Consider the following 1,153,433-nt stretch of genomic DNA (forward strand, 5'->3'; position numbering starts at 1 on the left):
TTCCTTATTTTAAAAATGAAAGGTTAACAAGCCTTCATGAAATTTCAATAAATCTTTTAGCTTTGGTGATATGAGATTTCTAATTGAAAACTTTGATGCCTTATCTATATTTTTCAGAATTTATAACCAGTTTGATCTATTTTCCAATAGCTGGAATATAGAATTAAAATCTCAAGACAAAGATTGTATTGTTCAAAACTGGAAAAACTGAAAATGTATGACAATTTCTATCACCAGAGAGCGATAGCTTACATTGTGTCTAATATATTAGCTCACTATTGTCAATGATACCAAATTTCTTAAGGGATTCTAGAAAACATTTATAGACTTCAGATATTAGATTCTTGTTTTTAGTACCCTTCTGAAACTTAATTGGCATAAGTTGGTTCAGCTACTATTGTAAAGAACCATGTTCTCTTAACGGCAGAAAAACGCGTTTTCCATTAAATACCAGATTAATGATTTATGGAATGTCGTCGGTCTAAAACTTTCTTGCTTAAGAAAATTTAAAAATATATTTAGGACCTTATTTCACAATCTCATATCTTTTAATAATATGTCCTAAAATAATAGAAAGACTCCATTGCATAAACCGCATACTTCGCTGCATTACAGCAATGTATGTATTTCCCATCTTCATGAAATGATTGAATTGATATCTTTGCAATTATCTTCAAGCATGACATTCTATAAAGACTATCAATCATTCTGTAATTGCAACATGGAGTCTTGATTATCCACTTCATTTAAACTTTGAAAGAGGTCCATCCTTTCTTTAATAACAACTCCAAAGAGACGATCAGTTTTAGATCAGATGAATTCTGTTTGATGATCAGAAGAGATCTGTGCATCAGAATATTATTCTTCAAAGTCAACAAATAAAACCAAACTTTGGCATTAAGTAATTATCAAATTAAATCAGAAGAAAGAGGGTTCGGAAACCCAAATGTCTATAGAAATTATTTTGAAACTAATTTTTTTTTTAAATAATGAAAAACGTGAATATTAACTTGAAGTTGGATAGTGAGTTTTTCACAAGTCTTCCTAAGTTGAAATAGAAGAATGATTATTTATTAGTATAATATTTTAAATAAAATTTTAGAAAGTATTTTATAATCAAAAATATTTATTATTTAATTTTTGTACTTAAAATATGCATATATTTTATAAATAGACCACTCTTAGAGCAAGGGTTAAATCAATTCAGTTTTATAAATAAAACATCACATGAATGATATTTCCATTCTAGAATAAATTAATCTATTACTTGATCTTATGCGACAATCAAAGCTACTTACATATACATTTTGCAAACATTTCTACGACACAAAATCCCTCGTAGCACTTGTTACACAAAAGCGTATGATTTCTTACCTGTTGAAGCAACTGCTTTTGTTTCAAGAATTACTGATTGATACCACTCAAATAACTTGTGGACTTATAGAGCATAGAATGTATCTTTTAAATTTTAACTCATTAGTTCATCAAACGTTTGAGTAACAACTCATCTGGAGTTGAGTAATTAGTCGCTCTCTGCATGCCTAGTTTCGTACATCTTTGTTTTCAAGTATCTCTTGCATAGCAAGTTGTTCAGCAGGAATCGTTAGGCAGGAATCTAATTGAAATGATATTCGTTGTTTATTTTACTTTAGGCAGCAGAAAATAGATGGAATCCTCGTTATCTATCTAGTTGTCTTTCGAGGAGTTCTGGAGGAGTAGCTCATATTCATTTTGACAAGATTACAAACTCTAATTTTGAATGTAAAGAAGAAATACTTTTAAAAATTAGTGTGTAGTGGTGATAGAAAAGTCTTGCAAAATAAAAGTAAAGTTGCTTTACGGTTTACTGTAATTTAAACTTTATATTCAATATTGTTTGAAATAATGCAATTTTTTATTCAATGTTATGCCATAATGTTTTTATTTTATAATTCATTGTTTGATATGTAAGCGATATAATGAATAAATAAAAGGATATTTTATAAAAAAAAACTTCTCTTTTCGAAGACGCCATAAACTTTTTGCAAAGCAACGCCATAAACCTTTTGCAATAAATGAATGAAATTTTAGTGCATTAAAATTGTAATTCACAAAATAAGAAGTATTTTTTTAATGTAAATGAGAGATAAAAGCAATGGAACATTCTCAGAAAAATAAATTAAACTTTATTAATATGTGAGTGAAAAGAAAATATCATTTCATTTTATTTTAGCTTATTTTATGTCCCAAACATGAAGTAAAGATTTAGAGCTAAATAGTATATTTTATCGAGCAATAGAATGGAATTTTAAAAGATTACGAGTTTGCATTTCATAAACATGCAAAACTATTGCTCCCTTTACTTTTTTAAACGTTTATAAAAATCCATTCAAAATCAGTTTAATGAACCAAATAAAACTGAAATAATGTGTAAAATGTAATACTTCAAAGCAATTTGATGATTCTGTAAAATAAATATTTAAAAAATGCTCAGTGAAACTATAATCAGATAAAACATCTATGAAATAAAAATTAACAAGAAAATGTTAAACCATATGAAAAAAAAAGAAATAAAGAAAGAAATAGAAACCCCTTGACTTTTAGTTTTTTGAAGTTTAGAATAATTATACAGTCCGACTTTCTTGTAATCATTGAAATGTTATAATTAAAATGTCTTTCAATAATTTCATTCAGTTAAACATAGTCAAGTAACATTTTATTTTAATTGATTTTATTCTCATTTTAATTTGATTTTATATACTTTTATTAGATTTTTCAATTTTAATATAAAATACTTTAAAGCATTTTATTTCATTTCTAAAGAAAGCTGTCCATTTTAAGTTTACAAAAATTACCTCACTAAATTATTTTGCAGTAAAGTTTAATTATTATATTTCGCAATGTCTTTTTTTCCAATGGGGATGTTTGGTCATAATTGAAATGAAATGGAATATTGTTTAGAACGTCATAATAGGAGTGAATACTGTTATAGAAATATTAAAAATATATAAGTTTTACATAATTTTTAGTGTTTACGTTCGTAAAAAAACACTAATGCAAGTCTTTCTCTGATAGCAGTGGTAGCAAAACCGAAGGAAGTTTGACATCAAATACTTATTTCTTCCTAATCTGAACATAAAAGATGAAAAAAAGGAAAAAGCTAATACCTCAAAGGAATCTTTCCCCTTTGCCTTCTGAAAGGGAGACTTTTACTCGTTTTTTGGCTCAAAATAAATTATAAAACTTCCCTTTGGTGGAAACTGCTTTTTTTTCACTGTTTGGGTTGGCTCCCCATATCATTTTTTTCATTCCCTTTCTAGATATGTCCTGGAGGCAACTTAAAAGAACATTTCCTTCTTTTTCCAGTGTTTTTTACTGCCCATTCCAAAAACATTCAGCAGCTCCCTCTGGTGTCTCTCTGGGAAGTATTCAAGCGCATACTAAGATGATATTGATCTTTCGAGGGACTCGAACAAATTTAAGTTTTTATAATACATGCCTCTGGGAGGGGGTGAAAGAGTTTCCAACCAAAGCAAATTTGTCTAATGTATTTTTTATTTGTAGAATCAGACACATTGAACGCATTATGTTCAAATTTATCTGTCTCAAAACGAACACGTAACTTTTGAGCGTATAACTGTATACGTACGTGAGTCGTTTTTTTGTGTATTTACAGTTATACATATATTGTTTACAGCAGTCTATGGAGAAAATTTAAATTCCTATTGAATTTATTTTTAAATAGAATATTTATTTTTATTATTTAGAAAATTTATTTTTAAATAGAATATTTTAATAGAGTTTTTTTTATTAAAATTAGGCTTTTATTAAAATGATGATCTGCAAAATGTCATCTGCTACTGGTTTGAATGGTTCAAAATAAAATCAAATTCATACACAATGTAAGACAATAAAGTTAAAAACTAGTTATGTATTAATGTAATCATGATATGTTATCTTATAATGCATGATGCAATTGAAAAGAAATTGATAGAGAATATTCAAATTCAAACATTGTAAGAAAATTATATTTGCTTTATTTTACATCTATCTGCCATTTATTACTTATATAGTTTGTTATTTCTAATGAATTTTCTGATCTAATATTTTTTTACGTTCAAAAGAATGGATTTATTTGTTGTAGAGTAATTAGATGACTACTTTATGTCAAAATAAAGACCAGATAATATTAATTGCTAATCTTTTTGCAAAATCAGGATCAAGAAGAAAATATGTTATTTGAAGGTCATATTTTATTTTATTTTTGGCTAAGACATCAGCATAAATAATTTTAATTAAAAAATTGATTAAAAATTCGAAAGAAAAACAATAATCTTAAGGCAATAATCTCCGCTTTTATTTTTTCTCACCTGTTATATAAGCTAATTATAACAATGGGATCTCTCTCTTTTATTGCATACGTCATGATTTTTGTATGCAATTTCAGATTTATTAGAAGATCCTTTTGTGTTAAAATGCCCCAGTGATTTCAATTTCAGTACTTGTCCCCATTTAATAATCGTGAAAACATTTTTTTTTAATTCCTTACATTTTGCATCCTTATGAGTCAGAGAACATGATTTTGAAATAATACTTATATGTATGTCGGGGAAAATGATAATTTATTGATGATTTTATATGTTATTAGATAAATCAAATTGGTAATGCGGTCTAACACCTCGAAATCATAAATTTTATTCAAATTTTTGGCAAAACAAGATCTGTTGGCGAATGAAGTGCATATGAACTCGGTGACTCAAAAGTACAAAAATTAAATGGATAAAATTCGGTATACAATTTTATGACAAGAAGTATGTGAAATGTAATCCAAAATCCCTTAACTTTCTCCTGTCGAAAATTATTAAAATTTTTGAAATTAAAAAAAAATTGGAATTGGAATGAGTTGATGGTCTAAACATAGATTTTATTAAACATTTTCTTAACTAACTTCCTTCGATGGAGTTATTTGAGAACACCTATAGATTTATTTTTAAAAAAATCTTCAGTTATGTTCACATAAATTTCTTACGATACAGTAATAATTATGAATATATTAGATTTAGATTAGAGAGCATTTTTACTTATACTCAATTAAATTTAAATTATTAAAAATATTAAAAATACACAATTTCAGAAAAAAAGTTATAAAAGATATATAAACTAATTCTATAATATACAAATTAAAAAATTGCAAATAATAATAATTTTATACAAATTTTAACTCAAAATTAGTATTAATAGACTAACAATATGCAAAAACCGAGTATTAATTAAGTTATAATTATTAAAATTTAAAATATTTTTGGAATTTAAAATAAAAAAGAGAATTATGAAAAAAAATGATTCATTCTTTCGAATGACATTGCCAGCATCTGATAATAGTGCCAATTTATCTTTCTCATAATGGGATATTGCAGATTTTACGCATTGAGCACATTTTCTGCATTTTTTTTTTATTGCAGAAATGTAAGATTTTCCTAAATGGATGACACCCTTTATGAGGGCACCTTCGTGAGGGCCATTTTGATACATTCAGAAATCAAATTATAAATGAATACCTCAAGAATGTTAAAGGAATAAATTAATTATTTTTATGCACTTAAAGAAATTCCTATATTAAAGTTTAAAAAATAAAGTATTTATATATGTCTCATCCTAATCCTATATGTTTCATTGTGCTGCTGTATATAGGAATAAAAAGAAAAAGATATTACTTTTCCTATAATTTATTGGATTTAAAGTTGGAAAGTTCCTTTAGAGCATTTTAAAGCTAGCAAGCTTTTCTTTGACCACAGCGAAAAAAAATGTTTTAAGGGTACGGAGCAATTTTTTTAGTGTGTATTCTAACACTATACATACTGAAACTAAATAAAAATTAACAAAAAAAAAATCTAAAGAAAATATTTTTTGTATGTAGTCTTTATACCAAAATGTTTTTAACTGTTTCAAACTTTGAAGTCCAACAGGTTGACGGAATGGATTATGACTGTAAAATGCATGCTCGATATTCATTTGAATAAATTTTGAATTGCAAAACGATCTGTATCAATCAAGTTTTAGCAATTCATTTAACCAAAATTATAATTTGATTCATATTTATTTCATATCACCAAGTTCAATTATTTTTCAAACTTGAAACATATCGGCACAGGTATACTTGTAAGACGATTAAGATAAAGATGAATCGCATTATGCCTCACAGACTTTTTTATCTCTTATTTGTAATTTTTTTCTAATGCAAAAATTTATAAATTCGTAAGTTATTCGTCTCCTAAAATAAAATACATCTTTTAATCACAATGATTTTGGAAATGTTTCATCTCATCAAAATTTAATCTCTTGACTGGTAGGGAAATTTGAAAATTAGGAAGTTCATTGGTTAAGAGGTTAATGTGTGAAACAGGATATTGATGACAATGTACCATTTACAAAATAACATAAAATAAGTGATAAAGGAGTGAAAACAATATTTTCTTCCATTATCGAAACTCCACACAACTTCACGTGGTTAGTGAGTTATTAACAATTAGGATTGTTTCGACATTAAGAGCATATCAACAGTACATTTGTAATTATTGAATTATGGATGATTAACCAGCCACGAAACAGTAATGGTGCTTGTAAAGTTCTTAATTATATTAAATAGCTTGACGATAAAAGAATTATTTCAACTGAGACACAAAGAACTCAATAACTGCTATGTAAGTATGCATTTGCGTTTCACTTAGTAATGAATGAAAAAAAAAATATATAGAAATTTATTCTTAGCATGCAATTAAAAAAATGTCAAAAGTGTAAGTGATCTAAAAATAAATAATGTGTTAATTAAATTAGTGGAATAGAAACTCAAATTTTGATGAGGAATTGAAAGAAATTCTTTTGATTTGGTTTCCCATGCTTATCAACTTATTTTTAAATGAATGATGAAAAAACATTTTCCAAGTTTCATGTCGATTTCTTGTGTTACAATTAAATAGTTTAAAATCAGCTTTCTAATTAAAATTTTTCACCTTGTTTTAACAGTTTATTTAGCTTAATTTTAATTTAGTTATGTTGACTTTTTGCTTTGAATCAACTAGCTGGGATTATATTGGAAGCGATTTTATAACATTGAACCGCCGTCAGATAAAGGGGAATAAAGAGTTTGCATCCTTCTCTCCAAACTCCCCCACATTACCAATGAGGTATTCAGTTCGATTTATTTATTGTGCTCTAGATAGTTTATGAAGTTTTTTAGTGGAATCAAGTTTCAAATTTGAAACACTCCAGCGTCGGAAGCGACAAATTACCACCAGACATCCGCGGCCCAAACAGATCCTTGAATCTCGAAAGGAAAGTAACTTTTTGTATTCTTTGTTTAGTTGGCATAGAAATCAAAAGGGCGATAATAATAAAAAAAATAGTAAAAAAGTAAACTATATATCATTGGTATTATAAAAGGTAGAATTAAGGTTTGCTAGATGTGAAAACAAATTTTAAATGCATTAGACTGTGTGACATTCCTCTAAAAGACAACTGCTCTATTCACACATGAATCACATCAAGAGTCAAAGTCTAGTTCTCGATAAATTATTTCCAATAATGTCCATTTCCATCCAATTTCGAATAATTCCATTATCTTTTGTAGGAATTTGGAAATGCCCAATAATGCTTACCATTGCCTTTGGAAATGCCCAATGATGCTTACCACTGTCTTTTTTAGGAGTTTGGAAATGCCCAATGATGTATAATACCATTGCCTTTTGTAGGAGTTTGGAAATGGCCAATAATGTTTTAAACCATTGTCTTTTGCAGGAGTTTGAAAATTCATGGTGACAGTGAGTGTACACTTTGCTGTGCAGAGCAATAAATTACCTTTTTTTTACCACATGAGCAGTTATCGTTTATGCAGTGTCTGAAATGAAGAAGATAGGAAAGGAAGGAAAAGTGTCCTGGAATGAACATAAATTCTTTTCTACCTGTATCTTATTGGCTTGTTTTATATTTTAGACAATTTTCGTAAGGGTTTCAGCCAGTTACTCCGTAGTCACTCTTCTCTTACCGCTGCTTACAGCAGTTATCGTACTTTTAGGTTTTAAAGTGTAGGAGATGAGTTCGGTTTAAGTAGAGATAAATGAATGCTACAGTACACTCCCGATTATCCGCGGATAACAAAAATCGCGGATAATCCGAAAAAAGCTAAAGACGGGTATAGCAATAGAGAAAAAAGTCATTCCAACTTTGAAAAATCGTTTTATGTACAATAAAATGTAAAATAAACAGCAGGAAATGTTTAACTAACGCTCAATATTTTAGTATATAACTCAAAACTAACCTGAAATGCATTTTGTTAATGAAAACAGAAAAGTGCTTTGTACTTACGAGAGGCGTCAAGAATGCACAGAAAAATTAATACATATGTACTGTTTTAATACTGTAATGTATTATGTAATTACAAAAGCATAACTGTAAAACTACACCTTTCTGAAGAAATCAGTCATTTGTGTTTGCTTCTTGCTTTGGAAGCATTTTCTCTTTGCTTAGAAGTAAAAAAAAAAAAAAAAAAAACTTAAGTGCGGCAGGCGCGGATAACCCTCCCGCGGATAATCGGGAGTCTACTGTAGTTGGTTTCCATGTCCGTTACTCAAGCGTCCTTCGTCGATCTTGAGCCAGTCTAGGAGTATATGCCTCTTGGGATACAACATAGATTGAATATGTCTTAACAAGCAGCAGTATTAAGCCGATTTAAGTATAGCCATCAGACCAGACATATTAACAGTCCAAATTTGGACAGATTTTTGTTGCAAAAACATTCTTTAATAGTCATTTTATTGACAATAATTTACGCTTGCAATTATATGTACTATAATTCATAAATATATGAGCAGAAATATATAGAGAAATTAATACCCATCATTACATCGTGCTTTCCTATTTGGTTTGCACACCCGTTGTTCAATTGTACTTCGTCTACTTGACCCGATGCAGAAGTACGTCTTCATGGATACAACAGAGATTGAATCTACTTGATCAAACAGTGGTGTAGTCAGAATTAAGGATAGCTCTCAGACCAGATATAAGTATAGTTATCAGACCAGACAAATGAGTAGATCTAATTTTGATAAGTATTTAATGCTCAAGAATTGCTTTAATAGTCATTTCAATGAAAAGAATTTCTGCTTGGAATTGTATGAATTATAATTCATGTATACAGGAAAAATTTGTTCATTGATGAAAGTAGACTTCAATCAGACAAGGAAAGCATACTATTAGAAAAAAAAAGTACAGGGACAAGAACTGCTTGATTCTATTATAATTTTTTATAATTTCAAATGTTTTAATTGCAACGATGAAATAATAAATAAGCAACTAATTTTAAAAATAAAAAAAATTGTAATAGAAATCGAAATTTTTTTAATGGAGAGAGAAGTGAATAATTTTTCATGTTAAAATAGAGTTGAGATATAGAGGATAATACAGTTCAACATTTAATAAAAGGATTTATTTTTGTAATTGAATCAAAATATTTGGAAGGAGTATCTAAACTTTTAAACCAATTTTCACGATGAAAACATCATAAAATCCTTTTTTGAACAAATTTCCATTTTTTACGTTTCTTATTTCTACATGAATTCTAACTCAAACATGTTTCGACTAATATAATTTTCTCTGTTTTCTTATTGCATTTTTCATGAAGAAATCTCTGAAAAGTAAACAGATTCTACATTTAGTGTAAATGTATTTCATATCTAAGAGAAAAGTAATTTCATAAGGTTCCAGTATTAAATATTATAAAAGAGGCTTCTCACTTCGAATAATACTTTTCTGTTTTATAATGTGAAATGTCAACTAAAAGTTGATATTGCAGGTTTATACAATTGCAAAATTCTTGCTTACTTTATCTAGATTTCTATCGATTGTTTTGTCTATTTGAACCTCCTACACGTTAATTCTATTATCATGAGTGATATAGTTTTGATTTGATATGAAATTATTATGAAATATGATATATCATATGATATTCATAACACTAAAAATATGTTTTCGTGAGTTACAAATGAAAGTTACCTATAATAACAAAGATTTATGGAAATGTAGAAAATATACAGATGATCTCTGAAATTTACTTTTTGCGTATTTGAAAAAAACTCATATTTTCCAAAAAAATTTACAAAATTTTAATCAACATTTTTTTTTTCAGAAAAAATACAGATATCAAACAGATCCCTTTGTTAAATATAGTGCGAGGTTCCTTTAAAAATAATTTGGGGGAAAATATTGAAAATTGTATAAGAAGAGGCTTTCTTAAAAAAGGATTAATATTAAAAAAAAATTAATATTTCAATTTGTAACTTTTGAAACTGCAAAAAATATTTTAGAAACTAACGTTTCTGCACAGTTTACATCTAGCTATCACAAAATGTGAAAAACTTGTTGGAAATAGGGAAAAAAGTTTTGGGGGTGCCCAGTCCCTTTAACTAATTATATAAAAATTCTGAAATGTGCAATGCAGGGTTGGAAATGAGTTTTTCTACTTTACAATGTACGAAATACTCAGATAACTGAAATTCTTGAATTTGAGCGTTTGCTGAATCTACATATTTCGTACTCTCCTTGAGTGAAAAAATTACTATGTTATGATTCAATTTTGTACTTTTGTCTATATGTGAACAAAATCACTCACTAAATAAATTAATTCTTAAGCAGTGGGAATGGTCTCTCCTAAACTTTCTTGCATGCTCTTTAATAAAGAAAGATGTTATCTTCATCCACCCTCTCGTATAAAAGTGTGGAACTTAGACAAGACCCTAAATCCTTCGTAAAGCATTCTCAAAAAATAGTTATGAAATATAGATCTCTGCTTGAATTTAACTTTTTTTTGCTGAATTTATCTTGTTATATGTGTCGATTATTTTGGCAGTTTATCCTTGGTATCCGGCTAATATTACCCGAAAAATGAATTTATATTTAAACCATTCGACATAAAGCTACCATTATAGTCACAAAATGACATACCAAATTATCTATTTTTAAGTCACTGCATTTTTGAGTTATTGCGTTTAAGGGCTTATGAAAGTGCAAACCATCGACAGATTTGATGCGAAATCTGTTTGGAGTCTACACTTTAGTTGCTAATTCTGTATATAAATTTTATTTACCTTTCGCTCCTCGTTTTGCAATTATGCTAACTTATATTTGGACAGCCAGACTGACAATCTTCCTTTGAATGAATTGCACACAAAATTTGCCAGAATCTATAAATTTGACTATATCTAAATTTCACTATATCCAGCTCAAATCGTTCATTATCGTGTTCACATACTGATAGGCATAATGTTAAAAATATGCTTTTCGAACTCTAAGAGGTGTGGAGAAACTTTCAAAATACATACTCGAAGTTTTAGAAAGATATAATAAAGCTGACAAGAAGATATTCCCGACTGCTTTCCTCTATTAGAAGAAGAATTTTATTCCTCTAATGAAGTACCAAGGGAACAATAAATGAAGATACGTTACAAAAGTCATGCCATTTATATTTTTAACGAAAGAGATTTATGTATGATATGGAAGCATATTTAAATTTAAATTCATAACTCTATCAAGGAAATAAAGCTGTTTATATATTTACAACCAAAGAGCTCTATACTACGCTCTGAAAAGAAATCTTTTTTTTTTCCTTCTGATGTGGGCTCTGTCTTCATTTATCTTCACTTCCTTAGAAAAAGAAGGAAAAGGCCAATTAGATCACTCCACTCTTCACTCTGTACTCCACTTTTCCCCTGATGGCACATCATCTGCATTCAGCACTGGGACCAATTAGGTCTTAGACCGTCGAAGTTCTGCCTTCCACTTTATTCCTGGCATTGACTAAAGCTTGGTTATTAATTAAATGGAAATTGTTTGGTAAAGGCTGTATAGTTCATTCAGATTATGTACAAATTTATATTCTTTTATATGAATGGCTCAATGAATCACACACTATTCATATGTAATGATACCAAAAACTGAAATGACACTTTTGTGTTACAATTCCTTTCTTATCTCAAACATTAAACACTTTAAGCGTTAATTGTTATATTCCCAAAAAATCGTTCATTGATACTTATCTATACAGCTAGCAATAATTGACATTTTTAACAAATAATAATAAATGCAATGCCACTTAAAGTTCAGGTTATAAAATTTATCTTAAAAGATATTTAACCGAAAGGGTTTGTAATAGCTATTTACTAATTTATAACATAAAATGATGAAAGTTAAGGAGAAACGCATAATAAAAGGCTTTAAAGTTTCTTTATTTTCAGAAGTGTAATTTGATGAATATATGTTTCCAAATTCATGCAGCTTTCTCCCATATTATAACCCACAGCATGTTTCAAGTATATTTCACCTCAGCTACTTGGCACATCCTTTTCTAAAGTTTTTCCGTGAAAAGCATATTAATACATCCTTCCTTTATAACAGAGCCGTGCCTTTAAAAGAAGGAAAGACAGATATCCACTTTCTTTATTCTTAGAAAACTGCTGCTTACTCATTTTATTGCATAAAGAATGTACAACTGCATTCCTAACCTGCCGAACCTTTCAGTTTTAAAAGCGCTGCTTTATATCTGAAAGTATATCGAAGGCAAAATTCGATTACTGTTTTTCTTCTAAAGATCTGAAAACGGATTCTGTTAAGTAAAGAAAGATGGATGACCCTCTAATTTTAGAAACGTTTAACGTGTATTTGAGAACTTTCAGGATGATCTAACCCGACGCTTCATTTTTTCTTCTTTTTTTTATAGATCTTTCTGGCTTTTTCGCAGTCAACTAGTGGAAGTTTTTCAAAGAGTCGAAAATAAAAATGAAAATCTTGAAAAGAGTCTTCTAGCAGTAGCTCTTAGTCGATCGAAATCTTATTCAATATGCGCAGTACAAACCCTCCTGATCACACAACCCCCGCCGTGGTGTGAAAGGAAGGAAGAGACAAGCCATGGCAACGCTTAAATGTAAATCCTAGTAAAACACATTCTGGAGCATCACACAAAAAAAAAGTGTGAGTAGGAGACGGGGAGACCAAAAAAAAAAAATCGACAAATACTCGACGCCCTTTCAGAGGAAAACACACTCTCTCTCTCTCTCTCTCTTTATCCTTTTTCATGTCACAACCACACGCGCGGCAGGACCCTGGCTTTTAGTCAGACTGGGGCGAGGGTAGGGGGAGAGAGAAAACCTTGGCTCACGAGTAAACAAGCAAACAAACAAGCTGCAGAGGGTAAGGAAAAATCACGGGTGTTCAGAATATAAATGAACTGATTCAGAGAGTCAGTGTATCAAGAACACCCCAGATGTCCCTCCAGGGGTCTGTTCTTCCCCCACCACTTTCTGACATCGTTACGCGGAAGAAGATGTATATACAAACCGTTCTGGAAAAAAAAAATGGGGCGGTTTGTTCTGTGAATGTTTTGCTTACGGAAGGGTTTTGGCCTATTGATTCGAAACGTGACGTATAGGGGATGACTCTGACTGTGTCATGAGTCTAAAAAGGAGGTTTCACGCTGTAGATCCTGACCTAAATCTATATGTGGAAAAGGATGGGTGAGTTGAGCCATCCGATCCTGGAAATTGCATTTGATTGCTGTAAGTGAAAGCTACATTATTCATAGAACGAAGAGATACGGTATACGTAGAGATGCCCTTCAAATTACATCGAAATTAAAATATCGTATAAAAAATTATACAACGAACTCAACAGCGATGTTTATTAATAATACATTAAAGTAAGCATTAGTTATGAATTAAATTAAGAATTATTAAAGTAATAATCATAAGATGATTAAAAAAATTAGACATGCTATTTGACAAATCATAATCAAAGTACATAAAATTAAATAATCAAATTAATTTTATAACTTTATTCTGTACATTTGTCCTCATTCTAAAATAATTTTTACAAAATGGCTTTACGTAATTTTTTTATTAAAATTTAAAAGTACATAATTTGCGTACATAATTTATAAAAGCACTTGGTAATAACTTTAGAAAATAAATCTGATTGTCTTTCACAATATGATCATACTTAAAATGGTCCATGCAAAATCAATGCAAATATAATAATTTTCATAATAATAAAAGGTATCATTTGTGAAAAAATGTACTTCGTAGTTGATTTTTCGCTGATGAAACTGTTTTATATGCTAATCGAAAATATTGACCCGAAATTCTTGATTACAAAAATGAATATGGTGCAATTTTTCATTTTAATTTGTTGTTTTTATTCTTTGTATATTTTGATTCATTATTTTTTTACTAATTTTTATTTGAATACATGGGATGATGTGCCTTAATATATATTTTCAAAAATGACGCTGTTCAAAAAATAGTGTAAAAGCACAGGGAAAAATTATTTATAATTTGATCTCCTTCTCCGACTCCACCCATGTTTTTACTGCAATTCGAAATCGTTATTGGCTATATAATAATATTTTTAGTTTCGTTAGTTCGGCATAACTCCAACTTGGGCATTATTTATAAGGTCTTTTCCCTAAGAATTTTATGAGGAAATATTTTTGTTTCTAAATATAATTGCTTCACCTCTTATCAATATTATCTTGTCAGGAGCATCAATCTTACGATTTTGACTCATTCGTACCTTGTCACAAGTATTTATATTAATAATGTAACTGAATCAATTATCATTATGCTAACAGAAGTATTTTTTTAACAATTTACTTTATCATGTCTAGAACAATTTCCGCGTGTGAAGCCCATTTTTAATTTCACCTGTTATGCATATGTCCTAAAACTATATATTTAGTTTCGAATTATTTGTAATATCTTTCGCCAAATCTGCTCTTTTTGATTTATTCAAAACATATAAAAAAATTCATATCTTAATTTCTTCAGATCTCATTGAAGAATAAAATTTTGACGGGTGTATGATACTTCTAATTCCGTAATTTTATAAATCTTAGCTTCAATTTTGCATTATTAACCGTTCCTCTAAAAAATTCATACTTTTCAAAGTATGAAATTAACATAAGTTTATTTAGGGAAATTTTAGTTTCAATATGCTTTTTTGAACTGCAATTAATTTGCAAAGCAGATTTCTAATATCAGAGATATTATTATCAATGTTAAATAAACTTCCATCTTCTCTATAAAAATCTTTTTAAATCATAAATATTTTTATCAATTTGATTGATTTCCGTTAAAATATTGTCAACAATTTCCTACGCTGCAAAAAAGTTTGTAAATATTTGCACTAGTGATAATTGTAATATCCTTATGAAAGTTTCTAAACATTTTTGGAATTTAAGCTTACCATTCTTATTGAGCCTTGATGAATATTGTCACATTCACTTAAGTACTGTAGCAATGCATCTATTTATAATTCATCTAAATACTTTTTCAGTATCATTTGAATAACAATTCTCCTCTTCTCTTCATTTGTTGCAAAAATACTTGAATCAATTTGCAATTACCATTCTTCACTGATTGTGACCATATGCATTCTTGCTACAACACTCTGAAAAATAACGCGCATATATGCACCAGGAACACTGCCTGCATATATATTGTTACGAATATATAATGCTGCTTCCCAGCATAGTTGGTTCCACTATCGGAAAGAATGTTTTACAGTCATCGGTATTGGGCTGAGTCCGGTGTCGCGTCGGAGGGTCCCGGAGCATGGTGACAAACTTGGCGACCATTTGGCGACTTTGGCGCCAAAATAGATTATACCCGAAACATCGAGAATTTTCCCGATCCGTCCAGCAGGAACTGAGATACGCCTCGAACGTTCCTGATTGGTTGAGAGGCGTCCAGCCCCGCCTCCTGAGACCTATAAAAGGAAGCGACCGCAGCTGCTAGGGCAGAGTAGTCGGAAACGAAAATAAAGAACTGGCCTTCCAGAGATGAGCGGAGCAGCGACGGAGTGAAGCTAGTGCTGAACTAAATTGTGTTCTACTGTTTGCAGTAGAGTTTGTTGTATGTTGCTGTGTATGCTGTTGTTGCTGCACGTCTCGACTGAAGATAATCGTCTTCTGTGCTGTATATAGTTGTTGTCTTTGTGTCGTCCTGTGTGTCTTCGTGTAAATAAACGTCGTTGTTTTATCTTCTACTGCCGCCTGGTGATTGAGCGTTCTTCACACCATATAACTTCTACTATCCAAACGAACCCCGGAAATTCCGTAACAATATGTTAATAACCCAAATAACTTAACTATGGTGATTCGATTATTAAAAAATATAAATTTGTACACTTTCTGATTTGACAGTTATTTTTTCTTGTTTCTTTAACAGTAAAATCTTAATTGCCGATTTAATTTTATTGCTTTGTCTTGATACTTTATCATGTTTTTTTTTAAAATTTTATTTTAAGCATAAAATCTGACTTCATATTTTTTTATAAGTCTATGAAAAGGTATTTTAATATACAATTTATCCACAATGTTTGGCAGAAAATCATTAAATCGAGCTTTTGTTACATTAATCCTCAGCAATAATTTTGACCCAAATAGGTCTAGATGCCTAAGAAATAAGAAAGTTGCTGTTTTTATGCAGATCCATACTAATATAATGTAATGAAATGCTTTTTAGCCTAATGTATTTTAAAACACAGCATAGAGAATGAAAGATATTCCATAGAAATTACGTAATACAGCAGAAAAAACTCTAATTTCTAACTAACGTAAAACACGAGATATGCATGTTGAGAGTAACAGAAAAATTCGAGGGAAATAGGAAATAGAGAACACAGTTAAATGATTAAAATTTCTTTCTAAAAATAAATAAATGAAATTGTTATTATTCTTTATCCATGCATAATCATTAATCTATATGTATAACCAAAAAGTAATGAAATTAGCTTAAATTGTATCTTATTAAAATAGCAGTTGCAATATTTTGTTGGTAATTGATTACAGAAAAGAAAAAAAATGTTGAATATAATGTTATAAAGCGTAAGCATATTTCATTTTGATCAATTTAATTAAAAGCTTAAAATATCACACTTATGTCTGTATAGCATATTTTCGTGTTTGATTCATTTTCCAGTTATATGTTAATGTTTGTCCTTTTCTCACAAAATCTTTGAAAAATAGCAATACTTCGTACTAAACATTGCACAACAGAATCGGTCCGAAAAGATTTTTACGCCGGTAAAAAAGGCGAAATCATATAGTACCTTTCAACAGCTTCAATTTATTGTCCTTTTGCAATATTACAAGTAATATATAGCACAGTAAATGTGACACCGTTGACATCACCTTTAACACCAGTATGGTTAAATGTGAACCATTTGACATAAATGGCACCTAGGATAAAACACAGCCGAAAATCCTTCGGTGGCATAAAATACTTTTCAGCTTAAACTGAAACATGTCTTGAAAGTCAGTAGTCACATCCATAGATCTCTTTTTCGTTTCAAACGATTTCAGATCATTCGTTATCTAAAAATAGGACTCGAAACGACTCTACTTAATCTTATATGAAACGATATCCTTGACAAACGCGTTACTATAAATTTTTGTCCTTAAATCGTTTCCGCACCTACGAAAATGTCCTCGGAATAATAGCAGCATTTTTTGTGCTTTTCAGGAGTGACGAAATATATCGCTGCACTTCGTGGTTTTAGCTGAAAATACAATACATATTTAATCTATTTAGCTAATCCAATCTACTTCCACTGATAGTATAATTACAACGCTCGAAATTGTTCATTGTAAAGATTATTATTATTTTCAGAAAACTACTGAAACTGATGGGTCAAAGTACTTTAATCAATAATAATTTTTCATCTTATCATTAATAAAAAGATTAGATTCAACTAATTGTTCTATTCCAACTCGAAGGTGTTTCGAATTTTGATTCTACAAAAGATACATGGTATAGTTGGGAAAAGGATGGTTTGAATATGTCAAATCTTTAATTGATGCGATTCAAAAGTTTGTAGAAATATGTAGACCCAATATATGTCATCCTTGTCATTTAACAAAATTGATGGTCTATTTTAAAACGCCCCAAAAGAGTTACGTTAATTATTATACCAAATGTTAAGCCCTGCAAATGGTTACTTTTATTTAAATAGTCTCTGACCGAAATAATTAACATAAAATTGCTTAAATAGGTTTGGCAATAATCTTTTTAATTAATAATGTTGTCATGATCTTCTTCCTAAAACAAGAATGGACACTTTTTTCACCTAATTAAAAAAGCTATTTATTTTTTCTTCTATTAATGTCCTCATCGTAAATCCTTCTAATAGATCAATTTTAGGCCAAACTATTAAAATGCAACGTTTAAAAATATGCAAATACATAAATATAAAACTTTCGAATTTTTCCTATCACATCTATTCAGAAATTATAATTTTTTTAAAAGTTTTATATGATTTTAAGAATTTCCAGTACATATTATGTGTTCATATTAACAATATTTTTAGTTATTTCCATTAAATTTAATATACCTTCCCATACTTGAAACAGAGCCAGAGGAATAGCAATATTAGCTACGGGTAAGGGAAAATTGCAGGAACCTCTTGAATTAATTGCCATTTAAATTTTACTTCAGACGATAGACAAAAAACGCTGCAAACATTAAAAACCCCTAAATGATATTAATGACTTATATAGAATATAATTTTGTTATAAAGGCCGCATATAATGAAAAAATATATTAAAGGGTTAAGATTTTTTTTTTTATTTTAGGTTCCCGTATTAATAGCAAAACAAATAAAAAATGAAACTTAAAAACTTTTTAGAGACAGCATTACATTTATAAAATTTTAGAAATAACTATTTTTTCATAACTAAACAATTGCACTCAGTAAAATGATAATAAAGATACATTTGTTATAAAGTTATAAAAGTTTTAGGAAATATTTATATTTGATTTTATAAAAATAAAATACCTTAAGTAACTTATATACAATTAAAGACAATAGAATGTCCTTAATGTATAATATTCTTGAAACATGCTTTTTTGTTACAGTTTTATTTTCTCTTTAAAAATTCGAGAATATTTTATTTGTTATGGAAATGAATATATATTTAAAATATTTATGATTATTTTATCTCTAAGGGCCAATATAATTTCTTATTATTTTAAAAATTAGTATACAAATCTTTCTGTTTACAAACAAATTGTTTGTACATTTATTTATATATCTTGAGTGATAATTTTACCAATTGAATGATACGTTAAGTTCAAACCATTTAAAGGTAAATATTTCTCTTAAATGCTTTCTGATAATAGGAAGAAATAATTAATTTAAATCCTGTATAAGTCTATGACCAATGAACCTTGACCTTGTTTGATGATGTATATGTGTAAGTTCCGGCTGTTTTTATATTCGTATACTGTTTATTTCGTAAATTTAATAATTGCACTGAATCTTATTAAACAAGAAAATAAGACTTGAAGGAGAGTATATATATATATATATATATATATATATATATATATATATATATATATATATATATATATATTTACTTTAATGTAGTTATATAAAAATTGAAAAAACTAAAGGAGTATTTCTTTAACAGAAGACGAATTATAGTACTTTCAACCTGTCGAAAGAGCAATTTGTTTTATTATAAAATGAGGTTTTAACTACAAGCGGAGAATTGCAAAAAAATTATTACTTTCTTTTAAAAAATAACTATTATCTGTTACAAAAAGATTTCTTTATTGCTTTATGAGTAATAAATAAAGCGTATTAAAGAAATTTAAATATTTCGATGTATCATTTTTGTTGGTTTAAAACAACAAAATAAATAGAAATAATAGGCAAGTGGTGGAAATTTTCCAAAAAAAATCGACTTCGGAGAATTAAAAATCATTAACGATATTTAAAATTATTAATAAGATCTGCTTTTTAAAAGACAGAAACTACTTCACAGCAAGTATAATGTAATGAAGTATTTATTCCATATGGCGTCATTTTTTTCCTGGCATTTACTCTTAATAGTCATCGCAGATGTTTCTAATGGATGGACATAAAGTACTTCCACAGTAAGTATAAATTCATATTATTCACTTCTCGTCATCCACAAAAGCGGCATTTAGACATAAATGAACTATTTCCTTTATAAATTTTCTTACTGAGTTAAATTCTAGGTATTTAAAAAGAACTATAGCAAAAAAAAATGAAGATTGGATATTTCTCTGATATAAAAATAAAAGAGAAATCATGTTTCCTCTAATACAATCAAATCATTCTAAATCTTAACTCTTAATTCAACTTTCTTTTTAATTAGACAAACGTTTTCTATAAGATAGAAATTCGCATTCAACATAAAAATATTTGATAATATACTGCGTATATAAAAATTTAAATATGACGAATTGTCACTAAACAATTATGTTATCGGTGTACTGCAAATTTGACCAAATCGAAAAAAAAAAAAAAAAAAAAAAAAAAAACGTAGAAATGAGCTAACGAAATTTTTTGATTTTAAAGTGTTTTTTCTGTAAAAGAAAAAAAAACATATATATATATATTGACATTTATATTAATGGTATACCAATAATACGAGACATCCAGAGATGACATTTTAAAATACTGAGAATATTTTGTCATTTTTCTTTCTTTTTTGATTTGGCCAATTTTATTAGCATAAATAATTGTTTGATAATCATTTCCCAGACTTAAGTGGTTATGTGTCATAGGTGCATAAATTTCAATGTCACAGAAAGCAATCGTATATTTTAGAACCAATCAAATTCAATGAAACGACACATTTTGAATTACTTTGATGATAATAAGGAAACACAAGCTCTCCTTTCGATTTATGACAAAGAAATATCCAAAATCCGACATTTTGTGACTTTTAATTAATATTCAGAATTTAACACATGAAGATATTTGACTTGGAATGACATTTGTATACCACCCTGCCAAAAAAAATGAAGCAAATGTTTAATATTTCACCCAGATATATACTCCTAATTGCGAAATTTTATTAAATAAGCTAAGTAACAGCATGAAAATGCTTTAATTTCTGTGGAAACAGATAATAAAAACCTAATAAAAATTAAATTATTATACTGCGAATAAATTATAAAAGTGTCAGCTAGTAAAATTATTCCTTTATATTCATCTAAGCATACACAAAGTTTCACTATTCTATCTTAAAAATATGCAGAAATATTATTTCTAGATTAAGAGGAATTAAAATTGTAGATAAAACATCTATTTTGGAAATGCAGATTTATTCATTACAGCAAAACTATCATAAAAAATATGTGCCTATTAGTATATTTTTCAGTCACTAAGAACTGAAATATGATGCAAATCATGCATAGTTGTGCTGCTCTTCATTATTTGATAGTAGTAGCAAGATCGACATTATTAAGAAGACAGAAGATACTTAAAATATTGAACTTTTAATGAAAGGGGAAAAAGTACGTGTCAAAAAAGGAAAAAAAAATTCTTTACTCGCAGTTGTGTGAATGATAAGTGTTGTGCGCGTCCTAAAAAATGTATTTCAGTAATAAGGTAATAATGAGTTCAGTAAATGATGCTGATGGTTTATGCTGTGTATAAATATAATGAAACCCTTGCACTATGTCTATGCAAATAGTGTTATGAGAAAATAATTTTGTACCGGTGCTTAAAATGTTCCTTTTTAAAAGTTTTGTTCATTTAATGTGTTAATTGACTAGTAGTTTTTAAATTTTAGAAATATTATCAAATGTATATAATTTTCTGATTCAACTATTTTAAAATGTATGCGATTACGTATGTTATCCCTGAAACTTGCAAGGAATGATTCATTCAAGCACCCATCTGATGTATGATAAAATGGTATCATTCAATAAATTTGCATTTAAATATCTCCGAAATTTAATGATAGAAACCTGAAATTTTGTATATGCACGGATAAAAGTAATATCAATTTTTTACTAGTTGAATAACTTTTAAACACGTGAAAATAATTTTTTAAAATTCATATTATCTGCATTCACAAAAAGTCAAATTGTATTTACATAATTTACCATTTTTTAAATGTAACTAGAAACATTCAATTGGGACAATATTTAAGAAAGTAAACTTTACTTCCTTTTGAATATCCAGGATAAGTTTTCATCCAACATCTGAAAGTACACATTTTCAGTATTGCATTCAGTTTCCATATTAAATTAAAATGAATGAAAAATATGTTGCGTATGTTCAGGAGAGAAATTGTAATGATTATTGATGTTCTCAATTGAAGATTCGAAGATATGCGAGCATGCAACTTTTCATAATATTTTTTCTTTACAGGTCTTAAGCAAAATTACAATGTTCTATAGTTTATATACGAATGTAAATTGCTATTCCAGTTTAATTGGGAAAGCTGCACAATAATTAATTAATTATAAATACATTAGTTATAAATAGTGATAAGAAATCGATTTAAAAAATGTAAATGCAAAAAAAAAAAAAAAGAATCATGTATATAATTGGAACTTTACTCTCGGTACATTATGTTCGAAACATTTTTCTTTTATGTGAATTTAAACATTTAAGATTTTAGATCTGTATGAATGAGTTTCAAATACTTTTCTTAGAAAATAAAGCTGATATTTTATCTTAGTCGAGTATTATTCATCTTTTACTTTATCTTTACTTATTATAAAGATAAAGAATATAAGCAATATCTTTACATAAATCGTTGAAGAGTCTGTAAAATATTTTAATTCTTATTTAAAATACTATTAATATGAAGAAAATAGGCCAAATTGTTTATTGTTTTAGATTAGAAAATAGATTAAATAGTTAAAATATATTTATTTTTTTTTCTGATTTTTCGGGGAAGCTGACAAAAAATAAACAAAACATACCAAAATGAACAAAACGAAACAATGCTTGTAAATTTGAGTTATATATCTATAGAAAATTGAAATTAAAAATATCTTTAGCCATTAAAACCATATTAAATACAAAATATTTGATTAAAAATTTTAGCTACCATTAATCGCGGCTGGTCGCCAAAGGCAGCTAGTATGAATAAAACTAAATTTTACATAACATAGCGTACATATGTTTACAGCTCATTATTCCCTTCTTCTACAGAAATAATAAAGGAAGCAAATAATTCTTACGCAAATAATACTTTGGCCTCAGCTAAACATGAGTGAAACTAAATGTGCTAAAGATTGCATGCTGATTTCCAATTATATTATAGAATCGCGATTAAAAAAGAAAGAAAGAATTATTTTGCTTGTTACAATTTGCTTTATCGGAGATATTCTAGATTTGAAAAGCAACAAATGTACTCAATAACAGCACGTCTAAGAAACATCTATACTCGCGTGTGTTACGAAAAGACGGAGATGAATGTGATGTTCGGCTGGACCGATGATCGCGCGTGATGGATATCATCATTCCAGGCAAAAAAGCGATGTATTTTCCAGCTGAAAATTCAGATCGGAAAGTAGGGTTGTATTTCTTTCTGTCGCCAAATGTTCGCCAAAAAAATTTAAATGAATAATATTTATTTAACACGCTGATTTTTAAGATATATTAAAAAAAATTAACATGGGCATACTGGTTTATTTTAAATAAGATGAAATTTTATTCAGTTATTGGTTTTTGTGTTAAGAGAATATTCAATCGAATGATGAAGGCCACGTTCTCTAGGTCGCAATAGTGGATACCCGATTAGACAGCTGCTTAGGGCGGTTAGACTTATAAATGGGCACAATCAATGAATAAATGGAATTTATTTCCTTAGTTAAAATTGTTAAATAAATAAAATAAGAAAAAATTATTGAAAGTGTAAAGTAAATTGACCAGTTTATTAAAGGAAGGGTCTCATAATATGCATTGCATAGTGCCACAAAATACTTAAATCCATCTCTGCTACGGTGACCATACGCTGTTGAAATTTTTCTCAAACATGACTAATATGGAAGAGATCATCACGTTTGTTAATTTGAAAGCGTCTTCAAGTAAACTCTTCAAAAATGAAAAAAATATGCTAAGTATATGCTAAAAATAGGTCCATTGAAACATGAGTTTCAATGTATACTTAATTTAGATATGATGTGAAGCACGATGTTTATATATATATGCATGAGAATTTTACAAATCAATTATATAATAAATTTCACTAAAAATACTATCTAAATGAGAATGGAGATTACTGATACTTTTTACAAAACATCCGACAAGTTTCTTAGTTATCAGTAAGTAACTCTCTAAAATTACAAACAATTTGAATGTGAGGAGACATGATAATATTTTTTTCAAGAAAAGTATCGAATGTAACATCTTTAAAGTACTCTCAAGAGACAGCAGTGAAAAACCAAAAACTGGTAAAATCGAATTGTTTGTTACTATATATACACTTTCATAGTTACTTTGGTTATGAATACCACTATCATTCCCTATATATCTATGTGATAACTTTAAAAATGTTCCAAGAGATGTAATCTACGACATTTCAATTAAAATTTATTTCTAAAAGTTATCATCTTTCAATTAATCAATAAAAAATATTACCGTAAGTCTTCTTTCTTTTTAAACAGAACGATAATTAGAAATGGCAAATTAGTAACAGTTTTCTGTTGATTGGAAAATGATAAAGCTAAAAATTTTCTATTTTTGTCGTTAATTGTTTCCAAATAATTTACTTAACAAGGCAAAAGCCCATTTCAACTTATAATAACTTTACATAACTTAACATACAATAATTTTTTAAATAGAAGTTAACACATATTTTCACTGGCACTGTTCAACTTATATTTGAAGCAATGACAAATCTTTTCTTGATATCGTATTTGAGACTTTTACTTTCAGTAACAAATAGGCGATAAAATAATCTAATTTCTATGTTCGCTACTATTAAATATCAATTTATTGAAACAAAAAAGAATGCCAACCAATAAAGCTAGTGAATCTGAGTGAGATTTAAATTTTTGAAACGCATAGAATTGTTAGCCCAGTTTTGTCAAATTAACCCAGTTTTGTCAAAAATTAAGAAATTAGAGAATAAAATAAAAAATAAATAAACAACTTGATGCCAAAACATCATGTTGCTTTTAAAAAGTAAGTAATGAATGCATGTCACTGTACAGCAATACTTGAAACTGAAATGAATCAATTAAAAGCTTATACAATAGAACACTTCACATTTCTTCTTTTTGGTGATTATTTGCCCCAAAATTCCAATAAACTATCCGACTGTGCACCGTGAATTGGCTAATTAAGACCCCGTGGACAAAAACAATGGAATGGATAGGACAAGAGTCAATAGCAGCCATCGAGATAGATTACACGTCTCAAATTGTCTCCATTAATCAAAATCAGCCCCGAAGTCATTCATTAGTTGTCCTTCCACTATGTCTGTCGCTAAAAATATTTCCCCCACTAATAATAAGCTTTTTACCTTTTTCGTCATTTATTTCATTTGAACACTGCCTTTCCCTTCTCCTCCTCTCCATGGCATGGATTTTGTTGGAAAATAATCATTTAATACGCAGGACCAAATCGGGAAAGAAATAACTGTGTTTAATCATATTCGAAACCTTCTGGTAAAAATATGTCCGGTCTTACTTTTACAAGCGGTTCTCGAACAGCAATATTTCATTTTCTGGCCATAAATCATAGAACACAGTCAAATGCACATGCAGAGAAAAGGGAAGAGAGCGAAAGAGAAAATAATAATAATATATATATAAAAAAATCCTCATGGAAGAATAAAAAATAATGCTCTGCCGGACTCGAATCCGTACATATATATTTTTACCCCTGACAGGCAATTTCTTACTGTTCTTTTCATTCCCATATCTGAAATACATTCTCTGAAGACCCCTGTATCATTCTTCTCCGCGGTGCTGCTGTTCATTTTTTGAAGATGTATAAATATCTCCCTTTTGCCTGTGCGTATAATAATGCTTTAAGAAATAGCACAAAAAAAGTATAAAAAAGGACGGAGCAAGAAGAAAAAAAAGAGGAAGGGTTTTGGGAGGGGTAAAGATGATATATCTCCTAGAGGACGGTTTTCATAAAAGGAAGCCAAGGCGAATGGGAGAAACCAAGAAAATAATAATCTGCCAAAATGATAATAATAAATATTAAAAAAGAGAGAATCTGTCGTTGCTTCGATTTTGAGAAAAAAAAATCCAAAAAAATCCGAAGAGTAGTGAAAAAAGAACCACCGGGAATGGAGGAATAATAATAATAATAAAAAAGAATACCAGAAATGCAATACACTATATTCCTGCATCACACTACAAATCATACAACGCATTAAATGGGTTGTGGGGAGGAGGATGGAATAATAAATTACCCATAGATGGCGCTTCCACTGCTGCTTGTATTGAGAATCCATGCGTGCTTTGTGAAAAGGAGACTTTAGGGGGTATTGTTAACACTCCAACAGCGACCGACTCCCAAGGGATGGTCGGGAGTCTCTAATAATAGCAAGGCATGGGGAATCTGGCAAGATTGATGACCGCCGGTCTGCCCGGGTAAATAAGAAGGCGGAGGACACGCGATGGTCAGTTGCGACGATTACTTTTGACGAACGAAAGAGAAATGTTTGGCATCTTTATCGCTCGTTCAGCGATTGGAGAAAAGTTTAAATGAAGGAAATTCCTCGAAGTTCTCACACTTGATGATCGCCTCACTTGAGTCAGTCTTCTATACTCGTAATTACATTTTTTTTTTATTGCATAGTAGAGTGTAACGCACAAGTGAATTTTCAAACTTGCGATCATAAAGATGTGCTTCATTTCGGTCAGGTCAAAGCATGAAGTTTCTCAAGTTACTTTTGCCAGTTCGAGAAACAAAGATATCTTCTCAAACTTAGTATATTCTATAGATTTTCTTGCTCTCAGTTTCATATATTTTGCTGTAATGTAAGAAAGCATAAATGCTACTTTTTGACCATTACAATGATACATTTGTAAAAGTAATTCGAAATAGGAAAACAGGAAATAGGAAACAAATCATTTACAAAAAAATGGGATTATATCCTGTAAGAATTAAATTCATCTTACATAACTTCTAATAAAAAAAATATATGCCATTAAGAAGCTGTTAAAATTTTTTTAAAAATAAGCAATGATAATAACTGCCTATTTATCCAAGTTCTAACACTTCATAATCTTACATATTGTCGTAATTGACAAAAACTTATGCTCGTCATTTATTCCATCTTACTTTCGTTCCAATTTCTTTTTGATTATTTTCATTGATTCCTACATATTTACAATGTAAAAATATTGTATTTTCAAATGTTATACTTGTACATTCTGCATTGCACTTGCTAACCTAGTAGATAATGCAAATATTTTCCTCCGAATGCAAGTTTGATGACTGTATTTCAATCACAATTAGGGTATTAAGGATTTATTCCTAAAGCGGAAATAATAAATGGAGCCTCCAATAAGCTTGCAGATAATTTAATTATATCATTAAGGGAATCGGAACAAATAGAACTATTGCTAATGCGAGAATACAAAAATAGATGACCCTACAGACGGCAAAATAAGATTATAGAAACTTTATCTTTTAATGACCAGAAAAAGGGAAAAATTCTTTTTCTGATATTCTCCTTTTTAGGAGGATATCAGAAATTTCGTCAATCTTGAAATCGAAAGTTTAATCAATTTTTTAAGACAAATTCGTACTGGATTTTTTATTATGTTGTTAATATCTGTAAACTTAAAAAAATCTTAGGAACTGATTTATATATATCTTTTCCAACAGTTGTAAAATGTTAAATAGCAAAAAGAAAAAAAAAGTATTTAAAAAAAATTATTTCTGTATATAAATTACATTTGCTTCTTATTAAAATCGCTGAAAAAAAAAACAAAATATGATATGAATGCTTCCATCAGTATTAGAAATAAAAGCAAACAGTACAAATTAAAAATACAAATACATTTATTTATAAAAATGTATATTCATGTAATAAATGTATATTTTTAGTGTATTTTCATGAATATTCATTCTAGAATTCATTGTGAAGGATTAAAAAAAACTATTTTGTGTGATATGATATAGTTCGAAAATCTGAATTTTATTCGTGGAAAATTAAGCAAAAATTTTATTGTCTGCTAGTGTAGCAAAAAGAAGATTTTAGCTGTATTTATAAGCTTGATTAGTCTCTGAATTCTATCTTCAGATGTTTTTTCTCTTTAAAATTTGACTGAAATGTTAAATAAATTTTGCTTCTAATAAGTATTTAATTAGAGTTCAAAATTTTATTTCTTTCCAAATAAAGATCTTTAAACTCAGCTTTAAACAGAATTTAACTTAGACATATAAAAAAAATCTAAAATCATATTCAATTGCTGGAAACAATAATTAAGATATATTTTATTTCATAGATAAAAGAACGTGATTAATTAAAATCAGTAAATTTTATTTCGGAATAAGATTTAAAATCACTGAACCACATTTCTAAATAAAATCTAAGGAAAATATTCCTTTCTTCCATAAAAATCTTTTTTTGAAACAAGTAACTTGAAGTTACAGAAAAAAAAATGAACCGCAGATATCTTGTCATACTTATAAGCTGTATATGTCATTTTGTATCATTTTATGACTAGACATGATTTTCGAACAACAAAAGTATGATCTTTTTCAGAACATTTCTTCTTAACTCAAATCAGGTTCAACAATCTTTAGAGCACCCTCAGAAATCAGAAAAGCTCTAGACATTTTTTTTCTTCCCAGAACACAAGAGAGAGATACATTTTCACCGGCATTGTATTATTGTCTGGCAAGTCGGGAACTTGTGGAATATCCTTAAACTTGGATTCTCAAAAACTAAGTGAAGTATTTCTTATTTCTCTTCTCTTTTTTAAAGGATTCTTTGCCCACAAACTTCAGAACTATATTAAATGCAAGTTGCAAAAAAAAGCCTGATTTTTATTTTTATGTTTCGCGCAAATAAAAATGGACTAACTTGTCGGAAAACATCTGGGATTGTAAGAGATGTGATAGAACAAAAATAAATTTTGTTATTTAAAAATTCTTCTTTATGGAAAAAGGCTTATTTAAAGAAAATTAAATAAATAAATTAAGGAATGCCCTAAAAAAATTCGACCATGTTTTTAATGAATCATGTTTAAAAGATGTTTGGAAAACCGATGCTAAAATTTAGAGCTTTTTTATAGAAGTTCTTGCATCTTTTAATATATTTTAGACATTTGTGCCAAATATACAATCAGCAGGCTTTAAGTATCAAACCATGCATGAAGTTACTTAAAACGGTATACAAAGTGTCCTTCATATGAATTTCAAAGTAAAATAGACAAAGTCAGTTCTGGGACTGCTTAGATCTGTGCTTCGGATTTTTATCCTATTAGGAAATGAAGCCAAGACCAAGAGAATTGCGAGCATTTAGATGCATGATGTTCTTAAAGATATCTTCATACTGAAACATACCTATGATTAGCTCAATTGCGTCAAGAAAACCAATGCCAAGGTGAGACACTTATCTTCAAACCGTGATATTTCTATCCCTATGATTCATTGTTACTTGGAGTTTAAGGAATGCTTTGGAGACTACGAATCCACTACGTCCCATCAGTACCAAACAACATGCATTTTCTTTCATCATACTAAAGGGCACCTTCACTCTTTTTATTAGACAGTTCTCTTTATTGGTATCAGTCTTTCGGGGTCTTCGCGTATTCCACATATGCCTTTCAATTCTTCGGAACAGTCATCGGTATATTTACGAAGCGTCTACTGTTCTGTCCAGCTTCTTGAAGCTTAAAGCAGGCACGAACCGAGGGTTTGAGTTTTGGAGGTACCAAAGTTGAATGTCAGGTAGGGATTGACTCATGAAAGATATGAGGCGATCTTGTCAAAAAGAAGAGATAAAGAACGAGGACGCCGGACTTAGAAACATTCAGCACTCCTCCCTGATCAACCCTTCTCTTCAAAAACTTTGATATTCTACTCTTCGATATATTAAATTGTCTCGCATGTCTGAGAATTGTCCGATCGTAAGTGCGTCTGTTAACTATGACTCCTGTTGCTGAATGATCAAATTAAGGACACCACAGTGAAAACTCATTATCAACTAGAATAGAGGAAATTTTATCAAGCAAAACGCTTATGTACAGACGTTCTAAAATGAAACTGGTAGATAAAAACTGCATCACTCTAAATGTAATGAAATCTCAAAATTTTCAAAGGTTCGTTAATTATTATCGTAGTTCATTGTAATTAGATTTACAAGGTACTTGCTCTAGATTTGCATCTAAAAACGCGGAATCGTCATTTAATTTTGACCAGAAGTTTAAAATACTTTCTGGTAACACTGGAAGGAAATGCGCTCAAAAATTATAAACACGAAAAACCGATATTAGGCTTTCAGAAACCCAAAAAAGCATAAGTCTAATTTTGATTTAATTTTTTCAAATGTGTTAAAACAGCTTACCACGTATATTTAACCACATATATATATGCCACAGCTTTAAAGAAAAGAATAAAAGTACTTCTAAGGACTCTTGTAAGAAAGTTGATCTTAACTTTCTATACAAAAAACTTTAAAGTTTAATTTCATTAATTTCTAACACAAGCTACCTGCAGGCTGCCGAAGACTCTGTAACTCTGATTGTTTTCCTATATATTAAATAAAATAAACATAAGTAAGGTGTATGAAATATATTTTGAAGCAATTTCTTGATACCACTAAGGTACAAGCTATAAAAGAAGATAAGATATGATATGCTACAGAATGTATAAAAGTTACATATTTTAATAGATAGCGGGAATAGAAGAAGCATATACTATATGCAATTACTATTGGCAATTTCGTGTTTTGCAGGAAAATCAGTAGATTGATATAATAATAAATGCTGCCAGACTATTCGTTCAAAGTAATATATCTACTGTAAAAAAATACAAAAAAGTGATACATATTCATTTTATGTCAGCTAAAGATGGTGCGTTATAAGATGGAATAATTTCTTATTATAAATGAAGGGCATATACTTTAACATATTTTGAAATCTCTATTTCTTAGACTGGTTGGCAATTATGTGCTTACCTAATTTTCATAATGATGACGTTCAAAAAGCTTTAGTGAATTGAGTGTGAGGTTAGAGAGAATATTCACACAAATGCTTATCTCTTATTGGATTAAATAATGTATATTCCAAATGAAACGAACTTTTGATTTATAACGTCTTGATAAGAAGAAATGCGATATGGGAGAAATTCAGATGGAAAATAATATTAAACTGTTACAATGGAGAAAGTCTTAAATTTAAAAATACCTTATCAAAAAATACTTTGTTCGAGTCGAAAAAATTGGATTTTTATTGGCAGGAACTCAGTTAAGAAAGTTAAATTCCGATCCGCAAGGCATCCGGACATACGTCATGCAGTCCAAATCTCGCCCCTGTCGATTGCCATGTTCTCCCCAATGTGGCGATATGCCTGGGCGGAACATTAATATAATGATGAAGAGTGAAAGATCGTGAATTATTAATAATACTCAAATGAAGCAGATATTTGTAAAAATAATATTTAAAAATCAATTTGATTGTTAAAAATAATATTGAAATCAACAAAGAAAATTATGAACACAAATAAAATGTCATATGTCACCAGAAAGTGGATACTTTTTGTATTTTATTTATTATCTAATAGCCGCCTTTGGCCGGTTCGCCAATCTTAATGCTCGTTAAAATTTTAATAATTAAATATTTTATGGAACAACTATTTTAATAGCTTATTCATCAAAATATTTTAAATCTTCAAATTTTGATAGTCATGTAATTCATTCATAATATTATAAAGGCCTTCAGCCATAACGTAATAAGTATCTCTCTAATTTTCTGTTAGCTCCCGTAGAATTTATGCTTTAAATTAAAGTGGAAATGGTTAAATTGCAATTAATGTAAGAACATTTTTTTTTTTTTTTTACTGAAACGAAGCATTTTTTTTTTAATGTGAGTACTGAAAATAGAGTCGCTGAGTATTTAAACCTTATGGGCCCTAAAGAATTTCTTTCTTAATTTATTTAATATTTCAAGAGGTTTTCTACAAAATTTTCTCAGATTCATCATTAATAGATCAATTAATTAACAATTTTTAGTTTTAAATGCATGAGACTCTAAGAAAATAAACAGTATCGTTTGAATTAATCGGTCGGAAACATGGTAAGCCTTCAAAACCAAGTCCGTATCCGTTGGAAATAGAATTGTCAACAATCAGAACACAATGCGCATGCGTGAATTTTCAACGCCAATTATGGTAACGCAAATGCGTGACTTTTCTACGCCAGTTGGGGTAACGCAGATTAGAAATTTTTTTCATTTTATTTTAATTGTTTTCTGTTTTATTTTAATTTAAAAGTACTTCAGAATGAATCTGAAAGATTGATTAATTAACAATGTTTAATTTTAAATACATCGAACACTAAGAAAATAAACAGAATAGTTTGAAATATGTTAATCCTATCCTCGTTACCGAGAGAAAGAAAAACTGAAGCCTTACTCATTTGGCGGTGGGGAAATAAAAATATTTTTTGGCTGGAAAGTTAGTTTTTAATTAATATTTAAATGCTAATTAAAAATTCAAAAAAAGGGAACCCAGGGGCACATTCGCGACCTCCAAGATATGCATGTGCCAAATTTGGTAGCTGTAGGTCGAACGATCTGGCCTGTAGATCTCCAACACACTCACACATTGAGCTTTACATAAGTATAGATTTTTATTTCAAAACAGATCATATTTTTTAAAAAAATTCCATATTATTCAAATTTTTCTATCTCCGGTTGAAAATAGTCTTTGTTCTTCCTTTACTATTAAAATGAATTTGTAACATGTCAAATCAAGAATTTTTTTTTTCGTGGTGCAATTTCACACAATTATGCAAATTAGACCCAATTTTAATTTGCACGTTTTGATAAATAAATACTTCTGTAAATAGAGATGACATTTTATAGCTGCACTTACATTGAAATATTGCATTATAAATAATCTATCACCCAAGAAGTTGGAATGCTTTCAATTTTGTATATTAGATAGACTACACAGATGAGTTTGCAATCTTGTACTTCAAATCTATAAAATAACGATTAAATTTCAATTATAATTAATCAGAAACCAGTCATCTTTTAAATGTTATCAGAAAGTGTTATTTAATTTCAATTTTTTAACTGATAATTTAATAATACGTCATCCGGTGGCATAACGTTTGTGTCATGCGAATATAATCAGAGAGATGTCGATGATACCACATTGGTGCTACCCCAAATTTATTTATTTTATGATATTTTTATTTTGGTTTTAATATTTATTACTTATATTTCAAAAATTATTATTATTTCAAGTTATTATTTATTTGTTTTATGAAAATGGAAATTATGACCTTAGAAAAACTCGAAAAACCGCCAGTGACAGAAGACCAAATGCTCAAACAAAAAAAAAATATCCTCTCAGATATGCTAATGATATAGTTTTCATATGCTGCATTTCAATTTGTTGAATACGAGAAAATAATTATTATTTCTCCAACACACGAACATTTAAACTTATGGATTTTATCTGGGTTTTTGCTGCACATGATTAATATAAAAATATTTTTTTAAAACATTCGCATTTTATTTTTGTTTTTAATACGTTCTTGGCGTTCCTTCTGTTGATATATCTCAGGAAAAGTTGTAGATCGGAGTATTTATAAGAGCGGAAGCAGATATTTATAAGAATTTTCAAATTATTCAAAAAACATTTGCGAAAGTCTGACATCCGGAGGAAAAATAGTCCTTATAGTCAGTAAGTCGGGATATTAAACACTATTAATCTTATAGATATTCTTCTGTGACAATCCGGACAGCGCTGCTCACAAAGCCGTTTTGATTTCGTTAAAAGCTTTCTCGTGTTTGGCGCCGTCAGATTATGTGCAAATCTTTGTGCATTATCTTCATTGATCTTGTGTTTGCTCCGCTGTTCTCAAAATAGAATCCAGATTGCTCAAGAATCAAATATTCATGGATCAATCCATTGATCTGAAGTTCTCTTTTGCAGATCCCTACACGTAATAATTGGCGTCTTGTCTGTATATGCGTCGGAATGCAAAACACTTTGAAGTCGAGTTTCGATAATGGTACTCAGAGCAATTCTAATGGAGTGTTTGATAAGTAGTGCTACAAAAAAATGCAAAAGTATCTGAAAGTCAGGAACAGGAATAATTGTAAGGTTCTTAAAATATTGACAGTTAATTACAAAATTATTCATTCATTTTTTTCTTTTTAATATGTTTTTCATTACGACAAATGTGCACAAAAATTCGGTGTTATTTAGAAATTCCAAAACTTTAATTTTATGAATCATTTGAAAGCGGAAATATCGTGACATGTAGAATATTAATAATTTTTTCATGCAAATATAAATGATAGAAAATTTTCCACTAAGTCTAAACGAAAATTTTATGGTTTTTCATACTTTGAAATGGAATGTAAGCAAAACAATATTTGATTATGCATAAAGGAAGGATTAATTACATTCTATTTAGTTGCAGTTATCATCCTAAAATACAAACGGATGATCGAATTGCAATGAAATTTGGTATATAGACTATATACGAGATGCTATCACAGAAATTTGAAGGAAAAAAAAAACTTCCAAAATGTCCACCAGAGGGCTCGTTTTAGGGAAAAAACATTAAATTTAACACAATAAACGATCAAAACGGAATACAGAAACAATATTAACAAACCAGAACAAGAATTATGAGTAATAAAATGTAGAACCGGGAAAAGCTATCAGTTCTAGGAAAAGATATCGAGATTTGCATGATTGCGAAGAAGAGGAAGCTTTATGCAAAACAGATTAGGGTAAGAAACGCTTGCATGTCGTTGTCATGTTTTATGTCGATGGTTTCAGCTGTAATGATGACGGTATCTTGTTGCGACGGTGTGGCGACATTGAAGGACTTTTAAGAACTCCATAACGCTTCAAGTGCGAAGCATCACAACTGATCAGTTACGATCTGCTGTCCAACACACTGTCCGCCGACTTGAAATTTTGCAGGTGAATGAGGGTGGTCACATGGAGTATCTTTCTTTTCATCAACCTGAACATGATTAACAACTGCTTCTCTTGTGATTTTCCTTCTTGTGAATTAATGTTCTTGTTTCTGCTGAACTGAACTGTTTTTCACAAACAGCGTACTGTTATTTTTTTCCTTACCTTTGCTTAATATGGTTCGATGTCAAGGTGATCAGAAACTAGTCAATAAATGTTAATATTATTTATGCATTCCATTTTGGTCGCTTATTGCGTGAAAATTAATGTTTTACCGGAAAAGGCGCCTTCTGGTGGACATTTCGGAACTATTTTTTTTTTTTTTCGAAATTCCGTGAGCGCATCTCGTATATAGTCTATATACTAAATTTCACTGCAATCCGTCCACCCGTTTGCATTGTAGGATGCTGTTTATAGGGGAAGTTTAATTATAACCACCCTATATATTGGCTAAAGTCTAAGCATGAACACGTGAGTATAAGCGTGTTATTTTTGTTCGAAATTTCTGTTGTTATTTACGAAGTCATTGTCTCCATGTATATGGAACTGTTTTTACTTTGAATAATTCGAAAAGAATAAAGAAATACTTATAAAATAATATTTTAAAATATTGTAATTTTTAATAATTATAATTTTTTGTTTCATTCTTACAATTATTAACATTAGAATGATATCGTAATATCTAAATGACGTAAATACTCATCAAAAGATTGCTTAGCTGCTTCTTATAACATCTTTCCAACATTTCATATTATAACATTTAACATTTTTAATATTAATATTTTTAATATATTTGGTAACTACATGATTTACGGAATGTATTGTGTTTCCAAAATGTTGTTACAAAATAGAGTTATTTTGACTCCATGTCTCTGGTGGCGTGAGGAAATTCATATCTCCAGTTACGGGTTAAACTAGTTAAAAGTGTAAAGTAAAACATAGAAGTATTAAGTAACTGTAGTTACAAGATTCTGCATAATAAATGGGCCTTGACGACTTAATCAAGTGATTCATATTATTAGAGACGCCATTCACTTCATGTTGCCGTACACTGAGTTTATACATTTATATTTTTATCATGTTTTATATTTTTGTTTTCAGAATTGAGCTAATACAATGTTGTTGAAGTGCATCGAAAAGCAGGAGTTGATCTAATTAGTAATATGTTTATAGCTCGTTCTTGTTCCATCCTTCTGTTATATCTTGGAAATATATCTGAAAATTAATATATGAAAAAATTGTAAACAATTCTCAATATAAATATTAATTTATTTAATCACCAATGTATATCTTATATCATACGAATATAAAAATTAGACATCGAATCAAAATATAACTTGTATTGTTTTTCATTTATGCAAGCTTTATACTGAAATTTCAATAATTCATGAAACATCAAATAAAACAAAATACATTATTGAATATAAGTAAAGAAATATTTTATTACGCATTTGATTTCGAAACATTTCTTTGCAAAAAATGAACATATTTTAACATTAGACGCATCTAATATGCAAATCTCTGATCAAAACTAAAAAGCATTTATTTATTTACTACATATAAAAAGCTGTTATGTTCTTCCAATGGAAACAGAGCGCAAACCAATAAATATCTCGGCATGATTTATTCACCTTTATTCTAATCATATTTGATAAAAGTGGTTTACATTTAATTATTTCATTATTTGCAACAAAAAATAATGAGAATATATCTAACTTCTATTATTTAGGAGCTTATTCTATTTGTATTATTTCAAATGATATAGGTAATATTACAAGACATTAATTATAACAAAAGAAACATCGAGTTCATAGATATTTCTTGTTCGTTTTGTCGTCTTAAAGGAAAGAAGACAAAATGAACATGAAAGAACAAAACTTCACCGGATTAATAATTAATATCTTATAATATCGCTAATTAAGTCTAAATTAACAATTTATTTGTAATACTAATTGAAAATGTTATCAATAAATACCTTTATTAAAAACATTCATATATTTTTTGCAAGAGATAATGAATTCAAACCCTTAAATGAAAAAAAAAATGCTTTAATACATGTATATGAAATGAAACATTATAAACAAACTGGTTTGTTGTTGTATCCTTCTTTTTTTTCAAAATTATTTAGAAATACCATAAAATTAAAATATTTTTGCGATTTAGCGAATATAAAACTTCAAAGATTATTACGATTTAGCAAATATAAAAGTACATAAAATTTTATACTAAGAGAATATACAAAGTTATTATGTAATATCATAAGAAAACAATTCAAAGTAGTAAAATTTAATAAAAAACGCATGTCATATTTTATTGTACATTTCAAAGTCCCTTTTCAAACTTCTTTTTATCGAAGATTTTATTTTTATTCCATAAAGATTATAAATAATACATGCTTATATTAGCCAAAGCCTCGCAGCTTTGAGAGCATGTCAGAGTAAAAATGTTTTAAACTCCTAAGAGAGACAATTTATCACCGCATTTGATCTCCCTCTTCAAGTCTCTTTAATTCTTTACATCTTTACAGCACTTTCCTCTTCAGACATTTTTAGATCTGATAATTCCGGCGCTTTCATTAATTGTATACACATTTGCATAAGGAGCTAAAAGCCACTTCTGTGTCTTCCCATTTCAAGACTTGAAATCAGGAGATACTGCTGACGTCATCTTGACTTGGGCGCACAATGTGGCAGAGCGCACGTGATTCCACCGGTAATTAGCCTTTATGTCGGACCGCTGTCCACGGGCGCAGGGTAATTCGAGGATCCCCTTGCTGAAAATTACTCCAGATTACTACCCCGTTTACAGAAGCTCTCTCGTCTTAAGCGTCGAACCACTAATTAGTAAGAGGACGAAATGGGATTTAAGCTATCTACGGAGATTTAACAGTCCTCGTGCTCGAAAATTCGACGAATTACCGAAACATTTAGTTTGGAATGGAGGCAGAAGAGAGTTTTCTCGGACGTGCTATCATTACATTCGCTTTGGTTATTTTGGTTTAATTAGAAAAACACAATTTTGAGCGTCGCGTAATTATCAGCTGAATGTTTTCGCCGTTTACATCTGATGAAGTGTAATTCGTGTGTATCAAGGTCGCGTTAGGAAGCGAAGATTTAAGATTAAAATCGAATAAAAATGATTAAAAGAGTAACTTGATAAAGAGACATCGAGAATTTTAAGTAAACATCTAATATTGCTCTGCAAGAATGAAGTAAATATCAAGCTTTAATGCATTTAACATAGAAAGCGAAGAAAACATTTCTACATTAAATCAAGGTAATATTTATCTTGTGTATATAATGATACATGAAAAATTAGATTTTTGTAAAGTAGGTTCTTTTCAGATCTTTGAAGTCTATTCTTCTTTTATATTAAAATATGTTATTAGAAGTTTAAAAATCCATTTTTAAGAATTATTAATAAACATGTAACGAGACATTTTTATGGAAAAAAGTCTAAATACCTCCTCTTTATAATCCATGCAAAATAAATTCATTGATTCAAGTAAAATGACCAATATGAACATTACAAAATTCTATTAAAACAGCATAAATTAATGTTAAGTTCAATTTGGTTTTGAAAATAAATTCCAATTTAAATGCAATTTTAAGTTTTTTTATAGAAATATCGTGAAAACATATAGTATAACTAATAGTAAGTGTATCTAAAGCATAAAAACAATTATGTGAATGCTTTTTCAAATGCAGTTATCATAACATAGCAAGAAAATATCAAATGTTAAATATCTTATTTAAATTCAAAAATTTTATTTATGGAAGCACCAATTAAAATTTATATTTATCTTAAAAATCAGAAGTATTATTTGACTACCAACTTCCAATTAAGTAATGAATTATGGGCTGACATAAAACATTTATTTCAATTTATAGAATTGTAAGTCTTTTTGGAATTGTGGTTTTCATTTTACAATAAATTTTAATGGATCCAAGAATTTTTTAAATTAAAAAAATTTATTATATTTTTTCTCAACTTTATTTTTTTTTAAATGAGTGTATTAATTAAGTTGATTTTTCCCTTTTATTTTTAGTTTTTCCAAGCCACTTTTTATCAGTATCCAGTACATGTCTTTGGTTTCCTACTGGATATATTACTTCTTTTTAGTTAATCGAATATATTGATTGGAATTCACGATTGATTAGAAAAATTTTTAAGATTTCATTTTTTTTCAAAAGGAAAAAAAATCATAATAAGCTTGATATTCACTTTTGAATCCAATAATGTCTAGAAATTTGTCATTTTCTCGAAGAAATTTATCTATTTCCTGGCTTATTCTTATTTATAACAATACTAATTATACCTCTATTTTTTAAACTGAATATATAAAAAGTAGCACCGAAGCATTCGGAAAATTAAGAACAAATGTCTAATTAATATTTTTTCATCGCCAAAATTAGCATATATGAATTTATCAAATAAAATAATTTTACAAAATCTATTCTGCTCATTTTACTAGAATCAATAAATTTATTTTGCGTCGAATATAAAGGAGGCATCTTTAGACTCTTTCCATAAAAAAAAAGTAATGATAGTGTACCGCAATATCATAATTAAAATTTGCTAGAAAATTCAGATATTAATTTTTTCAGATATTTATAAGCACAACAAACAATAGAAGTTGTTTAAATCAGAAACATCTGAATATTTTTGTTCCATATAATAAGACCGGGTAGTTTAATGGTATGGTCTTGGTTTCTGGCCAAAGATTTTCTAACTCCAAATTTACTTCCAATGAAAACCTTCCTTGCAAATGGGCTGTTAAATTCGTCAAAACAGAAATACCTACTGCTGGTATAGTGTGGAAGTTTGTAGGGAACAAGGTGCTTGCTCTTCTATCCGTTGAATCTGTCCTTGTTTCAATATTATGAAATCCGCCTCAGCGAGACATTCGGAAGGTAAATATATCGATATTCAATTAACTAACCTGATATGTAAACGTCTGAATAGATATTCTATAATCTAGAATACATCTCTAAACTCTAATCCATATCCTTGTGACAATAACTATTATAATTATTCACCAAATTGATGGATATGAAGTATTTGGTGTTCAATCTATTACAGGTGCTCCTCTCATTATAGAAAGTGTCAGCCCAGGATTTTTTCAGCAATTCTGGACATTTTTCTTTAAATACGATAATTGAGAAAAATAAAATTTTGACATGGATCAATGCTCTCCGGATTTCAGTCTTCTAAACATTTCCCGGTAATGCAGGAAACATTTGGGGTATTAGATACTCGTGGATTATACTAAAGACTGGGTTTCGAATCTCTGTATACATGGCCGTGATTAACATCAAATTAAAAATTTTCTAAACATTGTGACAACTTTTTAATTTTTCGCTATGAATTATGAAACATACAAAGCAGATGAGCTGTTAAATTAAGCATATATACCGAATGGAAATGTACTGTATTTCACTTTGTGTATAGGGTAAATACAATAAATGTCCTGATATCAAAGCTTTACTGTATAATAAGTAGTTGATTTTCTTTTAATAAAACATATTTTAAAAGGTAATATATTTAAGACTTGAATACGAACCTCATAGATTACTACAAGTCCCCCCCCCGCTCCTTTTTTTCACTTCCCATGCCAGTCTATGCCTCAATCTAATAAAACCTTCCATGTCATTTCTATCTAAACCGATGCTAGTTCAACCGGGATTAAATATTTCGAATCAGTGATTGTCGTGGTCATAAAAGCAATACCTCACAAGCATCAACATATTGAATCGATCGTTGGGCAGACAGAAACGGAAAGCAATTAGGGCTGTCTTTGGTAACTTGACCAGCGGAACAAGATAAAGAAAGTTTTAGTTTATCTTCATATTAGTGAAACTTCACCGCCTTATTGATACTGCTAGAGTTCTACACTGATAGATACCCAAAATTTGTACAGTGAAGGTACAGCTTCCATTTCGTTGCTTATTAGGCAATATTCGTACATTTTGACTAACATGATTTAATTTTCAAGATATGCAATGTAAGATCTCGCTGATTAGCAAGAAATGCAATCCTTTATCTTTGTTAAATATCATTTCTACTTTATACTGTACATTTTTATAATTATTATTTATTTGTATCTTATCCGTGTTAATCTTATCAGAAAAATCAACACCCTTTAATATTTTTTTTGATTGGGAGACGATAAAAGCAATATGTTGATGGTCTCTTCATCCATTTGGTGTTCAAATATATTTATTACGTATTTTGTGTTAGTTTCAAAATCATGCTGCATCAAACCATGCTGTAAGTCAAATTATGCTGTACACATATTTACAGAAATTATCTTCAAAATTAAACTAATTCCATGGCAAAAACATATGACATAAGAAGAACTGCAAAGCAACAAAAGCCAAAAGTACCTCTAAAAAAGATTACAAAAGACAAAATTTCCAAATGATCTTGCCTTTTTCTCCTGTATTAGTGAATTCTGGCATTTAATTTAAAAGAATTTTTCATATATAGTATATTGTAAATTCTTTTTTCTGTAGCGAAAATACTTTATAATTTTTTTATTTTCACTGTTATTTTAGATAATTGTCCTTGCAATAAGATTAAATGGTATATTCCATATAAATTTGAATATTTTTTTATTTCATTGAAAAGACTTTTCCTTGAGTGATATTTACAAATATCAGATTTCAAACTCTATTCTGAAGGTAAATAAATATTGTGAGGAATTATTGGTAGAATTGTAGAAATTCCAAAATCATCAAATTCACGGAATTTTTTGAAAGTATATTATTTGGAATGGTAACATTCATAAATATAGTTAGCAAAATCAAAAGATAAAACTCAATAATTTAATAAGCGGAGATATTGATAGCCTTTGTTGATCTTCATGAAGTAATCCAAATTTTTCCCCCAACCGTTGTTTTCATATTAAATAAGAATAATTCGATTCAATGGAATTTGTTACGTATAGATTCGATTCGTGAAAAACCATAATTTTTCTTTCCTATGAAAATTAATAAAAACAAAAGCTGTTTTAAAATACGCTTAAGAGCATATATAAGAAAGACCATGGAATTAGGAATTTTAGATAGTTAAACAATTTTTGCACCTCCGTAAAATGTTCAGTTACGTAAAAATGGTTATTCTTTAATGCAATTTAGCCAATAGTTTATAACTCTATCTTACTGATTCTTTTGTTCTTATGTATTTTTCAGACTAAAAAAACGAAAAGAAATGTGTCATATTTTTCTACAATCTGTTTACATTTAAAATGTTCTTATCAAACAGTCATTTAGAATTTTAAATAAATAAAAACTTATTTGAATCCAATTTACTTGGAAACAATTTAATATACTCGGTTTCACAGCAGACAAGATTTCTATTTCTATTTTTTTTTCTTCATCCACCTTTTCCATGTAGACTCGTTATAAATATTCAATTTTAAAGAATGATTTTTAAAAACTTATACATTAATATGCATCTTGGTTCGTATTTTTAATCTTATAAAGATGTCTATAAGAACCATATCTTTCATCAATCATTTTATAATATTTTCCAATATATTGGAGCAATTTAATTTTATTCAAATAATTATTTGTTGGAATTAGAGCTCAAGAATCATGTTATTTTCTGTGAATAAATTTTAATACACTTTTGATTTTTTCTTGAATCTTTAGATTTACTGGAATTTATAATATCATTCTAACCAAAGGCTTTGATGAAGAAACAATTTGTTTCCTATTCGATTCATTTTAACAATAAGATAAAAAGAAATGATTAAAATTATCTGAAAGGACGATTAGGCTGATTTCGGATTAGTTGCAAAAATGGATTGAAACTCTGAAGACTTTATAGTACAAGTATTTTTTCTGCCAATGAAAAAAGAAAAGATAAAACATAGACATATTAAAACCCGTATTGATAAAGGTGAAGGTGGCACTGAAAGATTTGCTGTTTTGAGGGCACAGGAATGGAATTCACAACAAATATTAAACCTACAGATGGCGATTATAAAAGATTCTTTGGAATGAGTTGGGAATGATGGTTTGGTGAATTCTTTGAAAAACAGATGAACCAACATAATGAAAGAAGAAAAAATCTATTTACATCATCTCTACGAAACATATTGAAAAGAAACGAGATCAGTAAGGGTTTTTTTTATGTGTTGCTTTACCAAAGGAATCTTCTGGTGGGCAATGGATTGGAATGCATTAAGACAGGCAAAGCTATCTCTAGTGATTGTCAGAGAGTTTTCGCATTAACTCTAATAAAGAGGAAATCCCTAACGATTTCATTGTGCAAATAAGAACTTCAATGTGTTGCATGTAAAGAAAAATAACTTTTCTGGTGCAACACCTGTACATCTTTGAGCTATTTTTATTCTTCTGAAAGTACAAATGTTGTAATAATAGAATAAAAAAAACAATATCAAACTATTCAGTTAAAGCAGCCGCGAAAGTTTTTTTATCTTGCGTTCTTTAGCAAGAACTGTTGTTCCATTCAAACAATGGAACGAAATTCAGTTGCGCTTAGTTAGGAAAACTATTTACAGGAGGGATGAAAAAAAAATTTGGATTAGAGGCGGTAGGGGAGTTGATAGTAGAGTTACTGAACTTGTGCATAGAGAAGGAAAGATATCTCCATGCAGGTCATCTGTAGCATTCGTAAAGTTCATATGAAAAAGGAGATTATTTTCTTTTCCATGTTTTTACTTTTGAAATGACCATTTTTTTAATAATGAATGTTAAAAATGTTCATCATTCAGATTAATTAAACAATTTATTCATTCAATTAGAAAAAAGATGGTAAAAAGGTGATGTTTTGGTATTTAGATTAATTAACAAAAAGTCAGTGCCCTTATTTACGTTTGAGATAAAAAAAAGTAAATATTTGCCACTGTTTCTTTGAAAACTTAGCGTGCATTTACATCAGCATTGACATAATGATGAAACAACTCATATAAATAATCATTAAACATTATTTATATGATTTTGAGGCAATATTTGTTTTAAAAGTATATTATTTATATTTTGAAGCAATATTTGGTGAAAATATATTAATTCCTCGATTGCTAAGTAATGTTTGTATCGAAAATGAGTTTATTTATTCTTTTGTAGCTTCTAAAACTAAGGGATATTAACTCTAGTGAACAGGTTACAATACATTTTCAAAAAGTAATATGCTTGGTGTAAAGCCTATTTTCTGAGGTCTTAAACTGATTTAATAGGAAGTCTGTTCTTTTTCACAAAGATTGGTAGAAAAATCCAAGATATCGAGAAAGCGAACTGAATCTATACTAGTGAAAATAAACATGGATCTAATTGCCTTGAAGATAATTTCTCTCACTTGTACCATTGTATTAATCACGTACATTTGATGGAAAAAGAGTTCAGTTTGAAAGCCTGATAGACACCGATCATCACCGGGCCACCGCATATTCTGGCGGTGATTGTAAGCCTTTCAATAAATAAATAATGTTTCTTTCGCTGGCATCCTTCAAGGTCTTATACTCTTTCGGGTAGGCAGGTCGTCGTGAGGCAGACCAAGACCATGCATTTGATGAAAATATTTCTTAACAAAAATGGCGGGGAAATGTTATACGTCATGAATAATAGCAAAAGTAAATAAGCATTTACTTTTGTGTGCTATAAAAGAGAAGAGACAGTAATTTCCCATTTTTCCATCAGATTTCTTGTCTTAAAAATATATCTTGTTATTTCGTCAAATAATAATTAAAAGTTGAAAATTGCTATATAGTTTTGAAGCAGATATATAATATTTCAAATCCAAAGTATTCCAAAAGTAACTATAATTTATAATTTCTGAATAAATTATACTTCACACCCACACTAATCAAAATTCACAATAGAATTTTCAAATTGTCATTCGAAAATAAAGAAATGTTTCAATAGAATCGAGATTCAAGCATTGGATTTTAATATTACTTCTTTTCCAAGTCTGTTTATTTCATTTTTTATCAAGCATTTTTCTCAACGATATTATTCAAGAATGTTTTGTGAAACTTTTAAGGAAATGTGATTGAATTCCTATAAATCAGAAATCCTTAATGATATCTTTGCTATTGTAAAATAAATTTGAAAAGTTTCACAATCTTTCAACTCCTAAATGCATTTTCCACAAAAAAAAATGTATTATTAATTCTTGAAAAATTTTAAACACAGCAAAAATGAATAGAAATGACTTCCCAGTTTCATATAAAACAAGAAAATTACGAATCAAAAAATTGATTACGCCATTTGTAAGTTATTTTTTAATTAAATTATAAAGAAAAACATTTACTCGCTTGCATGCTTTTACAAATTAAATCCTTTTTAAGTATATTATAACTGATCCGATTATAAATAAGATTACTGAGATTTGTATGTAAGAAATATTTCCTAACCCACTTTTTCAATATAGTTTTTTTTTATTCTTACATACTAATTATATATGTTTAGGCATGGACGAACGAATAACCTAATTAAATTAATCACTACGATTAGCAAAGCTGAAAGAACATTTTCCGTCAAGGACAGATAATAAAGAACTTCCTCATTAACCTTATAACTTTCATGATTCAAGTTGAAAAATCTAGATAAAAAATTATTTTTTATTTCATTATTATGTAATTGAAAACTTATTTGGAAAATAAAGAATATGTTTTTTCAAAACAAGTAAAATACTTTCAGTTATTTCACGTATAATTATTTTTCTTTCTTAATAATCTTATAGGAAAAATAAAACTGTTTTGCATGTGCTTCTACAGATTCACTGAAACTAATTTTTTTCTGGTTAAACTAATGCATCTTCAAAATTTCAGACGTAATAATATTTTGACTATTTTTTTTTAAATTTTTTCTTGATTTATTATTTAACCATAAAATTATTTTATTTTCATATGAAATATTTAAGTGGTCCCAATAATATAATTGAAATATAATTTTGATTAAAAAGTTATTTGATACTAGTATATTAGATTTGCAGTAGATTATTATTCTCTTCAGTTTCTCTTATCTCTAATGTAGTTTTTCACAATGTTAAAAAGTAATATTTTTAATATATAAATCTACTACTCCCAAAATCTAAGACTCCCAAAATAGATCTGACATGTTATATCATACGAAAATTAAAAATTGCGAAAGGAAAAAAAAACCGGAGAACTGTTTGGAGTACTGAAATTGAAACCAAACTTAATTATTTTATGAATAAAGAAAAATAATACTAATAATAATAAAGTAATTACCGAGTGCTCTTTGCAGATAAAAATATAATTCAACTTCTTTTGCTTTTGTTGTTCTTATTGTGTTATGTTTTTAGCAAAGAAAATAGAAACGATATTTTGTCCTGAATGAATTCAATCTCTCATAAATGTATGACATTTTTTCAAGAATTCCGCATTTTTTTTTAAAGTTTGTAAATTACGAACAAATATTCTTTTCCTCATACACTCATTCACGCTAGCAGGGGACGACCCAAAGTGCTCTTATTACAGAAGCATAAAATGGCTGTTAAGTAAAGACAGAATGAAGTCAAAAATTAAGGAAATTGTAAATATCGATCGATTATCCGTATTGCGTGGTTATTAGGATGTTTTTCAGGGGATGGAGAATATCCGTCTTATGAGTGCATCGATTTTAGATGATCGACGGTGCAGCAATCATCCTCACTTTCATGATGTTCAGTAATCAGGTGAGAACTATGACCCTTGTGTGTACACTTTTGTGTACACACAAGGGTGGTGAGAACCAACCACAATTCCGGAAGCTTCTCATCTTCAACTGTGAGATGACCCCCCCCATGGGACTCTGAAGGCATATAAGATAATCTGGAGTCTTTATGTCACTGAATGCGTCTCAGAAAGGATCGAAAATCGCTTATGCTGACACTAATATTTGGAAAATCTGCAATGGATTGGAAAATAGTAAATCAGTTGCAAATTTAAGGATGAATATTGATTTCGCATTTGAGAAGTAATAAGGAATCCAGATTTTGCATACATACCTTCTAAGCTTTCTTCAGACCCTGTGTGAAGAAAGCATAGAAGGAGTTTCCAAGATAAAATATTATGAAAAAATATATGTAATTTATTTGAAGTCGTAATCTGGACAATTATCATAAAGGGCTATCTCACAGACTTCTGCATCATTGGAAATTTACTAAAATACAGAGCTTATAATTCACTGTTAAGTAATGCTATCGTCGGTTCTGGCTTTCTATCTATGAATGAAAATGTATCATCTAATCTTGATACGGTTCATACCTTTATACAATATAAAAATATTTACGAGTGACTTGAAAACTCATCTGGTAAGATTTCTGCAATGTATAGATGAAATATACTCACCCACTTTCATCCAACAAGAACCTTTACAGAATTCAAAATTTCTTCCTTAGCAACTTGGAACTCTTCAAGTACACAATTCATTCCAATTGACATCAAAAGTAAAGAAAACATGACGCAGGATGTTTGGTTGTCTATGTTTCACACATAACGTATTGAAACACGGCATCATATAATATCTACCAAGATCTAGATTTCTATTGAAGAAGGCTAACATTCAAGTTTATCAGGTGTATATATATATTTTTTAAATTTTATTAATAGTATAAGTAATTACTAACCTTGTTTTGCAGATATCCTACTTTCATTACCAAATATTATATTTTATCCTTCTTTTCGCCTGGGTTATATTTGGAGAAATTTCAATATTAACAGTAATTGTGTTTAACTTTTCAAATGAATATATGTGAAGAATTTTTCTTAACACATATAAATTCTTCTTGTGTGCAGCCGATCACCCAGCCACCACTGAACGTAGCAGCAACGTCAGGATTTGTTGTGGCCGACTACTATCTTTAGACTTGTCCGTCCATAACACTGACCGATTCACCAAACTGACATCCTCTTCGAGTCAACTAGCCCCTAGCCCAAAGTGGTCAATCACTGACCTTCCGCCTCATCTTTCCGTTCACCTATCTTTCTGTTAGACAAATACACATACACTAATAGATTGGGAAGCATCGTTTTCTAGTCTAAAAAAGCGTTCATATTTAATAGGGAAAATGATAACAGAAAGTAAAAAAGGTATACAATTCTTATTAAATAATATAAAATGAAAAATGTTTTGATTACTCTTGTCTATGACGTAGAGTTTATTATTTTTTTTATATTTATTCCTTAACCATTTAATTGAGGAATTTATTTCTTAAATCTGGGCTACTTTTGTAAACTCAAGCGATCATGCATATTGTACTATGAACGCAATACAAATGGTTTCATAGTAAATTCTCCAAAATGTTGTACTAAAGAGAATAAGATTTCATTTTTATTATGTGAAATATTACGAAGCGTTCGCGCCAAAATAAAGGATTGACACTTCTAAATACGCTTAACTGGTAAAAAAAAATCCTTTTTTGATTTCGTAATAGTAATAGTTTTGTATTTATTATTCAGTTAGAGCAACATTTTCCTTATTTTCTTACCTAATGATATATTGCCGTTTGGGAAAGAAATATTTTCCATCATTTGCATATAAATTCTTTTGAAACAAACATACAATCACATTTCTCCCAAATAACAATCATATTGTTTGATAGATATTAATAGCATTGTTCTCTTTGTTTTTGAGCAAACAATGCCTCCAAATTGTTGCTCTCAACCAACTCCACCAGTGTATCATATTTCAAGAGGATTAATGCATTTGCGGCTAACAAAGAATAAAAAAATCTTTTAATTAATTTGCAGCTTAGCTATCAAGGAAGCATGGTAATTAAACTTCTATTTCACAAACACAAACTCACTGTTTCTACAAGCAGCATGCTTGCCGTCTTTTTGCGTTTCCTAATCTGCATAAAGAACGTTCATTTGCTTGAGTTATTCATTAGAAATTAATGAACTTGCTCGAATTGTGTACTTTTTTCATTTAAGCAATTAATAATAATAAGTGAGAAGGAAGTAGGACAATTTTCGAGGTGGTCTCTGATGTTTCTTTTAACTCGAGGGGGTCCATAATAAGAAAGGAAGAAAAGTATTACACAAGTAATATCGGAGTGGTAGCAGGGTTTACCGAATCCTCTGCATGCATATTAATTAGAGCAGGAAGGAGAACTCGGGGATTTCGATTAAGAGCAATTTACAGGCCTGGTTATATTTAGATTTCTGGAAAGCCTTTGTTTATTAGACTTCACACAAAGGAATATGTCACGCTTTTCTATATCTCTTGTCATGTAAATTACGACAACAGTGATTGTTATCCGTGCAATCAATATTTTTTTAATCAACAAACGCTTTCGGAAATATGCGTAGTTGAGTAAAATGAGACAGGAAAAAATAATTTATTAATTAAAATTAAGGATTTAAACTCTTTAATTACTGAGTTCGAATCCTTACTGAGATTCTACGATTCTGTGAGAGAGTTTTGTGGTATTTTAAATTCACTAATTCATTTGTGGTATTTTATATTCATTTTGTCGTACTTAAATTAAATTGTGTGGTAATTCAAAAATTAATCAAAACCGATTTTTATTCATTTAACTATTTTGTTTGTTTAAAATTATAAAATAAATAACTCGTTAGGTGCAAAATGCAAAGTGAAGAAATTAGTTAGGTATGGAATTCCTGTTTTGTATTCAATTCCTGTTTCGACTAGTTGGTTAATAAAATCTTTGACGAAAGCCTTTACTTTCTGAATACTCTTTTTCTTTGACCCGATTTTGCACAAACGGTTTTTAATTTTATTCAGAGAATTTTAGAAACTACTTGTTGAAAAGAAGACGATAGATCTTTCAAGGAAAATGATTTAGTTCAGCTGACTCAAAATCTGTATTTTGCAAGCTAAATGGAGAGATTTTACTTATCGTTAAGATTATTTTGATGATGATTAGGTGTGTGCCAAATGTGGCATTACACCGGTAGGAAGTTCCTAATTAAAAATTTAAAAAAAAATGAATTTAAATAACTATCAAAGGACTTGCCGGACTAGTCGTTCAAAAAAAATCTTTCATACGCATGTGTGCTAGATATAAATGAAGCTAAAGACAGTCAAAGAAAATAAAAAAAGCCGGAGTAAAAGACAAAGGAGCAGGCATAAAACGAAAATGTGATGAAGGTCTAAATGGCTCAAGCAGATAACCTACTTAATTTTCCACAGCAACAGTATCATTGAAACATAATTAGAAAATAATAACATTTATCAAATATAGGGAGTTTAAACTTTAAAAACAGAATAATAAAAATAAAAATAAAAAAATAATTATCGTTAAAATCATAAAATCTTATTTGAAATGGAAAATTCCATAATGTACAGTAATTTCAGATTAAAACCGTATGAAACGTAAAAACTCATATGTGGTTTAATTTCCATACTTGTGAAAATTTTAAACTACACAGTAAATATGAAAATTTTTAATACGTTCGATTTTTTTAAATCAAATATTTTGTACACTCTGTTATTTACAATAAATTTAATTCAAACAATAATTTAGCAATTATTATGTTACAATAAACAGAACATGAACAAAATTTAAATTAAATAATTACACACGAACGCTTTACATTTCTTAAAACTATTAATTATTTCTTCGTATGCATTTTTATGAAGGTTATATATTTAATTATGATTATCTAATAAGGTTTAAATACCAGTAATTTTAGGAAAGTATGTGAATTTCATTGTTTAAGAAGGTTCTTAATTGTTTTTCTTATAATATAAATAATGTGTAATTAATAATTTTCATAAAATTATCAGTTTCATAAAATTATCAATTCATAAAATTATCAGTAAAATTTGAAAATTGCATCTAAAATCAGATGTAAAAAAAATCAGTCTTATGCATTTACATAAAATATTACATTTATGTGATTTAAAAGGTATTTCAAATGTATCACTTTTTCTTTGCAGTAGAATTATCTTTAATATTAAATTGAATCAGTATTTAAATAATTCTAAAAGTTTGTATGTTGATATCGAAATTCAGTCCGATATCAAAACTCCAAGTTCTTCAGAAAGAAATGTAATGTTATATACATTTTAAACGGAGTAGAAATATGAAAAGAATCAGAAATAAATAATAACACAATTTTATGTTAGTTCAAACTCAAATAAATTCAAGTAATAAATCTATTTGATGCATTTTCAAACTGTAAGGAATAAGTATAAACTTATGCCATTTTTATATGACTATACAGTGTTTGCATAACGATATTATTTACATCGATATCAACATATTTATTTAAGTATTATATTTATTGGATACTATTTTGAGAATTTTTTAAAAAAAATGCATAAAATATTATTTTTAACACCATTTAAATATTTTATAAATTCGAAGATTACGCAACTTTAACGATGTGGGAGTTAGCCATTGAGTAAATACCATATAAAATACAGATTAAATATTTTATCAATTTTAAAGATATCTTTTACTTAAATTAAAATCCATCATGTCTTAAAAAAGTGAATTGTTTTTAATTTATTAATGCTTGATGTAAAAATTTCTAACTTTTCAATTGCTTCACCTTCAAAATAACCTTTATTGATATAATATTTGCTACGGATTAATTAATTGGAATTCATACAGGGAAAAAAACCCTCCTCAGAGACTTTTAACGAACGGAAAACGTTAATTAACATCAGTAAATATTTTACAGTTCTAATTAAAACGAATGATACTAGACTTCGAATTTAACTGCCCGGAAAAAAAAAATTCTTAGAGATAACTTTTTTTCACGTTTCCGTATGTCATTACTTCGTTGTCGTAATTATAATAAAAAATATCGCATTAAAATATGCAGATATAGTAAATTTTATGTCAATTTTAATATCCATTTGCTAAGAAGGCTGATACCGAGTTATATTGACTGTTCTATAAACATATCGGTTTACTCCAAATGTCATAAAATGCTGCAAAGCGATAAAAATTTATTTTTATTTTCGCAAGCTTCTGCTTTTTATAAAAGAAACGATCTTCCAGCAAGAGTGGTCCGAATCCGGCCCAGGACATCTTTCTCATCTTCTAGTCGAAAATATTTCTCGCCCTTATAAAGCATAAAGCCATTTTACAGACATTTACGTCTCTTTAAAAAGTTAATAAACTGCAAACGGAAAAGGGCTTCAACTAATTTCGGGTCGGTTGGCCGAAATGGGTCGTAAAGCCAAAATCCACTGTTGTCAGCGACATCTACCGGAAGGTGGGTGAGTTATTCTATTTCTTCCCAAATAGGGCTTTCTACTGGGAGGACCTATTTACTGCTGCGTATGGAACCGTGTTCAAATTTGATGGGCCAAAATTTGAGGGTCCTATCGGTGTCGTAAAATATGAGGGCCTGAGGTGCAGGTTTTGCGTTTCTTGCTTAGGAAGTTTTATGAAGTTGGGTGAAAAAATGGCAATCTCTTAAGTCTATAAGAGATTTTCCGTAAAAGGCGTAGTTAGTGTCAATGAAAATCTGAATCTTTATTGTTTCCAGGAGAGAAAAAAAGTTTAATAACTTTTATAGGCTGAACAGATTTATTTTGCTTGTCTTTTTTTTATTTAATTTTTAACGCCCTTTTTTCCTCATGCGAACGTAATGTTGTGTACTTAAGGTCCATCGTTAAAAAAAGTGATTGATTTAATTTTTAAAAAAAGCAATGAACCAGTACTAGTTTTAATAAGATTACTCCAGATTCTGTAATATTTTTAAAAATTGCTCATGGGAGCCACACAGATGAGATGAAATATATGATTAAAAGGCTTAAAATAGAAATTTAAAGATATCTGATAGAGAGACCTTAAATAAACACACTATAAATAAATAATTTTCGTTTTGATTATTTTATATTAAACAAAACGAATGTTTTTTTTTTGTTTTTATTTCTGCTGTGCTGCTTAATTTAGATACAGATAAACATATGAAGGTTTACACGGTAATACAGTATTGTTGTAACATTGAAAAGAATATGTACATTTTACTTATTTCATTGCCATATGAGGAAATGTTAATTGGGGTATATTAACTCATCGTTTTTCTTTTAATTGAAGTATATTGTGTCTTATATACTTGGAAAGCGAACCATTTCACAATAGTTGCTTATAGACATCCAATACTCCTTTTATATGTTCTAGATTTAACGTTAAATATATTTGCTCTAAGAATGTGAAACATAGCGCATTAAATAAAAATTGTGGATTCTCAGATAAGAAATTGAAAATATACTAAAATTGCATTCCTTTCCGATGGTATTTGGCAAACTGCATTGTAATTCCAGATAAATCATATCGTAAACAGAAATGTTATCCATTAACTGATAAATATCACTTGTCTGTAAGAAGTAACAAACTCTGACAATCAAACTATGTTTAAATTTTTCAGCAATTCTATAATTGAGACTGTTTTTGCAAAAATGGATAATTAGACTGAAAAGTTCTAAAATAATTAATAATCATTCAATTTCAAAGACTGCAATATATATATATATATATATATATATATATATATATATATATATATATATATATATATATATATATATATATATATATATATATATATATATATATATATATATATATATATATATACTTTACCTTACACATTTTACAATAAGAAAGTACTGCAATAATTATAATAAAAAAAACATCGACTTAGAGATTTTGGTGATTATTTCACTTTTCCTTCATAAATTTAAAATATAATTTTCAGACTTTTATCTATCGATATACGCATGAAATTATGAAATTTGGCAAACATTGTCTTTAAACCAAAAGTGTAGACTCATATCTAATTTATAGATTGGTTGACTTTTAGACAATCTGCTTATTCTTGAGTATATTAACAAAATAATTTATAAATACAACTAATGGAACAAACGAAATTTCGTATGATTTCTAACACAAACTTTGAAGACCTTAGTCGAATCTTCATTCCAATTGGTACACGGGAAGAAATCTAAAGAACAATTTCTATTATCTTCTCTGTACGAGAATTTAAATTTGAAACAAATGTAATACAGTAAAACTTCACTAAATCGTCGTTTCCCTTAGGTGCCGACAAGATCTCAAACATAATAATAATGCAAAATAAACATTTATTTATCATTCCTAAAATTACTATTACTCCGGGAACTCATCACCCTTAAAAATGGGACAATGCATTGTTCTCTCCCATCTTGTATGACACCGTATTTACTTTTCAGCACTGACCTACACATTTAAGAAAGTGAAGCTTTTATGAGTAATTTTCAATCATGATTGTCACTCACCTGTAAATCCCTTTTGTTTGTAAGCATTCCTTTCCATACATTTGGGATCTCGAAATTTCTGTAAGCAGGTGCACTGTACTTATCAACACATGGGCATAGATGCTGCTAATCATTTAAAATACACTTCTGGTTGCAACTCTGGCGAATGTAAATGCTTTTCTTGACCTTTCCTGAGTTTGACTTCATATCCTCCAATATAAGGGTCATTTTTTTTCTCTTGCAATTTTGTTCGATAGCGTTTTTAGCATACCAGGGACCCGGAAACTTCATACGTTATCTTTTTAAAAAACGACTTAATTGCCCTTTTTAAAAAAATCGAAAATATTTCGGAAATAGCTTTTGCCAAAAAAAAAACATCTTTTTCCCTGAACTACGTTGTTATAATACATTGGTAAAGTAAAATATGTATATTACGAATTTTAAGCTCCAAAAGAATTTATAAATACTAAACAAGCAAGGGGGGAATCTTGTTGGTGTCCCCTGGGAAACCAATGGTCAAAGCAGAAAGCCGTTCATTGCTTATTCACATACAGGAATGAAGGAAACGGTCAGTTTGCCAGCTCATGAAAGACGTTTATTACTCTATTCAGGTGACACCGCTGGTATCTAATGCAATAGGTTATTCAATCACTATAAACTAATAATTTATGTTTCCCTTCGATGGGTTGACCTCGAAAATTCTAATTAATAAGGATTTTCCTATAAATTTCAATTATAATTATCTTTAATAAAATTAATTTCACTCTGAAACTTTAATAATACGAAAATTTCTAGATAACATATTCTCAAACATGGAAACGATTTTTAAAATGTTATAGAATAATTTCACCCTGTATAATCATACTAGTTATTATTTCACTATTAGAAAAATAAATGTTCTGTATTAGATTTGTTAGGAATGACTTTTTTTCAAACATCAATCATATTCTATGCGATAATCACGATCTTTTGATCACAAGTGATAACGTAACTCCATACTTTCTATAGCAAACGAGAGGCTTATCATCCAAAATAATGTGAGTAAATCAGAGGATGGCATCTTTCATTTCTGATAAAAATCTGATCTTGTATTAATTTTGAATTAAAAGAAAAAGTTACATAAACTGGATTTAGTTTAGTTATATTAACGTCCAGTTTTAAACAACACTAGGGCTCTTTAGGGATGAACCTCGTAATTTTGAACCGCGGTCAGATGCCGAGGACGCCATCTGAACTGGGACCTCCCTCTCCAAACTTAAAGGCTACATCAGCGAGATGATGTTTGGCCCTGACGGATTTAACGTGCTCCAGACCCGCTTATTCGATGGTTATTCGGTGGAATCGCGTCTCGAACCTGAAACTCTCTGGATCCGAGAACTTATCACCAGGGCACCGCGATCCTGCATAAGTTGGGATTTTATTCGCATGTGGCTATTATGTGGAAATATAGACGATTATTGCTATCGTCTGAGATGCCGAGGACGCCATCTGAACTGGGACCTCCCTCTCCAAACTTAAAGGCTACATCAGCGAGATGATGTTTGGCCCTGACGGATTTAACGTGCTCCAGACCCGCTTATTCGATGGTTATTCGGTGGAATCGCGTCTCGAACCTGAAACTCTCTGGATCCGAGAACTTATCACCAGGGCACCGCGATCCTGCATAAGTTGGGATTTTATTCGCATGTGGCTATTATGTGGAAATATAGACGATTATTGCTATCGTCTGAGAAAGATTTCTGAAATAACTATTTTACGGATGAATCAGCATGTAGCAGAGTTTCGACTTGTACAAAAATAGTATATCTTAGTGCCACGTCTTTGGGGATCAAGTAAGCAAGCCCGGGGCTATTTGTGACAGGGACAATTTGTAATTTGTCTTTTATACAGATGCGTTTAAAGTTTTAACCAGAATTTTCAATAATATGATTCTTCAGATGGGCTGTATCGCGTCAGAACAGTAATGTTCGACCGGAAAGGGCTGTGAGAAGTTGTAAATAAATGTCTCGTTTTAGTTAATTATTGGGGAAGAAATATATCGTAAAAACTTCGATTTAATAAAAGTTAAGTGAACTGTTTAAATTAATTAGTAATTATTTATTTTTCCTTTTAATTAAGTTTACAAATGAAAGTGCTTTGTTTTTTCCTAATCGCAATATTATTTTATTAAACAACAAGAATATTCGAAACTATGCAAGGAGACAATTTGTAACAAACTCTGGGGATTGATTGTAACCCATTAAAACTTGCGAGATATATTTTGATTTATGTCTGACTCATGTGTTAAACTTTAAATGTAAGCAAATCTCTCCATAAGATTCATCCAAGGAAGCATCTGATAAAAAGCTCACTTAATAAGAAAAAACAAATTTCCTTTTTAACTGACCTACCTGAAAATGAGGTAATGAAAAAAAGAACATTCCGGTATAGTAAATGGGAAATAAGAACAAGAAAAATGGAAAACGAAAGGTTTTAATAAAATTCCAAAAGAGAACACGAAAAAAAAAAAAAAAAGGGTAAAGAGGATTTTGAACTAACATACAGGTTCGAAGAAAGGAGAAAACGAGGCTGCAACTTTGTCGATATACTATGATATAGTATTTTATGCTAACATTCCGTTTTCAAGTAATGTTAGGGTTATTTGGGGAGAAATCCTGAACAGCGATCAAATGATAAGAATAATTTTTAATCTGATACCCCCGTTTAAAATTCCGCAACACACCAACGGGGATATGCTTGGTATGCTTTATTGTGCATCATTACATGGTGATTCTTTAGTCAAACCATTCAAATTTCAATCCAAAGACATCCAAGACAAAGACAAATCCAAGACATCAAAAACGCAATACTGTAGCCTGTAATTCTCATGAAAGAAAATGGTTACAAAATGTGTGCTATAAACTTCAACATATCATTTACCCATGTGAACCGCAATTCTAATGCAGACTGACTTTTGTATTGATTGGTTACAAGAAATTTTATCTTTATTTTACTGTAAATTGTTTAGAAACATTGATTATCATTGTGTTATGTGATAATAATTATCAAATGTCTTATGTACTTTAATTAATACAAAAATGGCAAAAAATAATCTTACTTTATTTTGGTTTCTATTACAACTTGCTTTATATTCGAAGCAACATGTAACAGCTAATAATTCAAAAAAAAAAAAAAAAAAAAAAAACAGTAACAGTTTCAAAGAATATTTTTGGTGCTAATATCAGCAAGATTGCTAAATGTTTTCTTTTCTTTTACCATATTATGAATAAGTTGTTAAACTATTAAAAATAACTATTATCAAGGAATTGCAATATAAGGATATTTTCAAAAACTCTTACAACTAGACTCCATCTTTTCTATCATGGATCTCTTTAATACCCATTCAGACTATTATAAAAATGTAATAATTAATCTTTCGAGTGAAAATTCTTACAAAATAATGATCTTTTTATAAGACAGATGGTGAAATTTTAATAGGTATTGACATTGGTTAAATTAACTGGAATTACGGATAATATTGAAAATTTCTAGTGCATACATTTTTCCTTTACCTAGCGAGTGGTACTATTCTTGTTAAAGGAGACTCATATGAATATCAAATATCCCTGAAATGATATTGAGACTATCAATTTTCATTCATGAAAAAAATGTATTTTAGAAACTCCTCTTTAAATTTGTAAAGAGAGAAAATCAGCATTTCACGCATTACTTTATTTACGCATTACAGCATTATTTTATTTATTATTAACCCTGTGGACAGCAAAGTGCAAAAGCGCTGCAACTCCTGTTCGTGACTTCCGTGTTTGCACTCGCCACAACAATTCAGCATGCACCTGAATTTATACAAGAAAAGTATTTCTCTCGTTCCTGAGTAATGAATGAAATTCATGGCTTCAAATTGCTTTCATATTTTCTGAAATTTGGAAAATTAAGGTTTCTCTTTCTAATCCTCTGATCTAGAAAATAACAGTTAGCAACAATAATTTATCGATAGATTATAATCTTTCAAAGATGTAGGTTGTTTTGATTTCCACAATATCTGAAGACTGCGAAAAATATTCAATGTTACAACAGAAAACTAAGTGGCATTCTTATACTACACAAATACGCATATTTCAATTTTTCTTGCAGTGATCTAGTGTCTAATGTACAATGTAAATGAGAATATCTATAAATACTGACACATTTCTAAAGGTGAAATATATTTCCTTAATACAGCATGCAGTGTAATTCCTCCACGATGATAACTTTTTAATACGGAAGAGTGATGTTTCTAGTTGTAATACCCTTATCTATACAATCACAGTTTATCAGTAGATCACGACCTTTCGAAAGAGTAGGTATTTCTGATTTTCCCAACTTTTGAAGTTTGAACAAAAACTGCTCAAGGATATAATGGAAAACTATGTGGACGTACGATGCGAAGTTAATAATAAGCAAATTTCAGTTTTTCTTGCAGTGATCCAATGTCTGATGTACAACGTCATTGAGAACTTCTGTAAATACTGAAATATTTCTAAAGGTGAAACCTTTTTCTTTTATTCAGTATATAGGATGATTACTCTGTGATGGGGATTTTCAGCTTGAATTTTTTATGTGGAATAAAATCCATGAGCTTCTTCAAAAAATTCTTTATGGCTCATTTACAGTTTACATTATTCTTCATTTCATAATTCCTTCTAGTAGAAATTTTAATTATCCACCATAAATCAATATTCTATACTTTTCAATTAATCAATCAATTTAAAAGTAATTACATTTTCAAGGAACTAAATAATAGATTGACTTCAATAATCCCCCCCCCATGAATATTATGCATATGTAAAAAGTGCATTAATCTAATGAAATGATTGCATTAAGTTTTTGGAAATTTTACATATCTACAATTTCTTTGACTTTTAGGTTCAAAACATTACTTTTCCTAAACCAATTAATTGTAAAAATTTGTTCTAAACTTTAAGAGCAGATCAATAATTAGAGCTTAATTTATATTAATAAAGTTATTAACAAACACGAAAACCCATGGGATATCTTTAAGACGGAACTTCGTGGGAACGCTGTTGATAAAAAATATATTATTTGCTAATGCTCCTTCTCAGAGGACTGGATATTGTTAAATATTTTTACCCTTCTTACTGACATAAATTCCTTTAGTTAAAATTTTGAAACGTAAATTAATTTCAAATACGTGTGTTAGTTTATTATCTCCCCTGTCATTAAAAAGCACTCACTACCAATGAATTTCCACGCCGGAGTCTCACCCTTTTGGACTCTTTCCAAGAAAGAAATATATTTTACTCACACCGTTGTATCTTCATTTATATTCATATTCCCATTTAAGGGGATGGGAATTATTTACTCAGTGTAATTCACATTGTCAAAATGAATAATTAGTTGACGAAAAGGTTAGCTCGATAAAAAGGATTCAAAAGGTAACCTTCGCTTTCACAAAATATGTTTCATCAAGAATTTTTTATTTTTATTTTAAAGCATTTTCAATCACTGACATGGCGATAACAATGTTAACTTTTGTCATTTATATGAAACCCTAGAGGAAATAGAAAAGTCCATCACATTGCATAAATATCGTCAAAAACTCCTCAAAATATATATGTTTATATTTCCCCTTCTAAAATTTTGTGAAGACAAATTGTTGGTGACAAATAGGCTCTCTCAGGGTATTATTTTTTTTCTTTTGCTTCTGTCAGGGAAGAGTAAGCACTCCTGTCTTTAATGGTCTTCTTAAAGTACTCTGACTTGAAATTTGTCGATAGAATACTGTATGAAAGTTTCAGTCGCCATGAAAATAATTCTTGAAATGTTTACATCTGCATCCCATTTTCTAAGGAATTATTTATGAAAACATTTTACGAAGGCATCTCAGTTTCAGATACAAGATATTGATATTTATTTCATAGAATAGTTTGCTGGATTGTATGCTTTAAACGCTAGTTGAACTCTCTCTCTTTTTTTTATCGTTTATCTGGAGATAAATTATACTTTGATGTTGTTAAAAATCCTAAAAGCCAACAGCTTTTAAAAGTTCTAGATTCTTTCAAACAACATGCCAATTAAGTTTCTATTATTATGATTAACTATAAGAGTTTTCACTGCTGGCAAGCGATAATTAAAAGTGGAGTAACGTAAATTAACTTCTTAAGTATAAATTAAACTTCAAAAGTAATAGGTTGAAGTCCTAAATTCTTGTGAATGCGACTTTAGGGTTTATCAATATTTATGTTATCATGGTTATTTTATTTTTTTCGTGGTTATGTTTTACAATTAAATATATTAGGAGTAAACATATTTTGCGTGAAAATAAATTTCTCCTTTTATATAAAAATTTCTTTTAAAATCCTTAGAGAAATACGTAGTTTTTAAATACAATTTATAATTGTTGTGGTTTTTAATTCTATTCAGTTTAGCTTGTCTAAATAAAATTGCAATAAAAGAATTCGTCATAAAATGAGGTATTTCACTCTCTATTGGTCAAAATAATCTTGAAGTATATTTGCAACAACTGATATGCAAGTCTAAACTGGCCCAATTACATAGGTTTGTTCCCTGGAGGAGTTCCATTAGTGCCTGCTGAAATTCTTGATTCGACTGAGAGAAAATCATAAGCATTACCATCAGATGTAAGACATATCTGATTGTCAGTTTTTGAATATATCCGATTAAGAGCATAGACAGGAAATACAACTCATATCATCTTCCTTCAAATCCTGGTTCTGAGTAGCGACACTCACAAATTTGTGGACAAACTTCAATGTTTGCATGTTGACAAACTTTTATTCTTTATATTGATTTGAATTGTTTCCTAAAGGCTTATAGATAAAAAACGCAAAACCCGTCAAACTGTTTAAAATAACTTTGTATACCTCGAATAGTAGAGTCTTAACAATTTTTATAGTAAGCAGTTCATCTATAACTTGCTCATCATTTTATGAAAAAGATCTAGAAATACTTCAGATATACGCAATTCGGCCTTTTCCTTCCAGCCCATTTAAACCAAATATCAACAAATGATTCTTCACATCTGCATGTGAGTTACCATGCATTCTATGGGCCTAAATTATTGGAATTTCATTTTCTCGAATCATAAATAATTTGAATATCTGTGCATTTTAAGACATAGTAATATTCTTGTAATATTGTGTCATAATATGCATACTTTAATTGCATATGAAGAAAGATAGGAATGCTAAATTTTAAAGGCGTATATCCATATGTATTTTAGAACAACAATATTAAATCCAAGTCCATTAAGCTGCACAAAAATAAAAATATGTATTAGAAACTCTGCTTTAAGAGAAAATCCTGGATTCCGCTAAGCAGTAATCTTCTGAATAATATGTAATTGCCAAAAGCTATATATCATTACTTCATATCTTATTTAGAAGGAAAAATTTCTTGCAATATCAGAATGTTTCGGTAAAGGTTTTTACTAATTTAACAAAATTTGAAATAAATCCCTTATATTAATGCATATAAGCAATTGATAAATACACAAAATACGAGTAACATTTAATAATCTTAAAAAACAAGACAAATGAAATAGCGTTTTAGAAAAAAAGTGCAGTTGCTAGTTTCAAGACAAACGTAATAATATGTCATTGAAATTGAAGAGATAGATTGAAACTTTACATCTTTAATTTTAAAGATTATACTTTGTATATATTTTCCATTTATTCTTGAAAAAGAAAATTCTGTTCTCTTGATTCAGATATTTTTGCACATTGGTAACTTATTTGCATCTGTTATATGACGATAAAATTTCAATGAAATATTTCTACCAGTTGATTCAAATCCGCCTTTCATTTGCATTTTCGCATTTTGAATTTCATTAATATATATAAAAAATAAGCTATTAACCCTTAACTGGGGACGTGCGGCCTGTGAGACCGCTAGCGATGGATTTTCTGTCACCCCTTTTCTATTTTTAGGTCAATTGAATGGATTGACCCTCTAGCTTCCTGTTTTGTGACCTTCAATACACGTGCACTTTTTCAACCGATTTCAGCGGATGCTTTTTAAAATAATTCAGTTCTTTCTTCGAGTGCGGTCTCTAAGACAGCATCTCCCTGTTAGTGTCCCAGTGATAAACAAGGCTTAGCAGATGGCGCTAAAACGTGGGCCCGAAATATCATTCAGTTTACTGATCCTATTATGAAGCAGTGCTCCAGACACTTTTAAATGAAGCAGAAAGTGTTTTTAGTGATAAGAATAATTGTACAGAAGAGTTTTTCGATGAAAGTTCGCATTCAACTGATTTTGATATGTATGTTCAAACATAATTAATTTTTCTTGTGATAATGTATTTTGAAAAATTTATAAAATATATTAATATATCAAGAGATATATATACAAAATTTATAGGTTGATTTTTATACTAGTTCTTAACTTATATGCTGAAAATGCCCTAGAAAACCGCGCTATGAAAGTCACACAAGCCGATAAAAAAAGGACGAGTTTTACCTATTGTCAATTTTTTTTATTTTTCATATAATTGCCAATTTTTACATTATATTGTTTTCTATATACCTTCATATACTGTAAAAATAAATATGATTTAAAAAGTAAAAAGTAATATACTTTTTCAAGAATATTATTTATTGTAACATGTAATTTGAGGATAAAATGTATGTTCCAACGCATTTACTTTTTTCAATGATAATATATTTTGAAAAATTTTCAAAACATATCTATATATCAAGAAAAATATCTGCAAAATATATTGGCAGTTTTTCATACTAATACATTCATTAAAAAATTTAATTTGAGTATAAATGAAATACCGTCTCGTAGACCGCACCTCCCCAGTTAAGTCCTAAAATTTCACCTTCCCAGATAAATGTTAAAAAAAAAGAAAAACAAAATGCTTCGTAGTTTGAAATTCCAAGAATGAGAAATTAACCCTTTATATATAGGTGAGATCTTGCGCATAATCGTTTCCTGCTCAAACATTAATTTGAGAGTAGTCAGGTGGACAAAGACGTATAATATTACTTTCGATATACTTATTAATAATGATTTGAAGTCGTTAGTTACGTCAAGTTTGTGTGTGTGTAGTCACATGTGTGTGCGTGTATTACCATTAAAACTCAAAAGTCATTAATGTGCAAATTACTTAGCTAATCTGTAGATTAACAGATTTGCTTCGCTAAAGTGCGGAGTCAAGAATTTCCGCATTTTAACTAGGTAATGTGCACATTAGCGGCTTTCGTTAAAGTACAAAAATTTTTATCTCTCATCTCCTTTTCGTTGTTTCTGACGTAAACAGAAATAAAACTGATTCCCACTCGCTTTTAGCTGTGGTAGTAAAACAGAGGATGGGATTTATAAATTTGGGACATATTTTATAAATTTGACACTAAAACGTGTATTTTAAAACAATTGTGTACGAGATCTGAATTCAGTGTTTTCACAGAGAATTTTTTTTTAACGAAAGCTGAAATCTCTGTAGAAATATCTTTATGCCAAACAGTATAAAAGAATCCCTTGGCACCGGGCAAGGTTTCAAAAAATGTGACTGCAAATCTAAATATATCACAAATAAGTGCTCTTTTTGAAAACACCAACTACTATGCAATTCAAAGTGTCACTTTTCTTCAGATTGCACTAATAAGTAAAGATAATTTTATCATATATTTCGCAAATTCATTTTCTTAATTGTTATAATATTTTAAACCATTTGACTTTTTGTGTTACAGTTTTTCATTTGACTGATAATTTATTCTATCAAATAATTTTATATTCATTTGATTGTATTAACGTCACTCTTTAGATATCGGAAACTAAATGAATAACATTATGTAAATTTCCAAAACTGCAATAATGTTTTTAACCGTTTGATTCTTTGTGTTGAAGTGTATCAATTTATTGACTATTGATTCTGTCAGCTAATACGTTGATTGTTCGAATTCATTAACATGATTCTTTAGATATTAAAAAATAAATAAACAACATTTAATATAAGCTTACAGAAATCCTGCTGTTGTTCTAGCAAATATCTTATGTTCACATTAACCAGTGCTTAGTAGGTAATGTGCAGATTATCTAGGTAATTTTAAAAATGAAACAATTTTTCACACTTTTATGGATAATCGTAGTTAATATGCAGATTAATTGGTTTTTGCCCTTTAGCGGTAACACACACACACACACACACACACACACACACACACACACACACACGCGCGCGCGCGCGCGCGCACGCACACGCACACACACACACGCACACGCACACGCACACGCACACACACACACACGCACACGCACACGCACACACACACACACACACACACACACACACTGCATTAGGAACTTATATGTCAGGTTCATGCCGCAATAGTTTTAAATAAGAATACAAATAATTCCTAGACAACATTGCTTAAGTAAATGGTAAGAAAGAAATCTTCAATTCATCAGATAGTGCACACATGTAAGAAAACTGAGGCGACTAGTCGATGATACGTTCTCCTTGGAAATAAAAGCTCTACTTGCTAACTAATCTACCATATTTTAAGAATTTTAATTTATCTTTCTTATATAATTCTGTCTCATATGCTACCAATATTTTCTCTAATCCACTTTTATAAGGATTCGCTACACGGATTTTCTTGACAAAATCGAAAAAATCATATTATATTCCTCAAAACTGAACGTGCTAAATAATTATGATAGCTTAAATTCTATATTGCATGAAATATGCTTTATGAATTGAAGGAATACATTTTAAATGAAAAACAATAAAATAGGCGACAGTCATTGTAAACGAAAATAAAATAAATTTTGTAACAATATGCAATAGTTTCTGATCATTCCAAATGCATTCCTCTCTAATAAGCTTAGCGCTGTAATCAGAAGTCAAAACACTTGCGTCCAGTCAACTCATAGCCTCTGGGATAATTGAGAACACACAAGCAGAGGTATGAATGCCGCTTTAACCAAGACTGGTTAATTAATAAATTAATTTGGAAGACGGTATTATTTAATAAGCCTTGTGGAACATTATTATGTACTCAGAAATTTATAGGTCCAATTTCTACCTCATATGATTATTTTAATTGAAAATAACGACATTTGCAAAATTAATTCCCAATTGCATTACATTAGACATTGTTCCAATAATAAAACAATCCCACTGTAACTTCTGAATAAGTTTCATTTGCAGGTAATTAGCAAGTAATACTTGTGCGAAGCTATTATCCAGCTATTCAAATCTGAGGTTTTGTCTAACGACCGAACCAGGAAACCGAAACCAGGTAGCATATTCAGAAAAGTTTGAAATTGAGAAACTATATACCACTGTTTATAACCCTCTTCTGTTCTTTTTGTGATTTGAATATATATCAAATTATATAAATTACATGCACGCCCACTCACACGTATTTACATACAGCATTGTGAACTCTAAATTTTCTGCTTTATCATTTAATAACGGTAGAGGTCAATGATGCTACACTGTATTTCATATATGTGTGAAAATATGTTAATACATTGTCAAAGATCCCTTAATCACGAGTAGGCAAATATGCTTATGTAATGTGTGTAAGCCAAAAATTAAAATTAAAAATATATTTAATACTTCATAACCTTTCAACACTTTTGAAAGTAAGAAAAGGACTGAAAATTACTACAAAATGTCATGTCTTTAGATTATTATTGTTGCATTTGAAGAATAAAATATGTACTCACAAATTCAAAATTTCGGTTATTAGAAATACAGAAGTTTACCCCATTCTCTTAAAGCAAACAGTTTTGTCTTTTTAATCTTAAATAATTCATTTTATTGGAAATGGCAAGTATCTCACCCACAATTTTAGTTTCTTAAAATAATCCTTTTGCTCAGTTTCTTCATTGTAGTTGAAATGACTTTCATTCCAAACACAGAAAGAAAGCACATTAAAAGCTAATGTGGTTTAGAAGATAGAAAGAATAAAATTAGAAAGAAAACGAAATAAAGGTGGAGATTACGAAATTGATGAAACAAGCGACAATTTAATGATGCCTTTCTCGTTTATTCTGTCGTTAGAAATAAAAACCGATACAAAGAATTTTTACAATTTCACAGAGTTCATGGAAAAAAAAATTAAGCTTAAACTTTTTTTGATTTAATGGAGTTTTATCTTGCTCTTTCAATGATGTTATTAGGGCATAATTTTGCTAATAAATAACACATACTAACAACATCTTCCCACTTTTAAAAGAGCCATAATGCTTAATATTATCAAAATGCATTTATGAAATTATACTCAATTCAATATTAGAGGCGAAAAATAATAATTTTAAAAATCTTATTTACACTTATAAAAACATCCTTAAAAATAAAAGCTTATTATATACAACTTTGGCAATTTATATTTTCAAAAATTAATATATATATATAAAATATCTACACCATTAATAGGATTTCTTAGAAAATTTATAATTATAATTTTTTCCCCTTTTAAATATATATATATATATATATATATATATATATATATATATATATATATATATATATTTAATTCAGTGGTATATATATATATATATATATATATATATATATATACCACTGACACTATCGACAGTATCCTATCTCCACTCATTTTTTCAAAGAAATCTCTAAACACTACTTCACTGAAATTTCTCTAAGGCGAAAAAAAAAAAAAAAACACCCGAAATTCTCCATTTCTAACCATTGTATGAGTTCAACAAATTTTCTTTCATGCGAAATCTAATGATCTCTTATCATGCACATCCCAATTTTCAAACATGACAGAAATCCCCATCCCCAACCACTGAACCGATTTCATAATTGTTACTTCCTATGCAAATTCTTGACTTCTAAATATATCATAAATCTTAGCTGTCTTTTACCGCCATTTTTCAAAGAAATCACAAAAACATTTCTTAATTTCACGTGTTTTATGAAGGGAAAACCTAGGACAGAGTTCTCGAGCTCAAATGGTTGGCACATATTTCGATATATTTAATTCTATATAAGATACTCTGACCCCTAGATATGTCGTGAAAGGACACTTTTTCCTCCTCTTAGCCCTTCATTTTCTAGAGGTCATAAAAATAAAACTGAACTCTTCTATTAACGTCAACAGCTGGACCAATTTTTGTCAATTATTTAGCTACTTGACTTGCTAACCAATATGAATACTTTTTGTTTAGTGTGGATAAAAATAGTACATAGTTTAAAATAGTAATTTCATTTAAAGTGATAAAATGTAGTTCATCAATATTGGTTCATTTAAAATGATAAAATGTAATTAATCAGTATTGGTTCATTTAAAATGATAAAATGTAGTTCATGAAAATTGGTTCATTTTTGAATATAATGGTCGAATAGCAGATCGATGCAATTGGTTAGTTATATTTAAAGAAATATTAACATCAGTTGAATAAACAGCCATTAGTTCAAATAATGCTGTATATTTAAGTTTTGATATATTTCATTATACAACTTAGCACTGTAATATTACTGGGATTAAGAATTTTTTTTAATATCAATATTTTTATTTTATTTACTGAATTTATGATTAATGAGGAGACAAAAATTTCTCTTTTCTGTCAGATACTCAAATTTTTTTTATATATGCATAATGGATTTGATTGACATAACTATTCATTTTTTAGGGTAACTGAATATCAATTATTCAAATAATAAAATTTGGGATGCTCTGAGTCTTAGAAATCAAAAGAAATCAAAAAAAAAAAAAGAAAGAAAGAAAGAAAGAAACTGAACCAGGGCTTAAGAAATTACAGCTTGAATGAGAATTTTATATGCATGATGAATAAAAAAGACTGACGTTTAATTTGAAGAGAAAAATGATAGCGCGGATTTTATAAAACGCATAATGAAATTATTAATAAACGTAGATGCATTCTTAAAAATATGTCCTATTTTCTTTTATTTTTTTATTAACTAGAGCCAAAACAATTAAAAATTGTGAAAGGAGTTATTGGATAAGGAATTAAAGATAGCATGTCTTTTTTATAATACTGTGCGATACCTTAAAGCGTTTAGATTGTTATTGTTTCCGAGAAAATAACATGAAAAATCCTTAGGAAGTTTCGAATTTCTTTGCTTTGATAAGAAACCTATTTTGAGGTTAGCAAGCACATTTGGAAAAGGATCATGTATTTCTCAAATGTATCCGACTTCAAAGACAAGACTAGATTGGATGCGTCTTCTCTCTTAGCATTACATCTGCTGTCTTTGTTAGATATAATGTCCATCCCAGCGGGTTTCACTATCTGATCTTTGGCTGATCTTGATAGAAGAGTTTTGCACCTATGATCCGACGGCAGGATTCCACGATTTTGAATGTCCTTTTATTGCTTGCTGCATAAGTGAGGTTACAGAGAACAATAACTGAAGTAAATGAATTTTAATAATTTGTGCGAGCGATTTTAAATTTTACTTTATCCTTTTCACCGTTCTTTGCTGTCCGCGAAAATGTATGTTTTTCCTCTAATATTCGCCGCATTAGAAGAAATCAAAATAAAAACTTAAACCAGTAAACATTTACATAGCATTTTAAATATTTAAAAGTTTTAAAATGTGGAAGAACGCTTCTTGAAGCGTGTTATGACCGCCTTGCAGAAGTTCCACTTAAATGTGCTAGATGCGTTACGGAAGGCGAAGAGGTTAAGCCTAACATGAACTTACATTTACAAGAAAATATCCATACTTCATCTTTCTAAATAGGTAATACAGTGCTTATGATATTATTGTATTTTTATGATCTTAAAAATATTCATTTAACAAGAAAAAATATTTATCAGTTCAAATTCGTAACAAAATTGCAACTTTTGTGTTATTCCGTATTTGCAACTACTATCTATCAAATTAATACCCTAATCATATATCTGCACACATCTCTCACAATTTAACTACAGTTTGCGAGATAACAATCAAAATTTTTGGCCATTAATATAAGTACTTTAATTATGTTAAATCATAAACATTATAGTGAAAAATGGTTCCTCTCTTCTTCTAATGAAATTAAACACATTTTATCTAAGCTGAGAATCTTAAATACCGCCATCATTAATTATGTTCAGTGTATGGAATGAAACAGTATTTAAGGGAAAACTACTTGATTTTACTGTACATACTATGCCATTGTAATTAGATGAGAGTTTCAAAATTATGTTTTTAGATTATTTTAAAATGTAACATTAATAAATCCATTCTCTGAATGTATTTTATTTTTAATACAACTTTGAAAATGTTGGCCTATCAAGTGATTATTATTTTTTGAATAAAGTTTTATCAAAATTGAAAAAAAATGAAATCTGCAATTTCTTGTTTAGATACTGTATCTATGTTGAGTTATAAGGTATTGTTTAAATAGAATAACATTTAAGCAAGTGATTCTCAAAAATAATTCAAATCGAACTTTATGGTGAAATGTGTCAATATTTATACATCAAATTCAGTGAATGCTTGATAAAATCAGTTAACGTACCCTATCTGATAAAAAATTATTCAGAAACTTTCAGTTTTACGCATTTTTTCAGATATCTTCAGAAATGTCAGATAAAGGTGCTTGAACATGCAGAAAAAAAATGCGCATAAACTCACATTTTCGGCCACGAAAGGGTTTAAGGGACTCATCAAAAATTTATGAAGAAGAAAATGAGGTTAACTCACTCCGATTTACAGAACACAGATATTAATTTGAAACTTTCAATAATGGATTTATTATTTTGGACAATACCTTCGTGTATTATCGTAAATATAGTATGCATATTCGGGAATAGTTATTTTCAAAGAAACTCTGAAATAATACAACAATCATTTTTCTCATAGAATGATCAGTTTTCAATTAAATAATGCGAAATTTTCAGACTATATGCCAAAGTATTATTGAAGCACTATATTAAAAGTTCAAGTGAATTCCATTTACATTAGAAGAAACAAGATCATTTTTAGCAAAAAATAAAAAAGCACATGTTTGAGGTATAGAAGATTTTATTCTTTTGAAATTTCAAATCTATATTTATAAAGAACATTATAAGAAAATTTTAATCAAGCATAATTAATATTAAGAAATATAGTAATAAATAATATAAGAAAAATAGGAGAGGAAATGAATTTCAGGTGTTCTCGAAGAGAAGTAAAATTATGCTGAGCTTTCCACAATTTGAATGCAAAGATGCATTCTGTATGTAAAGATCTTTACTAATTTTTAGTAACTTAAAAAATGAATGCAAATGTACATAAGTATTTCAACTGTTAAATCTACATTCAATTCAATTACTGTTTCCAATTCTTACATTATTAGGAGGGAAAAAAAACCGTCATTTAGGATGACAAATGAAAAAAAAAATCAGAAAAATTTTCTAATATTTTTCATAAGCATAATTTTCCATCGGAAACTAAGCAGCACATTTGAGCAAAAGATGCCCGATGAGATATTCTGAATTTTGAAAATTATCTCCTTTAATAGCTAGGATGAGAAAAAGAGTAAGTATTTTTAAATTTCTCAAGACCAATACAGAAAGAGAAACCACTATTATACGAACATGCTTTCATAATTTTTTTTAAACAAAGCTATGCCTTTGTTTCCAATTCTATTATAGAGGTACATGTACATATTACCTGAGCCTGATGTGACTCACAAGCTATTATTTATTATTTCCTGTCGTGGCTGAATAGTTTCTCTAGATGGATTTTCCAAAAAGAAAAGCTGGATTTAATTTCCCGACATCCGTATCCCTGTCACACATTCGGACTTGTCAAGTTTCCCCTTGTCATTTGAGCTCGGTGTGATCCCCTGCACTTTCCCAAAAGTCACGACCGTGCCATGTCATCATACAGTTGATCAGGCATCCTGACATTTCCACAACGAAAAAGAAGTTTAGTTATTGTGCAAAAAAGAAGCAGAAAAAAATATATAAGGTGGAAAGAATTTAAGGATTCACTCATTTTGTTCCGATTCTGCAAATTCCATGATAGAAGCATTTCAATTTGATCCAATCAAACTGTGTTAACTTGTATGATATAGCAAAATAACTTTTCTGCATATTTGCTTTTTAAAAATGCTTAATCACCGTAGAGTAGATTTCAAAAGATCTAATTGTATTAAATAAAGATTGCATTAAAGTAAAAGAAAAAATGAGTTTTTTATGGAATTGGATGGACTATAATTATTGTAGCTCAAATGCTTTCTGAATTCAAAATCTGGGAAAACTGATTTTCACGAAAATGAAGGCAACTCCGGAAATTTGAAGGAACATTGATTTAAATACTTCTCACACTAACCAGTTGAATTTGAATAGCTGTTCATTGAAAACCAACCCAAAAATGGGAATAAAATGTATATTTTTCAAGAAAATGTTTCTCGTTGTTTGAAGGGATTGTATTAAAATTGTATTTCAAAGCTATAAAAATACGAAATATTTTTATTCCTTAATAGTCTTTTGTGAATTTAACTGTCAGAAAAATTTAAAACAAGCATTTAAAATTAACCTTATTTTTCTTTACTCAATTCAACACAAACAAATTCATTTTTCAAGTAATAACCCGATTGTGTTATTTCATACCGGTTTTTTTATCCCAATATTAAAATTGATTATCTAATAATTAAACTAAGAAAATGAAAAAAAAAGATCCAATAATACTGAAATAATTAATTTCGAAATTTGTGATTTATGTGTTGGATAAAAATTAGTTCATAAATAATTTAATAAAAGTAAATTTTTTGCAAGAAATAAAAATATCATTCTTCATATACCGTGCTCTTTAGATATTAAATGATAAATATAGGAACACACTTACCAGAGCATAACAAAATATATTATCCGATATATTATTTTGAATTTTTGAATCTAGATGTAGAGATAAGAGCAAATCAAATATTTTGAGTCCCTCAGTTTCTCCAAGAAAATCCCTGTCTACCAAACACACAGCAAAATTTTCATAAACCACTATATATAGATATTTTTGCCTTTTAAAGGATTCAAATACACAAAGAAATCATGGTTATATTTTGAAATCCATTGGAATTTTGCGAAATAGAGAGAAAACTAATAACAATACTTTGATAAGTGACTACTTATTGTGCAAAGCATATTTTTATATTTACTAGTTCTGTGGAAAGAATGAATTCTATTTTGATCTAAACTCTATAGAAACAAAGCGTAAACATTTTTTGCACAGCCTGAAAAATTCAACAATTTACATGTTTTGGAATCTGAAACAGAAGGAAATGTTGTAAATTTCATGTATTTGCAACTATATAAATAAAAATCCAAAATAGGTCCATAAATTTTGTAAAACTGAAATAACACGTTTCAAAGTTTGTCAACATACGTCCCTAATGGAAAACCGAAGAAAACATGTTTTGTAAATTTTGTCGTAACGTACAAAAAAATAGCATTAAGCAAGTACTGTCACAAAACCTTTTGACAGAATAAGCAAATATTGCAACAGAATATGATTCAGAATTTTACAGCAATCTTATAAAGAATTTTGCATTCAAAATCTTGAAACATTTGAATGTCTTTTTACTTTTTTAAACTAAATTTTTTTGTTACTATTTTTATCTGCTGTTAGAAAACTTTGATTTTTTTGCAAGACACATTTCTCACTTTGAAGTACCTTTCAGAATTTCCTTTCTCTTTTTCCTCTTCTCCATTTTTCCTGCTCATTTCTCTAAATCTGCTTTTTCTTTGTGATGTAGCGCAGATGTTTCTCATTTTGTTAACTCGATAAAATGTGATGCCTTCGAATAGTATAAATGTGGTATTTTATTTTCGGAACGTATAACGAAAAGTCAAATAGATTTGATAGTATATGAAAAAGCAATAATTTTAGTTTAAGGCCTTTATATAGATTTTTAAAATATTTTATTACATGAGCATGATTTTTTGAATGTATAATTACATGAGCAGCGTTGGAATTTTAAATTATTATAACGCCTTGAATTTATTATATTATTATAGCTTCTAGAAATAATGAAATGACAAGGAAATTAAAAAATAATTTTAATGAATCAATGACGCAATTTAGCAAAATTGATTGGTTAGAGAAAGTTTGATCATTCCTTGTAACTTGATTGAAGTCAATAGGATTATTGCTGTCAATGAGATTATACTTCTTTCACTTTTAATAAAATTTTACATTTATTTTTCTGTTAAATTAAAAATATAAGTAAAAAAAAACTCAACAGTTTCATTTTCTTTTAAACATCTAAGAATATAAAGGAATTATCTCTACACATTATTTTCCAAGATATAAATTAAGTTATAGCGTATTGGGTATCTGTGTGCTTCAAGAAAAGAATGGACTAAGAGCTCACGTGAAATCAAATTGAAAAACCATATTTTTCAATATCATAGAATATTTTTAATTCGTGGACAGTTTTAAATAATTGTACTAAAATCATAATGCTATAGGAAGATCATTCGTATTCAAATACTGATATAATTTACTTTTTCAAAATAATTGAATTAGAATAATTTGTTGTTGATAATTAGAAGGCCAACAAATGTGAATTGACAAAGAAGAAGCAGAAAGGTAAAACCTTTCTCTCTTAGACTGCTGCTATCATACTTTATTTATAGTATCCAAAAAAGGAAGGTCAATTAAGAGAAATCAAAATGTTATGGAACATTACATTTTATTGTTTATTGAGACATGTCTTGAAATATATTTAAACATCCTTTTCCTCCATGCTGTGCATTTGTATTTGTGAAATGAGACATAGTAGTTTATCTGCAAACTATAAGTATGTTGCCCATCATCGGATAACCAAAGAGTAAAAACTTGGTCCATTGCATTGAATAAAATGTAAGATTGTAAAGGTATTAAAAAATCATAAAAAATACTATCAGGGCTATAAGATGACGACAGAATGCTTTCTAGAGAAATTTTATAATAATAGCATTACAGCCATCTTTTAGAGATGCAGGAGTGGAAGGGGCATCAGTTTCTAAGAAAATAAACTTAACTCTCTACAAAGCTATCTCATGCAACAATGATACCGCTTTTTGAAGATAATTCAGACTAATCGATGTCTAAGCGATTGTAATAGATTTGTGGTATAAATTGCTAACGGAATTCATCTTTATTGTTGATATGAGGCATTTTATATTAATTTAGATTAACAAATGAATTTTATTAAAAACAGAAGATTTATAAAATAATATAGCTTGAAAATAAGTGAATATGAAATTGCTTACATTTCAGATACCAGATATTCTACTTAAGAATAAACACATTTTAAGCGTTCTGATAATTAGTAAATTTTACATTTTGTTTATAGTTATTTTAATATTAATATTTTGAATTTAAAAACTTTGTCTTGAAACACCCATTGTATAAAAAAAGAAAAGTATTTGCATTTACTGGTTTCTATAGCATTAATGGATTCGCGTCTAAAATTATAAAAATTGTAGTGTGGCAGTTTTTAGGCCAGAGATTTGGTAATAATGTCAAAAACTATTAGGTTTAAAACTGAATTTTACAATTTAATGATGACATATAACCACTGTGAAGAGCTCACTATTTTACTTCAGAATTAATATGTTGCTATCATTAATTTTGTCAAAATAAAAATATGCACTTTACCTATGGGATGAGGAAATTTACTTGGTATATAGGGTACTGTATACCAAGTATACAGTTATACTGTATTTATATATATTAAAGTTTTCTATAGACGAAATTATTACACATAAATTTGATCATAATACAAAACTTATCAGTTTTTTATTATGATCAAATTTATGTGTTATCAAGAAAAAAATCAGATTTTATTCTTTAAAATGTGGTAATAAATACAGACTGCATACTTATATATGCGAAACCGAGACTAATAGAGAGTTAATTATAAGAAAACTATTAGAAAAAAAATGGTAACTTTAATATATATAAACTAATGGAAAGCCATAAGCATATTTCCAAAATAAAAAGTCAAATCCAGGTTACTTTAAAATTTTATTGCCTTACACTTGGGATGTCAGCGATTTTTAAATTTGAAAAAAGTTTTAAACGATAAAAATGCTTCTCATTCACAAAAAGTGCCTGAAAAATATTTAAAAAGATATATTATAGTCACTGATTAGTCCTATTAAATATAATATTCATTCAGCTTCTCTTGTTTCAAATCGAAGATAAATTCAACTTCTACTTTTGCACAGAATTTACAGAAAAGGAAGAAAGGAGGGAAGGAAGATACATTATTTATGTGATGTATTTTTTTATAAAAATTTATGAGACAATATAATATTTTATTAGATAAATTATTTGCTTTTCTTATAGGTTAAATGATAAAAAATTTAAATAAAAGAATAATAACTAAAATATTTTCCAAATTTTAGAAAATGCTAGCTACTCTTAATAACAAACCTAAAGCTGAACTCTTTTCAATAAGAATAAATAGAGTATTTATGAAGGCACATATAAAATATAATAAATATGAATGTATAAAAATAGTTATAAATTAGTTTTAGATTTATATCACAGCAATAGTAGTGCAACAAATATTGTCTGAAAAAAAAATGAATAAGCTGTTTTGTTTGAGCGAATTCAACAAAAAAAATTCTTCCAAGTCAAATTAATCATAGGTAAAACCAAGTTTCGTAGTAACATCATAGATTACAGGCCTCAATGGATCTCCGATACCAATTATTTTGTATCCTCGAAATTGGTGCAAATTTAAAATAAAGCTCAAAACCCTACATACAAAATTGGTTTGAAAGCTCAACCAAAAACTTGTTTAAAATGCTGTTGATAAATATTTGACAACAATTTTATGTGATGTAGTTAATATTCATTTGAAGCAAATGCTTCAAAAAATGTTAAAATTATCGGCTCGAGCATCAACAGATCAAAAGTGTATTTTCTTTTTTTGAAAAAGCTTGCACGATGCTCAGTGTAATTCGAGATGATAAATCAATAAATTCGTCCACATTCCCGATAAAATGTAATTTTTTTAGAAAAGTTTTAAATGTAATCCTCTCGCACTTGTATCAATAAAATCAAAATAACTAAGCAGCATTCTAGAAATCCCCCTCTTTTAACCTCAACTCCAGTAAACGTGATAAAAATAAACCTCCCGTCACTTTTATTCCCTTTTTTCACTAGCCCGAAATCACAACTCATCTTTGCTACAACAAGTCACTACTATTTTTCGAGTGCCAACAGATAGTTCGTGTACTCCATCTTGAATAATTCACTGCTGCAGGAGTGAAGCATCCCGAACCAATGGTAAATGAATTTTGCAAGGAGCACATCCACAGGAATTCATGAGCCCGAACTGCAACACACGTAATAAATCACGACACTTCCTCCTAACTCAAGTTGTGATGTATTAACCTTTTAATTTGTGGCTGAATGCTTTTAAACATAGCAACGGCCATTTCTCATGTTGAATTCGCATACCCTTCTCCCAACGAATATTGAGAAAAGCAGACCTCTCAGAATAATTTCTCATTAATATTGATTAGGGAAACAGCGAAATTCCTGTGAAGGGATTTATGTTACCTAGGTGTACATTATGATGTTTACGGTGTATCGTATTAGTGTTCCGGGCGCACCTTGTGTCGCGTTGCGGTCGGCGGAGTTGCTGGAAATTAGGATCGCATTTACCAAAGCGTTGGATGTAGCGCTGGTAGCAGCTATAGGGCTGGTATTATAGGTGTGGTACAGCTATAAATGACTCGGTTTTAGAGTAACAGGTGCCGAGGGATTATTGAAAGCCGAAATGGAGTATTCAAGGTGTTTTGTAATTTTAGTTATTGACTCGCGTTCAAATTCTCTCTCTCTCCTTTTTTTTCCTTCCCGTTTGAAAATCTTTCCTCCCCTAATCCTTATTCAAATGAAAGGCTGATCAATATATTTGATTACTTTTGCAACTTAATGTAATACGACTTATACTCAACGTTATAATAGGATTGTTTAATTAATTCAATTCCTTCTATTAAATAATGAGACTAGATATGAAGAATGACTCCTTTGAGAGTTCCGTATTTTTCAAACAAAAGGAATAAATGACAATGTTTTCAGTTGTTGAGTTTCATAGAAAGAAATTTTGTTTTCGGGGGGAGGGGGATTTAAGCATTTTAGTTCCCAAATTACCAATGGGTTCCACCATGTCTAAAGAGAAAAGTGACATTTTCCGTTGATGAAATCCGCTTTGGAGGCCTGAAATTGTAGCCTGAAAACCTCCAATATGAATGTCAGTTGTTTGCACTCTGGAAAATATTTAGAAGAAATGAGTTCATATTCATATTTTTCTCAGAAGATAACGAGGAAAAAGCGAACATATCATTGCTAAAACACATATTAAATGGTTTGTTTTTGAAAAATACTGGTTAAAATGGAGGGTATATAATAGAAACCCTTATCTTATTCCACAGATTCTTGCTACTCAGTTGTTATGTTTCAATCTTGTATTTATGAATAGTTCACACCTCAGTTTGTAAATGAATTTATACTTTCAGATAAATATTAGTTTCGTGAAAGAAAATTTGCCTGCATGATATGTTGTTCAAATATCGCTGTTGTTTTTTTACTCAGAATGGCTTAAGACAGCTAAAATAAAGCCATCAACTTTTATTTTCAATTATTAAAAAAAGATTTTGTTTAATAACCCAATATTTTTTGAAATGTTAACAAAATGATACATTCCGAACATTACATCACATTCATTATATTTTATCATTTTAACTAAAAACATGTCATGCAATTATTATTTCAATTAGAATAAATATTTAATATTTTAGCTTGCTACTGTAGATAATTTTAACATATCAAGTGAAAAAAAAGCAACAGATATTAGTCTCACATTTCAAGTAGTAGGAAGAATGGTATGATATTAAATGTAGTGCAAAAGAAGAGAATAATAATAAAGATAGTTACTTGAATTTTTCACTAATTAATTCCATGTAAAAATAAACTAATAAAGTATTTATTAAATATTATAGTTGTAATGGTCCATAGATAGAAAAAAAATCTACTGATCAGTAAATTCTTCATGATACGTGCAGAGAAGATGAAAAATTTAGGTATAATAATTTGTTATAAAAATAATGAAGAAAATAATCTATGAATTATATGAAAAAAAATCCTCAAAATCATTTATTTTATTCTAAGGAGGAAGTAGCGACATTTTATATAAATATTCGTGATTTACAAATTCATCATTATTAATATAATCATTACTTAAAAGTCCAATTTTCTAGTCATAAGCATTATATACCTTGAGTTTGTTGATAACATATTTGAAAAGATATAAGAAGTAGATTATAGAAATATTAAAAGCAGTTAGCAGTTTCATCTTGTCCAATTTTCCTATGTTATCGGAAGTAACAATGAATGTTTAATTAATTTTTATGCTGTATTTACACGGGATATAGAAATACTTTGGAATCATGAGAAAACAGGAGCTCCGATTTACCATAATGAATTGGGAGAAACGGCTCAACAGTAAGGTACACCGAGCACGTGATTCGTAACTAGAGATTGCAATACCGGTATACCGGGATACCGAATACCAGTATTTTCAGCCATTTGTACAATTTTGTAATACCGGTATTCACAAGTTTAAATTCCGGTTTTTCGGTATTTACTAGAAATTCTTAAACTTATCTCCACTATACGTTCAGGTATCGTAAACATAGCAAAATAGTATACGTGTTTGTTTTTATGCTCCATAACGGGCGAAATTAATTAGCTAATTAACTGCTTAATTAATTGCTTAAATCTAAATTAGTGAAACATGGATTATCTGTGAAAGAAAATATTGTATCCTTAACGATTGATGGAGCAACAATTATGAAAAAAGTTGGAAAGTTGATTGGTGCAAATCAGCAGTTGTGCTATGCACATGGAATTCAATTAGGAGTAATAGATGTATTATACCAAAAAAATAAAGAGCAGAAGAATCCAAATACTGTGGATATAGAAATTTCAGATTCCAACTTTGAAAAGAGTAAGAGTGACAGTGATATTGACAATAAAGATAATGACAATGTAATTGTTGAAGAAGATATTGCTAATGAAGATGAAATATTAACCTATCAAGAATTGCTTCCTATAATTTATAAAGTTTGAAAAATTGTTAAGATATTTAAACGTTCCCCAATAAAAAATGACATATTACTAAAATATATACTAACTGAAAATAAAACAGAATATATGTTAATATTAGATTCTAAAACATGTTGGAATAGTTTACTCCTAATGATGGAACGATTTTTGAAACTGAGAAATCCAATCCAAAAAGCAATAATCGACTTAAACCTGTAAATTAATTTTTCATATAGTGAATTCGACTTAATATCCAGAACTATATCAGCTCTACTTCCAATAAAGCTGACTATTGAGGCATTATGTCGAAGAGATTCTAATTTATTAACAGCTAATGCAACAATAAATTTCATGTTGCAGTCAATGAAAGAACAGCACACATCACTATCTGAAGAATTATATATTACATTGAAAAATCTCACAGAAGAAATGCATACCGAAATATAAAATGTCTTACGGTATTTACATAATTATAATGATTTTAAAAATGAAAATGAAAAAGAAGAAAAGAAAATAAAGAATTCAAATCTGATAAAGTTTAGAGTAAATTTTCTTAAAACTTTTTACCCACAAACCTATCCACATTCAGAAGAATTCGGTTCAATTATCGAAAATTGTGATGTCACTACTGTCGATAGTGAAAAGGAACTGTCTCTTGAACAAAAATTAGAATTAGCGATAAATATAAAAAAAAAAAAAAAAAAAAATCAACGAACCAAAATACAATACAGAAATCAGCTATATCCAAAACCATCCGACGGGAAATCGATTTATTTGAAGATGAGGGATTTAGAGGTAAATACTTGGAAAAAGTATATTGCGCATTGCTAACAGTACCACCAACTAGCGTAGATGCCGAACGAGCGTTTTCGACATCTGGTCATTTTTACACAAAATTACTTTTCAGGTGTAATGACAGTACAATTGATGCATTAGGTTTTTTTAAGATCACATTTCAAAAACTTGCAATAGTACCACAGACTAAAGAGTGATATTTACACTTTTTTTTTTGAGATTTAAATAAATAAGATGTTTCTTTACTTTTTGTGATTATATACTGTTATAATTTATAAGTTACAGATTATTTTTGTGATATTTATACTCTCTAACAAAACTGGCAAATAAAACAAAGAAACACCTGTGTTTTCTTTCTTTTTCTAAAATTTCTAATACCGGTATTAAAACCGGTATCCCGGTATTAAGATTTAAAAAATACCGAATACCGGTATTGAACTTTTGGTCCGGTATTGCAATCCCTATTCGTAACAGATGAAGAATCCTGGCATTAATGAAGCGATAGAATAAAAAGAAGACGGGGCAAATAAGTATTCTAATAGCCTATACCTTCTTTAAACTTCATTAAAAAGGAAATAATTTGAGAAATAAAATAGAATTCTTATTAAAATATGCTTAGATACTCTGTTTCTTTTTATCGTTTTGGGATCATAATTTATTAATTTCCTGTTTGTAGTTACAAAAGTTTTACAATACTTCGGAACACTTTTACCTTTATATTCTGATGACCTGTTGTTAACATGTGTCAGCTTGATATTTAGAGAAGAATTTCGATGCTGTCAGTCAAAGTGTCCGAATTACAAATGAATAATGCAACATTTTCTAGCTTGCATCGTAAAATTTTGTCTAGTAATAATGTATATGATGGAAATGCAGCGAAACCCCCTTTTATCTCCAGAAGATTCATTTTTTTTATTTTGTCATTGAATTATTCAAATATTAAAAGAATAATAAAAAGACTATTCAGAAGATAGAATGAAGAAAAGAATTTTAATAGAAAAAATTCAGACTAAAAGACTATATAAATTTAATATAATTATAAATATTTTTACAACGCCATTGATCTGCATATGCTTCAATTTCATATAAGCCTTTATTAATTAAAGGAATTGTAAATATGAATTGATTAAGAATAAAACAAATAAACTGATTTTGCAGTAAGGAACGTAACCTACGTGGCCAGCACGCAAGAGACATTTTGTCTATAAGGCTATCATTGATCACTTGAGGTACTCCTTGCAAAGTTGTCTCTAAAGAGGCATGCAGGTAGTAAATTATCTTCTATTGCATGAAAGCATCCATATTCCACTCAGGATTATGACGAGATGTAGGTAGTAGAATTCTATTCATCATGAAATCTGTCATTGTAATTCAAAAAAATTATGTCGGAGATGACTTATTGTACTTGGTTGTTGAAGAACAATCATAAATTTCTGGCAGATCTCTACAAATCACGTGGAAACTTTGTGATATCTTGCAATATATGCAGACATACGATGTTGTCACAGCAACTTTCATGAACCATGAGAGTTGCTATTTTCCCCAAACACTTGGTTTCTTCATAAAGTGTTTTTTAAGCGTAAACAATACTCGGAGCAACTCAGTTTTAGTCTTGCTATCTATCATGGAGATACGGAAGCTGATAGAGGAGATATGTATTTAAATATCAAAATATTCATCCCCTAAATTTAAAATAAAATAGTATCATTGATGAATTGTAAAGAATATCCAGAAAAATATGCACACACGCCAACATAAAATAAAAATTTAAATTAGCTTAAAATAAAATGTATATAAATATGAGAATCAAGCAGTATCATTAACAGATTTCATTTCTGTTGAAAAATACAAACAAAGCAGCAACAATTGCATAAGATCCGAGTAGTATTCCTGCGCCATGCCCATACGCAAATTTAATAAACAATAACAGGGCATTTTTTTAATCTTCCAGGAAGCATGGTTTTGTAAAAAGCACATTAACAGACCGAATCGTATCACCGGGATAATCCCATGCAATCCAAGTATAGGAAACCTCTGAATAAATTTTAAAAAATATGCAATTTTTTTGAAATGGAAAGATTATTTTTAAAAAACTTGAAAAGTAGTAAACTCTAATGATATTTATTCTTGCTTGCTTTAATATTATTATTTCTTGCAATCAAACAGCCGGACAATCAGAATTTTTATAAAAGGATTTTGTTCTACATTTAACGGAAATCTACAAATTTAATATAAAGACCACATGTGAAATTTAATCATCTTGCTCAAAGAATTTTTGAGTTAATATTTTCCCAGAAAAATATACATAATTCCAAATATGTGTTTATCGAACTCTCCAGCTCGAATTATTTTGATAAATGCAATGTTCGCTTTCGAAAAGCTAAAAAAAACTGTGATATTTGTAGAGAGATACATTATTATACTCCATTAGTTTATGATTAGTTTTCTTTTTCGACGTCGAATGAAGCTATTTAGCTTTAGAAACCTTTTGTATGTAAATGAACAAGTCTTCTTGCGACACAGGTTTCCCCCTGAGATATTCTTTACGTTTTTTGTTGATATTTTATTTACTTGAAAAGATATAATCTTAAGAATAAAATGTGGATTATTCTTTCCCCTATAAGGGAAAGAACAGTTTGCATATAACAGAATAAATATTCAAATGATATTATAAATATTTACCTTTATTCTAATTTAAATGGTTTGCATTGTTTACAATAATAAAACCTCATTTCGGTTCAATTTTTAAAACGTTCTGTAATTTTGTTTGGTCTAAATGTGTTTTATCTTATTTACTTACATTTCTTTGTTTTCTAGCATTTTCTGACCAATATTTTTATTTTAGAATATGTTTAAATATTGTGTATTGCCTAAAACTAATGCTTCATTTCCCAAGACGATTGGAAACAAACATTTATATTCAACGATTTGAAATGAAACTCCTTCAAGCATTTTATAGTTAATGCATTGCAATAAATGTTTCATTTTCAAAATAAAAAAATACAAATCTCAAGGGTTTATTGCCATTAACGTTAATTAAAATTTTTGCATTAAAAAGGTCATTTCTCACTTTAATTTAAAAACAAACCAGATGAATATATCTTAGTCTCTATTTTTTTTCATGTGGGGTATTTTCCCTAAAAGAATAACACATTGCAAGTTTCAGGAAATATTCTCACCGTTTTGAAATATATTGCATATCTTTATAGGTCCCGAAGTGTTTTGTTTTCAAAATGCTTTCGCCTTTTTGTAAAGATAAAAAGCGAAACGAGTATTTTAATTTTGAAAATTTAAATATAATCTGCATTTTAAAATATTTCTCAAATATAATTCATTTTAAAGAAATATTCCAAATAAGAATCTTCTGGAAACATTTTTGAGAAAGAATACATGCATTATCAGAATGAAAAACTTTTTAAAATAAGTGATATTTGAATAGTTGAGGGAAAAAAGGAAGTTAAAAAGTAAAAAAAAAAACTATTCTGATAAATTTTATACAGAGTAAGGCATAATTTTACAGAGAATATTAATATTAGGATTCAGGGTACTCTAAAATTGTTAATAAATGTTTAGCATACTGAATATGTTCAAGAATTGAAAATAAAATTGTGGTAATTAATACGATTTTGGGAAAATTTATCAAATTTAGAAATAAACTTCTTTACTGCTTTTTGTTTCATTCGTTTAGACTAACATCTACAGTATTTAAGCAACTAGATAGATGTTTTCAATTAAATATCAGTTTTAAAACACATTCAAGTGGCGAATATAGGCCATTGCATGTACTCTTGCTACTTAATTCCACTAAAGTTCGTGCAACAACGTGCATCTGAAGTTCATGCAACCAGCAGATGCATGTTTACCCTCCTACTCGAGTATTTTATATGGCATAACATCTCGAAATCATGGTCCTTTAGTCGCATAGTTACCTTCAGATTACAAAATTTTCTGGACTCTAAAGAATTCATTATGACTCATACTTGCTCGGAAATTCATCTACGGATAATTTTAAAGCCAATGAATAAAAAAGTAACATTTCCCATGAATGTCAAAGATATTTTTCATTTTATTTCTACAAAAAAAAATTATACTATGCATTCACCATTTGTCAATGAATATCTTTAAAAGGTCTAATTTGTTTAACATTTCTGATCTATAATATTAGAAATAAGTATAATACCATGATGTAAATGAAACTTGCATATTTAAATTAACTACAATCAGGTGATGCCTCGCCGTAATTAATTGCAGATCCGATTTAAATTTCACAAGTGAGCTCTACAAAATACAGTGAAGATAGGATGATTTTTACAAAACAAAAGCTTATATACAAAATTCAAATTGTGAAAAAGTTTCTTTTGTAAATACTCAACATCTCAAAAGATTTAAAACCAGTGTTCCAGTTTACTATTGAAGGCATCTACAATGACAGGCAGGAAAAGCTGGCTTGTTGTCCATCTGTCAGACGCAAAGAGGAGAGTCGGAAAGATGAAGGAGGAGTTTTAAAGATTCGTCTGGAAGTATATTTCTAGATCAAATGTATAATTTTCATGTTTTAAAAGTGATAAGTTCTAAATGTATTTAAGTCAGTAACAGGAATGAGGAACAGATTATTACAAATAGATTATGACAAATTCTTGAATGAAAGTTAATATTGAGGATATCGAAAACATTTTTTCTTTGTCTGTCTGAGTATTTCTGGCCCAGCAGTATAAATTGTGAACGAAATGTTTAAAAAAAGAAATAGTTCCATTTGCGAGTCTTGGGATGAGTTTCAGACAAAAAGACGGAATCATCAATATTATTCATTTGTTCAGACCAAAAAAAAAAAAAAAATACTATTTTTTTTAGTAATTCGATTCAGTTTTTCGTACAAATTTTGCAATCGATGGCAATTTTTCAGTCATTTTTAAGAGGTGGAGAAGTCAATGATTTGAGTTAACCAGTACTTTGAACCAAATTCCTCAAATATAAGAGTCTAATAAATAAAAATACATCAAATATATTACTACATGCTAAATGAACATTAAGGGAATTAAATGGGGAGCTTTTCATGAAGGGTTTTGTGCTAATAAGTGATTTAGATATATTTTATTTACGACAATAGTTACTAGAATCTATTATTAGCTCTAGTCCTATCTTCATGCGATAATATTTAAGTAGACAGATTACTATAAAGATTTTCTAAATTGAACTAATGCAGAACTAGAAATAAATGCAACACCTACAAAAATGCATGTAAAATTATAAAATCTGAGAATATAATTTTATAATAGTTTTTTTAATATGATGGCATTTGAATTAGGTACATTTTCAATCAGAGTACAATATTTTTAACCATATTGAATGAACGTATTTTCATAAAACGGGTTTTACAAAATAAAGATATATTTTATGTATATTTAAAATTTGATCTAAACGACATTAAATGTTAGATATTTTGAAGCAAAAAAAAAAAAACAAATCTCATTGCCATTTAATAATACAAATTGAATAACTAGTTATAAATTAATAAATATTTCACTGCTTTGACGATAGACAAATAAATGTCAGGCAAATTAAAATTTTAAACCAAATGCAAATCATCTGTCCAAAATCAGAAATCCAGGACTCATAATAGTAAAATTTGACACAGAAAATACAAATCCACTTTTAGAAAATGTATTTCATTTCAAGTTAAAAATGCTAAAAGTCAATGTAAACTCCTCATATTAAAATGATCTGATTTCATCCAAATTATAATAGTTTGTTTAACTTCAATGCATTGTTATTCAGAGTTCCGAGGAATATTTTATCATTTTTTTATGTATCTTTACGGATTTCTATATTTCACATCCTTTTGATAATCAGAGGCAAAATATAACACACGAAAACAACAAATGGATTTGGATATTTTTCAAATAATTTTGACTATAGTTTGTATGCCGATTTCAAGTAAGCAAACAGTTTTCGTCCATCAGGTTTAGAGAATCAGCATAACTCATTTATGAAGTAGTGCCACATAAAAAAAAAGTAGCTAATAAATGTAATCATTCTTCAGGCTGGAGAGTCTTGTTACACAGCTCAAAGAACATTATAGAGTGTCTAAGCTAAAAAAAAATTGGGAAACAATGTTTATATTTCTTTTGATGCTCCATTATAGCAAACCACGAAAACATCCCCTATCTTCACGGGAAGCATTTAAAATTAGACTAAGAGGAGGGAGGGGGGTGTCGATTGTAAAATAAGCGTTCTCTTCTTCCTTTGCCTAGAATGCTGAAGTAATTCAACATGCTAAGTATCTAAATTTAAAATATTAAAAATAAAATTTATAGAAATTCAAACTGAAAATCATATACAGTAGACTCCCGATTATCCGCGGAGCGGATTATCCACGCCTGCCACACAAAGTTTTTTTATTATTATTATTATTTTGACTGATTTCTTTAAAAAGGTGCAGTTTTACAGTTATGCTTTTGTAATTACATAATACATTGCAGTATTAAAACAGTAGATATGTATTAATTTTTCTGTGTATTCTTGACGCCTCTCGTAAGTACAAAGCACTTTCTTGTTTTCATTAACAAAATGCATCTTAGGTAGTTTTGAGTGATATACTAAAATCTTAAGCGTTAGTTAAACATTTCCTTCTGTTTATTTTACGTTTTATTGTACATAAAACGATTTTTCAAAGTTGGAATGACTGTAATCTCTTTTGTTATACCCGTTTTTAGCTTTTTTCGGATTATCCGCGATTTTTGTTATCCGCTGCGGCCGCGCCACCCAATTCCGCGGATAATTGGGAGTGTACTGTACTCATTATATTTTTCATAGTTAAAACCATCCGAAATGTCATTAATCCTAACGATAAAATAGAAATTCTTAACCTTCAGAATCAGTTAATGTGTATAATTTACAAATATTTATCTGGTTATTAAAAATTATTCTATTTAAAGGTGTCTCCCTTGAGAAGCAAAATATACCGAAAGAAATGATGATATATTTATGTTACTGTTTTCAGATCCAAATCCGTTTTGAGTAGAAATGAATTGCTGTAGATAATCATATCCAAATTATGTTTAAAATTAGAAAAACTAAATTTAGAAACTACTATAGGATTGAGAAACGTTATCAACATATCATAAATAAAAGTTTCAGAACTTCAAAAAGATTAAAACCTGAATGTAATGATTTAATAAATGCCATTTTAGTAAATAGCATTTATTAAATTATTTAGCATGCAGTCGAACTCAGGAGACGCAAGCAGTTCATTTTAAAACTGTTATTTATTAAACTGCTACACAAATGAATTTTTAGAGAATGTAAACTAAAATGAATTTTGAAATATCAGGGCAATAAAGCTTTGTCAAGTATAAATTTTTAGATTACTATTTGTTTCATTACACTCACTTAATTTTTACAATTTTTCCTAATATCCAGTTCGTGACTACTCGGCTTCAGCACTATCCGGCCTAGTTTTCTTTTATCGTAATTAAATAAGGAAGACCAATGCATTTGAAGAGGGCACCGGTCAGGATCCGTCTACAGGTCGTGTGCAAAATGCAAGCTGTGACAGGAAAAGAGTAGCGTTCTTCATTTATCAGAGAAAAATAAAATTAGTTTGAGTCAATTTTCTTAAGAATTAGACATTCTGCTTATATTAATGTTTTGTTTATGTTTCCTGCATTTAAGTTGGGCATTACAGAATTTATGTTAAAATGTAAACGGTTTATATCCGTCAATTTACTTTTTCTCTAATAAATTCTTGAAACGTGCAGTGCAGTATGTAAACTACCAGTACCAAACTACCTCTATTTTAACTCGAAACGTTACTGGCAACTGCTTCTACGATTCAACAGGCCGCGGCCACGTTCACATTATACGTGGTTTGAGATAAAAGGAGTTCTTAGAACTCATTAAGAAGTGATAAAATATTTGTTACAACAGTGAGTTTTAGTATAAAACTTTGTCCTTTCTTATTGGTGGGGAAGGAAATGAGGTCATAGAACTCCTGCTTATCCAGTCGGCCCTTCCGGCACATTAGGCCGGATACTCCGGAGAGTACTGTATTTATAAACATCAAGTGTCTATTTAAAAACAACTTTTTTTTAAAAAAATAAACATTCCGAAGCAAATTGAATTCTTACAATAACATAACGTTCGGAACAGTACAGTGCATCATAATCGTCCGTATAAATCTACTTTCGTTTGCCGTAAGTGCCATAAACATGGTTATAATTTTATTTTTTCAGGAATCGAAAAATGAAAGCAATATTACAGAATCCAAAGCGAACTTTGTACCCGTGGAGCAGAAGAATAAAAACAGCCAGGCTTCAAATTCTTGAAATTAAAAATAATACATGTGGATTGTACAATTCTAGAATCAAGTGATATTCTATACTTCTGAAAATTCGGTTCGGATCTATACATCTATCCAAAAAGCTGGTCTCTTTGAAATATTTCTAAGAAGATGATTTGGTTCATATCAAATGCTATGGGTTTTTCAGATGAACTATAAACTGTAAAATTGTAATCTCTCTTCGAAAAGAAGAAACACAAATATATTGTTCATGAATTGCATTCTGAAACCATATCGCGATTCAGAGCAACGGAATGAAATGAAGGCAATCTGAAATAAATTGCTCTTTTCCTGAGAAGCAGAATATTAGCAAAGTATCGATGATATTTACGTGAAAGAAACACCTAAGGAGATTTGAATAACAAGAGACTATCAATATAAGAGCTAAGAAAACCCAAACACAGAAACCTTACAAGCAATTGCCGTGGCTCAGTTGTTAGAGCATCAAACTATTAATCAGTTGCTTATATTTCTAATCTCAGCGGCAGCAATTAAATCTTTGAATTAAAAAAATATCTTTTTAACTCGAATTTTTAATCGGTTTTAAATAATTATAGATATTATTTGAAAATTCTGATAATTTATGCTAGAATATTCCTTAATTGTATAGTTTCTGAATCTCATAATATACAAATTCTTTGCTGATTATTAGATGGGCTCTTAAATCAGAATTCATGTGATGAATCGAGACAGTGTTATATCTTGATAGAGAACGATTAAATAAGAGATTACCGTAACAAAATAATTATTTTATTTACAGCATTATATATATATATATATATATATATATATATATATATATATATATATATATAAAGCTTGTTTTCATCTAGGATAATATTATTTGCAAAAATTACATAACAGTTGAAATTTTAATCAGGAAATAGATTTTCAATCAAATCGGAGAATAAGTCACAAAAAAAAAAAAAACGCTAACAGATTGTTAGTTCAAAATTCCAGGGGCCGCTCCAGAAATATATAGATCTGTATCTGATGGATCCTAACACAGAAACCCTAATCACTCGAGGTTCTCAAAGTATCAGAGACAAGTTCGGACATGGACGTCTTTCCGAATTCCGATTCGACGCCTCTCACTGCTCTCCTCTCTCACACACTAAAAAAAAAAAAAAAAAAAAAAAAAAAAAACCCGCATTTTATTTCCTTTCAGATCTCCAGACACTCATTTTCTCATTGTTCAACTTGAGTTCATTATTATCCAATAGCTGCTCAGCAAAGCTTCCTCAATGGTCTCCGGTCGATCTTGGGAATGTCTGTTAATGATCCATCTTTGTAACTGAACCCTCCCGAACACTTGTTAATTATAATCAATTCACAGCTAATACTGGCTGAAGTCCACATGTGTTCGACACTTAATGACAATTGATGATTGATGATTAATGACTGCTGATGATAGATCGTTTCTTGAAGATATGAAGAGTCTCTTCATAAAGGAAAAAAACAGCTGGATGTTTTGATCTTCTTCCTTGAACACATGATGGGTCTGTTTGAAACGACGAGACACACATCTATAGACCTTTATCTAAATAAAACAAATGGCCGGATACAAGGACTCTACTAGTGAAAAGGATTCACATCTGACGATTCGTAGGTACGTAACTATGTGTGGGAAAAGGGTGACATTACATCTGGCCAGAATGCCAATTACAATACGAGGGAAACGGGGAACGTTAGAACTGATATAATATTAAAGTTTTATAGTTATGTTTCATGGTCAACAATGGCAATTTTTGTGGACTTCTTAACTTTAATCTTAGACACCTTTACTTCTTTCGCCTAATGAGCAGGAGAGATAAAAAAAAAATGTCATGCCATAAGAAAAGAATGTCTAATGAAAGCGAACATATGAAATTCGTGACTTAGTTGAAAAAGATAGAATCACTTTATGACAACTTCCTATAAAGCTGGAATTAACTATACAAAAAAAATGGATATTAAGAATTTTTTATTACCCCAAATAAGACAGCTCATCAGCGATCGTTGATGAATGAGACTGAACAAAAAGCGTAGACTTTATTAGTTATTTCTGTGAAAACTTTTTTGGAGTATCTATTGAATTGAAAACTTTTTTGTATGCTAACCTATTTATAGATCTTAGTTGTAAATGAATCTAATGGTGTATTATCTGCTGTTCGATATCAATTTTTTCTGAAAATCTTAAAGATATTTACAGAAATGTAACTAAATTCATTAAAATGGTTTGCAATTGTTTTTATCGGAAAGTGTTTTTTTTTTTGTTTAAAGGCTTTTTTTCATTAATTCATTTAGGTTTTCTTCAAAATAAAACCTTAATCAATTTGGCAATACAAATAATGCTACTGTCATTTTTCATAACGATAAACATAGGCAATAACGAATGTCATATTAGGTTACAACACATTAAATATACATAATATCAGTTAAAGTCTGGGCTCCAGAGTATGTATTAACTTGTGCAAATTGTATTGACATACTTTAAAATAAATTTGTAAGTACAGTATTAGAAAAATTAATTTTAATGAAAGAAAAATGAATTTCTATAAATATGAAACAAAGTTGGTATCATTATGAAATTATCTAAATGATTAAAAAAATCATTGATCGATTTTTCGCTAGATCGTCAAATAATTTTTTACCAAATTGATAGACTATTTTTTTCTTACTTTATTAAACTATAGTATCTTCTTAAATATTATCTGAAAACGACACAAGGTTTCTTAATTCTTGATCTAATAGTTCGAACCTTCGAACATTCGATTATATAATAATCATTGCATCACAGTTCTTGAGAGTAGATTATTAGATCAAAGAAAGGTTCTCAATTTGAAACTCTGGGGGCAATATTTCAAAAAATTACTTTTCAGACCTGACATCGTCTTTATCATTTCTTAGATGTTCTTGGCATTATATCTTTTGTATATCAAAAACGAAATTTTTACTATAAATAAACATTTTTCAAAAGCAAGAAATTTATTTTGATCTTCCAACAGCATCACATTGAAGAAAAACTGAACCCAATGATTTAAATACCACACTGAAAGAAAAGATGAATCACAATTCTTTTAATCTTTCAAAGCAATATATATAAGAAATTTTAAAACATATACGTCAAATTTCGGTGGAATTCAAAAATCAGCTGCAAAGATTCAAAGATATTTTTTTAATAAAAATTCTGGAAAGTCATCTTAATGCAGGGCTGAAAACTGAATGTTATCTGGGGAAATCATAATATGCAATCATTTTGTTCATTTAAAGTATTATATTCTAATTACAGAAATATATAATGTTGCATATCATTTACTTTTAATACGCCTCTGAAATAAAATTTAAATTAATATGGGGAGGACTAATCCATGCGAGTCTTATTTTATCCCATTTTATTTTGAGCTGCATAGGAGAACTAATTAGGCTATTTCAGCTCATTAGAAGCTTAACTTTGCTCAATAAGATTGTACCTAATTTTTAGAAGATAGTTCTTTTATAAACTTTAAACAGAAAATCTTGTTCTTTGCATTTCGATGTGTTTAAAATGAAGCATGTTGATGAGAAACAAAAATTTTGGGATTCAAATTTAATGCATATAAATGAATGTAACTCTTTTACTTTGATGGGACAAACTAATAGTTCCAAAGGAAAGTAATGTTGATGAAAATATTTTAGTAGCAATCCTGTTTGAAATATTATACAATCAGAAGTCATATTAAAATAAAATATGCACTCGAACTTGAAATAATAACAAATTTTCTAAAAGAAACATTCTAACCTTTGTTATTAAAGAAATATAAATCATGTTCGTAATTTTAATTACTGGACATCTATAAAACAGATTTAATTATAACGAAGCACATGAACTGAGGCAAAATCACCCAGGAAACATTACAGAGTAAACAATAATGTATGCAAACGTATTTATTATTCCCTTAAAAGCACTTATATCATAAACACTATGCAAAACTACAATGAGATTCGTGAAAGTGAAATTTCCCGAATAAGTGGAAACAAGAAGTTACACCGTTATTAGTATTATTTAAGAGCGAGGAAATTTATGATTCTTGAAATTACTTTTGCAGAAACGGCAGCACTGTGGAAGACGACGTTGTACCTTTAATCATAAATTAATTTAAGTCTACAGAATGTTGTCACACACGACATTCTTTATTTTGCACTAAATAGCAGGTTTTGAAGTTGTAAGAATTTTCCGTTTTATGTAGCTGTGTACATGATTTTCTCTCGCGATATTTATCATAATAATTGTGTCCGACTTTAATTAAATTTTGCCATTCATTATTTTGGACATTTGAAGTTGTTTCGTGAAAGAAAACTCCCCTAGAGAGAAATGCAAATCATTAATAATTCATATAAAAGCTATTCCTAAATTACTACTTCTGAATCGGAATGTCTGTTTATGATGTATGGTTGTAAATGTTTAATTGTAGAATTTTCCGGGAGCACAGTTTTCGCATGGAATAGTTTTTTTTTTTTTCAAAACTGCTTTGGATCTCTAATAAAGAAAATGGATTAGTTTAATTTTCAAAGTTCTTAGAAACTCTAGACTAATTTTTTACCTTATGTTTTATGCATTAAGGGATGTTAATCATCTCCGTTTGTGAAAGAAATTATGAAAAAAAAAAATTCGAATATTTAACTCTGAAGTTTTTGACTTTACATTTTATACTATCTTTAATGAAAAAATAAGCTAATTTACTTTGTTTACACTTAGCATTTTAAGATAAAAAACACATTTTATACCCGAAAAAATCAACGCAGTACTTCGTATATTTTTTTAATAATTTGAATTTATTTTATTTGTATGTTTTCCTAGCATTAAAGCGACTTGATTTGAAGAAAATTTTATATATTCATATATTCAGAAGAAATCTATGAAAACCACTAATAGTACAATAATGTTACAGTAATTGTAGATTTATTCGACTAAAATTCTTGCTTTATAAATTCATTTTCCCAATTTAATACATTAACATTAGAAATTAATAACTTTATTATATGTCCTAAATGTTTAGCTTTGTACAATAATTTCATTATTAGACAAAGGTTTTAACTTACTACATTTAGAATTTCATTATATACATTAATTACCTTTTATCGATCATTTTTCACTAGGGCCATTTGTACCATCGCTAGTACAAACAGCAAATCAGCAAAGACAAATGCATTCATTCTTCTTAATGACGGATTCCACGGCAATGATGTAAAAGATCATCCGATATTTTCTCGCGTCATACTGAATGTCACATCGGACTTTCGGTTTCGTCTCCAATCATTATACAACTAAATTTACAGTAATTGCTGCTTTTCATAGATACGAAACTAATAATATATATTCAGACTAATAATATTTATCGCTTCCTTACAATTAAATCTAAAACATTTTTATATATTTGAATTTTATGCATAACTTTAACAGAAAATACCATTTTCGTAATTAAAATATTAAGCACAACATAGCTAATTTTTTTAATGAATAAAAAAATTAAATAAAATTAAGGCTTTTAATTGCAAATCTTTGCTCAAAAATATTCAATAATGTACATTTTTTAGGATTTTTTCACGGGTATTTATTAAAAAAATAACTTATTTCTATAAACAATACAACAAACAGCAAAATAAAAGAAAATGGTTATTTTAATATTTATTTTTATAGAAAAAGATGAATAAAATTGATTGATTGTTAATTGAAAATCTTTCGTTAGAGTTACAGTTTTTAGCATTTTTTTAGAAAAATCAATAAAGCCTTTTTTATGAAAAACTTAAAAAATGTTTTTAACAAATGAGATTTTTTCCTTTATAAGGGTTTCAGACTCAGTGATGTTGAAAACCCACCAAAACTTTCAAGCAACAAGGTGAAAAGCACATCTGACTTCTGGTTTTGGCTCCTATTGTTATGCTCCTAAATTTACAATATTTGCTGGTTTTTAAGCATATGGAACATTCTAATTTCTTCTATCTCTTGTTCGGAAAAAAAAAGTTTTTTTATAAGTATTTCCTCTGCAAATGAAAAAAAAACACACCTAGAAAATAAGAATTTATGAATGAAAACATTAAAGTGTAATGTATATTTCATATTATTGCAGATCTTTGCAACGAGTTCTTCAAAAATATATAGACTTTTTATATTAATTTAGGGGATAAAAAGTGAAATAAATAGCTATTATTTCCGCATAAACAATTTAAATTGACAATATTTAAAGAAAACAAATATTTTAATAATTTCTTGCATATAGAAGAATGAAACTAACATTCATATAGAATAGTATAATATTATTAGCATTTTATTAGTATAATATCGATTATACTAAAAAAATTCCTAATATTTCATTTTTCACTAACAATTAGGGTAATTATTCAGACTTATATTTCAAATTTATTTCTTAATTTATTTTTATGTATTGAACAACTTTCTAATTAGCCAATTATTTTGTACAGCTGTAAATAAGAAAAGATAGTGCTTTTCCCATATATATTACAAATGTATTTTTAATGTAGTTTTCTTGGAAAACATGTTTATTTTGTTGTTATGAAAATTTTAAAATATATTAGTATAAATTAATTATCTCTTCAATAATTCATTTTCTTCAGGTTTGTAGCTCATAGCTGTTATAGTAGAGTTTGAAAGTATATATATATATATAATATTATGAAAATATTTAACTATACAGTATTTTACTATAGTAAAATTATTGATCCAAATCTCTGCTTTTACATAATCCCCCCCCGCCCTTGATTTTTAAGATATTTAATGAACAAGCAAAGAAATTCAGCGAAATTCTTATCTTCATATTTTTTCAAATGCTGACAAAAAATATAAATGGCATTTTATAAGAGAAGGTGTTGACAAATACTTACTTTTTAAAAAGATTCTGGAAAAATTTATTTGGTTGTATTTTTAAGCCTTCAGACCAAACATCTGCTCTCTATATAAAAGCATTTTACTTTCAAATATATTTCAGATATAAAATATAGTACATATAACTTAGGCATTTTAACTTTCCACAATTTACAATATATTTGATAGTAGAAAGTTATTATATGTCTTTATTTTTTGAACCATTTTTATTATTCTCGTTTAATGCTCAACAAATTTTGAATATGCTTTTATTCTTTTTTCATAAAATATTTCCATGCTTCTAAGATATCATTAAAAAAGTCGTAAGTACAATGCAATCCTAATTAGAAGACTCATTTGATTATATTGCTTGTATTATTTTAGTTTCATTGTTTATTTTACTTAAAAATAATTCGGAAGATATCAAATAATTTCTGCAGACATTTTCATTTTTTTACGTTAAATATCTTCAATTTTCTACCATTTGAAATAAACAGCAATGTGTAGCTTAATGGGATCTAAATTTTACAGAAACATTAATCAAAACTTTATTCTTTATTCAAGTCTAAAAAAATGAATTTAAAGAATGAAAACTTGAACAGGCAATAGCAATAGTTGTATATTATTATTGATTTCCCAAACGTTTAAAGGAATAATTCTACATAAATAACTGCTTATTTTCATCTAAGAATTTAATAACAAAACAATTCAAAGAAACATTAATTTTCTAAAAAACAATTAACTTTCAATTTTCCAAATTGAAACATTGCAGTTTCGAGTATAATTTGAAGGAAATGCTTTTCTCCAATTTGCATAAAAAGAGCGATTATAATGCACTCACTCAACTTAAACTTCTTTTTCGCATTTGAATAAAAATGATCTTTTGGGGATTGAAAGTAAAAAGGCAATTAGGCACCAGTTACTACATTTATATCTCTCAACTCAACATTCGTGGAAAATTCTCATTCTTCGCATTGCTCATATCTATTCAATAAATTCTCATTCCAATCATTACATGGAAAAATATTATTTTTCCAAAATTACTTTTTCTTTCTCTCATCTACAATGCCCAGGAAAAAAAGAGAGAGAGATAATATAAATGCATAGGTAGATGACAAAGCTGATGAAGTACCATTAGTAACATACTCTTGCCTTTTTTTTTCCTTTTTCCATCCACTGAATATTCCGTAACCCCATTTCTTTAAATAAAGATTCCACTTTCACATATACAGTTTGGAGTAATGAAATCAGAGAATGAAGTAGAAAAAGAAACAACAGAAAATAAAGAGAGAGACATCAACGTAAAAATTGAGTGCCGTTTTTTACTTTGATTATCATGGCATGGAGGAGAAGCTGCCGCTATAAAATTGACGGGGAATGAATTTTCGATGCTGCTACTCAGGATTTGCGTTGTTGTAATTACATCTTGAATGCTCCAGAGGATCTCATAGCTTCTGCCTGTTTCACTTAACGCAGTCTTGTCCAGTTAACTTTGATTTGAAAGAGGGGATGCTCTCTCTCTCTCTTAGACCCTGTTTGATCTCTCTGAGAATAAAACAAGTATGTTTGTGCGTCCTTTTAGGGGAAGATGGGACGAAATGAAAATCGAATCAGAAAACTAGTGAGGCGTTGTGAGTTTAATGAATTCGGATCGCAGTTCTTTTCCGTTTGTTTGTGCTTCTCGACAAGAATTGTCGAAGTCAATTTTCTGGCAGACGTAGCTCACGAATGAAAATAATTTGAGTTGAAGATTGATTTTTTTAACGTTCTTTCCGCTTTTTTAATCAATTTGCTCCGCTTTAAATTCGGAGGACTTTTGCAAAGTTAATTATACGAAGGAAAGGATATTTTTTAAGACAGTACCATTAACTCCTTCCAAATCGGAAAAAGAAATGTTTTTCTTTGGAAAATTTGTTCCAGTAACGTTTGAAGTAAATTAACTGTATAATGCTGCTTGTGTCCCGACAAAACAATTTTTGAAAAGGCCTTCATTTATTTATTTCTGTATCGACTAATTGGCACATTTGTTTATTTCTATGTCTTATGAAGTGAAATAAAAACAAACCAATTGGATTTGCCTTTAAGGATTCATTCATTGTTAGAAGTCATTTAAAATTCAACACGATATTAAGTGAAATTAATGGAAACTCTCCTGAAAGGAAGTGGCAAATATTTTTTCATCGCATTCAAAAAATTAAATACACTAAGAGGAAAAGAAATATACGAAAAATCTACGAAGATTGCCCCTAAGTATTTCCATCACGCACAATTGTTTATTTTTAAATCTGATAGAGAGCAAGAAAAAGACTTTGTATATATCCTCCAGGATTCTTTGCTATAATTCTACCAAAATTCTGTATTTTGTTAAATGAGGTTCTTAGAAAAAATATCTGAAAAAAAAGCACATTTTATTTACTCCAAATAAAACATATAAACATTATATTAATTATGATGAAAACGTATGAAGTTTGTGTTGATTATAAGCTATACATTTCATTTTAAATATTCATTTTATATCATTTCAATATAAAATTCTTAACTGCGTTTGAGAAAACTTGGCTGAAAAACCCTTTAAAAAATCAAAATGTTAAAACAGTTTTTAGAAAACCATTAAAAAACAGCATTTTTCTTTATCGAAACAAAACAAAAATAAAATAGAACGATTGAAGTGGGTATTGATATATGAAGTTGTATGCTTTTTTACTCATTTAATGGATTTTTTTAGGCATCATCTAAATTATAATTTCCATTAAAAATACAAGTAAAAATGAAATTATTCCTCGAAATTAGAATTCTATACAGAAATTTGAAGGATGTTTCAATTATATAAACATCTCAAGTTTCTCATGTATTTTTAATTGAATTAATTAAGAAGTACTCTTTTATGTTTGAATTAAAAACAAACTTTCCGAAATCATTAATTGATAATAGAATTGTTAATTGGTATGATAAGGAAGCCGAAAAGCAAGCAGTTGAAGTGCTTAAATTAAAACTTGCATTAATCTTATATCCATATTATATTTCCAAATCTGGAAATTAAGTAAATTAATAATCAGCAAACAGAAATGCAAAAGATTATGAAAATAAATCAGGCTATAAAAAATTGGGATGATATTAAAGGTCGAGGTATATGGTAATGTGAAAACAATTAATTATTTTAACTTCAGATATAAAACTAAATTCATTCTTATCAAACAATTTTGGTTGATGTGAATTTCATTTTTAAACTCAATTTCAATAAAACTGATGAAAAAAAAAAGATACCATCATATTTTAGGTAAATGTAGTTTTCTGTTTAGAAAAGAATATGCCCAATTCTAATAATATCACAAATGTAATTTCTAATATCTATTCACTGAAATATCTACGCATGCAATAATAATGCGATATCGTATTTGAAAAATGGCGTTGATCTAAAAAAAAAAATACATAAAAATATTAATATTGTTGGATGTAATAAAATTAACATATATATAACTTTTCCCACATAAATCAGATATATTTATATATATGAATTTATATATATGAAAAGTTAAATATGAATATAACTTTTATCATATAAATCTACATATTTCACACACACACACACACACACACACACACACACACATATATATATATATATATATATATATATATATATATATATATACTTAACATAGATGTAACTTTTCTCGTATAATTCACTTCTTTGGTTTATGAGGCCATCCGTATTTATAAATGTGACAATAAACGCACCCGAGATCAATGAAAATGTAAATTTTAGGTCGAAGACTCAGAATAACTACAAAATATCCCCCTCCTGTTAAAAATCTCAAAAGAAAACTGTCATTATTTGAACACTTTACTCTAAAAACAAGGTCGTAGAGGACGGCTGCTTCGTCTGTCTTTTTTTTTCCTATATTATTTGGGGGCTATTTTATTATTATTTACAGGTGAAGAGAGTCGGGTGATTTCTGTGGCTGTAGTAAAAGAATAACTGAGCTATTTATTGAGTACTTTGAGAAAGCCGGGGGCTATACTCTAAATAAAGAGACAATAAGGCTTAGGTTTAGAACCAAGGAATATTTTTTTTAAAAAATAATTGTAATGATAAATGTTATATTGAAATTTTCAGACATTCAACTCTTAATATTTTTATTAGGAAAATTGAATCAGAATCTTTTATTGTTATTCCAAAATTTATAATTTTAATAATGTTTAAGTGTACAGAAAAAGGCTCTGTAGATAGGATTTCAATGGCATGACTTCGAAATCAAAAACCACCTAAAGTATTATTAATAATATCTAATTTAAATATCTGGTTTGTATGCATAACTATCAGCTACTTACTTTTATTCTTAAGAATAATAACCCCGATTATTCTCATAAATTAATTAAAAAAAGAACTATCGAAATTATATATATATATATATATATATATATATATATATATATATATATATATATATATATATATATATATATATATATATATATATATATATATATTGCATTCATTTAAGAAATTCACATTAATTTCTGCATTTTTCTATTCAGCTGATAACAAACTTGATATTTCCAAAAATATATTATGTCCGTAGTCTTGGACATAAAAACAGTCGAAAATATATATAATAAACTGCATTATGAAACGCATACTATTTTCGCTTATAAAATCCTTAATGATACAACAACATATTACATTACAATGAAGGTAGAGGCCGTCATTTATGTAATCAATTTTCCTCCTGCAGAATAACCGAAGTTTCTGTCTAGCTGTTGAAAGCTTGCGATTATTCGGACAATCCTGCCCTCATATTAGACTCGCCCCACAATAATTCATAAGCCTTATTTTGCTAGAATCACGTGCGGTGCTTGACGTGATGTCTTCTAGCGAACAGGGAGAAATACAGTTGCATTCCGTGGCTCGGGAGGCTGTCCCAGAGAGGACTTTCAGTTCGATGGATGTTTCAGGCGAATAAACTACATTTATATAGAATGGTCAAACTATTTCCAACATAAATTTAGAGACAGCAGAGGAGAGTTAGAAAGGGGAAACGTCTGTTACATGTTAATGCATATTATTATCATTGCTTTCGTTGAGTTAGTTTTTAGAAAATAACAATAAAAAATTAAATTTGTTAAAAGAATAAATATGACAAATTAATGTTATGATAATAATTGGCTAATAGAATTATATTCTTTTCTTGAATATGATGACTCTGTAGCTATTTTTGTAAAGTTATCTGATTTTAACTAAAAGAGTAATCCCGGATAAGAGTTCATCATTGCTCTTGTTGTTATTTGGAGAATTGTGCAACAATTTCGTAACATTTAAAAAGATAGATATTTGTGACAATGTTTTTACTATAAATAAATGCATAAAATTTAAAAAAAAAACTATCGAATTAAATTTTTTTAACATTATTTAAAAAATTATAGTAGGGCTTCAATTTTAAGGCATATTTTATTAATCCTATATATATCGTATGAATAAGTTTTCCAGAAATTAAATTTGAATTCTGTATTATTTAACTAAATGAAAAGGAAATACTTTCAAATTAAAGTTATATATGATATCTGTAGTACACGGGGTATACTGAAAACGCGGAGTAGTTCAGTTATTTGAGTTCTTCAAGCAGTGTACAGATAATACGTTTTACTGGAGAAATTTTTTTTTAATTACTGAGGAAGAATGCGTCTTAAATTACCTACATATTTCATTTCTGTGAATACTTAAGTAAATATCAATACACTTTCTAATCCATTCTTTTCTTAATAAATCAGTTCACTGATAAAGTTATTATTAAATCTACTTATTGTCTTTTAATTTCCTATTGTATTTCATTTGATATTATGCAAAATAAATTTAGAAACTGTAACAGTTGAAATCTTTTACTTTATGCAATAAATATACAAATATGAAATACCTCAACGAATTAATTATGAACGATTCGTTAAAGAAGATCTTTACCTAAATCAGAGAAGAAATTGAAAAAAAAGAATACATCAATAAGTTATTACCTTTAACAATACGGGAATTTTACTGTCATGAAATATTTTAAATAAAATAATTAATTTTAACATAGCTCATATAAGTAAATAGATCCCATTCATATAACAATACGAATGGTATATATAGAAATATATAGAAAAATATGTTTTCCTAAAAATGAATATTAATATGAAATAGTTATAAAAATATTATTGATGTTGTTTCATTCATATATTAACTCCTTATTGACCGATAATTTATATGTGTTTTGCTCTTTTTTGCCTTCTTCCAATTATTTTCAAATTAAATTATTAATGTTCCCTATGTTTCACTTGAAAATAAAAAAAAGTTAGAAAAAAATTAACTATATAATTAATTATTTATTAACAGCTTCCAATCAAAAGCTAAACTCTCTAGCTAAACTATTTTTATTTGGTTTTTCTACATTTTTTTACATTTGTTTTATACAAATGAACTCTAATTTTATTTTAAAAAAAACAAAAGATCGTATGGAGCAGTATTAAATTATTTCATTAATTATTAAAAATTTCATCATAGATGTAAAATATTCACTAAAATATAAATTAAGGGCATAACTTTGAGAACAATATGATTGTGAAAAGATTTCAAAATGGGAAGAGATTGTAAAAAAATTAATTAAATCGTGTACAGACCAATGCTCCCAAATGGGAATATTGAATTGAAAATTTATTTAAAACTGAAATTTTATTAACTTTGATTTCAAAAATGGTAATATAAAAATTAAGAACAACTTTAAATCGTGACCAGTTACGAAGGCTATGCATAAGTTCATCAAATAGGTTATTTTTACATTTTAATCTTAGGTAAACATAAACAGTCTCAAATAAATAAATAAAACTAATCAAAATTATCTATAATCGGTAGATATAACTAAAATGTTCCCATTTCTAGTGGCACGTAAGTTACAATAATGTAAATAAAATATGTTTCTGTATAAATATAATTGGAAACTTTGGCCTATAATAAAATTCGGTATAAGAAAGTTCGAATTACGGCTGGAAATGAGAACAGAAGGATAAATTTTCTATAATTAATGATGAGAGTCTTCTTCAGTTACAGAAAGGGAAAAACACTTAATTTTGACAAAAATATTATTTTTTTATTAGTAATCTATGGAATTTTACTGCAAATGCTATTAGCATTTAAGTACCACTGGGATTATTCTGTAGTAACTGTTTCTTCGAATTACTACTTCAATTTCTTTCCATTTAAGTAAATAAATATTCTTATTCACATAAAATAGTACATAGAATAACTAGATTTGATTTACGAATATAATTCTGATTGGATAGAGATGCTTAACTGGACAAATTCTTGAGCATCTGTTATAGAGCTTTGTAATAAGATATTAGTGGGAGTATTCATAAAAATATGGCTTCTGTTACTGCATGTCTATCTGATCGATAAACAGCTTTTTTGTATATTTTTTGTATAAACAGTATTTCTTGAAATCCAATTATAAATGTCCTTTTTGAAATTTGAACATCAAAGGATATACATCAGCCAGTTAAAAAAAAGTTAAGCAGGAGATGAAGGATGGTCCTTATCTAATTGAACGATTCATGGTAACCATAAAAGGCTATTCCGACTCACAAGATGGCACAAAGAAATTTCGAATGATTGGAACTTATAGTTGATCTAAGACTTATAGTTGATTCCTAAGGGCCATCACTGGCCACGGTACTAACCCTCCAGTAGGAGGAACGATCCACCATCGATACGGTATACCTGGCAACACATCATTTCTATGTACAGCAGATTACTGAGAACCAACCATCATACTAAAGGATTATCATCTCCAAATATGAGGTGCTATTCTAATCCTCATAATGAGGAGGATAACTCAAGATTGATAGATATGCACGATGCGGTGAAAAAAATAAACTTCAGTACAATTCATGTAGTAAAACAGGTTTGTATTTGAATGAACTGTCAGAGTAAATGGAATGTAGAAACATATTTTCAGAATTTTTCTTAACTTTTTTTTTTCTATTTAAATTCAGAAACTTTCATTTGAATTCATATCTATAAAGGATTTTTCTAATACACTCAAATGCAGAAGAAAAATCAAATTTAATTATTTAATTTATTATTAGCCTGATCATATCTATATTTCATTTCTGTGCCATATATTTATTTTTAGAGTAGGAATGGTTAATGTTCTGAACTGAATACATCATAAAAACCATATTTAATTTTTTTCTTTAAATTTTTATGATTAATAAAACAAAATCCTTACAAAGGGAAATGTAGTAAAAAAAAATTTAAATTAAAATTGGATCTGAAATATGCCTATAAAGAATTAATAAACTGTTATATATATTTGATTATACATACACATACTTTGATGAAAATGTATAAATTCATGTAAAATAGTTTTAAATTCTTATTAGCAAAAGTATTATTTTATTATATTTGAAGAATTATTTAATAAAAATTCTAATCAAGTAAAGTGTGTAGAGACAACAGAAAGTAAGTAAAGCAGAGTATAGAATGTATTTTCAAATAAAATATGTAAGAATTAAAAAAAGTTGAATTTTAAATTAATGAAATTTACTTATTTGTTAATATATAAGCATTTACTCCCTTTAAAATTTAAAGTATGTCATGTGTGAAAGATGCAGAAACTTTGCAGGGTTAGTCTTCTATTTTAGGCTCTTAAATAAGAAAAGTTTTCCGAAGAAAAAAGAACTGAAACTTCAGTTTTGTTTTACTTTGTAAATAAGCCCCAGCCGTTGCATTTGCGTTCTTAAAACTTTCGTAATTTTTATGGAATTTCGAAGTGCGTTGTAATGTCAAATACGTTCTCATCTTATGGATTTTTTCCCTCTTTCCCCATTCACATGGAAAAGCTTGGAGATTCAAACGAATGGCGCTTTGTTGGAAAAATGCTCAACTGCTGTAAGAAAACTTCCCTCCATAAATGCCGCTGCAAACTGCCATTCGAAATTTTTCCAGGCTTTTCTAGAGACGATCCGTAATGTTAAAGACGTTGCATTTTATGAGTCAGAGAGTGATAGCGCCGCCTATTTGCTCCATATTTAAATGCTAATGCAGCTGCCTGAAAAAAATTGTTTGTGTCCATTGTCAGCGCTGTAGGGAGAATATATTCTGTCCGACGCAAACTTCTACGACTTTTCTTACGACTTCTTGACAGAAACGTTTCAAGAAACAGCATGCTCAGGATATTTAGATTTAAGATCTTACCCCCACACGAAATATATTTTTAAGTACAGAGAGCGTGTCTTAAATCTAAAATTCCAGAAAGGCGATTTGAAAATCTTATTCTATCTTTATGGGGGAACATTTAAAATTTAAAGCACTCTTCACCAAAGCACTTTGCTTCATGCTATAGGAATGACATGTGAATGTACTCATCCAATTAGAGATACAGGATGAATTTTATTAATGATTATTATTTTAATTTATCTTCCATCAGGTCTATCTGTTCTTAAAAATTGTTTGTGAATACTATTGAAAAAACTGAAATACCGTATAAAAGTTAATGTCATCTGTTTATAGAATTATTTAACGTATTATTTGATATGTAAGTCACAGCTGAAATAAAATTTAACAAAAAGTATAATTATCTTACAATATTTAATTTGCATACATGTTAACTGCAAATATTAAATTTTATGTAATTAAAAAGATATTTGAAGTCTGATAGATTGTAATTGTATTTTAAAAGATTTATTGCAATCTATATTATTTCAAATTACATTTCTTTCCTATGACGTTGTTGCTACTCATATTTGCTGATCTGTAAATTTGATTTTTCTTGTATTCAAACTTAAAATAGAAGCATAATTTAACAATACGGGGAAGATTAATTTGCATTAAATGAAAAGACGTTTTGCATAATTAAAGATATTTTGTATTAATTTTCATTCAGAAATCAACCATTTTAAATCAGCGTATAAAATGAGACATTTCGAGATGATTATTTCGAATGATATTCATTAGAATATATTCTTTCTAAGTAAATTTCCTATTCTCATTATTTTAAATATATTTATTATAGCTAATTAAAATATTGATATTTTAAAGGCTTATTTAAGAAGCATTTTCTGAAAAAAAGACTCTTTCCCGACTTTATGCAGTTTTCACACGTAGACGCATTCTTTCCTTCCCTTAATTTAGGGATTCTTAAATTCTTTTGTTCCCACTTGATTTACAATATGTGTCAGTATTTTTTATTACTGAAATCTATGAGAGAGGTGATTAAAAAATCAGCGTATACGTTGGGCGAAGCAAACTTGTATGTGATTAACTAGTAAAAACTCATAGACATAGCAATCTTCCTGTATCAGCTCTTCATCAAACGAAACACTAAAATCAAAATGTTAAAAAAGTGCTAATTAATATATTTTTCTCAGTAAAAGAGTTCAGTATGGACAGTCATATCCTCTCCGAAGATAAACCCTGTTCTAACGGTAAAAAACAACAATCATCTGTCTAAGGTCTATTTTATCAGTGAAGAATCTATCTTATATAGATTCCTCACATATAAAAATAATAAACGAATTAAGAATATATTCTGAAATTAAGTTTTATTTAATGCGTAGATACCGATCCAAAGAAATCCAATTGCTGATGTACAAAGACAACTTTTCGAGTACGTATGAGCCATCAACATGAACTTTAGCTGTCAAAGGCAGTTGCATCATCTGGAAAAACTGTAAAATAAATGAGCTCGAGAATTCAATGAGAGACATCATAGCAATAGAAAGACTCTTTAATCCACAGTTAGAGCAGATAACCACTGATTATTAGTTGCAAGAATAACCAGAAATTTGTAAACACACCGGCGATGCAGCGCTCTGAATTGTGTAGCTATATGCTATTAGGATGGACTATGTTATGCCAAAGAAATAACCTCACAAGGCTATCCACCCGGTTTAATTAAAGACATTCGGCTTAAAATTGAATGATTGAACCGCCGCAACAGCATTGGCGGGAACTAAGGTTGAGTTCTAAGAGTCATCACTAGTCATGGTGCAGCCCTTCGCGAGGGGAGCTCTTTCTGTCATCAGTCAGAAGTAGCCAACCCCCACCATTTCTGTACCCTCTCGGGTGGCGAGAATCAATCACCATGCCAGAAGCTCCTGATCCTGAATTGCCCCCAGATGGGAGAGACTGAAGCAATATACAACCAATATCATTGTTACTAATAAAACTTTTTCTCATCGTGAATTCTTGCTTTCCCCCATTAGTTATTCTCAGATACATTTACAATTTGTTGTTCATTCTTAAAGTCACTGATCTATAAAATTACTATTTTCCTCAATTGTTTCTAAATTTTTAGACCTTCTTATTTAAAAAAGAACAAAGGCGAATCTTAATGGTATACAAGGTTAAGTAAGCGATTTTGACATTATCGAATTCATAGATGATTTGAATTATTAAAGCTATTTTCTTTTCCGGCAATCGATGTATACAGATATTATTAATCATTGAATTCAGACACTCAGTTTAAGTCTAAGACTATGAATTCGCCTACGCCGGCGACAAACATCACACATTCAAGTAAGAAGTGTGAATTTACTCAAGTAAATTCATGTATGTATTCAATTATTAAGATTTTAAAGTATATACGAAACAATCGGTTTCACTTTACAATTGGTCAGCGGAACAAAAAAATTTTGCTTTAGAAAATTACTTTTGGAATAACAGTATGAATAAAAGCTAATTATTAAATAGCTAATGACCCAATAACTATTAAATTATTAACTATTTAATAAATTTTAATAACTTTTTCTTTAAAATTATTATATGAAATCATTTTATTTATTAACTTTAAATATTTAGAGAAACTTTGATTCTTGAACTAAATCTAATAATAATTTATGTATTAAACCTTTTAAATAACTTTTAAAAAGGCTTTCTTTTTCATTTAGTATGCATTTAGTATTTCATTTAGTAACTGCATATGATATTTAATAGTAAGGTGATATTTATATGGAACAGTTAATTCTAACAAAACATCGGTTGCAATAGACATGCCATAAATGAATATGTTATTCATTATATTAAAACATATCAACGAATCCAATGAAAGTTGATTTGAAAATGAGCCAGTTGTTACTAAGTAGAACTAATATGAGCAATAAAAGAATGAATTTAGCGTTTTTGTTGATAATTGATGTATTGCTATATTTTTGGATATTGATACATATACGTGCAATGTATCTAAAATAAATTTTTTGCAATATCTTTTAATTTAAAATAATAAAAATGCTTGTTTGGAAAAATACATATTGCGTTCTAATTTTCTTCTATCAATCCCTTGCCATTCGCCTCTCATTCGCCGGTTATATTCTTTAAAGGACAGCACAAGTATTTTGATAAATCTCGTTGTAAATGCTAATAATATAGTAACTGAAAAATGAGCTTACATTTTTTGAATAAACGATTGTATTATAAGCGCTCTGAACTTAGCGCACATGCAACTCCTGTCACCGTCACACTCTTGTAAAATGCAAAGGAATTAGTTTTCATTACAATCATATAAAAATATAGGTTGAATTATTTTGTGCATTGTTTTATTATCGCAAGTAAAAGCTATTTTTTCTTAAAACGTTTTTAGGTCTATTAAATTTTTATTTGAAATTGATCTTTTCCAAAAATAAAAACATAAAATGCTTAACCTGCTAATATAAAATGGTGATCCAAATTTTTCGAGTAAAAATAGTTCCACAAATTATAACTTCCAAGCAATTTAGTCAAAAAAAAAAAAAACTTAGAAAATTTTGTTAAATTTTAAAGTAACATGAATTTTAAAAGAAAATAAACAATTAAAACACATTTGTTTGAGAAAAAGATATTAAAAACATGTTTACTATTTTGAATCTTTAAACTTTGAATCTTATTTAACTATATAACTTAAATGAAATTTTGTTAAATAATTTTCAGATAATTAATGCATTTTCTGGAGTATTTTTAGTTATTACAATCATCCACTTAAATACGAAATCAATATAAAAATGAATTCTGAGTAACAATGAAAAACATTCCTCAACCTAACCTGTCCATCGGAATATTGATAAAGGCATTTCTATAACTCTATATAAGTTTTTTAAGTATGAAAGTATGAAAAGCTCTTTTGCTGAATACTTCAGCATTTCCTAGAAAAATATTCCTTTCACATGAAGAGTTTTCAACCACGATTTGCATTCGGCGTATTCGCCTCCTGAAGATATTCGGGGGATGTATCGTAGCAATTGAAAACGTGGTGTACTCCATTCGATCCAGCAGGCAAACTTCCTCCCATACAATGGCTTCGACAACAGATCACCATCTATTATTAAAGGCTTCTCGTATTTCCGAGTGGAAGTTGTCCTCGTGTTTGCGCAAGGAAGAAAACTAGCCTCATGAAAAATATTTTTCAACATTTCTCAACTTAGCTCGATGGAGTAAAGTGTGATACTTTCTTTCCTTTCAGAGAAATATGCTGCTTCGAAGGCGTAAAAATTTAATGGTATTGTTCGCACGTACTTTTTCTTCTGTCGGTGTGTGTGTGTGTGTTCTCGTAGTTGATATTATACATACGAAATGTGTACGTGAGCAAACAAAGAAACATCTCGAATTTAAGTGTGGATCAGGAAAAGAAAATCCTTTTATATTTCAATTTATTTTGTTTTCATTTATTTGCATGTATACAAGCGTTATAGAAAAAAATAAAATTGGGATATATAGATTGGGTGAAATCTATATGTCTATATAGCTCTAATATAAATGGACAGCACTCGCTCTTATTAAATAATGACAAATGGCGACACTCAAATATAAACAAATCATTTCACGAATTTTTCAATCTGCTTAATTGTATGTTAATTAATTGCTTCCCTAATTTCTGAAACTGCAAAATATTATTAGAAACGCTCTGAATATAGTTCATCCAAACTATATTCACTAAGAGAAAAGAATATGTAAAAAAATCAAGAAATATGCTTCAAACATTGCTTAATTTATCATGGAAATAAACTTAATAAATTAACGATGATTAATATTTGGACTTTGAGGACCATTCTTCCAAAACTGTTATCTCACAAAAATCATTGTTGTATCGCATTAAAACTCAAAAATTTCCTTTTTAATGCTATCTGTTTCATTTCTGCATAAAGTTTCTTTTATTTTTTATAGTATAATATACAATCTGCCAGAGTTTATTTTTAATGTTATGAATTTCAAACTTATTTATCAAATCATTCAGTCGGTGCTTTTACCAATATTAAAATTAACATTATGAAAATGCTTTCTTTCGACATTAATATTGAAGTAGGGTTTCCACTTCCGCTTCTATTTTGTACTATACACATTTTGTAATTCACTCGCAGTATAATTTGTTTTGACTTATTCAATAAAATATCTTCATTCTACATTAATATTTAATAGTCTAAATAATCTATAATTTGGGCGAAAGAGCTGTTTGCCAAAAGCGGTTAGTATTTGATAGTTCGATAATTTGCTCCAAAATGCAAAAGTTTGTATCCACCACAAATGAATTTGTTTATTATCTTTTACTATGCTTTATTTTAACATTGTGAATTCCATTACTACACATTGACTTCAAAGTCATTGTGGGAAATGATTCTTAAAAAAAGGAATTAATGTCTTCTATCAATAACATCAAATTAAAATTCGAGCGTCTTTTCTTTATAGCGATAATTCCTTTAATACAAGAGTCTCAAGATTTGTCAAATTATTTAATTTTCAGCGCTTGATCAATATAGAGGAGTACAGTTCGTTTGACAAAATAGAAAAGCAACTACGAAGTTTGAAAACAAATGTTACTTTTTAATGAAACTAGTGGAACAAATAAGAAAATAAATAATACTCATGTTATGTTGGTATTTCCAATATTGTTATTTTAATCCTAAAAAGTAATCGTAAATAAGAAATTTTATTATACTAACATATACAGTTGACTAATAAAGAATATGCTATCAAAAACTGAAGTAAAATTTAGAAGTTTGGTTATAGCAAAAAATTCCTTATTTTAAAACCAAAAATGTAAATGAAACTGGCTTCTTAAACCCAAATTTAAGGGAGCCAAGCTTCTGAAACTTAAATGAAATAACTTTAAACCATTTGGCATAAATGAGGATGATATAAATGCAGAAAGGGAAAGTGTAAGAGTCATCCCCGGGAGTATTAACACTGCATTTAAAATGTAAGTGAACTTTTAATATACGCTGGCTACAATATTGACCTGTCTAAAATGTAAATGAGGAGAGCTGTTGCTTTTATGTCTAAGTGTTTGCATTTATTTAAAGTTGATAGAGCATATTATTAAAATGCAAACAAACGTTTCAAAGTTATTAGGTACTTAAGCCAGTATATAAATTTCACGGTGAATCTGCACTAGAAGATAAATGAATATTTTCTGTAGTAATATTTTGAAACCTTGTACTAGCTAAAGTGCTTTGAAGATATATTTTATTGATAAACCAAATTCAAAAAAATAGACTATTATTTTGTTCGAATTTATTCGTTTCGAAATTTTCTCATGTCTTTATGTCAGAAATTTAGAAAAAAGAATACATGTTTTAAAAAACAAGAAAATAAAATCGAAAATCCAAACATTATTTGAAATTCAAATAGTTATAAGTATTTAAATTTCAAATAATGGCTGGATTTTCGATTTTATTTTCTTGTTTTACTACCAAGTTTTACTACCCAAACATAGAAAATTTGTCAATGAGTTCAGAAGTAGAACCAATATTACATAAAAACTAAATAAATTTAGAATTAGAAGCAATTTATCACACAGAACATGAATTTATCGTTTAATGAGATACATTATCCTCCTATTTTGATGCTGAGACAAAAATATTTTCATGCCATTTCTATCATCTGTCCTAGGCCAAAACTTTTCCACCAAGGGTGGAATCGGTATGTATTTCTTATTAAATATTTTAACAATAAGAAATATTTATTAAATTTTAAATTCATCCCTACCATCGCCATGTTTCATGAAGGAATAGATTGTGGTAATATGATTGAATTGATGGATAGAAACAAATCAACATGATTTTCATTTTATATCATTCATCCTGATATTATTCCATATTCTGTTGTCAGCTATGAGGTTAATTTGTGGCAATGCTGTATGCTCTTGCAAATAGTTGATTGAATTTTTTTATATATAAATGGCGAAATTAAATATATATAACACACATAATCAATTAAATCTTGATAGGCCAGCACAATACCTTAAGATACTTTCTCAAATTCGATAAATGCTAATTCATCTTCCCCGGACATTAGATGCATCTTTTTTTCCAAATATTATGACTTAATAATCTTTGTATAACCTTAAATATATCATTAATTGAAATCATTTTATATTACCAGCAGATGTATGAAATATTACAGATTTCTCAACAATTAAACTTTCAGAAACATGATTCCATGCCTTTAACTCTGCCTTGCCCGCTACAAATCATTCTTGTCATTCCACCTCTGCCCATGCAATTACAGTCTGAAGCCAAACAAACTTCAATATATCGGCTAAAACTCCCTACCAGAAGAGCTAGAGAAGAAAGCAATCGGCTGGTCAACTCAGCCTTCACAGCATCTCAATCCCAACCAAATCTCATTGGAAGATGACGGAGTAAATATATTTCAAATGAACAATATCAATATCTTCACAGATGGCTCGAAAACAGAACATGGAGTTGGGGCTGCGTTTTGTTCCTGATCAATGATACCTGGACCTATCACTGGCCTTCCAAATTGAATGGCAACAATACTGTTTCTCAAGCTCAACTCACCGCGCTTCATGAAGCATTTAAATATACATCTCAGTTTTCAAACATCAGCACTTTTAAAATACATGTGGACAATAGAGCTAGTATCATGGCATTCTAATCCAAAGAGTACAAACTAAATATCAAAAGAAATTTTTAGCATCTGGCTTTCAAATCCAAAAGTAAAAGTCTTATGTTTAAAAGCAAATGCAAGCAATATAGGCAATGAAAAAGCATACCAACTGGCGGAGGACGCAAAGCGAAATGGGCAATTTTATATCCAAACAAAGCTTCCTAAATCACATATAAAATCTCTCCTCAGGAAAAGCATGCTAGTGGAATGGCAAAGATATTGAGTAATGGTGATGCAGGCAGAAAAGTTTTTAATATCCTGCCTTCAGTTCAGTTTCTTCTCAGAGCATGACCCTTTTACCGCCTGCTTCAAAGGTTTCGATCTTCTAAGAGGACCAGGGCATTGGCAAGGCACTTCATTATGCCTTCATTATGCATCCTCACCATCTCTTGGCATATGAAAAAAACCATCACCAAGCCATGAACAAGAATGACTGAAAAGAGTCGCAAGCAACTTCCTCCCTAGTCAAAATAATCCTTCGGATAATTAAATTTATTAGTGAAATTAGTGACTTTTTCTTGCCACCCTAGTTCTCAACATCAAGCGTCATACTCACAAAGACAAAGGGGAAAAATAAACACCACAGTCTCTTATCATACATTTGCATTCATAGATTTCAATCAAACAAAGTTTCTCTTCGTTTCCACAAACCAAATTATTTTCCATTTGGTTTTTATAACTACATCCTCATATGCTATGTCATGATAATATGTGAATACAGAATTCATGTATATTTTCGCACATTTTATCTTTCTACATATTATTATTCCACATAATATTTTTCAACGCTGAAAATCTTTGTAAACGGTTTCATCTCAATATCATTTCTTATATGCCTGTAAATTCTGTACATAGTTGTTTTCATTTTGTTCTACTGTAAATGTTTTGGTATTTAAATAAAATTCCCGTAATATACCCACCAAACCATTCAGTGACCAGAATGGTCACGGATATGGAGGGACGGCGTTCTGATCTTATATAAGACGACGTGCTGCTCTGTTCTATATGCCGATGATTTTTGTTATTCGCATGAAAAAGACCAGATTCTAAAGATATTAATAAATAAGTCCGTCATTTATCCAAATGCGAAAATCAAAATTTTAGTGATTTCTCTCAGCACAACGATCTTATTTTCCGACGCGAGGTCGAGACTGCTGCCTTTGACGATGAATAATAAAAGTAGAAATAGGGTAAAATTCCTTACTCCTGTTTTGTTAGTTTGAAATATCTACGTCTCTCAAAATGTAACATGACACTCATTATCTGATCGGATTAACTCGAAAACATATGCTCAGTGTTTTTGTATGGATTTGAAAACAAAATGTCATGTTTCATCCCTTTATTTATGCCTATGGCGTAATCGCATGATGCATGAAATACTATGCATAGGCGACTTCTAATGTTAATATAGCAGTCCTATTTGGTATACCCCTGCCTGAAAATTTGCTCTACGCAAAAAATGCAAATAATAATCATTAAGTTTAGAAATAAATGTACATTTGTCCATGAAATAACATAAAAACTTTATTTTTATTTGATTTTTCATGAAATGTGTGCTTATTCATATATTTCAATGTTTACCATTCGTCACTGAGAGGCTTGATTTTATTTTGTTTGCCGAAGTTTAGAATATCTATTTTATATAAACATATATTTATATAAAACTTTTTAAAGGTTTGTCACCTTCTACGGTTTTACATCTTCTCTTTCATTGTTTTTTCTTCTTTCGACAAGTTCAATCATATTTTCTCTAAAATCTACAAATATAAAAAGAGTATGTTGAGAATTTCATAATTCTCAGTATCATTTTCTGGTTCAGATAAAACTATAACCTTAATAAATTAATTAAAACCTTACTTAAAAACTACCTTAATTAAATACTACAACTTTATTAAGAATATATCCTTCGTGAAAATGTTATACCCCTTTTCCCATATTTCATTTAAAATTTTTAAACCATAATAATTTTTACTTCCAAAAACTGGGAAATTAAAAAAATCCTTCACATCATATTGGTTTTCTTATATTTATCAAACAGTGCCGTTTTCAAATAAATTATAACAACTAAACATTTTCAACTACAACAACATCAAAACTTTTTCAACTACAACTAAACTGAATTAAATCTCGAAATGGATAGTACTGCTTTGAAATACCATAAAAAATACAATGATACTTTTCTTACGATAAAAATAAATTTATTCGTTTTTAATTAATTTTTATTTTTTGACTTTTTAAAACTTCTCCATAATTTTACTCGTAGAAATGGAAACATTTTAAAACGTTTCATTTTTATAATAAAAATACATTTAATTATAAAAACTGCAACAACGATGCATGATACAGTATGATTTCATAGACTATTTGTAATACAGTTCCTAAAACGATATCAGATATTTGCAGTTATTTAAGAATTGCGCGTTCTTATCTGCAAACTGCATTAGTAACTCAAAATTAAATGACATTAATGAGAGATGTTAAATAATTCGGACACTTATTTCAGTTATTCAAAGGGAATTATTTAATGACTATTATTTGGAAGTATAGCATAAAAATATGCTGGCAACGCGTTTTTATATTTATCTCTTCAAATTTTCACAATATTTATAAAATTTTTAGAAAATACGGAAAAATACAGAAAACAAACCAAATACAATAGTTTCAAATCCAATATAAATCTAAAATTTGGTATATATCTATAATAAAATTTAAACCAAATTTCATTTCATATATATGGAATATTATTCTATCTTTCTTTTGAAAGAGTTATTTAATAACATTTGATTTTTTTTAATATTTACAAATACATTTCTCAAAATTCTATGTATTCTTAAACTTATTTTCTATAATGGCTTCCATATTGCATAAAGATTCCTACCACTTTTAAATGCGCTCGAACTATTCAGCATTCAATACCATTTCACATAATGTGGGCTTAGTTAAGAGAAATAAAAAGGAGGGAAAAATTTCAGACTTGAATAACCTACACTTTAAATTGGGATTTTTCCATTTCAATTGACATAATCTTTTCCCATTCATATACTTCCAAATCCAAATCACCGTTGAGTCCCTCCATATAATAGGAAATAGACGAAGCAGGCGCAAGGAATTGAATTAGAAAAAAAAATTCTTATCTAAATCAAATTTCTTAATGTCCTATCCAACGTCTAAGAATAGCCCGCTTCTTTTCTAAAGACTTTCTTATTCGTTCTTACGGAGCACACAGCATTGAGTGCCCTTCTTCAATCTTTATACTCATCATTCTTATCGAAATAGATATATAACCGTTCCCATCCAGATCGCGTTTCTTTCCGTTGGAATTTGAAAAGGGGAGCAAAATGAAATATTTAAATATGAGAGGCACCTTGTATTCGGAAGTGCGCTAGATCGACATCCATCTGCAAGAAATGGGAAGAAGTGAGCGAAGAAAAAGTAGGCATTGTACCGCTACTGAATATGCATCAAAAATGAAATTTCCTTTCCTCGAAATGCTCTTCAGATAGACTCATCTCCTACACAGCTACGATCTCAATTTCGTGTACAAAGTACAGAGATGAGATATATATCTATATGCATATTCATGCACATGCAAGAAAAATTCACTCAATCTCTTACTGCAGATGGAATGTTCGAAAATCTCTTTCTTTTCGTTTTGCTTACTTTTTTTCTTGAAAATTCTATTCCGAAGCCTTCCCATTGAGATTTTACTGAACGGTTTCGATCAGAATTGAAGTATTTACCAAATATGCCTACATATCTAAACTCGCATGATAAAATGGCTGGCTATATAAGTGGTGTATAAAATAAAATTTGTTTGCTACTTATTTTTTTCTCATAAATTTTAAAATCTTAAACAGCCTACGGATATTTATAAGATATTCTAGAGATGTCATTGCCTGCTCTACGCTTCTGCAAATCCTTTGAATGATTATAGTAAATATTTACAGACTTCTGATAGTAAAGAATTTGATCAAAATTGGAACGTTTAACATTTATTATTTATTGATATTAAAAGAAATTTGCATGAGTTTAGAGGCTACCATTTAGTTGTGTGCTTAGGGATATCATAATATGGATTGATATTGAAGTGGAGTGTTTAATCTAGAAAGAATAAAATATCTTAGAATTCTGATATATTTTTGATCATACGAATGGCCATGAAGGATGTTGTTTCGGTAACTATTTTGTTACAAATAAAATATTTTTGGTTGCTATATATAAGTTGCCTATAAAAATTCTTATCTCGTTTATATTTAATTCTATCCTCCAAAGTCCATGCGTGAAAGTTTGCTTTTCTATACATATCTAAATTTATAGCCAACAGGATTTGAGTTACTGACAAAACTGCTATTAATTTTTCTTTACCGTATTAAAAAGTTTTCTGAATCAGTGCGTACTGACCGCATTTAAATATTTAAATTCGGAAGATTCTTTGTCAAATGTATAACCAGTGGGAGGAGTCACAACAAGATTTTTTAGCATATTATCTAATAAAGATGAATTTATGTTTTGGCCGCTTTTTTTCCTGGCCGATTCAAACCAAAATTTGGCACAGAGTTATATCAAAGTCACAAAATCAGATACCATATTTGTTATATTTAATTCATTGAGTTTTTGTGTTATCGCGTTATATGCTTCTGAAAATACAAACCGACAGACGCTCAACCCCTTTTTGGAATTGGCTCATATTTTGATGTCTTCAGTATAGATATTATACCTGTGAACCGAATTTTATCTCTCTAGAACTTTGCAGTCATCATATTAAATTATATTCGTGCAGTCAGACAGACCCTTCCTTTGTATAGAATTTGCTCAATATTTGACAGAAATAACAAATTTCGTATAAAGTCCGTATACCAAATTTAATCCAAATAATGCAAAGCGATTTTGAGTTATTGTTGTGACAGCCAGATTCTCATTTTCCAAAAATGTGTGTTTCAAACTCAGGGAAGTCTAAAACTTGGAGATTCGTCAAAATCTCGAAATGGAATTTTTGTACGATTACAATACTTTCTCTATACTTCATATACAAAAGAGTAAAAATGTAAGGAATTTCACATTTTATTTACAAATTAAACATTACATAATAAGAAAACGCTATTACATTTTTTCTTAATAAATTTTAAAATTTTAGTGTTTCAAAAACTTGTTTTCAAAAAATTAAAATTACGCAGAACATTCGTTATTGAGCTTAGTTTAATTGTGCAGTTCCAAACGTTTCCAAGAATCGCTGCCATTGAAAAATACAAATTTCTTTCAAAGCGATATAAAATTTCTGCAGCAATTTTTGCTCAATAATCAATCGATTTATATAGAATGGGTTTATTATAAGTAAAACAATTTTAAGATACAGAAATATATTGAACGCATTTTAACAAATATGTTAATTAATGTGATAAATAATTCTGTGGTCATTATTTTTTTCAAATCGTGAAATTTTGCTGGAAGCAGCCATGCTTTATGATAGCGATGCTGAAAACGTGGTTTCGTATATGTATGAAAAAGCGTAAGAGATTAAAAATCTGTTTATTGTTTGGCAGTTAGAAGTACATATTAATCTTTTACTGACAATTATAATTCATTTAAATCCAAGCAGCTAAATTTTTTTTTAATGATATGCCATAAGACAACTCAACTTTCTCCCCGGGGACCTGCAAAGTCTTACACCTTTTCGGGTAGGAGGGTCGTCATGGGGTAGACCAAGACAAAGGCAACTCAACCAAATATATCTGCTTCTGAATAGAAACAATGATGCTATGTGGATCTGAAACCCATTTAAAATTAACGATAAAACATTATCATTTTGAAAATATATTTTTCCTACAGAGTGATAGGTATTCTACAAAAATGCTTCAATTTAAATTTTAAAAAATGAATAACAAATGTTTAATATTCCTCGACAAATTACACAGAATCTCTCGTTGCACTTGTTTTCAAATTTAACAGAGTGTTAGCTAGATTTTAAATCTCGTTTGAAAACAAAATAACTGTAATTTTGAAGAGATATTTCATGATTTTGATCGATGGTCCAGTATCAAGGACGACATTTGAAAAATGGATCATTTTACAAACTTCAATTCAAATCCAGTGGAAGAATGTTCACACCTCAACATCAAATTTAGCTTCAGCTATATCCACATGCAAAGCATGGCTTTAGTTTCTAATTTAAAAACCTCCGGTCCGAAATTGTAATCGTACTACCATGGATCGTTCTAATAACCACTTGTATCTATAGGCGCATTTTTAAAAATCACCTCTGTATTTTTCTATTTTTATCATTTGTAAAAAAAAAGAGAAAGAATATTTAATATTAGATTGATTAATTAATTTTAAATATAAATTAGATAATTCAAAGATTCAAAATCTTGAAATTGAGACCTTCCACAATTAAATATTTTTCTTTTTCGTTTTACTTTAATCCAACATTCACCAGAGTTTTAGAAAGTAAAAGAACAAAGCTGAATTAAAAATATATAATTTTCACAGAAAGCCAATGCCTTCATGCTTATTTTGCAACAAATATTCTGAAATTCGATATTCTTGGTTCGAAAAATACCACAATTACAATGAGGCAAACCCAAACCACATAGTTTAAATGTTCACTTGAAACTGGGAGGAATGCATTAAACTTAATGGAATTCTGCTGTAAAGGTTTCGATAAATATCGTTAACATAGTAATTCAATTAAGTTAGTTAGATGTGGTTTTAATTATTCCAAAGATCAAATTTCATCTACTGTGCAGTTAAATAATGTTTCCATTTAATATGATGCCTGATTAATGCTTGTCGAGATTTAGTTATGCTCTAAAAGGGTTTTAAAATTCTATAATTATGTATAAATATTTTTTAACATTTAGATTTAATAAATTTATTTTAGATAATTAATTAATAATAATTCAAATTTAATATTTTTTCTTTCCTTTATTAAAAAAAAATCTGAGATATTATTTTAATTATCATTTCTAGTTAAACGAAATTAATTCAAAGAAACAAAGGTTAGTTACAAAATAAATAATTAAGGAAATCCAATTATTTAGAATTGCTAATTTAACAAAAAAATATTATTCAAACACATTATTATTATTATTATTATACACAATTTACATTAATGAAATTTGTTCTAAATGATTTCATTTATAGCATAATATATACTGTTAATGAATGAAGAAAATATTGCAATTTTTACCATTTACATTCATTAGAGAACAGAACTAAATTTAATATTTATTAAAATCTTATAAGGGAAATGTAGCTTCGAATAAAACTCAGAACCCTTAATATTTATAATGAAATGAAAAAGTAAAATGTTCTAATAGAAAACAATGCATAGCTTAATCCATTAATAATATAAAGCTCATAAAGAATAGATTATTAAACATTTTTAATGAATATTTTCGTATATAGTTGAAAATGTAGAGAAATAAATCACAGTAGAATGAAATTGTTATTCTATACACGAGGAATTCTCCATCTATATTCCAGAATAGTATTCGAAATTAATCAAGCAAACCAATTTATAATAATCAGTTATGACTTTTCTTTATTATTATATATTTTTATAAATTTAACATATAATATTAAGTAATAGTTTTTTTAAAAGAAAAGAATTTTTTAAATTTTATTTTTCCACCCAACTATTTCAAAAATAATTTACAAATTAATAATAATGTTCGTCTGAAAATATTGTACAAATTTATACAAACTAATGAAAATGTTCGTTTGAAAATATTGTACAATTTAATACAAACTAATGAAAATGTACTTTGAAAATATTGTTCTTGGCTTGCAGCTTACATAATTTAATTGCAAAGTCATTATAGTCCAAGTTAAAGTCATACAATAAAATTACACATTTATATCACTTTTATTTAGAGCTAACGTTTAAATAATTTTTAATAAATCTCAAATTAACTTTATAACTTGATTCGCTACTACGATTTATCGAAAATGGTGGATTTTGATTACATATATTATATAGAATCTTGAAATCAAACTATTCCAGAATTTTTTTTATTTTTTTTAAATTCAGACTTCAAAGATTATCATGTTTATTCCATAGACCTTGAAAAAATTATTTCACACAAAACTGCACATTGGCTTTATAAAAATGATGTTTTTATCAGGTAAAGGTTAAAATACACATAGTGTTCTAAGAATGTTAGAAACTTTTTTTACAATTTTGTAAATTTGCTCTATAATTATTTTCATGTCATGAAACGAATTTCTGATTTAGATATTTCTTCATCCTGATTTTAAATTTTTTCAAGAAACTAGATAGCATATATATCACTGTAAAAGAACAAAAAAAATCCAATGTAATTATTTTTTCCTGATCCTAAATGACTAATTGATTTTTAGTCAAATTTTGCTTAGGTTAATGACGCTTTACTTTCTATTTTATATTATTTGTTTTTTTATGTCTTTTATCTAATTAGTGTTGAATATCCCATGTCTTAAAATAAGTAGCATTCCAAAATTCTATTAAATTTGATATATATTTCCAATTTCCTTCAACATTTTTATATGACTATTGGTATAAATGCTCTACTTATAAATGCTCTTCGGCTCTTGTTTTGTATTAGCTTTATATTCGCATTTTCTTTTCCCTCCCTATGGATAGAATATTTTATTATAAATTTTAAACATTTGATTCTAGGAAAATAATTAATGATACCTAGTAAATTATAAAATAAAATCTTTTACCAAATAATTATTCAAAAATGATACTTGCGATGTTTTGGAAGATTTAAGATAGGTATTCTCAGCTTAAATACTTCTTAAATTCTCATATGTATATTTTTGAACCCATGCGTTTTGACTAACTTCAGAACATTTGAAATTATTTTCTTAGTGGGGATTTTTTTTTCTAGAAAAAAGAATATTAGATTATCAGGAGTTTAGAAGTTATTAATGAAAAATCTGAAATTAAAGCATTATTTTAAAACAATATTTCAAAATAGATGCTTTCAATTTTTATCAAGATTACGGCAAGTACTATAATTATAAATTCCTTCATGTATTCATTTATGCATCTCACCAAGCAAGAATTATCTTGCTAATTATATATTATCTTGCATCATCTACTCTGTAAGTGGATTAGTTTCTAGATTCCAGATTTAAAACTATCAGTCACTGCATTGTGAATAGAACTAAATGTAATAGTATGGGTTTTGATAAACCAACGGTTTGCTCTGTTTTTCACCCATAGTAAAATAAGAATGCAGTTCTTGTCAGTCACCTAAGAGTTATTTATTTTCATATTTCCTCATCTACCAATGCATATTACCATCAAACATACGGCAAAACAAATCAAAACAGAATTAAGATTATGAACTAGATTATTAAATCACAACTGCCATTGTGATTTTAGGAAAACTTCTAATGAGTGCTGATGTAGCATGTATACAAAAGCCAGTCAGAAATAAAATGAATAAAATATGTTTTTCAAAACATATTTATTGTTATTCTAAAACATAGAATTTTCAAAGATAATTAAATCAAAATGTTAACTAATAATGTAGTTCTGAGAATACTGGAAAAATATATCGTCATCGGGTAGATAAATATACATTTTTTTTTTTTAATTCTCGAAAGAGAGGAGCTGAGTTTTTTTAAAAACGCATTGTAAATCCCACTTCATGAACATAAATAAGTCAAGCTGGATAAAGGATATAATATGGCACTGCACCTATACTGAATATAAGTATGAAGTTGATGATAGATGAAACTAACGAGACTGTTCTTCGATCTAACTTATTAAGTTTTTATTTTCTCGTGTGCGAAATATACAAAAAGAAAGCACTGTAAAGAGAGAGAAAAAAAAAACGTATGGTTGTGATGAATTTTCACGTTTTAGACCTCTATGAATCCGATAAACATATTTTTTGAATTAAATATGTGTTTGAACGAAATAATTCGAAAATGCATTGAATTGGATGAAATTTGCTATGTTTTTTATATACATAATTTGTAGAATTTTATCAAATTTTGCAAGAAATCATCCAGACGAAAACGGCTAGTCCTACTCTTTCAGAACAAGTAAATACGATCATTGAAAAACACATATAACTAAATAAATAAAATTGGATTAGACTTAGTATCAAAATCGTAATTCCATATCAAATTGGAAATCAAATGTGTTATGAGTTTATCATCAGTCTGTTGATACTTTCTCATGTATGTAAACACAATACTGAAAAACGCAACAACTTAAAAAAAATGAAGGTAAATAAAATTTGATTCTGAGTTTTAACATTTCAAATGTACGTTCTTTTCAAATTCTGAATGACATATTTTAAAGTGCTAAGCGTCTGACGGCGGTTGGCATTTTCACATATATATAAACGTAATAACTAAAAAACGTAAATAACTGAAATGTGATAATCATCTTGTAACTACAAGTATTGAATAACACTATTATATATCAACCACTGTTTCAGATTATATTTCAACCAACACCATTACATTTCAAATACTGAATAACATATTTTGCACAATTTATGTGAGAACGTTTTGGGAAGACTACTATCGCTGGTTTGAGTGACATTAATCAAATAGACAAGAATAAACATATAGATCCTATAAGAGAATTTTGTACAGATCTATTTTCTACTTGTAGATCGACCTAGATTTCTACGTACATATCTATTAAAATTTCCCTCAGATCTGTATTTTTGGTGCTAAGAATGGGCATTAAATTGCATTCGTTTAGATAAACCAGCGTTGGAGGTGTATTGTTGACAGACAGATAGTTGTAATTCAAAAATAAACTTGTAAAATTTGTCTCAAACTTGTAGATTTCTAAAAATCTTTTCTTTTGTAGAATAAATTCTATTTAACATATTCGAGAAAATAAAGTTAAATATCACATTTAGATTTCCCAAGCACTCTTCGAAAATAATACTCCCAATTTTAAACGATGCTTAGAACCATCTCTGTATCATTTGAAACCCATGTTCTTTGGTTAATTAGGCTTCTTCCCTAATACAATCATATTTCCCTAAACTAATAGAGCTGCGTGGTGTCAAATATCTTGCTTCGCCTCCGCCGGCTGGAGATTGCGGGACAGAACATCGCTCGTGTCAAAGAGCTAACTCATTAAACCCGTATTCCGGGAGAGCGACGGTGCAGTCTCGGGGAGTAAATATGCGCGAGACACTAATGATTATTCATGTCTCGGGCTATTACACGGGGCTGGAGTCCTGGAGGATGCGAGATGGAAACGAATAGCCAGCGGCACTTACAATCCCCAGCGATATTAAAATAACGAGAACTATTTTCTCATAAAGAAGCTGTGCTGTTGCCCCTATTGAGCTCAACTCAAACTGTAAGCTTTTCAGACATTTGATCGGTTATCTTATACTACACGCTTATGTACTTAAATGCAATAGCAGCGTATAACGATCTGAGTCAACACAAGAAAGTTTTGTAGCGTCCGCCTTGCTTTCAGCTTAGAGGCACTGAGAAATAAAGTGAAATTTATGCGTATATATAGAGAGAGAGAGGAAGAGCATTATGTTCAAGTTGGATTTGTAAATGTATTTGTATCTATCATTGTTGTAGATTTTACATTACGACGATGAATATATATTCACATATTTTGAATTTCATACCTACACAGTCAAATTAATTCATTTCAGATATAGAGAGCTTAGGATGAATTAATAGTTAAGATAGCTATACGATAGATTTTCCAAAATAAATTAATATATAGAAACTTTGTGATTCTAATTATTTGTAGTCCTTCCTGTAACAAAGAGAGTATGAATTAGGCCATGAGCGATCAATTCAAACATTCATAACTCAAAGATCAGAATTTAGTGAAGGAATACAGATTTATGAACCTTCATTGTATGATCAGTCTTTCAAATTATTCTTTGCTAAAATTCAGAATTTGAGATATTGTTTTAATCAAATGACGTTAATAATACCAGGACGATTGTATCCTTACAACTGAATGATTTAGCAATTTCTTGGTTATGGTTATAAATTTATTATATTTCGATAGAATTTTAATATTAATCTTTAGTACTTTGTAATATTGAAAAAATAGTACAAAAGGTAGCTGAACTTAGATATCATTAAAAGCAGGTTCGTATCTAAAAGAATTATCCAAGATATTGCATTTAATAATATGATTAATAGGAAGCTGCTGCCATTAATATTTAAACTTTTACAGTAAGATTTCCTTTACAGATTTTAATGAATTTAGAAAACAATAATTGAGTCAAGTGTATAGGTCTTTGTACAAAAAAATTATAATGGTATATTTAGCTATATTTGACAAACAATCATAAGTTGTATGTAAAGGTAATATATATGTGCATATTCGAAACAAGATGAGAGATAGTCAGTCCATTGAAAGTACCCAATGGAATTCTTACACTTTTGAAAAGCGTAACTTTCATGATTTACATCCCTCCCCTTTTCCTAATTTCTATCTCAGATCTTTCTAAAACTTTTCAGTCTACCCAATACAATAGTATCCTTATTATAGGCAGGTAACAATGTCAGAATCAATTATATAATCATTATTATATGAGGCGAATCGATAAAAAACCACTTTTTTTTAAATTTATAACTCTACTAGGACTCCAAAGTTGAGTCTTTGTCTGATAATCTATGGAAAAATATTTAAAATATTATACCTTGAATCTTCAAATCGTATCAAATTAGGAAAATGCAAAGAAAAAAAACCATCACTGAAAGTAACATCAAAGGAAAACACCGAGACATCAACAGGAAATTAGAGTACTCACGAAATTCAGTAAATAATGGGGACTCCACTATAAGTTCTGCACTGAATCTTGAATATATATCCGTACAAGTCACATGCACTTCCCCAGCTATTATCGACAGATACAGATGGAAGACAAAACTTTGCTACATGGACGCTAGCATAAGTAGAACGTGACTCATAATGCTACCGAGTCATATGGGCGGCTCATATCCATTTTTCACTGCATGATAATGTGCAAAACTATCATATCTGGGCAACGCCAAACCTTCAAGAGTACCTGACCAGGCTACTGCATTCTCCACATGCGACTGTTTGGTGTGGTTTCACCACGTTTCTCATTAAGAGATTGTTCCTTTTTTTTGAAAATCCTTGTCCACTATCTAGTTGAAAAATCATAGTGAGCGTAATCATAGTGTGCATGTATTGTAGGGCAGATACACTTTGTCATACGTTATCTCCATGCTGGATGGTACCCCACCTCACTTTGCTTGGGAAATCAAGGTAATTCCTAACTTATCCACAGAACTCATCTGCACTGAATTTGAAAATTCAGAGCTAATTGAGAAAAAATAGGCCTCAGGACACCAATTAAATTAAGTTAAAAATTATGGGCATTAAACAAAAATTCTTTTGCAAGTCTACCTTATTTGAGGATGTTATAAATTTATTTATTTGAGAAAACCATTTTTTAATCTACATGCTAAAATCTCCCTAGTTTGTTCGAGAACATTGGATATTTCTACTCGATGAAGTGAAAATGATATTATTAGTTAAGTATTTTTATTTTTATCAAAAAAGCAGACTAATAATAAGTATTTAGTTACTTAAAATCAAAAGATAATAAAATTGCCCTTATTTATTCTAAAAAAACATTTCCCTGGGCGAAAGAATCTATACATCAAAAATTTGGTAATACTTGGAAATTTCTGCGCGAAGCATGTTTCTTTCATCTTCGAGCAAAAGTTGTCTGAATACTTCATGCGAATATTAAAGTCATGCTGGGAGCGGCGCTCTGCCTGCGACTGATCAAATATTTGCCAAACTGCTTGTTTTCATTCTCATGGATTTTCGAACAAATATTGAATTCCCTCTCTCTTGCCTTCTGATAGATCGGGTGGCTTTAGATTCTTTTGAAACGTCCCGTCCTTTTCCTCATTTTAATACTCCAAGTTCTCTTGATGTCAGGGTTAATGCAGTACATAACATGAACGTCTGATTTCTCCTGAGATGTAAACTCTGCTTTGTTGTTACATCGGATGGAATACCAGGATAAGAAGTTAGTGGAGGAAAATGGAATGGCAAATTCTATTTACAGGATAGTGCTCTTGTTAGATAAAGACGAATCTTGAGAAATAATGCTTCAAATGTTAGTACTAATGTACCTTTGAAAGAGGTACTATTCATTAGAATAAAAATGTTTTATTAAATTAAATGATTGAAAATAATAGAAACAGTAGCCACATTGGCGCAATCTAAGCAAAACAAATGTTTAAACTGAAAAAAATTATGAAAAGGAAGTATTTTAGAAAATGTAAGTCTATCTATTTTAAAGAAAAATAAGATACAGAAATTTAAATTTATTTAAAATGTTGAAGCTGTCCATTGGAGACGGCGTTAAAATTTTCAAAAATTTATATTTTACTTAAAAATGATGCAAAAATCGTATTCTAAATTGTTTTCAATATAATATTATTCTATTACATATTCATTTAATAAAGGTAAAAAAATTATAAAATTTTAATGAAAGACTGTTGCATTTCGTTTCTGAAGAATGCCTAGGCTGATACTGAAGTTTAAAGTATGAAAGTTACATATTTAATGGTATTTTAAGAAAATAAGAAGAATCTAGAAATATTGCTGATATTGTAATGGAATGTATAGATTTCTTTATAATAATCTTTGTCTATTTAGTCAAGGCGATGATTTTTCGATGAATTTATAGATTCTTCTTGATTTCTTATTTATTTTGAAAATGTCCTTATTACTTTTATTGTCTAGAAATATTCAATTATTTATTTCAAAATTATGGCAAAAAAGGGGGTTGATTTTGATAAAAAAATGATGATTCATAACAGATAAAAAACAAGCAAGAATAAGCAATTGGTTAGAAATAGGTTAAAATTAATTTAATTGAAGACGAAAGAAATTTTAAATATTGCCAAGATACATTTCTATTATTTAATAGCATTTTTAAGGAGACATAATCTTTGTAATTTATATAATTAAACCCTTTAAGAGTTTTCTCTAATTATTAATATTTAAGGAAATTATAAGTATTTCGTTAAAAGTGTATGAGCTTATCTTTTGAGTTTAAGCTTGTTTATTTTTGATACATACGCGAAATTATCAACCTTGTTGCATTATTTCAGTAAAACTAGAGAATTCTTAAAATTTCTTTGAAAATGAGTTAAAATTAGATGGGTTTCGTTATTTAGCTAAATTTATTTTCTTTGTTACTAAGTAGGGGAAATCTTGGTACATATATATTTTTTATTTTAGGAACAGCATTCAAATTAATATTCAAATAAAATTTGTGGTACTTTACAAGAAAAGGTACCTAGGTACTTACAGAAGAAATTAGTTTTTTCGTCTTCTTTATTTTTTTTAATTCTACCTTCCCTATATTTATGCAAATTGAAAAATATATATCATATAACAATCTTATAAAAAAACTTCCTTTGCTATACCTTAGCCCTCCCTATAGTGTATAATGGGGAAATTTTAAAAACTGACATTTTAATAATGTATTTGTTAAATAATACAGGATTTATTTCTTAAAAAATTCTAAGCTTTCAAATGTCTTTGAGCAATATTTAGATATTTTGGCTATTAAGTAATATTACAAATAAGGTAGCAAGTTAATTTTCTTAAAATTATGTAGGAAACTTGACCAAAACTTTTGATCCACACAATAATAAGTTATATATTAATGCAATAAAAATTATTTAAACTGGAAAAAGTTTACTGGAAACTGATTCTTAAAAGAGAAAACTTATAAAAGAAAAATCATGCTGTAACTAAAAGAAAAGAGTAAAATACTAAGTCTTTATTTAAAAAAATTGATATAAAAACAAGAAAACAATTCTTTGACCTAAAAAAACACGATTAATAATTTTTTCTAATTATAAAATGAATTTGGAAATTTGTATTACCCTTATGTTGTAGTAAACTATACCAATATCTATAACTTATATATTGAAAGCATGTTTAGTTATCTGGCCCTGAATACATATTTTTTAAGAACCTCATTTCACCACTGACACTCTTTAAAAACTTCCATATAGTATTTTCCATTCTTATTTAGAGGAAGCATAACACTCTGGCACTGGCTCTAACAGGTGAAGGTATAGGGGTAGGCATTTGATCAAGGTTAAGCAGCTCCTCTCATATTATTTAATTTCCTCACAAATACTTATTTCTGCTTTTATTGGTAAAAATATTTTTTCTTCTGTGTAACAGGTTTGAGACGAATATAGGAATTGGCCAAAACACTGTAAAATTAATTTGAAGAAAGGGAGGAAAAATCAACACTTTCAGCGACCTTCACAGAATCTAAAACAACTGTGTTGAAATGTACCACGAAAACTTACTAGCCAAGAATGTTGCTTGCAAGATAACAGTGTTGCCATTCCAAACTGTAATTCAAGAGGAGGAGATTCATTATTGTATCATTTTAGTAAATAGAAATACAGCCTGTTCAAGGTACGAGCTATTTTCCTATATTTTTAATCGAATAGAAACTTTTTAATTCTTGAATATTTAAATAATATTGTATTAGAATTTTTAAGAAATGGCTATTTTGGCAGAGACTTGGAACAAAAAATTGATGGTGCATTAATTATTACGCTCTTAGAATCAGAATATAGCAGTCTTTTGGAAGCTGGTAATTTATGCCTACTTTATACAGTTTTGATTAATGAATCCGGAACTCATAGAATGGCAATTGTCCCTTATTTACATTACTGTGTTAAAGTATTTATTCTTTTGGGCGAATTTTAAACATTTCGTTAATGCATTTGTTTAAGGTTAAATGTCGATCAAAATCTACAAAATCTTAATTTTGTTTAGATTTGTAGCTGTATTTTAAATATTCTAACAATTTCTTCGGGAGGCAAATCCAGAATACTTATTTTATTTCAATATTTCTTTGTTACGTGAATGAAAGGCTATTACTCATTTAAAGTGAATGAAAGGCAAGGAAGTACATTTTAACAGTATCTCCCTTTGTCCATATTCCCATTCCAGATAAACAAATCTTGAATAAGAAGTACCGCGTAATAAATCATCCCCAGTCTGACAGCAAATGTAAACGTGTAAGTTGGAACTCTGTGTTTTATGCCAGAAGCTCGCGAAACAACCTATTAAGAGGGGAACGCAATTTCACGAAGCACCTACTTCCATCTCCACTTCGCTGCACCCTATTTTGAGATAGATTTCCAACTCTAATATTGGCTCATCCCGTCCAATATCTCTGATAAGTTCAGAAGTGCCAACAACATCCAAGCAGCAGTATTAGCGCCCAATTCTTTTATCTCGCTTTGTTTTATTTGCGTTGGCCCTACTTCAATCCACTTCTCCGGGGGCTACTTTGTACCCGGAAAAATATCATTTTGAGCCACATTCATCATAGATCTCGGGTGCTTGGCCTGGAATATGATGTCATGGCGCAGTTTTATGACACGCACGGATATATCACGCCAAGGAGCGATTATGCGAGACAAGTGTTTGGCGAGTTAGAAAAGACTGGCCAAGCATGAGTCTTACGACCAATGTTTTTTTCTTCCGCCTTCTTTTGCTTCAGTTTATTATTATTTTTCCTTAGCAGTGTTGTCTGGAACGTGGAGATTACACAGGGGAAAAAGATATAGAGTTAGTCTAGAAGTGTAGTTAAGGAAGCAAAAGATGTACTGTAGTCTCGTTCCCAGCAATTCTGAGTGCTTCATTTGCTTCTCGGGTTTCCGTGTGGTTTTCTATTTACTCACTATTTTAGAGGTCCTGAAATTCAAGAAGACGCATTCTTGCTTTAAGCATGTAGGTATTTATTTGGATGTCTAAAAGAATTTTAATGATGTGGTTTTAATTCTTTCATTTAAATTATTAAGTTATTATTTCATTTAAAGCAAATATCCAGTTTCCTTTTTCAAGATCAAGATTTTGAAACTCAATACAAATTCTATAATTTTTAAAGCCTTTAAATGTATTAAAGAATGCCACAAAATAGATGCCGTTAAGGTGTATTCTTATTATTTATTTAGAAAGCATATATTTGTATATCTAGTTTTGCATTTACCCATTAAAATAAACTAAAGTAACTTTCGATAATTTATTCAAGTCAAATAAATAAATTTTTCATTTGAATGTTCACTAACAAATGAATAGGTTTTTATCGACAAATCAATAACAGAAGATTTTGTAAAAAAAATGAAAATAAAAAATAAATTTGAATTAATATGTGGAAAGTTTTCACCCTAAATATTTCATTTTAATAGATGGAATTACACTCTTGAGAAACATTTGTTGTTAATTTTGAAAGTTATATTATAACAAAATTTCAAACTGATGACACCATGTGTATTTTTAATTGTTTTTTAATATGGTATATTAATAACGGTAGAAATATAAAAAAATATATAAAGCCGTCATCTACAATGGAACTGGGAATGAATTATAAAAATTAAAATTATTTTTAAAAATTAAAAAAAAATTAGTCATTAGTAAATAATAAAAAGTACATTAGATATTCCAATCCCAGCTTAGAATTTCAAAATTTATATAATTTAGTATTGTCATTTATTCAACAGCAAAAAGATGCCAAAATAAAACCTGATATTAGAAATGTACCAAATTTTTCAAATAAAAAGTATGTTTGTAAACTACATTCTCTACAATATAATAATTGGAAATGACATAAATGATTATTTTATAATAATTTACAGGCATATTAGCTATATTCTTATTAGAAGGCAATAATTTTGCTTACACCACTCTAAACAGTTGGAAACTCCACAAATTTATTTTACTCCACAATTCAACATATAGCTGAATGAAAGTTTATATTGAATATATAAAGGGGAAAAATTTACATGACATGTGATACAATTTTTTTTCTCTTTTATTTTGGGAAATATAACTCTGTGAAAACAACAATTTAAAATGCATATTTTCAAAAGAAAAGTAAGAAATTTTAAAAAGAGCATATACTTAAGAACTTATTCTGCGAATTATTTAATTAAAACTTCAATGGCTTTCAATAAAAAATTAAGAAGAATTTTGTAATTACATTTCACACAGAATAACATATAAAAGAAAGTTTATTCATTTAGAAAGTTTACCCTTAGCATATGCAAAGAAATAAAACTAAGACATAGGTGAAAGAATTTGTCTTAACAGCTTCGTCCGTCTTGATTCCAATATTCTTCCAATAAAAATTGATAAATAATAATATTCCAATAAAAATTCATATGTATTCGTTAAATGGGTCTATAAAAATGTTTAAAAAAATTTAATATCTGAATCTTATGAATTGTTATTAAAATTAAAATAGCAAAATTTCAAAATTAAGATTCAAAACTTTTAAATCTAGACATTTTGAAATGCGTCCCCCGAAATAAAATCCCTTCATAACTTCAACAAAGCAATTCAACGAAAGTGAGCTTTGAAAATTCATCAAAAGCAACAAAAGGTGTTACGTATTCTTCTAAAGGAGCTTCGAGAGCTCCAACCCTACTTAAGGCAACTTTTCTCAAAAAGACTATCAACCATTTACCTTTCCACTCTACATCAAAATTCCAGTTCAAGTATTCCATTACGTAAACAACTGTGCATTGTTTCTCCAAGAGCAGCATTCAAATACCACGCGTTAACTAGAAGACTTAATGTGTATTCACATTTTGAAGAAAACTCAACAACGCGTGTGTGCGCGTCATACCCATTACTATTCTTTAAGCGATTTCAGCATCGATGGTCTTGGTTTCATTTAAAAGTCAAGAATTGGATGAGGAACCCCCCATAAAAATAATTTACCCGAATACGTGCTAAGCTTCCTCAATCGAAAACTTCTAGAGCCAGCTTTATCTGGTGAGGTAATGCTTTGTACCTTTCAAAGTTCTTGGATGGTTTCAAATGAGTTTCCAGCCCGGGTTGCTTTAAATGGCTTCATTTGCATGTTAAAGACTATTGCAGCATTTGGGGCGTATGGCTAGAATTCCCGAGAGATCTACCCGAAGAGATATATTGAGTTGAAGTCGGATGAGAGAGCTTAAAATTAACGGCAAAAACAGTGGATTTTCATTTCTTCTGTAATTGGAAAATGATGGTATCTTTGGGTCTTGCGTTAAAAGGTAAAGGAATGAAGTAGGGCAGACTCCTTAGGTTTTCGGTTTTATCGTTGCTAGAAATGAATAGGCTAAAAGACATATCTTTTATTCTCAAACAAAGTAACTTTCAGTATTTCTTAGTTTTGAATATTTAGGGCGTTGCTAGAACATATTATTATTCAAACATCTATCTTTATTTTCTGAATATATATCTCCCATTTAAATGGGTCTTACCGAAAAAATGACTTGAATATTTTCTTTGTTTTAGAAAAGTATGTCAATTACATTTATTTGAACAGAAAGTTTAAAAACCTTTTTGTCCTTTACATTTTTATTAAAAAAAGTTTAACATTGATGGTTTGGAAATTAATTTATTGCTTATGAAAATCAATCGTAATAATGCCGTAAATTTACATTTGATTAAAATGGATATTTTTTAATTGTTTTGAAACCAAATACAAGAAGTAAATTTACTGTACAATTTTTGTGACGCTTTTCCTTATAATGTCATTTAAATGTCTAAGTATATTCTGATATGTTAATAACTAAAGTTTTGATGAATTGCTTGTTCAGTTCATTGCTTTCTATGTGTGTCAAAAATTATTAGAAAGATGAAACTGAATTAAAAACTGGAGAAATGTTGACCACCATGATCAAATATATTAACTGTGAATTGTAAATTCTTTATTATTCCATACAGAATAATGAAATATTTTTCAAACCGTGAAACCAACTGCACACAATTTTTTTTATTCTTATCACATACAACTAAACATTGCTTTCAACTTCAATATATTCGACTTGTTCAGCGAATTATTTAATAAAGAAAACTCTTCCGCATCCCATAACTGAAGTAGGAAATAGTTATCACTCCATAATTTTAAGTATACCATGATCAAATAAATTAACGGTGAATTATATAAATCTTTATTATTCCATGAAGTATAATAAAGTTTATTTATAAACTTGAAACCCATTGTGCGCAAAAGCATTATTTTATCTCATGCAATGAAACATTGCATTAATCTTAGTACATTCTATATGTGCACTGAATAATAAGGAGGAATCTATTGCATTAACGAAATGAAGCTGAAAATTGTTAACATTTTAAAAATTCCTAAGCCATTAAAATTTTTAAGGCAAAATATTCTTTATAATTTTGCACCTTGACGTTTTTGTATTATGTTTCAAAGGGAATTTTGAGTGAAAGAGAGGAATGATATAAATGGCTGCTCTTTAAGCGGTAACTTTCTATTCTGCAGTTATTAAATATTTTGTATCTTTAATATGAAACATCTATCTAGAAAAAAATCACAAACATTGACTCTTTTTCACAAATTGTTGCATTCCACGTCAAAAAGAGTGGAATTGCAGCCTCAGTAAAAGCAGCTCCACGCTGTGATAAGGATTATGAATGTTTAGTCCACTTAAAGACAATTCACTTTTAATCATAGAGCAGTGTCTTAAGATTCATGAAATTTGTATCTATATATATCTTAAGACACTACTCTATGAATATAAGCTAAAACAAAATACATCTTCGCCTCTTTTTTCTTGATTATTGCTAGTGTTAAATGAATGTTTTACGTTATTGCGAATTTTGTTATTTTAAAGAATTAACTGGCGTAATAGTTAAAAATAGACAGGTTTCTTTCAAATAACTTCTCGATTGGTAAAATATGTTAGTTATTAAATATAACTCAAAATATTTTGACTGCATCTCTATAAAATAATCACACTTTCTGAGATTACCGAACTCTGATTTATTTTATGATATGTTTAGAACACATTATTTTGCCTTGCAAAAAACTTTAATTTTACCAAAACTTAAATACTTTTTTTATCGCAAATATTGTTTTTTTAACTTTTAACATGATAATTTTATAAACAAAATATTATCTGCAAAATACAGCATATTGCAAATACCTATTAAAATCTCTGCGGAATATATTGGACATAAATCCATGGGCATATGTGGCAGATGGCTACTTCTTCATTGAAAAGATTCTCAAGAAAAAAATTTTCAAAATTTTAATTCATTTTATTGTCTTTCTTCAAAAGTATATGATCAAGTTAAACTATTTTTGCACTATTTTGAACACACTATATATATATATATATATATATATATAGTATAGTATAGTATAGTATAGTATATATATAGTATAGTGATTTTTGCTTGCAATTTTGTGAATATTGCATTAAAAAAAATTGCGGAGGTGGCTCGATGGTTACAAGTGGCACCGAAAGTGGTATCCAGATTGTGGAATCATTCCAAACAAGTGGTACTGTAACCAGGAAGGCCTGCCAAGACCGTCACTGAGCAACGACGCTTGCACAGAATCGATATTTAGCATTAAGCGCACGACGGCATAGACTGACAACGGCTCCTTATCTTGCTCGTGACATTGCTGCTGCGTCTGGAATAAAAATTTCCAGACAAACAGTATACAGACGTCTAGCAGAGAGGGTCGTTTATGCCCGGCGACCAGTTGACCCTTTGTCTGCATCCAATAGAAAATCCCGGTTGTTGTGATGCCGAACACATCAGCCTTTGGCGCAGCAAGAATGGGGGCATGTTCTTTTCAGTGATGAGTCGAGATTTACCACACAGAGGGACACTCGTCGAATCTTCATCTGGAGAGAGCGAGGAGCTCTCTATCATCCCTCCGACGTAAAAGAAATCGACAGATTTGGTAGCAGAGGAGTCCTTGTCTGGGGTGGCATAATATTGGCAGTCGTACATCACTACACATCTTCGATGCGAGTATTGTCAATGCACATCTCTATAGAGATGAGATCCTTGAAGCCTATGTGAGGTTTTCCGGGGTGTTTTTGGCCCAGACTTCATGTTTATGGACGATAACGCGCATCCACACAGAGCCCAGATCGTTGATGATTTTCTTGAGGAAGAGGATATTCGACGTATGGACTGGCCCTCGATGTCTCCGGATCTCTATTCTATTGAACATGTTTGGGATGGTCTCGGAAGAGCCATTGCACAGCGTAACCCCCCTTCTAATACCCTCCAAGAGTTAAAAACCGCGCTTTTGTGAGAATGGGCTTTGTTGCCCCAAGCATTTATTGACACCCTCATAAACAGTATGAAAGTTCGTTGTAAAGCCTGTATAGCAGTGCACGTGGTCACACTTCATATTAGACAGGTTTTTCCCGAGATAAATGCTTTATCTCTGATTCATAATGCAACACTTTTTGATATACCCTGTTTCTTAATTCCCAATTAAAATCTTTTCCACGTTGTTATGTGTATATATTCTTTCTTCCATTGTAGTGTACCTATGTGCCAAATTTCGTGGCAACACAGTGAATAATTTTTCATTTTTCGCAAATTTTATGTTTGTGACCTTAATTTTGGACATGAGTATATATTATTTATCTAATTTGAATAAAATGTTAGATTTTATTTGAAGAACATTTTACAACATTCTATTTATTGCATTGTTATATATATATAAACATTTCTATGACATAAAAAAAAAAATTGTGAACATATTATTATTGCAGCGCTATTCTGAGCATTTTTTTAAATAAAATTAAGACAGAACAATATATAGAAAATTTATAAATAAAGATTTTTTTTTACAAATAGAGACAAATTTTACATTTGTTTAAAAATTTCAAATAGAGATTCTAATGCTAAACTAAATCGGAAAATAAAATTTTGGTATGAAAATTACCGAGTTTTACGGATAAACTTTTTGTTGTTTTTGTTTTGTTTTGTGAATAAGTTTGCTATAAGCTGTAAGTTTGCGAAAACTATAAGCTCGGAACTAAGTTTACTTTGAATTTTTATTCCACTTACCATTTTTCTCACGTACTTTTATAATTTCGCTCCCTTGAGTAACAACATTTTTATTTTTCGATATTGGATTTTTTTAGGAATCCGTGAAGATAATATTATTTTTATATTGGAGATAGCGTTTTAAATGTCCCTGAAATGATAATATGCCTAAGACACAAATTATGGTTTCGTTATAAATAAATGTTTAATTAAAATGCAGTTTTTAAAATTTCATGAAAATATTTTACATATGTTACATTTTTTAAAAAACTATTTTAATTGCAGGGTATATAACAAACTGTATATATTGATAACTTTATATAAGAATAAGTTTATCATGTTTACTTTACTTTAAATATGCTATGCTAACATCGTGATTATTATTTATCTTCTACGTATGATGTATTTGATAGTTATCAAATAAATGTCTTTAAGGAGATGAAGGAGACAGTGTTAGCAGCTTATTCATTTTGAATGGGGTTCTGAAATAGAACTACGAAATTTTCTTTTCATAGGGTTTTAGAAGTACTGGCAGAGATATTTCCAGACAACAAAATTGTTAGCAGTTGTGATCTCTGGAGGGTATACTCAAAAATCAACGGAAGACAGGCACGCACGTACCTTTGCTGAAACTGAAGTGAAACTTTGCTGAAATCTTATTTGCCACATGACGCATTCTATAGTAAAAATCTAAGGTTCAGTTACCACCAGAGAGTCACGGCATACAATAACAAACAAATGACTTCAGGATCAGCTCCGAGTTAACCACCAGTAGCATCTATGTTATTAACTCTAAATCACTACCATCTGAGATCTCAACAATGTCAAGTTGGAGCTTATTTGAGGGTGGAGTGGAAATATGTTCTTATGTGAGAATCGTTTCTTCCATGTGCGAGTGGTGCCCATATGTCATCTGGAAGGAGGCCAGGTGAATGCTTGGAAGCAAGCTATCTGCAGCGTATATCCCCTGGACTTACTCTAGATGTTATAATCTATGCGGACAGTTTCATACGGATGCAAGAGCTCTCTCAATGTTTTCTCAGTGGTAATAATTGTGCATGACAAAATGTTGGTTTTAACTGATTTTTTTCATCACTCCACCAGACAGCTTTTTTATGAGAATTAACTTTCGTCCCTATATCACTGCTGCAATCCAAAGTACTCTACAAAGTATCAGTATGCCCTCGCCAGCCAGATAACCATATTTTTGTCCAATCCAACAAATAAGAATTCTTATTAGAAGGAAAATATAGCTTTATCTCTAATCAGTATGAAGTATTATTGTGAAAACCGTTTCTTTCTTGTGCCAGTGATGGCGATATGTTGGTTAGAAGGAGACCAGTTGAATGCTTGGAAACCAAGCCATCTGGAACATACGTATGTTCACTAGATCTAAACCAGATGTCATGGTTTGAGTGTAACAATTACGTATGACTATAAATTTGCCATTTGTGTGACCATTGATTTCACTTTCTGTGACGAGTATGGTGTTCTATTCGTCAAAAAAAATGACATGAAGACCTGTAAGGCACAATACACATGTATTCGTGTATATGCACATATAATCGTGATGATTTCAGCAGTTAATCAAGTGCTCCTATTTGACTTTTTGATATGACTTTTCTTGATTTTAAATTAGCCTGCGACCTCGAAGTTTTAATCAATTTCAATATCGTACACTGACAAATTCTTTCCCTATATATAAAATCCTTCTAAATTAATTTCTTCTCTCTAAAGGGATTTCATTCTCTGCAGTGTATTCAATTCTTTACTAAAGACCTGATCTCGAAACTGAATAAATAATTATCAAACACAAAATCAACGACTAAAATTTAATTAATGAACTAAACCCAATTTCAGATGATGTCTTAGATTTGTCTGAAGTAGAAGTAGAGACGTTATCAAGAAGGAATTTCAACACGACTGTCTACTAGAATATATACTGAAGAATCTAAATAATTTATTTATTGCATGTTAATAAATCACAATTTTTAAAAATGTCTGCATTATTATCAGGTTTATGTTCATTTACAGTACTAAGTTCATTTTGTAATTTCATTTAAAGCTAAATCCTTAAGATTTCTTAGAGAGATTTGTGTAATTAAAATTTATTTGATCCATATTATTTTATGAATATTTAATGATTTCTCGGAAAAATTAATTATTAAAATCATTAACCCTTTAAAAATATTTGAAATGTTATTTTGAAAGTACATTTAAAATTAGAACTTTTATTTTGTTCGTGAATTTAAAAGCAGAAATTGCTTCTGTTTGTCTACAAATTTAAGACTGAAAACATGTGTTTTTCAATAAAGATTTGAAAATCGCATATTTTGTCTGTCTTCTATAAACTAAGTTTATATTGAGAGCGTCTTGTTTTTTGTAAACTTCTAATTAAATGAATAATAATGAAAGTGTTAATCATATTATAAAAGAAATAGGACAGTAATTTATAGTTCAATAATTTATTTCCAAGTGAAAAGATTAATAATCGTACCTGAAATTTAATTTTTTTATCTATCTTGAACCCTTTTCTTCAAAATTCTTAATCAAATTTGATTATGATGAGGACTTTTGAAATAAAGTTTCGTAATACGATGGATTATCGGTAATCTTAACACAAGAAATTCGAAATTCCGGACATTTTTTAACATTTTTTTAAAAAGTTTTTTGAAAGCCTTTTATTAAAAAATGCAAGAAAGATTACAATTACAAATAAGAAACAACGCTAATATCTATTCCTAAATAAAAGTAAATATTTCAATTGATATTTAAGAACGAATGAAGTTCCTTCATTAGCGAAAAAAAATTCGTTTTCCTTTGATGTAAATAAATAATTGTCTGTTCGATGCTTAAATGTTAGACCAGTGCCGCATAAGTTGGTCTCCGTCGATCAGTTTAGTGACAGTACATTAAATTAAACATACATTAAATATTTGCCAATATATATGTTACAGTGAAAACCCAAAATCTGTCAAAACGCGAATTAACTAGGAAAAACGCTTTTAACTGATAGCGCTATTAAGAACCCGAATTCACTTGGGAAAACGCGTTCTAACTGGCAACTCTAGGGAGAAATCGTTTTCTCTAGTTATGGCAAGTGTTGTCCAGTTAAAGCCATGTGAATCTAGATTTCTTGCTTGTAAAATTTTCAAAGCAAGTTCAGTCATCTAATTTTATTCATGCTGGAACGTGTCTGTACTATTGATTTATTTACGATGAGTAAAGAAAACGTTAATGTTTTATGCGCCAAAAATGGGAAAAATAAATTTCTAGAAAATGACAGATTTAAAAAAAAAAAAAAGAAAGAGAAAAAAAAAAGAATAATTTTAAAGCTATTACCCATGATGAATACAAAATTCTCTTATCTAAAGTAGAAGAAGTAAAGTCTGCCGTTTGCAAGACTTCAATTCAGTACCGCAGATTAAAAAAGGTTTGGAATTCTTGAAATCAGTGGAATAAAAAAGTTGGTTTCTTCAAATGAGCCCATAAAATATTATTTACCAGTTGAAGAAATTTTCGATTCTATAGAATTTGCATATGTGGTCATAGGATATGGGGATAGAGACAGACTTAAAATTGAAAATTCAAAACAAACTGCTGACATAACTACGGAGAGGATGCACATTTTTTTTATCGATGTATGAAACATGTCAACAGAAAAAATTTAAATTTAAAAAAAAGGAAAGATTTGATTTCTAAATCTATTATTCACTCAGAAATGAATAGACGCTGTCAAGTAAATTTGATTGACTTGCAATCTTAGTCAGATAATGAATTTAGATTTAATATGGTTAGCCAGGAACATTTAATAAAGTTTGTGTTACTAAGATCACTTCAGAGCAAAGGAACAGAAGAGGTTACTTTGCATGTACTTGATATATTTTTGATATCAGGGGATCCTTGTATATTGCAACCTGGTAATGGAAGAGAGTTTGTAAATACCGTTATAGAGCAGTTATGAACTTATTGGTAGAATTGTATATACTCAAACAAGCAAGACGTAGAAAATATGTTAGCTTCCTGGATGAGGGATAATCAAATACAAAGTGGTCCAATGGTCTTCGTTTAGTCCAATTCATGAAAAACATAGCTCCACATTCAAAAATTAAACAATCACCATACAAATCTATGTTTGGGATTCAACCAAGAGTTGGAATGACAACCTCACTCTTGCCATCAGATATAATAAAAAAAGATCGAAGAAAAAAGATCGAACTACAGAAAATTTCCGAGGACATGAATGCAGCAGAGCAAAAAATTGAATAAGCACAATCAGGGAAGCATAACCGTGCTTGTGAATCTTCCAGCATTTTTCTAATTAGAGAGGAAGCCAAAGAAATATTAATAAAGGAAGCCAAAATAATGAAAAAGATCTCCGATGCAACACATCCTGAGTTTAATATTGGAAGAAATGCCGTTATTCCCATTCCAGATGTTGATAGAGTAATAGAGTAATTTGAGAAATCTCATCAGTATAGTGCTAGAAAAAAAATTAATGGTCTGTACAAAATTGGAATGAAAGATGGAGTTCTGAACAAACTGTATTTTAGGTAAGAAAGGATATTTAAACTTAATTAGTTCAGTATTTATTCAATAAAACTGTACTTATTACTTATATTAACTTTATAAGTATTTATACAGAAGAATACAGCTAATCAGGGTAAAAAAAAATGTAACATATTCACTGATTTTTAAATCTCAATTCAATGTATCGGCACAAATTTTCTTGATTCAAGGACGAGTACCGAATCAGGAAGTTTCGCTGAGAGTAGCACCAAGAAAAGAAACTGTATGAATTGGGCAAGGGTTCGCTCGCTGTTCCTGTAAAAAATATTGTTTTTCAAAGAGTTGTTTCTGTATGAAAAAATTTTTCTCTTTGCAATTCTAAGTGTCATAGCAGTTTGCCTTGCCGAAATAAGTAATTTGTAATAACGGTGCTGTATTAAACAATATTCAAATAAAGTATTTTTCTTCAATGATAGGTTCCTTCCTTAAACACTGTATTAGTAAGTATAGTTTAATACATTAATTTTGGATTCAATTATATTGCCTAATAAATCAGTGAAAACGTGAATAAAACGGGTTCTCTTTAGCGCTGTCATACGAACGTGTTTTCACTAGTTAATTCGGGCTCTCCTTAGCGCTATCAGTTAAAACGCGTTTTCCTAGTTAATTCGCATTTTGAATGATTTCGGGTTTTCACTGTAACATATGTATCTAATGCTAACTACTAAAATATTTAGAAAATAATGGAAATTCTGAAAATAGTGGTTCAGTTAAACATATAGTAATATGCTTTAGAAAACCTTATTTTTTTTGTGCAAAATCTATTGCTCTTCGCTTTTTTTTTTCAAAAAAAAGGAATCGCTGAATTTGAAAAATTTGGTTAAGGTTTCGTTGGAATTTGATTTTCTACTGTATTCTCATGAGGAAATAATTTCGACATAAACCAATGATGAAATAATATAAAATACCATGTTTCATTTGTGAAATTCTATATCATTGTGAAATTCTATATCATTGTGAAATTCTATATCATTTACATACAGACATCAAATAGCTGATTGTTTTAGGATTTTATTATGGAAAAAATTACCTTTTTAAAAGAAGCCTATGCAGACAAAGTATTTAAATATTTTACTTCTAGTTTCTGAAGGTCTATATCTTCCTTTTTTGAACCGAGCTATCTAATGAGAAACATGTAGCCTTTACATGGGATTTATGGATGTTAAATGCATGCCAAAATTTCTTCAGACTGATTTAAACCATCTTATTTTTGTCTTTTAATCATCACTCTCTTCCTTTGACTGCCATTACTATTTCCTTGTCTGCCTAGTGCTATAAAACAATTTAAACAAAAAACTTTCTTTCATCTTACTTTCTTACAAGAAACTTCTCTTTCATTTTACTTTCAGGCGCTGGAAATAAAACAAGAGTTAAAAAACTCAAATGAAACTAAAAATTTATTTAAACACATAATATGAAGAGTGCTTTTAAATAAAATCAGTAATGACATTCATTATGACGAAGGTCTAATTAGCTTAGAATCGCCAGTATCAACGAAAGCTTTGTACAGTTTTAGTACAAAAACATAACTTTAAAACAATTCACATTAGAAATGATAAATTTCTCATTGAAATTTTTCTTGGGAGGCTTCGTTCGTTGATGAAGTTTTTACAGTGTTTTAATAACTATTTATGTATTCATAATATCCTTAATCAATTTCATTTGGCTATTTCTATTGTTCTTGTGTATTTTTTTTGCTTTATTGCTTTATTTTCTCCATTTGTATTTCTTTATTTATTTTTTATTTTTTTTACAACTTTTCATACTTTTCTGTGAGTGCGCACTCATTGAAGCACAAAAATCGCGGAATAGAAATTTAACATTTTAAAAATATCAGTATGAGATAAAAGAATTGTTAACTATCTTCAGTGAATGAACAGTCGGAAGTTTTGGATGTGTATTACAAAAAAAATCAATAAGGAACTAATATTTCAAGTAGCATCCTATGTGTGGAATAAACATAAATGTGTTAAAAAACTTTTTACACTTTTAAAATTATGCATTTTTTAATAAATACTTCTGATTTTCCTTATAATGAAGAAAATATTAATATTCATGGAAAAATGCATGTAATAAGTTATAAATATTCATGAAATAAGTTAGAATTATTTCAGTTATTTTAAATTTATTAGATTTTGTTTATTATATATGTTTTTACGTCTATAAAATTATGTTAAAATTACGAGTTGTTTTTACATTTAATATGAAATTAAAATTCGCCTTTAAATAATTATCCATTTGAAAAACACCATTTTATTTATTGTAAGCATAGTTTTATTAATATACTATAACATTAACGCATTTGAATTTTCTCTTTTCTAATGGTATTAATCTGTTGTAGCTAATTATCTATATAAACGAAATTAATAGTGTTGATCAACAGACACTATTACATATTTTTCCTGTTGTTTCGAGACATTGGTTATGAATAATGTCACATAAACGGAAGGTAACGTATGTTCATTGAAAGAAAGCGGGAACTGATCCTTTGAATCAAAATAATCAGACACATACTCCATTAGTATTTAATTTCTGATGGAATATCGGGTATTAAATGTATATATATCATATGCACCACTGAAACATTTAAATTTCTCATCTCTAATACCATTTTGCTATTGAAACTCTACCCGTTCTAAATAATTTAGGGCTTCTTTGTCGCTTTAGATCACAGCTTTAAAATTTTATAATTAATTATTAAAATATAAATATTCAAATATAAAATTCAAGAAATATATTTTTTTGGAAACTTCGAACGGTTTAAATCATTTTTCTGCGTCACCAATAAAATCTCCTTTTTCATAAGAGAAATTTCACTTAGAAATGAGTTTAAAAATTCAATCTTAAGAAAATATGAAAATTCCAAGTAAAACAGTAATTTGTTTAAAAAACGAATAATAAAAAGAGTAATCTGATTAAATCCTATGTAAAGCAAATTCTAAACAATCCTAATTCGTACTCAAGCTTCCTTATGCCTATTCTCGATTTGAAAGCTAAATTTCGGAATAACCTTGAAGCTCTCTCAATCTTTAAGAACTCTTTTATAAACACTTTTGCGTTTCAACAAGCCATGGTATCTCAAATATCATAATGTTGCTTAGTTCCGCCAAGAGTGCATAAAGCTTTAAAAGAATTATTAAAGCACATAATCTAAACAGAAAGAATCTCTTAGTACTTTTAAATTTCCTTAAAGCAGGAAGAAAAATGTCTTACAAATCATGTAATTAAAGTCACATAATATAATTTTTCATTTAAAGACTTAATCTTAAATTGATGACGACACTTTAAAAAATACATTGTTAGCTCAATTATAAATATAATCTTTATGACTCTATTAGAAACAATTTTATATGGCTTTTAATTAATAGCTTAAAAGATTCTAAGATTAAAAGATTCTTAAATTCTAATTAAGAATTTAAATCTTTGCAGCGGATAAATTTTACTATCGATCAAGCATATAATAATATTGATAATTGAGACTTATTGAGAATACTGGAAATGAAACTTAATTGAGCTTTGAATGCAATAAAAATTCTTTATAAACTAAGAAAAAAATAAAATTCTAATAAATTCTAAATAAACTCTTTTCAAAATAATGAAGTTTGCTATTTATATTATAACCTTTGAAGAAATGTTTTTTTAAAATGAATTTTCAACCAATTATCGATATATCCGTATGATTAAAACTCCTCTGGCTAAATATTATGTTTTTATTGATTGTTTTATTTTCAAAAGAGTATTAATTTTTTTCATGCAACTAATTTTAATTTTCCTGAAAAATATTTGCATTTTAATGGCACTTAAATTTTATAATTTTATTTTTATTTTATTTACTTCCAGAGCGAATGTATTCATTTCTGACTCATAATTTAGACTTAGGAAATTATTTCGGTGTAGCATATTCAGTTAAATGATTATGTGCCAAGAAATTTTCTATCTACGCATTAAAGAAATCCACGACTTTCTATAAATCTTCTAAGTTGCACCTTCAAACTTCTGATATATCTTATATACTAGTGAGTTCTCACATCTTTTGTCGGACTAGCGGCACAGTTGCTTAAAGCTGGCTGCCTGTTGTTGTTTTTTAATCCGTTTTTTAAATTACTAAAGTTACATAATTCTAAAAAAATGAATGCTTATTTACTTAATATTTGATTTATAATTTAATTCTTAAACTGAAAAATTATTATTTATATGGATGCGTTTTTTTTTGGTTTTTTTTTCAAAATTATTTCAAATTTGATGAACAATTTACAAACAGTTCTAATTAATACGTTACCCATTTCTAAGGCAAAAATGAATATTAATTTATCTAATTAATTATAATTTATATTTAAACAGAAAATGATTAGTAATTTATGGGCGTTTCGTTAAATTAATTCAAAATTACTTAATTTGAATTAAGAGTTTATAGAAAGTTTTAATATGATAGTACGATTTTATTTTTGGTTTCTATCAAAAACAGATATTTGAATTGCAGAATCTTTTAATTATCTATATTATCCTGAATTGATTAAAACACTATATACATAATGCACTCCAGTTAGGTGAAACTAAAATTAAAATTATGACCATTTTTCATATATTAAGTGAATGAAGATTTATTTTTCCATACAAAAATGATAAATATATAAGTTAAAACTATTTATAAATTGCTCATATAGTTTGAAATAACTCTAAAAGGAAAACGCAGACAAAGGCCTTCTGCTTGCAAAGTACAAAATAAACGTTTTGGCGATTGCACCACTTTAACACTAAACGGCAAAAGAATTTATGCCAAAAAATGTGTAGGTTATTTTTTTTTTCGGAATTGGTTGGTTATTGAGCTTTAATATTTTAATAATGCATGAAAATCTTAAATGTATACTGCCATTATACTAAATCTCATTCCGAATTCAATTTTCCAATTCCTGCCCTTTTCCTCGAAAGTACTAAAAAGGATTTGAAAGCATTAACAGATTATACGAAATGATCTTTGTCCTCTGACAGGGCAAGAAAATTTTTTTTTAAATTAAGAAGCAGTGTAAAATCAAGAAACTTTAATCATTTAGCATTATTTTATTTTTTTATGTAAAGATAATTTTTATGCAAGAGAATAATTTCAGAATATTGAATAAAAAAAACCGATAACTTAAGCTAAATAAAAACTCCTGAGAAGAAAAAAATGAAGAATTCGGGACTCGCAAATAATAAAAGGCAATCTTGTTAGAATTAAATACATTTTAATGTCTTTTTTACTTTCAATGTATCATTCTTTACGCAGCATGAAAATACCCTATATACTATATTTTATCTTGAAGGCGAAAAGGATCTGTCAAGAATTTTCCTTTTCTTTACAGAACTGAAGCCAATGCTTAGAAAAAACATGAAACGAGAACTCAAAGAACTGCTGTAAATACTGGTGATTTATATTAGCATACGACTTTCAAATGAAATAATTTTTAGAATCGTGTATAGTAACACAAATTTTTAATAACTGCAGAAGGAATTTAATGGAAAATACTTTCAGAATGATAACTTTTAAAGAAATTACAATAATACAATAGTGTAGCTCATTGTAAAATATCTTCTTTTGAAATCATTTTGAATATAATAAGAAAATAATTTTTTTCTAATCAAATCATTCACTATAGTCCAAGAAGACTTGAAATGAATCTTAAACGCTGACGATAACTTTTAATTCGTACCGCTTTCGTTTCAATATAAAAAAAAAATCCATTTTTCATAATAAAAATACATGAATGTGATTGTTTTGTAGAAATAAATACAGAGAAAACCAGTAGAATTGACGCTGAACTATTTAATACTAAACTCTCTCTCTCATTGCACGGATTCGTAGAATAGTTTTTTGATTCTCTGGTAGTTGCTTCATTACAAACTTTTCGATTCAATAAATTTTTCTCTGCGTTTATTGATGTTTTGTGTATTATTTTTTCTATTCAAAGTGTAATTGGGAACATCCTTATAATTAAAATAAATATTTATACCATAATCATAAAAAATGAACTTAAATATAAAAAAATAATCATAGAAATAATATTACAATATAAATTTTTCTTTATGAATTATACAGTGTCAAATGTTGTGTTGTTGAAATCTTATGCCATTAATCCATGATTATTGTAAGTAACCCTTTTAGATCACTGTTAATAAAGTAAAACGAAGAATTTCGATATAATTTCCATTGCAATCAAGTAACTCATTGAGAGTATAAGAAAATAAATAGAATCCTGAAAATAGCATGATTTAGTTTTTTTGAAATATTAGGGAATATTCAATTCCAGAAATATTCAAGAAAATACAATTCAAATGACATCATTTTGAAATCATTTTACTAAATAAAATAAATATTTTGAAATAGTTTTAATTAATCCAAATACTGATTTAATTTATCTAATTTATTAATGAGAACATTGCATTAATTATTCATTTGAAAAACTTAAAAAAGCAGCAAAATATGGAAATTTTGTCTTTTAAAAAAATTAACTACAGTTTTTTAAATAATAACTCCTTTATTTTTGAATCACAATATATCATACATAATTTATTTGCTTTTCATTTTGCGGAATACAGCAGAAGTGTGGGGCATACAATTATCAAATTTCTTGAAATATTTTTTAAATTCTTATTAAAGATTTTAAAGATAATATTATTTGAATAAAACTCTTGATCTTTTGATTAAGAAAAATAAAATTACATGACAGATTCTAATTTTAAAAATTTATTTCTAATTATGAAAACATATAGGCAAAATATTCTACTAGAAATGTTGGATTCTGATGTTCAACAGGACATGCATTTTTGTTCTTAATAGTGTTGCGATATGGATTTGATGTCAATATAAAAAAATATATATTGATTGTTTTTATTAAGAAAAATAAAATTACATTACAGATTCTAATTTTAAAAATTTATTTCTAATTATGAAAACCTGTAGGCAAAATATTCTACTAGAAATGTTGGATTCTAATGTTCAACAGGACATGCATTTTTGTTCTTAATAGTGTTACGATATGGATTTGATGCCAATATAAAAAAAAAAATATTTACTTCACATAATTTCTATGATAACGTGTATAGTTTTGTCAGTTTATGAAACAACTGAAACTCTCTCAGTTAAAAATTTGAACTTGAGATGCAAAAATTAATAAATAATTCACACCCGCCTTATTGAGCTCAGAAAATCATCTTGGATGATTTAACAGATTCCGATAACAGCTATTGAATCATGAGCTATTAACAGATCAGCTATTAACAGATTCCGATAACAGCTATTGAATCATGAGATATAGCATGCTATGAACATTTGTTTTGAAGCATGCTATCAAACCATACTATCAAAATCAAGTTGCACTTCCTTGAAAATGCATAGCAAATTAAATTTAAAAGGAATGCAATTTATATCAGGACCTAAATTTATTTAATGTTTGCCGCCTTTTACGATTATATGGTTCATGTGGCGTAATACTGCCTTAAGATTTCAATTAAATATTTTATGTACATTCGTCTCTTCGAAGCTTCTTCATCAAAATATTTTTAGTTTCAAATATTTATCATATAACTTATAATATAATAGGTCACTGTACTATGCATATCTTTAATTTTCTGTCAGATCAAGTTAAATTTGAACTTTAAGTAGAAATGATTAAACTTCAATTAATGCAAAAAACAGTTTTGCTGAAACGTAATATTTTTCTTTTTTTACATATGAGTGTACAAAACACAATTGTTCGCTATCAGATCTTATGCATACTATAGAATATTTTTACACATTTTGCAATATTTCGAAAAATTATTCATTACAAATTTTCCAGAATCTTCATAAGTTTCAGCTTTTGGTTTTACTTTTAGAACGTATAAAAGAACATAAATAATTATATTCTATTTTGTTTTTCACTCAGTAAACATATTCCAATAAAACATCTGGAGTCAAAATTTTATACTGTTCTTCAAGCGTATGACTCGTATTCAGTAAAATAATCTAGACACTCTTAATTAAAAAAATAAATAAATAAATAAAAATCATTTCAATTTTCAGCACCCTTTATTTAAATGATTTATAAAACTTTGAATATCTTTATTTCAGGAAATCAACAAATTATTTATTTTTCTTTAAACAACCTTAAGGAAACACCATGTGCTAATAGGCGTATCTTCTTCGAGAAAGTTAATGGAGTGCTCTAAATTGATGCTTTTATAATATTGTAATGTTCAAATTCTCATATCTCAATTCAGTTCTAGTTCCAAAAGAGTAAGTTAGTCTTAATTCCAAAAGAGTATAATTTTTATTATTATTATTTTAAATGTTTGTACTCCAAAATGTTTTATTAAATATGTTTCATATAACAGAAAGTCTACGTAAAAATTTAACATTTGTAATTCAACAGAACATTTTTTGAGATTAAAACCTTTTTCTAGCACATATATTTCTAGAAAATATCATATTTCTTGTTAATTTCATTTCTTACAGATACGTAATTACACTTTTCTAGTTTTAATTTACAATAAAAGTTAACTTAATATTTTAATTTGAACTTTCGTCAGTGTGATGGCAACACATTGATAAAATGCTGTCTCACATATTTAATTTTAGTTTTTCTTGCGTATAATAAATTGTTGGAAAATATGCTTAGAATATTTTTTTTAAATATATATATATATATATATATATATATATATATATATATATATATTTGGAATTTGAGATAATGTAAAAATCGTTTTTGTACTATAATATTTTAAAATGTTATCTAGGAAATGTGCCGAAATTTTAATTAATTTTTAATTAATCAAAATTTTAATTAAAATCTTTTTAAAAAATATTGCTTTTAGATGCACATTTTTGCTCTCCAAAGTACAAGGTTTATAATAAAGTAAAAAGTAATACACATAATGTTGAACACGATAATAAGAAATATGGTGCATGAATATGAAACGGAAATGAAAGTGTAGCTAATTTACTACTTTTCGCCATAAATACCATTCAAGTTGAGGCACTAACCCCAAAGCTTGATTAGTCTGAAAATCCAGGTCATTAAATATCGTCTGTAGCAAGTAGAGGCAAGGTTCATTTAAAGTTCACATCAGGTTTCTGTTTCTGACGTTTGAAGAGTCTCTTCGAGGGTTCATATAGATAGAAACCTTAAGAATTCCATGTTCAGATTGTGTGGTGAATATTTATTAACCAAATATTTGCATTTTTGCAAGCAAAGGGGAAGGAACTGCTCTAGGAACTTGCCATAAAGCATTCAGCGCATGGAATTCTCAGGTTTTCATCTATAACAACCCGCGAAGAGGTTCCCCAAAAGTCAAAAATTTGTCTCTGATAACGAGCTTAAACGAGCTGTAAGACAGTGGTCAATTCGCTGCCGACTCATTATATCAGACCTGAATTTTCTACTTGATCCAGCGCTAGGGTGAGTGTCTCACCATGAATAAAATTTATGGAGAAAAATAGTAAATTGGCAATATTTTCATTTCCATTTCAGATTTTCATGCTTTGCATTTTTTTCTATTGTTTTAAACGTTATGTTCGTTACTCATTGACTCTCTGTCATATAGATGTGTCAATTTTGGTCGCTCTGTGTCAAACGGTCTAGCCTGTTGAATGTGAATGTGTTTTTCATTGACACACACACGGAACACGCATACACAGGAAACATGCACACATGGACGCACACACTCATTTCAATATAAGTAAAGATGATTAAATATTGTCATATTAAAATATTTCGTAAAAGAAAATGTGAATATATGTAATTTTCCTGAATATGTTGATCTTTATTTGAGAAATATATATATATTTTTATTAATATTCTTATTCTTATCTCTTCTCTTCAAATTCTTATTTCATCAAAAAAATATTTACTTAAAAAAGTTCTTCGAAACTATCGACCCATGCTGCACAGAAATGCTTATCTAAATCCAATATCAACAGTTGTTCTGTTACTCAAAATAAGTATTAAATCCAAAATATGATATCAAAAGCTAAGAATTTCTTTTTCCGAACAATATTCCATATCTTTTGAAAAAGAAAAAGAAAACGGCATCATTTTTTTTTCTTGCGATTCGTCTCCAATTTTATTCTCTTTATTTTCATATTGAACAAAACTGCATAAGCCCGCTGCAGAGAATTCGCCATTTGAGAAGCCGAGATACATCCAAACAATGGAGAAGTCCTGATGATGAGAGGGTCCCGAGAAGGAAAATAAAATAAAAGAAAAAAAAAATCTTAGAAAGAAGGAGAAGGAACGAAAAAGAGAAAAGTGGGAAAAAGAAACGCAAATTCCCAACAGAAATTGAAATCGAACCCGTAAGGGAATTTCATTTTCGAAATCGGATACTTAACGGTTCTAACGTGCTTTTCTCGCACAATAGTTGCTAATGCCCCATCACATCTTCTTGATGTAACAATCTGAAGAACCTTCCATCTGAAGAGGGGGAACCTATCAGATTTCTTCTTTTGAAAAAAAGAAGAAAGTGGAATAAAAGAAGGAGAAGTCAAATAAACATTACTTATTCAGCTTTCGCTCAGCGGCAATCTCGCGTTCCTGCGAGAAAGAACTATTTTATGGGAAATGGATGAAATCCTAATTCTTTCTGCGAAGGGGATTTCTTGTTTCACGGATAAAACGAGCGATGGACGTTCTGTTCGTTTTCCTTGTTGCAGTTAGCGCCGGATAATTATCAGAGATTGATTTATTTGCGGGCAAGTGCCCAAGTGGGTCTTTCATCCGATGAGGTGTATTCCCAATTGTCAAATAGTTTCACCAAAAGCTATTCCTGGAACACTCCGATAATGAAAGTAGTCGGGGGGTTTTGATAAAAACTTTTCTGCGGGAAGGTAATTTTTAAAAACTTATTTTTGAACGAATTTTTAAATAGGAAAGAAATATGCAAAGTGATAACACGAAGGGAAAGATCTATTTGTTCTTTATTTTTATGTTTAGATGAAGATTCTGATTCCTAATAAAAATGAAATTCTTTTTGACTTTCAGCTTATTTTTGTTGGAGTTGTGATGGTTGTGTAGAAGATTGGATAGCGCAAAATCCTAATAAGATAAAGTTTAAGAACACGTTTAAGTAGCATTAAATTGGATGTGAGGATATCGATGAAACGGAGAAAGATGTATTTGATTCTTTATTTTTATGTTTAGATGAAAAATCTGGTTCCTAATAAAAAATTTCTTTTCCGATTTTTAGCTTATTTTTTATGGAGTTGTGATGGTTGTGTAGAAGATTGGATAGCGCAAAATCCTAATAAGATAAAGTTTAAGAACACGTTTAAGTAGCATTAAATTGGATATGAGGATATCGATGAAACGGAGAAAGATGTATTTGATTCTTTATTTTTATGTTTAGATGAAAAATCTGGTTCCTAATAAAAAATTTCTGTTCCGATTTTTAGCTTATTTTGGATGGAGTTGGGATGGTTATGTAGAAGACTGGATAGCTCAAAACCCTGGCAAGATAGAGTTTAAGAATATGTTTAAATAGCATTAAATTGGATATGAAGACATCGATGAAATGGTGAAAGATCTATTTGTTCTTTATTTTTATATTTCATTTCTGATGAAAATTCTGATTTCTAAAAAAAAATTATTTTTTATCATTAGTTTATTTTTGATGTAGTTGTAATGATTATGTTTATCATTAAATAGTATTGTTGGCTCAAGAAGCTCAAAGCTCTATTAAGATTATGAACACGCTCCATATACATTATGAGAATATCGTTGAAATGTCAAACATTAAGACCATTATGAGAAAATTTATAAACATTGTGCAAATTTATATGTAGTTCTTACTGTGCGAGAAACAACGGATGACAGAAATTTCAATACCTTGGAACACTCTAAATTGATTATGCGCCAGATTATGGTTATAAAATCGAAAATGAGCTCAATCCTTTTCATACAACAAGTGACGAGATTATAAACGCACTGTACTTTAACTTATAGAACAAGAGATATTATTGATTATATAAAACATATTGGATTAATTTGACTCAATCGTAAAGAAAAGAAAATTGATCAAAGCTCATCCTTCTCATAGGTTAGTTTGAATCAATGACAGTTAATTAAATTGGGTCTTTCTCAATTCTTGGCATGAAACTTTATTTAACTTTCAATGTTATTTGAACATTTATAGTTATTCCATTCTAAAAGAGCTCAAGAAACATCACAGCTAATTTAATTAGGTTAGTCTATCTTTTAAATTAGTAATTTAACTATCAAATATATTTATTGAATACATGAGTCAGCTATATTATTCCGTAGGAAGTGGTCAGTTAACCTGAAGGCATGATATATGATTCAGATGCTTTAATAGTATTCTGTTGGAACTGCTTTGGACCTGATGAATTAAATGATGTGATGAAATTTCAAGCGATATTTTAAGCTTACCTTTGAAGAGATATTTTTAATTTAATTAGAGAAAAGATTTCCTTTAATATAAGGGTTATAATAAAAAATAATGGCTAATTCTTATTCCTCATCTTTGATTGATATTTTATGTATTATTGATATTCAAAAAGTTTTTTTGTAATTACAAAATAACAATTACCAAACAAAAATTTGAATTTAATATTATGCAAATTTTACCAAGCAATAAATTTTTACTTAATTATTTTAGTGCAATAAATAGCCAAATATCGTAGAAATATTAATTTTAGTTTCGATTATCATCAAAATGGCGTAAACGAAGGAAAACGTTCAATGTGCTCCTTATTTGCATGAATTCAAATTGGACATTGCTATTGAAAGTCAAATTTGTGTAACATAAAATGCAGGGTGTTTGCAATGCAAATTCAAAATATTGATACACTCAAAATTAGATATGAGACTCTATGCCCAGTGTGCCAATATTGGACAATACTTGGCGAAAATTAGAATTCTGTCTTACCATTCTCCGAGATATCAGAGGTACTCACATAGAAATTTATTGACTGTTTTATTAAAATCTTTATAAGCATCTTTAACAATATATCGAAATAAGCATATGATTAATTATAATATTTTGAAAATAATTTGTTTAAATCAAGGAAAGACTTTGTGACCACCCTGTATATCCACTAAAAAGTGACATTTAAGCATAATTTGTAAATTTTTGGTTCATTAAAAAAACTTATAACATAGAAAAACATATTTGAATAGATTTCATAATTCTCGAAATATATTACCATAGATATTTAAAACTATAATGTTTAACATTACACAATATTCAATTTATCTTTGTGACATTCAAGTAAAATTTTATGCATCATAGAAAAATCAATTTGAGAAAAGGGAATTCCGTCAAAAGTACTTTAACTACAATTTCTTCTAGTTCTTTGGATCATTATACAGACGAATGCATTAATAATTGATTTAATATTAGTATTTATTGAACCAGGAATATATGCAACATTGTGGAATACTTATGCATTAAAATATCTTTTGATATAGATAGGTGCTGAAAAATGTCATAAATAACTATGCATCATTCCATAGACTAACTGAAAGCAATTTTCACTGAAAATCATCCGTAATTTTGGTAACAATGTAACATTCTATTAGTGTTCGTATGTCTCGTATTCAAGTATGGTATTCTCCACTGAACGTAAGGGCTATTTAACAATTAGATAATCAACGAATATTTGAATTCTAGTAGTTTTTTATAAGCGATATAAAAGTGAATTGAAATTAAATAAAAACCTTCAAAATATTATTTTATCATTAAAGACTTCTATAATCAAAATTTAGTAAACAATTTCTTTATAACATATGAATTCATGACAAAAAATATTACGCATGAGAAAATATATAGAATTTCTTTACATTCATATAATTCTTTTGCATAGATTGCGGCGGAATTCTTCATAACATTTAAATTTATTTGCAAGAACTCCCAAATCTAACCCCCTGTTTCCGAATATATTTTTATCCAGGAATAAATTTGCTGACCGCTGCATCATAAAAATGACCCCTGTCCGTCAAAGTAATAGAAAATGGCCTGGCTAACGTAATGTCCCGTGAGTTTTGCATCCACTTTCCGGTCCGGAAAAATGCGGCTTTATTTCTTTGGTATGGAGTCGGTTAAGTTTGGAAGGAGGGCTTCGGGCAGATTTCGTACTCAAGAAGTGTATTTGACCGAAGAAAATCCGATAGACAAGAATGCTGAGTCTCGGATCAAGGGGTTCTTTGAAATATGCAACTATGCTGATATTTTGGACTCTTTTGGCTAGTGGAAAGATCTCCAGTCCAATTCGGCGGAGAGAACTGTTGTTTTTTCTATTTGGGCTTCTTGCATAAGGAATAGAATTTAAAATAGTGAACGGAATGTATTCCTTCTTCTTTCTTCTTCTTTTTTTCTTTTCATTTCATTTTGTGAATTTTTGAATAAAAGTTTTCATAGTTTATCTGAGATTGATTTTGCCATTTTCATAGGAAAAAAAGACTCATTTTTATGCCTTCCGATAAAAATGTTTAAAAATAAATTTTGGATCAACAATGGATAGCTAAATTAAACTTCCATTTTAATAGTAGTTTTTGAAATCGTGTTTTCTTAAATGAGATTTTTAGCTATTTATTTCTTTCATTCCATGTTTTCATGTTTACTCATTTAAATGTATTTTTTCGTTTGTATGCTTAACTTTTATTGTTCAACATTTGACTTTAACAAAATGGTCCTGAATTGTGAAGATAAGAATATTATTCAGTGTAAAAATAAAAATAAATAAATGATTGAATTTGGAATATTATTTATTCTTAAGTGAAAAGAAACTTGTTAAAGTGAAACATTCAGATTGAATTGTGAAGATAAGAATAGTAATCTATGCAAAAATAAGAATAGTAATCTATGCAAAAATAAGAATAAATAAATGATTGCATTTGGAATATTATTTCCTCTTATGTGAAAAGAAACTTGTCAAAGTGATACATTCAAATCGAATGTTTCATTTAAGAATATTGTTCAATGTAAAAATCAGAATAAATAAATGATTAAATTTTGAATATTATTTCCTCTTACCTGAAAAGAATCTTGCTAAAGTGAAACATTCAGATTGAACTGTGAACATAAGAATAGTATTAAATGTAAAAATAAGAATAAGTAAATGATTGAATTTGGAATATTATTTTTTCTTACGTGAATAGAAACTTGCTGCAGCGACACACACAGGTATAGATTAGAGAGAAACAGAAATACGTACTAAAATAAGATTTGCTTTCGATATAACTTGAATTTTCATAACATTGCTATGCTGATAACATTATTAAGATTTGTAAATAAGTGAATGAATAATTGAAATTAAATTCACACATTTAAATGCTTTGACAATTTGAATAAATGTCTTGTAAAGTGACTAAATAATGAGAAAAAATATATAATCACTGCTTTATATATTAATTCCTTTATTTTTAAGAAGAATTTTTTTAAGATTCAATCCTGCTATTTATTAAAAACAATATATTTTATTCGATTAGCCTGCTCAATCAGTTAGATGATTTGTTCTTTTCCATTTTAAAGAATTTTATTTTATAAGTAGTATCACTTTTTATTACAAAAATAATGTTCGTTATCATTCGTTAAAAATTGCAACCATCTAAATTCATCTAATATACTCGATCCATTAACAACCGTATCATGAAAGATTTTAAGTTTTAGAAACCAAACAAAATATTATTCTGGAAAATATTATGGATAGTTAATTTTCTAAAATTCAATTTTTATAAAACTGATATTTCTCAAATATATTTCGTGTAATGTTCATTTTCTTGATGGAAGAAAGTTCTGTAACATATCTTACAACCTTTTCCTTCCCAATTTCTTTTCTAGAGGGTTCAATAATTCAATAAAATACTCTCATGTTTCTTTTTTTGCTCCTTCTGCAAGCACTATGTTCGGATTATTTCTAGTAATCCTAGAAAACAGTGGCTATCGTTTCGTGAGCCGATAAAACGGTCTTTACCTTCTCAGCCACATTTTCATCATTTGCTATCTATTGCTGTTTGCTCTTAGAACTCATGTGGCTGGAACTAGATTCATTCTAGGTATCATAAGTAGAACTGTTGATAGAAATCCTTAGAATGGTGTTTAAATATTGTTAAATACAGTACTGAAAACGCATCTTCTTTTACTTAGCCAACAATGACAGGAATCTTTAGGTGGTCTATTTATTCATTAATGAATTTCCTTTTTACATTCTGTTATATAAAGAAAAAGTGATGAAAAGTAAAAATATGCAACTTCGAGACTTTTCCAAATTTTAGATTTCTTGAATCTTAAAGAGTTATCTTTGGTATTGCATCTGTATGAGAAAAACACAACTCAAAATCGTAACCAGCTTGATGGATGAAATTTAGTGAGGAAATTCATACTAAACTGTAAATTGCAATTAAATTCAGAAGAAATTCTGTATGTGAAAATTTATTCTATATATCTGCTCGTTTACTTTTCAATAGGTTTGGTTAACTAAAATTATGAATATTTATGAAATTTAGGACTGCATTCATCCCTTTGTCTGAATATATATATATATATATATATATATATGTATATATATATATATATATATATATATATATATATATATATATATATATATATATATATATATATATATATATATATATATATATATATATATATATATATATATATATATATATATATATATATATATAAGGATTAGAATTCAATAGCTTATAAATAGAATAAGAAAGCTGCGGTGATTTTAGAAAATGATATTTAAAATCAAACAGAAATCTGTATCTAATTTTTGTATGAAGCCTTTAATTAGAAATATTAGTATAAATTTTCGTGAAATTATCTTTTTGATAATTGAATTCATATGACCTTATGAAGGAGCAATATTTCTCTTTTACAACTGTTTGCAGTTAAGAGGGAGCAGAAAATACTTTCCTCTGCTTCTAAACAATTAATATATCTACATTCTTTAGCTTTCTTTGAGGGCTGGGATAGCCTGGTTGGTAGGCCGTTGGATTTACAACCCTTGAGCTGTGAGTTCGAACCCGCCGGCTGAAGGAACTCTGTGCAGATGGTGGCTGGTGCACTTAACAATCAATTGTAGCTACAAAGTTCTACAAGTGGAGAGAAATTAAGCCGGCACCATGAAAAGATCTTTGCCGCATGTGTAGCTAAAACGTACCTCTGGCCATAGATGACGCAACTGAAACAAGAGATGCTAAAACTCGGATAAAAAGGCGGTGATTTCGTCAGCGGGTTCGTCTATGTTAAGTGTCATAAGTAACAATAAAACGTATTTGAATTTTGCTTCTCTAATAATGATTTAATTTCTCTTATTTTATACGGAATTGATTATTGCTAAACTTCTAAAATTTAGTATACTTATTTGCATATACGTTGGTAAAAAATTAGTAATTAATGAAAAATTTATAATTTTTCCGAATCTATTTGGGTTTGATTGTCGATTTCAATTTGTTTTTTTTTCAGTGTTTTGTTTTAATGTTCAATTTTTTTGTATCATTACTAGATGACATACTTTTATTTTGTAATTAAATTTAAATTTATATCATTGCTTAGGGTCTCATTTAAAAAATTCTACAACTTCCTTTCTTCAAGAAATTTTCTAAAGCTATAAAAGGTTTGCTGAAGTGAATAACGTGCCCAATGAGTTCGTGGATATAAAGTTGGTATACATGTTAGCAGATACCGGGTGAGTAAAGCAATGCTGTGGGACTGAATTATCATCTTTCTCGTGTCGGAATCCACTTCCTACCAGTAGGGTTGGGTCACGGCTGTCACATACAGCTAATATTTTGGTCGTAGTTATTAATACTTCACTCTAAATATTGTTCTATGTTATAATGATGATTGCCATTCAAACAATCTCAGGTGCCTAGATAAAGTAGAGCTAACAAATTTCTGATTATATGGATTGCTTTTGTTTATGAAAGTATCATCATGATCAAATGTTGAACGCCATTTGCAATGCAATAAATCTTCTCCTTCATAAATAAAATGAGCATGTTTCTGAGAAGGAGAACAATACAAGTCTAATGTTCATTACTCCAATGTTAATGCATTCTTGGGTTATTTTTTTCCAAAATAGTTTGAATTAATTTGGTAATGTTTTTCAATTATTGTAGTTGCGCAATCAAATATAGAGTATTTTCATACTAAAAAATTAAAGAAAAATACAGACGTACTGCTTATTGCGATATAAAATATTTTATTACATAAATGTTTCAATAAATATTTTAAAACTTAAACATATAATTTTAGCAGGCAAAGGAAAATATACAATAAATAAAGAGCAACAAGTGTTGATTCAACTTCTTGAATCATTCACAAGTGACCATCAGTTTAAAATTAAGAGATAAATATAATAAATTATTTACATAAGCATCTTCATATATTTGCAGAAATTAAATATCATGCGATGCACATGCCTGGGGAACAATAATAGTCGCTTTCCTTTGAAGCACTTAATAAACACATTTTAATTATTTTTCTTGTATCTTAATCTCCTTCTGTCAGAACAGATATTCATAGAAGTTGTAAGAAAAGTGTTTGGTTATTAGATAAAATAGAAAGAAGATGAAATTCAAAGCAAGATAGTTATATAAAACAATTATTTTATATATTTTCTTTTAAATGACTGAAACTCATAATAGGAAATTACACACTTTTTTACATGTAAAATATGCAAATACATTTCTACAAAAAGATTATGCATAAATGCTGCATTTTCAGATGATATAAAATACACGGAAACCATGCTCAGTTTTTATAGTTCTAACAAAAATTAATAAAAATAAAACATTGTTTATAATTAAATAATTGTTATTCACCATGTTTTGTGAATTTCAAAATATAATATGAAAATAGCAAAAAAAAGAAAAAACCAATGAAATTATACCTAGCAGCTGTAATTTACATAATGGATTTTATCAAATGCTTTGAATTTTCTTTTGAGTTAAAAATTGATGCGATTAAACATGGTGTTGAACCATCTAGCACATGAATCTTCATTAATCATCTTAGATTATTTGCATCTTAATTTGCAGTCTGATTTAAAATGATACTGTGATCTTTGAAATATATTTATGCTGATTTTTGAAGTAATAATCAAATAATTTATAATTATCTCCTCGTATTGTTCATGTTAAGTAGGAGCGTGGGAATTCAGAATGACTTAAGGCTCAAATCAAACTATTTTATAAAAAGACTTATTTTAAATAGAAGATATGTACTTTTACTGTAGAATAAACTAAAAGAATTAACATTAAAAAGCTTTGAAATATTCAGTTTTAATGTAAAATCTGTTAAAAAATTTATTTGAGTTCATATTAGTAAATGTAGCGCCGTAGGTGCAAACACACATAAAGATATTTTTAGTTTTTTTCAAAGTTCTTTTACTTATACTTATGCCAATCTTACATTGATAAAAAAAAATCCTGTACTCTGAAGTAAAAAAGATGCTACTGTGGAAATAGTTCATTCAATTCCTGATTAATCCATATAATTTCTTTAATTATAAGTGCGATTTATAAATAGAGATGCAAAGCAAACTAATTTTTTTATATCTATAAATATAAAATAATTGTCGAAATAAAATTGCAAATAGACCTATTTCCCCATTTTCCTTTTAAAATTATGTGGAAACATATGACTCAATTTTATGTCATTAATGCTGCCTGCACTTACCTATCAAATGTATTTTCGGGAAAATTTACAAAATAAGATTTTGAGAAGTTCCTTAATCTCACTAATCGGGATATTTTTTGTAATTCAATAAATTGCGAAACGGTGGTTTCAATTTCGCAGATTTCAATTATCCTACATTTTTTAACAGAGCCATGCATATTACGCAAAAGGGGCACAACTGACATAAAATGTTTCCAAGAACCCCAGGGAAATAGCTGGTTGCCAAATATATCAAATAATTATTTTCGAAACATTAATTAATTATATAATTCTAAAATTTACAAATTGCAAATGAGAGCAATGGCCATAAAAGGTCATTATTTCTGCTTGATTTCTTTACTGATTCAATAAATTTGTGAATAAAAAGACTAATCTGGTGAATCTTTTGAAGCTTATTTTTTTATTGCTTGATTTGATTAATATGCGGAGTCAATTCTGTTCAGAAGTCTTGAGGATCTATCTGTTGATCTGAAGATTCTAAACTCTAGACGTGTGACATCTGATTCTTTAACAACTGAAGAAATCCATAGAAATGGTGGACATTCTCTGTTCTTATAGAGACAGGATTTTAGTATTCAATTTTAAGCAAATAATTTTTATGAACATAATTTTAAAATTTCAGTTCCGTTTTAGATTACAATATCTAATTCTGTGTCATCTTTTGCAGAAGAATCGGTTTTTCATAAATTCTTCATACATAATTAAAAATATACTGTCACATAATATTTAACAAATAAACACAATAGTTTTATTCAAATTAAGACTTTCAGTACGATTTTGGTTTAAAAAAATCGACCATATACTCTGCACTTTTAAAATGACTGCAGTTCCAAAATAAATTAAGAAACATTTATAAAGAAGTGATATGATACATGATATGATTGAAAAAATGAGATAATAATAAGGTATAAGTCTAGGAAGTTTAAAATTGATTACATCTCAAGAATATTTATTTAATATTATAAAACACACTAATAAATTACGTTGCAAATGAAAAAGTTATTATCAAATATTTGTATCACTTATACTTTACAAAAACGTATTTTATAACGTACAGATATAATGTAGACTAGATATGTTTAATAAATAAGAAAACTTCATTTTTTTCCTTTTATTCACATGCAAGACTGACTTCATCACCTTCTTAAAAACAGAATAATTCAAAATGTTAAACTGACCATCATTATGTAGGAATGCCGGTGAGAAAATGCAACCAACATAAACATAATGCATCTACTATTGCAACGTAGCTCACTTAAAAAAGACAATCATTCTCTTCACAATTTTTCTAATATAAAATCGCTTAGCAAGTTCTGAAGCAAAGAACTTCATAAAAGTTCCATATCCATACATCCACTGTACTATTTACAATTCATTTTTCAAATGAATTGCACTTGAAAAAGAATTTTAAAATATCCCATGGTGAACTTAGATTTCACGACCCAAACTCGCATATGTTTTACAAATAAAATCTCTTATATTTGATCAAAATAAGTCATATATAAATTCCTTATACACATGCTTCAGTCAAAGTTGATAGATATTTATATTAATATTTAGATTACACTTTTATAAGCATGCTTATCAAAATATCTGTCCTCCGTTCTTTAAATTTCATAGCTTAAACCTTTCTCTTTATATGCTACAAGTCGTTCGAACAGAAGGCTACAGAACGTTAGACAGATTTACAAGACAACTAATTTTCTGTTAAGTTCTGTCAATGAACATAAGTTTGAGTTTGAATCACGTAAATTAGGAAAGTTAATCTCTTATTTAGTCTTTCGAAACACATCAGCTGTCCTCAATTTTTTGTCCTGAGATACGAAAAAATCATTCAATCAGACACTTGGCACCTTTCACTGTCTTGATCATTCAGACAAGACTAAAATTCAAAAATGACGAAGTTCAATTCTTTCTCTCATCATCATCATTATCAATATAATTTTTCAGCACTTAGGCAGAGATTTGATCATCATGACCACTTACTTTGAATCACCTCTTATTGTGACGATCATTATTTTTGTGGAAGTAGATATTCGAGGGATCGTCCGCCAGTTCAGGATACAGAGACACATCGTGATAATATTCACCTCTATACCCACTCGCTTGCCCAGTACTAAGTATCTGTTCTTTCTCTTTCTCTGACCACTTGAGAGGACCTCTCTGGTTTGATGATATAATGTCTCTCTCCTGGGACCATCTTTTAGATACCGCCTGACGCTTGGCATGCCTCAATAATCGTTGACGCTCTTTTTCTGGCGATGTACCATAACGAATATTGAGTATAGCATGGTGGGAATGAATTCTCACATCCACCTGATGAGGCTGACTAGACGGTGGAAGACCATCAATTTCTTCTTGTTTGCTTTCATGCACTGTCGTATTCACTGCTGAATTTCCAAGCCTCTGAAGTTGATTAAGATCATCTCCAACTCGACGTGTATTGTCTTTCACTAAATAAAAAACATCGAGCCCATGGAACGTAAGATGGAGATCCAGAATGTGACAGTTGTTGAAGACAGCAGAAAAAACATCTTTTCGAATAATTTCAGCCCTCGCAGAAGCTCTGACAACAGCCCTACCATTTATATTCGACACGGTTATACCTTTTCCAAAAGGTACATTGTGGGTGCTGATTTTAGGAAGGGCAGAATCATAGAGTTGCTCTCTTTTAACTTTAGATTTTCGGACACTGGTAAGCTGGGCGAATCTCAACAACTTCTGCTGCACCGAGCAGGTGAGTCCCGATATCAAAGGAACTGTTGGTAGATCTATGAAAAGGGTTTCAAAATCCACAGATGGTTGATTTCCTCGGTTGTAAACTTCCTTTCCTGCTAGATCCAAGGTGTCGAGATTTATTCCTTGATAATGAATCCATTCCTTTAAATCTGTAATGAAAGAAAAATATAAAATTAACTTTATTAAATAATTATTTTATAACAATAAAATCTGTGATTTGTAATTTTATCATCAAATAAATTTGAATTACAATCAATGTTGGATCAACCAAGAACATATGCTTGTTTTAAATCATCTAAGAGTTTCAAATGTTTCAAAGAATGTGAAAATAAAATGGGCATTTTCCACGCACAAATTTAATGGATAAATTCAGAAATAAATGGGATCGTTTAAGCAGAAAATGAAAGATCTTTTTCGTTAACTGTTTGTGCATTAACTCTCCGTTTGGTGCAGCTAATTTTTGTCCTATATTAAACACGACGATCTATCAGATTGTTTGATTGTTTTTTTATCTCTGGTTTAATAGCTAATAATGATCATAAAATCTTATAATCTAATACCTACGACATTATTTTTTGTTTATCATTTACATTACAGCAATTTTTCAAAGACATTTTTTCAATAAATTTATCAGAAATCAAGAAAATACTTTCAGTATTGATGTTATAAAATCTCTAATTTTAAACATATTAAAATATTAATAAATCAGAGCCAGAAGACTTTAGTACTTATAAAATGAGCGCGAAAACAAAAATTTAAATAAGAAAAACCGTTTTAAAACAAAACAAAAAATGACGGTATCAAATAAAAAATTCTATTTTACAAATTTATTATTTTTTGAAGTGATTACATTCTGATTGCCATTTTTGTATTTTATATTGCTTCATTCTGAATGTAGGTAAACACCAGAATCGGAACAGAAAATTTTGCCAGTTTTCTAATCTTGGTGCTTTGACAGAGTTGGAATGAAGTAGGTTTTCATGAAAAGATAGTCACTTTCATGTAATGATTTTCCAAATTAGAAGTTACGGAAAATAACACGCCAGTTTACTGGTTTTAAATCTTTTTCGGCAATCTATCATCAGAGATTTAGCTTTCTTGTAAAGAAAAGCTTAATGGATTTTTATTCTCTTTTTATTGTCATTAAATACAATCATGCCATTTATTTCAGAAGTGTTTATCACTGCGTAAAGTGACTCCACAACACTCTATTGTTGCCTTTTGCAACATTATAAGAAACACGCATTTGGTCTATACAAAAGACTTTGGCCATATTATCAGAATATATTATATAAGACTTTATCATTTTTAATTGTAGGCAAGCAATAATCTCTACTAGTATTATAATCGTATAAAACTTCCTGATCTTAAGAAAATATATTTTGCTTCTAAGAACAAAAATGTTCAAGTCAAATAGATTATGCATTAAATGATTACGAGAACATAAATACAGAAATGAAATAAAGAAAGATAGTTGTCACTTTAAGAACGAAAATCAATTAGATCGTAATTATGTTTTTAGTCTCTTAAAAGTGTACCTCTGACGGTAAGCGTTTGTTAATTCACTCTTTTTAAAAGTTTACGAAAATGCCCAACACAAAATTGGTTAATTCATTTCCAGAACAAAAGCAATAAATGTCCAAGCAATCTGAAAGATAATTCGTCCCCAACATGGGAATAATAATCAAGACCTTCTGCTAAGTCATATCTTTCATAAAATAAGTTTCTTAATTTTCTTGCTGTTCGCCAGATATATAGATGCCAATTATTGCTTCATAAACAACTGTCGTTTTCTGATATATAGATGAAGAAATATCTGAAAACGGCAGCTGTTTATGAATTAATTTAAATATGATTCTCAAAAAGTATTTTTTTTCAATTAAAGGTAATATGTATGGGATCCGATGACTAAGAACACCTTCACATACCCTAAAAAGCATCAAAATTAAGGAAATATATTGGGTGCCTTCTTTAATTTAAATATGTATACCATTTTTCTATGTTTCAGCGAAATATGATTAGCTAACATAACATAACCACCTTAGTATATATACATAATCCTAGGAATTTAGGTTGTCTTACAATTATTGGAACAATATAATATATAATAATCACATTTAATGTTGACTTAAGTAGCTCTATGTTAGAAATTCATATATTTTTTTCTTACTATTGCATCTATATACGTAATGAAGTTGCTACATCTGAGTTTTAAATTCACTTTTACATGTTTTCGATTCAGGCTATCCATAATATTATTTCCATCCTTTATTGTAAATTTAAACAAAAACATTTGACCGTGGAATTTAGACGGCTCATTCGTACTGAAAACTCTGCAATCCGAATTTTACGGAGCCTCATTTTGGGTAACACACAATTCCAGGTCGGAAAATAAAGCGAAGAATTCCGAAAATGACTGGAGGATTTTATTTGAGTCGTAGAATAAGAAACACATGCTCTACCTAGCTGGGGCTATAACGGATAACGTAACGCTTTTGTAGACGGTGCAGATTATTGGAAACCGATACAGAAGTAGAACCGGCATAAAAGAAATAAGTCAACTCTTTTTCAATTGATGATGTTAAGGAATGAATTTAAAGGAAAGACAACGCTTTCTCGTTTGAATAAAAAACAAAGAAACATCAGGTATTCAACCATTTTTTTTCTTCCGTTCTCAATTTCTTTGTTCTCAGCGACAAACTAGGTTGGTTTAATATTGGATTTTTTTCTTTCCTTCTTTGCTTTATATAGAATTCTTCTTTTAAATCAAGACTGATGCACGTTCAGAAAGTTTGTGTGAACAAATACAATTTATCGAAGCAAATTTCGTTAGGGCTCTCTTGTCAAATATTTTGAATTAGAGCTTGAAACATGTCGACTAATGCATCGGGAGTTCACAATCAATAAATTATCATTCACTACTTTTTTGCCTGGAGCAGCAGAAATCCAATTTACCAATTAAGATTTTTATTTTGCCTTTCAGTTCGAATTATTTCAAGTCCAGATTTAGCAATTAATATCCATCTTTAATTTTAAGCTTATGCTTCACCAGTGAGGAAAATATTGACATAAAAGACAGTTATTTATTGCAACAGCAGATAGCACAGGGAAAAAAATTATCTCAAATGTCATTTATGAATTTTTTTAAAGAAAAAATGAATTTTTTTAAAGAAAAATTTAATTATATATTTATTTGACATATTTTTTTCGAAAGTTAAGTTGTTGTGTCTTTGAGAATATTTCGAATAAAATGGCTGATGAAACCAGAAAAAGATTTTTAAAAAACCAGCTTTGATTTTTCCATTCTCAATTTTTTTATTATTATTTTGGAAGTTTTCCATAATTGGTCATATATACAGCAACATAATTTAAAATCTGTGCTTTATATAAATTTAGCGATTTAAACATATTTTATAGGATCTGTTTCTTTAATAAATATTGATAGCAATATATACACTATTAAAGAGTTGTTAAGAAGATAATTTTAACTAATTGTATTACAACCTATTGGACAAATATATTGAAAAAGCATAACTTAAGTCTTCCAGTTCAAGTAAATGCCAATGTTTTTAGCTGTTCCAAATAATATATATTTATATATGATCGAAAAGGTTTTCTAATTTGTATACAATTATAAATATATCTTAGGTATCACATGCAATCAAGATATTAATATTGTTACGAATTTATGATATTACTGCCTGCGTAATTAGTTTCAAATTAAGAAAGATATTTTTAAATGTGGAATGTTTAATAATTTGGCGACCATTTGTGACAACAATAAATTAATCCGAAGATTCGAGAATTTTGGCAGTATCTCCATTAAAACTCGAGCTTCACAATTTGCTCTACAATTTTCTCTGCTCTGTCATGGGAATTATGAAAAATGCAGAGGTGCAGAAGAGAGTCAGTCAATAATAAATCGGCCGAAGGAGTAGTGACCCTTTTTGGAATGTTGGTCTCCAGTGAATTCTCTCAGATCGCCGAATGCCGTTGAGGTTGCTGACTGGCGATTTGCTGCATGTGTGTTGCATTTTATTGCAAGCGCTCTTCTTATGTGCCCTTCCGTTTTGCCTCTTTATGTTCGTGTTATTGTACAGAAGCAAAACGTCGTTGAGCCTGCTGTATATGCTTATTGAGAATACTGAGCCACATATGTTGCTGTATATGTGGCCGTTGTAAACTGAGCCTGTTGAACTTTTTAACCACTCATCCACAGCACGGATTTTCAGTTACAATGTATATTATGCTTTGAAAGTGTGCTAAATCTATGAATGAGCCCAAATTGGAGAAAATCTTCGTTTATAAGTTATGAAAGTGATACATTAAAATTTAGTTTTATTACTCCCAGCACAAAATTTGGCATTCGGATCAAATGGATTGAATCGCCATTATAATAACCCGGCAGTTATGCTTTGTGTAAAACAACACCCATTATGAAGACCTAAAAACCAAACACTCTCTTAGCATTATAGTATTTCTGAGGAAACTTCATTATTTTGATCAAAAATAAAGCTTACTATCCATCTTACAAGTGAGAAAGGTAGGTCTTTCGTGAATGTTGGGCACCTTCCTCATCTACAGAAGACATGAGAGGACATCTTAAAGAATTTTCATTCATCATATCAACGTCAATACGGAAAATTAATGTGTACTTAGAAATGTCTTCCAGACACCGAATTTTAAAAGGCAAATGTAAAGGACATGGAATTTTAAATTATAAATCTATATCTGTCTGTCAGAGCTCCCAGTTAAAATTATATATTCAAATCATATTATCTAAGGGTATAAAACCTTTTTACCAGCATAAATAGCTTGTTAAAAATCTATAAAATTTTAAATTGTTATTTATAAATTTAACTATAAACAGTTCCATATTTATTTATTTTTCAATTTAAAAAAAATGTAATGTACTTAAATATCTAGAAAGACTTGTACATTATTAGAAATTTGATTTTTAAAAATACTTAGTGCCTTTTTTGCATAACAGTGACTAAATTTCGATACGATTTTTAACAAAAAGCATGAATTTAATTCTAAAGATATCAATATTATAAAATAATTGATATCTCCTAATTTTTAACAATAATATTTGCTCTTACTAGATCACGAAAATTTAATTCTTCGAATTACTTATTATTAACATAAAACAATACTTTTTCTACATTCTATAATTTTTTAAAATTCAAGGCTTTTAATGAAATAAATTTTTTATACAATTTTTCTTATTAAATGCGAATAATAAAGCAACATATTAATTTTTAACATAGTTTATCAGCTCTCATTACTTTGATTTTTCACTATATATATTAGATGAAAATTACAAAATCCAAGATCAAACTAATGAATAAAAATCAAGAATTTCTCCAAGGGACAACTTGGATAAAGTAAGTGCTAGATTAAATTTGCATACCGCTCCAGTAACCTTAATTTTGACTTGAAGAGCTCAGAAACCAAAGAATAGTAACTCCCACATACATCAAACAAAAAGGTCCGATGAAGTGTTAACAATGTCTAATTACAAAAGTTCTATCGTGTTCCCAGACACGGTCTTAATCCCTTTGTTTTGGGAGCCAGGATTTGTCGAGGCAAATAAGGGTAACATGAAAGAATGGGTGTACAGTTCGTTCCCGATCGAAGAAGACGAATAATCTTGGCAAACAAATTAAAAGTGCTAAATGAAGAGTGTAATTTAAACTAAGACTACGGTGACAATGTAGTACAGTGGGAATTTCGATTGATTGGGCAAGTCTTTGGGAAACTGTTCAATAAGATACGAGAACTAAAAATGGGTTTAACAAATCTCTATAAATAGTCACAGAAATTATTTAGATTTTATAACGATAAAGTAGGTATTCTTTTATATATATTTTCTAAGTATGGCAGAAGTTTTATCTGTCATTCAAATATTGAAGAATTAAATTTACATTTTTTCTCTTACATGCCGTAAACTAAAGCTTGACCATATATTTTGTTTTTCTGAAAAAATGATATACAAAATACAAGCGAATATTCTAAAATACTCATTTATTTTATAAATATATAGCACTGCATTGCTACGTTTGTACATTTTCTACGTTCCTGTGTATTTTTCTAGATCATTTTTCTTTAATTTTGATTTCGAATTTATTGTCTACAGTTTAAAAGCATCATCATTTTAAACCTTTTTTTTTATTCCCTGTGTTAACAAAACTCTTTGAAGGATTTCTGTGTTGTGTATTTATTGCTGCATTAGTTTGGGAGTATGTATTTTATGTAAATCTATTAACTTCTTTAGCGAGTGGGGGTTCTAAATTCTAGAGATCATAGTTCTTGAAGACTTCTGCAGAATTTTCCAGAAGTCATATTATGACAGCCTTAAAATGGATAAGATTGGAATAAGGAGAAACTTATCATTAAACTTACACAAGCATTAAAAAAATCTGAAAATCTTTTAAATATAAATCTTTTAGGAAATCAATTACACAATCATTTGTATCATCAAATGTAATACAAAGTTCTACACAATTAAATGTATTATTAAAGAAAAAAAATTATAGAACTTTCATTCTCTATTTTGTGATTAAAAATTCAACAAAAGGATAAGATTAAAATCAGAAGAAATATTCCAACAAACAAAATTATTTTTTAAAAAAATCTTTGAAAATCTTTTACAATGTAAATCTTTAAGAACCACAATGTATTATACAATCAAATGTATCATTAAAGAAAAAAAATTATGGAACTTTTATTCTATTTTTTTTGTGTGTGTGATTAAAAATTCAATAAAAGAAAGGAACTTAGACGATTACTTTTGGTTGGAAACTTATGCATAAAATATATTATAAAGAAAAAACAAAGATTTTTAAGAAACCTTAACTTGAATCAGAAATTTAAAAAGAAAATATAAGCAAACAATGAAAGATAAAATCACTTAATTTTATTTATTTTTATTGGTATTCTGTTTTTGTATTCATTTGTTTTGATATCTTAATGAGAGAAATGGAAATGAATAATATGTTTGTATGTCTTCTAGAATCAATACTTTTTGAAAATTTCCGAGAATATTTTTAAAACATATTAATTGGTTGATAAAATAAAATTAAAAATGAAAGTTGATTTCACATTATTATTATGAAATGTTCAGATGATTTTTTTTTTAAATTTATTATTTCCCTTATGAATTTTTATATCCGTAAACATCATGAATTTTAAACGGAAATTGTCCGTCTACTTAAAATAATAGTTCTACAAACTAATCAGGACAAAGCTAATTCAATGGCCTCTATATTTGTTGTATTACACAGAGTAATTCTAATTGCTGCACAAGAGCGCAAATGACTTCTGTAGATGCAACGGCTTTAGTTTAATCGAAATTCATGTTCATTGAATTGGGCATTCCGGGCTTACCACGAATGACTCGGATATACTCTATCGCCCAACAATACTCTCCAAATTACTTGCAATTTCAATTTAGATTCTCACCGATGGATACTTCAGTTGTAATCGTACAATCAAATAGAACTTTAAAATATTTTTATAATTAAAGTTCATAGAAAGTATTTAAAGCAACTCAAACTGTTTCCAAAATATGGATATAAAATATTCTTCAACATATGATGGAAATAGTTGTGGTGAATGTCATACTTTTCTTATATTTTTTTTTGGGGGGGCGGTCTCTTAGATTGCTTTGGAAAATAATAGTTTGAAGACTTTCATAGCTTTCTTTTCGCTACTGAGAGAAATTGTATTTACTCGCTAAAATGGATAGTATATTTAACAAAAAATAAGTATTGATTAAAAAGGTTTTGTTATAATGACACATTTAAACTGTGAAAATTAAATACATAAAAAATAATTAAATAATAAATACACTTAATTACTCTTAATTTAATCGGAACAACTGCAGGAACATTAACAAGTTAAATAAGATTTCTGAATTACGATTAACGATTAATATTATATAGGTTAATATATATTACGATTAATATTATATAGTGCACGTAAAGTTAAAAAGAAATTTCGATTTTCGGCATCTAAAGGTAATAAAAGAAATAAATCTACAGTTCATTTTCGGATTCGAAACCTTCCACGCTTTCACACATGCGTTAAATAGCTTTTATTTATTTAAAAAAAAAAGGGGGTGAGAGGGAAGATAAAAGGAGGAGGCATTTAAATTTAGCTATAGGGTGAATTATGAATATTCGCGAAAATGTAATAATTGCTCATGCTTCTGCATACCACCCCTTAGCAAAGTGCAATCTTCGAAAAATGCAGTCTCGAGATTCTAAAACGGGCAGTGCATTACTATTTTTACAAAATAACAGCAGCTGTATCATTTATACTTAAAAGTGTATAGTTAGTACTTCTAAAAGAATCAACGCAGTTTTCAAGCAAACAGAGAAATAAAAACATAGGTTATAATAAAAGTAAATGTTGCAGAGCTTATAATTATTTTTATTCATTTACTATTTATTTTATTTTATTTCACTTTAGTTACGGAAGTGTATTTTCCTGGCTTCGAAAGAAATTTTGTGTTGTTTGGAAGTAATATCAATCGCAATGAAGTCTTCTTCAGCAGTAGGTTATCAGAAATGTCATATAAATTTTTTTCCCGTTCGATTAAACTGAAACTAGATTTATCGGAAAGTGTAACGGCAAATTGATGCAAACCATGCATGAATAACTCTGGACAGCAAATCGTTGCTTTAAAATGTACTTATTAATTTTGATGCAACACATTGTTTTCCTTGTGAAATTTTAGTATCTGAATGTGGATTATTAGTTTATAAGGGAAAATACGTGCCAATTTTAACGAAAAAAAATATCTATATCATTATTTTTTTTGAATAAAAAAAAAAAAATTATTTGGTTTCCTTTTGATCATGTTTTACTTTTGTCACGCATTTTTAATCCTTCTCAAATATAGCAAGGCCTCATTAATCATCCGATAATAGTCCTAATTTACGAATAGCATTTGATTTGATATTATTTTTCACAGAGTTGTTTTCATGGAAGCACTTTCCTAGCTGTTACTTAATTTTAATATTTCGTCGAAAGACTGATATTGAACTGTCTTTTAAAAAAATTTCGAGAAGTAAGCGACATTTTTGAAAATGAAAACTGATATATTTTTTAATTCAATAAAGAATAAGATATTTTCCTTTTCAAATACGTGGATACTATATTTTCAAATTTTCTCTCAATATTTGTAAGTTTAATTATCAATCATAAGAAAATAAACAGAACAACAAAATAAACAACTATCTAAAGCTTTTTAATATAACTACATTTGCTCCCAGATCACCACAGAATTTTTATGGCTTTTAGCTGACATTTATTTGAACTCAGATGAGAAAATTTTTTAGCTGGTTCCGAGTTTATATTCTCTAAAAGGGTTTGAGCATATTTTAAAAAGAAATATATAGTATGCATCCATTGCTTACTGCCATGATTTCAAAAAGTTCGATAGGAATTCTAAATATCTTATTTTCTCAAATTTTGCTTGCAAAAAAAAAAAAATAATAAATAAAAAAAAATCGTACTTTTAAATTTTAGTACTTTTTATGTATAATGCCGTTATGTAAAATTAAAAATCGAGTAAGCATTTCGGAATCAAATCACTGTCCATTGATTGAATACAGATCTAGTTTATTAAGAGCTAAAGATAGCATAATAAATTTCGTTCCTCAAGCTCAAAAAATTATAGATATCATTTTAAAGATTATGAATGAATTATTAATATTCGTGAAATATAATAATATAGCCAAGAAATTAATTTATGTAATTCCTTTAACATACATGTTCTCAACTGAAAACATCTCCTAGTTGTCAGGATTTCGCAAAAAAAAAAAAAAATCTTTTTTGTGGGTTTTCACTAAAAATGACAAAGAAAATTTTCTACATTTTAGGACAGAGAAACTTCCTTATGTTATAGAAAAAAAAATGGTTTAAGTTTGGCAAAAGAATTATATTTATCTGTAATCCGAGGTGTTTGATTGCATGTACAACATATTCGATATTTTGTAGAATAATAAATCGGAATTATGTTTAAGCATTATTTAGCTTAATAACAAATTATATATGTCTGAGATATTTGAGCAAGTATGTTAGAATTACCAAGCTGAATTTAAATAGTTTTTCGAATAAAATGAAAATTCTGTAATTGTAATATCGGCAGCATATAGTGCATAGAAATATCATTCCATTACATCGAAAGTTTATCTTTCGAATACTGAAGTGGAAATTTAAAAAAAGTACATATTCATTTGAAAAATCTTCTCTAAATTAAATCTAGTATTTTCTATTCGCTTGAAAATAGTACAAATTCTATTAAATTCAGTAATGGAAATGTACTAACAATTGTTTAGCTATCTAAGTTGTACTTTCGAAAATTTTCAATACACATTTTAGGGTAAAATAAGAATAATGAAGTAGTAAATAATTTCTGAAAACCGTAACTGATTGCATCCTAAATAATGATTAAGATGTGCAATCAATTTGTATTCACTTTGAATATGCGCATAGCACTTAGATGGGGAGTTTTATAGGAAAAATGCTTAAAATTCAATTAGATTTAATAGGGATGAATTTGAATAAAATAGACACAGGAAAGCATTTCAATTAAGTTATGATGTCAAGTGGTGATTTCGATATTTGTGAAAAATAGTCAATTAAATAATAATTGAGATAAATCATTTATGAATATAATCAAATCAAATAAATCAATAATTTCCAATGTAGAAATTTAAAACTGATCAATTACTTTCTAAAAGCAAGTTTTACATCAGAAATTAAAATAAAATTTCTTTATTATCTGGTAACTTGAAATTAGACAAACATTAATTAAAACCACCACTTGAATTATTATCAATATTTCTCTTAAATAATATCTTCTATAAATATTTTACTTTTTCATCTTAGTTAGATAAAAACAAGTTTTTAATGAAAGATCAATATGAGCTATTTCCCTCTAGATTATTATGCATATGTATTTTTATAACTTATAATAATAAATCAGTTTCCGAGGAAAGATACTGAAAACCGTAAACAAAATTTGATATTATGTTTAATTCTTAAAAATGAAATAAACTCTTCCTGAAAAAAGGAATCGATTTTAGGCAATTTCTGTGCCATTACGCAACTGAAAGTTCATTATATTCAGGCACAAGTTCGCAGGCTGCTGAACGGGATGCGGATATTATTTGCAAATGACCTAAAAAAGGAATAGATACTTCTCCACCGGAATCGGTAGATTGAGAAAATTATTTTCAGATTCCATCTTTCCCTATATATATAAATGTAATTATGACACAACAATTTTCGAGCATTTGATTCAGATTCTAAGAAAATGCATCTAAATATTTGTTTTTCCTTTAAAATATCTTGGAAATTATAGAAATAATTTTTTTTGAAAAAAATGAATACTCACCTAATTTGTTCTTTAATCCATGGTTTATATTTACTGGATCATTTTCATTAAACCTATACAAATGGAACCTTCTAGGATTCGGTAGCGATTTCAATATATCATCCCAACCTGGTGTCATCCATTGTCCAACCAAAGAATCATACACTCTGTCGCCGAAATGTATAAGTCCAGTCATTGGATCCAATAATCCACCTTGAAAATCCACTGGCAGATAAAAATTCGGATTGGAGTCAAACAGCACATGTCCGTACGGTCCTCTATGGATTTCTTTCACGACATCTCCGTAAACGTCATAAACTAATAATGGACTACCTGTGTGATCGGTGGCTATGTAGAAGCTCTCTTTATTCAGAAGGATGAACATAGGGTAATTCCTGTCGTCGTACATCAAAGTGATGGTACGTCCGTCGGCGTTATTATATATATGAGAAACAGAAAAGGGCTTCTCGGGGTCTGCGTAGAAAAACTGTGTCACATTACCTACGTTGTCCTTCCTGACGGAAAGTCTGCCTCGTCCATCATAATAGTAATCAATGTCATATCTCCCTACACGGAAGGCTCTTGTTAACTGACGTTTCGTATTGTACACCAGTCGTTCCTCTCCCCTCTGAATGACGAAACCGCGTCCGTCTAGAACATAAGGAGTTTCTCCGAAGCTTACTATCCTGTCACCTGTGACGTGCTGTATATCTATTTTGTTGCCCATGTACTGCATTGTGACCATGTTGCCATTGACATCGTAGTGAAATTTCCAGTGGTCTCTCCCCACCATCTCAACAAGTTGGCCATCTTCATCGTAAGAGTAATTCTGTACTCGCACTTTGGATACGCCAAGGTGCTTCATATAGATTTTTGATTGGGTCACAGCATTACGATTATCATATTGCATATCGATCCTGTATACCTATAAGAAAAATTAAAAAATGACATATTCAGTAATAAATTTTTCTTATAATACAATTTAAAATCAATAATCAGCGACTCTTTAAAAGAGTAGTTACATTAATGTTGTTTATTCTGACTTCTGCTATTAAACCTTGGCGATTATATTTCTTATATCATACAAATGTAACCTTTTTTTACAAAAAAAAATTATGAGAATTATTTTCTTGTGCCTATCTTACATCTTTTACTTTAAAATAGTTTACTATGCCACAGAAAGGAAACATTTACTTCTAAACAAAATAAATAAGTATATTCGCTCACTTCAAAAAAATTGGAAAGCAAAATTCACAAAATGCTAAATTATTTTTCGATCATTATATTTCCCAAACTAGCTCTCGCTACAGCTTACAATTCAGATAAAATGCTTGAGTTGCTTGGAGAATTTTGAAGATATATTTATTTTAACAAATTATATCCAATAATTTATTTTTAGAAAAATAACTTCGTTCGAATTATTTATCGAAAAGAACAGTTGTTTTAAAGTTCTAGTTTATTAATTATATAAATAATATAAGGTTGTTCATCTATTTTTTGTGATTATTTGGCAAAATTAATTTTTATACTGCTATTACAGAGTTGCTTCTGTCTGTCCGATACATTGCTAAATTTCGAAATAATATTTGATTGAACAGAAATTTAAGCTGACATCAATTCCTTTTTGAAAATGTATTTTTTAAAAGTATTTAACTATTTAAAATTCTTTCAAAAAATTCTCATATTTCATGGAAACTACATCTGTGGCCCAGCTATATATATTCATGAAAAATAAAACAAATACATGGTGTTTTGATTAATGATAAAACGAAAAGAATAAAATTAACGTTTGTAATAGATTTCATGAACAATTTAACCAAGATGGATTTCTTAATAAATTTTGAAATACGAATCAAAATCGCGGTTTATGAAAAATTTCGGAATCTCAAATATTGTAAAATCGCCATTCTATAGTGCTGTTTCCCTCATAAGTTTTGCATTCATAGTTTAAGAAATCCTACCTCAGGCTTTTCATTAGTAGCAAACAGAATTGTAAAGGTAAGAAATTACGCTATCATAAATGTAAGATATTTAAACCACTTTCGCAAATCCCTGAATGTCGCCAAGAAGTTAGCATTTTCGTCTACATTTTCAGAATTATTCGTGAAATGTAAAATATTTGACAGCAAGATAGAATTTTGTCTGTTGTCGAGTTTGAACAACTATTCTGGTTGTAAATTATTCTGGCATTATTTTAAATTCTCAGAGCCGGGAAAAAAAATCCTCTCAGAACATCAAATTGCTTATTTTTATTATTATTCGTTTCCTTGGATTTAAATTAATTTTTAAAAAATTCTTTTTCATCGCAAAAAGCATTAATTTTTACTTGTCCATGCACAATTAATAAAGTCTATGAAAGACTACAAGCACAGTTTATATCTATTATTATAAATCGTAATTTTGAGATAAAATAATTTCTAAACAATGCCAAAACATTTTACATCCAAGAATAGATATGATAATGAACATAAATAAAAAATAGAAATAATAATGAACATAAATAAAAAAAGAAATGATGATGAATATAAATAAAAAATAGAAATGATAATGAACATAAATAAAATATGCTTTCATGATTAAGTATTTGTCATTGATCAAAAAAAATAATTATTAACAACAACGATTTTATATGTTTCTCTTTCATATTTTGTTCCATACCTCCTTATCGCTGATGACAATAGACAGAAACTTGAGTCTATATAGTGAATCAATCTGCCTTGTAACCGAAGCCACGCCATCAGATATTATAGATTCATTATGAAATCTCTCGTAGCATCGAAAGGGCCCAATCTGCTCTTTTCGGCCAGTCGTCAAATTAGTGGAAAATTCCAGGGGAAGGAGCTGGGCGTTCCCGATCTTCGGAACAATGGTAACGAGCCTGTGCATGCTGTCATATGAGTAGGTGAACACCGCATTCGTTAGCAGGAAAGGGCTATTGAATTTCATTTTCCATCGGATCAGAGAGGAACCTTTGAGGGAGAAAACAGAATCCATTAATGTGCAGGATGATATTAAAAATGTGAGGGGTGAATGAAAAGTGAAGACATAAAATGAGAAATTATTTTTATCTGATTTAATACTCAATGGTCAGTTTTGTGATTTTTTTCTTTCTGTTTGTTCTGGAATTTTTAATGAATCTCCACATTTTCTGATGATCTTGAGTTCTGATCTTTTTCTGATTATACAAAATCCTGTTCTAGAATTATCACCTGAATGTGAATAAGCTCACTCAAGAGCGGGCAAACTGAAGAAATAATATTTGATATTCGGCCTCAAAAGCAAAAACTATAAAATTTGCATTAAATTTTTGACTAAACCTATCTTTCGAAGTTAATACAAAATGCACGAAGAAGTATACGAGAAGACACAGGGAAGAAACATCCTTACGTATTTGACTATAAAAGTTTGCGTCTTTAGAAATTGCACTTGATATTTTAAAGTAATCTTGGCAAAACATTAAAGAAAAGTGCTATTTACAAGTGATTTACACATTGTTAACTATTCGTTGTTCACTGTTCATTTTTTTTTTTTCTTTTTGAACAAAATTTATATTATTGTTGTTTTTTTCCCCTCCAAATATCCGAATGTCTCTTTCAGTTTGCTATTTCCTCATGCTTTTCAAAATTTAACCCATGTTTCTATTTCGTATTCTTGAATGCATATGTTGAATGCATTCAAGGAAAAGTTTTATTGCTTACTTTGCAGATAGTTTACATATGACGGGGGAGGGGGGGGAATATTTTAGTATTTCAAGTGATATTTGGCGCTGTATCCACTAACAGGTTTTCTAATTTGATTTCTTTGTTGAAAATAATTACAAATGCATGTGCCAATTACTAGAAAAACCCTGGAGGATGGCTATTAAGGTAATGTGGTTGATCAACTCTTTCTAAATTTTTCAAATATGATATGCATCAAAATATTCTAAGTTTCAGATTGGAGAGTTCATTGTGGCTAAATCTTACGATTACAATTCCATTCACTTTCCAGACATTTACAAAAATAGGAAAGGAAACAAGTTCCACGCTCCCTACGTAAAGAAGAGGCAATTAACGGTGGCAGGAATAGAGAGAAGAATTTCGGGTAATATTCAAATTCCTTGAGGATTAATGGGTCATGCTAATATCATCCCTTTGTCAGAAAACTAATGATGGACAAATGTTTCAGATGTAAAATATTTTATTATTTTATTTTTAAGGTTTGCAAATCAGATACATGTTTTTTTTTTTTTTTTTTGAAGGTGAGAAATTTTTTTATAGTGTGTCTTCAAGTAATAACTGTTCTTAATAGACAATGCAGCTGGTCTATTAAGAAACCTTCTATATTATTCACTATACTGAAACATTTTCTTTCTTAGCAAATATCTTTTGACCTATCACGTGGCATTTGCCTTCACTAAAGAGAAGAAGGTCTAAACATATAAGTACACAGACCATTCAAAGATGCAGAACAGGTTTGTCATGTTCCGCCCATTAATTATTCTTTCCCGTCTTTTTCTAAAACCACGCCTTCTTACTAGTCTATTGGCTATGCATGATAACAGCTAGTTCAGAGGAGTTTTTATGACGCCTTGAATTAAAATATTGGAAAATTAAACTGAAAGCATTAAATAATCTTTTCTCAACACACTTGAATTGTTTAACTTCATCTAATTTTTTGACTTTGATATGCTAATACAAATAAAGTATAGAAAAGATATATCAATGTAAGAAAGTTTTACATTTCTAATAAAAAAAAAAAAAAACATTTTAAAACAATAACTGTGAAATTTCAGAAAAAAATTTTATTTTTAATTTCTAATATTTGTTCAAAATATCGAAAATAGAAACGTTTCATAGAAATTTTTTTTTTTCAAAATACTTTAAATATTTAAGAAAATTTAAAGTGTTTTACTTCTCGAATTATGAAATGAAACAAATCTAACCAATGACATTTATTCAAGTTTATATAACTGCTGATTAGTTATTGCAACAGTGTAAATTATATTATGTGTTGTATCGCAATTATTTGCTTGACAATATAAATAAATTAAAAATATCCCATAATTTTCAAATTTCTTTCTTTTATACTAAATTGAAATTTCTGTCAATAAGGCAAGTTTTGGAAAAATTTAATACATTTTTTTAAACCTTAAATTTTTTTCACATCCTTTAATACTTTTATATTAGTATGACTTTTAATTATAAATACAACTTTAGATTTTTTTCTTTTTTTTTTTTAAAAAAATTCGATTCCTTTTACAATTTTGAAATTCCTCTTTTTTTTTTTTATTTATTTTGCATCAGCAAATGATGTTTTCGTTATATAATTTCAGATAGAAAGTAGTTAATATAAATTTAGTTAAATAAATTTTATGTGCCAAATTAATTATATTTTCATGAAAAATTGTTAATCATAGAACATTTATGTAAGATTCTAACATAAGTTCATTTGTGCAGAAACCATTTCTAATCCCAATGAAAAAAAAAAAAAAAATCTTGAAATGCGCCATTACTATAAAGATGAAAAATGCATTTATTAAATAAACCCGTCTTAATCAATACTGTTGCTCTATAAATTATAATCAAATGTGGCAAAATTTTCATATCAGGTTTAGTTAAAGTGATATAAAAAATTCGTTTGAAATCTTCCTACCTTTATACAAGAATTCACTGATAATTTCCACATCTTGAGTTTTCCAAGCTTCAAAATTCAAAAATCCGGTATCACTGTACTTCCTTTCAATCATACCGCCGCCGTACACGATTGCCGTCAGCTTCATCCTGTCGTCATAGCGATACAAAGCTCTTCCGAGGTCTCCCGGATACGTTTTCAGCAAGGGCAGCTTCTGGTCATTGAAATGAACCACGTAAGAGCCAGTATTTCCTGGAGGGGTGTAGAGTAACTTGTAGAAACCTATCGAAACATATGCCGAGAAAGTGTGTCGAGTGCCGTTTGGAGTAATCACGTATTTCAGACCTCCATTCTCATCGTAATGGTACGTAAAAATACGCCCACTTGGAAGAGTAATTTTTGCAGGCTGAAAGAAAAAAAAAATTGATTTACAGAATTTATAAAAATAAAAAAAAACATATTATAAAAGAAATAAAGATATGTGCATACAATTTTTAAATACATAAGAATATCAAAACTTTCATAACAATGCTCATATACAGTACTCTCCCGACTCTCCGGCCTAATGTAGCGGAAGGGCAGAGCCGATAACAAAAAACCCGGATAGGCCGGAGTTCCATGAACTCATTTTTTTTTGTCCGCCAATACCAGGAAACAAAATTTTATACCAAATGTATTACATAATACATATTTTCTCACTTATTGAATACTAAGCCCTCCATTTATCTCAAGCCACGTAGAATGTGAACGCTGCCACAACGGGTGAATCACAGAAGAAGTTGCCGGTAACGTGTCGAGTTAAAATAGAAGCTCTGTACTAGAAGTTTATCTATCTCTATGCTGCACTTTTAGTTCCAAAAATTTATAGGAAAAGTAAATTAAAGGCTATAAGCTGCTCACATTTTATATAAATTCTGCAATGCTGAACTTAAATACAGGAAACATAAACAAAACGTTGAAGTAAATCATAGATCTAATTCTTAAGAAAATTTAACTGACGCAAACTGATTTTATTTTTCACTGATAAATAATTACACAGAAATGGAAAGGTAACCTTAAGATAAGAGCCAAAATTTAAAGTTTCTAATTTTTGAAATAGTTCTTAATAGATTACAGCTACTGCAACGTCCTGTCTTTCTCATTTAATTACGATAAAAGAAAATTAGGGCAGATAGTACGGAAAGCGGATAATCGCGAACCGGATAGTTGGGAGTGTACTGCGATTTCAATATGTAATAATAACAATTGACACAATGGGCAGAACTATTTAAAAATCTAATATGCCATTTATATATCCTCTTCTATAAGGGCCTAAATATGATCTTATTATATACAAAAGGAATTGATATATTTGAAACAATTTTAGTTTTATGTCGAACAGCAATTTTTCAATGAAATGAAAATCTACATTTAAGACAAAATATTTCCTTTCAGAATCATGTAACGTCAAGTCCATATTTATAGAAATACATAACATATTTCAACAAAGAAATTATCGTTCGTAGTAATCTGATTTATTAAATAGACATAATGATAAAGATTCGAACTATGTGTTTGTTTATTATTTTGCTTAATCTTATCCTTTAATAAAAAATAAATATTCAATACTTCAAAATTATTAAATAAATAATAAATAATATTAATTATGAAGAACAACTCAATGTCTCGAATTGAAATATATTTTACGACTGCTCTAGACTTTTATTTGAAGATATGATTTGAAATAGAATTCGAATCAGTTGACATAAGCAAGATTTTGTGTTGAGACTGGATATGTGAAGAAATTTGACTCTCACATCATAACGTTTTCTTTTACTTTTATATAGACATAAGCCATTTTTGAAAATATTAATATAAATATTGCCTTTTGAAACGCAAACATAGTATCATTTAAAATCCTTTTATGTCGCCACACTTTGAAAAATACTTTACTATTTTTTTTCAGGCTGGGTGGGATTCCAAAGTATTAGAATTTGTCAACCAAAATCGATCTCTGACTTTAAGACTGAAAGAAATGAATTCGAAAATATGCTAGAATTCAAGATTCTTTCTTGAATGTCGCCAGCACAGGAAACATAATAATCGCTCTGTAAACGTTACTGTATGACTTGTTCGTAAATGAATGGTGATACCGCTGCGATGTAATTTCACTCACTTTTCCCCCCTGTTAAAAGATCCAACAGATTTTACAATTTGAGCTACTTGCTTTGTTTCATTGTATGAATTGATCTTAAATTTTGTCTAGATGTAATTTTCTGACTGAATCTAACGTGAGTGCACTTTAAATTGCAAACTTTTTTCTCATCTAAAAAACAATTCTTCGACTCTATGGCATTTAGGTAATAAAGATTGAATTTTAATTGAGAAGAATTTATTAAAAAAAAAATATATCATTCGCCAGGCTCTACATTCTATTTCAGCGATATGCATTTTTATATATAAAAAAACGATTGGATGTTTTTTTTATTAATTTATTTATTTGCTAAATAAAAAGCAGATTTTTGTCAATAAACACTCAAGAAAAGTTCTTACCCGAGTCTTAGATTCGTAAGAAAATTTCATAGCCGGAGCATCCGGGCTCTTGACTTCTGTTAGATGGCCCATTCTATCGTATGCATACGTTTCGGACAAGGCCCCCTGTTGCCAAGTCGACAATCGGCCCAACCTCTCATAATTCAGGTTCAAAGGCAATCTCGTGTCTGTGGGAAGCCACTGGACAGGCCTGGAGAAACCATCATATTGCACAACAAGGAAGGGTCTTCGGGAACTGTTGTAAACGATTTCACGACCAGCATTCCAATCATATTCAACTGTCAAGAGCTGAGTGTCATTTATCTGGAAATAAAGCTTAAAAATAAATCATCTGGAAATTCAGTGCTCTTACAAAATTAATTTGAAACATTTATGGCTTTATAAAACGACCAAATGGAAATTCTAATTTATTTTCGTAAATAACTGAAAATTAAAGGTGACAAATGACGCACAACCCAATTATTATGCTAGATAAGCAATATTTTGATATGTAGTAAGTGTGAAAAGTGATTTATAGTCTTATAAATAAGTAGGTAATACCGATAGGAAAAGTCTTTCAAACGAAGTATTTTCTCGATTTCCCCATTTTTGCTTTTGGTGCTTACAACTTTTACTACTTATAGTTCTTCCCTCCCAATGAATACTCTCACTAAGAGAGTAAGAGAGATTTAAAGAACTGCGCCGTTAGTTAAAACAAATAATTAGATTTATTAGAATGCAGCAATTAACAACGGCATGAGACTGAGAATTTACCCATCACTGCTGAGGCCTAGCTTTTATACATATATAGAATGTTCGAGAACAATCCAATTTGAATATTTATGAAAGATTTAGAGCCTCCTAGATCTTAGATAAATAATAGATGACATTTTAAATAAAAGAATTGTGCTGACTTTGGATAAAACATCGTGGCTCGAATTCAAAACATGGACTAACCAATCAGAAAGGAGAAGCTCTTCCGATTGACGATTGCTTGCAATTCTGATTTGTGAGGCAATATAAATCTGGTATCATTTTACTTATTTACACACTATCCACGCATGTGGATATCTATCGTTCATTAATACCTCTATAATGCAACTGTTACCTGAATTTCTTAGAATCTGCGACCATAGAGTTGAAATTGTCTTCAAATCATCCTGGTAACAGGGTATGACATGATTTCACATGGCCTTTAATATCGTTGGTACTAATTGCTGAAGTAGGATTTATTGTAATTTATGCCTACTGTCCGTTTCAGGATCCTGAAACTAGCAATTAACGACGTTTGCACTGCGTAAGAGGTGGTACGCAGAAAGGAAAGCGGTTAATACACCTTCTAACTCCGTGAATAATTTGAGTTCACTCTACAGCTAAGCTTTTCAACTTTCTTCTTATAACTTTTTTGAAAAAAATTAAACGCTTCCTGATGCATGCGCAGGAGGGTTTAAAAATAAGAGAATGAATTATTATTATTATTGATTGATTGAATATTAGTGAACAGACTGAAAACACAAATTTATTAGCTTCTAAAATCTAAATTCTTTATCTTTGAAGACTAATTCTATATATGGTTTCATAGAACATCATAAATCGTATTATTATAAACACCTTTGAATATATATTTTTGATAAACACTAAGTATCGAACTCGGAAACTTCCAATAATATCTGACTAATCCTGATTCTGAATATGTTTTCTGAAAGAAAAATTTCTTTTAACAGCATTTTAAGATAAGTACAAATATTTAATCTGAGATTCACAGTTATAGAGATAAAATGCATTAACAAATACTTGTTGTTTTGAAGATGAAGCAACTGTTTCTTCATCAAAACGCAATTTTTCTCAAATGCATATGTTATGAGGAAAAAAGCTTCCACATTCTATTGTTTAAAATTTCACTATTTTGGATATTATATATTCATGTCATTATTCAGTGACTCAATTTATGCCACATTTTTTCTTATCTTTACATATCATACATCATTTTTAATATATACTATTAAGCATTTTTTGTAGCAAACTTGAGGCGTCTATTTAAGCTTTAACCTGTAATTTATACTTATAAAATAAATGCCCTCAAGAGGTTTTCATTATAAGGTTCGAATTTTTTTTAAACTTCTTGAATAATTCAGAAAAGAAGGTAAACATCATTTTCAAAAATTTTCTTGGACGATGACAAAATAGAGGTAGCATAAAAATGCAAAGCTAAAGAAAAAAAATTAAATAAAGGAATAAAGAATGTAAAAAAATGCGGAAAAAGAAAGAAGAAAAAACTTGCGAAACAATGCAACAGCTTCCAACATCCTCGTTAGCTTATAGATTGGATAATTCTTCAAGAAATTCTGGTTTCAATAGTTAATTTTGCCGATCTTGTTTTCTTTTGTTCTAAGGCGCACTTGATCAAAGTCAAGAACACTAGACAACGAGGAAGCATGATTTATACACATAAAAAAACTGGAATGGCTATAGAAAAAGAAGAAAGGGGATGTATAACTGTGCAAGGAAAAAAACTCCCCCGACGGGTACCTCCCTTTGAAGACTTTCTAGAGTGGTGCTACTTGATAACCACACATGCTTGAATGGCACTCACAGATGACTCTTTTGTTTCTATCCAGATACAATTTTTCTAATTTTTTCCACACTAAGAATTGATTAAATCACGACTACTGCATTTTATATTTATTGCAGTCTTGGAAAATCTTTATTTTTTCAGTAGGCAACATTTTTCCCCCCTTAATGATACTGAACAACGATTATGTAACAATCTTACTTTTTTATTCTAATTAAAAGATAAAAACTAAGTCATAAAATCCAAACAAGACTAATAGGTAGAAACCTTTCAGGAAACTACCTATTTTTCTCGTCGCTTTCTTCAGGAATCTGTATTAATTTCGTACGACTGCAATGGCTGGCAAGATACGATTTCCTTAAAATTTATTATCCCTTCTCCTAATCCCTAGAACTCTTTCAAAACCACACCTCAATCAAACATTTGCATTATATATATGAATGGGTTAGTTCTTTGCCCATCTCATCCTATATATATATATATATATATATATATATATATATATATATATATATATATATATATATATATATATATATATATATATATATATATTAAGGCATCAAATCAAAATGAGATTAATGGATAGATACATTTCAGGATATCTATTACAGGGGCTGTCAAGGCTCGATATTCACTAATTTATTATTCCTTTTCGTAGTTCCTACAATTCATTCAAAAACACTCCCCGTTCAAATGTTTGTATTATATGCATTAATAACTTTTTGCCCATCTTGTTTTAAACGCGATAACTAGATTAAATAACGTTGATAACATTTGATCCTGTGAAGGACATATTATAAGGAGCACGAAAGTCGCGGTAGAATTTGTAATTGAGATATCCAACTCAAAATTATAGGAGTTTGATATTTTCATCTAAATTCTTAATTATATAAGATAGAATGATTATTCAAATCAAGTGAATAATTATTTTCTTTCAATAAAAAACTTAAATTATTTTCGATATTTTCAACCCACTTAAAATAAAGAATCGATAATACTACTTTTAGGTAAAGATTTCGTAATGTTCGTTCCAATGTCTTAGTTCGAACTGGTATCATGGTCTCATAGTTGAGCCGCGGAGTCAATCCCTGAGAGTTTCAAAACTCGATTAAAGAAATGACTTGAAGATCTATCATATATTTGAGAAATGTACTTGCACTTCATTAAATAAAAAATCTATCTTAGCTGCCAGAAATTTTAAAAAAAAAAATTTTTGGTTTTTGCATCTAATACACTAAAGTTTATGCTTAGTTTTGAATAATGTAAAGGAACCTTTAAAATATCTAGACATCTAACTCTACTTTTCTATATAATCAATCAAAGTTCATTTGAATGGATTAGATTTCATACATGGATTTCATGAAACACATTCAAAATCACATTATTATTTTCTTTGATTATGTATTTCTAAAGTGCAGTAATAATCGAACCCAGAAAAGCCTGTCAATGCCAAAAATTTATTTGATCGGACATTAAGTTCTTTAGCCAGATAAGGGACGTGCTTTTAGCAACTAGGAGGATGACAGTGATACCCAAAAGTAAAATTACAGGTATAGAAATTAAAGCATTTTATTACTATATACAATTTCCAAATATTTATCTTATCTAGAGCAAACAGTTAAATTATATAAATTCGATACATTTCTCAAATGCATGAAATATGTTACAAAGTATTTTTCTGGCATACGAATTATTCAGACAGAAAGAATTGTTGCTTTCTAAAAAAAAGTCACTTTGAAAATTCTGATAAATGTAGTGTACGTTTAAACTTTGTTAAACTCAAAAAATGTTTATGGCTGGCAGTTTCTTAGCATTTTTTTTTCGTATTTATGATATGGTATTCTATATAGCATTGAGGCCTTATACTTATGACTATTCACAGACAGAGAGATTATTATCAAAAGACACTCATTAAGTATTAGAAAGATGACTTTGGAAGTTAGAAAAAAGAACGAGAGATACAGTAGCAGCTTAGAAGGTTAATTTTAGATATTAACAACTCCATTTCTAAGAAACATGAAATACTGTTTGGAACTGATTTCATAATTCTGAATCGTGGTCTTCTCTTTTCTTCGCCTAATAATAACATAAATAATTCGCCATTTCTACCTAATTTATTTACCTTATAAAAACACTCCTTAGTCTAAATTTCCTGTTATGCCATGGCAAATACATCTGATCCTCAATATCAGACTGAACTTGCACCATAATCATAAACACGGCAGATTTTCAGTGAAATCGGGTTTCGAACTTCAAATTTTCTTCTTTCGAAGCCGAGCTCTTTCTACTAATCCATCCCCATCTTCGAAAGTGGGAGAAGTCATTCCAAGTTGGTTAGTCGGTGATGTGTGGGTTATTATTACAAGAGCCCAGTTTTCACTATACTGACATTCCGAGAGTGTGATAGTCAGGATATTGGTGACTCGTCCAAAGAATTTGGTCAACCAAAATGAAACATGACTGATGATCAAGCAGTAAGCGATCAGAAATGACCAAGGATTAAAACTTGCCATAGAGTTCACTATATATATAATATCTTACTTAAGATAGTTTGAATAAAAAGAATATCAAATTTCTTTTGATTCGTTTATTTTAGAATTTAAGGACTACATTACAATTCAGACGTAATTACTCAACAAAAGACGTGCAAAATGCATATGTGATTCTTACAAAGTGAATATCTGCATCAAAATAATTGATTACAAATTAGAGTTGTATTTACTTAGAGCATTCATAGATTTGTATTGCCCTTAATCATTAACCTGGATACAAAGGCAGACTAGGAATACCTTTTTTTTTTCTGCCTTCAAGTAGTATTTTAAGAAATAATGCTATAGTATAAATAATCGTATAGTTGAAGTTCCATAACAATCTAAGATAATATCTTTATATAGAAAATGTATATTTGTTTATGAGTTTTTATGGTTGAGTAAATTAATTTAAGAACTGCTTGAATATTTAAAAAAAATTGTTTTCAAATTACAAACTTTTACTATTTTTCATTCTTCTGTAATTCTATTTCAATTTGAAATATTATTTTTTAAAGTTATTATATAAATAATAATAATTCATATTTCGAAAACTCTTTTTTCTACTTATTTTAGCTAAAATATTATTCTTTCATAATAAATGCTCATTTTATAAAAGTGACTTTCCTAAGTGAGCTTATATTATAATGCTCAGGTTAGAAATATTCAAGATTACTTTTCGAATTGTAAGTGAAGCATTGGCAGGCATCGTCTAAATATAAAACAGTTTAAAAAAAATCGAGAAAGTTAGATTAAACGAATCTTCTCGGTAACAAATAAAACTTCGGTTCCAATTTTATAAAAATATTGATCTCTACTGAATTCTTTGAACATTTTTTTCTTTCTTTTGTTTCTCTGAAATAGTATAGAAATTTCGAACCGAAAGCAGAGGAAAGTAAACATTTAATATCTGGAGACTTCCATGTTGAATGGAAATACTACTACAAACATTTTTTTTTTAAGATCGACAATTTATATTGAATTTTATTTGACCACGCTAGAAGGATGATTAAAAATGGATCAAACGTTCCAGTTGACAGGCCAGAAGTCGAAATAGTCGTAAGTTCGAATAATGTTTTCGGCATTATTTTACGAAAGAATTATATTTAAGGATTATAATTTCCAACATATAAAACACACAACTTTAACCTATATAGGAAACTTATCAAATAAATGTGAAAAACACGTAATCAATAATTTATTATAGGTACTGTAAATTAAATACGACTGAAATTTGATTATTTTTTGTGGCCAAAATTGCCCAGGTTTGCAAGTCGCATGATGTCATAAATCAGGAAGATAATGTGTACGGACATCAAATCATTGACAGTGATGCGACTTCATAGTCGACGCTTTAAAACAAAAGATGCTTCTTCATACAAATTGATCAAAATTGTAAGGTGTCATTTCGTACTGACGAAGTGATTCCGATGAAATAATGCGCTTATTTTGCTCTAATCTTTATCTATAAATCAATAAATTTTTTAAGTGCCCTTCTAAACCGGTGAAAGTAATAACATGAAGTATCATTCTCGAGTCAATTTCTAGTTTAACTGTAATATTTTCCATGTTTGGAAGCAAATATTTTTAAAGATATTTTATTAAATAAAAAAAAATAAGACGAATTTTTTAAACAAGAATCTTTATTTAATAGAAATCTTTAAATAGCAACAAAAATATTTTCGTTTTTTGCGTATTTCTGACCTTATAGCACAAGCTACGACTAAGAGCAACAAAATAAAATTTGTGAAACTAACGATAATTAAAAAATGAATTATACAAGGATAATATGAGTAATGCGTAAGTTTCAAATATAAATATATAGGCAATTTGAAATACATTTTATGGATTTTATTTCTTGATAACAGGTACAAAAGGTAATTCCTACCGAATATTAAAAAAAAGATATCTAATCAAAATTTTCCATCGTACCTATCTCGATTTCTTAAATACAAATGAGAAGCATAAAATATAAGAATTCATCTTCCAGATGAAGCAGAAATGTCAACATATCCTTTGTACATAAAAACTGTAATCTGAAGTTTTATGTCCAATTAAGATTTTATTTAAAAACAGCTCTGTCTTATTTCTTTTGCAATCAGCGTGCAGAAAAGAAACGTTTAACAACTCTCGTTTGCTCCATTTATAAAATAAATATTGAATCTCGTAATGCTCTGCTCGCACGAACGCACTCACGTGACTGTTCGCTTTGGGAAAGAAAAAAAGGAATAAAGTGGCAGAAAAGGAAACAAAATTCTTTACAAAAATAGAAAATGTCTCAGTGGTTTTCCAGCTTCGGCAATTTCCCTCAAGAAATCACCACTGCTGACGCAATCAAAAAACTGAAAAATCAAGAGAAAAAGTATTTTGCTACGTTTCACTACGCCCGAAAACACTTCCATCGGCGCTTATTGTTTTACGCTCAGTTTAGCAGTTCAAACTTGGAAGTGAAAGAGAGAAAACTTTCCTTTTCTTTTTTGCTTTCCTTTCTGTTTTTACTAAACTTTCTCCCTCTCCCCTTTTAGATCTACATTTCGAGAATTACTTTCCTTTTCCGCTCTCATTGTTATAGTTGGAATGAATTTCCTCTCCAATAGATTTCATGAGTTTCAAGTGGATTTAGTTCGAGAGCTCTCATTGTCGTTCACGCTTTTCAGAGCTGCAGGGGAGTCGCTCGCACGCCTGTGAGAGAGAGAAATGAATTCATGATAAATTAGATGCGAAAGATTGATCCGTATTGGTTACTCAGCAGGACAATTGGCTGAGATTTCTGTATTCATTATCTACGTAAATAATTTCTTGTAACATCGGAAGGACGTTTGATGTGGGAATTGCCTTTTTTGCCAGAATTTAGTAAAATATTACACCTTTGTTTCAACTAATAATATTTATTAACCGTGATAAAATATTTGTCCACATTGACTTCATGAGCTAAAGCAAGGAAAATATGAATCAGCGAAAGAAGGTTACGGGTTTTATAATCTGATTGTAGTCTTATAAGCTCTATTGAAAACAGTCAACTGATGCTTACTTTAGTAACAGTTTACTTACTGTAGTCTTGCAGGCTGTAGATTTCATTTCTTGCACATTTCTAATACTGTTTTCCTATAACCATTCTGTAAGTAGTATATCTAATAAAAGATGAAAGACCAAGTCTATTCCAAGGAGGGTATACCAGAATCAGAATGCCACATTTGGTCTACAAGATTTAATAATATCCTAATAATTTGAGTAGTATAGAAAACTTGCACAGTTTTACAACTAAAATAACCAACTTAAGAAGTGATCTCGGATTTCAATTAGCTGTAATCAAGGAACTCTCAATTCATTCAAAAGAAATGAAAACATCTTCATATAATTGATAGTCCTAAAAATTCATATTACAGGGCGATTCTGTCAAAAACTTATACGTTTCCAATGAAAATTATGTTCTGTGTTTTTAGTAAATGCAGTTTTCTATTTCTCCTCAAATATATCAATGATTCAACTTTAAGTTTTTCTTGGGCGGAGTATATGTGAATGATAAGTATAAAAGCACTAACCACATTTCATTTAAAGTACAAAGTGTATATGGACCTGCGAAAGAAAGAATGGAACCTTGCTGATTGGTTTTCTACTAAAAATGAATTACATTCTATTTGGATTAAACTGTATAAAGTAGAATGCTTAATATGTCGGTATTCGTTATTCATTTTTCAGTGATTTAAATTCCTATCTCCAGGAATTGCTCAGAAGAAATTCTGTGTTTCTAACGAATTTTTTGAATATTTTAAAGGATAAACACATTTACAATTGTTAATTCGATAAGATCAATTTTAATATGGGAAATTTTGGAGAATCGAAACTAGAAACTGTGCATTTGATTAGTATTTTTTTCTAAAAGGGTATGACAGCAGTCAATATAACAGCAGTCAATATAAGAATAAATCATTCATTCTGGTTATTTTCAATAAATTGTTTTAATAAGAGTTTATTTGAAAGACGAAAATTTACATTTATGAAGAGCATACCTATATCATGAGATGCCCTAGAGTAGAATTTTATTTTTATAATAACAAAATGCTCAGGAGTTATTCTTGTAACCTTACACAAAACAATGCATAACATGAAATGAAAAAAATATGTGAATAACTTTAGTTACAGTTAATCAGTTTAACATTAAAATCTTCCTTTTCATTTCTTAATTCCTCTTTATATCCAAAATTTAAATTTATTCTACTAAAAAAAATTAATCGTTGTCATGTGATAAAATAGTTGGAAACAGTACTTCTTTTACCAGAATAAAATATTTCTTCTATTCAAGAATTGTTTATGGATGCATTCACTTCGAAAACGCAGAAAAAATAACTGCTTGCAGTAGAATTGGCTTATTGCCAATTTAGTTTCAGCTAAACTTGAACTCTTCAATTTCAAGATATAGTACATATACAGTCATTATAGAGGGTATAACACATTTCTACGCAGTCTAATACTTTTTCATTTTATTTCATTCTGATTTATAAACCTGTGGATGCACTCAATTCGATGTCTACCGCGTTCCTCTTTCAAGCATTATTCTACCTTTGAAAACAATGCCCTTTCTATGGTGGGAAAGTTATCATGCATTGTAGACATGGGAAACAATATGAAATAGATTCACATTAATTTGTGAAATGTAAAATTTATTTTAAAACAAAGATGAAAAGATGAGCTTTTATTTTAGTTAGCACAAATGAAAGCGAAAAAAATGTAAAAGAAATATAAATTTTAAATCAAAATTGCTAAGTTTTCAAACTTTTTGAACTTTAAAATCCATGCGTTCTTTACAATTGAAATTTTTTTCCCGATAAATCAATTTTCTTAGGCAAAATGATATCTCCCCAGAGTATATTTTTAGATTTTCAAATCAAATCTCCCATTATTCATTATGGCTCTCCTTTGTATTGGTTAAAATTGCTACATGCACATTCAAGTAACATTTGTAGAGCAGGATACAAATGTGTCTAATATATCAAATTGATTTTATTTAGAATCTCATTTTAGCAGCTACATCACATCTCCATTATCGAATCTTTCCATCTTCGCACTTTTCAAAGTACTTATTTTTATAGGACTTAGTGAGTAAGAAATATCACCAAATATATTTTTAAAAAAATGCACTAAAAATGTTTAAAAAATGCACGATTTTATACGTGCATTTAATTTTTAAATTTGTAACTTTTTTTTCTCTTTTATTTGTATTAAACGTCCTGAAACAAATTTATTTCATTGTTCGCGTATTTCATTTTATTTAGAAACCATTACTTTGCAATAATATTCTGAAATTTATTTATTATTTAAAAGTTTTATCCAACATTTTTTCATTTCTATATTTTATGAGATTGAACTCGTTTCTAATACTTTTATATACATGTGAATGAGCCTCATGGCATCCTTTCTTGCATAAAACCTCATGTTTGGCGCAGTATAGCAAACTCTTGCACCAATAAACATTACAAAACCAAAAAATCAACCAATTTTTCGCTTAGTATTAAAATGAACTATGTTACGCAAAATCGCTGCAGAACGAGGGAGCACATCAATTATATTTCAAAATTATAAAAAGGTATGATTTTTTTTGTTACGTAATTGTGTATGAAAATGGTGTCGTCAAAATGCTTTGTTATGAGAAAAATAATTGAAAGTTTTGTTCGCATTAAACAAAGTCGTGTAATTCAAATTCTCTATAGTATGGTTGACACAATTTACAAAGTTAAAATCATTGTTTAAAGTATTTTACATTAAAAATTCTGATTTAATTATCAGTCCTTCATAAATGGATGACATTTCGCCGAGGTAGTAAAATTATGAAAAATTTCAAATGTTCAGGTAATAATACTGCTCTGTTAATACTACGTAAGAAGATAGTACAACTTACCACTAATATCCTTTCAACAGCAGTGATGTTATTATCCTTATACTTTATCTCGTAATTCCATGAGGACACAGTATTTTTGTCCTCTCCTTCAAAGGAGGTCAGCATCAGCGGCACAGGGAACATGCCTGCTTGTACTGGCAGGCTTCCCATTAAAACTGGATGAGGCATGGATTCCCACACTAATCCCTGTTGCCATGGAGTTTCGACTTCAATAACGCCATCCTGGTGAATCGTGGTTTTGACAGCGGACGAACCTGAAAAAGCAAACATCAGAAAATCTATCGTCATAGCAAAGTAAAAATAAATCGCTGTTCCTTTATCAATATTTGCCTACTTCGGGGAAGCGAGGCTACAAAGCTTTCTATTCTAAGGAAGTTCGTCCGTTAATTCACAAAATGTTGCTAGGATTAAACTGAGCAAAAACTTGCTACAAGGAAATATAAGAAAAAGATTAAGTTGCAGGCCCCCTTCTGCATTTCCCTTCCATCCCCTTTTCTGCATAACAGACAAATTGTTTTTATTTGTTTTCTGTTTAAATACTAAGAAATAAATTCATAGAGCCTAGTACCACAATGAATTGATTTGATCTTTATATACAACATTTGTGCAGAATCATAATAAGACACGATATTTATGATGCCTAAGGCAGGAATAAATGAGTTAAAATGCCATCTTAAAATTGTTGAAGATAGTCTGATAAACACTTTATGTTTCTTTGTGACTTTAAATATAAAGACAACAATGACGATATAATTTTCAAATTCTTTTATTTAGCTTATGTTCTGCCCTCCCCCCCCACACCTTACTTATTTCTTTTAATGTTACAGGTTTTGGAAAAGTAAATTTCAAAATTATCAATGATTTCTGGTAATTATTTATTAATTTTTATTTGAATTATTTATTAATCTATGCCAGAAATATTGTGTATGACATCCGAAAAAGCAATCCTAAAATCCTAATCATATAGCAAAACTGAGCTTTAAAAAGTACCAGTTTTCAATAACGTAAAAGTACAAGTGCTGTACAATCGTCCGCAGAAAATATTTTAAAAAGAAGATTAGAAAATAAATTAATATACATAAAATAAAATATTAAATAAAAAAATTCATCAGCATATAGAAGTACCAATAATGAAGCATTTATATGGAAAAAGAGAATGTCAAAAATCTATTCAGAACAAAAATAAAAAATAAGTAAGAAAATAAAAATTAAAAGCAAGAACAATAAAAAAAACTTATAAGAAGCAAAATTTAATTGTACATGGCACCCAAATTATGCGTAAACTAGAAAATGAAATAATTCAAATTTTATAATTTGAAGGCGTTTTAAGGCGGAAACTATTAATTCATAGAGCTTATTTTCAAGTGCCATCAAGCAGGCATTTTTCGATCAATTTAGTATTTTACTTGGAAATGAAATATGAAAATATAACTTAACACCAAAAATAATTGTCAAAAATATTGTTTTTGAAAGCAAATGTAAGAATTTATTTCCAAGCCAAAATTGTGGTAAATAAAATTTTTTTATTTAAGTTTATTTTGGATGCTGCTACCAAATGAAAATATCTTCAAAGTTAAATGATAGACAGTTTACAAAATATTTTATGAGGGTACTTCTTGTTAGAAATTACTCATGGGATTATGAATAGAAAGTATTGGAGATAATTTCTCTGATGATGTGAAAATAGAAACTTATTGATGTTTACTGTACTGAATACTCATGTTTAAACTGTATTATTGCATTTTATCAGCTCTCAAATGCTACAATGTGTGTCTCAAATATTTAAAATCTGCACATTAGTTACTGTTGATATATCCATTTTTAACACAATTCATTACGTTAGATATCGATAACTCCAATACAAAAGACAATGATTCAGTGAAAATTATGATGAATATAACTAATACGGAATTTTACAATCGCCCCTTTAATTTTACATATATTTTACAATTTACTAATAATTTTTAACTTTTATTTTTATGTTTAAAAATCCATGACAGGGAAATGTCAAATTTAGCGAGATAAAAATATTGAAAAATGTGTTTTGCCATACACTGCAACAGCTGATATTTATTATTAAGGAATTTTCTTGTTCATTTAAAATGAATGAATAATCGTAAGTATTTTAAACAGATTTTACATTGGCAATAATGAAATCATCTTACCTAGCATATACGAGAAAAAAATTATTTCTTAGAAGAATCATTAAAAATTAATGAAAATTAATTTCGAAATGGAAAGTTTTCATTAAACGCATTCCTCAAATGTTAGTTGGCAACTTGAACCAACCCATATGTAATCTCTGGTTAATTTATTAAAACGTCCAGACTGACAAAAAAAAAAAAAAAAAAAAGGCTTCAAAATGTTTGTCAGAGGACATATAAGCAAGTTTTTTTGGTAGATCGTAAACTATGAGATCAAGTCTCTAATACATGAAATGAAGATTAAAAGCATTTTTTCTCCTAGTTTTTAATTCCGAAATTGAAGTTTTAGTTGCTGTGGTAGGAATAAAAATAATAATAATAATGAAAAAAAATTGTGCAAGATTGAAAATATGTTTTTCGATATTTTTTTCTCATCACGACGCAGAAGTGTAATTAACGAAAAAACACTACTGTCATAGATAGTTATTAGTTTTATCCCTTTCATGAGAAAAAGAAACAAAACCGCAATTATAAAAAGAACCGAATGTTACAATGCAATGTAGCTGTCGATGTTTTTTAACATTTTGATTTTTTTTTTTTTACTATTTCTTCTGCAGGGTAATTTTTGCTATTTGCCATCCCACCCCCACCATCTACTTAGAACAGATTAAGATAGAGGGATTTTTTTTTTCCTTTCGGAGCATTATTAATTTATTCGCAGCTATGAGCGCAGACCCTTTAATTTCAGGAACCCAAATAACGAGTATAAATTTTCATTTTGATAAAAAAAAGATCCTCCGATTCATTTTTAGCATCTATGTTTAATCTTTATTATTGCTCTCGAAGCTGCTTCCTTATTCAAAGATGGATCTTTCCCTTACAGCTGCCCCCTTCATAGTTTCGAAGCAGGCGATCTTTCGTATTTCTGAAATGATAGAATAAATCACGAGAATCTTTAATTAAAATATTCAATTCGGAAAGTATTCCAGCTACTTCACCGAAATTTTGATATTAAATTAAGAAAAAAATACTATAAAATCTAATAATATCTTTAAAAAGTAATCGCTTTAAATATGTGAGCATTTATAACTATATTCATATTAGAACAATTAACATAATGACTTTTCACTATTTTTTCTATGACAGTAAATATAAATTATTAATATAAAAATAATTGAATTTCAATTTTCTCATATCATATGCATTAAATGAAAATACTTCAAGATTTAAAATGGGAAGAAGGAAATTGAATACAAATATATATATATATATATATATATATATATATATATATATATATATATATATATATATATATATATATATATATATATATATATATATGCAGAGAAATATTCTTTATTTAATTTTAATAACAATTTTATGACACAAATCAAATTATTTTTCCTTTTTTTTCTAACAGTTTACAATTTTATTGATGCCATCCGAAGTATTTAAAAGGTAACTGCCAACATTTAGAATCCCTTCGGCATTTGAAAAGATATTTTAACACATTTAAATTAACTCAGACCATGATATTTGATGAAATAAGTATTAAAATGATACTCCCAGTCAACGACTTTTTTTAATGGACAACTCAGATACTGTAGCAATAAAATTTTATTTACTGCAGAAGAAATGTGGGAAGTTGAATTATACTACATATAATTTTATTCAATACCTCAATGTATTATAATTATTCTCAATGACAATATAAATGCACCTCTCTGTAAGCCACTCCGTGATGAGACAAGGAGGAGATAGAAATTTCCTCTTAGAATGACTTGAAAACGGAAAAAAGAACTTAATCTGTGAGCACAAGATATTCTCCCATGTCTCCACAATGTTGTTCGATATTCTGAATGTCGCACAATACCATACAAAACTGTTAAGCATATTGAGCCATTAGGAAATCTTTCTCTTAATTGAAATGCTCATTTCAATCAACATGTGATCATGTATTACCTCTACACTACATTTTAGAGTTAAAATAAAATCTCATTTGAGTATGATATTTTTTAAACAATTGTACAATGAGTTTTTTTCAGAAAAGCGCATTATAGGTTTCTGTGTGGTTCTAGTGAAATGTAAAAGACTATAAACTGCATTATATACCTAAACATAAATAACGTTTAACTATACTGTCACTACTGTAATGTGAAGTATTGTGTTAGCTATATTTCCAAATTCCATTATATTCTAAGATACAATATACACTATTAAAAAGTAATGCATTCTTTTGTATAAATTTTAATTAGGAAGTGTCTGTTTCTATACCCATGATTAGTTCACAAGTATTTAAAAATGAATTCACATTCTAATTCAATTTTATTTCATTTCATTCTTAAATAAATGTTTTTAATATTATATGTGTATAAGGCCATTGCAAATTCAATCCATATATCACAAAATTGAATACGATATTTTCTAAATATTCTAATGATATATTTCAAAATGGCATTTTTGGATAAGCTTTATACTCATTTTTAAAATTGCCACCCTTCTAATTGCAAATTAATTAGGTGCCCAAGTTATCTATCTTGGTAATTTTGTCTTCTCGCAATCAAGTTATACAGCATAAACAACAAAAAGTGGTGGCTTATACTAGTTAATAAAGCACACGATAACAGCTCTTGCCTTTCTTTGCAAAATGTTCGATTTAGGAATATTCTACAACGGAATTTTTCTTGCATTGTTTGAAGCTCCATTGTTTTGCAATCAATATCACCTTGACATTCAATGCGCCTGCTGTTGCCACTACGAAAAAAGGAAAAAGTGAAAAAAAAAATTAAAAGAGTTGACTATATCCGAAATCCATTATCCAGAGTTCGCACCAAATGTTGTCTTCGGGAGTCCTTCTATTTCTTTTTAATTACTGCCGCCTTACAATTAGCTTCCATAAAAACAATGGCGTGCTCAACATCAGAAGAAAAAAGTTGTATGCCATAAAAAGTATTCAAAAATCTAAAGGTTCTCAGAATTTTTATTTAAAATCATGAAAACTAAGTTTTTTTTAACTCCTCTTTTTGTATTCAAAAGAAAAATTCAGCTCCACTAAGTTTAAGAAGGAGAAAATTACTGTTTAATCCCTCTCCAACTCTGAGGGAATTTAACTTAGCATCCAGAGGGATGCAGCGCAGCACTTTTCATTTTTCGCTTAGGAGGTGAGGAATGCAAAAAATAAAGGTGAAGTATGCTAATTCAAAAGTTAAGGTTAAAATGGTTCTCTCTGGAACAAAAAAAAAAAAAAAAGACTTTGTCTAACATACTTTTTTTAGTAATCAGTAAGAAAAAAAAACTGAATTTGTTGAGTTTCTAAAAGAAATTTAGTTTCCCTCATTTTTGAAAAGTCAACTTTTAGAACAAAATTCTATGAAAATTATTTTTGAACAAGTGGCTATTTTGAAGGAAGATGAAATTTTGAACATCAGCTATCGAATTAAGAATTTAAAGAGCACATTGTCTGTAGCTATTACTATTTTAATGGTTCGTTTTGATAATAAAGTGGAGCATAAATATTTTTTTCAATTACCTGAAATAAATTAGTCAAGATGTTGTTGTTTGTAACAAATTGTTTTAACTACTGAAGTTGTACTTGTATAAATTACTTGTATTTTATAAACTGATATTTTATAAACTAGTTAAAAATAATAAGAAAAACGATTGTTTTTCTGTAAAAGTAATTTATGAACTATACCTGAAAAATAATACAATATTTGTTCAGACATAAATGTCAATAACCTTCATATTTCCGAGAAATGCTATTTCAAAACTACACAGAAGAAAAATTTGGATATCTAGAGAAAAACTAGCAATAAAACTGGCTGCTAGGTAATTTCTGTAAAGAAACATTAAAAAAATAACAGAAATTTCGCTACCCCAATGTATTGCACGATTAAGTTTACAAAGATTATTTTATTAAAACTATCCGTATCGTCAGATTTTTTTTTACTACGCCTTGAAGAACTGGTCGAAAATTCAAAACATTTCACCCCTTTGATAAGCAGAGTCATTCTTGATTACTTGTCGGGTATGTTCTTAAAAAGACGTTGTAACGGTGCGAAGATCTGATTAAATGCAAACTGTCGGTGAAATTATTTTTTCTTTAATAATTGGAAAAAAAAGTCCAAAACTATAATGTAATTGCTAAGTACTTAGAGTGAGTTGATTACCTATTAGTTGTATGATTATAAAGACAATGCTATAAAAAATTTGAGACAATTCACGGTTATACGAAGCACCGCTGAAATACCTACTTGCTTTATTTTCAGTTCATTTAAAGGCGTTTATCGAAAACTATTCAAAATTAAATTGTTTTGAGATAATGATATACATATTAGTATTAAAAATCATGTTGTTTTTCGAAGTTGAAACTGCAAAGAATTGAAAAACAACAGGACATTTTATAGCATTTTTTATACGATAGCTTACAAGACTAATTTATTTGTTGTTCATTTTCTGATTTAGTCTGTTAGATATATATTCTGTATTGATGCTAATAATGTTTCTTTTATTCGGGTGAGAGGAGGCGTGTAGTTTGGAATTATTAAGAATACTTGGCCACAGTCATATCCTCCAAACCTCCCCTTATATAGATTTAGCATTCATATGACCCTATTTTTGCCTTTTATTTTCAGTGCAGGGGTACATAAAATCTGGAAATCCTGCTATTAAGAATTATTATACTAAAGTTTAAGCTATATTTAATTATTAATAATCCCTCTCTAATTAAATTTAAAGAAATAACAATATATTTAAAAATAAACGTAAGTATACAGACAGAATAGACAAAAGAAATTTAGAGCAAATGAATTTTTTATTATAGTTTAAACAATCAAAAAATAAATATATAAAATTTTATATGAAGCAATTTAACACTACACAAACAAAAAAAACTCCGTTTAGATTAAAAGAGCAGCAAAATGAACGAATGAAAAAAGCGATTGAAAATATATCGATTAACTCTCTTAATCGTCTTTGTTCCCGAAATTAAAAAAGACATAATCTGTATCGAAGCATAACACGTTTTCTACATGAATTGGCACTTTATTTTTTGGCCCTGTCTTTACATAATCGTTTTAAATAAGCTCATAATCAGAATCCTGTGTTAGGGACTTTTATAGTAAATAAACTCTTCAACAAGAACCTCTTGAAGTCTCTTGTTCTTTGGTTTTTAATAATGACAAAGCACTTTTTTTATTAATCCAATCGAGATTAATGAACACGGGGAGCGTAATATCCTGTGCCGTACATAAAAAAAGCTCAGTGATACTGAAAAGTGTTTCGAGAAGTTTGCGTCTTTCATAACTTGCTTCTGGAACTAAGAGATAATATTCGTCGTATATTTATAGCTTGATGTGAAGCTTAATATAGATCTGCAGGATTAGAAGGAATTAATAGAATTATTGTCACTGTTCCAGAAAGCTTATTTATACTTCATTCACACCGTTGAAAGATACAGAGAATTAATTCCTTCCATTAGACATGTGTCGTCTGCAGGTAAGACTAATTTACTGCTCCCTGCTTATGGGAAGCTAAATAAGCGTATTATTAGGAGAGAACTATATTGCATAATATTTTTTAACGAAAAAATATGACTTGTAAATATGAGCTTGAGAAAGCTTGAGTTAGCTTTCCGACGGTGGATAGATGATATTTCGAAATATACTTTTAAAATTGAAACAGCCGAGGAACAAGAAAGCAACATTTTTACGCTTGGTCGAATATGAAATTTTGAAGGACATAATATTGTTATCGTCAAAAGATTCGATTCGAGATTTTTAAAAACTCTTTGGTTTTTACTATTTCTAAATAGAAAAAAAAGGGAATTATTATTTTCTGGCTCCCGATTTTTGAACACGATAAATCAAACATGTACAAGGCTAACTGATTGAAATTTGCCATAATATATTTACATTAAAATAATTGGTTTTATCAAATTTTAGATAGAATATGTTAATGAGAAATGAAAATTATCCATATGTCTACAAGTGAACCATATAAATGGTTAAAGCTAAGACATTAATTAATGAAATTTTACTCCTGGTTTTATTGCCAGAATTCAGATACGTATGCAATTATGGACAAAATTCGTAAATTGTTGACTTTTTGAAGATATGTATTTTCTAGTGAAAGTGAGCGCTGTTACTAAGTAATGCAATAAATTGGAAAAATAAAATTTAGTTCCTTTCTTCATAATAAAATTGTATATTCGTATCCACTTTTGTGTGTAATTCTACAGAAACACAAACACAAAAAGTGTTACGAATATATAATTTTCCGTACTTAATATACGGATACGAATATATCAGAATTATTTTTTTTAGACTTCGCTAAGATGTTAAGCTGTAAACTTTCTAAATTTTGGAAAGAGTTCACAGGGAAGTCGAAAGGAGTATATTCCTGCTGGTTAAGCTATTGTTATTTAATGTTTCAGGGCTTTCCACTGTTTAAAGGCTTTGTTCCTTATTTTTTTTATATCAGAAATGAAATTGCATTTAGGATTATACTCAGAAAAACTTGTCTATATTGTGAATGGAGAACTGATAGATTAGTCATCCAGAAGACTCGAAACTTTATTTCCAAAGCATTTATTACAGTTTTTAGTCAAAGAAATAATTCTATTATTCTGTATTGCCCATAATGTAACACATAATAAATATATCTAGTGCTTCTAAAAGGAAGGGAGTAACAAATTAAAGCATAGAAGTTGAGCCTAATTTTTTATTAGACAGACAGTTATCACTGACAATGGTGTAAACAAATTTTCAATGAACTCAACCGCTTTAGCAAAATTTTGCATTCTAATATGGCTTTCACCGCAAGACTTCCATAATTACAATTTCATGCTGTACAAATATTAATCAACTTGAATATTTTTTTAATAATTTCAGAGGAGAATTCATCCTTTGCTTTTTTTAGTGCTACAAGTAAATTCGTATTCTTTGAACGAAAGATTTTTTTTCTCATTGCGATGATTATTTCGTCTCGTGTACATTACATTGCAATAATGGACAATAAAAATTCATCGATTTTCATCTCTTATGAGCATGATATTATAAAATTAATTACGGAAAAAATTCTGAAAAGAAAGTAATCAGTGTGCAATAGAAAAACACGATTCCTTAAATACTAAAAAATAAAATTTTAAAACATATAGTTAAACATATATTATTTTAAATCTTTATATTTATCAAATGAATACATTAAGTATGCTTTAATTTTATTTTGTGTTAATTACAATTTCTCTTTCATATTATATTTTCCAGAATTTGCTCGCATTTGGGGAGATGAGATATTTTTTTAACTGACAAAAGAGATTAATGGATTGAAAGAATTTAAAACACTCTGTAATGTGCTTGTAATTACTATTCTGCAAACCTAGTAAAAGAAGTTATTTTGTCCATCAAGTTTATTATTTTACTTTTATAAATGATGAATTTTTCCATCATTTCATAATTTAGTTATATGAGTAAGAGTTTTAAAGTTTTTATGAATAGTTGCTATTTAATCCAGCAACATTTTACGAAGATCAACTTATATTTTGATGCTCAGAGACACCTAAAATCAGTTGCAACATGGTGGTCAGATTATTAGCATATATTTTAAACAGATAATCAATTATCAGTTTGGTGGGTCAGTGTATAAAAATTTAAAAAGCTCTTTTTTACAGATTCCAATGTGAAGTGATACATAATTTTTATTTAATTTTTGATGTATTTAATGATGCAACATAATTTAAATTGTATTCTTTTCATATAAAGGATTTATACTTTTGCAAAACATTCCATTCCATTCAGATGAAAGAAAAAAAATGTCAAGGTGTTTTTTTGTATAATTACTATTTTCCGCGAAATTTTACGTTAAATCTTATTACATCCTATAAAATATCCTGTGAATACATATAAATCATAGGTGAATAGCCACCATGTTTTTTTTTTTATTTTTAGTAAAGCAAAAGAAAATAGGATGAAGAGCTTCCATCTAATAAGATAAGAAAGTAATGAGGGTATTTAAAACAAACAAAGAACAAAATCAAATGAAAGTTTGAAAAGAGTTGAAGAAGTGAGACGAGGCGTTAGTGAGAGGTAAAGTTAATAAAAATCCATGGAACGCATTTTAATTGAGGTAACTCAAAATTACTACTAAAATTGTGTTAATAACAATGAATAGAGTTTATTGATGTTCTACTATTATTTTGAAAAGTTTTAATTATGAGAGCTTTCGAAGTAATAATATTATAGCCTATTTATATTGATAACAATAATATAAAATTTATATGAATTTTAAGATTTCCAACTTACCTTGCTGGCTAACTACAGTATTTCCTTTGACGGTAACTACTGAATGCTCTCCTTTGTTTTGATCAGTCGAAACTACCGAAGCTCCATCAGGTCCCAGATCGAACGTAAGGAAAATCTCTTGACCGCTGGGTTTGATGACTTGAGTCAATCTTCCATTTTCGTCATAGAGGTAGAAAAATGACCTACCAGCAGCATCTGATCTGCTAATCAGCAATCCATTGCTATCATAATCAAAGACCGTTTCCATATTATCAGGATCCACGAATACTTCCAGTGTTCCCTGCTTTCCCATTTGCACACGACATTTTTGACCTCTGGCTGTTTCGATGGTGTGCAGACTGTTACCTTGATCTCGAAGGAATGCCATTTTGTTTCCGGAGGCATCTGTTACAGCACTCAGTTTTCCAAAACTGGTGTTGACGTTATAATGAAAATTGTACATCGTCATCCCAGTGAGCACGTTCTTTGTTGTTATGTGCTGTCCATATTTATTGAAGACATATATTTCATGATGCTCCGGAAAAGATATTTGGTATTCTTGATTGCTGTCTGCTGCAGGTATGTATGGTACAGCCGATAATATTTTCAAATTCCCTTGATCCGCAATATGGACAACCCCGTCTCCCGTTACCGTTAATGATGTTACAGATAATAGTCTAGTGTCCACTGCAAGTTGTCCTTCATCTTTAGATGAACAAGTGCAATTCTGCCATTCACAATCACAAAGGCCTTCTCGCCCAGCAAAGTGCAGTAGTTCTCCGTCAGAAGTTAGCATCCGGACTCGATGCACGTTTTTTGCATCGACTTCAGCCAAATACATAGTGCCAGTGGGACTAAATGTGAAACCAATCAATGACCATAATAGGTTACCACCTGCTATCCGTGTTCTTAGAAGACTTGGTTGTGGACGGCAGTATACAGGATGTCCTGCCATAACCATTACTCTGTGATCTTGTGTCAATTTCAATACCATGTGATCATCAATAAAGTAGAGAGAGTTATCCAAAGGATTAATTGCAAGATCCGTTGGCCATCGTAATTTTGCCTGCAAAAATAAATCTTGATGAATAAAACTAACGTTACTAAATAACAATCGTCAAAGAAATTCTAAGGAATATAATTTGTCTTATTCTCTAGATGAATTAAGCGAATAATTGTAGATTTTTCTGAAGATGAATGGAATTTTGAATAATGCTTTATACCTACATAAAACAATGAATCATGCATTTAAAATTTACCTAATATTTATGTTAATTACTGCATTTATTTTAATTGAGATGAAAGCTCAAAACTGTTTTTTATTTTATATTCCAGAAAGACATATTTCAAAAATATTATAATATTTTAAAATGTAAATTTAGATTTTTATTCCAGTTTAAAATTGTATTAATCTCAAAATGCATAAATTAAAATGAAGCCTCACAAAATATTTTAGAATATACAATGTTTTCTTTCAATCTTGGAATAAATATACTGAAATTATTAAAATAATATCTTTATTAATAAAAATCTAAAAAAAGTATAATTTATTTATATTATATAACATTTATTAGTAACATTTCAAATAATATTCAAATAATATTTCCAGCATATATGCTTCTTACTTCTTCCACTCTTAATGTTCCCGAGCACGGAATCGGCCTCCATTGGCGTTTGTGGTGATGGTCTCCGATCAAAGTGTGAATGATTCCCCGACTGTCGACCATCCGAATGTTAGAGCCATCAGCAAAAAACAATGTATTATCCACTGCTACAGCCATTCCTGTTCAAAAGAAGTGATGCTCGGGTAAAATAGCAATTTTCGATAAAAACATTAATTCGTATAATAAATGAAGCTTTAAAAGGCAATTTTTAAAATTTTGAAAAGTTGTAAAATTCTGTTTTGCACGATAATATTTTCGTAAGTTATCGTGAGAAATGGCCAAAATACAGCTTAATTTTTTTTTATTTATTTAATTAAGATTTTCAAAAACACGCACTGAGATACATATTCCCATCCTTTAAAGTACGTATCTGTTGCAGTGAAAATCCGAAATCAGTCAAAATGCGAATTAACTAGGTGAAACGCGTTTTAAGTAACAGAAGTAGGTAGAACCCGAAAACAAGGGAAAATACGCTGTAACTCCTTTTCTGACAACAGCAGCAAGAAAAGGAGTTGTAGGAACTGGTCAAGAGTTCGTTCTCTGTTCTTGTAAAACAGATTGTTCTTCAAAGAGATATTTCTGTCTGAAAGATGATTCTCTTTGCAATTCTAAGTTTCACATTTATTTACTTTGTTCAAAGAAAGAATTTGTAATAATGGTGCTGTGTTAAACAATATCCAAATAAAGTATTTTTCTTCAATGGTAGGTTCTTTCTTTAAACTGTTATACTAAGTATAGTTTAATACAATAATTTCCGATAAATACAAAAACTATTGTCTAACAAATCAGTCAAAACACGGACAAAACGGGTTCTCCCTAGCGCTGTCAATTAGAAAGCGTTTTTCCTAGTTAATTCGGGTTCTGCCTTACGCTGTTAGTTAAAACGCGTTTTACCTAATTAATTCGGGTTTTGACTGATATCTGGTTTCCATTGCATTATATCTATCAAATTTGGTAGTTATAGGCCAACCGGTCTCGCCTGTAAAGCGCCAAAGTATAAACACACTCTTCTTTTTTATTAGTAAAGATTAAAATGAATTGAAACAATGCATAACATTACTTAAATGGATCAATAGCTGATGTCTTAAGTCTTTATTATGAAGTTGAAGAAAGCATATAACATCATGGTGCAAATAAAGTATTGATTAGTTATTTAGAATTTCTGTGAGATGTGCAGATATGTTTGTCAAGCAACTGCGAATTTCATTATTCAATACAATTGTTCATATTTTACTATTTTCAGATTGATAGGGCTAGAGAAATTTAGGGCTCCCAATATGTTTTATACTATATTTCTTCTTTTTAAGTTTCTTATGCTTTTTTTCTCCAAGCCTTACTTGCATGAAATAAGTTTATTATGAAATCATATTTTTAATGTCTAGATTTGGACTATACATGCGTTCTATAATTATTATTAAATAACATTTAGTAATTAGTTATTATTAGGACTCAGATGTGGATTCAAGAAATAGAATGGAATTATTTAATTTGTAGTAAAATAGAGTTCTGTTTATGATAAATTTGTGTGCTTTATTTGACTTTCCGCTTTAATTTATGTTAAACAGAAAGTTTCCAGCATATATTAAAGAAAATGTAGTTTTGCTTTAAAATTAGAATTTAAGTTTCCAGAATTCGTCAACATGCGATAATATAACTACTGAAAATGGGCTGCTGTCACAATATTTTACACAAATGCGCCAGTTCAAAGTGCTCCGTTTCAGTCACTTTCCATAACATCCCAGAAAAGCGAGGCAGACTAAAGAACAGAGGAAGCATTTGTTGTCGAGCACGTTAAATGGTAAGAGCAACCTGACATGCGAATATCTTAACATATACAGAGCACCACTGTTGCAGATTTAATCCCTTAGAGAACTGCAGCGAGTGTATACGAAGTAGTGAAGACTAACAACATTTGGAATGTACTAAATTGAGCTTGAAGCCTTAGGGCATTAAGCTCTTTTACTTCTGTACATCAATCTCCTAGATTGATTCCACACTGCGAGAAAATTTTTGCGCTGCTTGTTGGAAACATCGAGTTTGGTACTGGCGGCTCTTTATTTTAAGAATAAGTGATATCCAAGCAATCAAGTTTCATCAACGCCATTTTGGCCTCTTTGCTCGGCTTAAAATTCACAATTTGAAATAAATCTTGTTTAAATTATTATTGTTTACTCGAGTTGAAAAAATAATGCCTCCAGTTTCTGAAAGTTCTTTCCAGTAGTTTTATTTTGTTTTACAAAAGTTTGTTGATCCATTTTTAATCGGTATTTCATCATTTAACAACAATAATTTCAAACAGATACTTTACAAAATAAATAAATAAATAAATTTCTGGTAAAAAATCTTACCTTAAAAACGTTAGAGAAAAGTATACATTCCAATTTTTTGAAAGCAAAAAAAATTTTTTTTTACAAATTTATCAAATTGTTGATACTTGCTATTTGCTTCCTAATTTACTTCTTAATAATGTATTGCAAACAAATATTTTAATCGCTGTTAATATTAAAGATAAATATGTGTACGTCTCTGCTTATGTGTGTCCCCTACATCTGTGTGGGCAGCTTATGTTCAATCATTTGATCTAAGTTACCAAACTTTACACAAACACATTTTGGAGGGTAGGAATGTGTAACCAAGAGAGTTTTTGAAATTTCAATTATAATTTTGATTAATTGAAAATTAAATAAAATATAAAGATTTTCTACTATTACATCCGAAAATATCACATCACATTTTTTATTCTATTTTAAAATTTAAAAAAAAAGTTATATTTTCAGTGATACCAATTTATTTGCCGTATAACTTTTTATTTTTATTATTGTTTCAAAAACATATTACAGCAATATAAATAAAAATATATTTTATTATTGAAATTGAACTCAAATCGTTGGCATCGTCGCTAATAATGTTTCATTCTGGTTTTGCTTTCTCATTGTCAATGATCAAAATGAGAAGATTTCGTTTATTTTTCAACTTGTAATAGTTTTTACAAAAAGGTACATCTTTAATAAAAGTTCGAAATTTTGTTGCGCTTAGAAATGTGATTAACTTTAAAAATCAAGGAATAATGAAAAAGCTTTTGAAGTATGCCCATTTTTAAACACTGCCATTTTTTTTATGATATATTTATTGTATAGACAATAACTGCGAAAAATTGCATAGCTCAATTAAAAGAACGAGGTAAGGCTTCTAATATAGTATGGATTAAATGTATTTCAAAATTTTAATTTCTGATATAGTTTGCTGAGAATACCATTAAGACCCAGTTACACATAAAATTTAATTAAATTATTTTAATGGGTATTGATTTTGACATACTAATTGATAACCGTAGGGGAATAATAGTGAATAAAAATGTAAAGCAATAAAGTGAAATAGTAAATTCAAATCATTATTCTTAAAGTAATTTTCGAAATTCTTAAACATGGCAGTATATAAGCATTTCAATATGATTTATAGAACAAATTTAAAATAACTGCAACTGAAAATTAAGAAGAAACAGATTTATAATTTCAGAATTCAACATATTAATATTATTATAGGTATCTTTTCTGTTATTCCAAAACTAAAGTTGAATAAATATATAAATTGTATTCTTTATCAGAAACTTTATCAAAAATATCAGGAAAGAAAAATATCTGATTAAACCTGATAAAAATTTTAGATGAAAATTTCCTATTTTAGTAAGTATTTTTATATCAGTATGTAAAATATTATTAAATAATTTGTTACTTTAAATATTCATTGATTAAAAGAGACTTTCCCTTTTATACATATAAAAATATTTGAGTTCATTTATCGTAGCAAGTATCGTAACATGTTATCCTAGTTATATCATAAATTATTCTTTAGTAAACACGAACCCTTCTTATCGCCTCTGCCATCGACCGTTCCAGCACTGAGAAAAAAGAAACCTCTTGAAATATTGCTAGCTTGTATTGTATATGCGCCAAGTATTATTTATGCTTCCAAGTATGGTCATAAACCCAAAATGGCGGACGTCGCGCGGCTGTATGTGTCGTCTTCTCCTGATTTTAACGCCACGGGTTTCTCCTAAATCTTAATTACAATCAAAATATTCGCACAGCGAGCCAGGAATGGAGTCATTTGCGTCAACTTAGCAGAGCCTATTTTTCCATTCCTCCCCGTCCCGCAAGGATTCCACAACGGGAAACAGGTCTTCGGCCCCTCCGGCAAAATTAATCATTGGTCGGCGATCCGAGGGAAAAGGTTTAATTAATTTAGAGAAGTTTATAATAACAGAGAGTTGTATATTTATGTTAGATATAATGGTAAGGCAAGAGCAGAAGAGTGACGATAGGAAGTTCTTCAGAAAGTTTTCGCCAGACACCAAATCGTCCTGTTTATGCAGATTAATGGCAACTCTTCCATCACGGGGAAGGAAGAAATTAAAACTTGGTGGATGATGTTCATAAAAGTATCTGCCGCGCGATTAAAGCTACCGACCGAGAAGGGATTTGAGTTGGATTGGTTCAGAAGAACTGGAAATGGAATGTGAGAGATTCTGGAACATGATGATTCTGATGAAGTCGGGAACCGTTTTAAAAAGGAATGAAACTGTAATGAATAATGATAAAAGGTGCCATTTGCACGGAAAGTATGGAACAAACTTGTATTTAATTCTTTTTTTAATTTTCTTTTGTCAGAATCTGAATTTATTTGTTTGGCGATACGACGTTTAAAACTTTTATCTCCTCTTGCTTTTGCAATTTTTGTAATGTTTTGCAGAGATTCGTTGAACTGGAATACTGGTACGAATAAGAACCTATAAATGTTTAAGATAAAGTATTGTAAATTTCTAATTCCTTACAAATTCACTTCATTTTCTCTAACATTAAACACGTTTTCTTATAATATCAGGGTAAATGAATAATCAGAAATATTACTTAGTACTATTAAAACGTTTGATTCCTCCCACGACAAATGAGTTCTTGATTGGAGAACGGCACTGTGAAAGTTTAAAAACCACTATTGTTTCCATTATCGGAACCTGTGTAGCAACCATACTGTTTGAGTCAAGTTTCAAATATATCATCTTGAGTTCTGCCCTCCATAGATACTTTTATTAATGATTCTACACAGCTTTTCTAAGCAAACATCTTTAATAATCAAGCCGAACAGATTTATATTGTATTCATACTGCAATTATCTAAACATGTATAAACCACTGCAGAACTATAGTTCAAACTGTTAGATGAGTACAGATAATTTAATTTGTATTTTATTTCTTCACGAAATGATGTGACACTTTAAATATGGAGTTAAATAGTTTTTATTATAGTATGCTTTCACTTAACTGAGTCTTTTAATTAACAAGCCTAGCTCATCAGTTGAAGTAATTTTATAGAGTGCTGATTCTGATTCTAGATCAGAAGGTACATCTAAACTCAAATAAAGATCATCATCATCATAAGATGCAAATCTATAGAGTGAACTAAATTTCCAAATTAAATAATTAATTCGGAAAAAATAATAATTTGGCTTCATTTCAATTCCTTTTTTATGTAACTTGCGTCTTTCTATCTTCATTAGTTTGTGAATTATTGATTTTGATATTGCCTTAGGCTTCATGATCACATATCAAATGATTTCTTTACAAAATAGGGTTTAATTAAAAGAGAAAAATTAGCATAATATTATTACAATTAAGCATGAAATCAATAATAGGTATGCTTAAGAATTCATTGATTTCCCAAAATTCTACTTGCTTAATTTCTTACGTGAAAGAATTAATTTTATGATAACAAAAGGTAAAATCTCATGTTTTGAATAAAATTTAATTTTACCATCAAGAGAAAGGTGAAGCTGATCCTCAAAGCTGGTTCTTACTTTTTAACAAATTAAACAAATTAATTTTTTTATTTATATTCAAGTCATGTATAAAGATGTATAAATAATACATATTATACAAGTAAACACTTGAAAATGTTGAAATGAAAGTAATAAGAAAACTAAATTTTTAAATATTTCTTGAATATTAAAGGATTTTAGATTTCGATTTCGACGGAGACGTGCCTTGAATCAACTCACAAATTAGGAAATAAGAAAGAGAAGAAAACCAACTACATTCTCTTGAATACTGTTGTGTATTATGTTGAAATGATATGAGGCAACAATAAAATTTCAGTAAATGATGAAAGCTTTAAATACAAAGTTGTCAAAAGAGAGTCATATCTCGTATTTACAGGGAAACAATTTTAAATTGGGGGGGGGGGTGACCATTCAAAATAGACCACTACGGGTTTTCATGAATATCTGATCAGATATGAGTACAGTAAGTACTCATCTTTAGAAAGTAGCATCGGATTTTTCGCATTATAATAAAAAGTCATTAACCCGTGAGAAAAAAATACTTAAATGGTAAAATAGGTATTAAAATGGTCCATACATGAAGCTTTCAGTCATTAAAATAGCTTAATTAAGACATGAAAATTTTTTTAAAGTTTGCCGTACGTTAATATATAGTACATCCCGAATACCCGGCCTAATATGGCCTAAAGGCAGACCGGATTTCTATGAACTCATTTCTTTGCTCACCAATACTAAAGGACAAACTTTTTATACCAAAATTCATCGTTATAATACATATTTCCTCACTTGTTACTGAGTACCGCGTAAAATGCGATCGCGGCCGAGGCCCGGTGAATCATAGAAGCAGCTGCCAGAACGTTTAAAGAATTTATTAGTAAAAAAATTAAGTTAAAGGATACAAACTGCTCCAATTTTAAGATAAATTCTATAATTTTTACTGTGGAACACTTAAAAAACATTAAGAATACCCCAGGAACAATTTAAGAATATTGTACGTACTGTGCAGTTATAATCAGAAATAGTGGCAGCTATTGAAGTCCGTTGCACACTGACGAAACAATGAACAACAAGCAATGCTGCTCTTTTTCTGTCACAACTTGCATTTTGCACGCCACATAGGGGAATCGTAACCGACGCCCGCTTCCAATGCCTTGGCAATGTTTTAATACTTTACAATTAAAGAAAAGTAGGCCAGATAGTACTGGAGCCGGATAGTCGCGAACCGGAAACTCGGTGTGTAATTTAATTTAAATATTCAACTATCCAAACTCTTTGTACAATAACAATTTGAAAAACATTAATTTCTTTCATTTGATATGTGTCTTCGGAATTCTACTTAAGTATGTATTAAGCACAAAAAATGCACCGCGCAAAAATTCGACTTTATTGAAAAAACACAGATTCATAAAAAATGCGGATGAGTACTTTTCTATTAATCGGAACTAGTAGACAGAAAAATAACACTATTTTAAAATAAACGTCCTTTAATTTTGGATATTCTTGCAATGGTTAAATTTCAAGGAAAGAGGTGTAAATTGAACTTAAATTAAACATTTTATCTCAGTTAATTAGCATGAATTCATTTTACCTAAAATGCCATGTTCGCGTACGATATTATTTTAAATCTTACTCAGTGATCAGAACGAGTAAGAAGAGTAATTTTTTTCCAAAATAGTTTTTACCATTTTTTCTTCTTCTTGGTGAATAGCTTTTTATTTAAATGCAAAAAAAGAAAAAAAAAAAGAAAAAAAAATCAACTTTGCATCAAGTTATCTCAATTACCTCAGTTAAATAGATGGAAACAAACATCATCTATTGTTTTGGATGACCACTCAATTAATTCAATTATTATGTATGTTTTTTCCAGATTTTGATATCCTCCATAGTAATTCGATTGGTTCATTTAACAAAATATCAGATGGAAGACAACTGTCCAACGCCGTAGAATTGAATGTATAATGCTAAATTATGTGATTGTTCTTTAACGAAATCAAATTCCGAAATAATGATTTTACCATCAGCTAAACTTTCAAAAAAGGGAAAAAATTAATTATTTCTATAATTTACAATTACTTTTTAAGAAGTTTACTAAGAATACTTAAGAAGTTTTTAAGAAGTTTGATTTAATACGATACAATCCCAATGCAAAATAGAATGCACCTTTATAAGTACTATGTACACATTATAAGCATAATATAAAAAAAAGCAATCCATTATATAGTGTGTGGAGTTCTCCTTGCATCCTGTTCATAACTTAGATGCATTTTTGTAGCTTCCACAAATCATTCGTACCATTTTCGAAAGCAGGTAATTAAGTTTTACAACATTATCAAGAATTTAACTTACTATTCCAAGTGAAAAAATGCATTTATTTCTTACCTTTTGACCAGTATATGCGTGTTATTAAAAAACGGGTTATTTAGTTAAGTTTTATGTTATCTCATTTATTTTGTATTTTCTACCTTTTTAATAAAGAGTTATTTATGGGCAATTTCATCTGGAAGTATATTACATTTTTGAACGTTTGCAATGGAAAACAGAGGATTAAATAACTACTCCAAAGTATTCATTTATAAAATTTTATTCTGAAGCATTAGATGAAAACATGCTTTACCCTGGAATCGTTATGTATAAGCAAAAATTGTAATTTAATATATTATACTGTCATTTCTTTTTCCAGCAAAAGCTTAAAAACTAAATTTATGGATTATTTCTGTCTGTAGATTTAAGTTGCATTGAAAATAAGGTTTTAGTAAAAAAAAAAAAAAAAATTAGAAAATTGCATTAGCATAGTTAAAAATAGAAATTAAGACATCAATAATAGCATAATTGAGACTAACATTGACGTCATTTTTTAAATACAAAAATTTATATAGTGTCAAATAGACTATATGATTCCAAATATACCTTACTTGAGAATAAAACAGTTTGGTAGAAATTTAAAATAATGTACTATTACTTGAAGAAAATTTATTTTATATCTCATAAAAGAAATTATTAATATAAATATTTTTTTGTTTCGTGGTATAATAGTTTTCTACAACTAAGATTTTCAAAATTTAGTTAAAAAATGAAACACGCACGAACGCACGCAGGCACACACACAAAAACGCCCACGCACTCATACACACACATTTTGAATTCATATACATATATGCATGCATTTATGAAATTTTTGAAGATTCACTAGGGCTAGTTGAATATAAATTTCATGATTTTTTAGTGTGATCATATGATCTGAAAGATATTTAAATTATTAAACCCCGGCTTTAATTAAAACAAATATTAATAGGAAATATTTTAGCTTAATTAATATTTTTGAGCCATAGATTTTGAACGGATATAATAATTTGTGAAGATTAGTTCTTAAACAACATCCTTATAGTCGTCTAACATTAAATTAAAAAAGAAAAATAGATGGTGAAATTCTAGCAAATCTATCAGAGTAATTTCCACATTTGATGTAAATTATTTTGGCAAGTCAAAAGAATTTACATAAAATGTGGAACATTACTCTTTGACTCTCAATGACGCTCTTACTTTCTAATCAGTGCCTTTACCTAAAATGTGTATAAATATAATATATAAAAAATGTATATAAAAATGCAATTTGATGATAAGGCTTCTGTTATAAACTAATTTCTTAATTTGTTTACTTTATTAGTCTTGTGGTCGTTAAACAGGAAATAAAAAAAAACCCTAGATCATAAAATTTTATTAATTCAATCAAAAACAATTCGAATTGATTAAGCAAAGAAAATTTTAAATACTGAAATATTATAGGAATTTCATCTCAAAACAAATTAGATTAAAAGCTACGTTGCCGAGTTTAAAGGATCATGCACAATATAAATATTTTAACTGAAAGTTAATTTCCTTTTCTCAAAAGTAAAAATAAATCACTTAGCTTCTAACATTTCTAATAATGAAGTGACGCAGCAGGTGTTCGTTATCTCCTCATTATCGAGCTTTGATGGATACATTCTATGTTTCGAATGAGGGCCCCTCCCTTCAACGGTATTCAGCCATTTTTCAAGGTAGCCGCATAGATGTAATATATTAGATTTAGCTGTGTTACGAATTTAAAGTAAAAATAATATCTTTTTTTGTTATCGATTTTAATTACACAACCATTTATCTGGATTAATTTGATAACCGTCAAACGAATTTTGGACATGGCAAATAATCTTAATTTGTCTTAATAGAAATTAGGATATTTGAAATCAAAATCTTTAAGAAATAAATCGTAAATTTATATAAATTACAAGCTTAACACAAATTCAAACTGCTTACTGGATTTTTAAGTAAAGTCAATGCACTTGCGAACTTGTTATGGAAGATTCGTCAAGAAAAGAAGGCAAAAACAACATAGGCAAAAAAGTTTGAGATATTTTTTTTATTATTTTTTTCTTTGTTTTTGAAACTTTTCTGCCACGTTAACTACTTTATATTTTTACTCATATATTCCAACTACACTTTAAGTCGTATAATATTATTTTAAAATATGTGGCCAATAGGTGAAAATGTAATTATTCAGAAAATTATTAAAATAATATAAATTCCAATGTAAAATAAATTCTGAAGACATATAATGCTTCACAATGCAAGATTAATCTTGAAACGAACTAAGTACACAAAGAATTGTTATTATTATTATTTATTTTTTTGCATCTTATTGAAAAGTATTTTCTAGCATGACACATTTAAATGCTTTAATTTATTTTTTAATATAACTTGAAAGCAAAAAAGAAGAAATTACTTAATTTTTTTGAAAATTTCATTTTATGGTTTATTAATTAAAACCTGTGTTTAATAAACAGCTAAAAATAAATTTATTACATGTTACGGACAGTACATAGTCTTAATCTTTAAACAACATTATGAATTTGCCAATGTAATGCACTATTGAAGTTATTTGAATATCATACGCCACTATTATCTAGGAGGTCAGTGAAATTAAGGATTTTCATAATCTGCCCAAACCAGCTTCTGCTTTCCCTTCATTTATGATTTCAGGGCATCTATAATTTAATGCATTTACATAACTTATATTCAATTTCTTCACATAAATATTTATAGCTTGGGTTTTAAAGGGGGGCTTCCAAAGGAATGGAAGTTTGCTATTGAATGTTAACATTTATAGCACGAATGGAATTTTGCGTCATATCTATTGATATAAATTTAAAACATTTATGGGAAACTAAATTCATTTGGAATTCATTTTTGCTATCACCGCATCATATATTTGATTATATTAAATTTTATTATCGATAAACCAAAACTATATGAAGTGGTTATTGATAACATTTTTTCACAAAGTAAAATCTCATCGTCATATAGCAGTTTGAAGACAAGCAACACGTATAAATAAAAAAGAAAATAAAAGTAACAGTAAAAAGTTCTTGATCAATTTGCATCCCAATTATGCGATGTTATGTATATGATGTTATTATATGATGTATGTTTCATACCCTTGATGCCAGATGTGTCGAAAACTGACAATCTTAGATTAGGTCTGACAAACTGAGATTATGAAGAGATCAGGCGTCCTTCTATTTCGGTCAGGGTTATCCCATTCTACCCCAGGCTTTGACAAATAATTCTTAGCTAGTTATCATTCCAAAATACCATATGAGATTTAGCATATTAACCTTTTGAGATTTAGGGTTAATTGGATCAGTAGGTGGAAAGATGATAATTAAAATATTCTTATGTTTTTATACACAGGCAACAATAAAAAAACGATCTTGCCAGAGATAAAACAAATGATGGAGTCGCCAGTAAATGAAACGGATAGAAAAGAGAAGGTAATAAAAATGAAGGCATGCATTACTTATAGAAAAAATCTGTTATATACGGTCCATGCCGATTATAGAAAAAGTGGGAAGATCAGTTTAGTGGAAATAGTTAGGATCGTGCCCCAATAAAGTATGGGCTTTCCTTCTTGATGTGCAGGGAATAAATGATGTAATAAATGATATACCTGCCATCACCTATGACTTGATTTAATCAATCAAGGTACATAGGTGGGTGGCAAAGTGGCAGTAAGTTCGTTTAGAGCTCTATTTTTAACGTTGAATTATTTCTCTCCCGTTGATTATCCGGCGCATGCGCTTAATGTATTTCAGTTTAAATGATTTTCATTTAATAAAACCGTGTAGACTTTTTATTGCATTATTTGATTAATACTGCGGATTCAGAAACATCTTTTTTGCTGAATAGATATGCATTAACTATTCCTATTTAAGAAAAAAAGACTACATCATATAAAACAAACAATTTTTTTTTTGTATGGCAATTTGCGAATAGATAAATTAGTGTTATTTTTTGAAATAAACGATTTTAAAAAGAGCTAAAGACGTTATAGGAAAAATTTATTTCGCTAAATTTTGCAAAAACTCGAAAATTCGACGTACCTTTAGGATAAGAAAGTCTTGCTTCTAAAGCTGGTTTTCCATCTCCACAATTATCTCTATCCCGAGGAAGACAGCGATCGCCACTTCCAACAACAACATCGTAGTTTGATTCCGGGTCCTCCACTTTGTCTAATGAATTGATTCTCAGTATTTGGTGCCTTTCAGGATCAGATATATACAAATGACCATCTGTGGGACTGAGCGTTATGTGATAGTGAGTTGACATGTCTGTTGTTCTGGAACACAAGGAAAGTCACATAAATTATTCTACAGAATATCCAAACACAAATTAAAGATAAAAGTAAAATTTAAAAATATTGCATTTATAATTCTCCAAATGCTGTTGCATCTAAAGCACAAATGAACCTATCTGAAGGCGAAAACATGGATTATATTCGACTGAAGATTATTGTGCATTAACGAATAGTAATAAAAAGGGATCTGGCCTGAAAGAAGAATTTTTTTCTTCTGTAAAGGGCCTTATTTTCATATACAAGTTGAACCTGGTAACCTGAAAAAATCCCCAAAAATTGTTATTTGGAGAATATTATCCTCAGCTTATTTGCTAGATTTGAGATTGGTTGTTTGAATGTCCCAATATTTAATTACATTTTTAATTTGTATTTAATTCTTATTTGTTTAGATTTGATGTTGCAATTTTAATTTTCGGAATTTTACAATATTTGTATTTTATATAATAATCCTTGGTCGTCTGGAGCCTGAATTTTTCCTTGACTGAAATCAGATCTCTTGCAGAAAAAATAATCTCCTGTCTGAAGGTGACCTTTGATAAAATCATCAGACCAAATTCACTTGTATTGATATTTTAAAAAACTTTTTATCTTATTAATAAATTACTGCAAACCAATCTTATCATTTTAAAATTGCCAACTGGCCTTTTGGAAAAATTCTAATGATACATTTTTACTATCTTCGAGTTTGTTTTTTATGGCACAAAAACCAGTCTTTGGCTAAGGCTGAGCCACATTCACGGAATTAAAATTTTTGTATCAATTTATAATAAAATCAAAACATGGAATGCATACAAAAACCAAATGTCTAAAGGCGTAAAAATGTTAGTCATGAAAAAGTGCAACCGTTATGTAATGTATGGTACTGTACTAAAAAGCATGGCTAATAATTATATATGATTTAAAAAACCAATATTTTTTTTAAAAGCTAAAAAGGTTCACATGCGGATTTTCAAAAAGCAACTTGCCCAAATCAGGGTGAGATTTCTGAAAGAATGTAAGGCGGTGTGAAGAAAACCGTTTACACTCTACAAGAATGTGTAGGATAGTATGAATGTGTAGGAACAGACATAGGATTGTTACAAACTGAAATTCCTATCTTCGAAGGAACTGGAAATAAATTTTGTATAACTTTATTATTGAATTTCTATCACACCCTTTAATTGAACTGTTAATTAATTTGCTTCAATAACAACTATGATCCAATTTTGTTCAAAGATTTTTTTTTGCTATTTGTTAAATTGATAAAAAATTACGATAAAATATAACTAATTAAGAATCAACAGAGAAACTGAGAGAATTCATTCCTAATATTTATCCCAACAACTGTCTCAGAATGGTTGTAAATAAGATGTTTATAATATGAATTTAAATTATTATGGAAATTTATTTGAAGTACGCGTGTCATTGGATCAATAAATTGTTGGAGATACGCCCACTATTTCAGACAACATCCATTATTTTATTTTGTCACTGCTAAACGGATTCTGCTCTTTTCAATATAATGTATAGTCAGAAACTATAAAATTATAAAAAGATTATGATCTGTTTATAATTTTATACAGAAATTTATTGTTATACAGAAATTTATCCAGAAGACTTGATTAATTTCTTTTTACGACTTACCCGTATTCAACCAAGTCTGCTCAAAGGACAGTTTATTATAAAAATAATAATGCATGTTTATATTTTATTTTTTCATAATGATATAATAATCATAATCATTATTCAAATCCTTTCTATTTTCTTGATGATAATAAGTTTAATGACAGTTCAGAATCTAAAATATTTCATATTAAAATATAATTCATCTCATTGTATCCCTTATCCATAGTTTTTCTTTCGCATCTATCATATCAGAGGCTTATAAGAAAAGAATTTACCTCATTCTGAATACTGTGTACACTTGACCATTTGGCGTTATTCTTCTGATGAGATTGAAATCTCCCACGTAGACGCTGCCGTCGGGACCAGATGTGAGAGCCACGGGAGCCAAAAGTTTGGCTTCTTTCGCCATCCCATTACACTCAGGACACAGTAACGGTCTTTGGTGGCCAGTGCCCATAAGGGTGGATATTACACGGGGTTGTTGCTTGAAGTAAATAGTAGTCCCATCTCCTTTTTGAAGAACACCTTGAATAAAGAAAGAGATTTGTTAAAAGACTGCGGTTAGTATGGCCATGTTTTCTCATTAGTTAGTTAATAATGTATGTAGTTTTAGCTGAGTAACTATTACTCAGGAATTAAATAAGTCTGTTTATATCAAATGAAATATTACCCTCGTGGAAATTATATCGATGGTGTATGTCTAAATTCCATCCTCCTAATTCGGATGTATCCATGTCGTATCCCTTCAGTGTCATTGAATGGGATGTCCAAATGATGCCTTGACAAGTGCTGTACTCATAACCGACAAATACTATTTAAAAAGAGACATAAAATAATACATTAATGCTTTGAATGAAGAAACAGTTAAAGGCATAATAATTAATTCTGGGTAAATTTTCATGGTTAAAGCTACTCAGTATCATTACGGTCAAAATAAAATTCAATAGGCAGAAGGCTAGCACATAAATTAACAAGTTGGTTCCATTTTGAAATTATTTAATTGCGGATCGCAGAACAGTTAAGTAAGTGGAAAATTTTAGGATGCAAAACTGAATTTATTTCTGTTGCACCAAACATTCATAAGGGTTGCACCTAAAAATCGTAATGTCTGAATTATCTTTATTCTATCTGTTCTATTTCTATGTTACATGATTAAATTGCGAATTCTGATTCAATGTTCGGCATGGCATAAAATGAACTTTTATAGAGTAGTTTTTCTTTTTTTGTTTTTAGATTATTATTTTAGTTAATGGTTTTTTTAATTAAAAGACTAGTACATACCAGAGAATAATAAAATCCATTCAAAGCCACTCAGGTAAAAAAAAATGCAAAAAGGATTTAATGATTTAATTCTGGATTTTGTTGATATTAATCAAATCTCGTTTTCCATTTAAAATTCATTTAGCAATATAATTATATTATTTTAGGTTTGATTTAAATAATTAAATATTAATTATTAAATATTTCTTTCCAATATTTACATTTAATTTAATAATAAAAAATTAATTAATTAAAAATTTCTTCAGAGATTTCATTTATGTTAAATACAGGATGCGTCATAAATCCGTGCAAACTTCAAGAATTTATGATAAAATAAGTAATGGTAGAAAAAATTTCAATTTTCAAGAATAGGATCAGAGACATAATGGAATTTTTCATATTTTAAAAAAAAATTCAAAATTAATCGAAAGAGAGCGCTCACACAACTTAATGAGACATTTTATGTAGGTCAAGATATCAATAAAGTACCTAGCTTAAAACAGAATTATCTTCGATCCCTATCCCTCTTATCGCCAGATCGTGTGTTTGGTGGTGAAAATTTTCTACAATAATGGATAATTTATAATTATTTCATTACAAAAGTTCAACACGAAAAAGAAATAAAAAAAATAAAAATAAAAAAAGCTCTATTTTGTTAAAGACGATGGTGAATTCAAAAAACGGGGGGGGGGGGTTAAAGGATCATCCACGAAGTGGCTGAACCATCTTTGAGTATCACATTGGAGAAAACATCATTGAAAAATTACCAACAGAGACTTCAACATAGAATAACGATGCCCTTGAAGCTGAGAAAATAAGGGGAATCCGAAATCAGCGATTTGACTTTTTCTGCGCGAAATCTTGAATTTGTATCCGGACATATAGAGCTTAAAGTCTAAAATTTAAATAATAACGGTCAAATGATATATTAAGCTTTAGAATGATCATGTTGAGTCTGCATTGCAGGAAAGACATGAGTTACCAGTCGTCACTTTTATGCAGGATGATGCTCCTCCCCACTTTAGATTCAAAATATTCCTGTTGGATTTTTTCACTGAAGGCCGAGGGATAAATCGAAGTTGTAAATTTTAGAGACCTTCATTATCCTCATACTTGATTCTGGCAGAATTCTTATAATGAGGAGACTTAACATATCGTATGTATCGGGACTTTCCAACCACTTTGGTGGAAATGAGAGATGTTATTCGATCGACCATTAGTAGCATAATCGCAACATACTATTTAAAAATCTTTATTAAATTCAACAAAGGATGACATTTTCGGCATTACAGGCGATCCCGGTACATGTAATCGCAACAGGCAGAAATTAAATTAGTAATTTTACAAACATTAAAAATGCAGAAAGACCGATAGAATATATACTGCTCTTTTTCTTAAAGGAAGGGGACAAAAGACTCCACAGTCAGGAAAGATCCCGAGCTCAGGAATTCAGGTTGACCTAAAGTTCGTTTCATTAAACAGAGTAAAGCAAGCTAATGTCCCAATTAGAAATTGAGTAGCGATGACTGGAACATCTAATGAGCCTGGGATCTTTTCTATGTGTATGAGTTCACTTGCAGAACGGATCGAACAGCAGCCTCATGAGTATGGCAGAATGAACGGAGGCATCTGACACCCCATGCAATGCTCGAGCTTGGGAGAGAAATTCATCATTTTCTCTATAATAGGATATTTTATGTTGATTGGTTCTCTCCAGATGGACCAACTCGCCTACCACCTGACAATCCAGGGTTAGGCCGGGCAGTCCTTAACTGCAATGAGATCAGGTTTCCTCCTTCCAAATGAAGTACTAAAAATTGTTTCCTCTGTAACATCGTTTCACATTAAGCTATAATAGACGCATTCAAGCGCCTTCCTTACCTAATAACTTGTGGTAGTGAACATCTTTTACTTTAAAATAAATGCACAATATCACTGTAAGCTGCGTTCCAACGGCCTGTAGCCTTTATGGATATGGTCGTAAATCTTCCAACTGACCCATTGCATGACCATCCTCGTCTGTGAACTTCAGTCGGCAGCTTATCGCAAATTGTAGGTAAAATGAACAGACATCAAAGCATAACGGGAAACCACAACAGAGGGGAAAATGTACCTGTCCCCGGACACTTACAGGTTAGAGTAATGGGCTTTATGGTGTTCTGTTTCCTTTTCCTATTCAGATCAGTTCCCACTTTCGGTAACATTTGAAATCATATTTTTAAAACTGGAAAAAATCCATTTTCTCTCTGTAAACTGAATTTTTTTTCCAAGCATTATTTCTTTTATTTGAAATTTTTGAAGTCTGTACAAATTTATGGCTCACCTGTATAAATCAATCTTCAGATTTGTATTTTTGAAAGAGTACTAATACAGACTTAATTTATGCTGTAGGACTTTATTAGAGGATTATTCATAGAAATCATTATTGAATTGGCTTGCAATTACTAATTATAACTATTTTAACTTCTAACAATTACTGTATATACAGGGTGTCTCAAAAACCTTGATCACAGCTATTATTCCTGAAATACTGAAACACTGTAAATTACAAAGTTGCATAAAAAAAGGTGCAAATTGCTATGAAATCAATTAAAGTTTTCAGAGGATTAAACTTTAAATAATACAAAATTTACATTCTTATACGGACCCCGTGCAAAAAAAAAAAAAAAAATATCCCTAGTGAGTAAAATGAGCCGCATCCTCTAATAATGTCATGTATGAAATTTCAGCATTTTATCACAAAAAGTCTCAAAGATATGAAACTACATAAATGCTAACTTTTCTATGCCTGAATATGAATTCGCAAAAAGAAAAAAATCATGTCGGATGTTCGTGTTTTAAGGCTCGTACACAAATTAACAAAGAAAGTAATGATTGACTAAATAAATAATAATTTTACTTTTTATTGGTTCAAAAGTATAAAAAATATGTAGAAATAATAACTTAAAGGAACGATTACCTAACTTAAAGAAAAGATTACTTTAGTGAAAGATTACATAAGATATTTTGCAAGTTCACTGACTATGCTATTTTTAAGTTATATTCTGTAATTCGTGACATAAAATTTTAAAGTATTTTTCAGGAAGCGTAGATTTTAAAATTTGTATTTAAAACTAAAGATATGAACCATATTTAATTTTCTTATGATGCATTCCTGCGTCGTGTCATCTACACTGAAGCTGTAAACATTTGCATTTTAATTTGAGGTTGATTCTTCTCCAACTTTGTTTTAACATATCTTTGAGAATTTTCATGACAAAATTCTGAAATTTTGCACATGCCTTTATTAGAGCATGGGGCACATTCTACTCACTGGAAATTTTTTTGTACGGTGTCCGTATAAAAATTAAATTTTGTATTTTTTAAAGTTTAACCCCCTGAAACTTTTAATCGATTTCATAACTTTTTGCACCTTTTTTTACGCAACTTTTTAATTTACAGTATATGTCTACGATCAATAGTTAAGAAATAGAAACTGGGGTCAAGATTTTTGAAACACCTTGTATAATTGATAATTTAAATATTTCGTAGAATTTGTCGCCATACATTGAATGTTTTAATTTAATCTATCATTTTAAAATTCAATTATCATTATCATTGAATTTAACTGAATTTATTTTTAAATACACACACACACACAACACAAATAATTCTCATTAATTCTTATAATTCTCATTATTTCTCTGATTCTCATTTAATTCTGAAATTTAAAATGAAAACATATTTATTAAAAAATTGCAATTTAAAATTTGGTCTTGTAAGCAATAAATCATTTGCAAATCTGTATACAAAGCGACTACTCATATTACGCTTCAGAACTCTCACATTGAGAGTAATATTTAGTAATGAAACTCATGTAATTTTATTATCAACAAGTACTTGATATTTATTTACGATTTATGAGAGGTATGACGCATTATATAAATATTGCATTGAAATTTATTATGAATTTCTTTAGTTACAAAGTAACATAATACATTTTTGTACATTAAAAAAAGTAACTACGAAGAAAAATATTTTTCTCTGCTAACATTTTATTTTTCTTCCTACTAAGCTCCTACGAAGCTTAAACTAAGATATGTGCACAATACAAAAGCAATACAAAGTTACCTTAACTAGATATAAGAAGTATAATGTATTTGCGAAAATCACGGAAGGATAAATCTTTTCGCCATTTGATTCTTTGTCACGTTCTCTCACATTTTTTTTCATACTTTATTAGATGGTATTTTTCTATTTTAAAACTTCCTTTTTCAGATCCAGTTCCAAATGTAATTTTCTGTATTAAAAATTTTTACGTAAGACTTTTCATGTATTTGAGAAATCTGGTTTCTTTTATCTCAGGTGAATTTTTATATTAAAGTGCTGAGAAATTATAAAAGTTGCAAGAATGATTTCTTTGATGCAGAGAAAAGAAGACAATTCTTAGGTGAGCAAATATTTCATAAAAAGTACTTTTCATGCTATTTTTCTAGTTTTAAAGCAGAATTCTTTGAAAAACTTAAATATTTGACTATTAAAGTTGTTTTAAGTATTTACTTTTATTTCTTAGAGAATTATTTTCCAGAACCTTTTTTTAACTAAATGTTAAGCATCGTTAAGCTGGGAGTTTTTTAATAATTAAAAAAATGAACATTTACATAAATCCTAAGGATAGCAAAGTTAAGTCCATTTTAAATATGAATATTATATAAAAATAAGAGATAAAAATTAAATTTCCGTACTTATAAGGTAAGACAAATGGGCAAAGTTCAAAATTAAATTAGAGAAAATTTAAAAAAAAAACTTTATTAAAGTACTAAAAAGCCCAATTTTCTCTCATTTTTATTATTTTTGATCTTTTAAACTTTTATATATAACTCAGTTGGATAAATATCACAGAATGTTAAACACAATGTTTTCCACATTCATTATCAGATACTGCCATATCTAGGACCAAATAATGAGATATATTAAATTGAATTAATTTATTCATTAAATTCAAGTTGTAATCGATAATTTACTTATAAAATTATTTAAATTAGCTATTAACTTATACTTGTTTTGAAGGAAATAGTTTATTTTCATATTATTATCTAAAGTACTGTGTTGTTATCGAGAACATAAAAGAATACAACATTTTAAAACTCTTGAAAATTAGAAAGTAAGCGAAAAATGGATTTCAAAATTATATTTTAACAAACATGAATTATGTCAAGTTAAGTAAAATAGCATGAAAAAGAATGTGCATTAATTAGTATATTTTTTTATCTTTAAAAATAGAAGAATTCTTCATAAAAAATATAGGTTTAAAGATTAAGGAAGTTAAGGAAATTGCTTCATGATTGATACTTTACATGATTACATGGAAAATTTCAGGAAGATTGCTCTAATAACCTGTTATTATTTTCCCTAAGCAATTTAACATCTTTTGAATGTTTCAAAGCCAAGAAGCATAGCTTTCAACAAAATAATTCTAGAAACTTATAATTATATTAAGAAATAAAAGATATATACGGTATTTAAATGAAAATATTACTTAAGGAACTAATTTACTCAACAGAAAACAAGCACCATAGTTTAACATGATAACAAACAGGTTACATGTTTACAGTACGCTGAAAGGTAATCGTGCAATACAGAGGACTTTTCTCACAAAAGAAGTTTATTACAAAAATAAAGCGGAAAAAAATATGGAAAAAAAATGTTTGCATGGATTACGCATTTTATTATATAAGCTACACTATAAAATAAAATTTAATTAAAACAAATTTTGAAATATTATGTGTGATATAAATCATTTAAAATGATTTACGAGTAACACGATGAATTTTTAATTAAAACACTTTTTAAAAACTAAAGTTTTACCACTCTAGTAAAATTATAATTTATAGATTTATAATTTTAATAAAGATTTTTTTAGCAATATTTTCATAATATTTTTACAGTTTCAAAGTTCGTCTACAGGATTATAATTCCTAAAACTGGATCATTCCAACCTTTCATTATTTGGCATATTGTAAGAATAATCTTTTTATATAAAAACAACAGTAGAAATATATTTGGAAAGTTAAAGAAATTGCAATTGTTTTAAGTACCTCTAGATGATATTGTTCTGTATAAGATTTGTAAGGATAATTCTTTGCCTCTTTTCCATATTTTATTGTATACAATATAATAAAAAATTAACTCTTTTGTGAAATATTCACTAAAAATATCATTGAAATTTTACATTAAATTGTAATATAAGAAAAATCTGATAATGATAACATAAATTTCAAACTTTGACAGAGACTCGTTTTCATTCCTTCTTGGTTTGCTTATTCGAAAAAATGAGCAATATTTGCATTCATTCTTCTTCTTCTTCATTCACTCTTATCATCTCAAGCATGCAGCCTGTTGCACAAAGAGTCTCTCCAAATTTCTAACATTTCAGCCTATTTGGCGCAATAAGTTCTTCCATCGGTTCAAAACAATCTGCTTCAGATCTTTTTCAACGCCATTCAGCCATCTGTTTGATGGTTTGCCTTCTTCGTCATTTATCTCATTTCACGAAAAAACTTTTTCTTTCTTCTCATTTGTTTTAGTTGGGAATGCATCTTCGTATCTAAATATATGACTTAACCATCTAATATGAGATACCTATGCTATTGTGGCAATAGAGACCACGCAAGATTTTTTTATAGTTTTCATGTTTATATTTTCCATATATTTTTTTGTTTCATTTCCCCAATGATCTTCCTTAAGATTTTTCTACCAAATGGTAACAGCGTGACCTTTTCTATCTTCTGAATTGTCCAGTATTCACTCCTATACTAGGCAACAGGTTTAATCAAAGCCTTAGATTAACTTATTTTTGGTTTTATGCTTATCAATTTTGAATTAATTCTAGGTATGGAAATTTCTATATTCACAGATAGCCTATTTGTTTACTCCGATTTTTATGCTATTACATCTTGAGATCATTGTATCTAGATATTTAAATTATTTAATTGAACCGAAGGTATAATTATGGATCCTCCAGTGGAGATATATTCATGGGTTTTTTTATATTTGCAATTATAAATTTATTTTTTTATTTCTTTATTTACGGTTAAACCATATTCTCTACAGCATTCTCAAATGACATACAAGCCTCGATAAGAACGTATTTAGTTCGTTCAATGACATCGATATCATCGGGGAAAGACAGAAGTTTGATCAGGCTGTGTCGAATATTTCCATTTGTAATTAATTCAGAGATTCTTACGGTTTTTTCGAGAGTCAAGCTAAAACAGAAAGCAAATGAGTGGATCTCCTTGTAGCAGATCATTCTCAGCATAGAAAGGCTCTAAGAAATGCAACATAATTTCAAGTTTACATACCGTAATTCTAAGAGTCATCCTTGTAAGATTTATATGTTTCTTTGGAAAGTTAAAATCCATCATTATCTGGAGTAATTTTTCTTCATTGATAGCGTCATACGCAGAATTAAAGACGATGAAAAAAGGATCTTATTACTATATTAAAATATAGAGAGAAACATCAAGAAATGATGAAATCTTCTTCAAATGTTAATGATCTATTCTACTTTATTACATAAAACATTCATAGTAAATGATTTATTGGAAAAGGATTTAAATTATAAATATATGCAAATTAAATCAAACATGTTCATTGTATCAATCGATATATGGAATATGATATATGGTATTATGATATATGGTATATGGTATATGGTATTATGATATATGGTATATGGTATTATGATTTATGGTATATGGTATTATGATATATGGTATAATGCTCCTATTTGGAATTTTTTTATCCAAATAGCGGATATATTTCTTATATATATAGAAATATATCCGCTAGCGATTAATGAAATCGATTGGGATATTAATTAATTTCGACTCAAGCGCTTAGGTAAAAGTTCATTTAGCGGATATTTTTAATCTTTGAACTAAAGTAAGCATTGAAGATGCCTTATTTTGAAACACATGTTCCATTTATTATGTAAATCCATTTATTATCAATTCGAAGAAATCACGATGCTGTTAAAAAATTGCCTCTGTAACATATCTTCAAATTGAAAGGTATCATTGGTGGTAATGTAATTTCACTTTCTGATTCATCGTAAACGTTGCACATATAATAATCGTAACCTTTCTTCTTTAGCTTTCAACATTGGAAAAAAAACATGCGATTTTCTGTTTGATGCAAAAATGAAAGTCGGTTTAAATTCTATAGCAAAAAAGAGAGCTATGTTAACAATTATTCCAAAAAATATTTATTTTACATCTATTGTCAGAATTCAGAGCAAACATTGTACAGCTAAACTGTAATCATTAAAAAACCATTTTATATTTTAAAAAATGGTTAAAAATTAGATTTGAGCTATAATGCTTTCACTCACCATATCAAGAAAATGCCAAATCTCATACAATTGTTTGAATTACTTATTTCTACACTACAAAGTACATTTGTGAGTAACATTTGGCATAAACTTAACTGCAGTGCGTTAACACATATGGATTCCGATTTATTATTAGCAGAGATAGAGATATGCACAATTAGAGTAATTACGATTGAATTTGAAAATACACGCTTTTGACTGAATAGAAATGGAAGAAACGCATTCATTATCTGTATAGTAAAAAAAAAAAAAAAAAAAGAATGAAACTCTAAAAGACTCCCTAGTAATGAACTTTTGCATATATAAATAATTTTTCAGCCTAGTACTAGTATGAGTTTTAATTAATAACATATTAATAATTAGTATATCATTAGTATTATCAACCATATAAAATGAATTAAAAATATGAAAGCATTCCATTAACCACTTAACGTAATTAATATTTTGTGAGCATTTCATTGACTAAATAAGCTTAATTAATATTATTTAATTAACCACTACTACACTAAATATAGCTTAGGGCAGTTATATATATTCTTAGACGGTTTTAATCAATGGAAGATAGGAGCTGCATTCATAGACTTTATTTTTTTAAGTGATAACATCTTTCAAGTGCTTAATTTGAATGCTCTGAAATTATGCTTTTTAAAAAAATATATTTCTGCTTTGAGTTGAACTAGTAAAAAAAATAATGATAAAAAAAATAATAAAGAATACAGCTGATATATTGAAAATAGTTTGAATTTTAGCTAGCGTTTCTTGTTCTTATTTCTTTTGTTATTTTTAAACGGATTTTTATAAACAATTTTTCATGACTTCTTAATGTTTTTAAGGCTTTTAATTTTATATATTAGAGTTTTCCATTGATATTATCATATTCCAGATTTATTTACATTTAAATCGGTTGATTTTAATTATTATACTACACGAAAAGATATGATAATGTATGATTATATAATACTCATGATAATAAATGGAGAAATATACCCAACTATACTGTAACTATACTAAAACTATACTGCGAGGAAATCAAATCCCAACTACTTAATACGAGTCCTAAAAATGTATTGTAATTATAAATATATTATATGCTCACAATTCCTGATGATTTGAGTATTTCTCTTAGCCTCTTACAGTTTTACGATTTTAATTTGACATTAATATATTTCATCAGAAAACAATATTTTAAAAAAAGTATTTTGAAAATCTCTAATCTTGTTGCCAATAACCAAAAGGAAGGTCAATAGAGTATTGAATAACTCTATTATTAAGATTTTAAAATAGAGAGACAAGTTAATCGGTTATTTTTCCAACTTTGTTTTCTCAACGATAAAACCGAAAAAGAAATGTCATTAAGAAGGCTAATCGCAATTAAGCTTTTAAGCAAAACGAACTATGCATTAACAGTGATAAGTTGAAAAGAAAAAAACGAATAAAATACGAATTGTTCATTCAAACAACGTTCTTAAAATACTCTGTGGGGTACATAAAATCCTTAAATGAGACTTTAAACGATCAAATTCCATTTTTTTCGTCGTTCCCCGGCGGGAAAAAAAGCTGGGAATAAATTACTTAATTATTCTGCTCGAGGCGAATCGGCTGTGCCGAAATCCCCTACAGCATGCAGATGCAGCGGTTGAGTCACACTTGCCGAAAGTGATCATGCAGGAAATGAAATCTCTAATCTCCGGGAAGGGACGATGTTCGGCTGTAATTAGACCAACGTCAATTTTACAGGCTCGCGCCGGAAGTTGTTTCGTGTAGGTGGCTGTTAATGGCCAGAATTTGAGGCGAGATCAATGGCAAAACTGTATAAACCTCGCACGTCCGGAGGATGGGGTATGGAATTGCTTTTGGAATTTAGGTGACAATCATATTTGTTTTTGAATTAACTCTAAAATATCTCGGGCAGGAATGAAATCATGTTTCATTTGGCAAAATATGCGTAGATATTTTAATTATATTTAATTATGGTAGTTAGTGGATGTGATGCAGAATTATTGAGTTGCCTTTAGAATTTTAGTGGAGATTATTTCTATTTCATTTTAGCCATAATTATTTCAGATGGAATAGAAATAATGTTTTATAAAATATATGTGTATAAATATTCTATAATTATATTCATGGAAGTTAATTATATTAGCCAATATTAATATTAATGAACGTTGTTTCAGAAGGATAAATTAAGGGAATCTTCAGGAATTTAAATAAAGTTTCATTGTTTTAAATAAAGTTCATTTGTTTTGCAAAAATTTCACACAAGCATAAATTCCATGCACATAATATAATTTTTCTGTAGTATTTATTTTCTAGTTTAAATTTAATTACCTGATGTTATATACTTTGAAACTCGTGATTACGCAAATTATATATTAAAAAAATTCGTCTGGCTATCAGAAAATATGTTGTATTGTCAACTGTGATATAAAGAAAATTCTTCCTCAATAACTAAAATTGCCAAAAAATACTTTTATGTATTTTTAAGATTTCGCATTTTATTTAATTACCTTAATATGACGGCAGATGTTGGTAATCATATCAATAAACAATTAATAAAAAATTTTGAAGCACATTTATTCAATTACACTCATTAAATTTTTCGTCTTTTAAGAAATTTTAACTTTCTTATTCCGATTAAAAAATAAAAAATCTATTTTAGATCTTGATATAAGAAGCTGAAATTAAAGAATTTTGTAACTGGCATTTGGATCTCATCTTCCCATGTTACTTAAGTTGAACGATAGAGAAAGTTGAAAATTTTCATACATTCAAATCGATGAAAATCATAATATAAAAGAGAAAGCTTTCTTTTTCGTAAACACTCAACAATGTGTTCCTGTTCTTTAGAAGAAATTTATAAGCTCAGTTTTAGCACAATAAGTTGTTTGTTTAGATTAATTTTTCACTTTTTTTATTGTATACTAATCAATTAGTTGCGAGGATTATTTTTTAAAAAATCTCTCGAGTCCTTCTTTTTAAAATCAAGGGATGGCGTATATAAATGTCTCCGCAATACAAATGGTTGCATCATAAATTTTTCAAAAAATCATAATAAAGCGAATAAGATATCACTTTTATTAGATAAAAAATTACACATCGGCCTCGTCAAAATGAAGATTTGCATTGACGTGGTTGCACGTCAAACCCATTTAACTGGTTAATATCGTACTATGGCACAGAGCCGCAGTTTGGTAAAAATCATATTTAAAACATATATAAATCATATATCAACATGGCTTACATTTTATTCCTCTCGCTTTGCTTTTTAAAGAGCTTTACAGTTACGAAATGACTTATTTCAATTGTGCAAGATGTAGAACCAAGTCTGCAACCTCGAAAATATATTCGTACATGTTTTAGAAGCTGTAGCAGAAGATTGATTATTATTTTGATTCTTGGCTTTTCGATTCATCTGCTGAATAATGTCTATCAAATACTTGTAAATTTTAAGTATTTGGAGTTGAAATATTGAAACACCTCTTACATTGTATTGTTTGTTTCCTGCTTCAGAATTGTATTGTCATCATCATCATCTAAAGATGACGTATTTTATCTTCAGCCTATGTGTTTAGTCTATGATGAAATTTCAGTGTTATACTCTTTAAACTATTAGGTGAATATTACGTGATGAGAGGAGATGATCACTTCTAAGAAAATGAGTCATTACCTTGGATCAACTTGCATAGTATTTCGCATTTTCTTCCTATAGCACAATTTCTTTTTGTTAGAGTACGGATATTCTTTTGAAGTTAGATATTGAGTAAACAGATACAGAGTTGTTTAATAAACCAGCTTTCCTCAATATATTTTTTCCCTGAGTTAGTGCGATAAGTGTGAAAGAAGATCCATTGACATTAACGGTGTATACGGAAAGAGCTTATTTTGGATGGATTCGCACTCCTTTACTCGCTTTCTTTCGATAGTCGTATCTATTTGTGTTATATTACAGATCTTCTTTTGCTGCATTGCAGATTTCTTCGACTTATTTTTCCAACTGAATTTCTTTATATGCTGAAGGAGTCCTTTCTGTGACTTTCATCAGACATTTCCCTTTCGAGTTTAGTAAAATTCCAACTTTTTATATAAAACACCACCTAATAGCATTTTATAAATCTTTTTTTAAATTTTTCTGCATTTGTTTTCTGTAAAATAATAATTGTCTATGTAGAAAGAAGGATAAAATTAGATTATAAATTCCTGCACATTTAGCTATAAAAAAGGCTTGAACGATTCGATCGTTAAAATATCCTTACATTTAAACTGGATCTAAAACTCTGCCAAACAAATATTATCTATTTGAGTAACCAAAGTAAATAAGTATCCTCTTCCTTCTTTTCAGAAAAAAAATATTTTTTCCGTGTAATTTTATAAAAATCAACGCTTTACCGTATACGTTCTTTTGGATTCTTATTTGGTTGTAAATCAGATAATAAATTAATTTTTGACTAATGAATTTACATTTACGAACTTAAATTTAATCAGATATTAAAATGACTTTTAAAAAGTGACAAAGTCTTCACCAAATATTAAGGACTTCAAAATAACTTTTTTGAAGATTAATTAGGTAAATGCTTTGTTTATGGTACTCGAAGACAATTTTTGGCTGAATTTTGAATAGTCCTGAAATAATGAGGATTACACGTATGCTGAATCACTAATCTTTAATTATCCTCTCCTCACCACCGGCAAGAGGCTCGAATACGGAGAAAATAATGCATATCATTTATGCGTAAGTGGTGTATCTTCGTATAAAACGGTTCTAGAACTATATAAAATCCAGGTCGTTAAATTTAATTTCTATCAGTAAAACAAAGAAATTTTTGACTAATTTTTCATTTTCAAAATACACGATGAAATGACTGTCTTTTTTGGACCATTAGTTATTTATTTCATTTCTGGATATTAAAACATATCAAATTAGTTTTAAAACATTACGTTCGAAAAGCAAGTGCCAAACTTTGTTTCCTATCTTAACTCTGATATCAGCGGAGGGGGAATTCGTAATCAGGGGCGGCTGGTTTATTAAATAAATGCAATTCCAGATTATAATGAATAACATGGAATCTATTTAGTCTTACTAACATGAGACATCGTTCATTATTATTTATTTTCACTTTTCACTTTATTGTTAGATTTCGAATAATTATTTTGAGGCGCTTGTAACCACATAAAAGTAATTTAAACTGTTGTAAAAGAACAATGAAATTCGACCTGTATTATTTATTTACAAATCTCTCGAAGTTGTTTCTGTAATACCAGTTAAATTTTAATAAAAAAAATACTGTATTGTATATATATTCTCATTAAATTATTTGCTTAATAATGATTCAATTTAAACGTGTTATTTCATCACCTGAAATGTTTTGTTTTCGAGGTTCTGTTCTGTACGTGACATGTTAATCAGAGTGATTAAAATGGGAAGTAATTCTATTTTCCTCTGCAAGCGAAAACTTGACAGAAAAGAGCTTAATTAAATTTTAAAACCGTTTAGAGAATTTGTTTTCTCCGAACACAAGGAGCAAAAGCAAATGCGTCTGCGGAATTACAAGCATTCGCATTAACCGAAACCCTTAATGAAAAGCTTATTTACCGCAATACAAAGTATTAGAAAACTGCTCCTGGCTTTATGATAATTAATATTAGTTTTTAGAACAACTCAGTAAAGAGAAGAAACGCTTATTAATGAAAGCAGATTAAATTCTATCATGGATAAAATACTGAGAATGTTAATTAAAAATTGTTAATTGAAAAAACGTATTGCAGCCCTTAAATTAATTGAAAAGCTTTCTTTGAAAGACTAAGAAATTCTTTTTACCAAAATTATAATGCAATTAATGATTAATAGATCTTTGGATGAAAATGAATTATCTGTGTTTTTACATCAACAATTCATCGGCACATTCCACTTCTGGGTTGTCCAAAGTACAGTATTATATCCTACTTATTTATGGAGAATAGTAATGGGTGAATATTGTTTTAAGTCTTTGAAATATCTTTTTGTCAGAAGTGAATATCGATAATATTTGAAGTCAATAAAATATTTTTATCTGCTTCCTTTAATTAATATATGTGGAGAAATGAATTCCGAAGCATGGGAAACATCATTGTAACATTTCTTTCTAACTAATCTGGCAACAAGGAAAATCCGTATTCTTCAATGTTTTAATTTTGTAGATTTATCATAAATATATTTTATTTTAATCTTTTCATGCTCAATTAAAATTGTTTATTTCTGTGCCAGAGCTCTTTAATTACAAAATTTGAATACTACGAGCGTGGGCAGAAATTTAATTTTGCTTTGTAAAATTACTCTTGCAATGGTAAGAAATGCATAAAATTTTTTTATCCAAACGTAATTATATACAAAAAAAAGTATTTGTATCTCTTTTCTAAAAATCATAGATTTGCAATTCCTGGTAATTTTTAACATTATTAACAGCATAAAACTACTTCAGAAAAGGAACAATTTATACTATTCACTATCTGATCTTAAGTTTTATAAGACGTATTTGACAGTTAAATATTAGGATGGAACAAAAAAGTTCAAATTATATTTGAGAATCGCTATTGAGTGGAAAGTTTACGATTGATGCATACATAAATAAAAAAAGAAAATATATTAAAAATCTGATAATATCCAATCGTTCAAGACTTCCAACGTTCTGAGATATGAAGACTTTCACAATTCTTTTTAAGTTTTGCTTCCATATCCTTAAGAGCATTAGTTCCGGAGCGATATGATCAGATTTGAATAATTGTCTGTTTGTTATTTATTTAAGCATTAATCGAAACTTTTCTGAGCTATAGAGGATCAAATATATATTTAAATTTCTTGGCAACATTGTATTCAACATATTCTCTACATCCTCATGCTATATACATAAATATATATTTTGCCTCAGTGGAGATATGTGGCCTCTAAATGTACGCCTGAACGAAAATAGGGATTTTCAAGGATATGGAAATGTGAAATTGGTTCTAGATAGCAGAACATCTTCTCCCAACGTCGTGGCAATTGAAAAATATTCACCACTCACGTTTCAGGAAATTTCACCTATTAGTGACGTCGAAAATCAGTACCTTGGTCTGCCTAGAAGATGTTATTTAAATGCATTGATTCCTTCTAATTCTGTACCAATCAGTACAGCGTGCAATATTTTCTGGAAATATGCATTTCAATAGCCACTCGCATGCTAGATACGATTACCGACTTAGGATACCAAACATCCCCTCAAACGTAATCTAACTGTGGTTGGTCATCTAATATTTAATGCATAATTTAATGTTAGATGAACATTGCACTCTATTTGCTCAAAATAGCCAACAATATTGTTACGATTACAATATTCTACGGCAATGAGAATATTGAATATCATATGGATAGCAAACTGCATCTTGTATTAAATATGCTAATTATGCTTGTCATGCTGTCGTGATTATCATATGCCGCATGAATAGAATCCGTTATTGCAATTAAAGATGCAATTCATTTAAATTAAGTATAAATTTCTAAAAAATTCTCATACTAATTCTTTAGACTATTAATTTCAAAAATGACTATACCTCTAGCTGTAGTTAGGCCATAGACTTTTTGCTTGTAGACATTTCTCTTGTTCCAAGCATACGTAAATTTGATTTCAGGGTCCGCCTCAAAAACTTTCACGAAAAATATTCCTTCAATAATGATATGCAGATGAACCAAACGCAAGTCAGAAGTGATGTTGGTGGGTGTCATCTGTAGATGAATTGTGGACAAATATCCATGCGCATGGCTGCTGTGGTACACGAGATGCAAGTCTGAACCAGGAATTGATAAGCTCTCTTGTAGGACCTACAAGGGAAAAGAATACCATTAATATTAACCAGACGAACACACTAAACGTACACACACACAATATATATATATATATATATATATATATATATATATATATATATATATATATATATATATATATATATATATATATATATATCACCAGTAATTATATATATATATAATTACTGGTGATTATTCATAATCATACACTAAACGTACAAAAAATTTAAAACTGGACAATCGTACATTAAAATAAATTAATCATGCGTTTCTCGTGTTTGTAGATGGTTTTGAAGTAATAACCATCATCGAAAAGAAACGTATGAATGAAACTTATGAACTTATGAAACATAATGAATGAAACTTATGAACTTATGAAACATAATGAATGAAACTTATGAACTTATGAAACATAATGAATGAAACTTATGAACTTATGAAACATAATGAATGAAACTCATTTTATCGGCAGAGCATATTGGTCACAAAGAAAATCAGAATGATTTCATTACAAAATTACAATGGTCCATCCACTTAGAGTTAATGCAATGTTAGATGCCAGAATGAAAAAAAGTTATTTGTAAATCATTATATGCTATTCAAAGGCCTTAGAAATAATTCTATCATATGTAAAGATAAATTATATAAATCGTAGTTTGATTAAAAATAAATGATTCGCTATGTATTGAAATCTTTTTTGAAAATTCAAATGTTTGATTTTATAGCTCTTTCTTATGTAGACCAAGGAAGTTCTTATGTAGACATGTTCCATTCTTGCCTTATTACTTTTTACTTATGATTAATTTCTTTTATTGGTTATATGATTAAATTGTTATACTTATCAATAGTACACAGAACAACTATGTATATTTACCCTGATCATACCATCTAAGGTCAATATACAATATAAAATGTATTAGATACTGTTAAATTCCATAGGCATAATTTTGTTACTGTGTCATTCAGTCATTTCTACCGAAAATTTAAAATACAATTTTTTCTTAATCCTTTATCTTACGAATTTATTTAATCTCTTAACTAGCTGAAACACCCTACGTATAACATTTATTGATGGTATTTGAATCTGTCATAACTGAAAAACACTGGAATATGTATCAGTGTATTAAAAAATACAATATACTGGTTTATTTAATTTCTTAATTAAATGGCATCCTATTTGGTACATTTATTACTATTTTAAATCCTACAATGGTATAACGACATATCAGATATCGAAGTAATTTGAAGTGATATTTACATTTTTAACTACTTAATACTTTCACTGAATTTGCAGATTAAAAAATTCAATAATTCGATGCGTGAGTCTGCCAGATTTGTTATTGCATGCGAAGGAATTGAAAAGATTATTATCTTAAATTAAATCAACTGTTACTTTGACTTCATTGGAGATTTAAAATTGGAAATTACAAAATTTGACATATCAGGCAGATACTTCATCATATGCGAAGAAATTAACAAAGATATTATGATTCTGTTAAAGATGCAAAATGTAAATTATATCCGAAGATTATTTTAATCTGATGGAATAAAATTTTAGAAGCAAATATTCGTTTTCATATCATATTTCAATAAGAAAAAACGAGGAAAAGAAGGCAATGTCATTCTTCAAAGCATACAATTTCATATGCCTCTTTCTCGTTTAGACTAATATAAACTGTTTCAACAAAGCGATGACTTTTATTTTTTATTGGGTATTTTGAAATATTATAATGCAAACCAATATTGTTTTTTTTTGCACTCAACTAAAGTATTTTTCGATAATCCGTAGTTTTGAAAATGTGCAGCAATTTAAAGTTCTGTTTCTAGGATTGCATTGTGGATGGTAAAATATTTTGAAACTTGAATGCTTAGGCAATTGCGGAGAAATTATAAACAGAAGCTTAACAGGAAGTCTTACTTTTAAAATTATTTATTAGTTCTCAACTTATATTGTTTATGCAAAATATAGGAAATATTTAAATAGAACAAAAATGCAGCATGGCTAGACAATACGCAAACATAAACATCTTAATCAGATGAGAAACTGAAAACATTTGGTGAGTTTAGCAACAAAAGAGATGAAAAATTTCACCGAAAACCAAACAAAGTAGGAAGTTTCGATAGATAGTTTTTTATCAGAATACGGTTCACCAGAAGCTATATGAATCCAAAATAACTGCCATTTGTTATTTTAGCAATTTACTAATGACCACCAGTCTTTAAAACACACCTGGGAGTCACGAGAAATCGACATTAAAACTGCTTAGTTAACAACAATGAATACATTTTTTGTGGCTTCTCGTCGATTATTTGCCTTTCTCAGGAATAGCAATCCAGTTGAATAAATGATAAATTTGGTATGCTTCAGTTGACGAAAACTATCAACCGTGTTTACACGATATAATGAATCGTTACTTTCACGTTCATGAGGAAGTATATTGCGTGTTCATTGTTTTGCTGTCTAAGCGCTTTTATTCCCTTCGGCAAATATTATATACGAAAGAAATGTAAAGCACAAAGGAAAAATGTTTATTCTGAAACTTAAGTCTGTTAAGTAGGACGGTAAATGGATCTGCAAATGAATGATTTGGAGCTACTATTTAAAAATAAAATCATTATTCTTATGCGTTGATGCATTAATGATGGTGAAAACGAATGCAAACAGGTCACGCAATAGCAAACACGAATTGATTTTTATGTTTTCTCTTGAATTCTAAATTTCATAAAAATAGCTCTTTTTGTAGATAAAATAGGCTTAAGAAAAATCGATGACAAATGTTTGACGCAACGACAGCAGTTTTTCGGAATTCTTAGAATAATGGTATTTTAAAGGAGAAATAAATGAAACGTTTTTTAGTTGTAATTTATTTGCAAATAATAGGGGTTTCAAAGTAAAACCTTAGACTTTTCTTTCCAAATGTTTATATGGAATTTTAGAAACATAATAAACAACGTATGCTCATTTTTAATATTTAATTGGAGGTGGAAGTTTGTTTAAAAGTTATGGAAAAGTTTTATTTTGGTCTCATTAGAAGTTTTATTCTATTATTTTTTTATATATTTAACAAGTATTAACAAGTTTTGAGAAGAAAGAAAGAGGAAGAAAGAGAAGGGGAAAATCCAGACATCCTCCCCCACCTTTAAGAATACTTTAAAAATAGTTTTAGAAATATAAGCGTTTCACTTTCTATAAAATATGCGAGGATAAGGTCATTTTTCTCAAAGAAATAATAGAAAAGAATATATTCTCAATTTAGCAGTTAGTGATTTTTTTTTCTTTGTGGATTTTAAATTGATAAAAGATTTGGTTCCGGGAATTTATTGAGAAAGAATACAGTTTGCAGTTTAAAAATTGGATTCTACCTCAATCATTTATTAATGGTTTGATGGAGTGAATTTAGTATAAAAGAAGTATAATTAGGATATTTAATAAAACATATTATTTAAAATATTAAAAAGTTCAGATAATTCATTAAATTTCTAATAATTATATTTTATTATATAAGATATACACTTAAATGTGAAACAGTTTAGAATTTGATGAAGTTTAATATTATAATTCATGCCAAACTTTGTTTTTGTTTAAATAAATGCTTCACTTTCTCATGTTTTATTGCTGCAATATATTGGATTTAATTTTTCATTCTTTGAAAAAATGGCAGATAGTTATTTTATATATATAGTTATTTATAGTTATAGGAGGATAATAAAACATTTTTTTTTACACTAAAAAGACGTGAAAAGGTTTTCATTAAAGCGAAATCATATATTAACAGTGGATAATTTTATGACATATTCAAATTTTGGAAAAATTAGTCAATGATTAAATAATGAAATTAAATTTCTTCTTCAAATGAAAATTAGTTTACAATTTCAAATACAAAAAAATAGCTCATTCAAAATACAAACTGCATATAAAAAATGTTGGTATCATCCTAATGAAATTTTCTGTTAGTATATGATTCAGATTGTAAAAAAAAAAAGTTTTGCATTTATAAATAGTATTTCACACGTTTCTTTTATGATCTTAGTACAAACTTCCAATAACATTTTTTTATTGGTGCCATACTAACGAAATTTTCTATTAATATATGATTCACTATTGCGAAAAGAATTATGTTTTACATTTATAAATAATATCTCACATATTCCTTTTATATAAAGAAAGATTATTCTTGTTATCAGAGTGCAATGATTTCAATTTTGCTTCTCTGAGATAAAGTTTAATTTATGAGTTTCCAAGTTAATTTAGCAGCTTCATAATCAATATATTAGAGTATATCTTTCTTTAGGCGTATCCTGAGGATGGTATTGGTTTACAAAATTCTTCTTGTTTAATATTTAATTCTATTTTTCTTTGTTTTTACTAATTTATTTATTAAAATAAAAGTGAAATTATCTTCCGCTAAAAAATAATTTTCTATTAAACTATTTTTTACAAACAATAATTTAGTATAGCATTTTCGAACTAACTTTCTAGCTCATTCTAACTTTGATTATATTAAAAAAATAATTAAATAAATGAATATTTAAGACGGACAGCTTCTATTGTGGCCAATTGATTTGTATTTCACTCTTAAGTTCTACAGCAGTTTCTACTAAATACGACAACTAATCTACTTGAATTTCCCTTACTGAATCAATAAACTGAGGCCGGACTTCAAAATTATCTCGAAAAAAAAACCCCTTCTGTAACTTTCTTGTAAAAAACTTATTTAAAGCCATTACAACAGGAACAATTTCCTCCAATTGCCACCCCTATACGCAGTAAAGAAATACCTCTTGTAGTACCTGTGTCTCTGCAATGATAGCGCTGTTCTCCGTGCAGCCACCTTCCGAAACCGGCCTCCATGTCTGATAAACGATGGGTTTCATGTGATCGTAGTCGTGGACCAGACACGCATCTGAGGATAATGGGGCGGAGGAGGAATCTGCGTCCATCAACGCTGACATTACAACTGGTGTCATGACAACTATATCGTTCCAGGGCACGAGCACCGTTCTTTTTATGGGATGGAAAGGATTCCGTTGGAATTGCAGAGTAACGGCACTGCCACCGTTCACCAGGATATCAAACCTGTGGGAAAAACGAATTTTAAAAGTTATGATACTCACAGAATTGCCCGTTTTGTGTCGCTGAGCAATAAAAGAGAAGAAAGAAGTATCACTGGCTTTATCATTATTAAAATACAAAGGATGTAGTTATGAGCAGCTAGCAAAGAGATAGGAAAGAATGTGTAGAAAACTACATTGTGTTTTTTTAATGTCTTTATCAGAAATGAAGTTGCAAAACCAGAAAAAGTGATACATGCATATAATGATATTTAATAGATATAATGATATATAATACTTAAGAGATAGAGATAGTGATACTTAAGAGATACATATAGTGATAATACAAAGATACTTTGATACAGTGATACATAAGGGATACATGCTTTTTATAAATTAGTGGATGTAAAGATTAATACATTTTCTAAATTCTAAGATCTGAATTTTTAATGAAGCCTGTAGCTGCTTAAATCTGATCAGCACGTTTTGGAAACTTTGTTAACTTCTTTCCACGATCGGTCTGTATAATTCTATAATAGCATTGAATTATCTTGCTCTTAACACCACAACTACGTGCACGATAATATTTGCATGTATCCCTTATGTATCACATATTAACGTCACACCACGTCACATATTATCTGCATATATCCCTTATATATCACTGTATCAAAGTATCATTGTATTCTCCTTATATGTATCGCTTAAGTATCACTATATATATCACTATGTGTATATATTAAGTATTTGCGTACCAATCCTTTTAAAATATTAGGATTGGTACGCAAATATTGAATTAAAATAGACAGAAAAATCAACCTGTTTTCCTAATTATTGCAATTGTCAATTATTATAAAAGTTGGTTTAATAGAAAAGTTAAAAAAATAAACTATTTTTTTACAGTTTTTTAAAACTGAACTGTGATAAAAAAAAATATTATTTCTGGTGTTTCATCAAAGAAGATCGCTAGATTCTTGTCAAAGTTGAAAGTCTCAATTAATACTTCGTCAACCAAATATATTTCACAATCCTTTACATTTCCTACGATATATGAAGTTCATGCTTAACCACTTTCTATAAAACATTTTGTTAGCTGTTGATATAATCACGATTTCAAGATAGAAGGATTTGAAATTGAAATCTTATTTACATTAAAGATACACGTATGGGCTGTGTACACTTTCAGTATCTTATAATAAATACCATATTTTGACACATTTTCCGACAGCTGAGTGCAATTTTATCTGTCTTTCATGTCATAAAATAATCGGCGAAATGAAATACCTCGAAATAAAATAATCTTTTCATTCCAAATTAGACTTCGTATAATTTGGAATGAAGGAACCCAAGGAAAGCATGAATCTAAGTAATCTACCAAACTTGTTTTTCATTGCGTCTTCGAAAATTTGCAAGTTTGCACTCAAGATATAATTTCATAATCATTTCTTAACACTGCAAATTGTTTTATAAATTCTTGTTTTACGATAAATTATTGTATGTTCTTTATAAATTAGTTAATATAAATACTTACAAAATTTTATTTAGTTCTTATACTTCTATAATTAATACAAGATTTTTATTCTTTCAAGAAATGAGCAGGCCGAATTGTCATTTTAAAAATGAGTTGAAAGCATATATTGAACAATACTGCCATAAGAAATATTTCATCTTATGGTGTATTGTAATTCATATTTAAAGGAATTTTCTTCTAAAAATATCAGTATATATTTTTAGCTGCAGATTATGTCATTGTAACTGCTTTATTAGATAATTATTTACAAAGAAATATATTGAGAAATCAATAAGTTCTTAAAAAAAGCATCTAAAAGTCGTAAATTATAAAAACAGGCAAAATTCTTGTTTTTCTTCAAATAGTGTTTGTGAATTCTTACTTTCAAATATTCTTTCCAGTTTCTTATTAAATTCTATATTCAATTAGAGAAGCGATTTCCGCTGATAGAAATAAAAAAAAAGAGATCCCCCCCCCTCGCCCTTTCCGAGGCATACAATTCTTTTCGAAAGCTTCTTTTTTCTTTTCTCACACACACACACACACACACACTTACACACACACACACAAAATTTTCATTGTCCAATTTAACATTTTGAGCAATGAGATATATAGCAATTTTTAGGCTTTGAGAATTAAACTTTTTTCTACTGTATCCCATGATTTTTGAAGGTTAGTATTGTAATTTGCTCTTTCTATCTCAGATTTGAAATACATTACAAAATTTTAGCTTTGCAATAAATAATTCTTAGCTTCGTTTCAGAAATATTAAGATACATTAACAAACATTATATATAAGTAGTAAACTTAAGTAATCCATCATAGTATAGCTTAATTTTTTTATATTAATGTTCCGTTTTAAAGCAATACTAGAGCTATTTTGGGACGGTCCTCGGAATTTTGAACCGCTTCCAGATGACGAGGACGACACCTGACATGGCACCCCTCTCCAAACCTCCCCAGCACAACAGTGGGATAACAATTGGAACAGACGAATTTAAAGTGCACCAGACCCGCTAACACGAAGTTCTTCAGTGGAATCGGGTCCCGAAACTTAACTCCCTCCATTTCGATACCGAGATCTCACCACCAGGCTACCGCGGCCTGAAATATGTCAGACAAATTAAATAACCATTATCATAAAATAAATACATTAAGTATTTTTCAGAAATTAACTTACGTAATTGTAATTTTAAAACACACATCATAGTTGCAATCTGTGCTAGTTTGATTTCGATTTCCCCAAAAAAACGTTGGCCACAAATAGGAAGAAAGTGCTCATGTATGCGTGCATGCTATTAATCTTAACGGCAGCATTTCCGAGAACATACTTTCCCGCAGTCAGAAGCGTACATTTATACCGTTTTTCTTCATTGACACCGATCTAAATAAACGATTATTTATAGCACACGTAACTGTTCCGCTCTCCTCTCTTTGTTTTGATATTAAGCAGAAGCCTTCTTTCGATTTTTACATACATCATGCCTATCAATAATAAGGAATGTGTTTAGTAAAGCCATACTGTGCCCCTAACTTTACCATTTCCAGAGACAAGGCGTCCAGAATGATTTATGACTAATACTTTATCACGGGACCCTAACTGGAAAACCGATATTTTAAGTAGTATCACAAAAAAGAAAAAAAGAAAAAGAGAGTGAGGCCTTTCCTGATTGATGAGCTTTTAACCTACTAGCTCTGTTTTTCGTTTGTTTCAAACTTTTAGGATTTTCCAACCCTCTTTCCAAGAAGGAGAGAGATTCCAGCTACTTGTGCGTTGCACGAAAGGCAGGATCAGACAAAAGTTATCTACCGCTGCTGCTCTTCGTTCTCTTTCTTGTAGGAAATCTCGTTTATCCTGAAGGAGTTACGTGTTGCTTATTTCAAAATCTAAAGGAGTAAGTAACTCGAATTGTGTAAGAAATTTGTTCGGATCAAGCGAGATTTTGTGTTGCGTTGATCGATGAAACTCACGAAGAGGTCGATATTTTAATTGCCGAAATGTTTCTTTCAGGGAGGAAGAGATGAAAATGTATTTATTGCTTTTTGTTGCTTTAGAGAAATAATAGAATAAAAGAAGTATCGATAAAAATTTGCTTAATATATGGAATTTCAGTAGATTTTCTCGTAGGCAAAATGGTTTATGATTTTGTGTTATTTAGAAAATTTTGCTACATTCTTAAACTTCTGTATAACCTCTCATAGATCTCAGTTTTTTTATTTCGTTTTCTTTACTAAAGAAAATCTTGTTCATGTTAAAGGCATTGGCTGTAGCTTTTTTCGAGATTTTGAGTCAAAGTAAAACACAAATCTATGCTTTTTTTTCGGAAATAGTAAAATTTGTATCCTTACTTCAATAAAATTTATTTTTTCGGAAGTGAGTAGATTTTATTAAGTGTTTTGTTGTTTTTTCTTTCTAAAAGACCAGTCTGAGTGTTAAATTCTGATTTCTGTGTTTTAAATTATAGAAATTGCAAAATAAGAGGAGTTTGCCTAAAAATTCATTTCATATATGAGGTTTTAATTGAATTCCCTCTTAAAGATATTTACGACTATAAGTTATTTAAAATTTTCTCTTACAATTCACTACACAAAATCTGAACATTCTTAGGACATCAGAACGAATCTATTAAGTTGATAAAACTTTTCCTTAGCAGATTCGAAAGAATATATACCATCGCCATTAAAAGACCAAAAATCTGCAATTATACTTATTGTACCAATTTGTAAAAAATAAGGAACTAAATATATATTATCTGAGTTAAGTTTTCTGAATGTCTCTGAATTAAGAAAATAATACATTTCAGAAAATATAGAATTACATTTATAGATAGGAAAATTTATGTAAAATTAATTTAGATAAACTAAATTAAATTTTCAGAATTTCTTACATAAAAACATATTTTTAGTCGTGCGAAATTTAAGATTAATATTATCTGGGGTTTATTTGAAATAATATGTAAAATGATAAATTATATGAAAATGCAAAACGCTGCAATACTGGGATTAAATAATATGAAGTAATTTTTACGAACAGCAATTCATATTATTTCTTGTTGACAAAATTGAGCTTTCTAAACAGCTCAACATATGTTCAACAAAGAATTCTAGCACAACATTTCACTAATAAATTTTTTTTGATCTTATTGAGTTTAACCAAATCAACATCATTGTGAAAATTGGAAAGTATAATGCCTTTTCAAGAATTGTTCTCTGTTTGTCGATTGCTAAAAGTTTGCATACAATATTAATTTAAAAAATAAAATTGAATAGAAATTTAAAGAAATGAATATTGAGCTTAAAAAAAGGGGAATTGATAAATTCTTTAAATCAGCATTACGAATGTAAAATATTCTTTCATTTTCTCAAGAACATTATTTTTAGCTCTATCAAAGGAAAAAAACAATCAGATAGCAAATATTTGAATTAGAACCGATTCTCGTGACATTTAGAAAGAAAATCATCGTTTTTTTTTCTTTTTTTCCTTTTTTAAATTTCGGAAAGCATTATTATTGAATATACATGAGTTACATAAATTAAAGATTATGAGATGCATGATATTTTAAAAGAATCATTTTAAAATGGTGAATGCTACTTCGCTTAGTATTTTTCAACAATAGAAGTTAATGATCTGCTCCTTTTTTCTTCTTTAGAACCTGCCTGCTTATTATTCTTTTTCTATTTTTACAAGCAATAAATCTACTACGTATGGAAGCTCAAATAGCATGAGAAAGTAAACTTTCTACCAAGTAATAAAAAAGACAAATTAGTTCTTTGAGGGGGGAAGCTCTAATTGGTTAATAATATATGAGATGTACGTCTAAGAATATATAGAAAATGTTTAATGCTGCAATACATATATCGCCCGCAATAAAAATTACTACTGTAATATTTGCATCGCCCCAAACGAAAAATACCTCTTCTATAATATCTGTATCTGCTATAAAGAAATATCTACTACAGCTATATATTAGTATCGCCCCTTAAAGGAAAAACAACTGCTGCAATATATGTATCGCCCGTAAAGAGAAAACTACTGTTACAATATTTGTATCGCCCCTAAAGGAAACACTACTGCAGCAATATCGACATCGCCCCTAAACAAAATAAAGTATATAAGGAAAATAAATAAATAAAAGCTCTTAAAGAAAAAAAAATAATTAAACACTTTCACCCCTTTGAATTCGAAATAAACAAAATTATTTTTTTAACATTTTTTTCGTTACAATCATTATTTTTAGAGCTTCTCAAAAGTGTTCTTAAATCACCATTTTTAAATGACATTTATACAAATAAATATAAAAGTTCAATACGACATGCATTGGGAAACGAGATAGTTTATAAGAATGTTCCTTTAGCACAACTGCACTCTTTAGTAACGTCCCGCTTGTCTAATTAATTTAGCTTCCAGAAGCCTCACAACCTAATATGCTCTTCAAAGAAATGTAAAAAGCACAATCAAGAAAGGCATAAACTTTTCTGAATGTTTCTCATAATAAGAGAATCCATTTTGTAGAATGATGCAATTGTGCTATGATTTCTGTTATAGTGGAATCCAGAGAGATACGGAAATGAGAGAGGAGACTGCTTTTTTAGTCATTTAGATGTCTGGAACATAACAAAGAAGATTATAATGCCATTTCCTTATATCTTTTTTTTTCTAGAAAGCATAATGATGAAATTACCTCGAACACTTTAATAACATGAAACACGGTTAAAGTCAAAATGATAAAAAGTTGTATTTTTTAAGGAAAAAAATATTTTTTTATACCAAAAATTTATTGTCATAGATGTTACTTTTTCCCCCCAAGATTTTTTTTACCAGAAATTGCGCAGAATTTAATTGTAATGTATTTTTTACTTAACAGAAAATACATTTATATTTCAATTGCAGGGCCAATTTTTAATTAACCATACTTTATAAAAAATGAAGATGAAACCTGGTCAAATTCTAACTTATTTTATGTTTAAATGTTTTCTTGTAAAGTACTATGTCAAGCAAATATTTAAAAAAGAAATCAAAACTAATTTAATCCTTTGAATCAAGTTTTTTTTAATTCTCTCATTGTCTTATATTTAACGAATAAATATTTAATTATTATTTAGACGTGGTCTGATTTCAGCGACGTATCGTTATTCAGCGATGTTATAAAAATTCTGCTCTGTTTCAGAAAAAAAGATTCAAAGTTCTGCATAAAGGATATATATATATATATATATATATATATATATATATATATATATATATATATTCAATATATTTGAAAGAGGAAATATAGATAAAACACCAATTATTAGGTAACTAATATGCACACTGTACTCACTTAAAAATAAATGTCCTTTATAACACAGGTCATTAAGAATTATATTGAATTTGGTAATTTGGCAATGTAGGTTCTCTTTTCCAATTTTAGCACTACACAATAAACATTTCAAAGCATATTGAGATGGACTCGGACCGATTTGCTATCAAAATCCAATATTAATCAAGCAAGTTTAGTTATGGGAGATATCTACGCTCAAAGTCGATTTTATCTGAAGATATAAAATATTTTATTAATTCAGTATTCATAAATTATGAACAATTCTTCATGAAATTGTTTGAAATTGTATCTAAATTGGGACTTTAGAATATTGAACTGACTTTTATTTTTGTATAATATATGATTTTATAGTATATCACATCTATAAATACTGTCTTTCGAAATTCTAAATTTGGAAAAAATATTCTTAAGATAAACCTCGTTATTTAAAATCTAATGCATATTTCTTATTCAAATTTGAAAAAATAACTTATCAATGTGTTTGAAAATTACTGAAATATAGACTGAACAACCCGTTTCTTTAGAAGAATTTTCATGGCAATGCTTTTCAATCTGAAATAAATTGAAAAATTTATCCCATTTATCAATTAAAGGCTAATATTTAAAGACAGTGTAGAAATGCAGTCTACTGCTTAATTTCCCAATTAAATAATACATTTCTTAAGCATTTTCAATATTATCTGATTTTGAATATATCATAAGATAAATTTCAAAATTAGAAAGCTTTTATTTCGTATCTAATACTTAATTAAAAAAAACAGTTTTTCCTAATCTTATTAAAAATTAATTTGGACTTAAATGACTGATCTTTTCTTCATAGGTGATCTTTCTATCTATTTATTGCAAAATATAACTAGTTTACAGGATTTTTCAAAACTATTCCTCCTGAACATGTTCACACACACACACACACACACACACACACACACACACACACACACACACACACACACACACACACACACACACACACGCGCGCGCGCGCGCGCGTATATAAATAAATGTTGATACAGGAAAAATCGTCATTCAAATGGTAGTTTTTTGATTAGTATGTAAGCATTCTTCTTAATTTGTGGCCTTGTATTAACATAACCTCCCATGGTAATCTTTTCATAAAATGATGAAACAATAAAAAATCATACAAAACATGGTGTAAAAATATGTCATTCCCTATCCTGCATTTTGTCGTTTCTCTTACAATATCTTTATATACAAATATACAAAATAAATACATTCTTAATACGACACAAGAAAATTGATGTGTATTGTATCGTATTAATAATATGTTTGCCTATACTTGGAAATAATGGAAAACCGATCTAAAGCACTATCATGAGAGACAGTTGAAAATAAGCACTGAAACGGTTTCATCCAATCAAAAAAATGAGAGACCTTTATGAATTTTCAAAGTACACACGCTAAAAAAATTTATAAGAGAAATTGTTAGAAACTCGGAAAGAGAAGGGATATGGATTTTCTAGCAGAAAAAAAAAAGGAGTTGCCATGTGCTCCAGTAGATCCACTTTCATTTCCGTGATATAAAAAGTTGATGGGGAGATGATGTATTTCATGTTTAGACACATTAGCAACTAAAGTTGATATTCTCCATCCTTTGCTTTGTTGTATTAAAAACGTCATTTGTTTTCCTAACTGAAGATAAGCGAACCTTCTTTGTTCAAAAATCAGTAACATTAGAGAACTTTCTTAAATACTTTAGCATGAGCGTAAATAGTTTATATTTTTTATATATATAAATCGTACTTTATGTTTTTAAGACTTTTATGAAATTTTTTTGAGAATAGGAACTCAATTATATTTTTTACACAAAAATTCTTTTTTCTTCTTTTAGTGCTTTTTAAAACTTCTTCTGTCATTTTACGAGAAATTCAATACTTCATTTACGAGAAGTATTGAATTTCTTCTGTCATTTTACGAGAAATTCAATTTAATGATTTCATTGTTATTAATGTGCTTTGTTCCACTTCGTTCAGTTGAACTATCCAAGTGTAGATATCACTTGAAACCGAATACTGAATTTAAGCTTTTGTCTGTAAGGATAGGTACTTCATTTAAGTTTTTCAGATGAAACTGGTCTACATTTTTGTTGAAGATTGGATAAAATCTTTCATCAGCATCTAGACCATTTGTAAATAATATGTTGATATTCCTATTTACCATTTTTTGAATACTGTATGTTGAATAGAGAAATCCTTACCTACCAATTGCAGTTCCTCAGTCATTTGGTTCCTACGTATGCAGGTACTAATGCATTTATAAATATTATAAAATAATTTTTCATAACGATATTTTTCTTTTAATTATATTAATAACGAACATATTTAAATAGCAAATAAAAGAGTAAAGCGACATTAAAAAAAAATCCATTGAGTGATTCCTTTAATTCTGGGAAGACTGTATTTCCTATATTAAAGGGCATCAAAAATACTAAATAAAAATACATGGTAAAACAACATTTACTATATTATAGTTTTAAATAGTTTAATAGTTCCTAATTAATTAAAGCCATAACAATTATAAATAAAACGGGTGGAAAAAACAGCATATATACATGATAAATTAAGAATATTACACATTTACTTAGTCAGTTTGAGAACATAATAAAGATTTTTAATTACTTTTTATCCTAATTTATGTTAAACATTTGACCAAAACTCATATTTCAATAACTTGTAAATGTTACAATTTACTCATTATTTGTAGTATACATACACAAGATTTAAAATATGTAGAAGGGTCATTTGAAGTTAGATTGAACTTTTCCTGGTCCTATATTAAAAATTTATTTCATTCCTGTATAATCGAATCTCACCAAGAAATTTTTTCATTCAAAAGATAAATTTTATAGGAGTTTCACTTAATTACTTTTATACTGTCATTGTAATGCAATACATTTTTGTCAAAAAACATATAAATATTTTTTTTTTTTTACGTTTATAACATAGCATTCCTGGAGGGAATAGTAGATTAGTAGATAATGAGGGGTCGAGTTACTTCCACTCCAAATGAAGGAAGACACTTCCTATATGAGCATCGTACCATGGCCAGTAATTAAACTTCGGAACTCAGCTTCGTGCTGTTGTGATTACTGTCATTTCTGTCGCATCGGGATCCTTTTGGTAACAGGATAATAATTCCAATGGCAAAATTTCTAACTCCATTGAATTTAATAATCTTTTGCTGTTTCATATTATTCAACGATTTTATCTTTTGATGAAAAAGTATGCTCTTACTTAGAAGTTATTTGATTTATTCTTTTATCGTAAAATTTTCTTCTAAAAATGTATACAATATCTTCAGATCAGGGGAGTACCTATTTCTATTTTTCAGAAATATAATCTCACTGAATATAAGACTGCATTTATACAATATAGATTTATACAGAGCAATGAATTTTCCATCATTTTTGCCATAGTCAATGCGACGCAATGATGGAGATTCCGAATGATGTGTGGGATGGCTTTGTTAAAGAACGGACATGAAATCTGGGATGCGGCGAAGGGCTGGAAATTCCATCTCTTTGTTCTCGATTAATTTTCGCTTTCCAATCAATAACTCGTTGAGAATTCCGGAATGTAATTTCTCATGACATCCAAACCGATTGGAATTTCCTTCCGAAATCGATTTATTAAATCCTCGACGCGGTTTCGGAGAAGGCCAAGATGGGATGTTTGATGGGGAATACGAAGTTCGAGGTTAAATTTTAAATCTTTTAAGTTGTCCCACGATTTCAGCAATTCCAAAGTAGGTGAAATCTTAAGTATTACGTATTCAAACATTTTTGAAGAGAATGAGATTCTGAGATTCTTGCCGCATGTTGCGAAATTTTCTGAAAATTTAATGCGTTAAAATAAATATGATGATTCGAAATTTTAATTCTAAAAATAACATAATGAAGGGATTTCTGTGAAGTGTTGAATTCTTAAATGTTTATATATTACAGAAAATATTTTAACAATATTTAATTTAATAGCTTTTAATGGTTAAATTCCATTAAACATCTTTTATATACTCTGAAAACGTGCATAGAATTCATAAACGAATTTGAAAACTCTCACTCCTGAACCTAAAATTTGAAAAACTGAAATTAAATGATTTTATTACAGCAATCTAAATAATAACATTTATTATTTTTTTTATTAAGATTTTGAGTTTGCAGTGAATTAGCATATTATACAAAAATGATAATTATGAAATCGAAGAATGATGAATTAGTAAACTATTAGATATGTGACGAGAATAAAAGGTGTTTGATTACTAAAAAAATATTTCGAGAATTTTAGAAAGAGATTACATAGATTACCTTTTCTATTTACTTAGAAAGAGATTACTTTTTCAATAATAATTATTAACCACGCAGTTTACTTTACTTAATATCAGTTACTTGACAATCTATCTAACGTTGAACTTAAGTTGTTCTGACTATATTTAAAAATACTTACATGCTTGTGTTTTTAACATGGAGTGATAAAAATTAATTTTTATTACATAGCATCATTTCTGACGATTTACGGTTTTGATGATTAGTAATATTCATTTTCAAGTAGCCCAGCCTGTTGCGTAATATTCTACAATACTGCGCGATATTACATGATATTAATCAATATTCCCAATATTATACAATATTGGGAATATTGATCAATGTGACGCCAATGTCAATATTAATGTCATTCAATATTCTACACTATTTGTATGCTATCATGGTTGTCGGAACTCATCAGCTTATCAATTTTCTTTTCCCTGATTTTTCAAAGAAAAATTGATTAATTTTTCGATCGACCAAATAATGTTAAAGATTATCAAATGGCTTCCATAATTTATTCAGATTTTTATATGTCCAAACAGGAGATTCAAAAAAGACTGTTGTAATTACATAATATTTGAAACAAATTGAACGAATGCAGCTTATAATATCTATTGCTTCCTCCGCAAACATTTTGAAAATGTCCAAATTTTTAAAAGAAGAATGAGTGCTTATGCAAAACGTATTGATTTCTGTAACGTCAATTGAAAATATTTTAGAAGAATTTATGAGATAAACATGATAAGATTAAATATGATGAAATTATATTAAAAAATGAAAAAGAAGTACTTTGAATTTCCTAATAGCTAAGAAATTATATGTCGCTATAATAATGGGACAATTATGGCCTTCTTCAGAGTTTCCTAAACAATTATTGAATATGTTATATCACATTCAATATAAAATCTCTAAGTTCTCTTATCGAATTATCATTTCTTTATATTTTCTCAAAACTCTTTGGATGGTAAAGTTTTTTGAGTGTGGGATGGTGAAGTTGCAAATAAATGCCAAATATTTACTGAATATTAAAGAAACAATACGTTTTAAAAGCTAACTCACATTCATGAAGATGAATACTTTAAATCGCAAAGAAAGATTCTGCAATTATCATTGCATTTATTTAATAAAATAAATGGAGGTATGTTTGGATACAATAATGTCCCTTTTCAACACGAGGCCTATTTTCGCACTAAATCCTCTTATTATTTTCTGAGGTCATATTAAGGCTCTGGACCCATTCTCCAAAATTCCTCATTGCACTAGCAGGATGGTTTTTGACCTTTGGTGTCAAGTTTAATGGACACCATGTTCACATACAATGCAGATCATTAAGGAAATCGGATTTCGAATCTGCATGCCTCTTTACCCGATGCCTAGATACAGTGATCAGATTATTATGGCCCAACATAAATGGATGATTATTATTTTTAAGTGGAATGTTTTAATATTTTGATGCGAGTTTTTTATTGACTTTGCTTTACGATTTATTTAAATAATTCTAATGAAGCATAGCATGCCGTTGTGCCAGAAAGATGCTTATGAAAATAAACTTTCATTTATGAGTTCAAGTAAGGATATTCATTATTAATATATTAGGTTGGCCTTAAGTTTTAATACATTAGGATGTTATATTGGAAATTATTTCTTTTTTTCTCAACTGATGACTTAATTATCTTTATTCACAGCCATCTTCACACTTAAGCAACATAATCATTATATATTGTGATAGTTGATATAGAAAGGCTTGCTTGTGAAAAGTTTGATTTATTTTTGGCAGTGATTTGGTTGGTGCTTATTCTAAACTGTAGAGTTTTGGGTTAGTGCCCTTTCAAATATAGAAAGGGAAAAGTAGCATTGTTGGCATATTTTACTTTTTTACTATCCAAATGGTAAAAATGCTTCTCAAGCAAGGGGGAAAATATCAATATGTATGGAAAAGATATTTTGTAGAAGCCAAAACTGGATTACGAAATTTCGATATGCAATTTTGATGTTGCAGATGCACCACGTTCTTTAAGGCCAGTTGAAGATGTATAAGACACAATAAAGGCATGATACAGACAGGCAAATAACAACTCGTGAGATTGCTCAGAGATCAAATTTATTGAATTGGACCGTTCATGATCATTCCTAGGTTTAATCTCAAAGCTCTACATATGAGTTCCCCATGTTCTTACAGAAAGACATTTGTGACGTCTGTAATTTATTTCCTAAATGTCAAGAAAATGATTCGTTTTTGAAGCGTATCAGGACTGAGGACGGGAAATGGATGGTGTATAACAATGTTAAATGCAAGAGATCGTGGAGTAAAAATGATGAACTGGCTGAAAGCAATTTGAAAGCCGATGTTCATAAAAAAGTGCGATATTTGTTTGATGAGATTTCTTGGATTTCTATCTGTTCTATCTAAGTGGATTTATTTAAACCTCTACCAGTCAAAGCAACGGTCAATTCTGAAGTGCACTGTCATTAGCTGAACAAATTGAATGAATCACTTAAGCAAAAAAGGTCAGAATTGATAAATAGAAAACGTGTTGTGTTCCACCAAGATATTGAGGAAACTCATACAAGTTTGGTAATTTTCAAAAGCTTTTATAGCTTTCATGGAATATACTGCCACACCCACCATATTCTCCAGATCTAGTACCATCTGATTATTATTTGTTCTGGTCTTTATAAAATGTTTAAGATGATTTTTTACTTCTAATGAGGAGGTCAAAAATCACCTCGGTCAGTTTTTTTGCTAGCAAGGAACAAAACTTTTATGACTGTGGAATCATGGTACTGCCAGAAAAATTGCAAAAGGTATTGGATTAGAATGGCCAATACGTAATTCGATAAAATGTTTATTCATTTTAATAAAATTGCTTCTATTTTCTTAAAAGAGGGGAAATCCCTTTCCGAACAACATTTAATACGGCTGAACTGTGGAATATTTTCATTCAAAATTAAAATAATTTTTTTGCTAAATGAAACGTGAATGAAATGAATCATATTTATTTTGCTAAATGAAACGCATATATATATATATATATATATATATATATATATATATATATATATATATATATATATATATATATATATATATATATATATATATATATATATATATATATATATAGTTCATAGTCGTGAAATAAGTCGATAGTCTTCAAGAATTAAAACAAAAGAAAGTAATGATAAACGTATTTCCTCACAATGCTGACATTCTTAAAAAGAAAGTTCCATCAACTTTATTACAGCAAAATTTGTCTAAGCATTGGTTATAAAAATAAACACAGACACAATAACGCAGAACAAAAAAACGCAGAAACAAAACTCCCAGCTTACTTAGAAAAGGCTACATAAACAAGTAAAGTAACTTGCATCAATAAGGTTATCAAAAACAAATACTCGAAACAAGCAAATCGATATTATTCAGCAAACTTTCTCCCATCATTGATCGTATACTGATGACTCAGAGCATAGTTTAATGCGTTAGTCGACACCCTGGAGATTACTTAACTTAGAAAGAGCAGCTTTTATAAATAAAAATGAACGAAGGGAAGCAAAACTAAAGTTCTCCTGGAAACGATGACTTCACTCCATAAGGCAGAAACCTATCAATTTCCATTTATTACAGGATATACACAGATGTACCATACTGCTGATCCTTAGTAAATCTGCTATTCCCCTACCATATATCCCTCCTCTCACTGTATATAGATATAGCAATCACCGGAAAGTATTTTACCACCATTTCTAGCCTTTCGAGGAGTAATGGTTTGCAGTGGATTTAATAAAAGATGGATGCGCTGAGTAGTAAAGATAAAGAGCCTACTGAAACTAATTCATGGTTTACTTGTTTTATTGTGTATACACATATATAAAAGAAACAAAAACGTCTCAATAAAAAAAAAGCATTCACTTTTTTTTGTTATTCATTTCTATATTCTTCATTTTAGTTTTTCACTTACGAAATATACAATAAAAAAACTAATACAATAGTAAGAAAAATCTACATCATAATTTTGATCATTTTTATTAATTATTCTTATTAATTCTAGACATCCTTAAATCCGTAAAATGATTTGAATCCGGAATAATATTTATTTTTCTGTATCTTCTGCATAAAATATATTCAAAAACTGCCCGAACTAGACGAATGTAATTTATCATATGATCCTGATTCTAAATACTATAGATATATTTGAGACATTTCAACTGCATGCGATTTCCTGCAAATCATGTAGCACATCCATATTTTTTGATTCGTTATCTCATTATTCCAAAATTCGTAGCTTACAGAAGAGAGAACATGATTTGTTTCTCTTATATTTCATTGGGCAGGATGGATACTACCTGTTTTTTCTCTCCAAAAATAGCTGCATCAGATTTTCAATTCAAAATTTAACATCCCATTGAAATTTAATAAAACCTGATCAGAGGAAATTTTATTGCGCTTTAATATCAGCAATTGGTGTATAAAAATTTAGATAAAAATCACACCACCGGAAAGGCTATAATTGTGGATATGTGCAAAATAGTTAAAAACCCTACAAGTCAGATAAACAATTTTTCATGCGTAATCATAATGTTTGAATTATATTACATGTATTCTATATGCAACCATTTTTAGATTAAGTCTATACGAAAAATGTACCATATGCCGATGTGTCTATTCTCTGGTATATCTATTATCAAAAAGAAGAGGCGTTCTTGCATGATAACCCCTGTATATTTTATTCAATTTTCAATCACATCCTACTGTGTTAGTTGAGAATTTCAGAATCTTTTGGAAAAATAATTGGTTATAAAATAGTCAGTGCAAGTTAAATATCTATTATTTTGTTATTTCAATCCAATTAAAAAAACAGTTAAATAATTTTATGTACTTTCAGATCAATTGTAAAAAAGTCCTAACTGATAACTATGGTTTTTAATTATAAATCAATAATGGATGTTTGATTCTATTAGTTCATTAATATTAAGATTTTATTTACATGTTTAAACACTTCCAGCATCTGCATTTACACATAAATGAGAACAAAGCACTTTAAAATGCAATGCTTTTCTCTTTTTTTACTGTGCATTTTTAAATGGTATTCAAGAATAATGATTATTTATGGGGAAATCAAAAACAACCATTTTGCATTTAGGGATAAGACGAACTGTCATGAAAATTATCAAACTGTAGAAAAAAGAACACATCAGTAATTTTAGTGATTTATTTTGCTGTTTGGACAGTCCAAACAGGCTACTATGTTGGTTCTCTTATAAATTAACAGAAAACTGAAAGATAGAGTTAGAAAATTATAACATCGATATTTCCTTTAAATAAAAGGCTATTAATCGAAGGTGAAAGGTTTAAATAAGAAAGTTGAATTATTAGAAAGATCTATGCAATGAAACATCAAAAGTTATGATTGTCTTGATAAGTTAATGATAATTTTAAAAGTGTACATTTGGAAAATAACACTTAATAAATATTTCAGGACACGGGAATTAACCCTTAATAATTATTTCAGATTGATAACTGTATTATTTTTTGATTATTCTGTTTTTCCGACTTTTTATAAAATAACATAATACGAATCTACAAATTTTACAAGACAATTCCGGTAACACATATTAAGGGGAAATTACAAATTATCACACAATTAAAAAAAAATGAAAATGGTTTTTCTCTATTTAACCAGTCTTGATCTATCGAGCTATTTTAATGCTTGGAGGCTCATGACATAGATATTTTAAACATCTGTAAATATTTCAAGTAATTTCCTCTCAGTTTAATAATCTTTTATTTAAACTGGAAAAGCCAATGTTAGAGATTTTCTTCTCCAACCCATCCCACCCCATATTTAGTCAGATTTCTAGAAGTCACTAGCTATTAACATGTTTTGGATGATCAATCTAGCATTTTAAACAAATGAAATTGATGCTGTGTCAATGTATAATTATCCGAACTAGCTTGTAGATATTTTGTTTGGCAAACTCAGATAATAAAATTTTTTCTAAAAATTATTATGGGCCGTGATTGCCTGATGATAACATCACGGTTTTGGAGCCAGAGGGCTTCAGGTTAGAGACCCTGAGAAGAACTGTTGCGTATGCGGCCAAGTGCACGCTAAATCATCGGAGCAAAGCGCCCTCCTGCTGGTGGGATGCAGACGTTTGGAGAGGGGGTGCTAGCTCAGGTGTCGTCCTCGTCATCTGACCATGCTTCAAAATTACATGGTCCGCCCCAATACAGATCTTGTGTTCCTTTTAAAACGGGACGTTAACATAACTAAATTAAATATCACTTACTATGGTGTCTTATGAAAATATTATGTCAAGGATGAAAGGAAAAAAAACAAAACCGCTTTATATCAATTTTTTTGCGAAAAATTTGGATGTGTATATATTGCTCTATTTTCATGGCTGTTAATTCCATTTTCATTGGTATATTTTAATTCTTCTATTACTTTCCGGACAGACCTCAAACCGTAGATATATAAATATCTAAATGGTTATTATATTTATTTTTTCACACACTTGTTTCAAAATTATAAAGACAGAATTTTGTAATTCAATTATTACTCATTTCTTGATTGAAGGAAATTTAAAATCTTTTTAATCACTATATTACAGAAAACAATGAAATATTTTAACATTCTTTCAAAATCATAGTCCTTTAATCGGTGAAATGAATCAAATTTTAAATCTGTAAAGCATTGTTACTTGTGTATTACGAGAAAGGTAAAAGAATGCATTTCTATAAGGATTTTTCAGGAGATTGCTATGCTTTGATATTTTTTACGACACAATTTAAATTTTCGCTGTCAGCTCTTGCGTTAGTAGCAAGCCTATCAGGCCTGTTTATAAGCTCCATGGAAATTAATGAATTTTGACGAAAGAAGTTTACATACAGGCCACTCACTTAGATGTATTAATTCTTATTTCTGTTAGCCCATTATTTTTATTCGCCAATGGTTTTTTTTTTTTTGTTATATAACATCATGAACAAATTTACTCACTTAGAAAAGTGAGCTGCAGCAAAAGGCAGCTTCAAATAGAGAAAATTAATTATGAATATCTTATAATTGTCTATTTCCTTTTATGCAAGGTGATTTATGAAAAAAAAAATGCCACTAAATTTTGAATTTTTATGACAGAATTTTATATGGATACAAATTTAGACCATTAATAACTCTGAAGAATGTCATCATAGTCAATATTCGAATGCCACCTCAGGCAAAGTCGACTGAAATATTTGATATTATTTAAACTTAAATTCATTATTTTCAAAAAAAAAAATCATAGATTTCTTTAAAATAGGAAATTGCTATCATTTAACAAAATACATTATAAATTAAGGATTTATTTTACATAAAATAAAGTAATTTATTGAAACTTACGAATTTCTTACCATTTAGAAAACTTGATAAACTATAAGAGTTAATTTCATTCTTTCAGTGGAGAGAAATGACTTAAACCATTTTGACCCTTTCATCAGCGATGAATGAGACAAAATTGATATTTAACCTGAAGAGCATTGCTTTTGATTTATGTTACTTCTTAACCATTAGTTGAAAACGAGCTTTCAGAAATACCCTAAATCTGGCAAAATCATCATTAAAAAGATTTATTTCGAAAGTTGTTGGTCTGTGCTGATTTTCCAAGTGCGGCTTCTGCTGTGCTGCGTCATTAAGATGACTTACTGAACACACATGGATTTTTTTCATTAGAAAAACGATTTTACAAATGCTGTAAGAAATTCTCATTTTTATTATTACTTTAATCTTGCACATATGGTTTGAACTGGAAAAAATTAAATAGGCAGCTTACTTTATATTTTATCTTAATGCTTTTAGGTTTGAAGTAATAAAATAATTGTACTTTTTTGTTAAAAAAATCTATAAATCATATATATATATATATATATATATATATATATATATATATATATATATATATATATATATATATAAATATAAATAAATAATGAAAAACAAAATAGGATAGACGCATTAATTGTTCATCAGGAAGGGAGTTAATTGGGACCACAAAATAATTATACAAAATTTATACAAACTTTAAAGGATAATTACGTTAAAACATACAGTCTTCATTCCAAGTGCTTAAGTAGACTAATGAGGAAAGAGGGAAAAAGGGATGCAAAGCTGAAACGCACACATACACACATATTATAGTCCTCATTTGTTTGAAAACTATGAGTGTAATTCTTATCTCCTTCTACCTTGTTTGTGTGTGTGTGTATATATATATATATATATATAAAATTGAAATTCGTAATTTTCACATCAAATAATTTACGAATACTCCAACAATTAAAAGAAATATTTGTTCTCATTTTACCAATCTATTGTTAAACCATTGAAATAATCATTTGTGATTGAAACCTTCATTTCAATCGTGTTTTTTCTTCAGCTTAGAATTAAGTAATAATTTGTTTCTAAATCAGCATTCCCATCAGTTTCTTTTAGTATTTACTCAAATATCAGCACATTTATAAATAATTTGGTTATTCTATAATAAATGCAATTCATTTCTTGAAAATGGTACTAACTACATTTTAATGGCATTCCTATGCCAATAGATATTTTCCTCTGCACAGTTACTGCGATAATGAGGATTACCCCTGTGGATTATGAGAATTACCAATTCGCATATGCTCTTATTTTTAATATTTAAGGTTTTCAATCACCTTGTTGAAAGTTTTACTTACTCTTTCTACTGTCATATTTGCGAGAAAGGGATTGATCGCTTATGAGCAAAACAATAAAAGACTCCTAATTGATATTCGAAATTTATCGATCTTCTATTTGCTTAAGATTGGAAAAACATTTCCAATCTTTTCTTCTAGAATTCCCGTCCTAGAAGAGATTTATAATTTAGTTTAACCTTAATACAAAGGCTTATTCCATATTCTGAGAGCATTATAATTTCATTGAATATCATTTACAAAAGAGTCTCAAAGCGAAAGAAGATTTATTATTGCATAAAACTTCGAATTCACTGCGACGTTATTTTAAATAATCTCCCCGCCATCGGAAATGCGGAAAAAATTTATCTCTAACCCCTTTTCTAATAGAGTGAAAACTGAATCTATTATCGATATAAAAGGAATACAGATATCGAAAATGTGAAGGGTATTTCAGTGTTTTTATAGTACAACTGAAAACTTAAAAGATCGAATCTAAAAATATTGGTGGCAGGGTAAAACAAAAAAAAATTACGAATTATATTATTGATTTGAATAGTAAATTTGTTGATGAACTGTAATTGAAAAGTGTTTTGCTGTTATTGTTGAGGAGTTAAATTGAGTAAATGCAGTTTCGCATTTAAAAAAATTGATAATTTTAGTTATTATCGATTAATTTAGTACAGTTATTTAAAATTTAAGCATTGTTTCCAACTGATAAAATGGGACTGCCACGATCTGTTGGCATTCGTTCATAAAAATGTCTCAGTTCTAGGTCAGAGGTTTCCAGGCCCGAATCTTAGTTTCTTCGAACACTTTTGCATAAGCACTCTAAATACCAGAGAACAAAAATGTGCTGCGGAAGTGGGTAGAAAGCTTGTCCTTGTCCTTTGATCACTTTTTAAAATTGTATAATGAGTTCCAAAATGTTATGTCTCTCTAAAACTTGTAAAATAACTAAGCTAATTAAAAAAATGGGCTTCAGTGACCTGGTAAGAAGGCCTCGATTTCAGAACCGATTACACCGAAGAACCGTCGTGTAAGCAGGTCTGGTGCACGTTAAATCCGTCGGGGTCAAACGTCCTCCCGCTGGTGTGGTGTGAGCTTCCACACCACACAAGTGGGAGAGACACAGCCAATCACACCAGTTGGAGAGGGGGTGCCAGCTGAGGTGTCATCCTCTTCGGCTCAAAATTACGAGGTCAGTCCCAAAATATCCATAGTACTGCTTTGAAACGAAACGTTAATATAACTAAACTAAACTAAACCAATTCAAAAGATAATTTGCTCGAAATTATAAATAAAGATTTTAGATTCTTAGTTGTTGAAAAAATAATCAAAAATAAGATTCAAATATTTAAAATAATTTCAGTGTCATACTTTGAATATTTCTTCTTGACTTATGATTATTCAATAAAACTATATAGTCTTGGTAAAATGATATTATTTAAAATTTTTGTGGCATTTTATTTCTTTTATATCAATTGGAATAGTAATCATTTCAAAATAAATGAAAATATTTTTCTTTAAATGATTTCTTATTCCTAAAAATTAATTAAAATTATTTTACTCGAAAGTCACTCGAAATTTAATTCAATTAACTATGATAATATTACTTTCATCCTTTAATTTTTATTCTATGCGCTTGAGCATATTGTATGAAATATATCCCTTAGAAATGGAAAGACACACAATTCCACCCTAAGCTCAAGAACTGTTTACATATTCCAACTCCTTTTCCGGTACGTCTGTGAAAGAAGCATCTCTTTTCCATATCACATTTATCACAATATAAAGAGATTACACTCCCTTTTAAAGCCATAATGATATTTTAATCTCGGAAGCGAAGGGGAAAAAATGAGTCTTTTCACATATTATGCGAAAAAGGGGAAGAAGAAATATAAACGAAATCAGTTCCAATCTTTGGGGCTCTTTTTTAATCCCGATGTTCTGAGTAACATTAAGACGGAACCTCCAAAGCGATTGACAGCTTGAAATGTGAGTTCCGTCCAATTCTCGCTCTTCCTAAGCCCCAATCCTTCTTCGCGCCATATTTTACTTCTTATCGATCGTGGAGGATCTCTAGCTGTGGGCAAGGATTACCTACCCTGGAGCCCTGGCTACCCCCAACCCCCTATTTCATTCCGTTGTCCAATCCTCCTGCCACCCTGAGGCGATCAGATCACACGAATATCTATCTCTAGATATAAATGGCCCGAGGTGGGTTAGAGGTTAGAGGATTGTAGAAGACTTTTGTTTACTTTGTAGAACTGAAAGCGATGAATAGATATTCTATTTGGATGTCTAGAAGTCTTTACAACTCAAAAAACACAACTTTTTATTTTAAAGCTTATGACCCAGATATTAATAAATAGTGGTCAGATTATTACATTTCATGGCTTTCATTGTTGTGTTTTTGCAATATATACGAATAAGTAATACATAACCAAAAGAAATCATTTTTTCAGTTGCCCCTTCCCTCCATAAAAAATATAATAGAATGTGAAAAACGATTCCCTTATTACAGCAATGTTAGTGAAAAAATTTTAAAGTCTTAGCTAGACTTTTTTTCCATACTTTGATAACCATATTATAAATTTACAGAAGCATATTTCTTACTGAAGAACTTAATGCCTCATATTTATAAGTTGTCTTGGACAACCCCGCAGAAAAATGGGCATAGGGAGAACTTTTGATCCAAGTGGCAAAAATGAGACAATGATCCATTCAAAACACACACCTGCACAATGTGCAATATTTTAGAAAAAATGCTGAAGGAAATATTTACTTTGATACCTTGTACAAGAAAATCTTTAATACATACCAAAAAGGCGGTATTTATACAATATTATTTCAGGATCTCGAGATCAGCACTTTTAGATGATTGTACTTCACTAAGAGGTGGTACGCAAAAATAATGGGAAGTTCTTACGCATCCTAATTTCACAGATACCTATTACTAAATATAAATATGTATTCTTTTCATTGTTCCCTCTTACCCCGTTTTTATGATATAAACGTCACCTGACACATGCGCAAAAGCGCTGATTGTTTCTGACTCCGAGAATGAACAGTATGACATAGTACTTACATAAGCATCTGACTATTGCGCATTTCGAGAAATGCGTGAGCGCGCAGCCGTGGAATGGAAAACTGAACACAATCCAACAGCTCAGTTGTCGACAATAAAGAAGTCAGCATGAAAACGAGCAACAGTGCTTCATCATATCAGTTTCTCTAAATGTCTCCTTATTTAAAAAAAAAAAATGATCTAGCGAAAGTGATGCTTACACAACTGATATTTATGTCCAATTTAGCGACCAGGATAATTCCATAATTTTAGAATGAGCGAAGAAAACGGGTCTTCCCTTACATATAAAAATATGCGCATACTATCTCTCATTTTGTTCTTGAATTATTCCTCTTTCTTTAAAATCTTTGTTTCCTATTCGTTATTGAAGTTCAAAAGCTTTCTTACTTACATGGGACACGATGCCACATCCCATGACATTTTCGTTTGCTTTATGAACTGAAATGATGTTTGTCGAGAGATATTTTTTAAAGCTATTTTTACATTCAGAACAAAGAATCTCTTTCTGAACTATGTAACTGCTGAAATCCCTACATCCTATGTGTATCAATTATATCTATCGCTATGTTTATAAATTACTGAAGATGAGTTAGTGGCAGAGTACTTTTGTTTAATATGCCGGAAGAAACGTGTGGAGATATATATATTTTAGGCCATTTCATAAGTTTTGGCAATACTCCTTTGCAGAAAAACTAAATTATTTTCTTAATACCCTTGCAACTGAAATCTTGTGAAAAAAACCTATTATTTTGCTTTTTGAAATCGATATAATATACAATGCCACTTATATTTTTGAGTGTAATTTTAAGAAATTTTGAATATTTCTCAATATTATGCCCTCTTTCGTGAATTCATATTTCCCTCTTAAGAATTCAAAAGGTCACATTTTGTTTGGGATAAATTATGCACCTTTTTTGTGATCTTATTAGTAAATTTCTTCAATTTTTTGGCAATAAATCTGGAATGATCTGATTCTTTTTTGCTATTGTATGAAGAATGCACGTTGATAATGCAGAGGTACAAGACCACAGACTGATTTTACAAGTTCAATAAAAATAGCATACAAACATACAGACGTTTTATTACCGTCATTCCTTTTTCATGGACATTTTTTTGCCTTTTTTCTAAAGAATGATAATGTTGTGACAATAAAAGTGAGGTTTTATGAATTTGGTGTTTTTATAAAAAATCGAAACAAAATTCTGAAATTGATTAAAAATAATTAAAATTAATAATCTCTATCTTGTGTCATCATACAGCGTTACTAAGTTAATAGAAAATTTAATAGAAAATAATATTAAATAACTTTTTGACGTAGTGGTTTAAGGATCCGTAATGTCATATAAAATGTCTAGAAAGGAATTTATTCTTATAATTCATTATTTATTAATTTTTTGGTTTCACATGTAATTTCCTTTTTACGTCCCCAGCAATTCTTCCCCCTATCGAGCGAAAAACATATATAATTTCTATCATGGAAGCTATTTTAAAACTCTCCTTTAAAATAACAAAGTTGACGTTCATTAATTCATTGAAATCTAATGTACCGGGAAAGTTTAAAAACATTTGCAATATAATATAATTTTCACTACGTTATTTTAAACTAATAATTTTGAAAAAGTTAAAACTCGCCCAAGTTCAAGCTTAAGAAAATAAAATGGAAGGCTGAGATAGAAATAAAAAAATGCATATGAATATATTTTCGAGAATGCTATTTCTTTTTCTTCTAAGCCTCAAAATCGGATTTTTAATTAAAATTAAGCTTAAAGGTTATTTTTGATTAAAATTCAATTGGAAAGTGATTGATTTTTTAATTAAAAATAAAAACTCAAAAACTTTGTAAAAGTACAGTAATGCATTCAGTATGGAATATTATAGGAATATCAGGAGGAATTCAGTTAAAAAAAAATAGGAATATTAGAAATTTCCTGATTTTTATTTTTCAGTGTAGAAGGAATATAAATCATTCATCATTAAATCCTTAATATATTACTAACGAATATGTTTTCATGCATTTCTATAGAATTCTAAACTCATTTATAAGTTTAAAAGCTTATTGTATTTTTAATTTGGTGGGATAAAGACAATAGATTATGTGTAGAAAATTCTTTTTATGAGTTTAATTTGTTGCAAAATACTCTTCTTATAGTTGAAAATTATAATCCCACACAATAGTTGTGCATTATATTGCTTTAAATATAAATGTATCGATGTGGTTGCCTACAAATGTAACTTTTTTAAAACGGAGAATAGATTTTTTTTTTTTTTTGAAAATGCAAACGATTCTTTATAGCAAGGAAATTGTTTTGAGTCAGAATCAGATGACGAGAATATCAATCGCTCTTTTCTTGGACGGTTCTTCTCAGAGGATTAAAAATAAACCAAACTCTCTAGGAAATATAATTTCTCTGCATTTGAAATTTCCAGCCAAAAACATGTAAAAATTATGTCATCTTCACAGAAGCTCTGTTGCCTTTAGATTTAAAAAAAAATTCTTATACATTTTTGGTGTTTATTTAAAATAAATATATGATATATACGTACCAACCATCTACTCTGGTTAAAGTGAATCCAAACTGTGGATCTGTTGCGACGCTTACTCGTACGCCGATCAAACCAGTTCCTTCTTTGTTGACCACCTGACCTCTAGCCACTGAGACTCGGCTGCGGATAAAATTTCATCAAGACATATTAATAATGTCAATTATGTCATTTTTATTACATTATGTGATACATATTATGGATGTAATTCATTGCCATATCATTGATGTGTATCATACAATCATAATATGTAATGAAAAATCATCATTATTTAACCACTTTGTATTTATAGCAAAGGATATTAAAGCAAATTCATAAAAAAAAATAATATTATATATGAGGACATAGTAATTTTAGAATAAAAATATTTTTGGCTCTTATTTTTCAAATGGCATGTTAAGTTATAATAATAATAATAAGTGAATATTAAGTGTATAATAATAAGAATGAATTATTTGCATTTTTTTTAAAAAAATTAATGATTAAAAGAAAAATTAAAATGCCTTCCATCTGGAGAGTGGTATTGAATATTGATGTGAATTTTGTCGTTAAAATCATGGAATACACGAATTACGTTTTCATATTTTTATGATATTTGTTTTTGCATATATCATCTCTTATTACACATGTTTTATCAATTTAAGCATGCATTTTCCATTACTTTTAGAATGAAATTACGCTAAATTAAATGTTTAAAAATTCGAAATATTTTATAACTAAAGAAAACTCAATGATATGACTGGATCAAAAATGCATCTTTGATGTTCATATCTTCTCCAGTTTTTTCCGTTAATTAAGTATAACTGTTGAAATTTCTCCGACATAAGCGGATCCAGAGGAAAACTCAAGATTTACTCTTTACGAATATGACGTTTATCAAAATTATTAAGGCTTCTTTTAAAGGTAAAAAATAATTTTAAATCATTTTTTTGCTACATATGCAAAAAAAAAAAAAAAAAAAAAAAAAAAAAAAAAAACTTTTAAGGATCTCAAAAACTTTTATATAATCTTTTGCTATTTCTTTAAAATAGCAAGCAGTGGTAATTGAAAACAGTTATCGAGGCTATCTAATTATTTCATCAATATTTATCAACTATTTACATTATAGTAGACTTTTCTGTATTTTTCAACAATTACATTTTTATTTATGCCTTTTATTTGTTTCTACTGCATCTTAGTTTCAAAATAATATTTCTATCAATACGAAAAATAAACATTATGGTGATCTATTCTAAACAATGAATTATAAATTCGTTAATTTTTAATTTCATGAACAGTATAAAGAAGATAAAATACAATTCCTCTACTTTGCAAAAACATTGCATATGAAATTTATAATTCAAAATTTATTCTCAGCTATTGTTTTGAAAGTCCTAAATATTCGAACTAATTCTACTTATAGATGTTTTTTTTTTATTTCTAAATAAAATAATAATTGCTAATAAACATAAACATTTCCAATAGAATAAAAAGGTACATTTTTTCAAATTTAAATTCATATCAGAAGCAGTAGTATAAAATGTTATGATCATTGTCTAAGTTACCATTTACAACAAAGGGCTATTATTGGTAAACATGAAAATGCAACAATTTACATGCTTTTTCATAAAATCTGTAAAATAAGGCAACGTTCAATTTTATTTTGCTAAAAGGAATGCTTATTATTTCGGAGATCATTATGAGGTTCAGTTTTCATAGACAGTAAGAAAGCCAAAAATAGAATATATAATATATTAATAGTATAATTGTAATGAAATAAGCCACATTCACTATAACTTGTTATGCTTTAAATATTCAGTTGGTTACAGCAAGTAATATATATTTTATTTTACATATAACACTTACATTCGTAGTAGTTGTTTTAAAAAGTGATCTTTACTTTTTTTCGATAAATGATATTTTTAGTCATTTTCAAATAATTTGTTCATTTTGATTTCTCTCTTAAATGTTTAATAATATGTCGTTGTAAATCTTCGAAATATTATTTCTTTATTCTTTTAGAAATATCTGATAATTTTTTGTGGAAACAATGCATGTGATAGTAAGCGAATGCATAAGTGCAACTGGCATGCAAAAGGACTTTCAAGAGGATAAGAAGCATGTTTTCTTTTTAAAGTTAACTCATGAAACACATTTCTCGTATTCTTTCGTGCTGCTTTTGGAAGTGCTCTTTTGAATTTAACAGTAGCAAGGAATAAAGAAGCAAATTTGAACAGTGAGGCTCGTTATTAACTGCATACACTTGACTCAAATTCTGTAAAGGAACTGAAAATCAGAAATAAAAGGCATCACACGGAGCACAACAGCCTGAAAAGGCTTGCACACAAGAAAAATAAGTGTTTGCATGATAGCAAAAATAAAATAATTGTTCACAAAACACACACAGAAATAAAACAAGGAAGGGAGACAGAAGGTGTAGGGTTACAGATAAGTTGGTAGAGAAAGGGAGAGAACTGGAAAGAAGAAAAGAAATGGAGTTATGGCATGAAATATACAAAGCGCAAAATATCATACATTTCCTCTTAAGGATATTTAACAAAGGTACGTGAAATTATACGACACTTTGAAAGTTTACTTTGCAACTTTGTGTGTGAAACAAACAAGAGTGCATGTAAGAATAAGCATATGTTTGATACTGGGCTTGCAATGTAATACAAAAAAAAAAATTATATACATACATAATGATTTACAAAACAGAATAATTTGAAAAAAAAAACATGAACTAATTTTAAAACTTTATCAAGTTTATTAGAAAGCAAGAAAATTAAGAAAGAGCTTAGATTGACTTCAGCATATTTTATATTACATTACATTAATATAGGGCATTTTCAAGATTTAAAATAATGTTTTATAATGAAAAATTCATTTTATTTGTAATCACCTATCAACTCAGAAATTAGTTTATTTTTAAATTATTAGTGATAAAATATAAATATAGTAAAATATGATACATACCTCTTGGCGAAGGCAGTCCAGAATTGGCTGCATTGGGGATAAGTAGGAGTAAAATATGTTTAAACATTGAGCTCATATTGAGCAACAAACACAAGTACAATTAACGATACACATTACAAGCAACACCATCAATACACAGAACTGCCAACAGAACACTTAAATATTATCAAATGCTGAAACATGCAATATGTATTCCAATTTATTATAAAACAGAAAGAAACAATACATTCATAACAAAAATAAATATCACTTTCAAGCAAATTTTTCGCCTCGAAATAAAGAAAAGTAATCAAAGAGGAGAAAGTTTTTCGATTTGTAATTTAATTGATGAAATTATTATTGATAAAAAAATTCCTCGTTTCTAGTTTTAAAGCTATAAAATAATTCAACTTCTGTCTTGTTGAAATATGATTTTCGTAACGTAATGAAATAAAATATGATTTTTTTTTCTCAGAATCTATACACTCTTAAAGGAATCTGCTTTCTCAAAATTTACATGTTATCAATCTGAAAACTTTTGAGTTGATAAATCGATTGTTTTTATGAGTCTCAATCATTTTTATCTTATAATGTGACAATGATATTTTTAATAAATTTGGCATCTTTAAAATGTTTTTTGAGGAAATATTATATAGAGAAGGTTATTAATTAATGCAATGATTATATTTTCTTTTATTTTTAATTTAAAATTGTTTGCAAGTTTAAATTAGTATTTATATCATATAGCATCTTATTATTTTATGGAAAATGCATTTAAGATACCGCTTGATAATTATTAACTAACTTCTTCAATATGAGTCATTACTAGTTAGTATCGATATTATGTAGCATCTTATTATTTTAAGGAAAATGTATTTAAGATACCGCTTGATAATTATTAACTAACTGCTTCAATACGAGTCATTACTAGTTACATAATCTATGATACAATGGATCTAAGCATCTTGTCACAAAAATATCTATTCTCAGTCAGTCAAATTTTACATGATTTCGAATTAAAACTTTTATATTATTGATTCGTAAAAGATTTCAGAAATACTTTTTTATTGTTTTATATTATATGTCATTTGAAAGACGAAAAAATATGTTTCGCTTATCTGAATTTCAAATGAATGGGAAAACATTTATAAATGGTAAATGATTCAACAAATTGAGAAATCATTCATCACTTTTTACATATATTATTTCAAATGTGCTTGTATTCTTTATTTTACTTCTTATAGAATCCTATCATTCAAACACTGAATGTTCCTTTTCAAAGATGATTTGATTTTTGAAGAGAGAAAATAGTTTCTTAAACTTAAAAACATTGAAAATAAGTAAATAATCCTTAAATCAAATTAAGTCTTAATTTTTAAAAATGATTTTAAAAGAAAATTGATATTTCTATTATAAAAATACAAAATATTAAAGTTGATTGAACGTAGCTGAATATTTATCATTGTGAATTATCTCTAAAAATCTACATTATGCTTAATTCTGCCAATCATGGGGTCTTTAAGCTTCACGCACGTATAAAATGTTTCCGCGTCACGTAATCTTTCGTTATCGGACTTTATTTACATTGGTCGTATACAGACAAATCTGAACGACCTATTAATCTATTCCAGACATTAGCAATTCGGTAAACGCTTATAAATAAGTACCTAATGCAAATGTAGTCGTTTCAACGCATTAGTGAAATAATTCGACCTAAACGAATAATATTATGCGTCATTTATTTTTCCTCTTTTCTTCATAATGCCAATCAAAATAACAGTATCGCTAAATTATATTGTTTGGTAATTAGAAAAATTTCAATATCAAATCATTTAGGAAATCTTCTCCAAATTCGAATTCGACATATTTATCAAAACTATAAATGATTTTAAATTACAGTAAGTAATGAAGTGTTTTGCTTTCATAAGTTACAAATAATTCTTTATTGTCAAATTTCGTGTGTATTTCATTATGTGTAATAATTAAGAGGGAATATTGGAACATTTGAGAGGTCTTGTCAATATTCAGAGCAAAATATCCAAGTCTTTCTTTTTTTTATTTAAGGTATTAATTAAAGTTAAAGGAAATATAAAAGCCTTCAAAGATTCAATGCATTTCGAAGTTTTACGTCCAATTTTTATTAATGCTATTTAGTTCGCTAATTTAATAATTCATTATTACATTAATTATTTACTAATTGTAATAAATACATAACAATTCATCATTGAAAGGGTGGTAAATATAATTAGAGATAAAATATGAAATTTTATTTTTAAAAAAATTATTCCAAAAAATTGATTAAGAATCCTTAAAATTTTTTTTTTTATTTTTGCTGATTTTTTAAATATTTATTTTAGTTTCTATGTTCATGAAAAATATTCATTTTTCACATTTAAATATAAAGCATTTTATTTCCAATTAATGGTTGGTTTTTATTCAACGAGAAAGTATTCCTTCCATCGTTTGATTTTGCCACAAGAGGCACAACGACGTAAGCTAAATGATATACACAGCCATAAGGGGATATATTTACTAATTAAATCATAAAAGGACTAAGGAGTTATTCCTTTTTACTGCACGTGATTACAATTAATGCTTATTTGGACTGCTTTTAATTTAACTTTACTCTTCAAGGTTTAAAAGGATGAGATGTATTAAATTAAATAATTGGTAAGCGATACCTCATTACTCATACCGGAGCTTCAGTTTCGTTCATTAATTTATTCTTGTTTTGAATTATTCAAGTTTCCTTTTGCTAGAAAAAAGATTATAATTTGCCTGCAATTTTTGATTTAATTCAATTAATTTATGACGAATCGCGCTATTTGTTTATTTCGTTTGCTTCAGTTTATTCATTATTCTTTAAGTAGTAACTTTTGAATTAAGAGCCAAAAAACAAAAATTAATTCATATAAATAAAAAATAATGAAAATTTTCATTTTAAGCTTGTTATTGAAAATGTCAGAGATAATCTGGTGACATTATCTCTGACATTATCTAGGTAAAAAAAAATGTATTATTTTCAGTTTTATTGAAAAAAAATTCAAATTTCGCGATCCAAATTTTATTTGATTATAAAAATAAATTAGTTTTTAATCTTGATTTAAAGAATAATATTTAAAAACAACAAACACATACATAGATATGCAACAATAAGGTATTTAAAACATCGACCCAAACATTTAATTCAATTTTTATGGAACAATAATTTTTTATAAATTTAAGTCATGCATTAGTTTATTTTATATTGAAGAAGAAAATGATGCAAAATGGGAAAAAAAAATAATTATTTAAGGAAAATACCAAAGTAGCTATAATATATAAATATCAAATCGTAAATATAATAATTTAATGTATTAAAGTTGTATTATTAATTAGTTGTGAATAATATATCTTGATGTTGGCAATTTAAATAAAGATTGTGCCAATTATTTCACGGATAAATATACTGGTTTAATATGAAATGCCAGTAAAATATATTTAATATCCATGGAACACAACACACATATTAGGGAAACACATAAGGAACATGACACACTCCGTGTGATCACGAGACAAAGGACAGCACATGTGCGAAAGACTGTACATCTTCCACACGAAAACATAATACACAAACACAAAACACAAAAGAACAGACACAGAAACACATAGAAATTAGTTGATTGTTAACGTTAATTAACATTTAAATCAAGTCTATGAATCAAGCAATACATCAAAGAAAAACACAAACAAGATACATAAATAAAGCACAATTATTTCATATGAATAAAATATTTTACACTTCAAACTTTTGATTTATTGAATAATGTTCAAATACCAAAATGTGATAGCTTAAGACAAATTGTATGTAATTTTTTGTGCGGACAAGAATTCTTACTTTCAGCTCATGCAAATTTATCAGTATTTCAAACCAATTATTATTTATTATCATTTAAACCCAAAGAGATGCAATCTGCATTTGCATAAATTAAAAAAGATAATTTTATTTTGAAGATAATGCAAACAAAATTTCATTTTTCTTTAAAACTTAAGGAAGTGCACCTCTGATAATGGAAGCCTTATCCTTTTAACTCTGCCACTGGTGAGCATCGTTTGTCTTAAATTAAAAATCCCATTAAATAAAAGAAGTGGGATTTTTGAAAAATGACGCTCTGGATGTGAAATCTTGCAGAGAAAATAGGCATCATTCGTTTAGCGAGTGCACGTGGACTCTGCATATTTATTAATGAATCAAAAGCTTAATGTATAAATATTTATTTCCACTGAAATAATCAGCAGGTGGAAAGATAAGAGTAATTTGCATATGAATTCTAATATCATTAGTATTTAATGAATCACTGAATATGCCAAAAAGGCAACGGAAATCGTGTTTAAATTGGAAAGGTTTACGAAGAATTCATTCAATAGAAACAAAGTGAAAGGGGACAACTAGCTAGCTTCTTGAAGAAAGATGATATGTCTTGGCAATATTTTAATCTCTGTAATGAGTTTTCTGAACTGAGGTAATTTGATTTATTCAGTAATTTTGGCTGCAAAGCCTTTTATAGATCTCGATAAAACTATTTCCTCAGCAACTTTAATGAAATGGCTGATGATGAATGAATTATTTTTTGTTGCTCCAGAATTTATTCTCATATTAGATTATCCGTGACAAAGAAATATTGCTAAAGGCTAAATCGTGTGTAAGTATTATTGGTTGTTGCTGAAAGGATTTTGATGCATATTTAATATTGTGATTAATATGGGAAACGGTGCTCTTCTATCGTTTTAAGAAAACTGTATTAAAGGTATATTCTTGTAAATTTAATAACTGTAGAAATGGAACTTTGCTTTAAAAAGGTTAGGATTTTAAAAATGCTTTAAATTAATTTACGGAGAACATGATAGATACGCAAACTTCATTTGCTTACATTTTAGAAATTTCATTTACTTGAGTTTATGAAAGCAGTTGTGATTATTTTAAAAACTATATTGCTTTTTGATGTGTCGGAAATAATTTACTAAAAGTGCCATTCACGGTGTTTCTTGTAAAATTCGATTAAAATGGGTTTATTTCGAGTGCCATAACATGTATTTTACGCAAGTTGAAACATTTAAAGATTAAATGGATTAAGCCGTGCTTAGAATAAATAAACAATCCTCCAGCTAAGTATTTTGAATTTTATCAATTTCTTGATGCAAATTTGTACAGCTTTTAGTATTAAATGTCCTTTAATGATGTTGAAATAGTATTGACGTATACCGAAAAAAAGAAACTAATTTCCTTTCAACTTGTCACACAGAGCTCTTTAACAACATATCCTCTCTCCCTCCTTCTGGTATGCAAATGAATGGAAAAATCGCTGGGGTAGTGAAATACTTTCTCCATTCCTGGAAGAGTTTGCATTCTCAGACTGGCTTGCCATATTTAACTTCATTTTCACAGTCTCATACCCTTAAACTACAATTTTCACGCGCGTTTGCCGCATCATTACTTAATTCGGACGCACAACCCCTGCACACTGCATTCGTGAGGGAGCCACGTTTCCGGAAAGGGCAGAGTTAGTCACCAGGTATGTATGTTTAATGGTAATATATCTGCGCGAATGAATTTCGGGAACGGTGTCATAAAATTTTCTCGAGGCATTTATTTGAAAGTCCTGTATAGCTTGATGAACCTATTTAGGAAATGGCTCTTCAAATGAAAAGTTTATTTTCATAGGCACATAGGGATTTTCTATGTCAGTAAATTTCCCTCTCGGAAGGATGTAATTCCCTTTCAGCAAAATGAAAATCTTTGTAGAAGGTGATTTCATTTATAAGAATGATATTTCTGAGCATCACATTGGAGATTCAACTCATTTTATTTTTCAAATTAGATTTACATGAGAAATTATGTTTTCAAATTACAGTACACTCCCGAGTATCCGGTTCGAGAATATCCAGCTTCTGCACTATCTGGCCTAATTTTCTTTTATCTTAATTAAATGAGGAAGACAAGTCGTTGCATTGGCAACATTGCTAAGGCATTGGAAGTGGGCTAAACTGCAGAAGCAGTCAAGTATTTAGTACTTTTTCGAAAACTAAAAACTGTAAGTTTTGACTCATATCTTAGGGTTACCCTTTCATATCTGTGTAATCATTTATCAGTGAAAAACAAAATTAGTTCAATTAAATTTTCTTAAGAAGTAGGCCTACGATTTACGTTAATGGTCTTTTAACTTACTTTTTCTCTAATAAATTTTTGAAATGTGCAGTGCAGTATGTAAACATATATAAACTACCAATAAAGAGCCTTCTATTTTAACTCGACGCCTTTTCGGCAACTACTTCTATGATTCAAAGGGCCTCGCCCGCGTTCACATTCTACGTGGCTTGAAATAAATGGTGAGCTTAGTGGGAATAACTTAATAACAAGTGGGAAAATACTTATTATAACAGTGAGTTTTGGTATTAAATCTTTGTCTTCTGGTATTGGTGGACAAAGAAACCAGTTCATAAAACTCCGACCTATCCGGCATTTTTGCTATCCAGTCTGCCCGTCCACCTCATTAGGCCGGATATTCGGGAGTTCACTGTATCATTACTTTCTTGTAAATTTTCATTCTTCGAAATGCGATGCTGTAAATTATTAACGTGCTTGTTTAATTGTTCGTTACATTGCTGATTCATATTCCTGATAAATTACAGTATGATAAAGAAATATTTTAAATATTATGCTAAACTTTAATAAAAGGTTTTGGCCATATAAAGTTCATTTTTCATTGTCAGTCTAGATTTATGCATTTTGAAAAGTTTTGTTAAAGAAAAATCTCTCACCATTAAATCTTGAAGCATATAATCTGATCATGGGCTTATTTTTAACCTACTTATCCGAAAAGTAGTTCTATTTTTCTTGAGGAAAAATTTCTTACATTCTGATTTTGCTGGCCTCACTAATTGGTAATCCAATATCATTGAAAATATATCCCCACCCATCATTTTAAATAAATATAACAATCTTTACCCTCTTGCTCTAAGTCGATCCAACCGGTCGTTCTAATTCTATACTGATGGATCATGTTGAGGGGAGTTTCTTTTTCAAACCAGAAATTTAAGATGCAAAGTAAGGGTCTCCTTAGTGATAACTAGCTTCACATTCTTCAAGTCTCATTTCAAACAGAAATCGACTCCAAAATGTCCTATTAGTATAGAGCTTTTGTGGCCAGGTTAGATTGGAATAGTAGTGAAACGGTTAAGACTTATTTTACTAAATGATGTTGTAAGTGCTGCTCTGAGTGACCGTTTCTCCATTACTTTATTAAATTTACTTTACTAAAATACTATTATTTTCTAAAGACAAAGAGGAATTTTATTTATTTTTTTAAAGAAGAAAACTTCAATTTATAATGAAATTTACCTACAAGATGCATTTTGTGTATTAAACGATTGTGTACGTATCCATATAATATATTTTTTTTTCATTTTTGTAAAAGTCGACATACAGATACACTAAAAGCCACATAAAAGAACAACAAGAATAGCATGCAACACAATTCCATGCTGTGAGAGCTTCCCTTACCTCTCTGAATATTCATCTCTATGTGCATAGCTCTGCACGCTGTCTTCTTCAATCAGGAATTTCATCTTTTGATAAAAAGTAGCTGTGACCGCAGGTGGTTGCTTTCGGAGCAGAATGTCTAAAGGGTCGGGTGCGGAAAGGCACATCAAACTGTCTTTGCATTCATCCTTGAGACAGCATTCGCTGTCTGCACAATCAATCAGCCCATCTAGAAAGTGGTTGCAAAATGATTATAATAAACAACAATAAAAAGAAACAGAAAGAGATAAATAGTATTTTAATACTTCTTTTTGAAACTATCATAAATGGTAACATTTCAAAAATCTATAATAAGACATGTTAAGGTGGTATCTATAAGATATATATATATATATATATATATATATATATATATATATATATATATATATATATATATATATATATATATATATATATATATATATATATATATATATATATATATATATATATATATATATATATTGTTACAGTGAATGTAATAAATTGATGGTTATTCGTAATCACTTTCTTTGCAATTTTCTATAAAAGCGATTATTAATAATCGGTAATTATATACAAACACCGAAAGGGTAATTTTATAAAGTAAATGATAAATTTGATAAAATTCAGTAATTTATCATATTTATCAAGTTTACTGGTTATTATGAATTACCATTAGTAATTATCACTAATATTTATGAATAATCACAGGATCAATCACATTCACCATAACATATGTATATCGCTTTAAAAAGGCTGCCTTTACAAAGGTGCTTCTATTATAATATAAAGATACAAATATCATTTTTAATTCGGAAGAACTGAATTTTTTGCTCATATTGAAAAGTTTCAGATTACTCTCCCGAATTCTTAAGAAAGATGAATCCGCTGTCAGATGAATTACTCCGCTGTCAGATGAATCTCACCCATTTGCTTTAATTGCTATTTATGTGGATCAATACACGTAGGCCACTACTAGTACCATTATTTCACTTTTTTTAAAAAATAATTCTAAGCTGCATTTTAATCGTGGTGAATCAGCTTTATATATGCTTCAAATAACTGCAAAAACTAGCAAAATAAATGCTTTAAAAATTGTGTGTGGGGTGTGTGTGTGACAAGATAGGAACTTTTTATTTTTTCGTCGCAGCTGATGAATTCTCAAATATCCTATTGAATTTGAAATTTTACTATCAATGTATCAACGGCTTTTGTTTGCTATTTAACGTATTGTAGTTGATGTTATTTTTCTATTTATATTCATGTCCAAGGAAATACACTACATTACCGAAATCTAATATAATAACTTTGAACTCCATTCATCTTAATCGAATTTGGAGAACATCATACATATATAAACCACATAGTAATAAATACGTGCACAAATTTGTCCATTTCGTGTTGAACTTAAACTTATGATAAATAAACCCTAAATGATAAGGTTATCATAATTCGTTTTGTAAACTAAAAGGTTTTACAAAAAAATATTCCTATCAAGGATATGCGACAGAGTGGGCTAAAAATATTCATTAAAATTGAGATTTTTTTAAAAAATATTTTTTTATATTTGGAATTTTTTAAAAATAATTATTTAATTCTGGACTTTTAAAAATATTCAATTCAACCAGGAATTTGCGTTGTAAAAAAATATTGCAAAGAAAATGCAACATTTCTTAGAGATGAGTTTAAAAAAATAGGATCAAGGATAATTCTTTCGATAATTAGAATGAAATATTTTGTATGAAATTGTTTTATTCAGTATTTGTTTGCAAATTATGATGAACCCCAAGAAAGAGAATAAGAGTGCTTTACAAGTAACATTGGAATCATTGCTTCTAATTAAAAAGAACTCTTATTTTATTTACATTTATATCTGAATTTGCTAAAACAGAGAAAACATGAATTAGTAGTGAAATGAAATTTTGGAAGAGTTAAAGAATAAATGAAAAACAGTTAAAAAGTTTGATTAAAAAAATTAGAAGCAATATTTCTAAATTTTAAGAAAATAAAAGTAGAAATGAAATATGTAAAATACATATAATTTACTTTGGCTTAATCGATTTTACAGAAATTTAAGGAAACTTCAAAATAAGAAAAATAAATCTTTTCTAATTAACATTTAGTCTTTCAACATGTTTAAGTATTCGGATTAGTTGAGTGAGAATTAATTTCAAAAAATAATATTATGAGTTAAATTTATTTTCGTAAGTTTTAAAGACTCCCATCTTCCACGCCTTGATTTTTATATGAAATGAATATTCTGTTTAGTATGCAAAATAATTAAATATTAAACTTAGACTTTTTTACACATACACGATTTTTCCGAGTTATATCCTTATTTTAAAAAGGATATTTCATGTCCATTCTTGCAATGTTAAGTCTATGATTAACTCCTCCACGTCAAGTTATTTATAATCACTCATTAGATGTAGCTTTTGCGAACACTTTTTAGACTTTTGCGACAAACTGGTCGAATGTTTATATTGAATACTTTAAAAATGTCGCACTATCCAACGTTATAATTATTTAATGCAGTTGATTTAAATACTTTTTATAATGTTATGATGAAATTTGTTCTAACACAGCGTGGACTAAATGTCTCAGTGGCAGAATGGTGGAAGTGAAAGCGACCATTCGCAAATTCGTATCTGACTTCAGGCAAGTAGCTTAAAAATTGTTTTGTTTTTGAGTTACATTCTGTTATTTTTCGTTTTTTCTAGAATGTTATTTTAATTTCTGTATCTCTCTAAATCTGGAAGATTCGAGTCATTTCGTCTTGTGGATAAAAATTGATGCAAGGTTTAGTTCTTTGAATGAAGTCTCGAGTTGAGATTAGCGATTGTTATCTTTGACTTCAGTTAACACACGGTTTATCTACGTTAACTTCATCTACGAGACAATATATTCCACAGATTTGCATGAAATAATTATAATGAGATTTAAATTTCATCCAATAAAAGAAGGAAAATCTAAACAAATAAAAAAAATACAATCAAGATTGTATATTTCTTAATAGAATGCATTTTATCACATGTTCTAGATAAGCAAATGAAATAAGGCTCTTAAACTATCCACATACAAAATAAGGGAAGGATCACTAAAGAGGAATACATGCATTATTTCAGATTTTGCTTCACCGTTTCCACTCGAAATTCGGCGAATGAAATACGTGCTCACCCTCAGCTGTGTATTATGTATCGCATTCTCCAATTGGTACTACTCCCAGTATCAACTTAAGGGGTTTGAAGGAATATTACTGTAATACCTCAATTTCTCCGCAACCCATCGGTTTAACACAGTGAACACATGCCCTGGCACGGGGGCAGCATGCAAATCCATTCTCACTGGCGAAACCCCTTGACTTGGTTACCGTTTCCTATCCATTATTCATACAGTCAGCGTCGGGGGGGGGGGGTAATAGGGGGATGTCTTACGCGAAGATTTAGGCGGGATTGGTCTATGGAACTGACTCCCTAGGGAATGAAAGAGATTTCATTCATCTGCGTCATACAGAGTTTGGTCAACAATTATTGTTACGATTCGATTTCGACGAGATAATTAAATTAACTCAGTGCAGTATCAACCAGTTTGTAACTTTCGCATGTGAATATAATTTAGAAAATTTAATCTGACGCATGTCTTTTTTTGTATCATATATCGTTTTTAATTTGGGTAGAATTTAAAAATGATATTAAAATATTCTATATACCGCATAATAAGTATTCTGTTCTTCATCCTACATATAAATATGATTATCACCTTAAAATTTAGAAGTCATATGCTTCCAGGTTAAGGACAAGAAAGTTTAATTCGGTTTAATATATATATATATATATATATATATATATTTATTTATCTAAAATATTATCTCATTTCAAATCCTTTCTGCTTAAGGCGTTCTAAGACAAAAAGTATCGTTAATTTAATTTCAGTATTTGTGATTAAATGTGGGAAAATGGTAGTATCAGAAATTGTAAGAAGCCAAATAATTAATTTACAGTAACAGAAGTAAGATAATGATTAAATTATAGTAGCTGAAGTTTTAAGAAATAAAATAATTAAATTGTAGTAGTAGAAATTGTAAGAAGCAGAATAATTAAATTATAGTATCAGAAGTTGTAATAATATTATAATGAAAGATAATTCATTTATCGACCTTTTTATACATTTTTTAGTTATTATTTTGGAAATTTAATTTAAAGTGAATTTCTTAACATAAATTTTTGAACTTTCAAATATGGATAGCAGTTTTTTTTCTTTTTCTTTTTTTTTTTTAATCTGAATGAAATTGAAAAGGAATGAGAAATGCAATTCATATATTACATTTAAAATAAGTTTTGTGTGTAAAAGAAAAAAATATATATACGATTTTTGTTTCTTAAAATATACGAAAGTAAATTTGTGAATTATGTCAATGAAGTTGATTGACAACTAATATTTAGTATTAAAGGTTTTTAAAAATAATTGGAAGTGTACAATTTGTTTCAGTAGTTTAATCAAATACTTGGAAAATTAAATTTATTATAATAGCATGATAAGATTCAACATTCATGCTGTTCTAATAAATTTAATAGAATTCTTTAATCTTACGCACAAATCTAATGATGCAATATAATTTTTAGCATAAGGAAAGAAAACTCATTTCTGAAACAATTATAAGAAATAGAACATTTTTATTTGTGCTCCTGATCACTGATTAAATTTCTGGAGATTTACTAAGCAACTACAATAATTGTTCACAATTGAAGTCAAAGCATCGCTTATTTTGAGCAATAATTAAATCTTAATATATCACCAAAAGATTGTTAATTGAAGTAATTCAGTATTTTGTTTGCATCGAAATCTGATATAGGAGGAAGAAATTTTAAGAGGAGAGGAGATGCCAGCTCATGTGTTATCCTTGTCATTTGACCACAACTCCAAAGTAATAGATTTGTCCGATACAGCACTTGTGTTGCTTCAAAACCTGGCGTTATTGCATCTAAGCTTATTTAAATTCAAAATCTGGTTACAAGTAACGTAAATGCTAAGCATTGATAAATATAATTTCAAATTTCACGTTCTCTATTTGATAAACTATTTAAAGAAACGAGATTTCATGATGATGATAAATACTTCTGAAAAGCATTTTCAGAATCATCCCATTTATTATCATTCTTTTTCAGTTCAATTTTTTCCAAAAATCTTTTCATTTTTTTTTTATTTTAAAAATTAAGTAACATTATCTCTTGCAACTCACTCATTTTTTCTTCTTATTAGTGCTATAAAAGGAAGACTACAAAATGTTTAATTTTATTTTAAAGAATAGTTTCATTGAAGAAAAATAGTTTTATTTCTTGCAGAGTATCTTTTTCAATCAATATTGTGATAAAACATTTTTTTTTTTAATTTAAATGAAAATCTCATTTAATGTTATGCCTTATTCATCGTTGTCAACTACGAATTAAAAAATAATTTAGATTTCGCAAAAGGATTGTAATCTTGGTTCCAAGACTGAATACAAATGGATGCAGCGAATATTGTTCTTCAAGCTAAGTTTTAGGAAAACACAAATTAAAATTAAGGCATTAGAATTTTAAGATAGCCACAGATATAAGTTATAGCAAAATCAAATATATGCCATACATGTTATCTAATGTGAAAATGCACTCTGTTTAAAGCTGCACCCTGACGTCACGGATGTCAAACTTAACTTACTAGAACTCGGAATTAATCAAAATGTAATCCAAAACTCAATTCTTAAGGTGTAGTTATTCTATTTCAAAGCAGCATGAAATGAATCATTATTTATTGAAGATTTATAGATTAAGAATATTTAATCGATTCTAATGACTTATGGAAATCTATTTTTAATAAGGATTTCTTTTGAACTTTTTGAAATAAAATGTAATCAAAACTACATATAAAAATAAAGGTAGATATAATCTAAGAAATACTTCTACCAAATTGGAATATTAAAATATTCTATATCTAGTAATTGGCAGAAATAATACTCTGTCTCTAGTAACTGATTGAAATTATCTATTTTTAAAAACTGATAGAAATAATCTTTTTCTTGGGATTGATGGAAATTCAGAGAGCATCCAGTCAATCAAGTAAACTAGAATTTATTTGATAGAAATGAATTGTAATTTTTGTCATACATATAGCAAAATTTTGAATTATAAAGAATAGGTAGAATTTTTTTATAATTTTCATTGCATCTTGATTTCTATATGATATTGTTCTGAATGAATTCATTTTTAATATTTTGATTTAATATAATGATACAGAATTAATAAAGAATAATTTTATAATTATAACTATTCTAAAAATAATATCTTGTAGGAACTTAATTTTTTTTCTGCATTTTAGTTTTCAATATTGCTTATAGTTCTTTATTATAACTATTATAGAATCTTGACAACATTTTTTTTTTATTTCTTAAAGAAATATCATCTGTCTTATTTAATTTATCCACTCTGTTGAGGTGTGGAAAATTATAGAGGGGGTGCCAGCTCAAGTGTCATTCACGTCATCTGACCGCTGTTCAGAATTACAAGACTCATCCCAAAATAGACCTTGTTGTTTTAAAACGGGACGTTAATGTAGCTAAATTAAACTAAATTAACTCTTATTTAATTAAAATTAACCAACTATTATGTTCAGTAAGTCAAGTTCATCAGAATGTACGCCATTATAAAAACTCTAGCAGCTAATTCTGAAATCAGTAAAATATTGAAAATTTTTTGCCAGCATGCAAAATTAGAATACATTTACAAAATTTCAGACCTCTAGCAAATAATGAAATAAAAAAAAAATCGAATTTTATATTCTATTTTTATAAATAAGATAGAAATGAAATATAAACGCATAATACGACATGCCTAAACGAGAAAATTAAGCATTTTAACATTCAAGATATAATATTTGCCATAGAGAGAGAAACGAAATTTGTGCGAAGTCCCCCCGTAAAGGCGTGCAACTGGAGAGATAAGAGTGCCACGCCCAGAATCTTTGAAAGCAGTGTCCGAGCGCTATTCTCCCGCTCATTCTTTCATCCGTCTTGAAGTAACTTTTCTGTAGGATCCAATTAAGTAATTTAGTTCGTCAAAGTAGGAGATCACGATTTGAGAATTAGGGAAATTAGAAGGATTTGTCGACAGATCCAGACTTAATGCAAAGGTGAAATCCTGTTATCAGCTGTAATTCAATGAGTAATTGATTTTAATTACTCATGGACTAAACTATACTTAAGATTGATTTCCATGAAAATTTAATTATCCTTTCGAAGATGACAAAGATACATTCTTTGAGCGGGAGTCATCTGGAGAGAGTGCATAAGTTTCTAATTTGTTTGTAGGAGTAACTTTGGAAATAAATTTAATTACTCGTTGCATAAAAATGGATAAAGACTAGTTAAATAATTCAAAATCAACACCTACATTTACATTATTATAATTCTATAAGACATATTTTAATGTCTATTTTAATTATTCATTCAATGATGTGCTTTTATCATGCGTAAACATGGTGTTGTCTACATATAATAAATTTAAATTTTGTGTGGCGTCTATATAATTGCGTGAAATAGTAATTTTGTAGGAGTGACTCGGAAAGTGAATCTAATTACTTGTTGCATACAATTGGATAAGGAAGCGTCAAATAATTCAAAAACAACACCTACATTTACATTATGGTTGTCAAATAAAACTAATTTCATAGAATTCGTCAATGGGGTATTTTTATCATGTGCCAATATGGCGATTTCTATACAGAATTGTTTGATGTGCTCGGCGACGTCTACAAAGCTGTGTGAAATTAATTGTCTTTATTGAAATAGGAAGGGAAGAAGAAAACCATCTTAGTCTATTATTGCTTTCTTTGCATTTATAATGAATTCATATATTGTTGCTAGCGTGTTATTTAATTTTTTCTTGCAAGCGAATCAATGAGCCCGCTGATTTTTATGATACAAAAAAAAAGTCAAAAGTTAAACATGTCCAAAGTACTTAAATTAAATAATGAAATCTAAATAATTTTTCAAAAGTAAAAAAATAAGAAAGAAATATTGTATGAAGCAACTTCACTAAATTGGTAAAGGAGGGTTTTAAACTCTTAAGGCGTTGACATTGGTTTTGAAAAAACTATAAAAAATGTTGAAAAACACTGTAAAAAATTGTGATTTCTTTTAATAAAAAAATACTTATGTGTGAATCGAGTTTTACAGATTCTTCAATCAAGTGACAACAATAATCGAAATTTGATCTTGTCAAAATCGAAAAATATTCAGCGCAATGAAATTTATTCTCATTTTTCTGAGAGTTGAGACTTGACCTGATAGAATTGGAATCTATCTTAAAGGTACACATGTGATTAGCAAATAGTAAGTATTATTTTTTCTATTCATTTTATACCCGTCTAATTTAGAATTTTTTTTATTTGTGAACATTTATTATTCCTTTCTCTCTCCCTCTCTTTATATATATATATATATATATATATATATATATATATATATATATATATATATATATAAGTATTAAAATCAAGTTAATAGGAAAAACAAAAAAATCAAATAAAAATTAAACCAAAAAAATTATAAAAAATATAAAAAAAGAATCCGGCCCGAAGACTTTTTCAAGGGTCACCCTCAGGCAGGGATTCAAAGAAAGGGATTTTTTCTGTGAGGAAATACAGACATTGTCCAATAATGACTCCTCGTGACCCGAAAATCCCCTGAAATTATGCTCAAGAGATATACCATTTTAACAGAAAGGAAATACAAAACAACAAATTAGAAGAAATTAACCACACAAAGTAAAAATACAATAACAAAAATAACAATAAAAACAAAAAATAGCACTAAAATTAAAAATTAAAAACGAAAAGGCCAGTACATACCATCAACAGTCAAGGAAACTTTAAACTATCGATTGTGATTCCCTGTTTTTAAAACCAACGGTAAATTATGTAAACAGATGTAGGCTCCCAGCGCCATCTATTGAGTGATCCAATATGCAAGGAAAGTTCTATTTTTATTTGAGCCAAAGGATTAATCCCAAACCATACCTTGTTTAATTAAAAAATTGACATTACAGTAATTTCTAGGAAATTCATTTTTAATGAAATTTTTAAGGAGATTGTTTGAGGCTTCAATATGAGAATTTTTATTATTGCAATAAAAAAAATTCTTATATATATATATATATATATATATATATATATATATATATATATATATATATATATATATATATGTATGTATGTATGTATGTATGTATGTATGTATGTGTGTGTGTGCGTGTGTGAGTGTGTGTGTATGTGTGTGTGTAAATTTATTTTAAACTTTAATTAATTCTCAAATTTTTATCTTAATTTAGCCGTAGTAACTTCGTTCTGAATATTCTCTTATTTTCTGATACCATTCCACTTTTTTTATTTAATTAATGCAACAAAAGTTCTGTGAAAAGCTTTCGTCAGCGGTTCCCACACTCCGCATGAAGAAATATAAAATTGTTCATCAAGCACATTCTTTTAAAAAAGATTCCTGCCTTTCCCTTGCTTGGGTCGGCGTGAGTAGCGAAAATTCCTATCGAAATCTCATTACATTTAAGCACTGTGAAGAAATATTTTCCCTATCAATATCTCATGTTATATAAGATCAGGGAAAAAATTTTCATGAGCTTTCCCTCATTTCTTTCCGTGTCGTTCTGTGTTGTGTGTGCTCTCGTCGATCCTACTTGTACATAATGCGTGCTTCCCCGGAATGGAATAAAACGTCAAAAAATCAAAAGTATCTTCACTGACTTCGAAACTGCCTTCTGATTAAAAAATTATATGCTTACACACACACACATATATATATATATATATATTGCATCTGTCACTCAATGTATCAACTTGAATGTAGTTTATATAAGAAATGATATAAATTACTGCATTAATAACAAATTTCGAAACGATGAATCAATATAAAGATCACCAAAAAGAAAGATGAATAATTAGTGGTATACGATGCATATAAAATTTAAGATTCTTGACTACTTTAAACGTTACAATAGACTATCAAATGAAAAATACAGATTAAATGTTGCGCAAAGAAGCACATGTTTAAATTAATTTACTTCTGCATGAAGAGCATAAAACTGCTTCATTTTGTCCATCCCTCATTTGGGCCATACTTTGCAACAAATACTCTACAACTGAGCATGATGCATCACCAAGAAAATCTATCACAATGTATGTTGCGTTGCTCTTTATGGTATTTAAATTTAGAGGACACTCAAGATAGGTTTTCGACTTCAAATAGTCGAATAAAATTTGTGGTTAGATTCGGAGAGCAAGGAGGGCCGCGGCTGGTATAGAGAGACATATGTCCTAATCTCAGATAAATTAATGATCCTGTAGTTCTTAATTGATCAATATGTTGTGGTACTCCATTCTACAAAAATGTTTTCTAATCCAGACGCTGTCTTTGTTGAAATTAGTGAATTGAAAAATGTGCTAATTCTGACGATTTATTGTGTTTTTTCACAATCATATCCCTACGTATGGTTTCAAAATCCTTTTCCCCATTACTGATGGTATTTGAGAAAATATATAAATCTATAAAGACTCTGGTCGTTGTCAATTTCGGAAAGCGCCCTGTACTTTTCTTTCAATATACTTATAATATAAAGAAAACATAACGCCATAAAAAATTGCATAATATTGCGCTTTTATCAAGTTTAATTGGAAAATATAATATGTTCTGAAAATAATTAATTAACAAATAAAATATTCCATCCACTTGAGATACAGAGAAAAATATTTTTTAACAAATTCCAGCGGTCGAGAATCCAGACAAGTCAAATACATTTTTTTCTTTATTTGCGAAAGCTAAACAGTCATTTTTTCCTTCCTCCGTTATTAACTTAATTATGAATCAACCAATCACACGATAATTATAATGTGTTGAGACGTAGCAAGTGCTCCAATTAAAGAGAAACTTTTTACCAAAGAGAAAACGTTTCGATTAATTACTTTCAAACATTAATTCTGAGTTTTAATATCTCAAGATAAAAGTTTTCTTGGGATTGAATGCGAAACGAGATATTGGGCTCATTAAAAATAGAATTGAATTAACTGAATGAAAATCAGTATTTTTTGATAAAGAACTGATTAGAATTTTTCAAAAGTAAACATCGTTAATGAAGATGATTTCTCGGTTCCGTTAGCTTTTAGTGGCAAAAACATCGCCTATTTATGTCAGTTCTTGAGTTTGATCTGAGGGAAGTATTATTGGATTCAATTGAGAAATTATTTAATCCTCTTTTTTTTTGTTCAGTATAATAGGATTTTGAGTTACTACTTTTAAAATCAAGAAAATCAAAATTTTCTATCGAGATCGTTGAAATAAAAAAACAAAGCAACTTAATTATAATAACGAGGGGATATCTCTTTGTTTTTGGTTCAGTGGGAACTAATTGTGAAAAGAAATTTCCAATGTAATAATAAGCATATTAAACGATTTCATTACGAACATATTGATATAAAGTTAAATGGTTTTTACGGGGTAAAATTATTAAATAATTTTAAGTATTACACCTTATTCAGCTGAAACTTAAAAAGACTATTACTGAATATGACTGTTCATTTCATGTAAATAATAAACCACAGATGGAATTCCTACTGGCTTTGTACTTTTGTAATGCAGAATTACAAAATTATCATGGCTATACTTCAAAATTTAAAGAGAAAGTTTGAAACATTGCATGGTTGGAAAGTTTTCAAAATATAATGGAACAAGCACTTTTCGAAATGAATTTTTATTTTGCAATAAACTTTTACGTTTCATCTTATTTCATGGAATAATTTATGTCTTGCCTATAAGGTTTATGATGTTGAGTTTCAAATAACAAAAATCGATGCTTAGACAAGTGTTGCTAAATTTTGAATATATGATAACCACAAAAGATTTCATACGTATTAAATTTGGAATGTATAGCACATAACGTTCACAAATAATCTTTTGTAATTTTAAAAAATCATTTATTTTCCTCTTCATATTATCGCTCTTAATTTAATTCTGTTTTCCAATTAACATTAAATTATTATTCTTTGATTTATTATTACTAAAACACGTCACATTTCTTTTGAAATTTCCTCTAACACCTAATGATTTGTGTCAACTAAAACAAGAAACAAATTAGTAAATATATTTATAATTTATAACTTATTTAGTTAACTATTCAAGTTATCTAGGTATTTTTTTATTTTTATTGTCAATAAATATGCATTTCAAAATATTGGTTAGCATTTTTAAGAGTTAGAAAGGTGTGAAAGAATATAAAATGTAAGTAGATAGAAGAATATTTAAAGGTACATGTGTTAAATGCCCTTTATGTTAGTTGAATAAAAGCAGTTCTTTATGCTATCTTATAAACATACTACATGCATATTTTATTTCCACAACAAATCTTTTAATAACTTGAAATATATATATCTTAAATAGTCTTTAACAATCGAAACTTTTCAATTAAGATGAAAAAAATAGTGGGGGTGTTTTATCTGCGGCTTTTTGGCATGCTTGCACAATATGATGTATTTTATGCTTTGAAGTATATTAAAAGCAGTCGTCTAAATAATTCTTTATTTGCATTGGGAAACAAATTCAAAACTAGATTTTAGTTGACGAACAATTAAGAACACATAATTATTTAAGAACACATAATTATTAAGAAATATTTATTATAATTATTTAAGAATTAAGAACCCATAGCACATTTTAACATTGTTCGTTTTTAATTTTTCATATAGGAAGTATCGGGAAAGTATTATAATTGAACTCGAGAATTTGGCAATTATGTCTACGAACACGAAAACTCCGAAGTGCTTTGAGATAAATGGATCAACTTTGGTATATGATCTTTGCAGCAGACTTTTAGATTTTTATCAAATTTTTAGTGAAATCCATTCAGATGAAGTCTGTCTATCCGGCTTCCAGAATGTAAATTTATAGAATAAATACAATACGAAGAAAGCGAGAGAGATAAAATTTGGTACATAGATTTAATATCTAAATAATAGATACAATCAATCAGATCCGGTTTTAATCATCTGTCGAACTGTAATTTCACAAGCATATAAATTGCTTTAACTAAGAAAAGCAATGACTTAATTATATGGCATTTGCAAATTTTAGTATCAATTCATAGAAAATATCGCATTTAAAGCCCAATTCCGATTTTCGAATGCTATTAACCGAATTCAAGGAATAAATCACGAAAAGAAAGAAAAAAAAATGCTTGCCAAGATCACTGGATATATTCAGTGAAAAAAGGTAAATTCATATTAAAAATCAATATTTCATAACTATTATTTTACAATGCTTACAAATCATTAGTATCATTAACCAAAGACCGCAATTTTATAGGAAGATGGAGGACAACACCTTTATTGTAGAATCCGATGTTTGGGGGAGATAATACTTTTCACATCCGAACGAATGAGCGTGCTAGAAGGTAATTAACTCTTTTACGGATTTTTTTTAAATATGATACAAACTAACAATTACGACGATAATAAGCTGAATTTAACATTTCTAACTCTTTTTCGTTTTTGAGATATCAGCCCAAACAGGTTTTGAAGTATTAGGCAACCAATTTTTTTGTAAAGAGATTTTAGTTAAAATGTGATTAATATGTGCGAATTTGGTGCAGCAATCTCAAACTAAATTGCACTTGTTGTATTTGAGTTACTGTTAAATTGACTTTATTAAAAAGAAAAAAAAATGAAGGATTTTGTTCTGGCTGAAGGAGGTTTAAAATATGATGATTTATCAAACCCTCTAGGGTGAATTTAATGAGTATTGTGATATTTTTCTTTGGCATATTTTATATGTTTTAAAATAAGATAAAAAAAAACTATAGCTCTTAAATTCTTTTACTCGATTTTTCATTCCCTGCAGATGTGTGCAAAACGATTGCACTGTTTAATTTAATCTAGCAATGCCACTGAGTTAAGCTGAGAGTCAGCAGCATTCTGATGAGGGGACTCTAAAGCATGGGGCCGAAAGAGATCAATCGTTCCAAACGGCGAACGTGGGTTCTGATAAGGAATATAACCACAAGTATAGAGCAAGGAAAGTAACTGTATTAAACTTCTGAAATAGCATAAGTTTCTTGACTAAAATAAATTGAAAAGTATTTTTCTGGGAAAACCAATAAGTTCAAAATATTCGATTTAAATTTTACGCAAGCAATAATCTCGGCGATCCAAATGAACCATTAAAGTAGGCTAGTATAGTAATTAAAAAACATCATTATTAAACCACATTATTGTAATCCTTATGCAGAAGTTATCAAATAGATTTGTATGAAAAGGAAATAATTCCTTGTAAATCAATCAGTAATTCTTAAAAAAGATTAAGCCACTAAAATCACCAAGTGCTCTAAAATACATCTTCCAAAGCTGCAATTTTTAACAGAAAATGTCTGTGGAAAGCATATAAGTAAAATTTAAAATGTAGAGTCTGAAATATAGCTTACAGAAGCTTCCTGACTTTTACCATTTTTAATTTTAATTGTTTTGAATATATGCAAAAGAAATTATTTTAAGAGTAACAATGCATCAGAGTGGGTTTAAAATCTAAGATCATGTAAGTTCAATCAATGTTAAACTATGCATATAAATTTTCCAATTATGCTTATGTAAGAAAGTTCAATCAAAAATCTAAAAACAGTTTCACAGAGAAAGTATTCTTTGAATAAATGAACTGTTATTTTATCAAAAATAAAAGATAAACGTCAGTACAAAAAAGATATTAATGAACAAGATATATCTTTGAAAGCGGAGCAAAATAATTGTGGGGAAATCTAACTGAAAACGAATTAAGATAATTCATTACGTTCAGATATACCATTAAACGCAGAAAATTGGTATTTAAACATATGTAAATTATGATTAATAATAATAAAAAACAATGGAATTTCGCCATGAACTTTATTTATGCGGTTTTTTAAAGAAACTTCAGAATTACTGTTCAGTATAAATCTGCCTAGATAATAAATTTTAAGTTTTTATCCTAAAAATATTCATGTATTTCAGCAGCAATTTCCTACGGCTACAAAAGTATTAATCTAATTTAAATAATAAATCACCCACACATTGAAACAAGGAACGGGGCTCATTCACATGCAAATTCCTCTCCTTTGTTTACTGAGATTTTTAAAATAATATATGGCAGTTTTTTGAATGCAGTTTTATCTATCTAAAACGCTTTTTGAAGAACAGTTTGGAAGTAAAAAAAGTGAAGGAATATTTCATTCGTCAGCAGTATAATTTTAGAGTGAAAGATAAAGTCTGCATGAGCAGAATTCTGTTGTCTTCTTTCCATATTTTCAGGAATATAACTAAAAAGCTATTTTTTTAAAGAAAAAAATTTCAGACACCTAGATATAGCTATTTTCATAGCACATCATACTATCTTTTAGTTTTTATAGTAAATTCTAAAAAAATGTCAGGCTGTTAAACCTTTAGAAGTTTAAAATATTTTACCAGAAATTCTGCGAAAAAATATCTTATTATTTATGATATTATAAAGACATGTCTTGTAGAAGGAAGTATTAAAAAAGTAATGTTCATACACACATCGTTTTAATTTAAAAATGAAAGATGATGTTTGCACACTTGCGAAATTATACGTGCTGAGCGATGCAATATTTTTCATATTTTTAATTACTCTTTTAAAGGTCTACTTAAAAAATAAAATTAGGGTTCTGGAATCTGCAAGATAGCGATTTAATATAATAGCATATTAGATATACTTATCATAAATAAAAGAAAACTGCTTAATGCTGAGAAAATATTTTAAGGGATTCTTTTTTTGTTTCAAAATTTTAAATATGAAATTATACCTCTGACCTTATAAACATACAATCGATTTTGAAAAACATTGTACTAGTTTTGGGATGCAAATAGTATTCAGAAAATATGAACCATAACATAAGTTGAATATCCTATGTGAAAGAAAATAAAATGTCATTTAGAAGTAAACATTTAGATGATCACGCAACAAATAAGACAGTATATGTAATAAGTGCAATCAAATAAAAAGAAAAAAGCCAATTTGTGAGCTCCATCCAGTTTTCTATATGTAAAGAATGCATCCAGAATGCCTGATTTCTTTAGTGAATTATCTAATTAGTATAATTAATTAGTCATATTCTAGCTGTATTCTAGGGCAGATGCTTGCCAGAAATAAATCGACAAACAGCAGAGCTTTCTCGTGACAATGGTATGTGTGTTTGAGTATGAAAATGATTTCATTCATACATATATGGAAAAGATTTCAGATGAAATTTAGAGACATGGAGAGAATATTAGATAGATACAGATAAATAAATATTAATAACTTATTAATATGTTATACATTAAAGTATGCGCAGATGGGTTAAAATTTATTTTCCACTATGATTAAAATGTCTAATACAACCTAAAATTAGCTGTAATGCCATTTATGTTATTCTTAACAAAAGATGAAACATTGCATGTATATCAGGCAACTGTTTCTCTGGTATATATATATATATATATATATATATATATTTCTTAATGAAGTCAAAAATATAGCAATAAGAAACTTTTGTGGATTAGTCAATAAATTATTCAGAAATAATTATAATAAATCCTAAATAAAAATCATCCTTATTACTACAAAAATATTGCCCAATTTTTCAAAGCATATTTTTCAATATTTATATTTATGACGATCTATATTACCTTAAGTATGAAGTAAAAATACTTCACTATCTTCCGCCATTGAAAATTATTTTCATTTTTGATATGATATTCGATAATTATACTGGAAGAATAGTTTTCTGTAACTATATATGTATTCTAACGAAATAAAACTTCGTTTCTATGGAAAGAAAAGAAAATATGCATCTTCAGTTTCCGAATGAACGATAAAATTCTATAATTTTGTAGAATGTATTTATCTGATGCAGCTTCATAACCTACCGTACACAATTTTAAGTCCTCAATATACAGCTGAGATTTAATCTGTAATTAAATGTTATGCTAAAATTGGCTTCTTCTATAATTCCAAATAAGTATATACTCAAAATTTTATTAAAAACTTTATATCATTATGTTTTAATATTCTTCTTGCTGTCACTTAGAAAATAACTGACAGAAATACCTGCTTTTGAATTAAAAAATTCTCATAGTTTAAATAAGCATTTCTAGATATTAGTAGGATTATTAATTTATAAAAAAAAAATGTTGCAATTACGCATAGAAATATATTACATAATGTATTATATGACATGTAGCATTCATGTACTGAAATATATTACATAATGTATTATATGACATGTAGCATTCATGTACTGAAATATATTACGTAATATATTTTATGGCATTATTAAAACAAATAAAAATGAAAGATATGCTTCTGAATTTTAATTAAATTTGAAAGACTCTATATTTGAAAGATTCACATTCACAAATGAAATCACAGAAACATTATATTGCTTTGTACATGGAATCGTTGGATATGTATCTTAACCCTTTAAAGGGTCATTTTTTTCTAGTCATATTATGTGAAAATATTTTTAGGCTTGAAATTAGAATAAGAAAAGGGATTCATTTAGCTTATTAGATAAATTTAATTTCATTAATTAATTAATTTGGTTAATTAATAATTAAGTAACAAATCAAGACACATCATTTTGTGTGAGATAAAGAACTGAAGAATCTAAGTTTCTGTCTTTCTAAAAAAAATTGTCAGAACTGATGCAAACCTACAAAAATTCATACAAAGATTGATAAATTTGGTGGGGTTAGAAAAGAAAGAACACTAGAAAGGGTTAAATTTCTATTTAAAAACATTTTAGTATTTTTTTATGGTTACCTCAACAAATATTTTAGTGACGTTTCTAAAATATGGTCATTGTTGTAATTTTAGAAATTACATTAATTTGATTAGATGTTGAATAACGCTGTAATATATGACTGTATGTGACTCGAATACATCTCCCACTACATTTGCTACCACTGTTACTTCATGCCAAATATTTTAATGATTTCTATAATTTTTGTATTTACTGATGTCTTTTAAAACCAATACACGAGTGGTATTACTAGTTAACTCGCTTGCTTTTAACAATGGAATCAGAAAATTACAGGAAGATTGTCACAATTAATTATAAAGTTTCCTTTAAACATTTATAAAACCTCATGGGAAACTTAGCATTGCCATTTGAAAATCTGGAAAGATAAATAGTAGAAGACATTTTCTCGATAACATATTAATCTCCGCAATACTCCTAATAATCCTTAAAAGTCTGAATTATACAACTTTAAGATCTCAAGAAATGAAACGTTATTATTAGAGAAATAAATGCAAAATCTACGCCTTGAAAATGCCAAATGAATAATAGTCTTTCCGGAAAACTGACTCCAATTAGTAGTCAACTGGAGGGAAAGAGTTAATATTCTAAAAGCAGAGCAGCAAACATTCATAAATCTTCAAATCGCAGCATCGGAAAAGAATGTAGTCAATTAAATTACTCTCATTTAATCGATGTATTCATTACATGATACGGTAAAACCGAGGAAAAATGAACCATCATTTACGGTTATCGATTTATAAGGAAAGGCGAACATTAGAATAATCGTATTTCATAGTTACTCTGGTCCGGTTTGAAAGTTTAAAGTTTTGTGCAGGAGATAATATCGCCGGGCTAAATTATCGTGCTTCAGAGGAAAGGCTATTTATTTTACATTCCATTGAGAACTATTCATTTCAAAGTTCTGGATTTAGACAATTCGAAGCTTTGACGCTAATTAGTAGCTCTTCTAAATAAATATTAATGCAATCCAAATGCCGTGCCTGTTGTTGTGTCTCCAAGAATGGGGTCGCGTGCTGCGCCGAATAAAGGGAGGTCTTTATTGCGATACAAAGATCTAACTTGGGAACTTTAGTTCTATAGTGAATTTCGTTTCTGTGACAAGGGAAAATATTGATGGAAAACGCATGATTTGTTTAACCGTCTTGTTGTCAGTAATGCTTATTAATCATCTAGTTTTCTTAATGATAAAAAAGGAAACTAATATTAAGCAAGCTAGCTTCTTTATTGAAGCTGAATGTCGAGTTGCCAGGCCAACGATAGGAGACAAAAACAGATAAAATTTAGGTCAAAGATGAAATATGACATACAAGAAGATATTCTTACATATTAATTGCATTTTTACATAAACATTATGATATTTATAATTTTGAATATAATGGTTTTCAAACACTTGAAATTGTTTTTAGAGATCCTGTGTGTATGAACATGGATATTAAGATCATTTTATATTTGAATATGCACGTTTATTTTTGAATACGTTTATATGTCTCATATTTCCATCACGTACTTGTAGAATAACGCGGCAAAGAAATCAACATACATAAACACATTCTAAAAATGTTTCATACGAATGAAATGCAAAAAGCAAAAGAAAAGCAATGAATGCATGAAAATGCCAGAGAAAAGTACGTGATTCAAATATACGACATATAAACAATTGTATTCAGAAATATACTGATTTTATATCCATGTTTATATACACTAGATCTCTAAGAATAATTTCAAGTATTTGGAATCATTATATTCAAAAAATATAAAAATCAACATGTTTATGTAGAAATTCAATTAATATGTAAGAATATCTTCTTGTATGTCATATTTCATCTTTATGATTTACCGAACTTCAGCTTTTTATATAAATAGAAATGAAATTCAAAATTTATAGACAAAAATTAGTTGTAAACCCTGTATTGAATATAATGCTGATGCATAATCTAATTTTGATTCCAATACATTTTTTAAGCTCTTAAGCATATTCTTTTACAAAACGTTTCACAATTTCAGACAAAGTAATATTTAAGTATCATTATTTCAATACTTATATTATTTCCTTTTATTAAATATGTTGAGATTAAGACCCTTATCCGATTTCAGCTAATTTTGTGCACGATACTTCAAGAGCAGACGCCTTGAAACTTATAATTAATTCATCCTTCAAACACTTAGTTTTCAGTTTAGGAATTTTCCAGTATATATCTTGATCTGTATCACGCTTAAATAAAATCTTATCAGTTTGAATTTCACGATACATTTGTTAAACCACGTCACGCAACATGAATGCCCGTATCTGAGATATAAATTGTACGGAATTCAGAAGGCTGTCATTTATTGAGATCATGCATTTCGTGACGCACTTTGAGGTAGTTGTGAAGATTAAGAATGATAAAATCGATACAAATTGCACGAAGATTTATTCAACTGAGATGTAATAGAGTGTAATTATTGTAAATATAGCTGTTATTCATATAGTAGCTTGTCAGTAAGTATAAAGTCTTATAAAATAACAGTCTATGTTTGGAAATCGGTAGCAAATGCATGCAGAATGAAAAAGCCTTGTCTGAAACTAATTATGGATAATAATCCTGCCATTGCTTACAATTTCTTTAGGCTCTTTGATAAAATTTATTAAAAAAAATACCATTATTTGTGTAAAAATTATTGATAACTGTTTCCATGCAAATTGTGATAGGACATTTATTCAAGAAGAGAATTAAGATTATTTCTCGCTTTATCTTCGAATTTTTAAAATTCAGTTAACCCTTAACTGGAGACGTGCGGTCTGTGAGACCACTAGCGATGGATTTTCTGTCACCCCTATTCTATTTTTAGCTCAATGGATTGGAATGACCCTGTAGCTTCCTGTTTTGTGACCTTCAAAAGACGTCACTTTTTCAACTGATTTCAGCGGATGCTTTTTTAAAATAATTCAGTTATTTCTTCGAGCGTGGTCTCTAAGACCGCCTAGAAAACCGTGCTATGAAGTCACACTAGCCGATAAAAAAAAAGGGCCAATTTTACCCATTGCAATATTTTTTTATTTTTCATATAAATGTTGAATTTTACATTATATTGTCTTCTATATACCTTCATATACTGTAAAAATAAATATGATTTAAAAACTAAAAAGTAATGTGCTTTTTCAAGCATATTATTTATTTTAAAATGTCATACTACTATCGCTGATTTTACACTGAATAATAATATTTATCAGTTGTTATATACATCATTTATACATGATAATAAAGAGTTGTATATTCATTTGACTCTTTGAATGAAGTTATATATTCTTAACTATGTTTATTTGAATTCTCTTTTTAATAGAGTTTTCCAATTATGTACAGGATATAAATTTCTATTTCATTATTATATATCTATCTTATTTTATCATTTCTTTTTATATTCTCACTTTTTCACTTTAATTATAAAATATATGTTTCATATACTATGCATTCTTTGTTCTAGAATTCATATCTTTTCAATTCTTTTTTATGGATACATGATTATTTTTAAAAACTACTTCAAAACTTTAATAAAAAAACAAAAAAATATGCATACCGAATATGCATAATATTCCGGAATATTATTTTAAAAATCATTTTCTGATGCATAAAAGTTTAATAGTATTGACTTTATATTTAATTTTACACTTCGATATCTGTTTATATATGTTCACTTATCAATCACATTGCTGTTCCTTTCATCTCTTTGATGCCTAACTCTCCAATAATTATCACACATCTTTATAAGTGGCTTCGACAAATTCCAAAAAAATTTAGTTTTAGATACTTTTTTATTCGATTTTAGCACATGTTTCTTATCCGAAGGTAAAATTCTGCCAAAAAGAATTATCTAACGCATCCATTTATCATACTGTTCATTAATAAAGTTTCTACTCAACCTCTATATCTACCGCCCTTTCTATTTCTACTTATATATATTTGTAATGTGAATACATGCATTATAAAAAGTGAAAAAAAAATTGATCTAAGAACTAGAAGTTATAAATTTTATTTGTTAGAGACGAAAACATTCAAAATTATAAAAATTACCCAAAATATGAGTTATTCGTGATATCATTTATGCATTATATATGGGAGAGCAAATATTTGAAATTCTTGTACAGCGCCATCTTTTGATTTTTCTGCTAACTAATAATTGGCTCAATTGCATGGCAAAGAAATTTTTGCTTTGAAATAATATTGATTAACTCTTTAGATAATGTCTAATGTTTAAGATTCGAAATTTAGTAAGTATTTATCTCTTGAATAATAGCTGAGACCTTAAAGAATTTCGTCGAAATTGTAATCTGATTTCAAATTAATTAAAATTTAACTGACATTAATCGAAAGTTTACCATATTAGTTTCGAAAATTACGGAACAAAAATCATTTTCATAACATTGAAAATTCAGATAACGGATCTTTCAAGGAAACTAGACTGATTTTTTGTGCTATTATTCTTTTAATATTAGCTGATTTTTCTAAAATAAGTTTTAGCTGTGATTTCCTAAATTTATTCTCCTTGGTATTATTAAAGACAAATCAAGTTCATTATTTCATATCATATTTTAGTTGTGATTATTTAAGTACAGAAAAAAAGAAATAAATTCCATTGGACATTCATTCCTCAAAGGCATTTTATATCTGTCTTTATTTCACTGTCTATACTTTATTTCTATATTTATTAACACACACGGTAATTTTATACCTATAAAAGTAACATTTTAAAATCTCTTACGGTCATTCTGACCTGATGGCAAATATCGAAAGAGTATGAGTTTGAATCCCTATTTTTTCATATGGATGCAGATCTACTGTAAATACAAGATGCTTCAAAATTCGTGGGATTTACTTTAGGATATGACAGAACAAAGGACAAACAAACATAATCATCATAAAATGTATTTTTGGAACTAATCCTGTGAAGCGTTAGAAAGCGCTTTTCATCCCTTTCTAGTGTTTTTCTTTTAAGTTTTTTCCATTCGTCTTCGAACAGAGCAATTTTTATTGAATTGGAAACAACAAGAAATAAGGTATAAGAAAATAAAAAAAATAAAAAATCGCGATAAAATTATAGATAGATTATCCATGTCAGGGCCCAGAAGATAGAGGCTCTCTTAATATTGAAGATAGAAAGACAGTTTAATTAAATTAATTATTCCCTCATCAATTGAAATTTTGTATTGAAAAGTTTTCGATTTCTACAATTTCTCAGAAACTGAAAAGTGATTAATTTTGACTGCTTTTTAACCTAATCTTAAAACAACTCTCATTAGAAAGCTCTTATTCGTCACATTTTCTTTTATTCACAAAATACAAACTTTTAAAATATTGTTGGTGCTGTAAGTGGAGGAGGATATGAATTTCTATCACTGAAAATTACTTCATATCACCGAACATTTACCTCAGATGATAAAACTTCAATACAGAGATTCTTATTAGGAGGAGATACTATTTTGTTCCATTAGAATTACCTTTATTAAATAACATGAAAGCTAATAGAAAATGAAAATTTTACCATTTATAATCTCTCCCCTCTAATTCTACCAGGATTTTATCTCTCCCTTCAACTATATATTCAAACCGAGCCAAAATCTTTCTAGTTAACATGTTCACAAGACAATATTCTAAAGAAAACCCTCAGTAGTTTTTCAAGGTTTAAATTCAGGACATGAATTGTTCAGTGATTTGTGACTGCTTAGTTTCATAATATTACCTCTTATCATAACCTAATATAAAATACTTTCTATTTTTATTGTCTATATAGTGTTTTAGTTATGTATAAATTGAATTACTTACAGTTAATTATAAATGTAGGAATTTAAATAAATAAATATTGTGAAAATATTAATTACTCTTTAAACATTTCATGCCTAAAATCGTATTTACATGTTTTGTATTTAAAAAAAAAACTGATTTCTTAAAATTTCTTTTTTAATTTACAATATTCTCAGCTTTTGCTATATTTAAAAGATTGTACTCAAAATATCTACCAAAACACTTCCAGGAAACGATTATTTTTTTAAAAAATATTTATTGGTCTCCAAATATTAAAAATATAATGCTACAATGAAAAATGTTCCGAGAATTGAATTTATACATGCTACCAAACGCACAAGCTCGGATGCGACTTCAAAATCCTAAGAGTAGATATAACAAAAATGAAACCCCTATTTCTCCCATCTTTCATCGCAATTGTATTCGTCATTCCAGTTCACTTAGTCCGAAATTTAATTAGATTGGAGCTCCGATAATTTGAATTGAAGAGAGGCAATTACTGGAAAGTTTCTCCCCCAACCCACCTGTTTGTTCGAGTGCACATGATTTATTGATGCCATTCATAAATATATAAATGTTTAAATGAATTAATAGATGTATTAAATACTTTTAGAAATGGATTTTCCATTGTGTACAGACGAGATTGCATTGTGAAAGACAACGCAAAGTGATTTTCCATCGCATTCAACTTTCAAAACGAGCTAAGTGCTTTTGTGTTCCATCTGAATGTACTTGGTTGAGGATCAGAATTCAGACAAATTGCAGGGATGTAATTGAAATCGTAGCATTTCATACTTTTATTAAAAATAAAGTAATCCGCTCAAAAATTATCTTTCAGTGAAGAATAGCAATATCTGAATAATTTAAATTGATTTTATTGAATGGTAGGATTAATGGAATTGCTATTTAAATAATTTTCTTATTTTCAAAATCCTGTTCAATCTTTTAGATACGTATTCCATTTATTTGAAAAGTAGTAACACTTGCTCGATATAATAGAAAGATTTTTAATTATGTTCGTCATATTTTCAAATTGAAATCTGAACTATGTATTACAGTGGATAAGATGTGAAAGATATTCGAATACATTAACAAACATAAACCCAAGTGTTTAGTGAAACAACTGCATATTTTAAGCAATATCAATTAGCTTTTTGGGTATTCTTGAGAACCAAGTTTAGTTTAACAGTTTCATTACAACTTTTTTTCTTTTTTGAAATTCTGGACCAAAAGTGGAGGTTTTTGTAATTATGCTTTCATATTAAATAATTATAATTTGTTGGCAATGTTTATTTTTTAATGAAAAATTTCGCTTCTCATATTTAATTATGAGAATGCATTAGATCATTTAAAATATATTTTATGCAAATGTTTATAAAATTTAAGATTAAATTTCAAAAATGATTTTTTTAGAAACCACCTTTGCTGACCAGCTGTTCAAAAACACTATTAAAATATAAATTAGGGAATTCGGCACAGTGTTTCCGTTGCTGTTTTCTTCCTTAGAAAATACACAATCAAGTAGTATTTTTTTATATCTCTCCAAAAATGGAGTTTATGTATGATGTGAAAATTGATCTATCTGTTCGTCATAAGCTTTCATAAAAAAAAAATACGGAGATAAGTGACTAGAGATGGATGACTGATACTTTGTTTTCCCCAAGTATTTTAAATATTCGGAGATTTAGAAAAGTAATTCACATTTTCTCTTTGTAGTTATATATATATTGTAAAATTAAAATGTGTACTAACATCCTTACTGTCACGGCGAAACTGATTAAATTGGCCGCTATTAATTTATTGACCTAATTTCACAAATAGCTGCCCCATGAAATGTCCAAGAATTGATGACAGATAGTATTTACTTTCCAGGAAATCCGTCTTTATATGATTTTTGCTTTGCATCATTTCACAAAGAATAACGAAAGTTTTAATGCTGCTGTAATACTTTACACAATTTCCACATTTTCTACAAACAATGCAATAATGATAAGTCTTGTAGGAGTAGTTTTTTTCCTTTTTTGTGATTTTTTTTTGCCAATTCTTTTTATATTTTTGAGACATCAATTAAAATCAATGGCATCAGATTTTGATTAGTATGAAAGTAAAATTAATAATCAAGCAATAATCAATCAATCAAATCACCTCCACCATCACTTGGTAACGTTACTTTGCATATTTTTTAACTTAACTGTACGTATTGTTTGTCAGAATGACCGATACTGAATAATTTACTCTATAAAATAAACCATTTGTTTTACAGAAATATTCAGGTTTGTATATTTTATCTCTGACCAACTTTTGCAATTCGAAACAATTTTCAATTTATTACAATAGTTAAAATATTTAAAATACTTTTTAGCAAATTTGAAAGTATCAATCATCGGAAGATAACTAGGGCTTCGGAAATTCGATATTCAATGAATAAATAAAACAGATTATTCGTAACTGTGAATTTGATGCCGATTTTGATAGACTGTGGCACATAAATAAATGACACTAATATTTATTCGTAAAAGAGCACTTAATATGCTAATATCACTTTGACATGTAATCCCAGGATCCGTTTGGGAAGGAATTTGTGTTACTCAGAATTGTAAAAAAAGGAATTTTTCAGCTGTTGAAACTTGTCGTTGGTAACTGTGATATCAGCATATTTATTAATAAAACAAATAAAAAATAAGTTCTACTAAAGATTGCTTATTTTTGTAAGTATCAAGAATAAATTTTATGCCATTAAATATTTTAAATTTTAATATTGACTTTCTTTCTCACATGAATGTTTAAATGTAACTCCTATAGTTTAAGTCACTACAATCTAAAGATGCTATGCATCAAAATCTACCTGATTTATTCGTAAAACGCAAGATTCAATTATGAGGGTGATAAAACTAGATGATTGTGATTGGTAGAACTCATTTTAAATCTCTCTTACTAAGAGAATAAAGAGTTTTATTGTTCATTCGCAAACAAATATTTATCCAAATTTTGATGAATATTCTTTATTAATAGATAAAAGTCCAGAGGCGAGTAATTCATTATCATTAAATAAATTTTGACAGATTTCATATCTGTTTTATCTATAGGATAAAATCAAGTCACTTATTTCGAGGAAGAATGAATAATAAAAGACTCACATAATTGAATTACTTCAAATAATTTGTAATGACTCTTTACACAAAAACCAAACACATAATAGAGCCATTTTAAAATACCTGGAAATTGAAAATCAATGACCCATTCAAAGAATTTGATTTAATTACATTAATTATTTATTTTCAAATTACAGGCTGGGTATATAGAGATGCACATCATCATGAATTTGGGTTAGATACGTTTTGAAATTTTTTTACGTTAAAGATGCGTTAAGATACTACGATAAGATAGTTAAAGACACGTTTTTTTGGGTTATATACGTTTTTTCTAATGTCAGAAACGAGAAATTTACATAACATTAATTAACATATATCACGTCAGTAAATAAAACAATCAGAAAGAAATTTCGAATCTGTTATTCGTTTATTTTGCTTAATCTGCCTACTACAACTCATCTTTTGAATGCTAAGTAAAGGACAAAAATATGAGACTTTTAAACTGCTGTTTTCTTAATCTAAAAGATAAACTAAGAAAAAATATTTTACTTAATTTTAATTTTAACTTAATTTGTATTTAATTTTTTATACATTAATTAATCATTGGTAAGTAGACGAATTATGTAAAACTTATGATTGTATATATGTCCTGACATTTAATTTAAAGACGGCGATAAAAACATTTTGGTAATCATTTAAATATATCTGAGAATATTAAAAAACGATAGGACAATTCTTACAATAATTTTGATTTAATTCCTCAAAGCATTCTCTTTCTGGCATTGATATATTAAATTTTCTGCTAAATTGGATCATCATAAAAAATCAAATTCATTTAACTCATTTGATAAAAATTATCTGATTTAAAAACTAATTTGATTGTTAACGATGAATGAAATTGATAAATCCAATGATTTTATGGTTTGAAATCAGAAGTTAAAAATGATTATATTTTGTTTCATCAAAAAATTCGACGAGATACATTAGCTATCTTTTCAATGTTAGACTTTATGACATTGGTATCTCTAAATGACCTTTTAGTAATTATAATGAATGGAAACTGATGAATTGAGAGGTAAATATACTTTTGTCAGTTTTAAAAAGGATTAAGGGATATTAAGTCAAAATGATTGCTTCAAATCAATATCGTGCAAGTTTTAGCAACAAAGTTAAGAACTAAGAAAGTTATTATTTAAATTTAATATTAGAAATGGATTCATTTATCTCTTTTCAATATTTTATGTAAGATTAATATTGATGCAATTGTCATTTTTAAGATATAAAATTAATTTGTTTCAAAGACTTACAAAAGCATAAGTAATCTCTTATCTCAAGTCTTTTTAATATGTGCAGTTGCAACATAAAATCGCGATAAAAACAATATCGGTAGAATTCAAATGAATGCTGCGGGGCATCTGCAGAACACAAAATCTTATCTCAAAAATCTCAAATATATCATTCTCCTGAAAGAATATATGCAAAGATATTCGTAAAATAAACACAAAACATTTCTCAAAAATCTTCGATGTCTAAATATTCAATTCTTCTCTCGCTTCAGTTTCTCAAAATCTTCCGGAAACGCATTTGCATGAAAACATTACCGAACGATCGAATAAATTCGGAAAGTATTCCAAATTAGAACAAATGTGCACTCGCAATCAAATCGTTTGAATTTCAAATGTTTGGATATAAAATTATGCTTCGAAGTTTCTGACATGTTTTCCCGATTCCAATTCCCTTATCCTTGGAAGAAACACTGTTGAGGACAATTTTTGCAAGGACATATCTCCGCAAGAGTGAAGAATCTCTTTATTTCAATCCAATTAGCAACAGCTAATTTACATCTGCAAATTAAATTATTCTCTAATTCCTTCGCAGGACTCCACTAGTCGAATGAGCTTGTCACTTCAGCAGGGGACGCAAGTGACAAGTTAATAGCCATCTTTAACTTTTGTTTTGCTCTTGCATATATTAGGGAGCGGTAATTACCGAAAGGCTCCCTCTCCCTCCATTATAGTTCTCGTTTTCGCAGGATCTCGATTGTAAATTACCGTTTGATTGTGATTTTGCAATCGAAAGAAAGTTAAAGCTTTCGGCTTTCTTTTTATTTTTGGGCTGCTTGCTGCTGACTTATTGATGACAAACTGGGTTGGATTATAAGATAGTGCATCTCAAATCGGAAAATTTAAATGAATACTCTTACGTTTTAAAAAATGAAATAAGTTATTACAACTATTCGAAATAACTAATACGAGCAGAATTTTTGATAATCATAAAATTTATATTTACGGAAAATAAAATAATAAAACATTATGGCGGCAACAATTTTACAAACTGAAATATAAATATGCATGAAAGTAATATTCATTATATAAGTCAAATGAATATCATTCATTATTATATTTAAATATTCTATAATTCAATCAGTTGACTTCAAATGAAATAATATTGATTCTATAATTGAATATTTGATAATTCTGATTCATTGATTCTGATCGAATTCTGATAATTGAATTTGGATATTTGATATTTAAAATTTTTCCAACTTTTGATTTAAAAAATATTAATATTTTTTGCTAATTTTTAATTTTATATGTTGAGATATAAAATTAAAAGATAAGATAATTATAAAGAAGCTAGTAAGAAGGTAATAAGGTAGAATGAGAAGTGGCTTTATTATAAAGTGCCTTCCTTTTTCCAACATTAAAAGTATCACACACGAAGACGAATTGTAAAGTCTCCTGTCAATTTTGTGACTAGAGGATCGAGAAGGAGGTGAGACTCGATTCCATGAAATGATGATTCTATGATGCGGATACGGATCTAGATCACGTGAATATCATCTGTTGATCACAAACTGTAGAGAGAAAAAATTTTCCCACTATTCTGGAGTGAAAATTTGTAGAAGGGCATGCCAGCTCAGATGCTATCTTTGCCATCTGATCATGGTTTAAAATGACTAGATACACAAAATATATACCCGTGTAACTTCCAAACGGCGCTTTATCATAATCAGAAGATTCGCTATCTCAGTACAAGATTGTAAATCCTCATTTGATTGTAATTTTGCAATCGAAATAAAATTAAGTGAATGTGTTTCTCATATTTTTTTTCCTGTTAGTATTAATTGGTTGATGATAAACTGAAATGAATCATTGGATTGTATTTTAATAAAAAAAACATTGCTGTTTACGTTATATATTATTAAAAATAATAATGCGAATCAAATAATATAGAAATACATTTTTCAGATATTTGAAAGATCTATTTATGCGGAATTAAATAATAATGGAAATGTTGAATAATCTTAAGTTATGATAATTCTACTGAACAAAATATAGACATATTCCAACGCATTGAGTTGAATATAAAATAAACAGTATTCGAAATTCCTACGTATTTTTCATCTTCTTTTTTATCATTTATGTTTTTATAATTAATTTGAAAAAAAAATTCCAAGATATTTATTTCTGAACATTTAAGTTCCTTCAATTAAATGTATTGCGAACTGTAAGCGATGCCATGTCATGTAACCATGAGAAATACAAAATGTATTTCATTACATCAAAATTTGAATAATTCCTTTTTTAAAAATAATTATGAAGATTTATTTATATTTATTATTTAGTTTCCATTGTAATATGAGAAGTTTAAAGAAGTTTTTGCCTTCTTTTTAAAAAAATTCAGCATCTGATTTTGCTAAATTTCTTTAACTTTTGTTCTTTTATTTGTTTATCTTACGTTAAAATTTGTTTTATTTTTTTGGTACTGCTTCCTGTTTTTGCATTGCTATAGTAATTAAAATGCCATTTACCCCCTTTTTTGAATTTATGACATATTATATTCCTTATGACAAACGTACTCATATGCCTATCTTAAATTAACAATCCCATATTTGTTAACTGTTTACTTATTACATTAAAATGTTCTCCTTAGAACCTAGTCTGTTAATATATAGACCAGTGTGTAAATACAGATTTACCCTTGAAATACCCAGAACACAGAATGGCGTAGATTAAAATCCTTAAAATGATGTAGATAAACGTTTTTCTATGTCAGTTCGTCATTTTCTTTAAGATAGTAAAGGCCAAACACTGAATTCTATATTATTGAGGGAAACACGGTTCTGATGAGTATGTGGTTAAAATATTCATGATCAGAAAATCATACTCAATACACTGTAGAAAAATATGGTCAATATTTTTAATAAATAACAACAGCACACAGGCAGGAAATAGTTTTTAGATAACCGCAACAGCACAGAATCCTCTGTAAGAACTCACTGAAGTTGAACTCTCCAAAGAAACATTTCGATTAACTATATTCTGTTACTCTCTTTTGGTTTGACTACTACGCCTCTCATCTGTGCCCCCATGTTTTCATAAATATCATGAAAGGGCATCTAATAGTCGAAAACAAAATCTGGAATATTGAGGAAACTTATTTTTTACGCAAAGTCGCCAAAACCTAGTTTCACTACTTTGGGATTAATTAGGCAGCCATTAAAATCTCTACAAACATCTTTTCCTTACCATAAAACTAACTGCTCCGAGAAATAAAATTACAAATTCATAACATTGTGCTAAAAGCTATCTTTTTCTTACAAAGAATTTGTGCACAAATTGAAATGCCAAGTTCTAGTACAGCCTAAGAAAGTATAGCTTAAGTATAGCCTAAGAAAGCCGATAACAGATACATACGCATTGTGTCATTCAGTGCAATAGTTAATTACAAATTCAGTTGACAAACGAAGTTATAAATGATTATGGTGTCATGTGATTTTCACTCCATTCGAAACAGTTATGTAATAAGGAATCAAACATTATATTATGGGTTTCAAATTTGTTATTGATAACATAACCATGCTAAATCCACCGTTCAATGTTCGTCACGTCTGTGAAGACGTGTTTTATCATTATTTGCTTTGAAGTTAAGCTTTAATTGCTAATTTTAAAAAGTATGTTAAACGGCTACTTAAGAAATTCATTCATTTTAAAGAAATAAGCCACAACTTCATACCTGCATCATGAACAATGGAAGACTAATCCGAAAAGAAATATTCGTTGCAACTTGAAAACTGATTTATTTACAATGATAAAGTTTAATGTCGTAATAAAAAATATTATTATTGTTTTTTATTATTTATTTATATAATTTAAAATAGGCAAAAAAGTATATAGAAATTAATTTGACATCGGCAAAATGGTAGTTTTTTTTTAGATTTTAATTGATCATGTACTATTTTTGTGCTATAATATTTTCATAACTTATTGAAGGAAAATACAAAATTGCACTTAGTTTTTAATTAATTAAAAATCTAACAAAGATTTCAAAAAGAAAAATCGCATTACATATACATTAATCTTTACTATTAAAACGTAGAAATAGCGATTGACTAAAGAATCCAAATTTCATGTTGGATTAATTTATGCATGAGCTCGAATAAATTCAGCCAAATAACTGAGTTAATTATTCTATATAATGCATTTGCTTTAAATAAAGTTATTTCTTTAAATTCAGGGAAAATTTCTGTACCTGAATCGTTATCTTTATCGTCTGCACATTTTGTTTCTTGTTTCGTTTTGCAGTCCTTTCCACCCCAGCCATCGTTGCAACGGCAGCTCCACTGGCCATCCTCTTGAACGCAGTGCCCTCGAGTAACTCCTCCACAAGTGTCCGGGCATCCCTCTGTAAATAAAATATTCGTAAATTAAATTTAGAAAGAATTTACAAAAAAAAAAAAAATGGGTTTCAGCTATAAATTCTACCTGACTCTAATACACTTTTTACGTTTATTCTTTTGTTGTAACAGCGAAGTATTTTCGTACTATAGTCATGAATAAATATTGAATAATTATAAATTAATATTGAAATTTTTAATAAAAAATTGTTAGGTTTTTCATTAAATTTTTAAAGAAATTTATCTCAGATTAGCTTATTGAAGATAAAGAATATTGAGAATAAATTTAAAATGATTCGCGATTCTTGACTTAATTTTTTTTTCTTGGGAAAACACCATATTTGCATATATTAATTTCTTCAATCAGTTGCATTAGCTTTTGATATATTCCTGGTACGCAGACCCAATAGCAATTCTTACATACTTATATGTCATGATTAAGTGCCTGATTTTTTTAAAAATTAAGTTATTCGGAAGTAGCCAGGGACCATTAATCTCGATAATCTCTTAATAGCACCCTTAATCTCGATACTCATTAATTTTTGGATGCTTATGTTTGCTGATTTCCTTGCTGGATTTCGAAGTCCAGTTTAACCTTGAGATAGAGAATGAATTAAATACTTTTGTAGCTCTATTTAAAATTTAATATTGCAGAAATTCTTAAATTCTCCAATGCATTTTCAGCGCCTGCCAAATCTTATTCATATAAATTTAACGATTTATAACAAAGAGTACTTAAAGTTTAGGTATATGCAAATAGCTGCATATATCTTATATCTTTTAATTATTCTAGGTTGATAAATGCATAGCTAATTTTAATACTTTATAGGTAGAATGCTAAATAAGTTTTACTATAAATGAGATGCATCTTCATTAGAGACGATATTTGATTCATCTTAATATTATACATTGGAGTCGTCTCAGGAGTGATACTTCATTTTGATCATTAGAACTTAGTTAAAATATAACTTTTACGTGTTTAGATAATGTTCGAAAGTTTCATTAGACAAATTTGAGTAAGGTTATAAAGATCTTGACAAAGTATAAATGAAATTTTCTGATTTCATTTATCATATTGAAATTTTAAGATTAACAGGTTCCATGCAGATTGAAGTTGGCCTTTAATTGATCCAACTTGGTTCTGAGAATAAAGTATGTTAATTAAATATCAATGTTCTACACATTAAATAATTTTACTGAGTAACTAATAAATAAAAAAGAAATCGTAATTATAATTACGTTTGATAAATTAAATGACAAAATTTTGATGTTCATTCCAATCCTTTACCTTTAGATGCCAGAAAATCAAATTTTCATAAGACTAAGAACTTTTTAAGTTTCCTTAGGAAGTTAAAAAATCAATCAAAATTTATTTTTCTATTTTAATTTTTAAAAAAGCAATTAAATTTTTTTAATTTTTTAAGTAATTAAAAAAATAATTTAAGATAATTCTGCAAATTGATTACTGATATATTAGAGTTCCGTGGCAATGAAATCAAATTCTAAAAGGATTTAATTCAATTTTACATTAGCATTTTAAAATTAATGAGAAATTACATAATACATCTATCTCATTTAGTCTGTATTTTATGTATGTAATATACAAATTTATGTGTATACGAATGTAATGTTTACGTAAATTTTCAAAAAGGGTTTTTCTCCCTCAAAAAATAAAATGTAAATGTAAAAAATATATAATTATTACAAGAACATGAAAACTTATTTTATGGAAAAACTCCATTTGGAACAAATGGAACAATTATTACAATGTTTCTGATATTTTTATTTAGGATATTTTTATTAATTATACAAAAAGGATATGCTGATATAAATATCTCAAATTACTCTTAAAACATTTAAATATTTTTTATGCATATTTCCATTTTCTAAATGGGAAACTTGGAGTAAAATGAATATTATTTCTGAAATCCAGAAGTGTCTAAGAAATGTAAATATTTATTTTTCAATTTATATCATGAACTCTTTCTTTAAGTGCCTTTGACTTCGGAAAATCTTGCGCTTTATGAAATCGCAGCTTTCTTAAGCGAAATGATATCTACCATTTTTGTTTCCATAATCCAATTAGAGCTTAGAATTCCACTTAAGTATAACATTTCTCTACGTTTGCAAATTCAGATTCATTGTATATGCAGTGCATTCAAGCCATGCAGAAACAAAAGAAAATTTTTGGCTCAGATAAATATATATATTCTTTAACTTATTTATTCCTAAGCATAAAATGCATTCACAAAATATTTCGAACCTTTTCTATTTGGAGTTTTCTATTTCGAAAGCGTTTGCTTTCAGAAGTGGTGAGAAAAATATATTTCCTTTTTCAGGAAAAATAAACAGGGAATTTCTAACTAATATCTAAATTGAAAATATCAGATTTATTGAAAATGTACCAAATACAAAAAGTCCCAAATGGAAATAAAAATAATTCTTTATTTGAAATAACTAAATGTAATAAAATCAGGATATATTTAGAATGCATTAGAAATTTCTGAAAAGCAAAGATTAAAAGGTTTAAAAGCAGTGATGCATTTGTCTCTCTATGTATCCTTAAAGGAATTTATTTCGATTTGTTCTCGAGAATACCTAAGGAAATTATGTAAAAAACTGATATTCAGTTCAATATTTTCTGTTTCTAAAGGTTAAAAGTATACATTTTAACAACAAATTTTTTTTCATTAAATATTCTATTAGAAATTAGTTTCTTGAAAATCTTTATTTAGCGCTGTGACAATGTCTTAAAAAAAGTCAATAAGACATTTTCAATATTATTACTTTGAAAAATAATACAGTAAATGGAAAAAAGAGGAATTTTTATTTGAAATAAATAAATATAATGAAATTGAGATACGCTTAAAATGCATCAGAAGTGGATATGATTTTGAGAGGCAAAGATTAAAAGGTTTAAAAGCAAGATATCTCTCTATGGATCTAAGAAAGAGTTCTTTCCATTTGTTCTCGCAAATGCAGAAGGAAAATTTTTATTAATTAGTTCAAAATATTTCTCTGTATCTAAACATTAAAAGTTTGCATTTTTAAAGAAGCAATGATTCCAAGTATTTTCTTTAAGTATTTAGCTGTATGAAATTAATTTTACAAAGTAAGTGCAGCCGTACAACCTCCTTACTTTTAATTTTTTCGAAGATTATCTTTACATATTTCATGGCTACTGGCAAATTTAGATATATCTTACATATCACTCAATCATTCTCTTTCTTTTTTTTGCAATAAATTTGCTGTTTCCAGTATATATATATATATATATATATATATATATATATATATATATATATATATATATATATATATATATATATATATATATATATATAAAGTTTCAACCTTCTATCTACAAAATTTGGTGAGTTATTTTTATTTTCAAATTTAGAGATGAGCACAACATAGATGGAACATCTATATGGATCACACATATTTAGATAGGGTCAGTTGCTGCATTCAAATTTTGATACGAGCATTCATTAAATCGAAATTTTATAAAATGATTATTTAAAATATTTCAGACAAATAATAGAATACCGAAAAAGAAAAGAAAATTCTTTGCTTGAAATTTTGTGCGCGATATTATGCTTTCCTATAGTAGGATATATTTCAGTAAATAGGAACTTTTTCTGATGCTCATAATTTCTATTGTATGTAATCATAATACAGGGCCTAATCTCAGAAGACTACTAACATCGTTTTCCAAGTTTTTAATATCATTCTAGAAAATGTATTTACAAAATATTTAAGCGTTTGTAAATTACAACATTTTACTTATCCAAAGAGGTTGAGACTATACAAGTGGTGCAGAAATTGCCATTTTGACTTACGTACTTTTTAAGTTACCCTCGTGATGGTGTACTAACAATCAGTTGAGAATTTATTATTCAAAAAACAATAGTGTGGAGAATACCACTTCAATGTAATTAGTAGCATCCATGCGATATTTGTGTCAGTGAAATTCGTAATCAGATCATAATTAACGCCTACTTTTGGAAACGCACCCCACTTCTTGATAACTTGTTATTCTTTGATGATTTGGATAGAAAGAAGCAAAAATCGAAAAAGAAGTGGAAGCATAAAATGTCAAAACGATCACTTTTTAAATTACAAAAAGGTAGTTATTGTTTGAAATAGCATTTTTTTAAAAAATAACGCTCCTCATTAAAAGAATTTTCTAAAAATATATGGTTATGACATACAAATTTGAAAATTGTTTGATAAATCTTATAGTACAGAACAGAAAGCTGAATTAATGATCCAAATATTCGGTTAATTTTGAATTATGCCTGATTTTTATTTAATATTATGCCTAGACTTTAAGACTTTTGAGATTTTGTCGCATTTGCAGATTTTGTCGCAAATTGATGATATTCATTTTCACACTGCGTCAGTTGTTAGATGACGGTGAAATGTTTGATAGTTGGGTTTGTCTTACACGGACCTCCTGTTATCAGGGTTACTTACGCTTTTTTTGTGCAGAGCGTTGACGCAGACTTATACACGCAACACATTTTTGCCGATGAATTCGCCAGTCTTGACGTTTTTATTCATAAATCACATCGCTTGTATGTAAGTATTATTAGAAGAATGCAATTTTTGCATACTTGTTGGATGAGTTCATTTTGAGCAAGTTTTTTCAAATACTACAATAAATACTTTATTAAAGCTTTCTTTGAAAAAGATAATGAAAATAATAGAGGCTTCATTACACAAATGAATATAATTCCAGTCATTTATTGATATGTACACTAACGTTGGAAAAAGATTAAGAAAGATTTGTTCAGTACACATTCGTTCAATATACAAAAAATTTTACAAATGGTAAAATGAAAACTTCATGAGCCTATAAATAAATATGAGAAAAGCATTTTAATTAGCTATGGGACTCATGTTAAAATTTAATTTTAGTAACTCTTTTTTTTTCCAGCTTCTACTAAAGCCAAAATTTTTAAACACTATTTGAAATTCTATTTTATCAAATATTGCAAATAGAGACATATACAATTTGCGTAATATATTACAAAGTATACTATGCGAAGAAAAAAGAAATGAAGAATTTTAACTTAATTTAAGATTTAAATTTTATTCTTTCTCTAATTTCTTGTAAAAAAATAAAATACTAAAATTCGGTTTTAGTTTTTTTTTATCCAGTGGTTTTTTGACATAGTTAAAATTAATCTTGGTTAACTTTTCATGTTTAAACTTTAGGTTTAAGAATCATAAAATTCAGTATATATTTCTAAAAAAATCAATTTGACCATTAATATCTTTCTTTGAAAAGAGCAGTTATTAAAAAAGAGATATTTGATTTCCTTAGTTATTCAATCTCATGAATTTATTAATTTTATTCTTCCTATGAATTCTTCATAAAAATATTAATATTTGGTTTTAATTCTCTGTCCAGTGTTGGCTTGTTATATTTAAAAAAACATTCAAAAAATAATTTTTACATTTTGATTAGAGAATAATCTACTTATGAGTTTCTCCTAATTTAGCGATGTTTATTATTAGAAACTCTCTATTGTATGAATATTATTAAAATATATCACATTTTTTTAAAAATTCTTTTAAATTTAAAAAAAAAGGGCCAAACTGAAAAATGAGTGAAAATATTTTGCTAAAACATGCTATTAAGTTTAAGTTAATGACTTATGTATGCAAAGAGCAATAAACGGAATAATGTTTTTACCATTATTTTCTTTGATTTAAAATAATATCGAAAGTATTTGGGTATTGAAATTTAAGCAGGAATTCAGTTAGAAAATAAAACGCCATAGAAGTGATTTATTACTTTCATTATAGGAGAAAGAAATTCAAATTTATGATAATACCTCTCTAACAAAATTAAGCAACAATAACTGAAGGAAAAAGAAGTAATTAAAAATTAAATTATAGTACATGGTCATACCATTTGAAAATCACAGCATGATATCAAAAAGTAAGAAAAAATGATTGGTAAAGCTAAATAGAGATCGATTAGAAAAAGATCTGATTTTATTCCCGTTAATAAATCACCCTCTGTCACTTGTTCTTTTAGTTTCTTAAAATAATATGCGTTAGATTATAAAACTGCTTCTAAGGAATAAGAGAAAAGCGACGTTTTAATAGAATTATAAATAAAAGTCATTTTGACTATATATATATATGTATCCTGCACATCCTTCTAAACGACTGAGCTTTCCTCTTTTGATCTTTAATTTGAGAAAAAGAATCCTGTCAACTTTTCAAAAAATGAAAGTTAATTAAATATTTATTTAATTAGAAATTAAAGGATATTTTATTGTTTTTCTGCAATAACTTCGAAACAAATAATCTTACATATTATAATACCCCCTTGAAATTTAAAATTTTGCGATGTCAGTCAAAACAGATATCAATTTCATTTTTGCACACTGTTTTTTTTACTGTTATTAATTATAAAAAAAAAGGGAATGCATTAAAATTATTGTTAACATTAAATTATATCATAATTATTTTTTTTTAAATATATGTTTTAATACATGTATTTGTTGCCACATTTTCATTTGTTTCAACGTATTGATTTAACAATGTTTAAAAGTAAGCATAAGTAAATATCTGAAATGGATGCAAGAAATGCAAAGCCCTTGCGATCAGATGTACGTCGATAGCTGTCTCTTCAGGCTATTAGAAAAAAACCCCAATATTTTGCCTTTTTTCTACAAAATCTTCAATTGAAAATAATTTGAAAAAAAATCACGTCATCCTAAACTGAAACATTCTGCCTATTTTACTGCACAAATTTGATTTCAGGGCAATTTTTTTCTCTCTTTAACGCAAATGACATTGTAATATGAAAATTGTAGGTAGGCAATCCTATGCAGGACTACATTAAGACTTTGAAATAAACCTCTATCACTATTTATGCAGCTATTTTTTAAATTTATTTTTTGTTTAAAACATATGTCTTATATAGGGAAACATGTTTGTAATCATGTTATGCAAAATGAGTTGCTGCATTTAAAGCGTCATAAATAAAAAAGGATTTTATTTCTAAGCATAGCTGGATATATAGATGAATATACTATAAAACCTGATAAAGCAGTAAGGTATACAATAAATGTTTTTATATAATTTTTACCAAGTAGAGACCAACAATTTCTGTTGTTTATATTCTTTAGAAAATAGTTACTCATATATGAAGAAAGTTTTGAAGATTGAAGTTTCTTAGAATTGAGTTTTACATTATAAGGTCATATTGATATATTGTACTAATTCAATTATTGATAAAATTTCTTATTAATGTATATTGGAATAAAAAGGATAGTACCTTAATAGTACTTATTAATTAGCACATAATGTTTAAATATGACAAATTAGGACCTACTTAATACATACCTCAAACTAGATATCGCATTTTTTTATGTAAAATTAAAAATAATGCCTCGAAAATTCTTTACATTTGATCATGTACTTGACCATCAAATAAAGAATCATATTTTCTATATATTCCCTTAAAATATTCATTGATAATGCTATAGCGGAAAGAAAGTAATTTTTAAATTTTTAATGCTAGATCCTTTTTATGTCCCCTAACTGTAAAATCTGTATGAGGGGATTGGTTTTTACTCATTGTTTTGTTATGAACTTAAGTCCTTTAAATATCACTGTTGTTATAACGACAATGTCATTCAGGAGACCGCCAACAATTCCACCATAACAGTGGTTCTTTTTATTATATCACAGTCCATTCGCACGATTCCCCACACAATAAAGGTAATGTCTCCACCACACAGCTTGTGGGAATCACGTACGGAAACCTGCAAACAAGAATGCACCCCCTTCCTTTTATGAGTGTAGCACAACTATTTCTTGAACAGCAACTAAAAGTGCCTCCAATAAAATCTTTTGCCTCTAAGCAAGAGAAACTTGAGTTTCGGATGTTTTAGTCGTGTCTTTCTTTATTGGCAAGTTGCTTTTGCGCTCATCAAATGATCTCTGGATTTCATAGTCTTGATCCTTTTTCCCATCCCCCCAGCGGTATCAGGAGATACAACTAACCTTTGATTGTCGAAAACAATAGTGAAAATAAGAAATTCTCCGAGGAAAAGAAAAGCAATGAAATCAAAATTTACTTTGGAGGGAATCTAGTTTTATGACTACAGCACTAACTTTACACTGACGGCGTTTGTTTAAGAGAGGTCCCTATCAAAGTGGAGATGTTTTATTTTTAAGATAAGTTTCTATGCTGATGGTATCAAATTATTTTATTCCTGGCACTATTAAACTAAGCATTAAAATTTAAAGTTATATTAGATTTAAAATAAGTTTGCATATTTTTTAAATACAATTTAAGGTATGGTGGTTATTCCAAGCAACTTAATAAGATAAAGAATTTAGAAAAATATATATATATTTTGAAATTTATAAAATTTTGTTATAATCATACTGATAATATTTATTTCTAAAAGCTGGCATATAAAGGATTTCAATGAATTTTCTAAAATATTATGATCTGTTATGTTAAACGTAATTTAAAATTTAAATAATAATAGACATTTTGGATTTCCTTACTTCTATTCTGCGGGGATTCAATTTTTGTGATGAAGTACGATTTCAGCTCTTTTATGAATGGCGATAATAATTTTAATATTACGACCATATTTACTTGACGGGTGAAACTGACTGCATATGCTTGTTTGAATCTCCAAAGAGGAAATAAATACCTGAGACTCGTCTTAAAGAGGAAACTTTTTTATTCACCTGTGGAACGATTTTGAATGTCTTTATTATATAGAAAAATACAGAAAGGAGATTCCGATATCAAGTTCGAAATATCCTGGCTTAAAAATAAAGTCTCATTAGTCTATATATGTTTGCATTGAAATTTACTTCTTAAAATATAACACTGTTTATTTGTTCACAAATAAGTAATATAATTATCTAATGATCTTCATAACGATGAGTGGAGTTTAAGAATATTCCGATTGTCTGATTTGCGTCATATCAGATGCGCAAATACAAATGTGTTCTGTCTCCAAGTAGCCCAAAGGTTATTCTTTTAGGCATTATAGGAAGAATATCTACTGTATGACACGAAAATTTCTACAGATCCTCACCGTTCATGATTTTCAGAACCCAAAGCCATCCTACCTTCAAAGATATGTGTATTTATATATAACGTGTCTATGTGATATGTGTGTTTGTTTGTATAATCTGTGTATAATTTGAAAAAACAGTCGTTCAGTCCTTGTACACTTTTTATTCTTCATAATTCCATTGGACAAAGTAATGAAATTTGTAATTTTTGTCAAGATGTCTTTGTTCAAGCTATGGCGGGAGTTAAGTAGCGTATCGAATAGGAAGGTAGAAAATAGTAAAGAGAACTTGAGATTGCATTTCGATCATTTATATATTTTCAGAAAAGAATTTGACGAATCAGCGTTTTGATTTCATGGGACAATGAGTAGATTAAGCAACTTAGAAATAATATATATAAGCGTCTTGTTAAAATTAAAAACTTTTACCCAAAAAATAGTCAGATCTTTGTTTCTTTATTCATGCTTAAAAGCAGGAGGACTAAAGTTTAATAGTTTGAAGAAAATTAAGTATGCAGAAATAAAAGATTAGAAATATTTATAAACTAATGCAAAAATGGGGAATTTTCAAAAACTGTTTTGGTATTTTTGAATAAATTTGATTGAATTATTTCTTTATTTAAATTTAACAATATGAATTTGGTTATTTTCCGATAAATGCCGAATCATGCGATATCAATAAAGTCATTATCTATGGTCACTTTAATATGAAATATTTTATTATTTTTCCTCAGAATCAGAATAATTTCAAAATATTAATTTATATGATAAGAAATCTACTTTTGTCTTCAAGCTTGCCGGATTTTTTTGTTTTGTTTTTGTTTAAAATGACTGATCTATTGGTATTCAAAAAAGTTAAGAATACATTATTTTATGCTGGAGTATAACAAAAGTCAACAAACTGTGTTCTGCATTTTTTATTTTACCTTTATGATGATTTCTTATATTCTACTTTTTTGGACTTGTTTAAGCTATTTTATTTTTAATATTTAATTCATTTTCGCCTAATATTTATCAGCATTTTTTTATTCTGCATTTGGCATTGTATTTTATTGTTATTAGATTATTATTTGCTTTAATCCATTTTCGATGATAAATTTTTTTATTCGAGTTGTTTTTTTGTTTTTTTTAGTTTATGAAATGTGGAACCTTTATTTTCTACTTTTAATGTTACTATATATTTACCTCTAAAGTGGTATTTAAAATGTAAAGAGCTAACAATTGGTAATATATATTTTTACCAAGCAATCATCCAATATGCAGGATATTTTCTACTACAATCTTTGTTAGTCAATCTGTAGCATTTAGATCTTAGATATTGTTAACATTTTCTAATATTTATAATATTATCACGACTCTCGAAATCAAATTCCATAAATAATGCAGTAAAAAGCTTTGTCTTTGTTAAATTATATTTAATATAATTTTTAAAATAAATTTTAAAATTAGAGAATCAAGTCTGAGAAAATAAATTCGATTTAACTGAATATATATATATATATATATATATATATATATATATATATATATATATATATATATATATATATATATATATATATATATATATATATATATATATATATATATATATATATAATTTTAAAATAGTATATATATAATTTTAAAATAGTATAAAGTTGCTTTTTAGGAAGAGTTAAATTGAATTTTGTAATTAATTAATTAAATAATTAAAATTTTATTAAATAAAAAATAAATAAATTTTGTAAATTAATTAAATAAGTAACATTTTGCAAAATTTCCATTTAAATAGCAAATTAAAATTCCAAATCTTCTTCCCTGCTCAAGTTGTACCACTACTCTAGGTCCAGCGTTCTGAACTGTAGAGAGAATATTCTGAATGAATTTTTCGTCATGTTGAATCTCATCACGTATCACATTATGAACATCATCATGTTAAAATATTAGTTTCGGGTCTCAAATTATTGCTCAGTATAATTACGAATATTATTTGAATCGCATTTAATCATTCATTGCTGCTTCATTAACAACTGCAAACTTTAATATGTCTCGTATTTGTTTTAGGATCCTCCAATATATATTTAAACATGAATCCAGAACATCTCACTTATGGAATGAATACATCACAATGGCATGGATCAGACACCCACGGCAATTTGGAACATATAGCAAGTAACCATTTGCTCCTGTTTACAACTTCCGGCACTGTTAAGGTAGCTGTTGAAATCCTGGCCATACACATAACATCCAGAGTCACGCAAAGGGTTATTTTAGACACATCTATACTTTCCGTTACAGCAAGATTTATGATTCATTTGCACGAAAGGTCCGATTGTTACCGTGCCCATGTATCAAAGAGCGCATTTCCTGCATAGCATAACACATATTAATTGCCTAAAGTCTGCTAAGAGACTTCCACAATCGGCTGTAAGTTTTAGAGGGAGCGGCACAAGAATTGTCCGAGTCTCGTAAACATGATTAGGTAAGAGTGCGTGTTGAAGTTCTGAACAACGAGAGTTAAATTTTAAATTAAACTCCCAAATGCCAGATCACACCTCCTATCAACATTTTCCATCTTAGAAAGCTGCAACAAGTTTTGCTAACGAATATTCAAGTGTTTTTGAAATGCTCTAGGAAAGTGAGTGTGATTTAATTGGAAAAAAAGGAATTTTATTTTAATCAATATCATTTTACAGTAGATATTAACTAATTGCATTTTCAATTAAAATTTCATCATTTTCTTGCAATTAATACATTTTTTTTCCTAGATACCCGATAAATTCTTTTGCATTCTTTATTACCACCTTATGGAGTACCTCAGATATGGTAATGAGTATTTTCCAGTAAAGCGGTTGATTCTTGGCACCCTATTGGGTAAAAAAATGGTTTGGGGTTTTATAGCCTCTACAAATGATGGGATGTTTCTCCTGTGGGAGGGTTTGTATCATGTCCAAAGATGGCCCTTAGGATTCAACCATAGTTTTCGGAGACTGTTGAGGCGTCCGATCTGTCAGATTTTTCCGAGTATCTTTTGGCTGGTAGGAATAGTCGGCTGTGATGTTCTTTATTACTTTGCCGTACGAATTAATTTAATCTCCTAATACGTTTACATATCACATTGGAGCATTTATTTTTATTTCAATGATTATAGGAAAGCGCGCCTGGTATACTTGAGCATGTTCAAATTATATTTTTCTTTTAAATTAATTGGCACTCTGATTTAATTATAGATTTAAATATCCCCTATTCTATAATTCGATGTATATCACATCACATCCTATCGTATGAAAAATTAAAAATAATTTACTTTTTTTAGGCTGAAAATTAAGAATGATATGGCATGATTTGTAAAAGTTATCAAGTTCTCATGTGTTTTAGGCCCAGATGACCTGGCAAATTCTATATTGCAGGGTTGTTTTCTCTTTCAAACGAGAAGTACAGGATGGAATGTGAGAATTTCCTAGGTAATGACCCGTTTTGCATCCTACACCTCTCGTTTGAAACAGAAATCGCCCTGCTAAAATAGGTGTTTCACGGCCGGCTTGGTCGGATCAATAGCGAAAGGGTTAAAAATGCATCGGTGAAATTTATGCCGTTCTTTTTTTAGCATAATGACCAAATGCTTGTACTCAACGATGATAATTATCTCTTTAGGAAGTATAATGCATGACTCCAATTTGCTTCGTTCATAATGGGGCAAGAAAATATTTGAGGAAGAATAAACAGTGGTAATTTGCGAACAAAAATTTGCCTGTGTCAATAAAATAGATCCTAAGTTTCTATAAAAGAGTACATAAAAACATTTTCAGAATTCTTAACAAAAGAAATACAGTTTTTACCTAAAGTGCAATGCGTTCCCATCCAGCCTTGGACGCAGACACACGTTCCATTGTTGCACTGGCCATGGTCATGACAGCGATCATCGCAAGTCTTCTGGTCACAGCGGGAGCCGGTCCATCCATCGTCACAGCGGCATCGCCCTTCCTCGCACTGACCGTTGTTGCCGCAGTCGAGTCCACATTTTGCTACAGTAGGTGGAACAAAAGGAACTTTTTGAAATTAAACTGGCATTTCTGCCAAAATAAATCTTATTGTTAGAAATAGGAACATGCCGAAATAAGAAATATAATATTTGTTAAGAAAGAATTTAAGTATAAGTTATATGTGAAATGCATTAAATATTTTTACAAAACTTTATTTTGAAGACAATTTTATAAGTTTATGTATAAAAAAGATAGATATAAGTTTATGTTAAATATAGATATCTCAGATACCAAAACATCCTAAAATTAAGCTTTAAATTCGAGTTTCAACAAAACCTGAATTTCATGCTCGTAATTACAAAGACAATTTCCCATAACAATGCTTTGACAGAGGCAAGCAGGTTAGTTTTGCTTAGCTGATAGCAATGGAATTGAGGAAGAATAAATTGTCTGATAGGGGAGATGAATATAATTTGTATACTTGTCATGCTGTTCAAATACTCTTCTTTATCAAGAAAACATGATTAAAATTTATATAAATTACAAAGATCCTCCAAAAAATGTGCTAGAAACAAACTTTCTAGTGATAACTCTAATAATGACTAATTGATAGAGCCAAGCATAATAGCCTAGCTTAGATGATAGCAATGGAACAAAGGAAGAATAAATTGTCTGATAGGAGATATGAGTATAATTTATATGTTTCATCACATTGTTCAAAAACACTTCTATATCGAAAAATCATTATTACAAACTATCAAAATTGATAAGATCCTCATAAAAATGTACTAGAAGGAAACTTCTAGAGATAACTATAATAATGACTCACTTTATCAAGGATTTCTATTAGTAGACAAGTCTTGGTTATTAGAATCAAAAAAAAAAACTTGTAAAACAATAATATCTGGGTAAGCAGAAATCACTCAGTCTTCTTTTAATCCATTCAGTTTATTAAAGAAATTCTGTAAAACTTCAGTAACTTTGAAATTTTTTAAAACTTTCGTACCAATAATTCATTTTTTTAATAATTTTTTGGTCAAAGCTTCGAAGTGTCACATGCAGCTGCAGTTGTTATCTCCGAGGAACTAGGTGAACATTCATACATGAAATAATAATAAAAACTTCTAATAAATGAGCTAAATGGGTTTAAACCACTCAAATACAAGATGCATTTATTTACATATTTTCCGGGAAAAAAGCTTCACGAGACCTTATTTTTAAAGGAGCTGTTCAGAACCCTATTTTAAGATGATTATTCTCTATTATCAATAATGATGGTTGACAGTTCAAAGTTAGTAAAAATGTAGCGCTGCACGAAGAACTTCATCATTGAGCAGTATTTTAAAAACAATGAGCGTATGGCTGGTACAATTCGCAGTTTTCGTACAAAATACGGTCGGCCGAGCGTGTATGCCATACAACCCGAGGAATATTTCAGATATTGCATGCATTATTTTCTGGTAACTGTTCGGTTTGCTGATAAGAATTACCCTCCTGCCTCTCAGATTACACGATTTAATACCATCTGAGATTCAAGCCAAGAAGCCCACGACCACCTACGCTTTGGAGAAGGAAACTGAGCTCTGAACCAAAGAATTCAGCCGCCTTTTTAATTAACAGTCAGTTGGGAAAGAAAAGATAAAAATTCCAATAGCTTTGAATCTCATGATCTGATTAAGGAATTCTGATCACCTAAAAGAGGAATTATGCGGCTAGGAATAGCAGTAACTTGTTTCTCAGGTTGTATGTCATGTAGCACATATTTTGTGTAAAAATTACGAACTTTAACTACAGAATTTTAATTATTTTTAAAATATTTCCAAACAATGAACACATGTTATTCTTTTGCGTAGCATTTCATTTCTAATAACCCTTAATTATCAATTGCCAAGCTGTCTTTTTTTGGTTGGCAACATTTGATTGCACAAATAACGCAAAATTCTCATTTTGAGTGAATTTTGGGACACCATATACAATTCTTAATTCTTTAAGCAGCATTTCAAAATTAATTGAAATTATTTGTGATTTACAAATGAAAAGTGTTTATTGATATTGCCCTTCTAGAAGTGATCAATATAATTCAGAACTCATTATGAGAATTGCAACTCATTAACAGTTGTCTCCAAACCAAAATTAGAAAAAGTAAAAATGTAGCCTTATTACAGATGTCTTATTTCCCTATCAAAATTTTTTTCTATAAATTTGTATGCATTTCTTTCTAAAATAATTAAAGTTTTGCAATTTCAGGAAAAAATTAATTCTGTATTATCTATTTCCTGGAAGTATATGTATCCATAGGTCTTATTTTTATTAAATGAATGAGAAATACTTTTTTTACTGCTGCAAATTACAAAGAAGCCCACCATCAAAACTTTGAAATAGGTGCACTGTTTATCTTAGAATTATTTTTCATTGCTTAAACTGCTTCTTTACAATTTTTTTTTTATTTCTAATCACTTTTTTGGGAGCATCTTCTTTTGTTCCAAATTCCTCATTGTTCATTTTTTTCAGGTGCTTTGTCTGATGCTTTATTTATTTACAACTTACTTTTTTAATTTTCATTTTTAGAAAATGCATGATCAGAAAGGTAGTACAAAGAAAATCTACACAATGAAATTTTATAATGATCCGTGTTATCTGTATATATTAATTCTCCCGCAAGATGAAAATTTAGGAGAAAAAAGGAAATATAATAAGCAATGAACAATTATTAGAAAAATATGAAGAAACAGAAGAAGCAAATTGAGATCCGATATAAAAGAGCTTTATAAATATGGATAACAAATATATTTTAAAAAGAAGAATAAATGTGAAGAAATAATATTATATTCTTCGAGCATTTTGTAAAAAATATATCAAAGAATAATTTATTTTCCTTAATTCTAAAAATAAAAAAATATATATAGCATAATATTGGCATTTAAAATTAATATTTGTCTTGTAAGTAGTATTAAAAATGCATGCAATTAGACAAAAATATAATTATATACATATTTTATTGTAAAATGATATGTTTTGACATTATTTACTTTCATTAATGCTTACAATTTCATGACTTCTTTGTTCATATTCATTAGTTTTTTAGTAAAACCAAGCATCAGAATAAATGTAACAAGAAAACATTCGTTAACTTTACTTATTTTATTATTTATAAGAGAAAATTTCTATCTCTACAAGATAGACAAATTTAATTAATTAACTTAGATCTTATGGGAAAATGATGTTTAATAAAAAGTCTGATGTAGGCATATGAATATGTTATTTGAAAATGTATTATTTTGCTTTCCAGAGATATCGTGTCTGTTCTGCAAAACGGTGGAAAAACTAATTGCATGAAATTTTAATTATTTAGTAATATATGCAATCGCATATTTGTTTTACATATAAATATTTCCAATGAATTATTCAAAACTCTATTCAATTGAATCAGTATACTCCTCTTCCTCCCCCGAAAAAAACACTGGCACTTCTTTTTAATTCATTAGATTAGTATTAAAATTTCACTATTTCATTACTGTATGTATTAATTTGTATAATGTGTAAATATTAAGAATATCCAAAAATAATAATTATTATTATTTTCATGTAGCAATTTTGTATTTTATTATTTAGAATTTTTTTTTTGTTAGAACTAAATCTATAAGTTAAAGATGCTCTATATTCAAAGTAGAATTTCAAGCCGATCCTGCTTTGTTTTGTCATCAAATATAGCTTTGATGTTTTCGTTTGCTCTTTCATAATCACATGAAAAATATTAATAGTCTTAGTTTGCATTTTTAATTTCCCTTTTCCTCTAATACTATTAAATACCATTAAGCAATAATTTAATCATTTAAACTTCAATGCGAATCAGGACATGATTGCATATTAAGTGATTGGATCTCATTGTACATACCTGAAACAAGCTATCAGTATCGAAAGAGTTAAAGGATAAAAGAGTTATTCATTTTCTTACCCATTGCTAATTACGATAATAAAACAATGATTGAGAATAAATCACTCTCTCGCAACAAAGTTAATTAATTTCATTGTTGTCTTGAAATCGCTTAATTATAATTAGCAACTTCGCAAAAGCAAAATACTATAATGGAAATAGTCATGCTATGGAGAGAAAATAATCCATCTTGGTGTCAGTCTCTGAGCTAGATTAATTTATTCTTTTGTTGTACTGAAACCGTTCTCAATGAAGTAATTGCAAATATGACAATCAAAACAGTGTGATGGTAAAATTCTTGCTGTATGAAAAATAACTGAGTGTTCTAAGTCCTGTTGTGAGGAAAGTAGTCTTAGAGTTTAAATATAGAGAGTTATCGTAATGCCACGCTGTTAGAGGTTAAAAGATTTTTTTTTTATTTATAGCATATTTTGACATTGCTGAAAAAAAAGCATATTTGTGAAGATTTATCGACTATTTCATTCATCACTCAAATAAAGAACAAAGGCCGCGGTGGACTGGAAGTAAGGTGTTGACTTCGGAACCGGAGAGTTTCAAGTTCCACCGACAGATTCAACGGAAGAACGGTTGTATAAGTGGGCCAGGTGCACGTTATTCCTTCGGGGCCAAACGATCTTTCGATGGTATGGGGCGGAAGTTTGTAGGGGGTTCGCCGTCGTCGTCTGATCGTGGCTCAAAATTACGAGGTCCGTCTCAAGATAGCCTTTGTGTTGCTTTAAAGTAGAACGCTAATATAACTAAACAAGCAAACAGATAATAAATACATTTTGTATTAAATTCTTTAGATTTAAACTGTTTTTAAAAACAAGATATTTAGATATTCATTTTGTTTAATTTTAAATACATTTATCTTTTTTTTCTCGTGTCAGTTTGTTTCAAAGCATGTTTTCTGAAGAGGCGTTACCCAAGCATTTACTGAAAGATGTATTAAACACTTTCACTATCACTCAGAAGTTCTGATAACAAGACTCCTTTTGGGAGATGTCTCCTTTCAGATATCAAGACAGAAATCGCTTCACATCTATCTATCCCACATGTTTATAAATATTGATATAAATGTATTCAGTACTTATCATCGATTTTTAGTATTCCATGAACCTCTTTCGATTTTCTCCTTTTATCGCTATGATGGATAGATAGATTATGTACCCGAGATGCGACTCAAATCTTCTGGAGGAAGATTTTCCACATCTATTTCAGTAAAATGACGGAAAGACATGGAAGCAATGGAATTTACACCGATACTAAGGTGAAAGTGTCAAACCTGTTCACGTTTTAGATTGAGCACGTAATGCGTTTCTTAGGAATTCATTAGGCCGCGTTTGAAATTCTGATAAGGAACTCGTTGAAGGGTATTGAAAGAGGTTAAGTGAGTATAAATACAACAATCTAGAGTTTTCGATATTTCTAAATGAAAATTTATTTCAGTCGCTGAGGCGAAAATTTTGTTCCGAAAATATTTTCATTTGATTTATGATAGTTATGGCCTTGAAAGGTATCATTAAAAATTTGAATACAGAAAATTAGTTGTTATTTTTTGTGAATATATTCAAAAATAAATTACTAATACCCAAGAAGATTTGCGGTCAAAATAAGTTTTTTCAAACGCTATGTTTTTCATATTTCTTTCTGGGTTTGGATTTAAATAATTTGGAGAAATAGAGGTCAATAAGTAATATATTTCAAGAATTATAATATGCTTTTCAATAAAAAAGTCATTTTGCATACTATGATTATTTTCATATTATGCATACGGAGAGTCATTTATTGTTTTTTTTAAATAAATCTCAGATTTTAGGAACAATTCTTGGCAAAATAAATACTTTATAAATGCTAAAATGAAAAAAGCATTTATTTTGAAAAATAAGTGTGCTAAATGAAATAAATTTACTAAATACAATAAATATACAAATACAAATAAGTGTACTAAATACAATAAATGTACCAAATATAAAGAACTGTGCTAAATATAATAAATGTACTAAATACAATTAAGAGTACTAAATGCAATTAATGTAATAAACATAGGTATTTTATAAGGGAATAGTGTTAGTTTAGAAAAAATCACAGAAGATTAAAAATGCTTTTTGTCTAGTTTAAAGATGCTGAACTCTTATTAGTTCCTTAAAAGATGACACAAGTTTTTAATCTCATATAAAGTTGAATGTGTTTTATTTTTAATTCCATCCAAAAGATCTTTGTCCGCTTCTTAAAAAATCATAATTGTTTAATAATTTGACAGAAAATATTTTAATTGTGCAATAATATTAAATTTCCTTAAATACAACATAAAAATTATTATTTTTATTTTTTTCTTTGTACCGGAGAAAATTTTGATTATACATGCAAAGTAGAAAAATTCTTTACAAGAATATTTTTGGGTCAACAAAATATCCCCTCAGCAAATATTAAATCTCTATTATTCTCAGAAAGTATTGTATTTATTAAATCCTTGAAGCTAAAAACGTTCTTTCCGATTAGTAGCCCGAAGTCCACTGTAATCTTAATTGTTGCACGATTGGCTTATGCATCAGAATCGAGAACAGTAGCAAAAGAATCTATATCAAATGCCATTGATATTTCCTTAGTAAAACTCCATTCTCTTGAAATCCTTTTGAAAACTATTGGACAATGCGAAACTTCCCTGAAGGACTTCTCAACTGTAGATTCATCAATGCTTTCTGAAAGAGTAATTAAAACGCAAAAGACTTCATTTCAATTTCTACAATCTAGTTGAAATTCTAAAACTTCTAGAGAGAGCTTCTCAAATGTCGATTTAGGTTTCGTCGCTTGATAAGTGAAATTTCGAAATGGATATTCCTTCATTTTCTTACTTTTGAACTACTTAAATTTAATCCAAAATCAAATATATTATTTTTATCAAAATGTCTTTTATTTTAAAAGAAATATTAATTTTTCAAATGTTATTGATTCAATTTATTGCCGTCTAACTTTTTGATTTAAATATTTATTACCAAACAAAACAGTAAAAAAAATGATATTCTTTCCCTTGCATAATTTTCGAAAGTATCAAAAATTAATACTTAAGATGGAAATATTTTGAATTTGTTTTTAGTTTGCTTTAAATACTTAATGTAAAAAGTCGGCCATAAAAATTGAAATCTTTCTGCGCACAGAATTACAGAAAAAAAAATCACGATTCACTAAAATATTTTTTATGTTTTTATTACATTTTATGTGCATATGTGTTGTTGTACCATATTGCTACAAAAAACTTCCAATACCTTTGTGTCGCGAATAATATGCATTCTTTGACCTTTTTTTACTAAAATTACAAAATTAAAGGCGAATCTCTCATTTTTGAATTTTATTTCTTATTTATGCCTTTGTAAATCTAACAAGAAGTTGATAATATTATTGAAAAATAGTTCATTTATTTATTTCATAATATTACATAGGATCTGATAGCTTATTAAGGGTGTGAAATGAATAATGAATTTTATTTTAATAAATAATTGATTTTGAGAAAGCGAAATGATTTTATCATTTTATAATAATATTTTCTTGAAGGGCTACTCAAAATTAATTTTATATATGAATTGTGAAGAAAAGGATGTTCATCAAGAAATATGTATATGTATATTTTCTAAAAAGCTGAAGTTTGCTCATTTCATTGAATATGATGCTATTGTTGAAAAGTGTTTTTACCATAGGAATCACACATTCAGAAAATAAATTACGATGAAATAAGTATTTTCTTTTTTAACTTAGCGGTTTAATTCTTTTTTTTTTTTGCTTCAAATTTTTATTTCTTGTCAATTATACTAAATGAAATTTTTTTCATTTATCCTTTTTATACCTATTACAATTTATTTCAAACACCGGTAACACATGAGATACATAAATACTGAATATCAGTATGTTCGTAACAAATCATTGAAAAAGGAAACACGAACAGACTATAGCCATTGTATGATAATCAATTCACAAATCCCCTATGCTTTCCCGGCTTTTCAATCAATACAAAAATAACCAATAATTTTTTACTCCTCCACAATAAATAAGAAATAATAATAAAATAAACAAACAGCAAACAAACACAAAAGTTCCAAATCATCAAAATTTGGAACTTTCCTTTTTTCATATTGATCAAGAAGTCAAAGCAAGACGAGACTTTGTTTTCCGTCAAAATCTCAAAACTCCTATCACGTTTCACAAAAAATATATTACTTATGCATATCTCAAACTTTGCATTATCTGCGAATGCCTTTATTCAGACAATCGATGTGATAAAATTTAAAACTTAAAAAGCAAGAAAAAAAAATGACTGCAGACGACATCTCTGAAATTCGCTTTTGCACCTCAACTCTCACTTTGAAGCATATTCCTATATAACTGACTCGAAGGTGTACTTTTAGGTACGTCTCCTCGCACTTCCCATTTTATGGTATTCCTTCTCTTATATATCTATATCTTTATTCCGACCTCTATATAGCGACCCCCACACAAGCTACTCCGATCAGAAAATATGCTTAAGTATGTTGGAGACAAATGGGTTCACAGATTTCTTTTCTTATTTTTTTTCTTCTCTCACTAACTTCAAGAAGTTTCTTGCTTTTCTTCCTTCTGTTATTTTTTATCAGGGCGATACTGATTTTTCTTCTCTTCTTTTCACTGATATTTCTCCCCTGGAGTTTTATTACCATTTTCTTACATAACCCCCGGCCCTTCTTTCAAATGCGATTTCTGCGAGACGGGAAAAGAGAAATAACTGGAAATGAAAGAAAATAAAATAAAGAAGAAAAGGACGAAATAAAAGCGAAGAAAAAAAAGAGAGCGCACCCATTTCTTTATATAGATGTAGTATATGGGAGAGTGTCTGATGAAGCGATGTGAATACATACATCAAAGAGAACCTGAATTTGTCACTTAAATAAGAAGAAAAAGAAGTGGAAGATATCGGAAGGGAGACGAGAAAGCGGATTACAAAAATGTCAGTAAAAGAGGGAACAAGAGATGGGGCCTTCAACAAAAGAATTTATTGATCAGCACCCAGATGTGAATGAGTAAAAAGGAAATATAGAATAACAGTTTTCGAAAGAAATTTACAGTTGTTAATATCATGAACGCTTCCCATCCAAAACAAAGGATTTTGATTCTGGCAACAACAAAAATACATTTGATCTATGATGTGAGAAAAATGGAATGAAAGTTCCGGTAGAAAGTTGTTTTTCTTAACTTGCGTAAATTTGCGCTACAAGTGTACAAGTTCTGTTATATGCAAGCGCAAACAGCATTTTCCATTAAATGTAAAGTAATAGATATTCATTTTCTTTCATGACATCTTTCTGTATTTTATGCTTTTAATATCAGAGGAATGTTGACAAATGAACAGATAAATGAACAAAATTCATTATCGCACTAAATCCTATATGTTGTTGTAACTGCTTATGTGATTTTGAAATATGTGAATGAGCAATATATTTCAAAATTCTTAAGCAATATTGCTAATTACATTACAACTGGAACAATACAAAACTAGTTCATTGATAAAGTCGAATGTGGGAATAGACACTCAAGGTGAAAGTTTTTAGTTTTTATATAAGAAATCATAAAATTTCTTTTGAATCGCCATATGCCTTTATAATAATCATTTCCAATGCTGCAAAATAAGTCATATTTAATTTCTTGAAAATATTTATAATTTTTGACTTAGTTTTTTTGTGATAGACAGATGACAGACACAATTCTAGAAATGTGTTTTTCAGACTCAGGAATGTTTGAAACGTAGAGATTCCTTAAAATCACGAGTTTGAATATTTTGATGATTGCAACCCATTCTCCATATTTCGTATAAGAGAAATAATAAACATATGAAGAAATATTTTTTTCTATTAGAAATTACAGAAAATAATGCCAATTTAATTATTCTTAAGAAATGAATACTTTATTAAAGGTTATGTGATGCACGATGTTTGTTTAATATTTTATGCAGCTTATTAATCAAGCCTGATTCTAAATCTAAAACTATTGTTATTTCACTTACTCAATCTGTCTTTTATCCTATAATACCTTTATGAATGATCTTTCCTTTGTTTTCATTCTGCACACATAAATATTAGAATGATTTGAATTTACTTCAAGTCAAAACATTGAAAGAAAATTTCTCCACATGTATTAAAAAAGCTTCATTTCATGCATATAATATCTCAGCAACACATTTAATTCATTCATTAGTTAAATTCCGAATGTAAAGTAAAAAGCGATTATAGATGATTCATACCCTCACAAATACAAATTTAATAAATGTCTTTTTCTTCAAATGACATCTGTGAAAGATATTTATAGAAGTGTGCCAAACAAGATGTGAATTCATACATGCAATACGTTAACAATAGCTAATTTCTTATATTCATATTTTTCTAATTGAAAAATTGTCCAAATGACATAAGGTCTTATATTTTATATTGTTTGAGTAAGTAACCGCGATACTGAAAATATTACAAAATTCACACTTTTATATAGTCCCCTGGCTCCTATTACTAGTTAAATATTCTTGATACATTGACATTTTAAATTATAAAAAGGTTTCATTCATTTTCATCTGAAATTGAGCAATTTGTGAAGGTTTGGACATCGTAATATTAAGCTAATTTTATTCATCTCAGTGGCCATCTCAAAGAATTGTTAATAAAAGGGTAGGGCCTCCTAGAATAAATTCGTTGATTGATTAAAAATATGAAATTAAAAGCTTCATAATCTATTCATTTTAGTCTCAGAAGACTGATTCTTCATTTTTCTATAAATATTGACATATCAATAATATATTATTAAATACGACTAGTAAGACCATGAGATTGTATACAAAACTACACTTCCTTTTTTTTCAGGAGTATATATATATATTTTTTATCAAACCCCATAAAGGATTTTTTTGAAATTCGTATTTTTTAAAAATATGAAGTAAATATTTGTTTGAAATGGTTAAGAAAATTGCTTTTGAACACTTGGCATAGTAAAAAAATTTGAGAAGATGGCATTTATAATAAGTTCGTCTATTATAAATACTCTAATTAATAAAATATTACATTAAAATTGTACTTCTTTGCTTTCTTTCTTGTACGACTATTAATCATTCCAATAAATTAATGTATTCTGGTTAATCTGATCATATTGATTATTATTTTTTTTATTAAAAGAATCCTCTTTTTCTAGTAAAATCTGTGACTGATAGGTTAAAGTCTTTATCTCCAAATCTAAGATCCCTCTAATCTTTAGAAATTGAAAAACCTCATCAATAGCCACGATGACTGCTGGCCTTCTTAATTGGTTTATGGACAAAAGAGTACTCTGCTTAAGCAATTACTGTTATTAGAGATTTGTGCAAAAAACTTCGGTCCTTTCAGTCTGATTCTCTGAAATCAATGAGGAACGCATTACGGGTATCCAATAAAATTAATTTGTTGACATATTTCGGATTTTTATATTATTTAATAGGGTATTTTGGGAGCTTCAGTACTGAATATATCCTATCACGCTTTAACAACAAAAATGGATGCGCAAACATTGAATATTGCAAATAATTTTTGAAGGATATACTTTTCATTTTGACTAGCACAATTCAGGTGCTTTGACATGTCTGATTTTTCTTCTTTGAAATAAATTGCCGTCATTGGACTTTGAAAGACAATCCCGCGTTGAGCTTGCCTTTTGTTAGGGTAATTCGATCACCCACTATATTTGGCCATTTTTGAGTATTCACGGTTTGCACGTAATAAAGAACTAGACCTGACGATATATGCACTTAGTTGAAGTTTGTAATGTTGAAACTGGATTAGATATAATGGCACTTAACTCTCTACTCCATAATTGCATTTAATTATCTTTAATTCGCATTTGCATTGTTTCATTTGTTTACAAAACGAAAGTAGTCATATCTAAAGAAAGACAAATATTATCATCTAATGACTTGATAAAGAATGAAGGGATTTTTTAGCCATCTCAATCAAATTGATATTTCAAAAGAGCATTTTGAAATTCCATTCATTCTTAAATATTTGCACTCAAACAATTATAACATATATAATTACACGTACGTGAGTGCAAAGATTCGTTTCAGTTCTTAGGGGACTTAAAAATAAAATTATAATGTTGTTATAATTTCTAAAAATTAATTTGTGAGTCTTTATTCTAATAAGGATTTTATAATAATAGTCTGTATTAGTAATTAAGCCTGTATGTTGTGTGCTTGTGCTCTACAGGCCAGACTGTTTAACTTAGAGGTATTGCACTTGGCACACACTCCCATATATGTTTATATATACATAAACACACACACACACACACACACACACACACACACACACACACACACACACACACACACACACACACACACATATATATATATATATATATATATATATATATATATATATATATATATATATATATATATATTGGGAATGGGGGTGGGGAAGGTATCTTGGAGGGACTTTTAGAAATTTTAATTATATTAAAAGAAATTTTGGCGCTTTTTTGCGATTATTTCGAAAAAATATTACTGAACCAAAATTAATTTTATAGTATTCCGTTTCAAAAAATGTCATTTTAATGATATTTGAATCTATTTTAAAATCGTGCAACCCATCCAAAAAAAGAAGGATTCTGTTTCATATCTGTGTAGCTTACAAAAGGGCAACAGCTTACAAACAGGGCAAATAAAAAAAATGTTGCGATTTTTAGAAAATAGATGAATTGGATATTTCCGTTTTTAATAGTGCTATGATGTTAAAGGCATGTCTGCTTTAGAACGGTTCCTGTAGAAAATAAATAAAACATAAGCCAGACATTAAAAAAAAACAGAGTTAATGCCAGAAAATTTGGTGGAATCATGGACATTAAGTTATATCTAACCGATTTATCTGAAATCAGATATAACCAACCATAGTTATCTAAGACGATTAGTTATTCAAAAAGTGAAAACGAATGAATCCTTCTGAGTGATGTGTCAGATCAATAAAAAAGTGCAAAGTTTTAGTTTAAATTTCGTGTAAGGTTTTCCTTTTCAATTATAAATTAACTATTTAGCAATATCTGTATTATTATCATGATGCCTTCAATAAGTTATTTGCTTTTAAGTAATCATTTGATTCAATAATAACGAATAGTAATAAAATATTAAATAATTAATATGTAAGCATGGACGAATGAGATATTGAATTAAGCTAATAGTAAAGAAAGTAAAGTATTGATAAAGATTATTTCATTAAGTACATAGAGAGGTCTCTATGTCTGGTGATTGTCCTTTTATCTACCAAATTTAAATATATTTATCTCATTTGTTTCCAGTAAGCATTACTTCAAGTAACGTTTTGAAAATAGTGTTTGAAGTTTTACAACTTTATGGTTGAATATCAACCTTGAATTTTTTTCTCTTTATTTTAAATAAAGAAGATTGCTTGTAAATCTTGTATATAGATTAATAAAACAAAATCACTACATAAATTACAGAAAAGAAATTATTAGATTGAATTTTAAATTTATTTGTAATCCATACTTTGCTAGCATCTGTTTATATAGGCATCATTTTTCTCTGAAATTCATTTTTGCAGTTGAAAAGAATGGATGTAAAGCAAAGGTCTACTTTTGTAATTTCTCTTCCAATATACTCCAGAGATAATAAATCAAGTCTTAAAAACCTTTCAAGTAATTACTGTCAAATTCACTATGCAGTTGCAGGGTGATAATTCAAACATGTTATATGAGGTCTAATAAATCCATATATGGATTCTTGATTTAACTATAAAACATTTTAATGGTTTGAATGGAACCTTTATGGTCAACTATTTTTCAATGTCTTATCTATTAACAATAATAAAGAACTTTTTTTGATAAACTTAATAGAAAATTTTAAGATGAAAGTAAAATAAATAATTTTATAAGGCTCTTCGGATAGATCTCAGAAAAAAAATGAGACATTAAATAAATCAATGCCAAGGGAAAAGAGCAAAATTAATGGAAAGTTTCAAGCAGTTTATATATGAAATGGTTATGTATCTTACTTGAACGAGACTTTCAAAGATAAAACTGTACATAACAGATTTACTTGATGTTATGGTTATAAAACAAATATTTTGCTTTTAATGTTTTCTAAAGATTTATATCAGAAGTTTAATTGCTTGAAAGCCGAATATATAGGCTGGCCATAACATAATGTGAAGACGAATTTGCAGCTGGATTGTAAATAAAAATTAACCAAACTAATTCATCCAATAAAATATTCCAGCATTGAGATTAAGATTTATGTTAAAGAAATACTCCAAATTCAGCCGCCAAACAGTATAGTTTTCTCTAAAATTAGCCAAAAGTTTCCAGAAATCACAATTTTCATTAAATACACTATTAAACATGTGGCGTAATGTGTTGATCTATCAAGTGTTCAAAAAATACATTCTTTGGATTTCACGTTCTATAATAGAACACATATTTCCACATTTGTTGAATTGATTGACAAGATTAGCAAGTTTTTTTTTTTTTTTTTAATGATAAACAGCCAAAATTTAGAGATTCGCAGAACTCAATGGACTTCTGCAAAGAAATGCAAGGCTATCTATACGTTCATTTATTAAATTCTACCGAAGTGTTTTCTCAACACTTAAACCAATATGAGGCAGTTCTCTCTTTCGAATAAATATTCGAACTGCATTTAGCCACACTTCTGTAGTTAAGGAATAACAGAAATTAGAAGTATTGTTTGATATCTCTGAACAATGATATAACCATACAAAAACCTCTATAATGAAGTAAATTTGTGCATTTGGAATAATCTTAGATTCAATGAATAATTCCTGACTATATAATCACAATTTTTATAATAAACCGCATAAAGTCAGCACACCACATAAAATAACTACATCAAATTAAAATTTTCTATAGAAATTGTGATTTCAGAAATTTTTTCGGTGAATTGTCCTGAATAATTGAATGTGCAACATCAGATTTCAGTAGGAAATGAAATTTGGGATTTTATTTTCTGTTTCCTTATAAATAATGATCTGATGATCAGAATAGTATGTAAACCAAATTTGCGCACATTTGGCTAAACCAACATGTTTGTCATACATATTTCAGATTGATTATTATAATATTTATATGTCTCATTATTTTATGACTATCCTGTAAAGCAAACATAATTTAAAGTGACATTTTTGGCATAATAGATTTTTCTAGTCGCTCTTTTTAAATATCATTTTTTTATTTTATAAATAAATGAATTAAATTTTATAAACTATATGCATCATCTTGCTGATATTGTATGTTGGGCATATTTAGAAAGGTAAATAAAATATGTTTTATTTTTGAAACGTCAGCGTGCCCTAAGAAATTTTATCAGTAATGGAGTAAAAAAAAAATATGATAGCTTTTGTTTTGCTAAAGATGAATAATTGTTACAGGACCTACTCATAAGAAATTCAAACAAATTGCTGAAAAGAAATTCATGAAACAAACTAAAGGACAATCATATAAAGTAAAAAACGTTGAACTATGAATTTCTTAAACAATTTCAAGATTTTTTTGAGATTGAAACAAGTACATAATGGTGTTGATTCGACTTCGAAGTCAGCTGAAGAAAGCGAAGACACATATTGTTTGTGGAGTGGTATACAGCAAATTATCGATTAGAGTAAAACATTCTTATCTTGCTAGAGTATTTAAACTTGTAAAAATATAATTCTAACTCAGGTGGAAAGTAAATGTCTTCATCAAATTAAAGAAATCTGAATTATTTGGTATCTCGCATAAATCTTCTAGATTAGTTCGAAAGAGGAATGGACCGAATTTAATTCTACGTTTTAACTCTCATTTGACAACCAATCGCAAACACAAGTTCCGCCTTGAAACAGTCGCTTGTTTAATTAAAAACGAGATACCAGTCTAAGAAACCTGGAAATGGTTTGCGGAGCAATTAGAATATTAACTTAGACATTGGAAACTATCAACCACCTGTATAATAAGTAGAGAACAGATTTTCAATTTAATTCAGAAATATTAACATAATATGTGTTTCTAAAATAAAACATCATCAAGATAGACAGATTAAGATCACGACATATAAAAATAATAAACAAATCATAAACATCAAGAGCTCTACTTGCATTTCACTCACGGTTGAGAAAAACTCTCAGTACTTTCTTTTAATTTCGGTATTGAAAGTAAAAAGATCTAGGATGCAATTTAATAATTACATATAAAATGTTATCATTGAATTTCTATACATTCTAATGTTCTATAAAATCTGTCGAGAAACCACAATATAACGTCAGTTTGGTCTTAAGAATAACAAAGACATGTTACCTATTATTTTTAATTCGGCTATATAGAGTGCTTTATTTCTGTAGTGCAAAGAATTATACAATGAACTGAGCAGTTAAAGCAGAAATAAAATTAATTACAACATAAAGGACTTGAAAAGGTATAAAATGAGTTAACATCAAAATATTAAACTTTATATCCAAATTAACAGTTACAAAACATCGTGACAGCTATATTTTTAATGGCAATGAAATGGGGAGAAAATATGCATTAAAAATCTATTTTTAATGAGAATATTTTTTGAAGGAAATAAGAATGTCTGAATTATTTACCAATACAAATTGAGAAATGGACTTATTTACAAATTCGAACAAACCAACCTTACCCGCTGCAAGCGAAACAAAAATAAATATTTCTTTTAAAGAAAGTCAATTCATTCAGCACACGTTTGCTACGAACATCTAACTCGCATCTCCACAAAGACCCTAAAGTTGAATTCCCCTTTTTAGTACAAGTATTTCTCTCAAGAAAGACCTAAATAATACAAAGCGAAAAAAAAAATACAAATACTTCCTTTCTGCAGGAATATATCCTCCTGAAATCTCTACCTTATGTATAGTGAAAGAAAAATTCATGAGTTTTCTTAAAGTAACGCGGAATCTTGTAAATACGGCTGTTTGTACGATTTGCAAGTAAGATGGATAGCTCTGAAAAGTGAGTAAAAAACACTATATTTTTCTTACCTTTCTTTATCAGTATAGATTAAAAGAAAGATAACCCATAAATAAAGTCGAGTCTGTGGTTAGATTAATTCTCGGGAAAAAAAAGCAACAGAGAATGATTAAAGAAACGGGAAGAGGCTTTATCGTAGTACAAGATCAATTGTACAGCGATATAATAATTATTTAAAAATATATTCAAGTGTTTATATTTATAGAAATTCTTAAGAATTTTATTTAACTTACTACAAACTTATACGAAATAATGTCATGTGAATATCCTTAATTCGTTGTCAGCTATTTCGGGGAAAATACCATAATTCGGAACCATTTTGGGATGATGAGAATGACTTCTGAGCCAGCACCTTTTCTTTAAACTTCCGCATAACTCCAGCGGAAGACATTTGTGTTTGTAGTTAAATCAGGTTTCATTTCCCAAAATTCGTAACAGCGATCTTTTTAAAGCTCTCTTCATTCTCTGTCTATAGATAATAGGCAATTGAGCTGAATACTTCATGTGGATTGAGGGGAATTTGTTAACCAAATGATTTTATCTAACTAGAAACGTTATATTAAATAGATATGGATTTCTGTTTGATTTTTATTACCTGAAACTTTGGGAGAAAATAAATAACTTAAATATATTTCATATTCAATTATGAGGCAATGAACTTTGGAAATCAATCACATGAGTTAAATCTGGACATTTGTAAAACTCTTTCTACTATCCTAACCTATGTATAGTGCTAGTCTAGACATTGAATATAATTTATGATAAAATATTATGCAGCACATACTTAAATTATGATATATCTTTTATATAATTCTTGCAGAATTAAAAATTTAATATTCGTAATTTAAATTTAAATCAGTTAAGTAAAGCAACGATATAAATTTCAAATTTCTAAGAAATCCCCATTCCTTTACAAAAAATATAGAAAATAAAAGAAAAAATATGTTCATAGTTGCATTTGCACTTTATTTCAACAAATGTAGAGGAATTCTTTTGGAAAAACTTTAATAAGAAATATCAATGAGTTAATATTTAAAACATCACTAGAAAATTAAATTTTCGGAATAATTTTTCAAAATGAAGATTAAACGATATGATGATGATTAGCACTGATATTTTCATTTAAAAATCTTTTATTTTGGTTACTTACCTCTAGAACAGTCGGGTCCAGCCCAGTGATCGAAACATATGCATCGTTCGCTTTCCAAATCATAGACTCCGTGTTTATTGCAATCAGGAAAGCACCGACTTAAACGATTGTCAGCCTCACTGCAATTAACACCTCTCCACCCAGTTTTGCACCAGCACTGCCCATTGACGCACGCCCCGTGGCCGGAACAGAGTGGATCCAAACAGTCCACTGAAAAACAGAATCACCAAAGAAAGTAAGGCCATAAGTCTCAAACATATACAGGGTGGTCATAAAATAACTTTCCCTGTTTGACGGTATCTACAACTAAAGCAAATGAAAGAAATGAAACCACATTTCATATGCAAACTATGAAAGGTATAGGAAAATTAATTCCGTAGAAAAAAAGGGTAGTAAAAGTTGTCGATAGGTGAAATATTGGATCTGCTGACACGTGCGAACGAGGGATTACTTAATGGATTAAGTAAAATTCCTAGTTCATGCTTGACATCCGCGCCATGGATTCCTTGTAAAAAGTGAAGAGCAAAGGACCTGTTAGCAGTTCGTTCTTGATTAGTGATATGTTCTTGAATGTTTTTCCTGATTGACTGTTGATCTGTGCTTAATATATTCTCTACTTTACTTCATCGTTCTTTACTGCTCAAACTATTCTACACTGGGCAATATAATGCCAAGGCCGCTTTTAAATATAACTGTTTGTATTATGTATAGAACATAAGATGGTCGTTATGTATATCAAAACTGACAGTTTACAGCAGTGGACAACCTCATTTACCGTACGGCAATATCTTATATTCAGGGAAGGTCAGTATATTGAAATGCATGCAGATGTTCTTAATATTGATGAATAAAAGATTATTTTCTGTGAATTTCATGAATTCATTCTTAACTGTACTCCCATAGCGCCAGTATTTCCTCAATTGGTAACTTTTGATATTAATTTTTTTCCTACAAAATTCCTCTTTCCACGACTTCTACAGTTAGTATATGAAATGTGGTTTCATTTCGTTCATTCGTTTTAGCTGCAAATACCGCTAAACAGGGAACGATATTTATTTTATGGCCACCTTAAAAATTGCATTTCTTAAATTGCTATTTGTATAAACGAAAAATATGAATTTTATTCATAACGAGGTTCACATTAAATCAACAATATAGAAGTTTATGCTATCATTCTTCAATAAATAACAAAGTGTTTCGGAAACTTTGGTATAATGCACAAACAAAACTGACTATTTAAACATCATAACATCGATTTTTTTCCCTCTTATATCTATAATAATTTAATTATCTTATTTTACCCATAAACCTAATTTTTAAAGGGCGGACTTGCAATTATTTTTTTGCTATGAGAAATCATGTTTTGAATCAGATTATGCTTTGCTTAAGTTAATTTAATTATTCAATTAGGGACCAACTACGATTCTTTGGGTTCAGATTTAATAAGGAAAACGTACTGCAAGTGTGTGCAATTTATAACACAAAATCAAATCAACTTCAGTCCATTATTCAGTATACTAGATATAGGCTAGTATTTAATATTGGAAATATGCAAATTTATTTTTTCTATTTTTGTGAAAACAGTGAAAAACACAAAAATATCGTTTCAGAGTTGGTATTTTATTCGGTCACTATCCTTGAAAAGGACTCAGCTATTGAGAAAAAAAATACATAAATACTGTTTCTATTGCTTATGTTTGCAGTGATAATTCATATTTTCATACTCCATATAATGTATTGTTGGGACTTAATGAATCAGAAATTTCATCTTGGATAACTACCACGTATTAAAATTATTTTTGCAAACAAGATTAAGAAATAAAGATAGTAAAAGAATAAATATGATTCTAAAACTATAATCAATGAATGTTTCTCCCTGTAGGCTTGCAATGATTAAGTGGAAGGCTCTTTTATTATGTGGAAAATTAGAGAACTCTAACGTCTCAGTAAACAGGCAACTAATCAGACAAGATAATTGTTGGCTTAGTGAAGGTTAATGCAGTAAAGCATTTAAATACCAAATATATTAAGGACACGGAATATGCAAACAAACTGAACTTTGTATTATGTATGATGAGTATTATGTATTATAAAATCTGAGCTGCAGCTCATTTTTTTTTTTAAATTGCACCAAAGTCAATGACATTGAGATGCAGTGACTTACTTTCCTCTTAGGCTTTTTACTCTCTCCTTTGAAAATGCCGAGCTAATTGAGAAGCAAGAAAGACGAGGTTTTGGTTTATGGAGAGATATTCTTTGATAATTGATGAAAGAGATTACGATATATGATTACTTATATTACGGTAACAAGTAAACATTTAAATTTTTCATTCTAAACCTCAAGGGTTTGCTTTATTTTAGCTTCCAAAATAATATTCAATGAAAACATTTATTTTCAATTATAAAAGTTTCAACCTGATTCACATACCTCCTTCACAATGAGCACCCTTATATCCTGGCCTACACTTGCATTTACCAGCAACACAAACGCCCTGATTGTTGCAATCGTTGACTTCGCACTCGGTTACTGGAACGTTGCACTCTGTTCCTTTCCAGCCAGTTTCACACCGACATGACCCCTGCAGATAACGTCCTCGTCCACTGCAGTGAACTGGACACACACCTAAGTAAACAAAAAATGCAAGAAAATTAACGATAGAACTGATTCAGAAGTTTGACATATATATTTAGTTAAAATTTGATTTAAAGAAACACAAATATGATGCATATGTTTTCACTGATTATTATTTCTCCAAAATAATTTGCGTAAAATTAAGAATGCTTTCCATAGATGCTTTCAGTAAATAATTATCATTACGATGCACGTTGTAAGAAATCCATCAAGTTGTTTCAAAACAGGACGTAATTATAACGAAATTAAGCTGAAATAATTATTTTCAATATCAACTGATGTTCACTAGAAATCCGGTTTTTTTTTTTTTTTTTTTTGAAAATATCCTATCAATGTTCAAAAATGTATTTATATACACTTACAAATAAAGTTATTTCAATTTATTTTGTACACTAATTGTTATTTCAATTTATTTTGTAATAAATAGTAATAAATAAATTATCAAAAAGTAAAGTAACTGAAGCATTTCAAATCATTTTTATTTTAATTACTTAGAGTTAGAAAATTCTAGACATTTGTGATGGTTGAAATGTCTAAGATATGGTTTCATAAAGACAAATTTTATTAGAGTTAAATTATACAATAAATATATTAAATATTTCGATCTTAAAATTACATTCGAAATAGAATCAGGTTTTTAATTATTTGCTCTAATTTATTAACAAGTTAATCCATTCAAATCTTTATGATTCTACAACTTTTGGGAATCAAAGAGGGGGTCATTTTCAGAAGTCATAATTCTATAAATTCTAAAAATATAAAATTGTACAGAAGATCTCCTGAAAATAAAAGACACCGAACAAATAAAGTTAGGTCTTATGCAGCATAACAGTTATTATTATTTGAAAAGTGGTGTACAAAGTTAAAAGTTACTATTCTGTAGATTTGGTAAAAGAAACTAACATCTTAATGTAGTTTCTAACTAATATTACTATGCGTAAAGAAATAACCCCTAAAAATAAAAGAATTTAAATTTCACCTATCGTAAAATCAATAATAAGTTTAAAATACCAATTTTTGCATTAAAGAAACAATTTCATATAAACCAATTACAAACACAAAAATTTCGGTTATAAACCTCGCGACGCAAACTTTGAAGAATTTTAATTCTACTCTGCCAACCAGAAAAAGAAAAGTCATAAAATTAAATAAATAAATATTAAATATCCATTTAACTAAGAAAATAAACTTTGATTTATAAAATATATACTAATTATAAAAGAAATATTTCTATTGATGTTGTCATCTCCTTACCAATTTTATGGATATTTTAACAAAAAAAAAAAAAAAAAGAAATGTAAATTTATCCTCCTGATTTTTAACTTTAAATAAGATATTTAAAGAGGGATAAAGATGAAAAAGGAAAGGCTAAAAAAATAATTATTCCTTTTTCACGATTTTTCTTCAAATATTTTGTGCCCTCCAACCAAAGAAACAAATCCTTTTCTTGTCAACATCCTGAAACGCGCAATCCTTAAAAGAGGTTTAACGTCTAAAATTTCCATCCATAAAACTAATTAGCTGGTAACAGAAAACAAGCAGCCTCCTGACGGTATCATTTTCACGGCAAACATGGCAATAAAATAAATATTTAAATATAGGGGTCACGTCGCTAAATGTTTGCATTACCACGTCTTGAGAGGTAATCCCCCATTTATTTTTCTCTGGGCATAGCATCATTTTTCTTCCTTTACAGTTGCACCATTTCATACATCTATTTGGTTTCACTACCCATATAGATATATACACCACAAATAAATCGGCATTATCAATCACTTTTTTTTCTCCCGCACTACACCGGTGCTTTTTTTCGCGTTTTCACATTTTATTTACATCAATGTCGGGCTAACGCCCTGCATCTTTTCTCGTTTTCGTATTTTAATAGAAAGGATTGGAGAGCGAAATGGATAAAAAAACACGTGCACATATTTATCCATTTGCAGCTTATTTATCATAGATGGGAAATGCATTTTTTACCGCGAGCACGTACTAGAAAATTTACCATTTTCGATTTGGAAAAAGAAAGAAAGGAGACAGAAAAAAATTAAGAAATAAATATTTAAAATAGTTTTGTGTCTGTACGTAGTTTTTGACGTATGAGCACGAGATCTTGAGTTATGTGATTTCTAAAGAGTTTGCAAACTATATTTAGAAAAGGATTTCTAAAGAATTTTGCTTATGTGTTTCAGTTAATAGTGGCATCACTATGCCATTAAAGTTGGGGTTTTTTTAAATCTGCAATATTTAATAGTTCATTTTATGATTGCTGAAGAGTTTGAAATATTTTTTTTTTCTTATTTCCAAGCCAATGGTAATTAATCTGCATTTATTTACAAAATCCATAATATTCATCACTAATTGTTATGTTAAATTCTGCTTGGTTTGTTAAATGGTTTAAAACAAAGCTTTTTTTATTAAAAGATAGATTGCTTTGAATTTTAATGTTACGTCATTGTTTGATAATCTAATAAAACAAAAATATTTTTAAATTTAATTAATTTATCCCTTAACATTAAAATATTAAATGTGGGAAGATTATTGCATGCTTATGTATCTTAAAAACTTATTTTAATTCAGTTAATATCCTTAATAATTTAACATATATCTTGAAGTTAACTAAAATTTCATATCCTCTTAATATGGAATGATTCATCCAGTATTGCTAAGCCTCCATGGTAACCTATATATCTGCTGTCGAGATTTGAAGATTTCGTATTTAAATCCATGACTGAAACCCAGCCATAATCACTGTCAGGAATAAAACATTTTTATTTGCTCACATGTGATCATGGTGATGATTAAATAGAATGTTAATCCCAAAATAGATAATATTTTGAAATTTGAATTCTTTTGGTTTAAATATTTTCAAATAAAAATTTCCAAAATCATCGCCAAAAATATCTAAATTACTAAACTACACAATGGAAATTTAGAAGGAAAAACATGATGGGTTGTCTTTGTGAAATCATTCACAGTGTCATAATTTTTTACATTCCAAAATTTATAAACCAGAAACTGTATTTTGATATTCAAAATTAATAAATAAGAAACATTATTGAATTTATTATTAATTTTATTCAATTCTGCATTATATAATTTACTATTTCTCTATTATTTCAAAACGAGCCAAATGCAGTTATAAAAGGAAAGAGAAACAATATGTGATAATAATGCACATATTTGAAATTTAATTACTTTTGACAGAATAAAAATATTACTTACAATCACAAGAATATTGATGGTCTGTTGTCAAATTAAATTTAAACTCTTTTAAATCTTCATTATAAATAAATAATAATTCTATAAATTTAGATTGAAACACTTAATGATTCAAAAACGAGTTGCCAAATAGTCCACTATATTGAAACTTTATTCAAGCCTTTAAAAGGAATTAAAAAAAGCTTCCTTTTATAGAGCATAAAAAGTTTCATTAGATATCTTTGCACTTCTGTAAGCATTTCTTTTTATATTTTAAACCCATTCTCATTAAAAATAATCACGCTTGTATTTTTTTCCCAGCTGCATGAAAAAAAAAAAAATGTATTTGCTACAATTAGGTCCATTATTTAGTATCCCTTCACAAATAAATATCTCTGTAAAATGATTCTCCAGTGCAATTATTTAGTCTCATAGGATCAGGATAGACTTTTTTTTGGTTTCTGTTTGCGTTTTTTATATACTCTATTTTTTTTTTTTTTTTTTGAGTAGGGCTATGAACTTTCACACATTTTCGATTGCTTTAATTTCAGTACTTTACAAGTTGGCAGAAATCGTAGAGGTTTGCTTTTTTCTTTAAGTTAAAGATTTATAAACTCTTTTTAGACACTTTTTTACTTTTATCAGACTTCCATGGTAATTTTAATGTAAAACAATTCTTAGTAACAATGCTATTGTAATTATCTTTAAAATATTTGCTTGTATTTCCTAGATAACTCTGAAAAGTTTGAATCAAGTCGCTGCACTTTTGATGAGTTCTTTTGATCATTTTTATAATTGATTAATATTATAAATACGTATTTAAAAATCTTTTTGTTGGAATTCTTTTAGATTATTTACAATTTTTCTTTTCTTTCCGTTGCAATCTCTTATCAAGAATTCTACTTGTTTTTATATCAAATTACCAATGACAATTTTTCGAAAAGTGTTTTTGTTTTGTGAAAAAAACTATTTCAGATAAGGGTACCTAAATTTTGCAATTACAGATTGGAAATCCTTGTATTTCCCAATGAAATATCAAATAGATTTATCTTCTCTTATTTTCTAAATTAGTTTAAAAGTTTCTAAAAACTTTAGATAGCTTTTTCTTCTTTTCTTTTTAATACTACGAAATTTTAATGATATTCTATTACCTTATGTCTTACTTACTGGACCGACACAATTATAAGCATTTAAGATCTTTAATTAATAAGGAACACACTTCAATTATACCATGTTCCTGTTTGTTTCAATTAAAAGTTTTTATATATAAAAGCATTATATAATCTTGTATTTGTAATTATAAACATAAGTATCTATTTTTCAGGTGCACTCTAACACTGGGTATAAGTTTTGAGATCGTGTTCGATACATTTTGGATTGCCTTAAATAATACGGGATGACTGGAATCCTGATTAGAAATACAGTGAACGTGAACAAAAATACACGAAATAAAATATGGGAATCACGTAACACAAACTATATGAACTATGTTCTCCAAATAGAAAGATAATAAATTCTTACAAAGTAGGCAGTTCATACCGATGTTAGCAACAGAGAAAGCATAAATCAGCGTAGGAGGAGCATGTGTTATGCAGTGAAAAGCTAAGACATTTTATTACCTTAATTAATGAAGTTTGTTTATCGAGGTTTCAGTCATTTATTTCTTTGACATTTTAATTTTAATCTTTTGTAGTTTCAAATAAGGATTATTACATTTTGTCAATCCGTTTTAACCAGATTTTTCACAAATGAAAAGATATATTTAAAACTTAATTTTATATTCGAAAGATATAATTAAGATTTTAAATTATAATTAAGCTTTGTGTATTAAGCCACTTTTCCACATAAGATTCAAATTCGTGATTTTGTTATTTTCACTCTACCTTAATGGGTATCTTCTGTCCAAACTCCCATGTTAGAGAAAATGTGGTTTATAATCAAGCGTAATAGACGAGTCAGGAACCTAATTCCTGAGATTTTCTTGACCGCTTTTGTCAGTCTGTGTTCTAGGTGAAGATAGATTTCTTGATACAATCTCTAACAGGGCCTTATGAATGTTAAAACATGTCATTACGAAGCAGATGCTGTCACTAGTCTGGATTGAAGATTTGTAAATTATAGTGCCCTTTCAAAGATTTTTTTTTTCTTCTTATGATCATGCTCAGCATTGGCAGCTTAATGAAAATCCTTAACTTCCTTCCGGAACTTCTTTAATGAAAAATTGAAAATTTAATGCTGTTAATTTCTAAAATTTTAATTAAGTGTCGTCAGAACTTTCAAGTATTCAAGCATTTCAAGTTTTCAAACCACTTTTAAGTATTGTGAGGGTAGAGGGGGGGGGATTGAGTGATCGATTGATCATGCATTTTATGTTAATGAATATTATAAAATTCAAATTTTCATTAATAAAAACAAAGGTTATATAGTCCAAAATTCCTCCAATTTAGAAACATTCGAATTTTTGAACTATCTGTCGCATACATTAATAAAACGTATGATAAGGTAACAATCGATGCTTTATAAACAGTGCTAATAAGTACCGGCTTAAGAAACTAAAAAAATTATTCAGAATTTTGTATTTGCAATGAACGTGAAACATGGAAATAAAAAAAAGGAGCAAAGATTTCAAGCTTTATATAAGTATCTTTTGGCGAAGTATCTTAGCTCTATATAAGTATCTTTTGGCGAAAATAATGACAATAACTTTATCTATTTTATATTAAGAGACTTCCACGATAAATTAAAATAATATTGCTTTAATTTTTACTCAAATGATTCATTTTAGAAATTACTATCCTCAATATCTATTTTACATCTCTGACCTAAGAATTTAAATACATTTATTGTAAAATAATATGATTCAAGTAATATTCAATTAAAAAAATACAAGAGTAAGCCCCAAAATTTCATAAATGAAGAAACATTTTATATTTGTAGTGATGCTGTTATTACAAACCGTTGTTTATTTTAAAATAAAAGAGAATAAAATTTATATAATTTTTAGCAATTAATTGCAAGGCGAGGAAGCTTCATGTAGATTATTTATAAAACTTTTAGATGAAAACTGATTTAATCACTGAATTTTATTCAAATTTTCAGCAGCTGTAATTATCCAAAAAATTTCAATTGATTATTATTAGAAGATCAAAAGTAATAAATTTTCGTGACTCTGATTTTGCTTTTTTTTTGTAATACAAAATATTATTCAAAATTTTTTAACATAGGGGATTATAAGTTAAATTAATTCAAACGAAGAAGGACAAAACACTGTGTAAAACGGCATAATTTGATCTTATGCACTTCTGTATTACATCCGAATCTCCTTATTTAAAAAACGAAGCATAGACTTTCGTTTCTTCCAACAAATCAAATCGTTAGCTTATTAAAAATTCAAATTCTGTAAAATGCTTTCTAGCACTGATTCATACGTAATTAATATATTTATGCAATACAATTACTTTTCAGAATATCTTCAATCTACTTCTCTACAGCATTTTGTTCTGAAGGAAGGACTTTATTAGAAATGAGATTAATTATAAAGGCGAGCGCGAAAGAACTGCTGCATTGTTGGCAGAAATGGCTTTATTCGCGCTTGAAGCAAATCAGGTGCCGTTGTCAATTGTCAGACTGTACGCAAGGCAACACAACACAGAAACGAAACAAGAATTAACACTTACTGTCAGCGCAGTCATGTCCTATATAGCCCGGAAAGCAGTGGCACTTCCCCAGGTGACAGTTGCCATGGTGATGACAATTGTTTGGGCACGACGTTGGCACGTCCCCTTGAAAGACACCATAATAAACGTTAATTAGAATCCAAAGAAACAGATGATAAAAATGAAAGGAAAGAAACATTGCCAGACATAAAAAGGGAACTTTTTCACAAAGGATAATGAAAAGAAGTTTCATTTAACTGGGTTGGAGAATTTTCACTAATTTGTTCCTCGGAACTTTTTACCGATGTTATTAGCACTAGGAATTACAGCTAAGGAACGCCTTTCATCTCTTTTTGTGCAACTTTTTGTGGCGTTTTCTTCTGAAAAAAACTGGGAACGTCTGTTATTGATGTGGATGAGTTGTTTGCACGCGCGCCTGAAAGATTAATAAATACGTGAACAAGATCGAGATTATGGGCGTGGCTAAGTGGCTTTTTATGCCTTACATATGGACGAAAATGTAGATCTTCACGCTTATATGCCTATTTTAGGAAAACAGAATGCTTTACTTTTCTTAAGTACAAAACTGTTTTGATATAAAAACCCCTTAGTGTAGAAAAGACTAAAAACTTAGAGAAGTAACAATAAAAAGAAAATATTATTGCTAAAATGTAGTATATTTACTGTCAAATAACGTGACTTTTTGAAATTATATGGACAACGTTAAAGAAATGAGACTGAGTCTTACTATTTTAATATTTTTAATTTTGCGCTTACTACTGTACTCTTCGCTTTAGGAGAACGATATTATACAGATTATTTCTGTGAATGAATTTCTTTGTTTATTTTTTTTAGTGACAAGCAGTTTTAGTATACAAATATATTTACAAAGCAGTTTATTTAGTATTAAATCTCAAGACATTTTAAAATTAAATAAGTGTTTTAGAATAAAAGTTCCAGATTGAGTTTGAATTTAATGTTTTCAGATCTTTTCTTGCTTTTATATTCTCAATATAAAACTATAATCTGCACTTCTTCACAAGTGAATAAAAAATTAAAGGAAATACCTTTTCTAACGTGAAAGAATTAAACATTTTCTCTAAACCTGACAAAATTTTTGAATTAGTATATGAAGGCATTAGTATATGATTTAACATGTAAATATGGAACGTTTTAAGTACTGATGTATTACGTACAGCTTCCATCCTATAACGGTAATCGATAAGATTTATAATTTAGTGATAGTAGATAGATTGTGCATTTTTGGAATTTCTATTCGCAACTCTTAATTTATGACAAGTCAAACCATCATAAGAATAATTTATTTATGTTTCTACTAGTGCGTAATCGACTTAATGGAAAAAAGCTTTTAAATAATAATACGTAGATTTTTGTTTGATGTCGTAAGTACATTATTTTACGGAGCCATGACATTTTCTCTTTCAATAAAGAGATTTGTAAAAATTTTGGAATTCGGAAATGTATTTCCAAATTTTGTATGTTGATAATTCCAGTTATCAAAGTATATTCTTCAAGTATAATAATTACATTTATAAGAATTTTGCAACGAAAAAAGTTTCAGAATTATGCTTAATGTATGTACGGAGTGCAAAATTTTCTTTTTTGAGGTTGAATATTTAAATCGAAACTGAATTGATTATAGCTTCTTAATCATATAAAAATATTTTTATTCATTTTAAGCATATGAAGACACTATCAATCTTTTTTATTCATAACTAATATTAATTTTATTTTATATTTAAAAATTTTAAAGGAAAAGATCAGGGAAATATATAATCCCTTTTCTTTTCTTCGACATGATTAATTGTGAATAATTCTGATTAAGTTTCAAATTACCTTTTGAAGCCTAAATCTCCAACATTTGTAGTTTTGATAATATTTTGAAATGATATGATGCGGAAGCTTTCATGAATATTACGATATCATCAGAATATTATTGAGCCATAGTGCTCACATCTCAGCAAAATCAATTCAATTTCTCGTTTGCCGGCCACTAATAGCCAAAGAACAGATCCCATACAAGGACTTTGAAGTTCAATAGCATTGTATTCCTTCTGAATTCCACTGCATAATTTGCATGTCTCTTTGAAATGTTATATATGAACATTTGAATTGTTACATATGAACATATATATATCTTTTGACTATTTGCTTCCAAATAAACTCTAAAGCAAATTTGTTTATGCATTATTTATATATTTTGTAAAACTGAATTCCTAATGCTTTATGCACGACATTTATATATTCTTAGCACGAATAATAAGTATTATCACACATTGTCATTTAACTTACTGGCTAAAGAGGGCAGAAAGGAAATTGAAACAGTTGCACTGTCATCATTGATGATGGAAAAATACCAGGTACCAGGTTCAAGAAAATGCAAGAAGCTTACTTCCTGGCGTGACTGAAAAGAATATAAAAAAATGGAGTTATATTTTTACCAATATATGATACTGAAAATAAAATAAATTCATACTAAATAAATATAATTTGTTTTATTTAGGTGGACTTAAATCCTATTTCGAGGATGTAAACAGGCTCTATTACAATGACCCCAAGATTACGAATAACAGTTAACCGAGACGGCCTGACTCTTGAGTGAACATTCTCCTCTCCAACCTTCCACGACACATTCACGCGATGAAATTTGAACTGTCTCTGCAGATTCATTTAATATCAGGCGCTGGATTCTCCATACTACTGGAGACTATAAACTTCCATAATCTGATCTAGAGATTAATATATTACATTCCTGGCACAAAGTAACAATAAATACACTCATGTCCATAAATTAAGGATAATGCAAGTTCAGGAAAAGAAACAATAAGAAGCAAAACAAATGTGACTTATTTGTAACGCCTATTTATTAAACAATATGTAAAGAGAAAAAAGATGCTATATTTTTGATATCATTAATAAAAATGGTGATTTTTTGCTCCCTGGAGCAAATTGCAGAAAAAAACATTACATGGTTGGTATGATGGTTAATATCTCCCAGACGATGAAATACAGACCGTATAACGCTTAGGCATGCTGAGTATCAAATTATCGATATGATCTTGGGGAATATTGCATCACTCATCAAGAAATGCTCTCCGAAGTTCCGGTAGACATGTTGGAGGTGGTTGACGGGCTGCAACTCGTCTGCCAAGCATGTCCCACACATGCTGTGCTGGATTCAAGTCCGGTGGGAACGCTGGCCAGTCCATATGGGTGCTATCCTCCGATCGAAGGCATTCCTTTACGATGTCTGCACGGTGAGTGTTGGCGATGTCATCCATAAACACGAATTCTGCGCCCCAAAACAAACGTACATGTTGTTCCAGAATGATGCCCCAATAGATTTATCTTGTCATGGTTCCAATTTGAACATGCAGGTCAGTTCTGGAACCCAGAATAATTCTTCCCCAAATGAACAATCCTGCACCACCGTAATGGTGTCGTTGAATGATGTTCTCTTGTTGGTAACTGGTACCAACTCCATATGAAAGTCCGGCGATAATCAGACTGCAGGCTAAACCTGGACTCGTCGGAAAATATCACACAAGCCCACTGTTGCGGTGTCCACAATGCATTCTCTCTACTCCAGGCTAACCGCAGACGACAGTGAGTTGCAGTAAGTGGAACACATCTTACAAGCCTACGGGCATATAGAACAATATGCCCTAAGCGTCTGTACAAGGTCCGCCTTGAAACTGTCGTACCAGTGGCTGAAGAAGAGAGTTGAAGAGACAAGTCTGATTCTGCGTTCCGCCTGTTTCTTTTGGCAGTAACTGCGAAATACCGGTAACTCAGGGGTGGCATGTGCTGTAATGTCTACTGACATTACCATCATCTTGGAATTATTGTCCAAGCCTATTGATGACACTCTGGATGATTGCAAGTTCCTAGGATACTTCCAGCTGGGTACGCCCACATTCCGATAATTCTGCCATGTAAAAAAATCATCCAAATGCGGCCTTCATGATTTTTTGTCATGATCATTTCATGACTATGCGGTTATTGTACTGAAAGGCTTATAAAGCACTTGCAAACAATTTTACTTCTTTGCCTGTATTCCTTATACTTCACTGTCTTACACTCTCGTCATTGTGACGTACTATCGGTGTCATATGGTGGCTTCCTGCAATTTGCATATGATTTTTGAAGTTGTGTGTAATCATTTTACGGATGATATATGTATTTTGTAGTTCGATATCCGCGTGACTTTGAATTTTCCTTAATTTATGGACATGAGTGTATATATGCTTATATCCATGAAGTAATACTTCTTATATGTTTTACATTTATAGACACAAATAAAGGATATTTAAGCATAAACCAAGAATGAATTCAATAATATCTGGAGAACCTGATTCAAAACGTTTGCCTAATTTTTAATAAACAAAAAATTATATAAAGTCTTCTATATTTTAATTTAAATAATTAAAATATAATATATAAATGTTTCGCACTTATTTAGAAAATCCACAAAACAATTCACTATCCTAACAAAGCATATGGAATGTAACCATATAACTACAAATAGTAATTTGGAACATACAGCAGATTCTTAACATCTTCCATTATTTTTACCTTTGCTGTTTTTATACTCTTCAAGGAGGTCATAATGTGCTTACATCTATGACAACTTATTATCCCCATGATTAAAACGTTTCTCAAACCGATCTATATGATTTTATTATGTGAGATACAAAAATATATAAATGGTGACTATTTTTTATAGTTCTATATTCATCAAAAATAATTATAAACATCGTATTTTTTAAGCACTTTTAATATAATTCTTAAAGGTGTCACTCGAATATTTTTTTAATCTGTCATTTCCTATTAAAGTTGAGATTTTATTAATTAATATATAATTTACATTTATCTAAAAACTACAAATAATTTAGCCTTATTATAAAATATTAATGAGCTCTTGTCACCCTTCATTTCCTAGGAAATATTAACAAATTCTACATTAATGGCACACAAAAAAAGAAAGTTTCTCTTAAAATATAGTAGCAGTCATCACAATACCACATCGCTTTGGGCAAATATTATTTTTATTAGATGTTTAATTATTCATATAAAATTCTTATCTAGAGTTCAAAAATGTTTTTAAATATGAATTGTTTACCAGATAATGTATTCATTCATTATCAGGTAAAACAAGATCTTCAGACTTATCGCATGCTCAATTTGCATTTAGTTTAGATCTTGTTAGATTTCTTTTAGAATTATTTTTAATAAATTGTAGAATTTCATAAATATAGGAGCATATGCCACAAATATTCTAAAATGCATATTTGAAGTGTATTAGATTTGAAAAAGAAATTAAAATCAGTGGTCAAATAAAATATTAAGTCTATATAATGATATCGCAGAGTAATGCAAACGTTATTTAAGATTAAATGATAGTGCATGGAATGAAGTCATTAATTTTTTTCTTCTGATAACAGATTTATTAAACTTCTCTTAAGAGATCTTTGAGAGATTTATTTTTTTATTATTTCATTACGGAGTAAAAGGAATTCATTTTTCTTCTTTTAATACATTTATCTTTGAAGTAAAGATCAGTAAAAATGTAGATTAAATTTTAATGGAATGGAATGTGAAATATGCAAAATGATATTTGCATTAATATCACGTGAAATTTATGAAATAAATCTTAAAGGAAAAAGAAATTTAAGATAACACTTACATTGGAATTCATTTCAGATAAAATATTTCAACTGAATAATTGAATTAAATACTAGATTGAATGTTTCTTCTACTGTCAAAAGTAAGACATGGAAGAAGAAATTTAATTGAAACAGTCAGTTTATTGTATGAATATATTCAAATACCGTTACATTGGAAACAAAAAAACAAATCACTGCGACGGCTTTTATAATAAAAATATATTTAGGCTTCCTTATAATTCTATTATTATTTGAGTCAACGAATAAAGTTGTTTGGTGCTAAAATAATCATATTTTCACCAAACAACAGAACAATCCAATATGCAGTAAATAAAATAAATTCTGAAAGAATTGAATTTAAAAAATTGTGAGTTTGGCAGATGTATTGAAGTTTTCATATAAATTTAACCGAATTGCTATAAAAAAGTATTTCAAACTTAACTGAGAAAATTTTCTCCTTAGTTTCATGTTTCGAGATTAAGTTGGGAAATCAGTTTCTCTTTCAATCAACTTTTTTTTCAACTGTAGAAAGAAAGCGTAGCATATATATATATATATTTTATTTTAGTTTCTCCTGATTTCTCATAACTTACTCTAATTTTTAGAAAATAATTTTTTTTTGTTGAATTCTTTCGTAATTTTCGTTTCTTGAAGTCATGAAACAATTTCTACGTTGATAAAAAAAATAAATTAGAAATTCCCAAAAGACATTGGAAATTATTTAAGCACACAAAAAAATATGATAAAAAATTGGTCTTCAGCAAAAAAAGAATATTTGGAAAATAAGATATAAAAATTTTCTTATTTTTTTCAATAAGAAATATTAAGATAGAAGTTTGAAATTTCCCATTGATAAGAAGAGATAATTTAAAATTTAGTAACGATTATTTTTTTCTATAAAATTTAGCTGGTGAAACCAAATTATTTTTGTTGAATTTTCTGAACACTTTTGGGATTTTATACTGATTTTAATTCCTAAAGTATGTTCTGGAAATAGAAATTTCTTTTACATATAGTTAAACTGTGGAAATTGAAATTTTATGACACAAAACCCAATTATCCATTCTTTTGTTTCTGTTTCCGCACATTGTAAAAAAAAAGTTTTTGTTAAAAAAAGGAGTTTACCTAAGTTGTATAGATAAGTAGGTTAATTTAATAAATTTCAACCACAAATATTCATTTATTTTGAAGACAATTAAATCTATACAAATTTTTCATGAACATAATTGCAGCATCTTATTATTATTTTCTGAACGAATCTCTTAAAAAGTTCACTTATTTCTGAAATTTCTAGTGCAATGGAATTCCTATTTATGTTGTTTAAAAGTTGCATAGGAGAGAGTTGACAATTAATTGATTGCCTTTTATTGATTACGTTTTTAAAAAACTTCCAAAGCTATATGAGAGTTAAAAAAATATTTTCGCATAAATTGCAGTTTTCCATATTGTGTTTATTATAAAAAAATCCTCTACATGTCAAAATTTAATGTTCTCCTTGTGTGTGTGCGGGTGTGTTTGTGTGTGTATGTGTGCGTTTTAAATTTAAAGCTTTTGTAATATGCCAAAATGAGTGGGGAAGCAATTTTTTTTTTGTACTCTTACTAGAAATAAAAAGTCAGCAGTAGCAGGCTTCATGTGCCTAAAAGGAATTTTGAACATGTTCTCTAACAATATTGCTATCATGTTTTATGATTGCGGTGAAAATTACGCTTTTTCAGAATTCTGCTTTTTATAGACAACCGTCCGTGTGTAACAAATAAAAATACGAAATCCATGATTAAAAGTATAATCTAAAGTATAATGTTTCATTTCTATTTTTAATCAGTTTATTCAGTCCTTCTTCTTCTTGCGTACAGCCGACCACCCCGCCATCACTGAACGTAGCAGTATCGACAGGATTTAGTTTATTCAGTCCATACGGAAATGATTTGGAATCACAGCAAAGAACATGCACATTGATTCTTTATTCGTAGACATGCAGTATTAAGTCTTTATATTAATTTTTTTCTATACTTCATAATGTGACATTTCTGTTAAAAAGAAAACGTTATACTCATACTCTGAATGAATCAACTTTCACATACCAAGGATGAATTTTTGAATATTGAATTTCCCGTATAATGTACGAAGTAATACTGTCAGTTTTTATAAAATATACGATTTAGCTATTTTGTTATCAAAATCCTCGTGAAGATCCCAGAAAAACGTCCATCTAGCACTTTCCTAACAATATCTACAATTAACAGAATCTAAGCCGAATTCTGTCTAAAATTTCTATATTAGCCCGTTGTGGATGCGTTTGAATCTTAAGGCTGTATTTAATGTTAGTGAATCTGACTTAATCAAAGAATTGTCCGCATTGTTTGGTGTCCAGCACGAGATATTTAGATTTCGAAGTTGTAACATTTTCCAACAAACTGTACTGCTACTCACAATGCAGAAGTAAAGATGTCCTTCCCCATTTTTTATGAAACGGAAAAGGGTATTGTTTTTATTTTGCTTTCTAATGTCTTGCAAATTTTAGTACTCCTACGTATTTAAACCATTCAGAGTTATGCTTCAATAAATCTTTTTTTCTCTGTTTTAATTTTTTTAAAAATATTCTTTTAATCTTTGTAAAATATAAATTGCAAACTGAGTATTATAAGAATATGTAGGTTTCCAATTACTTCAGTCAGTTCTACAGAAAAGTAAGAGTTACCGATTATTTTTTGGACACATACACATACGGAGTAAAAAATAATTTATAGTGTCTATTATAAGTCATTTCTTCAACGTCCTGAATCGTTTGTAACAGAGTTATAAAATATTACGTTTATATGGCAGAAAAGAAGCAAATTTTCAGTTTTACTCTTTCTAAGTAATGGTTCCGACAACACGATTGAGGAGTGTATTAACAGTGATTTTGATATCATGGTTTCATAATGTTTTATAAATTATAAATAAATAAAAGGGGTATTCTATTTGAGATGTTCGGCGTTCAGTTCAGTGATAACGGAGAAAAATGTAATTAAGTTATTTTACCTTCCCTTAAACCACAATAAACTCCATTGGAAGACTTATAATTTACTTTGCTTAACAACCATTAGTAAAAAAATGTCCAATGAACTTAATTTGACTCCTAATGCTGTATTAATATACACATTAATAATAATATTAAATATGCATATTAAATGCAATATTAAATAAAGCTTAAAGATATTTTCAATTAAATATCTACCGACCCATGATTCATTTAAAATCAGAAATACATCAAGATTAAGATAAAAGGCACGTCTTTTATGACAGAATTTTAATTTTAAAATTGATTTATTGCCTTTATATTATGTTGCAACAAAACAATATAATCTTAAAAAGACTCTAAAATTATTACTTTAAAAAGAACTAAAATTAAAATTTTTAAATTTATATGAATTAAAGTTGGTTTTTAATACTTCGATGATATGTTTTTTTTTTATTATTATTAAGTTTTGTTTTATGTCAGTTGTCTGAATACTATATGTCAGTACAAAGCTTCGCTTTACTTGCAGTAGTGTTTGAAGATTACTTAAATTCTAGAATAGACGAAATTACATTTTTCGAATATTGCTTTTTATAGACACCTGGCTACGTGCCTATAAAATCAAATAGGTGTAAGAAAGGTATCATTAAGCTAAATGATATGATTTTTATGATAAAATTTGAATTTTGGAATTTAATTATTGTTTTAAATACTACGTTGCAACAAATCTTAAAAACACTCTAAATTTATTGATTTTGAAAGAATTGAAATTAGAAATATTAAATTTATAACTATTAAAGTTGCTTTTCAGTGTTTCAATGATATGTTTTTTATTATGTATTGTTTTATGTCAGTCATTTGAATAGATTCAAAATATTGCTTTACTGTATATGTGTTTAAAGATTATTTATATTCTAGAATCAATGAAATTGCATTTTGCAAATATTGTTTTTTATAGAGACACCTGCCTTCCTACCTATGAAATCAAATGAGAGTAAATCCCATCCGAAATCGATCAAAGACACAATCAAGTCCATTTCAGCAATACAATATTTTATTGCTCCGTCATCCATTTAATTCAATCCTCACTGGAATAACACAGAGCAATGGCGAAGGACACACATTTTTCATTTCATTTCTTTATACAGCAGATCTCCGGAACGTTGGCTCGTTATATCGAATCTTTATTGTTGTGTCCCAAATGCGCTGGAGATAACATTATTGTTCGCCTTCCTATCTACGCACGATTAATGTATCAACCTCGGCAGGCCACAGGAGGAATCCTGAACATTGAGCTTTTGTTGTGATGTGCGAAACGATATTTCAAGTTTTTCTATCACACAAGATATGATTTAGCTGCTTCTGCTTCTGACTAAAATCTGTACGTGCATGTTTATGCGCTTTTATACTACTGGGATCTTCCATTTCAAGTTTTTTTTCCTACGAAGAATAAAGTCAACACTAGGAAACGAATCTCATATTTTTCGTTTCAATTTCGAACTCCGACTGGAATACCTTGGGAATTCCTTTTATATTGTGATGGATATGGAATGTGAGATTTCCCTATAACACGTTGTTGGAAAACCCTCTACAGAGGAAAGACAATCATCGTAAAACCAATGTAGATGACTGAGAGGAATTCTTCGAAATGACAGAAATCTTGAAATTGTTTTATGTATTTTGTTACACGGAAGAAGAAATTGAGAGCTTTGAGCTTTTATTCATTTGACTGAAAATAAATCAATTTCAATAGAAATGTGAAAATAGCGAAAGAGGGCGTTGTAAATACACTCGATGAAATATGCATAAATAAAAAACAAATTGTTGCTATTTTTAAAATTGTTTTAGTCATTAGCAATCTGTGTGCATCTGATAACTAAAATGATTTAAAATTTTCAGTTTTTTTTATCAATTTGCACTGTTTTATCTTGAATTATAAGTACAATTGATCTACGCATTCAATGAATAAATGAGCAATATTAGTTATTCAGTTCAAAAATTCATTAAATAATTAATGAACTCAGTACAATTAACCGATTTATCAAAATTTTTAACTCTATATTTTTTAACAATTCTGAGATTTTGAATTTCTGATAGTTCATATTTTAATTTTCGAAATTTATAAAACTTAATTGAGTGCCTTTTTTTTAAATATTAGATGATTGAAAATTTTAAATGAACCTTTCAAAATAAATGTTTGTTTTTGAGTGATTCCCCTTAATATAATTAATATAAAGAAACTGTTTTTTTCTCATTTAAACATACTTCAAAACGGAAACATATCTTTAGAAATACGTTAATATAAATCACAAAAAAATATTCGTTTAACGTTTTAAAAATAATTTTATTACAAAATAACATTTTTAAATTGTGCATATATTTAGATAAATTAATCAACAACTAAGTAATTAATTTATAATGATAAGAAAAAAATATCTTATGTTTATTGCCAAATATTTTTATACAATTTTGATTTATAATAAAGGTATCTTTAATAAAAAATGACTGAATTAAATTTATTCCATTAAATGCAAATTCTGCGATTCCAGGATACTAAAAATTTTTTATTTGAGATCCATTTTTATCATACACTGTAGAAAGACAAAATTATCATTTAATTCCAAATGGAATGCGATATATTTTCCTTAGAGAAATCTGTAGATAAAACGAAATTTGACAATTTCTTAACGATAATCAAAATCTTCTGAAAACATTGCAAATACCGGCTAATGACATCGTTCAAATGCAACCTCTTTCTTCAGAATTTAAACTGCATTTCATTATGAATCGTATTTCATTATTAAAATCTCGAATGGTAATCTATACTTATAATAAAGCTCAATGTGTGTGTGTGTGTGTTGGCGCTCTACAGGCCAGACCGTTTGACATACAGCTACCAAATTTGGTACATGTATACCTTGGAGGTTGGGAATGTGCACCTGGGGTTTCTTTTTTCGAATTTTTAATTAGAATTTTAATTATTAATTAAAAACTAACTTTCCCGCCAAAAAATCTTCCATTTTTCCCACCGCCAACTTTTCCGCCAAAAAAATCTTCCATTATCCCCAGCGCCAAACGAGAAAGGCTTCAGTTTTTTTTTCTCCCAACAGTAATGAGGCTAGGGTTAATATTTTTCGGCGGATTATTTCAATCGGTTCTGTTTATTTTCTTAATGTTTGATGCATTTAAAATTAAACATTGTTAATGAATCAATCTTTCAGATTCATTCTGAAGTACTTTTGAATTAAAATAATACAGAATAAAGGAAATTAAAAATTTCTAATCCGCATAGCGTTACCCCAACTGGCGTAGAAAAAATCACGTATTTGCGTTACGTAACCGGCGAAGAAAATTCACGCATGCGCATTCTGTTCTGATTGTTTCCATGACAACGTTATCAATGGATGATTTAAATTATTTTTGGGTTAGTTGCATGCTTTTGTAAGTAAATTGTATTTATGTTAGTTATATATTTTTTGTATATGCTTATAGTTTTAAGTACATCGTTTTTTAAGTAGTTTTTTTAAAACCTGTTTTCAACCGTTTATTTTAAACGATTCGTTTTATTTTCTTAGTGTTTGATGCATTTAAATTTAAACATTGTTAATTAATCGATCTGCTCATAATGAACCTAAGAAAATTTTGTTGACCAACTCTTGAGATATTACATAAATTAAAAAAGATATTCTTTAGTGCCCATAAAGTTTAAACGCTGAGTGACTATTTTCATTAATCAGATTATAAAAAAAATGCTTTGTTTCAGTAAAAAATATTATTATATTAGTTGAAGATAAATTCTTTCCACTTTAATTTAAAGCATAAATTCTACCGTTTTCAACCGTTTATTTTAAACGATTCGTTTTATTTTCTTAGTGTTTGATGCATTTAAATTTAAACATTGTTAATTAATCGATCTGCTCATAATGAATCTAAGAAAATTTTGTTGACCAACTCTTGAGATATTACATAAATTTAAAAAGACATTCTTTAGTGCCCATAAAGTTTAAACGCTGAGTGACTCTATTTTCAGTAATCAGATTATAAAAAAATGCTTTGTTTCAGTAAAAAATATTATTATATTAATTGAAGATAAATTCTTTCCACTTTAATTTAAAGCCTAAATTCTACGGGTGCTAACAGAAAATGAGAGAGATACATATTACGTTATGACTGAAGGCCTTTATAATATTATGAATGAATTATATGATAATCAAAATTTGAAGTTTTAAAATATTTTGATGAAGAAGCTATTAAAGTAGAAATTGCATAAAATATTTAATTATTAAAATTTTAACGAACATTAAGATTGGCGAACCGGCTGGTCGCCAAAGGCGGCTAGTTTTTTAATAAAATAGGTGCATAACCTTAAGAAGCAAATTTGATATAATTTTATAATGAAAACAAGAATTCGAAATTATTCGACTAGAAATTAATTTGAATTTAAATATGTTAAATGCAGTGTCATCAAAATAATAAAATTTTATATCCAAGCCAAATCTCGAAAATTTTGGAATTAGTTAATGTTCTACTCATCGCTTTGATATTTCTTGCGAAAATTTTTAAGTGCTGTTTATATTTGAACAAAGAGCGTTGAAGAAATCGATAAAACGTATTTTAACTTCACACCGGAATTAAACGATTGTCTCTTAATGCGAGTGGAAATTATGTTTGAGAGAATTCCATGTTTACATTTAATCTGAATTTAGACGAGTTGTAGACAAATAGTTGAGTTAATTTTAGCATTACAAATAGTTTTGAAATAGAAAGCATATTTATAAATTGTTTGATAGTATTATGTTGGATTGAATTTAATTTTAGAATGGTATTAAGTTGCAGCATATGGTTTTAAAGACAAATTTTATTTTTTAAAAAATTATTTTTATAGTAGATTGGAACATTTAATTTTCAAGATGTCGTTGATGAAGCTAGGGAGTGGTCTTCTTGAAACTTTCTTATTTTCTTAGAAATAAGTATACTATCCCTCCTCACTTTTCATAAAAAACGGTAGACCTGAGTTTGGCCATGAACATTAAGAGAGATCAAATTTTTATTCTCAAGTCCTACATATGAGCTCAGTAGGCTTTACGCTAAAGGAACCTTAATATGCATTACACACATTCTTGTCCATCGATTAATACCAAAATTGGACATCAAGCAAGGATCTTCTTTTTAATAAGATAACATAAATAATTTTTAATTTGTCTAATTTGTCATATTTTTGAGTTGCATTTACATGCATGCGTTTCTCCTTTCCCTCTCCAGGGGAGCTCCTCAAATAAGGGAATGAGAAGCTTTAGGAATGGTGGTTGGTTCTTGCCACCCTGTTGGATACAGAAATCCTGTGGATGGTTGCCCTTTACAGATGAAGGGACGTGACTCCTACGGGAGGTGTTGTACCGTGGCTGGTGTGCCTTAGCACTTAATCTTAGTTCCCACCAATGCTGTCGCGTTAGTCTTGCCATTCAAATTTTTCCGTATGTCTATAGATGGTTCGAAGTAGTCAACTATGGTTACACGCATGCGAGTGTAGAAACAGACAAACTGTCAGCTATTTGATAGATTTCATCTAAAATTTAATAGGGATTTGTACTTTCATTCCTTAATTGCTGTACATCATTTATTATCTCATTAGATGATTTCTTACATTTCAGGAATGCTCTGTTCTGTTAATTCAGTTAACATTTGTAGATAATGTATAATTTTTGCATCGGGTTAAAGTGTCAAAGAATAATTTAATTTCAGGTTTAAATGTTTGAGGAAAATTATTTGATATCCGTATGGGACAAGGAGTAATGCTCAAGGGTTAAAACCAAGAATTGTGTAAGAAATGTTAGTTACAGATCTCTTTGCGTTTTCAATTCGACAATAGGACAGAAAAGCTTTCTGAGAATGGATATCGTTCAAAATTTGATTGAAATTTACAAATTTGGTGTAAAAAAACTATATTGAATTTCATCCATTTGTTCAAAATAGTTTGGAATTATCATACTCACAATCAGACAAAGTAATTACAAAAATGTATTTATCGTACTTAAGTAGGAGAAACAAAAACATCTCTGAAACGTAATGATTCTTGAAAAACTCGTAGTAGAATTTTGTTGATATTTACAATACGAACTTACGAAATACAACAACAATGCGAATTCATTCTTACACGAAAAAATTGAAAGTAAATTTGGTTAAAATACAAGGGATACTTTGTGGTGGTAACCGTACAGTTCCAGTTTTGACTCTATAATTGTAACATTACATTATACACAATCCCAACATCGTTATTGGTTTAAAACATTTACGGTTCTTCAATATTATTTACATTGTTTACAACTTGTTTTGGGGATCATCCTGGTTTAAAGTTATAAGGTTTACATAAAATCTGCACCATGTCATTTGTACCGTTATGGCATGAATATACTGCTCAATAAGTGTTTTATTGCTTACAGACACAGGTTCGCGGATGCAACATTTTGTGGCAGGTGCTCGTCATATCTCTCTTGAGAAATGAATCTATCTCAGATGCCATAGTAAGTGCGAAATTGAGGTTTTCCGAGATGAAATGACATGTTGTTGACAATGCACATTTTTTCAGAATGAAAGAAACAATCAGAGCCAGTATTGACTTCAGCTTTTCTAATCCAGCATTAGTATTTTGAACTGGATACAGCAAAACTCCTAGTTTTTCAATATTTTCTTTTTAAATTACCTTTAGTTATTATGAACCCTTTAATGAGAACTGCATAAAAGTTATTTGCACATTGTGCAAATAAAAACTATTTACTCTAGACATAGTAGCTATGAGTAGTTGCTTAAAGGAAATCATGCTTCCAGTTCTTTAAAAGCTTCATAAAGTGTTAGAACTGAAAACACATTAAAGGTAGCTATATGTTTATAATTATTATGACAATGGATATTGAAATGTTCACAGATTTTTTTTTTAACAAAAGTTACTAGTATGTGCAAAATTTGTTTACTGTGATATGGAATCATAGAATATTCGAAACAAAACTGTTACAGCTTATAACATTAGAAATGTATAAAATCATTATCATGGAGGCTTAAATCAAAGGAGAAACTTCCAAGCTTAGAGATAAACAAGTGACTCTTGATTACTATAGATCTGTTTCAGTGATTTTAAAGACAGAAGTATTCTATATTAAACCATGACCAAAATTTACCATTGCTAACTGATTTTCTTTTGATGAAAAAACTGGAACATAGAGCTAGTTGACAACAGCAAAGGATTATAAACGTTTTAATCTAGTGCAAAAATAGTATTATTATATAGCTTTCACTATTTTATTAACGATGCTTATAAAATTACAAACAAAGAAGATTTCAAGTGAAAGAAGGAGGTTTTAGTATATTAAAGGAATTTTGAACACATTACAAATACTAAATAATAAATAGTATTGAAAAGAAGCACCCTTTGCTCCTCTTTTCATTTGACCTAAAGAATTTAATACACACAAATGAAATTATGTCACGAATTCACCAATTCCGATACCGTAACCGAGGCATTAGCATTAGATCATCGCGACTCCCACACATAATATAGAATTGAAATTAAGGTATATGTGTTAGGAATTTTTGCCAGCAATCCTTTTTATCTATTCTATAAAATATTTTACATTTGTTATACGTTAGTAGTTTATGAATCCTTTATTCATTTTTTCTAAGGCTACTTTGTAAATTTTTTTTAGTAATTACAACCCCACTTAATAGTTTTTTTTTCTGCCACATCACCTGTTTAATTTTTGTTAAGATGCATCAGGAAAAATCATAAACTGCTTTTAACTGATGTAGTTAGCCTGCATTCCAAAAATATCTAATTGTCTTCTTTAATGTTTCAGTAATTTCATTCTATGGTAGTTTCATTAAGATTATAGCTTTAAATTTATTTTTCATATTAGTATATATATTAATTAACAATAAACTATTACTTGACAAACAAAAAAAATTAATATTATGAAAAAATAGGGAATTCAAAAATGATCTTGTCCTTATTATTGTGATTCATTGAAACTTTTTTTTTTTTGCATTATTTAAACACCAGAAATAAAAATATTTTTCAGAACTCTTTAATTAAAATGAAATTTCGAAAAAAATTAATTCAATCTGCTTATTTAACATTTTGATTGATTCTCAACGTTATGGAGAATATGCAATAAAAATACTTTTTGCATTGGTTCATCAGGAAATTTTGCGGGCAGCAACACTTTAAGCTCTTCATAGAATTCAAGCTGTTTTTCATGATTCTCAGTAAAACGTGTCAACAAGCTGTTGAAAGCGTCTTAGATAAATGCCAGTCTAGGGATTTGAGCGTAATTTTCCAGGTATTCCTTTGTTCCAATTTTTCATTCAGCTTTCTTACCCCTCTTAGTAATTTTTCTACTTTTTATTTGCCGTCTGCTCCCCAAACGTATTACTTTATCCCAAAACCACCCTCACAGCGGCCGGAGAAACAAATAACCGGCAAAAATAATTTACTTTTTCCAACGTCTTCTTCCATCGGAGCATGTGCATTTGCGTGCGGCAAAAACGGACAGTGATGAATTGGTACGAATGATACGAGCACCTTTATAAAGAGAGGCAAAATAAATTGGAGGGAGAAAAAAAAACATCGCAAATAAGTCACGCAAAGTAATTAGATATATCTTTTGCTTAATTAACCACTCCAATGCCTGATACGCACATCCTATTAAAGCCAGTTTAGGGTCGAGTTACTCCACCACGAGATGGTAATTGGAAGGAAAAAATAATGCAATTTCGTTTCTTCAAGTTTTTCTGCCGACATACCGAAATTTTAAATAGACTCAATTTATTTCAACGTTGTTATAGCCTTTAATATATTCAGTTTTCTATCAGTTAATCTAATGGGGATGATAATTAGAATGAACAATTATTTTTGTTTCATTTTATTTATTTATTCACTTTTTTTTTACTCATCGTTCTGACTTATTTTATGTTCTGTAAAATATTCGTTTGTTACGAAACATTATTATCGCATTAATTATCGTGTTAAAATCTCAGAAAGTGGAATAAATAAATCAGATTAATTTACTTTATTAGATAATTTGTTGTTTTCATTTATTTTCCGGTTTAGAGCTTTTGAATATTAAATTTTTAAGAGTAGAGTTCTAGCACTGAAAGTTTCCTTTACATGTAAGCACGAAACCAAAGGTTTGAATTAATAATTATATTTTTTCATTTAATTATTTTTAGTTAATAAATCGCTCACAATAGCATTCATTTTTATTTGAAAGAATGTAAGATGATATCTCATTAGAGAGAAAGCTTGCAATCAAATTTTAGAATTTAATCATTCAACTTATCATTTTTTTTGCAATTATTTCTGAACAGAGGATTTAAAATCATAACAAGAAAAATATTTTCGTCTGTAAAAGCAAATAAAAAGGTCAAAATAAGGAAACCATAAAGAATTAAACTGTGGGGTAAAAACTATTCAGTTAATTTCGCAATGAAGATTTTAAAAATAAAATCCATGGAATAACTGTAAGCAAAGAATTTTTACATTTTCCCCTATCTTTAAGAAGTGTATTCAATTAAAATAGAATATAAACTTTAACCCTTATTTTCATTTTGTATAGTATACCATACATGCAACTTTATAAAAATATACTATCACTATAAAATAATTTTTAACTTAGTTTTATTAAACGATTTTTATTACACGATTTTTTTATTTATTTTTTGATGTTTTTCATAGCATAAAAAAGCTACTTATATACATTTTTTTTTTTTTACTTTTCTTCAAAAATGCAATCTTGCCACGATAAGGGTTATGACACGATAAGGGTTATATGACAGCAGCGAATGAAAAATTACATGACATTTATTTCATAGAGACATAAGGGACATATTTTTGATATTTAATAAATTAAAATAGTTTTATGTTTCTTGAAAGAGAAATCGTGTCTTCTTTACAATCAGAGTATTTTATTTTTCAGTTATTTATTCTAAACTTTATTACTCTGGATGACCATCTAGTTAAGATCCCCTTATTAATATCTAATGAACTGATACCCCTCAGGTCTTATCAATGGCAACCACAAGATGAAATGTCAATGTCAGAGCACGTATGTTTTACGGTATATTTATTCATCATTGTTCTGTTAAAAAGTATACCATGTCAAGTCATCAATTCCTAGGATGCATTGCAAAATTCTTTCACGTCACATCTTATTATTTTATAATGTGATGCGATAGTTTTCCAATAACATCTGATAATTTTATAAAAGTCAAAACATATATTTTCCGCAAAAAAAAAAATAGATAAAACACTTTACAAATTTCCAAATATATGAATTCTACCAGTGAGTACCTAATAACATTATGCTCATTTTTTATAAATAATAACATATGGTCAAAATTTATTTAAAAAATTGCTTATTATATTAATTTTTAACTTCATTTTTTAAAAGAGAAAAACAGCTTTTTATACTTGATTTGAAGGATTTTCTGATAAAAATTTAACTTTACAAATTCGTCCCTGGTCCTTCAAAAATCATTATGCGAAAAATCACTCTAAAGCGGCGAACTACTATCTACCAAAAACAGAAAGAGCCCCGAAATATCTCTCATTAACCATTTCGACCATGCAACTTCAGTTTCGGGAGAAACCTTTTATCAGCATGCTAACTCTCATTCATTGCACTTCCAATCCTAACTGATACCGACAGATTCAGTCAGGAAGCCCATCCTGCCTTTCTGTCCACTGCCACCTAGACATCGGAGAGGTGATGGTATCAGGTATCTGCCGCAACGGAACGGAGGGGTTGAGGGGGCGAGAAATGGGAATTTAATGGGAATATCTGCTGCTATCAGAGAGTCGTTCGGATGTGGTGCGAAATTTCGGAAACGGTGGGGTACAGATAGGTAAGAATCTAATTCGTAGGATTTGGGGAAAGGGAAGCGTGATAAACTGCAATCGCCGCGCATAAACTGCGACCGCTGCGCTTTCTGATAGCTGTTATCGCTGACGATTGTGAGGAAGGACTTCATCGGAATGGCTGGAGTTTGTTTTTAGGTTATTGGAACATGCCGCAAGTACATAAGTTAGTATTGATCCATAATGCACCTGACCTGGATTCGGCGTGCCTTTTATGCATTTCCAATGATCTTTTGTCATATGATTTATTTCAAGGGATTTCGTTTGTTTATCTTCAGTGAAATTTATTATGACTGGTATTATTAGCAGCCTTTGTTTATTTAGAAGGTAGGTAAATGGAATTAAACTATTTATAATTATTATTATTTTTTAATTTTTTAAAATTTTTACAATTAGATTGATTTTTAGGTTATTGGAACATTACAATTTTATAAGATAGTATTGATTCACAATGGACCTGACCTGAATTCGGCGTGGCTTTTATGTATTTCCAATGATCTTTGGTTACATGATTTGTTTCAAGACATTTCGTTTGTTTATCTTTAGTGAAATTTATCATGGCTGGTAACATCAGCAGTCTCTGTTTATTTAAAAGGGAGGGAAATGGAATCAAACTATTTAAAATAATATTTATCTTTTTAAATTTTGTAAATTATTATAATTAGATATTCAATTTTGAGGTTATTGGAACATGCCACAAGTACATAAATTATTATTGAGCAATAAGGCACCTGACCTGGATTCGGTGTAGATTTATGAATTTCCAAGGTTTTTTTTTATTATATATTTTTTCAAGGCATTTCGTTTGTTTATCTTTGGTGAAATTTATTATGGATGATAATATTTGTAGCCTTTGTTTATTTAAAAGGGAGATAAATGAAATTAAACTATTTGTAATAATGTTAATTTTTTTCAACTTCATCAACTTCATTATTGTAATGAGATATTTGATTTTTAATATTAAAAAAGACTTTTATAAACTCCGATTATATCCGATTGCTGTTTTTTCCTTTTAAAAGCTACTGACGACGTGTTTGCTTACTACTTTTTCCCTTATGATATCAAAACTCTTTCAAAAAGATAATTAATATCAAATTCTTAACTCAGAAAACGGATTACCTCTCATTCTTTTTTTATAATATTTTTTTTAATTAGGCTACTATAAAACTATCTAAAAATTTCAGTATCTGTTGATGGTTCGCGAAATATGAAAACGCTGAAAATTATCAAATCTCCTCAAAAATCTTCAATAATTTCTTCACATCCGTACCGTTATGGGAATTAGAGACGATAATTAATTTAATTCTGAAATGACATAGAAAAAAAAGGAGGTGAATATCTGGAGAATATCTTAATTATTATTATTTTTTCATTTTAATAAGAGACCAGGATTCTCTATTTATCAAGTTTTTTGAATTGATATGCAAACGTTTTGGGGGAAATAAGTAAATACATTTTGACTCATTTTAAAATTATCCGCCTGTTAGCAAAGGATGCCTGCCATAAGTATATTTTCTTTGTGGTTTGAAAATTGTGAATACAAACTGACAGATGTGTTGATAGGAGTAAAGAAAACAAACACTAGGTATAAGATAACAATCACATCGCAGTGGAATAATTTTGCAAATCTAACTGTTTCAATAATAGTTGTTGAAACTCTTAACCTTAACACCCAGATCAATAGGGCCACATCTATTCGTGAGGTATAATTACTGAAATTGATACCTACATATAAAATATAACGATTTTTGGGACACTCGATTTCAGATTCGAAAATTATAAAGAACTTTATCTGAACAAACTTTATCCTGATGTTATTTAATATGAGTATTTCGCACAAAAAGAATAAAAAAAAACTTTCTTTCAAACTTATTTCAAAATTTGACTCTAAATCAAATTTTAAGAGTACCTATTAATAATAATGTTAATTATATTTTTTACGTAAAACTTTAACGCTCTGAATTCAAGGATCATCTTTCATTCAATTTGAATAAAATTTGTTTTAAAAAAACTTTAATATTATTGCTTAGGAAAAATGTGAAAGTTCTTTGTGTGAGCCTTTTATTTTGCATATTAATTTTGAAGCATTAGTCAAAACACTATTAATGGAAACTAAAAGAAGTGTGGCTAACAAGATTTCAGATTAAATTTATAATTTTCTCTTATTTCAAACCATGAATTTTACATTTTTATTCAAAATTTAAAAAAAAAATCTAATAATGAATTTATTGAATTATATTTTGCAATGTTTTGAATATTACGAAATTTGTTGTTTATCCTATGATAATGTTCTTTTATTTTCACATTTGTTATTAAAATCCAATAATTTAATGTAGCTTTTTTTGGGTAAAAATTCGAAATACAAAATATGAACAGATAAATCTATTATTCTATAATGAATTTCAACACTTTTAGAGTTATAAATTCCTTTTTAAAGGCTCAGCGCATGAAAAACCAGAAACTGAAAGACATGTATATTCGGATAAAGTTTTAGGAATTTAAAATAACAATTTTTTCATTTATAAATAATAACTTTGAATTAAATTAAACTTCGATGATACTAAACTAAAATATTTTTCTCATGCATATTTTTCTAACTAATGCTGTTATAGACTTTAGTTTAACATATTTTATTTAGGGATTAAATTGTTTTTGTCCGCTCTATCTACGTAAATTAAAATATATATTATTTTTTCCTTTACCTCGAGATCAGACAACCAATATTTGCATTTCATTTTAAACAGATTAATTCTAATTAGATATGAAAAAAATGACTATTTCATTATAAAACTGCCAGTTGAAATAAATTATCTAAACCCGTATAATCCAATTGCAAGTAAATATTTAAGTTTTTTTTTCTTAAATGCAGTGAAAATATTATTATCAAAATGTTTAATTCTGAAAGAAAATAATGATATTATCAGACAAAAAGTTTTGATCGGATTATGAGCACTACGTAACTGAGAACCTGAAAGATTCTTTTATAAATCTCCTTAAACCATGTTAAATATTATAAATTCAGTATTTTAATGAGTTATTCATATTTTAAGTTTTTATGCATCTAGTTTAATGTCATTTTTAAAAATTTCAAATGAATTAATTCCACCAAATTTTTATTGAAGGATTTTGGTTACTAAATGTATCCCCTATGTTCACTATTTCAAATGTTATTAATGTAATTTTTTTTAGAATTTTCTTAACAATATTATGATGTTATAAAAATAATAATGAATTATTTAAGAAAGGGACACCGAAACTTTAAAAGCGTTGTATGTTACTTGTGAAAAGCATTTTCTAAGGTAACGGTTTCGTCTGTTGTTAGCAACGAAAATTTTCTTTTTCAATCTTTGCGCGGTGTAAAAGTAATGAGATTATAATTTAACAAGTAGAATAAAATCGTGAAAATTTTTTAAAAAGCAAACAGTATTAAAATTAAGTAAGATGATCAAAATCGTAATTAAAAAAAACGGATTTTGCTTGCAATGGAAACATTTTAATCATTTATTAAAATATTAACTTTCAATAAAACTAAAGGTCTTAATATTTTACTGAGATAAGATTACCGTTATTTATTTCAAATAATAAACTTTGGAATCCATTTTGATAGAAACATTTAAAAAAAAATATGTAATGCAAAGCACTTTGTATAAAATGCGGAAAGTTTCCTATGCCATTTCTAGTTTTTCGTTTCTATTTCTTTCATTAGAGAGTTCATGAGATACAAAAATGAGAAGCTGTTGGTATGTTAGTTGATTCTAATTTCTCAGATGAATCTATTTAGAAGTTACTACCACTTCTATGATGGGACAGGATTCCTTCGGTAGGACTTGCATCGTAATTAGTGATGACCAATAAATTTTGTAGTTGCTTCTGCCTCTGGGTTGTAGCAACGCTAATTCAGATAACCCAGGAGGTTTAAGCTGATAAGGATAACTCTGACTTGTTTATCTTCTGAAAGTGATATCTGCTTAATTGATTCCATTGTGTAATAAACTTTGTGTCAGATAATTTTTACAGAAGCAAATTGTCCTCTTAATGTATGACATATACAAAACCATTCATATGCCTTTTGGGATAACTTGGAAAAAAAAATTATTATTTTGTATTCAGCCATCACTCTGGAATAAACTTCTTATATGCAATACAAATAAAAGTTTTGGATCTGTGACATTCGTGCATGCTTGTATGTGACGTTTATAGGTTTATTTGCATACAAAAAATTAATTCATCATTAAAATTATATTATAAAACTCCACGCAAGATTTAATGATATAGTTTTGAGATACATTCCTCCAATAAAATGCAAGTTCATGTTGAATTCATATATCATAGAAATTAAGAAAGGGGAACCAGTGCAATTGCCAACTTATGATTATTCACCAAATTTAAATATTAGTTAAAAATTAACGCGAAGTTCAAAAAAGAGAAGAGCGAAAGATTGATCAATGCAAATAAAAATAAATGCTATATTATTATTTCTTGAAGAAATATCTTAAAAGAAAATTGCATCTTGGAATAAAAGAATAAAAAGGATGAAATAAAATGCAACATATATGAAATGAGTGCAATCTAAAACATAAAGTTACAAAAATATATTTGTTGTAACTGCTAAACATAAGAAAAAAATAGGTCCTTTTTTTTCCTTCATTGTTTGCTACATAGGCTTTAAATCAATGCAACGAGTCTTTTGGGTATAGTTACACAAGGGGTCTTCCATTCTAGGGACTGCATGAAACAATTGGTGTCTGGTTACAATGAATTGTAATAATGTTTTTAGAAAGAATAGCGATAATTGCTCATTTATCACGAGAAAGAATTTGCACTGCGAAAAAAAAGAAAGGATTATAGACTAAATTTTTAGAAAATGTATCTATTATAATTTTTAGAAATGTATCTAGTTATAATTAGTCCTCAATTTAATAGATCTGACCCCCGATTTTTCGAGTAACTACGCAAAGTTTGACTGATGTTCATAATAGTATACATTAACTCAAAATATTATAATTTTAATATTACTATCCTAATTATTCTTCAATTTAGAGATTTAAGGAATTCACAATTCAGAAACTTAAGGAACCTTCACTTTTTTGGAAACATTGGATCCCCATTAAACATCAAATCAAGAATGTATTGTACTGAATCTTTTAGAGATAAAAGTATTATTATTTTAGTACTAGGTATTTGAATGGATGTTATTGAAGAGTCATTTTATACGAAGCAAGTGAGTCTGACGACGGATAGCAGTAATAGATAGTTTTCTTTTTCTCCAGTGTATTCATTTCATCTCGATATATGTGGCAATAATAAACCAAATTATACTATCGTCGGTTATCAGTATAGGTAGCATCCATCTGAAACAGTGTCGTATACATTCGTGATCATTTGGGTTTTATCAAAGATGATGTTTTAAAGGACACGATTTTAATTCTTCGATTTTTTGGATTCATGGAGATAGTTTAATATAGATAGACTATTTGGGATAAAATAAGAAAACAACATTTCATGCAAGAATGCAAATAAACAATTTTTACAAGGGTTATTTCCAAATGGTCATTTCATAATTAATAGTAAACATCTCTTTAGCCGAACTGGTGTTTTCGTAAATTGCAGTTCATTCCAACATTTGTAGCCAAGAAAATTCTTTGATTTATCTTAAAGTATGCATTTTAGTGGCAGAATAGCTTTTCAGCTTATAAGACGATAAAGCTTTGTTAAGATCGCCCAGCATAATACCTATTCTTATCTACTCTTGTTCTATGAAGGATAGCTAGTTTAAAAGCGGAATCCTCCAAAAATCTGCAGTTATGAAGGGCGCTTTTTGGTATAATGCCATAAGAAGTATGACATGTTACGCAAATCAACAAATCAATATCACTTCGTATAATGTAAAGTGAAAAATGTATAGTCTGACTATTTTACCTTCATGGCTTTTTTTTTAATAACTATACGTGAATTCAATTTATGTACCATCATATAACAGTTTTCTTGTGTTTGCTGTTAGCAGAGAGTATTATTCTTAAACTTAAATAATAAAAAATGAATGAGGTTTGCAAAATAAAGAATGCAAGAAAAAAAAAGAATTCGTTCAGTGTGAAATGATATATTTTTGCGGGGGTGTAACCATTTTAATATAGCACATTATTTTTTTTTTCTATTCATGGTTCAAAGAAAAAACTAATCAGAAATATTTTAATATAAGAAATAAAAGTAACGATCTATAAATATATATTATATTCAGATAAAAAGTTTACCCTGGACTTTTAGTTTTCCATCATTGAAAAAAAAATCTTTTAATTATATAGAATCGTCCAGTCACATTTAATCTCAAAAATTTAAAGAAAAAGGGAACATGAAAAAAATCATTTAACTGAAAGTAAAGTAAGAAATGAAGAATGCGTCTCGGAATACAGTGAACAACGAACTGGGGTAAGTATACTTTCATCAGTTTTTTTCCTCCTCTCTTCCAAGAAAAAACAACTCTAAAATTTCAATCAAACGAAACGATAAACAATGTTCCTCTCTACCGTTCAGAAAAAAAAAAAGAATTATAAAAAAAGTTCTATACTGACATTTAGATTCGGTTGGAAGGGAAAGATTATATATATATATTTCAATTTTCCTAAGTGCTTTTGGATCAAAGAGCATTGCAAGAAAACACCGTATAAACATTTCAGTATTGACTCTTACTTTCAACATGCTGGGTCTCAGAATTTTTGAGATACTCAAATTGAGTAGATTCGACATCAACTCAACACGTGCAAATCGATTTAGCCTTTGTGGAACAGATACAATGTCGAATTTTAGATTGTTGAATTTATCGTCAGCAAAACTCAGTTTAGATCAAACAAATATGTTTTAGTTTGGAAGAAACGAAAAAAGATCTAATAAAATGAAATAATTTCGGTTTACTAGATCTCAAAGTAATCGGTTATAGCATTCTCAGAGTAATTAATAGATCTCAGAGCATTTTTCAAAAAAATATAAAACAATGACTTATTTTGTATTTTCAATCGAAACGATAGAAATGCATAATGGGAGGACACATTTATTTACGCGTTTCTAAACACATATTTTGTTCTTTTCTACTCTGTATTGAAAGGATCTTTTGCTCTTAGATTTGGAAACGAATCAGTTCGAATGAAATAACAAGCATAGGTGACAAATAACAGAGCAAATCTTGTAACATCCAGCACAGCATTATGCTAGAGTTTTAATATTACATTTTCGCAATGGAAATTGGCATTGTTACTTTCGCAATTTATGTTGTTTTAGAGAATTCCGTGGAGAGGAGAGAGTATAGAGTTATTCTGCTCAATATCGAAAGTATCTTTTGCTCTTAGATTTGAAACGAATCAATTTTAGTGAAGTTACAAGAATATGCCACAATTTACAGAGAAAAATCCTTTAGAACCCAACAAAATATTATGCTACCATTTTAATATTATAAAACTCGCAATGGATTCCTAAATTTACGTTGTTTTAGAGAGTTTCGTGTAGTGAGAGAGAATACAGATTTACTCTAGAGATTAAAGCAAAAAAGAGATAAAGCGCGAGAGCACATAGTTATTATGTTCTGCATCGAAAAAATCTTTTGTTCTTAAATTTCGAAACGAATCCGTTCCAATGAAATCACAAGCAAATGCAACAAATAACAGAGCAAATCCTGTAACATCCAACATAACATTATGTTAGAGTTTTAATAGTACATTTTCGCAATGAAATCCAAAATTTACGTTGTTTAAGAGAGTTTCGTGGGGAGAGATTGCAGAGTTACTCTAGAGAGTTAATCGAGTGAGGGTTAGAGAGGGAGAATAGAGAATTATTCTACACTGTATCGAAAGTATCTTTCGCTCTCAGATTTGAAACGAATCAGTTTTAGTGAATTACAAGGAAAGGCCACAAATAACAGAGCAAATCCTTTACCATCTAACATGACATCATGCTATAATTTTAATATTACAAAAATCGCAATGGATTCCAAAATTTACATTATTTTAGAGAATTTGGCATATATCGTTGCAAGAATTCACCTCGTCTCTGATTCTTACGTCTCTTATATTATGTTGAATAATAGAAGGAGTTCAAGTCCAAGATTCCATTTCAAGGGAGACCTGCTGCGTATGCGGGCTTAGTACACATTAAATGTTTCGAGAACCAAACGTCTTACTGTTATTAGAGTGCATTTTGAAGAAAGGACATCGTTTCAGGCATCTTTTTTGTTATGGGTCACTGATTCAAAAGGAAATGTTCCACCCCAAATGAGTCATTCAGTAATCTTAGCCAGCTTAAACCAATAATTTTATTCCATTGTGTATTAAAAATTTTATTTTAGTATCTGAAAATCTAAAGCAATTTTTGTTTGAAAGGGACACCTAATATCAGTTTTATGTTTGATCATGAAAACTTGAGCATAATTAGAAATGCTTATTCTGTTATAGAGATTTCATATGAAAGGTCATCATCATTTTATTAAAATATTTTCAGTTAATATATAATATCTACCACAGAATTTATCTTCTCTCAACAACAGAGCATCATCTTTCATCTTTTTTATACATTAAAAAAAACTTTTATTCTAAGCTTCTAAAAATGCTTCAAATCTACTTATAACTAAGAACTAAAGAGTTTTATAGTACCGCTAAATACTACCACGTTTTGTAAACGAATAACTTTCGCTACAACCCACAATTTTCAATAGCTTCCCAGCTAAAAGCTTTTCAATGCTTCAGTGATTTTAATCATAATAGTGTTTCCCATAGTGAACGCGTCAGTACGGTCTCACATATCTAGTAGCGACATTCGGAAATCGATTTAATGCAAAAGTGCATTTTAATCGATTTGCATCTCGTAGAAATTCCGAGAAAGGATTTTGTAACAAGTCTTTCAAATGATTTCGCAGAAATAACCACAAGTTCCAGTTGACAGATTTTAATGCATAGATCAAGTTCTGTGAAAGTGAAATGAATTCTTTTACATTGTAGAAGGACACTTTAACTCCCATTAACATTTGTATCCACGAGTATTTTATCCTGCTTGTTGCATGAATTCAATTACATCCACAGATATGGGGGGGGGGAATTCTAGACTCTTACCTTCACCTAAAAGGCATTTCCTGATAGAAAATTTTGTTCGTACACCATACTTTGATATTTTGCTTATATTCGATTTGAGAAAATTAGTTTGTAAAGTTTAACAAATAGCAATTTGACTGGTAATCCTTCTATTTACTGGTAAATTTACAAATTTGACTGATATTTGATTTTTTGTTTGACTGGTAAATTTATAAGTAATATTTTACGCATTTGACTTTTGTTTGACTGGCAAATTTATGAATTTGACTCGTATTTGTCTTCCGTTTGACTGCTAAATTTATAAATTTGACTGGCATTTGACATTTATTTGATTGGTAAATTTATAAATTTGACTGGTAATAAATTTATTTATTATAGAATGTATGTATTACTAGCTACTTTTTTACTCAAAAATTATGAAAAAGACATTTTATACATAATAGTTTCAAAGTGAACAAATTCAGAGGTAAAAACAATATCACAGTACAGTGAAGCCAGTTCTTCCTTAAAAGCAATCCTGACTTTAACATTTCTATATCAAATGATTTAGCATTGTTCCAGAAGTCTTCGGTGTATTTCTTTTTAATATTAGGATTCTTCCTAAGGAATTGTTCTTAGGAATGCTTGTTTGAGGAGAATTTTATTTTCACCAAAAAATATAAATTTCACCATTGAAAAAATAGCATTCGGCAATATGACGATTTAAGATATTTTGAAAAAGAGCGGTAAAGAACTTTAATTTTCCTTCATGATCTTTTTATCATTACATTAATTCATAGATATATCACTCGAGAAATTATTCCAATTTTAAGTAGTGGGCTCATTAAAAATTCATCTGAAATGTATATATATTTATAGCTTATTAATATTACTTCAATGGGGCTATTGAGAAGTAGATCATGAAACATCTGTTTTGATTACTGGTGCTTCAATTTTGCACATTTTTACTTAGTGGATGAAAAAGGACTATCTAATCAATAAAAAAAATCTTAAATTCTTTTAACTAAATATACTTGTTCAAAAATAATTCTAATGTCATCGAATACATAACCAGGAAAAATTTATACTGGAATGTTATTGGAAATTTTCTGATGTATGGTAGAGATAAACTGCTACTCAACATGATTAAACTTACGGTGGTAACTAAATTTAGTAAAGCTGTTTTACTTGGATATGTAGCAAATCAAGTTTAATTACAAAGTTTGAAGTTTATTAGAATACGAAAGGCTCTGAACACAAGATCCAAAGGAATACTTTACAATATCGCTGAGATTATATTCACATATTAGGTAACACCTTACTTCCTCAGATTTGGTACACACCAAAATTCACGAATGAGCAGAATTTTTATGTTACCTTTCTGGTGTCAATTTTTAGGATCACCAAAAAACATTCAATTTTCAGCAAGTTATGAATCTCAGAATATCATTATTTTAACACAATAAACATTTTCCTTATTCTAGGCTATAATAAGTCTTGGTAAAACTCCAGCCGCTGATTTGAACATCTTCTTCAGACGGATAATGAATTTGTTTAAAATCGACAATTAGTTGATAATTTATTTTTATAAAACAATGCTGGTAAAATTTTCGTTAACCATTTCGTAAAAGATTTAAAAGAATGGAGCATTTTTATTTAAAATGTAAAAGATGATAATTTATTGAATATAACTCATAGGGCCAAAGGTCTATATAGAAATGTAATATTCGCAATGCATAGATATCTTTTAAAGTCGGCAGAAACAGTTTTTCTCGTATTTTTATTTTAAAAATCATTACATTTCATGTTAATTTCATTTCATACAGACTTTTGATTAAAATAACACATTCAAAAAGTGTTTAATTTTGTATGGTTCTAGGTTTTGGCTGTTGTAAGAGTTATGTTTTAATTTGAGGTTTTGTCAACTTTATGTTAAAACTTCGCTAAAAGCAAAAATCCATCATGGTAGCGTAACGTGCTCATGCAAGTTAAATTTTTATTTTTTGTGAAATAAATTGATGCAAAATATACTTAAAATATTTTTTTTTTAAATTATCAAAAAGAAAAACTTTATATGTTAAAAAAAACTGATATCATTGAAAAGAGAAATTTTTGAATTTTTTGAGTATGCAAAAATCTTTTTTTGTGCTGTAATATTTTCGAAAGTTATCACGGAAAAAAGCCGACATTTTGATAAATTTTTAATAAATTGAATTTCTAATTAAAATATCAAAAATTTTTCCAAAGGTGCCCCTTTTCACCCTCCAAAGCATAGGTTCCCAAAGGGGTCCATAGGAGACTACACGGGGGTCCACGTAGATGTGAAAAGAAAACAGGGGTTCACAAGTTGTAAGTGGGGTTCCACGAAATATGTTCTGGTTTTCATAATAAAGAACAAAAATTTTGACTTGGATTTACCTATCAACGTAGGCAGGTAGCATCATTCACTAGGTAGGTTTCCGCGGGCATTTTTTTATTGCAATAATACTATTCTGTTGTGTTATAATAGCCATATTCTGGTAAAATCGCCTCAAAAACAAACACTTTTTTACAGGTCACAACTGATACGGAAAATGGCCTGAATCTAAGAAGAAATGTCGACAGTACAATGTTGATTATTTGAAATTTGGTTTTCTTCCATCAACGGCAGACAAACGATTGCCCATGTGTCTTTTATGCAACGAAGTTTTGAGCAATGACTCTATGAAAGCATCGAAGCTCAAAGACCATCTAAGAATTTGTCATCCTCGAAAAATAGGTAAAGATCTGAAATACTTTCAAACATTGAAGGAAAAATATGATAAGAGACCTACCGTAAATAGTGTGTTTGCTTCAACGTCTTAAAGTAACGATGATGGTTTTCGGGCATCTTAAAATATTTCGTTGCTTATAGCGAAATCTGGGAAACCGCACACCATCGGAGAAGAGTTAATTTTACCCGCTATTGAAGAGGATTTAAAAACTGTTCTGCTGAAACCTTCATTTGACGTACTCAAAAGAATTCCTTTCAGTAACAACATTGTACAAAGACGTATTGATGAAATGAGCTCTGATATAGAAAGATTCTTAAGTAATTATCTGCTAACCACTCATTTTTCTATTGAATTGGACGAGTATACTTTGCCTGGTAATGAAGCATTATTATTGGCATTTGTTCGATTTGTTATGTACGAAGAAATCCAGGAAGAGCTGCTATTCGCAAAAACTTTGAAGTCGGACAGTAAAGGCGAATCGATATTTAATGCCCTGAGTGATTTTTTTTTTTTTTTTTACTGAAAAATCTATTCCGTTTACAAACATTATTTCGGTGGCAGCAGATGGAGCTCCTTCCATGTTCACGCTATATCATGGGTTTATAAGCCATCTTAAAAAATAATACCAGGACTAATTGCAATTCACTGTGTCATCCACCGACAACGCCTTGTAGAGAAAAATTTGAGTGATAGATTGCACCAATCGCTTCAATTTGTGATTAACGCAGTTAATAAAATAAGAAGCAATGCTTTGAATATCCGTTTATTTGCACTATTGTGCGATGAAAATGATGATTTCCAACGACTGCTCTTACATACTGAAGTACGCTGGTTGTCGAAAGGTGCATGCTTATCGAGATTTGACTCACTTTTTCGAATTAGTGATAGAGTGTCTGGAAACTAAAGCACCAGATTTAAAAGAAAATCTGATCAAATATGAAGCGGACATTGCGTACTTAACAGATTTGTTTATAAAATTCAATGACGTTAACTTGCAGTTACAAGGGGACAGCCTTAATTTAATAAAAACAAAGAGTGTAATTTCGGCTTTTCTTGGTAAATTGAAATTAATGAAGCAAAATATTAGTCGGCGCGAATTCTCCCAGTTTCTGCACTTGTCACAGATAGAATGTCTTGATGAGGATATTCAGACATACGCTCAACATTTAAATACCCTGAACGATGACTTCAAAAATAGATTTGAAGATATTCTGAAGATGGAAATACCATCATGTATCATAACCCCATTTGATGAAACGGAAGAGGCGAATGTGGAACAAGAGGAGTTATTTGAGCTCAGCACCAACGAGGAACTGAAGGTGAAATTTATAAAAAGGCTATCAAACATTTTGGCTGCAGGTAGAAATCCCCGAAAAATATCCTGGGCTGTAGGAAATTGCGAGAAATTTTTGATAGCGTTTCCCTCGTCATATCTTGTCGAAAGAAGTTTTAGTGCCGTTACCAACCTGTTAACAAAAAAAAAAAGGAGCAGATTGAACATCACAGAACGGGGAGATTTGAGATTACTTCTTACACAACTGAAGCCGAATATTGATAATTTGCTGTCAATTCATCAAGTACATCCGTCTCATTAAAAGTATAACTATTTTTTATTGTTGATTTACATTTTAGAGTTCATTGTTGATTTTTTTGTCAATTATTGATTGTTTGTAATAATAAATGTTTATAATTTTGTATAACCACAAGTATTATTTTAATAAATAGGACACAAGAAAATGAGCTACTTTTTTTCTTCTTAACACCCCCAATTTAGTGTGATATTTTTTAGGAGTTTTGGGAATACAGTAGAAAAAAAATATGTACATTGGTAGGATAATACTATAACGTTTCCGTTTGTAACACGTATTTTATACATATTATTTTAAAGAAATTAAATAAAATTTAAATTTTTTTCAATTTAATTTTGGAGAGTAAATAATTAATATTCAAATTCATAAATATATAGTATATGTTTGCTGTTTATTATATTCTTTTATTTGGAAATTATTTTATAGAAAAAAATTAGATAATAGTATGGGGAATTTTTCCTCGGTTAATGAAAAGCTGGTTTTGATTTTATGTTATAGTTTGAAGATATTTTTTTACGATTTTTTATGAACTGAAAAATAATATTTTCTTATGAAAAAAAACATACTTTTTTGGAACTTTTTCAATGTTTTCTAAAAAATTACAAAGAAAAAATATACGAAAAAAATTTGCCTAAGAAAATAAAACCTTAAAATGAAAGGAGACGTAACCTCCACGTCAAAAGTATGCTTTTTGATTAAAAACAATAACGAATGTGAAGTGACAAAGTAATTTGCTTTTTAAAATGTTAAAATTAAGAAGGAGATTAAAATCATCGCATGAAAAAATAAGGCTAATCAAAATTTTCATCCTTCTCCTTCACATTAAAATATGTTATCTAAACGAGTCTTTGGATTGTAGAGGCGTCGAGGACAATTCTAATTTTGGTTTTAAAAAAAAGAAAAGAAAAGAAGGAATGCGGTTCTAAATAAAAATTTTGGACTGAAGATATTAGAATGAAAGAAAAGTAATTAATTATTATTCTCAGAAACTTTTAATTAATTTGTCTTTTGAAATCATACTGTAGTTCTAGATTTTTAAAATTAACATTTAACGATGTACTGTTATCTTAAAGAAGAAGATTAATTAAATTCGAACACGAAAAAGTCCAATAAAACGGGAATGGTAAAAATAGCACTGCTCTACCAGGCATTTTTTCCCCTACACAATAAAAAAAATCACTTACAAAATTGAATGTCTTATTTTTTTCAGAAATCATTAAGGAATGGTTAATTTTTTCTGAAAATGAACATTATCTTTTTCAAACCATCAAGTATTTTATGAATTTCTTTCTTTAAATAAAGAAAGAAACTTAACAAGTTTCTTTAGTTAAAAAAATTATGTTGAAATATTAAATGGCATTTGTTTTATGTGAAATAAACTCTATACAATTCCTATTTTCTGAATCAGTTTAAGAAGTAAATAAGATTTTGATTTAAGTAAAATTCAACTAACAAATATGTTTATATAATGTATACTTATCGTTCAAATTATTGTATTGAACCATCTTTTATCTTGCGTAAAGTTGACTATCAAGGACGTGAGTAATTGTTGTTTAAGCTATTTAAATTACATTTATACAATTTTTTACGATTCCACGAAATTCAGAATTAAACTGACGCTCATTTATTCTGGTTTAAGTTTCGAAATATTAGTAAAAAAATACAAAATCGAAAAAATGACGAGTTTGAGACATAAATGTTTTAGAATTGTATTTTCCATAATTATGAAATGCCTTGAAGGTATAATATTGCTGAACTGCACATATGTCATAAAGGAAAGTTTTAATTTGAAAAGTAGCATTTTTATAAGGAGTCAAAAATCACAGTTTTCAAGAACATGGTAAAAATATGCATGTATTCGAGAAGGAACATATGAGGAAAATGCAAAATAGACCATCAGAAAAAAAATGTGTATTTATAAAATGCAAAATAGTAGGATACCAGAAGAAATACACGATGTAGCCTGACTGAAAAGCATGTTCTCATCAAATTAAATTATGTAAAGATATTACAATGTCAAGCAACACTTTTTTCCTCTTAAAGTAAAAGTCACTATGACCATGTCCACATCTCTTGCTAAATAATTGGGTTGAATTCAAAATCATCTTGCATACTTACTATATAAAACATGAGAAAGAATACCGTCGATTTTTCGAAGTACAACGATTAATTAAAAATTCATATTTAATTAGCAAGGATTTTATCTTTTTCATGCTTTGAAATACTCAATTACTCTATCATTATTTTTGAAATTTTCCTTTTAATGCATTTTTTTGACAATGCCTACGTTCGTCTTAAATGATTTAGCCACTCTTTAAATTAAACTTAAATCCATCACTCAAACAAAAATGACCTTTCAGAATAAGTTAACAAATTTTGCAATTGTAATACTAATATGAAGCATATTAATAGCATAAAAATTAGCTATCGATTTCTTTTAAAAATCGTCAATTGAACAGTCTGGTTCAACTGTTTTCCTAATTATCATTAAAAGTGGACGATAAAGATTTCAGAGAATAAAAAAGATCGTGCACATTATAGTAATTTATACAAAAAAAGTTTTTGATTTTAAGGATCTGATATATGAGAGGATATTAATCCAACTCAACGTTATTCATTTATAAACTAATTTACAAATTTGCCATTTTAAACAGAAAATATTCTACTAATTATAATAGGGAATGTTTAAAAGCACGAACGCAAATATTCCTTGCATCTTTTCTTTAAAATAAAACATCTACAAAGTTCTTCCAAAAATGAAATAAAGAAAAACAAAAACAAATCCAATACAGGAGATGGAACGTTCACTTCAAATACTTTTTTTTTTCAAAAATAAACCAAAGCCACTACATTTTATTTAATTCGCCTTTCATTTGTTTACTTCTTTGAAAAATTGTCAGGACTGAAAGGTAAAAACTCCATTCCTTGCACGGCTCCAAACGAGAATGAAAAACAATACAGCTATAACATAAAAAAAGAAGAAAAAAGGAAAAAAAGAAAAGGGGCGGTAAGAAAAATGTTCAACGTACGCGTAAAGAAACCCTGCAAGAATGAACACAAGAATTTTGAAATATTTGCTTTAGATATAGCTGACGAAACTACCTTCCATCCCCCCCCCCTCCGCCACCTCTTAGGCACGTCGAATACATTGTGCAAAAAGGGCCAATACCACTTTAGAAAGCAAAGCACATTTCACTCCAAGAAGAGGAAGAGGGTAAAAAGATAAAATTTCATTTTGGAGAGAAGAATGCGTTCTGTTCGAGAAAATATAGATAACAAAAACATATTCACTGAAATCAATTGGATTTAACTTTGGTCCTAGAGTGAAGAGGGGGGGGGGGATCTAAACTCCTTCACCCCGTCGTCTGCGAACATTAGGAAGGCTAGGAAATAGAACGAGTGGGTGTGGAACCTCGTATGTGCCATACTACACCATTCCAGAAGAAGAGCATAGGAAATCTAATAGTACCTGATAAGCTAAAACGACCTCGCATCTAGACGCAGCACCCTATGACTGTAACTGAAATTCACAATAGAGAAATGGAGTCAGAATTCCAGTTTCTGATACATAGATGATGGGTTTTATAATGTTGCAGCTGCAAACTTCCTGTTCTATTTACTCTGCGCCAGTCGGATATAAAGAGTCTGCCATTTTCTTTCTTTATTGATTTTGTTTTGGAGATTGTCATTTCGAATCCACTTTTTGAAGGAAAAAATACTGTGTTTCATAAAACTATAAATTATGAATTGAATTTTTATAAACAAAAATATGTCAATAGAAACTGAAATATTTCAAGTTCAAGATAGATTCTTTGAAATTATGAATTGTATGTAGAATATATATATATATATCCATTTAGAATATACATTTTTTAATGAATATAGACATTCATTTAGAAATTGTCTTATGTTTTATTAATTTAATTTTCTTTTCTTTATCTTTTTCGTATTTTATATATACATTATCAAAATGTTAAAGCGGAAAATATAATTTCATAACTCGTTTCAAAAGTTATTTAAATTTGTGTAATTCGAATTCCGATCGTAGATGGATTACTACAATAAAGACTTTTGATAACATCTGGAATTATATATTGATAATGACAATATAAACAAAATTACTTATTCATTATAAAATCCTCCCATAATCCTCATAAAAACAATTGTAACTGATAGACATTAATAAAATTGTTTGTTTGTTTTTATTAATCATATTTCAGCTTTTCGCATAACTTAAATCCTAATTTATAGTCGCAATAACTGTTATTTATTATTATAATTATTATGCAGTTTTTTTCAATAACTTTTACTCAAACGCAATGTCAAATGATTCTTTATCCCCTGGCATTAAAATCAAAATCAAATCAATCAATTAATTACTGGTTTATTTCCGAAAATTTAAAAATATTTTATTGTTATCGGAAACATACAACTGTTCCCGATTTCAGAGCTTCAATGCACAAGAAAGTTAACAGGATGAAATATTTGTCTCGTTTTACTAAAACATAGGATATGGTACAGTCATTAAAACAATCGCTCCTTAAATGAAACTTGATTCACATTCATTTAGTCTCCCAAAAAACGAGAATGATGTATTAGAAGAAGACACATTTTATAGTTATGATATCCGTCCACAAATGAAAAGATTAAAATACTCAATATTCACGGACGAATTTCTTAGTGTAATTACTAATTTAATAAATAATTTATTTCAAAACAATGGGGAAATAAAGGAACGAAAAATCTTTATTTTAAAGGATATCGAGAAAATATAGGCGAGAGGAATTTTAGAGAGTCACCTATGGTAAAAGAAAGGGAAACAAATTTGCATCAGCAAACAAAGTTGTATCAGTTTGAATCACTATAAAAAATTTGTTACAATTGTCAAATATTTAACATATGGATGGAACAAACTTAGTTAAACAACATGGCATCAAGAATAAATATTCGTTCTTTATATAATACTTTATATAATATCCAAAGTCATCAAAGTCGATCATAAATATCCCGAATTTCCAATTTTGGGGACAGAATACGTAATAAGAAAGCTCCAAGTTAGACAATTTCTTTTTTTCAGGGAGAGCAGTTCGCAATTACAATCCTAACCCATCCCTCAAAAGAAAAAAGTAAAATAAAATGAATGTTCTTTTATTATCTGCGAACCAATAGTGTTCTTCCTCATAGACAGCATAACCGTTATGAGGTAATGACGTAATTAACCAAAATGTACACCCGTTCGAAGGGAACTGATGTCGTCATCTCACGAGAACGCGGATGCCATCATGCGAAAATGACAGTGACCATACTTTCTGGGCTGCTTTTGGAAAATGTGATGTAATGGCTAAAGCAGGTTCTTTATGTCTTTCGCATCTACTTCAACAAAGAAGTGTTGGCTGGTCATTAAAATAATAACGCCCAATAAATAGCTTGTATTTGTCAGGGGTTAGATTAATAATAAATATCCCTTCATTTGTGATAAATGAAATAATGCCCAAGAAAAGAAAAAGCTACGATCCAAGATAATCTGAAACACGATTTGGTCATTTTCGATCAGAATCAATGTTTTTGTGTATTGAAATCGAATTATAAGGGTCATTTTTAATAAGCAGAATTATGATAAAAATTATTCAAAACATGAATTTTAGATTTATAAATATAGATGTATAATATTACATGGGATTATTAATATCATAAATCGCAGGTAAAGGACATATATACTTTAAGATTTCAATAGACAGAAGTTAATGATGTCAAATCAAGTAACAAATATTGAGAATTTTATTTATGATGCAATGTCTTTAATATGTACAAATATTTCAAGATGAAAAAACAACAAGAAAGTAGGAGACAATATCTTTCGTGATATTTTTAAAGAACTTACAAAAAGAAATAAAAAGAAAAGAATACGAATTATTTATCAAATCAAGTATGAAATATAAATTTCATCATTCAAAAATAAACATAATAAATTTCTCAAATATATTAAAATTTTAAAAATAAAATATCAATAGAAAACAAATTATTAGAAGTCATAACCGAATCAAGTGCATTTTGATTTAGCACATTGATGTTTTAGTATTTTTTTGGTTGCTCATCCATTTTTTAAACATGTCGCAATCGTAAAATATTATTATTACATCGACATTTACGGATTTTTTGCACCAACATAAGCGTTTTAAATAAAACAGTAAAAGATTTGAAATTCCAAATTATTGCATGAAAATTGAAATTTTAGCAATATATTGCAGCTTAGATAATATATTTTTTTTTATTTATTTGCATGCAATAATAATTATTATTTTACTTTTAATTTATAAAATACATGCTTGCTTATTTTGATACTCACCAATGTACCTCGAACATATCGCCGCAACTCGTCGCCAATCACTTCCATAATATCGTAGGACGTAATGGATGGCGGTGCATTTTTTCTCGCCAGAAGTGCCAAACGTGAGTTGTGAGGAACCGTGAAATTCAGCCTCACGAAGGAAGCTTCAGGATGGCTGAAAAATGTATTCCACGATTCTTGTGGTTGCAGCGTTCGTGAATCTTCATTACCGGGTAGTAATTCTTCATATTCAGAAATATCACGAGGTACAACAACGCAGACTGGTTGGGGTGTTATCATATGCCCCACATCTGAAAGAAAAAGAGTTATTCAAAGATTTGCTATATATATATATATATATATATATATATATATATATATATATATTATATATATGTGTGTATGTGTAATGTTATCTCTAAAACTAAATTAAATCTTAATTAATTTCCAATTTTTTATTTTTATTTTACCCATATGTCCTCTTATTTCCTGACGCTTTCTCTCTTACTTACGCTTCCACCTTTTTTTTATTTAATTAATGCTTCAGGAGCACTGTAAAAATGCTTAAATCAGCGGTTCTCCCTCTCCAAGTGAAGGGATATCAATCTGTCAAGCTAAACAAATTCTTTTAAAAGATATCTATATTTCCCTCACCTAAATCGACATGTGTAAAGAAATCCTTATCAGAATCCCATAGTATATAATCACTGGTAAAAAGTATTTCACTTTTCTGCTCTTGTATCTCTTGTAAACGGACGTCAGTTCGTCTTCGCTTCTTGTATATAAATTATACCTCCCGGGATGAAATAAAACGAAGATTTAAAAATTTAAAGGGTCTTCACTCTCTTAGGTCACGAAACTTCTGAAAAATATTTGTTTTACACCCATACACAAACACACACACACACACACACACACACACACACACACACACACACACACACACACATATATATATATATATATATATATATATATATATATATATGTATGTGTGTGTGTGTCTGTAAACAGTTTATTGTCTTTAAAAAAAAACAATTTCTTTTCTTAAACACACGATGGCAAAAAAATTGAATGCTTTTGTTTCACCTCTATAGAAAATGGTATAAATTCATATATAGATTAATTTATATATGAATAAAAAATTAACTCATATACAGATTGGAATGCAGTTGAAGATGGAATCACATTTAGTCATAACATTATCAACAAATTTCGCTTCAAAATATAAACCTAATATGTCTGGGAGATATTTCCCTTTTCCCCCTTATTCCATGACTTAAAAATATGGCAGGACACATAATAATAATGGGCGTTATTACTTTAACGGTTTGAAGTTATTTTTTTATTTAAATATCAAACATTGCAACTTTATGTTTTTTTATTAAAATATGTTTTATAAAGTAATTGAAATTTCATAAGCCAAATTTTATTTCTAAAAATTTAAATGAATGTTGAAATAATCATAGTTTTATTTTTCGGCCTAAAGTTTCTCAATTTATCCATCAACCCTAGACCTATTAGCTGTGATTATTTTAAAGTTTTATTTAAATAGTCTCGGTATTTCACAAATTTCTAAAACACGTCAAGATTTCTTGCGACTACCAGACAAATCAACCTTCCTTCTCTAAAGGCAGCAACTCCGAAGTGCAAAGTAGATTCGCTCACGTCTTTTCCAGGGTGCATCAGCGACAATCTTGACACCGAACTTCATTTGCATAGCTACAAAGAAAATAGGAGCAAAAAGAAAACGGCGAGAAGTGTCAATATCCGAGGAATTACATTTGGCACAATCAGCAACTGATTCATTGCAAATCCTAGCGAACGGAATTAGCAAGACTCTCTTCCTCTTCCATCGCCTTTACCATTGTCGCCTTTTCTCACAAAAGGGGAACCGACAGACTTGGTGCTGCTGAAAAATTATTTCTATCGGCTTCCTTAAGGGTCCCTGCAGTTCGCATAATGAGTCGCACGGCACTTGGAATTATCCCTGCCTCCCCCCACCACTCCCTCTTTCGAACGCTTGCTGAAGTTAGATGCTGCAGAAGGAAGTAGTTTCTGCAGCGAAAAGTGTCAGATTAATGGGATTATCGCATCCCATTTCAAGATGATCGTGTTTTGTACTCTGTTTATGCATTTCGACACCCGAAGTGTTTCCTTAAGATGCAAGAAGGCAATGGAAATGCGAGATTAGGCAGGAAGCAGTTAATAAAAAAAGAAACAAAAACGTTATTGTTTATGCAAATTCCAGTGCATAAAATGTCTAGAGTGCTCTCCTCTCCTTTTGTAGGGAGATTCTGGAAGGGGAATTTAATTTACTGAGGCAAAATATATGAAGAGAAGATATAACTCACTCAAGCAGGTAATTGGAATAATGCAACAGTATTAAAAAAAGTAAATAACTTGAGCTCGAGTTAATAACTCGATAAGGGAAATTCACGGTGTTTAAAATAAAAATTCAAGTGAAGAAATTTAAGAATTACCTTCTTTTTTTATCTGCCTTTTTATCAGTTTAATGCAAATTAGAAGCAATCTTAATATGGGAAGAAAAATTATGCAAAGTCAGTAAACAATAACGCTTAATGAATATTTTCCTTATCTTGTAGATATATTCAGGGAGCTCATTTTCTCTTTTTGTTTTATACTACTTGAATGTTTTTAATTGTTTAAGTAAATACAGTATATTTTATTTGAATAAAAGTAAGTAATCTTCATGAAAAAATTCTTAATTCCACTGAAATAAGAATTTTCTGTTTTGTATACATAACTGTTAGTACATTAAAGTTTTCTGATTCAAATTAACAAAAGAAACACTGAAATTTCTATATGATTACGCCTTATGTTCTTACTGTCATTATCTTAATTTAAAAAAAATGCAGCCCTTTTTTTAGATGAAGCGAAAGATACTAAAAGTTAAACCACCAGTAATTTAAAATTCTTAAAAATGTGATTGCTTAAGCAGCATACGATATTTTTTACAGCATTATGCTCTTTTATACTGAGGAATTGATTGGCGAAGGAAAACACTTGATACTAAAACATGCTTCTTAAGAAATGTTTAATGAAGCTAAATATTTAAATCCAATTTATTTACAGAAATCAAATTTCAGGGTATTTAAATTTATTTGTCCCCTGAGGTATTTTTTTATTCATTAGTATATTTATGGCACTTTCATGGTTCTTGATTCATACAATTTATTCAAAAGGTTATAAATCCGTAAATGGAATTTTTGTTGGATAATTTTTTATATAAGGAAAATTTCTAATCTTTAACACAATAATTAATATGTGTTTTCAGGAATTCAATCTATTATTTTTGTTGAATATTCATTAAAGGAGAAGAAGATGTCTTGTTGTTTAAGTTTTTTAATTCAAATATTGGAATAGAATATATATATATATATATTAAAATTCAGAAATGTAATGCATTGTTTGCTGCTTTAAGCAATACATTGTATTTTAAATTACAATATATTGAAATAAAATATTAAACAAGTTTAAAAAATATTCTAATAATTTAAATATAGGTAAAAGTGTACACCGACTTAAAAAAGTCTAAAAAATGAATGCAATAGAAATTGCTGTGATTTATTTACCTTCAAAACAACATAAAAAAAGTTCTAAAAATATACTTTAAAACAGATAAAATTCCACAAGAAATTTTCAATATTTTTTAAGACTAGTTTTGCATATAAAATACTGGTTTTCCAAATTCGACTGTGACTTTTTTAAATACCATTAAAACGAAAGTATATTTCTAATTTTCAAGTTCACACCAGCTCGCAATATATGAAACAAAAATGCAGCATTTCATTTATCCACTGTGTCATTTTTTCCCTCCCTTCTTTAATTCTTGAAATATGATCGGAGCATTTTAAGATAAAACGATCTTGCTCAAGAATAATATTCACACTGTCATCATCATGATCTTTGGATATAGTACAAAACGACGCAAACCAGATAGTTTTTATTTTCTTTCAATTAATATTTGATACTTTTAATACTTTTACAGTTTTCTCAACTTCCGTTTTTATTGATTACTAATTCATATATATTAAACTATTATAAGTCATTTCTGGACAATTCTCTTAATTCAGTGCTAGTAGTCTCATCCACATAAACACCATTTCAAGTTATTATTTGTTATAGAAATTTAACAAATTTTAGATAACAATAAGAATATCCACATGATATTTATTATTTTAAAGTTATTCTGATAAAATCACTACTGTAGGTTAAAGCTAAACATGTTCTTCTCTGAAGATATAATAATAAATTTTATTACTTTATTTAAAATACTATAAGGAAAATAAGTGTTTTAGTAAAATATTTAATTCAATATTACAAGTTGTAAAAACTGATTATAGTGGGTAGATACAATCATGTAAGTATATTTATTAAGGTATTTTCAATAGCATGAACATTGCCCATTTTCTGGTGAAATATTTAATAACATTGACAAAACCGAGCCTATTCGGACAGTGGCTAAAATGCAGAATCTCACCACTATGGCCTGTTGCACTGAAAATACAATAATGTCATGTAAACATTTTTAAAGATCTGTCTGATTTTTCTAATACAGAAATGCAAGAGGAGCAAACAACGATTACCGGCATTATTTGCATTTATAAAAAAATAAAAGCGGGGATTTGGTAAAAAATACTTTAATTTTTAATGTTTAAAACGATAATTGTTAAAATATTCCCATTAAATAATCAATGGAAAAAAAGTAGCTTACATTTAATGTAATTAATGAAACATAATATATATAACGGAGATGGCATACTTATTCCGATGTAAATTTTTTATGACATAAAAGTAGTCATATATTTCTTAAAACGTATCTTTTAAAAAAGAAAATAAACTTCTTTTTCTGAGCTAATCCTTATTTAAGTTAAAAATAGTTTATTTTTTTATTAAATGACAATGATTTTCAAAGACATAAGAAAAAAAATTACAAATGATTTAAATACACGTAAAAATATAATTTTCTCTGCACCTTAAAAAAATGTTAAAATTGCATTCATAAAAAAATCACTAATTCAAACTGCTTTGTGCTTTAAAGAATTTCAGAATGATCTATTAAGATATTTCAAGTAATTTGGAAGAATTTTTAAATATTTTAATGTCTCTAGAGATTAGTTTCATCATTATTTTTTTATTTCAAAGTATAAAAAAAGTAAGGATTTGACTTGTTATAAAATATAACAAATTTCTTTAAAAAAAGACGATGATAATCAAAAAATTCTACTGTCGAAATCCCCAAGCAAATAAGTTGAAGTAAGTATGCACTTTTTAATTGTTTAGGTTTTTTGAAAAGTCATTTATTTTAAGATAACATTTCAAAACACTATTAATCCTGAATGTCTCCCATTCCATCATTTATTTTCTGAAAATATTTTTTAAATTCGTCTAAAAAAACTTCAAACATCATGAATTTTTTTGCTTATTAAGAAATAATAATTAAATATATTTATGGATGTGAATATATTTATGGATCAAACTGTATAAGGTTGATTTATATATATATATTTAACCTAGAATTTCTTAATTTGACATGGTAATTATTTTAGAGAAATAGGAAGCATCAATTCATTAAGATGTTGCATCTCTTCAATATAAAATATATCTCACATTTCTAACTACTTCATATACAATGTTATGAGCTAGATGTATGAACTTCTTTTTAAATAGTTTTAAAACATGCAAATGATGAGAAATCAAATAATGTTGTGTTTGCTTGTAATCAAAATATAGGAAATGCATATTATGCCAATTTTTAACAGAATGAAAATTTAATTACTTACATTGACCAATGTATATTGATATTACTAATGCACCAATGTATATTGATATTACTGGTTATATTTTGATAATTAGAAGTACATTTTCTTATTTCTAATTATTTGACAGTGCCATATTTACTTGAGTTCGAATCGCATGAATTTGGTATTCGAATTATTTTATGTATGCTTCTTGTATATTCTTTTAGAACAAAAAAATTATGTTTTCAAATTTCAAGATCTTCTTTCTGAGCAAATATGTACACAAATGATGAGCGCAATTTTGATGCCATACACTTGCGCAATTTTGATGCCATAAATTATAAATGTCTTGAATTGTTTTGAAATTCATCCATCATTATCAAGCAGCTCTGAATTAATCATTTTGAAATATTAGTTGAAATTAATTCGAGTAGTCACGCGATGTGAATTTGGTCGTATTCATTACATCTGTATAATTTTTATCTCTGTTTCGCATATTTTCCCTTTTCGGAAAATGCACTCATTTGTCTGAGGAAAAGGGACACTCGCATCTAGTTACAAAAAAAAAAAAAAATGTAAAGGACAAAAAGTTTAAAATTACAAAAAAATTTAAAGGGCAATCGAATCTCTTATCCAAAACATTGTATGATAATACTTCAGGCATAATTCTTTTATTTTGAATTTAATTTTTAAAATGGATTCTTAATTATATAGCAACATAAAGTGCACAGAAAGATTTTATTTAATATCGATATGGAAATATAAAATCCTATGAATTTGAGAGGAGTTCATTGTTCAGGAGTCCAGAAATAACTCTCACATGTCCTTGAAATAGGAAGATAATTAAAACCGACAGAACTAAAATTCAATTATACAAATATTTTCTTTTGAATGTATCCTATGTTTAATAAATGTAATGTTACAAAACACGATTCGGAAATAACTCTTTTTGATGAAGTGAATAAAAAAACAAGACAAAAATTATTTTAATGATATAAATGTCTGCATTTTGAAAGAAAAAAAAAGAGTATGTGATAAGGAGCAATATATGCTTTGAATGAAAATGCTTATAAGGCTTTTTCAGACATGTCAGTTCAAAGGTATGTATAAGAAAATTCAATCGAGACGTAAAATAGAAATCATAAAATAATAACTCGTTACATCAGAGATTTCCTTGTAATTATATTCTCAGACACAATTCTATTCAAACAGTTAATGCGATTCTGTATAATGAAAAGCCCTTTATTTGATCTTTCTAAAACAAGGATTTACTTCTTTCAATGTGTTGTTTTAATGCAATTCCAGATATTATGACTGGATTTTTTTTTAAAGATTGTAAATGTATATATTCTTTGATCTAAAAAATGCTTTCATTTTTTTTTACTACGAATGTTAAAAAGTAAAAGTCACTTCAGTAATTTTCTGTAGGAAGTTATTCATAACAGCAATCATTCTGTTTTCTTCGATTTCAAAAGCACAAATACGTTTTAAGAAATTTAAACAAACAATTTCCTCTTTTTTTTTTTGTTTTCGTACTAACAATTTTCAGAAATAAACTTTAAAATTACAATCAGAATGACTAAGAATTTATTTGGTTGCATGAAGAGATGCAGGCATTTCAGAATTTCTATTTTCAAGATAAAATGATAATAATTTTCAATTCTATCGATTTCTGAGAAATGGAAAATATGAGTTTCGTATTTCTAAAGCCATTTTTTTTTTCAGTCGGCCAGTCTGAATTGCAATATTCATCATTCAAAGTACAACAAATGGCAGTCACACCGAAATCTACAGAAGAAAGCATATTTTACCTAATAAAAATATTTAAGACCCTGAAAAATGTGAGAATAAATAGATGGTGATTCAATTTCGATATTGTCTTTATAGAAGGAATTCGGAGTAAAACTTTGTACATAACCGTTCTTTTTATTTACCCCCGTTAAAATTGTTTAACTGGCAGCATTTTGCACTTTAATGTTGATTACCTGCTAATTGTGATGTTTGCACCAGGTACACCAGATAGTTAAATCTGTTTTCTGTTGTTTTATCCTAAATTTCCATTCTTACAGCTTTATTACTTTTACTTTATGTGATTACTTTTTGAGTTTTTATTGCTGAAAATTTATTTGCTTAACAATTAGGGCTAATTAATACAACACAATGAAAAATGTTATTAAAACTAGTAATTTGATATCGAATAGCTTTCGCATCCGTGAGAAATATATGAAGCGATTATTTAAAATTCAAAATATTGTGGCTAATGGGAAGTTAGCTTAGAAATGATGTAATGAATTTAATTTTTTTTTGCATTATTGGAGGTATCACATTTAATTTTAACATATTTTTCTTTCATTTCCACAAATCCTGTTGCAATAAATCCTGATCCTGATGAAATGATCATGTTAATATAAATAGATTTTAATAAAACTAATTTCATATTTATCAAATAAAATATTTTCGTATGAATGAATGTTAATCAAAAATAATTCACATCTTTAGGAAAAAAGCGAATTAAGTTACAGAAAATGAAATTGCTATAAATACTTAAATTAATTAATATAAAAGAAAAACTACACTAATATCATTACTAAAGAGTACTTCATTTAATACATCATTATAATTATAATATTTAGAAGTGAGTTTGTAGTTATAATAGCATTTAGAAGAAAGGAATTGATATATATTTTTATATTAATTAGTATAGAATAAGAGAATATTGCAGTAATTATTCATCACAATTTCATTATGGAGGAGGGCTTTATTTAATGCATTTTTGCTATTGTTGTAATATTTAGAAGAACGCTTGCTTGAGCCTTGTTTAAATTTCTCATTTCATGACTTATAAGCGTATTTTTCTACATGTTATATGATGAAATAATTATTTACTTGAAAACTTTCATAATGATGTCCAGTTTCAGATTCGGTGACATGAACTAAAGGTATGTATTGCCTTCTTTTACCTTAATATATTGATTCGTGAAAACTATTTGTAGATAAATGGAATATGTTAGATGCAAAATTACTTAGACTTTCTGAAATTTAATAGTAATAAAATACTATGTCACTCTATCAGTTTGCTGACGCTCAAAACGTCAGACTATTGAATATAGAGCTACCATATTTCTTTTATGGTAGCAGTTATATAGTACTTCGGTCTTTATATGGTACTTAGGATGTTGTGATACTTAAATAGTTATATAGTACTTAGAATGGTCTGGTACTTAGATAGTTATATGGTACCTAAGGTGCAGAAATTTGCACTTCGGAATGATTGTTTTTCTTAAAGTTCGAATGATTTGAAATATCACATAATACACATTACACATATACGTACACACATTATAATTTGTATTAAATCACGGTTTTTCTGATTTAGTATGCCAATTTATTTTGAAGTTATTTCCAATTTTTCCTCTGAAATGACAATTAAGATATTTGAAAAATCGTGGGAAAAAATTCTGTTTCAGCAAGGTTGTTTCTCTCCCATCATCAGATTCAATTCTCCGATTTACAAATAACGAAATGTTAAATGATATTTTTAAAAATGAAAATGTAACCTTTGTAAGGATAGCATATATATGAATATTGAAATTCTTTTTTTACTTGTTATGTTTAACTTCACATTTTAAAGTGTATCATTGATAGGAATTGTTTAAAGATTTATTCAGTATTTTTTAATACGAGTTAGGAAATTTGTACTAATAATCGATTTTAATTCATAGTTTCAGATTTCCTTTGAAAACTGAAACATTTATCATTCATCGAATAGCTTCAGTTGAAAATTAAAAATTGATGCAACAGTGAAATTTCTAATTTCCCTGACTTGTCGGATTCTTTATTTTTCGGCAAATGCAGATAGCCCACTAAAAAGAAATTTTAATATATCTGTCCTTTATAAATTTTACATCTGCCGTAATTTCAGTCGGAAATTATGAAATGCAATTTTGAAAAAAAATATTTAAAAAGATTTTAAACCAACAAATTCATAATTTTTTTAGCAATTAGATGTATTATTAATCCATGATTTAATATCATTCGTGAGCTTTTAAATGGATATATATATATATATATATATATATATATAACACTAAATGTAATTATTCCGGTGATTATATATAATAAGCAGGTGATAATTTATAATTATTGGGGTTTATTCATAATTACTTTTTAGAAAAATTACAGTTAAAGCGATTATGAATAACCGCCATACTTATACATAATCATTAGTTTATTACATTTATTGCAACATATATATCATTCCAAATGTTTGATTATTTACCTTTTGTTAACAAGGAGAGTGGCGTACCTGTAGCACCACCACTTTGTCGTCCATCTCCGACAACGATACAAGGCGAAGCTCCATCTAACGCATCATCCATACCACCAACAGCTAGAATGAACGATTAAAATGTAGTATTGCTAATTTGTGGAATATTTGCAACAAAAAAAGCAGCAAAAGAATATATCTTTAGAAATAAATCAGGATTCATGCATTTGATACTAAATAAATAATTGTACCAATTTAAATACTTCAATTTACGAGGCTTTTAAATTTAATGAGGTCAGCCACAAAATAACAGTTGATAGATTAGTTGTTGTTACAGTTAATAAATTAAACAGTTGATAAATTCAAAAAAAGTTGATAAATTATAACAATTGATATTAAGCAGTTATTAGCTTGAAACATATTCCTTTAACACAGTTGATAATGAGCAGTTATTAGCTTGAAACATATTCCTTTAACACAGTTGATAATGAGCAGTTATTAGCTTGAAATATATTCCTACATTCGATAGAGATAGCATGATTCGACTCATTTCCAATGATTCATCTTCTTATACGCCTATGGAACACTGTAATAAAGAGTTGCGACTGTTCCGTCATTGTTTTTCCCTGGGATTTAAGTCTGAGCTAGTATAATTGACTGCATGCATGAAGGAACTACCCGGCAGCTTCAATAAGTTGACAGGTTATTCTATTCATACCATCAACACACGACTTATGCTGTGTCACACACTCAATTTCGTATCATGTATAAAAACTGTGCTTCGAAAATTCACTGCATTGGTGAATATATGCATCCAATACAGCCAATATGCTATCGTAATATATTGGTTGTATTTATGTGATTGTTAATTAGTAAATATCCTAGACTTGAAAACAATTGTATCATCAAACATTATTTTGTATATTAAATAGAAGTCGATAACTTGTTTTCTTTAGAAAAAAAAATTAAAAAATAATATTTTCCACAAAAAGTCAAAAGGAGTCTATCAAAATATAGCTATTCTTAATCAAAATATAGCTTTTCTATTAATTAACTTTCAAAGCCTAGGGAAGCTTTAAATATCATACAAAAGTATAAATGTTACCTATATATTGCAGTTGTTATATCATGTTTTGAAGTATTTACTGAAATATTTTTTATTCTATTTATAATTAAACTAGCATGTGATATATATAGAAATATGCATTCCTTGAAATACTTTGCTGTTTTCAGAAATAATGGTGGTCTGTCATTTTAATTTGTTTTTGAAAACAAATGAATGTTACAGTTTTTTTAATCATTTTTTTCCCTCTTTATATCTTTGTAAAAACACAAATTCCACTACATGTTTCTTGAGTCTTATAAATACTGTATCAAACTCTTCTCCCAAGTTTCTTTGGTTACGAGAAATACACAGAAATTATTGGCTAAATAAATTTCATCTAAATCTTAATATTTCTTTCTTATCAAATTTATTATCAATATAACCAAACGGCAAAACACGCACATGCATCGAATGCATGGAGATAAGATAACTGGACACAAAATAAACTTTCAAATCAAAAAGGCATTTCACACATTTTAGTCAATATAGATTTGTATCCCCTTTTACATATGCTCAACGCGAAGAGTATTTTTATTGCTAGTTCTGCATCTAAATCGAATTATCAAAGAATATGCATTTAATGTTAACTGTACTTTTTTTTCAGAACTAAAGCTACGAGAACTTACTGCTTCATAGCATGTGCCACGATTCAAAGCACGGTGAGTTAACACTTTCAACGCTTCGTTGTAGGGAAGTGAGCAGGACTTAGTTATCTCAAAAAGAAATGTACAACGAAAGAGACCTTTTCTCCCAGGAAAAAGAAAAAGGTTTTCCGTAGCGTAGTACCCAGTATCAAATTTATGCCTTCCTAATTTGAGTGCTATTCGCCCTCAGGGGCTGAAAGTGAAACGTAGAGCAGCATATACATTAATGATAAAGAAAAATTTCGCTATTAAAGAAAACTTTTACGGCAGCTTTGATGCTTTTATAGGTAGCTCCTTTGCATATTTTATGAGTGCAAGAACTTTTATCTTCTTATGAGCGGGAGTGGAGATAGAATTCTGTATTCAAAAGGGTGGGGAGATAACCTGCGAAGCTTTGCTGAAAATGTGAACGGACTTTTAGTATTCTTAAATGTTTAGTGCAGTGTGAGATAATTTGAAATTTCTTTTTAATACTTTAAATACAAACACTAGTCAGAAGAGGAAGACCTAAGGATATTTTTGCACTTTAACTTACTAAAATGATATATGCACAACTGCAATTATTTTCTGCTTAAATTAAAATTAGCATTAAAGATGGAAGTTCTCATCGAAAATATAGAACCTAATTTAGGCAAGCATTTTTTCTTTACCTCTTACCTTTTGTTTTTATATAAATTTTGTTTTAAAATGCAATTTGATATCCTTGGTATTTTCCTGTTTTAAATTTTAAATCTTACATTCATTTTTGAGTTTAGCTATTTAATCATTAATAAATGGAAAAATTTTAAATAAAGAGGCTGTTTTCATTTTATTTTAAAAGAATGTAATGTATACATTTAAAAATTTCATATATATATTTTACTACGTCATTGCACATTTATTATTAACTATGTTAAAATAATTGATTTTTATTACATTCAGTACATTCACTAAAGTTTTGTTTTCGCAGATGAATATTATTTTTTGAATATAATCTACCTCTTTAATTTCATTATAATTTGAGCCTAAATAATAAAAATTAAGTGATAAAAATAAATATAAAGTATAAAATTACACACACAACACACACACACACACACACACACACACACACACACACACACACACACACACACATATATATATATATATATATATATGAATCTAAATAAAGGATAAAATAACATGCAGGAAAATTTCGAAATTTCGGACCATTAAAATTTTTTATTTTTAGAGTTGAATCAATTAAAAATTTCAGAGAAGGAAAATATGAGTTTCTATTTTTAAAGAAAAGATCGAATAAAAATTTTTATATAATTAAATGCTTCAACTTTTAGAGTTGTACAAACTTTCTAAGTTTGTTACGTGGGAAGTAATTATTAGATTTTATGATATATTGTTTTTATCAAAGTTATTTTAAAATAAAGTCGTTCAGTGGGTTTGATAAGAAATTCTGGCTTCTTTTATCTAAAGAAGAATACTTTTAACTAGAAGATTATTTTTTATGCATTTAGCATACCTTAATTTATTACTGCTTAGTAAGATTTTTAAAAAAATATGCAGTTTATATGAGAGCACTAAAATATTCTCAGGATACTGAGCTTTAAAAAATGGTATGTAAATTAATTTAGAAAAATCACTCGTTTTTAACTACATTGCAGAAAGTCATGCGAAACTTATTTTTAAAAAACGAAAACCTTTTCTTACGCGTTGTAAATCGATTTAATATAATTACACTTGATGCTTGAAAATTTCATTATATTTTTTTTCGAAAATGTTTGGGTTGATTTTTAAAGAATTATGTTTTAGGCGTACCTAATAGCTATAAATATATGAAATATTTCAAGAAAAAAAAAACGTACTCAGAATGTGAAGACAGTGCTAATTATCATTTTTATACTTTTTCTTTTCCACTTGAGACTTTTTATTTTGTCATCGCTGTTTAAAAACTGAATTAAATTTATGACAGAATGCATAATGGACGGTGTTTTCAAAAAAAAAAATGATAAGATTAATTCTTGATGAAATATTCGTAGAGATGAAAATTATTTTTATCATAATTTTTTATTACAACTATTGCCATTTGAGATCATTTTGTGATATATGTTTTACAAACACAGAATTTTTTAAGAGGAAATGGAGCATTGATTTAAGCATTAATATAAGAGTAATTTGTTGAAACTGTATTTGTTACTATTTGCAAGATTACGCCATTTTACTGGATTAAAAAATAATTATGTATCATTTATTTCATTTCTTTGGATGATAAATATATTAATAATGCGAATGATAAAATATAAAATTCTACGGATTTTTTTAACTTTTTTTTTATTATTTCTTTAAAATTTTAGATTTTTGGACAAATGGAACGTTTTATCCTTTGTAATTTCGGAAGTTGTAATTCAAGAGATATAAATTTATTGAAAAAGAATTAACTAAAATTAATAATTAAAATTGAATAAGTATTCCTGTTGTAATAAAAATGTTCAAAATCATTGGAACTATAAATCCTTATTTAAAATAAAATATTTAGCTCTGTATATCAATTTCATGATATATAATTTATTATTTTATTTGGTGCGAATTAATTTTTATATTTAATGATTTTTTTACTGATTACATGCCCATAAATTATTCTGATAAAAAATTTCATTAGAAATTTCAAAAGATAAGATCATAACATTCTTTGATTTTATAACAAACAAATTATTTATTTAAAAGTTATTTAAGACGTAAACTAATTGATAGTTACTATTTTCAAATTTTCCAATAATAATCATTCGAAAAATTGAGAAAATATATTAAAAAAATTAACTGTGGTCTTATTGTTATTAAGTTCAGTTGCCGATTAAATTTCTTTTTAATTTGCAAATATGTTCAAATCAAAGGTAATTAGTGACAAGAGGAAATGTTATCCATTTTTCTTTCTGTATCTTCTTATCCTTGTATACTCCTTATTATCCAATATAATTTTCCTTTTATCTGCATAAAACCCATCAATAGTAGCAGCAAAATATAAATCTTAAAAATAATTGAAAAAACTTTAGGAAATATTAGCAACTATTTAATTCAGTGTGAAACAAAAAAAATTATATATAATTCAAATTAAAACGTAGTAATACTCTGAATAACTCAGCTTTGCACAAATTCATATCATATTAAAAATGTTACAAAAGTTTAAATCTCAAAAGTATAAATTTAAATGCATAAATTTATATAACATTATGGTTCATATCATTTTTGTAAATTTGATTCAAACGAAATCTGATAATATAAATCCATTCAAATGAAGCCCAGTAGTGTAGACGCTATTACAATAATGAAATTTGTATATTATCTTGCTTAGTGATGAACTGATTCTTAAAATGTGATTGTTTTTAATTAGAATGTGTTTCTCACTATTAAATAAATTTATAATTATGTCTAAAGGAAAAGTAATGACAAGACTTTCAAAATTGTTTATCAAAGGAAAGTTAATGACATAAAATTTTTTACTACAATGAACATTTATTTCATTTTGCTTTGTGTTGATTTAATACATAAAAATTTTAGAGTTTTTAATTAGGAATATTGTATTATCATTATTATTAACCCAATAAAATATTAAATATAAAATGACATTTACTTTAAGCGTTTACACAAATTATTACAAAATTTGTTCAGTTTCATCAACAGGTTTCCCTCAAACGAAGAGTTACAATATAAAAAAATTGTTAGTACAGTGAAACTTAATTTTTATTTTGTTTAGTTTCCACTCGACAAGCTATTCAATACTTTAAAATTGGCTCTGAAATTTCAATCTCTGGAAAGCAAATACTTCTCAACGTTCCCCAAACAGTTTTTTTCACCCATTATTTTCCCTGGCCAATCCTTTCGAGATTATAAGATTATAACCTACTCCAGCCCCACTCCTTTGCCGTAGATAAACTTTCCCTATTTCTTAATCTCTCTATCAAGATGTAAATACACATCCTCTTACTTTTTTTCCTGCACAAGAACTTCGCTATTTAATTCGCTTACGTTCTGTATTTACAAAGGGACAGGAAGCGGCGTTTAATTAAAGTGCTTTCGCGTTGTTTTCCTTCTTCTCTTTAGAATTTCTTACCAGGCTATTTTGAATTCTTCGGATGAGTGGTTTCTGCGTAACTGTAGCCATTCACATCGCACAGCAAAGGATTATAGACCGGGTATGGCTTGTGTTTGCTTAGCATTTAAAATATTCAGAAAAGGAAATTAAAGGTTATATTGAAAATCTACTTGAGATGTGTCACGGAATGTGGAATACGCTGAAATCCGTACACAATGTTTCTGCACTTTCGATCTTAAATTAAATATTATATTAAACTCCAAAAGTCAATATTGATGAGGAATTGCTTTCTGAACGTTACTCGACTGTGTATGGTGTGTTCCAGGAAATGAAACTCATAATCTAGGAAATCTAATGCTGAGAAAGGCTTGTGTTTCACATCTTGAAGTTAGCGTTGTGGGGGAAATTTTGAATGAAAAAAAAAACTATGGAAACTGAATTGCACTTGAATCGTTGCTTACTTGTAATTATTTTAATGTTTGTGCATCGGTGAATTTTTATTAAAAAATTGATTTCTCAAAACATATACTTATAATAAATGTATTTGGATTTAGTTAAAATTGAAATTTTTAACAATAGAAACTTTGAAAAAAATTTTTAATAAATTTTTATTATAGAAAAATTAAATTTTAAATTAAAATTTTTCAAAAGGAATTTTTTGAAATCATGTAGCTGTGAAAATTATATAATGGATATTTCATCAACGAAATAGCTTAATACTTATAGCTTAAAGCGGCGTGGCATTGAAATCTGAAAAAATGAAATTCTTGATCATTGAAACCAGAAATGTTTCTCAGTTTCTAGCGGCAATTGAAAGCAAATTCTGAAGTTCAGATTCTTCATATTGTCGTATAGAAGTTAAATTGTTGCGAGAAAAAATATATAATTAAATCTTTGTTCGGGAAAGAGCATGGTTAAAGTCAATGACTACACAAAATTATTTTGAAATTTATGTATATGAGATAATGTTATCAAGGAGGATGCTAAATGTGTATAATCATAAGCAATATAATAAGATATTAATATAAAAATAAGTAGCTATGATATGGAAATAATTTGATAAAATATATGATATAAGAAATGATATGAATAATATTATGATATAACATTAATAATATCATAAGGAATATTATAATAATATAGAAATATGATAAAATAATAATATAATGATAATATGTTTTCATATGAAAATAAGTGTAAATACTGATGTTTCAAATTATTATTTAAAATCACGCTCCTCTTTATATTTTGGATTAATTTTAATTTTTTGTTGCATATTTAAAGCAAACATTTGTATTAGATAATAATTTTAGAAAGTGGCACAGCTTTCTTTGAAACATGAAAAGCAGTGTTAAAATCATTACTTACCAAGATAAGGTTTCACTAACTTACCAATAATGATAAATTTTACAGGTAACGGCATATTTCTTAAATTATTTTTCATTTATTAAGGGAGAGCGAGATGTCATTGAAAAGGTTTGCATCAGTTGCATAAGACATAAAATATTTTACGATATTAACCACAAATTTATAATTTATTTGACCCGATTTCCTTTTGCTTTACTAAAATATATTAAAATGTCTCAAATGAATCAATCATTTTAAAGAATGATTTTATCTAAAATTAACAACAATTGTATATTGATAAATGTCAAAAATATAAATAAACTTTCGTAAGTGCAATTTAAATAATGAACAATTGCTTTTGGACATCAAAATCATTCTTCGTTTACTCAATCTTGATCTTCAGCAGAATTCATTACACTATGATATGCTTCGTAAGTTAGATGTTCAATAAAATGCATCTGAAGCTTTCATTAAAAATTCTGACTATTGCAGCAAATCACACAGATTTAAATATGAAATATTGAACAAACGTTTATTTTCATTACAAGACTTTTCAATATATCTTGATACCAGTTTTATTCAAAATTCCATACTGTTTTTAACATGAAACTCTTGAAAAAAGACAAAGACATATTTGAAATTATTGTTGAATAATATCGTTTAACCTGAAGAAAAACTAAAATATGAAATAAACATATCGTAAGCTTTTAAAAAAGCTGTCACCAACCGAAGCTTACGTGAACACTTTATTTAAAGCCATTAAATTAAAGAACCTTATATTTAAGATAAGAAAGGAGCTAAAGGTCATATGGAAAGTTTATTTGATACGTGTCAGCGGATGTAGTGCGTTAAAATGGTTTTGCCTTTTAAGTCTCGCATTAAACATTTTATGAAAACTCCGAAAGTTAATATCGATCGAGTGTTTTCTGCTACGTATTACGCGAAAAATTGTTTTTTTTTATTTCTTTTTTTCAGGCTCTCACTTTGCAAAGCTTGGAAAAAACTGATCGAAAATGCTATTCCCGAATACAAAAAAAATATTTCATTAAAAAAAAATTGTCAAATAATGACTTTTTTTTAACATTTTCTTAATTTTAATATTAATTTAATTTTTTTAATACTATATGGATTTTAAGAGGAAGACGGACTGTTTTATCAACTTTATTTTTGTAAAATCTAGAATTTTCGAGGAAAATAATATTAAAAAATTGAGATATATTATCGAAAATTTTAATAAAAGATTGTTTAATAAGGAATCAACAGATTATTTTTATTTTTATTAGTAATAATGAATATCGATTCTTATTAATAAAGATATCAAAACATTCTTCTAATAGCTAAGCTTATAAAAGAAATTTTATTGAAAAATTGTAAAAAGCAAGAACAAATAAAATAACAATAACAGTTTTTTTTTGTTTTGTTTCTGTGCAATAAACTTTCAGTGAAAATATAATTATAATATAATTATATCTATTATAAGAATAGAGTTAAAAACAGTTTCTTTTATTATTATAACAATTTAATAATTGTTTAAAGAAATTTCATTTTACATATTGAGTTTATAATTATCTTGCTATACTTTGGAAATGTGCAGAGTAAAATCTCGACTATTTTTATTTTTTTATTTTTCTGTTATTAATTCTACTTAAATTATATTTATTGAAATGCCTTTTTATGACATTTACTTTATAAAAAAAGATTAGCAATCCATAGTCATATATTATTATGATGTCCCTTCAATTTGGAATTTAGCTAAGCTAAAAACCTAAAACAATGCGAACAGATGTTGTCAAATTATTTTATTTTTAAGATGTTGAGGGTATTTTGTAATAACCACTATTTCTTTAAAATATTATTTAAATATGTGTCCGTAAAAGGACACAGTCTTAATTGAGTTAAGACTTTCTCTTTATATCTGGTACCATAAAACATCTATAAAGCAAACAAATGTTAATTCAATAATATAATTATTATAAATTTATTACAATACGATGCACGAGGATTAAAAATATTCTTCTTAATAAATCCAAAAATATTTAAAGACATAAACTGTCACAAAATACAGTAAATTTGAAGGAAAGAAGCATATCATACATCCTAATATTTCCTTCTCTCTAACCCAAACTTTATAATTTATAGTCCTTAAACTTTTCTCTAAGAGCAGTGTCGTTGCACTTCAAGGTAAAAGAGATACTATAATAGCAAACAACGAAAACCCTTTAGCTAAATGTTTACGGCTAAATATTTCTTTTCAGAAGATGCTATAAAACCTCCGAACCTAGACTTTGGTTGACAGTTACTGGCTTTAGATTCTTTTTTTTTTTCGTGTTAACTCCCCAAAATTTGCACAAAGGAAAAATATAACAAAAAAATATATAATTTTTATTCTCTGGCTTTATAGTAAAATAAATTTACTATCGGAAATGTATTATAATAATGACTCATTAACGTAAAAATATGAAGATGAATTTGAATAAGAGAAGATAGAATAAAAATGGGAAAAATAAAAACATTTTATGTAATCTTGAAAAGCGCATAATGTTAATTTTTGTAAGAACATTTTTGATAACACAAGCATTATACGAATTTTAATATGCCAACAACAGTAACCTAAAATTAGTCTCAAAGAATAAAAACAAAGAATGAATTTTATATATGAATGTATTTATTTTGTAGACTTTGTTGCGAGTAATGAAAATCCCCTTATTAAATATCCTTTATCAAATTAAAAATAATAAATGATTTATTCGTTAAAAATGACAGCAAAATTGCTAATTAATATAAAATATTATAAAATTATAATATATATATAATAAATTAATGATGTTATATAAACTAATAATTATATAAAATTAGGATTTGAATAATAAACTAATGATAAAAATTAATATATATATATATATATATATATATATATATATATATATATATATTAATTCTTCCCCTGATTTGCTTGAAAAAAATTACAGCGTTAACGTTGAAAAATATTACAAATTTCACGTTACTGAAATATAATCGTATAAATATGAGGTCATAATATGCTAATAAATGATTTTCTAAGAAGAGTTTTGCAGTTAAAAATGGATTAATAAATAAAATATTAAATAATATAATATTAAATAATATAATATTTAATAATATAATATAAATAATATATTAAAGTTATGTAGTAAAATAATTATGGTATAATTCAACTCAATTGAAAAATTTAAAAATATTCATAATATGCCAATATAGTTTAATATATAATGTTATCTTGAATTCATAAAGGTAATAAGTTTAATATTATTTAAAATTAGGTCCTTGTAAATAAATAGTATTTCGATGTTTAACATAAATTAAGTATTTTTTTTTTATATTCAAAAATAGATTTCATAAGTTTTGTGATGAATGGATTTTATTTATTTTATCTATTATTTTCTATTCTTAGTATTTATCTTACATATGAATGTGTATCAACTTTATCTATTTATTAAACGCTTAAGTACTATTTGTTTTAACAATTTGTATTTGATATGTTACAACATTCGTTTAGAAGAAAATTCTGTCGTTGTATTTTATTATTCCTACATTTATTCAAAAAAAGTTTTATGTAAATGATTTTAATATGATTCCATATTTATAATTAGCTTTTTAAAAAGTCATATATTTTTTTAATCAAAAATAGCAATGTAATTTAGCGAGTTCATTGGCAATTCACAAAAAATTCACTGATTAAAAATTTTCAAAAATAAATTTTTAATGGATTTTTGAAAATTTAAATCCTATAGTTGATTAACATTAAACATTTACTAAATAAATGATCCTAACAAAATTACTCGAAAACTACTTTTTAAAAGTGAAGGCAAAAAAAGGACATTTTAAGAAATAATTGTTACGTTCTTTGAAAAATACCGTTTCTCAGCTTGAATCATTTAGGTGTTATTGAGAAAAAAAATACTACAATCTTTGTTCAGTTGTGGCTTTTTCGACATTTATTATATTCGTGTTATATAATGCTCTTGGGAGAGCGTTTGTTTATCTGTTTCCTTGCTTGATTTATTTATTTAACTAAAGCGAAACTGAAATGCAAACCCTATGTAATGGTTTTCGAAATAGAAATTTACAAAAAAATCAACTTACATGCATGTTAATGTCTGAATTTTTAATAGAAAAAAACACCTATTAGAGTTTAAAGCAACATCCATAGAAAATTTGGGCACCGTTTTGTAAGAAAAAATATTTTAAAAATACCTTGTAATATAATCATATGTTTTATTCAATAATCTTGAAGATGAAAGGAAATTCGGTGATAACTGCCCTCATCAGTTGATGAACTTATTATTTCAAGTGCATTTTTTGTTAGGGCATTTTTTTAGTAGATAGGCAGACATAAGGTTTTGAATTTCTATTTGAGAAGATATCTCAACCTGATAATGTGGGAAGTATGCTTCCCACCAAATTTATCAATATTTGTATGAATTTATGTTGGTTGACATAAGTCCTGACAAATTTTTTTAGAAAGGCAGAAACATAGATGCTTTAGTTCTTTATTTCACACAAAATGATATGCCTTAATTTGTTAATTAATTAATTAATTATTAATGAACCAAATTAATTAATTAATCAAATTAAATTTATCTAATAAGGTAAATGAATCCCTTTTCTTATTCTAATTTCAAGTCTAAAAATATTTTAACATAATATGACTAGAAAAAAATGGCCCTTTAAAGGGTTAAAGTAATCAAATATCATAAAAATTATGCTATATTGTAATTTTAAAAGAACGAAATACGTTAAGCATCTGAAAAAGCAGTATCAATTAGTTACGAGATATAATGAATATCGTGCATCATTTTCAGTGACTGATGCATCAAAATGATGATTGTCATGAACTGCAATTTTATGTAACAATTTAATTTTATTGTTTCATTTATCGATTTTATACCCAGTTATTACATTTTGTGCTACTAAGAAACAAAGTTTCCTTTGCCGATGATTTCTTGTGCTATTTTTTTAACCTTTAAAAATTCGAACCGTTACACAGGATATGCTTGACAAATACAGGGTAAGTCAAAAAGAATGCTTCAATTTTATAGATGTACTAATCAAAATGTAATACATACATTCACTAAAAATGTGCATGCATACAGAGGTAACATATGCTAGTTTCAAATGTATTACCTACAAACGTTCAGCATGAGCACCTTCATTATATGGAATACATCAAGTCTGAAATGTAATTCTTGCCAAACTTTGTGCAGCATTTCTATATGCTATTTTCGAAGCGATTTTTTTCCTGCGGGGGTTCACAAAAGATCATATGCATGGTCCAACACGACCAGGACTTATTCGAAAGCCTATATCATAGCTTCAGGCGGCAGCATCGTCGACATGCTGCACAAAATTTGGCAAAAATTACATTTCAGACTTGATGCATACCGCATAACAAAAATAGCACATAGAAGGTGTACATTCAAAACTTGTATATATCATCTCTTCACGTATGTACATTTTTATTGAATACATTTATTATAATTTGCTTATTGCACCTATAAAATCGGAGCATTCATTTTGATTTATCCTGTACTTTTGTGCGATAAAAAATATTTATTTTGAAAATATCATTTGGTTCTTAATTGCGATTCTTTCTACCTATCAGTAAAAGAAATTTATTCTCTGAAAATTAGTATGGACCCAAAGTACTTACCAGCAAAATAGGCAACACAAGCGGACAATATTACAGCAATTACTGCAAGCACAATGGTTGCAATCTTCCACGTACACTTCCTGCTACAGTTTTTCCTGAAGTGGAATCTGGACGACGCCATTGCAGCTGAAGCGGAAAATGCAGAAGTTGTAGTTTTAAAAGGTCTTCTTGCCCCTGATGCAGGAGGGGGTGCCGTGGGAGGTTGGATCAGTTGAGGGTTAACGCAATTGGCGATCGGGACCATGGGTCCAGTTGTTGAGCTGGGGGTACTGCAGAAGACAGGAATAGGGTTGCTGTAAGTTGCACCGGTGTTGCTGGACCCTGTGCTGTTGTTGGTGGTTGCAGATATAGTGGTTGCCACTGTCGTGGAGGAGTGAAGGCTACCTGTTGGTAACTCTTTTGCGGGAGGAATAGGACCTGTACTAGAATTCGCATCTGCTCGAGGTAATGGAGTTGGTTGTTGGGGTGGTGAGTATATTCTGAAAGGAAAAGAATAAACATATTTAGATTATAAAAATTATTTATGAGCTATAAAGTATTGTTGTAGACAATACAACCAATATAATGTTTGGTTGCACACGGAGTAATCAAGCTTTGATTCTCAACGTAGCCTGTTTCCCTCCTATAGTAGCATATCTTTATATTTTTTTTCTCTTTATTACTCGATGTTTAAATCACGACTTCTCTCTAAATAAAATACGATCAAATATCTGCCACCAAACGTTTGCTCATCATTTCTGTCATTAACATAGCTTCATGACACTTTGGTTCCTAAATATCATATAAACTAATGTAAGTCATGTGCAACTAGGCAATCTTTTATCTTCATGGGTATTATTTTTTTGTAGACTTCAAATAGATGCAGAGAAATCAGAAACAACATAAAAAAAGGAACTTTCATTAATAGTCCAGTCATTGAAAGGCATTCATAACGATACCATATTGTATAAAAAAGTGTAATAATTTTAAGAGACTTCAATATTACGGTTTATCTTCGGTACAAAAAAAAATGATCTGCAATTTTACTAGAACTTTCTACTTTTCATTATTAGGAAATGAAGAGAAAAAAAATCACTATCACCCTGAAGAACATAGCAACAACAATACTCATATAATATCTGCGATTGAGAATCACGAGACTAGTTTTCACTTCCCGGAAAGCTTAGTAAAGATATCAAGGATCACCAATTTGAAGAAATGGATATGGGTGTGAAAAACTACACGATCACTTGTATTTTATCCTACAGATTTGATACGTTTCATGAACCTGTAAAAAAATCGGTTGCAATGATTTTTACGGGAAAATAAGTGTGAAACACACCGAAGAAAAATTAGACGGTATCAGTTGCGTTCCTACGGTATCATACGTCATCTAATCGTTCACAATAACAGGAAAGAAAAACCAGGGGAAATTTATTCCTTAACAGAAAACCGATAATCGGCCTACTGATATACGTCGGACCCATGTTTTACAGTAGATTTTTTCCAAAAGCACCACCCATTCTTAGGGTTCCTATTCCATTGTTCTTTTTAAAGGGGAAAAGATCGAACAAGAACATTAAGTCTGACACAACCTTGAGATCTCTCCTATTTGTAGAAAAAGATGGTTAGTCGAAAAATAAGAATAGAGAAAAATCGCTGGAAAGTGAAACTTCAATAGCATCTCTACTGGTTCTTTAAACACGTTTTATCGACATTGACATTGAGAGAAAAAAATGAAAAGTGAAGGATGAGAAGATTTATTTTTAGACATTCTTTTTACTGACAAAAAGGAACTGAACTCTTATCCAATGCATATTCTGGGTAAAACTGCATATTCGCTATTTTCTTAGATGAAAAATTGATTTTTATCAGAAATTAAATGAGAAGAAGGATTTTTTTAAATGAAAGGGAAATTTAAAATTATATATTTCATTCTTTTATTTAGCCGACATTTATTGCAACATTCAAAATTTTTAGATTACGGTCTCATCTTTGTTGTATTTAAATTATGCATTCGAGCCTCAATTACGTTAGGAACATGTTTTACTGCCAAAATAAATATTAAAGCATATCTCTGAAAAGGTAGAGTTGTTTCTCATGAAGTCTAAGTTAAGCTAAATAGGAAAAATACGATAGTTGTTTTGAAAGCTTTATTAGATATTCTATTTCGAGCTTATTATGATGAAAATAATATTAATTTCGTCAAATTTCATTTTCATTTTTTTCTTATTTCTTAGTTAAAAACAAAATTCTTGATTGTGTGTTTCAAAATCTAACTAAAATGACATTATTTATAAGCTAAAGAGGAAAACTTCGAATGAAATTGAGAATTTCAATACTTTCAAATACGCCTGCATCTGAAATCTGAAACCTCTGAAGTTACTAGTTTTCAATATATCCAACAAGACACTGTTCGTGCGCTTTATAACATTATGCAAAGATTTAATTGTTATCTCAAAATTACATCACGGGTCTCCAGAAATCTTTGGACTTAAATAATAAATGAGTCTACCATTTCTTCATTATATGATTATATTCAATATATACTTTCCAGAAAAACTGTAAACCTATACGTTTTGGCTATTTATTTCTGAAATAGGCGAGTAATATGTTTTGAATATGATTTAATGACATACATGTATATAACCTTTGTGTAGTATGAAAAGTGATCTTCGAAATGGAGTGTGTATTCTATTATAATATAAATCGCATTATCCAAGAGGTATTACAAGTATTATTTTGTATTACAGCCAAAGACTACAGTTTCGAACCATTTTTCTTCATCGTATAAACGAGATTATCTGCTTTTAAATATCTCAAAATTTATTTATGCAGATCTTTATATTCAGGTTACACAAAATGCATTTTAAGATTCCATACATATAATTTTTTTTCTGAAGTCAAATTCGGAATTTTTGTTGGTTGAATATAATGGTTTTCAAATAAAGTTTTAATACTCTTGTCTCCAAATAAATTAAATGTAAAATTTAACTTTCTGAAGATATCTCAGAAATTGTAGCACTCATACTATAAAATATATTTTTTCTTTCACTCTGAAATTTTTATAAAACATAACTTGTGTCAGAAGGGACCGTATAGTATAAAATAAATATATTCATCATATATACGAAAAAAAAATCTACATTTGCCATTTGATATTTTTCCAATGATGTAATTTCATTTTGCAAAAGGAATATTTTTAATTTTATTAAAACTGCAAAATATTAATTGAAAAGTTGATAATTACTTGTCGATAATTATGGATCACACAAATAAAATAAATGATATATTAAAAATTTCATTTATAAATCAAATATTTCAATGGTAGCGTTTTTTATGATAGGGATTTTTTTGGGGGTCAAATGTTTCTCTTAACTACATTTTTTTTAATGACATGAGGGAAATATAATAAATATGCATTTGAAATATTTTATTGGAAAAAAGAAATTAAGCTAATTAAAAATGCCTTGTAAGTAATTTATAACACTGTATCGATTTTTGTGGTTCTTCTGCAATTTCAGAGAACATTTTAATATCTTTTGACAAAGGAGGGATTTCAGTGAGCTTATCTTCCATTTGATCGGCTTTCAGTTTTTGTTACTCTTTCTTCACTAAATTTATTTTCTTTGTAATGAAATGGTATTTTGCTAAGCTCTTGGAATTTAACGATCGTTTATAGAAGGCTGGAGTTGAGTTGTGATAAGAAAGAAGAAAACACGAAACTTCTAGAAAAAAGAACTCACAGCAAGGTCCATATTTTTTCATACAATTGCATCTTTCATTACTATTTATTGTTTTGTTTTTCTACTATTTGATGTAAAATTACTGAGAAATACATCGAGCTTTATTTTTTTTTCTTATATTCATATTTCATTCATAACTGATTTTCTAGATTGAATAATAATTTCAGGTAATATTTTTCATCTAATTTTTGGCATTCCCTTTCAAAAAGTTTTAAATAATAGCGTATTTTCTTTGTACTCATCTCTTCCTATAAAGATTTCCAGAAAGTTAAAATAACATACTTACAATACTTACATACTTATCATAACATACTTATAATAACATACAGGCTTGCTCACTTGCAACTAAGATTATATTTTAACAACATATAAAATATAATCTTCAATTTCTGTTTTCACGCATATCAGTTCACCACTTTGTAAGTGAAAAAAGTGATAGGACTATTATTAGATTATTTAACTAATCCTCGACTATTCACAACACACGAGTAAAATGTTCACTTTACTGTTTTATAGATTTTTGATTTTTGATATTTTATTTAGTATAATTAAAGACAATCATCAATAAAAAATCAAAGTGAGAATGTTAATAATGTCATCGTCTTTTACTGATTGACTTCATAAAAAAGAAATGCTAAAATTTCTTAACGTGTGCTTGAAAATTTTCTATATTGATATTAAGCGAAAAATTTTAGAAAGTTAAATATTACTTAAATAAGTAAAAATAATTGCAATTTGCATTATTCTTAAAAAATGTAGAAGTAGAATTCATTTCATTTGAAATATGTACATTTACATTATTTAATTAAATCCATCATTTGATTATGCCCTAATATGTTGTGAAATGATTGAAAGGTGCATTATTTTTTAAAAATCTAAACTTTCCATATCCTAAATTCATAAGATCCATATTTCATTTGTCATCATTTAATAAAATCCTGATATCGTTGAATGTTCTAAAGGAAATTCATTTAAATTAGTTCAATATAAAACGTCTTAATTCATCAATTAAACTGAATGTTGCTATTAAAGAATACTCACTGTACTTTAAAGTAAAACAAAGTATTCATAAAATAAACTCGCGAATATTGTGATAAGCCTTACTCTCATTTCATTTCTGCAAGTTTCACTTTATTATATTGGTCTGTGGTTTATTGGAGCCAGAGTTTGACCATAATGAGCCAGATGTAAGATTGAACAAACATTTCTTTAAAATAAATTGTACCATTAATTAGAAGACATGAAAAGCTGAAAATACGACCAACTAAGAAAAGCACTATTAGTTATGGAAGAAATATGATAAAAGCGCAAAAATTTAATTCAATTAAACAGTAAAATCCATTGGATTTTAAAAACAGAAAAGTTGATTAAGTGGAGTTTTATCAACCAATGGCAAAAAAAAAAACTTTTAGAAATTTCTAAAAATATGTTTGAAAATTTGAATGTGTGAAAATACCTATTTCACCAGAACTATTAGAAGATTCAATTTTCAATGCATACTTCGGTACTGTAATTTTCCTTCAGATTTATGATTTTTAAATGCATGAACAAGGGAAGATTATTGAGAATATTATCGTTGTAAGACAATGAGAATGTTTTAACAAGAATTGATTATTTATATACCATGATAAGATACTCAAAAATATGTTTGTATTAACTGATTAAGATTTATTTTTCAACATAAAATGCTCAGTTTTTTTTTAATAGTCGGAAACTTAACAGGATTTTCTCTTAAGGAGTTCGATATTTTATATATTGATACGATATCGATATTTTATATCTATATCTCTCTTTCCCAGAAGAAAAACAAAGAAATATCATGCTGCGTGGAATGTTACTATTATATTTTAAATAAATTTTAAGTCAAAATATTTAAAATTTACATTTTTTTCCTGACACCAGTAGTTTCAAATTATTGGGATTTCCGGCAAGAGACGAATAAAAATCAATTTTATAAAGTACGGATAGCTGGAAAAAATATAGTTTAGCATTACAACTGATGTAGAACAGGAGCTAAAAAACAGAAGTGCGGAATTGAGCCATTAATCTTTGATATTTCGCTTTTTTCATCGGTACATTAATTTTCTTTCCGTACCACGTTCCCTGTGTCACATAATAACTATGTGCCGTAAACGTGGAGATACAAATTGTACGAATTTCAGTTTCTGAAAGAAGAGAAGCCATCATACAAGGTAACAGAGGAACTTTATAGGAAACACAACGGCAACTTAATCTTCAAGGAAATAACCTGTCATACCTGTAATCGGTCTATTGCGTTTTAAAATGTCGAGCGATTTAAAAATATGAAGTGCATAAAAAACAAAATCCCATTTCTTGTAAGCCTCTCCATCTAAAATCACTTTTTGTAGCTCAAAAAAATGACCAAAATTTGAAGCCGAGTTAAAGGTGAAAGAGTAGAATTTCTCTAAGAGAATACCAAAACTTCTACTCCGCTAAACTAGGTGATAGACAAAGAAGCTTTGTTATTTTATTATAGTTATTTCCCTAGATCCTCTTTCGTATCGTCTTTATCTGGAAGTTAGAAAAATGTTGGTTGAAATAAAAAAAAATCATGTATCATTATAGTGGACTGTACGTAAAATGGGTATCTTCCTTTCTCATAACTATCACCTTTGGAGATAGCTGCCAAGTCATATTTGAAGATTAAAAAATAAATGGTTTTTTCTTCTTTTTTTCAGGTTCAAATATAATTTATCTTAAACTAAAGGTTTGATTTTTTAATTTTGTCTTTTTTATAAAGACTCGTGTGGAAGATGTGATATGTTATATCAGTTGAAGCTAGCTTGTTTTTCTTCGGTTTCAGTAGATTTTTCATCTTCTTTTTTTCCCCTCAAATCCCATGTATTTTACAGACATCGGTTCCAAACATGTAGTTTATTTTCTTTTAAAATTATTATATACCTTGTAGGTATATTATTTGAATAAATTTAAAAAAAAAATTTTGATCTAAACATGAAGCTACATGAAATAAAATTATAACAATTCTTGTTATATTACCTTGTGTTATTTTGATATATAGGAAGCTCATTAGTCTCGGGTGGAATTAAAAATTTTTTTGACGTATTGGAACATACTATTGAAATAATCTTTAAAATGGATAAAAAAAACTTTTGCAAAATAAAACTTGAAATCTAATTAAAAAAATTAGAATTTATTATTAAAATCGTTATTAATTCAACGCTTTTCTACAAAAAAATGCAAACTGTTTCCTTTGACTAGTTTTGATAGACCCTTTTCTTATTTTTCTTAGAGGGTGATTTTTATAGTTGTTCTAACATCTTTTGTTGATTTCTAAGTTTTCTACACAGAAAAATAAGCTTTAGATGAATGAACGAAGGAAAACAATTTATTTACTCTTCTAGTGATGCCAAGATTCGTCAATGACTTAAAAAAATTGACATTTAATATAAAGTTCCAAAAAAAAGAAAATCAGTTTGAGGCATCAAACGTTTTAATCTTATTTAATAAAATCGATACGTCAAATACTTACAAAATTAAAATGGTTTTAATAGATACAGATAGTTTGCGGACAATCTGTACGTTAAATACGAATAATATTAAAATATATTAGATACATATTACCATTTTCCTATGTTTTATAAAGCAAGAGAATAATTCTTTCTTCTCATTAAAAAAATCTCGAGGCTTAGCATAAATCAGAAATCAAATATATAAGTAATGTTTAAAGTTGGATTGTTGTAAGATCCAAATAATTGGTAGAGTCAGATTTACAAATTTAAAAAGGAAAAAAGCGAGCTTCTTCTATACACATCAATTGTTTTAAAAATTTTGACAATATTGAGTTCAGCGAACCCAATGTTTAAATTTGACATCACAGCATATGGTTGGTTTTAAACTTAATACAAGTAATTTATGAATGAAATAAGATATTATTAAAAAAAACACAAATGCAATAATTTCTGTATGTAAGTTTTAAAAACAGAGTAACATAACAGGGACAAAAAATAAATATCATTAATATTATATAAATATAACAATAAGTCATTTGAATCAAATTAAATCTCCATTATACGTATACAGGATGTCTCGAAAACCTTGACCGCGGCTTTTTTTCCTGAAATATTGATCATAGACATTTACTGTAAATTACAAAGTTGCGTAAAAAAAGGTGTAAAATTTTATGAAATCAATTAAAATTTTCAAGGGATTAAACTTAAAAAATTCAAAATTTAAATTTTTATACGGTCCTCGTACAAAAAAATTCGCAGTGAGTAAAATGTGCCCCGCCCTCTAATAAGGTCATGTACAACATTTCAGCAATTTATCACAAAAATGTGTGCAGACATAAATGTACTAACCTAGGAAATATGAGAAATAAACAAGAATCTGAATTTAATTAGGCAGTATATAATTACAGGATTTTTCTATCACCAAAATGTAATAAATGCACAAAATTTTATCAAACTTTAAATAAAAAAATAAATATTAAATTTTTTGCAAAGTACAACTACTAATATAAATATACCAATGACAAAAATCTAATATAAAATTTCTGAATTTATGATGCGCACATTGTTTAAAAAAATGTTAATCAAATTTTAAGAAATTAGAAAATAAATTGTAAGTCTTTGAAAAAAATAAATGTGCAAGACTATTTACGTCAGTTATAAGTTAAGAAAAGTTTTGAAAACCTTTTTTTTTTCGGTATTAAAAAAGCAATGAATGACCATTAAAGTTCAAGAAATGAAAGATTTATCAATGATATCAAAATATGCAAGCAAAATGGAATTCCATTAATGAATTTATAGATTCTAAATTACATAGAAGAATTTTGCAATGGTGTTTGATTAATTACCTTTCTATAGTCAAAAAAAAAGCTTGAATTATTTAAATCAGTTGTACTTTAGATCTTTTGTCTCATGACATGATTTTTTTTTAATTTCTTGTCATTCGGAATAAATATAATTTTCAAATGAATTGCTCTCAAGTTGTCAAAAAGTTTCTCATTGATTTCAGGTTCCAAATAGTGTCGTTAAAGGAAGTCTTCTTTCTGAATTCCGTGATGCAAATCGCACAACATGCAAGCCAATGGCGCTAGGGCTGTTTTGTTTGTCATGTTCTCTACCAAATGTTCAACGTTTATTCTTATAAATAACTGTCTAGACTTGTTTTTCTAATATGTGCAAAAACTGAAATGAAGCATGCGAACCTCATATATATATATAATTGTACTAGAACGTAGACATATATGAAAATATAAATTCTTCGGACCGAGTTAAAAACAATTCCATAATTAAATATGGGATTTTGTAGAAAGCATTATTAATGAGAAACTGCATCAAGCTAATTGGGAATTTCAGACTTTAAGTATATTTTAGTAAAACAATTTTATAATTCTAAGCTTCAATATAACAGGGATATTCAAAATTGTTGACGCATTTAAAATGTATATATTGCATTTGAATTCTGATTTTTCACTAAAATACTTGCTTACGCATACAGGATACCTTTTAAGTGAAGAATTTTCCTAGAGGAACTCTGAAAAAATTGTTAAAAATAGCAAAACTCATTTATTTTTTAAAAAATGAAAATATATCTAGCACATATCTAACATTCATTTTAAGAATTTTATTTAGTCATTCGTTTCTTTGACTTTTACAATCAACAAAAAGAAACAAATTCTACACAAAAAGAATTTTTAATAAATCAGGATTCACATTTCATATCCGTAAGACAAAAAATAATTATTCTCTGACCCTTAAAAGAGAAACATTTGTTTGAAAAAATGAACATTTAATTTTAAAGGAATGAATTTAGAAGCAGGAATTTAACAAAAATGAATGACTGAGGTCCCCAAAACACTTTTTTTCTTACTATTATTGAGTTCGTTATAAAATAATAATTCTCTTGAAACATAAAAGAAAATGTAGCTATATTTTAATAAAAATAGTTTTATTTCTTAGTATGTTATACTTAAATGGAAAAAGAGTAGCATTCTCGCACAATAAATGCATAGTTTCAGCATTTTTTTATGTGATGTGATACAGAATGTGAATTACAGAATGTGATATCATGTAATTTAAAAATCTTTATTCCAGAATGTTTTAGTCTTTAATTGTTTAAATATAAAAGAGTAAAATATAATACATAAATATTTATATTATTTTTTATAAGATACTGTTAGACAATTTATTTAACAATCAGAACTAATTATCCTATGTAAAGATATAGAAATAGAATTTAAAATATAAATAATAAAAATAGATTTAAAAACATTTTTATTAAATAAAGCTGCGTTTCTAAATTTCCATATATTTTTGAAAATACCCTTTAGCACTTAAGGATATGTACCAGTACATACTTCTTTTAAATATTCACTTTATTTCAGTAGGGAGGAATAGATTTCTTATTATCATGGTTCAGAGAACAAGTAATCTGATTTGCTTGTAAAAATGGCCCATTTCATTTGTTAGATTCACCAACCCAAAATACTCTGAGTTCTCTCATTTCTTATGTGCTCTCTTTTGATGATAATGAAGGTGCCGATGGCAGTATAACGATGATGATACTGCAGATGATCATCAGTCATCTTTGCCACTTAATGGCATCTTGATTGTCTTTCCATGAAATGTCCTTTTTGCCACACTACTTGCCGTGGGCGTCTCAGTTTTATTAAAACAACTACAATGCAGTATGCGCGTAGTTGATGACTTAAATATTACAAAGAGAACATCGATTGTGTCAATGAACTAATGCCTGCAATCTACACCAATAACACGCGTGTCGATAGGCTAAAAATGAGAAGGGGATACAAAAGGGAATATTTTGAGATTTATAAATTAGGCAATTTTGGGAAAACACTGAGATAAATTTGCGGCAATAATAATCAAAAATTTTATGATTTATATGATTTTTATGGTAATTGGAGTTTTGCTATTTTATAAGTAAAACTATTTCGATTTTTTAAATTCGTTTATAGTGAATGTACTTAACATAAAATTAAAATATCGAAAAAAAGGACAATCATCAATTGCTCTTATCAGAAATACAATTTTTTAATTCACATTTTACGCTGAATACTGCGTCAAGAAAAGACTTATGGAAATTACTTTATAATAGAAAAAAAATATTTTTAAAAATATACTTATGAATGAAATATTTTTCTGTTTTAATTTTGAATGAAAATATAAGAAAATCGAATTGTAACAGAACAGTTAAACAAGTTAAAAAGAGAAAAACCCTTAATAGAAAATTGTATTTGTTAAGATCTTAAACAGCTGTTTTCATTTCATAACTATTTGCAAACGTTGCATGTAAAAGGGGGAAATGGTTTTTGCTATTAAACATTTAATTTCTTCTAAAAATGTATCTCCTTACAGTTAAAATACTATTTTATATCCAACTATATTGATAAAACATTTTCGAAAAGATGGTGAAACATTTAACATGATGTGGTATTATGACAATTTTAATTTTCCAAAAGTTTCTTTAATTTTTTTTTTATCAAATCAAACTGCTTGGATCAAAAATTCCAATAATGAATTTATATTACCTGTAGTAATGAGATTAATTCGAAAAATCTAATAGTAAATATTATTATCAAGAACATCGATTATTATTATCAAGAACATCGATTATTATTATCAAGAACATCGATTATTATTATCAATAGCAGATAGTCGCCTTCTATCTCTACAGTTTATAGTAAAAACATCAATAATTTTACATTAATCAGCATGATGAATATTTTCTGTACTTTATTATAGCACTCACTTCCTTTAAAAGAAAATCTAAGTAATTTTTTAAGTATACAACTCAAACCTTTTTGTTAAATCAACTTTTTTTACGCTATTTTAATCCATAATAATAATTATCTTCTCAAGCATTTTATTATTTGCAGAAAAAACAAATTCCACCCCGTCACCTCATTTATACTGAAACATTACAATAACCCTCAGCCATGACAGTCTCTCCGTTTTAATTAAGGCCTCATACATCCCCATGAATACCGAAAATTCGACTCTTTTTTTCCCTCCCTCAACAGTATCCATCCACATCCATCTTTCATGCGTCATAAACTTCACCCTTCTTACCACTCTGATACCCTACGCACCTCTCACGCTGCCCTGACTTCAGCGTGCTAAATTATTCCAGCGCACACCTTCGATCTAAAGCTGTATTAGTGACGATACGACCAAACCCCGCAAATTCGTCGTCAGACTCTTCGAGGAGGCACCCCTTCTTGAATCTGTTTTGCCGCTTATCACAGCAACCACCCATCTTTGCCTCTCTTTCTGCATTCAAAACTTGACTTTATGGCGACGTATATCAAGTCACGGAGATCTATCCCTCGAATACCAAATGGCAGATTACTGCCTTACCCCAGTCTTCAGATGGTGCATCGGGGAGTTGCTTTTGTTATGTGTACTTGACGGCGCAACTCTGAATGCCAAATTAAGTTATAAGCTACGAATGCTATATTTAAAGTCGTTGCCCTTTTACGTGATTGTAGACTTCTTTTTTTCTTCCCCAGGTTATTTAGTGTGTCTTCTCATTTTTTTTTGGGTTATGCAATTCCCGGCTTTGGGTGATGAGAAATGGGATATTTTAATGGTTATGGCGACGGAGTCCTTGGAGGATTTATTCGTTTTCCTTTACTTTAAGGAACACTTCATCTTTCCAGTAGATGTTTCTTCTGTGTCCTTTTTCACGGGAATTCGGATGTGAAGCAAGAAGGATTTTCAAAAAGGAATGATTTTTCGAAATTTATTTTTAAATTGTTTAAACACTTTCATTGTAATATGTATTCATAAATTCCTTAATACATCCAAATTATATAAAAAAAATAATTAAATCAAAAATATTTTTAAAAGATGTTAAAAAAATTACAAATAAAATAAATATTTATGGAATCATTTCCTTATATTTCAATCATTTTGTTTTTCTCTTATGTCAAAGTTTGTAAGAGGTACTTTCTTGTATTTCAAGATTGCATTTAAAAGATTGTAATTTTTGCAACCTTTTGAGTTTTCTGAAAGATAAAATTTAAATTTAGCTTTAAAATAATTAATAATTTTTTATATTTCTTAGTATTAGATCCCTGTTGCATTTATTTGTCAAGAATTTCTGAAGAAAAATGCAATTTATTATATCCGTGTAAATCATCAACATTTAAATAAATTGAAATTTTGAAATCTAAATGTAATCTAAAGTATTTACCTTTTTATAGAATTATATTTAGTTTTCCTTTTATCCATATTTTAATGTGAAGAATTCAGCTTAAAGATAGACGTATTTCATTTCAATCAACGTAATTCTTACCCCCTTCAAACATTTTATAACATCACAGTCAGCATAAACGAGTGTACTTAAAGCAGTTTTTTGATACAGACTTTTTACATTACATTAAATAATAAAGAAAGTAATAAAAAGTAATACATAGAAATAAAAAAATTATACTAATAACCATTGTTTAATCATTAGTTATTTATATTATGTATGAATTAATGTGAGATCATATATAGACTTATGTTTATCTGCATATTCAAAACTATACTTACAGAAAAAAGCATTTTAATATAGAAATATTTATTATTTTATTTAGTTTTAGTTAATCCACCCAGGGATAACCAAATAAAGTACAGTGTGTAACCTGATAGAGTAACTTTTCTAATTAATAAATTTCTTATTTGTGTGCTAAACTCTTGAAATTCATCTTTATAAATTTTCTCTAAACCACAAAGCATTTTATATCAATATTTATGTCAAACAGATGGTTTATTTGCATTCGTTTGATTAAAATATACATTTCAATAAAATTTTTGAATCAAACAAGGTTTATTCAATGTTAAAATAAATTTCAATTAAAAATGCAAAGTAAACAGATAAGAAGAAAAAAGAAAATATCAGTATGTTATTAAGATAATGATTAACAAATCTGTATTTAACAACTAAAAAGTTTTTTTTGAAATACGAAATAGAAAATTCGCTTCGCAATTCATTAAACTGGAATATATTATATGAAAAATATTTCTGCTATTTTCCTACGAAACTTATTAAGAGAAATTCTTTAAAATAAATTTCCATCTGAAAATGTTGCAAAACGGGTCATTATAAAGTTTAATTACAATTCGAGATCCAGAGATCATTAATATTATCACAAATATCTACATCATTAGGTGAACATATTTATTATTTTGGAAACGAGCCATAAGTTTTGTTTGGGTTACACAAACCATCATGTTTAACTAAAAACAGATGTTTGCATGTCAAACATTTTGAGCCATAAGGTTTCAACTAATCAAGATTCGAATTTTATTACAGTTATTAAATAGAAAATAGTTGTAAATTAAAAGAAAAAATTGTCTAATATTTTGATTTGATATTGAACATCATTTAAGGTTTTTAAAAATGTAGTTAGCGTGTTCAGATTTAATTTTAGAAGGAGCTCAAGAGTGAAATCAGTGATAAAACGCGAAGAATCAAAATTATCCACCTCTCTGTGCTGGTCGTAAAAATTGATTTTTCCATTTTCACTTTTTTCCCTAGTTACTGCCTCTTTTACTTTTCTATCTACCTGTAACGCAGAAAAAGTAAACAAACTAATGATGTTTAATGATTACATCAGAATTATAATCTAGAAGCGATATCTTTGAAGGCGATATTAAAAACGTATCAAAAAAGATTTATGATGATGTAAGTTATTGCAGATATGCATAGGAGTTGCGCATTATTTGAGTGTGAATGGATGGTTTGGTTACTGTAAGTATGCAACTAAGAAGAGATGAATACGATTTTGTGTTATTAAAAAAATGAAACTATCATAGAAGAATATGAATGGTGAAAATGCAAGTTTGAATATAAGGAAATAATAATTAATATTATTTTTGAAGCAATAAAAGAAGACATTGAATAATTTTAAATTTTTGATAACTAAATGTATGTATAAAAGAAATTCTATTAAAAATTATATAAGAAACTTGATATACAAACTTTGAATTTTCTAATATCTTTTTATTTTTTTCGAAATCTTTATTATTTTTTGAAGATTTTCGTAGCTTTTACGCAATGAATAAGTACACCGAATTTTAAGACTCGATTAGCATTTTGTTAATCACAAAAAATTATCTTAAAATTGAGCAAGTAATCGAAAGAAAAATAGAAAAAAATACGGATTTCTTCTTATTATTATTTTCCAGCGTTGGAATCTGGTTTCATGGATTCTTCGATTACATAACTGTAAAAGATAATGAAGCATTATTTTTTAACATAAAAATGTAAATCAGATAGACAAGTCAAAACTCATTTGACTACAACTTTTTCATATTTTTTCAACTAATGCACTTCTTTTAATCTTCATAAATTGTGCGCTTACTAGTCTGTAAACATGATGGGCCGTTGGTATAATCCAAACTAGAAGTGAATAATCCCTCACCAAGCATTGGCGATACTATAATATTCGCAAAACTATTCCACAACTTTGCCACTGGAATAGTGGTTCATCTATTCCACTGTGTTGGCACTGGAAGCATTGGCGGCACTGTAATAGGCGTTCAACTGTTCCATAGCTTTTCTGCTGGAATAGTGGCTCAAATTTTCCACTGCGTTGCCACTGGAATAGCCGACATAGGAATAAGGTACTAAATGTTAGAGAGAAAGAAGACTAAAATTATTTGCCAATGTACCTGTGGCTCCGTCTACATTATTTGTTCCACATATGTATCCATAAGAAAAAAGTAAAATGTTGATTATTTTGCTTCGCACAGTTTTTGAATTCTTCTATTCAACCCCTTCAGTTGTTGTAGAATGCAATACAATAATTTCAATAGCATCATTCGTTGAAAACTTGGAAAATCGATTAAAATTTGAGAAATAAAATTTTCTTTGGTGTGTACCAAAGAAATTTATATCACTGAAAATCTATTTTTATAAATTTTAAGATTATGTAAAAATATTTTTTGTGAACTGGCATTTTCCAAAGTTATTACGAAAAAAAAAATGAAATATGTTTCTTTCTCTATTTCACTCTTTTCAGACGTCCATAGAAAATTTAAATATAAAAGTTAATCCTTTCAGATTCTAAAAAATATGTGTGTCAAATGTTGATCGATTCTATCGAGACATGTCGAATTATATGAGGTTGAAACAAACAGGCATTCAATTTTAAACATAAAAATATAGCTTCATAAATGTTAATATATTTATAATAAACTGCACACTAATAATATTTTCTATGAAGTTTTATTATAGCTAAAGAACTAAAGTATACCCTGTTAATAAAATTCCATCAATACAATTGAATTGTTGATTTTTCAGCAATCAACTATTCAATTGCTTTTAAATAAATTTGACCGAATAAATTATTCTCATTCAAAATTACATTTCTATCATTTTTACTTTCTAAAAGGATGTGTGAAAAAGTAACATGAATTTATTTATTTGAAATTCTTATAACCTTACTTTAAGAATATTGGAGTATACAAACCACACAACTCACTCTCTGATTCGTATTATTTCTGCGCTAAATACTGATAGTCCTGAAAGAAGACTTTCTTTTTCTTTCCATTTTGTTTGCTTCATTTGATATCGTAGCTTTACTAATATAATAATTATTTTACATTAGCCACTTTCATAAAAATAAAAAAAAGTCATCGTCTACAGAAAGGAAGCGAAATGAATAAACCACAATTAATAACGAGGAAAAAATCCAAGAAGCGCAAGAAAAAAATACACGAAAAAAAGAATGAGATAACATTGACAATTGAAAATAGCAAAGAGACTGAAGAAAGAAACCCTGACAAGATTGAAATTTAGTAACAAAATATTTTCAATTGCAATACATTCATTTTCTATTCAAATTAATTTAACTAATTTGGAAAACTGGATAATGTATTGCTTTTCTTGGGTTATTTCAAGAGCCTAATGAATTCCTTTGCGAGATCTACAGATTCAGATATGATTGCAAAGTTTGGATGATTTAAAAATTAACCAACTTTAAATGTATGTGTTCCTGTTGAATCAGTATATGTATGCAAAGGCACAATATATATAATATAATCATCAGTATTTTAATACCATTGGATTCTTGTTTTTCTGTAATTTCTATAATCAGCGAATCAATTTAAAACGTTGTTTTAAAAATTTTCCGAAGTTTTTGCTTTATTTTTAGCAAAAAGACAGTACATAACACTCTGCAATAGAAAATTATTTTTCTTATCAATTAGCTCATTTCACGGGTACCATATTTTATTATCTGATTTATTATTTGGAACTCATTACTGCAAGACAGAAATTGCGAAATGTAAAAAAAAAATCCTTATTTGTGGAAAAAAAATAATTTTAATATTATTAAAAAATAAACCTTGCTTATTTTTCATAAACTTATTATTTTTTTTTTTTTTTGCAAACCATTTATTAGCCCTGAACAGATAATAAATGAAGAAATCTCATCCAGCTTTTTGAGAATCATTCTGGGGTCATAAACAGATTTATTCATTTAATAAATCATCTCTCTTTTGTATTAATAATTATTAGGCAGTAAAACGATATTTTTCAAAAGAAAAAAAATTAGGAAAGAAAATTTCGACGAATTTCAAGTAGATAACTTCCATTAATTCCTAAAAATAAACAAACTAGTCAATACAGTTTTTTTTATCTCTTTCAAAAATGAAATTGTAAATATTTGAATAAATACGTTTTCAAAGAAATATCTAATTATAATTAGAAATATCTTATTCAATTATTCTAAAGATTTGTTATTTTCGAAACGCCTATGCATAAGTTAACAAATAACTTTATTTGAATATCGTAATTTGATTTTTTTTATTCCTCATCCGTATTTTCAGAATCACGCTTTTTTATTTAATTCTAATATTAAAGTTTTTTTTAATTCTTTCATATTGTTTAATTCGTCTTCTTTCAGATCTTTCTAAATCTTAACTGGAGACATGAATCTCCTCCTGACAATTTTTTCATTCCTCATTAATTTCCTCAGTCAAACTGACTTCAATGTTATTTTTTTTTCTCTTTTGCAAACAGCATTGGAATTTATTTGGGAAACACAATATTCTGAAAATCATGTAGTTCCAAAAATATTGAAAATATTGATTGATAATGTTAAATGTTAAAATATTAAATGTTGGAAAGACGTAATAAGAAAAACCTAAACATTCTTTTAATAAGTATTTACTTCGTTTAGATATTACGGAATTACACTAATGTTAAAAACTGTTAGAATTCAGCAAACAATAAAAATAAATGAAAAATAATAACTCGAATGTACTGAGCTGAAAGAACAATCGAAGGTACTGAAGAGATGATTATATTCAAGGATAAAATACCACGTAATAATCAGACCTAATAAAGAGTCATTATGACTCCAATATTAGGATCCAATTAGAGAACAATATGGAGTCATTTTGACTCCTGTCTCCAGTTACGAGTTAATTTCTTATATTACATTATTTTAAAACTAATTTTACTTTCATTTTTAATCTGCATATTCTTCATATTAATTGATTCCCATCTAAGTGAAAGAAGAAATGAAAATATTGACCTTGCTAATGGGGAAAAAGACGTCCTTTATGCTCTTATTTAAAATATTTAACTATTTAACTATTAACTAACTTACCTATCGTTTTCAGATGAGTTAATGCGGTTACCACTACTAAGAAGCTCTGTCTCATCTTCGGGATGCTCATCTAAATGTGATTTTGCTGGATTGGAATTTGTGTTTAAATCTGAAAACAGAGAAAGATTATGAATTATATGTATGAAAATTTACATATATGAAGACACATTTTTTTTCTACTTTACCACTTTAAAAATGTTTATTGTAAATGCTAAACAGAGGTGAAGAAGATATATATATTTGACCTTAAAAAATTGGTTGTTGTTGTTGATTTCGGTTCAATAACCGTTGATGGTCATAAGGAACTTGGACAATCAATACAGTAAAAATATTATAATTTTAGTAAAAAAAATTTTTAACATTCGCTCTTTTGTATACATGTAATGTTCCATAAAAATATTTCGGCCCTTTATGCCACTATAGAAGTATATTTGATATAATGTCAAATTTTGAATAAATAAATAAGTTGGCACATAACTTTTATTAAGTTATTCAAAACTATAAACATTTGGAAAGCGCTTCTTCCATTAAATTAGCACAACAGCTCTTTTAAGCAGAGAGCCAATAAAAGAAAATGATGTATTTTAGAATAAATGCTACGAATAAAATAAATGAAAACTCCTTCCTAATTATTTCTTTAAGTTAAGAAAATCACTTTGTCTACTAAAATGAGCATAATGAATAGCTCCCAAAGTTTAAGAACACAAAACAAAGGACGAAACAAGATTACGAATTAAATGCATAAGAATTTAAATATATAAAAATAGATTTTTTTTTCTATTTACTACTTTACAATTTTTTGTTGTAGATGTTAGGCAGAACCAAAGAAGCCCTATTTTAAGACTTTAAAAAAATTGAAGGTTGTCCTTTATTTAGGCTCAAGAAAACGTTGGCAACCATAAAAAAGCTGGATAACAAATGCAATGAGTATATTATAATTTTAGTAAAATTGATTTTTAGCATTTCCTTTTTTATATACATAATGCTCCATAAAAATATTTCAGTTCTTTATGCTACTATAGAAGTAAATTTGATATAATGCCAAATTTTGAATAAATAAATAAGTTAGCATATAACTTTTGTTGAAATATTCAAAATTATACAAATTTGGAAAGCGCTACTCCATTAAATTAGCACAACGGCGTTTTTAAGCAGAGAGCCAATAAAAGAAAATGATACATTTTAGAGTAAATGCTACAAATAAAATAAATATAAACATTATCACAATAATTTCTTTCAGCTAAAAAAATTCCTTTGTTTATTGAAATGAATACGATCAATATTTCTCAAAGTTTAAAAACACAACAAATCTTGCTTATTTTTAATATGCTACTATTTATATTGACACAAATTTATGAACAATTAATTTGTTAACAAATAAAAAAAATGATGGTACCATATGTGGTGTATGATAACGGTATTTATCGAAAAGAAATTAAGTATGAAATAAAATACACGAAATTAATATTTAAATAACTATAATAATAATAAAACACAGATTAATTAACATTTTTTGCTTATTTCGGATTTTTTCTTACATGTATTTTTATTTCCGATGATAATTACAAGAATTATTATCCAAGAATAAACTTTATCGAACAAATATTAACGGAATAACATTTCCGTCTCCCCTACTCATTTAGGAGTTCAATTTGAATAAAAGTAATAGTAAATAATCTTTCATAATAAATTTTAGTGAAAAAAATATTGTCTCTTTCCCTTAACTGTATTTTTAAGATTTGAAAATATGTCCTTATTTATTGCATAAGGCTTATTTTTCACTGTAGGATATTTTTATTTTTCACGAATGATGCAAAGAAATTCATTTTGAATGAAAATAAGGAAAGACCTATCAAAATGTTTTATAATATAAAATAAGACCATGCTATTAAGGGTTTATTTATGCGAGTATTTAAAAATTATTATTAGCTTCAAAAATTTTAATAAAAAATCATCTTTTTTCCACTTGATTTTCGAAATTAGGCGCGTATTTGCTTTAGTTAGTAGAAACTGAATTCCTGAGGCAATAAAAGTTAATTTCTTCAGTTTTATGCTAAATAAATTAGTCCGAGAAAAATTCAATAATCATTTTTTTCTATATATTGTTAAAACTATGTAATAGAATCTTAAAGCGGTTGATTAATAGAAATGACACACCATTTTTATAACACTAGTTCCGCATTTTACAAATCCTTTTATGCAAAAAATGTCATTTTAAGCTTTTGATTAATGCATCTTGTAATGACGAAATATAAAATTATGATATATCGGAACAGATCCATCTTTTCTAAATATAATGTCTTTTTTAACACAAAGGTATAAAGCACTCCGAAGAGATACCTTAGATAACGAGAGCTCAGTTTTCATGTATAATTCATCAACATGTTCATTCATCATTTTCTGACGTTTCGCATTTTTTTATTCGCCATTTTCTTTTTAAAACAAGATTTACACAATGGAGATAACAGATTAATCATCCCAATTTTCAAATTATAGTGCACCTCTATTTTTGTTTTGCCCTCTCTACCGGCATTAAGTAAGGTAAACATACTTGCATCGTCAGATGACAGATAATTTTTAGTTTTGACGGTATTCATGTCGATATTAACTTATAAAATGTCGGCTGACAATATCAAAGGGCAGTTGTTTTAACTTTCCTCAAATAATTTGGCGAATTAATACTTTAGTAATCTTTGCCTCTTTTTATTGAGCTTCTGACTAACTGCATCGTTTCTAACACAATATTTCAATGTATTTATTCGTATAAAAATAGTCTATTTGATTTATGAATTTACAAAATTTTCAAAACTAAAATCAGTATTAAAATATTAAATTGATTGCTTATTTGTTTTATAAATTTGTAAAATCTTCAAAAACTATAATCAGCGTTAAAATATGATATTTCCAAATTTCTTAAAGCGTTTCAAAAAACGTGCTTAAATCTTTTTCAATTAAAGAGAACATTCATGCGTTCAAATGCTTTGACACCATTATAGCGAGGAAATTCGAATACAGATTCAGTAATTCAATCGAGTTTGGATTTACTCTTATGAATGATCAAATTCGATTATCTTTATTTCTACAGTCAAGTATTTTTTTAATGTTTTTCTTTATAGTTTTTGCCCTAAAAAGAGACTCTTAATTGCATTCTTACTTTTTTAATATCTCTAAAGATTTTTACTTTTCACTCATTGTAATTCCAGAATTCTATTTCATTCTTCGTAATAATTTTTTTATTTCTGATCTCAGTATCTATTTAGCGTAATGATCGATTGCTACATAACTGTGATAAATCAGATATTAAAACAACGTTTTTATTGATCATTGGTATATGTTTTTTTGAAAATACAATCGAACGCACATTTTAAACGCATCATAAAAACTCCACCAAATAATGATAAAATCTTAGAAATATGCAGGAAACGTCGGCATCTTCGAAAGCTACTGAAAATATTTGAGTAACTATACAAATTTATTGCTTTAACCATCCCAAAAAAGTTGGAAGTTCCAAATTAGCCCGAAAGGCTATGCCTGCCTATTCTACAGTATCGCAAATAGTGTGAAAAAAAGCTACATTAAAAGCCAGATATTTTATCTATGATTCACGGAACTCGATTGCCTAAATACAACAAAATGAACTTTTGTGTCTCACTGCAAAATATAACGCTTGCATAGTAAAATAATCAGGTAACAGTAGGAGAAATCTGGGTTTTGTGGAGAGAAACAATTGCTTCCATCTTTCTTTATATTTGTATAGACACTGACAATTTCTAATCAATTCACTTGCTATGAGAAAAGTTTTAGATTGTTGAATAAAAACTGCAGATTTCATTTTAAATGCTCGGAAATATCGGTTTTTAATTTTTATAAAGATTTAGATGATGGCAACACTTCATGAATGCTTTTGAATGCTGACCGCAGGTTTTAATAGTGCTATCCAATTATAGAAAGACTGCATGCAATGAGCGTCTGACATTTTTAAAGCTTCAAAGAATGAAATATTTTTAATTTAGAATGTAAATTGATTCAGCATTAGTAAAATATCTCTTGGAGATGCGAAAAAGTGAGGAAAGTGAAGGAATAAAATTCATTGTATTATTACATTGCGAAATGCGGATTGATAAAATCTATCTATTATCGTCATTTTACATTAAAATGTGTGGATAAATAAAACCTATCTGATAATTAAACAGCTTGAGTGGTCTCTCCAAAACTTTCTAACATACTTTTTAATAAAGATGAATCTGTGTTTTAGACACGAATTTTCCCAACCGATTGGAATCAAAATATAGTCACAAAGCTACAATCGCTACTACAGTCAAAAAATCATATATCAAATTTGATAATTTCAAGTCATTGTGTTTTAGAATGACAGCGTTTACACGTGTTTGAACGAAAATACCAACAGATTTTCAGCATCTTCCTGGATTTGGCTAAAATTAGATAGACAATTACAATATAGATGTTATATCTGTGAACCAAATTTTATCTATCTTGCTCTCTTAGTTTTGTAGTCATCGTTTTAACTTACATTTGAGCAGCCAGACAGAATCTACTAATTGGATGTAATGACCTTACGCTATATTTCACCCATTGAGCTCAAAGCGGTGATGACTTATCTTTGTCACAGAGTAATAGAAAGACAGACAGATGGATCGACAGACAATTTTCAAAAATGTATTTTTCGAAGTCAGAAAGGTCTAAAGCGTGAAGTTTCGTCAAAATCTCGAGTTCGGATTTTTTGATGATACATACTTTTCTATAATTTCTATATGAGAAAGTAAAAAAGAAGAAAAAAAATTACGTTTTTTTTTTTCTTTTTCTTTTTCCGTTATATTACTTGGCTAAAACCGTAATGTTTTAATGTTACAATAAATATATAATAATGGCCTGTCACGCTATCTTACCCATTAGCAATACCCTCAAAAGTATCACTTTAATCCGATTGCTGATGTATACTTTGCTCAAAACTGCTTACTCGAAACCTCAATCAAGTTTCCTTAATTCGATCCTCTACCTAGCATTAAGCATTTATTCGACAGTATTTAGTCTCAGGTGCCCAGCCATCACCTCGCTACTGGGTATTATCCCCGACATGGATGGCAGAGGAAATAGATTATAATGATTCACTTTTAGACTCTGTCAGCACTAATAATGATAATTATTCGAACTGTTACCTAAACCTTTCAGTCGTTTGAAGAGGACCTGCTGTTAAAAGCTTCCTGACCCTGTTCCGAAATAAGTTGGCCGTTACGCAATAAACGAGGCATTTGATGGCATTATACGGGCAGATTACTTTGCGTGAGATGTGGGGAAAGAGTAGAATGGGCAATTCCAGTTGGACGCGGGGTTTCGAATTTCACTTCAAGAAGATAACGGGGGTTGAGGGCTCCTTTGGAATGTTTAATGCGGTACGCTTGGCGTTAACAATGGTACGGCTCGAATACGCTTGATTAAGTCGCTTGGATGAATTTGGAATTGCTCGGCGTTGATGAATATCAACGTTTGTTTCGGAGAAAGGAAATTAACAATGAGAAATTCTATCCTAAACTCCTTAGACATGCTGAATTGCTTATGAGTCACTGTTTCGATACAATAGGAGTAAGTAATTATCATAATATGGTGCATTTAGTTAATGAATGGAATGTTAGACGGATAAATTCATGTGAATGCATTTCGACTGAAATGAATAGAGATAAAAATAGCACCCAATACGTCCAGCAAAAATCCTGGAATTCCTTTTAATTATTATAAATTTTTGTCTTCAATTTAGCTAATTCACTTAAAGTTTTCCAGACTGAAATGAAGTCGCAAATAGCAAAAGTTTATCCTCTTCATCGTCCGTAACGCATCTAGCACGTTCAGGTAAAACTTCTGCGTTTTACAGGTTCTAAGCATTTTTATACATTTTAAAACTTTTAAAGGTTAAAAACGCTTTTTTACTTATTTTAGTTTTAATTTTTGTTTGTTCTAATGCGGCGAAAAAACAGAAATTCTCCTGGGCAGGATAGAACTGGGAAAGGGTTAATAACCCATGGTCTAAAATTAAATACAAAATACGTAATTCAAATTTCTTCACTTCAAATATCTCATTTTAATTATATCTAAAGCACTACTACCGGGACCTCGGTGACCCGGTGGTAAGGTTCTGGCATCGGTACCCGAGGATTGCAGGCTTCGAGGCCCGATTCAACCGAAGACTGTCGTGTAAGGGGGTCTGGTGTGCGCTAAATCAAAGCCGGGGGCCAAATGTCTTCTCACTGGCGTGGTGTGGAAGCTTGGAGAGGTGGAAGCCAGGATGCATCTGACGGTGTTTTAAAAGTACGATGTCCTTCCGAAAATAGCCCTAGTGTTGCTTTGAAACAGGACGTTAATATAACTAAACTAAAGCACTGATACATAATTTTTGTTTTAGTTTTAATATTTCTGGATGTTTAAATAATCAGAGATTGAACCCAAACTCTTACCTTGGGATGCGTAAGCATTAAGTGTGGATGTTAGCATTGTTGGGAGATAGGGAGGCTCAGATTCACATTCACTTTCCAAGTATCCTAATCGAGCCCGACGACCCAATGCTTCCATAGGATGCATGGCATTCATACTCCTAGGGGGAACGGCTGGAGGTGCTGGCTCTGGTGGACTCTCTCCAAACACTGTGAAAATTCATTAAAAATCCATTATTAGAACATCAATTATGTAACCACCGAAGAATAAAGTCGGAAAGAATTATGCAATCATAATTTTATTATTTGATAACATAATAAATTTAAAAGAGATAAATCCCAATCTTAAACGTTCTGAAGCTGTCAAATTCGAATGTAACTTAACGGTTTTGAGTTCTTTCTTTTAGATAATTTCGAAGAATTTTTTTATACTGAAAACTGTTCAAAAGGTTTTTAATTATCCAGCTATGTTTTACGAGTTAATCAAAAATCGTAGGAAAAAATCAATAGAAATTAAATAAACACTAAATAGTGAGTTTTATGAAAATATTACACTTTTATGTGTATTGCATCTATGATTAAAAAATATCAATATTTTAAATATATGCAATGAAAATCATATAATTTTAAACTCATCAATTCAACCAGATGTTTAAATTAAAATTTTGTAATTAATTCTTAACTACAAAAAAAAACACCCATCCTAATAAAAAATAAAGAACAATAGCAATTTTTATTTGTTAACTGAATTATGAAATGTACTTTAACTACCTTTTTAAATTAGGAAATGAGTACAACTCCTAAAACCCTCCTCTTAAAGAGATCATGTGCAAAAACGAACACACACGAAAAATGATATTTCGCCAAAAAGGCATTAAAAATATATATAAAGAACTTCAAAGTTGAATACATTTAAACTGAAAATGTAAAAAAATTTAAAAACTTCTCACATTTAATCTCAAAGATACCATATGAGATATTAAAACACCGATTTACTAAGAAAACATTTTTTTATTTAATTTATATTTATGTAATGAATTTGTCAAACACATTGTCATATAGATTTGTCCTTAAAATTTCTAGTTACTAAGACAAATTAGTACAGTTTAGTATGACAGCACTAAACTGTATCAATGATAGTCATGATGACTTCAATACAATATATATTCAGGTACATAATAGGACACACTGAAACATAAGCGTATACATAGTGATAGAGGTGACAAAATTACTTAACTTTCTCACAAAATTTTCGCACTCATGTCACAAATATGTGTAATGATATTTAATTTTGAAGAAAAATTTTAGTTTAAATATTTTTTTTTCCTTTCTCACCTTCATTCAAATTCATAACATAACTAATTTCAAATAGGTAGTGAAAGCTATCAAAGAGAACAAACTTTTTAGAATTAAATTCTTTGTAATTCCAAATTTTTCTTGACTTTTAAATAATCTGACTACGATGCATAATATTTCGAAATGTTTGACAAATATTGAGTTTCATATGTGAAAATAGTAAATTGGCTTTATGATAAAGCCTTTTTCAGTTATGGGATTGCACTCCTTCAAGCGAATGTTTGAACAAGCCATGAAATTTTACAAAATACGTGAAATTCTTTGCATCGGTTATTTGTTGTGAATCACTATTGTATTTCATGTATGGATAGAAAGAATATTATGCATAGCAAAACACGACTTTAAAAGAAGGAGAAAACATCAATGCTCCATATCTTGACTAGTGCTAGTGATAATTCCAATCCCATATGTATCAGGTGTGCATATGAATCAGGCCACCTGTTAAAATTTCGATTGTTCCATTTCCACCTAGGGGAAATAGAACATCACCAACATTATAAGTAAAATGCTAATAAAGGTGTTACTATAGAGTTACTGAAGCACCTGTGTCTAAAGATTAACCTAAGAGATAAATCCAAGTCATATTAGAGATAAGATTCACCTACTCACATATATTTCATAACATGACATTACCATCTGGAGGAGATTTAAGAGAAAATAGACCACATTTTTGTTTATATTGAATTTCAACAGCCAATATTACAACAGCGATACTTTGATTGTCAAATTATCCTTAAGTCATATTATTTGAATAATGCTAGTTAGGTGTATAGCCAAATGATATAATCAATAAGTGTCATCCTCCGATTTCATTCATATTCTAGGTCATAACTTAATTCGCCTGTGAGCACCCCAAGGAATTGTTTAGTAGAATAATCCAACAACATAAAATAACTAACAGAGAGTGAAATAAATAAGACATTTTCATAAATTAGTTTAACTATCATAATTAAATAGAGTTATTTACGTGAATTACCTTCAAGAAGAAAGTACCTCATATATTACTTTGAAAAAGCGATGAATTTCTTATACGAACAAAAACGATATGGCGAGAGAAGAGTTTGGATCTTCGCTATGTAAACATATGAAGAAAAATAACAGTTATCTTATAACTTCTAATAAAAGTTACGTTTTTAACTTACAATCTAACTTCTTGCTATTAAAAGAAATAAATGAAAAATTATCGTGCTGTAGAGTTTTATAAATTTATTTCTATACTTAAATTGATATTATTATTATGCTTTTTTTTCTATTTTTACTTTGTTAAAGCACGCAAAAAAGAAATGTCCTACGAATAAAAGCTATGAGGAAGTATTACATAGTTCACTCGGATGATAAATATCGGAGGAAAAAAATGAAGAAAACGGAAATTAAAAGAATTAAGACAAAGGTAAAAAAAAAAATTTTAATGAAATCTGCAATCGCAAATTTCAAATTATCATGTGGGAACATTATAATTAATATAATTATAATAATATATAATAATTATAATAATATATATATAATTATAATAATATATATATAATTATAATAATATATATATATATATATATATATATATATATATATATATATATATATATATATATATATATATATAATTTTTTTATACTTTCATTTTCAATTTTTCTAGCTGACAAACAAAGTTTTGGAGCTCAACCTATTTTGAGATGAAATAACAGCTATGATGTCATAGTTCTACATAAACTTTTTTAAAAACGCACCTGCTATCAAAGAAGAATGCGTAATAATAAAGCAATACTGGTAAAGGCAGGACAACCTTTTAAAAAAACATCTGCTTTCAAAGAAGGATACATAATAATAATACAATACTGGTAAAAGTAGGTATAAAAATATATGCGATTAAAAGATGCTGATGAGAATTGCAATTTATGCATTATTCATTGCCTACGAGATTTCGAGCTTCAAAACTCCCTAACCGAAACAACATCATATTCTCACATGATAAAATCTGACTTGAAAGACTATCAAAAATGATTCTCATAACCTAATCAAAAACTATTTCCATTTTGTCCGATTTTATAATAAGGACTCTGCTTTATAAATTATTAAATTTCTGTCCATTGTGTTTAACTCACATAAACACAATAAACCACTTTCTATAAAAACAATTTTTTGTTAGAACATAGATACCTAAGAAGCAAACATTTTTTCTTCAGAATTGGAAGCTCAGGATCTCTGAAAAGTTCATCAAGGTCTTTTACTTTTCATCACTCACCAATTTCAAGAGACACTGAAAAACCACTATTCCCACTGTACCTTCTCTTTGTGGATTTCGTTATAAAATAATTTCGTTGTAATTTAAAACTATAAAAATATGTTAAGAATCCAAGTTGGATTAAAATAAATGGTAGGGAGAAATATCAATAATTATATAGATTTTAATTTCGTATAATCATTATCGAATATCTGAGCTTCCAAAATTTATTATCGATTTAAATCATGCTATCAATTTAATAAAGATAGCATTAAACTGGAAGTTAATTCAAACGCACTCTTATTATTAAACTAGTTGATAACTTTTAAAATTCCTTAACAAAAAAATATTGATTCCAGTAGTATATAGTTTTATACAAAACATGGATTTACTGAACATTATTTTCATACAAATTAATGGCGACAATGCTTGCTCCTACTTTGCCTAACTTCCAAACAAAAAATATTCAAACTAAAAAAAAAAAAAAAGTTATATCTGTTAAAAAAAATGGAATGTTACATGCACCAAAGAACTGGCACACGAATAATAATTCTTTATTTCTCTTTTATTTATATTTGTTCGAACCCTTTTAAAAAATCCATCGTGTCTGCTTCATAGCAATTTCCGCATTAATAATATTTGACTAAAAAGATATGGCGTTTTCACGTGCATTAGAATTTCTATGATTTAAAATAAATAGTAATTGAAGATAATAATTGTTGAAATACTTTTCTTGCCCATCAGATATAGAAGTAATAATTTATTTTGTGTAATAATTTAATTTGAAATGTAAAAATGGCATTTATGAGCTTAAAATTATTTATCTTCATTAAATTAAAGTCATTTATAAAGTTGCGACTATTGCGACTTTTTTCAGCAATTTAATAATTAATTTTAATCTTTTATAAAAATTTTAAATGAATATTATCCTTTTATTTTGCCAATATCAGAAAAGCAAAAGCACTTCACATGTAATTTAAATCTCGAAATATTCTCAGAAATTATTATAAAATATTTGGTTAGATAAATAATTTCAGTTTTATGCATTTATATATTGAGAATATTCATTGTTAATAACATTTCTTTTGCAAAAATTCTGATATTGTCAATTTTTGTAGGGGCAGTTTGGTATTGCTCCATTATTGTTACCAATTGCACAAAGCTCTAATTATTGCCAATAACTGTCTTCAGTGACAAGTATCTTACAGCCATCGGAAAAGAAGATAAACATTTTAACTAAGTAAACATTTTATTTTCTCTTAGAAGTTAAGAAAAACAGTCGCGCTTGTGTTTGTGCAGAGTCCGCAGTTAAGAAATCTTTAAACTCTCCAAAAGTTTAACGCCTTCAGCTAAAACAAATACCGCCAGCAAATTCTCATTGGGCGTAAAGGTTCTGACGACATTTTTAATGGAATAAATGAACCGTTAAGATTCTTCACCGTCAGGGGATGTTTAACAGAACAGCCGGAAGGCACTGCGCTGCATTACGACGCTTTTTCCTAAAATTTCATTCACCACTAAACGATTAATTGTTCATAGCATTATATCGCCCACACAACTCGGAAATTTATTTGGTATTTAATGGTTTACTTTCAAATTAGGGAATGTGGCTGCATGATTTCTGATAATCCCTTTCCAATCTTTTATCATGCTCGGAAAATATCTTTTGAAATTTGTTTATAATTTTATCGAGCTTCAATAAGGGCCCTGATCTGTAAAAGTATACGCATAATTCAATTAACCAAAAGTATTTTATAGAAAAATTATGGTTAAAATATAAAATGAATTATTTTGTTTGATTCTCAGTTTATATTTTTGCAAAGGTTTAACACAGTTTGTTTTGCTATTATCATCTATACTAGAATATATTATCAATCAAGATTAACATCGGGCTTTTGATATCATTCTTTTGACGCAGAGTGCATTTTTTAAAACGTAAAATGGTTAAAATTTTATTTAAACATTTATTAAGACATTTTATAACTTTACTGTTAATAAGCGAATTTCAGAATAAATTAGCATTGATATTCCAAGAGAATATTTTGATTATCAATAAATGCATTATAGATAATTTATTTTATGGAATTCGGTTTTACTATTAATCAGTAATTTTCATTAAATTTATTTTCTGTCGGTAAGAAAATGCAAGGTTTTTTTTTTTTTTTTTTTTTTTTGCTGATGAATGGATTGAACAAAAATTCTTGCAAATAAGGCCAAAATAAACGCAAAGTCTGAATTTGCCACCTTCCGTGCAGTAAAGTGCTGGAAACTCTATTAAAAAGCATTTGACAGCTGATAGTTTAGAATTAATAAATATGAAGCATTTCTTGATTAAACGACGTGTTAATGCAAAATTTGAATTAAGTTTTTAAAAAGTCTTTAAATTGTTAATTTTTTATTGAATCTAAAGTACACAGCAGAGGGTTATGGATGGAATAACCCATAGAACAAATGGCCTTCAACGATTTGATGGCACATACGCACTCCTTTGTCGAAATTTTCCGTACCATCAGCGAAATTCAGCCACATTTATGCAAACCATTCGTTGATAAAGCGTTGAAATTCCTCCATCATTTCACGCGTGCTCGTGGGCTTGTTAGCATATTTTGACTTCAAAAAGTGTCATACAAAGAAATCCAATGGTGTTAAAACACATACTCTATGGGACCAATCCTCAAATTTTCGAACTGTGGCCATGACTTTCATTATTTTTGAAATATTGTACAGCAATGGAAACACATTATTCAATCGTGTAGCGCACCATTTTTACTAACCCTATAGTATCAACTGCCATATGGTTTATTTAACTGGGTTTCCAACACTATTCAATGCATGAATGAACACTATATGAATGAATACGCACTCTATGAATTTGCCACGAATGGTGGCAAATTCATATATTCCGTTAATTTTAGAATACCCTTCACTAATTCGTTCCTAACAATGATAACTTAGAATTTGATAAATTGAAACTATTTTATTTTTTAAATAGTTTAAAATATAGAAGTGTTTCTCAAACATGATCTACTATAAGTATGGTATTACTTTCAAAATTAAATTTATCTGCTCTTATTATTAAATTTTTGTCAAGCACAGTATCTTGATTTATATATTATAAATAATAAGACTTTTAGGAACTTATTTGAGTATCATAATTTAGTGAAATTAGGAATAAAATAGTATTTGTTTTTAGATAATTAGAGCAAAAACTCTAAGGGCTGCATTTAATCAATTTCCTTCACATGATTTATAATGAGTTAACTTAGAAAGTTTTTTTTTAACGATTCGTTTACTGCCATAGAGGGAAAAAAATGCATTGCCATTTTCAAGCTAATGAGAAAACAGAGCAAAAAAAAAAAAAATGTCTGCTGGAGACATTAAAAATAGATCAATACTCGAATCTTCCCACCTACAAGCTGAGCTTATTTCTCATAAAACTTCTTCAAGAATATGAAATCAATATGAGATCGGAAAAAAAGGGCAGAAACAACTAACCTTAACCCATGCACCAGATGATTGAGTAGAAGTATTTTAAATAGATTCACCCTGCACAACGTTCCCTATTTATTATGCTAATGGGATACGATGGAAAAGATCGCTAAGTGACAAATTTGGGCATGGTCGTTGAATATAGTGGGCACTTAGATACCCATTATTGCTGGTCCTCCCCCCTATAATACTGAGGGAGGATTTCGCTGCTTCCCTCTACCCCTCATCGCCGAGAATCACTGATGAGCCTGTTGCCACCAGCTGGGGTTGTCGTAGGATACAGATGATGGAAACCCTGGTGAAAATGCTATTCAATCCAAGTAGGGGTATACTTAATGATAACTGCTGCTTCAGCGTTTGCCTCTACCAAAGTTGAGGGTGTTTATGCCTGCAGGCAAGAAGTTAGTCGATGTAATTCTCAAGCGCCAGACAGTCGTAATGATCGCCAAGGTTTCGCGCCCAAAGTCCACTGGATGGACGATCCCCCCTCGTCAGAGAAATCTTCAATACTTTAGAGAATCGTTTAAATGGATGAGTGAAACTGACTTCCGAGGTGAATACAAATTAGTCATGGATGCGACACGCGAATGTGTAATGCCGGCTTCGGAAACTGGGAATTTAGCATGCTCTTTCGCATTGCATTTGCGTCAATTACGTGCGCATACAACACGCAATTGTTGATATTAGTGATTGCTTCCCTAAATTCTTTTATTCGCTTATTATAGTTTTTGTGGATAAGAAATGACTTTATCAAGTTTTTATGAATTTTAGATATCTTAAACTCAGTTCCACAACATAGTTTTACTAATGATATTTACAATTTAAAATCTGAGATAGATGAATAATGAAACATAAATTATTATAAACAGAAACAGAGAAACAGATAATAAACAGAGAATGATAAATAAAACAGAAATAATACTAAACAAAAATATCCGTATTATAGAGAGATAAGGCATTTATGATGTTACATGTCATAGATATTCGCAAATTTACGAATGGTAAATTAATTTATTTTGCAACAAGGTCAATGTTTGACGTGCATTTAATCATCCATATATCAATTATTGATCACTAGTATAAAAAATAATTGGAAGTAAAACATTGTAAAAGATTTTAATTCAACCGTCTCAAATTGATTATTTCTCAAAACTTGTAAAGATATTTAAAAAAAATGGACCGTTGCTTTCAAGAGATTATATACTAAATTTAACTTCAAATAAGCATTCTTTTATTCAGATACTCTTTCTTTTTAGAATATATTAATATTTTGAACAGATTTCGGGGAAGTAACAAATTGGAAAAACTATTAATATATCTATTTTCATTTCTAAGAAATCTGTGCTTTGATTTTAATTAAAATATTTTGTACCTCTTTAAAAAAACACATAATATTTCGCTTTTCATACACTTTCCCATTTTTCGTCGACCGTAATCCGGATAAACTTAATCCCTCCCCTATGCAGCCAATTAAAATATCTCTGTCCTATAACTGCGAACAACATTTTTTGTCCTTGCCAAGATTCTAATCTCGCATAGGTTTTTTTTTTTTTTTTTTTTTTTTTTTTGATGTAACTGACGGGAAAATTACGACTGTTAGTTCTTTCATCCAGGGTTAGATTAAAATTCAGCTTTTTTTGCCTTAAAGTCCTTTTTATGTCTTTTATACTGCCTGGGATGGTTTTAATGACCTGTAATTGGAATATATTAAGAGTAATCTCGGTTTTTCTCAATGAGGTTTTAGTGGAAACCTTTCTGGGCATAATATACTTGCAATATTCTCCGCTACAGAGTAATCGCGAACTTAGGCAGGGAATTTTAATATCATGAGCACAATAGTAATTAGCATGGAAATAACTTAAGAATATCCTAGAGGGGAATGAGACTGACTGGATTATGATGAAAGTTCTTCATGTATTTTGAGAGCAGCTTAGTAATTACTGAGGATAATAATAAAAGAATTGCCTGGAAATTTAATTAACTTGTGACTTATCCTTTGTAACCCTGGATATGAAGTTTATGCATATTTAGTAACTTAATATATGATTAGTATTCCTGAAATCTTATTTCTAATTCTTAATATAGTTACTAAAAACAAAATATACAACTTATAACGGAATTATTTTCATATTCAATCAGATATATACAGTCCCTAAATCTTAATTTATGCTTAAAGGTAACTTATTTTCAGATAACATTTTTTTCTTCTAGTTAAACGTCTTTTATAAAGTGTATTATTTTTTACCTTTGCAAAAGATTTATATTTTAAACATTGTAAAGAAAAGGTTTGATTTAAAAGAAAACACTAGTTTATTATTAGTACAATCATATATATATATATATATATATATATTTGCCTTACTTACCAATCACTTAATCACAAAAAATTAATAAGACCAGCAATCTTTATTATATAACTTCACATATCACGAATATATGGATAAGAAGTCACCGGGTAAGTAGGTGGATACTTTTGTCTCCTGCGTGCATGGTGATATGAATTTGTTGGCTCCATATTTGTTACCAAGGCTCACCTCCTATCGGAGAGTATGTACCAGGACTGGTGAAGACAATTAGGTGAACTGTCACAGTTCTCGTTATTATCACTGACATTATGTTATGTAAAATCTTAAGAGTTACAAGTTGATGGTGGGTTTTTCATCAACATATTTAAAATAACGAGAAAAACAAATGGACAAGTTGTTCCAATACAAATCAAGGGTCCAATCTCACTAGTTTTTTTTTTTTTTTTTTTCATTTGAAACCTCATGATATCTATACGCATCTTTGATGATTATCTGTCTCCCTCTTATCTCCATTTTCGTTAAAAATTGAAAGAAAAATATGACCCCTATACATTTTCTGTGGAGGGGTCAAAATGTTATGTTTCGTATGGAAGCTCAGGATCTCTGAAAAGTTCATCAAGGTCTTTTACTTTTCATCACTCACCAGTTTCAAGAGACACTGAAAAACCACTATTCCCACTGTACCTTCTCTTTGTGGAAACCTTGCGACAATGTTCGTCAGCTCACCAACGAACCGATTACAAAATTATTTATTTTATTTGAAAAGTTCATCTTTCTATGCATGTTGGCAAATGTTGTTTGCCTTCCACCATCCATCATTTTGAGGAGAAATCGGTAACATACTACTTCATATTATATCCTTTGAATAAGAAAATTTCAACAGAATTCCAGCCACAATCACTGTATCGAATTTCGAAACTTTTTGTATCTTATGACCTTTGGGCACTTTATGACTTATAGTCTGCCTCCTTCCTTTATAATTCAATAGATATTACACACTAAAATCTTGACATAACTTCCATTCTAAATAGCTGAAAATATTTTACGAATTTTCATCCTCAACTTGATAGTTTGGCTACATTGAATAGCTAATCCAGCAGTATATTCTGTCATGTCATTAATGTGCAACCCAACATGTATTTATGTAACTGTATTTTATTGTGATAAGATAGAGTTCGTCAAAGTTGTATTATATATATATATATATATATATATATATATATATATATATATATATATATATATATATACAAAAGTATTAGAATCAAGTTAATAGGAAAAACAAAAACCAAATAAATATTAAACCAAAAAAAATTATTAAAAAATATTAAAAAAGAATCCGGCCTGAAGACTTTTTCAAGGGTCACCCTCAGGCAGGGATTCAAATAAAGGGATTTTTTCTGTGAGGACATACAGACATTAAGTCTAATAATGATTCCTCGTGACCCGAAAATCCCCCGAAATTATGCTCAAGAGATATACCATTTTAACAGAAAGGAAATATAAAATAACAAATTAGAAAAAAACCACAAAGTAAAAATACAATAAAAACAATAACAATAAAAAACAAAAACAGCATTAAAATTAAAATTAAAATTAAAAACGAAAAGGCCAAGACATACCATCCAACAGTGAACGAAACTTTAAACAATCGATTGTGATTTCCTGTTTTTGAAAGTTAACGGTAAATTATGTAAACAGAGGTAGGCACCCAGCGCCATCTATTGAGTGATCCAATATGCAAGTAAATTTCTATTTTTATTTAAGCCAAAAGATTAATCCCAAACCATACCTTGTTTAATTAAAAAATTGACATTACAGTAATTTCTAGGAAAATCATTTTTAATTAAATTTTTAAGGAGGATATTTGATGCTTCAATATAAGAATTTTTATTATTGCAAACCCTTTTGATCCTGTTAACTTGTGAGAAAATAAGATTTTTGAAAATTTTAGAGTTTAGATTGGAATGGTAGTTACATAGTTTTGTTATTTTAAAGTTGAAATCATCCCTTTTATCGTATATACCAACTATTGTTTTATCATTAGCAATTTCGATTTTTAAATCTAGAAAGGTAGCCTCAAGTTGATTTATATTTGTATCTTTTAGAATTAAATCTTTTGGATAGCAATTAGTAATAATATTAGTATTGTCGAAGTTAATCAAAAGTAGGTCATCAATATATCTCCACCCGTTTATTAAATTATATTTAATTATTTTTTTCTCATAGTAATGCAGGAAAATATTAGCTAAAGCACTTGAGAAAGCTGTCCCCATTGGAATGCCCTTGACTTGTTTATAAAAATTAATACCATTAAACACGTAATTTTCAGTAATATTAAAATTACATAACTCAAGCCAGTTATTTTTAGGAATGATATTTTCATTTAAACTTTAACTTTTTTTTACTTTAGATTGGTTATATATATATATATATATATATATATATATATATATATATATATATATATATATATATATATATATATATATATATATATATATATATATATATATATATATATATATATATATATATATAAATTAGTATAATTTATTTATACTAGTGGTTTTCGGCAATTATAGTAATGACATGGATATAGTCATATTAACAAATTTTAATGAAATTTATTTTATAGAAATATCGTATTACTTTTTATTATGACTACATAACAATGACAGAATATTGGGATTTATTCGTTATGTTTGTCATGTGGTGTTATTAATTGGCGAAATAAACCATGTGGGGCATGTCAATTTTTTAATTTGCAGCTTTTATGTATTTAATTAATTTTTTCTCTCAAAAATGGATTGGATGAGGATGTATGACCCTTGATGTTATATAAAGGAGTCATGAACTTTTATACATAACAAAAATTGATAAAATTGGCGAAATTTAGTGGTTGTGACTGGTAAAATTTGTCGAGGACTTCAGGAGAATGAGCAGTGAAGAAGTATTTGCTTTTTCTCTTGGAATGGTTGTGAGAAAGTCACCTATGGCTTATTAAGGAATTTAGATGACTATTGGTGGCATTGGCTTAATATGCTATAAAAAGTAGTGAAGTTGATGTCATATTAGTCACAGGAGTAGTGTTTCTTTGCTTTTGCCAGTTATTTTAAATATATAGATAGTGAGCGAACATCTGAACGCCAAAGGTGGATAGTATTAGCCTTATTACATAACATCTAAGGATTTCTTGACGAAATATGTTTTTCGGAAATATCGTTAAGAAATTACGTCTCCGAAAAAGGGTAAAATGGAAGTGTGAAACTTAATATCAATAAACTATTTAACTCAAGTCAATAAAATGATTATAGATTTTCAAATAATTTTCTGTAAAAGGTTTTAGAAACAAATGCAATAAAAAAATAGAGAAAAGTTGTAAAACCCCCTCGTCTAACCCATTTATTGCATTTAAGCCTTCATACATATTTAGGAATAAATGTGGTGTTAAAACATTCCTCCAAACTTCTCCTTTCGCAGAAGAACAAAGTACATGAAGTTCATTAAAAACGTTAAATACATTAAGAACATAATGTACTTTGTCCGATTCCTGAATATTTTTTCCCGGACTCGTTTCGGCTAATCTCATTGATAATTATGCATTGATTCAATGTTCATATTCAAAATGGATGTAAAAATATGAATTTTTTTTAAATGCCACGATAAAACCTTTTGTTGATTTAAACCTTTTTTTTAATAATCCTAATTAATTTTATTTGTTATTTCATTTTATTCAGGTTGAAAAGTTGAATGGTGCTGAAAATTATGACAACCATCATAAAATAGCTTTTGCACTGCTTCCAAACGAAACGTTTATATAATTAAACCAAACTTATTCAGGTTAGAACCTAGAGTATTTCTACGAGCTGTAAAATGCTTGTATTTATTTTCTTCACATAGCTAGTTACTTCACTAAGTAGATGAGAATGAAATTAGTTAGCGTAAACACAAAACACATGGCGAAAGACTTGAAGCGTTTCAAATTTTCGTCCTCTCTTAATAAAGAAGTAAGTGGTGCTTCAGTCACAAAACGGATTTCACATGTTAAAAAAAGCATTGCAAATGCAATTTAATCTGAAAAAGAATATTACAAAATGTCTAGAATATCTTGGAGTATCAGATGTTTCCATGCTATTTTACTAATATTCGTTAATCTTGTTTCAAATGTACTGAATAACATTGCTCAAAATATGAATTTATTATTCATGTCACAATCAATAATAAGAGTAAAAATTTTGAAAAATATAAAAGTTACAAATTTAATTTATTGGCTTGAAAACTTTTAATTACAATATATTTAACGTATTTTTAAGGTAATTAATTTTTCAAATTACGAGATTAATCTTTGTCCAAATTTCTTTCAAATTTTTATTTTCTGAAAAAAAATCAATTTGTCTTCATAACAGGGTAACTAAATTTTTTTTGTGCTACATTTGGATTTGATATTTATCACTGAAGAAGGTTTCTTGATGCTCATTAAAAGTTTCTGTAAGTTAGTTATTGAAGTTCAATCAAGTTTCAATTTATCATTATTGTTATCATTAAAATCTTGATAAAATATTAATTCAATATTTAATTTTAAACTTCTTTAATATCATGTTTCATTTCTACTAGATTAAACAATTACTAATTTTTTGTTTGTTGAAATTTTGAAAATTCTGTTAAAAAATGAATACGTAATAGAACTTTATAAACTATAATACAGATTAAATAAATATAGCATGTAATAAATAATACTATCCTGTTGCTACAAAAGCAGTTAATACGGATCTAATAAAAGTGCTGTGTTGCATGTAACAACACCTTATTTTACATATAACATGAAAGATAACTCTATATAATTCTTCTATATTTTCTTATAGAGTACTTTAATTATTTCAGAGTAAAAAAATACTAGTTAAGTTTATCATTATATAAATTATTTAATACGATGAATAAGATGTTACAAAAGGATATTTTCAAAAATATCGAGAATAAAGAAAGCTTACAAACGTCTTATGGGATATACATTTAAATCTCACCCTATTATCATTGAGTCCCATATTTCATTTTTCAATTTTGTGCTCCCATTGTAAAATTTTATTTAGATAATTCAAAATTGTGATGATTTCCTAGATTAACGGCAAATACTATTTTGTAATTGAAGTTTCACGTTTTAATTAGCATTTTTTTCTAAAACAGTTGCTACATACGTCTTGATAAAATAAACTAAAATAAAGTCATGGTTTCACAGGTTTCGTATTTGTAACAAGAGCCTTGCCATCAGTAACAAAGTTATGAAGCTATTGCAGTCATATTTAGCAAAAAAATCTTCATCTGAAGTAAGCCTCTCTCACTCAGACCACTGAAATTAGAACTGAAATTGGCAATTATTTGCAAACGATTATAAAGCGTTGTCATTATTGAACAGAAAATATCTTTCCGTCATGCCACATCGCAGGTGAAATGGCAGATTCCGCCTTTCTACAACATGTCTTAGAGAAGAAAACCGAAACCGGATTTTAGAATCCTTACTTCCTCTCAGTTGGAATCAAAATTGGTTAGAGGTCTTTAATAACAAGACCGCACGGCCAAATTTCATTTATTTAAGTCACTTCACTTTAGAATTCATGGCTTCACTTGCCAGTGATTATAAAAATTAATAAGTGCTTAAATGGTTCAGGACTTCAAGACTTTATTCAAGATATAAACAATTTAAAATATTCAACCAATTATAATAAGTAAGTTGTACGCTAAATTTCATTCTTTTAATTTCTTCTTCTTTTTTTAGTTATCTTAGCCGATATCGGTACGGACCAAAAAACACTTTCCAAATCGATGAATTTGATAGAAATTTGATAGAAATCTATAGTTTTGGTACGTAGACCATTTATCAGATTTCATTGTTCGAGTTGTTCTTTTTTCAGTTTCGGATATATAATTAGGCATGAATATGATTAAGACGTAATGATACTTTTGGAATCAAGGACGACTGAAAAACCAAAATTCATTAAAACCTGAATATGAAATTTATTGATAACTAGTCACTGGGGATATTTGCTTACACACACACACACACACACATATATATATATATATACATATATATATATATATATATATATATATATATATATATATATATATATATATATATATATATATATATATATATATATATATATATATATATATATATATATATATATATATATATATATATATATAATATTTTTTTTGATTATTTAGATATAATAATTTATCTGAAATATATAGCTTCATGCCTATTACTCTTTAAATTTCTAGATATTTAAGCCGTGTTATTTTAAATGTCTTTCATATGTTCGATTTATGAAGTACATGTCTAACGGAGACCTGTATCATAACATCATATCACTATGAAACAGTTGAAACACACGGTTCGTCTATCTTCTAAAGGGTGAACATAAACACGCACGCACGTACACACACGCACACATACAACTTTACTATTAGTAGAGAAAAACATAGCGCCACTTTGTTTATTCCACGTATGATCAAAGAATAAGAATACATTATTTGTTGGTTTCATCATCGTTTAATTATTTGGATTTATATAATTATTTTAATTGATCAAACTGACCAGCAAAACTCATTCGATTTTTTATTTCGTGAGACCATTGAAGACATTCTCTGCGGACAATTTTATCGGAAGCTTAGGTATATTCAAATGATTAATGTATTTAATTATTTTGTGAAAGCGGATTTATTTAACAATCCGCGATAATTATATTGAAGTAAATAATTATTATAAAATATTATTTTGTATCATATACATGCTTCTTATACTTTGAGTACAATAAAATTAAAATTGCTTTATTTTGATTATGACCAAAATTCAATTTATCTCACTAAGATTTTTATAGAATGACTATATTTCTCAATAATTTGTTATATTAAGAATAATTTTATTTTTGCATTATATATATGACACTTTAAATAAAATAGTTTCTAATTGGTTCTAAAATTCATTTTACCATATTCAAATTCATCGATGTTTCTAGAAGTATGCACTTATGTTGACTTAAAAGATTATAATTTCGTTCTAAAGTGAAGCAATATACATAATTTAATATTAAAATTGAATTTAATCTAACTTATGAGTGAAAGAAAGAAGAGTGTGATCGAATGATCTCTAAGAAATATGCTTTATAATATTACTTCTCTGAGATTTTCAATATCACTTTTTTTATATTAGGAAAACGATTGAATCTCAAAAAAATTATATTCATACATTTTTGACGCTTGGTGTAAGACATTTTAATCTATTAGAAAAAATGTTTATGCAAGAAAAAAAAGATTTTTATCAGAATTCAATTATACCTAGATGTATTTAGTATAAAAATTGCAGAGAATGATTTTGCTCTTATAATGGATTGAAATTGATGAAAGAAAATGTTAAGGATATGAAATATTGTTAGAACAAAAATATTTTCTCATTTCGACAAGTAAATGGAATGAAAGCCATTTGTGTCATATTTTTAGAGCTTTATTATTCTTAAAACTTTTCATTTCTTTGATCAGCTCCTGAGCTTTTTTTTTTTTTTTTGATAGAATCGTCATTTTGAATACTAACTGAAAAATCCTTACACGAATGCTAAGGATTGATTATAAAAATTCTTCTCCGACACTGCAAATTGAATTTTTACATTATACATTAAATATAGTGTAGGTCGCAAAAAAAGGAACATTGTCAGTTCTAGGATCATATTTTACAAAAATGGAAATAAATATTAAAGGACTTTCCGCACTAAAGGAGAAATGGAAAACATTCGAGATTCAAAAATCCTTTCAAAGGGTGGAATTGCGACGAGATTTACATTAGTAATGAATAACGGAGCATTCAGAATGTCAAAGGAAATAAACGACGGCGACGAGATGAATTTATCAATACGCGCGAAGGAGTGATACAGAAATTCCAATGATTCTTTGAGAGGCAAAAGGCTTGCTTTGAGAAGTTCCTACTTTATCATAAAACTAAGATTTTTTTGCAGTTAGTTTTTAATTTAATATGAAATCAAAATCAGTCTTTTATTCAAAATGAATTGATCGAGTATAAAGGGAATTATTTTGTATGTTTTATGAATTGAAAGATGAAAAGCTTTTGAGAACCTCGTAAAAATTATCAAAAATTTTATGACAAATGAATATTAGACTTTTTTAAAATATCGATAAAGGTATAAAATTTTAATTAAAGTACGACTACAATAGGTTTTAAATAATAATTTTTATAGATGTGCCATATTTCTTTAATTGGGCCAAGTAAATTGAGAAGATTATTATAATTCGATTTTTTCTCAATTAAGAAATTGAGGTATTGGAACATTAACTGATGAAGTCATAATTCAGAGTATGTGTAATCAGTATTAAAGTAAAAGGAAAATATCAAAGCTAAAAAAAGATTAAATGAAGGATAAAAATCCTAATAGATACTGATTATCCTAACTTAAAGTTTATGCCTTATCCTAACTTAAGGTTTGGAGCACTTTTTCAGAAATTTATAAAATTTTAATAAAAATTATCCATGCAATTACAATAGGGAATAAGACTGAGAATTCCATTGAAATTTTTAGTTAAATTACTTTTAACTTTGAAATTATAAGCAAATTTTAACAAAATTTTATTGAATATTTGAACTCATATCAAACATCCTTAAGAAAATTCTAGTGAACATTTTAACTGATATCAAACATTCTTAAGAAAATTCTAATGAATATATTTCAATTATTTTTACATAATTAATATATTTTGTAGTGTTATGAGCTAAATGATTACTCTAAAAGTTTTAGAAATATATTCAATTTTGTAAGAAAGCTTAAAATTTTTAATAAAATTATAGAATTTGTCAATAAAAAAACCAGTAAAATAATTAAATATGAACCGAAGATCAGATTCTGGCTCATTACAATTTTAGAATATTTCATTTTAATATCTAATAAACCTTTTTGGAAAGGGGGTTTATGGAAAACAAAACTGAAAAAATGCAGGAAACTCATTTAAGATTTTAATGCAGTAATATATATATATATATATATATATATATATATATATATATATATATATATATATATATATATATATATATATATATATATATATATATATATATATATATATATATATATATATATATATATATATATATATATATATATTGCCGCTTTGGAATGTTAAAATAGTCACATTTACAGGTCCGTTTTTTTTTCTTTTTTCTTGATTTTAACCCGTAACTGGAGACGGAAGTCAAAATGACTGCGCTTTTTTCATTTGCTCTGATTATCACGTGGTATTTTGTCTTTGAATACAATCAAGGTTCCTCAGTACCTTCAAGTTGTTCTTTCAACAGTATGTTGGCAAAAGTTTCAGTATGAACAAGTGGGTTTAATCAAATTATTTTTTTCAAAGTTTTTGTTGTTATTTATGGAGTCATTGATTCCATGCCTCTGAAACTGCTTTTAATTTGAATAATGCCAAAAGGATAAAGACATATTCTTAAAAATTATTTTAAAATATTGCATTCTTCACTTTTTTTTTGTTAAATTCTAACAGTTATTAACATTAGTATAATTCCGTAACATCTAACCGAAGTAAATATTCATTAAAAGATTATTTAGGTTTTTTTCTTATAACAACTTTCCAACATCTAATATTATATCATTTAACCCTTTTAATATTTTTGATAACTGCAGGATTTCCAGAAGTATTGCGTTTCAAAAATAAATTCCAATGTTGTTTACAAAAGACAAAAAAAAAAAATAATAATAATAATAAACAAGGAGTTTTTTTGACTCCCTGTCTCTGGCCGCATGAGAAAATTCATGTTAACAGTAAAGGTTGAAGTGATTTTAGTTTGTTATAGTTTGATTTTTGTATTATACTATAGTAATCAATGACTGATGTCTCTATTCTAAATCCTTTCTTAGTGAATGAATGAATATGCTTGAATGTGTATCTTAATTCCTCAAGAGTTGTAACCGATCTCTGTAAATGGAGGTTGTTTAACATCAAAATATATATGTAAAATTCTGTCTAAGAAAACCAATTACACACACACACACACACACACACACACACACACACACACACACACACACACACACACACACACACACACACACACACACACACACACACACACACACACACATATATATATATATAATTTTTCGGTTTTTTTTTAAAATTATGCTTTAATTTTTTCAAGTGAAGCGACTTCATAATAACTCATAATAACTTCATATTCAAAACTCATAATAACTGGCAAGTCTGTACTCACCACTTTGGCTCTGAAGCCCACGTCTGCTGGCATGGAACTCCGTGTCCGTGAAGGTGGCGTCTGAATTATTGTCCGAGGTGGAGGAGGACGAGGGGCCTCTTCGAAGTGACAGTGACATCCGCCCCCTAGGTGTGCCAGGTGTAGCATTCTGCAAGGCGGTGGCTGACCCTCTTCGCGAGTCGCGTCCACCGGAAGATTGCTGGTTTGGATGGGGTGAGGGCTGCTGTTCTCTTGTTCCGTCTTGATTCGGCTGACGTGGCAGAGAGCCATAGCCACTGTATTTGCCTTGAAATAAAGAAACATTTTTATCATTTACACTAATGTGCCAAAATTTAAAAAAAAATTCTTTATTTTCTTAATCAGATGACAATTTTATATTAATTTCTGCTTTGAAGTTCGCTCTCTCTCTATTAAATTAATTTAGATTTAAATTTAGACTTCAGGATGAAACAGTTTGATTAACAGTTTGCACTGCTATTTTTAGCAATATACGCCTGCCTGTCTGTGAAGGTTTTGGTCTTTCATGCACAATCGGTAATATGGATTTGGATTTGTAAATGGATTGTACATACTTGGTACAATCCACTAGAAATGTTTCTTCTGAGCATATATTGGTTCATATAGATTTATTCCTTTGAGTACAAGGTGTCATAAATACTGCTGTTCTAAATTTTTAAAAAAATATATATATAGATTGGTTTTGATACTGCATCATCAAGATTTTTTTTCTTTGGATATTAGGTGCTATTGATGTCTCTTTGTGTACAAGCTGCCGCAAATTCTGCAGTTCTAATTTTTTTTAAAAATATAGATTGGTTTTGATATTGCATCATCAATAGTTTTTCTTTGTATGTTAGATCCTCGATGCTGCACTTTTAGAAATTTTCATTATATTTATTAGTTGATACATATGATGCATTAATAAAATTTCAACGTCTATCTGCAGCTATTTCAGCACTTTAAAACCTAAGTAACATAAAAATTGACTCCGAAATCTGTCTGCAATTCTTTTACTGCCCTTTACGCACATAGTAAATAATTGCATGTTTTAAAACTAACTGCAGTATTATTAACAGAAATAAGGAGAATCGATTTCTTTCTAGATTTTCGGCCAAAATCCCTGTTTAATTACAAGTTTTTAAATTGTACATTAAATTATATTAAATATCGAATTAAATTCATTTGTTTGAGTTTTAAGCAAATAAATATTTTATAAGAATCCCTTTCAAAAGGAAGGCAGTACATATATTCAAATATGCATATGCCTTCGTCAAAAGTTCTTTAAAAATCTCCCAAATAATGCTGCCTAGAATTTACTCGGTTAAATTGCGCTCGTAGGTGTTGTTTTCAAAATTAGGTTACGTAAAATTTGAACTATCGCGCTGGTATATGACTGCTTATGATTTATTTTACAACAAAGGTTGAGAACGAACATTCATACCAAATTTATTTTAAGTGAAATTAAGTGTATTAATTAAATTTAAAAAGTTTAATCCAATTAATTTAAAAACGAGCAAAACTTGAAAATTTTTTGTTTATAATTTTAATACAGACATGCATTAAAATTTGAGATAAATTCGAGCAAAGCAACTGAAAGTCGGAACTACAGATAATCCGAGATAATAAACTCTTATTTAATTAAAAAAAAAAGATTTTGAAAACTATTTTGTTGAAAAAAATCAAAATCTAAATAATTGACAGCAATGTATAGTGGAACTAATCTTTAATATAAAAATGTATCCGATTTTAAAATTTAATTCTTTTTAAGAACTTTTTTTATAATATGAAAAAAGAAGAATTCATTTACAAGGGAAATACAGTCTTATCACAAAAAATTGAAGATATTACCTTGCTTTAATAAACAATTTAATTAATCCAAAGCACCTTCTTGCAAGAAAGTTATAATTTTGTCGAATTCAGAATTAATTAACGTAATATAACAATCCTTTTTCCAATAAATAAATATTTCTAATCCTTGTTATTAATTATAATATAGATATTTTGTTTCATTATAACAGAAATTCTTCAAATGATAAGTCTTGCACTGCTAAATACCATCAGAAAAAAAAAACTCTGTTTACAGCATTCTTTAAAAAAATTCGAGCTTCAATTCTCAGCTCACGAGATATGATTGAGAATACCATATATTTTTCATACATAATTTCAAAATTATTCTTTAAAATATTTCTTCATATGGCATACAATTTATTTAAGAGTTGCTTTTAGATTATTACATTGGAAACAAGAGAGATTGCAACCAACTAGAAGACAAAGTAAACAATTTTTTTAAAGAATTTAGCTTCCCCACAACAAGAATTTTCTCTTCGCGAAAAGTCCTCCCACTACTTTCAAAGAATTTATCTGAGCCAACTATTTTTTTTTTTTTTACCAAAAATAAATAAGATTCAAAGAAAGAAGAAAAATGAAAGAATGAAGAATTTTTTCTTTTAAGGGAATAGGCTATTACAGAAATAAATATAAATATTGGACAATTAATGTAATCAATTAAATAACTTGAATACAGCTTTAATCGATTTTTTGGAAGTTTTCTTTGCCACTTTATTTACAATTAATTTAATATAGCATTTGAAAATTTTAGTATGGAGATAATAAATATTATATCTTAGCAAAAACAACTTAGTTTTGCAAGCAATGTGAAAAAGGTATTAGAGAATAGATTTCTATCTATTGTTCTGCCAAATCATCTAATTGAATATGACTTCATAGATACTAATTTACATTAAAATTAATTTTGCGTAACCCTTTTAATTTTTTGCATATAACAGAGACCTATCATAAGTGTAAGGAAGACACACATGAAAAAATTTTGTACTAAAGAATTATTAACGAATTAGAGAATTGTTATTAAAGAATTTTAAACTTGTTTCATGCCATATATTTTGCGTTAAAGGAACTAAACTACTAAAGGCCTGCATATTCATATCCCTGTATTCATGTCTTAAATAAAATTCATGTCTTAAGGTATTTTTTCTTCTTTTTTTAAAATCCAATCTCATGTCCAAAATTCATAGGGATAACTTACTTTTTTTTTTTTTTTTTTTTTTGAAATGACGCAACTCCGTTTTTTCCCCCGAAATTTACTCATCAAAGTTACAACAGAACAAGGAGATGGTCGTAAATGATTTGCTGAAAGTGGCATCAAATTGTTTGTGAAATTCTTTTAACCCATTTAGTCATTTATAAAGCATATTCAGTTTCTATGTTAATAAAAAGAGAACTTATATGTCATAAAAAAGGTAAGTGTATACTCCTCTGTTCTTTCACTGAAGTTGTCTGATTGCAACCAATTTAACTAGGTGGAGTCTCCTAATGCGAAGAGGTAATTACGAAAAAGGAAAGAAAAAGGAAGAAAACGATTTTGTAGGTAGAAAATTTATTAAATGAGCAGCAAGTTAGTGATCATGTTAGATCTTTTCCCATGTGAATTTTCTGCATCGTTACATATTGAAATAGAAAAAAAATAAAACTTTAGAGTTTTTGAAAATATTAGCATGCAAAATTTCAATACTATAACAATTGGAAAGTTTTGGTTTATGTTAATGTACTTTTTTGATATTATATGTATAATAGAAAATTTACGCTTGCTGTTTTCATGGTATATGACAAATAATGCAAATAATATTAGAGAGACTGTCTTAAAATTGTTGCACACATAACTTCCTATTATATATTTTAATTTTTATTTACATGCATGATGAAATTATTTATTATTATATAATGAGTCAATTCTTTAGTTTAAATTTAACTCAAATTTGAAATCCAAACATTCAATTATACGCATTATGTGAATAGAATACGATGCTTTATATCACGATTTCACTTGATAAACTAGGACGGTAAGATAATACGAATATTCCTCATACATCTGAGAACATGATTAGTGCACGATTCGATGCACAGTGCAAAATGAAAGGATTAAAGTTATGTATAAATAACTAAAGAAGCAACAAAAAAAATGAAAAAAAGAAAAAACGAGAAACCGAAGCAATAGATTTAGTGAACATTCTAATTTCAGTAAACTAAATAGCACAGAAGACACAATTATTAAAATTAATTTGTATTATAAATGTATGAATATACTTCTGCATATATATTCTACCTCTCCACCTGGAAGACAGAGCTGATTTCAACCTGACGTTGAGCTCTTATTCGTTAAGGCAAGAAATATGTATGAAGAGCAAAAGTTAATTAAATATTCAGTCAGTTAGAAATGAATCGAAATTTCACCGTTATTTTGCAATAATTTTAGAGCAAATAATCTTACAAGAAATATTTTAATATCGTCTTTAAATCTGAAATTTTACCATTTCAATTATATGAATTTCATTTTTGCACAACATAACTTTCGTCAATTATTGATTTAAAAAAATGCACTAAAGTCAGTGTTAGTCTTCAAATATTCTACCATTATTTTTTTTTATCAATTTTAGTAAGTGACAGATTTTCAGGTGATTTAACATATTAGTTTAACAATGCTTAAAATGAAATGTAACGAAATTGGATAAATGCAGAGGAAAATATTAAGATGAGCAAGTGAAATAGGCGCTGATTAAAGTAGTGAGAAGGCAACCAGTATTTTGCCTTTCTTCTAGAAGAAATTTTGGATATAATTATCCGAAAAAAATTAGCATATTATAAAATTAATCTTTTTTTTCCGGTTCAAAGTTACTCATTTCATTCTTGCACATTTTTTCTTTGATCTCTTTTTTAATTATTTAGAATCTTTAATACAGATGATTTTAAAATAAGGAAATTTGTTGGTGGGCATTTCTTTGATGGATGACGTTATGACTTAGAATTAATCCATTGCCACTATTGTTAAAAAAAGTATGTTTCATTTCAATACATAATCCTAAAATGGATTTGTACAATATAATATTTCATATAAAAGAAGCTTTTATACTAAAAACATTGTACATTTTTACACTAAGCTATGCCGTTTGTATTGGCTTCTAAAATTTATAAGATAAAAATGAAATGAAGCATTGTGTATTTGAAACTATGAAAAAATGCACAGATTTCGTCACGTCGAAACGAACATATTTCCACAATGACGATCTTAGCATTAAGAAATTTCAATTTTTCGAAAAAGAAACAAGAAAAAAACTTAGGCTTAAACATTATAGAGCTCAGCAACATTCATAACGATTTATCTTAAAATTCGTCAACCCTTATTAGCATTATAAAGTTATCGAATTTTCTCAGAAAAATTCCGAAAAGCATTCAAAAGTAATCTTAGTAAAGACATTCGAATGAAAATATCGTTTCAATAACAATGGTTTATTTACATTAATTTCCCAAGGTATAAGATTTACAGAAGAATTCGTTTCGGAAGACTCTCCTAATTTGGAGATAATATAAATGATAAATATGTAAACGATAACTGGTAGTGCTGATGAAAAAAATAAATATAATGCATTTAAAATGTCGCTTCATTTGAAAATAAATTGACTAGATATCCCATATTAGCTTGAAAATTCTAAGTATTTGACTCGTTTCTCAATTTTTTTTCGCGTTATCGCAGGTTAAAAAAAAAGCATTTAAGATTTTACTTTAAACTCTTCATTGATTTATTTTCTTTACTATGAAATTAGATGAAGTCTTCCATTTTCGGAATGTTTTGTCATTTCTATTCTTTTTAGAATTCCTATAGAATATTTGAGATATTTACTTACTATATAGAATTTTTGCATAGCATTTTAACAATTATGAATAGTTTAATTGTTGTCTGAAAGTGTAAAAATGAGATAAATCGATGGCGTACGAGAAAATCGATTAAGGAGTTAATACTTTTTATTAGAAAATATTTCATATTCAAAACTTTTCTATAGATTTGAACTTCGAATATAATATTCGAATTATCATGGTAATTGTGGATTAATCGGACAGAGAATATAAAAGCAATAGTTTTGATAATTTATAAACAAATGCTTGCTATTTGGTTTCTATCTCTAACTGCATTCTTAATAATGATTTGCTTCATTGATAATAATTATTTTTGCTGCAATTGAATGATATTTTTATTCTAAATTCCTCATCCTACGTCTCGATCTTTAAAAGTGTTTTGAGCGGAATTCAAAAGTTGTTAAAAACGTTTAAATGATCACATTTTTCAAAACTTTAAATGTATAGCCATATTTCTCTTCTTAAAGTTTTGCAATTATACCACTTTTACATTTTTTTTCCACTTAACTTTGCTACTTTTATGAGCCCGATATTTTCTTCACATACCACTTTTACATTTTTTTTCACGTAACTTTGCTACTTTTATGAGCCCGATATTTTCTTCACATAGATTCCTTTTAGAGACCGGAATTTTTAATTAGTTTTTTTAACAATAAAAGTAGTGTTCTTGTATGACGTCATTTACCTTGTGGAGGCATTACTGTAGAAGAGTTTATTATTGGCGGTGTAGCAGATTGATATATGACATCATTTTCAACAGGTTCCAATCCTTCATCTGATCCACTGTAGTAATTCCGCCCAGTGAGGAGTTCCATACTGCTGTGACTGTATGATCGACCATTAATAGCTCCTCTCCCTCTCCCTCTTTCTATAAAAGAAAATTGCAATAAATTAGTAAATTACGAACAAAATACAGGGTGGTTATAATAAAGGTTCCACTTTGAAATGGTCATAAAAGGAAAACTACAGGATCAAATGTTATTAAACTTGGAAATAATTTAAAGGAGGACATGGGGTTTCTTTTCCGGCAAAAAATAAAAAAAGTTCAAAAACTCACTACCAGAGAAGAAATGACGCTGTATGCAATATTGTTAAACAAAATAGGACAAATAAATAGACTACAAAATGTGTTTAATCATTTCTGAAACGTGTTTGCAAAGCATGTTCAATGTGTGTTATCTCAAAAAGCCCTGTTTATGGTGATAAATTGAACTATTTGGTGGAATTGAAAGATGCGATAAAACCGACATGTACGTAACATTCCTCCTAATATACTAAGACTATTGTTGAGAATGCAGTAATGCGATTTAACTTGCTTTCAGAAAATGGGGGACACCACATTGATCATGCCTACTAACACATTTTAGAAACGCCCATGTTTCCTTCGTGTCCTATTTTGTTTAACAATATTGCATACAACGCCATTTCGTCTCTGGTGTTAAGTTTTTTTTTTGGGGGGGGGGGAGAAATTACTATGACCTTTTATAAACTATTACCAAGTTTGATAACATTTGGGCCAGTAGTTCTTTTCCTTTCATTATCATTTCAAAGTGGAACTTTCATTATAAGTACCCTCTATATTTAGAATGAACAAATGTTAATTTCCAATAAATAATCTTGCATGAAATTTATGTTGCAATATCCATTTTTCTCAATAAATTCCAAAAGTTACAGGATTGAGTCAATAAATAGGATCTATTATCACTTTCTGAATTAGCAGAATGTTTATTATAAAATTAAATTTTTATAATGTGAAAAAATGACGTTGTTTTGATTTGAGGTTTTTGAAGCTACAAAATACATAGGCAAAAATTGGCGATTTACTTCATTTATGGCGTCAATTTCTCACTTTTGTAAATCATATAATTTATGAAACTTTTTCAAGAACCAATAAATTTAATAATATTTTAAAATCCATTACAGCAAACAGAACCCAAAAAAAGCAAACTGATTGTATCTTTACATTGTATTTTGTGCCCAAAAAAGTGATATAAATTATAATAAGAAATCATTTTTGCTGCTTTGTATATACACTTTGCTGACTATTTTATTTCAAAAAGCTAACAAAAGACAAAAAGATCATTAATTGGTGTAAGAGAAGAATATTAAATATATGAAAGTTTTTCAAGCATTTCACAACTTTAATAAAGTTAATAATAAAAAAATATTTTTTTTTCTTCTTGAGGTGTTTTTAAAATTTATTCATGGCTTTATTCATGCGTTCATTTAGATAAAAATGCAATAACCGTCATACTTTATATTACAATAAAATTGTTGTAATATTTCTTGTAATATTTTCTAATACATAGTATTTAGAAAAAAGATATTGAGCTAATTATTAAAATGTTACATGAAACAAAACGAAGCAGCATAAAGAAGAAAAACCAGCCTTAAAATATCAAAACATATTACGTAAATCTAATAATAATACGACAATCTTAAAACAAAAGAAATCCGCTAGTCAACCGAGAGTTATGTTTGTATGTGTATGAAAAAATACAAAAATGAGAAGCACAAGGGTGTTTGTTTACAAGAGAAAAATATCTGATATGAAAAAATAAATGCTTCGATGCTTAAAACATTCGATGAGTTCGGGTTTTCTTAAATTTTGTCTCTATATTTTTTGCTTAAAATATGTTTATGCACACTCATTTGTCGTTTGATGAAAGTCAGTTGGGAATTTTTGTGGCATTTTGTTTATCGTGTGAGAAATGAGAGGGAAAAGGCGGGAATTGTTCAGTAGATTTCGAAATGGAACAAATGCTGCTGCGTTTAAAAAAAATCAGTACGTAATTTGTTGTCTGATGCATATTTGCAGAATGTACATTTAAAAATTTAAATCTTTATGTATTCATCTAGTTTCCTAGTTCTAGTTTTCTAGTTCCCTAGTTTCAAATCTTAAATAAAACCCATATTCAATAGAGAATTATAAATGCTGGATAAAACGAATGCAAGTAAAGAAAGAAAACCGTTTTCATCAGATTTGCCAATTATCCTGCAGTTGTCATTCTATTTGAGCAAAATCGCTCTACTCTATTTATTTTAGAATTCCTCAATAAATGAAACAAGTTATTCATGAATGTAAAATAATATTTAATTACTTTATTGAAAAATTTATTTAGAGTAACATAACCTGATTTTTTTATAATTTGAATATCAGCATGTAAGAATCAATAAAAAATATGATATTGTGTATTTTGAATTGAATGTTATCAATGATGAATGATTCCATAATAGGTTTGACTGAAAAGAAAAGCAAATCTTATATCCTTGACAAAAATTCGAACCTATCTTTTATGGATTTAAAAACAGATGATAAAAGATTAAAATTAAAATTTGAAGGGTAAATTATTGTAAATGAGTTATTGCAAGGTCACAAACTGCATTTCAGAAATTATTAAAATTTTTGAGGGATGTTGATGGAGTGCTACGAGAAAGAAATATTTTTGTACTAGTGATTTATTATTATTATCGAACGAACTTTGAAATGTGATTCTATGGAAATATGAAATCGAAAGAAGAAAGAAACTATTTTTTTAAAAGAATTGTTTATATATTTCAAGCTGCTTCAATAGTATTAAATGGATAAATAAAGAAATAAAAATGCAGATGTTCAGTTTTTTTCTTGATAAACCTTTAATGTATCTATCATGTTTTAGGAAATACTTTTCCAATGGAAAGCGATATGTATTCTATATATCATATTATTCATGTACTTATGCAATGGCGTCTGATCATTGAATTCAGCTAATTTAATTAACAAAATTTCTGCTAATTTTACCACCGATTATATATTTCAATGTATATTATGTGTATTATTATGTATTATCTCAATGTGTATTATTGTGTATTATGTGTATTATCTCAATGTATATTATTGTGTATTATGTGTATTATTTCAATGTGTAATTTTGTGTATTATGTGTATTATTTCAATGTGTATTATGTGTATTATTCAATGTTTATTTTTTCAATGTGTTACAATAGGAAAATTGCGTTTATTTCGTTATCTTGTTAGCCTCGACAAATTCCAAATTATCTAAAAATCAAATTTATGATTTTTATTGTTATCACTATAAATTCTACGATTGAATCTTTTTATATATATATATATATATATATATATATATATATATATATATATATATATATATATATATATATATATATATATATATATATAGGAGCTACTTGTAAGATTTCGTGTTTTGTACTATATAAATTAAATATTAATATATTATCTTCTTTATGTACAAACTTCTAGGCCTAATGTATTGTGGTTAAGAACTTACATCTAATATTATTATTCAGAATTTCAAGAGAACATTAGCAACTTTAAATGAAATGTTAGATTAAGAAGAAACAATAAAATTGATTGAGCAAAGTTTTCTAATCTTTGAAATATTCACTGAAAAACTATCTACATGGCTTTATGCGCATTAGAACTTCAAAATTTAAGAGTAGAGCTTTTAAACTACGTTTATTTAAAAATTTGATAAATGTATTAGAACTTCGAAATTTAATATTAGGACCTTTAAATTTAATTTATTTAATAATTTGATGCTAATACAATTTCCGAATGACTTATCAATTTTATTTTATTTTTAATTTCATTATTAATCTTACGTCAAAAATATTTTAGATAACATCGGATAATTAAATCCATTTGCAAATGCTTTAGAAAAAAAAAAGTTTCGGAAAAGTTGGAATATTGAATATGAAAAATGCATCAGAGCTGCATTTTTAATCATTTTTTTTTTTTTGAAATTAAGAAATAGGAAAAAACAATCTGTTTGTATTCATCCATTATTCGAGTGATAAGAGGCATAGTTTGCAAATTAGCCAGGATTTCGGTAAAATTTATAAACTTTTTCTAAGCTTCACCTGCAGGCCGTGGTTTTTCTAGATTCCACACCATATAATCAGAAAATAAATTCCGCATAATTTGATCACCCTTTCGCATTTTCAGTGGCCGAGTCATAAAGCATTCATTTCCCTGGGAAGCCCGGCAAACAATTATTGTATAAGCTGAGGAAAACTAATTAACTTAGCAATCCTATTTTGGGCTCTTTATAAGAGCTGTCTTGAGTTATTGGAATGAATTTAGGGAAAGCGTTCTTCTAAGGCGATTAGTTAGCGGTTCAGAATGGCGCTTCGGGGAGAAAGTGTTAATTTGAGAATTATCTAGCAGGACATATAGCGTGTGTTCGAAAAAGAATCTAATAAAATCGCCTAATTGAGAATTTCATTATTTATTTCCCCTGCCTTCTTGATTGATAGTTTAGACAGTTGCTCGAGTTTGATAATTATAGGTGTATGTCATAAATACGGAAAAGTTTTGCTGTCTTCCAGTATATTGTGGGAACTTGCAAAATATTGGAAGAGGTGCTTTATTCTATGATTCCTTAATAATGTATGGAGCAATGGATATATAAATTCATATAACAAAATACTGTCCTAATTCCTGAGATCAAATAAGTAACTGCTTATAAGCCTTATAAATAAGTAACCGCGATAAAATAAGTAAAAGTGCTTTAATTATAAAAACTGATAATATAATAATATAGATTGAAGAAAGTTTACAAGCAAGCTTATAAATATTAAAAGAGTATAAGATAGAGAAACAAAAGGTTTTACTGAAAAAAATTATGATACATTTATTGCTTTATATTTTTTGATAAAAAAATTGCTCATATCGAAATAAATATTTGAGCTAATAATAATTGTGATTTTATTGCTAAAATTCATTTTACTACCCTTCATAAAGATTTTAAAAAAATGAAAATTGGAAATGGATGATGTAAATGGGATTACTTAAAACAAAAAAAAAATTCAAGACTCCAAGAAATGTTTCATTAACATTTAATTTGAAAAGTATGAAACTATTTTATTTTGTTTTCATAGGGTTGAATAGTTATTATAATTTATAAATTTAGTCTTAGTTTTAATTTTTTTTCATTTAGAGATGCTGGTGGAAATTCTTCTCTTACGCATTTCTAATATATATAAGTTAAATTTAAGCATGATAAAACGTTGGTTTACTGATATTTAAACAGTTTTACACTATCCAAAAAACTCAATAGTTGATCTTAAATATGAGCCTTAATTTGAATTTGTAATTCAGCTATAAAAACTTACTAAAACTACATTCAAGCTAAATTTCCAATCTCAAAACTAATTAAAATTTCACCTAAGAATTTACTTTATGCTGGTACTCTGTTTGAAAACACCCCTGGTGTTTTGAAGTGAGAAATGTTATTTTTTTATTTATGACTCCCATTTGGAAAATACATAAAGCACTTATGTTATGATAGAAAAATAAATCACCAAATACGAATAGAACATAATTTAGGATTTTTTTTAAGTATATTTATCTGGTATATCCATTGTTATCGACTTTAAGAGTGTTTTTAAAGAATGAGTCATACTGATGATGGTTTAGAGTTGAATAGACAGTCTAATGCCCATTATTTAAAAAAGAAAAATAAAACATCTCTACATGAAAGAGATAAGAAGCCAATCATTTTTCTTCACGTTATATGTTCTAATGCAAATTTCGCATCTTTGTTGAAATATTAAAATGCACTACATTCCATTTTGACTTATTTTTAATCTGGTATTCATAACAGCTTATGATTGTTGAACATGGAGCTGTTAGTCTATACAGTTTACCCTGAATAGCAAAAAGAGGGCATGGAACTAGAATTGGAACTTTTAATGATTTCAAATAATAGAATATTCTTCATATAAATTGCAATAGCCAAGAAATTGCTGATTTGATATTTTGAAAAAGTCAGTTAAATTCATCTTAAATTTAGTTTCATTATTTTCTTACATGTTTTTAAAATGAGAAGTGAATGTGCAATGAAATGTGTAATGAGAATGAATATGCAATGTAAAACTCTAAAATTAAAAATATTGATATTCAGCCCAAGGAAAGAACTGAAAAATAGTTGATTTATCAAACCAACGTTCTCATTCCTATCTGAAGTTGTGGGTTTGAGTTAAGTGGATAAGAAATTAGTTAAAATAAGTTCGAAATAACTTTCAAGTTCTATTTAAAAAATGTAGCTTTTGCGTCCCAGGTATCACATCTTGTTGCACAATATTATACAATATTGTACAATATTATATTGTACAATATTATATTATATAATTTAATATTTAATAATATTATACAATATTGGGAATCTTGTTTAATATTATACAATACTGTAAATGTATATGTGCCACTAGAACGTTCATGGCATATAAATTTCGTATTATTAAAAATAATTTCGTGAATTTACATAAAATCATTATATAAGAAATAAGTTAAAATGATTTCATTGCTATAATTAGATTATACTTATAATATTAATCAAAATAAAGCCTTCGAAACTGTTTGGTCATTTACATTAAATATAAAAAAAATGTATCTCAATACCCAGATTTAAATATACAGACAAATCGATAGTAGTAACGAGATTCAGAAAATATTTTTACCCAGATAAGAGTTTAATAATGTATTTCTCCATTTTTCATCATCATAAATATCTTTTATGGTACTCAAAGACCTTGCTTTTTAACCATAGATATGAAGGAAAAATCCGGAATACCGGTACTCATTTGTTACTTTTCCCCTTTCTGCTCGCTGTTTGACTGACTTCCAAGTTGGATGTGATAGATATATTTATTTTCTTTCTTAATGAATAACGGATTTTCTCCACTTTTCCTGATCACCGAATATCGTGCATTTCGGTCGTTTCTCTCGGCATTTCATTTTTTCCCTTTGTGCACCGATGCAGGACCCCCTTTTTGTGACAAAGACCGTGATCGCAAGGAATGGCTCATTTCAGACGCAGCTTGTTTCTAAGTTTGATCATTAACTTGCGTTTTTCAATACACATGTTTCCGTTGACTTCGCGTGCTTTCAGCTTTACGAAGTCACTAAAGTGTTTGTATGATTATGCATTTCAACAGTTTCTTAACCTATAACTAGTCGATTTGAAAAATGTCACGTAACTAGCAACGAGAAGCATTCAATGTACGAGTTTGAAAGGGCAAATACGGTGTTTTGGTAAAAATGTACTGAGACTCTACGTATCCGAAAAGAAGAAAAAATATGCTTTTTAAATGCATTGCTATACTTGTATTTATTGTAAGGCTAAATTTAAAGATTTTCGAGCTATACTTTTTCACAGCTGTGATAAGAAAAAAATAAAAATAAATTATATTGTTAAACATATACGGTTTCTTTGCAAGCTAAATTTGATGAAAGGTGTACAAAGTGTATCTTCAAATATTCACAAGAGAATTAGATGATATGATTTTATAAATTACATTTATTTTGGAGAAAATAATTGCAACTTAGATCGCTTTTTAGAACAGTATTTATATTTTGTAGCTCTTACCATTATATGTACATTATTCACATATTATTCTATAAACAACTTATCTGTACAATTTTATTAAATCTCTGAGTGATTTAAAAGTCATCTCATCATTGATGTTTGAAAGTAACCAGTGTGAACAAATTTCAGATTTAGTTTTCAAATCTCAAGTTACAGTGTGACATACTAAGCATTATACAATACAATATCTATTCGAATAAATTTTAATATACTTCTTTAACTAAGACAAAGCTTATATATCCAGATAAAAGGAAATATGAATCATCATCTGCGTTTTGGAGTTGCAATGATAGATAATATCACAAAGAGTATTTTGCTTGAATGCCTCTTTGTAGGAATTTTAAAGGTTTAGTTAAGTTCTATTAACATCCCGTTTCAAAGCAGCACTAAGGCTATTTTGGGGCCGATCCCCTAATTTTGAACCTTGGACAGGTGACGAGTGCAACATCTGAGCTGGCACTCCCCACTAAATTTCCACTCCACACCAGCGTGAGAACACTTGAACACGGTAGATTTAATCTGCACCAGATCCGTTTAGACGATAGTTCTTCGGTGGAATCGAGTCTTTAACTTGAAATCCTCCGGTTCGGAAGCCGAGACCTTATTTCCAGACCACCACGCCCCCAAAATTTTAAAGGCAAAATGACCAACACATACTAACGACATGTGACTTTGAAATGTGTCAAAATGAAACGAGGGTGAAGAATAAGATATGAATAATTTTTCGGTGGAATTCTCAGTAAGAAAAAAAAAACTGATTATAGGGGGGCTTGAAAAATCGCTACAACTGTAATCGCTACAAATCACAGATTGAAAAATCGCTACAACTGTAGAAGAATTTTAAATCCTATATAAAATAAACCAATTTATTCAATGATTTTCCTAAAAATATCCACTTAATGCAATGGATTTATTTCACTAATGAATTATCTAAAATTCTCCGTTTTGACATAATATTTCATATAGCTATTAGTAAAAAGATAATATAACGAAATAAGAGTCACTAGTTTATGAAGAAAAGATAAGATTATTGCACAGTAACATAGTCTGTCGGCAACTTAACGAAAAGAAATGCAATTAACGAAAATTAAATTTAAATTAACTTAAACTTTAATATTCTGAAATTTTTCGCAGGTAAATTATTAGAATAATTTTATAAATTATATTTAATGCTAATAAATTCTAAATAAGAATGTATGCTTACTATATACATATATATTAATACTTTATATTTGACAATAATGCTGTTCCTATTATTTACTGAATAGTTTTAGATACATTGTGCCGAGATTCAAATCTTGTTTATGTTTTATTATATAAATTACATCATGCATGGATAGATTCGTATTTTCTATTCTAGCCACATCTTGAATCCTTATTGAAATGATGAGCTACTGCAAATTTAAATTTCATCATGAAGTGTGTACTTTCGGCAAAGAAACAGAAATGCATCTTGTTATCTTTTAAGACATTGAAGCATAAAATTCATTCCCAATCCATTACATTCAGATTCATTTCCAAAACCATGTATTAGCTATATTCTTACACTTATTCATTAGCCACTAATATATCCATATCATTTATAGGTCAGTTTAATAAAACTTTTTGTTGTGTGACAAGAGGAGAGACAAACTTCTTAAAAGGGGTAGTAAATTACTGTTTTAAAGAAGAAGAAGCATATTATTTTCACTAGCATGGAAAAATGTTAAAGTATTTTAGAATAATCTTTCAAATATGCGGTCACTTTAGGAACAACGGCGTTATATCCTTAATTTTGTTTACACGGCAGACAAATACAATCAGTTTACTGGTGGTGTTCAATCTCATAAAATCAAATGCATTGCAAAATATGCAAGAAATAATAGAGTTGAAATATTTATGAAGTAATGAAGCATTGCAACTCAATCAAAATGGATTCAACTGGCATCAGATGATGTTAACTTTTCGGCCATATTCTCGTGATGGACGAACTATTTTTATGTGGCTCATAAACATTGAGCCTATTTCAGCCGTTTCGTTAGATTTGTATATCTATATTAGGGTGTAATAAAATGCAATTATGGTTTAAATTTCATTTTTCGACGAACCTACATCAATAAAGATCATTTTTACAGAAATATGCATGCATTTTTCTTCAATGAACATAATGTAATTTCATTTAAAATTGTCTGTTTGCTTTTCTATAGGATTAGCAAGCGCTTTTGCCGTATTCTTTATAAAGCAATTCGAATAACGTTTCAGAAATGAAGAGAGACAGAATTATTATGTTTATACTTAAATTCAAATAATTCCCTTTAAAAACGAATCATTACAAAAGTACATTAAGAAGCATTATTGAAGGAATCATTAAAATTATTTCATCATAATAATGAAAATAAGCAGTTTCAAACTATTCTCGAAATTGAGCTTTTAATTTTTTCTTTCGTTTGCCATTTATAATGGAAATAAAATAGCTTCTTTTGTTGTTTTCTGAATACTTTCTATTTTCAAAGCACGGCCTAAATATGAATTTGTAATAACAAAGCAGAATGATAAAATATTCTCTGTTTTATTTTCATTAGGTTTAAAATCTCTTAATGCATAATTTTAATTTATTCAACAGGAATTTCAAATTATTTCACTTAAGTTAAAAAAACTGTATACTTTTCTGCTCTAATTCGTTGGCAGGTTTAAACACTATTTGAATAATTTCTCTTCTTATTTCAGAGCAGAAACTCTTACTTTAATGCAAAGGTCACTTCAATGCTTGCATCTAAATATTGTTTGTGTTCTTCATTTTATCTTATTATGTTTCATAATTATGTTCGTAACCTTAAGGTACATTATTAATAATGATACTTTCATCAAACTCCATTAGGTCGAAAAATAGAAGGAAACATTATTTGTGAAAATCTAGTTGAAAAAGAAGAAATACACGAGAAGCGGACAATATTGCTCTTTTTTGTAGAAATGCCTTTTTTCCAATTATTCTTGAGAAAAATATCATATATATAATCTAATAAAGTAGATAATTTAATATTTTAGATATCACTTTGAAATCGCATTTCTTCCGTTTTAGTTGTTTTAGTTTTTTTACGATCAATTTTAGAAAGAATGATTTTTAAAGCGCAGAGAAAATGGATTATTAGTTATTTATGTCTTTGTTTTAAATTTTATAAGTGGTGCATTTATTTCCAATTCATACATTTTTTTTATTATTCGACACAAGATACGATAATTTAAAAAAAATGTATTTTTTCATTTAATTTCATTTTATATATAAAAAAGCTTTATTTCTATATTTTTCTATGAATTATGATAGGGATGATTATATATAATGAAATAGAATGGTAAAATAATAATTCACATGCATAGTTAAAAAAAGTTTTATTATTAGTTTATTTACAGTATATTATTCATACAAGTGCATATAGGATCTTTTAAAACTAATTATAATTATTAAGTAGTAAAAACCTTCTACAAATGTCTATTTAATGATATGAACTCGTTTTAAGAAAATATATTTTTAAAATTTGCTAATTACGTTTTAGAATTGAAAATATTCGAAAATTCTTTTCTAAATGTGTCAATTTTACAAAACTTTTTTAATGTGAATATTAAATTTGTTAATTAAAGAGATTATTTACACAATTTATACATCATAATCAGGACTAAACTAATTTTCTGAAATCTGCATTTCGGACAATGCCCTATCCTTCACTATAATGGAATTTGATTAGCTAGAAAATGTAAATGAACGTTTTTTCTTCAATTATGTCGTATAAAATCAAATGTTTAATCAAAAATCAAAAATCAAATGTCTGAAATCTGCATTTCGGACAATGCCCTATCCTTCACTATAATGGAATTTGATTAGCTAGAAAATGTAAATGAACGTTTTTTCTTCAATTATGTCGTATAAAATCAAATGTTTAATTCATTAGTGTTAAAATTCAAAAGGCTTTAATCTCCTGATTTGAATTCATTTGGATACACTTCGGTAGTTCATACGTTTCGAAAACGTTCATATGTTCGAATATTTCAGTTTAAATGAAAATGGCCAGATTTTCTAAGGTTTTATGCAAGGCGCTCTAAAACAAAGGGTGTGTCATTCTTGATATTCATAATATAGAAAAGAAATTTGCTATTAAAAAAAAAACTGGAGTAGTTTCCTGAAAATTTTCTCCTATATTCTCTAATAAGGGTTTTACCTCTTCTCGTCCATAAAATTGTGAACGTTTGCAAGGCTATGCATAATACGCAGATTTTATTTTGAATCCCCCGCATGTAGCTCATATGCTTCGGTGTAAAGTAAAAAAAAAGCCAGTACTTCTATTTTTTTGCATGTCATTAGCAAAATATAATTGTAAAATATCAATCTGGTGTAAATCCAGTGGGCGATTCTTGGCGATTCATTTCTGGCATGCGGTCAATACACAAGTACTTGAATATATTTTGGTCGTCTGTTGTCCAACCGTTTAAAATCAAAATATTGTGTAGCATTACGAAATAAGTCGAAAATAAAATGGCCGATTTGATTTATTTAAATTAATGCGTTCTTCAATTATCCAGTGGGCGATTCTTGGCCATTAATTGCTGGCATGCTGTCAATACACAAGTACTTGAATATATTTTGGTCGTCTGTTGTCCAACCGTTTAAAATCAAAATATTGTGTAGCATTACGAAATAAGTCGAAAATAAAATGGCCGATTTGATTTATTTAAATTAATGCGTTCTTCAATTATCCAGTGGGCGATTCTTGGCCATTAATTGCTGGCATGCTGTCAATACACAAGTACTTGAATATATTTTGGTCGTCTGTTGTCCAACCGTTTAAAATCAAAATATTGTGTAGCATTACGAAATAAGTCGAAAATAAAATGGCCGATTTGATTTATTTAAATTAATGCGTTCTTCAATTATCCAGTGGGCGATTCTTGGCCATTAATTGCTGGCATGCTGTCAATACACAAGTACTTGAATATATTTTGGTCGTCTGTTGTCCAACCGTTTAAAATCAAAATATAGTGTAGCACTACGAAATAAGTCGCAAAATAAAATGCCCGATTTGATTTATTTAAATTAATGCGTTCTTCAATTATCCAGTGGGCGATTCTTGGCCATTAATTGCTGGCATGCTGTCAATACACAAGTACTTGAATATATTTTGGTCGTCTGTTGTCCAACCGTTTAAAATCAAAATATTGTGTAGCATTACGAAATAAGTCGAAAATAAAATGGCCGATTTGATTTATTTAAATTAATGCGTTCTTCAATTATCCAGTGGGCGATTCTTGGCCATTAATTGCTGGCATGCTGTCAATACACAAGTACTTGAATATATTTTGGTCATCTGTTGTCCAACCGTTTAAAATCAAAATATAGTGTAGCATTACGAAATAAGTCGCAAAATAAAATGCCCGATTTGATTTATTTAAATTAATGCGTTCTTCAATTATCCAGTGGGCGATTCTTGTCCATTAATTGCTGGCATGCTGTCAATACACAAGTACTTGAATATATTTTGGTCGTCTGTTGTCCAACCGTTTAAAATCAAAATATAGTGTAGCACTACGAAATAAGTCGCAAAATAAAATGCCCGATTTGATTTATTTAAATTAATGCGTTCTTCAATTATCCAGTGGGCGATTCTTGGTCATTAATTGCTGGCATGCTGTCAATACACAAGTACTTGAATATATTTTGGTCGTCTGTTGTCCAACCGTTTAAAATCAAAATATAGTGTAGCATTACGAAATAAGTCGCAAAATAAAATGCCCGATTTGATTTATTTAAATTAATGCGTTCTTCAATTATCCAGTGGGCGATTCTTGGCCATTAATTGCTGGCATGCTGTCAATACACAAGTACTTGAATATATTTTGGTCGTCTGTTGTCCAACCGTTTAAAATCAAAATATTGTGTAGCATTACGAAATAAGTCGCAAAATAAAATGGCCGATTTTATTTATTTAAATTAATGCGTTCTTCAATTATCCAGTGGGCGATTCTTGGCCATTAATTGCTGGCATGCTGTCAATACACAAGTACTTGAATATATTTTGGTCGTCTGTTGTCCAACCGTTTAAAATCAAAATATAGTGTAGCATTACGAAATAAGTCGCAAAATAATATGCCCGATTTGATTTATTTAAATTAATGCGTTCTTCAATTATCCAGTGGGCGATTCTTGGCCATTATTTGCTGGCATGCTGTCAATACACAAGTACTTGAATATATTTTGGTCGTCTGTTGTCCAACCGTTTAAAATCAAAATATAGTGTAGCATTACGAAATAAGTCGCAAAATAAAATGCCCGATTTGATTTATTTAAATTAATGCGTTCTTCAATGATAGCATTTAGCTGCACATGAAAGCACCGATAGACATACAATCAGTGTTCCTTGAGGAATTTGGCTCCCAGTTTGATATGGATATATACTTCAGATGAAATTTCGAAATCATTTATCCAACTTTTTTTATTTTGTAACGATCGTGCTCACTTGTACTCGGACAACAGGACTGACAGGCCTCCTCTGAACGATCTTCAATGGAAATTTGGCAAAAGTTTAGAAATTCCATATATTATATATATCATATACTAAATCTCATTCTTCTAGTTCAAAGCGATTTTCAATTATCATTTTCACAGACAGATATGAGTTCAAAAATACGTTGTTCGGATTGAGGCACATTTGAAATTGAGTTTCTTAAATTCTTGAGTTTGAATGATGTGATGATTAAAATACGTTCTCTTTGTATATTTTAAATACTACGAATTAAAAAAAGGAAATAATACTTATTATTATTAATTAATTAAATGAAATAAATAAGTCATAATATAAACAATAAAATAGTAAATTTTGAAAGAATTAATAAAACTTGACGAGATAAATTAGCAAGAATAATAATTATATGCTCTTCATGGGTATCATCTAGATAAACTATAACAGGATCATCCTATACAGTATATAGTAAGAATTAAAAAAGAGAGTTCTTTTGAAATAATTTTTTTTATTATTTAAATCTAGTTGAACTTTTCCGACAGAATAACAGAAAAGCTTAATTCTAATTTCAAATATTTTTCAATGCTGAAAGAAAAGTGGAAATCATGATTTAATTGGCCAATTCGAAATGTCTAATGACTTCATTTGAAAAATAAATTTGGATAAAAATGATTCAATTTTTTTTTCTCAGTTAAAACAACATTTTTCATGCAACGTCGGCGTCTTATTTCCATGTATAATTCGACCCATTAGAAAGATTGAAATGAACGGCGAATGTAGAAAAGTTTAAAATTCTAGAGAAACAGCTAAATTTTAAAATTACGTCAGCAAATATATCATGTTCGAACGTTTTAATTTAAAATAAATGGAGTTTTAAATGAAAAAAGATCAATAATACCAATAAATGTTATGTCACATTCAATTTTAGTTCATCAAGATTTAGAATTTAGATTAAAATAGGTTCTTATTAAAACCTTTTTCTAACATTTCTGACATTTCTCAATATGGATGAAAGATTGGTACAACTCCAATAAAGTGTTGAAACCCAATGAAATTATTCAATGAAGGATTATTATTTCATAGAAAGACGGTATTTATGTTCACATGAATAACACTGCTCAGTTTCTGATTTAACCATTCTTGCATGTTCAACATCGTTGTTTCATATAAAAAGCAATGTGGTATTCGAAATTAATATTTTAAATTAATTCTTAACAAACTTCAAGAGGCAAATTTTGCTCGGATACTCCTTTGTGGAGATCTGACGATAGCTAATTCTTGTAATTGAAATAAAACCATTTATTAGATGCTGTCCTTACTTTGTTATTCACGAACTCGTCCTCTTGTTCCTTTGTTCGAGGAATGATAAAATTCTCTCAAATTTTTGGAGAAATGCTTGAAGCTTGTTCGAATGAAGCGCTGACGTTAATTTTTAATGAGTAACATTTTCTACATACGAAATAATCGTTTTTCAAACGCGATTTATCAATTAAGGTCCTTTTCTTTGTATCACGTTGCAGTACCAAGCGTGGTACTCAGATTTTCATTCCATGTATCTCCCGCATTTATTCAATTAGAATCATTAAATTTTAATGGGACATTAAATATATCTAATGCAGATGTAATAAAAGAGTAATGTATTTTGAGAGTATTCTTATTGATGTGATATTGTAGGTTCTAGACTGACTTTATGAAGATTGATAAAGATATGACATGCATGTGGATCATTTGGAAAATAACACGGCTATGAGATAAAAGGTAAAATATATAAGAGCAATGCATATTTAAATGACATTACATATTTGACTTCTATTTGGCCGTCACTTTATTTGTCATTCATTGTTTGTTATTTTACAAACAAGAGATCAATTTATTTATTTTATTTATTAATTTTTTATGGATTTATAAAATTATATAACAATATTATACGTTATATAAAGTATTGCACTGTATATGTATCCTTAAACACACAATATATATATATATATATATATATGTGTGTGTGTGTGTGTGTGTGTGTGTGTGTGTGTGTGTGTGTGTGTGTGTGTGTGTGTGTGTAAACTTCCTTTAGCAGTTGCATGGCCGAAAAGAAGCAAGTTTTGAAATTTTAATACTTCGATATATTCCATCCAGGAAGGCATAATTTGTACAAGCGACCATCTTAAAGCATGCGCCATTTTACATCACGACGCCGGAGTAGAAGAAGCCATAAATTTTCCCCCTCAGTGATTTTATAAGGATTTCTTTGACACGCATAATCTTAAGAAAAGGAAATTTAAGTATCTTTAAAAGAAATGTGGTAAACATTAAGGATTTTTATCCCTTGACTTGGATCGTAGAAAATGCTGAAGTGAGACGTTTATAGAGCGCGTGTTTAATTAATTAATAAGTAGGAATTGGATCAGGAAATAAGAGAACATTTTAAAATGAATTTAATATAGGCTAAACTGGAGATTAAAATTTGGAAATTAAGATTTAAACGCCATTTCTTATATATATGCATATTTGAACGCATGTATATTTTTTTGCATTTCTGCATATATGTATTTCTGTGTACATAAATTTATATCTATGTACATGTATAAAAACTTATATTTATATTTGCGTATTATTTTGGAGCATAAAAGTTTGTTATTATGCTTTCTTTTCCAGATTAAGATTTGAAATTTATTGATATTTTTGTCATTGAGGGTTTTACCGGTGAATCGCTTCTATTCTCCATTTAACAACTTGTACATTTTCTATTTTTGCCTTCTATTGTTTTGGAGCAATTAATTGATATATTTTTTAATAATGTTTTAAGTACAGACTTGTCAGATTTGAAATATTTGGATGCATTATTTTTAAGTTCTGTGCGTGATATTTTTTTATTTATTTTATTACCACTGCGGGAAAAAACTAATAGTACCAATAAAAAAAAAAAATAAAAAAAAGGAGGAAAGACTGCACCAAAATTATCCAGAAAATTGCTAAAATGCATTGCTTTTCATGCCTTTTACGTCATCTTTCAGTAAAAAAGGAAGTCAGTGTTACTGTTTAATTTTAGACAGCTTATGAGATCCTAATTTAATTTCTGCGAAAACAATGAAAGCATTTATTACTACATAACACCAATATTGTGTATGAATAAGAAGCAATATACAAAACATATCTTTTTAGATAAATATACTTATACAAGTGATACCGTTAACTTTTGTAAACGCCGCATTAAATAATCAACTAAAATCACACATCTGGTTAAAATTATCCGATTGCAAAAGTTTCCGCAAAGTGATGATATTAACAAAGTTTTATTTCGCACACGGGCGAAATTCAAATAGCTAACTTGCAGAAAGGAAATAATACAAAAAGGAACCGCGGGAGAAATTTTATAGTTGTCGTAAAAAGAGAATTTTTTCCACGTTCGCCCCACAAAGCGTTAATGTGCCTTCCTCTTGTTATTTATTTCATTTTATTTGGAGGAAGCCGAAGTGAGGGAATCCTCTGTCCTCGGTGCCTATCTGTAGAAATGTGGCGCATTTGTCGTCTTTCGGCAATAGCGACATATGGCGGCGGAAAACAGAATGCTAGGGGATCTTACTCTAAATTCTTCTTGAAAACTTGAACAATACAAACGGATAGGGAAGAATGCTAATTTAAATTTAAAGTAAACTTGGTATTATTATTTGATATCAACTGCAATGATTTGTATTTACAACGGGATCTTCATAGAACATGGTAAAATGTGAAATGGCAGCCTGCCGGAAAACATAGGATTTAGAAACAGATAATTCATGCAACATGATTGAATAGTCATGTTTTAGATTATACTGCTTTGATGATGTGCTATTGAAATTGATTTAACTTTATATGGTTGCTATATTGTTTTTATTTAAATAGCCGGTCTTTATTATCGCACGGCTAATTGATTGAACAAAAAGCAATATTTCAATTGATAAGTAAGAGATATTGCAAAAACACTTGTTCGAACTTGGCACCGACTGAATCATTCAGTGGTAGAATGGTACGAACGGAAAGCAAATCATTTATTAATAAGTTTGAGATATACTTAATTGACTAGTATCTGGAATCTTTCTAAGAAGGAATATAAAAAGCAGATTAAACACAGCAAAAAGCAAAATGTCAGCCTGCCATAAGACAGGATTTAGAAAAAACATAATTCACATAGCATGTTTGAATAGTCAAGATTTAGATTATACAGCTTCGATTGTGCTATTAGAATTGATTTAACTTTATATGGCTGCTAAGTCTTTTTTATTTAAATAACTGTTTCTTATTATCTCACAACTAATTGATTGAACAAAAAGCAATATTTCAATTGATAAGTAAGAGATATTGCAAAAACACTTGTTCGAACTTGGCACCGACTGAATCGTTCAGTGGTAGATTGCTACGAACGGAAAGCGACAATTCGCAAGATTGTATTTGACTGCAGGCAAATGGCTTAAAAAAAAGATTTGTTGTTGATTTACTTTCTGTTCTCTTTCTTGCTTGTTCTTGTAATTTCTGTATCTTTCTAAATCTGGAAGATTCGAGTCATTTCGTCTTGCAGATATAAGGTTTAGTTCTTTGAATGAAGTCTCGAGTTGAGATTAACGAGTGTTATTTTTTGCTTTAGTTAACACACGGTTTATCTACGCTAACTTCATATACACGTCAATTTAATTGACAGCGTATTTTGATACGCGTATGTTTAATTGACCGATATCTGGAATGTATGTAAGAAAGAATATAAAGAGCAATCAAATGCAAATGAAAGTTATGTCATTGACTTTATTATGCAAATGAAATTTATGTCATTTGCATAATATTATGCAAATGAAAGTTATGTGAATAAGTGGAATTTCTAGGTAACGTTACCTAAAATATTACTTCCTGAAAATACATTTTTTGTATTGAAGGCTAAAAAAAACGAAACAACCTGGTATAGTCATAATAATTTCAGTATCAGAAACAAACTTTCATTATGTCAATTGTGAATCTAGGTTAATTTGATTTAAAATGTCAGAAAGCTCAACATTTTGTACTCACAGTTTTCACTTCGAAAATCTGGAGGCTGATAAAGGTCACACCACACTTTTTTTTTTTAATCATTCTGAAAAATTACTGAATAATGTAACTAGAGGCTAAAATTGAAAATTATTTCCTTAGCTTCCATCAGTCAATAATAAATCTTCAAAATATTTTCTCGTAGATAACCTATTTACGAAACGAAAGCGATCCATAAACTGCAATTTTTAAATCATTATTTTCGCAAACAGGCATTTAATACAACATTTGAAGAATTTGATTTATTTTTAATATTTTCAAATTGTCACACATGCATATGTTAGATTACAGATACATTTTATATGAAGATGCATCAACTTATGACTAAAGTATTTGTTTCTGATTTCTACTACATACAATTCAGTCTTTTTACTATATTCAAACAGTATATATTTATGCAAATATTCTTAAAAAAAATTATGAATCGCCAACTTCTATTAATGGATAAAAAGGAAGGCCACTTTTTCCCTCAGAGAAAAAGATATTTGTTACATACCGAAAAAGATTTCTAAAAACCATTTCGGGTTTCTGTGCAGTAAAATCGACCCATCCTCAAAGGATACTTTTCAACGGCATTCTGTTTCCAGTGAGCATTATGTGACATCGGTCCCTTGCTAGACAGCTGGCAATCTTTGCCTTCCGAAAAAGTTTTTCGTTTTTTGTACTTGTATATTTTCCCTTTTATATTGACGATCCCTGGATGGCCATTGTTTCTTCTGTTACTTTTTTATTTTCATCATTTTGGCATCGGAGAATGTTCTTTTACAAATCGACATTTTTGTCTTCTCTTATTTCTTGGTATCTGTCTTGCTCTTCTGTTACGTTTGTCTCTCTTTGTGATATCTAAGAAGCAGCTGAAACCGGACTCCTCGGTTGATATATTTTTATTCTTTTCCAAAACTTTCTGCAGAGCTGATAACATATTTTATCCCACATCTTGAAGTGTTACTTTTTATGAGAGCGGCTCCCATCATCATTTCTTATTGAAAAGTGTTAATATTGGATGCCGCTATATAAAGAGCGGAATCAAAGGTTGCATTTCCAGAGATCTGCTTTAAAATAAGCCTGGATCAAATAAATCACGAAACAATGGAATGAAATCACTGAATTCTTTTGAGCACTTGATATATTTACTATTTTCTCTCTATAATGTCATTTTATATTGTAAATGGAAGACATATATATATGGAAAGAGAGAGAGAGAGAGAGAAATTATAATGAACGTAGCGTGAATATATATATATATATATATATATATATATAGCATGGGATCATTCAATGAAATTACTGAATTCTTTTGAGCACTTAATACATTTTCTCTCTATAATATTTTATACTGTTAATGAAAGTTATTAATAACGGATATAGTGTAGACTATATGTGTATACATGTAATATATACACGCATAATCCACGCTATATATGTATATATTACATATATACACATGCACATATATATATAGAGAGAAAAATATATAATGGACTTAGCGTGGATATATACAGCATGAGACTATTACTTTTTAAAACTATCAGTTAAAGCAAAACATAAATAGAATCAAGCAATGAATAATAGAACGAAATAACTGAATTTAATTTTAGTATAAATAATTCACTCCTTTAAATTGTTAATTAAATAAATGTGAAATCATAATTTATATTTCAAAAATCTGGTTTAAAATAGTCTGGATAGAATAAATCCCAAAATAATGGAATAAAATCAGTGAATTCTTTTGAGAATTTGTTATATTTTCTCTATATAATGTCGCATTATTATGAAATTGAAAGTTATTAATAATGAGTACAGCGTGGAATATATTTGCATCTATATATGGAATATATATATGAAATATATAATGGATGTAACAAGGATATACAATATTGAACGACTATAGTTTGTGTATTGCTTAAAATAATAGATGGATCAAATAAGGCATAAAATAATGGAACAAAATCACTGAATATCTTAGAATAAAATATTTCATTTCTGGATAATGTTATTTAATATAAAAGAAAAAAATGAAGAACCGAGAATCATATCCTTTTAGATCCCACTTTAAACAATTTTTTGAATAAATATATTTCAAGATAGCGGATTTAAATCACTGAAAATTTTGTTATATATTTTTCTGAATAATGTTATATATTATAATGGTGGACGTTGAATAAAATAGAAAATATATTAGTACCTAATAAATATACATTCGAAATATGGATAACGATACATTCATCTTACAATAAAATTTGATTATTATAAATCATAGAATGATTTCCAAATATATCATTCTTTTGTCAAAAATGAGTTACTTTCTCATTACTATTAAAGCCATGCGGATAAGAATAAAATTGAAGTATTAATACTTGATTTATATTTATATAGGGAATTGATAGTTTCAATTGGATAGGTAAAGCTTAAAATAAATCTTAACAGTATAAATCACATAATAATGGAATAAAATCACTGGGAGTTTTTCTCTTATCAATAGTGGATAGCTTTTCTCTAGATTGAAAAATGTCTTATGGATGAGACTGAGAAAATGAAAGCTATTAATAATGTATGCTGCTATACACACATACACACAGATATATAGATAGCATGGAATCGATGATGAATTTCAGAGTACCTAGTTTGAAATAAAGCTTCATAAAATAAATCAGTAAATAATGGAATAAAATCACTAGTTTTTCTGCAGAATTAGATATATCTTCTTTAAAAGTTTAAATGTCGTTAGTTTGCATATAAAGAAATGGGAGCTATTTATAAGGGAAAAAACTCATATTGATGCTCCATTGTAAGCAATAGAAACCAAGGTTGCAGTGAAACATTTTTGAGTTAAAAAAAACGCGATTAAAATAAGTCCCTGAATAATGAAATGAAAGTTTGAAAAATTTGTTGAGCATTATATATATATTTTTTAATATCGATGGTATAATGCCATAATAGTACGAAGTATTAGATAGTCAAAGGATAATTTTTCCATTTTTAAAAATGATGAAACTATGGGAACGATATTTCATATGCAGATTATAGAATGCAGGGAAAGATGTATTCCATGTTCTAAGGGCAATAAATAATGAATCCTTAATAAAATTTTGCATACCTGCATAATTTTCCTTTCCCTGAGCATTCATTGTAATTATTGACCTGTACCTGTTTTACATTGACGCAGCAACAAAATATGTCTTAGTGACTATTCTCATTATTTTTTTTTACCTAATACATCTCTGTGAGCCTTCAACTGAATGTATGTGAAATTTTGTTTCACTCCTCTCATTGGCTTATCCTTAAAGTATAAATAATATTTAACTTTTCTATCAACATTTTTATTAGATAATTTGTAAAGAAGGAAGATGGGTTTACACTCGGCCAGTTATAAAATGGTCTGTAGGAAGCGCATGCGTAGAAAGGCTGAAAAATGCTGTTCAGTTCATGGCAAGTACTTGTTCCGACGGGGCAACAAGTCACAGTATTCTATTTTTCTTCTTACTGCACATGCGTTTGTAGAAGGTGGAGTATTTATTTATTTGCATGTAAAGAATAGATCACTTATAATAGATTAATGACGACATTTTTTTCTTTTTGTCCTTTCAGAAGCGAGGCTGTTTTTTTATCATTTTATTTGTCCCTTTTTTCTATAGCTTTCCAAATTAAGCATCTTGACCTTTTATTTTATTTTACCATGTTTCTTTGTGTAAATATCCATTATTTTAATACAATAAAGTGAAAAAGAAAAATTCAGGGGCATCAAAACGGCAATTTATAGCTAAGCATGGAATGCTTGAATCTATCTTAAAATTGTGGCAAACATAAATCAGTCTCTTTGTGCGCATGCGCTGTCTACTGGTCCTCTTATAACTGGCGAAATGTAAAACCACGTTCAAGGAAAATTAAAAATCAAATTGCTTAATTTATATTTGATCTCATTGGTTAAATAACAATAGCTGTTTTTTTTTTTTTTTTTTGCTTTGAAACGTCAAGTAATTAACAGGTTCACGGTCACATACTTCCTAACTAATCGAGTGAAACAGTGACAGATCAAATTACCTTTTACAAAGGAATCGTTTCAGCCTTCATATTTCAGGCTAGAAAATATCGACTGATACACTTCAAATCTTAATGAATAATCAAAGAACAACTGATCCTCTAATAAACTTATTCGCATCTTTTTATCTTTGGCGCAAACATGATGTCATTAGTCACAGGTGACAGTTCTCTAGTCACTGAGCAGTGTATCAGGCATTTCGCAGGATTAGCTCACTCGCGTAAACGCCCGAAAGCAGTTAAAAAGCAAGAGTGGGCCAAAGATTTTAAGCAATGTTGCGGAAGAGTATTCAGGAAAATAGGAAAATTCCTGGAATTCCGGAGTCTGAATAATAATCCCCTGGAAAATGCGGACGAGGCAAGCAGATTTTCCCGTTCTCAGATAATACCGGAACGGGAGAGGGTGGAATTTTTGCCGAGGACATTTTGCGGGATTATTTTGGGAAAGGTATTTTAATCAGTAAAGTTGCACGCGGTATCTTAATGGCTTTGTATGTTGTGGGCATTACTTTTATCTCAGGATTAAATGAGGGGGCGTAGAGGATTTCTGAAATTCGCTACGTTGATTTTCCGTTTTGCTAAGGAGATATATTTGCTTTTTCCTTAGCGTTACGAGGCGTAGGTTGTCTGCAACATATGCTTTGTTATGAATTTTTTTTGTTAAAGCAATAGATTAAAGTAAAGGGTGGGAGGGGTGAGTAAGAAATATATGTTCCCATTACGATAAAAATTTTGTAATTTGGATTATTTTTTTAGGGAAATAAACTAATATTTTTAAGAGGAAAAAAGAGACGGAATCTTGCAGAGAAAAACAGGCTAATTCAATCATTTAAAGAAATTCCCAGATTTTTTTGGAATTTGGATTTATTTGAAATTTTCTCTGCAGATTTTTAATTCACAGTGAAAAAATAATTTTATTTGTCGTTACGATTTGAAGGTGCATGCATAGACAGTATGATGCATTTTGAAATAAGTTTTTTACACTTCTTTCTATTAAAAACAATAAAATTGCATTAAAAATAAGAAATTTAAATCATTGTTAGGAAAAATGAGAAAGTACATATATATCACTGAAAACTAAAAAATATATAATTTGTTTTCATTGCACTTAGTATGTCAACAAAAGCAAATTTAACTTTGAGTATTAACTGAAATATAGGTATTATATGTGTATCGTTTTCGCACTTTTTAAATATTTGAATAATCATATAATGAAATATTAATTTATTAAAAAATCTATCCCTGGAATATCTGAATCTTTTAAAAACTGTGACAGTATTTTAAGTATTTTTGGTTGAATATTGTGATCTTCATTTCCTTTCTGAATAAATTTTGTTAACAAAGGCACGGTAAAAATATTGAAGTTATAGCTGCACCTAAAATAAGAAGCCAAAATTTACAAAAGAAGTGTATTGTAACTTATTTATTGAAAGGGAAAAACAATTTCAAGGAAAATATTTCTAAAATTTTGTTAATAATAATAGAATCCTTTAATAAATATGAGCCACTCTTTTGTACACAATAACACAATTGCTAAAGTTATATATCAAACTTCAATGAGGTTCTGAAGGAGAAAGTAAATATTTCAGTAATATATATTACGTTCGGCTGAGTAGTAAAATACACTGTTATCAATAATAATTCAAGTTAAGTCTAGCTGGAAAGTTGAAACCTAAAACTGGTGAATGGCTTGCGAAACATTTAAATGGAATAGTAATTAACGATGTTTTAAGCTAAGTTCTTTTTAAAAAATATGGATTATATTCTGTCATATTTGGTATTATTATTAATCTGTCATGTCTTTTGATACTTCGACGTGATCTCCTTAAGATATCTTCAGTTCATCTGTTATAGTTTTCACACTCCCAATGGGGGGGGGGGTGTACCTCGTGAATGAGGATGAGAAGCTTCCAGTAAATTGGTTGTTTCTCGCAACCCTGGTGGGTACACGGGAATGTGGGGGTCGCCTTCTTATACTTATGACGGGACGTATTTCCCACAGGAATAGTTGTATCGTGACCGGTGATGGCCCTTAGGACTTAACTTCAGTTCCCACCAGTGTTGCGATTGCAGTGGTTCGATCATTCAGATTTTTCCGTGTATCTCAGGGCAAATTGGAAGGATCATATTTATAAAGCTACAGAATATAGCTTTATAAATATAATCATTCACTGAATAAAGAAAGTAAAAATGAAGTTTTATTGAAAAATATAAAATACGAATATAAAAGATTTAAGAAATAATTATATATGAAATACATATATAAAAGATTTAAGAAATAATCAAATATAAAAACATGTATAAAAGATTCAAGAAATAATTAAGAAATTTATAAGGAAATATAGAACATAATGCCAAAAAGACGATGAAGAAGATTACATGAATTGGATAACAACGGTGAAACAAATTTTATTAAATGATGAATTATTTGAATAGCTAATCGAGTTTAGACTCTTCGCATATAATGACGAATTTGATCAGCGTATTGAATTACTGAATTTTCTGTTTAAAATCTACAATTAAGTGCAAGTATTCAGAAATTTATAATGCATAAAACAGTGAAAAATGTTTCAATATCTCAAATGTTTTTGCATTATTAAATGAATTAAAATAATAATAAAAGTACCAAATTAGATCATCTAAATAGAAAGTTAAGTAAATGAATGAAGTATTAATTAAGGAATACTTAATGTATTAAAGAGAAAATAAGGCTAAAAGATGGTGATGAAGATTTGCATGAATTGTATAATAATGATAAATATTTTTTTTTAAAAATGATGAATTATTTAATTAACTAATCAAATTTAAATTCTTGGAATATAATGAAGAGTCTGATACGAGTATTGAATTATTTAATTTTAAATTCAAAATCTATAATTAAATGAAATATTATGAAAATTAAAATGCAAAAATCAATTAAAAATGGTTCAATCTCTCAGATACATTTATATTATTTCACGAATTAAAATTATAATAAAAAATCCAAATAGGTATAATCATATTAGGAAAGTATAATATGATGATGGACTATCATAGGTATCATCTAATCAAGAAGTTAAGCAAATTCGTTAGTTAAGGGATTAAAAAGGTGATTTTAGCATACGAAGAATAAAATGAAAAATTTTGGTCCTTAAAATAGATTGGTTATAATTTACACAATCTAACAAGGAAATAATGAAAAAAAAAAAAAAAAAACTCAGGATGGGGGGTGGGAGAATTTTTATCAGCTTTTAAATATAAGGTAATTAAAATTTCGAAATCAAACAGGTATGCATCTTAGTGAAAATTATCCCCTTGTTAATTTGATAGAGTAAGTAAAAATGTCCACTTTGGCCACTGAGCATCGACAAAAACCTGTTTCATAAATGCATCCCCGTGATGCGCAGCTTAAAAGGAAAATCTCATTACAGTCCCAAAAGTAACCCAAATACAAATCTCCCGTTTAACTAGCGTTGCTTCTTAGGCCTATTATTCACAGCAGCGGCGCCTCCCGCTACAATCCTTACAAGTCTTTTCTCAAATCTCCGAGAGATAAACCTTTTAGGAAACCTTCTAAAAGTTCAAAAACTCATGCACTCATCCCTGAAATCCATCGTCTTAGGGACGAAGGAAAAAAATGCGAGGTTTGAGAGATCATAGCCATTGTCGGGCTTCAGTAAAAGCTGGCTGAAGTATTGATCAGTGGGCTGGCATTCTAAAAGTAGCGATTAAAGCCTGCCGTTAAGAAAAGCGATCTCTTAGCTCTTAAAGAAGACCAAAGTGGTACCCTCTAATGCGCAGTCACCGGGAGAAATTGTAGAGAAACCGAAGGGTTTTAGTGTGGACATCAGTCTGAGAAGAGAAATTGGGTTTAAGACCTTTTCGGTCAAATGGCTATGTGATCTTCTTCACCTAGAGAAGAAAAGGTTTGTTCTGTATTGGGTTTCGTTTTTACTTTCTGGATGGGAGAATTTCATTCCCCTCCATCTCACGGTGAACATTTTTTTACTTATTAAAGTTATTTCAAGACAAGGATTTATAATAAACCTAGCTTTCATATTAAAGGATTTGTTTTTAATTCTGCTTAAGTTTCGTTTATTTATTTTAAATATAATTCGAGAACTAGAAAAGATTTTATTGGATATTTGTCCGATTAACAGAAGAAAATATCAAAAGTACGTCATAAATATTTTAATGCTAGAAAATATTCAATGGTTTAGTGAAGTCGGACTGCAACCATTTTTTGCTTTAGGTTACTTAAAGGATTTTCAAAAACCAGAAAAATGTTAATGGGGAAAATGAATCAATTAATAAGTGAAAATGTCAAATGTACGTAACAAAGTTTTAAAGGTTGGAGCTTTTCATTAATTCTACAAAATCTGACTGGATCTCAATTTTGTCCTGTTCTGGTTTGGTTAAATATAAATATATCGGGGCGAAGTTTTTGAAAAACGTTATAACATAGTTATATTGTTTAATTTTTTCAGAAAAAGATATTGAAAAAAATATGTATGAAATTGTATGAAAAGATGTATGAAATATATGAGTAAAGTGGCAACAGTTTGTAAAAACAGGAAAAAATGTATTTTTTGAGCTAAAAAGAAATCTAAGGCAAAACACTTTTAGCACAGATGTATATCAAAAATTTTTCTTAATAGCTTAATAAATATATTGCCTAGTTCATGAATTAAAAAAAAAACTATTTTACCATACACTCTTTACATATTAGGGTTCGATTGATAAGTAACATTGAATATTTTTAGCATTGTGAAGAATTAAAACAATGGTAGAATATTTCTAAATGAATAGATTATTTATTTTCTAGTTTAGGAATCGTAAAACTTACTGTGAATTCACTACACAATCTGAGCAGAAAATATGCATTAGAATTTCATTTATGGAGCTTTTTGCCAGATAATTCTACCAAAAATAAGATTTTGAAAAAAATGGCTTTTAAAGACGTAAACTAACATTAAGATTTTCATTAATACAAACATAAAAATCAGTATACCTTTCCAGAAATGGGCCTAGAAACAAAATTTTGATGATTTTATTAAAAAAAAAAACTATTTAAAAATTAAAAGTAATTTTTAAAAAAATTCTATTTTTTCAAAAATAAAATGATTGTAACGCATCTTAAACTGATATTGCTTATGTAATCTTATGCCTACAAATCAGAAGCAGTAATTTACGGGCGAATCAAAAGCATTTAATCTCATTTGCTGTATTTTATTCTTTGACCAGCATTATAACTCTTTATCTATTTGAAAATAAGACCGGGATGATGGAAGGAATGATAAGAAAATCCATATTACCAATTGAAAGAGTTTATGTCTGAATTATAGATACAAAATTCTTGTAATGCTGGAATATATTACATCAATATTTTGTCAACAGAATATGATTGTCGATAAAGCATCCCTTTCCTTCCTAAGTATAAATCAAGAAGTATAAAAATCGGGTATAAACCAAGAAGATAAAAATCGTATTATTCCAATTGTCTGACTTATCATTTATGTACTAAGAGTGTAAAAATGTTAAAATCCGAAAAATTATATTTCACATTATTTTGTTAACCTGAAAATTTCCTACATAATGAGTTTATTACCAGTAAAGTAACAACAACAAAGTTTGTGTGGGCATTAGTTTATAATCTAATAAGAAATCCAAGAACATTGTATAGCACTAGTTGAAAAGCAAATAATATATTTATTCTACTAAAGAAAAAGTAATTCCATGTAATAATTCATTGCAAGTAATAAATATGTGTAAATGACGCACAATTTTATTAATTTTCTGAATCTAAAAAATGAATTGAAGGTATTTCGCAATGGACAAAATAGTGCCACAATGAAAAGAATCATTAATATAAAAGCTGTGATATAACAATGTTGTTAAGACTGTAATTTTTTTGAATTAAATAAAATGTATTCTAACGCTATGAATTAGTTTTCTTCGTATCAGATTAATTAATTAAATTCAGAAAGATTATGTGAATGAAAATATAAAAATGAACTTTTCCACTTTAATAATTAGTGATAAGTGAAAGGCGTTGACTTCTCATTTGTTTGGATGATTTTATATTTTTAGGAAACACGTTAATATCATTTGGTAACGTCTTCCATAACAACTTTCAAAACCCGCTGTAGAAATATATATTTAAGTCTCCAGTTATAAAATAAATTTTCGGATCATCAATGTTTTTATATACTAAACAAATTAAATTGCATTTATTAAATTAAATTGAAAAATCAAAGTATCTTTATTTAAAGGATTCAGAATTAAAATAGATACCATACAAAACTCCAGTTTCTTAACCCAAATATGGATAAATATTTTTATAAGTAGCCCTTCAACCGTTTTGAACGTAGAAAATCGTCCCAAAGGGTCACTCCTTTAAAAGCTCGAAACCGTAATAAATCGTTTTCTGAAAATTGTCTTAAGGTCCTTTCCGATGTAAAAATCCCCATTGCTTTCTCCTTTTCTGATGATTGCCATTTTACGAAAATTCCGATTCTGGGTATTTGATGGTCAATGAGTTAAAAATTATTCAAAATTTTTCTTTCATATCAAAGTAATTAGCAGATAGGAAAAATAAAAATTTATTAGTTTTATTTTGCTACAAACAGATCCTCCAAACAAGGAACGTTCTTTTGTAACCATCTTGTATTTCAGTGCTTGTGTTATGGAAATATTATTGTACCTCCGATGCTTCTGGCAAATGGAATTATTAAACAGTAATTAATACTTTGATGCCTGGAGTCAGATTCGCCCATAATTTCAAAGGGCTACTGGAAAGGGTCTGTTGTAAACATACATTTTAAGTAACTGGTTATAGGTATATCCACAAATTGATGCCCACAATCGGCTAGTGATGATTATACTGGTAGTTTACAAAACAATTGTATTTGCCTTCGTTCAATCAACACACCTCACTGAAAAGTATATAAGTTGAGTAACATGAGTTGTCATAATTTTCAATAATCATTGATGAAACCAGTTGTGGCATCCTTAGTTAATTATAAGCAACAATGGTAATTTATCCTCTTTATAGGAAATATTCTGTATTATATGATAGTAATCAACATATTAGTTTCATTATTTTCAACACATTATTTACTTGCATGTTGTTTTGAAAAAGCATCATTTCCTTCTAAATGCAGATCGAATATATTTTTTTTTTTAAATGGAAAACAATTCTTTATTTACATTAAAATTGTGTCACTATTTTCGTTTTCTCTCTTAAGCATGCATCAATATGTCCATTTCAGCATAATTTCGAAATATAATAATTACCTAATAGATAATATGAATCCTTAGAACCTTCAATCTATATTTCCGAAAATATTAGGAATATTTTCATTTTAAATTTTAGTACTTTAGTTTCATTTTCCTTTTTCCTTTTTTATTTACATATTAAGACTAATTTATTGTAAATTTTGTAATTTGGAAATATGTGGCAATAATATGGAATAGAAAAAGAAGATAGAGTTTAAATAAGTGAATGAAAGGCTTTTTTTTATTTGATAAATAAACAAATATTTTTATGAAATTACGGAGCTATATTTCTTCTAGTGTTCATGAGAATATTACAAATATTTTCATTTTTTAAGTATATTGACAAATACTTAAACTGGTATTTTTCATGTTTCCTTTGTAGATTTTACATTTTATATTCATCCATTGTGAGTTAGGTAATTTGGAAATAAGTAGCAATAATATCAGATACAAGAATTTGATTATATAAATAATTTAAAATATGTGATGAAATGTCCGATAAATCAAAATAAATGCCTGGCAACATTAAAATTAAAATATAATACTTCAGAATGGCAATATTAATACTTTAGAACATTTAATTTTCAATTGTTAAAAAATGTAATAATGTGTGTTGAAACGGTAACAAAAAATATTTAAACATAATATCTAGTTAGTATTAATTCTCCCTACACCTATTACTTCCTGCTTAAAAAAAAATAATTTCAGAAACAATTTTCAAACCATGTTTCCGAATATGAAATCAAACAATGAGTCAAAAAGTATTAATTAAAATACTTCAGTAAAATGAATATGATTAAAAAGTTTTATGAATACAAATATATATATATATATATATATATATATATATATATATATATATATATATATATATATATATATATATATATTAAGCTCATATAATAAAAAAAAATATATTGATGTTGAACTTTGTAAAAGAAAAATTAAGGAAATAAATAATATTTGGCCACATACAGTGCAACAATTTGATAAATTTTTAATATTCTCATGATTATGAATATATTGTATAACGTGTAGTCAAAGCATATACATTATCAAGAAACTTTTACATTATATGTAGCCAAGACATATTTTTAAGACCTAAATTTTGAATATGTATGTGATTTTTAATTCCTTAAATTACAAGGTTTTCTAAAAGGTAATGTAAAATTAATCTGTTTATTTTTAATTGTAATATCTGTTTTTTATACTTAAGTTTGTTTTAAACTGTTTACTTTATAAAAAAAATTGAAAACTAAATATTTATTTCTTTTGTTCCTCATCAGAATTTAAATTTTTTTTATAATGTGTAAATAATCTTTATTTAGTCACTTATCGTCCTTAGCAATCAGCTGTTTCACTGGGGACATTGTTTAAATTGAATTTTAGTTAAATCATTTAGATTTTGCATGTTCAAAGTTTCATCAAATTATGAGGCATTAAAAACGCGTCTTAATTATCTTATATATATATATATATATATATATATATATATATATATATATATATAAACAAAAGTATTAGAATCAAGTTAATAGGAAAAACAAAATCAAATAAAAATTAAACCAAAAAAATTATTAAAAAATATTAAAAAAGAATCCGGCCTGAAGACTTTTTCAAGGGTCACCCTCAGGCAGGGATTCAAATAAAGGGATTTTTTCTGTGAGGACATACAGACATTAAGTCTAATAATGATTCCTCGTGACCCGAAAATCCCCCGAAATTATGCTCAAGAGATATACCATTTTAACAGAAAGGAAATACAAAATAACAAATTAGAAAAAAACCACAAAGTAAAAATACAATGAAAACAATAACAATAAAAACAAAAACAGCATTAAAATTAAAATTAAAATTAAAAACAAAAAGGCCAGAACATACCTTCCAACAGTGAATGAAACTTTAAACAATCGATTGTTATTTCCTGTTTTTGAAAGTTAACGGTTAAATTATGTAAACAGAGGTAGGCACCCAGCGCCATCTATTGAGTGATCCAATATGCAAGTAAATTTCTATTTTTATTTAAGCCAAAAGATTAATCCCAAACCATACCTTGTTTAATTAAAAAATTGACATTACAGTAATTTCTAGGAAAATCATTTTTAATTAAATTTTTAAGGAGGATATTTGATGCTTCAATATAAGAATTTTTATTATTGCAAACCCTTTTGATCCTGTTAACTTGTGAGAAAATTAGATTTTTGAAAATTTTAGAGTTTAGATTGGAATGGTAGTTACATAGTTTTGTTATTTTAAAGTTGAAATCATCCCTTTTATCGTATATACCAACTATTGTTTTATCATTAGCAATTTCGATTTTTAAATCCAGAAAGGTAGCCTCAAGTTGATTTATATTTGTATCTTTTAGAATTAAATCTTTTGGATAGCAATTAGTAATAATATTAGTATTGTCGAAGTTAATCAAAAGTAGGTCATCAATATATCTCCACCCGTTTATTAAATTATATTTAATTATTTTTTTCTCATAGTAATGCAGGAAAATATTAGCTAAAGCACTTGAGAAAGCTGTCCCCATTGGAATGCCCTTGACTTGTTTATAAAAATTAATACCATTAAACACGTAATTTTCAGTAATATTAAAATTACATAACTCAAGCCAGTTATTTTTAGGAATGATATTTTCATTTAAATATTCGTCATATATAAAAGTGCAGACCTTTATTAATTTTTCATGAGGTAGATTAGTGTATAAATTTTCGAAATCAAAAGTATTAAGTTTATTAATGTTGTTATCTTTAAGAAAATCCAATACTTCTTTGTTACTAGAAATAATAAAGTTGTCTTCATTTTTTATTTTGTCCAGGATAATTTTTAAGTATTTAAAGAAATGTTTACCCGTATAGTAATTATAACTACCAGTGCTACAGGTTACGAATCTGAATTTTAATGGATTTTTATGAAATTTAACTGTTGGGAATAAATAAGGATAGTTAAGAGAGCAAGTCTTAGTTTTGGTTTTTTTTGCAAAAGCAAGCATTCTTTTATCTAATTCCTTTTTTCCGGTGTTCTTTAACATATAAGTTGCATTAGAGTTATATTCATTAATTAAAAGTTCTTTATAATAATATTTACAAATTAAACAGAAATTATTTGCTGATTTATCTATTACTGTAATAACAAATTTTTCTTTTAAATTTTTTATTTCATTTTTTAATGTTTTACTAAAATAAATCCCACGTTCTTTAGATCTGTCAAAATCAGTATTCAATTTTATTTTAATTTCCTTTAAAATTCTCACTTTCCATTCCCCGAAACCTTCCGCAGGCCAGTGGTATTTTCTAGATAATTTGGCAATAAAAACATCCAAATCATTACCAATAGAAATCAAAATTTTGTTATGGTTTATTTTTTCTCTTAATCTAAATTTTGTTCCTCTTCCCATCAAATCTCTTAAAGAGTTGGATTCAATAATTTTTAAATTACCTGTAATAATATGACCTTTATCAATATCTATAAAATCTTTATATTTTTCCTTGTTACAGTAACAATCTGTTTTATTTATTTTATCTAAATTTTTGCTATAGTAATTATAATTACAAATTTTTTTCTTTAAAGTTGAAGTGTAACTAAACGCTATTGATACATTAGTTTTATCTGCAAGAGGAAAAAATATATTATTATTATGTATAATTTTGGGTAATTTTAGATATTCGAAGTAAATATCCAAGAATTTAATCACACAGTATTCTTTGTAAACATTATTTTTATTATTAAAAAGTAAATCGTTTTTTCCAATGTTAAGTTTACATTTAATAAGATCTAGAATAATACATTTAGTGTACGAATTTTTAAACTCTAATTCCCCAAATTTATTATTTAAAAACCATTTCATTTTATTATTTCTAAGACCAAAAATGTATTTCCTAATTCTGTGAATGTTTTCACTATTGTGTTCCAGATTACAGTAATTTTGAAATTCCTCAAATATAATTTGAAAATTGCCTCCTTTCCCTTTACCTCTTTTAAATCTTTTAGAAAAGTTATCTTTATTTAGAAAATTTTTAAAAATGTTAAATTTGTTATAAATGCAATTATTGTTTAAATCTGCATAACCTTCCCCATTTAATTTACTATTGAGACCATAAGGAAATAAAGTTTTCAGGTTGCAAATATAAATGTTTTCCAGATCTAATCTTTTGTTTAATTCGTTAATATTGTCTTCTAGAATGTAGATATTAATATTGTTAAAGTTATGGTTTTGAAAATGCTCCAGTTCGAAGTCAGTGGTCCTATTTTTTATGAAGTTTTTTATATCGGATCTGTGATTGTTAATTCTTAAATTAAGCTCGGTGCTAGTTTGGCCAATATATTTTAAATTACATTCTGAACAATTAAGGAGATAAATCAAATTTTTGTTTTTACAGAATGTTTGTAATTTTGAGTTTTCATTTTTGATCTGTTCCTTATCTGCCAAAGGACATGTCCTACACTTTCCGTTTCCACAAATTTTATATTTTTTTGTATTTTTAAGATTTTTTAAACAAAACAATTGTGTCAGTAATTTTTTCTCCGTGAATGCTCCTGACACAAAGCTATCCACAGTGCCCCTTGGTAGAGCGCGCGACGGGCCATGCGCTATGATAAATTCGTTATTAACTTTTTGCATAGTTTAATTTATTTATTAAAATGAAAATATATCTCTTAAACGCCAAAAACAAGGAATTCTCGAAAAAGTAAAATCAGGAAAAATGATCTGAAAATTCTTAAATTTTCAGATCATTGCCTAAAAAATTTAAGAATTTTCAGATCATTTTTCCTGATTTTACTTTTTCGAGAATTCCTTGTTTTTGGCGTTTAAGAGATATATTTTCATTTTAATAAATAAATTAAACTATGCAAAAAGTTAATAACGAATTTATCATAGCGCATGGCCCGTCGCGCGCTCTACCAAGGGGCACTGTGGATAGCTTTGTGTCAGGAGCATTCACGGAGAAAAAATTACTGACACAATTGTTTTGTTTAAAAAATCTTAAAAATACAAAAAAATATAAAATTTGTGGAAACGGAAAGTGTAGGACATGTCCTTTGGCAGATAAGGAACAGATCAAAAATGAAAACTCAAAATTACAAACATTCTGTAAAAACAAAAATTTGATTTATCTCCTTAATTGTTCAGAATGTAATTTAAAATATATTGGCCAAACTAGCACCGAGCTTAATTTAAGAATTAACAATCACAGATCCGATATAAAAAACTTCATAAAAAATAGGACCACTGACTTCGAACTGGAGCATTTTCAAAACCATAACTTTAACAATATTAATATCTACATTCTAGAAGACAATATTAACGAATTAAACAAAAGATTAGATCTGGAAAACATTTATATTTGCAACCTGAAAACTTTATTTCCTTATGGTCTCAATAGTAAATTAAATGGGGAAGGTTATGCAGATTTAAACAATAATTGCATTTATAACAAATTTAACATTTTTAAAAATTTTCTAAATAAAGATAACTTTTCTAAAAGATTTAAAAGAGGTAAAGGGAAAGGAGGCAATTTTCAAATTATATTTGAGGAATTTCAAAATTACTGTAATCTGGAACACAATAGTGAAAACATTCACAGAATTAGGAAATACATTTTTGGTCTTAGAAATAATAAAATGAAATGGTTTTTAAATAATAAATTTGGGGAATTAGAGTTTAAAAATTCGTACACTAAATGTATTATTCTAGATCTTATTAAATGTAAACTTAACATTGGAAAAAACGATTTACTTTTTAATAATAAAAATAATGTTTACAAAGAATACTGTGTGATTAAATTCTTGGATATTTACTTCGAATATCTAAAATTACCCAAAATTATACATAATAATAATATATTTTTTCCTCTTGCAGATAAAACTAATGTATCAATAGCGTTTAGTTACACTTCAACTTTAAAGAAAAAAATTTGTAATTATAATTACTATAGCAAAAATTTAGATAAAATAAATAAAACAGATTGTTACTGTAACAAGGAAAAATATAAAGATTTTATAGATATTGATAAAGGTCATATTATTACAGGTAATTTAAAAATTATTGAATCCAACTCTTTAAGAGATTTGATGGGAAGAGGAACAAAATTTAGATTAAGAGAAAAAATAAACCATAACAAAATTTTGATTTCTATTGGTAATGATTTGGATGTTTTTATTGCCAAATTATCTAGAAAATACCACTGGCCTGCGGAAGGTTTCGGGGAATGGAAAGTGAGAATTTTAAAGGAAATTAAAATAAAATTGAATACTGATTTTGACAGATCTAAAGAACGTGGGATTTATTTTAGTAAAACATTAAAAAATGAAATAAAAAATTTAAAAGAAAAATTTGTTATTACAGTAATAGATAAATCAGCAAATAATTTCTGTTTAATTTGTAAATATTATTATAAAGAACTTTTAATTAATGAATATAACTCTAATGCAACTTATATGTTAAAGAACACCGGAAAAAAGGAATTAGATAAAAGAATGCTTGCTTTTGCAAAAAAAACCAAAACTAAGACTTGCTCTCTTAACTATCCTTATTTATTCCCAACAGTTAAATTTCATAAAAATCCATTAAAATTCAGATTCGTAACCTGTAGCACTGGTAGTTATAATTACTATACGGGTAAACATTTCTTTAAATACTTAAAAATTATCCTGGACAAAATAAAAAATGAAGACAACTTTATTATTTCTAGTAACAAAGAAGTATTGGATTTTCTTAAAGATAACAACATTAATAAACTTAATACTTTTGATTTCGAAAATTTATACACTAATCTACCTCATGAAAAATTAATAAAGGTCTGCACTTTTATATATGACGAATATTTAAATGAAAATATCATTCCTAAAAATAACTGGCTTGAGTTATGTAATTTTAATATTACTGAAAATTACGTGTTTAATGGTATTAATTTTTATAAACAAGTCAAGGGCATTCCAATGGGGACAGCTTTCTCAAGTGCTTTAGCTAATATTTTCCTGCATTACTATGAGAAAAAAATAATTAAATATAATTTAATAAACGGGTGGAGATATATTGATGACCTACTTTTGATTAACTTCGACAATACTAATATTATTACTAATTGCTATCCAAAAGATTTAATTCTAAAAGATACAAATATAAATCAACTTGAGGCTACCTTTCTGGATTTAAAAATCGAAATTGCTAATGATAAAACAATAGTTGGTATATACGATAAAAGGGATGATTTCAACTTTAAAATAACAAAACTATGTAACTACCATTCCAATCTAAACTCTAAAATTTTCAAAAATCTAATTTTCTCACAAGTTAACAGGATCAAAAGGGTTTGCAATAATAAAAATTCTTATATTGAAGCATCAAATATCCTCCTTAAAAATTTAATTAAAAATGATTTTCCTAGAAATTACTGTAATGTCAATTTTTTAATTAAACAAGGTATGGTTTGGGATTAATCTTTTGGCTTAAATAAAAATAGAAATTTACTTGCATATTGGATCACTCAATAGATGGCGCTGGGTGCCTACCTCTGTTTACATAATTTAACCGTTAACTTTCAAAAACAGGAAATAACAATCGATTGTTTAAAGTTTCATTCACTGTTGGAAGGTATGTTCTGGCCTTTTTGTTTTTAATTTTAATTTTAATTTTAATGCTGTTTTTGTTTTTATTGTTATTGTTTTCATTGTATTTTTACTTTGTGGTTTTTTTCTAATTTGTTATTTTGTATTTCCTTTCTGTTAAAATGGTATATCTCTTGAGCATAATTTCGGGGGATTTTCGGGTCACGAGGAATCATTATTAGACTTAATGTCTGTATGTCCTCACAGAAAAAATCCCTTTATTTGAATCCCTGCCTGAGGGTGACCCTTGAAAAAGTCTTCAGGCCGGATTCTTTTTTAATATTTTTTAATAATTTTTTTGGTTTAATTTTTATTTGATTTTGTTTTTCCTATTAACTTGATTCTAATACTTTTGTTTAAATTCATCTGTGTTTTAGAAGTAGCTGCAATTGCGCTCTCTAAATACTATGAAGTTCCTTTTTGGTTTTAGTTTTAATAGATAATAAATTTTAGTTGCGATTTCGAAACTGTTTTGTTTCGTTTTCATTTTAGTTTCGTTTTCAAACTTTTTCTTACTTTAGATTGGTTATATATATATATATATATATATATATATATATATATATATATATATATATATATATATATATATATATATATATATATATATATATATATATATATATATATATATATATATATATATATATATATATATATATATATATATATATATATATATGTTCAATTCAATTCTATTAAGTTCTGTTCCAATTTCACGGGATAATAATTTCAATTTTTCGTTCATCTCGTAAATCACACACATACAAAACATAATCTTTATTTTTTTTTTTAGCTTTCAACAAGTGAAGGAAATCACGCTATCAAATATTTGCTATAATAATACTAACAGTTTGAATTTTAAACCAACAAGGTAATCTATTGTTGGATATTAGAAGAAAAGATTAAAAATCAAAAAATTCAGAAACAATTTTACGACATTAAAATTGGTATCTTAAAAAAAATAATTTTTGAAATTTTGAAACGGGTGAAACTTTTTTCTGTAGAATTATAATTTCGAAAGTTATTAGGTGAAAACGGCGAAATACGATTTAGCTTTTAATTGATTACAAAATTCTAATTTAAATTTCAGAAAACTTTCTTTCAATTCACAATAGCCTTCAAATATATTTATATGTAAGATTTAATAGCTGCAGGTCAAACGGTCTGGCCCGTAAAGTGTCAGTACGAGCACATCCGCGCGCACACACACTTACACAAACACGCATTATTCATCTTTATTATTAGTAGCGATGAAGAAAAAAACTGAAGTTTAGGTCTGTTAACAGGCATTTTAAAAATATCTACAAAACTTCAAAAAATAAATTTCCAGTATTAACTGCAGAGTTTCAGCATGTCATTATAAACACTGAGAGGATTTTCTACTGAACTTACATCGTTTGCCAAAGTTTTTTTTCAAGCTACAGAATACAAAATGGCCCAAAACAATTTTGTTTTGAATGCTTTTTCCGAAGTTCTGTTGCAGTAACATTCAACAGAAGAACATAAAATACTTTTCAAAACCATTCTGAGTTTACTAAAACGCTCAAAACCAGATACAGATATAGAAAATTGGAAGAAAAAAAATCTCAAATAATTGCTCTTTTTCTTACTCGTGAACTTTTCTACCGGTACATTAAGAAAGAAAAGTACACATTGTAGTAGTTTAATCTTATTTAATGCAATGCTCTACTCACAAGTGCAGTTTTAAGAAAGAAACTGCTATCAAAAAGAAATGGCATTTTATGTTGGATATGTGATCTATTTTGGAAGTTTAAAAATTGCTTTACTTCGTAGACAAATATATATTAAACTTAAGAAGGAAGGCTTTTTGATGAATGGTTAGAGAAGCAGACTGAAAAATTAACTATTTAAAAGGCATGTTTCTATTTAAATTTATATACCTTATAAAAACAAAAAAATATGTAAAAAAGGATAAATACAAAAAAAAAGTAACTAAAATATTTATGTGCCTATAAAGTGAATAACTTAAGTTCAATTAAATACACACGACAGGATATACGAAATAGCTTCTAATCCTAGAATCATATAAGAAGAAATTAGAGCATACATAGATCAACATAACAAAGATTAAAATAATATTCTACGTATTAAAATATAAGTTTAGATGTAAGGTAGGATTTTTAAAATTCCTTTTATATGCTTTTTACAATAAATATTTTGGATTAATGATAAAATAAAACACTCTAGATTGTTTTTAATGTAATAAACGAATATTACAATCACAGAAATTACAAAATGTAAAAAAACAAAGAAAATGGTTTCTTTAAATAGCAAGAAATCGTAATGTAAAAAAATAACATGGACTGAAAGACTAATAAGACATATAAGAATTATCATAGAAAAATTTAACATAGACTGCAATAATAAGCAAATACGCATTCACTATAGCTTTTCGGCTCTTACACGAAAGAAAATAAAATTATGAATAATATATTATCATGTCAATATCATTAAAATGAAAATAGAATTTTTGATACGATTTATTATGATATCTTTTACATATTCTAACAAAGAACTGAACGTTTTTTTTTTTCATTTTTATATCAGTATTTTAAACTGATATAAAGTAAATGGTATGAATATATAATTCATGAAATTGAATTCGTATTGTTCTAGGAGAAATTTTCCATTTGTTTACGAAAGAAATAGACGTCGCGACTCTGTTTCATTTCTTATTCATTTCGTAAAGACAAAATGATACAGTTTTAAAGAGAATAGACAGTTCTTTAAAGAAAGTATTGTCTAGAAAAATTATATCAAAATTGCATTTATTGAAATATGTTATTATGACGAGGATATGATATATTTTAATAACTATATTTTATATAATATAATTAAACCCAACTATAAATGCAAGCACATTTGTTCTGTGTTTGTGAACATGAGCTTCTCCCATGTTAGGTACTTTTGTAAATAATTTTATAAATCCCACGACTGGTATGTGAAGCACGCTGTAAAATGAGTTGTCTAAATTGTTATTATTTTAAATACTAACAAAATTTCTGTAAACTATTATAAAAATATTACTATTTATCGTTAGATTATTAGCTTTATTTTTATAAGAAAAATTTTGTATATATTTCTCTCTCTCTTTCGAAATTTACTCTTAAGTAGTGACTTAAAATATTACAAGTAAGGTACTGTGGCGAAAATGTGAGTAAAAAATTGAAGTAAAATGGATAATTAAGAATTTATTTATATAATTTGATATAACGTTTTAAATTGATATAACGTTTTTTTTAAATTATTTATTTATTTATTTTATGCGAAACATTGTGGCAATATTCTAATCTTCAAACAATTCCAAGTAGAGATTTTAACAAATCTCCTCATTTCAGATCTCCTTGAGTCAGCACTGCATATGAACAAATATGCAGATTTTTATGAAGTTTTGAGCGAAATTTATTCACAAAAAGTCTGCTCGTTTAGCCGTTTGATGCAAGTGAACTCGATAATTACAAAACCTAATGAGCTATATAAATGAAATTTAGTACACAGGTTTAGCATCTAAAGTACCTAAAATGGGCCTGAATCGACCTGAAATCTAAATTTCCATCAAATTTTGTACCAAATATGGCAAATGGTTGACCGTCTGTTTTTCTCTACTTTTGCATGCATCTAAATGGAATGACTTAAATCAGTTAAATTCGGTATGTTATCTTGAGACAACAATTGTAGTTCCTTGTCTGATTTTGGTATCATTCGGCAAAAAGTCTCAAAATGTACCCTATTTAACTATATTAACTAATTTAACTATATAACTGTATATTTCAGCTTATTATATAAGGGCAACGAGGGCTTGATTGTAAGGTATGAGGGTCGAAACAGGATAGTTTCAGGTTCGAGACCCGATTCAGCCGAAGAACCGTCGTGTAAGCGGGCCTAGAGTATGCTAAATCCTCCGGGTCCAAACGTCCTCCATCTGGTGTGGTGTGGAAGCTTAGTGAGAGGATAATAGCTAAAGTGTCGTCCTCGTCATTTGACAGCGGTTAAAAATGACTAGGCCCTAGTGTTACTCTAAAACGGGATGTTAATATAACTGAACTAAACTTCAGGTTCTTTTAAAGCTTTACCGTGCACTTATAGTTGCTTAGAAAAATATTTTAAATATAGCCTGCATTTTGATTTTAAACAATCTTTTTTTATTAATGTGTCAAAAATGTATTCAGAGATTATTCTAAATATAATATACAATTGATTTCAAGAATGATTTTATTTTGTTATTTTGGGATATGTTCAATCTGTGAAACAATTTTCTACTCTAGTGAAGAATATATCAGAACTTAATGTCAACTTCCAAAACGTTTTCAAATATTGAATCATTATTTTTTTTCTGTACTTCAAATAATTATGCATCTTATTGTCAAAACCAAATTATAAATCAATTGCTTTGAACTGAATTAAATTCCTCACTGTTAAATATTTCATGTTCCTTATTCCTTTGATTTATTTAAAAAAAATCTCATAAAATAATAAAAAATAGCTTTGGCATTTCAAAGAATCCTTTCTGGTTTTACTTAAAATAAGTTCCAAATATTTCAGTAGTTATTTTAAAAACTCCCCATAAAATGCCCTGAAAAACATAAAATTTCGAAATAAAATGCAAATCCGACACGAAAACATGCATTTTTATCAAAGAGTTTAAAAACAAGGAATGGAAAAACTAAAACTCGAATAAAAGAGTTTGCTATAGTCAAGAGGAGGAAAGAGGAGCAAAAATGGTACAAAGTGCAAATCTAAAGCAATGGAATACGTTTCAACAAATCAAGCATTAAGACCAGATACCGTGCATCGGAATGGAACTTAAAATGCACTTACTTCCCTTTTTCTGGATAAATAATAATAAGAAAAAGAAATGTCGCTAGAAATACATCACATGAACAAAAAAGCGAGAGAAAAAAATAAATAAAAGTGTCACCAAAGGCGTCGAAACAGCAAGAAGTGAAGCAGAAGATACAAATTGGAAGTCCGGGTTGCGATAAAAAGAGGGATTCGCTTTCAGTAAAACCAGATACAATGTTCACTTCTAAGGATTGGAAATCTAAAATCAGCTTTTTTCGTGGTGGCTTTTAAAAATAAAGGCAAAGAGAGGCATGGAAACTATTTTCATACAGATATCTTGGTTTCAATGTCCTCTACTTATGACTTTCAAAATTGCATCAGGAAATTGTAATGTGCATTTCCTTGCAGTGGGACTCATTTTAAATTACATAATTATGACGATTGCTGAAATGTAATTATTGGACTAATAACAGCGTGAAAATCAATATTGAATTTAAATTAAAATCTCTCAGTGCTTTAATTTATTGAATTCCAATTAAGAGTAGGGGCAGTCAAAGCTTCGGATTTCTTCCAAATGTACTTCTAATTAAGAATATGGAATAGCAATTAAGATTTGCTGATTATTATTGAGTTCATTTCTTTCTGAATACTCCGCAACTACTTTGATTACTAATTTAGTCCTAAAATTAGGAAGGGAAAGAGTAATTTTCTTAAATTCCATAAGCATCTGAATGTTTTGTAAAGAAAAATGGTAAAATCATAAACCTCAAGAAAATTATTAAATTTGAAATTAAACTTTTATAATAATTTTTGGAATTCGATACTAACGCTAAGATTTTATTATTATTATTGCTTCTTTGATATTTTGAGAATTAAGTTCTTAGAGTTTAAATTTAATCAAATTATCGGAAATAAATTAATTTTTTTGGATTTATTTTTTCCAAGGACACAATTAAAAATTTCTAATGGAAATTTTCGAAGACTCGTCTTTTTTTTTTAACATCTTAAGAAAGATTATAAAAACTAATATTAAAGTTAATTAAAATACTTCTCCCAAGAGTTTCCAGCCTCCATTTGGATGCTTGAGTTTTTCTTAAATATTAAATATGAATTAAGCTTATTTTGTCGTTCATTTTTATTTCAACTAGCTAAATACGAGAGTTTTTCTAAAAACTTTAAGACATAAAAAATAAATCCTATTATGTCTGAAATTCTTTCGATAGATAAAAACACTTCATCAACCAGTTAAGAATTTTCTTCGCATTTTATCTTTGTTTAATTCTATTTTTTTACAGCAATGTTTATCTATTTTTTTTACTTATAAAAATAATTCCTTAAATTATATTAACGATCAAGCAAAGCTGGACGAAACGACTCTAGATGTGGCTTTTAAACAAATTTTTCTATCTTCAGTAAAAGAATATTATTTTTACATAATTTGACAAAATATTCAATGTAGACAACTTGGTAGACATCGATAGATCCAGTTGTAGAATGAAAATTTAAAATAAATATTTTTCTTGCTAAACTAACTCATTAGGAAAGAAATTCTTGCAAAACAAGTTTTAAATGATGAGTGCTGATATTCAAGGATCTATCTTAAATCTCAAACTTGAATTTCCATAGTTTATTCTGCAGTCATGTCAATATTGAACAGAGATTGAGATGTCCTACTATGCTTGGTTTAATGCGTTTTTTTATTCATACTTCGTTTTTTCTTGTGTAATTTAAAAGAACGTTAATATTTCCTTTACAAATATTTTTTATAATAACTCCTTAGCGTCAAGACAGCCCTGAAGATTGTGTATGTTTCGCATACAGAAATAAAGTATTGTAATCTTCTAAAAATTCGAAAGCGAGATTTTGACAAATGTCCACACTTTAGTTTGACACTTTGTGAAAGTTCAAAGTTCTAGTTCAAGTTCAAAGCCCACGTTTTTGATATTATGATTGTCTGTCCATCTAGTCCAAAAACGATATGAGTTAGATGTATGAAATATGCTATACTGTCTTTACATCAAATTTTTTGTTTTCTTCCAAATGTTGACCAAAATCTGTTTAAAGGATCTTTGTCTGTCCGATTATTAGAATATAAGTTAACATGATTGCTAGAAATGATGATAGTTCGTTGGATAAATTTCGGTAAACAAATTGCACATCTGTAGTGTACCAAAATTTGAACCTAAATCAACAAAGGGTTGACTGTCTGTTGGTCTGCACTTTCAGAAACGCAATAGCTCAAAAACTCAATGACTTAAATGCATCAAATTAGGTTTGTGATTGTGTTCTACAAGTGAAGTTTTAGGCTAGATTTCCATTTGAATCGGTAGGAAAAAAAACAGTTTAAAACTGAAACTCGATTTTCAGATATTATTAATTGAATGCCAGGGATTCATCACCAAAAGACTTGTCAAGAATCATAAGATAGATTCAGTAAAAATTCAGTTTTTGGGAAAGTTTTGAGGAGACAATTCCCTCTGGTTTAATTAACATTTATTTCTATTGAATGCGAATTCCTTCAATATTTTGCATTCTTATCTGATAATTTTTTTATCAGTCATGATTTTAAATCTTTTCTTGAAGTCTCTAAGTATTTTGCTTTATTAAGTAAGCATTTGCCAAACAAATTTTTATTATATATCGATGGCCGGTAACTGCAAGTAATTGATTTGCAATGTTCAGGTTTTGTGAGTTCAGGTTAAATTAGCAGTAACTTCGGAATATCAATAATATATTTTCCTGAAAACTGGGATGTATGCACTATTTATACTTTTCATTTTTAAAACTCTCATTGCGATTATAAAGTATCATTCATAGTTTTATGAAACTTCAGTGTCTCCTAAGTTCAATCTCTGAAGATATCTGAATTTAGAACCAATTTTACTTGTACCTACTCAAAAACTATATCAAAATCCCCCACGATTCATTTTTTATATTATTTTTAAGATTTTTCTGTCACTCATTTATCAAATTGGTATTTCATCACTATGCCAAAAATAAATTATAAATTAAGAATGTATTTTTAATATTTAAGAAAGTCTAATGATTATTTGCAAAAATATATAATATTCCATTGATTTGCTCCTATATATATCCAATAAATTATTAATATAAAATTTGACGTAATCATACAGCCTAAATATAATAAAAATCATGAAATGCAGCTCTAACATTTTATAATAGTTACTTCAAGATTGGTGGATCTGAGATTATTACAAGTGTTTCCAAGGAACTATCATGTTTCCGTGATGGGATGGAGCGTGCGCATGTCGTGCAGGTCATGTTACCGGATATTAGAAATAATTCCTTACATTCCTCACCACTTCCATCCGGAAATAGAAATTGCGTTACTTCCATCATGCTGTTTAGGAGGAATCATGATAAATTGCCATACGTGTGTGCTTACGTGTAGGTTTGATAAGTTAATTAAGGAACTTGTCTTGCAATCCCAGGAGGGTTTTTCTTTGTATAATTTTAGAAGTTTTCTTATTCAAAGGAAACAAGATCCGAGTTAATCTCCTGTAACAAATTTGTCTAAAATTCCAGGCAGGAATATTATGAATTCCATCCATCATGTCATAAAATGAACTAAAAAGTCTACGAATATGTAAGCTCCCTGTATTGGAAAATTTTTTCAATGTTCTTAATCAAGATACTCTGTTTCAAGATACTATTTGTAATAAAAATGTATCCATTGTTGAGTTGACTCTGAACACGCTGACTTCCAAATCCATTATGGAGAAACTTAACAGTCACGAATTAGCTAGCAAGTAACAGGAAGTCGTATGGCCAACTATAGGTCAACTAATTAATATGTATTAAAGAATAATTTATTGAGAGGCTATAGGAATTATATATTCCTATCAAATTACTTTATAAGAAGAATCTGTTTGGAATTCTTTCATCAATGAAAAAAAAAAATCCTGTAAAATATATCCTCAAAGTAATCAATGAAAAATCAATGCTCAAATATGTCTGGGATGCAAAACATCTCCCCATTATATGTATGAAACAAGTTATTTTCAAATGTAATATATGCAAACGAATAATATTAAATTTATAATTATTATTTTTGTCGCTGATAAATTTTGTGCCAAATGTATTTTGAATAAAAAGTTTAGAAAAAAATCAAAATATCCCACTAAATAATTGGCAAATAAAATCTAGAATGAAATAAGTTGGTATATATACTAAATTAGCGAAAGATGCCGATTTAAAAATTATGAATATATATATTCTGTTAAAACTAATTAAACATCATTTACACATTGAAAAGGTAATTTTGGGTTTTCCATATCACTTTTTCCATATATAAAATATCTATTTTCCTCATAATATGAAATCTGAAAATCGTAATTTCCCATTCTTTTCCCTATATTAAGTATGTTATTTAATCTTCCATTATTACTTACTTAGCAATGTTGACATCCATGAAATGAGTTGGTTTCCTGCCAGTTTACAACGATATGAATACATGCAATTTGTGTATTATTTTGAGATCATATATATAGATATACTTTAAGGTGTACGTACACACTTGAAGATTTTTTTTTAAATTTCAACTTTAAAAGTCCAATTTTTTCACAGTAGGTCATTAATATATGTTTAAACTCATTTCAGTGAGAAAAAAAACCTTATTACACTAATTATTAATTAATTAAATAACATTTAATGAGTTAATTAGCCTATGTTTTGAAACATGATATCTTAAATTCTAATTTGCACAGACACATAATTCTAGTTCGAAACTATGCCTAATATTAGTCTTCATGTTGTCTGCTTCAATCAAGTTATAAAAATTTATAGTTTTTTTTAACAATTTTTTCATCACCAACGAATGGAAAAAGCGAGATTTTTTCTGTAATTTTAACTTTTAAATAGCTATAAAAAATTTATTTCTATCAATATAACTTTGATTGAGGCACAAAACATTTGCTATTTCATACAGATTATTTTGATATATAAATAACTGTATTTGGTTCATTTCTTGTTGAGTTATGATTGTTTGAATGAAGCAACAGAGTGGAAAAATATCGTTCTTCATAAAATGAGTTTTAAAAACACCGTAACTAGAGTTTTTAATGAAAGCACCTCAAGAAAAATAATTATAACTCGAGAAATATTTCGAATATCGACAACATCTTGGTATCGTTTGAAAGCTAAAGGATCAGAAAACATTATTAAGCAATAAAAAAATATTCGATATTTTGAACGATTTTCGAAGTTTCAAGTGTGTACATACACCTTAAAAATTGTGCCTAATCGTTCTCAGCAAATATATCCAAAGTGCAAAATAAGAACCACTTCTCTTTATTACACAGCAAACATTAATAGAAAATGTAAAATATTATAGATAAATATGAGAAGAACCAAGGGTATATATTCCTAGTCTGTAAGTTAAGTCTGTTTACCGATAGAACGACCAAGTTCGGTGGAACAAAAGTGATTATAAATCGCTTAAATCTTGAATAATCTTTCCTTACTATTTTTTTCTGTTTTATTGCCAAGCATCGATTGACTATTACATTTATACTAAAACAAGATTTGATAACATTTCGGGAAATCAAAAGAGAGATACAACTTCGAATTTCTTTAAAAGTTATCCTTCTTGATGAAACCTCAAATTCTAAGAGATTGTCACATTAAATATTATTGCAAAAAAAAAAAAAAAAAAAAAAATTCTCATTTGCAAACAAGTGTTTAGGCAACTCACCGAGTCCATGCTTCCTGTTGTCTGCCGCCCTCTGCTCGTCGTAGGGCTCATCAGCAGTCGCAGGATATCGATAAGCTCTGGAATCTACGTGGTGGTGGTCCTCGTTGTCCGAGCTGCTGTAATCCTGCCACTCCTGACTACGGTGACGTCTCACTCGAGATCCCTGCCTGCTGAGTCGGCTGTTCTTGGTCAAACCTTCCATGCAGAACGCTAGAAAAGAGAAAAATGTCATTAACAGTTAATTGATAATTAATTTTTAGTTAATCAGTTAATGCAATGAATCACACTAGGGATAATTAATAATCTTAAGATTAATTGAATTAAAATAATATAAAATTGAAGTTTAAAAAATCGAAAGGAATAGGTAATAAGGGCTGAAGACTGTATCAAAGATGATTTTCAAACAGAGATTCAAATTTTTTTTTAAAAATCGGTGAGGGTTCCAACTTTTGTCCAAATATTGCCACCTCATGGTTCGCCCCCCCCCCATCTTCCGAAAATCTCAAGAAATTGAGGTTTCTAGAAGATAAAAATTAGTATGTATTGATAGTAAATTCCCTCATTAAGAAACAAAATTACTGAATTTATAAACACTCTAAATTCAGAGTGTCTTGCTCTTAAATTCCGTTGCTTGCTCCGTAAATGTGCTCAAATAGTTTCTTAAAAAATAAGTTGATTAAATAAAATTTTTACGTTGCGATAAATCACCGAGAAAAGAAACTTTATAAATGCTCTCACCAGGAATTATTTGAGGATCGTATTAATTCTTGACAGAAGTGAATTTTTTTTCAATATTACTATAGAAAAATAGCGGGTTCGAATGGTAGAAATATCAGATTAATTTTATTAAATGATGTATCTACTAAATAATTTGGTTTAAAGAGCAATTGATAGAGATTCATTTTCCTTCATTCCGCCTTCATTTTCTACATTCCATATTACAAAATTGCAATAAAAATTCCTACAACTGAGACGTGAATTTGTTATGCTACATATCATGACTGTAATCTTGTATTCTGAATGATACATTTTTGTCCACTTAACCCGCGAGCACTCGCACCGGGTATGACATGCCCGATCCATTTTCATTCAGCGTTTTTGTTATTTCCTGTTTTTCGGATTAGGCCAGAATTTCATGTAGCTGTATCCAAGGCCACATTCTTTCAGTAGGGGAAAAACCAGTTCTGCTCTAAAAATAGATTTTGAGAAAGAGGGGTTGGGGGCATGTCATACCCGTGCGAGTCCTCGTGTTCGTCAAAGGTTTCCATTTCCGTCTCTTAGTTTAGTGCAGTATGACGCCCTATATGAATTACGAGGAAGAAACTGAATATTTGCGACACCTTATAGAAACTGTTTCTAGTGACGATGAACCGTTATCTCACGATAGTGTTGCCTCTGAGGATGAAGAATACTGCAGCGATCACGATTCTTCTACTGAAATTGAGACAGAAAAAGAAGATGAATGCCAGAGTATCAAATCGCTGGCCAATGGTTATTCTGTTTTCAATTTTGAATGTGGCAGGTATTAATTCTAGGATTTTGTTGATGTCCACGAAAAATCCTCCCACACAGTTAAGAAACAGACGTTTCTTTTTTAAAACACTGGGACTCGCTCTTTCAGAACAACACAGAAATCGTAAGCCTCAAGGAATAATAACAAATCCAAGCACTTCTAAGGAATTGGGATTTACTAATAGTAAACCACCTGCAAAAAAGCTCAAAGGAAACTATAAGCAATGTGCATTTTGTCCATGTAATAAAGACAGAAAATCAAGGTTTATGTGCCAAAAATGTGAAAGGAGTCTCTGTGTAGAGCAGCAGTATGTAATTTGTAAAAATTTTCTCTAAACATGTAAGTAATTATTATTAAATTCACTTAAATTCCTAAATGCATCGTTTTGTAATATTTAATTACCTAAGGTTTGCTTATAAACAGTATTAATTAATATTTAAATAGCAGAAATGAATTAGGGTATGAGATACCCGGCGCGAGTTCTCGTGTTCGAAAATGGGTGCGAGTGCTCGCGGGTAAGATAATCCAAATTGTCTTCAGTATAATTATAGAATACAAAATATCTCTCAAAAAAGTTTTCTATAGATTATAAGATTTATAGAAGTAAACACAATTTCAGATTTTTATTAAAAATATATGTTAGTTAAATTGTGTTTAGAATATTTAGCTTAAATGAATTTCTCTAAAAAAATTTTTAAAGGGAAGATAAACGGAGTGCAATTAAATAAATATCTTTTTTTTTTGTTTCTCCTTATTACTTCAATGAAAATCTTGCTATTTGAAATTCTTACTATTTAGAAAGAAAAAAACTCTTACTAATTCACTATAAAATAAAGAAAACTGATAAATTTTTAAGATAAAACTTAAAGCAGCTAACAGTGAAATGAATTGCCTAATTAAATTTGTGCAAGTCGAATGCTTCGAATCAGGGTCATCAAAGTTTTCAAAGCCAAGTTTCTTCTTGGATTGACCTATATTTCTGGAAATCTTTTTTTAAAAATATTAAGAGCGGAAAATTGAAAGAATTTAACATATATTTTTAATCATTCTTCAAAAGACTGTAGAATAAAACTAATATTTCAAATTTAAGATTTTGAATGAAAAAAATAACACAGAAAATTTTGTATTTCAGTGCATAATTAAATTTTATTAAATCTAGTAAATTTAGTAAGTTCATTAATTCCTTAATTTCAAGATGACAGAATTCCTAAAATATTTAAATATATTTCTTCAAGATGCAAAAATCATATTTTCCTAATGAATGCTACGAATTACTGTTTAATGTTTGATACATTATATGCAACTGTAATGTTAGAATCAATCGGTTTATATACCATAATCACTGTCATTTTCTTTTTGAATCTACTATATTTCTTTCTGAAGGCAACACAAGTATATAGAAAGGAAGCGTGTATTTAAACTGTAGTTACAGTTGTTCTTTGACTATGACGTCAATTAAATTATTCAAAAATAATTAAATGAAATACAAATTCAATACAATTATTCAATAAAAATACTTTCTTTCAACAATCCATTCATACAGAAATCGAATTTAATGTAATCCATTTAAAAATTTCCGATAATTCTAAAATACAACTCTTTCAATTATTTTTAAACCCTCTAATTTCACAATTTGCTTTCGCTAATAAAAAAGACTTTCCAATTTTTTTTTCACATTTTCATTAGGATTACCGTGAAACAAAATTGAAGTTATTAACGGAAACCAAGAGACGTAACGCAGCATCTTATGAAATGTTTCAACAACGAAAAAGAAACGCAAATATTAGCGTTATTAATAGAGCGAAAGATGAATTTTTTAAAATGTTAAGGTTCTTCCAACATCGCTGTTCGAAACGAATTAAAATATTCCTAGCAATTACTCCTTAAACACTCCACTTACCGAAGAATCAAAGTTATAAAGCGTATTAACTAATGAGTAGTTCGCAAAAAAAAAAAAAAAATTCTTCGTGGCGCAATTACAATTGGGCCAAGATGGCCGCCGAAAATGAACAATTACATTATCTTTTAATTTCATCCGCGATTTCCCTTAATTAGGTTAATTCAAAGGAATGTCAACTTCACCGAAAAAATAACTTTTTAAGACGACAAACCTTACTTTTCATCTCATTCAAAAGCCATCGTGTTTACTTTTTTTATCTTAAAATTTTCATTTTTTGTCATCTGTGAATTTGTGCGTTAATGTTGAAGTAACATAATAAGAAGAAATTCGTGTAAAAAAAAACAGAATGTGGTGGCATTCAGAAATTAAATGTATTTATGCCTTTATTTCTATGCTTTTATTTTATTTATATGTCACTAAGAATCTCGAATTTTTATTCAATGATCGACAATTTTTTCCCATCCGTATCGGATGATTCAGGAATAAGTTTGATAATTTCGTTGATTTACAAAATGAAAAGATGTTCCTCTTGGAAGTCATCTTTTTTTTCAATTTTTATTTATTATTTATTTTGAATGAAGCTTGAATAGAATAATGATACAATTAGAATTGGAGTATATCAGTTTCTCTTCACCAAAGAGGAAGTTTAATTCAAGAAATCTTATGTTCTATGCAAAATGTTTATGTTCTATGCAAATGTCTTATGTTTCTTTATCCTTTATGTATTATGATTTTTTTATTTCGCTCTTCACAGGTAATAAATACATTCATTTTTAATTGGGGATACTTTAAATAAACAGTAATTTTAAAGTTTAGAAATAACGAATATGTTTATGAATATAGGAAAAATGTTTTCGGTATTTCTTACTGGTGCATTTTTTATGTATGCATGTTTGTGTATGTGTATGTATACATATATATATAAATTTTAATAAGAATGCCATGTGATGTGAATAATTATTCTTACACTTGCAAAATTTGCTGCCAGATGTTCTACAATTCGAAAAAGGATAATGTGTTATTCTAATTTGTGTTTCATAATGTGTTTCAGATTTTAGTTCATAATACTTTACTACTTCATTTCTGTATTCCTCTATTTTTGCAAACAGAAATCAGCTTTTAAAATTGTCATCAATATGTTTAATTATACATTTTATGTCTTTTTTCCAACAATAATCATTTTTGCATAATCAAGATAAATTAAGAAATCTCAGAAACGTTAAGTCGAATGATTCAGAACAAGACAGTTCAATTTTTCGTAAAAGCATATCAATTGGAATTTCATCCAGGGCCATGATAACTAATGGTGCAGTCAATTGTGTATAGAATACCAATTGGAACTTCATGCAGGGCCATGGTAACTACTGGTAAGTTCAATTTCGCATAGAATCATATCGTTTGTAATTTCATGGAGGATTATGGTAACTACTAGTAAGGTCAGTTTTGCATAGATTCATATCAAATTCGCCACTTTAGGCCAAATGAGTGGTATGAAAATTTGAAAAGGAGGATATCGACTTAAGTGCTTTCCTCATCGCCCGATCAGGCCTCAAAATAACAAATTTAATTCCCAAAAATAGCCCTTTCATTGCTTTGGATGTTAATATAATAAAATTAAATTGGAATATCAAGCATCATTGATGATTGGCTTAAAGTGAATTTTACAACGCCGAACATATCTTATCTAATCAAGAAAGTGGAAAATGTAGGAAAGAAGTGCTAAGCAAAGCAAAAAGCATGCCCATGCATTCAGGGCATAAGATAACTAAAGGAGCCACATGAATGTATCGAAGTACTGAGAGCCAAAATTCTAATTTGACCAATCTGCGATAAAATAAGGTAAGTTTGGAAATTTTATAAATAACATTTACTGTCACAAGGAATAAAACAAGAATCTGAATTCTGGTGCAGTCACTCTTGATTTCAATGTAAAGTCGGCATCGGTAAGAATTGTTATACAGTGATTTCTTATATCACATTTACTGCAAATAATCCATGCATTATGTGCAAAAAACACCCTGCAGGAAACGATATTTAAGCTATCCTTTTCTATGCCTCCTATCCTTGTTGCTATGATTATCTGGAAGAGAATATTTATATGTCTTCATTTGTAGAATATAAGAATCTAGAAGCTGCACAGATTTATGCGTCGTAGGCGTGGGCTAGGAGGAAGTTAGAGCTTGATTTCGTGTTGATTTTTCATGCATTACCAGTGCGTGGATACAATACTACAGCTCATAAGTACCGATGTAAAACTGATTTTTATTAACGTACTTGGTTTGGCGAATTCAAAAATATGTTTGAGAAACGAGGGAAATAATGATTCTAGTTAAATTGGTATGATTACTAAGTTTGATATTTCAGTGAAAAACATGGACCTAAGTATTCATTCAAAGATTTGAAATATTTGGTTTGGCATCTAAAACTTGTGCAATCAATATGACTTCTAACTTTTAAACTAAAGTTAATAATAATGTAATCTTAGTAAAATATAAATCTAATTTTATCTTTATTTTTTTAAATATTAAATTAAATATTTTATTAAAATGTATAACTTCAAAATAGTCCAATTTTTCAGGAATGGATATATCTTATTCTGACTTATTTCTTCTGCATTCTTGCGTGATTTTGAATTGTTTAAAAAAAATTCGAATTTCAGTTTAAATAGCATAGTATAAAATATATTCAGGTAAAGAACTGAATTCACAAGATTAGGAATTAATCTTAAATAATATGCAACATACTTGCATATTATTTAGGACTGAAATCTGTCAAGAATATAGTTATGTAATATTTGAGCATAAATATTATTATTTTCAAAAAGTTAATTGTCTTATAATACCTTAAATTAATTTTCATTGCTTACTAACCCTTTAGAAATATGTCAAAATAAGAATCAAGTGGATATTTTTTAAAGTAAAAAAAAAGATGCAATATAATATCAAAGTCAACAATAGAAAATGAAATTCATAGCAGTAAAAACCTTTTTTGTGTTTCTCAAGCAATTCAGAAACACTTGTGCTGATAAAATAAAAACAGGAAGATTCGATGCTATTATCTTGCTATTCTTCCATTTTCCCTCTGAAAATTTGAACTTTACAAATTTTGTATTTATCGCGTTCAGTTATAAATCTAAGCAATTTGCACGGCCTTTATTCTATCAGCAAATTTGTTCGTATTAAGGAACAAAAATACGGTTTCGTGGTTCAATATTTTAAGATTGAATACTCCCAAGTGCCAAGCATTAAATGATTGATTGCTTTTTAATGGTGGAAAGGCTAAGTTTGCTCAAGCATTTTGTGGTATCAAAGTAACTGTGCTACATTGATGTATTACAAAAGCGAGGACAAAGACGATGTTGTGTATTGAAAAGTCTTGTGTAAGATAAATAAAAAAAGAAATACACTCTTTATACATTAAATTAATATATTGTAGCGTATTAATATAGCACTTGATTTGAATTATGCTTTCTATAATAATGGAAGCTTTTATATATAAAATATATGCATTTTTCCGTTAAAATTTAATTTCATAAATTGATACAGTTATATTTAAACTTTTAAGTGCCATCAATAACAATTGTATTAAAGCTCTGGCATTCAAAATAGTAAATACTTAATATCTTTATGAATGTTTTACCAACACTTCAAATATTATTCACTTTTTTTTTTTATTTCATCTCGTTAAAATTATTTTTTGCTTTTACTTTGTATGAAAAATTATTTTGACAAGTATCTCGAAGAATTTCTACATTAATCCTACAATTATTTTATTTTTTACTATTATCTCACGAAGTGACCCTTTTATTTTTTCTTCATAATTAATGGCTCATTCAACATTTCATACAGAATATACTCTATGTAATTTTTATTCCAAAATAAAACATTTTGCAAGCATTTAAACCTTACTCAATAATTTTATAAATAGATTAATTTGATCAATGTACAGTGTGTGAATAAAAAAACTATCTTCAAAAATTTTATTTCATCCAGAATATAGTTTCGAAAAATATAACAGACTAAGAAATATGTATATAAAAAACCTCTGTCTTTTATAAAACACATACGACTTACGAAATACTTTGAGATTAGTAGTTTATAAATGACAAAAAACATGTGACTCCGTAAATGGCTACTCCTGTAAATTTAAAAAAATAAGAAATACTTCTGGATTTTTCATGACATTTTTAAGTCGGGAAAACTATCATACACACAGGCAGTTGCAAACAGTTTGTTAGATAAATAGATTATATCAAACATAAGAAGTAGAGCAAAATGATCATAAAGGTATTTGCACATTTTTGGTTTGATGATGAATCGATTTCATTTGAAACATAATCAAACAAGTTTAATTAGGCAAAAGATATAAAGATACATCAGTAGCAATCATTTTCGAGCATTTTTGAAGGAGCTTATATGTTATGTTTACTTTCACCATAGCAACTGGCAAACAAATCGTATATAGGATAGGATACTGTTAAAAGTTGTGAACACGAGTGTTGTATTTAGATTTCTGATATTATATGTTGACACAAGTATGATTGGAAAACACAGCTAATTTTTCTGCTTAATTTAGCATAGTAAAGAAAAGAAAAACATTTACAATATTTCTTAATAAGCAAGCTTGATTATCTAACTAGAATAAAGAGACAAATCAAGGTAATTTTAAGATTTCGGCTTTTGCATATAATTTTAAGATTTATTTAGTTAAGATAATTAAAATTCTTCCACTGACTTTAATGTAGAATCTATGCATTCAAAAGAAAAAAGTTAAAGAGAGATTTCAATAATGGATTCATTAAAATGAATAGTTAATGAATTAGATATTCTGTATTAAAAGAATATTTATAAGATTTTCAAGTCTTCATTTCACACAAATGATTAATGAAAAAAATTGCACTGATTTCATTTTTTGTATTGATATAATTATTTATTTAATTTTTGCACTGATTTCATTTTTTTGTATTGATATAATTATTTATCTAATTTCAATAAATACTTTTTTATGAATCTTCACATTGTTATAGAACTGAAAAGAATGTAACTTTTTGGAAAAAAAAGTGTTATTTCCTTAATGTCCAAGCTTATTCACTCTGTAATATAAAAACTATCATATTTTCATTATTCATGATAAAATCAACAATTTGTTTCTTTAATGAAATAACAATTTATTTAATGTGTGATTATCTACATAATATGGTTTTAGGAAATGGAACTTTGAGAGATAGCAGACTTCAAAGCTGTTGCGCTACTTTGATTTTGGAATCCACTGAGCATCTTGTAAAAAATTGTGGGGCACGGAATCTCTGTTTAATTTGAAACAATATGCAATTAACCATCAGAATGAAATCTCTGTTTTGTTTGTTACATAAATTTGATGGAGTACAAGATGTTTTACATATTTTTTTTATATTTTTGTTGAGCACTTCTAATTTGGTCATGAAACTTACTTTTGATTTAAAAGCTTAATTACCTCAATAAAGCATAGTCACTTTATTACTGGATATTCAAGAAATCTAAAGAATTTCTTGCCCTTCGCATCAAAATCGGGTACGTACCTGGCAGGCTACGCGCAATAATATTTTCACTTCTCGATAATCGAAAATGTATCTTCTTAGTACGCAATTAGCTTCTTTTCTTCTCTGCATATGCACAATTCGTAATCTGATGTATATAACATTTCAACAGATATATAACTTTTTTGAGTGAGAAGTCAAATTTCCATTTTCAATTTCATGCTTTTTGTTTTCTATTGAAATCAGTCTAATCTTTTTCCTTATTATAAAACTCTTCCTATATGGGTTGATATAGTTTGTTTACTTCAATCCTAGTGCGAAACCAATGGATAAAATGAATTAGGATATTCAGTGCATAGTGTTTCGTTCAATGAAGGGATTAAAAGAATCCTGGTAATGCCCTTTTTTAAAAAAAAATAAATATGAGAGAACCTTCTAAGATGCTTAATATTGGGAAAGTTGAAATAAAATTTATATAAAATGTCACACTCAATGACATTAGAGTATTTCATTTAAAGAACCTCAAATATTCATAATAATAGGAGGAAGATCAGTAGGTAAAAACATGAATTTAAATAAACTAAATGCCTGAGATAAAATGTGAGTATTTAGGTTTCGTATTTATGTTCCATGGATTTGCGAGGAATTGTTATTAAATGCCCATGAATATTTATATGAGAAAATTCATTTCAATAATGTTGTGGTGAATAGCTTAAAATCCGGTTAACAACTACGCCACACGAGCATTTGCTTTTGTATCCTGGTCATGTTACCGGACTGTCAACCACAATGTCCCAGGTTCTATCCTCGAGCATCTCAATCCCCTAAATTGGTGACCTCGGACGATGAACCTTCAACCTTCGTACAGTGGTGCCATCCGCAACCAAAGTCGTCAGACTCACTTGACGCAGCAACCATACACGTTCGCCATAACGCTTCACGCTACTCAAATGGGTACAGGTGCATTTGAATCAACAGCTAATATTACATCACCACTCAACAGTCATATCGTTCGACTCACTGGAGGGAGAGTCTGTGGTGAATAACTTATAATCCAGTTAACAACTACGCTGCACGAGCAATTGCTTTTGTACCTTGGTCATGTTACAGAACTGCTAACCACAAGGTCCCAGGTTCTATCCCCGCTAATCACAAACCGCTAAAATATAATTGAATTTCTATTTTAGCTTCTTTTTCTTCATGACACGCATTTTATCCTTTATTCTTTGGCTATTAATGCAAATGATTTTTTTTGTTTTATACAGTAAAATTAATGAAGAATATAAATTACTTAAAACAAAAGATTATTACGGCTAATGCTAATGGATAATTATATTACGGGTTATGGGTAACATTACAATTACACATATTTTTTATTGGAATTTATGTTAAGATTATCGACAAGTCTAGACTCTGTAAGAAAATCCAATAACAGTCGAGATCTTATATTCTAGAATCAACAAAATTTTAAATTCCTTTCAACCCTGCCAGATCCTCGAACAAAATACAGTTAGAGGTGTTTCCAACAATTTTCCAATTTTTTTTAAAATAATGAAGTGTTCACATTAATGAAATGTTGAGCTATTGAAATAGTTTGATAAAACTTATGAAATTATTTTTTTGTAAGGCATAACTATCACATATTTTTCAATCATGGAGCATTTAAATGAATGTATATGCATGGCATATTTTTTTTCCTTTTAAAATAATGCATCGTGGTATAAAAATACAGTTGAAAGTTTGGCATACATCACGATCTATACATTTCGTAAAAGCGAATATTTTTCCAATAAATATTTTTTTTAAAGTGAAGAATAATTTTTCAACTCTATAAAGGATACTGCTGAGATATAACTTTATTGATATGCAATAACATTGTGTTATGTGATTTTTATCTGCTGAAAAAAATATATATTTATATTCATTCGTTTCTGAAGTTATTCTATAGCAATCATTTCCGAAACAGATTGAAATAAGTCTGCCATTATTTCTATCTTTTCCATTTTCATGAACGTAGATTTCGAAGAAATGAAAAATGAAATCGATTTTCTTTGCTTGACATAGAAACAAATTTTTCTGTTTTTGCAGTGAAAAGTGATAAAATGTTTACATATAAAGCTTCAAGCTGGTTTGAATACGTGCAGGAATGAATCGATTGCATTTGCAGATAGTGTCCTTTAAATATTTCATTTGTTTTCCTTTTCCAATTCATAACCAATTTGGTTGACGTGCTTGCTTTTTTATATCCTTTATTTATATATATTCAATAATAATTGAAAATCTGAATCAACTCTTATTAAATAATAAGATGCTTGTTTAGTTATCATACAATTAATATTTAATTGTTAATGTTTGAATAGCATTTATTTTAAGTTTAACCCTTAACTGGGGGGCGTGCGGTCTGTGAGACCGATAGCGATGGATTTTCGGTCACTCCTATTCTATTTTTAGCTCGATTGAATGGATTAACCCTGTAGCTTCCTGTTTTATGACCTTCAATACGCGTGCACTTTTTCAACCGATTTCAGCAGATGCTTTTTAAAATAATTCAGTTATTTCTTCGAGCGCGGTCTCTAAGACCGCACCTTCCTGTTAGTGTCCCAGTGATAAACAAGGCTTGGCAGATAGCACTAAAACTTGGGCTCCGAAATATCATCCAATTTACTGATCCTATTATGAAGCAGTGCTCCAGACACTTTTAAATGAAGCAGGAAGTGATTTTTAGTGATAAGAATAATTGTACAGAAGAGTATTTCGATGAAATTTCCATTCAACTGATTCTGATACGTATGTTCAAACATAATTCATTTTTCTAGTGATAATGTTTTTGAGAAATTTATAAAATATATTAATATACCAAGAGATAAATATGTACAGAATTTATAGGTTGATTTTGATACTAGTTCTTAACCTGTATGTTTAAAATGCCCTAGAAAACCGTGCTATGAAAGTCACACAAACCGATAAAAGAAGGGCCAATTTTATCTATTGTAAATTTTCTTTATTTTTCATATAAATATTAAATTTTACATTGAATTGTCTTCTATATACCTTCATATACTGTAAAAAGAAATATGATTTAAAAAGTAAAAAGTAATATATTTTTTCAAGAATATTATTTATTGTAACAAGTCATTTGAGAAGAATAAGTTCCAACTTATTTACTTTTTTCAATGATAATATTTTTTGAAAAATTTCTAAAACATATCTATATAAAAAGAAAATATCTGCAAAATATATTGGCAGTTTTTCATACTAATTAATACATTCATTAGAAAATTCAATTTGAGTGGAAACGAAATGCGGTATCGTAGACCGCACCTCCCCAGTTAAATCTTAAATTTCACCTCCCCAGTTAAGAGTTAATTAGTAAATTAAAAATAGTATAGAAATTTGAATTAAGTTCAAGTAAAATTTTAGTAAAACTAACCATGCTTTTGTACACCTTAAATTAGCACAAAAAGATGCTACCAAGCGATAAGTTAACACAGCCTGAAATTATTGTTAAAATCATTACAGGAAACAAGCATAAAAATAAATCGATTTATCTTATCGGGATGTTATTATAGGTCACACCTTTATCACAAATGTAATTAGGTAACTGAGCTTGTTTATAGGGGCACTTAATTTACATAAAAATATCTATATGTTAAGTTTCAAGATTCTAAAAATATATAAATTTCATTTTATAGAAATTTTGGGATACAGTAACGCTGTATGTAATAATCAGATAAAATTAATTATAGATAGCTAATTTTTCAAGGTTAATAAGACTTGTGGAGCTAAATTATCAAATAAATTTATTATGAAACAGATAAAAAATATTGATATTATTCTAAAATTATTGATATCGTACTTATCGAAATTTAATTCTACTCTAGCTTTTACCTTTCTTTTCTCTTTCATATTTCATCTCCTTTCCGATATTTTTTTTATTACGCTTTATCCCTATTTTATTTCAATAATTATCTGTCTTATGCATTAGAGTTTCTGTTAAGGGAAAATTTTCATTTTCAGAAGACTGAAACTAAACTGTTTAAATGGAATATCTTTCTCCCTGATTTAAAAATACAAAAAGATAGAAATTAGAAATATCTAATACATTAAAGAAATTTCGGTTTTGAAAATTGATTTTATTAAATTTATTAAGTCAATCGCTTAATACACTCAGACAGAAAATCAATCAAATAATCAAAACAATACTGTATGTATTCTAAAATTAAATATATAATTTTGATCTAAAGATCCTAAAATAATATTTTTTATAGCGTTCGAAGTTGATTGTTTCATATAAGTAGCATAAAACATATCGACAATTAATCTTTTGTTGGAAGGTTTCCACAATTTCATGCTTATCATCAATTCTAGTAATAATTTCATTTCAAAAATTTAATGTATTTACTTCCTTGTTCTTTGAGTTATCACTTTCATATACATGTTGAGGATGAAACAAATAATTATCTCGGCTATGGATTTTCCTCTGTGTTTCTATCTATTTCTAAACATTAATTTGAATTCAAACATGGCATCATATTTATCCTTGAAAATATCCCGATTATGCAGTGTCATGTTAAAAGACTTACAGACGAACATGATTCTAAAAGCTTTTCATAGCGTTTCATGCAAAGATAGTCTAAAATCCAGTGATTGGATTTCTTTGAAGATTATAAGATTACATATACTTAGATATCATGAAAGAAAATAAAAACGAGTATTTAATATCAAGCATAAAATGATTAAATTTAATACCAGAGAGTATAAAAGGCGGATCTGCTCTAAGTGTACAACAATCTTTCTGTAGCACCTTCAAATATCTTAGATAAAGAAAACCTGCACTCCTTTCCTGACGTTCGGCTTTCGTTTTCTTCCATCATACTGACAATCACCACGTTAGATTTTTTTTCCGGTCCCCTCCAACTTTCATTGTTACCGTCACTCGATGCGTTGCAAAATGAAATCTAATTGCTTCGCCCGACCTAACACAATCTTGGTATTTTGTGTAATAAAAGGTAAGGCGCGTTCGCTCACCAGACAGATGGGAAGTTTTCAGTAAATAAATAATAAAAATAAAAGTTGATTTAATTTACAACCCTTGGAAAAGAAGTTTATGGAAGAAAGAAAGAAGGAGGTCTTTTTCCCGGATTCCTTTTTTTTTTGTTATTATTATTATTATTATTTTGTGTAAGAGGAAAGTCTTCCTGCGGCATTTTTGATGGAACCAACCAAGTGTTTGTAAGGCAGTCACAAAAAAAATCGCTTATTTTCAGTAATATTTCTAAAATAAAAAACATTTTTTTTTTTTTTTGCAACAAGCACGAGAAGATAATTTCTTTTGTTTTTTTATTATTTCTTTTATTCATAAAGCTCTTAATAACCCAGTTTTGACCCTCTTATGTAAGACTTCTTATATTTATATGATTTTGATAGAATTTAAAGAATAACACATTGTTTTACTTTATTATTCTTTGGAATAAGAATTGGATTTGAAGCAATCCTGTTCTGAAGAAGAAAATAATAAAAATACGTATGTGGATAAATAGCTGTGTAAAACAAATTTAAGAAAAAAATATCTCGTATTTAAATAAAATTAGTTGTCATGTTTCTTTTTCTTTTTTTAAAAAAACTTTTATATCACTTTTTTTCTATTTGTAAAGATGCAATTTTTGGTATTATTTTTTTTTTCACTTTCTGATGCGATATAGTTTTAAATTCCGGACATTTTTTTTGTTGACGAAAATGCACTATTTTTGGAATTTAATTATAAAATAATATATTAATTTAAGTGAAATTAGATTCTATATGAACGTCAACACCTATGAATTTAAAAAAAATGTTTTGAGATTCAATAATATTAACATTCATGATTTAAAAATTAATGACTAAAATAAAGGCCATATAATTTAATATGCTACTGTAATTTTGGATTTAAAATTTTTTATGTCATTTATTTATTGCGAATATTTTGTGCGATTAAAGTTATCTCTATATATATGTGTGAATACGTATTTCCATAATATTTTATTTTGCATGTTTTATTTTGTATATTTGTATGCACACTTATATATATATATATATATATATATATATATATATGTGTGTGTGTGTGTGTGCGTGTGTGTGTGTGTGTGTGCGTGTGTGCGTGTGTGTGTGCGTGTGAGTGTGTGTGTGTGCATACCTCAAAATTAAATTAAAAACTGATAGTCTATCAATGAATAATAATAGCATATTTGCAATAAATAAATTAAATTTGATCTTTTCTAAATCAGTTCTCCTTCTTACAAAAAATATTCCTTATAGCTTAAAGAATATTTTGAAACTGCATTCAACATATACGTTATAAATTTTTAATTGCAATCTTTGCTCTATCAATATGCTACAATTTCAATGCTTTTATCTTATTTCCCCACATATTTTTCTTCCAACAGAATTTCATCAAATGGATCTAATTGTGCTTCATTCTTTGTCGATATTATCAAAAACATTTTTTTCAAAATTTTATCTAAAGTTATTTTCCCATTGTTCCTAGTAAATATTGATTTTCTTTTAAAATAGTAGAAATTTTGTTTAAAGAGAATTTTCTCAAAGAAAATAAATAAGCTAAGTATTAGGCGTTATTAGACTTTTGTGTTCTTTTTTTAAATCTTGTATATAAAAGGAATTCTTCATAGGAAAGTGTGCTAATGAAATAGAATCAATTGATGAACAATGAATCAACAAATTCTGTAACTAACGCAAGGAAATTTTACAAATGTTTATCACACATTTTCTTCGGTATAAGAAGTTTTCGTTTTAATTGCAAAAAGAAACAATTCTACTGATCTTTCATTTTCTCCAGAAAATGATTTACACTACAAAGAAAGCAGATAAAATTGGAAAGCAACAAGAATATAGATTTTTGAACAAAAATATATGATTCAAAATTCCCTGCATTTTTCTTTCTTCTGATATTTGAAAAAGATAAACCAAATGACAAATTCCGAGTAAACTAGCGTATGGCTATCGGATTTCATTTTGAAAAATTGATTCTTACTAATGAAAAAATCAATATTTATTGCTTCCAAAATATCTCCCGATGATAGTGTCAAACATTAAGTGAATTTTTGAAGACAGCAGATGAGATTTCAACAAATGCTTACTCAGCGAAATTTGCACTGAAACAATAACATTTTCCGGACTGTAAGTTTTCACATATAATTAATGCATTCATTTGGATTAATTTAGTTCATCATTGAACTTTAAGCAAAAATTGGTATATGAAGTGATATATTTTCTTAATGGATTTCGAAACTTGTTGTCGGTTTTTAGGATTTGAATATTTTAAGATGCTTAATTAAGATGTAGGTAGTAAGAAACTAATTATGAATGCCTTATTAATACGTAGTAAAAAATTCAAAGATAAAAAAAAAAGGAACACACTTTTTAAAGGAAAAATTTTAATTTGACTCATCAATATATAAGAAGGAATGCTTAGTTGTTTTAAAACTCTTTTCTAAAATATTTCTATTAACATTAAAGATAGTACATTTTTATTTATTGTAATTATCATAAACTTGAAATACTAATGTTAAAATACAAAAGAATCTTAAAAGGAATTAATAAATAATGTCCATTAAAACATTTTTTTGTTGTTACAAGGATTATTATAATATATTTAATACGCAATGTGATTATCTTAATTGTCAGATGAAAAATGTTAAATATAAAATGAATTGAAAAAAGTGAAACGGAAAAAATAATGTACACTGAAAAAATGTATTTTATTTATATCACAATTTGTTGATGTCACTAGAATTATAACAATAATATTTTTATACATGCATGTATCTTAAAAGTCCAAGTTTTATTTGAATGCGTGGTTTAGTTTATTTTTGAACTGCACTGCTAGAATTTAAGTACCTATGTGAATTACAAGTAATGGTAATGAAGACCATTTTGGCTGATAAGTGACATTAAGTCAGCCAAATATAATTGACCCTCAAGTCATGCTTACAGAATTTTAAAGAATTAAACAGAACGAAAATTCTTATTAAAATAACATTTTTATTGTTAAAGACTATGGTTTACCCTTTTAAATTTATTGATAAGTAAATCGTGCAAATTTCATTGATGAAATTTTTAGAAAATTCCATTTTATCTGTACGTTTTTTTTCTTTCATTTGATTTGTTTTATCTATTTTATGTGTTTTTGGTTCGCAAAGCAAAAATAAAGGTAATTTCAATTTTAAAATTATAACATAAAAATAAATATACTTTAAGAAAAGAGATGCCAAAAATAAAAAATAAAAAGTATCCATCCTTTGGAACTTACAAACAAATGCAGTGCCTCAGTCAATTATCAAAGTAAAGGAAATAAAGTAAAGGAAATAAAATCAAGGATCTCATATTTCCTTATTTCCCTTCACTGCATTTCGTCTCCATTACTTGGCAACGTTGCGTTTCCATAGTAACTGAATTTACCTCTCTCGGTAGTAGCCTTATATCTCGACTTTGAAATGACAAAATTACGACCATACGCCATATTTGTTCGAATATTGAAACCGAAATCACACAATACATAAAAAAAACTTTTTCGATGATTGTTAACTCTAAATTTAAGACCCTAAGTTTATATTTTAATATACAAAATGTACTAAGCATTCAAAATTAGTGCTCACTTTTTCCATATTGTATAGGCTTATAATTAACTTAGCTTCTAAAAGCTACGCCGGTAGAAAGCAGCAAAATGAATTATATGTATTATTTAAGTCACAATGATTAATAATTAATATATTTATAAGGAATTGCAATTCAGTTGGTAAGATCCTCGAAATTATTTCTGAATACTTAAATATTTTGTTGCTGATTAAGTATAGTTAATAGCTAATATATTTACAGTAAAGCAGAAAATGTAGGACAGATGGAGATTATTCTTAAATAATTAATTTAATAATTTATAAAACATTGAAACATTTATTCAGTATAGTTATGTAAAATGTAAGAGCTTTAGTCTAATTAAAATTAGATTGATTATATGGATCAAATAGTATTAGGACAATGTGCATTAATTTGTTCTCTTTTAATTCTTATTATTCGAAAATGGAAATCATTTGATAATTTTTAAGAACTGTATTGTTTTCCAAAATGAGAAGTTATAAAGTATTGATTTATTGTATGGAATTGTCATCTAAGAGAAAACGGTATAGGATTGACTACAATATTTTGGAGAAGAGATTGCAGTGATTTGTTCGCTCAATGAACATTGTGAGGGCGCTGCGGATGATTAGAACCAGAAAACGAACTGAAGGGAAGAGGGTGGAGAAGAAGGACGGCGGGAGAGACGGGGCCGAGAGAAGGTGGTTGGATGTTGGAAAGTTCTATGATGTTAACGTACTAAATTTTGTAATAGTGTTCTTATATGTTATGTTTCGTCCTACGTCAATTAAATGTTGTCAAAAAATTTAAATATGGTGTCATGCCAATTATTTTCGTTTACATTTATTTACAAAAAGGGCAGTCTTTGCCTTATTAATTTTTCTGATGAGAAATAAGAATTAATAAAAAAGCTCGGCAGCGCCGACATCTTGGTGGCAGCGAACGGGATCTGGATTAATGAAGGTGTCTATTATATTTCCGGCTGATCCAGAAGGAAATCGAGTTAACCCACCGAATCCAGGTATGTAATGAAGGAAGTTACGGCAGTAGCTAAAGGAACTCAGATAAGCTAAATGTTTACTGATTTGGTGCGCATGTAAAGATATAGTTTTGTTCCGTCAGGAATATAATTTGTTGTATCACGCCAGTGATTTTGTTCTGTCAGGAATATAATTTGTTGTATCACGTCAGTTTTTTTGTTCCGTCAGGAATATAATTTGTTGTATCACGTCAGTGATTTTGTTCCGTCAGGAATATAAGTTGTTGTATCACGTCAGTGATTTTGTTCCGTCAGGAATATAAGTTGTTGTATCACGCCAGTGATATCCAGATTTCAAACTTCTGCATGTTGTGTCACCTTCTAACATGTTGGTAATATATCTTTACAGTACAAATAAGTATTAATTTATTATAGTTTATACTTTGTTCCGCCAGGAACTTGCCATTTTATTTGTTACGTCAGTGATAATACCGCGTCAGTGGTTACGATGATTAAATATAGTTTACGTCAGTAAAATAAAGAGAGTAAAAAAAAAAAAAAAAGAAAGTTCATTATTGTACCTTTTAGAGAAATAAAACTAAAACATGCTGTGTTAGAAATTTATTTCTATCAAGAAATGAGCTGAACAACTGTTGACACTAACGTTTCGTTTTGAAAGGGTGAATGCTGTCATAAATAATTGTATATCATTTTATAATAAATTCTTTATTTTTATAAGAATAAAACTGTTGTTCTTTTGATATATTTTTTTTAAATATATAATAAAGTAATTGTTCCATAAACATTGCAACGAATTAATTCTTGGAAAATACAATAATAAGCTCTACGAGTTTTTGTTTCACTTGTTTTGATATTTATGTTCTTTTTTCAGATATTCTGGACATTAAAGAATTTATTTTGATTGTTGTCTTAAATAAGTGACATGTTTAATTGAATTTTATGCTTGATAATTCTGTATTCTATTAAATAAGTGATATGTTTAATTGAATTTTGTGTTTCATAATTCTGTATTCTAGTTGAAAAATAATTACCAGTAACACTTTCGTTTCGATTCCGAACGAAAGATATTAAGATATTTTAAAAATAATACTTTTCTGATTGATATACGTATTTCCGGTGTTCCAGATAAATCATTCTTGTTTTATGAATCATGTTGACGGCAGTTAAAAAAAAAAGAAAACAAGAAATAAGTAAAAGGAAAGAGTAGATTTATGGGGGTTTTTTTATCATCTAATTTATGCCATTTGTGTTTTTTTATTAAAAGGATATTTCTTATAATTAATACTATTTGCTGTTATTCGGGAAAGCATTCTAATACTCTCTTCATTTTATGATTGTTTATGTACTAAATTCTTTCAGTTATTGTTTCGTAACATTTGACTATAGCTCAAATAAATAATTCTGGTTTAATATTTTAATATGAATGATCTTTATTAATGGAAGATTTATTACTTTTGCATTTTCTTTTTTTATTGATATAAGTATAAAGGGAGTGTTGTATTAGAGATTATATTTTATTGTTGTGAAATAGAACAACAACAAAAGTTGTTAAAAGTTAATTTGTGTTACATTATAAAAAGTTTGTCGCAAGTGCATAAACCATTTTATGTTTAATATTTTAAGAAATGTTTTCAAATAAAACAGAAATTGTTTGAAACATGTACTTGCATTTTAGACTGTTAAAATAAGTTTTATGAATTTAAAAATTATCAAGATAATATTGTTAGCAATTATTATTATTTTACTTTATTTTCATTTGAGTATTTTTTTTTCAATATTGTAAAGAGTATCTCCGCAGTAACAGAATTCTTGTTGCGCGTTTTTAAAACAACAACAACAAAAAAAAGAATTTGTATAATTCAAAAGAAACAGGGTAAATTTCTTATTTTCGGGTCAGAATTATTATTTAATAATGGCGTTTTTGGCAAAGGGTATCAAGTGTGATCTTATAGTGTTGGCAACTGAAATGGGGGAGGAACCGAAATCTGATATGACAGTATATGGCTAAAAACATTAATCACTGGCAGTCAGGTATATGAAGAAGAATTTGTGAAAACTTTACTAGAAACAATAATCTCTACAAGAAAGGAACAAGAGAGTAAGTCGAAGTTGCAGATGGAGATGGAAGCAAGGAAGCGAGAGATGGAATTTGAATTGGAAAAGAAAAAAATAGAAGCAGGAATGGCTGCATCTAATGCTAGTTCAGCTAGTGGTGGACAATTTCATATCAATCCGCAGATTGAAATTTCCAAGTCCATGCCAAAATTCGACGAAAAAGAATGTGACATTGTCTTATATATGTCATTGTTTGAGAGACAAGTCAAGAGGTTGAAAATTGATGAGGAAAACTGGGTGTCATGTTTAATACCTCTCATGCCTGCAGAGATAGTGGAACTGATCGCAAAAATTCCAGAAGAAGAATTTTTTAATTTTGAACATGTGAAGGAAATCTTGATGAAGAAGTTTAAATTGAATGCTGAGGGTTTTCGGCAGAAATTTGTTCAGCACCAAAGAAATCCAGAGAAGAGTTGGAAAGATTTCATTTATGAAGTTACAAATTACTTTCAAGGCTGGATAAGAGCTTTGAATGTCACAGATTTGGAGGGACTGAAAGATTTGATCATTACGGATCAAGTAAAGAAGAGAGTTCCACAAGAGGTTCGTGACCATTTTGTTGATGTGGGGGGGACATTAATCAAACCCCAAGATTTAGCAGACAAGCTAGACGAGTACGAGTGTATTCGAAAAACTTATCGGAGACCATCAAATCCAAATCCCAAGGGACATCAACAAGTAAATGTTAGAAATAACGCCTTTAGCCGTGATAACAGAGACTATAATAATAGTCCTAAACAGATGAAGCAAGATAAAGGTTTCACACGGAATAGATACGAACCGAAAAACCGTCCAAAGTTTACTTGCTATTTCTGTGGAGTGGATGGTCACGTAAAGAAGTTCTGTCCCAAACTCTTAAAGACGAACTCAGATCAAGATAGTAGAAGAAAGGCAAATGTTCACAGAACTGTCGTGGACCCAGAACCGGTAACTAAGGAAACGGCAGTAGTGGCTAAAGTGATGTCTCACAGACGACCTTCTCTTGATAAAGGTCTTTGTAATCTAGAAAAGATACGTATAAGTGTGAATGGAAAGCCTGCAACAGCTTTAATTGATTCTGGCACTGAAATAACTGTAGTCAGAAGAGATATATTGACTGATTTTCCTGTTGAAGATAAGGCTTCAATTTATATAAAAGGCATTTTTGGTCCAGCGGAGAAATGTTCTCTTGTCAATATTCCAATGGGTGTCATCGTTGGCGAAGACGGGAACATGATTCACCAAGAAGTGCTGTGTGCAGTTGCTCCTACTCTGGTGGATGATGTACTGTTGCCCCCAGAAATAAGGGACAAGCTGGAGGGTGTTCAAGAAAATTATTTCGTTGATATTTCCGAAAAGGACACAGAACCGAAGACAATTAAAGATAGAGAAATCGTCGATGAAACAAGTGATGATAACCCAGTCTTGGGAAGTGAAGAAATAAGGGCATTTTCTGTGGAAAATTCAGAAAAGAATGCTAAAGAACTATCAAGGTCGGACGAATTTCGTAAAGATCACGTGGATTGTCCAGATTTGGAATATGCTAGAAAATGTGCAAATGAAAAGTCCGGAGGATATTATTTCCATAATAAATTTTTGTTTCACAAAGAAAAAGTTTTAGGGGAGTCCGTTGCTCAGCTAGTTTTGCCTAAGAAGCGTAGACTTGAAGTTCTAAATTTAGCTCACTGTTCGGTATTTGGAGGTCACATGGGCGCAAGAAAAACTGCTGAAAGAATAAGGTATTCTTTTTACTGGCATGGAATATCCAAAGATGTCAGAGCTTTTTGTCAACAATGCAAAGATTGTCAGTTGACAAGGCGAATAAATCAAAAGGACAGAGTACCAATTACTCCTGTGGCAAGACCAGAATTGCCGTTCCAAGTGGTAAACATCGACATCATTGGACCTATAGATCCGCCTAGTGCAAAAGGTCACAGATATATATTATGTCTAGTTGATCAGCACACGAGATGGGCTGAGGCGGTACCACTGACCAGTCTAACTGCCAAAGCTACATGTGAAGCACTGTTAACCATCTTCATGCGGACAGGTGTGCCTAATATAATAGCATCAGACAATGGGACTAATTTCAATGCTAGTTTGACACAAGAGTTTGAAAAAAGAATGGGATCCAGCCCAAGATTTTCGACACCATTGCATCCAGAGTCGAATGGCCTGGTAGAAAGATTTAATCAGACGTTAAAGCACATGCTACATCATGTCATTTTGGAAGAGCCACGTACATGGCATACAAAAATACCATTCATTTTGTGGGCCTATCGAGAAGTCCCCAACAGCACGACCGGCGTAGCACCTTTTCAGTTGTTATATGGACGAACACCAGAAGGACCCTTATCTATTCTGAGGAACACTTGGGTGGCAGATGAAGAGGGTTTGCAGTTGGATACTACTCCAGTACCTCTTTACATGGAAAAGCTTAAGAAGCAGCTAGAAGACGCAGCTGAGAAAGCAAAATTGATTTCAACAGTACAGCAAGAAAGAATGGCTCGTTATTACAATTTGAGATCTACGAAGAAAGTCTTTAATCCAGGAGACAAGGTAATTGTTCTATTACCTGATTCTAGAAACAAGCTTTTAGCTAGATGGCAAGGTCCATGTACCATCGAATCACGAAAGAATGAACATTCATTTTTAGTGAAGATGCCTGATGGTAGTCTGAGGCATGTGCATCAAAATAAAATGAGAGAATTTATTGCTAGCTCCGGAAGTGTGAACGTCATATTTGAAGGGGAAGAAGAATTTGGTGACATCGAAAATACTCCATTGAAAGAAGACTCCTTTTGGCAGGAAGTAAAATCCGTAGCCTCACCTGACTTATCAACTACGCATCAAACAGAATTGGAGACATTATTAAAAGAATTTGAACCCTTATTCAAAAGACCAGTGCAACCAGTTGCAATCGGGGAGCACGTGATTGAACTTTTGCCCAATATTACTAGACGGAAACCGCATTCCTACAGTGTTCCAATGTCTTATAGAGCAGAGGTGGACAGACAAGTGAAAGAACTGTTGGACTTACACTTGATTGAACCTTCGAATGCAGACATTACATATCCTATAGTATGTGTGGCAAAGAAGGACGCATCCATTCGAATGTGTATTGACTATAGAGCCCTTAATGCTGTAACAAAAGTTCCTAATTACCCCATGAAAGATACACAAGAATTAGTTTTTACTGCGGGGATGGCTCAATGGTTATCTTGTCTAGATTTGCTAAAGGGATATTACCAAATTAAAATGAATGATGAGAACAAAATCTTAACAGCTTTTTCCACTAATAACGGAGTATATCAGTGGAAGGTTATGTCTTTTGGTCTATCGGGAGCATCGGGTACATTCCAAAAAATAATGAATAGTGTTCTTCGAAACCATTCTAGTTATGCTCAAGCTTACATTGACGATATAATAGTGTACTCCAAAACATGGAGCGAACATTTAATTCATCTGAGAAAGGTATTGCAGGAATTAGAAAAGACAGAGTTTTCTGTAAAATTTAAAAAATGCACTTTCGCGGCCCGAGAACTACAATTGGACGAGGAAAAAATTGCGGCAATAAAGCGACTAGAAAGGCCAAAGACGAAAAAGGAAGTAAGATCTGTGTTAGGACTAATGGGTTTTTATCGATCATATATTCCTAATTATGCGGAAATTGCAACCCCTCTAACTGAACTAACCAAAGGGAAAAAATCAGGAGATGTAAATTGGGGAAAACGCGAAGAAGAATCGTTTTTTAGATTGAAGAAAGCTTTATGAGAGGCGACAGCGTTAAATGCCCCTGATTTTGGTAAACCTTTCGAAATTCACTCAGACGCTTCTGACTATGCAGTTGGTTGTTGTCTAACCCAAAAAGATGGAAAGGGAAATTATAAACCCATCGCATTTGTAAGCCAAAAATTTAACAAAACTCAAAAAAATTGGTCAACTATTGAAAAGGAAGCTTATGCTATTTTGTTTGGATTTAAAAAATTTGATAAATGGTTGCATGGAACTACGGTAGAAATCCTAACTGATCATAATCCATTAAAATACTTAATTGAAAAAAACTCCAAAAAGCCCTAAATTAACTAGGTGGGCATTGGCTTTGCAACGATGGAGTTACAAAATTACTCATCGTCCTGGAATCTTAAACAAAGACGCTGATGCTTTATCTCGTCTACAAACTAAACATTAGTTCTTTTTCTTGTTAAAATTAGTTCTCAATATCCATTGTGTTAATGTATGTTTTGTTCAGTTTTTATTTCAACATATGTATGCTATATTCTTATTGTGTTTAATTGTTTTCAATATATGTATTCATTTTTATTTAATATATGTATGCTATGTTCATATTTCGTTTAATTATTTTTCATATATGTATATATTCGGAGCTTTCATTGTTATTTCAATATGTGGATGAGATGTTCTTATTTAGTTTAGTTATTTTTCCTTATATGTTATTAACTTTGTCCAAAGGAATCAGAGAAAAACTTTTGCCGTTTGAAGACCAGTTTTTCTCTTAGGGGCGGCGTGTGAGGGCGCTGCGGATGATTAGAACCAGAAAACGAACTGAAGGGAAGAGGGTGAAGAAGAAGGACGGCGGGAGAGACGGGGCCGAGAGAAGGTGGTTGGATGTTGGAAAGTTCTATGATGTTAACGTACTAAATTTTGTAATAGTGTTCTTATATGTTATGTTTCGTCCTACGTCAATTAAATGTTGTCAAAAAATTTAAATATGGTGTCATGCCAATTATTTTCGTTTACATTTATTTACAAAAAGGGCAGTCTTTGCCTTATTAATTTTTCTGATGAGAAATAAGAATTAAAAAAGCTCGGCAGCGCCGACAAACATATATAAATATTTCAAATATTTGGAAGACTGGAAGCGTAAATCTATTCTCTTAAAAAGGAGGATATGATATTTACAAAATAAAAACAAGATTCTAAGCAAAAGAATAACAAGATTAAAAAAAATAGTTATAAAAGGAAACCAAAGAAATTATAAAGCTATTATTTTAAAGATAAATAGCCGTCTTAGAGACTGGCTGTTGACTTCCGTATTAAAAATAACTATCCATCCATGCCAACTAAATTTGATTAAATACATCTTATCACAAAAATGAAAATTCTGTTCTTAATTATACTTCTGTAGTAAACAATACATCCTGATGAAGCATTCTAATGGATTATCTATAACAGAAAGCCATCATATTAATTGGCGGAAACACCTCAACTATGGAGGTTGGAGGCTCAACAAATTTTCTTTTGCAATATCTCTGGTGATCATTGGTGACATAACTAGAGAACATGAGTGTTCCTGTGAAATAAAAGATTCAGATAATCTCTTATTTTTCTAATTTATTTTAATACAAAAACAACAATTTATTCAGTTATTTATTGCTAAACTATAAGAAGTGGAGATTTTCTGCATATGTTTCTTAATTTCCCCCCCATACATTCTCTTAGGACGAATATATTTTTTTTCTATAATTTCAAGCTCCGAAAAAAAAAACCTTTATTTTAATAATAATTATGAGTAATTATTATTAAAATATAAAAATATTACGAGAATATCATAATGTAAAATATTACTAGATTTGTTCGAATGTTACGAATTTTTTTTTAAATTTACGAAGTTTTTTTTTTTTTTTTTTTTTTTTTACTTTTATTGCTTATTTAAGGGTTTTAGGCATGTGTAGTCATAGCATCTGATGCAAGAACTCAAGTTCACTTTCGTCATATATCATAAGTTTGAGAGTAAATAAATAGGCATTACTTTCAGACCATTTTGTCCTAATTTATAAATATAAAGTTTTTGGTTAACTCTACTGCTTACTATATATAGCGGTTTTTTGTGTTTGTTATCACAATTGTGTTTGACCAAATTATTACTCCGCTAGCTTTATGTATTTTCTTTCTCGGATTGAATACATTAAAGGGTGTATAATGTGACGACATATCTACGATATAGTTGACAGATGTGAAATATAAATAGTAACACCATCTAGCAGTATATAAAACTTGATTTTATTCTAATTACCAGGTCATTCATAATTTTATTTTTTCTATAATGCCTGTATTTTCTTTTAGTTTTTAAGTATTAACGATGTGCATTTATTATTTGTAATTCTATCTATCATTTTTCTACTGCATACATGCGACGAGAAAAGTATTTTTGTTTCATAATAATTAACGATATTTCCAAAATAGTTACTCGAAATAATACATTATATTCCTGAGTTATTGCTCATGATTTTTTTTTCTTATTTTGCAATAGTTTACGATAGCAAGCATGGTTTTTTTTTTTTTTTTTTTTTTCATATTATATGTAACCATTTTTTCATTTGGAATTTTTTTAAACTATAAATAAGATCATTTTAACTATATCTATTATATTAATGATCCCCTTTTATCTGTATCTGCTTTCATCGCAACACTAAATAATGAGGCCTCCATATAATATTTGTAGAAATACATACAGAGGAGGAAATGAAAAAAAAATTGGATACTCTGAGATATCAAATTATGAGCTAGTAAATTAAAAAAAACAATATTACAGAATTGGGTCAAAAACAAATATTTGAATAATCTTACCATACAATATTTTTATTAATTTAAATACTAATTAATTACTGACTTGAAAAGAAATTGTTAATTCTCAAAGGATCTTTCAAAAGGAAAAGGATTAAAACACACTTTTTTGTCGAAAAGATAAAATATATGTCGATTTAATCTTTCATGATATATAAACATATTTAATTGCAATTAAAAACAACTTTCCAATCATAAGTAATGCATATGCCTAAGAAAAATCTCATATTTTGATATGATTACAAATTCGCAAACAAATCTATTAATATCATATACCAGCAAGGATATTTCATTTATTGATATCATTTATTAATTTAAATTTGAAAAAGATTATGATCAAAAATAATATCTTCAAGGCAGCAAAAAGGAATTTTAGATATTATAAATTCTTCTGACTTGATTCATTATCCCTAGAAATCTTTTATCACAATGAATCATTCACTTAAACATTCATTTCAAATTTAAGATTTTTACTCAGAAATCTTGACTCAGAATAAATGAGGCTTGCATAATGCAGAAACTAAAGCAATTACCGTCATGAGACAGTTTAAAATTTTGTGTCAATATATTCAGTTATGAAAATGCTATTTCATTTCAGAGTCTTCCACAGCATTTCCCTCAAAAATAATCCCTTGTTTCAGAATGTAATTGCAGAAAGATTTCTAAGCCGATTATTTTCTATTTTTCTTCCATAGGCAGTTTTCCGTAGTTTTCGCGTTTTATAATCCGTAGAAAACAAGAAGCGTAAACTTTTCCATTTCTCTTCCAACTTCAGAAGAATCTCCTTTTGTGGGAGGAAGCGGAAAATTCTTTTAAATGCAGTTGCTAAGACTAATTTTAAGTAAGTGTGCTAATACGAAATTCCTTTGACAAAGTCTTTTGGTGGTAACTTGTAAAGAAATTTTCTTTAGGAAACAAAGATGTTTCTGGAAATGTTACAGTGTATAATGGATCATTTACAATTGTTGAAAAGGAGTCATTTTAATCATGCATTTGTGATTTTTGAGTTGCACTATTAATATACTTTTTTTGATTTCAAATACTCTAAAAGTTAAAAGGTTGGGCACAAATAATTTTGTTGATACATGAACTTTAAATGGCAACATACATCATGAAAAATAATCATAAAAGAAAAAAAAGTACAATAACGTAAGATTTCGAAAATGGAAATATATATATATATAAACAAATCTTAAATTTATGGTTATAGCATGAATCTCTGGTAAAATTTATAACTCGCTCTCCAACTTTTCTGCATTCTGCTGAAGATAAAGTACTGGAACTATATTTGTAGCACGAAGAATACCATAGAATTTGATGCTGACTTGTTAATTACTGGACGATTATGGAATAACCATCCAATCATACGCTTATAAATATATTTGTTGGGATCTGAATTAGAAATTTTAATGTCGTTGCTAAAATCCTGATGGCTTTTCCTTTTTTGAGTTCTCTTAACTATACCTTGGGTATATATTTTAAAAAACAAATACATCAGATTCAGTTCTTATTTATTGATATTTACATTCTATAGAATCTCGTATTACTACATTATAAATGTTCAGGACTAATTTTACTAATCGAGAACAAATAAATAAAGGATATTTGTTGCTTCTTTCGAATAAGCCATGTTGTACAATCAGGAATTTTTGTTATTCTTCATATAAAAATATAAACTGAGAGTGCAATTTTCATTTTGCAATATCCTTCACTTGCAACATCAACAAGCGCCGTATTGCTTCGAAAACGAAGAATCCCTGCTTCTCAAGCAAATACTGCATTCGAAGTAATAGTTAAATGTTGCATTGAATAAGATAAGGAAATAAGATTGTTATGGCCGTAAGATAATTAAATATTTTGAAGAATAGCTTGATACCAGGAGGGACTTATGAGCCTGTGTTAATTTCTTTCAAGAGACTTGTCCATACAAAAATTTAGTCATTTGTGTTTTATTGAATCAAGCCTTTAGATCGAGGACTTCAAGCGTTCTTTTTAGAGAGAGTTCGACTATCAGGAAGGATTGTCCTGTGTCTCTCTCCTTTACAATTCTAATTATTAGCAATAACTTTCCTTTGCAGCTGTAAGAACTGAAACTTTCTGATTATTTCCACATTTCTGTCCCACCATCAATCGGTTCAAGATTCTGGATTTAAGTCTACTGAGACTATCATCGTAATTTCAGATGTGCTCATCCACATTTTCTTGTGTCAGGGTTTTAGGAATGCTTTCCTGTGTCAGGATTTGACGCACATGATGCATGTCCAATTTTACTGTTAAAATATTATAGCAATTTCTAACTTTAAATCAACATTTTCTGTAATCTCATCTTAGTTTATTTTTCACTATCTTTTAGATCATTGCGATTCATTCAGCCATTGATTTTATTGATGGCTTCTTTGATCAATTATCATTCATAATACGCATTCAGCAATCTTTGAACCATCGCTATTCATAAATTCTTCTTCGTTATTTTAAGGTACTTCGCCATAATTATTAGCGAAACCTCAACAAGCTCTATATTTGGCAATACATAAAATTGGTCTGATAATACATACAGTTTGTAATTTTTGAAAGCTGTTTGAAACTCTACATTTTTATTCAGCATCCTGAAATTTCAGATGTCTGTAATCAGGAACAACGTGTTTACGCTGTTTACATTTGAAACAGGCGAAACCGTTTCTAAATAATCTGTAATTGTTCAGAAGGAAATGACTGAATTTTTTAAAATTTGTAAATATTTAAAAGTTATTATTATTATTTTTTTATAGTCATCCTGAATATTCTATACTAAAATGAAGAAATGTTCACTAAATATTAGTTTATGTAAGTAAATACTCAGAATTCTATAATACAAAACTTTGCATCATCCAAAGCACAAAAGATACCCGCATTATTTTTAACATTTACTGCGCATTTTGAATGAGGAATAAAATCAGTATGTCAAGGCATACATCACCCAATATGCATTTAAATGATATAAGCAGATATCTATGTCATAAAATTACTAAGTCTCGTTGAGCAAATACATTTTCATAAACAATTTTTAAAAAATCAAAATATTTATAAAGCTGAATTTGAATTTTATTTGCTATTTTCTAATTAATTTCTGTATTAATTGTAGCTAGTAAATGAAAACGATTTTGGAGATAAAAATAAAAGTTTTAAATTTAAAATAAAAGAAATTGTGTATCAAAGCAAAAGTATTATTTTTAATTGAGATTATTCTAATATGCATAATTTTATGTTCTACTTTTCATTTGAATAGCAAATTTAGCATATTAAAATATAATCTGGTTAGATGTAAGATTAAAAATTATGCTAAAGTCTTTTAGCAGTTTTTATCTTACGTCATGCTTTGTTTCTTAAAAATGTTTCATCATCGAGTATTAAAACGTTATGAATACGTAAAATAGCCGCGGCATTTTCTCAAATTTAAAGAAAGTCGAACTCAAATGACCTCCTTTTTGGCAAAGCTAAGCAACGATTAAAATATGTTACATAATTGTTGTGAATTAAGTGTCATTTAATATTTTATACGAATAGTTATTTAAAGCATCAAATTTTATTCCTAATTTAGTTGAACACAGCATTTTTCAAATAAACAGTTTTTTTTACTAACTACCTACCAAAACATTTTTAAAAATTAGGCATTTTTTATTGAAACTTTTGAGGTAATGTGTAAAGGCTTCGATACCAAATATACCCATTTCATGCAGTACTTTTATATTTATTTTCATATGTTCATATGAATTGCGTGCCGATATGTAAGAGAAACGGCATTATCTTTTAGGCATCTCGCTTTTAAATCACGTGTTTACCAAGCCTATGAATTAAAATTTATTGGTATTTATAAATAAAACTAGAAATAGATGTTCGTGTTTTTTTTTGTTAGTCTCAACTATTGTGCAATTTAGGGATGTTACTTTAATAAAAATAAATAATATAAAATCATTTACCATAATTAGTATATTGCATTTGCATGTTTTTTCTTGCATTATTTACTAAATTTGTCATGCGAACATTCATAAATGGTTTTGGAAATGCAAAATTGATTAGTTGTAAAGAATTTGCCATTTTGAAGTATAGAGTGTTTTATTTTATCCATTTGTTGAACTGTCAGTTTTACCAAAATTTCTATGCTATGTCGAAAAATTACTTTCATACAACAGATACATCTTGCTTTATGTGAAACCAGTAACGAAGTTAGCTAAAGTCAAGCAATGCTAAATTTGATATTAATGTATTGCAAATAGTTCTTAAGATTACTTGAACTGGCCAGTTTGATTTTTTAAATTTGATACTTATCCATGAGAAGATAAATCCTAGATTCGATATAGGGAAACGATAATCGCAACCAGATATATGTTTATGGTTAGTCAACATCAGCTGCACTGAAGTTCAAAATTTGGGATCTATGAACAGACTTTGCTTGCAGAGCAAGGCAGGACATTTTTATTTAAAGCTGAATCAAGAAATTAATATTAAAAATTGTTTTATCGAAACAGAAAGGTCCTCAATACTTAAAACGCATACGTCATATAAATAGTCATCTAATCAGGACATGCAGCGTTTATGTCTATGCACCGTCATTTCGATTCAGATAAAAAAAATATGTTTTACTATTCCTTATGCATTTTTATTGGACAAGGTCACGGACATGCATTGTCCAAAAATTAAAAATGGCAATTGTGAACAGAAATTATTTCAAATAACATTCTGGATAAAATACTGTAAAATTTACTACTAACTACATCTATTAAATTTTGTTTGCTAAAGTTCAGAATACCAAAATAAAATCAGATTTAGATTACTGGATGATAGCGACGAACATAGAGTACAGATTTATCAACAGCCAAGCTAGCTGTTAATCGTGTTTGGAGCAAGTAAATGATAGATGTTTTTATAACATTATATTATTATAAAATAAAAAAAAATTCAAAATTCAGATGCTAGCTATTTTTAGTTCATTTTCAATCAATTAGATTATTCTCTTCTGTTTACTTATAACACACATGAAACATAAGTGGCACAACATACTGTTGATATACAAATAAGAACAATTTGGTAAAAGAAAAATGAGTTTTTGTCTTTTCGTTGTTTTAAAATGTCATCCATGTATCATGAAAATCTCTTACATCAATAACGGACATTATATATTGCAAACTGACAAAATATTAATATGCATGATATTTCCTGTTACATATATGATATTCTAAAACAACAAAAATAGATAATTTTTCCTTTTCAGCTTATTAAGTCATGTTTAGCTTTATGCTGTCGATCGCGAAGTTATAAATTCAACAGAAAGAACACATTACACAAGTTCAATTCTATTAAACATCACTTAGTGATACTTGAAAGGCTTCAGAAATTTTGTTGGAAGTGGCAAACTGTTGGAACAGTAACATATTGCAGATAAAGCAATATTGTTTAAAGGTTCGCTATTTTCTACCATTTTATCGAACATATAATGTTTGCAAAGAGCGAATCTGGTAAAGCAAATGATATTAAAATTGCTTTAACTGTACTTTATAGTTTTAGAAATAAAAGGGTATAATTTATGTACAAAAGAAGTCATTTGCATGGGTTTCATTACTTTCCTTTTATTAAAATTTTAAAAATACTGATTTTCTTGTTCTATTTTTATGTATATACAATTATAATGAATGGAATATTCAACCTTAAATTCACTTCACTAATGCTTAATCTATTATTTAAAAATATAATAATTACTCGCTTTCTCGAAGAAAAAAAATCTTTTATATAATATCTTTTATATAAAATCTTTATATAATATCTTTTATATAAATCTTTTATATTTATTTATTCTATGTCATATTGATAGATTTAAGTAGCGTCTATTTACTCCTGAAAAACTAAATCTCAACTTATTACCGAGCTGATTTCTCCCGTTATAGGCTATTCTAAATGGCGACAACACAGCAGAAAACAATATTATACAATTTTTCTTTATATTATGGTTTTTCTTACTACGTTATATGGATTCAGTTCGCGAACATGCAATACATGTGAAATGTGGAAAGTCTGTTTAATTTTGGAATCGGTTATTCTGTTTAGGGAATATGCTATTTCTTTAGGGCAGCACAAGGTAACATTTATATATATATTTGGCGGCATACACAATTAAGAGCCTCATGCAACTGTAATCCTGCATATATAGATTTCACTACCACTTCACATTTATACAAATTTTTATCTTGTTGTTAATTCTCCTTGTTATGAGATTCTTAGCAACTATTTATTATTACTTTTTAAACCTCCTGGATAATTGACCAGCTGTATCAAAATATCAAAGAAGGGTTTTTTACATAACAATTTAATCTGGATAATAATTTCTCCTGGATAATAGAAGGGTTTTTTACATAACATATTTGTATAAGAACATCCAAATAATTATTTAAGATTGCAATTATCAAGGGAAAATGATATATTTTAAAGATTAATGAATACGCTTTTAATTAAAATTCGAATGGACATTAAATAATTTATTGCATAACTTATGATTTTGAAGTGTAGTATTGATGCATAGTCTCTTCAAAATTTAACCTATATCCATTACTATTACTAGTGAATAATTTATAGCATGAAATTATAATATAATAATAAATTGCTCCTTTACTAAGCGTCATGTATTAAAACGTCTCGTCCATTATTCATCACTAAAAAAATCAGAACCAAAAATTCTACTGCCATTACGAAATATGATAACGGAAAGAGCACAGGTACAGCAGGAAGAACTTTTAAATCATTTCCAAACTGCATGAAACAAAAGATAAAAACTGCGCCTGTTTAATGCGCCAAAAAGGAAACAAGGACAGTAATTAAAATCTGCCGTTTCATGTCCAAGGGGTGGTCTTAGCATCTTTGCAGGGATTGTGCTGATGGGCGATCCATCTCACGATTTCTAGTCGCCTGAAATTCACATCTTCGAGTCTTATGTCAGCAGTCACGCCACCCTTTGTACGTGACTCGTATAGCAAATGATGTATCGTCAACACATAACTGAGTATTATAAGCTAGAATACATTTCTACGTTACCTTTGGAGCAAGGGAGCTGCCATTTGTGCCCACATGCGTTAGTGATTTAATATGGCTGTCTAAACTGAAGGATTTGTAAAATAAACGGCAAAAGGCTCATACGCTTTATTCTTTGCCGTTAAGACAAGGAACGCATAAAATAATTTAACTCTATATAAGAGTTGTTTTTGAACAAAATATGAGTTTTTAATACAAAGATGAGTAAGCATGAATTACAATAATATTTTAATTCGCTTATAAATTAGTTCTACAAATTTTATAAGCTAGAATATATCCAAAGCAACTGTTTTGTTTTAAGATTTCGTATATATTAAAGAAAAATTAAATATGCATTTATAGAATTTTTTAGTTAAATAAATGATCATCAATATTTTATGAAATAAAAACCAATTAACTGTTTATAAGAATAAATGAAATAGTGGGACTTTGGAAGGGGCTTTAAATACTTTAATTCGAATGTTTTAATTAAATTATTTATTGAATTATTTTCAGCGTCTTTAGACTTGAATCAAAGTGAATAATTAGAAAAAGTCATTTGAAATCAATAAAATTGTCAAATATACAATATTAAATATGTAACATTTAAGGGACAGATATGTCTTTATAATTTTTTCATTCCATTGACTTTATGCAATCTCAATAATCACATCATGTGTCATTTGAAATTCTTAAGTGATTCCTATTTTGATATATTAATTAATGAGTACTGATACCGAATTATTTGATATTTATAGAATTTCCATTGAACTTATTTGGCAACACATCATTATGAAAATGTCAAGTGTTTCAAGGGGCAGTCTTTTCTTTCTCAAAAAAGACAATTGAAAATAAGAACTGGAGAAATAAGGAACTATAAATTGTAAATACAAGGAACTATAAATTGTAAATACAAGGAACTATAAATTGTAAATACAAGGAACTATAAATTGTAAAATTAATTAAAAAAAACAACATCACAATCCTTAGGCCAAGCAAAATCAATTCTTCCCAACATATAGAATAAAAGGTGGGAAGATTTTAAATAATGCCAGCATTTAGAGATTAATATAAAAAATGCACAAAGTGAAATGTCTGTATTCATGAAAATACTGAATAAAAATTGTATAGTATTCTATTAAGCTAATTCAATAAACATAAAAACGTGTCAAAAACCTCCACAATATTCAGATGTTCGTATTTCTATATGTCATATAAACACGTATAATAAACACGCTTTCATTCTTCTGAAAACATGATCCTTACAAATTTAGCAGCTCCAACTGGACAATTAAGTAAGTAAGTTGTAAGTCCCTCATTCTTTCATGCGTAACTCATTTTTTTAAAATTATTCTACAAATAAAGAGAAAGTTGTCAATTGCAATATACCAATCAATATCAACACAAAAGTAATGAATCCTACCTTTAAAATAATGATTGTTTTCATGTAGAATTGTCCCATGAGATTATTTTTATAGATGACGAAAGGCTATTCTTCTAACACATAAATAAAAAAACCGCTTTAATTTTTGATATTTAAAATGTGATATTGTATACTTTATAAAGTATGTTAAGACTTGAAATGGTAATAAGTCAATCAGAAGAAATATGTCTCTGTTACACTCGGGCCAGAAATGGCGTTCCGACGTCAGCCGTATTTCCATCTTGGACTCCTTTATATAAACCTACACAGCTGAATATTGAGTTTTCACACAGGAAAAGACATAACATGAAAGCGTGTTGTTGCATATACTACATTTTTACTACAAGACTGGCCGCGCGACCTTGTTCGCACCCAACGCTGTTCTAAAACTCTTTTATTTTCTTATGCTGCATGTAAGACGTCACGCGAATGGAATGCCTGAGGAATTTTAAAAAGAAGGGTTATCGTCTTGAAAGGCCGTCTTTTCCTGACCTGACGGCGAGTACCGGAGGTCCAACGTGTATTTTGTTCTGTAAAGAGGAGGAGCAGTAGTTCTCGTTTGGTGATATGAAAAATGAAATGGCACTTACGTGCGAACTGAAAGGACTCCCTTAAGACCTCGGTCTGTACCTTAATTCAATGTACTTTACTTGGAGATATACGTTATTGTAAAAGTTTTCGAAAAGACAGGTTTCTTCGGGGTAATCATAATGTTTTGTTTACGGTCAATACAGAAGCTTGATCAGATCATTTCTCAAATGTGCATAAGGACTGGGACACTAACCGAAAGTACAAACTTAAAACCTTGATAAATACGCTAATTTAAAGTGCTTTGCTTGAATAGATACATTATTACAAAAGTTTTCAAAAGTACTAGTTTCTTTGGAGTAAGCTTAAAGTTTTGTTTACGGCCAATACAGAAGATCAATCAGATCATTTTTTGTATCTGCATCAGGTCTGAGAATCTAGCCGAAATAACATCCTTAAGACCTTGATAAGGGCTCTAATTCAATGTGCTTTACTTGGATTGAAACATTACTATAAAAGTTTCTGAAATTCCGGTTTCTTCTGAGTATGCTTAATGTTTTGTCTACGGTAAATACAAAAGCTTCATCAGATGATTACTTGTATCTACGTAAGGACTGGGACACTAAACCTTACATAAAAATATCTCCTCTCTATTCTGAGAGGCATTTTATCCGCTATAGGCAAACTTACTAACCTATTATATTGATGAGGATGATGTATGATGCATATATGTTGGAGATGATGTATGATGCATATATGTTGGAGATGATGTATGATGCATATATGTTGGAGATGATGTATTCTGTATATAGGATGGGGATGATTCATGATGTATGAAATATGGGAATGATGTATGATATGCGACCATTTTCCATTATTTAATTCATTACCGTATTAAGTTATTAAACGCAGCAATGCAACCATTGGAAGAGTAAATATTATTTACGAAATGAAGCGTATAACCGTTTCCCTGACAGTGAAATGTTGAGTTTAGTAATGCTCGGAAAACTATTGGTGATAGGGGAAAAATTCTAACTAGAAAGCTGTTCAAAGCCCTTAATTTAGTATTTGATAGCTTTCTATTTCAATGAATAGATTGAATAAAGAGGGAAAAAAGGAATTTAAATTTGAGAGATTGCCATGAGTATTAGTGAAATATTATTCATTAGTCAACTTTAGCAGTCAGTTTGTTCATCCAGATTACTGACTTTTTAGACTGTCAAATATTCATTGAATGCATTTTTTAATAAACATTTCACTTAAATATTTCATGCATTTGAAAAACATAAATTGAATTGAATCAGATTACTATAAATTAAAAAGTGTGTATATTGCGAAATAAAAGCAAAAAGTGACAATCCTTCTGCGGAATTGAAGACAGGCAAAAACGTGTGATTACATATTTGATAAAAGAGTTTGAATTGAATCACAGCATTTAAAAACGGTGTTATACGTAATATATCAAAATGAATTGAAACATTTTTAAATTAAGAGAGAGAATTCAACGGAAATGAAATTGATATCATTGAAAAGGCAATTCTTTGAATCTTAAGATAATACAAATATTATTATTTTTTTTGTAAGACAATTGTTTTGGATGATAGGGACATCATTTTTCATAAGAGTGTCATTACAATTAGACAAGCCGTTGCCCATTTGTTGATGATTAAGTCTATTTTCGAGGTTGACTAAACTTTCTCTTTGAAATATATTTCTCGATTTCTTTAATATCTTCTTTCCTCTGATGAAATGTATTTTCTGGTGATACGATGTAAATTTTTCTACAAACTATCATTAGAAATGTTGTGAGCGTACATTATACGGTTGAAAGTTTCTAATAATATTTTGCAACTTTATTAATTAGTTATGTGAAATGTTAAATTAATGTAGTTGTAAAAACGTTCAATGAAACCTTCTAAAATTCGTATGATGGTTTGCTTACATTTGACTGCTATCATTCGACAATAAATAATAAGAACAATTTCAATGTCTCGTAAATTAGCATTATATATATATATATATATATATATATATATATATATATATATATATATATATATATATATATATATATATATATGTATATATATATATATATATATATATATATATATATATATATATATATATATATATATATATATATATATATATATATATATATATATATATATATATATATATATATATATATATATATATATATATATAAAGAGAGAGAGTTTATTATTACACTGCTAACAGATATGGTAAATCTTTTATTTTCATTTCATGAAATGTATATTCTTTGTAATATCGTGTACATACAAACATTTCCACTCAAAACACATAAAAGTTTTAATTAAACAGATAGACTTGCTCTATAAACAAAATTGCGTATGTTGGAATGAAATATTGTAGCGATGCAGGGTAAAAAATAGTTCACAAGAAGCAAATTAAAATTTCTTCTGCGAAGATTAATTTTTGTAACACATTGTTTCCGTATAACTTCCTTTCATTTTATTAAAACTCTATCTTGTTGATTAATAAACATAAAAGATTGTAATTTAACGAAAACGCATTCCTATTTTTCGTGCAAAAATAATTACGATAAGTGCTTTTGTTTTGAACTCAATACCAAATATAAACTTTAGTTTATAACTTGTTTTTATTTTAATTTTACAATAGCGTGATGAGACTTTAATGATTCTTAATAATCTCTTTAACGCTTGCAAGAGACGTTCATTTGGAAAACTTGCTAATGAACAAACATTCCATTTGAATTTAATTGATTTTAAGTTTAATTGCTTTGTTAAAAATCACTTAAGGAAAAATATTTATTGAAGGTGGACACTAATTCTCTGAGAAATACAAATAGAATGAAAAAAAAAAACCCAAATTAACTATAAAAAAATACGTTTAAAGAAAAAAATACTAATGATTCCAACGGGCGAAATACTGTATTTTTTTTAGATGTTTATTTATTTTAAATGAAACCTTGTTTTTCGTTCGTTTAAAAAAACAATTCATAGTTGATACAATATTAATTTTAATGATAATTTCTAAATACTAATAAAATTCTAATTTTGAAATCTTTTGTTTAATAAATCATTACTTTTTAGCTGCACTGCCATTTAATAAAATTTAATGCTTAATTTTATAAAAGCATAAATACTTAAATGTGTTTATTTTTAATCTTTAAATTAAGAGTAATTTTGAAATCAATATCATCTATTATATTATTATATATTATTTTGTGCAAGTGTTTTTATTATAATGCTTATTTTTTTACAATTTTAGAAGTTTTGTTAATGTATTAAAATCGTCATCACAACAATTGACAATATGGTTTTCTTAAATATATTACATATGTTTTATAAGTAAAAGATTCTTTTTTAAGCATTGCAATTGTTATTGTAGTTACAATTGAATTTCCATAGCTTAAAAGCGAATTGTAAAAAGATATATTTTACTTTTCAACAAATTAATGCTATTATGGAATAGATGGCGATTTAAATGAAATTTTAATCGCAAAAACTGAAATGAATCTTTAATTTCAAGTTATTTAGTTAGGCACAGTATAGTCAATAGAATAAATGCCTTTTGAGTTTAAAAAAATAACCTTAACGAAACAAAACCATTCATTTTAAGTCTCTCACTGAATTAGTTAATAGATGCAGTTTGCTTCAATTTATTGAGATAAGATTAAACAAAAAAAAAATTGTGTACAGACATTAGATTTTTCATTAAAAGCAGGTTAAATTTTTTTTTCCATCTAGATGATATGTTTTCAATTTTATGTTTTCTTACTAAGAATATTAAGTGAAAATTTTATTCAAGAATCGTAAACATTTTATGGTAGAAATTGTTTTCGTGTCATATTTATAAATATTATTTTCCATATGTTCATAAATACTGACAATGTATCAGAAGTAGTTAAACATAAATTATTAATCCCTCTTTTATAAACAGTTCTTGCAAAGTGAAAAAATGCAATAATTGAATTGAATGATGCATTTCTGCATTTGAGTACTGAGCGTATTGCTAGTATTAAATAAAAATAATTCTCTATTCTATTTTTATTTCTTAGTAATATTAATTATTAAAAAAATATTTTTACATATGCGAATTTACATTATAATAATTATTTAATCCTACATAATAATTATCGTCAAAAGAATTCAACTTGAAATATTTCGAAAATATTTTAAAGTATAATTCAGTCAAGGATTTTGAAACATTCAAACGTTTACTGTCGTTTAGAATGAATTGCAAATGAAAATGACTTTTTAATGTAAAATATGATTATCAAGATTTTAATTTATTAAGAAAAAAATTAGTACCAAAAAAAAAACGCCGATAGGGAAAATCCTGGCGTTGCAAGCGCATAATTTGTGGAAAAAGAATGCTAACTATCAATGGAAACAGTAAATAGCAACACACCAAATACCAATGAAAAGCATTTATTATAGCAACTTAGAAATTTGGCTCAAGGTGACCACCAACTTGATGTTTCAATAATGGCATGCGGTACATGAGGTTTTCGACGGTGGCTCTCAGTATATCGGCATTTATTGACATATAACGTTATTTGATGTTTTAAAGTAGGAATATCAGGAATATGTCCTTGATACACAACGCCTTTCAAATGAACAAGAACCGCCTCACAACCATAAATTGCCAAGATTCAAATCAATGCCATCAGTTAATGGGTGTTATCTTATACGGATAAAATTTCAGAATCTTACGCAATATCTTCAGCATCGTCTAGAGCGGGCCATTTGTTTGTCGTGATACTGAACGTGCACTGCTGAGTATCTACTTATTAGCTATCGCCTGATCCATAACGGCGTTTGCAACTTCTTCAACTTGTTCCTGCTTGATAACTTTACGTCCTCGGCCTGGTTGCTCATCAAGAATTCCTATTGTTTCAAATCTTTCACCCATTCTTCGTAAGTTAGTTATGGTAATCGGTCCTCTACGTAACTGTTTTAACCACCAGTATTCACAAAGAGCAACACTAGCATTTTCATCCCATTGATAAAACAGCTTGACTAATAAGGCACTTTCACGTAGTAACAACGCAATCGACGGGCGGATTCTTGCAGAATGACCTAAATTCCATGTCACTAAGTACCCGTATAGGCAAATTATATAATAAAGTTTTCGATCGTAGTGCCAGAATTTCCCCTATCAGCATTTTTCGGTACTATTTTTTTTTCCTTCATAAATCGAAACCGCATATTTTAATGTGTATGGTGGCAAAATTTTGCTATATTTCGTCCAGTACATAACACACTACTTCGAACACCTCCTGTTATTTCTTGATCACCCTGTATATAAACAATTGTTATACAAATTGTATACTAAAACAAACAATTATTTCTTCGAATCCGTTTATTCACTGTTATACGAAAGAAATCAAATAAGATAAATTTGACAGTAAGAAGTATGGAAAATAATTTTATACATAAAAAAAAATCAATCATATTTAAGCGAAATCATGAATATATTTACATATTCTGGACGCAATAATTAAATTGAAACAATTAATTTTAAATAAAGAACGATTCTGGTAAAAGAATGTTTGATGAATAATACCAAAATAAATTTATCTCTTTTTGCCATAATTAATATATTGGTTCATTAAATTATAAATTTAACAAAATTAAAATTATATCAATATAATGTAAATAAATCAAGCAGAATTTTTAAAACAGTTTTTGTCACTTTTTTATTATTATTTTAGTCACATTACCATAACAACAGCATTAAAAATATTCGCATGGCTACAATTTCAATTTATGTAAATTCTATATAAAAAAAGGAATTTATGAATAATATGTTATTATATTTGTAGATTTTTTAAAAACTTTGTTTTAATATTTAAAATTATAATAGTATTTACAATATATCATTAAATTTATTGCGACTTCTTTTTTCTCTTGATAAGGCTTTTATGCATATTAATACACTTAAAAAGAAAAAATATATTTCTCCAAAAATTATCTTTTCCTTTCCATATTATTTCCACATTTTATTAAAATGGAAACTTGTTTTTAAATATATTTTTCAACTACAGTTTTCTATAAAGAATGATCTCGTACTAAAAATTTCGATTTGCATGGGCAGATTGTATTGCTTCTTTTCTGAAATTCATTCGCATTCGATAGTGAATAGCGTCGCTAGAAACAGGCGGCAGCTGCGGCATTCGATAAGAAGTTAGTGAGGGGGATGTTCCCAAGGGATGAATCAGTGGTAACCCAATATCAGATAGTAAACAAGGTCGAGAATTTATTGATGGACTTTCGGTCCATATTATCAAAAAAAAAAAAAAAAAAAAGGAGCAAACTAGCTTTCGCCGAATCCTGACGCTTATCACCTATTTGCAATCGGAAATATATGCTTAAACCGGGTACATTTTTTTTTTAATGATTGCCATCATCGTGTCTTTGAATCGGAAATAAGGATTTGGATTCCAAAAACCTGTTTTAGTCTAATGAATCTTTGCACCTGTAAGTGAATCAATGAATAAGAATCTTCCAAAATGTCCACCAAATGAACTAAATGACTTCTTAATCTGAAATCATATAAATTTCTAATTTTTTATATATCTAACCAAATATCTCCTGTAGGAGGATACTAATTTTCAAATATGAAATTTATTTAATTTCTTTTCAATGCGTTTAGATATACGAACTCCAAAAATTAAAAAAAGAAAAAATATGATTCAAAGTTGGTATAAAGAATAAGGAAATCTATTTTAAATACATAAAAAAATGATTAACGTTGGAAGAGAAATAAACGATTTATCGTATTTTTTATTTCTTTTCTTTTTTTTATTTGCAATAATTATATTTCTGAAATTCAATAACAATTAGTCCATATTGAATTATAATATTTGCAAATATTCTAATAATAATTCTTACAAATATTCTAAATAATAATTTCACAATCAATATGCAAATTGACAATTTATTTTTGAAATGAAGAAATCAAGAACTTTAAAATTTAAAAAAAAAAAAAAAATTCTTCATGCTGAAGAAAGTAGGCATGATATTAAAATAAAATGTTGTAGACGATATATATATATATATATATATATATATATATTTACATTCAAAAGCAAGATAAACGTAGAGCAAATTTTTCTAAGAATCTAAGAGAGATATTAATTTTTCATAAATAAAAATAATTTAAATTATTTAATAGAGAGGAAAAAAAGCTCTTTTAGTAACTCAAAATGGTTCTTCTCAGAGTTATTCTTAAATATAAAAGAGTACATTATATAGTTATGTTTGTCAGAGACAGACAGGCAGACATTTTTTTAAAGCATGTTTTTTGAACTTTCTAAAACTTGAAGATTCTTCAAATTCTCAAGTTTGAAGTTTTTGATGGTTACAATATTTCCTTTGTACTTAGTATGTGAGAAACTAATAAATGCATAAAAGTTGCTTGATGACATACGCCGGTAATTTATCACATGATTGTGACTTCAACAAGGGAATTGAACTCATTTCATATTTTTTTTTATTTGACAGATAAGTTTTTCCTGGACTGTCGTGGTAATTAAGAAATGGAGAAAATGAAACTGGCATTTAACAGCTGTGAAGAAAAGTGGTAACTTCTTTAAATTATCATTAAAGAATACTTCTTAGTTTTGAAGATATAATAAATATGTAATGCCAAAATTTTGAGTCTTAGTAAAATGTTTATTTACCAATGGGCGGAGATAAGTATACATTTAAATAAGAAGGTGTACAAGTTTTTAATAAAAAGTTGTCCTTCTTTAAGGGAATCATTGGCATACAACAAGGATGACTACAGGACAGGAGAAACTGAACACAATATATAACATCCAGTCGCATATTCTTTATCCGTTGAGTTTAGATATTATATCTGAATCTCCTTTCAAGATGCAGAATGTAGTTAAAAATATAATAGGTTAACCACATTTTATTTGTTCTACATAATTACAAATTGAACTCATTGTGTCGGGTCAAAATTTTGTTTACAACGCCAAAAGAAAGAGAAAATCCAAAAATTATAATATGAAATTTTAAGTTATATGTATTGGAATATAAAATGCAGTTTAAACTAGATACTTAATTGGAAATTTGGAATTGAATGTATAATATTTGGAATATTGCTTTATACATAAACAGTTTCCTTGTCATGTTGGTATAACTTATAAAATGCTATTAAATCATCAGTTTGCTTGTAATTAAAAAAATTTTATTAGACATAATTTCGGACTCAAAATGTTGCAAGATATATATTTTGTGTTCCCATGTTTTATACAATATATTTCTTCATTTGTATATGCAAATAGTATTTCTTTTTCTCTTAGTGCCTGCTGTCCAATTTCAGAAAATAGTGTCTACCAACGTTATTTATTAAGTCACTCAAGCGGAGAAGCAACATTTCTAAAGAAATTAAGTAGCTTAGTAACTCTTTAAGCATATTTTATTGCATATGTTTCCTTACAAAAAGCAATTATATAGTATATTTAATAAAAGTTGGTAATATTTACATATCTCAAAACTATTAACCAAAATATTTTTTTGCATTTTTTTCTCAGAATTGTTTTAAAAGATAATCCATTGTACACAGTTGCAATCAAATTTAATGGAAAAAAAATTAAAGAAGCACTTGGGAAAACCTCATACTCTTTTATGTCCATAAAGTTTTATACACATTTCTTTACATAAAGAATTATGCTTCTATTACAGATAGGATAATTAAATCAAGAAACTTAGCTCTTAGGTAAATAAAATTTTAAAGAATCTAATTCAATTATTTTCAGAAAAGGTTTTGTACCTTTCTTTTTTTTTTTTTGAAGCGATTCGTTGTTTAAATAATGACGCATGGTTAGAATCAATGCGCCTTACTAACCACTTCATTGATGTATGGAAAAAAATGAACTACATTGAATTAACGGAGTACAGACTACAAAAAGTTCTTCTCTATAAATCATGAAAGGTTGTTAAACATATGCAGCTTGCTTTTCTCGAATTCCACTCGCATTACAGTGCTACGTCACAGTTAAATGTATTAGCATATTATATGCATGAATTGCATTTAATGAATTAAGATTTGCATATTCTTTCTACTCATCATTATTCATGTTGCGCGATGTAGTTAATTAGGTAAATTATTATTATTTTCTGTCTGAGACATTTCGTTTTGAGATGATTTGTCATTACTCACAATTTATGATTGCTCAAGTTTTAACCTTGTTTTCTACATGAATATTTATGCTGGAAACTTCCGATACTCTGGAGAACTTATTGGTGCGTGATTTCCAATTTACATTCATCAGTCGCAGGTTAAAACAAATTAAGATGATAAGATTTCGTATGTCTTACCTTAAACGTAAATATTTCCGTTTGCGATTGCATTCGTTCAAAATTCGTAAATTCCATCACTTTTTCTCAACGAATTAAACAGTTTTACTAATCAATTTATCATATTATATTGACTTAATTCTAATGTATTTCTGTTGAATTATGTTCGTTGTTTAATATATAATTAAATATTTTAATATTATAGAAAACAACCCAAATGTATTTGAAATATCAATTAGAGTTACTTTGACACTTCTAGTTTTATATATATATGAAGTTTAAATAAAATATTTATTCAAATCCAAAATTTGCGTTTAAAACGCTGTAGTCTGCATGAACGCATTTATGCAAGAAATTTATATTGATCTAGTTGTATTAACATGTGTTTCTAAAGGCAAATGGTCAAGTGTTTGAGGGTGCAACACTTTATTTTACTGAATAGCGAAACCAAACGAACTTCCGTCCTTTTTTTAAGCCTTTAAGTTAATGGATGATATTTAATCCTCATAGATTAAAAGTTCATACGTCTAGTGTACATAATTATATCAGAAACTAGACACCAACGGCCTTAATTCTCTGCCATCAAACCACGGCCGCAAGGAATGATTTGTTTAGTTAAGTATAGGTAAGTATCACATCGATTCAATGCAAAAAGACGGTTGTTTTTTAAATAGAAATCCTAATTTTGGAATACTGATCAGATTAAGCGGAAAATATAACAATCGGAAATCCTCTCTTATAATTCTCATCCAAAATTATCGGTAAGACATTTGAAATTCTGCAACAAAATGGTCTGGGTTTACCCTTTCGCCGTCCTCTCCCGTCCGCGAAAATTTCTATTTTTCGGCACATTAGAACAAAAAAAAAAAAAAAAAAAAAACACCTTTACACAAGTAAGCATTTACAAAGCGTTTTAAACGTTTAAAAGTTTTTAAATATAGAAGAAGCTTGAAGCGCGTTACGGCCGCCCTTCAGAAGTTGCACTTGAACGCGTTAAACACGTTACGGACGAAAAAGAGACTAATGTATATTGCCAGATTAGTTAGTGGAATCTGATTTCGTAATTGTAATTTGAAGCAAAGGTTTTGCCTTTTGATTGATGCAAATCCACGATCCAAGAAAATAGCAACAGGGAACGTGGAACTGCCTCAAAATTGCCGAGTACTTTTTTGTAAGGTTAATTAACTTTCTCCTCTTTCAAATTTCAATGTTAGTAATCCTGGAATCAAATTACACTTGTTAGAAAGGTAATTTACATGTCGGAAAATGAATAACAATTGTACAGAAATTATAATAAAAATGTAAAAATATTTTATAATCGTTTTTCTTTCATACAAGGAATTTATTTTCTTCTTTCTTCTGTAAAATCTTCTAACACCTTTAATGTTTCGAATAAAATTTAGATTTTTTTTCAACAAGTAGTGCAGGGTTTATTAAAAAGGTACCGAATCTTGAAACTTTTTGTAAATACATTGCTCATAAGAATCCTTGTAAGACTTTGGTGCAATTCTATCCTTAAATAAATAACCATTTTACACAGTTCCTTTTCTGAGGACATTGATAAATATTCAACTTTCCTCGTACAACCCCTCCTGTTAAGATTTTTTTTTATGGCTCGAACTGAAAAGATGCGACTCACGTAAATTCCGAGGGATGGTTTCGATTAAACACACAATGAGGAGGAAGTAAAAGAGGGTTTTTAAAACGTTCTACGACTTTTAATTAAGTTGACACTGCATATAAAGGAATATCCTCCACGCTTTTTTTCTTCGCTTATTTAGACTCCTTCCCTTTTCGAAAAGAAAAGAAAATACTCAGTGTGAAAGAAAGATAATACTTAGCAAGAAAATTGCAAATTCCAAGTGCGAGAGGAATATTTGAAAAGGATTATAAAGATTTCTTCTTTTATTTAATGTTCATTCCTTTCCTATTTTTTGTGTAAAAGTTTCCAAAGGAATGCGAATGAACGGACTAATAAACTAACTAATGTCTTTCACAGTCGTTCAACGTCCTCGACTCTTTGAAATACGTATGTTGTCGTTGAAAAGGATTTCAATGACTCTGAAGAAGAAGATGTATTTCTCGTAAGATACAAGAAAAATTTTTTTATTTGTTACATAAAAATGTAATTTGAAGGTACTACTTAATTTCTGCATAAAATAGTACTTTAAAAAAATGATGACATCTTTTTTTGACATATTTTACGCTTTGCTCAATAAATCGACAGAATTAAATCCTCTATAAATTTTTGAGAATAAAAAAATGTTAAATTTAAAGATTATTCGCTAAAGAAAATAGTGGATATATGTAGAGAATAAGCATTTCTATGAAATTAATTACTAATTAATTATTTAAGCAAATATTTAAAATTAAATAAATACATTTTTAATATAATTATAATAATTATTATAGTATAGCATATTTTTCTCAAATTCAAACTGTCCCACAAAGATGTATTTTTTTTCCCATTTATTAAGGAATTTGAATTAGATATTCGCAATTCTTAAAAAAAAATACGCAATGAATGTAAATAGTTCTAATTCAGAACATTAGGAATGCAATATTTCAAAAATGATTTTTATGCCTAGAAATGACTGTTTAAATGAAGATATATGAATTAAAGATTCCGTTTATTATGTGTCATGGTAATACTAACCGTTCTCTTTTTAATATTAAGGAGATATATTTTTCAAAATTCAATCATTAATCTCGGAAAAAGTCAAATTAATATATATATATATATATATATATATATATATATATATATATATATATATATATATATATATATATATATGTAATAAACAGCATTATTGGTCAATTTTTTCTTGAATAACTTATTGGAATATCTATAATTTTTCATTAATATATTTGCACTTGATATATAACGTTGTAAAATTGGAAATTATTGGATAACGTTGTAAAATTGGAAATTACTGGATTTATACCTGGTCTGAGAACAACAGAAGGAACGTACATTTTATTAATAAAACCTGATTTTTTTATAATGCTTTATGAGCAAATGATTTTCTTGGCACTCTTAACGATAATACTTAAACATTTTGTTCCCCTTCTAAAACTCCATTTCAATCAATTCGTCTCCGAGTTGAGGGAATTTTTAGGAATTAGAGTGTTTTGGTTTTGCTGCTTTATATTTTCCTTTATTTAATTAATCTATTAGTAATTGTTTCAATAATTAATATTTGATAAAATACGTTCATATATATATATATATATATCCAAAATATCTGTTCGTGCATTTCATATATCCATTAGATCAATCCTTGCTTCACTTTAATATTATTTTTGTAACAGCGTTTTTGGAAATGCATGCACAATTTTTTAAGAAATGATTATTATTTTTTTTTCATTCATACCGGAAATTTATTTCTTTATACTTTGGAAACATATGGATTATTTGGAAATTCAAAAATACAATTTAATGTGTTTTGTCGTATCAATGATTGTCTTCTAATAAAAATGGATTCATTAAATTATAATACCAAGAATATTTCAGTGCAAGACTGTGAATAAAATAAATTCTTATAATTTACATTTATAATTTAAAAAAAAATTCTTTCTAATTAATTTATCATCCCGTAATATTGAAACCGTTACATTATTATCACAATTTACTCTAAATTAACCTCATTATTCTGACTTGCGCTAACATCATGCTAATAAATTTTGGCTAACTACTTTATTGACAATTTAAATTTAAATAAACATTTCGCCTTTATAAAATTTCATTTAATCACATTTAATGAGTTGATGGGGAGCTTAGTCCTTATATGGGAGGGCTTTTTTTGTTTTTGTTATTTTATATGTTAATTAATTCGCATTAATTTGTGCTTGAGATAAACGTCATACATATTTAATTAACAAGAACTGATTCAATTTTAACGGCAATCGTATACAAAATGTGACTTAAAATGTAATGAAAACAAATTTAGATGTTTTTATTTTATTTCCTTCTGGCTAGGTAATCATTCAAAATAGCAAAATTTGTACCTGACTTCTAAGATCTGTTGTATTGAATGATATTAATATTAATTAATTGTATGTTAATTAATAAACAATAATTTTTAAAAAAAATATTCTAAACATAATAATAAATATTTTTCGTTATATTTTAGTCAAATATTTCAGAAACAGAAAAAATAAGCAGAGAAATATTACTTAGAACAAAAAATATGACATCATACAATATTAAAATTTTATTCTTCGACTTTGAAATAAATCTTCCATTTCTTAATACCGGAACAGTACTTTTTCATAACAATATATGCCTATTGACTACCATTAATAGTGTAGCAATTATTTTAAAGTAAATGTTTCTACCGACACTTTAAAGATTATTTCTAAATTCCGGAGGAATATAATAGCTGAACCTTTCCACTACTTTTTCTCTCTCTTAAACTCCGTTTCAATAAACTCGTCACACTCCACATAAGAGCCTTTAGGTCTATATATTGCTTGAAATTGAAAGGTGACATGACCGTTCTCCCGTAATGGCTGGCTAGAAGCGATCGCCTGTTTCCCAGGAAAAAAAAAATGAATCTCGGTCCAGAAGTAAAAATGCAATAAAAGCCAACACGTAGACATTTTTTACTATATCCATCATGGCAATAAAACCTAAATCCAGCGCACGAAAGAAGACATAAAAAATGAAATTTATTTTCAGATTTTCTATCCCACTCCAGTGTTTTATGAGACTCCATCGTACGTGATGTATCAGAGGGCTAAAATAAATTTTAGAAACCCTTTACTCAAGGGATGGTATATACATGTCCGAATGAAGTTCTCTAGAATTCCCAAATACTTCACCCCATTGGGGTTCTCCACTGATTTTGTTAAAGTAGTAGCTCTGAATTCTTTAATAATTTGGTTAGAATTCTCTTTATCAGTTCTGATTAATAATACTTTTAATGGAATTTGTTGAAATATCTTCAAACACATTGCCAAGGATTATTTTACTCCTGAAGTACAATAATCCTTAATAATAATATAATACTACTACTACTAATAATAATCCTTAAAATAATAAGAAAAATCATTATATCATTTTCGGCCTTTACTATCATTTAGTATTTCAAGCATTCATTTTTCAGTAATTGATACACTTAATGTATGTTTTTTATTTTCAGTTTCAACAGAAATTTTTTTCTCCAAAGGCACTTGTAGTTTTGTTTCACTCTAATATTATAAACGTTACGAAAGATGAAAAAATATATATTCTGAAGCAATTTGTTTCATATTTGGCAAGAAATTTAATTTTACACAAATATGAGCATACAAAAGGCCTAATTAATATTTTTTAAACAGGGTTCATATAAAATGATACTTATTTTATTGTAACCGTGTATACAATATATGCTGTAATCGTTTTAAAAAGTATATTGTATAATTTTGTTTTGTTTTTTTCATAGAAATTAATTTACTTAACCAATTTGCTTTCCGTAAGTTAATAAAACAACATAGTGAAAGGAAAATTAAAAGCCATATGTAGGTTCTTTTATTTATTGTTCCCTAATAACACATTTTTAAGTCTGTAGTTAAAAGTGTTCATTCAAAGATTAAAACAAACACTTCTGTATTTTCGGCTTTATAAATAATACTGATATTTTAGTAGGAGCACAGTTAAAATTTCCTTTAATATTTTCCAAACCTTGTTATTATCATGTCATAAATATGCAACGAATTATTTACGCTTGTTAAATCACAATCGAGTTGGTCGAATTTTACAAGTCTCTCATTTCATTTCTTTATGAGAACAATGATATTTCAAAAGAAGTTGTAAATTATTTGTATAACCAAATAAACGGTAACCAAGTAAAGAGTAACAAATTTATATTTTTAGGAAATAATGTAAATATTTGTCTTATCGTAAAGATAAATCTCGCCTCGAATTAATTATTACTTACGTTACTTCCAATGCAACTGGAAAGTAATCTCGAAGAAAACTTTCTGTTACATAACTGATAAATGAAAAGTAGTAAAAAAAAAAAAAAAAAAAAAAAAAAAACTAGTTTATTTTCTTCCGTTTAATAATTTAAGCTTCTTAAAATGCTGAGCGTATCAGCAGTGTTTGCAAAATCCAAATAATGTCGGAAACATACTCTTAATCTCGCCTGTACTTTATTTCGATCTGGGCCCAGCTCCCTTAAAGCTGACACTGCAACTAAATATACTGTTTTGCTTCCTTTTAAATATAGTTGCCACTGAGGAAAATTTTTCTATCTTTTGTGTTCTTTACAGATAAGAAGAAAGGAAAAAGTCAACAAGAATTCGCAGTGCACCCCGGCCCCTCTGCTGCCAGCCTGACGCTCAAATCCTCGCGGATTAGACATAAGAATAAAGTTAAGGATTAGAAGATCCGATACACAATGGACTTCTTGACTGCAGGGACATAGGTTTCTGCAGGAAAAGAGTTCTATTTCCGGACTAAATGAAGAACACCGAGTTTAAACAAAGGGATTTTCTTTTTCTTACTGGTAGGAATTGCTGAAATTCTCATAGCAAGTGCGACTCGAAAAACTACAACTTAGATTCGAGATACTTTAGAAACTTTGATTCGAGAGGAAGAGAAGCAAGGGAACCATTTTTTAAAAGAATTTACTCACTGATAGTTTGCGATTGTTTAAGTTCTCTGGATTCAGTAAATAAAAAAAAAATATCAAATACCTAATTTAGTTCTACATAATGAAATAATTATTTCGTAAGATTTAATGGGAATAGTGATAATTATGTATGAAATAAATTAAATGGATGATTGAATTGTTTCCAGGAATATAATACTTCTAATATGACTAAAAATCAATTTGATTATTTTTATTTATAAAAAGTAACATTGAATAATTAGAAATTTATGAATAATTAGTTTTAAGGTTTCGATATAACAACGATCTAAACAGATAAAACTTCTTGAAAAATTAATCTCATAATTCACATTTATGTTTCCTAACTACGTAACAGAGAAGCTATTAAATAAACATCAATTTACGAGAAGCAATTAAATGTATTTAGAAAGATAAAAGTCTTTATTATTTTTAGTAATAAAATAAATAAGATTACGTACATATAAAAATTAATAGGAATGAAGTTTTGAAATAAAAATTATATTTCATACAGTTAGTAAACTAAGTTTGACTGTAAAGTATGTTATAAAAAGATAGGGTTATTTGGTTTTCTTATATCATTTCCCGATTAGATATAATCAAAAAAATTATTTCATTTTTTTTCATAATTGTTAAAGCGTCGATACATTTTTAAATTAAAACAAAACAATTGATTTGGGCTTATGATACTGGAATCTTATGATCTTTTACTCATCAAATAATATGTATATATAAAATATAAAATTATTAAGTTCATTTTAAATATAAAACTTTCCTTTAGAATAAAGCTTTCATTTTTAAATTGTTTTCTTCACTTTGTTTGCTTTTTCTAAAATAATATGATTAATAGTATTAGTACTAATAATAGTTTTGAAACAATTTTTAAACATAAAATCAAGACCCTTATTAATTTTTCATTTTTTTAAATGTTTGCATATGACAGAAAATTTGCCATTCACTATTCAAGTTCTAAAAGCAATAAATCTATCTTACTACTTGAAATAGAAAATAATTTTACTGTAAATGTAAACAATATAAAATGATTATTATTTCTACATTATCAGAGTTAAATATGTATATAATAAAAATGTTAATAATAATATGTATATAATTGAATATGAAATAATTAAATATGTATATAATTAAATCTGAAATATCAAGAGAATTTAAAGAAGGAATAAGAGAAATTTAAAGAAATTTATATGCAAACATCTATTTGAACCAATTTCTGAGAATGAACATCTTCTCTGATAAAACAATGAACTATTTTATAAAGGAAAATTTATTTCCAGTTTCGAATCAAACAGTTCCAACTTATTAACAACGAAATTGAAACCTAAACTTAGCAAATTGTTGTTGCATCTCTTTCAGGAAAGAATGACACATTATCTAAATTATTTCAGGATTTTTATATTTTTATCGAATAAAGAATTAAATATCATCTAAATTATTTTATATTCTTCACTATAGAGTTATTATTCTATATTCAATGTAGAACTATTATTCAAAGTAGATGTTAACAATCTTTGTTTAATAATAGATAATTAAGGATTACATATGCAAGAAGTCCTGTTTAAACATTTCAAGAATGTAAATTCCTTAAGAAATATGTGAAAATACTTAATGCACTACGTTATTTAGAATTATATAATCATCGAGATAAATAATTCGATCATCTGAAATTATATATCCATCCAAGTTACCGATTAAAGATGGTAAAAAAAGATCCAGGTAGAATTATTTTTTCTCATTTTTTAAAATGATGCTACATAATAATAAGTCAATAAAAACTAATTTTATAAAACTGAAGGATAACTTTTCAAAACTATGATATAACGGCATTAAATAAAGCTCTGGAAAATAAATATATGATAAGAATAATTGAAACTTAGCATCGATAGTTAGATTAGTTAGGCATCCAAAAGGTGGAACTAACAATATTGTTTTTACGGTCCATATAGTTTTAAATTTGTTGAATTACCAATATATCCATCAATATTCATAAAACCTATACTTTTATCAAATATTTCATATCTGTACTTGGGTGTGCAATATCTTTTAATTATTTGCTTTCTCCTTTTTAGATCTTTAACTTCTAAATTTGATGACATGAAAAACAATCTTTAACATGATTTTTACTTTTTTCTTTTATAATTTTTCTTATAATTGAAAGTAGCTGAAGTCAGAAAAAAAATTAACTGAACTATAATTTTTATCGAATAATAAAGAATTTGAATTTGAATTTCATATTAGAGGCAAATGAAATTTTTTTTTGTGTTTCGACTATTTTTTATTAATTATATTATATGCTTTACTAATTCATACTTTAATGGTAATACAATAAAGTAAAATTTATTTTAAAGAAATTTTTGCATTTTGATACAAGCAATTATTTAAAAGGCAAAAAATGCCTCTTCAAAAGATGTATAATATTTGAAAATATAAAAAAGTCCTTTAAGTAAATTTTTTATATTTTTTCTTCATTACATTCAAATGAATAAAAAATATTTTGGAAATGAAAAAATATTGTTCATTTTTTTATATAAACGTAGCAAGTTCTCAGTACAAATTTCATTAATTTTACCAAATGAATCGAAATAATCATACAATTCTCATTATATTTTGAAAAGGATATCAAGAAAATATTTGGAAATATATGGAATAATAATCGATGGAAAGCAACAGCATCCACAAAATCCATCATTTAAAATATTTTCTTTACAGTGCAGTTTACTTAAAGCCCTTTTTGACATTTTAAATCCTAATCGATTAGAATATTTGTATATTTAATTTCAAGTTATTATTTAAATCTCTATTACTTTTTTCCTAAAATATCTCTCAAATTTTAATTAATTATATTGTTTATTCTATTAAATATATCTATATTATTATCAAACAGTTTAATAATTCATCTTAAATGTTTTTCCCTTACTGAAAATTTTATATAAATATGTTTATCTTATCAGTTTTTCAAAGAACTCATGTTTTCTTCTATTTCTGTTAAAAATTTAGCGTAATGAATTTAATTTAAATGTAATTGAGTAACAATTCAATTTTTAACATCTATAAGTATTAAAAAGCAAAATATAACAATTGCAAACATGTTTTTTGATATTTTATCATGAGACTGGAAATCTTATACCTCATCAAGATGAATATTTATAATTGCAATAGTTTTCCCCAAATTGACCAATTTCATGCTTCAATTGAATAAGGAATTTATTTAAACTAATGACTTAAAGCATAGGAAAATATATCCATGAATAACTTTAAATGGCATGGAGATTAAATTGTGATTGATATCACAATGCATTGTTGGGAGTATATTTTCCTCGTATCTTAAAAAATGTGTTATAGGATAATTATTATGAACGAAATTCTGCAATTTAAACTATTTGGTTAACCATTGATTAAGCATTATATGTGGTCACATTAATATTACTTATCTCCCGTGATGTAACGTAATGGCTATATGGAATTTAGGAAATAATTGTTGCTACGTGACAAAGCTTTGATCAGAATTTGCATTTGAAATAAGTGCATCAATGAATTTGCATCAAAGAAATATCAAAGAATTTGCATTATATCTGAGAGGTAGAGATTTTAATGTATTAAGAGTTATTGTAAATTGCATAGTATATGATATGTATTTATTATTTTGAAAAATTGATTTTTTTTTTCAAAATGGTGACTGAAAGAGAAAATGCTTACATTTTTTTTTTCATAGAGATTGACAATAGCTGTTAATTACCCATTTGCTTACGTGCAGTACAACTGTTGTACCAGGTAATTTTTTTTAATCACTAATAGGCAAATCATTAATAGACAAAGGCAAGTACAGTCATGGGTGAGGATCCCCCTTCCCCGAGTAAATTTTCTAGCAGCATTCTAATTGCCCCATAAAATCATTTCCCTATTGTGTCGTACTCTATTGAATCAGAAGATTTCCGCCAGCAGAAGTTTAAATTAGTATTGGTGCTGGTTAGTTTTCAGAGCCATGTTTTGGTGACTATTTTTCCCAAAAGAAGCAGTCTTAAGATGTATGGAATGAATAAACTTAATTTCATTCATGAATTATATTAAAGTGAATTGAATTGCTTTTCTAAATACGTTTCTTTTCGATGATGGTTATTACTTCGAAACCATCTACAAATATGAGAAACGCATAATTAATTTATTTTAATGTACGATTGTCCCGTTTTAAATTTTTTGTACGTTTAGTGTGTGATTATGAATAATCACCAGTAATTATATACATACATATGTGTGTGTGTGTGCGCGCGCGTGTGTGTGTGTGTGTGTGTGTGTTAATTAATGCAAAACTTCGGTTTGAGTAAAAACGTGGACTACATTGGGTTTATTTTAGTTTAGTTACATTGACTTCCCGTTTTAAAGCAGCACTAGGACTTATTTGGGACGGATGTAATTTTGAACGGTGGTCAAAATAGTGTCCCCCCCGTCCCCAAACTTCCACATCACACAAGCGGGAGGACATTTGGCCCGGACAGATTTATCTTGCACCAGACCAGCTTACACGGTGGTTCTTCGAAAGAATCAGGTCTCGAGCCTCAAAACCTTCCCTTTCCGAAGCTAGGACTTTACCATCAGGCTACTGAGGCCCGTGGGTAACATTGGGATTGACTTATTATTAAAATATCTAAACCGGCATCTCCCTCATGAATCTTCCAGTTCACAACAGTAGGAGGACACTTGATACTGATGCAGTTAATTCGTCCAGGCATAGTTATAAATCGTTAATTGTATTTAAGTATTATAAGTTAATTGTATTTAATTTTGTAGTTCAGTTGTACTTTAGCTGGAGAGAATATTTAAACATAGAAAACCAAATATTTGGGTGTAGGAGTTTATAATAAGCTATTAGGCCACTTTCCTCAGGAAAAAAACATCATACAAACTTAAGAAATGTTATAAGATGCCAACCATTGAAGTCAGAAATAATTTTTGTATTATAATTCAAAAAATGATTTGATGCCATCTGTAGGGAGTTTTCATGCACTTGTAGTTGCTAGTCTTCCGAAATTTTTATTGGGAAAATATTTCATATATTTCTGCATTTGTAGATATAAAAATAGGTGTATTTATACACCGCAAGTATGTATACTCGCCTTCAGAATAAAAGTAGAATGGAGTTTGCGTCAGTTATTTCTGTTTTGACAATCCATTAATTATTTACCTCAATTGTTTATGACTTATTTCGATGTTTCAAGATTAAAGCAAAATCTTAAATTCAATAGGCGTCCAATGCAAATGACTTTACCCAATTTAAATCGATATTTTCTATTAAACGTTGAACAGTCCTTTATGTAAGTCTTTCCAAACATTCTTCATCGGTTCTTTTATGCATCCGGAAAAACATCACTCTCTTTATGTCAAAACCATTAAGTGAAACTGTTTCCAGATGGCACGGGGATATCGTGCAATGCATATGAAAAGATCGATCAGTACTTCACACGTAATCAATCATTTCGAGCTATCATAACTTTCCACGCGAAAATGGGGTCCCTATTATTCCGCTTCAATATTGCACCCTCTCGGACAGGCTCGACCGAAGAAAATACAAATTTTTAAAAAAATCATATAGAACAAAACAAAAAGTCAAGGGTGGCGAAACTTTATTCTTTTCTCATTAACATATCAAAGAGAGGGGCATTTAAATATTTCGCTTGCGTGTTCTCCACTCAAACTTTATAGCTCTTCTAACAAGAAATAAAAACCTCATTTTATATTCGACGTCATGGTGGCATTTGCATATATGTTACAGCTTTGCGCAAAGCTTCCATTGTGCGACGATGTGCATGTGGATGAGAGAGAGAGTGTGCGCGCTTGCCTCTGATTTGTGTTTCGGTGGAATGCTGGCAAGTGAAATTTCCGTCACGCCATACATCTATCTGCTTGGCAAATAGTCAAAAAGCTTTATTAGATTTCAGATTTCAGGATTCTTTTCTTACAACTCATTTATTCTTGGTTTCAGCTCGCCTCGTTCTGGGTTTTAGAACAATAACGCTTTATTTGTTTAGTCCCGAGAAAAAATGTTCTGTCAATTTTTGTCCTACTTCTACCGCGACGTGACTAGATTAGGTTAACATCAGTCTCATTGAAAGAAATATATGATTGGACACATTAGCTCATTTATCATTCTGTTTTTTTTTCTTTTGGTGAAGACATCAAGTTTATTAGATTTACTTTAAAGGATAAATATAATCAAATTCTTGTTGAACATGCATCGATCTTGTATACAGGAAATACTTTGTAATTTTCTTTTACTATTTTTTTTTTGCTGTAGAATTTTGATATAAAATTAAATTATTTGTATCTATTTCTACAGGAAAAAGGTATGTGGGAAGATAACTCTTTTGATAATAGTGAAAAATGTGTGTATGTGTCGGTCTGCCCATATATTTGTTCGCACTTTAAAGGTCAGATTAGATCTAGAATACCAAATATGCTTCAAATATATTTTGGAAAAAATAGGTACATTACAGCATTTCTATTTTCAAATTTTAATGAATTAAATATTAAACAAAGGTTTGGTATACTTCTGCGATAATTACGAAATCAACATCATTGAAAAATAATTTTTATACGACTTTGAAATTAAAAAAAAAAACTGCCATTTATGTATGTATGAATATTTCACGAATTCCAACATAATTTTTTAAAAAGTACATCCCTTTCAATAATATGTGTAATTTTTGCAATAAAATCATAGTTGTTAACCAGTTAACTGTTTCGATCTCTTCGTAAAATGCGTATCTAAATTGTCATAGAATATATATATTATGCAAATATAATAAATAATTAATTATTATATAAATATAATAATTGTCATTGAAAAAACTCGTCATAAAGCAAAATGTTGTACTTTTTCTATGACGAGTACACTCGTCAAAAACAGTTAACTGATTAAATCTGAAGACGGTCTAATGGATAATTTTTCACAGAGCCATCATCAGACCATACTTTCGAAGTTTTCTGTTACTGTCAGCTTATGACTGTCAGAATTTAGCCAAAAATTGACGAAACTGTGTCAATACCGTGCGCCAATAAAACTCACAACCAACCAACAAATAATATACAAAGCAAACAAAAATTGATTAAACGATTTCTTGGTTTATATTAATGAACTACCATTACTTCATCAGTTTATAAAATTTATCATCTTTTTCAGTAGTTAGTAATTTACACTCACGATTTTTGCTAGTAAAGTAAGAGTTTATGGGACCTCTCCCACTGATCACAGTCAAATATTCAGAAGCCTATAAATTTCCAGCTTCAGTAAATGCGTACAAGCACTTGATAACAATGGCGATAATTAATGGGATGCAATTTAACTCGATAGCAGCTTGGAACGATGATTTATTAAATTAATTCTGGACGAGGAAGGATAGAACACTGCCTTCGTAACAGAAGCATTGGCGCCAAGATCAATACACATTTTTAAATAGATTACATGAAGTTGAGTTATAGCAAAGAGTTGCTCCTAAATGGAATAATAACTGATGAAAATTGACACTCTCTGAGCAAACAAATTTGTTTCTGTGAAGGATTCGTAACTGCATATAAGTGGCAGTAAAACCTTTTAATTTTAGATAAGGTGTTAAAGTTTGTGCAGGTCACGTATTTGATGAATTGGATTAATTCTAAGATATTTAGAAATATATATACATCATCAAACTTAACTCGATTTGCAATTATCCAAATCCTGAATTTATGAATTTTAATAAGGAAATTTTATTCAATTCTTTAATGACATAATTATTAAAATCATATCAATATGTAAATATATTAAGAAAGTCTATGACCGTTATATTTCTGGAAGGACTTGTGGAAAATATGCATATAGACTCGATATAATACTTTTTGTATCATAAACATAGTTTGAAACAAAATTCAATTGCATGGGTTATTATTTTTTATTATTTAAATGTACTTATTTCTATTTCTCTCTCTCTCTCTCTCTGTGTGTGTGTGTATAAGAAATGAGATTGTGACATTGATATTTCAAAATGTGCGCTCAAAAATGAAATGAAGAACAAAATAATTCTTCTTCATCTAAGGATATAGAGAAAAAATTTCACATTTTCCTGATTATAATGTTCACTTTTAAGATCTTTTATGATTCTGTATTGTTGTATTGTCTTTGAAGGCAATCTGTAGCATGGGAACAAGGTTTTAAGACATAGACCATAAAAGTCACGGGAATAGTTTAGAACCGACTCAGAAGCATTTAAAAATTTTACCATTTGAATTATTTTCGCTTATGCTAAACATGTGACTTTCCGAATACAATGAAAATTTACTTACGGTAGAGGGTAGACAGCAATGAATCATACAACATGAATCTCTCAAACTATATAATAAATGGTGCATTTCAAATCAGAAAGGTTTTCAGATATGATATTCGCCTACGATACATGCTATATTGATAGTTATTGTCTCCTGTGTACAAAAGTCAATGAGTGGAAACTTAGACACTGAAGACACATTTAAAACGAATCAAAATACATTACTTTTCTGTTTTCTAAGTTTTCGGTAGATCCTACACTTTTTTTCTATGCCTTACACTTATACATGTTTTGTTTCATTTGTACCATTTCAATATTTTCCATATAATTGCATTACATTGATCAATTAGCAATCCAAAAGTGAGTGTAAATATTGAAATTTTGAGATGTTTTGACGGTGCGTCCATTTGGCTAAATCAATTTTTATTATTTTCATTGTCAAATTTATGAAATATTTTAATTTAAAATTTTAACCTGTAAAAATAATTGACCCAATTAAAATCTCAATTGGGTGAAAAATTTACAATTGAAATTTTATTCGCATTTAGTAATTGATGAATCGTTCCGATTTCTGTATATTAATAAAATATTTTTATTTCTCCCCTATGTATTATTAATCTAAAAAATAAAAAGGTCTGGAATTTTCTTGAAATTATGACTCTTATAAATTTATAAGAATATACATGAAAATACAAAACAGAACATTTTTATGATGCCTTTATGAAACAATTAAAATTATTCAATCCTTAAACGAACATGTTTTATAAAATAGTCAAAAAATTGAACCGGCTTACATAAAATGTGCATCCTTATTTTTTACAAAATAAGAGAAGTCTAAAATATGAATGAAATTTAAAGAACCCTCTTTCTAAAAAAACTATAATAAATCTTTTAAATCTTTTCTCTGAAAAAAAGTCATTTGAAGTAAAATGGACATTTCTTCGAATTTAAATATAATTATTCCTCTATGAATACTACAATCAGAAAACTTTGGAATCCATCTTCTATAGGAACAGGATCACACAAAAAAAGGAAAATTGGAAATTTTTAATTTTGTATACTGGCGGAAATTTTAAACTTGCATTTATTGGGGCTGGATAATTATAGTTTTTGACAAGATTACTATTATATTCCAAAGCAGTATAAATAAATTTTCCTCAAAAAAATTCACCTACATTCAAAATTTTTTTAACCGTTTGCGTTATTATCCTTTATCGTCAAGATCTTCAACATATTTTTTTTTGCTAATTTGCAGTCATACATTAAAAATCTTCACTTGAAAAGAAATTCTATTAAATAAAACATGAAGTTCTCGTGGATAATTGAAACACTCCGGATCCTACAACTGATACGCTAATTACAAGAAGCGATAACTAAGTTCTAATTACAATATATATCACATTAAGAGTTATCTGATAAGAGATAGAGCGAACAGTTAATGAAATGGAAGAAATATTAGATACAAATGAGCTGATGAGATTTGGATGACTCAGTTTTAAGCGGTAAGTTTTCAGTATTGCGCAAACCGTTACGAGTCGTGAAATAGTAATTTAGTGAGTCTATGTGAAAATTAATGACATATATTTAAATCAGATAGATAAAGTGAAGAGAGTGTTCTTTTACTGATATTTTCGCATAACTACATTAAGCTGTAACTTAAAAACGAATGGTCAAAATTTATTCTGTTGAATATTAAAAGACTAAATGTTGTAGACTTAATACAATAAGACATTTCCAAGTTTTATTCATTCAGTCTGTTGCCTTAATTATTTGCTGTTTTGTGAAATTTCTAATTCTTCAGATTTCAATTCAACTGATGAGGATTTCTCCAGATTATTTTTGGATGAACGAACATCGATTTTTCAATTTTTTTTAATTATTCGTAAATTTCATTAGCTAATTTCAGTAGCTAAACATTAAAAAAAGCTGTATTTCGTTCATTCTTAAAGGATGGTATAATTTTTGGAGGTGTTATGTTTAATAGAAGTTTCATCTCCACTGTTTGACACTGAAAATATTTTTGTGGATTCATTGTTTTAAAAACGTTTTTGATAATCTAACTGCATTTCAGTTTAAAGTAGATGTTTCTTAATATTATTTTTATTTTTTTATGATACTATTTTTGCACTTTTTGGCTTATATCATCAAATAACATTCAAAATGTTTACCATAGTAAAAATTATTTGTGCATCAGATTTTAATGTAGAAATTTGGAAGCTATGCTATAAATTCATATAAAATGTTTTAATACATCAATAAAACATTGTGTTGATTTATTTCAAACTTATAGTCATTTACATATTTAAAAGATTATTACCTCAAAACCGAATTTTTCCAAATATTTCAAAAGGCTCTTGGCGCTTCTATTTTTATGCCACCAATTGAAAATGTGCATAAATATATAAGAAAACTCGATTCTTATTTGAAAGTATTTAGAGAAACTAACAGAAAACATAAAGAATACTTCGGATTTACATTCCAATTTCCGATAATTTTAGAAAGCCTGTAAAAGTTTTCATAATCATATAATAAATTAAGAATTATATTTATTTCCATAATTCAGAAAGAAACAAACCTATTTCAAATAATTTTTATGCTATATTTTATGATGTTTTTCTTAATGTTATTGAAATTTCAAATCGATTCATTGTAAATTAAAAAAAATATTTTCAAAGTCCCTGATTACCCTAAATTTAAAAATTAATATTCGCAATAGATCTATTTTTTCTTTTTACAGCACAAATACTAAACTACTTTTTTCATGACCCAAGTTGATAATATTTTTTTACAGTGTCTTTAAAAAATGGGTATGACTTTTAAAAATAATATAATTTTCCCTTTTCAAGAAGATAATCAATAGAAATAAACAGAATATCTGAAAATACAAAAAACAATCGATTAGTTGAATGGATTGTAGCACAATAAACAAATAACAATCCATTAATTGAAAATATAGATTTAACTTCAACATAAGTAATAGATTTAATCCCAGATAATGTAAATATGTATCTGAATAATGCGCTTCTGCTTTTTTCTAGTTTCACTAATAATGGGTTTTTTTCCCAGTTATATTAAATTCTAACATTTTGTAAACACGAGCAATAAAAAAAAACATGTAAGCATATTTTGTTCAAGTAAAATTCTGAATTTAATTTGAGTTACCTTTGCCAACAAAATATTTTCTCTTATCTAAATATATTTTTTTAAAGAATTTCATACATTCAAATTCTTTGTTCGAACATTAAAGCAGATTTAATAAATGTTCAATCATTTATCATGAAAAGACACTGCTTGCTCTACTTGTCAAGTGAAAATCATTACAGTTTCTTGAGAAGATATTTCCAATTATGTAATTGCTTTTTCGAATATATATATGGATGGTTATAGTTAATATTATTCATGCTAACGTTTGAAGAATTCAGATTAAAAGCTTTGTGGCAAAAAACAAAATGTCAAAAATATGGCGGGACGTACATTATAAGCGTATTTCGTTCAGGAAAACGAATTATATCTTTCAAAAATGACTTATCTCGTATAATTAAAATATTGTAAATTATTATTATAATATAATAATAATAAATATTATATATATAGTATTATTAATATATTATTTGGGCAATCATATTTAGGATGTCATATATAATAATGTTTATTATGTTTGAACCTTATGAGTTCATAATTGATTATATATATATATATATATATATATATATATATAATATCATTATAATTTAAATTTATATTTGATTACACACTCATGATAATGTTCAAACATGAAAATTTTTATTCTGTCCTAAAAATATGATTTTTGCCCATTTTCACCTAACTAACCATTTTCCCCATAATTACGAGTAAATAACTATCCCTTAATATTTGACTTCTAAAAGATAATTTCTGATGAGCCAGCATGAAGAGAAGCAGAATTGCATATTGCTAATAATAATCTGCAGGGTAATTCACACTTTGAGCAATTATGGCAAATGCGTTTAATCAAGAATATCGATTTCCTATGCAATTATCAAACAATTCAGAGGGAATATTAAAGATTTTTTTCCCTATCAGCTTTTTCGATAATTAGGAGCTAATCCTAGGGGAAATGACTGCCTTTATTTGAGAACGCGTTGCTAAAATTGCGTTATTATTTTTCACTTATTGAAGAATGGAATCAAGGTTCTAAAAGCAGCTTTCTTTGATTCCAGTTTAATTTTCGCTTCCGAGCAAAATTGTTTAAATCCGTTTCTAAATACGTTCGGTATTGAATCTCAGAATAAAAGGGGTAAACACGGATATTCTGCCGTAATGCGAATTAAAAAGCGAAGGGATCTGTGAGCAAAATTCTTCAATTAAAATAGAAGAAATAAATTAATGGCTTCCCTATTTTTTTAGAAATCAATATATTTATAAGATACAGATAATAACTTTTTGTTTTTAAAGTTGCTTTCATTTTATCCTTTTTATAAACGTTTCATTATCTTGAAAGCCATTTTTTATTATTGTGTGATTAAGTTTAACTCTAGATTTACCAAGGTGTCATTTTGACCCCTCTGAGAAAACTTTTTGTTCATTTTCTTCAAGAAAATGATTGCTGTATTTTATGAGAATATTTTTATTAATTTTTACTTACATTTATAAGACATATAATCGCAAATATTATCTTTTTCTTTTTTTAGTTTTGGAGGAATGTATATAGTATACCTACTTTTACCGAAAGGTTCATTTTGAACATTCGAATAAATATTGTTGAGAATACATACATTTATATTTATATATGTAACGGCTTGATGGTGAATTACATAGATATAGGTATAAATATATAAATAAGTATGTGTTAGAAAAATGTGCTTATATAAGAAGCAAGAAGAAGAAGAAGCCGAAAGTCAGTCAGTTAGGGGTTATTATAGGTTGTTTGTAAGAAGACGTGTGAGTCAGTGTTTTGGTAGAAGATAATGGTAGAAGAATAGATGCTCTTGAAGACCTAGATTAGAAAATAAATACTTTTTGTAGTAAATAAACGCAGAGGAACTGCCTATTCATCACACCACACCTCAACAAATATACTGAAAATATAAAAAGGTTTTCTACTTTAACTTCATAATAGATAGGACAATTTATATTTTTTTCTAACTAATTACCCTTTGAACCCTAATTAACCCTAATGAACCCTTTGTTAGAAATAGTTATATACCAACTCAAGGTAAACCTAGTGTTAATATTATTTCACTTGCATACATTTTTATATTTAATATTACAAAAGTAATTAGCTAGATTATAAAAAATCTTTTTTTTTAATATTATTTAACTCTTTTGCTTTCAAATTTAGAAATAAGTAAGTATTTTTTTTTAAATTATTACTTAAATAAGTAATAATTTTAAAATTTTTTTAAGTAATATTTTTTTTAAATTTATAATAAAAAAGAATTTATAATATGGAATACTTTAATTTCTAAATAATGCTGTAATAATATATGATACCAACGATAAAATAAATTATATCTAATTTATTCGTAGATAGAAAGAAGTAAAATAAATAAAATCCACATGCTTCTATGAAATGGTGCGGTTTATGCTGATCGTTTCTAAAATTTGGACAAAAATAGGAAGCACATAAATTTAAGAATTTAAGTTTAAAATAGAAATTTGAAATTTTAATAAAATATATGTAATAAACTAAAATGTATTTAACCACACAGTTCTGATTCATTAAAATAATAATCACTTCTGTAATAATTAATAATGCCTGCAGAAAAATAGTCAGCTTAAAATGATTTTCTATTTATAAGTTATACATTTAAAATAAAGAAAGATATTCATAAATGGCGGTGGAATTAAAAAGCAAGCCTAATTATGTATAAATTCATAAGGCAGCGATTAAAAAAACACATGGAACTTTAATATAAATAGCTATCAAATTTTAAGTTAAGAAAACGAAACATAATGATAGCATGTTAATATTCATTTTATCATTTAAAAATATCTCAGTTTCTTAAGATACAAAAAGACGACCTGCGCTACTTATACCTTTAAATACCCCATACATGTTTTATAATAACCATTTTCTACAATTCCACTTCTTTGCCGCCCTAAAAATCGCTTATTTACAGAGCATGTTTAATTATTAACTTTAAAAGAGCGTTGTTAAAAATGATTTTTTTCCTTCTAAAAAATAAACTGCCACGAATATTGAAAAGGAGTGGATGGTGTAAAAGCGAGTTTTAATTACCCATTATCCCTCCTATTATTATTTACCCTTCAAAAACACACCGTCATTGTCTTTTTTAGCTGTTACCTCCATTATTCTTGAGTTTTGCTTTTTACATGAATTTCCTTTCCAGCGTAGTAAGAAACTTCTTTGTGCTTTTCTGAACCGCAATTAGGAGAAAATGTGTACTTCATTTGAAATAAGGCGGATGTTGTTGTTAACATTTAAAAGAAAAATCCCATTATATTAAAACTTTTACAGGCCATTTCTTTCATCAGCAAATTTCATGCATATGCATTAACCATAGAATTTATCAATTTCGTTAACTTCTGAAAATCAGCTTAAAGCTTTTTTTTTTTTTTTTTTTTTACTCATAATGAAAATTTTTATTTTTGTAAATTGACAGTTATGTTTCTGCTTTTAGAGCAGCCTTAAAAATATTTAAAATTAGGAATATCTCAGTTCAATTAAATTCATCGTATCCGCCTGTTAATTTTGTAACATAAAATTTTTAAGACATCTCAGTGCTTAAGAAAATAAAGGAAAGAAAATTTTAAACCAAAATTAAAATACAAAATAAATCATAAAAATACAAAACATTATGCAATAAGGCGAAATAATAAAGTGAACACATAATACAGCATCATCATATGATTAATATTTCAGCTACAAGCAGCTGGATTTTTTTCACAAATATATGCTTATACAGGAATAAAAATAGTATAAAAATAAATCATGTCAAATAAAATAAATGATCAGAGAGTTCAAACAAAAGATTTTAAATTAGCTCTTTTGAAATGGTGGTATTACTTTTCAAACTTGAGTACCTTTTAATTAATTGACGCATCTTAATTTTTAAAAATATTTTATAAAATGCATCACACATTCTTTCCATATAATAAATGTATCTCTTTTATATTTCAGTAGTGTATGTGTATTATCTTTTATATTTAAGTAATATCTCTATATATCTGTTATATTTAAACTAGATTCAGGTAGATAACAGTAATTTTAATTTAGATAAAGAAAATATATTATAAAAGCTTAAGTAGAATGAACGGATGAAATATTTTCATATTTAATATTCTTTGAAATAATTAATATATATATATATATAATTTAATATTTGTTGAAAGTGTATTTTTCAGTGATATTAGTGAAAAATTAGATCTCATAAATTAGATCACATAAACAATATTTAGTGAAATTAAAACTTCATTACACTCATATTTTCTAAAGTTAAAATTTATCTGAAAACTTTGTAAAGAAAATGTATATATTTCTAAAAATTTAATTAAGGATAATTGATACATTTATTTCCCAAAGTTTTCTCAGGGTTCCATTATTCTAAGTGAATAACTAATATAAAAGCTTAGGGATGTTCGCCGTTGTATTATATCTTAAATCTTTGTATTAAATGCGGTTTAAAATATGCATTTTTCCAGCTATTATTCCCTTAGCGCTCATAAAAGCGTGATATTTGGAGACAAGCAGCGGTGAGATTTCTTCGTGTTCGGATATGATACTAGGGAATTTTAAATTTGTGCAACTAAAATATATGTATACTTTGTAGGGCACGTACAAATTTGATGTATAAAGTAAAGCCAAAACACATAAAATCTTGCGAACTTTATTTTTATTCTCTTAGGTTTCTCAGAAGTTCCATAGATCTATTAAGGTGACAATGCATGCTTAAATGCTACATGTACTCAAATAATAACTGTTTCGGACAAAAATATGATGAATTTAAACTTTTTATTTAATGTCATGATCAATTATTTAAAATCTTTTCCGCCAGCGTCCTGACATAGGGGTAGCATTATTCCCCGTGATCTGGGCGTCCCGGTTCGGGCATGGTTGTTCTTATTCTGTGTTCTATCTGTGAATGTGCCCCTCTGTAAAAAGGGGTTGTGCAAGCGAATATAGAAATAGCTAAAATAAAATAGCGAATATAGAAATAGCTAAAATAAAATAGCGAATATAGAAATAGCTAAAATAAAATAGCGAATATAGAAATAGCTAAAAGCTCATGAAATAGCTAAGTCGTACTCTTGGCTCTAGTTGGCGCTTCTGAAGAAACAAGAGACGCTAACTCAGCTTAAATCGCTAACTGTCAGCGGGCTTGTAAAGTGCCATAAGTCAAACACAACAAATATTTTTTTATAAAATGGAAACATTTAAGAAAAGATTTGATTTTTGAACTTAAAATAGAAATGTCAGTATACTGATTTTCTAGTTAAAAATGACAGTAAATATTATTTATTTTAAAAACTAAGTTCAATATTCTACATAAACTATCTTTGAAAGAAAAATTATGAATTACAGCATAATATTACCGATAAATGAATTTAAGATACTCAATTAGTATAGAATCGAAAATTTGAATAATTGAAGAAAAAAAGAAATTCTTATGAATGAATTGATATGCAACATTTCCTTTAGGATTTTTAAAAATCTATTTAAGTTTGAAAATTTGAAAATAATATATTGTACAGGAATGAATTTCAAAATTTTATGGTAAATCCAGAAATAAGTTTCAAAATTTTAAGAAAATATATCGTTTAGGAAAGGGCTTCCAAATAAATATAAATAATAATCACAAATGGTATAGTATAGTGCTAGTCTCTTAAATAAAAGTCACGCTATCAAGGTATTAAATAATTATTTGTAAGAATTGTAACTATTGTATGCAGCTACAAATATATACAATTTGTTTTCAACAGCCGCTTTAAAAGTGTGAAAAATATAATAAAAACACTCAAAATTTTGATGGTAATTTTTTTCTATTTTATAAAGAAAGATAATTCGATTGATAAAGATTCCAAATATTCCCTTACTTGTTACGAATACTTACAAAATCTTGAACACATAATCTTGCAGTTATGTGAGTATTCATAACATATTTAATGCAACAAAATCATAAAAAGAAGATGAACAACTATTAGCAGCATTTATAACTTTAATCGAGATACTTTAAAATCAATTCTTTTAAAACCAAAAGATCATTTTGTATCAAGGAGCTATTGCACGGTTTTGGAATTACAATAATTCCAGAAATATTTCTATAAAATTTATCTATATTCGATTTTTATGTTTGATGATATTATTAATCAGATCATTAATTACTTAAATTTTTTGATTAATTTACATATTATCTCATCAAATGGCTTGTAATTTTATTCTTTTATACGAAGTTTTGCAAATTATTATCTTTATGACGTTTCGTAAAATCAAATATATATATATATATATATATATATATATATATATATATATATATATATATTCATAAACTCAATATTTCGCGTAAATATTGCAAAAACCATATAAAAACATGTCTTGTTGATCAAAGAACTTTCATTTCATTTAAGTAGCATTTAGCGTGACTCTGATCACGATATTTAGACATCGAAATGAATCGATGAAACTGTTTTTTCTCGATCTCAGTGAAGAAACATCTGCTCACATAAGAGAATCCGATATTTTGCAATGCGGATAATTGTCAGGAAGCAAAACATATTAATTCACTTCTTATTCCAAATATATAAAATAAAACTGAATGCATACGTATGAGATAAAAAGAAACTAAAACGAAATTTAAAAAAAATTGCTTTAACTTAAAAAAAATTAAATAATTTATTTAAACAAGTGTATAATATAGTTATGAAAATAATATTTTATTAAATGCGGGTGTCATTCACTGGAATTCGTCCATAAAATTATCACCTAAAATTTATTCAAAATTTTGAAATTAATCTGTTATAAAATTGACTATTCTGGAATGATACCAATAAAAATTGCTCCAAATATACGGAAATAAATTAATTAGTGGCACAGTTACATTTTTATGATTTTAATAATTTATTTTTATAACCTAGTTGTGTATTATTCATTAGAAAACCGTATTTAAAAATATACAACTTAAAATGTTTATAAAATTGCTGGTTTCATTAATATTTGGTTTCTTCTTTTGTTCACAGATTTTTTAAGAAAATTATAGTTATTTTTAAATACAATAAATTATAAAGTGACATTGTAGTAAATTCATTGTGTAAAAATGTATACAATGTTTTCCTTGTATTTGGCTTATAATGTGCAAAATAAAAATCATTGATGATATTTTTATTAATCCTAATAAGCAAAGCGAAAGTTTAAAAAAAAAATTCTAAAAAGATGGAAATTTTTGGAGATTATATTTAGAGCAATGTACAAATCAAAGTTTTTTTTAATATGTTTTACCATTGATGAATGTGTGTGTTAAAATTTGCCGCATATCAATGATTTAAGCTCAAAGACCAGATTCTACATTTTATCTATTTATTCTGTATTTTGGGAATTTTTGTTCATTTAAATACAAAAGATAAAATTTGCATTGTATAGGTATTTAAATACCGGTAAAACTGAAAAAGGTATTTTTGGATTCGATGGATTATAAAACATCAAAATGCATTAAATTTCGATTTGATAAATATATACAAAAGAAAAAAGATATTAAAAACATAATAATATCTCATTGGTAAAAAATACGACATTTTATAATTTTTTCGGAATTAATCTGAGCAGCAAAGGTTCTTTCTTTAAACTTTACATTGGAATTGTACTTTTATATAACATAATTACTCTTAAGTCTTTAATAAAGTATCTGAATTTAGAATTTTAATATCTAAATCAAGTTTCAATATCTTTAAAGAGTCAAAGGATTCTGAAAGTACATGGGCAAAAATCCTTTATTCTAAATATGCTGCTAAAACAATTCTGAGTAAATGAAAAATGATAGGTTTTCAAAGAAATATTACGTTGAAACTCATTTCAGATGAAATATCATTTGCAAATTTCTATAAAAATATGCTTCCTGCGAATTGAAAACATTTTCAAACATTCTTTAATTGACATTTCTGTTCCCTTTTAATATTTTTAAATAACAAATATTTTAAAATGTCTTGATACTTATATTTTTATTGAAATAAAACTCGTTTGATTCATCACAAAATGGATTTTGCATGTTAGTTAAAATTATCAGCCTTTATTACCTAACAAAATTCCATAAGTATTGGATTTATCTTATTTTAAACATATTAACTATAATTAGATTGTTTATAACTATTATATGTCGATAACAAATTATGCAAAATAATTGGACATTCAGTCCAATAGATTCAAGATTATTCTAAATGACGCTACTTCCACACAATACAATACTACTACTGAATTACTAAATCTACTGAATTACTAAAATTTCATAAAATTATGAGCAACATTCAAATTTAATAATCAACGATAAATCAATAATTGTCATATTTCATTTAAAAGAAAAGTGAACTTCATTGAAAAGTGAACCTAAAATTTTTATAATAATTTATTATTATATTGTAATTTTTTTTATGATCTAACTCATACTAGATTTAAGGAGAATCTTTAATAACTAGTTTTGCACTGTAGACTATTTTCTCTTTAGATTTTCATTTATATCAATATGCTTCAAAAATAAAAATAAAAAAAATTCTGATAATCTCTAAAATATTTTTTTCTATCACATATAAACTTTACATTGGTAATTGTTAAACCTTAAAGTATAAAAAACGAAAGAGTATCAAGTGTTAAATCTTTAAAAGTAGATATGAGGAAACAGTTTCAATGTGAGAACTTGCAATTGCCTTTCCGATGAGATTAAAACTATTTCTGAACTTTTCAGCTGTAGCCAAAGGATAAAAAGATAGGCTTATCTTCAATCGAAGATCCGATTAAGGTAGTAGGAACTCATATCTAGAAAGATCCATAACATGTGTATTTTAACAAAACTTCCTTTGAAGAGAAATGTTCTGTAAATCTAAGATTAGAAATGTCTTTTTATAACAAAATTCAATATTTTTTTATCATCTTTAGGACAAAATTGTACGATGCGAAGTTATCTTTACATTTTAAGTATCTTTTATTTCTTATTATTTAATTAATAAAGAAAATTAAGTATTAACAATCAAATTGTTCGGTAAATATCATAATTTAAATCTGTTAATTGACATTTAGCAGACGATTCCTTTTCAGAAATTTTATAACTACTATTTTTTTTATTTCTGTTCAAATATTATTAAAAAGTAAAAGCAAACGAATTTTTTCTTTGATAATCATATTTTATTAATATTATTTCAATTATTTTTTGCATAATAGCTGATGATCAATTGTAAACCTTTTGGAATCTGGCAATGTTTATAATATATGCTTTTAAGGTCAACGAATAAGCAAACTGATGGAATTCTAAATTGCTTGGAGTATTATTTTAGTTTTAAGAATTTAAGATGCTCTGCAAGCTATAGTTTGAAGCTTAAGAAAACAGGTAGTTTTCTAGAAAGCATGCAAAACAATTAATTAAAGACAACTTAATAATTAAAGATCTTAACTTTTCGAGATGTATCTTTTAATAGAACATTGCTTATACTTCAAAGATTCAAAATTAAATTACTTTTAAAATTATAGGTTTCTTTTAATGTCGTTTGGCAACAACGAAAGATGTGAATACAATTTTATATTTTATCTACGAGGAATATATTATAGAATAATATTTCCTTATTTGTTTAAGTTTTCATTTCTTTAACATTTCAATTATTATATAATAAAATTATTCAAATTAATATATTTATGTATAATACATAATAGATAAATTAAATTTTTAATAACTTTAATATTTAAATAAAATTTATTTCAGCAAATGTTTATTTTTCTTTATTATTTTATTACTTCTAAACATAAGAATCATATTAAAGAAATAAAAGGCCCTTTTATCATCCATGAACATCTGAATTACTCACGCCTTCTATTGTGATATTCTGAGAATTATTTGCTATCTAATAGTCCATTTAATATTATTGTAACAGATGCATGAAATACGATGTTAAGTTTGCATTTTAACAAACGCTAAATAAAAAATAATAATAATAAAGCTTTAACAAAGCGTGTTTAGGAAAATAAAGCGCAAATTTATAAAATTGATTTAAGTATAAAAATATTTCGAAAAGTGTTATTTGGGAAAATTATTTCTAATGATTAACGTAAACGTAATGGGATAAAGAAAATAAGAATATGCTAACTTTATATCAGAAAAGAATTTACTACTTTCGTGAATGAAAAAATGACGACGAAAATCGCTGCTTTTTTACTTAATACTCAGTTGTTTCCTAGTTTTTAGATAAGGCATGAATATGGCATTATATTCTTATTGATATCTTCAGTTAACTTTTGCTTGCAGTACATACTCAGATTTATCACGTTTTTAGATATTTACTTGGAAACCTTAACACATAAACATATTAGCTATTCAACTTTCAAATTTAATTACTGAAATACTGATTTTCAAAAAAAGTATCTTCAAATTTTTAATACCAGCACTTATGCTTGATATGAAAATGAAGTAATCTTATTGTTATCTTACTTTTAAATCTCATAGGCATTTAGATTTCATATATGAATTGGTATTTATGTCCAATGAATGAACGGATTAATTGAGTTTTTAAAATTTTATTTAAAATGTTCTTAAAAAAAATATGTATGTGTGAAATATATTTAAACACAATATAAGGTCTTAAAATATAAATAAATATAAACGATTTATATTATAATATTAAGAAAATTTTCTGTTCTATTATAAATCCAAAACAATAAGAATTACCTTCTGATAAAGTTTCATGATGTCTTATGAATCTCTAATTAAGGTATTCATACTAAATTGTGATTTATTAGACAAAATTTTACATAATACCTTAAGTAAATATATAAAATCATATGAGAAAATATTTGCATCACTTTACCTTTGGAAAACTTTTTGTTCTTTCCAGGCGAAAGGGGGACTCATTTAGACGTAACTAATTACAGCCACGGCCGGAAATTGTACGCCTCTTTTCTAAAATCTTCCCCCACCCAATTAACGAAGTAGAGAAGCTGAATCAGCAGTTTAATGAAACATATGAAACTGCAACGTTGGCACTCCAATCCATAAACCCGACTTTCTGATTCAATAATTTGGCCAATCTTTTGTTACTTTCTAGAATATACAGAAGTGATTGAATTTCATGGAACTTTATTTGCAAAACACTAATTAAGTTAAATATAATCCTTTACAGGCATAAACTAATATTTATAAATATTTATCGAGCGTAACACGATATAATATTCCGAAATATACATAAGATATGCTTTAATTTAAAAAGGGAACTAATCATTAATGTGAATTAATTATTTAAAATTTTGTTTCTGAAAGTTTCTGCCAAAATATCATGATTCAACTTTTTCTGAAAGAAAATGATATACACAGAGAAACAAATTATAAAAAATAATATCATATGAAAGAGTTATGTCTAATGATTAAGGAACTAGAGACCTTAAGAATCACCAAATAAATTGTTATGCAATCTTTGGAATATTCTATTTGTAAAGTACACTTCGTTAAAATGTTAAAAAAGCAACAATGTACTTTTAAGCTATACTTTTTTTTTAAAATTATTTCGTGAAAAATTCCAATTTTAACAAAAATATATTAAATTTATTATATCTATATAAATTAAATATATATAGATATAATGCCTCATAAAATAATGAGGCATTATATCTATGAAACAATAAAGAACAAGGTATTTTACATCCCAAACTAATATTTAAGATAAATAAAAGTATAATAATTTAATTATTTTAATAAAATGAATATTGATATAATGTTATGAAAATAATAATTCTTGCTATAATTTTAATTATGAATAATTGAAATATATTAAGTTTTATAATAATGATATATTAATTCTATTATTTCCATTAAACTTTCGTAATATTATTTAAAGTTAATAAAATAATGTAAATTGAATTTTTAGTAGAAGTTTTTCAAAAACAATTTAATTATAATCATTTCTTATTAGAGTTTCTGGCATAGAGATTTTAGCTAAAACTAAATGTTATTAGGACTGGTATCATTGGTTTTTCTATAACCATGATGCATATTACAACAGAAAATTAATAGTTCTATTAATAAAAGCTTCTTGCAATGCTTTATTACTTTTTTTTGTTTTATCGGAAACCTTCATCAAATGCTAAATTTATTTCTCAGCTGCATGTTTGTTTCATTATTTCATGCATTTATAATGAAATTTCATAAACTAGTTTACTTTATGTTTGCACATTTAAAAAAAAAGTCTTCGAAATCAAAGCAAACCATTTTCAAAAAAGCAATTGATACTTTTCCGATTATTTTCAGTTACTTTTTTTTAACAGTTAATGGTGTGAGAACCATGAGTTCGAAAATTATGATATTATGAATTGCAGCATTTCATTATAGATGCTTTTGAACATTATGCTATAAAAATCAAACTTCTATTAATTTTTGCACAATATCAATAAAAAACACAATAATATGTAGCTGAATTATATATCATATAAATAATTACATTGCTTTAATGAAGAAGCAGTGGTTCGGGTATGGCTTCTCTCTACACTGTATTCTATCTGTGAGGTGTGTGAAAGAACCCTTTGTAAAGGAGTTGTGCCAACGAATGTGTTTCATCTTTATATGAGCTAGAAGTCAGACTGATGCCCTCGTATGCTCAGGGGCCTTTGCCCTCAGAAGCTACAGCCCACTCGACTTAAATCGCTCACAGTTCGTCAGCGAGCTTGCAAAGTGCCATTAGAAACAACAAAAATATTCTGTATAGAGAGGAAATTTCATTTGGAATCCTTATTAAAGAATACATATTTAAGGAAAAACAAAGCTCATTTTCATCTAACCTTAAATATTTTTCTCACAGTCTCTTTCATTTACAATGTTTCTTCTTAAAATTTCTAGAATTTCATATCTTGCATTTTGCTTATGACGAAACTTTCGATGCTTTCCAACATTATCAATTGTTTAATTTACTATTTTAGCTCAAAATTCCCACTTCTCATTTTTTTTTCTTTTTTATAAAAAATATGCCTTGGATTACTTTACACAAGTAAAAAGTAAGTATTTTTCACAATTTTCCAGTAGTGAATTATTTTACACAAAAGTGATAAATTTTACTAAAATGGCAGATTTTTTTACTGACAATTTTCTTATATTTCATTAATGTCTAAAACATGTTTTAGGAATGAAATACGATAAAAGTTTTCATCAAAAAGAAATGAATAATTGAGTAAACCTTCAAATACAAGGAAGAAACCGATTAGTGTATTAAATAACTTTTTTTTAATATTTAAATTTGTAAACAAGTCAAGGCAACAATACATTTAAAAGACGCCTTAACCCATTTAAGTGACTACACTTTCTTACATGGATTGAAACGAAAATAAATGTCTTCATTAAGATGTGTCATCAAATTAGAGGGTTAAATAAATTGGTAGGTCAAGTGGTAAAGGACTATTAAGTAATCAACTGTGATGTCTGAAAGCTAAAGCCACTTCGTTTCTCCGCATTAGAAATAATAACTGTTGTAGAACTGTTATTTCCAATGTTAAAAGTTGATGGAGACCCACTTAAAAAACTCCAGGCAAATAATTCAGAATAAAAATTTCACGTAGAATTGAAAGAGGTTATTCACATACATAACTCTCTAAAAAATTTTTGTTATTAATGAATGTAATTTTTAAGAATCTTTTAAATATTGATTCTTGTTCTATAACATTACTTCATAAATATGATTATTTTTGAATTCTCAACTTTTGTAATATAATTAATCTGTACAATTTACACTCTTAGAGTAAGATGATTTGATATTTGCATATTTATTAACATGCTTTCATTTGTTTCTGCTTGCATGTGCAACAAACACAGTTTATTTGTTCTCTTAAGATTAATCCGCATTCTTCACATTTTCTTAACTTTAATTCAAACATAAAGCACTGTAAATAAAATTCTCAGATGATTGGATTTTGAATTATGTCGCGTATTTTACAATTCAGTTACTTCGTCTAATTTTGATCTGCTTATATAGTATGAATAATAACAAAAGTTAAAGAAAGTCAAGTCGGAATTTATTTTAGGAAAATTTCTATTTCGAACACTCACAAAACTTAGATGCCTTTTCGCACTTTTTTTTTAAATTTGAAACTAAAACTGTGTTCATTTTTTTCTCTCAAAATTGGGGAAAATTATTTTTTTTTAAATCATTTAAAAGTGGAAACATCTAACCTGACTGTAAAGAAGGAAAATGAAAATTTGTTTTAAAGAAAATTATTCTATTAGTTCATCAAAGAAATCACAAAAACTGGATAAATCTGATGCAAAGTAAAACCAACTGTACCACTCGCAAGTTTTAAAAAATTGATTCATTCTGTTCAGCTATCTTTTTTCTTTTGTTTCAATGGATCTCACATGCAGCTTTACAGTTTACCGCACAACCTATTGCACAAATTTGCACACTATTTTGCGATATTACATTATATTATTCAATATTTTAAATGTACAATATTTTGAAATATATATATGCTACCAGGGATGTTTTCACCGTGCTCTTCAAAATATGTGGAATAACTACTCTTTTTTGCGTATAAGAAAATAATGCTCAATTACACGCAAGATGCTCTTCACTCTCTTTTGCTGCTGTTTTGGAAATGTTCGCCTTTTTGCATCGAATGAATTCCATTTTGAAATCTGAAGAAATAAATTGTCATTCAAAGTGGATTATCTCTAAATGTGTCATTCAGGTGAAGTAAAAATGAATAAGCTTGTATCCAATTAAAAATTCTTAGTGTGCACAACACAAATAATGAACTTATTTGCCAAGTGATATAAAAAAAGTAATTTTACATTTTTGAACACATTGTTTCAGTGGAATTTTATTCTATGCTTTATTGTTGAAATTTATAATGAACTAAAAGATTATATATATATATATATATATATATATATATATATATATATATATATATATATATATATATATATATATATATATATATATATATAAATTTATCTATTGAATTTTCTACATTAGAAAACTTGATAAAATTTGCAGAAAGGTTTACTAATTTTATTGGAAATGTTCTATTTTAGTAATTCACATTTTTTATTTATTTTGAAATTATTGGAGTTCTTATGAAAACCCTATTTTATTTTTTATCATTGCAAATTTGACTTTTTTTTTGTTTTGTTTATGAAGTTATGGAACTAACATGATAAATATGATTACTGGCCTTCGGGATGGTTTAGATAAATTAAATGTATTCTAATCAAGAAATTATTAGACTCAGAACTTTAAATTGATTAAATCAGCGTTTCTCAACCTTTCAGGATTCGCGGCCCAGTTTTCAATCATAATTTTCCTCGCGCCCCCTACACCTGCTATAATTACAATAAAATGTATACAACAATAAAGTATATTGAGTATTTTGGATTCTGTTTTTAAATTATTTTTAACTAACTGCCAAAACAAGAGTAAAAGTGAGCCAACGTTGGCGAGAAACTACATTTGCATTTTGCCATGCGGGCGGTTAACAGATAAAACGAATGAAAGCGTAAAAATTTAAATATTACATTTGAAATGAGAGCCAAACGGGGAATAACACTAAAAGAATATGAAAGTAGAAAAATTCGTTAATGAAAGTTAACTTAGACGGGGTGACCTAAATTTAGAAACTGGGAAAACATTTTTTTTTCGAATAATAAATAATAAAAGAAATGAAACAGAAACATGACTAAACAAAAGAGAAAAAAATAAGTAATGTTTGTGTAAGGGAATCCACACGACCGATGCCACCTCGAGCATGCGCAGTGCAAATAGTTTCTCATATGAACAAAGAAAATGTTCGATAACGCAAGTTTCAATTCCAGCCAGTCTCATTCGAGTCGATCCTTCTATCGCTATCGAATATATCGTGAATGTGTATGTTGTATATGTTTTCATGTTAATTGCAATTCACAATATTAAATATTCACGACAGCAGATTTATGCAGACTCATGGATAAATTTTTAACGGAATTGAACATTAGATGACAATCAGACATCAACAAGTATACTTAATACTTAAATTTTGGATATACCAGTACTGAAGTAAATGAAGAAGAAAAGCCCCTGTGTATCATTTGCTCAAAAATGTTGGCGGCCGCAGACAGCATGAAACCTAATAAACTTAAACGACATTTGGAAACGCTTCATAGTGAGTACGTCAACAAACCCAGAGAATTCTTCGAATTAAAATTAAAATCATATAAAAAGCAAAAATCATTTTTTAAAGAAACTTTGTCTGTGAATAAAAAAACTTTAATTGCATCTTACAAAGTTTCATATAAAATAGCCAGATGTATAAAAAAGCCTCACACCATTGGTGAAGAGCTTATTTTGCCAGCAGCAATTGAGATTGTAGAAACTATGTTTGGAGATCATTTTTTCAAAACAATTGCAGTCCATACCTCTTTCAAATGATACTGTTGCTCGTCGAATTGGTGATATAGCTGAAGATGTACAGTGTCAGCTTTTCTCGAAGCTGCGTGACGAATTGTTTTCATTACAGCTTGATGAAGCATTAGATAGTAATAAAGATGCTTATTTAATTGCCTATGTAAGATTTTGTGATAATATGTCAGTAGTAGAACTACATTTCTGCAAACCAATAGTAAAATAATGATTTAAATAATTATTTAAATAATGATTTAAATATGATTTAAATAATGATAATAAATAATTTCTGCAAACTAATAGTAAACAAAACTACATTTCTGCAACTCAAAAACAACAGCGCTTGCATTATTTGTTATTTCAAATGATTTCATGAAATAGGCAAACATAGAATGGAAAAATTGCGTCGGAATATGTACCGATGGTGCTCGTTCAATGTCTGGAAGATTCCAAGCTATACAAGCACTTGTAAAACAAAAATCGCCTCTGTGCGTCTGGACAAATTGCATGACCCACAGAGAAGCTTTGGCTTCGAAAGCAATGAGTCCTGGTCTGAATATTGTGTTAACTACGGTTGTAACCGTAGCAAATTATATAAAAATGAGACCTCTGAAATCGAGAATCTTTTCCGCATTTTGTAAAGACATAGGTTCTGTACATTCAGCGTTATCATTTTATAGCGAGGCAAGATGGTTATCATGTGTGAAATTTTTACAACGTGTTTATGAATTAAGAGAAGAAATCGGCATTTTTCTAGAAGAAGAAAACAGACTGGAGGCCGAGAATTTTCGCGATGGTTTATTTGTGATGAAATTGATCTATTCGTTCGACATATTCGAGAAATTAAATAACTTGAATCTTGAACTCCAAGGAGCAAATACATATATGATGGATATGAGTGATAAAGTTAATGCTTTTTGAAGAAAATTGAAATTGTGGAGCAGAAATTTAAAGCAAAAAAAAAAAAAAAAAAAAAAAAAAAAACCTAACAATGTTTGCAAATGTAAATGATTGTACTGAAATTTACAAGGCTGAAGAAAAACATGTAAAAGTTATTTTTCTAACTATTGAAAATCATTTAGCCTTGCTGACGAGAATTTTAAAAAGTATTTTCTTGCTGACGACAAACTGATAGAAAGTTACGAGTGGGTTAGTGATCCATTTCATAAAACTCCCGAAAGACTCTCAATTGATGAGGAAGAAAAATTCATAGACTTCACGACAAGTGGCGGAACTAAAAGACAATTTAGTAATAAATTACTATTTGAATTTTGGACAGGAGTAGAGGATGACATTTCTGCACTAAACACAAGGGCATTTCACATTCTATTACCATTTTCAGCATCCTACCTTTGTCAAACTGGATTTTCTGCTGTGGTTTCTTTGAAGACAAAATATAGATCTCGGCTAAATATATAAACAGAACTGAGAGTGACTATTTCTAATATTAAGCCTTCCTTCGAAAAACTTTGCTCTGCAAGACAGGCCCAAGGAAGTCACTAATAATTATTAAATTTAGTACGTTTTAATTAAGTAAGTTTTGATTTAGTAAGTTGTTTTACTTTAATAAGTTATTAAATATGTCAAAATGTATTTTGCGTTCTATGTGTATGTGTGCTTTCCTTTTAATCAGTTAATCAATTTTTTTAAATAATATTTTCTTTTGGATATTCTCGCGCCCCCCTAGTGGGGGGCGCCCCACAGGTTGAGAATCGCTGGATTAAATGAATTTTTTACCATAATAACTCTAGAAATGTTAGTAGTAATTAAAAAGTATTAGTGGTAAATGTCTATAATTAAATTTGAATGGTTAATGAAAATTCGCAAACATTTCTGATAGTTATACTAATTACATTGCAATCCAGATCTTATTTTTTTACTCTACTCATATGTGCAAAAATACGATGCATTTCTGTTTAAAAAATTAGCACACAAGAATAATTGTATTGAGCACAAAATATATTTCCTTTAATTATTTTTATATAATATATTTGTATGAAGAAATGAATGTGAAGAAGGAAACATTTTACAATTAAATGGCAATCATTTTCTCTGATTACCGTCATTTTTTTGGTGAGTTTAAGGTCGCAGAGAAAATTCAAAAAATTATTCTTAATTGGAAATGATTTTAAAAGCTAATGAATAATCATCAAATTTTTCACAATCATTTCATTGAAGAAAGAAGTGAAGACATCTATTAGTGACTTCATTATTCCGTTACATTTTTGTAGATTATAAATCATTTTATGTGCTCTGATTCCCCGACTTTCAAAAATGAAATTTCTGCTTTTAAAGACATAAAAAATACTAAATTAGATGATGCATGCTCATTAACAGCATTCTATTATTATAATATACTTTCGCAATTAATAAACTCCCTCCATCTTATTTTTAATTTTCATTTTAAAATAAGAGAGTCATTCATATACAGAAGGAAAACTATTTTTGTTTTTAATTGGGCGAATGCATTATTTATCATTTTCCAGGGAATGGTTTACTTAAACAAAACTCCCTCAGTAAATCTTTAATATGCAAACGAAAAAATGAATCTCTCTTCATTCAAAGGACGTTTAATGTTTTTGTTTTGGATCAGTTCTCCGTTTGAAATAGCATGATTAATTTAGTGTTAATCTTTCGTTTCCCGTCCGCTGTTTTAATAGAACTTTTATTTGGTATTTCCCCTCTTAACTGCCGTTGGAACTAAATCCAATGTCATTTTCGACCTTTTGTCGTTTTTAATTTTCTCGTATTTTTAAATCGTTTTGCCTAGGTCGGAAAGGAAGTTGAATTATTCTTTGCGAGTTATTAATTTCGGAGCGGACAAAAGAATGTACCGCTATTTTCATTCCCCTTGAATTTCTTTAATTGATATCGAAATGAAACCTCAAAATGGAGCATGTCAGAGAAAATTTAATCAACTTCCTTCTTTTCTGATTTTTCCTGCCGAGTTATATCTAAAAGACTTTTTTTTACTTTTTAAATGGATTAAAATGACAATTATGGGATATTAAATCATCTTTTACGAAAAAATTTAAGCTTGCGATATATATTTAAGACAAATAAACGACTTTATTTATGTATGCTTGGCATCAAGGAATGAGCTTCAAAATTAATTTATGTATATTAAAAGAAATGTGTTTCCTAGAATATTTGAGAATAAGATGCGTATTGACTGATGTTTTAATTAAACAAAATTAAATTTAAAAAAATAGGTATTTTAGATTTCTTTTAATTTTCACATATTAGAGTTATTAGAAAATATTATATGCATGAAAAGAATTCAAGCTAAATATGTTAACTTTGTATTTTTAATTATAGAATCATCAATCTTTGTCACAATCACTTTAGTGCAAATGTAAATAACTCAGTTTACCAGAAATTATAATCTGTCTTTTTTATTATTTATTTTTTATTTCCATCTTCCAAAATTATAGGCAAATTATTTTCTTTAAAATTTCATGTTTCCCAGAACATACATTCATATTTATCCAGAAATTATGATTATTGCATTGTCTTTACAAAAATTAATTTTTACATTATTTAACCCTAAAATGTAACCATAATCATTCTGAAGTTAATTTGACTCTTACTTTAAGATAAGATCATTGCTAAGTGTTGCTATCTTTAATCAAACAAGGTGTACTAAAGTTTTTGAAACTGGATTCCGAATCTTCTCTCAGAAATTTCAATATTCGTTAAATGGTGAGGAATTTTTGAAATACAAGTGTTCAGAGAATGGCGCTTTGTTTTTGGTTATAAAATGACTTGGCGCATTGAAGGCAAAAACCAGTCACATTTAAAACAAAACCAAGTTTGCAAAACATATTTAGAGAAAAATTTAAATATTATTAAAGCCATTTCAAGCGTTGTGGATAGTGCAATTTGAAATGAAGTCCCTAGTTTCGCAGAAGAAACATAATCTTAATTCTGATGGAAGATATGAAACGAAACCCCGGTTCCGTATTGAAAATGAGGTTTATAAATGGAATGCAATGGAAAAATTTAAAGAAATCATTCATATGAAGTTAGAGAAATAATTCAGTAATATGGAGTGTATTGACTTGTACAGGATATTTAATCGATAAAAATTATTTTATGTTTCTAAATATTTTCAGATAATATTATATATGAATATAAATTTTTTATAAATTATTTAGACTCCCCATAATGGAATAATTTAAACTTTTATTAGTGATCTAAAAGTTGCTTTTAAAAACAATTTTTTTAAAGAGTTGTATAAACTAGACTTCCATTTTCGTTCATAGTTCCTGAACGAATATAGTCATTTTCCTCCGTAATAAAACGCTAAAATTTTCAAAGGTGTTTTGGTAATATTCATATTTATTTAAAATAATGACATTGGTTAAAAAAGAAGTTTAAATTGTTCAAGACGAGTAATTAAACCCAAAATTTAATACTATTTTAATATTTTGAATTTTTGAGCTATTTATGCCATGAAGGGATTGAATGTTTAGATAATTAGAAATTGGAAACGTGTGTACAATTGAAAGACAATTCTGCTATGTTGAATTCACAACATCCTTTCTAAAAAGCAATTGTTTCAAATTCTGACTAAGAATTTAATTATTATTGTTAATTTAAAAAAAGTTCTTCCTCATGCTGTTAAAATCACAGAACAAAATAAAATTGTACATTTATAACGAATAAAACCTCTATATTTTACCAGTTTAAAAATTCGTCATGAGTACATTTAAAACTGATAAATGAAGTTCCTAAGAAAAATCTGTCTTTTTATTTGAATTAACAAGGGCACTTTTTAAAAAATATATGGCATAAATACACTTTGTTATCTTTTTTCCTACGGTTCTCTAAATATGTTGGGAAATATTTTCAATACTGCAAAGATAATGAAGCTTTAAAATAAAAATAGTAGCGTTTCTATATTTTCGAACATCTTTTAAGAATGCAAACTGACACCACAATCCCCATTTTCAGTTTTTTTTTCTCCTTTACTTCTCCGCTTTTCAGCTTAATTTATGAAAAGTAAGAAACATTATAATTAGAAAGTGAAGAGAAAGAAAAGCAGAAATAAAGAAGTAACGAAAGATTTCATTAACGCATTTTCTCTGGCCGAATTGTTATGCGCTGCTCTTTAAGATATATCTTACGTTAAAAATAATACAGTGCCAGAAGGAAGAATAAAAAAGAAAGTCACCATTAAACAACTTTTCTACGACCAAGAACTCGTGAGCCCACTCACAAAAATAGTCTCCTTAAAAAGGCGACATAACAAGCTTTTTAAAAAATTTCTAACTTCAAATACACGCTTTTGCCTTTGGGGGATGCCGGCAACACAAAATGCAGATAGCGTAAAAGCGTGTAAGGCAAAGCATGAAAGCCATGTTTTAAGATAGCTACTCTATTTTAACTATGCTGTTGCCAAACTTTAAGAAAAAATTGCAACGTTATAATTGAAGAAACGAGATGGCGATGCCGATAGTAAAGACCTTAGACATATTTGTACAGTTGTATACATTTTGAATTCCTGCAACAGACTTGAATCAGTGGCACCATTACATTTATCTCGAACTTTTGTAAATTATCTAACATTAAATATTCAGAAGTTCAACTGAATGAAAGTTTCTTTACTAACTTTCTACAAAAACATGTGCTCCTGACAGTTAGCAATTGACACAAAAGTTTTTTAGAGTTGAATTTATTGTAGTCACCATAAAAATAATTCAAGAACTCTCGTGTGACTGATAAGTATATTAAATTGTTTTGTTGCTGTATATTATATCAATTTCATCTTTCCGCAATATTTTGGTATACCAACTAATGATGAAGTTAAGCATTTTCAAATATTATACTCAAATATTTTAAGCCATTTACATAATATCAAGTCATCTTCACAAGGATTTTTATATTAGTTAATAATCTATTTTTTAAAACAGATCTCTCATTTCAAGTGTCTGTTTACCCTATAATTTAATAAAACAATAATCATCTATTTTTATTTAACGCCATCTAATCATATACCTCATGTGGTTGGAGATCTGTAAATTTCAATAACTTTGTGGCAGACCGCTGCCAAATGATTTACCATTTCTTATTCTCAAATGCTGAAATGTTATCTCTCGAATTTTTTTAAATTTTCCCTCTACATTATCAGTAATTGATATTAGTCAAGTCATACTTTATGCAATTTCAAAGTTATTCCTCAATATTATTCTTAATCAGGAAAATAATTCATTAAAATATTGTAAATATATTAATTACTTAGCGTAAAAGGAACGTTATGTTAACATAACGTTTTAATTTTTATGATTAAGAATGTGTATCTTTGGTGGTCTTATTTATTACTGTCAAAAGTCTCACCTAATCCAAAACTTTTATATCGATAGTAAGGGTTTATTTAAATACTGTCTTATTTAGTTAATTTTTATATATTTGTATATGATATTTTTTTTATATATATTTTATGAGCTGTAACAATTTATTAGAAATTCAGTAAATTCAGTTTTTTATTTTGTCATATAAAAGCAAGCTACTAAATATGATTCGAATATATTTTTGTAGGACCAAAAGTAAGAGCTAAATATTAAAATTGAATTTTATAAGTTTTAAGTGTAAGTGCTTTAAATCAAGTTTTGTTTAAAGCATAATTCTTGGCTGTCTATATTTTAAAATGTTGCTCTAGTTGTTGAAAACTTTTGGAAACTGTAATTTTTTTGTTATGTCAATTAAAACCCATTTTATAGACATTTCTTCTCATAATTTTTAATTAAAAATTTATTACGAGAACATGATCATTCAAAATGTCCATGACTCATTAATACTACTTACACAGCTTCTTTTTGGAAATTTGAAAACTCTGTTCAAAAAATATCTGGAAATAAAAGATTTTTCATTGATTTAAAACCATTTTTTTACATTGTTATTTATTTAACATTTATTTTGTTAAACTTTTAACATTTACTGTTTATCAATAAAGTATAACCAATAATCCAGTCCCTCTATTTAAGACTTGTTCTATAGAATTTAAAGAAATTTCTTTCAGAATTTACAATGAAAAGAATTTTTTTCTGCATCTTTTTAAAATGCTAAGTTTTTTGCCCAATCTCACTGACTGTCATTATTAAATTTTATCGTAAATGTTTTCGAGTATTGACTACGAACAAACCGTTTAAAATAAATATAGAAATAATTATTTTATACTTACATGAGTAAGGAAATTAGTTTTTATTCCCTATCCATAGTATTTGAAGCAACTCATCTTCCGGTGAAGTTGGCTATACCTGTAATAACAATTATAATTAGAAAATTGTTATTGTTTCTACATATAGAGAAATTGTGTAAAAATACCTTAAAAAGTCCCCCAAATTACTAATGTGCACGAAAACTCGGGATTATGAGTATCAATGTAATTACTCTATTCTAAAATCTCAGAAAAATATAAAAAAAAGTAGGAAAAACGAATATTATACAATTTGAAATTTATTTATACTTTATATTAAAATATAAAATTTTTTTCCGGTGAAGTTGGCTATACCTGTAATAACAATTATAATTAGAAAATTGTTATTGTTTCTATATATAGAGAAATTGTGTAAAAATACCTTAAAAAGTCCCCCAAATTACTAATGTGCACGAAAACTCGGATTTATGAGTATCAATGTAATTACTCTTTTCTAAAATCTCAGAAAAATATAAAAAAAAGTAGGAAAAACGAATATTATACAATTTGAAATTTATTTATACTTTATATTAAAATATAAAATTTTTTTCCGGTGAAGTTGGCTATACCTGTAATAACAATTATAATTAGAAAATTGTTATTGTTTCTATATATAGAGAAATTGTGTAAAAATACCTTAAAAAGTCCCCCAAATTACTAATGCGCACGAAAACTCGGATTTATGAGTATCAATGTAATTACTCTTTTCTAAAATCTCAGAAAAATATAAAAAAAAGTAGGAAAAACGAATATTATACAATTTGAAATTTATTTATACTTTATATTAAAATATAAAATTTTTTTCCGGTGAAGTTGGCTATACCTGTAATAACAATTATAATTAGAAAATTGTTATTGTTTCTATATATAGAGAAATTGTGTAAAAATACCTTAAAAAGTCCCCCAAATTACTAATGTGCACGAAAACTCGGATTTATGAGTATCAATGTAATTACTCTTTTCTAAAATCTCAGAAAAATATAAAAAAAAGTAGGAAAAACGAATATTATACAATTTGAAATTTATTTATACTTTATATTAAAATATAAAATTTTTTTCCGGTGAAGTTGGCTATACCTGTAATAACAATTATAATTAGAAAATTGTTATTGTTTCTATATATAGAGAAATTGTGTAAAAATACCTTAAAAAGTCCCCCAAATTGCTAATGTGCACGAAAACTCGGATTTATGAGTATCAATGTAATTACTCTATTCTAAAATCTCAGAAAAATATAAAAAAAGTAGGAAAAACGAATATTATACAATTTGAAATTTATTTATACTTTATATTAAAATATAAAATTTTTTTGCCTTCAGAACTCTTTTTTCTGAGTTAATTTTGTATGCATGCTTTTCTAAATAAATTAAATAAGATTTTAAAATCATTTTTAATGTATTAAAAATTAGGATTATTTTATTTTATTTATTTTGTATTTTTTAATCTTTTATTTATAATTCAATCAGCTTATAATGTAGAATCAATTTGAAGAAATCATAATTAAATTAGGCAACTAACTAATAATTAAGTTTAAAAAAATTTAAAAAAAAAACATATAGCCATAGATGATACACAAATATGTGATATTTCATAGCTTTAGCATCACTTTTTATTCGAAAAATCGTTTAAATATTCCATCATTACAAACCAAACAAACCAAAATAAGGAAAAGTATGTTATTTTATTTTTAAAATACGTTGTATGAAGTACTAAAAATGCAATTTAATAAAATAATACATATTAGGAATTTATTTATATTTTAAATAATTATAGTTTTTCAACGCACTTCATTTACTGAAATAAAATCGTTTTTATAGGCTTGATTGTGATAACAGAAAATTTAAACAGTATTTTTCAGATAATATTTGATTTTTTTAATTAACGAAATTTATTTTAATTTAGTTTAGGAAAAAAAATGTCGCTTTCATTTTTGAATAGACAAATTCGTAAATTTTAGTGAATGCCTAACATTTCATTTTATTCTCAAGTTCAGAAGTTATGCCACTTTAAATTTTAACAATTTTTTTATTTCTTTTCAACTTAGCTTTTATTTCAATTTATGCTCTATTATTCTTTTGGTCATGAATGCTACAATTGATTTACGAATTCATTACTTAAATAATATTAAATTTCTTTTTTTAAGTTTTACAAAAATATCTGCTTTTAAAACACAAAATATTTTTCTCCTACTATTGAATGGATAGTAAGCAATTATTTTGAAAATTAGTTGCCACAGTAGATTCGGACAAAATTCAATAATTAAATATGGATATAAATACCAACTATTGTTATTATTCTATTTATTTCATTTATTGGTGTTTTGCTTATTAATATTTAAAAGAAATTTGTACTCTTTATACATTTTAAATCCGATTAAAGAATTTATTTATTTTAACATTTAACCTATTCTTTTCAAATGATAGTCAAAGAAAAATAAAATATTAAACAGGTGTACAAAATTCACTCAGAAAAAAGAGTTCTGAAGGCAAAAAAATTTTATATTTTAATATAAAGTATAAATAAATTTCAGATTGTATAATATTCGTTTTTCCTACTTTTTTATATTTTTCTGAGATTTTAGAATAGAGTAATTACATTGATACTCATAAATCCGAGTTTTCGTGTACATTAGCAATTTGGGGGACTTTTTAAGGTATTTTTACTCAATTTCTCTATAAGAAACAGGTGTTTCTTGATGTCTGATGGATAAGTAAATATCTTAAATTACAAATAGATACAATACAGATAATTAAGATAAAATTGTGCATGTATTCTGAAAATAATTTATCATCTTACTTTTTAAGCAGACCATAAAAATCTAAGAAAGCATGCAAACGCTTTCAGGAAGAAAAATTACGGGCACATTTGAAATAAGCTTCATCTCTCTGCCCCACATGAGATACTGCTGATTACTTTTGAATTCCAAAAATAGTATTCGTTGATTGTGGAAAATTCATTTTTCATTTTTCAAACTGGAATAATATATATATATATATATATATATTTATATATATATATATATATATATATATATATATATATATATATATATATATATATATATATATATATATATATATATATATATATATATATATATATATATATATATTATAGATTTGGTTGAGCAGATACATAAATGCTAATTTGGATATTTATATTGTTACTGTTTTTCCTCACCACCGGGTTCTTTTGATAGTGGGTATATGGTGTGAGAACACAATCAGACGGACCTCAGTAGAACATAACGCAGTTTATTTACACGAAGAGACGAAGAGACAGTAGTCCACACGAAGCGCCCAGGCAGAATTCAACAGGAGAGGGGATCCTCGGAGCTTCGCTCTACGGTCTCTCCGCAACGGTTGAACTTCTCGCTGTCTCCTCGCTTTAGCTGCTAACTAACTACTGCTCACAAAATGGCTACAACACAAAAGATACGGCGCTGCTTCCACAGTAGGCAACATAATTCGGTGCTCACAGCAGTTCAGCACTCGCTCCACACAACACTGGCACTCCGCTGTTTCTTCGCTATCCTCTCGAAGACTCGTTACTTGTCGGTGATTCCGACTACAATTCACGACAACGGCTCTCGACGACACCCCACAGCTTGAGAGTGCCGGACTTTTATAGTTAACGGGAGGCGTTCCTAGAATCTTCTAGACCAATCAGGCTTATATCGATTCCTAATGGACAAATCGAGAAAATTCTCGAAGTTTTGAGCAAAGTCGCCAAATTCGTCGCAAGTCGCCAAGCTCTGGGATCACTGGCTCCGGCATCCGACAGCATCCAATACAGATGACTGTAAAACAGTCTTTCTTAAGATGGCACCATTCGTGATGGGAAGCAAAATTACAGGTTTGTAGCAACATACATTGCCAATTGGTCATTTTTTCTTCCTGCATACTCCAACAAATTAATTATTTTTGCATTGTACTTTTATTTTCGTTGTATTAGTATTTTATTTTTTTGTTTTTATAAACATAAAATAATACAATTCAATTTTTTCGACCAAAATGAGACTATCGCTTAATTTTTGAGTGCTAGTGTATTGAAAAAAAAATTATTATTATTATTATTATTTGGTCACGTTGAAGAAGACTACGCTTTCAATTACCGCTGAAAGTTAAAAAAATACTCTTTTTTTCTTCCTTTATTAAGTATTTTTTACCAAGCCATGCCAAAATGATACCACTAAAAAATATAAGCAATGTTCTAGATTATTTTTTTTTTTTTTTATAAAAAACTTTATTTTTATATTTTTCTTTCTTTCTAAATATATGCCTGGAGATAGGAAAAAATTTTTCAGCAAAATTTATCTCTGCAGATTTACTTTCTCAAGAATATAATTGCTAGTGGAAAACGTTATGAAGTGAACGTTTTAATCACATTGAAAATACTTACATACGAATAAGCACATAATTCGCTTATTTTTGCTGATACATGTTTAAAAATTAAAATTAGCATTTTGTAGGACTATAAGAAAATATTCTTTTCTCAGTGTTATTTTTTTATTACAGCATTTTTTTCAAAATATACCATTATATTATTATTGCCTTTTTATTAACTATTTTATAGGTGTACTTTGACCATAACTACAATTTCGAGCAGACTAACCATTAAATAAATCTCTGAGCACAGTTCTGGTTATGATAAAAATTAGTTGAAATAGTTCTAGATTAAGTTCACTTTTTTGTTTCTAACGCTCATGTAAAAAAGTTGATGTAGATATCGCGTGACAATTTACAAAACTTGTACGAAAGATATTTCATTTGCTCCGTCGTTTTTCTTTTGCGATATAAACATACTTTTACATCGATTAAGGATTTAGTCCATGGTATGCATTTAAAGATTAAATATTTATTACATGGACGTAGAAAAGCATTAACTACATTTTTTTTTTTTTTTCATTTTAAGGCCTATTAGTTTTCTGGTTTTTAAAACACTAAACGTATGTCTTACCGGCAGACATTAAAAATAGCTGATTATTAATACAAACGGATATATATTATTCATTCTCTAAATAAGCATACAAAATGCCTAAGAAATATGTGACATTATTAAATGCCCCTGAATTACTGAAATATTCATGTAATAGGAATATTTTACACATGATTAATCATGATTTTACACATAAATTTTTGAATGTTTGTAATTGTATCAGTTATTATTTTTGAATCATATTATCTTGAGAACAAATAGTCACATGTTCATGTCTGTAAAATTGGTACAATATTTAAGTTAGAATAAAATGAAATGGAATAAGAATTGGAGCATTGGAGCATCACTAACAAACGTAACTGCACTGAATATAAGTGATTTAATAAGACTCAAATATATTTTAATGATAAGGTTTCAAACGGACTTCCTCTAAAGTGCTAACAATCGGTCACAAACATAAACCTTAATAGTCAGCTGAAAGTTAAAGTATATTTAAAAATGAAATGGAAATAATGGATTATAGTTCATTTACTTGATGTTAAAACAGCATGGCTATCATAATAATGATTATCTGCTGTTACCTCTGTATACAATTTCTACTTGAAATCATTTACCTTCTTGCAAGATGAACATGGTATTTAAGTCGATGCTATAATTTAATACATCATTTAATTTGTGAATGTGATTACTTAAACACTTTACTAGATTTATGAATTTGATTATTTAACACATCATTTAATTTATGAATTAACTCCTGTGGAGTAGCGAGTTTGCAATAGAACCTTTAAAAACATTTGAAAATATTATTATAAGTTTCTTAAAAAAATATTACAAAATTCCTAATCAGCTTTACAGTCTTGAATTTGTTTAGCATAAATGATGTTAATCAAAGTATGCTGAATTCGCTTTTTCATCAATTATTGTATCAATTATCTTTATAATATTTGAATTGAATTACTTTTTACGCGTAAAGCAGCACAACAGAAATGAAAGCATTAAAACGTCTTTAATTGTTAACTGGTACTCACAAATCGTTAATTTGTACTCATATGATCCGGGTACGTATGCATCATGCATATGCATGAAATTTAATAGGGTAAGGTAACGAGCAGTTAAATTTAAAATAATAATTTCAGATAGAATTTCAATGTAACTGATATATCATGTGAATTTATTGCATTTTGAAACATTCATTCATTGACTCTGTTTCAAATTATTAGCATCATTTTATGAGCGCAGTTTTAATAGACTTTACATGGAATTCCAAACGATTAAATAAACATATTTAACTCTTCTGGTCCATTTCGACCAAACATCTATTTATTTTTTAATTAATAATAATATGGATATTACATTGGAGCTTCAAGAAGGTGTTCAGTTTGCAAGGAAAGTTCTATTTTTATTTAAGCTTAAATAAAGATAGAACTTTCCTTGCATATTGGATCACTCAATAGATGGCGCTGGGAGCCTACATCTGTTTACATACTTTATCGCTAGTTTTTTAAAAACTGGAAATCACAATCGATAGTTTAAAGTTTCCTTGACTGTTGATGGTATGTACTGGCCTTTTCGTTTTTAATTTTTAATTTTAGTGCCATTTTTTGTTTTTATTGTTATTTTTGTTATTGTATTTTTACTTTGTTGTGGTTAATTTCTTCTAATTTGTTGTTTTATATTTCCTTTCTGTTAAAATGGTATATCTCTTGAGCATAATTTCAGGGGATTTTCGGGTCACGAGGAATCATTATTAGACAATGTCTGTATTTCCTCACAGAAAAAATCCCTTTCTTTGAATCCCTGCCTGAGGGTGACCCTTGAAAAAGTCTTCAGGCCGGATTCTTTTCTTATATTTTTTATAATTTTTTTTGGTTTAATTTTTATTTGATTTTTTGTTTTTCCTATTAACTTGATTCTAATACTTTTGTATCAATTAATCTGTGTTTTAGAAGTAGCTGCAATTGCGCTCTCTAAATACTATGAAGTTCTTTTTTGGTTTTAGTTTAAATAGGTTATAAATTTTAGTTGCGATTTCGAAACTGTTTTTGTTTCGTTTTCAAACTTTTTCTTACTTAAGATTGGTTATATATATATATATAAACATATTTTTACATTTTTTTTATTTAATTTATACAATATAAGCCTATTCGCAAAAGAAAAGTTTGCACAAACTGTGTTCGGATTTTTTGGGTCGTTTATGTTAAAATAGGTTTGTTTGATTTAAAACGAAAAAGCACAACATTCTCTCTTGTAAGTTGAAGAATATGAAAAAAATTATAAATTAAAAATATAATAATTACTAGTATTTATTATATTATAAATATGCATATTTATATTATTTATTTTGTGTTTATATTTCATAAAAAATTAAAATTTTAGAAATGGAATTAGGATGTTCAGTGTAACAAAAAATTCTATGTATAAACGTTTAAATTCAGTAGGAAGTCGATAAAGATTATTTGAGGGAATTCTCAAATATTTAGTCACAGACTGTTTGGAGACGCATGAATGTCATAGCCAATGGGAAGTGTTAAATAGTTTTTTGAGGGGATGTTTTTTTTTAAAGCTTCATAATTTTGAAATTTTCCTAAGATTTCTTTATTCTGTATATTAGTAATTCTCGTACCAATTCTAACTTAAAATGGTGACGTTTTGTTAGTTCAATGATAGATAGATATTTATTAGACGAAGAAATTAATATTACTAGCTGCTTCAGATGAGGAAGAAACTACGTCGGAATCAGAAGATGACATTACTGAAGCTTCTGAATTATCGTCCGGCGACGTTGGTAATTCAGAAGAAATTGAATTTAGAGACAGCGTCTATTTGTCCAAAGATAAATCGTTTCAGTATCGAAGTGAACCTTCACTGCACAAACAGATAAATGCGACTCGAAGAATATTTTGAACCTTTGAGGCAAAGGCAAGCTGTTTACAGGGCTAAGATTGGTTACCAAAAATTATTTGATACATCAAAAGTTGTGAGATTTGATGACCAGAAATTTAGTTCCTGTAAGAGAGAAAGGAATAAATTTGCAGCCATTCTCTATTTATGGGATGTATAGATGGATATATTGCCAAAACTTTTAAATTAAATTTCAGACAATACATACTGAAAAAAAGCAAAATATAGCTCAAAATGTTGGTTTGTTTGCGACAATAAATTAAGTTACATGTAGAATATTAATCCTAAACTTAGAAGGCCAACGAATAAGTCACGTAGGAACGATCAGGGACTTATGAGTATTCTTGATTTGTCTTATGGTGTAAGGGACATAACATAAGACAAATTATATTCCTCATATACTCTTAGATAAATTTTGCTGATGAAGAATGTAACCATGAATGGATCAATGAGAACAAATAAACCTTCCATTCTCCCTGATTTACACCAAACTAAAAACATAGAAGTTGATTCAGTGGCAATTGTGTTTACGAATGAGATACTATATTTGTGTTATACATAATCCAAAACAAATAAAAGTGTTGTTATTCACATCGCACGACACTCAGAAGAAAAGGTTAGCACTTCAGAATCTAATAAAATCGCAAACAGCCCTTCATTACACTTATACAAAAGGTGCTGTTGACATCTTAAATGTGATTTCATTCTATTCGTGCAGGAAAAAAACTAACAAGTGATCCGTTAAGGTATTTTCAAATATTCATGGTATTTCAACTGAGAATGCGTACATACCATTCCTGGCAGCATGATTGTTTGAATGCCTAAATTGCATAAAGTCATAATTTGAATGTGAAAGGACAAAGATTGAAAATGAATGCATACGTTCTGTAGAAAGGTATTTATATGCCATTCCTTTCTAGTACTAACATTTAGTATAAAGCATACAGTTGATATCTAAAAATAGGAATATTTTCTATAAATAATAGGCTTGATATATTTTAATCTTAATGTGTTTAGTTCATTATTAATTAAAAATTAATTCATTTCTAATTTGCGTTTAATTTTTAATAAACATTAAATTATTATTATGTTTTTCATAAATAAAATTAAATCACATTATAAAAAATATTATTTTGTTTTATTTGATTGAAAACTCACACGAAATTAGTATACATATCCAGCAAATATTATTAGTAACAATAACAGTTTTCGGCAAATAGCATTTGAGGTTCTCAGTAAAATTATATATCATAAGGTTAAAATGAAAGGGGAAAAAACTGATATATTTTCATTTTCGAAATATAGCAGGAAAATAATTGAATTTTTTAAAAATTAAGAATAATATGATTCATTTGATATACGATTGTCTTTATAAGAACGCAGCCAATAATTGAATAAAATTACAAAAACTCAAATTATTAAAATATTAAAGGGTCATTTAAATTTATTGATATATCATTGAGATTACTTGTCTCAAAGTAACCTCAATGATAATATTATTATGAACAAAAGTATTCGAAATAAAATTACATCGGTTTTTACAATTACGAATAACGCAGAACTCACAAATATTAAAAAAGAATTATTTCATTTAAAATAGTATGTCATAAGTAGCTACTTAATTGGCGAACCAACAGATTAAACGAAATACTTTATTTCCTTTCAAAAAATATTATACTGAAAACTACTTTGAACAGAATATTTGAAATGGTCTTTATCATTATTATCCAATTTTGAATAAAATGACCTCTAAAATAATGGGCATCACTCTTTCAACAGCTTTCGTTACTCAAATGTAGACATGTAACAGCACTGCATAACCTTCACGTGTCTTTAAAGCGGAACATTTAATTTTAAATGATTGCTGTAGACAGTAAGTGAATCTGTGATCGAAGTTCATAAGATCACACAAAATATTTTACATATATATATAGCAATAATGTATTCGCATTCATAATTATTGTGACCTTACATAACGCAACAGTTAATATAAAAATATTTTTCATCCTTTCATCAAAGAAAGAAAAAAGAATTATGTTTATATCTATCAGCTAAAGCACAATTTTATACTTTTTACATCGCAAATAATTTTCTTCTTCGTGTATTCACCTCTGTAATTACTTTTATCTTGAAACTAGTTACACTCTGGTTTCGTGCTTGTCTTGAAATTTTGCAAAATGCGTTGTTATCCAAAAGCACGTAACACTTCGAGATAAATGTTTTTAATTATATGAATTTTAATTATCAAAGTTACTAAGAATGTGTGGCCTGGAAAAAGGTTTACAACTTACCACTATTTATATTCGTGACATAAAACCGTTTGTTCTTGACTTATAAAACTAGCAAAAGTTCGCTTATCAGGAAAGTTGTATAATTACATGATAAAGATTTTAAAAATATTTATCTTAAATGACCATGATTTAAATTTGCTTGGATTCAAGTTTTTTTTTTATGAAGCTTAATTACTTAAAAATATGCATTAATTAATTTTTTTAGTTATCTGAAATGTCAGAACATTTTTCCAAAGAAAAAAAATGATTGCTTTTTCAGAGAAGGATTAAAAGATTAAAAGTTTAGGCTACAGAAAGAAATATTTTTTTTTTATCAAGAGCATTTCAACTAATTGCAGTGAAATAATAATGATAATTATGCATAACAGATATTTTAAGAATTTTTTTTATTACAAACGTTATTTATTATAAACGACTATGAAAAGGTTATATTTGAAGTAAAAAACTAACATAATGTTGTTAACATATGTTAGCTATCAAATTGCGCATAAATATACGTAATTATTTAATGAACTCGTTAATAACACTGATAAAATAAGCACAATGACTAAAGTGCATTTAATATTTTCTTTAAAAATTCAAAAGTAACAAAAATATTAAAATTATTCTTAAATTTTAGCTTTTTTTGTAGCTGAAAAGAAGAATATTCAATATAGATTTGTACTCGTTCATAAATTTGGATTAAATTTTTATAAGCAATGACAATGTGACATAACTTCCGAAATGCTGTTTTCGTTTTCAATACGTTCCAAAATATCGAAATTCTTCAAAATCTCAAAGGTGAATATTTTTGCAAATGACAATAATTTTTTCTGATTGCATTTTGTTGAAAAGAAATTAAAATGTTACGAAAAGAAAAATTAGATTAGCTTTTTCTTAAATCTAAAGCATTAGGTTTATTTAAATATTATGGAATGAAAGTCAAACGTTTATCATTGAAATTAAATTTTCGAAACCAAAAATATATATACATATACAATAAAATTATAATATTTATTTGACGTTTATTTTATTAAATATCAATAAAAACAATTTATAAAAGAAAGCATGAATAGAATGATCATGAAATTTACATAAAACTTTTTGCAGAAAAGAAAAAAATGAATATTTACAACTGAGATATACATATTATGCATCTTTGTAGTATTACTGAATTTTTTTAGTTTTAAACCCTTTGAATACTATGGACGTATATGCGCTTAGAAAAAAAACCCCCATCAGTTTAGTGTATGAGCGTGTATGTGCGTCTAGCTAAAGTTCTCAGTTTCGTCTTCAAGGATCGCTGTTATAGGCTGCACACAGCTTGCTCGAAGAGCTTTAAGTTAGGAAAGTTAGCAATCATGAGGGTAATAAACATCAAGCAGTTATAATTTCTCAGAGAAGAATTCATCAAATCGGCCATCTGAATGAAGACATCATAAAGATAGAATTTACAAAAAAATCATTCCTTTCACATTCCAACAGCTAAATTTTTAGCGTTGCAATATTAGCAAGCAATCCAAATATTTTGAAACAAGTTAATATAACAAACAGTTATGTATAATTTTATAGTTGGATAATGAAGTTCAAAGATATCATAATAAAATTCGCTTATAAAACTCTCCGGATATTATGAAAAAATAGAGCTATTCCAATTTGCTTAGATTGTTGGATATGCAAACAGAGGATAAACATTCTTTACATAATACTCGTGAAATGATTTAACCATGAAAATATATTAGAATTGAGTCTCTCATTAATAAAAGTGGTAGATCCACATTAAATCCCTTAGAAAATGAGTTATTTTCAAATATTCTTCATAACAAGATGATTTGAAATTACAATAGACATCAGGTCGATATCTCTCCTTGTGTAGATTTATACAGATTAAAAATTATTTCATTTTCTAGCAATAAGCTTGGGATTTCGAAATTATGTTCTCATACAAATCAAACAATGCACTTGGAGCTTAAAAGTTTGAGAAACACATTGACACGACCGAACTCTGCCTCTAACTTATTCGGAACATTGATATAATCAATGAATTTTTAGAACACATTTGAAGCCATGAACCATTTCTTTACATCTACCATAAAGAACCTTTCTTTTTTCGCTAGCCTTCGCTATCTCGTCTTTCATATTTAGCAAAATCTCTACCTATTTAGCAATCATAAAGTTTCTGCGCTCGTAAAATTTTTATCAGTTCTTGCAAACCAAATATTAGCATATTTTCCAGCACTAGCGCACAAACATTGTATCATGCGGTACCGCTTTTACGATCTCAAAGCACTTTATCTTGCCAAAAAAGGCATAAAAATTTATTATACCGTGGAAATGGTTTCATATTTATCTAGAAAATATTATTATAAAACGTCTTCACTTTAAATGCTCTGCTTTTCCACTTACTTGCAACAATTTTAACAACCTTTTATTTCCCTAAATATTCGGAGAGGGCTAGAAAGATCATTTTGCTTATCGACCGTAATATAACCATGTCTTTAAAATATTCTTTTAAATGTTTAATACCTCCTACATTCTGGATCATGTTTGAATGAATGCTGCGAAGTTCCCCAACCTGATTTAATTTCCGCCTTCGTTCGATATCAATCTAATTTAACTGAAATGAATAAATTCGACTAAATATTATATTCATTGAAATGAGAGTTACTAATTTCGGAGAAAAGTAACTAAAAATCTGCGCCTATAAATATTATTGCGGAAGTTCAAATCATTAGAAAGACGATATTTCGGAGTCGAGGAAGAATTCCACCTGCAGAAGGTTAATACATTTTAATTTTAATCACTCTATTAAAGAACTAAATACTTGTGAAACGACTTCAGCACTTTCTCCATCAAAATTTTTGTTAGGTTTTAAATTAAAACATTCACTATAATTATACAAATTTTTCAATTAAAAAGCGCGCCAAAGTGACAATTATTCAATAAAAGATATTATTTATCATTAGTACCAATTTATAAATTTATAAATAAAAAAACGAAAAGCAATATTCATGTAAAAAATGCTTTATTCATTTTGACTCCTCCCCTCCCCTATGAATAAGTTAATCGCATAATTCTTACGGCCATTTCATGCACGTATCGTTTACAAATCCAAATCTTAAGGTAATCACTGACGGTATCATGTTTGATACAATGACGAATTTAGTATACTTTACATTTTGTTAGTAAATATTGAAATATGCTATAACAAATCTATTTATGAATAAAGCATTATTTAATTCGTCCTTTTGTGGGAGTTTTAAACAGTTCAGTATTTCATATGCAAATTTCCAAAAGTGATACTGTCAATAATTAATAAATTGTCATGTGTCTTTATCATTTCGTTTTTGCTCGGAAAAATAGCAATATAAATCTCAGATATAATTCCTTGAGATATTTTATAAAATTTTATGGATGTAATTCAGGAGTCTAATTGAAATTACATGATTCTGAAATTTATCAAAATGATGACTCCATTGTTTTAATATTTATTAATTAAATGTAAACACCAAAAGGTGATTTTCATACTTGCAATTAAAATCGCCTATTACTTTACACTACTTTTTACAAAGCATGAAACGCAATGTACAAATTATTTGAAAATATTTGATATATTGTCTTAAATAATTGTTTCAAAATATACCCTATTTGTTCGAAATGTTAGAATTTGATCTTGAACTCAAGGAAATAGATAATGTGCAAAGAAAATACATCAACAATCATTTTTTACTTCTCATTTTTTTCTCTGTTGGCTAATACATTTGTATCAGGGAATAAATTCGTTCATTTTACTAAATAAACTTAATTTTGAAATGAAAGAAACTTAATCAAATGAATGAATTCATGAATGTACGAATAAATTTAATATGCTCATGCATTTCATTAGAAATTTTTTTTTTTTTAAATTTACTTTCGTATATGGAACGAACATTTTTTTTTTTCGAAATTGAATGAATTTATTTCTTTAATTGAATGCATCTTCTTGAAATCATTGATGAAATATTTTGAAATTCTGAATCTTATAGACTATTACTTTAGTTTTATTAAATAGACCACAAAATATTGGTTTTCATTTGACTATAAAAACTGCACTCCTGAAATTTTATTACTGCCGTTTGTTTTTAAAATATTATTCCTAAATTTTGGTTATCATTGAACTATATTCTTTCTAGGACTAGAAGTAAATTGAAATTCCAAAAGTCAAAGTACCATGGAGCATTTTAATCAGAACTGCCAAGAAATCAAAACCCAAAAAGAAATTTCAATTTTATTTTTAATAACCAACTAGAAATATAGTAAACAACAAAATTTTTAATTAATCGAGAACATCAAAATACCAAACGATGTGTATTCCAGTACCTAAGCAAAGAAAGGAAAAATATTGGAAAGAACGATTTGGTAACTGATTTTCTTTTTTCTATTTTTAATATAGCATTCAGATAATATTTTTAAAACAGTACATCATCTTTGTGATTCTTTTCTTCCATTTCGTAAAGCCTTAATCAATAAAAACTATCATGGAATTCTTTGGGCTTGAAACATTACATTGTTTCCACAAAGTAAAAGTATGTACTATTTTTCTCTAAATTGTTTTGCTTAAAGAATATTTTCTCGCTGCATTTTATAAAGCATTTCAGTGTTTTTCTGAAAGTTGAACCAAAACGAATAGTATCGAGTAAACTAAAAATTGAAGCAAAATATAAAAACCCATGTATATACACACACACATATATATATATATATATATATATATATATATATATATATATATATATATATATATATAATATTACTTTTACATTTTTTAAAGGAATTTAGCATATGGCAAACAATATCGGATTCATAAAAATAATCATTTTTGTGATATGGATGGATGAATATCTATCAATAGTTTTATTATCATTCAACATTCTCTTAGTTCTAAGTTTGTTATAAATTGCTTTACATTTTCAATTTTTTTTAAATGTTAATGTATAGGGTGTATTTTAAGTTTATAAATGTTTTTAATAATGCATTATTCAGTTATTAATATTTCAATTACATCATTTTCGTTTTATTACCAAATGAAAAATATTATCACTGCCAGTAATTATTATTTCATTCTGTAATTACTTAATCTAATAACGAATACAATGTATTGTATATATACAATAATTGTGATTAATATATTTTGATTAACGCATATACTTATAAGCTATTAAATTCTTAATTCAAATATAAATTTGAATTATTGTTAAAGTTCTATATTTTACTCTATAAATAAATTTAAAATATACTTATTTCCTTTACTGCCTCTGAAAGACAAAAGTATATCTCCATTTCAATTCAATTTCACGTTTTTGTTTAACAACATTTCTTATTAATGCTCTTTTTATTTTAGAATATGCAATTCTCTTTTTATTTTAGAAATTTAATATAGTACGTATGACAAATATGTTCATCTTGCAGAATAAAAACTATAATTAATTAAATAATTAATATAATTTAGAAGTGTTAAAAAGCTGAAATTTTAAACTTCGAAATTTATGCAACAGTTACATGACTTCATGAAAGCTTAGCTTTGTTTAAGCAGTGCAAAAAATCTAGCTTTATTTTCCATCTTTATATATAGTTTAGAGTATAAATGATAAAATTATATAATCAGTAAGATAAGGAGTATAAAAATATCTAGCGAATAAGAGTGTTAGGCGCAACAACTCGCACAGGATGCTTGCTAGTGGATAAGAAGTACTGATAAAAATTGAAAACAAACTTTTTAGAAGAAATCTTTGAGAAAAAATTAAAATACAGTCTTTGCAACAATAAATAACGTATTTTAATCGAAATTAAGGACAAATTAATTTATATAGGAAACTCGAATTTTATAAGAACGAATTTAAATTTATAAAACTGTAAGAAATATATAGACTTATATAAATATCATGCTTGTTTTTTCAATAATAATTTAAAAGTTATTACATAAATAGCAAAACATTTAAATAAAAATTTAATATTGTTTACAATATTTTTTCACCTCTGAAGCAAAAGTTTTCGGTTGTCAACATTGATTAAAAATTAAAAAGATATATGATTTTCAAACCATTACTACCATAATTTATTCAAGAAATAGAAGTCAAAAAGAAGAAAAAAAAATTTTTAAGTTCTAATAGACCAGGAATTAAAGATTTAAAATTAAAAACTTTCATCGTTATGAATGATGCTTACTAACTTTCCAATTTCCAGTATTTATTAAACTTTAATATGCTCTTTCAACATTTACTAATGCTTTTGATAACACTAACTAACTCAACGTTAACTAGTTAATGTTAAAAGAGTAACACATATACTGTTTTAACATTAACTAATACTTTTACTAATGCTTTTGGTTTTATCATCAAAACCACATTTTATTTAAGATCCAAAATCCCCTAATATTATTTTTCAGGGAATTTGAATGGCAAAAGGTCAAAGGATGTTGATGAGTCATGCCTTGAAGCAGTCCCCTTATCAAAATGAAGCAATACGCAACATGTTTTTAAATAATTCCTCTTAGAGTATCAGAAATTTTGTATTCCTTTGACAAATAGAATCAACCTAAAATATTCAAAAATCAGGCCCATTTTTATTCAAATAATTCCACGAAACTCTACTGCAGCATTCAGTCTCACCAATCAATTTTTAATCACTCAACCATTTGATAAATAACAGCATTTGATTAAAAGTTAAATAAATACATGATGTATGACGGACACACGCATTCCATCGCATAGCAACAAGAGAACAATTCCCGACTAATCATCGATTAACGGGAGACGACTCAAGAACTTTCCATGACTTAATAACCCTCATCGAAATGGACCAAGACAAGGAAGGGAAAATTTTTAAAGAAATCGCGGAAAAACAGAGCGATTGAGGAAGACACTCGAAAAGAGAGAACGGTTTTGGCACATGGAATTAAGTGCCTAGGGGCATTGTCAATTCAGCAGAATACTTACGTCAACGTCCCTCATTGAATTAGTCTGGAACTTTCTTCTTTTTTTTCGTTCGAACCTTCTTTTTATTTTTTCCTTTTCTCTTTACAAGCCTAATTTTTTACTTTTCTTTTCTTTTCTTTTTTATCCTTGTTACAGTTGCTTTCGATTTCAGAATGGGTCCTAGGAAAAAGTGGTCTTATTTGATTAGAGCCACTTTAAAAAGGATTTTTTCTTCGGGACATCCCAAGAAGGGAACCGAGCCATCTATCATGTAAAGGTTGTGTAATATTTCTGTCCATTGTGTTGTGGTGAAGGTATGGTGAAGGTAATTGAATTTATTACTTGGAATTATAAGGACAAAATTCTTTTATGGTTTAAAATTAGTTATATCAGTTTCACATTATCAAAAATTTAACAGAACTGAATACAAAGATGGAAGCAAATGGATTGAGATGCAATAGCAAAGCCTTTACATACTATTCTTTCCCGATAAGCACTTATCTTATATTTTTGAGCATTAAAATGAATTAACTGAATAATTTTGGTTTTTTGTTATTTTTGTAAATATCTCAATTCCTGTTTGAATACAGTCTAAATAAAAACTTTAAGGAGAGTAATATATTTCGAGAAAATTGACAAATCTTAAACTAAGAATTAAACTATGATTTGAATGATAATTATAAACCTTAAATACAAGTAAATAAAAGACATTAGGATTCATTAGTAAATATTTTGTTATCAGAAAGTATCTTACACAAGAATTTTAATATGTAAGCATGAGTTAAACTTTTAAGGCCAATATAGAATGTAGCATATAAAAAACAATAGAAAAATGTAGACGTATGCATAGGATCATTTCTTCGAATTACTTCCAACATATTTGTTTCCATGGATGAAATTAGTTTTTGATAAAGTTTGGGATCTACTTTATACTATCCATCTTGAATAATAGATTTCAGCTCTATTGATGTTATAAAATGTCTCCTATTTGTCCTCTAACACCTTTTGCTAAATCACCCCATAAGTACTGTATTGGGACGATCTCTGGTGATATAACTGGCCATTTCAAAGTTTTACCATTGTTTATTTGAAACCAATTTTTGTAGTATTGGATAGGAATATTCAGAATTTTGGGGATATTTCAAATTTTCTCCAACAAATAATCAAGCAATTGATAGAAGATGATTTGCGAGGATACTAGAATGCTTGTGAATTCATTTAACTTGAAGTCAAAGCAATTGAATACACACCATTGTAAGCAAAACATTACTACTTAATCACAAAGCAACCACCTAGTTTGCTCTCAAATAATTTTGAGAGCAAATTAGCAATTGTTTGCCATTAATAATATTTTTTATGTCATATCAATAATACTTCCATCTGTCTGATCCATCCAAATTTCAATTTGTTTTGCCAGAAAAAAAAAATTTGCATTCATTTGTTGACACGGTTATGATTTAGTGGCTAGTGTTCAAATGTTCTAATTTTTACCACTGCAGCAACTGAGACTTAGACAATATTGTTGCATAAAAGAAAATTCCTGATCTTTTAATTGTGTTATACATTTTTTAGCAAACATCTAAATATTTCGTTTGAATAAGTTTCCTGGCTGAGTACTTTTCAGTAAATTGCAAACACTTCTTTCATTAAGTGAGGACGAAGCTTGAGGCATTCCTCCGATTTTCTTTTCACTATATCTGCTTTACAATTTAAAAACAATTGTTGACTACAGTCTTTGATCTTCCATTCTTTATCACAACATTACCGTTATTCATTCTTGTAGGAGAAAAACTCCAGCCTTCCCTCTTCTATGATCAGTTGACATCTTACTATTCGCCATGTTCACAAAGAGCTCTAAAACTTCTACAATATGCATGATGCTACAATAACTTAGACAATAAACATCATTTCTGAGTAAATTTAAAATGAATTCTTAAATTATGAATTATTAATTTCATAATAAATTTATTGCAAAATGACTAGTACCTTAAACTCTGCATTATATGTATAAATAATAGAATATTTAAATGCATATTTGACATGTGGCCGCCATTTGAGTTGCCTGCGACACGTACTAATTAGTAATTAGTTCAAACCTAGTTGTAATTAGTACATCTTCTCTATACCAGTTAAAAGAGCGAGTTATATTGTGAAAGCGAACTTATTTGCGATTTGTTAGTATGGTATTTCTAACTTACACGTAATTTTGTATTCATTCATACATTGTTTTTTACTGAATGTATGTAAATGCTTTACTAAAAATTTTAAAACGTTAGATATAAATATTAGATTGCAGCAAAATAACAAACATCAAAGAATGAATTACAAATTCATATTTGTGTGAGCTTGCTAAAATATTTTATTTTCAAATCAAGTAAATGCATTCCAAGTCTTGGAGTTCATATTTCGTAATTCAGATATCCAACACATATTCAGAATTTTTTAAAGCAAACAATATATCAAAAATGTAAAAATTGAAATTGAAAAATGAAGAAAACTGAAACCTAAATTATTTACCAAAACACGGGGGAAACAAATTTAAATGAATACGAAATTCATTAAGGAAAAGAAATATTTTTAATTAAATTGAAAACGTCAGCATGAAATGTTTTCACAAACAGCCTTCTTTAAATTAAAAGGCAGATAGAGAAGTAGGAATATCGCCTCGTGAAGAATCTGTTTACGTGGTCATGTTTCTTTAATTAACTAATTACTTTCTTAAAGAAATAAGCAGAGTAACTGAACTGCTTAGAGGTTGTATTGATTACAGCACACCAAATGCTATTACACTTCTTGAAATAGAAATGCAATAATAAAGTCAGTTAACTACTAACTATGATTATGTTTACTTTCCCATATATACGGTATTCAAAGGAAAATGTTGATGAATTTATATGTTTGAGTATCTCACTAAAGGAGACTTTAGATATGGAGATGAAAAGCTTCCTGTATGGTGATTGATTCTTGCTGGCCTGGTGAATGTATAAATGTTGAAGGGTCGAGTTATAACTACTTAAAAATTGATGATGGACATCGGGAAGCACCTACTATTCCCGCCTACGATCTTTCGTGATGAAGGTCACTCATTTCAAACTTGGATGCTTCGACAAGACAAGTATAAACCCCAATTTTTGGAAGCATCCTTTTTTATGAGAAATACATTTTTAAATTATATCTGTGAGCTCGGTAACTGAAAGATGGAAAGAGTCAACGGATATAAAAATTTTGTATAAGGCCATTTCGTATTAATTGTGATTTAACTCTATCAGTACAGAGATGACCAAAAATACGTTTAGTTAAATTAAGAACTTACACTAGACGCCCGACACCCTGGATATCCATTCGCAATTTTTTGCTCTTTTCATTATGATTGACTGAATACACCTAGCGAGTACTTTGTTCATTAGAAACGCTCTTCCAGATGAATTCAGGACATAGAGAGGTTTTGTGAGGATTCTCAGTGGATGCCCGAACATATACTTACTCAGTAGCCATTAGCTAAACGAGGTCTTCTTTCATATATTATCATCATTTTCACTCATCAAGAACACTCATTGTCATTGAGGTTTTTGAGATAATACGGGATATTTTCTATTTTTGAAGGAAAAACTCAAGCATTCCAGCTTTTTGAGGTATTTGAACTCGAACTTTCTTATGAATAAGAGGGTTATAAGAGTAAATTTCAAATAAAATAAGATTATATTTACTATATTTACAATCCGGAATAATTCTATCTAATATTTCTTATCTAGTTTTTAATTGCAGTCTCTTAAACTTGATAAGTCAAAAGAAAATCAGCAATAATAAATGATTTTTGATATATTGTCTTGATTCCTACATTATAAACAATTTGGATCAATTTTATAAATATGAAAGAATCCAACGTTCAACTTATTGCTTTCCATGTATGGTGAAGGCAAGCGAAACAGTAATAGTAAAACTGTGCTGAAGTATACAATATATATACTCATTAGTGCGTTTTGAAATGCATTTAAAAGAGAATTATTATTCCATTTTCAAATATTGAACGATATTTTTCCTTAAAATATTTTTTCAAATTTCTGAAAATATGCATTGACAAATGTACAACTCTGTCTAATTGTAATATCGTAGAATGATATCAGATTGTTATTTTATAGTAAAATCCATCCTTTTATTAGAATATCTATTCTTAGTATCGTAGTTATAAATTTCTAATTTTTATTGTTAATCAGTAAAATGCACTTACGTGCAATTCAAATAATTGTCCCATTTTATCCCGTCGTGGCACAATCTCATATTATTTTGCTGCATACTTCTAATATGATGAGATATATACAGTGTCCTCCTAAACGTATTCTTTCAGAACAGATTTATATGACAAGGATGTAAGATTAAGTTGCCCTCACGGTCGCCAGATCTTAGTCCAAGGGATTTTCGGTTGTGGAGAAGTCTCGAGTCTATCGGAGTTATCAGGCATTTGGTAGGTGGTAAATTTGCCATTCAACAGATCACCAGTAGCATTGATGCCGGCATGCAACACTAAGCTGTAATAGGAGTAGTTACGCGCTTCTCTTGCTTCATATCTTCTGGTGGTGGTCTGTTGAACATAGTTTGCTTTAAAATGAAATGCGCTGTGTTCATTTTCTATGGTCTGTTTTCCCGATTTGCATAAACCATCCCAGATTGACATATGAGAGCCATCTATCGGTCATTTTAAATGCTTTTTAGTGGGAAAAACTCAAAGGGATTTTTGAACATATTTCCGAAAATTGCAATTTTTCTCTTGGATTACTTTTTTTATTATTATTTTATATTATTCTTTGACGTTTGTATGAATATATTGCCCACCCTGTATTATTAAGCAATATTTGCAATATTATTGGATTTTACAAAATATTGAATCCTTGCCCGTCTATCCGTACAAAATATTGTTCATTTTCCCTTGCCCGTCTATGATAATTACATCTATCAAACGTTTTCCCCAGACATATCGCTGATAATACTGTAACGTCTGCCTAATTGATATCATTAAAATGATTATTATTTTTAGCTATTAATGCAAAATTATTTTTAGATGACAATATCACTGGATGTTATCAAAGAAAATCGTCAAACGTTCGCTTCATTTTTAATTAATTGAAATTCTATATCCAACATTTCAAATACATTTCAACCTTTCAAAATATGTATATGTCGAATTTTGAAAGCCGAAGTTCAGTGATATGTTTAGTAGAACACATATTTTTCCTTTAAAAAAAATCTAAGTATATCATATATTTTCAAAATATTACAAACATATCTGCCACTTTTGTTGCCTTTCTTGACAAAATATTGATGTTAATATTTTGTCAAGAACGGCAACTATTTTAAAGGTCAATTTATTTATGAAGAAAATAAATTCGTTAATTTTTTCACTTTCTTTAATGCCTTTGAAAAATAACGAAAAATATTGATTTTCCTAAATTAATCTCATTTCAATCTTAAAAAAAACCTTTTTTTTACAAACAAGACGCATCGTTTCTTATGTTATCATTATATCAAATATTTATCAAAAGATAATGAAAATGCGTGTAAGCTGATTCATTGAAAAATGGCACAGAAATGGTAAACAAAAGCACATACAAGAAGGAAAAGCCGAAATTTTTAATAATGAGCGTTGAAATGTGCGTTCCTTATCAATTATACACAACAGCAGGAAATGTGGTTGCTTCCCGCTGCTATCCATTATTTGAATAAATAATGCGAGTAATTAAAAAATCAATGCGAAAGAAATAATGCAGAGCCCAGCAATTTACTAATGCACATTCTGAGTCAGAGAGAGAAGAGACCCAAACTCACCTCCTATCCACGAAACTCTCTTTTAAAACGGGAATCTCAGAAAAATCCTGACAGGATTATTTTTGCATGAGCGTAAAAACTAATTTGGAAATGAAAAATTATTTTTTGATCTAACATTTCCCAGTGTTTTTGAAGCCCCAGGGATTGAAGGGTATTCCTTGAAAAATGGAGCCAATCGCGGAAGCAGATCGGATATACGGCATGCTGAGATAGAAATAAAATAGCTGTAAGAAAACTTTTTATTTTCAGGAAATATTTTGCTCTCTGGATGCGTTTCCACTAAGAAATGTAACGGAAAAAAATGGTGAGGCTGTTTTCTGAGGGAGGATATTTTTTTCTTCACTCGTTTGATGCCTTGGAGCTTTCCATTTAGTATTCTGAGGAGAACTGCATTTGGTGTTTCTTTTGAGCGTCGAAAAAAACATTGGTATTCGGAAGAGAATTATTGTCATCGGGCGCTTTAAGTAATCGTAAGCTTTGGTTTTCGCCGCGGCTCGATGTACAACAGAATTCTCGTAACTATGTTGAAGCAAATTCCGATTTGTTGCTTGGTTTTAAATGTATTCATTAAAGATTTTTTTTAAAAAATATCTCATGATTATATATTTTGACACATTTATATATTTATTATTAATAAGTCTATTTTTTCTTTTTTTTACTTTTTGACACAGAATATGCACCTGGCAGGTGAATGGACATAGTAAAAAGATATTTTAAGAAAAGTAAATTTAAATGTTTACACAGAGTGAAGAAAATAATAACTATAAATAGTAGAATAATGAAAAAGGGAGAGTTTGGTGGGGAGTACGAGTTGTCTTGGAAAAACCCCTCAAGATTTCTAGATTGGTTTTGGACATCTTGTTTCCCATTCTATCGATAAGACTGAAAAATTGCTAAAATTAAATTAGTAAATTAATATTTTTTTTAAATTTTCTTTGGCATAAAAAAATCAAAGTATAATTAATGAAGCATTCATTAGACATCTTGAGTACTATTTTCCATAATGTTCGACTTTATGACAGAATTTTTTTATTTAATACTGGAGTACTGCAATTTCATATCATTGTTTATCATTATTTTCCTCTCCCAATTGTGCCTGATTAGATGATTTACCTCTTTTGCTTTATTATACTATTTCCATAGAATATGTTAAATTTGACTTAATTTCAATTTTTGAGCATTATATTGCATCTAATTAAAACATGATACTTTAATAAAAGAAAAGTATACAACAATAGGAAATTCTTACCGTTTTTGCTTACAACCTCAAGGAGTTGTCATGATCATATAAAAAATAATCATAATACTTGTTAAATGAAATATTTTACACAATTTTTAAATATTGATTCAATTTAGTTAACAGTTGTCATCAATTGGAGAATCAAATGAAAAATTATGGCCTAAAACATAAGTAATTATTTTAATATTATAAAAAAGTTATTTTTCTCTGCATTAAAAACAATTTATGTTGTTATTGTATTAGACGCTCATAAATATTTACTATTTTGAAATAATAAGTTATTTTTGCACCATGTTTATTCAAATCATTTCAAGTGTTGTGTGGTGCTTATGGTTTAAGAAAAATTTTGAAATCGAAAAGCAATTTGAAAACATAAAAATAAAATATCATGTAATCAAAATAGTTCAAACTCTCTTAAATCAAAATGAAAAAAAAAGAAACTTAATAAATCCTAGAGAGAAAAATAACCAGAGTATTGCACAAGTTGAATATACATAATAAAATCCATTCCCTTATACTCTTGTTTATATGATCTCTTATACGCTTTGTTTTGCATTTTTCCCAATTCCGCAAAAATACATTTCAATATTTCAAAATACGACTTTGAATTTCAATGTATGGGAACACTAGAATACTATTTCGTCGTCTTCAACTTTTTCCTCGATCAATAACTCTGAGTAAATATTCACATGCAAAGCAAATATTTTTTCTTAGGATGTTGTTAAAAATACGTTTCAACATCAATGATATTGAAAATAAATTACTTGTGCGCACGTGATGTAATTAACTTTTCGAAGTACAGTAGATATAATTGCTTAAACAAACTGCGTTTTATGACATGTCAGCGCAGCTAAAGCAGAAAAATGAATGGATATTGTGGAACAAGTTTAATTATTACTATTATCATAATGATGTATTTCTTTGGCCATATATTATTTTTTATTTAGGAAGGAGGTCTAAAACTGCAATAACGCAAACTGCACTGAATTTGCACTCTTCCCTTAAATGTAACAAAATGACTATGGTATTGTTTTAATGTTTCGCATGTGAGATGTATTCTTTGAGTAACATTTTTGAATATTTCTTTGAAACGCTATTTGTTAAATTTAACTCTCAATTCGATGACCTTCGTGTTTTTAAATAATTAATTTTAAAATATGACTGATATTATTGCATGCTTTGGCTTCCTAAAGTCTCTATTTCCGAATTATAAGCCTCAACATATGAATGATTAGAATTCCTAGTTTTAATTTTTTCATGAGCTGTATTTTTATTTTTTTATTATTTTTTAATAAGTAATTTTTCCGATTTGTTGTCTTTAATGCTGCCTTCGAAAATATCTTTTTTTTTTCTGCGTTCATCTTACGGGGAAATGGGGAACTGACATAATATATAACTTAATATTTTCGCATTTCTTAAATTTCTAAGACATAAAATGTTTCGACATGAACATTTTTTTAAATCAGAAAATTATTTAAAATAAAAAAAAATATATTAAAGTTTTTATTTCTTCCTTTTTTTTTTGTTTCAACCGCTTTAATTTTAAAACAACTAAAAATTAGGAAAAGCATGATTGAACATTAAATGTTATTAAATATATACAATATTTAATATAACTAATCATAATATCTCAGATCGGGACATTATGATTCAAAGAGATTCGGAATTTATGATTTCTTTCTATATCAGTCTAACTCAAAGCAAAATTTCAATAATGAAGGATTTTTACGTTGACTGTAAAAAAAGCATCCCAACAGGACTTTTTTAATAATCTGTGTGTAGAAGGCAATTGTGCCATTTTCCTTTTTCTTAGAAAACATTTTCAATTTATCCTCTGGCATGTATATATATATGCTTTCTCCTTTCATAACCCATGTATCAAACAAAATCATGACAAAAGGATTTCATGGATAACGAAATATTTTTCATTTTTACAACTTTCGTTTAATTGTCCCATTTATAAATTCTTTTAACTGTTTTAACACAATTTGAGAAAATTGTTGAAGAAGAACTTGTTTCATATTTTATTATAAATACTAAGTATGCCATATATAAATGATTAGTAATGATTCTTAATTTCTTGAAAAGGGGTGGTTCTCAGTCACTACTATTATGTCAGTTTGTTGCTAGGAAAATACTTGTCAAAACACCATTCATGTACAACCTATATTGTGCTTGTGTAGTAACCATGTTTTATTTAAAACGAAATATAAAAAATGCAAGGCATTTATTTTCTTATGCCGTCAGAAGGAATATGAGAGTGAAAAAAACCGTTGCAGGTGTATGAAAACTTACGGTGATAATACCCTAATGCAAGACAAGTATATGTTGGCTTAGACGTTTCAAAAAGGACGATTCCGTCCGTATGCATTTGGTCGGATCAGGAGGGCGTGATATACCAAGAGTTTCGACAGTGAAGTGAGACAATGAATATCATTCGCTGTCATAAACTATCTATTCATCGAAAAGTTTTTAGATTGAATAAAAAACGGAAGAGAAGGAAACGGAAATGGAGTTTTACAGCAAGATGACACCCCCCCCCCACCACACAGCGATAAATGTCTGTGACGTTTATCGAGGGAACTCTTGCCCCATCCGATGTATTCACCAAACTTGGCCTCTTCAGATTACCACTTGTTTTCGTCAATCGTAATAACTGAAATGTTGCTTTTTTAGCAACACTTCAACAATTACGAAGATTTCGTAAAATGGCCTACTGATTGAATCGCCTTATAATGCGAATAATTTTTCAAGGAGGTAATTAACTACTTAATGAAAAAAATGTATAATTAGCGATGAATTAAGCTTTGTGAAAAGTTTTTGTCACCTTTCCCCTGAGGTACAATTGATTTCTTTAAAAGTAATAATAATTGTTAATCGACGTACCTAGCACAATACTGTATTACTAAAGAATAAGTTAAATACTCATATTTATGCCAGTTTGAAAAATCATAAAAAGAATAACAAAATGTTGTTTCTACTTATTATATAATCCTGATTTTTAAAATAAATTATTAGATATTTCATTCCTGTTTATTTTAATTTCCTATGTATTTATCCGATTTTTTAATACGTAATGTAATCACTGTTTAACTAAACAAGATATTAGTCAAAAATTGCCTAACAAAAGAAATGTTTTGACCATAAAATTTTAAAGAAGATTTAGTCGAAATTTTAAGGGAATCTATCCTCTTATAGAGCCACCTATGGTATTGAGTTTATTGAATATTTAATTACTATTTTACTAAGCTATTATCCCCATTCTAGATGTTTAAATTTCATATTTTCTGATGTTGTGATGTTTAACAAAATGTTATAATATGAAAATTAATGTAAGTGGAATTTACATACGTTGAAAATTCTGATAGTAGACCATTGCAATTAATTAATGCTTACATTTTATTCTATTCCGTTTTCAAATATAGTTTCGCTTTTGGGGAAATAACGAAACACCCTAATACCATTTATTTTCGAAGAATACAAGCTTGTTATTATTTTAAAATTAAATAAAGTAAATGCCGTTTTTGATGGTTTCAAATAACCTTGAAGATTTTTACATAAACTTCTGTGCGACATAAAACTTTCAGTTTCTGATATCCAATACTTTTGATGCTAATAAAAGTTTACTCGTGTATTTCCGGCTTCGAAACACAACATGGGAATAACGTAACGAAGTGTGGAAGGAAAGACGAAGAATTCATTACTCTTTCTTCGAATAAAAAGAATCAAGCCGTATACAAATTGAACGAATGACTGACTGACACTTCATTCGGTGCGGTGCCGATTTTGTTGCCGAGTCCTGGATCTATGCCAGATGTCGATATCCCTGTCCAATTGAGGTCAAGGAAGTTCAATTAAGCTTGATTCATTGGAAAGTGAGGGCGCATGTGCTATCATTTCAAAAGTAGAAGAGAGCTTTTGTTATTAATAAAGGGTTGTATTTAGGGTGCTCTCGAAATCTGTCTGAAATGAAGAAGAATTTTGTTGGGAAGGAAGTGAAAAGTTGAGCCTTCAGACTGGTTCAATCGATAGCATCTCTACAGATATCAGTGCAGCGCGTGGCTAAAACAAATACATTTTGTGCCTAGAGTGCAGGGAATGTTTTGTTAGTATTGAAATATTTTAAATGCAAATCTGTAAGTTCTAGATCAAAATGTTTTGATAAGCTAATACTTTGCTTTAATTGCCAATCATCATAAGTCGCAATTTTCTAAACATTGTTAAGTAATTTAAGTCAACAGCATTTTGTCTCAAGATCTTGGTACTACATAAGAAACTTGATCTTTGACAAATATCCTTCATTGGAAAAATGCAGTGCTAAATGAAACAACGTAGCCAATAAACTAAATACATTCCTTTAATATATAATATATCAATTAGCGATTCGAGATTTTTGAATTGTGTGTCCACTGTTAATTTTTATAAGAATGAAAAAGAAATGTTCTATCTCAATATCAGATAGAAAATAATCAATATGATAATAAATAATAGAAATAAATTCAATGAAAAAACAAACATCTAAATCAAAATTGCTATCATTAAAATATTTTACTAACTGATAAGAAGCCATTCAAATACAGCTTCAATGTGCATAGAATAAACAACGAAATCAGATGGCATTTGTTTGATTAATCATGGAAATTGAATTAATTTATATACTGAATAGATGACCCCACGAAAGTAATCGAGGACGAACATCGTAATGTGAACTGCAGTCATCTAAGGAAATTATCATCTAAATCTCACAACCCTTTAACGAAAGCGAAGTAACCGATATCAAAATTGAAACAATGATTTTGCTATTACTGCGGCCATTTAAATCATAGAATAAAATATTAAATCGAAGTATTAAAAATAAGGCATTTTATGTATGTCATTGACACTCCTAAGGATAAAATAAAACTCGTTCAAACAACAAGTGAACATAGAAAGCTTCTATGGCCCGCACGAAGGCACACGGATAAATCTGAATGAACGGACGGCGCGACAGCATAAGCTGGAGCTAAAGTTCAATTCTAAAGGCCATGGCATAACCCCTATAGTAGGATACATATCCCCTCATATGTAGAGTTGGTTGACCCCAAACCATTTCTGTACCATAAGAGAGGCGAGAAGCAACTACCATTCCGGAAGAAACTCATCCCTCCATGTCCCGCCAGTGGGAGTCAAACAGCAAGTAAATAATTCTGTTCCATCGTTTCACTAACATTGAGAAATTGTGCTTTAGTTTTCGATGATTTTCAGGTACAGTGAACAAAAGGACTTGGTAATTTTATCATGCTTGAAAAATGAATCAATTTGAATTGCCTTTATTAATGACGACATTGTCTTATAAATGAATCACTGCAATGGGGAAGAAGCTTATGTGTTTAAATTTCTAATCTTTTCGCCCATTCCAGTTACATATGCTTATCTTTGTGAAGGCCAATGCTGCTTATTTTATTAATATTATCCAACATATGAATTATCTTTGCTAAATTAAGAAAGAGAAAAGGCATTACTTTTAGAAAAGTTACATAAAAATGACATTTTAATTTGAAATTTGGGATTCTGTATTTTGGGTGTTTTGTTATTTAATTTTTTTTTAATTCCCTTGTGACATTTGAGAGTATGATGTTAAATTATATTCAGCTAGGTTTGAGAGAAGAATCTCTGAAGAACTAAGAAAGTAGAAATATTTTTATAAAAAAAATGAAAAAGTCAAACACAAAAACTTTTTACATTTAATACATTTTTCTAAATAATTTTATATGTTGTTGGAATAGAAATTGTATATTAAACTTTACTCGAACATCTTCAGTTCTATTTATTGTTTGATGGTTTTTGCTCTAAAATATGTTCCGATTCTACAATTTCTGTAATTTTTAACTATCTTCTTGCAGATACAATCTTAGTTTTGAAATAAAATAGCTGTGAAATGTTTTTCTTTTAATTTTTAAAGAAATTTTATATATTTTAATTAGAATAGAAAATAGAAGGAAGGTAAAAACATTATTCATTTCAAATTCGATTAACTCTAGAGCAATGAAATATTTGAAATATAGCGGATAAACTTTTTTTGATATATTGTATTTTTAAGTATAACTTTTATTCTCTGCTTAGCTTTGAAAGCACTACATTAACCTTTTTCTATATCATATGCCACCGTTTATAAAATCCGTTGTGTGCAATGATACAAAAAAATAATCTTTTAAAGAAAAAAAAAACAAGGCGATTCTGATAGCATACAATTATTATTCAGAATTTAATAACTCATCATTTTGCCGCTGAAGGACGTTTAAAAAATAATTGAAAAATAAATTTATATTAGTATAATTTAAAGGTCAATGGCTTTATATTTGAGTTCATAATTAATCCTTTAAAATATTTTATAATCTCAATTATAATCTTTATATTTTTTATAATTATAATCTTTTATAATTGATTTATAGGTAAACGTATTACTAGTTATAATAAAAATATTTCGAATAAAGAAATATTTGTTGTATTCTTTTGTAGAAATGAAAAACTAGCGTATTAAGTTAGATTTACTATCCTTTTTCTTTTTTATGACTACGGTTTTCTTTCCACAAATGTGACTTTTTTTTTTTTTTTTGCTGCGGTGAAGCTTAAGAGTTTCACCATAGAATTTTAAATACAAAACTCTCTTTATCTCTTCTAATATATTTAATTTACCCTAATTGTTAGCTTTCCATGAAAATATAGAATTGAAAGATATTTTCTATAAGAAAAATGAATTATATCTTTCTAAAGTAATGGTCTCTTCAAGAATTGCTTTATTTTCCCCTAAAACTAATGCGAAAGTTAATAAAACCTAATCACAGGATAATAGGTAAATGTATTCCTTGTCATTAAAAAATATTTCATATAATGAAATATTTGCTGTTATTGCTCTGTTTAATTGTAAAATCTCTATTAGTATCAATATATTTTCGCTTTTTTTGAAAATGCGATGCTCCTTCTGTAATTTTGATTTTTTTGTTATGTTTTTTCAGCGATGAAACTAAGCAGTTTCGACACAAAATATCAAATACAAGAATCTCATTGTTTCGCGTGATGTATTTAATTCAATCTAATTGTTTATCTTTCTTTTAAAATATAGTCTTCTCTCTCTTAAGTAATGGTTGCCTCAAGAATTGTTTTATTCACATAAAACTAACGCGAACGTTACCAAAACCTAATCACTGTATAATAGGTAAATGCATTCCTTGTCATCTTAAAGATATTTCGGATAAAGAATTATTTGCTGTATTGTTCTATTTAAATGCAAAATCTATATTAAATTAGACTCAATATCTTTTCACTTTTTTGATAGTACGATTTTTCTTCCCTCATTTTGTTTTTGCGGCGGGGAAACTCAGGTTTTTCGGCGAAGAATTTCAAATACAAGAATCTCATTGTTTTCTCTGATGTATTTAATGTATCCTATTTGTTTATCTTTCGTTTAAAATATAGTCTTCTCTTTCTTAAGTAATGGTTGCCTCAAGAATTGTTTTATTCACATAAAACTAACGCGAACGTTACCAAAACCTAATCACTGTATAATAGGTAAATGCATTCCTTGTCATCTTAAAGATATTTCGGATAAAGAATTATTTGCTGTATTGTTCTATTTAAATGCAAAATCTATATTAAATTAGACTCAATATCTTTTCACTTTTTTGATAGTACGATTTTTCTTCCCTCATTTTGTTTTTGCGGCGGGGAAACTCAGGTTTTTCGGCGAAGAATTTCAAATACAAGAATCTCATTGTTTTCTCTGATGTATTTAATGTATCCTATTTGTTTATCTTTCGTTTAAAATATAGTCTTCTCTTTCTTAAGTAATGGTTGCTTCAAGAATTGCTTCATTCACCTAAAACAAATGCGAAAGTTAATAAAACCTAATCACAGGATCATTACCCGAATCCTGGGAACCCGCAGTAACATTCTTTCCTCCAGAGGTTTTGAAGATCGCTGACCAAACAATTAGCTGCACTATATTTTGTTTTTCTGTTTCCAGCGTTTTCTGTTCCTCCTTTGTATCGGTCTTATTTCTTTTGGTCTGCCTCTTGAGCTTCGTTTATTCACAAGGCCTCCCTAAACATTGCATCTCTATAGTGGCTGCTCTTTGTGTTTACTTAGCCAAGTTTATTTAGGCATTTTGGTCATGGAACCCTAACTTCGTTCGACAGTTTTCTTACCGAAAGAGGTACTGAATAAATGAAACTGACTATAGGCCTTTATACAGATCTAAAGCCAAGTCTTTGCATCAAGAAGATTTATTTTATGGTATAAGGATTTGTTTACAGGTGTTTTCATCAAAGCATGTTTTAAATTTGTTAAGTTCATGCTTCTAGTTTCATATGGAGCTTCTTCCCCTGTATCTATTAAGTTGATATTTCAATTTCCTGAATAAAATTCAATAAGGAAATTTGATTGAATGTAAGTGTTATATGCTAAAAATGCATATGTCACTGTCAGTGTGAATAATCGTGTATTCTTAATACTAATGAGTTTTATTATTAGTAGTAATGACCGGTTACTATTAATAATAAGCGATTATTCCCATTGACAGTAACATATACAGGAAATAAAGCCTTATATGCAATTTTTAATCTTTGGTAGTAGTTTTCATTTCTTCTATTTTACACAAAGAATAAAAATAATTAAATTTTGAGTTTTCTTAATAATCTTTTATAAAATAAAAAAAATTCAATAACATGAACAGCAGTTTATAATGTAGTCATTCCACTAACAACAGTTAAACGTTTACATCAGCTACATTTATATGTTTAACATTTGAATATGTTCAACAAATGCATCAAATAACGTTAACATTTATTTATAATAATGAGAGATGCATGAATATATTTAAAACAATTTTCTAAATAGCGTTTTCACGAATGAAGTATAAAGAATTCGTGAAAATATTTGAAAAACACTCATCAAATGCTTTCTAGAATGTCATACAAACTATTTTACCATTTTCATAATCTGGCATACAGGCTGTAGCCCAGTTATGATTAATTCAAGTGAAACGAAAAAAAAAAGTAATTTTATAGCTACCTCCATTTTGCAGGTGTCTGTTTATTAGTAATTAATTGATTAACCTGGTGTTTCTTGGCATTAAAATCCTTTATCGCATAATATATTAAAGTAGGAACGCTTTAGTATAAACATCATGACAAATGTTTTTGACTCTTTTCACGACAAATGTATTGAAATAAAAGAGAAACTTTAAAATGCAATTTTAGAGTAGTTCAAAATTAACATTAATGTGTTAAAACGTTTTCAAAAATGAATGCGATGCAATGAATAAATAAAAATAACATTACTGAAATCATAAAAAATTAATGTCTTCTAAAATAATTTCCCTTAAAGTTATTGAGGGGAAAAAGCACAATTTTAAATCATTTCTATCTAATTGAATAAATTTTTGAGCTCCGGCAAATTTACAGCATTATTTCTCATGTTTCTAATAATAAGTATACAAGAGTTGATTGAGCCAATTTCTTAGGGGGAAAAGTTAAACGCACATATATACATGCAAACCACAATGACATTTATATTATAAGAAGCAGTCACTTCAGAAGAATGCCAAGATATTAAAAAAGAGAAAAAAGATGCTTATAATTTTTCTGTGTTTCAGCTCAATTCCGTTTTATTTCAATAAAGAGTGAAAAATGAATCGATTTTAATGACATCACTTCCTAATTTCTCCTGTATTAAGAATCGTATTAATTTAATATGAGGGATTAATTGCAAAACGAATGATTTTTTTTGAACAAAGGTAGATTTTAATGATGAATCATAATTATTACGCATCCCAGGACTAGCTTATCATGTCACCTTAAAATCTCTTGTAGAGATAAGAAGAATTAAGATAATAAGAAGAGATAAGAAGAATATTGTAGATATATAATATTTCGCATAATTAACATCAAAATTAAATATCAGGAATTAAGATGTTCACCATCAAAAGACTATTAATGGTGCAAAGTTTTACAAACAACAATTAAATTCCGTTTATAGTTTAGAATATTAATTTGAAATAATAACTCATTTTTATTTATGAGTGAAAGAATTAAATAATTCCAAGTCCTGATGTTTACAACTGCTCATTTAAATATGCATGAACATACGTGAAATTTTCCAAAATACCAAGTTAAACATGTAAAGGCGCCATTCAAAATTTATTCAAAGATTCTTGGAAAGCACCTTTCGTTCCATGAAAAAAAAAAAAGAATAGAAACATGTTATAATTTTAAGATACTTTTCCCACCTACGCTGCGTCAAAAGGCATCAATAATTTTTCTAAGACATATCGACTCAAAGTTCCCAGAAAGAATATTTGTATGGCAGGAGTGTAGCTCGACTGTTGTGTGATTTATGCAGACGTGACCCGGGAAGAAACAATACTCGCAGTCTCATTATCTGGAACCAGCAGCTGCTGCTAGGAGTAGAGAGGCAGTCGCCATTGGAGAGTTTTGTTAGTTCTTCTACACTTTTCAAAACTGGTGCCGATAACAAATGGCAGACCGAAATGAGCTGCAATTAAGGGAAGTTATTAATCATTGCCAATGTTGATAAACATGCTAATAGTCATGAGGATATACAGTTTTGTGCGAGTCCCGCTAGATATCCTGAAAAAGTAGAAACTTCATCGATTGCTTTCGCTCACTTATGGAAATCTTTCATTATACGGCTATCTACTTTGGGAAGTTGAATTACAGTATAATTAAGTCCATGTGTTGCTTGTTCGTGGAAAGAGAGAGGAATAAAATTTATTTAGGTAGTCTCGAAGAATATTTCGTTTATGAGAAGCAATCGGAAAACTTTTTTCTTCTTTTTCTCGTTCTTCCTTTTATTCTGCTAAATGCATATTAAATACTTTTCTACTTTTTTCTTCTTTATTAAAGACTTAAAGATAATGAATCTACAAGTTTTCTTTTATAACTTTAGATAAATGCATATCGAATATAAATATATATTGATGTAGTAAAGGAAAAATAGGGATCCAAATATGCATTCTGACATTAGATATAGGAAGTTTAATAATAAGGAAGTGACATAAATGAATTAGATGTTATAAAATGTGATGCAGATAACTTGAATTTTTATTCTGAAATGGAGTTTCACTATTCTTATTCATATAACAATGGAACGCGTTTCAAGCATTCGAAAAAGAAAAACAAAAACGAATAAAAAATAAAAGCTATTGATTTCTTAACATTTTTATAACATTAAATAAAAATGCTTCTATAATCGACTTTTACTTAATCTTCTTACTTCTAATTTGTGATAAGAAAAGTGAATTAAGATGGACTGAAGAGACTTTACAATTTTACTTTTTCTTTTAAAATAATGTATTTCTAATTTAGCATTCTAAGTTTTTCCAGCGTTTCAAATGCATATTACTAAATCAGAAATTTCTAAAATTCAAATATTATGCTGTCTGTTTATAAGTGCCATAGTTGCTCATTATTTAAGTTGAATTTCAGACATGACCAAGGTTGTTTGAATGAATTGATTTCGAATGATACGAAATTTGAACAACAAATATTTCAGTTAAGTCCCTCGCCATACATTAAGTAAAAAAAGAAAAAAATGAGAAAAATTTTTTGAAGAAGTGAATTAAAAAAAAAAGTTATATTTTTCTGGCTATGGTTAAAGAATAAATATAGTTATTGTGAAATAATTGTTGGTCTTCCAGCTATGAGTAAATGAATTTGCTCTTCCGGTTGTGCATGAATTAAATAAATTTGGTCTCCGAGATATCATACGAATTGTAAATATTCGAATATATCCTGTGGTTGAATTTCTTCGATCACAAAACTTGTCATCAAGTTTTAATGCTGTTGGCCAGTAGCAAAACAAATCTGAATCTTTATAATCACATTTGTTTAAAAAAAAAATTGATATTTTGAAATTTTTTAGAACTATTCATCATTTTTATCTCTCGAGTAGCTGAATCTTTTAAGCATATCTGAACCGAAATGCCTCATCTAAAATAATTGTTTAAATTTCGTATCGTTTGAACTAAATGAAGTTTCTTGTCAATTCTCAGAATAAGTTAATATGGAAAGAAAAAAAAACTTGTGTAATTCATCTGTTATTCAGATTGTTGTTGGATTCCCTTTGATTAATCCGATGCAGTTATGACTATATCTTTTTCGTATACCTATAGAAATCAAAACAATACGCAATATTCGAATTTTACATATCTTTTTTTTAAATATAGCTATTTACAAATAAAAGGTATTTTTGTTATTTCTTACAAAATATGTTTTAAATGATAGGTAAGCAATAAAGAATTTCAAATTTGGGACAAAACTTATTTGAATTTTGTTTAATTGGCATGAAAAAACATCTATCAATATATAATGTCTTGTTGGTATATTATTATGAAATTTTCTCCCAAAACCTAAATTTAAAATGAGCCACATTTCATCTGAGAAACTACTTAAAACTTTTCTATATTATTTCCCGGAGATGATTAAGTATGGAAATTTAGTATATAATAATTAAAAATACATATAATAATAAATATAATTCTTACATTAAATATAATAGAATAAATAGAATTCTTACATTAGTATATAATAATAAAATAGAATTCTTACATTAAAATCTAGTTAAAGAAATATTTTAGAAACTAATATTTTGCTTGAGAATTTAACCTAGAGCATTTTATGTTTGAAAAAAAAATATGAAATTTTTTATAAAATTGGATACCAATTATACTTTGAAGAAGGCAAGTCTCTTTATAACTTCATTATGAGGCAGATGAAAATAAATGACGAGTTTCGGGAAAAGTTAAGTTATTTAATTATTTTCCAAATTTCCCATTTCACAAGATAAAACAAACACGAACACGAAAATACAGGACACTCACTAGAATACAATCTAATAATGACACCCAAGAAGGATCATGGAATACCTTGATCTTAATAAGGTAACGCCATCTCTTATATCAAAATAGAAGGTAGTAGAGTAATATAACCACTACAACTTTATATTTGTGATATCTCGGTTTTCAAGTCTTTTTAGACAGCTTTTGTCATTCTTTATTTATTAATGTTAATTTTTTTTAATATTAACATTATGTAATATCGCTTATGTTAATATTTTTTTGTCTTCTCTTCCATTAAATTTTTCTTTTCTGTTTATTATGTTCGTTTTTTTCACCATATGCAATTTTATATCACATCAAAAAAATAGTACAAAGTGAACTTTGAAACACACATTACATTTTTAAAGACATAAACCTAAAAAAATAAAATATTTCGGATCAATTTAAATTAAACTTGACACATAATACGCGCATTAAAAAAGGGTTTAATTTAGCAAATTACACGAGAAGTGCTTTTTATTTTTTTCCTCACCTTAAAAAGTTTTTGCAATAATTTTCAGTTCTTAAGAGTTGCAGCGATATCAATTACAGCAGGCGGTTCTGAAAATTTACAGTATCCCCCCGCGAAAAGAAAAGAGGGAGAGAAAAGAGAAGTAAAAGAAAAGACGAGGGAAGAAAAGAAAAGAAAAGAAATAAAAAAGTAAACTACCTTCACAGAACTTCTCTAGCTATTCAGTTAATTAACTTTCAGTGCGCAAGAACTTTTTTTTCTTCCTCTCCACGAGTAGACCGCATTATTCTTCCAAATTTTTATTTCCGGATTGAAAGTTTATTTTTCTTTCTTCTTTTTCTATTTTTCTTTTACTTTCACTTTCTTCTCGAGGCCCTCCTCTTTCTATCCATCCTCATCACGAAAAATTCGCTTTGATCTTACAGAGAACCATATCATCCGTTTCGAATTTCAACATTATACCCACGCCGTTTATGAATCGTTTCGTTTTTATATAACTTTTTAATGGAGCAATGCTTAAGATCAAAGGAAAACGAAATTTACTTTCCGCGGAAACTTCTTCAGGCCTCTGACGCAAGTGGCCCGAGTCTGTGATCTACGAGAGCCCGTCGTGAAAACTTCCGAAGGCAACTTATTATGAAACAACTCGATTACTCTGTTTGATGTGCGCGTTTTCTTTCGCGTTTTGATGGACTCCGAAAGTCTGATCGCTTCAAAGGGCAAGCTGCCGGATCTTGTTATTAATTAATTATACTAGTCTTCTCTTCAAAAATTGTATTTACTAATTAAAGGGTTGAAATGAAGAAATGAAGTGTCGAATGTAATGAGAATAATGAAGTGGTTCCAGATTTTTTTTATTTATTTATTATTATTGCAATTATTTTATTTCGATTGTAAAAATTTCATTTAACCTCATCTTTCAAAATAAATAAATAAATAGCATTCAATTTTATGAATTTTGGCAACCGATGTATCAGAGAAATTATCTTAATTTCTTTTGTTAATTGATGTAGTATTTGAATGTATTTTTGTATATCTGAATTTATTCGAAATTTTTAAAATAGATTCAGGACAATATTGGAATTGGAAAAACTATAATAAAATATAATGGTTTATTCTGTGTTAATTAAGAATGTCTAATTCTTAAAAGTAAAACCTAAAAGTAGAAAAAAGGTTCTATAATAGAAGATAGTCTTGAACGGTCACAATTAAAATTGGTTCTTTCTTTAGGTCACAATTAAAATGGATTCTTTATAATTTCAACAAAGTAAAAAAGAAGATGTGTCTGTATCTTTATTTACAGCAAAAAACTAGTTCAGGACATTTTTAATAAAATAATTATCAAACAAATAGCAAAGATGAAATTTATGACTTTTAATTCTTTACTAGTATATTTCATTATCATATATCTTAAATTCATAACAATGTTGGAAAAATGTATTGCCATTTAATTGCTAAATCTTTCTTTCAATATAACAAAAATAATTTAAGTTTATAATAAAAATGAATTTAACAATGCAGCAAATATTGTTTCATCTATACTTATATAAAGCTCAATGTGTGTGTGCGTGTGTTGGCGCTCTACAGGCCAGACCGTTCGACCTACAGCTACCAAATTTGGCACATGTATACCTTGGTCGTCGGGATGTGCACCTGGGGTACCTTTTTTGAATTTTTAATTAGAATTTTAATTATTAATTAAATACTAACTTCCCGCCAAAAAAATCCTTTTATTTCCCCACCGCCAAATGAGTAATGCTTCCGTTTTTTTCCCACGCTAAAGAGGATAGGTTTAAGAAATTTTCGGCTGATTATTTCAAACGATTCTGTTTTGTTTTTTTTGTTTTTTTTCTTAATGTTTGATGCAATTAAAATTAAACATTGTTAGTTCATCGATCTTTTAGATTCATTCTGAAGTACTTTTGAATTAAAATAAAACAGAATGAAGGAAATTAAAAATTTCTAATCTGCATAGCGTTACCCCAACCGGAATAGAAAATCCACGCATTTTCGTTACCATAATTGGCGTTGAAAATTCACGCATGTGCATTGTGTTCTGATTGTTGACAACAATTTTCAACGGATACGGACTTGATTTTGAGGCTTAATATGTTTTCGACAGAATATTTCAAACGATTGTTTATTTTTTTAGAGTTTGATACATTTGAAACTAAACATTGTTAATGAATCGATCTGTTCATGTTGAATCTGAGTAAATTTTGTTGAAAACTTCTTGAGCTATTATATAAATTAAGAAAAATATTCTTTAGTGCCCATAAGGTTTAAATACTCAGCGACTCTGTTTTCAGTACTCATATTTAAAAAAAAATGCTACGTTTCAGTAAAAAATATTATTATATTTATTGTAGTTTAATCATTTCCACTTTAATTTAAAGCATAAATTCTACGGGAGCTAACAGAAAATTAGAGAGATACATATTACGTTATGGCTGAAGGCCTTTATAATATTATGAGTGAATTATATGACTATTAAAATTTGAAGCATTTTAATGAAGAAGCAATTAAAATGGGAGTTCCATAAAATATTTAATTATTAAAATTTTAATGTGCATAAGATTTAACGTGCATTAAAGCGGCTGGTATGAAATAAAGCATGCACAAGAATGTGTTACAAGTGAGCAAGTGTATGTGTATACATCGGGTTGATGAGATATAATTATAGCCTCCCATATTTTAGATTTTTCAGAAAGATTAGCTGGACGATTGGCCGAATTCGGATTTCTTGAAAGAGAAATACATAATGAACATTTACCATTATTTACACATTTGTAAGCGAACACAAAGAGCGACTAAATTATAGAAGGTAAAGGAAAATCTCGTAAATATTTCAGAAAGATGAAACCATGCAATACTGTAGCATTATTGTAGTTAGAAATTATAAGCGAACTTTCATTTTAATTTCTCACAAAATGGATATAACAGTAGCAATGTCTTCTCATGATATGAATCGCTCTTTCAGGTATTATTTAAAAAGCCATTATTGAAAGATTTCATCCAAAATTTCCCATTAAAATATTATGGTTATCAAACCATTTTTTCTGGATTTAAAAAGATTCCATAATGTATTCAGACATATCTACAATGTAAGTTAGCAAAGGCAATGTCTGAATATTTCTAAAAATATAAATTTTTCATAATTGTCCTATTCAATTAATTAAAAAACATGTATAAATACAAATACAGTATAGATATAAAATCAGTATAAATCAGTATAAATAAAAACAAATCAGTATAAATACAAAATAAAGCGTTTTAATTGCGAAGATTCAACATATATAATCAGTATATGTGCAAATATTGTATCTCTGCTTCTTTTAAAAATCTACAGAAATGATGTGAACTTAATATTTATGGACTTTCATTGCATTATTATATATTTGTCGGGTGCAGCATTTCTATAATATTCTTAGTAGAAGTTTCATTATCTTTGTTCTATAATTATTTTTAATTGCAAATGATAATGTCAACACTCTCTTTTTGATATCATTAGTCCTTGCACCAGATATTTTGAACCCTTTAATATATCTACCGAGTGTTGTTGATTGATAAATTTAACCACATCCATCTCATATTTTTCTCCACAATACATGCATCCCATTAAAAAATGTGATGACTGCCAGACAATAAGAATATTAAAATTTCAATAACCTGGGAAAAGAACCAAAATCATTTCGTCATTTTTAAACTATTAAAATGTTTTCTTCACAAATTCGTTTTTTTCGTATCATTTCATTAAAATTTATTAAAAAGGCGTATAGTTTTATTAAAATTAAACGTGATAATTTATTCAGGGTAACTAACATACGCAGGGCTCGCAATATCAATGTATATTAATTCCTCACAAATATTTCTTAGAAATAAGGCTGCTAAATTGGATTAATCCAGACTACGCACAATATTTGCTGAGTGACTTTGATGTGCTCCTATAAACGCTCTGTAACGAGATAATGCATTTAATTTTCGCAAAGGAAGTTTCTATTCCTTATTACAATCTATTAGCATCGGTGATTCAAAAGATTGTCACCTCTCTTTTGAATAATTTGTTATAACAAGGAAAATCAAAGACAAAAATGGTCCCTTCATGACGCAATCGATAATTAAATATGCATTATGATAAAATCAATAATTAATAATCGAGGGGTATTTTATTAATAAGACGTTAAACTATTTCGACAACTAAGTGACTTTCTGTTGAATATTTCGGAATTTAATTAATGAAAATTCCCCGTAATCGCTTCGCTTTTTATTATTTGTGCGCCTTAACTGTATTCTGACATCAACTTTCCTCTGCAGTCTGAATTTAATATATATAATTTTTAAAGCTTTAAATGATAAATTTGTAAATTAATAAAACCAAAACAAATTCAGGTTAAAAAGGAATATGAATTTCTTTAAATTGAAAATAAGTATAAGAATTTGTATGTGAAATTTAAACTCAGATATAAATATTTTTACGGTGAAATAGGGCATACGAAACGTAAATTTTTAATTAACGCTATTTTATTTCGAAAAATGTTCCTGGTTCCATTTTTTCGAAAACAATATTCTTTCTGCATAAATTTGGTTAATATTTCTTGGTAAGTAGTATAAATACTTCAGGAGACAATTTTTTTTGCATGTGAGATAGAATGAATATCTCACAGCGCAATCCTCAGAATTTGGCCTTCAATAGAAAAAAAAAGTTAATAGTAATTCTCTTAATGCCTCAATTATGTATTCAATATATATTGATGTGCAGATAAAAGCAATGCTGATACAGAAAAACGGTAAATATTTTCTTTGAATGGTCTGAAAGTATTCATTTCTTATAACTCTCACTGTCATATATCTGAATTTGAGAGGTCATTCTGTCATACCATAATGAAATTCTGCACCTTGTTCTCCATTTAATTTGGAAGTTAGCCTATTTTCTTCTGCATCCGGTATTTTCAAAGACTATTCCTTTCACACAATTAATAACAATCCTATTATTATTTTTAATATTATATTCTTATAGGATTGCAAAAAAATTGGTCTTGTACAGAGGTGTGAGCCGTGATACAATTTCTATGGGCCAAGAATATGTCCCATCGGACATTCACAGACAAATCGTTGAAGTGTACGGGGTTCGAAGCAATGAGCAGACAACAGGTGGCGAAATGGTGTTCTTTTGAAGCGGGCAGAGAGATTGATGGAAACGTTTAGGTAGGAGGTTTGGAGCCACACATCCCCATACAGCCTTGATTTGGCTCCCAGTGACTACTTATTTTTCCCGGCATTGAAGAGAAACTTATCCGAAACAAGGTTAATATCATACGGTGATGTTCAAAAAGATGTCGAGAACTGACTCAATAGCCAGGGACCTGTTGTAACAGAGAAGGGTTAAACAAATTGGTCCAACGGTGGATAAATGCCTCAACAGGTTTCGTGATTATGTAGAGAAGTGACAGCTACATATGTCTCTTAATTACCATTTGTAATACAAATGGTAATAATACACATACAATAATACAAAGACAATACACATACAATGGTAATAATGTAATACACAGGATACAAATGGTATCCTGTGCCCATTGTTAATAAAGCCTTTTTATATATATACGCGTATATATATAATACTGTTTAAATATAGTATATGTATCTTTTTACTTTTTATATATGCATTTTATTTGCTGTATTCTTTAAGTTTTTATTGTATACATTAAATCTTGTAATTTATTTATCTTCAGTAGAATTTGAAATACTTTCAATTTCACTGGGAAGATAATACTAAACATTTCATTTTATTAAAATACATCACATTTTCAACAAATTCATGATTTTATAGAAATTATAGTATTTAACCTTTTGATACTAATTAAAAATGTTTAAATTAATACATCAAATATTTAAAAAAATGATTAGAAACGTTATTTGATAACGCCTCATTTGTTTTTCAGACTACATCTTATTAAAAAAAATTCTAAAATTTCTAATAGGGCATCCGTATATAGATTAATGATAAGCAGTAATAGGAAAAATTATGACTGAATTGTAATAAACTATCGGAATGAGGAATTGAAAAATATGATAAAATAAAGTTCAGTCTCATAAATATCGAAACAAATAAATTTAATCTAGAAGTAGAGACAAAAACTTATAAGAATGCGTAAAAATGTCTGTGCGTTAAATTATATCCTTTAGAAAGATAATCAAAATATAAAGACAATCATCTTGTCTGCATTGTTATAATTTTTCCTCGTTTTTGAGATTGAGCACTCAAACAATATCACTACTAAAAACTCGCATTGATTCGTTAATAGCAACGAGCATTAAAAATATTGCAAGATATGTTTGGATGATAAAATTCTTGATATTAAAATAAATATATTTTTTCGGTGCATCACTGAAAACTTTAATTATTCTAGAAACTTCAAAGAGAATCAAAGAAAATCAATGAGTAAGTTAGATCTTATATTGAGAAAAAATAATTAGCTAGAATCGGTCTTGACGAAAGATATTAAAAACTTATTTTTACATGTACTCACTTTTGCCGTTAATAAATCAATATCCTTATAATCTTCAATCGGAAGTAATGAATAAAAATTTCGAATAAATTTCTAATCTACTGGCTTAATGTTTCTAAAAAAAACCAATAATGTTTGGCGTATCGTTAGAAAAAAAAATTATATTTAAATAATAAAGCTTATTTAATGGCACCATTTTTAAGTATTTCCCTTCTTTATTTGAAACATTAATTTTAAATAAATTCCAATTCCATATAATTATATTTTCTCTTCAGAAACATTACATCAAAAATGATAAAATAATGTTTTGGAATCAGATTAATTCTAATTATGTAATAGTTTTAATATTTTTCTCAATTTAGCGATATTTGGTACAGAAATATTGTTTGCAAGTTATAAAGAAAAGCTTTCAAAGAATTCTTCGTTTTTCTGTTATCACATTTTTTTAAAGGAAAGAAACTTGTATTACAGCAGTCTTCCTGTATATATATTGACATGATAACATTAAAGTAACGAAGAGGGTTTTCAAAATAGGTAAATTACAAAAAAATAATGTTTTTATTTATATCATAGATAAAATAAATGATATTTTAATGAATAGATGGAAGAAAAACTAATTATAATTTTTCAATAATTTGTTTTAATTAAATAATTTATGGTTATTTTAAATGAATTAAATTAAATGTTCATTTTGAAGTCGAAGACTGGCATGTCTGATAAAGTTCTACAATTTTAAACTCTGATAAAATTAGGAGAATGGCATTTGTCCAAAGATTTGACCAATTTTGAAGTAATATTATACAAACACATATGGAATATTTATTGCATGTTTCGCTTCACATGTGTATTACTTGTATTGAAGGTAGCGTGCTTCTGAATCGGTTATTTTCTTTCATTTATGTGTGCAGAGAGCTAGCATTTTAATTAAAAAAATATTCAGAAATTTTTCATATATTTTAGAAGGCAAAACGATATTGCAAGAAATAACTTTTGAAACGAGTTCTAAATGAAAGTAAAGGGACTTTCGACTCTGTATTCTGGGCATTTTTATTTCCTAGATGCCAAAAATATGTACTTGAAACGTTTATTTATTTATTTTGCTAAAAAATAAATAAAAATATAGATATATTTATTTGAAATATTTGTTTTATGATATGTTAAGGTAAAATTACAATTTTTATTAATTTGTAGATAAGTAGGAATAAATATGAAAAAAGGAAATTTAAGGGAAAATTCGCATGCTATATCTACGTATTGTTTCACAAATAATCAAATAATTTTTTCAAGTAGTAGTAAGTCAGTAATAAGTAGATAATTCAAGTAGTCAAGAATAAATTATTATTAGTCAAGAAAAATTAAGTCAAGAATAAAAATATTATCATCATCATTACTTTCAATTTGTTTAATTATTTTCCCTAAATGCTAATGAAACAAAGGTTTATTTATATTGGTAAATGCAGTAAACTTTCTGATTAATACATTTGAATTTCAAAATGAATGTTTTAGAGCTTTCTGAACGAAAATGGGAGTTAAAAATGAAATTTTGAACATGAATTCCCATATAATCTTTACATTCTATTTTAAAGATTATAAAATAGTTTTTCAATAAATCAATAGGTCTAAAAAGTCTCCATTGTGATTTTCAGGTCGTTTATTCTCATTTTTTTTTTTTTTACATACATGCAATGAATAAATCAAATATCGACGCCTCCTGGACAGAACATTCTTTATTTTATGGAATATGAAATAAAGTCTCGAAAACTTTTTATATGAATAGAACGGGTTTCGGCATAAAAAAGCAAGAAAAAAAAATCTTAAATGGAATCAAAAAGGTTTGCTCTTAAAATAACGCGCTTAGTAATTTAAAAGATGTCAATCAAAAGGTTGAGGAAGCGTAGTTTCTCTTTATTTCCTGTTCAAAAGATTTTATTTTATAGGAATTGAATGAAGAGTTATATTTTATAAGTTTAACATTAAAGCGAAACCGGGCTTTCATGTCAGAGTATTAATGTTTATATCAGGAAAATTTTTCAGCTTTAATTTTTCATAGCTGCTCGTTGCTGAAATTATTTTCTATATATGAAAACATACAATATTAAACAGAATATTCATTTATAAAATCTCAGTATATATACGTATATATGGTGTTTTTCATATCGTGTAGTTATGATACGAAAAAGCATTAATAAATTTTGGAAATATGAGATTGTATGCATAAATTTTTGTGCACTGATATTTTGTTTATTATATATATATATATATATATATATATATATATATATATATATATATATATATATATATATATATATATATATATATATATATATATATATATATATATATATATATATATATATATATATATATATATATATATATATATATATATATATATATATATATATATTGTTCCAAGTGGAAATTAGGCAGCGGTAGCCTGATGGTATAGTCTGAGCTTCACGTTCGAGACCCGATTCCACCGAAGAATCGTTGTGTAAGCGATTTTGGTGCACGTTAAATCCGTCGTGGCTAAACGTCCTACCGCTGGTGTGGTGGGGTATGCGAGCTCAAGTGTCATCTAATTGCGCCAAATTTCAGCTAAATTGATCAGCTAAAATTTGCAAACATGTGAAGGAAATTTAACCCTAATCTGTAAAAACCTACAACTGCAAAATTCATTTGTTCTGTTCCTCTTACGTTGTGTCCTACAACGTTTTACAATAAAAGAAAATGCAATGTGTATGTGTGTATACAGTCAAAACCGTTGTAAAAGACAAAACGATATCTTACAATTTGTATCAACACTTATCTTCTACCACAGAACAGAACTCATTATAGATAAGTGACTTTCCTTGCTCTTTTTTACAGACTTACGAACAAATAATAATCTCCGCCTTATGTTCTTGTACACATATCCAGAGTGAACTAGTTACACTTAGCAAAATCCAAATAAATTTATCCCTTATCTTTGTTTTTTTACCCTTTCTAGTTAATTAATTATTAGAAAAGCTTATCACTCTTAAGAAGTATGACGTTAAGATTTTACCGGAAATTTTTCTGAAAAAGTCTTTAAACAAAATCTTTTTCTAAGGTTATAGAGCAGAAATAGCATAATTTAGAATTTACACTCGACTGACGGATTTCTAGATTTCTGAAAAATTATACAGTTCAGTATCATCATTATTGTGTAGGCTAAGCAAAATTTTTTCCACTCGTTTGAGTTCTTAATTTTAGTTTTATTAACGTCTCGTTTTAAAGCAACATTAGTGCTATTTTGATACGGACATCGTAATTTTGAACCACGGTCAGATGATAAAGACGATACCTGAGCTGGCACCTTCCTCTTCAAACTTCCACACCACATTGGCGGAAGGATATTCGACTCCCTCGGATTTAGCAGGCATCAGAACCACTTGTACGACAATTCTTCAGTGGATTCGGGTCTCGAAACTGAGACCTTAAGTTTCGGAAAGCAAGACGTTACCACCAGGCCACTGCGAACCCTCCGCCTGGTTTGAAGTGCATTATAAATATTCAATATATTTTAATTAGTAGTAATTGGATATAAATAGAAAGTTAGACATAAACATAAAGACTTTTAGCAATGCAATTTTTGCTTTCATATAATAATAACTATTCATAATATACAGTTATCATGAAAGATATTACCGCAGAATTAAATATTAATTATTTTACTTCTAACAAATATGGTTTTAATTTTCTTTTTCAATAAAACTAAAAAAAATAGCAGAGTCCTTTTATTTTCATAAACTATGATAAATAATGTCTTCATATGAAAAATGTAATCCTTTTTATAAGCGCATGATCTTTATTAAAATATTTATTTAAATTAACTAAGCAATCTGGGGCAGCATTATTTCTTTTTACGCAAACGATATTAATCCTAATGTTGATCGCATTTTTTCAATTTAAATCTTCATTTTCTTTACCGCTTTCTCTTCTTTATACCTTAATGTAGCATTTGACATGATTAACAATGCTTCCTAGAAAAAATATATGTATTCATGATAGAACTCTTAACGCACGGGAACAAAAGCAGCTGGTTACTTTAAACTAATTAAAAAAGGACGAAAGTAGTGTTACACTACAACTACAACAGGCGAATCTGGCTCTGTTCCTCGCTTTTAAAATAATAAGGGCTTCATAAGGAAAGAAACGTAAACTTTCGGAATATATTTCATTGCAGAATTTCTAAAAGACGCAATGTTTTTGTTTGGTTTTCTTTATGATGCAACTTTATTTAGCTACGAAAACGCTTTAGGCACTCAGATTTAAGGAAAGAGTTTTTAATATACTATTAAATATTTTCATATGAATTTGAAAAGAGTATAATTGTAACTATGTTTACTTCAATTAAATAAATTTGTTAATATCATTTTATGTTCACTTTCTGATGTTATTTTTATTGCTAACTATGATTATTACCAACTTTCAAATGGCACAATAAAATGTTAGCAGCATTTTCTGGAATTTTTGAATAAGGAGAAATCAGCTTCCTCTAAAACTTTAAGTTGAAAGAATATTTTAAAATGTAAATCATAAAGTATCAATTATCAACATTTAAAAAAACACCTTCCTTCTCTTATCTTAAAGCTGAATAATAACAAGATATATGTGTCATAATATCATAGAATTTCAACATTTGAAGAATCGGCTTGATCCTCTTATCAGTAATTTCATAAAAATTTTGAAATAAAAGTCGTTAAACTATAGGATAAATTTCTCTAAACTGAAGGTAACATTTAATGTACATTTACAAATATAAAACATTAAATTTTCGGATTTCAAATCTTAAGCATATGGAACCTTTCTTTATATTATTCATAGATATTTTCAGAGGAGACAAATTATTTTTATACCTAGAGAGTAAATCTTTACTTTTTCCGCATTTTACAAATTTCTCTCATATTATTCCTTTTTTCTTTTTTTGTGCTTATTTTGCACAAAAATAGGTATAAAAATAACATACATATAACATACAATAATACATATTTTTCAGCAAAAGTGATGTTTTTACAGATGCAAATGGACAATTACTTTTTTTGAAAATTATATTTTTATATTGTTTCATTTTCTATTTGACACAAATTATAATTTCATTAATATATTCCAGATACATATTCATTATATATATATATATATATATATATATATATATATATATATATATATATATATATATATATATATATATATATATATATATATATATATATATATATATATATATATATATATATATATATATATATATATATATATATATATATATATATATATATATATATATATATATATATATATATATATATATATATATATTGAGGAATTAGATAATCAATAAAATTATAAACCGTGTGTGAAGACACCATGCATAAAATTATCATAAATATTTTTAAAAGATTAACTGATGAAGAATTTGTAAGAAAAGTTAATTGTTCAGATCTATATGGATATATTGTATGTAAAGTAAGGGAGAGAAAAATATGTAAACAATTGCGACTTAAACATATTCAATGTTGTTTATACCGACCTTTTTGAAAATTATAGAATTATTTTATGAATTTTAACAAATAGAAAGTATGCAGCGTGCATTAAATTTCTTTCTGAAATATTGAATTATTCATTAATCTTTACTTCGAAGATAACATTAAAATAATGAAATTAGGAAAGTGATTTTAAAAAATGTAGTTAAACCTTCTTATATCGAATAGCGAGAATTGTGTCAATGCTGACGTAAAATAAATTTTGACACAGGTGGAAAAGTGACTTCACATTATAAAAGTACACAACAACATCGATTATTCAAAATTTTTTAAAAGGTTGCTTTATATTTGACTTTGCACCGTGCATATCAAAAGCAACAAAGTAAGTTTTTCTAATGTCAAGGGTATAAAGAAAATAATAATGTGGGTTGTAAAGGGCATAGAAAAAAGTTAAAGTAAAAATGCTTTTGAAACATCATAATAACCTTGAGATATAGAAAATACTTTATATATTCAAAATATTTGATTGCTTATTGATAAAAATGTTGCTTATTGATACTGATTGCATGCCAATACACTACCATATAAAACAAGTTCTTAACATTTTTATTGGCAAATGATGGAAAATTGTGCAAATAGTGCAAGCTATTTTAGGCGATTTTTTTAAAGTAAAATATGTATAATATATTCTCATGATCTTAAAGTTCTTATAATAATTATAAATTTACTTTTATTATCACACCATAATATGTGTAGAGAGATGTGTTTATAATACCCAGATAAAGCATTTGGAACACCCAGTAGAGCCACTGAATACACGTTACATCTGAGCATCAGAAATAAATAAAGAATTAACTAGTAGCATATGACATTCGGACATTATATCATAACAATTAGAATTTGAGTTTATTTTATAAATGCATCAAAAATTTGCATCTTGAAGATATCAGGAGAATTTGGTATTTTTAAGATATCTGGAGATATTTTGGTAGACAATAGTAATGATAGGCAAGTCTATAAATATGCTGACTCTATCCTCCAATGCATATAAATGCACTTCGTAAATAATTCTTTGGTACATATGATTTCTGGAGATGACCTGTGCCAGAGCGTTGATGCATAGCATATGCATTTGACATCAGTTTTCTTACTATAAGATAGACGTTTGGCATTTCAATTACTGACGCTGTCAGCAGCAGATAGATTACTTTTTACATATTATAGGGTTGTTATGTGGTATCCTACTGAAGGTGGCAGAATATAGCACATCAAGTTCTCCTTTCTTATACATATATATATATATATATATATATATATATATATTGGTTGTGAGACTATATGAGGCGGACACATACAATCATATGCTTAAATATGAGTCATAATTGTACATATCGAAAGTGCAGTTAAATGAAATAATAAGAAGTGAATAGGTTAATATTATTTTTATTTCAGAATGATAAAATCCGGGAAGATTATCTAATATTATTATATGAGTCAATTTATTTTCATATAAGTCGTCTATGGTATGTAAATGTGGGATCCAATGAAAGCAATTGTTTTCAAAAAGAGTTATTTACTCAAGTGTTAGAGAAGCATGAACCGATTACAATGCATGGAGTTGAGAACAGAGTGATTAGACACAATGAAAAATATGTTGATAAGCTTCATCTTACTAATAAGACATAAATGGTCTCTCTAAATAAAGGGATATTTCATAAGTAAGTTGTGATTGGCGTCTGGTTTAATCTTAAAATGTGAAAATAGAAGTTAAAGTAATTTTATTAAAATTCAAGCAAAATTTATCAAAATATTGTATCACATTTAGTTCTCTATATGCAGCAACTGTTAAAATCAGTTGGCGTTTCATTGAACACTTTTGTAAATTAATTCAGGATCAAATTACCATCGATTAATGTGAGAATGTAAAGAAATATGTTATTTATTAACTAAATAATATATTCTCTGGATTATATCACATTCGGACATTATATCTTGACTTGAGAGCATGATTGTAAACAAAGAAAATATTTATTTGTTCACTATACTAAGCTAAACCAAATGCGCTTTTATGATTTTTTTCTGAATATCATTCCGGTTTAAGATGCAAATTATCACTAAATCACAATTTACCTTTTTAAACGTTTTTTTTTTCATATTTTTTATCAATACTGATCACATGTTAAAACCTATTGCAAATTTTATGAATATATAAATGCATAATATACTGACGTAAACCAAACTTTTATATCAAGACACTTCTATATTTGAAATTTTGAAAATAATAGAAAAGAATCTTGAGACTTAAGAAAGAATTTAATGCGACTATAAATTATTATTTAAATATTGATATATTTAAACATAAAATATTATGTGTTTTTAATTTTTAACTAAGTGAAAAAGTTTTGTTAGAAAAAAGAATTTTTAAAAGTAACAAATATTTTTAAGAAACTCAATCTAAAGCAAAATTCTCCGATCTCATCGCTGTGTTAGTTTTTATAAAAGTTAATTTTTATGAAGTTTCCAATACTTTTTAAATAAATTAATCTGCTTATTATAAATAAATGAAATAATATAAATAAAGTGACTATAGACCAAATAAGAATCATTCAGAATGCAAATTGTCAAATATGTAAAAAGAAATTTCTTAATAACGATAATAATAAATTGCATCCTTACAATCTATTAATATTTAAATTTACTATTTAATTTAATAAATTTTGAATGACAGAGATATATTTTTCAAAAATTTAAAATTATACTCCTGTTTTACTTATAAAGAATTATTTATTGCATTGATGGCTGTAAAAGGTTGAACATTAATAAAATTAAAAATTATGTGTATATATGGTTATTTTTAATCACGAACTTTTTTAAATTTCCTAATCATAAAGCTATTTAATAATTTTATATATTTTTGTTCAATAGCCGATTTGGTATTAAAAGCGCATGGTTATATTGCTTGTTTTCTTCTTACAAATTTAACTTATAATAATTCCCATAACTGAAAAATAATTAATACACTTTAAATTCATTTTGTATTGCTTCATTACTACTAAGTGCGAATATAATAAATTATCTAATAATTTAATTATTTTCTGTTAATCCGTTTAAAATGTTCTTTTATTCTTATAACAAAAATTATTTTGTTCTAGAGATAAATTTTAATTGATGATAGTATTCAGAGTACAATACACTGTAATAATTAAAGTTTAACTATATTGTCGTTCTTTTTTAATTGTCAGCACTTAAAGAGTAAAGCTGCATAGAGGATGTTCTTTTTATATGGCATCCTTATTTCCATTGTCTTTACTATAATCTTATCATGAACATTAATTAGATAACTCCTTTGAGGCGCATGTATTTTTATCATTTTTTGTAATATTGTAATTAATAAATAATGCATTATATATAAATGCTTTTAAAATATCTGAATTGAAATTTTGTATATATTTTTAATTATTTTTTTGTATCTGCATCTTTATGCTTTCGATGAAATGTTATTGCCGAGAAAAAAGGTAGTAATAACCGATTTATTTCGATTCTGCTTTACAGTATTAAATAAAACATAATATAATTTCTTTCGGTATAAATCTTTCAATCAAGTGGCCTAATTGTAAGTCTCAGATATAAAGCTTAAAAATTAAAAATGCATAGGAGAGTTTACCAAACTAAAATAAATTTAAATCAAGCAGAGGTTTAACCTTACATTTTAAGATTAATTTTTATGTATTATCATCTGGAGATATATAAAACTATACTGTAGTCGCAGCAATTTTTTTCCTGTAACATGCAGATGTTTTAAGATATAATAGTAGTTCATTTTTAAATAATTAATAAATAATTCGATTATTTTTTAAGAATAATAATAAACAAAACCTCATTTAGAATAGACAACCCCCTTTTTTTTTGAGTCAACAATTAAGAAAGCAATTCAAAAATATGTACCAAAAATCTGAGCAGTATGTTTTTTTAAACTTATTTGAAAAATGAATAATATCCTATTTCCTTATCATCCTAAAAGGTTAATTGTCAGCCTCAAAATAGTAATAACAGTCAGTCACAATAATCCCTGTTTATACGGCTTAGTTCTGTGGTAATGGTGTGACTGGCTGCAATTAAAAAAAAAAAACCTCAAGACATTTTGTGGTTGCTAAATTTTCTCAAAACACGCATTAAAATGAACGTGTTAAATATAATTCACATAGATTTATACAGTTATCTGTTACCAAAATTTTACAATCTCCATTTATTATTTCTTTGATTTGAGTAGAATTTCATTAAGTTAAAAATAACAAAGTCAAAATATATTTTAAACAGAATGAATAAAAAGAAATAATTATGTATGGAAGCAAATAAAATAATAATATTTCATTGCATGACTGCAATACATAACATAAAGCAACCAGCAAAATTTAAGAAATCCAGCACTGCTGTTTAGTATTTTCCAATTGTATGCATTGAATAACGGAGAGAATCGGTTGAATTGATTACTGAAATTCATTCTCCAGAACGGGAACAATAGATTGTTTAAAAACATTTCCATTATGCATATAGCCTTCGCGTTAGCATTGAAGATTAAAGTATAATGTCATTATGTTTACGTTATCAATGTCCCAAAGCATTAGGAAAGAGACAGGTCATTAATTTTTCATCCCATAAGGAATCGGTTATAATTTTACAAACTCGATAAATTATTATAATTTGCTCCAACTCACTTGCATTCATCAAATCTTCGGGGCTGAGAGATTTTAAGTTTTATCAATGACGCACACTCTCGGGTCTTTAGCATGGGAAAGTCTACAGAATTAGGAATCTGGGAGAATATTAATATGCATTGAAGGAAATCAGTAATTGAGGCAATATATGACAAAAGAAGCCATTAGTTAACTATTGATGAAATTAAAAATATTAATAGTACAATTTAATTCTTTATCAATTAAAAATAAACTTTATTAACTTAGTTTAATGCCTTTAGATTAATGCATTGTAATGACTTATGAGATATTTTGGAGCTCATAAACATTGCAATAATGTCACACAACAAGACGGACTAAATTCACTGTTTGGAAATTTCCAGGCCACTCAAAAAAGGAAATCGTTATTCGAAAATTAGAACATAAGTGATCTACACTCATTCACACACTTTCACCCTTTCAATCATTCAAAATGTATTTTTGTTATAATTCTAATTCCTCTATTTACTTAATAATTTAGATTTTTTTACATTATTCAATGTAAAAATTATATTACTATTTATTACTCAAAACCTAAGTCATAGTGTAAATAAATAAAATATATTTTTGAACTTTAATACTGTTGAAAATATCCCTTAATATTAGAATATTTATATATTGAAAAATATTATATCGAAATAATAAATTTAAATCTGCTTATGCATTAGATATTAAATTTTAAGAATAACGCATGTCAATCCTAAATTTTATTCTATCATAGTAAAAAATAAGTATTTAGTTTTCCGCAGCAAAAAAAACTGAGGGTTATTTGTTTTTCATTTCAGTTTTCAGTAATATGGTTTGACGATTTGTGAATGTTGAAAAAATTAATTATAGCCAAATAATTCTAGGTTAAATTTCTCGGCTTTTAGGAAGATAGAAATTTTATTATTCATAACGTGACCTAATATGAAAATTATAAATAATATTTATAACGTGATGATATAATTTTTAATATTTATAAAACTGTTAATTTTAAAATATTAGGCCATTGAATTATCTAGTTTATATTTCTGACAAAGCCTAATTCAGAAAATAATCAAATGAATAGATGGAATCTTGATTAATATTTTCTTTTAAAATTTAAATAATATAGGGGTTTCTAAATTTTTTACATGTTTATATTGATCATGTTTGATTATTACATTCCATATTTCAAATATCAATCGATGTCTCAAGGTTTATTTGCAATAATTAATTGAATTTAAGGATATGCGTTTTTACAAATAAAATATATCGATACGTTTCATACAATATATTAAAGAAGTCCAAGCATTGTCTAAATGTTTAACTTATTGCACATGAAATATTTTCACATAACATTTTTTTAAAGTTTTGTTATAACTAGCTGCAAACAGAATTGAATTCTGTAATAACCTAACTCTGTATTTCAACGATATTATTGAAAGAAGGATAGTTATCTCGTTATTTTTTTTAAATTTTATTTTGAAAGAAAAGAAATGGGTGAAAGAAAGTGAAAAAAAGGAGATTCGTATCTCTAGACTGACTGAGACATCATAAATCAATGAAGTTTCAGGCATTATTCGCTTATTTTTGTTTTATTTTAAAATTTCATTCTTAACGATATGACAGCGATCAGAAAATAAAATACGTTTAGCATCAACGCAATGCGCATGAGTAAAAGTTAATGACAGAAACAATGAACGATATAGTTGCAAAATATATTTTAAATTTAAAAAAATAGTTAAAATAGAGAATAAAATTGCTCAGAAATAAAATTTATATAATTGAAAAATTTATTTTTCAAATATTAAATCATATAAAATTGGTTTTAAGGTATTGATATCTTTTGAAACTATGGAGAATAAATTTCAAAATATTAATGAATTTATAATTTAAAAAATCCTTTTTTATAACTATCGAAAACTTTTAAGCTTTCTTAAAAGTAATTATGTCCTAAATTTGATAGTTTCAGACCAAACGGTCTACCAACAAAACTTCTTTTTTTCCTTCATTGCTTATAATGATATATGTATGCCGCCTGATTCAATTTACAAGAAGTTTAACAGTCTATAATCATTAACATGTTACTATACTAAACTCATTTTGGATTAGTTTAAGATTATTTATATCAAGGTCGTGTGCATTACTATAAGTTCGTCTAATTTTATTCTTGGGCACTATAAGGGAATATCAGAAATTTAAGTACATTTTCCCTTCTTTGCCAAATATAACTAATATGCCATTTGTATCCAGTTTTTTTCGGCACACAAAAATAAAAAGTTCATGAAAAGACATTTTAATAAATAATTTGTACAATTAAATGAGAATTGTGCACTGCAAGTACGTTAAAATTTTTAAAAAAATCATTAAAAAAGTTTACATATTCGCTTAAAGAAATTCGTAATTGGAAATATAATAAACATTTGTAATAGTAACTTATTACTTTTAATAAAATTAAATGTAAAGAAAATTAACTCGAGAACTCATCGTGAAAAAATTAAAGCATATTTATTTTAATCAAGCGATAGACCCATGTAGGTTCTTCAGCCAATATTAACAAAATTGATAACTATGGCGTATCAAGAGCTGTAGATTAATATTTTTTGTATCAACAATTCTTGCATTAGAAAGTTCAAATAAATACGTGTAGGATATAGATGGGCTTTATAATTTATAAGTTGCAGTTATAACGAATGTACTGAGAAAAATTGATTTTTTTTAATAAATATAAATTTAAAAAATTAGTTCCCAAACTCATTGGTGCATCTATCCATTTAAAGCGTATTTATACAAATCATGTTTTTATTTAGCCACCTAGACCTGCGTGGATTCCTTATTCAATTCCTATAGTATGATAATGATAGAGTATCAAGAGTTGTTGGTTAATATCTTTCACATTAACAGTTTATCAGCAAATGTTGCATTAAAAAACTCAAAGCAATATGTGTAGAACATAGAATACTTTAGAATTTTTTTCTTGTTCTAACAAATGATTCGTATGCGATCTTCTATTATGAAGTTTATGTTTATTAGATTTCTGAAGAACAAAAACTAAACACTGTAGTGTCTCATAAACTTAAGGAAGCCACGTGCTGCTGCAATTAAAAATACAAATCGGTGCTAATAATTGTCTTTCTATTATTGCATGCATAAAACATAGCTTCCCTTTTTTAATCTATTTTCTTGTATTTGTCGTTCAGATTTTCCTCGGAACTCTCATTAAATGCAGCCTATGTGGTGAGAACAGCGCTGAACGAAGATAAACTCGAATTCAAGAAGAGCCATTTAATTTCTGTTGAAACAAAGAAAATTCCCAATCCCAGTGGAAGAAACAAATTGCTGGGAATACGAGAGCTTCTTTTCTTGCTGCAAGACGACAAATAAAATATTCGGTGGGTCGATTATCTTTATCTGTTCGGATGGGAAAACATTGGCGAGTGCAAATCGAAGAGCGAAGGAGAGGACGAGTGCTGTACTCATAAATTTCAGTTGCAGTGGCAGTTAAAAGGCGTGAAAACTTTCTTCAGCAGTCTCAATAACCATCCATCACCGGCAGCTGCTTTATGTGGGTTTTGTATCGTCTGCATTAACAACAACAAAACGTTTCACGAGAATTCAGGCGATCGTTTGGGAAACCGACAATAATCTCGTCAGTAAACAGAAGCTATTAAAATAAAATTCCAGACCTTTGTTTTCGGAATAGAGAGAATGGGAACTTGATATTTGTTTGTAAAATATCATTTGAGTTAAAGGTGTAAAATAGGAAAACACGGTAGTTTTTTTTCTTAAATATATCAACTGCTATATGCATACTAGTGTTTTCATTTAAATAATACTTTTTTTTATATGGAGTTCGCTTTATTATAGCTATTTCAGTTTTAAGCTGTACACCATACCAGAAATAGATTCATTCACATTCAAACTCAAAGTATAAATTACGTCATTAATGAGTGATGTATAATTGTCTTTATAAAGAATACAGAATTCATTCTATGAAAATAGCTGAACAAATAAGATAATACATAATTTAAATAAATATAATCTCATATTAGTAAAGGAACTAAAATTGCTTCATGTTGAAAACTGATGCAAGCAGAATAAAAAGAAAATAACTTATTCAACAAGATAAATGTGTTGTATACGATGTCCATTCTATTCGTGGTACAATAGTCTATTTCTTTACCGTTATATACATGCTCTTTCAACTTGAAAAATTCTAAACATCATATAAATCGAAAATGTATGCTGTTTAAAATAATATATGTATTACTGAAAAAATTAAGAAATCTAAATTTTTATACATTGCTTTGTTCTATTATTCAAATTTAGTTAAGTATTTTTAACTTTGTTATATTTTTTAACAAAAATAATATTTAAAAAACAGTTTGCTTTACTGCAATAAAAATTAATAGAATTATTAAACAATATAATATTAATTCTTTATGCCATTAAAAAAAGTATATACTAATGTCTAACACGCTAGTAATCAGCAATTGGCCCACAAAAAGAGAAAACACTAAATATATAAATTATATATAAAATCCTTCACGTTTTGGTAATTTTTTTAAATTTTTGAAATAAGACATAGTATTTAAAATGACTGCTTGTTACTATGCATAGAAAAAATATTTTCCATGAATGCGTTGAACACAGAGCAGAGAGGAAAAACTTAAAGATGATGTAATTTCATCAATAGAGCCTTTCATAAAAATGAATGAAATATTTGTATTGTATATTGTGCCTTTATGCAGGCAGTATTCAGACTGCACATTTATGTATTTAAAATATATTAGTTATATTCGTATACAACTTAATATTAAACGTTTGGTGAAATTGATTCCTATTTAATGTAACATGCAAGAAACATAATATATATATAGATCGATCTTAAAATTAAGATACTACATATACTTAAAATGAATGCTACAGATAAATTAATGTATTCTTTTGAAATTTTCTCGATTTCTTTGAATGATATTGGCTCTATTGATACTCTAAAGTAGTGCAAAATAATTATCAATAATTAAATCATCCAATGTAATATAAGAACAGAATTATTTGAAAATTGATGTACGTCTTAAATTACTATTGGGACAGTACTAATGAAAATACTTACTGTACCAACAGAAATGCTTAATTTTGCCTACATACTGAAATAGATATATCGCTAAACCATAAGAATTTTTCTTCGTCTGTTTTACCTCATCCGTTAAAAACGTAAGAAATTCTACTCTTCCTTTCTTTAGTTATCTAATAGATATTTTTTTAACTTCTTGTTCTACTTCAATTACCCTATGCTCTCGTGAAGAGTAGTAATGGGAGAAGAAAAGAACAGGTCATCGAATTTCCCCAAAAATAAGAAATAACCAATAGTCTTTATAAAAATTGTCTAAAAGAATAATTCAGGAATTCATTAATTATATTGTTACATTTTAGTTTTTCTTATTTAATAAGATTGCTTGCTTTAATGAAAATGCTTGCTTTGAAAGTATCAGAAAATGTATTTTAATGTGTTATCGTTTTGAATACGGATTATTAGAAGAGTTTGGTAAGCCATATCATTAAAAAAATAATGTTTCTTATATTTTGAAGCTATACCTCTGTCTCCCTCCCTTTTTAACAATACCATACAAACAAGGAGTCCCAATATACAAAGAAGTGGCTGGAATAATAGAGAAAAATAGCAAGATGACATGATTGTTTGCAACTTATAAAAAGGAGAACATATAAAATAGTCCCACTATTCAATATTTCTGTTCTCTCTCCTTCAACAAAATGCTGTGCAATATCACAAATACTGCGGCACCCAAATCCTTTATAGTATATTGACTTCACATTTATTTCACAGGCAAAACCTTTCAAAATGCTTTCATATAAAATTTTCATACATTTTCTTGTGTGCTTTCACAGCTTTATATGCAGCTATATAAAACCGCTTTTTCAATATATTTTGTTTTTGTTTTGCTGAATTAAGAAAAAATGGCAAACCTCTAAGATTTAAATGATAGGTTTGAATTTTGAAAAAATTATTGATTATTTTGTTTTGGTAGATCTAAGAATGAATTAAAACCTGGTCGCACTTTATGTTATTTTTTGATGCAAACTTTATATTATTTTTTGATGTAAGCAAGATGTATATTCACAGACGTATCCAGTCATGGTTTATTTCAGATTGAAATAAAAAACTACCTTTAATACCACACTAAATTCATTAATGGCTGAAAAGTACCCACTCTATTTAGTTCTGATCTGTTCAATTCCGCCCTTTATGAAACTGCAAGAGAGTCAATTTTGGGGCAAAATTTGCAAAAATGTTGTGAAATGACTAGCACGACACATGGGCTTCATCGCTACCTCAAAGAAAGGCTATTTGACCCTTTTTATAATTAACTTACACTTGGCCAGTATGTACATTAAGTCTTCTGCGAATTCTAATCTCAAAAGTTTGGTCTTTTCCAAATTTACTATCAAGTCACAAAAGCATTGATAATTCAAAAAAAAATGATAATTCAAGGTTTTTTCCAAATTTTCCAATTTCATTTATAAGATTAAAATAATAAAAGCACGTTCCACTTTTTTATTCTATCAAAGGTATTGTTTTTGAAAATTATAGAAAACAAAAGAAAGAAAGCTTTATGATGGTCTGGTGCTTAATTATGAGAAATTTTATTCAAAATTCAAGGTTATGTTCTTTTTTTTCCCAATTTAAGGAAGAAATACTACCGATATAGAACCAGGTATCTTCCTTTAAGTTTAGCTTTAACAGAATGCAGTTTATATGGGAAATAACTAACTGAATTAAATACTATTAATAAAAATGTAAATATTTAATTTTGATTACAGGTAAAAGAATATACAAACGCTTAGAGGATAAATTTTACTTTTTTTTGTTCCTAATAAAAGAATTGATAATTCAAAGTTTTTTCCAAATTTTCCAATTTTATTTATAAGATTAAAATAATAAAAGTTAATATGCATTATGTATGCTTTAAAAAACTCTTTATGTGTGTTATTATAAATTTTGAATTTTTATAAAACTTTATTAATATATGGAGATTTTCACTCCTGTTTTTTTTTTGTTTTTTTTTATTGGAGGGGGATTGGGAAAAGATTATCTTAATGAATTCGTCATTCGCGGTTTATTTACGCTTAAGCTATCGAAATTACAAATGAATTAATAATGTGATACTGGATATTTAATTGCGATGAACTGGTTAAGCAGCATACTTACTATTAAACAAGCTATTCATATTTTAGAATTTCATTGATGACGTAGCAAAGGATTCAGTATCTACAAACTGATCAGTGATAACATTCAGCAAATATGCAGTGCTGTATTAAGGAATTGCTTAAACTGCTAAGCATTAGGAAAAGGTTTTCGTTAAGGACAATTACATAGCTTTCTGAAATACAATTTATGGTTGACAGATCCACTATATCTTGTTAAGCTTGGATTATGCTTCACGTTATAGTTAAAATTAAAAAAAAGTAATGGATAAGTATTAAAATTTGTAAGTAGTAATCAGTATTCATTAATTTTTCATCATGAACAGATTATGTTATGCAATATTCATTGATTATTTAAATTAACAATATTAGTATTTTGAACATGCCTTGTAAAAATAGTTTTAATAATGCAACTTCATATTTTTTTTCATAAAACAGGGGAATTATTCACAGAAAAAAAATCATTGAATTCATATCGTTGAGTCATTGAATTCATATCGTTGAATCATTGAATTCATATCGTTCATATCGTGCGATACCTAGACCCAAAAAAAATCTTTACAAAAACTGTGAACAAAATGTCCACCACAGATGTAATATATAACATTCTTTTTTCAACTTCTGGAGCCAAAATCGTTAAATATATATAAATAAAAAAAATATGACATTTTCTCTCATCTTTTGTTGCATAGTTAAAGCTGAAAATATTGAAAAAGGGACTTAAAAAATATTTTCTCTCTCGAGAATCTTAGGTTTTTCGTGAACTCTCTGCTCTAATATATGCAAATAGATTGTCCCATGAATTTTTCGCTTAAAAATTTATCTCCGATTTTTTTAATTAGAACTAAATAAATTCTTAGCAGTTGTGCGGGTAGCGGTAGCTAAACGACTCTAATTATCTTTGGAATAAATCAATGCAGTGAACCGCGCCAGCTGCGCAACATGATCTTTTTTAAGCCATAATTCTTAGTTTGGAAACTTATTTTTTCAACACCTCTCTCGCATTAAAATCAATAGACGCGCATTAAAAAAGTTTTCTTTGGCTTAGGTTTTAATGAATTAACGACACTTGCCGCAGTTAATTAGTAAGCAGCCTTTTTTTTTCCCTGGAAATTTTCCCATGAAAGACGTGAAAAATAAAAATTCATTTTTCTTGGAAATCTCAATTGTTATCGGGATTAAAATTAAATATAGCCATCATCCCAGATTTTAGAAGATAAACATCAACATGTTGTTGAAAAGCGCTTGGCTCCAATCCAAGGAGACGATTCTTTCTGAATTATCATTACACCCATACACTAGTGCTTCCGTTAAGGGCTTTGTTACTTTATTAGCATACGATTTATAGAGATTAGTGAGATCATAATAGGTATTTTGTTTGTTTTTTTAGGAAGAAGAATAAAGAACTGAGATAATTCTGAAAACAAATATTCTCACCAAGTCAGATGAAATCTTTCACTGTTTACTTTCTTATAGAATGATGGATTAAAATGGCTGCATTTCAGCAATTTTTTTTGAAAAGTGCTGTTTTTAATTTGATTTATTTAAATCGATTTATTTCAAATTATTCTTGCAAACGAGATTCTCCCGGTGGATGAAAAATCGGATATCTTATTAACGGCTTGGCTAAATTTTGTCGTCAAAACATTCTTAAATTGAATTTGCATATTGCAAAAGAAATTCTCTTTCTTCTTATTTTGCAATTTTAAGAAATAGGCTTTAATAATTAAATTTTAGTATTTATAGGTTATGCTCATTTTGAGACTGTGTCTCTAAAACTAATTCTACCAATGGAACATAATATATTATTCAGCTACCAGTTTTCTCTTCCAGATATCTTTAAAAAAATGCTGTTAAATATCTAAAATTCTCTATTTGACTTGAAGAAAGTAAAAACCTTCAAAATCGCAAAAAAAAAAAAAAAAAAAAAAAATGTGAAAACATACCAAATAAAAACCAAGCAAAAACATCTAAACAAAAGTTTAAGAGTTTAAGATTAAAGAAGTGTATTTTGCTTTGTTATATATGAAATAGCTACCAGATGAATCTCAGACATGGTGATGAGAAGCTTATGGTACTGTGGTTGGTTCCCGCACCCTGGTGGGTACAGAAATTGTGTGAGGTATGCTAACCCTTTCCAATGATAGGACGGACCTCCTACTGGAAGGGGTTGTAGTATAGGTGCTTGTTCCTCCTACGGGGAGGGGATGCTGGCCCTAGAACTCAACCATAGATCATCCCAGGGCTGTCGCGGCCTACAGCACTAGCCATTCAGAATTTTCTGGGCCTTTGGGCAAGTTGGAGTTGTTGCCTATGTTATCATGTATGAAAAAACAAAGAAATCGTATTGTTAAAATTTAAAAGATGGAGTCGATTTTAATTTTATTCAATAAGTAAAAACAGGTTGTTAGTTTTTATAAATTTAAAATTTCTGCTTAAATTACGTAAAAAATCGCAAGAAACCAATAATTTTTAATAAACCAATAACCAAGGATTTTTTTTTTAATTTTACGGTGATGTCCTAAAAGGTTTTATTAGAAAAGGAGTTTGCGAATCTCCTGGCCGTGTTATAATTTTGACTGCAATTTAATGAATGAAAACTCTAATCATCTTGCCCTATAAATTCAATATAGTCTTTCAAAAAATATTTCAGCAAAATTTAAAATATATGAATCTGACAGCCTTCTTGCATTAAGGGTAATTTACTTTATCAAGATAAGCATTCGAAGTATCCTACATGCAGTTTCTCAATAATATATTATGGATTTCGTAACATTTTATAGAGGCGTTAAGATTGGAAAATGTCATCACATGCCAAATTCTATAAATGAAATTAATTTGATATATACAAACGAATGATAACAAGCAGAATGAAATTTCCTAAGATATACCAAAATTTTGTTATGAAATCAACATTATAAAAAATGTTTATTCAACAAATTAATATTTTTTTCCTACTAGAAATAATACTTAAAATTAAAGATTAATTTATCTTCTTTGAAGAAAGCCATTGCATATATATATATATATATATATATATATATATATATATATATATATATATTATATATATTACTGGAAAAAATTATTTGACGTATTTCGGAGATAAAAATAATATTCGGAGATAATAATTAATATCACTAATCATTTCTTAATAAGAACCAATGAAATAATTTCATATTGTTTTTTTCATGGATAATCAATCCCACGGCTAATACATCCGTTACATTCAAACCTATACTTAAGCACTTAGTAGTCCGTAAATTAATTCATTTTTACAGTAAGTGATCGATAAATTAAAAATGGCTTTGAAAATGAATGCTATGTATTTTTTAATAATTTACATTTTAAATTCTATTTAAAAGAATACTCCATTAATGCATTGACATTCACAAAGCGTTTACATCAAATTTGAAACCTTCAATGTACGCAATTATTACGTATTGTTACGGAATTTGTTTGTACGGGTTCGTTTGGATAGTGTAAGTTATATGGTGTGAAGAACGCTCAATCACCAGGTGGCAGTAGAAAATAAAACAACGACGTTTATTTACACGAAGACACAGAGGACAGCACAAAGACGACAACTATATACAGTACAGAAGACGATTATCTTCAGCCGAGACGTGCAGCTTACACAGCAGCATATAACAAGACTCTACTGCAGACAGTAGCGCACAGCTTAGTTCAGCACTAGCTTCACTCCGTCGCTGCTCCGCTTAGCTCTGGAAGACCAGTTCTTTACCGTCGATTCCGATTACTCTTCTCTGTCGCTTCCGACTACTCTTCGACTACTCAATTCACCACTACTCCCCGGCAGCTGCAGCTCCTTTTATAGGTCTTAGGAGGCGGGGCCAGAAGCCTCTTAACCAATCAGGAACGTTCGAGGTGTAACTACTGGACGGATTGGGAAAATTGTCTATGTTTCGTGTATAATCTATTTTGGCGCCCAAGTCGCCAAGTCGTCAAATGGTCGCCAAGCTCTGGGACCTCCTATGAAACCAACTATGCTGGGAAGCCGCATCACAGATTCGTAACAGTATATATTCTTACGCAGACATTACGTGTTCCAAAACAGCGCAATGGCGAAAGTGTATACTAATTATAAATATTGTAAGTGCCTTGGAATTTATTGATCATTGTCCAAAATATTTAACAAAAAGAAAGAAAATAGTCTCTACATACGAGTTTAAAAAATATTACTCCATTAGAACGGGAAGTAACCATTTCTGTGCCTATTAACTTCTTTAAATAATTTATCTTTACAAAGTAAAGAAAGAAACTTGCGTCTAATAATTTGATATGTTCTTTAATTTTTGTGCATTTATGGTGTTCATTGGATAATATTTTAATTATTTCAACTTACAGGAACTCTTTTCACCTGATCACGCTGTTCCCCCCAAGAAATCGTGAAAAGATTTTAGTAACCATATTAAAATTGTTAACCATATTAAGTAGTAACCATATTAAAATTGTCATAAATCTATGAATTTTCATTGATATCTTTACTTTTCATTAGTTTTAGATTATGTCTTTATAAGATATTCTGTTTTAAGAAACCACTATGGATTTCAAAGAGTTGTTTGACCAAAGAATGAATTGTTTACTATGCAAATGAATTTCTATCCCGGATCCAGATGAATTCCAAGATCAACATCACTCTTAAACTAAGAAAATAAAAGAGTTGAGAACCTTTCCCAGCGGGGCGACTTGAAACTTTCGATCGCACTCATCTGGGCAAATCCAAATAAACCTCGCTTCCAAATCGGGCTGTGTATTGTTTCAATGACTCCTCTGCACTCGCTCAGCCGAACTCATCCACGAAGTATCCAAACTCCGGAACCATCGATGCGTGGCGAAAAAAAAAATGAGCAAAGAAAATGGAAAGGGAAAAGTAATACCACCACAAAAAAAATCTTGGGAAAATACCGAAGACGGAGACTAAGACTCATGATGACGACGAAAAAGAACCATTACTTCTATATCCACCTCCATTGCGAAGGAGACGAAGAAGGAAAAAAAATAACAGAACTGGAGGTGTCGTCGAAAATGCAGTCCGGCCCGTAACGATCGTTTACTTGGGCCTGAGGGAAGGATTCTACCTGCCAGAGCCTTTAATTCCAGAGCCGCTGCTATTTTTTCTGCCTCTGTCCCCATGGGAGTTATCTTCGAATAACGAGGGACATTTCTCTGTTTTGTCCTAGAATAAACCAGTAGAAGGGGACAATAGGGTGGATGGTGTCCTATTTTTGTTTATTGTCTCTACCTTATCTGTTCTTTCTTGTACAGCTTGATGAAGTCGCGGTTCTTATTAAAGGTATAATTTACGATGTGAATGCAGAGGATTCTGGAATTCCAGGATTGGGCTATTTGAACTGGTCACTTTATTTTTTTTATTTTTTTCTGTGTCAGAAATCTTGCGGGCAAAGAAAGATAAGAAGAAAAAATGATTATTTTGTTTCTAGATTGGAATGACTTGTAATAATTTTCTGTCTCCGTGGCAGCAAGAAGTATTTTTAATTATAATCATAGTATATAGTAAATAGTGTAGAATAAATATACGCTATTATATACCTTAATGTACAGTTAATATAGAAAGTGCAAAGTACTGTAGTACATATAATATTCATTCACTTTAAGATCTGATGTTTCAATAGAACGGAATTATGTCTGATGGCGATTGATCACATTGAAAATGTATTTTGACTGCAATATATATATTTGGAAGTATTGAGTCATATATTTTCAGTAATGCATAAAAATCATTATTTCGAAATTTTAACTATTGTAAAACAGACTTTTATACCACATTTTAGGTATTTAAACTTCTCTGACCTGATATTTATTTACTAGAATTCTAGAATTTATCTTACGCGTTAATCCTCTAATCACTCTTCAGATATATTTATCCCCTGACTCATTTCAAGTTGATGGGTAGGTTTAATACTATTGGAAGGGAAAAGATAGCTTATCAATGGATAAATATTTCACATTACAAATAATTATTATATTATTCTGTTTCTCCAATGGCAATTCCGTTTTAGCAGAAAATTCCAAACTTTCATACATATTTAACTTAAGTAAAATATATGTAAAGTTTGAACGGTAATATATTTTGTATCTAATAAAATTACTTAAAGGATAAAAATGGTTTTCATAATTTGAGAAACACTTTTAAACTTGGAATTAAAAGGATATATTATATTGATTTCAAATTATATTTCATATTTCAAAATCTTCCAAAAGCAAAATGAGTACAAAATATCTTGAAATATAAGATGGCATATATTTTTCTCATGTTAATTACATATTATCTAAAATTTACTTTAACTGTTGAGAGCAGTTAAAGAATAACTTCCGATAAAAGTAAGTACTTACAACTAAGCGAACATTTGCTTCATAAAATTGAATATAATAATAATTAGTTTCATTGCTTTATACAAATAAGAAAATAGAATGGGCCAATTACAATATATTTATTGAATATTTGTTCAAACATTTTGATTATATAGTTAATAATTCTTTGAAGTTCAGTGGTGTCTAGACTTTTCTAGAACTCTTTAGAATGAATGATTTTGATTTTATAGCAAATGATTACGAAATCATTTAATTACTGTATCCACAGGGTCTATCAAAACCAGTGAAAATCGAAATACGGTGGAGGGAAATATCTCAAAAGGACTCTTCATTGACGTAGTAATAGGGCTAGAAAAATATCAATGAATTTAAGTGACAGGAATCCTAATTATAGAGTTTATCATAGAATATATCTTAAATATAGTATGTTCAGAATATCGATTACTGGTGTAAAATCAATCCTTACGTTCCTTTTTTCAAAAATTTTGAAACGTATTAGAGTAATTTTCATGACTTTTAATTTGGCTTACTGATATGCAATTTATATTTCCGCTCATTGCGACTTCGTTTTTCAGCGATGATACCTTGGAACAAAAACAACATGGCATTTGGGTTCTCAACGTACCAAATCAATGTTTTAGCAGACGCTGTTTCTCTGTGGACTCATGGATTTTTACTCCCTTTTATCTAAGGTAATGCAAATGTTGTCATCTCTTTCTCTACCTTTTAAAATTGAACTCTTGATTTTACGGAATTATTTATTTTACATTTTCTGCATACATTAATAAATAAATTAAAATTAGTCTAAATGTAATTTCGATTTTTTCATTCTAACCTCGTAAGTTATTAGAAACTATAATATTTCCAATTTGGATTCATTTCTTAAATCGTGACATATACTCTTAAATTAAATTTTTGCCTAAATATATGCATTTGTAAAAAATAATAAATCAATAATGAAATGATTACTATCTTTGAAAGTACTGAAATTATTTTTATAAATGCATCAAGCGAGATACATTCAGTGAATACAATTCACCTATTTTACTATCGTTTCTATAAATCAGGAAATTTGAAAATTTTAATTCCAGAATAAATTCGATTCGACCTTCAATGTAAGCGGCCCTGTACAGTCAATTTCAGAGTACCTTCAAAATAGATACCTTCAATAGTCTTATCTATTGCTTACATTAAAACACTGATTGTTATTCTAAGAATTTCGCTCTTGCTACTCATTATAAGTGCAGTAGTAAATACCTCGGCATTTCCAAACGATATCAATACTAATTTGTAATTTATAGTATAAGTAGTTCTCGGAATTGGAAAGTGCCTCTTCGCGAATTGTAATCCTTTCGGAAGTTTCCTTTCAAGATCTCAAACTAACTTTCAAGAATGGATTTTCCAGATACGCAGGCTCATCTCTAATTAAATTTAGGACGGTCTTAAACTTTCCTTTGTCCAGAATTCTCCAATAGTCTTGGGATCTGTCTCAAAGGCATTTGTCCAACTGTAACGGATTTCAGGAACAAAACGCACTCGACGGCAAATCGAAGGCCCCCTTCGTAGAGGAGAAAAGTGATCCAAGCAAAATAGGGATGTACGTTTGGCCCAGATTTTAATTTATTTATTGGCTCAAATGCACATTAGGGATTTATGTCTAATAACAATATAAAAATGTATAATATAAGAAGCAGGTAATTCTTTTCCGGACACAAATTTAGTGTAAATTATGAAAATACAAATAGAAGCATTTTAGAAATACAAAAAGAAGTATAAAATATAATCCATCAATAAATCACTAAAACATGCCTGTTAAAACAACATAAGCATACGACAATTCAGATATATAGAAATTAAAAATTTCCAAACCTATATAATTGTCTCAAACATTTTTCAGATAATATATAAAATATAAATAAGTTACCATATTGATTGAAAAATCATGACACTTATACAAAGGGACATTAAAAATTACTAAACTTTTATAGTTGTCTCAAGCATTTTTCAGGTAATATGGTAAATATAAATAAGTTAACAGACTGATTCCAAAATTTATTTTGCAATCATGAAATTTTTACAAAGGAATATTTTTAAACAATTTGAAAGAACCGAAGATTTTGAAAAAATATATACTGTGTTTAGAAATTTCAAAAAAAGTGAAAAGAAATCTTAGGTATGATTTTACATTAAATTACATTATCCACTCTCTCTTAGCGTATTGCCTATTGATGAACAAAAAAAGTTTCGATAAGATTTTCGATTGAGTAATTTTTACATGATGGGAATAAATTTGTAAGTATGAACTTTAGACAAAGAAGATATTTGGTAAAAAGAAGGAAATTGAAAAAGCCTAAAGCATTAAAAAAAGAAAATATTCAGTATTTTATTTTATTTTTACTTTACAAAGAAAAAATATATTTTTCATGCAAGTAAAATTTTCAAAATTACAACTTTTATTTTTAACAAAAAATAAATTGATTTTTAATTGAAAATCTGTTATATATATATATATATATATATATATATATATATATATATATATATATATATATATATATATTGTAAATCTGATTTTTGATTTTCTCTTCATTGTAATATCACCGAACTGAAGAAAGATAAAACAAATCTGAAAATTCGCATACTTGTCAATGAAGAAACTGGAATGTCTGAGATAGTCACGAGATTATTTGACCGCAAGTGAATCAAATATTTTTAAAATACAATAGATGTATACATATTCCTTTAAAAATGTAACGGCAAATTCCTCACAAAAGAACAATCAGTGATGCTTATAAGATATTTCCCATTGTTCTATTCAAGCACTTCATGTGCATGAATTTTCTTCAAAATTGAGGTAACAACTTGCAGCATTTTTAAAAACTCTATTAAAAATAATCTCTTTTCTCCAGATTTGCTAGTGCCATCGAATAAATTTCAAGCAATGTTTGTAATCCATTAACACTTTTCACAGACAAGAATGATATAACATTTTTTTTTATCGCAATGCAGAAGGGCATGGATTCTATAAAAATGAAATTTATGAACTGCATTAGATACAGCCTATTCTATGAAATGACATTCCTTTCCTGTAGCTATTATGCATATTTAAAGTAATGGTTGACTAATACAGTGAGTATTTTCACTTGATTTTTCATTTTTTTTCAACATGTTAAAATACATTTACAAGATAAATTTAATAATTGCTTCTTTTTTAATTATCTATAATCGTATATATGTAGCTAAATTATAGTGTCAAACATGACATTAATAAGATAGAAGGTTACAGAAAAGGAAATTTTCGATAAATTAGTCATTTAGTCTCTTTAAATCATTTTGACATAAAGAATAAACTGTCGAAATCAATCATTTTTTTAAATCCTTTTTTCCCTAATTTAGTTCAAATAAATTTCTAATGGAATTTTTTCTGATGCTTATAATTTTGCAATAGTAATATCAAAACATTGATTGAATACATTTAAGATCATAGCTAAATTTTTTGTGAGCAAAAAAGCAGGATAAAAAAAATGCTGAAAGGTATTTACCAAACGTTTGATAAATTCATATTGTGTTTGATTAAACATTTTTGAAAAATTGAATCAATTTATCACTAATAGAATACTAAAAGCATCAATAAGTCATGTCATTTAGGAAAACTGGCCATTTTTTTCAAAGATTAGCAAATTTTTATAAAAATTGAAAATAATTTTTTTTTATTCTATTTTTTTTTAATTTGTTTCGTAAATAAAATTTGTAATAAAAATTTGAAATCGATTTTGCGTTCTTTAATTTTCATATGATAGGATTTCCAAATTTCGCATAAAAGTATATATTTAATGACAATATACTGTTTATATTTTTTAGCTTGATTTTCAGCGTAGACTAATTTAATACGCATTACACAAATTCGATGACAGCTGATAGTGAATTAGGAAAATAATAACTGATTTCAAAATACACATAATTTATAGCAAATAATTCTAAATTAAAGACTAAACAGTAGAAAAATAATTAAAATGACTTTACTTTTACAAATAATTACCTTTTCAAAATATACCTTCCATATTAAAATATCGATCCTTCATATTTGAAAGATTTTAAAGATGTGAAAAATTAGAGAAGAAATTTCTATTCATTAGAAAATAACTGCATCAGCTTGAAGAAACCTAATCTGTTGTATGTTCTCAAAAATAAAATAAAATTATCTTGATTGCCACAATAATTAAACTGAGTGCTTTTCTTAGAAAAATAAGACACTTCTCTGAGAAATATTGCTAAGAATAAATATTCCTCATCCACCCTGAGCTAAAAGAATCCACTCAGAGGGTATAGATTTCATTTCTTCGCTTTATGTACACAGCAGCACTCTGCTCACCATTCTCCCAATTAAACAATGTATCCTCTCCATGCCCGCATCCAGCTCTATAAGCTCTCTTTGCGAATGGGACACGTTCCGAGCTTTGTAAGGATAAAATGGGTGCCTTAAGCCTTAATTAGGAAAGTGACCCACCTGAATAGGAAGCCCTATTGCCTGGCTTTGAATGAAGATCGAGGTGTGAAATTGGGAAGGGGCTTCTGGTCAAGAGAAGAGACATGTTAACTCAGCGATTCCAATTTCCAAACACTCGTGAACTTGCTATTTGAGCCGCATTGCTTTGAAACACTGGTGAAAGTTTCCACGACTCAATACCCTAGAACGTAGACAACTTGGTAACTATTGGTCCGCAGTTTTCTAGCTGGTGATATTCATCTAGGTTAAGTGGTGTTGTGAGAAGTGCGTTTGCTAATGAGAAAAAGGTAATTAGCTCTTATTGGGTTTCGTGGCTATATGTGAAAATGAAGTAAAAGAAGAAAAAATAGACGGTACAAATAACTGAATACATAAAGTGAAGAATTGGCACAAATTATTATCTTCTTGTCTAGGATAATGAACAAATTGCTTTTCAGGCGCCTCATATGGATGAGAAATTATTGCGCTTAGTAAAAATAACAATTCGCCTCCTTAAAAAAGTATTTAGGCTTAATCGCTAAAATTGCAATTGGTCAGGATGAAAATATTCTGGTATTTTATGCAGAATATTTATTTGTTTGCGCTCGATACAGGATGATTAGCTCTAATTGAACATTTTTTTTTTCAAATTTTTGGATGTTGTAACATTAACAGTAGTGTTAAAAGTATAACAGTATTTTGACTTAATCCAGGAATTTTATTCAAAAATGGATGTTCTTTCTAAAATATTTTAAGATAAATAATATCACAGAAAGGAGTTAAAGATAAAGAGACCTCGAGTACATTGCCATTTCCCTACTTTTAAAATCATGTGGGAAGACGAATTTTAGATGGTTTCATTTCCACCAATGCTAAATTCTGTACACTAACGTTAGATAAAAATAATCTACTGGTTAAAATTTGATTGGTTAAAGAGAAGATTATATATGTTTTCCCATGATGCTTTTAGTAATAAGTAAATACAATCTGGAGTATTAATTCATTTGTAGCTACAAAAAGAAATAAAGCGTTGAACAGTTCATGTGAGTTGCAAGTTTAGTAATACAATAATGTTCTAGGGATTATTTCCAAAAAAGATGATCATTTTTTATGAAAAGTTCAAAATTCTGAAAATGCTAAGGAAATGAAAAAAAATTGGCATCACTACTAAATATTGCATGTTCAAATTGATAATGGCGAAGTTATACAATTTGTTCTTTGCATCCATTCTCACTTTACACATGTTTAATCAGAGTCCCTTGGAAAAGCGTTTGCAGATTCACAAAAGTTTTTTTTTTCTTTATTAAATTGTATTTCCTTCCGATTTGACTTCCCGGAAAAAAATGAAATTAGCTTCTTTACTTATATTTCTTTTAGAAATTCATAATATACAATTATGATACGTAATGTATGCGAGATTTCATAAATCGTAATATATTTTTCTCTTATTGTCATTTCTACAGTATCGGGGTCGTATAAAAATTTAGTAAAATATTTTGTAATCTTCACAGATTTCAAAATATATTCAAATGATTTTCCATGTTATTTAATACCATGTTTTTTAAACTTTGTAATTGGAAGTAAACGTCTAGTAACAATATTAATGAAAATGAGTGTTTGTTCCATTTTTTGAACAACTTGTATATGCATATAAAATTAAATATTTTTCTTATTACCTTTAATTATATAGCTTGTTTGAAGATTTCCTTCATCTACCTTCAAAAGAATGTTTCTTAAAATAAGAAAATTATTGGAATTCGAAAAAAAAAGGAAACTCTCGTACTTCTGCATCAAAATATATTGCTTATTTTATTTATGCTTACGGTTTTCAAAGAAATACTTTTCAAATTGAACGCGAGATATTAGAGTAATCTTAGTGAATCTGAAAAACTCCTCTACCCTTTCAGCCAAATCTAATATCGTCTCAGGAAGAAAATTTTTTGGATAGAAATAATAGATTTAATTGGAACAATCAAAGAAAAAAATACCAGCAATATTTTTTTTTCATTTAAATTCCTGCTCAATGACCTTTACCAAGATTGTAGAAAAACGGTTTTTCCCAGCCCTTTAAAATAGGGGACATTTTTCCAGGAACAGAATATCGAACAGAAATACGGGCTATTGATGAATCATATATAAACTCCCACCAAGGACTATCTAAGAGATTAGGATGAGAAGCTTCCAATATGGTGGTTGGTTCTCGCCAATAGGGTGGGTACAGAAATGATAAGGAACACTACTCCCTAGATGTAGGGACATGTTTCTCACGAAAAGAGTTGTACCGAGACAAGTGGTTACCCTTAGGACTCAGCCGACACATCTTTGTCTTGTTTCCAAGATTATAACAGCTTCCTTTCATCAAGAACAAAAAATATCTGATAAAATTTTAAATTAGAGTTTTTAAAATTTTATAGAGAAATGAAATTTGTAAATCGTTATTATATTAAAATATGAATCTTTACCAACTTTTTAGCAACAAGAAAATTGCGACGCTACATTGATTTTCTCAAATTGAAAAAAAAAAAAGTACACTCCCGATTATCCGCGGAATTGGTTGGCGCGGCCGCCGCGGATAACAAAAATCGCGGATAATCCGAAAAAAGCTAAAGACGGGTATAGCAAAAGAGAAAACAGTCATTCCAACTTTGAAAAATCGTTTTATGTACAATAAAAAGTAAAATGAACAGCAGGAAATGTTAGCATATCACTCAAAACTAACCTAAAATGCATTTTGTTAATGAAAACAGAGAAGTGCTTTGTACTTACGAGAGGCGTCAAGGATACACAGAAAAATTAATACCTATGTACTATTTTAATACTGTAATATATTATGTAATTACAAAAGCATAACTGTAAAAGTACACCTTTTTGAAGAAATCAGTCATTTGTGTTTGCTTCTTGCTTTGGAAGCATTTTGTCTTTGCTTGGAAGCAAAAAAAAAAAAAAAAAACTTAGTGCGGCAGGCCCGGATAACCCACCCGCGGATAATCGGGAGTCTACTGTATTTCGAAGATATTCGTTAGATTGACAGTTAATATATATCTTTAAACTTGAATAGGAATTAGGCCTCATGAAAATTGAAATAAAAGATTACTTTCAATGATTATTAAAGTTATGTATCCAAATTTCAACTGCATTTCTTTATTCTTTTGAATTGAGCTATTAAAATAATTCATAGCATTTATTTATATTAATTACTTTAATTCCAGTTTCAACAATTTTTTCAAAGAAAATTTAAATTTGTTTGGACAATAATATTGTATATTTAAACATACATACTCATAATTACAGTGCAAATGTCCATAGACCCAAGACGAAACAACTATATTTAAAGTATTATTTATAGTTGATGGAAATTCTGACAAAATGGGCAAATAAATAGTAATCAATTTTAAATAATAATGAAATTTAAATTATAATAAAAAAATTTAAATATTGTAATTAAAATAAAATTTATTAAAAAATGAAATGTTAATTTAGTTGGTAAAGACAAACAATATATTTTTGCATATTATAATATATAAAAATATAACAAACTATAATAAAAATGTAACAAAATATAACAATATATTTTTGTATATTATTTGTGAGATAAAAGAAAAATAAGCAAATTTATATTACATTTTCTTTGACAAATGAAATGTGTCGCTCTTATCTTGATACATTCCCAGAAATGCTAAAAAGATGGTCTTCTTACCTGCAAAAGAAACATATAATTATGTAGGTGTGAAACAATGAAATGCAACTAATCATCATATAGCTCTAATAATAAAAGAAAGATAAATTAAAAAAGTAATGAATTAACAATAACATTGTCTGTTCATCTTTAATTAATTGTAATTACTTTCTCACTATTGCTGAATAATAAGGTAATAGTTTGTTAACTCAGACTAATTTGTTCTCCAACAACAACAAAATCAAACCATGTAATTAAACAAATTATTTATGCTTGCATAAAGAACAAATTGCTTATTGTAATTATTTTCAGCTAGATGATATTTTATTTTGAATACCGAAATAGTAAATTTATTAAAATTTTCATACATTTAAAAAAATTATAATCAACTTAGAATTCAGACGTATAAACTAATACTAATTCAAAATATAATAATATATATGTATTGTTTTAAACAAAATAGAAATTTTTAATTTAGATTATTATTACTGAAAAATAAATGAAACATTTTGTCATATTTTTTTAGATATTATAATTTTTAGATGCTGTATGAAGATAATTAACAGATAAAAAGTTATAAAAATAAATGCACCCGAAATTTATTTATGTTTCTAACTCAGCTATTAAGAAATTATTTAATTTAAAAGTAATAGCTTTGGCGAGTAGCTTATTCTTTGGAAGTCTTAATTACATTTAAGTTCATTAAATCTCTCTTGTATAAAATGATGACTATGATTTTTCAAGAAAAAATTTAAAACTCTAATTACGACAGACATTAAAGCCGAGTTGTTTTAATAAAATAACACGCTGGTTTCATTGTTTATATATATATTATATTCGTGAAGTAAAATCCAATGACATCAAAGTACTGTTTAAAACGTAATTATATGATTTATCATTAATTTAACTTTCAATTACCGTAAGTTTACTTCCTCACTTTTTATGAAAACTACACAAATATTAAACAATTGTTCTTCCGTTGCCAATTTCAATAATGGAATAAATTTTCGTGATTAAATATTTAAAAAAACAATGAAAATGGTTTGAATTTCATTACAACAATGAAAACCATTGTGTAAAATAAGCATAAACAATTGAGGAAATTCTGAAAAAAAAAAAACTGCTTGACAATCAAATTGGTATAAAAAATGACTATTATTTTAATTTTCCACATGATATAAAATCAGTAATTAGTAATTAGGGATATGCGTCAAAATATCGCTGAGTATTTAATTAATTACTAACTTATCTCTCTTCACTCACCAAAATACATCTGATTATTTCGAGAATGGGAATAATAAATCTAATTCAAAACGTTTGTCCTGTAGACCACGAACACATGCATAAGTAGGTACACACACAAATTCTTGTTTGTTACATAATGATTTTTTCATAAATGATTTTTTCCTCCAAAAAATTACTCACAATGATATTTATCTTGATGCATAATAAAGTATTTTTTAGCTAATGGACCGTGTTAATATCTTGCCTAGATATAAGTCTACACAAAATTTTTGGATGCTGTGAAGTCAAGGATTATGAATGGAATCGCCTGTTAGCAGTGTGAAAACTTCATAATACAAGATTACAATTTAGGTTCCATGCCTATAAAGAATAACAGAATATGGCCAATAATATATCGAATTCTGTCATGATGAAGCTTTATTGCATTTAATGTGAGATTTTAAAATTCGTTATATTTACAGATATATTGATGATATAGAATGCTTTTATTCATTTTTATTACTAAATTACCTTGTTTTAAAATTAATACTAAAATTTTTCTTTGAAACTTCTGCAGCATCATCAGTTTACATTGATCAATTTATTAGTCTTTCTTAAGTACTTTTTCATTAGTTTGTAAAAATATAATGAGATATTTATAGAACAATACTTCGGCAAATACATTAACATCTCTCTCTTTAAAGTTTGGAACCACCCGAGTTTCTTCTCTGACAAGTCGTACGATTCCAGTAACAAATATTTATTAGGAATGTTTTCCAGTAATAATTTGTATCATTTGTATCAAAATAATTTTTATAATGATTTTATCATAATTTGTATCACTGTATCATAATTTGGATCATAAATAATTTATATCATATTATCAAAGTATCTAATCATTTTATAGTTTGCTTTCTTCTGAGATTCGTCACTCCTTTTGTCAAAAATATATTTACAGAGTATTTTTTAAACATTATTATGAGTGAATCCAAGGTCAGTATCGCATTTGATGCGTAAAACTGTCTTGGATCTTCAGGTTGCTCTAATTTGCGGCAGTCATTTCCCAATAAGCTTTGAAAATGAATCGTGATTTACTCTGAAATTATTTTCTGAGATGAAAAAAGAATAGCAATTTTCGGTTTCTAATATAAATTCTTTTTTCAGAAGCCATTTTAAGATGCTTAATGAAAAGCTTTCACTTGATTCATTAGCTAAAAGTAGCGACTGGTTGCTTCTGAAATATTTTTTATCAAATTAACACTAGAACGTCTGTCGGTGTCGATTGGACACCAGAACTTGTTTAGTTTGTTCTCCTTCCCACATTTTAGTACTCATTAAAAAAATGAAAAAAAAATGTGACTTTTAATCATTTTCTATAGTGATTTCATAGAAAATGTTTTGTGGTTCTTGGTTAATTTGAGAGATTTTACAACTAAATATACCTAGAACGTCCGCTGGTGTCCTTTCGACACCAAGGCAATTTATCATTATAAATAGCTGTCGTTCAACAAACGATAGTTCACTAAATAAAACAAATTTTCCAAAGTACTATCGCACATTTGTTTGACCTTGAATGCAGTGTTAATGGATTCACAGCGGAAATGAATCAATTATTGTAAAATTGTTGTGTCTAAGTATTTAGTTACATAGTATTTGCTTATATACTCATAAAAAAAAATCCTTCAATTTTCGTGCCCTGTGTAGAGCAGACACCCAGAAGCGATGGCTCGTAGAAAAGGTCTAAGCCCTGCTGAAATTCCTAACTTGTTTGCGAGAGCTTTCTGAGAAATAATCGGATGGTGACGATCTTTTCTGATGATGGTTGGTCTTTTTCTAATTTAGATTCCAATGAATACATGACATTGCGTGAAAGTGACTGAGAAGAATCTGAAGAAGTAATTTATAAGTGATTTGTTTTGTTACAATTTTTTTAGGATATAAATGGTCGTAATATATGATAATTACATCAAAAAATATTAAAAAGTCTTAAAACTAAAACTTACTGAACAGCAGTTCTGCAGTTATTTAGTTATTACAATTATTTTATATATTTTATATTGCGGTTTCGGAACGTTCTTGTATTAACCCATTTATGAAGCATAATATAAGCAGTCTTAAATGTATTGCTTAATTTTATTCATTTAGCTATCTAAGTCTGGCAGCAAGTATAAAATATCCCTTAAGTGACAAACGCCAATTTGCTTTCTCTCAGCGATAAAGTAACAATAATATTAACTAAGAATAAAAGTCTCTTTTCAAGGAATAGTTGCTTATACAGCTAAAAGTTATGGAAGAGGACATTCCCCACCACCTGCTGGTCTGTAGGATCCGGAACTAAAATAACGAGACACAATTACTCTTCATTGTCCTTAGGCTGCACTCAAGAACGCTGGACAAAAGGTCAGTATCGCATTTGATGCGTAAGACCATCCTGAACCTTGAGGTTGCTCTAATTTCCGGCAGTCATTTACCAATAAGTGGATCAAATGTTTGGCTACGGGCTGTTACCAAAAGTGCTCTTTATGCGAGGCAGTTTAGAAGTCTTAGTACATCTTTTTATTCTGCTATTGATATATCTATAGTTTAATCAATAAAGAATGCAAGTCATTTTTTTTTATTTAAGCTTGATATCTTAATCTTCTATTTATGTACACAAGCATAAAATGAAATTAATTCAGGATTTAGAAAAAATGCATTATCAAGTATTATTTTAGGGATTTGCTGAACTTTCAATTTACCAATAATATTATACAAACAATAGAAGTTCCGTTTTTGAAGTTCACTGTTTGTATGTAATTATATGTAAAAAAATATTTTCCGAATGTATTTAGTTAAATTGATGGGTTCAAATGTTTAATATATTTTAAATGATATCCCTCCCCCAAAAAAGGTATTTTTAATAGTTACATGTTTTGAAATTTTTATATTCTTCTCAATTATGAGGAAGGTTTATAGAATTTATCATAAGTAGCCTTGTTCTACTCATTTTTTTATATTCTTGGATTGATTCTATTCAAAATGTTAAAACTTTATTTCAATTTATATGAACACGATATTTCAATGAAAGTTCAGTGAACGTTAAAAATAGCTCCTGGAAATTATTCTTTTAATATATGTATAAGATTGTTAAAAATGTAACTTTGAATATATTAAGAATTTAATTATAATTAGCATTCAGAATCAAATTATAAAAAGCAAAGAGCATTTTTTAAATTTAATTTCTAAATTTCTTAAGAAATCGATTTACTTTATAGTACACAAGGCATTCAATATAGTTAAATAATCAAATGTTTTATATTTATTATATAACTGTATATAACGCATTACTGATTAATGTACTCTGATTTATAAATTCAAAAGTATATAACAAAATCAATATTTTTTTAAGTAAATGATAAAATTTATTATTTTCATATGGAAAATTTGATTATAGGCTTTGACAAGTTTTACCATTAATTCACTTTCTAAAATTTATTAATTTATTTTTGTTTTTAATTATAGCTCTCCTTACATGCAAGTCAATTTTCTTTTATGACAGGAAGGAACATGATCTTAGAATTTCTTCAAAATGACATCTTTCAGTTATAAATTGGAATCGAAATGACCAGAGAGTAACATTTTGTCTTATAATTTTGGAATTAAAAAATTGTAAATCAAAGAATTTAAGCCATGCGTGCAGATCTGTAATTTATTCAATATGTCATCGAATTAAGATCATGTTTCAAAAGAAGAGAAGAATCCTGAGCATAAGGCACCGGCTCATATGCTGTTCTCTTTATGTAACAGTGATACAGGTTAAAATGGTCATATTAGATCAATTTTCTTGAATTTTAAGATCTAAACTTTAAAATTCCTTATCACGTTTTTGCAGCAATATCTTTTCTCTAAATTTGAGGACATTTCGAACTCATTTAGATGCATAAATGCTATTGAATCATCATACATTTCAGTATTGTATTTTTTTATTTTTTAAAAACAATGAGGGTTTTATCTAGAATTGTGTTTAATATATTTCACACCAATTTTCATTGTATTAAAATATACCCCATAAAGGGTACAAAACAAAAACAAAAAATATTTTGCTATATTTAGATATATAGATTCAAATGCATAAACACAAATTCATGCATCTAATGTATGAGTTTCTGTTGTATTCTGTATTTGCATTATTAATCAGTAAGCCATCAAGAAAAATATTTTTTTAACAAATAATGCTGGTACATAATGTAAATACTTCGAACCAAACTCATAATATACAATGTCTTTCCATATATTAGTTTAACAAGATTTTGTATTTATTTATCAATAAAACCTATTCCAAGTTATTTATCATTTTCAAAATTTATCCTTCTTTTTACATCAAATTAAAATATGAAAAAGAAACTTTCTTTTAATATTTGGTATTCAAAATAATCAATATAAAAATTTCTTAGTTAAGTGTTAAGATATTTTGTTTCTTCATTTTTTTCCAACATAAAATCAAGTACTGAATTATTGAAATAACACTTCTTTTCTAAGTTCTTCAAAGGTTATTTCAAAACAGTTCTACTAATGATGAAAATTGCTTGAATCAGTTCCATTCTCTTCAGCAGCCTCACAAGCGTGATGATGTCTGTTGCACGAAATATAATAGGCATGTAACTCATACACGGCGAAAATTTAATGGATTGGCATGGAATAATTTTATGATCGTCAAATTCCCAAAACTGGAACTTACTATTAAGCTACCATGGTCCTTTGCCACTCTTCATGGAAAGGTTTTAAAACATCCACTTCCGGTAATATTTGAAGGTTCTAAAATTATTTCAAACATCTAGTGAAATGCAGAATATACCAATCTCACAAAAAATAAAGCTGAAACAGTTTTCAATACATGTGAAAGTACAAAATCAAATTGAAAAAAAAAATCACACTCTATATAACAACCTAATACATTTTGTTCAAGTACCAGCAATGAGTCTACCGAGGCTCTCGTCACTTTCAATAAGCATTCCTTCTTCGCAAAAAAAAAAAAAAAAAAAACGGAAAGGAAAAAAATAAAGGAAAAATCCATCGATATTTGCATTGTACTAATCGATCTTGCAAGAGAGCGAAATGATTAGAGAGGGGCAACGGGGCAATAAGATATTCAACCGAAATGGCACTTTTCCAGAAAGCAGTGAAACACAAACAAAGAACTGATTCATCAGCCAAACTAAACATATGGAAATATGCTTTGGGAGGTACCTCTACACGATGAGTTTTTAATGGAATCAGAAATTCGAATTAATGGTCTTGAAATTCCCACATCGGGACTACCATGTTCCTAATCCACCCATAATGAAGAGGCTTCAAAAAATCTATTTTGTCAAATCCCTCTAAAATCCAGCATTGAAGTACCAATAATGCTTTGGATTGTTTTAATAATGTTTCCAAAAACTTACAGAAATTCAAAACATGCCCATTTTTTGAGAAAAAAAAATACAAAAATGAAGAAGTTTCCAATACAATATAAAAGCTCAGAACAAAATTGACAAAAAAGATCGTCACTCGATATAACACCCTAATAAAACTTTGTTCAAGTACCAGCAATGAATCTTCCGAGACCCTCGTCACTTTCAATAAGTATTCCTTCCTCACAAAAAAAAATGAAAACAGAAAGGACAAAAAGAAAGGAAAAACCCATCGATATTTGCATTGTGCTAGACGATCTTGCAAGAGAGCGAAATGATTAGAGAGGGGCAACGGGGCAATAAGATATTCGACCGAAATGGCACCTTTCCAGAAAGCAGCGGAACGCAAACATTGAACCGATCCATCACCCACGCTAAGCATATCGTTAGCATTTAGAGACACATTTTAAGCTTCCCGGATCACTTTGCTTACTATGGCTGGCTATTCATCACGGGAAGCACTCCCGGATTCAGCCACCCGCCCGGAATGAGCAGTCCGGATAAAGTTCAAGCGGAAATGGAAGACCGAAATTTGGAGAACTGTCACCAGATCCTCTTACCATGTGTTTGATTCCACGTGTCTCTAATGTTTATTGTACGGAGAAGGGAATTCAAGAGTGGCTATAAATATAAAGTAGGTATTGTTTTCTAAAGTAGTTTCATCGGTGGAGATATTTTTCCCCCATTGAAACTTTTTTTCTAAAGAATAGTCTGCAAAATAGTAGGTAAAAGTTTTTGCCTAGAGATTAAGTGATTTTCCTCCATAATATAAAGTATTAATGCACATAATTTATAACAACGCACTTGTTAACTATTTGGTTATATACAAATGCAAGATATGCCATTATAATAATCTCACCTTACGGACCAGTTGCCTGGTTGCTTTATGTTGCAAGTTATTTGAGCCAATTGCCTGGTTCAAATAATGCAAAATGCATTTAAGGTACGCTTTGTAAAAACTTATTTCTTCTAGAGATATAAAAAGATTAGTGTGCTTTATAATTATTATATTTACTTTCTATACTTATTGTCAGTAAGTAATTGAAAAGTGTTAATAATACCAGATATTATATGGCAGATTTTGCATGATGCAATCATATAAATATATTAAGAATCTTTTTATTCAAATATTATTAAAATGAATCTTTTTGATATTTCTGTAGCAAAGAAATTTAATATGTGACATGCCAATTGGTATTTCCATTTTTTTGCCATCAAATCTAACTATGATCCTCACAATAGCTCATAACAGATCATAAATCTGTCTAGCCATCTATGTTCAGTTCATACAAATAAGTTTTTGTTCTGATGTATAGTAAATGATAGAATGTAATTGTAATGAAATATGAACTCGAGAATGTAGGATTTAGTAATTCATGACTGATTATAGTGAATTGTAGAAAATGATTTCAAACAGGGAATTTTTTAGTTTAGAGAAATCAGACATGCTCCTTTTATCTCTAACACTTCAAGGTTATATATGGGAATACCCATGAAGTGGGAGGGATCAAAATATCCATCCACTACCCTCATATTCAATTCCCCATTTTATGAAATGGAATCATTTCTATTGGTAGACATAACAATCTTTAATGAAAAAAGTATTTAATCTCAAGAAAATGTAAATAATTCAAAACTTTGACATAGAAATACACATTGCAATCAAAAAATCACATACCATATTTTATATATTAAATCATTGCGCTTTGGAGATATAGTGTGTACATATTTATAAGAGTACAGTAAGAAATATGGACAACTTTGGGTTGAATATGGCTCAAAATTTGGTCGATGTCTACTCTTTATAAATGCTGAATCTGTGCACCAAAATCAATCTCTTTTCATTTTTGTAGTTATCGTGTTAATTTATACTCAAACAGCCGAACGGGCATTTCTCTTAACGTATCTTGCTCAATATTTGAAAGAAATCTAATCGCCCATATATCAATTGCATATCTAATTTCCTCCGTCCAGTGCAAACAGTTTTTTTAGTTATCTTTGCCACAGACAGACAAACGGAAAGACAAATAGACATCACAGCAAAAAAGTGTTTTTCGAACTCAAGAAAGTCAAAAACGTAAACATTAGTCAAAATCTCGTAAGAATTCTTTGACATTTACAAGCCTCTCTTTATATAAAAAAAGTATACTTTCTTGTATATTTTCGTATATAAGAATGTAAATAAATAAATTAAAAAATGACTACACAAAACAAAGGCAAGAACTTTCAGAACACTTTATACAGTTGTCACCATTTTTGTCAGAAAAATATTTGTTTATTGCAATATTGCAAGTTTTCATTGGAAAAAAAAAAATCTGTTTCCCATGTAGTGAGTTTTGAAAATATGACTTCACAGAAAATATGAATGCATACAAACACAATAAATAACTATGAGAAAATCCGATTTTCCAATTTTTTTCACACACGTACTAAAGCACACACACACACACACACACACACACACACACACACACACACACACACACACACACACACACACACACACACACACACATACACACACACACACACATATATATATATATATATATACTTATATAATATATAATATATATATATATATATATATACATGGAGAGAGAGGGGGAAAGGAGCAAATAATAATAAAAGAAAATAGTAAAAGAAAAGAAGAGTAAAAATATAAGAAGACAACTCTATAATTATATAAAGTTCAATGTGTGTATGTGTGTGTGTTGGCGCTCTATAGGCCAGACCATTTGACATATAGCTACCAAATTTGGTACAGTATACTTTGGTGGTCGGGAATGTTCACCTGGGATCCCTTTTTTTAGAATTTTTAATTAGAATTTTAATTATTAATTAAAAACTAACTTTCCCGCCAAAAAAATCTTTTCCCCTTCGCCAAATGAGTAAGGCTTCAGTTTTTTCCTCCAACACTAATGAGGCTAGGGTTAACATTTTTCGGCCGATTATTTCAAACGATTCTGTTTATTTTCTTAATGTTTGATGCATTTAAAACTAAACATTATTAATTAATCGATCTTTCAGATTCATTCTGAAGTACTTCTGAATTAAAATAAAACAGAATAAAGGAAATAAAAAATTTCTAATCTGCATAGCGTTACCCCCACTGGCGTAGAAAAATTCACGCATTTGCGTTACCGTAACTGGCGTTGAAAATTTACGCATGCGGATTATGTTCTGATAGTTGACAACGGATACAACGGATTAGGACTTGATTTAAATTATTTTTAGGTTAGTTGTGCGCTTTTGTTATTAAATTGTATTTATGTTAGTTATATATTTTTTGTACATGCTTATAGTTTTAAGTATATCACTTTTTAAGTAGTTTATTTTAACCTGTTTTCGACCGATTATTTTAAACGATTCATTTTATTTTTTTAGTGTTTGATGCATTCAAAATTAAACATTGTTAATTAATCGATCTGCTCATGATGAATCTGAGAAAATTTTGTTGACAAATTCTTGAGATATTACATAAATTAAGATATATATTCTTTAGTGCCCATAAAGTTTAAACGCTCAGTGACTCTGTTTTCAGTAATCATATTATTAAAAAATGCTTTGTTTCAGTAAAAAAATATTATTATATTAATTGCAGATTCATCCTTTCCTCTTTAATTTAAGGCATAAATTCTACAGGAGCTAACAGAAACTTAGAGAGATACAGATTACGTAATGCCTGAAGGCCTTTATAATATTATGAGTGAATTATATGACTAACAAACTTTGAAGTTTAAAAATATTTTGATGAAGAAGTTATTAAAGTAGAAATTGAATAAAATATTTAATTATTAAAATTTTAACGAACATTAAGATTGTCGAAATGGCCAAAGGAAGTAAAGAAGAAAAGTGCTTAAAATATGTAAATGGCACATACACATACAAATAAAATATGAAATTTCAAACTCTAAAATATTCTACAAAATTTGCCAAAACACAAATTTAAATCAACTCATAAGAATAAATAAAATATCCAACGATACACATTCAATTAATAATTGAATCAAACAATTAATAGAAAACTTCACTATCAATAACATTCCCATCTCTATCATTAAACCTTGAAAAAAATTCATCAGTGGCTTTAAAATGTAAGTAAAGGATTACTTTCATAAAAGTATTGCACGGTTGTTTTAAAATTGCAAGAGGGTCATCCTAGTCAGCAATTTTTGAAATGAACTTCAAATAAACTTTAATTTCGAACTTTGAATTAAAAAAAAATATTTTTCCAGGTGACTTTTATTTAAAACTATTATTTTTTCTAGCCATTTTTTTTTAAATTTGAAACTAATATTTTTCCTTCATAATCATTCTAGCCATTTATAAATTTACATGTTTTCTCATTTTTAATTTACTATTTATTTCTCAATCGATATCTTCATCGCATCCAATATTTTTTAATCTTCAACTAGCAACCCTTACAGACGCGAGTTAAATTCACGTTACATGATACATTTCAAATGTATCGGTCTTTCACCCATGCGGAGAATCCATTAAGTCCTTTTTCGATATTTTTCATCCATTTTTATTTTGCACTGTTATATATTGTGCACTAGCTCTTGTATTTAGATTATTATTTTATTATTTTTATTTATTTTATATTTCATTTTTTGTATTTCAGAGTTACATTGTTTTCCCACCTCTATAACACTCGTTTGGTGATGCATTTCGATAGAAACAGTATCCTTCTATTTAACTGCCTGATAATGTCTGCAGAAAGTGTTATAGCTCCTTTTGAGATCCGCAATGATTTCTTTCCCGTGTGAGCAAATTGAACAGTGTTTACCTAGTTTGTTATTCTGTTTCCAATTTTAATATAGATTGACAATGTATATGTACATTTAGATATAGGATATTGCTTTCGTTATCGTTGCATTTAAAAATCGACCACGCGAAATTATTAAAAATATTAAAACGATAAAGAACTTCTTTAGAATATTCGCAAATTCCATTTTTTTGACATTTTGCTTTAATTCAAAAACTTGAAGCGTCATTTTAGATAAAGAGATATCTATAAATACATGATTTAATATTTTATTATTAATTACGTTATAATATAATAATTTAAACGGAAATAAAACTTTCATTTGAAATTAAATATTCAAGTAAAATAATAATTTCTAAAAAAATAATTTATCAAACTCTAATCAACATTCTATTCAAAACGTTTTTCCGTTTAGAAAAATACACAGATTTTTTTTTAAATAAATTTTGTATTCTTTGTTTCTGAAACCACGTCCTTAAAATAAAACTATCTAAAAATCAGATATTTAAACAAATCTTTATTTTTATTTTAAAATTATATTAAGAACACTAAATAATCAGTTATGAAGTACTTATATAATAATTTATTACATAAGAATTTCTAAACGATAATAAATGATAAAAAGTACTTTCGATTGTCCTCTTCTTTTTAAAGTGAATTTATTCACTATGAATAAAACACTTATTTTATTGTAGTAACATGCACAATAAGACAGAAAATTTATTATTAGTATAAATGATTATTATTTGGGAAAAAATTTAAATGCTTGCTCACTTTTTTTTAAATTCAAGTTAAAGTACGAGGTAGTTGTCTTATTTCACTAAAAAATCTGCTTTTAGCATTTTAAATTAAATTAACAGCAAGCATGGCTAACTTAAATTAACATTAAAGCATAATGAATGTTTTTAACGAGAGCAAACTCTTTCAAATGTCCTTTTACATTCTGAAGTAATGTTTCTTTAGAAATGGTCTTTCAGTAGGAAAAAAAAAAAAAACATTCCTATAAATGTAATTTTTTTAGCTAAGATTAATTTTATTTAATATTTTACTAGATGCGTATTGTTTATTGTGAAAGACGTCTGAAAATATAATGTATTTCTCTAGAAAAAAAAAACTATATTTCTCGAATATAATTCTAAAAAAATTGGGTACACGTGAAAACAAAATATTTGAACGGGAGTAGTTTATGCTTGTAGAACAACAAGCAGAAATCGTAATTTCATCAGATAAATTGTTAAGGTTTCCTTTATTTTTCCATTTCATTCTGGTACGAGATTTGAAGTATGGTTGGTAGATTTAGGAAATTGCAAAACATTCTCAGGGGACAGAATTCACTTCATTGTTAGATTACAAGCTCTCGAGGTGACCAATGATTCACACACAGGTGAGAATAAGATTTCCTTTTCTTGCTTTTAATCTAAATCACTCTTTTCACTTTGATTTTTATTTTGAAAGATATTTTTCTCCTTTCAAGAAACTTGCTGCGGATTTAAATTTAATAAAGACAGTTTCAAAATACACTTTAATTTGAATGATAAAAAAATATAATTTATTTCATTTAATTACTTTATGATTTTTAGTATTTTTTTTGTTGCTGTAAATAGTATATAATCTTGATTTTTTAAAATTTTCAAATTCACTACAGAGAGCACTATTTGTTGAAAATCAAATTTTCCCAAATGGATCGACTAGACCATAAATAATTTTTGAAAATATTAAAAATGGGATATTTACTAGGAGAATATACAGGGTGGTTATAATTAAATTCTACTTTGAAATGGTTATAAAAGGAAAACTACTAGAACAAATATTATCAGACTTAATAATAGTTTAAAACAAGTTATGGGAATTTCTTTTCCGCCAACCAAATAAATAAATAAAATTAATAAACCTTAGCACCAGAAGGAAAATGGCGCTGTATGCAAAAAAAAAAAAAAAAAAAAAAAAAAAAAACATGAAGACATTGTTTTAAAATGTGTTTAATTGTTTCTGAAACGTGTTACAATGCATGTTCAATGTGGCGTCCACCATTTTCTAAAAGCAAGTTAAATCGCATTACTGCATTCGCAATAGCAGCTCTTAGCATATCAGGAGGAATGTTACGCATAAATTGGTGTATTGCATCTTTCAGTTCCGCCAAATTGTTTAGATAGTTACCATAAACAGTGCTTTTCAGATAACACGCATTGAACATGCTTTATAACACGTTTTAGAAACGATTAAACGCATTTTAAACCGATGTCTTCATGTTTTTTTTTGCTTAACAATATTGCATACGGCGCCATCCCTCTCCTGCTGGTGAGTTTGTGAACTTTTTTGTTTTGGGAGAAAAGAAATTTCCATGACCTCTTTTAAATTATTACCAAGTTTGATAACATTTGGTCCAGTAGTTTTCTTTTTATGACCATTTCAAAGTGGAACTTTAATTATAACCACCCTGCATATCAATCTAATTTCAAAACTTTAGCACATAGTAGATTGAATGAAAATATCGATAACAAAATTATATCTTTAAAAATAAGAAGTATAAAAGATGAAATTAATTTAAAATATAAGATAACTACAACATAGAATAGTAAAAATAAATATATACTAAAATACATTTGCTAAATTATTAAATCTCAATAATATTTCAAATATGAATTAATTTATTAATTTTTAAATCCACCATGCATAATTAGATGTATATCATTACAAAAATAGCGTAATTTTTCTTCTTTGCAAAAATATTCACTCGATAGCAAAATCAAATTTTTACAAAAATAAAAACAATATCTAATTAACTTCTACTAGGATTTTAATCTCATTCTTGACAATAGTTTAGAAAAACACGAGTTGATTTGTCTTAAAATTGAATGTAATCTAAATTAGGTATTAGGAAACATTCTTTGATGCTTTGACTAAAAAATATTGTCAGCGAAAATAATTTTTTAGATAAATTTTCTGATCTGAATAGTCGCTTATCCTTTTGCACAGCTTTACGAAAAAAAAAATTTTTTTTAGTAATGTCAGGATTGATAAAAACTTTGAAATAACATATAAATGTAAAGTTCAGTTGTTGACAAAAATATCTTACCAATTAAAACAAATATTGTTATCAAAATAAATTTCTTAATTTAATTTTCAATTGGGAAAAAAAAAAAACTTACATGCCTTCAATAGTACTTTTACATTCCTTAACGCAAGAAAAGATTAGCCGAACTTTTAAATAGGAAAAAAAATCTATAAAGCTCTTTTGAGGCAATGAAAAAATGTGAAACTATTAAATATCAATATTATGTATTACAATGGATATTTTTATAAAAGCTCAAAAAGTAGAAAGAGCGAACCTCATAAACTTCTATCATCTTTTTCATTAAATACATTTAAAAAGATGCCACAAGTGATAATATATATTTCTAGAATAAATGTTTAATTTTTTCGATTATTAATGCTGGATGACTGAAGACAGAGAATTGGATAGAATAGGAAGATATAGACTTCCTCAATTTCAATAAGACAATTTTAAATATTAATCTCGCAATTATTTGATCCTAAGAGGACTGACAAAATAACAGAATAGTTGAAATGTGTTTTGACCTACATATTTGAAAGTAGTAAGAGGATTTTCATTCATATGTTCTCCAATTTTAAAAGGCGTGTAATTCAATAACAGAATTTAAGTTTAGCTAATTATTTGGCACATTTAAAGCGCTTTGTACATTTCCATTTCAATAGCAGGCTTAATGAAATCACGAATAAGTTAAACAAGGGTTGATATGTTTTTAAGTATACAAAAATTTTTGTGTACTTTAAAACCTTTTTATGTCAAAGAATTTATTGTATTTATTCAAGTAGATAGCAGTAATTTTATACGTTCAACTTTAATAAAATTTTTCGAATTAAAAATCCTTTTTCAAACATAATAAAGGTTACACATTTTTTTGTTTTCAAAATTTAAGTTGGATTATAAATGTTTTGGTTTTTATTTGGATGTTCTTCTGCCTTTGGTCTTTTCTGAAATTTTCAAAATTTTGTGAAGTCTTTTTTATCTACATATTTAAATAATGTTATATATCCATTGCATTTATATTTGAATTTCCACTAATCGAGCCAAAAATTCTATTAAAATACAGCTCATGTTATCACTAGATATTCACTTCAAACTTAGTCGAATACAAACAATATTACTATTCTTTTGCACATTAAACATTGAGAATTGCATCTATGCCATACAAGACCCATTTTAAATAAAGCTAACGAATTTTCACAATGAAAATAGCAGTATGAATGAACTCAAGCTCTTTGAATGATACAGTCGTTGTCACAATTTTCAGAAAACATGTTGTCACCAAAACCTTATATGTAGTTATATTAACACCAAAATTTTAAGTTGTTGAATTCTGTTCGCAATAGACACGTTATATTAAACCGTTATCTAGTTATGCAAACCAGATCCGGCTAATACCTCTCCAAATTCCCTTATGACCAATAGAGAATGTTCGACACTTAATGAATTTATACCCAAGGCAACATAAATTTTTTGGACATGCCATTATTACCAAAATCTCCAATATGCGATTAGTTTTGTGAAATTCTTTGGCTACATTTATGGAGTGCAAATATTTCCCTTATTTAAATCTATATAAAATGTTGAGTAAAATGTGATTAATTGGTTGTTTATTTATTGCCCCAGTAAGATATATGCGTAACAAACACAACTGTTGCATTGCAATTTACAATACTAATTGCTTTTTCTACATTTAGTTCGATGATTCTGATGATTCTTCTGATTTAAATGGGATGTATGCATGGTATTTAATATGCATTCTTATGCATAGCATATAGTTTCAAGTGTTGTTTCTTTACCCATTTGGCTGCAACTTTAAAAATCCACCACAAAGCTAAGAAGTCCAATTCATGCCATTAATTCTATGTTGCAAGAATGTTTAATTTAATAATATCAAACAGTTAATAGAAATAGACTATTAAAAGTTCAGTTCCTATAGGTTTTTGAAAAGATTTTTCAGTTATTTTAAATTTGCATTATAAATTTAAAAGTGCGATGTTTTGGGCAATATTCATAGATGTATTCATAAAAATTCCTCTTCGAGAAGCAGATATAAGGGGCTCTCCTACAGCCATTAATCTTCCTTTGCTGTCTTATATTTATTGATTAGAAGCTACGTTCCTTTGGGATCTGAGGACACTGCAAATAGTTTGCTCTGGCTCTTTGAGAGACATTTTCAGTGCCAATGCTTGTTAAAGCAAACGAAATCACTGAGTTCCTATCTGGCGAGCAGACTCTTGAGAAATCTGTAGCCAAAGATATTTCTTTTTAACAAAGTTTCCCCGACATTTTTCTCTTTTAGCAAAGCTTCTCATTTGATCTATTAGACGTAACAATCGAAAGGTAGCAGTTACGTAAAAAAGAGAGCACTTGGAATGCTGTGCCAAAAAATTCCAGAAATATCATCAATCGGTTTCAAATCTCAAATCTCATTCGGAAATGGATGCTGAAGCTTTAATGCTTAAGAATTTTTACTTTTTTCTTCTTTCAGTTGGATGTCTGCTTACGATAGAAAGAAGTTTAGTATTGGAAATGACACTTTCAAATTAGCGATGCACGGGAATTCTTAAAACGTATATTTCAGTGGTGTTTAATTTAAGAAGAATAAGAAATTCCAATTTCCTCAGAACGTTTTATACTGAGAATTTCATAGAAAGTCACAATTTCTTAACATTAGAAAGAAGAAATCTTCATCTTCTGATGCCTTCAAGCAATTTAATCAGCCATTTTCTCAGTAAACAGAAAGACATAGAATTGGAAAATAATTATTATTGATACTGGTTGGGAGATATTAAGTTGCGAAAACAGGGTAGTAGGTTCAATTCTATTATTTTCCTTGGCTTTGAAATATGAGTTTTTATATATTTTTCTATTCTTTTTGGAAAGTTAGCATTGATTTATCATTAATTGACTGAGAATTATACAAGTGTAACTTGAAATTGTTGTACCTTTTTGTGTTTCTTTAATTTTTTTTATTTCATAAACATCACTAAATATGACTCTAATATATTGATTGAAGCATTGTAGTAGGTGGCATAAAATGGAGCGATAATTATTCCAAATGTTTAAACTTTATTCATCGACTTTATGATCCTTACACTAACAAAAAAAATATTGATAAATAATGGAAATTAATTAGAATATTATAATACGAAAACAAAGTAGATTCAATTCCATTATTTTCTTTATAATTCAAATATGAAATTTGAGATTTTTTTCTGTTCTTGATGGAATATTAGCTTTAATTTATTATTAATTGATTGACATAGAATTATTTCACCTCTTTTTTATTTCCTAAACATTACTAAATATGACTCTTATATATTGACATTGCAGTAAGTGTAATAAATAAAGCAATAAATATTATAATTTTATTGTAACGTAAGTAATGTAAACTTTCGATGCTCATCAACTTTGTGATCATTGCACTAACAAAAAAAATTGATAAATAATGGTAATTAATTAGATAGAATATATTTTTGTGTGGACTAATGCTCTTTTCAATTAAACTACTAAGAAGTAATTCCAGAACCGTGCAACGATCAGAAAATAAATTAACTACTAAAAATATCAAGTAATAAAGCATTAGATAAAGTAACATTAAAGCAATGTCTTTGCTGTTCACACTGATCATGCCTGTTTTATCTTTGTTGCTTTATATAACAGCTTATTTCATTAAAACATAACATCACATTAAAAAAATGAAAAGAAAAAATAAAAGAGAAAAACCATTAATGTTATTAGAAAACTTTTCGTCGGGGTACCTTTGGTGGACTGGGATTACTATTTCACTATCTCGTCAAAACTAAGGGGGCAGTCTTTTGTTACAGATTATTAATATACAGGAAGTTAAAAAAACTTTTATGCCCTTCTAAAATCTCACTTCTTTGATGGGCAGAATATTTTTTCCAACTAATTTATCAATACCCTTTGGGTTCGCAAAGATAACTAGAGCTCAGACCTTAAAAATGTCGAATGTGACTAACAAGTACTTGAATAGATAATATATCTCGTATCCGTCTTTTGCTCCAAAAAGATGGTCTCTGTCTCCTTGAGACTTCTCATTATAAAGGGGAACAGAATCGATTCTAAGTTATATGATCGATAATGAACATCATTGGAGCAACTGGCTCCTTCCTCTCAACCTACAACTAATTAGAGAAACCCTTAAGAGGGATTTTCTTGAAAGCAGACTTTACCCAACTTTTCTAATAGCGTCATTGAGGCAATTTACTATTTTTTCCTCCTTCAGTTCCTTCCTGAACCATAATCAAGTCGCATTAGAGTAATTAGTAACTAAAATATAAAAATTCTGCGATCCACAAGAAGAATATTTTCAAGTTTTTAAATTAGTATTCAAATTAAGGAGATGTTTTTAGTTCAGCTTTAGGTTATGATGAAAACTCGTAATTTTTAGAATCTGATGATTATCGATCAGCATTTTAATTGGAGATTAAGATTCAAAATGAGGTTTTCCATTAGTCAACAAAATGATCAAATTTGGATTTCTGAAAAAAAAAACGGAAATAATATGTTAAGATTGGTTAAAAATAGAATTTGTTTTCTTAAGTACGAATTGGAATCATAATCACCTAGATTTATTTTTCCTTTGGATAATGAAATGATTTAATTTTTCAAGAAATATATTTCTAAAGAAAGATTCTGTTTTAATTTGAAATTGTAGTCCTCTTTTTTTTATTATAATCCAATTAAATGATGTAATTAAAGGCAGGAAATCTTTCATTACTGATTAGTGGATATTCTTCTAACTTTTCGACAATTTTCCTAGCCAAAAATATGTATATGAATAAAATAAACCAGATTTTAATTATCTCAAGAAATTTTGGGGTTTTTTTAGATGCCTATTTTTAACTAAAATATACAGCCAATTAATAATAATGATGAGATGATAATTATAAAATATGTCTGATGTGTTAGCAATTAGATTTCGAAAGTTCTAGATAAAATTTGACATATTTGGAGACATAGTAAGTAACCAGAGACAAAAAACGTAAAAAAAGGCTTTGAGGTAAGAAAAAAAACACTGGGGGGCCCCAGTGTTTTTATTATTATTATTATTAACACTTATGATGATTTCTGTAATAAACTCAAACTCTAATTTTCAAACAAGTAATAAGTGGACATTTAACTTAAAAATTCAAAATGTATGGTGAAAAAAAAAACAATGGCATTCATATAAATTACCAAATAGGTTATGCACATACCGACAGAGGCTGAATTCAAATGGATTTATTTATATACTGAATAAAAGAAAAAAATATAGCCTAGGGAGTAACTTTTTGGCTATAATACTTTTCACAATAATACATTTCAATTTAAGCAGTTATCTACTCATATTTTTTTACCAAATTTTTATTTAACTTATGAAAGAAAAAGTTATTATGAAATTCTTAGAATTATTTTGAAACAGTATGATCAGCTTTATTTGGCTAAAAATCGTAAAAGTATACAATTTATTGGATGTTTTCTTGTCACATAAACAATTAATTTAGCCCATTAATTGATTGGCCCTTTTATTCTAAATCTTTTATTACCTCGGTATGCTTATATAACGTACGTATAGATATTTCTTTTTACTTTATTGCATAAGAGTGTAGAGAAAATATTGTAATAATATATGTAAATATTGTAACTGCATTGTAAGAATTCGAATTCGCGATTTTGACAAATCTGCGCTTTTTAGAAAATTCTGAATTCAAAAAACACATTTTTAGCATTATGCATGTCTGTGTGTCTCTCACAAATATAGCTCAAAAATGCGCGCATAAGATGTGTACACTAAATCTGTACATTTCTACCAAATTTGGATCAAAATCCATTCATAAGAGATCCGTCTGTCACGATATTTGAATATAACTTGACACAAGTACAAAATGAATATATCTAGATGGATAAAATTCGGTAGGCAGATCTATAGTGTAGACAAAGATGACATTTGAGTCAAATTCCTCCACTCCGTTTGTCTATCTGTACTTTCTAAAGTATGTAAACATGATAACTCAAAAATGCAATGACTTAAATATATAAAATTTGGTCGATGATTTTTTGACTACGAATGAGTTCCGTGTCAAAGTTTTGTTTCAATCGGTTGGGAAAAAATGCGTGTAAAACACAAATTCAATTTTGGTGGACTATTTACCGCATGCCAGGGATATTCACCAAGAATCACACCATGGATTCAGCAAAAATGTTAAATTCACATCAATGGTCAATATTCCGTAACAATTGTATTCCAATACCATGCAGGGAGCTTCCTGGGGTAACACTTTATTAGAGTATGCGAGAAAGTATTGGGGAGACCACTGACACTGGTTCCTGAATATTCCGAACTGGGATATTTTAATTTTGGCCGCCAAATACATAAACGGAATTCCAATATTCCTTCGTTTTGCTCGAGCATGATTATAATAAATGAGATTCTATATTTCATCTTTAGTATCCATTTAGCCTTTCTGTTCTTCAGTGTATTTGGGTCTTGTTGAAGAAAGAAAAAAAGGTTAACAGAATTTAGAAACACTTCTAATAATGATTACCCGGCGAAACGAAAATGCACGGCTCAAGAGAAAACTGAGAAAATTCAGCCCAGATATGAACTTGAGATATCGTCATTTTCATGCTGATGATGATGAGCTTCATCAAGGAGTTTTCCTCCTAGATCCCTGTCAGGAATCAGAAAACTATAAGGGAATTTTCCCATCGAGGTGGAACTTCTCTAAAGAGGGTGGGGAGGGGGGCGAGTCTTCAGCTCTTCCGTTCTAATTCCATTAAGAAAGAAGTCTCAATCGCTTTGAGTGCATCCAACGAGATCGAAACGGCAAATATACGAATCTTGCTCCTCTCGACCGCAAATTGGTATTAGGGATGAGGGAGAGAGTGGTATGAGTCATTATATCTGTGATTTGATATGCTATGCCAACAGTACAAAAACAAAGAAAGTTAAATTTTATCCAAGAGAAATGTAATATCCTTTTACATGCTATTAATTTATTTACTACTAGCCGCCTTTGGCGTTCAACCGGTTTGACAACCTTAATTGCTAAAATTTTAAATTAAATATTTCATGTAACTTCTCTTTTAATAGCTTCTTCATCAAAATATTTTTAAGCTTCAAATTTTGATAATCATATGATTTACTCATACTATTATATATGAGTATGTACTATGTATTAAGCCACAATACATTTTGCATTAAACTTTAATTAATATTAAAAAAAACATTTTTTTTAATACGAGTACTGAAAGCAGAGTCGTTTAGCAATTAAGTCTTATATGTACTACAAAATAATTTTCGTAACCCATGTCATATCTCAAGATTTTCTCAGATTCATCATAAAATTCAGTTTTTAGTTTTACTTTCAAAAGGATTTAAATTATCTGAATAACAATATTATTTTTTTCAGTCTATAAATATGCTTAAATAATATGAAATCTAGGTTTTATACAGTTCTTTGGTGCTAAAGAATTTTATTCAGCAATATATTCTTGGTACTTCACCTTTTAAACAAATGAAAGAACATTTCTATCTTCTGCTATCAAATCTGATCGATTTATAAAGCTTTCAATAGAATAGTTTAGAACATTTAACATTTTCATAATCTTAGGCCAATCAGTCTCGTAAAACCTGGACGCTGATTGGGGTATTATCTTCGAGTCGGTCGATGAAGTGGTCTAAAATCGCACTGTTTTGAATAAATAGTGATGTACAAAATTTCATAAATCAGTCAGTTTTAGTGATTGATTTAGTTAATTGGAGTGCAACTCTTATTAATTCCTAACATTGAAAATATAAATATATGTTAATACTATAACAATTATACAATTGAGCAATTCAAAATTGTTTTTAAAATATCATCTTACTTCTTGAAAACATTACATTAAAATATTTAAGAAAATTATTTCTTAAACAGATATAACATTTAAAACCAGCATTGGGTAAAGGCGGAATTACGAAGTACTATTTGTTTATATCATGATCTTTTTCGAAAGATTCCTTAATTTCGAAGGTACTTTTTAAAAAATATTCAAATATTTGTATAATTATTGATTTAAATCTTAACAAATAACTTATTTATTTACTAAGAGGTAATTGGAAATATATGAAAGAAAATTATATCTAATATTTATTTATAGGCTTTTAAACAATGAAAGATGTTTTGGATAATTTCAACAAAATAATTATGTGTGTAAAAATGGACCAAGGGGTCAAATCTATCTGCATTATAGGCATTATAAGCATATGCAAATCCAAACATTACTGAAAAATTAAGATCAGGTTATAAATTTCAAGCCAAATTCCAGTTTGATGAAGGAAGATTACTTAAAGAAATTATTTTCACAGAATAATTTAAAAACTGCTTAAGGATTCATAAACAAAAACATACTAAAATGAAGAAATCCAAATATCATTGAAAAATTAATACCGGGCTATAAATTCAAAACCAAATTCCGGTTTCACGTAGGAAGATTACTTAGAAAAATTTTCAGAGCATATTATGAAATGTATAACGATTCCTGAATAAAAACGTAGACAGATAGAGAAATCTAAAAGTCATTGAAAAATTAAGACACGCCTATAAATTCCAAAACAAATTTCGATTTGACGTAGAAAATTCACATTTATAGAGTATTTTATAAGCAGTATAATGATTCATTAATAAAAACATATAATGGTTAAAAAAATCTGAAGATCATTGAAAAATTTAGATTATGTTATAAATATGCATCTCACTTTTAATAAAGAAATATGTTAATTGTTGAAAATATAGACATGATATTTTTTCTGGCTTTTTTTTTTCAGGTGACATCCTTAACTTGTTATATTGTTTTTATGAAGTTTATATTTCATTACCGAACACAACGTTATGTCAACATTTTATTATAAAACTCTACAGAATCGTGTTGTAAGATTTTTAAACATTTCCTTTTCAAATATTTACTTTGAAATTTCAGCTAGGAAAGAAAACAAAGATAAATTTTTAATAAAAGTGTATACATAAACGCTCTCCTTTTAAATAAAGCGATATTTTTTTTTATTCTATGATTATGTATAAGTTTAGCTTAAGGGTCACTACTCTTTTGTTTGCTTAACTCACCCTTTTCATAAATTCCGCGAAGAATATTTTCTTTTCTAACTTCCAGACTCCTTTACTTAAAATGAAATATGCTTACTTTCATTTTGACTTATGTTATTTGTGCTCGCTTTGAACTACCTGATGTAATGTTTTTCCGGGCAAATATAACTTTTTCGGTAGGTCGAGACTAGAAAACATGGAAAATTGCTTCAGTTCTTTTTTTCCGTTTGACTCTCTTCCTTTCCATCGGTGCTATCCAAATTGCATCAAAGATCTTATTGTTCTACTTTTGGGCGAAGCGAATTGCTTTCTTTATATCGTTTCATCTTCCGAATGAAAAGCAAACATTCGACTGTTCTCCAAGAAGATTCTTGGAAAGAGAGCTGTTCTCAGGTCAAAGGTAAAGATTGAGACTCCAAATACACGCAGAGAAAAAATTATTTGTAGTGCTCCAAGTAACTCTTTTTACGGTCTCAGAAAATGGGATTTCCAAATCATTCACTCGGAGCGTTGTGTGAGGTTTACTTCCTTTTTCTTCGTTTTTTGATTGTTTTCGGGATTCGTCGGGAAAGTTATTGACGTATTAACTTTATTTATTTGAACTTCCAGTGTTTTCAAACTTCGAAAGTAAGTAATTTTAAAATTTTAGAAAAATAATCTAAACATGTATGTCTCCTAGAATAGCGGAATCACTATAACACTGTACAAAAGAAAGTTGCTTAGAAAGTTTTAACAGATTTATAGCTTCTTTATTTTATTAATTTCAAAATGGATGTAACTTTCTCAGAATTGGCTCTAGTCTATGATATAATGCATCGTCTTAACATTGTACAAGAGCTTCTACTACTCTGTCTGCAGCCATTGTTCTACAACAGTGTCTACAGTTACTATTGTATGTTACTCATTTATTTTTTATGTGCTTACTTCGTTTATTTTCAATGCTTTTCTATATTCAGTATCGAAGGGAAGAGTTTAAATAGTTTGATATGGAAATCTGGATTGATAAACTCTGGTTACAATTTCCAACATTTAAGTCGAAAGAAAATACTATCTAAAGCTTTTAATTCAAATATCAAATTTCGCTACTAAATATAAATTCTTTCATACTTTAAGCAAGACAAAAAGTCTGTATATTGCAATACTATACCTAGTTTCATTTTCACAGGAATAGAATATGAACCGAAATATTAAGACCTTTTATAAGCAATTTGACTAGAAATGCATGTTATTGTACAATAGTAGCAACTATCCATTCCTCATAATTCTACATTATGCACAACTTAAGCAAATATATCAACATTTCGAAATATCCTGTAGACACTCTATTATTTAGATATGAATATTTGTAATGATCTAAAAATACCAGCTTCCTATTGAGGCAACATACTAGACGCACGAAGAGCTCCTATCTCATTAATTTTTGAATCAGCAGAAGATAGGGAAATCACTGTAAAGTAAGTGAAATGACTTTGAACAAAATGTTGATTGCAGGTATATGCAATATTATGAAGGGACACCTAGTTATTTGAAAAAGATAATTTTTCCTCCCTTTCATATAAACTTGACCTGATGGAACTACTCATTAGTTTGCTTCATAAAAATGTGAATACCTTTTTTTTCTCTACAAAACAGTTCTGAAACATTTTCTTGACTAGGCAATGAAAAATGAATATCAGATACTTTTAATCATTCTCAAATTCGTTAGCTAATTATTGGCTAAATCTTTCAATCATTTTCATAATCTATGAAAGTCTTCTGATTAGTCATGTTTCATATTTGCTATGAAGAATTAATTTATGTAATTACAAAGCACAACACTATAAAAAATTGATACAAATATGAGCATAAAAGTGCATTTTCTACATAATCACTTATAAATACTTTCAAACAACCGAAGTCATTTTACTGATTAGTCATGTTTCATCCTAGCTATTAAGAATTATTTTAGATAACCGTAACGCACAAAACTATGAAGAATTGGTACAATGCATGCTAAGTTTTTCAAAAGACTGGATGCAAATATGAGCACAAAGGTGTATTTTCTACATAATCACTTGTAAATATTTTCAAATAATGGAGTCAATTACTGATTAATTATGTTTAATCCTAGCTATTTAGACTTATTTTTGGTAATTACAAACACAAAACTATGAAGAATTTATACAATGCATGGTAAATTTAAAAAATAAAATTGGATGCTAATATAAGCATAAATGCGCATATTCTACACAATCGTACTACATCTTACTTAAAAAGTAAGAGAAAGGTTCCGATGGGATAACAAAATGAAAGAAGATAAGGGCTACACATATGATGGCAGGCTACTGCTGGAGTCACTAACTCGAATCGTCCTCCACATACAAATGAAAATCATTTAACCCTTATAGTGGCAAGATTGCTTTTTTGAAGAAAAGCAAAAAAAAAAAAATGTATATAGGTAGCTTCTTTACGCTATAAAAAACATCAAAAAATAAATAAATAAAAAATCGTGTAATAAAATTCGTTTGATAAAACTAAGTTAAAAATTATTTTATAATGGTAGTATATTTTTATAAAGTTGTATGTATGGTATACTATACAAAATGAACGTAACGGTTAATATGTACTTTTCCATGCAGTATTTTTTCCAATTTATTTAGTTTTTATTTTAAAATTTATAGTAACATTATCATGAATGTTTTAAATACTATATTTTCTTACTATACTTTTATAAATGATACACTTTTATTTGATGAAATTAATTTCTTTACACATTAATTTTGTTTTAAAGTTAAAGGTTTTTATTTAAATTTTACACAAATTCTCTGTGACTTCTTTATTGACTTATCTTCTGAACTATAATTTGATTACTATTTAGGACTAAATTAATTTATGCATTGGTTGAAAATAACACGTGTTGGCAAACAACTCTGTCCTGATATTCATAACGTTAAATTAAGGAACTGTTTCTCAAAAAGAAAAAAAAAGTTTACAATGTTTGTTGAATTTTTGTTACAACCACATCTTGCACGACATCAAAACTTCAACCATTCTATTTTATGCACAGTTTCGTGTAGGATTTAAATGCTGATATTATCTTAATATACAATGTAATTGTTAACCCTTTCCATAATTAAGAACATATACTATGAAAGGAATCTAGTTCATTATTTTTATAATATTGTTAAGGAAATATAACAATTATTGATCAGAATTTCTTTTTTTTATTATTATTAAAGGACCATTGAATTCATTTAGGACTGTATTAAATTCAAAAGCATAGCTCAAAAATTTTTTTTTGCATACAATAATTCTTACAGTGATTCGATAAACTAATATATAGTGCATTCAAAATGACTTTTGTTTTAACATAACGGAAAGTTATGCGTTATATAATATGGTACAAAGCAATCAATAATACGTTAAAATATTTATCGAAATTCTAATATTTCTTATTTTATTATTATTAATAAAATTATTACTTTTCTATGAAATTCTTATTCATCATTCAATATATTGTTAAAAATTGTAAATATAAAATAAAATTTCATTATTAATAAATATAATGAATATAATATATCAGGTCCAAATCGAATTCTGATAATATCAAAAAGTAAAGATAAATTAAAATTCTACAGAATAATTATTTTTAGCACATATATAATTTAATTCTGAAAGTTATTTTAATGGGAATTTGCAAATAAATATAATTAGTAAATTTTTAACTATCAAACTGTGTCATTATTTACTTAAAATAAATAAATAGCACTTTTAAATAACTTTAAATAATTACACTTTCAAAAAATTATATATTTCCAGTGAGCTTTTAAAACTTTTTGTCTGATTTAATTGACGAATATATACTATACGAAGATTCCCCTCCATGCATTTTTACTGCAATTTTAATTATAAAAATAAATTCAATTTAAAATATATATTGCATTTTTATTTGATCTTTTACTGTTATAAGTATATGTTATAGTAATGGTTAAGATAATGATGAATTCAAACCCAAACTAGTTGAAAAGAAAATTGGAAGATCCTAAACTTCAAAATGCAGTCATCCATATTTTTTGAAGATAATGATTCGAAATAGTAATAAGAAACAAATTAAATATTCTAAAGCATTTTTAATATATTTCTCGTCTGAAGTGTTCGTTTTCATATTTTCTAATTTTTCTCCCATTCTTATTATTTTATATAAGATGAATTATAATTATGTGTATCCTTTAAGGATATAATTTGATCCATTATGATATTACAATCGTTTAAGGATATAACACATTACACATTAGAATATTTGAAACAAAAAACAAAATTTTAATCTTCGAAAGTGATGTTTTAATGCGAAAACAAACTAAGCAAAGATGCAGTAAAAGTTTCTTATATGACTTCATCACTTCTTCAACAATACTATAATAATAGGGACATTCCTAATCCTTCATATTATATGTTATATTGGATTTAATTTTGAATTTTAAATTTAAATTATAAAAGTTCAAAAGAAGAAATACTTATTTTTATAGAAACTTATAATTTATAAACTTTTTATGTTTCATTAAAATTTCTTCCAATACCTTAAATTATTCTTTTCATATTAATTAGAATCAAAACTATAGAAACACTCTTTTTCATTTCTTTTTAAAAATCATTTTAGGAACTACACTATTAAGTAAAATAAAGAGATAAATGGTTCTTTTAAGCAAGCAGGCAGTGCATTGGCTTGTTGATAAAACAACCATCTGAAATGTGTTCCAGTTTATTTAAATTTTTGATTTTTTTCTTTAGTTTTCAATAAAAGAACTTTAAATTTTGATTTCAGTTTTTTGACAAGGAGTAGATATTGGATTATTTCTGAAGTAATCGTAATAATTAAATGATTTATGAACAATAAAAATTGTAAATAGTGAAAATTAAATCATGAATTCAAGAAATAAAATTTATTATTTTTCTTACTTCCTGAAATCATTCTTTAATGCTAAAATCGTCTTTACAGTCACTTTTTTCTGTCTTTCTGAAGTTGAACGGCTTCTAATCCACATATTTCAATCTCTGATATCTTATATATAGAAAAGTCATGCAAAATTCTTTCTCGTGCTAAATAAATAGGACTCTAGGAACTGTCCTAAATAAAAAAAATCTAGAAATGGCAAGGAAAGCAAATTCTATTAATATAAAATCATATTGTAACTGGCAATGCAAAGTTGCCACATGCTACTTTATTCAATTTTTCCGATGTGTTAAAATAGACGGGAAAACATCCTTTTGATGACGGTATATAAATATCTGAAGGATATTTTTGATACTTCTAAAAGAGAATTTAAGTTTTTTTTTTAATTTTACAAAATAAAATCACATAAAAAATTCGAAATTCAACTTCATCACACATGTCACAGATGCTTCATCACACATGAAATTCATTTTCATAACACATGCCACAAATGTTTCATCACACATGTCTCAACAAACAGTTGGAAAGATAATTTTTACAAAAAATAGAAACACGGAAGACGACAAAAAAAATACTTGACTAGTTAGTGACTAGTAAGACTGGACTGGTAACAAAAAAATTAGAAAGACAATAAATAAATACTGGATTATATATATATATATATCAGGGATGGCAAACCTTTATGGATAAACGTGCCATTTTTTCTACAGAAATGTGTAATGAGGTACAAACGCGGGATCAAATAATTTTGATTTGCCATTATTCGAAAAATAATAAAACTAAATACTAACAACTCAAAACTATTTATTTACCACGAAAAAATACATTTCGCACTGTATAGTAGTCAAGTTTTTAGTTATACGTGTAATTCAAACTACAGTAACATTAGTGTTAGTCGCAGATTTGATGACAAATAGCTTATATTAGGATTGTAAGATGTTACTTTTAGCAGAATGCATGCTGAATTGGAGTCATCTGTCAAATGGTTTCTAAGCGAGCCTTTAATGTTATTCATCTCTGAAAATAGTGACTCGCAGGCACAGGTAAATGAAAATATGGTTAAAATAGCATGAACCAGCTTCTTCAAACAGTTAAATGTGTCTGGAATCGAATTCCATATTTCCAAAATTTTGGAAACATGGAATTCATTATTGGCATTATTATTTAGATTGCTTATTAATCTTTTTGTTTCAATCAATTCCAACTTTTTCCTTGTTTCAATAAATTTTTGAATCCATATTGAACTAGACTGGAAATCAAGTAGTTACATTTCACATTCTTCAGTTTCCAACCAATCGAATTAGGATAAGTTCAGTTAAAGGATAAGTCAAAAATCCTTTGATTGAAGAATCAATTACGGAAATAAATTCTTCAATAACTTTTTCTTCGTCTGGTTTCTCATGTACATCTAAATCTGTGATATTTTTTCCAAGTCTAGGAAGTATTGCAGTTTCTTGTAATAATATCGTTTCTGAAAACATGCAGTTTAGCGTCAAAAGCGCAAATAAGATACATTATGACGATAATTGTTATGTGGCTTGAAGCTTTATTTCAATTCATTGAAATGTTGGCATATGTCTGTAAAAAACATCAGTTTTGAAAGTTACATAACATCCAACAACTGTGGGTATTTTCCAATCATTTTACAGAAACAGTCTTATTTCTTTTAAGCAGTCGACATATCTTTGAAGTGCGTTCCCGCGGCTCAACCAGTGAACATTTATTATACTATTTAGCCAATATACAACGAATTGACTTCATCCAACAAAGCATGAAACTTTCGCTTATTCAAAGCCTGCGACGATATGAGGTTGACTATTTTTTTGACTTTACACCATTACATTATCAAGATATGTTAAACCACTCTTAGTACATAATGGAATAGTAATATGCACATCGCGACCGATCACTCGCGTTTGTTCGTAATACTTCATAGTGAACTTTGTTATTTTGAAATAAAATGCCAATCGTTTTGATCGGCGGCGTGCCCAAAATATTCTGTCACGTGTCACAATGGCACGCGAGCAACTATATATATATATATATATATATATTCGTATACATATAAAATTTTATTTGATAATAAATGAAAGTAATAATATTGCATCATAACTTCAAATCCAGTATTTTTCCGTATTTTCCAGTATTTCATCCCGACAACTAGAAAACATTCTCCAAACAACTTTCTTCAAAAGCGAAAGTTAAAATAACGTTTTAAAGACGAAGATCTATTCAAACTTCAAATCCGGTACTCAATTATTAGGAATGAATAATGTCACTCAAGTCCAAAACAGTCACATCTTTGTGAAAATATTTGCAATAAAACAATTGTCGCCTCACTGAAAGAACTATATCTGCTATATTAGAGGAAGACATCAATTGGCCAATGTCACGTATGAAATCCTATTTCCTCAGGAAACATTTCGTATTCTTAGAAAAACTTACTACTTTGCAAGCAATGACATGTACTATTGATGGCAGGGGCATCATTGTCTCGTGTTTCTCCGCCAGATGTCGCTTTGACAGAACTTTATTATTTTACTTGCCATATCTTCTTTTTTTGATTTTTTTTTTTTTGTCTTTATTCTATATAGGAACCGAGCATGAAGCCGCTTGCGTCAATATTGGCCCGAAATGAAGTTGTTCCATTTGTTTTGTTTCTGACTAGAATTTTTTTTCCTGTTATTTTTTCCTCGTAGATAATCAGAAGCTTCTTTCCTGTGAAACGAAGCCGAAAATGATTAAATTCAGTTCTTTGTTTCTAGTTTTTTCTGTCTTGTTTGGTTTCTTTTCTTTCCCTACTACGTAAAATAGCGTTGTAAATATATGTGTAAATGGTTTAAAAGTTGATGTTTAAAATTATCGTCCAATTATTTTTGCTTTCTTTTTCTTTGTTCAAAGCATTAATCGAAGAGCACAAAAACAAATTAAATGGCGCTCCGAAAGATTAAGAAATCAATGAAATGAGAAAAATAAACCGCATTTTTCTTCTCGAACACATGAAACGAACATTCATTTTTTAAATTACATTTCAAAGAAAATCTAACTTTAAAATAGTATCCAGAGGAGGTAGTTAAAGTTAGTTACAAGTTTAAGGAGGTCTTATATTCAGAAAATTCTTTACTATTAAGAAATTAAGTCGGAATTATTGAATACATAAGCTTCGATTCTTTTTTTTTTTCTAATTCTAATATAAAGATAATTTTTTTTTTAGATCCGGACCACAAACATTTCGCATGGGTTGCTGATTTCGAATACTTATGTATTTTCGGTATCGTCAAAGTGAATTTTTAAATAGATGCATGGAGAGAGTTTCTTTAAAACTTTAAGAATAATATCATAAACGAATTTATTATTTTGAATTAACAAAAATCTTTTTTTGATTTAATATTATATTCATAATCGCTGGTCACTAAGAAATTTGAGAGGAAACCGAATAACTGAGAAAATCCCCTTCCTAGTTGATGGCTTGTTTAAAGATGCTTAAGCTAAAAACTCCAGGTATAAATACCGAAGCATAGGTTCTTAAATTATCATAATTAAGACTCAACTTTCCTTACTAGTTTTAATCACCTTTATTCTTCAATAAAATTCAATATCAGTAATCATTAAATCAAAAACTATTTAAAAGTAAGGTAAGAATATAAAATTAGTAAGAAAAAACTGTTTTAATTTAAAGCGAAAATCATCTTTGGACTGATCTTTATCGCATCCACGTTAAGTAAATAGTACAATGTTAAATGAAATCGGGCATGAAATGCTTGTCAATACATGCCAGAAAATTTAAGCAGGTGAAATTATTGATGATGCCATATCTCTGAACTTAAAATATCAATAAAAGTAGCAATACCGAAAACGGATTGATAAATTATTTTTATTCATTCACGTGATTTTGGTAATATTATTTTGCTTTGTTTATCTCAGATTGTTTCCATTTTCAAAAACTGAACTATTTATACTGCCACTGCTGACATTAGATTCTGAATAATAAAACTCTTACAGATGTATCAGCTACGTGAAACACTAATGGTATGCCCTTTATATCACACATATATAGATATCAAATAAAAGGAGACCTATAACCGGCCACTCCGACCTACCCGAAGGTCCACTGAAAAATCTGAATGACCGAAACCGTCACAACAACAACAATGACGGGAACTGTGGTTGAGACCTAAAGGCCATTTCCTGCCACGATACCACCCTTCCTTCGGTCAGTACGTCGCGTCATCGATATGAGGCAGCCAACCCCCACCTCTTTTCTGTGATCACCTGGGTGGAGAGAACCAACCACCAAATCAGAATCTTCTCATCGTCAATTATAAATTGCCCCCCCCCCCCCTTTAGTGGGAGCAAATAAAAGGAAATGAAAACATAGAAAGCTTTTCCTTTTAATAGTTTGTTTTATAAGTATATTTACCAAATTTTCATAATTTTAGAAATCAAAGTTTGCGATTAAATGAGCCTTCATGTAGTTATAATAGATTTGAATTTCAAAAGCACAGTAGAATGGTTGCTTTCAGTTCAGTATCAAAATACGAAGGGAAAAAAAAACATTGACATTTTAAACAAAAATAGAATTTTCAAATATAAAATAGAAGATCTTCTTTTTAAAAATAATTATCAACATTAAATATAAAATTATAGACCATAAGATATTGACTCGTGTTATGTTAAGATTGCCAAAAATATATTAAGCACAAATATATTTTCCAAGTTTTTTTTTTTTTTTTTTTTTTAATAAATTGGTGATGACAAGAGCAGTGCAGTATATATCTTTAAAAGTCTGTAATGTGCTGACATAGTACACTTTAAATGTGTCTTATATAATTCCGTACCTTTGGTGTTATGCCGAAATCTAGTGCACAAACTCGGGTGTCGTTCTCATCGTTAATCGCGACTGAAATTAATTGGATCCATCCAAAAATATTTTCTAAAGACGCTTAAAAATGGGACATTAATTAATCTAAATATATTTGCTCCCCAATTAAAAAGAATGCAATCTATCTTAAATTAACCATTTCTGGCTCAATGACGTTATTGGCCATCACCGAAATGATTAGTTTTTAATAATCGACTGATTTCATTATTGGAACTTACATCACGAAAGCAATATAATCTAATACAAACGAATAATGAGTGACTAATTTTCATTAATAAATTTAAATTTAATAACAATTTTAAATAATGTTTAAATATTTAAATGTTTGTTTAATGTTTAAAATTGTTTGTTTAAACATAAATGTTTTAAATATTTAAATGTTTTAATAACAAATGTTAATAAGGGTTGAAGGTAGTTAAAAATAAATGAGCTTAGTAGAAAGAAAAAAAAAATTATTTTGCCAATAAAATGGCACTACTTATTTTGCTTTCGATAAATAAAACCTTAATATTTTACACTAACAAATAAAACATTTTATGCAATACCAAATAAAGTACGTTTAATTGTCTCTTCATTATCACTGTAATTTTAAAACAAGAAAGAATTTGAAAAATTGCAATGCAATCTAAGATGATTTGCAACAAAATAGTTTAGTAGACAACCCCTTACGATCCCCCCCCAATCACTTTCGGATCGCCGAATTCCAAACCAATCACGTAAGACCACGTCCTTTTTAGCCGCAGTCTGCCACGTACTTCTAATTACGCGAACTGTGTGTCATCACTTCGTTCTGGTACAACAGTCCTTACACCAAAAGGATAGGCGCTTAAAAAGAAGGAAAGAGCAACACCGGTCGAAGGGTTGGATTCGATGAGCGCTGATCTGTTAACATTGTTCATTAGCTAAGGTAGTACGTGATGTTCTGAAATAAGTGTACATCATTCCACTTGAAGCGGTGGAGATGAACGTGCATGAAACGGCATTCGTCTGAATATCAGCAGAATTTATTACGATTTCTATCATGCTGTTAATGAATGACAAATAGAGAAATCAAGAAATATTTATTAACTTTTATTATTTAGAAATATCGTTTAAACCATGGGGTATTAAACTTTTTCTGGCAAAAAGAGAAAAAAAATCACCACTCTACTATTGAAATATTTTTGAGGATCTAAATTGAAATTTAAGTAACATAGGAGAATAAAAAAGAATTTACTGATACTAAAAAGAAATTCAATTATATACAATGAGTTTTAATGAAATATTTTAAGCATAAGTCTATATATTTTTCTTATTAATACTGATTTTTTTTATTAATAATAAAGAGGATTTGTGAAAGTTTTCAAAATTCCGACACTGTTTTAAATTATTGTATTTGGAAATATAAACAGGCGTTTCAGAAGCACTGGAATGAATATACTTAAAAAAAAATAGCTATCAAATAAATAGATCACAACATTTTAGTTTTGAGATTAAATGTTATTTTAATCACATTTTACTTCCAAAAATTGGGCTGCTTTGTTTCGAATGATCTTCGGAACTAAGTAACAATAATATTTTGTTTTTGTATTCACGAATTTTTTTAAATAAACGAGATTATTTTTAAGAGAAACATTATAATTTTTAGAGAGAGTATTTTTTCTTACATTGATTTTTTCAGATCAAATTTGTAGAAAAGATCAATAAAATATCTTTATTTTCGTATAATCAGTTTCTTTTGCATCAGTTGTTTAAAGTCGGTTAGGATTTTATTATATAAATTAGTTAGAACACAATTCGGCAGATATTTTTTAAAAAAACTTTAAAATGAAACTCTTATGATCTGATAAAAGTTTTTAAATATTTGTTCAGAAACGATGTATTTTCCATGTGGAAAAATGAAATCGACTTTCATCTTACAAAATTCCTTAGAGTTGGTCAGTTTATCATCTTGAAAAGAGTTTTTTTAAACCTTCAAAATTCAATGCTTAAATTTATTTTTTTGTTCCTTCAGCGAAAATATCATGTGAAAAATGTTGATCCTAACTGAAAGCAAGAAGGTGCTTTTCAATTTCCCATGATAATGGGATTACTAAAAATAACCGATTACTAAAAATAATCTCTTATATCTTTCGTAAAGTACATAGGAATCTACAAATCGTACAAGTGGAATCAAAATAAGATAAATTTCAAAATGACAATAACCATAAATTTTCAGTTTATAAATATTACCATTTAAAAATTTATTCATGTGCTGATAACTCCACATGAATTCCGAAGCTAAAAAAGTGTATAAGTTCCTTTGAGTTTCTTTTTTTTTTCTGTATCAAAAAAGTGTATTCATTGGTATTATTATTAAGGTTATATTATTTATTGTTAGAAAGGAAGTAATTATTTATCCATTGACTTTTGATCTGTACAATAATTATAATGGTCAAAGAAAATCTTCGACAGATAAGTTCTTTATAGTTATAAAATTCATAATATTACTGCCACAAAATACGTGCTATTATATAAAATTGGTAGTTAAAATTATTAAAATATAATTATGTATTTATACAAATCCAAAGTTAGTGTTATTCCTTATATATATAAATAAATATATCGGTACTACCCTTGCCTCGGACCCAGTCCAAAGTTGAATAAATATTCACTATTTTGGCAACTAGAACACGTACAAAATTTCATTTGTTTAATCCATTACGTTTTCTCAGTAGTCAGATTAATAGGCTGTTAACTTTTAAAGAGATTTTTTTTCAAAATTGGATGAAGGTTAAGAAGATCCATTGATAACTCTTAACCATTTAACTGCTTACATTTTTCAATCATTATGCTTTTGTTATTGTTGCATTTGAATCATACAATATCAGGTTTCGTTTTCATGGATTTTATCAAAACATTGACAAGAATATGCAGTTTTGGCTACAAAGGTCTCCAAAGCATGTCAAATATGTAAGTTTATTTGTTATATAATTCACAAACCAACCTACTAGCAAACATAATAACAAAAAATGGGTTTTTTTTTCAAGTTTGTATGAAATACGAAAAGTAATCATACTCTTGAGATCGATGTTTTTACCCTTAAAATTACAATTCTTTCTCTTCGGATATGAAGGAATGTATTCGTATATAAACTGAATATTCAAATAATTTTATTTTTCACTTTTATCTATATAATTTATTCAATTATGCTTCTACAGATATTTTACAAGAATTTCTAACCTATACCCTGAAATCGTGTTGCAAAGACGAAACGCTTCAGCCATTAAGGGATAGTTCAGTTGTTATGAGGGCAGTTAATCATGGTAACTTTGTTACTTAGTCCTAAAAGCCGCTATTAGCAATGTGACAGAAGCCTGGCAGCGATGGTAAATTTCATCATGTATTTGGGGCGGTATTAAATATGCATAATTACGTTTTATTTATCATTAGCTCCAGTCGTCCCCAGGCACGTCATGCCTTAACTGTTTGGTGACTTCGCGTATTATTTATTTGCCCCGCAAATCCTTGCTTTTGTTATTTTGATTGCATTTAATAGCCACTTACTACATATTATACTGAGAATCAGCTTTTTCATTTTATGTGAATCAAGCTAATGGCGTGTATGTTGAAAATATTTTTCATCAAGTTATTTGTTGAAAGTTCATAATGGATAAAGCATCATCAAATAATTGCCTTATTTTGAATGATATACTTTTAATGCGAATTTAAAAAATGGACCATGTTCTGATTCCATATAAGTTTCTTGTTAAAATATCATTAGACACTTATTGTTTCTATTGCTGGTAACAAATATTTTAAGCAGAATAGTTTTCTAAGTAATTTTCAGAATATTTTAATTTTTTTTAATTATTAATTTGTGAATTGTTATGTCTGGATTTGCACTAATTAAGTTAAATAGAAATATTGTTGATACGTTAGTTTTTTTATATGTCAGAAATATTAATATTTATATATCAATATTTATATCTATAATATATTAAATGACAAATTTCTGTTCATCATCTTATAATTCCTTCATTCATTTCTTTTTTCCTTATAATTCCTTCATTCATTTCTTTTTTCCTTATAATTCCTTCCTTATAATTTCCCTTAATTCTTTCAAATTATTCCTTGAAATTCACAAAGATTTAATTTGAAAATTAGTTTTTAAGCGATTTCATAGATTTAGTATTCGTCGTTCCCGTATTTAAAAACTAAACTGCTTCATTAAAATATGATTTAAAAGAATGTTTTTAATTTCTTATAATATTGTTTTTACTTGTGATCCAAATATTTGTATACTCTTGTTCCCTAGTGCAATAATGCACCATTAAAGTTTTATAGTTTTAGAATTTTTCCCCATGCCTTATGCAACTGATATAGCTCCTCTCAATTAATTCTGTTAACTCAATTAATGCCCATGTCCTATAATCATCTTATGTGTGCAGGATATACTGATTGAGACTACGAGATTAAAATTACTGTTCAGGAAAACAAAAGAAATCAATGTAAGTAGATGATAAAGAACCTTCATATTTCTTCGCCAAAATCTCGAATTAAAAGGATGTCAGTTTTCAATTAGGCTTTATATCAATGATTATAAATTTGGACTATTAAATCGTAAGAAAGCCTTTAAGATATAATCCCAGTTTTTGAAAGACATCCAGACAAAAAACAAATCTGATCTAATCTAACAAAGTTTCCTAAAATGTATTCCATTCTATATTGTAACTCTTTGTAATAAACTTTCATTGCTCACTATCTAATATCATGTTCATCATATATTATTGGATTTCTTGCAATACAAGCACTGAATTTTCCAATTTTCGTTCGAAAATTCTATCTAGACCTGAATCAGGTATAACTGTGGTCTAATAATTCTTAGTGCTATATTCATTTTATATTCATCAAGAAATTTTATACGTATTTTGGGAGAAAGTAAATATGCTCTCATATACTTTCTGTTATATCAATTTTTAGTTGTAATTCGTGAGGAGTATCAATCAAGAGATTTATTTAAATAAGAAAAAAAATGTTTATCCATGAAACCATTTCTGACATAGAGTCGTATTTATAGATTTTTGGAAAAAAATTACTGATAGAAAATCATAAAATAAAAAAGTAATTGTCTGAAAAAAAGATTACTTCTCTGTTATTTATCCTTCAAGATCAAATCTTTGAAACTTAAAGATTTCTTACGAATTCCATAACTCTTAAGTTAAAATATTGATTATAAAAAATATACCATGTACCTAGAGGCTCTGTAGTAGAGAAATGAATCAAACTAATTCTCCAAAATGAATGAAAAATTTCTATTCTTAAGTTTTCCGATAGATACATATTTAAATATTCCTGACAGGGCACTTTTGCAATTAGGAAATATAGATTATGTATTCAATGTTTCAATAATATATATATTTAAAATCAGAACATTTTCTACAATACAGTATAAGATATTTTTATTTTATTTAAAAGAAGCTAAAAGACGCTCATTTAAAATATACATATATTCAAAAATAGTAATATAACTGTATATAATATATACATTTTACTATGTCGGTAACAGAACAAATTGCAAGAGTTGTTCCCGAGAAAAGTCTCGGTTTTTTTTTTTTTTTTTTTTTCAGGGAATAAAATTGATTTGTTCTCCAGAAGTTCATCGTTTAAAAAGACTCAATCGGGTCATTCCAACCCTCTCGGTACAGAACTCATTGCGTCCCCATCTCCAGTCGCAATTTCTCCGATTCGACTAGCAGGTTTCCTCTCTAATGCACTTGACAAATCATCTGCTTACCGAGGACCTCCGGGGGATTTCCCAGGGATCTACTTTCTATATTCCCAGGGGGAGGGAGGAAAAAATTCTAACACCTGCGGATCGTGGAAGCCGTCAGTTCGGTTCTTATCTTGCCAGGAATTTGACGCCTGAAATGGAAAAGAAGGGTAAAGAGAGGACGAAAGATATAGAAGAAATCTAGAGCAGGCAGGGATCAGTTTGCGGTTGGCTAGCTTGGCAATTTCTCGTTCCTCACACTTTTTTGAGCAGTGGATTTCAAGGACAAAGAGACTCGAGGCATTAGACATTAGGAATTTCCGTCTTTTGGACAGTTTTATGGGATAGAGAAAGTAGATACAAGTGGAGAACTATTGGATTCTCAGATTCCATTGTGCCAACGTGTTTTCTTTTTATCTTCTGACAACTTTTTCAATTCCGCTATGTTTTCTCTCAGGGCAAATTTGTCTTCAAAGCTATTATCCCGTTGTTTCTGAGTTCTTGACAAAACGCTCTTATTTTGTGAAGGTTTTTGTGAAATTTTGATGTTATTATTCATTAAGTGGTCAAATTTATATCTATGAACATGTTTTAGAGTTTGACTTTGTGATTAAAAACTTTAAAAAATTAAGAATATGCGCATTGTTATGATTCAGACGGGGACATCATAAAACAAATAAATGATTTAATTTGTTTATTAAAGAAAATAACAGGTTCGAATGCTTTATCAAATATTTAATCTCGAATATTGTGACTAGCAGCGTTTTCCTATGCTCGGAAGAAGAGTTATTATTATTAATATTATTCAGTTATCATACTTTCATATTACATTAAATTTAATTGCATTATCTATGTTATATATTCTAAAACAGACAATAAATTAATTTTATAATTCTAAGATTATATTTCTAATGTTTTGAATTTTGGAAGAATTTAAATAATTTTGTAATTGTTTATTCACTAGAATGCAATAATTCATAAAAGTGCCTAATAAATTTTATCAGATATTAAAAATAAAATTAAGGAGGGATCCAAATAATTCATGTGAAAGTATACGAAAATTTGTGATTTTATTTCTATATTATTTATGAATTTTAATCATGAATTTCATTATTTATAAAGTTTATAAAATTATAAATTATTAATAAATTAAACTTGATTGAAATCAGAAGCATTTAAAATATAAAAACTATATGACATCCATAAGATAATTGCAATGGAATTCAAGCCAAAAAAATTGATTAGAATGCACTAGCTATTAACGTGAGGATTAAAGATTTTTTTTTCTTTTAAGTTTTACTACAGATATTTTATTATAATCTATTTTTTGTAGTAATTGAGAATTTTCACTAATTTGCAAACAATTATTTTTTTACAGATTTCCGAAAGTCACCAAACAATAAAACACTATATATAAAAATAGATTTTAAAAACGAATTATAATATCATTTTTAAAAATGTTATAGGAATTTGCCATGGTATTTTCTTATGTACAAAAGGCTGCAATCCTAGCTTTCAATGGATTGGATTCTAAATTACTACAAAAAATAGTTTATGATGATACATCTGAAGCAAAACCTATGAAAAAAAAAAATCTTCAATGCATGTTACTAGTTGGTAGATTCTAAACGATTTTTATTTTTTTTTTATTTTGCATTGAATTTATCTTATGGAAGTCATATAGCTTTTATACTTTTAAATGTTTTTCTTTTCAAGCAAATTTAACTCAGTAACTACTCATAATTTTTGTAATTCTGATAACATTAATCAGCAATAATTAAAATTATCTTAATACTTAAATGAAGCCGAAGTTCACTTTTCACGATTCTCTGACTCTTTGCAAAAATTCAATCAAAATGAATCAATAGCTGCAGGGGAAAAAAAAAAAGAAAGTGTGTCGAAAACAGAATTGCCAAGCGTGAAAAGAAATTCCTCGCAGCAGCGGACAATTAAACTCGAATTCATAATCCGCAATCCATTTCCTTCTGTGAGCATTCATAATTCCATTGTGGACAACGGGAGCAACGTCAAAAGATCAAACCATCGGACACACCAGAAGTGATTAATAAAGTGCATATTAACCTCTATCCTCCCTCTCCCAGCGCGCTCTCAATTAATTTTGAAAACCTGGCACATAATAATACCACCCGACCGCCTCAGACTGAGCAATAGTAAATGGAAATTTAATTTCCAAGTTTCGGTACTCATATTTCACACATAGAGGATACGAACTGAGCTTTAGTGGGGTGGGGGAGATTATGATGGCAGGGTGGGGGATCACACACATCTATCCCCATCAGCTGCTTAGAAAAGGAACCCCGCCCAATTTACCCTTTGTGGGATCCTTTGTGTTCGGAAGACTCAAGCGTGCCTGCAGGACTAAGCTCGCCGTGACTACGATTCCTCGTCTAGTTGGAAATAAATGAGGACGTTAAATTGGATTCCAAAGGCCTTGGATGAGTGGATGATGAAAGCAACATTGCGCTCCTCCTCCCCTCTCTCAAAGCTCCACCCCTGCATATATTGTCCAAAATGCCCTCAGTAATGCATAGTCGTTTGTCCATAAGAAATGTCATATCACTTTTGAGCTCTTTGTAGTTATTAAATGAAGAAATGTCCTATACTTTTGTACTCTAATTCTGCCAGCATGTATTGCACTCTTTGCATTTTTTCGAAGATGTCAAAAATGGATTAAAAAGAAGCTTGTGATTCAGTGGAGAGTAACTTAGATGTAAGATGATATATTGAATGTATTTATACGTATTATTAATGGAATTTTCAGTGGTTATTTTTAATAGTTACTTTTTTTTATTTTGTTTTATGTAATCTTTATTATGTATGTATTATGTATTATTATGTAACTTGTACATTTGTCTCTGCTACGAAAATGGCCAGAAAACTTTTAATTGAATTTTTTCTTCCGTATTTTTTTAATAAAAATAATCAGATAAACTATCCGATATTTAAAAATTGCATTTGTATTCTTAATTAATTCATTTTAATTTAATTTATTTTATTATTAATTATATACTTGTTATATTCTTATATCTGTTTACAAATATGAGGTTGTGACAACTTTTTCCGGAAATTCGATTGTATTGATATGTTACATCAAAATTGAAAATTTCAAGAATCCCTGCATTACTTCTTGCATTCTTGCGTATTATTAATTATCAAACATAAATGTTACATTCATTCATATATTTTAAATATTTTTATGATATTTGTTCATTGGTTCATATATTTCAATATTTTTTTATTACATTGTCAAAATTTGTATCGCTTATTAATTTACTATGGAAATTTATATTTCTTGTAGAACAAATTTTCTACTCATCATTACGAGAAAATATTTGCAATTTAGGATGCTACTAAATATATAATTAGAAAATGTGAAGTATGATATGTAAATGCAATTAGAGAATTTAATGTGTGATATGTAAATGCAATTATAAAATTAGATGGCTGCAGCCGATCAGACGTAAATAATAAATTTCTGACTTCCATTATTGCAAACTCAAAACTAAAACTACTAATCCTGAAAATAGATCTCCCTTTTTTCTGCATGGTAAATTCGCTTCCAGGTATCTCTAAATACACATTTTCCTTCTATCTTTGAGTTTACGATGAACATTTTCTCGATATATTAAGTAATAAACTAAATTAAACTAGACATTTCGTCATGAAATAACCTATCGTGATGATTCAAAATACTCTTCGAAAGTTCCTTCGAAAGAATACTCTTCGAACCTTCTTCCAAAGAAGGTTAACTTCCATACTGAATCGATTTATCTTTGGACAAAAAGGTGCTGTCTGTAAATTCAATTTCTTCTGAATTATCATCAGAAAATTCAGAAATGTGGCATCTAATTTTGACACAATTTTTTTTCGTTATAATATAACATGAATTCTTTTTGTAATGGAGATCTATCCACTAATGAACTAAAAAAATAATTGATAATTTGATTAGGAATAATATAATTGATATGAGATTACTCATTACACAGATCTCTTAGATGAATTTAAAAATCATGAAACTTTTCAAAGTAAAAAGGGAAATTCTTCAAAAAAACTTTTGAACATTTCTCATTATGCATGATTCCAAGCGTCTCCAGACAGTCTGAGACGAAAGTGTTGAGGTGAATTCCCTCAAACACACAAACTTTCTGTTGATTCTAAAGTTTATGTCTGGACTTTCTGTCACCATTATACATTTCTTTCAATAAATGGTATAAGTATACGAATATCTGTATTTTTAATGCACATTAATAATAAATATATTTTCGACATATGTGTATTTTTCATATTACGAAAGAAAAAAATTGTGATTTTTCTTTTTGAATGTATATGCTTTAGTATAAAAAAGATTTAACTGTTTCATATACATTTGTTTAAAAATTTATTTTGCAAAAGTAAAAGAAATATCTATGTATGTTCTGATAATGTAAAATATTAAATAAAAAATTTCAAGTGGTTATAGAAAACACATTTATTTAGATTAATGTTTAATACAATACAATAGAATCTTCCATTCTAAAATGCTCTCTTCATCTAGTATTTACAAAAGCAATTGTTTAAATCCAACCCTGCATATTTGCTTATTAAAATACCTGGAGCCCAAAACATACATTCCTACAGAAATAGATTGCCGATTCTGCTTTGCTGTCTTTTCCAACAAAGCAAATTTTGCATCGAGACAAACATCGCGACCTTAACAAAACAGAATACTTCATTCAAGACCCATGTAAATATCAATAAGAAAACGTCCCCCGGAAGGGGAAGGCCCTGAAAAATTCTACGAAGGCTTCAGTTCTCGGGAAGGCAGATATCGGATAGTCACAAGGTGATTTTTTTTTGTGCTCTTCTATCTGTTTGCACCATCCATCCAAGTGTCGGAGATCTTCTTTTCGCTTCAGGCTTAGGGGAATTCTGAGGTCGGAAAAAAATAAAACAACTCGAATCCCTTCGGCTAACTGCACTTAAGCAGCTGATTTGTCAAGTGTAGTACTGAAAGCAACGAAGATGGGGCGAACTGGTGAATAAGGATTATGGGCTCATTCTCATGAAATTGGCGTGTTTACTTTTTTGGTGACGGTCTCACACCATTTTAAACTGTAACGATTGTATAAAAGGAAAGGGGAAATCAAATTCGTGGACTGATGGAAACATGGATTGAAAAGTTTGATTGTTAACAAAGAATAATGTAAAAAAATCAAATCACTTCTTTTTCTATAATGGAAACACTTATTAATTGATCTGTGAGAACTTCCTTTTTTAAGTGGAACAGTTTAAACACATTTAAGACATATTAGTGACTCATCATCCAAGACATGCTGAGATGAATGCTGCAGTGGCAATAATAAGTAAGAGATAAATCTATTTAAATATAATAAATGAAATCAAAAATAATTGTATTCATTTCAAGATAATATACAAACTGGTTGTGAATGAATATTCGTTATCTATCTTATTAACAAAAGCGACGAAATAAAAATTTTAAAGAATCTCTTAGATATCGAGCAAAATTAATTTTGTATTAATAGGAATTTGAACGAAATTTTAAATGCTTCCAAACGATACATCTTATCAGAGCTTTTCCAGGCTCATCTTATTCTGCCATGAAAGTCGCTGCACATTTATACGCTAAAAGTGTAAAATGGTATTTTCTTCTGAAGAAATGCCTAATTATAGGTTATTTATATAATTGCAACATTTTTGTAGTTATAAATTTTACTTTCAAAAACAAATTTTGAGATGAGTAGAATTTGATGGCAGTGTATTCCGTAAAGTTATTCTTTTTAAGTTTCTTTTTTTTTTTCTTCTTTCTTTCTTTTAATTTTCTTCTTTAGTTAAGTAGTGTATATATATATATATATATATATATATATATATATATATATATATATATATATATATATATATATAAACCACGATCTGATGTTAGGTGGCCCTGTGTGCAATCTCTCTCCACCCCCCTAAAAAAAGATGTCGAAAGAGAGTGATCAACATGAATTGTTTCCCAAATACTGAGCTGACCAATATTCGCTTCATGTATAACCTAACAAATGAATTAGTGTGTTGCATAATTGCAAATGGGATGACTATCAACGAGGCATGCACCGAATCGCAGAATGTTTAGTCATGGGCACCAAATCCTGTCTGAATTCCACCCATCCAAGATCCTTTACAATACCATTGGGACTCTATCTCAAAACTCGATTTCCGTATATGACCTTTTGGACCAGTTATATGGATGTAGAGGAATCTGGATGTCCCATTGCCTAGCTCCCTCAGAAACTGATTTTATCTCCTAATGAATTGCTCTACGGTACTTTGAAGGCTGTAGTAGATTCGGACAAAGAAAAACATATCATTAGATCCTGACTTGCACCTCGTATCATCATCGTTTCTGTAAGTATTCGTAAAATGACCGATATCTTTTATAACTAATCACGGATTGATGGACGTGATTTTGGCGCTTGTTTGTGAGGGTCACAACTTTTCGTCAAATGCTCAATACTTGACACGCCGGCCTTTCGCCCTCAGCTTGAATTAGTATGTATTCTTCTTCATTACATTTTTATTTTAAATTTATCTTTATCTATTATGCAATTTTCTTCTAAATTATTTGTGTTGCATCCCTGCTTTCATCACTTTTTGCATCTTTCCGCATTCGATTGCTTCAGCATGTAGAATAATGTCTATTTTTCATTTAATTGCTCAGCATTTTTTGAAGAAAATGTTATAATTCTTGTTATGATCCACATTAATTTCATCCCCTGAAGAGCAATTATACGCCGCTCTTTTGCTACTGACTACCATACGATTCATTTCAACATCATTCTTTGAATTGTCTTTCAAAGAATTTTTGAACTTTCATTTCACATGTGTTTTATGTCTTTTCTTATCATCCTATCATATGTTTTAGGCATTTTTCTTGTTGATGGTCTAAAACGACTTTTAAAAATCACAGAAGATTTTTTATGAGCTATTTATTAGTATTGTTTACAGAATGATACAAAGTTTATTTTAATGTTAATAATGTTAATGTTTTATATTTGGATGTTAATTTAAATATGACAACTTGCTTATAGCTTGTAATATGAAGTTAACCATTTTCAGTATTGAATCCTAATCTCCATCTAACCTTTAAAAGCAATTAATTAAGTTTTCAACTCATTTTTGACTCACATAAAAAATCAAAAGTTTTCAAATTGAAAATAACATTCTTTTTTCAAAAATATTATTAAGGTAAAAGTTAATCTTATATATATAACTGTCTTCTCTTGTTTTCACTACTTTTAATCCAATTTTATGAAAAATTCTTGGGCTTAGGCATTTTTTTTTGTACAATAATGTGTATCCAAGAGAAACTTAGATTTAAACTTCCAAAAACAAACTAAATAATTAATTAATATTCACTAAAGCCTTTGAATCGTTTTATTGTATTTGTGAGAAAACTTAAAGAAGATGTGGGTTTAATCGTGATAATTTCCTACAGAGAACAAAATTAATGCATCCATCTTTCATTTATACACACACACACACACACACACACACACACACACACACACACACACATATATATATATATATATATATATATATGCAGAGATTTAAAAAAAAAATGTTAATTGATTTTTGCAAACAGAAAATGCATTAAATTCAGTATATATTTATATATACTATAAATATATATATTATTTACACATACATTTGCATTACAGTAAATGCTACAGTAACTAATTTAAATGGATGCACCGCATACCTAAATACACTGTTATGAAATACATGCTCTGAATGCATTTTGAATAAAATATAATTTACTCAATTAGCTCAATATTTGTAATAATTCGCAACATATCTGTATTCAGAATAAATACATTTCATTGTGTTTTAAATATTACTATACTGCCAATGCATTTGTCTTCGACTATCAATGTAAAAAAAAAATAATAATGAGATTCATGTTTATTGTTGGACAAGTTTGATATTTTGATATTTTGTTGGACAAGTTTACCACTACCCGTTTCTAATAAACAAATTTTATTGATATCCTGATACTAAATATATTTCTATGATACACAACTTTTTTCCTAATAACTATATAAGCTCTAAGTTTTACTACTGCTATAAGCGATCGTCTCTTCCTCAGTAAATCATTGCACTTGCTTAGTATCTTTATCATTTTCTATCCAAAAGTATATAATTTTTGTATTGAAAAGTTAAAAGAAAGTCCAACTCGTATATTCATTTAAGATTATGCAATTACCATGATTCAATAAGTTTTCTCAATATCAATAATGCTACAGTTAACTGATGGACGTAGATAAATTATTATGGGTGAGCCCTGCCATCGTAAGAGGCAGTTGATGGGCATGGTGGATAGCACTTCTGACTGAGTTTGGAAATTAATGACGATATGCGCCATCAATGACTACATCTTTCCTATAAATTGGACTATGTTTCGACATATCAGTTTCAAACATCTGCAATAAACAAGCTCTCATTTATTTCTTCTTCTTTTCTCGTAAATATTTGGAATTAAATATAAACTCAAAATATTTACATTTCTTAAATTTGAAATCTAGGATCGGAGCAGGATCTTCAATGCTATTATATTGTCGTTTTGGAATAAACTGAAAATAGATGAATAAATATGAAATTCACATAATGGTAACAGTGTACCATTTTTAATTGATTCGTTATTTCTACTAAGGTAATTTATTTCCTTTTTTTAAATTAAATTAGAGCAAATTTTATTACACATAGCATTTCAAAATTCGAGATAAGCTAAATTCAATTTTCCATTTCGATGTTAGATAATCATTTGCCCTGTTTAAGAATTTAAATAGGAAATTACATCGAGCATATTTTTGATTATAATTACTATAATACACCAAATGTTTTGTATTTGTGCATAAAAATAGTTTTAAGAGGTCAAATGCATATAATGTTATTAAAAGTGATTGCTGGTCAATCATTAAGCTTTTAAATAATTTCCTCCCGTAATTTCTGATTACATTGAAACTTCTATTTTCATTGAAAACTGCTCTTGAATGATTATGCAATAAATCTAGGAAAATTTTAAAATGAATTATTAAGATAATCCTTTCTTATAATTAATGTTTCTATAACTATTCCTTAACATTTTTGATATATGAAGACAAAATTTCCTTTTAAGAGCCATTTGAAATACTCAATTTGAATGATGGTCCTATGCTTATGATATAAATCTACCTCATTAAAATAAGAATTTATCGTTCTGTAATTCAAGCAGAATTCGAATTTCAGTTTTTAAATTGTGTTTTCGCATATAAATTTTCGAGTTTCATATTGTGATATTTAATGAATTGTTTCAAAAGCAGTTTCATATATTCTTCTGAGAATAATTTTTCACGGTGTCAACTGTTTGAGTCTTTGTTACTGATGTTGCAAAGGAATCTCCTGAAATCAATCATTCAGATCTCTTTTAAGCTCACACTCAAGCATAAAAGTCCATGAATCTCCGACGAACGCGCCACATCCTTTGTTCGCTCTTCACTCCAAGGTTATTGTAGTGCCTCCTTCTGTGCAACAGATGCAATATTTTTGTGCAAAAGGAATAAAAATTGCAGTCCTCAAAGGCAAATGGATGGTCTTTTACGAATGATAAATAACTTGGGATCCAATGTTTTCACGACAGGGGGTTGGGCTGCCGACCAATCAGAAGACGCCTCCAAGACGTCACAAACATCCATCACTCTCGGGCATGAGTGTATGTTTGGGTAGATGGATCGGAGGGGGGCAACATAAGAACTTAACGTAGACCCCCGAGGGAAATCTTTGGAATATCGATGGATAATCCGTCTTAGAGCATCTGCGTCGAATTCTTAACTTTTTTTTTTCTCTTTATTCAAGAAGATTTCAATTGAAGTTGAAACCTTATTCAGATGGAACTTTCTATAAAACTTAAGACTAGAATATCAGGTTTTCCCGCTCTAATTTTTTTTTTTTAATAATGGATATTTTAAGTTAAATTTATTTGTGCAGTATGATAATTTTTGAATAATAAAAAAAAAATCACTAAATTTGTTTTGGGAAATATTTTCCAAAAAAATAATAACATTTCAGAAATTTCTGACATACTTGAGACATAATAATTTTGCAATTAAATTATTTACCAATAAAAATTTCATATTAATAAAATATACTAAAGATAATTTTAAATTAATTTAAAAAAAAATATTTATCGTTATATTTTGTATAACGGAAAGAACCATCACGCTTTATTTGGAATTAAAATAGAAATATTGAAATTTTAAAATAATAATTCAAAATGGTTCCTGTACCTTATAATGCATATTACAGCTAATCTGTCTCAAGTGATTGAAAATATTAATTTTATAGTAGCATTTTAATACTTTAATCATGGGATACAAAGATTAAAAGATTTAATGTTATGAAAATATTATTTAATTGAAAATTAATTCTATTTAATACATCGTAATTTTAAAAGTTTAGTTTATAAATGCTATTTAGATAGTTTTTATAAGATTATTTTTTTAGATATTTGAAAACTATCCATTATCGATTCGAGGCAAATTCTTTCCATAGTTTATTTTAAAGACTGAAACCTTCGAAAGTTACTAGAAATCTTTTATTGTGTTTGCTTCGAAGTACGATTATTGAGCTAAGTTTGATTTAAAAACAGAAACTATTGGACTGTTTGAAATTTTTTAAACATTAAATATGGCTAAATATATTGCAGATTAAATTCATTGTAAAATTTTTCAGTCGATCTTCCAGATCTTTCTGACATCTGAAGATACATATTTCATGCTATAAACACCAAACTGTATACAGGTTTATTTTAATTTTATTTTTCATGAAGAGCTGTTATTGGACCTGAGCAAAATAAACGTTTTGTTTTCATTATTTCCCAACAAAATTAGGTGTTCCTAACCAACAAATAGTTAAAAGATGTAGAATATTAGATGTTAGATATTAGATGTAAAATATTTATTCTTTATAATCATATCACTTTTCTACGTTAAGAGGAACTTCATTATGAAGAATGCCAATTTAATGCAATGTAAGAAATTCGTGCTCAGATGAATATGCGGAATGTATCACACAAATTTAATTTTTGAACCCAATTCTCAAGTCAAAGGTGAAATAGGAGTAATGAATTAGATAATGAGTGTTTAAATGTTATATATATTGTCAATTGTCACTACTATGACATAACGTGAACATTCTTTCATTTAAAACACACATTGTTAAACAATTAATTTCAATTTATATTCATAAAAGCATGTAATAATATGGAATAAAATTTACATGCATTTGCATTTGGAAGACGTGAATTATGAAAGTATGTAGACTACATAAATAGTAAATGCATCTAGCAGATAAGAGGCAAATGAGGAAAAACAAAGAAATTATTTAATTATTTATAAAGTCTCATGCAATAAAATTGAATAATCAGAATCTAGTTTATTAAGATTTAATATCCATAAAATTTGCAGAACCCAAGTCTATACTGACTGATCTTAGGAAAAAAATCAAACTCCTTTAATAAAGAGTTAAATGATAACACTTAATCTGGCTTTTCATTTTCTATGGAAAAATGACACTGCTCCACATATTTCCAAAAGAGTTATCGATTGCGCATTAAATATTTACTTTAAAAATTAATAATACCTTGATAATTCTAATCTATTTCAAAAGACAGGCTTTGAAACTTAGCTTATCAATCAACGATGCCATCACCGGTTTTCATCAGAATTCATTATTTTTAAGAATGCAATCCATCATAAATTAATGAAGAAAGAGGATATTAAGGGATTTCAAACTGAACCTTTTATTTATTATTCTTGTAAAGAAAAATCGTTTGTCTTCGGGCACGGATATTTGCTGATTAATATATTTTTTGCTTATTCAAATCGTTTTATTTTATTGTATTATGCGAAACACATTTTAATCAAATTAATCTTTGGGTATTATTATGGTAAAATAAAACATCCATTGTAAGCTTTTCAATAAAAGAATGAAGATTAAACATTTTTTCCCGTCCTTATCTATAATTCATTCTTGAAAACATTTACCAAATATATTTTTCGATGTATAATTTATTTCCATAATTAAAGAAATTCAATGTGGGTTTTTAAAAAATTAGATGGATGGATTTAAATTTAATTTTTTACTTTGTGTTTGAGAAATAAAAAGCAATGTGTAGATTTTAATGAAAATATATACTTATTCTTAAAAAACATAACTTAGGGAATAATTTTATAGAACATATTTTATCTCAAAAATATTCTTTATATATGTACTTTTTTTATTTTTTTAGAAGCAGATACTTTAGCCTTTACTTGATTGTTCCTTCTTTTCGTTATTTCTCAAAACATCAACAAATATTTTGAACATATAAATGCTTTGTTATTTTTTTAAATAGAGTGATTGTAAATTCATTTCTTGCAATTACTTTATAATCAGTCAGAAATAAAATTCCATTGTGAGAAATATTCATAAAAATATCATTTCTAGAAAAAAGCCAAACTAAATGCTACAATTCTTCAAAAAAATATAGTAAACAAACTTTTCTTTTTCTTATAGTAAAGTAGTTGTTTCAACTTTTTGTATTAAAATTCAAATTAAAAAATAATATTTTTTTGAAAAAAAATTCAAATTAAAAAAAAACAGATCTTTTCAAATTTTATAAAATGATAATTGACGAGATCAAGACGTAAACATTGTATAATATATATATATATATATATATATATATATATATATATATATATATATATATATATATATATATATATATATATATATATATATATATATATATATATATATATATATATATATATATATATATATATATATATATGAAAGAGATAGGAAAATTTTTATATATATATATATATATTTTCTGCAAATATAATTTCAAAAAATAACTTTTAATGTTTTGTATTCAAATAATAAACCAGGAACATTTAAAATATTTAAAAGAAACGTTTAATATAAAGAATGGTACTGTAAAAAAAGTAAAAAATGAAAAAAAAGTCCAAACAATAGCATTTAATTATTTAGTTGCATTAAATTTTGTTTACTAAGTCATTGTCAAAACTTTATACATGGAAATAATAATTGTATTAAATTCTTAAATGTAGTCTTTTATTCGATTGTTTTGTTTACTTTTAAAAATAAACAACTAAATGAAAAGTGTAAATGAACAAAAGTAATAAACATCAATATTAATAAAAAAAACCGTTCACATAATGATAAATTGATGGCACATTAAAATAAATAAAGACTTTTTTCATTTAAGAAAAATAATTTGCAATATATATACATATATTTGTACAACACGTATTTGTTTATAGATTTTTTTGCCCCTTCAGATTTCTAATTTTAAGCGTTCTAAAACGTATGACATAACAAAAAAAATGTATATTTTTAAACAATATGTCAAATTTGTTGGTCTGTAAAATGAAATAGATATAGTTTTTTTTTTTTTTTAAATTTTAGATTTGCCATATAATGCGACTTAAATTTTAAATTATCTAAAAAGTGGATATTTTATAAAAAAATAATAAAATGATTTTAAAACGAAATATAGCTTTTTAAAAAGATAATTTTTCAATAAATGAAGTAAATATTGATTTTACACCGTTTTCCATATTTTATTATTGCACTTATAAAAACGTGAAAAAAATAATAACCAACCAACTGGCAATCTAACAATTTTTCCTATTAATATTTTTCAAAACGTTTTGCTGCTTATAAGAGGAGCAAGCAAAACATTTTCAATGTAAAAGTTAAATGCTACCCTTTAATACTTCATTTGTGAAAAAAATGACTTTTCAAAAGAATTTCATTTCTTTTAATCTATTTATTTGAAACGGCGGATTTGTTTACTTTGCTAATTAAAAAAAGCAAGATTTTTTAAAAAATGAGAAATTATTTAATAAACATTGAGTTAATGCTCTTTTTAAAATTAATAACATTGAAATGTTGGAAAATTTTATGCATATTTTTTCAATGAAATATATTTATAGAAAAATTTATGGGAAATTTGAACCAAAATATCGAAGCATGATGATACTTTGGACTTGATTCATCACCATTTATTCCTTTTGCATGCTTACTTTTGTTCCTATAGCAGCGATAAACAACACTCAAAAAATGCATTTGTTGTGTAGCAAAAGTCGAGAATACAGATCCAACAATTAAAGCAATAAAAATTATTATTTTAAAATACATTTAAAAATAATTTTTGAATTACTGATAATTATAGAAATTGTAAAAAACCTTTATTATGGAAAAATCTATCCGAAATTAAAATTGGTATTTGTGGAGGGCATATTTTTGAATTTTAAATATTTTTATACTATAATATGGTCCTATGCTTTAGATAGAAAACGTGACAATCTTAATTAATGGTTTATTAAAATATGATTCAAAATTTTAAAAACCTTAATGAGGCATTTAATACCCAAGAAATAATTAGTTTCCATTTCTGAGCTATAGAGCTAATAATTTGCCCTTAAAACGTTTTGAACGAAGGTTTTAAATATATGTATAACAATCAAAAGCAAGAAAAAAGAAAAATATTTTGGTTGAATTATAATAATAAAAGTACGTTTCTATAAGCAACTTTTATTATGCTTTACAATTCTGTTATTTTATATCAAATGCACTTATTTCATATTTTAATTTTCTCGGAGTAGATGCTTATTTTTTAAAAAATTAAATAGATTTTAAGCGATATTTATTAAGTTCCTATGTCTAATATATAAATCCCAACATAAAATTTTATATAACACTTAATTTTTTCAAAATATGAGGAATTGAATTATGGAAGAAATAAGTTTATTATCACACGCTGAACGTAAACTGTTCTGAAAACTAATTTTTAGCATCCATTTTGCATCTCGCCGTAGAAACATATATAAAATCATAGCGCAATGAAAGTCAAACAAATAATTTGATTTTGTATGGCACACTCAGTTATGACTGTGACCTTACTCGAAATGATTTTATTGCACTTTCTTTTCGATTTACTTTCATTGCGGGTGGGTTTTATTTTTAGTTACTTGTGTAATAATCTCTTTTTTTTTCTTTGAAAAATTATAGTTTTCTTTCATTTTCCTCTTTTTATTTTCCCTTGAATTACACTTCTAATGAATTCTTGAATTACACTTCTTTCTTTCGTTGAGAAATAATTTTGTCATCTCATTGTTTAATGTACAAGAAATTTTCTTTCACATTTAGTAATGATTTGAACACATGGTTCCATCTTCAAATTCAAAAAGTTTGATTTACTCTCTTTACCTAATAAACTAATCTAATTAATATATTTCTAATCGTTTTTTAGATTAAAAATTACCCTATTGTAGTACTTGTTTCGAAAATAAAATGAAAATTTAATCTGACAGTTTTTTTTTAACTTTTTAAGAGTTTGACATTTGACATTATACTTTATGTAAATACCGTATTTATAAAATTGATTTTAAATATTTTTTATATGTGGAAATAGAAGCGAATGTTTATTCAAGACTTTTTTCTTGTTGGGGCAACTGAATAAATAAATTAAAATGCTAATATAAAAGTATAAAAGAAAAAAAAATTATGCAGCAAAATATATAATCTTCTATGGAAATTTTAAATCTTTTCACACATTTTTATTTAACTTCAGTTGTTTTGTATTTTAGAACATTGAATATTGTTATCTATTTTTCACTTCCTTATGTGTTAGCGTTTTTGAAAAATCTACACTTATATTTTTGATGATAGTATATTATTTTATTAATTTTCAAGATTTAGATAATATTCTTTTCAATAGCAATTAAGTTTTTGTTTTAAATGCGTAGTGTCATTTAGATGTGAATTTAAGAAAAAAAAATTCTAGTGATATTTATAATAATTAATTATAAATTAAATTTTATCATTAGATAGAAATTAAAATAAAACATATTTTAAAATGCAATTAAAATTGTGTTTTTAAAAACCGTTTCTATTAAATTAATTAGTTCTAAGATTCGTGAATGGTTTATATTTATTTAATTGCCAACTATTGTTATTTATTCTGGTGAATTTCAAATCTTCGTTGGTGAAATTTAGGATTGGGACAGAGAGTTCGCAATTTCAGTCTAATATTTCCTTATTAAATTTCTTGTTCATCGTTCTGTCATGTCATATTCTATGAATTGTCATATATATATATATATATATATATATATATATATATATATATATATATATATATATATATATATATATATATATATATATATATATATATATATATATGTCAATTCATAGAAAAATTTTCTAGGCAATAAATAAAATTTTTAAGTTGAACCTATAATTAGTAGAAGCCAAATAGGCTACTCCTTTATCAGGAACAAAACAAATGTTTCAGCAACAAAGTAATGGGAAAACTTTCAAAAAGGAATTTCCATTCATTTATGGATCGCTATATTTAACTTAAATGAACAAGTCCTCGTGACTAACAATCAAAAATGTATATGTTTATTGTATTTTATGTAACTCCTTGGAATTTTATAAATAGCTAACATTTTTAACAACTGAATTTCGAAAAATAATGGAAAAACTATTATTTTCGTTTTAACACAAATATAAATCATCCATAAGGAAGCCTCTAAGTTATATGATTCTTACCATTTTAATGTTTAGCTTAATTATATTAACGCCCCATTTAAAATCAACAATAGGGCTCTTTTGGGACGCACACTGTAATTTCGAACTACTGTCAGTGACGGAACCAGCCCCTGGGTTCTCAACCTCCCCCTCGCCACGCTTCCACATAGAGCAGGTGAGGGGGAGGATTGGTTCAAGCAGTCTTAGCGTGCGCAAATTTCATTTACACGCCTTTCTTCATTGGAATTGAATCTCGAACTCGGAACCGTACCACCAGACCACTACGACACCTCGATATTTGAAACTGAGAAGTTACTGAAGATATTTCAATTATATTCATTCAGCAATAAAAGAAGTCTGTCTTCATTATGTAGAAATTTGTAATAATCAGGGGTGTAGATGCAAAAAGGTATAAATCCTACGGAATCCTGCTTATATTTAGGAAATAGCAGATATACTCCAGATGAAGCAATTGATACATACCATACAAATATTATATTATATTATATTATACTATATTTTTCTTTTAATACTTCAAGTGTTAATATTTTTTAACAGTTGTAAACTTTAATGAGACTTTACCGTTGCCTGATTCTTTCAAAATATGCATAGAGAAAGTCAAGCACTGTTAAATGTGGACAGTATCTTGTAAGTACAAAAAAAAAACAAAAACAAAAAAAAAACCTCTTTATCTAGTTTTTTGTTCCTGATCCTGGACTCTACCTTAGACTGAGCCAATGTATATATTTATTTTGATTGTTTACTTTTATTTCATTTATTTATATATATATTTCACTTTGCCTTAATTTTTTTAAAAATTTTTCTTTTCTTTTTTTGTTTTCAAAGTTTAGACGGTCTATATTTGTTAAATTTTACAATTTACTAATTATGTTTCAATGATACTGGAATATTATATAAGCTCTTCTGCTTGAGTCATTTAGACCTTCTCCCCTTTTTCTTTTTATGCCTGCTCCTTTATTTTTTGTTCCTTTATTTTTTTAAAAAATTTTCTTTGACTGTCTTTCGCTCCTTTTGCATCCAGTACACACACATATGAAAGATTTTTTTGAATAACTAGTCCTTTTGTAGCTATTTAGATTATATCGTTTTAAATTTTAATTATGAGCTTTTTACCGGTGTAACGCCACTTTTTGACACATACTTAATCATCATTAGAATACATCAGAATACTATACTAAACGCATACACTTTCAATATAAATAAGAGACGAAGTAAAGAAAAATGAGAATATCACTTAATCATATGAAAAACAAATACTGCATCATTTTGTGCGGTGTTTTCAAAGCACTCTGGTTTATACGCTTCTCTAATGCCTACCTATGAATTATTAACAATATTTGCAACATTTGGATCACTGATTTCAAAGATATTTTTGATGAAATATTATATAAAAGGGCATTTTTACAATCGTATTAGCATTAAATGGTAATAGTTACTTACAAGTAATTTTGGTTACAAGGTTTGGTATATTGATGATATTCATATACATGTATATCCTGTTTTTTTTTTTTTTTTTTTTTTTTTTTTTTTGCATTTTCATAAGAAAATGTGTAATGAAGAGCTGTATTAAAATATACGCAGTCATTGTAGGTAAAATAAAAATACAGAATAACACATAAATAAAATTTCATATAATTTCATCTGAAAAAAAAAATCCTATTAATGTTTTGCATAGTAAAATCTACTTCTTAAATGTCTTTAAAGCTTGATTTTGAATTTGATTTGTCAAAATGTCCAACACTGAAAGAAATGAGTTATCTGATCAAAATGTCCAACACCGAATGAACAATCAAATATTTGATGTTATTATATCAAAATTATTGAAGGTATTTTGAAAAACTGTCTAATTTAAAACGGAATAAATAACATACTTTAATCACGCACTGAACATCATATTTCAATCAAAGTACATAATAATGTTGAGCAACATATATCATTTCCCAGTTTTCTGGAATTGGCATTTTCTAATTGAATGCATTTACTAAATCCTTTGACAGAGGGATATACATTTGACTCTCTTGGAAATAACGATTACGACGCTATCATTAAAGATTCATGTTTCAGCTTCAAAATCATAATTTATAGATTGCGGTAGTTGATGTTTCGCGAATATATTAATACGGAATATGTATCGACTTTTCTGTACATTATGCGCATAAATACATACAAAAACTTTCTGAATATTTTATCAACTGTAATTCCGTATTTTCAGTTACTCATTGAAAAAGACTGCACAGAAGGGAAAAAATAGCAACTTAATATTTATTAAATTGTATGTTATTTTAGCATTAGAAGGACTGTAAAACAAACATTACTCGCATTTGAAAACATTTCTCCTTTTTTATCGAATAATATGCAAGTGAATTGCACGAATTGCATTGTGATAACAATTTAGAAATAGAATCAATTTATTTATTTTTATCTTCTTTATAAAAAGAGAAAGTCTTGTAAACATTAAAAAATTCAAATTCTTGAGATTTTGATGCATTCACCACATTTTATGCCTTTCAGTATCAAAAAAATATATTTTTAAAACTATGTTCACGAACACCATAATATAGACGAATTCAAGTTCATGAAATTTGATATGGTTTTTATATCAAATTTGAAGATTTCTTTTATTTTTAGACGAGTTAGTAGCACAGTTTTATTGTACAATGTTGGATGATATTAAATAATATTTGTAATATTGTATAATACTGTTACATATTGAATCATAAAATATTACATCCCACAATGCCGTGCAACAGACTGTGCTACCTGTGAGAATGCATTCAGAAGAATTATCATAGTTGTGCAATCCTTATATAAGTGAGCACAATAAACTGATAGAGTTAAGAATAATAAAAGATAAAACCAATTAAATTTGGAACAAAGTTTTAGATTATAGATTCATATTTTGAAGCTGACTCCGTCAAGAGATTGACCGTTTGTCGGCCTGTACTTTTGCATGCATATAAAAGCGATAATTCAGAAACACAACCAACTGTTTTAACTTTTGAAATATAGAATTTTATTAAATTTTGAACCTAATGTATAAAATATTTGAACATCTGTCGGTCTGTTCTTTTGTATAAATGTAAACATGATGTTTCTGAAACGTGATGGATTAAATAAATTAAATTTTGTATGTAATGATGCTACTACGGCTGTAGTCCTATATCAGAATTTGGATGAAGTCGATTGGGAAAAAAATGTTTAAAATATGCATTTACTTTTTTATTTACCGCCTACTGAGGATGAATAAAATCGCACTCTAGAAACGGTAAAAACACCAATTTTTTTAATGCCTAGTGGCATGCAAATAATACACAAGTACCGGCTTACTTTATTGCACTTCGAAGTATAAAAATCTCATTCTAGATACTCTGAAATTAAAAAAAAAAATAACTATCTTGGCTATAATGACGTTGGCAATAGTTCACAATTTTATGCAAAGTTGAATGGGAGGGGGGAGTTATTGATAACAATTTTATTATAAACTTTGCGAGGAAGCCTCGGGGATACCATTCCTTATGTTTATCATTTCATTCGGATGAAAACTAGAATTCCGGATACTTATTTACAACTTTATGCGCATTGATACATACTGTAATTAGATATAGGACCATCCCTGATCTAAGTTTAAGATATTTATTTCAAAATTTGACTTGAATTGGTATTTAATGCATATTATGTGGCAGTGGACTAATGAGTCCACTGAGTTTAACTATTAAACATTTCTTCGCCATTTAAGAATCTATTATTATTATATATTAACACTTAAAAATATTACTTAATGTTTAAATAATATTTAGTTCAATTTTGTTCTACTTTAATTACTCAAAATAAAAATCTTCAAAAATTCGTTGGTCAGAAAATACTTTTCTTTAAAATAATTTTCCTTTAGGAATTTCACATAACTCTTATCACTGACTCTCCGACCCACCCGAAGACACACGGATGAATAAATACTGAATGACGGGACCGCCGCAACAGCAACACTGACGGGAACTGTGATTAAGTCCTAAGGGCCATCATAGGCCACTGTACAACCCTTACCTAAGGAAGTACATCCCGTCATTGATGAGAGGAGCCAGACCCCTCCCCACCTTTTTATGTAACCTCCAAGGTGGCGAGATCCAACCACCATACCGGAAGCCTCTCATCCTCATTTCGAGGTGCCCTCCCCCGGAGAGATGAATTTCACATAAGAAAAAAAAAAGAGGAAAGAATATTTAGTTGTCTCTGCTTTATTTTTCCAAGACGTATTGATGTATAGAATTGTGGATATCAAACAAACAATATAAAAAAATGATATCCTTTAGAGAGGATATCTCATGAACTTAGAATTTATTTTTCATCTAAATTAAAAAATAAATCTACGGACTTAGTTTTATCCTTATTCAAGGGTCAGAAGTTGAAAAAATGCAGTTCTTTCTGTGTTCAAAGAGACAAATAATAAAGAAAATCCCAGTAATGAATAATGGAAAGGAGAACTAAACAAAAATGATTCTAAAACCACGCGGAACTTCTAAACATCCATTACCTATCTTTTCAGAGATTAACCATTTTCCATCTTTACTCCTCTAACCTTCTTAATGGAGGAAAGTGTCGATCCTTTGATCCGACACAAATCTTGGCTCAGACTCAAGAATACTGGATTCATCACCCACAGTTCAGAATAACAATGGTATGAGATAGAACAGTGAGCCTCAAGACAGCATTTTCGGAGTGAAATTGTTAGAGCGATGGAAAATGAAGTGAATTAATTATTTAATTCGGGTAATGAATTTTTATTTTACTGATAAGCTGAAGGTAAATCGAAGTTCTTCTTTTAGGGAGTAAACGTCTTAATAGGAAATGATGAGCACGGAATAAAATTGTATGGTTGTTAATTTGTAACTAGAAAATGTTATTTCTAATTACCACAATTAAAAAAAAGTTTCTAAAATATAAGTAAAATTTCCCTTCGTTGGTTACAACTCAGTTTTACCTAATAAAAAAGATGCACATCAATTTTCATTTTAAAGTTCAACATTATTACGTATTCTTATTAATTGATGAAATATTTTCAGGTAAAAGATTTTCAGATCGGATGCCCTTTTTTTTACATGAATATTACAGCAACGTAATAAAACCATTTTAATGGTAATGAATAATTTCCTTCAAACGATGGTACTTGTGAAATTTAAGTTAATTGGCGACACAGATGTGTAAAAAGTTAAAGCATGTTCATTCTTGGAAAAATATTTAATTTATAAAAATTAAAAAAAAACAGTAGGTAATATTTATCAAGAAGTTTTATTTTCGGACTAAAAGTAAAGCCTGCCTTTTAAATAAAAATATGTAATTTATTAATTTTATATTTATGAACAATTGATAGCAAATATAATGAACTTTTATCTGCCATTACAAGCTTCGAAATGCACTTTTTCATAAATTTCAAATAAAATGAATGCGTTTTTTAATTAAAAGACTTTTTAGCATATATTCATTTCTTTGTTCAAGTATTACTCCTGTGTTAAGTAATTTTCTTTTAAAAAAACTTACGATAGCATAATGCGAAAAAATGCAATTAAATTAAATATTTAAAAAGTAAAAGTTAAAAGATCAACCTTACAGTCTCAAATATTAAAAATTCTGTTTAGAACACCAATAATCAAAATTCTTTATCATCATATATATATATATATATATATATATATATATATATATTGTCATTACAATTCCAAAGTTCAACTTTAGTCACCCTAATCTTCCCCTTGTCTATAGAGAATAGAGAACTCAGAATACTTGAATGAACTTCACATTTTTCCATTTGCCGAGACTTAGTACGTTCCATCATTCCAATTCTGCAGCCTACCCAAAAGAGAATTCTCCTAGCCAAGCCATCGCTTTGTTACCATTAATCCAATAAAGGACGCCAATTACTCTCGGAGACCTTTTCAGAAGCCCTCGCTATGACCTTCATATTTCCAGGGCTACGATTCCTCTTTTACGAGTTTTTCTCTTTCACAGAACAATCCAAACACAGTGTCGATTCGTAACTTCAATATCGGCAAATGCAATCATCAAACCGGCAAACTTAGCACTGACTAGCGCCACTTCTGCTCACAGGTTGGCCTTCATGCTCCGGCCGGCTTGCAGCAATTATCAGTAATAGAGGGAAGAGGTATTGATTTATTTTTGGCTACTTCTAACTCAGATGAACCACCTGCTTTGCAGCCTTCTTCGCTGTTTCGGTCGCAGCTGAATCCTAAATAAACCTCTGGGATATGGGGTGGTGCCTGAAGAATCGTATATGATTCTTGTTTGATGTATTTTTTTAATCGCAATCACTTGGTGTTTAGTTTGCGGGAGAGTGATTTGGTGTTTCAGTTCAGCTGAATGGCGATGGATAGAAAATGACCGGAAAAGCTCTTTAGGAGAAAAGAATACCCAGTGAATTTTTATTAATAATAATATATTATTAGATATAGCAGAAGAATTAAATTAATAGGCAGTGAATCGTTTGGAAAAGAAACGGTAAAGATATGAACCGTTAATAAGAATTTCAAAAGGCTCTAATTCAAAATTTTTATTAATATATTAAGGCTGTCATTTAAACAATGCATTCGTAAATTATTTATAATTTCTTAAAATAATTATCATTTTAAAATAGAAACATTATCTGAAGAAGTCCGAAGTTTTACAAACTTAATTATTATTGAAAAGAATGATAAATATGTCTGAATCGAGAATCATAATCCATCAGTCCATTATTCATATAATTCAAATCTGCTTACTGATTTTGGAATTAGCAATTCTAAAATCTATGCTACACATTGTATAAATATATAAAAATGTTTTACAACTCATTTAATTAATATAATAATATGCTACCTTCGTTCGCATAGGTTATGTAATTACTATATATGAAAAGAGGTAGAGTTATATAGTTACTATATAACTCTACCACTAATCTGCCCTCTTTAATACGTAAATAATATCCCATGGCCGTGAAAGATATATTAAAGATGTAGTCAAGAAAAATCTAGTATTCATACTTCTGGTACTAGCAAATGCAGAAAACAGGATGTGTCCCCTCTTGCGCAATTTTGCATTAAAAACCAGAACTTTTTGTGAGAATAAAGCAAAAACAAAAATTACTTCCATTCATTTTAATGAGGAAAAAGAAAAAATATTACTCTTAATTCGTGGTCACTTAGAGGTCAATTAACGGTAAAGACTTGTTTTTGTATGTTGTGAATTTCGTATATATAGTGTGATCAAAAAATAACAAGAGGTGTTGGAAACCCTGTAGCGTGTTATGTACTAGACGAAATATTACAAAATTTGATTACCTTACACATTAAGGCTTGCGGTTTCGATTTATTACGAAAAAAGAAAATCAGTACCAAAAACGACTATAGGGGGAAATTCTGGCCGTGGGATCGAAAACTGCATTATGTAATTTGTATGTACGGGTACTTAGTGACACGATATCGAGGATAAAAGAAAGGGTTGCTGAAATTTAAGTCATTGTCACTACGTGAACGTAACTTATTCGTCAAGTTGTTTTATCAGCGAGATGAAAATGCCAGTGCTGCTCGATGACCCATAACTAACTTACGAAGCATGGTTGAAAGATTTGAAATAACAGGAATTCTTGGTGTGCAACCAGACAGAGGACGATTTCTGATTGTGGGGCTACTTGAAAGCTTGAAAGTTGTTGTGTATCAAGGATATGTTCCTGACATTCTTACTTTAAAAGAACAAATAACGTTATATATCAGGTGAATAAATACCGATATGCTGCGAGCCACCGTCGAAAACCTCGAGTACCGCATGCAATTATTGGAACATCAAGTTGGTGGTCACCTTGAGCCAAATTTGTAAATTGCTATAATAAACGCTTTTCATTGGTATTTGGTGTGTTGCTATTTACTGTTTCCATTGATAGTTATGCATTCTTTTTTCCACATATTATGCGCTTGCAGGGCCAGGATTTCTCCTATTGATTCCCCACGGCGATTTTTTTTTGATAAATCAAAACCACATACTTTAATGTGTATGGTGGTCAAATTTTGTTAAATTTCGTCCAGTACATAAAGCGCTACAGTACTCCGAGCACCTCCTGTTATTTCTTGATCACCCTGTATATTCTGTACGAAATAGGAAATAAACGTATTGCCTCTCTTAAAAGGGATTACATTACAAGAGGTATTTTCATTAAACATCAAAACATTAGCATTAAGCTAAATATGTTTAATTGATTTATAAATTCTGAAAAGCAGAATTCTTTTTCATCAGGCAAAATTGTTTTTAATTATTATTTTAAAGAAATATTTTTTATATTATTAATATTTTTAATAAAGATATATTTTGAAAGTTATTTTAATAAATCCATTTTAAGGAACAATATACTTTCGGAGGATTTTAATTATTTTGAAGTTCGAAACGATGAAGTTGGAAGAGATAACATATTATTCACTTTAAAAGAATTTAAAAAGTAGTAGCAAAATTATAGCATTGAGGTATATAATTTCTACACAAACGTAAATGTAACATAAATATATTTTAGAGAAATTGTTTAAATTAACGATCTTTTCCGATCGTTGTTACTCGAATTGTTGTTACTTGAATTGGCCAAAACAAGTTCGATTTCCTTTTCAGAAGTTCCTAATGTTGTTTATTCGGAAAGTAAATAGATACAATAGTTTGTTACAAAAAGAAAAAAAAGAACTGCAGTACCTATCACCACTTATGATCGAAATAGAAATCATTCTTAATGTAACATAAATGATCTTAAGAATTGAAATGAAATTGTTTTATATAAACAATACAAATATATTAGTAGCTAACTCTTTAAACATTTAAAAGGTCCGCTTCCACAAGGTCGTCGGATAATTCTCTCAGTATTGTACATTTAATTCGCAACTTCACAATAGAAATTATAAATAAAAATTAAATTAATTTGTATGGAAAATATTCTTTTTCAATCCTTTTATTTATCTAGCATTTCTTTATTTTATCTTTAGACATCTTATTTTGAAAAAATAAACATAAAATAATTTATTTTCAAAATAAGAAAATACAACAAAAGTGGGTAGAGGATTTAAAAATTCAATATATATATATATATATATTGAATATATTGAAAAATTCAATATATATATATATGTGTGTGTGTGTGTGTGTGAGTGTGCGTTTCAATATCATGAAATATTGGAAATTTCTCATCATTTACTTACTAAGACAATTTAGCATTTATTGAAATTTGCTTACTAAGACAAAATAATTAAACTATCTAAAAAAAGTATTTTAAAAATGTACACACAGCATCTATTTCAGAAAATTGTTAATAACACCACTTATTTTTTTTAATTTTATTTTTATTTTTTTGTATTGAGTTGCTCTTTTACATTTAGCTCTATCAATACGGAATGATCTCAAATACAAATTCAACAACATTACACAGCTCCACTGAGTCGCCTCGATATTATGGCAAATTCATCCACCTTTCCTTAAGTGTGATTCATTGAATATACGTGGCGCATGCTTTGTTTATTAGAGATGCTCACCCATATGGGTTTAAGGGGATACTAAAGTTTTATTAAAAGAATCAAAGGATATCAGAGCATACGTTTGTATAATAGTTATCAGATAAAAGGAGATCTCAAATGCTTTTGCAGTTTTTGAGGAAGGGTTAGAGAATTTGTCGCATTTTTGGGCGAGAAATTCGGGTATTATTTTGAAATAGGATGATCTTAGAAATGAGAGGGTTAAAGCTTTCTAATTAAGAGCCATATCCACAACAAGAAATTTAAATTTGATTGGGAGTAAAAACTTCATTCCAAGTTCGGAAATGCCTCCCCATAACATATTATAAGAATAAAAAATGAGTTGTTTCAAATGTTTCTTACTTTTTCATTCACGAATTTGGTTTTCCATGAATTATTTTCCCTGTAAGTATAGCTGAAACAGTTTTTTTCTCTTCCGGTTTGAATTTTATTACTTTTTATATAAAAATATTTTTGATAGTAATATATTAACAATTAATATTAATACTTTATCAACATCCGAAAATTTATGGATATTTCTGTACATAGAAATTTTCGAAGCATGTAAGTTCAATATGTAGGAATCACATTACATCATCAAATGAATTTCAAGAGCATTGTATATTTCTTATTGAATTGTCTCTCAGAGCCTAACGGAAGAATTCACACCAAAATAGAAAACAAGATCCAATATAAAATAAGGCAAATGCAAAATATATCATTTACAGAAGAACTCACATATTCAGAAAGACCTAAAAATATTCCTCTAATATTTTCGGTCTAACGTATTTCTCTGAGAATAGTATAACATTGAACTTTCTGAGGATCATGAAATATCGAGAAGAAGAAAAGGGAAATATCTTAAGTGAAACCCGTAAGTATCTAATGCACATATGATCTGCTCTTAACTTTAAATTTACAAGGCATTAAGAAAGGCCGCGGAAAAGCCCAAGGAAGAAAGAGTGTAACGCTTGAAATGGCAATAGGGTTTGCTCTTTGTACGGGCAACTTGGAGAGGGAAAGTTCACTTCCGTTACAGCAATCCCTTTTTGTCCGTCTTATTCTCTTTTCTATTTCTTTTCTATCCAGAAGGAGCACGGAAGGAATAAATAAGTAAAATGAAGGGAAAAGAAGAGGGGGTAAGAGCAAAAAAGAAAAGAGGAAAAAAAAGATGAAAGGGAAAATAAAAATATCTGCTGAGAGTTGGGTGTTTCTTTCAGTGTCCGGCACTTTGTGGCAGTGTTTCAAATAATCCCGATTCCTATATGGCTATGCGATAAAGGGACCATGTACAAATGATTAAATGCTTATCTTTGAAAAGAATTCTTAATGTCGATTCATACGGCCATCATGGGGATAAATAAAAAAGTGTAATATATTTTTAATATTCTTAATATATTATTAATTCTTTATAAATTTCATAAGAACTAAGTTTTTAATAGTAATAAATGATATTACAGGCAATCAAACTTTATATATGAAATGGAATTTCTTTAATTTCATTGCGTTTCTTTTTCTTTAACCATTAAATGCAAAGAAGCACGTCTTTCAACTAAGATGAGAGGGCTCAACTTTCTATGCGCTTTCAAAATGCATTGTCCTCAAAGTTAGCTTAATAAAAGCAAAATTAAACTCAAATTTTGTTCACACAGAAACCATGCAATTAGAAGCTATAGTTTACTCAGAAAATTCACGTATACTTACAAATCTAGAAATAAAATTTCTTTAATTTTCGTGGAGTATTTTGTTTGATCATTAGATATGAAGAAGTACTTCTTTCAACTACGATGAAAGAGCTTGTAAATTTTTATGTGCTTTCAAAATGCATTGTCATAAACGTTATTTAAATAATAAACTAAAATCCGAAAATTTCTGTACCACAGAAACCCAGCAATTAGAAGTACTCACAATTAGAGTACACTAAAAAAACTCACATGTCCACCTGACACATTAATAAGCTATGATGCAGTGGAAATTCTATTTTTAGTTTTATACTGCTGCAAACTAAAAACTATCGAGCCATACTTTTAATAAGAATACTTCAAATCAGTATTTCAAATTTTGTTTAAAATTATATGATTGTGATTAAAAATGTACACATTTAAGAGTTGTATGTGCCTGAAATTTTGTCTTCTTCTGATATTAATAGATTATGTTCATTCAATTAGATTTAAAATTTCATTTGAACCTTGATTATAAATCGGTACAATGAACTGTGGTATAATAGAATATAATAATATAATGGAACAATCACGCATTTTGTAAAGACAATCGAGCTCTCCAATAAAAGCTTAAGTTAGAAAACGACCTAATTAAATGCAACGTCATTTCTTTTAGACCTAATATTTGCTTAAAGAAATATTGAATACTATTATGCATTTCAAAAATTGAAATTGGAGATTAAAAAGGCGCAATATATGTTATGACATTTAGTTTAAAAAATATTGCGCCGGTATTGTTTCTTGGAGGTACCAAAACTCTTACAAATTACAGCGCAGTTTAAATCTTAATGTAGAAACCGATTAATCTCTTTTAAAATTCTCACAATTTGTTTTCTTCCAACATCTATCACGAGCATTCTCTCTTTCATCACTTTATTGCAATTAATGCAATAATTCTCGCAACAACATTTTGAACATCAGGAAATAGGAACCACTATTATCCATTTCTGAAATTTTTTTTTAAAGTCTCGGACTTACATCTGTGTATTTCTCTGAACATTTGAATGCAAATGGTCAGCAAATTTTTGAGAATTTTTATCAAATCATAATAAATCAAAATCATGCAGTTAAAATTGTGTGAATTCAGATATTTTAAACGACAAATAAACAAAAAAGACAGTTATGCACAGTAACATCAAAATTTTTAAATCAGTTTTGAGGTGCAATATTTTATATAGATCATTTTGCTTTTCTAATCAATCGATTAAACAAATTTCTGTGAAGTTCTAAAACCAAAAATTTACAAATTTCCAAGTTTAAAATTTGTCATTCAATTATTTAAAATAAAGTATCAAACAGACTTTGAGAAAAACATATATACTTATATGCTTTTTATATTGCGAAAAAATATTAAAGTGTGAGTAGACATTAAATATTCAAGGCTTAAACAAGATCATTAACGAAGAAACTTTTAAAAATTAATATTGCTTTTTGTCTATAATTGCGATTAATGTCATTTATTTCTTTTTTGAATCTATCATATTAATAACACGTTTTATATGAGTCTTATGGTATATTAAATGTGGCATGTTTCAATATGAAATGATTTATGAGAACACTAAAAATAAAATATTTTGTTTTCAGAAGTGATAATATATTGATTTTTATATTACGTTTTATACTGCAAATGTAAAATTGTTGTAAAAATTCCTCCATTGTTTGAAATCCGGAATTGCTTAATAATAAAATCATGCCTATTTTGCATGATACGGTGCGCTGGTGATAAAATCTCAAGTTTCTGATTTCAAATTTAATCCTCAATAGTAGATTTTAAGTCTCCATGCTAGGTTTTTATACTAAGGATTCATGTTACTACATTAAATGTGGAATAGAAGTTTCGAAATACCACATATAAATAAAGATTTAAAACTCCAGATCTGTACTTAATATATTCCCCTATTTAAATTTTTAAGTTTAGTTAATAACTGATATCGCATTGTAAAAACCTCAATACATTTAAATTAATTATCAACCATACTGAAATATATGGAAAAGCTAAATTTAATTTCCAGAACACTTAATCAAATAAATTTGCATAATAATATGATAAAATTTATCGAATATACGTATTTGTATATTTGAAATCAAGATCGCTACCAAAATATACAAATAACATAGGATTTTAGTAATTGTGAAACTATTAGTTTCCCTTTAATTGAAATTCAGACAACTATACATTTATAAATAAAGTACATTAAATCAAAATAAACAGCAAAGAAGAATTGTTAATAAGCTACATTTTAAATAAACTCATATAGACACTTGTGAGAATTTCAATTTACTCCTTAACAGACTTAAATGCTAAAGAGGATTCGCACAATGCTTGTAACTACGCAAAGTGCACTTAAGCGTGTTTCCCGAATTAAATGTGTAATATGTTGATGGCCACATTAATGACCCTCACGAATAAGCAGGAATTTATTTAGAATGGCAATTAAGAAATTTTTCAAGTTTGCTTGTTCTATTTTAAAATGTTTAAGGTATCCAACTAGATTCAAAGGTGAATTAAAGAAAATATCTGCAATAAATTTCATAGTACGAAATAACTGAAAAGCCATTAATAAATTGCATTAATTAACTAAAAATGTATAAAATATCAATATGTAGACTGCTTATTCAATGAAAAGCTTGCAAAAAATCAGTTCTTAGGAAAACAGCATATATAAATACATTCTTGCAGAAGACAGTTTGAACCTACTGCTACAATTAAATTATTACGGAAAATTCTGCATGAAGTCAGTAAAATCAACGGATTAACTATAATAGGTGTATGGAGGAACATTCCAACGGGCTTATTTACAAATAAGGACACTTATTAACTCAAAAGAAAAGAAAAGGCGACAAAAACACAGCAGAGACGTACACAAGCACAATAGTAATAACAAATTGCAGCACAGTAACCGGTAATCGGTAGTAAACAAACACAATAGCACACAAAACAGCCAAACAGAGCCGGAAGAGAGATTTCATACAGCTATTAACGATAGTCCTTCCAAACGCCTGCTGTTCACCACTCTCTCTTTGCTTTATCTCTACTCAATTGCCAATTCAATACTATACAACTGGCTACTCAGCATACGATTCGATGCTGTTTCAATTCTTGAATCCAAGACTCAGCGCGCTGCTGAATCCTTAGTTCATCAAATTGCTTGAGTTCCATTCAACATTTATGCTTCCCTGGGCTGATCCAGCTGACTCAACAGCTTGCTCTTCTGTCCATTTATAACTACCGAGATATGGCACAGGAATTTCTACAATGATATCTATAATTCGCCTCTTATTGGTCCTATCACGAATATTCCTGATGATTCTAGAGTCTTCCATTTTTTTCACCGATGTCGCCAATTCATGATCAAGTTTGTCACCAAGCTGGTGGTGACTGATTTGACACTCATTCAGCATCCAATTGAGTTGTCAGTAAAACTGTCTGTTTTACGATGCAATTTGTCAGTAAAACTGTCTTTCTTACAATGGAATTAACCGGTACTGGAAAGCAACATTACATATTCATAAAAATACAGAGAAAATATTTAATTTTCCTTTCACGTTGACACTTCTCAGTTTATTTAGAAAATAGAAAAGATGCATTTTATTATTTTAATAAATAAATTACTTTAATTATTTTAATAAACACATATTATATGAAGTCGTTAATGACTTTTGTCAAGCCTTTTCATTTAAAAAAAAGGACTAAGTGAAGTTATATTGAAATATGCTGTCTATTAGAACTTTTGGAGTGTTTTTTTTTTTTTAATCATATAGAACTATTTAAAACTATTTATGCTACAAGAATTGAAATAAAGCGAAATGAATAATTTTGTATCATGAAAGAAATATGTAAAATATTTCTTTGAGACAAGGATTATATAGCGATTGAAGTAATTATATTACAAATATTTTGTGATTACTGGTTTATATATCATACAGCAGTGCTTAAATAATCTCAAAGTTGAATATATCACACAAAAAATCGATTTAATTTAATGAATTTAATTAAACAATAAAATTGTTCAATTGAAAGTCATTATCGTAAATTTCAAGAATAAACAATCTCGTATTAATTTTGCTCCGTTTTTTTCCAAAAAAATCTGTACAGAAAAAAAGTGTTTTGCCATATCTCCATATTTCAGTTTAATCTGCAAAGAAATGTTGGGCAAGTTCAGAGAGAAATGTATACTAATATGTTATAAAAGCAAATTAAAAAAGTAATTGCAAACACTATTTTTGAAAAATAAATGGAATAAATAAACTTAAAAATAAAAACTTTTTTTTTATTACCAGGTGATTCAGTTCTAGCTACAGAATTATGTTTATCGCAAAAAATTTACAATTTGTTTTTCTAAATAGAGCATTGATTACAAATATTTACATTGCAAAAAAAATTTAAAAAATCCTGAAATTAGTTAATTGATTTATGTAACTCCCATGTGTATTGTATGTTTTTTTTTCAGTGATCACGTAGATCAAGATAAAAATAGGACTATGAAATTTATCTATATTTATTCACTTTAAAATATGTGTTCCATAACGATAACCTAACAAAAACAATGCATCATATTTTCCATCATATTGAGTTAAAGGGAAAAATATATACCTAATTATTCTAATCATTTTGCAATAGCTTATTTGAATGTCATACACATTTGAGAAATTCCCTCAATTTTTCTCGTCTTTGTCCAGCTTTCAAGCTTATCACCACAAACACAAACTAAAATTTATACGACAGCCCCTATTGTCCACACACACAAGCTTGTGGTCGGTTATTGATCTCGACCAATCTTGTACACCCTTGCGTCTCCTCCCCCCCCCCTCGATCTCCCGAGTCGGTATCAGAATAAAACACATACACATACACAACGCGCACTCAAAGTCTCTCGGCCTTCATGTACTACGGATGGAATCATTAATTGTCATGCGCCGCATCGGGCGTCAAGTAAGTGCCTCGTTCTTTATCTTGGCGAATATTTTCAATAAATTATGATGGGGCTTCGGTTGCGTAAAAATGAAATCTACATCTCTTTTGAAGTGTATCGTGGGTGAAATAACATTTTTTTTTTTTTTTAATTTTTTTACTGGTTATTTTTCATACTACAGGTTTCTCGCCTATAAAATGATTATTGTATAGAAATTTAAGCAATTTAAATGGCTGGGAATTCATAATATTTTTATAAATTTTTAATAACTGTTGTTATATTTAATAACCAGTGTTTTAAAATTATAATTTATTTTTCTAATACATAACGGTTTTTTTTTTTTTTTTTTTTTTTTTTTAATAATGCTACATATTTTTCACTAATAGAATATTGATTATGTAATAATCCAAGGAAATTCAAATGGCATCATATACTTAACATAAATCCTTATGCATTTTTAATAATTGTAATAGAATTTACTTCATAATGTTCAAGATTATTATTATACAATTTTTTAAGTCTTTACTCATTTTTTTTTCTTGTATAGCATTAACCGGATTCATGCAACTTGAAGTATAAGTTTATCAGTTGTAAAAAATACAGGCAATGCCACTACTGTAATTGGTTTATATAGAATTAGGTAGTTTTATTCATATTTTTGTAATGACAAAATATTGAAATAAAGGGTTTATAAAATAATTCATTTCAATTCAAGGTATATCGAAAATGGCAATGAAAAATATACAAAATATCTTTAATTTTTTTAGGCATTTCGAAAATACAAAATATTATTTTCATAATATTTATATGGCTATATAAAAAGATTATATTTTATAAAATAAATTGAATCATTATAAATACAAGTACATCAAATGAAACGAATATAAATTCAATTTATCCAAAGCGATGACAGCAATTTAGATTTTTTATTCTGAGCATTATTCCACCAAAATTTTATATTATGGAATAATGTATTAAGAATTCTAAATTAATATTATTGTGATTAAAGAAAATGTTAGTGAAAATTCAGAGTGGATAGCATCTTACTTCTTTCTTTATAGTTTCAAATTCAAAACTAATCTTCTTCTAAAGTGTAAACTCCTCATATGACCACTTTCTATATTATTTTATTGTTAAACCGGATTTCATCAAAATAAAATTAAGTACTAACAAAGCTCATTTTATCAGAATTATTTCGTCTGTTACTTGACTTTCAAGTAAGAATTTCTTTGTGAACTTGACAACAAAAGTCACGATTATTTTAAAAGTAAACGATAAATTTACAAAAAAAAAAAAAAAAAAAAAAAAAGCTCAAAGAAAATTTGGAAACGAAATAAATGGTTAAGAATGTAATTACTTTTTTTTCTGTAACCGTTTTTACACTTGACTGGAAAAGATATTTAGAATTATAGATAATGGAAATTCTTAGATTTTTGAGACGGACTGCATCCCCAAAAGCCATACTGGAAAATTTCAAAGATAACTTGAGTTGCCTTCCGACATATGTCTAGTCTACCGTAACTTTGTGCTGACTTATGGCCTAGTTTGTGACAGTCCTCGTAATTTTGAGAAGCTGTCAGATGATGAGGACGGCACCTGAGCTGGCGCCCCCTTTTCAAAATTCCATTCCACAACAGCAGGAGGACGTTTGGTCTCTACAGATTTTACTTGCACCATACGCCACAGTATTTTGGTGGAAACAGGTCCCGAACCTGAAAACCTGCGACTCCATAGCTGAGACTTTACCACCAGGTCACTGCGATCATCGTATAAGCGATGAAGTTCATTTATTTGTTTTAGTCGATATTAGGCACGCTTCATATATGTCTGAGTTTACACAGAAAAAAAATAATATTAAATCACTTATATGACGTATTAAAAATTTCTTTTGATGAAGGGGTTTGAAAGAAATTAAATGTTACTATAATTATTGTTAATTAAATATTATATAAGAAAATTAAATATATTTTTAATGAATTGAAATGATTGTTTATTACATATTATAAAACATTAAACTGTTCAGGACATATTATTTAAATCAGTAGAATACGAGAGCACATAATTAAATCATCAAAACTAAAGAGTTCTCTAGAGTAATAAAAAATGCAAGGCATAAAGCGGTCTAAGGCGTGAAGATAAATTTGGTGTGACGGGCAATCATATCCAATAAAAGTTTGAAACAACAGCTTATACACTTTGGGTGGTAAAGATTAAATTTTGTTATGTAAGGGGAAGAATTCAAATAATAAAGTAGTGTTTTGTTATTCAGAGTTATACTCTTCTGTCCCATGTGTCATTTTAGTAGCTAAGTTTCATTCAATATTCATTGGCTGCCAGTTAGTGCCTCTTTTGAATCTGTAAAAAGTTTGATTTTTGACTTTTTTGATGAAATTAGAGATTGTATTTTCTATGCTTTTAGTCTCCATTCGAGGAATTCAGCATTTATTATTTGAAAAGAACAGAAATTGTTTTGTTTTAAAATTTTTGATGAATTGTAGTGTTTATAAATTGCTCTTGATTTTTTTTTCATTTGATCTTGAGCCCGTATACAAAGAATACTATGGTTTATAATAATTACATGGAGCAAACGATTCCATTCATAATAATTCCAAACCCTTTAGGATATGAATACTAATGCATTATTCGCATAAAAATAACAAGATTATATTTCCGGAGAAAAAAAACTAATTACTAAATCAGAGAGATCATCAAAGTTTCGGGATTCATTTTATTCTGAAGTACTGAACATCCGCCATAGTTATTTGATTTAATTTGATTTGATAGACTGATAAAATTCGGAGCTAGATGACAGATATTAGGGATGGAGATTGTAAATTTAAGCAACAGTAATTGAAATTAAACAACGGCCGATTCAGTTGTCATTTACGTAATTTCCCAATGTCATGGAGAAACTGTATCTTTCAGATTGAAATAATATCAATTTCAAGCTTTCCCCGAAGTACTTTTATATTATCTTTTCCGTAGACTTCTGGCAGATATTAGGGATGGAGGTAGTAAATTTGAGAAACTGTAATTAGAATGAAGCAACGGCTGATTTATTGCCATTTTTCGCAACATAAAGTTACAACTCTATCTTGCAGATTGAAATAATATCAATTTCAAGTGTGTGCATGTGTGAAGAAAACATGTGTACATATGAAACTTGGTACTATGGTGTTATGAAGATTGATGATTCTCAGAGTAAATTATTTATAGTTCCTCTTTCCCCGCATTTTTCGTAGACCTCTGACAGATATCAGGGGTAGAGGTCGTAAATTCGAGAAATTGTAATTAGCATTAAACAACTACTAATTTATTGCCATTTTTCCCAACATAAAGTTACAACTCTATCTTGCAGATTGAAATAATATCAATTTCAAGTGTGTGCATGTGTGAAAAAACATGTGTACATATGAAACTTGGTACTCTGGTGTTATGAAGATTGATGATTTTCAGAGTAAATTATTTATAGTTCCTCTTTCACTGCAATTTTCGTAGACCTCTGGCAGATATTAGGGATGGAGGTCGTAAATTTGAGAAACAGTAATTAGCATTAAACAACGACTGATTTATTGCCATTTTTTCCAACATAAAGTTACAACTCTATCTTGCAGATTGAAATAATATCAATTTCAAGTGTGTGCATGTATGGATAAAACATGTGTACATATGAAGTTTTTACTCTGGTGTTATGAAGATTGATGATTTTCAGAGTAAATTATTTATAGTTCCTCTTTCCCCGCATTTTTCGTATACCTCTGGCAGTAAAAAAGAAAAAAAAATATATTATTAAATTAGAAGCATCATTTTCCAGAGTAATAAACTTACTATCATTAGAGGCCGGTACTAAAATTTATTACTAGTCATTTGCATAAAATTGAAGGTATTTGAAATTATTTTAGCCATATAATTCTATATAAAAATTTGCGATAAACTACGATACTAAACTTACCATCTACTGTTACATTTTTTATCTGAGAATTAATATTGCTTCTGCTATTTCGATCAGTAAATAGTATGAATCAAGGTACTTTTACTATTAAACATTTTCATCGAATGATTCTATATTTTGAAGAGACTAGAACTGCTGTAGAAAAGTTTATATTGAGCAGCAAACCAAAAAGGAATTTAACCATAGGAAGGAGAAGCAATTTTGATTGTAATTATTTTATAAGCAGCAGAAAATGCCGATTATGAAAATAATTGGTCAGAGGTTTAAAATTTCATATTTCTTTTAAAAAATTACATATGGATACTTTTTCACAAATAAACAAACTTTTATACAATAGTGCCAACTTTCTGTTTTCTGCCAAAATGTAAAATATTTTTTTCTCTGGTTTAAAATTTCATATTTTCTATTAAAACTTACATTTAAACACTTTTCCACTAATGAACAAATTTTTATTCAGTAGTGCCATTTTTCCCCCCAAATGTAAAGTATTTTTTTTTCTAAAGCGAAACTATATACACAGGCCAGAATACGCTCAAATTTAGTTAGCTTTCATACTGGATATACCTACATACCTGTTCAATTTGGAACACTAAATATTAGCCTTTGAATTACGGACAAGGTGAAGTCACAAATAATGTCTTAAAAGAAATATTTAATACTTTAATTTATTTATGTTAACTTTTCGTTTCGAAGCAATTCTAGAGTGATTTTGTGATGAACTCCCTAATTCTGAGTAGCGGTCGTAAGACGTAAGACTACGAAGCCTTCACTCTCCCAGCTACTTGATGGGGGTCGAAGTGTCTTGGTCTTCTCGACTCAAGGTCTCAAGTTCCAGGTCCAATTCCATCGAAGACCCATCCTGTAAGCGGGTCTGGTGCGCGCTAAATCCGTCGGAACCTAACGTCCTCCCGCTGATGTGGTGCGAAAGATTAGACAGAGGGATTCCAGCTCAGGAGTCGTCTTCATCATCTGACTGCGCTTGAAAATTACGTCTGTACCAAAAAAGCCCTATTATTGCTTTAAAAAGGGATGTTATTGTAACTAAACTGCACCAAACCCAGCTACTTGACAAGGGAAAGGATATAATTTATTTTTATATTGAAAACGAATTTAATTATCATTAAATCTTACCATCAGACTGAGAAATAAAACTTCATGTTTTATGATTAGATATTACGCCCATATTCATATCATATGAGTAGTAAAAATTTAATATGTTTCAAGACGAATTGAAATAATAGTGGTTATATAAGATGACACGAATTTCATATATTATCGACAAATAGGATCTTATTTATTATTTCATTAACAATAGGTTTTTTTTCCCTTATACAATACCCTCCCGAGTATCCGGTTCTCTATTATCTGGCTTCCGTACTACCCGGCCTAGTTATCTTTTTTCGTAATTAAATGAGGAAATCAAGGTGTCTGTTAAGTCATCTATTAAAGACTTTTTCAAAACATAAAAATTATGTTTTGACTCTTATTTTACGATTATTTTTTCATATATGTATAATCATTTATCAGCGAAAAATAAAATCAATTTGAGCCAATTTACTTTAGAATCAGGCCTACGATCTACTTCAATGGCTTATTTATACTTCTTGAATTTTAAATTGGGCATTATAGAATTTATGTTAAATTGTGAACAGTTTTATCCTTTAACTTACTTTTTATTTTAAAAATTCTTGGAACCCGAAGTACAATATATAAACATATGTAAACTGCCAGTACAGAGCCTTCTATTTTAACTCGACACGTTACTGGCAATTGCTTCTGTGATTAACCGGGCTGCTGCTGCGTTCACATTGAGATAAATGGAGGGCTTAGTTAATACTCAATAAGAAGTGAGAAAATACGTATTATCAATCAGTTTTGGCATAAAAACTTTGTCTTCTGGTATTGATGGCAAAGGAATGAACTCATAGATCTCCGGCCTATCCGGCTTTTTTGTTATCCGGCCTACCCTTCTGCCACATTAGGCCGAATATTTGAGACAGTATTGTAATTCAAATTTTTACTTCCGTCTTTTTAATTTCTTCGCAAACGATATTGTATTGGTTCATGTAACGAGCTAAAAAGATTAAGATGCTTTATACTTTAATTAAAATAGCGTAGTTATCAAAGGTTTAAAAAAAAAATATACTTTAAATAGCACCCATGCCCTTTAAATTCGTAAGTGCAATAGAAATAAGTATCTGAAACAGGATGTGCCACATAGTTAGGCGTTAAATAAGTTATTCTTCCATATAATTAACAACTTCTTAAAATTTACGCTTTGTGTTTTAAGCCACAAAATTATATGACCTTTAAATAATGCAAATTAATAAATAACAGTTCTGAAGGAAAAAGACAAACTATAAAATGCTTTTTTAACACTTAAAAATAATTGCTAGGAAAAGATGAACCTCATGACTTGCTTTAGCAAAAGAGGAATGTCACAGTAGCGCTTCTAAAAGTTCTGCTTCAATTTAAAAGTCAGACTCTTAGACGAAATAATTCATCGCCCTCTTCTTCATTGACGTAGACACCTCCTCAAGAGATTATGTATCTAATTCTGAATAAATATCTTCCTTATCCAGTAACTCACAGGGAGTCCAAATCGGTCTTGACGCAAAGTTGCATTTTCAGCGCTTCTGCCTTAATTTGTTCTTTACAACCTCTCGCCAAACTCATAAATTCAGGCCCTGCTAATGAGAATTGGATAACACTTGAAGCCAAATTGGTATTAGATAGCTCCCGGGCAGTTTTCTGGATTAGACGGTTTTAAACGTCACGCATTCAGTAGCAACCAAATTTCCTTTTAAGATAAGGTAACATTCGATATTGCGTTTCATTTTGTTGCTAACGGTGGCGATATTGCTAGAGGAACCATTTGCAAATTCAGGGATATTTTAAGAGGGGGGAAATTTATCATGGAAAACCCCCAAAGGTTTCATTTCTCAGCCATGCAAATCATTTATTTACTTTCGCAAAATTATTCTTCATTTCTCTGCAGACATTGGAGAGAGAATTAGTTAGTTGTAAAAGTTATATTATTGGAAGCTGATTTGGATAAATTTAGAAGCTCCTAGGAATATATTAAAATTGGTTTTGGAAAAGAACTTTGAAGCAAATCTAATTACAGCGTCTCAGTATTTATTTCTTTAAAATAATTCAAATTAATTCCAATTAATAGAATATAATCAATTGAAAGATTCATAAAATTTATTAAGATGTTTATATAAGAAAAAATAAACATTTTAACACAGGATTCAAATAATATTAAAACAATACTACAAATTTCTTTGTAAAGTATACCTTTAATTTTAAAATTTTAAAATCAAATATAAATTTCACTGAATATTCTTTTGATTAATATAAAAATATATATTCAACTGAAGCAAATGTAAAGAACTAAAAAAAATATGTAATTTTAACTTGGGAATATGGACAAGCTATTTTATGAGTGAAACAGAAAGAAAAATTATGTTTCCATTTAAATCCTTAAAATTTAACAAAAAAAAAATGTATGCTAGTTATATTTTCAGGAATATAACTCATTTATGAACAATATTGCACCAGCTGTTAGGATTTATAAAATTATAATTTACTTTTGCAAATCGACATGATATTTTGCATAATAATAATAATATAATTTATTGATTTAGAGCATATTAATGTGAAAGATAATTTTTCATGTAATAATTTCCTTATATATATATATATATATATATATATATATATATATATATATATATATATATATATATATATATATATATATATATATATATATATATATATTTCAAATATATTTAAAAGCTTGGAAAATTCATATCTTTGATTTGAGCCATTTTAAAATATTTATTGCAAAAAAGATTTAGAATTTTAAAATCAAAGACAATTTATATGCATAAAAATATGCCTAACAGCAATGTTTTACTAAGTTCAAGAATTAAAAAAATCAGCAAAAGTTTTAAAATATCTGCTAAACTAATAAATTGTAAGCACATGAAAAAAAAAAAAAAACTCTTCAAAAATTTCGATGGACGCGCTGCCTAAAAGAATGCGTTAATGGACTTTTTTCTGCTTTTCAAAAAATGAAAAGTAAATCCTTATTATCTACAGGATCCCCTTTTTTAATTAATTCACGAAAAATCGACTGATTTATTGAATATCATTCTCTGAAAAAGCCCTTGTCCGTTTTTTTTAACATCGTGACATGCAGTTATCCAAATTGCAGCCATTTTTAATCGAGATAATACACGTACGTGACTTTGGGTACTTAGATTCCAACCTGTACTTATATCTATCAGCAGTGACCGATAACTACAGGTTTCAGAAACCCAGTTCACGCACTGATAGACTTCATGTCGATAAGAAACGTATCTGTTAGAAAAAAGCGAAATTGACTCCATCAACTCTAAAAATAAAATTTTACAGGAAATGTAGAAAAGTCTAAAGAATTCATCACGACTCAGGCGATTCAAAAAGTTTTCAAGTTCTGAAATATTTAGGGAAAAGAAATTTTGAGAAAGTATTACTCAAATAATATTTCTTTAAGTCAGTAAATGTCATCTGAATTCGTTATTCGAGGGAAAACTATTAAGTTAGTCAAAAAGTTTAAAAAATAATTTATAACAACTTCCAATTATTTAAATCTCTGTATATAATCCAATTTATAGCTTTATCCCTAAATCATTGTTTAATCAATGTCCCCTGTATTAAGTTCCATAACAGTCTTTGGGTTGCTGTCTCAATCTTATTAGGACTTCATGTTGAACTTCTTCGTTATCAGAAAAAAAATTTGCCTCCAAAATTTTTTGATTAATTTAAGTGTCATTTTTTTATTCGCCATCACCCCCCTCCCCGACACCCAGAGGATATAAAGCGCCTGGTACTAGCAGTTACTACAAAATTACAGAACTAATTCATGTTCAAAAACAAAAACAAAATTACAAATAAAGTTTCATCACATCTGAATTACTCAAAATGTATAAAAAACACAAAAATGGATAAACCTTGAGCAAATTCAAAAGACATAGCAAATATTTAAAAAAAAACTATTACCGATTCATGAAACGATATTGCTCTAAGGAAGATTCTGTAGTTATTGTCAACCAGATTTTGGAAATGTGTCCAGAGTTGTTACACCAGCCGTATAAGGCATCGCCAAAGTGAAGGCTTTTCCGAATATAAAATGAATGTCCTGAAGATAACATGTGTGCATGCTAACGGAAGGTAGTTTTTATTATCCAAGATATTTCATGTGAATTTTAAACTCTCTGAATACCGGAAACTTTGTATATTGATACAATATTATTTCATGCACATAAAACATCCAATAAATTAGGTGTCTCATAAAGAATTAATCATATTAAAAATTATTTGCACAGAAATGAAAAGCTTCTGTAAATATAACGCAACAATTAAATTCTGTATGCTCCAAAATTCTAGAAATTCACGGATTTTATAGACTAACAGGTGTCATATAAATGTATTAAAATCAAGTATGAGATTTTAATACATTTATGTAACAGAATATATAGGTTTATTTTCCCATTATGTTGATTTACGCTTCTTTAATTCAACTTTTATGCTTAGGTTTTCATATACTGATAAAAGTGAAATTGTAATAAAAATTTTCTTACCTTCATTTCCGTTTTATTTTATCAAACATGTAGAATCAAACTTATTTTTGCTACTATTATCTACATTTTCTTATGGAAAAGTTTTCGAAAATAAATAAAACGAATTCGATTTAAAAATACTTATTAATTAAAAAAAACTTTTTTCCTCTTACAAACTTTGATTATATTAGATACCTGCATGCATTTTAATCCACGACATCTATTGGTAAAGATGCGAAGTATCTATATAAATGACAATGGTTTTGGGTTTTACCAATTTACTATTACTTTATTGTTATCATTTTGAAAGTTTTCAATTTTTAGTATTATTGAGTTATTCAGTGTACACAGACCCGGATGAAAAGCTTGGAATTACAGATTCCACGCTCCAAATTGCATTTTCGATATTCATTGCTTTCATTGTTTGATTTGAAGAAATCTGCTGCCGAAGCCTTCCAGACACTTTTAGATACTTATGGTGATGCTACTCTGTCATATCCCAATTGTCGGTTTTGGTTTCTAAAATTTAAAAATGATGATTTAGATGTCAATGACAAAGAATGATCAGGGTGACTAGAAAATTATTTAGAAACAACAATTATTTACAAAGCTTATTGGACGAAAATGGTAAAATGCTGTAAAAATCATAAAAATATTATATATATATATATATATATATATATATATATATATATATATATATATATATATATATATATATATATATATATATATATATATATATATATATATATATATATATATATATATATATATATATATATATATATATATATATATATATAGTATTATTTTAAGTAAAAGAAATGATCAAGACACATGAAAACACGTAAGAATTTTTAAGACTGATATTTATGTTTGTTTTATTAATAAATATTATGAAGCAGCAATGTATTTTATTTAATATAATACATACAATGTATTGCATTTAATACATATGTTCCATTAGAAAAAAAACTCAAGTTATAAATCTTAGCCTTCTCCTAAACTTGTAGTGTATTAAGAAATTTCGAAACATGTTATACATTTTATTTTGAGATAGGGTAAGCTAAAAGCAGCGGCTTGGTTAAACGTGCAAACTGCTTGCGTGCATTGCACGAAGCAACATCTACCAAACCAAACACGCAAAATTTAAATTTGCATAAAAATATACCTAACAGATATACCGGAATAAAACAAATTTAACCATGGACCACAACATATTTATGCAGAGTTAAGCGCAAGAAGAAAAAAAAATCTGTATAGACACTTGAAGGCAAAATTCTGTGTTTTGCATCTGTATAAAACTTGGAAGAATATGAGAAATATAAGAAAGACACCTCTTCTCCTTATACATTATGCAGTTTGCATTATGCATTACATACATATATATTCAGAATATGAAGACTCCGAAATCTGGGTAATGCACTATCTCCTGAATAAGGGAATTCACTTAAATTTTGCAAGATCCGGCGAACTATGTCTTTCTTTATCTGGGATAAAAAAACATTAAAAACAGATTATTCGAAAAGAGGCTGGGCAAAATAACGCACATTCCAGGTAGAAGCGGAAAGAAAAAACACAATGTTATTTTGTTTCTAATGGATTAGACTTTTCGGAATGATTCGATTTGATCTCGCGATGGCTTGTTTGCAGTTTTACTTAAAGCACTTATTCATTAGGGGAAAAACGTCTTTTTGTTTACCATGTTCCATTTCATTCGATGCCCCTCCTTTCACGTCTGCATTTGTGAGTAGAATGGCTCGGATTTAGGAAAAGGCGTTAGTATGCTTTTCCCCATGTATGACCTTAACGCTGATTTCGAAAATAGCATTTCAAGCAATAGCTCGTATTTCAATTGGTAAAATTGTATTAGGAATGTCAGGCTGATTCGAACCTCGTTAGGGTTCCCGGTGCACGATTGGAAAGGAGTGGCGTGGGATAGTTTTATTTTCAAACAAATTTCCCTTAGTTTATCTTAAATTTTGATCAACCTAAACAGAATGAAACACTTGATTTCGCACGAAGGATGTGTATCGAATATATTTGAAGATATTCAGCTTTAGAAAACTAATGATTGTAATTTGGCATGTAAATGATGCAAATATATTCTGTTACTATACTGCTTAGAATTCATTTATATATTACGTTTATTATTTGCATTGAATCAGGGAATAAGCCAAAAGCCAAAACTGGAAACTGAAATATCCAAGGACATTAAGAAAAAGAATTTTTCAGGTATTCAATGGACAATGTAAAAACAAAAATTTACGCCTTAACAAATTGTCTATGTAGAAAAAAAACGTTAAAGAGATCATTTCCCTCATTCATGATATACGAAATTTAAAACGTTAATGATAATATTTCCCTCATTCATGTTAAACGAAATGTAAAACGATAAAAAATTTGAAAAAAAAAAACTCTTTCTACTTAAAGTAGGATAATTATGTTTATATGATGATTCTCCCTGTCTGTTTTCAATATGCATTTCTAATTATAGCAACGGGATTCGGACTTGTGATACTTTCATCTCAAGTTATCGTAACATATGGTGAGATTTTAATAAATTGATTAGTTAAGTTGTATTATTGTGCAATTATTTTATTTATTTATTTATTTCATTTTTATGCGCAGCTGCAGATTATTTGTATCTTTACCTAATTTATCAGTTTTTTTTCGAAGTATAGGTTAATTTCTGCAAACCAATTTATTAGGCATTCTTAAAATTTTACTTACCAAATATATTCTATTTTATATTTCATGTCTCATTGTTCAATGTTATCTGAGTTTTCTTTTTAAAAAATTGAATGAAATTCAGTGCATATTATTGAATAAAATGCTTTTCACAAAAATCTAAGAAAAATAAATATATAAACTGCCATATTTCACATTTGCATTGAAATTTTACGATTCTCTGTCGTAAAATGAAAAAATAAATTTGTTTGAGTTATGTTACTTAAGAATCTCAAGGGGAATGTTTTTAATGAAAATTATTATCAGATAATTAATTTTAAATCTAATTATCATTAGTACAAAAGTATTATGGCATTCAATTAACAGCTAACAATTCAATCAAGTAATTATCCCAATATAATCTTATATTTTCTTTGATTCTATAATTATCTACCAATTTGCCATGTAATATTGTTGTTTTTGAAATAAAGTTTCATTTACATTCATAAATAATTATATAATAAAAAACGATATCCCTTTTTAGAAATCAGGATATGTAAAAGTGGAAAATTAATTAATTTGATTGATATTAATAAAATATATTACGTTGAAGCATTATTATAAATTTAAAATGTCATATTTATTCATAAGCTTTCATTTTTTGAAATTTGATTCAGAAACCTCTCCGGCAGTAAACTGAGTTGAAAAATGTTTCCGTGTTTCCACAAAGAAAGAAAAACAATATCATATAGGAATATTTAAAAATTTCAAATTTAATTTAAGAATAAATTTAATAAATCATTTTTAAGTTCCAACCTTTTCATATGCTATAATTAAAGTTATTAATAAATCTCAAAAAAATTTTTATAGATATAGATATAAGCTGAATTGTGTCCCGAAATTCTCCTTCACAAAATTTTGCACAATTTTTATCTGAAATTAAGTAATATATTAAATTACGTAATATCATCAGGAAGTATTTGATATTCTATTTTAAAGAAAATTAATTTAATACTTAGCAAATAAGATATCGATAAAAATTTCCTTAGAGTTCTTATAGTTAAGTAATTTTGACTCTCTAAGCTGAAGCAATTTCTGAAATAATTTTGTTCACTGGATCAAAAGATAAAAGAAAGGAAAAAAATGAAAATACGCAAAAAATGTTCGAAAAATGTTGTCTTTCAAAATTTGATGATAATTATTATTCTAACATAATACATTTTTAATAATTAATAACGAGAGATAGTTTCTTGAAAATATGTACATATTTAAATAACTTTTGAAATAATTCCTTTATTACAAAATTCCTTGTCTCTTCATTTCTGATAATTAATATGATGTTTTGAAACAGACATTTGATGCATAAAACTCATAAATCTTTATTTATTTACAAATATTTTTCTAAAAACTAATTTATGTGAAAAAAATTTAGAAAGGTTTATTCGTATTTGTTTGAAAATATATCGTTATTTTGTTCGCAGGTACTTAATTTCATATTAAAATAAATAGAAAAATGTAAAAAACTTTAAATTACATTTAAATATTTAAACTACATTGTGTTATGTTAAGATCACAAAGGCAAAATTTCAGGCAAATTTAGATTGATACATTTTTCCAAATTTCACCAGAAATACTGAACGAAATGCTCTGAATTTCAAACATGTTTTAAAAATATGCTAAAACTCACATTTTAATGTTGATATTCAGTCAGAAGGATGTTGATTTTTACCGTCTGAAATTCATGAAACAGCGAAGGATGGAGATTTTTTTTATTGCCGAAAACATATAACAATTCAAAATTTTCCCAAAATATTTTTATTTGTTTCAAATTAGTCTTGTATGTATTTTCGCAAAAATATTATGCACAATCAAAAACTATAAATCGTTTTATTTGAAAATTCCCAAATATAAAATTTTTGTATAAACTTTTTTTGAAAAAAATTAGTTTTCACGGAAAGTATTTATGAATTTCATAAATTTTGTATCACATATATATTTTTTGTTAAAAAATAGAGGAGTTTTCAAGGGAATTATTTATGAATTTTATGAAATTTGTTGAAATTGCTACATTGAATTACTACATTCAAATTTACAATGAGTTTTAAAAATATTTGAAAAAAATATCAGCATTTCTAGTACATAAATTTAAAATTTGTGTACTGGAGCATTTTCCTTTCATAACTTCAGAGCCAGATTATAGAGTAACTTATTTACAAATTCTAGTTGAATATTTTTAAAATTCAAAAAGGTATCGGCAAAGCAGCGAGCTTTCTGTTGTTCATTAATAAGAGCTATATAACTAGAGAATCTCAAAAAATTCTTTAAATTCTGATCTTCAAAAGCTATATTGAATTTTATGAATTTTATAAAAGGTTAGAAATATATCAAAATAAACAACTTTAACATCACATATAACATTACATATTATTTTACTTTTGCTATTATCACAAACATAATTTTCAGCATTATGTAATTTGGTTCATAATATAATTGAAAAGTATCCGAATACCTTGATACCTGAGTATCCTGAATATGTACCAATTATTTATATTATTTTGTGCCACTTTTTGATTCAATGACGGCTTCAATTCTGAGAGAAAAGCTATCCACGGGTTTTTAGGGATTTCATGCCGTTTTTGCGATATATGACGTCTGATAAAGGCTTTTTTTTAAGTTTCTGCCTTACGCTGCGTTTCTTTTAATGGAATTTGTCATTTAAGTCTCCACTATTAGAGATTTTTATACTGTTGCATTTAACAAATTTAAAGATTTTTTTTAGTTCTTTCAACAGGTGGCATTACAGTAAGTGGATCAGAAGCTCCCAGATAAATACGGGTACTGGTACATTTCTGATGGGCGAAATCATATCGTGAGGGTGATTAATTCTCATTTCTACGGGAAAGGTTGGGTTGTGACCGATGATGACTTTAAGATTCTAAATTAAGTTCTTTTATCTTTCTCTCGCAATGATGATGTTTCAGAATACCCAGAATTCCAAAACAAGCGTGTAATAGTTCTTTTATAGTTTTTAATTTAAGATGCAAAGAATGCTTTAATGTGGTAAAGTGAAATATAATAATATTCAAGCGCACTGCATTTTGAGTATTTACTGTCTTCATCTGCAAAAGTCTATAATTATCATTACACTTTGCTTGTGCATACAGTGTTGTGTGAAGGGTCTTAATGATAATTAACTATTTTTGAAATATATAGAAATAAATAATTCAGATATCTGAATTATAAAATTCATTCTTGAAAACAGAAGAAAATATGCATGCTTTTTCATCAATTTTTTGCTAACAGTAAGAAATGTGTATTTTTATTCAGAATATTAAATAAATATTTAAAACAAACTTATGAAAATAATTCTTAGTAACTAAAAATTTAAAATAAAGACTAAGAATGCAAAAAATATGAAAATAAAGTCATTGGCATTTTTATGTATGGTTTGATAAAACTGATTTTTATTGCATATGCTAATGTTCTAAGTTATAGAAAAATATTGATTTCATCTATTTCAATGATATACCGTATAATTTGATGGAAATTGTTTTGGATGAGATATGATTTGTTTTTCTTGTTTGATTTCCATCTCAGCATTTTTCCATCATTCAGAGAATATACTTGGATTGTTACTTCGAAAGCTCCTATTTTAATTTACAAAATGCTTTCTGCATATTCTAAGCAATATTACATCGTAATCTACCAATATTTTCAAGATTACCGCTTGCGAAAAATAAATACATCAAAGACGAGAGAAATTCACTTCATAAGAGTTAAGAAAATTTTTCTTCGAAATCCCTCTTCTGATGCACGGATGAATTGAGAGAAAATTGCCTCACTTGCATCTTTTTTCATTCTTTTTGTTCACATGAAATTCAAGTTGCTTTCATTATTTTGCTTCTTGGCTGACCGCGCCAAGAAGAAAAGAAACAGTTGCATTTTTATCGCCGTTAAAGCTCAACTTAATGCGCTCATAAATTGTGATTTATGCGACTTCTTAAGGCACGATGTGATTTTCGAAGCGACAAATTTGGCATCGCTGTCGCGAAGGTGGATGAAGTGGAATGCTAGGAAATGAAGTTTCTTAAAAAGAAAATGCAACAACTACAATGTAGTTATATCAAATAACTTTGGAATTCCTTGTTTGATGTCAGAATAACATTCAGCCGTTTAAGAAAAAGTGGACGTTAAATATAATTTATTGTGATTTAACTCTATTGAGTTCGTTTTCGAATTACATTGAGAAAAAGGAACTCGTTTTTCTTGAAGCCTTTTTTTCCATAAATAAGCAAAAAAATTACCGAATTATTTTGAACGAATTCTCGCTTGTTCTAAAACTACGTTATTTTTTCTCTCTCTTTTTTTTCAAAAATTTGGGATGAAAAAATGTTTGTGTTTTACATTAAAAACATTTATTTTTGATATAATTTTTTTTAATATTTTATATTTTTATATTTTATAGCCGAAATTCTCCAGTTTCATGATAGTTATGAAAGAAGATTCTTTTCTTTCTTCAGAATTTCTTTTCAGAATCTTTCTAAGATTCTTTTATAATAATTTTTATTTTTTATAGATTAATATAATTTAATATTTTTCAACAACGGATTCCATAAAAAAATTATTTAACATATTATTTGTGGTTTATTATATATTTCGTTTAAAAGGAAAAGGCATGTACAAAATTTTACGAACAATATAATGATAATAAAACTGCTCAACTTATTTTAAGCTACACATATCATATAGCAGACCACTTTTATCTTGTGTATTAAAATTTTAATATCATAGCATGACCTTGGACCCTGCGGAGAAAGAAAATGAATTGTATTTCTCTATTTGTTTGTGTTTTTAGCCAGCAATATTCAAAGATTTGTTGGCTCTTGATTAACAACGAATTTCTCGTTGGGCGCGGTTGGTATTATACTAAATTTACAACATTATTCTTTTAAATTTACAATATACTACTAGTCCAGAATAGAAACCATAGTCCTTCAGCTAATATTTGGTATTACACCAAATTAAAATATTATTTCTCTAAATTTACAACATACTACGAGTTTAGAATAGAAACTATGGTCCTTCTGCTAATATTTGGTATTGAACGAAATTACAATATTATTTCCCTTAGTTTGCAATATACTACGAGTCTGTTAGCCTTCAGCTAATAGCCATTTTTTTTTTTAAGATATAACTATTTAGTAATCAGCTATATACTCCATAGTGTTCAAATACATGAGACTTCACACTTCCATATGTTTTTCCATATTCAATAAAAATGCAAGTGTATATAGTGCTCCTATTCTCTAAATTTTCATTCTTTTTTACTCATAATTTACATTGCTCTGAAACCTGATATTTAAACCGAAAGTCATAAAATGGAATGAACGATGCATTGATTCTAGATCTGTCACATTGAAAAGGATAGTATATAATTTAATGAGAGCAGTCTTAATTATAAATTGCAATCATAATTATAATTCATTCCTTAATATTAAGAATGTGAACAACAGAACCTGAATGTTCCTGAACTAAACTAAAACACCTAGATCAATATTAAAAAACATCATCTTAATATCAAATAATTCGCAAAATGTAGTTTCAACTTCATCTGAACTTTTGAATTGATAGACCGAGATAATATTGATTTCAAAATACAATCTTGGCAATATAACAAACTCGAAACAACGGCCATTCATCATGCAAACACAATTCAAAATACAAAACAGATTGATTTACTATAAACTTCAGGTTATGATACAGAGAATAATGGAATTCATTTATCTGTCTCAAAATGTTACATTCTGAAACAAATGCAAACGTTTTCTATGAATGCATTTCGAAGAGAACAAATGTATCTTTTTCAGAACACTTCATTTTAATGCCTGCGCGAATATTTTATTCTGATCAGACTTTTGTTGCAAGGCAAGGCATTAATTTACCAACTTCATGTCAGCTTTTTGCCTTTGCGTGTTTTCATTGTTTCCTTTTTAATGAAACTATCACATTGCTCTGACTTAGAACATAGTTTCATATGTATAAGAAGGTCTGATGTATGTCTCATGCTTTTAACTAAGATCTTATCACTGGATTCAAATTTAATTTTGATCACATATAATATCTTTGCATTAAAATATTTTATGGTCATTCTGAGTTATATTCATTTTTAAAATAATATATTCTTAAGACTTAAAGTAAAATTATATTAAACTAAGACACATAATTCAAAATATGCAATATATTTATATCGATAATATTGAGTAAATAGAAGATATTATTTCCAAGAACTTTACAAACGTTTAGAATTTCAATAAATAAGGTTTTATATGTAAGAAAAATAATAAAATATAGCTTTGATAATAATTCAAAATAATAATAATAATAAATAGATATAGTGCTTTTAATAATAATTAAAAATAGTGCTGAATCATAATATTTGTTGGCCATTTTGTCATAATATAGATATGGACAAAATGGAATGCATTTCATTGTTTTTGGTATGTTTGCTTCTATATTAAGATTTTATGCTACTAAGATCTGAAATTTATTCTGCAATTCTAAACAGAGCCGCGGTGGTCTGGTGGTAAGCTATAAAATTGAAAATTTTAAAAATGAATATAAATGAATAATCTGCTTTAAAAGACTTCAGGTTCGAGATCCGATTCCACCGAGGACGTATTTGGGTTTGGTGCAAGCTAAATCCGTCGGGGCCAAACGTTCTCCAGCTGGTGTGGTGTGGAAGTTTGGAGAGGATCAGATCAGATGTATTCTTTGTCACATGACCAAAATCACGAGGTTCTACCCAAAATAACCGAAGTCTAGCTTTAAAATGGTTTGCTTTAATATAACTAAAACTACAAAAACAATTCAAAATAATAAGTGACTTGTCAGAATTTTAAAATAATGCTAACTTAATAACAATATATATGCATTTATTAATGTTTTATTGATACATATATAGTATACAGATCAGGACTTTAAGAACACATATAATAGAATTACATAAAGAAGACTATAAATATTAAAATTATTTTGATTCACTATTTTTTCTTCCAGAATTCCAAAAAAAAAAAAAAATAGCAGTGACTTTTTCTTTTTTGGAGTTTTTAGGATATTATTCATGCATCCGTTTTCCGTAAAATTACCGAGGGTGAATGTCTTCTTTTTTAAATGACCAATAAATTTGAGGAAGAGGATGGTCAAAACGCATAGATCCCAATCTAATCATCAGAATAAGCTTCATAATTACTAACAATTGTCACATATCCATGGCATTCATCTCGAAAAAACTCTGTGTAACTTAAAATTGAAATTACAACTACTCTACACTAAGCCAGAATACCAAAACAATTAGAAAATTTTTATCTACGATATCGTAGTATCTCGATGATAAATAACTGAATTTTTTATTCACATTTTTAAAATTTATCACATATTCCCAAATTATAAAAATAATTGAAGTTAATTGAGAAGAAATATTATACCGAATTTGTACAGAGGTTAAGGAAATTTCAATACTTTATTGGTTTGAACTTATGGAGATGGTATTAATGATAACATAAAAAAGGAGTTTCTTAAAAGGATATCGGTACAGTCACGTTAAGATAATCAAGGGAATCATATGTTAATTAACTACGCAAATTAATTAATTCTACAAATTAATTCTAAATTCGTCTAGACATTCGAGGCTTAGGAAAATATCAATAGAAGATATGTGAGTAATATAAAGACATAGATATTCCTTCTAAAAAAAGCATGTTAAAGTCAAGGCAGAAGTGATGCAAATTTAACGTAAAAAGATTTTGTGTAAAAGAGTTAGCTTTTAAATGGCTGTTTGAAACATTAGTAGCAAAATAATGGTGATGAGTATATAGAATATACATCTAATTTGGAAAATGATGTAAATAAGAAAAATAATAATAATTTATGAAGTTTAAATCAATGAGTGCTCTAATGAATTATGCATTTTATGCTTTTATACAGATTGTCTCACCGATGAGTCATCTAGTAAAATATTCTTGAGACATCAAATTTTTAAATAAACAAAACTTTCCATTGTATTGTGACTAAACTGGGTAAGTTAAGAAAATTGGAATATTGCTTTCTTACATAAAAGCCCAATTTTATACCACACCTTGACAATCTCAAAGAAAGGCTAATCAATGCCTAGAGTTTAACCTAAAATTATGAAATTCTTATTCTTATTATTCTTATTGTCCTTAAATATTGATATTCTTCGTAACTCAATCAGTTTTGATCGTAGAAGATAAAAACTTTTATTTAAATTAAAGTGACAACGATATTTAATTGAATACGTTTCCTTGGGAACAAAGCATTGAATGAAATGAAGAATTCATAATTTTTTCAGAAGTATATTTATTAACAAAATAATATATTATTATTTAAGTTATTTAAACTCTCTTAAAGGTAAAATTAAAATTAAATTTTAAGATGAACCAGATAAAATTTGATTGGCTATTTCTTTGAAATATTGCACAAATTATGAAAAAATATTCTTTAGAGCATATAAGACATAAATGTTGAATTTTTATATTTCTGTAGAAATTATTTTAGAAAAATGTTTCGTTTCAACAGAAAAGTTTCTGTTTTTGATTCAAGATATTATCGCAATAAGCAAGATTATTATTGCGTCGCAAATCACTTAAAGTTCAAATTTTGTAGGAACTGATTTAAAATTAGAGAGATACATTGTATAATGAAGTTATTGTATAGGTCTACTACAATAGTATTTGTTTCATTATTATATAATTTTAATTATTATATAATTTTCCAATTTCATAATTATATAATTATGAAAATTGGAAATTAAAAAAAATATTTTGCTGAAAAGTATGTTAACTAGCAAGTTACAAGTATGTTAACTAGCAACTTAAAATTTTAAAGAGCATTAATTCTGGCGAATTAGCTGGTCGCCAAAGCCACTTAGTATATAATATAAAAAAAACTGTATTGCATCATTCAAACAGACAGAAAAGTATTTATTAGACTCATATAAAATTTACCACCAAATTTTAAAAAAAAATTCTTTTTTTGCAATATGGCTGGAAATAAAATTCTGATGGGAATTATGTTTACTTGATAATTTCTCTCAATTTTCTATGATGATGACTGACATTTCTTGCATAAAGTATATGTTCGGTAATCAAATTACTTTTTACAAATGACTTACAAATTTGATTATGAGAGAAAAAAAAATTCTTACCAAGATAATCATCAGAAATTTATATTTTTAGAAAGGTTCAAATAGAATAATAATGACAAATTTAGAATCGTGACTTTTATAAAAGCCTGTCACCCTTTTTAAATAACGTATTCACAGCCAACAACAATTTGTATATAAATTTCAGAAAATAAGATTGCAGTATAATGAAAAAAAGGTAGCTATATCAATTTTGTACTTTAAAACACATTTGTAAATATATCATTTGATGAAACGATAATTCGTTTTATGTTGAAAAGAGACACATTTATTAGAAAAAAAGATATTGAAAGTCACGGTGAATTTTTCCAGTTGCATCTTGTCATTTAGAAAAGAATTATCATGGCTAATATTCATTACAAACGGATTTGGAGATGTTTATGGGGATTTTTTATTTACTGCCGCTACTAAAACAGGGAAAATTTCACTAGGGAAAACATTCCATTCCACTTATTTAATGACTCGGTCGAGATCACGTGGTTTCAACGCGTCGCCATAGTAACACGCTGACCTCGGAATAAAGATAAGCATTTAGTTTCATATTCCACTTTTCTTTTTTTTTAAAGGGCAACTATTCTTAAGTTCTGGTGTACCTTAATATTATTTTTTCCCCTTTTTCTCCATTTTGTTTCCTCTTTCAGTACCAGTTATTAGCTCTCCGCAACTCAGCTAAAAGAAGAATTTTAGTTGGATCAAAATGAAACTTGTTCAAGCGTACTGGCACCGAAATTGACTTTTGAAAAATGAACTATGCATGGTTCTACAGCTTGTAGAATACTTCTTTCTTTTGAGAAAAAGAGCCAAATGAGTGCAACTTTCTGTATATAGAATTATAAACTGCGTTTAAAGGATGTAAAGGAGATCAATTTTTTTTAAAAAGTTCCTTCGATTATCGATACAGAATAACAAGAGCCGCAAAATGCTTATAAGAATTTTTAGGTTTAACGTATTTGATGCATAACAGCTTTTCGAAAAGGACGTAATTGTAATTTATTTAATTTCATCCGAAAAATTTCTTACTTTTTATTGAGTTATATTTCTCCTTGAAATTGTTCAAAAGAATGTCAAAATACTAAGCCAAATGATGTGAAATGTAAATGAATGACATAAGTGGACGGTTTATAGTTTCTAAACTTTTTTTTAGTTAGCTTAATGAATATTCTCAAGAATACTGCTCTTCAGAAAATAATTCTACTGGAAAAATTTCTCAAAATTACTTTATAAAAATTCAAAGTAATAATAACTAAAATTAAAAAATTTATTTGTAATGAATAAGAATTTATAATTTTTTTATTTTAAACCTCATGATTAATTGAAAACATTAACTTTTTCTTCATTAAATAATTATTAAAATGTATTACAATTAAATGGTTTTAAAAAAATAAAAAAATGGGTTCATATTTAGAATATATATTACTATTAGACAGCATACTTAATAAGTTTTCGGAATAGAAGAAAGGGATTTCTTTCAAATTTTAAAAGTTTTACAGGAATTGCTTTTGCAAATTATTGAATATAAAAACAGCCGAAACGTCAATGCAAAAGATACTCAATTTTTCACTGCCGCCCATAAAGGAAGGGAAAAGGTACAAAACAAAGAGTCATAATTTCCAGATATGAGAAAGAAATTATATTGAGTGATTTATGAATACAAGAATATTTTGTATCACATAACTGATATCTGTTGGATAGTGGATGAATACGGAATATTGAAAGAAAATGCATATCTGCATTCTATACATGGTTTTTGTATTTTTGTCATGATAATGAGTAACACAAAACAATGAACAAATGTGGCCGATTTTTCCCATTTCAATACTGCAAGTAAACTAGAAGAAAGTCACAGCATTAGAGCAGATATTGTGCATATGAATTAAAATTGATAAAAGTGTGACGGCAAAGTTATTTAACAGATTTTATGAAATTGGAACAGTAATTAAATATCATAGCTTTAGTCATGAGTATCATTATATATAGATAACAGCAAAATAATCTCGTAAATCAGTTCAATATGTTGCAATGAGCATTTACTGCAAAATTAAAGTAAAAACCCGCGTCACTGGGCTGATATGTAACGAAACCAATTAAAGAATTTTTACGTGAAATAAAATTTTGTTTATTTTCTTACTCAAGACACAATATGTTTGACGAATTTCCGGAACTATATATTTTTCCATTATCTTAATATATAAGTACAACTGAAGTGGCAATCTTATGGTTTCAAGAGGCATAATTATGTAACGCCGTTATTATGTTTCATACAAAGAATTTTTTTTTACAATTACATTTTTAATATTTTGAACAAATTTATATGCCATCCTTAAACTATTCTAATGCACTTCCGTTATTTAGCAAGGTTTTCAGATTTTTTTTGCTTGCAATCATATGAAATAGAGAATACAGAGAAAGTAAAACAATAATTTTCGTCTTCTTACGCAGTACGAATTATGATTTAATTACAGATTAAAACAACTGAATACTGTTATAGAAGATTAAATTCCAAACAAAGTAACCTTCACTAACTTTAGAAAACATAGTTTTACAATTTTTCTTTATACTAGTATTCCAAAGAGTAAACCATTCATTACATATGAAAGGAATACCATATAAGATCTTTTAATAAACAGACTTCTTTGAAATATAGAAGAAAGAAATTATTTCACCGGATGTAAGACATAACCATCAGAAAAAGACAAGTTATTGCCTGCACTATTATCATCGGCATAAAAGCCAATATTATCGATATATTGTTGTATTCTACAGTAATCCTCAATTTTCAAATCAAATACATTAGCAATTTGGCATCTACACTTTCTATAGGCAGATATAAAAATGCTAAGCAACATTTGATGCAAAAAATAAATTTGCATGAGTTCGGAATTCATATAAACAAATTTTGCGTAGTTCAGATATATATGTCAGTGTATGCTGTTTCCAAATATATAAGCACCAAAAGTTTTATAGCACTAAAAATTTATTTTATACAAAATTTCTAAATTTTGAAGATTTATTGAAATTAAAGTTAATAAATTTCTATTTAATATTAATATTCATCATTTAAAAAATTTTATTATGATATGATTAATTCAACATATAAATAGTATATAGTCTGTATTTCGAAATCAAATAATTTGAATGGAAAATAATAATTTCCTTTTTATTACAGATTGCGTAAATGTGAATTGTTTAATTTATATAGTTAGATTACTCTTTCATCTTACTTAACATAATAATTTTTAAAAATCTGAAATTGTAGAAGAAAATAAATTATATTTAAAAAAGAATTAACCAGTATTAAAAATTTAGAAAGCGACTGATGGCAATAAAATAATTTTCAAAATTTCGGGTTTAATTTTCGCTTATGGAAAACTTCAAAATAAACCTTTTTGCTTTTATGTTTTATAAACTTCAAATTTGTCTTAAATCTAGCATGGCATTCAAATATGTATACCTTATACAATCTTCAGCAAAATTCAAGCTCTATTGAAACGGCTTATGATGGGAAAATCAACGATTAGGTAACACTATATGAAATATATTTTTCATTTTAGAAACTACATTCTTAGTATTTCTTGACTCGATAAAATGAAATGTCGTTAAAAAAAATGTATGGACTCTGTGTATGACGTGGGATTTATCGCTTAAGTTTCAAACCAAAATATAATCGTTTGGATTTAAGGAACTTTAAGAAATGAAGTTCGGAACTAAAACTTTTGCGGAATTAAAGATGTACTGTTGAACCCATATCACTAATATTCTTCAATAATCTCAATATTTTTTTGACTCTAAAGATTATCGCGTTGTAAAAATGTATCCAATCTCAATAGGACTTGGCATTTATTTAAAACAAATGAGATTCGTTTGGATCTAAGACACTTTAAGAAATAAAACTTGTAACTAAAATATTTATTTAATTAAAGGTGATACGCTGAACCCATATTATTCATATTCTTCAAATAATCTTGAAGTATTCTTGAGTATTTTTTTGAATATATAAAAAGAAGCATCGTGAAAAATGTATAGACTTGGCATCTATCACTGGAATTTCAATACAAAAGATAATAATTTGTATCTAAAGCCCTTCAAGAAATAAAACTTTGCAAACTAAAATATTTACGAAATTAAAGGTGAAATGTTGAACCCATACCATTAATATTCTCTACATCAAGCTTGTTCATTCTCCCCAGTCGTTCAAAACCAATTTCCCCGTACGGAATATGTTTTATTTAAGGACCTAATATATGTAAATGCCCAAATAAATTTCATGCTCTCCAGGGAAGGACACATGTTCCGTCCTTAAATGTTAGTTACAAAAGTTTCTGACCGTGGCCATACCAATTCATACGGATTCCATAACTTGCAAATTAACGACTTTGCTTCGAAGGTAGCATTTTGATTCGTCAAAACGTCCTGTCACTTTAATGCACATATCTCTGATTTCAGCGTTAATGGACAAGGTATTCAGCTCGCGCATAATATGAATGCTAATTTCAAAGCTGCAAGTAAATGAAGTTATCATAATATTTAATCTCAAACCAAAATATGCCAAAGGCGTCGCTGAATGAAATGACACATTTTCGGAATATAGGAGAGAGATGTAAATTATCAGCTAGGATATTCGAAGATAATTTAATGGTTAATACCTATTTATCGTAGTTTTCATGCTAGAAGTACTTTAGAAACATATTAAGAGTTGAGTTTATACTGGTGTCTTTTAAATACTAATCCACACATTTCATAAACATAGAATTGGCTTTAATTAACCAACCAAAAGTCTTTTAATTCAGAGAATAAGCCAAGGAAATGGAATCAAACATGTGATACAAATTCATCACTAGTGAGAAAGTGAAATTTAGGAACTAAATTTGTAGATATTTGTCTGAAATTGTGTGAAAAAATATTGAATAATATGCATATATTAAATAATTTCTAATTTCTATTTAAAAATATTATTTACTCAAATAAATAAATCTACACTTGAATAAATATTGGCCTTATAATTAAAAACGCATTGAAAGGCTTTCAAAGCTTTAAAAAAATAAAAGCCTAATTCAGTGTTAAGTATCGCTAACATTAACGCAAGTCCTTTTTCCTTCCTAAATTATGTACTTCCTGTAAAGCCAGTTTTACAGATCTTTTGTGTGAATGCCGGTGGATTGTAATTAAAGGATCGACATAGCTCAAAAAGGGAAGTAGCTTGTTCGATTCCAAAGATTTGAAGCTTATTTGCTTGCATAGTCACACATATTTAATAATCTTAAAATGCTGTTACTTTTCAATTTTAAAGGGATGTTAATCCATATGTATTTAAAAATAGTAATGATATACAGATGAAAAATCGATTCCGAAGCAATATTATAATTGAATCTGTTTTATTTATTACGCTTATTTGTTTTAGTACATTAAATTCATTTAAATATCCAATTTAAATATGCAAATTGTCATCTTAAATTTAAAAATAATGCTTGAACTTACTAGCAGCAGAATTTAGAATAAATAAAGATTTTAATTTATATTTTATATATGTCGAATAAACAATATATTAAATGCTAGAAATTAAAGGGAATTGTGAAAGATTTTTTGATATTATACTTTAAAAATGCAAAATAAAAACTGATTTTGAATCTAATATTCGAAATGTAAGATTTAATTTTTAAATGTTTAAAAACTATAAAAATTACATACTGATAAAATCATTTATGATAAAAACAACTTAATTACTCTATTCAATATTTGATTAACTTTTATGCATAAGATAGATTTTATTAATTTAAGATGGATTTTATTAATTCATTGTTTCTTTTTAATTACAAATGTACAAAATGCATTTATACAAATTTTAAATTAATGTAAAATGTAAAATTTGTTTTAGAATATATGAAAGCTCATTCGAAATAATTTCACAATCATATAATATTTTAATTACACTCTAAATATATAATATAAAATGTAAAATTTGTTTTAGAATATATGAAAGCTCATTCGAAATAATTTCACAATCATATATTATTTTAATTACACTCTAAATATATAATATGAAATTTAAAATTTGTTTCAGAATATATGAAAGCTCATTCGAAATAATTTCACAATTATATATTATTTTAATTACACTTTAAATATATAATATAAAATTTAAAATTTGTTTCAGAATATATGAAAGCTCATTCGAAATAATTTCACAATCATATATTATTTTAATTACACTCTAAATATATAATATAAAATTTGTTTCAGAATATATGAAAGCTCATTTGAAATAATTTCACAATCATATATTATTTTAATTACACTCTAAATATATCTCAAGTCCAAAGCATGCGTGTCAATGACATCCTCATTATACAAGTGAGTCGAAATTAAACTGTACATCTTTTCTGTCAAACGTAGATAGGACAGCTTAATCTTTGATAAACAGTTTTAGAAGCAAATAGAAATATAAGCATTTATAACGATCTTCTATTGCAAACATTACTTTTGGATAATGAGTTCTGAAATGGTGTGAGTAACTGTCAAGAACAGATTCCTCGAGAAATATACAGAGAAAATAAGGGTGTGTAAACATTAGAAATTCTCGAATTTCGCTTAATTTATTCAAGAAATGTAAATGGAAGCGTTGGGAATTTTAAAGCAAATAAAATTATTTACTATAATCGTAGGAAACTTATCTTTTGCCATTATATAAGTATGTTGGATAATGGTTGCATAAACACACAAAATTCGTAGAATTTTAATTTGAGTTTATTTCCTACAATTTTATTGACTGAAATGTTTCAGTACAATTGCGATGTGAATTAAACTTTGCTGCATAAAGATTTCCCGATCTTTTTAGATTATAACAAGTAAAAGAAGAAATATGTGAAAAAAATTGGGAACAAAAACATGACAAAAAATTGTATTAGAAAGACCTGGAAAACTTATTATTGATACTGAAAACTAATAAAATATGCTCGTGCTTTTAATTTAGAAAATAAAATAAGGGAAATAAATTTTATACTTCTTATTGAAACGAAGTAATTAAAATTTCATTCAAGTTCATACACGGTTTTTTTAATCTTTTCTACTGGAACATAGATTTTCCAAGAAGTGAATATTATATTCATTTTCTAATTAATCACATAATAATAATCTTATACACAAATTAAAGGATGCTACTTTGAATAATAAAGGAATTTTACTCTCGGAATGGAGAGTAAAATGATTTCAAAAATTCAAGAATAAACATAGCAACTAAAAATATACATTTCTATTAGCAAAAAGTGTGAAATAAGGATACTATCGAATGTTTTAGTTCTTAATCTATCTATACTTATATATAAAGCTCAATGTGTGTGTGTGTGTGTGAATTGGCTCTCTACAGAAAAGACCGTTTGACCTATAGCTACCAAATTTGGTACATGTATACCTTAGAGGTCGGGAATGTGCACCTGGGGTCCCTTTTTTTGAATTTTTTAATTAGAATTATAATTATGAAATAAAAACTAACTCTCCTGCCAAAAAAATCTTTTCATTTTCCCCAACGCCAAATGAGTAAGGCTTCAGTTTTTTTCCAACAGTAATGAGACTAGGGTAAACATTTTTCGGCCGATTATTTCAAACGATTCTGTTTATTTTCTTAATGTTTGATGCATTTAAAATTAAGCATTGTTAATTAATCAATCTTTCAGATTCATTCTGAAGTACTTTTGAATTAAAATAACACAGAATAAAAGAAATTAAAAATTTCTAATCTGCATAGCGTTACCCCAACTGGCGAGAAAAATTCACGCATTTACGTTACCGTAACTGGCGTTGAAAATTCTCGCATGCGCATTGTGTTCTCATTGTTGACAATATTATCAACGGATGATTCATGATTTAAATTATTTTTAGGTTCGTTGCATACTTTTGTAATCAAATTGTATTTATGGTAGTTATATATTTTTTGTATATGTTTATAGTTGTAAGTACAACGTTTTTAAGCAGTTTGTTTAAACCTGCTTTGGACCGATTGTTTTAAACAATACATTTTATTTTCTTAGTGTTTGAAGCATTTAAAATGAAACATTGTTAAATAATCGATCTGTTCATGATGAATTTGAGAAAATTAAGTTGACAAATTCTTGAGATATAACATAAATTAAGAAAGAAATTCTTTAGTGCCCATAAAGTTTAAACGATCAGTGACTCTGTTATTAGTAATAATATTATAAAAAAATGCTTAGTGTCAGTAAAAAATATTATTATATTAATTGCAGATTAATTATTTCCACTTTAAAGCATAAATTCTAAGGGAGCTAACATGAAATTAAAGAGATACATATTACGTTATGACTGAAGGCCTTTATTATGAGTGAATTATATGACTATCAAAATTTGAAGTTTGAAAATATTTTTATGAAGAATCTATTAAAGTAGGAATTGCGTAACATGTTTAATTATTAAAATTTAAAAGAACATTACGATTGGCGAACCGGCTGGTCGCCAAAGGTGGTTAGTACTTATATAAAGCTCAATGTGTGTGTGTTGGCGCTCTACAGGCCAGATTGTTCGACATAGAGCTGCAAAGATTTGCACATGCGTACTTTGGAGGTCGGGAATGTGCACCTGGGTGTCCCTTTTTTGAATTTTTAATTAGAATTTTAATTATTAAATAAAAACTAACTCTCCTGCCAGAAAATCTTTTCATTTCCCCACAGCCAAATGAGTAAGGCTTTTCCCACGCTAAAGAGGATAGGCTTAAAAAAATTTTGGCAGATTATTACAAAGGATTCTGTTTATTTTCTTAATGTTTGATGCATTTAAAATTAAACATTGTTAATTAATCGATCTTTGAGACTCATTCTGAAGTACTTTTGAATTAAAATAAAACAGAATAAAGCAAATTAAAAATTTCTAATCTGCATAGCGTTACCCCAACTGGAGTAGAAAATCCACGCATTTGCGTTACCATAATTGGCGTTGAAAATTCACGGATGCGCATTGTGTTTTGATTGTTGACATGTATTTTCAACGGATACGGACTTGGTTTTGATGGTTTAATATGTTTCCGATGGATTATATCAAACGATTGTTTATTTTTTTAGTGTTTGATACATTTGAAACTAAACATTGTTAATGAATAGATCTGTTCATGTTGAATCTGAGAAAATTTTGTTAAAAACTTCTTGAGATATTATATAAATTAAGAAAAATAGTCTTTAATGCCCATAAGGTCTAAATGCTCAGTGACTCTGTTTTCAGTAATCATATTATTGAAAAAATGCTTTGTTTGAGTAAAAAATATTAATATATTAATTGCAGATTAATGATTTACTCTTTAATTTAAAGCATAAATTCTACGGGAGGTAACAGAAAATTAGAGAGATCCATATTACGCTATGACTGAAGGCCTTTATAATATCATGTGTGAATTGTATGACTATCAAAATTTGATGTTTTCAAATATTTTAATGAAGAAGCTATTAAAGTAGGAATTAGATAAAATATTTAATTATTAAAATTTTAATGAACATTAAGATTGGCGAACCGGCTGGTCGCCAAAGGTGGCTAGTAAGGAATAAAAAATGTTTTATCTTATTTTGTTGAAGGTTTCAAATGTGTTTCAATTACTTAATATGGCATTATTTTACTTCCATAAAGCAGACACTTAGTGGCAGAGAATCTAGGCCTTTAACCTAGAATTTGTGGCTTATATTTTACCGAATATCCTTCATATATTTGGATTTAAAGCGAATCAAATATTTTCAACTAACCTTTCTCCCTCTAATGTTGTGGGGATTTTTTATAGATTATGATAAAAAAAATTCTCATTTAAATTCACTTAGACTAAATTCATTTGATAAAGATTCAAAATTATGAACTAATTCTGGAACAGGAGTTGTAGCTTCAAAAAAATCAAAATAAACTAAACTAAATTAACAGAAACTGTTTCAAAGAAAAAATTATTAGAATTCTGAAATATATTTTAATCGTTAATTTGTTACTTAATATTTATATAAATGAAAGAAACATCAATTTTCCCGCTTTTAATCAAAATATAGGCTAGTATATATTTTCTTCAATCTTTTTCGAAAAGTGATCTGAAGCAAAAGAAAAGTGTATAGGGAAGATTCGTGATAATGAAGTAAATACCTCATATCCTAATAATTAAATATTATCTTTCCATTTCATTGTATTGCACCAGCAAGCAATATTCCCAAGATTCCACCCAAGATTTCTTTAGTAAATAGAATTTAAAACAGCAAATACAAGTAATGATTTAATTAACTTTATTGATACTGAAAATTGATTCGAATTTTCCTACTACTTAAAAATTAATTCAGAACTTGTCGACTTGATTATAATGCTTGATGAAGATTTAACATCATTGTAAACAATTTTTCTTTCATATTCCATATTCGAGACTCATATTTAAATTGCTAGTAAGGGTGCTTAGCTAAGTTTTGTATTATTCTTTAAAAATTATTAATAACTTTTGGTAATAATTAGCTTTTTAAGAATTTTAAATGCTACTTACATACATTTAAATATGGGACAATCTGTCATTTTTCAAGAAACTGCAAGAATTTTGTCTCTTTAATTAAACAGACATTCTCATTTTATTTAAAAATAACATTTCAGAACATTAAAAAAATTGCGTATTATAAAAATTTATTAAAATAACCTTTTACTTTAAATACAAGTTTAAGAGCCAAAATAACTGTATATCACAGATTTAAAGAGAAGCTGCACCACTACATCAGAATTAAAGGAATTTAAGTGCAATTTTTAGACTTATTCAAAAAGAAAGCGACAGAATTTTAATTAATTTTTGTTTGAGGGACAGTTTCTTGTAAAAAGAGATTTGCTGGAAAAAAAAATTGCCGCAGGAGAAATTTAACATACAGAAAAGCGTTTGAATCATTGAAAGAAATCATTCTTTTATTTTAGGAAAAAGTTGAAGGATATTTTATACTAATTAGGATTTCACAAAACTGATCTCGGCACTCACACACTATACATCTCGGCATTTTTAACACACTCGGTTTAGTGTATGTATAATTTATAAAAATTAAAAAGCCAAGTTGCAGTCTGAATTAAGAAATGACACGTTTTCTTTTAACCGATGGAAAATGATTGAATAAGTGTTTCAAAATGGCACGAAGTTGTATTTGAGAACATCGAATGGGTAAATCGAAAATAGCAAATATATATATATCTTGACGAAGTTCTTTACAATCTAAGGGTTTTCTCTTTTTGAAAATTAGCGAATAAATTATTATCAAACATCTTTAATAAAGGCAAAACCAAATTTAATTTTAGGAGCCTCACGCAAGATCTTACGTTTACACATTAAGGGACATTTACGGTTCCCACAAGCTATTGTTTTTCGAAAGCTTGCAGGTTTCTTAATTTTATAATAGCTACTATGTTTAGTTGAGTTATATGAACGTTCAATTTCGAAGAATACCAGCGCTACTTTGGGACGACTTTATAATTTTGAGCCGCAGACAGATAAGCAGGACGACGCCTGAGAGGGTGCCCTTCTCCAAACTTCCACACCACACCAACGGAAGGACGTTCGGCCCCAACGGAATAAGCGCGCCCCAGACCCGCTTGCACAGCGGTCCTTCGGTGGAATCAGGTCTCGAACCTGAAACACTCCAGCTCCTGAGTCGAGATCTTACCACCAGGCCATTGCAGCCCAGAAAACGGCTACTAAATAGAGAATCGCAAAGCTAATCAAATGGATTTGTAAAGCAAAATCTTTTGTTTGATTTCTAACATGATATTTTGAGACATGAGTTCACTCCGATAAATATTGGTTGCTTGGGATTCATTGATGGAATAATTAGAAGTTAATTTTGGATCTAATAGCGATTCCATGTATATGAATTCACTGACTATCGTACAGTTATTTTGTCTATTGACATATATTTGTGAAATAGAGGAAAGATTTATATATGTGGATTTGATTCTCCATTCCTCAGGCCAGGGCTGTAATTCTAATACAAAGTTTTGTAGCGTTTTAATAAATGAACTTCAGTTAACGTATTTAATCATAAGTTCACGGTCACAAGCAAAGATTGCTAAGTTCTAATGTGCAGTTTCAAGAGCATCATTGGCATAATAGTTGGAGAGTGCGACATCTTCCCAGTGGGATACCACTTCTGACTAGTTTGGGGAAAGAGATAATAATGTCACATATATTTATTTCTAATGTTACGATAATCAAAGTACAAGTGAACAATTTTGATTGATTGGGCTGAAAAATCAAGTCGCGTGAATTTTCAGATTAAATCATTGCGCTATACAATGTCAAATGCGCTCGTAACGTCCAACACTTGAGGTAACTACATTTTAAAAGCAATTGTAAATCAATTCGTGAACATAAAGTAGTTAATAATTTGTTTTAAAATAGTTTATTAATAAATATATTTGGATTTTGTTGTAATCTAATATTAAATATAATTTTTTTTTCAGTTTCATGCAAATGATGTCGGCGCTAGGTAATTTCAATAGTCGATTTTGACAGATTAAGACTTGAATCCTTGCTATAAATATTTGTTGCATTATTATTACGTTAAGTAATTCGAAGTATACTGATAAATAAATCAACGCAAAAAAAAGAAGCATGAAGAAACATTATTCATGAGAGTTTTGCCACAATTAAGTATATCACTTTAGTAATAAACTGTCAAGGAATACTTTGAATTGGCTTCACAGATTTTCATCAAAGAATTTGCTCTTCGCTTTCATCTTGAGAATTTTAGATCAGTTCCTTCTTTCTTTCTTTCTTTTAAGTCTTAAGCAATTTGCTCATTGGATTCATGGGTAATTATCTAATATCTTTCATTTATTGGCTTTTAATTATTTTAAATATGACTTTAATACTTTATTTTTTAGGGGAAACGAATGCACTGAAATAAAAATGGTACATTTGAAAAGCTATGTTTTAGAACTTTAAAATGATGATTTAAGTGAATTTACTTAGAAGATATTAGAGAAATAATTAATATAATATAAAAGAAATATGTATGTAAATTACTCCGCTTGCTTCTTTTTTGTTTGTTTGGGGAAACAAAAGCTATTTCTAATGCAAATTTCATAATATAAAAAAAATTGGTTTTGATTTGTTGTTACTTAGATGTCATCTACTTATCATTAATATTCTTATTCTTTTTTTTTTCACAGAACATTTTTTTTTTTCTGAATTTACAATTAAATCGTAAAAATAAATATTATTCTAGGAGAAATATTTATGAATTAGGATTAATCATGGGACTAAGTACTAGTTAAAGGTATTTTAATTTTTTTAATATTGTTTTATTTTCTTTCTGATTTTTCTTTAAAAATACTATTTTTGCTTTCAAACGGTATAAAATAAGATGCACAGCATTCCTCATACTTCTTTTCGAATTATTTTTCTAAGCGTATAGGGAGATATGTAAGGTCTATCCTTGATGATAATCCTTTTAATGATTTTATTGATTTAATAAAAGCTTAAATCAATAATAAATGATCCATGTCCAGCCTCATTGGAATAGGACAAGAATAATCTTCATGAATAAAGTCCTGAAGCTATTATGATTTAAACTTTTTCTCTTTACATCCATTACTGTCTCATTATAGCTTTTAGAAGATAATATGAAAAGAAGAACAATGCATTTCTTGTTAAATGGTAGACAATTATTCTGGTTGCACGTGCAGTTAATTGCAACTTTAGTATGTCCTCATAAATCTACATTTTTTAAAGATATAAAAGGATCATTTCGAATGAAACGTATGCTAAATATTGATTAGTTATTATATTGCGCTATTATTTAGTCTAAATATTGTTTAACATAATTATCAAATATTAATGTGGGAATTCTTCCAGCAATTTCATTCGATATCAATCAGTTAGGGATATATATATATATATATATATATATATATATATATATATATATATATATATATATATATATATATATATATATATATATATATATATATATATATATATATATAAATTCGATTAGTATTGAAATGATCCACCAATGAACCTATAATTAATTCATAATGTCCAGACGCATTTATATTTATTTAATAGTATCAATAACGGAAAATAGAAAATGTCATAACTGTTTTTCATAACTGTCACAACTGTTTTCATAACTGTTTTTCATAAATGTCATAACTGTCATAAAGTTTTTAAGTTGTTCAAGAAATTTCTTAATAAAGCAAAATTAATAATAAGCAAAGAAAATTTAAAATTTGTACAATTTGTATCACGTTAACGTTTTATTTAGCTTCCCATCTACTAAAACTAAATCGTGGTGCCTTAAAATTTGACTATTTTTTGGCATGCTTTTATTTGATTTAAAATATTTGATCACTTTTTGATTTGCTAAAGCTTTAAAATTCGATGTACTTTTGTGTTCGCAATGACAATAAAATATTCAAGTGTTTCATATAAATTAATTAAATTGTGATTCCATGCAATTAGTGACTCTGGTAATAAATAAAATAAAAATTGTTTCAAAGATTCTACAAATTTATTAAATGAATTAGAAATTAAAGATTAAAATCTAGAAGACATTTAAAGTATTTTTAGTAATAAAAGTCTGTATTTAAACATTGTTTTTATTTAATTTTCTATATTTATAACAATCTTTAATAAAATTAAATACATGGCTTAGAGAAATGCAACTAATTTTTAAAAGACAAGCAACCGAAAAAATAAAGAATATAGCTTTTAGTATGAAAACGCTGGAGGAAGTTGTGTTTCGCGTTCCGGGAAAGATGGTGACTGCTCTTGTTAAAAATGATTCGCAAATTTATGCTCAAAGCAAAACAAAAATCGTCGAATATGCTTTTAATTCAGTCGGATTTGATCATTTATGGCTACCTTTTCCGTATATTAAAATAATATTTTCTTCAAAAGAGAATTTTTTAAAAAAGGAACAAAAACGATTGGAAGGAATAAAATCTTTTTTTTTTATCCATTGTAAGTTAATTGCCTATCATCATATGTTTAAATGGCTGGAAATCTAACATCAAAATGATAATATTAAAATCCCATAATGCCTTAAACGTTATCTTGGAATGCCTATGAAATAGCAATAGCTTCAGATAGAGATGTTTCTTTCTCTTTATTTCTTTTTCTTTTCGTTTAATGATCACATGGGCCCTTTTTCTCTTATTGCATCGGTGAAATATAATATAAGATGATATGCATTTAAAATCACTGCTTAAAACTAAGTTCCATTTTTAAGTAAACAAATACTATATTTGAGATATATGAGTGAGGGAATGTATTAAAAAATATATCTTTTGCATATAGATGGAACCGGTAAATATTTTTCAAAACAATATTTATAAATATGCATAATAATATCGGTATATCTATAATAACTACACATGTCTGTTTTTTGTTTGTTTGTTTGCTTGCTTGCTTATTTTTCAAAAGTAATGAAGAAAACTTGGAAAAGCATGAATCACATCGTGGTGTCTTGCTTTCATTTAACTAAAATTTCAGTTAGAAAAGCAGTTTATAATTGTATTTCAACATAATGTGTATTACATTAGAAATGATATTCCTAAGGAAACTTGAAAATTCTATACAATGAAATTAAACGAAATTTCAGTTATAAGTAAAAGATATTTCTTTTTACAAATAAATTTTATACCTTAAGTAAAATTTAACATATATAGAAAGAATAAGCTATTTCCCTTATAAAATTGAGAAAAAAGGTTTGTTAGAAAATAGAATATGTTTTGTAATTTGATAAACTTTACATCACAGTTCATAACCAAATACCGTTACCGCTCAAACAAAAGAGAATTTCGAATAACGGTACTTTAAATTATCATAATATGTCAATATAGATTCCATAATTACAATAAACTTATTTTCATTTTTAATATATTTACAATTAAAAAATCTAATGAATGTCACATAACTTGAAAATCTTTAAAATGCAGGAATTTTTCATTATATATAGCTTCTAAAAATTACATTTCCACTCAGAAACAAATAAAAATAGTTTAATAGATGCATTATGTATATAAATATCATATTATAAGATTTAAAACTGTTTAAATAAAAAGAATGTGTTCCAGGCTTACCAAAATTCAGAAAAAAAAAATACATTGGAGAAAATATCAAGAACGGTATTTTTTAATTGCAGCGACACCTACTAACTACTTTTAAAAATTAGTTTATCGCCTTTCTTCTTTTCAAATCTATATACATTGTACATTTTTGTAATCGGCGAACTGCCCCTTCTGCTATGAAATTAGCAATAAAAATTGATTTATAGAATGTATAAATATTCCCACTTTCCTTAAGAAATATTTAAATTCAATGATAATAATATTAGTAGTAGTTATAGTAATTATATTATTATTATATTATATATATATATATATATATATATATATATATATATATAATTATTATAATATTATTAAATATAATAATAATTATTATTATATATTTTTGTATAGATTATTTTTATATAAATAATAGAATGTTTCAATTACCACTTATCTTCATTTTTAAAGCTGTTGTCTTCACTAATTATTTAAACAAACGAAGAATAAATAACAAAAGCAATCCGTCTGGATCGAAAATAAATATAAATAATATCTATGATTAAAAACTAAATCAGCAATGATGGAATTATATTTAATCACGTGATATCAAAACTAGAATTATTTCACTTCCTCTGTCTTTTTTTATAAATTATAATTCTTCAGCAATTTGCATTAGCCTTAATTAAGTTCAAATTTTTGCTGCCAAACATTTAATGAAAAATAAATTTCGCTTCCCGTCACTACAAATTTGTTCGAACCTTGGATCTGTTATTCCTTTAAGCTGCTTAGTCTGTTCCACGATGACAAGAGTGATTAATTATCCACCTTTGTAAGGAATGGATGATAAAACTTGTTTTTGAATAATCAGAAAAGTAATTAAAAATTATAACTTAGTCTTCCTCTGCTTTTCAAATGACGGTAGTTGCTTAGTAATCAAGCATTTTCCAAACACCTGTATTAAATCTGAAAACTATTTAAAATTAATTTTCCTTTTTAATGCTCTCATCCTTAAGAGCATTCTGATTCATGAACCTCAGAATGCTGAGACGCCCGAATTTCTCTTTCAAAGATAAGCAAAATTCACTACTGCCTCAAAAATCGTAATGATAATTTTCATGGAGTGTTTGAAAGAATAGGTATATAAAAGAGGATCCTAATTATCTGATAGCTAATAAATAAAGAAATGGTCAGACATTTTTTTAAAGATTACTGAAAAAAACCGCTTTTTACCTAAACTACTTTGTACGAACAAATTTAGAACCTTAAGTATTAAATCTATCACAGTAGACAAAACCAGAAAAATTTCGCTGTAATATCTAGGCATTTTGAATGCCCACCATAATTTTTTTGAACGAGTATTTAGAGCCTCTCGGTATACATAGAGTTGAGGAATTTAGAATGGAAAATACAATCACTTTCATGTATTTACTTCGTAATTATATATGATTCTAATATAAATTATGATATTTAAAATTCATTTCTATATCATCATGATCGTGTCTCTTTGCCAAAAATCAAAATACTAGTTACAGAAATTGCTTTAAATAATAAACCCATGCCTTTAAAAGTGCCTACCTACTTGTGACTATATTCTTTAGATAACTATACAGAACTTCAAGTTATTAAAAACTCAAAATGCCATAAAGTTTTAGCTGCATTTGAATAAACACATATAAAATGAAATCATTTAACCTTTCGGTTAAATATTTTGCTAATTTTCTTTAAAACTGCTATTTGTATTTTTTAAGTTGGGCCATTTTATAGAAGTGCCTGTTATTTTATTTCCTAAAAAAATAATTTCTTTATACATTTGGGCAATTATTTGACCACTTTTTTCTGTTGACTTCGTGTTAGATCCGTTCAAGAAACATAAACAGAATTTGTCTAAGAAGATACATTTTTTCTTCTTAGACAATTTGCCGAATTACGTACGATTGCTATAGATGGACAATGCTACTGAAGCTGTCAACGTACAGTGCTTTCTGCTATGTCACACATACGCAAGTAACCATATCTTACTTTGTAAAATAGCGTTCTTTAAATGATCCCTATCTTTCCAGGTAATTCTGATAATTCTTTTCGAATCATCCTATATAGCATTTTTTTAAAAAAGTTTTCAGATGAAGAGCATTGGTTTCGAAAGGATTATGCTCAATAACTAAGCATTCAATGAATAGTCAATAAATAGGTTGTTAGATTCTATGTTACAAGACATTTTACTCTTCAACTGTTCTTCTTTGATCATTTAATGGTGATTTCATTGATATAAGGTTTTGAATTTCATCATTTTCCGAGACAGTTTATATTCATATAAGTAGTGTTTAGTTCACTTTCATTAATTTTAGAATACTTTCACATTTCAAAATCAAATATTTTGACAATTTTTAGTTGTATATAGAGCACCAAATATGGTACTAATTTAAGTAAAAATTAACTTTTATCTGTTTTCAAATATTACTTAGAAGAATTTCTAAGACTGTAATAATATTAATTACTATGCAGCATTAATAAAAAAATAATAATATCTGAAAGGAAAGATCCAGAAAATCTTGCATTTTACATTTTAAAAGAATCTATTTCATGTTTTGTATTTATTATGATCTTCTTAACAAGTGTTGAAGCATTTTATATGTAATTTTTCTTAAACCTGTGTATTTGACATAAATTGGGAGATTAATTTATGTTCCAAAGTTAAGCATAAATAATTTCATCTTCAAAAATAAATATTCTTATTGTATTGCAGATATTAACTCTATTATGTTCGTAAAGGCTGTCGGTCAGAATAACAGAGGTAATTTAATAAGAAATTTTACACAAAGCTACATCAGAGTGATTTATTGTTGGAATCTAATGATTTCGATCTTCTAAATTATCAGCAACATTTCCTTATTAGAATGAATCTATATGAAAATCTTAATTAAGACTATTTCTTCAGCAACATAGAAAATCAAGTCTTCCGCATTTAGTACAATTTGATACAACATGTTTATAAAAAATAGCAAACCTTTATTTTTTGTTTCATTCCAAAAGATTATCATATTCAAAAAGATGGTTCAATACGTTTCTGTTCAGATATTTAGATTTATTTTCAAAATTAGATATAAATATATATTATAAAAGCCAATAAAGTATACGCATTTTTTTTTTAAATTTCGAATTTTGAATGATTAAAACCTTTTTGCTATGAAAATTCTTTTGTTTAATTACATAATGAAAATTACTAGCAAAAATACTACTTCATACCAACTACGTTTTTGTTGAAAACAGTTCATATTTCACTTCTTATTCTACATTTACGAACATATAAACATGTTAAATTAAAAACTGGTTTACATCCATATCATTTTTTTCTCAATAATTCTTGATATAATCAAAGGGAAATATTTTTATGATAGGATCATAATATAAATGTTTTCTTTGAGAACTCAGATTGAATTCTGTTTTAGAAATCTAATATTTCTTGAGATTTATCTGAAATTTAAATTTAGAAAAATAATATACAGAAATAATTTATTTTACTTATCAAAGCATTTAAAATATGTATGTCAAGGCTAATAGATTTTATAGCTTTCTGAAACCCTTTCACTGTTTATCATGGCTTTCAGATCATAATCTTCCACATTGTTTTTCCCGGCGGAAGTTTATTTAAGTAAAAACTGACTCTCAAATATTTGTGTGGAGGAAAATAATATGTTTAGAAAGCATGAACTCACGAAGTCGTAAAGTAAGTTCCAAAGTTTCGATATTTTCTTTCATTTGAGGTTACCTTTCAGGCTAGGAGATGATCCAGTTTCCTTTATAAAATAAAAACTGGCGAAAAACCCATAGATATATAAATCTAAAAGTTTTCCTTTCTATATCCTTTTTGTCTTTCATCTTCTCAGAAGATGGCTTTCAATTTCTCGAAGTCTTTTCTCCAATTTCTTCTCTAAGTGAAGTATTTTTTTCTTGAGGTGGCATTTAATAATTCAACGTCCTATTCTTTAAAAAATGCCTCCTCTCTATCTCACTCAGTCTTTCTCTAAATTCTCTCTCTCCAGTCTACTTATATAGAGAAGGGCCGAACAGTTGGATAGAAAAAGACAGAAAAATTTGACAAAAATTATAAAAGAAAACAAAAATTTCTCAAAAAAATTTAAGGGGAATCTGAGCGTATTTCATTTCTTTAGTTTACTTGTGGAGTACAAATTGAAGAAAAAAAAGTCAAGAAAAAAATTAAAGTAAAGATGAAAAATATTTCCACCTTACTCCTTCCCTAGCACCATTTTAGTTAATTTCTTTTTTACTGCCAAAATCTTTTGTTACATTTTTATAACAATGTCTTTTTTTATTTATATATTTTCCTATGGCTTTCCCAAACAATTTCGGAAAGTAGAATTAATTCCCAAGATGAAGAAGACATGAAACAATAATAAAAGAAAAAAAAGAAAGAATGATGAACAAATAAAAAGTCGAGTTATTTCAAAGTACTCAGAACGTCACGTTTTAATAATTCAGATAAATAAATAATACACTTACGTTTGTCAGAAGAAAACAAACATTTGTTGGTAATAAATTTTTAACCCGCACTCAAATCTTTCTCGAAGAGCATTTGTCTTTCCTAATATCCACTTAAAAATTTTTTACATTCTCCTTCAAAAGAAGTGTGTTTCCCTCGGGATTATTGTATTTAAAAGAAAACACAACACAAGATTTGGTTTTGTTTTTGTTTCTCTACGGAAGTAATTGAAGAATAGCAATTGGGTTGCTTAAAATTTTGATCTTGAAAAAGAAATTACTTTTCAGTATTTTAAAGAATAATGAAATATATTCTGAAATCATTTCATAAAGTCCGTTCAATGAGATGCATTATTTTTATTTTGGAATTTCAAAATTTAGTTTATTTGAAAGTACCTAAACATTTCTTTATTTGCTTATAATATTTTTTATATATATAAGTATTATTACTTGTGAAGAATAATTTGAAATTGAAAAATCTATTAATTTTTATCCGAATGGTATCACGTATTTTTATCAGCATTTTTAGCACCAGTTCAAATATTTTTAAGTATTGGACACTTCAATTGTAATTTATTTATTCAACTTGTTATATTTCAACTTTTTGAATTTATTTAACATTATCTCTTAGTAGTCTCTTACTAAATTATGTCTACAAGGAAAATATATAGTTTAATAAAAAGAAAAGAATCGTATCAGCTATACATATCCCTTTGAGCCATTGTTTTTGTGCTAATTACTTCCAGTGTGAAAAAAGCATCTGTTTTTTGTCAAAAAAGATTAATATTATGAATAAAAGGCTTTATAAGGACAGAATTTTCAAATTAACAAATGAACAATAAATTTAGAGCCTCTTCAAAACTCTGAAATTTTAAATTTTTTATAAAAACTGCATTCAATATCTTAGCAGATACAATTTTAAAGCAACATTTTTTTTTGTCTATGATTTCATAAGATATTTAAAATGAATATTCAGATATTATCAGCTAAGCGAAAATAAATGTGTTATATGCATTTCAAACTTACGCAAAATAATAAAAGAGAAAAAAAATCTTTAGACTATTTCAAATCCTTCACAAATTATTCTTCAATTTTAAATATATTCATTTTTTAGTGGATTACATTAAAAAAAGTTAACAAGAGTCACGTAGGATTTAATGAATTTAATTCGGCTTTAGAAAAGCAATTAATTTTCTTTATACCCAATGAATTAATATTATTTAAATTTCAATAAGTAAATCGATCCAATATCTTTATATACCATTTAAAAATATTTACAAATAAATGCATGAATTAATTATTATTTTTAAAAGCAATTTTTCAACAATTTTGTCTTAAACAGTAAAATAGCTTTATTAGTTTGAAGATCAATAGCAGATTACGGTTGTGCATCATCTAATATACATTACAAATACAGAAAATAAATTGAAAACTTAAAAAAAGGAGATAAAACAATCTTAAAATCTGAGGCCTATGCTTCAAAATAGTATATAAAGCATATTTTAAATTTAACACTAAAATCCAAGAAAGCTGACATGGACAACATATGAATTTACAATAAAGAAAAGAATTAAAGAATTCATTTATTACATATCTGAAGATAAAAATAGTTCATTTCTTTTAAAATTTATAAATTAAACGAAATAATATCATAGGTCATTCCTTATAAAAATGACTATATAAAAGCATCTACTGCTAACACCAATTAATTTTACTCTTCCATTTTATTGATTGAAAATAAGCTGGAAGTAATCATTCACCAGAATTTATATATTCTTGCATTTCCCTGCGATTCATTCTGTTACAAATTCTTACTTACAGATACATCTGAAGCTTTCATTTCGAGATACGATTCACAAAACCATAATATTTTTTAAAAAAATTTCTGTTGACGGAAAACAATGCAAACTTATATGATCTATGACTTTAACAATTTTTGTTGAATGTGAAAAAAATCATATATAAAGTGGAGTATTTCGTCTTAATATATTATGATAAGTTAGTACAACAAATATATTGCAAAATGATTTATTTTCCGATAAAACTATCTTATAATAGTTTTGTTTCCGTTCAAATGCTTGCCGTCTCGCAGTATTCCTAATAGCCATTCCATAATCAGGCAAATTTCATTATATTTTCCAGTAATACATTAATTATTTCCCGTAAGAGATGAAGAAGAGGTCAAAATGATGCGAAAACACTCCTATATCATGATTGGTAATTCACTCTCAAGTTAGAGAAAAAAAAATCTAGATTTTCCAGATTTTCTGAAAAAGCTGAAATTTTGTGAGAATTTCCAAGTTACGTTATGTTACGTTCCTGCCAAGTACGTTCATCAACGTACATGGTAGCTGCAGAAGCCAATAGATATGTGAAAGGTAAAACCCGGGGTTCGGGCTTTGGGCCATTACACACCATATATTCTACAGAATACTTCCTGATATATATATATATATATATATATATATATATATATATTCGAAGAACCTAGAAAATTCCCATCGATAATGATAATTATAAATGGGCTTTATCGCTTTAAGATTTAAATACGTGGAAAGGAATGATAAAATTCCATGTGAATATTCAGATATATAATGACACTTTCTGCCTTTTTTTGAAGTTGCAATTGTCCTGTTCAGACAAGACCAATATATTAACGTGATGAAAGACGCAGGTGGATGTACTTCATCAAAAAAGAATGTTCTCAAACCATTGCCCCGTCATAAGCCTTTGTAGTCATCTCAATGATTTCCAGCGATTCCAAACCTGACTTTCTAACCGATATATTTTCCTATCGACATTAAGAAACCATTAAATTTTGAAATTTGCGACACGTACATATCCTTTTATCTGTACAATACAGTTTGAAACTTGTAACTGAAAACACAGTTGAGTTATTAACGCATGTATACTCGCTGCTAAGCATTCACAAAACCAAAGTGACAAGCCTTGTTCTGTGTCATGCAATCATCAAATGAGCTTGAGTTTGACGCCATTTTTTTAAACGAATATTCCGCAATATACGTTTCGCAGTCTGCATATTGACATTTATTGAAAACTCAGATTCAGGCTATCACATTAAACAATTCCTGATGAAGCTATGAGCAAAAAATTAGAACACTGATCATTAGAAGCATGATCATTTATCTTTTTATAGACAATCTGTCATAAAGATTTTTTTTTCGGAATTCTCGAATCTCTTCAACGGTATTTTAGAGAATCGCAGATCTATTTTTGCCTTTGATCCCTTTGAAGACAAACCAAATATAATATTTATGAAAATCACTTCAATCAATAATGCTTGTCATTCGCAATTCATAAATATCACTAATTGCCTGTAAGAATCAAATCACTTATCTTGACTCACAGGAATATGAATGTCATTTTAACTGTATTGAAAGTTCACGAAATGAATTATAAAAGGAAATAGCAAATAATTTACAAATTAGTTGGATAAAATCTGACCTCAAAAGTTGGTTATTAGGTCCCAATATTTTATTAGGTAGGTTAGTGAAACAAATAACTTGTTTTGTTCTCGTGTATGGATTATTCGATTTTATTAAATACTAGCCGCTTTTGGCGACCAGCCGGTTCGCCAATCTTAATGTTCGTTAAAATTTTAATAATTAAATATTTTATGCAATTTCTACTTTAATAGCTTCTTCATCAAAATATTTTAAAACTTCAAATTTTGATTATCATATAATTCATTCATAATATTATAAAGGCCTTCAGTCATAACGTAATATGTATCTCTCTCATTTTCTGTTAGCACCCGTAGAATTTATGCTTTAAATTAAAGTGGAAAGAATTTATCTTCAATTAATATAATAATATTTTTTACTGAAAGAAAGCATTTTTTTATAATCTGATTACTGAAAATAGAGTCACTCAGCGTTTAAACTTTATGGGCACTAAAGAATATCTTTTTTAATTTATGTAATATCTCAAGAGTTGGTCAACAAAATTTTCTTGGATTCATTATGAGCAGATCGATTAATTAACAATGTTTAAATTTAAATGCATCAAACACTAAGAAAATAAAACGAATCGTTTAAAATAAACGGTTGAAAACAGGTTTTAAAAAAACTACTTAAAAAACGATGTACTTAAAACTATAAGCATATACAAAAAATATATAACTAACATAAATACAATTACTTTACAACTAACCCAAAAATAATTTAAATCATCCATTGATAACGTTGTCATGGCAACAATCAGAACAGAATGCGCATGCGTGAATTTTCTTCGCCGGTTACGTAACGCAAATACGTGATTTTTTCTACGCCAGTTGGGGTAACGCTATGCGGATTAGAAATTTTTAATTTCCTTTATTCTGTTTTATTTTAATTCAAAAGTACTTCAGAATGAATCTGAAAGATTGATTCATTAACAATGTTTAATTTTAAATGCATCAAACATTAAGAAAATAAACAGAACCGATTGAAATAATCCGCCGAAAAATTTTAACCCTAGCCTCATTACTGTTGGGAGAAAAAAACAACTGAAGCCTTTCTCGTTTGGCGCTGAGGATAATGGAAGATTTTTTTGGCGAAAAAGTTGGCGGTGGGGAAAATGGAAGATTTTTTTGGCGGGAAAGTTAGTTTTTAATTAATAATTAAAATTCTAATTAAAAATTCGAATAAAGAAACCCCAGGTGCACATTCCCAACCTCCAAGGTATACATGTACCAAATTTGGTAGCTGTATGTCAAACGGTCTGGCCTGTAGAGCGCCAACACACACACACACACACACACACACACACACACACACACACACACACACACACACACACACACACACACACACACACATTGAGCTTTATTATAAGTATAGATAAGGATATTAGATTAGGATTCTCTAGTCTCATCTTTTCTGTGTTTCTAATTTGTTTCACTCTAACTACATAATTTTCTTTGATACATACATGGTGCTTCATTAGCTATTTTTTAAATAACCTTAATCTTTTTTTTGATTAATCATTCACATCCCATATTTATACGAACAACGGATTTTGCTCTGTCATTCTGACTATCATAGAATCACTTTAATACTATTCGCAAACCTGTGACTTTAGAACTTTATACTTTTTCATCCTTCTAATGTATTTTTCAGAATTATTTTTTTAATATCTTTTTATAATTATGTCTTGGACTTGAAATAACGTATTTACATGGGAGCTATACAAAAAGAGAGAGAGAGAGAGAGAGAGAGAAAATATGTAATACAATATACAATGCAATGCACCTACAATAAAATTATGGGTGAAATAGCAATTATTTTTTTCATGAAAGTGGAAATGATACACAGAATAATAATAATATTACATTTATCGTAAAAATAGCTTGATGCATAAAATACCATAAAAATAAAAATTTGAAAAAGAATCTGAAAGGTGTGTTGTGAAGTGTAAAATGTGCCTTTCGCATCTAAGTATGATGATGTTAGATTCTTATTTCGAAAGAAACTTCACATAAGTCAAAACCTCTTTCTTACACTAATAGATTCCTATCCAAATAAACAAGTCAGAAAGCATATTTGATTCAGAAAACAAGATTTTTCCGGGAAAAAATAACAACACTTTTCGAGGAATAGAAGTCATTCATTTCAAATAAATATTTCTAAGAAATTACTAATAAAGAAAAACAAATTTCTAAAGTTTTTTTTTTAAGTAAAAAAAAGATATCCATTCTGTTTCCTAGAAAAGTATTTTTATTACCTTCGATTTTTAAATTAATAATTAAAATATATATGGCTTTCAGAATGAAATTTAAAATTTAAATAACGTTTTTTCAACTATATATGTATACTACTATACTAATTTTCTTAAATAAGTACAATTTTCTTGTATGACAATGAAAATCTTACGTTCACGCCTACACGCAATTGAAAAAAATCTTTTGAATATTTACAATAAAATTTTGTTATACAGGATTAAAAAATTCCCAGCTCAAATGAATGCTTTTTTTCGCAAATTTATTATATTTTTACACTTAAAGTTTTTCAGATATCTGGAATAGTTATATTATTCTTAGAAGTCATATTTTAGTCTTATAACTTTTCGTGAGTAAAAACCCTAATTTAATATCTTTCTTTACTAATTAGCATATATTTAAAAATGATAAGCCAGCTTTAATTGAAACTTATGAAAATAAATATTATTAGAAGACATTATACAATTTACATCTGGTTATCTGTAAGTTAAATGATGCGATATACATGGGGCTAAAATTATCAAAAATGCTCTACAGGACAGATCGTTGAACATAAAACGGGAACAATTGAAATATTGAAAAAAAAGAGTTTCATAAAATTGTAAAAACATTTTCAATTAAAATAATCAATCGAATTGTTTACGATTTTCCTTAATAACTACGAAACATATTTATCATCCAAATACCAATTTTACTTAAATCAAAATAAAAAGAACAATATTTTCAGGAATATAAATTTCATTGCCGTATCTTTCATTAACTTTAGTTTATTAAGTGTATTTTTTTCATTTCTGTTTAACTGGATGCCACTTTCTGCTTCCAGAATCTCTAATCTACGAACTCGATGAAGAATCCGGAGAATACTTGAGCTTTTGAGAATTTGTATAACATCTGTATCGAATTATAGTGTTTTTTCAATTATTTCTTTTTAGTTTATAATTATTAAAAAAACGGTAATATGATGTCCATATGAAGCATTGGCCCATGAATCAAAGAATTAATGTTTTTTTTAACTGTATTTAAAAATGTTTTGCGCACAACACGCGTCTTTGATACTTAATATATTTTTGAGTGTTTTCGACCTAGCTGGTGTACAAATAAGATTAAATTTAAAATATAAAATAATAATAAGCGAATAAAGCTGAAAAAATTTTATTTTAAGGAATTATCGAATCTCCTTAGATTTTTTTAATGTCAGTATATATAATGTGTCCGCACTGATCTTGCCTAGTAACTCGTTTCTAAGCCATTAGAGGTAGACCAATTTGGTAAGTCTTTTAAACGCTGGGGAAAAATTATATTTTAAATTGTTTTAGTCATTAATTTTGTTTCTCAAAGTGGTATGATATCTAACTTTTTATACAGTACACCCAGTGCTATAGATATATTTATTAAAATAATCCCGGCGCTGAAATATTAAAAAAAATCATTTCTCTGCGAAAAACAATTCAATGATGAAACATTGACAATCACCGTTATAAATAAATTTTGCAGTTGAATTCACAGTTTCGAAAGATATATTAATCAATATTTTGAAAATTAAAATTAAACATTGTGTTACTTCATCGAATTGTTTGTTAAAATAAATTTATATATGACTTCCATTTAGGTTAAGCAATTATAACTCGGACAAGTTTAGTCATAAAACAATGGGATTTTTGGGGGGTTTTTTATCGTATGCTTTAGAATATAAACCATGTTTTCTCAAATTTGATGATTGAACCGGGGGGGTCACGAAATAAATAAAATTAGTAATTTTTTCCAGAAAGATATTTAATAATGCAAACAAAATAAAATGTTATTTTTTTTTTCATTCAAAGCTATTTTCCAATTTCAGCCATATATCTGCCGTTAATGATTTCGGAATCAGCTATTTGATGACGATAATATCGGACACTCATGTAGTCTTTTTGCGAATTATCGGTAATTTTACAAATGTTATCTATTATTAACTTTTTAAAACGAAAACCGATTCTTTTATAATCATTTGCGCACATCATAAAAGCTTAGGTTTTACTTTTAAGAAAAAAAAAAAAAAGAAAAAGAAAAAAAAAAAGAAAGACTAATAAAAATAATTTTCTTAGAAAGAATGCGTATTCTCATTTTATATATATATATATATATATATATATATATTTGATTTTGTTATTTTATTACTCTAACTTCTTGGTTTTATTTCTATTAAATCACTTAATATTATGTATATTTAAATAAAGGGAAACAAGTTACATCCTGAAGCTTGCAACACTACTTTCTTAAAAATATTTTCCGACAAATACTTTAAAACAGCTTATAAATGTAAGAAAATTATTTAAAAAAAAGAATTTTATCATAAATGTTTGATTTAATTTTAACTAAGATTTAATCAACATGATGAACACATGTTGATTGAAAGTAGAAATGTAATTTGGCGCTTCAACAAGTATCTGGAGTTGAGATCGAGAACTTCTTCAGTGCAACATGTTGCGCATCATGCCACTCAAGTTTTACCTTCCCCCAAAAAATTTCGGATATTCAATTTATTCAAGAATCGCATGTAATTTTAAGAGCAAATCAGGATTTTTTAAAGCCAATATTTATGCAGATAATAAAAAAATCATCTGGATGAATCACATTGAAATGAGTCTAAACTATTTTAGAGATAAAATGTTTACCATTTATCAAAATTTTATTACTCCCCCCCCCAAAAAAAAAGAAAGTGCTGTTTACTTATTTTCTCGATAATATTAATTGAATTAACATAAATGATTGTTCCTTATATCTGCTTAAACAGTGTTACATGTTTTAGAAAAATAGATTTATACGGTATTACTGTTAGTGATTCAACTTATTCTTTATAAAATAATTCCAAATTTATTTATTCCAAATTACGCCCAACGTTTTGGCCTGAAAAATTGATTTCTAGTGTCCATTTCAAGCATGTATCAGCAGAATATTTTTAAGGAATCGAAAGAGAATTATAAAAATAAATTTCTATAATTCTATAATATTGTTCATTTTCATTCATTTCGAATACATTGCACAAAGTGCAATTAAAAAATCTTTACAGTTTCAAAAAAAATTCTCACCATTTATTCAGCAATTAAAGTTATTGAGAAATTACAAAATTGTATGAAATTATCTTTGACCGCAAGACAAATCATTTTTGGCTATAGGTATTTGCGTGTAGTTTTGTTTTCTCTGATAGGAATCTCAGCATTGCTACATTTCTTAGAATATTGCATTTTTATAGCGTTTGCGCATATTAGAAAAAAATACTAGTGATTTCTTCCCCTGATTTTAGTATGCAGCGCAAGTGAATATGAAATAACATTTTTATTGTTTTGCTGTTATTATTTTTAAGATATAAAAATACTTATTAATAGAAAAGAAATACATAACTATATTGGATTAAAGTTATTGCAATTTTACAAAATTATATGAAATTATTTTCTTAATAGTTTGACCGCAAGAAAAATCATTTTTGTATATGCGCGTTTGCGTATAGTTTAGTTTCCTTTGCTAGAAATCTCAGCATTGATACATTTCATAGAAATTTGCATTTTTTTTTAATTTGTGGACATTAGAAAAAATTACTAGTATTTTTGTCGCTTATTTTAATGTTCAGCGCAAGTGATTATGAAATATCATTTTTATTATTTTACTGTTAATATTTTCGAAAGATGTAAATACTTAATATTGGAAGGGAAATGCATAATTATACTGGAAAAAATTTTGGAAACTTTAAAAAAAATTATAATTTACAAGCACGTTTTTATTGCAACATTAATTGTATAGTTTCCCTATTTCCTTTCCATGAAAAAGTAGTTTTACGTCCCCACGTTTCTCCAGCCGTTTTGAACATCAAGTAAATCCTACACTCTCGCGTGGAGACATTTCGCTGGAAATAATTTCACTAAAAGCAACTAACTACACTCATAAAAACTTTTCTCCGAGATTCTTACCTTTTTCCGCAGAAGCTGTTCATCAGATAGTCCACACAAATTTTAAGAGCTACGATTTGTGTTCTTTTGACCGAAAAGAACTAAAAGACTATATTATTGTATCGGACCTCCGATATACAGAGAAGAGCAACGAAAACAGTGGCGAGTTCCAGTGGCGCTTTTAAAACCTGAGCACTCAGGTCTTTCCACGGTCGGAGCAAGCTCTTAACTGCGACCGCATATGGAGAGAACTCGCGGATAAAGTGAGAGCGAGAAACGGACTATCGGGCCATTCTGTGGATAGCAGACGTCCGACACCTCTCCTCAACTCAGATGGTGGGTATCGCCATCTAGTGAGGGGGAAAGGAAGTTCACGAGAATCGATGGCGAGAGAATTTGGGCGATATTTTTTTTTTCTACCCGCTCGCTTTTATTCGAGGCATTTTTCTTTTTTTCTTTTTGTATTATTATTATTCTCTTTTGTTCTTGGCGCCGGATTAAAACGGTTCGAAAGAAAAGGAAAATGTTACTTTGAACGCTTTCTAGGGAATTCTTGCGATCGATGTATTTGTATTCCTCGCTTTGTTGGAAATTTGCATCATTCCAAATCGGGTTTATTGTCCATTATAAGCGCGGATATTGCTTGACTGAAGAGGAAATTGACTAAATTGCAGCGTTTTCAGAACTTGTTTGCATTTCCTTAAAGCTATGTTAAACGCTGCAGTAAGTATTGAAAGGGTGTGATTGGAATAATATTGTAGAAATTCGAAATTCCGAAACCTGGACTTATGCAAATAAAGATGTTAAAGAAAACATTTTGGTGTCCAAAGTCCCGCGCATAATATATAAGAAGAAATGAGCTTTGAATAACAGAGCAGGAAATTGCAAATTTCTCATGGGTAACAATGAAAACCCTTCTTAATTTGTAATAAGAATGCATTCGACGAAGCTTTGAAATCTTTTCATATCTTGTAAGAGGCTCGTGAATGTGGTTTACATATTAAATTAAAATGGGTAGAATTACTTGAGATATCACTCATGCTGTAATAATTCTGATTTATATAGGAATTTATGTAATCTACAACAAAAAAAATGGAAGGTGTTTGAAATATTCTTCATGAAAATTGCGTATCTTAAAAATTGCACTGATGTTTATGTTTGAAAAATACTTAGTATAATAAAGTATAATATACTTAGTATAGTAAATAGAAGTATCCAACAGTATGATGTGGCTCAGTTTTCAAATCAATAACTGCAAATTTATAAGAAAAAAAATATTATTTGGTTTGAATGAGTCATACATATTTTTTATTTCTTAATATAAAGTCAGATGTTGATAATCAAGAAGATTTAATATATTAATTGAATGAACAAGTACAGATAGACAGCGCATCCATACAAATCTACTGCACAATCAAGGTTTTCAGTGTACTAAAATCATAATTATGACAGATATTAAACCGACAAAATCAGTTACTAAGCAGCACAAATATACACTATATATAAAATTAATCAAAGCAATGCAAGTCTTTTGAGACTGGAAAATATTTTTTTGAATGATTTATTTTACCAGCACGTTTTGGTTAAAAATATGTTTTAAAGCTACACAATTATCGTACAAATGAAATCTAAAGAGATTTCTTAAATTTAGCAAACACAAAAGCTAAATAAATTTATGAGATTTTCTTCAATTTTTCTCCACACCCTATAAAATCCTATGAAATAAAATATTTGAATATTTTCTATCCCTTTTAGTTTCTAATTTAAAATTGATTGGGTTTACTTGTTTAATTTTAAGGAAACAGATTTCTTTGGTTTTCCTTTATATGATTATTATCACAGTTAATATATACTGAAACGTAACCTTCACAAGGATACTAGCTCCTAAAGAATAAGTTTTACATAAAATTTACAGTGAATATTTCAAATTTCTTTGATACTATTTTTGACCTTACCTCGAAACAGTAGCACAACAATTCCCTATCCTTTGATATAAAAATATCCTTATACCTCAGTAACCTCAATAGCAAAAATTTTTCGAAGATATACAATGTTCTTGAAACAAACTTATTGAAGTGACTTTTGACATATGGATTTCTTGCGTTTCTCAGAAATTATTTGATAAATGTAAAGGCCGACTGTTCTTGAAAAATTAGAACTCCAACACTGTTGAAGTCTTCTACCGTAAATGGAAATATAAATAATAAAATCCTTTCAGACATCTTATTTTATATTTATTTTTTTGTGCAAATCAGGTGATTCTTTGGTTTTCAATCTGCATTTTCCTTTTTCAGTTTAAGCTTAGCATATAAATATGTTGATATGCATGTATATGCAAAGGGTAACTTATGCCTAAAATGAATGGTATTTTGAATTAAAAATGTTTTTTTGATTCTAAATTTTTGACAGTTAACAACTGATACCTTTGTATCAAGAATTATCAAAATAGCGTCACACTTATTCTATATAATTAGAATTTTAAAACAGTTGCAGTGTAACATACACTTAGCTCATGGTATTTCTTTAGATTTTCATATAAATAATTAAATATGATCGTCAATTTTAGATGAAAAAGTAAAAATAAATAAGATATAAAATAAAAAAATAGTAGCTTTATCAATACATTAAATTTAAACAAAGTTTAAAATACTGCGAACTTGCAATTCTCTATTTTAAAAGTTAAACTATTTAATTAGTTTTAGATAAATACTGTCAGACATAGTTAGAAATCTATCAAATTTGGCTCAACAAATTAACTCTAACTAGATTGTAAAAGTTTATCGTTGATTCTAAATGAACTGTACTCTTAACTACCGTCTGTCAAATCTGGGAGAATATATCTGAGTTTATACAAATGGAAAAAAAAGTTTGTATTCCTAATATTTTCACTCGTAACTAATCTTTAATTCAGAGTTTATGTTTCGTAATTGTTTATGTTAGTAAGAATGAAATAAAAGGGCTTCTACACGTTAATGTAAAAACTTATTCGGATTCAGTACTTCCTTAGTACTTAGTTTGAATTCAAAAATTTAGAGTAGAATTTCAAAATCTACAGAATACATATTATAAAAAAATAATAAATAAAACCTATTTTGACTAGAGAATCAACTTTCTCTTTTATATTTTTTACAAAATGTTCAATTGCTGTAGTTTTGAATTGTAAATCATGATAATTATTTAATTACAACGATATATCGATTTTTTTTATAACTCTTTCACTGAAGTATATACTAAAGGCAATATTATTCGACACCATAATAAAATAAGAAATAAAAAACTTTTTCAGCGTTCCACGGAATTTTAAAAAATCTGATATACTGAAGGGCAATATTTTTCTAAAAAATAGAAGTGCAATTGGGAATAGGACTAAGAAACCACACCCATGCCAGGCCTTCGTGATACAAAGTAAATTGTCAAGCATATCAGGACTGTCATTCGTTGAAAAGCTCCTTTCAGATGAAATAGGTCTGATTAGTACATAGGACTTTAGTAACCCAGAAACCTTCAGATTATATTTAAAAAATGTTACGATATTAAATATAGTTTTTTTTTTATTTCATTGATCTTTCCAAAGCAGGACAAAAATTAGGGTTCATGGACTTTATTTTCAAATAACTATTTTTCTTTCTCAATGGATATTTCTGTAAATAAAGAATGATTGTTATACTCAATTCGGAAATTTCAATATAACTAATATTTCAGAAATAATTGAGTTACTTCCATTATTTTATATGTATTGAAATTATTTCAATAATTGGTGCCGTTTCCCTTCGCTGAAAATAATATGACGGAAAACAGACTTCATAATGTAATTACTGTTTTTTCTTTAGTTTAAGTTATATTAACCTTCCATTTTTAAAGCAACACTTGCGCTATTTTGGGATTTCTCGTTATTTTGAGCTACGGTTAGATGACGAGGGCGACAAGACAACTAGCTTGCACTTAATAATTAACTTCATAAAATTATTTTTTATACTAATTATCATAGTTTAGAAATAAGCGTGACAACTTTTTATAATGGTATAGAAGTGAAAAGGTGACACTAAGTACTTTAATTTATATTGGATAAATTTTTTAGAGCAAAACGTTTTTTAAAAAAAGGTATTCAATTGCCTTGCTCTCAAACTTGATTGGAACAACCAACATTGCTTAAAGAATTGCGTACTCAATAATGAATTGAATTTCCGAGATAAATATATTTCTTATTCTTCAAACATCCGCAATAAATAATATCCTGGAAAAATAATATCTATGGCAGGGACATAATTAAAAAAAGGCCAGATTGGCAAAATCAGTATCTTAGGAGTGCCGACTCAAGGTGTTTGAATTCTAAATTCACCAGAACAATGCTTCTCTTTAATACTCAAAGAATGAAAAATAGGGCAAAACTTTAAACATACATTTTCCAAGAGTTCCATTTTGTTTAGAAATGTAGCTTATCTAAGGATTATTTAGAAAAGAAGGACAAGCCAGACTAAATAAATAGTGAAATATAAAACAGAAAGAGGGCGTAGGCTATACCAACGAAGCTTAGTCTTAAAAACACTAGGGTAGCATGAAAAAATATTCAGGCTACTTGCATTCGAATTCTGGTGATGAGTACCTCAAATTTATGATAAAAGCAATATCGAAAATGTGCTGGCACTTTTAAAACCGATAATTAACATCTGAAAGATCAACTGACACCTGGACTATCTCGGTTGATGGGGCCTAATAATGGTTAACACTATTTATAAAATGACACATCTGTCAAACATATTTTGCATTCCTAACTGTACGAGACCTCAGATCAAAATTATCATTACATTTCTGTTGCTTGTAACAAAATTAGATGCTAAATTATAACAAAATATATGAAATAAAAAATTGTTCACTTGGATTTCACTTTGTACATTCCGTAAAATACATTTTTTTTTTTTCTAATTGATGAAGAATTTATATATTTCCGTTCTAATTTCTTTTCTTTTTTAAAAAATTAATAATCAATAAACAATAAAATATGAATTTGTTGAAATTAAATGCAAGAAGATATATTAATTTCATTTTTTTAAGATTATATTTATGCGTTGAAAGTTAAAAATTACTATTTAGAAAAGAATAAATATTCCTTTCGCTTTATTCTCAGATTATAATATAACTATTTTATTCATTATTTAATTTTTATATTTAGACTTCATCCTTAGCCTTTTTGTTTCAAGTGCGTTATGTATTTACGGTTGCCGATTTACTTTATAACAAAGGTTGATCAACTTTTGTGTTGTGATCCATAAATCATTTTGTTTAACATAATGATCAGTAATTTATGAAAAAATAATGTTCATTTGTATCTGATTTAGAATAAAAGCCTTGTATTCCCCAATCTTTGAATATTTTCAAACTTTTTTATATGATTTTAAGTAATGATCTTAATATTATATTTTCAAGCTGTAATAAACACTTTATTATTCAAATTAATTTGAAAAAAAAATTCTTAGAATTTAGGTCATTAATATTTTTAAAATAGAAATTTGACTTCTCAATAGCTAACAGTTTCTGAAAAAAGTGAATTATAGGCTAATTTTAGAGTTCGGAATAAATTATTTATTGAATTATTACCAAAGTTTTATACACAATTTGTGTACTTCCACTAACAAATACATGTGATTTACTTATGTAGATTCAAACAAAATAGCTAAAAAAAGTGATATACAAGGTTAAAAAAGTGCGAGTCTTAAGTTAAGTAAACAGTTTCCTGTTGATGTGGAAATAAGTAGCCATCTTATATCTACTTATCTTATATCATCTTATCAACTACAATAAAAATGTAAAAACTTATAGTTTTTAATAATGATACTCTGATATATTAAAACAATTCGTATCGTTATTATTTCTAGGTTTCAAAATAGGTAAGTACCCTATTAGTCCGAACAGAGGGGAAATGAGAGCTTGAGACTACATATTTATAAATTAATTTTTGCATTAATTCAGCATAATGATTTCAAATAAGTTCATATGCACGTTAATTCATTCTAAGCGTATACTTACGGAAGATTTTGATGTGTTACAGCAGCTTAAAAAAGATAAACTATGCTTAGCCAGAGTTCTAATACATGTCAATCTGTGGCGAAACAATTTTTTTCCACTTTTCCCCCTTTATTATTATTTACCGAGCTTTGAATAATTATTTAAAAGTTTCAAAGGATTTATTGTTGTTTATTATCAAATTTTTTTAAGACTCTATCTATAGTCTTAAATATTACGTTTTAATGTAAAAGATAAATTATTAAAAAAAATGAAGTTACATCAAAACCTATTCTCAATAGTCTGGTCTCATTAAAAATAGTAAGTTAAAATCTAATACATAATAAAGTTTCTGAATTAAATTCAATGGTGTGGAAAACAAAACAAAATTCATCATTTCGAATAGGCGAAGAATTTAAACTATTTCTGTAGATATGTTTTACTTGGGAGAAAATCTAAGGAAATTCCCGAAGCAGAAAGCTGTAAATTGTAAGAATACGTTTTATTATCTTCTTTACAATACAATGCTCATTTCTTGAATTAAAGAAAATAAAAACAGATTCTGAAAAATTGGGCTTTTCACACGGAATGAGATTTTTATGGTTTCCTTTTGAAGCTAAACTGTGCAATTGAAGTTTCAAAGGATGAAAGAAAGGTCCACATTTCAAAACAGAAAAATGTACGATCAACTTGAAAAGAGGTAATTTTTCCCATGGAGTATTTCACACTTATGTGAAGAGCACGTACAAAATTACATGGCAGTCACAAGCGGAATGGTGTAAAGTCAAATGATTAATACAACCCCTAGTTTGAATTCTACATTCTTGAAAAACATTAAGCAATTAAAAAGGATTTTATTTTTATTATTTTTAAAAAATACCATACGATTTAAAAGTGTTTTATATAATGAAAATGCGACAATCCATTATATTTGATCAAATGTAGAATTATAATGTTTTCAAATGTAGAATTATAATGTTTTCAAAGGTAGAATTATAATGTTTTCAATTGTAGAATTATAATGTTTTCAAATGTAGAATTATAATTTTTTTTATTTCGGGTCTATGAAAGCACATTAAGAAGCCGTGATGTTTTCTTTGAAAACCTCCGTATATACTTAGATTGATAAAACTGTAAGTTAATCAAAAGGCACACTTTACATTACATGGAAAGGAAAAATAAATAAAAGATCCTTCTGAATTTTATTAAAACATTATATAATCAAAAGTGTATATTTTTTCCTGGCGGGAGTAGATGTATTTAATTTCTTCCTTAAAGGAAAAGACTGCAATTTTAGAATCTTTCTCTTTGGTTTTTCTCTTTGGGATCCTATAATTCGTCAGTTAACTTTATTTTCTTCACCAGAAATATTCTGTTGTCACCAAGAAAACTTATTTGAGCAAGATTCCTATGAATATTGGAATTCACGTCTTGAATATATTGGCAACCAGAATAATAATCATATTTTGGCGCCAATCCTAAGTACGTGAGTATTCTAAGTACAGAACCCTTTATCAACAAATATTGACAATGTAGTAATGCAGTGTAAATACCGAAATGTTGATGTCAGATCTTCGCGCAATTAGCGCTAGTGCAAAGCTAACAGAAAATTTTACAAATATATTTATTGCTAGTGTATGAAAATTATTAAAAGAATGGATGGCTAAAAAAATGTAGTTCGTCAGTATTATATCAAAACACAGCATATCAAGGTTGCCAAAGTATAGATTAGCTACATAAATTATCAAATTATTGTACGCGATTACGGTTACAAAAATCACCTTATGTAGCTAGTGATTCCAGCTGTTGTATCAAAAATGTGTATATTTTATTTTATGTGGTTTTCAGCATCAGGTATATGGGTAAAAAAACAATATGATTAGAAAAGGTTTAAGAGAATATGCATGATTTTATAAAAAGAAAAACATTTATTTCGTAGATAGAGATAGCATTTTAAGAGTATATTTTAAAATTTCAATATTCCTATAATTTTAAAATTGCATTAATTGGCTTCAGAGTTCTTCACAAATTCTTCTTGATGCTGAATTTTAAGTGCATGAAGCTTCAAACACCCTCTCAAAGCTGACGTGTAAAAAAAATTTCTGAAATCATTCTTATCATATCAACATAATTAAAGTAAAAGCCCTTGTTAATTATTTTATATTGTGTATCGTCCTATACACGTAATAATCAGTTACTGTTTTCTTTTCTATAAAATACATCCACATATTTTAAAATTTTGAAAGCAGGAGCCACAGTTGTAAATCTTACTTTTTAGTGAGAATAAATATTTTGAAATAAGTGTTGTAGTTTTCTTCATCTTTAGTTTCACTTTTAATTATAAATAGCATCTTTCAGCACTATCTAGTTCCAGTATATGTTTTTTGCATAGCTTTCAAGATGTGTGCTTAAATATCTTATTTTTCTTCATACAAGACATATGTAGGAAATAATTATTTTGATTACGAAATTTAAAAAATTAAAATGCTTTTTTATCGTGATCTCTCAATCATTTCTCAAGCCCGTTCAAAATCTGTAGCATATATATTTCCTTTTTCAATCTTCACATTTTAAATGTGTAGATTAAGATTTAAAATGTGTAGTTAAAATTATTTGAGATTTAATCTACACATTTTAAAATGTGTAGATTAAGCTATTTCAGAGTGATAAAGTATTATTTCCCTATGAAAACCTTAGTAACTAATACAAACACAATATATAGCATTGATTGCATGCATACAACGTTTGCCTCATAAAGAATTAAAATTAAACTTATTTTGGGTACTTTATTATACAATAAAGCTAATGTCAGTGTTACTCTTTCGGTTTAACATCATTAACGCCAAGAAACGTTACCGAATGGATAAAGTTTCTCTGTAAAATAAATGAAGTTATGTATGGGTTTTCCCTACTATCTTTCTGGAAACTACCTAATTCATCACTCTATCTGCTATAGAGAGGAGAAATATCTATTCTATACATCGTTGTAGCACAGTAAATCACCAGTTTCCATTGATAAATCAACCACCTGCCAACCTTCGATGAGTGATTCTACGTTATTAAATATCTCCTCGGGAAAACTATACCAACCCTTGACTAGTACGTCCACTTTATATTTTGGAAGAAAAATGCTTTAAACTGACTATTTTTTATTTGAATTTGTGTTAATTGAAGTAACCAAAAAATAATCATAAATAAGAAATAAATATAATTAACATAAAAAAGATAATAAATATAATCATAAAATAAATAAAAAATTCATATAATCATAAATAAAAAATAAATGTAATAAATATAATAATAAAATAAAATAATAAATATTTATTTTATAAATATAATCATAAATAAAAAATATATGTAATAAATATAATAATAAAATAAAATAATAAATATTTATTTTATAAATACAATCATAAATAAAAAATAAATGTAATAAATATAATAATAAAATAAAATAATAAATATTTATTTTATAAATATAATCATAAAATAAGTATAAAAAATAAATATTATCGTAAAAAATGACTATAATCATAAATCTGAAAAATTTATTTATTAGTCACATTAAATTATGTTAAGAAATGTAAATTATGTATATTATTTGTTATTTTCTTTTATTTTCAATAATGGCCTTCTTTGTAATTAAAATGTTTGCGGATTTACTTTATAAAATATGATTTAATAATTATTACTATTAAAACATATTAAATCGATATTTAAACAGTTTAACTACCATAGATTTCTACCCTCGAAATGGTATTACCAGTTGATGAAATAAAAGTTTATTCGCAATTTTTAGATCATTCATTTAATAGGTAAATCATTGTTTAGTTAATAAAGTAAATTACTATTATATTTATGATTCATATAAATATTTGTCTAATGATATTGCTGTATTAGATACAGATGAATACTCATTACCTTCGGAGAAGTCTTCAGTTAATAAAGTTTATCGTTGCAATGTATATGATTTGCACAAATATTAGTCTAATGATATGATTGCATTAGATACGGAAGAATAGTTTGCTGGAGATAATGTGAGTGGACAAATATATTTTTATTCATTTTATTTGCAAATGTGATCATTAGTCGAGAAAATATGTTTAGCAACATGCTTAGTAATCTTACTGTTTATATGGTTTGGCATTTTTTTTAAATTTTTATTTTAAGTATCTCTCTTAATAGTTCAATTATATTTTGTACTCGTTTTATTTAACACAAACTGACTTTATGATAGCTTTTTCACAAAAAATATTTAAACCATCAGATTGTGATAGAACATTAAAGCCTCGTTATTTAAAGATATTATATTTGATCGATTTATTGATAAATGAATTTTCCTAATGGAGTTAAGTCCCAAAACATCATAGAGCCATTAAAAGAGTAATTGCCTGAAAATCTGTCTATTATTTGAAAAAAATCTTGCTCGTACTGTCATTTACCTTTATTTTTCTTTCTTTCTTTCTTTTTTATTTAATCTCTTATACAAACTATGTAAATAATAATAAAATCAGTCTGTAACATACGACAATAAAGGAAATGAATGTGGTTAAATATTGGATGAAACAATTAAAATATTTTAAATACTTTGCAATAACAAAATTTATTGCTGAGAATGAATTAAAGCATTTTTTAAAAAAAACTGATATTTTTTAAAAAATACGTCAGATATAAGGAATCTTTGGTATCATCAAAAAGAGAATAATTTTCAATTTAATGACGGTGCAAAAAAAATATTTTTTTATAATAATATGTTTGGATGTTATTACGAAAAAATGCCAAAATCAAACTTAATTTTTTATTAATAAAAATTTTTATTTCAGAAAAATAGTTGGTAGGAGCATATTTTCATCTTCCAAAGTGTGTTTATACAGAATCGTTACATATAAGTCAAAAAGTCTTCTCTGAGGAGTACTAACACAAGCACACATTCTTTTTTGTTATTAGTAGAGTACCAGCTAATTGTATTAGTAATAAAATGTAAGATTTTTTTTCAAAGCATTTTTTTCGTCATGTTTCAATATTTGCAATAATAGCGATTAATGAAATAAATTGTTTTAAGAAGACTTAAAGTCTTGCAATCTCCTCAATTAATAAAATAAATCATTAAGCAGCAGCTATCTTAAACAAACACTAGATTTATTAATTTATTATTAATCTGCTTTTATTATTAATTATTAATCTGCTTTTATTTATTATTAATCTGCTTTTTAAAAAAATTATTTTCACCGTAACTTAAGAATTCAGAATATTTTCAGTTGAAATTCAGTTACATTTTCCATTCAGATTCCAATGATAATTGCTGGTAAAATTCATAAAAAATATATATATATATTTAAACATCTGAGTATATATTTGAAGCTTTGGTTGCTTGTCACACATTAAAAACTTTCAGAAATGTGTACGGAGAAAAAATACTTGTGAAGCTCAGATTTGAATTAATGATTTAAAAATATTTTCCTCGCTTTTCGCTTATTTGAGGAAAAAAAAAATACTTACAATGAATATTTAATTGATGTAAAATTTTATTCCACATTTGAACGAAATTATTTTTAAATCTGTCCATTTATTTTCGATTTTACTCTTTTTATCTATCACTTTAGGAATAAAAAAAGTATAAAATAACATTTGATTATAATCTTTTCTATTGAAAAATTACATTTGTAAAAAAGTGTAAACTGAGATTTTACAATGTACTTAGTATAAATTTCTTATACAGTTCTCAGCATTTCATTCTGCTATCATATCTGAATCTCATTTAAATATTTTAATAGTTTACTTGCTTATAGCTCACATTAATATAATATAAAATAGTTTGTAATTTATATTAATATTACATATAAAAATGTACCATAAATTTTGCAATAATCTACAAAAAGGAAATTATACTTAAAGGAAAGGAATACTTTAAAATGTCAAATGAAATATAAATACTTTCGTATACTATTTAAAATTAAATGTGTATTTTTGACACATTTATAGAAATAGCAGAACCCTTAAATGTTTTGTATTATTCATTTATACAAATCTTTTGCATGACATTGTCCATAATTACTCAAAATGTTTCGCTGAACTTTAAGTGCAATAAGCATAACGCATTAGCGTGAAGAATTGCTGGAAGTAAAATATACATATTTAAATATTATACATATTAAAATGTTTAAGCGAGCTCTGATCATTTTTCAACGAAATCCAGTTTAAGGTCGTTAATAACGCTATTTATTTTAAAATTCTGGAATGTATATTGCGTTATACCATGCTACATTTTTAGTTATAATAAGCATGTGAGCAGATTTTTTTTCAGTAATAAAATATATTCGACATTCCAGTTAGTTAATCGATGTTATGAATCTGTTTATTATAAAACGGCAGCATTAGTATTACTTCATCATCAACACGCGAAACTTTAAAAAATGTTTGTTATAATTTGTTACCAAGTTTTCGTATTGCATTATAAATTTTTAATTATTTGATGCTTTGCATATATATGTTTAACTATCCATTCAGAAACTGCTGCTGCGAAAATGTGATATATTCATTAATGCATATTCACTAATTTAATATAAAAAGTAGTTGCTAAACATATTTTTTTAAATGATGGCAATCTCATTAAGCATCTTTTTGAAATATTACCACATCTCATTCAGCCCATTGTAAGTATTGCTTCTTTAAAGTTATAACATGTAAAATAGCTTAAATGTGTAGTACGCGAAGCATTTTAAAATTATTCAAAAGAATGAAAAAATATATTTCAAATTCTTTTATTTTCCATTCACATAATTCATGACTGAAATATCAAAAATATATTCCGTACTCATAAATGTTTACAAATATTTACTTTCAAATATAAATCTGTCTCTTTCATAAAAAGCTGATAAAAAAATTGGTCAAGTATTTCTGAGGAATTCTTTCATGACAGTTGATCTCTGTCAGGAATATTAACAGTTTTTTCATGTAACGAAAGAATTTGAAGCTGAACAAAAAATTGATGATTAATTGTATTTTAACGTTGTCTTTTATATTTGTTTATTAATGCACAATTAACAAACTGCAATTTCAAATTTCAAATTCTACAGTACTTACATTTATTTGGCTTTATTGGATCAAATATTGATATTATATCAAATATTGATACTTTAAAAAAAATCCATTCAACAAAAATTCTGGTTTCTCTGCAATTATGTTTCATTTAAGATTACAAGTTATTGCAATAAACTTTGTCTACCTTTTAAGGCGTTATTACAATAAAGTTTGATTTAAAATGTTACAAAAAAGTAATCAGTGTTACAAAATGCTAATCAAAGTTTCCATGGAAGTTGTAAAAAATGGCTGCTTATGATTAGGCACTTTATGAATTCTATATATTTGTCCGTGTTTAATAAGATAAAAATAAAATATATTCCTGGGCCTTGTCATCACATTTTACACGCAAACTTCCTAATTTTAGACTAAAATTCAATCATGAGGAGTCACTAAGGATTTATATAATAGTACCAGTTTTGAGAAACTTGTCTATAAATAAGTTTAAAACCTACTAAATTCCCACATATATTAATACTATCTGGAAATAAGACAGTTTTCTCCATTTTTTTTTTTTTTTTTTGTCACCACTTCCTTCAAGCTACGAAATTTCTAACAGCAAAATTCGTAAGCAGTACGGAATGAATAAGAATAAATATCTAGATTTCAAAGTGACATTATGTAACAGGTAAATACTGCATTCACTTGAGATATTAATATATAAAGAAATATTCAGGATTTGAATGCAATGTAAGAAAATCAAAACATGCTCTTTCTGTTGCACAGTGTATACAGGGTGTCACAAAAACTTGACTGCGGCTTTTATTCCTTAAATATCGAACATAGACATATACTGTAAACTACAATGTTGCGTAAAAAAAGGTGCACAATATTATGAAATAGATTAAAATTTTCAAGGGATTAAACTTAAAAAAATATAAAATTTAAATTTTTATACGGACCTTGTACAAAAAAATTTTCCAATGATTAAAATGTCCCCCATTCTCTAATAAGGGCATGTACATTTCAGCAATTTATCACAAAAAGTCTCAAAGATATGAAACTACATATATGCTGACTTAAATCACTTTTTGATACCTGGATATGAGTTCGCAAAAAGGAAAAATCGTCGGATGTTCGTGCTTTAAGGGTCGTAAACAAATTAACTAAGAAAGTAATGATTGAATAAATAAATAAAAGTTTTGCTATTTATTGGTTCAAAAGTATTAAAAATTTGTTGAAATAATAACTTAAAGGAAAGGTCACATGAAGGAAAGATTACATTAGGAAAGATTACTTAATGGACAGATTACATAAGTTTATTTTTTACTAACTATTTTTTTAAGTTTCTTTACTATTTTACTAAGTTTTTTTTACTGCTATTTTTTATATTCTGTAATTCATGATATAAAATTTCAAAGTATTTTTCAGGAAGCATATGTTTTAAAATTTTTATTTAAAACTATAGGTACCAAGCATATTTTATTTCCTTAGGATGCATTCCTGTGTCGCGTCATCTGGACTGAAGCTGTAAACATTTTCATTTTAATTGATTGACCCTTCACCAACTTTGTTTTAACATCTTTGAGAGTTTTCATGATAAAATTCTGTAATTTTGTACATGACCTTATTAAAGGATGGGGCACATTTTACTCTTTGGGGAATTTTTTTTGTACGGGGTCCGCATAAAAATTTAAATCTTGTATTTTTTGAAGTTTAATCCCCTGAAAATGTTCATCGTTTTCATAACATTTTGCAACTTTGTAATTTACAGTATACGTCTATAATCAATATTGAAGGAATAAAAGCCGCCGTCAAGGTTTTTGAGACACCCTGTATAAAGTCTCTAATGGATTCCCCAATGGTTTTCTTGTATTATATCTATTTTAATGCTAGAAATAACAATGAATTTCAAATCTGCATTGGCCATTTCAAACAAAAGAAATTTATTACCATATATGGATGAATAGAGTGTTGCCCATTCAGCTGATAGGTTGAGAACAGTTATCTTTGTCAGTATAATACCCAAATCCTATTTTGCTGGAAAATGTTAGGCATTTTTAAAGAATCACATGCCAGTACCTCCAAGTTACTTCAATCATTTCACAATTATTATCAGAGGCATGTACTTGTAAAGAATTTTCAACAAGAATTTCATTAGAGAATTTGCATTTTTGTATAATATTAGCACACATTAAACATGAACATTGATGATGTTTGCATTCAAAACTATTATATCTTAAAGAATGTATATATTAAATCGTTATAGAAACTATATAATATACAATAGAACTTGCTTAACAACCTTCATTCATTCCTGAACCTGGCTCGTAATGCGAAACAATCATTAAATGTTAGTATCATTAAATCAATTTTTACTTGGAAATCTATGAAAAATAGGACAATGTGTGTCATTCCCTCTCCCCCTCAAAGAAAAAATTTATATTAATGTAATTTATTATATATAATGCATGTTTGTTTGTTTTTCTGCAAGAAACAAACTGTTGAAAAAAATTATGTCTGTTTGAAAACAATTATTTTTTGGATACGTTTCAAAAATTGGTGAAAATGAGACACGTATGACCATCAAATGAATTATGTAATCGTTATATGTAATCGAAGATAAAGCGTGTATAGCTACTATCTTTTCAGGGTCATGCTTCTCCACGTATGTTGAAAATATTTTTCAAGGTTTTAGAATCGCCCTTATTCCATTTCAAAGTTGCTGCTTTATTGCGCCTATTTTATTTTCTCTTCAGACCAAATCTCCTCTGCAATTTATTTCTGTGCACAGAATGCAACTCTATAAGTTTTCCCATAGTTCTGCTTATGTTCGTCTGCTATCTCATCGATGTCGTTGCTATCCATCTCATGCCCCATGATCTTTGCCATAGAAACAGTCTCTTCGATTAAGGTTTCACAGATGGTTGCTTAAATTTCTCGGAATCTTGTTCGATAATGCTATCCGATCAAACTTCTATCATGGATATAAAATGTGACCATTATGTGACATCGCATTATCTCCTGGTCTCTCGTTCTGCGAAACATCACTCATTATATGAGTCAATTTCGTTTTAACAATTTATACTGCTTGTACTGCGCATCACTCGGTATGCGAGATACTCGTTAATCCCTTTTTTATTGTACTCTGAAACATGATCGTTCATTTCACACACCTTTTGATATTTGAAATTTTATAGTATTATATAAATAAGTTATACACTTCCAAAAAAAGAATAAAATAGAATTATTTATATTTAAAAGCATTATTTGAACTTGTAATGCAGTAACAAAGTTAAAAAAAATCCATAAATATTAAAATAACTGTCTGTAGCAGAATGCAAGTACCATTTTCATTTAAATAAATCAATTCCTAGAGAAAAAACTGCTAACTTATTACATTTAAATAATAGCCTTTTCTCTACTAGTTATATAACTTCATCTAAACGTTAGTTAGTAATCGATGAACACAACGCATTCTTTTTTATTTTCGAAAATTCATGATTAATTAAGATACTTTCATCTCCTTTAGTGAAATCTCAAGTTTCTGCTGGAAGATCTTTTAAGAGAAGGAAATGCTTTCAAGGAAGGAACGTTTTAAAAACGAATTCGCATCGATTACGTCTTCCAACCTGAAAGAATATAGAATCTCCACCTTCTCCAGGTTTCCCTCTGACTTGATTCCGAAAAGGAATTTGAGATATTTTCAAAATAATGATGCTTTTATGTGTGAAATTCAGAAACAAAAGACTCATTAAAAGCCGGCATTCTCAGCTATAATTGAATGAGAAAACTTCGTGGACCGTGTTCTTTCAATGCCAGATTCCAGACCTTTTAATTGCCAATCAAAGGCATCTGTTGTCCTTTTTTGGGCCAGCGTAAAAGCTTTGGAATTCCTCACATTCTTTTATTTCTTTTGACTCAAACTCCAACAAAGGTTTCCTCCAAAGGAGGAACTACTAAGTATTTGAAGATCTAATTGCATCTCGTAATGCCACATTTATTTATTGGACGAATTTCAAATCACTAATCGGTGGGTATTGAAAGCAGCTAAGCTCTGTGTTATTTACGAAATCGTTTTCACTTCAGAATTTTCCCGAATGAAATGAAGCGATTTATGTACACAAAAGAGCCTGTATTTCTTTTTTTTTAAGATTTAAGTAATCATATAACTCCCGAGATTCGTTTAAAAGGCTTCCTTTAAATGAAATTCCGAAAGCTTAATTGTCTAATTTCGATTTTTGTATACTGTAAGCAATGAGGAATTCCATTTCTTTGAAATGGAACATATTAAAATTCAGACTTTTATATTTTTTTGTTTGTCGTTGATAAAATACCGAAATAGCTACATTTAACAAAAAACATAGAGTTCTTATTTATTTAAAAAAAAATTAAATCAAGCACATCCGATTGGTAGAGAAAGATTTTAAATCTGAGATCAAGTCTGGAACTTGAAAAGAAATGAAATCGTTTACTGGCCAAAACGAACAAGCAAAAATATTTTTAAAACCTATTCTGTTCTAAAAAACTTGATCTTCATGATTAAACCAAATAAAATAGATTAAATAATTAAATAGACTAATAATAAATATTCATGTGTGTTATTGAAATATTTATTATATTAAAAGGTAATATCCTTAATTAACTAAACAGAATTTATTATTTACGAAAAAAATATCCGATGCATTTCTAAATTATTTTGAAACTCAGTACATTTACCATATTATTCATAAATTGGAGAACTAAGAAACTTCAAATGTTAAAAATCACAGTCCTTAACATAAACATTTTTATGTTTATGTTAAGGTTCATTGTTCACATGTTCACATGTTTATTTTTATGTTTCTGTTATGTTTATGTTTCCTTGCATTGAGTGGAACGCAATAAAAAAAATATTTTTATGTATTAAAGAATTCTTGTATGTTATTTCATTAATTTAATCGATTTAATTTTTTCGAGGCAATGCATGTATATTAATAGCGTTGATGTAATCAACTTCCTTCAAAGTTTTTGGTACAATTGACATTTTTTTACATTAAATTTTTTTTGTTTAAATTTAGTTCTTTAATTTTCGTACGTCATAAGTTTTGAATCTTATAACATGAAATTAAATCATTCCTAGATTTTATAAATGGTACAAATTTTGTATAGAATTCAATATATATCATTTATAACAGAACCAGTCTTTCAGCAAATTCAGTAGGACGACCTTTTCTAAAAATGAATGTATTCTCTAATCAGATAATTGAGAAAGAAAATATTAAAATATTAAGTCTGTACATAATAAATGTAAAACAAATTAATAAGTCTACATTTTAGATAAAAACAACTCCATCCATAAATCTACATTGAGAAATTAAGTGCAAGAGGATATCTTAGGGTTATCAATAATATTAACTGAATTAACAAGTGTTTCAACAAGTGGTTTGGAACGGCATTTTCTGTAGTTAAAAAGAGTTTTTAACATAAATAAACAACACTTCAAATAACTCTTTTGATATACATTAGGAGGAAGTTTAAAGTTAGGATAAAACATTTTTCTCAATTACTTGACAAAAATTAAATAATGTTTGCCTAATCAATCAGCAGCCCACGCTAAAGCTTTGAATGAAAGTTTCAGCGTGGGCGTTACTAGAGAATTTCGTTAATTTTGGAAGAATTTTACGCATTGCCCGAATCCATATGATATCTTATAGGTGGAAACACTGAATAATACATTCAGTCTTCCATTTCATAAATTTTTGAAAAGAAAAGAAAATAATACAATCCTATGCAAATATTTCAAATCTCACATTTAGCTTAACGATAAATATTTTCATATTCACCATATGATCTCTAACATTTTCCTTTGCTTGAAATACTTCAAAATGTGTGTTAATTTTTAATGTGTCGCTATATAATTTTATAATGTAACAACTAACAAGATATTCGTTATTACAAAAATAATTCATGACTCTCTCGTTTCATCAAATGCAAAATAATTTCTTACGGTTACAAAAAGAATTTAATTTTATACAGTATCAATCTTTTGAACAAATTACTAAATCTATGATTTTTAAATTTCATTAATATTAAGAACATTCTCATGAAATTATAAAGAATAATACTAATCAATTATAAAGAATAAATGAATTATTAATTATATCGTTATTAGCTGCAATAGACATTGATTATATTACTTCTTTGTTTTAGAAATTTGCAGAATTTTTTGTCTTGATTTTGCAGTATAAGAATTCTACATTATTAGAATGTAATGAAGTAAACATGATACGAAACAATTCATGGAGTTTAAATGTAATTTATTTCATTTTAATATAAGTAGATATTTCAACATCGTCTCCTGTTTTTATTACTTAGCTAAATTATTTCAATTTTAATATTTAATGTCTTCAATAAAAGTACAATGCTCCTAAAATAGAAATAATGTTAATGTAAAACAATTAATCTACGAAATAAATATTCAGATTAACATTTCAATGTTAAACAGCTGATAGTATATTTTCAAAATATAATTCTGATATAGAGCTTACTGTTAAAATTAATTTTTTTCATTATAAAGTTCCTATCATATTCTCAGAATCAGATTATAATTTCACTTGATTTTAAGTAGCAGAATTAATGATAAAAAATAATGATATTTATTCTGAAATAATTGCATTCCAAAAATTATTTACGGCATGTAATTATATAAATAATGTGGTAATTTTGTAGTAACATTATAGATTTTGAAACATTTAATATAACTAAAAATAAATAAGTGTTCAAGAAGTTTATAGCTAAATGAGAAATCATGAAGTTTAATTTTGTTTTGTTTCTTTTACTTAAGTCTATAGACTAATATACTGTGAAGAAAGTATCAAATAGCAAATATTTTGCAGTAGAAACAATGTTTTCTAGCTATACAAATTATAGTTTTTTCCCCTTGAAAATTTAAAAGGTAATTTTATTTGCATGTTGTCAACAACAACTTTATATTGTATATTAATGATACTAATTTAGCATATGATTAATGAAATGATATTGAATACTAAAGTTCGAATCACATTAAGATGTAGTATATAGGAACAAGAAAAAAATATGAATTATATATTAAATATTAATGTTTAATATATTAAATATTAAAGTAGGAAGCAAGAGGAAATAAACTATAAGGAAATAAAGGGAACCTTCAAAATGTTTTCTAAACAAACTGTTCTAAACTATTATACGAACAATGTTTAACATTTCAGTTCCTGAATTTCATAAGCACATGGCTAGACATTTCAAACTAGACATTCAAATACTTTAATATTAAATGATTTTGAAAATATAGTCTTTATATGACGAATGGGCATTATATAGTTTGAAACTAGTAGGAATGTTATAGAAAAGAAATAAATATCAAACGTTTGATTATTTATATCGGCTAAGTAAATTGTTATTTATTTTTCATTCAGAGCAATAATATTTCATTAACTTTTGTAAAAAAAAGTTTTCATACAGAAATTTAAGACGGTATTCTGTATATTTCATGCTTTATCAATTATGGAATTTTAATGAATTGCAAGGCTTACTCCAACAAAATATGCGTCTCGCAAACAGCATCGATCGTCCACAAATTCTCTTTTATCATAAAATATATTTTATTTCATTCAAATGTATTACTTTTCATTCGATCTATGTTTAATTCATATATTCATTGCTATTTTATTTCATAACTTAAATAATGTATTTAACCCGTCACTGAAGATATGAATTCTCCCGCGCAGCCAGAGACATGGAGTCAAAATAACTCCATTGTTCTTTTTTTTTTTCTTTCGTAAATAGCATTGGAATTTATTTTTTAAATACAATGCATTTTGTAAATAATGTAGTAATCAAAAATATAAAAAATCTTAATATTAAAAATATTAAATGTTATCATATTAAATGCTGGAAAGATTTTATAAGAAAAACCTAAACAATCTTTTAATGAGTATTTATTTCCTTTACATATAAAGGAATTATGCTAATGTCAAAAATTGTTAGAATTTAACAAACAAAAATGAAGAATACAATGTTTTAAAATATTATTTTAAGAATATTTCCTTATTCTTTTTGCATTATTCAAATCAAAAGCAGTTTCAGAGAAATGGAGTCAATGACTCTACAAATAACAACGATAACTTGGGAAAAGAATAACTCGGTTATACGCACGTGTTCATACTTAATCTTTTGCCAACATACTGCTGAAAAAAACAACTTGAAGGTACTGTGGTGATGATTGTATTCAAGGACAAAATACCACGTGATAATCAGAGCTAATTAACAACGCGAAGTCATTTTCACCACCGTATCCAGTTACGAGTAAACATTCCTCAATTAAGAAAATTTCTGCGATCTGTCATATAATTAAAAAATGCTGTCTTTAAAAATATATAGAACAGCATCGGATTTAGTTTACAATATTAAAAAAACTTCATTATAAGAACTCTTAATTCAAATGTTGAGACACACATATATTTGCTTAATATTTTGATCACACCCGCCTTAATTTATACAATTTATCATAATACAGCAATTAAATAAATTTTCACACAATAGAAGAATACCAAATAATTTTTATTATCCGTCAATTTAATTTTTTATGTTTATTTAAATTTGTGGTCATAATAATTTTTTTTACTTCTGTTGGATTTCATGAAAATATTAATAATATCTAGATAATAAATTATCCATTGTAATTCTGCCAAATAAGAGAAAAGCAATAAGGAAACGAAATTTGCACACATGTGTTAAAAAATAATCAATTGTTTCCCTATGCATGGTACAAAACTTACAAAAACAAAAATGTTCTATCACGTTAAACTTTAATAAATCTATCTGATTGAAAATAGTTTTTTAAATTTTCCTTCATGAGTGTCATAAATGCAATAACAGCAAAAATAAGCAATCCCGAGGTAAATTATTTACCCTGATCTATCCTAACAAACGTTGCTAATAATGAAACCGAAAAATTTTTCATCTGCATACCGAAGTAGGATGAAGTACTAATGGTTTGATGGTACAAAACGATGCTCCATCAAACCATTAAGATTCCATCCATATTGCAGAATTAATCTATGTCTTCTCTAATTACACTTTAAATCATTTTACACTTTCACATTATTGTAGTTTCTCATACATTTCGAAGAATGGAAAGAGAACAAGGACCCCAGAAAATTATAACTTCTAACGGCTTTAACCCTTTATTTACTGAATTATGCTGACATCAATTTTTCAACTTCATTTTTGCACTAGTAGTTAAGTTTTCTTGCAGAATAATCCCAGGGAACCCAAGAAAAATATTTTAATTATTAGAGATGTCTTAATTAATTTAATTATTAATTAAATATTTTTAATTCCTACTTTTAGTTTATATTAACTTCTTGCTATTTGGGTTACATTCTCCGTGTTCTTTGGAATACCATCAGCAAAAAATGTCATACTATGAAGATATAAGCCAGATTTAAATAGTACTTTTAAGTACCGTCAGTAAATAAAAGTTTAAAAGCAAGAAATATTTTTCTCTATTAGTACCTTTGCTGTAAAAGCATATTTTGAGATCTCACAGGTACGTAATTAAAAATCTTAAGTTTATTAAGGAAAATACGTTGAATTAATTATCATATTAATAATCTAAATACTTATTATACATGCATTATTTTACATGCTTTTTTTTTTCTTATTTTGCATACACTTACTTCTAAACTTGTAGTCGCAATATTTCGGTTCGATCGGAAAGGAAATGTGCGATGAAAAAACTTTTAAAAAGTTCTGCTCTACACCATTAATTTTTGAAATCGTCCACATAAACGAAAATGCTGGAGACGACAAGTTCCAGAAGACTTCCCTGAAATCATACCGATACTCATAATAAGTTAATCCCCTCTCAGAATGCCAAGCACCTCTAACCCGGCGTTTTACAAATTGCAACTACCATGACAACCAGCAAACCGAGGATCATTTACATCCCTCGGCTTTACGGTAGAGCGAATCCGTGATTTATTTCTTATACACGACTCGCTTTTTCTCTTATCTTTTTTTTTAAATATTTTTTTCATTCATTTTTTCCCGCATCCAACAGTTTTATGGAGAAGATTAACGCATATGTCGAAGTCATTTTTGTCAATGGCTTTCTCATTAAGATGGAAGCTCCAACGGCCCGAAGAAGCAAGAGAAATATGAAACAAAGAATTTGGAACAGTGAAAAAAAAGGAATAAAAAAAACATATATAAATTCGAGCAAGTCGGTCGAAGAATTGTACTGTATGTTCTTCAGGGAGGTAATGTCCAATATTGGGCTACAAAACCGAAAAGCATTGTCTGGAAATGACTCCTAGAGAAGTTATATAGCTTGTTAAGTAATCGTTATTGATTTTGCAATAAAGTAACTTCTCCCCGGCAACGATGAATCGACAATACAATAGGTGAAAAAATTTCGTTGGTGGCTGCGAAGTGGGGGATGTAGTGGCTGGAGTCAGGGAATTACCTCACAGAAGTATTAAAAGTTGTTTAAAGTATGAATACTTATCATTGGTAGCATGGGGTGAAAAAGCCTCTCTTTAATCTTTTTCAGTCATTTCAGCTTGAATTTGCTTGATTTGACACATTTATACTGTTTAACGCTGATATGAATTCTTAGGATTCTTTTATCTTATTCTAAACAGGGAAGCAAATTTATATAGTTTTAATTTTGATATGAAAGCTTATAATTTTTTTCTTATTCTAAACAGTGAAAATGTTTAAAATTAAAGAAGCAGTTACAAACAGTGAAAATGTTTAATAAACTGTTTCGAAACTGCTTATAGAATAAATGTGTTTAATTTATGAAATTTGAAAATGAGTTGATGAAATATAATAAAAATATAAAAAATATAGTCTGCAAGGAAATATTGCAAGGAAAGTAAGCGGCATCAATTTGCGCGAAAAGATCAAAACTAAATTAATAAAAGTAATTGCATTGACTTAAACTGCAGCCAACAGCTATCTCTCTATTATAATTTGCCTTGCTGTAACGATACCGTTTATTTAACACTATTATTTTGTTTAATTTTGAATCTAGTTTGGTTAATAAGATGATATATCATAAAAGGATTTTTTTATGAGCGTGTATTAAATTTTGCAATTAGGAAATAATATTTCTTGAAGTTTCCTTTTTCACTTCCGAATTGGAATTTATTAAATGCAAATCATATAATGCATTGGTAATCCATTCGAATTATTTAAAAAAATATGTAAAAGCATTGTAGTTTATTTTACTTAACTTCTTAAAATTGTACTAAGTACATTTAATTAAAAACCAATATGCTAAGAATAATACAGGAACGATATGAATGATTATTATTTAATTATAGCTTATTTTTATAATATTGTAATTCAATTTTTTTAATGAAATAAGTGACAGTTCCTTAAAAACACCTAATTATTCACAATGAATATTATACTGACCTTTCTGATATTGATAACAGTGTTCATAACAGTGGGTCTCCGATCCTACTTCATGCGCTCAGTTGAAACTCTGTTGTAAAAATTCTTATTATAAACGATCTCTTTTTCTAAGCAATTAATGCATTATTCTAAATGCATTAAATAATAATTTGTCACATATTTTAGAATAGAAATTCAAATTATTTTTACTTACATGATTCAAATATCATGATCTACTGTTTTAAAGTTATATAGGTGTGTGTGTGTGTGTGTGTGTGTGTGTGTGTGTGTGTGTGTGTGTGTGTGTGTGTGTGTGTGTGTGTGTGTGTGTGTGTGTGTGTGTGTGTGTGTGTGTGTGTGTGTGTGTGTGTGTGTGTGTGTGTGTGTGTGTGTGTGTGTTCCTCACTTTAAGAGTAAAGGTAACCGAAATTAAATTCTTAAAGTTTATTATTTTAAACGATTTTGACAAAACATAATTCCTCATTCGAAAATTCTTTTAATTATGTATTCATATTAAGCTATATTCAATTCTATATATTCTTTCAATTTCTATGAAATTTTGATTGATATCAAAATGCACTTTTCTTTTTTTGGAAAAGATATTTAATATTTAATTATTTGCCTATTTAAAATTCAATATATACTTCTGTTCATTTATTTTTATTAACCCTTCATATGGCATGAATCTTGTACTTCTCTAAAAATGTTTAGAATTTGTTAATGATAAACAGATTTTGTAAAATGCGAATAGATCAAAAATTTCTAGTTCGCTAATTAATTTATAAAATTATAACTGATGTAGGTATTAGTGATCATTCAAACTAAACTGGAAATGTTAAATAGAATTAACACTAAGTTATTAAGGGTAAAAGTATCATAGAAATGTTGCAGGAATTATTTACCCTTTAATTTTATGCAAATTAAAATAAGTCTAGCATTTATTATCACATAACAATGTAATTTCCAAAACCGTAAATCGAATTTTTAATTCATTAAATTTAAAAGGGTTCATTTAACACTTCTTTTCAACAGGTAAAAATAAATTTACTTTTATATATATATTTGTGCACCAAATGAATATCTATTTAATGTTTTTTGCTTAATATTTAATTGCAACAGAAATATTTTAATCATATATTTAATTTTTTAAACATTAGCAAAGAAACTAATATAAATTTATCCAATGTCTCATTTGTTTTAAACAATATGTCAGTTTTGACATTCAATAATGGAACTTCTTTATTTTATGTATAGAAGGCTATTATTTTTTATTTTAATAAGATTAATGCGACTCATAATATTAGATTTCATAAAATATTTTGATTGAATTTATAGATTCAAAAAAAAATTAAAACATTATTATTTCTTTCAATTGGAAGTATATTTCTGTCTTCAAAAAGTTTAATAATTCACTAGTTTGCCACAATTATAGTATACACCCTCAATATTAAAAAAACTCAACACAGCTATTCATAGATATATATTATCAAATTTATTTTGTAATTAGGTTTATCATAAATATAAGGGTCACCACTTTTTAGAAAAGGTTATATATGTACATATGCTTTATTAGAATACATACTGTGAGTAAAAAAAAAAAAATGAAAACAGCGATGAATAAAAAATATATATGTTTTGAAATTCAATAATAACTACTTTTAAACTTTGTTGAACCATTTTGAATATAGAAATATTTCTTAAATCCCTAATGATGATTTGGCTTATCCCTAATGATGATTTAACAATTTAATAGCACTGAAATACCCGTCTAGAGCACTCTAGTTATTTTTTGTTAAATATGATTCATATTTCGCTTGTCATTTTAACAGCCTAGATTGAGACAACATTCGAAATATTCTGTCACGCAATCCAAATATATAATACATTGGGAAAGAAAATAAAAAAGTAATAAGGTGTGGCTGGTCATTTGGGAGATAAGGCCACTTCGTCATCTATATAAGTCCATTTTTGATACCACATTATCAGTAATCATTTGTGTCTGACGACACAGAAGATTATGGCGACATTATCCAAGATCTCAGTACGAGAATGTGGCCAATATATTTTGACAGTATTGACCTACTTTTATGAAGAAGAAAAGTTCTGAGGTTTCAGTTATAAAAGTACTTATCTGCTTTTAATACTAGAAATGAATAAAAATTGGATGATATATATGCTTGTTTCTTAAAATGATCTTCAATTAAAAGCATATAAATGTCTGAATGAGGATATATTTTACATATTTGAAATACTTAAAAAACACATTTAGATAATTTTGTGTTTAGTTTAATAATATAAATTTTTAAAAAATACATAAATTTTATGAAAACTTTCGCAATTTTTGTATTTATAAATAATTGGTATAAATGTTTTGGCTACTTAATAAAAATTTAAAACATTCACTGGATTTGGTTTGTTTGTTTCTGTAAAATTCTTTCCATGAGATTATTTTTATACAAACAACTTTTTTAAAAAACTTTCTTAAACTTTACTGTATCCAGTTTCATTTTAATTACATATCCATGTTTTTATTCATCTTGTTTCGTTAATAGTTTAGCTAGTTTTGTACTTATTTTTTAATAATCGTGAAGTATTTTCTTTAATAACTATAATTAAAACTAGAACACTTTCTACATAACAATTCTCATTGCGTCTTGAAAAAAAAATGCTGCATTTTGTTTATATTTAATTTTACACCCAACAGCATTTCGTTGGATTTAATTGGAATTAAATTTCATTTTCTGCAAATATTTTTAAAAATCATAGTTTCCAGATTTAATTTGCAAGTGTATTATTTATTTGTTTGTAAAAAGAAGTTCCTATTTCCTCTTTACAGCATATTTTGGGAAGTTTAAATAAATTAAATAAATCATTTTGAGAATAGAAAGAAAATTATTATGTATCTGTAAATTGATTTCATATAGTTATTTACTGAGCATTTTCTAAATACTGTTATAAAAAATGAATTTTTTGTAACAACAGAAAAATTAAAATATGACATATAAGCAATATTAAGTTAAAAATATTTTACAAGTATTAAGTATTAATTTATAAACTTTCAATAAGCTTTTGATTTGACCGTCGTAATTGCAAAACTCAAACTATATGAAAAGAAGTAATGCTTGAAACAACAAGAATTACTCCCATTTTCTCTTAGAATTCCATTAGATAATTTATAAGATGTACACATTCGTTTAAAGTCTTGTGGCAAACATTTTATTAAAGGAACAAAAGCCAGATATTATGAATAGCGGCAAATAACTAGAACTATCTTTTATTCAACATATTTAAACAGAATAGATTTTCTTGCACAGAATTTCATTTTTTCATGTTTATTTTATCCATTTAATTAATGCATTTTAGATCTAAGGTAGTATAATTTATTCAAAACAATAACTCTTTGTAATTTTTTTTCAGTTTTTAATTGTTTCATTGAGCTCCACATTGTATCATGCAACATTATATATAGATGCTTTGTAATTTCTTCATGAGGTGTTTTATGTTCAACTCAGCGTAAAGCAAGAGATAAAGATATCTAAATATTAACATTCATTTATTGAATTCGTTTATAAACAATATTTAATGAAAGCTCATTAATAAAATTTAGCAAAGCACCTGTATAAAAATACAACATCAGTTTCAAAATAAAATATTAAATTTTTATAATGGACATTTCTATTTCTTTAAAGGTAATATGATCTACTCATGGAAAAACTACACATTTTTGCACATTTACAAAGGAAACAAAGATAGAAAACTAGGCTGTTATCTTTTTCTCAAAAGTTATTTAGATCTGATTCAATTAAGCCTCAAATTCAGTTATTTAGATCTGATTCAATTAAGCCTCAAATTCAGGTATATAGATCTGATTCAATTAAGTCTCAAATTCAGTTATTTAGATCTGATTCAATTAAGCCTCAAATTCAGTTATACATAAAACAGGGTTTTTTTTAACTATAGATATTTATAACTGAACTATAGTTTTCCTTAATAACATTTTTATTTAGGTGTTTTTAAAGCATTGATTAATTGGCATTTTATTAATTAAAAGGCATTTACGATTTTGTTATATGCAATTATTTTTAAATTCTAATTATCTTTTCTTTATCACCTTTTTTCTTAATTGCCTCTAAATTCTTTTATATTTTTGTTTGCATATATTTAATATTTTCTTTTGTATATATATATATATATATATATATATATATATATATATATATATATATATATATATATATATATATATATATATATCCTTATTAAGAATAAATAAGAAGAAAAATGGATCTAAAATGCCAGATGTCTTAATTTCTGAAGTATTCCGGTTTCTTTAACGCTTTATATGCTTCCTTAATTCCTTAAAAATCATAATTAAAACTACTAATACTTATTTGTGTTTTGGTGAAAAAAAACAACTAGATATTTTCTTTTAATTTTCTGTTTTCATATAGCAAAAAAGAAAGCTTGCTTATATAGAAAATATCTGTCATTTCCGCTTGTTTAAGAAATAAAAATAATCATTTTTAGATAAGCATCATTTTCCTTTATGCAGAAAGAAATGGCCAGTTAGAAGATGTAGCGGCGTATAAATATATACTTTTTAAATAGTAATTACTGGAAATGCTTGTCCCTCTTTATACTAAAATATTTCAATAATGGTGCTACTTTTCATGTGTAGCTATATCGGACAGCAAACAAAATTTTTAACTTTCGCTTTCAACAGTCTGATGCATTATTTTGGTGCTAAGGCCCCATATCGGATTTCATGTATCAATTGCTTTTCGTTGTTTGTTTTCACATCCATAAACATAAGAACTAAACAGACTTACAGACAGTCAACCAGTTTTAGGAATTTGCCCTGAGATTTGGCTCAATGGATTTTATTATCATTGATATACAATATCAATGATAGTATACAATATCTATGATAATATCAATGATAGTATACAATGTCTATGATAATATCAATGATAGTATACAATATCTATGATGATATCAATGATAGTATACAATATCTATGATGATATCAATGATAGTATACAATATCTATGATAATATCAATGATAGTATACAATATCAATGATAATAAGAAGGCAAATTTTTCCAACTTTTGGTGGACTATATAAAATAGTTAAGGTTAAAGAACTAGATGAAATTATTGCCAAAAGTTGCGTACAAAAAATGGTTGCTTTTCGACATAAATTGTCTAGAATATTAAGACATTGTCATATCGATGAATCAGAATTCAGACTTCATTTACCAAAAACGTTGTCAGCAATGATGTGAGATAGGCATTTATCAAGCCTTGTACTTGATTCAGGATGTATACGAAGTTATTTATATCAATTATTTATATATTTAATTGTTATTTATATATTTACAATATCTAATCATATTTGTTGCAAAAAAATGTACGATGTTTACTAATGGATCTCAGTACTACAGTCTTCAGTAAACAATAATCTTTGATGTGAAATAGAAAAATTGAATTTAGATATCTAAATATGAAAAAAATGCATCTGTACTTCCTCTTTAAAAGCAAAAAATTACAATAAGTTTCAAAGTAATTTTATTCCAATAGTAATTTAAAAATATAAGTGGATAAATATGCTTCATTAGTAACCAAGGGTATAAAAATGGTAACAAATATTTCTTGTAAAAATTATGTAGCTTTCATTTGCATTTTCAAAGATACTTGCTGATGTAATTTGTTTTTATATAAAAAAAAAATAACGTAGACATATTTATTCCATATAAAATACTCCCTATTCTCGAATAATATTTGAAAAACTTTTTTTTCGATATAATATTTGTAAAGCATTTCAACATGAGCTTATTTTCTGAGCAGTGAAAATTCATTACCATTTCTTTTGAAGTTATAGTATATTGGGAAATGCATACTTTGCTTTACAGGAAAATGTTATATAGCCAGTTCGTATAGAAGAATATTATATAGAAGACAACTCAGTTTCGATAGTTATAAGAAGCTAACATTTGATATTATACCTTATTTGAATATTTTATTCGTTTTTCGGGGTATCCAGAATTTATTGAAAAGAAAGAAATTATTTCTTTTTATTGAAAAATTATTTCTCATTATTGATATTATTTCTTTCTTGATTTGAAACCATTCATATCTGGAAAGTTGTATCAACAATCTTGGTGTTATACTGTTCTTAATAAATCTCTTATACTGATTACATGTCAAAATATTATTTCAAAGCCCAATGAAAATTTAAGATATTTACTTATATTGTTCTTTTGTTTTTTTTATCTGCAGGAATTAATATGTCTCATTATTTGCGCATTCTAAATTGCTACAAGGGAAATTTTTCTGGGAAATACGTTTAAATAAGTTTTGGCCTCAAAATAATAATAAACCAACTGGAGTGGCCCTCCCAAAACTTTCTCCCATTCTCTCTAAATAAACAGTCCATGCCAGTGAACATCTTATATGGCACTGGCGTATAATATATACGAAATATTTACTTTTGGCGTGAATTTTGTATTTTTACTGAATCTAACGTGTCATGGCAACTAGAGGCATTCTAGGTATACTTTATACTTAAATTTCGGTTAGTAGTATCCTAACATCGAATTGTGTTTTAGATACATTTTTCTCAATCGATTGAAATAAAAAATAGGCCCAGACCTGTACTTGTAGTCACAAAATTCCATACTTAATTTGATATATTTAAGTCATTGCGCCTTTGAGCTTTTGCATTAAGTGCAGACAGTCAGCATTCTGATGGGTTTGGCTCAACATTTTGTAAGTATTTACCTAAAAGTTATTAAATCTGTGATCCGAATTTTAAGTAATTATCTCTCTTCGTTTTGTAGCTATCATGTTAAAACTTGTATTGGAAGAGCCGGTCTTCCTCTGAACGAATTTTTATAAAAATAAATTACGAATCTCGAAATTTGGTTTAAAGACCATAAACCAAATTTCAACCTTCCAGCCGAAAGCGATTTTGATTTACCTTCATCACAGACAGACGGACATTTTCCGAAAATGTGCCTTTCGAACTCAGGAGGTCTAAAACGTACAGATTCATCAAAATCTCAGGTTCGGATTTTTTGACGATTAGTATACTTTCTCTATAATACGTATGCGAGAAAGTTAAAAAAGAAACAACAGCAGACTAATGACAGTAGAGTAAATATCTACTGCTTGTATAAAAAAAAAAAAAACTGCAGCATTCATTTATTGTTGTGCTTTAACATTTCCCCCCTAATTCTAAACCAATGAAGAGTTTCTATTTCCTTCGCTGGCAATGTTTCCCTCCCCGATTCAGTTGAAGTGTATATCAAACAATCTTTGGAACTCTATAGTATTCATTAAAATGTTCATGTTTTCCTGTCAATTTCATGTTATTTCCACATATTTTATATGTAAATAAACATATACTATTATTGCTTGCTTTAGAGTTCCAGGTTCCAACCTGGTTGCATTGAAGAACTGACGGGTAAGCGAGTCTGATGCACCCTAAACCCGTCGGAACCAAACCACCTTTCGTTGATGTGGTGCGACAGTTTGGAAAATTGAGTATCTTTTCAGGTTTCATCATTGTCATCTGTACAATGTTCAAAATGACGTGGTCCATCCCAATAGTCTTTCTTTCGCTCTAAAATAAGATGATAATGCGATTAAACACTTGGTATTTTGCGTCATTCTATGTTGGGAATTCTTAAACACTTTAGTTCACAGTTTCAGGTATATTGACTTTATAATATTTTGAATAAGTCCAATGACTTTAACAACAAATGTTTTTTCTTGTGTCTTTGCCAGCTGATATTCGCACCATCTGTTGGTTTCTATTGAACATTGCCCATGCATAACATTTTTAGTGCTTAAACAGCAGTGACAAAAAAAAAGGAACCTTCAATGACTCCACATTGCATACATCAAGATTTCTTCTGCACTACCATCATAGTTTTGTAATTTGTCGTTGAAATTATCTTTAACTTTCCTTTCCCTCCAAGTCCCTTTCTTTTTATTTTTTTTATAATTTAGATGGAAATGTACGTGAATTTGAAATGAAAAATACAACGCAAACAAATGCTCTATAGAGTGAAATTACTAATTATTTATTATTCAAAAACTGAGAAAATATATATTCAAATTGTATTGCTATACACTAGCAACAATGTAAAATTATTATTTGTGAATTAAAATCAAGATGTTTATAAATAAGTTAAAAACTGCATTTTACTGCTACTTATTTTTATTGGTTTAAGCTTTCGATTCATTTAAAGAAGCATTTTTTTATATAGTTATATCTCGGCTTCTAACTGGCATAAAATGAAAATAAAATTTTTTGGGGAAAAAAATTGGATTTAAAGTTTTTTCAATTCAATCAATCTAACAAAACATTTTTGCTGTAAATGGTCGAAAAATATCATTCCAAAAACCGGTAATCATCTTAAGGTATTATATTTTTAAGAAATAATTGAATGAAATTTTAGAGATGATCATGTTTAAGAACTAATATAAAACAATAATCATTATTAACGAAACATCACTGTTTTGGGTAATGATAACACCGTTCAATGTATGTGTACTTTAGTTTTAAAGCGATTCCGTTTGGGAAAATTGAGCTTTCGTATTGGAGGAAGACATAGTGGACAAATGTAAGTGAAGATTCCAACCAATGCCTTATTTAGAGTAACGCATATTATTCTATATAATGATAACACATTTTTCCGTTACAAAGAATTTAACTTCATATTTATTGTTACCATGATGTAAGAACTACGCTTTCAGTTAAAATAAACAATTAGATTTATTCGAAATAATCAACTCAGAACAGCATAAGGTTGAGAACTTGCACATCTCTGATGGGACTCAGCTTTTAAACACATATAGAATATTCGAGAACAGTTCAATCTGAATATTTAAGAAAGATCTAGAACCTTCCAGATCTTAGATAAACAATCGATAACATTTTGAATTAAAAAAATTACAGTCTTTGAATAAAACAAAATTTGCGGAATGCTGACTTTTAAATTAATTTTGAATTTCTGAAACATTCTATATATGCGTGCATTATTATTTCATATTACTTTCCATGCCAAGTTTTCATGCTTATCATGCATCACAATCTAATAATAAGCTGAGACTTTTCTGAAATTCAAAACACAACCTATTAATTCATACAATTTATTACGTATTCTCTGAAAATAACATGTGCGTTTTTTTCAATTATTAACTGTTTCAAAAATCAGGAATATATTGAAAGTCACACTGGAATAAACATCTGTAATACGAAAAGTCAACAAGGAATCCTAAATTGTCACCAATGCAATGCATTACATCCGAAACATTTTTCAAGCGATTATTTTCGTTTCATTTTAACGCATCCGCATTCAAATTTCGGTGCGCAAAAGATGTATCAACTTGTTTTCTAAATCAATACAAAACTTGCGCTATCCGCCGATTTACATGAAACCACCATCATTTTCTTGTATAATTCATCGTTATGTTCCAGACAAAGCAATATGTCTCTCGTTGGAATTCCCTGAATTATTAAACCCGGCAGAACGGAACGAGTCGCAGGCAATTTAATTGTTAAGCTTGATAGATCGTTTGCCACCTCGCTTCAGAAACTAATGAAACCAATACAGGGTTCACCATTCCTACTAATAATGATGGAATTGCACAGTTTCGCAGCAGAGACTATGAATATATGATACGATACAGACGCTATTATTTTATCAATTAGGCAATAATGTGTTCCAAGTAAAAATATGCCGTTTGAAATTCATTTATTTAAATGCTCGAATTTAAATACATAAGATGTTAAAACAATTTATGGTTCGATCATCTATAATTATATATTATCTGTATGTCAGAAAATTGAAATTAAATCTTTCCAGAAATCAATGCATGTCTGATAAATACTATACGAAATTAGACACCATCTTCGAACATGCACGGATAGATATTATACGGATATTTGTAGATACTATATAATATCTATAAATATTCGATACTATACTTTAAATAGTTACTATAGAAATAGTGTAAGAATGTTTCTTGTAAAAAATATGAAACGTTTTCACTTCATTAATATTTAATATAAGGAATTATCAAAGAAAAATATGCCGTTTCAAATTCGTTTATTTAATCTGAAATTTAAATGTATAGCACATTAAAACAATTTCATCATCTATATATTATCATTCATTATACATCGTTCATTATATATTATCTGTCAGAAAATTGAAATTAAATCTTCCAAGAAATCAATACATGTCTGATAGATACTATACGAAATAAGATAATGATTTCAGACATGCATTGATATTTACTAAGCAAATATTTATAGATAATATGAAGAATCTATAAATATCCGATACTATACAATAAATACATACTGTAGAAAGGAATACTATACGAATTTTTCTTGTGGAATCGAATGGCATGTTTTCATTTCATTGATGCTTGATATGGGAGAATAATTCGACTTTGATATTATTATTATTTTAAAGGGAAATATTTATATAAACTTTTGTGATTTTATAATTTTGTTCTTATGCACTATTTTGCATAATATTTTTAAAGGAATAATACATTTATATTCCTTTAGTCATAGCTACAAATGAAATAATAAAAATGGAATTGTTTTTATGTTTACATTAATAACATTTTACTTTTTCAGAACAAATAACAGAAAGGATTTTATGTATATGAAAGATTAATGATTCTGTCATCTGATTGCTGAGATAATACAAGAAAAATATGAAACTTTATTTCAAGAGCGCAAACATAACTTTTGATTTCACATATTTAAAATGTATAAAAACATGTAAGATTTTTTTCATTTGCTATTACGTTGTTAGATGATTAATAAAATTGTGAATTAAATAGTATACCATTAAAATTTTGCAATTATTTCAAACTCTAAATTTTGTAAGAAAGAAATGTGCTTAGATTCTGGGTTTCTAATTTTGTGATATGAAAAACTAGTATTCTGAAAGGCATTTTAAAGAAATTAAAGTTTATAATGCAGTATCACAGATTATTAAACAATTATAGCAAAGCTTTTTTCTAAGTATTTATATTTTATAATCTTCCGTGAAAGTAAGATCAGTGAAACAATATGAACATGCTTGTTAAACAAACAGTCGCACATTTTAAATAATTTTAAAACTGTAAATTATGTCTGTAAAAAATGAAAAGTTGACTTTAGAGAAATCGACTACTGGATTTGTAATATTTGTACATATTGACTTTGCAATAATTATAATTTGCTTTTGAACATTTCTAATTAAAATTCAAAAATGACATAATTATTTAGGTAATAATAAAATAAAAAAATGGCATAAGTATCTCTTAAATTACACTGAATATTAATTTGCGATTAAATGCATATATTGTAAAATTCGTTCTCATTTTGCTCTTACTATTCCACTCCTTTCGTAAAAAATACATATATTTGAAGTAGAAACCTTTTTTTAAATTTGTACTTTTTAATATTATATTGAAATAATCACCCCACAAGCAAATTTAATAACAAAAAATTATTTTATTGATAAAAGTTTCTACTTTTTTCAACCTTTAGAAAAATCGGAAATATTTGAATCAGATATATAACAAAAACTATTTAGACTTTCATTATTAAGGAATATTGTCTCTAAGAACATAAATGACGCTTGAAATACTTAAGAGTATCAAAACAAATTTTACCTTTTAAATCAATTGTTTCATTAAATTAATTACCATTATGAATATAAAATTTCTGTTCTTCTAAGGAATTATATCTATTAAAGTAGAATATATAAACAAAAATAAAAAATGCATTACTCCTTAAAGAGTAATAGCTTTTACTGCGTTTATAATGCTTGGAAAGTTTTTAATATACGCTGCGTTTGATATCCGCCTGTGTCAGTGGTTATTAAAATTTCCACTTAAGTATTTTATGTTCTGAATGTCTCCTACAGGAAATTATCTGAAACCTATTAAGGATTTAGAAATATTATACTGTTCTGTTAAGTGTGCTATGCATCTCCCTAATTTTAAAACAGTTGAAACTCTGAAGTTTGAACTTTATACTGAAACGAAAGAGATTAATCTTCAATTAAAACAATAATTTTCTTGATGAAATTGAAGAAGAATAAAATAAAATGATTAAGTTAGACACAATGAAATAAAGAAGGAATTTCAAGAATGTTAGAATAAAATGTAGAAACGTGCAACTTTGGTATTTTGTGTATAATACAAAATATATTTCATTATTTGCGCTATATCTCAACGCATCGTTTCATGAAAATGTCTCTTTTTTTCAGAGTCCTATAATAAAAAAAAGGAATTTCCAAGCTTTAAAAAGTGAAGTTCATTTTTATGTATTAAATTATAAACAGAAAATTGCATCAATTTTTAAATATTAAGCCTAATTTTGAAGTACGACAAAAGTACAAAAATTTGACTAAAAGCGTACTTTAATTGGCAACAGTTTAGCATAGAAAAAAAATATTATCTTCATTTTCTTTAAAAACAAAGGAAGAAAAATACAGTAGGAATTGTTTACAGTCATAATGATTACTTTATGTCAATAGAGATTTGATTAGTGATTTGAATTTCTAGCCCTTATAAAATGTATCAATATTATGTAAGCGTAAAAATATTTTTAATTTAAAAAAAAAAACAGACGAAAAGATTATACGGAAGCAAAGCTATTATAATTGAAAATGGAACTTTTTGAACTTCAAGTTGAAATGAAATTCATTTTTCTAATATGATAATTTAGATAATTATGGTGAAAAATTCAAAATTCTCCTTTATTTTCAATTAGTAAATATTCTAAATAAAATTTCAGAATACTTCTTGTTGCTGCACATTTCTACTCTCCTAAATATATCAAATTAGTCGCTTTTGTCTAATATTCTAGTTCCATGCAGTGCTACTACTCTAACCTTCTCCTAGATAATTAACGGACATTTGTTTTTAAAGATATATTTTATATAGCATTTAATATTTAAGTACTCTGTATGCAATTTTGAAAACATCATAAAATCTTGTGTCATTTTTGGCGTGTTTCTTTTTATACTAAAAAAAATCATCTATAGTAGTTTGTATCCTGATACTGCAAAAGTTTTAAAGTATTTAAAATTCAAATGCGTCTAAACAGCTAATTACGTGTGATTTATTGCTTTTGTTTTAAACGCAACATTAGTCTTGCATTTAACTTTTAAAGCAACTTTAAACCCATAAATCGCTGCCTTTTCTAGCAGGGGACTGCACGCAACATTAAAAGATTGTATTATACTTCAGCTTACATCCCATGACGTTCACCACTTTTCAGCACGGAAGCTAGTCCTTAATCTGAGTTGTCAGCAGTGATAAAGCCGATGAGGTTTTCTTCTGCTCTGAAGAAACGCAGTGCTATAACTTAATAATGATTCTATTACGTCAATGAAATGCTGCTTGATAACATCAGAATTAAACAACTTAATTTCTGATGAACAAATTATTATAAGTTTTTAGTTAAAATATATTAATATTCCTTAATGTTTATGCGAATATGTTTGCTAATTTAGAAATCCACATGTGCTTATGTGCTTTCTTTAATAACAAATTTATATTATTTATTTTTATAACTTCTGAAATGAGCAAATAAATGTATAATGATAATAATAAATGTAATAAATGAAATAAATTAATTAAATAAATTCTTAGTTCAGTGTATGTGACGATGGAAGAATTTTCTTAACTTCTGATTTTTTTTAATAATAGATTTTTGAGTTTTATGCAGCTGTCAAGTAAAATGTTTGTAATTTATTCAAAATATTTTGTCCTTTTTTTTATGTAATCTACAGTTAAAAAATAACTTATCCAGGTTGATTAAATATTTTATTAAATATAGTTAAGGAAAGAAATAGTTATTAAAATGCTACTATGATAAATTTTTTTCCATAAAAGTAAGAAGCAAATAGAAACTTTAATATATTTACTACTTAAATTAAAATATGTTTTTTTAACTGAAAATTTTATGTTGAAGCGTTTCAGTAATAATTAACATTCTATTCAGACATTACAATTTTGATTCAATTTATAAGAATTCATATTTCACCATGTGATGTGAAAAAGCAAGAGACCAAAATATTTATTGCAACTATTCATTAAAAATGTGTACACTCATATCTTAAGAACTTTGCTACACAGTTTGTACATCAATAAAAACATTACAAATATCAAGCCACATACTTTCTATCAGCATTTCAAGAGTCGACTTATTGTAGTGTCTTTTGTACAAACGGATTATCAAAAGAAGTTATTGAAATGATATTTATTAAAAAAAATTATGAAGTTAACAAGACATAGGTATAATTTTTGTTTGCTGACCTCAAAATAATGATCTAATGGAAAATTCCTGAGGATACATATTGAAATTAATTGCAATTTAATTGAACTTCATTCGTGATTCAATCAATAAAACTTGTCTTCGTAATCATCTCCTTTTTATTAGAAAATGAACGACAAATAAGTGACAGATATGTGATATTATGCTGTCTGAAACACCAAAGCGCATAAAGATGGTGTTTCAATTTTATTCAGTTACCTGACATTGGTGAAAGAATGGGTTATCATAGCTTTGGAGGATGTTGCATAGCATTTTCGATATATATAAAAAATTCCAGATGTGAGATCTTTAAGGAATTTCTTTAACGTCTTGGTCTATATCTCCCTTCTCTATTGTCATAAAAACATGTGGGTGTATTTCTAGACAACATAAGCTCTAACACAACCGTTTATCGCTAGGAATACATTGAGCATTAGAAATATCTAAGAGAGTTGGTAAATTGTTTCGATCTTCCATCTCGGTCAAACCACCTATCAAGTTACTTGGAAACAGAATTATTTTTGATCCGACGGGAATGAATATCTCAGCAGAAATAATGATTTTTTTTCGAAAGCAAATTCCGATCACTTTCAATTTCTTGTTTAAAAATGTATTTTTCCAGAAAATGTACATCCAGAAATGTCCGATATCTTGGAACTCAGTTTGGAGAGTGATTAGAAAGAAATTCTCTTATTTTGGAAACTATTTCATAAATAAGTGAAGTCAGAATAGAAAATAAATAAGAAAAATAATTTGAGACCTTACAATACCGATTGCTTTCATATCCTTGCAGTGATATATTGCAAGTTAATATCTATTCTAGTTCAGCACTATGGGCTCCCCCCCCCCGTTCAGAAGATTATCTTCGCTTATAAAAATATTACATGTGTCAATTAAAATGTGTTTAAATATGCGAAATAGCAGTGCATTACTTATTATTAATCTTAGATTCTTAGATCAGAAGGCAACGGGAAATTGTTTTTATGACGGCTGAAGATATTTCTGACAAATACTGATTTAAAAATTCTGAAAAATTTTAAGAAACCAACTGCATAAGATTTGTACATCAAAAAAAAAAAAAAAAAAGAAAATTCATTAATTTACTATCTTAAAAGAGGACAACAAAAATGTATTCATTCAAAAGAATAAACAAAATTATAATTTTCAAAAAATAGAATTCTGCAATAATAAAACAAGGAATAAATTGAAATTTGACAGAAAAATGATAAGAAAAAAAGATTTCCTGCGATACTGCAATATACAACTCTCATATAAATTACTCATACTATCATTCATAATATTTTTGTTGATCTTTATATAAATCACATAAATTATCAAATCATCAGAATAATCAGTCTTGTCCAAACGTTTCACCTGTATTTGTTCTTTTAATTTCATTTTGGATCAATTTTTCTTAATATTTTATCCTTTTACACGTAATGTTACTTTAGTCTTTTTTTCAGTCTAAAATTTCGCAGCTTGAAAAAGTCATCCAAGCTTAAATCTGTTGAAATGAACAGTTTACTCACTTGGACACAACTTACTCACAACTGAAAATTTCCTTTTTTTTTGCATTGATTTCTATATAAAGTGTGCAGGAAAACATTCGTTTTTGTGGAAAATTTCAATTATTTAAAAATTTGGTAAGCTTACATTTGCTTCAAAAATATATTTAAAAAGATTTATATATCATTTTTCATTATTGTGATAATCAATTATCAACATTATATGTGACTGAACATAATAAATACAATATATCTCGATGAAGTGAAATTTATGAATTTGAATTACTGCAATCAATTGTCAAAAGTAAGCGTAAATTTGCATTCAAAGTTCATCGTTTCTTATTTACCTCTTACCAGTTTTACCTTTCTAACCTAAAAGATGTATGGAACATGAGAATCAATCGAGCATAATATACAATATAATGCAGAAAACTTCATAAAATAACACCATAAAGCATATTAAACGCACAGCACGAACGTTACATAATTTAGTAATACAAGCAGAATAATTTGTAAGCATTTCAAAAAGAATAAGAACAGATAAGAAATGCAACTAGGAAATTAAAACTAATGGAATCTAAAACTTTCTAAATTAAAACCAAAACAGAAACAAAATAAATTAAAACTACTAAGTAAAGAAAATTTTTAATTAAATTAAAAAATAAAATAAAAATAAAGGAAGCAATGTAGTATGCAATAGAAAATATTTTCAGTAAGAAAGACTAATTAAAGGTATTAAAGAAAAATCAAAGTTAAGTAAGAATCACAATGAAAATATAAGAAAAGACAGTAAAGCACCAAAATTCTAAAGTTAATTGTTGCTGAAAGACTGCTTTGAAAATTTTTTTGAAACAGAAGTACAACTTGAGAGGTTTTAAGGGGTTTCTTTATTGTTTCCATATCCCACACTTCAAAAGAAGATGGTTAATACCTCTGCTGTTTCCAACACAATTATGGTTCTCCTTCTTATTAAGGAATCTAAGGCCACGGTGGGAAGGTTTCAACTTCGAATCCAGAGGGTTTCTGGTTCGAGATCCGATTCCACCGAAGAACTGTCGTGTAAGAGGGTCTCGTGCCGTCGGGCGAAACGTCTTCCAGCTGGAGTGTTGAGGAAGTTTGGAAAGGGGGTGTGATAGTTCTGGTGCCGTCCTCGTCATCTGAACTCGGTTCAAATTTACGAGGTCTATCCCCAAAATAGTTATAATGTTGCTTTAAAACGGGACGTTTACATGACTAAACTAAAACTATTAAGGAATCTAAGATAAGTTTTGAAGATTCCAGGTTCAATAAAAAACGTATTAAAGAAAATGTTGTCCTTTAATTGTTATAAAATAATTCAATCAATAATTTTTCTTGGCACTTCAACATTTTTAAAAATTTATTATTATTTTTTAAAAGCTTTTTTTTATAATTTGTTTTAATCTCAGTTTTTGAATTAATCAGTTTGGAATCCTCATCTAATTTTTTGATTGGCAATTTTGCAAGTTCACTTGCGCACTTATTCCCTATTTATCTTTTCCTTAAGGAAATTTCAGTTATTTACCATATTTAGATATTTGACCAATATAATTCTTTTTTTTTTATCTAAATGTCCTAATACCATCATAGTTCATTTAAACCTAAAGAATTAATATAATTTTCTGAGTCATGATTCAATATAATAAAATGATCAATCATTTAAATAAAGAAAGATGCACTGCTGCAAAGCACGAAGTACAAAGTGCAAAGTTTGTGATTGTCAAAGGACCATTCGTCATTTGTTTATGTTATCTCTCATTTTGCAAATATTCAGTGCAATAAAACGAAACATGTTTCAGTTATCAACATTTTCTATAGAGAAATTACATAATCAATAGAAATTTGTTTAACAACATTATAGGAAGAAAGAAAACTCATATCACTCAAGAATGTATTATATAGAGAAGCAGAAAAACTCATATGGGTATATTTCACTTTTTAACAATATAAAAGGTATCGTTATTTATCTGAATATTGCTTTTCTGCGCTATTACAAATGTCATGCAAATTCTTCTCGACTCATTTGGCGACACTGAGGACACAAATAAAAATACCCAAATACTCAAATATCTTTTCGATATCTCTTTTAAGGCTGAAGATTCATAATTTCTTCTCGATTATTCTAGACCCAATCATGGGCGAAATAAAAGCGAAAGCACTAGCACTAAAGTAGTAGTCGTGGGAATTTTTTTTCTTTTGAGTGTTGGTTTCTTGTATTTTCCCAGAACGCTTTAAGCCGTTGCGGTTTTCTTTTATTAACGTTTTCCTACGTATGTGTTGGTTTCTGAAAGTGTCTGCATTTGTGTCCCTTTTATTGCGCTTTGTTATCTGCATTGCGTGATGCCGCGGTGGCCTAGAGGTAAGCTCTCGGCTTCGGAACCGGAGGGTTTCAGGTTCGAGACCCAATTCCCCCGAAGAGCCGTCGTGTAAGGGGGTCTGTTGCACGCTAAAACCGTCTTGACCAAACGTCCTCCCGCTGGTGTGGTGTGGAGAGGCAGGTGCCAGCTCAGGTGTCGTCCTCATGACCGTGGTTCAAAATCACGAGGTCCGTCCCAAAACAGCCCTAGTGTTGCTTCAAACGGGACGTTAATATAACTAAACTAATCGGCATTGCGTGTTTTCCTATGGAATGAAGCGTCGCGAAATGTTATAGTGAATGTTGACTTTAAATTGTATACCCACTCTACGGATTTTCTGTAACAATATCACATTTATTACAAATAAACTAATATTTAATATATACCAATTTCAAAGTAAATTACAAGGTATTATAGTAAGCGTTTTTTTTTTTTTTTTTTTTTAGCATCCACACTGACCCAGCCTATATATGACATAAGATATTTAATTTTACTTAATAGAATTTCAGATTGTAAAAAACAAATCATACACAAAATGCTAACGTACGTAACATAGAAATCGCGTTTATTATTATTTTGCAATGTTAGAGGTCAAAAATAAGCAAACCAACTTACAAATTGCAGACTGCTTCATATTTGCAACTTCATGAAATCCAATCTTTCGCTTAGCTAATCAATAGAGCTGCAAAATATCATTAGAAATGCTCTGGAGGTGGTTCGCTGTATCACCTGCAAGTGCATTCAATCAGAGAAAAGAAGATATAAAAGAAATCAAGAAATGTGCTTCAAACGGAAAATTTAAATTAAACGCAAAAAATTTCCAGATGGGTAATCGTTATGACTTGCCTACGGAAGTTGATATTTATGCCTTCCAAAACAATAAAGTTAAAAAAGTATATCTTTTATGACACAAAAAATGCATTTTTTTAATGATTTTAATTTTATTCCCAGACAATTTCCCCGTAATTTTAATAATAATTTTTATTCAATTTGATATACTATCTATAACACTGATTTTAAATGCTGTGATGGAAATCAAAATCATGAATCAAAACATTTAATCGCGTTTACCAATCATTAATTCTGTAGAAGGAGTTTTCACTTCCGCTTTTATTTCATAATATATACATTTTTTTTTCAATTTGCGGTAAATTACTTCAATTGAATTCATGATTTCTGTTGTATTAAACAACAAAACGGAATTTTTTTAATGCATTCCATATGAATCATTTGCGACTTAAAAAGTTTATAATTTAGGCCAACAAAGGATCAAAGGTGGGTAGTTTTATTATTATTTTAGTGACATACAATACACAACTAGAAGAAAATTGTCATAAAATTAAACTTTTAACTAAAATATTAATATACATTTGAAAGTATAAAATATTTAGAAAGTAAGTGATTTATAGAGACTCGAACCAAAAAGTGACATTACAAGAATAACAGAAGACATTATTTTGTTTATTTTTCAACACTCTCCTATTATGTACGGCTCTGATAAATGGACTTATACTGTAATTAAGGACCAAGCTATTTGGAGATTATTTTGCTAATAATTCAACTCCCTGGTTATTGTGGAAGTGTAGATGGACACCATGACATTAATGGTAGCATGGCAAACGCTCCCAAAAGTCTTTCATAGAAAACAACAATAGCTTTTCCAGCATCTAAATGTGCCTTAACCTGAGTGAAAATTGCAGGCGATAAATTACGGGGAAGCTTTCTATGGGAATAGCGTGCAATCTTTAGGGTTCGCAGTTATCGACAGAAAGCACGTTGGCCACATAAATTTATAAACTGAGACCCTATATTTCACCTTGTGTCCATCATAATAATGGCAGTAATTGTTTCTAAACTTCAGGAGACCACTCTTTTACTTTTTTTATACCAGTTTGAACTCTGATAAAATATTAATATATACCTTTCTTCGCTTGAGAGTTTTGGATTATTAGAAAAAGCTTTTTTTAAATATTAATTTAGAAGGACTCAAGGCCTGCGATTTGTAAATGAATGCATTATATTTATTATTAATTTAGTGTGCTTTAAGTGAAAATTTAAAACGTTGCACTTGAAAAGATCTTTTAATTTCATATTACCTGATTTCCAATATTTGAAAATAATAAATTTGAGTTTATGAATAATTGAAAGAAATGAAAGAATAATTTATTAAAAAGTAATAAAGTTATTTATAAAAATTTCATAAGTTAGAAATAAATTGGCAACTGACCTTACATATTTAATATACTTTCTTATTTAAATCCAAAATTGCAGTGTTTAAAGTATCAGATTTATTAAATCTTGTAACAAAAAATCGTTTAGCATATAATAATTTTGATTTATTTAGCAGACTTAGATGCCTAATTCAGATATAAATCTTAAAATGTTTTCTAGACTTTATATTTCTCATAGTTTGACATTTCAAAACAAAAATATTTTTATGAAAATTGGTTCAAGAAATGAAGCACAAATAACTTTAAAATGCTATTTCTAAGCTTATATTTTATTAAAATTGGGCAAATAAATTATTTAATAGCCAAATAAATATATTTAAACATAACCTTTCATAGTTAAAAATATAGACTTAAAGCTTAAGTCATAGTTTTAATCGTTATCATTCTAATCAAAACGCATAAGTTAAAGGAAATCAAAAGCAAAAATATAAATCCATGCTATCATTTATTACAAATTGCTTTTCCATTTGTTTCAGCTTCAGTTTAAAGCTTAAATTATAGTTCTTTCCCATAATTAATTTGACGATTTTTTTATGTTTAAGCTTAGGACAAAATTTATTACCTTTGATTTCCATCTTAGAAGTGTAATTACAAAAGTCCAATTTATTTCCCTATAAAAATGTATGATCCTGAAGTAAACTGATTGTTTTTAATTTGTATCGAAATTGGATCGATTTTAAAATATTTTTGTTTTACAATGTTGGTGAACATTAAACAAAATAGACATTAATTAAACTAAGTTATTATTTGGTAAACAGAATATAAAAGTTAGTCGACAAGTGGATTTTTAAATAAAGAAAGTTTTCGTATTTGCGCAGTTTTTCATTGCTGATAATAAGCCTCAAAATATCTGAAAATGCTCAGTTTGGATTTTCATTGCCGTCTAGTTTTCTTTGACGAATATATAGTTTGTCATGATTTGAAAAAAAAAACCCTTTAATGTTTTAATTTATAAATAAAAATGTTTTCATGCGGAAGTGTAGAATATCAGGCATAATTCTTAATTTTAAATTCAAAACTTAAAGATGAAAAAATTCTTATGAACACAACATAAGGTGAAAATTCAACATTAGAAATCTTAAACTATGCAAAGGAAATTCCGTCTTTGCATAAAATGCTATTACAAAAAATAAAGAAAAAATCATGAATATCTGATTAAAATTAGTGACAAAACACAAGAAATATATTTTGCAGAAATATGTCTAATATTTTACTTATTCTGTAGCTGTTTCTTCGAGAAACACGTTTATTTCACAGTTTTGTTTTTGGGTGATTCAATTTGTTTTGAAGGAGAAAAACAAGACAATATGGGTCATAAAATTTATTTTATTGTCCATAGATCTTGACAGACGTTTGAAAGATATCAGCTGTTAATATATTCCATTTTAAGAGTTTTATGAATACATTTTAGAATCTTTGCGAGCTGGCATATGGCATTTGCTTAAATTAGTGATTGCATGGCATCCTTCAAACGTCCCACTTAAATTTTATTTGAAATCCGCTGGTTACCTTAAAATGCAAAAAGCAAAACTTAATTCTCTATTCTTTTTGTTAGAAATCAGCTGCGTTTAGGCTTGCCTATGATGTCTTTTGAATTGATTCTAAAAGGATGAGCTAAGAATAAAGCGACAAAAACGGACACAAATTCTTTTTTTCTCTCTACCCGGTTTTAGCATTATAATATATTTTGACTTTTTTTAACTGCACCATGACAGTAGCATGATTATCTCTTATTTTATCTCTATTTCTTTAACTTAATAATTATTACTAACTTTTCTACTAAGCTCTTCTACAAAACAAAGAGTAACCATGAAATAATTTTTTTTTCAGTTTGGAGGCCTATGGAACAAAAACTGAAGAAAGAAAGGACATGAAATTTCATATATTGTCCATTGAAGCCGCAGGGATGTGATTTCTAAAATGTCATTACGGTCTTTATATGTCATATTTTATAAGTTGTATATAATGTTCTTGTGTAATTCAGAGAACAACGAAAAAATCATTGCACAAAGGGGAATTTTTTGTAGCAGAGACTTAGACTGTGTCAAGTGATATTACTGTATCATTTATCAAATCAAAAATTGGACAACATTTTTTTTAATAAAACCAAAGATCGTAATACTGCAAAAATCACTTTATTCACTGTAAATAGATCATACAAAATTTTTGTGACCCTTCAAGTGATAAAAGAATTAGTATACAGAAATGAATGACAATCAGTATCAAACTCTCAGAACCGATTTCAAGAATTCAAATTGTTCAAAAAAATCTGCATATAATATTCCATTTTAATTTCGTTCATTAACTTTTGCTGCAGATGGCTAAATGGGAAAAACTATTTTATGGCTATCTGAATTACATAATTGAAAGACTAAGTTATTTGCAGAAATGATTAATTTTATTATTGAATATGAAATTTAAATATTTAATTTTTAAATTATATTATTTTATACAGTCCATCATAATTTATTTGCTTCACATTCGTAGAAATATAAGATATATCTCTCATGAGTAAAGAAAATATGCATAAGACTTTGCTTCTCCATAACTATATACCTTTAAAAAATACGAAGCATATTATTCCAAACCAAATTTTCTGATAATCTTCAGTAATGTTTATACAGCAACTAAATCCTCGAATATTTGACTTCATTAAATAATAGGACTCAATTGGAAACAATATATTCCTGATATTTACCTCAATAATCTATTTTATTATGAATGAATATATTTTATGTAAAAATTATTCTCCCCAAATGTACGCGATTGATCTTTATCTGTCATATTTTATAAGTTGCATAAAATGTTTTTATATAATTCAATAGAACAGTGAAAAATTATTGCACAAAGGGGGAGTTTTTTTGTAGTATAGACTTAGACTGTGTCAAATGTTACTGTATCATTTCCTTATGATTCCTTACATTTCCACTATTTTGTTGCTATTATAATTTGCACTATCCGAATAAATCGAATATTTCAAACAACAATTGATGTTAATGTTTAATATGTTAGTCGATTGAATTATCATTAGCATCAATTTGTACTGTAAATTGCAGATTTTTCTGACGCATTAATAAAATCACAATTGGACTCAAAATTATATTTCAAAAATTCCTCTGCATCTTCCGATGTTTAAATCAGTGGTGAAAGTTTACATCCATTTTGATAAAAAATATTAGATCACTGTTAGTACGAACACAACTGTTTAGAGATATTTGTTTTGTTTTTGAATGATTAGTATCGTAACATTTTAATATGCCTGAATATGTTTGGTAAAATCTTAGTTATTAAGATAGAGTCTTTATATCCTTTAAATCTGGACACTTTATTATAAAGAGGTCGGTGATATTTGTTATTCTCACAACACAAGAACAACCAGATCCACAATGACAACCTCTTTCATGCCGTTCCCGGGCAGTTGCAACACAATTCCAATCCTTCTTTTTAATCTATTATATCGTGATTACTCCCAGGATTATCAAAATACCATCCTTTTCTCTATCTTTGAAGAAATCTTTTATCCCGACTCCACTTTCAAATCGTTTCATCGACAATCTTCATTGATGAAAAAAGGCAATTCTGTTTTTATCTCCACAAGACAATTAGACAGATGGCAGTATAACACATATTAAAAGCACAAATATGCTAATTAAAATAAGTTTTCATTGTTTACTGAAAGACATACTTCATTTTATAAAAAGTTCTTACAATGGAAAACCAACATTTAAATAAATCTAAGTATTATTCCAATAAGTTTTATTGTTTATTTAAATACATTTTGATTGTTTAGTGAAAGACATGCTTCATTTTATAAAAAGTTTTCACAATGGAAAGCCAACATTTAAATAACCCATGTATTATTCAAATAAGTTTTATCGTTTATTTAAATACGTTTTGATTATTTAGTGAAAGACATGCTTCATTTTATAAAAAGATCTCACATTGGAAAGTCAACATTTAAATTTTATGTCAAAAAATACAGTTTTTTTAAAATGATAATTGTTATGTTTTTTTTTAAAGTTGTGTCAGTTAAATGGCAAAAATGTCTTTTATTTCTTCAGTCAAAACCACTATTAAATTATAGAAATAAACATGGATGTAAAACCTACTTTAAATACGAAACCGTGAATCTATTTTTACTAAGAAAAAGAAAAAAAAAGAAGAGTTTATAATAAGTTCTCCGCGTGCTAGAAATTTCAATATCTAACATCATCAAGTCATTTAAAAGCTAATATAAAATTCGTGCGAAACAAAGAAGCATGCAAATTGAATTCAAAATTTCCCTTTTCCCATGAACAACTTTAAGAAACTCATTTGAAGGGCCTCGCCACTTAAATATGCTTCCCAGCTCCTGCTTAAAAAAAGAAGAAAAAAAATCCATAAATACTTCACCCCTCGTTGCAATACTGTTTTGCATGAAACCCCAATACTTACGGGGTAAATAGTGGTAAAAAAAAATCCTTAATCCAATTCACAGTCTCCGATACTGGAAGTCTTCTTTCTATTCTGAAATTGCATTGACATTGTCAAAGTTTATTCCCCTGACTTGCATGGAAGTTGCTATAGCTACCGAAGAACCATGAAATGTGGCATTCACTTTTAGAGGCGTCGCATGATGGCTTACTTTAATATTTAACTGTGAAAGTTTTTTCGTAAAAGTAAATTTAGACAGAAACATTCATGCTTCAACAAATAGCTAAATTGTGTTTATCTCTGTTACTTGTTTGCCTGTTTCTGTATTTAAGATCACAGAGCAATTTTAGGAAGCATTTTTTTTAACATTATGAGAAAAAAACAGATAATATTGTTTAAAGGTTATCACGCCAATTTCGATTAGTTAGAAAACAGGGAAGGAACTAATTAAATGAAATTCTAATGCATTATTATAAATTGTATTTAATACAAAGAGCACAAAAAACGTGATAACGATATTTTTTTATATTTTTCGATAGTTAATTATCGTAAAAATTATCGTTTTAAATTACGTTAAGATGTCGTGAAAATGGCAAAATATATTCCATTTACTAAACAGGTTGCTTTATAAAATGTGTAGCTATCGCATTAGGTACGCCTGCCATAGTGCATTCAGATTGCAATTATAATGAAATGAGATTCTGTTCTGTAAAATGTGGGCGCGTTAATGTCTTGTCTTCGTGTTTTGTGTGAAATGTAATCATTAAAGAAATATTCCCGAGAGCATACGTCCTCTTACTTCCATTGCACGGATCATAATGATCTTCATTCCACCACAAATTGAAGTTCCTTTGGTATGCTGCTCACTTATGTATAACTTACTCTAAAAGGAGAGATTTATTTTTTAAATAAATTTATTTAAAAATCTATACAAATATTCTATTGGTACCTATACAATTTCCGATAGTAATATCTTCGTGATATTGAGTCATACAAAGGCATAAGAACTCATAAAAATAAAATTTGGACTTTAGTTAGAATCAATTTCTTTTTTTCTAGTAATATGATAATAGAACACACTTACTTTTCAAAATTTCAAATTTTCAAAATAATCACAGAATTATTTAAAAAAAAAGAAACCGAATTTTATTTCATTTTGTTGAATGAATTAAAATCCATAATGTTATCCAAAAAATATTTAGAATTTAGAAAAAAAGTCAATGGACAAGAATTTCAAATCTAAGGAGGAGGAAAATAAATAATGTAAATTATTCTCTTTTTTTTAAATGAAGTCATGGCTAGTAAGGATTCTAATAACAGTAACTTCTAAATTCAATTTTAAAATATAAATTTTCTGATAAAAATCAAAAATTTTATGTAAATAGTTTTTCAAACAGTTTTGATTATTTTTCTCCATATATACATAAGTATTTATACAGATAAGTCCTCAATTTAAGACCAATCAATTATTAGAAATTGTCTGCAAATTTGAAAGCAAATTTTCATTCCTCATCGGGTATATTGGAAGTAAATCTAACCCTTTATTCCAATCTGTGCAAATGTAGAAATATAATAAAGTTAATATATCGCATAATATCACTGTCTTATTCTGATTTAGAAATTATATTCTTCTAAACAATTTATGATTTTTATTTAAAAATTACAACAATTATATTAGAAATTTCCATGAAAATAATATGATATATAAATACATTATACATTTTCTGTCATGAGTTCTCAAAAGCTTCCCATTTTGAGTTATAATCACTTTTAAATTTTGCTTAATTTTGATTACAATGCATTGTTTCCACTTATATTCCCTATTCATTCTTTGTATTCAGATAACAAAGCAGTTCATTTAACATTCATTTCAAGTAAACAATTGATAACAAATGCTGCTTTAAGAGAAAAAATTGGGAACAATTACGAATTATTTGAGAACTGAATTCCCGTCCTTAACGTTTGAATCATATTTAGAGTATTTTATTATAAAAAAAGAGAATAAGATAAATGAAACGTCTATTTTTATCAGATTGCAAATGCTTTATAAAAAATATAAATGAATATGGTAAAAAATTAAATATAGCTTTTAATAATGGATGTATGACATCAATTATTGTATTCTGCTAAAAAGGACTGACGTAGATAAGACAAACTAATGCATAACAAACATTAGTGGATAATACTATAAATGCATTGTAAGTATTTTATTTATCATTCTAAATAGGACTTTTAGCCTTTTCTTTATTTAAAAAAATATTGAATAGTTAGCGTGGCGAACAATAATTTAATTTGAAATTTCATAAATATGAATTTTTAGCAAATTTTTTATATGCATTTATGTTAAAGCGTTTTGAAACGCTTCTATAACGAATAAATAGCCCCTCAATCTAGCCAAACGATGTATTCACACACAATAAAAGACTTTATATTTATTTCAAGGGATTAATAGCATTTTTATGTGTAAAAGTACTACAGAGTTTTTAAAAAATTACCAATCATACTATATCAGAATTTTTCAAAGATTTCATTAAAAAAATTTGATATCTTTTTTATCAGAGACAGAAGCAAGGAAATTAAAGAATTCTTGTTTATTTCTGTCCATGACGACAAGAAAAGGATTGATTGTTGTTTTAAAAATATATACCACTTATCTAGGAAATTTAGTAAATATATAAATTCGAAGAATTCCTGATTTCATCTATCAAAGAAAATTCGAAATTCTGAAGTAAGATAACTTGGCGTCGTGCCTCTGAAGTACTTGTAGATATACTAGTAATAAACTAAGATGTTCGTTGGAATGTAAGACTCACACAGAACTTCTCAAATCAAACACCGCTTCTAACTGAAGTTCGCTGGAAAATAACACGATTGTAAACTACCAAAATTACTAATCTCTTAAGACTCGCAAATTAAAGAAGTCCGTTAATCAAACATGGCTGCCACGCATGCCACAGTCATTAAGTTTGGTGCCCTTAAGGCAAATTTAAATTAAGCATCAGAGGCCTTTGCGAATATTTTAAGATGCACAGTTCCCCAGACAACCGCACTTTGGGGATCAGCGGGAGACGCTTAAAGACCAAAACTTGGTCTGCCTCCTTTTAAGCACAGTACTGAAGCAGACGATTTTTAATCTTATCCTATTTATATTCACGTGCGCCTTCCTTTATGTAATTGTACTCTGGGTATTTGGTGTCACTTTGATGGAACTCCACTTGCGGCAGAACTGAGGAAGTGCCTTTTTTATGCTTTGTTTCTTCATTGAGTTGTTGCCGCACTTTTGTTTTCGGTAATGTTTCGTGCTATTTTTTTCTTTATTGTTTGTTTTCGTTTTTTAACGTTTTCTTTCTTTCCCTTCTTCCAGATCGAACAATAGATGGGAGAGAGGGGTGTAGGTCTGAGTTTGGAACCGTTAATTGTATTTTTTTCGTTTATTCCCTGCTTTTGTGAGCGTAAGGACTCCCAGAAGGATTATTATTCTTGATGTTAGGGAGGGGGGAGGGGGGTGACGGACAAAGGAATGGAGAAGGCCATCCTAAAGACGCTTAACATCCGAAACATAAATGAGGCCTTTTTGGGGAGGTGATCTCGTAAATAAGGCAAAGAGATATTTTCCCGAAATGTGAAGGAGAATCTCGTCATTTGGAAGAAACTGCAATCCATCAAATTTGATTGTGTTTCTGTTTTTGTGGGGCTTTTTTTCTTCACTTTTATGAGTGGAAAGCTTTCTTTTTTTCATTTATAGAATTTTGATTTTTTTATGATAAATTTAATACTTCATTCAGAAAGCCTTCAGAAGAACCGTATAAAATATCGGTAAATTAAGTTAGGTTATTACACTGAGAAGCGAGTTTTTGTTATCACTTATTTAATATTTTTACTATTTAAATAGTTTTATTTATAAAACATTTTTTAAAAAAATTCTCAGCCCATTTGGAGGGGGAGACTAAATTACAATGATTTTTATTTTCGCATTTTATATGTATTAATACGATTTTACTTCTTTAAATGCTATTTTCTCAAGTTCTAATCTTTGGTAATCCATTTACAAAAAAAAAAAAAAAAAAAAAAAAAAAAAAACTCCCATAAATTACATGATAATTAATTTGGCGTAATAATTTCTGAATATGTTCCGCAGTTCCTGAGTTAGATAATAAGTCATCTATTCACTTAGAAATATTCTATAATTGTTTTAATCTTTCACAATGCAGAAAATTTGAAATTATATTTTATTTATGAGTCAAGCCCATATATATAAAGAATGGATATAAATACAGTGTATGTCTTTGTTCAGGAACTATGCAATATTTTACTTAAACTTTTTACAAACTTTTAAGCAAATCATTTGATAAACCTCTAAACCAGTATATATTTTTGCGTTATCCATCTTTTTCGGCATAAAAAATACCTTTTTCTCAATATTAAAAACATCTTATGTTATTTAACTGATATATTTTAATTTCATACTCATTTTCACCCTTTTTCATGCAAAAATTCATAAATTTAACTTTAATAAAGTGTTTTTCAAAAAAATTTAAAATCATTCAGAACATAATCACTTATCTAAAATGATTGTAATATTGAATATATGGTCTATTTGGTCTATGAATCCATATCAATAAAAATAAAATATGGGAGCATATAGAATTTGTATTAAAATCTTGATAGAAAATAAATCGTATTAACTTAATGGTAAATTTTAAATAAAATGGCAGTATTATATGCAGTTTTACTTTTATAAAAGTAATTATTATTCTATATTTTCAGTACATGATATATGTAAAAAAACTTAATTAGAATGTTCAAGTTTTTACTTAGTTTCTAGGATAAAATATGATTTTTTTTTATTTTGAATATATTCTGATTGCATCAGGAAAAGAACATTAATCATTGAGAGGAGAGCTAGAAAGCGAGAATTTTAAAAGGAAAATGCGATTTTTATGCTTTCTTTATTTCTTACAATCAGCCAATTGTTTACAACATTTAATAGCTTTTGTGAAAAAAACTATTAAATGTTGAACAACTATTAAACCATTGACTGTTTGTTTGAACAATTAAATTAGAAAACTATTAAACAATTGAAGCATTGAACAATTAAATCTTATTTCTGTACATAACTAATAAATGTTTATAGAAACACCATTTAAATGTAAAACATTCTGAAACAAACTAAAACATGAAAAAGTATTTATATTATTTTAAATTAGTTATAAGCACTCAGTTTTTTAAATAATATTCTCAGGGTTTTTTTTTGTTTTTTTTAGCTTTAAACTAAATCCAAGATTGCATTTAGAAAAAAAAAAAACATTTTGAAGCATTTATTTTTATTGTGAGGAAGTGACTATATAAATTTCACATACACGATACTTTTGAAATTAGTTTTTTTTTTCCTTAAAAGAAATTAAGAAAATTCAAGTATTGCAGTATGATAAGGTTTTAGGATTAATTGATTTAAATTAGTGTTATTTTTTAATGTTTGTTCTTAATTACAGCAAAATAATATTCTCACGAAAATCTTATTAAATAATGATTGGAATTTAATTTGCAAACTTAAAATATCTGTTCTAACTATTTTAAAACTAGAGGGATATTGGTCTAAAAATGTAATTGTTATTACTGATTTTGTTGAAAGTTAGTTCCTTGAATTTCAAAGCGGCATGAAAATTTTTTGGAGTAATAATATGTTCTGAAGTTATTGAGGAAAAATGTTTCTAATTGGATTAATTTTTTTATTAAAAAATTTGATCAAATTAAAAAACAAACTTTATTGGTGAACAGTTACTATTCTAGACGTACCTACCAGATAAACTTTACTGGTGAACTGTTACTATTCTAGACGTACCTACCAGATAAACTTTACTGGTGAACTGTTACTATTCTAGACGTACCTACCAGATAATTCTGGTAGCTTTGCGTCCAACTTGTAAAGTGTGTTCCCCTTTCATGTCGTGATTTACAGATAGTATGCTAGTCTATAAAAATTACTCTGTTAGAACATTTATGACTATTTGTCTATTCATGCATAAACCTAAAAATTTTTAACTCTGCAGATTAAAATACATGAAAAAGTTATCTCCAACAATAATGAAATTTATATTCAATGGATATAAGAAAATCTCTATATCCAAGAAAGAATATTTTTATATCCAAATTATTTTTTACTTTCCTTATTTTCAATTTTAATCATTAAATGTTCTGTTAAATTGCGTTTGGTGTATTTTGGATTTAGTAATTTGTTCTGCATTGTCTGAGGTTTAAATATCATAACAGGTAACATGAATAAATGGTGAAGAAGTAAAAAACAGTTATGAAATTTTCTATTTTACTCTCTTAGTATATTTTAGTACATTTACTTAGTTTATTTACATATGAAAATAATATAGTACATCTCTAAAATTTGGAAAAAAAAAACATTTTCAAACTAAACAACATAGTACTTAATCTAGTAACCATATATTAAAATTGTTGGAGTGGTTTTGATAATGGTTTAATAAAAGAAGCTATTATATTTTACCTAAAATAAGTTTCATTTGATATTTAATTTGATTAGTTAATAATTAGAAAATCAACGTCAGCCTTCTTTTCAGTATTTATCATTGGTATATTAATATTTTAAAAAATGGCATAATAATTACTAATTAATGTAGTTTTCCAAATTAATTAGAATTTTGGCGTTTCTAAATATTTTTAATGCTTCCTGAAGATTTTTAAAAATAGTAGATCTAGTAGAAGTTTATAAAAGTGTTTAAATGGCACATTTTAAAACAGTTGAATTTGATAATAAATATGCTCGAAAGGTTTAAATAGAACATTAGATTCTAGAATATAGACTGTTATATAGAAGGAACAATCTTAAAAAATTGCACTGAGCAAATGATATCTATTATTAATCGATCCCCGATGAACAAATTAAATCTCACTTCAACTATCATTCACCTCTAATATCACCCATTGAGCAAATTAAATCTCTAAAATATATATTTATGTTTACGCAAAATATGATTGAACATTTTCTAACGATGAAATTTTCCAAAATGTAATATTGGATGACCCCATCAATTTCCAAAATGTAATATTGGATGACCCCATCAATTTCCAAAATGTAATATTGGATGACCCCATCAATTTCCAAAATGTAATATAACTTGATGCACAATACATATTGTGCATCAAGTTCTATTAGATTGAATTTTCTTCAACTTATTAAAAGTACACAATTTTCAATAAGTCCTTCAATAACAGATGCTACGATCATTAAATTCTATTTGGTTCTGTATTGTGTAACTAATTCTATTCAGACACTTTTTTCAATAAAATTTCTGTAAATGCTTAAAATAACAGCTTTATTTTTCAGCTTTCCTAATATATTCAAAGTTTCTGGAGAAGATTGATTTTCTCAATTTTTTTTCCATACTGTAAATGGGGTCAAATATTTCCTTTAAAAGTTAAAAATACTCTACCCTTTATAAAATGTATTTCTCTTTTTATCAAAGCTGCTAATTTTGAATGGATACATAAGAATTATACATAAAGATTCGAGTCTATTCCGTAAAAGTATAATAGTCCAGCAAATTAATTAATTTTTTTTATCTCAATGTGAGTAAATTATATATCACTTTAAGAATTAAACAGTATTTTCTCCTCTAAAAAAATCGTCTAAAAAAATAAACAGCTTCAAAATAAAGTTATGGGCACTCACAAGCCTGGGGGTTATAGAATCCAATAGAAACGATAAAACAATAAGTGAAAAAATAAGAAGAAAAAAATAAAGATCAGAGGGAAAAACTTTTCAAAATACCACATGGAATTTTAGAGGAGGCTACTTGAAAATGTCGCCAGGGACGGAGGATCTGAGAAAGAAAAAAAAAATCCCTTAAAATTTCCCCTTCAGTGATGACAACGCGTCCACAAGTTTATTGCTTTGGGAATAGTGAGAAGTCACCCCCGCACAGATTTCTTAACATTCTTTCTCAAGTTCCAGCTTTTGTTTGAAGCTTCCTTTGTTACTATTATTTTTAGATTCCACTCAAAGAAAGTTTCCCCATATTTGCTTTTTGTTTTATTGCTCTGGTACTAGAGAAGTTATTTATGGTGTTTTCTAAAAACTCAGCGAATGACCTCTGGAACTAGTCTGAAGTAGTTAGCTATGATGCCCATTTTTGGTTGTTTTCTGTTATCTTCTATAAATGGAGAAAAATCGTATTCTGAAGTTTAGTATAAAATGACATATACTTTTTTTTCTACAGCATATGTCTTTCATATAAGTCTAGAAAGTTTTAAAATAATTCTTTACTAAATCTAATGATTACTTGCACCATGAACTTCAATAGTAGATGATTTTTGTTCGATCTTAAATGAAAAATTATCTAATTGGTCCATTTATGTTATTCATTTCACTGTGTTTTCCAGGAATTTCAATTGTGATCTCTAATATTTCATGCATTCTAGAAATGGATATATTTGCTTGATACATAATATTTTTAATTTCAGAAATTATCACTGCAGAAAAAAAATAGTATTTTGTCATACTGCGTCTATTTGGCTTTAATTATTTAAATTCAAATAAATGCGCTGATAATCTGTGAGGGTATCATAAATGGACTTTATTTTGTTTACTGTTCAACATATGGCAATAGAGATGTGCCACCTCTAAATAATTGAGCATGCTCTTGGCATAGTTTGCCATTTTACAAAATGGCGTCTTGTCAGCGTGAGCTTACCGAAAAGGAGAGATTAGAGAGCTTTTTTTCGATGTCAATGATGAATCCGATGAAGGAAGTTGCAGAATAGCAAATAAATTTCCGTTGTAGAACAAGAAATCACGTCAAAAATGACCACTTTCCTTTGAAAATCGCTACGAATTCAGCGGTGCAGGGTTCAACCAATTACGTTGAAACAATAATACTAGTTACAGTATGCCTAATTTTTATTGTAAATTCGCAATATCATTAAAATATTATATGACTGGTTATTATAGGATTGATTGTTAATGAAATATTAAAATGATTGTTATTTAAAATTTCAGAAATAAGTTAGTATAATTTTATTGTGATTTCATTATGAAATTGTAATTTTTAATGTTAGTTTAGATTCTGTAGAAATGTGTATATTGATATAGTTTTTTATAATATTTTCTCAATATTTTTATAAACAATTTTACATTATTTGTTGTCTATAACATTAATACAGGGAATATAAATTTTTGTAATTGTCCTCTGATCTTGCATGTTACAATGAATAAGTCAATATCCTTCATTCAACAAAGAAACTGTTCCTATCGCATGCTATGGTGAAATAATCTTAAATAAAATTAACAAATAAGCAAAAAGACTTTATTTTTAAAAAATAGAATAATTTAATTTATTTTGAGAAACTTGAAACTCATATTGATAAATAATACTTAAACGTGTATAAATTTCTAACAAATAAATTGTTAGAAAAAATAACACATAACAATGATTTGTTTATTTTTAAGATCATTTTTTTACAGTTTAGCAGGAATTCATGGAATTGCAAGAGAATCTCATAGATAATAAAGGAAAATATCTGTGTCAATTTCCGAAAATCTTGCTTTTCACATTTTTTTTAAAACAATCTACAATTACATCCAATTTAACGGTGGAAAAAAATATAAATCTGCGATACTCTTGTACATTTTTTGCTATAAGATCACCGTTTGGAATATTAACGAGCAATTACAAAATACGTTTATTTTTTATGGAAAATGAAACGCAACAAAATTTTTCATGGAAATCTTTTGGTGCTAAACTTCATAGGGTTTAGGGTTTATACAAAAACCGACTTTTTGAAAAACCGGTTTTCAAATTTAATATTTCCAAAAAAAAACCGGTTTTCGAATTTTTGTCAAAAATAATAAATTGAATAGGGAAAAATAAAATATTTTTCCCTATTCTATTTTTTCCATTTTATTTTAATTTATATAAAAAAACAAAAAAAAACGAAATCAATATCAAAGTCAAAATATAAAAAACAAAATTAAACATTACACATACATAATACTTACACAAAATAACGAAAACTCAAAAAAAAAATATAAATAATATTTATATTATTTTCACTAATTTTAATTTCTCCTAAGAAAATAGGATTTAAAAAAACATAAAATATCCACTGAATGGTGGCTAAGTCTCGTTCTTATTCTGGACACAATATTGCCTGAAATTGAAAATACTCATTCACTAGTTACTGAGTTTGGCATCAAATTACAAATCTAAGTTTTTTGTTTTTTTATTCGCTTGTTCAAATAATGAAAATTCAGCTTTCAGTGCCTTTGGATTTGTAAGTTATTCTTCAAGGTCTTCAAGAAACTAAACAATTATATTATTTCCGACAATTATTTTATGAATTGATTTCATATGATTATGTAGATTGCTCGTAGATGATCCTTTGCAGCTCAACATTTTATTACAATGATTTCAGATTGTCTTGTCTAACCAGAACTTTTTGACACTATCCCAAACTTCCGACTTACTCATTTTTATCTAAAAATGAAATTAAAGTTATTGCATAAATATTTTTGACGCTTATTTCACAATTTTATTATTTTAATTATCAATATTAATGCAATTTAAAATAATCTAATCTACATATTTTCTAGGAATTTTGAAAAAAAAAAACACTTCTTAATCTAATTCCGATACTTGCTAAAGGCATAATTTATGATATAACGTTGCGAAAGAAAATATGGAATATTTTAACACCCTGTGTTTTATTTAAAATTCCATTTAACAGAAACCAGAACTTCTTATTTTACACTAATTTTTGATAGAAGAAATTTCTATAATAAAATTTAAATTTTAAAATGTAAAATAGAAAATATAAACATAAAAATTAAACATACTTAATACTTACGTTACTTTTACCGAATATAACAACTTTATATTTTTGTTTCCAGTTTTCACCTTCACAATATTAAGCAAACCTGTCGTGACTCGAGACGGATCGGATTCTGTGACCCCATTTCGACAATTCCATTTCATTAAGGGGTGAGACGCGGAACGATAAGCACATTTGACCTTGAATTTCTCGCATTAGATACTTTTTTAGTTAAATTTTTTTTCACGTGTATGTGAGTGTTATCTCATTTCTGACAGCATTTTATTTTAACTGAATATTTCGTATTGATATGGCTAGTTCAAGTGATGTAAAAAAGCTTTCAGGAGTGGTACGAAGAAAATTTCATATGATATCATTAAATACTGTGATCAAGAAGCAGAAAACTGGAAATTATTTATTCATTTCACACATTCTTCGAAATAAGCCACTCAAATTGCTGACGTTTCTATTAGCACCGACTTCATACCGATAGACAAAACATCCGAGGAGAAGCAAGAGATGAACTTTATCAAACTTTTGTTTCACCTAGAAAAAAAAGTGAAAAGGGATGTTCATGAAAAATATTAATTGACGAATTGGAGGCGCAACTGTGCAGTGCACAAGCACTGGCCAACGCAATTTGGAACGTTGAAAAAATGTGTTTGCTGTCCGTTGCATAGAATGAATAGCAAATCAGATAAGTTTAAAATTGATTTTTACATAATAATATGCATTTTTAAAATCGGTTTTCGAATTGACAAATTTACATTAAAAAACCGGTTATTCAAAACCGGGTTTGAAAACCGTCAAACCTTAATAGGGTTCAGCACGATGTAAAACAAGGTAGGAGAATTGTTTTACAACTAGTAGAAACAATTTAGGCATGGAAACTTGCTTATAAAATCCATGTAAATTATTTGGATTTCTAGATCTCCCATAAAAACTTATGAAAACGCGTTATTCATGAGCAATTACTCTAAATAAAAGATTAAATTTACAATATTTTAATTCACTTAATTTAGCAGCAGAAATATAAGTATAATTCGCTTATTTTAGAAATTTTACAGTTTAAATAATATTTTCTAAAATATAGGAAAAAAGCAAAATTTAAGCAATTCTTCTCTTAGAATGTTTCCTAGTTTATCATAGATTCTGACATATATATATTCCTAATTTGATGATATCTCTAAACCAACTCTATGTATTTGTTTATGAAATCCAAATGACACCATTTTCCCTCTTTTCCTCTGCCGAATAAATCGAAAACATCCCCAGATAAGTTTACCTTTCAGATGTTATCGCGTTATAAAACGAAGAAAATCGCTGAGAGTGCAAGTAACCTAAATTCTGAGAAAGGCCAGGCTAACCTATCCATAAAAAGTGACTGAAATGATGTGAAAAAAAATCCCCAGCTATTTCTCCGTTTAGGGAATTTATTCGTTTTGACTATTTGAGAAAGGAGCTGTTATTTTGCTGAGTAGCGTATTTCCGTTTATGCTTGACTTCAAAGATCGCGTCGATTACGATTTATCAAATATTCATGTATACAATATAATGTGGGCGCTATCTATCAATTTTGATCTCCGAATCGTTTTAGTACGTGTATACCCAGTGTGATTTCTAGGAGAGGTATACAAATTGATTCGGTGCGTTTCGAAGGTCGTAATATTTTTTCCTTAAGTATCTGTATAAATAATTATTCTGCGATAGGAAAATTTGCTTTTATTTGTGCAAAAAGATATAGAAATGACGTCATACGCGATTTTCATCTATTTAATCACTATACTGAAACAATAAATGATAAAAAGGCTTTGATAATAAAAGGTCAAATTAGAAATTTCTACATCTAAAATATTAGTTTATCATCCCTTGATCCATTATTAGGATTGCCATATTTTTCTTACTTTTCTTATTGAAAAAAAAAATTGAAGAATGCTGTAACAATAGATTTCATCGGATGATAAAAAAAATGTTGTACTATTTCTATTAATATTAAAATTGATATGAGTGATTTAACGCTTATCAAATAGAACATTCATTTCCAAAAAGAGCCAATTTCTCCAATCAAATGTTGCATTGTTATACTCATCATTTCAATCATTTCAACCCAAACATGCAAATTATTTTAAAAGTAACAAGAATATACAACTTTACGGGCTCTTAAAAGAAATAATTATTTTTATCTTTTAATAATTAGATCTCCATTTCGGAAGAATATTTTGAGTTTACAACAATACAGAGGTTGGGATTATCCTTTTATGCATGTTAATTCCTTTTACCGGTAAGATTTTCTTAAATACATAGGTCATTCAAGATTCTGAATAACTAAATTAATAGAGCATCATTTCTCCCACACCAAACCACATAAGATACTATTATACTAAAATAATTGCCTTGAATTTACCATTGAAATGTACCATACGTGATGACTTTATAAGTATTGTTAACTTGAAAGATGAGTAACTCCGTAAATAATAGAAAGAGACCATTGATCATACCTTTTAATAATGTGAAGCGATATAAAATAATACGATACAAAAAAATTTAAATAGTATCGTTTTTACAGAATCCCAATTTTAAAAGAAATAACATTTGATTCATTAATAAGGTAATGCGACATTATTTAACCGTACTGAATACTACGTACAGTATTACATTTTTCTCAGTGCGATTTTCAGACTTAAATTGATGAAATATATCTAATGAAGATAATACAAATTCAAAATGAAATGATCAGAAAAAAGAGTATTATATCATATAAAAATGGGGCAGTTAATTTTTTCCTAAATGTGTTTTTTTTTTATAAAAATGCGACATTTTTTTTATTATAAATGTTTTATAATATACTTGACGTCAAACGAGAAAAATGAATAGAGAACATATTAACAGAAAACTAACAGAGAATAAAAGAAAGACTTTGCAGTTCTTTGAATAAGAGAACTTCTATCGAATTAGAAGCGAAAAATGAAAAAAGAACTAAAATGGATTTCTGCTTGAGCAAAGTTTTCTAAAAAAAAGTGTGAATATTAAACATTCCTTTCAATAAAATTTCAAAATTTTTATCATGACACGCATATTCAATAGCTGTGTGACAGCACGGGAAACTTCAATAGCAGTAAGCAAGCCTGTCGAAACAAAACATTTCAATTTTTTTATGTTGAGTTTCATCGCTTCTGAGCTTTTGATGGAATCGAGTTGTTTCAAATATACATTTAACACTCTCATTTCAGTTTTCGAAACACATTTTCCGTTTTCCCCTTCTCGTAGTTTTTTTTTTCTCCCGTTTTTTCTCTTCATCAGCTAACACAGATGATAAAATATGAAAAAGCTTTACGAGGCGGCACCTACATCGTGATTGATTCAGGCAACATGGCTTTTGAAAATAAGAGAAGGGTCTAATGGCACCCACGACTCCCCTCACTTCACTTCCTACCCCATCCCCACACAGGAGGGGTAGGGAAGGACTGTATAACGGCATCAAAAGTCGGCCCTCATTTGAAGCGGCGAACTTCCCTAAGTGGCAAAGAGAAAAATTGATTTAGATGAACAAATGTACAAACAGGAACGAGGGCTTTTTAATTATGTATTAGATCAGTTATGGATCATTTTTTTCGATAGTTTTATTATTTTTTTTTCAGATAATGATCACGATAGGCGCTTTTTTTCCCTCCTTCCTCATCTCTAATAGTCAGTTCATCGATTCGCACAGGGTAGGCTGCTTTATTTTTCATTGCGTCTTTAAGATGTGAGGACACAGAGTAAGCAGTAGCATTTATAGAGATGAATAATAAATGATGGTGAAAGTTATTTGCGGTACGAAAAAGCGAAGGTTAGGGGATTTGCGCTAATAAATTCTTTATTTGGTTTGGTATCGAATTGTTGGAGAATCATTCGTCTTTTGAGGGATTAAGCTGCAGGTGATTTTTGTCTTAAATGAAAGTGTACTGTATAAACAATGCTTAATAAAATAAAATATAGTTCTTTCTATTTAATAATAGTAAAATATATTGAAGAATATATATTTTACATCAATGACATCAGAAATTTTGTGTATAATAAACACTAACATATTAAGCACGCATTAAACCAAATCCAATATTATAATATTTTATCATTCTTGATGCATTTGAAGTTCACATCAATTACTAACCAGTCTGTCTTGGAAACCAAAGAATTTTGACGATTGCATGCCTTAAATTCTTGAGTTTTTCAACAAGAACGATCGTTAATTTGTTTTCTAAATATATTTATTGGTAAAAAAATTGAAATGAAGTTTAGGTAATGAATTACGAATGTTTCATAGAAATTTAAATTTTCTCTTTCCTGTTATTATATGTGATTCACATTAATTTACAATCATTAATGTTTGTTTTATTAAATATTTTTTATTATATCGTTATTTTATAGATATAATCGCATATTTAATTAGAGAAGAAAGAATGGTAGGAAATCAGTTGAGATTTCATTTAATTTCAAAAAATAAAAAAAGTTCAAAAAAATGCTTTCTTTTGTAGTATTAACTGCTACTATCGATCCAAAAATAATGGACTGCAATATTAAAATTGCAAACTGATAAATAAAAATTAAAGTTTGTCAAACTGATAAAATTAAAAACTGATTGTTGTGGAAATGCATTTGTTTAAAATGGAATTATCAATAGCAGTTTACTGACAAATTAATATTCTTAATCATTCATTGAAATAGTGTGTCCTGTTAACAGCAAGAGGGATCAAAACCAATAGTATCTATTCAAGCTATTTTTAATTGAAATCTTCTTGGCTCAAATAAATCTTATTATACAAATAAATACATGTAATCATTGTATTTTCAATGTAAATAAATGAAATTCGAAGGAATAAAATGTCAAATAATATTAAAAAATCCTTAGAAATTGTATTTTTTACGTATTAATTGTATATCTACATAAAAGATATAAAAATTTATTTTTTATTAAGAACAGTTAATAATTTATATATTTTATGAGTATGGTTATATATAATTATTGCAATTCGTATTAGTATCTTTTGACTTACTGTTTAAAACGATATAAGCAATCGGTTGATTGAATTCCAATTAATTATCGGAGTTCTTGCATTCAAACCTTCTTAAAGTCCAGATTTTATAAAAATAAAAAAAATCATGGCAATGCAAATACAGGTAATAAATCCGGATATGCCATTTTAATTTCAACAGAGGTATAAAGATATATTTAGTCTTAACATAATGACTTAGAAGGACGATGGGAATTAGGTTTGAGGGATATAATCTGTATCATCTACAGAATATATATATATCAGCAATTCTATTTAGCCATGTTGGTGTGATGTAATATCAAACCTTGGGAGAAATAATTAGACTTGCATCTTCTAGAGGGATTTTTCTTATTTCAGAAAGGGTGTCATTATTGAATTCTTCATTATCATTATCACTCATTTTACCAATTACTCATTAAATCCATTTTTTAAATCATATTATGCAACAGTAAAATTTGGAAACCTTTTTGGAAATCAATATTCATAGAAAAAATATTAAATATGTCTGATATGGCGTGCCTTTTCATTTTGATGGGTTCTTTTATTTGAGTTTTTTTTTTCAATTTTATTTTTATAGGTTTTTTTCCCCCTTTTTGATGGATGAATGCAAGTTCCAAAATATACATTTTAGCACCCATTGTCAGATAGTGGATGCATAGCTGCAAATAATACGTCGAAACATAGTTTTGCAAATAAGTAATTTATTGCTCCTTGATAGCGTGCATTCAAATTTAATGAAAAGTTTTAGTTTTGGCACCTTAGAAATTTCATTGATGTGAAATGTCTGTCCAGTGTTACACCAAGGAAGGCTATTTTGTTATTCCATCGAATTTTACCCTTCAATTTTTTTTTCGGGAAGAGATATTCCTTTTCCATGTGAAGAAGAGAATTTGGCATTCGCCAATATTATTTTCTGTCTTCCACTGCTTAAGCTGTTTTTCAATTTGCTGGATATTTACTGGATTTATCTGCTTAATTATATCTTCAATAGTATTGCTTGATGATTTATGAGATTGCCGTTTATCCATAAATTAGTTTCGTCGAGGAAACTAATTAGTGCTATTCTGCCATTATGTTTAGGAATTAATGCATGTATTAAAACAAATAAAATTCAGTTTGGAATGAGATATTTCAATATTTGATGTTCCTCGGAATCCATAGTAAATATTTTGTTCCAATTGTAAACAATTATTTAATAAGTAGGAAGCCCGTGGCCATAACGTCAGGGAAACTGTTTACAATTGGAGTTCCTTTTAAGCATCTTGTAATTCTCCCATTAATCTACAATTTCTTTTAGCTTAAATAATGTTTAAGATGGCTGCATCCGTATTCTTGCCAGAATCCTTGTCTGACATTTTCTGTCTTTTTAAGTAATTACCAAATATTAGATTACTTTTTTAACTTACTTTACTTTTAAAGTGACTTACATTATATTTAGAACGAATTTATATCTTTAAGATATTCCATTTCTGCAGAATAATTTGTTCAGAAATTTTTCTGAAGCTACGTGGAAGCTAATGGATCCATAAATAGCAGGTTGATTTGGAATTTTACTTAGTTTTTATATGAAGATTAAAGTTGTAATTTTACAATTTTAATGGGAGTGTTTATATTTCGGAATAAAGTTTAAGAATGTCTTTAAAACTAATGATTTGATGACAAAATGTTTCTTAAATACATTGATATAAATGTCTTCAGTATCAGAACCACATTCATTGGACAAATAATAGAAATTATTTAATTTTAGGCACATATTTAACTACTTCTATGCAAAAAAGTATAAATACATTTTTATCTGCTTTAAAAAAAGCAAATAATTGAAGCATTTCTTTTGTTATACGATTAAATGATTTTCTTTGAGTTTTAAACACTAAAGATTTGAATTGATAAAATAGCTTTTATTACTTTATAAAAGAAGTTACCAATATTGACAATAAATTTAATATTTAATATTTAAATATTAACAAAATCTACTGTTGCAATAACTCTGTTAATTTTTCATTTCTGTTTATATTTTGTTAAGTATAATTTGACTGGGTATCTGGGAACAAGGAATTGTTCTAGACAGAGACTAAAGCTTGCATTAGGGAAGTTTAAACGATGATGTATCATTCTGAAGGGTTATTTTATTACTCTTTTCATTGGAACTGTAAATATACTTAGGAAATGTGAAATGAATATTTTAATAGCTTCATTGTTCGTTCCTTACTTGTTATATGCAAGGTAAATTCTTAAGTTATATTTATTTTTGCAAAGGCAGATTACAACGATAACTATATATTTTTCTTTCATTTTTTATTGGATTTGACTTCTTGATCTCCAGAAAGACATATCAATGCTTCTCAAATACCTTGACACATTTATTTTTAAGATAATTGTGAATAAACTTTTGACTAACATCCACCTATGAGTTTTATGCTATTGAAATAATCTGTAATATTATAAGAAATCTTTTCAAATACAGGAAAATGACCGTTCTGTATTTAATTTTTATATAAAACAATCAATAACAATTATTCTTATTATTTTTCACGAATAAAAATGTGTCGATAATAATGATTTAAAATCTTGTAAAGCTTGTAATAAAGATTTGAAGCCTTGGTACCTAAATATAAAAATAAATGAAAAAAATATTATGCTTAGGAGAAAGAAACCGTGATGGAAGTGCTTGAATTTGATTTTTTTTCCTTTTTACAACAAGAGGCAAAGGCATTGAAATAGAGGACATCTCGAAGCGGCCATAGTTGATTTTGTAATAAATATGTATATTTTGCTCAAGCAAAATTCTTTTTTGTAATTGGAATGACGTATTTTTCGAGAGTCAGATCAAAGCTGTATTCCAGATCTTAACTGTGAATTAGGTGACGAAATTTTATATATATATATAAGTGTGTGTGTGTGTGTGTGTGTGTGTGTGTGTGTGTGTGTGTGTGTGTGTGTGTGTGTGTGTGTGTGTGTGTGTGTGTGTGTGTGTTATAGCATAGAATGCATGCCATATAGGACCTTGAACTCTTTGATATTCTGTCTGAAAAACACGACATTGAGACGAGCCATTTATTCTGTCTTTAAAAATTGATATAAGATTATTACGGAATTCCATAGTTAATATGAGATGAACATATGTAAGAGATGAATGGCAGTAAAATATTTTCATAATTTGATATCTTATAGCTTTTGGATCAGTTTGCGTCTTGTACACTTTACTTGGCCTTTCACGATTTCATCTTCAGCTCCAGTACAAAAATAGAATACTAACTCTTTACAGGCTCTAATTTCCAATTTTTCTAAATGTCTGAGATAATCAACCTCAAAAACTGTAGTGGAAGGCAACAAATTAGTTCACTGGTCTTTCCATCTACATCCTACCTCGCCAGAGGATGAAGATACATTAGCAATAGCAATAACTTAAATATTGTCGCTGATGGCTCAATACATGATAAGGTTTAGATTTTGCGCATTTTCCAACAACATGACACCAACGGCCAGAAAATCTCACTGATAAGAATGGAATTATCCAAGCAGAGTTCTTGGTCTTCAAAGAAACTGGTAATTATGCGAAAACAACTATCCAACAGAGAAATTGTAATTTACCTTGATAGAAGAGCCAGTATCTTAGTAGTAATTAACTCTAAAAATAGTTCCTAATTCTACATCATACCAGTATTCATATTACAGTTTTTTTATTAACACAACCATTAAAATAACATGGGTCAAATGGCATGCCGATCATGGAAGAAGGGGTTGAACTCACCATTTAGCATAAAATGGAGCATAGCAGGGGTAGCTGCTACAAGATTAGCATAACCAATAGAATCACAGGAATACAAGTAGCCAAGTCCATACAATTATGTTTCAAGCGATCAGTCGTCTGCCATTTGGCCTATGGAGAATATTGTTTTGTTATCCAATGAATCTTTCCTAATTTATTTTCATAGATTTGAATACACAAATAAGTATTTCTGAAGTTAGCATAGCAATTCATTATAAAGCAGAATGTATCTTCACAATTTTGGCATATAAAGAAGAAAACTACTTGCAAGAATGGTTTAAAAGTTTGCACACTTAAACTCTAATGCACATTTGGTGCAGAAATTTCAATGAATAATTAAACATATAAATACTTAAAGCCCTATCCTCTTGCAGTGATTTAATAATTCTCTATTTAATCGATATCAATAAAAAAAAATAAGAGCAAGTCCCCGCACAACCTTTTCATCCAAACCTAGCGGACTATGCGCAATACTCTTAGATAGCCTCAGATACCCTTAGATACCCTTGGAGAGAACAATACCCTTAGACTTAAAATTAAACATTTTTTTGTGCTCATATGAAGCAAATACGTTATTTTATTCTTCTCTTAAAAATTTTTCGTAAATGTCTAAAATTTGTATAATGTTATGTATTGCAGTTTTAAACTACTATTCATCTTCATATTATTGATGCTTAGAGGTTTTTATTGCACTAAGATCTGCGTGAGTATAGGCAACATGTCGAATAATTTACATTTAAATTTGTACATATTTTGTAGGTTGTCATGACGCTCTATAACTACCCAGTCGCTTAAAAAACACATCGTTCTCGCAGACCCGTGAAGTGAGGTTATGACGTATTGCATAACTTTACTTATGTTTATGGTATAATTCTGATAATGTATTACTTCCCAATGCTGTGCTGGTGACTTATTCAGTTGCTGATTTTTATTTTTATAAAATAACACTTGATAAAATATTTATTTGTTCTTAATAATATATAATTTATTATTGCTGTTATTATTCAATCTATAAAATATGCAATTTAAACAACACATTCAGAAACAGATAAAAGTCCTATAAGATTCTATGTAAATTGCTTTATAATTCGAAAAAATGAAAAACATTTATTAAGTTTTTAAACATATTCAGTTGTACTGTTACATATATTCAGACAAATAATATACATTTAACGTAATAATTGAACACTACCACTCTTTTGTAACCATAAAAAAGTGTATTCCTAACCGAATCATCCCTCCATGCCTGGTTATTATGACATAAACTACCAATCCCGTAAGAGATATTCGCTTATCAGTTGCTTAATTAACATAACACATGCTTTACTGCTCAAAGGAAGCGGCGGAACAAGTAGGAGTAATCCATTCCAACACAGCACTTGAGCGCCACTGGTTAGTTGCAAAGGTATAAGTCCTTCGGTTTGTCAACAACCTCGTGATTACAATGCAGTCAATATTTATTAGTCGCACGAGATGAGACGGAAATTGCTTTCAACTCCCTCGTTCGGAGTGGGATTGAGAGGCTGCAATATGCATGTCAACAGAGGAAATCTTTGACTGATGCATGAATCGGATAGATGATCACTTGGGGGGGGGGGGTGGAATCGTTATTACCTGACTCATCTTCTGGTACGACTTGACTAGGCTAAATGTCGAAAGACTGCTAAATCACAGTCAGATGAGAAGAATTGTTTGCACTTTATGATCGTCATCTCTCTTTGGTTAAATAATGATCTGTGTGATTAACGTAGATGTGTTTAATGTTTTATGTTTGCTCAGAGAAAACAGACGTTTCATTTGTGCTGACTGCGCATCGGCAAAGAGAAAGCGAAGCCAGCAATTAACGTTTCAGTGACTGAGAGGTACTGATCATGTTTTAATTTGCTTGCCTCTGCATATGATATTTAGATGAGAGAGAGCAATATATGTGTTTAAATTTCAAAGAGGGAAGTTACCCTTCTTCTACCATTAGAATCTATTTTTACATATTTTAGCTTTTAACTTCTTTGATATTTGTAAACGTATTTTTTGTTTTAACTATTTTTTTACTGTCTATAAGAGGTAAGACCTGATAATGAATCTGGGAGAAATTAGTTTAATGGAATAGATTTAAATAATAATAATTGTGATAATGAATAATGATATGCATTAATGGCTAAACGTTAAAAAAATAATTAATAACAAAATCATAATAAAAATATTTTTATTAGTATAATGTAATAAAATGTAAAAGATAATTACTTTCTATGGTAATCCCACTTTGTTTAATATATCTAGATGTGTCCATGCATCAAAAACTCCTGGGAAAGTGATTATTAGTCCAAAGGATTTTGTGAAAAGGCATTAGTAGCTCTTGTAGCTTTTGTAGATGTTAATAGGTAGCCTTCTAAATTATTTTCAGGAAATGGTGATGGTTATATTCTGCTTTAAGAAAATGGAATATTAAAATGGTGATTAATGAAGATAATAATGAATTTCGAAATTTAGATATGATTTGATTAGCTTTTACCTTTTAGAATACCAAATGACTCTATCTTTAAAATGAAGTACACTAGTAATAAAAATTAATTACCGAGTTTTGCTAAAAATAGTCCATTGCATGCACACGTTTTCTATATCCATATTTTTCTAATATTTATTTTAAATTTTTTCATTATTGCATTATATTCGATATATAATAAATGTGCATATATTTTTTAACGGATACTTACGAAATACAATTCATAATATCCAATAAAGCAGGCTTTGTTGATATCAAAATGTTATTGAACCTGAGAACAAAATTTGATATTGATGCAGCAGTTCTTTAAACCTAAGTATTATATGCATAATACTATTCTTAGTGATTTATTTAATATTTCTAATATTGAATCGGCAAAATACTTCGGTTAAAAATAATACCATAATACTTCTCATATTTTCAGAATGCAATATTTGTTAAATTCTTCCCGTACACTTTAAAATATACAGAATTTTATTATTTCGAAAAGCTCTTCTATTCAGAGAATGGAATTTATTATATCCGCGATAAGGATTGTAACAAAATAGGTAATAAACTGCTCCGAAACAGGATGTATTTGCATTCAAATTCAAATATCTAACTTAATTCAAACATAAAATGCAGACATTCTTTTAGACTAAGGTTTAAATTTCCTCAAAATCGGATTCATAAGACTTCAATATCAACATATCCGAATAATCCAATTTGAAATTCAGAAGATATTATATTATTCATAAGATTTGCTAAAGTCCTTCCAAGCGATGAAATTATCAGTTAACAAGAGAGTTGAGCCGCTACAAGAAGATATAATGCCTCGCGATCGAAGCGGCGAGACATCGAAACACGCAGTATCAAGATATTCATTGATGCCAAAGGATTTGCTTGTCGTATCACAGCAAATAAAAAGTTCCTGATGATAAGGGCAGATGCTTACTTGATAAATAATTGGATAAGAATTAAATTGTTCTCTATTCTGTTATAGCATTATTTATCAATGATGCATTGTCACGGAACCTAAGTAAAATAATTAGCAACTTGACAAATTTAGAAGTCATTTGTATACAACAAAAGAATTAAGTAAAACTTCAATTTAACAGCTCTTGATTAAATAGACAGCATTTAATGAAAGCTTTTCGATACTTTTTAGATTTTTAATGCAGCAATGGTAAGAAATTTTTTATAATTAACAAGCTGAGAATATTAGATAATTTGCAATGCATTAAATTTGATGATTTCAAATCCATTATATTATTTTAAATATTTTTCCTGATTTACAGACATTTTCTTCACAGATTAGGTTATTAAATCGCAATTACTGATTATCAAGTAAATAATCCTCATGCTGAATCACTGAAGTATTCTTTGCCAATCAACTTAGTAATTTATAAGCGATGCTATATGAATAGAATGAAATATTTTAAGACATTTATTTTTATTAATATCAACTAAGATAATTAGAAATTATTTAGGGTAAAAACACATTCCACATTTGTTTACTAAGGCCATTAACTCTATGATTTTTCTCAAATCTTTTAACATGTTTTTTTTTCTTTCCATATCTATTGTTTATGCATCCTAATGTAAACAACATTTTTTTTTTTAAATAAACGAATTTTACAAATGTGATATGGTGTAATTTTAACCAAGATTGGCAGAAGATCAATGTTACAACTTTTAATTTGACCGAATGATTCGAATGGTATTATTGATGTTTCAAAAATAGTTTTTTTGTTGTATATTTTTTCTCATTTTCAGTGATGCCAGTTGCTTGAAAACATTTTTAATCTGCCTTCTATATAATTCACATAAAATGAAAAAACGGATAGGTTATTTCTGTTTACAATAATGTTGAATAATATTAATAATCAAATATCATTCAGGAACATAGATTACCACTATTACTTTAAAGTAGTAGAGAGCGTTGTTAGGGTTGTTAACGAATTTCCCATTTCGTATTTATGGAGAATCGTTATCGAATTTCTGGAAATATAATAAGCCTCTTCTGTGCTATGCATTCCTCCCGGAAAGCAAGGAACTCTTTACGTGTTGCATTTTATTCATATCGAATTTGTAGAAAGAGTCTTAACAGCAGCAAAATGGAATTTATATCTGCCGAGAAATTGAGTTTTTTGAAGAAATACGGATGAATGTTGTCGATATGCCAACACATCTGACAAAGATAATATTTTTTCTCGGAATATTAGTGTCAAAAATAAATAATTAGTACAAAAATAAAGTTCAGACTCAATCTGCTTGATGGATTCTTATTGGCTTCCGTCTTTAGGTTAGGTAGTGTAGTAAATGCATCATCGATTTCCATCTTAAGTTCAAACGAGTTATTTGGTTATTTCAGGGTATATCGCTTGATATTTTGTTTTGGCAGTAATATTTAGGGTAAGAAATTTTATTTACATTTGCATGAAAAGTGAGGGATATAAAAGCATAAGATTTTTAATTTAAACACAAATTTTCTTTTTCAACTTTTATACTCCATCAAAATCGGAATCTCAAGTAAGTTGGTTTTTGATTTCTCATACGTCTTAGAAATTGATAACTTCAGGTCAGAAGGTAAAAGCGAAAATTTAATATATCTTTGTTAAATACAAATGTATGATTAAATGGAATAAAAAATAAAATTATCAGCATTAAAATCCCTTCGGTTTGGAAAAATTGCCAAGGCATCATAAGGACTATTTGTTATAAAATTATTATAAAATCGATTACCATAAAAATAATATTATTACAAAACATCTTTATAATACAAAAAAACTAACTAAATCAAATTAAATTGTTGGCAGTCAAAATAACTTCAAAATCAAATTATTCCCCAGATTCCAAGTACAAAAATTACATAATTTATAATATCTCTGATTTAAAACCATAAATTATTGAAACAAAGCTATCAAAAAAAATCGAAAGTTTAGCACTTAATATTTCTATGAGAATTAATATAATGGGCCCTCAAGTGCGCGCTGTACATGAACAAGTGGGTGAAGATTTTTTTTTCTTATGGTCTTATTATTGTCGATGGCTCCTCCCATCCTCCCATAGGACGTACTTCCTCAGAGAAGGCTTGGACCGTGGTCGGTGATGGCCCAGCTCCCGCCAGTGTTTCGGCGACAGGGCGTTCAAGTTTTTCTGTGTGCCTTCGGGCGGGTCGGAGAAGTCATTCTACTTCATTTATCAGAATTAAAATCTTGTCTTTTTGACCACCGTCGTATATCCCATGTTTCAAAGGTGATTGTTTTTCCTTCAAATTAAAAAGAGATTTTACTTATTATCTTCTGATTCGGCTATATTGTCTACTTAAAAAGAATCTTCTCTAGTAAATATTATAGAATATTTTAAAAGATGTATTCATAAGAAAAGAATTCCTCATTTGCAAGTCTAAAAAAACGAAGCAAAGGTTGGGAAGATGAAATATTTTTTTAATTAAAATATTTGGTACAAAACTTGCAAGAATTCAAAATGCATCTCATTAATAAAGTAAAAAAAATTAATATCTGTTTTTAATTCATTATTTTGGAAATAGAAGTTTTGACTTGTTCTTTTCCTTTATCTTTGAAATCAATTATTTTTGTAGAATTTGTCTAGTTTTAATGTCAGAGATTCCAATTATCATTCATCGAAATGACTTTTCATCATTAAAACTATGTTTCAGCTAAATTTCTTTGGAAGCACATATTAAAAGATTGTTGCATTCACATAATAAGACACCGAAAATATTTTAATCATTTTTTGAAAATAATTATAATTGCATTTCGAAAAATATACGTTACTTTGACTTTTTAAACGCACATTAACATTGCCATATTATTTATGTTATTCTCTTTACCTGTGCAATATTTTTTTTATTATATTATAATAGATATTGAACTCTCAAAATATACGTGATGTTTCAATAATGGTGAAAACCCATTAATATTTGAGATAATAAACAGTACTTGAATACTTGTACTGTTTTTTAAGTCATTTATATAGATAACAACCATTGCAACTTCAAATGACAGAAGCTTGTCATCTTTAAAGATTAAATATACTCACAAATTCTGGGCAAAAGTTGTCTTAACTTAATATTAACAAAATGTAAGGAAATATGCTCTAGTAATAGAAGGAACGAACTGGAGATACAGCCATAATGAAGCTAGCAACGAGATTTTTTAAGTATGGAGATACGCGTTGCCTCTGAATTGACCCGACTTTCGATTTCGAAATTTTTGTTAAATATCAAAATTTTTATTTTTCTATAAATTTTAGCAATGAAATTAATAGGGAAGAATTCAAAGAGAAGTTATTAGGGTTATTATTATTATTCTGGAAATTATTAGGGAGGCACGAATTTCATTTGATTTAATTAAGATTTTATATTATAAATAGCATTTGTAATAGACAATTTTTCCATATATACGGACGTTTTAATAGCATGGTTCTGATTTTTTCACTTAACTCTAATTTTTATTTAATATTAAAGACTCGTTTAAATAGTAAATATTATGCTATACACGTTAAACATTGAAGCAAGTTTCACTTATCAAATATCATACTTCAATAGCTTCTTCCTCAAAATATTTTAAAACTTCAAATTTTGATAGTCATATAATTCACTCATAATGTTATAAAGGCCTTCAGTCATAATGTGATCTCTCTAAATTTCTGTTAGCTCCCATAGAATTTATTCCTTAAATTAAAGTGGAAAGGGTTAATCTGCAATTAATATAATAATATTTTTTACTGAAACAAAGCATTTTTTTATAATATGATTACTGAAAACAGAATCACTGAGCATTTAAACTTTATGGGAACTAAAGAATATCTTTCTTAAATTATGTTATATCTCAAGAATTTGTCAAACACTGAGAAAATAAAACGAATCGTTTGAAATAATCGGTTGGAAGCAGGTTAAAAAAACTACTTAAAAACGATATACTTAAAACTATAAGCATATACAAAAAATATATAACTAACATAAATACAATTTAATTACCAAAGCAAACAACTAACCTAAAAATAATTTAAAGCAAATCCGCATCCGTTGTCAACAATCAGAACACAATGCGCATGCGTGAATTTTCATCGCCAGTTACGGTGACGCAAATGCGTGAATTTTTCTACTCCAGTTGGAGTAACGCTATGCAGAATAGAAATTTTTAATTTCCTTTATTCTGTTTTATTTTAATTCAAAAGTACTTCAGAATGAATCTGTAAGATCGATTCATTAGCAATGTTTAATTTTAAATGCATCAAACTTTAAGTTAATAAACAGAATCGGTTGAAATAATCGGCCCAAAAATGTGAACCCTAGCCTCATTAGTGTGGCGAAAAAAACTGAAGCCTTACTCATTTGGCGGTGGGGAAAATGAAAAGTTTTTAATTAATAATTAAAATTATAATTAAAAATTCAAAAAAAGGTACCCCAGGTGCACATTCCCGACCTCTAAGGTAAACATGTACCAAATTTGGTAGCTGTAGGTCAAACGGTCTGGCCAGTAGAGCGCCAACACACACACACACACATTGAGCTTTATATATATATATATATATATATATATATATATATATATATATATATATATATATATATATATATATATATATATATATATATATATATATAAAGTATTTTCGCCTTCTTCCCTCGCATCAAATTATGGACCTTGATAAGGCTGTAAATATATCCCATGGTATTAGTGAATGTTAAATGTAAAATATAGATCTTTGATGGAAATTTTTCATTTTTATGTAATTTATCATGGGAATATATATATTTTGAACAACTTTTTGCTTACCGAAAAAACCAAAACATGGAACTACAGTTGTAGTCACAAGACCATTGTGAATGCAAATCGTTGTAATGTAATTTCATTGATTTAAATCATTACTCCATTTGCAAATTTTTGCATTTATCGCATGAGAAATTACAGTCCAACAAATGGCCAATATGTTGGCATTGTTGGTTATAAATTTTATAAGAATCTTTATTTCAGATGTTAACTCTGTATCTCAAATTTCATCTAACCTGGTCTATAAGTGTTAGACTTCACTTGTAATCAAATAGCAAAACAGACAGACTTCTTGTGAACATCTTTTGAAATACGATAAAAATTTTGAAATGTGGTTGTAAGTCTATATAATAAATTTCATCAGTCTAGATCAACGTGTATTTGAGTTATCGTAAACATGCAGACATATCGTAAAAAAACAGACAAACATAATGCTAAAATAAGATTTTTAAATCCAAAGTGATTTAAAAACTTGAAAATTTGACAAAATCTCGAATTCAAAATTCTTGATGATTACAATACTTACTTCGTACTTGAGATACAAAAAAGTAAAGAAAAAAAACTATATAACCAGGTGTTATGGCATTGAATACAGCTTTTTTTTTGTTTGTTTGAATTATAAACTTTAGTTACCACAATTTACAATATATCTTATTTCTGTATTTGAATCCTATAATTATAAATTTATCATCGCAAGAATTGAATTATTACATTATAATTATAGCTTAAAGACACTCATGCTAAGGATTGAATTACTTATATATATTTAATTAATGTTTTTGATTTAATTTTAAGAAATTAATATGCAAATTTGGTAAAAAAAATCTAATAACTCTAATAACAATCTTGAAATATAAAGAAGTAAATTAAGTTCAGTTTTATAGAAAGCATTGAGAAATTAAATGTTTGATCGCATTTAAATTCAGTCTTAGGTTTATTTCAAATATGGGAGACTTTATATTCAAACTCTTCACTTTTAATACATGTAACTAGCCAAATATAACCTGACGACGATGCTCATTTGAATTTTAATTGCCTAAATTTCATATTCCATCATATGCCAAGCTCATTAAATAGTCTCGAAAAAAATGAAGCGATGAATATTCAGATTTAAGTTTAATTAAACATTTAATTCAAATATTAATCTTGATTGCAGTTTGGAATTGCAAGATAACGATGAGTTGGGAAGCTAATTAACCCTCGAGGATCTACTTTGTGCTTGAAGAACAAATCCGCGTATCATTTCAGTCTGATGGACAGGTAATTTCTCATTTCCTGTGATCTCCAACTAATACCATCAGACGAATAGATTCATTACAGTTGGAAATCATTTAGTCTACACGTTAAATTGTGAGGCACTTAGTATACATATTTGAATTACTTCGAATATAAAAAACAAATTATTTTACTTATTATTCGAGAGAAAAATATAATAATACTGTGAAGTGAAATATTTCAGAAAGATTTAATGATGAAATTAGATATTTTAATATATATTAATTTTAAAATTATTCGACAGGAAAGAGTAACGGATTTTTTAATAACATTTTTATTTTTCCCAATTGTTTTTACAATTGAAATTTGGATCACCGTGAATAAATAATAGCATTTCTATGCAGTTTAATTATTAAAACTTTCCTTATAAGAATACAAAAAAATGTATTTTGAGGTCTTTATATCATAATTATTAATATAATTTTTCACAGCAACTAAAAATTTTCCATTATATATTGGGAAAAAAACCCTTCTGTTGTATATTCATGTTTAAAGCTGGTTCTCTGTCTTATTTCATTTTTTATCTTCTATTATTATTATATACTAGCCGCCTTTGGCGACCAGCCGCTTCGCCAATCTTAATGTTCGTTAAAATTTTAATAATTAAATATTTTATGCAATTTCTACTTTAATAGCTTCTTCATCAAAATATTTTAAAACTTCAAATTTTGATTATCATATAATTCATTCATAATATTATAAAGGCCTTCAGTCATAACGTAATATGTATCTCTCTCATTTTCTGTTAGCACCCGTAGAATTTATGCTTTAAATTAAAGTGGAAAGAATTTATCTTCAATTAATATAATAATATTTTTTACTGAAACAAAGCATTTTTTTATAATCTGATTACTGAAAATAGAGTCACTCAGCGTTTAAACTTTATGGGCACTAAAGAATATCTTTTTTAATTTATGTAATATCTCAAGAGTTGGTCAACAAAATTTTCTTAGATTCATTATGAGCAGATCGATTAATTAACAATGTTTAAATTTAAATGCATCAAACACTAAGAAAATAAAACGAATCGTTTAAAATAAACGGTTGGAAACAGGTTTTAAAAAAACTACTTAAAAAACGATGTACTTAAAACTATAAGCATATACAAAAAATATATAACTAACATAAATACAATTTACTTACAAAAGCATGCAACTAACCCAAAAATAATTTAAATCAGCCATTGATAACGTTGTCATGGCAACAATCAGAACAGAATGCGCATGCGTGAATTTTCTTCGCCGGTTACGTAAAACAAATACGTGATTTTTTCTACGCCAGTTGGGGTAACGCTATGCGGATTAGAAATTTTTAATTTCCTTTATTCTGTTTTATTTTAATTCAAAAGTACTTCAGAATGAATCTCAAAGATTGATTCATTAACAATGTTTAATTTTAAATGCATCAAACATTAAGAAAATAAACAGAACCGATTGAAATAATCCGCCGAAAAATTTTAACCCTAGCCTCATTACTGTTGGGAGAAAAAAAAACTGAAGCCTTTCTCGTTTGGCGCTGGGGATAATGGAAGATTTTTTTGGCGGAAAAGTTGGCAGTGGGGAAAATGGAAGATTTTTTTGGCGGGAAAGTTAGTTTTTAATTAATAATTAAAATTCTAATTAAAAATTCGAAAAAGGAAACCCCAGGTGCACATTCCCAACTTCCAAGGTATACATGTACCAAATTTGGTAGCTGTATGTCAAACGGTCTGGCCTGTAGAGCGCCAACACACACACACACACACACATTGAGCTTTATTATAAGTATAGATTAAGCATTGATAAATAGAACAACGATTGATTCAAAATTGATTTACTTTTTAAAACAAATTTAATAGTTACATGTTCATAATTAGTTTAGAATAACTATAAATTTTGCTATCTAAACTTTAATTCTATGACTTATTTTATTAACTATACATAAATGAAGCTTTATGTTGTCGAAGGATTAATTCTTTAATTCTAATCAACTATCAGAATTCAATTCTAATAAGTTAATTTTTCTAGAGTCTCCGTACTTTATAATTATGAATACACTTCTCAAAATTTTGAATACAATACTCCCGATTATCGAGTCTAACATGGCGGCAGGGTTGGTCGGAAATCAAAAAGGCCGGATAGGCCGAAATTCTATGAAATTTCTTTGCCCACCAATACTAAAAGACAAATTTTTTGCTTTTTCTTTTTCTTACTTTTATTCCACTTCCACTACCTTATACAGCACACTACTTTTCAATTTAAGCTCAGTTTTTTTTTTCTCAGTCACACGCTATACTTTTCCCAACTGCCTACTCCGAAGCCATATTTTTGCTGTTACACCTGAGTCATATCATGTAATTTCTCCTCCAAAGTCACTACATTTTTTTTTTCGTTTATCACCCATTTCGAAATCTTCACTGTGGTAGAATTTAAAAAAAATATTACGCATACCCCAAGAACAAGTACGTACGAATACTGTACATACTGCTTAGTAATAATCAGAGACAACAACAACAGTTAAGATCAATTACACACTGACTAAACTATGAACAACGAGCAGTGCGCTGCTTTTTTCCTGTCACAACTTATATTTTGCACACGACACGTCTTCACACGACTTTTGCACACCACGCCCGCTTCTAGTGCCTTAGCAATGTTGCCAACGTCTTGCATTTCTTATTTAATTATGATAACAAAAAAAAAATAATCTTGGCCCGATAGTCGAATCCCGATAGTCGCGAACCGGATACCGGAGTATACTCTAGTTTTAAAAATTTGATAAGGAATTATAGTTTTAGTCCTGAATATTGTAGATTCAATTATGAATATTTATTTTTTATAATAATTCTTTGTCAAATGAAGGTTTTATAATTGTGAATATTTGTAATAGAAGTATGTTATAAAATTTGATACGTCTTTTTTTTAAAAAGTTTGTGCTGATTTATTTTTAAAAATAATATAATTAATATATAATAATAAATGGGGAATAACTGATAATAGAAAACTTTTGATTAAAAAATTCTTTATATTTCAATATTTTATTAAATATTTTTGAGTAATCAGACAGATAAAGCTTTAATTTAAAATAGAATTAATGGAATTGATTCAATAATCTCGATTGAATTAGAAATTATAAATGAACGGTGGAAAGGAAGATTAATTAACCCTCGAGGATTTGCTCTGTGCATGAAGAGCAGATTTTCGTATCTGCGAACAAGCATTTCAGCTTGGTGGACAGTTCATTTCTCATTTCCTGAGATCTTCAACTAATTCCATCAAACTAATAGACTTATAATATTTGAAATTTATTTCAATTGTACATTGAAATATGGACGATAAATCTACAAACTTTCAATGCTTTGACTATAGATAGTGGATGGTGGTGTTTATCAACTGAGAAAGAAACGTATAATGTATGATTAACGGTGGTTGATGCTTTTTGAGAGTTTTGTTGTTGATATAAATAGATAATGTAGTATAAATTAAGATAAATAAAAGTAATAAGGATTAAATCAATCTCGAATAGACATGTATTATACTTCATAAATTCATGGTATTTTGGCTTGAAAATGAATATAAACTTATGTACACGAACTTACAGATGAAGATGCTACTTAGAAAGTTTCTGTGCTTATGTGCTAATCAAAATGTAATTACTAATATTAGTAAGAAAAAGTTTGCATCCAACTTTCAATTATCAAGTTGGCTTTATTTTATTAAATATTTCATTCACTCTCTTTCATTTTTAAATTATTACTTTGGTTGCTTATGTTTTATAACTTATGTTTATATTAGTTGTACATATTTTCTCTCTCTCTCTCTCTCTCTCTCTCTCTCTCTCTCTCTCTCTCTCTCTCTCTCTATATATATATATATATATATATATATATATATATATATATATATATATATATATATATATATATATATATATTATAGTCTTGCTGCTGATTGTTACCCTTTATATACAGAAAATAATGCTATTAAAGAAAATTTATGAAATAATATTATTCTTCCGTACACAACAGATGAGATGTATATACTCTTTCCTGACATAACTTTCTTTGATCTACCTCGAAATTAAAAATAATATTTACCGATAATACGATACAAAGTCATAGTGCTCTAAAATATTTTATTTAATTTTTTTGAGACCGCATAGATTTAGTAAGCTAGACTAGAAATTTTAGAATTCATATTTATATTTATTTAAAGATACTTGAAGTGTTATGAATGTTGTCAGTCTGAAATTGAAGGCACGAGGTTAGTTTCTTTTTCATTTGAAGACATTTTATATTCTTAAAATATATTAATTAAAAATATTTTTGAATATAAATAAATTTTAATAATTTCTTAGATGAAATTCTTATTATATTTCACTATTCAAATTCTATATGTTTAGTTTCTGTGTTATTAAATTTTTCATTTTACTGAACTAATATCCATAATTTTTCACGAACATAATTTATTCAATGCCAATATCAGTTTATACACAAAGTCCTTTTTCCTTTTATTATTAATTTAATCATATTGAATTTAAATAATGTTTTTTTTTTTGCATTTTAATGTTTTGTTGTTTCTTACTTATTCTTCTGTTAGGAAAATAACATTAATGACACATTCTTAAACTATTCAGACACATAATATCTTGAAGAATTGGCAGGCTAGTGAAAACGATCATTCGAAAATCAGCCTTCTGTAGACACTAATATCAAATTTTAAAATACAAGTGTTTTGAATGCAGAAATGGTTGATAGAATTGATGACATGTCTGTTGCGTCAAATTATCGGGCGGATATAGAAAATAAGATCTGTGATGCATTAAGTCGAACAACAAAACAATCTGTTTCACTATTTGTTGAGATTTAAAGCTAATTGGAAATGAGTAGAGTGAATGTGATTTAATGTAGAAACGTGGTTATTTTCAATTTTGAATTATTATTATTGTCACTACTCTATGGAAGTGCACTCTGTTCAAAACTTTTTATGAAATTATTAATTTTTGATAAGACTAAGCAATGTGCTGTTATCGTAATTAATGTTATTAATTTTGTGCAAAAATAATTTGAATAAAAAAAGTATTTAATCATATTGAATTTAAATAATGTTTTTTTTTTCGTTTTGCATAAGTTTGAAAAACATTTAAAAAAAGTAAAAGCTCTACCAGCTTTATTAGTTTTTGTTTTAATGCCTTTACAAACTTTAAATGCAACTTTTCTCACAGTCTTCTATTTTTGTTGATGCAAATATTTTCTCTTCCCTAATTTTTTTATGTTGAATACTAAGTCTTGATATTCTTTGTAGATCCTTTCACACACACACACACACACACACACACACACACACACACACACACACACACACATATATATATATATATATATATATATATATATATATATATATATATATATATATATTGCAAATTGCAAGAATTGGAATGGAATAAAGTCCGTGAGTTCTAGATATTTCTTAAAAGTCAAATTTATCCTTTTTGCAGTTTTTTGGGTTTTTTTCTATAAACAGAATTATTAAAATTTTGCAAAGTGTTTCATTTTCAACTCCATATCAGATTTTTTTTTTTTTTTTTTTTTTTTTACAAATACTATAACAAAAAATGAGTTTCAATAGTTAAAAATGTATTTAAAATGGCATATTTTGTAAAATTTTAAGAATCTTCAAAATTTTCAATTTTTTTAAAAATAAAATATCGGTGCTGTCTAAACTAACTTTTTCTGTCAAAATCAATTTAACAATACAATTCTCAAAAGAAATCATTCCTTAATTTTAATATAACTGTGAATGAATTTTTTTAACAAAAAAGGTACTATGTTGTCTTATTTCTCAGAACATTAATTTTATTTTTAAAAAAACTTCAAATTAACTGCGAAATTTATATAATCCGCACATAAAACTTTTATTGGTAAAAGTAAATATGATTGATCATGTGAATAACTTATCTATCACTAAACCTTCATCTATTTCTTTCTAGAAAAATTATAGAAGTAAATTATAGACTGCATTTGAAGGCATTCATCAAATTCAAGTGTTTTCATGAAAAGAAGAAAAACGGAATCTTTGTGCAGAATATACTGAAATAAAAGCGATGGCTATATAAACAAGAGAAAGCTCTAAAGCTATTTTTATAGCAGGCCAGCTATAAAGAAGATATATCGCATACATAGCTCTGCGTTCCTGCCATTACAAGCAACCAGATATACCAATGCATCTGACGCCGCCTGGAGTAGCTTCCATTACTTTTGTTATCCTTGCACGGTAATGGTCAATTTATTTATCTGATGGACCTCCATTATTTCCGCATTTTAGTGCGTTATTTCTATTAGATTCGCGTCTATTTTATGAACACTCGATTTATCTGTTTCTATTTACTGAATTATTATTGCCGCTTACCCAAGCATGTCGGTATTTACAAATCACACGTATGTATATGAAATATACAATTGCAGTTATACATAATTTCGTACGATTTTTCAACACATTTAAAATATATTCATGGACATAGTCATAAATATATTTTGTTATATTTTTATTGTATTGAGTTAAGCACATTCCTTTAATCTATTAATGTTAGCAATTTTATGACAACTGACCACTTGCCCAGTCTTCTCATTCTTAAGTGTATTTTAGTTCAGACACTTCAAAATAGTGGAACGCTCTTTATTCCTTTCAAAACTAATAAAAAATCGCTATTACCTCAAAAAACGCAATGGCAGTACGTGTTCTTTAGGAATTGATATATCGAAGAGAATTGCGCTTAACTGATGATTATTGAACAATTGTACACTTGGGCATTATTTGAAAGCTCTCAGTGATCCTACTTGTCTCCCAAATAAATCTGGGCGAGCATCTGAAAGAAACAAAGTACGAGTCACCGGTATTCAACCATCCACTGCAAAAGAAAAAAGAAATTTCAACAAGATAATCAGACATTTCGGGCTCTCACCATAGTTCGTTTAAACATGCATTCAGGGCTTTTCAGTACTGATCGAGTTTATATACTTTTTTAAAAAGGTAATATATAGTTTATGACTTAGTTATTACTTTACTTTATAATTTCATTACAAATAAATATTTCGTTTTAAAAATTAGATGAGATATTTAACTCAGTTAATTTTTTTCCAGATAATCTTTTCTATCATCTTTTAGTCTACTGACTGTATGGCATCTTTTGATCCCTTTTAACGAATTACAAGAAATTAATTTGAGTATAATAACTAATAAAAAATACCACCCGGATATCTTGGGGTGCAAGCAATTCAATAAATGGTGCAGATATTCCTCCTAAATCCATCTCTTTCTAAATGACCTGTCCGATTTCAACAAAACGCTACTTTCCTTTAGAACCAGAGAAAAAAATACTATCAACTTTTGAAATTGCAAAAGTTAAATAAATATTCAATTAATTAGAACTTAACTAAAATTTTGTTGGGAGGATTTGTTTTCACAATAACTTTGGGCAAAATATTTTACAAGAAATATTTTAATACCTCTTTAAATTCAAAATTTCACTTTTGTAGTGGCACAAATTCTTTTCTGTGTAATTTTTTCTTCACATTTTATTAATTCCTTAAAAAGTACCATAGATGATTTTGAAATACAGTGACAGTAACGTATTGATCTATCTTACAATCAATCTTTTTTGTTTCAAATTTCCATTTGAGATCTTTTAAAATTATTTCGTTAAAAATAATATAGTTATTAGTTACAATCATTCGGTAAATCATTTTATTTGTTTAGAAGCAATTAATTATTTTAAAAGCTTGGATTTTTTAACGTCTTTAGAATAAATTAATTTCATCGCAATAAAAATGGAAGTTAATAATTCACAAATGTCATAGATTTTCTGTTGCTTTCTGTGAACTGATTTGGCGCAATAGTTGTTTCTGTTTTATAAAGCAGTACAAGTTAAATTCAATTTTTATCTTCTGGCTTTTGAATTAGCGTCTTCACTTATTCAAGAAAAACATACAAAAATATTGTTTCCGCTTTATAAAATTTGGTAGAAAAATTTATACCGATTTATTATTCCGGTGTGAAAAATCTTTATCCTTAATATCCCTCGTCTAGCCCACTGCATTTTTGAAGCAATGAGTTAGTTGAATATGTGATCTCATGCGCACTCAATAAAGCAGACAGATTTTATATTAGAATATTTAATCCGGAAATTGGTACAAATTTACAATTTTGATTTTAAGACCACATATCAATTATCAGTTTTGTAGTTTGTTCGCCTTTTTAGTTAACGTGTTCAAACAGATATAATTCTAAAAGTAGAATTTTAGGTCACAGAAATGACAAGAGATCAAAATATGAAGACACATCACAATTTCTTTGGCAATGCAAATATATTTTCCGTTATCTAACTCTCGCACAAGAAAAAAATATATATATAGTGGTAAATTTAAGTTCAGTTCCTTTTGCATGCATTTTTAAAACCAGTTAACAAATATTGAGATATATATCCTGACTGTCAACTAGAGCCAGAGTGTTCTGGTGATAAATCTTGACTTCGGAACCGGAAGGCTTTAGGCTTTAAACCCGATTCCCCCGAAGAACTGACGTATAAGTGAGTCCGGTGCATGTTTAATCAGTCTGGGTTAAATGTCCTCCCGCTGGTGAGGTGTAGAAATTTGAAGAGGAGGTTCCAGCTCAGATATCGTCCTCGTCATCTGCCTGCAGTTCAAAATTACAAGGTGCGTCCCAAAATAGCTCTTGTTGCTTTAAAATGGGGCTTTAATATAATATAACTAACTAAACCTGACTGTCAAATGTTAATATAAGATAACGAAGACGTTCAAACTAGTATCCGCTCTCCAAACACTCACTACATAACGAGAGCAGGATAGTGGGATTTAATGCTTAGCAGATCTAATTATAAGATAAATGATTGGAATTTATTTGATATCGAATCTGCAAGTCTCCTGGCATAGTGCTGAAAAACTTCCATTTATCTACAGAAGTATCAAATTCATAAAAAATTCGATTGTGAGCCATATGAAAATTTAACTTTCCAATCATTTTATTTGATCTATGGTATTCTATTAATAGTAAACCGAATTCATTGTGTCACTCCAATGAAATTATTCATAAATTCCTGTGCAATACAAGTGTATGTGTTTCGCGATTACCTTCCTCATTGAAAGCCAGACAGTTTATACTGAGCTTTAGATCATCCAAACTTCCATGTTCAGCCAGATGTCAATCATGAATGCATATTGACAGTGAGTTATAATATACTAAGCACTGACCTATCGTTTAACAACATTTCCATTCACGTCCCAGGTTGCTAAAAGCCGCGGAAATTGCATTTGCATATACATGAGATTGCACAAATATGATAATTGTAGAGGTTTAAATAGACAGTTTCGAATCTGCCATGAAACGATGCATAGGGAAGATGAATTCTCAATTCCTTACTCTTGAAAATAGGTTGACTGCACAAAAATGCTACTTTAGGCTTCATTCAAACTGCACAAATAATTATTCGTTAGAGATTGGCAACGAATTTAAAAGGTTTGCAATATTATTGGGAATACATTGGACGTTATTCAATTAAATTTAGATTATTGAGTTCGTTGAATTTATAAACTGTAATATATTTAGTGTAGGTCGTGGAATTCAACTATGGTACAGTTCAGTGTGAGTATATAATGAAATAAGGGACATTGAGGGAAAATAATGACTATAATAGTAAAACAATTTGGGTTCGAATTCAAACATATCAATGAATGAATAGATCTAAAAACGTATGGACATCAGATATTTAATTAGGGTGCATTTTAGTAATAAGATGTGATTAAGAAAATACGATCATATCAATAAGGCATACCCTGAAAAAAATTGAAAATACATTGCCTATTGAAATAATAAAAACGCTCATTTTTTGTGGGTCAGCATCATCGTTTAACTTTAAAAGTTTATATGCTCATAAATGTAATTTTATATTAAAATCAATTTCAAAATTAAATTATTCTATGTTGTGAGATATTTTTATTATATAGGGGAAAACAAATTTTTTGATATAAAATGAAATAATTATATTTAATATTTTGTTAGGGAATATCGAAGATAATTGAGTGTAAATGAAATAATTAAACCGAATTTTTTTGCAAATTGACTTTATTTTTTCGCCTTGGATGCATATTTCTTTGAATAAAAGCTAAAAGAATATTTCGAAAAATTATCGTTTCATTTTTGATGTTTTCTAATTCATTCACATTTTTGTATATTAACATTGAGCAGAAATAAATTAAAACTGCTCAGATTATATTTTTCAATTGAAATTACATGATATTTCTAAAAATTCTAGTACACACTGGTATTTGCTATTCGTATTTATATTTTTCCCTGACTAACAAGCATATTGGGTGTGTCAATGGAATACATACATATCTTATTATAAAAATTCATACTGCCTCCTATAATTTTATTTGCATTTGTAAAAGTTATTTCTACACATTATAAATCTTATCAGTTACTGGAAATGTTTAAATTGTTAACCATTAATGCCCCGGCAAGTGGATAAAATCGATTGTGAGAATTCGAAACAGCAGAATGCAGTAAGTAATGATTTACTTTTGATGGAATTGACTTTAGCTGATTAAGGGATAGAACAAAACGAAATCTCATGCCCTCGTATCCGTGGCCACTCTAGTCACTGAACGGTTTGGTGGGCATGTTACGGGAATTTTATTTAATATATAAATAACAAAATATACTATTTAATATTATATATTTTATTATTTAATATATAAATAATAAAATATTTATAGTAGAAAAAAACAAAAATAACCATTTACATAATTTACAAGCATATAAGAAATGATATTGAGATAAAACCGTTTACAAAGATTTTTTCAACTTAGATAAATTATTTGAAATTATAACATGCTGAGAGATAAAATGTGTAAAAATATACATATATTCTGTGTTCACTTATTTTTATGACATAGTAAATGAGGATGCAGCTAAAAAAATCAGATGGAAAAAAATTTGGTTAATGGGAACGAAGATATATGCATGATAGGAGACAGCAGTGCTTGCTTGTTCCCTTTAGTCTTTCTTAGTTAACACTTGATGGTGAGAGCTAGGGAGACAAGAATAAATCTCTATTCTCATTTATAAATTTAATTATCCTGTGGAGTTTTTGCCTGGAAAGGAAGTTGCAGGCGACTCTTTTCGGCCATTCTAGTTCATGGTTTGGTGATGGATTTTTCATATGCCAATAGATTGTGAGGATGCATTCCGTAGCATAATGAAATGCCGTGCCAATCCCACCATAACTGCACTGGTGATTAAGGGATATAGCAAGTATGTTTCATATATCCTCATATGTGAAATCATATGGAGTAAAGAGATTTGAATGAAACTTCACATTCTATATGTCTATTCTCTAAACTTTCTTTAAAATAAGCCATCATATTATAATAGACCCTCTTCAGAAACGGTGGAGAAGTTATTGTTGAGAAATATCTTCATATGATTCTAGAGAAATGTCCAGGAATATCAAGTCGATTTGCAACACTGGTAAGTAGATGAAACTTGAAAATATCCACTTTGCCTAAAATGCTAATGTTGATTTTGCATTATTCGGTGTAAATGTTTATGTAGATCAGTTCTACTATATTCAAATATTTTAGAAATTGTTTTGAAACACATTGTACAGAAATATTGAACAATAATGATATCTTTAAATGCTCAATTGAAAAATTAGCTCTTGACGTAAATTCGTTTATTATGAATTCTTTTTGTATCATGCAGATTGCATTACTTATAGAAATTTAAATATTTCAATTTATATATTAAAATGCTCGGAATATCATTGAATGTCAGTATTTCGGTCTGGTTTAGAAATAATTTTCTACTTGTAAGAGATAAAAATGAATTTAGAAATTACATAAAGCATGAGTGAGAATTTTTTTTAACAAAAGCTGGAATTGAAATACATCAGAATTTAAATTTATTAATTGTAAAACATTTCATAAACGATTTGTCATCAAAAGCTTTTCTGAAACACCTATTTCCTATTTTAAAAAATTTGATTCGATTTGTCTTGTACTATGCAAGCCACTCTTTGACCATATTCATCATATCTTTTAATGAAAGAATAGATATTTTAGAAAATTAAAGTTTACCTTAAGTGTGCTGTAATATACTTTTTATTTCTATTCCTAATATACCACAATGCAGCTTTGCGAAAATTTTACATGTGTCAAATTTTTTCAATGTTTACTTTATTGTGCTATCACGTGCTTCTATATATGCATATTATAGATAATAAAGAGCTATATATTCAAGTTCTAACAATATTCTAATGAGTCAATGATCCTCAAGAAGTCATTAAAAATGAACGTCTATGCATTGTATTCCACAAATAGTAGTTGCTTTGCCTGAAAAAGTTAAGTTCTACACTTTCGAGAGTGATATACAACAACCATTCTTTTCTATACTTTAAAACGGATGACTTTACCACTATAGCATTCGAATATATGAGTAAAATAAAAAAGAAAAAATATATATTTTCTGCGAAAGATTTGATACTTGGACGAAACAAACTGTTGCAATAAAAAAGAACGAACTCTTTAGAAGAAGGAAATAATAAAAGAGGAGCAAAAATAAGAAATAATAAAGAAGAAAAAAAAAGAATGAAAAGAGAAGTGGAAGGACCTTGAAAAAATCTAGTAAATGGGGAACTGTTCAAGTCGATACTACTAGAAAGCTGAGAAGAACAGCTCAAAAAACTTCTTAAATTTCGACACTAGTTTTCAAGATGGCGTCTCTGGGACGTTTTCCAGAAAGTAAGTGTCTGCTAGTGTTTCAGCTTCGGGATCGTTTGGCAAAATATACGATTGGAAAAAGAAGCAAAAAAATCTGTTGCGGCGACGGTTAGAGGGAAATACTCGTATATCGTAGCTGTTTTCTTTCGAGTTTACTTTCAAGCCTTTTCTTCTCTCTTTCCCACTTGCCGAGATCTTCTTTTAAAAACGAATACAAAAAATGCCTCAAAAGTGGAAGATACATCGACTGCGTTTATTTCATGGAAGGTTGTGCTTTTCTACTCAATATCAATTCATCAACGCATCGACAACTATTTTTTTAATGGTAAAATTCCAGCTAAAAGAATCTAACTGAAAAAAAAAGTATTCTGAGTTTGTAAGATGTATAGATGTCTGATGAGTTAGTTTCTTTGCATTGAAAAAAATTCTGGAAAACTGCAAAGAATTAAAAAAATATATCTTTTTGGCAAGCTTAGAAATGAGGATTATCTGGCTGTTCTTTTTCTCCTAATTTCAAATTTTTATAGGAGGAAACTCAACTTTTTTTTTTAGTTATATCCGCTCTATTTATAAACTGTTCAAAGAGTTAAGTCTTTCAAAATTATTTACTGGCTTTGCTTGAGAATTCTCAATTTTTCTAAACATTTATCTAAGAGGCTTTAAATAGTACATTCACTATAATAAATAAAAAAAAAAACTATTAAGTAACAAGACTTAATAGGAGTACTTCAGGAAGTTTCGAATGAATTTCTAAGAAATATATATAAATCATTTATTATTTCAAAGTGAAAGAAAAGAAAAATAATTAATTCCTTAAAAATACTTTGCCTTTAGTGGTATTTTTGATTAAACATTTATTGGCTAAGAAAATTGGCATTCTTAAAATGCTCGTATGATCATATAGGGCGATATTAACAAAGAGTGAATAGAAAGTGTTTACGATTTCGATCTCATAAATATATTTTAATTTTTTTCCCTAATAGTTCATTAAATCTTATCTTAAACAGAATCTCCAAGAAGTGATTGATAAATGTGCATTTATACGAAAAATATTTATTCAATGTCATAATAGCAATGTACAGTACACTCCCGATTATCCGCGGAATTGGGTGACGCGGCCGCCGCGGATAACAAAAATCGCGGATAATCCGAAAAAAGCTAAAAACGGATATAGCAAAAGAAAAAACAGTCATTTCAACTTTGAAAAATCGTTTTATGTACAAGAAAACGTAAAATAAACAGCAGGAAATGTTTAACTAAAGCTTAATATTTTAGTATATCACTCAAATCTAATCTAAAATGCATTTTGTTAATGAAAACAGAAAAGTGCTTTCTACTTACGAGAGACGTCAAGGATGCACAGAAAAATTAATACATATGTATTATGTATTAATTTTTATTTAATACTGTATTTTAAGAAAAACATTTAAGAAATTAAACATTTAAGCTAAACATTTTAAGAAAATTAAAGTACATATTATCATAATTGTCTAATTTTATATAAGGTATTAAAAATAATGCGTTTCTTAAAATATCTAGATTTCACTTTTCAAATCATAATTCTTATATAGAGCAATTTATTTTTCTTATATTTTAGAAATTTATACATGTTTATGATTTTAAATTAATTACAATTTTCTTTTTAATATTACAATTTTCTTTTTAATATTACAATTTTCTTTTTAATATTACAATTTTCTTTTTATATTATTATTTACATTTTCTGTTCGAAAATATAATTACAATCTACTGCTCCGACTTGCATTGAGACATACGGATCAATTTGAATGGACGCTGCAACAGTCCGGATGGAACTATGATTGAGTCCTAATGTTCATTACCAACCATGGTACAACCCGTCCTTATACGAGACACCTCCTGTCATCGGTAGGAGGTAGTCACTCACTAAATTTTTTGCACTCACAAGGACTGTAAGAACTACCTGGGTGGGATTTTGTCCAGAAACATGGTACATATTTCCAAACAAATAGCAAAATCCTTTTACAACTTTGAAAATTGTTGAAGGAAGCAAATAATTTGATAAACTGAGTGTGTTTGAAAAAGGATAAATTTCAGTTGTTATTCATTGATGTTTGACAAGGTGGAAAGTCTTTATTGCAAGTAATATTATATAATATATACAATAAAATAACACCTGCTATTGTAAGAAAATGGTCGATTTTAATGAAACTAATATTAAATTGCAAAGAAGATGTAACAAATCAAAATGGACTACAAAAAGTGCAATGGTATATTACAGGGGTTATTAAAAATAAAAAATTCGAATGCTGGAGCATGATACTATGAATATGGTTACAGCTAAAGTCGGTTGCCTGATTCTCGAATTTAGAGAAGACTAAAAACAGTACCTTAAAAGACAGTTAAAAAAAGTTTGTGCTTCTTCAATAAATCCAACATGAATGCGTATAATATGTAAGGAGTACTCTAAATATTTGGTTAAAATTAAAGATATTCCATCTCTTCGTCACAAGGGACGATTATCAGCAAATATAATGTGTTCAGAGGATGTGCTGAAGAAGACTCAATCTTATTTCAATTAAAATAATGTTATTATTTATTAAATATAATAAAATATATTTTGATAAATGTATTTTAAATGTGTATCATATTTTTACTAAGAGAGGATATTTATTTTCTTTTTCGATACAATTGGAAAATTAGCATTTAATATTTTCCCTCAATCTGCTGGATCAATACTTGTGCAATGAAATGAGTATGATTTCTTATATCCTTCAACAGACGAATCTAATCTTCTTTATTCTAATTATTTAACTCAAATTTTATTTTCCCGTCTATGATGAATAAATGCGATGAATTTGCGATGAATGAATAATTAGATAATAATGCTCGAGATACGGAAAAATATTTTTTTTTAACGACAGAAGTAAATTTAGTTTTATATAGTTTACAAACTATAAAAAAAAGTTTATAAAGTTTACAAACAGTAAAGAAACTTTTTCCATTTCTTTGTTGAATTCTTCACTAAAAACAAATTTTTTTTAAATATAATCTACTCATAAATATAAAATTTAATTCCTAAAAATGGTTTCATCTGCCATTTTAAAGGTTTTTTTATATTTTTTTTTTATATACAAGTTCAATAATTCATATCTCTTTTCTAAAACGGCCGAATTTATTCTAAACGAAAATAGATGAAATGCTTTTAGGGAATAAGTGTTTTCCTAAAATAAAACTCTGGAGATATTACTAGATTTGTTTGAATGTAAGTTCACTCCATAAATTTCTTCAACAAATTTATATCGTTCTTCAGAAAATTCTTAAAAATCTTCCTATATATATATATATATATATATATATGTGTGTGTGTGTGTGTGTGTGTGTGTGTGTGTGTGTGTGTGTGTGTGTGTGTGTGTGTGTGTGTGTGTGTGTGTGTGTGTGTGTGTGTGTGTGTGTGTGCGTGTGTGTGTGTGTATGTGTGTATCTTATTTATCCAATTCCTCGTTCTCTACTTAATAAATTCAAGAGAAGCTTTATAAAATTGCTGAATCTGCTAAACGCCGACACATTCTCATGCGCCGCGTGAAGGGCAAAAAAAAAATGTCCAATAAGCACATTTTTTTTAAAAGATCCCTGCATTTCCCTTACTTCATCGACGCATGTAGCAAAATTCCCTATCGAAATTTTAATAATATATTAGCACTGTAAAAAAATATTTTCTCTATCCATATCTCATGTTATATAAGACGAGAGATAATTTATTTCGCTCTTCTTGCCCATTTCTGCGTTTGTGTCGCGCTGTGGCGGACGTGCCTTGTCCGCCTCTCTGCTTGTAAATAATTATGCTTTCCCGGAATGGATATTAAAATTAATTTAAAAATGTAAAAATTATTTTCACTGTCTTCGAAACTGTATTCTGCTTCACATAAAATAATGCTTATATATATATGTATGTATTGAAATCATATTTATTACGTAGACGATCACTCAAAATCAGTTTTACAATAATTATATAATTTCCTTGAACTTATATTATTTAATTATTAAAGTAAAATAGAATTAGATACCAAAATATTAAAAATCAATACCAAAATAGGCAGTAACAATAAAAATCAATACCAAATTAATCAACAGCAACAAAAATCAATTCCAAAATAATCAACATAAATAATATTGAATATAATATTGAAAAGGATTTTACAAATGATTTTTGTTTGAAAACACCCACTAATTTGGGTGTCAACATAAATATATATTTTCTTCTATGAAGATACTCATATAAAGCTTATTTCATAAAATTCATTATTTATTAATACTTTTTCCATAAATCTAGATATTTTATATGTTTTATATCTAATTATATTTTCCGTTTCTCTTTAAATTAACACGTAATTCATTAGATAAAAAATCTTACTCCTTGCGAGTAGTGAACTGAATATTTTAATGTCCATTGAAACTTTTGTAACACAGAAAAATAACAAAGGCACACTTTTTATGCAGTGTAAGTTAAACCGAAAATGCCAAGATTAATTGAAAATGTTCCTGTTCTTAGATTCAGAGCATAAAAAGCACTGACAATGAGTAATTAGTCGTTCAGAGACCAAGAAAGTATCAAAGATATTTTTTAAATTAAAAAAAGTTAAATTAATTGTTATACTTGGTACTGATGTCGCGATTAAAGAGTGTAATAACAGCTTGTCAAAAAAAATTTAAAACTAACTTTATCAACACTTCGGAATAAATAAAATGCTCTTATATGTTAACAATTTTGTTATGCGAAAAATTCTTCGTTAGGTTTTATTTTTTGATTAGCTTAAAAAGGATTAATTATATAGCTTAAAGAAGTTAATAAAAGAGTGAGAGAAAACATCAAAGAAAATTTTAAAGATCATTTTAAAAGTGTTTTAAATATAAAGAAAGTTTTTAAAATTTATAAATGCAAACACGTCTCAAATAACGAAAAGAAAAATTGCCAACTTATATTTCGAAAGTATTCTTTTCTTTTGTTGTAGTTGTTGATGAAGCTAAAAAAGATTACATAATTCTACTTTTGTAATTTTAACTATAAAGATTAATAATTTTATAATAATATAATTTTTAATTATCAACTTTATGCATTTAATTAACTCACGAGATTTTTAATGAATTATAAATAATTGGTCGTGTCAATGAATAAAATATTTATTATTCAAGTGAAACAATGCATTTTAAAAGTTCTAACATTTGCAAATGGATTATATATGAGTTTCCTAAACTGTAAGTCGTGAATCAATTTTTAAAGAGTGTGTAAGTGTAAAAATTTAAGATGAATGCATATTGTAACTTTAGCACATGTACATTTCTATAATATCCAACAATGGACTGCAGGTTTAAAATTTTAATCAAGACACATCATAGCAACAATAAAATAATAATAATAATAACAGTGCAATGCACATACAAGCGACTTGTGTCGAATGACAAGAAATAAAGAAGCAAAATATGTGATTTTGAAATATGCAGATATCGAATACGAACAAAAGGATTTTGAATAAAATACATCTATCGTATCACCTGCTTCTCGAATTTGTAGCTTCGATTAAGGATACTTTTCAATGCAGTACCTTAAATTCTGCCCACATAATCAGAAATTTCTTTACGCTATGAATATTTAATTAAATTTTATTCATATTTATTTAGAAAGGATTGGTTTTCAATGGAATAAAGTTTTATTATATTTTATAATAAATACTTTTAATTCAGAAGATTTCATTTTATGCTCAGAAAATCTTTTTTAAATGTACATTATTCATTTCTGGAAAAATTCAAATCGTCGAAGTTATATAAGTAGACATTATTAGAAGTATCTCTAAAAAGGGTTCTCAGTGTTTTAAAAGTTGAGAATCCCTCGAATTATATTATTGATTTGAAGGATAAAGTTTAAATTTCAATATTTCAAGAAGGAAAAAAAACTTAAGTATTTGAAGAAAGTTATATTTTTTATATTTTTGATTAAAAAATATAATTAAGCTTAAATTTATTTTCTATTCATAAATCAATTGGGCATAATTCCATATTCTTGCCATCTAAATTTTTTGTCGTACACAAAGAATCTACATATAACTTTCTATTTATAAATAGGATGCTAATAATACTATTTACAGATTTAAAACAGATTAAATTCTTCATAAAAATAATACTATGATGCATGGAGATAACTCTTTAATTTTTCTTATATATTCTAATATGTGAACCATAATAAATAATAATAACAATAAACATGATTGAATGAACAAATTCAGCTGTTGAAATTCGAATGTAATTCTGGATTCCTAATTGAGGAAAATGCCGAAAATAAATTTGTATAAAATTCAATTTTTTAGTGAATTTTAAACCATTGGACAATGACACACAAATACATGGCGAATTTTAATTAAATGTGGATAAAGTAAAAACATTTTTTTAGATATTGCAAGGAGTAATAAGTGATAATTAAATAATACATCATGAAGTTAAAGTCTTTGGAAATACATGCATTGCATAATATCTGAACAAGTACTAAAGAAAGCGAGCAAAACTAAATTTCTTTCGTTCTGCTACATTACCACTAAAATAATTCATCTCATTCTTTTTCGGATATTAAAGAAATAATTGAATGTTAAAGATATGCTCTATTTTCCTGTTATTAGTACTATACATTTCTTTATTAAATCAAGGGGATTTATTTAGAAAAACCTATTCACACTTTGCTTTGCGATTGATATTGTTTACCTATCAATTATAATTGAAAGTAAATATTTATCAAAAATGTGAATTCTAATATGAATTTATAAATTCATATTACAATTATAAATAAGGTAAATGAAAGGAATATCCATTCTTTTCGTCTGTGTAATAATAATTAATCAATGAAATGTTTTATCAATCATTAATAATTGTTAAATCTGCTGCCGAAAAAGGAAAATAACCTTTTTGAACGAAAAATAGTTTTACATTTCTGAATGAACTTTCATAAATACTCGGATGTCGCACTAAATTTAACAAAAGAAAAAAAAACACCTTCTCATGTAAGGATGAATTTTATGATTGGATAATGGAAAAAAATATTGAAGCACAATAGCTTTATTGCAATTTATACTCAGAATTTTCTACGTTTCAATAAAAAATACGTCACTAATTTGTTTGCGATACTCAATGCAAAATAAGCATCTACAACTCCCGAGAAGATTACATTAGACCATGAACCAAAAGATGCTCTCATGAGAAATACAAAGAATTAAATCAAAATACATATCTTATTCCTTTCCTCTTAAAAATGGGTCGAAATAGTTGTCATTTGCGCTTTTTCTGATTAGGGAGCTTACCTTTTATTCCTACTTATTATTCATCTTGCGAAAATATCTTTAAATAAAATATATTTCACCACTTTTGTTAGTAAGAATGTGCGATTCTGAAAGATGATGATAAAAATCTATGGAACTATAAGAAACATGTATTAAAATTATTTTCTCATTCTATGTCGTATTAAGGCCTATTATATTAAAAAGCGTTCTCAGTTTTGTTAAAAAAAGGCATAAATGAAGTTTCAATAAAATATTTTACACATGAAAGAAATTTTCCGGCCATCAGTTTTATGACAAGGGGGTGTATGAGATATATCTCACGATCCCTAAAACCCTATTCTGATTTGCGCTACAGTTATTATCTCTCGTTTACGTTGGAATTATGAAATTTGTTTCGTGGCTCATTTTCATCAAATGCTTGAAAAGTAAATGTAACTGTGTTCAAACAGTAATATTTACCAACAATCAACTCTCAAATCTGACATTCTGCTGTGGTATTTTGATGGATGCTCTCTTTTAAATCTTCAGATAGAGCTGGCCACATACATTCTATCAATGCAATCTTACACTCCCCTTGGCTTTTTTTTGTCAGTATATTCGTAATTATTGAGTTCCAACAAAGAAAAAAAAATGCCCTTTAGTTACATACATAAAATAATCTCAAAGTTCAAAGAAAAGCCATATGGTCTTCCATTTGAATTCATTCAGCATTTCATCCCTGCATTAATCGAGTATATCATGGGAAGGATGGGATTAGTCTTCAAAAACAAAAGGAAATTGTAAAATAAAACTGGCATTCAGATATTTCGAGAAAGTAAAACAAATTTTGCTAAAAAAAGGACATATACACACACACACATATATATATATAATGTATTTTTGGTTGAAGGCAGGCATGATTTATTTACAAGAAGGCGCAGTGCGGCACAAAAGCAGAAGCAAGAAAGAAGGCGAAAAGGGATGAAACAAATGATCACTAGTCTTATATAACATGGGATTTCCGGCCACGCGCCAATTCAATACACGTTTAGACCTTTGACACTTTGGTAAGGGCATCGAAGAGATCACTTTCATTTGATAAGTAGATTGATTGCGCAGTAATTTTTATACAGCTTCATACGTGGAATTATATCAGGAAATAAGAGAATGAAATTACTATGGGCTAAATTAAGATAAAGCTTTGGAAATTAATTTGGTTGTGTATATATATATATATATATATATATATATATATATATATATATATATATATATATATATATATATATATATATATATATATATAAAAGTATTAAAATCAAGTTAACAGGAAAATCAAATAAACCAAATAAAAAAAGAATCCGGTTATTTGGTTTATTTGATTTTCCTATTAACTTTAATACTGTTGTATCAATTCATCTGTGTTTTAGAAGTAGCTGCATTTGCGCTCTCTAAATACTATGAAGTTTTTCCTGTTCCTTTTTTGGTTTTAGTTTGAATAAGAAATAATTTTTAGTTACGATTCCGAAACTATTTTGTTTCGTTTTCAAAATATCTCTTTCTTTAGATTGGTTATATATATATATATATATATATATATATATATATATATATATATATATATATATATATATATATATATATATATATATATATATATATTACTAGAACAAAATGCTTAATATTTGCTACGATTTGCAATATATATATATATATATATATATATATATATATATATACACATATATATGATTAGTTTTTAGACTGATGTGAAAATAAGTTTTTAATAATTGCAATATTTTCTTAATAAAAGAAAACTACTTATAAAAATACATCATATACATGATGTCATTATATGCGTGTATGTTAAATGGTGTCTCAACACATTCAATACACACAAACAGTTTTTGTTCCATGTTCTGGTGACTATATATGGAGGCGTGTTCTGCAGTAATTATTTATTTTTTAATTTGTAATTACTAATGTGTTATACCTCACGTAGAGGGCAATACAAATTAGGAAACACTAAAACTGTCAATTCCGCAAGTTTTTGCGTCTCGATACGCAGCAAAGTGTCGAGACGAATGACTAGATACTTGGTTGCCGTTCCGTATGGATGTTTCGAGACTTGTTCTCAATAAGAGACAAAGAATCAGGGTGTCGTAGCTAATTTAATCAAGCTCTTTGTTTTTGATAAAATAGTTTAATACTTATTCATTTATTTTTCTTTTTAATTGTATCTACTTTAACTGTAAGTAACCATATGCAAATAATCGCAATTTTTTTAATCGTCAATAAATTCCACTACTATTAAGTCCGTATCTTCACTTTGCTCGCTTATAGTGAGTATACATTGTGAAACGAATCAGCAGGCCTCAGTAAAAAATATCAACGACGTTTACTTAACACGAAGACAGTAATACAAAGACGACAAATACGCAGCCGAGACTAACACAGGACAGCTGTACACTACAGCAAACAGTAGCCCACAAGTAATCGACCACAGCACATAAAGCGGCCAGACAGAATTCAGCAGGAGGAGGGATTTCCCGTAGCCTCACTCTATAGCCTTAGCAAACGTTTGCAATTCTTCACTGTCTTCACTCTTTAGCTATATCCAACTACCAACTCACTACTACACGACTGGCTACTCCACTCACGAAACGAAGCTGCCTTTAAAATCGACAACAGAACTCGGCACACAGCTCAGTTCAGCAACAACTTGGATTTCACATAAAGCTGGACTATTCCGTCGTTACTTCGCTATCCTCTCGACGACTCGTTACTTGCCTACGACTTCGACTACGATTCACTGCATCTTTAGACTACCGTCCTTTTACAGTTCTCGGAAGGTGGGCCGAGAACCTACTGGGCCACTCAGGCGTATCTCAGTTCCTATTGAATAGATCGTTAAAATTCTCGAAGTTTCCAGCATTTTCTGTTTTTTCGCCAAACTCACCAAATTCGTCTCGAAGTTTAGTCGCCAGACTCTCTGAATAAAACACCCAATACAGATGATTGTAAATCGGTCTTTCCCGTAATAGAACTAACCATGCTGGGAAGCAACATTACAAGTTTGTAACCATATATATATATATATATATATATATATATATATATATATATATATATATATATATATATATATATATATATATATATATATATATATATATATATATATATATATATATATATATATATATATATATATATATATATATATATATATATATATATATCGTCTCTGGTTATTTCAGGTGTTATCAGTAAGACCATATGAATCTAGATTTCTTGCTTGTGTGCTAAAAATTGAGAAAATAAATTTCTTGGACTATTACAGTTTTTACATAAAAAAAACAACACAATACTTTTAAAGCTATTACCCTACAACACTCTCTTATCTGAGGTTTTGAAAAAGCAAAATCTGCCGTAGCAAAACTTCATTTCAGTACCGCAGATTAAAAAGGTTTAACATTCTTGAAATCGATGGAGTAAAAAAATTGGTTTTATCAAATGAGCCCATAAAATATTATTTATCAGTTGAAGAAATTTTCGATGCTGTCGATTATGCACAGGACATTGAATTTGTAGCCATAGGATGGAGGGGGAGGACAGACTTAATGGGGATAGAGACAGACTTAAAATTGAAAATTCAAGAAAATTTGCTAACATAATTACTGAGATGATACATTTTTTTTATCGATGTTTGAAACATACCAACAGATAAAAATAATAATGAAAAAAGGAAAAAATTGGTTTCTAAGCCTCTTATTCATTCAGAAATGAATAGACGTTGCCAAGCGGATTTTATTGACACGCAATCTCAGACAGATAATGAATTTAGGCTTAATATAGTTTACTAGGACCATTAAACAAAATTTGTGTTACTACGATCACTTCAGAGCAAAAGAGCGGAAGAGGCTGCTTTGCAAGTACTTGATATCTTTTTGATATTAGGGGCGCCTGCAATCTGATGATGGCAGAGAGTTTGTAAATTCCGTTATAGAGCAGTTATGTGCATATTGGCTAGAATTAGAGATCGTTTATGGGAAACTTCGTCACAACCCGTCGCAGGGTTAGGTTGAGAGGGCTAACCAAGACTTAGAAAATATGTTGGCTTCATGTGTAAAGGATAATCAAACTACAAATTGGTCCAATGTTCTTCTTTTTGTCCAATTCATGAAAAACAAAGCTCTACATTCAGGAATTAAACAATCAACATATATATCTATGTTTGGGATTGAACTAAGAGGTGAAATGACAACTTCATCCTTGCCATCAGATATTATAAAAAATAAAGAAGACGAGGTTGAACAGAAAATTTTCGGGGGCATGAATGCAGAAGACCAAGAAATTGAATAAGCATAATCAGGGGAGATATGCTTGCTATTAAGCCTGCCAACATTTTTCTAATTAGAGAGGAAACCAAAGAAACCTTAATAAAGCAAACCAAACGAATGAAAAAGATCTCCGATGCAACACATTCTGAGTTTGATATTGGAAGAAATCCCGTTGTTCCCATTCCAGATGTTGATAGAGTAAAAGTGATTTGCAAAATCTCATGAGTGAAGTGCTTGAAAAAAATTAAAAGGACTATACAAAATTAGCATGAAAGATAGAATTTTAAACAAAATGTATTCGAAGTAAGAAAGAATATTTAAACATAATTCAGTATTTATTCAATAAATATATGGCTATTACTTATATTAACTTTATAAGTATTTATACAGTAGACTACAGCTAATCACGGTGCAAGTTTAATACAAAAATTTACTATATTCACTGATTTTCAGATCTTAATTCGATGTATCGCCGCAAAGTTTCTTGACTCAATAACGAGTACCGAATCAGGAAATTTCGCTGAGAGAGGCAGCAAGAAAAGGAACTGTAGGAATTGGACAGGGATTTGCCCGTTGTTCTTGTAAAAAAGATTGTTCTTCAAAGAGATGTTTTTGTATGAAAAATGATTCTCTTTGCAATTCTAAGTATCACAGCAGTTTGCTATGCCGAAATAAGTAATTTGTAATAATGGCAATGTATTAAACAATATTCAAGTTAAGTATTTTTTCATCGATGATATGTTCTTTCCTTAAACACTCTATTAGTAATATAGCTTAATATAATTAGTTTGGATTAAATTATATTGTCTAACAAATCGGTTACAACATGTAAAACATGAATAAAACGGGTTTTACCTAGCGGTATCAGATAGAACGCGTTTTCCCTAGTGAATTCGGGTTCTCCCTAGTGAATTCGAGTTTTGAATGACTTCGGGTTTTCACTGTAATAAATACTTTCCCCTACTCTAACACGCTGTTAGAGTAGGGGAAAAATCTATTTTGAAAATATTGTTCTCTAATTTATCATGTATTTTATTGGTCACTCTTCAGGGAAAAAATGATAAATTTTAAATTTTAAGTAAATAATTTGTCTCAATTATTATGTCTGAAAACATTTTCTGAGCTGCGCATCAAACCTTTTCTGAGCTACGGTTCAAGCTACGCATAGTTATACTCAGAAACCCCCATAATATTTGTCAAAAAACATTAGCCTAAGAAAAAAAATTTGAATTTAATTATGATGCCACCTGAAATAGTGGAAAATTGTTTTCAAAATATGATATTTTGGGAGTGCAAATATAGAATTATTTTTAAGAGTTTATTGGTAACCCATTTTTGATCTAAATGGCTGAATTTATCGAAAAATAATACAAAATTCAATTTGAAAATTTTAACAAGTATTTTCTCCTGTCTAACATACACTTAAAAGGAATTTTTAAAATTTAGCTGAAACTGAAATTTTTTAAATATTTCTTGTCTTATATGCTTTTTTAAATCTCTTCTGGCCTAATTACTATGAAGACTTAGAGACTCATTTCTGAGACTTTCTAATTCCTAGATCTTTTTTTATTCAAGCCTTTCTTTTCAGATCAATTGCAATTTATTTAAACATGAGAAACAGATACTTCAACTATCCTTTCTTCTCTCATTACTATTCGTGATATCCGAGATGATATATGATATCCGAGAGAAAATATAATAGTCTATTATGGATAGGCAACAATTTAAAACAATGAAAACTGATTTGATTCTTTTTCCATATTTTGATACTTTTCATGGCAATTCGACTGGACTATACTCATAACCATGGCATTTACTAGTTCGTTATTATGTCCTTTCTATGCATTTGTGAGGTCACCTTCAATTCTATTATGCATTATGATGTCATCGTAGGTTTACTGTTACTATATAATATTGAAAATAATGCTATAAATAATTAAAAGCAACCTTATAAGACAAAATTAATTATAAATTTGGCCATTATTATATATGAAGTATATAGTCAAAGAAACATAACCAAAACCAAAAATATATCTAATACAACTGGCAAATATTTACAATTCCTGTCTTATAAAGTAAAATATTGTAATTGTTTCATTATTTACTATAATCTTCCAATTTTATTTAGCAAAAGGAACTGTTACCACATGCACGAAGTTTTACAAATTTGATTTCAAAATCATTTCTTGAAGCAAAAATATTATTTAAGCGATACTTTTATATGAAAAAAATCCATATTTATTATAAAAGTACTCAAATCGTAAAAATTGCTGCCAAGATATGCCCCAGGCGCTAATTAAATCTCACAGCAGCACACATATCCTCGAAGGTGGAGATGGCAGAACACATGGATTTTCACACATACAACACATTTTTTTGTCCCATGTTCCGGTGACTCAGTGAAGCGTGCACCATTATCGGCACTTACAGCCAGGGCTCTGCCTGGGCGTTGTCCGCCTTGTTATACGGTCATGCATTTTATATCGGGGCGCAAACATTTCGAACGGTCATGCATCGGATGAGCTTTTGATAAATGATGACGTTGCCTCGTCTGCCAAAGTTCCATTTTTGAATAGCAATGAGGCCTTGGCGTCCCCCTTCGAGGATCTGTCAAGGCCTCCGAGGATTAATCTTCCTCGCTAAGTTATGACAGGATTGGGGTTTTGGAACGGGGAGGGTTCCCGTTTCGTTTGGCTGTCAGCAGGGTGGCAGTTGGCTCAATCGAGTTAGTGCCCAATTCGGATTGGAATGGAAAGTGCTAAGCAAAATACTCTACCGGAAAGATCTTTTGAAAACTGCGCTCCCTTTTTTTTTATATTAAAAATCGGGACGCGTGCGTGGTTTTCTAACCACAGAGGAACTTTTATTCCGAAAATCGAATTGGATTGCCCATTCGGTCGGTTTTGAAGCCGGATTCACTTGGCGCTTTATTAGATTTTCAACGCCAGAATGATCCTAACAAAAGGAAGCATGTGGTTTTCGTCTTTCCCGTCCAAACTATTTTAACACTGAAAGGAATTTTTTTTTTCTCTGCAGAAATGTTTTGGATTTGTCAAAGACAGCTCAGAAATAATTTATTTTGTGGATTTCCATTATAAATTCCTAAAAGCAAGATTCTAGTTTCGGAAAGCTTTTGACGTCTTAATATTACGATATTCAAAATATTCTCTACAGCATTATTCCATTCTAATAAAAAATGTAATTTTTTTAATCATAATAAGGAAACTTAAGTATTTTTAATTTTGTTATTTATTAAAATAATACATATTGTGGCAATTATTTTATATTGAAGAATTTTATATAAAATATGATAACATTGCTTATACGCTAACATTAAACTCATGATATCGTCTGTTTTAATTAAAAATAGTGAATTGAATTATAAAGCCAGGAAATAAGTAAAAGTATTTTTTGTATTCATGCACTATATTGGTAACTGTTAAAAGATATTGCGAAACTAAACTATTTTGATTAAAAATCTTATGTTATTTTTGTTAGTAATAAATGCTATAATATCTCTTTGTAAATAAATGAAGATTAAATTATATTGTTAGAATTAATTGACACATAAATATAGAGATAAATACATCTAAAATTTAAATATCAATTTTTCGTTCTGTTTTTATATATTTATGTTTATGTAAGATTTTACCTGCGTTCTCTATAGATATTTTTTCTTTATTAGATATTGCAAAAGAACTTTGAGTTATTTTTAATAACTTCTAGAAATATTATGAGTCGCCTGTAAAGTGTATTTTTTAAACTCATTTTTATCGTGATATCCAAATATGAAACAACTCAATAGAATGGCCTGTAAAATAACAAAAAAAAAATTATTACAATTTTTCTTTAATCTTAGCTAATTTCTGTAAAGAGAAAGGAAAAATGTTTTATGTTTTAAATTGCTTTAAAAAAAAGCAGCTGTGCATTGTTTCTAACTTTCCTCTTAATATGTTTCAGAATTATATCTTATTTCCTGCATTTGTCCTTTTACATTATATACGAAAATAAGGGAACCGATCAGTGTAGATGTTCAAAAAGACTTGTGAGAATGGTGTGCAATCGAATGAAAGAATTAATGTTAATATTTATAACACAATAAAGAAATATGATTATTTTCAATCACGTAAGTAAGGAAAGGTCAATTAATAAAGAACAGCATTGATTATCAAAATATACAATAGAACAAGGGATCACAAACGACTGTTTTCCTTAAATTAATTAAGAAAAATGCTACATCAAATGAAATGTATAATACATATTTAATAAAATATAAATTCGCAACAGCACAGAAATACAGATTCATCAATAACAACTTTCACAGAATTACATGTACTTTAGAATGCATTGCGTTGTAGGGACGATAATTTTTGAAATACTTAAAAAAAAGATTCAAAGGTCTTTCTGTCTGAAGATATATAAGTTCACATGTTCAGATTACTATAAATTTGTTTCGCATTCACAAATCTGAAATTGGTAATCGTCTGTAGCGTAGAATTTGTTAAACTTATCGAATGACATTTGAATAATGTAACGGACATTCATTTCTTTTTAAGCTCCGTATAGTATTTAATTTATTTCTTGTAAACTTGGAATTGTATACATTTGTTAAACATCACGGAAATAAGACAAGATTCTTCTAAGAATAAAATCTTAATTTTATAAGGAATTTCCTTTATTATGCGAATGAAGACATCAACGTGATTATGTTTGCTTTGAAGGACTTGCATGAAACTAAACGCACAGGCCTTTGAGCAGTAATAGGTATGTTTCTCTCAATACAGTAAAGCTCTGTCGCCTTAAGGACTTATGACTGCGTGGCTCCTACCATAGCAATTACTGTAATTATAGCCCGAAGATCAGCTACTACACTAATAAGTGAGTTTCTGACTGTGGAGTTCCGTCTCCCATCTATTTGAATGCAATGGCATCAGATACACTACAAGGGATCGCCACATGTCATAAGAGAAATTTAATTTTACAATTTTAAAAACATTTAAAATTAAGATAACTTGTAATTTGATATTAGTAAGCATTATCTGATTCTGGAGAAAAGCTTGCTCGCCCTGAATAATGCTTAATAGGTCGTTAAACTTTTATTACTTAATGCAGAATTATTGAAAAGTGGTCCTTTGTAATTCGATAAAAATACAAAATAATTAAATATTTAAATTATTCTTTTATTACAAGAACTGTTTATTACTCCGAAATATATATATATATATAATTGTTTTAAATTATATTTCTCTGAAAACATAATCTACTTTTATAAGCATTTTTAACAATCAAAATTAAAAATAAATAAAACCTTAAAATAATGTGCAATTTCGGTTGGTGCCTGAGAAGGCATCCAAGGGCAAATGATTAAAACTGTGCCTTTGCATCTCTATAACACTCGAAAGTCTGAATTTAATATTAATTTAAATTTATGGAAAAATGGCTGCTTTTCTCTAATGCTGCTTTCAATATAAAGCATAAAGAAGCGATATAACTGCTTGTCTCAAACCTGATAAAATATAAATATAAATTTGACGAGTTATTGCTTGATAAAATTGAAATTTTGCTTATACTTCATCTTAAGATCTAGTCAAAATATTATTTAAAATACAATGGCTATTAATATTTTCCAAATCTTGATTTTTTTTTAAAGAGTAGATATATTTCTTTTAATTTTACTTCATCAAAATGTCTACAAGATAGTAAATCCAAATCACTTCATTCTATAAACTTGAGTTGAGAAACAAATATTAAAATAACAATAAAATTAAAATGTAGGTAAGAGAAGAATCTACTGGGGAAATAATGAAACGAATGTATCAAACAGAATAAACTTTAATATCTTTTAAAAATTTTTAGCAACAATTTTGCAATTTTTAGGACCAAAAAACTTACCGAGGCATTTACAAATTTCAGAAAAATCGAAGCAAAAAAATAAGTAAATGCAAAAGAAAGGCAAAGCAAGAAAGCATATTCTATCATTTTGTAAAATGTATCTAATATCTAAATCATCAACAGGCATTTACAATATTATCGTGCGATAATTAGTTTCAAAACACATAAAACATTTTCGTCATTAAACACACAGCCTCATCAAATTCTGCACACAATCGTCAAAAATACCCCTTGCAATATCATGTTAAAAGAATAAAATTTATTTTAGAAATAAGTTCCAAGGTTTACTTTCCAACGCACACAATAGAAGCAGGACTATTCCGAAGTAGGGAATCGATGCCTGCTGGCAGTTTTATAGAAATGCTGATTCCTGCATAAAGCAAAGGGAATAATCCTGTGGTAATTCAACAAACTAGTAAACTAGTGCCAGTCATTTTCTTCCAAATTACGAAGTTTTATTTCACCTTTTACGATCATAGGTCGTAAAAAACAGAAGATTTCTAGTTGGTAAATTCCGTAGCAATGTATGTTTTATAGTCTATTTTATAGCGAGAAAAAACATAGATTACCCGAGAAGAAGTAAGTGTGTACTTCGGAACTCCAACTAGACGTGTTATTTTGGTTTAGTTCGTGTAATGGAGTAATTCTATTTTTATCGATATTTATAAAAACAATAATGCATTAAAATAAATAAATATTCTTATACAATCTGAATAATAAGTGTTTTTTTATTCAAATATAATTCCATAATATCTTATCAGTGATAAAATGATGCACTTTCATACTTTAAAATACTGGAAATGCATCATGTCAATTATAAACACATCCTTATTTTAATATTTTTAATTTATGAACATAAAATTTCAAAAATAACTGGGTATTTTTCTATACTCATCTACAATTCCACTTTCAGAACACACATAATCATCTTCAGAATACTCCTCTACAAGGCCGAAACTCCCATTAGAGTAATTAGAACAGTATCTCAGTTGTCAGCTTTGACACACTCCGGGTGAGGGAAAAAATATATGCATTGATTCTTTAATATTAAAAATTATTTTTGTATTGAAAAACAGAAAAATTTACTTAGTAAACGATATTTATATATTATATTTTTCAAGTCAAGGAATTAATTTTGAAATTCTATATTTATCTTTCTAATTGCAGGAATATATTACTTTATAAAGATTCAAAAGGAAGTTATGGAGAATGATGTCTTTTCTATGGAGAATGTTGTCTCTTCATTTTATTGATTGAAATAATTTATGGAATCAAAATCACTTCTTCAAATTATATAGCATTCATTAATAGTACTTGCACTGACAATGAAAAAAGAGTAGAATTTCATTGTAACAATGAAAATTGCTGTGATAAAATACACTTAAGAATATTTTTAAAACTGAAGTATATTCAGTAAAATGAAATTGTGTGGCAAATAAAAGGATTAATATGACTAAAGGACACTGTTTATAATTCTAAGAAAGTGAAACTTTCTTTTTATGCCGCAATATTTACTAAAGTTAATATGAACATTTCAAAATTCCATTTGATTTTAAATAAATTATATTCTATTTAAAATTTCAAAAAGTAATTATGAATTTACATTTCTACTCTCTAAAGTATGTTTGGAGAAAATCTTTAATTTAGGCGTGCTAGTTCACAGAGTATAATGTTTACACTCACAAGTATTTTCCTTTTGTTATTAGAAGTGATATACAATATGCAAAGGTGAGAATAATAAATCTGCTATGTAAAGTAAAGTTTAAAATTTAAAGTCTATGTAAGTAATTTTGATTGAAATCATTTGAAGATCATGCTACATATACATTTTTTAAGAAAATCACTGAGAAAAAGAATATTATCATATTTAATAAACTATCCTGATTATAAAGAATATAATTTAGAAATTAAATTGGCATGTATCTTTCTAATTGTACACCTATAAAGAAAATATATGAAAAAAGTATAATTAATAATAAATATTGACCAAACTACTGATAAAAATTTGCTCAAGTTCAAATAGGATACTATTTAAACTTAAGATTATGTTGCTTTATACTATTTGCATTTAGGGTTAATGTTTGTTTCTAGTTTGGTAAAATTATTTTGTGTTCTTGGATGTTGCAGCATTGGAGCACCCTAAATACAAAATTTTTCCCTCAAGTGTTTTTTTTATTTCTGAAAATATTTTCTTAATGAGTTAGTTTTATAAAATTGTGTTTTCTTAATAAAAATTGATTAATAATAATCATATTACACATCTAAATATTTACAGAATAAATAATAAATTAAAAAGGAATACTTATCTGCTAATTTTTGAGAAAACCCAATTGCATTTTAGTCAGTAATTATACCTTCATTGAATTAAAAATAAATGTTTAACTGTCGTATACTATTCAGGAAAGTGAAAAAATCCCTCTTTAAAAAGTAATTTTGTAATGCTAATTATAATGATTCTAATGTTATATTAGTAGTTATTAAATTTTTTAATTATGTTTACAGTGAGAATAAGTAATAACTTTTTTGAATTTATATTTCATTATTTAGATTCATGTCATCTTAACGCATCCTAGTATGTATGCAAAATATTTCACTAGAAAAGCCGTGCAAGTGCTGCTACAAGGGCGCTAATCATAAACACTTTTATCCATAAAACGCTATTTAACTTCTCTTACAAAACAAGAACTAGATTAAAAATATTTTTTTTTTTTTGCCAAAGAACACAAATATTTCATCCATATTTTTTCGCCAACAGCAGACAGATATTTTTTTCATAGGTTCATAGAAAATGCTACAAAGATATCTGAGCTTTCCTACCAAATAAGAGAAAAAAAAGTCCCATTCACAAGCTTCTCAAATATTACATTTGCAATTCAAATACAACCTCGGTTACATTTTCTGAAGGGAGATCTGTGAAGAAAAAAATGATATATGCCGTGTAAGTTGAGCTGAGAGTCAAGCAAGAAGATTAGGACTAAGGTTTATGGAGTTTATACGCTTAGAAATGAGATCAAAATTTTAGAATTTTTCCTTTCTTTTCACTTTTTATTATTATAGGTAGTCTTATTACTGACACGTCCATATATATCACATGTTTACTGTTCCATAGTTTTGAGAACCTAAAATATCATCAAGTTCTTGAAATCAAGCGACGCATATTTATTCCGTTGAAGTTCTAGAAGAGAACAGGATAAAAAAAAGCTGAAATGAGAAAAGGCTTACCTAAAAGAAGCGAATTGCAGATGGAAGTTTTTGAAAGCAGTTTTTTGAATACATAGTTGAAGAAATGAATTTTTGATACATTATCTTAAAATTCATTTAAATTAGTGTTTGTCAGATATTAAACTACATTAAACATTAATTACCTTTATATAGAAATGTTTGGTCATGCGTCATCATAAATTAATATATGATAACTTTATGGCTATAATAATTAAAAATTAAGAACGACAACGAATTGTTCATTTAGAATAATTAAATATAAAACAATAACTTTATATTTCATATAATAATTCTTAAAGCAGTTTTCTCATTTCATGTTTTATTACATTTGTCTTTGAAATGTGATAATTGTGCACTCTTTTCATTAATAAATAATTTATATTAAATCAGTAATGAATGCATGCACATAGGGTTTATACAAAAACCGACTTTTTGAAAAACCGGTTTTCAAATTCGATATTTCCAAAAAAAACGGTTTTAGCCGGTTTTCGAATTTTTGTCAAAAAAATTGAATAGGGAAAAATAGAATATTATTCCCTATTCTATTTTTTTACTTTATTTTAATTTATATAAAATAACAAAAAACGAAATCAATATCAAAGTCAAAATATAAAAAAACAAAATTAAAGATTACATATAGAAATAACGAAAACTCAAACAAAAATTTCAAATAATATTTATATTATTTTCACTAATTTTAATTTCTCCTAAGAAAAAAGGATTTTAAAAAACATAAAATATCCACTGAACGGTGGCTAAGTCTCGTTCTTATTTTGGATACAATATTGCCTGAAATTGAAAATACTTGTTTACTAGTTACTGAGTTTGGCATCAAATTACAAATCTAATTTTTTTGTTCTTTTATTCGTTTGTTCAAATAATGAAAATTCAGCTTTAAGTGTCTTTGCATTTGTAAGTTTTTCTTCAGGATCTGCAAGAAACTAAACAATTATATTATTTCCGAAAATTATTTTATGAGCTGCTTTCAAATGATTATGTAGATTGCTCGTAGATGATTTTTTGTAGCTCAACATTTTATTACAATGATTTCAGATTGCCTTGTCTATCCCGAACTTCTCGAAACTATCCCAACTTCCGACTTACTCATTTTTATCTAAAAATGAAATTAAAGTTATTGAATAAATATTTTTGACGTTTATTTTACAATTTTATTATTTTAACTATTAATATCAATGCAATTTAAAATAATCTAATCTACACATTTTCTAGGAATTTTGAAATTTTGAAAAAAAAAAAAAAAAAACACTTCATCTAATTTCGATGCTTGCTGAAGACATAATTTATATTAAAACGTTGCGAAAGAAAATATGGAATATTTTAACACCCTGTGTTTTATTTAAAATTCCATTAAACAGAAGCCAGAACTTCTTGTTTTACACTAATTTTTGATAGAAGAAATTTATATAATAAAATTTAAATTTTAAAATGTAAAATAGAAAATATAAACATAAAAATTAAACATACTTAATACTTAAGTTATTTTTACCAAATATAACAACTTTATATTTTTGTTTCCACTAAGCTAACCTGTCATGACTCGAGACGGATCGGATTCTGAGACCACATTTCGACAATTCCATTTCATTAAGGGGTGAGACGCGGAACGAAGAGCACATTTGACCCTGGATTTCTCGCATTAGATACTTTTTTAGTTCTATTTTTTTTCACGTTTTTGTGAGTGTTGTGTCATTTCTGACAGCATTTTATTTTAACTGAATATTTCGTTTTGATATGGCTAGTTCAAGTGATGTAAAAAAGCTTTCAGGAGTGGTACGAAGAAAATTTTATATGATATCATTAAATACTGTGATTAAGAAGCAGAAAACGTCGAATTGTTTATTCTTTTCACACGTTCTTCGAAACGAGCCAGTCAAATTGCTGACGTTTCTATTAGCATCTACTTCATACCGATAGACAAAACATCCAACGAGAAGCAAGAGATGAACTTTATCAAACTTTTCTTTCATCTAGAAAAAAAAAGTGAAAAGGGATGTTCATGAAAAACATACATTGACGAATTCGACGCGCAACTGTGCAGTGCACAAGCACTGGCCAACGCAACTTGCAACGTTGAAAAAATGTGTTAACTGCCCGTTGCATAGGATGAATAGCAAATCAAATAAGTTCAAAATTAATTTTTACATAATAATATGAATTCTTAAAACCGGTTTTCTTAATTTAAAAACCGGTTTTCGAATGTGACAAATTTATTTCAAAAAACCGGTTTTTTAAAACCGGGTTTGAAAACCGTGAAACCCTACATGCACACCGACCGGGAGCCAATCTGGACCAGTGGGGAGTAATGTAATGTAATTAATGTAATCCGAATTCTTGAGATTAAATTTCATTTGTGATAATTTGATAATTTGATTGTTTACATCTCTTAAATACTGCATTTTTGTCATGCAAAGTTAATACCAATGCAAGGATATAATTATTACAGTGACATTAAGAACTTTGAAAAAATTCATTAGTCCATGTATAGTTGTAAGGCTCATTTAATTTGTTTAATCCGTAATTAATTTGTTTTAAATTTCCGTTTTAAATTTCATAATTCGATGCAATTCTTCAATTTTATCCAAATGGGAAGAAATTTCAAATATATTTATTCCTATTTTGCGATGATTTAGTGATTATTTCTGTTATATACATGGCTTACAAGAATATATTTTTCTTAGTACTCTTTAGTCATTTAATTAAATGCAAAATGAATTACTTCGTGCTTATTTGCATTCAAAGATAACAAAAATGAATGGCAGGAGGAAGACCAGCTGTTTTGCTGTGTTTCAAAATGTAAGGGTCAGCAAATTAGGTGAGTAAATATGTTTTGTATTTGATACAATATTGTGTCAGTTTATTTCTACTGATTTATCAGATGTATTGTTATTTAATAAATAAATGAGAATAATTTTGCATTTTCCAAAGACTAAATTTACGATATTAACCCTCCAAGCGGCAAACCCGGAAAAAGACGGAATCTTTTCCCCCTTCAAAACGGCGGACCCGTCTATAGACGGAAACAAAAACTCCCTTAAAACTGTCACTGCCCGTATTTTTACGGGTTCCAGTTTTTCCCTACCCCCAATCTCAAGCTGTGAGATAATGAGAAGGGAATGTGAGATAAGGAAAAGTGAATCGTTATCAGTGGACGATATGATTGATGTCTTCCTGCTCGCGCCCTTTTAAGCATTTTAAAATCTCGCTTACGTTCTGAGGCGTTACTTTTGAGATTTCGATAATAATTACGTATCCAAAATGAAATTTAAATAACGAGAATAAAATTGAACGTATGAAAATATATACCTGGAATGAGTACATACATAAACGTTATTATTATTAATAATTTAAAACGTAAGATTTTAAAGCTTTCTATCATAAGAAAATAGTTAATGTAAAAAATAAATAAAAAATATAAAATTAAAATTTGACAAGCTTCTTTTTTATAGCGGGCTTTCATTTAAGGATTTTAGAATTGACATTGCTTATGCAACTTATTTTTGAAAATAAGACACTAAACTTATTTACAGAATTTACTTAACGAACGAAACTTTTTAACTTTTAATGAATTATTTTTTTTAGTATTCATTAATAAGTGTATTTCAAAACGGGGAGATATATAGAACCAATATATTAAAGTGCGATTTTTCGGAAAGATTAGTATTCGTTACATTAAATCCTTATTTTTATAACGTAAGAAACTATATATGAAAATTGAATATTTGTTTCATTCTTTAAACCTTATAGAATTTCACACTCTTTGACGAATTCGAACAAAAATGTAAGCATTGTAGAGATATAAGTTTCATTGTTTTTATATTTTTCCTCTGGTTTTTAATAATATTTTCAAAGTTAATATAAGCGCAGTTTTTATAGGTTCTATTTTTTGTATCGAAATATTAATCTTATTTCACTGTACAATCTTATATATACATCGCACGATTCTGTTTATATGAAACTGGTTTACATTGACATTTTTATTCTTAATGCTGACTAATTTAATCCACGAATTTTAATCCACTTGAAAGTGAGTGAATGTGTGAGTTAAATGTGAGAATTAATCATTTTAAAATTGTTGCCATTATTTTAACTCCTTAATCTAATTTTATCTCGTATGTTAGCATTTAAAAAAATTTTAATGCGTACAACTGGCATTTAGACTATTTTCTTCTCCTGTTTGGTCAGTTCGAGTTCACTGGATGTGATTTTTAACAAACAAGACGGGATATGATCTTTGTTTTATTTTATTTTTGATCACGAGAGTAAAAAAAATTCGGAAACTCCTACCTCCATGTAATTTGAAATTCTTTATTCTTAATAACCTTTAGCCTCACATTTTCATTTTTTAAAAACAGAACTAGTTTGAACAAGGGTGTCAGACATGAAGGTCGCTTGCGAATATTTCTATTAAAGTAGCGAATATCTCTAATTATAATGAATATGAATGTTTGTATTGGCGATCTCCAGATCAAACTGTTTGACTTAGAGCGAACACACTTCGCCATTAAATAATTAGAAAACTGTGAATGTTCACCTCGAGATGAAATTTTCAAAATTTTAATTAAAACTTCTGTTATTTAAAAATTATTTAAAATTTTACCATTTATCAGCGATAAAATACGAAATTATTCTAATATAATTTATACAATGTGTCACTTATACATTTGAATGTATCACCAAGAAAATTCATTCTTTGAGGTAAAATTAAGCTATGTAAATTGAAGTTTAAGCAATCGAAGCTTGGTTCTTCAGTATTCTGCAACAATAACTTATAAATAATTAGCTCTCCTTTAGCTTTATTTCTTATGCGAATGTATTTTCTTTTAACTGATATAACTAGCATGGTCTATCCGAGTCTTATTTCATGCAAAAAAATGTCAGCTTAAATGATAAATATTAAATATCAATATTCAAAATTAAATAAACCTAAAATTATTATACAAAAAAACATTTTTGAACCGTGTCAACTGCAATTAATTTCACTTTTAAAGTGCTTAAAATAATCTTTATGATGAATAATTTAAAACTAAACTTGCATGCTAGAAAAAGAGCATATTTTACAATTAATGATGCATGAAATGTTTGTATGTATTGTTTAAAAAATTTGTTTTTCTGTCTTCTGTTTTAAAATAAATATAATTTTATTTTCACAAGAAATTTAGTGTGTTGTTACCGTTAGAAATTATTACACAAAATATAATTTGCAATATCAATACTTTATACATCCTTTCAAGAAGAATTAAATTGCGCTACTACTGTGAAGTATTGAAATACTTGGAAATCAAAAATCGAACAAAAATAATAATGAAATATAAAAAAAAAAAAAAAATTTAATTGATTTTTCACAGAAATAAAAAAAATCGACATTTTATAGCAATCTTGTTGTGTTTATTATGTATATTGCATTTAAGTATATGCATTTTGCTTCATAACTCTATACTATCACCAAAAAAGTTTATTTCATTTAAAAGGAAATTTGTAAGAAATCGATCGCCTAGATTCAACAGTCTTAAATAGAATTTGCATCTCCTTCACATAAAATAACTTTTAAACAATTGCCTCTTTATTACACCTGTTTTTTTATTCTTATATTTTATTTTTAAAGTCAATAAAGCCAAATTCAATTAAATAATTGTGAGCTCAAACTGAAACTAAGTTTCTTTTTCCTGATGAAACATCAATCGAAGAAAAAATAAAATTTCCGAAGCATAAAACTATCGAAACTTCTTTTTCTTTAAGAGCACGGCATCACAGATTTATTGTCGTTAATAGGAAATCAAGACTGGTTAGAACGAAAGCCCAGTAATTAAAATTCCATTAAGAAATCTTATATCATCTCGAATCTTTAATCGAGACTGGAACTGGATATTAACCAACTTTTCCCTGGTTCATTTCTGCTGGAAAATTTTTTTCCTCTTCTCTCGCCTGACGTCGTTATTCTTCTTCATCTGGCGGCATTTAAATTTACGGAATCTAATTTTCGAAAAACCTCCGATATTCAAGGTGGAAAGGTGGTGGATAATCACATAATCGAAGTCGCATTTGCATTTTAACGACGTACAAATGCACCCAGTTTCTAATCCTCTAACTTACCCGCGGGTTGGAAAGATGGAAATTTTTAGAGAGCGCTAATTTGCTTCGCTAGTCTAATAAGATAAAAGAGGTGAAGAAGATTCGTTATGAAGTTGGATCATTTTGGGAAATGGCGGGCTTTTTGAACTTTAACGGAAGTAATAAAAGGTTTTCCATTACGGGAGTATTTAGCACCGATATCTCTACATTTAACAGAATTCAACTCGATTTTTTAGCAAGCATTACTTTTATGAATGATTATGTTTTTACGCATATAATTTTTAAGTCATTTTGTTGAAAGTAATCTTTTCTTTGAATCATAAAGCGCTGCAAAATAATTGTACACAGTTTCTTAGTATACTTCGAGAAAAAATATTTAATATTGAATCATTTATATTTTGTATGAATTTAAACATTTTTTTGAAACAGGTTGTAAAAAATAAAAATAACGGGAAGCATTTTTCCCCAAAATATTACAATATGAATAAATATAGAAGAAAAAATTAAATAACATGCTTTTGTACGAGTTATAAAGTGCGATAAATAAAACAATATGATGCTTTCAAAAAATAATTTTGCTTCAATTGACCAATATAATATTTGGCTATGAAATTGTGATAATAAATTAAGGTCTATAGCCACACTATTTTCAGTAAAACAGTATTTTAACTGGATTTAAGTAAAATTTGAATAAAAATCGGAATCGGAATATGCAGATATCTTGTTTCGTATAATTTCAATAAAAATAAATTAAATGTGTTTTAATTTATATTTTTTTGTAAAAAATTTTATTATAAAAGGAAGATTATTTATTTCATGAAGTATAAATAACTCAGCTTCTTTAGACTTTTAAGAATTATATTCTTCAAAATAAACTTTTGACAGTTTCAAAAGAATTGCATGCTTTCTCTTTTGATAAAAATGAAAATAATTGCTTTAATCTAAAATTTTTCATGATATTTTAATAAAAATAAATAAAACAGGAGTTGAAATATTAGTCAAAATCTGAACTAAAATCTTGTTAAATACCACATAGAAATTTAAAAAGTCAACATGATTGAAAACAATATGTAAATAAAATTACAAAACATATTATACATATTATTATATTATTAAGGCACAATATATCGTTATTTAAAATATGGATGTTGGATGTTTTCATTTCCCAGGGGACATGGACTATAAATTTAGCAAAAAATGAAATTTAATTACCCTAGATATATACTTATATGAGAATCAAATAATATTGAAATGCATTATGCTAAATTAAATTAGAAATTAATGTGATCAGGAAGGAAAGTACGATTATAATGACTCTTCCCAAAACGATGCTTTTTTTAAACTTTAAATTTATAGAAATTTCTCAACTTTAAATTTTTCTAAAATTGCATAAATTTTGCAGTAAATATTTCTGTTATTCAAAAAATAGTAACCTATTACATATTGTATGTTTATCTTTCAGCTTCATTTCGATAGTCAAAATTTGTAGAATATTGTATAATTTATTTGAACCTGTGCTCTATGTATAAAAATATTTGATGAAAATTAGATTTTTAATTAATTGGAAAAGATATAAAGATTAGTTGAAAATGTAAATGCATGTAACAATAACAAAAAAATGTGACGAAAATAAAACATACTATATATATAAGAACGCATCGATGATTTCATTGGTGAAATTTCGAAATACATTTTAAGCTCATTTCCAGTAATTTAGCATCTTCTGCTTTTCTGTGTCCTAGATTACTCCATAATATATTAAATTTTCAAAATTTAGTTACAAGTTATTCACTTGCTATTATTAAATTTAATAAAAAAGCACTTTAAGCCATCTATTAAGCAATTTCAAAAATATTGGTTTTACAATTTTCTGATATTTACATTCGTAAGAATCATAATACTAAATTATGAATTAAAGACCAAAAAATAAAAAAAAATAAAAACTTCTGAAGTTTATGTTAAATTTATAAAATTTCTAATATTTTTTAAACAAATGTATTTGTTTAAAAGGAAAACATATTTTATAAGTATTTAATATTCCAAATTTCCATTGTATATATAAAAGTAATTATTAATTGTAATATGATCAATTACTATGCCTTATAATAATGACTCAATGTTGTCTGTCAAGAGAAAATGTCGAGAGAAAAATGTAGAAATTACAACAACATTGCATTTATATCTAAATAAAAAAATACAATCATATAATGAATAGATCCTGAAAAATAGTTGAAACAAGATTCTTGCTCTAAACGTCATATTTTATCATCACCATTATAAGCATGACTTCTGAAGAAAATTTAAGAAGGCCGTTAACATTTTTTATTTCGTTTTCTCTTTTTAAATACTTCATACTTTTTAATCTGATTCCATGACATGATTACACGAAATTTTTTGTATCACATGATATGTGGAAAGTAATAAATGTCAATATCTAATTGTAAATCCAAACCTTCCTTTGTAAATCCTAATTTTAAATCCTTTATAGCTGACCTTCAACGAAACATGAATTGAAATTAAAGTCGCATTTATGAAGTGTAATTAAGCATATTATTTAGTATGTAAAAGATCGTTGACCCACAACATATAGTCATATCACATTCTTTTTGTCCTGGATAATCCATTATAAATACATAAATTTAAAAAAAATTGTATAATTTGACCATCATTTAATTTTCTTACATTAATAGACACACGTCATCCCATAATGTTATTAAAACACTGTGCAGAAATTAAAATGGAAGATGCCTTTACACCTTTTGAATCGGAAATTATCCAGCATATAAATTTCTCTATGGATGATTCTTTTCGTTAGACATTTTTAACAAACAGAATGAAAATAGTGCCTTTGTTTGAAGGGTTGTAGTATACTTCCTAGCTTATTTACTGAGTTTGAGTTTTTCATTTATATATATTTTCATACATTTGTTCTACAGATATTTGAATTCTAAATTTTTTTTATGTTAAATAATTTGTTGAAAAATCTTTTCTTTCACATACCACAATTTTTCATAAATCTTTACTTACTTCTGTACTTGTTACTTTTCTATGTTTCTATTTTTTTAAGATTTTAAAAACCAATGAAATGACAAAGAAAAAAATGCATATTTCTAAACAAATGAAGTGCGCTGAATTAAAATTAACTTATGTATTATAGTTATTTTTTTTTAATTTTGCTCTACGCAATCCTTATTTTTATATAAACTTAAAGAAATTAGGAGTAGGCAATCACATCAAATCTTCCTGATTCCGAATTTTTCCTGATGCGATAATTGAATGAATCTTTCTGCTCATGATATTGTTAATTGAACTATTTAAGAATTTTGCCCTTTTCTACCTATATAATATTCAATGTTAATTATTCTTCATGGCAATTAAATAAATGGAAAACAAAGTGGAATCTATTTTATTTGAGTTATATTTTTAGAATATATAAATATCTAAAGGCCTTTTTATGCCTTTTTAATCTATAAATATGACAGTAAAATCGTGAAGGATTTTGAAAGGGATTTTTCACAAATGATAATAAAGGATTTTAGTTATCTTCTAAAAACCTAAATGTAATTTCTAACAATAGAATTTTTATATCTCGAGAATAAATTTTCCAAAGTCATCACAAATGGGCCCTTTTTCACTAAAAGAAATGAAATAACGATGCAACGACAACATTTTTATCTCTTCACAAGCTCAACGAAACCATTTCATCATATATTTTTTTAACTAAAATGTCTATAAAATAAAAATAATAATTACAATTGAAATAAAAACCGAGTGTCTGGTGGTTAAATGAAATGTACACATTAAAAACATTCCTAGAATCAATGATTTTATCTTCTCATTTTAACAACTATGTCCTTCACAACCTATATCGTTTTTTTTTTTTTCACTTTCAAATTATAGCGATACATTGTGTAAAACAAGACTATTAAGTAAGGAATATATGTGAGGAAAGACGAAGCTTTTAAAAAAATGTTAGTGATGACCATCTCAAACATGGATAATTATAGGAATTTATTTGTAAAAGGCGAAGATTTATGTTTCTAAAGGTTTTTCCAGAGAAACAAGCAAAAGGGGAAAAAAGTACAGCAGTTTGTGCATTTTTAACTTCATCATCAATATAAGAGCACTTTAAGAAAATATCCGTTTACAAATGCAAGACGATAAGAAGAAGAAGAAAGTGAATCGAGTTCAGCATATACAACGAAAAATCAGTATTTATTTGCCTCGAAAGAATGAACACAAATTCTCTGAATCTGTTCTTTTTTTTTTTTTAATTCCCCTTTTGCATCCATTTTTTATTTATTTCGAAGACATGCGATTCTTTCCTCTCGGAATAAAAAAAAGGGGGAATAATTCGTAGAGTTGCTTTTATCTGTTTATTTTCTTATGTCGCTTATGCAGCATCGCTACTTTACAAAGCTCATAAATAATGACGGACAAAAAAAAAAACACGCTACGAAACGAGACAGAATGCATAATTAATCCCAAAGACACATCCATATCGTTTTTGCCCTTATCCAGCTCCATGCTATCCATCTGACTCTGGCCTTTCAAAGTTCAAAATCTCGGGGTGGAACAAATGAATAAAAAAGCAAATTTTTTGGTACAAGTGAAACAAAAATACATATAAATCACTACTGGGGAAGTAAAAGTCGTCACTACCCATTAGTAAGTCGGAGGGAGACAAAAAGAAAATACAAGGAGCCAGTAATGCTTTGCGACAATGAAAATTTTTTTTCAGTCCCTGCAAAGTCACTGTTGTTTTCAGAATACATTTTCTGTAATTATGTGAGGGGGTGTCTAGTAACTACGTGCTGTAAAATGGATTCGATGAAAGCAGGCGTATAACATTCAGAAAAACTGTTTATTATTTGACAGGGAAAGAGAAATGTAGCATTACCACGTGTGGACCCAATTTTGAATATTGGTATTGGATTGATAAGAGTTAAGAATTTGTCTCGAAATTCAGTTAAGTGTCTCAAGATTCTATTAACTACTCATTGTCAGACAGATTCAATGAAATTCGATTTAAGTATAATATCCAGAAAACTATTTAGTGTTTAATGTTAGAAGAAGTTATAGCAAATAGTATCGGATGAGTTTTCAGATTTTTAGGATTCGTTAAATCAGAATTTTTATCTCGTTGTTTCTTATATTTGGCTCTATGTTTATTCAAATTTCTCAATTTGACACGAATTTTATTTAAAACTAAAAGTTGCTGCTAAAAAATAAAATGCTTTAACTTTTATAGAAGTTCGATATAAATCAATTTATCTTAAATAAAAGCAAAAAAGAAATAAACGTATTTTCCTTCTAAATTTAGCCAGAGATATGAAAAGATCACGCTTTCAGATTAATTGGTCGCTATTTTAGGTTATTGGCGGTATATCAAAATACTGATCTGAAATCAAATTAAATCTGTCCCGTTTTTAAACCAGTTAAATTGGAATAATGAAATAGTTTAATATGAAACGCGTTATTGACACTTCATACCTCGGTGAAAATGGTAACAATTAATAAATAATCATTTTAAATAACATCTTTTGTGGAATTCTGCTGTATAAATATGATATGATTTATCTCATATGATTTGATGACAATTCATCATGTTATATTTTATGTAAAAAAAATAAACTTGACACATATATAATCAAATTGATAACAAAATGTATCGTTTATACATGTTTATATTATTCTGCTTTTATTTCTGAATTATTTAAATAATTATTGCTTGTTCCCTCCAATTATTCCCTCCAAATGATTTATTTGTTTTGTCCAATTCGTTATTACATTTTATGATATTTTTTTCCTGAACTGTGCATAGTCTTTTTCTATGTAGGGCGCTTGATTCCATAATGAGATTCAAAAGCGTCCTAGATTAAAATCCTGAAATTATGGTCGTTGCATAATTAAAAAATTCTATTTGGATAAAATTATAACCGTAAAATACATTAAATATTCGCAATTCGTAAAAAATAAAAATTAATGCGAAATATATTTGTCATAAAAGAACAATATCAAAATTTTCATTACTGGATTAAGAAAGAAATTTTAGGTAAGCTTTTTGTTTGAGATATAACACACATCCTCAGATCAAAATTACAACAACAAACAAAAGGAATAGCTAATTATAAGCAATGGATAAATTTAGAAGATAATTCGTCTACTTTTGACATTAAACCAAAATCCAAAATTTCTTTAAAGTAAATCGTTTCGAAATTAAAAAAAAAAAATGTTTCGAGTTAAGCAAATAAATGAGGTATGGTAAACGACAATTTAACTCAAATATTCTTTTGCTAAGGTCATAACCAATTTAATTTCTCTTCATACAGAGAGATTTAGCTTACCTAAAAAATGTTTAATGTTTCCAAAATAATATGTGTAAAAATGCGTTTATTTAGAAGCGACAAAAGGTTTGGGAAGGAATCAGCTCCCAAATAATTATTTTTAGAAATAAAGCTGTTGACTCAAAAAAAAATAATCTGTTTAAAACATACTACTTTCAAATTAATTTCCAATAATATTGATGAATTTTAGATTCTTGAAACGATTTTTTTTTCCCGCAAGCCTATCTTTTCCCCTCCAGTATTGGTCATCTCAAGTTTTCACATGTAGAATTATTCATGACTATAAATTGTATAACAATATTCCTAAGCGTAATAACATGTGACTCTTTATGACTTTATATCATTGATCTAAAAAATTTTTAAAAATAAAATGTATTATTTTTCATTAAAAAAAATTAAATGGAAAATTTGTTTTGATAAGATGTGTGGACAATATGGAAACTTTATAGATGTACTAGAGAACTTTTTAGAAAAACGATATTTTGTTTTCTAATTATTAAAACCGCTAAAAGGATTTTAAAATTATTTCCACAAATTATTTGTTGAATTGCAAGTGACTTTAAAAAGGTTTAAAAATTATTTTGAAAACTAATTGTTTCTCATTTATAATATTTCATTGCATATTCCAAGTATTTGATTATTCCTGGATTTAAAAAGATATGATTGTAGATTTGAATTTCAGTAACTTAGTCATTTATAAACAAGCTTTGTTTATCAAAAGATACAGAAAAATTAATAAAAATTTAAAAGAAAATATTATGAAAAATTGGTTTTACTAGTATGCGTTTAATTTGTTCCTGAAACATAAGGGGGGGGGATATTTCCGTCACCCAGTTTGATTTTTAGCAAGACGTTTGTTAAACATGTATGTAAAATTTGTGAGATATAATTTTTAATACTGATACTACTTCGGGAATTAATGTAATCATACGGCATAAGTATTGATTCACTAATAGACAGCAAAGAACGTTTAGTAATTTAACAAAAAATGTGCAATTGACTTCATCGAAGTTATGAAAAAGTCATATTTTTTTAAAACCCTGCTACCCTAGAAAGGAACTTTTTTCTCCCTTTGAAGCTTAAATATATTATGATCAATCAATATTTTTTTTATAAAAAAATAATTTTTTATAGAAAATAATTCATTCTTAGGAAGATATTAACTTCAGTATGAATTATCTGTAACTTTTATATTTTACTGATGTTTAGATTTGGAATCTATTATATAGGCAATATCTGAAATATTTGTTGAAGATATAAGGAGTAGGATATAAATATTTGATTCAAAATATTTTATGAATTTAATTAAAAATGTATTAATTAAACTTTTTATTATTAATCACATTTTCTGTAAGATTGAATCGTATTATCTAAAATTTTAGTTTCGGAAAAATTTGAATTCTATTATTGATTTCATATTTATATAAACTTTATTTAATTTCATTTGTGTTTATATGTTGTTAATTTTGAGTTTGTACGTAATAACTTTTGATAATATATAAAATTAAAATTTTTTAAACATTTCTGAGCACTTATATTTATTTAAAATATTAACTATAATTACATTTTATACTCAATTTATCTTATTTGACTTGTTTCATTTTCTAAAAATGAAATTTTGAAATGTATTTTCCCTCCTTCCCATATATTCTACTGATTTAAAAATTTTACATTTATGTATTCTTAGTAATATACAATTCTCTATTTAAATATTTCCCAAGACTTTACTATCAGTAAATCGAAAGATTTGCTTAGATAGTTGCCACGATATAACGAATTTGATTAAAACTTATTCCAAAATTTTATCATATTTACAATGTTAACGCATAAATTAATAGATGTCAATTAGGAAATAAAATAAAACATTTCTACTGTCTAGTGTATTATTAAAAGCTTTATTATTAAATCATTATCTGATATACTAACTTTCTTTTTTTTTTCCGCAACAGTTTCTTGTGTGTACTTGCCCAATTTGGCTATTTTTCAATTAGTAAGCCGTCCCCTTTTTATAATACATTCTCTCAAACATAAAGTCGCTGTGTGTGGCTGTCTTCATCACATCTCTTCATTCTGGCAGCATACTCTTCCCTTCTGACCTCACTTTCACTTCGTTCCCCCTCTTTCCTCGCCCCCCGGGTACAAGACAGAGGCGGGGCCACAACTGACGACAAACCACCCATCGGCAGCACGTTAATGAACAATGGGAGTTAAGCATATCGGTAGCTACCGATTTCGATAGGATCTGCTAAACTGCTTCATTGGACCCTACACGCTATTTGGCTATAAATTTATCTTTCATACACGTCAACTACCCAACTTTACATCATTACATTTTTAATAGTGCACGGTAATCAATCATATCGGTACAAAAACACATTCGGTGCATGTTGTTAAATAAAAGAATGCAGTAATATCACGAATTTGGCTTCGAAATTCAATGCTAAATAAGTCTTGCTAAAAGTTGTTTTTGTGAAATTTGAAAGAATTTTTTGTGAAATCGATAGCACTAACAAAAATGAATAATAATGGTGGATACAAAATTATTCTTCGTGAGAATGTAGAAAGCAGTTCATGCTATTATTGCTCTTAAATTTGGATAATTGACATTTCTTATATAAGCGCTATTAATGTTGTTCCAATTATCGCCTAGAATAAATAATTCGAACAATATTATTTGAAATGCCAATGATAAATGTGTATTATAAAATCTTTATTTAATTTTATACATTTCAATTGTTTCTTTAAAAATGAACTAAACTTAAATATTCATATTTTTGGAATATTATTCCCCTGAGAGGAGATCAAAATAATTATATTCCAAGAGAAGTTAAGTGGACAGTACGGTGAAAACTATAAAACCTTTCATTTTGTCTGATGAAAAAGTCCTGGAATGATTCTTGTGTATTTTGAAAGTATAATATCATTCACTCGAGACCAACTATTACGCTCAATAGAAGTTCACACCTCAGGAAACAACACGTGACCCCAATGGGAAAATGGGAAATGATTGCCTCACCGGGGCAATTATTTGTCATTGTATCATTGCCAGCTTGAAAACTTATTTGAACAGAAATGGGCTTTAAATACCAGTATTTGACATTTACAGTAATAAGAATCTATTTTAACAGAACCAAAAATAGATTAATTCATTTTTTTTTTCATTTTATGAATCTAAAATGGCATTATAAAAAATTTAATCTTTGCAAGCTGCTGGGGAATACAGGTAGCTCGTGATTTGGAAATTTAAGATTTAGTTAAGATTAAGGTATATCTCTATAATTATTCCGATTTATTCAGAATTTTTGATTTTTATATTTCGCTTTCTTCTCCTTGTTTATTTTTTATTCATTTATTTATTTATTTTTCATCATAGAACAACTTGCTGAACATCACTGGTTCTGAAATTATATATTGAACGTATTCTATTTTTTTCCTCGATTTTTTAATAAATATAGAATGAGCTACCTATGCTCTAAATAAATAAAAAAAAGGCAGGAAAAAGACTCGTAAAAAATTACATAAAAAGTGGAAAATAAAGTTTTCGAAAATCTAAAAGAAATCAAACCAAATTAAAATATTTTTTTAAAAAAAATAAAGTTAAATTAATATAAAAATGCGAATAACTCTAGAAAATACTAAATATTAAAAGGATAATTTAATAGTCAAAAATCTACACAACTGAGTTACGTTTTTAATTTTACAAAATTTTATCAACATTAAAAAAAAAGTCGAAACAAATTTTCACAACCAGTGATTACTATTTGTGCCGAAATTATATCAACTCATCAGTTTGAAAATGTAGGTTTTGTTTCTTTTCAAATTTAATTTACTGCAGGCTTTTCATTTTGTAGAAATATATGAGCGATTTGTTTTATTGTGTTTAGCGTATTGTGTATACAAAATGGAAAAAATAAATAAAAAATAAAACATTTTGTTTTTCATATACTCTAGTTAACTTAAATAAACAACCCGCTCATAAAAACAAATATAATATCAATGAAAATTTGAGTATTTCCTTTTTAATTGCAATGTAATTAGCAATTAAGTCAATTTTCTCAAAAAATACTTTTTTATTATTGCAATTATTTTTCATTTGTAGAGAAAATGGATGAATTTCAAAGAGAATCTATGAGAAATCAATAAATAAACAAAGCAATATAGGTCTTTATAAGTTTTCAAAAATATATATATATGCAGCTATTTAGAATTACTATCATAAAAAATACTATCATTAAACAAATAACATACACAGTTAAAATTTTATTGTTATTAAGTGTTCCATAATTTTTTTTATTTATTTATTCAAATAAGACATGCATTACTTTTTTCAGTATAACAGCATAAAAAGTTATCTATAAAAAAAACTCTTTTTTTTTTGAAAAAAAAAAACTATTTTTTGCATACAAGTTTAAATATTGTAACAGTTTTTATTTCTGTCGGTATTTATCAAGTTCCCAATTGTTAAAATCGGAAATAGAAACTTGACATTAATTCAATTAATAATGAAAAAAAAATCAAGTGCAGAGTAAAAAAAACAGAGATCAATCCTAAGAAGAGTAGAAAAACGCATCAAGCCTTTACATCGGTTTTAATTTTATCATCATGATTTCTATACTTTTCGTAAAATTTCATTTCCATTCTATTACTACTCAGAGTCCATCATTAGTAGTAGGTTTGCGCTTAGAAAGAGCTCTTTTTAACATACTAAAGGATATGTTGTCTATAGTGAAACGTTAGGAGACTTTGCAAAAATATATTGAAAATGTATATATATATAACTGTATCAGTCTTCATTTTTTTCATGGAATGCAGTGGTTCTTTTCGAAGTATGATTTGTAACTTTGCCTTGGTTTATATTTATTGTCTTGATATTTAAAGACCTTGCAAATTGATTTCGTCTTATTACCAGCAATTTTATTTTAGAAATATTTAAAACAGTAAGCACCTTTCTTCAGGTATTTAATTCCATGTAGAAGTAATGATTTATGAATTTTCCCTTTCAGATTAATAATGATGTTTCTGTTGTACTTAGAAATTTTAATCCCATGTATTTCACAACGTGTTTGAATTATGAAGTAGATCTATATATATTTCTTCGAAAAGTATGCAAAACATATATTTCATGCCACAGTTTTTTTATGCGACATTTTAAAAGAAAAGTAAATTTTAAGTCGCTGACAATATTTTTCATTTTAAATAATAAGCTATTTTCAGAAGTTATTTTATTCATTTCAAAATATCTACTTTCGAAAATTTTTTATCGAATTCATCTGAAAGTATGTAATTCTACTCTCATCGAAATAAATTTCATTAAAATATTTAAAGTTAGAATTAAATTGAAAATACACTACATGTAAACAAAAGCGTAATATTTTAAACATAATATGGACATTGACAGCATGCCACCTTCTTATTTAATATAATTCCTAAATAGGCTATTAAAGTTTGTGGTTTTGTAAAAAGAGCTAATCCTTAGGAAGTAAGCAATATATGCTTTATAATTTCAGTTCCACTAGCATATTTTTGTTCAATTATTCTTTTCATACTGTATTTTTTTGTCGAAGAATACACAGTATTTGCTTTACATCAGAACTTAGTTTCTATTCAAATACAAATATTGCATCTGAAGACGTTAAGTAGTAATGCATAATAAATATCTTTTGTAATCTAAATATTTTATAAATCGTTGCTTTTTCGAATCTAGTAATTTAAAAATTCACAAAGTCAAGAAATGTATTGATTGAGATGCATGCATAAACAATTTATACCTACATAAACATATGCGTATGAGAATTGAACAGAATCTTTATAATAAAAGAATTCTTCGATTGCAAACAAACAAACAAACAAAAAAAGACCTAACAACAGCTTCTTTCTTTCCTTCCTAGAAAATCTTTTTGTCGTTACTTTGTTTGCTTTTATTAAATATGTTTTTCAACCTCATTCCTTTATGAAACGGTTTTCTTTACTGACGGTAGAAGGCAGCCAATAACACGATTTTTTTTTAAATATATATTTTTCCCATCTTTTAACAATCGAGTTATTCTTAAACTCAGAATTTATCTACGGCAAGAGCTTATTCCTACGACCATAACAAGGGACTCGTGATAAATATCCTGAAGGTTTTACATTGATTTTTGACTTGAGGCAATGATAAAATGCAATATCTCCTTACAGTTACAATTATACTGCCAGAGATACCAGTTTCTTCATCGATTACCGTTACTTTCTCGACTGCTAATACATTCTGACGTCCGCTTGTATCCTGTAATCTCTTACATACATTTATATGCACATTCAAGAGCTATAAAAGCACTGATTTCATGCGAAAATCGTTCTAAGTCTTCGCAAATATTCAATCAGATCTCATATGGAACACAGCGTAAAAAAAACTAAAACATGAATATCAATATCCCAATGAAGACCGGTTGAATGACAAATCTAGTTATTGCCGCCATTTTTGTTCATTGAATATTTATGACAAATAAAATATTTTATAAAATTAAATGTAGAATAATCGTTTGCATGTTTGATGTCAATGATTTCTTCAACATTTTTTATTAATAAGAACAAATATGCTTTAAATGCTTTTATGCGTCTGTAAAATAATTATTAGTAATAAATAAAAATGTTTTTTTAGAAGGATAGAATATCTCATTTATGATATCAACGAAGAAGAAATAAAAATATTCATATTAGTTGAATTGCGATGCAAATGATTTTAATTATAACATATGAAATCGTAATTTTATTTCAGATAATATATAATTTATTGGTGTACCGACATGTTTTTTTATACATAACTTATTAGATAATTATTATTATTAGATTAGAATACTTATTTGACATTATCATAATATAAACTGTTTTAACTTTGCAAAAACGCTTCCAAATGACAACTCATATTTATTATATAGGTATAAGCTAAACATGATTAGAATAAAAAATACATATTATCTTATGAAATGCGCTCAAAAGAATATCATAGAAATCTTAATATCATAGAAATTACTGAATTGTATTTCAGCATATAATAAGCTTAAATTTAAGAAATTATAAATTCTATAAATTTTTTCAACACTTTAAGTATTCTTTAAAAAAATTTCTGGCAGGTGGGAAATTTTAAAAAAGAAACTGTCACTAATAATGTAAAGGTAAATTGCAATATAAAAACCATGAAACAAGGCTTTTTCGAATTAAAGATCTAAGGGACGTTGGTTGGACTACTTTTTGGTAGCTCATATATGAAATTTTTAAAAGATGTTTTTAAAAAAAAAAAAAAAATGTGAATAAAACATGAAACTGAATTAATTTTAAAACTTTTTTCCTTCTACTTATTAATTTCATTTTAGAGACAATTAAACAAATAATGGTTGTTATAAACAATGTCAGTTGTGGGTTTTTAATAGAAAAAAGTTTTTTCTGAAACCTTGTTTAGAATATTTGATAATTTTGTATATGAATGCTCTAGAAATTTAAGTTTTTTTTTCTGCTTAAGCGAATACAGATACGAAGATAGATTGAAACATTTCTTTTTCTTTTCATATTTTATATTCATTATTATTAAAATTCTTCATAAACAATATTTCAATTATTTGAAAAATCAGACAAAAAGTTTCCATTTTTTTTTCCTCAAATTTTTTTATTGCATTCAATTTGAATTTAAAATTTCAAGATAAGAAAATTTAAAACAAATAATAGAAACTTATTTTAATAAATATTAAAGGTCTTTAAAGATAGAATTTAAAATATACATATTTTTCTATTTGATTTTAGTGAAAATTAGTAATGATAATGAAATAAAAGTCCTTTAAAGTGTGTTTTTATTCATATGATTTTTTTTTTCCTTTTCTACCATAGATTTAGCACTAAATTTTAAGAATAAATAAACAATAAAAGTTTTTTTCAGCCATTAAACTCTTCAGCTTTATAATAATATCAATTAAGATTCCTCTGCATTATGGCAATTTAAATTTGGAAGTTATGATGCATTGAACTTTAATAAAAAAAGCACTTAAAGGAATGTAACTTATTGTAAATAATGATTACAATATCGGACCAAAAGTTCAATACCGGTATACGGTATTTTTGTAGATCTTAATACCGGGATACCGATTTTAATACCGGTAGTAGAAATTTTAGAAAAAGAAAGAAAATTTTCTTTGTTTTATTTGCCAGTTTTATTAGAGAGTGTAAATATCACAGAAAATAATTTGTAATTATAAATTACTAGCCGCCTTTGGCGACCAGACGGTTCACCAATCTTAATGCTCATTAAACTTTTAATAATCATTTAAAATAATCGGTCGAAAACAGGTTAAAAAAACTACTTAAAAAAACGATGTACTTAAAACTATAAGCATATACAAAAATATAAGACTAACATAAATGCAATTTAATTACAAAAGCATAAAACTAACCTAAAAATAATTTAAATCAAGTCCGCATCCGTTAGGCGACCAGCCGGTTCGCCAATCTTAATGCACGTTAAAATTTTAATAATTAAATATTTTATGGAAATCCCATTTTAATTGCTTCTTCATTGAAATATTTTAAAACTTCAAATTTTAATAGTCATATAATTTACTCATAATATTATAAAGGCCTTCAGTCATAACGTGATATGTATCTCTCTAATTTTCTGTTAGCTCCCGTAGAATTTATGCTTTAAATTAAAGTGGAAAATATTAAACTGCAATAAATATAATGATATTTTTTTAATGAAACGAAGCATTTTTTTTTAAATATGAGTACTGAAAACAGAGTCGCTGAGTATTTAAACCTTATTGGCACTAAAGAATATTTTTCTTAATTTATATAATATCTCAAAAAGTTTTCAACAAAATTTTCTCAGATTCAACATGAACAGATCGATTCATTAACAATGTTTAGTTCCAAATGTATCAAAAACAAAAAAATAAAAAATCGTTTGAAATAATCTATCGAAAACATATTAAGCCATCAAAACCAAGTCCGTATCCGTTGAAAATAGCTGTCAACAATCAGAACACAATGCGCATGCGTGAAATTTCAACGCCAATTATGGTAACGCAAATGCGTGGATTTTCTACTCCAGTTGGGGTAACGCTATGCAGATAAGAAATTTTTTATTTCCTTTATTCTGTGTTATTTTAATTCAAAAGTAATTCAGAATGAATCTGAAAGATCGATTAATTAACAATGCTTAATTTTAAATGCATCAAACATTAAGAAAATAAACAGAATCGTTTGAAATAATCAGTCGAAAAATGTTAACCCTAGCCTCATTACTGTTGGGGAAAAAACTGAAGCCTTACTCATTTGGCGGTGGGGAAATAAAAAGAATTTCTGGAGGTAAAGTAAATTTTTTAATTATTAATTAAAATTATAATTAAGAATTCAAAAAAAGGGACCCCAGGTGCACTTTCTGACATCCAAATTATGCATGTGCCAAATTTGGTAGTTGTAGGTCGAACGATCTGGCCTGTAGAGCGCCAACACACACACACACACACATTGAGTTTTATATAAGTATAGATATCAGTATGTCACAAAAAAGTAATGGGTATCTTATTTAATTAAATCACAAAAAAAGTGTAAATATCACTGTTCAGTCTGTGGTACTATTACAAATTTTTTACATGCGATTTTAAAATGCATAATGCATCAATTGTACTGTCATTAAACCTGGAATGGAATTTTGGGCAAAAATTACCAGCTGTTGAAAACGCTCTTTCGGCATCTACGCCAGTTGGTGGTAGTGTTAGTAATGCGCGATATACATTTTCCAAGTATTTGCTCTAAATCTCTCATCTTCAAATAAACCGATTTCTTGTCGGATGGTTTTGGATATAGCTGATTTCTGTATTGCATTTTGGTTTGCTGATTTTTTTTTTCTCATTTATCGCTAATTCTAAATTTTGTTCAAGACACGATTCCTTTTCACTAATTCCGAATTCTTCTGAATGTGGATACGTTTCTGGGTAAAAAATTTTAAGAAAATTTATTCTAAATTTGATCAGATTTGAATTGGTTAGTCTCTTATCACTTTCATTTTTAAAATCATTATAATTATGTAAATACCGTGAAACGTTTTCTATTACGGTATGCCTTTCTTCTGAAATAAACTAAAACTAAACTACGCGATTTTTCAATGTAATACATAGTTCTTCAGATAGTGATTAGTGCTTTTTATTCAGTGACTGCAACTTGAAATTTATTGTTGCATTAGATGTTAATAAATTAGAATCTCTCGGACATAATGCCTCAACAGCCAGTTTTATTGGAAGAAGAGCTGATATAATTTTGGATATTAAGTCGAATTCACTACCTGCAAAATTAATTTGCAGGTTTTAGTCGATTATTGTTTTATAGACTGGATTTCTCAGTTTCAAAATCCGTTCCACCATTAGGAGTAAACTGTTCCAACGTGTTTTAGAATCTAATATTAAAAAAATTCTGATTTTTTTTTCAATTAATATAATATTTATGTAATATGGCACTTTTTGTAGGGGGACTTTTAAATATCTTAACAATTTTTCGAACTTTATAAATTATAGGAAGCAATTCTTGATGGGTTAATATTTCATAATCATTAGCAATATCTTCTTCAACAATTACATTGCCATTATCTTCATTGTCAGTATCACTCTCACTCTCATTCTCTTCAAAGTAGGAATCCAAAGTTTCTGTATCCACAGTATTTGAATTCTTCTGTTCTTTATTTTTTTGGTATAATACATCTATTACTCCTAATTGAATTCCATGAGCATATAACAATTGCTGATTTGCACCAATCAACTTTCCAACTTTTTTCATAACTGTTGCTTCATCAGTCGTTATGGATTCAATATCTTCTTTCAAGGAAAATCCATGTTTAGCTAATTTAGATCTAACCACTTCCACACATTTTTCGGCTGGCATACTTTCCGAGACATGTGCAAGTCCTATATTCCAAAATATATTTTTTCTGAATGAATATTTATATTTAAATACCGTCTATTTCTTACACTTGTCCATTCATCAAATGTAAGACGTTTGTAATTACGTTTGGAGACAAAATATATAATTGTTTTTATAATAATAGTTAGGATATATATTAAACAGATTATTCATAAGTATCACGACTCTATAAGTTAAATACTTTAACATATGACGTGTATAGAACTACGAGATTATTAGTATTTTTAATTTTTTTAAATGTGAAAATCACATAAAGAAATACCTAATTTAGTTACAAATTGTGCCAATAGGTGGTTCTGCATTTTGTGAATGCAGTCAAATCCCAAAGCGTTATCTGAAGCAGGAATGACCAGTGAGTACTCAGATGAAATCTGAAAGGAAAATTTTAAGATTTAGTGAACACTTATTGGTGAATGCAGGATGAGGTTCGGCCACATCAGCGGTGTTACCTTATCTTGAGATGTGTTTCGAGAATATGTCATTGAATTATTTCTCATTAATTAGAACAAGCAAGGATCGACCTCGATCTTACACCCTGTGATTATTTTTTTGTTAGACAAACTAAAGGTCAATGCTTCCTGGAAAGCACCTACCATACGCTGTGAGTTTGAAGAGTTGATTTATGAAGCAAGTGTACTCATTTTTGATATTTTACAGAGGATGACAGAAAATTCTTTATATGTGCCACCTCTTTGCAGATAAAAGCATACATTTAGAATCGATTATGATTTGATTCCACTGATTACTTACATCGCAAACTACAGTAATCTTGCCACAAATTTTGAAACTTCTGTATGAGATTATTACAAGTTTTAAGATACACTAACTACTGGTTTCACTCTATTAATGATCTTATTTGTGCAGGTGTATAAATTTAAAGTCGATGAGTATGTCGGAGGGCATCCTGCATAATTTAATGCAATTATTGTGTAGGAATTTGAAACCAATACATTAATATAAATAAATTATGAAATTATAAATTTAACTAGCCAATCATGATCAATTTAATATTCAGAAGCTTGGTTAAGGTTAAATATTCTAACCTATACACAGCATTAATTTGCATATACAGTTACATTTTGATAAAACGTAAAAAATAGTTTTTATTTACACAATATGCGTCTATCAAATTTTTATCCGAAGTTAAATAACTTATAGATTATATTTAAAATTATTAAACTCATACACTTAGAAAACATGACTCTACTGTCACAGAAGTAAATCAAAAATATTTTTTGATTTATTTTTGTATTAAACTTGATGAATTTTTGTACTTTATGACTTTAACCATTATTTGCCATACAAAAATGCTTTAATGAATTTATGTTATGATAAGCTTAATTTGATAATGGATCTCTTAATATAAGCATTTTTTTTCTCTAAACTTACTACTTTATTTATTGAGTTTATGCTTTTTAAGATTTTTTTTTAAATACATAAGAAATTCTCATTATTTAAAAAGTGGTTTTATTTTCAGCCTCCAAATTGTATAAAAAAATTATTATCTTGTGAAAAGCACTGCAATAATTCAAAAGGACTTTACGTTTCCGCATAAGAAATGGGATCAAAAACCTTCGAAATCCAAAAGTTTTCAAAAATTTAGGAACTCGACATCTTTTCAACCTTTTTTATTTCCCTCACTCTTTGATATAATTCTCTTCTGATATATAAATATATCACATCATTAGTATTTTCCGAGATAATTTTCAAGCATTATGTGGGTATGTTTTGCGTTTATAGACTTTTTCAAAAACGTTCTTATATTTTTAAATATAATTTAAATAAATGAGTGAGTTACTATTGTAAAAAGAGCTGAAAATCTATTTGAAATACTTAACATAGCCAAAATTCGCCTAAATTTATAGTAATAAGGTTCCATTTGTGATTTTTATATAAGAAATAAATTCTTCTATGAATAAAATTTAACAGTAAAGCTATGACTGAATTAATCTATATAATATTATTGATATTCGGTAAATAATGATTCGAAAAATACTTATATGCAAGTTAGTAGTAATTAATGAAAAACATCTAAAAATTTTTAACTTTAATAAAAAAAAATATTTTAAAAGAAATTATAGTAGTGAAGAAAGTTTGGACAATTATTATATCATATTACATATTCAATTATTATTATTCGAAAAAAAATATTTTGTCATATTACACATAATTTCCCATTGCCATGTTACTTATAAATACTGACTTGTAGATATTTTTTAGCTTTTGCAGAAACTTTTTTGTACGTATTTGTGTTTCCTTTTATTACCAGCATTTAGTAATGATTTCTCTTAAAGATCATGGCCAAAAATGGATCTGAATATTTATACACAAGTTAGTAGTAATTAACGAAAAGTATCTAAAATATTTGTAAATTTAATAATAAAGAAATAATTTTCAAAAAATATGGTCGGGAAAAAATTTTAACATTAATTATCTCATATTACATCTTCAGTTATTCTTACTCAAAAAAAAAAAAATATTTTGTCATATTTTTCACAATTACACATTGTCATGTTACTAATAAATATTTTACTCTATAAAATTTTTTCGCATTTGCAGAAAATCTTTTGTACACATTTGTGTTTCCTTTTTTACCAGCATTTAGTTATGATTTCTTCTGACGTTCGTGGCCAAAAATGGGTCTGAAACTAATACCTCTTGTCCTTACATTCGAATCCCAATCATTACACCGTGTATCGTGATTTCCGCAAATTTTGTCGCAGAGCGAAAGCTAAATGCGATAACGTCCCGACTCCCTTCACCCCTCCTACCTGTTCCCGTTTTATATGGGATATGGAAATGTAATATTCCAAGAAAGACACCGGAAATGTCGGTAATAACCCAGGCGTGTTTTACACCAACCCCAGCGATTTAAAATGGTGGTTCTCTAAAGCTTTTTAAAAGAAAAGAACCCGTAATTTGTACTTGACGGTGGTATTAAAATTCGTCCCAGTTGTACCTCCTCGTATTTCTTTCGAAATAAACAGAGAAGCGATCGTGTTCTAAAGATAACGAAGGGAAATGAAATTCTGATGAGGATTCAGACAGGAAAGGCAATATACGACTGCAAAGTAAGAGCTGGAATGGGGGCAATTTTCTGCCGCGGAACTGATGTTTGCCGCCGAAAAGTTCGCCTCGGAAGCAGGAATGTGGAAGATCCTGTTGCCATTTCTCCTACAATTTATGGTAAGTATTGCAGTTATTATCTTGGAACTTCGTGATGAATATTCGGTTTCAATTATGAATTCTAGTCTTTTGATTAAAGCTGCTTTTTTTCATTTTCATCTGGAAAATTATTTTGAAGAATTGTTAAATCAGGGTTTTCTTGACATGTTAGAGGTTAAATGGTTAACGAGATTTATAATCTAATGTATCAAGAGAATTCGGTTAAAAATTATATTAATATTTTTGAGCAGAGTAGGAATGTGGACGATTCTGTTGTAATTTTACACCAGACTTTTGAAAAGTATAGCAGAAAGGTTTGCACAACTATTAAAAATGTGTGATACGCATTTCGTTCCATCTACGAATCCTTATTGTGTATATGAATACTTCTTTTACCTGTATTCTGAATAAATATTTCTGCGAGTAAATTCTTAAAACATTATGGTATTTTGAAAATATTAATAGTTTAATAGTTTACATTTTATATCGAACGGAATAAAAATTTCAGTCAATTATAATTAGGATTTGACTATTTTTAAAAGACCGTTTTTTTAAAGTAAATTTGTCACATTTGAAAACCAGTTTTTAAATTAAAAAAAAAAACGGTTTTCCTGAACTCCTGGATATTCCTCTTCATCAAAAAATATATATTTTGAATTTTATCGGTTAGGACCGATTCGTCTAGCAGCTGAAGGATTAGGTGACGAGATACCAATTTATTAACAAGGCATATTTAAAATTCTGTTAAATGAACTCAAAAATTTAAACACTGAAATAAGTTTGAAATTATTATATGCTTTAGAAGAATGAATTCAAGATAGAAGTAGAATTAGCAACTCTTTTGCTGTATTTGCACATTTCTAGTTCAGCGAAGAAATCTAGCGTATTTTCTTTAGCTTCAAAAACCAAAATTATTGAGTTATCTGGAAAGATACTGTCTAGAATATTTCCGAACTCTTATGTGGAAACCAATTCTAAAGAAGAACAAATGGAAGAAACTACTCATCAGAGTAATGCTTTTTTAAAAGAAGTCATGAAAAATCAATTCAAAAGTTTCTTGAAGACCCTGAAGAAAAACTTAAAAATCCAAAGGCACTGAAAGCCGAATTTTCATTATTTGAGTCAACAAATAAAAGAACAAAAAACTTAGATTTGTTATTGGATGCCATGAAAACTATAAAACCAAGCTCAGTAGCTAGTGAACGAGTATTTTCAATTTCAGGCAATATTATGTCCAAAATAAGAACTAGACTTAGCCACAGTTCAGTGGATATTTTATGTTTTTTAAAATCCTATTTTCTTAGAAGAAATTAAAATGAGTGAAAATAATATAAATGTTATTCGAAATTTGGGTTTGGATTTTCGTTATTTTATATATATATATATATTAAATATATATATATATATATATATTTAATATATTATATATATATATATATATATATATATATATATATATATATATATATATATATATATATATATATATATATATATATATATATATATATATATATATATATATATATTGACTTTAACAATAATATCGGGGTTTTTTTTGTTATTTTATATAAATTAAATAAAAGATTTTTCCCTATTCGATTTTTTTGACAAAAATTCGAAAACCGGCTAAACACAGTTTCTTGGAAATATTGAATTCAAAAACCGGTTTTTGTATAAACCCCATTATAATTATGTACACGACTTAAGTGAACTCGAAAATTTGAATATCGTTTAAAATGTCTTTAATAATTTATGAAAAATATTAAAACTACTAACATGCGGCTTTTGTTAATAATAATTTCACAGATAGTGACATATATTAAAAAAATATAGTCCAGTGATAAAGATAGGCATAACACATAGCATATTGTCATGTTTTCAGGATGCGAGGGTTATTCCAGTTAGTTTGTGTGTTTTCCACTACCCAAATTCTAATGTTTTAGATATTAACTTGCTTATTAATACAAAAGAAAGCTTTGTCACTCCACACTTGCCAAATAATTTCAACTACCATTCCGGCATGGAACTGGACTGCAAAAGTTTTAGGAACATCCATTACAGCTGTAAAAGACTTCTCAGTTGACATCTTGCAATATCTGAACAGGCTTGATTTTGTAGGATAAAAAAAAATTATACAAAATCCACCGTAAGAATTTTTGTTCAGTGAAATACGAAAATACACGGGGAACTACTGGCACACTAACACTAACATGGAGCTCTTGACTACTGGCACACTCACTCTACCATGGAGCGCTTGACCACTGGCTTCAATGACTATGGTAGTCACATTTTCGATATTAAAAGACGGAAATCACTTTCGTCCTGTACATCGTTGTTTCAAATATCTATATGATCTAGCTTAGCACATGGAAACACTACACTCTTCCTATCCGCTCCTATGAAGGAATTCTTTTACAGCTGTAGCGGAGTTCTGTTGGTTCTGATATAACAATTTTACCAGTAATTGTTTTTCTTGCAACGTCAGCATGATTCACAGAGAAGTAATTAATACTTGAGCAGAAACTTCTTTTATTCCTAAGAATAATATCAATAGGCATTTTCTGTAACACAAATAATATTTCCTATTTCAATATATAAAAATAAATATCATCGTTGTTATAGCGTCATCTATTGGCAAATTTTGATATTAATTTCTTTTTTATTTCGTAAATCTAGCGCATCATTTGCATTATCTGTAGTTCAAAGTTCTTCTATTTCGAAGTAATAAAACGCATTACAGGGCCCTCTAAAGTGGAAATCGGATTTCTTGCTAACCTTACATGCTGTATGCTACTCGTAGTTCTATAGACAGCATTAAATAATACTAAGTTCAAATAATAAGTTTACGAATGAAGTCGTTTACTGCAGATGAATAATTTCAAAATTTATCAGTGTTTAAATCATATTTTTTTTATAAAATCACGCCCGGGCTTCTTAAAAACTTATGTAAAAGAATTTTATATCTGATTAAATTCATACTCATGATAAATATTAGGAATTTATGCAAAACGAAATATTAGAAGCAATTCATCCTTAAGGACAAAAGTAGATAAAGTATCACGTACATAACATTCTAAATTATATAATTTAGCTCAGAAACCATCACATAATAGAAGTAGCATTTGCGCATATCTAAATAAAATTTTATTAAACGTTTAAAAAATTTCACAACAAAATTCCTAAAATTTATATGTGGAAAAAGAATTTTTTTCCTAACATGTTTTTAATTTTGGGGTCAATCTTTACTAAAAAAGAATACATGTATATTAAAATTTTTTACTTCTTCAAGTTCCTCGTGAAGGAACTGAAAATTTTGCTAAAGAAAAAATCAAATGCTTTTCTAATTTTGAATTTTCTTTTTGGAATTCTGGTCTTTCTTTTATAGCTTTGGGACGAATTATCATTTTAAAAATGGTTCAATCAAATATTTTGAAAAGAATTTCTGCTATCACGTTTGTAAGCCGTATTTTAAGAAAGATAGAACAGAGAAACAATTTTAAATTAATTAAAAACTTATAGAAATGTACAATTTTTTTTTCAACAGGCACAAGATATTTTTTTAATTATTATTATTATATGGGAATTTTTCTCTTAGTATAACTCATTATTTTAATTCCTGTGAATATTCTCTCTATTAAATTCTTGATTTATTGAGTGTTATGTTAGCTGATACAAATTTGTCAGTTAATTGGTATCAAATTATTTTTGTATGACTGAGAGACCTTAAACAAATTTAATCGTCTTTTTTGAAATTATGATTTTTCATCAGAATTTAGTTTATAAGCTTTGGATATCTTTATTTACTCATTTTTTTATTTTTCGTTCGGATTCTCAGATTTTGATCAAAAATATTTAAGCTTATTATTTTTTTTTACTTTACTTTCAATTTTTTTAAATGGTTTTAGACAAATTTCATTATTTATAATTAGAATCATCTTATGTTACTTCTCTTTTAAGCCAGTAAATTTAGCAGTAAACCACCAAGAAAACATTTCATTCACACGATATGAATACCTATAGTTTTATTGAATTGAAATGCATAAAAGCTTAATCAGGCAATAAAATTTCAGATGAAAGTTTGTTTAAGTTATCATTTAAATGTTACCCATTATTATAAGAATTGGAAAGGCAAAAGCTTATAGCAATGATAGTTATTTACTAAATCTGTAAAATTACCAAAAGCAATTTAAGATAAATAAATTGTGATTGCCTTTATGAACCATAAAAATTCTCCTTTTAATAATAAATAAAATATTTCGATCGAAAGGCATATAGTTCTAGCAAGAAACACTTTAAATGATGTTTTATAGTGGTTTGATATTATTAGTCATATTTAGTAAAATATTATTGGCATGACAACGTTAAAAGAAGGTTCCATTCCTCCAAAAGGTGCTATTAAAACTGACTGAGTAATGAAGCTTTGATGCCCATATTATTAAATCAATTGGCGGAAACAAAAACGTTTTCGCTGAAAAACGGAGTCGTTTGATTGGATAACGTTCCACTAGGAAGTCGTCAAAATATTCTTATATAGTAATAGTCAAAGCTTCAAAACTAGCCTATCCTTCCTTTCTTTCAGAAAGGTGATTTTTGCTTCTTTTAAAATATTTGTGTACAAAGAATATTTTACAAAGCCTGACTTATACGGTCGGGAGATTCGCAAAAAAATGATTTCATAATTTTTCATTAGTATATTTATTGATTGAAACATCATAAAATATAATTCTTTCCTCCATTTAAATCGTTTTTCTCTTAGTTAGATACGCTTATCACTCATATTAGGTATAGGATCAAGATTGGAGTGCTCCAATAGATAATATAATATGGAGTGTTAACACAAAAATAATGCTTACGTATATCTTCTAGTACATCTGCCTAATTTTCACCATCTTTTTACATTAAAATTAAAGTACAACAATAATTATCTAACGTTACAAGATCGATACTTCGAAATTCTGCTTCATTTTTCTTAATATTCATTTTAAAATAAAAACAAATAATTTAACGAAGGAAAATGGTTTTACGCGAACATTATTATCACTGACTTTATGAATTAACTAATTTTTAAATTAGTAATACAGTGAGTTTTGGAACAATCGTGTTGTTATTTTAAAATCAACTTGTGCATCTGCCAATATATTTTAATAATAGCCCTGAATTGTTCAGATTTCTTACACTATAAGGTTTTATTTAAGAATGAATATTTACTAACATAGCCGAGATAAGTAACATTCATTAACTCGAAGTTATTTCGCAGGTGTAATTGTAGAACTATGCGAAAACAAGCTCCAAGACCTAGCTGCTCATTGTGTATCTAAGCGACCAACTGGAATCTAATAATGCTCACAAATTGCACCGTTAAGCATCCTAATGAATACCTAATGTTAGTTTAGAGAATTCGACTTGATTGACATTCGCAACGGATGTTGGGAAACTATTGCGGCATTCCTCAGTTCACTAATTTTTCTTTCACGTTCCAAGTGAAGAAAGAAATTCCTTAATTTAAAACATTCTTGAAATTTTCATGCTTTTAAATTCATCTTGTATTCAATGTATACAAATAATTTAAGTACAGTTTTTTAATTTAATGTTTATAGTAACAAAAAGTCAATAATGCAGAAACAAAACGCAGTAACTAATCTCAAGCATTTTATCAAAATTGTGCATTGCATAAATATTTTGGTAAAATTTTTTTTGGCTTATTAGCCATGCATAGCCTAAGTCCCAAATGCAGTGCAAATGAGAAATGGTATTCTATAAAACAGTCACTATAACTTATTTATATTTTCGCATAGTTTGAATTAATATTAAGAAAATACTAAATGAAATCCTGCCATAAAATTATGATTGTTTTATCCTTCTACTTGGAATAGAATATTTGTATAATTTCGTGAAATGAATCAAAAATTCATGCTGAAGGGAATATTGATATCTTCTGTTGGCTAAAGAAGAGTTTTGAAGAAATAAGAAGATAGGAATTTGATTCAGTTTAAGAATATAGATTGTCTTCTAGAACCTTCAGGGATACTAGTCTGCATTTGAATGTTATTCAAAGAAAATTAGTCAGCCCAACTGCAGCAGAAATTGTTTACTAAAGATTGGTTTAGATTGGCTTAGGGAGTGTAAGAACCTTCTACCATAGATTCACGTTTCTCGGACATTCCATACTTTAAATAGCAATAATTTTGATGGCATCTTTAAAACTGTCACTGCACAGAAGATAAGCTTTAAAACCACTTTGGTGAGTTTTACATTACACTTCATATAGTGCATATTAGTTATTATAATATACTTCAAATAAAGCATATTAGTTAATATAATATAATTTTTTAAAGTGAATCTTATGACAATGGCTATTCTACAGTTGCTAATAAACTAAACTTGTTCAAAATAATTCTAAAGCTATTAATTTAAACCAATCATGTTATATTTCCTGGTTTGGAGTTTTTCTCTAGTGAATATATTGAACAGATATGCATTGAATTATTGTGATTAAATCCTACGTTTTCGTAAGGAGTAAGTGACTTTTAATCCAACAACCAGACCAACAAAACTAAATCCACTAAAGAATGCTTTGTATCTATTAAGTTCCTATTTGTTAATTAATGAAACTTCTTTATCCATGTCAAAAACAGACATTGATTTTTATTAGTCATTATTAGAAACTGTAATAGAATTTTTCGGAAAACAAGGAAGCAAGCAAAGCAGAAATATTCATTTCAGAGCATTTCTCTTTGAACATCATTATATCACTTCTTATGAATCGTTTATGTTGATCAAACCTTTGGCATAACATAACGCCATCCTGTGCTCCCGGTGCCTATAACACTAAGTTATCTAACCAGTTGGATGAGCACAAGATGGAAGGAAGAAAAAATAAAGGAAAAAAAGATGCTAAAAAAAAAAGAGAGACGACAAACCATTTAGGTATCTCCAGAGAGAATCCCATCGGTGTCAAATCCTACACGACTGTATTCAATGTTTTGGTGTAGTAACTAAATGGAGGGGACAAGAATACTTAAACAAATGGTGTCTGTGGGTTGAACTTACAGGGAAAATGCGATTACTAACTGAAAAGGAAAAAATTGATAAATTACATTGTGAAAATCTGTATGACATGTATAGGCATATGAATAAACACTGTAGTGTCAGAAATCTATAGCGTCCGACGTCCATCTGGGTCCTGTGGTTTTGATTTCCTTCGTGAGAACTGCACCTTTGAGGAACTTTTGAGGGAATAATTTCGGCTGATTTTGACAAGTGGCATTTTGATCTCAAGTATTGTGTAGTCTTGAAGAGGTCTTAGTATTTATGAATATGATTTACTATGGAGTGGATCTTGCTGCTTGAAAGGGTATTCGATGCAACTCTTTTGTACCATTCTTCCTCGAGACTTGTTTCTGGATTTCTCATGTGCCATGAGAGAGTCAGTAGGCATTCGGTGGCATAGTGAATTGGTGATCCTATCTCCTCACAGCTACAGCAAGGAGAGTTGGCCAGATGGAATCTGTGTAGGTATGTCGGGAAGGGGTAATAATAATAATGTTCAAACAATTATCGCATTAAAGGATTTATTAGCGACTTTTTAAATTCGCAGATTTATTTTTTCGTGTTTTATGCTGCAATAAAATTTACTTTACTGAGTAACCAGTAATGTTTGTCAGGAAATCATTATTCTTAATTAAATTCATTTCTTTCCGAGTTATTAAGGCTGCATAGACTTTTCAAATGTAGTTTTTCTGAATTAACAATTAATTTTTATTTAACGTGTTTCATGCTATAAGTTAATCATCTATCAAAAAACTTTTACATTTAATATCTTATTTCCAAATTTTAATTCAAATGCAAGTTTTAAAATTTACCAACTTTAATTTTTTTTAAATGTAAAATGCCGGTAAGTTTCTTAATTAGTTTTGAAACTGTTCTAGAAAACTTCTAAAAAATTAGTCGTGAAGTTGTAGCTTACTACTAAATAAAGAATTAAAAGAATTTAATTAAAAGAAGGTTCATTCTAGTTAAAAAGAAGCTTATAATATATAAGCACTCGCAAGTCCCGAAATTACGAGAATTTTCCGCAGAATTATTAGAAATGTTAATTTACCTTGTCTGGGTTTTAATAACGTTATAGTAGGGGAAATTGATGTTGTTGAAAACACTTCATCTGTATTTTCTATTTTGCAAAGAAAAACAAACATTATCATTAATATTATAATGAAAATGTTGTCATCAAGCATCAGCGAATATTTGCATGATGATTTGTATAAAAAAGTCCCAAAAATTAAGCATTTTTTTTTAAGTAATTCTTTTAAACGTTTGTTATGATTTGGATTTGGATGAAAGGGATATTCGAATATCATAATGGAAATATGATTTTAGATTTTACAATCTGGTTAAACAGGATCTCTATAAAACAGAAATTTTTAACAATACCCGTGAAAACGATTTTAAATTTAATGTCACATACAATTAGAAAAACTAATCCAAGTATGTTCCCAAACTCAATTCAGCCTCAGAGAGTGATAGATAAATTAAATAATGTTCGATCAAAAATATTAATAATATTAGCTTGTTAATCAAATACTAAACGTTCAACGCCTAGATTGAGATAGCCTGGTTGGTAGTGTGTTGGATTCGTATCCTTTGGGCGGTGGGTTCGAAAACCCGCCGGCTGTACCTTCAGTGTACAAGATGACTGGTGCACGTATAAATCTATCGCAGCCACAAAGCTCACCAAATCTAAACAATACCACTGGGTGTACTGGATCAGAGGAGATCTTTCTTTGACTCAGGTCTAAATTACGATCTGTGGGTGAATGAATGAAATGTTTAAATGAAGTTCGCCCCGTGAAAAGGGCTGATGCCAAGAGTAGTTGTACTCTTGATCCTAGATGACCCTACTGAAACAAGAGACTTAAAATCGATGGCAGCAGGCTTTCATATGGTAAGTACCATGTGAAACAACAACATTTATCTCATTGTTTTTTTAAAAATTCTATATAAAATAACTAAAAAAACATCATTATTGATAATAATGAAACGCAGATTTTACTAACAGAAAATTTTTATTCTTATATACATACATTTAATTTATAAATTATATACATATATGAATAAAAATTTTCAGATGTATTATTAATCTCTGTTATAACAGGATTTTTAATCATAGTACTAGTTTTCTTACCCTAAGCGATATTTTTTGTCGTAGAAATAATAATTTTTTGCTATTAAATACTCTTTATTATTTAACATTTTTTAAATATTATTTAGTTAGACGAATTTCTAAACTTATTTATTTTATTTTATTTTTAATTTTAATTTTTAATTTTAATTTTAATTTTTAATTTTAATTTTATTTTACTTGATTTATTTTAATTAATTTGTTTATTATTTATTTTGCTTCCTAAATAATTTATTTTATTTTATTTCAGAAGATTTAATAGTTTCTGAAGTTCAAAAGAATTAAAACAATATTTTGGAAATATATTTATGATAAAAAATTTTTAGGAATAATTTCATAATTCTATGAAACTAATCAACTTCAATTAAAAAAAATTGAAACGCGTTGACATGAAAACGTACGTTTGCTTTTAATACTGGTTGCATTGTAAGGTGAAAAATAAAAGTTTAAAAAAAACCTCTCGAAATTAAGCCGATTTTATAAAATGACAAAAGTGTCTTTAGCGTAATTATAAATTTATTTAATCATCACGCGATTTAATCTCTGAAAGTTGCCTCCCTTGAAAGCAAAAACAAGCAATTCATTTTGCTTCGTCAGAAATTCATAATTCATCGTTGCATATTAATTAAAGCATTTTTTTAATTTCTTTCTTCCTTTGAGTCTCGTTTAGCGAAAATGGAATTAAATTGAAAAGCCATTGTTGAGAGTCTTCAATAATTGATAGATATCCGCATCAATGGAATTAGGGTGAAAATTTCAAGTACTATTTTTTCATTTTGTCTTTGAAAAGGATTCTAATCTTTTTATCATTAAAACGATTTTTATATTGATTATTTTTGTGAAAGGAATTTGGTCAAGTTTAATGATTAAATGCAAGCATTTCTTTTATCTTCATTTTGATTTGGATAAATTTATTAATATTTTAATCAACAGTATTTAGAATTTTTTATTTATTGATTTATTTGGATTTTTGTTTTTAAAGACATAATATGGCAAACAATTCTGTATAGCATGGAGCATATTATTTACACTGCTTTAATTTAGGTAACTAATGCTAACAATTCTTTTTTAAAAATATATTTTAAATTTAAAATAAAAATAAGATACCTAGTGAAATGGAAAAGTAAAGAAATGATTTATATTTTAACTTAAATTTGTTTTAAATTCGCACTTTAAAACTTTTAATTTAAGATTTCACTCTAAATCATATCTTTAAAACAAAAGAATCGTATCCAGAAAAGCTGAAATTGCATGAACAATTTCTATATGAAAACTCCAAGATATATAAAAGTTTCCTTTCAAAACACTTAAAGTGATTCATCCAAAATTTATCGAATACACCTCTTTCAATAAACAAAACGAAAAAGAATAAATCGATAGCAAAAATAGCTTTCAGATCCTTTCCTTTTTTTCAAATTTTTGATATAGCATTTTTTAGAAATAATCAAAAAGAAATAAGATTTAATTAAACAAGGAAATGTATCACAAATCCTTTCTCAGTTTATTCACTCTGACACTTGAGAAAATGAGATTCCGGTAATTTTGATGATAATCAAAGATATGTAAAATTAGGGAAGTTTGAAAGAATGGGAATTTGAAATGAGTGCTAATCTATAAAGAAGCTGATAGCAGAATGGAATTATTATTAAAAAAAAAGGAAATCAAATAAGATAGACTTTTCATCGACAATGAAATGCACATGCTATGCAATTGAAATATTTTAATTATTTTAGTAAAATATAGAAACTTTATCTTAAAATTAATTCTCTTTTAGAGAAGAGAGTTAATAGAAATGAGAAATGGAGAGTTGTCAAAATTAATTTTGACAATTTCTGTAATTCATGGCAATATAATTGGCTGTGACAATGAAAGAAAAGATTTCTTCTAAAGGAATAAATTGGAGTGCAGTCGCGATCTGAAAATAAATTAGTAGTTTCTGATTTCCATAATTTTATTTCTGATATAAAGTTGTATCACAAATAAAGAACAAATTGCTTTCAATTGAAACCTTTTGTGTTATTAGTGTGTAACTAATAAAAGCAATTCTGTTGTTGGCTTTCAGTTAAAAGTCGGAAACATATTTATGCGCAATATATTTATGGTCAAAATCTAGAGAATAAGTGAAAAAACTCTAGCTTTATTACTTAACGATTATAATTTTGGAAACTGGAAACAAAACTTTGTGCTCGAACAAAATCTATAACAATGATAATAGATTAGGTAAGAATTAGTTTCCGTTATTTGTTAATGCAAATTAATCGTCTTGCTAGGATTCTCTTAAATTATCTAGAACTCCATTTCTCTTCATATCTGCAGAAGTAAATATGAAATATATACCGACGATCAATTCTATATAAATCGTCATTTTTGCCTAATCCAACTTATAAATTATTTTGTTAATTCAAGTGAATTAGGTGTCTTCTATTTGTGCGGCACTTATTAACTGTAATAAGAGCTATTTATTAATTGCAACTTAAGCAATCGTTTTTTTCTAACCTAATTATAAATAAATGTTTTGAATCGAACGATAGCCTATTTTTGATGTCAAAAATATTTTTATTTGCTAGATTTTTTAGATCTATTTTTTATAGTCATCATATATGCACCCGTTTTGGCTGTCTTATTGGTATGCTAGTTGCATAATGAATTTTTGTAAACTACAATAACGGAGCAGTTTTCTTATTTTAAACGTTTTTAAGAATGTCTTTGGTGAAAATGATCAAATTTCAGAAGTTATAAAAAATATTAAGAAAGAAAAATCTTTTATCGAAAAAACAAAATTATATTTTTGTATGGAAATCGCCAAAATTTAATTATTAAGATCTTAACCTTTCTATTAGGAATGTATTGCTTCCTAAATATTACAATATAAATACTAATTAAAAAAGCAAGTTCACTGTGTAAGAAAAGGTGATTGAGACATTGTTCAATTATTTATATTTCGCAATGTAAGTTGATAAGCTTAGTTTTTGTCCAATTAATTTTATAAAAAGAGAAAATATCATATAAAATTCTTGCAAACTATACATTTTTTAGTTGGTGGTAATTACTGACATCCAAAATCCTACTGACGACTATGATACTAATCATGAAAAGACCCCTAAAGTCCTGCACTGCTGCCTCATCGCAGAGGGGAAGGGTTCCTGGGCGGAATACGCCGGGAGAGTGTTCTCCTGGTAAGGTCATCCAACGCGTGAAGGCCATTTCATTATGCTCAGCTAAATGCAATGCAGGCATGAGGCAAAGTCAGACTTCAATCTTTGGTGCCTCTAGGTCCTTGACCTCTTGAAGCTGCATTTTAAACCCTTTTATCATAAGCCTGTGCTACATTGTTTGAAGGCATTCGGGCTTATGGACCTGATTTGATGTTACTGTCGACCAGGTGGGATAAGCCACAACAACATGAAAGACCCAATAAATCGCCTTACGCATACATTAAATGTCTGTCATGAGTCTTTGATATCTAATCAATCGTTTTATTTTTATTATCCAGCACTTTTAGATGTTTTGGAATTGGTATTCATCGTATTTGTGACTAAACACTGGTGAAAGATGATTTAAAGTTTTTCAGTATCATGAAAAATATCATCATGCTCTTTCGGTTTTTACTTTCTCGTATACAGAGTATAGAAGAAGTATAGCAATCGTCAAAAATTTCGAACTCAAGATTTTGACTAATCTCAATATTCAAAACTTTCCTGACTTCCAAAAACACTTTTTTTTTAAATGTTTGTCTGTTTATCTGTCATTGACAAAGATAACTCAAAAACCATTTTTACAAGAAATTTAGTATACAGTCTTTATATCAAATTTGCAGATTTCTATCAAATTTTGAGTAAAATCTGTTCAGAAGAAGTTCGCCTGAACGGCTGTAGGAATAAAAGCTAACGTAATAGCTACAAAACGAAGAGAATTAGATAGATAAGGCTCGGCGCACAGATTTAGTATCTATAGTGTAGACACTGCTCACATTTTGAGTCAAATCCCACTGCGGGTGGATTGTCTGTCGGTCTGTACTTTCAGAAATAAATAAATGCTTTAGTCGAAAAACAAAATGACTTAAATATACGTCATTTGATATAAGAATTAGAGATTACAAGCGCAGCTTTTGTGTCAAATTTTTGTTTCAATCGATTGAGAAAAACATCTCTGAAACAAAAATTCAATTTTTGGATATTATCAACCGCCATACAACTCGCCATGTATCACACGATAGATTCAGTAAAAATGCTGAATTCACGCCAAAAGTTATTATTTTTATTATTATTCTATGCCAGTGCCATGTAAGGTGTTCTCTGACAAGACCAATTTATTACAGAGTATGCGAGAAAGTTTTGGGGAGATTGCTCCCACTTGGTTTTAGAGGAGGTCACTTCAAAAAGTTGTTAAAAATATTTATTTATAGTCTTTTAAGATCCGAATTCTTAGGCAAGCATTCTAATTCCAAGAAAATGGAATTAGAATATATTGTGTGTGTTTCTCTCTGCGATGGACTTAAGCATAAAAGAAATTCCCAGCTGCATGAGTTATGTATAAAATGGTCATGTTTTGATTGGTAAGCAGCTAAATTACGATTACCAGGGATTATTTATTAATGCGTAATTTAGTGATCTCTTCTCTATGAATATTTTTCATAATTTACAGAAAAAGAGTTCCATTCTTAGTGAATATCAGTTCGTTACTTTAATGAGACAAAAGTCAACATAATTGTGTTGATTTATGTTGTTGTTTTATGTGAAGCCTGGTTTTTCACAGCCGGAGCAGATGCATGAAATACACGTGCTGTCAATTTTCCATGCCATGATTACCGGAAAGACTTTCCCTGGATAAAGTTCTGAACTTATCGAAGTGATCAAAGGAAATTATTTGAAAATTTATATTGACCAATATCTGTGAAATCTTCTTCAAAAAAATAATTTCTTGTCAAAACATTAGTTGCCTTTAATAGAAATAACTAAAATATACTGACTTTCAAGTAAGTATAAAATCATTTTGTGGATAAAAAAAATATCTCCAAAACAACAGGGAATTCAGAATTTTTTAAGGCAAATGGAAATGCATACCTGAAAAGGAATACATCATATAATTCGATTCATAAGCTTCCATTTCAATGAAATATAATTTCGAACGTCTCAATTAGTAAATTAATTACACATAGATTCATTTCGTTAATTAAATGAGTTAATACGCTTGACTCCCACTCTTGAAAAAATACCACAACTTCAGAGAAACTTATTAAATAGACTTATTTACATAGTGTCATGCATTTTGAAATTTATAAAGCTCCTTGAAATCTTATGAATGACATTAACGAGTTTTAAACATGCTCTAATTAATACGAATTTATTAAAGACTTTGAAGTTTCCATCGGCTCGTTTTGAATTTGTGGGTTTTCAAAAGCTTCTGTTAACACTTCAAAGGACAAGGCGAACTGTTTTCCTTTTGCTGTCCAATTAAAATATCATATACAACAAACAGTTGAATGATTAGTTAATTAAAAATGAAAAGCCCTTTACAAAGTTATGTGTGAAATTAGGAAAATGTTAAAGAATTGACACATTTGGATTTAGTGGAAATTTGAGCTACAAGAAAAGGCAAGCACAGGAGGTGCTTAATCATTAAACCATTAACTAGTAATTTTCCATTAGACTAAATGATAAATTCCCATGGTCTAAGCATGAAACCTTAACACATATTGATACAAAAAATAATGAAAACATAACATACGTATCTTCCAATGAACTGATTCAATTAATTCAAAGTACTAAAGAAATGTTTTCTCATTCTGTAATAATATTTGCATACATTGAATGTAAAATATTTCATCTGCTAATTATATGAAGTATCAGCAATTAGTTTAATGAATTAGAGTTTTTCCTATTAAATTCTAAATACAGAAAAAAAATTCTTACAAGAAAATAAATATTTAATGATTAAAAATTGTTATTATTTTTTTAAAAAACCAAATGGTCTTAAATAATTAAATTGATGGAAAAAATTATGTTGCTTATAGTACTAATAGTTTGCAATGTATATACATATATTTATATTTTTATATTTAAAAATAATAATACTTATTTGAAAAGTTAAGAGGTAAAATTAAATTAAATATGAACTCCGGTGTAAACAAACAAAAAAACAAAACTTAAGCTCTTATATTCCTATTTAATAGCTTTTTAATATGCACCAGTTGTCCAGTGGCAGAGCCTCATATATACTGCCAAAACATTTAACTGCCATCCTCGAGATGCCTTTATACCTAAATATATTTTGAACGACATGTACTTATGAATCCTGATGACTCCACGATGGTTCTGAATTACAAATAAAAGTTGCATAATCTTTGTTACAAGCAAAGATATCAAATTCCTTACAAATATTGAATACAACTAACTTCCCAATTCCTGTCATATGCATCAAATCAGCAATTTCTCGTCCGAAATGTCCTCCGACAACGCATGCTACAACCATTCTAGTTCTTGTTAGGAATATGTTCCAAACAAACAATTTTATGAATCGCTTTTCTATTTTGGAAATCAGTAAATTGTTATTCATTTCCACATTTCTCAAAACAAAAAACAAAGGAGAATTCTACTAATGTCATCTTTCGAACCATAATTGATTTAATATGTTCAAGATAAAATGCATTTCACGTATTACCTATAAATCATTCTAACCAGAATGAATATTTACGTAATAAATAAACCAGTAATAATCATATGCCTTAAATTAAATCGTTGCTTAACAAACACGTCACCTCTTTCTCATTTATAATCTGAACAAAAGAAAGAAGGAAAGGAATTTTTTCAGCGAATCAACAATATAGCGATTTCTTTTACATCGAAACACCCTGTATAGTCTCATTATAAATCACTCTAACTTGGTATATAAAAATCACTATATTCGTTGTTAGTAGTGAAAGGTTTAGTACTTCTTTTCTCTAATAAAATGTGGTATTGGGACATGTAGTATTTTATTTCGTATTAAGCTATGAAATTATTATTATTATTATTGTTAAATTATTTCTTATTAAGCTTTTGTGCATTTCTGAATTTGACAAAATATCGTCAATAGGAACATGACTAATGGAATCAAGGCACGTCTTTGACACTAAATAAAGAAAAAAAAAATTAACTATCATAGAGAATGAAATATGACTGCCAAAGACATTTAAAATAAAACATCATCGGGATATAATTGTAACCCACGATTTTGGTCACAGTTTAAGTTATTTGAATTATACAAACAGTGAAATTATTTTATTGTTTGATAAATAAATAACTACTTTCTATAAGTTTAATAGATAAATAACTATTTTCCATAAGTTTAAAGAATAAATAACTATTTTTTATAAATTTAATAAATAAATAACTATTTTCCATAAGAAAACTTTAAATATTTGATTCTTTATTTTATCTGTAATCATTATCTCATAAAGAGAATTAGATAAAAGGTTTTCATTTAATTAAATTTATCATTAAGGCTAAACAGAAATGTTAAACAATGTTTATTATCCCATCTTTATTTTTCATCTTGCGATAAAAAGTGCATTGAATTACTGCATTTAATATTTTTTCCAAAATGTGAGTACTAAGGAAAAGTAACCTCTACAAAATATATTTTCTGCAATAAGAATATAAGACATAAGGAATATACGTATTTGATAGCGGCGCATTTTTATTTCTAGGACATAAGATTGTTATTAAGTCACTTAAGAGCCTTTATTATAAGAAAGTCCCTCAACCGAACTCTGTTTTAAGAGACTGTTAAGCTCATAGAAATCTTGTTAATTGTTTATGAATAAGATTTCAATAGGGAAAGGCTTTTAATTAACGATGCAATAAAAGAATATCTTTATCACTAAACGAAAGAAAAAAATTACGTAATTCATATGAAAATATTTAATTAAAATTATTTTATGACTCCATGCAATTAATAAAAGTAATCTTATAACAACGAAATCAAAAATGAGTTAACCTTTTTAAAACAGGTATCTATAAACTAATGCTATTAATTTCTCCTAAATTTAAATAAGCTAACTCTCCGCTTCAGTGAACGACGAAAAAATAAAATGTAAAACACGAACTTCCAAAGGAAGAAAACTTATACTGTGTAAATGAGGATGTTATAACCACAAATTAATGAATTTAAAAAAAATGTTAAGCGAGATCCGGTGTGCCTTACTGTTTATGCACTAGTTGAGCTCATTAAATATGACCACAAACTCCCATTACTCTTATTTTAGTATTCCGTAAATTAATTTACGTCTCACGAGTCTTGGAAAAAGAATTGACTTGTCTTGCTCTATCCTTAAGGCTCGAACCAGCCTTTCTTTTTTAAATTAAAAGTTCATACACTTTGAAATTTTCTTTCGATAAAAATTAAGCCTCGTTTATTTAACCCTTGCCGTTGAACGGCGTCTTAGTATCGATTCTTTCCACTCTTCTGTCATGCGAGCAGTTCTGAAAAGCAAATTCTCACGACTGTCGCTACGTAATTGCCCCAGGAACACTTTTGGGGCAAGCTAGACCCCTTCCAGAAAAGAAGATTAATTACAACCCAGCTTAATTGCAAAATTATAAGGAGCACTTTGTCTGGAGACAGTCTTCTTCTTTTATCTATTTACTTATCATGATGCATTTTTTTTCCCTTAACGTTTTCATAATTTTATTAGAAATTAATATCCGAAAAGGGTTCCGGTTCTCCTCTCTGTATGAATTAATTTAAACACAGCGTGTTCGAAAAGACCAAAAAAGAAGAAAAAATCCGGGCCAAAAGGACATTTCATTTACAATGGGTGTCGCATGCGTTTGACACCGCTGAGTATCAATCTCAGTCGCGAGCAGGACTTCGAAGCAAAAGAGCAAGAAAGAGCACTTTTCCTCGAACTTTTCTGCTGCGGAAGCTTGCAATAAATCTCGATTGCATGTTGGGAAAAGTTTGCCTACTCGTAGCTTTCGAAAAGCAATTTTCTTAATGCTCCTAAATTAAGGTAACCGTGGCTAAATTACTTAAGAATGGTGACTGCAATAGTGGCTTTATTATATTTCTGATGTAATATATGTGCTGTAATATTTTATGTAAGCAAATAAGGTATTTATTATTTACTTTGTAGAGCGAAGTAAATGAAATCTTTCCTTTTCAATTTGGATTGTTCCAAGAGAAATATTAAAAGTGCAAAGATTGAAGATTGAAATTGCATGCCAAATAAATGAAAAATAAAAGAAAGATTTGATTATAGTTTAAATGAGACGAATTTATTTCGGATCCATTTTTCTGAAGCTTCTATTGTTACTTGACATTTTATTAGATTGCGTTTATAAAGTGATTTTATTTTCGCATATATTCTAAATATTCATTTTAATTTGTAAACTGAAATAGATAATTTTCGTAACTATAAGTGTACAAGTTTTCAATTAAAAATAAATGGGGTTTAAAATAATGGTAAATTTAGCGAACCAGAAATAAATTATTCTTTGTAGTATTTTGTAAACGCTTAATACTGCTATGAGTCTAAATATAATGAAATAATGTTGTTCGCGCCCTTCTAATGACGGAAAATTAGATTACAAAGACGTATTTGCATGTAGACGAGCAGGTTTTAAACACGAAATCTTTATTTAGCAAGCATTTGATTTCACAAATATTCATATATTTTTATTTATTTACTATTTATTCAATAGTAAAACCTTAAAATTTATTTTGTTTTCGACAGACTAAAAAGTTTAAAAACTTTCTGAAATGCAATGTTACTTTACTTTCACTAAAATCAAAATCAAAGGTTTAAATTAGTAATGTAATAAATATTTTTTTAAAACTGATAAAACAGATGGTAGCATAATTTTTTAAATCGTTTGAACAAAAATACTTACTTGAAATGTATTTTTATACATTAATAGTCCAAAATTGTGTATATAAAATTTAATGAAAATGTTAAAAAAATATATATATTACAGCCAGAATAAAATATTCTGCACCGTGAGATGTCAGTTCAAGATCATTTTATTTTTGTAACATTATTTTTATTAAAAATTAGGTTTAGAAAGTTTTAAAAAAATGAAAATATCTTTAAAACGGGGATTGTATAACTACTGGGCATTTTTTATCTTCTTACACAGATGAAAAAGATGAGAAAGAAAATATAGACTGTAGAAAAAAAATTTGATTAAAGTTTTAATAGTAATGTGAAATATATAATAAGATCATTTATTATTGAATATAGTTTTAAAAAATGGAATGAAGGATATTTTTATACAATAAAACGATATCATGCATAATAATATAATTGTATGTAGTTTACAGTACAAAATTTATCCAAATTTATAGAGATACTTTTAATGAATTTAATAAGAATGAAAACTAGAACTTTTTCATAGTGTTTCCAGTTAAAATTACACAGATTTGCATTAGTCAAAATTTGCACTTGGAATTTGATCCTTTTCATAACTGTGGCTGCTTATTACTTTTTAATAATTTAATTGTTGTAATCATTTCTTGAAATCTCAAAATTGCAATAACTGAATGCATTAATTTTATTTATTTTAACTTCGATGTGTTTTATGAGATATTTAATGGAACATTTAGAGTTCCTTAATTTAATATGGCGTATTTCGCTTTGTTCAGAACTAAGAATACTTTTATAGAATAATATAGACTAAGACTAATGAAAGTTATTTTATTTATATGAAAAAATCTAAACAAAAATTTATATGAACAAATCTAAAGGGTGAGTTTCGGAATTTAAATCGTGATGAGATGTAGAGGACGAACCTGAGAATGGAAGATATCAATGTAATATATGTAAATTATTATATTTAGATTTTACCAAATCACACATGATTTATTACATGTTACATACATAAATGGTGATTAATAAAATAATTTTAACTTAAACTAAATTATTCTACCCAATAATATTTTTTTTAATCTAAGATTCTAAAGAAATAAGATAGGAAACAAAATTTTAATGAGAAAAAAACATTTCATAGATTACAGTGATTTAAAAAAGATAATAAAAAATAAAATTTAAATCAGAAAAAAAGTATTTCATAGAATCTACCGGTTTAAAAAAGAGGCTAACAAGTAAATTTTTTAGAGAATAACGCTTAAATAATTTCATTATATCCTTTTTTAAAATTCGCATAGCTATATTCCACCTTTTACGAAAAAGTATTTAAAAAGTGGATTTATTTAATAGCGAATATAAATCTTTCACTTTCGCTTTTGCATGACCGAAAAAAAGGTTAAAAGGCAAAGGATTTCTATTTCAAAACCTTGAATAAAAATGCTTTACACTTTCTTCTCTAGAAATTAATCTCATCAACAAAAGAAAATAATGCAGCACTAAAATATAAAAAAGACGATTTTCCCAAAGCTTCCAATTTTTTTGCAAAGGGAATAGAAAACGTTAACAAAACTGCTTTAACAGAAAAAAAAACTATAAAAAAAACAGTGACATCTCTGTAATGGATGACTTTAAAAACGGCGGGCAAGAGCCAAGTTGTCATTTTGTGCCTTATTTTTGATGGACTGAAAATAAGGGGCGAACGGCGGCCGTTTATTGCAGGAAGCGCTTTTCTTTTAAGTTCTTCAGGTCACATCTATCATTGCCGTTGACAGCTCAGGTTGCTAGAAAAAGGTCTCCATTTCAGTGATAAAAAAAAAGGGCACTGGTGAGAAAAGAAATACGTTTTAGATGTCCTGTCAGGTTTGGAGGAGAATGCAAAGATCCCCGTGATTTTAACACATTTGAATTTTATGTAAACTTCAGAAGTGACGCGAGAATAAATCGATAAGAATTTAAATGTATATTTGTTTGAGCAGCAATGCGTCTGGCCTAGTCGAAGGGCATATTGAAATATTGAATAAAGGGAATTAGAGTTCATTTTCAAGCACTGGATTTTGATGAAAGTGAGCAGCTTAGTTATTGAAATATGGTATAAAAGGAATTAGAGTCCATTTTCCAAGTACTAGATATCGGTGGAAGAGAGTAACTCAGTTATTGAAATATTGTATAAAAGGAATTGGAGTCATTTCCAAGTACTAGATGTTGGTGGCAGAGAGTAATATAGTCATTGAAATATTGTGTAAAAAGAATTAGAGTTCATTTCCAAGTACTAAATATTGATAGAAGAGAGTAGCATAGTTATTGAAACATTGTATAAAAGGCATTAGAGTTCATTTTCAATGGATATTGATGAAAATGATGGATGTTTATAAAAAAGAACCATCTTTTTTTATAAGTGTTTACTTATACAAGATCGGCAGTTATTCTGCTTTTTCCATGATAAAATATCTGATTGCATCGTAATAAAATTAAATGAAAAAAGGAACCTATTTAGAATTCACGATTATTGTGTGATTTATATGATTACAAATTTCATGAAAGTGAAAACTTACAGAAAATTCAGAATGATAGCTAAGTTTGAACTTCCAGGACCAAGGCATATTTTCCCACATTTCGTTTCAAGTCAAATCTTTGAAAAGTGTTTGAAATGAAGTACGAAGATGTAAAAAAACACGAATTTTGCAGAAGTTTATTGAAGTTTTATGTATAAGATTTAAGTCTATTTTCAATTTATAAATATATGTAATAAAAGTATATCCTTTTACTTTTATTAGCAATTACATTTTATTTCATTATTTGGTTGACGTAAAAGCTGTTGCATTAAATGTACAGAGTATTATTGACATTCATGGTGAACTAGAAATAATTTAATATTTAAGGATTTTGAATGATTTACACAATTGATGTGAATGAATAATTTTTTTTTCAGTTTAATGTCATAAATTTCATAACACTAAAACAAAAATCGAAAGAGGACACAAAGTAATGGTAGGGCACACAGTTGCATAACTTCCTCTTCGAGATTATTTAACGGGTAAATAAAATGAGATAAAAAATCTAAACTCACCGCCATTCTAAAACCGGAAAGCATACATGAAGAATGACTTTCTCTAGTAAATAGATCGAAAGTGAGAGAATAGTTAAACATTTTATATTAACGTAAATATTTAATGAATTGACCGATTGTATATTAGTGTACTCTCATATATATATATTTTCCCCAAACATCTAAATAGAAATTTTTTATTTGCGTTTGCCATCTTTCAAGCCTTCTGCATTTGATTATCCATAGCTACAATAGATAATGTCCTTCACACCCTTAGGAGGAGAAGACAAATCTTTTATGACATTTCAAAGGATTCATTGGACTAGAAAGAAATGGTGTTAAATTCTAATGACTTCATATAAGTTTTTTTCGCATTTGAATTTTATATTAACACCTGAAGTTTTTTTTTAAATATCGAACACTTAAATTCAAATTTTTGTCAACAGAATTAAGTATGAATCGCGGTAATCTGATGGTTTATGCGAACAAACCTATATAGTAACAGATATGCGATAGTTCTTTACTGTTCCATATTGCACAATATAATACTGCAAGCTAAAAACAAAACTGAAAATTGGTACCTTTTTACAAAACAATAAATTATATGTCAATGATTAGTATAGAAATCTAGTTGCTGCATTATTAATCTGTTATTATGAAGGAAAAATATGCCACTTACGTTTTATGTTATGTATACTATTGCATATTACCATAAATTATCTCCATGATAATGGGCACAACTACTTACATGCATATTATTATTATACTGTCATATGTTATAGCAAAACTAGTTATGATAATATAATTGTTAATACTGCAATAATAATAAAATTTTAATTGTTAATACTGTAATAAAATGAAGGTCTTTTAGCTTCGAGGCTTATAAATGCTTTTTTTTTTCAGGAACAAAAGATCTTCATGAATATGCAGAAAAATCACTACATATTTATAAAATTTTTAACATTGCACCATAAAACAAACCTTGGACTGACTTATTACTATAATGCTCAACTCTAAATTTTTTCTACCATTTTGAGTGCAGAAAATGAATTAAAGAATGCCTCCAATGTTGCAGAAAAAAATAGCAAATAAATAATTATTTGGAATAAATATATGCTTTTAAAATTTTTTTATTCCAAAGTAAGATGTTTTTATTGGTTTGTGAATTTGATTAAGAAGTTTAAGGGATTTGAAGCTTAAATTCAATGTTTCCTCCGTTGAAGAACGTGCCGAGTCGAATTCATTCATACATTCACTTCATAATTATTTCCTAATGATTATTAAAATATTGTAAACATTCAATGTTTTAATTTCTAGTTTATCTACATCTTCGTTCTGGAATTTTTTAACTTCCGCCCATTGTAATTTTTTTTATTAACTTGTCAGTATTCACAATTATAAATCGGATTTCGTTAGTTGTTTATACATTTGACTTTCATTCTTTGTTGATCAAATCTTTAATAAATGTTTCATCTATTAAAGCTTTATAAACTTTTCCAAAATGTTAAACAATATACTAATGAGTAATGATTCGCTATTCCTTCAAGTATATTATTGCAAAAAATATAGTTCTTCCTTTTTTCTTTTCAAAAGATTTCCGAAATTAACTGACGTAAAATTTAAACAGAATTTATAATGAAATCAAATCATATGATATTCCATAAAAAAAAGGACTTGGCAATGTGGTCAGTTATAACGTCTTTTTTATTCATAAAAAAATGTAATGCAGTTTCAAAAATTAAATCTTTTCTCATATTTAGTATGTAATATATGACCATATTTTGATCCTTATAATAACAGTACATACTTTAAGATTGCCATAGAGAATATCTGAAATGAAGGGGTTTTTTTAAAATATTGCACGAATAAAATCACTAATAAAAAAGCAATTATGCATGATGAATTGTTTTGATGGCCATTTGAAAATTATTGAAGAAACAAAATTCAATGACAAAAATAAGAAATGTAAAAAAAAAAAAAAGTTTGTTTATTATATTAGCATATGAAAAAACTTGAGATTCTTGAATCTAACAATCACAGAGTTTTTATCTTTTCTTCTTTATTGTTATTTATGTACAAAGAAGCTTAGATTACGGACGGTATTTGAAAACTACAACACAGCAAATACACAGACCACCATGAGACATTACCGGACGGAGAATCATGCACTTCGGTTAACGTACCCTAGAGAAAGAAGAAAACATTTAAACGCTTTTTGCAGTTTTATCTTATAATGTTTGTTTCCTTGCAGTTGTAAAAAAAAGAGACAAGGTAGAACTTTCTTTCGAAATTTTCATTATTTGACCTCTTCTCTGTTCTATTTTTAAAAACTGCTGAATCGTATATTTCATTGATTTGAAGGATAGAGCGGCAGTAAAGAAACTTGAGTCTTCATCTTCCGATTATTTTTTCTGAGAAATAGGTTAGTGCTCTTAAATATCCCTGATCTTTTTACGAGAAGGGTAATTGGATTTATGAATTTTGAAGAATTTATTATATTATACAAAACAGTTTTAAATTAATAATGCAACAGCGATTCCTCCCTCTCATAATCGCTATTTTTATAACAGTTTAATAATGACTGATATTTAAAAAATCTAATATTTAATTTGCATTCAAGTTACTTTTAACGTATGAAAACTCGTTAATGTTAATTTAAAACCATTTGACGTCAAATAAATGAATGATGTAGAAGAAAATGTGTGATTAATGGAATGATCTGGGGATGATGATTTTTACTATTCAATAAAAAATAATTGGCTGCATTAAAAGCAAAATTTAATTTATTTCAAATATATGTAAATGATTTTTAAACATATTGTAAAACATAAATTAAACACATAAAACATATATTAAACATATTATAAAACGTAAATGATTTTTAAACATATTATGAAACATAAATTCATCATCACATAATGTTAAATACATTTAAACATATTTTTATTATAATTTATAGCATTAAAAGTACCAGAGTGAAGATTCATTAGTCATGCGTCTGCAGGATAGATGTTTTATATATATTAAATTTAATAAGCAAAAATATTATCTGATTTAGAATTTGTATATTAATGGTAAATGGTCGGTTTGCGATTTCTGAAAATCAGGTAAAACCGATAATCCCAGATGCTGTCATTGATATAGATTGTCGAAAAAAAAGCCTTCATCTTTTCAGGTAAAGTAAATATCAAAGAAAAACGAGTGGAAAAATACGCTCAAAGTTAAGTAAAATTTAACCTTTAAAAATTGTAAAAAAGAACCACTAGTGCGAAGAGTCATTTTAGTGAAGTGAAACTGTCGTCTGAATATACGCAAAGGGGAAAAAAAGGGGGAGGGCGTCTGAAGAAAGAAAAAAATAATTCGAAACTTTTGCAATAGATTTCGCTCTGCACTATTGAAAACGTGCTAGTTTGGGTATCAGTAATATTGTAATTCAATGCAACAGCTATTTCGGGAGTTGTAATGCAATACTAACTTGCTGTTCTACGTGCATGACTATAACGATTCTTTTTTTAATCGTCCTGTGACCAAAAGTAGTGTGCATGAAATGTTCATTATGCTGTCTACAGTGTTCTGCCAAAATTTAAATCATCTTCAAAATTTAAATCATCAATTAGCTTCTTTTGAACATCATTTTATTGTGATTTGTGCTGTTTTTATGAATATAGTAAGTAATGCGAGTCCTCTATAATATAGTTGCGTAAAATATTCATAGCTTACATTATGGCGGTGCAAGTCATAAGACCTATCTCCTCGATAAAAGAATAGACCAACGATAAACGAAACCTTAAATTCGCACCACAAAATTACCTTCGAAAATGAAGAGTATTTTCCGTTTCTAATATTCTGCAATTCTGTATATTCATATATTCGAGGATATGAAAATTAACTTTATCTACTCAAAACATATTTCATGACCACTCACTTCACAATTCATGCGAGGGTGAAACTCTAGAACAAGAGTGTATCATACTAGAAGGACAGCAGTCCTGAACATGAGTAAGGATACCAACGTACAATGAATGGTAAAATTTTACTAACTGCACTTAGAGAGATCTTTAACGATTGGGGTAATTCCTGTTCGCTCCAAGTATGCTTAATAATTACACTTCCCTTCCCGAACTAACTTGGCTGCATCTTCTATTGATGTCAAAGAAAATGGTTTCCATCATCTGCAGATTTCCTTTCAAATAAACTTGTGCTTTCGAATTTCTTAATTTTCTTCTGGAAATAATTGGTAGACATCATATCACTCTCCTTTCAATATTCGAAGCTTCTTCAAAGTAATGATGGCATAGTCATCGTTCTTGTAAACGGATTCACAATAATTGCGCAAACGTTCATTAAAAGAATAATGACGAGCATTCAAGAACGACATGTAATCCGTGTTTCTATAATAAATGTAAGCGATAGTGCGCAGGGCAAATATCTTCTTTTGCATATTCTGTTGCGTAAAGTGCCATCTATTGCTAAAATTTTAAACCTTTTTTTTCTGTCATAATTTTTCTTATTTCTTAGAGTATATTAAAATCAAATTTAGATTATCCTAACCAATGTTCCTTTATTTACAGCTTTCTGAAAGTTCAATTGTTAATATCATTTCCTATAAACTGAACGTTCTAAGTGAAGCTCTAATTGATGTTAAATTAAACGACTAATTTTTATTAATTTTAATGTTGTTTCTAGGTTTTAGATACATATTTCTTTTGTCCTATGTCATAATATTAAGTCATTTCTGTTCATTATAACTCTCGGCTCATGGTTTTTCCAAACACATCGCGGGAAAAATGATTAAATTATTCGAAATTAAATGTATAAAATAGTTTCAGTAGCTTATATGCGATTTCCATGTTACGAAATTGCTGAAACATGGTAAAATAATAATATTCTGTTACGATTGGGAAAAGACAGTTAAATAAATCTCAAACCATATACAGTGTTTTCTCATATTTTCAAATAAATATTTCTCAAAGAAATTTGTTACTAGAATCAAAAACAGATTTACGTGATTCTAATTAATATGTGGTCATTAAGGTAATTGGGAATGCTCTCAAATGAGGATGGATATTTAATAAGTCCAGAGCATATTATTTTTCACTCATAAAAATATGAATTTTTACTTCATATAAAACGAAGCTAATTCCAATGCCACCACAAAAACGTTTCTAAAATTTATATCATCTTTCCCTAACAATTCTAAATTAGCATAACCACTAAACAAGAAAAAATATTCCTTTTTTTTATTAAATATTTTCTCTGCAGTTCCCTTCAACCAAAGAAATTTCGAATAAAAGTTCTTTTTAAACATCTAATGCTTTAAGTAGAAAATTAGTCTTTTCTCTGAGAATGTGCACTTATTCTTGAACATATAATGTTCTCCAAGGTATTTTACTTGCTGGGTAAAGTCTCAAAATATTTTTATGAGAGTTCATTTTTCTCTCAGGCATCTTTTAAAATTTTCCGAATGTGCTTTTAAAGGTATTCTTTTCCAAGAGAGTGTTTGAAAGAGATTCAAGAGCAGTAAAGGTAAAAACTACAAAAAAAGTTTTAATGGTGATTTAAATAAGTATTTTAATCAAAAACGTTGATATTATTCTCAAGTTTTATTTTCAAGTATCCCACATCTTCTTATTCAAAATAATACTAACAAAAAGTATTTAAAAATCACAAAAAATGCTACTGATTTTTTTTATTTTTATTTTGAGAAAACATGTCTCAAACATCCATGATAACGAATTCTGTTGCGTATAAAAATGGATAAGCATATATACCATCGCTTATCACTTTGATTTTTTTTTTGTCTTTTTTTTAATTTTCAAAATCAATTCCAGAATAATAAGAAGTTAATTTATGATATTCTATTATCTTTATTAAAACACAATTATTTCGTGAAAGAAAAATTCTTTAAGACCAGAAAAAAAGGAAATAAAAACATTCTATGATAACATACCACTATTCTTTTATTGCATACTTTAATATATTTAAAGGCTATTTTTATGATTTTACTTTTTATTCCATTTTTTCTTAGGTTTTCACGAAAATATAAACATATTTCAGTTATAAAGAAAATTGTTATGATATTAGTTTTTAAAGGAGCATATTGATGAGAAAGACATATTTTTTTCACGTCCTCACTCACTTTTTTAATAATTGTGAATATATCAGTCATAAAGCTTTCAAAGAAAAAAATCAATTCCTGTTTCTAAAAAGTCAGTATGTATTTTGAGTCTCACGCAAAAAAAAAGTGTTCGATGTTTTTCTGGATGTTTTTTTTTTTTTTTTGCTAGGGATTTTTCACATTTATGCATTTATTATTCTTTTTTATACAATTATTTTTAGTCTTTATATACGGATTTTATTGCATGTCAGATGTATATATTCGTTTGCAGTTTATCTTGTATTTAACCAATAAATTTCTATTCTGCACATTTTGAGTTACAAATGAAAAAACTGCATATAATCTTTCATTGTTTAGGAATAATAATTTTATTAATAATCATTTCACTTTTACATCTTCTTTATAAATTTAATGTAAGTTATACTGGTATTAAAGCTTTAGAGAGAGAATGGCAAGTCAGAGTCATTTAATCGTAATTCAAACTATGGCAATCATTGATCCCCAAATAAAAATAATATTGTATTTTTTTCTTAGTATATTAGTTTCAAAATCCCTCTCAAGACAGAAAAGTACCTGATCTAAACTCGAGAAATCGGCTTTATTTAACAAATAACTTTCAAAACTTGTATTGCATAGGCAATAATACGTAAAAAACGTTTTATTTGATTTTATTATTTGAATTGAAAGGAAAACGGCTGATACATTTGTTGACTGAAATTTTAATAAATTTCATGAAATGTTAAAGAATTTATATTAACAATAAATCAAAACTTGTGCCTATTTATGGGCTCTTTCGTTATCTACATGACAGATCATTCAACGTAGAACTACCAAATTTGATACAGAAAGGAGTTGGAAGGAAGGAATTTCTTTGAAATTTTATTTATTTGAAAATGAAATGAGAGTTTTTCCGTGATAACTTGTGACAAAAATTATGGTATAAAAATTATTTTTCATATCCTTTTAATATTAAAAAATGGACCTTTTAATTATGTCAATATATTTGTTGTACTCTTATTCTCTTCTTGGTTACTGAAAAAAAAATTATTATGAATAGTTTTGAAAAATATGGATAGTATGGAATATTCATCGCAATGATATCCAAATAGTTTTATAAAATATCTAATCGTGTGTCTTTTTTTCACTGCTGAAAAAAATGAGGATTCTGTTTAAATGTCTATAAATATTTTCTTGATCTTCGGCAATGTCTTCATGTCCTTTTGCTTACTTATACTATTTTATTCATTTTTTTTGTGTGAAATTGAATTATTCATTTGATATCTTATATCAAATGAATAAGCATATTGGCATGATAAATTATTGTATTTGCTATTTTTTATCAGCATGATTTTTCATACAATAACAAGCTTTAGGACGAAATTAAATAATGTAAATCTATCAAGTTGTGAGAATAATGTTAGAATTGTCATTAAACAAAAAATGCAATGAAGTTAAAACGACGCTTTAAAAAGCTCGTTAAATATTAAATAATGCAGCGGTAAATATTCTTATTAAGAATATTTAAGCAGAATATTCACTAAAATAGTATTGCTTAAATTTATATCTCTGAATGGGATTTAAAAGTGCTTTACTGAAGAAATCATAGATATAAATTAAACATAAAATAATTTTTTAAAAACCAAGCTCCAATATTCCAAGTGACCAAAATAGTCTTAAAAGACAACTTGTATATTAATAATCAAGGATTCCTACTGTGTTTCAAAATATGTTCAATAATCTTTTGATTTTTGGCGATCTGTAAAACAGACCATTGAATATACTTTTTACGAATTACTAAGATTATACTTTTGATAATGAAGATGTAAAACTTGGAGCTATTTTTTTTTTCAAATTTTGTTTCAAATTAAGGTTTTATGACGAAATTTAATAGTTTAAGATTAAATTTAAATTGTATCATTCTTGATCATTCTTTCTCTAATAATTTGCCGTATTATCACAAAATGATCTTTATACTATTATAAATTAAACATTTCATTTTTCTACAGATGCTATTTTCAGTCCCATCATGTTGAAAGCATTATTTGCAGCACGCAAAGCGGCGAAGGTCAGTAAATTGATGGGTCGCTCTTCACTATAAGGTCATTGAGCGTTGTTCCCTCAAGAAGTCAAGGAAGTGGATTTGTCTTTTATTGGCCCAACTCTCTTCCATTTCTGAGAAAATAAAATCAAAAATAAGAATACATTCTGCCAGAAATTTTAATTTTTTAAGGATTTAATAAAAGTATTAACTTTTATTTGTAATTTTCAGATATTATTTATACTTTTGTTATATGCAATATATATATATATATATATTTTTCGTTTTTGAAAATGGAAAAAAAAACAACTCAAATATATCAAATATACACTAATGCATAGTCACTTTCAGGCAGTTAGACTGTATTTGTAAATACGGTTATTTAAAACTTTTTTCAGAATTCCCAAAAGTTGAAGTAACACGTTTTCTCAACTATGGTGCAATCTTAAAAGTGTCAAAATGTTCAAACCATACGCGCTATCTTTAAACATGCAAATATTTCAATTAACGCAAAATTTGAAATCCTATTGAAATGCTTTACTTTTAAGATTGAATGAATTATATCATTACTAAAAAAATGATGCAAAAGGTAATTGTCTTACCAAAAGATTTTTTTTAATATTTAAAGTAAACTTATTTATTTATTTTGCTTTGCTTTTATAATAGCAAATCAAAGAAATGATTTTAAATAAACCATTTTTTATTTTTAAAATTCAAAAGATTTTAGATTTTGCAACGCTTGTTACTTGTAAAAATTAGGCATCAGAATTTATTTAAGTTATTTTCGCATTTTTATTTCAAAAATTTACTATGAGAAAATTTTGCCCAATGATAAAATTCAAAGGGAATTTAAAAGGATTAAATATTATTTTAATTAATATTTAGAGATATAACATGAATTAAGATAAATTATATTGGCTTCCAAAGGATGACAATTCAATAAATTTAAAAGATTTTTTTAGCTGAATAAGACTAAAATAAATTAACAATGATTCTTTAAATAGTACTAAAAATACCGATACTAGAAACATTTTAAAGATTTGTTATCGTAAAATTTATAAATGCAACAATATGGTATTATAATTTATAAATTTGTTACATTATTATATATTTTTATTTAAATTGACTTGCTTCATGCTTGAATTGCACTTAATTATTCATTTAATTTGTGTTGAAGCTTTTAAATTAAGAACAGTTGCGTGTGTTCTCAAAACAACAAAATGTTTTCAGAATTCGATTTAAAATAAATACTTGCATTTTTCTGGGGGTTTTTTCCCTCAATGAAAAATTGACTGGTATTGAATTTAACAAAAAAATTAATTGACACAAAAATTAATAATAATTATAAAAATGAAATGCTAAATAAATTTTGAAACATACCGATTTGAAGATACTTGAAAACATTTTCATATAAATGTGTAATGGATTAATGTAAATAATTTTAGTAACTCACTAATATGAAATAGTCTTTTAGAAATTATATGAAAGTGTAAGGAAAAATTGTAAAATCCATCTCTGAAGCACCATTTGCCACATTGAAAATCAAAGAAAAGAAAAATTCTTAGATTAAAATACATTATAAATTTATTTTATAATTTTTTGATTTAAGCAACCACATTATTAATATACAATTTAATATATAAATTAAAAATAAATTGTACTTTATTTGATGTATATTTTGTCTAAGGCATTTTTATCTTCATACAGCATTTATTAACGCTTTCGAAAACCAATATATTATTCTAATTTGATTTTATACTTAGAATCGAAAAGAAAAGAAATTTGAGTAGCAGGAAAAGTTTAGGAAGGGGAACATATATTCTTAAATAAGCCAAAATGAGGTTAATTGTATTATTATAAGTAAAACCTCTGTCAAATGCATTTCCAACTTTATTTTAATGGATACTCAAAATGAAAAAAAAATAATTATCATACATCGCGTACAACTGAAACGTACACGTACAATCCATACATCCAAAACGTTATCAAAACAGGAGACAGACAAAATCTAATTTGTCATACCAGAGAACATCACGTAATCCTTGTGACATCATTTGCACGTGCCGATGACATTGATTTAAGACATTAATCTCGCCCAGAGGTTCTTTAATAGGAGATCGTGATTGGCTTAAGATTGCCCAATGAATGCATAGTAATTGTTATTTGAAGGTTGAAATTGGCTATCTTGCAGAAATACGCTTAGATCATGGGCACTCAAGGAGGAAGAATTTTAAGGAGTTCAAATTTTCATGGAAAACGACAGCTTAATTAAAGATTACGGAAGCAGTAATATAAACTCTGAGAACATTTCTGTAAGAAACAGATGGAAAGCTTAAAGTTCTGAGTTAATTTTGCGTTAATTGAATTTAAGCTGCCAAGAGGCATTTAAAGTTTCACTCGAATAACTTTAAAAGTATTGTTCGCTGAAGTCGAAACAACCTAAACAGCAGTCAAAAGACGGTCTTTTAATCCTGATTTGTCCAGCACTGAAGAGTATTCTCAGAAAAAGAAATTATATCGCAATGTACAAAAATCTAACAATGCATATTGTTTCGCTAGATTTCATATATTTCGTAGCGGATATAAATTTAGAAAAGATTGAATTTCATAGAGATAAAATTTGTTCTTAGCAAAAATATATGTCTGTGATGCATAAATAATTGAAAGTTTCATTTGAATCATTGAAAAGCCAATACAGTTATGCTCCGTTTTAGATAGCTTCAGATTTTTATAAATAGAAATGAAAGTAAATATGTTATTTTCATATTAATAAAATTAAAAAATAATTATAAAACAATTGCGTATTAATAATATTTTAACTATTATTAAAATATTTACTCATTGTTTCTTTTTTTCTACATCAATATGTTTTTATAATAATTATTGTACGCAATTTTATAGTTATTTTTGTTATTAGTTTAAAAACTAATTTTCTCATTTTTTTTATTGTTCTATGGACTAAAACTCAATGAATTATGAGCGACCATTTATATAAAAATATGTACCAATAAAATATAAAAACAAAGAAGTGTGAAATTCTTAGAAAAAAGTAGCATCATTCTTATAAAATGACTTTTCTAAGAATGATGCTACTTTTTAAAATTCAAATTGACCGATTCAAACGATGAATTTTTTTATATTATAATTATAAAATTATAATTATATAACCCCAACTATCTTTTTTCTGGGAAATGTAATTTTATTTAAAGCAAATTTATGAAATAACTAAAGGAAATTTGGTAAAAATGACCTTCATATATGATTTTGCAATACTAAAGACGAAAATAAATTTAGACAACTAAAGTTTAATTGATTAAAAAATATAAAAATTGTAAAAATTCCTAAGAAAACTTTAAAATGCATTTGTTGCATTTCAAACTAAAATCTCTTTAGAAATCCTTATAAGTTCAATAATTATCTGAATAAAAACATTTACTTACGGAAATTTAAGGAAGAATAACTACAATTTTTTCCATTTCGCAATGAGAATCACTTAACTACACATTCTTCTTAAATAAGCCAACGACGTAGAATAAACTTCAATGAAATTTTAAAAGTTAAAAAATAATTCATGGTGAAATTGAAACTTTATTTTATTTTTTACTTTTATGGAAATATTACTATCATTTTTAGATGTAATTTTTTTAGTTTCTTATTTTTTTTTAATTTGCCAAAAATAAGTGGAAATAAATATCAGTGACAGGATCAGAAAAGGATTCATTAAAATTATAAAATCATGACTCATATAAAATGAATCAAATTATGGATTTTAAAAATAAGTGTAGAATAAACAAATGGAACATTCAAAACAATATATAATTTCGAAGGAAATTTTGGGATTCTCTCTAATAAGATATTTTTTATAAGTTTTATTGTTATATTCATATATTGACAAATATAAAACACCTTGAAGATAAATATTCAAAGAAAATTATAAATTTCAACCCAAAAACATTGTTTAAATTAGAAAATGAATGCTACTAACTAGACGGTAAGCAAACTGAGATATGATAATCTTAAATAAATATTCATGATATATGAAAAAGGATAGATTTACATGAAATCAATAAATATGATTTAAAAGCTTTTGCTCAAACGAAATTTTTATTTTTACTAAAGTTTTTATATAAATACATACTCCAAATATATAATTTTTATGTGCGCCAAATGAAGGATATAAATACCCAGATTAGAAAATATTAAACTTACACAGTATCAATGAAAATGCATTTTCTAAAATATTGGAAATTTAATCAAAATTATATAAATCCTGTGAGTCATTAAAAGAATTTTTTTGAAAGTTTTATTAAAGAGATATCAAAATTCATTGTCACATATTGACCGAAGTTAATACAAAAGTATTTTTTTAATTTTTCTTTTAAAATTGAAAAGAGATATACAATTCAAATGTCGATGCAATATTACCTCCCCCTCTAATTATGCATATGCATTATTGAAGGTGTTTGGATTGAAGTTAGAATGAAAATTGCATAGACATTAAAAGTTATTATGATTAATTATTTAATAAAACCATGAAATAAAATCATCTCAGTGGCAGTTTTTATGAATTAAAAAATTCTTAATTAGTGATATTGAAATTATGTAATTTCTGAGAATTTCCGAAAATTAAAAATATTATATTAGAAGGAAAAAAATGGCATCAAATAAAGATGATTTATGAACTGAAATTAAAATTTCTAGAGAAGAGAAAATAATGCATAATAAGTATTGTGTACATTAATTCTAATAAGTTAATGTATTTTGAAATCTATTTAAGAATAATCTTAACCAATTTTAAGAATCGAAAAGAAGCTCAAATAGTATCTACCTAAAATAGATTTTAATCTATTAACAGCGTTATGCATTTTCATTCATTAATTAAATTTTTATTTTACTATTAGGGAAATCTAAAAGAAACTGGATACTAATTCCAAGTTTCTAAAAGATATATTTAGAATTATTAAAAATAAAATAATTAATGAACCATTAAAAAAGTAAAACAATGACTTTTCTGGTAAATACTAAATGTAATGGGAAGTGTAAACTTAATATTAATTCATTATTTCATATTATTTCTTCTTTCTACCTTTTCTAATATCAGGGGGCACGGCAGTGCCCCCGCCAAGTCGAGCAAAAACAAGCTGCACGGCCGTACTATCCTTTTCTCGAAGCAGTTCAGGCCATTTTCAACCTCCTATAACTTCGTTGTGGATAAAACTAGAAGCCGGAATTTTCAGTAACCAAGCAGGCATTATATAAACACGGTATATTTCAAATTTCATTAAATTTGAACCAGTAGTTTAAGAATTATAACTAGTCAAAGTTTGTGAATTTTGTCACTGACTGACTGACTGACAGATCATCAAAACTCTAAGGCACTTCTAGCAGACATAGAAGCTTCAAATTTAGAATACAATTAGTGTTTAGTGTATAAATCAAGGAAAAACTAAAATATCCATGTAATAATGAACGGATCGATAAATTTTTCGAAGTTTCGAGCATTATCCATTTTGTCGGCAAATTCGACGCCAAGTCGCCAAATGGTCGCCAAGTTTGTCACCAAGCTCTCGTATCACTGGCTCGGCATCCGGCAGCATCCAATACAGACTGTAAAACGGTCTTTCATATGATGACACTATTCTCGCTATGAAAAATTAATTAAATCTCAAAATTACAGGTTTCTAACAATATCTAATTTGAAATAATTCAATTTGAAGCTGTGGAAGCTGCAAACGCAATGGGTGACTTTCAGACGGGTGACTTTCAGAAAATCAATCTGGTAGAAGAAAGCAAACTGATCTTCAAAGTATGATCGCAAAACTTAATGTCGATCAAAAAAGAGTCTTCGATATGATCACAAATAAAATGGACACAACCGATAATAACGCTGACGTTTTACGCTGTTTTGTGAGTGGAACTGGTGGCACTGGAAAGAGCTTTTTAATAAAAACTCTGAAAATTTGGGTTAAGACTTATTTAAACAAAAAAATTGGCAGTTAGTACTCCAACAGGAATAGCTGACTATACATAGAATAGATTGACTATACATAGACTATTGCAACTGCCTGTAGAACACAAGCAAATACCGAAGTACAAACAACTTTCTGATGAAGTGCTCTTTCTGAGATCAGATTTGAAAGAAGTAGTGTTGTTTATAATAGACGAAGTGTCGATGATATCCAATGTTTAACATATATTTACTTGCGCTTATCTGAAATATTCGACACAAGAGACGATCAGAATTGGTAGTTTGGAAAAAAACATTTTGTAGTTTTCGGAGATCTCTTACAGCGTCCGCCGGTAAGAGAAAAGTCACCTTTTGAAAAACTATCAACTGCTGAAACTAACAAGTTATTAGGTTCCCTCAGTGTACCGAATCTGAGGACTGAACTGTTCATATACGATGAACTTACAATTAACATGCAACAGCTCAATTATTTTGACTCTGTTGAAATGCTAAATAGAATAAGATTAGGTGTGACTACACAAAAAGACCGCGACTTATTCTCGACTAGATTAATAACTCTCAAATCCAATTCAAATGAAAACAGATTAATTGAAATAATTGAACACCTCTCGAAACTTCCTGATGATATCGTTTGCTTATTATCTACAAAAAACATGTGTCAACAATTAAATACTGCAATGCTTAAATCTTTTCTACATCCCAAAATAAAACTTACAGCTGTAGATAGCATAAATTTCCCCAGATACCTAACAAAAAGAGCTCGTGAATCCATAAAAAAATATGAAGACGATGCTTCTATGACTGCAGGTCTGGAAGAGAACTTAATTATAAAAATAGGAGCAAAAGTCATGTTAAGGCGAAATATTGACGTGAGTCTTGTTTTAGTTAAAGATTCTATCGGTATAGTGCAAAGAGTAAAGGTTGATCAGGAAAATACAAAAAATAATTAAGAAAATATACATTGCATTTAATAAAGAACATGTTTACGAGCTTAGTCCGGTTCGTTTGAAATTATTAATAGAGCTTATGTTCATCGCGAACCGTTTCCCATATGTATAGCCTATGCTATAACTATACACAAAAGTCACGGTCTAAGTCTAAATAATGCACTGATGGATATTGGTTCTGCAGCGTTCACATCCGGTCAAGCTTACGTGGCACTTCCGAGAGTTACAAGTCTGGACGGCTTACATCTAATAAATGTCGACTTTGCAAGTATTAAAGCGCAGGAATCCTCAGTTTGTGAATACAAAAGACTAAGAAGCATTTACCGCCCAGACTTGTCAAAAATTGTAACATCAAAGCTTACAAGAAAAACCCATAGAGACAGAGACTGGGCTTTCAGAAAAACTGTGGCTGAATCTCAAGAAGTAGTACCGGAAGAGAAAAAGGGGAAGACTACATACAAAAATAAGAAAAGGACTATCTACAAAAAGAAATGAGATGCCATCAAAAACATAACTTGTAAAAAAAACCAAGTCTCCCAACTCAGTTCTTCTATCGTAAAAAATTGTGAGATCCATGTAATACCAAGTCGGTCCATTTATTCAGTCCCTACTTAAGGGTCCTTATGTCTTAAGTTATTACGTAATTAGCTAACCTAACAACATCGTATGTTGACCATATCAATATTAAAAATCTTTTATGGTTTAAATAAATAGATTGACTTGGCAATCGCACTAAACAATCTAATTTAATATAATATGTTAATGTAATCTAATTTAATGTAAAGATACATTGTGTTTTCATGCGATGGCCAAGTCAATCTATTTATTTAAACCATAAAAGATTTTTAATATTGATATGGTCAACATAAGATGTTGTTAGGTTAGCTAATTACGTAATAACTTAAGACATAAGGACCCTTAAGTAGGGACTGAATAAATGGACCGACTTGGTATTACATGGATCTCACAATTTTTTACGATAGAAGAACTGAGTTGCGAGACTTGGTTTTTTTTACAAGTTATGTTTTTGATGGCATTATTATTGTCTCAAAAAGTATTATTTAAGGTCCATTTCTGTTAGCAATAGAATTGCATTCAATGAAAAGTAGAGCAATGTGCGAGTAATCTTTGAATCAATATGTTCATATGAAAATTAATAACTAAATCTAGACGGAGAAAGTAACTTCCTCAATTTACCATAGTTCATTTATTTCTCAATTAATATTTATATTGCAATTGATTCCTTAGAAGACGCAAGAATGAAGACCTATTATTAGCACATTTTAATGATTAATGTTCAGAGATTATAAGAATGTCTTTAACAAGATTTTTCTTTATCGAAATTTGCTTTTTTTGTTCAATTTTCTACAGTTAGATGAAATTTATCTAAGCACTTCTTATCTTGGAATTACAAGGTAAATGAGAAGTTTTTGTTACTTAATTCGCGAGGAGAACATGTGTGGCCGTAGTAGTAACTTTTGTAGTAACTGTGGTAGTAGTAGTATACCCGTTTCATTTTATAATACCCATTTTATTTTATAAAATGAAATGGGTATGTGTATATATCTTTTAATCTCTTTTTAGTTCTCACTTTTATGGTATACTTTAAATTTCGAAATTTATTGACAGCAATCTTTCATCAGTTGGTACAATACTCTAAATTCTTTCTAGGACATTACTGAACGATGTTTGATATAGCTGGATCAAATAAAATCTTTTTATGATTTTTAAAATGAATAAATTTTATGTTCACATTCATATTTCATAAATATGTTTCATGTTTAGAAATGCTGTCTTTCCAGTACATTTTTAAGCGAGTGATTTCAAGCACATAAATGGAACACAAAGTGCTTTTCTCTTAAAATAATTGAAAATGTTAATTTTTCAAATATTGAAAGATTTGAAATAAAAAATATAAAATATCAATATGTAAAATGTTAAAGTGTTTGAAAGACAAACATAATAGTACTTGAATGATTTAATTAAGTAAATTTTGTAGAGCATCCTAGTGCAGTAAACGGAATAATCTTGTACAGTGAAAGGACAAGAAATAAATACTATAATATGAACTAGTAACCCATAAAAGTTAAAATTTAGTTATCCATCTCACAATATCAATTTTGCATTGCAATTTAATTGACAAATCTCTTTCGCCACTTTTTCAATCCAATCAGTTTCATAAATAATGCATCAAAATAAGCACGAATTATTTTCTAAACAAGTGAAATGTCTCTTAATTATTCCACACAATATGGAATAAATAAAAAATAAAGTGAAATATTTTTCATCGAATTTGTGTTTAAAATATCACGATTTTTTTTCTTTTGTAATTGTTACTCTAGTATGATATGTATATGTAAATTTACTAATTAATTATAATTGCACTGATTTTTAATCATTGCTTCATGTTTCATTTGGGTAAAACAGCAAAATTGGGTTATCATTTTTATGTTATTGGGTTTATAGCAATGTCTTTTACAATGTTTTAGCATCGCAAAGTTTAGCATCGCATCATGTTTCTCAAATGGGTACTTGAAAATTTTATCTTATATTTAGTGTAACTTTTCCAACATTTTAACTTATTTGTGGATGCATAACGGGCAACTATTGAAAATGTCTAACTCATTCGAATCCTGTAGTCAATAAATCACAGTTTTTAAGAATTCACAATTCAAAGAATTTCAAGTTCAAATATATTTATTATCTTCTATTTTCTCTGTCTGTTCTTCTATCTATTCTCTATCTATATCTTCTATCTATATTTTATAATGTATTCAATTGCTCCATTCTCAATGAGAATCACAAAAAGACCATTCTCTTATGGAATGAGCTGTACCAAAATTCGTCAAATGCCTCTTTAACTAAGGTACTTTTCCCCACAATTTCTCGAATGTTAAATAACTAGCATTTCTTCAGTGATTTTCACTTAACAAAATTTATTATGGGCCACGGTAATTTCAATTACTCTCTCAAGAAATCTGGATTATTGGACACTGATCTGTGCTCTTGCAGAGTGAGTGGAGTTCAAAATGTCGAACGCTTGCTGTTTGACTGCTCCAAACTTACTGAAGGGAAAAGGGATTTTATTGTGGACCTCGATGCCTGTAATATTAAGTTTCCACCTCCGCTCATGTTTTGGTCTACCACAAAATGACGTTTTTCTCATTCTGTAAATTTATTGCTTTTGCTGCTTCAATTTTTAATTATTCTTGTTGTTTATTTTTTTCCTGTTGTTTTTATCCTTATTTTTTTATCTGTTTTTATCTATGTATGTAGATGTTTCTACTTACTTCTGTAAGCCTTGTGCTGTACTTTGCGGTGCACAAGGATTGACTTATTATTAATAAAAAAAATCAATTGCTCGTATTGATAAAGATAGGTTATATATATTGACAGGTTTTGTGATAGGATTTCTTCTATGTCAAAATCAGATCTGCATAATCTGTGTTGTTAGCGGAGGATCCGTTGGAGTATAAGTAACGATCAAATCGCAGTGAAAAAGGACAGTGAAATATGAGGTATTCATTACGGGATCTTGTTATTTGCTCCTATAAACTTGGAGATTTCCCAGCAAGTGGAGCGAAAATTCAACATTAAGCTTTTGATAAATACTGAGGAACCTTTTCAGAGAATGTATTTAAAAAAATGCAAGATGAAAGAATTTCTTTTAATGTAACTAAACTTTTCAATTAGGGTTAGAAGAACTATAAAGATTGCATGAAGCGATATGTTCGAATCGTCTCATCTAGTTAGCCCCTTTACTTGTTATTATACATAGCTTTACTTTAATTCAGTTTTTATCCTTCATATGTTAATATTTAATTTGGAACCTTATTTTAAAAAATATCTTTAAAAATATTTATTGCCCTTCGACTCAAATGAATAGTTCATATATTCATTATGTGTCTTTTTATGAACAGTAGTATATAGATATAATCTAGTATTCCCAACACATTAACTTCTACACATAAAAGACCTAGATGACAAAAAGTTTCGTCTAATAATTAAAGCGTCTGACGTGGACTTTCTTTGATAATTTCTGGCAGTTGTTTCTTAATTAGCAAATATGTTAATGAATTGAATTTTAAAGTTTCGAATCACTACATATAATTCTGATAAAATATTTTGAGTTGAGAAAGTTGCTTGTAAAAATCATTTTAAAAAACCAGCACTTACCTTATCTACAAATTTCTGGTCATGAGTCTGTAATAACATCTACCTCCACCTCCACCTGAAATATATATTCATAAATGAAATATGAAATGGTCATGTCAGAATGACATTGGAATAATCTGGAGCAAAAAAAAAAATAGCGTGCAATGTTAAATTATCGTTGCGTTTCTTGATTGAACAATAATTTATTCGATAGTGAAGATTGTGTTCTGGAGTGAAATGACTTGAAGACACATGTTGTCTTTTCTGGGGTTTATTGGTAACAATAACAACAAAAGGCACATGAATACGACCTTAGTGTAGAAAGCCTAGAGAACTACACATAAAACTCTCTCGGAAAGAGCCGGGATCCGAGAGTCGAGATATCACTCCCTCTAGTACAGGAGTCCAGTTCGCTTCTGCTAGAAAAAAAAATATACTAAACAACAACAGGGAGACCACGTGACACATGATTGGCAGCTAGTTCCGTCCAGGGATATCACGTGGTTAACTGAATTCTCAACATGCAATGATGAAACAGTTAAAGGTTTTTTTCTGAGAACTTCATTCGGATATTTTAAACCATGCTAATAGAAATGGTATTGACAAATTCTTGCAACTTTATTGAGTTACTTTAACTAAATTCATTTGAATTGTTGGTATACATAAAAAGTATTCATTAGAGGCCAACTATTGAGCGCAACAGAAGGTCCCACCTACCTCAGGAACATCACGCTATCCCAATCGCAGGATGGTGAATAACTGTCTTAACAGGGCAACTACTTGCCATTGTCCCATTGTGGTCACGGGATCTTCCTGGCGTAGGCGTGACTTTCGATTGCGCGCAATAACTGGCCACGCGTGAACTCTGCTTTATGCTCGACTTCTAGAAATATTTCTTCTCCTAAGAATTTAGTTCAGATGTGTCTCTAAACAATTAGAACTCCACTAAGTATCGTGATTAACTAATTGGACTCCTTTTTATCTCGTTGTAAATAGTTTTATCCCTTTATCATAGAATGCCATTCCATGTTTCCTCATTGTATTTATTGGTAATGTAGGAAAAAATTATTAGCTGAGCAGAAAGCCAAAGGATACTATATATCATGCTACAGAAAAGCTCAAAAATATGGATATCATTTTCTTTTTTATGTCAACATCCCCGTTTTAAAACATAATATCATTATTTAATGCACCAGTAATATAAAAGTTATCATTTAGTCACAATATTTCCTAACTGACATCATAGCAAAGAAGCTGAATTGATCGAGGTGCATTTTTATAAAATATCAGGAGTACTTAATCACATCCCATGTAAATGCCCGAAAGAAATAAGCAATTTTTTCACTCTATCCTCTCATGCCCTCTTATGATTCTCTGCTGGACATTCAGTAATATGATACAACTGGTTCGCAGAGAATTCCTCTTAATCGATGTTACCGAAAGAAAGAAACCGATTTTTGTTATTTCCATCTCTCCAAATGACAAGGTTCCCGGTCGAACTTAGACGTTTCTGCAGGCTGACAGAAGAAACATCACACTGAGGCGATCCAATTGGAAAGGAAGCGAATATCGAAATATTTTATTCTTTTGCAAGGTTGATTTCCGTCTTCATGTATCAAAGAACGGAAGAGAAGGAAACAGTAGCAGGTGTCTCTAGTAATTTGCTTTCTTTTGATATGACAATGAAAGATTGTATTCCGATTTCGTATAATTTCGACTCCATTCTTGCGATTCACTCAGATTTAAGTTCCGAGAATTTCAATATTGTGCGTTTGAATAAAAGAAAGAAAATATAAGTTCTATTAATTTTAGTCATAAAAAATTGGATTGAACATAAGAATATGTTTTTAGCTGTTTGTCATGATCATATTCTTCATTATACACTTAATTGGTTCTTCTTTACGCAATTACTTTTATTTTATAGTAAAGATTTTTTAATTTTAAAAACTTAATGTTTTTTTTATTATATCATGTTTCTCTCTCTCTTTCTATATAAAGAACTTAAACACTTTCTAAAAAAAGTAAGAATAATTCGAGAAACGATAATCTGATAATATAGAAAACGAATTTTTCGAGTTTCATTTTTTAAGCATTAATAAAAAAAATTAAGAGATTTATAATTTCTGATTTGATTTTAAGAAATTTTATTTCTCCCAACTAAAATAACGAAGATATTATCATTGGTAAGTTGAATTTCGGTTCATTGTCTTCAGCGCGTCAAGAATCCGAATATTTTTTCCACTCAAAATTAAAATGTATTCATACCTGTAATAGGAAAAGCCCATTGAGAAACTAAGAATGGAGCAATGATGACAGACTCAGATGTAGATCTATCTTATCTACCTTACGAGTTTTTTTCTTAGTAATCATTTATATTTCCATGCATCAATTTGCTGTCTTAAAATTCCCTCAGAATCTTCGAATCTTGCTACTGTTCGAAGTTTGTGGGATGATAGTTTTTGCTCATTAATAGTCCAAATTCTCATTCAATTCTCACGTTTTTTATACCGACAAAAATTCTAAATTTAAATTATACAAGAACAAAAACAATATGTGAAAGCATTTTTATTGCCTCTAAAATATATCTTAAAGAAAGTAAATACATGAAAAAAAGTAGATTTTATAAATATACGAAAGATGCAAAGGATCTTAAGTGTTAATAAACTTTTTTTACTGTATGAGAACCAGACAATAATGCTTCGGGCAGTGTATAAATAAATCAAAGAAATGAATAAAAGACATTATTCAGCAGCAACGATTCCTGCCTTTTATTAATTTATTTCGTCTGTCTATAAGATTTTGCACTCCCTAAGTAAGAGAAGTTTTGATTTGGACGATTTTTTTTAATTGCATGAATGGATTATTATCCATTCATGCTTTTCAAGTACAACATTAAACAATCTTCAGTCTTACATCTTGAAATGAAAGATTTCTTCTGAAAAGAGATACAGCCAATCCTTATCAAACATTAATGATTTCCGAAAGATTTCGGCATGTGAAATTTGATTAAAATATTTTATTTTTACGTTTCGTCATTCAATATTTGATCTAGTAATTTAATTGATTTTCATCTAAGCCATCTTGGATGAAAACCGCCAACCAATCTTTTAAATCGTCAGAACCCAATGGTTCAAAATTCTTAATCAAAACAACTCTTTTCCCCTCTCGATTTTTCAAAACAAGACGTGTTGTTGGAATAAGAAAAAAAGCATCAAATAAATTGGAAGAAATCCCATTTACTGTTATCGCATGAATTGGGAGAGAAAGTTCTAAAAATAAAAGAACGAAAAAGAAGAAAAAGTACTGCATTGCAAAGCAGCCGATCGTCTGGTAAAAGCATCAAAGCATGAGTAATGGAGTCATCAAAATATATAAAAAAGAAGAAAAGAATAAGCTAAGGAAAGTATGAGGATTTGAGGCTCCAAATACTAAATGGAAAATTTAACTAAAAAATGTGAAGAATCTTGACGCATTCTTTTCCACTGTTTAGATAATAAAGTGCATACACACTGAGCACACTGAATCAGTTTTTTGATTATACCTTATTGACAGAGGGATCAAAATATTTTGCAATTACTTTATTTTTTTTTTTTTGGTTCCATTTTTGAATTTTCTAGAAAATGAAATGAAAAATTCGGCCATTTCTATGTTCAAGAAAATTTTTAAATTATCTAGAATATAAAGGGAAATTCAGATGGTTCATATGTGTTAGAATAATACAAACATTGTAGTATCTATCTATCATTGTTGTATTATAGAATAAATGGATGCTTAAGTATTAAATCTAAAAAAGTAAAAACTACATTCAAATGCAATAATTTATTATATATAAGAAAATAAACTTTATTATTTTTTATTTCTCTTGTTACTCCTAATCCTTGTCCTCCTCGGAGAAAAACTTTCATATTGATGGCGTATTTGTCATCTGGAATAAAATATTTGTCACTGATATTACTTCGCGCGCATTTAGTTATTTTTGTGAATAAATATTTATTTCTTCGACTTTCTTTCAAACATTTTTCTAGACATAAAAATATTAATGTTTATGAACATCAAACTATATAAAAATATTCAATAATTGAAAAATATCTTTTTGGCAAGAAAGCCTTTATTTTTTTTCTTTTGGATTTACAAATCTTTCTATAGGAAATTTGAATTTTTATAGTGTCTAAAATATATGACCAAAATTTACGAATAGGCTCAGGAAAAGCAGTCAAATATATGAGATAAGCATATTTTTAACAGAAAATATGTATTAAAATGGCATTTGTAAATGCAAGCACGTAAAGAAGATTTCAACACTAGATAAATAAAAAAATATCTTTTAGACATTTTAATAATTACAATTTCTACAATACGAGCTTGAAAGCAACTATCGACAGTATTAAAAGATTCACAGAAATAGCATAAAGATTGGTGTGCATTAGTAAAAACTATCAAGCTTGCAACGCATATTTTGAGCAGAAATTGATAGTCTGGACATTTATTTTCTTTAGATTCAATGGAATTTATAAAAATATGATCTCAATGTACCTATAGAAGAAAAAATGTATTTATCTTAAATCGTATAATTTTGGTATATAGGTAAGAAATCTATTTGCTCCTTTCTGACCCAATGCGAACTCCGCATAGCCAGGTGACTTCTGATATTCCTACTGAAATGAGGGTTCTGATATTCCTACTGGGATTTTATATTTTAGAGATGCATTCGTGCTCAAATAGTTTGGGAAACATCGAAAACATGAAATACATTTCATAGAAAAATTCTTCAAATGAATATGCAGGCAGCTTGACCGTAATATGTTGCTGCACACAGTGTTGGTCCAAATTTTAATGGAGAATTACTTTTTGATAGCACGTTGATGAATTCCAAATTAAATAAATGTTCTTTGAAATATGTTCAGGGAATGACGTTTAACGCCGACATATATAATCTACTTACAGCTTTGATTGAGACTACTGTCTACAATATTTGGTACTGGAAGGTGTCAGATATCATTAAAAGTATGATTATTATAAGATTGTAAAATTAAATGATTATTTATATATCATTAAATTAAAGCATACGAAAAATTAAAACTAAGATCAGCATACTTCTGATCTAAAATCGTCTAAATTATCTGCAATATAATATCTTCGGATTAATAGAGTCGGAAGTAGAAATATATAATTGTTTTTTAAAATAATTGTCAAAATAGGTAAGCACATCATTTGCAATCTGATTCTTCAAGTGATGCTTTGAAAACTTACATTATATCTCAGCTTTCACGCGCTGGCTAAAAAAATTGGCCATACAAAATTTGAAAATAAAAGTTTTGCTATTAAATTTCTTTTAAATTTTAATATCCCGATTGTTTTGTAGGTTTTATGCATTATTCAGGAATTTAAAAATTCGAAAATATCAAGTCTTTACATTTTACATAAGAACAGGCATATGAGTTGAAACAATTTTTTTCAGGGAATTCAAATACTTAAGTCATACTTTGTCCTTTAAAATCACCATAAATTTCAATTCCACCTCTAAAAAAATCAAAATATAAATTTTATTATTACTCTGCTGAAGAAAATAAAACGAATATGCTTGAATTTTTATGTAATAAATCTCTAAGTTAAAAAAAACAATTATTTAAATGTATAGACTGAGATTTAAGTTTCGGTAAAATATTGATTAAAAAACTTAACTGTTACAACTGATACAACACTTTTTTAAAATACAAATTAATTATGAAATAAGAAGTTTATATTTTTGTGACTTTAATTAAATTTTAATCACTAGTTTCAGAAATATGAAAAGATTATGCTCAAAATATGTTCTCAACAATATTATATTTATGGCCCGAAAAGAAAATCACCTAGGAAAAATTTAACTACCTTGAGAATTACATTGTTACAATTCGTGCAATCTTAAAACAAAACATCATCACAGAATCACTTTTTCTGAAATTACAAGTAATTGAAACCCATTATTATCACTGCTTACAATCATAGGAAAAACATCTATCCTTAATAAATAATCTTAACGAAACAATTGCTTTTTATTTCATATTCATCTGATTTCAATAATCATACCTTATATAAAATATCTTTAATGCATCTCTTAAGTGTAAGATGCCAGCCGATTTAAGAAAAGAAATACAATTTTCCCCTTAGCGCTGGTCATCTAAAACAAAACATAGGGGTCTCAGAGTGCTCCGTTATGGCCAGCGATAACATTTTCTAGGACATTTTTTTTTTATCATATTCCGTTTCGCGCCATTTAAAAACGCGGAAATATAGTGTTGACAGATGTATAGTCGAAAAGTCTTAGCACCAAAGTCAAAGCAACGTAGAAAAAAAAAGTCTTCTTATCTTCGTAATCCAGACTCTTTGAAGCTTTTTAACGCTTTTATGTTCTTATATGTATATAGATATATCTCTAAACGTTCTGCCTGTTTGTGGCGATTTCGGGGCCATTTTATTTATAAAATCGTTGTGATGAGATTTTATGTGATACTAAATTCTTCCACTTGAATGTAACGATTTCTCTTTAAATGCGTTTATCGCGTGATACGTTAAATTTATGCAGAATAATTCAGTTTTGTTTGTAGGATTATTTCTTTTTTGTAGTGGCGAAAATGAGTGAAAATATTGAAAAATGTCCGGAATTGATTGCCATTACAACTTTTTAAAAATGTTCTTTGTCATTCCTTGAATATTAATAATGAAGAGTTTAATTGAATTTATTTCCTTCTCTTTTTGAAGACTTTTTTTATTTTTAATTGTCTTTTTTCAAAAAAAACTTGCATATAAATGCATATTTCGTGAATATATTATTTCTGAATAGCAACTTTTAGTTGTTATTCGCTGCATCTTTTAAGATAAATAAAATTATATTATATCATTATTTTAAATTAAAGCTATATTTGTTAATGTTGATTCTATGTTTCCGAAACTTTATCATTAATTAAATTTCAAAGCTAACTCTTTTATTAAAATAATAACTAACATCTCATTATTGTAATTATAGTTTCCTCAAATAATCAAATGATAATTCATTTAACATAAATCTAAGCTCTAGAAAGAAATAATGAGTATGTAATTCTAGACGGTGCATTTTTTTATTCTGCTATAAGAATAATTTAATATTTTTAATTATAATTCGTTTCAGAGATAAAATGATAAAACTATTTTTCTTTTTGGTTTATCAAAAAGAAAATACGGCATATGAGATTTTGTACTGACAAATTATTTGGAATTTTACAAATAAAATTTAATTTAATTATACCTTAAACTTTTTAGTGACAAACAAAAAAAATATTAAAATCTTATCGGGTATATGGTTATATTAATGTTTTGGTTTTATATATCGCATATTGAATATGCTATTTTTATATACCGTAAACAATTTTCAAACATAATTACAAAATTAATATAACTAAAGAAAAATATGCGCGTATATACAATATTTGCCGTACATATAAACTGTACACATGACAAACATAACTAGTGATGAGTTATAAAAGATCTAATTTTGCATAACGACATAAATAATTCCTTAAAATAAATATTAAAACTAATATCTCGTATTTTCAAACACGTAATAAAAGCATATAGTAAAACTGGGGAACGATTATGAAGAACAAATTTTCAATTTCTTTAATATAAAAAATTTGCTGCATGTTTGCAGATAACTTTTATTTAAGTTAAAACAAAAAAATCATAATGAGAATGTATTAAATATTTTTAAAATTCATCCAATATAAAAATAAGTTCAATTCTTTAATAAACTCAAATTTTATGACACGGTTTTCAATTATAGAAACGGAAACATGAGCTTATCACTTATTCTATAAAAATTTTCCCTCATGATTAATTAAAAACATAGCAAGTATTTGAATATTTTTCTTTACATTTGTTAATTTTAAAGCATGGAATTTATTTGAGAAGCCAAAAAATAAAGCTAATTTGGAACAAAGAAATTTTTTTCAAAAACTTGTTATTCCATTTTATATTTATTCATATCCTAATAGATATGTTTGACGTTTTTATACGTTGTTTTAAAAAGTAACAAAGAATATACATCTTTATTTTTACGAAAGAAATTGGATCAATTCAGTATCTAAAGATTGGATCAATGGACTTCTTATTTAAATTATTATTTATTAGGTTTACTTCATTTTTAAAAAGCAAATAAATATTGCATAGTATTGATGTCAATTCAGTATCTTTGGTGCGTAATTAGTCAACACAGAAGTATTAATTTTTAAATAAAACCTCCGTTAAATCCTTTTAGTTAATCACTTCTATTTATAAAGATTCAATTGATTTATAATTATAATGGAATAATTGCAACTAATTTGACAGCCATTTAAACATTTGAGGAAAGGTATAAAATCCTTGCTTAATACATTTATCTTAAAAGTTTTATTTTAAAACATTGAAAGGATTCATGCTTCAAATACTTACAATGAATTAAATTTCACAATTTAATTCAATTCTTAATTAAATTCCACAATTTATTTTACTGTGCAAAATAGCAGAACTCGATAAGTTCACAGTCATTATTATGACCTTAGTAATCTCAGTATTATATTCTCTTTCACTAATAATGCTCTATATAATAAAATAATTTGAACTGAAAAATTTAGATATTGATAGAATAATGATTTTCTCCAGATTTAAGAATGCTGAATTCTCTATGAATCATGAAATATAATTGAATTATTGAAAGAATTCAGAGGAAAAAATAGGCTACAAAATTGACTAATTGATTTTTTTAATTTAAAGAATATTATACATACATTACTTTTTTGGATAATTTTAAAATATCTTGCTTTAAATTCTTATCTTATAAATATTTTTCTATTATATTATATTATTACAATATTTTGCTTTAGGTTAATTTGAACTCGTCCGAATTTACAAATAGAGCGCAATGAATACTAAGATAAACACGGAAGTTAAAAAATGAAGTACCTACTGAATTCTTTGATAAATTCCAATGCTTTACTAAAATCTTATAAACATTTATTAATTTATTAAAAGCTTAATTTCATGAATTAAGCTTTTAATTCATAACTTAATTTATTCATTTATTAAAAGCTTCAAATCATTATTTTTTCATGTATATAATTATGTACAGCAATCAAATTGGATAACCAAATATTGAGTCAAAAATAAGATGATAAATAAAGTTATGAAATAAAGAAGAAGCAAGATAATTTAGTTTTAGATATTAAAAAAATATAATATTTTTAAATTTGAGCTAAAATCTATAAATAATTATTAATTAATTTTTATGGTAAGGATAAGTATGGTAAGCGTAACGAGATTTTTTCTTTTCAGGAATTTTATAATCTATTGTTACATATTCCAATTACTCTGATCTGCAAAAACTTTGCATCATGAAAAAGATGAAAGCCTCAATATATGAACCAATCAGTAATCAGTGACAAAATAATTATTCATAAAGCATCTACCTTGTCTGTTTTTTTTTTTGTTTGTTTGTTTGTTTGTTTTTTTTTCTTTTCAAATTTAAATCTTTTCTTGAAATATTCTGACGAAAAGGATAATATACAACAACATATAATCGAATCAATGTTGATTTTAATAAATCATATGTACAAACATATAATTTGTTTTTATTGCAATAATTCTTATAAAATTAAATTATTTTCTACATTTTAGAGTTTTTCAGGTAAAATTAAAAATATTAATTTTTTTAGGTCTATTTGTATACGTTAAATACCAAATAAAAAATTTATTGATTAAATAATACTAAAAGAAAAAAAATAATTAAATGATAAATGTTAATAGAAATCTTCAATATTTGTCTAAATAAGAAAATCTATGAAGGAAAAACCCAGCTTCCAAAAAAAAAAAAAAAATTAATTACAGTGAGTATACTGTTAGGAAAAAAAAATTTTTAATAAAATGTACAAGTAAATCTTCTCTTTTTGTACATGACTCTTTTAGATAGATTATTCGGAATATTTTTTAAAAAAATGTAAGTGAAGCAGGGTGTCAAACTTTGTTCAAATTAAATCTTCAATTAGTTTTTAACGCCACATTCATTTTTTTATTTCAAATTAATTTTTATTTAATATTTTCTATTATTCATATTCATTCTTAAACATTTACTTTTCTTTATTAATTCCTAGTTATAAGCAAGTTTCCTTGAACAGTGGCGAAAAATAAAATCCAAAAAAAATCACAGTAAAAAAAATCAAACAAATATTTGGATGCTTTTCTTGTAGGTCAAATAAGATTCTTAAGAGCAATGCATACAAAAGTACTAGTATTCTAATCACTCTCTTGAATGATTGATAATTCTTTAGTTTTCTTTTAAAATATACATAAATTGACTTGAATTTAATGGAGTAATTGATTTGACTTCACGATAAAGCACTTTCACTTGGCTTTCGCTGTCGAGTGTGGATGCCGTCAAAATCCAACTTTACCTAAAAACGTGCTACATTATCGCAGTCAACTTCTTCATTCGGGATACATATTGTGGAAATAAACTATGTCAGTTATTTGCAAATGATGCAAACTTTATGATATTGTTCGAGGGGGAAAAAACTTTTGCTCTAAATTATTTCTGAAATGTTCTAAATGATTTCTGAAAAGAAATTCATTTTTAAAAATGACTTCATGGTAAGTGCCTTTTTTTATTAACATAGTGTATATCACAGTTGAAAAACAATTTTTATGTACCTCTTTGCTCGTATACTGATTACAGAGAGAGTATTGTAATTATTTAAAAATTCTAGCTCGAGATTTTGAAAAATCATGTTTCAAACTCTTTAAGTATGAAAGACGTGTTGTTGGCATTATATCTGTCTGTTCGCCACGGAGGTTCAAAAACGCTTTGGAAAAACAAAAATGGAATTGCGATAAAAGTTTCAGATTTTTCTCAAATTTTGAGCAAAGTCCATTCACAGGAAGTCTATCTATCTGGCTATTCGATTGCAGGTGAACTCCATAATTTCAAAACGCAAAAAGCTAAATAATAAAATATGATACACAGTTTTAGCATCTAAAATATGGTTTCTAATTGAATTTGGAGTTAAATCTGTCAAATGGTGAACTGTATATAGGTTTGTTTTTTCGCATGCATTTATAGTAAATACCGGATTGAGTTAAATCAATGAAATTTCGTCTGTTATCTTGCTACAACAACTGCGGTTCGCGTTAAATTTTGGTTTCATTCGGTCAACAAAAAAAAGCTTTCTAAACACATATTCTCATGATAAATTCAGTAAAAGAATATATTTTTCAAGGTATATTTTTCATAATTACTAATAACTACTTTCTACTTCTTTTACATAACTACTCTCATAATTACACTTTCATAATACAAGGAAGGGCATATTTTTCTTAATTACTGTACGCTAGCATCATACAGGTCATTTGCGGCCTTACCCATAGTCTATAATTTTGCTGGGGGGGGGGTCTTAATTGAAGAGTATGCACAAAAGCTGCGAGACGACTGTGTTTGATAGTATTGATTAATGACGATTATTGAGAATTAAGATTGAGAATGTTTGATAAATATAAAAAAAATATCTTTACATTTGAAAAACTCTTAAAAAATTACGAATTCCTCATTTCATATTTTTCCATATTTTTTTCATTCTTTACAAAGCAGACTTATTTTGGAGCCAAACATTATTCATTCATTTTATATACCATTAGCTCTAGACTGAAAACAAGAACTAATTTTAAAGCAGAAAATGTTTCTAAATCATTTTAGCTGCTGCTAAATATTATTTTTTCTCATAAGTGCGTGCTTAAATTGCATTCAAGAGTGATATAAGAAGAATGTTAATAAAAACATGCGAACCTGTGAAATCAGCAATTTAATTTAAATCAATATCGGTCTTCTTAGATATCACTGCATTTTTTCTAGAATGAAAATATTGCTAATAGAAGAAGAATATTTTAATATCAAACGTATATATTCTATGTAATGTTTTTGTAAGAAATTTCTTTAAATAGCAGTTATTTAATATAAAACAGAATGCATGGAAGGTACAACATATTTTTCAGGCTTTCAGTATATTATCTGAATAGCGTGAAAATATTTTTGCAATATTATTTTCGTTTTAGCAAAACATTACCCATTTGTGAGGAAAATAAGCGAGGTCGGAAAAAAATTAACATAAATGTTCTAAGATAACATAGCACTATTCTTTGAGTACATGCTTTATTTATAGTGCTCTGCTGACCATCAATATATATATATATATATCAGTCAAAAGGAAAAAATGTTTACTCTTTTACAAAAGTACATGTTGATGGTAGTGTATTTTTATTAATCTACACTATTAAGATGAAATAACTCTGAAATATTTCAAAATATAAATGAATCCAGTTTCCCGAAAAATAGCATTTTATTTCAGTATTAGTTAATATCTATTACATTTTAGTTTTTAACATTTAAAATATTTTCATGCAATACATATTTGAAATTACCTTTTATAACTTATAAATAATGATTGCATTGCATATCATGTGATTGTTATTTCGGTTTTTCTCTTTTATGTTAAAAAGATATATTGTAAATTGAGAGCATTTCATGTTCCGAAAAAATTACTTATTTTTTTATTTTATTACACTTTAATTTTTCTTTTCTTTTATTCTTTGTTCAGATTTTGGACTTTCAGTTTAATGTAAAATCAACTTTTCTGTGAAGATGGAAAATATGTGCTTATCTTTGTGCTTTATCTTTTAGATAGCAGCAAAATTTAGTTATTTGCAGAACTTGATTTTTTTAACAGTTTTATGTCAGATAATTTATTTTGTCAAATATTATAACAGTTTTGAGACTCCAAATATGTAAAGTATCTTTGTAAAATTGTGTTGTGGATGATTAATTTTATATATATATATATGTATTTGTATTTAGTAATTTGTTATCTTTGCATGTTCTTTTCTGATGATGATTGAAAATCTCAAAATCCAAGTTAATGGAACTATTGACACATTTCCTGACTTGTCAATATAAGTTTTGATTAGTTTAACTTAACTGCATACTGAATTTCTGGTTTCTAGCCTGATGCAATGCACATACTAATCTATGTAGGGTTTGCTCTCCTTTGACCTTTCCATTAGAGACTACAATTTAGATCATTAGCAACATTCCAGGATATGAAACGACTTGGTTAATAAGAAGTAATGCAACGTTTACAATATCTAAAAAAATTAAAAGCTTTCATTCATACATACCAGGTTTAAAAAAAGAGCAATTTTAAATTCAGTTCATATGTGGAATCAATAAAATTATGTTTTATTGAAGACAGTTTAAATTCAAGAGTGATATGTTTTGCGAAACCTAACTCATTTTAACATAATACAGCTTAAATAAAAGAATATAGTTTCGATTAAAATGAATTATATTCTGTACATAAAATATACTTTTAATAAAGAATACGTTCCTCTTTATGTTAAAAATCAATGTACTATGCTTCATTAACTTTCAGAAGCCCAGAACATAAAGAAATTTACTAAGCAGAAAATGTTTGGTAGACAGAACATGTTCTCTTAACTATGCCAGGGTGAAGATTGATTGCATTGCTATTAATAAAAGTAATAGAAAGAATGAGAGTGCTTTCGACCATATTTTGATGGATGCGCAGAATGTGATCCAAGAATAATCATCCACCACGCACTTATAAAACAGCCTTTGGCACCCCCAACATACTAAACTTTATGAAAACAAGAGACAAACAAAACCTAATTTGTCATGCCAGAGAACATCACGTAATTCTTGTGACATCATTTGCACGTGCCGATGACGTTGATTTATGACATTAATACCGCCTTGAAGTACTTTAATGTGAGATCGTGATTGACTTAAGATTGTCCAATGAAGGATTGTCAATGGTTATTCGAGGGTTAAATTCGCCCATCTTGCAATAGTAACAGTTGGTAATTGTGCTTTCAACGAGTGAGGATTCGTAGGGGTGAAATCGTCATTTTAATTCAAGAAGAAAGGTAAAATTAACAAGACTCTTTGTAAAAACCAGACATAAAGTTTAAATTTCAAAAATTAATTTTCTATCAATTAAATTTAAGCACGAAAAAAGCGTTTAACTTTCTATACAAATAACGTTTAGTAATATTTTTATTAAGCTCGAAGTATCTAAAGTATAATCTAAAAGGGAAATTTCATATCTGAATTATTTAACTTTGAAAATTGTTTCTAGAAGTAGGAAGTTATATAATAACGACAAAAAATCAATGTTTTGTTGCACTTGATTTCAGAAATTCTGTTGTGATCATTAGCTAAGAATATCCTCAATTTCATATAGTTTAAATATGAAGCATCAAATACAATGAAATAAGAATTAATAGGGAAGAATGCCATATAATTCATACTTAATCGCTATTTTCAAGTGCTAATGACACAAAGGATAAAGAAAATAATTGTATTGAACTTTAAAACAGTTTCCAATTTTGATTATATTTTATGAATAATATTTTTAAGCTGAATGAGAAATAATTTACGAATCAGAGTTTGACAAAAGTTAAATATATTCTCGTCTTTCTTTTGTAAAAATAATAAACAGTATCACTTGAAAGTACAGGGTGATCAAGAAATAACAGGAGGTGTTTGAAGCCCTGTAGCGTTTTATGTACTAGACGAAATATAACAAATTTGGCCACCATACATTTTAAAGTATGCAGTTTCGATTGTCAAGAAAAACAAATTAGTACCAAAAAACGCCAATACGGAAAATTCTGGCGTTGCGATCAAAACCTTCATCATGTCATTTTCATATACGGGTATTTTGTGACACAATATCGAGGATAAAAGGAAAGATTACAGCAAATCAAGTCATTCTTCAAAAATTCGCCCGCCGATGGTGTTGTCAGTACGTCAAGCTGTAAATCAGCGGGATAAAAATGTCAGTGCTGCTCTTCGTGAATACTGGCGGTTAAAACAGTTACGTAGAGGACCGATGACCATAACTAACTTATAGAATAATTGAAAGATTTGAAACAGGAATTCTTGGTGCACAACCAGGCCGAGGACGTGCCAGTTGCACGGTGCACAACCAGGCCAGTTGAAGAAGTTGCAACTGCCGTTTATGGATCATTCGATAGCTAATAAGCAGAATACCAGCAGTGCATGTTCAGAATCACGACAAACAGATATCCCGTTCTCGACAGTGCAGAAGATACTGAGTAAGATCCTGAAATTTTATCCGTATAAGATAGCACCCATTCGAGAATCCCAGAGGACAGAAGTACCCAGTTTGAGTTTGCTTTGAGATTTTTGGTTCGTTTGGAAGTTGATGACGAATGACCGTGAAGGATATTATGAAGCGATAAATCTCACTTTCATGTGCACAGAAGAATTAATGCCGATATGCTCCTAGCCATCGTCAAAAACTTTCCAATCCACTTCCAATCGAGCTAAAGTGACAAAGCCATCAAAGCCAAATTTCTCAAAATGACTTGAATTACTGTAATCTTTCCTTTTATCCTCGATATCGTGTCACCAAATAACCATATACGAAAATGACATGAAGTTTTCAATGAAGCGCCAAAATTTCCCCTAGTCGCAATTTTAGGTACTATTTTTTTTCTCGACGAATCGAAACCGCATACTTTAATATGAATGGTGGCCAAATTTTGTTATATTTTGTCCAATACTTAATACGCTACAGGGTGCCGAACACATCCTGTTATTTGTTCATCACCTTGTATATTCTACGGTAATAAAATACTTTTATTTTTATAGTTTTTTATTCAAGGCAAAAAATTTATCATTAGTTTGTATCGTTTCATTTAAATTATAAGATTTACAGGATATTTTGAATAGTTTTATTTACCCAAATTTTGTAAAACTGAAGAAATTTCGTGCAAATTTTAAAATGCATTGTAAATCATCTAGCCACGCTTTCATTGAAACTACAATCAAAATTATTTTTATGTATATTATTTTAATTAAATTTATATAAAAAGAAATATTTAAATTAAAAATGGAAATAACATCTTTGAAGTATCAATGAAATAGATTTTTGTATACGACCATTTCGGATTGTACGATGAATATCGAATATACAGTTAAACTTCAAATCTGTGCCATCAGTCCGGCTGTAGAAATATGTTGGAAGAATGTGACCATTGATGACTGACTAGAATTCTTAAACAAGATAAGTGTGCAACACTTTCTAAAAATGGTGTCAATTTCAATTTTGGGGCATCAACACGCCTCAGCGTGAATATAATTTAAAGGAAAGTCATTGATATGGGCTTTCGTAGCTGAAGGCCCACTTGCGTGCCATTGTTGATCACACCCACAAGACTTTACGCCTCGCTTGTACTCTCCAACCATTGGACTGCTGATGGCTGGAAATCTGACAAATCTCATCCCCATTTGTAACTGGAGGATGGAACGTGTACGAATAAGGGTTTAGCCACATGAATCCAAAGACTCTATATGTCAATAAAAAAATTTTATTTGGTGGAGCATCTGTAATAGTATAGGGCTAATGAAGTTGACTTGATACTGGGTCACTGATGACTAACAAATAATAGGTACATAAGCATCCTTAACTATCACTACACCATTCAATTCCATTCTGAGTTCGAATGAATTTGGATTCTTTCCCAGTAGGATAATACGATATCCCAAGCGTCAAGAACTGTTACTGAGTAGCTACAAGAGTACTCCGTTCATTTCCATTAACCACTTTTATTTCTGACATGAATATTATTGAATATACCGGAGCGCAATATTTCATTTGAACCAGTGATAATAGAAATTCATGTCACAAATGGCAGCACATATCCTAATAAAATACAAATTTGGTATTTTTATTTCTGATGGAACTAAATCTTTATACCATAGAAGAATGAACAGATTCAAGGAAAATTTTTAGTAATCTAAAATTTAACGTAAGAATTTACAATACATAAAATTATACAAATCTTAAATAATAAATAATTTGCAACACATTTTTAAATTTTTAAAATTTATTTTAACTTTTTAATGGTGTTTCATACGTTGCACCAATGCCTTTTTCCTATTATTTTTATATTAGAACGAAAAATATTCTATTAAGAATATTAGAATCCCTATTCCATCCCCAAAAAAAGAATGATCTTGTTATTACATCCTACATATAATTGCTCCGCTGTCTTACTGAATCAAGCGTAATAGTAATACTTACTGAAAAAAAATTTATATAACCCAACATATCGTTAAAAGACACGTCTTTCTTTTCAATGGCTTTAAAAGGAGTATGAATTTTATTTTCCTTGGACAGAACCCTTATTTTTTATATATATTTTTTAATGTTTTCTGCTTTTATTGTTTACTATATATTAACTCTATGAGCCCTGACCGCCCGATATTCGACTATTATCGCCCAATTCGACCCCCTCGGGCTGTTAAATGAGTTTAAATGAGCGCTCGTCGAGAAATACTTTTTACCCCTCAAACTCATTTTGCCACCCCAAAGTACCTTAGTCAAGCCCCGGCCGAATGGGGTGATATCGGGCAGGCAGGGCTCATAGGGTAATGTTTGGTTTAAAAATATTTTATAAAATTTCAAGTTTATACCATCTCTATAAGAACAAGGATACAAAATGCAAACTCAACCAAAATGCATTATAAAAAGACATAAACCACATTCTTTTCCTACCATTTTTTAACATTTGATGATTCTCCGTTGAACCTTCTTCAAAATGATGTAACTGGCTACAGAAATCCCTCTTCGTAATCGATGCTGCTAAGAGAAAGAAAAGAGTTTGATTGTTTCTATCGTTCTAAATGACACGCTTCCCAGTAGAATTTAGACATTACTGAAGGCTGACAGAAATATCTTCACATTGAGGCGATTCCCATTGGAAAGGGAAAGCATATAAATTTTTTTTCTTCTTCACAAAGTTGATTTCCGCCTTCATGTATTCAAGCAAGGAAAGAAGGAAACAGAAGCAACTGTCTCTGGTAATTTGATTTCTTATTGTTCGGTTGACAGGGCAATGAAATATTGTATTCCGAATTCGGATCGTTTCAATGTGTTCCAAGAAATTCACCGAATTTCGGTTTCAAGAATTTCAATGCAATCTTCATAAAAAAAAAATGATAAAGGAAATACTGTACAAGGTTTATTGCTTTTAGCAGATTGTTAAACAAACATTTTTTTGAATGATTTTTTTCCTTCCTTTTATTACTATGTCTCAGAAAATTTCGTTTTTATAATGTTTCTTTTTGAAGATGTACTTTTCATTTTTTTTTCCTTTGAAATTCTTTCCATCTCATACATTCTTTTAAAACTGCTCAGATGAAGAATTATAAAACAATAATTTCTCAGAAGAAAAGTAGATAGTTCACTACAAAATACATTAAACGAAAAAATCTGACAACATTTTAAAGCACGGATAAAACATATTATAAATACAATACGCCTTCAGTCTAAGATTTGAAGTAATTTTTAAAAAAAAGGTATTATGATGTTTTGGTAGATTTCAAGGTTCATTGTCGATGAATTGCAGATTCAAGTAACCATTTAACCATTCACAACATACACACACATATATGCATATATATATATATATATATATGTGTGTGTGTGTGTGTGTGTGTGTGTGTGTGTGTGTGTGTGTGTGTGTGTGTGTGTGTGTGTGTGTGTGTGTGTGTGTGTGTGTGTGTGTGTGTGTGTTTGTCTGATTGATTTTTCTAATTTAAAGAAAGGGAAACAAGGAACTCTGGAAATGATTATTTAATTGCAATGCAAAAACTAATCTAAAATAATATTTTTTGCTAGCCAATTTATTTGCATGTATTATTTTCTAGCAATTTGCTTGGTAATGACAAGGAATAATGAATTACGGAGCAGTTTCTCATTAGTTCTCAAACCTGGTATTAATAAGCTTCATTTATGAATTCAATTATTTTCGAATTCATTTTCAATGTATAGGTGCAATTATACATATATCATAAATAGTTTTGTAAAATTCTATCATTTGATGCTTGAATTTTGTTAATTTCTTTTTATACATTGCTTTCAATCAAATTATAAGTAGCGTAATATATAAATTTCCGATTGTGATTACCCAACTATTCTTTCCTAAATGCGGAGTCATTTAATGAGAGAAAAATATAATTTCACAATTAACTTGAACAACTATATTTTAAAATAGACTGTGATTCATTACAATAAAGAAGTTATAATCAGCTAATCTTAAAGTTTTAATATATTTTCTATATATATATATATATATATATATATATATATATCAAATTACTACATTAAGAAGATATAACTAATAATAAAAATTTAATTTAAAGCAATAACTAGATTAAAGTAAGTTTATTATTTTAAAATTGGAATTTCAGAAACGTTCTTCCTGAATTTCGTAACTCATTGTGAGCTGAAAAAAAAATAATTACACCAAACCACTGCTACTATTTAGACCATTTAAAAATAAGTACTGGAGAAAATTATTCATTATAAAACAAAAGAAAAGATTATGGTATTCTTAGAAGTGCCAGTTTTAAATTTTAGTTAATAATCTATGCATTGCTTGCTAGTTCATTTAGCAAAATTCACTGAATTAATCCTACTAGGTCATCAATTTTTTCTTCAGAGAAAATTCAACCTTCTTTCTAATCGAAACAAAAATAATTAACGGTATAAATCTTATAATTAACATTTCATTTAATTTCTTCTGTGAAGTGTTAAAATTTTAGAATGTGATATGAAGATAAAGAAAATCACATTTTGTATATTTCTATTTCTACAAAATACCACTTCAGTGAGAAATGTATTTCATGGCCTTTTTCTTATTTATTTTGATTATTTCCTTGTTATATTTTAAATATAAAGGGCTTCGGAACGAAATGGTGCCGTTTCTAAGATATCAATTTGCTGAAAAGTAAATGGAATATAATTTTAAGAAAGATTGGAACATTTCATTTCCAAGATGTACTTGAAGAACGTAATTAAAAAATACGAGTTTGAGAACATTCCACCCTTCTTCTCTTCTTCATGTGGAAAGTGACGTTATCAATCAAGCATTCATGAAATTAATGATTTCAGAAAAAAAATGCTGCCTTTCAAAATTAAACGCCTTATTTTTACGTTTCATCGTTCGCTATTTGACCTAGAAATTTAATTGATTTCCGTCTAAGCCAGCTCGGCTGAAAGCCGCCTACCAATTTTTTAACTCGTCAGAACCAAATGCTTTGAAATTCCTAATCAAAACAATTCTTTTCCCCCTTTCATATTTCAAAATAAGATGTGTTGTAAAATAAATAAATAAAAAGCAGCAAAATAGATTGGGAGCTATCCCATTTACTGTTATCGCATGAATTGGGAGTGAAAGCATTAAAAATGAAAGATGTAAAGAAAAAGAACTGCATTGCAAAGCAGACGATCATCTTGTAAAAGCACCAAAACATAAGTAATGGCATCATGAAAAATAAAAACGGAAAAAAACAAAACAGAGGAAGCATCATGCTTTGAGCCTGCAAATACTAAATGGAAAAATGAACCAGAAAAATGAAGAATCTTGATGTATTTTTCCTTTCCACTGTTTAGATAATAAAGTGAAAACAAGTGAACACATCTGGATCCCTTGTCTGATCATATATCGGTTGCCATAGAAACGGAGCTATTTTTCAATGACTGCAGCTATGATTATTATGCATTTTGTTGTTCCATCTCTTGAATTTTCTAGAAAGTAAAGTAAATTTCAGACATTTTCTTTCTAAAAGAAAACTTGTTTTTCATTCGAGTCTAAATGTTGAGAAATCTAATACTTATGCCGGGGAAACTTGTCTTTAGGCTTCTAATCTAAAGAAACAATAGAAGCGTTTACGGAATGCTTGTTATGAGAAAAAAGTAGATATACTTTTTTTAATATTTAAATGCGATCTTTTTTGTTAAAAAAATAAAATTCACCCACGTTTCACCAGGAAACAAAGTTAAAAATTTTCGTTATTAGAATCAACAACCAGTTATTTTTTTTCTTTCTGAATTGCCATTTATTTCTTTGGAATTTGATTTTAAATGCTTATTTTCAGGAATTCTTGGATTCATATTTATAAAATATATTTGGAAATAGATTTACATTTACTATGAAAGTAAGAAAATTTGTAGGTTTCATGTCTTGACAGTTGTATTTAGTATTATTTTTTTCTTGTCAATTGGACATTTTGATATTTATTTTTAATACACTATAAAAAACCTGAACATTTTGCAAATTTTTAGCTGTAAGAATTTTTTTGATTTAATTAAATAACTAATTTCATTCAATGTTTTTTATGTTAGTGTAAAATACATTTGAAAGCAAATCAAAATTTGATAAGGAAATGATAAAAAATAAATGTGTTCATAAAAATGTTTATTCAAAAAATGTGTTCATATTAATGTTCATTCAAAAATGTTAAAAAATATTATTTTTTTAAAATTGCAACCGTAATAAAATTTTGCAGCTGAAGTTTCAATAAGATATTTTGCAACTGGAGGACTGGTAGACAAAAATGATTAGTCTAGTTTTTTTTTTCTGTAATTTTAATTTTAAACTCTTTGTTCAGTTATCATATTTCGATGGTTCTTTTTAAATATCTACATAACTCTCACAAATGGTAATTAATTTCCTGAACAATAAAATATGCTGTCCAAACTTCATACCAGATCATAATAGCCTGAAATATATCTTAACCATTACAATTAAACATTTTTATTCATTCACTTCTTCAAGTTATATTTATGATATTGTGTTCTTTATAGTTAATAGCAAAATTGGATGATAAAGTTCTGCAGTTGAAATGAGTGCAAGAAAAATATAAGAAGAAAGCTGTTATCTTTCATACAATGAAACAGTATTTCTGAAGCATTTAATACTTCCCAATTAAAATTTAGGGATCAGATTTTTATTTATACAATGTTTTAAAGGTAATTAAAATCAATCAACATTTCACACTTATCAGTTTAAGAGGGAAAAAAAACGTTCTTTTCATTATATTTGAAAGGAAAAAAAGTGTTTCTATAATTTCAATATATAAGAAAATAATTATTTTATTTCATAATATGAAAATTTTTATAATAATATGAAATATAAAATAAGGGTTTTTTTGCTACAATCTACTGATTTTTTTTTTCGTTTTTTACGTTTTCCGTCACTAAGTATTGTTTATTCTGATAAATGTTTCTTCCTATTAAATTAGTTAATAAATAAATGCCCAACATGTGTTTTTCCACAATCCTCATCTATTTTAGTGATTAGTGATTATGCGCCTTCGAGTAATCCTTATCTGAAAAATATTGCTAGTTTCCAATAATATAAAAAAATCATTAATACCATAAAGCTTTTCGAAGAACATAAAGTATGTCTCCTAAAATAAGAAACTTGTTTTTTTTTTACTAATCTGAATGATAAAAAAAGATTTTTTTCTGGTTTGTTTATATGCTTCACAAATCTAGTTATATTCAATTAAAACACGTTTTATATTTTTCTCAAAAAATCTTGTTACTGAGTGAATCTAAATTAATATTTTATAATTAAGTGATTAATAATAAAAGCAATTTTGAAAAAAAAAAGTTTGTTTTGTGCAATTAAATCAGAAAATATTATAAACTGAAAAGAAGCAAATCCAAACAAATTCGTTTGTAAAAGGTGCTGATACAATTTTTGGTAAAATTCTATGTCAGTTATAATCATAGATTATTTATATCGTAATTCTAATTTTTTAAAAATGATTAAAAATCTTCTTCTCCACAGTAATCATTCATGATTAACTTCATAATAGTTTTGATTTTATATTCTCTATATATTCGATAAAATGTATTTTCTATACATCTGCGCTTTATTAATTTTTATTTTAATATTTTTTTTTACTATTTAGTTATTAAAATAGTTCATAATTCAATTTTTAAAATCAGAAAATTTAAATATTACAAAATAATACATTTTTTTTAATATTATCTCTCAGATGCCAGTTCTTTCTTAAAATTTAATTGAAATTAATGGATTAGCTGAGACTTAATTTCTGAAAATATTTTAATAGTGTATTGACACGATAAATGAATACTTTATTACATAAGAAATTAATCAAAAATGCAATCATTATGAAATTCAATTAAAAATAAATGTTTTCTGAACCAAACTCATGAAAGATTCATTGTATTCAGAGATCGCAATGCACAATAAAGCAATATTATACAATAAAGCAAATTTGCTTTATTGTATAACTAGCCGCCTTCGGTGACCAGCCGGTTCGCCAATCTTAATGCTCGTTAAAATTTTAATAATTAAATATTTTATGTAATTCCTACTTTAATAGTTTCTTCATCAAAATATTTTAAAACTGATAGTCATATAGAGGCCTTCAGTCATAACGTAATATGTATCTCTCTAATTTTCTGTTAGCTCCCGTAGAATTTATGCTTTAAATTAAAGTGGAAATGATTAATCTGCAATTAATATAATAATATTTTTACTGAAACAAAGCATTTTTTTTAATAATATGATTATCGAAAACAGAGTCACAGAGCATTTAAACCTTATGGGCACTAAAGAATATCTTTATTAATTTATGTAATATCTCAAGAATTTGTCAATAAAATCGTCTCAGATTCATCATTAGCAGATCGATTAATTAACAATGTTTAATTTTAAATGAATCAAACGCTAACAAAATAAATCAAATCGTTTAAAATAATCTGTCGAAAACAGTTTAAAAAACTACTTAATAAACGATGTACTTAAAACTATAAGCATATAGAAAAAATATATAACTGACAAAAATACAATTTAATTAGAGAAGCATACGACTAACCTAAAGATAATTTAAATGAAGTCCGCACCCGTTGAAAATTGTTGTCAACAATCAGAACACAATGCGCATGCGTGAATTTTCAACGCCAGTTATGGTAACGCAAATGCGTGGATTTTTTCTACACCAGTTGGAGTAACGCTATGCAGATTAAATTTTTTTAATTTTCTTTATTCTGTTTTATTTTAATTCAAAAGTATTAATTATGAATCTGACAGGTCTATTAATTAACAATGTTTAATTTTAAATGCACCAAACATTAAGAAAATAAACGTAATCGTTTGAAATAATCGGTCGAAAAACACTAAGTCTAGCCTTATTAGCGTGGGGAAAAAAACTGAAGACTTACTCATTTGGAGATGGGGAAATGAAGATTTTTTTGCGGGAAAGTTAGTTTTTAATTAATAAATAAAATACTAATTAAAAATTTTAAAAAATTGACTCCAGGTGCACATTCTCGACCTCCAAAATATACATGTACCAAATTTGAAAGCTGTAGATCAAACGGTCTGCCCTGTAGAGCTCCAACACACACACACATTGAGCTTTATATAAGTATAGATTTATTATCTTTTATTTTTCTGATACTGGTTTATCTATAAGTCCTCAATTTCTGAGGATTTTCGGGTTACGAGGGGTCAATATTTTTGGCCGAAAGTCAGACTCCTCACATAAAAAATCCCTAGATTGTATCCCTGCCTGAGGGGGTCCCTTCAGAAATTCTTCAGGCCGGATTCATCATTTCTTTCTTTTTTATTCTTTTTGCATTAAAGTTATATTTTTTTCTAATTTGGCTACTAGATTACATATATGTACCAAACTTCAGAACTTTTAATCCTAAAAATTCAATGAAACTTGATTCAGAAATGTCATATTTACATACATAAAACAAAATGAAATAAAAAAAATTCAGAAAAATATAAATAATTCCATTTTTACATTAAGACAAAGAGTAGTAGGAAAAATTTAATTACTCATTCTTTTATTATTACATTATTTCTTTTCCCAATATAATATGTTAAATAAGATGTCCTAACATCATCCATGAAAATATACAAATTTTATCATACAATTTAGTTAAATTTATATCAAATAAAATGATGTATAAGCGATTGAAAATGAAAAATGTAAAATTAACTGCCATTGCTGTCTTTTAAATGAAATTATTAAATTCCGTTCCATAGTAATTCGAGATTAGTTATTCATCTCATCTTCCCACGCAGTAATACATAATCCAAAGAAGAAAGCAAATTCTTTCAGTGAATTTCAAATTTTAAGGTGTATTGTATTACTTACGAAGCAATTTTTCTATCAGACATAATTTGAATTTTCAAAATCAAAAACATGATTATTTTTGGCATACAAATGTAAAGACGGCTTCAACTACTCTATTGATCAAATAATAAAAAATAAACCTATTGTAATATAGCACTTTCAGCTATCAACGAATTTTGATAATTGTACTTGATAATTTGAACTTGGAGAACAAATGTGGTACTAAGTTGGCGTCAAAATAATTAGATAGACGAGTGCGCTTTTAAGTTTTTTCACTTAACTCTCCATTTTTCCTTCTTGTAATTATATAATGCTGAAAATTTTGATGAAATTTGCAAAATTTAATTCCAGAATTTCCTACAGAATTAATAATTTTTCTGATATCAGATGTGGTTGTTACAGCATGCCTACATCCTTTATCACTCACTATATTAAGGATAAATTACACTGGGAAAGCAAGTTTATAGTTTGCATAACACACTTTGTTTACCTAAGGACCTGGTGGAATGGTGGAAAGGTCTAATAACCTGGTAAGCGGACATGGTGAATATTAAATCAGTCGGGACCAAATGTTCTCCCGCTGGTGTGGTGGGGAAGTTTGGAGAGGGGGCATGTTGTCCCCGTTATCTGACCGTGGTTCAAAATTATGAGATCCTTTCCAAAATAGCTCTAATGTTGATTTAAATCCGGACGTTAATATAAGTAATCTAAACTGAAGCAACTTACCTAGTTCATAGCTTGTATGATCTAGTAACCATCTAAATGTGCAATTCTTTAGTGACATTAATTTTCTCCGATTAAATAATCAAATATTACATTTAACTGATACCTACAGACTATGATAGGAATATATCAAATTCAGATAGAGGAGAAAAATGAACATTCTTTGGAAAGAATTTAATTAATAAGTTTGTTCTTTTGAATTTCAGGTCATAAAAAAACTCTATATATAAACATAAATCTGTTTTTATTTCTTTGACTCTTTTTTTTTCAGTGTGCTTTTTTTACAGAAATATTTTTAATAAATCTGAAGTCTGTTTTGAAATAACATTATCTCAAAATATATAAAAAACAATAATTATCTAAGTGCCTTTCAAGGATTTAATTACTTCCACATTGATTAAATATGTCTATATAATCATACGATGTTTAGCTTATACTTCATTGAATATAATAAAACAGAAGCTATGTGCACTCTATTCAATCTATATATGTATCGTCATTTCAGTACATTTTTTATCTAGTTTTGTATAAGTGTATTTTATGATTTCGTCCATTTTTAAAGAACTTTCTTTACTGATTCTTTTGTTAACTCCAAAATGGAAAACATTGAATTTTATGCATTTTAATTTATGGCATTGTTTTTTATAGTTTGTTCTGTTTAGGAAATTAACACAAAATTTTTTTTGGAATTTTTCATAAGATCATTACAAAGTATGAACAACACAACTAACATTTTGTACAATTTTCTTTTTATATTCCTGATAAAATGTGAAATAAAAAAATAAAATTCATCATGCAACTCATTTTTCTTGATATATTTGTTAAATGATGTAGTCAGATAAGACGTAATTGCACGTTGTTTCATTCAACGATATCACAATCAGAATCTTTAAACGAGATGAACAATGTATTCCAAAATAAAGATAATGAATTTTAGACGAAAGGCTTGAATGTGGGCTGACTCCAGTGCACAAATAGAAATATCTTGGAAATTGTCCTGCTCTCAAATACTTTCGTCAATGATTTTCTTATCCTTTAAATCATATGACCTTAAATTAAAAACAGTAAAAAGAGGAAAACAGCCTATATTTGCAATGTATGAAATTATTAACTAATTAAAGGAATTTATTAACTAATTAAGGAAGTTATTATTATATGTTTGTTATTTATATTTGCGAAGATATAATTTTACTATTTTCTCATTTTCATAATGAGTAAAACCAAACCCGTAATGAAAATCAATTCAATTAATTCGTCGAATATTTCTCCTTGCAGCGAATTTCTCTCTTCAACAAAAACAACCTTTATGCAAAACTTTTATGCAAAGTTAGCTTTCGATTGGGCATAAGAACTTTTTTAAACAGCTAATAACCCTTAATTCTTTTTGTTGTTGAAAAGGAGAGCATTTTCGAAATATTATAATAAGAGCATATTTGTTTCCTTAAAATTTCATTTAAAACTTTTTAAGAGTGCTTTCAAAAAATGCATGTAATTAATTTATGAACTCTGTAAAAAATGGTAATGAAAACTTAAAAACAACTGCAATAAACATTTAAAGCTAATGATTTAATACTGCTCTTAGATTTATATACTTTTCTTTTGTTCTTAATAAAAAAACTGATAACATACTGGATTCATGATTTGCAAAACAAAGATTGTTTGCATGAGTAATCATAGAATATGCGATGTTTTTCAACATAAAATACAAATATTTGAAATATCAAGTCAGTAAAGGCATCTAATGAATGCCGTTGGGTATAAAAATGCATATGCAAATATTATAACTTGTATAGTCCATTTTTAAACTTTATTTATGTTTTCAACGGCACTTCCAATACAGCGAAAAATTATCTTTATATTATTTTTTTCACTTCAAAAAATATCTCTCGCAAAAAACACCTTAAGAATAAAAAAAAATGAAATGTAAGCATCCTTGATTAAAATAATGTTGTTTTTCGATTGCATACTTTAAGATTTTTAAAAGAATATTTTATTTCTTTTATTTTTTGTGTCGCTTTTTAATACTTTCAATTAAACATCAAATTTTCAAGCTGTGTAAAAAATAAATTTTTTTTTTCGTTTCTTATGAGACAATTTGATGTGTAGCATATTTTATTTTTTTTGCAGTTATTTTTGCTATCATTTTTAAAATTCTCTGTTTTTCAGGAATAAATCTCCCGCATAAAAAAGCAATTTTTATTTATCAAAAAGTAAAGGCTTGGAACATTAAGTAATTATTATATTTGTATTATTCGAGGCTTTTATGTTATATTAAATTACTATTATTAGCCATTAAATTTAAAGCTATAATTTTTCACCAATTTCATAATACAATCAACTTATATTATTTCGCACTAACACATACTCCATGCTTCTGTCTATTTGTTTTTAAAAATTCTAGGGAATTAGATATGATATGATGTTACACGAAATGTATTATGTTTATTAATATTCTAGATAATTTCAAAAGTATTCTAGAATTTTTCAAAAGTATAGATTTTTTAAAATTTTATTGTTTAATGTAAAACGTTTGATAGATTCCTAATACTGTTTTTGACGCATCAGCGCCATTTTCTTTATTTAGAGCATATTAATTATGAGAAATTTTATTGTAGTTTGAATTTATGAGGAATAACATTTATTTATTTGTGTTTCTGGGGAGGATAAAAGTTTCAGTTATCAGCCAGTTTTTAGTTGCAGAAGGGTGGAACTTTTTTTCTCTTTGAAATAATATTCTGTCAAAAATATTTTACTAAATACGATTGATAAGAATAGGGATACATTTAGATTCCATATCTTTTGCAGAAATACATTTATAAATACAAACTACAAAAAAAAATGTTTTTTTATCAGTTAGAACATTTTCTCCAATTGAAATTGATATATACCTATCTCTAACGGATCAGTTGTTATTGAAATTAATTACTAATTAAATAAAATTAGTTGTTGTTCTATGATTAGACCCTGTATATATATTATGAAACTTAAGTGGAATTAAACGGATTCTATTGTTGTCAAAAAACGTTTAATATTAAATTAATTGCTTAAATTTTATATATTATGTTTTATATTTTTAATTTAATTTAATTCTTTAAAGAGCATAACTACAGATGATTTAAAAATATTTTTGTAGTTTTATTATGACAAATTAATCTTGTAAATTAAGAAAATTTCAAAATTTTCTTTTAATATTAATTTATGTTATTAGCAGTTTGTAGTTTTATTATGATAAATTGATCTTGTAAATTAAGAAAATTTCAAAATTTTCTTTTAATATTAATTTATGTTATTAGCAGTTTGTAGTTTTATTATGATAAATTGATCTTGTAAATTAAGAAAATTTCAAAATTTTCTTTTAATATTAATTTATGTTATTAGCAGTAATAAATAAATAAGTATTTCAAGCTAAACTAGAAGTGGTAAAACATTTATCGGGCATCACGTCACAAAAGTTTCAAAAGTCATAATATCACAAGAGATAAAAAAATTGCAATTTTTATAAATAATTTGCATTTACCCAAGAATCAAACTTCCTTTTAATATATTGATTTTTTTGGTTTACTTACTTTATAAATATACAAAATTATATATTTTGTTGATATTATTTTCTTAAAAATAAAATAATTTAGAAGATCCTAAAACTGAAACCTTATTTATTCATTAACTCTTCATTCTTGTGTAGTACTTAAGATATGCAAATATAAATTTTGATATTATTCATTGCTTTTATTAGTATTATTTACTTTTAGCGTTATTATTTTTAACAAAAAATATTCTATAATAAAAAGAAAAATTTTCATTGATATTTTTTTCATATATCTGGTTTGCGAAAATATAATACATAATTAGTAAGATTTAGAAGAATTTTTTTTCAGTTAAGGAAATATTGTAAGAAACAAATCAATAAATTTGGATAATTAGTTAAAAAATCATACAATATGTAAAAACAATTCAATCTTCAAGGGGAAAAATCAAATTATCACTGCAAAGAGAATATATATAAAGTACATTGTACAATTTTGCATGAAAATTTGTGAAGAATTTTTTTAATTCATTTTTCGGTAAGCAAATATATTTTGCATTTCAGATGCATGATGCTAGTTTTACTTCTTTATTCAAATTTGGAAATATCACTTTTTCAAGAATTTGATAAATAACTCTTGATCATACGGGTTTGAAAAATCTAAAATACGCTGATATTTGCAAGAAATAGAAGTAGCCGTTCCTTAATGACATTTTACAGGCACAAAATCTATTATTTTAAGCAAAAATAAGGCTTGGATAGAATAAAAAATTATAGTTTCCTGGCATTGCAATAATCATATCCAATATGATCTAGAAACATACACTGAATTAGATGCACGTATTATTTTGACATGAAAATACATTACACTAACCATCAATATTTCATAAGCGGAAAAAAAACTTATATTGTTTCGCTGGATACATTTCAACCTAACATTTATGATGACAATTAATAAACGTGATGTTAAACAAGGCGCTTCCAATGTATCAAAAAAATGCATAGTCTGTAAAGGTGGACCTGAAATGGAAAGCATGGATTGAAAATATGATATCAGAAAATAGATAACACTTTTTAGATCGTATCTCAAATCTATCTAATATTGCCTATTGTCATTCCTTGTACTGAGCTCCAAGAGTGCAACCTTACACAGATTCGGAGTTTGTCGAGATACTAATCGAAAATTCCCCCGAAATTTTTTGTATGAATTATACACAATTAGAATTAATTAAAAATTGAAGTTTTTGGAATAAATACTTTTAAATAGAATAACTTTTTACTTAAATTATTATTCTTCACTTCAACTTTAAAAACAAGATTTTCTTCGACTTCTTTGTTAATGTATTATTTGTCTTTGTCTAAAACTAGATAATTCAAAATTATTTCTTCTATTTTTCAAATTATTGAACTCTGCTTTTTCATTTTTGAAGTCCATTTGGTTTTTTATAACCACGCTTTTTTATTAACAATATTTTATTTATACTTTTGTTTGAAATGTTCAAGATAAACTGTGAATAAATGTATGGAACTAAATTATCAATTACTTTCATAATGTTTCTTATTTTATTCCATCAGAGAACAGTTTTCACTCCCCTAAAGCTATACATCAAGTAAAATTAAAGATCTTTCATCATAAATCTAAAAATAAAAGCATTTTCTTCTTCAGTTTGTTGTACTTTGTCCACTTCATCCTTATGTGTATTATCTTTATTAATAAATGTATTTCCTCTTTATTTTAACTATCATCATTCTCTTCTTCATTGAATTTTTTCATTAGAAAAGAATAAAGAAATACTTTGAAAAATATTTTGACTCTGTGCCTTCTCTTTGACTCCAAGTGAAAACTGATTGAATTATTAGTATAACGGTACAGGAAAGAAAAAATGTTTCCCCCTATATTTTGATGGATAACCAAATGCGATCTGAGAATAGATATTCAATACATACTCGTGTAATTTGCATGGGCAATTCATACACATTAAAACTTAGTCAAAACAAGAGGTAGACAAAACCTAATTTGTCATACAGCAGAACTTAACGTAATCCTTGTGACATCATACATATATGTGCCGATGACGTTGATTTATGGCATTAATCCCACCCTGAAGTGCTTTAATAAGAGATTGTGACTGGCTCAAGACTGTCCAATGAAGCAATTATTATTTGAGCGTTAAAATCGGCCGTCTTGCAGAAGTAACGGTTAGCGCTTCAACGCAATGGCGTTACAAATTATAATGGAAAACAACAGTTTAATTAAGGATTACAAGCGGAGGCAATATAAACCCTGAGAGCTTCTCTGCATGAACCAGATGTGAAGATTAGATTTCTGAGTTAATTTTGCGTTAATTGAATTTAAGCTGTCTGGAGACATTTAAAGTTACATGCGAAAAACCTAATAGGATATTATTTTATTATAGGGAATAAGCCCCTTTAATTCTGATTTTATTTGCACTGTATATTGATTTTAGAAAGTGAGTCTCTTAAAATGAGTGCTGAAAATATTAATACAAAGTGCTATTCAATTGCACCACTTTTAAAACTGATAAGAATTAAATTTGTTGCATTGAAATTCATTTCTTCGGGGAAATTATGTCTTGATTAAATAATTCTTACAGCAACTGGGGTGGGTGAGTACGAATCACTCATTATTGAAGACTAGTCATTATGTTGCTTAAATTACACTTCCTCTTGAAATATTGTTTAAAACGAAAAATTATTTCTAAAAATATACTGTATTAAACATCTGCTCAGTAAATATTCTATATAGGGCACATTAGCTAATTTCTAAGCATTTAAAAGTACCTGGTTTAATTTTTTTATATAAATGTGCAAAAAGAATATAATAATGAAATATTATGCAAGCTAATATAAATTTTTTAATGTTAAATAAATAGTTCTTTTAAATTTAAAAGGAATTAATAGTTCCTACTTTAATTCCTTTAAATTCCTCCTATTTCTTTAACAAAATGAAACAAAAAATATGCATTGAGAAAAATGAAAGTAAGTGAAACACACAATGAAATTAAATGTAAACAAATTATAAAACAAATCTAATCAGTACTTCCCAAATATCATATTTATCTAAATTTAGACAGATATAAATACATACTAAATTCGTGTATTTATATTTATCTAATAATTTCTGATGAATCAGATATGATAAAGAGATGAATTGCCCAAATTATTAATGAAATGATAATATTTTATTTATATAACGCAAAAATTTAGATACACTTAACTTAATGAAAAAAATTATTAATTTGATGTCGAGATGTTCATCATTAAAAAAATAAAATTTTATAAATTGTATTATCGATTACAAAGTAAAGAAAATAAAACTTTTTATGAAAAGAAATGGCTTGATTTTTTAAGAAAATTTAAATCATTAATTAGAGAAATTTTTATCAATATTTTTTTTCTTTGAATTGCTAATAAGATTATGAAGGTTTTTTTATTGTTTTGAGACAACTATTTGCAAAACTGGTATTGATATTTATTCCATATTCTTTCTGCTACATGAAATAATGTAGATTCTAAATATTTATTAGACCAATAATTTTCATTTTATATATTTTTATTTACTTATTTTATTTATTATATTATTTTATTTGTGCATTAAATACCATAACTGAAATCTTCAATATTTTGGTTAAATTCGGAGATCTAGAAAGTCCTGGGTATCTATGCAAGTTTTGCAAAAATGTATAGAATATTTATGACAATTAAGGAAAGGGTAAAATGTGGGTTTATAATTTGATACTCCAGCAGTGTGGAAAAACATGTTAATCATTAAGATGTTTGTCTTTTGAGTTATAATCCTCACAAAAAAGCAAGAATAATCTCATTAGCTATCTCATAAGACAAGCTGTGTCTCATAATGCAAATATAACTATCCCAGTTTTCACATTATTGCTATTATATTCCTTCATAGAATTCCTAAACAGAATTCTTAATTTAATAAAAGGAAGTATACGAAGAACTGATTTAATAGGAAGAAGTAAGCTTATCAACTGCACGATAGTTCAATAATTTTATATGAGAACCTGACGCTTGAAAGCAACGTTCAGAAATTTTAGTACCTGTAAAGCAATACGTTGTTTAAAGTCTGCTGTTAAAATAACAGCTAATAGAAGCAGAAGAACAGTATATTTTAGCAAACAATCAGTCAAGATACAGATATTGTATATTTCAATTGTTTTCCTACGTTTTATTTTCACAAAGAATATGAATCAGAAGATTTGAATCTTTAATCAGTTTAAAATATATGTTATAGAACTACAATAATCTATCTTTCTTTGTCAAGTGTATATTTTGCAAAACTGAAAAAGAAAATAAAAATGGTCTTGTTAAAAAATTGTCTTGTTAATGGTCTTGTTAAATCTCTGTTAAAAAACCTTCATTGGTTCTCTGCGTGCGTTGACCGGCAACTTCATAACGGGCAACAAGATATTTATGAGAAATGTCCATTGTTTCATTTGCTTTTTGTGGTAGTAAGGTGCACAAAGATCACTGAACAAAATGAAATAACTTTTAAAAGAAATGCTGATTATCAGGCACAGCAAATATTATCAGGCAGCCGTTGTTTGATATAAATTAAGTTCATATAAAGTCATATAAAGTTAACACAATAATATGTTGGAACACTCAATAAAGTTGAGGATTGCTTCCAGTACATTTGAAACATGATTCCTGAATTGAGGAATGCTAAATTACAAGTCGAGTTTTTTTATGGCGTTCAAATGCGTTAACTCATTTAAGTTTCGTTCAACTTCATTTTTTATAATAATTATCAGTATCTACGACTGAATTTTAAGGACTCTTAAACCAGAATCATAAAAATAAAGGAAAGGAAATATCAAGCTAGTGGAACACGCATATAATGATAGATTATTGCAAAGGTGTATCCACCAATGAGCATAAAAAATCATATAATAAGGGCTTTTTCTATAAACTGAGTACATTTATTTATTTTCATTGGACATTAATCACTATCAAATGTAAAATGTATCTTTCTCGAAATAAATGTTAATATAATAAGCCAAATTTGGAATCAGCACTATCAAATTCCATAATATCTTTAAAATGTTATTTTTAAAACTAGTAATGAGCGTTTTTATTGGCAGACAAATTCAAGTGCCTACTAAAAATTGCAGAAAAGACTGCTTTATCGTGATAACACAAGAAAAAATATTATGTCTCATTAAAAGATCCATTAATAAGTGTAGTGAAATCTTAACCAAAGATTATATAAAATATCCTAGATTTCCCTAAAACTGGAAAGTAAACATCTAATGAAATCTCCAAGAATTTCTACTCTTTACATTAAGAAGCACGTCCCTTCATTATCAAAAGTATATTTGCACTTAAACATATAACTTTAGATAAGAAATTTATCTTAAGCTTTAATAAAGAAAGGATATAAATTAAGGCTAAATTTCCAAGTTCTGAATATAATTATATTTTAATAACTGCATATCCTAAAATTACTTAAGGAGATCAACATTTCAAGTTTTATGATCAAAAAGAATTTTTCTTCAAAATAATAAGGCTGTTTAATTAGTTTGTTCTTATGAAATTCTGAATGTTTTAAGCAATCAAAATATAACCTATAATGACAGAATATGGATATAGAAGATATTAAGAGTTGGCAAGAAAAGAAAGCATTTTTTGTCCAACACTGAATTACTGTGAATTCAAAACAGTTATTAAACTTTCTTGTCAAATTTTAACTTTCAACAAGTTAATTCAATTAATTTCTTACTGAATAACACTGATTTAATTAAATTTTCTTCCATTTCGTTAATTACTTTAAATCACTAGAAATGTCTGTACGAATATGTGTGATTGTGAAATGTCTTGTAAAAAATTAGTTTAAACATTTCGATAGTCTCGTAAATTAAGATGAGTTTTGTAATTTTAAAAAGGTTTGGGATATATTTCGAAAACGTTAATTTCCAATTTAGTAATATTTTCTTATATCTCTCATAGATCTTTTATTATTTATTCAAAAACGAATTCTAATCATGATATATGAAAGTCTTATAGTTAAAAATTTGATAGAATCCAAGCAATTTTGAAGTTTTAAGGGCACATTCTGCATAATCTTAACAATATTTGCTAATATTATACATTAAATTGCTGAATCAAAATCATAAAGTTGACATTAAATGTACGCAAATCAAAATTAACCCAATCGCAGGATAAGAAATATATAGCTTATTATTCAAAATTTACTGAAATAAAGTTCGACTTTAAAACAACTTTTTAAACATTGAAGTAAATTATTTCTTGCTCTATGAAAGTGTGTTCTCATCAGTGCTGGTCATCATAGAAGGAACTAAGTAGACGGGTCATTCGAACATCAACAAGAAGCGATGAGGCATAGAAAAGTCTCAAAATGTCATAGCAGAAACGCCGATATTATCTAATGAGCCCCAGGCAGAAGATTCAAAAGTTGACCATCAACAGAAAGAGTCAGACAGGTCAGCTGTCGAACAGCTGTCAGATTTTTGGCAGAAAATGTAATCATCGTAGGTGAATAAAGGAAGCCAAGGTCACTACCTATTTTTTTTAGGTTGCCAATAGATTTTTTAATAAGGAGGGCATTGATCAAAAATCTGTATACGCCTTTCGTGTGGCGGTGAAGAAAATTACGCCTTACTTCCCCTCACTGGGCACTGCAAGAAGACAGTCCAGAATTCGTTAGTTTTGCAAGACACAGAAGTTGATTTCCTTCCATTCGGATGACTTCCAAAAAAAAAGGAATGTTACCTTCATTATCAAGCATTGGTTCTCATTAGTTGCACGCTTTAGTCAGGTTATCATTTCATAACGCTGTTGTGATCAGTCTTAGTTGGTTCTTACGCATTTTCCTCTTCATGGCATTGTTTTTTTCAGCGAGATCCATGTCCTTTTCAAGGTGTGAATCAATAGCTGAGGTCAAGTTTTAAAAACGGCTCTCTCTCCCCTTCTCTCCAATTCAGCTTTTTTTATCTCATACACTTGATTAATTATTTTTATCTTCTCGACAAACTCCTTCACTCTGATTGCTTTCAGTTTGTAATCACTTGCCATGAAACTAAAAATTCTAAAAATAATTCTGAGTAACTTTTTCTGGGATAAAGCAGCATGTTGACAATTTCCTTGAAAGTAGAAGTTACTCATCACTTTGTAGCAGTGTGCTAAACATGGAGTCTCAAAACAGATGAGCTTTACGGAAGAATTTCTTCATATGGGAAAAGATTTTAAGGCAATCCTTTGCACTCCTTTGTCTGCTCTCAATCATCATTCAACCTAATCATCATCTCAATCATCAAATTCAACGCAAAAGAATTGCATAGCTATCATTTTTCGGAACAATAAACAATGTATTCTATTAGGTAAATAATTATTCTTCAATTTACTTTTACGAGTGAAAAGAGTTAATCCAAGAATCTAAAAAAGGGAGATTCAGATTTTCATTCTTTGATTTAAACGAAAAAGTAGCAGCGATTTTAGAAATTTTATGTAAAGCATAAATTGTAAAAAAATTTTCATGGAGGAACTCAGAAACTGACACTTTCTTGGAAGGATAGAATGCTGGTTATTATGCTCTTAATAATTTTCTCTTAATGAAAGCTCTTAAATGCTCTTAGCAATTTTCATGTTGATTTAAAATTAAAGGAAAGGTCTCATTAAGAATTAGATCTATCAAAAAAGGGCAGAGTAAAATTTAATTTTTGTCAAATCAGCAGTCACAGTTTATAAGTGAAATGAATATCATTTTTAAATTTCAAATGAATAAGATAATAATTTGCCAAAATTTACTTGAAATGTTTCGTTATAGTAATCAATAGAATGGTTGAGTTCATCAAAATAAAAAATAAACACTTCAGTGTAATAAAAGGATTATTAATACATAATTTATTAAAATTAAAATTAAACACTTCTTTATAGTTATTATAATCAACATAAATTTGCAATTCAAAATCTTAATCAAACCATTTTTAACTCAAAGTCTTCATCATAAATTTTATAATGAAATGCCTCAATTTTATTTATGATTATACAATTTGCATTGCTAAAATCTTGCAAGTAATTAATACATAAAATAGGAAGAAAAAACATTTGGAGAATCGGAAAGGAAGTTTGGAGAGAATAACATTTGGAAATTGCAAATGTCTTACATATTCATGATGAAATATTAAAATAATTAAAAATCCAATGAAATTGACTTAAGTTTCTATATAAATTATGTTTATTTATCAAATATTCAAAAAAATGTGCAACAAAATCGAGAAATGCACATTACTTCTACAAGTAATTGTGTTCTGACAATTAGTTTTATATTTTATATCATTTTAATAAACATTCTAACATTTCATAAGCATTGAATAAGTAGAAGAATCACATTAAAATAATTTCTTATTAATCCCGCTGTGAAAGAGAGTTTTAACCATTATTCCAATTTCGGTTATGCCTTAATATCTTACCAGGAATGATTAGCAAATGGAGAGGAACATTTCGACGAATTTTAGTTTAGTTTTCGATGCATTTTCATTAATAATAAATGAAATCTGAATACTTATTCTTATAAATGTCTAAATAATCAATAAAATAGTAGTTGTTCTTCGAGATCATCCCCGTGATTACTTTGTTGGATTAGTCTAGTTTGCATGCAATAAAAGTTCAATATTCTTTTACTAAACAAAATGGTTATTTCTCTGAATGTCATCGTTGGAAGAGTATCAGTTAAATCACATCTCCCTCAAAGAAGGTATCAATTTTATACGGCCATTTATGAAAGAAATTTAAAATAAATTTTATACTAAATAATGGCAATGGTGTACAACATCAAACATGCCAATAAGAAATACTTAATGAAATGAAAAAAAAATACCTCTCTGGTCTGTCGATATGATAAATTACAATTTCACCTTCCAGACCTGTAATGAGAAATTGCCACCAAAATTTCATGAATTCCTGCTTGTTTAGTATCAAAAACATATCTAAAAGAGCTTGAAAATTATTGGCAACTTATTCCATGGATTAAGATATCGAAGCGACCTTGCAGATATTCTCGTCGTCTCAAGTGAATGTCAAACATGAATTTTGGCAGAATGTGATTAGACAAAGTAATAAATATTATATCGAATTAAAAATTTCTCATGCTTAAATAAAAATGGCAGACATTTTAAAATAGCTACTGATTTTACTTATAACATGATAATGAAACGGAAACATAAAACTACATTCATAAAATCCAATCGATGATTACTTTAATGGTTTTTCACAAATTTAATATACTTAGGATTAATGAATCAGAAATTTAATTCTTTGACAGAATACAACTAGAATTAAATGATGCAAAGTCTAATTATTTGTAATATGCATTTTAATTATAAATATAGATATTTGCAAACCAATAAAATATTATTACTTTAAATTTTGTTAAATGAGTGAATAGTTTTTTTTTTTATCTTTCATTTAATTACGAGAAAATATTTCTGTTAATCATTATCTAATTATTTATTTAGAAAAGGCTTTTACCATTGGAAATACTATAAATGAGCTCGATCAACTTATAAGGCTTTAAACGCAGTGGTGAAAAGTATTTCGTGCCACTCCTATTAGATTGTCATAAAAAAGCATTAAATTATAAAGTAAATCCTGCAACTTTAATAGAAATCCACAAAGCGTATAAAATATAATATTTTTTTCGATTCTCTTGACAGTAAAAGCAACATTTAATAAATGATCCAGTAAGATATACATAACTTTTTTCATAATAAATAACTTTCTTGTCAGTTTCCACCGCGATTTTGACTGCCAATATTCTGGATTCAACAATGTTAGGGCGTGTGCTGACTTTGTCAAAAAATTGGTTTCTTCGTCAACAGCAAAGTTTTTCATCTCAAATTCTTTCAGAAAACTTATGACAGATGACAACATTATAAAACGAGCTCAGATTATGCAACGAATATTTCCCTTTCATGAAATATAGACTTTGTGCTTGTCAATAACAGAAATGATTTAAAACATCTGACATTTTTCTTTTAATTTAGCTTTTTTTTGGTTAAGACGTGAAAGATTAAAAATTTCAATAAATCGATGAGCGTGTCAGGAAATAGTAATTTGTGGAGTCAAAAAGAATTAGTAATGATAATATGCTTACAAAAATATTTATTTTAATTTTTATTTAACCAAATTCTTATTTTCAATAAGTATTAAATCTTTTGAGTTCCTAGTAAACTTAAAAACCAATAAAAAATGAAGTTTCGAACAAAACAATAAGCAAATAATAATTTTATATTCACGCTAGAAATATATATATATATATATATATATATATATATATATATAAATATATATATATATATATATATATATATATATATATATATATATATATATATATATATATATATATATATATATATATATATATATATATATATATATATATATATATATATATATATATATATATATATATATATTCATTCCAATTTTTATCTTAAATTAGTCACATTACTTCATTCTAAAGTGTTCTCTTATTTCTTCATCCAAATCCGTTTTTTATTTAAATATTTCTAAAATGTGCTCTGGAAAACTGATGAATATTACAATCTCCGAGCGAAGAGATAAAAATCCCTAACGACATCCTTTTAAATATATCTAAGTTTCCTTTTCCTATGTCTACAAGTGTTAAAGAAATCCCAATCAGAATCTCATAGTAAAATAACTAAGGGGAAATTTTCTTTCACCTTTTCTTGTATCGCGATCTTTATTACCGTTTCTGCTTTGTACAGATTTTGACTCCTGTAGAAAAATAAATAAAGTTAATTCCAAAAGTTTCTTGTTTTTGGCCAATTATGTTTACATAGACACACATATAATATGTAAATTTTGAAAAGGAGTTATGAAGAGGGGGGGGGGAAAGAATAAGCAGATGGCGATCAAACAGATAGCAATTTTAGAAATTGGAAATATGAATAAACTCCTGAATATGAAATTATGTTTCCCTTCTGAAATTATTAAGACTAATTTTAATATTTTCTGTTATGTAAACTCTCTATGTTCTGTTAACTGTCATTTTGGTGGGCTCAGTAAGCTAATTTGAAATCAAATTTGTTCGGAGTTACAGGTAGCAACCACTCTGATCTTTTCTCGATATCATTTGATATAAGAACAAACAAAATTGTGTAACGAAATTTCAATAAGTATTAGCTAACTGCATCCAAATAACAAGGGTTATAGTTATTTGGATGCAGCTATTTATTTGTTAATAAATAGCTGTATATAATCTCATTTGTCGAGCTTTCATAGGCAATCTGATGTTTGCCAACTATGCATTATGCTATATTATCTAATTATCATTTCTTTAATGAAGATTTTTCTTTTTCTTATTACAAACAAGGTTATAACCTGAATACAGGTTTGGGTTTCTTAGGTATAAAATCAAAAAAAATTATATAACGTTTCCGTAGCATTTGATTTCCATTCGTACCAACGGAACAAAACTGTTTGCTCTAAATTACTATTTTAAAAGACTAATTCCTTCTTACTGCTATATCAACAAAATAAATAAGATCCATACGCGAGGGTAGACATAAAAGAGAAATCCCACAGAAGATAGAAAGGAGTTTCAAATTTCATTATCTTATAAAATTAAAAAAATTTAAAGAGTTCAGAACATTTTTAAATTTATTTCTATAATACCTTTTATAACGTTCCACAATATTTGCATTATTTTATTTTAATATCATAAAAACTAAACAATAACGCTGAGATGTAAATTTCTAAAAGGAAAATCATAGATAAATATCCTTTAATAAATGTTGAAACAACATAAAACAAATTCGTTAATTTTACTATCTCTAATCCTTTAATGATTTTCGAAGACTCTTCTGAACATGGTGCAATTGGTTCTACGAGAAAATCCTCTTCCTATTTTAAATGTGATTATCAAAAGAAAGAAACTATTTTTTACTCTCTCTTTAAATGACTAGCTTTCCTGAAGACTTTAGCTCGTGCTGCAGAAAACGGAAGAGAAACGTACAAAGAAATATTTATGACAACATTGATTTCCATCTTCCTGCATTAGAGGAGAAAAAGAAGAATTCAGTAGCAGATGTCTCTAGTAATTTTCTTTCCTGCAGATCTGTTGATATGACAGTGTATGATTGTATTCCGATTTCGGATAATTTCAACGCGTTTGGAACAATTCACTCCAATTTCAGTTCTAGGAATCTCAAATGCAAACCTCGCCAAATAACAAGAGGAAAATACAGTGCAAATGTTATTGGTTTTAGTTGTGATGAACTGAAAGAGACATAAATATTATTTGTCTTTTAGAAGAAATCGTTGTCTGTTTTGATTATCCAGTCCCTCAGAAAGCTCCATCTATTAAAATTAAAATTTTTGTCTAAAAAGTATGAAGTATTTTCATTATTGTGTGTGTGTGTGTGTGTGTGTGTGTGTGTGTGTGTGTGTGTGTGTGTGTGTGTGTGTGTGTGTGTGTGTGTGTGTGTGTGTGTGTGTGTGTGTGTGTGTGTGTGTGAAATTTTTTTGAAACATTATTGCAGAGAAGACATTTTTATAGCCCCTATCAAAATTTTTTAAAAAAATGCTTTTCTTTTTTAATTTTTTTACAAAAGTATTTCTTTATTTACAATTAAATTCAAGTTTGATTAATACTTAGATAAGTGACAAAATTTCTTTTACACATTTTCAACTGGACACTCAGCTAATTTGATCTGCTTTATGAAAGAAAATAATTTCATTTTTTTAAGTAATTAAAAAAATTGTTTTAAAAGTAATTAAAAAAATTGTTTTAAAAGTAATTAAAAAAATTTGATATACTTACTTTTTAAGTATTAAAGCGGACTTTTTTAAAGACCTGTTATTTATTTCTAAATTGGTTTGGTCAAGATGCATTGTTTTTTAACTTCATCTTTTTTTATGAAGTTTGTTGCACACTTTCATCATTGTTATTCCACATTCAGCTACAATATTTACCAATTTTAATGAAGCAAATATTCCTTTGTATTTCATGCAGGATTCCTCCTCTTTCCATTCTGTCATTGTTTTTTGCAAAACTCTGATGGTATATTTTCCCATCGTGTTAGTTGATACGAAGTCACATAGAATCTTTTAGAGGACTACATCTGGGTCAATTGGGCCCCTCTTCAAGAGTTTATCATTGTTCTTTTTTTTTAAAGCATTAATCATTTTCTTTTTCATTTCTTAAGAAACATAGTCGTCTAAATATTCAAAATCTCTAAGTTTCTCTGATAAATACCAGAAATTTTCCAGTGCACTTGTTTATTATGCAGATGGAAATTTTGTATTTGATATACTCTTTTAGAGTTTTTTTGAAGATGTGCACATTATTTAGTTTGAAATCAGATTTTATAATATTTTTTAACAAACGAGAAAGTATCACGAATTCCAGATTCAACCTGCTTGCAAAATATATTGATTTCTCAATAAATATATTTTGAGAGTATAAATTACCTTTTCCATACTTAAGGCACGATATAATCACCCTCGATCTCTAAAACATATTCTTTCTTTTCTTTTTTTTTTTGGGGGGGGGATACGCCCAAGAAATGTGATGGTCATCTCTAACAATTAACAATTCTTTGGAATCATTTCGAAGATGGAACTCTTCAAGTTGATGTTCGGCAAACTTGATGATATTTGAGACACAGAAGAACCTTTTTTCATATGTTGGAACATCAAATACAATACGAAAACCAATTTTATAGACTTAATTCTAAAATTTCTTAATTTTTTTAATATATTACATCAGGCTCTGTTGAAATCGCTGTTGTTCACAGTAATTCCTACTAGCATGACTCCGTAGACATGATAAGAGCAAGCCATCAAACATATCTCTTTGTTCATCACATTATCAGTAAAATACATGCTTCACTTCATAATCTTGCGTTAATTGATTTTGCAACAAAACCCAAATATTCTATTTAATCAGTAATTCCCCAGGATCAAATTGCTTCGTGAAAAGTAACAGTTATTGTTCCTCTTATTCCTGGTGGAAATATTGGAATTGAAAGACAATAGTCAACGCCTTTTCCTGGAATAGTTATTGGTAGATTACAGTTTTACAAGCTAAAATATTTCTAAAATTTGTCAGTCTTAATGAGCTGTCAACGGAAAATAAATTGAGAACTTGTTTATTTCAATTTTCAGTTTAATTTTCTTTGTTTTTTAATCTCACACACTGTACTCCAACGAATCAAACCTTACACTTTTAAGTGTTTTTGTCAATACAATAGCTGCCTTTTAATTTCTTATCTTTATTTCATTGAGACTTGTAGCGACATTATTGCTCAGAATAGCCTTCCTACTTCTTTTCTTGAATGGTTTATTATAAGAGGAACTTCGCAGTTCTTTATTTGAAAAACAACTGTCACTTTCAGACGATACATTTTTCTCTTCATGCAAAGGAATAAGTATATCTGTTCAAATAGCAATATTTTTTTCCTTCTTCATGTTCTTTCATTCTTTCGAAACGAACTTTTTTTTTCAAAAAAACTTTGTTCCTTTCTTTAAAAAGTTATTTTGTCTACATTTCCCATTTTACCAGTCCATCATCTTTGAAAGAGTGAAACTTCTTTATCTTCTCGTATTTTGATCATATTTGGGGCATTACCGTGAGAAATATCAAACAGATCTTGTAAAATCATTCAATAATGCTTTTCACAAGTCTTAAAAGTGTTTGGCTTTTTTTGTATTTTGTAAAAAGGTATTCAGTTTTGTCTATAAGGAACTCTTTTAATGAAATAGGAATTAAATGTAATCCATTTGTATAATGGAAAAAAATTACTGAGATATTCTATTTTCGGAGGCAACTTTGTTTGGTAGAGTGATATATAATATTTGATTAATAAGCCAAATAATTGTAATTTTTTTTTTTTTGTTAACGAAGGTGGTAAATTATTTGATGCCATTAGTGAAAAATGTCATAAACCACAATACCAACTGAATGCTAAGTTGACATCTAAAACTATTTCAAGTTACATATCCAAAACTCTGCTTAAATCAATTTTGATTAGACTTACTATAACTTAAATGTCACATATGGGCAAAACAGAATACCTAGAAATGTATGCTACATTCAATACAATAATTAATCATGAAATCATCTGCTCGAATCACGTTCAAGCTAGGAATCCGATAGTGACGAGCCCCAGCATATCTGGAACATTCCTGTCTCAGTATGAAACTTTCTGTGAGTAAAAGTCGTAGTGGAGCGGGGAGAGAATTGAAAACTAGGAGAAATGTATTATATTATATTCATAATTTTTTTTGTTTATTACTAATTGGTGCTCGTCGCGTTGATACCGCATAAAAAATAATTTTGGAAATATTGGAAAAATTTGGAATTTTGGAAATTTGAAATAGCTATCTTGTTTAATTAAGAATGATAGAATGAATGATATTTATTTTCTTATCGGCAAAGAATACATTCATTAAAATTTAATGATATATGAAGAAGAAGTGTAAATAATATTTATAGAATTTTTTTTTTATTATTATTATTCAAATGTTTTAGAGTAGACAATACGTTTTGTTTTACCGTTTTCTGTAAAAACAAATAAATTTCTTGGCTGTCTGACTCGTGAGCATCCAACATACAACAGGCCATGTGAAAAACATGGATTTGTTTAGGTTCAATCGGCACACTTGAAGTGATTGACCTTCCGCCGCGTTGATGATCATCGAGAATGCAAGTCGAATGGGGAACTGCAGTCGTTTGAAAGCGAAAGGTATGTTGGTGGGAATGCGTGTATTGAGTGCATCTTCTCTATTCTTCTCCGAAGAATAGTTGAAGAATAGTTTGCAATTCGTAAACGATCTGCTTCATTTCTCGCATGTCGTTTGTTTGAGAAGTTCGAATTTGCTTATTTCTACGTGCTGCTCTGGTAGATCCACTAAAAGACAAATGTTTCAGTAGCATTTTTTTTTTTTTTTTTTTTTTTTGTCAATAGGATATAAGTTTGCATAGCCGAAGTATCGTTTCTCGGTTCGCTGAATTAATAGAAAAATTATCGTTTGTAAAGGAAAATTTCCATTAAAATTTATTCGCGAAAAACGTAAACTCAGGAACTGCCTTCTAAAGAACAATATAGCTTGTACTCCTCATTTATCAACCTTTGTACAGAGTAAATTATCTTTCATTTCCTTTTGCACATATATTTTTAGTATTTTTCCCTGTATTATTTAGACTTATTTCTGTGTATTTGCCTACATATATTTGCATTCATACTTTTATGCTTTTGTATTTGTATTGTGAATATCTCGTTTTTAATTGATCATGCTTCTTCAATTGTATTACATCATTTACTGTATGTTACCGTTAGCATGTGAGAAATTTGTTTTATTTTTTGTTTGTATTTGTGTATTTTCTTGTTATATATATATATATATATATATATATATATATATATATATATATTACCTTAATCGGAATCGATAATAGTAATTTTATTTTGTATGTGTGAGAAAAACTGAATAATATGTGCGGTTTGCTGCAGCCAAAATGTTGTGCACGCTGAATGACAATATCTTGTGTATATGACTATTCATTAAAGAAAAGAAATTAAAATCGCCCTTACACGATATATTTTCGATTTCATTTCACTCACATTGATTGGCATCGATGACAAAAATTGTGTTGATTGTTGATGACAATCAATAAAAAAAATGACAATTTTATAGACAAATGACAACAAATAAAATGACAATTTTATTGACAATTGATGTATATACTATTAACACCGAATGACATAGGCCGTTTGCCGTTTACTGTTTATATTTTGTCAATTAAAAAAAATAAATTATAAAAACGTATGAAGCGATTTGTTTGTAAACTTTACTGTGTTCAAAATAAATGCTAATAATTGTATTATGCCTATAATCTTTGCTCAAGTGCAAGCAATAAATTGGCAAAGTTCTATCGCAATCAGATGAACGACGCTAGGGCAGCATAAAATACGAACAAACAAAAATTCATTTTTATATATTAGAGAGAATAAGTTAAAATTTTGAAGAAATTTCGTATTATTATATTTTTACCTTGTGATGCAAGAAGATCCATGTTCAAACTCCTTGAGTAAAGCTATGGCAGTGACAATTTCTACATAGCAAGACATAAAATGGATTTTAAAATATAGTGACATGTTTATGGAGTTTTTTCAGATAGTGAATTTTCAGTGTATATGGATTCTGTAACATTTAATACTGAAATATTATAAATAAAATTTTCTTTCTCCGAATAAGTAACGGTAATTGTAAACCGTGATTACTATAAAACATGTTATCAAATGCCATCTTTAAATGAAGAGTACAAAACAGACTAAACGATGCATTTTCAAAAGGTTAGATGGATATGCTGGAAGAAACTGAACTTCATTCGATCATAGAAACGAGAATAAAAACGAATCACGAGTTGATCCCATGGGTGACATTAACGATTGATAAATTGAACTAGGGATCTTTCATAATCTTATTAGCAAAAAAGGCATCCATTTTACAAAGAACACTACATTTTGGAGGAAATGTAGAAAGTTTGGTGCTTGATATTCCCTTCCTTTCTGAGGCATATCAATAGAGAGATGATTAATTCGTTTTGAAAGTTAAAAATAATTTGCGGAATGTAAAACAGAAAAGGTTATTTCAAATTATAAAAGAATTTCAATGATGCAATAAAATAATGGATTGGAATACAATGGAGACTCAGAAACCTGTCTTTAGATAATATGCTCGGCAGGACGCATTTTAAATAATTTGTAAAAGTATATATTGCATAATTGCAAAGTATAAAGAACGATTATTTAAAATTTTAAAGAAATCTACCCTGTTTCAAGGTCAACAACGTTATAAGAAGTCGCAGGCAACATTTAGATGTAATAATGGTAAGTAAGAAGCAGTATCAACTTCAAACTTCAGAAATAATGTTAATTTATTTAAATGTTGATATTACTTGAAATATGCATCGATACATGCTTTACATGTTATTATTCAATAAAACAGCTGTTGTGCTCTTGCAGAGTTGCATTTTGTTAGTACTTATAAAATTTTTGTAACCTTTTTTACTTAATTATTTGATAAAAAAAAACTCATGTAGTATCGCTATTACTTAGCATTTCTGACTCCATATTCTTTGCAAATTTCTGTTCTCTTTTCCCTACTTACGCTTGAAGTTTGCTGGTGACATTGTTAGTACTCTGTACACAGTATTTCATTTCTTTTATTCTATAAAAAAATACTAATGTACAGAACATTGAAATTGCTCCACATAATCAGATGATACTAAAGTTTTAAAAACTTTACTTGTTCAAAAATACTTTATTGAAGTTTCGGCTGGAAGTATTTTATGAAGGTAAAGATAAAACTAGAATATATGTAAAATATATGCACACTAAATAAATAAGGCAAAAAAGAAGAATTATGCTTTATTATTAGAAGGCATGATTATTCAGATAAAATTAGCGTGTAAATAAATCGCTTCATTTTTATTGCTAGATAAGAATAGACACCAATAAAAGTGATCAAGACTTTTTTTTTAATGAACTTTCATGTTGTTTCTTCTAAATCTTTAATAGGAAATTTGGTGTTTCACATTATGCGTACTTTAGTATGTCTCAATCAATATTTCATTTTATAAATATTTTGTCAACATAAAAGGTATGTAAAAATGGAGATAGAAATTTAATATTTAACTGTGTAATTATAGAATACTATCAGTAATACTATCTTGAAACTTTTATAACACTTCAATGTATTCACATGTCTATGTAATACCTATTTTCAGACATTGGAACTCTTTACATAATAGAAATATTCCCAATTTGGCAACTAGAAAAGAGCCGTCTGTTGCTTTATGAATCTCTGGAGTAACTTGCAAGCAATCTCAGATTCTTTTCTCTGTTTAACCTGGGAATTATCCATCCTTATTTAATTACCATTTGATTTCAGGCAAAGAGGAAAACTTCGTGGCATTCATCACCGAATAGATGCAAAGTCTATTAAAGAAATGGACCATTTCATATCATTTAACAGAATTATTAATATTAAGAAGAATAAAGCAGCAGTGGCCTGGTGGTTAGATCTCGGCTTCAGGATCGAAGGGCTCCATATTGGAGATCCGATTTCACCAAGGAACCGCCGTGCAACCGAGCCTGGTGTACGTCAAATCCTTCAAGGCCAAGTTTCCTCCCACGGTTGCAGAGAGGGGGCTCGGAGGAAAGAGCATCAGCTCAGGGTGCCATCCTCATCATCTATGCATGGTTCAAAATTACCTGGTCTATTTCTAAATAACCCTAATGTTGCTTTAAAGCGCACATTAATGTAACTAAATTTAGCAATTAAAAAATTATTCACAATGCTGGGTTATTAACATCAAAGGACTATAAAAGTTTCATGTTATTCCAAATAGGTATAATGTTTTCCAAACTTAAAATGAATGATTTTATGTATTTTTCAAAGGAAGTAAATTAAAGTATTATTTTTATAGTTCCAATAAATGATTCAAAATATTTTTTTTTTTTTTTTTTTTTTTTTTTTTTTTTTTTTGTTTAAACGAGAAAAATTAAACTTTAAAAAATGAATGACATCTCTTGATAATTTTAATTCTTAGTAAAAAAATAAATTATTTTCCCGACATAATTGCGTAGGAGTGTTTATTTTCAATAAATATTAAATTACACAATTCTATTCTTCACTATCTATCGTTGCTATTTTTTAAAAATAAACGGATAACAAGATAATAACAAGCAATTTAATTATCTGTTTCAGGCATAAAGCTTTATCTACAAAAGCAATCTAAAATGATTTTAAAAAATAGAAGCACGCTGTAAACAACATCTATTTTCCATTCAAAAAATCTTAAAATAAAAAATAAATAAGTTAACAAAATCAGTTATTCTCTGATTAAAAATAATTCAACCCCTCGATAATCATCGCAATGCGATACTAGAAGAAACAATTATGTTTAATAAATAATTTCAATGTAGCAATTTTTTATTTTATATCTGATTGCATCTCGCAAATAAGCTCTCTCAAAATGTCTTTTATTCAACGCTTAAGTGCGATCCATTGAAGATAACGGCGATTTAAGAAAAAAGTATGATTTTAAAACATTCAACGCTGGTCATCTGAAACAAAATATAGGAACCTCAAACAGCTCCGTTATAATCAGCGATAAATTTTTGGAAAGTATTTTTTTTTTGTGTCATATTCCTATTTCGCGCCATTTAAAAACATGAAAATATCGCAGCGTCATAAGTACACTTGAAATTTTCTAGCGACGAAGCCGAAGCTATGCAAGGAAAAAAAAGAATACATTCTTATCTTTATAATCCAGATTCTTTGAAGCTGTTTAATGTTTGATAGTCTTGTGCTTGCATACATATGTGCAAGTGTGTTTCTAAGACATTTTCCCTTGTAAGAATCTCAGAACCGTTTTATATAAAGAATCTCCAAAATGAGATTTTATGTGATACTGAATTTTTCCTCTTTAATGTAACCAATTCCTTTCAAATTAATTTATCGCGCACATTAAGTTTATGTAGTATCGTGTAGTGCTAGTTAGATTAATCGTTCGTTACATATGCAATTTGTCATTATCTTATGTAGTTGTTGCGAATATCGTTATTGAATAGTTCTTTATAATATTGCAGATCGCATTTTATTTATTTTATTCAATTGCAGTCATATGTCACAAATGTGTTTTCTGAAATGATTTCATTTATTTAAATTGATCCGATTTGAGACATATTACAGATCATTCTCATGAATGGAAAATTAAATCTCTTATTAACTGGAAAGCTGTCTTGAATTGTATCCCTTTTAATCTAAGATTCATCTGTTAGTTTTTGCATCAGATATTTGGCGTGTTTTCATTTGCAAAATTGGTATATGCGGGAATTTTAATCACATGTGTCGCTTATTACCCATTCTCTCGACATCCTCTTTCGTAGCCTCTTGCAACACCTGAAAGAAAATATCAAAGGAATCGTAAAAAATTCAGAGAACTATGAACATAACATCATAAATTTCGCGCATTAAACCAAATCGAAAATTTGAATGTACATTTTGAGTCATTCTTGTATAAAGTCATAGATAAAATAGTTAAAGAATTATTCATTTTAGGTATCAAAACCATTCAAATTTTAAAATAGGCCAAAAAAAATTAAAAATTTGTTTAACGTGCGGAAAAGGAATTGTCTATACTTATAATAAAGCTGAAGGTGTGTGTGTGTGTGTGTGTGTGTTGCCTCTCTACAGGCTAGGCAGCTTGACCTACAACCACCAAATTCGACCCATGTATATCTCGGAGGTCGGAAATGTACAACTCGGAGCAATTTTTTTTTTGAATTGTTAATTGGAATTAAGATTAATTAAAATTTAAGTGACATTTTGTTCTTTTTCCTCAATAACTTCCAAAAGTATTATTGCTCAAAAATGATTTTTACATCAAGTTCAAAAAAATTATTTTTGATGATACCAATGTTTTTACCCATAAATTAAGTTTCTATTTTTAAGAAATTGTTAAAACGAAAATTTTTAAGGAATTTTTTAAAAAATATTTTATTTATACTTTTTAATAGTTTATTTTGCGCTAAATAAAAATAAAATGTAACTTGCACGAGCACGTTAGGTTGAGAAAAATTAGCTTTTATCAACGAATTGCCATCACATTGATAAAAGCTCAAGGGAAAAAAAAAGTTAAATATTAATACAAACCTAGAAAGCACGCTTTGAGCACGCTTCTGTATGATATGAAATAAATAAGAAATATGATATTTTCTAAAAAATAAATACAAGACAAAAGATTTCTATGACCTTTACAATATCTATATTGTTAATTCAAAAATCAACTTTATTTAAGGCAAACATGATTTAATATATGTTTTTTTCAATTCAGGACACCATGGCTAAATTGCTTATCTTTAATAAAAGAAATACATGTATTACAATGGTCTAGTGAAGTAAATAATTATATTTTATGTAATTTGTTGTACGATATTCACTCATTTTGCAATATGAATTCAATTATACAAAACAAAAGCTCAAAGAAATTGTCACATTAAGTCATTGGACATAAACTTTAAGAAAATGTTTGCATTTAATGCTTGTTGTTGTTGTTGTTTCTAATGGCACTTGCCATGGACAAGCCCGCTGTCGAAGACAGCCGATTTAAGCCTCATGGAGAACGCCTCCTGTTTCAATAGTAGCGCCATCTAGGGCCATGAGTACGACTTAGCTACACACACTTCACAACCCTTTTTACGGGGCGGACTTCATTCACTCATCCACAGATCGTAATTTAGACCTGAATCAGAGAACGATGACCCCTGATCCAGTACCCCCAGTGGTATTACTCTCGACATGCAGGACTTTGTGCCCACGACAGATTTAACGCGCGTCAGCCACCAAACAAGCGGGGAATCTTCGGCCGGCGGGGTTCGAACTCGCAACCTAAGGGACGCGAATCCGACGCTCTACCAACCAGGCTATCCCGGCCTCTAATTTAATGCTTAGATAATAAAAATGAAACTGTCCAGCTTTGCGTATATTTATAAAAATTTCGAAACAGAATCTTCATTAATTTTGCCTTTAAAAAATGTCTTTACAAATTTTACATGAAGCTATTCGATGTAAAAATTAATGAAATTTTTTGCACTTTTATAGTAAAAATGAAATCATCCACCTATGGAATTATTTTTAGAAATTTTAAAACAGAATCTTTATTAATTTTGCCTTTAAAAATAAATTTCATTACGAATTTTAAAAACGGAAACGTTTTATTATTTTTACTGAATCAGCTTCTTTGCGTGAAATGGAGTGAAAGCGACTTTATTGAGCAATAAAGAAAATATTTTACACCGTGATATTGTATCAGCTCACATTTCTACAATTATAAACACAAAGAAAAATGATTTATACAACCAATATCTCCCTATTTCTTTAATTATAGTTCTATTATCAAAAATCTGGAAAAAAAACGACTAGTCATCGAACGGAAAGGTAATTGCTGAAACAAGTGCCTGTTTTGAAGGAATTAATATATCGTACTACTAATAAATGCATAAACATCACAAGAGACTTCTGTGAAAAACAAGTATCCTTTGTCACGGAAAAATGATGTTCCACAATTTTTTGCACACATTTGGAGAACATTCATAATTTTTGTGATAAGCATAATTATAATTATTTACCATTAATCATAAATTGTTGTTAAAAGAAAATGATATATGAAACGATCATTGATATATAGAGAGAGGAAATTAATTAGGCCGTATAAGTTTTTTTTCTTCTTGTGAAATCATGAGTTTACTACAATTGTGAATATAAATGATTTAAATTTTAATTTAGAAAGTAATAACTTAGAGCATTAAACTAAATGTATCAAGCTTTCTAAGTTATAAGAAAATTTGCGAGGAAAAATATTATGATTAAAAATAAAAATCATGCCATGTAACGCAAACAAAAAAAATAATAAATTTAATTCCTGGTTTATAAAGTAAAAAAAAATATCTTAAATACTCAGATAATTTGCCCATCCCATGGAGTTAAAATTTGTTTCCGAAATTCGGATATAAAAAAAAAATTTTTATGTAAGTTATTTCGAAAGATAAATTGAAAGTACAGATACTAGCTATGCAAATAAAAAAAATAATTATACAAATGAGGTATTGCGTATAAAACAACTTCAAACTCTCGAACAAAACACCGAGATAATTAAGTAACTTTCCAACATTCGTTTCATTTTTTTACTGTGCATAATAATAATTTTTTGACTAAAAAGAACTAATTAATTGAATTGCTGAATTAAGTGTTCTTGTAAAAAGTAACAAAGACTTTGGAAAAGAATAAAATATGAGATAAAAGTTTCGGATGAATTCTTGAGTGAAAATATTTTTTTACTTGTTTCTAAGCTGCTTATTTAAATAAAAGACTTCCTTGCCATAAAAATTTATATTATTTCCTTAAGTTGTTATTCCTGTTTTAAAAAAAACCTGTAGAATATTCAAACATAAATCCGCAATAAGAGAAACTATTATTTTATCCTAACATAATTTTTATTTTTACTTTTTGTATAGAAAAATAGGAAATGTTTGCTGTAGGCAGATAATGCATCAAGTTAGAAAATAAAAAAATAATTTTATGATATGTAAGTCTGCGTTCAAAAAATAAAACTGTTTTTACGGAAAAAAGATAATGAAATTTCATTAAAAAGCTTTTGATTAATACCTATGTTTATTTACAGTTTCGAATATAATAACTCAAAAATTGAAAATTACAAACTTGTTTTATTTTATTAAAAATAATATCAAAATATATTTAATTCCATTTTTTTAAACTTTTCATCCATTTGAAATAAATACTGCCTAAAAATTTTAATACCTATTTAAACCGTGCCTGAAATGGTATCGAAATATAAAATCAAATTCGATTTATTCAGGAAGTGAATAACAATAAAACTATTAACTTTATTCCCCAAAAAAATTTCATTATATTTTATTATTATTTGGCTAAGTTTTTCAAGACTTTTGTTCATATATTGCCTTTCCATTGCCTGCCTATTCTATATTTGCCTATATTTTCCCCTAAACTTGACTTTCTAAGCACTTTATTAATCAGTTTTTGAACCAACATTGAACAATCTTAATATTTATTATTATTAATATCAATATCAATCTTTAATATCTTTAATATCAATCATCAGTAAAAACGCCAATAATTTTAATAAATTCAAATGATAAAAAATATAATTGATTTCTATCAAAATATTTTTTATAAAACATTTAACACTATTTAATTGATATTTTGCGTTTTCTTCTTCAACACTTTGCAATCAAAAATATTAATTGAAACCCCCAAGTGAAATTTTTAAGCTTTAGATAAAATTTAATATAATTATCTTATGATTCTTTATTCCTTATTTGTTTTTCATGAGGGCAGGAAATTACGTTGTGAGAGGAATTAATGCACATTCTTCTGTTATATATATTTCAGAATAACGTATGGTTAAAAAATTCTTATGAAATTAAATAAAACATAGTTACTAAAATGAAGAAGAAAAAATTTAAGGACAGAAAGCATCGATTCTCTTAACTCTATTAACGCCAAAAGGCCCAAAATGCCCGCCCAATGAAACTGTTGCTAGCGCCCAAGACTCCTAGATATCATTGTTAAATTTCCTTTCACTTTTGAAAGATTGAATACCTGAGGCGTTTGTAATTGATACTAAAATATTCTTTCTCAGATGGGTTGAGAGGGGTGACAAGAAGATTTGACAAGGGAAAACTAGAACTGAAAGGATGTGGAAGAAAGGATTTTCTGAAAGGATGTCCGAGCCTAACAGCCATCAGTTTCCTTTTTCTTTGTATTTCAACCCCTTAAGAACAAGGGTTGTCATTGCTGTTTTTGAAAGGATAATGAATTTTTCTAATCTTTGAAAGGGAAGTTCAGATGCTCCAGTATTTTAAGGTACCTGAACATGAAAATTCTTAGAAATGAGAGGAAAACCTCATTAGTATTTCAAATCATTATATTTCCATTTTTCTTCCAAAAGCGGTACGTGATATTATTTTCTAAAGGCTCATTTGAAAGTAAGGAAAGAAAGAAAGACTTAACGTATAGTCAAATCTTAATACACCTTTATAAAATGTGGAATATATATTGCTTATTTTTAAATGATAAATCTTCGAAAATCAGGTATTCTGGGAAAAAAAATTAACTAATTTAATTGATAATTTTATAAGCAACCCATTCAGTTCGTCACGTTTCGGTTCTTTATTTCCAGACGTCATGCTTTTAAAGTGCGTGCTTTATTCAATATTATTCTTAAAAGAATTATCCGGTTAATTTTATTCTTATGTTTCAGTGACAAAGTGGCATCATTAGAATGCGATGCAGGGTGTTTAAGAATTAATGCAGGCTTTTTATCCTGTTGAAAGCTCAAACTAACATTTTCTCAAATAATTCTCAAGTATATTAAACATAATTTTTAACAAAGATGTCTGTGACTTTCTTAATAATTTTACGCTTTAATATCAAAAGTAATTTAGTAATTTATTTACTTACTTTCTGAATAACCAAACTGAATAGTACTTATTGTAATAATTTTATTTGGCATTATTAAAACCTGATGAAGAAAATGCCATCAAGATTGCCATTGACGCCCTAGATGGAAAAAAAGTGTCATTTAAATTCTGACAGTTAGATCATCATAACTTTCTTCTTCATTTGATACATGATGTATTTAAAAATTGTATTAATATGGTTGTTTGGCGCTGGTTTCCAATGGTATGAAGCAACTTAACTGTGAGAAAAGTAATGTAGAGTTATTTTTTTCAATTTTATTATAAAAAGTGTTTATTATGAAAACCGCTCTTATGCTTTATTTATCTCAAGAAACAAAATTAATTACTAAAAGAAATAAACCGTTTCCTAAATATCTATTTTCGAAAGAGAAATGGCTAATATTAATTGCAGATCGAAAATGAATATAAAACTACTAAAATGAATATTAATGCAAAGAGTAAAAGTGGAAACTAAAAAAAAACATTGAAAATAACAATTGAAATTCAAAAATTTCATTTGTTAATCACATTAGACAAATTTAAATACAAAAAGGGGGAAAAACAATTATTATTTATCAAATTTATCTCTCAAATTTTTTTTTGTCCTAAAAATATGGAAATAAAAACTCTTTCCAATAAGTTTATGTGAAATTAGCTTTAATTTCAAATTAAAAAGATAGTGTTTTTTAATAATTTTAGCTACTATGAAAAATTTCAGAAATTTTTAGCCCACCACATCATAAATATCCAACATGATATGGATTTTAAGAATGCATCTTGAAAACTCAAGATTTGCACAAAAATGTATCTTAATATAAAAACCTCTGAATGTTAAGAATGTTTTTTTGTTTTTTTTGTAATTAGCAATTTAATAGGAACAACTATAACTTTCGAAGATTGAAACGAATATTAATACAATGAGTAAAGCCGTAAGTTTAAAATAAATTTAAAATAACAATTGCGGTTCTAAAATGTCATTAGTTCTTTTTTTCGTTCATCACATTAGGCAAAATTAAATACAAAAATTAAAAAGAAAACTCAATTATTTATTAAATTCTACTTTCACGAAATTTTTGTTGGCCTAAAAACATTCTAATAAAAACTCTTTCCAAACAGTTTACATAAAATTAGCTTTAATTTCAAAATAAATAATTATCCTTAAAAAGCTCTAAAGATATAAGAGCTCTTGTGAAGATTTTTCTGAAATTTGTTCTAATTGTCTTAGCTACTAGGAAAAATTTCAGAAAAATCTTCACAAGAGCTCTTATATCTCTAATGCAGTTTTCCAGTACTCACCGACAGTTTTTTAGCCCACCACAACATAAATATAATCATGATATAGCTTTTAACAATTCATCCAGAAAATTGAAGGTCTGCATAAAAATGAATCTGAATATCAAAACATCTGAATGTAAAGAATGTTTTTATAACTGTAATTAGCATTTTAATTTGTACCAACATTAACTTTGATAGACATTAGCAGCTTATATAAACAGAAATGAAAATAGTAAAGTATTAGATTTAAAATTTGCAAAAAAAAAAAAAAAATTAACAGTGAACATACTTATTATATACAATTTTTTTTTGGAAATATGCTTCAAGCGCCGTAGTCTAGTGAATGCTCTTGAGTATTCAAATAGATATTTATTTATTACATGCATATAATGCATACTAAAATGTGTGTTTTTTATTTATATCAGAATACAGAGAATTATTTTTAATCCTTTTCATTAATTTACTAAAATATTACTATACCCTGAATAAAAAGTCGAAATCAGAAAGTAAAAAATTGTTCTAAGCAGCTTACAGTCAAATAATGCTCTTCGTTTGATATTTATTTTAATATATTAAAAGAGGTATTGTGATTTCAATTATTTTAATGATTTTTTCAGTAAAAATCAAAAATTTTATATGCATATAGATTTTTAAAACACCGCATTTATGAGTGTTGTATTTTTCTTCTTATGACATTTAAATGACATTTTTAACAATTTTCGATATTTCAGGTCAAGGAAGGAAAATACAAAGAGTTGAAATAGTATATTTTTGAATAATTTTAATGTTTATTCATAGTTCAGCTTATAATTTCATCATTATTTATTTAATATAATTTTTAAAAAATTTTAATAATGTTTTATATAATGTGAATATTCTGTATAGTATCTATTCTTTGTAGAATTTCTCATTTATTTATGCAATGCATTTTAAAAACTGAATTTTTTATGCTTCACAAGAAAACTTAGATATTTATGGATCCTAATTTTATTAAAATTCGTCTTGTATTGTTTTCGTTTACATTAATAATAAAAAGTTTATTCATCTTCATGAATATACGATACAAATATTTAGAGAATAGAAGAATGTATTCTTTTCCTTTTGACACATCATAAATATAGAATGTGTATAGAACCTGCATATTCTTTGTTCAAAACATGTTCCTATTTGGACTCTTGCTTCAAATTAAAAAGTATACATATTTTTAATAGTGTATTGTTAAAATATTTTTCAATAAACTGCAATAAATAAAACGTTTTTTTAACTAAATTCTTTTCATGACTCACATTATATAAAATAACCATGCAAAGAAATTTTGCATGAACTAGCAATATTTGAATTTAAAATATGGTGATTTGTGTATTTATGGAATAAAATACGTACAAATTCTATAGAAGTGTAATAATATTGATATTTTACATCACATTTGATTTAAAATGGAAGTCAATGATAATTATGCAAATATTTATGCCAAATGACTAAATAATTAATAATTACAAACTTTTTTTCAAATTGCAGTGTATGTATTTTTTTTCATTTAGAATTAATATAGAAAAATATATGGTAACATGTATACTACATTTCATTCTTTCTTAATTCATTTTCATGCAAACAGAATATCAAAATAAATTTTATGTTTCTTAAGGCTCAAGTTTGAAAGTAAAGAAAAAAATGAATGTCACTTTATGTCAGAGAAATGAACATATAAGATACATAGGAACAGAGGTGTTATTAATGATTAACCTTTTCTAAAATAATATTTAAGGTAAAACGGCAATCCTCTTTATACAATTATAAATTTTAAAATTAAAGGCATGGGACTTATGAAGGCATGCAATCCAAAATTTAATATCATTTAAGTATTCAAAAAATACCATTAGAAAAGCAGAGAAATGAACGACGAGGAGGGAAAGAGTCGAATCGTTTATAGGGAACGAGTCTGGTATATGTTAACGTGAAACACTCCAAATTAATTTTGAAGATGCTAAAATGATTGTTTATGCAAAAGATTTGTTATCTGTTTGTGACAGCAGCTGGAAAACACGAAATTCAAGATCTGGTTAAAATAGAATTAGAAAAATATGATTATTGCAGCAAAAATTATAATGTCACATTGTGCATCTAATTCCTAAAGGGAAAAAAGGGCATTATAAACACTTAAACCTCGTATTGTTCGCATATGCTGACAAAGGAATCGAGCGTATCTGAAATAAGAAGATTCTTGGAGTAATTGTTGGTGACATATTAAATGATGTCGCCCATGTAAATCGTGGGAAGCAAGAATGCTAAAGTTTTAAATAGATTTAAGGTTGCCAAGTTGTCAAAACAGTGTCAATTAAATCTGCAAGATAATATCATCATGGAGAATTTGAAACAACAATTGTAACTCGTCATAGTAAAATTCTCATCAATGAATGACAATCAAGATGGGAAAATAATCAAAAAGGACGCTTTACATCTAGCATCTTTTTTTCAGTCAAAAAGAAAATAGATGTATTGATAAAAATATTTAGCCCAATTAACTATAAACCATGCATTTTGCCCGCATTATCTTAAAGGCTAAATTGAGATTATGTAGATGAAGATTTGGTAATGATTATGATGTCATTCCTCACAACATTTTTCATTGCCCTATTCTTCGTCATTCGAGAAAATTTATTAAATCACAACAAAATATTTCGGAAATTTTATCAAATAAGAATTGACTTTAGAATCCCAAGTTCTCTTGGATTCCCTATATCACAATGAAAGCAGTTTTTTCAATAAGGAATAATAATATATTCTCGGATTTTTACCGTATTTGACTAATCTTCTCTATTTTGGCCTCTGCCTTCTCCGAAGCAACAAATACAAAAGAAATCTTTGTTGACTATACCTTGTTGAGTATCATTTTTCATTTCTTTTAATACTTCAAGTATTAAAGCCTTTTAACAATACCAAACTTTAAATTGCATTCTATCATTGCATGAGCCATTCAAAGTATGCATAAAGCAAATCAAGTATTGTTAAAAGTGAATAGTATCTAGTGAATACAATAAAAGAAATGCGAAATCAATTTTATTTCTATCCTTTTAATCATGAGCATGGACTATACCTAAGACTAAGCGAATGTATGTTTTTATTTTCCAGTTATTTTTCAATAATTTATATGTATTTTATTCCCTCATTTCTTTAAAATTCTTTTATTTTATTTTCATTATTTTTTCTATTTTTTTCTAGCATAAGATCATCTACATTTGATAAATTTTAGTATGTTCTACTTACGTTTGAATAATACGTTCTTGTGTAGTTTATGTAAGGTCTATGGATTAGGCCATTCAATCCTCCGACCCATTTTTTTTTTCATGCTTTCCTTTTATTTATTTCTTTTGTCTATTATATTTTCTTTGGCTATCTTTAACTCCCTTTGCATCCAGCACCTGTGGATTTGAAAGTTCTTGAATGGTCAATCATTTGACAACAATTTAAATTCAAAATTTTAGAACTTAATTATGCGCTTTTACGGGTGTAACGCCACATTTGGCACACACGTATACATATAACACACGTATACATATCATTATAATACATAAAAATAGAATTGGATTTATTAATCGTCAGTCATTTAAAAAAAGATTGTTTTGTGAAATTAAATTTGAGATTTTCATATTATACGTCTCTCTCTTTTTTACCTTAACTATGTTATATATAAAGTCAAAAATTTTCTAAACGAATCTTCATTTGCTATTTAATTACATCAAGCGTGCTATATAGAAGAACCATTCATGTATCTGAAGACACGTGTGTGTGTGTGTGTGTGTGTGTGTGTGTGTGTGTGTGTGTGTGTGTGTGTGTGTGTGTGTAATATGAAAACATTTTGAATTAATGATGAAAAGTAAGATAAAAGTCTGTATTCGAAAGTGTTATCGAACATTTTTTCTACTTTATCCGAAAACCTTTATATTCTTTTGAGCCTCCTAAATCTGTTTACATTTTATGTCTGCGATAATTAGAACATAAATTATAGATTACAGAAAAGCAATAACTGAAAATATATTTGTAATGCTATAAAGGACAGTTTTCTTTTTTCAATTTAAATTATTCAACAATTACTATTTATTTATTTATTTTTGCATACATGAACTGCTATTTTGGAATATATTCAGTATGAATATATTCATGTTTTTAATGGCATTATGACGCATTTAATTGATATTTAATCGCTGCAGTTTCTTTATTTTCTATTGGAACTGTATTTTCTATTAATAAATGCATGAAAACTGTGTAAATTGTTTACGAAATAGTTGTCAATCCCCAGCTCAACCTACTTTCCTCTTCAAATAAAATCAATTTTTCAATTCCGTCGATATTGATTGAAAGGCAGGTCATACCAAAGAAACTTTGAGGACAAGAAAACAAAGAAAAAACTCCCTACAAATAATGCTTGCCAAACAAATGAATTGGTGAAGAAAGGGATAAAGGACAAAGTTTATGTGTGGGGAGAGGTGTTGAAAAAAATCCATCTTCTTTTCACTATAAATTTAAATATTAACAACAAACTCACTTTTTTCAAATTATCTATTTTTGTAAAAAATTATTTTTTAAACATATGTTTAAAATATAATATATATATTATTTATAATACTACGGAAGGAGTCGCTTTGTCTGAGTAATTATGATACGTTGTTAAGTTAAGCCATTTTTAAATTTGGAAAAATGCCAGTTTTTAAACATTTCCCATTACGCCCATACAGTTTACAAGTGTTCAGAGATAACTTGTAAATAAGCACTTAATAATTTGTAAATTTCTATGAGCAAAAATTTAGATTCAATATCTAACATATATTTAAATGATTTTATGTTCTAAAATACATAAATGTTTCTAATTATATGACGCCAAACTTTCCATACCTTTTCCCTAGTTAATTAATTTTATCCTTGAATGGTCAAAATGTATAACTTGATTAAAAACTCGATTCCAAGATATGTTCATTTGGCTTTTGATATTTATTTTTACAATTATAATAATTAATCTTAGTGTGAAAAATGGATCTGTATTGAAATTGGCCAAACTCAGTACCTAACAGATGAAGATTGCGCATCAGTTATTAAATATTGCAACTAAATGATGATTAATAATAATTTAATATAGTTTGATTTGTAACTCATAAGTTATAAATCATGTGATATTCAATTTTAAAAAATTAAATGACTTTAAAAATGGCTTAAGTGTATTATCTAAATCAAAATGGATTTTGCTTTTAAGTGTAAATAATCTTTATAATTTGTTTTGATTTAAAGATATATTTTAATGTTTTCTTGTATTGTATTCAGAAATATAATAAAGCTTTTTATGCATTTATAAAATTTTGCGCACTCTATATTGTATTTAGTTTCATTTTTTTTCAATATATGTTTTCCCTTTGCCAAATTGTTTCTATTGTTTGATTTAAAATTTTTCACAGCTCTAAAAGAATGAATGAATGTGTGTGCATTTAAAATAGAAGTATCTTCATTTTTTAACATTAACACGCAGTTTTCTGCAATTATGTATTACTTTCGCATTAATCATAAGAATAATTTAATGGCTATAATATAATCTTAGTGAACAGAATATATATATATACATATATTATCATAATAGAAGTATTTTTCTATTTATATTATGTATAAATTTGCTTTTTTCCGTATAATTACTTAATTTCAATAGAAAAAAATCTATTATTTAAAAAAGTATTTGAAAAGAAGGTATGAGCTTGATTATGCTTGAGTGAAGATCAATTGCTGCAATAAATTGAAGCAACAAAAGAGTTTCATAATACATTTTGATGCTACTCAGAATGTGACCTAGGATTACTTTTGGCAATTCAGGCCTACCGCGCTATCAAAACAAGATATAGACAAAACCTAATTTGTCATACCAGAGATCAACATTGCGCAATCCTTGTGGCATCATTTACATGTGGCGATGACGTTGATTTATGACAGTAATCCTACCCTGTGGTGCTTTAATAAGATATTGTGATTGGCTTAAGACTGTCCAATGAAGGCTCGGTAATTGTTATTTGAGGGTTAAAATCGCCCATCTTGCAGAAGTAACAGTTGGTACTTGAGCTTTCATGGAGGCAGAGTTTTAGGCGTTTCAAATTATCATGGGAAACGACAGCTTAATTAAGGATTACGGGAGGCGTTATAAACCCTGAGAATCTTTCCCTAAGAGCCAGATGTAAAGTTTAGATTTCCGAATTAATTTTGCGTTAATTGAATTTAAGCTGCCAAGAAGCATTTTAAGTTTCATGCGAATGTCCTTTAAGGATGTTGTTTACTGAAGTCAAAGCAACCTAAAATGTAATCTAAAGGCATCCTTTTAATCCTGATTTGTTTAACTCCGGAAATTCCTTTTCTAAGGAAATTTAATCATCATGACCAAAAATAAAAAATATAATTCAAACAACTATCAAGAATAACCTGAAATTTAAAAAGTTAAAATATTTTTGTTTACTATAATTATACTTTTATAACTTTTCCCTACAATTTAATAGAAATTGAAAAGTTCCATTTGCATATGAAAATTTACCAATGAGCAGTATAATTTCTATGCTTAATTTAAATAAAAAAGGTTTCCGCACTAAATGAGAGTTATTAAAAGATTAATGTCTATTGAAGGTTTATACATTTGGCTAATGGCTTTATACATTTGTCTTTAAAATAAAAATATTACAGTCTTATAAACCAAATATATCAAAACATATTCTACACAAGGAAATTCATGCATAAAAAAAAAATTTTTTTCATTCAGATAAAAAATTTATAATTTTTTTATATAATTTTAACATATTTATTACATTTACAATGTAACATTAATGGACAGTTTAATAATTATTTTTTTTTAAATTTTATGAGGAAAAAACTAGATTATATTCACTCGAAACTACAGGAAAAATGATTTTTATATGCAGTTATTTTAAATAAGTGACTATCATTCTACGAATTTGAATTAATTCAACGCTTTAAAAATAGGCATTCACTTTAATTATGTAAGAGTGTATTTTCATTGAAGTGTTTTAGTCATTATCAAAACAAATTATCTTTTCATGAATTTCTTGTATTTGTTTGACTTAAATAAAAGGAAACACAAAATATGATTATCAAACATAATAAAAACAACTTTTAAGTCAATGAAAATAAAAATTCACCAATGGCATTTAAAAAAATGAAAAAGAATCGAAAGAAGGATGCACAGCATCATTGTGAGAAAAGATTCTAAATATTATTCTAAAAAAAAGATTCTAAAATTAGACAATTATTAAAATTACCACAAAATATTTACATTGATTGATAATTAAAAAAGGAGACATTAAATACATTTAAAGGAATTATTTAGTTTTCATTCAAAGAACATAAAAGAACAAAAACATGCAATACGCATTCATAAATAGAGCTTTGAACTAATTCAAATGAAAAAATAATGAATACAATTTTTGTTAATTATAATTAACAATGATAAAAAATTCTACTAAGGTGGTAAAATGCATTGTCGCTAATATTCAGAAATTCGTTAAAAATATAAAGAAGCTTTAATTTACTAAATAAATAAAGACAATTTATTGAAGAAGGAACAAGGTTTTGTATAGCTAAAAATGTTGGTAAAATTGATCCAATTTTAACAAAATTTTTTTGAAAGGACAGAAATCCAATTAAAATTTCTACCCGAACCACTTCGAAAAACAATTCATAATTATATAAAGAATGTTTACATTAAAAATTGTAGGTATACATTTTTAAATTAACAGGTCGTCGCGGGAATACTGCGCTAGAAAGAAAATTATATAGACAATTCAAATTATTATATATAATTAGATCTTATGATTGTTAAAAAGATATTTGTACAAGAAAATTAATTTTTTTCTTCTGTAGTAATTTATAGGAGATGGTGACATTAATTTATTAACTTATTTCAATAAACTGCCAAGAATTTTAAATTAATAAACTGAAATACAATAACGATGACATCAAAGTATAATAGATTATGTATGTAGATTAGAATTTTAAGAGTGAGGGAAAACAAAAACTAATTTCCTCTCCCCCAACAAATCGATGTGTTGTGCATTCAATATTTGAGAATAGAGCTCATTTAGGAGCAAGCAATCTTCCAAATATCAAAATTATAATTATTAAAGATGTATATCTTAATATGTATATATATATATATATTAAAACATATGGAATCTTTCTAATTTCGTATTGTCTTCTAAAATATTAATTAGTTTCTTTTGCAGATTATTTTAAATAGATTAGTCTCTTTTACATCAATGTTAAAGATATAAATTTATTTATAGTTAACGAAATGAAAATTTCGTATCATTTTCATGAAGTGGTTGTCATCGCATATCGTCACTTTTTAAATGAAAATGAATTACGGCGACTCATTTGCGAAGAAATATAACTATGCTAGCTTCCACAACCTATCCTTTCTTTGAATTTCATTATCTTTAATACATATATCAGAATGCACTGTCAAAATAAAGAAATTGTTATTTGACAATTTTATATGCTGAGATGTTATATTTTATTTCAATAAAACAACAAATTTTCGTTTGTGCATCAATACCAAACCCAAACTATTAGGTTAGTTTTGAATCTCAGTTGATGATTTAACTGCAGAAAATAACATGCATCAACAACATCAATATTGGAAATGAAAAGCATTATGAATCGATATCAAATAAAATAAATCATTATGGAACGATATAAAAAAGTAATTATTGCGAATGATATGGATTTTAGTAGGATTTTTTTGGTTTTGAAGCAAGTCTGTATAACGTGGTTATGTAGGGTTATCGTGATAGTTTATTTTGGGCGAAACAGTTTAATTTTCTTCACATCAAACCATTTATTTTCTAAACCTAATTCTTTAAAACAAATCTTATTTTAAATATAAACTGTTAAGAATCTTTTATTTTGAAGCATATGCATCCATTTCTCAGGATCAAATGCTATATCAACAGAACTCTTCTTGTATGTGTGGAGAGTGTAATTTTTGCAACCCAAACCTATTAACATTTCATTTCTCCTCCTCTGAAATCCATAACTATTTGATTTTCTGTCAACTACAGCAGAGAGTTTTGAAATCTTGTATTGTTCAGAAACCTCACGATCAAGAGAGACGTTTTGTTTTCATTAGAAAAAGATACTCACGGAAGAAAAAAAAAATTTAATTCTTGAATTATTTTGCAATGTGTTTCTTCCTAACAACTTTCATCGGACCATAATCACGGACCATTTCCAAAACAGTTTTGGAAATTATAAAAAATATTATTTATTAGGCAACTTGTTATCTGAGAAACTCTTTCATTGAAGTGAAGGCCACGGTGGACTGGTGATAGATAATGTCTCAGCTTCGGAGCCGGAATGCTTCAAATTCGAGACCTGGCTCCACTGAAGAACCGTCGTGTAAATAGGTCTGGTGGGCGTTAACTCTGCCAAAGCCAAACGTCCTCCCGTTGGTGTGATCTGGAAATCTGGAGTGAGTGGTACCGGCTCAGGTGTCGTTGTCGTCATCTGACCGCGTTTCAAAACTTTGAATGTCGTCCCAAAATAGCCTTGGTGTTGCTTTAAACCGGGGTGTTAATATAATTAAACTTTCTATGAATTAAGAGAAGAGAATACATGAGGCATTACAAAGGCAATTAAAGAATGCGCATCTAATAAGGAGGATACAAACAGTGAGAGATACTCCCTGAAACTTCTTCGCTTATTATTTAATAAACGGTAAATTTTGCTTTAGACGCGTTTTTCTCAATCTAGAAACCAAAATTTGGCACAAAACTACAATTGTAGCCATAACAATACATACCAACTTTGATATAAGTTATTGTGTTTACACGCCTCTGAAAGTACACTCATCCTTGTTGTATTTGGCTCAAAATTTGATAGGTGTCTACACTATGTATGCTCAATTTGTATGTAAAACTGCCTTAAATTATATTCGAATAACTGGACAAACAGGCTTTTTCTAAATGAATTTTGCTCAAACCTAGATATAACTTAACAAATTGGTTGTATATGCAGAGTTCCATCCATTTAGTTCAAAGAGATTTTTAGATCTGAGTCACAGACAGACAGACATAATGCCAAAAACTCAGCTTTTCGAACTCAGGAAGGTCTAAAATGTGGAGATTCATCAAAATCTCGAATTCGGATTTGTTTGTGCGATTGCTATACTGTCTCCATATTTCGAATATGAGAAAGTAAATAATAATGGGTGATAAAAGGGAATTGCATTTGTTAATTTATTATTTCTTTTGTGTTCTCTCATGATTCCTGAGGGATATTCGTAAAAACTATTTACTCTACACGACAATACCAAGATTTTCAATGCGCTTACACAAAGACTTTTTTTCGTAAATTAGTTTGGAGTATTTTCATAAAAATGTTGAAATTTGCTGTTATCACTATTTAAATGCTTAAGAATGGGACTGTTCTTTATTTATTTGGGGGGGGGGAGTGCTCATTAACTTTCAAAGTCAAATGCCTTTGTACTTTTAAAATTAATCCCAAACCTAAATTTGGTCTCTCTTTTAATTCATTGACAAAATCAGAGTTCCATTTTCTATTCTGAACTCGGCCTATGTTGATTTAGGAATAAAATTATCTCCATTGTTTGAAGTCCGAATAATCGAAATTGCATTTTTAATATTCTTCTACAATATATTCTTTTTCAATATATATATATATATTGTAAAAGAATATACTTACAAAAAAATATATTCTTTTACAATATATATTTTTGACTTACACATAAAAAAAAAGGTACATCCAGACATTTCCATAAATCCATTAGTTTCCTTTATTCTGCCACATAATGATTGTTTCACTTAAGGATTTCTCGACGCTATAATGAATGATATTCAGTGGTACTTACACATATTACTTTTCAGTTTCTAACGTTATATGAAACTCATAATGCATTCTGGAAATATTTCATTATATTTCTTTTTTTAAAGCACTTTAATTCCCTTTACGGATATAATTGTAAAAAGAAAATAATCAAAGTCAAAGTTCAAGTTTATTTAAAATCAACTTCGTAAACAGCTTTATTTACCACGTAATTTTGTGGCTTTTTGAATGTCGCGTCTACCTTTCATGGAGTACCTCAAGCATTTTTATTTGTTTTTAATTTGATTTCTTCTACGTTGATGAAATTGATATGCAAGCCGTCATGTGCTAATGATTATAGTAAAATCATTAGATCTTATTTTTAAGTAAATCATTCCATAATGTTCAACTCAAGTCATATTTTTTAATCGTATTTTATCTTGTTCATCGCTACATTTTATGATGGATATATTTTCAAATTCTAGTCTCACACTTCCTTTATACTTCCACTGAGCAACATTTTTCTTATTCCCCTGTAAGTTAGTAGCCGTTGCCAAAATTAGTATTTGAAGCCAATTAATCTAGTATTTCGCTTCGTAAATTATGTACAAATCTGGCATCAAGAGGAAAATATAAGAAAAAACTTAATTTCCCAACAAAGAAATGATGAATTATAAATTTTTCTTGTTGAAATGAGGAACATTCTGAATATTTATCAATAAGCTTACATGTCATTTATAGCTTAAATGATAAGATAATTATACAAATGATCATATAGTATAATGATACGCATATGATAATATTAGCATTTAAATAATTAAGCAACATAAATAAATGCAATTAAATTATAATTTGAAAGGACATTTATGAGAAATATATTGTTACGAATCTGTAATGCTGCTTCCCAGCATAGTTGGTTCCATCATCAGAAAGACTGTTATACAGTCATCTGTATTGGACGGAGTCCGGGTGTCGCGTCGGAGGTCGTAAACTTGGCGACGAATTTAGTGACTTTGGTGCCAAAATAGATTATATCCGAAACATCGAGAATTTTCCCGATCCGTCCATTAGGAACCGAGATACGCCTCGAAAGTTCGTGATTGGTTGAGAGGCTTCTAGCCCCGCCTCCTGAGACCTATAAAATGAGGCAGTCTGCAGCTGTCGGAGGTAGTCGGAATCGACTGTGAAGAACGAGTCTTCCAGAGATTAGCAGAGCAGCGACGGAGTCAAGCTAGTGCTGAACTAAGCTGTGCGCTACTGTCTGCAGGAGAGTCTTGTTGTGTGCACGTCTCGGCTGAAGATAATTGTTTTCTCTATGCTGTATATAGTTGTCGTCTTTGTGCTGTCCTGTGTGAATTCGTGTAAATAAACGTCGTTGTTATTTTTCTACTGCCGCCTGCTGATTGAGCGTTCTCCACGCCATATAACTTCCATTATCCAAACGAACCCGGAAATTTCGTAACAATATATATAATGATATTTTTAAATCTGATTTCAATTTTTATGGATTTCCAAAGTTTTGGCTTGATTTAGGCTCTATTAACTTCATTCTAAAATGTTTTCTTAATTTTTTTATCCAATTCAACTTTTTTTTTTAATTAATGCAACAGAAGCTTTGTAAAATGCTTAAATCGGCAGTTCACACACTCCGAATGAAGGAATAAAAAATTGTCAGCCGAGCAAATTCTTTTTAAAATATCTCTATATTTCCCTTACCTAAATTGACACGTATAAAGAAATCCCTATCAGAATCTCGCAGTATATAAACACTGGGAAAAATATTCTCTCTCTCTTTTATGTTTCTTCTGCTCTTGTTCCGCACTCTGAAGGACGTCTTTTGACCGTGCTTCTTGTACGTGTTCTTCAAAATTCATGCCTCCTGGAATAGAATAAAAAGAAGCTAAAAATTCAAAGTGTCTTTTCTGTCTTCGGCAAAAATTATGTTTACACACACACAGAGAGAGAGAGAGAGAGAGAGAGAGAGAACTTTGGCGATTGAATCCCACAATTTTACTTAATTTCATATGAAAGAAGATGGCTACAAAATTTCCCTAATATTACATACATTAACATTCGTCTATGCTTATGATGTTAAGTTTGTTATCAATGGCTGTAAGTTCCTATCTGCCTTCCATTTTCAAGATCGATTGCAAAATAAAAAGACGACTGATCCCGACAATTTTATTTTATTCTATACCGACGAAAACCACAACAAAATTATCTAGACATTACCGCAATGCCAATTATCTATTTTTTTTTTTCATTTTAAAAATAGTGATATTTAAATAAATCATTAATGGCTGCTAGTACCCTTTTACTTTCCATTTTTCAGATGCATCGCAAAATAAAATGTTTACGAATCAATTCAGATATTTTTTTAACGAATTTTTCACTTTGCATACTTAGCTAACCAATCAGAATAGTATGTGATCTGATATGCAAATAGTACTTTTATTTGGTCTGATAAGATAGATCATTAAAGTCAGTTGATATAACTAGAAAAATTAACATTATTAACATGATTAGTGAAGAGCTGGCCGTTGAAGATAACTAGTAAGTTGTAAAAGTTTAACGTAAAACGCTATAAAATCGAGATTATATGTTTACTACAAGTTGAACTTCATTCATTTGTTTTTCGTATGTCATGCTTTTTTTATTTCACCAAAAACAGTTTCGGATTAAGACAGAATTTTGAAATTGTTTACTTCTGAAGAATCGGATGTTTCAAGTGCGAAATATTAAAAAGTTCAGATAAAAGGAATTTGTTAAGGGAGATAAAAATCTTTCTGTAGGATTTACTATGTATGTTTATTTTAAAAAAAGGAGCAAGAAATGTTTTAATTTTTAGAAGCAACATTTAAAAAAATTATATATAAAAAAAACCTCAGTCATAATAATATTACAATTGCAATAATTCGTACTATTTTAATAGATGAACTTTAATTGTTACTTTGAACAATAATGTATAATTATGTTTAAATACTATTTGTAACTTATTTTAATAGAAGGCAACAATAGCTAAATAATAATTAACTGCTGTAACAATATTGCAAAGGTGAAACAATGTGAACAATAATGTGTTGAACTCATTCTTTGCTTGCTTTTCTTGACTGACGGTGAGCTTTATTTCGACTGCAAATCGACGTTTGATTTTTCAAAGTATTTGTGGTTTAAAAAAAACTGTAATTCAAAATGACGAAGGAGATAGTAATTACTGTTTGCGTTTTGCTCTCCTGGTTGTGGAGCTTGTTTGAAATATTCTGCAATTTTAACTTTTGGTATTGTCTCCACCTTTTTCCGTATGTGGCTTTTCTCATGATTTTGAGCAACTTGGACTCTGAACGCAAAAAGAGTCAAGATGTAGCTTTGCAAACAGGAACTGAATTTATTGAGATTATTGAGGTGAAGGATGTGTCGACTTCAACGACTGAGGGAACGAAACCTGTATCTGAACTTGTATTGCTTCTTGCCAAACATTTTGCAAAAAAATATTTACTCAATCTGAACATTGATAATGAAATGATTATGATGATTTTCCGGCAAATACATGTGCCATACTTGCGATATATGTACCAAATGAACTGAACCAAAACAGCTTTCTGGAGAAATAGCTCAGACTCCTCCGCATATTCTTCCAATTTTCAGGTGAACGGCACGCACAATATACACTTTTTGGAACATGTTATGTTTGAAACTCCATTATAAAGAGACAGTTACAATTAAAACCACCGAAAAATATCTGGGAATAAATTGCAAGAAAAGCTGCTCACCTCGTGTAATAGTTATATCAAGAATTCTCCGAATATTTCCTCAGTGTTGAGAAAAAAGAAAAGAAGCCAAAGGAAAATCATCCTCAAGTCAATCTACTCTGGTATCTCCTCGTCGTTCTTTGAGTGTTTTGTAAATACTCCTGTAAATATTGTATATAGTGTTTATTTTTATTATTTTGTTTGTATATATATTATCACTGCGGACACTATTTTTATTATTTTACTTATATGATCAATGCGGACTTTATTTTTATATGAAGATAATTAATTTCTTCTCATGCTGTGAAGATACTTTTACAACTACGACTGTATAAAGCCTAATGAAGGCACCACGGACTATGACATTTAAGCCTGCACTTGAAGGCCAAACCGATTTTGACTTCTGCCTCTGTGAGGTATCCCGGACTTTGACTATTTAGTAGAACTTCTGGTGGAATCTACTTTGAAGAATGAAAGAACATCCAAGACCAGCATCTGACGTTGGTATTATTGAATGAACTAACATCGTGGATTGTGGCGACATAGCTCTGGCACTTGCTTCTGATTGATCTAGTGGTCTATAAGAACATAAAAAACTGAATCCTATTTCTCTGCATCTTCTGACTTGGCGACGGCATCTCTGGTACTTGCTTCTTGGAACATCAAAGAAAAGACTCTCTGTTAAAAAAAAAATATATATATATATATACGCTTTTTCTTACAATAATCAAAATTTGCAATAGCTGGTTCACTCAAAAAATAAAATTTCGGCTTCACCCACATACATGCGTATTTGTTTTTTTTATTTTTATTTAAGTTTCTCATATTATCACTATTAACCGCCTCCAGAAAACACATAACTAATCTCCAGAATTAGCTTTATTAACTGTGCTGTGTTAACCAACTTTAAAACATGCAAATTTTTCCACTTTTGGTAAATTGAAAGCATTCGTTGTAACAAATAAATAAATTGATTAAATTAAATAAATAAATAAAAAAAATTGTTACAAATTTAAAAACAGAGAGCGCATTAAATATGTATTTTAATATTTTATCTGAATTTCTATATATTAACAGAGTAAAAAAATGCCAAATGTTATGCATTTAATTATTTATATCATCTACATTCTTTTTTAATTGCTATTTAAGTTGCTAAAATATTCTACAGAACGAATCGGTTCAATATTAATATTTAATGTGTTATCTATTAAGAATGCTTCATTAATTTAATGAGTCAAGATGAATTCTTAAATAATCTGTTTAAGATAAAAATTTAACATTATCACTGAACACAGCAACTTGCTAAATTTTTAATTAATCGAATTCTTATTAAAATTTTTTAAAAACTCGCTTTGAGATGCACATTCTCAACCTGCAAAGTAGTAGCTTTAGGCTATACAGTTTAGACTGTAGGGCACCAACATACTAAAACCTATAGATACATACAAACATTCATCATTATTATTGATTTATTCGAGATTTTATTAGAGGGTGAAAGAGATTTGAGATGAACATGATTAGAGATTTATTTAGATTTAATTAGAGATTTGAAATAAATTTTGATACATTAAGAGAGTAAAAGCGTGCCGAATATTATATGGCCAAAGATGTTAATTTTATTTTGTACGTTCTTTGATTATGAAACTATTTTGCAGGATGAATCTGTTCAAGATATGAGGTATAATGATTTTCTTTTTTATTTTAGTCATGCATATTTCCCCGTGAGTTTAAAATATTTAAATATTGATTTACTTAATAATTGGATAACTTCATTTATTAAGAAAATTATCTTCGGTAAATAACTTTAAGTACAAAGTGAAAAATTGAATCTACCAAATGTAACGAATAAATATATTTTCATATAAAACTGCTTTTTAATGCAAACAAAATTTAAAAAATAATTAGTGAAAGTTACAATCATTAATTTCAAGTACTGAATAAAAATATTTGAACGAAGGGGGGGGGGAAATGGAAAGTGAAAAAATTGAGCTGTAATTTTTTACAAGAAAATAAAATAAAGTAAAATTTATATGTAAGAAATAATTTTTTTAAAAAGTTTCTTATGAATAGAATCAACATACTACAGCTATGAATTGGGCATTTCGTTTTTCAGTCAATATGCAAAAAATAAGGATAGTTTTTATTGCTTTATAGCGAAGTTTCATGTGATTTAAAATCTAATGAAAATGGGCTAACTTTCATATCAATATTGAAAAGTATTGCTCGAAGTCTTATTTTCAAAACTGCTTTAAAAATTCATACAAAATAATAATAGAAAGTATATAACTAACCTTGTAGCGGTTACATAACTTTACTACCTTCTCTTTTGATACAACAGATGGCGTTATCTCATTAACATCAAGTTATATTTCCCATGTTCCTTCTATGGGGTCATTATTAGATTGTATTCTGAGTGTCGTGTATTTTCGCGTTCGTGTTTGTTTTGTCGTGTGAAATGTAGAATTTAGAAAATAATTAAATAACTGTTTCTGAAAACTCGTCTGTTATTTTCATACACCTGATAATGAAATTATAAAGAGTCTCATCTCTCCAAAACCTGATATTTTTGAAATGATAACATTTTGAATTTTGAGATTATGTTGAAATGGAATTTATATGATGACTTTTTGGAAGCCGTAGCGGAGAAACAGCTGTTCTACGCCTATTTTTCAATTAATTAAATAATTTTTTCACCAAAATGCACGCACAGACATATATATTATTTAATATTACGAAAGAATTTGATTTTCCGCTTTTGCTCAATTTAAATATTTCTACAGGAATGAAACATAAAATAATTTAATGGTAATTTAATGAAACCATTTTGAAAGTGTCATTTCACTGTAGGAACTGAAAGGTCATGATAAATTTAGTATGTAACACTTTTTTTTTATGTCAATGATTTAGCCTGAGCTTGGCAAGTTAAAAAATTAAAAACTTTTAAACGTACACCTATTTTTCTGCTTTTTATGAGATTCTGTATTTTAGTTGTCATTATATAATCACTAAAAATATGTTTACTGGAACAAAAATTTTTTCAGACATGCTATCAGTACTTTTTAGTAAAATCTTAAATCTATTCCAACAAAAATGAGCTAATAAGATTGTAAATCTATTCCATGTCAAAAATGAACTAATGAGATTGTATTTTCAATTTTTACTTTCTCATGTACGTAGTACAGAGGAAGTACAGTAATCGTCAAAAAATCGGAACTGGAGTTTTCGACAATCTCCACGTTTTAAACCTCCCTGAATTCGAAAAATACATTTTTGGAAAATGGCCGCATGTTTATCTATGACAAGGATAACTAAAAAAACACAGATGAAACAGACAGATGAAATTTGGTATATGGTCTTTATGCCAAATTTGTAGATTTCTATCAAATTTTGTGCCAAATCTGTTGAGAGGAAATCTGTCAGAAGAGAAGAGATATGTGAAACGCAATAACTCAAAAACGCAATCATCTAAAGATATCAAATTAGGTGTGAAATTGTGTGACTACAAGTGTAATTTTGCATCAAAGTATTGATGAAATTGGGTGTGAAAAACGCATAGAAAACGCAAGTTCAATGTTTGAATACTATTTATCGCATGCCAGGGAGTAATCATCACTGAATAAATAGATGAAAGTCGCCAAGGTTGACACGATAGATTCATTTAACCCTTTAAAAGGGTCATTTTTTTCTAGTCATATTATGTTAAAATATTTTTAGGCTTGAAATTAGAATAAGAAAAGGTATTCATTTAGCTTATTAGATAAATTTACTTTGATTAATTAATTAATTTGGTTAATTAATAATTAAGTAACAAATCAAGACACATCGTTTTGTGTGAGATTAAGAACCGAAGCATCTAAGTTTCGGACTTAACTAAAAAAAATTGTCAGAACTTATTCCAACCTACATAATTTCATACAAAGATTGATAAATTTGGTGGGAAGCATACTTCCCACGGCCCTAGAAAGGGTTAAAAATGCTAAATTCACTGCAAAGGTTAATATTTCATAATTATCGCATGAAAATGACGTGCAAGGTGTTCTGTGGGATAACACCTTTACGCACACAGAGAGTATGCGAGAAAGTTTGCGGGAGACCACTTCCGCTGGCTTTTGGATAAATCCTTTTATCAAAACTATTGTTCATAATTCACCATGATTTTCCTTTTAGTTTAGTTAGAGTAATGATGAAATTCAAAGCTGCACGAAGACTATTTTAGACAAGATCTTGCAAGTATGAATCGAAATAAGATGACGACACCTGAACCTTCCTTTTGAATTATGTTCCCTTCACTTGAGAAGTACCTTATGAATTATGTTTCCTCTTTCTGAGTGATGAGATATTTTTATCTAAAAAAACCAAGCCATTGTGGAATATTGAGATGCTTAGTGATAGAACCTGGGACATTGTGGTTCGCAGTCCAGTAACATGACCATGATACAAAAGCAATTGCTCGGGTAGTGCAGTTGTTAACTGGATTACAAGCTATTCACAACACCATATCAATGGGAGGATATTTACCACCAATGAAATTTAATGCGCACATTCCTATATACACAGTGAATCTTAGGAAAATCACCAAACACTAACAAAAAATTTAAAGCAAAATAAATAAGTAAAAACTATATAAAGCATGTTACAAATTTTATTCTCCAAAATAAAATTAAATGGCGTAATTATAATTTGTAAGAATGCAGGTAAGCATTATGTATATGTCGGTAATAATGGATTAAAAATTAATTTAACCATGTGTAAAGTTAATTCTAGAAAATCGAATTAAATATTATATTCATTTTCATTTTTGAAACAACCTTTCAGATATCATCCAGGAAAATAAACACGATTTTTTCGGTAAAAATTCAAATTTCAATTTTGTAATATACATCCAAATTTAAATGAGAAGAAATTTATAAAAATCTGCATTTTAAATAATATATACTTGTAAAATTAATGAGTCTTTTTTTTTATTTATTTTCTTAAAATTGTTATACATTTAAATTCAATTTACTTTTCAACTGCTTGAAATCATTTTAACGAATATCCTGTTTATATTTCGCCTTGTTTATTGAATGGATGAAATTATTTTGCTATTCCATCGTCTTGATGCAGTGTTATTTAGAATCCTAACTATACACACTCTTAAACTTCAAATTTATCTATTGTTTCTTAAATTTATTCCTCGAGTTTTCAATTGCTCCTTATTGCTTTCTATAAAATATTTTCTATATTTTCTTATTTATGAATGATTTTTTAAACGTTTATAAAAATTGCCAAACAACAAACGATTGTCTCCATCTCTATCGTCAGTATAACAAAACTTCCCTAGAATTTGAATATTTATTTAGAATTTGAATATTTTATAGAATTTGAATTTTTATTTCAAAATTCGTCATCGAATTTATTTATTTGGGTTCTATTTGCGCTTAAACTACATGATTATTCCACTTTATTTTCCAAAAACATTTTCCCTTTTAATGTTATTCTTAAGTCAACCATACTTCAAGTAAATTTGTGGTGGTAGTTTCATAAGCCAGTTAACAGTTTCCGCACTAGGATAATCACTTTTATCTAGTGGTTAGGTTACGCGGCCACGAACCCCAACGTCGCAGGTTCTGTCCTCGCATAGACTCAAAAATTGATTGTGATCAAAAGAAAGAGAAGTGAATTGAAGAGCAGAGTATTTTAAACTTCGTATCAATTACTGAAGAGAGTTTTGAATTCTACAAAAATTAATTTCTAAAATCAGGAACAAAGTTAAAAGATTTTTTTTCATCTGTTATTTGCACAACTTCAAACAGTATTCTGACATTATTTTAAAGTTTTTCTTTAGATGTCATTGATCTAAATATAAATTAAAGTTGTTTCAGAATTCGTGAGACAAATTGTAAGTTGTGGTAAAAGCTAAATAACAAATATATTTAGATTGTGAATGCATAAGTTTAAGTGATGTATTGAGAAAAAAACATAAGAAATAGGCGTAGAATAAAATGCAATAATTTATATGAGCTTTTTTACAGGTACTTCTTTTCCACAAAATTTTCTTTTACAGTAAAAAAAATTCTAATCCACATCCTATTAGTAAAACATGGATTACTCAAATGTATGTTCTGATTTCAATTTTTGTCGTTGTAATGTAATTTCACGCATGTTTGTTTACCTTGCTAAGTCATTAATAATAAATTATTTTCAGACCATTGACTATTGCATTAGTCGCATCTTGGGTATTTAAAATGTTTGAAAAATTGAATATTTTATTGCATGAGATTTACGCTTTGTATTCCGGTATCTTAATGCATAGAAGACAGTACTAACAGAAAAGCCCATAAACAAAAATTTGAAGTTCATGAACAAAGCTTGAAGAATGATTGAGTGGTAAGAAAGTATGTGATACGTTTTAATGAAGAATGTAAGAAAGTTTGCGATGTAGAAAGAAGAATTTTTATATAGAATACCTCTCACGATTGTTTATTTTTCCCCAAAGTTCTTCTTGCCATCAGGAATATATTCTTGTTAATGCCAATGGAGTGACAGTCAGGCAGCCTCAAAGGCGACAATATTTATTGCAAATGTGGACTGCAATGGATATATATGTGTTGCAACTGTCAACACATCCCACCCACAATTGTATCTCAAGCACCCAATCAACCTTCTAAGCATTTATTACTTTCGACGGTGGTAATTATTGGATTGTGGTAATTATCACGAAACTCACGGTGAAGGAGTTATTGTCACGGATGATGCAAGAAAAAAAATAGTTTACGCTTCTCTATGTGGTTGTTTCTATTAATTGAGTCTTTTATGGTCTAATTGAGTCTTATGACGTTATTTTGGTCTACACATTCTAGTAGGGAAGACAGGTGCAAAATAACGATGCTAACAACTGACCATTTTTAATAAACCCAGTTTTTGAAGAAAATTATTTTCTTCCCTGATATTATGAGAATGTCTTTAACTTCTGCAGTATCTAATTTAATAATTTTATTTTATATTAATCAATATTGTTTTGCTACTTTACAAAGATTACTTAAAAAAGTCATCTTGCCCCGATATACCGGCAAGAAGATCTTGACTTCGGAGCAAGCTGACACTCCTTTTGAAAGTTCTATATATTTTTATTCTTATTATTTTCTTCTTTCAATCACTACTCTAATATTAATATTTAACAACGTATTCCAAAATTTCAATTAGCTAAATGCCGAAATAAAGCTATATAGAAAGTAACAAATATCCTCAAAATACCGTCACTCCTTAACTAGAATCTAAATAAATGCAGAAATGACATAAACTATTTTTTATCCTACCGTCTCTCATTTACTCAGCCAGGATTACTATAAACATACACAAACATGTTCAACGAGAACTCCCTTAATCAATGCTAAAGGGAAAAAAGAAAAGATTTTTATTGTTTCTTTCTCTCCAAATGACACCCTTCCCCAGCAGAATTTAGACATAGCTGAAGGCTGCAGGAAGACTCCTCCCCTTAAGACTATCCAAATGGAAACGCAACGCATATCGAACCCTTTTATTCTACTGCAAGGCTGATTTCCGCCTTCATGCATCAAAAGACAGAAGCGGGAAAAAAGCAGTATCAGGTGTCCATGTTAATTTGCTTTCTTATTCTTCTGCTGATATAACAATGAATGCATTGTATTCAGATTTCGTATAATTCCGACCCGTTTGTTGCAATTTACTCAAATTTTATTTCCAGGAATTTCAATGTGCTCTCTTCCGAAGACGTGAAAAGAAACACAGAGCAAATTTTTTTACTTTTACGTTTGAAAAACTTAGGTAAATATTACTTCTAGTATCGAATAAATATTTTTTCGCCATTGTTATTACATCGGTCGAGTAGATTCTTCCTTTCATGTTAGATTAACAAATTTATGGAGCAAACATAATTTCTTTTATCTTTAAAATATATGTTACAATCAAAAGTTTTATGTGTTTCTCAAGTCTTCTATGTAAAATAGTTTTCAAATTTTAATGAAAAAAAAATTCATAGAAATAGTGAATAGAATTTCCTTTCTCCGAACATCTTTCTCCTTGGAATATTTGATTTCTAGGAGAAAGAATTTTGAAGAAATTTAATGGCTTGACTCCCATCAGCAATAAATGTCAAAAATTACTGGTGTAAGAAAATCAATTTCCTGTTTTTAAAAGTATGTGAAATCTTTAAAGAAATCGAGAAAGTAATTTGATGCTCATTAGTATCTTCAAAGAGATTGTTAAAGTTAAGGATTGCTATTCATTTTTGATGAAATTCGATACATTTTATACTATTACGAATAAGAAGAAGAAAAACTCTTTTCCAAAGAATAATTACTCTACACCATTTCAAAAAATAATTGAAACTTAAATACGTGGTGAAAGATAATTTAATAAACAAACGTAAGAAACAGCAAATCAGCTTCAGCTCGTAATTTAAGATGACTTTTCGGACCGATCTAACAATAAATGTTGAATTTTTCAGGGACGACTTTTCGCCGAATGAAATCCTGGCAATTTTTTTATTGCAAACCTAAAAGAAGTTTGTTAAATCTTGACGTTACCTAAGCTTGCAGACATTCAGGAGTTCTTGGAAGATTTGAACTATTTTGCTGTGCTTGGTAAGAAACTGGACATTAACTTTGAGTCTTGCAGATTTTTTTTATCATATATCACCAACGGAATTTGCTATTATTCGGTATCCATCTGAGCAAGAGAGTATCCTTCATATAAAATAAACGAAAATGTATTACCAATGATATTGTTAATTTTAAAATTACTAATCATATTTTAGATCATTTATTTTCCAGATTGAGAACTCACCCAGCGGAAGAAAAGATCCTGTTGCTAATGTTGAATTTTTTTGACAATTTCTTACCTATTACAGTAATTTTAACATTCTTATGAACATCAAATTCGACAATTTCATGGATGTCCGTTAGGATTTCAGTATGCTTCGGGAGAAATCGGACTTTTTTCATATCTTAAGAATTATAAACTGTGTCATTCAAAATAAAATACAACGTGTTTATGCTTTTATACGCGCGCGCGCGTGTGTGTGTGTGTGTTTGCGTAAAACATAATTTTTGTCGTGATTTGTCTCTTTTCTCATGGATCATTAAGAGAACAAAATTAATATATCGTTAATTATAGTGAATTTTGGAGCACATATAGAAAAAAGAGTATCAGATAGAGCTATTAAAATATCTAAAGTTTAATAGAGAAATTCCGTGAAGGTAAAATTAGTCTAATTAACTATGTTAATCAATTTTTCAATCTACATAAGCCTGTCCCATTTTCCTCGACATGAAGATGCGATGCTAAATACACGAGTTACAGAGATTTTTGTTGTTGTTGTTGGTTCATGTACCACCTGTAAATCTGTTCATGATAAGTTGACATTTTGTTCAATACTTACAATAAAATGCAAGCTGCAGTGCAATAATAGATTCATCCTTTGCATATAAAGGCATCACCACTTTCTCTTAAACAAGGAATCGGCCAGTATTATCTGATTTTTGAAAAATAAAACTTTGAATTTTTCACGATTCACTGATGCATCGTATGTGTTTTTATTTAATAATCGTATATGTTTTTAATATTTTAAATCTGCTCCTTCTTTCTGAATAATCATGCATTTTTAAAGCGCTCTTCTTACTTGTAGTGATTTCAGTATTATTTTATATATAAAACCATTGTGATGAGATTTTATGCGCACTAAATTTTCGAATATAATGATTTCTCTTTAAATGCGTTTGCCATAAGGCACATTAAGTTTATGCAGAATAATTTAATTCTGCTTTCATGGTTTTTCCTTTTTTTAGTTGCGAAAATGAGCGGATAAAGTAAGCACTGCCAGACATTAAATGTCAGTTCATTTTCTCTGTCGCTTTTATCATTTGTTTCATTATTAATAAAGTGGAATTTAACGACATTTCTCCTTTCTATGAAAGGAGACTCCTATTCTTTAGTAATAAAACAGTTCGAAAATATGTGGGTCATATTTTCTCAGTATATTATTTTTGGATATTTATTTTTCATTGTTGTTCTTACTGAAACAGATCTAAAAATAAAAGAAAATGAGTAAAATTTGGGATTTTCTTGGATAAGAGTTATATCATTTTTATTCTGATAGCTGAGAAAAAACTTTATCTTAAATAATATGATAAAACTTAATACTTTTGTTATTAATAAATATATAAATTTGCTTCTATACGGTAATTATTTATTACAATTCTATAATTATTTATTATTCTGTAATTATTTATTACTATACTAGCCGCCTTTGGCGACCAGCCGGTTCGCCAATCTTAATTTTCGTTAAAATTTTAATAATTAAATATTTTATGCAATTTCTACTTTAATAGCTTCTTCATCAAAATATTTTAAAACTTCAAATTTTGATTATCATATAATTCATTCATAATATTATAAAGGCCTTCAGTCATAACGTAATATGTATCTTTCTCATTTTCTGTTAGCACCCGTAGAATTTATGCTTTAAATTAAAGTGGAAAGAATTTATCTTCAATTAATATAATAATATTTTTTACTGAAACAAAGCATTTTTTTATAATCTGATTACTGAAAATAGAGTCACTCAGCGTTTAAACTTTCTGGGCACTAAAGAATATTTTTTTAAATTTATGTAATATCTCAAGAGTTGGTCAGCAAAATTTTCTTAGATTCATTATGAGCAGATCGATTCATTAACAATGTTTAAATTTAAATGCATCAAACACTAAGAAAATAAAACGAATCGTTTAAAATAAACGGTTGAAAACAGGTTTTAAAAAAACTACTTAAAAAACGTTGTACTTAAAACTATAAGCATATACATGTTGTCATGGCAACAATCAGAACAGAATGCGCATGCGTGAATTTTCTTCGCCGGTTACGTAACGCAAATACGTGATTTTTTCTACGCCAGTTGGGGTAACGCTATGCGGATTAGAAATTTTTAATTTCCTTTATTCTGTTTTATTTTAATTCAAAAGTACTTCAGAATGAATCTGAAAGATTGATTCATTAACAATGTTTAATTTTAAATGCATCAAACATTAAGAAAATAAGCAGAACCGATTGAAATAATCCGCCGAAAAATTTTAACCCTAGCCTCATTACTGTTGGGAGAAAAAAACAACGGAAGCCTTTCTCGTTTGGCGCTGGGGATAATGGAAGATTTTTTTGGCGGAAAAGTTGGCGGTGGGAAAAATGGAAGATTCTTTTGGCGGGAAAGTTAGTTTTTAATTAATAATTAAAATTCTAATTAAAATTTCAAAAAAAGGGACCCCAGGTGCACATTTCCGACCTCTAAGGTATACATGTACCAAATTTGATAGCTGTATGTCAAATGACCTGGCCTGTAGAGCGCCAACACACACACACACACACACACACACATTGAGCTTTATTATAAGTATAGATAGTGCAGAATTTTTTTCAAAAATAGGGGAAATTCACTTAAATATAATGATTCGAAATGTAGATAAATCTAAATATTATTTTTTCCTTTAGTTTTCTTAAAATGATGCGAAATATGCAGTCTTGATCAATTTTATGTATGAAATAATTTGCGAAGACAATCAAAAATCAACAACTTCATTGAAAATAATTTTTATAAATTACGATTGTATACTAACAAGCAATTTAAAAATTTTGAAATAAAGTTTACTTTTGTTACTTTCTATCTTATACAAGAAAAAAAATGTGTAAAGAGAAAGTAGAAATTTTTGAGTTTCAACTTCCTTTGATGCTACATATAATTTATTGTTAGATTTAATTATTTTTTATATTCATTATTTATTTTTGGATTTAATATATTATGTATGTAAATTCTTTTGGAAATCTTAGCAATTGTTCTACAAAAAAAACTCATACAGTTCAATGATTTCTTATCGAATTTCCTTAAATTTCTTAAATACTAAATCAATATTTCAGATTTCTTAAGCACATTTGAGTATGGATTTTGAATATATAATATTAAATTGGGCAAACGATTATTTATTTATTCATTTATTGGCTAAAAGCGAATTTTATTGAATAGCATTCAATATTTCTCAAGAGAAATTACTAAAAACTACATTAGATTCTATTTACCAAACTCAATCAGTATAGATTAATAAAAAAATATTTGTATTTTTTTTAGAAATTATATTTCAATTCTTTCGTACAATATTAGATGACTGATGCATACTCTTAAACCTCAATGAAATAAATGTAAAACAAGAATTGGGAAAAAAAACTTAAATGTGCGTTTAATTCTTCACATTTAACCAATTAGTCACATAGCATATCTCTTTATTTTAATATGCATGCAAAAATGCACCCACAAAAAGCAATAAAAGAAATTATTAATCTTAATACTTTTCCGCTTTTAGGAAAATAAATCTAGTACGCATGTGAACAATTTTATAACCAGAAGTCATGTTCAATATCACCCTTTGAGCTTTACTGCAAAAAAACTTAATATTTAAATACATTTCGGTATGAATAAAGTTTCAACATCAAAATTTTAAACCCTGTTCTTAGCTACGTGTGTTATTTACCAAACAAAATAGTATTTTAGCAACAGCTAAATCAATAAAATGTTATAAAGCAAAATTTTGAAATTTAACTACTTTTTAGTTTCTACTGAAATCTCAAAGCAACATTAGGATTTAAATTGCTTTGCCTTCGCCATTTTTTTGTTCTAAAAGAGGCATATTGTTTATTTTAATCACAAATATAAAGAGAATACACAAATTGCGTAGATGTCAAATATAAAATAAAAAGTTTCGTATCCTCATTTTCCTGACGTATTTCCTTAAAAATTGTTAAGTTAATCTTAAATCAGTTTCCATGTATTATTTTATTTATTTCAAACATGTTCATTAAAAATAAATCCAATGTTATCTAGAATCATTCCTCAGAAATGGATTCATATTACAATGCTCTTGAATTGATTAAAGTTTATTCTGAATTTTTAATATTCCTTATTTTATGCAATATTGCAATTCCATTGAATATATAGAAAGTAAATCCTGCAATATCATTAGTTTTCAAATGAGAAAAGTTATGTTTTTTAGTTAAGAGCTTACGAATTATAACTTCCTACAAAAATCATTTATTGATTGCTTCTATTCTAATGAAGATTATTTCTCTATTTATTTATTTATAAAGCGTTTATTAAAAGTTTGATTTATAAAGCGTTCTTCATATATGATTTTCAAGAATCAGCAAATCCTTTATGGCATGCATGAATTGTCTATTAATCAAAAACTGATATTATACGTCAAAAATGTTTTAGAATTTTTTTATATAAACATTAATAACTCGCATTTATTCAAATTTTTCATTATTCTTATAACACTTTTGATGAGAATAGCAATGCATAGTTAATAAAAAAAATAATTAAAAATTACACATTTCACTTTATAATCAAACAGGGAAGATTTAATATTAGTGTTTTGAAAGAGTTTTTTTTAATAAAAACAGTTAATTAAGAAAAACCGTAAATTGCTTGTAAAATTCTTTCTGAAAAAAAATAGGATCTAATTAGTATACAAATTTCTTCATTTCCACTTGAAGTGAAGTTTTCAAAATTTCCACGAAATCAAAATTACTTTTCTTTGAACTAAGAAATTTTTTTGATAACATTCGGATATTAAAATATGATTTCGACTAAAGTGCGTTTTTAGAAATTGCACTCAATCTTTGATAAATCAAGAAGAAATATTAAAACACTGAAATATCGATCATTACTATGCAAAAGTGGAATTTAGTAGTTAAATTGGAGATTTCAAAAACTGAAATATTTGAAAAATATAAAATTCAATGAATTAATTTGAACTTATTATTCCTATATTGATTTTTTTTTGGAAGAGGACTAATAATTATAGCTTATTTTAACACAGGAGTAAATATTAAATTGATTAGAACAATAAATTCAATTCTTACATTCCAAAGTTTAAGAAAGACTAAAAACAACTATAATAATAAATCTTATTTATAATTTAAAGAAATTTAAAGAAAACTAAAGAAACTTAAATTTAAAGAAAACTAAATTTTGAATATTCCGTTATTTAGATAATGTATAAATATGAAGAAAATAATCTAAAACTATTATAGGAATATGCATTTAAAAAATATTAACGCTATATAAATCTCTCTCTCTCTCTCTCTCTCTCTCTATATATATATATATATATATATATATATATATATATATATATATATATATATATATATATATATATATATATATATATATATATATATATATCAAACTTACAGATTTGAAACAATTTATTGGCATACAATATGCATACATAAAACATTACTCCAATTTATTCAGAACTTAAATCATAACTTAATCGAGAAAAAATGTATTAAATAGTGAAATCTAGATGAATTTTTATTTTTGAAATAATCGTCATCAATAAATACAAATATCAATTCAAGTTATTGATAAAATCGTACAGGTGTACATATAATTTATTTTTAATGTTAAAATATAATGACAATAGTTTAAAAATTTATGAGATTATAATAATGAAATAAAAAATATTTAATTTTACAGTTCAAGCCTGAATATTGACAGAAATAAAAGGAAAGATATAATATTTTTATCTTTGTTGAATTAAATTAAAATTCATAAATGCAATACATAGAACTTAATTCACTGAGTTTTATTCTCATTATGTGAATTCATTATATCGATCTCTTGTTTCAATTGAGAGGTTCAGAGTATTTTGAAAATTAAATTTACTTTTTGTTAAATAAATTTTATTTGGAAATTAAAGGCTAATAAAAGCTGAAATTAATTCTGGCATATCAATTAGAAAAGAGCAAATTTAATTTTGATTCTTCATAGTTCAAACTGCCTTAAATAAATAAATTATAGTATCTTCTCTTTTCATTTAACAGTTGTTTTCGAAATTTTGTATAAGATACGTTCGTGAATACTAGTTACTTCGAAAATATAAGAGTGCAAAAGTAATTTGAATTGTAAAAATAAAAAAAAAAATGATACAAATGAGATGTTGCAGATAAAACTTCCTAATAAAACCTAGATTAAGCAAGTTTTCAATTTCCTTTCCTTTTTTTTTTTTTTCAATACGAGCTAATTAAATGGATTGCGGTATTAAATGTTTTTGCAAACAGAAACACTGATCTCGAAAAGAATAAAATAAGAGATTAGAATTCGAATTTTCGAATGTAAATACTGTTTAGCCTAAAGTAATTGTTTAACTAAAGAATTTTGTTTTGCAATAAGGGATGAACATGTTATGTTTTGTTTTTATGTTTATGCGTTTTATGTTTTGTTTCTCTGTTTTCAAAAAGCATTGACGTTTACAAAAAACAGTCCATAACATACGGAACTGCTGTTTTATTCTAGGAATTTCATTTTCTATCTTTTCTAAGAAAATTTACGAATGTTGAGTTTAGACAAATATTAGTTAATGCGCTATTTAATTGGTGAATAACAAAATTGTCTAAAACAAAAATTTTTATTCTGAAAAACAATGCTCTTATTCATTAGTGAATAAGGAAAAGTTAAAATTTCTTTTAGAAGAGTTTAATTATTTATTTTTCTTTTGCACTTTCAGATGTAAGGAAAAGCTAAAGCTGCAAATTCTTAAAATTTATCTCATTTTATTCCCAATTTAATCACTATAGTTGTTTTAAATTTCCTTTTCTTCTTTCGTAAAATTCTCACAAGCTTTTGGTACAAATACCATACAAAACTTTAAATTTTTTTTTATTTCAATATTGCTTCAAGTGTTTCTTAAAACATGAAAAGAATTAAGAAAATAATAAGACTGTTCAATAATAAGAGGAATTTTGTTTATACCTCCACAGCTGCAGGTGTTTAATTAAATTTATATACTCGATTTAGATTGTGTGGATGTAGAGTGTTGTTTTATACCTAACACAAGTCTAATAGGAGTTATTATGCTTTTGTAACCGTATACTTTTGTGCTTACTCTTAATATTCCAATCACCCTTCGGGTGTGGGAGGCACCTCTAAATGAGGATGAAATGCTTCCGGTTTGGTGGTTGGATCTCGCCTGGAGGGTACACGAAAAGGCTCTCATCGATGACGGGATGTACTTCCTTAGGGAAGGGTTGTACCGTGGCCGGTGATGGACCATAGGACTCAACCACAATTCCCGCAAGTGTTGCTGTTGCGGCGGTCCGGTCATTCAGTATTTATTATCAGTGTGCCTTCGGGTGGATCGGAGAGTCAGTGATATGTCTTAATATTCCAATCAACTCCAGATATCACTTTCACAAATACATTGAACATTTTTTTTTATTGGGATTCTTTACGAAATAAAAATCAATGCTTCAAACCAAAGTGAAATACGTTAAGGTGATAAAAGAAACTTTTACTTACAAAAAGTAAAAAAAAAAAAAAAAAAATTGAACACATCGATATCAAAAATAATATTGCCGAAAGACTACAACATCGAATAAATAATATTGAAATAATGTATTCCATATTGAAAGTCTTCTAAAAATCAATATTCGGTCATATTTAGTTCTTTAGAATCCTTACATATTTTTTTTTACTATTTATAACTCCTTTTCACTATTGATTATTTGTTAGGATGGGCCATTGTTGCATTTTGTATTAGAAAAAACTTCTGATTTCTAGGACAGCAAGAGAAGAATCCAAATTACATTTCTAATTCTCATGCACAATTTTTTTATAATTTTCTACTTCTGAATTGATTTAAGAGAATTCACATTTTGAAAGAAAACTACTTCTATTTGATGAATTGTTGCAGCCGGATTAAAACGTATTTAGAAAAATGAGTTTCTGTAAACGGAATTGAAATTGTGTAATTAATATTTGTTTGAACAAAATGCTTTTATATATGTCATTTATATATTATTCATATGATATGTTAATTTATTTGAAATATTACTTTTGCATTATTAAGAAAATCATTCTTGCTGTCGAATTTCGGTAAAGAGTTTTGAGATTTGATTTCATATAAGGCCTTCTGAGAACAATTACGTAGCAAAAGGTTCCTTTACAATTTTGAATGCTGTTTCAACAACTTGCATAAGATATGGCAAGTGAAGTAAAGATAATTGTCCTTCTGCAGTTTGAGCAACAAACAGTCTGATGTTTTCAAACGGATTTCAATACTGATGGATCAGATGTATTCTTCTGTAACTCAGTGAGACTAATGCAATAAGATGCATGAAATTTTGCAGTATAACTTTGAAGCCATCAGAATTTATTTCCCTGTTTTCTGTCTCCATGTAAAATTGGAATAGCTACTAATTCACGCGTGTGCATTATCGAAATGATCAGCAAGGGGAACAATAAATCTGCAGTGCATGCGATATAATTATTTATGTGGATTAAAGTTTTTATTTTGGTATTTAAATTTAGGGATAAATATCTAGTTGCTGCGATGATTTTAAAGAAGTATTGTACTCCATATTTACAGAAAGATCACGTTTTTTTAAAGCAAACCCTCATTGGGGTGTAAAGCACAAAAATATACATTGCAAGAATTAATAAGTTTTTTAAGGAGATTACATTTAGATTGCATTAGAGATTAAAGAGTTGGCCATCAGGCATGGAACTTTTTGCATTGCAATATGTTTACTAAATCCTCAATAAAAAAAGCCTGTTGAAATATTTGACAATATTTTGTACAAATAAGTACGCTCTGTGTTAATACCTTGAGCAGAAATTCGGATATCTCTGATGAAATACATAAACATGGAGCTTTTTCAAAGTAATTTCTATCTCTTTCTTTTCTTTCTGTAAATTTCTTGGTTCTCGAGCTGAAACCTTCAGAATATATAAACAAATTTTGAAAGGATAATTTACTTCTATACAACGGGAAAATAATCTACTGCTGCTGCAAATCTAATGTTTTTTTCAAGCAGATACATCATTCTTCTCGCTTCCCCAATGTCTTTTGAATTATATCATACTTACATGCTACCAAAAATTCCACAGTCACTTTTGATTCAAAGAAGAAATCGGTAATTTTTTGCGCTATGTATGTGATAAATGCTAATGCAATATAACCCAAGATCTTCTGTGTGTATTCATTAATAATGAAATGTGCTCTTCAAGTATTCAAGAATTCTTTGTCTATATAGATTCTCGCCTGTTTCTGATATAATTAAAGTTTTATCCTTTCGTCTATGGAAATGTAAAACATGTAAATCAAAGACAGTATCTTATATCAAAGAGAATTTTTGTGTTTTCTTATACATTTAGTAAAATTAAATTTTATCAATAATTTCCTTAATAAAAGTGTGACGAATTGGTGAAGAAATAGATCTCCAAACCCTGTCTGATACTCCGTATCTGACATTATTCTTGAAAGCAAAGTATAATCTACCTTACTTTTTGCATTGGTAAACTTATCAACTGCACCCTCCAAAGTTTGTCTATGACAGGAATGAATCGTCTTTTTGAGGCTGAAAATTGGATTTCTGACTTAGCAGTTTCCTTTTCAAACTGTCTCGAGTCATTATTTAATTCTTTATAATAATATTTGCGACTTCGAAAGCCATTCTTTTAGTGATTCTTTCATTGACCTGGAATCTTTTCGCTTCAACTGTTCTTTGTGTCTGGAACGAAAGCACTTGTCTATTTTCCTACATTTCCCGGATAAAATTACAAATACTAATTAACAGCTAAACCGAAATGTTCTTTTACTTCTTTTTCAGTATTTATTCCGGGATTTCACGATATTTTGCATTTCAGATGATACTCCATTAACACAGCTTTCACTAATTTCTATTGAACAGTTGGAAGGGAATATTTTGACCATATTTCTTTATCTTTTGCAACAACACTATCATCAGTATACTTGGGAACATAAGCAATGCCATGTATTCTTTACTAGTTCCATTAGCACATCTTATTTTATACCAAGTCCATTCATAAAATTTCGTAACATTTTAGAGATGGATAACATTTTATTTTCAATAACATTTGAATTATGAAACATTGAATATTTCTACTTTGAATGATTACTATTTATAATAAAAATGGCGCAAATGAGCATGACAAAATCTTAAGTTTTTTTTGGATCTATATCAGTATTTTGGATGGATCGTGCATATGCACGTTATTCCTCCTCATTATCCCTACACGATTCACTCACCTCTCATACCTGCAATTATAACAAATTGTCATCTATACATGAAAATAACTAACATTTATTAATTTAAAATTGAAACACACATGGGTTGAAAAAATAACTCGAAATCTTAATATCAATCCGAAGACAGCTAGAGTTTTCAAAACATGATAGTATTTCAAATGTGTTTTCTTAGATAATTTAGCTAAAATCTTTATAATATTTAGGTATGAAATAAGTCCTAACTAATCTACCTTCTAAATGTAATTTTCCGATCACATGGATTGCGCCTCTCATTTTCACATGTTATTTTTTTCTCCACGGAATCAAATCGCTGTACCGACAAATTCTTTTTTAAGACTATACAAGCTTAAAATATTTTCACATTGTCTCTCTTTCTTGCTCGTACTCGTTATAATTTGAACAAAGAAATCTTGAAAAAAAAAGGACTACTTCATTGAAATTATATATAAAAATTGTTAATGAACTCATTGATTGTTTTTTCAAAATACATTTTACACAGAGAGAGAGAGATAAAAAATGGAAGAATAAGAAACATTTTGACGATAACGTGTAATGACATGTTTTTCATTTCATATATTGTGGAATATAGAAAGATCAGAAAACTTCAAGCATAGAGAACTGAACTTAGTAATTTTCTTTCAATTTACGGTTTAAAGAAATACATACGGTACATAGAGATACATATTAGGAATGAGTACAAAGAACGTACTCATTCCTTTGAATAAATGCATTATAATCCTTAATACCATCTTTTATATCAGTAGACAAATTTATTCATTTCAATACGAGTAAAGGTTTCAAGTTTTAATCCTTCTGTTTGTAAATACCAAAATTAACTGAAATTAATAAGCAGTATTAATGAAAGTTTCCTAATTAATTCATTTGCTTGTTAAAGTCTATTTTCATTTAATTTAATTTGCCTCTTTGATTAAATCTATGCTTCTCAGCTCTAGTCTTAAGCAATTTCTGTTATGATTTCTGTCTTAAATTCCAAATTGCACATCGGCTCCAAAAGGTAGAAATGTATTGCTATAGATACTAATACTTAGTTTCTTTTGAAGATTGAAATGCTTTGAATAGAAAGGATTATTAAAGCGGTCCATTAGGAAGTATCAATAGTTTAATTAATATTTCTATCTGTGAGAATTTGTTTATTTATTTTTCAAAGCAATCCGTTCTTTATTGAATTACCATAGATATAAATTCAGTAATTAGACATATGTCACTTAGCTTCAGTATAAGTTAGTAAAGGCGAATATTTTCAAAAATCGAACTGTTTTTTGTTTGTTTTTTAAAGTTGAGAGTAATTTCACAACTTTCATTCCGCAAGGTCTACTTTGCATTTGAAAATCAAATTTTCGCACCACGTTAACCGTGTTCCAATGAGTATGAGATTATATGAAAAATCCATTATATGAAACGAATTTATCACAGATTTATTTTATAGTATTTTTGAACTGAATAATATGATTTGAACATCAGAATTTTAATCTTTGTTATAAGAAGTGTTAGAAATAATTGTAAAATAAGCTTTGATATCTATTTTACCAAATGTATCGATTGCAAATTTAAGAAAGCCCAAGAATTAAAACTTTCGAATAAAACAAATAAGAAAAATAATGGATAATATTTCAATGGAAGAATGAGTGATTTTATAGACATCTAAAAAAAGTAAATGTAATTTTAAAAGTTCAATTCACTTTTTATTGATTATATAGAATAGGTTTAAAAAGAAAACATGAAATAAAAATTTATTTATCTCATAGAAATAACTTCAGAATGTTTTCCATCCCATAATTAGTTGAATTACACATTTATAACCATTTTTCCTACTTTAAGTATAAAATTAGATTTTGTCTGAAAATAAACTCTTATTCTAAATCGGATAAATTTTCAGTAAATCGCCTTGGACGCTTGTGTACAGCCGCCCACCCCATACCAAGTCCATTCATACCCATATTTTATACCAAGTCCATTCATAAAATTTCGTAACATTTTAGAGATGGATAACATTTTATTTTCAATAACATTTGAATTATGAAACATTGAATATTTCTACTTTGAATGATTACTATTTATAATAAAAATGGCGCAAATGAGCATGACAAAATCTTAAGTTTTTTTTGGATCTATATCAGTATTTTGGATGGATCGTGCATATGCACGTTATTCCTCCTCATTATCCCTACACGATTCACTCACCTCTCATACCTGCAATTATAACAAATTGTCATCTATACATGAAAATAACTAACATTTATTAATTTAAAATTGAAACACACATGGGTTGAAATAATAACTCGAAATCTTAATATCAATCCGAAGACAGCTAGAGTTTTCAAAACATGATAGTATTTCAAATGTGTTTTCTTAGATAATTTAGCTAAAATCTTTATAATATTTAGGTATGAAATAAGTCCTAACTAATCTACCTTCTAAATGTAATTTTCCGATCACATGGATTGCGCCTCTCATTTTCACATGTTATTTTTTTCTCCACGGAATCAAATCGCTGTACCGACAAATTCTTTTTTAAGACTATACAAGCTTAGAATATTTTCACATTGTCTCTCTTTCTTGCTCGTACTCGTCATAATTTGAACAAAGAAATCTTGAAAAAAAAAGGACTACTTCATTGAAATTATATATAAAAATTGTTAATGAACTCATTGATTGTTTTTTCAAAATACATTTTACACAGAGAGAGAGAGATAAAAAATGGAAGAATAAGAAACATTTTGACGATAACGTGTAATGACATGTTTTTCATTTCATATATTGTGGAATATAGAAAGATCAGAAAACTTCAAGCATAGAGAACTGAACTTAGTAATTTTCTTTCAATTTACGGTTTAAAGAAATACATACGGTACATAGAGATACATATTAGGAATGAGTACAAAGAACGTACTCATTCCTTTGAATAAATGCATTATAATCCTTAATACCATCTTTTATATCAGTAGACAAATTTATTCATTTCAATACGAGTAAATGTTTCAAGTTTTAATCCTTCTGTTTGTAAATACCAAAATTAACTGAAATTAATAAGCAGTATTAATGAAAGTTTCCTAATTAATTCATTTGCTTGTTAAAGTCTATTTTCATTTAATTTAATTTGCCTCTTTGATTAAATCTATGCTTCTCAGCTCTAGTCTTAAGCAATTTCTGTTATGATTTCTGTCTTAAATTCCAAATTGCACATCGGCTCCAAAAGGTAGAAATGCATTGCTATAGATACTAATACTTAGTTTCTTTTGAAGATTGAAATGCTTTGAATAGAAAGGATTATTAAAGCGGTCCATTAGGAAGTATCAATAGTTTAATTAATATTTCTATCTGTGAGAATTTGTTTATTTATTTTTCAAAGCAATCCGTTCTTTATTGAATTACCATAGATATAAATTCAGTAATTAGACATATGTCACTTAGCTTCAGTATAAGTTAGTAAAGGCGAATATTTTCAAAAATCGAACTGTTTTTTGTTTGTTTTTTAAAGTTGAGGGTAATTTCACAACTTTCATTCCGCAAGGTCTACTTTGCATTTGAAAATCAAATTTTCGCACCACGTTAACCGTGTTCCAATGAGTATGAGATTATATGAAAAATCCATTATATGAAACGAATTTATCACAGATTTATTTTATAGTATTTTTGAACTGAATAATATGATTTGAACATCAGAATTTTAATCTTTGTTATAAGAAGTGTTAGAAATAATTGTAAAATAAGCTTTGATATCTATTTTACCAAATGTATCGATTGCAAATTTAAGAAAGCCCAAGAATTAAAACTTTCGAATAAAACAAATAAGAAAAATAATGGATAATATTTCAATGGAAGAATGAGTGATTTTATAGACATCTAAAAAAAGTAAATGTAATTTTAAAAGTTCAATTCACTTTTTATTGATTATATAGAATAGGTTTAAAAAGAAAACATGAAATAAAAATTTATTTATCTCATAGAAATAACTTCAGAATGTTTTCCATCCCATAATTAGTTGAATTACACATTTATAACCATTTTTCCTACTTTAAGTATAAAATTAGATTTTGTCTGAAAATAAACTCTTATTCTAAATCGGATAAATTTTCAGTAAATCGCCTTGGACGCTTGTGTACAGCCGCCCACCCCATACCAAGTCCATTCATACCCATATTTTATACCAAGTCCATTCATAAAATTTCGTAACATTTTAGAGATGGATAACATTTTATTTTCAATAACATTTGAATTATGAAACATTGAATATTTCTACTTTGAATGATTACTATTTATAATAAAAATGGCGCAAATGAGCATGACAAAATCTTAAGTTTTTTTTTGGATCTATATCAGTATTTTGGATGGATCGTGCATATGCACGTTATTCCTCCTCATTATCCCTACACGATTCACTCACCTCTCATACCTGCAATTATAACAAATTGTCATCTATACATGAAAATAACTAACATTTATTAATTTAAAATTGAAACACACATGGGTTGAAAAAATAACTCGAAATCTTAATATCAATCCGAAGACAGCTAGAGTTTTCAAAACATGATAGTATTTCAAATGTGTTTTCTTAGATAATTTAGCTAAAATCTTTATAATATTTAGGTATGAAATAAGTCCTAACTAATCTACCTTCTAAATGTAATTTTCCGATCACATGGATTGCGCCTCTCATTTTCACATGTTATTTTTTTCTCCACGGAATCAAATCGCTGTACCGACAAATTCTTTTTTAAGACTATACAAGCTTAGAATATTTTCACATTGTCTCTCTTTCTTGCTCGTACTCGTCATAATTTGAACAAAGAAATCTTGAAAAAAAAAGGACTACTTCATTGAAATTATATATAAAAATTGTTAATGAACTCATTGATTGTTTTTTCAAAATACATTTTACACAGAGAGAGAGAGATAAAAAATGGAAGAATAAGAAACATTTTGACGATAACGTGTAATGACATGTTTTTCATTTCATATATTGTGGAATATAGAAAGATCAGAAAACTTCAAGCATAGAGAACTGAACTTAGTAATTTTCTTTCAATTTACGGTTTAAAGAAATACATACGGTACATAGAGATACATATTAGGAATGAGTACAAAGAACGTACTCATTCCTTTGAATAAATGCATTATAATCCTTAATACCATCTTTTATATCAGTAGACAAATTTATTCATTTCAATACGAGTAAATGTTTCAAGTTTTAATCCTTCTGTTTGTAAATACCAAAATTAACTGAAATTAATAAGCAGTATTAATGAAAGTTTCCTAATTAATTCATTTGCTTGTTAAAGTCTATTTTCATTTAATTTAATTTGCCTCTTTGATTAAATCTATGCTTCTCAGCTCTAGTCTTAAGCAATTTCTGTTATGATTTCTGTCTTAAATTCCAAATTGCACATCGGCTCCAAAAGGTAGAAATGCATTGCTATAGATACTAATACTTAGTTTCTTTTGAAGATTGAAATGCTTTGAATAGAAAGGATTATTAAAGCGGTCCATTAGGAAGTATCAATAGTTTAATTAATATTTCTATCTGTGAGAATTTGTTTATTTATTTTTCAAAGCAATCCGTTCTTTATTGAATTACCATAGATATAAATTCAGTAATTAGACATATGTCACTTAGCTTCAGTATAAGTTAGTAAAGGCGAATATTTTCAAAAATCGAACTGTTTTTTGTTTGTTTTTTAAAGTTGAGGGTAATTTCACAACTTTCATTCCGCAAGGTCTACTTTGCATTTGAAAATCAAATTTTCGCACCACGTTAACCGTGTTCCAATGAGTATGAGATTATATGAAAAATCCATTATATGAAACGAATTTATCACAGATTTATTTTATAGTATTTTTGAACTGAATAATATGATTTGAACATCAGAATTTTAATCTTTGTTATAAGAAGTGTTAGAAATAATTGTAAAATAAGCTTTGATATCTATTTTACCAAATGTATCGATTGCAAATTTAAGAAAGCCCAAGAATTAAAACTTTCGAATAAAACAAATAAGAAAAATAATGGATAATATTTCAATGGAAGAATGAGTGATTTTATAGACATCTAAAAAAAGTAAATGTAATTTTAAAAGTTCAATTCACTTTTTATTGATTATATAGAATAGGTTTAAAAAGAAAACATGAAATAAAAATTTATTTATCTCATAGAAATAACTTCAGAATGTTTTCCATCCCATAATTAGTTGAATTACACATTTATAACCATTTTTCCTACTTTAAGTATAAAATTAGATTTTGTCTGAAAATAAACTCTTATTCTAAATCGGATAAATTTTCAGTAAATCGCCTTGGACGCTTGTGTACAGCCGCCCACCCCATACCAAGTCCATTCATACCCATATTTTATACCAAGTCCATTCATAAAATTTCGTAACATTTTAGAGATGGATAATATTTTATTTTCAATAACATTTGAATTATGAAACATTGAATACTTCTACTTTGAATGATTACTATTTATAATAAAAATGGCGCAAATGAGCATGACAAAATCTTAAGTTTTTTTTGGATCTATATCAGTATTTTGGATGGATCGTGCATATGCACGTTATTCCTCCTCATTATCCCTACACGATTCACTCACCTCTCATACCTGCAATTATAACAAATTGTCATCTATACATGAAAATAACTAACATTTATTAATTTAAAATTGAAACACACATGGGTTGAAAAAATAACTCGAAATCTTAATATCAATCCGAAGACAGCTAGAGTTTTCAAAACATGATAGTATTTCAAATGTGTTTTCTTAGATAATTTAGCTAAAATCTTTATAATATTTAGGTATGAAATAAGTCCTAACTAATCTACCTTCTAAATGTAATTTTCCGATCACATGGATTGCGCCTCTCATTTTCACATGTTATTTTTTTCTCCACGGAATCAAATCGCTGTACCGACAAATTCTTTTTTAAGACTATACAAGCTTAGAATATTTTCACATTGTCTCTCTTTCTTGCTCGTACTCGTCATAATTTGAACAAAGAAATCTTGAAAAAAAAAGGACTACTTCATTGAAATTATATATAAAAATTGTTAATGAACTCATTGATTGTTTTTTCAAAATACATTTTACACAGAGAGAGAGAGATAAAAAATGGAAGAATAAGAAACATTTTGACGATAACGTGTAATGACATGTTTTTCATTTCATATATTGTGGAATATAGAAAGATCAGAAAACTTCAAGCATAGAGAACTGAACTTAGTAATTTTCTTTCAATTTACGGTTTAAAGAAATACATACGGTACATAGAGATACATATTAGGAATGAGTACAAAGAACGTACTCATTCCTTTGAATAAATGCATTATAATCCTTAATACCATCTTTTATATCAGTAGACAAATTTATTCATTTCAATACGAGTAAAGGTTTCAAGTTTTAATCCTTCTGTTTGTAAATACCAAAATTAACTGAAATTAATAAGCAGTATTAATGAAAGTTTCCTAATTAATTCATTTGCTTGTTAAAGTCTATTTTCATTTAATTTAATTTGCCTCTTTGATTAAATCTATGCTTCTCAGCTCTAGTCTTAAGCAATTTCTGTTATGATTTCTGTCTTAAATTCCAAATTGCACATCGGCTCCAAAAGGTAGAAATGCATTGCTATAGATACTAATACTTAGTTTCTTTTGAAGATTGAAATGCTTTGAATAGAAAGGATTATTAAAGCGGTCCATTAGGAAGTATCAATAGTTTAATTAATATTTCTATCTGTGAGAATTTGTTTATTTATTTTTCAAAGCAATCCGTTCTTTATTGAATTACCATAGATATAAATTCAGTAATTAGACATATGTCACTTAGCTTCAGTATAAGTTAGTAAAGGCGAATATTTTCAAAAATCGAACTGTTTTTTGTTTGTTTTTTAAAGTTGAGGGTAATTTCACAACTTTCATTCCGCAAGGTCTACTTTGCATTTGAAAATCAAATTTTCGCACCACGTTAACCGTGTTCCAATGAGTATGAGATTATATGAAAAATCCATTATATGAAACGAATTTATCACAGATTTATTTTATAGTATTTTTGAACTGAATAATATGATTTGAACATCAGAATTTTAATCTTTGTTATAAGAAGTGTTAGAAATAATTGTAAAATAAGCTTTGATATCTATTTTACCAAATGTATCGATTGCAAATTTAAGAAAGCCCAAGAATTAAAACTTTCGAATAAAACAAATAAGAAAAATAATGGATAATATTTCAATGGAAGAATGAGTGATTTTATAGACATCTAAAAAAAGTAAATGTAATTTTAAAAGTTCAATTCACTTTTTATTGATTATATAGAATAGGTTTAAAAAGAAAACATGAAATAAAAATTTATTTATCTCATAGAAATAACTTCAGAAGGTTTTCCATCCCATAATTAGTTGAATTACACATTTATAACCATTTTTCCTACTTTAAGTATAAAATTAGATTTTGTCTGAAAATAAACTCTTATTCTAAATCGGATAAATTTTCAGTAAATCGCCTTGGACGCTTGTGTACAGCCGCCCACCCCACCACCACCACTGAACATATCAGTATCGACACGTCTTGAACGTTATTGGAAATTTGAAAATATTTCAAAGTTATGTTGTTTCTCTTTGAAATATTCTTCTGTTATCTACTAAAAGTCTTTTTAAGAAAGCTTGCAAAACATTCAAGAGAAATATTGATAAAAATTTAAAGGAAATTTAATGCTGACTGTAATTTTAATCAAAAGCAAAACTACTTTTTATTGATTTTGTTTTATTGTTTTTCGTTTCTCTGTATAAAATAAGGTATAAATCAAAATTTACAAACAAAACAACTTTTTAAAAAATCAACATATGTATGTTAAGAAAAGTTTTTTTTAATTAAAACATTCTGAAAGTTTGAAAGCAGTAAAGCTATGCAACTAAAGGTTTTAAGTATAAAAAAATGCATGTACTTATATTTCTAAATACTTGATTTTACATGCTTTCAGAGAAGAAGAAGAAGAATACAACTTGGAGAAATGAGTAAAAAAGAAAGAAAATATAAATATTTTGAAAAATATAAATATTCTGAAATTATACCAAAGTGCATTCTATTGATACGTACTTTGATATGTTTGACGAGATGCTTTATAGTTTTATTTTTTGTATTTGACTATTTTAAATACCTATTTAAAGCATTATTTTATTTTATAAATGTTTACTGATATACATTCTTTATTTGATAGATACATTTGATATGTTTCATAAATTAAAACATTTTTGCATTCAAATTAAGGTTTGTTTGTTTGTTTGTTTTCTTATGGCACTTGCCATGGACAAGCCCGCTGCATCAGCGATTTTAAGCCGGTGGGGGAGCGCCTCTTGTTTTTTATAGTGGCGCCAACTAGGGCCAAGAGTACGACTTTGCTACTCACGCATCACTCATTCGCTTGCACAACCCCTTTTTACAGGAGGGCACATTCACACATCTCACAGATAGAACAACGGAAGAACAACCATGCCCAAACCGGGACTCGAAGCCAGGACGTTCGGATCACGGGGAAGATGCGCTACCCCTGTGCCAGGACGCCGGCCAAATTAAGGTTTTTAACCACTTACATGTTTTATTTTCTTTACTATCTTCTATTTTGGGAATATTTGCTTATTTTGATACAAATGGAAATCCATTGAATATTTGACTTATCTATGTATTCGAAGTAATTTTAATATTGAATTATAATCGTTATGAATGGTTAATTTTTTGCTCACAACTATTAAAATTCGATAAATAGATGCACGTACGGCACTCGGGCGAAACATTTAAGCAGTTAAAATGTAGATCGATTTCATTCTATTCAAGTCTGTCACCAGAAAATGAGTTCATGTTTTAAAAAAATATATATGTATATACTTTGAAAAACAGTTATGTCTTGTCTTTATAACATTTGAAGTATTTTTAACAAGTAAAGTTTTAATTGTTTTGTATAATTTATTTTAAGAATTTAGTTGTTCATTAGAGCTATTCTATGGATTATATGAAAAAAAAATAACAAGGTTGCATTAACAAACTGCTTCTATAAAAATAAAATTAACTATATATATATATATATATATATATAATAAAACCATTGGGGAAAAACACTTTTTTTTATCCTCATGAAAATTCAGAGAGAGGTAATTAACATAGTAGTAAATAATATAGTACTTAAATTTTCAAATAATAAACGAAATTCTCCTACAAGCTGCATTTCTGATTTATAATCACATTGAATGTACATTCTAAACTATGTTCGGGTTATGCGCATTTGCACCATTCAGAGAATTTGTAACATTTCGGGAATGTGAATTGGTCAGCTTTCAAATTAATAGTGCAGTGCTAGAAGCAGACTGATTTTTCTAGTTAAATTATTGAAAATGGTCATAGTTTGAGAAGGTTTTTTTTCAGAAATTTTTAAATGAGATATTATTATAAAATACTTAACGTGAAACTCTTTTATTTCTTTTAATTCAGTTTTATAAAAAATTTAAAATGATTTTATAAAAATTTAACCATATTTTGATATTTAGGTACATAAAATATAGAATCATCAGTAAAAAAATGCCACTTTAATTAAAATTTCTTAAAATTTAGGTATTGTAAAATAGTAATCACTTCGTATTTGATTGCAAAATTTTCTGATGTCGCAATATTTACGTATGCATACACGAATTGTATTAAAAATATTTGTCTGTATTACTTTTATCATGTGAGAAGATGTTATTTTGGGGATTTTGAAGCCTCAAAATGCACGGACAGAAAATTCGCAATTTATCGCTTTTGAGACATCAATTTTTCGCTTTTAGGGTTATTAGGAAGTTATATATATATATATATATATATATATATATATATATATACAACGCTTTTTTAAAAGTTGACAAATGGGCAAAACAATAGTCCCGTGATCATTCCAAATAAGTTGAAACTGGATTGATTTTCTTTTTTAAAAAATCTGTCCTTGAGATAAAGTTTTGGAGCTCGAGCAATTTTGAGATGAAAAAAAATCGTTTTTAAATATATATTCATGCGTAATCTGATAGTCACATAATTGTTTAAAACCAGCTTAAAAGTTTTTTCTCAAAAAAAGATTCTGGCTTCGAGAAAAAAAAATTTATAACTCGATTGATTTAGAGATGGTCAAAGACCATCGCTTTTTTAAATGTTGGTGATTGCGAAATATGAGTCATGTGAAAACATGATGTTTTTTTGTCGGAGTGATACCACATGACTTAAAAAATTAATGTTCCCATGTGATAACTTGAAATTTGCACTTGCAGATTTCAAATTTTTTAATTTTTTTTCTTGAGTTTTCGCTTTAATTAAAGAAACAGATCTAACACAAAAATGAAAATCTAATTTTTAAAAAAAATCAATAGTCTAAATTATACTTTTAAGGTTATTAAATATATTAAGCTAATAAAAAATAATATTACATTTGTTTTTAGGAAATAAGAAGTTGTACGCCGAATGCTTCCTAACTAAATTTCCTCGAAGCATTGCGATTTCTTAAATTCATATTTATTCTATGTTTATTCGAACTTTTAAACTTCCTTAGTACGAATTTTTAAAATTTAGAAATATTGAGCTTACGTTTTTAACACTTGTCTCAGTATTTTAAAGTTTATATGTCCTTCCATATCCTCTTCTTTTATTTTTGTTGTTGTTGCAGTTGGTTCAAGGTCACTATTATTTTCTTGATTTAAATTTCCTTATACTTTTTATTTTGTCTCGAAAAAAAAATATGTACATTTAAATTTACACTACTTTTCTCCCACTTAAATGATTAATTTTATTGAAAGTTTTTCACTTCAACATTTCTGTAGCTTTAAGTATCAAGGTAATACAATCTTAGTTAAATAGAAGAATAGCTGTAATTTCAGTGTATTGTTTACAGTAAAATTGGAGATGTGTATATTTTTAATAATAAATATGTTTACCGTTTACTTTACATATCGTTAAATTCTACTCCACTGATTTTTTTCAATATGTTCAGTTGAAAAATTTACTACACGTAATATTTTTACGAAGCAGAAAATGCACCCTTAAATAAGAGTTCTTCAATAATGATATTAGCTTTAAAAAGTGATTATTAAAAAAAATCAAGAAAATTAAATTAGTATTACTTATGCACAGGGTAAATGGTGGATATTCCATGGTTAATACGTCCCTGCTGGGTCCTTGGCAGTCAGATAAATATGCGGTATTTCATATTCATGTTTATGGAGAGCTTACCTTTCCAAGCAGTCAAGGAAGATGCTTGATTAATTTCCTTACAGTGATTGTGATTTTCAAGAAAGATTTCCGAATCATGTTACAAGAGCTATTAGAAAAACAACAACTCATTAAGTGCCACTAATGCGTCGCTCACAGAAAAACTGTTAGTGACATGTGGTCCAAGTGTCTCCTTATTATCCTTCAAAAATCACTACATTTTTTTCCCATATTCCTTACAGATCTGATGTAGCAACATTCTTTTCTATTCACCGATTTCAAAAAAGCCTTCCCAAACAAATGTTATTCCATAATTAGTGCTAAAAACTGCGGTGGCGACTTTGAAGATTATACAAAAAAAACGACTTCCAGCATGTGTTGTAAACTAGAAATAAGTGATACAAATTCATTGCATATAACGGGAAATATATTGATAACGATTACAAAAATTCAGAAGATTATTTGTTATAAATTTATAATCATTCTTAGTTGAGCAACCTATGCATGTTAGAATGAATATTGAGTGCGTTTTAATTTATATCCTTCCCCTTGATGGCATTCAAAAGAAATATACATCCTGGATGTTCAGAATATGATCCAAAAATATGCATTCACCGCTTAATTATGAAACAATCATATATATCAAAACAGTATCTCTACAGAAGGTTAAACAGAACATCAGTGGATATTATTTGTAGGCATTGATTTATGAAATTAGTCTTATCCTGAACCTTATTATTAATGGATTGTAGCTGAATTAATACTGTCCATTGTTGATCACATAATTGCTATTTAAGTGTTAAATTACACAACTTTTAAAAGTAATAATTAAAACGCTCAAAGAACGTCGGTATAAAAAGCTTCAAATTATCATGTAAAACAACAATTTAATTAAAGATTAGAAGAAGTGCAAGATCAGACCCGAAAAACTTTCTTTAAGAACAGAGTTAAATATAACTTTAAGACTTAATTTTCAGTTAATTGAATTAATTTTCCAAGAGGCATTTAAAATTCAACAGAATATCCTTTAAGGATACTATTTCCTGAAGTCGAAGAAGCTGAAATTTAATAGGGCTCTTTTAATCTGGCTTTGCCTTGTACAGAAAATCGTTCATAGAAAAAAATGTCTATATGGTAAGAAGGTATAAAACATTATTAGGTCAAAAGATCAAAGGTATAAAACAATAAGGTCTGAAATATTTATGTATCCAGTTCCCAATTTCAAAATTGTTATAAGAAATATCGAATTGAAATACGTCAATTTGAGACAAATTTTTTATATCACGTTTCAAAAGTAGCTGAAATGTGCAATCAAAACGAATTTATATTAAATCAGTTTAGTAAAAACTGTGATTGAACTGAAAGGAGGTTTTAAAAAATCAAAATATAAAAGACAAATAAGTTGTTAACATTTAACAAAATAAGACACTATAAAACGTCGAATCGATTATATTTAGACATATATCAACTATTTAAAGATTGTAAAGATGATTTTAATTATTTATCAAGAGGAAAAATAAACAAATGAAAGTTTTGAATTTTAAATTTTCTTATTATAAAATAAAAGACAGGAAGCATAGCTGAAACGATGAAAAAATTACAGTCTGAAATAAATGAATGTTCAATCATTAGACAGATATATATTCAAAAATAATTGGATACTACATTTGAAAATTCTTTAAGAGAATATTAAAAGCAGTAATTTAAGAAATAACACTGAAAGAGAATATTTTATTCAACGATGAAGTAAAAACATCTCAAGATAGTGAATGAAAATGATACAAAATGTTTTCAATTTTATAGAAATAGGAAATAATATTCAACTTATAATTATCGGGAAACCTTTTCCTGCAATATGCACTTGAGCATATTAATTTAGAGTTTTAGATTTAAAATCTATCTTATATAAGAAATACCGCATTAAAAAGTATAAAACCTTTTGATATTATTGTACTTTTGAATTGTAAAATTATTATAAATATATGCCATGAAACAGTTTGAGCAATTAATATTTATTTTTTATAATTAAAACCATACTTGATAACTAATCATAATATCACCTTATTACTTTGATGTCGCAAATTACAAAGAATTTCGAAAACTGATCATCTAGAATCCCCTAAAGATGGCATAAAACAATGATTATGGATTGAGAAAAAAATATTAAGAACTAAAAAGAATAAGAAAATATTTCTAGTTTAGAATGAGTTGTGACTTTGAAAATGTTAAGAAATATTCTTTGTTAAATTCTAACGTATGGATTTTATGATGATAACTCAAATTATAACTGAAATAATTTATTAATAATTCAAATTTTCAACATATTTCATAATTTAAATTGTCCTCGATCATTGCAAATATCTCAAAGAATGTCTTTTACTTCTCTGGGTTTTTTTATAGTTTTAGTTCAATATTTTGATAATTTCCAAATTAATAATAAATTTTATTAATGTAAATGTGTATGACATCTGTTTGAAAATTAATAAATCCGAATTTCAGATTATTCTTTTCGCATTATTCTCATTACTTTATTTTAATCATTCAAAAGAAAACAATTACAAATTCTGGAAGGAACGTATTTAAAAATTTCGATGAATGCATGCGATTTCGAGGTTTCTTACGGATTATTTTTTTAAACATTTGATAATTTTGATAGTTAAGCATACATTATATTATTGTTATAAAAGGATAAGAACTGTATTTCTATGTACTGATTCACAATTCCAATACATTTTCTTCTGCTACTTTCGCAGTTCCTATTACTTATTCAAATAAAGACTAATATTAATCATGAAATCTAGAATTGGAATTGGAAGTTAGATTTTAATGACACAAGAACCAAAATTGACCAGACGCGCCAACATGAATTCTTGGGGAATAGTATTAGACGCTGTGTTTAGATCTTACTGGCTTATTATTTCGAGATAATTCCTCGTGTTATTTTCATTGTATTTTATTATTCTCTTATGCTAAACGGGTTGGATTCGAAACTGTACACATATTTTTCTATTTCTTATTAAAATAGCAAAAGCTGTTATAATAAGAAATAAAAAAGTATATTATATATTCTAGGACAATATATCGACAGTAATTTATAATATACTAGTATATTATAAATTCCTGGTGATATATTGTCAGATTAATATATGTAATTCTCCACAAGCGGAGTTAAAATCTTTACGTCTTGATTGTATGAAATTAACAAATATTTTAGGAGGATATTAACCATAAATATAGAAATAATTGTGAAGACAATAATCGTAACTGGAATTATTTTTTAAAAAACGTATTTGAATAAATATATTCTGTTGCAAGTTAATACAAGTTGTTTCCTCATCATGCTCATAGCCTGAACACAGTATAGATTGCAATTTATTTATTCAAACTGTGGTCTGATTGGGATTATTTTTACACATTTTGAAAGTTATTATTACAAAGTTACACTTTGTAACAAGCCAACTATATTTCGAAATTTTAACCCCGAGAAAATAATTATATATAAATTTATATTTATTCAATATAATTAAGCAGAATTTTTAAATATCCGAACAATAAGAGATGAGATCATAAATATTAAAACAAAAAGCTAAAATGAACACATAACATATTTACAGATTATTACTTAAAAATTAAGCACTGAATAATTGCAAATACCATATATCACTTTATGATTGTTAAAAAAGTGGCTATAAAATTTAAATGCTTTTTTCTTGGCTAGAATACATTTTTGCATGTATACTTTAGATAGATATATTGTGTTAAAAAATTAAAGTAAATTAGAGATTAATATTTAAAAACCCAATGAAGAAAACTCAAAAAAAAATTATTATTATTTTTGTTGAAACGAAAGTGCTTGGATAAACAAATGTGTTTTGGAATGTCTTCAATAAATCTAGAGTTGTTTATAACTAACAGTTTAAAAAACAACAATTCTTTTTAAATAATAGTTTCAAAGTTTAAAATAATAGTTATTTATCCATTAGAAATAGAAATTGACAAAGAGAAATAGACGACTGAGTAAATAGAAAAACAGATCATTAGTTACTTAATTTTCCACACTATATTAAATTTAACATATTCCATTATATTCTTTATTTCAGGATGAAAGTCAAGTTATATAGTATCAAACAAAACTATTTTTTTAAATGTGAACTATCAAACAATTTTATTTTTTAAATGTGAATCATCTAGATTCACATTTTAAAAAATAAAATATTATCAAAATAAATATAAATAGACAAAAATATTATATTTTTCTGGAAGAAGTTGTTCCTTTTCAAATTAAAACTTTCTAGTTAAGCTATCTTGCCTCCTCTTGAAAAATATTGTCTATAACGAAGCGTCATAATGAAGAAATGTTTTGACATCACTCTTTTTTCTTTTTTCTCTCAATTACCACTTTGTTATTTTTAGATTTAATCCAATGAAATGACTCTTATCATTTTATTTCCAGTAATAAAATATTCGGATAGAAAAACACGAATGAAATTTTGATTAATGAGAATATATATGCATACATAAAATATAACGGACGATCAGCAATTACAATCATTGCCAAAACAATTCTATGAGCAGTCTTCAGCAACTCTAATTTCTAAAAGCCATGGACATATGTGTCCCTCAGACCTATAAATAATGAAACAATAAGTAAGAATTCTGATGATACAGCATCCATCAATTTAACAATCTTAAATGATGAGTTTCTACATGGTTATATATGTTGTATATCAGATTAATTGAACAAGAATTTATAAATTCCTTCGCAGTCAATATTTTTATCTTTCTCGTGGAGATTCAATGTTTTCTGGGTGCTTTCATTTTCTGTTAATCAAAAATATTACACTTTTCTTATTATGACCAATATTTAGGAGTTTTTTGAGAATAAACCTGATTTCAATCTTCTTTTAAGACTCATATTTTGATAAAGAATCCATAAAATATTTCACCTCAATTTGGATTATTAGAAAATGAAAAGATTTGGTTTTCCTTTAAGTGGATTCATTTATTCTTCTCTTCTTTCAGTAGTAAGAATTTTATTCTTCACACAAGAAATGACACATAAGGGAAGAACATTCTTTTTTGTTGCGTATTAAGGAATGCTCCACAGATTAACAAGCAAGGTATACGATATTCTGGCGACTTAGCTGTACAAGAGTTGCACCAATCCACCTATAGATAATGAAATAAATCAAGCTAATACATTTGCAACACTCACATAATAAAGTTAATACAATATTAATAGTTGATTTTTAAATATCCTGCAAAATACACTGAAGAATAGAGGTCGAAACTAAAGAAATTTATATTATTAAAGATATGAATTAGATACCAAACGCGACTTTGCCCTATTTATATAAATAAAACATTTTTTATTCGATGTATGGTTCATATGTGTGGTATTTTTTAAATTCATTGGCTTCATTTTAATATTTTGGTAAAGTCATTAATAGAAAGTTGCAATTTGGAAACGAATGCATGTAAAAGAATATAAAAAAGTATTAAGTTTCAAATGGTTAACATATCAAATATATACATTTTAGTACCTAAATTACTTAACTGTGTGCTATTAAGTTTGGTGAAATAAATGGAATGAGTAAAATAAGCAGTCAAATATTCATGATTTAGTATTTTTTTATATAATTAAATGTTTACTTAGATAAATATCTTATATGATTGCTCTCTCTCTCTCTCTCTCTCTCTCTCTCTATATATATATATATATATATATATATATATATATATATATATATATATATATATATATATATATATATATATATATATATATAACCAATCTAAAGTAAGAAAAAGTTTGAAAACGAAACTAAAATGAAAACGAAACAAAACAGTTTCGAAATCGCAAATAAAATTTATTACCTATATAAAATAAAACCAAAAAAGAACTTCATTGTATTTAGAGAGCGCAATTGCAGCTACTTCTAAAACACAGATGAATTGATACAAAAGTATTAGAATCAAGTTAATAGGAAAAACAAAAAATCAAATAAAAATTAAACCAAAAAAATTATAAAAAATATAAAAAAATAATCCGGCCTGAAGACTTTTTCAAGGGTCACCCTCTGGCAGGGATTCAAAGAAAGGGATTCATTCCCTTTCTTTGTGTGTGTGTGTGTGTGTGTGTGTGTGTGTGTGTGTGTGTGTGTAACAGATTTCGAATCCTGGAGGCTAAATAATATGTAACATATTCTGATTGAAGCAGAATGCAGGTTTGAAGACATAGACGAGACGTTGTATTTTTAATTTCATTTTATTCTATTCCGAGTGTCAGGCATGATTATACACAAGGCGCAGCGCGGCAAAAACACACAAGTCAAAAAGTGACGAACAAATGATCACTAGTCTTATATAACATGGGATTTCCGGCCACGCGCCGAGGGAATTACCTTTGACACCTTTTCAAGGGTACCGAAGTATCACTTTCATTAGAAACGTAGTTCTGATGGCTCATTATTTTTTACAAAGGAAATAATTAAACCGAAAGTGGAATTGGATCACGAAATAAGAGAATATTTTACTATGGTCTAAATTAAGATAAAGTTTTGGAAATTAATTTGGATCAAATCACGAGTTTAAAATATCATTACATTTTCCCCCCATCGCAAGACTGGAAGTATGTCGAGGCCCTTGACACACAGCCATACCTTACAGTGGTGTCTGAGTAAGTTTAATTTAAAAGTATATTGAAAGTGACACCTCAGTGTCCCTTATCTTCACATTAATACAGAAGCTACTCACCATTAGAAGCCTAAAAAGACAAAGAATTGTATTGATGAACATATTATATAAACTTAATAATCAAAACTCATAACAAAATATTAATAAATTAAACAGTATATCCACAAAATTAATCTGACCATTTTTCTGTAAAAACTCAGCTATTGAATTTAATTTAATGGAAACAATCTATGGCATATTTGTCTATATTATTCTTAAATGTTAGGAAATCTGAATCAACAAGATTATTAAATTTAGAAATAAAGTAATAAATTATTAATATAATATCAATATTGCTATGATTTCACCAAAATGAAATATCAGTATAGTTATGATTTTAAGTAAAGTATTTTAGCTATAAATAAAAGCACGATTCAAAACTTCAGGTAAAAAACTTTGATAAGAAAATAATACTTGCAAAATTGAAATATTTCATATTAAACACTTGGAACTGAAATTATAAATATAAGATTCAAATATATGTAATAAAATTCTTGGAAATGAAAATAATACTTGTAAAATTGAATGGTTTCATATAAAACTTTAGCAATGTAAATAAATGTAAGATTCATATATTTCAAATAAATCATTTGGAAATGATAAATGCAGAATTCAAAGATTTCAAACAAAAACACTTGTGAATGAATGCAATAAACGCAAGACTCAAAATACTCTTATAGTATTGGGGGAGGGGGGGATTCAATATAAAAAAATATTTCTATTTTGAAAAAAAAAAAGTATTTAGACACAGCGATAATAGAGGATAGCTCAATAACTGTCAGGGGTGTAATAATTTCCCCTGAGGTATTCACTATCTTAGTCTAATTATCACGTCCCATTAATTAATAAGTTTATAAAAATCTTGGTATGTTATTTTTTTTCCGTTCACAAGGTTTGTATGCATATTTTTTTTAAAACTTTGAGCTAGATAAATTTCATTAAATTGGGGAAATCATTTTTTTCTTAGTTATTAAAGCATGTGCATAAATTTCAAATTCCACAATTTATAAAATTATGAATAAATTTTAAATAATAGATATGAAAAATTTAAAAACTCAATATTTCAAACTAAACTCATTATATTCTGAATAATAATATAAAAAGATTATTTACAATTATATTATAACAGAAAAATGCAATTCAAAACAAATTCAAAACTTCAGAATACAAATCTTGAATTTCAATTGTCGAGTCAGTTGATGGAGGCTTTTTTTTTAACACTAATAACTTTTTGATGAATCATGGCACACGTTGTTGGAATTTCTTGAAATAAAGGAGCATACACACATAACTTTTTGATGAATCGTGGCACACCAGGAATTGGAACTTTTTGAAATTAAGGAGCATAAACACAAGAGGAAATGGAGCACAAACACGTCGAAGAGCTGGAACGTCGGACGAGGTCATAGGTTAGGCACGGTATCATCGACGATGCGGTAACATGAAGGAATGCAGGGGATATCGCATCGACTGCGTGGAACGACGTGGCCGTAGGAGAAAAATATCGGTGTTGGAGAACTTCAGCATAGCGAGAGACAACGCGGCCGAGACAATGGAACATCTTTGGAGCATGGCAAGTTGCGGAGGCAACACAGGAAACTATCCTTGTCGACTAAATAATATGTAATCTTTTCGAATCCTCTCGGTAAAACAATATGTGACATATTTTGGTTGAAGCAGAATGCAGGTTTGAAGACATAGACGAGACGTTGTATTTTTAATTTCATTTTATTCTATTCCGAGTGGTAGGCACGATTATACACAAGGCGCAGAGCGGCACAAACACACAAGTCAAAAAGGGATGAACAAATGATCACTAGTCTTATATAACATAGGATTTCCGGCCACGCGCCGAGGGAATGGCCTTTGACACCTTTTCAAGGGTACCGAAGTATCACTTTCATTTGAAACGTAGTTCTGATGGATCATTATTTTTTACAAAGGAATTAATTAAAAAGAAAGAAAAATTGGATCACGAAATAAAAGAATATTTTACTATGGTCTAAATTAAGATAAAGTTTTGGAAATTAATTTGGATCAAATCAAGAGTTTAAAATATCATTACATATATATATAATTCTTAAAGCAGAATGCAGGTTGCAGATTCGGAGACATAGAAGAGAGATTTTACATTTTAAAATTCATTTTAATCCATCCAGGGAAGGCAATTTATTTACAAGCAGGCGCGGAGAACTCACATCAGAGCGCAACAAAAGCAGATGTAAGGAAGGGCCGAAATAAATGATCACTAGTCTTATATAACATGGGATTTCCGACCACGTGTCAATTCCATAATCCTGTTGACCTTGGATAAGGGCGCCTAATGGATCATTATCACTTGACACGTGGGACTGATGGTGCATCATTTTTACAAAACTTCAAAAGTGGAATGGGATCAGGAAACAAGAGAACACTTTAGAATGGCTCCGACATGGGCCGAATCAGGCAACAATTTAGGAAATTAATTTGGATTAAATTAGATATTAAAATATTATTACACACACACACACACACACACACATACATACATACATATATATATATATATATATATATATATATATATATATATATATATATATATATATATATATATATATATATATATATATATATATATATATATAATGTGTCAAGGACTGGTGGTTCAACAGCTCAGAACAATGAAGTGTACGAATAAACATTGCTCTTATTTTAAATGTCAGAGAACAAATTTCAGAGAACAAATGTCCATTTATTCTGCGCGTTTTCTTATTTCTGCAGAAATTTCGTTCATAAAAGGTTCCCAAAATGTTTACTGCTTTCTCTTAAAAACAGTTCTTCAATAACTGTATCATAGTGAGGAAATTTGGAAATTTGTACCTTCAAAATATTGATGCTTCAATTCTATCTAATAAAATAAGACTCATTTCACTGATTGCAGAAATATATAATTTATACAAGTTTTACAAGCCTAAAATTTATAAATTATCTTTTAAAACTGAATCTAAAAGATGCTGAAAGATAGTTTGTCTTTTTCTAGAAACATTTTTTTTTTTTCAAATTTTGATACGCATAGAATGCGTTCTGCTCATTACAATCATATAAAAGTTTATGCAATATTATTTACAAACATTATGCATCCGTTAAAATTATTTTTAATCTTTTTTCTGCTCAATAATATTAATCTCTAAAGTCTTTCCATGCAAAATATCACATATTTTCTAGATTTTCATATTATATATTATTTTCATATCGTATATCAATTTTCAATTTTTTTTATTTCATTATATTCATAATTTTTTAAAAAAATTAATATTAACGTATTTAAATGTAATTTCCTTTATAATTGTTAGACCTATACTCATATATTATGCTATTTATGGAATTATTTTACCCAAAATTATTTTTTTCTGGTGAACTTATTTGTTTTTATGAACTTGAAAACGCTTGAATGACAGCATGTATTCGATTTGCCATTAAGAATCAAGTACCTTAAGATAAAAATATTTTTTTACTATTTTACAAATGAAATAAGTCGTTACTTTTACATGTCCTTAATTTTCTATCATATATCAACTTATACTTGCGAAAAAGTCTCCTTTACTTGCAACTGAAATTCAGGCACTTTTCACTGCCGAGAACAACCAACTTCCCTCAACAGACATATGGGATATATTAACTAATACAGCATTTCTCAACCCTTCAGTATTTGCGGCCCAGTTTTCAATCATAATTTTCATCGCTCCCCTCGCTTACTATAAATTGTATACAACAATAATGTATATTAAGTATCTTGGATTCTGTTTTTAAATTATATTTAACTAACTGCCAAAACAAGAGTAAAAGCGAGCCAACGTTGGCGAGAAACCACATCTTGCATTTTGGAAAAGCCGGCGGTAAACAGAGGAAGCGAATGAAAGCTGGGAATATTTAAATATAATATTGGAAATGAAAGCCAAACAGGGAGATAACGTTAAAAGAATATGAAAGTAAAAAAAATTCGTTAATGCAAGTTAACCTAGACGGAATAAGCTAAATTTACCAAAATGGAAATACATTTTTTTCGAATAATAAAAGAAATAAAATAGAAGCATGATTAAACAAAAGTGAAAAAAAAATAAGCAATGTTTGTGGAAGGGAATCCACACGACTTATGCCATCTCGAGCATGAGCGGAGGAAATGTTTTCTCATAGGAAGAAGGAAAATGTTCGATAACGCAAGTTTCAGTTCCAGCCAGTCTCATTCAAGTCGATCCTTTTATCGCTATCGAATCTATAGTGAATGTGTATGTTATATATGTTTTCGTGTTAATTGCAATTCACCATATTAAATATTCACGGCAGTAGATTTATGCAGACTCATGGATAAATTTTTAAGCGGAAGTAAGCAAGCATTAAACGATAGTCAAGCATCAACAAGTACACAGATGAGCGTGGTTCCGAAAATAAAATCCAGAAAATATTCTCAAGAATACTTAAATTTTGGGTTTACCAGTGTCGAAGTAAATGAATAATAAAGACCCCTGTGTAACATTTGCTCAAAAATGTTGGCCGCAGACAGCATGAAACCTAATAAACTTAAACGACATTTGGAAACGCTTCATAGTGAGTACGTCAACAAACCCAGAGAATTCTTCGAATTAAAATTAAAATCATATAAAAAGCAAAATTCATTTTTAAAGAAACTTTGTCTGTGAATAAAAAAGCTTTAATTGCATCTTACAAAATTCATATAAAACAGCCAGATGTAAAAAACCTCACACCATTAGTGAAGAGCTTAATTTGCCAGCAGCAATTGAGATTGTAGAAACTATGTTTGGAGATGATTTCTCCAAACAATTGCAGTCCATTCCTCTTTCAAATGATTCTGCTGTTAGTCGAATTGGCGATATAACCAAAGATGTACAGTGTCAGCTTTTCTCGAAGTTGCGTGACACAGAGAGGCTTTGGCTTCGAAAGCAATGAGTTCTGGTCTGAATATTGTGTTAAGTACGGTTGCAACTGTAATAAATTATATAAAAATAAGACCCCTGAAATCGAGAATCTTTTCCGCACTTTGTAAAGACATGGGTTTTAGTACATTCAGCATTACTATTTTATTGCGAGGCAAGATGGTCATCAAGTGGGAAATTTTTGCAATGTGTTTAGGAATAAAGAGAAGAAATCGCCAATTTCCTAGCAGAAGAAAACAGACCGGAGGCCGAGAATTTTCGCGATGGTTCATTTGTGATGAAATTGAGGTACTTGGTCGACATATTTGAGAAATTAAATAACTTGAATCTTCAACTCCAAGGAGCAAATATACATACATATGTTGGATACGAGTGATAAGGTTAATGCTTTTTGTAGAAAATTGGAATTGTGGAGCAGAAATTTAAAACAAAAAAACCTAACAATATTTGCAAATGTGGATGATTTTACTAAAACTTACAAGGCTGAAGAAGAACATGTAAAAGTTTTTTTGTAACCATTGAAAATCTTTTAGCCATGCTGGTAAAGAATTTTCAAAAGTATTTTCTTACTGATGACAAACTGATAGGAAGTTACGAGTGGGTTAGGGATTCATTTCATAAGTCTCCCGAAGGACTTTCAATTGATGAGGAAGAAAAATTCGTAGACTTCACGATAAGTGGCGAAACTAAAAGACAATTTAGTAATAAATCGCTATTTGAATTTTGGGCAGGAGTAAGGATGATTTTTCTGCACTAAAAACAAGGGCATTTCACATTAATTTCTATTACCATTTTCAACATCCAACTTTTGTGCTGTGACATCTTTGAAAACAAAATATAGAAACAGAACTGAGAGTGGCTATTTCTAATATCAAGCCTTCCTTCGAAAAACTTTGCTTTGCAAGACAGGCCAAAGAAAGTCACTAATAATTATTAAATTTGTTTTTAATTTAGTATGTTTTGATTTAGTAAGTTGTTTTACTTTAATAAGTTATTAAATATGTCGAAATGTATTTTGTGTTAAATGTGTATGTGTGCTTTCCTTTCAGTCAGTTAATCAATTTTTTAAAAATAATATTTTCTCTTGTATATTCTCTCGCCCCACTAGGGGGGCGCGTCCCACAGGTTGAGAATCGCTGAACTAATATATAGATGTCAGATTTGCTCCCTACGATTTTATCCTCAGGAAATGATTCAAATATATAAATAATGAAATCAGGTTAAGATGACACAAAATAAGAGAAGAAAACGAAATTTTTCAAACTGCCAATTGATGACTTTTACTTGAAATAGGAAGTAACTGTGGATATGACCCTTTATAAGGACGTACTTTTGATTTAAAATGAGTTTAACACCGTTTCACAATGCAGGCTGCGCAATGTGATTTGAGAGTGGATTCATTCTAATTTACAATGAGAAAGATCTCTAAGTTAGAGTCTAGAGAGTATATGCAAAGTAGAGACTCTAGAGAGCATATGCAAAGACAAAAGATTTTCATGACCAAATCGCACTTAATGGAGAAGTTTAATAATTTCATTTTTTTATACATATATTTGAATTTTAACGTAGATGGAGATCGTATATTATTGTTGCCAAATTAATTCAAACTTTTATCTTTAAAAATGCTGAATTAATCAGGAACGCTTGACTGCTTATTCTGCTCTCTTTCAGCTTATTTATTTGTTTCAGAATATTGGGAATGCAATAAGTGGAATTCATTAAATATAGAGATTGAAGGGCGTAATTATATCTTTGATTAAATACCGGGATATGATTCCACGTGAAATATCTCATTTATAAAATACTATTGTGTTTCATATTGTTTCATTTATTTAGCTTCTACAAAATTTTTAATAAAAAGATTCGCTTTATCCTATATGCTTCTATGTGCTTTAATATTATCTGAATCCCATATCCATCTACGGAACTAATTTATTTCTTCTCAAATAACGCGGATGATTGTTCTACTTCTCTTTTCTGCTCTATCATTAAGTTCTATGATTGTGATTTTTGCTTGTGAAGGCTGACAAAAAACTACCAGAGAGTTTAAAAAATGCAAAAGACCTCCACATTATTCCGACTACGTATTAAAAGGAAATTGAGTGCATTCATCCAAATATTGTGCTCACAATATTAACTTTATTTTGAACATAACATCATTAAAAAGGTAAAATGATACTGATATCCTAAAAACATCATAGCGTTTTGATCATAACCAAAATAAATATCGAAACGACATAGTGCGTTGATTAAGTGCGATTATTGTGATTGTGTCTTGTGGAAGCTCACAAAAAACTCCCAGCGAGTTTTAAAAAATTCAAAAGACTTTCTCATTATTCTAACAAGGTTTAAAAAGGATATTTTGTTAATTCATCCACATATTATGTTCACACTATTAACTTTATTTTAATCATAACATCATTAAAAAAGTAAAAAGATACTGGGTCTTTTTTTTCTTATCGTTTTGATCATAACCAAAATAAATATCGAAACGGCATAATCTACTTTCTCTTTATACTTTCTCTCATTTTTTTAGGATTACGCACTAGACCTTTTGCAACATGATGTAACTGGTTCAACAAGGAGCCCCTTTAATCGATGCTGCCGAGAGAAAGGAACGATTTTTGCCGTTTCCATCTCTCTAAATGACACGCTTCCCAGTAGAATTTAGACATTACTGAAGGCTGCCAAAAGAAGAAACCTCACTCTGAGACTATCCAATTGGAAAGGAGGCATATATCGAAATATTTTGTTTCTTTTGTAAGGTTGATTTCCGTCTTTTTGTATTGAAGAAGGAAGAGGAGAAAACAGTAGCAGGTGTCTCTGGTAATTTGCTTTCCTGATGCCCGGTTGATACGACAATGAAAGATTGTATTCCGATTTCGCATCATTTCGACACGTTCGAAGCAATTCACTCCAATTTTCAGTTTCCAGAAATTCCGATGCAGTTCTCTCAAAATAAGTGAAAATAAAAATAGCGCGAGTGTTATTACTTTTAGCTGCGAAAAACAGAAAATGCATAGACAATATTTCTTTCTTCAAAAGAAATAGTCGTATTTTTTCTATCATTATACAATGTGAAAGATTTTTTTCCAATCAGATTATAATCATTTCTTAGATACCTAAACTGAAATTAGTGTACTCAAAAAGTAATTATTTAACTTATAAACTATGAACTAAACATATTTATGTTTAATATATTAATATTTTTATATTTTATTTATTCATTTGCAACATTTTAGCGTAACGTTTGTACAACATAACTAGAAATAATATAAAATTTCAATTTAAAAAAATAGGAAATTGTTAAAAGTTGGCATTTACACTTATTGCAAAAATTATTTGATAGTTCTCCGCTTATAACCTTATTGCAGTAATAAAAAAGTATTTTACATTCTACGATTTTATTTGCTTTTTTCGGCGTTTTATAATTTATTAAAACCAGTATTATTTGTTATCTATACTTATAATAAAGCTCAATGTGTGTGTGTGTGTGTGTGTGTGTGTGTGTGTGTGTGTGTTGGCGCTCTACAGGCCAGACCGTTTGACCTACAGCTACCAAATTTGGTACATGTATACCTTGGAGGTTGGGAATGTACACCGGGGGTTCCTTTTTTTGAATTTTTAATTAGAATTTTAGTTATTAATTAAAAACTAACTTTCCCGCCAAAAAAATCTTCCATTTTCCCCACCGCCAAATGAGTAAGGCTTCAGTTTTTTTTCTCCCAACAGTAATGAGGCTAGGGTTAATATTTTTCGGCCGATTATTTCAAACGATTCTGTTTATTTTCTTAATGTTTGATGCATTTAAAATTAAACATTGTTAATTAATCGATCTTTCAGATTCATTCTGAAGTACTTTTGAATTAAAATAAAATAGAATAAAGGAAATTAAAAATGTCTAATCCGCATAGCGTTACCCCAACTGGCGTAGAAAAAATCACGTATTTGCGTTACGTAACTGGCGTTGAAAATTCACGCATGCGCATTTTGTTCTGAATTCCGCATTCTGTTGACAATTATTATCAACAGATGCGGACTGGATTTAAATTATTTTTAGGTTCGTTGTATGCTTTTGTAATTAAAATGTATTTATGTTAGTTATATATTTTTTGTATATGCTTATAGTTTTAAGTACATCGTTTTTTAAGTAGTTTTTTTTAAACCTGTTTTCAACCGTTTATTCTAAACGATTCGTTTTATTTTCTTAGTGTTTGATGCATTTAAAATTAAACATTGTTAATTAATCGATCTGTTCATGATGAATCTAAGAAAATTTTGTTGACAAATTCTTGAGATATTACATAAATTAAAGATATTCTTTAGTGCCCATAAAGTTTAAACGCTGAGTGACTCTATTTTCAGTAATCAGATTATAAAAAAAATGCTTTGTTTCAGTAAAAAATATTATTATATTAATTGAAGATTAATTATTTCCACTTTAATTTAAAGCATAAATTCTACTGGTGCTAGCAGAAAATTAGAGAGATACATATTACGTTATAACTGAAGGCCTTTATAATATTATGAATGAATTATATGACAATCAAAATTTGAAGTTTTAAAATATTTTGATGAAGAAGCTATTAAAGTAGGAATTGCATAAAATTTTTGATTATTAAAATTTTAACGAACATTAAGATTGGCGAACCGGCTGGTCGCCAAAGGCAGCTAGTATCCTATAAAAGTATATACTAATGATTTGAAATTCTTTTTCTTAATCGTTTAAAGAAATTTACAGCTTTTACCTATTGTAATTTTAATTTATTTAAATAAACAGTACATTTCGGATAAATAGTCCAAACAGTCAACTTTTAAGCACCAAAATGCTCCTTTTAAGAAATAGTATCATTGAGTATTGTTATGAGGATCTTTTCTTTTTCAAGCGCATTAAAATAAATTATTCAAACGCTAAAGATCACAGAGTATTGTAAACGAGGATGATTCTTATATTTCAAAGATGATGTTTTGTTTTTTGATTAAATGAGGAAGAAAAGTACTTAGAAAATTTTAGTTTCATGACTTTGAGAATCAGCAACTGAGAAAAGATTTCACATTATAAGTGAGTTTACACTCAGCCAGTTATAAGACGGCCAGTAAGACAACGCATGCGCAGGACTGATTTAGGTTTGCCACAATTTCATAGATAAATTGCCGTTTTGGCGATTCTGAATTTTTCTTTTTCATTGCATATCGTATTAAAACGATGTATATTTACACAAAGAAACATGGTAAAATAAATAAAAAGTTCAACATACCTAAATTCGGAAAACTATAGAAAAAATGGGCAAATAAAATGAAAAAAAAAACACAACGTTGCATCAGTAAAAACAAGAGCAAAAAATACTGGAATTAATCTAGAATCGGAATTAAGTGATAAATTTTTTCACACCAAAAAAATCGCCAAATTTTACAAACGCATGCGCAGTAAGAAAAAAATACAATATAGTTGCATGTTGTTGTCCTGTCGGGACAATTACTTACCATGAGCCGAACAGCATTTTTCATCCTTTCTACACATTCACTGCCTACTGGCCGCCTTATAACTGGCCGAGTGTAAGCCCACTTTAATGATGAAGTTGTTGTTATGAAGTTTTCATATAAGGTTAAGCGGCATCTATTTTGGCTAAATTATTAAACAAGCGCTTAGAGAGCGTGCTCTTCAAAAGCTATGTGAGCTTATGCTGATTAAAAATTAAATTCAGCCAGATTCTTTTTAACTTTTATTTTATTCATTTAAGAAATGGCATCAGTGAGATATGCATTTCTTAAATGAAGAAGATGAATGATAATGTTTTGAAACTGAGATGGACACAAGGAAAATGTAAGAAGATAGCATATTTTTTATCTGAAAATGAAGCAGCATTTATTTGTGGACCTTGCATTAAAATTTGCAGGCTGGATTCTTATTCAGAAACATGCATTGCAGGACCTGCAGAAGGCATTCAGTGTTTCACAGTGGACAATTCAAGGAAATACTTCGCAGTGAGTAATTTAGCAGAAAGAACTGTTATTTACATAACCGATTACAGCACATTTGAAATTCTATCTCAGTTACAAAATGCTGATTTTTGTGACTATTATTCAATTAAGTTTGCCGATATTGATTATTTGTTAACTTTAGAAAAAGGTCCTTATTTTAATTTAACATTGTGGAATTGGCAAACTGCAGTAAAACTTAAATCTGTTTCTCATTACATGCCATTTTTAGATTTAAGCGGCTGTAGATTTTCTATGCATCCTTACCTGACAAAAATCGCCTGTTTTCAACAGTTTGATAAAATCCATTATTATGAAATTGAAACTCTAGGAGACGAAGTGGATCTCCGGAAGGACACAATTTATTTGCCTATTCTAGAAGATAAAGATTGTTTTACATTCTTAAAGGATGAAAATGTAGAAACATTAACATGGTTTGATAAAATGGCGCACGAACCATGGGGTATCCATTCAGAACTTATTGAGAGTCTGCCATTAGCAGCGTGTTGTAGAGATATGACCGAATCTGAAATAGTACATTTTTTTGATTTTCTGGTTAAAAGCGAAAGGGTAAAGATAAGTTGTCATTGCTGGCTTAGTGATACAGATATTATCCTGGCCTGTAACTCCGGGTCTGTTATTCAACTTAATTTTCAAACTGTTACTTTAAAATATTTATATTTTTCTGCATTTTATAAAAATGAGATAAACGCGAATACAATAAGATGCATAGCAATGAACTTAAGCGGAATGTTTGCAGGTAAGCAAAACGGAGATTTTGTAATGATTCCTGACATTCACAAATGGGAAGAAACAAGGTTATTTACAACCCATTCTTCTCCGCTGTATATGGAAATATCACCAGATTATGCGGATTTATTAATAGTAACTGATAATGGGGCAATATTATGGTATGGATCATCAGTCAACAAATCAAACTGCTTAGCATTTGAGACTGACAATCAAGCTATAATTAACATTTATATTCCCAATGATTTGTATGTTATTACAGCAAAACTAAATGGTCGAATTGAAGCGTGGAATATAGAAAATGGTCTTATGCAATCAGAAATGGAAATTGATGAAACCATAACATATATGGATGGAAGTTTATTAATCCCTGTATCATTAATTGCTACAGACAGTTCTTATTTATACATATTGAACGTTTCAATCATTGAAGAAATGAGCATAATTAAAATACTTCGACCATATGAAAAGCCTATCATAAGTATTTGCGCAGGAAATTATAGTAAATTCGCTCTTCTGTTATCAGAAGATTATAAGGTTTTTTTGCTTTCTGTTTTGCCTTCAAACCAATTCTCTTTACTGGGATACTTTGATTGCAATTGTGTGGCTAAAGATATGGTTATATTCAGTAAAGGCTTGCAAGAAATAAGTTACATACTTCTTCTGTGTGAGTCAAATGCTGTTAAGGATACTAATAGCATTCTATCCCTGGAATTACCATCAGATTTTGAAAGAAATTTCGAAGATTATTGGAAAGATGAGTCTGGTATTTTGGATAAAGAAGTAATAAAACTGAGAGAAATTCCCATTGATTTTCAAAGTTCAAGTATAACACTCCATTATATCTACGGTATATTTTTATCACTTCTACCGGAAAATAAAGTTCAAAATTCTGATTATATTTTGCAAAATATATTTCCAGAATGTGATTCGAAAAGAGAAATATTCGATCTTTTTGATTTGAGCTGCAGTCGCTTAATCATGTCTCCATTCCATAACATTATATTGATTATAAATACCGCAGGGAAAATTGTTTTGTGGTTTATTAATCAGCCAGATATTCGTCTTTCAATCGATATAAATTCTTTAATAATAAATAATGAAATTCCATGCATACAATTTGCTTTAAACGAAGAATCTTTGATAGTGGCAAACAGTAATGGTGATATCGTAAGCTATGACATCCCATGTTCAAAAGAAGAGAATGAAATAGATTGGATAATGCAATATAAAGAGGTTATGTCGGAAGAAACTAGGTTTCTCTCAGTTATAGAACCGCAAATAAAAAAAGATCACGAATTGATCCCATGGGTAACATCACTGATTGATAAATTGAATGAAAAATCTTTCAGAAACTTGGAAACAAAAAGAACACATATTTTTCAAGGAATGTTATCATTTAAAGAAGATGTAGAAACTCTGCTGAATGAAAGTTCCTCCATCCCAGAGGAGCATCAATGGGGAAACGAAGAGTTCGTTATGGAAGATAAATTAAGAGACAATTTGCTAAAAGAAAGGGAAAAAGACTTAGCAGACAATAAGCAAGCTTTGACGACGCAATTAAATAATGGATTGAAACTTATTAATGATATCAAACGCAAATGTTTGGACAGTATGCTCCAAAAAGGGAATATTTTGGATGCATTTGAAAAACGAAAATCTTTACATAATTATCCCGTTCCACATTTTTCTGATACTTCAAAACTTCTCATGCAAAGGGCGTTGAAATATTTTCAAATTAATAAATGCTTAAAATATCTAGTGGCTGAAAAAGATTTCACTGAAACTGACATTGAGTTAAATTTCAGCGAACAAGAGTATGACGAAGACAAAGAAAAAATTGGTACAAACTTGAGAGAAGATATCCTGTTCATGCAAACTAAAGAAGAATGTGTCAATTACACTCTCCTCTTAGAATACATAATTTTTCATAAAAGACTAGCATTTAATAAACGGTTTGAAAACTTACTTCAACTCAAGAAGGACACAGTAAAGACCATAAAGGCCAATAACTCACAAATAAGAAACATGTTGACTGCAATTGAAGAAGAGAGGGAGCTATGGGAGCCTGATGATGTAGTAGAAACTCTTGAATCTAAATTCCAACCCACGGAAGAAGAAATAGAAGAGAACTGTCACTTGAAATCAGAAGCAGAGTCAAAAGTAATGAAAGGAATTGCAGCTGATTTTCTGGAAGATGAATGGCTGCAAAGAATATTAAATCCAAAAGTTAAAGAAGCTCAACCGAAACTCAAACGAGAAGCTATAGGACGCATGAAAAAAGAAATAGACAAATTAAGCAAAATTTCGTCCGATGCATATAATCATTATGAGAAAAGTCATAAAATGTTAGTGGAGGAAAAATTACAGTGGGATTTAAATATCAACCAGGAAGAATTGCAACTGTTTTTAATTATTTTCTGCACAAGTAACAACAAACTTATTAGAAGAGGAAATTTATTCTTTAAAGAGTGCATCGAGGGTTTAAAAAGAGTAGCCGTTGTTGTCGATTCTCAACGAGCCAAAATAGATCTTTTAACTATGAATATGAATAAAATCCGAGAAAATTTGATGAAAGAAGTCGCGAAAATCGATGGTGAAGTTCAGCAACTGAGTAGAATGTCTCGAAACAAGCAGGCGTTTCTCGACGCATATAAAGAAAGACCGAGAATGAAATCAATTTCAGAGACACTAAATCCTTTCGCGAATAAAAGCAGTTTAGAATATGAAAGTTTTAATTACTTAAATTCAAATAAGATGAAACCACCACGAGTTCCAATGAATATCTGGAAAGAGCTATGCGCACTGAGAGAAGAAAGAGCGAATATGGAGAAAAAACTCAGGATGAGTGATTTTGATTTTTCAAAATTGGATAAGAAAAGGAATGAAATTAAGAACTGGCAGAGTGATTTGAGGGCGTTCATTCTGGTCAAATCCGTATTTTTCAAGTACATGCACGAAAAAGAACTGGAATGCAACGTTGAAATGCCACTAGTAACATCTATCACCAGCGAACAGCTTGAAACTGAATATCCACTTAAACTCGCGTTTAATCATTTGATTTTCATTAAAAGATACCACGTAGAAGCCTTGAATAGTGTTATTAGCATTGCAGGAGAAAATAAACTCGAACTTCTGCATAAAACGGCAACAGCTAAAAATCAAATTCAGAGAAATGTGACAAGAATACAAAACATAAATTTAGAGCTCAGAGATTTGAAAACTGATATCCAAACAGTTCTGAATACCCCATTAGGGCGTGAAGTTCTGAATGCTCTGCAAGATCCAATGGGTTTTGGCCCTCATGTGAAAATACAAGAAGTAGAGAAGACGCACAAACAAGAAAAGCATGACATTGAACGGCAGATGCAGAATGTGTCCAAAAATATAAATAACATAAAAATGAGAATGCAAAATTTACATAAGGGAATGAGTAACAGAATGAAAGAAATAGACGTATTAAAAGGAAAAATTGCTGAATTACGCAATTTGGGAGATAAATAACTATATTTGATACCTTTCAGAAAGGCTCCAACAAGTGTAAAATATAATTAATCCACTTAAAATACTAACTATATACTATAATAAATATTAAATTACTTTTATTAATTTATATACTATAATAATTATTAAATTATTTTCTTTCTTTATTTCAACTGTAATAAAAAGTTATTTGCTTGACACAATGCGCAATGCTTTTATTCTATCTAGGCATAATTATTGTAATGTCACTACCGATAATTATATTTTCCTATTTTAAATCCATTCTGAAAAAAAATAGTTAAATCTTCGTTTCTGTTTCATATAGCATTTTAAGAAGTTATTATCTTGTAAATTGGGAATTTGATTCTGCAGATTATAGTTTATTAGTGCTAAATATTTTTTTATTATTAATAACTAATAGTGTTTAATATTTAATATTTTAAATATTAAATTTATCTAAATATACCAAATTCCTTTACTATTTCATTTATGAACTTTTAAAAGAGGATGATTCAGTATCATGGAGCTTATTGTCAATTTCAACTACCGAATGAAATTTAAAAACTGTCCATTTTGTTTTAGTTACATTGTAAGAATCTTTTTTTTTGGATACATCTATATTCCAATTTCGAGAACATGATTAAACGACTTTTAAATTTGATTTATAACTCACTTCTTAAATGATTTTAAAGCAAACTGAACCTACTTGAAAACGTTCTGTCTACACTGCGTTACAACCATCAAAATTACATTATATGAACTTAAGACAGAAGCACTTACATAAAGAACATACTTTTTTTATGGTTTGAATTTTTGTCAATTTAATATTATATAAATAACTGGCTGCGAAATATGCAGTTTTGCTATTATCAATTAAATGTGTACGTTTCGATTATATATGCTAAGATTATTTAGAGTTCTAACTCTAGAATTTTACAACTTATAATTGGCCGTTTCTAAATTTATTCTGTTTATGAAACGATGAACTTTTATTTTAAAAATAGTAATACTGTCAAAATAAAACTACTTTAAAGCAGTTTAGTCTTACACAATACATGTTTATTTTTTAAATTATCTTTAGTGTAATTATACATATAGACGTTTTAATATCAGCGACTATTAAAAATGGAATACCAGCAATTATTAATTCAAAAAATAATTGTATATAAATAATCATAGGTTTTTTTAGTTTGTTATATTTTTGTAGGATTATTTCTGTATTTTAAGGAGCAAAGTATATTCACATTTCCTATAATATTTAACCAAAAATTCAAAAGTAAATGGAGCAAAAAAACTATATACAACAGAATCACTATAGTGTGGAGGAGATGCGATTAGTGCACATTAAAGAAACAGAAGAAAATTTATACAAATTTGATAATACATTTCAAATGAGCTAAGCTTCTAAATATTAGGAAAAAAAGGGAATTTCACTGTTTCTTAGTAAATATTTTAATCTTTGCCACTGTACTTTTTTAATTATATATATATATATATATATATATATATATATATTGTTACGAAATTTTCCGGGGTTCATTTGGATAGTGGGAGTTATATGGTGTGGAGAACACTCAATCAGCAGGCGGCAGTAGAAAATGAAACAACGACGTTTGTTTACACGAAGACACACAGGACAGCACAAAGACGACAACTATATACAGCACGGAAGACGATTATCTTCAGCCGAGACGTGCAGCATACAACAGTATACACAGCAGCTCTACTCCGCTCGTCCCTGGAAGACGAGTTCTTCACTGTCGCTTCCGACTACTCTTCGACTCCACTGGTCCACGACTCAATTCACCGTCGACTCCCCGGCAGCTGCAGCTCCTTTTATAGGTCTCAGCAGGCGGGCCTAGAAGCCTCTCAACCAATCAGGAACGTTCGTGGAGTATCTCCGTTCCTACTGGACGGATCGGGAAAATTCTCGATGTTTCAGGTATAATCTATTTTGGCACCAAAGTCGCCAAATGGTCGCCAAGTTCTGGAACCTCCGACGCGACCCCGGACTCCGTCCAGTACAGATGACTGTAAAACATTCTTTCCAAGGGGGAACCAACTATGCTGGGAAGCAGCATTACAGATTCGTAACAATAATTTATATATATATATATATATATATATACAGAAAAAAATTTCCGACTTCGCATATTATATAAAAATTAAGAAAAAAAGGCAATGTGACTGTTTCATAATTTTTCCAAAAAAAAAAATTGTTACACTTTTTAAGGATCTGCAATAACCATACAGAAAAATAACTTCAAAGAATCTTTTTTAAAAAAACCGTATTAGGATTAGTTCTGTAATAAGGTGCGTAACTTATTTATCTAAATTTACTTCCCACTGCCGCGCCTGCAACATCACGTGGGATTTCCGTTCGTTTATGTCGCTTTGTCTAGGGTCGATTCCTCCTGTGTTCCTCTGATGCCTCTCATTCGTCAATTATGTCTTTGTCTACTATGTGTCTAGGTGCCACGCGTCGTCAGTGAATTCTTAGTACCTGTTTGGCAGAAGCCTTTCTCAATAGTGTTTGGCGTTAATCTATTCTTTTCAGCTAGTTTATGAAATGTATTTATTAACAGTTAAGAAAATTCTAAAGCCTTTTGAGTGTTTTATATTTAGTTGTCTGAGAGATTTGTTAAGCTCTGTACATATGGAAATGTGCCTTCATTTTGTTTTGAAGAGAGGTTTAAATAAGCTAGGAAATTCAACAATAGAAAAAGATAGAGTTCAGTTGTTAATAATTCAGTGGAACAAAAAGTTATATACTTGATAAAGAATCAATCTTTACAATTCCTGTTTAAGAATTGTCCAGCATATCACCATTTTTATCGAAGTATTTTAATCTTCAGAAATCTTATAAATGAGAAAACAGACTTCAAAAAAAATCGAACAGAAAAGTTTGAAATCCAAGCAAGTAGACTCTTTGATATATTTGTGTATAGTTATACTCTTATAATGTATTTGTATAGCTTTTGTAATAAGACCTTTGCAGTTGATCAATTTTCTTTAACCCGTCAACACATGCAGAAGTTACTTTTGATCCATCCTTTCTCTTCTGCTCAATTTCAGAATTTCTAAAAGTTTACACCTGTTACTTCCTACACCTTCATGGAGAAGCTAGAAGAAGAAAATTAGAACAGCAGAAATCAATGAAATGATATATCTAATTTCTTACCGGAGAATCGAGGTCCAACTGATCCCTGTTTGTAATAGCGTTTTAGATCCTTTTAATGTTATGGCTATGGCAGCGTATGAATGTGAGCAGCAGATACAGAGATCTTTTTACAAGTGTTTCTACTGATAGTGAAAATAATGATAACTCGAATTCACCAGATATTGATGAAATTTAGGTGAGTGATTAAGATACAGAATCCGAACAAAACGCAGATTCTGAATACTCAAGAAAGTCTAAGAAAGTATTTTTTGCACGTAAAAAAAAGCAGCAAATCCTGCTCTCATATTATATGTATAAATTGTCTTGTATTGTCATGAATTCTTTATGGTAAAAATTAATTTTATTCTGAACGGGAAATGATAAAAGTACTTTTCTAATATGTATATAAAAATGAAAGGCAGAAATGAATCTTTTAAAGTTGATTGCGTAAGCTTCTTTTCTACAAAACATTTCAATGTAAATTACATTTAAAATGTAGAATTTCTTATTCTTTCAACATTTTTATAGAGAAAAATAAACTTATTACTTAAAAAAAAGATTTGGGAGTAGGGGATGAGAATGACCCCAGACTTGTGCTAATGATGATGATGTTGTTGTGTCTGCGTTACCAAGAAAAGGGGGTGCAGTAGCTTCAAAGGGTAAAGACCCCTGAACACCCGAGGGCAGAATTCTGACTTCTAGCTCTCATTAAAATGACACTCACATAATCGCTTGCACAACCTCTTTTTACGGGAAGTCTCTTTCACCCACCTCATAGATAAAACACAGGGAAAAGAACAACCATGCCCACCGGAAAAACGCGCTGCCCCTAGGCCAGGACGCCGGCACTTGTGTTAATGTTTTTAAAAAAAGGGATGCGTGTGCTGAAAGGTTAATTCTATTTGTGAGAAACTTAATAAGATTCTTGTCAATAAGCATAAGATTTGTCTAAGAGCATAAGATTTTTGTAAGAAAAAGAGTGGGTTGAGAATAACTGATTATTAAGATAGAAAGGAGGGATTCAGGTTGAAAGCTAGACTTCAGATGAAAAAAGGTATATTTTAAAAAGTTTCTAAAACCATTCTAGTTGTTAAGGAAGAACTTGATCCTTTAGACAAAATACTGTTAATACTGTTCGGTTGTGTTCGAAATATAGTCATTTGTTGTTAACGAATACAATCCTATTCAGAAAAGAAATTCCCAAAGCAGATGAAGATAAGCTTTAAAGCTACCGCTTTATATAGCGATCTCAATAAAGTATCTGGTAGTGCAGTTGTTGCTATAGCAGCAAGCGCATTTTAAGATATTGCTTTTCTTCTGACATTGCACAAAAACTAATGTTTCTAAAGTTGCTTACAAATAAATTACAATGGAAAAAACACAAAAGAAGTTAATTTTCATAGCAATAACTGACAGAATTGTGAACAATTATATGATATTTATTTTGACGGCAGAAAAATTGAATTCTAGTTACAGAAAGAATTGAATACAAAACAGATTTATAGAACAGTAAAGAAAGAATGCAAAACAATTGAGCAACGAATCAAATACAAAACATGCTATCGAAAATTATCCGAACATCAAAGAACCTGTTTCAGTTTATTTTAGAAATGTGCTTCAGAAATCCGGATCTGCCAAAGGCATTACATCTAGTATCCTATCTAAATAAAGAATTACAGAGGAAGACCCTCAAGCTGTGATGGTAGATATAATTGAAAAAATATGGATTTAAATCGTACTATTCGTCACTTTAAAATTTGCGCTTGACGATCACTGAAAAAGACTTTATTTCATTCGTGTGAGTTATTTTCTGTATTTTTTTTTTCCGTATTTGAATGGGAAAATATCTGACTCAAGACTATATTGTAGACCTACTGGGAAGAATCCCAGGGGATTTGAGTATAAAAAATTACTAGTAATTGTTTTCCAGCCAATAGATAAGATCGATTCAAATAGTGAAGCTTAAAATAAGGAAAATTTCTATTTGTAAAGATCTTAATAAATATATTTTATAATATAAAGACTTTATTTATATAATACGTTTGAACTCAATTTCATCATAAAAATTATGGAGTATTAAAATAAATTACTTCTGCTACTCTTTAAACTTACAAAAAATGTAAAAAAAATGTCATAAATTTGTTTGGATTTACTCGATTGATAGATATTCTCTAATATATATACAACTTTCTTTTTCTTATACATTAATACCAGATGAAACTTACTTGTATTATAGCACTCAAAAAAGGGAGACACTATTTTAAAATGTGAAGATAAATAGATATTTTAAAATATCAAGATTTATAATCAAGAAATAGTGATATCTTTCTTTTAACAAATATTTAAATACTTTATTAGATTTCAATAATTATTTTTGTTTAAATAGTTATCAATCTCAACTTATCCGCTCTACGATGACTCGAAAATATAAATTTGAAACTTTTATCATTGACCTGTTCAAAAAAAGCTACTGAAATTTTGAGTCCTAATGATATTGGTAGGGAAAAATTGCCTGAATTCTATATAATACGAAATTAAAATAGGACAAACATTTATAGTTAGAAAATTTCATGTTAAAAGTGCATACCTGTTGAAATATTTTTTTTAAATATGACTTTGAAGTCGACACGATAAAGTATATAACAGCGAAATAAAAACCGACAAACTTATTTAATGAATAAATGAATAATGAATAATTCAAGAAATGCATTACCTTGCAAGTAACTGATCTAGGAATAAATATTGACAATTAGAAAATATTTGGTTCCATTTTTTCAAATACAGTTGCAAGTAAAATAAATAAAAGTTAGAAAATTTCGCTGAAAAATATGAGAAAGAATTTATATATAGTGGTCTTTCTATGTAATTCCCAGCTTGTTATGACTTCACTGATGCATGCTATAGTCACTATTCTCAATTATTCTTTTTTTTTTCAGTTACCCTTACTGAGCCTAATCCATTCCAGTTATTGGGGACTTATAAGGTATTTTATTTGATAGTAATTGGTGTAGGAATTTGAATTTAAAGGGAATATTGCTTGTCAAATTTCAATTAAATTGCTTATGCAAAACTATTTACAATTCCATGAATGATGTATTTGTAATTTTGATTGAAAATAAAGTTTGCCATTTTTTGTTTTAATTTTGAATCTGTTTTGTGAGCAGTTAGTTACATGAACTTTCCAAATGAAGTTTTCCCCAGTGTCATCATAGAGCCACTAAACAAACGTCTGTCTAAAATGTCTTTCATCTGATTTCTGATTCATATTGTCTTTAGCTGCATTGTAAATTCACATTTTTTTTATTCCTCATGATATTAGTCAGATAATAAGTGTGATAGATTTTGTTTCTTCGTTATATTTCAATAACAGAAGAAAATGTTTAATGGACTAAGAAAATGGGTTTGAATTTTTTCACTATGTATTGATGAAACTAAATTAATGCAAAAATATTGTTAAGAAAACTATCAAATTTCAGTAAAATAGTTTTGCAATAATCAAGTTGATATTTATTTTGAATATTAAAATGGTGTAATTTTTTTTACATTTAACATTTTAGATGTTATCTCAAAAACATTGCAAATTTTTAAATAATTAAAATTTCAAAATATCTCCCGAAGGAGCTCATTCCCATCCTCAAAAGAATATCTGTTGCTCTTTCTCAAATGATCTGGCTAATAGAAACACGCAGGTACATATATAATGTCTCCTTTAATAATAACAATGATTGCATATTTTTATCTATTTTATTTTCAAATCAGCTAATAAAAAAAATTAAAAGAAGATTTTATTTATTTGTTTGAAGCTTAAAAAAATACTAATCTATAAAAACAATGAGAAATTATGTGGTTGTTTCAGGAAATAAAAATTCACTACAAATAGCAGAAGAATTTTACTTTTGCAGATCACACAAACTTAAAACGTAACCTCATTAAATAATCACTTTTTTCTAGCTTTAAAATAATACTTTTTCGCACAGCAGCTTATATAGTGCCAAAAAAAAACAATTATGTTCTATAAATAATATTAACTTAGCAGTTTTTTTTTATTTTACAGTCACTTACATTTCTCGATGAGCTTCTATCAAAATATCTTTTAGGTGACTTAAATGCAAACCATTGAAGACTCGCAGCGATTTAAGAAAAGAAGTTTAATTTTAAAACACTCAGCGTTGGTCATTTGAAACAGAATATATTGGCCTCAAACAACACCGTTATGACAAGCGATAAAATTTTCTTGAATATTTTTTTTTAACATACTCCCGTTTCGCGCCATTTAAAACCGTGAAAATATGGTGTCGTCATATATACACGTGAAATTTCCTAACACCCAATCCGAAACTAAGTGGGGAAAAAAATCTCTTCTTATCTTCGTAATCCAGACACTTTGAAGCTTTTTAATGTTTTTATGTTCTTGCATGTATATAGATATAGTTTGAAAGCTTTCTCCTTCGTTGGGGTGATTTCAGAGGCATTTTATATATAAAATCGTTGTGATGAGATTTTATGTGATACTAAATTTTCCTTCTTGAATGTAACGATTTCTCTTTAAATGCGTTTATCGCGTGGTACATTAAGTTTATGTAGAATAATTCAATTCTGTTCCCATGATTTTCTTTTTCTTCAGTTGTGAAAATGGGCGAAGAAATTGAGCAATGACAGGCATTGATTGTCATTGCATTTTTTTTCTCCCTCTTCCTTATCATTAGTTCGAATATTAATAATGCGGGACATAACACCATTTTTTTCTAAATTGAGAAAATGTGTATTTTGTTTTATTTACAGTTTTTCTTCTTCTAAAAATAAATTGCTTTCCATTTATGTGGTCTGTATTTCTGAATATATTCTTTCTGGAATGATAATTTTTAACTGGTATTTTAATTATCTTTTTAAAAAGAATCTTAAAGTAAAGGATTCTAAATTAAAATATATTTGAGCGATGCTTTATTTTTCTGTTTTATGATCTAGAAACAATTGATGACAATCATCTCTTATTGTAATAAATGACTATATTTTTTTAAAATATTATAATAGCAATTTTACTGAATTGCCATTTGCTTATTAAATGATTATTTATTTAAATTTAATTCTAATCACTATTTATTTCTGGTGAATGTGGAGCTATTGTAGAGGAATTATTTCTGTTGTTTATTAAAAGTACATGATATTCATTTCTAGATTGTTTTGATAAATCAAAGCATTAGCGAACATTTTTCAGAAAATAGTTAATCTGCTTAATCATAAGAAAAAGAATTATCTATAACGCATTATTTTACGAACAAGTTTTAAAAAAAATCCATACTTTATTTATATTAAGATCATTTATTTATATTAAGAATGTACATTTCTTTAAAAACAGTGAAAGGTGATTATAACAATCATTTGGTATTCCAATTTCTTTTAACGTTTTCTTTCCTTTAGTTTTTTTTATAGTTTATTTATAGTTTCTTTTATTATCGAGTACTTTATTTTCCAAATTAAATAAATGTTTCAACATGAATTCAGAGCAAATGAATTCTACATTTAAATCTTTCCTCCAATTAATAAAATACATAAAAAGTATAAGATTTGCATACATTTTTGATTTACCTATTGTTACTGAGATGAAATAACTGTGTGGATATTATATATTATATATATTACCATCCATATGTATATATATATATATAGAGAGAGAGAGAGAAAGAAAGAGAAAGAGAGAGAGATCGTTATGTCCGTTGATATTCCATTCAATAAAAATATAGAATACATATATTTTGCATTCACGTTGTGGCTAAAATAAGAATAACACATAAAAATTTATAAAGTAATCTATCGAATCATGAAGAATCCAGTTAAAATTGCAATTTAAATATATAAAATCTATGAGAGTTTTTTTTCTTTAATTTCATATTTAAAAATTGTTGTTGAAAATGACAGTATAGTGTAATCTATAAATAGAGACAAATCATTTACGAAAAAGAAATTTAGGAATGCATTTATAATGTTAAAACTATTTTAAAACCCTTCAATAAGTAATAAAACAAGTACAATATTTTTAATACATGCCATATCAATCATTTCATAATCTCTAAACTATTTTAGATCTGTTTAAAGATATTGAAATGATTGATATGACATGTATTAAAAAGTATACAAATAGTAATGGGGAGTTAGTAAATAAATTTAAAAATTGTTCAGAATCTATTCATTTTTAAATTTAAAGTATGTTTTTCAATAATGTCAAATTTATTTTAATAATACAATTTTCACATTAAATCCTTTGAAACAAAATAATTGAAAATTTCATTATTTAGGACATTATTTTAAAGTATTAAATGTGAGATAGCAAAACAATGAAACAAGTGTCTAAATGTAATCTTCGAGATTTGAAATAACCAAAATATGTTAATTATGAATTTTAATCATTTGCCGTTATATTCAAATGTGTTTTTGCATAAAATTTCTTTTAAATTTTATCTGTTAATCCCAGGCAATGCATAAATTAATTCCTCCACATTATTTTATGGCCTCACTGATAGAGATGCGTATTAAACGTAATTCGGATCTTCTGCGAAGAGTATTTTACTATATTCATAAGAGTTGCTTATATAGTAGCAGTTCTTCATAATTTTATGCGAGTAAAAGTAAAAAATTGGAAATGAATAGGCAATGTAAAGCACGTCCATTAAAATTAAGATATGATTTCAACTAATTTATATCTTTATTCATTTAGATACATTCAATGATTTTATACACCTATTTTTAGTGTAGTATTTATTCAAAAAAAATTGTTTTGTAAAATTCCCGTAATATGCCCATTAAACCGTTCAGTGGTCAGAACGGTTAAGCATACGGGGGTATGAGACGGCGTTCTGTTCTGTTCCGTCTCGATTGTTTTTAGCGGAACCAAAAAGAAATTATTATGAAAAATAAAATGCTAAATTTAAATATCAAAGTTTAGTTAGGTTTCAGTAAATTATTTTATTAACAGATTATTTAAAGCAAAATATTGATTTATATTAATTATTACTTGAAATAATTTTTTAGAATATCTTACACATTACCAAATTATAATTTTTTAGCGCAATGTAAATATGAAAAATATTTACTATTTGCCACTTATTTTTATTTAATGAAAAAAATTTCAGCATTTTTTAAAGAAAATGGCACGAAATTAAAATAAGAATTGGCAGTTATGCGAATATATAACATGAGGATAGACATCTCAGCAACCTTTCATCCATCACATTTCACTCAACATCTTGGCTTAAATTATTCATCTTTACCGTATTCATGCACTTAATCTGATGATACTCAAACTTTTCATTGAAAATTTATGCCATTTCATTATCTGAATCATTCCTTTGAAATAGATTTAATTTTCCTCTGACATGAATGCTTTAAAACTGATTCTGAATTTCAGATTAATCTCATTTTCTGGAATATCGCATGTATTATATAGGATGCCTAGCAAAATCATTCATTTTTAAATGATGAGTTCGCCTATTTCTGGTAAGCTTGAATATTTAATATTTCATAGTAGATCCCTTCTTCGACTATTTCCGCATGTAAGAATTTATATGTTTCTTTCTATGTTTCTTCCGTTTATTTGTTTCTTTAAATTAAAATTCAAAACACAATGTACAATTACCAATTACTTATAAAACCCAGTACAGAGATGGAATGAATCATCTAATTGAATTTTTCAGTCGTTACTTGATAAATTGAACTTCGAAATATTTCTTTTATTTATAAATTAATTAACAATTCAGAACTATTTCATGCTTACCGCTACTTGGGAGTTCCTTGACAAGCATTTCTGATAAATGAAAAGAGAAAATGGCGAATGACTAATTCAAATTAATTAAATGATTACATTTAATTAAATAAACTAGAACTGCATGCTCTTGATTTTAAGATTTTGAAACAATTCTTGCGATGCGCACATTTAAATGAAGAATAATTTATGTATTTTAATCTATGAAAAATGTTTCTTTATAAATCTTTCTAAATGTATATTCTTTTATTTTTCTGCGTTAGGGTTGAATCATTATATTATGTTCCAAAATGTTAAACGTTTCTTATTAATTGTAAATGAAAGTAATAAAAAGAAAATCCGTAAATTTTGCATAAAATTTGATTTTCTAAATCGTACAATTTCATAATATGAGGAAACATTTGATATAGGAATGATTTACACATAATCTACTAATAAAAAAATATTTTATTTACAGAATAGGAATAAGTTTTTCAATGTTGTAAAAAATATAAATATGTAGAAAAAGTAAAAATATATTTCCATATAAAGATGGCATCTTTAGAAAAACTTTGAATGACAAATGAATGTTAATGTTAAACGTTTCCTGTTGATTGCTAAATAAAAGCATTTGGAAAAAATTCCGTAAATTTTGCATAAAATTTGATTTTCTAAATCATATAATTTCCTAATATGAGGAAACACTCGGTAAAGGAATGATGTACAAATAATATACTAACAACAATATTTTATGCACAGAATAAGGATAATTATTTTAATGTTGCCAAAAATATAAATATGTATTTTTATATAAAACTAATATATATTTCAATATAAAAATGGTTTCCTTAGAAAAACACTGAATGACAAATGAATGTTGAAGGAAACAATAATTAATTCAAAACAAACCAAAAGAAGTAATTTCATTCTTAGAGAACATATGATTACAAATTCTAGAAATAGATTCTTAGAAACTTTATTCACCAATCTAGTTAAAAGCTGTTATCAAAAGAAAAAAAAAGAGTTTAAGAAAACGTTTGCAAAAAAAAGTTCATGTTTGGAAATTATTTTGAAAAACAAAACTAAATTACAAAAGCAAGTTGAATAGTACAAATGAAAAAGAATGATACAAATGAGATACTGCGTATAAAACAACTTCAAACTCCAGAACAAGACATAAAGATAATTAAGTAACTTTTCAACCTTTTTTGAATTTCATTTTTTCCATGTCAACTAATTAATTGAATTTCTGTATTAAGTACTCTCACAAAAAAAAAGAACGTTGAAACGAAAGGAGATTCGAAAAAAAAATTGAGGATTCAAATGAATTTTCGAATGATAACCTTTCTTTATTTCGTTCTAAATTACTTGCTTAAATAAAGAATTTCCTTGGCATAAAAATATACAAAATCTTCTCATTTTATATTATTTCTGTTTTCAAAAGAATTAGAATTTGCAAAAATAACTTTGCATAAAAAGACTTATCTTACTCAAACAGAATTTTCATTTTCTACCTTTTTAAAGGGAAAAAAAGACTTCCCTTACCTACCTTTTTAAAGAAGAAATGTTTGCTGAAGACAAATAATTGTTAAACGTGCTATCTAGCCACAAAAAGAAAGAAAAATTTTATTATATAATAAGAAAGATAGAAAGTACTAAAATAACATTCGGTTGCATTTTTATAGAAAAGAAAGATAAAAATTCTTTTAAAAAATTTCATAAATTATTCCATTTATTTTTCATTTTTTTTTTCATTTTGGGATGTCTTAATTGTAAAACTGGTTTTATTTCATTAATTGCTTTATTAACATATCTGCTTTAATTTCCTTTCATAAGTTAATACAATCTTTTGAAACAAACTCTTGCTCAAACCAAAAAATTCGACTTGATGCTCTGTTGGATAAATATCTTACAACATACGATACAAGAAGACTGGTATTAACAAATTCATTTAAATGACAATTTTTTTCTGCTAATAATTTAAATAATAATTAATTTCTCCAATTAATTATCTCAGTTTCCATATTCCAGACTCCATTTCTCAATTCCAGACTTTTTTATTTAATATTAAATTAAATATTCAAACAATATTTTGATTATATATTATAGATATTTTGAAGTTATTAGTTATTTCTTTCAATTCCATGCCATGATCTCACTAATTTGCATACGATCGGTGCATGTTTGGTAAATCTTCGTTGGCAACACTGAGTGAAAGGAAAACGTGTCAAAAAACAAAAATAACAGTTGTTCTATTTTTATCTAGAAGTAGAAGTTGACTTCGCGAGAAGAGAGTGCGTTGACAAAACATGCACCAACCGGGTTTCTTTTTTTGTTTGTGAAAAATTTTACTTTATCTTTCATAAATACTGCAAGAAGTGCATTTCCAAGTTTTATGTGGCAGAATAATAAATTCGTGTTTTTAAGAAACCCTGGCTCTTCCTCTTTAAACGTGATTGACAATATAAAAAATTATTAAATTAATATTAAAAGCAATATTAAAACATTTATTGATAAAAAAATTACACATTCAAAGGAAATTTCAGTAAAAATTTAACTAAAATATTTCTTTTTAGCCTTCTGGTTGAATGATATGTAATCAGAACTTACAAGGAAAGAAAACACCTCATTACTTTTCAGCAAAACGCAGGATTGATATCTCAATTCATATTGACAGATTGATGTTATTAATTGTCAATAAAAAATTTAAAATTGCTACAATCACTTTGATGTATTTTCCACAAGAAATATCAATGCTACCAATATCTACTAAGATAATATTTTTCGGAATTTAACTTCTATGAAAGTTCTGGCTTCATGTTCATATTATCAAATTTATATTTATGCATATATTTTTTAAATTTAAAAACAAATAATTTTTTTGGATGTTACTTACTTATTATTATTAGATATTATTTTATATTATTAGAAAGATATTATTTTATGAAATATATATGTATTTGCTTCACGAACACATTTTAATAATTAGCCCATATAAAAACATTTAATTAATTAAGTTTATTAAATTAATGGTTATAAAATATATAAGACGCTTAATGTGAACCATTCGAAATCAATTTTAATGATTCTTTATTATCTCATTCAACCGCTTCAATTTCACGCTATTAAATCATTGCCATAAGATGGGAGAATTTCTTCAGATTTGATTGTTTTAAAGCCATAAAAAATCATTTTATTTCTTGTTGTTGTGATATTATGTATTCCTTGTTACAGGCAAATTAAGCTCAAAATTTTTATTATAAATTAGATTCATGTATATTTGCATATTTTAATTATTTTTTAATAAATGGCAAAGTTATAAAAAACATAATAAATTTTCAAAAGACAATTCAGCAATTATATGAATTTGTTAGAAACTTAATTTAAATTTTAAATCGTCTAACGAAATACTAGTATTTTATGAAACAATTATTAACAAACATTACATATTATGGGTAAAGAATGCCCACATATTTCAGCAGAAGTCTAGCCAAATTCACTCCGAAAGAATTTGTGTCGAAAATACAATTCTTATATCTGTATTTTTAATCCTCTTGTGAGAGTGAGATATAGTTTCTACTAAATTATCGTCGTCTTTACTCAGCATAAACTTTATATATTCCTAAACAGCTCTTGGAAATACTTTCAACAAATCAGAACATGAGAAACAAATGAAGCATGGTAAAACTTTGACTATTCGAATTTTTGCAACCTTTTAAACATCAAAACATTGTAAATAAAAAACCGCAATCAAATATGCCTAAAAACGCTATTTAAATTTCCTCAAAATATCATTTTATGCGAGTTACCTTTTGAATTCTAAAATTGCCTAATAAGTTACAAAAAATCTCCGAACATTTTATCCTAAAATTTTGTTCCTTCCGTATTACATTCTCATATTTCGGGGAAAGAAAGCAATTCTGCATTATGCATATCTATTTTTTTGTAAGTTTATAAATACGATAATTTTAAAAAAAGCAATGAGTTAGAGCTTTAATGTGTTATCATTGCAATCAAATTGCATGCTTGTGATATTTTATTTCAAATTTGACAAAGAAAGCATATTTCCATTCAGTAGTTTTAACTCATTTTGCATTGTTTTGAATTCAAAAATCACATAACAACAATAATAAATCGCCAAACTTTAATCTTAAAATTTTCACAGAATATTTGTATATTTTTACACATTTTATCTCTCAGCATGTTATTATTTCAAATAATTTTTCTAAGTTGAAAATTTTTGTAAATGATTTCATCTCAATATCATTTTTTATATGCTTGTAAATTTTGTAAAAAGTTATTTTGGTTTTTTTCTACTGTAAATATTTTGGTACATAAATAAAATCCCCGTAACATGCCCACCAAACCGTTCAGTGAGCAGAATGGTCACGGATAGAGGGGTATGAAACGGCGTTCTGTTCTGCTCAGACTATCACCATACATAGATCATTAATTAATACCAAGAAAAGAAATGGAATATTTCCAAATATTTTAGATGAAAAAAATATTCAATATATAGAAATATTTATAAAAAACAGTCATATTAAATGTTTGATAAAATAAAAGATCAGATAAAACATAAAAACTGGAAAATGAGGGATTTTCCGAGTGTGTGTAGGGATATGTAGTTGTGAACTTTAAGCCTCTTACTGACGTTCTAACTTATCCCTAATTTAACAGTTCGAAGCTATAAGCCTTATATATTAAGAAACATTTTTTTTTCAGTTATGGAGATTTATACATTTCTCCAGTTTTACTAATAGTTATATTTGTATGACTATTGAATTTTAGATGTTATCTATTTTTGAAACAGGGAAGCTAACATCAACAGAAAAGAAGAATCACATATCTTTCTCAAATAGCAAAGCGAAAGCTTTTATCTTGAAAGAATATTATTTATAGCTCCTCTTCCTGCTCCGTCCCCTTCCAAAATTTAAGCATTTGTTACGTTTTCTCAAATAAAAGCTTTCCACTAAAAGTATAACAGTTTTGAATGCAAATAGGAAAATTCGAAACTAAATTTGGAAATAGGCTTTTATGATTAAAGCTCGAATAATAACTTTCTTTATCTATTATTTTTCTTAACATACAGGCGAGAAGTTTATTCCTTTAAAATAATTTTTCTCTAATATTTAAGATAAAGGTATTTCTTTATTCTTAAATTTCAAGGAATTTAGCTTAACAGCTATCGAATCAGCTTACACTAAACCCTTTTTTTTTTATTTATATAATGCGATTTGCATTTCAAGCGATGTATTTATAATAGAAGACATGGGAAAAGATGTTTTTTCAAAGAAAAATTCAATAAATAAAATTGTAACCCATGGCCTTTTGAAAGTATTTAATCTACATATTTTTATGTCGTACTCAATTTATTTCTTATACTGAAAGTTATCAAAATTCAACAAGAGAAAATAATATTATTTCAAACAGTTATAACTTCATTTTTACCTCCTCCATGCACTTTTTTCCTTTCACCGTTCATTTTTCAAAATTCCTTCTATAATTCCCTACTTCATCTTATAAAATTTATTTTAGTGAATATCTAGGAATAGAAAGGCTAAGGAAAAAATTAAATAAAGAGGACTTCGAGAAAACAGTGCAAGTTAAAAACATACTTATTATTTTAGTTATAAAAGTGAAAGTTTTATTTTTTAATTTAAAATGAAGAAAAAATTCCTTTATCATTAATAACTTAAAATAAATCGATTCGTAATTAATTTTATATCTTCGAAGAAGACGTGATCAAAAATTAATTATTTAAGTTTTCAAGAATTAATTTTTCAAGTTTACTTTTTACAGTGTAAAAAATGGTGGGTATTTTAACATCATTTAAATTCTAAATTTGTGTTCTGAAATAATTTACATGAAATTTGCATTTTACTATTTATAAGTAACAAATAAATTTGAACGGGAAATAATTATTTCAAAAATAATGTAGCAAATATATTTTTTTTTAAATCAAAATTTCAGTAGCGAAAATTTCATGACATTTTGTCGTACCTTAATATTTTTATGTTCAAATAATATATTAGATATAATAATATGCTTATATGACTTACAAATGTCGTTTTTCATTTCATATATCCATAAAAGATTTATTTCTTTTATGTATTAGAGATGAATTTTGAATAACTGAAATGCCATGTTAGTACGGCAAGAATAGTAATCTATTACTAGATGCTATCAGTACCCATGGAAAGAATTTCATCTGTAGTAGATACGCTCTGTCGTCAAAAATAGGAGCCATGCATAATTAGGAATGTTCGTTGTTGACAATATCATACAATAAAGACATAATTAAGTAATAAGGTGTAATATAGATCGCTTATAAAAATCTGGAAACTAAATTACGATTTTGTTATTCTGTAACCTCCTTTGAAATCAGCGTTTTCACCTGGATAACTGCAGAATTTTATTAAATTTGTAGCCCTAAGCCTGTTACTATATTATGTTTATGGTTTATGTAATGTGCCTAGTTCCTTTATACATTTATTCGTAAATCTAAAAATTCAAACTTTATCTGTCTTTTTTCATACACAATTGTTTACTTCGCCATTCTCTCGACAATTTCTCTTTTCCTAAAATGAAAACTTTCGTATCGTGGACTTACATGAATTAAAATGATAAAAGGTGAATATTGTTCGTATTGAAATAAGTTTTCAAGATAATGAAAAACAAAATCTTCTAGCAATTATCTATTATGTTGTCACATGTCAAGAATGTTATCAATGAAAATGAATTAGAATTTTTGATCTTAAGTGCTTATCTATTTATTTCATTTTTTAAGTTTTATATATTATTCGATACCAACGTAATAGTTAAATATGATAGAAGGAAAGCCATGTTCTTCAGCTGATGGTAGATTTAATTCCACTAACCAAAACATATTTAGCCATGAATCAAGCTTTAAAAATTAATTGGAAAAGTAGCATCTTTCCTTGGATAAAATGAACGTGGATCTTCCAGATATTGCGACAAAAGTGTGAAACTCCTCGTGGAAAGCCCGGCAGTTGCAAATAATCCATTGCTAAATTGGTCATAACTGAGTCAGTTTGTTAATAATATTTTTAAGGATTTTGTCAAAGTAAGAACTCATTATCTTCATCAATTTTATACCACTATTCCTAAAGCTAATATATGGTATATTGCCTTTTTTTTTAATTTGACTGCATCAAAGTTCAAACGTTATCTCATGGCATTCTAAAGGAAGATGCCTTCCGAAAAATACCTTGCGATTCACTGACGAAACAGATTAGAATCCTTTTGATAATCTCCGTATCATAATTTTAGGATTAGATCATAATATGCTGAAAACAGATGACATATAAAGCAAAAGAACCTCTAAGAAAATCCACATATCATTAGCAAATAAGTTTTTAGATAAATTAGCACATATTGTTTTACATTAGTTAAGCCAATGTCATTAAATCCATCTAATCATTTAAATACGTTTTTTTAAACCAAAGCTGGTATTATCAGTTCTCTAAATGTTGACGGCTATCAGACTGTAATATTCAGAATTCTCTTTTGGACACATTCGAATCTGTTAGGTTATTGTGTAGGAATGATGCACAGCTGGAAAACAATTAATTCTAGCGAATTAACGTTCTATTTTTTTTTTCTTATTTATGAAATACTAGCCATTACCCGCGACTTCGTTCGCGTGGAAATTTTGATGTGTATGGGTGAGAACTGACGGTCTGATAAAAATGTAAAATGTTATCAAACCGTATCATTATAGTGTTGTTGAAAGCAGAGTCTGATATGATATAATGAAGAAACTTGTAACTGATTGAGAAAGACCTACGGGAAAATATCAACATTTATTTTTATTCTAATACTATAATTTATACAACATTAAACCCTGGTTTGGCCCTGGGATTTGTTGATCGTCATTGTAAAAGTCAATTTTAAAGGAAATTGCAACCTCTTCAAACAAAATGGCAAGTTGTTTGGAATAACAGGTATCCGGTTAATTAAAACGCTGCCTCCTTTAGCAGCTCCAGTAATAATGGTAGCTTTTATAATATTACTGCCAAACTCTATGATATGAAGCCTTCCTCCAGCCTAAACACGATATCTTCTTACAAAGCGTCCTTGTATGTATCCCACAACTGGAGGAGGTTTGACAGTCCGCAAGCGCTCACTAAAATTGCAAACAGGTCTTCTAGCTACTTTCACAACCCGAGCTTTATTACTCCACTTCGAAAGATTAGATTTGCGTTTTCTGGGCATTTCGAAAAAGTATCAAATAATAACAAACAAAAAAAAAACTAACCTAAAAAAACGATGTACTTAAAGCTATAAATAAATTTATTAAAAATATATAATAAAATAAAATAGAAAATTAAGTCCGTATTTCTCTAAAATCAAGTCAAGTCTATTTTATTTTTCTATCGAGTTTGAGATAGCTACAACAGTATAATACACATAATTTTTTAAATTTTAATTATTTTAATTAAAATACAATTGTCAACAATCAGAACACACAGCGCATGCGTGAATTTTCAACGCCAGTTGGCGTAACGCAAATGCATGAATTTTCAACGCCAGTTAGGGTAATGCAATGCAGATTTTTTATTTCCTTTATTCTGTTTTATTTTAATTCAAAAGTATTTCAGAATGAATTCGAAAGATCGATTAATTAACAATTTTTAATTTTAAATCCATCAAACACTAAGAAAATGAACAGAATCATTTGATCGGAATATCTTAAGCCTTGCCTCTTCAGCGTGGGAAAGAAAAACAACTGAAGCCCTACTCATTTGGCAGTGGGGAAATAAAGACTTTTGGGGTGAAATTTCGTTTTTAATTAATAAAAAATTAACTACTCAATTAACCGGAACAAATAGTAGCCTATGTCTTATTCCAGACTATAATCTATCTCTGTGCTAAATTTCATCTAATTCCGTTCAGCCGTTCTGGCGTGATTGAATAACAAACATCCATCCATTCATTTATCCATCCAAACTTCACATTTATATAATGGTATAGATTAGCATATTTGTGAAATATTAGATAGAAAATAGATTACTATCAGCTAAAGTTAAGATTTTATATAAAATAATATTTAATGACATTTTACCTTTTTTTTATTATATATTTGTGCTAACCTGTTGTCTTATAAGAATTTTAGGAGAAATTAGAATAACATTTTTGAAAATATAAAAGACGTATTTAACAACAACCTTGATCAATTTTTGCTCAGTTATCAAATTCATTGTGAGTTAATCCATTTCCTCAATAATTTCAGCTAATCTATTATAAACAAACTTAATTAACTTATCTTTAACTATTCCTTAACCGTGCTAACCAGTAATTTGGGAAAAATGAATGTAATTTGTGCTATATTTAAATAGATCTGAACATATATATCACAACTGAAATGAACGAATTTAAAAATCAGACTATAAATAAACAAAATTGTCATGCAGTTACTGGGCCGTACATATCTATTTATATAGAATAAAATTTATGATAGTGTCAAATTTTCAGTATCAGTGTCTCTCTTTACAAAATATTGTTAATATTTTATTACTTCAAAATATTGTTAATATTTTATACTGCTTCATTGCTAATCTCCTATATAATATACACAACTTTTCAAATCATTCCAATGCCATATCGATCTCCTAATCATTCATTATGTCCAGAGTTTAAGAAGTCCGTGATCCATTCCTCACATCTGCATTCCATGTAAATTTTGGATAGACATCCACAATCGAAAAAACAAACAATAGCCACGATGCCATGATTTTACCCGCTGATGAAAGAATAATGGATTGTGTTCTCACATACTGTGATATATGTTTCCATTTTATTGGTGCTTGCATCGTTTCTTAGATGAAATAATACAAGCATATCTCATCAGTGGTAATGACGTGGTTTAAGAAATCATTACTTCCCCAGATTAACATTGGAATAATTCTAGGGAAGCTGCAAATCTTGCAACTTTGTGATTGGAACTCAAAGAATAAGAACCTATTGTGAACACAATTTGCCATCATCCAGTTAGTAAGAGACGTTAGAATGAAAACTGCCAATGGATTTTTCCCAACTTTTGTGCTATATGTGCGATGCTCGGACTCTGATTGCTGAGACTAAAGTCTTCCACAAGCTGTACCATATTTGATGTCCTTGCTGGTCTTGGTCTTCTTTGATTTTCTACATCTGTTAACTCTGTGCGACCGTCTTCGAATGTTAGAACCATCTCACAATAGCTGGATGTGGTACTGCATGCGGACCATACACTGTCGATATTTCATGACGAATCTCTGCAATTCGGAAAAGTTTTGCTCAAGGACACATGTTGTTCGCCCTACTTCAACATTGAAGTAAGTTTCCAACTCATGCACTGGTTTTTCTCATACTATGTAGTAATCGTGGTCGCTATGCGAAGGAAATTGCTACCGCTAGAATCATGAAATTCCCTTAACGTCAGCGCAAGCGTCGCTCGTTTCCGTATACTGCCATCCATGGGGAAATAAGAGTAATTTACTTTATGAACTTGTATAATGTATAGTGACTCTATTCCATGTAAATATATATCGATTCTATACATGTTTTATATAGATTCTATTTAATGTTTTATATAGATTATATATAATGTTCTATAGGGGATTCTATTCCTTGTTGATATATAACAATTCTATCTCTAGTTTAATGCACGATGATTCTATTATATGCTAAAAAATAAATTCAACCCATTTCAAACTTTATCAATGGATAATGAACGTCTGACCAAAACAAATAAGTTGTTAAATAAAAATGTAGCATTAACTGTTAAAAATTACAAAAAAAAATTAATATATGCTTTTGTGCATAATATATGAAGTATAATAATTGGTTTAACTATTGCACAAAAAAAGCATCTCCCATACAAGGGCAAATAATGTTCTTTCAAAAAAAAATTCAATCGATCAAAAAAAATTTCATAAAATGGAAATATTTTTACAACAGAATTAACAAATTATTATTTATAGAATTTTAATACTAAAATATAATCACAACTAATAATACAAACGAATGTATAGGCGTGTATTGGTGAAAGTTCCGATGCTCTACAGGCTTAGCAGCTTTACCAAAAGCCATTATGCTTAATATTTTCCAAATTTTCAAGGTTGATAATGTTCACCTTGGGGTCTTTTTATGAATTAATAAATTAAAGCAAAAGGTAGCATTTTTTTACAATAATTTCCCGAAGCTAGTTCTTCAAAATAATATTATTTTTACATAATCGAAATATTTAAGAAAATTATTTGTTCAACGGTATCAAATTTTTGCTCAATAACTTTTTCTATTTTTAGTTCATCTTTTTCAAAATATTTTAAGTATATTTCACAATAATATATTTCATTGCTTTAGAGAAACTAAAATAGTTTTCATTGTAATTGTATTATTTCCATCAACATTTCATGATCGCTGTTTTTTCTCATCTGTTGTTGATGATCAAAACATGAATATTCAACTTATTTTGCCATGTTCAGTAGGTTTCAATTACAGAAATGCTTTTAATTTTTGTTGTACTTACAATTAAAGTTTTTACAATTAAATTAAGTTATAATTAAAGTTTCAGAATTTAGGTACGATGGTACGATCTTTAAACTACATTCATTTTTAAACCCTGCTACTCGTTCCTGAAATATAAATATCTCAAGTATAACTCTATTAAAATAAGATATTTTACAGCATCGATGTTCCTCGATATTCTGAATGCCGTACAATTTCGTGAAGACATCAGAACAAGCTGTTCAACATTTTATCCTAATAGGAAAATATATTGATCGAAAATTAAGTAATACACGGCACAATGAATCAATTGAAGTAAGATTCTTAAAATAGAATGAGTCATATATCAATAAAAATGTGAAGCTTAAAAAATATTGCTGAAGAACTTGGTAAAACCAAGTTGACAAAATATTTAATTAAAATTTTAAAATATCATTTATTCTGGCGAACCAATTGGTCGCCAAAGGCGGCTGGTGTTTTATATTGTTTTTCAAATCTTCAGTAAAGCAGTTATTTTTTAAGTATTTAAATGTCATCTGACTTCCAGTTCTTTGTGAATTTTAAATGAATAACAAAAAGTCTCAGAAATAAAAACGTGAAGATATATATTCATACAGAAATAGAAAATTGCACAGTGAATACCTGTATGAACAGTGAATGCCTGTATTACATACACTTGGCAAAAAATTCGTAAAATTCTTACCATCAAATCAGTTTATAGTTTTCAAACAAATGTAAATCACGTAAATAATTTAGTAGCGTCTAGGGTTTAGAATAGGTGGGGAAAATATGCGGGTATCGATTGCAGATCTACAACATTTGCGACAAACATGCATAATAAATACGAAAAATATTACAGTTTTTTCTAAGAATATTTCAATATTATATATTCCGTTGAAAATCTATATTTTTCTTCCGGCGTATTGCATCAGTAACACATTTTTGGTTCTCATTTTACGAGGTGATGCAAAACGCCTACTATACTAATAAAAATAAAGATAAGCATAAAATTGACGAAATGACTTCAAAGTGAATTATATAAGAAAATTGAACAAAAATACAATTTTTTTACCAATGCATTTCATTTCTTACAGTACTTATTATGAGAATATATAGCTGATTTGTATGTAATTAAATTCATCAGATCTATTATTTAATTCATTAGTTTTACTATTTATAATTATTTCAACCACAAACTTATACTGATTCATTAAATACTATCTCATTTCCAAATTCAAATCCAATTTACTCTTAATCAACCGTTGTACGTTTCTATATATTCATTTTTGTTTAAATAAAATTAACCTTTTTACAATGGGAATATGACAGTTTTAACGTACAATCGAAATACTTCGTTTACTAAACAGTCACAAAAAACTCATACGTTATCTATCCCGAAATAAAGTTTATGTTGTGTATTATCTGATTGCTAATGTCACTCACTTTATTTGAATTCCAGATTTTGAGCAATAAAGTTGATATTCTAAACAAAAGCAAGAAGCTAACGCCCATTTTCGAAATCAACATCTTTTATTTATGGAAAATTACAACAGCGTTGCCACTCTCGCTAAACTAAAAAAAATGTAACAACGTTGCCATTTACTTAAAATTTTGAATTACAAACGTAAATACAACAACATCCATACTTGGTTTATTCTGCAATTCTTGCAGGCTATAGATCGATCGATATACATTTGTATATAAATAGATATTCTGCAATAATATATATCGACCGATGCATTGAGTAAAGGATTTTTTGATATAAAAAAACAGCAGTTATAGATAAATTAACGGCAGCAAAATAAATAACATTTAAATCATCGATTTATCATGGCTGATGTAAGTTCTTGGAAAATAATAAAAAATTATATAATCTTAAAATTTTACTTTCTGAAATTAGATCTCTTATATCATTATTTTAGTTCCTCCCTTTGAAATTTTATAAGCATATTGCAATAATGCAATTTTGCTTCAAAACAGGATATTAAGTTTCAACAACGCAAACTAACTTTTAACAAGCGTTCACTGCCTTCAAGCCCTTCTTCCAAAAGATTTCATAACAATTGTTATCGTCAGTATAAAATATTCTGCATTTCCTTACCATCTATTTCCCAACATATCAGAAAAACCATATTGGAAAAGAATCTGAAATAAATAAAAAAAAAAAGATTTTTTGTAAACATTTGTTATTATGAAGACAATGAAATATACAATAGAATTATAAAATATTGTACTTTTTCCAGACACGCAGCATCTACTAACTCGAATTAAACATTTAATTTTATGTCATCTCTTTTAAGGAATCAAACGAGCTATCTCAAAGAATACAAATCACTTTCATCTAAGCCCCAGAGTGAGAGAAGAAACTAGAGAAAAAAAAAAGGGAAGAAACAGAATTTGAGTTAAATCCACTCCGATGAAACTAGGGAAATATAAAATGAAAGGGCAAAGGAAAAAAAAAGAAAGATAAAAAAGAAAGCATAAAAAAGACGCGATTAATCGATTACTTTCACTGCAATGAGTTTAACCCAGCAGAGTTGAGTTGAGTTGCTCAAAGACGCCAGGCTTAATTTTTCTTTTGTTCCCAGAAAGTCGTTGAAGTGAAAGTGTTATTTCACCGATGGGAGTGAAATAAAAAACAAAGAAGTGGAAAAGGGATTTTAAAGTTGGATTGTGCAGTGATCTATCACCCCTTGGCCGTAACGATTTTACCCATTTGAGTTATAGTAGACTCTTATATCGGAGGGATTTATTTAAAAATCCCAAAATCTTTGATTAAAGAGTCGAGCACATTTCGTTCGTCGAATGAGGGAAAGGACCTCGAGAAAGAGTTGCTTTTTTTTTCCTTTCTTTAAGAAAAAAAAAACGTCTGTTTAAACACTTTCTGCCTCAAAATTACTGAAAAAGAATGAATTAGAGTTCCTTTGAAAAGTGTTAATGAAATAAAAATTTTATTCAATTATTTTATAGAATAATGTCGCGATTAATTCTTCTTAAGAATAATTTTTAAGGATTACCATCTAACATTATTATTTTGGATAAGAATTAATTATTTTCGATAAGTTCTCTGAATGTATTTCTTTAGTCTAATCATTGATGACGGGATATTATTATATTTTCAATTCCTTTTGCAATGCAATAAAGTAATAAAAAATTATTAAAAATCGCAATAAAATCTGGTTTTGCTAAATTTTAAAAGATTTTGTAATTGGGATTTTTTTCATTTATAAGACGATAATTTATTTAATTCATTCCATAAAAATGTTTTTATGATAGAATCTACTATATAGTAACTTCATGATTATGAATGCCTTTTCCAGCTTTAATAAATATTGCAAAAAAATTATATAATTTTTAATGATAAATAATTTAATTTATTCCATGAGAAAAAAAATATTTTTGGGAGATATTTTCTACTGCGGAATTTTGCATTTATAAAGCAGCTTTATTTGCTACAATTTTAATTACGTTTAAACTATTAGATAGGTGATATGTAATCTATAAAAATATGTCGTTGATTTACTAATGCACAGTAAATCTTCTGTAGGAATCTTCATAAGTCATATTAATATTCAATATAAAATTCTGTAGGAATCATACTAAATCTTCTGTAGTTTTCGAAAAATTTGATAGAATTATTAGCTCAAAATGTAAATAATAGCAATGAATTTTTATTGCATTAAAGTAATTATTTTTATTTTTGATCTAAATGATTTTGCAGGCACTTTTTTAATTATTAACAAAATATAAAGTGACAGCTTTTGAGTTTCCATTTCTTAATTGCAGTAACAATTCTGAAACTAAAAATTAACTCTCTGCGATTCACTTCCAATAACATTGGTCATCCAATTTTGGTTGAATACCCTCAATGTCTAGTACCACTGAACATTACATTTTGGTTGAATTGACTCACTGTCCAGTACCACAGAACGTATTTCTGTGATATATTTATAAGTTTATTCTCTAACTTTTTTAATAGAATTTTCAAGTCATTTACAAGCACTCTAATAAAAACAATGGATAGCAAAGGTTGGAAAAGAGAAAATTGTATTCTTTGAATTCAATTGAATATTGTAATAGATTTAAATTTTTAGTTTTTTTTTTTTATTTCGATTTTTTGGAGCATGCTCAAGAAGTGCAGATGACTCTTATGATGACATTTTGCTTTCAGAACACCATATCACAAATGAGGGGAAGAAGCCCAATTCAGATGCTTCTTTCCAATACGTTTTCCTTTCCTTATCCGATATTACTATGCTTAAAATAATCCTTATTTTTCAAAATTTAATGTAGAAATTAATAATTATTTTTCAGAAATGCACTTCATTTCAATAGGAAGTTATTTGAAAATAAACAAAATGTGCTCAAATCACAGTGGATTACAGGAATTTTAGTAGAATTGCACGTCAAATCTACAATACTATTGTATAGAAACTGAGACTCAACCATGAGCCTACATAACTGTATCATACCAGATGTGTAAGGTGGTAATAGATTTCAACATGCTTCTTTTTTCTAACAATCCTCTGAAAGATTTTCTTTCGTCTATCTCTCTCTCTCTCTCTCTTTTTTTTTTTTTTATTATTATTATTATTAAGAGGACGGGAGTTATGTGCGCTTCGTCCAGTAATGCAGCTTAATATCCACCGGGTTTATACTCAGGTCAGTTGGTTTTAAGAACAGTTGTTTGAAACCTCACTATTACCCTCAGAATGTGTCAAAGGATCTAGGGAGATTAGAAATTTTTATAACTTTTGAATCAATCCAATTTATATTTTCCCGCCCCTATTATTTTATTTTATATTTTCCTAACCCCGTAGAAGAATATTTAGACAAAATGTGACAAATTGCAGTTAAAATTAATTTTCATTTATTAAAACAACAGATTTCAACATAGCAAATTATGTATTGTTCATTTAATAATTCGAAATATCAAGGCAATGATTAATATTGCACTCATTTATTTTTTATCATTTTACAAGAGATCTTCTTTGCCTAAAGTAAGTTCTGAAATATGATTCGCATATAGATATCTTAATTATTCGCTATTGAAAAAAAGTATATGAAATGGTTTTATTTTTAATTAAATTTTATTAGTTATCTTAAAATGTATTTGCTCTCATATTTCCAAAATCCAAAAAGTGGGTTCACTTTATCATTTTTCACTATCTTAGCAATAAAATGGGAAATTTTATGTGAACTGTATATAATTAAGCTTCTTCTAAATAGTATATTAATTTTGTAAACAACAGTGTAAGACGGGTTAAATTAATTATGCTGCATTTGCTACCTCAAACTTCTTAAATCCTGCCATCGATGCAATACAAACTCTTGATTCCGCTTACTTACCAGGACACAAATGATTTATCTTCCTTTCTCAACAAACATTCATTACAGGATATAATTAAGCGCTGAAAATAATGTGCGGCAAGTGCATTTCTTCATACCTTACAAAAACATACCTTCCAGAAAAAGTAATTGATATATCCAAGAACCTCCGAGCACAAAGCGAAGAGCGAAGAAAATTGTGGTTGAAAGTATCCACTTCGGTGAGTCACGTGCTTCCATTAGAGCCAATCAAAGAACTCGAAAAAGCCTGTTGCCAGATCGCAGATTCTGAAAATCAAATCAAGTCCTCGGAAATCGAAAAAGGTGGCCTTTGAAAGAAACTGCTAATGCAATCAGCTTTACTTGGCAAAACGGTAAAGCACTTTATATTAGGAGACCTGACGCTGCTTTTGTATCAGTCAGAACTTAAAAAAATACTTGAAAAGATATTGAGTGCACTGCAAGAATAAAAAAAAAATGTCATTAAAAATGCAATTGCAAGGAATGACTGGTCGCTTTTATGCTAATCAAATTAATTTTCGATTTAAATGGCGAACAGTTCTGGAAAAGAAAACGCTAAAAGGGAACCGTGATGATTTCATTTTTCAAGTCTAAGATTCCATTTTTTTAGGCGCGCATTAGCGTTAAGTATCGTAATATGTAAGCATCCTTTTAACACATAAAATACTTAGCACTTTAGCGTAATGTTTTTTCTATAATACGCTTCTTTCAAGAAAATGTGCAGAACCGTTTATGCGTAAATGATATATTTAAACTCAGACAAAAGCAAACTGAGTTTAATTAGAAAAAATTATCCCTATTAACCCGTCTGCCATACTGCTCGAGAATTTCTTATTAGATTTTTATCAGACGATAAATTTAATTTTCGTGAAGGCGCAAACAGAATGGATTAAATGAAGCTTGTTTTCTTCCAATCATTTTAAATTATCTGTAAATAAGTAATTCTTAAGAGAAGATTTTCATTATGGTGCAAAAATATACGTATGAACGATTAAACAAATTGTTTCGAAATTTTAATATTATATAAAGTGGCATAATCTTATAGCTTAAAACGGTTCTTATAATTGTGTTAATTAGTTTTAAAGTTGTTTTTTTTTTTCTTAAGGAGTAAAAATGTATTAAAAATAATAAAGTATCATTAGCATATTTTGAATTTTTTATTACGGCTCAAAATATTTTCAATTCCAAATCAAATTAATTGGATATTGATTCTAAAAAATATTTTAATGGATTAACTTTTAAAAAATTGTTTAACATAACATAATTTTCACTTCAATTGTTTGTCTCTAAATTTCAAGATAAATATCATGATTAATATTCATAATGTAATTATATATCAATATCAATCATCATTTTAAAATCATTATGATCAATTCATATCATAAATTTTAAAATCATAATGATAATTTTAAATTCACTAGATTTAGTTTGAATTATTATATTTATCTAATTATTCAGTTTAGTTAATTTAGTTAAATCAATTAATTTTTATAATTTTCACTCATACGTTTTAATAATGTAAAATCCTTCAAAAAATATTTAATTTCCTACACTTAATTTTCTGTGATATCTAATTATTTTATTTTTATTACTTTTTTATAGCCCGGCAGTTTATTTAATTATTTATTCATCAAGAAATAAACTCCATCTTTTGCAAATTTACCTGGCAAAACAAGTTAAAATTAAAATAATATTATTTATTAATTTGTACGCCAATTTAATTTTTAAATCTATTTCACATCTCTCAGTTGCTGCATGCGATAATACATTTTAGTAAAGTCTAATACAATATAAAATAAGATGTCAGAAAAGGTTATATATTTTTTTAAGTTATAAGGCAAAGCGAGGAGCAGTCTCATGAACCCTCACGTAAAACGAGCAGTTAAAATGTAAATTAACAGGCAGAAAGGCAAAAAATGCGTTTTGATTAGTTTCTGTTTTACAACGAAATCGTATATTAACATGTAAATCAAAATGATGATTTATAGCAAGTTTTGGAAAGAAATATTTTCTTAGTAGTTGCAATCATAATTAAAAACCATTTCGAACATACTTATCTTTCAATAATTATTTTGTTTAAGACTCTTTCAGTTAAGAAAACTTTATTTACTCATAGAAAAATATAATTCTGCCTCTTTTGAAAATATTTTTTAAACGAAAGCTTGTAATTCAATCTATATACAGTTAAAACTCTTTCGTTTATTGTAATATATTTTCCAAATCAAGTAAAAACAAGTTTAAATTATTTAGAACGCATATGAACTTCTGCGTTTTCACATACATTCTTCTCACATCCAAATCTCCTAATCCGCTGTGTAGAAATAACTACGGAACAATGGAGAAATATTTTTAGGTATTTTATTTCAAAATCGAAAGATATTTTCTAAACATAATGCACGCCTTCGTTATGCATGAGTATTTAAACACCATTGCACTTGCATTTTTAAATGCTACTTTTTAAAAATCATCATATTTAACACAAATTTAATGGATCGAATAAATGTTCCTATAGTAAGTAAACCTGAGCTTTCGAAGTAAAGAAAAAAACTAATTTCCATACACCTTAGAATTACTGGTTTGCGTTTATCTCCTATTTTCTGCCGCTATGAATTTGAAAAATGAAAGGAATGATTCATTTTCCGCCTCTTATTTATTTTTATCAGTCAGGAAGCTTTGTTAAACTACTTTATTTAGTGGAAAACTAAATTTGCATAATTGTAGATATCGCTCCGAGCACATCCAAATAAATTTTGGTGGCCTCAGAGTTTTCTCCTAGCCTTTCTCTCATTACGTGCGTATCGCTTATGCTAATAGAGCATTGTTATGTTATAGATAGTGTGATTTATTAAGGCGTCAGCCAGTTTGTGCAGTTAAAAGTTGTCGGAAGACTTCAAATGAGTGTTTATTTATAGGTAAATAAAATCGCTTCGTATTTCTAGCTAACAAGAATTTTTCAATTCATTTGTGAAAACAATTTCTTAATGAAAAATATATGCTTAGAAACAACAGCTATATTTACGGTAATAATGTAATTATAAATTTAGACTCATTGATACCACTGCAAAAAATTATTAAAAATAAGGAATGATATGTACCAAAAAATATTTAGTTTCAGATTGTTACAAGTTTATAAAATGCTCTTGCTCTTAAATAATGGTAGTTTTATTTATTGCTTTATACATGTGTATGATATTGCTTAAGTATACAACTTAGCTTTGACAACATTTTCGATAGACAAAAGCAGCAATAAGTGCTGGTCGAAATTAGCAGATCAGAAATATCACACAGTAAGCTAGACAATCAACCTAACGACAGCACCACATTAATAAATTTGTGTTCGCTATATAAATTTATTCTCGAAAATCTATTCTGTTACCATCTCAAAGATGTCAAATTTTGAGCGGTGTTCTGTGGAATTTTGTCATTTGCAAGAAGTTGTGATTTTCTGTTATATTTTGAAAAAGATTGCGATTTAGACGCATAACTTCTCTTCAGATATTTAGGGATAGTCTGCTCTTAGTGAAATAAAATGCCATGAGAAGTTTCAAGGCTTCAGATCGAATGTTCATGATATCAAGATTATGCCTGCGTTTAATGAAACCAGATAGATTATGAGCAGCTGAAACCGAATGAAACTTTCGTATGGGATCGATATCGAACTCGATCGATTCATTTGAACAATAGAATTGGAGGAGAAGCGACGACAATACCAAGAGAGACACGGCAAAGTTATCCTCCAGCAGGGAATACTCAACCAAATATCTCAATACAGGCCAAGACATAATTGGAGACGCTAAAATGGAAAGTCCAACCCTACTCGTCTTACTCACCAGGTATTGCTCCTTCCGACTACCTTTTGTCTGATCGATATCCTGTGTGATCAGCAATTCCGTACATATGAAATGGATCAATTCGTTTAACGCCTGAAAAAAATGTATCGTTTTTTCAATATGGTATCCGACAATTAATAAAAAAGATGGGAAAAGGCAGTAGTGAAGTAGCTAGTGACGAACAGTACTTTGAAAATCATACATATGTAATCACAATTTAAGAATAAAGCCTCAAATTTTGGGAAAAAACGACTATTGTAAAGTTGTACACCTAAAATTGTTGTACTAGTTCTTTAAAATCACTTGATAAAACATATTTACTAAAAACACATTACTGGAAGGTTATTAAAAAGTTGCAGCGTGCAATTCAATATTTCAAAGTCTATTTATTGCTGACATATTTAAAACTAACTAAAAGGAATTTCATTTTGACTCTGTAACAATTGCCCTTTAATTTTAGCTGGTATTCATATTTTCGTAATAAATTATGCGTTATTAAAATGTTATAAACTATTAGAGTCAATTGTAAAATTTTTTTACAGAAGGTAGAATGAAAGTGAGAAAAAAACAGTTTTAGGTTCATCCTAATGATGAATATAAAACAATTTTAATATAATAGGATATTTTATTTTAAATATTAATGCTATCTTAATTTAAAATGACATTCGTACTCTATTTATCTCTTTATTTTGAAAAATCTGACAGGGGCTCAGTTTTAAAAACCCCAACATTCCAGATTTCAACTTCCAGAAGAGGTTTTGGCTAGAATAGCATGTGATTGGCTAATGATTGCTGAATTTGATCACTCTCTCTTGGTACATATTGTTAAAAATAAGTGTATGCATTCGTATATATGGGAAAAGTATTTCAAAAATTTTAAAAACAAACATTTGAAATCCAGATAAAAAAAATACTCAGAACATCCCGAACGTGAAACTGTATACAGGAAGCTTCATTTTTCTTTAATAAATGTAATTAGTCATATATTTCAATGCCCACTGGCCGAATTTAAGAAATGGGTTTTAGCAGTCCTTTGTTATTTTACATTTAACTTACTTAATTTGACTTCCGAAAATTCTAATTTATTTCACTCAATTTTGGGGAAGTCCCACTTGATGATATTTAACCTAGTTTTCCGAAATGAATAATTAAATTATGAATGAAATATAATCAATTACGTTTCTGCATAATAACTTCAATCATATCTTTCACCAGTTTACACCAAGAGGAAATACATTAATAAAATTGATTTTGTAACTTATGTACTGCATTCTGACGTTGAATCCCGTAGCGTTTACTATTGAAAATGCATTAGGGTAAGATCACTATTCAAACGCTATAAATAGGGAATCATTAAAATATATATCGTTCTTAATGAACCTCTGCATCTTTTTTTAATGAAAATCTGTATCTCACTTTCAACCATTTGAACCCCCAATGGAACATACTTTTCAATGGAAATTTTCAAATACATCTTAATGCATTAATTATATTGAGTTGTAAAATATATCAGAATAGATTATTTTATATAGGTACTGCTTTTTTTAATTTGAAAATTCGCGTGAGTTATTTTGAGACAGGCCATGAAACTCTTAACCGCAGCTTTATAGCAAAGTTTATGTTAAAACCTCATTAAACTTCAATACCGCACTAAGGAAGGATATACATTAGAAAGACATCGTTAAATTCAACATGAAAGTTTATTTGAGTACGGTCTAAAACCTTCAATTTTCGCACATGCAAGTCGAGACTCAGCCAGCAAGTCAACTTAACCCTACTAATCGACATCCAATTCTCCAAACGTATTACTATACCAGTGAGATGTGTTGACAAAGATCTAAAAAGAGAAATATTCATCACATGTAATGAAATAATATAATAAATAACCGAACAATGTATTAAACTCTCTCTAGTTTGTCTGTTTTTAAGAGTATTTTTTATGTATTTGTCAAACATTTATTTAAATTTCCTCCATTAAACGTTTCAATGCATCTGATTGAAAAACTAATATGTTCATTAACTAAATACATTCTTACTATTTCCGCCAAACACTTCATTTAAAATTTCGGCGATGATTGCAACCAATTTCAATTTGTAATTACACGCTCGAAAAATTATTCTGCTTAATTTATTGCCAAATGAAACGCTTCTTAGAGCCTCCAAATCCTCCCAAGCACAAAGCAATCATTCTAGAGCACCTAAAATGATGTTAAAACTAACAACTTACCGAGGAGACACTTAAAAAGTTCTCCCTCTTTAATAGTTGATTTATTTACAAAATAAGAAAACTTTCATGAAATGAAAATTGTTCCTTAAAATCTCTAATGACGTTTCAAGAAAAATATGAAGAAAATATTTCAAATATATACACTCCTGTTTATTGATTTTTAAGTGTAGTCAACTGAAGCAATCCATGCAAATTAACGAGGAAGCTAGAGGAATAATTATTCCGATCCTCAAAACCGATGCATCTTTTTAAAGAGTCATTATTTGTTCTCTATATTTTCCGGTAACTAAGGTAATTAAGAAATATCCTATTTTCCCATCCAGCAATATTCAGAAGCACTAGAAACATCTTTTTTTTATGCTCGTTTCATCGGTTCTAAAGTTCCTTACGTAAGGATAAAATGATGTCTTGTTATCAATAATTTCTACTTGGGTCGTTTCTTTTGATTTTGATTTTATGCACTATTACTGCCATACTTATTTGCATAATTTTATAGATTTTAGAGGATGCAACAGTGGAAATGCACATTTTGTTTTATTTTAAAGGGATCATTGAAATAATAGTAGGGAAATTCAGTTGCAGTTTTAAAAGCATTTTTTTTCTTTCATATTAGAGTATCATTAATAGTGATTTCTCTAAAGAAAAGAAGATAATTTATAAAGTGGGACTTGTTTGATTTTCTTTGTTTTTATCTTTTTTTAACTTGTGAGAATAAAATATGAATATATCTATAGTTTCTATATCTATAGTTTGAAAATAAACCAATTACTTTTTAAAGATAATTTATCAATCTGAAATATTAAATCAAATTCTGAAGGAACTAGAAGTTAGGTTTCAGCTAAAGGTAAAGTGATTTCGGCCAAAGATTCAGTGCGTAAGAGGAATTTGTGCTTATTACATCTCATGTCGAGGGTCAGACATCCTCCTACAGCTGTGTAGATAAGATTTGGAGAATAATTGCAGTTAGATTATTCGATAATAGCACAAAATTGTTAGGTGCATTCCAAAATAATCCACTAATTACTTCAAAAGAGATGTTTCTCTAACTGAAATTAAATCATTTTAAATTTTAAAAGAGAATCGTAAGATGAGACTGACCTTTAAATATCAACAGAGATTTTATCAATTTGCCGGTTGTCAATAAAATTAATTTCAATTCGAATGAGCTATCTCTTTTTATCCATTTCTGGATTTCTAGTAAATCTATTTTATAAAAAGTAAGTTAGGATAAATTTGTCAATACAATTAAAATATAGATTATTAGTAGAAATTTGTTTTTAAAAGAAACAACCCTTTTGTATATTTTTTAAATCTTTTTCTGTCTATATATGTAATCTAATTTCCAGATATTTAACGTTACTCGATGTATGAAAATTTTAAAAAATTCTCCATACATACCCAATTGATTAAAGAATCGTTTTCTTTCAGTATAAAAAAATCTATATAAATTTCAATAATAAAATCAGTACCCTTTATTACATTAAAGGAATTCCATTTTGAATTTAATTCACCAAGAAATTTTACTTTTTATAGAAATAAAAATTTTAAAAAAAATGTTTGAAAATAACAAACCCTTGTCAAAATGAGGTGTCAAACCTATGTCAAAATGTTTAACTGGCCATGCTCTTTTATTATCTGTAAGGTACAAAATATACTTTAATCATTTCTAAATAAGCATTTCGAATGACAAGGATTTGAGAAATAAATTTTTTCAGATATATATTGAAATTACAAATTGCACCCAAAGAAATATGAATAAATTTTAAATTTTCTTCAATAAATTTTGTAGAAATTTTTAATGATTTCGAGTTGAGATATTACAACCAATTTCATTGTGCAATTACGCATCGCAGATTTAATTTTTAATTTATTAGAGAATGTTATTATTTTATTATCAGAATTAGAGAGTATTATAATTATTAGAATTATTTATTTATTATTTATTAAAAATTAATTATTTATCATTTATTTTATTTATTTAGTAGATAATTTAAAATTATCATATTCAGTAATTTTCCTCATTAAAAAGGGACTTTTTTTATTTCTGCAATATATTTTCTCTTTTGTAGAATAAAGAGCTAAATAAACACAGAGCAGTAATCTTTTCAATACTTTGTGAAAGTAAGTGCTTTTGGATTTTTTTTCATTAAAATTATTTAAAAAGAAAAAAGGTTAATGCGATTAGATAAAATTTATAGGGAATGAGTTAAATTTCCTTCTAATTCATTGAATAGTTGCTGATAACAGAATAAAAGGCCTTTGAATTGATTTCACTCACACTTATCCCTACAAAATTTACCCCAATGAAATCGAACTTTAAAAATTCTTTTTAATTATTTCTGGGGGACCATGCTGAAAATTCAGCTCATTCTTTAGAAAGTCAAATAAAGCTGAAATAGACCCCAGTATGATTATCTTACGTAAAAGCCTTAAAAGAATGTACGTCCCGTCATCGATGATGAAACCGTTAGCCAGTCTCACCACCAACAAGGACAGCGCAACATATTTACTAATATGATCATCGTAACCTGGAAATCGTCATATACAAATTCACAATTTCTAAAAAAAAAAAAAAAAAAAAAAAAAATGTGATGAAATAACAGCTATGATGGCATAGTTCTACGTTAACCTTTTAAAAAACGCATCTGCTGTACGTAATAATAAAGTAATAATAGTAAAAGCAGGTCAACCTTTTAAAAACGCATCTGCTTTCAAAGAAGCATATATAATATTAAAACAATACTAGTAAAAGCAGATCAACCTTTTAAAAACGCATCTGCTTTCAAAGAAGTATGCATAAGTAAAAGCAGGTAAAAAAATATATGCGATTAAAAGATGATGATGAAAATTGCCATTTATGCTTTATTCATTGCCTACGCGATTTCGAGCTTCAAAACAACATCAAGTAATCTCATGATATTAATAATAATAATTTTTTAATTCTATTTTATTAGTATATTAAAAAATATAATTTATTTTTCATCAAAAATGACCAAACAATATATATATAATTTCTAACATTGATAAAAAATAATTTAAGAAACTAGAGTTTTTATATGTTAATTTTACTAATTTGTATGGCATTTCTTGAGATGAAAATTCTGTTCTATTTTCTTTTCAGAATCTCATGACTTACGTTCTGGTTTTGACATTCATATTTCTTACATTTCAATGTAATGAAAATAGAGAGTTTTGGAAAACTTTTTTTAATAATGACAAGGATTTGAGAAATAATTTTTTTCAGATATATATTGAAAATACAAATTGCCCCCAAAGAAATATGAATAAATTTTTAATTTTCTTCACTAAATTTTAAATTTTCTTCAATAAATTTTATAGAATTGATTAGAAATGTGCCTTTAACTTAAGGAAATATTTAAAATGCTTTAACTATCCACAGTTTATCATTAATGTGCTTCATTTTTCCGTCGGTCAAAATATATAAAATGTAATTTTGGGCTGTAAACTTCATTAAAATGCTTGTATGTACTTAGTTGTGTTTATTCTTTTGAAAAAACGATAGTGCAATACATAAAATAGGATAATTTGTAAAAATATTTGATGGAAATTAGAAGAAATTATTTTAAATATGTTAAAAACCATCTTATGTAAAACCATCTTAAAGCAAACACCTTTGAATTGTTGTTTTTAAAATATTATATGAAAAAAACATTTTAAGCTTATGTGTAGTATAATATTAATTGGTATCTCTGTTGTAGAAAATGAGATTTGTGCTTTAAAAATAAAGAAAAAAAATTTTAATTATAATCCAGATCTATAAATCCGGGTACAGCAGCGTAAAATATTAAATATTGACATTAAATATAAAATAATTTCAACTTTAATTAATTCACATTAATAATGTTAATATTTGCCTATCTATGTTGAAGGAGCATGTTTTATATTCTTGTCTACCTGTATTTTGATTAGTCTATATATTTTAATCTGGTTAATTAAGAAAAAAAGTCTTTAATCAGAACCAACCCGAGAATTCATGTATAATTTGGTAATATTTACGTAATTATAATTTTGTAATTAAACCTAATATTAGTTCATTGGATTTCTGTATTTTTCTTGGATTGAATGTTCTGTTTTAATTTATTTTTCTATAAAATAGCTGATCTGGAAAATATTGAGTGGTTACCTCGAAATTTATCATTTCAGTTGCGAATTTTCTGAATTCAGATAATTCAATTCTTGATGCTTTTCTTAGACTCAAATTTACATATTATCAGCAGAAAATTCCTTTGGAACAAATAAACTTAGTTTGAAATATAGGAAATTTGTTTAAAAGCAAGAATTTGTTTTGAAAAATCGTATGAAGAAATAAAAATTATTCTTCAAAAATAAAAGTTATTTTTTAGAGATATTGAATGCTTTCATTAAAAGTTTAAAGCAAAAAGGAGGGAAATTTAATTGCCATAGTTCTTAGGTCTTGACCAGCTGTTGTGAGATTTGAGATCATATTTCACTTATTCGAAAAGTAATTTGACATCATTTATTCTTGTTCCAGTTTTTATCCTGTTGTGCTAAATCACGATGGAGAAGATCCCACGTGATTTCAAATCTCAATCCAACGTAATCAAATATTCTCCCAAAGTTGCAGTGAGTAAATTTAGAGTGAGAGGAACATGTTCTATTTTTCTATCATCTGATTCCAATTCAGAATTAAAGTCCCCTAAAAACTTTTTAATGATGAAAACAGGATGAAAGTTTAACAAATTAGGTTGAAATAGCACATCACAATCATTTTGATGCCTTTATTCTATTAAAACAAAAAGTAAACAAAATATAAGGAGAATACGAAATTTCCCTTCATTCAATATGCATTCATATTATATTTTATATAATACAGTAAATATTAATCTAATTCACTGTGAAATATATTTGATTTAGCTAGAAAGCAGTATCAGAAATGAAACTTGCACTTTCCCATCTTACTGAAATTATAAATATCTGTAATTGTTTACAAGCCTTTCTATTCATACAGCAAAAACAAACACAAAGGACTTTATTAAATTACTAATTGATGAGAGAAAGGATATAATACAATATAAAATGAACAATACAATCGTCCTGAGATAAGTAACCGCATTTCTCTTTGGATAAATAAAAAGAGTTTGAAATTTTCTTAAAATTGAAATAAAGTTAAAAATTCTGCACGTTATAACTTTTTATACAAACAAATTGTATCATGCAACTTTATTAATCAAAGAAAATGTTAGATTTATTCATTTTCTAAAAATTATTTTAGTTGTTAATAAAATACAGCTCTATTACATTCTTCAACTTCTCTGATAAAAATAAATCAATTAAATCCTGATGCTAATCAAAGAATAAAGACAGTAAAGCAAGAAATATATTCCTTAATTGGAAAGTGGTTTGTTATTTCAGCATTTATTTTTTCTTTTAAATAATAATTTCAAATTAATTTTTAAAGATATTTCACTACTTACTTTAATTAAGGCAACAATAAAATTTATTGTTATAAAGCACAGGGTTATATAGATTCATTCATGTTATATAGATAACTAGCAAGTTCAATAAGATCTAATAATTATTATTTTCTAAAATATATACGTTTATTTCTGATTTCCTGACTTTTTTATGCAAATATTATATGGCTTGCATTTGATTCTGGAAAATTCTATAAATAAATTTCTATTGATCATATTTATATTCATTTCTTTTTGTACAATATATCCGTTAAATAATATTTAGACACTCTGTAAAAGGGAAATGTAATTAATTGTGATATATATAAAAAAAATATTGCATTTGAAAGTTTTAGATTTAGAAATTTAATGTAATATTTTTTTACGAACAATTGTGTTTTTTTAGTTTTAATAATACACAGCAGTATGTTTTAGTTCTTTCTACACAAAAATATATTAAAAATAATTAAACTGTCCTCTAAAATATTAAAAGTGAAAAGACAAATGAAACTATACATATACTAAGCTTTGTAACGTTTTTAAACAATTCTTGATGCCAAAAAGGCGTACGAAGTGTACTTTTAATTACTCATTAACTTAATGAAAACACTGCAAATAAAGATTTTTTTTTAAAAATAAGCCATTAAAAGCGGAAGCTTTATTTGCCGATTTATTTTCTATAAAGAATTTAAAGCGGTGAAATTACATCGATAAATTACACCGGCAAATGAAAATAAAAGCTTTTGTCTGATTAAATTATGTAAGCATATGCATGAATGCGTAATTTTGTCGTCAAAATAAAATATTAATCGAATAAAAACTTTTTCCGACATTCATAGACCTGATGCGAAAACGAAGCTTAACCCATTTGCTGTGTCTTTCTTTGATGAATAAATTATTTCTTCCCCTTGCTAACTTCTCATTTGCATATTAATTGGAAGACAACAGGTGTTAAAGACAACTGCTTTTTTAAAAAAAAGAGGTACAAATAAGGATCTTTTTAAATATTTACGTCGTGTGACTTTATCTTATCTCCAGATGATGGATGACCGGATGATCGATCTCAAATAAATGATGTTTCATTGATTCATCTGGCAGCAATAGATTGAAATATCAAGAAAGAAGCCGGCAATCATTATACGATTTAAACTCATTGCTTTCACATTTTTCGATTTCTTTTTATAAAGCCTCTTCTTTTTTTATAACTTCTGATAGATATGTATACTATTTATTGATGAACTCATTAAAGATTTTAATTCTTGCCCCTAATTATAACTCATCTGAGTATGTTGCATGCATTGTAAAAACTGTGGTGCACTTTTGTGCTACTTAGCAATTTTGAAAATGTATGAATAGCATTTTGATAAAATTATTGTTACTGTTATTGTTTAAATTCTTGGTTGGAACTGCATAAATCGCATTTAATTTAATTTCTTGATATATTTTGATACTTAGAGTAAAACTATGTAAATTACGGAATATAACTGAATATTATATCATCCTAAATAACTTAGATTTAATCCAGCTATAAATTTCTTAAAACTCTGCTTCTCATTTATTTAAATAAAGCTTTCTAGAAATCCAATTTTTATAATAGTGCTTAGTATTTATAATATACTCATACTGAATGAAATTTAATTATTATGGTGTTGTGCCGGTACTAAGTCCTTTCTGTTTAACCAATCATTATATTGCTCTGATAATCTAGAAAATGTCCTGACAGCAATATTTCGACATCACGGAACAATGAAATAAATTATTTTTCGAATTCTATTATTGCTATTATATTGCGTTCATTGTAAGACATTTATATTTTCAGTTCAATATTTTTAAATATTGAAAATAACAAAAAAAGGGACTTTAAAATATGTAGAGAATGTGCTAGAAGAGAATGTGTAGAGAAGTGCTATTTTTTAAAACTGATCTGCGGATCTTCTAAAGAATGCACACGTAAAGCACCGCCATGATCTGGCGATCCTTCTGAAATCCTGATGAAAATATATTAATCACGAAACGGAAAAGGAAGGGAAAATGAAAAAGAGTGCAGGAAAGAGAGAATAGAATGGAATTTGACAGAGAAAAGGGAGTCTAGAGGATATTATCTGATATTGTTTTTGCGTTTTTATGAGGTATAATGCTGCATCTCATTAGCTCAAAATGCGTAAGTATATAATTTTGGGATTAAAATCCATTCTTTGTCTCTATTCACAGTTCACAAGGAAAGGAACTCATTAAAATACATGAAAGTAATTTTATTTTAAAGCCGCTGCAAAGTTTTACTAATTTTGCTTTTCAAATTTAATTTATTTGTTTATTTTAATTTGTTTAATTTTATTTGTTCCTTATTTAATTAGTGAATTGTACTTTTCAGCTCTTATTCAAAAACATTTGAGAAACATTTTAAAAATGGTTAAAAATGAAATTTAAATTCGAGACTTAGATAATATCGAATTTATTTTATTTCAGATACTCAGATTTTATTTTATTTCAGATATATACAGATATCGTTTCTTACATTTTCATTTCCTTATTTATTTATTCTCCCATCTCATAGTGGCACTATATCATAAAAAAAAAAAACACGGGAAAAACACTAAATGAATCCACACTATAAAAAAAAAATGGAATATTTCGAATTTTTTTATCAAAAATCTGAACTATTGAATTTTTCAACAAAAAAAAACCGTTACAGAACTTCAGATTTGCTTTAACTTATACACCTCTACATTGTACTAAAAGATACGCTACAGATATCGTTTCTTACGCTTTCACTTCCTTATTTTTTCTTTCTTTCTTCCATCTCATAGTGGCACGATATCATAAAAAAAATCCTACACATGGGAAAGAAAACAGAGAAAACAAACAAAAGCGAAAGAAATCTCGAACAAGAAAATGGAGAAGCAAGAAAAAAGTCTGGTCTTCTAGTTTCTTGATAGTGTAACTGGCGTAGAGGTCCCCCAGCGATCATGGTAACTGGTTCTAATCCATCAATAGTGCTTTCTCTGCCTGTCAGGCGCACGTACGGATACGATTTCCATTTTTTCCGTCTGGGAGCCACTCCAGGCACGAACGTCTTTTTCAGGAAGCCACGAAGCGCAACAATCTCGCTTTATTGGTTCTTGTATTGTCCAATTAAATTTCGACAAAATTTCTTTGAAAGGAAGTTTTTGGTGAATAAGAACACTTTTACTTTATTGATAACGATAAGTGTTCGGTAGTTAAATTTTGGAATAATTGAAGATAAGAGGCATGTAAAAATTCTCTGAGAGTCGTGTGAGCTTCGAGATTTTCAGATATGTTTTTTTCCTCTCAGTTTTTAAAGTAAATGCGATAATAAAAGTGTCTGTTAAGCAAAAGTACTTTCGCATTTTTTCGCATATCACTCGGAAGAAAGATAAGAAAATGTAAGAACAACGAAAATATTTTCAATTAATATAGGCATTCATTAAAAATTAACTATACTCTTTTTAAAAATAAGCCTATCATAAATACTGAAATAATTTAAAATACATTTACTATTCTTTTCAATCATATTGTAATAGTTATTAATTTTTAAAATGTAAAATAACTCAGAAAATTATATATATCAATAATAAAAGATCATGTGTGTACTGGCCCTTTACAAGATGCATCACAAGGCCTTGATTTTTCTTTAAATTACACCTACATTATACCGGATAGTAGAAATATGTTAACCATATATGTTTTTATTTAAACTTTAATTTACTTATTAATTAATAAGACAGCTAGCAAATGTCGGTTTTTTTGCATAATAACTTTGAAAAGTATTACTCAAAATTATGTTTATATTATTCATAATGCAAAAAAATGATATTTGTAATTCAAAAATTCTTCATTTTTTAAGATGCCATTTCAGTCCCTTAATCATTTCTAAACACATTTTTAAAATTATTTTTAAATGTATTTAATAGCAATAATTTTTATTGTTCTAAAGAAATCATCTCATTGTTACTAAAAAATATTTTATATTTGCTATCTTTGGCGATCAGCTTTAGTACACTATGATGAATGGTTGTTAAAGCTTTCAAATAAGTATTTTGTGTAACTTGATCTTAATGACAGCACCAGAAAATATTTTTATTTTATATTTTAAATTCTGATAAACATAAACCCATATTTCTGTAGACACTTTATTAGCATCTTTAAATATAAAAAAGACTAGTTGATGTATCCCTCGCTGCACAGAATGGAAATACTTTCATGTGTAATATTTTTAACGTAGACACTATTTTTGTATAAAATCTCCCAATGCACAAATCCTTTATCCAAAATATATGCACTGAAATAAAAGAGAAATGTTAAAAAATATTGGTGAAGTAATAGCGTTTCAAAGTCTTAATGTTGTCCATTAAAAGAATACCTAGAAATTTCCTTATTTCATAATCATTCGCTTTGAATTTTTTTAAAGAATTAATAACAATTGAAGTAAGAATTGCTATAAAATGAAATTACGATTTTTGAAAAGGTAAAACTTTAAATATTATAATTTTCTCGGAAAAATTTACTCTGAACGTATATGTGGAGAAAAGGTGAAATATTGATTGATTCTTCACAAACTGAAGCGGTTTTTGAAATCAAATAAATATTTCATTTGTTCTGAAAAGCTTTATCTTTCTTTCATCCGTTTGAATGATTGACTCAAAATGTTATTGACCCAAAAATTGACCCAAACTGCTTTTAAATCTTATTAAATAACTACCTTTAAATGAACGAAACTCAGGCAAAAAGAAATGTATACTGTTGTCATTAACACATGTGCTTACATGATAAATACTTATATCAAAGTGAAATCGAAATTTTAAAATAATTGTGGTAAAGTAGTTCAAAGTTAATAATATTAATGTGCTTAAAATTATTTCAAAAATAATAATTGAAAGTAGTATAACTGAAAAATAAAACTGATATCAATGCCATCGTAAAATTTTGTATTTTAAAACAGTATTAAAAATGTCTTGTAAGGTTATTTTCTGCGAAGTTGCTGCAATGAAACGGCAAAATATCGATACATTTCTAATTTATTGAATATTTAATTAAATTTCGAATTTTGAAAATATGACAGAATTTTTTTCTTTTATCTTAAAAGATAAATTTGTAAATATTCAGTTGAATAGCATAAAGGACGTTTCATTTGTATTAAGATAGGTTTTAAATAAGCACTTACAAATGCACACACTTGTGTGTGGGGGGGTGCGTGTGCGTGCATGTGTGTGTGTGTGCGCGCGCGCGCGCGCGTGTGTGTGTGTGTGTGTGTAAGCAAAAAACAGTAACGAAAAGTGAAAATGGGTAAAATTTTCTTAAAATTAAATCGATAGGACCTTGTGTAATTACCGGATATTTTAGTGACTGTCAAAAAATATTTTGCACCGAAAATATGAAAAATTATTAGTTCGAAACTCCATAAACGAATTTATAATTTACATGACTACAGACAATATATTATATAAATATGTCAGTATCTTTACAGAGGTTTCCGTTACGTTCATTAATTCTTGTTAATTTTTTTTCTGACAAATGTATTAATCTAATCATAGTACATATGCCCTATATATTTTAAACAGAATAGTTATAATCTAAATAAAATTTTTATCTAATGCTCTCTTTGTTGAAAGGTATTGCTCTCTAATGCTCTCTTTCTTGTTTCATTGGACATATAATCGAAAAAGTATTTCCTTTTTTAATATTAATTACTTTCCCTTTGTTTTTGAATACATATTGAATTCATGACATGTATATATTAAATTAGTATTATTTTTTGTCTTAATTTTTTACACGCTAAATTATTGTCTCTACAATTTTATCTGTAAAAAAATCAATATTTTATCCTTTTATAGCATCAAATAGTAAAATTAAAGTAATAAAAATAAAAATAATTTCTTTTTTGAAATATAGACTTTGTTTGTACAATTAATGAATGTTCGTACATTAATTAAAGAATTGTATTTTTTTTTAGTTCTTTCTCAATATTTGTTCCATTTTCTTCATGATACGTCTCACAAAAGAATAAAGAAAAAATATCTTGATTTCGAGATACTTCCATTAAGTTAAAGCAAGAAAGCTCTTACTAAACGAAAATACTTCGTTCCTAAGGGACAGCTCAAATAAAAATGGAGAAAAAATCACATCATTTCTTCGAAAAAGATCAGACGATACTTTTTATTCTTTTCCATTGTACAAAGATAATTTCTAGTTATTCTTCATTCGATTTCTTTCTTTCTTTTTTTTTTCCTTCATTTATAGGAAACTGCTTCTTTTTCTTTCATTCGTGCTCAAGATAATAATGAAATATTGAATTCATTTGCCTCAATTCCCATCGAGAATAAATTCATGCTTGAAGTTTAAAAGATGTTCTAATATTTTTTTCTTTTTGCATAAAGAATTCTAGAACCAAATATTTTTCTTCAATTTTATATTATAATATTGTCGCGTAAATAAATCGTGTGTTAACTAAAGTCAAAGATAACCCTCGTTAATCTCAACTCGAGGCTTTATTCAAGGAACTAAACCCTGCATCTGTTTTTATCCAAAAGACAAAATGACTCGAATCTTCCAGATTTAGAAAGATACAGAAATTGTAAGAACATTCTAGGACAAACGAGAAATAACGAAACAATTTTTAAGCAAATTGCCAGCTGTCAGTTTCGAACTAGCGAAGTGCCGCATAGCATTCTGCCATTGAGCCATTCAGTCAGCGCTAAGTTGTTACAAATTTCGCTGCAATATTAATAATGATCAATTAATGGTTTCTTCATTTGATGATTATGAATTATATGCAAAATGTTTTTCAGATTAACCCTTATCGTGGCAAGATTGCTTTTTTGAAGAAAACTAAAAAAATGTATATAGGTATGTATATATAAAAATGTGTAAGAACAAACATTTAGTCATGTGTATTTTATAATAAACATACATATTTAGGGGTACAAACAAAAGAATGTATATAGGTAGTATATTTTTATAAAGTTGTATGTATGGTATACTGTACAAAATGAACATAAGGGTTAAGGAACCAATATTGAAAATAAGTGGTCCAACCATCTTTAAGTCGGTTCCACATCAGCGAATGAAGAAAATTGCTTGAATGGAGAATTGTCTTCATTAACCAATTGCAGCGATCAGAAGTAAATAAGAAACGTACAGCTTTTCGAAATTGTACCACTCAAACTTGTATTGTTTGGTGACATCATTTTACACTAATGGTTTTTCACTGTGAGAAGAGTGAAAGATTCTTTCACTTGATTATTAACCTGATTTCTCATAAGGTTAATATGACTAAAAAGTTAAATGGTTAGATAATTCAATATAATTTGTTGTGATAATTCAATATTTGTAAATCTATTAAAAATTATAAATTCATTCCATTTAAAAATTTAATATCCCTTGATTCCTGTTATATTAAGCTTAAAGTTGATAAATATAATTAATATTTCCATGCATGCTGTTTTGTTTTATATTCACTCTTCAGTTATATAATTAAGTACTGTGCAACTTAGGTTAGATCAAGTATTTCACCTTCCCAGGATGAAATTATAATTCTTTTCCTAGGTTTTAGAAGTTCACAATTACATGAAAAGTTATCCAAGAGAAGCATTACATTTTTTATAAAAAGATACTGCAGTTGTAACATAAAAGATACTGCAGCTGTAACATAAAAAAATGCAGCTGTAACATTGCCTTGTCTATTTAATTTTAACAAACAAAAATATTTCACGTACAGCCATCTTACTATCCATTACATATCGGATGAGCACTTTTCTTATCCTGAAGATACAGCTTTCTGTGAAATTAAGAATTTTTTTTTCCATTTATCATTAAATAAACTCGAAATTAAACATGTTGAGGAGATACTACAGATTTCGCTACAATGAACTTCGAACATAAATAGCATTCATGCTTAATACCAGCAAATACATTTGATAGAAATTAAATCAAAAGAATTATCAGGAACTTTTTACAGTCAATTTATTGATTTTCAACAAATTTTGCTATAAAAATTATGTACACTTCACCTCTGTAGTTTTGGCTCTGCAGGCTTGACCTCTGAATATAAAATGAACTTTAATTTTACTATGGTAAATAATTGAAGCATTCTATTTGAATCATTTTTTAATGATTCACTTTTTTATTTCGGCATAAAAATATATATTATTTTTTAAAGTGAAGACAATTTATCTCAAAGGGAGAAATTTTTGGTTTCTTATGAGACGATTCATTTGCTTGACATTGAATATATTTTTTGTTTGTCGTCTGTTTTAACCAACACTAAAATATTTTATACAATTTTTATAGGCTGCAATAAGAGGTTTTTCAAATCATTATTATGATCAATAATGCAAAAAATGAATAAACTATAACATTTCGTCATGATTTTTTAGTACAGATGCTAGTATTGAACAAAAATAATTTAATAGTATTGAATATTAAACTTTAAGACTATATATTGTATCGTAAATGCTTATAAACAAGACTGGTAAAAATTAAATTGTCTCATAATGTCTTTCCGAATTAGATTGAGACGATAAAAATTATTCATAATACAAAAAGAAATAAAATTCTGTTAAGATTGACATGCTTCTTAAAAAACATCACCATCGGTATTAATATGCCAATAAAAAAAATACGCCCGATGCCAATACATTTCTCTAAAATAATGAATACTATTTTTATATTGCATATAAAACTTATTTATGTCAATGATTTTATGTATTCTGTATAAACAAATTTATTAAAATTGAAATATAAATTTCCTACTATATAACTCAAACATAATGTTAGACAGTTTATCAACGCACTAGTGGTAACACTAGTACTATATTCTGTTTTTTTTTTTTTTTTGCAGCATGGAGATTTAACAGTCTATTTTGTATCCGTGTAATTCTTTTGTGATGCATTTAAATTCAATTCTAAATTCCTCTTCCCAAGTAATATTGCATTCTTATTCATATACTTAAAGAAAAAGATTATAATCTTTTTCTATAAGTATATGAATAATTATAAGACTATATTATCTTAAAATTATCAGAGCTCCAAATATATTGAAGGAAATATATTGAAATCAAGGAAAATACTTAAAGTCACCATGAGTAATGATTCGAAATCATAATTTAAATTAGTAACTAGTAGATTTCAATAAGAAGAATTTAGAGAAAAAAAATAAGTTACATTAGATTGTCACAAACCATTAATTTTTTATAAATTTAATATTGTTTTTTCAGATTATCAATAGAATTGGAAAATATTCTTTCATCATTTCTTTTTCTGAATCGTATGGAATGACGTATTTAAATCACGTTAAAATGATTCACTAGATAAAAGAAACTGCATTTCCAAATGAAATTATTGCAGCAGCATTTAGGTAATTAATTTATAATAATAAATTATTAGTTTTTACCAAATCAAATTTTGTAAAATATTGTTTCGTTTTAATAAAAAAATAATAATTTCATGTAATACCGTATGCAAATTATTAATACATATCATAACTGAATTTGAATTTATTAAATTTTGTAACAGCTAAAAAATTACGGCAGCTTGCTTTTAGTAACTGCGCAAGAAATAGTAAAGAGAGCCAAATTTTATATTTACTCAAATTATATTATTTGATTGTCGAAGCTCAAAACTTACGGCTGGTATTTATTTTATTGAAAACATTTTCCATCACTCGTGTTACTATTATAGAAATTTTAGAGAAAATTACCAACCTTAATGTAAAGTTTTCGAAGTAGGTAATTTAAAAAAACATCGCTTTTCAAATCTATCAGTATAGATAAATATTTTTAAACTGACGTTCTTTAAACACGTTACTTATTTTTGTACAACATTTTGTATATTTTAATTTGTAACAGAAAAAGACTGCAAATATTGCAGATAATCTTTTATAATACTTTTATTAGTCAAATTTACTTATTATTGACTAATATAATTTAATTTTTTATCTATTGCAGATTAATTATTATAAATAATTTATCATTCATCATGGGATTTTTTTTTGTTTTAATCTCACTTTGACCAAAATGTAGTTACAAATAAATATTATTTATACAATAAAATTTAATTACACAAGTTATTAAATAATATGAGAAAAGTAACATCCCTTAAAAGTGAAATGTAAATTTAGGTATAATTCTTTCTTACCAAATATCACAAAACAATTCTTTTATTCTAACAATCTTAAATTGTTAACAGGTCAGTGGATAATGCTGTTTCTTTATTTAAACTCTCAAAATTTATCATTTGCTTCGAG

At 28.1% G+C, this 1,153,433-nt stretch overlaps 2 protein-coding genes across 3 annotated transcripts; one reads left to right on the top strand and one right to left on the bottom strand.

The window, feature by feature from the left end:
- Positions 1 to 161,072: 161,072 nt before the first annotated feature.
- LOC129963242 (teneurin-m-like) lies at positions 161,073 to 799,800 on the bottom strand. Of its 2 annotated transcripts, none has more exons than XM_056077466.1 (32): positions 799,579 to 799,800; positions 600,027 to 600,102; positions 512,823 to 513,032; positions 464,153 to 464,335; positions 457,762 to 458,046; positions 438,120 to 438,305; positions 431,653 to 431,761; positions 413,317 to 413,795; positions 400,478 to 400,588; positions 390,452 to 390,744; positions 353,433 to 353,544; positions 351,141 to 351,245; positions 344,062 to 344,256; positions 341,634 to 341,843; positions 323,377 to 323,562; positions 310,340 to 310,492; positions 278,054 to 278,261; positions 270,535 to 270,561; positions 267,583 to 267,702; positions 241,846 to 242,131; positions 236,799 to 237,066; positions 220,272 to 220,412; positions 219,877 to 220,126; positions 217,743 to 217,978; positions 205,456 to 205,613; positions 203,852 to 204,896; positions 193,405 to 193,658; positions 182,427 to 182,729; positions 179,916 to 180,300; positions 176,940 to 177,250; positions 174,303 to 175,206; positions 161,073 to 163,041 (listed from the first exon to the last, which is right to left on the bottom strand). In XM_056077466.1, exons 3-32 carry the CDS (start codon positions 513,022 to 513,024, stop codon positions 162,146 to 162,148), a joined length of 8,601 nt encoding a protein of 2,866 aa, XP_055933441.1. In that variant the 5' UTR covers positions 513,025 to 513,032; positions 600,027 to 600,102; positions 799,579 to 799,800; the 3' UTR covers positions 161,073 to 162,145. The 2 variants fall into 2 exon arrangements, with proteins under 2 accessions (XP_055933441.1, XP_055933440.1); XM_056077465.1 differs by having other exon boundaries at positions 323,377 to 323,586.
- A 301,881-nt stretch (positions 799,801 to 1,101,681) lies between these two features.
- LOC129962519 (cilia- and flagella-associated protein 43-like) lies at positions 1,101,682 to 1,103,946 on the top strand. Its single transcript, XM_056076270.1, has one exon. It carries the CDS (start codon positions 1,101,682 to 1,101,684, stop codon positions 1,103,944 to 1,103,946), a length of 2,265 nt encoding a protein of 754 aa, XP_055932245.1.
- The last annotated feature ends 49,487 nt before the right edge of the window (positions 1,103,947 to 1,153,433 follow it).

The sequence above is a fragment of the Argiope bruennichi genome, chromosome 3, assembly GCF_947563725.1.
Source record: "Argiope bruennichi chromosome 3, qqArgBrue1.1, whole genome shotgun sequence".
In the NCBI taxonomy this organism is placed as follows: Eukaryota; Metazoa; Arthropoda; class Arachnida; order Araneae; family Araneidae; genus Argiope; species Argiope bruennichi.

Coding starts and splice junctions, on each gene's coding strand:
- LOC129963242 (XM_056077465.1), bottom strand. CDS start 513,024: ATGGAAGGTTTGACCAAGAACAGCCGACTCAGCAGGCAGGGATCTCGA. Junction 270,562..278,053: donor AGAGATGAATATTCAGAGAG/GTAAGGGAAGCT, acceptor TCCCCAATGCAG/CCAATTCTGGACTGCCTTCG. Junction 180,301..182,426: donor CTTACGAATCTAAGACTCGG/GTAAGAACTTTT, acceptor TTTTTCTTTCAG/CCTGCAAAAATTACTCTTCC.
- LOC129962519 (XM_056076270.1), top strand. CDS start 1,101,682: ATGTCGGAAGAAACTAGGTTTCTCTCAGTTATAGAACCGCAAATAAAA.